This window comes from Mirounga angustirostris, unplaced genomic scaffold, assembly GCF_029215605.1.
Source record: "Mirounga angustirostris isolate CCGP_5_RB_7025 unplaced genomic scaffold, mMirAng1.0.hap1 SCAF_5, whole genome shotgun sequence".
Taxonomy (NCBI): Eukaryota; Metazoa; Chordata; class Mammalia; order Carnivora; family Phocidae; genus Mirounga; species Mirounga angustirostris.
In genome coordinates this window covers 115,610,587-116,701,115 of record NW_026991713.1, presented here as the reverse complement: position 1 = coordinate 116,701,115, position 1,090,529 = coordinate 115,610,587, and the positions used below count along the sequence as shown (strand labels likewise).

The following is a 1,090,529-nucleotide window of genomic DNA, read 5'->3' as shown; positions in this document are numbered from 1 at the left end:
TCTGGAGATGCCCGGAGTTCCCACAATGGTTCCTAATAGTTGGTTAAATGAGACATTTCAAGTGCCCTTGTTACAGAGGTCCCACCTGATGGTGAATTCCAATTTAGTGATGTGTTTCAAATGGGGCATCTAGGTCTCCGTTTGCAATATTATGAACGTATAAGCGAAAAGAAAAGCAAAAAAAAGTGCAGAACCACTCCTTTGGGGGAGGAGACCCGTGGGAGGGTGACCCACGTAGGTATGAAAACTATTTGAGTGATATGGGGTCTGAGGACAGGGCGGAGACTTCAGAAGCCCACGGTGAGCAGACGAGGACCAAGCAGGAGAAGCCTACCTCCGACTTCCACCTCGGTCCAGTGAGAAGGTCAGAGGGTGGGGTGTAGGCTCCCAGACTCAGGTTAGAAATGTAGGCGGAGGGACACCTGGGTGGCTCAGTCGTTAAGCGTCTGCCTTCCGCTCAGGTCATGATCCTGGGGTCCTGGGATCGAGCCCCGCATCGGGCTCCCTGCTCGGCGGGAAGCCTGCTTCTCCCTCTCCCACTCCCCCCGCTTGTGATCCCTCTCTCGCTGTGTTTTTCTCTGTCAAATAAATAAATAAAATCTTAAAAAAAAAAATAAAGAAATAAAGAAATGTAGGCAGAGCCAGGCACACGCCAAGAGGGCTTCTCCCCTCCAAGAGCCCCTAGTCCGTCCCTAGAGGGTGGCCCAGCGCCTTAGCCCAGCTCCCAGTCCCCAGTTTCTCTCTTTCTTTCAGAGAGGACCTTCTGCAGGGCCCCATCTTGGTTATCACCCCCCACCCCTCCAAGCCCACCGGCTTCCACTCCCTTTCCTGGGGGTCTTTCCCTGGCTGATCTAGTGTTCATCCGACTGCACTCCCCAGGGCCAGAGTCTGGGGCCTCAGCGCCTCTTGCCTCCACATCCCTGGTCTCCTCTAAGACAGAAAGGGCCTCCCAGGCAGGGTCCCTGTTCTTTCTGAAGCAGAGGGCCCTGTCTAACTACTGTACCTTGAGAAGTGTTTTCTGCCCCAACGTCTGGAGAAAACCAAAGCAAGAGGTATATTTTACTCATAAGAAAGAGTTCACTAGGGGCGCCTGGGTGGCTCAGTCATTAAGCGTCTGCCTTCGGCTCAGGTCATGATCCCAGGGTCCTGGGATCGAGCCCCGCATCGGGCTCCCTGCTCGGCGGGAAGCCTGCTTCTCCTTCTCCCACTCCCCCTGGTTGTGTTCCCTCTCTTGCTGTCTCTCTCTCTGTCAAATAAATAAATAAAGTTTAAAAAAAAAAAAAGAAAGAGTTCACTAACCTGGAAGTGGAGTCAGGGAAGGAGACTTCCAGGAATAAATAGATCATTGTACGGTGATTGCAATCAGACGTTCTTCATTTCCACAGAGGACTAGAATCACACAGGGGAAAGGCTTTGCCAGATCTGACACACTTTCCACATTCTTTGGAGAAAGAATGTTCTTTGAGAGTGACTCCAGAGGAAGAGGCCATGCCCTCCTCTGCCCTTCTGCAGGGCCCCTCTCCGGGAAGCCTGGATCAGGGCTCCTGCTAAGAGCACCCTCTTCTTCACTGCATTTAGGGGAGTCAGAATTATACGGTGGTGTGAGTGGTCAGCACAATCAGTAAGTACAGGGATTAATGTCGTGTGTACACACGGAGGGGCCCAGCGCTGGACCTGCTAAAACCCACGAAGGACCATGCTCCTCTGTGGAGACACAGCCTGGTGTAGAGGGAGTGGGAAGCTCATGCTGGTCCTACCGTTCATGTCACCTGGAGCGAGGATGTAGTAGTCCCGGAGTCTGCAGGGTCTTAGCAAACCACTGTTCACCTGCTGCCACCTGGTGGCCATGTCTGGAACTTCCTCTAAGGGACTGACGAGAGCTCTGCTTCTCACCCCATCTCTCCACCTCTTCCTGTCTTGGCCACGGTTTTAGAAATGCACAACCCACCAGCAGCGTGCAGCCGTGGCCCCGGCGGGAAGTGTGAGGTAGGTGGCATTTGTCCTCATCGCAGAGTCTCTCCGAACCACTCACGACCTCTCATTGCTCCTCTTTGGGGGGAAAGTGATGGTCCCCTAAGGAACGAGAAAATTCACTCTCCCTTCCTAGTACTGCAGGGGGAGAGGAAGAGGCAGCGGGGACGCGAAGAGCCCAGCATCCAGGGGCCGTCTCCCAAGCCTCGCAGGGCAGGACCCGTGGACTGAAAGTGGGTGCCCCCCACTGTTCAGAGGTTGAAGCCTGAATCCCCCCATGTGAGGGTGGGAGAGAATGAAGCCAGATGAGGTCATGAGGGTGAGGCCCCCAAATGCACACCGAATGTATCCCTGTTACATTTCCACCTGTTAGCCTCCACAGATCGTTCCAGGTACATTTAGATAAAATCCAAATTCTTTAGGGGGGCCCATAGGGCTCTGCTGAGCGGCCCCTGACAACACCTCCTACACCCCCCCCAAAAGGACACGTTTTGCCCCGTGGGGGGAAGCAAAGACAGCCTCTGTGGATCAGTCACTCCCAGCTGGGTAACTCTTATCGTGAGAATGGCGGGGGAGGTGCGGGAATGTCCCTCCGTAACAAGGGCTCACGCGCTAACAAAAAAAGGTGGACAAATTCCGCCCTGACATCGTTTCGAAGTGCCGCTGTCAGCCCTTGGCCCGTCCAGGCCCTCCGACGTCCGCGCTCACGGTGTGAAAGCCAGGACCCCTCGGCGCCTGCGGTGTCCCCGTCCCGGCCAGGTGGCCTCCAACGGCGGGGGAAAGAAGAGGGGCGTGGAAACCTCACAGGCCGGGGGGAAGGCCCGGCACATGCGCGCTGGAGAAGCTCCCCCGAGAGGCCGAGCGCGGAGGTAACGAGGGGCCGCGCTACCTGGACGGTCCACCAGGTGGCACTGCGCCCTCTGCCGGGCTCTCCCGGCGGCCTGGGGTCGAAGCGCGAGGGTCTTAACTGGAACCTCCGGTCCTCCCTCACCAGCCCGGGGTGGGATGTGACCTGCTTTTCTGAGTCATGTGTGGCGGGGAGTTGAGGGGCAGGTGACCTGAGAATATTCCCTTAGCCTAGAAGAGAATCATCTCTTCCCAGGGTGACCTGGGGTCTTGAGATCTCTCCAAAATGCTGTAGGAACCCCGAGATACAGAAACTGCTCCATGGAGAGAGGCAGTAAGCAGAGTCTTGCTGGGTGAGCCGGAAGTCATGAGGCGAAGAGGTGGATAAAGTATCTCATGCTACACATGTGGCCGAAGGGCACCATCTTGGGAGGACTGCTATGGCGGAGCCTGGGGAGCAGCCTGTGGGGTGAAGGGGAGTCTGGATCCTGGACACTGTGCTCAGAGGTTTTGTCTAATAATTAGTTCATCTCGACCAGCCTCCAGTTATTCTGGCTCTTTGCCCTTGAGGAGGCCCTGGCCACAGCCCCCTAAAATCACCCTTGGGACTTTAAGAGTGTGTGGCCTCCCGCACCACTGACCTGCCTCAAGGGCACAAAACCTGCAACGTCACCAATTCTGTGGCGTCCCTCCTTATCTGGCAATCGTGTGAGGGCCTATGGGGGAAAACTCAAGGCTGTCCTCAGAGAACTCAGCATCCGGCAGGAAAGGTAGGACGACAAACAGACACACACCACCGTGTGCGGGTTCGGTGCATGGGGCGGTGGGAGCAGGGGCAGGACGGCCCTCGCCCACCCACAGGGGAGGAAAAAAAGTGCCCTTGGAGAAGCAAGGCAAGGAAAAACTGTATTTGGCTGGGCTGGTGCCTTAGGGAGGGAGCAGAGGCGATGTCATAAAAGTAGGGTGGAACCGTAATGAGAAAGGTCTTGCATACTAAGCAACATAATTAGTCATTTTCTTTGTGGGCAAAAGGAAAGTGTTCGTGGATTTTTTTTTAAGGCGGTTCTTTTTTTTTTTTAGATGTTTATTTATTAGAGAGACAGAGAGAGAGAGAGAGAGAGCGTGCACAAGCTGGGGGAGCAGGTAGAGGGAAAGCAGGCTCCCAACTGAGCAGAGAGCCCAATGTGAGATTCGATCCCAGGACCCTGGGATCATGACCTGAGCCAAAGGCAGACGCTTAGCCGACTGAGCCACCCAGGCGCCCATGTTCATGGATTTTAAACAAGAAAGTGACACAATTTGCATCTTGAAAACCATTTTGGAAGTGGGGTAGGGATGGATGAAAGGGGGTGGAGGCTCAGTCTTTCGAGGGCTCATGACAACTAAGGGGACAGATCGTAGAGATTAATAGGAAGAAGGACTCCATCGGTGCCTAATTTGATGTGTGGAGATGTGTTTCCATGTGGCCCAGAGTCTCACTTCTCCTAACACTTTGTTCCACCTCTGCCTTCTGCAAAATTAAAATATCCTGCTTGCCCGTGGATGAGATTCAGAAGAGGAAAACCTCTGAATCCCATCGACAGTATGCACCAAGCACATTTCCCCTCATTCTGTTGCCATAGCAACACCAGATGCTTCTGGCAAGATGCTGGCACTGAGAAAAATTGACAATATTAAAAAAAAAAAAAAAAAACCTTTTATTTTTTTTACCTGTAGACCAAGGTTTTGAAACATTAACTCAATTACTTTCTCAAGTTCAGTCACACCAAAGCCTAAAGGAGGACAGACCTCCCAGCAAATGCCTTGACACTTTCCCAGCTGTCTCAAGGAACCGCCCTTCTGGGGGTAACCATGCCATCTGCCAGCCCTGAGGTCTAGCTGCCCCCCTTCTGGTCACCTCCAGAACTGTCCTTTCCTGGTAAGCCCTGTGGTGCTGACAGCCAGCTTGTTCTGGGAAGAAGAGCACAGACCCTCGCAGAGACCTGTGTGGCAGGCAGCCCAGCTGACAAGCAAGCTTACACGTGTGTGAAGGCAGTGCACGCAGCCGGGAGCACAGGCTCCCCCCACCCCCACCTCTCAGTGACAGCCACTGAAGCACGGGAATAGAAATGGCTCTCTGCCCAGCGATCTTCCTGCCACAGAATTGGAAAGACCAGGCATTGCCTTGAGTAAGGGACCAGATCAGCTTACTTCCCCCCAGACCTTTCCTCATATCCTTCCCAGTGGGAAAAGGGCTGGAAAATGGTACCTGAGGGCCGGTGGCCATTATTCCAGGGATGGGGGAGAGGAAGGAGAGAAGGAGGCTGAAGAGAACAGAGACGCTGGAGGTGATGTCATGGTGGCCAGTGTGGCTCTGAAGTCAGGAAGAGTCAGTGGTGGCTTCCAGAACCTGAAAAGCACCAAAGAGGAAAGAGAGGCAGAGTCCAAGAAGAATCCAGGGGACATCGGCAAAGCCGAAGGATTGTCAATGAAAAAGCATTAAGGAAAACAAGAGAGATTGTCCTAGAATGTGGCAAGGGAATGACAGCCGTGGGCTCACTTCTAATCTTTACGGATTGTGGCACATTCTGTCTGTCTGCCTTGTTTTTAAGAAATTGCATGCACGAAGTGATTGTTTGGATTTCAAATAGGGATTGAGCTTGGCGGTATTGTGTAGTTCAAAAAATTGCAACTAACTAAAGCAGTAGCAACCAAAGTTGCAAGTAATTAAAATCATGCTTAAATTTTGTATGTTTGAAAGTATTTAAACAATCGAAAGTTGTGTTCTGTATGTTCTCTATACTTCCTTGACACACTTCATTCACCCAGCAAATTCCCTCATTTTAGAAAAATCTCTGATAACATTGCAATCTAAAATCCTCGTGGCTAGCAGATTTTATTCAGACATGTAATGCTAACGTGATGTTTGCATTTACTTTTGTGCAAATTATAAAGGGTTAGAAACCTCTGAGGCTGTTTTTTAAAGATTTTATTTATTTATTTAGAGCATGAGGTGGGGGAGGGGCCGAGGGAAAGGGAAGAGAGAATCTCAAGCAGACTCCCCACTGAGCGCAGAGCCTGATGCAGGGCTCAGTCCCATGACCCTGAGATCTCATGACCTGAGCCAAAACCAAGAGTCAGATGCTCAACCAACTGAGCCAGCCAAGCGCCCCGAAATCTCTGAGTTTTATAACTTCTAAAATTCTGTGTTGCTAAAACAAAAACCGGAACCACCGTGGTTGACTTGATGGATTGGAATGCCACTGCTAGGTATTCGAGCACACTGGGGGGATCTGACCTGCATGGAATACCACTTGTCATTCCTAGCTGCCTACTCTTAGACCAGTGACTGAATGCCTCTGCCTCCGTCTCCTCACCTGTAAGAGAGGAACGGGATGCTCCTGTATCATCTAGGAGTAGATTCAGCTGCACGTAATAGAAAAGCCCAAATAAGATGGCTTACACCAGAGACAAGTCTATTCCTCTTGTGTCCATGCTGCCCAGACGTAGGGGCCACGGCGAGTGTGGCAGTCCACAGAGTCCCGTGGGCAGCTTCCACCACACGAGGCTTGCTGTCCCGGGTTACCTGGTGGTGTAAGAGGGCTTCTGGAGCTCCAGACTTCTGACAGTGGAAAGAGGAAAGCTTGTAGAAGCACCTGCCCCTCCCTTTAAAGACACTTGCTGCAAGTTGCGTAAACCACATTTTCTGGGCAGCGGGTGAGAACTTCGTCATCTGGCCACCCCTGGCTGGGAGAGGAGCTGGGAAGTGCCGTCTGCAGACGGATGCTGGGAAATAAGCAAGACGGTGTCACAATCTGTTTCCCTGGGCAACTGTGAGGATCAGTGTGTTCATGCATAGAAAACATGTAGAACGGAGTTGCCTGACCCCCAGTCTCTGCTCACTTTGTGTGAGCTCTTAGCTTCGTGTGGTGGAGACAGGCGGTTTGGCTTCGGGGAAATGCTCGTCAAAAGAGCTCCCTCTTCAATGGTCTTTTCTATTCTTCTTCTTCTTCTTCTTCTTCTTCTTCTTCTTCTTCTTCTTCTTCTTCTTCTTCTTCTTCTTCTACTTCTACTTCTTCTTCTTCTTCTTTAAGATTTTATCTATTTGAGAGAGAAAGAGAATGAGCAGGGGGAGAGGGAGAGGGACAAGCAGACTCCCCAGTGAGCGGGGAGCCCAATACGGGGCTCGATCCCAGGACTCCAAGATCATGACCTAAGACAAAGTCAGACCCTTAACTGACTGAGCCACCCAGGCACCCCTTTTCTATTCTTTCTCTTTTTTTTTTTTTTTTAAGATTTTATTCATTTATTTGACACAGAGAGAGACAGCAAGAGCAGGAACACAAGCAGGGGGAGTGGGAGAGGGAGAAGCAGGCTTCCCGCCGAACAGGGAGCCCGATGTGGGACTCGATCCCAGGACCCTGGGATCATGACCCGAGCTGAAGGCAGATGCTTAACGACTGAGCCACCCAGGCGCCCTTTTCTATTCTTTCTTATCCCTGATTAGACTCTGGGATTGGGGCTGGAGAGAGAGGCCAAGGCGTTGTACCTTCTTTATTCAGGACACGTAGTTGACCCCGGAGTCAGGGTGGTAACTCGGGCTTCCAGCAGAGACTGCAGCACTGACGGTGGGACTGGGCAGGAGAGGGGGGCAGGCAGTGGGGCCTGGGTGGGCTGGAGAGCACCAGCTCTGTCTACAGGTGGCAAGGACCCCGTCTCTAGTCTGCTGGAATGTGGGACTGGTGGGGCCTTCCAGTTTTCAAAAAAAAATCTGGATGTTTATGTGATATCTCTTTGTTCACCTTGACCTTTCTTATTATGGCCACAGGCTAGCAATCGGTCCATTAAGACCACATGAGATGAAAATAATTAGGTAAGGGGCAGGCTGAGAAAGCAATCAGGAGCCGTGGCTGGAGGGCACACTCTTGAAATGGGAGGCAAGCTTGCATAGGAGGAGAGCTCAGGGGGACAGCTCAGCAGGGTTGGCCTGTGGCACGGTCCTTTGGTCTGCAGAGCCTTCACAGTGGGGTAAGGAACCCAAAGAAGTTTGAGGGCTAAAGCGACAAGGTCAGGATTTAAGTTTTGTTTGCATGATGTCTGCTCAGGTGGGCTGGAGGAATGGGAAGATTACTGTTTCCCAATATTAAAAATGTTATCTATCCTAGAAATATATTATAGCATTCATTAAAAAAAATAGGAAAAGAACAGTCACATTTCTGTTTTTGTGTTTGGGTCTGCAAAGCTATCTGGTTTGAGTTTTTGTTCTGTTGCTCCCGGTGAGAAATCTAGACGCACAGGGAGGTTACCTTGTTCGTTCCTTTTTTGACTGGGGATGAATCCTCTGTTCGAATATGTTTTCCCAGGATGGGGATGGGAAGTGGTGCTAATCAATACTAATCAACCACCAGGCACCGAGAGCATCTGGAAATCAAAGCCCTGGTCTCCGTCCCTCCTGATTCCACAGCAAAGGGGTCCTGACGGGCTCTATTTAGCTTTTCAGAACAGGTCATCATGGTAAATGGGAAGAAAATAATTGGATATTTCTCCTAAGAATTCATGCAAAGGAAAAGTTTGAAATGTTAAAATGTAAAAGTGTCAACACAGCCTAAGGAAAACTTTAATAGGTTTCTTCAAATCTATCACTTTGGCCAAATTGAATACAGACAATGAACAAATTACAAATTTAAAGCTCTCTCCAACTGCTTGAAAAATGAAATGAGGGAGCCTGATTTTGTTGGTCAACAATATAGTCTAAAAATGTCAAGCTCGTTGCCCAGGTTAACAGGTTTTGATTTTTTTGGAGTCTGCGATTAACTACAGAAAAGTGAAATATTAGGTCATTTGGCCTCACAGTGGCTCTGGCTGGTTTTAGTTATTGATAGACTTTTATTCTCTGATTCTTAAGGGAAGGGCTCCTCTAAGAGAACTCTCCAGAGGCTCCTGTGACTCTCTGAGCTCCTAGGAATCTTACATTGACCTTCAAAGCCACAGAGTAAGTGGGCATCAAAATGCCTGATTCCTCCTCCTCCATACTCAGAAAAGCACACTTTGGGGCGCCTGGGTGGCTCAGTTGGTTAAGCGACTGCCTTCGGCTCAGGTCATGATCCTGGAGTCCCGGGATCGAGTCCCGCATCGGGCTCCCTGCTCAGCAGGGGGTCTGCTTCTCCCTTTGACCCTCCCCCCTCTCATGCTCTCTCTCTCTCTCATTCTCTCTCTCTCAAATAAATAAATAAAATCTTTAAAAAAAAAAAAGAAAAGCACACTTTGGGCATTCTCAAAAATAGCAAAATATCACTTCGGTATATTGAACTGGATGCACTTCGTCAAATGTTTACCTTTTGGGCACAAAGACCATAATGATAAAATTATTAATCTATTATTATGATTTAGATGAATAGAAATTATAAATGTATGCTTTATCATATGAAAAAAAATCACTGTAGGCAAGAGTCAGATTAAAGAATCAGATCTAAAGTTGCTGAGAGTAGATCTTAAAAGAAAAAAAATTGTAACTATGTATGGTGATAGATGTTTACTGGACTTATTGTGAGTATTTCACAAAATATAAAAAGAAAAAAAAATTGTAACTATGTGTGGTGATAGATGTTTACTGGACTTATTGTATTTCACAATATATACAAATATCAAATCATTATGTTGTACACCTGAAGCTAATGTTATATGTCAATTATATCTCAAGAAGAAGAGAAGGGGGAGGAGGAGGAGGAGGAGGAAGAAGAAGAAGAGGAGGAGAAGAGGAAGAAGAAGAAGGAGGAGGAGGAAGAAGGAGGAGGAGAAGAGGAGGAAGAAAAAGAAGAGGAAGAAGGAGAAAGGAAGAAGAAGGAGGAGGAAAGGAGAAGAAGGAGAAGGAAAAGAGGAAGAAGAAGAGAATCAAACCTGATGGGGATTATTATTTCCTTCATTCCACATGTGAGGAAGCAGACACAGAGAAGTTAGTGAGGTGCCTTGTTCAAATTCATCCAGATTTGAAGCCAGGGAGTTCGGTTCCAGAATTCATGCTAAAATAAATGTGCTTAATAGTTTATAGAAATAAAAGAAATCATAAAATGTGATTCAAACAAAAAGGGAGTTCAACATTGTGTAGGCCGTTTTGGAATTAAAAAAAACAGAATTTCTAAAAATGAGAGAAAAGTGAAATTAAAAACCCAGTGGACAGACAACATTGCAGATTAGACATTGCTGAAAGTAACACAATGAGCTGGAAAGTAGCTCTGAAAGTAGCCTCTTACCCGGATGCAACAGAGAGAAAGTGAGGCATAAAATATGAGCAAGAAGGAAAGGGACAGGGAGCATCGAGTGAGTTCATTCAACAGACATTTAATAGGAGCTCCTGGAGGAGATCATAGAGCAAAGGGGGAGAGCAAATATTAAGAAATGACTGAGAAACTTTCTAGAATGGATGAAAGATGTCAATTCTGTTTCAGAGAACCAAATTCTAAGTAAGATGATAAAAAGAAATCCATACCTAGGTGTGCCTGGGTGGCTTATTCAGTTGAGCGTCTGACTCGTGGTTTTGGCTTAGGTTGTGATCTTCAGGTCTTGGGATCGAGACCAGCATTGAGCTCCATGTTTAGAGCAGAATCTGCTTGAGATTCTCTCTCTCTGTCTGGCCTCTGCCCCTCCCTCTGCTCTCTCTCTCTCTCAAATAAATAAATAAATAAAATCTTTTAAAAAATAATAATTAAAATAAAAAAAAGAAATCCATACCTAGACACATTGTAGCAAAGTGTCAGAACACCAAACACAAAAGGAGAATCTTAAGCTAGTGAGAGAGTAAAAATAACAGATTACCTACACGGACCCAGACTGACTGCTGATTCCCAACAGCAACACAAAATCCAAAGAGAATGGGTTAATATCTCATGACCCTGAGGGAAAAAAACTGCTGTCAACCTATAGTTGTATATCCAGCAAAACAATCTCTCCTGAGTGAAGGCAAAATAATTACACTTAAAGATAAATAAAAGCTGAGAATGTTCATCACCAACCAACTCTCACTACGGGAACTTCTGAAGGATCTAAATATCTAACTCAGGTAGAATGATCCCAGATGATAGGCCTGCGGTGCAAGAAGGCATAGTGATCAATGAAAATGGTAAATATGGAAATAAATCTCAGCATTGCATTGACATTATAAAACAACAATAATGATGTCCACTTTATGGAGTTAAAAATAAAATTCTAGAAAGTGGTAAATTCTGGAAAAGAGTATGTAAGTTGGGATAGGACAACTGGAAATAAAGTATACCTAGATCTTTGAATAGCTCAGGAGGAAAGTACAGCTGTTGATTAACTTTAAATTTATTTAGTATGCATATTAAATATTTATTTAGTATTTAAATTTATTTAGTATGCATATTTCTGGGGAATCCACTAAGAGGATGTAAGGGGAAAATTGAAAGAGAGGAAAATATTATTCTATCCAAATTAAGGTGAGGATATAAAGGTAAAATAAAATAAGAAAAAACAGGCAATTCAATAGATGATTTAAGCCAATCAAAACCAATAGATGATAGAAACAAATCATTAAGCACCATCAATGTAAAAAATACTAATTGTAGAAGTGAAATGATAGAGCTCATCAGACTAATTTAAAAACAAGAAGAAGGGAAGGGAAGAAAATGCACTGTGTGCTCATTATAAGGACAGACTTAATAGAGAGAGGCATAGAAAGGTGAAAGATAAAAGGATGGGAAAAATATACCAAGCAAATACAAACCAGAACAAAAGTAGGGTAGCTATATTAATATAAAACAAAATACAAAACAGGCTTTAAGTTAAAATAGAGATGACAAACATCACAAGGAAATGATAAAATTTTAATTGTTGTATAATCACAAATGTCCTTCTGAGGGAGAGGCAGGGAGTTATAGCAATACTAAACTTGTAAGATGACACAAAAAGACTCCAAGAGTAAAACCAACCAACCAACAAACAAAAGACCCTAGAAGGAGAAAGTGACAAATACATCAATGCAGTGGGCAGCCATCTTGGGTAATTGATAGAATTCCCCAAACCGGAAATGGTATAGATTTGAAAATCTCAATGGACATACATAGAATGGTGTGTGCCTTGCAATTGGAGAGTACACATCTTTTCCAGGCACACATAGAACATTAATCAAAACTGATTGCATACTAGCCTCAACTAGTTGCAAAGAACTAGGATCATAAAAACCACATACTCTACCAAATGCAATTAGATTTAGAAAAAAATTACAAAAAGATAAGTTAGACAAACTCTATATCTTTGGAAAATTTAAAACATACTTCTAAACAACCCATGTGTCAAGAAGGAATCATAATGAATATTTAAAAATACTTAGCATTGGGGTGCCTGGGTGGCTCAGTCAGTTAAGCGTCTGCCTTCAGCTCAGGTCATGATCCCAGGGTCCTGGGATCGAGCCCCGCATTAGGCTCCCTGCTGAGCAGGGAGCCTGCTTCTCCCTCCCCCACTCCCCCTGCTTGTGTTCCCTCTCTTGCTGTCTCTCTGTCAAATAAATAAATAAAATCTTTAAAAATAAATAAATAAAAATACTTAGCATTAAAATGTATTTGATATAGGTTATACCACTTTGAGAGGAATTTACAACTTTAAATGATTACCTTACAGAAGAGGAAAGACTGAAATAAATGAGCTAAGCTCCCTAGCCTAAGCATTCAGCTTGAAAAATTAAAAATAGAATAAAATATCACCCAATGAAAAGAAAGGAAAAAATGAAAGACAACACCACATTGAATTATAAAACTCATGCAGAATCTCATAGTACCTCAAATAGCCTGGATAAGAAGAATCAGGAAAGGAAACTTTCCTATCAAGATTTATAAAGTATGTAGGAGTCAGGACCTATGGACCAGAGTAGACCAACGGATGGATAGTGAGCCCCGAACAGTCCCACACACACCTAAGAATGTGATATATGGCAGAGTTGGTGTTGCCTATCAGTGGGGAAATGGGGCTCTCTATTCAGTACATGGTACTGGGACCATAGGATAAAAAAATATAGATCCTTACTTCACAACATGCACAAAAATCAATGCCACATGGATCAAGATCCTTTACTCAGAAAAGTGTCCAGCATTGGATAATAAATTACATGATGATCCTACTTCTAACCATATTTTTTTCCTCAGTCTAAGCTTTCAATAAGATCTTCATTCATTTAACAAAGATTTTATGTGTCCACCTTGTTACTGCCATTGCTCCAGGCATCTGGAACACAACAGTCAACCAAACAAAGACCTCCACCCTGTGAGGGTTAGTTTTGTAGATAACATATATGGCACTTTTAATATATCAGGCACTTTCTAAGCCTTGACGTTAGCTCATGTAAGGCTTGACATTAACTCACGTAATCCTTGGTAGATGCTATTATTATTTGTAAGTGGCAGAGCTAGGACTTTAAATAAGTCTGCCAGGGGGTGCCTGGGTGGCTCAGTCATTAAGCGACTGCCTTCAGCTCAGGTCATGATCCCGGGGTCCTGGGATCGAGCCCCGCATCGGGTTCCCTGCTCAGCGGGAAGCCTGCTTCTCCCTCTCCCACTCCCCCTGCTTGTGTTCCCTCTCTCACTGTCTCTCTCTCTGTCAAATGAATAAATAAAAAAAAAATCTTAATAAATAAATAAATAAATAAATAAATAAATAAATAAATAAATAAATAAGTCTGCCAGCCCTCAGAATCCCAGGCACTAACTTCTACATTATACTGCCCTTTAGCCCTGTGGCCTTGGTGACAAGTGTGTTGTGCCATGTTTTTGCTTAAATATATACGTGTGATTGGGGCACCTGGGTGGCTCAGTTGGTTAAGCAACCGACTCTTGGTTTTGGCTCAGGTCAGAATCTTGAGTCATGATCTTGTGGTCCTGAGATGGAGCCCACCTCAGGCTATGTGCTCAGCGTGGAGTCTGCTTCATATTCTCTCCCCCTCTCCTTCTGCCACTCCCCCTGCTCATGTGCACATGTTCTCTCTCTAAAATAAATAAAATCTTTTTTTTTTTTTAAGATTTTATTTATTTGACAGAGACAGCGAGAGAGGGAACACAAGCAGGGGGAGTGGGAGAGGGAGAAGCAGGCTTCCTGCGGAGCAGGGAGCCCGACGCGGGGCTCGATCCCAGGACCCTGGGATCATGACCTGAGCCGAAGGCAGACGCTTAACGACTGAGCCACCCAGGCGCCCCTAAAATAAATAAAATCTTAAACTGTGTGTGCGTGTGTGTGTGTGTGTGTGTGATGAACCTAAGACATCCGGAGTGCATAATGAATTGACTTCTTTTTTATGAATCTAGAATGGTACGGACATGTACCTTACAACCTTGAGAGAACTGCTACTCAACCCATTTTCTGTGTTGTGTGGTTCAGATGAGAAATTCTGGTTGAGAAAAGCTGCAAAGATCATCGTATGGGCCAATAAAGTGCTGAAGAAAAGCACTATTGAGCTGGAACTCTGTTTTGATGTTGCCCATTAAGTTCTTCCCTCCAGAACTGTCATACTTGCTGCCATGGTAGCAGGTTATAGAGATTTAGCTTCTTAAGCCTAGTGGAGAAAATAGGCATGAGTCAAGTTCTTGGCCCCTGCCTCCTTATGTTAGGTACATTTAAGGTTAGTCGATACTAGGAAAAAAAAGTATGTCATTAGAATATAGTCATTTAAAACCTTCTGGTCGACCACAGTTGTGGTAGGCTGAATAATGGCGTCCAAAGACATACAGGTCCTAGAACCTGAATGTGAATGTCACCTTAATAGGGCAAAAGAGATTTTTGCCAATGTCATTAAATTACGGATCTGGAGAAGAGGAGAGTATCCTGGATTTTCTACATAGTTCCTAAGTGTAATCACAAGTGTCCTTCTGAGAGAGAGGCAGGGAGACTGCCGGAGAAGGTGGTGTAACAGCTGAAGCAAGGTGCCATGCCCCTGGCTTGGAAGGTGGAGGAGGGGGCCGTGAGCTCGCAGATGCAGGGACTACAGCTCCAGAAGCTGGAAAGGGACCAGGACAGATTCTCCCCTAGAGCCTTCTGAGGGCACAGGCTCACTGCCGCCACCTTGATTTCAACCCAATGAATTCTGACCTCCAGAAATAGAAGAGAATAAATGCATGTTGTCCTAAGCCACCAAGTCTGTGTTGATTTGTTACAGCAATGCTAGGAAATTAATACAGCGGTTATTTCTATTGAAACAACCTCAGGCTCGGAACTGCACTCCCCCTTCTGAAAACTCCGTCTCTCATAGGGCAGGGGGAGAATTAGCACCACGGACGGGGATGTAATGAGCTAAACAAGTCAAGCGCAGAGAGCGGTAGAGTGTTCAATGCCCCACTTGGAGATGAGACCCCTTCGCCCTGTAGAAGCCAGGAGCACTTCTAGCTTTGACCACTGAGAGCGAGGGCCTCTCCAGCCAAGGCAGTTTGCCTTGTTCTTTTTTCTGCTGACACAGTGCCTTGCTTGTGAGCCACTGAGCTTTTATTTGCCACTTGCAGCCTGATCTAGCTTATCCTGAGTGGTCTAGCAGGCAAACCTTCTTAGCTAAGTCACACACCTTCACTGGATCCGCAAGGAGATCGGGATTACTGAGGGAAATTGCTTCCGGGATCCTTACTTGGCTTTCAGTTTTGGAAGATGAAAACAGAGCCAACTATGCTTATGATTTTAAATGTGTGAGTGGGGGAGGAGGGGCCTAGAAGGGTGATTCTGGAAACTGTATCTGTCTGTCTTGCTGCTTATAGAAAATACCTTTTGGGGGTTCAAAAATAGGAATACTAATATTAAATAAGTATTTGAGGAAATCAAGGATGTAGGTAGGTGAAACAGTAAAGCAAAAGTGAAACATTAAGGCAAAAGAATAGCAATGCCATAAGCCAGAGATACGAATTTACACACAGAAGTGCCCACTAGTTTCAATTAAAAAAAGCCACAAAACCTTTGCTGTCCTTTGCCTTGAGAGGTGGCGTCTGATTCCCCTCCCTTTGCATCTGGTCTGGACTTGGTGCCTTGCTTGACCAACAGAATGCAGCAGAAGCCATGTTCTGGCCTTCTGAGGGTAGGTCACGAGTAGCCTTGCAGCTTCTGATCCGTTGTCCTGAGAGCTGCTTGCTGTCAGGATGCTCCTGCTTAGAACCCAGCATCCATGCTATGTGAAGCCCAAGCCACTTGGAGAGGCCATGCATAGACTGGTCCCTATGCACAGCTGAGCTCCCAGCCAACAGCCAGCTCAGCGGACAGCCGTGAGTGAGCCCTCTCGGATGTGGAGCCCGGTCAAGTGTTCAGAGGGGAGCAGCCCTAGCTGACGCGGGCCGGCAACAGCCTGGCTGAACCTAATCAACCCACACAAGCACACAGGAGCATCTTGAGCATTGTTATGTTTAAGCCGTGGCATTCTGGAGTGGTTAATCATTCAGCAAGAGATTACTGGAATACATATGCGGTCCTTGAGCTCTGTTGTTAAAGAGAGGCTTCAGAGGCTGAAGTCCAAAGAACTGCCAGAACGCTAGGAAGCTCACAGCCAAATCAGGGGAAACTCATAAATATTACAAGAAGCATGATGCAGCAGATGTTCTATTGCCTTACACAATGGCCAGCATGTAAGAATTTAAATTGGAATTAGATGTCTTTCTATGAAAGAAAGTCAGGTTAAATTATTCCCTATGGATAGAAGAAAACCCTTACAGACTAAAGGCAGTAGTAGATATGATTTTTTTTCGGGATGTTAGAATTTGCTTATTTCTTCAAGTGAACAAACATCCTTGGTAATGACCATTAAGGTACGCTTCCCAAGTTGCTCAGGTAAGATCTAAGTAGAAAGGGGAGTGTAGGTCCTGGACCCTCCGTGAACAACATTCAGTAAGGAGGATACAGCGTCTGTGAGAGCCCGCTGCCCAAAACCTATTTCCAAAATTCACTTTCTACTTAACTGTCAGTCCAACAACCAGAACCTGAGTGGAAACACAATGGAGAGCAATCTAGCATTGCTAATGCACTCGAACATGAAGGGTTCGAGGTGGGAGACCCGAGTTGCTGTCAGCGGTGGGGTCAGCTTTATACTTTGTCAAGTCAACTCAAGTCACCTTTAAACAATTAGAACTGGTTAGAATTCTCTTCCTCATATGGACATAATATCCACCTCCTTTTAACTTTTGACCACTATTCCATGGTAAGCAGTTAGAAGACTTAAAATGGAAAGAGATAAGGTTTGGGAGACATGATAAAGATCTTCAAATATTTGCTGGGTAATTCTGTAGAAAATGTAGATTGATTTCAAAATATAAATTTAAAAACCCACCACGAAACTGTGAACATCACTGTAAAATTACCCAAACATCTGTATAGAAATAGTACAGTCAAGAACTGGGGCATGGTAATTTCACCTACTGGAAAAAAATGGATCCTCATCTCAAAATCTAATGCTGACTAATCTCTGTGAAATTCAGCACCCGGCATGTGAGCACCCTGGTGTTTTGCTCAATTCTGTTGTTAAGTTCTCATACCCGTCATCTTTAACCTATCCTCAAAAGGTACAGGCTTTAAGACATCTTGTTTTGCTCACTGTAAGAAAGCATCTTTAGGAACCCCATAGCCAAGCGGGCAATTGATAAACCTCTGTCTGCATTTCCCAGTATTTGAACTACGCTTTCTCTCGTTTTTTTCTATTTCTTTTTACTCTCGTAAAATACCGTTCTAGCTCTCACCTTCGTTGTCACCGTGAGGCCGGGGGTGGGGTGGAGCAGGGAGCAGGTGTTCCCCGCCTCCCCCAGCTCTACTTCCTTTCAGCTGAGTTGCCCACGTTACAAATAGCTCCTACTGTTCACTCTGACATAAAACAAGCTGCTAAATCATCCCTGCTGGTGGGGTGCAATTTCTTCACCTTGCAACAGTGAAGTGACCAGTAGGGACATTTTATTGTCTTGTTTAAGAATTCCTAGATCTACACCTGAAACTAATGTAATACTGTGTCTCAACTGTACTTAAAAAAAAAATTCTTAAAAAGGAATTCCTGTGGATCTGGAGTTTTGTAGCAAAAACCTCAGCACTAACTACCATAGGAGAAATAATACATCATACAACCCACATCATTCATTAAATAAATCTCAGATACCTAAACCCCTAAAATTGAAAACCACAGGTTAAGCCTATCCGAAAATAAAGTCAGCTGATTCCAGTGGGTGTGGAAGGGTTTCTTCAGTGGGGCTCAACATGTACATATAAAAGCTAGTAACTCGGATTAAATAAAACAAATTTAAAATACACAATCCACTACCTTAAAGTTTAAAAACTGAAACCGAAAGAAGGTATCTGAAATCTACACCACAGGTAGAGGGTTAGTATGCAGATTACATTAAAGATCTCTGAGAGAAAGCCGACAACAGAAACACCCTCTTGACTAGTAACGTAGGAAAAGCACACCAGTCAGACATCACCTCACACGTATCCGTTTCCAAAACAGCACAGTTAAAACCCCCAAAATATCTAGCATCCAAGAGGAGGTGAAGAAACGAGAAAACTCATGCTGCTGATGGCGTCGACTTGGAGATTAATTTGACAAAACCTCGTGAAGTTGAAAAGGGGCACAGTAGCCACCCAGCGGCTTTAAGACTCTCTGTACGTGTGCACAAGGAGGCGGGTACAAAGAAAGCCCTTCAAACACCAGGCCCACCCCAAGGAAAATGGGAAAATAGAATAGAGCTACATGGTTCAATAAAGACAGATCTCAAAAACATATGAAGTGAAAAAAAGCAAGTTAGATACTATGCTATGGTTTATGTAAATTAAAAATATAACACTGTGTCATAATTATGGTTATGTATATAATAAAAGTAAAATGTGCCTGGGAAGATATGCTCATGTTTGTCTACAGGGAGAGGGGAAGGGCAGGGGAGTGGAAAGGGTAAAAAAGTGGAGTAAAAACTTAACAGAAATATTTATCCTGCTAAAAAAGAGCTGATGCAAATATTACAAAATGTTAGTATTTGTCCATTCCGGGCAATATAAACAGTGTCATATTCTTTTTTTTTTTTTTTAAGATTTTATTTATTTATTTGAGAGAGAGAGAGAGCATGAGCAGGGGGGAGAGGGAGAAGCAGGTTCCCGCTGATCAGGGAGCCTGACCTGGGACTCGATCCCAGGACCCAGGGATCATGACCTGAGCCGAAGGCAGATGCTTAACTGACTGAGCCACCCAGGCGCCCCTTATTCTTCTGTTTTCAATATTTTTTCCTACTTCTTTTAAAAATAAAGAAACGTTGCTGTATCTACAAGGTTTTAGCATTAGAGTCTCCAGAAGAATGAAAAGGGCAGAGCTGAAATTACTTGAGGATCATCTGTTCTAACTCATTTTTACAGATGGGAAAACTGAGGCTCAGAGAAGTAAAGTAACTTGCCTAAAGTCGCACAGCTGGCCAGCATCGGGTCATGACTATACACTGGTACTCTGAACATCCAATGCAGCATTCCGGGTAGGTTTGAAGGCTTAAAGAATATGATCTCATTTGGGGCGCCTGGGTGGCTCAGTTGGTTAAGCGACTGCCTTCGGCTCAGGTCATGATCCCGGAGTCCCGGGATCGAGTCCCGGGATCGAGTCCTGCATCGGGCTCCCTGCTCGGCAGGGAGCCTGCTTCTCCCTCTGACCCTCCCCCCTCTCATGTGCTCTCGCTCTCTCTCTCTCTCAAATAAATAAATAAAATCTTTTTTAAAAAAAGAATATGATCTCATTTAAAAATCAAGAAGTAGGAACCTTCAACATCTTCATGGAATTACATATTTCCATCTGTCTACTCCATAGGAGGGCAGAAACTGCAAGCACTTCATCAGTCTCTCAATAAACGAACCCAAAACAAATGCTTTCAGTAAAGAAGCAGTATAAATTACTTTCAAAATGAGACCAAAAAAATCCGTAGAACAGTTTCATCAAAAAGTAGAAACAAAATTTAGACACAATACCTGTCAGATAAGCTAGTCTAACCATTACATTTTTACTGAAGTGAGACCAGAATAACTTAGGTTGAGGGCACTTGGAATGACTATAAACTGCTGAAAATCAGATTAAGAGGTGCTTACCTGGTGATCTGAGTGTTTTTAGAGAATCCACTGTTTCTAAGGCTGTAGAAAATACTTTGTTTTACTATTTCAGTGTATCAGTACATATTCCTCTATTGTTAGAATAAACATAACTTCACCATGGAGGCTCCAGTAAGACAAGTGTCAAAATTCACACATGATAAAGCGTTAGCTCATATCTCACGCGGGTTTTATCGTTCCGGCTGACACTGTGTAGGTGAAGAACCTATGTATAATGATTTGAGTTTAGGGTACATCTATTTCCAACTACAGTGGAATAGCTCATAGCTGACAAAGAATAATTTATATTATTCTTTGAAATAATTCTCCGTACAGAGAGTAATGAGAAAAGCCAAAGAAAATACAATCAACCATTTTGTCAGTCAATAAGCAAACAAACTGAGAGCTGTCAAGGCAGTTAAGACAGGGAGGCAAAATGAAAGTCGAGCATTGGGGGACAGGGGCTAAGAAGCTGGCTTTCCTCAATTTTCCTGGGCTGGGGTGGGGATGGCAAAGTAAATAAGTAAAAAGGTGTGCAGGGATGCGGGATGCCAAGTAGGCTAAGACTTGAGGAAACAAAATCTCCAAGAAAAGTGAATCATAGAGGGGAGAACGCTATACTTGGTGGTTTTACCTTTAAGGCATCTGCCAATACTCAAGCCATTCAGGGCGGAAGGTTAAGAGGCTGAAAGCAAGTTGCAAAACAGATGGGTGCATCTGGTACAGTCTCAAAGGGCTGAGGTGACAAACAGCGGTGTTCAGGACATGCCAAGGAAGAGGGGCTGTAGGAAATACCCTAATACTGAGATACTGAAAAGTAACACCTTAGCGAGAGGGGCTGAGCCAGAGATACACCCAGTCTCAGGGAGACTGCGATCCTGCCTGAACCAGCTCTGTCCCTGCCTGCAAGTGTAGGGTGACCCAGACAATTACCTTCCAAGCAGCAGAAGACCTGCAGCTTCCTTCTCAACAGTAACGACAGAAACCAGATGAAAACAGAATGACATCTTTAAAGTGCTGAAAGAAAATCCCAGCACTCTATAGGCAGTAAGCACAGCCTTCAGAAAAAGAATGCAAAATAAAGGCATTTCCAAACAACATAAGTGGACAGACTTCACTAGCAGATCCTCATAATAATTAGAGTTCTTCAGGAACAAGAGAAAGACTGCAGATAAAAACATGGAAACACAGGAAAGAATGAAGAGCAGTAGAAATGGTCATTGTTGGTAAATGCAGATGAATATTCAAGTGTATAAAGTAAAAATAATGTCTTACAAGGTATGGAGATATATATAATTATAATAAGCAGTATGTGGAAAGCAGTAAATGTTTAATTTAAAGTAGGTTCCATTAGGTGAAGAACGTCTCTAAAAGAATAGTAAAAGAATAAATAAGTAACCTGCTAATAGAAGGGGAAAATGGTATAACAAAAATATTTGATTAATTCAAAAGAGGCAAGAAACAAGAGAAAAAGGCACATAAAACTTGTGAGACAAGTAGAAAACAAATGTAAGATGGCAGCCATGAATCCAAATACATCAGGAATTTCATTAAAAGTAATTGGATTACGTATTTCAGTTAAAAGACGAAGATTATCAGACTACATTTAAAAAAACTATATGCTGCTATAAGAGAGAAAAACTGAATATAAACACAAAAGGGTTGAAAATAAAAGGATGAGAAAGATATACTATGCAAACACTAACCAAAAGTAACTGGTACAGTCACAATAATATATAAAATTAAACTTTAACACAAGCAGCTTCGGTAGAGAAAATGAAGGGCATTTCATAATGATAAAAGAGATCAATTCACCATGAAGATAAAATAATTCTAAATTTATGTCCACCTAGTAAACTAGTTTCAAAATATATAAGGAAAAAATTGACAAGAGACATATAAATCTGTAATCATAGCATAAGACTTTATCACCTCTCGGGAAATGATGAGAGCCAAGTAAGAAATCTAATAAGGATATAAAAGATCTGAAAAACATGATTAAGAAGCCTGACCCAGTCAACATAATAAAGCAGCCAGTCACAGAGTACATATTCTTTTCAAGTGGGTATGGAACATTTATAAAAATTGGCCATATGCTGGTTTACATAATGATGTCTCCATTAATTTTTCTTTTTTTTTTATTATTTATTTGTCAGAGAGAGAGCACAAGCAGGGGGAGCGGCAGGCAGAGGGAGAAGCAGGCTCCCTGCTGAGCAGGGAGCCCTATGTGGGACTTGATCCCAGGACCTGAGCCGAAGGCAGACGCTTAACCGAGCCACCCACCCTTCCCTGTCTCCATTAATTTCAAACAGCTTAAAACTATCAGTGTATGTTTGACAATCACGTGAATTATACTAAAAATAATTTTTTTAAAGATAAACTAGAAAGCCTCCAAATGTTTAGAAATTAAGCAATATACATCTAAATAACTCACAGGTTAAAAAAATGTCACAACTGAAGTTAGAAAATGTTTTGAAATAAATGAAAATAAAACAAATAGCCTCTTAAAAAGCAAGTATCAAAAAACAAAAAAAAGGCTGGAAATCAGTGATCTAGGAAATGTCTCAGGATCCAAAGAAAATTGAAGCTAACAAATGTAAGAGCAGAGATGAATAAAATATAATTATTTGAGCCTTGAACCTAACTTTTTTTACATATAAGAAAGTATTTTTGATGATTTTTTTTTAAAGATTTTATTTATTTGACAGAGAGAGACAGCCAGAGAGAGAACACAAGCAGGGTAAGTGGGAGAGAGAGAAGCAGGCTTCCCGCCGAGAAGGTAGCCCGATGTGGGGCTCGATCCCAGGACCCTGCCTGAGCCGAAGGCAGACGCTTAATGACTGAGCCACCCAGGCGCCCCAGTATTTTTGATGATCTTAATAACACATTGGCTTTTCCAGTAATGCACCTACCACGTAAACTAGGAATTTACCATCATTTAAGAAAATCACGTCGCAAAACTATTCATGGGACATGAAGTTATTGCACTGTTAGTGACTCTGTATATTGGTGCAAATATCTGACTACTTCACATATTAAAATATTACTTTATTATAAATCACTTTCCTTTGATTTCTATAATAATAAGACAATTACAGACATCCTATACTATATTGAATAAAGTATATATTATACATGTAGATTTATTATACAGGTAGGTTATATTATCTGTGAATTTCACTTCAGAATAGTAAAGGAGAAATTAAAAAATAGCCTTTATAGAATGAGAATATTGGGTCTGGCAGGGTTGAAAACCACTAGATTTGATGATTTTCAAGGCCCTTCCAGGCTTACCATTCTGAGATTTTAAGTACCCATTATTTCTTAGAACAGGTTTGACATATTTTGCAAGTCATGTGTGGCAGGCACTGTATCTGGAACAGTATCTCATCTAAATCCAATAACCCTTATAATAGATACTATCATTATTTATATGAAAGAATAAAGTCAAAGAAGTTAAATAATTTGTCCAAGTTTACATATCTAGGAAGTGTCAGTCAGTCTGATTCCCAAATGCATGTTCTTTTCACTTACTATCTCCAACAAAAAGTAAACAACACATTACTTTAGCTAGATAAGTTAAATATTAAAAAAAAGAAGACGATAGCAGGAAGGGAAAAATGAAGGCGGGGAAATCGGAGGGGGAGACGAACCATGAGAGACTATGGACTCTGAGAAACAAACTGAGGGTGCTAAAGGGGAGGGGGTGGAGGGAGGGGTTAGTCTGGTGATGGGTATTAAAGAAGGCACGTACTACATGGAGCACTGGGCGTTATACGCAAACAATGAATCATGGAACACTACATCAAAAACTAATGATGTAATGTATGGTGATTAACGTAACATTAAAAAAAAAAGAAAAGATAAATATTATCTGTATACAGAAGTGAGGTTGTCCACTGTAAACATTTATAAGAGATCCCTGCCCAGCCATAGCAGAAAAAAAAAAAAAAAAGGAGAGATGGAATATACAAATACAGTAGGCAATTTTTTTTTTTTTTTTTTTAAGTAGGCTCCAGGCCCAGCCTGGAGCCCAGCTCAGGGCCCAAACTCATGACCATGAGATCAAGACCTGAGCAGAGATCAAGAGTCGTATGCTTAACCGACCGAGCCACCCAGGTGCCCCTAGAGTAGGTAATATATATTTTTTTAAAATCAGGACCAATTAAGGCAGTTATAAATGGATGACATTTAAAAATATATTACAGTAAGCCTCAAGCCACGCCAAGTTCACCAAAACAATTTTTATTTCCAGTGTTTAATTGGGTATGCACACAGGCATGACACAGGTTTGGATTCATTAAGTCCTCATGCAGAATTATATTCTTCTCGATAAAGAAGCCAGTTCCATCCAGGTCACTATCTACACACCTATGTTACAACATTTATATCAAATCTGGTATCTGAAGAAAAGATACACATATAATATGTTCATTTAAGTTACGTATTTTACAGAAAGATTAAAAATTCAAGTCACACAAAACTCAAAAACTGTATTAAAAGTTTGAATATAAAACTCAGAGATCCACCTGGAATGACGAGAGAATGCAAGTTCCGTATCCACCTGTGTTAAAACTGGTAAATGTAATGAAATTTGTTACCAATAAAATGCATTCATTTATTCAATGTAAGTTATCTAATTTTAACAATATGGCACCCTAATAACCAAATGGATGTTTATGATGAGGCACTTTTGTTAGTGATGAAACCAAAAGAACAAATTTGCTGCACACTTATGCCAGCTATTTGCTTCAGTAATCTTGGGTATACACTGTGTAGTAAGTTGCAACAAATACCTTGCTCATTTGTATACAACTATCCCATATATTTTTAAATATACATATATATGTTCTTCTGGCTGTAGTAATGCACTGTAAAGCTATTCCACAGTGCAAAATGATGAAACCAGCCCAAATGAAGGCTGCATAATAACAATTCTGGTACAAGAAAATATTTACAGAGTTACTGGAACGTGTAACAGTAGCTTTTTATTTGCTATAGTGGACATGCCCCAGTTTAAAGACAGGGATGAAACTGTGCTTTAGTGCCTGGGGCTTCAGACAAGTTTATGAGGCTGGGCATTATAATGCTGCAGAACTAGCATTTTGGCTCATGTTCTGGAAACTTTCTCCGTTGACTTGGTCGGGTGACTGTGGTGGTATGGAAAGAAGGGGCCTGGTGGCTGGAGCCAAGGTGCCGGGAGAACCGCCCGCGGCGGGCTGAGAAGACCAAGGTGCGCCGGCCGTGGCTCTCTCGATGGTGCCAGTGTTCTCGGGCGCGGGGTCCCCCGTTTCTGCTCTGCTGAGGTCGGAAGCACTGGTGCGTAAACGCTCCCGGGCAAGCCAGTCGGAGATGGAGAGGTCCTGGGCGGAGCATTTCGGCTTTAGCCGATTCACGGCGGAGAGCTCGGCTTCCCTCTGCCCGCCCTGCTCGTGCGCCTTCCAGAAATTCAGAACGCTGATTTCGGCCGCGTCCCTGTGCCCTCCGAGCGTGTGCCGGCGTTTGATGTTTTTGCGCTTGGCTGCCTCCCCGCTGGCTTTTTGGGTTCCCACGCCGAACATGTCGTCGGCCGGCGCCCTGGGCCTCAGTTTTAACCGATCTGCGATTTTCGTTTTCCAAGTGGGTTCCTGTTTCTCTGCCTCGCTTCTGGTGGGCGTTAGCAGACTCCCCGTGGACTTGCCCTTCTTCATGACGTCGAACACCCTGGTTATGGCGGGCGTCTCCCGGTCACTCCTGGCGTCCCCCAGACTGCCGCTGTCGGACTTGAAGCGGGCCGACTTCTTCCTGGACAGGGTGTCGCACTCGATCAGCTTGTGGGAGCTGAAGGGCTGTCGCCGGCTGTCCAGGCTGGGCGTCAGGCTGCCCTCGGTGCAGCTGACCTCGCTGCCCTCCGAGTTGCGGCGGCCCGCCTTCCTGGCTTCTTGCAGCTTCCCTCGGAAGAGCCGGTCTGAGGTCAGCGCCGTGGGGAACACGGGGAAGTCGGTCTCGCTGTCCGTCTCCACCGGCCGGCCCTCGCTGATGAGCTCGCTCCTCTCGTCGTCCGCCTCGTCGCCCCTGCTCTCGGCCACCGAGCGCACGTCGGGGCTGAGCCGGCTGCCGTCCAGGCTGGTCGGGTAGGCGGTGGACGACGTGGTGGAGTAATCCGACGTGATGGTGCTCACGGCGGCCAAAAACTCGCCGCGCCCCGTCTCCGGACTGGTGCATTTCTGCGTGGAAAACCTGGCCAGGGACGCCTGCGAGGAAGTGCTAAGCAAAGTGCCCGAGTCGGAGCCGGTCTCTTCGAAGTGGGAGGACTTGGGGGTCGCGGGCGACCCGGGGCTCTCTCTCAGCGCCGGGAAACGACAGCTCAGCGTTGGTGACCGCTTGTGTTTCGCCCTGTGCGGCGGCGAGGGCTCTTCCGACGGGGCGCTCTCCTTTCGGGGCGGGGTCTTCTCGTCTTTCGGGGCACCGGGGTCCTTCTTGGCATTGTTTTCTTTGGAAATGGTGATCCTTTGTTTTCTGCACAACGTCTCACTCTCTTTTGTGGATTCTTCTTTAATGTCATTGTGACTCTGTTCTGTGTTTTCTTTCTTAAAAAACACATTGTCCAATTCGTCTTCTGAGCTGCTGGGTTGTGCCTTTTCTTTTGGCTTTTTCCTCTTGCGACTGGCGGCTGCAAAGATGGAGGACACAAGCAGTTCCCTGCTATACTGATCTTTTCCAGATCCCCAAGAACCCTGAGAGAAATCAGAGAAATGAGACTGTGAACACAAGGACATTATTGAGTTCCTCTTCTGAAAAGGTCCTTCCCCAAACATTTCTTACTGAGTTAACTCTGCTAAAGCTCTAGAAGCACGGACAGAACATAGTTTTTTATACCTCCTTGTAACCTGTTCATGAGGTAAATTGTTACTTCCATTTAACTAGTTCCGTTTCTTGGCAGCTGGTGGTATTTAGCTGCTATGTCACGGCTCATACACATCCGTTTCTCGGAGACGTATTTTGTGCTTGGAGCTGTCTAGCACTTCCATTCTTGTTAATTTCCCTGCCATCTACTGACTTCCCCTGCCTCTGTGATGCTCCACATTCTTCAGGTTCCTTAATCTGGAACACAGGTTTAGGAGTTAATATCCTGACATAGCTGAGTATAATACCCAGACATAGGTTAGTATAATTTTATGACTGACTTCAACTTTCTAATTACAGACACCGTATGATACACACATTGTATCAGATAAACTCACTAAGGGAAGTCTCTGGTCTTCCATTAGTTCAGCCAGACTGGATCTTCAGACTTGCCTTAGGCAAATCAGGTTGGTAACGGGTCATTTATCTCAAGGTAACAACAAAATCAGAAAATTCAAAGAACATAAGGTCAATTAAATATCTTAAATCCTTACCACAGAAGCACTATCATTGATACAGTTGTAGTGCAGTCTACTGGCTTCGTTAGCTATGCGTAAGAGGTTCTTGATCACAACTATTTAACTCGTTTGCTCATGATGCCTATCTGCTAAGTGAATGGTGGTGGTGGGAGTCAATAACCACAGACCATGTAAGACAAGCAGGAAGTCAGGAAGTATGCTGAGTAACAGAAGCAGAAAGTAGATTTCTCTATGGTCATAAACCTCCTAGACAAACTAAAACTACTATATTGAAGTCTTGAAAAAGTAAAAACTTAGGCTGTTATAGTAAACAGGATTCACCAAAATGAAATTGCAGATTAACAGAACTTTGTTTCTACAAGCAGGAAAGGATTTCCTGATTATCCAGTACACTGCTAATTGGTTATCACATTTTAACACCTTCTGCTGAAAACAGACTAAGACATATTAAGAAATACGCATCTAATAAGAGGGAAGGAAGAAATTTCAAACAGGTCTGAAATCTCAACTCCAAATCTACATCGAAATCTGAAATCTTATCTTCTGATGCAAAAAAACAAAAAAAGGAAACTGTCCCAGATTAAAGCACACCCTAAAGAAAAACGACAATAAAATGTAAGGAATGATCCTTAATTTCATCCTGTATAGGAAAGTAAAAAACAATTTACATTTACATTATTGGGACAATTGGGGAAATTTGTGTAAAAACTCCATTACAAATAGTAATGTTGTGTACTCATGTTAAATACCTGGGTATGATAATTACACTGTGATTATACAGAATGCCCTGTTCTGAAAACCGCTACTTAACCAGACATTAGGGCGGCAAGAGAAAACAAAGAAAATGTCAAATCAGGTCAACTTTTACTGTGACGTCTATAGTGACAAATAATATACTGTATTTATGAAAATGGCGCCCAAACTCAATGTATGCATGCTGAAGCATTTAAGGGTAAAGTGTTATCATGTCTATAAGTAATTCTCAAATAGTCAACCCCCCAAAATTATATATATCAAGATTTACCAAATGACAAATCTAAGGCAAAAGGTTTGGGTGCTAACTATTATTCTTGTAACTTTTCTCTAGGTTTAAAATTTTTCAAAATAAAAAGCTGGGGCAAAAAGCCAGTAAAAATCACAGGGTAAGTGATAATGAATGATATGATATGATTGGAATATTTTGTAAAATTTGCTGCAAGAATTATAATTTAATCATATACAACCTCATTACGATATTTATGCATGATATGTATGTCTCATTTAGAGACATGGAGAACGAAGTTGTAAGAAATTTATTGACAATTCTAGCTGCTACTGTCTCAGCAGATCAAAGTTTGGACAAATTGGATTAATAGAAAACTTTCTAAGAGTAAGAACTTCTCAGAACTACTCAAAATGTGTAATTGGTAGTGTCAACGGAACACAAATTATGTAAAAATACTGATTTCCCTGAAAAGAAGGCAAGAATATATATTTTCATAACAATGTGTAGTGGTAACGAAATCTATACTACTATTGAAATATTTACAGGTGAAGTATGATGCTTGGGATTTGTTTCAAGGTAGTCCAGGGGAGGGAACTGAGGTGAAGTGTACATGAAACAAGATGGCCACCCACATATTGTTGAGAATGGATAATGGTTCCATGGAGACTCACATTCTACCATTTTCTCTGCTTTTGTTCATATTTAAGAATGAATGAAGCGTCTACTCGTATCAGGCTAAACTATGCAGAGAAAAAACCCAACATTCCAACTCACAATCCAGTGTTCTACCACAGTCTAAGAATTCATTTTTCCCTCTCTAAGACTTTGTTGAGAGGGAGGCACTTGTATCCTAATCGTAACAATCAGCCAAAAGGAAACTCCCCCACTGCCAAATAGTTCAGAATTGTGTGAGACCATTTACCTTAGATTTTGTTGAGTCACTAGTAGCTGAGTCTGTAAGAAGTTAAATAAAACACGGTCAGTATTAGTCAATCTTTACTGCTTTCAACAAACAATGCAAAACTTATGGAAAAGACAGGCACAGAATGAAATGAGAAAGCAAAACTCAAACAGAACAAGAGAACACAGTGGATAGTCAGAGCTCACAAAGATGCAAGCTGCACCACAGAAAGCCACCGCCATGAAAGGATGCTGTGAATTGTAGGCAGAATCAGCTCAATGAGAGGAATGGCAAAGGAGCCCTGTACTAAACAAAAACAGAAACACTAGTGTTTATCAAGATTTCTAAATATTAAATCTAGCCATAAAGAAGCTTGAAGACCTTTTTAAGAATTGTACTATGTACCACATCCTGTATCTGAAACTGATACACAATGTAGAACTTTCAAAGATGGTTGGTTGTCCTAGCTACAAATTGAGACACTCATACTCGGTGTGTTCACGCTGATTTTTGTCAGACTGTCAAACTCAAATTTTATAAGCATATACTTGCATGCATCTGGATGCATTAGGTAACCCTGCTTCCAGGTCACTTTGGTTTTTCAATAATGTTGATCTTTGCGCTTTAGACCCCAGTTTCATATCCGTGCAGGCAGGGATCCTTTTGACTAGTTTGGTTAAATTGCTACCAGTTTTGTAGTTATCTATCACAAATGCTATTATGGAAATGGAAAAATGGAGACCATAATTTTCACTGTCTGGCAAAAACTCAGATTATACAATTATAAAGAGGGTAGGAAGGGGCTAGCACTATTCAGGAGAAGACCAATTGTGGAATTTCGTCTTTCAACTTGAGGAAAATTGATTTTCAAAATTAATGAGCTGAGCCCCATGCCACGCCCCTTTGAACACATGGCTAAATGCTTTATGACTTTAAGAACTGGTAGACCATACCATGCTATTTCTCCTCACGGTCTGCTTCAGAAATAACAAGAAACAGCAGAAAAACTTTTAAGAAAGTAGTATTGATCTGTTTACAATAATCTTTAAGAGAAAATTTACACCACAGATCAACCGTGTTTGCATTTACAAGAATCGGGGGTTTCTGCAGACAAGGCAGCTACAGTGTGGACAGCAATCCTCCTTCTTCCTACAGCTCCAGCTGTCCATCAGGGCCACCACAGAATCCACTAGCGACATTACCGTGTGATAGACTCCTCCCACTTCGCCTGTGCAACATCAGTATAGATTTGCCTGTGTCAGTAAGTGCTGAAAAAACCCTTTAGGACTCAAACAAGAACTAGAGACAAAGGGAGAACAGCGTGTGAAACAACATGCTAGATTTAGTGCAACAGTTTGGCAGGAGAAAATTGTCAGCAAAAGAGCCTATGAAAACCGCTACTTAACCAGACATTAGGGCGGCGAGAGAAAACAGAAAGAAAATGTCAAATCAGGTCGACTTTTACTGTGACATCTATAGTGACAAATAATATGCTGTATTTATGAAAATGGCGCCCATTAGCAATTCGACATATTTCACTTGCTGCTTTTAAACAGAACATCTAGCTCAAGAATAAGAACCACTTATACAGTCTAGATCGTACTTTCTGCCATCACAGCAACCACATATTCAGTAGCATATATCTGTTTTACCTTGTGATGACTATTACATGGAAACTGTGAATTAAAAAAAAAAAAGAACAAAACAGTGGTTTGCATGCTCATTTCCCTCAGATTTCCATTCTGACAAGCAATACAATTCCATGCACTGCCAATGGCATTAGTCACTGAAAGATAATTAAGATCAATCAGAAAAGGAAGGTTCCGTTTTTTATTAGTAGAAAGGAAAAAAAAAAAGAAGAAGGAGAAGAGAAGGAAAAAATCATAGTGAATTGTTACTTATGATTGATTCGTTCTTTCATGTTACAAGAATTTAGCTTCACCTAGAGATCAATACTGCCCAGGCAAGAGTTACCTGATACATCTCCCGGGGAGACTCCTGTCCTTCCAATGTTGGTGAGTAAATGATCTATGTTCGGCACTGGCTGCGAGTCTACTGTGTTTTCCTCCTGCACCGTTGTCTATGGTTAATAAACAAAGATCTCTTCATCATCTCTTCAAAGACACTTTCTTTAAAATTCAAACATTTAGTAAAAGACACATTTACTGAGTGGAACACAATTGCTTAACTTTTTACATCGTTTACATGTCATTAATTAACTACAAAATAAGCATCATACTTGTATTTTCATTCGACCAGAAACTGAGGAGCTATAGACCTGCTTCCGGGGTGCAAAGTGGACAAGAGCATACAAAGCAGGAAGTTGACGCTGTTGGAGCATCAGGAGGTATGTCCCGAATGAAAACAAGTCAGTACGAAGGCTGACGGACGATACTTACAAGAGGTTCTTCCACACCTTCTTCTGTGAAAAACCAGTCATGCTAAAATTTAAAATAAAAAAAGGTGAAAAGAGAAACTAAAGGACCCCCTGAATAGATCTATATTTTGGAGGATAATATAGGAAACAAAAAAGTAGTTTTCTTAGAGAAAAAAATTATAACCAAATTCTGTCCTACCAAATACCAGCTACTCACAAAAAAAGTATTTTCTTGGTGAGACGAAGCCTGAACTTACATGCTGGATGAGTGTCTCTACGATCTTGTACTGGTCTGGCATGTGAGTGACCATGTGGGTCATGTTGTCTTCAGATGTTCTCACAAGAGTTGGACCAAAAACTATTGCTAGGTTTCTTGGTTCCATCTGGAACAAAGGATGTTATTGAAAGATATCAGAATTTTTCTTAAGAAAGGAGGCTTAAATTCCCATTGGCGTGTCTGGCATTTTATTTCTGAAAGGTTCTTTTGATGAAAAAGAAATCAAAGAAGAACGATTGACCGATTGTGTATAAAAAAACTAACGCTTCCTAGTTAGGCTTTCTATAAGCTAATCTACACCTAACATCTTTTTCCTGCTTTAATGACAATGTACCACGCTTAACTGGCATTCATTTTTTCCATGAAGTCTTTGGTTGCAAGCAATTGATCTGGTTAAAAACAAGTATTGCAAGAGCTGCATTAACTGACAAAAATATTAAAATCAAAGGGAAAAAACTCACAAAAGACTAGGGCAACCCTCTTTCCCTCAAAAACTAAAAAAAAAAAAAAAAAAAACCCAAACAACTAGAAAAAAATGCTTAAAGACACGTAACATTTTCCAAATTTGCCCCCATAGTACATCAGAAGTGCTAATAGTTAAAAACCTAATGTCCAGAAATATTCTTTTTTGACCAATTTTTACTTCAATAAAAACTTGCAAAGCTCTGTGCTTATCCTTGTGCCAATCCGAACATCTCGATATAACATGCTTCTATGTTTGGACATTCATTTCCACGGTATTTTGTATTCCTTGTTTAATTACACAATTATCAAAAGTATAGATCCTTTGTTTTTGTTTGTTGTATCTTACAGTGTCTGGTATATTTTAAAGTCAGGATTTGATTAAAATGTCAAATAACTTCAACCAACCCTGAAAATATACCGCGGCGGGGGGCGGTGGGGGAGCGGGGATCACTGCAGAACTCAAAAAGTCAAACTGGTTTAGGGAACCACACTACTATACTATTTTGGGAGAGCCATGCACATGCTCACACATGTGCACACACATTTTAGGTATGGTGCAAAGTGTAAAATGCACAGATCTCCCATTCTGAAGCAATCTAGTGTGTTAACTATTGTAATACATGAATCATTACCCTACAAAATAAGCATCATACGGATATAAGGAGAAATTGTGATCAAAGTCATTGTATTTTCACAGAAAGTTGACCTAGTGGAAAGAAAATGTGACTGCAGGAAGGGCTGACTTGAACTGGGCACACAGGCATGTTTCTTTTTCTCCCTTTGGAAGATGTTATTTCTACATCTGTACTGGTAAAAGTGGCTCACAAAATCAAGTCCATCTCAAAGTTCTTATGCAAAATGTTTACTAGGTTCTTGTCTACTATGATTTTATTTAAGTTTGTAGACTAATGATCACACACATTATTATTTATGTGTATACAGTCGTATTTATTATGTGGGTATAACTGAGTTTTTAGCTGGCTCCTACATAAAACTAATAAATAGTGCACCGTTTATTTATTCATTAATTACTTAAGGCAAATTCTGTATTTTTTGAAAGACGTTCCACAAGTGTAGTCAAATAGGTCAGGGAAATGAAATGCCCTTAGCCACTTCCTCAAGAGTCACAGTGTTAGTTAATATGGTAAAGCCACAAAAAAAATTCTACAGTAAAGAAACCTGTTAAATGTTGTTTGATTCACCATTTTCTAAACTCATTAGACCATCAGATCCTATGTCCCCTGTACTGCTAACATCCAGCAAAAGTGATGAATGATGTCATGCGCTTTGGGAAATGCTGAAATAATTAGAAAATATTTCAGCTATAATTATATTGAGAATTTTTTGGATCCTACTGGATGGACTTCTGGAAACAGTCCAATTAATTGATATAGGGTTTTTTTTTTTTCCTTTCTTTCTCTCACTCTCTTTTTTTCCTTTTTCCTTTTATGCCCTATCACTGTTGAGGAAATTGAGAATCTAAAGGATATTATAACATTGCTTGTAAACTTCTCCATCTGCAGGTAATAGGGGCTGATCCCGTTCTCATACTCTAGCCTTACTACAGCTATGAGCAACTGTCTTCTGGAACATGACAGACACTAAACTGACCCGAATGAATGCATTTTGTTCAACCTTCAGCAGGCATGACCCTTAGGAAAAGGTGACAGCAGTGTTCCTGAGCTTGTGATACTCTGTTTTTTTTCTTCTCCAGAAACCCAAATGACTTTGTTTCTGTATTTTTAAGTAATGCCCGAGATTTAGAAAATCACTGTTTTGCAACCTCTAAAGATATCACAGGTTTAGGCAACAACCATCAATGATGGATAAAAATAATATAAAGTTAAGATTACAACACATCAACCAAACACACTGTGTGGACATTTAGACACTGATTTAAACAAATATGGATGAAAAGACATATCTTGAAATCAATCAGGAAAAACTGAACATGAACTGAGTAGTAGATAATATTAATGGATAACAAATTTTGGTGTGTTTGACTAAGGTGATGTGATGCTGTTAAACAAACAAGAAGATCTTATCTGCTTAAAACTGAAAAACAAAAAAGAAAATGTCTGTCAGTTTTCCCCGTATACTGTTTGGTACATTTTGATTGTTGTATTGTGCAAAAGTATCGCAAATGTACAGATGAAAAATAAAAGTAAAATTTTTTACTTTTCATTTTTCTTGCTGGATAAATGTAAAAGGAAATGTCTTTTAAAAATGGTGGCAATTGATAATTTGGGATCTTTTGCTATTAAGAGTGATCTTTAGAGGGGCTCATTGGCCAACAGGGTGTATTTTAGAGCTTTTGTTGAATTATAACCGTGATTTTAACTGACATGAAGCAACAACACGTATCTTTCAAACGAAAGCCCCTGAAAGCACACCTCTTCAATATGTACTTTACACACCTTATTTTTTTCTGAATTTTCTGCCACTGTCTTCAGATGAGCAGAAAGGAACTTCAGAGTTTCATAATGATGTTCGGGCAAATCATGAATCTGAAACATATTATTTTCATTACGGATTTAGAGGCTGAATTTCAGTTGCACCTCCAAAAATATAAAATAATACCTACTAGTCTTTTTAATGTTTTCAGACGGTCTAGAGGATCTTCTTTACGATTGGCCTCAATAAAGTCGGCATATTTATCTGACAACAACAATAAGAAGAATAAAACAAGTTTATCTTAAATTGCTTAGGTGAGTTGTGATCGAGATTTCCTTTAAGTTTTGACTTCAAAACCCAATACGAAAATTTAAATGTAGTGATGACCCCAAATGGCCTTTGAAATGTAAGTCTCCAAAACAGCTATCATTTTTAATGACCCTCCAAGCCTTATCATCAAATAAAATTCCCTAAAATGTGAGTTCTCTGAGAGTACGTCCTATATTTATAGTCTCCACTCTCTTTTGTCCCCCAACCACAACATCAAGAACAGTGTCTTATATAAATTAAATATCTGGCTTGACTGAAAAAATGTTTTTCTACTAACTGTACTTTATTATGTCTGAAGACTTCTGACAGAGAATAATAATATATTTTTAACTTGACAAGCAAACATGGATGAACAGGATAACTTATATTTTACTGAACCTAAATAATTTTATAAATTCTTATTTTTCATTGAAATTTATTCGGAGGGAAAAAAAATCTGAATGACCAAAAAATAGCCATAATTATGCTTTATAGAGAAGTAACAACTAAACAAAATCTCCTGCATTCTTTGACAAAATATTAATATTCTATGGCTTTCCAACAATGTAATTTTAAACTGTTTCAACTGGTATCTTTTGTGGGAGTTCACTCACCATTTGTGAAAAGAGGTTCAGGGAGTTTTCTGAAGAAGGATTTTAGTAAACTGCTTATCACATTCAAATCTCGCCATTTCTAGGTGTACAGAATAGAAACATGGCATTTTTGTAGGCAATACCACCAAAGGGGAAAAAAAAACCCCATCAATCAGGTATTTGAATAGAAATAAACACACTTACATCATCTTGTATGTCAATATCAGCCATCCCCTTGTTGAGTTCTTCCTGCATACTTGAAATGGCTGCGTTATTTCCAGGAACTCTATAAATACCTGTATACTCAAGACCTCTTTCTTCAACTAATTTGCAACATATGTCAACTATTAATGGAATATACTGCAAAACAAGAAATAAATATTTTATTTAATACAGCACAAATGTTTATATTTGTTAGTAATGTATATCGCAGCTAAGAGGCCCTTTCCATCCAAGAGGAAATACATACATTGCTGCTATTTGATAGAGAGAAAATGCAGAATATAGACACTGCAGAACCAGGAATAGATTAGAAGCAGCAAGAGAGATCTGGGACAGCGGGAGAATAGGTCAAGAGAGAGAGAAAAGGGTCCCCAGGGAGATGAACGTCGAAGAGGAAACGAGGCAAGTCTGAAGTAATGAGAATGTGGGAACAGCACAGGTGAATAAAGGGAAATAAAGTCCAAAAGAGAAGAGGGGGAGAGAATAACATCAAGCAACTCATGGCACAAATCCTAACATGGACGCTGTACACACACACACACACACGCACGTGCGTGTGCGTGCACACGTGCACATTTACATTTATTACTTTCTTAATCAGGTTCTTGTTCTCATCCTTCTTTTAAGGTGCTAAAAGCAGAAACACACATGATTTGAAAATGAACTCTTAGCATTTCAGATACATTCCTAATGGATGAATCATTACTCTATTTCAGAGTCAATATGTTAGAAAAAGAGCATTATAGATAAAATTATTCAACACACCCTTACGGGTCAGCAATGCTTAGGGAAGCTGGGTGGGCTATGAAGAGGAAGATACTCAGCAGATTAACGATACTCTGTGTCATCTGAGGGGCTGTGCACTCAGGTCCTATAATGCCTACAACTGAACTAATGACCGGAGGGAGTCCGGGCAGCTGGGGTCTCCTACCCGATTGGTATGCGCTGGTGGGCAGTCATCCAGTCTGACACCGAATGTTCCTGTAGCAGTGGGCTTTTTTTCAAATGTCTTTCTCATAATACTTGGAATGCCTTTTCTCCATGTGCCTTTGTCTTTTGGGGGACTGGTATCATCTTTTGATTGTTATGCAAAAAAAAAAGACAGAAGAAGAAAATGGAAACAAGCATGTTTAAATCATGACTTTAAAAGCCCTTTATCAAGATTGATATACATCAGAGCCCTATACTATAAATGACAGGTCCTATATTTATCAAAATACTGTATTATATTCTCTTCCTAATATAGCATTCCTTTTAACCTCCCATATAATTTAATGGGAATCAGTTATGCTTTTCTACCCTTTTACAATCTGTACCATGGTTTTCTTTAAAACAGTCAAGAAAATAGGATCAATGTGACATCTTAATAGTGAGATTTTAGCAAAAGGAAACATGATGGTTTTACCTCAAAATAACAGTGCCTCGATCCTCTGCATTAAATTTGTAGTGTCTTTTATGTAGATGTATACTCTCCTTCACTTCATCTTTATTATAAGACAAAGACTCATCTTAAGGGAAAGCCCATTAGCCTAGACCGGGCCCAAGGTGACCTCTGAGCTAGCTCACAATGGGCTAAGGTCAGCAGAAATGGTACAGAAAAACATGGAATACTTTCTTTCTTCTTTCTTTCTTTTTTAAAATTTTTTTTACAGAGGGCAAGAGAGAGGGTGGGGGGGAGACACAGAGTGGGGAGCAGAGTGGGGAGCAGCAGAGGGAGAAGGAGAGAGAGAGCATCTTAAGCAGGCTCCATGCTCAGCGTGGAGCCTGACACAGGGCTCCATCTCATGACCCTGAGATCATGGCCTGAGCCAAAATCGAATCGGATGCTTAACCAATTGGGCCACCCAGGTGCCCCATGAAATACCTTTAAAATCCCAACTTTAACCCATCATCTTTGTTAAATTTATCCAGGAACACTAACATCAGTACCTTTACTGAGAAGTTTCCTTTCTGACTCTTCCTTGGGAGAGTGTGGACTTTGGGTCTTTGGCTCTGATTTAGCACCAAGCAGAGTCTGCCGAATGCTGAGACTCTGGCGAGGTGTTTTTGGCAACTGTTCTGCTTTGCTGCTGAAAGAAATGAACATTTCTTAACAACTGTGTATTTTACATCCAGAATTAACTTGTAGGCGTGGTGGGATTCTCACCTCATCAGACTGTTATATTCTTTTATTCTTCGGCTGATTAGATCCCTGTTAGTCACTCCAGTGTCCTACAGAAGAAACAGGAGGCAAGAATACAAAGTCAGCTTGAAACATAAATCAGGATCCCTACTTTTTTGAGGCTCTCTGTTGTACTGCGCTGCTTAGCCAGGACAGTTCCTATACTCTCAGTGGGTATGTTTTAAAATCTCTGTTCCCCATCACCATGCAGTATCACTCTGCAGGAAATGATCCAAGTGCCCCCCCACATACTGCCAAAAGAGCTTTCTGTTTATTTTTTGTACCCCTACAATCCCTAGAATAGTACCAGCAAGCAGCAGGTGCTCAAACTTCCTGATGTGACATTTTTTATAAACGACTGGGAAGGAGCGGGCCAGTTTTTTCCTCTAATCCCAGAAAGAATGATCAGCATTTCAAAATAATACAGTTGGATAAAAGATGGAAAAATACTGTCAAAATCTGTTAATGATGAATTTATAGGAGTAGTGAGACAGAGGGTCATTTAGTATCAGAAGTGGCACTTAGATTATCAGAAGAGAAAAAGCTTAAAACTGGGCTTTTCAACCTCAACAGATTAACTTCTACAATGCTATATGGTAAACTCGGATTTCACCATGAACTGATGATTTTTTTTCTACCGGTTCTAATTATACACTGACATGTATCCTCAACTTTTTTTGTTTGTTTCATTTTGATTATAATGAACAATAAAATTTACCAATACAGGCTTTGGAGTTAAACAATTTCGAGTTCAAATACTCTTCCTACTTACCAGGTGAGAGATTAAGATCTAGGGTGAGATCGCAGGCCCGGGTTTAAATCCCAGCCCTGACACTTACCAGCTGTGTGACCTTATGGAAATTACATAACCTCTCTTTACCACTGTCCTTGTTTGCAAAATGGTGATGACAATACTAGGACACATTCATATGGTTGCTGAGACTTATTCATGTAAAATATTCTTACTTTCCCTGTTTACTTTGAAGAAATTCAGGTCTGATGCCCTCTTTACAGTGCTGGTTATAGAACAAAGATTGTATTGACACGGATCTGGTGTTAATTTTTTAACCACAAACATGGTAGGGTGTAAACTATCAGAGAAAAAGGCACAGTCATTTTTCCTGTGACCTAAGTTTTCATAATTTGAATTGGACATAATTGGAAATGACTATATTAGAGAACATACTCTGCATAACCTTACAGTTAATAGGGGTGTCCCTGTGTCTCGTGAGTTAGGGGAAAAGAATGTGCACTTTTTTTGTCGTAACAATGAGCACAAAAAGTGAGAACAACATGTAAGAAAAACTGTGTTAATGATATGAAAAGATACTCTTGAGCAAAAGCTAGACTTAATCACTGCCGAATTTGCTCTGTCAAGTTTATAATTACACTAGAAATACTACGTTATCAATGAAATTCCTGTTGTAAAAAAATATCTTGATGGCTGTGAGCCAGAAACTCTCAAGTCCCTAAACATTCCCTATTAAAAAGAAAAACTGGCTTTTCACATGATTTCTGACAATGCGAGTTTTCTTAGAAGCCAATGACTGTACTACAGCCCGTTCTATTATATTCTCAACTGAGTATCTCCATGAAGGAAAATCCTCATATCTGTTACCTCTTTGCATTGACACGGTAATTTGTTTTGATAAGTATTTTCACTATAACTTAAGCCCCACAATAATCCTGTCTTTGAGATAAGGAACCAGATCTGGAATGATTTAATCATAAAGGCAATGACCAGGACTAGTACCTAGGATTTCCTGATCCTGCTTCTGAGAAAATAGGCAAAATATATGAATTATCTATTTTCGTAGTTCAGTAATGGTGATTTTCAAATAAGTGAAAATAATATAAAAGAGGTACACCTGAGTTTTCCTTCTGATCAATTTTTCAAGTGAAAATAGCGTATTTTAATTTTTTTCAAATGTTACCAGATTCTTTGAGTCTTCCTAAGAAAAAAGTGATGAAAGAATCTGGTTTTATCTACAGCATTTTGAGCACACACCTCCTCGTTGAGGTTGCTGCTCTCCTGGATGGTCTTGATCCATGCTAGCATGTCGTCTCTGTCTTCAGCCTGAAATAGGCATTCACAGTCTGATGTGGTAAGTCGAAACACATTTTTCCTCTTGGTCTCACTGTAAGAGATGTCTATTAAGCACGCATTGACGCTGATGGGCTGCTCTTCTTCAGATGGAGTCATCTGTTCTCTTTTGTCTTTGTACAAGTAAAGCGAATGGCCCCGAAGCACAACATACATCTGTTTCCACGGCCGAATACTTCCACCAACTCGCTGGAAAACACGAAACAGTTCAGGGATACTTGATGTTTGTCTAATTCTTGGTGACATGATAAACACATCAAGCAACACTGTTAACACACACACGTGTACACCCAGTGGATATAGCGGGTGTCTGCTTCACGATCATATACGTTTGTTAGGAGAGGAATGACAAACACTGGAGCATAAACCAAGCTAGGCAAGGTATTCTTATCAAAATCAAGGATGGTGAAATCTCAACTTTAATCTGGTTGGGGAAAAAAAAATGTATTGTTCATGAGCAAAGTAGTTAAGGTAAACTGAATAAAGTAAGGTAAAAGAAGAGTAGCAAAATTTATAAAATACATAAAAATGCTAAGAGAATAGAAAATAAGAACAAAATCTGTCCAAAAAATCTTCTGAGTGAGAGTAAGGCTTAAGACAAGTCCCAGATCATGCAAATGACAAACAACTACATAAGGAGATCCCAAAAAAAGGTACGAGTAATGAATGAAACTAACAAAATTGATCAACTTTATATGGTCAAGCAACAATATCCATATCCAAGGTGGGTTTTCTTAAAAATTAAACTCTTTTGACAGTATTAAAATTTTTTTATAAATAATCTGCCCAAATATTTTAAGAAATTTTATGGCAAAGTTTTTATTGTATTGAAATCTACTTAATGAAGCATATAAATATTGTGATACTCATTTATATAACCCAGTATTTATAAAATAAAGTGAAAGGAGGAAATTATAAAGGCAATTTAAATGAAAAAACTGGGAAAAGCTAAATTAAAAATTTTAAATTATTAATATGAAGAACTGTCACTCCTAAAGGAAGACTCTGTGAAAATCTATGGCTAAGAAACTATTTAAGAAAAACAGCTGAGTTCCTTCTTAAATACCTTGATTTCTCTTTTTTGTTGGTAAAATATAAGACTGTATATTCCATTTACAGTTGAATACACAGGACTAAAAAATATAAAATTATATCAGAGATTACAATTTTTTAAAAAAATAATTTTTCCTTTGTGTAGAAAAAGCTATTTAGAAGTGATATTTTCCGTTCTCTCTTCTGGGTAATATGCCATTTTATCTGTACAGACTGTATGTGCTATTTTGTGGGGCTGCATTTCATACACCCGCAGCAGCTGAGAAAACGCACTACCTTGCCCTTGTCAGTGATAAGTGGTCGGAAATGGAGCCACCCTTCCTTGGCAGCATCGCTGAAAACCTCTGAGGAAGAATCTTTCCTGGACCCAGAGTCTTCTGACGACTTCTGGCTGTCTGTGATCTACAGAAAAGACCAAGAAAATATAGTAAAACACCAGCTTTTTCCTTTATCAACATTTGCACATTGAAATTGCTTTGCTGAAAAAAACACCTTTAATGTTTCAAATGAAGGGTTATTTTCGAAAAAATACTACCTTTATCAATTACAGTAGAAAAATTTCTGGTCTTATTTTTTTTTTTTAAAGTGAGTTGACTACCATCATTTTTTAAAAGTTGTCTCCCGGAATTTTTAATCATTAAAAAATAACAGAAATAGTATAATTTTCTGCTCTCAAGAGCTCATATTTTAGTGAGAAAAGACAAATCGGAATAAAAAAGACAAGAAAATGATCAGACTGTGATTAGTACCATTTGGGAAAGGAACAAGGAGATGCAGTTAACAAATGACTGAGTCGTGGCTAGAAGTTGGGGGTGCTGTGGAAGAATATTTAAGATGAAATGTGGAGGAAAAATTTTAAAAGGGGCCATCTGTGAAAGGTCAGGAAAAAGAAAAGTTCAGGGAGAATGTATAGCTAATGAATTAAGTATGTTTACCATTATCATTTTATTTTATTCATTTTTTTAAAGATTTTATTTGAGAGGGAGAGAGCATGAGCGGGGGGGGGGGCGGGGGGGGCGGAGACAGGGGGAGAGGGAGAAGCAGACTCCCCACTGATCAGGGAGCTCAATCCCAGGACCCTGAGCTCATGACCTGAGCCGAAGTCAGATGCTTAACCAACTGAGCCACCCAGGTGCCCCTTACCCATTATCATTTTAAATGTTCACTGTTCAGTGTGAGAGAAACAGCTAATGAATAGATTGTTTAGGGTCTTTCAGGACACAGTAGGAAGCGTGATGGGATGCGATTAGGTGATGAATCAGAGGAGTAACATTATCTGATCCCAGTTCAAAGGTCACTCCGCGAGCGCCTGGGTGGATAATACTTGATATGACGGAGGAGGGGGTGGAAAGAAGCCACAAGGCTAATGCCCAGATCTGGGGCTTGAACACCTGGGTGAAGTGAATTTAGTGAGATGGGGAAAACTGGTGGACAAAGATGTCTGGGGGCAATCCAGATCTCTTTGGCCATTACTGTGATTGCTTATTAAACACCCACATAAAGACATCAGCCTACATGAGCTGCAGCATGGGGAAGAGGCCAATGCTAGCAGTGTAAACGTTGGGAGACCCCTGGTTAAGATCATGCTGGCAATGAGGGTAGATAGAGAAGAAAGAGGGTCAGAACCAGTTATAGACATTCCACCATTTTAAATATTAGGCAGAGGCAGAAATGGAAACCAGCAGAAGAAAATGTTTTAGGAAGGGAACGGGAAATTGTGTTGGAGACTACTGAAAGGTCAAAGAAGTGAAAAATCGAAGATAACCATTAGTTTTGGAACCTGAACGTCTCTGGTCACCTTGGTGTGAGCAGTGTCATTCTGGTGTGTGTGGGTTGAGAAAGACGGGATGTGAGGAAGTGGACACTATAGACAATTTTTTCAAGGAGTTTTGCTGTGAAAAGTGGAAGAGAAAACAGGCGTAGGAAATAGAGGGGGATGTAGATTCAAGAGAGGTTTTTAAAAAACAGATAGTACATAGTGGAATGTGCTTCTGGGATGGTGAATGAGCCGCTGGCAAGAGCGATTTTGCAGAGGGGAGAGGGGTCTTGAAAAAGTGAAGTGACAGAATCAAAGAAATGTGGATGTAGGCTTTTTACAGGACCATGTTCCAAGTACAGACACTTATGCTAAGAGTAAGGAGGGCAGAAACTGTGGGCACAAATGAAGATGGCTGACATTTTTGGAGAATGTAAAACAAGGAAATTCCTGTCTAACAGCCTTTGGTGTATGTTTTCAATGAAGTATGAGGGAGGACTCGATGGGAGAGGACAGGGGTGGACTGCATGGAGAAAGGTGGAGGGGAGGCCTGAAATAATAATTTTGAGGAGAGAAAACAAGCATACAACAAATACAGGATTGCTGGGTAGTCAGATTTTTGGCCATAGACTGATGAAGTGAGAAAAATCAGCATTAGTGTGTGTTAAGTATTATATACTTGATGAATATGTTTAGAAATTAGAAAAGAACACTATTTTCCAAATGCACCTAAAAACTGACAGAATATACAATAATAGAAATAATTCCCTATAATGAGCCAAAGTAATAATCTAAGGTAAATAGAAACATTTATCATTTGCTGATACTTAAAAAATATTGAATACCAACCTTGATTCCTTTCAGGCTAGAGACATGCTTGAAGGACCTGTTGGAAAGAAGTAGGTAAATATTTGCAATAAGTGTATAGCACACCTTAAAGGAGTAAAAACAATTTGAACATTACAAGTAACCTGTCAATGATAAGCTGACATTTCACCATTACCATGTTAAATGTTCACTGTGCCATGCAAATGAGAAAAGCAGCTAACTGTATAAGTACTTAAAGTTTTGATTCCACGATCGAAGCTTCCTTAGTGGATCTGGTAAATTTAAACTCTCTGCACGAAGTGTGAGATTTTATCCTTCCTTTTAGATGAAAGAAAAAACTACTCAGGCTAAACATGGAGCTTTAGAATAAATTATTAGTTAGCCATAGTTGCAATGCTCTATTAAAGGGCTCCCACAATGTTAATAACGATGGATAATGCTGTAGGGAGAGCGTAGTGAGGGCCAGTCCGGGCCCACCACTCCTCCTGCCAACCACATTCGGGATGCTTTGGTATGAGACCAGCTGCTGCCACTGAAAAGGCTTAGGGCTTCTGAAGATAGGTTCGCTTTAACTCTTCAAAACAATTTAACTGTAGGGGACAAAGATTTATTTTTTTAATTAAAAATTCAGTTTAAGGAATTTAGGATTGCAAGATGAGACTGAAGATGGCACTGCCCTCCCTTTTCAAACCACCCCAAAGAAGATAGCCAGAAACAGATATGCAAACTCCATCTCCAGCACTATCAGGAGACACCTGTAATTCTGACCAGCAATGGGTGCATGTACATGAAGATGGGTGGTTAAATGCGGTGAAGGAAAGGATGGATACAGAAAGAGGGGACACCACTGGTTGCATATCTCTAGACAAAACTGCAGTGCACTGCCCTCTGAAGATCAAAACCTTCCCCTTTTGGAGCAGTGGGAAACAGGGTGCTGGAGCTGGTGACAGGAGCCTCACTCACCACCACGTCTATCAGGGAGTATGAAAACGAAGGAGGAAACACACAGTCCTGTCATCTTTGCAAGAAGCATGTGCAGTTGGTGCAGGGTGAAGGAGACTCTGAAATGCGGCAGTTATGGTATCTTTTTAGTGAGGAAGAAGTAAAGGCTAAAAGAGCTCACAAATTCAACTCTGCATCATCAGAACAATTCCTGCTAGTCTGGACCACTGCCGTGGACACACCCCACACACACTTCCCCCATGTAGCTGGTCCAGGAAGAACTGCTATTATTGGAATATAAATAATCATTGAATGGAAGCTTCAGAGAATCTATACCAAAATACTGATAAAAAAAGACAAATTGTTCTCTGAAGTTTCAAAATCATAAAATGGCAATGTTCCTTAATTGTATAAATTAAAACACTGCATCACTAACACTAGCCATAAAAATTTAAGAACGAGAAAATTGACTTTAAAAAGTTCAAGTAGTAAAATAAAGAGAAATAGCCAAGAGAATTTAGAAAAAACATAAAGTAATGAGAGAATGGTCCCATCGATAATAAAAACATTATAAAACCACTACAATGAACAGAATCTGGTGTATGTGAGTAGACAGATAAATCAACTGAACAGAATGGAGGCTAAAAATAAAACTAAATATATTTAATAATTTAGTATATAATAAAGATGAAATATCAGTGGGAAAAAGATAACATTCAATAGATGCTTTGGGGACAACTGAGAGACATTGGAAAATACAAAGCTGGCCCTTTATCTCACTAATTGGAATAAAATAAACTCCAGATGAATCAAAGTTGTAAACACACACACACACAAAAGACAAAGAAAAACATAACATTGAGAGGGAAACACAGAAGACTTTTGTTGTAATTCTGGAGGAAAGGCTTTTTCAATATGACTCCAAATCTGAGGCCGTTTAAAAAAATATCCTAAATTTACCTGCAAAGAAGAAGTTTAACATTTTTGCACAGTTTAAACTGAATTGGGAAAAGACTTGCAACACTTATCTCAGAAAAGAACTAGTTTCCTTTATATAAAGAGCCCCCAGAAGTCAGTAAGGAAGAGCAGTAGGGAGATGGGCAGAAGATATGAATAAGCAGTTCACAGGAAACTATAAATATCTCTTAAATATATATGAAACGATATTCAATTAATAAGAAATTTTCAAAAAAAAAGAAAATCCCCACAATGTGATACCATTAGCTTTACAAAAAGTCAAATGTTAAATAACATGCTGGACCGGTGAGGGGCAGAGACTTCTGTGCACTGTTGGTGGGAACGTGATTTGGTATAAGCTTTATGGAGAGTGCCTGACAATGTGTATTAATATAAAAAATACACACCCCCTTGATGTAACAATCTTTTTCCAACCATACTCATTCATATACTAAATGGACTACATACAAATATAGTCACTGAAGTATTGTTTGCAGTGCCTAAGATTCAATCAACCTAAATGTCTACTTATAGACTATGGAATGACAGATATATTTTGGTAAACTATTCAGCGGAAAATGAAACAAGCATGAAAAAGCTGAGCCAGGAATACACACAGTGGATGATCTCCATGATCAGTGTGCACAGCATCTATCATTTGTTTATAAAAATAATTAGAATATGTACACCCACATATAAGCCTACGTAAACGTGTACATGTGATTTTATGCAGAGAATAGCTAGAAAACAGTAACATAGTTATGTTTGAGAAGAGACCTGGGTGACCAGAAGCCTCCAGTAGCAGTCACTGTTTAATACAAATATTTTTTGCATTATGTTTACTGATTTTTAAATATTAATTTTAAAAATTCACCTGAATATATTATGGAATAACAACTTTATTTTTTATTTGCATTTCTAACATAAAGTTAAAAGTATAAAAGAAATCATTAAAATTCAGTATTTATATGTCAAAGTCATGCTGAGCACCCAATATTTAAAGTGATATGCTCGAGCGGCGCCGGGGTGACTCAGTCGTTAAGTGTCTGCCTTCGGCTCAGGTCATGATGCCAGGGTGCTGGGATCGAGCCCCGCATCGGGCTCCCTGCTCGGGGAGAAGCCTGCTTCTCCCTCTCCCACTCCCCCTGCTTGTGTTCCCTCTCTCGCTGTGTCTCTCTCTGTCAAATAAATAAATAAAATCTTTAAAAATAAATAAAGAAATAAATAAATAAATAAATAAATAAATAAATAAATAAATAAAATGATATGCTCGAGACTTACAATTTTCCATCTTCCCGGTAATCATCGAGACCCTCATCATAGGATTTTGATCTTTCGGTCTTTGAGCTGGGCTGGGCATCCAGGCTGGGAGGTCCGACAGATTCTGTAATTAAAAGCCAACATGTAGACTTTTGCAAGTGGCTTCCAGATCGTTTTCATAGGAAGGAGATCCCAGTGTGTCACAGCGTTCTAAGTGGAAAACTGAGAGAGAGATGGTTTGCACAGCCACTCACTGAAACGTACCCTGGTCATGGGAGAGCTGGCGGCGAATTAAAGGAGCCGACGTGGTGAGGCTGGGTGGGACCATTGCAATGGAAGGTGCCTGGGGTGCCTGGGGGGTGGAGGCTGAGATGACAGCAGAAGCGGGGATGTGTGCAAGGTCATGATCAATGCTGGGGCTCGTTGGTTCATCTAGAAAATAAAATGAAAATAAATATTGGTGGTGCGCCTGGTGGCTCACTTGGTGGAGCACGTGACTCTTGATCTCGGGGTCGTGAGTTCAAGCCCCACACTGGGCTTATAGCTTACTTAAAAAAAAAAATAAGAAAAAGAAAAAGAAAAACAAATCAGAATGCTAAATGACCTAATTATTAATAATCAATATTCATTGTTTAAGAAAAAGATAGAGATTTTAACACTTAGCCACTAAAGCACCAATAAATAACATACTTGTCTGTTAAAAATCTTATACAGTTATTACTCTAGTAAATTCCAAATAATTCTGAGAATGTGGTCCAAGAGATTAAATAAATTGCTTCTTCTACCAACAATTAATAACTTCACTAACAGATAATCAAGATACCAAAGTTACAGGTATTCAGAACCTAAACCTATAAAAGCAGAACAATAATCACCCTAAAAGAATTACTTTCCCAATTGTAAATGTCTTCATTTCAGGAAGCTAAGCAAGGTGACTGGGAGAAATAAATGGCTATTGTTTAAGCCACCTGGTCTGCGGTATTCAGTGGCCCAAATGGACTGAGACAACCACTGGTAGTTTGGAATATGTGCCCTCTTCCCCAAGCAAATGTCAGCCCTCGCCCAGAGGAGAAATCCCCACTTGCCCCCTTGAGCAGATGCCCTGGTACCCCTGTAGAAATACAGACGTTTTAGATGTTACGAATTTCTCAAACTTCTGTTTGAGAAGACTGTTGAGAAACTTCTCAAAAGTCTGTCACAATCTGTCAAGAGCAGAAATGCCATATGCATGCATACGTAATAACACTAGCTAACATATGTACAGAGCTTAGTAGGTATCAGCACTGTTCTAAATACTTTAAATATATTTTTCATTTAATTCCTAAGAAATCCTATAAAGTAAATTAACCAACTTTTTCAAATGATACATGAGTAAGTTGGGTCTTCTGGGGTCTGCTTGGGCCACCAATCTGTTATGAATCCAGATGCACGGTTATGAATGGGAAAATACTGTATTCTTTAGAAATCATCTGGCGTATGTAGTACTGAGAGTATTAACAGCAGGAAGAAATTTCCGTAGAGAAAACATTCCCAACAGTGGTGGGTAATACTTGTGTCAAATAGTGCCTAGGAGATGCCGTGAGAGAAATCTTTCAAGACAATTTTAGGCCTTGCAACGTAATTTGAACATTTCTACATTTATTTATTTAAAATTAAATATCATGAACTGTGTTAGTCTAAATAAATGACATTAATGTCCCAGAACAGTGCTGTTCAAATTGATAATGACTAGCCACATATTAGTACTGAGTATCTGAAATGTGTCTAGTCTGAAATAGGATGTGTTATTTAAGTGTAAAATGCATATCCTATTTTGAGGATTCAACATGATAAAAAGAACAAGAAGAGATATCTCAATATTTTAAAATACTGAACACTGAAATGATAATATTTGGATATGGATTGGGTTAAATAAAATATATTAATAGAAAATAAAATTAAATTAAATATCATGGAGTGAAATTCAAAATGTTCATGGATTAAGTATTAAATAAAATTTCAAAGGCAATTTTTTCTTATGACTCTGGACTTCCTAGAGGTATGCATTCAATCTCTTTTGACTTACTACATTTTGGAGGAAATTTCTGTATTACACTGGGTTGAAATAATCTCTGCTTTAAGCATATGTGTGCGAAAAGGGCTGAGATAGACACCCACCTGCTCCAGTGAGCAAGGGTGAATGGAGAGGCCTGGGCGGGAGGCTAGTACCCTGTGTTCACACACTTCAGTCCTGTTGCACTCTTTAGGATAAATATATTTACTACTATGTTAAAGAGAGACAAGGAAAAGCTATACTTTTAAAATACAAAGAATTACACTACCTCACATTTATGTACATACTTTAATAAAACCAATTCTTCATTCCCTATAAAAATGTGAGAACTTTTCTATTGTCTTAAAAATACCATTGTTGTTGTAATATTAGTAGGAATTTTAAAACCCTAATTTTAACATATGCTTTCATTATTACCAATATGTAGATTATGTACAAACAAGAGTAATTCAGGCTTATCTCATTTTCCACCGTAAGAAAATGTGTACTATCTGGTTGTCCAAAGAGAAAACCAGTGTGCCGTCAGATTTTCAACGAATTTCTGTATTTTTAATAATCAAACTTAAAATACTCTGCCAGATGAAAATTACCAATTACTCATTTTGTGTTTTGTGTTTACTCGTAAAAGAAGTAAAAACTTATTTTCAGTACTTACTATGACGCTTTATAAACTGCCTGTGGGGGGTAAACAAAATACTGTCAATGACTGATATTTCTAATTTAAAAACAAGTAAAATGGTTTATTTTCTTCATTTCTCTAATCTTTGTGAACCAAAAGAAATATGAGACATTAAATGTGTAACAAAATGCTGGAAAATTGTAAGACATACCATTTGCTCTGTATTATAAATAACTAAACAAATGAATTGGCTCCATTCTCTGGTGTTTTGGGAATAAAGCCAAGTACTTAATTCTTTTTTTTTTCTGCTTAATCTAGAATGTTTTCAAATGACAAAAAAATAATTATTAAAATCACGGAATATAAGATTCTGGAATGTGATAATACAAAAGCAACCTTATTTCTTTCCCTTTAATTTAAATGTTCCATGTGATAGCATAAGTATATTCTCTGAAGTGTGTTTTATGATATATTTAACAGAGATCCTCTAAATAAAAGGATTCATGGTCAAATACTTCTGAGGAGTCAATCAGAGAAAGACATGTATCATATGATCTCACTAATATGAGGTATTCTTAATCTCAGGAAACAAACTGAGGGTTGCTGGAGCGGTGGGGGGTGGGAGGGATGAGGTGGCTGGGCGATAGGCATTGGGGAGGGTATGTGCTATGGTGAGTGCTGTGAATTGTGTAAGACTGATGAATCACAGACCTGTACCTCTGAAACAAATAATACATTATATGTTAAAAAAAAAAAAAAGATAGTAGGAAGGGAAAAATGAAGGCGGGGAAATCGGAGGGGGAGATGAACCATGAGAGACTATGGACTCTGAGAAACAAACTGAGGGTTCTAGAGGAGAGGGGGGTGGGAGGATGGGTTAGCCTGGGATGGGTATTAAAGAGGGCACGTTCTGCATGGAGCACTGGGTGTTATATGCAAACAATGAATCATGGAACACTACATCAAAAACTAATGATGTAATGTATGGTGATTAACATAATAAAATTTTTTTAAAAATTTAAATTAAAAAAAAGAAAAAGAAAATATACCTACAAAACATCTAGTAGCATGTTAATAATTATAAGAGTCCCATGGTAAAGTCAAACAAAACTTATTTATTTAAACCCAGCATTTCTCAATTTATTTGATCACTGATTTTTTTTTCTCCTTAATCAAATGGAATTAATGTTCCTAGAAAATACACTGGGAAACATTGCAAATAGTCTCTTTTACTCCATTTCAATGCTGATGTCTATCCCACTTTTATATATATATGTTATATGTATAATTAAATTTCATATATATACAAAATTTAAAAAATAGACTGGAAAGAGAAACACCTACGGGTCAGAGAACACTTTGAAGCTCAATAATAAAAGGATTTCAATATTGATTAAATTGTGGAACTTAATGAAATCTAAAAGTTCTTCTATTGACTGGTTGTTTACATATTCAACAACACAGTGTCTAATTAAGTATTTTTTGGACTTCAAGGTTAGAGTAAAGGATTTTAGTTAATCAAAGAGCTAAAAGCTTTTCAGAGTAAAAAGGCAAGTATACTAAAATTCTTTCCTATGCCTTTACTTCAAATGGCATACAATTTTATAAGAGCCATTAAAATGCTGTAATAACTCAGGAGGCATGGCATTATTCCACCTGAGGGCCTAGAAACTTTTAAGAATGCTTACATCAATGGACAATATTTACATATGGAAACAGAGTGAAAAAATTCTGTGTTTGTATTTCAGTTTTTTATCCTGCCCTATTCCACTGGTTATGGTATAACTGACATACCACAGTAATTATATTAAGGTTTTAGGAGGTATATACGAAATTGTCCTGAGAAGTACTTAACGTAGAATCTGATCAGAACTAGGAAGTGAGCGTTTTTATTTTTAGTGAATAAACAAATAGTTTCATCATTTCTCTAAATCTATATGGATACAGAATTAGATACATTTTTATTTTATACTTTAGCTAATGTTCTCTCTTTAGTAATGATCAACTTATTGATCTATTCAAAGAATAGATAGATAACTAGGAAGAAATATTAACAGATATAGTTAGCACATTTTTTTATTACTCCAATATAATCTGATTATATTGTTCTTATTAAGCAGGAAGAAAATATGATGCCATTATTCTGGCAAGATCTCATAGGCTTATCAAATACAGTCACAGGTTGTAGGGACTTTTATGTTTAAAAAAACCATAGAACAATCATTAGTCCTCAGTTACTTTCTATAAAATATCTAGATGATGTATAAGATTCCATTTATGGCAAAGTTCTACTCTCTGAGCTTGGATTTAAGGGTATGGATATAAATATGAGTACAATTTAGGTTGAGATTCCCCACAAATGTTTACAACTTGAATACATCATATTTATAAAAAACATAAGTTACATAGAACTTTCTCAAAAGCTGACTCTGATAGTGTTGCCTGACAGTCCAAGAGCTCAGTAGATTTAGAAAATTTCTCTAGGAAAGAAAAACCTTGAAATGTTGCTCGAAGAGAAGCACACTATACTATAAAATTATGGAGAATCCTGCATGAACTCATGGGGTAATGGGGTGAGGATGAGTATGGCCTTGGCCTCAAAAGAAGGCCCCTGCATCCCACAACTCCGGGGGGCGATCTTCACAGTGCATCTATATTCATGGTGCCCTCCGGAGCTGTGCTCCGTGAGGAGGCTGAATCAGCGGGCCAAGTGTCAGTCTCTACTGTTTATTAACTGTGTCACTTTAGGGAAGTTATTTAACCCCTCTACAGCTTAAACTTCTCATTATTAAATAAAGGCAAAACTAAGGACACATACAATAATCCTGTTAGTGGATTATGTGTTGGAGCTGCATAGTAACTATGATGAGAACTCTTCTTTTGATTTTGCTATACACTTAACCATCATCTCAAAAATTATCATTAGCCTATCATTTCAAACAATATTTACTGAGTGCCAGGCAGTGTTCTAGGTATTAAGGTTATCGAAGTGGACAAAAGATCTAAAAGCCTGGCTCTCGTGCAACTTATATTTTAGCTCTGCAGAGAAACGTGTAATAAAAAATATAAAACACGTCGAGCGGAAACAAGTGATACGAAGAGAAATAAAGTGGCTGAAGGGGACAGAGAATGTCAGGTGCCATGCATGTGTGTGGGGTACCTACTGCAGATAGGCTGGTGAGGAAAGGCCACCTTGATAAGGCAATACTTGAGCACAGACCCAAATGGCACGAGGGAGAGTCTTGTGACTCTCTGCAGAATGTGTTCTGGGGCTGGGAACCGGCAGTACCAGGGCCCCGAAGCATGCTTGGCAGGCTCCGCAGGTGCAAGCAGGCCAGGGCGGCTAAAGATGGGCTGAAGACGGGATGCACAAACAAGGAAGACAGGAGACGGGCTCAGAGAGGTGCAGTGGGGTTGGGGGGGGGGCGGCAAGTTCATGGAGGGCCCCGCAGGCCATGGCAGGATTTGGGATTCTATTCTGGGTAACAGGGAAAGTAAACAGAGGGTCTGGTCAGAGGAGCGGCATGATCTGATTCCCATTTTTAAACCACCACACTGGCCGGTTGTGGAGAATACACCTGGGTTGTGTGGGAGCAGTCTCAGGCCTCAGGAAACATACCAGCTGTTCTGCACTGGGCCATAAGCTTGTAATTTGAGTGATTTTTCCAACTCTATCCCAAGATTTACTCTAAGACAAAGTAAAACTTGACAACGAAGAGGTCTATTCATTCAGCCCAAAGAAACAGGAAATAATAAAGTCAAAAGCACTGTTTAAATAAAAGGCTGATTACTAATTATTAAAACTGTTCGACTTGGCTTTTGATTCAGATGGATCATCAACTAGGTACCATTTGGTTTGCTGGGTCCCTTGGCCCCACACAGTGGAAATTTGTTTCATCCAAAAAAAAAAAAGGAAAAGGAAAAGAAAAGAAAGGCACTGAGTACCTAACATTAAAATAAAAAAGGAAAACTGTCACTTGAAATAATCTTTGAGGGTAAAAGCTGACAGCTCTGGCTTTAGCCCAGTTCAGGAAATTGAGGACAAATGTTTTAAGATCAGTGTAAAATTTTTGTGCCTGTTGCCACTAAAAATAATACCTTACTGGAAAGATTTGTAACATATTTGACACAGTAGCCACTGACGACACATGAGCTCACCTATAAAGGGGATGGATGCCAAGGAATCCCCAGGTGGACTGGTACTTGAGGCCTTCCTTTCCTCCATCCGTTTTATATGGACCTCTCGGCGCGCATCATTGGGCAGCCAGCAGGTGGTGTCTGATCCGGTCTCCTGGTCATTTACGGCCAAGATGTAAGACTGATGCCTTAAAGGCTGTGGTGTCTGGCGACCGGATGGAGGTTTTTCTCTTAGGACGACAGTTTCTCTATTATCTAAAGTATCTGACTCCTGAATTTCAGCCTCTCGTAGATTTAAGTCGTGATTTCTCTGAGTGACGGATAATTCTAAATCCGAAGCGCCAGAGCTGTCAGTCGTCTGAGGGCCAGGCTTGACAGGAGCTCCAGATAAAGAGGGGGGTTTCCCAGTCTCCACCTGGTGATCAGGGGCACTTTCGGTTCTTAGCCATGTCTGCTGATTCAACAGGCTGTTTTGATGCAAATGATTTACTGGTCTTTGGTCTTTGACAGAAACAAATGAGTTCTGGCTAAATGATGGTTTTGTGACATGTGCAGAAGGCGCTTTCAGAGAATTACTTCGGACTTTCGCAAGAGGTGACCTGTCCTGCGAAACACCTCGAGGCAGTGACATTCCACAAGTGGTTGGAAAGTTTCTGCTGGACTGCAGTGTTTTTAGATCTGGTGGCACTTTTTTAAACTGAGACACAGATCCCGCTCCTCTGCCAGGCACTCGCCTATTATCGGAATTAACGCTTGGAGCCACGGTAAAATTTGAACCTCGAAAAGACTTGTGAATTTCTTGCTGCCTAGGTCTTTCATATATCCCTCGTCTATCATCCTGTTCAGTAAACCCACTCCACTTGTAGGTCTGCTTTCGTTCTCCATTTGAATCGGGTATTTGACTCTCAGAACTGACGTTTTCTAAGGTTTCACCCTGTCCCTCGATATAATCCCAGGAACGAGTTCTATGATTGCTAAAACTAACAGGTGGAGAGGTCAGTGCTCCTTGAGATGCACTTCGTGGACAATACTTCATTAACACAGAATCCTCCAGTCTCTCCTGGGACACACTGCGCTGCCGGATCTGAACAGACTGGGGCACTCGATCGTGAGAGGTGCTTCGACGTCGTACCTGCAAAGTAGTGCGGTTTGGTACCACCTGGTTATAATCTGTTGTGCTCTGAGATGCTGCTCTTAAACTATCTAGTCTTTCTTGAATTGTCCGACAACCTATGTGCAATCGTCTGTTATCAATATACTCTTTGTAAGTTTTATAGTTTTTCCAGTCTATGTGCTGATGGGAATTCGGAGAATAGTGATTAACAGATACGGAAGGCGAATCCACAGCCTGCGGTCTACTGCTTGAGATTCCCTCCGAATGTCCACTGTAATTGCCAGATTTAAGTAAAATTCCCGAAGGTTCCAATGACCTGGAGCCTGCAGTCTGATGAATTAGATGGGCAGCGGGAATCGAGGATGACGGTGGTGTGGCTCTTGACACTGTTTTCAAAGAGGTCTGCTCGTTGATGCCATACCTCACCTCTTCGGTTCTATGTGAAGGAACTGTATGGTTGTTTCTATTAGTTAACAAATCTACAACCTTCTCAGAAGGTACAATGACAGTCCTTACACTTTCATTGCAAACACACACTGCCGTGTTGGACTTTGCAACATCTGTTGGTGACGGAGGCACTTGGATTTCCATTCTATAGGCCCTGCCCGGTTGCGTCAGGACTGGGGTACTGGTCTGCTGTTTGTTCGATGATGAATCTGGAGGAGATATTTCAACTGGCTGTGCCATGGCTGAAGGGGCAGATGGCAGCCAGGGGTAGCAAACTGGTGGAGGTTCGGGGATATTGCGGGCATTACCACTGTAGGCTTCGTTGCCTTTCAGATAGGCATCTTGAGAATACGCCTACGTGGAAAGGAGAAAAAAGTGTCATTTGAGAGTCATAAGAAGAACAATTTCCATTCTTGCAATGGACTGCTGTTTTTTTACTGTGCCCTACCTGATTCCTAAATGACATTCGCTAAAACAAGCATGCAAACACAACATAAGGATGCTCCACACGTTTAGAAAAGGGCTAGTCTTTCAGAAATCAAATACACTGTAGAATTTGCAACAGAAATAAATTACAACTGCCTGTTTTCTCAAAGGATTGAAACACACCAGTTTTCCCCCCAGCCAATTAGAGATAGCCTTGACGCTTCTAAACCTTCCCCATTCAAGTTTTATGATCTTTCAGCATTTGACAGGTTAAATGGCTGCCTGATAAATCCCAGCAAAAGAACATTTTGATCTTCTGCCAGAGTGAAGGTGAAGATATTAAAAATCTTAACCAAATACATTTTTACTGCAAGCGCTACTGCTGGCATAAATTAAATGTGACATATTGAGCAGTATCTTGTCAATTAATGATTACTGAGTCCTTAAAACTAAGCCATTTTGATAAATTAAGTCCTAAGCCATGCTAAATATTTTAATATTTAAAAATAAGAGAAAACATGCATGTTTAAATTGAGCATGAAAATTAAAGGCATGAAAATATGAAAAAAAGTAATTCATCTTGCTGTATATAATTTTTATTTTTTTTTTAAGCTAATGCAAAATTACATTGCACAAATTTATTTGGTCTCTTTTACTTATTGGGAGGAGACATTTCTCTATAACTAACAGGCAGGCATGCAGCTCAAATTCTTTTTTATCCATTATTTATGAAACTATCTAGCAATGTATTTCAAAACTTCAAAATAACTGAAATTAAAGACAGAGACGCAATAAAACAGAACTAATTGATAGTAACTGAGGACAATGTCAGCATCTGAGATAGTGAGGTGTGGTATCATGTTACATATCCTCCCCTAATCAAAACAAGCTTAATTCACATCTATCATCATATCCTATCTTTGCATTAGACAGCCTGCAAAGCTCAAGTGCAGCCACAAACATATCAGCAAAGTACCAGGGAAAGAGGGGGTGAGATACTTTAAAAATAAATAAATAAATAAATAGAATCCACATACAGGTAGATGTTATGTTTTAACACCAGTTATGCACAGGATTCAAAAGAAACCAAACATGAGAACAAAAAATAAAGAAAATCAGGTATCACAAACACAGTCTGCAAATTAGTAAGATTAACATCACGTTATGGAGGGGTTTCTCTAAGCAAACTTACAGTTTTAATAGGTTGGCTTATTACAAATCTCTATAGAACAGAACTTAAAAAGCAAGGAAATGGCTTCTGTGCATTTCTTACCAGAGCTGTGACATCCTTTGTAAACTGTAGCTAGCAGAAAATAGGAAAACATAGTAGAAGCTGCTTACTGATATAAAGACAGAATCATGTTGTCATATTGATGCTGGAAACAGCAAGCTAAAAATACATCTATACTGATTTCTCTGGAAGGTACCAAGAGAAATAAAGGGCAGTGGAGCATAAAGAATAACTTCAGTATCCTTCTGAGCATCTTTTTCTCGGGCTTTTATTTGGTTCTTATTTGGGCTGTCTACCATTTCTGAAAGCAAAATACATCTGGTGACAGGCTTTCCTAATGGCTATTTTTTTCACTCTGCACTGCTGTCTGATGATGTGCCCCAAAGCTTCCCTTCCACAAGAGCAACATTGATGTCTCTCATTTCCCCTGAGCTTCTTCCAGTTCTGCTTCCAGATGACGAACCGAATGCTCTATTATGCATTTAAAATAGTACAACCTTCTCCTTCCCCTGTAAATCAGAGCACAGCCACAAGCTGTCAGCTGAATGGAACCGTCTTTACACTATGATTTGGAGAGAAAGGATGACTGTTCGATTAAATATGTTTCACTCAAAAATTAAGATCTTTTCCTGTACCTTTTGTCCTGTGTTACTGGCTTAAGAAAATGACTGAATGGACATAAAAATGTTACTTCCAGAGGAATTCTTTAAAACTTATACTGAATACTGTAAAACAGAAGCCAGAATGCGGTGGAAAAGCTGAATGAGTAGATAGAAGAAAACATGCATGCCATAATATTTTTACGGCACGAATACAGTCAGTCAAAATATACATGTTGGGTTACATGCCACTGACATAACAATCTTTTTGATGCTGATTATATTCACACCAAGACTTTTCCACAGCAGGAAGATTGTGTCTGGATGAGTGAACACTCTGGTACAGCATTTCCCACAGTGTGTTTGTGCAGTTTTATTAAGCATCGCCCAAAAGGGAGGAGGAAGAGAGCATTCTCTATGCTCAATGATGTAGCGAAGAACTGATTGGCAGGCTTCCTGACTTCTCAAAACCTCTACTACATTCACGTAGGTTGTAAGATTCAAAGGGAAATGACAAGTTTATTCGGCCATAGAACCCATTTTTTTCGAAGGGGTTTTAATACAACTAGAAATTTCTGCTGGGAAGTACTGTTTTAGAACTAATAATTTAGAGATACCTCTTTTATTCAAATTTGGGGATAATAAAAGTATATGTATGACAGGAACTATGAAAAACTTGAAAAAATATCTGACATACTTCAAGCATCTCTAAGATCCCTATGTAACAGCTCTAAATACTAAATGGCCCATATTCATGGGGCCCCACTTCTGAGTAAAGTTATGCCCAATGGGTGCTCACATACATACATACACATGGACCATGCATTAACAGCGGACTAAACAGAATATCCTACGCAGACAGTACTGTTGTCTAATGTAAGCAGATATACTTGAGATGAATAAAACATGAATTCATTCAAGAGCATTACTGAATTTCCTTACATATTCTCAGAGTTCATGAACACTAAAAAAGCTTGTTTATCTAATTATTTAAAAATTCCTCATTCTCAGGGCACCTGGGTGGTGTAGTCGGTTGGGAGACCAACTCTTGGTTTTGTCTGGAGTCGTGAGATCGAGCCCCGAGTTGGGCTTTGCACTCAGCGCAGAGTCTGCTTGAGAATCTCTCTCCCCCTCTGTACCTCCCCCCTGCTCTTGCTCACTCTCTCTCTCTAAAAATAAATAAAATCTTTAAAAAAAAAATAAGTCTGACTCTTGATTTCGGCTCAGGTCATCATCTCAGAATGGTGAGATGGGAGTCCCGGGTGGGGCTCCGCTGGGTGTGGAGCCTGCTTAAGATTCATGCTCTCCTCTGCCCCCCTGCCCTCCCACTCACATACTTTCTTTCTAAAAAACAAAAAAAATAATTCTGCATTTGCAATTAAAATTGTAAAGAGCAAATTAAATAAAATTTAATATTAACAGTCTGGATCTTGATTGTACGTATAGTATCTAACAGTAACTTAATCCTAAAATAATCTTCCAGTTTAGTTTTAGTAGAGTTGCATCAAAATCACTATTACCATGCCTATTACTATTATAATACTATTATTATTACATAATTATTGTCTAATAAAGGGTAAAAACAAGCAAAAAACCCCACAAAAAAGACCGTGCAGAATAACTAAGTTGGTAAGATTGAAATTCCTCCCTACCATTTCACCTTTAACAGGATGACCTATTAATTTAATACCATTACTTATGATAAAATAAAAAATAATTACATGTCTGTCGGTATAATAAATTACATGCCAAACATGACACAGAGGGGTGTGGGAAAAGGGGATGGTATGCCTACTTTATAGCTTTCTAAATTATTTGTAACTTTTCTATCAAGCATGTAACTGTTCTTATAATTATTTAAAAATTGATTTTGAAAAAGAACAAAGTAAATGCAAACTCACAAAATATGAAAGAACCCTCCAGAATTCCTACTCTTGCTTCCCTACTCTAGGCAGGATCACCTTCATGCACACTCGACAAATGGCTACCTAATTTTAAATACAATATTATACTGATTATGGAACATATTAAATAATTATTTTGAAAGTAATTCTAATAAATCTAAAGAAAAACTTTGATCAAATTACATTTTCCAATTTATGTAACATATTCACAGAGTGGCAGAACACTGGACTCAAGAGTCCAGAGATGAGTTAGAACAACAGCTCTGACACTAACAGGGTGACTGGGCTAAGGCACTTAACTCCTCATCTGCGCCCGATGGCAATAAAGGACTGTGGTCTAGTTGAAAGTACAGGCTTTAGTCTCAGACCCGCCTCGGGTCAAGTCCAGGTGCCACTGCCTTCTTCCCTGTCATCCTAGAAAAGCTGTTTAGTCTTGCTGTGTTTGACACAGAATAGCAAAGTAGGTGCAGAGTGCCCTGGCCAAACACCAGACACACCCAACAATCTCTACAGCTCTCAGAATTCATCAACTGAAAATTCAACTTTGAGTCCATTGAGCCAGTTGCTTAACAAAATACCGTGATGCATCCACTGAAAAGAACGGCCACATCTTCTTCTATCGTGAGCCCATTCGAGGAAGGGTTTTCTTTAGTCAGCATCACTCTTTGGGTGACTTGATGGGTGGTGGCTATTTTTTTTAAAGATTTTATTTACTTATTTCAGACAGAGAGAGAGTGAGAGAGAGAGCATGGGGGGGGGGGAGAGGGGCAAAGGGAGAAGCAGACTCCCCGCTGAGCACGGAGCCTGACATGGGACACGATCCCAGGACCCTGAGATCATGAGCTGAGCCGAAGGCAGACGCTTAACCCCCTGAGCCACCCAGGCGCCCCAAGATGGTGGTTATTTCATTCATGCACAGCCAACATTTGAAAGGGTGAGGAAACCATTCTGTTTCTTTGAAAATGGAACAGAAGGTGTTTTTTATTTTGTAATAATACCTTAAAAACATGAAACTGTCTAAGATATCAGAGTCTAAAATACTGTTATAAAATACTGTCAAAAATGACTAAAAATGAATGTCACACTACTCACATTGTTAATCTAGAAAATATATGTGGGTTTAGCAAATGAAGCTGCCAAGTACAGGAGCACTATTACCAGCACTAGTTTAGTACCATAATGAATTATTCTTAATTTTACTTCCTGTTTTTCAATATTTTATCACTATCATCTGTAATTAGAAATTTATTATTATATACTTATCCTTACATGAGTCAAACTTTAAACCAAATTAAATTCTCCATGTCACCTCTCAAGGACGAGCTGAGCACCTCTAGAACAGTTTGGTGCATACATCACTCAGGAAAAGAAAAGTCCATGGACACATGGTCCCGCCATTGCCCAGACTAAACACATACAAACTACGAGAAGCCTCCACTTGGGTAAATAATTCTTACAATGGCTGTAAAAATGTTCATGTTTACTTTTTCTTTACAATGAATATTCAACCTCACAGTCTATGTCTTTAAAAGCATATACTATGGGTAACAGACCAACATAAATACTTAAGGCCCTTACAGAACATTTTAACCCTAGAGCGAAGAATTTCTGCATATGGTTTTGGAATTCCCACATTCTCTTTGTGTTTTATAATAGCTTTAAAAAATGACACTCATAGATGTCCCAGCTAAAAACATTGATGCAGAAAAGAAGTTGCCAGGTCCTAATGTCCTTTAGGAACAATGCATAGTAGGCATTAATTATATACACTCCTTTGATTGTCTCATGAATTATAGTGCATTCAAATATGAATGAAGGCTGGGTTTAAAAGCGAGGTTTTCTTTTATCATTAAGGGCATATGCTTGTAATCTCTTAAGATTAAAGTAATTCAAATAACATGTTTGAAAAGCAAATTTTGTTACATTTTACTAGAACCCTTTACCAATGAACTCTGAAGATCTGTGTGCTCATGCCACTCGAGTGAGCCGATTTTTTCCTGTGTTTGCAACACTTTGTATTTTGCCTTTGTTTTAAACATATGTATCTTAACTAAACTATAACACGACAGACGAATTAACCTTCTTTCCCACTGATCATGAAATGAGACAATGATTGTTTCCAGGGCCGCTGGTCTTCCACCACACAGCGGGCAGTGATGGCAACTGCTCAATTACCAGGGCAGGTACTCTACAACTAGCTCTCTATGCCTAGGAAAACCACCCCAGAGAGCTGCACCTTCCTTGTTGAGACGCCCCAATGCCAAAACAACTGTGTACTTAAGAAGGGTCATCTGTTAGCACTAAAAAGCCATTCCTAAATAAAATCCACATGCTTTGAAAACACAAGGTGGATCTCCATGGATTTCAGTTAATTATACTTTACATGAATACACTGAATCATGAGGATCAGCTTTAGTGATATTTCTGTGAAAAAAATGTTTACAGAAGATTACTTAGGACTTACGTTGAATTAAATTCAAACTAATGCCTTACAAATGAAAAACATGACTACCATTTCCATTCCAACCACAAAGATTCCACGAGTTTCCTGTTGTACTCGAATTAAAAAACAAAACACAAAAATTATTTGCTAAAAAGAATTTTAAAAAATACAACTTCCAGTGGCTACTGCCATTTCTTAGATCGAGTGGTCAGCTTTCATGTGTTACTTGAAAAGTTTTGCTCATGCTGTCTTATTCTACTAAACTACAATGTCAACTGAGGAAAAGTATTATTTTCTTGAATGAAATTTATATATGTTACCTTCTTTTTACTTTCAGCAATGTTTAAGCTCAACAAAGGAATAAAGGATTCTATTCATTTTCTTTCTAAAAATGAGGGAAAATTTTAAGCTAAATGCTAAAGTCTTCAATATAGTTTCATCTCCTCTTGAAGACCCTGACATATTTCTCCCTTAAGGTATAGACTCCATTCACTGTGAACCTTACTTCTAATAGAATGAATTGATAATGTTCCAAAACTGCTTGGTGGGTTAATTTACAGTCATACATATTGAAAAATTAAGAAATGGCTTTCATAAAATTTCTGTTCTCATAAGAAAAAAAAAAGATTCTAATTCCTGGGGATATACACTTGTACCCTGAGCTTTGGCTTCTGGCGAAAGGACTACCTAGGATGCAACATCGGGGCAAACTCTTTAGGAATCTCATTCTAAATGGCAACAACAGAAGTTCACTGTCAAATCCATAAAATACTCTTATGTCACTTAATTGTGAAAACTGACAAATAGTTTTTTTGTTTGTTTATTTGTCTTTTGGTAAAATGTCAAGAATCCCAGACTCTGCTAAATGAACCAGTGAGGGCTTTTTGCCCCCAGAATCTTATATGCAGTCCCCCTACATCTTTAAAGGATCTTTATTAACATTCGAGACTACAGAACAATGCATATTTGAGTAAATAAATCTTACCACTTGGAGAATGTCTTCATCTTTTGGCATAACACTAAGTTCCAATGTTGTATCACTGAAATTGAATATAAAAATTCTTTTAGCGGAGGTGAAAGTGTATCAAAAAGACATAAAAGAAAGATAGTTAGCTCAGAAATGTTTTTTAAATTTGTTTATGAGTTTAATTTTTGTTTTTTTTAATCTTTACTTTTCAAGCCCAAATCATTAAGAAGTCACTTTTATATATAAAGCTAATTATGAATGAAAGAAGGCATCCTGACATATGTTTGAGCTATTCATAATCAGGCAAGTCTTCTTTATAACATATTTCTAATTTAGGAACATGAAGTATATTACTTGTATTATACTCCTGGAACAAACTCTTCAGTATATATTTATTTATTATTTTAATTCAGGTCACAGAAAAAATTATAAATTTTTACCACACATTTTCACTATTTATCAAGTTAAAAATACAGTCACATGAAAATAACCGAAGAACGCTCAAATTTAACATTTTAAGTAATATTAAACATCTAAGTTTTGAAATATTCCCTCTTGGCCTCAGAAGTGAAGGAAATCGGAGTTCACCAGCACAACTATCAAAATGACTCATTTTTATGAACTATATAGCAACTCAACTATTTGCTTTCTTCTCTGACTTAATTTTAGAGCCTTTACAGAAATAGCTCAAAGTCTCACTTTATTTTGGTACTATAAATGTCCTGTTAAAAATGATAGAGAAGTTTCTCTAAGTTTAAAAAAGTACAAAGGGATAAATTATGCTGAGTCTTGTGATCTGGAGTTACACTTAGAAAAGGCAAGGATAGTGGACTATCCCCATCACGTGATTCAGTATCTAACCTAACAATATCAGATTTCTTCTTCCCCCAATACAATCAAGAGATTAAGAAACAAACAACAAAAAAAGAAAACAAAACCTAATAATTTTACTGGTGTCACTTTTTGTTAGATTTGAACCTTATTATCAGGTTCATAAATGCTCAGAATAGTAAACCGTAAGAACCACAGGTTCAAATAAATTTTATTAATAAAATATGTAGGTACTTGTATTTCAATATTTAGAGTTGGTAGAAAATACATACTGATGTTTAGATAAATTCTTCTGCAAGGATACATTTTTACATTAATACACTGCAGAATCTCAATGGCTTTGTGCTGCATTATCCATTTGCTACCAACTGCAGACAAAAGGAACACAATTTTTTAAAAGAAAATAAGATGATGAAAAAACAGTATTTCTCTATTTTTCAAATTGCTTTATCAGCTGAAAAATCAAGACTGTCATTCCCAAGTGTTATTATTCCAAGAGATAAACTGCACCAGTAACAAAAAAATTAATGTGGATTTTGAGGAAAACAAAGATTAAGTTATGGTTACTTGGGAAAATACTATTTTTCAAGAAGAGATGTTAACAAATACACTAAAAAAATCCTTAAATTACAGGTTGATAAAACATATCGGTGTATCTATGATGATCTAAATTATTTTAAGGGAATAAAAATTTAGGTGATCTCCCCACTGCCTCTGGAGTGGCTTTGAATTCTTCACCAGTCCCCTGTTCTCTCCAATACTTAAGATCAAATAGGGATCACTGTCAGGAACACCTAGAATCCAACATTAGAGGCAAGATTTAAGATTTGCTTTCTCTAAGAATTTCATTATATAATAAAACAGTAAGAAGAATACTCAGCAATAAATCACAATCACATCATCTAATTGTAAAAATGACAATGCATTAGGGCATTAGTGTAAATAACTTAGATTATAGCATGAACTGCTTTAGACATAGTTACAGGAACTTGATAAAAGTCTTCAGAAAATAATGAACTTCAATTTAATTACAAAGGGATCATCCGGACAATGGGACTCCAGTCATTGCCTGCTCTTGGCAGGACTTCAATATGGTAACCACTTTGGCTTTCAATTTCTTTATTTATAATTAAGAAAAATTTTCTAGGTGTGTGGTAGACAGAAAGAAAGTAGGACTAAGTTATCTTTAAGGTCTCACAGTTACTCTGTACATATTTATTTGCCTTGAGAACTCAAAATGCTATCACTCTGTAGAACGTAGGCAGACAGATGAATTCAAAGAGAATTTCTTGCTGTCTTTGTTAAAACAAATGAATAAATTTGAGCCAAGAGTATTATTCAATAAGGTATTTAAAGATATCTGAGTAAGAGGTTTTAAAATAAATTATATATGCATTTATTTATATTTTTATTATAAACAAATTATAAATTTCATAGTCATTTCAAACTAAAGTGAGGAACTTACAGTAAATCTAAAATGTGTTGCTTTTAGATTCTAAAGGACTTTAATCACAAATCTGATAGATTTGCTGAAGCAAAGCACCAAGTAAGCTATAATCAGGTAGTACATCCTTGGCAATTCTCAAATTATTACCCACTTGAAGGGAAAGTCCCACAGCTCCCCATCCCATTACAGAATACAGACAATACTATATGGAATCTACTTGCTCCACTGATTTATAAATACCCATCTTTGGCCAAAATTAATCATATTTTGAGACTCTTACCTGTTCTGAATTAAAGCAATTACTTGGGAATAGGTCTTTCCAATAACACTTTCTCCATTGACTTTTATAATTCGATCACCTTCAAAGAAGAGTGAAAAAACACATGAGGAATTCCTTAAAAGGTTATTTCTGATGACTTTTGAAATATTTCTTGAGTAATGTATTTATTTTTTATATATTCTTGCTTGCTGTTTTTCAATGTATCTTTCACAAATATGAATCTAAATTCTAACATATACACCTTCTGATGAAATATAGCTATGTCTTAAGAGCCCTGGACAATGATGAATTTAGAAACTCCAAAAGGTATAGTCACCAAGTGACCATGGCTATACTATTTATGCCCCTATCATTTGTTTTCTGAGTTGCAGAACTCCTGGTTATTCCTCTGTCTACCCTGTCATTTCTGATAGAAAAGCATCATTCAACAGGCTTAAATAGTTGATTGTTTTTATTAAACCTTGGTGTCTTCTACTGTTAGTCTGGCTGATTTCCCAACCTATTTAGTTTATTCATTAGTGCTATATTACAGAACTGAAATATGGGCATGCACATGGTTTTGACTTTATGCATATTAACTTGTTCTTCATTTTAATAAAGAAAAGGGCATTTGGATTACCAATAAGAACTCGGGGCAGAAAGGAAAAGACTGAGAAAGAAAAAATAATGAAAAATTGGAAAATAGAAAAATAAAAAGTATTTTCGGTGTGCTTATCACAGCATCTCCACATCTTCCTGCCCTTGTGAGGCTTAGAATATGAAAAGTGATACAAACTAGGTAATGGAATCCCATATGGACACCAGTATACACATTATGTATATGTTAATGAGATTGGAATTAGGCTTACGTTAACCATGACAAAAGAGATAATAAATAGCACATCCTCGTAAATCTTAGCAATGACATCCGCTGCTTTCAGTATTTATCACTGAAAACACTACATTTTATTCAAAAGGCAGTAAAACATAGTTTTTCACTAATTCCCATTTTAAATTATTTCATGTTCAAAAACAAAAGAGTAACTATTTTAGTGTGTGCATTAAATAAACTAAATCTCTACTTAGGTTTTATTAAAATCACATATCACAAAATATTTTAGAATAGCTACCAGTCCACATCCAGGGATACCCACAGATGAAGCAGAGCTTGCCTTGTGTTGTTAGAGACTTACGTTACACTTCACAGTGCAAATTAATTAATTCACCTCTGGCAGATAAGGCACTTCGAGAACTTGGAGATCCAAGATTATTTTAATTATGTCAATAAATATCTTCATCATTTTGCTATTTTGTAATCCTTGTCAAAATTAAATGTATGTAAAAGAGGTGCTTTTAAAGGGGCCTCCAAGAGTCCACTCTCTAAGTGGTAACCAAAAGTGCTCCTAATTTATAATTTAAGTTATTTCTGTCCAAACCCATCCATTTGGGTATCAAGAAACATACAGCTAACTAGGTCTCAAAAATAGTAAAAATTCATGTGAAGACACAGGAAAAAAACATACAGAAGGAGATAAAGAATAAGGAAAATGAAATATGGAAGAAGGAAGAAATGAAGTAAAAAAGAAATTTAAAGGTATTGTTTAAAGAAGAATATCAGCACCTGTGCATAATCCAGCTTCAAAAGCAGGTCCTCCTTCTTTAACCTGTTTAACAAATATGGTATCCATTGGTTCCAAGCGATTTCTTTGTTTTCCTATGGGAGAGAAAAAGCCCAAGGCATGATTTTACTTCACACTATTTCATTAAAATACCAAAATATAAAATGATATTTTAGACAATTAAGCAAAGATTTTTAATGAACTGCTAAACACATATCCTGAATTTGTATGGTAAAATCATAATTTAGGAGTTTTCATTAATTCAAACATTTTGTTTCTTATGTAACACAACCACCACCACAATAGTAACGGTGTCCATTTGGTGGGAACATTGTGTATGTAAATTACTACACTAAAGACTATACAAACCCTGAGAGCTAATTCCATAGCACATACGTGTTACTACCACTACTGAATGAAAGGGGAAACTGAGGCTAGGAGAGATTAAATCCTTCAAGGTCACATAGCTGGATTACACAGGCAGTATTCACTCTATTGCTTTTTAACACTGCATTGTGCTAAGCCCTAAGTTTTAATTATGACTAAGACACAGTCCTTTTCCTTCGGGCTCTAGTGGGAGAGAGACATACAAACAAAAAATGGAACTACGGTATAAAAAACAATCACAGGCAAATACGACATACAGTCATAGCAATGACGAGCGCGTATCAACTCTGTAAGCCAGTATTTCACAAACTGCTATCCATGGATCATCTGCATTAACACCGAATGCACTTGCTAAAAATCAGTGTTTCAGGGTTCAATCAGAAATCTGCTTTGTCAACAAGTCTCCCAGGTGGTTCTTATACACACTGACATTTGAGAACAACTAACAGTTTCAATAAAACAGAAGTCGAGGAAGGATTCCTAGATGAGAGGGCATTTAAGCTAAGTGATAAGCACCAAGATGAGGACTGTGGTGGGAGGAAGGGCAAAGAGGTAGACAGTGGTTCTCAAAGTGTGGTCCCCAGACCAGCAGCATTGATATAACTAGGGAATGTGTTAGAAATGCTAATGCAGGGATTCCATTCAAGCTCTCCTGAATCAGAAACTGTGGTGACTGTGATGTGCACTCATGTTTGGGAACCACTGAAGTAGGAGACACAGCCCTAACTCTTAAAGAACATGAATGAGAAAATAAAGCAGATATATGCAGGGAATAATATAATAATACTCATTAAATTGCAATGCTGGGCAGAAACATGGTATATCACAAAGGTGGCTCAAAAGAAATTTCTTAAAAAAGGAATATACATCAGTAGCTCCTTTTACATACTTAACTATTTACTCTGAAAGAAGTCCTCTAAAGTAGTGAATGGCTAACTCAAGTCCTCTAAAGCAGTGAATGGCTAACTCGATCACTTATAATGCAACAGGATATAGTGAAATTTGCTTGTTTTTAAGTTTTTGTTGTGTGTGTTGTTGTTGTTGTTGTTTTAACTAGGCTCCACACCCAAAGTGGAGCCCAACACAGGGCTTGAACTCATAACCCTGAGATCAAGACCTCAGCTGAGATCAAGAGTAGGATGCTTAACTGACTGAGCCACCCAGGCGCCCTAAATTGCTTGTTTTTAGAAGCCAGTAGATATGGATCCAAACCCTTGCTTTGCCACCTGATAGCCCAGTTGCAATTAAGTAAACATTTTTACTTTACTATTACTTTTTCTTCTATATTGAGATAATTATTCTATATTTTTACATTCTTGAAGAGTTTCCATGAAGACTAAATGAGATAACATGTGAAAGTACTCAGCATAGCACATGACTGGTTACTCCAGTTGCAATTCCTCAGTAAATGTACATTTCCACTCTTCATAGTGCTTAAATGAAAACTAGTGCCATATTTTATGTCTTTAAGAATTAAAATCTTGAAAGCTAATAAAAACACACTTGCAAAATATCTATTATCCAATTTAAAAAACTATAAATATGCATCAGATATCTTCCCAAAGAAACTTTATAGAGCCTTCTATATTTGGATGACATGAAAATATTATAAATCCTTTTGTCTTTTCAGATTAGTTATGACAGACAGCCATGATTGCTTTCTCCATGAAGCTTTGGAGGAAAAAGAGAACTGATATTAGTTAAATCCCTACTATAAACAAGAATGTCCTAATTCTTAAGAGATGTTTGTTAAAGTAATTAGAGACTAACTGTTATGACTGTATTACTGTATTATATTATTATATTTCTATAATTGTAATTATATCTGCAACTTAAGTTTCAAATGGTTTGAGGGAAATAAATAAACCTAGATACCCACATCCCCGGATACACACACATGTGGATAGAAAGATAAAGCAAATACAGCAACATGTTAATTGTTGAACCAAGATGGACAAGGACTTTGCCCTACTTCGAAAATTATAATGAAAAACTGGGAGAAACTTCTTGTATGTGCCAGGCTTTATTTTTCTTCATAGGATATATCACTCACTACTTAAAATTGCATTTTTATTTGCTTGCATTTTGGTTGTTTGTCCCTCCCACTAAAATGAAAAGCAGGGATTTTTGTCATATTCTCTGATATCCATAGTACCTAGAATGATGCCTAGTACAGAACAGGCATTCAATAAATATTCAATGAATGAATAAATTTGTTATTTAGTTTAATTCTCATAACAAGCCTTCAAGATGGGCATTAGGATCCTAAGATTAACATTGTAAGTAGGAGGAAACAGACTAAGTAACTTATGAAGAGGTGGAGTAGGGATCTGAACCCAGATCTGAATCCAAACATGGTGTTCCCAGTAACTTCAAAAATAATTTAACTACTTATTCATTTGTCAAGCTTTATTAAATACAAGTAGACAGTCACTTATAATTACTATGAATAGAAAAAAAGTTTCTTTTCAATATTAGTCGCTTAAAATGCAATTACTTTTGGTAATCAGGCTACGTCTCTCTGTAGCCAACTCACCATTTACAAGAGTTGGCATTTAAAGAAAATCATCTAGGGCGCCTGGGTGGCTCAGTTGGTTGGGCGACTGCCTTCGGCTCAGGTCATGATCCTGGAGTCCCAGGATCGAGTCCCGCATCGGGCTCCCTGCTCGGCAGGGAGCCTGCTTCTCCCTCTGACCCTCCCCCCTCTCATGTGCTCTCTCTCTCTCATTCTCTCTGTCTCAAATAAATAAATAAAATCTTTAAAAAAAAATTATAAAAATAAAGCCTCTTTTAATTCTACATCCATGTTTTATAATTTCTCATTTTTTTGAGAACACATAGGACGTGCTTCAAAGAACTGTAAACACCTTATTCAGGTGTCATTTCCTTGACCCTGTCAAAAGAAAAGGAAAATGTGTCTTTTTTAGCACATACAGATAAATCTTTCTATATTTGAGAAAAGGAAGTAAAGACAACAATCTGAATAATCTAAATGGCTAAATGACAACAGCTCAAATGACCAGGTACAGAACACGTTCCATTTTATGTTACTTAACATACAATTAGTAAAAACTTAAACAAGAGGACAGAGACAGCATATATGAATTTACTTGAAGTTGAATATTACTTTGAAATCAGAAAAAAAAAGCACACTTTTACATTCTAGTAAATATAATCAGTTGGGAGAGAAATAATGCATAAAAGACAAATAAACAAATAAATAATGTGTAGGTAGTAGTTGCCATCCAAATACTGGATGAATATCCAGGTCGATGTGACTTCTATTCTCCATATCCAGGATAACGCTAACAACTTGGGCCTTTTAAACAGATTACATGGTTTAAAATCCTAGCTCTGCCATTTATTTTCCAAGGAAGGTTATCAAATGTTGCAAAAATTAGTTGTCTCTCAGAAATTCAATTTAATTGGGCATCCTGTGAACAAATGATTCACTTGTGTTCCAGTTAACTCCTCTGAACAATGAGGATGATGGTAGTATATTCCCACCTGGCAAGGTTGTTATGAGGATTAAAAGAGATAATCCATTAAAATGCTTATATAATGTCTAATCCAAGTAGGTATTTAATAAACGTTATTACTGTGCTCGTCTGATAATAAACTTTTAGGAGGTTTACATATGGATCAGGGATAAATGAGGCTGGGGTGCTTGTCACTCTGCAAATGCTTAATTAAATACTGGTTGAAGGAGAATCTCTACAAATGTAACTGTCATAATATGAGGAAATTGAAGAATATAAACCAAGACTAAAGAACTCTAAAGAAAAGAAGGTAGACAAAAGTAAGAAACGGTACTAAAAAATATCCAGTAACTCTGACATGAACTACATAACCTGTTTTCAAAGAAACCGGTGTCAAACTCAGAGGGCCTGTGGGCTTTGTCAGTTAACAAAGATTATTTAAATCTGTAAGACCCTCTTCTATAGAGAATGCTAAAGCCAAAATCATTTGCAACATTTAAATTATTTCAAAATCTAAACTTAGAATAAAAGCAGACTCGAGCAAATGGATTATTTTAAGAAGTGACAATTTTGGGGCACCTGGGTGGCTCAGTCAGCTAAGTGTCTGCCTTTGGCTTGGATCATGATCCCAGGGTCCTAGGATCCAGCCCCGTGCCTTGGCATGGAATTTGCTTGTCCCTCTCCCTTTGCCCCTCCCCCAAACTTGTGCTTGTGCTCTCTCTCTCTCTCTCTCTCAAATAAATGAAATCTTTAAAAAAAAAAAGGGGGGGTGAGGGGATAATTTTGAAGTATGCCACTTATAAAGAGGACCCTGTAATAAATATCCACAGAGAAATAGATAGGTGTAAGCCAGAGAATCCTATAGCTCTGGGGACAAGAGGAAAATATTTCTTAACAGAGTGAAAAAAATATATACTTTATACAAATAAATACCACCCCATGTTTTAAACAAAAACAAAGCAACAGAAAATAATGGCTGTCACTGAGATTAAGCTTTTTAAATTTTTCTGAGTTCTTGAAGATACTACTGAACAATTTTTTTAAATGGAACCAGTCTTCTTTTATAATGACAGTTAATTTTTTAAAGTATTCTTTTAATTGATTTCTTTGTTGTAAAAAAAAAATCTATATAAGAGAAAGCCATTGAAATTAAACTGTGCTTCATAGGAAAGTTATATAAGCCTTGGAAGAAGGCTACTCTCCACAAAGGTAGAAAACTAAAGAGATACATCACATAATGGAGCATTAAAGCTCCAAGCATTAATTATTTAAAGAAAAATCAATTAAATAGCTTATTGAAATTGATGTTTGGTTTTCAGACCAAAAATAAGTGAAACCACAATGTAGATTGAAATAGATATCAAAGTTAAACCTAAATAATGAAAAATGACCTCAACTTCTTTTTGATGGGTAATAGATTGCCACAGGAAAAAAAAAATTAGGGCATGGAGAAGAATTTATTGAGCAAAAGTTAGGAATTATGACTCTTTTAAGGCAGAAAATGAATGGAGAGAAATAAACACCAAACTCAGGCTAGTGATTACCTTTGGGAAAGGAGAATAGGGAAGGAGTGGTATAAAATGGCCCTAACCATACTTATAATCATTTATGTCTCGGGTGGGGTGGGGGGTGGGAGGGATTAGGATTGGGGGGAAAGATGTAAAATATTAACATGATAAAGATAGGTGGCAAGCATTTGGAAGATACATTTTCCCCAATATTTTGTTTGCCTAAAATATTTCGTAACTGTTTTTAATTGTTGGAAACAGACTTCTAATCTTTATTTTGGGGGTTTGGTTTGCTGATGGCATACAAAATTATCCTAAGAGCCTAAGAGACACATTGTCTCACAACCAAAAATCCATATATATCATTGTGAAGCAGCATCCAATTTAAGAAGACTGGTATGGCAGATTATTGGGTACTCCATTTCCTTTGATTATGGCAGAAGCACTAATTAAAAAAAATAAATATATGCCAGTTTATTAAATCTAGGTATTCCCAAATTCCTACTAAAGATGCTCTCATTTCCAGAGTGATGGCTAATACTTTAAAATTACATCTCCCAAGCCTCTAATCTATAGCTCTAACAATTATGAGCTTCAAACCCAAAATTCCAATAGCCTCTGGACATTGTAGAATGTCACCTATTGGATCTCAGTCAAATTCTATCTATTATAAGCAAATGCATATTCTCTACTCAACCTGATCTTCAAGTAATATCAGATGGAACAAAATAAAATTTAAAAAATGTATTAAATATTAAAAAGCAGACCATATTCTAACTTAGTCATGATAAGCTTTCTTTCAACCCACACCCAGCTAATTATTTTTGCTTACTTCTTATTACGGAAAATGTCCAGAGTACACAAAAATAGACAAAACAGAATAAATCTCCACGAGCATAACTTAAATAATTACAAAAATTTTGTCAATCTTGTTTCACTCCTACTTACTTTTTTCCCTAAAGTGTTTTAAAGCAAATCCCACATATCATGTCAATTCATTCATAAATGCTTTAAGATTTCTCTTATTTATTTGAGAGAGAGAATGTGAAGGGGGGAAGGGGCAGAGGAAGAGGGAGAGAGAAACTCAAGAAGACTCCATGCTGGGTATAGAACCTGACGTGGGACTTGATCTCATGACCCTGAGATCAAATCTGAGCTGAAACCAAGAGTCTGATGCTTAACTGACTGCTCCACCCAAGCACCTCCTCCACCTTTTTTTTTTTTTTTAGATTTATTTATTTATTTGAGAGAGAGGGAGAGTGCAGGAACACTCATAAATACTTTAAATACTTCACTATGCATCACCAACAAATAGGAACTTTACTCTTTCTTAAGGAAAGATAACAAAACCCTCCCATAGTTCTCCATAGTATGTGGTATTCTCCACAGTGTGGGTAAGTATAAACTGACGACAAACGCAATCTTGCCTTCTACTTTCATCTTCCTAAATGCCTACTTAACATTAATGAAAAGCAGTATGTCATGACGTAGAAATGATAGCACCAAAAGCTATAAAATAAATTTAGAAAGGTTTCACATGTGAAATCACAACAGAACCCTAAATTACGTTTCCCATCAAGTTAACCATTCCCAATGGAATGCTCTGCCTACATGTTCAAATTCAGTGAGGTCACACGTGCAGGAGAACGTACGCTACGTGAAAAACTCCAGCATACAGAACAGTGCGTGGCACACAGTAGGTGATCAATAAATATTTACTGCCGACCTATTCAAATGACAGCCCTGGAAAATGTCAATGGTAAAACTGCCCAAAACCAAGCTGGAGATTTGTTTTAGGAACAAAGCTATTGTACTGCAACTGAACTGTAGAGAGTCTCCCTCAAATAGAAGGGAAATGGGGCCGCTTAATAGTAGTTTGAGGAAAATACCACTAGGTGTCAGACATGAATCAAAATTTTCTGGCAGGATAACCTACTTGGGCCAGAAAGACTCTGCAAGAGTGTTATTCATTCAACAAGTATTTACTAAGCTCGTAAATGTGCCCGGTGCCGATTATCCTGCAATGAACAAAACAGTCCTGGGATCTGCCTTCTGGAGTATTTGAAGTTTATGCAGCATCATTTTTTTCTCTCTCTCTAAAGTTTCAGGAATTTCACAAAGTATGTCTCACGTGTGGATTCACAGCCCTGCCATTCCTGTTGTGCTGGATTTTAACTTCTCTGCAAACCCAGGAAAATTTGTTACAGTGTTCTGACCACAACTATCTTTCCATCTCTGTTGGACCCCTTAACTAATTCAACTCGCTCCTCACTTTCATCAAGACCTTCCATCTCCTTTAGCCCTCCCTATTCTTCAAGCCTATCAGGCTCCCTCCAGAAATCACTTTCTTTCATCACTCATTATTTCAACAAGATCCACCAGCAACCTCAACCTCCTTCCTCCCTCGACCTTTTAAAGCATTCAATTTGCCAATCTCCCGACTATGGAGAATTCCGTCCATATGCCCACTCTGTTGCTCTTGTCCTGCTATTTTAGTTGAATAACACTACATAACCCCTAACCCAATGATTTATAATTTCCAAGTTCAGCTAAGTTCTTGATACTGCTCACTAAAGTCTCTTGCTTTGTTTTAATCCCCATTCCCTCAAAGCAGCTGTTTCAAACTTCGAATGATCTTCTTGACCTCGCTATTCCATCTTGATTTTCCCACACTCTTGGGATAGCCTTGTCTCTGATGGCACTGTACCTTCATTGCTGTATCCTCATTTTTTTTAATCTTTGCCCATCCTTGCTTCCTTTTGTTCTACCTCAAGTAAGGATTTAGTTACTGGCCTTCTTCAGGACCCTGTTTCCCTCACGTTCTCCTCTCATGTGTAAAACTTCAGTCAATCTCTGTTCTTCTCTCCACTGGACAGGCATACATGTTCTGAGAGACAGACAAAAGCTTCCTGAACTTAAAAGAACAGCAAAACTCCCTGTCCTTCCATGTAGCTATAATTGCTTATTCTCCTTTCCTTCCTTTTCATACTTCTTGAAGAATGGTCTATACTCTCCTTTCTTTACTTCTAAATTCAGGGTTTCTCAGACACTGACAAGTATCCCCTCCAGGGCAAAACTTTCCACCCGCCCCATTCCCATCCTCATTCAGTTTCCCTGCTCTAATGTATGTTCCAACCCACCGAGACTTGGTTTCCATTGTCCCTCTCTGCTCACTGTACTGGAACTCTTCTCAGTAACTTAACCAATTTGCTACTTGTCAAATTGGGTCTAACAGTATCCTTTTTAGTCCCCATCCAAATGGAATTTCTATGACAAATGATAAGTTATCCAGTCCCCCCTTAAAAATGATCACTTCTTACTTAGCAGGTCATCAACTCCCCCTGGTTGTTCTCATGCCTTCCAAAACTTATTCTCAGACTTCCTTTCTGATTCTTCTTTCTCTGACCTTCTTAGATGTTATCTTCCCTAGGGTCCTATCTTTATTCTATGTTTTCATGCTCTCTGGGCATGGTTTCATTTATGTCTAGGACTTAATTATAGCATATCTAATAATGACTTCCAAATCTATTTTCAACCCCACTTTTCCCTATGGGATCTACATCCAAATTTTTAACTAGGTACTGAACATTCTACAGGCCATCAGAAATACAACTTATCCCAAACTAATCCTGTTTTCCCCAGAGGAAGGAGGTGGGTATGTTTCCCCTCCAGAACCCCACAGTTAACAGCCTCTCCATCTATCTACTCATTCCTGCCAGAGAAGCTAAGCATAACTTCACAAATCATCCTGAGTTGGTGACATAAAATCCATCCCCGAGCCTGACCAGCAACTCTGGGCAAACATAACTTCCAGATATCTCTGAAATCTATTCTAGAACACTGGTTTTCCTTCCTTCTGATGAAATCCGAGTCGTCTGTCAACAGCACAAAGACATCCCACCTGAGACCCCCTTCCCTGGTGCTTAGGTGATGATTCTCTGTGCTGTGGCCCACCACCAATGTACTCGCCTCTGCTGCTGAACATACGTGATTATTCGACACTTTCATCCTCCATCAGGGTCGGGGCTTCCTGAAGCCGGGGCCTTCACCTTACACAGACGTCCGTTAAATGTATACATGCCAGGAACCGTTCTGAGCTTTAAGCCAAAATAATAAAGTTCCTGTTCTACATTCCAATTGAGGCAGATGATGTTCAAGAAGAAATAAGTAGTATGAGAGGTGGTGATAAGCGTTAGGGAGAATAATAAGCAGAGTGGGAAGGGGGGAAGAGTGAAAGGCAGGGCTGTAGGACTATTCTCATGACACGGTCAGGCAAGTCCTCTCTAACAGGTGACACGTGAACAACTACCTGAAGAAAGCCAGGTTAAAGGCCCTCCTGCGCCCTTCCCAGCAATGAGATTAGTGACTTGCTTGTGGCAGTGACTCAACAAATATTTGCTACGTGAATGAATTAACAGGAAACATATTTCTAGATTTAATGTACGTAGCATTCCTATACAAATTATTTCTATTCTGGAAAATTATGTTAAACTTCGAAAGCAGGGACCATAACTATCACAATTAACTTAATAACTGCACCTATGAATCACATACTTTGAATGTGGACTAGCTGGAGAGCAATCGGGAAAAAAAAAAATGGAACTATCCAGCCAGATGGTGTCTGTGATCAAGGTCTTAAGTCAGACAGCAGCTGGGAAAAGAGCTCAAAATCACCTAATTACAGGGTCACCTCTGCAACATTTTCTGTAGAGAAGTTTTTCCAGAGGACAGCCTAGAACATGACTACTCCAATCATGTACTTTCCTTGACTTTTTCACCTTTATAGCCCTATCTCTAATTAGCTCTCTGAGACCCTAAATTTCCTATTTCTTAAAGGTTTTAGAATGCTTCCAGAAACTCTTAAAATTGCATTTATTTTCTTGACTGCTGAAGTAACTTCATGCCTTTCAAAGTCTTAAAACCAACTCCAAAAAATTGGATTCCTGACAGTGCCTACTTAATCCAATCAAATTCCTTTCACTTTAGATAACTGTGAAAATGGTTTCCTGGAACTTCAAAAGTGAAGTTGGATTTTTTTTTTTTAAAGATTTTATTTATTTATTTGAGAGAGAGAATGAGATAGAGAGAGCATGAGAGGGGGGAGGGTCAGAGGGAGAAGCAGACTCCCTGCTGAGCAGGGAGCCCGATGTGGGACTCGATCCCAGGACTCCGGGATCATGACCTGAGCCGAAGGCAGTCGCTTAACCAACTGAGCCACCCAGGCGCCCTAGATTTTTTTTTTTTTTTTAACTCTCATCTAACTTGACCACCTGACCAGTGGACTTTACAAAGAGGTTTCCCAAATTCCTACTGAAGTCCAGGATTACTATATTTTTGTTACTACTGCCCCAGCTTATACACTTAGCAGCTACGTGAAATAAGCTCTCTAAAAGCTTTGTGTTAAAAGGGAGGAAGGTGAAAGAAAGGAAGGCAGGCAGGTAGGAGACAATAATTTTCTTCCTCGAAAGCGGAGGCACAGACATGAACATGCTGAGTTGTGCAGCTTTGGGAACAGTCATTTTGGAACAGGGCCAAGTTAAGGTGGTGGTGCCTCCCTTTATTCAAAGCATTGACTCAACAACATTTGAGCTCCTCCCAGGTACTTACTAGGCACTGAAAATTCAACAATTAAACACAATTTCCTTCCTTAATGATCCTTGTTCTTAAAGTAATACATAAAAACACTGTTTTCATAAATGCAATGAATACTCTGCGTATGGGAGAAAACTTCAGTTTGCATACTCTAATAACGAATTTTTGATAAAGGATATAATCGCGCCTCTTATTTCTGCATTTTCCCATATCAGATCTGTGTTGCTATCATCATCTCCTAGGATCAGGTAGAGGAGGAGGCAGAAAGTCTCTGCTTGTTTATCACGTAGCAGGAACAATCACTCAGATTAACTGTCTTCAAAATATGAGTAGGGATTTTCCGGAAGAGAATGAGAGAAATTAACCATGAAGCATCAAACAATCTATTTATTCCATCTTGTACAAGTATGCTTCCCAACATTTTGAGAATAACTATCACTTTCTTGCCCTCAGCATCTCTTTGGCAAGCCAAAGTTTCAAGTTCCTTCAATCTTTTCAAAAACTACACATCATAGTTTTAAAATTTACATATATCCTTGCCATCAGTCCTTTATTTCTGGGGTTCCCCAGTGTTTTGACCGTGTCCTATTTAATCAGAAGAAGATCCAGGAGCCCTCATTTCCCGTTTTCCCACCTATCAAATGGAGAGGAATAAAATAAATATATTGAGGTTAAGTTGTTAATAGCGAAATGTAGAATCACTTATCTTTGTGTGTGTGTATATGGGTGTGCATGTGTATATACATGTGTGTATGTATGTGTGTTTATGTGTATGTATATAAGCTTACACATATTTATATTAGGAAACATTGCCCATAATAGTAAACTGCAAATAACTTGGTAATTTTATTTTATCTATGTTGACAGGATATAAATGTATTTGAATAAGACAAATATGTGGGCAGCAAATCTTCTAATGAAGTATCAATGTACTAACAAATTGAACTAGTACAGGGGAATGCATCATTTATATCTGAACCACAGTACATATACATGTAAGCCTAGCTGCTAGAATACTGATCCCAAAATACTATTAATATCAATAATATAATCTATGTCCAGGCTACTGAACATGAGCTCCTTCCATTTTAAGGGTTTCTCCACCCAGCAAGCAGAAGAAAAACCCAAGTTCTATCTAGTTATGAATCTATTAGGAGATTCTCCCACATTAATAATAAGGGTAACTAGAAATAATGCTCCCACCAACCCAAAGGCTACCTGGGTGCTAAGAAAGGTAAGGGGGAAAAGGGAAGGAAACCAATCTTTACTAAGTGGCTATGGACCAAACTGCACATAGATTTGTAGGCTAAACATATAATAGCCTGGTTCTGTATAAAAACAAACACCAATCTATTTGAAAACAACTTTTTCATCCTAGATCTCAAAATATTCCCAGTAATAATTTTTGAAGGTCAACAAAGGCAAAATAGTCCAATATACAAACAACAACAAACAAACCCAAAACAAAACAAAACAACTTACTCTGACCTAGAACCAGCAGGGAAAAAAAAAAAACAAAAAAAAAAACAGAAAGGAGAAACAGACCCACAAAAGTTCCTGATAGTGGAATTACCAGACGCAGATTATAAAACAACTCTGCATACTATATTTGAAGAAGAAGAAGAAGAGGAAGAAAAAAAAAAGCTTAAACATGATAAAGAGAAATCTATAAGAAGCAATCGTGTATAATTTGGTGCATTACCCTAAAGAATTTCTAACAATCAAAATTTAAAACCCAAACCGCTAAGAAGAAAATTATTAGATATGTATTGGAAGAAATTATCTAAATGCAGCTAAGGAAGAATTGAAAAAACAAAAAAGGAAAAAATAGAGAATTTCGGAAACATGGGGGACAGAATAATAACACCTAACATTTGTTTAATTGAATCCCAGAAGAATTGAAGGGAGCATTGAAAGACAGATAATATGTGAGGAAATACTAGCTGTAAATTTTCTAAAATTGATCATAGACACCCATCAACAGACACAAGAAGCTCAATGAACTGCAAGCAAGAAAAATAAAATTCTCACCAATCACATTATTACAAAATGGCCAAACACCAAAGATATGGAGAAAATCTTAACAGCAGATATAAAGTTTGCCTTGAAAAAACCAATAAACCAAAATATGAATTCGTACTAGCAAGAATATAAGCCAAAAGAGAGCAGGATATTTCAACTTCAATATGTTGAAAGACAGTATCAACATAGAATTCTGTAGCCAGCAACAATCTCTTCCAAAAATGAGAGCAAAACAAAGATTTTTCAGGAAAAAAACAAAAAACAAGCAAAAACCCCAAGAGAACTGCAACATAACATAAAAGTAACTTACAAGTAGGGGGGAGATAAGTAGAGCTAACATGTCCTAAGGTCCTTATATTGTTTCAGAGGAGAATAAAATATGAATTAGCACTAGACTTTGATAAACTTGCATATTCTAATTTCTAGAATAACCACTAAAGAATTGCAATATATTATTTAATCTTAAAAGAGAAAAGAAAAATAAGAAATTCAAAATAAAACAGAAACTTCAAAATAAAGGAGATTAAACAATAAATGTTATTAATTATATTAAACATAAACAGACAAAAATTTCCAAATCTAACGATGGTGAACTAGGCTGTTTCAGGATCAGCTTTTTCACCCATGAGCAACAACCAGAAAAGCTGGACTAAGTACAGGTAACATTCGTGTGAAGGCACAGAAAGCCTCCAAGGCACGAGGACTCAAAGGGACAAGATCCCAAAGAGAAGGAAGTCCAGTGAGGTGAGCTCAATGTTTTGCACTGCTCTTCACCTTGAGGTTCTTTCTGCTTCCGAAGTACTGGCTGAGAGACTAAGGAGTTGCACAGAACTTCCATCAGTCTCAAAGGGCCAGGAGGACACAAATGGGTATCTGAGGCCAGCCAAGGAAGAGGGTCTGGAAAACACTATATGCTTTCAGATGGGGCCTCCAAAGGACTACATCGTGTGAGTAGGGGTGAAAAAGAGAAAGCCCAAGCATGTCAAGTGTGCAGGTGTGCTGCGCAGATTTCCTTTGAGAGAACGTGCTGTGGTGAGCACAGCTGAATGACAGCCCCAGCTGCCACACCTTTAGATCCACCACCATGTTCGCACAGAGGCCACACTTCCCCACTCTGGCCCAAAGCAGGATTCTGCTCAAGGGCAGTGTTTGCTTGGGAGCTCCTCAGTGGCCTCACAGAGACCTCCTTACATTGTGCTGCAGTCTGGCATCTTTCCTACCAAATCCTCCCTTCCCTCTCTTCTTTCACATATGTCAGACCTGCAGTGTGGTCTGAAGTCTTCCCCTGCATCTCCCCGCTCCCTTCTTTTTCATCCTTCACACAGGCATTTCTCCCAGTAAATCTCTGGCATGTCTAATGCTGTCTTGCCATCTGTTCCTGTTTTGGCATCTGTTTCTCAGAGAACTCGAACTGTTAAGTCAAGCATTAAAGAGACTAAGGCCTATCTTTAGGTAAAGGCAATCCCTGAACAGAGATGCAAAAATCCTAAATACAACAGAAACCAAACCTGGCAATATGTGAAAAGTTTCATATACTATGAAGAAGCTCGGTTTGGTCCAGTAATGCAGTGCTTAACAGCTGGAAAAATAAATCAATGTAATTCACTATATTAAGAGATTAAAGGAAAAAAATAAAAGGTTTATGCCAAAAGGTGCAGAAAAATTCAACACTTACTCATGGGAGAGATAGACAAATTCATGGATTAGAAGATTCAATTATTTCACATGTTTTCAAATAATGAAATATGGTAACTAATATAAAACCAATTAAAATTCCAACAGAATTTGTTTGTAGGTGTAGAAACTGAAAAACTGATTCTCAAAAGGTTTATGGTATTGCAAACGGACAAAAATAGCCAATCCAATCAGGAAAAACTGAAAGAACTACTCTACCAAATAGCAACATTTATTATATAATAATTAGAGTAATTAAGATCACAATCTTGCTGCAAAGAAAGTGACCAATGCAATAGAACAGAGGTTGGCAAACTGTGTGTAAAGAGGCAAACAGTAAATATTTTAGGCTTTGCAGAACGCATACGGTCTCTGCCACATATTCTTTTTTTTAAACAACTGTTTAAAAATATAGAACCATTCTTAGTTTGGAAGCTATACAGAAGTGAGGCACAGGCCAACTCCTAGAATAGAGGAAAAGTCCAGAAACAGACCTACACATATACAGATACTTTATGATCAAGGTGGTATTACAGAGCAGTAAAAAGAGCATACTTTCACTAAGTAGTGCAGGGTTAAATGCATATTCATATGGGAAAAAAATTAATCTTGACTTCATACTACATGTAAACATAGCCAATTACAGGTAAACTCTAGTTTAATTGTGTATGATAACACAATTCAGCATCTTGTAGATAACAGGGAAAATATCTTTGTGACCATGCAGTAGAAAAAATTCTTAAGTAGGACTCCCAAGTATTAGCCATAAAAGGAAAGACTGACAATTTAGACTACATTAAAATTGGGAACTTCCCTTTATCAAAATCACTAATAAGAAACTGAAAGGCAAGTCACAGCTGGATATCTGATACAGATATAACTAATAAAATCCTCATCAAGAATATTTAAAGAACTCTTACAGATTTTCTTTAAAAAGAGCACTGATACCTAGTAACCAAATAAAAGGTAATCAAGCCCGTTAGTTTACAAGAAAATTAAAATTAACCCATATTCCATACCATTGTACACCTACTAGAATGACTAAAATTAAAAAGACTGACAAGTGCTAAATGTTAGTAAGGATATGGCATGACTGGGACTCTCACACCCTAAGGTTGAGTACATAAATCAGTACAATCACTTTGAAAAAAGACTTAGCAATATCTACTAAATGTAACTGTAAGCATACCTATGACTCAGCAATGTCACTCCTGGATAGACATAACCACTAGAAATAAGCACATTTGTGCCCCAAAATACATGTATAAGAATGCTCATAGCTGCACTGGTTGAAACAGATTAGTGGGAAAATCTAACTAAAGCTGTGTATGTTCTCTTTGTTTTACATCAACTTTGGTGAGGTGTAACTTACATATGATAAAATGCACCCATTTTAAGTGCTCACTTCCTAAGTTTTGACAAATGTATAATCCCATGTAACCACCACCACAGTCAAGATATAGAACATTTCCATCGTGCTGGAGACTTCCCCTATGTGCCTTCCCAATCAATTCAGGCAACCATGAATTGGTTTAGATTTATCTTTCCTCTCATACAAATGGAATCAGACAGTCTGTACTCTTTTGTGCTTGGTTTCTTTCACTCATCAAAATGTTTTTGACAGGAAAAGCATGAGCAACAAAAGAAAAAGTACAGAAATTAGATTTCATCAAAATTAAGAACTTTTGTGCATCAAAGGACATTATCAGGAGAGTGAAAAAACAATCTACAGAATGAGAGAAAATATATGCAAATCACATATCTGATAATAATCTACTCTCTAGAATATATATATAGAACACTTACAACTCAAAAACAAAAAGACAAACAACCCAATAAAAAAAAAAATGAGCAATGGACTTGAATAGACATCTCTCCAAAGAAGACACACAAATGGCTAACTAGCACATGAAACGATGCTCACCATCACTAGTTATTAAGGAAATGCAAAGCAAAACCACAATGAGATCCCACTTCACATTCATTAGGTTGGCCATAATTCAAAAATGGAAAATAACAGGCGTTGATGAAGATGTAGAGAAATCGGGGCCTTCACACACTGCTGGTGGGAATAGAAAAATGTTGCAGTTGCTGTGGAAAACAGTTTGGCAGTTCCCCAAATGTTAAACAGAGAATGACCATAAAACACAGCAATCCCACTCTCCTAGATATATACCCCAAAGATATGAAAGCAGGGACTCAAACAAAAACTTGCATATGCAAGTTTGTAGCAGCACTAATCACAGTAGCCAAAAGGGGGAAAACGGTCCAAATGTCCACCGACGGATGAATGGATAAACAAATTGTGGTATATACATGCAAGGGAATATTATTCAGCCAGGAATGAATTACCGATACCTGCCACACATGGACAAAACTCAGAAACATTACACTAAGTGAAGAAGCCATTTGAAAAAGGTTAAATAAAATACCAGAATAGGTGAGTCCAAAGGCACAGAAAACAGACTGGTGATTATCCGGGACTCTGGGGAGGGGAGAACAGTGAATGACAGCTTAATGGAAATGGGCTTCCTTTTGGAGCAATGAAAATGTTTTAGAACTACATAGAGGTGGTAGATGTTCATACATGTCCTTTAATTCTGTACTAAATGCCAGTGAATTGTTCACTTTAAAATGGTGAATTTTATATTCTATGAATTTCACCTCAATATAAGAAATGGTTTTTGAGATTGATCCAGAAGGCTGTGTGTATTCCACTGCATGGATATATCACAATTGGGTTATCTATTCATATGTTGATGAATACTTTGATTGAATCCAGTGTTTGCTGATTATGAATAAAGCAGCTATGAATGTTCCGGTATAAACATTTTTGCAGGCAAATGTTTCATCTATCTTTGGTAAATACCTATGAGTGCCCTTACCATTTCATAAAAGTAAGTGAAAAATATCAAAAACAGTTCTATCAGTCATAAAATGCATAGGTATCAAAACTATTAACCACATCAAAGATGGAAATCAACTGCAAATAATAAAGCAGTGGTGCTGTATCCTTTGCTGCTGAACAGACTTAAGCCAATAGGACATGTTCAATTAGGAAGATGAAGAAGAAAAGTAAAGAACAAGTATGAAATGCTAATATTAGCTTAGCCAAAACTGTATCTGAAAGTTGAATTACGATCTTTTCAGACTCTTTACCATTCAGGGGAACAGAACCCTCTTTCTTACACATTTCCAAGGATGAATTACGAGAGTAAAGAATTGTCTGAGAAACCATGGTAGAAACCAGGAGGAAACCCTAGAACTAGATGGCTTGAGCCTGGAAGTCCAAGACTGTCCCTTGCTAGTTACTTAAACACTTCATGCCTCCGTTTCTGGAGGTGATACTATCCACCCCAGAAGGCTGATGAGTTAATCCACACAAAATCTCAGGACAGTGCCTGGCACATTGTAAGTCAGCTGCCACCACTGCCACCAGCTTCTCCTTCTCCTCTTCCTCCTTCCTCAACATCATCACATCTCTACTTCCTAAGGTATCTTCAAGATAATGTCAAGACACCTGTGGATAGTCTACTGAATGGTATTAAAAATTATTAAAAATACGTAACTAATTAGTATATTTACCTACCTATCAGAGACACTCAAATTGTTTAAACTGTCAATATAGTTAAAAATGGGCCCCAAGGGGTTTAGTTAATGCCCAGAGACATCAGCAGAGACCCAGGGAACTCACTTAGTATTGCTACAGTTTAGAAATAATGAAACACGCTTCTATTGCCCTATTCCACACTATAGACCGTGGACCTGCCCATAATAAGAATTTCCTCTTACAACAAATTTTCAGGTCCATTTTTTAGTGTTATATTATTCTGAGGGAATAGGTTTTCAGCCTATTAATGGAAATTAGTGGCATAAAATACACTCAATTTTCTCAGCTTTCCAGAATTTACCTCTTCATTAAATGGAAGAATGTTTGGTCTCTAAGCATTTGGGTACTGTGTAGCTGGCATAAAATGATGAACTGGCCCAATTAGATTTTACTCTCAGGAATCTGGAAGTATTATGATGAGAGAGGAAGGAAAATAGAAGATACAGTGAGGGCTGTACCTTATACAGATGTCGGCTCATGAGAAAATCAGGTATAATAAAAATTAACTATGAAAGTCATTTAGATCCTCCAGTAAATACCAGAGTTTGGGTCTTTGGAAGATCAAAGCCAAGATCCTGTTATTGTTATTGTTATTGTTATTGTAGCTTTTCAGGTCCCAATTCTGGTGCCTGGGGAGCAGTTGCTCTTGACATTGAATTTGGAGATGCCCTGTTGGTTTTTTAGAATTAATACATCTTTCCTAAGGTGCTTTGTGGAAATTTCTATTTCTTGCCACTAAAAGAGCCTTGGTTAAAAAAATCCCAAACATAGGCTACACAGCTGTCCGGTCAGAAACAACTGCTATCACAAAATACAAATTTTTACCATACTGAGAAAATTTATTATATTCCCAGTGACTTTTTTTCTACTTTAATGCTTAAATATAGATTTTAATCCCAAAGTAGAAATCCAACAGTTACTTAAGCACCTAATAAAATGTTAAACACATTTTAAGATACTGGAAGTGTCCCCACAATTAAACTGAGATAGAATTTTTACTCATGGAGTAAGCAGAAAAGAAATAATAGTAATTACAAACCTTCAATTGTTCTTATTTTGATTACTTATGAATATATTCTCCAGAGATTTAAGGGACAACAGGGCAACAGCAAGACAGCAATTATCTACGAGCAACTATTATCACCGAAAAATATTTTTCTACTTTGATGGCCTTTTTATTGTAAATACTACTTTCATCATAATACAGAAAGCTAATCAACAAGAAAAAAATAATTTTAAAACACAAGACGGTACACATAGACAGTATATAAGAAACATAATAGGATGGGAAAGTTGGGTAAGGAGAATAATCAGAAAATTAAGTGGCAAAAGAGATTCCACTAAATTGCCAAAAGGAAAGAACACTAAAACAAACCCTTCCCACTGTTTCACAGAATTCTGGCATTGTAACAGGATCTCTTAGGAAGGAGTCTGAATAAAATTCTGGCAATTCCTTCCTCTCCAGTGATTCTAGGCTTTGACTTGGATCATTACACTGGAGGCTGGGATTCTATTTCATTAAAACAAAATTTACATAAAAGGATTTTGTAATCTCACTAGGCTTGAAAATAAGTTTTAAGAGAAAATGAAACTGTAAAATAAAAAACAACATTTGGTTGATTAAAATGATAAACTAAATGTCGTTTGTCTCTAAATAGGTTGCATTGTCAAAAATGATCTATAAAGGAAATGTTTTCACATAAAATACGCTCTTATGGTTGGTTGATGGGTTGAGTTGGAATGGTATTTTTTTTTCAAGATTTTATTTATTTATTTGACAGAGAGAGACACAGTGAGAGAGGGAACACAAGCAGGGGGAGTGGGAGAGGGAGAAGCAGGCTTCCCGCGGAGCAGGGAGCCCGAGGCGGGGCTCGATCCCAGGACCCTGAGATCATGACCTGAGCAGAAGGCAGACACCTAACGACTGAGCCACCCAGGCACCCCGGAATGGTATTATGAGTGCTATACTTTGGTGAACTAGGCCTCTGTGGACTAACCCGTGACCCCACTACCAACTGTGATGACAAGAGCAAACCTCGGTCCTGGGAGGCAAAGGAGGCAGAGCACTAGGCATTCCTTAAACTCAATGAACTTTCCGAGTCCACTGCTAGCCAGGTGTTCAGAATTGAGTAATAAGTGATGGCTGCTCCTATAAATGTTCAGGGCTTCTAAACTTAGGATATCCCTGACTTTTATGTGAATTCTTTGTCCTTAGGTATCCACAAATATGACAAATATGGAGCAAGCGTCTTTTTTTTTTTTTTTAAGATTTTATTTATTTGAGAGAGAGAGAGAGCAAGCAAGAGAGCACAAGCAGGGGGAGAGGCAGGCAGAGGGAGAAGCAGACTCCCCTCGGAGCAGGGAGCCCGCCGCAGGGCTCGATCCCAGGACCCCGGGATCATGACCTGAGCCAAAGGTAGATGCCCAACCGACTGAGACACCCAGGTGGCCCCTAAACCTCTTTGTTTTTAACTTTGTCAAGGCAGAGAAATATCACAGAATAATTTCATAACATACTAAATATATCCTATTTCATCCACTAATTCTTAACTTTACATAAGTCAAACAATTTTTCAAAAGACAGCATTATTTATTTTAAAGATTATTTATTTGAGAAAGAGAGACAAAACGTGCATGTGTGAGCAGGAGGAGGGGCAAAGGGAGAGGGAGAAAGAATCCTCAAGCAAACTCCCTGCTGAGCATGGAGTCTGACCCATGGCTTGATCTCACGACCCAGAGATCATGACCTGAGCTGAAACCAAGAGTCGGACGCTTAACCGACTGAGCCACCCTCGCGCCCCAAAAGACAGCATTATTTTTAAACAAAAATAAATGAAGAAAAGTAATAAAGAGAAGTAAGATGGCAGAGTTAAATGCAGATGAACTTAGACACCTGGTCTGGAAGTCCAGCTCTGTTCCTCAGCGGTGTGATCTTGGGCAAGTCATTTCACATCTTTCTCAGCCTGGATTTCCTCATCTACAAAATGGGGATACTGTCTCACATCTCTCAGCATTATTTTGAGTATGAAATAGGATAGTAACATATACTATGATGCCTGGCATGGATTAAGTCTTCAGCCAGACGATGAATAGAATTTATCCTGTGCGTTACAGGATGTTCTGCGCGTCTCTGGCCTCTACCCTAGATGCCAGGAGCACCATCCCCACTACCACCAATCGGGACAACCAAAAACGTCTACAGATACTGCCACGTGTCCCCGGGGAGGAAAGCTGTCCCCAGTTGAGAAGCCCTTTATTTAAAGAGACTGGACCTTGGGGTTTTGAAATCACCTTACACTGAAGATACATTAAAAAACAGTCATCTGAAGGAACGGTATTAAGGATATTATCTACTGAATTACTCTTTTGTTTTCCATTACGAGGGCACATGGGGGAAATTTGTCTCGGCTTCAGTGCTAACAGGATGCTGTTTTCTTACAGATAATGTGAAGCCTTAACTAAGCATATTTTTGTTTGTTCTTTGGCCACTAGAAAAGCTCAAAAGCAAATTTATAACCCAGTATAGGATCTACAGCACACATTTATGTATAGTAAATCTCCCCAGAAGTCAGTTTAATTCATTTTTTTTCACCAGGAACTTTTTAATCTTATTTTTTAATCTTATTACAATACATGTATTTCTCCATGTGGACACAAACCCTTTTTTGAATGAGGTCAGGTAAACATTAATAAATAACACAGGTATTTAAACTGTAATATTCCCCCAGCAGATCACTCCTGTCCAAATATGCTTCTGTCAGACCTCGATCTAGTTTCCCCTCCAAGTGTTTCAGTCTGTTCTCTCTAGTCAAAGCAAATAACTAAACCCACTCGCTTCGGTGAGCTATGTCAGATACATACTCTGCATAAAGTTTTAGAACTGTTTCCCTACATTTATTAGAAGAAAATCTCTCCCAGTGGAGAGCAGAACAAGACAGGCATGAGATTCTAGATACTGTGTGTCATAGGCTGCCCAGGCACCAGCACATCATTCTGCAAGATGATGGGAAGACAGAGGACCCTCATCCTCCTTTCTCTTGCTGGTGCTGGTTTTGTAAGGTTTCCCTTTCCTCACTAACACCTGTTTCTAACCCGTGCCAAGTAACATTTGGAATTCATCCTGAACCCCAGCATTATGACAGATGGTGACGCAAGACTGGCCCTTCTTGCACAACAGAGACAACTCTGAAGGGTCCTACACTCACAGATGACTTCTGATAATGCTAAAGGAAATGGCTTTCCTCTCATTTAACCCTCAGCATAACCATTCTGAGACTTCAAATCAGATATGGGTATTACCAAGCTGAGTGGACGAACAGGTGAGCGGATAAACAATCTGTGCTATATTCAAACAAGGGAAAACTACTCAGCAAAAAATAAAAAGATAGCACTGTTAGTACCTACACATACAATGTGGTGGGACCTCAAAAATACTATGCCAAGCAAAAGACACAAAAGAGTACATCTTGTATTATTCCATGTATAAGAAGCTCTCAAAGAGGCAAAACTGATCTACAGTGATGGAAAGCAGATTAGTGATTGTCTAGGAACAGCAAAGGGGCACAAGGAAACTTTATGGGATGATGAAAAGGTTCATTTTTTTTTTTTTATTGAAGCATATAGTTAACATACAATGTTACATTAGTTTCGGGTATAAAACATAGTTTTTCTACTGAAAGGTTCTTTTTGGTATCATATCTTGATTGGGATGGTGGTTTCACAAGTTATATATTTATCGAAATGCACCTGAGGTATAACTATACACTTAAAATAGGTGCAAATATGGTATTCTTGTTAAAAATATGTAACTTCCAGCTAATGATGAGAAAACACCAGACAAAGCCAAATTGATGGGCAATCTATGAAATCACTGACTAGGACTCTTCAAAAGTGTTAAGGCCATGAGATACAAGGATAGACTTGAGGCTCTGTCACAGACTAGAGGAGACTGAAGAGGCAGGACACCTGAATGCAAAGTGGAATCCTGAAACAGAGAAAGGACGCGAGGAGAGACTGGTAAAACCCAAATAAAGTCTGTAGTTTAGATAGCAGTATTGTACCAATGCTAATTTCTTAATTTTGTTCACTGTGCCACGATTATGTAAGTTGTTGAACATTAGGGGAAGTCAAATGAAGGATATATGGAAACTGTGCTATTCTAGCAAGTTTTTTTTTGGTCTCAAATGATCTAGAAATAAAAGTTTTTAAAATGAGTGCATTTTATTGTATGTAAATTTTAGCTTATTAGAGTTCACATAAAATTAAAACAAAAATACGTGGACGTTATTAAGAAATATCCCTATCCCCAGCCTGATTCTCCTTTTAAACTCATTAAATATAATGCTTAAGTCAGGAGTAAGACTAACTATAAGAAGACCCAAAATGCTCTACTTCTCAATATTTGAGTCAATAAATCTACCAGATAAAACACACAGCACTTCTTACCTAAAAGAACTACTAAATTTAGATTACTAATTAAATAAAAATATCAGAATTAGTTTCCTCAGAATCATTTATGTTCCCCCACATAAATACTAATAACAATAAAGTCATCACATGTTCAAATCATGATGAGCCAATGGGATCCATAGAACTCTGAAGTTGACAGTAAAATTATTTGATTTCTATGACTCTCGCATCTAAGAGTTATACATTTGGACTCCAAAAACTGTATCAGCTCATTTATTATTACTTAAAGAACAGAAAGATGTGTAGAAAAACATTCAGAGAAAAATTAAAACTTTTATAGCATACCTCCTCTGTTGCCATTTTCTTCATCCTACAATATAAAAAAATATATCCATATATGAATACTTATTTATAAACTCTAGTGAAATCACAGCAAGGCTCAACTCAATTCAAACCGCCCTCCCCAAGGTGTGCCAATAATAATCTCATTAAACGCCCTTTCCCAGAAGGAGGGAGCTTTCCTACACAGATAGGAGGGGAGGTTGAGAGGAAGACAAGGAGACAGGAACTATTTTGTGGGGTTTTTTTTCAAGTTACTTTAATTATTTCTCTTACCTTATATGAAAATTGAATTGCAGACTCTGGGGGATAAACAATAAAATGCCTTAATGTAAAACCAAAGCCTTGAGATGTTCTTTTCAACATAACTGTTTTGGGACCTGGCCAGGAGAATGTTTCATCTTCGGACGGTGATACAGTTTCACTTTGTTCTTTTCCATCTTTACTTTTTGATACCTAAAATAAAAAGATATTTAAAAGTTAACTCGATAACTCAATACACTTCGTCACTTAGAAAAAAATGACATGTAAAAATATAATAACCTGAGCGCAGATACAAACCTAAGGGAGAAAAAAGAATCAGACTCTTTGTATTATAACAAATCATGGAGATCATCAAAAACTAAATTTTTTTTCTAGAAAGGGATGCTATGAAAGTTAATCAGAAGCAAGGAAGAGCTCTTGGAAATTAGAAATATAATGGCTAAAATTTAAAACGCATTAGAAGGAATGAAGCTAACACCACAAAACAGAAACTATGAAAGAAGAGACATATAACTCTTACTAAGTAAGAACACTAAGACTGTTATCAGAGTCCAGCAGAAACAAAAGATAATTAGAAACTAATAGACAAGGCCTTCAAGTTCTGAGCACAAATTCAGTATCCATGTAGATAATCCTTCCACTCTCCTGGCTACCCAGTATTTTGATCTCCTCTCCTCCACTCTTGGTTTTCATCTAATCATAACTGAAAACCCTCTGCAGTTTCAAATCAAAGATCCCACTCTTCATTCCCTCTCATTCCTCAGCTCTTCTAAATCTGCAATCTGGGGCTGCCCCTCCCACCTCCTCCTTGTCCCTCACCACCCCATGTTCTCACTTCCCTCGTAAGCTAGCTTCAATTCACTCCTTTGCCTTTCTTGTACTTCCACAAAGTCGCCTGACAAAACCTAACGCTGGATAAATAATTAACATTGCCTACTCTGGACCTGTACCTAGGCACCCGAACATGAGTGGAGTTTAAAAAAAAAAAAACAAAAAACGAAGCTGTTTTCACTCTAAGTTCATAACCGCTAACCTCAAGGGAGCCTTTTAGTGTTGTCTGTCAATAATAATACAGTTCTCTCCAGCCCATTCATGCTAGATTACTATTACATCCCTTTTCTTCCATCCTCACTCTTAGCTAATGACCCTGCTTTCTATTACACTGAAAAAACATGAGGCATGAGATGAGAATTTAATCACTTGCCACATCTACCCAACTACCACCTGCAGCAGGGTCCATGTTCTCTTCACCTTCCTTCCCGTGACAATTCTGCTCCAATGGCCCTTTCTTCTAGGGCCCCTCCCTGTGTACTAGATCCCTTTTTTCTTTTTTAATTTTATTATGTTATGTTAGTCACCATACAATACATCATTAGTTTTTGATGTAGTGATCCACGATTCATTGTTTTCTTATAACACCCAGTGCTCCATGCAATATGTGCCCTCCTTAATACCCATCACCGGGCTAACCCATCCTCCCACCCCCCTCCCCTCTAAAACCCTGTTTGTTTCTCAGAGTCCATAGTCTCTCATGGTTCATCTCTCCCACCGATTTCCCTCCCTTCATTTTTCCCTTCCTTCTCCTAATGTCCTTCATGCTATTCCTTATGTTCCACAAATAAGTGAAACCATATGATAATTGACTTTCTCTGCTTGACTTATTTCACTTAGAATAATCTCCTCCAGTCCCATCCATGTTGATGGAAAAGTTGGGTATTCATCCTTTCTGATGGCTGAGTAATATTCCATTGTATATATGGACCACATTTTCTTTATCCATTCATCTGTTGAAGGGCATCTCGACTCTTTCCATAGTTTGGCTATTGCAGACATTGCTGCTATGAACATTGGGGTGCATATGGCCCTTCTTTTCACTACTGTGTCTTTGGGGTAAATACTCAGGAGTGCAATTGCTGGGTCATTGGGTAGCTCTATTTTTAATTTTTTGAGGAATCTCCACACTGTTTTCCAAAGTGGCTGTACCAACTTGCATTCCCACCAACAGTGTAAGAGGGTTCCCCTTTCTCCGTAGTCAAAGATGTGGTTCCTACAATTCTCCCTTCTCTTTCACATCATCTATTTTCTCTACTATAGTCCTATCAGCACACACACATTTTATAAGTTCTTTAATTTTAAACAACAACAAGAGAATCGTGGAACCACATAGCCCTCTCCAGCTACCACCTTGTTTGTCTACTGATCCTTTAGAGCAAAATTCCTGGGAAGTTGACTATGGTTGCTCTCTCCAATTCTTTTCCTCGCATTTCTCTTGAATCCCCTTGAATCAGGCTTTTGTCTCCACAATTCCCTGATACAGCCCTGGTCAAGGTCACCAATGGCTTCCACACTGCTAAACTGAGCAATCAATTTTTAGTTCTTGTCTTGTGTGAAATATCAATTGGCTCAAGGATAGCTCTGTCCTTTTGAAAATTTTTCTCCACTTGAGTGTCCATACTGATTTTATTCCTAACTCATGGTCTATTTCTTCTGTCTTCCTTGTTACTACTTCACCTGCTAAACTTCTGAACTTAGGAATACACAGGGCTTAGTCCATGGACTTTTTGAGCTCTACTCTGTCTTTTGGTGATTTCATCCAGTCTCATGCTTTAAACTCCATCTATATACAGGCGACCCCCAATTTCCAACCTAATAGGTATCTCAAATTTATGTCTGCATTGCTATTAAGATTTCGTTTTAAATTACAACTCCAAGTTCATCTCAGCAGTTTTGAAATGTCACCTTTATCAAACAGCAAATACTTGAATGTGCTTAATTTAACTTTATTTTTTATTACGTTTCACTAGTGACCCTATCTATTCCTTCACAATGATTTGCTTCACATGAAGGTGTTAAGCCTTAAAAATGCTCCTAAAAGCAATTTTTGCATGAAAAAAGATTTATTGTACTACGAGAAAAATAAATCCAAGAGACTTCTAAATCCTGAATATTTTCATCACATAATCAACATATGGACTGCTACTAGTTATCTATTAATTTCATTTTCTTTTCTTTCTGGAAAGATAGCTAGATAGTAACATTCTCCAGCCAAACTTGCAGTGAGGGCAGTGGTGACCAAGTTCTACTCAATGGAATGTAAAGGAAAGTAGTATGCCAATATACAAAAATCAACTGTATTTCTACATACTAACAATAAGCAAATGGTACCTGAAAAAATCTTAAAATATGGTTCAAAATATGAAAAATAAGGACAAATCTGACAAGATTTGCAAGGCCTATGAACTGAAACTCCAAAACACTGCTGAGAGATTAAAAGAATATTTAAATAAATGGAAAGCTATACCATGTTCATGATTCAGAAGATTCTGTATTTCTATAATGTCAACTCTCCCCAAATTGATCTAGAAATTCAGTGAAATCCCAGTCAAAATCCCAGGAGATTTTTGTTTAGAAGTTAGCAAGCTGTTTCTAAAATTCACTTTAAAATGAAAAGAATCCAAATAGCCAAAACAAAGTTGAAAAAGAACAAAACTGGTGTACTTGCAGTACAAGACTTCAAGACTTATACAGCTACCATAATCAAGACTGAAGCCATCTATGAAGCCTGTGCGTTTGAAGCTAATTTATCATAAATGAATTTTAGTTTATCCTTCCTTCTAGGAGTTAGGGATTTTGCTAGAAAGAGGAAGTAACAGCAAACATCAACATGGGAGAGTCAAGCTGAGTCTCAAAGTGATCATATGATTAGGTAAAATCTTCAGGATAAAGGTTATTATTTGGGGCTGAATTACCCAAATAGTTAAGATTTAAGTGGTGACTGGATCCTCCTTTTGTGAATCAAATGAGAGAATCATTTTACACACGCACACAAGCCGTCCCCCCAATTTATTCAGTAAATAAATATTGAGCACCTACTATGTATCCAACACTGTTCCACCCAGTGAGGATATGAGGGTAAATAAAATATACATAATTTGTTTTCTAAATTAAGCTTCTTATTTTGACATAATTATAGATTCACGTGTGTTTGTAAGAAATAACACAGAGGGATCTCCTTAATCTTACACAATTTCCCTCAAGAGTCACATCCTGGAAAACTATAGTATATATCACAACAGGATAATGACATGGATACCATCCATTCATCTTATCCAGAGCAGTTTTACTCGTATCCTGTTTATGTTTAGTTCTACGCTGTAGTTTTATCACTTGTATAGGTTTGTATATTCACCGCCAGGTCAAGAGAGAGAAAAGTTCCATCACCATAGAATCTCTCCTGTGACCGTTTCATAATAAGCAAATCCCCCCTCACCCTTCACCCCTCACCCAGTCCCCGACCCTATGCAACCACTACTCCGTTCCATATTTCTATCATTTTGTCATTTCAAGGGCTATATACATGGAATAATATAGTCAGTAAGCTTTTGGGACTGTTCTTTTCACGCAGCGTAATTCTCTGGAGACTCAGCCAAGTTGCCACATGTGTCAACAGCTCATCCCTTTCGTTGCTGAGTAGTACCCCGTGGTATGGATGTCCACAGTTTGTTTAAAGGACATCTCCATTATTTCTAGTTTGGGGCTACTATGAATAAACAGGTTATGAACATTCATATACAGGCTTTGTGTGAACATAATTTCCATTTCTCCGGGATAAATGTCCAAGAGCACAACTGCTGGGTCAGAGGTAACTGCAATGGTTAGCTTTGTGAGAAACTGCCAAACTGTTACCCAGAGTGAATATACGATTTTATATTCCCAGGATGTATGAGTGATCTAGTTTCTTTGCTTCCTCGACAGCATTTGGTACTGTCATTATTTTTTATTTTAGCCACTGCTACAGGTTTGCAGTGATAGGTAGTGTGATTATAATTTGCATTTCCCTAATGGCTAATAAGCAACATCTTTTCATGTGTTGCCATCTCATTATATAACTGTAAAGCACAAAAGACTCTTCAAGACTTAAGATCAATAAACCCTTTCATGTTACACATGCGGAAACTGAGGCCCAGATTAGTTAAATGATTTATCTGAGATTACTGCTGGTTAATATCGGGGCAAGAATTAAAATCATGATTTCCTGAATCTGAAGATAGAATATCTCCTCTATGTCATATTAGTTTTCATCTCTTTTATTCTGTAGCCTGCACAGATTCTTTTCCCCAATAGCTCTCTAATTTATTATATTTTTAAATTTCATTTTCCTGCAGGACTCCGACTTTAGCACTTTAAAAATTGTACATGTATTAATTTTATATTGAGTGCATTATTATGACTTGGCCCCACAGCTCCCAAATATATTCAAGTTTTCTTTTCTTTTCCTTTGAATATAGAGATAACCCTCTTGTATTATGATTTCACGCTTCAAGTTCTGAACTAAGCCTGCTATGTCTTGTTCTACTGAGTTCTTCACTAAAATGGCGAGGACGAGACGAAGAAGAATAAGCAATTTCTTTTTTGATCCCTACAAACTTTTAAGATTTTTTGAATGCAACACAGTTCTGTTGTTTCTATTATTCCATCTTCCCAGAACATGACACTGAATCCTCTCCAGCCTCCTATCTTTTCCCTACAGGACAGAAGGGAGGGTTATACTTCTTTCCACACAGAGAAGATGAAAAGAAATACACATATGTGCCTTCTCTACTCTTTCTTCTACTTACCCACAGAGCCATTTGATCTGTTGCATTTTATAAGAAGGGAAAAAACGGCACACAGTGAAGGACACAGCAGTTACAGATCCTTCCACTAAGAAGACCCCTAATCCATGCCCCTCTCCACATGTCTCACCTCCCCACCGTGAGCACCAATCCATGTACTAAAAGCATCAGATGCAAGAAGTAAAAAAGCGACTAGAACAATAGCAGTTAAATTCCTGTGGATTAGGAACTGTCATTTGATCCCCTTAAAAGACTTCATAACAAGGTCACTTGATTGAATAAATAATAACTCAAGGTTAAAAGAAGCCAAAATAAAGGCCAAAAACTAACTCCATAAAACCCAGATATAACAATTAGACAAAGCAACCTAAAGGAGTGAAAGAAGGTACAGGGGGAAACAATCATATAACAATAAAGGAAATTAAAACCTCACACAAGAGAATGCAAACTGCACGAGGTAACTTTTTAGGATAACGGAAATGTTCTAAAAGTAGACTGTGATCAAAGTTTCACAGTTGTATAAATTCAGTACAATTGAAATGTACACTTACAGTAGTAGGTAAGTTTTATAGTATGCAAATTACACTTCAATAAAGATATTTTTAAAAAGCTCAGGTAAAAAGTACAAAGTCTAAATGTTATCCTGGGCTGTCATGAAAGTAAACATGAGAGTTTTGAAAGAATGCCTGTACACACAATAAATACATAACCCCTCAGCTATCTGTTGTAACTACTTGTACTTTAAGTAGAATAGAGATAGCTTCCTAGTATATTCCAGGAATCATTCATGATAAAGCATACAAAAGCATTCATATTGTGTTCACCTTAAAAGATTCTAATATTGACTCTACCATATACCTAAGATTATGAGCCCTACTCCTACTTCTTTGAAAATGTTTTATTTCATCTTACCACCGACAATGTTACTAGTACCAGCTGTTTAAAGTAAGATTTTCTTCCTTATTTTAGGGCCAAACTTTTTAGAACTGAAGTAAAGCCTTTTTAAGATGTCACTTGCTGAGAAAACACAAGATTTGAATGTCTCCGTCCTTAGATTTTTTTTTTCCTTTTACATATTTGAAGCATTCTCACAGTTATGGCTGTCATCTGGCTTGATGTTTTTTCTTTCGTCACTTAGGGAGATGGCATGTGTGTGTGGGGAGGGGGGGAAGGACTCTGGAGCCAGTCTACCTGGGTCCTTGATTCTCTAGCTGTGGACCTTGGGCAAGTTCCCTAACATATCCGTGCCTCAGTGCCTCATCTTCACTATGAGGATGATAATAATAGTGCCTATTTCACATGCTTCTTAAGATTAAATGAGTTAAAGTTTATAAAGTGTTTAAAACAGTACGTCACACATACTAAGCACGAGATAACTGTTTTTAAAAAAAACCCACAGAGGTGACCAATAAGTAATGGCTTATCTCAAAAATGTACATGAAAACACTTTTCAGATACTCAGGAGAACAGTATATAAAACAGTTTTGTCTGAAGGGAAAAACAAAATCTTGAATATCCACTAAATTTCCTACTAGATTTTTACATACATCACAGCAAGTCTGATGGAGAAATGGGTTCACAGTGGTTGAGTAAAAGGTCAAAAACAAACAGCTAGTAAGTGACAAGCTAGCCTACTCTTTCTGCTCTATGTCATGAGCAGAAAAGAAACCACAATGATCATTTAGATATTACTTATTTTTATTCATTCATTTATTTATTTATTTATTTATTTATTTATTTATTTATTGAGAGCACGCGCAAGTGGGAGAGGAAGGGGCAGAGGGAGAGAGAGAATCCCAAGCAGGCTCCATGCCCAGCACAGAGCCCAACTCGGGGCTCAATCTCATGACCCTGAGATCATGACCTGAGCCCAGACCAAGAGTAGGATGCTTAACTGGGTGAGCCACTCAAGCACCCCTAGATACTGCTTATTTTTAAAGTATTTCCTCTATAGTCTTAATACCAGAGTTAATCTTATACCGAATTATTCCTCACATATTGGGCTTCCTTGACATGCAAAGTTTTTCAACATATGTGGAAATACGATGTTTTTAGGGGTTTGTTTATTTAAATTCCAATTGCGCTAAAAGACTCAAATGGTTTTTTTAATATGCTAAGTATGCTTGCTAACCCTTTACTTGCAGCTTCTGTTTATAGAGTTCTCCTAAAGTTGTTTTGTTTTGTTTTGTTTTTTTGCCAATTCAGGATAACTGGAACTACTCTGATGGTGAATATTAGATGTATCTAGATGTGATTCTCTAAGAATTAATTCTATTTTTCAGTAGATATTTTATTATTTCAGAGATAAAAGATGATGGCCAAAGACACTGAAAAATCTAGATGACTTTGGTCTAAAATATTTCAAATTAAACACTTGGACTTAGTTTTTAAAATATAACTCTTAATTTTTAAGTTTATTATTTACTTGGACATTCCTATAGTATCTTCTATCTAGGCTGACTGTTGATATGGGTCCTCTCTGCTGTTGTGCCTAAATGGTTTCATTTATGATTATTTTGACTCAGCCAGTATTTTTTTTTTTATGTGATTTCCTTTCCTATTCAGAGTTCTGGTTTTTAATGTAATTTTTTACCTAGATGCACTTTTCTCACTTCTGTTTCTTTCTCTCTGATTTTTCAGATCCCAACATTGCAATGATACAAATTCTTAATTCCTCAATTTTACAACTTCGCTCTCATAAAAGATAGCTATTTTAAAATCTGAAATAAATTTAAAAAGTGGAAAGAATGTTGTGAAATTTCTAGAAATTTTTAATAGCTTAAACTATTATGACTTTGAAAAGTTATTTCTAATTTACTTATAACACATATAACCTGGTAACAATAATATCAGTCTCATAAAATGACAAGATGGTAAAAATGAGAATATACTTCTCTTCATAACCAGTGACCCATTCAGACCCATTTCCTGGGTATATTCTCTGGGTTGTTTTATCAGTAGTGCTGATGGGTTTAGATAATAATTTCCCCCCTTAGTTCTCCTTGTGACTAATAAAAAATGTCTTCATGGTAACAGGGGAAAAGTCTGAGTTCCTGTGCTAAAACAGAGAAATCACTTTCAAAATAATACCTGGAACGAAAATTCTCATATGTCACCTGGCATTTGTAAAACTCTCCTTATAATTTGAAGGAATTCCTCCTTACTACTCTGATTCCAGAAGCAAGTATGACTGAATCTAACTGGCATGTTCTCTGCATCTATTTTTTTCTTCTTCAACAGTCTCTGACATTACTTTCTAATTCTGTTATTTAAAATATTCATCAAAGTAATTAAGGGAGGCTGGGGAATGTGACTAAACTATTGGCCAGAAAGAGGAGGAAAAGGGTTGATGAACAGCTACCCAATCTCTGATGTGGTTCACTGATTTTCACTGATGTATAAAATTCCATTGTGAATATAGCACATTTTATTTATCCATTATCCTATAAATGGAAATAGGGCTTTTCCCAGTTATTTTGCTGTAACAGTTAAAAAAAAAAAAAAAGCCTCTAAGAACATCTCCCCATTGGAAGGACATCCTTTATACCATAGTTTCTTTAAAGTATTTACACAGGATTTACCTGCTTTCTTTAAGGCATTTACATAGGTTTACATACTATTTAGATGGTTTCTTTATGGTATTTACCCGGTATTTACCTTTATAACTTAATGCCAGAAGATGGCTTGTTATTAATATAGTAAATTTCAATGTGTAATTCAGAAATCTGATCTGGACAATGGTCATAAGCAGACTACCATAGCTTATTCCTATCAGCCTACTTCACCAAGAGGGACGTATGGTTTAGGAGACTATCTCCCTTTGAACACACTCAGACTTTGCTCAATATTTCCCCCTCAAAGTTTCACTCATACTCCCCTAGTACTATCTTTGGAAATATTTAGAACTCATCTCTCATTTAAAAAAAAATACTTATGGCTTCACAGTTTGAGAGAAAAAGAAATCAAACGAAAAATGTTTTTATAAAGTATTTTTGTATACACTGCACACATTGCAGGGTTGTTTCCTAAACAAAAGAAAGCCTAAATTCCACTTTATAGAGTGGAAACAGTTCTACTTCAAGATACATCTTTGGAACACCTGGGTGGCTCAGTAGGTTAAGCGTCTGACTTCGGCTCAGGTTGTGATCTCAGGGTCCTGGATCAAGCCCCGTGTCCCATTGGGCTCCATGCTCAGCTTGTCTCTCTCCCTCTCCCTCTGCCCCTCCCCCTGCTTGCGGGTACATGTGCTCTCTCTCTCTCTCAAACAAATAAAATCTTTAAAAATACATCATTATACCAAAAATTCTTCAAATATTAACTACAGTTAAATATGAGAATAAATGATGCTAAAAGTTCAACTAACATCTAGTAAGCATTTACAGAGCCTCACCCATGTGTCGTCAGTGTTGCCATATTTAATTGTTAATACAACTCTGAGAGGCATAAATTTACGTTTTTTAAAAATGAAGCTCAGAGAAGTAAAGTGACTTTCCCACAGTCATAAAACATAAAACTCCAATTGTAGAGATCTTTTCTCTAAAAAACAGCTCTCTATCCAAAAATATAAAATAACCCAATCTGATTCTTATACATTCTAGTGAAATTTTGAATTATTTACCTGGGACTAAGTTTTTCATACAAAGAATGCTTGCTAAACCTTAAAACACTCAGGACTTCTAAATAATATTTCATTTTTTAAAAAGTTCATCAGTCCATTTATTAACAGCAAATAAAACTAAGTACATATTAAACTAACTCAAGTATTTATTTAATCTATTAAAATTTTCTCCTTACGTTACATGGCATACTTAAATCCATACAGAAGAATGACCTGCTATATACTTCAAGCATTTTCTTTTCTTAAAAAAAATATTTATTTGAGAGCAAGAGGGAACAGGGGGAAGGGCAGAGGAAGAGACAGACTCTCAAGCAGACACCCCCCTAAGTGCAGAGCATGATGCAGGGCTTGATCTCGGGACCCTGAGATCATGACCTAATTGAAATCAAGAGTCAGAGGCTTAACCTACTGAGCCACCCAGGCACCCCCAAGCATTTTCTTTTTAATAAAGCCTTAGATAATTTAGATTTTACAGAAAGCAAAATTCCAAACTGAATACCCGGGAAAAATGATACTTCACAGAAATTTACCAGTTTGACTGTTGAACACTTCTGAGCATAGTATGAACAGATTTATACCAAATAATGACTGATAAGTGGAATGCCAAAATTATTTATATATGCTTTACATAAACTTATTTATTTATTTATTTAGGCTAAAAGAGCACAGAATCATGTACTTCTCCTAAAATTTCTGCTTAATTGCTTTTCCCTTTCCTGCATTTTAATAAATATGAACTCCCTAAAGGCAGGAGAGAACCAAAGAATGGAAAGAAATAAATCATTTACTAAATGCACAGTTAAAAGAATACGGTAGTGGTCAATCACATCTAGCACACATCCAAACAATAAAACAAGAGCACTATATCACGCAAATATTCGCAGTTTAAAACAATTTATACAAGGACCAGCATTTTGCCCATACCATCAAAGCCTATCTGAGCTCTACTGAAAATTTATAATCCATTGCCTTTTAAACATATCTACCAAAATCAAGGAACATAGTTTTAGTTACATTCCTCATTTGCTGCTATTTTGCCAGAAAATATCTATTAATCATAAATATGCAAGGACAGAATTGATCATTTAGGGCAAGAAACAAACCTCTCTCTTTTCCAAATACAGTACTATACTGCTAGAATTGTCTTCTTAAACATGAAGTTAATCAGTTACTAAATTCTCATTTCATGAGATTTTCAAATCATAAAGGAAAGATCCTGAATTTCCAAAACACTTTTCTGCTAAGGATTTCTGATGGGAATTACTTTACTAATCTAAAGTTTAGTTGAGACTCTTATTAACAATATTCTCTCCGCATAGAGAAGGACATGGCAAAAAAGATACTACACTAAAATTGATCAGAAAAAAAACTAAAAACAGGGGTGCCTGGGTGGCTCAGTCGATTAAGCGTCTGACTCTTGCTTTCAGTTCAGGTAACGCTCTCAGGGCCATGAGATCAAGCCCCATGTCCACTTCCCACTGGGCGTGGAGCCTGCTTAAGATTCTCTCTCCTTCTCCCCCTGCCCCTCCCACCTACAAAAACAAAACAAAACAAAACAACAACATGCTCCTACAGGGTTATAGTAGACGGAATCAAATGAAAACTCCCATACACTTCTACCTGGGAGCACAACCTTTCTGTAAACTTGGCAATATTTATCAAGAGATTTAAATTTTATACCTTTTAACCTAATCACTAGCAAAATAATAAGAGACAACGGCAAAGATTCATATAATAAGATGTTCATTCACTCAAACTGCAAACTAAATGTTCAACAGGAGTGACAGAAAGGTACAGTTAAATAAAATCATGATGTAGCTACTGAAGTCATGATTATGAAAAACTGTTAATAGCATAGGAAGTGCACGGCATGCCCTAAAATACAACATGAAGGGAAAAAAGTAAGATATAAAAAAGTCAGAGGATGATAAAAATTATTTTAAACACACACACACACACAATCTTTGGAATCTAGGGCCAGTTTCCTCTTGTATCTACACAACTCCTAGATTTTCTATAATGAACATGCTTGTGAGTGCTAATAACTTCTACCAGATCAGCCTTCAATGTTGTGTAGCATGTACCTTGCTTGACAGGTTGTATTCTGAAAATTCCATCTGTGCCAAATGGTTCACTCCCTTGTCAGTGCCTAAGTACCTTGCAGCAGAACTCCCCAACCAGTGTTCTCCAGTAATCTGAAGCAGTTTCCCAGGCTCTTTATCCTACAGAGCGCCCTTACTGTAGAGCATAGCCTACCATGTTATAATTGTTTATACATTTGTCTTCCTAATCACCGAGCAGCTTCCTGAGGAGAGGGTCTATGTCTTATTCCAGTACCCAGCGAAACCTGACAGAAGGAATGAAATGAGTAGAGTTTACATCAAACAAGAACAATATAAAATAAAATGATTACTTTAAAATTTTGCTGTGGAATTGCTCCTGTTCACTTTTTTCCCCGTATTTCTCAAGTAAGACAGTAAATGCACACAGCTTTATTTCATATCAAATAGACAAAGATAGAGAAATACACATAAACTCAAACACAGATGTCTATTTTCACACATATTTTCTTATAAAGAAGCTTTATTAACATGAGTTATTTTCAGAAGCTACTTATTTTTTGATATGAATAAAATCTTGTTTACTCTGAATCAGAGAACAGATTTTATTTTTAGGTTAAAAACAATTATATCCCTTCCCTTTGGGCAGACAGGAATCTCCAATTTAAGCTTAAATTTCAGTTTATTTTAACTACCAATGAATAACGCAGTCCCCTCTGAGCAGATACAAGTAATTCTGAGCATGTACACAGGCTAGAGAAGACATAGGTATAGAAGGTCAGACCCATATCATGTGATTCTACTATTTGAAGCCCTATAATGATCTAGAATGTCAGGGACTCACCTTGTTAAAGGTACATACAAATAAATTTTCCAAATCTAAGTTAATTTAGGATTATCAATGATACCACACTGGCAACGAATGTTAGTAGGTGACTCAACTTCATTAGACTGAACTACGGAGACTATATAATTGCACAAAATTTGATGGGGCTTGAAGGAAACATAGAGATAATATAATCCAACTTGGTCACTCATCATATTTCATAAAATAGAACACTGAGTCTCAAAGGGGTTAGGTAACTTGCCAAAAGTTACACAATTACTAGTGGCCCGAACTATTCATTAGGGTCCAAACTGAAGTAGAGTAGGTCAGGAAAAGAGTATCACATCAGACATGAAGCATTCATTTCCTCACTAGCTCTCAATGAATGTAGCCTATCATAGTCTGATATTTCCAGGAGCGCAAGGGCATCCTGATACATAAGGTAAGATCTGCCCTCCAAGAACTTGTACCCCAGTGAATAGGAAGATGGTGTGAAGCATAAAGGAAGTAGCATAAAAAGTACTTAGAATTACTGAATCTTAGAAATAGGGTACTTTTTTTCTTTCCCTTACCTTTGGCTGAAAGGTAGCCTAAAACAGAGTATCAAATATATAGAGTTGCTCTGTTTGGGGGAAAGGGGCAGGGAGAGTTTGTACAGAAACCTGCTCCATTCTGCTAGTTCTACAGAAACTACAATAGTCTGTTAAGGAGCTTATAAATCAGAGATCTAGTTCAACCAATTTATTTCACAAATACAGAAACTGAGGCCCGGAGAGACTTGCCAATGGTCTCATAGCTAATTAGTGACATAGTTTGGACTAGAACCTATGTTTCCAGTCTCCTAATCCTGGAACTTTTCCCCTACACTACACCATTAATAGACTGTTTTAGCAATTTGGGGATAACAGCTAATGGGTAACCTATCTTTCTTTTTCCTTCCATAATTTATGTCTATTAAACACATAATATATGTTATGTTCACTAAAGACAATTAGAAAATAAAGCTAAGCAAATAGAAAATAATTTCACTCATCTACCACTCCTCCTCTAGAGAAAACTGACATCAATATTTTGGTGTATATATTTCCTTCCAGACTTTTTCGTATGTAAATATATACAAATATACACTTTAGAAAAATGTTCTCCAAATCTACTTATTTTTATTTAATACGTTACGAATGTCTTTCCATATTAATATATTTATCTGCACACTGAAGGCTGCATAATATTCCATTACATGAATAAACCACATTTTTTATTTATTATTTATTTATTTTATTTATTTATTAGGTTTGTATGCTGTTCATTAAACTTTCTTATTCCACTATTAGTATTAGCATTATTACTATTACAACCACTTTATAGACAATCCCTATGAAAAACCATGAGTAGTTTTTAGGATAAATTTCTAAGAATGGATTTGCTGGCTCAGTTTGATTTAGCTTTATATAAAAAATTTCAAAGTGCTATCTAGGCAACAGAGAACAAAGTCACAAACCCACTGACAACATCTGAGCCTGCAGTATCCATATTCCCGCGTACGATGGGTAGTCATTTTTTTTTTTTAAAGATTTTATTTATTTATTTGAGAGAGAGAATGAGAGAGAGCACAGGAGAGAGGGGAGGGTCAGAGGGAGAAGCAGACTCTCCGCCGAGCAGGAAGCCCGATGCGGGACTCGATCCAGGGACTCCAGGATCATGACCTGAGCTGAAGGCAGTCGCCTAACCAACTGAGCCACCCAGGCGCCCTAGGTAGTCATTTTTTAATCTTTGCAAATATGCTATGATGAAAAATGTTTTCTTATTTTAATTTTTTGTTTCTTTCATTAGTAGTTAAGACTAAACATCTTTGCATATAACATCCTATTCTTAAAGACCTATAATATAAATAACAATGGAAAAAACATACAGAATCTCTAGCTTAAGACTCAATTACAAAAGAATATGTCGTCATTGGGAGTTCAGAACACATTTCTCATACAAGATTATAAATGAGGGTTGACAATAATAGCTTAAACCATGGTTGTAGAAATCAAAGCCAAATCCCTGGGAACTAGAAAGAGAGCTTAAAATACATAGGAACTCAAAAGCGACCATGTTGGGAAACAGACCCCAAATCTCAAAGAGTAGACAACAAGACGCTCAAGGAAGGAGGGCCAAACTATCTCAGGTTCAGAGCAATCTGAGCACTGGGATGTACCCCAACTTCAGGCAGAGACATCCAGCTTTGAGTTGCAAGGTCCAGCAAAGGAAACAAGATGACGTGATCTAACAGCATCCATAGTCCCCTGGGGAAGACAGGGCTTAGAGATGGAGCAAGTAGGCTGCCATCCAATTCCTAATGTAGTAATGTCCATTCTGCATATGCCCATTCAAATGCATCACTATTTCTTGGTCAAACTCAATTGTGTTTTATTTATTTCAAAAACACAGCTACATAAAAAATTCCAAATGCAAGAGGTCCTTGTTTTATAATTTGTTCACAAAAAGTTATGATTAAATATTAACAAGTATTTTATCCACATTTTAGAGGCACTGGTAGAGCTTCTTATTTAAAGGAACTCTGGGATAAAGTCTTTTGGAAGGCAATAAATTATTTTAATCACTCCATAATTTATGACCTATAAATATAACTGCCTTTCAACATATTTCTGGAAACTATAAATTGGATCTTTTTTTTTAAAGATTTTATTTATTTATTTGAGAGAGAGAATGAGAGACAGAGAGCACGAGAGGGAAGAGGGTCAGAGGGAGAAGCAGACCCCCCGCTGAGCAGGGAGCCCGATGCGGGACTTGATCCCGGGACTCCAGGATCATGACCTGAGCCGAAGGCAGTCGCTTAACCAACTGAGCCACCCAGGCGCCCGGGTCATTTTTAATAGATAATATTTTCACATAAAAAAGTCCTTTAATTAGCTAAAACACAGAAATGATTTAAGTGTATATCAGAAAAGCAAAGATAAAACAATTTAAAGCCTCTAAAGCCATTTAAAAATACAAACTGTTACAATTTTTTTTTAAAGATTTTATTTATTTATTTGAGAGAGAGAGAATGAGAGAGAGCACATGAGAGGGGGGAGGGTCGGAGGGAGAAGCAGACTCCCCGCAGAGCAGGGAGCCCGATGCGGGACTCCATCCCTGGACTCCAGGATCATGACCTGAGCCGAAGGCAGTCGCTTAACCAACTGAGCCACCCAGGCGCCCTGTTACAATTTTTAAATAGGCATATACACCAGCTGCATATCATACAAGGAGGATCTTAAACTATTATAAAATACGTACAATAACTCATAAAAAATACAAATCCAACATACCATAAATTTTACTAAAAATTTATGTTAGAAATAAGAAACATTAATCATTCAGATTGGCCTGAACAACCAAAAAGGAATTATATATTAAAAGAAGGCCTTTCTACTTCCTTTACACTCCTTTGCTTTGGTTATAATGCAAGTATTTATAATTGCATTGATGCCACAGGGCATTTCTTTAAATACTACCTGGCTGGATCATCTCCCAAATCAATTTCCAGATTTTTGTTGATGATATTGATACTGTTGTTGAATTAATTCAAATTTTGACTAAATAATTATAATTTCCACAGGAAGAAATAAGAGTCTATCTTCTTATAAACTAGTTCTATTTTTTGAAAACTGATTTTCCACTCACTCTCTGTCAGGATCTTTACTCAAATAGATAGTCAATGAGTAAAGTATTTAATAAGTGGTTCTTAAGGGGGCGCCTGGGAGGCTCCATCAGTTAAGCGCCTGCCTTCAGCTTGGGTCGTGATCCCAGAGTCCTAGGATCAAGCCTCGTATCTGGCTCCCTGCTCAGTGGAGAGCCTGCTTCTCCCTCTGCCCCTCACCTTGCTTGTTGCTTGCTCTCTCAATCTCTCTCAAATGAATAAATAAAATCTTAAAAAAAAAAAGTGATTCTTAAGGACTTCTGACAAATGAAGGCCTGAGATTGATACTAACTTGCTTTGGTTATTCAAATAGAAACTACTCAAAGAACTGAAAACTGGATGACATTAGTCCATTTTTATGGATTTTTTTAACAGTACACTCAAAGATATTATGTAACAAGTTCTCAGAGCTAGTGCATGATGGGCCAAAGATCTGAACAGATACTTCCAAAAGAGGGAATCCAAATGGTCAATAAGCTAAGAAAAGATGCTCAACCTCATTAGTCATCAGACAAATGCAAATGTAAACCATAAGATACTATTAACCATACACCAAAATACCTAAAAGAAATTTTTTTAACTGACAATCAATTATTGGCAAGGATGTAGAGTAACAAGAATTTTCAGATACTGCTGATGGGAGTATAAATTGGTACAACCACGTAGAAAAACTGCTTATAGTATCTGTTAAAGTTTGGCCATAAAATGTGTATATCTTGTGTCCCAATAACTTCACTCCTAGATATAGATTCAACAGAAATCCACACATATAAAACTGTTCAAAAACATTTATAGCAGCATTATTTGTAAAGGCTAAAAGTTGGAAACAAGCCAAATGTCCATCAAATGAATGGATAAATAAATCATGGTATATACATACAATGAACTACTATAAATAAAATTTTACAAATTTACAGCTAATGCAACAATATGGATGACTTCAAAGATAATACTAAGTAGGGGTGCCTTGGTGACTCAGTTGGTTAAGCATCTAACTCTTGATTTCGGCTTAGGTCATGATCTCGGGTCATGAGATCAAGCCCATGTGGGACTCCGCGTTGGGTGTGGAGCCTGCATAAGATTCTCTCTCCCTCTGCCCCTCCCCCCAACAGCCACCCCCACATGCTTTCCTTCTCTCTCTCTAAAAAAATAAATCAATCAAGCAATAAAAAGATAATACTAAGTAAAAAAAGTCAAACACAAGAGTACATACAATGTGACAGCATTCATAAAATTCAAAACAGGCAAACCAATATATGTTGATTAAAGGAGAGAAAAATGACCCCAAGGGACATAACAGAGGCTACTAAGGAGCTGATAATATGCTATAGCTTGATCTGGTGAATGATCCACAGGTGTGATCACTCTGTAAAATTCATCAAGCTATGTATTTATGATTTATGCATGCTGTGTATTGCTATATTTCTTTTAAAAATGTTTACATGTTTGTGAAAACATAAATCTGATTGTGTTATTGTCATGCTAAAAACCCTACAATAGGCCTCCCATCACACTTGGAAAGGAAATCCAAAACTCTTAGAGACCCTCCATGACCTTGGTCCTGGATAGGGTTCTGACCTAATTCCCTACCTCCTCTCCCCCCTGCTCACCAGCTCCTGCCACACTAGCCTCAAACACACCAAACTCTTTCCCATCTTAGGGGCTTTATCTTTGCAATTCCCTCTACCCGAGTGCTGATATTTATATGGCTTGCTACTTAATTCCTTAAGGACTCTGCCTACACATCATCTATTCAGAGAAGTTACTCTGTTCAGAGAGGCTTTTCCTGACCACCTTATCTATCTCTCCATCACTCCATTCTCCTTTATTTTTCCTCATAGCACTTGTCCCAATATGAAACACGTTTGCTTGCTTGCTTGATTGATCGACTGACTGATTTTCTGTTCCACGCCCCCACCATTAATGTTAGGTCCATAAGAACAGGAATTTTGTTTTGTTCACACCAGAACAGTAGCACAAAGCAGGTACATATAAAAAAACTGTATTGAATCAATAGAAAATGAGTATTTTCTTTTCCCATAAAGGAAATTTTATATTTGTAATTACTTATTTTTTATATTTGTATTACTTACTACTTATTTCGTTTGTTTACATCTGTCTCCCCTACTTGATTATAATCTCCGAGAACACAGACGTACATGCCCAGCATTTTATAGCTAATATCTAGCACAGAAGCCAGGTAAAAACCAGGTACTCAATAAATATTTGTGGAAGCAACGGATGTACATCAATGCACCACTGAAACTTCATTGTTTTCTAAGCTGGCTACACAGTAGGATTACTGCCTGAATTAAGGTCCTTTAATTTCAAGGCCCGAAAAAGCACCACTTTTCCCTCACTGCTAGGCGAAGGCCCAGAATCATCAATTTAACAAAGTATTTTGACTGATTACCATTATTTATGGTAAGCTTAACATAAATTCCCATTCCCTCCTGTGCAGAAAAGAGTTAACCCAGCAGGCCTGAGACTGCCATCCTCAAGAGAGGCCTGCTTACAAGGTAGGTCCTGGATTGTCATCTGAGTATTTGATTCCAGGAGGGGGCTCCCACCATTCCCTAACTGGTAAAAGTGGCTTATGCTGCATACCTGTTTTCCTTCTGGGAGTCTGGAATTTGGGTCCATGCCGGGCAGAAGATCATTTATCTTAAATGCGTTTCCCTGGTAGACAACATTTCACACATACTATCACATTTTGATGCTGGAGGAATTAAGTGTATCGTGTGTAACTCCACTGGGGAGACTCCTGGAAGCTTGTGTGGTTTTCTCTGAGCTTTGTCCCATATGCCTTTTCCTTTGCTGATTTTGCTTTGTGTACTTGGCTGTTATGAACCATAGTTTAGTACTGCAATATGAGGAATCCTGTAAGTCCTCTGAGCACATCATCAAACCAGGTTTTTGGGGGGATCCCCAACATACTTACCAATTCTGAAATGGATTATAATCAATCCCAACTATAGAAAGACAAAAGAAGAAAGAGAACTGTGATCCCCACCTTCTGGTGTTCTTGCCTACAGATAACCCCCTCCCCTTGAGTGTGGGCTGGACCTGGTGAATTCTAATGAAAGGAATTCAGCCAATGTGATGGGATGTCACTTCCAAGATTAGATTACAAAAGACTGTGACCTCTGTCTTGCCCGCACCCTCTCTCCGGCTCTTCTCCCTTGCTCCTTCTTATGAAACAAGCTGCCATCTTGTGAGCTGCCCTCTGGAGAGGCCCAGGTGACAAGAAACCAAGGACAGCCTCCAGCTAACAGCCAGCAAAGAACTGAGGCCCTCACAGCCCAACTGCCTGTGAGAAACTGAATCCCACCAGCAAGCACGTGAGTGAGCTGGAAGCAGATCCCTCCCCAGGCAAGCTCTGGCTGACCCTGAGCGTGGCCTCGTAAGACACTGAGACACTCTGGGCCAGAGGACCTGGTGAAGCCACGCCTGGAATTTTAACCAGCAGAAACTGAGATAATAAATGTTGTTATTCTAAGTCACTGAATTTGGTAGGTAATCTATTTCTCCACAGTAGATAACTAACACATTCTATTACCTAAAACAACTAAAAATCTAGACAACATACATGAAGCAATGGTTTCCAGACACTGGACATCAGACAACAAAGGACAGTGATTGCAGAAAAAAAAAAAAAAAGAAGAAATAAAATGAGCATTACTGCCCTAGCGTACCACACAGAAAGTGTCAAGGCCGTGGCACACCTGGTGGTCTCCCTAAGTTCACTGTAGCCACGGTGGCCAGAGGTCACAGGGAGGAATACAAGAAAGTGGCACAGGGAGGGAGCTCTGAACATTCGCCGGGAGCTAGCTCTGTCCGGGTCCTCTCCACCCAGTCTTCAGCTTAGGACTAGTGAGCCCTTATGAGGAGACTAGCCAGGAGAAGAACTGGAGGGACCAACCCTGCAGCTCCCACTGGGATAGGAAGAGCGCCAACTCCCACCAGACAGAGCAGGGAAAACCCCGTAAGTCACAGGCACCAGGTAAAATACTCCCAAGTATATTGTCTCACCAATGGGGCAAAATTAGCTCTAGACTAAAGCTGCTCTGGTCCCACTAATAAGGCTTAAAAATAAGACTCAAAAAAAAAAAAAAAAAAAGGGGGAAGGAAAAGAAAAGAGAAAGGATTATATGCCAAAGGAGCTACAGGCCAATATACACGGTTATCCGGGAGAGTCGAGCTGGGTGTCAGATCAAGGGTAGCATAGGAAGCTGGATAATGGTTAAGATGAGGCATTTTACTTGACACAGGATTCAACACTGAGGCAAGGAATAAGACAGGAGAGGCTGGGATACACCACAGGGATGGCTCCAAAAAGCTTGACGGACGTGCTATCCCATATTAAATGAAATACAGCTACTAGAACCACTGACTGTGACAGAAGGGGTGGATCTCAAGGCCAGAGAACCGGGCATGCCAGACAGGTCTAGTGGGTCAGACCAGAAAACCAACCAGCTGACCATGGTCCTCGGGAGGGCCCGAGGACACTGCATTTACCAAGGCAATTGAGACGGTATTGATGCAGGTGGATCATCAGCTCCTCCAGGCAGCATGGTGCTGTCTATCCCATTCAGGCCGCACTGACAGCAGTATCTTCTGTCTAGACCTGGGCTTCTTAAGGAGCAAGGAGGATGACAGGATCACAGAACAGCAGAGCCCAGGAAGCAGCATTTAACTTTGAGAGTCAAGGTAGAAAAATTCAGGAATGAGTATCAAAATTAGAATGGCATCCAGGGGGCCTAACCCAGAATCTGCAAAGATAGGTGATAAAACATGTTGTTCCTTGGGGCCATCTGTCACTGGCTCTCACCTGGCCCTGCAGAAGACAGGAGTAATGTCCCAGAGAGACAAATCTCACTAAGGCAGCAAAGGGGGACAGCTGAAGCTATTAGTTCCTGGAAGATGGACGAAGGGGCAAGAGGGGGTGTGCGACAACAGGGGCAATAAAGGAAAAGATGCCTTCCCACAAGAGGAAAAGAAGAGAGAGACCCTACTCAGCTTTCTGTTTTCTTACTTTTCTTCCATCTCTCTCCCCACTTTCCTATCCCACCTTTTCTTCTCCCTGCTCCTATTAGTCTCTGTTCAGGCAACATTTTCTCCAGTACTCCCTAAATCAGCCATCAATTGGAAGTACACTTTTCCACATTATGAATGCAGCTTTCTAATTCCCATTTTAAAAGCCAAACGTTGAACACTATATTCTTCAACCTAGAGTTTGAGAGGATTATGTATTGCATTTTGGGGGGAAAATTCTAAGGCACTATGTTGATAAAACTAGGAAATTCTATAGCTCCTACATTTGTTTCTGTTTGGACACCCTTGGGCAAAGTGGGTACTGCACACTTCAACGCACCTACCGTTAAGTTTGTATTAAATGACAGACTTTCCCATTCATCACCTAAACTGAAAGTCATCATGAATGGTACCCTACATAAGCAATGTTCCCCCTCAATCATGAATAAACCTGGCACAACACAGGAGCTAAAACTTCACTCCTCAAATCTATAGCGGCATGTAAGACATATCTTGCTTTTCGAAAAATCACTTTTTGTTAGAACTGGAAGAAAGCAGCCCTGGAATCATCTAATCGTCTGCAGATAAGAACGCTAAATCCAGAGAATTAGCAGATTTGTTCAGAATCACACAACCAAGCCCTGGCAGAGCACATCAAGCATGCAGCAGCCTCTACTCTTAGTCCGAAGCCCGCTCTTTGCACCAGACCATCCGACTTCTCAAGCAAATGGTTTCGCCCAAAAGTGGGGAAAGGTAACATTCAAAAGCTATTATTTTTAGTGCTTTTCTCCTTGTCATCAAGTCCAACTATCATCAAAAGGCCAAAACAGATGAGTACGCCATTCCATTCAACCATACATCATTTAATCTGTCCTTTACAAATCTGTCTTTTTCTTCAGAGAGTTCTATTTTGTCTTTCTTATTCATTTAAACCTGAGTTGACCCAGCAGCCAGAGCTCCCAGGCAGAATATCTAGGCCAAACATGGGCATGACAGAGTTTGCTTCTGGGCCCTCTAGTTACTGATCCAGAGGCAGCTGGCTCAATGTTAACCATCTATATGAACTACATAGTTAAACTAATTGCTTACCATTCCATCTTAACCACTTTTCAGCTCAGAAGCAATTACGCATATTGTTAAATGACATCAATGATGCTGCTTTTTAAAACTTTATTTCAACATTAAGCTCTGCTCACATAGGCTCAGTTTATAATTACCTCGCTTATATAACGTGATCACCAACTCAAAGTATATTCATATATGTATATGCATATTAGCAACGCTAAAGTTTCAGTATCAGAACAAAGGAAGAGCTAAGTGACTCATCAACTAACCCACATTACAAAAGGCACCTAAAACTCACAGCCACCAATAGTTATTGCAAAACCCAGTTCTCTCTCCCTCCTTCTGTTTTCTTACCTGTCTTACCCTGCTCTCTTCAGCCTTTTATCTCCCCTTCAGTACCGTGTATCTATCATTCCAGACATTCCTATCCCTTTCTTCCCCTCTCCCTACTCCTCTTAGCCCTTTTTTTTTCAGTCCACTCCTGTCCATCACTCCCGAAATTGGCCATCAACTGAAAATATATACATACATATTTTTTGTCACTTATTCTACATTCTTAATACAGCTTTAGAGTTACCAGTTTTGAAAGCTGATGCACTGAACACTATATGATATCCTTCAGGAAAGAGGCAGTCGAGTGTGGGCGTGAAGAGCAAAAGCTCCAGAGTCTGACTCCCTGGGCTGCATCCTGCTCTGCGCTTCTTAGCTGTGTGTGGCCCTGGGCAAGTGACTTAACCCCATGTTTCATCTGTTTCCCATAAAGTGGGAGTGTGAAAATCATATCTCGACAGGGCTGTTTTTATAAAGATTTACAGTGGGTTAACTATGTAAAGTATCTGACATATATACGGTAAGTATCCATTAAACATTAGCTATTTTTATCTCTCAAGAAACACTGAACTAAAGCTCCTTCTGACACTGTGCAGCATTTTAGGGGCTCGGTGTTACGGAGCTAGGCATAGGGCATAGAGGTGTTTTTTCCCTTCTGTGCCTTAGACCAATAATTCTGACAGCCACAGTTCTGAAGCTTTAGGTCAGTGGTTCTCCAGTCCTACTGACCGAAATGTAGCCGTGGTCTGCTTGGATTTCCCCTCACGATGACTAAGAGGCCTCTTTCCTTCAATTCCCAGCCTCTACCTGCACAAAGTCAGCCCTCTGTGCATTGTGGCAAGGTGAGTGTATCCCGACACATGGAAGTGTTTCTGCTAATCCCCTATTCCTCCCGCCAGCTGACAAGTTTCTCCTGGGTTACTTCCTGGCTGATAGCACCAACGCACCTCTAGTACAAGGCCATTTGTGCGGACGGGAGCAGGGAGCATAATGAGGACAGAGATGACTCAGATGCATGCCACAAAGCCGCACAGAGGGTTGTCCTGGAGGTCAAGCCAAGACAAAAGTCAATTTACACTATTCTGCCTAGCAAAACTAAACCCTCGGGGTCCTTAACCAGGAATCCGCATTTTCAGGCTCCCTGGTTAAAAAAACAAAGAAGGAGCAATTAACCACTTAGAATTTTTGTAAGTACAATTACTGAAATAATCTAGTAAGTGATAACACCATAATACTTTACATTTCCCTTAATTTTTAAAGGAATATACAACATAAAGTAATATTTGAAGAAAAACAGTTAAATTAAGCATCTTAAAAAAAAGACATTTAACAAAACCACAGTTAACTCTTTCCATCATTTAAGGCAGAGCTTTAATGTGTAGGAGAATCACCAGAGGATCTTGTTAAAATGCAAATTCTGATTTTATAGGTCTGGGGTAGGACATGAAAATCTGCATTTCCTACCAACCTCCCGGCCATACAGATACTACAGATACTACTGGTTTGTGGATCACACTTAAGAGTAGCAAGAATTTAAGGTACCTTAAGTGTCAAAAAGCCTATTACCAATTTCCTAGCTTATCAATTTAAACTCCTTCAACTGGTGTTAGAAGCAGAAGCTTGTTCTAACAGCTGGAAGGAACAAAGTGAGCCGCAGCCTACCAACTGCTTCTTAACAATAAAGGAGCAAGGAGAGGAGCTGGAGAAGAGGAAGGAGCTTCAAGGGGGGAGCAATAAAAAAATAAATAAAAATAAAAAAGTTCTCTGCAGCCTCTCTTTCTGTCTTCCATTTGGTTTCCCTAAGGAAGAAATGAAAAATGTACACCTGGGTCATCAGTATGGCCATCTCCTGGTTTCCAACTCAAAGAATCTAATCCAAGATTCCTCTGGCTCTTCTTCCCTGAAATGAACTTACACAGAATGACTATTTCTAATAAATAATTAAAGTTTCCAATCATTTTTACAATCTTCTTTCAAAGAAAAAAAATGTATCTTCTTTAACAGTATGGTTATTTTTCCCTTTGTAACATTTTACAACGAATTTGAACAGAACACTTTGTTGAGAAGGGGACACGTGAGTAAAAACCTCAAGAAAATGAAAAGGAGTGCCATGCAGAGGCCTGGGAGTAAAGCATTTCAGGAAGAGGCAACAGTAAGCAAAGGCCCTGGGATTGAAACAGCGAGGAGTCCAGTGTGGTTAGGGAAGACGGGGCGGGGGCGGGGGCAGGGGGGGGTGCAGGTGGGCAATGTCCGTAGAAACGAGGTCGTGGAGATGATGGAGGAGGGGGGCAAATCACACAGGGCCCTCGGCTTTTATGCTGACTGACTCAGGCCGTCTATGGGGGGCTTTGCATGGAGTAACATGTTCCAGTGTTTAGCAGGATCAGACTGGCTGCTGAGCTGAAAACAGACTGTAGGCTCTCTACAAATGTATACAGAGAACGATAATGCCAGGGTCTTCCGCACTTGGCGCTTCCCAGTAGTCCTTTGGAGTTCCCTAGATATGTGGCCGTGCAATATCAATTGTCACAGGGTCTGAGCGAAAACCAAGAACTGGGTTATCGGATATGTCATATACGTGAAGCCTTACTGCCCAACTTCTTGTATGACTGAGCTCCACTATCACCCAACATTCTGCCTCTGGTTCTAAATCCTGTTTAGAACATCTGAAATTTCATACACCAAGGCAGAAAAAAGAGAGAAACACAGGGTCCGCTCTTCCTAATGGTGTTGTGGGAATTGACAGTATTATAATCTATAAAAGAACATCTACTCTCTAATATATCTCTTAATATAGAAATGTATTTCATAAAAGTTATCCTTTAAAAGTATTATCACCCTAAAAAATAAATAGACAAATACATAAATAAAAGTATTATCACTCTGACCCAGTAATTTCACTTCTGAAATGGTATCCTATGGAAGTAATCCTCAACAGGAAATCAATTTTAATCACAAAGGTATTCACCATATTTTATTTATAATAGCAAAAAAATGGAAGCAATTTAAATGTCCAGCAACAGTTACATGACTAAATTATTGATAGTGTAATACATAAAATATTAAATACATTATAATGATAATGTACTATTATATAGATAATAAACATTAAAGATATTTTAATGATTATACTAGATATATATTTTTTCTCTAGCTAGCATATTATGCAGCCATTAAATATGATGTCGCAATTTGTGCATACTATGATTACAACTTGTAAAATATACACACACAGAAGAAAACAGCATTATGCGGCATTATGTTAAACAGCATTATGTTAATATCAAAATATTAACAAGAGTTGTATTTGAGTAATTGAACTAGGTAAATCAATTTATATTTTCCAATTTTTATAATTTTGCTTATAATTTAAAAAATTAAATTAATGGGACCTCTTTACTCCCATCTTTTTATTTCCAATATGGATCTCATACAATATCACCCTTATACATATGCATCAGCCTAGAATATATTAATAAGAATAGTAAACATTATTAAGTACCATGGTGCCAGGCACTGTATTAAATGTGGGATCCAGGTCATCAGATTTAATCCTCACAGCAGTTTTAAAGATTCACCGATGAAGGTACTCAAGAGATGAAAAAGAAGAGGTGAGTGAGTAATGCCAGGGCCATCAGAGAGCCAGGGACAGCACCGGGCCTTGAATCCAACTCTTGGGCATGAAAGTCTATATTCTTCCTCATAGCACTATGCTGCCTCCCTACAGCAGTGCAGAAGTAAAGAGACCCTCAATCAGAATTCCCCAGAAGTATGCCCAAGAAGTGCCAGCTGAGAACCGTGCCCACTGTGGCGCCCTCCCATTCCCATCACATCACTTATGGGGTCTGCTGCTCCTTCGGTCTGCCTCCCTTGCTCCTTACCCTGCCGCTTCCTTTACTCCTTATTTCTCTCCCACACTTCCCTACCTATATCATAAACTTTCCAGCAGCATCCCTGGGCACTGCTTAGCTTCAGTAGTAAAACTCAAATAAAATCAACTTCTGCCCTAAAGTTTTCTGGAAACCAGAAGTTACACACCTGGAAGCCTCATGCTACATTTGGCAATAGATGTATTTTGCTGAGATCCCGGTATTTTTAAAAATTTGAATGAGTCCCCAACACTTAAAAATTAGCACAAAGTCACAAAAAAAATTTAAGTTCCTCTTGAAAACTAAATGATTGGACAACAGGAGGTCCAACAGGGCATCAATCTCCCGAAGCTGATTCTCCAGTTTGCCACAGTCTCCACCAGCCCCTGTTGTTTTATACCTGATTCTTTTCAATTCTCTTCACTCTTATGGAACCTGCCACCTTGCCCCCAAAGCACTGAGTTTGTGTCTTCCACCAAATATTTTAAGTGCTGGCATAAAGGCCCCAAGAGACGTGATCGCATGCCATTTTTACTTTATGCTAAATTCTGCAAACTCTTCTGAGTGATGTCAGCAACTAAATGGCCTATTGTTGAATGTAAACCACAGGGAAGGCAGCCACAGCAATCCTGCAAAATCCCAAGCCAACGCAGGTCCAAAGGCACTTTCCACTGCTGGCTCACTGGATCAACTTATCCTTAGATTCTGTCACAACTCAAATATTCCTTTGGGATTAGCCAGAACGAAGTCTTGACAAGGTCCTAGACCTCAAACTAGAAAGTTTTCTAACTAATAAGTTTAGAAATTACTGCAAACCAGTTCCTAAGTACTCGATTTTTTTTTTTAAGTTTCAGCTTTGGTAAGTTCCTGATATTATGAATTTTACATGCAAAGATAATTGCAGTATCTATCTTCTTTTATTCTCTAAGTAGCCATTCAAAATCCATATTTTTACGGTAATGTAAATCCATTAGGAGAGAACTAGAAAGTGCACTGAGGAATCAATCTTATGCTGGAAGAAATAAAGACTAAATGACCTTCTCCATCTCTAATTTCTGATATGTTAGTTTATTGTATGCAAACTGAACTATGAAAATATCCTTTCACCATTCCTGAATAGACAGAATAGGACATAAAGTAAAGTACTAGAGACCCAAAAGTCCCACTTGGAACTAAATCCATGTCTCATAAACTTCTGTGCATGCCGTGGCTATGGGAGAACTGAGAAACGGTGCTGTGTTTCGGCGGGGGGAGGGGGGGAGGTTACATTTCATTTATCATTCACTACTTTCAACACTTTAGTTTTTCTTCTAAATTTCAAACAATACTAAAGAACGTTTTTAAAAGGAAAACGAATACCCACAAAGTGATTAATAGCCCTACAAGGTAATTAATTCATAGTTTTTAAAGATTCATTGATAACTAGAACAAAGCTACCATTGGGTATCTGTTTTGTGAGAGAAGCTATTATGCTGAATATGTACGATGTTACTTATGACTTAAAAAAGCAGTCTGCACCTGATAATAACAATGTTGACTGAAGGTTGAAGGGAGAAATAAGAATTTTTGTTTCTTAGGGGAGGAAATTCAAAAGCATATGACAACCATCATAAAAAAAATATACCCAGCAAAGTTTCTCTATTGCAAAATAACTATTTCCTAAAAGCCTGTCCAGGAACAGAATAAGTTAAAAAATGAACTCCATTTAATCCCATAGTGAAAGAAATCGAGAACTGTATTTCATTTAAGATGAAAAGCTGGCTAAAAAGCAACTCTTCCAAAATCTTGCCTACCTTCCTATAAACACAATATGAAACATCTCTAAAAATATAGAACATTTACTGTTTTACAATTTTATTGCTTTAATTTTTCCTTTTATTTTTTAAGTAATTCATTGTAACTACCCCTCCTCCACCACTTAAAGCTCTACAAAGTCTCATCCGTGCAACTGAAGAGTTAATTCTTGTAGAGAAATTCAGATGATCAGAGTCAAGATACGCCATGTTAAGCAAGTATTTCAACAAAAAGTAATAGTCTAAAAGATTACTTTTTCACTGGTATAGGAAGACACTGATTTTATATCCAGCATTCTCACTGATTTCTTTTTTCTGGTTTATACATTATAGCAGTTTTTAATTGAAAAGCAAAAATACATATATATTTTTATATATATATTTATCAAACAAACCTGACCACTCCATGCACAGTACAGATTGCACAATAAGCTCCAATTGTGGTTGATCATACAGTCGAAAATCCTGAACTGGGCCATGGCTGCCTATAGCACAGTCTGCATGTCTCCTCTGACTCAGCTCCTGTCAGCTCCGTAGCGCCGTTAACCAGAGCCCTGCAGTGATGGGAGCCGCAAATCCAGTCTTCCCCTCCCTTTCCTGTCTAAGCGGCAATAACTCACAGGCAGAACTACATCATCTTCCCAAACACTGGTACATTTAAATTATGAGATCATGAAGGGAAGACTTTTCACAAAAGCCTTATTCTATATTTACTATCATCTGGTTTTTAAAAGGATGATGGCGCTCTCCTTCTTTCTGGAAACCAGAGGCTAGCACTTATATACTCAATGAAGACACAACTTGGGAAGGTGGTACAATAAATCAGTGTTGGCCGCATCCCACAACAAACCAGCTCCTGATGCAAAGCTGGCGTGGCACCCGTGCCCCTCAGACTTTGTTCAATCCGAGGGGTATCCCTGAATCCTTCATCTCTCAGTACATCTCATAGGCTAACAACTCCGTAAGGTCCCTCTCGTCCTGGGTACCTTTTACGACTCTCTTGGTTCTCTCCCTACTTCTCTAACCATTCCTTCTTGAAAGAGAGCCTAGACTGTAATAAGACAGACTTCACCTCCTCAACTGCTACCTCAGGAGCTGACCTTAACTTTTGAGCTGCACTTGACTCATTTGTAAAATGGAGGTAACACCTGTCCTCAGGGGGGTTTTAGTATGAAATAAAATAACATTAACTGGGGCACCTGGGTGGCTCAGTCAGTTAAGCATCTGCCTTTGACTCAGGTCATGATCTTAGGGTCCTGGTGAGATCAAGCCCTGCATGGGGCTCCCCGCTCAGTGGGGAGTCTGCTTGGCCCTCTGCCCCTTCCCCCACTCGTGCTCTTTTTTTCTCTCTCTCAAATAAATAAAATCTTTAAAAAAAGAAAAAAAAACAGTGTCTAACAAACACCTGATAAGTGACAATTATTCATATTCTTAAGATGGGCTTCCTTTGCTGTCCACATCAGAATTCTACTTCTCATTTCTTATGCTGTCCCTAGACGATGTCACCCTCCAGACCCATTATTTTATAATTATGAATTATTTCCAAACCTTTCTTTGGCCCCACCCTCTCTCCCAAGCTCCAAATCTACATGTCTAAACTCTTGTTAATAAGCACATTCACCTCAATACCTTACACCACATGTCCCAGTTGAACTCACCTTCCCTCCCTCACAACCCGCGCCAGCTCGGTAGCCCCTCCTCTGCAGAATGGCAGCACAATTCAGCCCCTTAGTCACCGAAACAGAAACCAGTCATCCTAGACTCCTTCTTCCTTACCTCTCACATCCGTCACTAAATCCTGTCTTTTCAACGAAAACGTGGAGTGAACCTGTCCCTTTGCCAGTCCCACTGTCACTGCCTGAATTCAGACCCCCATCAACTCTCTCCTGGACTACCTCGAGGGCCTCCAGCTGGTCTCCCAAACACCCTACCTCGCTCCTTTCTGGAATCTCACCTCCAGAGGACTACCAAAAGAATCTCTGACAGTACAAACTAATCTGATGACTACCCTGCCTAAATCCCTTCCTTGCCCCTTTCTGCCTATGGCAGCATTTCCCCAAAAATGTTCCTACTTGTTCTATAGGATACAGAATGTGAATCAGTTAAGTGAAAAAAGTTTTTCAATGCAAAATAAGTTTGCGAAAAGCCGGGCTAAACAAAAAACAAAGTTGCAAGACTGCTCAGAGTCCAAGCATGGAGATTCAAAGGTTCCTGGAATGCGTGTTTTTAACTAGTTCTTGAAATCTTTAGCTTGTTCTCCTTCCTCTATCTTTCCCTTAATTGGTGGTGTTCCCTAAGGTTCTGACCTTGGCCCTCTCCTCTCATCTCTCTCAATGAGCTCATCTATTCCCCAAACTGTAATTATAGTAGACATTGGCTTAGTTGACCTCTGCCTAAATGACTTGCCAGACAAACCAAAATTCTTAATTCCTGTTGCATAAACACTGGCTGAGCCCATGGCAAGCTCAACTCTTGATGTTTGGGAAGACAGTCTCTAGCCACTTATTTCTGCTGCCACCAAATGAGACCCACACGTGACACAACCAGTTTATTTTTGCAAACCTCTTTATGTCGGTTTTACTTGTGTTACTGTTATCATGTAGCTTAGATGATACACAGACTGATGAAATATGAGTAAAAATGAGAGATGGTATTTCTGTGAAAACCTGAATGCTTTGAAAAGATTTAATAAAGCTGCTGCTCACTTCTACATTTTTTCCTTCCTTGGTCTTGTACTTTTTTCTCCAGTAAATATACTAGAAATTCACCCCAGCTGTTGCCACTAGGCATAATCAGAGACTAAGGTTGTTCCTCTGCCAAAAGATCCTTCTTTTTACCCAGCTAACTCCTACCTGACTTACCTCAACACAATCTTCCCAGGAAGACTTTCCCTGATCCCTACCCTAGGTGAGATCTGTCTGCAATATGTTTTCGTAACTCCTTGCTCTTCTCCTAAAATAATATTCATTGCACTCTATTAAAATTATGTGTTCAATGCTTTGACCTTCTCATTATTCATGTAGATCCATGAAGGCAGAGACCAGACCATGTCCGTATTTCTTCACTGGTGTATCCTCATGTCTAGCACTTAGAAGGTACTTAATAAATATTTTCTGAATGTGTTAATAAAGTGGAAGGACAATTTTAAGCATAATAGGCATCTCTGAAACTGGAAACATCAAATGTGAATCATTTTAAGATAGATGAACTTTTATCCTGGGAACCAAAGGGCCATTATTATCAATTGTGAGCAAAAACACAAATTGCTTCCTTCCTCAATGATCCTATTAAGCTGCTGGAGCAGGCAGGATTCTAGCAAAATCCCCAATACTACACTGACACCATCTATTCTATCCCCACCTTGAGATTCTGAAAAATTCAGAATTCCCCTTGGAGAGGGGAAAGAAAGGTTTCAGGCATCTGATGTTCAAAAGTTCCCAGGTGAGTGACAGACCTTACTAGTTAAGAACAACTGCACAGAAGTACATACCAAAAATAAATAAATAAATAAGACTCAGAGACTAAAGGCCCAACTATAATCAAGCTTTTATAAATCATTCCTATAATCAAGCTTCTAGAAATCATTCTTAAACACAGTGTATAATTCAATAATAATATTGTAGTAATATTAATTTCCTGGTTTTGATAATTGTCCTATGGTTACTTAAGATGTACATTAAAGAAATTTGGGTGAAGAATATAGGGCAACTCTGTACTATATTGCAACTTTTCTGTGAGTCTAAAGTTATTTCAAAATAAAAAAGTTCAGGGGCGCCTGGGTGGCTCAGTTGGTTAAGCAACTGCCTTCGGCGCAGATCATGATCCTGGAGTCCCTGGATCGAGTCCCGCATCGGGCTCCCTGCTCGGCAGGGAGTCTGCTTCTCCCTCTGGCCCTAACCCCTCTCATGTGCTCTCTCTCTCAAATAAATAAATAAAATCTTTAAAAAAATAAATAAATAAAAATTAAAAAATTAAAAAGTTCATATAAAATGGACCATAAACAACTGCAACCCAGTAGCAAGGAACACCCTTAACATCCAGATGTGATCTCAAAAAAATCATTCGCCACTAAAAGAAAGCAGGACTTCTTAGAGAAATGGCTGATTCTAAGTCCTGGGCAGGAAATGTACATAAAAGATGAGCTAGAAAACCACATTTGACAGTAAAGACAAAAGACAATCAGGCTCATGTCTAAAGGACTCAGTTGAAAACGTGAAGAGGCTGCCACTGGTCAAAAATAGGAGAACTAGAGCTGCTCTAAGAATCGAAATCTGACATAGGTTTGCATCTACGAGCTAATAATACTAGACAGATAGGCAGACAAATACATAAATACATATATACACACGCAGACCACCTCTGAAAGGAGGTGGAACTCCTTTCCCAACATACAGTTTATGCTCCTAAAAAATTAGTTAATACCTGTCTATAATCCCATATTGACACTTCTGAAATTCAAACATCCCTGAAAGTCAGAACATATTTTTGTAACTCATTGATGGCAAAACCTGCCCTGACCTGAGCTGACACGAAGCTCTGTCTAAGCTTTTATTTATTCCCCAGAGGATAAACAGTCATACATTTTCAGCAGAAATTACTGAGAGAACCTGCATTATCTGACATTTCTAAAATCTGAAAAACCCAAGAATTTTGGATAATAGATTACAGATCTGCACAAATAGCACTGGAAATAAGGGTAATGAGACAGCAGGAATCCAAAAGAAAAAAAACGGGGGAAGAAGACCACAGAAAGCAAGACCATCGACCCTGAACTGGGACCGTCTTTTTCACCTCAGGTCACTAAGGTCAAAGAAAGCTTTACAAGCGGGTAAGATCTGAGCCAAATTTTGAAAGAAGTGTGGGATTTACATAAATGACAAGACATGAGAAAAGCATTTCAGGCAAAATGGACATGAACAGACATGAAAACACTTGAGACTTCACATATATTCAAGGGACGATGGACCTGTCATTTGCTTTGAGTCAATGTTCCATGTTGGACAGTAAGACATTATGTGGAAGAAGTATACATACTTTTAAATGAACTTTTTCTTCAGAAAAACATTTCTTTTTTATATATGTTATACGGTGGCTGTCAGGATTAAATGAGGTAAATAAAAATTTTAAGGTATTTAGTAAGGGTTCAGTGTTCTCTCTTAAAACCCTAAAAAGTTATCTAAAATCTACTTCTCTCACTGTATGTTTCCAGGAAACAGACATTACAGCCTAGCACTTACCAAAAGTATATTAAGATTAAATAAAAGGCTAGTAAATGTCAATAGTATAAATACCTAAAGTGCAACAGGAATAAAGAATATTAAAAGACTGTGACACTCAAAACTAGAGACAAATAAATATCCCAAGCTAGAAATCAAAGGGCTACTAACTAACTGTTTATACATTTTTAGGCAAAAACAAGTATAAACTATACGGCTCTTTAACAACCATATCACCCTTTGCGAAGACTTAATTACTCTTTTATTTCCAACTATTAGGAATCTATTCTGATGGTCTGTATTTTTGCTCTAAAACCAAAAAATCCAATTGGCCTCTTTTCCTACTAGAGGTTTGAGACCATCTGGCAAACAAAGTCTTCTAGAAATATACACAGTTAATCTAACAGAAACAAATTCACTTTTTCCTGACCTTGCCTGTTAATATTATTTGGAGAAAAGCAAAACCACCACCATAAAAAATATGCAATGGGAAAATCAGAGTCTCTTTAACAAATGGTGCTGGGAAAACTGGACAGCTACCTGCAGAAGAATGAAACTGGACCACTTTCTTACACCATACATAAAAATAAACTAAAAATGAATTAAAGACCTAAATATGAGACCTGAAACCATAAAAATCCTAGAAGGGAGCAAAGGTAGTAACTTTTCTGACATTGGCCATAGCAAAGCTTTTCTAGATATATCTCAAAAGAAATAAAAGCAAAACTATGGGCACCTGAGTGACTTAGTCGGTTAAGTGTCTGACTCGGTTTCAGCTCAGGTTGTAATCTTGTGGTCATGGAATCAAGCCCTGTGGCAGGGTCCACGCTCAGTGCAGAGTCTGGTTTGGATTCTCTCTCCCTCTCCCTCTGCCCTTCCCCCCACTCGTGCTCTCTCTCTCTCCAATAAATAAATAAAATCTTAAAAAAAAAAAAAGCAAAAATAAACCACCAGGACTACATTACAATAAAAAGCTTCTACACAGTGATGTAAACAATCAACAAAATTAAAAGGCAGCCTACTGAATGGGAGAAGATATTTGCAAATCACATATATAGTTAAGGGCTAGTATCCAAAATCTATAAAGAGCTTATATAACTCAACATCCAAAAACCAAATAATCCAATTTAAAAATGGGCAGAAGACATCAACAGACCTTTTTCCAAAGAAGACAGACAGAGAGCCAACAGACACATGAAGAAAAATGCTCAACATCACTCATCATCAGGGAAATGTAAATCAAAAGTATAATCTGCTATCACCTCACACCTGTCAGAATGGATAAAACCAAAAACACAAGAAATCACAAGTGTTGGTGAGGATGTGGAGAAAGAGGAACCCTGGTGCACTGCTGGTGGGAACGCAAACTGGTGTAGGCACTGTGGGAAACAGTATGAAGGTTCCTCAAAAGCTTAAAAATAGGGGCACCTGGCTGGCTCAGTTAGTAGAGCATCCAACTCTTGCTCTCAGGGTCGTAAATTTGAGCCCCACATTAGGTGTGGAGCCGAATGAATGAATGAATAAATAAATAAATAAATAAGGTTAAAAACAGAGCTGCCTACAATCCAGTAATTGCACCACTGGGTATTCATCCAAAAAATACAAAAACATTAATTCAAAGGGATACATGCACTCCTCTGTTTATAGCAGCATTATTTACATTAGCCAAATTATGGAAGCAGCCCAAGTGTCCATTTATAGATGAATGGATAAAAAAGATGTGGTGTATATATACAATGGAATATTATTCCAGCCATAAAAAAGAATGAAATCTTGCCATTTGCAACAACATGGATAGAGGTAGAGTATAATCCTAAGCAAAATTAGAGAAAGACAAATACCCTATGATTTCACTCATACATGCAATCTAAGAAACAAATGAGCAAAGAAAAAAGAAAGAGAAAGAGACAAACCAAGAAACAGATTCTCAACTATAGATAACAAATATATGGTTACCAGAGGGGAATGGGGTGGGGATAGGTGAAATAGATGAGGGGGATTGAAGAGTACACTTTTCGCGATGAGAACTGAGTAATGTTAAAAAATTAAAAAAAAAATAACAACAACGAAACAACAATAACAACAAAGTTGAAAGACTCACACTCCCCACTTGCAAAACTTACTACAAAACTGCAATAGTCACTACAGTGTGCCACGCTGTAGCACAGTATAGACCTATGGAACAATGGAATAGATTAGAGAGCCCAGAAATAAATTCTCACATATGTGGTCAATTGATTTTCAATTCAGTGCCAGGACCATTCAATGGGGAAAGGATCGATTTTCAAACAAATGGTACTGAGAAAACTGGATATCCACAAGAATGAAATCATACCTGTATAGAAAAGTTGGCCCCAAATGGACCAAAGATCTAAATTTAAGAGCTAAAAGTGTAAAACTCTTAGAAGATTACACTGTGGAAAATCTTCATGACCTTGGATTTGGCAACCGTTTCTCACTTATGATGTCAAAAGCAGAGGCAACAAAAGAGAAAGATAAATTGGGCTTCATAAAAATTAAAAATTTTATGCATTAAAGGACACTATCAAGAAAGTGAAAAGAAAACACACAAAATGGGAGAAAATATTTGTTAAGTCATATATCTGATAAAGGATTGATATCCAGAATACATAAAGAACTCCTACAAGTTAACAACAAAAAACGTACCCAATCTAAAGATGGGCAAAGACCCAGCAAGCACATAAAAAGATGCTCATCATTAGTCGTTACGGAAATGCAAACCAAAACCACAGTCAGATAACACTTCATACATACACCGGCTGGCTATAATTTTTAAAAAGTGTTTTTTTAAATGGAAAATAACAAGTACTGATGAGGATGTAGAGAAACTGCAAGGCTCATACACTGCTAGTAGGAATATAAAATAGTAAGCCACTGTGGAAAAGTTTGGCAGTTCCCCAAAATTGTTAAACACAGAATTACCATGTGACCCAGCAATTCCATGTCTGAGCATATAATCAAAAGAATTAAAAACAGGGACTCAAACAGAAACTTAGGTATAATACTTATAGCAGCATTATTCACCATAGTCAAGGTGAAAACAACCCAAGTGTACATCAACAGATGAATGGATAAGAAAATATAGTATGTACAAACAAAAGAATATTACTCAGCCATAAAAAGGAATGGAGTTCTGACACATTCTCTAACAGGTGAACCTTGAAAACTTCATGCTAAGTGAAATAGGCCAGGCACAACAGGACAATTATTGTATGATTCCACTTATATGAGATTATCTACTATAGGCAAATGCATATTAAAAGCAGAATAGAGACTACTAGGGGTTAGGGGGAATGGGGAATTATGACTCACTGAGTACAACATTTCTGTTTGGGATGATGAAAATGTTCTGGGAATAGTGATAATCATTACACAATACTGTGAATGGACTTAATACACTTAATTGTATATGTAAAAATGATTAAAATGGTAAATTTTATGTTATGTGTATTAACATAATTTCTGAACCAATAAAAAAATATAATTACTTGTCATAGTTAAGGGAAATGTTACAACTTTTACCTACATAGGAATCTAGTACCACAGTAATTAAGTATAATACTTTCATAAGCAAACAAATCAACTACCTTTTTTTTTTTTTTTTTACAAACTGTATTCAGAGAAGTTTACTTATTTAGGTAGACTTCCAAAAGAATCAAAGGCTTAGATAAAATTAAATTGCCTAATAGTTGTATGCCAGTCTCATTAAACCCAAGACATATCAACATTTTGTAACTTAAAATCTACAGAACATGTAATTTTTGAATTATTTTTCATATTCAATTATTTGTAAGTTTTCAATGTTACCTACAATTAAGGAAAAAAATTAAAAATGTTCTCTATTGAAAAATAAACCTTAAGAATTTTGCTAAACTACTTAGGAGGATAAGAGAAGTCCAATGATATGATCTAACATATGATATTAGAGCTATAAATTAAAGTTTTAAGAAGTCAACTTTCTGAAAGGTACAGCAACTCTCTCCCTGACTGTTCTCAAAAAAAGCTTTGAAATCAGATCTTAGAAATCACAGAAGCTAAGAGTATTTTGATTTCCTTCTTTTAAAAAAATATAGTGGGAGGGGGGCACATGGGTGGCTCAGTTGGTTAAGTACCTGCCTTTGGCTCAGGTCATGATCCTTGGGTACTGGGATCGAGTCCCACGTTGGGCTCCCTGCTCAGCGGGGAGTCTGCTTCCCCCTCTCCCTCTGTCCCTGCCCCCTGCTCGTGCTCTCTCTCTTTCAAATAAGTAAGTAAAAATCTTTAAATATGTGTGTGTGTGTGTGTGTGTGTGTATAGTTGGAGGATTTGAGGGTGAGAGAAGACAAAACTAATATTCCAGTAGTGGCCAAGGTGTTTAATGTCAGCCATTACTTAGTTTTGTCCATTGTTTCTCATTATATTTTGTTTTTTTCCCCTTGTTTTGCATTAAAAAAAATATGAATCGCTTCACAAATTTATGTGTCATCTTTGTGCAGGGGCCATGCTAATCTTCTCTGTATTGTTCCAATTTTAGTATATGTGCTGCTCAAGTGAGCAGTGTTTTATATTTTTAATTCATATTTTTCATATATTTTAATTGAGGCATAAATATTTACGCACAATGGTTAACTCTTATAAAGCATAGCTCTTAAGTATACAGTTCATGATATGTTACAAATGCATGTATCTAAGTAATTCACCCCAACCTCAAGAGACAGAACATTTCCATCACCCCCAGGAAGTTTCCTGTGTGTCCTCCTAGTCATTCTGGAAGTCTCCTCCCTTACCCCCAGAGGCAATATTCACTTATCTTGCTATTGCTGTTGATACTCATCCATATTGCTGCATGTATACATAATCTTCTGCTTTTTATTGCCAAAAAGTATTCCACAGTAGGAATATAGGAAAACCTATCTATTTTCCTATTAATACACAAGGAGTTGTTTCTGGTTTGGAGCCATCATGAATAAAGCGGTTATGAACATTCCTGAACAAGTCTCTCGTGTGAACATGTATTTTATTTCCCTTGGGAGTAATTATGTAGGAATGAAAATGCTAGATCATAAAGTAGGTATATGGTGAACTTTATAAGAAAATGCCAAAAGATTTTTTAAAAATATTGTACCACTTTACACTCCCATCAGCAGTCTATCAGAAGTCCAGTTGCTCTACATCTTCACCAAAATCTGGTGTGGTCAAATTGTTGTGTTTTTTTAATAAAGTTTAGTGAAGTTTAACTTATATATGAGTGTACCCCTTTAAAATGTACAGTTCAATGAATTCTGGCCACTGTACACACCCACAGAACCACAGCCACCAAACAATCAAGAACATTTTCATCTCCCCAACTCCCTTCATGCTTCTTTGCAATCAAAGCCCTCCCAGCTCCAGGCAACCACTGATCTACTCTCTCTCACTATAGATTAGTTTACTCAGTTCTGCAATTTTTATGTAAGTAGAATCACGTACTCTTCCAACTCGGGCTTTTTTCTTAGCATTTTGAGATTCATTCATGGTACCGAGTGTATCAACAGTTTGTTCTTTTTAAATTTCTGAGTAGTATTCCATTACATGGATATACCATAATTTGTCTGTTGATGGATTTGGGGCAGTTTCAAATTTGGGAATACTATGAATAAAGCTGTTCATGAACATTCATATACAAGTCTTTTTGTGGACATTGTCTTCAATTCCCTTAGTAAGTCCCTAGGAGTGGGCCACATAATATATGCTTCACTTCTGAAAACTGCCAAAATATTGTCCTAAGTGGCTATGTCATTTTACATCCCTCTCACAATGTTTGAGTTCAGTTGCCCCACATACCCAATAACTCTTCGTATTTTTATTCTTCTTAATTTTAGCTATTCTAGTGGGAGTACAGTGGCAGTTCATTGTAGTTTTAATTTGCATGTTTTTCCCTACTGGCTGATGCTATTGAACATCTTTTCATGCGCTGATACACAATTCATCTATCTCCTTTTATGTAGTTCAACTTTTGCCCATTTTAAAAACTGGGTTGTCTGGAAGCAGGTCCTTGATCAGATACATGTTTTACAAATATTTTCTCCCCATCTATGGCTTTACTTTTCATCTTCTTAATGGTGTTTCACAAAGAGCACAAGTTTTTAATTTTGATGAAATCCAACTTATCCTTTTGTTTCTTTTCTGGTTAGTGCTTTTTGTGTCCTGTCTCAGAACTCTCTGTTTACCCCCAAAGTCATATATATTTTGTTCTTGACTAGAAGTTTTACTGTCTTCGCTTTTACATGTATGTCAGTGATCTAATTGGGGTTAACTTTTCTGTGATGTAAGATAGACATAAAGATTCATTCATACAAGTGGTACTTGTTCAGTACCACTCAAATCACCCCACTGAATTCAAATGATCATGTTTACATGAGTATCCCAACTCTCCACTGCCTTCCATTATTATATGTATCTATCATTAAACCAATTCTATACTACCTTGATTTTTGTAGCTTTGAGTATTATAAAATAATATAAATAATATAAAATTAATCTTTTTCAAAACTGTTTTGGTTACTCTGTGTCCTTTGCATTTCCAAATAAATTTCAGAATTAGCTTATCTATTTCTAATAAAAAAAATGTGTTAAACCTTGCTGGAATTTTAATTGGAATTGAGCTGGATTTATATAGCAATTTGTGGCTAAGTCACATCTTAATAATACTGAGTCTTCCAATCCATAAACATAGTGTATTTCTCCATTCATTTAGGCTGTCTTCAAGCTATTAAAATAATAAGGGTATTATTTTTATTTCATTTCCCAGTTGTTTTATGGAAATACACTGATTTTTGGGGCGCCTGGGTGGCTCAGTCGTTAAGCGTCTGCCTTCGGCTCAGGTCATGATCTCAGGGTCCTAGGATCGATCCCCACATCGGGCTCCCTGCTCCACAGGGAGCCTGCTTCTCCCTCTCCCACTCCCCCTGCTTGTGTTCCCTCTCTCTGTCAAATAAATAAATAAAATCTTAAAAAAAAAAAAAAGAATAGTAAAGAAATACACTGATTTTTGTACAGTAGCCTTGTATCCTTGTATCTTATGAAAAATCTGCTAGTTCTAAAAAGTGTTTTTAGTAGATCCCTTACAGTGTCTATGTGCACAATCACACTGTCTGCAAATAAAGTTTTACTTTTTCCTTCCCTTTTTCCTTCCTTCCTTTTATTTCTTTTTCATGATTTATTACATTAAGTAGAGACTCCATAATATTGTTGAATAGAACTATTGAGAGCGGACATCATCACCCTGTTCCTGACCTTAGCAGTATTCAATATTTCTCCAAGTATGATTGGATAAATTTCTTTATATTCCCAGTTTTCAGAGAGATTTTATGATGAATGAGTGTTAAATTTTGTCAAATGCTTTTTTTCTGCATCTACTGAGTGATCATATGAATTTTCTCCTTTATTGTATCTTGTTAAACTGTTAAATATGTTAATTATTAATATGTTAAAATGACAATCTTTCACTTTTGGGATAACTTCAAGTTAATCATGACATTATTATCCTCTTCATATATTGACAGATTTAACTTGCTAACATTTTGTTAAGAATTTTTGTATCTACAACCATGAGGGTTATTGGTCTGAATTCCTTTCCTTATAATGTTCTTGTTTGGTAATTACCAGGCTCATACTGGCCTCATAAAAAGGCGATGGGAAATGTTCCCTCCACCTCGTCTTTTGAGTTCGTATAGAATTGGTATGATTTCTTCCTCAAACACGTTATAGAATACGTCAATGCAGCCATCAGGTTCTGGAGTCTTCTTTGTGGGGAGGTTTTTAACTACAAATTCAATTTCTTTAACCTATATGGCACTAGTCAGATTTTTTTTTTTATTTCTCCTGTGGCAGTTTTGTATCTCTCAAGGTGTAATATTGTGATTGATAGTAAGAAATACATATTTAGTCTTCATCCCCATTCCCAGCACAGAGCTCCTAAAACCCTTGGAATTTCCTAAATGGTAAGAGTAACAAAGGTGTCTTTTGTTGTGTTAATGAGGTGACTTTTGGACGGCACCTAAGGATAGGGGCTGGTTGCCAAGAGAACCAAACCTGTGATTAGAGTTGGCTTTCAATCCCACCCCTCTGACCTCAGAGGAGGAGAAAGGGGCTGGAGCTCAAATCATTTGCAATGGCTAATCATGCAATCAATTATGCACATGTAATGGAGCCTCCATAAAAATCCAAAAGGATGGGGTTCAAAAGCTTCCAGGTTGCTGAACCCGAGAGGATTTGGGGAGAGTGGCGTGCCTGGAGAGGGCATGGAAGCTCTACACCTTTCCCAGTACCTTGCCCCATGCGTCTCCCATCTGGCTGTTCCTGAGTTATATTCTTTTGTAATAAACCAGTGATCTAGTCAGTAATATGTTTCTCTGAGTTCTGTGAGTCACTCTACCAAATTAACTGAACCCAAGGAGGGGGTGGTTGGAATCTCCGATCTACAGCCGTCTACAGCTGGTGGGTCAGGCAACAAACCTGGATTCGCAATTAGTGGCTAAAGGGTGAGGGGGCAGTCTTATAGGACTGAGCCCTTAATCTGTGGGATCTGATGCTATGGTGTTATCTCCAGGTAGACAGTGTCAGAACTGAGCTGAATTGCAGGATACCCAGCTGGTGTTGGGAGAACGGCTTGGTTTGGGAACCCACTCCTCCCATATACACAAACAGATCTGAATGGGTACAGAATCCTTACACAATATCTGCTCATTTCATCTAAATTGTCAAATTCACAGACATAAGGTTGTTCATAATATTCCCTTTCTATCTTTTTAATGTCTGCAGGCTCAGAATGATGCCTCCTCTTATTTCTGATTATCGGCATTTTATATTTTACCTATTAATAACACAAACTGGTTTCTAAAGTTTGAAATCCTTTTCAGAGACTGACATAAAGTCGCTATCTGGTCGGCTGTCAATTCAAAGCCAACTAGAAAAGACATACTGTCAAAAATATGCTAAACATTTCACCACAGTTTGGCAAAATCAAGTAGTATCCACTTTCTAAGCCATGTGTTTTTGGTATCCTTATGCATCCTGAATATATATGAAAAGTTCAGAGCCTTAAGTATCTGCCTACCTTCTCCCTAGAGATCACACTTGATCCAAACACAATGTTTCAGTAACTAGTTTAAAGTAAGAGTTAGATACAAGATTATGATCAAATAAAGACAGCCAAGAGTGGTGACAGAAGCTAAGGATTAAATAGGGAAAAATGATTCTTCTTCCAAATTCCTCACCTAAACTGAAGATAATTTGCATTATCTCTTGTCTAGAGCAGATGCAGTTCTAGTAACCATAAACTACGATTACGATATGAAGTTCTGTCACTATCTTCATCTGGGGATTCTAGTTTGGCTCATACTACCCCAAGAAAGGCTCCAGGCGTACCTAGTCTCTCCCACTAAGTCTATAGTGTAACTGTACCTACTAGTATGATTTTTAATCAACTGCACATTTTGCTAAGGCATCGCTGGTGCTCTAGGCAGCCAAAACTAGTGAGAGGCAGAAATGAAGGCAGCTAAAAAAACAAAACAAAACAAAAAAGTATATCAATTAAAAAATGGGCAAAGGACCTAAGCACACATTTCTATAAAGACATACAAATGGCCAATACGCATGTAAAGGGTGCTGAACCTCGCTAATCATCAGGAAATTGCAAACCAAAACCACAGTGAGATATCACCTCATCCTGTTAGAATGGCTATTACTAAAAAAAAAAAAAAAAAAAAAAAATGCAAACAGTGTTAGTGAAAATGGGAAAAAAAGAGACCATGGCACACTGTTGCTGAGAATGTAACCTGGTACAGCCATTATATGGAGGCTCCTCAAAAAATTAAAAATAGAACTATCATATGATCCAGCAATCCCACTTCTGGGTACTTATCCAAAAGAACTGAAATCAGGATCTCAAAGATAATATTATTCAGACTTAAAAAAGAAAGAAATCCTTCCATTTGTGACAACATGAATGAACCTGGAGGATATTATACTAAGTGAAATAAGTGAGTCGTGGAAAAGTAGATAAATACTATATGATCTCACTTATATGTGAAATCTGAAATAGACTCACAAAAGATGAGAGTACACTGCGAGGGGCTAGGAGTAGGGGAAATGGGAAGGTGATTGTCAAAGGGTACAAAGTTTCACTTATGCAAGATTCTGGAAACCTACTCCAGAGCTTAGTGCTTATAGCTAACAATACTGTATACTTAAAATTTACTAAGAGGATAGATCTTATGTTAAGAGCTCTTACCACACACACACAAAAATTGCAGTAACAATAATACAGGGGCAAGAAGAAACTTGAGGTCATGATTAACGTTTACGGTCCTCATGGAGGGAATGGTTTCATGGTGTATACTTATCCCCAAACCCACTGAGTTGTACACATTAAATATGTAAGCTTTTTACATATCAATCATACCTCAATAAAGGCATGTAAAATATTCAGAACTCTAAAATATTTGGGTATCTAACAACTAGTATAACAGGAGGAACTTTGAAGAAGCAGCGCTGGACCTCTGTTTCAACAGCTTTATATCAAAGTCAACTAGGGAAGCTGGAATTTCCTATTAACTCAGAGGCACCGTCTTTATCCTAGGAAAAGAAAGCAAAAGAGAAATCCATTCACCACTGCCATTCCTTCTTCTATTGATATATTCATACCCACTTTTTAGTGTCTCTTGAAACAGAGATTCAAGCATGGGGTCTAAACTAAACATCACTTCCTAGAAGACAAGAAATACATCGCATATATGCCATCACAGTTATCTCAAAGGCTTCTCTTAATCCTTTGAATTCAAATCATTCTCTTTTGAGATGCCTATCAACCTCGGTTATGCCTTCTTCATTTGCTTACTGGTCTCACTCTGCCAGATCCTCCTTATCTTGTCAGTGGCTTTGCTCCTTCTCCAACATCACTTTCGATGACTTCAAGAAATCCTGCTTCTTTTGCAGAATTGGCAATTGGACTCTGTGATTAGCTTACATTGTATTTGCATTGTGTTATCCAGTGCATCTCACATTCCGTAAGATTGAAAGACAAGACTGATTCAACAGACAGACAGTATAGCTGCTGGTGTTAAATGAGGAAGGGTATGTAGACAGAATTCTTCTGTTGATGATTTGTTTATTATTATTATGTTAGAATACCTTCTGAAACCCTTCATGATGTATACTTAAGTAAAGAGCACCAGAGATATATATATGAATGACAAATATGAAAGAGCACATACAGAGAGAGAATAAGTATACACATACTTTATTCCATTGTAACTTTTCCTATTCTTGATAGCTAATCCGAACAAATGACTATAAGATGCACAAGAGAAATTATTCTAACAGTTATTTGCTTAAAGAAAATATACCCTTCTGTAAATGACACTAAACAAATTGCTTTTATAATACAGCTAAAAGGTAACTATAGCTTCAATATGAACAGAGCCAGAGCTCTATCGCTTTAAAAATGTTAACTTTTGATCAACGTATAACATACACACAAAAATGTGTGTCACGTATCACTGTTGAATTTTAAAGTGCTCTTTGACATAAAGTTTATTTTATCCGAAAAGAATAATACTTCGGAATACTAATGACATGTAGAAATACATATGATTACAAACAGGAGAAAATTAATTACAATTTTAATCTTGAAATTTTCACTTGTTTAGTCATTTAAATTTTCTCTCCATATTTTTGCCTGTTTTCTTTACACTGATTTCAATTTGGTCGGAAAAATTCCAAAATCAGGGTACCATAAGAATTCAGACTTTGGAAAGAGCTATGAATGCCTTTTAGTCCTGTTTTTCTCAAACTTGGAAGGTCACCAGGGGATCTTTTTAAAAGTTAAGGCTTTTCAGTCTCACTTCCAGGGATTCTAATTCATTAGCTTAATGGTGGAAAGAAGAATCTGTGGTTTTATAAGTTGTCCAAGTGATTCTAATGATCACTCAGATTTGCCTGGCTTAAATTCCTACCAACACAGGAATTCTGTCTGTTATTCCCCAAGTGAAGGTCATCCTATCTGCAAAGAATACATTCAATCTCAGTTACCTTCTATTAAAAATTTTTTTCTTCTGAATACTGAGCTGAATAAATTGGCTCATCTATCTATCCACTGATCCTAGCTCTGCCCTCCATAGCCATACAGAATAAATCTTATCTCTTTCCCATATTACAATCCTTAAAAATACCTTTGTACAGGGGTTCCTGGGTGGCTCAGTCCTTAAGTGTCTGCCTTCGGTTCGGGTCATGATCCCAGGGTCCTGGGATGGAGCCCCGCATCGGCCTCCCTGCTCAGCGGGAAGCCTGCCTCTCCCTCTCCCAATCCCCCTGCTTGTGTTCCCTCTCTTGCTGTGTCTCTATCTGTCAAATAAATAAATAAAAATCTTAAAAAATAATACCTTTGTACAGTGCTTTCTAAGTTTCTTTTCCTCCATTTACAAAATTGGTAAGATATATGTACGTGTGTGTGTCTAAGTATGTATATGTCTATTTATCCACTATCCATCTACATAGAGAGACCCACATGTACAGAAGGGGTGCTGACCCCCACATAGTTCAAAATTTCTGTATAACTCTCTATTCCCCAAAACTTACTGTTGACTGGACACCTTACTGATGACAGAAACAGTCGATTAAAACATATTTTGTATATTATATGTATTATATAGTCTATTCTTACAGTGAAGTAAGCTAGAGAAAATATGTTATTAACAAAATCATAAAGAAAAGAAAATATATTTACAGTACTGTCTTGTTTTTGTCGAAAAATATCCGCATGTAAGTAGACCCACACAGTTCAAACCTGTGCTGTTCAGGGTCAACTGTATATATCTTCCCTGTGGGCAGAGAATGGTGTCTATAATATATCATTAAATGAAAACAAAAGTAAATTGAAAACATTTCCTAAAAGCATTATAATAAATATCTGATTTAAACTGGGTGCCCAGAGCATTTCCTTCCCTTCACATTCGCTAGATAGATATGTTTCCAGAAGCCAATACGCAGAACCCAGAGGAGAAAGACTCATTGACAAGCTAACACAAGTTCTTTTAAATATAGAATCTTTACTTATTAGCAAACTTCTAGGAATTAAAGATGCCTAGATATCTTGAGGCTTAAAAAAAAAAAATGATACCTATTAATCCCCAAGATCATAGGAGATAAGACATATCCAGGAGAAATGTGATCACAAATCCAGCTTTCTATCTATTGATATTTAAGGATACTCTCCACATTGTAAGAAAAAAGAACATCTTGGCGCCTGGGTGGCTCAGTTGGTTAAGCGACTGCCTTCGGCCCAGGTCATGATCCTGGAGTCCCAGGATCGAGTCCCACATCGGGCTCCCTGCTCGGCGGGGAGTCTGCTTCTCCCTCTGACCCTACCCCTTCTCATGTTCTCTCATTCTCTCTCTCTCAGATAAATAAAATCTTAAAAAAAAAAAAAAAAGAACATCTTGATTTTCTTAAGAAGTTCTTAAGAAGTTCAAGATATATGAAAGATTAATGAAGTGAACAAGAGTGTAAGTCAAGAGACTAAGACTATGTCCTCACTTGGTTATAAGAAGGAAAAAGAAGTTGCGGGATCAGGAGCAGCACTCCATATGTAGCACTATTCCTGACTGCCAGATGTGGATCCAGAACAGGGGTGTGCGACAAGGGGAAAAGGCAAGAAGAAACCAATTCTGAATCAAAAACACGCCCAGTATCAAATAGAAGACTCAACAGCAGCCAGTGTGACTAAGGAAAAGTAAATACACTCTTTAACTTGCCAGTTTTTGATAATAATAGTTTGCTCTGGTCTGCCTAAAAACTTTCCCAAAGGTAGGTGAGCATTCAGAAATATCAGATTTGGGTTCTCAATCTATTCTCTTATTCACAAATCTATACAAGGGGATTCCTTGCATATTAACAGATAACTAGAAGAAAGAGGACTTACAAAAAACAATTTCCATCACATTTAGTTTTTAAACCAAAGTACAGTGTATCCATTTGTCTCTCAGATTATTTTAGAAGTACAAAAGGCCATCTTCCAGATTTTATTGTGAAATAACCTATTTGCACAATACTCAATTTTTTTAAGAATATGAAGCTTCACTCAAAAACTATTTCGGTGGAAGCAATCCAAAATGAAGCTTTTACATGAAGATGTCTTCCTACTCCAAACCAACAGAACATACAGAAGGCTCATAAGATTTAACATATTTAATTCTTCATGGTCAATTAAAATTAGATAAATAATAGGACAATCTTTAAGTCCAATAACCTTTTTGTTTACTAATCTAATCACATCAACCAGAAAGAAAAACAAGTGCCTCCCATATGGTCTTTCAGTAACAGAAAGTAGCCGCATTCAGAAACGCATCTGTGCGTCTTTACCCACACTAGCATTGCTCACGCTGAAATCACCATATTGTTGTTAACTATCGTTAAGATGACAGGTCCCTTCACAAAGCAAAGAACAAAAGAAACGGATTATCACTTTTGTACTAGAATTATCTGACCTGGTGAAAACTAAAGAAATGAAGAAAGGATCAGAGATTCTGTAACCAAGGAATAAGGACTTCACAAAATGTTTATCTTAGAAGAAATGAATGCTAAGGAACACTGACAATGTATGGAGAAATTTTCTGCAGCCGGGGGTACTCATTTGTTGATGGCCTTGATCTAGTGATAGGGTCCCATCCAATCCATTCAAATCGGGACTTCTGCTGAAATGTCACTTCATACCTGCTGCTGCTTCTGCTAGTCTGAATTCTGGCAGGCTTTCCCTTTAATCCCAACCCGCAGCATAAAGCGTTTGACATGCAATGGTATTCTGACATACAGACTCAGGTATACAAAGGAACACATGTTTAAAGTTAAATAATAGTGTTATATTACATGGTAGTACAACGAGCCTAGAATGAATCCTCGGCCTCCCCTGAAAAAAAAACACATGCTTTTAAAAAAATACTCAAGTATTGTTTTGTGTAGTATGTATCCTTCTCAAAGAGTATTTAAGTATTATTTTAAGCAGTGTAGGTTTTCTAGAAACCAGATTTCCACAAGACTAGTAACATATTGCCCATTTTAAAAAATCTGTAAATGGTGTCTTTTTATCATAGTTTTGGAATTAAGCAAAAAAGAGAAAATACAAAAATAATATAATCCCCAAATTCTCATCATCTAGAATTAACAACTGCTAACATTTTGTCATAATCAATGTCGTGATCATTTTTAACTTGTAATGAAATGTTTATATTACAAGATATTTAATAAAGAACATTAGTATATTAGCCATCCATTTTAAGAAAAAAAGTCTTACCAATACAGGCGTATTGTCTTTTTATAGTTTCCCCGCCAGCCTGATTCCCCATCCACTGGTGTGTTAATTACCATTATCTCACTTCTTAGTGCAAATTATTTCATACATGTGTGCTGCACACTGGGTTACTGTTACTTGGTTACCAGCTTCCCAAAGGGAGGAAAGATGCAAAGAAAAAAGGCACCAAGATGTGAAGAGCAGTCCTAATGGAAATGGAGGTCTAGAAGACAAAATACTCACACCCTACACACTTCTGTACAATCTACATTAAGTATTCACATGTTATGTACCCATATACAAACTCAGTAACATTTTAGAATTTTTCTTAGTCTTGATTCACTCATTCATTCACTCATTGGAAAAAATATTTGTGGGCCAATAATGGGCTAGGCATTCTTCTAGGCACAGAAAATACCATGTGAACAAAACGAACTGCACTTAACACTTTTATTTTAGATACATGATCTGCCCAAACAAATAAGCAAAATCAGATGGATAAGCATGTTACATGGAGAGTAAGTGACAGGGGAGAAAAACACAGCAAGGAAGGAGGGCAGGTTGTGTCGTGGGAGAAGGAGAGAGGAGTTCAATAAACTCAATGGTCAGCAAAGGCCTCACTCAGGTGACCTCAAGGCAAAACCTCAAGGAGATGAGGAAGCGAGCCCTGGGGACGCCTGAGCGGGGACAGTGCTCCAAGTGGACGGAACAGCTAGTGGTGGGAAGGCTCTGGGGAATGCCATACCCAGTGTGTGTGCACAAGAGTCCAGAGTGGCTAGTACAGAGTGAGGACAGTGAGTGAGAGCAGCAGGAGGTGAGATTCGGGAGGTGGGAGGGCAAACTGTGCAGGGCTTTGCAGGGTACGGAAGAACTTCGGCTTTTAACCCTGAGGGAAATGAGAAGCCTCCTGAGGAATGTGAGCAAAGGAGTGATATGCTCTGATTTACAGAAGGTCCACTCTGGTTCCTGTGTGGAGAACAGACTCGAGGCTGGCAAGCACTTGAAGCTGTGAGACAGTCAACCAGATTTGCATGGTATGCATGAGGGAGATCAAAGATCACTCCAAGAAGCCTGACCTGGAAGGCAGGAGGGCCAGTGCTGGAGAGGAGGAGAAAACTAGGAAGGTGGGCAGGAAGAGATGTAGAGAATCAGGAGTTCGGTTTTCGATATGCCTCTTTACTATTCAAGTGGAGACTGAGTGGTCAGGTGGACGTAGGAATCTGAATTCAAGGGATATAGAGACCAAATGGGTGGAGACAACACACACACACACAAATATATAGACATAAGTATGGATTATCAGTATATACTTGATGTTTAAAGTCATGATAGTGAGCACAGAGAGAAGAAAAGAGGGTCAAACTCTGATGTATATGAAGATTTAGCAGGCCAGAAAGTTGAGGAAATCCAGGTACTGAGAAGTGAGAAGGAGGGATCAGTGAGGTAGGCGGATAATCAAGACAGTACAGGGTACTGAATCTAAGTGAACAGTGAATAAAATTAAAGCCCTTCCTACATATTCATTAATTCAACACTATTTACTGAGCACCTACTATGAGCCAGACATAGAAGAAGCAAACATGGTGCCTGTTCTTACAGGGGTTGCAGTCCAGGGGGGAATAGAGATAAATAACTTGCAAGCACTATTCCTGATAAAGTACAGGGTGTTTTGGGATAATGCTCTGGGGCAGCTAATCCAGTCTTGGAGGGTCAGGAAAGGCTTTCCTGAGGAAGTGATGTTGAAGAAGAGACCAGAACGATGAGGAAAATCAGGCATGGAGGAGAGAGGGGTGGAGGAGGGGCAGGTGGAAGGAAGGGTGGGAGAAAACAGCATTTGCAAGGACCCAAAGTGGAGAGGCTTGTGGAACGGACAGCATAGGAAGCACAGGAAGTGTGGGAGAAGGGCGGGCCAGATTATTTACTGTCCTTGCAGACTTCTCAGGAGTTTGAACTTTATCCCAAAGGCAACGGGAAGCCAGAAAATTGTTTTACACAGGGGTACGTAACAATCGGCCTTCGATTTCAGGAGGAGCACGGTAACTATGGCAGGGGTAGAGTGCTGCTCAAGGCTGGGCAACTGGGAAAGTAGTTAGGAAGCCTGGCCGGCCGGTGGCTCAACACCGAGATGCAGCTGACCTGAACTCAGGTAGTGGCGGTGGGATGTGGAATGCAGACTCGACAGGACTTTGGATAGGAGGAATGAGGAGAGAGGAGGGTCAAGGATGATAACCTGGTTTTTGACTGGGACAGATAAGGAGATAGCTGTGCTACTCACTAAAAGAAGCAAGAGGGGAAGGTTGCTGGTAGGAGTAGAATTTGTTAAGTTTGAAATGCCTGTGGGCAATTAAAAAAAACCCACAAAACTGTTTAGTAAATAGGCAAAAGGCTACATAGGTCTGGAGATCCTACTACAAAACCTGTGATTGAGCTATAAATTTGGAGTCCCCAGCATGCAGAGTAAGGCCATGAGAAAGCGTAAAATGAAACCCAGACAGTGAAAAAGAGAAGAGAAGAGGAATGGCAAAAGCCTGGCTCTACGTAAAGCCCACGTGAAAGGGGCAGAGAGGACGAGGAACCCCAGGGAGAGAGAGAGAAAGCAGAAGAGCGCCTGAGAAGGAACAAGGGAGTCTGAGATAAAAGCAAAGTGCACAGTATTCCAGAAAGAGGAGCAAAAGTATGAATCCTCATGAGTTCATACACAGAAAAATGCCTTGCTGTATTATTTACATTATTCCAAAATCAACCTACAATTATCTTTCATCAGCTGTAATACTCAGTCATAGGATAATCTTAGGCTGGATGAAGAAGCCAGACATAAAATGAAATAAATTAATAAATAATACTGATTAGCATCAGTAAACACATTTAACAACAGACAATGAAAGTGCTAAAAATTCTATTACTGGGCAATACTATTGCCTACAGATAAAAAGTAATATAAATATTAGAAATAGGAAAAATAGGGGCGTCTGGGTGGCTCAGTCGGTTAAGTGGTTAAACGTCTGCCTTCGGCTCAGGTCATGATCCAGGTCCTGGGATCAGCCCTGTGCAGGGAATCCCTGCTCAACGGGGAGTCTGCTTCTCCCTCTCCCTCTGCCCCTCCCCCTGCTTGTGCGCCCACTCTCTCTGTCAAATAAATGAATAAAACCTTAAAAAAAAAATAGGAAAAATAATGTGGTCTAAAAAGCTGAGGAATAAGTTTTCACCTTTGGTTAAAAAAAAAAAAGAGGCAAGCTGAACCTTGAAGGATGAGCTCTATAGGATATGAAAGGGGTGATCATATCACCAAGGATTCAGGGTCTAAATTAAGCGATTCTGCGAGCAAAGCCACTCAAGGCGAGATGTCGGAATAGTTCACAGACCAGACTGTACACAGACACACACCAAAACACACTTACCAGCTCAGAGTGAGTGATACGATTATTTGCAGACATGCAAAGTCTATAACTCTGCATGAGTAGAATTGTGCCATCCTTACTGTACAATCCCAAGATACAGTCTACTGAATTGTCACAATTCATTATTTGAAGAGGATTGTTTGTTAGTTGTTTGGTTTTCAACCTTCCAGTATATACGTGGGGAGGGGTGCTTATATTTATTCATGTACCAACACAATTAGATTCTAATATATAAGATGAACAAGTTTCTGAATGTTCTTCAACAAAGCAGTAGCCCTTATTTATAAAAGGTGGAATTAACTAACTAGATAAGTCATGAATCAGAGATTCCTATTAATTTACTATATCAGTTTCTTCTGTCCTGCACAGTTAAGTTTTTTGGCTGATTAACAACATTAATATTAAGACATATATGCTCGTGTCTTCGTTAGGTAAAAACACACGTAAATTTACAAACACACATTTAGCTATTGGTTTCTAGAAGTTTTTAAAGAATGACCGTATACAACTCTAGAATGTAATACTTCTAATAAAATTAAGCACAAAAATTAAGTGCAGTGTTCAAAGACTTGAATAGATATCAACCCAAAGTATTCCAGTGGCAACTCTCTCTTTATTACTAGTAAATACTCACAAGATTTAAAGTGCATCAGAAGTATCAATGAGAGCTAAATATACAACAATGAAACAGGCAATAATTACTCCTTAAACTGAGATTTTAAAATGCTGTCTGACAGCATACAGCCCCTTTATTTCCATTCCCACATATTAAGCAAAAAATACCTACCTATTCTTTAAAAATCCAAAGAATATGATAGCTTAATACCAAACTCAAGTTCTGTGTATAATCTTTAAATGAGCAAAATACAGGCAATATACTGTTTTCTTGGTCCCCAAACTACAAATAATATGTCTATGCCAGCAGTAACAGTCAAATGAAAATAAATTTCACAGCCCTTAAAAAAATACGTAACTGTCAGTGTTAATGTAAGCAAGTCTGCAACTGGAAACACTGCTCCCTAGCCAAGGACAAGATGTATCTATTATAAATTCTTGGTTTTGGGAGATCCCTTAAATGATTAAAAAAAAAAAAAACAACAACAACAACCAAAAAACAAATAATATTAGTTTTTGCAAATATAATGCAAATAGCATGCTAATTAAAGTATTCACAAGACAAAGACAAATGACGCTTTGGGACCACAGTACATATTATTATGTAACTACAATACACATTAAGCAATCTCCAAGTTGGAGGTAGGCCTTCCAAAAGGAGTTATTATGGTTTACCATGATCAGAGGACTGTGGTGTTATACTTAATCACGTTTTCACCTGCAAGCAGGTGTTTACAGGTGTCAAAAAGTAAAACACTGATTCTAACTGTAAACTTCTAGTTCTAAGGAGTTGTACAGTACCCACCTCCCTATATTTTCTGCATAAACTTTCTAATCCTGTATGAAGTGAGCTGTATGAAGTGAGCTACATGAAGCAAGTTTCTCTGCATGCTTTAAAAACAAAAATTTAACTTGACTCATTTTTATTAAAATGCCAAAACTCACACACTCAAGAACTAGACCTTGTTTCGATGGCCGTGAAGTTAAAATTTAACACTTACAAGGTACAAAAGAAATAGTGAGAGTAAAGCCTCTTTGGGGGATGTTACTGTAATCTATTCAATCCTTCAATAAAAATATAGACGGCTCAAAAGTAAAGTTTAAAGGGTAACAATATTCAGTACATTTAGCAAGCAAATTACAGAAACCAATAACCAAGTAAACACAATACAGTCGTTACAGAATGAAATATAACATATAGAGACTATATATATATACATATATAAAGAGAAGAAAGAATGTAAGAGGCAACAGGGCATATGGGTGTCATAAATCAATGGATTTTCTGATTTCTGTCCTGCCTGCTCAAAAAATTTCAGGAAGCCTGGCATATAATCATCTGAGCCTTCCCAAAGATGATGGTCTAAAGGCAATGCAAGCCACCTGACACCCCAGGGCAGCTCACAGAACTTCTGAGCAGTGAAAAGAAGGGCATAAATAAAAGAACAGTAATGTCAGGAGATTTTTCAGGGAGTTGGAATTACAACTCTATAAATCTGTTTTTCAGGGCTATGCTTAAACTGTCCACCGGAAAAGACTTGTTTTTCTACCCAGAGTAGAGATCCACATCAACAGCAAGCCAGAATACTCATCAAAGCCAAAGTGAGACTGAGGTCCCGTTACAACAAGCATACCCGCTGCTGTCTCTCCACCTCTGGTAGCCAATCTTGCATACATACCCACAAAATGCACAAAGGCATCCCCTAACCGGCCCAACTCCAAAACTACTGGAGGATGGGAACTGAAGGAAAAGAGAGACACTTGCAGTATTCCCAGTCACCTGAAATGGGAGAATGCCCTACTCTGAGGTGATGCATGGGCAAGATGGGGAATTTCAAAGTGAAGAAACCCTTCTTGCAGAAGAATCACTGGAAGTTCCTGGAAACAAAAATGGGCAAGGTTGCACCGCCCTAGGGTCAAGCTGGGACACTCCCACAAATCAGCCCAAAGGCCCCAAAGCCTCTCCTGAGGTCCATGGCAGCTGACCCACCCCACTCCACCCCACCCCACCGGCAGGACACCTTGTAGACAGTGGCCCAAAGATGCTGCCTCTGTGCTTACCTCACAGGTGGGGGACCCGCAGGCCTTGAGCTTGTCACCATCTCCCTCCGGTAGACCAGTCCGACGTGTGGCCATCATTTCATTTCAAATTACAAAGAAGGGACCAACCCTTTGGAGTCCACATTGGGGGGGCGGAATGCCACCACACACCAAAAAGGGAAGAATTCCACACCAGGCTCCGAGGAGGTGCAGGGCTGGTGAAACAAGTAATGTGCCTGGGGAATGAAATGTTTTTATGAAGCCCCTTCAAAACGCCCTGATGGATTTCTTCGGACTTAAACTGACTTCACCGTCTTCGTCCATTTCTCGAGACTTAAAAAACAAAGAAGACGGGTCTTCTTGGCAGCTAATGAGGCCAACTGCAGAAAGCGGTCCCCCTCCTCCTCCCAGCGCTACTCCGTGACCAAGAGGAATGTGAGTGGGTCGCGAAGGCTCGAGCGTCAGCTCCCAAAGAGATCTCTCCTGGAACAGGGAATAGTTAAGGGCATGAACTTTCTCCGGACGCTGACCTTAGCCTTGCCACAAGTCTACACCAAGTTCGCGGTTCCAACACTTAGAAAGATTATTCGGTCCCTGCTGATGAACCTCACGCACGAAAAGAGGAAATAATCCTCCCAGACAAAACAGAAAGAAAAAAGGAAAAACCTATAAATCAGGGGAAAAAATGAGAAGCATCGGAACTGCACGGTGGTTGCGTCAAACACGCCTGGTTGGTGTGCAGCCTTCAGGAAAAAAAAAATTCCCTTTTCAAGTGCATTTTAATTAATGTATTTTCTGGGCAGAAGAGAGAGTGTATAGGCTCTTGGGCATCACCCAGATACGTACACTTAACGGAAGTTTTCTCCCCACGAGATCAAAATGTAATACTTTTCCAAAACCGTGATCGCTCCCCTACACCCCCCACCAAAATAAAAACAAAAAGCCAGCCTCGGAGGCGGGCAGCGCCGGCTCGGCCGGCGTTTGCTGGCGGGCGGGGTAAGTCCGGGCGCCCGCAGCCGTGCCCCTGCGCCCCGAGGCTGCCCCCGAGGAGGCGGCTGTTTTGCTTGGCCCGCGGCGGCGCTGGGCGGGGAGGTGTGCGCGGCCGCGGGTGGGACCCGGGCGCAACTCCCTCTCCGGGGCATTATTCTGGAGCGACAAAAATGAAGCCGCAGCCCGGGCAACTTTTATTTACTTGCTGCTCCCCAAACTACCATTCGACACACTATCTTTCCCTTTCCCTGGGGCCACCTAGGGAAGACAAAAAAAAAAAAAAAGGGAAAAAGAAAACCACCACCCACCTACCACTATTTCCTCCGCCCCTTCCAGAGGCGGGTCGGTAATCTCGATCTCCCGGGAAGGGAGACCCAAATATGTACTTTTAAAACAAGGTGTCGGGAGACCCGGGGGGAAAACAAAAAACAAGGGGCTTACCCTTCCCGGCCCGCTTGGCCCAGCTTCCGAGGCGCGGCGGCGAGCAGGAGCGGGGACGCGGGGCCGGGCGCCGGGCCCGGCCGGGACACGCTAGGCCGCAGGCTCGGTTAATATTCATGAGCGGACGGGAGGCGCCCCTCCTCCACGGCCGGCCGGCCGGCCGGCCCCCGACGCCCGCCGCCGGCCTTTGTGCCCTTCCCTCCTTCCTCCGGCCCTCCCTCGCTCCGCACACGCGGGCGCGGCCCCTCCGCCCCCGCCGGGTGCCCGCCGCGGGCTCCCTCCGGCCCCGCGCCAGCGCCGGGCGGGGTGGCCTGAGGTGGCGGGAAGGGAGGGAGCCCGCGGCGAGCCGGGCTCTCCACCCGCCCGCGGGCGCTGCGCCCTCTCGGCTACGGCGGAAAGTAAAACAGACACGCACCGGAGAAAGCGGGGGCGACTGGATCCGCTCGGGGCTGGCTGGCCCCAGGCAGCGCGCCCCGCACGCCCGGCGCGAGCCGGACCGAGCGGGAGGACGATCCGGCGCTGCCCCGCCGCCGCCGCGCTCCGAGGCCGCCGCCCCCGGCCGGCCGCTCCCAGGCACCGCCGCGACCTGCCCCGGCCGGCCCCGGGCTCTCGGCCGCCGCGGGAGGGCGTGGGGCGGGGCGGCGGCCGCCGGACTCTCCCCTCGCCTCGCCGGGCCGGGCCGGGGCCGCGCTCGGGCGCCCGCGATCGCCAAGTGACAGAAGTGCCTCGCTCCGCTGCCGCGCCGAGCTGTTTCCCGGGGGCGGATTTCTCGCTTCTTCCTCCCTGGATCCACCTCCTCCCACTCCACCTCCTTCCCCTCCCCTCCCCAGGGGAGGCTCTGAGGCTGAATATTTTCTGTCTTGAATAATACGGTCCCGGGAACCGACGCTGGAGAAGGGGGATTAGCCCGGGTAGGGGGTACTCGCCAACCCCCTCCCAAGGCGTCTCCGACCTACAAGGCCTCAGTGGCCCGCCGGCACCCCCCCCCCCCCAAAATCAGGCACACACAAAACCTCCCCTGCCTTCTCCGGTCTGCCGAGCGCAGAGCGGGAGCGGCCAGGAACCGCGGCTTCTCCTGGGGAAGAAGACTAGGTGCTTGGTTGTCAGGGGCGGAGAGGGGGACAATGCTATGGCTGGGTTCGCGAATTTGAAGGGTCACAGGTCCCAGACTGCGGGAAACATATCTTGGCGCTGTATTTTGTTTTTGGCTTTTTTTTTTTTTTTTTTTTGGCTGCGGGAGAGGAAAGAAGCGGCGATGCGACGTGCGACTTCAAGATAATAAGGGAGTGTCCTTTCACGCCCAACAGCAAAAGAGTTTCTCGTGTTGGGGGAAGGGGGTCGCAGCGAGGCGTTGTTCATTCAATTATTTTTCCTTTCTAAATCTGCAGATAGTTGAACGAAGTCGGCGCGACTAGCGGAACCGAGGAAAGGTGGCTGCGCCGCTCCACTCTACAGGTCACAGCGGCTCCGGGACCAGAGCACAACCGCAGCCCCTCCCCACCCATTCCGAGGCCTGCCTCAGACCCCGGGCGGCTCGCTCCGCCCCGCCGCGCCTCACAACATCTCCCGCTGCAAATGGCCCAATCCGGAGACGCGACGAGAGAACACGAGCCAATCAGGGGCTGCTGACTCAGGCTTCCCTCCACCCTTTGCCCCTCCCCTCGTAGGAAAAGCCACCGCCCCTCTGTCTCCCCTTCCCACCCCCCCAACCCCCCGCCCCACCACCCCCGGGGAGGTGGCTTACCGACCTGCTCGCATCCTCCCGGGGCTGGAGTGGGGTATCCCGCTGGAGCGGCGGCGTTTGTCACCTTGTCACCCTCATCCTCACCCTCTCCCAGACACACCCCTACTCCCTTTCCCAGTCCTCCTGCTGGTGCTGTTGAGGGTCATTTGTATCCTCACTCCGGCGGAGGACTGCCAGCTATTGTGTCTGATCAGCTGCCACCACCATCCTGAGGGAAAAAAAGGAACAAAACCAAGAAGCTACGGGGTCTGCTTACCTTTTCCTTCTTTCTTACCACACTACCCCCTGAAGATTTTAAGACACCTTCCCATCCCCTGCTCCCCATCCGCTGTTTTCTCCATGGGGAAAAAACCAAACAAACAAAAACACACTCCCTGGAGCCTGAATACCTGTGCCTTAATTTTTAATATTCCTCAGAGTGGAAGGTGCCAAGAATTGAGAATATACAACTAAATCCTCAGCCTCAATTAGAGGAAAGTCTTTGACTGGATCATCTTTATATGGCCATGAAATTTGCATGTTCGTGACAGGCCCTGACAAAACTAGTCAGCCAACAACAAAGAAAGAAAGAGAGAGAGAGAGAGAAAGAAAAAGAAAGAAAGAAAGAAAGAAAGAAAAAGAAGAAAGAAAGAAAGAAGAAAGAAAGAAAGAGAGGGAGAGAAAGAAAGAAAGAATAAAATAGAGGGAATGCCTACCAGTCATTTGGTAATTTACTGAATAGCCCACTGGGCTATAGCAGGATCCAGTTCTAGATACTGTTGAGTAAATTAACAAGAAGTGAATAGAAATGCAGGGTTCAAGTAGTGTACCTCTAGTGGGCTTATAGAATATGTCCAGAAAGAAAAAACAATCTCAAGCACAAAATAACTCCTTACAAATGCAAATGTGCATGCATGGCTAAACTGAGTACTTCATAGGTGAGGACATCTAGGGTTAAGATTTTTGCAATGGAAATTTTTATAAATGTTGATTTTGAAAAAGATTTTCAGTTTGGTAAAGGAGAGTAAATATTGGCCATGGATGGAGACATGAAAGGAGGTAAACACATTTTAGAAACTGTAGGAAAATAACATAACCTAGAAAGACATTTCTATAAAAGGTAAATGGAAGCATCAAGATTACAGTCTAGCTCCATCATTTACCTTGTGACTTAAGGCAAACTATTACTTCCGTGTATAAGTATTAGAGCTCTCAAGTAATAATACTGACTGCCATCTAGATAGCACCGCCTCTGTGCTAGGTGTTCCTCCAAGAGCTTTACACACAACTTCAGGAGATAACTAACTGTGTGACAGAGCCAGGAATAAGCCCAGAGGGTCAGCTCCAGAGTCCATGCTTTTCTCCACAACACTATACTACCTCTACCATGGTTTTTAACAATAATAACAACATTAACTAACCTTTACTTAGCTTATTGTGTCCTAATTATTGTGCTTTGTGGGTAACTAATTTAATCTTACCTCTGGGTTAGGCATGATTATGATGTTCCATATTGGGGAATGTTTTTAAGAGCCATTATGAGAAGTTACTATTATACGTATCTTATTTCTGTTAGGATGGGAATGATCATGATGTTCTAAAATTTGGGGATATTTTTAAGAATCACTATGATAAATTGCTATCATATGTATCTATGCATATTAGGCTATCTGAATGGACAGGGACAGTAGCACAGAACTAAGATTGGGGAAATCTGGGCCCTAGTCCTCTCCTGGGACCTCTGTGACAGCACCTTCCCAAGCTAGCTGGGCTGTTGAGAGCATCAAACTAGATAATACAAGTGAAGGAGCTTTCAAAATGTAAAAACATTATTCTGATTACAGTCTTATTATAAAGCAGGTGTGTATCCTGTTTCCCCAACTAGGAACTCTTTATACTCTTTATTTTATTGTTATTTACTAGGAACGTTTTAACCCAGCTAAAAATTAGGTCAATTCCTTTCTGAAGGCATGAGCTATAATAATATTTTATTAACAGTTTGAGCTCTCATTTAGATGTATTCTAAGCAGACCAAAGTGGACACTATCTGGGCATCTATAAAGTGGCAGACATCAGCGAGTCATTCGCCATTCCAAAGGCTGATGGTGTAATTAGTGGAGAATGTAAACCCTTGGATCCAGCTCCCTTCAGCTGCCCATCTTGGGCATTTCACTCATTAACACCTCCACCAGAGGGAGGGCAAGAGAAAGGAAAAGGAGCCAAACTTAAATCCTGTGGCTACTTGTTAACTGCTCCAGTGAGATATTTGGTAAAACAATGGGTTTGGGGACCGCTGTAACTGAAAGGAGGTTTGGAATTAACTGTGGGTTTCACAGTTGATATCTTGATAGTCTTCTTCATCCTAAATATCATGGATAAGCAAGAGCTAACAGTAATTCTACCTTTGTTTTACTTTGAAAAGCTAGTATTTTCCTCTTTTGAGCAAAGCTAATTAATAATCTAGCTTCTTGGGATGCCTGGCTGGCTCAGTCTGTTAAGCGTCTGCCTTCAGCTCAGGTCATGATCCCAGGACCCTGGGATGGAGTCCCACATCTGGCTCCTTGCTCAGCAGGGAGCCTACATCTCCCTCTGCCTGCCTCTCCTCCTGCTTGTGCTCTCTCTCTCTCTCTCTCTCTGACAAATAAAATCTTAAAAAAATAATAATAACCTAGCTTCTTAGTTTCCCTTGAAATAGTCTCAGAAATTAATACAGCTATATTAATAAGAACTACAAGACAATCTTGTACACTATGATTCTGACAAGGTAGGCAAAACATTTTTAAAGATGCAAACTATATCCTTAAAACATAACTTTTGACTTTGTTAATGACACAATAATACTGTTTTGGTGAACCACAATCAAGGAAAAATGTCGAAGCCAGAAATAGAACCAAGTGTCTTAACCCCTGGTCTAATGTCATTCTGTTATAAACTATGGATGATTTCTACTCTGAATATAGAAGTTGGCAATCCTAAGAGGCACAAGTGTTTGCCAGTGATTTTCACAGATGAAATGTGTAATTTGGGATGAAGCATTTGCAAAACTATGTGTCTGCAGCAGTTAAGACCAATGACCCTCAGAAGAGTTAGCATTTTTTCAGTTTTAGGACAATACTGTAGACTTTACTTCTTTTTCATACAACAGTAAAAAGACACATTACCTGCTAATATTTCTTGGAAAAAGACTTTCATGTTGAACTGAATAGTTCCAGAAAACACACCTCTCTAGCAAGACATTCACTACTGTAATCAAGAGAAATAATAAATAAGATTTCTAAGATTCTTCTTTCTTCATCACCTATTTTACAATAATAGGTTGTCATCCATCCCACTATTTTGGTTGTCATCCATCCCACAATAATAGGTTGTCATCCATCCCACAATATTTTACAAAAATATTATTTACAATAATAATGTAAATGATTTACTAATTTAATGTTCTGCATTGGCTAGATATATGACATTATTTCTGTCCCCAGGATGATTATCATCAATTATTAATTTTTAACCTAAAGGGTAGTGACGCTACTTAAGTCAATGTGTACAGGGCCTAGCAAACTGGCACACACAATAGATATTTTTGAATAATTTCCCTGCCCTCAGCTTATTGTGGTCTTTTCCTCCCCTGGGCTAGTATTCTGCTTGGGATTTTCTTTTTGGTTTATTTGTTTGTTGCTATGAATTACTTACTTGATCATAAACAATCTTATGTTATCATTTAACTGTAACTGAATATTGTCTCCCTTTCTATCTAGATTTTAAACTTCTTTGGGGAGGATTCCTGGGGCTTTTACTTCTCTTCAGACCCCCCAAAATACCTACTACAGCTTTCACACACAGAAATCACTATAAAATGATTCAAGAATGGAATGATGACTGTGTCATTATTATTGATAAATAGTGGTACCTCAAGAAATTCCTGGCTGACCAGCAACTCTCTAGAGTGCAAGAAGATGTGTGTACATGTCTGTGTGCATATGCTTAAAATGGAGAGTATAAATTATAAGAGTTGTCCAAAAGAGAGTTCTCCCCTCAACTTCCAGAAATGCTACATCCTATCTCTACTTAACTTCACTTCTGGTGACTGAGATGCTTTTTTGGCCACAACACCATGCCCAAAATTAAGGTCACTTGCATTTTATCAGTTACTATACAATATTAGCCCATAGTTTATCAAAAATCATGTATCAAACATTTTCTTCTAGATTCAAATTCTTTTTCAGCACCAGCATCTCCATAATTAAACTTCAGTGGTACCATAGCCATATTCATCAGCATTATTAAGATTGTATTCCTATATTTTAAGAAAAACACGCATAAAAATATATAAGTTTTTATTTTATCCTAAGAATCGTGATTTTCATTTAAAAGCATTCCAGTTTTCCTTAAAATATGAGACACGTTTTTTAAATGTCTCCACCCACCCAACTACTTATGAGTTAGAACATCCTGTGAAAACACCGTGCAATCTGGGTAGAAAGCCATATTACTGGAAAATTGAAATATGCTTTTATTATCTTGGAATAGAAAGCTAAGTCCTAACCATTCTAAGAAAGTGTGCTGGCAATTGACTTTGATATTACAGACCTAATCCAGAGCAACCAAACCTTTTTCAACAGAATGAAAAAAAATGAGCTAGCTTTCACTTTCATCTTCATGGAGCAGAAGTTGGAGAGACATCTAAAAACCTCTCCATTACTTAATTCAGTAAAACTCTGCATGTCCTTTAATATTCTCTAGCACTGTAGATTCCATTCCCCTATTCCTGTAATTGCCTGCATTCCCTACTAATCCAAAAGTCAACTAACCAAGAGTTCTTCCTCCAGATAGGAAAAGATTGAAGGAATATGTGGCAATTCACATCTGGGCTTAAGTATGAAAGATGCAGGCTTGCATAACTTTTCTCCTAAAAGATTTTTTCAATTAAATTTTAATTTAAAAAAATTGCCACATAAAAGGAAAAAAAAATAGACTTTGCAACCATGAGAACCCAATCTTGTATTACATTTCATGAGTCCTCCTCTTGCTTTCTTCCAAGCTCCTCATAGGCTGGATCTAACAGGAAGTCCAAGGTACTCAAAAGTAATTCCTCCACTCTCTTTTATATAAACAGAAAATCTAAATAGCAAATCCTGATCAAAGATGGATGGGAAGAAAATTAAAAGACTGATGTAAACATTTTTAAATGGGGGGGTGTAGAGAAGATGAAATAAAGGAGCATATTAATCAAATGAGAAAGAAAGGATATATTATAGAAAACAACTCACCTCTTATAATAAATAGAAAAAAATTGCAACAAATACTTTACACACTGAAGGAAATAAAATATATTAAAAGTGAAATGACAAGAGAATAAATGAGATATAAAAGGATTTGGAAGAGCTAAGGAAAGACATCAAGAAGGAAAAAATCATACCTTTGTAGAAGTAATAAATGGATTAGAAATAAGAAAGAAATAGAAGGGATATCTGGTGGAAAAATAGTGGGATGGAGGGCAGCCTTATTATTTTTTTTTTTTTTTAAGATTTTTATTTATTTATTTGACAGAGAGAAAGAGCACAAGCAGGGGGAGCAGCAGGCTGAGGGAGAAGCAGGCTTCCTATAGAGCAGGGAGCCTGATGCTGGGCTCGAACCCAGGACCCTGAGATCATGACCTGAGCCGAAGGCAGATGCTTAACCAACTGAGCCACCCAGGCGCCCCAATGTTGATAACCTTTTTAAAACCACATCAGATACAAAGGAAAAGGACAATGAGGTTAAAGTAATCAGACAAGAGATGAGAAACATGGAGGACTAAGAACAAAAATCAAATTTAGAGAAATTGATGTCTCTAGCAAAGACTTTACATCTAATGAAACTAGAAAAGTATTTGAAGATATAACTTGGCAGACTACTAAATGTCCCCTAAGAGCTGTTCTCGCCTTCTTCTGTAACAATACCATTTTAGCTGAGCACATGATCAACAAGCTAGACTACATCTCCCAGGCTTCCTTCTAAGTAGGTATGGCCACATGTCTAAATTCTAGGCAATGAAATGTGGGCAGGAAGGAGTGTCTGCTACTCTGGAGGTCTTCTCTTAGAAGGACTGGACCTGTGCCTTCCGAGTCCTTCTCCTCCTTCCTGGTGGTTGTAGATAAGGATTGCTTCGATGTAGCAAATAAAAACAGAGTACCCAGTTCAACTGGAATTTCAGATCAACAGTGAATAAATGTTTAGTGTAAGTATATCTCATTTATTGCGTGAGACATATTTATACTAAGAAAGTGTTCATTGTTTATCTGAAATTCCAGTTGAACTGGGTGTCTATTTTTTATCTGGGAACACTCCCATATGCCTTTGACCCTGAGAGGAAAGTCACCTGTGGCAGATGGCAGAGACATTGCAGCAGGCCTCAACTGCCTACTGCACTGTTACCTACAAAAGGCATAATTTTGTATGTCGCACCTCCTTTACATAAGGACCGTGGTATTTTTAAGTTCTTTTTGGTATAGGAACTTAGCCTTTGTTCTAACTGATAGGTGAAAACTTTCTTGCAATTCCAAAGATGAGAACAACTAACCATGTTTCCAGAGTTATTAACAGAGAGTAAGTACTTGGGGGAAAGGTATTAAACTCTGAGTATAAAAAAGAACCTACAAGCAAATCGAAGTGAATCATCTAAAAGCAAACTGGCACACAGACTGAATCCGGTCTGCTACCTATTTTTGTAAATAAAGTTTTTTGGAGTACATTCACACTCTTGTTTACACATCTATAGCTGCTTTAACACTACAATAGCAGAGCTGAGTAATCACAACAGAGACCATGGGGCCTGCAAAGACTAAATAATTTCTATCTGGCCCTTTACAGAAAAAGGTTTGCTGACCTCTGACCCAAAGGAAAAACACTACTGACCTCAGAACTCTTGTCAGCATTAATTGACTTGAGAAGAGTTTTGAAAAAAGAAAAGAATGTGACTTAAAGATCATGACCATGTAGTCATCCACATTTAAAAGAAGCAGAAAGACAGAACGACACTCTCAAATATCTAGAGAGCTGGGAAATATATCACCTGTCCTCAAAGCAATTATATGATATGATTGTGTAAACAACTGAAGGGTGATTTAGAATAAGTATGGAAGGGACAAGCTTCAGCTGAAAGAATCGGATTATTATTGTGATGGTACAAAATTTACATGTCATAAATCTTGAAAGAAAAGTACTACAGTGAGAAGTAATAATATGATAACTATAATATACTAGGACAAAAATGAGCATACAGAAACATTTGAGAGGTGGAACAGGGAGAAATGGAAGAAAGTGTTAACTCCTCTAATTCCTTCACTGGTTATGGGGGTTTATAGAAATAATATTCCTATGTTATTTAAGACAGGATGGTTGAGTAACTAATTAGAAATAAAGTGAAAAGACAAGCCACAGACTCGCAGAAGAGATATGCAATTGATAGAACCTACCAAAGCTTAATATTGAGAATTTATAAAGAGCCCCTATAAACCAATAAATAAAATTGAAAAGATAAACAGACAATTCACAAAAGAGGAAACACATGTGGCCACTAACCATAACAAAAGATGCTCTATCACTGGAATCAGGATAATGCAAATTGAAATGATAATGAGACCATTTCAAACCCATCAGACTGGCAAAAATAAGTCTGATAACATCAAGTGTTGAAGTGTTGATGAAAACAGAAGCTCTTACACACTGCAGGTGGGAAATAATAAATTCATAAAACCAGTCATGGCAATACTACTCGCTCAGGTCCCAAACCCTGGATTGTCTGCAAAAATTGGAAATGACTGTTCTCTCCACCTCAGTATCCAGTAGGGGTCTCAGATTTAAGACCCTAATCTACTCCTCCCACATTAAGTGGTAAGTCTGTTCTTTCTACAGCTAAAGACGAAAACATCCAAGGCAGCCCTGAGCCCTTTTTCTCTCACTCCCCACCTCTGGTCATCAGTAAACCCTGGCAGCTCTCACATCAAATTATGTCCAGAATCTGATCACCTCCACAGCTATCACTCATATCCATCTGTCCCCCGGATTATGATGACGGTCTTCTAGGGCTGTTCAACACCAGAGCCAAGGTCACCCTTTTAGGACATAAGTCAGATCCAGTCACTTTTTTTTCTAGAACCTTCTACTAGCTTCCCATTCCACTCAGATACAAAGCCTAAGTCCTTACCGTAGTTTACATTGGCCCTGTTTGATCTACCTCCTGGCTATTTGCTCCTGCGGGGTACCAATTTCCTTGCTGTTCCTCAATCACACCAGGCTGGTTCCCACTGCTCCCGCAGCTCACCTACTGTTTGCACCTGCTAGTCTCCCAGCCTAGACTATGGTTTCTCCAAAGAGGCCCCTGGGTCTCTCTCCCTCATTTCATTCAGGTTCTTGCTTAAACTTCACTTTACTGGACAGGTCTTCCCTGACCACCTGCTTAAAAATAGTGCCATGTTTACTCACCCCACCCCAGCCCAACTGCTCTCTGTCCACCCCTTATACTTTCTTTAATTTTTCAAAGCCCTAATTGCCATCTGGTGTTTTATATTTTTATTTATTCTCTATCTTCTCGGCTTAGAATGTAAACCTCAGAAGGACAGGAAATAAGCCTACTGCTTATTGCTATATCCCTAGAGCTTAGAACAGACCTGTCATATACTAAACACCCAATAAAATATGTGCTGAGGAGTAACTGAATAACCACTTTGGAAAAGCACATTTTTTTAGGACACTGGCTCAGAAAGTTGAGGATGCCCATATTCTACCATACAAAAAATCTGCTTCTGGATGTCCAGCCAGAGAAGCTGTGTCTATTGTATATAAGCAGACATGTATAAAGTACACCTTTCTAGAAAAGTAGAAATAACCTGTTCTTTAGTAGGTAAATGGATAAATTCGGTTTTATGTAGGCAGTACAAATCTATTTAGCAGTTAAAATAAATGACAAACTACATCAATGTATAACAATTTATATCAAAAGAATGATGTAGTGTAAAAATCAAATTGTCAAAGGATGGATAATTTGATGGTGTATATATGGTATACATATGTATCCATACATGTAACATATATTGTTTTTGAATATATAGATATGAATTAAAAGTACAAAAATTGGGGCACCTGGGTGGCTCAGCGGGTTAAGTGTCTGACTTTTGATTTCAGTTCAGGTCATGATCTTGGGGTCCTGGGATCAAGCCCCACATCAGGGCTCTGTGCTCAGCAAGGAGTCTGCTTGTCCCTCTTCTTCTGCTCCCTCTCCCAGCCCCCGATCTATCTCTTTCTAAAATAAATTAGTAGATAAATAAATAAATAAATAAATAAAATCTTTAAAAAATAAAAGTATAAAAATCATGGAGTGATATACATCAGCTTCAGGAGGAGAGAAGAAGGAAAAAAAAAGAGAGATGGAATGAGGGCTTGGCTGCAAAATTTTAGTTCTTTAAAATGAAAAGATAAATCTGAAGACATATAGTTATATATTTTATACATAATATAGCATACAATTTATTTATCTATTTCTACAACACATACTAAAGCCAGAAACTGTTAACAGCATGTATCTTTGGGTGTGGAACTGAGAATGGGAGAGGGAAGGAAAAAAGTACCACGATTACCATTTGGAGTTAAAAAAATTATTTATGAGAATGCATTACTTTTATTTTTGAAGTGACAAGTTTAAAATGCCTATCTTCAGTCCTTGTCAAATCAAGCAGACAGAAAAATAGAAACATTGAGGACCTGAATAATAGAACTAACAAGCTTGAAATAATAAACATCTGTTAAACTCCTTGTGGAAATAAAAGACTACCTTCTGCCCAGGCTCCCATGAAATAGTAATAAAAATTGATCATACATTAAGCCATAGAAAAGATCTCAACACATTCTACAAGGTGTAAAGAGCATAAAATATTTTTACCATGTACAACTAGAAGCAGTTGTTTGTTTTTGTTTTCATTTTTTTGTTTTTTTTTTCTCAAATGGAAGCAAAGCCTTCAACCCTTTGGAAATGTTCATATGCTCCTCTGAACAACTCTGTATCAAAGGTGATCAAAACCAAAATGTCAGAATATCAACAAAAGAAGGATAATGAGAATAGTAGTTATCAAAGCCAGAGGAATGTGATTAAAACTGTACTTCTAAGAAAATTCATAACCTCATATCACCTTATTACTAAAAAAGAAAAAATGAAAATAATTATTTTAAAAAATTAAGAAATTAGAAGAAAGAGTTAAACCTAAGAAAGGCAGAATGAAGGAATTAACAGAACTAAAATATGGAATCAAATTATTGGAAAGCAAAAAGCAGTGGAAATTACAAGTAAAACTTTTGTAATACAAGCAATAATATAAATTATTTTGTTATTTAATAAGAAAAAAAGGGAGGAAATATGAATACATGGAAATAAGAATGAATAAAGAAAATAACCACAGATCTGGAGGAAAAATAAGAGAAGTAAAATAAGAACTTGATAATATATCTGAAAACCAGGAAAATAAAAATGTCAAAAGTTGGCTTAAGACAAATCACGCTTAAAGAGACCAACAATACTGGAAGAAATTAGGAAAGTTCTTGAAGAATTATCTTTTAAGAAAGTGCCATAACCAAGAGGCTTCTAGGAAATAGAATTTTTTTTCTATAGATCTTTAAGGAATAGTAAATTCTTATGCCATGTAGTTCTAGGGCACAAATAAAGAAGAAAAATTTCCACAAACAATATTCTAAAGACTGAAATATAAATATAAATATATGATAGGAAAAGAAAACTCTGAGCCACTTTCACATGTGAACATTGATATTTAAAATCCTAAATAAGATATTAGTATTAGCCTTAAGCAAAATATCACATAATATTTCATGATTGGAAGAAAGGTTCATCACATAAATGGAACTATTGTTCAAAATCAGGAGATCTCTTCATTTTAGCACATCAAGACAGAGGCAGCTGAACCATTCAGTACTCAGTCCTAATAAAATGCCTTGGACTTCTGTTCCTGGGAAGATGGACTAAATGTACTTTCCCCTATTCCTTTCACTAAGTACAAAAAAAACCCCACCTAGAATATATATATATATATATCATAAGGAATATCAGAAAGGTAGAGGGAAGGAAGAAGACTGGCTACTAGGAATCACACAATGATGAACCCCCTGGATTTCTATTTCTTTGGCTTCATATTTCCCACAAGTGGAGCTTAAGAAGCTGGCACCTGGAAAGGGCAACAGATGCAGACCAAAAAAAAAAAAAATCCCATGAGAAGCCTGCTCTCTCTATCCAGAGGACCAGGAAAGGGGTAGCCTAGCAACAAAGAAAGTTTCTAAACAACCTCTCCAGTGAAACACCACAGAAAACACTATGACCCCATGACATCGCCACCCAAAATGGCAAAGGTAGTGTAGAGAGCCTAGAAGTCCACACTCACCAGGCTATAATGAGTACCCTCCCCACCACTGCTCACAATGTCAGTGGGGATTGATTGGGGAGGATGGAATTCCATCCCCACCCTGCAGTAAAGAGGTGGCATTTCCTCTCCTCCCTAAGGTGTTGTCTAAGGAGGTTTCAGAGAGAATCAGGACTTCAGTACTTCCCAGTGGTAATGAAGCCATTACAACATGATGCCAACGGAGACCATGTAGGGGGCATAAACAAAGCACTCTTTTACTACTCCCAGCCAGGAGGTATCAGTGAAAGCCTAATACGTATGAACCAAAGAACAGAGTTCCAAAATATATGAAGCAAAAATGGATAGAAATGAAAGGAGAAAGAAACAAATACACAATTTTTGTTGGAGATATCAACACAAACTCAACATTTGCTAGAACAACTATACTAATCAGCAAGGATAAAGAGAACTTAACAACACCGTCAATCAACAGGATCTAATCAATATTGAAAGAATACTTCATGAAAACACAGCAAATAAACATGCTTTGCAGGTGCTCACAGAATATACACCAAAACCTCTCCTGGGCCATAAAACAAACCTCAACAAATTACAAAAAATTGAAATTATACAAAGCATGTTAATCATAGTAGAATCAAACTAGAAATCAACAATAGAACGATCACAAGAAAACCCAAACATTTGGAAAGCAAACAACACATTTATATATAATGCATGAAACAAAGAAAAAGTCTTGAAGGAAGTTTAAAATACATTTAAACAGATGAAAATGGAAATACAGTCAACCTTGCAACAACACAGATATGAACTGGATGGGTCTATTTATATGCAGATTTTTAATATAAATACAGCATAGTATTGTAATTATATTTTCTCTTCCTTACGATTTTTTAATAACATTTTCTTTTCTCTAGCTTACTTTATTGTAAAAATACAGTATATAATACATGTAACATGTATAATATGTGTTAACAAATTGTTTATGTTATTCCAGTCAATAGTAGGCTATTAGTTAAGTTTTGGGGGAGTCAAATACATGGATTTTTGACTGTGTGGTGGGTGGGCACCTCATCCCCAGGTGTTCAAGAAACAACTGTACAACAAATCAAAATCTGTAGGACACAGCTAAAGCCATGCCGAGAAGCAAGAAGCATAGCACTAAAATGCACAGATTACAAAAGAGGAAAATTCTCAAATCAATAATCTAAGCTCCCACCTCAAAAACCTAGAAAAAGAAGATCAAAATAAACACAAACAAGCAGAAGGAAGGAACTAATAAAGGCAGGAGCAGAAATCAATGAAATTGAATCAGAAAAACCAAAGAGAAAAATCAATGAAACAAATTGGCTATTTCTTTGAAAGATCAATAAAATTAACAAACCTCCAGCAAAACTGACAAAGACAAGAGAGAAGACACAGAATACAAATATTAGAAGTGAAACAGAAGGTATCATCACTACAGACCCAGCAGACATCAAAAGGAAAAGCAGATGAGGCTAAGCTACCAGAGTAGGAGAGCAACTGTATCAATGTGTAGAGCCTCGTTGTGACCTTGTGCTGAGGTGTTGCAAAATGTTACTAGTGGGGAAACCAGTGAAAGGGTACAGTGGATCTCCCTATATAACTTTTTACAACTGCTTTTGAATCCCCAGTTATCTCAAAATAGAATTTTAATTTAATGAACTCTAAAACAAGCCCATAGCAAAGTATAATTAGAAGCTTACTTCTTCAACATAACGGTTGCCATGATATAATGAGACACTAGTGGTATCTTCATTAAAGATAGGAACACGATAAGGTAGGTGGCCTACTTCCTCAACTGTATTTTATATTGTTCTAGAAATTCTAGCCTAAGCATTTTGACAAGGGAATGAAATAAAAAGCATAAAATATTGCAGAAGAAGGGATAAAAATTCCAATGTTAGAACTGATAAATTATGCAACTAGAATATCCAATAGAAACAAATGGCAAACTATTAGTAATCAAGGAGTTCAGATAGAAGGCCAGTCATAAAATAAAAATATAAAGATGTTCTCATTTGAGATTGTCAAAAATAGGAACAGTTTGAATGTGTATAAGTAGGAATTGATTAAATACAACATGGTGATCCAAAGAATATAATCCCATGCACCTGCTTAAAAAAATGTGTAGAGCCATATGTGTTTATATGTAAATGTGTTTGTATCAGTCAGGGTAGGCCAGGTTGAAGCTACCATAACAAATGACTCCCAAATCTCAGAGGACTTTTTCTTGCTCACTTCACATATTCTCTGTAAATCAGCTCTACATCATTTTCTCTACACCATCTTAACTCTAGAACTCAGCATGATAGAACAACCTCTATACAAAATTTTCTGATCTCATGGAAGAGGGTAAAGAGAGACATGTCGAAAGTACAAGCTAGTTTTTAAAGCTTTTGCTTAAAGATGATACATATCTGCTCACATTTCCTTGGCCAAAGTTAGTCAGTGGCCATGCCTGAGATCAACAAAAACAAAATTTATTATCTTCGCACAGAAAACAACACCTTAGAAAGGAGCACCAGATGTAGATGGACCTAATATCATCTACCATAATATCCATAAAATATTATCAAGTAAAAACCAAATAAAACAGGTTGGAGTTGGGAAGAGTATTCACTATAAATATTGGCTTTTTTTTGGTAGGGTGGGTAGGATTAAGGGACAACTCTACTACTATTTTCTGCTTTTTATATTTTTGTAATGTTACAGGATTTTGTAATAGATATTTGTCAATTTCAGATTAAAATAATAGTTGATTTAAAAAGTGAAAAAAGGGGAAAATCTGATCTTAGTCTCTTCTGCTTTAATTTAAAGCACATGCATTTTATATGACAAGGAATCAGTGACACCAGGACTGTAGTTCATCATGAGTAGGTACAAGAGAGGAAACTGAGTAATAAAAATATACAATGGAACCAAAAATTAAAAATTAAAAATTAAAAAAATAAACACATGCATTTTTCCTTTTTCATTTGTGGACATGGAGAATAGGTGTCATCATTCACAGAATAATGCTTGGAAGCATTTATTAAATGAGTTGGTAGATTAAAAAAACTAATTTTTTTGAACCAAACACACAATTGATTAAGTAAGAGGTTCTATGTACTGCATCAGGCTATAAGGAATTCAAATCTAGTCAGATAAGAAAATACCCTTCCCTCCTACATTTAACAACTGCAGAGCATAACCATATATGCAATACGTGGCAGAATGTTATTCACCAGAACCAAAAACAAAGGAAGAACAGTAATATTTCCTAGGGGGTTTTGTGGACTTCCCCTTATGCAGAGAAAGAAAAGAGAGGAATGGTGGTAACACAGAGCTGCCTGCTCTTGTGGCCAATGAGTGCCTTGGTTCTGCCATCAGGCAAGAGTGCAAGTCCCAGTGACCATTTTCAGCTGGGAGGCTGGGTGACATGGAGGCGACAGGGGATGAGAAAGAAGTTAAGAGAACGAGTGGTGATGAGGTTGTGTATGGCTGAAAGAAGAGATATTTTTAGCAAATTTCCATAAAAGTGAATTAGAAGGGGTGCCTGGGTGGCTCAGTTGGTTAAGCGACTGCCTTCGGCTCAGGTCATGATCCTGGAGTCCTGGGATCGAACCCCGCATCAGGCTCCCGACTCAGCGGGGGGTCTGTTTCTCCCTCTCCTTCTGCCCCTCTCCCTGTTCCATCTCTCTCTCTCTCTCAAATGAATGAATAAAATCTTTATAAAAAAAGTGAAGGAGGATGGGGCAGAGGGTGGGGTGTTCTTTCTGTGTAATGTACTGTGTAAACCCCATACCACCCCCATGAAGAAAAACTGCTGTAAAGAGTTATAGGCACTTGTCCCAGAGGTAGGGATCCTCCCTATTCTTCTGTGACATGAACACGGCAAGCCCTTGGCATTCTTCAAAAATATCTATTAAGAGCTCCACCAACCCCCAAATCCTTAGGTGTAACTGGAAGTACCATATGCACTTGCTGCTATGACCTCTAGGGGCTCATGGGATGGGGGGGGATGGAGATGAGGGTAGCAAAATACCTATTTCTACAATTCCTCTCCTTCTGACACAATTAGCAGGGAGCGCAGTTTTGAGCATAGTAAAGAAAAACCCGTAATTTCAAAACCCAGGCAGTTGTCCAATTAGCCAAGGGGTTGAGGACTGTATTGTTTGGAAAGGCATCATAAGGGACGGCATTTTCTATGCCCAGCAAGGCCCCTTGGCATGGCCCAGGGGAAGAAAATGAGAAGAAAAGGTTTGAAATTGCTCTGGGGTGTAATTTAGAATGTGCTCTCCACTGTGAGAGCACATTCTAAATGTGGGGCAGCTGCACAGATTTTGTTGCTTCTAGGAAACTGTGTCTTTCCCTTAGTGTGGATGTAGACTATTGTCTGTCTCTGAGAATTGTTTGTCCTTGGGAGAATGTGTGAATGTGTGTGAGGGGATGTAAGTGGGTGTATCTGTGTAGGAGTATGTTTGAGCATGTTTCTGCAGTTACTCACAAAGACAGTTAGCCTCGGCGAGAATGAGGGCTTTCACCTCACTTTGGTACAAAGATCGCAAAGACAGGGAGCCTTTGAGTGCCCAAACCAACCCTGGACTGTTCTGCCTGTCAGAGCTCACCTGGATGATTCTGCATATGCCCGTAAGTGGCCTTTTACGTCAGGTTATTGTCTAAAGCAGGAGTTAGCAAGCTAGCACCCAAGGACAAAATCTGGCCCACTACCTGTTTTTGTAAATAAAGTTTTATTGGAACACAGCCATACCCATTTATCTACATTTTGTCTATAGTGGCTTTCATATTATAACAGCAGACTTGAGTAATTGGGACAGAGACCATATCGCCTGCTAAGCCTAAAATAGTTACTATCTGGCTTTTTGCATAAAAAGTCTGTTGACCTCTGGTCTAAAGTCAGCACTTCCAAAGAGAAAATTGCGTATAAACATTACCCTTGAAAATCCGTTAGGAAGTGAAGATGGATATTTTGTCACCCAATAAGCCCCTATCAGTGTTTTCTGCAGGAATAGAAGAATAGTGTTTCTTAAACTGAATGCCAAATAAACAATTGGCATGTGTTTAGGAACCGTGATGTGTGAAAAACACATATATCTAATAGCAGAATTACCCTTAGCACAGTGAAATGAGAAGCTCGGAGAAATGCTACCCATAAAGGGCATGCAGATTCATGTTTCCCATCTCATTTACACTTTTGGTCAAAAGCTTTTTAAGAAGAAAGTAGGCAGCATCACCTCCACTATACAAATTGTCACTGCTTGCTATTTTTAAAGGAGGAGTATATAGTTGAATTTGAGTAAATGAAGTGGATGTATGCTGCAAATCCATTTTGGGAAATGTACTCTGGGGGATTTTCGGTGCTATGTATAGCCCCGGTTGGGGGAAAGAGTTATTTCAGAGGGAGGGAAAGGTCTTTCCAGTACTGTAAAGAATTAGAGAAAGGCTTTTCTTGCATTTTTCTGCAAGGATGGGACGCCTTCAACATAACGGTTCTGCACAGAGAGATAAGTAGGTAGATCTGACATAAGGAAGATAGGTCAAGAACTGGAATGTGCCAGGAGAAGGCTATAGGAGAATTGTTTCATTTCATTTTCTTTTGCCTTAGCCTGACAACAGTCATAGTTTGCCTCCTCCTTGAAGTTCCTTTGCCTAAATTGTAATTCCGTCCAGTTAGTTGCAAACCTTCAGGAAATCTCATGGGCTCAGGTTGTACCCCATGAGAAACTTTCCAACTTTGGAAAACCAAAGGTGGGAACAGTAAATGGACATTTGCCCTTCCCCCCAAATCACCCCTCTGACCAGCATGACAATCAAAAGGTTGATTAAGATTTTCAGCAGCAACCAGCTGCAAATGAACAGAGGCTTAGTACAAAAGCTGGAAGCCTTGGGAGGGAAGAGGGGATAGTGGAACCACAGTTACATTGTTGCATGATTTGGGGACAAACATCAACTAACTATTTCTTTTCCCCCAAATATACTATAGATACATGACTGGCTCTTGAAAATGGTGGAGAACATACGTGGGCGTGTGTGTGTTGGGGGGAGGTTGACACATGAGTTACATAAACATGGGAATGTTTTACAATTGAACGTTTTGATGTATATCTTCATACCAAAAGTCAATTGCTCTTTTCACTGTCACTAACATGTTCTTTCTCACTTGGAGGCCATTTCTAACTGGGAGAAAAAGGTGTCACGCCCTAAGCACCCCCGGAACAAGCAGAGTACTAGGAAACTGAATTGAGACATGGATGCTCCTGCTCTCCAACCTAGAAGCACATCTTATTCTAATTTGTGCTTCAGCCAAATTACAACCTGCTATGTGTCAGAGACCTCCAGTTTGCGCATGCATGTCCAAGTTGCAATATCTAATTTGCTAATTTTTTTTTACTAGTAAAACTTAGAAGCGTTTTAATTTTTTAACTTCATTGAGGAATAACTGACAAGTATAACTGTGTATATTTAAAGTGCATAATGTGATGGTTTGATATACATATACATTGCAGAATGATTACCAAGACCCACACAACTATTTTACTAATTTAAAATTGAGGGTGCCTGGGTGGCTCAGTCGTTAAGCGTCTGCCTTCGGCTCAGGTCATGATCCCAGGGTCCTGGGATCGAGCCCCGCATCGGGCTCCCTGCTCCGCGGGAAGCCTGCTTCTCCCTCTCCCATTCCCCCTGCTTGTGTTCCCTCTTTCGCTGTGTCTCTCTCTGTCAAATAAATAAATAAAATCTTAAAATAATAATAATAATAATAATAAAATTGAGCTGTCTGATCACTTGAAGAGAGAACTTAGAACTTGGAACCAGAATGCCAAGTGTGATTAAAATTCCAGTGACATTTTTCAACAATGCAGTTTCATTAGCCTAGGAATTGAGTTGATAAAAATGGCAAATTAAGTTGCCCTTAGATTTGATCAAAATCATGAAACTTTGTGCTTCTCCACCTAGGCCGCATTTGAAACTTCTGGGAGCTTTAAAAACTCCTGAGGCTCAGGCCACATTGGAGCTAGTCATTCACTTCCCTGGGGGCTGGGGCGGGGGGGGGGGGGGGGGGGGGAGAGCCATCAGTAGTTTTGAAAGCTCCTGGAGGGAGGCGTCCCATCCTGCAGTCAGTGCTGGGTCCGTGCTGGTAATCAGGGCTCCCGATGCAAGGAAAAGGTAAAGGGAATGGCTACCTCCCAGAAGCCTCCAGAAACTTGACAAGTCAAAACGTGTAGAAGGCTTTCTTGTATTCTAGAGCAGAAGACATTTTAGGAGTGCTTATTTAGTCCAGAAATGGGAACTGTTCTGTTTAGACTTCATTAAAGCACATGTGGGCGATGTCACCATGAAATCACTTCAGCCATCTGGCAACACAACAGGAAGTTATTCTGGTTTTGAATAAAGTGCAACAAGGCGGGTGAGGCAGCAATTAAAACTTATCAAAATGGCTTTGATTTTCTGACTGGTACAGAAGGGGATGCAACATTTCCAAAGGGATTTTTTTTTTCTTTCTCCCTTATTTCCATAGAAAATATTTCTAAAATGAAGATTCAATTCAATTTAATTGTACTGATTATATTTTAAAAAATCAAATAAACTCTAGTACTTCAAAGGCTTTACTGAAAACATAAAACTCCGCTTCTCCTGGAGAAGAATGTATAAATCCCATTAGTGGGCATTTGAAGTGAATATGGAAGCACTATTAAAACTAAAACAACTTTATAATGTAAGAAGGACTTGACCGGTCCAGGACTAAATGGGGAGCAGCGAACATTAATCTGGGTAGTGAGGTGGGTGGGGGGATGTTCTCGGTAATATGCTTTTACTGTCCCTTAGATGTGGTTTTTTGAGGTAATCATCATAATATCCACTGTCTAGTCTTAACATTGCTTTATTTTATTATATTGTTTTTCATTTGCTTTTATGAGTTCTATTTTTTTAGACTCTAATTTGAAGAATATCTTCAAGCCCCATCATCACCCCACCCAATCTTGCCCCCTCTGCTGTAAAAGATATTAGAGGGATAAATCTGAGCCTGTCTTTTTATTGCCCTTGAACACAAATATGGTTTTCTAGATTTCAACACATTACTTATTTCCTTTTATTATTATTAGTGAAGGATAGTCAACAAGGATGTTTCATTAGTTTCAGGTGTATGACATAGTGATTGGACAAGTCTATAGGTTATGCTATGCTCACCATAGTGTGATTACCATCTGTCACCGTATTATGCTATTATAATCCCAGACTATATTCCCTATGCTGCACCTTTCCTCCCATGGCTTACTCATCCCATAACTGGAACATATACCTGTTTCTTATTTAAACTTTTTATTTTGGGAAAATTGGAGATTCACATGCAGTTATAAGAAATGATGCACAGAGATCCCACACTCCCTTTACCCAGTTCCCCCTTAAAGGAAACATCCTACAAAACTATAATACAACCAGGATGCTGACATTATTGCAGCAACGATGGAGGACAATTCTTTTACTGAAAGAATCTCAAGCTGCCCTTTTGTGAGCGACCCCCCCCATTTCTCTCCCACTCCCAATCCCTCCATTATATAAATGGAATCACATTGTCTGTGACCTCTTGGGATCACCTTTTTTTCACTCAGCATAATTCTCTGGAGATTCAGCCAAATGAATGCATGTGTCAATATGCATGTATTTTATTGCTTTTTTATTGCTGAGTAGTATTCCGTGGTATGGCTATATCATACTTTGTTCTACCGTTTGCCTGATGAAAGACATCTAGGTTGCTTCCGGTTTTTGGCTGTTACTAATAAAAACATTTGTGTACAGGTTTTTGCATGAATGCAAGTTTTTATTTCCTTGGGATAAATATCCAAAAATGCAGTTGCTGGGTCATATGATAATTACATGTTTTTCAAGAAACTACCACCGTATTTTCTGGAGTGACTCTACCATTTTACATTCCTTCTAGCAAAGTGTGAAATCAAGTTTCTCACATCCCTGCCAGCATTTGGTATTACCGTTTTTTTTGTTTGTTTTTGTTTTTATTGTAGCCACTCTGATAAGCATGGAGTAATAGCTCGTTGTAGTTTTAATTTGCATTTCCCTAATGGCTATTGATACAGAAATCTCTTCATGTGCTCTTCTTCTGTTTGCTTTATATATAATATACAGGATTGTATTTAGCACCAGCAAGAGGAAAGTTCCACATTATCTTTTATGATGGGTCAAAATAGAATAGTGGTTAAGAGAGCAAGTTCTGTTCTCACATGGCCAAAGTTCGAATCCTGGCTTAACCACATCCGGGCTTTGCAAACTTGGGCAACTTCTCTTTTCTCAGTTTCCCAATCTGTCAAATAAGGATAACACCTACCTTGTTTTGAGGGTTTAATGAGCTAATGCAAAGCACTTCAAACATGTTTGATAATTTTTATTTAAATAGAATTTATAATGCATTTCATAAAATTAATAACAGTAAAAAATAACATAGTTTCACAAAATTGTAAGATTTGCTTAATTTTCCTCTGGCATTTCACATTACAGAAAATTATTTTGATGCCAACCCCATTTTTCCTTTTTTAAGTAACCTTTCTTGGCCAACCCTGCTTGGGGGATTTTATTTTTCCTTGCAATTCCCAGCTGTCATCAGTCTGTGTATAGGGAAGCGTCTCTTCATGCTTGATAAATATTTGATAAGCTCTTCCAGTCTCAAAGTGCAAGTGTTTCAGCAATTCACAGAGTCATGGGTAAATCGGGTCCAGATTCTCTGAATTTCTAAGCATGTGCAAGACAGGCTTTCTTTACTTAATATTAAATTCCTACAGTCATTTCCAAGATTAAGAAAAGAGGGCTATATAGCAAGGGGAGAATATTTTGAAACCTGATTATTCTACTCAAAACCCAAGATATAAACCAGGTTTTCTAGTATTTACTCTTCTTTTAAGGTTTTTAGTAATATTCTACTATTCTGAAAATTTGTATATCTTTTTAAAGATTTTATATGTATTTATTTGAGAGAGAGAGAGTAAGTGCACAAGCTGGGGGAGAAGCAGAGGGAGAGGGACAAGCAGATTCCACACTGAGTGCAGAGCCCAATGTGGGGTTGGATCCCAGAACCCTGAGATTATGACCTGAGCTGAAACTGAGTCAGTCACTTAACTGACTGAGCCACCCAGGCGCCCCTACAGTATTTTTAAAACTGTAAAATACATCCTTAAAGTGTAAAGATGGAAAATGTTCTCTTGTAAGTGACAAAGAAGGGACCATCAAATCACTGGCAACATAATAATAATTTTACACCACTTCCCAATCATTGACTAATCTTTAAAGGATATCTACAAATGATGTAAGAAGTATTTTCATATTTTTTTCATATTTATTATACAACAAATAGAACACAGATTCTGAAGTGAGTTTGATGAAATAGACAAAGCTCTCCCCTATGAGGGGACATTTGGCTAAATAGCTATAACTATGGGATTGGTTAAATAAATTATGGCACATCTCTAAACTAGAATATTATGTGGTTGTTAAGATGAGTTAGACAAATACATATGCACTGATGTGCAAGGCAGTAGTAGATACAGAATTATCTCAGGAGGAAAATAGATTATATACATATATATGGGGGTATGTGATTTACACATCAAAACATTTATGAAAAACATTTGTTGGCAGAAGACTATAAAACACTGCAGAGTGGGACTAGGTAGTGAGATGGAGATTTATTTTACATCTTTCTATATTATTTGAAAAATTTTAACATTGCACGTTACAAAAACAATTAATTTTTTCAAAAATTGATGCATCACCACAAAGAATATTGGATGTTTGGATGTTCATGGACAAAGCACACCGTTTCTGTTAAATAAGGAGGAAAAATAGGGATAGGGATGTCAGGATCTATCTGAACACATAAATAAGCCATGGTATCGAATTTTGTATTTATTTAAGATGTTATTTTTCTTTGTATCTCTTAACAACAAGCTCCGTCCAGGAGAATAATGAGGAAAACAAGGAACAATCTTGGCTGTTATTGTAACTGAACACTGAACCCACAGATCTTTAATGTATTTACATAGGTATGCTTGAAATCCTTTTTTGCTGACTGATTTTAAAAGAATTGTAGGCTTCTTTGATGAGACAGAGGAAGTGCTGAAGAATAAATTAGTGAAGGGGAAAGAATCAAGCCCCAGGAAAGAGACAATGGTGATGTCCTTAGTGCTACAATATTCCCGAGAGGAATCCAGGTTATTTCTCACTGTTGGGATAGCCACCATGCAGACCATGAAAAGAACTATCAGGACAGCCGATAAGGTCTTTTCTGAAGTGGCCATGCATTTTGTATTTTATCTTTGGGTCAACATGTCCTTGAGGCTTTTAAAATTTATATTCGTAAGTACAAGCCTGTCAATCAAAAATATACATATGTTAACTTTCATTTAATATTCAACATGAAATGTCATGTAATATCATAGCTCTGGGGCACAACTCCAATTATGTATCTGATGAACTGAAGACACAATTTAATAAGTTATAGTCTTTCGGGACCCTAAATCTTGGCAAGTCTTTCTTTTTGTAAGTTATTTAAAGTAGTTGATGACATTCACATGGTATAGAATAAAATCCATCAGTCCTTACAGATATACATTGATCATATTTACTTTTAAGCATAAACTGAAATACTACATGAAAGTACAACATTATTTTTGTGTATATAAAAACTTTGTAGGGATGGATCAGTCGGTTAAGCGTCCAACTCTTGATTTCGTCTCAGGTCATGATCTCAGGGTCATGAGATGAAGCCCTGGGTTAGACTCTGCGCTCAGTGGGGAGTCTGCTTCTATCCCTCTTCCTCTCCCTCTGCCCCTCCCCCCTGCTCATGCTCTGTCTCTAAAATAAATAAAATAAATCTTTCTAAAAAAACTTTTTAAAGTTATAATTCATTAAGGCTGACATTTTACAATGAAAGTGTTACAGCCTTTTAAAACAAATATTTTAAAATAGACATGCATTAATACAAATACTATCACAATGCATACAAATAAACCAGAAGTGATGGCAGATCAATGGCAGCTGATTCTAAGGAATAAAACCATTTGGAAATTGCTTCTCCCCTAAATAAACAATTATGTTTGAAAATACTAACATAAAAATGCTTAAAATATGTTTCCTCAGCTTCTATAAAAGAGATCAATAGAGGACCTTGAGAATAACTAGAGGGATATATTTCTTTTTCTTTTCTTTTTTTTTTTTTTTTTAAGATTTTATGTATTTATTTGAGAGAGAGAGAGAGCATGAGTTGGGGAAGGGGCAGAGGGAGAAGCAGACTCCCTGCTGAGCACAGAGCCTAATGTGGGACTCATTCCCAGGACTCCAAGATCATGACCTGAGCCGAAGTCAGATGCTTAATTGACTGAGCCAACCAGGCACCCCTAGATGGATATATTTCATAAAGGATCATCTCAGTCTTCACAAAATCATGGACAATAGGAATAAGCTTGTTTTTGAGCAAACTTATTTTTAAAAATTATGAAGTCATAGAATTGCCATGATAGGACATTGAACCATTTCTTGAAATGTGAAAATTCACAGGGGATTTGAATCTTGGCCCTTCTTAGAAGATGAAGCCTCCACAATACCCCTCTCAGTTGCGACTGTTGAGATCAGTCGACGAGGGAGATCCTTGCAAATCACAGAATAGGAGCAGACTGGCTGATTAAGAAACCCACTCTTACTACAGGGTAAGTCCCTGCCTTTCCTGGGGGATATGATACAGGGTATGAATTGGCGACTCACTACAAAAATGGTGCCAATTCTCTACCCTTTCCTCTATTCATGTCCCTTGCAAGGTGTCTTTGCAATTCTCACTGTCAAGAGACGGTGTTGGTTTCTTCATCCATTGACTCTGACCTGACCCTATGACTTGTTCTGCCAATAACGTGCAGGTGAAGTGCCAGTGTGCCAGTTCTGAGTCTTGGCCTCAAGAAGCTTTGTGTGCTCCTACTCTCTTCCTTGGAACCCTGCCATCACCATATGAACAAGTCCAGCTCGCCTACTGCAGGACAACAGACACATGGAGCAGAGATGAATCGTCTCAGCTGAAACCATCCTAGACCAGCCAGTCCCCAGCCTACCTACAAGCCGACAGCTGATGCATGAGCTAGCACAGCCGAGATCTGCTGAGCGTGATTTAGATCAGAAAAAACCACCCAACAGCCCTGCAGCCTGGTGAACTTTTGGTATTGTCACTAGGTTTTGGTATAGTTTGTTATACAGCAATAGCTAACGGAGGTACAAAGTAAGGATCTTCAAGTCTTCTATTTCAAAACAAAATTAAATGAATCCTTCAACTATTTATTTACTCTCATCTTCTCTTCAAGTTTCTTAAACGAATAGTCTATGTATGCCTCAACTTCTTTTCTTTTCATTTATTCCTTGACAATTCTAAAACTGTTCTTGTTAAGGAGTGCAGACTTTTTAATTGTTAAGTCCAGTGGGCACTTTCTTTCTTTCTTTTTTGAATTATATAGCTTTTTAGGTCATGGTATCTGATTTGACTGAAAACTGTAATTGATTTTGCTATAACATATCCATTAAAATTACTATTTTAATGCTTAAGTAATTTATTTTCTTATAATTTTTTTTGGATCCAAATGGGTGATTATTTGCTTTTTTAATTGAGATATAACTGACATATAATATTACATTAATTTCAGGTTAACAACAATGATTTGATATTCATGTATGTTGTGAAATGATCACCACAATAAGTCTAGTTAATATCCACCACCACGTGTAGTTACAAATTTTTTGTGTGATAAAATCCTTTAAGATTTTCTATCTTAGCAACTTTCCAATATGTAATACAGTATTATTAACTATAGTTGTGATGCTGTGCCTTATATCCCTTGGACTTATTTATTTTATAACTGGAAATTTGTACCTTTTGACTACCTTCTGTGGGCATTTTAATTCTTATCTTACTCAAGTTTCTGTACCATTTGGCACTGTTGATGACTCCTTTCTTGAATCGGCTCTGCTGGTGTTTATGACACTACTATCATATGATTTTCCTCCTGTTTCTATGGCTATTGCTCTTAATTCGCTAACATAGGTCCATCTTCCTTTGCTTCCCCATGAAGGCACATGATCCTCACTGATCTGTCCTCAGCCCTTTTCTTTTCTCAGTATACATATGTCCCTTGGTTGACTTCATCGAGGTTCACAGATTCTATCATCGAATCTAGATTCATTTCTAAGAAGTAGACTTTCATACTCAATTAACATAGATTCATATTGTAGATGGATCAGTTTGGTGATATTGTGGAGGATATATTTGAGGGGAAGCTGGAAGCAGTTATGAGGACATTGCAGTAATCCAAAGGATAGAGAAATACTTTATCTTGGTCACAAAACAAGGAAGGGATGTTGAGAAATGCTTCAAAGGCAAAATGTACCAGATATGAAGAGTAAGGGATAGTGAAAAGTCTTAGATGAAACATTTCTTGAATTTTTCTCCTCTTGTCTGTACTAATTGAGATGAGAAATGAGAAAAAATACGTTTCTTTCTGTTAATTCTGAAAAGTAAAGAACATCTGTAGATGAAAAATCAGAGAGTTAAAGTCGGAAATACAAAAAAAAAAGGTTTAACACACTATACAAATAAAAACATTTTTGAAAAGCCACAAAGTTTATTCAAATGCTATTATTGCTTGCAAGTTCTATTTCTAGTCTTTCTGAGCTTATAGCTCAGTAATATGTCACTCACTCTCCTCAAACTAAATATTTGTTAAGCTTACAGTTGAGTGAGTTGTATTATGTTTATTAATTAATTTGTTCAATGTATAAAACGATTATCTACTTTTTGTCAAGTACTTTGACGGAAGCTATGGAACACACCAAGTGGATAAGCAATTTCCTACAGGGAATTCATATTCTCATAAAATAGGCTAAAATTTGTCTCTAAATGCTCACGCTTTGAGGTATAACTTGAGGTACCAAAGGATCGACAGAGGGAAAGAAAACCTGTAGGTATAAGAAATCAGGTGAGATTAAAAGGTGGAGTAGATTTGGACATGTAGAGGTGGGAGGAAAGAGCATTCTAGAATTGGTAAAATCACAAATGTAGCAAAATGGAATGCATCCTCAGTGCCCAATGAGTAGCCCCAACTGGGCCACAGATTGAGACAGGAAGTTAATGAGAGATAAAGCCAAGAAGACAGGTTAAGCGCTCAAAGTATAGGACCTTTGCCTAATATAGTCTGAACAGTTTAGACTACATTCAGGAGACGACTAGGGGGTGGCTAAAACTTTTAAAGCATGTGACTAGGACCCCCTTTAGAGTGATTAGTCAGATAACAACAGCATGGTTCGAGGCTGAACCACTGGAGAAGGCAGTGGAGTCAAAGTGATCGCTGTGAACACCACCAGGCAGTAGCTTAGGGATGGGGTTGTAATCCTAAACCTGACTTAAATAGTAAGCAGTGGAAATAGAAGAGAAGTATTGAACTTTTTAAATCCATCTGATTTGTGACTTAATTGGCTATATGAGAGCAATTTGGGGAAGGACATATTTGAACATGTTCATTCCAAATTTCTGGCTGGATTTCAAAGTCCACCAGGCATTTGGAAGGCTGAGAACCAACTCAGAGCTGAATTTTTTTTTTTTTTGAGAGAGAGAGAGAGAGTACGCACACGCAAGAGAGAGCAAGTGGGGGAGGGGCAGAGGGACAGGGAGAGTGAGAATCTCAAGCAGGCTCCACGCCCAAGGCAGAGCCAGTTTCGAGGCTCTATCTCACAACCCTGAGATCATGACCTGAGCTAAAATCAAGATTCAGATGCTTAACTGACTGAGCCACCCAGGTGCCCCTGAAAATTTATATTTTACTTGTATTCTCTATTAATGATAATCTGTAAAAGTAAGCCTCTTCCCTAAGTGATATTTTTCTTATCTGTTTTTTTGGCTGTTTGTGTTTGGTCATTGCAAAAAACCCCATTACAATTTTAATTGAAATAGTATTAAATGGATAATTTAATTTGGGAAAAATTCACGTTCAGTATGTAAGAATAGAATATTATGCTTTCCTATCCACGAACACAGATTTTTTTCTTCAGTGGTTTGTCTTCTTTTACCTCCCTCAGTGAAGTTTTGTAATTTTTTTCATATAATTCCTGCCTATTTCTTATTCAGTTTATTCCTAGGTATTTTATAATGGATAGTGATTTGTGATTAGGATGTTTGCCTGCTAAGTTTTCAAACTCTTTACTGGTATACGGGAAAATGATCCATTTTGTATGTTGATTTTATAATTGGACAACTTATGCAACTCTCTCAGCTCTAATAGCTTCTGTTTCTCTTCCTTTCTTATATTTATATCTGTTTATTTTTCTTGTCTTATGTCATGACTAGAATGCCCAGAGCAATCTTAAATAACAACAATGACTAAGAGCAGAAACGCTAGATATTTTCTTAATCCTTGCAATTTCAGGGAAGTCATTATGTTATCTTCATAAATGAAACACAGTTTTATCTGTACTATTTATTTTTACTTTATCTTATTTTACCCGTTAACATTTGCCTTTGCCTTTTCATCCGTCCTGTCATCTGTTTGTCCTTTTCTCTCCTCTTTGGTTTTTCTGCTCGCATTCATTGTGACTGCCTCTTTCTGCACTCTATTGAGGAAGTCAAAGAGATTCCTGAAATTCTTCAAAACTTTGTGGAGATTACTCTTTCCCCCTAGTTTTATACTATATTTTTTATAGACCTTTATTTACCTTCTGTTGTTCATTCTTGAGTCAGTTGAAATGTAGTCATCCTTTTTTGTTAACAGATAGCAGTGGGGACTGCCCTGGCCTCTCTCTCTACACATTTATGGGAAGATCGTGTTCCCTTCTTAGATCTATTGTTTGGAAGTAGGTAAAAGTGCTACGTGTTCAGTTGCCAGTTTTTAGAGTATTTGCACTTATTGTGATTCTACTCGTCTTATCTCACCCCTTGTACTTTGAAACTATGGTGTGTTTGAAAAATTAATATCCCCACTAGGTACCAGTGATGGTTAATTTTATGTGTTAACTAGACTGGGCCATGGGGTGCCTAGACATTTGGTCAAACATTATTATAGATATGTCTATAAGGGTACTTCTGGATAAAATTAATATTTGAATGGGTAAACTGAGTGAAGCAGATTATTCTCCCTTATGTGGGTGGGCCTCGTCCAATCAGTTGAAGGTCTGAATAGAACAAAAAGGCGGAGTAAGAGGCAACTGCTTCTGCCTGACTGCCTTCAAGCGAGAGCATTGCTTTCTTTCCTGCCTTTGGACTCAATCTGAAATGCTGGCTCTTGAAGCTTGCCAGCTTTTGGACTGGAACTACACCATCAGCTCTCCTGAGTCTCCAGTTTGCCAAATGCAAATGTTGGGATTTCTCAGCCTCCAAAACTGGGTGAGTCAATTTCTTATAAGAAATCTCTTTCTATATACATACTATTGGTTCTGTTTCTCTGGAGAACCTGACTAATATAGCACTCCTACTGGGATTCTCCAATCTTGGCCCTCCACCTTTGGAACTTTACACATGGATTCTACACCTGCAATATACTACTACCAGCTTTCCTGAGCCCTACCTGTGTCTAATCACACTCTAGAATTATGATCAGCTCTGAGTTATAAAAATAAAAATGATAATAAAATGGCTAACATTGATGAGAACTTATTCTGACTCAAGTACTATGCTAAGGGCTTATCCACCTCAGTCAATGCAAAAATATAGAAAGAAGTGGGGGGAAGGAGAGTGATGCAAAGAGCAAGAAGGAAGAATGAGTACTCTGGCTGCTGCATGGGTCAGGATCCACCTGCCCAATGTTCCAAATGATACCAATACGGGTACAGGAGTAACAAGGTTGATAAAAATCATGTTCTACCTCTTTTCAAGTGGTTTAGATATACTACAAAGCAAAGTCTGGGAGATTATAATCAGTTGAGCTAGACTATAAACTCTGTAAAGACTGATTCTCATTTTATTTGTTTATGATGTATTCCCAGTACTTAGCACAGTGCCTCGCACACGGGAAGCACTCAATATTTCTCATTAATGTTTGCCAAATCTACTTTTTAGTTAGTCAAGATTTCCCCCAGATTCTGGTAAGTCGTATATCTGTCTTAATTTTCCTCGTGATAATTTTTTCTTCCTCTTTCTGTAGTTTCTTAGCTATTTTAGGGGACAATTGAGAGAAATTTTTAAACCAGAAGTCACTTTAATGAATTTTAAATGATATAGTATTAAAACTGAGGAATGGATCTACTAACAGGCAATAATACTACACATTTCATTAATTGAAGTAGGTGATTAATGCACAGGAGTCAGAAATATCAAGGAGGAATAAGATTTTGTGACTAAGTAAATTCCTTCATTACTTACAGCTCATTTCTTTATCTGTACATGAAGATAATCGCAGCCACCCCTCTCGTTTGTTGTGTGTGTGTGTGTGTGTGTGTTTGGTGGAAGAGGGACTACATTGTATGTAAAACTGCGGATCCTATAATATATTTTAGTTGCGATCGCTACGATAGTTTTCTGTGTTTCATGCTAATCTGTGTACAGCATCCTTTCCGGACCAAGATTCTAACCACATATTTTATTCTGTCATTCCCAGAAGCAACAGTACAGTATTATACTCAATTTCTCTACCAGATTCGAGGGTCATGCTCTCTTTGGCAGGGAGAGAGTTACTGTCAGGGAAATCTTACTGTTGGATCCAGGACAAATCGTTACAAAGTTGCATAAGTCTTTGTCAGCATTAGGCTGTGGTTCTGCAGGTGTTTTGCCATGTTGACACAGCTCATGTTTGCCCTGTTTTATTTATTGCTCTTTCTTTTGGAGGAAATTATAGAGAAAATAGGACTCATACCACAAATGGAAACAGTTTATATATTTAGCTGTTGAACTCCTTGGGAAAGAGGGAAGAAATAAGTAAGAAATGCATGAATGAATAAAAATATTCACGTGTTCACCTTCAAAACACACTGAAAAGAGCAATGAAGGATGCAGATTAGAAAAACTCGTGCCAGAGACACTGGAGCTCCTGGAAATGGAGAGGGAAACGTGAAAAGCAATTCCATTAATTTTAAAAGAGTAAATGTTAATCCGCAGTCGTATTCAAGGCTCTGAAGCTGTTATATAGGCGAGTAAAAGCAACAATCCCTGTCCTCCCCTTGCTTATAGCTGAGCAGAAAATAGAGCTAGCAAATAACTCTGATATAAAAGCAAACCATAATAAAATGGCTATAGCCAGCTAGAATGGGGGATCCATTCTAGCAGATCTTAATAATTGTTAATTATATTAACACTTATTTCTCAAATTATATATTTTATGATAAACTCACGTAAGTATTTTATTCTCAAATACAGCACATAATGAGTCCAATGAATAAACCTTCAGAGAATGATGTAGACTTGTCTGGGAAGAAATAAAGGTTTTAGAAGATATAAGTAGCTTCTGTCCAAATGTCTGTCTCTGCGCTTGTTGATGGCTATTGGAAAGGCTGAGCATATAGGAAATAGTCTTCTTTCTAATATGAAAGGCATATTTGTGTCCATGGAATGAGAGGTATGCGTGGTATGAGAACAGGACCCAAGGTCATTGCAGGGCTCACAGTTGTAATGCATATTTCCTGAGTTACGATCCTCCACACGGATCATTGCTTGTTGGTTATTCATATCCATTCCTTCTATTGGATCAGTCCTAGGGTGTTTAATTCTTGTACTAATTTTTAATCGTTTTTCCCTGTCTTCATCTTTCTCTATCTTTGTTATTGTGCAGTTTCACTTCTGTCTAGAAGCCCATCTGATCTCATGTCCATCGTTTCAACAGCATTTGTTTTACAATTTCTCGGATTCTTTACACATGGCTCAGCAATTTTTCACTTCTTAAACCTTTTAACTCTTCAATGAAGTAAAGGCTCAGAAATACATACAACGTGTGTATTTCCAAAAACATGTATGTCTTTACAAACACATGCATTTTAAGCTTGAAGAGATGACATGAGTTTAATGAGAGTAGAAATTGGGAGCTACTTTAAAAAATTAAAGAAATATTCAGGAACACAAACAAGCTTTATAAACTGTCACTCATCATTCATATGTTACATGACAAAGTTAATATTTGTTTGATTTTCAAAGCAAGATTCAGGTAGAATAAAATACAGAAGTATGAAACATACATTTTGATAAATTTTGATAAATGTATACATCCATGAAACCACCACCCCAATCAAGACAACCAACATTTCCGTCACCCCAGAAAATTCTTTCGTGTATCTTTTTCCAGGTTAATCTTCAACATCCAGGGGCAACCACTGTTCTGACTCTTGTCACCATGGATTAGTTTTGCCTCTTCTTTAACTTCACATGTGGAAAGACAGTTTTTATACCTTTGTGATTGTCTTCTTTCACTCAACATACTGTTTTTGAGATTAATCAATATTGTTGTATGTATTAGTACTTTCTTTTCTTTCTGAGTATAAATATACTCCATTGTATGAATATATCACAATTTGTCCATTCAACTTTTGATGGATATTTGGGTTATATCCTGTTTTTCAGTTATTATTAATATACATTTACAACTGATCCAAGTCCCCTTTCCAATAATACTATACTACTTCATGAGTAATGTGAGTGCCTTATAATAAAAAAAATTATCCTAATTCTTCCTCCTGTCCTTTGTATCATTCAGGTTATTCATTTCACTTATATATAAGGACACACAAGCATATATATGTGTATATATATATATATATATATATATATATGATATATACATAAGCATACATAATTGAATACATTGTTGCTATTATTATTCTCAGTAAGCTATTATCAGATCAATTAAAGATAAGAAAAAAGTTTTTATCTTACCTTCACTTATTTATTCTTTGATGCTCTTCCTTTCTTTATGTAGATCCAAATTTCTTACCTGTAATATTTCCTTCTCTTCAACGAACTTCTTTTAATGTTTCTACAGGCCACAAATCCCCTCAATTTTTGTTTTTCTCCTTCACTTTTGAAAGACAATTTTGCATGGGATGCCTGGGTCGCTCAGTTGGTGAAGCACCTACCTTCAGCTCAGATCATGATCCCGGGGTCCTGGTATCGAGTCCCACATTGGGATCCCTGCTCAGTGGGGAGCCTCCTTCTCTCCCTCCCTCTGCCCCCTGCCCCCCGCTTGTGCATGCTCTCTCTCTCAAATAAATAAATAAAATTAAAAAAAATAATTTTGCAGAATACAGAATTCTAAATTGGTGTTTCTCTCAACATTTTAGTTATTTCACTCCACTTTCTTCTTGCTTGCATGGTTTCTGAGAATAAGTCAAATATAATTCTCATCTTTGTTCTTCTATAGATCAGATACTTTTTCCCTCTGGCCTCTTTCAGGATTTTGTCTTTGTTTCTTCTTTTTTTTTTCCCCCTCTTTGTCTTTCATTTTGAATAGTTTCTATTGCTTTATCTTCAAGTTCCCTAATTTTTTCTTCTGCAATGTCTAATTTGTTGTTAATCCCATCCAGAGTATTTTCAGCTCATACATTGTATGTTTATCTCTACAAGTTCAATTGGGTCCTTTAAAAATATCTTCCATGTCAAAAAAAAAATGCATCTTTCATGTCTCTGTGTAACTTTTTGAACATATGGAGTACAGTAATAATTACTGTTTTAATGTCCATGTCTGCCAATTCTCACATCTATGTTGGTTTTGGGTCATTTGAATTGAGGGATATTTCTTCTCATTGTAAGTTCTATTTTTTCTGCTTCTTTTATGCCTGGTAATATTTGATCAGATGCCAGACATAGTAAGTTTTACTTTGTTGTGTGCTGGATATTTTATATTATTATAGATACTTCTGAGGTGCAATTAATTTCTTTGGGAAGAGTGTGACTCATTTGGGTCTTACTTTTAAGTTTGTTAGGAAGAACCAGAGTTGTGCTCAATTATTCTTCACTATGGAAGCCAGAGTCTTCTCTCCATATATACTCTACCCAATGCCTGCTGAATTATGGTGTTTTTCCAGTCTGTCTAGTGGGAACAGTCACTACTCCTGGTCATGTGTATGCAAGAGGTTCTGTTCCATCAACCCTTTGAATGGATCTCTTCCCAGCATCAACTAGTTTCCTTACATAGATCCATTGATCGGTACTCTCCTGCATACTGGAGGGGCACCTTCTTTAGATAAGTGGATTTCTCTTTTCACACAAAACTCTCTTCTCTGTTACTCTGTCCTGAATACTCTAGCTCTCACAATCTCTCTGGACTCTCACTTCCATCTCCTGAATTCAAGGAGTCTACTGGGCTTTGCCTGGTTTTCTTTCTGTTTATGGAAACCTAGAAGATCTCTGACTTTCTCAAGGTCATATGTGTAGGCCCTTGTAGCACTCACCTTTTTCATTTCCTGTTTCTCAGGGATTATTGTCTTCCATTGCCTAATACTCAGTGTTTTCAAAGTCATCATTTCATATATTTTGTCTTGATTTTTGGTTTGTTTGTATTTTGTTGTTGTTGTTGCTTCTTGGTTGTTTTAGGTGGAAGAGTGAACCTGGGTGGAAGCAGAAGTCTCTATTTTATATTTTTTGATGGTATTTTAAATGGACTTCTATACATTTATTTTCCAATTGTTTTTTGTTAGTACCTAGAAATACAACTGATTTTTGTATCCTCCAAGCAAGTATGGTTTTAACAAGATCATTGGATTACTCTCACATACATTTAAAGAAAGCTAAACATAAAGGGATATGATGGATTAAGGGAGCAAGAACTTGCAGCAGGTTGGGGAAATTACTAGAAAGGCTACATGGAGGAGGTGGGATTTGAAAAATATGTGCAATATATTATAAATAAAAACTACAGCATGAACAAAGCACAGAAGAAAGCATAATCAGGGATTCTGAGTAGTTTGATTTAAGTGAAAGATTGATTATGTTAGAGGACATGAGGAAATGAAAATCTCTCTGCATATGATCCATACACATAAAACTTCTGTAGGAGAGCCTTCCCTGATCTTCCAGACCAGGTGAAGTCATCTGAAATGCATTTTATTTCCCTTTCATAATGTGCTCACAATTTTAACTAACTTTTTGTTCACTTACTCATGTAATGTTTGTCTTCCATACTAGATTGAAAATTCAGTGAAGGCAGGAACTATGCCTGTTTTGCTCACTGTTTTATTTCCAGTATTTAACAATAAATATTCATTGAATGAGTTAGTAAATTGAACCAGGATCAGAAATCTGAATTTAATTACATGTGCAATTGGGAGTCTTTAAAAGTGTTTGCTTTGGAAGAATGATATGTCCAGAGTTGTGCTTTAGGAAGACTTTTCTGGTGGCATGTAGTGAATGAACTTGAGAGAGAGGAGCTAGGCATGAGGGAAGATGTGAGGAGCCTACTGGAATAGTTTAGACAGGAGGTAAGGTGAGTGTGAGCCATGGCAGTGGCATAGAAATAGGAAGGAAATAAATACAAAAGAATCTGTAGAAGGAAAATCAGCAAAGTATAAAAACTGAGGATGAGAAAGAATAAGGGAGAAAAATGGTGTCATTCATAGAAATAGGAAATCTAATAGCAAGAGCTATGTTGTGGTAGTAGCTGTCCATCTTGAGTGTCAATTACTTGTGAACTTTCTAGGTAGGTCTATTGATTGATCAGGCAATTGGAAACTGTGGATTCCAGAACAAAATTGTGTATTAGGGACGTGAAAGTGAGAATTGTCCATCTAAAGGTGATACTTAGCCCTAGGGAACAATGAGATCAGAGAGAGAGAGAGATGTACAAAGAGCAGAGAAGAAGCCCGAAGAAGCCCAAGGAGACAATTTCAAAGGACATTAATTTTAGGACACAAGAAGAAGTCAACAAAGGATATGGATAGGAAAAATTTTCTAAAGTTGGAAGCAGAACCAATAGAATATTATGTTATACAAAAAAAGAGTTTGAGGTTACTTAACTGAGTATGTAGACAGTTTGAATAGCACAAAGACAGAAAAGGCCATTGACTTTGATCATTAGATCACTAGCAAACTTCAAGATAATTTGAGTAACTTCATTTGATTCTTAGGATAACCATAAAAGAGAAGAGGGATATTATTACCCTCATTTTATTTTTTATTTTTTAAAGATTTTATTTATTTGACAGACAGAGAGAGAGCACAAACAGGGGGAACTGCAGGCAGAGGGAGAAGGAGAAGCAGGCTCCCTGCAGAGCAGGGAGCCCAATGTGGGGCTCAATCCCAGGACCCTGAGACCATGACCTGAGCTGAAGTCAGAAAACAAATGACTGAGCCACCTACATGCCCCTCACTTTTTTTTTAAAGATTTATTTGTTTATTTGAGAGACCGAGTGCAAGTACACCCGTGTGTGCCGAGTGAGGGGCAGAGGAGAGAATCTTCAAGCAGACTCCCCACTGATCACAGAACCCAACGTGAGGCTCCATCTCATGACCCATGAGATCATGACCTGAGCCGAAATCAAGTTAGATGCACAACCAACTGAACCACGCAGGCACCCCTATCCTCAATTTGTAGATGAAGGAACCAGGTCTCAGAGAGTTCAGTGGCTTTCTCAAGGCCACACAAACATGAAACTTGAGAACTGGATCTTTATGCCAATGTCATCCCCAACATTGTCCCCCAATACCACCCTGCATGCTATTCTTTCTAACATTCTTCAGAAAAATATATTTGTTCTCAGAACTATACTATTGTTATGCATCTCATTATTGTCCATTTCCTTAAGAAATGTATAAAAACACTTATCTTGGATACTGATAGTATAACGATTGATATTAGTAGCTCCTGTCAATAATGTAGATGGAGTAAGGGGTCAGAATGTTTGTTTACCATAATAAGATGTTGTGTGTTGAAATGAAATATGTAAATAAATATTATTAAGGGGTTTCCCTTTCTATCAGAGCAGTGACACTAATTCAGGAATATGTCAAGTTTCCCTCATCAATTCTACAAGTAAATTAAATATGCTCCATATTTATTTGAGTTTAAACGTGACTAAAGACTCATATATGCATTCACCTACTTCATCTAATCAGTGACTTACTGTTATTATCTGAAATCATATAAGAATATTTAACTATCAATAACATTTTATGAGTATACTATAATACTCTAAAGCCCAGAACAGCCTCCTGTCCCAATGTTGTTAAACATTCATCCCAAAAGGCACAGGTATGTGATGAGGGATACAGAAAATGCTCAGAGGATTTCAACTTACTAATTTACTTTTTCTTACCTCAGGAAAATAGGAAGACATTGGAGATAGTTAAGCTGATAGTCTCAATTGCTGTCTTAAGTAAGGAGTTAATATGGGACAACAATGTGGGCTATTGTCATCTTTGAGAACTTCTAAGACAAATAAACAAGAAAATAACTGTTTTGTAGAAGCTATTGTTGGAATCTGTGAGTAGAATATTAGGTTTGCTGATTGCTATGATGGGTATTTGTACATAGGAAGAACTGACCCCATCATAATCAATAGTCATTAAAATGCTTTCTTTTAAACCAAAGAGTCTGGTTCATTTAGTTCAGAGAAGAATTGCAATTATTGTCCTGAGAAGACTGATGTCTGGGCCTCACAGAAACAGAGTAGTCACTCTGAAGGAGCAAGAGCTCTTTCTTGTGCAGCTAATAAAGGTGAGAGAATGTTCTGAGTGTAGGGTTAGTTGTCTGACTACTGCCTCAGAGCATGATGCTAACACCGAAGTTTTGGGTAGGTTGATTCTTCTTTGAGAATCTCTATTCAGTGGGCATGCTGACCCCTTGGACTAGGATTCAAATTTACTGTATAAATTGATACCATTTTTCAGAAGAAAATAAGGACAATTTTAAGAGCATTTCCATGGATATTCACTTTTCCCTTGCCAAAAAGTAATGACACAAGCCTACAGGCTTGGTTCCATTTTGGTCAAATTGCAAATATGTGACATTTTAGAAATGTTGGGCTGTTTTACTTTTCACACCCATTTAATCACAGTTTGGTGACTGGGGCTTGATGGAATAAGGGAGTTCTGTAGATTCGGTGCAGTTGTGTTTCTGGGATTTTGTAGCAACTATGGTTTCAGAGAAATGGAAAAAATAAACATACTTAGCAACTCAAGGGCCAGCTGCCTTAAAAACTGGCGTGGACATTCTGGACATTCTGGACTCATCACCATGTCTTTTTCAATCTTTGTCGTTCTAAATTGTAAACAGACTTGTATGGATACTCCTTTTGTATATTTATATTTGGGGAAGGATCAGGTTGGGTTATTTTTCTTTTCTACATTTTTATAACCTTTAGAAATTTAAAATAATAAGACCCAGCTTTTATATTTATTAAAAATGGAGAGAAAAGACTTGAAAGAAATGTAACTAATGACTATTGGCACCATTTGCTTCCCCTTTAAGTGAAACCGGATAACTATTCTTCACCTAATAACACCTTCTAGTCTAGTCTGTCAAAAAGCTTTAGAAAACATTCATTTAGACTCAGAGACCTCTACTGTGTGTGATGACTATTGTACTGACTTGTGTAATAGGGAATGCAAGAGAAATGTGGTTAAAAGCTTAACCAGTAGAGGTTAACTGAATTGCCCGTTTACAGAGTAGCATAGTTGGGAGGTTACTCATTCACTGAAGTCTCTCCTCCTTTGGTGTGGACAAAGCTCTTGAAATTGAATTCCCACTACTGTGGTCCATCTAATAATTTTATACCTTCTATGATACTTACCCAAATATATCCATCATATATATATATATACACACACACACACACACATTATACATATATATAATGTATATAATATACGCTATATATACATATGTAATTATATATAAATATATAATGATGGGATGCCATCATAGTATAGTGGAAAGGATGCTGCTCAGGAATATAAAAACTAAATCCAGGCTATACTATTGCCTAGGTTCTGTGAACCCTATTATGGCATTTTAACACATCCTTAGACATCATTTTGGAGAAAGAGTAAAAATGAAGGGTGTAGTGGATATTTTGGGGGTGACTCACTATAATCTATTCTTCTCTTCTTTTGCTTAAAGTATTCTGAGTTTTTTGAGGGGAATCTCTTTGCAAATCCATTGTCCGTTAGTCATGAAACTTCAGTTAATGCAGTGGGGTTGACTCAGACATGGGCCTGATTGATTAGGCCTATCTTAAACATTCTATCTTTCTCACCATAAAGATTACTCAGAGATAAACATCATCAAATTTGGGTCAGTGAGATATAACTATATGTATTCTGAGGCTTCTGAGAAGTTATTTCCCTCACTCTTCTAACTACCCCAAAAGAAAATTCTTTCTCTGGATGGGGTGGGAAGGTCTAGAACTTTGTCACCATGAACACCAAGAACATTGTCACCATGAATGGAGCTGGTCTGAAGACAAAGCTGAAGCATTAGGGGGTGGGGAGGAAGCGAGGAGAGAGTAGACATGAAAGATGAGCAGATAACGGGAGGAGGAGCCCGAATGGTCCAAGAACCTCTGGATCAAGGCCTGGACTATTCCATTATGTGAGCCAATAAATTCCCCACTCTTTTATTCTTTGGTTAAGTCAGTCTGGGCCAGGTTTTCTCCTACTTGTGATCAAAGACATCCTAATTGTTACAAAGGGGTTGAATTAGAATGTAGTCACTAAAGCTACACTGTCCAAAAGAAATGTCTGTGATGATAGAAATAGTTTTATAAATGTACTGTCCAATATGGTAGCCACAAGTGTCTGAGAAGATAAGTTTTTAATCTGATTAATTAAAATTTAAGTTTAAATAGTCACATACGGCTAGTGTCTTTTTTTTTTTTAGATTTTATTTATTTATTCATAAGAGACAGAGAAAGGCAGAGGGAGAAGCCCGATGCGGGACTTGATCCCAGGACCCTGGGATCATGACCTGAGCCAAAGGCAGACGCTTGACCATCTGAGCCACCCAGGCGCCCACTAGATGGTCTTTAAGACCCCTAATTGTTCTAATGTTGTAGGATTTTGTGCGTAATTTAGTACACAACACCCGTGAATGGATCCAAATGTTAACTAAACTAAAATCTTTGGGAACTGCCAACACACACAAGACAACCGATTTCCAGTAAGAATGAATATACTAGATTTATGTTTCCATTCAAAGCTGCTATGGCAGTTAATTTAATAGCAGATGATAAAAATATCAATATTCACTACTTCTTTCCCCATTAAGTATTTTATAGCTGGGAAGACTCAGGCAAATTACATAAAAGCTCTAATGATATTTTGAGGGTTAAGTGAGTAAACGCATGTAACGGACCTAGCATAGACTCTTGCCCACAGTCAATTTTCAATGAATGGCAATTGTGCCTCTTGCTACTACTGCTACTTAAGACTAACATAAATGACCATAAATGACACTCCTTAGTGTCTAGAAGTGCCAGTGTCTGACCGAGCAGACCCGCGATCAGTCACTGAAATACGGGGACATACTGAAGTTGGAAAAGACTTGGAGAGCAAGTAAGATATAGTTGCAGAAAGTTAAACTAAGTCTCGGTCATCAAAATGACCAGGTCATTAGTATGGGAGAGAGATTAAAACCAAGATCTTCTGGCTCGAAATTCAGGGTCCTGATTACTCTCCTACACTGCACTTCGTTTTGTTGCACCTTTTCTCAGATTTTTCAAACTACCTGGCATTGTCCATTCAATTTAGCAAACAGGTTAATCCTGGTGACTTTTAGAAAATTCCATTTGCCTCCTAGGCAATTTTACAATGGGACAATCTCATGGTTGACTCTCGATTCCCTCTTCAAGAAGTAATGGGAAGACTCTTGTTGTCACTGTTACTGAATGTCTGGAACATAGCTGTTTAAAAGATTACTGTTTTGATCTCTTTCTCTATTTCGGTTTTTTTTTTTTTTTTGTAGCAGGGAAATAATCTTTTTCTTGAGTTTATAGCACTGTATTAATATGGTGAAAGGCGGAATCATTCCTTATTGACTCAGATTTTCCTCTTTACTTCACTTTCTTGTTTATGGGCTGCCATTTTATTGCCTTCAAAATGGAGCAAACAATGCCTAAAAACAAAATCGCTGCTGATCCAATATTGAGTTAGCTCATCTTTGGGTCAAGGTGGTAGGACTAGAGCCACCTACAATTTATCACTAAATAAACAGATAATATTTGTTTCACATCTCCAAATTTAGAATTTCAAAGTCATTCCAATCCTCTCTGTGGCATTGTATGGATGGGCTGGTTGGAGTGTGAATTTTGTAGCTGCATTATTTCACTAAAAATTATTATTAGATCAGTATAATATTAGATTGTGATTAGTACTTTATGGTTGGGAAATCAGAATGAGAAGGTAAGACCCTATTTGAGTTAATTGTGCATTATATTGCTTCTACATGGGTCTATATCTTTTAAGCTACCACATGAAATTAAGTATGAGTATTTTGAAAGAAATATGTGATTTACAAAGACTTTTTTTGTTTTACCATCCATCTCAGGCTATACCTGATGTTCTAAGAGGCTCACCTAAGCTACCTGAAGAGGAAGAAAAGATTCTTATGCTTCTATACTCAGGAAAAAAAATAAGTCAACAGACTGTTGTTTCCATAGCTGTAAGAAAGAGAAGAATGTGTTATTAGGGTGGTCACATTTCTTCCCTTCCCATATGAAAATTTAAGGGAACAAGTATTTTCTCCAAAAAAAAAAAATGTGTCTTTTTTTAAGCCAAAGAGTTGGCTTTCCCAAACATTGTTATATATGATGATTAGACATCTAGGATGATCCACACCTAAACACTTAAAAATATATTTCTACTACTTTAGGGATTAAGTTGGCTTTGGGTGGCTAGGGTGGGAATTAATCATGGATTTCAGAATTATTTCAGGGAAATGTCACCTAAGCTCCCAAAAGCAGACTATAAATTTTTAGAACATAACCCATGCAGAAGTTGGGGACTTCCTGTACTCCTATCAAATTTAAAGTCTGAATGATATGAACTCAAACATTTTAACAATATAATTCAATTTATGGGCAGCAATGCAAAATAAAATAACAGATTGTGAAAATATAATAATGAATATGTTATACAAAAAATTTCAAAATGTAAGGTATCAATGCAAATGAAAGAGGACCAGATATATTCAGGAAGGCATTCTAATATTGGCAGCCAAAAAAATAAAATGCCTTGTTTGAAAAATAAATGTTACGGTTGATATATACATAAAAAAGATGCAATAGGTTGATGTTAATCATATCATCCATTGCATTTTTTCACTTTGAAAGCACTGAGAAATCCAGTAGTGACTCATAACTGTTCTTCCAAACTAGATCAATTTTGAAGGAGACCTAGTCCTGAGACTAGCTGATAAATGTCATTTGTAATGGGAAACATTTGCTTTCTGGCTAGTTTAGTGCATTTAGGTAGACAGTAATGAGTTGCAGCTGAAGGGTGGAGTTCCTCTAAAAAGAAGTATATTTTTTCTTTGCCAAATATAATGAAGAAAGTATGATTTCCAACTGCCCCACTATTGATATTCATTCAAGAAGGATTCTTGCAATGTGACTCTTTCACAGCAAAAACCCCCAAAACACTGGAAAATCAGAAGAGAGAATTATTATAGCTCAATAAACTGTAGGGAGACATAAGAATCAAGATTTATCACTATAGAAACAAAGACACAAATTAAAGACTAAGATGGCTTGAAGTACAGGAAAATATGTGAATGATAAACCACATATTAGGATGGGCTAGTTTAGGTTTTAGTTACAAATAAATCCCAAATCTCGGGTGCTCAAGACAATAAAGGTTTATTTCTCACTAGGCTCCATGTCTGAGAGGGGTCTGGAAGGAGGTTTTGTTCATCCTTGCCACTAGTATTTCCCTAGTCAACATGGGAAGGGGATTGCAGCACCAAAATACCTAGCACTGGCCATTAAATGCTTCCTCCTAGAAGGGACACACATCACTTTCAGTTTCATTTTATTGGCCAAAGCAAGTCACATGGCCATGGCTAGCTTCAAGAGGGTGAATTGCTCTTCTATCATGTGTCTCCCTGGGAATATGTGGTGTGTGTGTGTGTGTGTGTGTGTGTGTGTGTGTGTGTGTGTGGTTGAGACAAAAGTTTCACAAAATACAAAACACCTTTACTACATGGAATAAACTCTGATATATTCTTTTCTAGGCTATTTTTTTTAGTGCCAATTTCAACTCCCTAAATTGTTTCATGATCCACTAAAAGATCACCACCATAGTTTGAAAACACTGACCTGAGGGAAGTTTCTAGTTGGAATGCTACAGGGATCTAGTCTGTTAAACACTTCTCGTGGTGGTTTGAATTAGGGTATTGATTGAACACTGATCATGTTTGCAGATGATATCAGACTGGAAGATGTAGCTAATATGGCTTTAATAGGCTGCAACAATGGGTCCAAGAAAACAAGTCGAGGTTTCGAAGAGTTAATGTATAATCCCACACTTGAATCTAAATGATATAAACCATATATACCAAATAGGAGAAATATTTTAAAATTTATTTTTGTCTTGCTGGAGATGTGGCTTACACATAGAACATATGGAAAATATTTCGAGATTTTAATTTACTCTAAGCACAATATGAGTCATCCGTTTTAGGTGATTGCCAAAACAACCAGGTGAAACTGAGTTGAAGAGCAATCAGATGAAGAGTCTCAGAGCCTTTTCTGAGGCCAGAGCTTACCTGGAAATTTGTGTTTCATTTTCAGGACCACATTTTAATCAGATGGTCAATGGCAAATCAAATTCCATAGGGACAGTGGTAGAAGAATCCTGTCACATGAGGGAGAGTTGAAGGATCTAAGGCCGTGGAGCCTGAAAATAAAAGACTAAAGGAATAGTGGTCTTCAAGTATCAGAAAATCTGATATGAAATCCCATGAAAGAAAGATGATATTTGCTCCCTCTAATGCAAGAGGGCAGAGCCATTCATGTGTTCATTCATTCATTTGTTCATTCATTCAACAAATATCTGCTGAGCACTTACCACTATTTACCAAGGTAGGTTTTAGAGGTACAGGAGTAAAAGCAACTCTGCCTGCCCTCAAGGAGTACACAGGCTAGTGGGGAAGAAGGACAGGTCCCAGCTTTCTGAACCTTGTGTTTTTGTTTCCATGGGCTGGCATGGCCCCCTGGCAAGGCGCTACTTTCTGAGTGGGACTCTTTTATTGGCAGCCTCACTGTACCTAACCATGTCACCATCCAGCAAAAATCTTTCAAAGGCCCCCAGTTACCTTCAGAGTAAAATCTAAAATCCAAATGGCACCCATGGCTTGTTTTCAAAATCTCTATATATTTTCATCAATATTGCCCGCCACTCCCCCCAGGATACCTACACCTGGCATCCAGCCTTTCTGAATTAATGTCAGTTTTCTGAATGTGCTGTCCTTTCTCACTACTTTCACAACACTGCCTGCCTTTCAGCACTGTCAGCCCCTGGCTGACTTCAACTTGTCCACCATGACAACTCAGTCACTGCCTTCCTTGTAAAACCTCCATGACTCCCATGGACCCTTCCCCTTGGCTCCTGTGGCACATAATGCCCCTTTGTTACTTACCCTAGTGAACTACCACTTATCTGTAAACTCCATGAAGACAGGAGTGTTTCCCATCAGTACTTCTGCACCAGATGCAGTGTGTGTGTGTGTGTGTGGTGGGGGGTGGGCGGGGTACAAAACTGGTCCTCAACCAATGCCTGTTAAACATATCAGTGAATGAATGGTGCAGAATCGCTCTTTACAAAGATAAAGCTGTTCATTGGCTTTCAACTTTTGAAAATGAATCTAACTACAGGAAATATGGCAGAGATCCCTAGAAACTCACTTCTAATTTCAAGACCACTATTGTCTGCTAAGAGTCACAAGTCAGTCAGGTGACAGGAAAGACTTCCCCAAACTTGCTTCCTTGGGAGCAAAAGAGGAGAGTCATCCAACAGAAGATGCTCTCCATTGGCTGCTTTGCAAAGTGCCCTCACATGGCGGGGCACCCGGCATTCCTCTCCTGCATGTGGGCTGGCACTGGCGGTCCGTGCGTCGGGAGGGTAAAACAATCTCGCATGAAGGGCAGCCCGTTGTCTGTGGGCCATGCCAGCCCAAGGCAACAGTGCCGCCTTTGAGAGACACAAAGAGCCACTGTCCTCGCCTCTTTTTTTCCTTCTTCAAAAACTGTAAGAGTCCAAAACTTGCTGTGGCGATAACAAAGGCTCCTCGCAGGAGGATCAGGAGGCTGCAGTTATTCACCTGTAGAATTCCAGCCAAGACCAGCCCACAGGACACAGCCCACAAGATTGGGGTCCTCAAGCATCCTTTTCACCTGGGCTGTAATCTGAAAGAAAAATAAACTCTGCAGAAAGTAGATGATCCATATTTTCTCAGCACCTCTCTGTTCTGGGTTGCCCTATCCTCAACAGCACAACAAATCTGCTCCTGAATGCCAGGAGCTCTTCTTGGTAACGTTGACCTCATGTGCTAGAGTCTTCCATGATATTTCCGTCATGTGCACTTCCTATAAGAGCCTTAGGAATTTATTTCAGCAGAGACTGAGTGACCATCCATCAGGGTGAGTCCTGCACTAAATGGAAGGTTGGATGGGCCACCGAGATTCTTTCCTGGCTCTCTAATGCCAGAACATGTGATTCATTCAAATCCGTGGTCACCTGGTGGTCACGTTACCACCCAGATGGCTCACCTATGGACAGCGCTGCCATGCATTCAAGCGCAGAGGGCAAGGATTTTAGGGGAGGACAGAAGGAAGAGGAAGGCTAAGAGATAGGGCTGCAGTGAAGAAGAAAATTGCCTTAACAAATCTATAGTGGGCACTTGCTCTGTTTCAGGAAGGGGCTGGAAATGCAGAGCTGAAACTCAGATTTCCTCTAGCCGAGCAGTGAAAACAGAGCTGCACCCAGGCCATTATAATACAGTGGAATACAGTTCCAGGTATAGACGGCAACATATGCAAAGCCATAAGGGGAGAAAACATGGCAGACATGGTTCGATGCCAGTGGTTCCTTGCCATGGCTGGCCTGGAGGATACATGTGGAAAGATGATAGGAGACATGTTGGAGAAATAGGTAGAGGCTAAATGGTGAAAAACTTTCCCACCATCCATAGCAGTAGGGAATCTACTGCAGTGACAGGAAGCAATGGGTTCCTGAGCCATGGGGAAGAAGAGCTGCTTCCTGGTAGTGACCCAGGGAGGGGGCAAGACTTCAGAGACCACACGTGCTGGCCTTTCCAGCCTCATCACACATCCCCTCATCCCAGGCATGGCAGGAGGGTTGATTGAAAGACCCCTGTGGGCCAGGGCAATAGACATCTCAAAGATCGACTAGAATCCCTTACCCCTCACCCCTGACCACATCCTGGTACTGTGTAAGGCTCGGGAGCTCCGTCTGGGGATGTGTGTTAAGAAAGCTTCTAAGGTTCAATTTCCAGTGCCCAGGGGGTTAGGGCTCAGAGAATATGTGATTTAAAAAAACACATCAGAATTTTTGAGTTGAGATTTATGCCTACTGCATGTAACATCTCATTTAAGACTCACAATAGGGGCACCTGGGTGGCTTAGTTGGTTAAGCGTCTGCCTTTGGCTCAGGTCATAATTCCAGGGTTCTGGGATCAAGTCCTGCGTCCAGCTCCCTGCTCAATGGGGAGCCTACTTCTCCCTCTCCCTCTGCTGCTCCCCCTGCTTGTGCTCTCTCACTATCTCTGTGTGTGTGTGTCAAATAAATAAATACAATCTAAAAAAAATGGCTCACAATAACCTTAATGTGTGAGGTATTATTGTCCCCATTTTTCAGTAATTAAAATGGAGGTTACATAAAGAAGGAGAAAATAAAAAGACATACTCTCATTCGAACACTTCATTTTGCAACTGAGGTCATGGAGGTTTTGGAAAAGCAAAGTGGGTCTTCAAAGTTCACAGACCGAGCCTGGAGGAAAGACTGGTTATACCAACTTGATTTTTTTTAACTTGAACCCTTTATGAGGCAGGCCCATTTGAAAGTCAAATTTCTTGGTGATTTCCTACTTTTGAAATATTAATTTTAGCCTAGCATGGTAGGCATACGTTGTAGAGCATAAAAGCCCTTGGGTCTAGGAGGGATAACCTCTTCCTGAAACTCCTCCTGTTGTAAGTTCCCAAGACAGAGGCAGCAAATATGAGGAAAAAGGAGAGGGAAACTTCTGGAAGAGATGCTGTGGGCTGCGGCTGCTGGGGCAGGGCGGGGAACCAAGGGGATCCATCCGACTGAGCCACGCCAGTACCACCAATCAGCAGCCAGCACAAACAGCTAGCCCAATGGTCCAGGGCATCCTGGTTAGAGGCAGAAGTTCCAAGTCTGCTGTCAGCCTGCTCTGGGCGTCAAGAAGACACTACTGTTTCTAAGAGCCTACTGTGTGCCAGGAACTTTTACCTGCGTTATCTGATTTCATCATGAGAATGATATTTCCACTTAGCAGGAGACAAAACCAAGCATCAAAGAGGTTAGGGATCTCAAAAAGTCAGAGAGCTAGAAATCGGAGGGGCTGAGATGCAAGGCAAAGTCTTCCTATCCTCAAGCCCAACTGCTTTTGTTTTTGCCTCCCTGGTCCCCATCTCTCATTCCATACCACCCTCCCTTACTGTTCTCCATTAATAAAAGGGGTTTAAAGAAGGGTCAGTAAAACCTTTCTTACCTTCCTGAAAATTGAGTGAACAAATGTAAAAATATTTTGAAAGAGAAAGATGTAAAATATATGTCAATATATGTATGCATCTATGTAATATATGCGTATCTTTACATATATATTTATACGTAAAGATGGGTATGTATCTTATAATAAAAAGACACGTGGATTAGGTTTTGCATTACCCTGTGCTGGTGTAAGTCCCCACGCTTAGTCCCAACATACAAAACCCTTTTGATTCCATTACTAGTATGGGAGAGGCAGGGAGAAGGGCAGACACGCTATATTTCCTAAGGATTGTTTTTGGAAAGAAAAAAAAAAAAAATCCTTGGTGCTCTAATCTTGAACTTGAGGAACTGTGCCTTTGTTGTGCAGCTGCCGCCTTAGGATCCTGTGTTTGTGTTATGGACAATCGCCACGGAAGTGTTTCATTTCATTTATTTATTATTCATATCCCTCCAACTTCCAAAGATAAATGCAAGGCATGGAAGGGAAATTTTGTTTTTGTTTTATTTTTTTCATTTTCATACTCTAGCTCATACCACAACCACTCTGGTTTGCTGAGGCGTCCGTTCAAAAAGTACGGAGCTAAATACAAGCACCCCTCAGGAGGGCTAGGGGTAGTAATTACTCTAAAATTTAAATATTTGGATCTGACACAGAGGTCTAAGGGCTAGGACGTGCTGATCTGTGATTGAAGAGCTAAAGCATGAAAGCCCCAACCTTATTCTCTCTCCCAACTATGTCACAGGGGTGCACTGTGGATTTAATTTCTTTAATCTGCCTTGATGCTTCCAAAGCCACAATTATTCGGAAGCCATGCAAGGGCCGAGGCGGCGAGGAGCTGGTCCCGGAGCGCAGTGCACTGCTGGGACCACAGATCCCCGCCGACTCTTTGTTGCCTAGGCAGAGGATTCTCTCGGTGGCCAGCTGAAGGCCTTTCTTTGTGTCGTGATTGACAGACATGAATTAAATATCACCCCACTGGGCTCTCTGATTGGTGAATGACATTAGATTACAAGAATGTCTTGGGAAAATGGCGTTTCATGATAGGGGGACGGGACCAGAAAGGAAGGGTTTTTCCAGCTAATCCTGAACTTGACAACGGCAGAGACCTTGATTCTGGGCTCTGTTTTTTCAGCTTGATCGGCCTTGTTCAGGCCCCGCAGAGAACAATCCTAGAATGGCCAAGAGATGAGGATGAAGCCAAAGGAAGTGAAAATTTGGGGGAGAGAAAAGGATGATTTTCTCAAAATGACTGGTGTTTCTGGAGATGTGCTTTAAGGATTTCTATTCTAAAATGGGTCTGGCATTTTTCCTGAGGCATTTTTCTGTCTCAGTTTATCAGAGTGGCAATTAGTGTTCCTTATGCCAATGCTCTGCGGAGTCCACCCTATTGGCAGCATGCGATGCACAGCCTTGGGCATAAACAGCTCTGCACACATGATCCTCTCCTTTTGAACCAGCAGAAACGGTGTGATAAGAAAGCATGGAAAAATGGAAGAGCAAAGAAAGATATCCCAGAATTCTAGGCGACACGGTGTGTACGTGGTTAACTAGAAAGGGAAGGAGGGGATGGGGGACAGTATGATAGAATGACAGAAACAAACCTGCCATCTAGTCCAAGAGCTGGTGGAGGTTCACATGAGTGTGGATTTCAAAGAGATGTGTTGAGGCTGATGAGCCCCCAAGACAGAAAGGGGTGCTTGTAATGAGAGTTCTCACAGCCGTTGGGCGAGGCATGATTTGTGAATATTTTTTGATCCATCTACCATGCATTCCAAAGTGAAAGTAGCCTGGTTCTTAGGTCAGCCACACAGATTTGCTATCAGTAAGACTGTTGGAAGAGAGCGTTAGGGAGGAATCTTTTGCCTGGCTTCCATAAATACCAAATTTGTTTTGGCTATTGAATTGGGTGCAAAGTTTCCTTCTACAAGAGGAGAAGAAGGGAGAAGCAGTTAAGTGTGGGCCAGACTTCAGGCAGTAAAAGGCAAAGGAGTAAAGAGGTGACAAGCACTAAGAGCTTGTTCTTGGCCTGGAGTTCTCATGAGGCACGGAAAGGTTGGGTTCATATTAGACTGATATGAGGGACAGGCTTATAACCTCAACTAGGAAAACTCATGGGCCCCATCCAGGTGAGCAGGTGAGAATTGGACAGTCATATCCAGTGGTCAGGGCTGCTGCTGAGTCCACTGTCCAGGCAGCTCAGCCATGGACTAGCCTGGAACAAAGGTGGTGGGGGTGGTCAGATTAAGAAGCACACTGCGTACATGGCCCAGGAAATTAGGGGAAAAGCTGGGACAACCGTTCAACTCTTGGCAAGAAAATTTGGGGAACAGGTAGAGTCCATAGCACCGGAAAGATGCTTGAACCAGAGCTGTCTCTGCCTGGAGTCTGTAATGTTCCCTTAAAGAAGCAAAAGTGAATGCTGGCATGGCCAGGCTGAGTAGGCGGTGTGACCATATGGCTCCTGTGGGGGTGTCGGAGGTGGTGGTGAGGGAGAAGCTCAAAGCAGACACTTTCGGAGTACAAAGCCAATGAGCTAACCACCTACATTCTCTGACTGCTGGAAATGGCATCCTTCTTTTGGGATTAAAGTTTGGGGATTTTCATATTCATGTAAATCACGATCAAAACGAGATCCTTACTTAGAGACGGCACAGTTTGAGTGAAGTGTTTGTGACTCTGGTAAATGGAAGCCTGGGTGCTGAGCTATTAATACAGCAATGCCAGCCCCTGGGGAGACTTCCTAAACCGGAAGAGTCCTCCTCTGGGAGGAAATGGGAGTAATAACAAATATGCTTTTTCAGTAAGCCAACAGCTTGCTGAGCTGGAGCATGGTACATCCCTACCTCCTCCCACCATGCTTTTTTCCTTCCTAAAGCACACTGTGTTGCTAGGAAGATTTATTAGCTGTGGGTTTCTTCGGCTCCTTCGTGAATCCAAACAGTTCAATCCTGACGTCTTGCCTATGATGTCACTGAAGGCATGGGATTAAGTGGGCAGAGAAGCGGACTAGCAATGGTAGAGCATACTAGTTCACTCGGGCGGCCATAAACCACATACCACAGCCTGGGCAGCATAAGCAACAGAAATTTATTCTTTCACAATTCTAGAGGCAAGAGGCTCCAGATTAAGGTGTTGGCAGGGTCTCTCTCTTTGGCTTGTAGAGGACTGACTTCTCTCTGTGTTTTCACGCGATATTTCCTCTGTGTGTATCCATGTCCTTATTTCCTCTTCTTATAAGGACACCGGAAATACTGGTTTAGGGCCCATCCGAAGGACCTCATTTGATCTTAACTATTTCTTTTTTTTTTTTTTTAAAGATTTTATTTATTTATTTGAGACAGAGAGAATGAGAGAGACAGCACATGAGAGGGGGGAGGGTCAGAGGGAGAAGCAGGCTCCCTGCCGAGCAGGGAGCCCGATGCGGGACTCGATCCAGGGACTCCAGGATCATGACCTGAGCCGAAGGCAGTCGCTTAACCAACTGAGCCACCCAGGCGCCCTTAACTATTTCTTTAAAGACCTTATCTCCAAATATGTTCTGAGGTCCTGGGGTTAGGACTTCAACACATGAATTTGGGTGGTGGGGGACAGGGCACATTTTGGTCCATAGCATGTCACTTTTGGCCTCCCTGAATACTCAGGAGATACAACTGCTTTGGGGTTTATAAGATTGTGGTGAAGTAGTTTTCATATAAAAACAGAATGTTTATGGACCTATAACCAGTGGATTTCCATTTAATCAATCACCCTATTATTATCACATGCTGCCAAATGATCATATCAATATCAATAAGTATTTATTGAATAAATTAATAACTCTTCTTTCTTGAAAAGACCTGCCTTTCCCCTTTAGGAGGATCTGACAGTTGAGAGTTAGGCCAAAGTCTCACGTTACACTGGCGATTGCCTCCTATTGAACGAGCTGTGGGCAGTCTCCAGTGGACTATAAAGCATCATAAATAATTCAAATTAAACAACCTTTGTCAACAAAATTAATAAACTGCTCTTTATGACACAGTCATTTCAGTTTTTTCATATCTGTCAGCTTGTTCCCTAACTTGAAAACTCAACAACACCAGGTGCTGTGGCTGCCCCCCCACCCCCCACCCCACGAGAATGAGGTCCTCTCCTGAGAATGGAGGAGAAATGCTGGGCAAAGCCTCCTTCAGAATGAGTTTCTGTGGAAAACGCCAGATTGGCCCGAACGTGGATAGGGATCCTTCATGTCAGGCTCAGTCCAGACTAGAGCCAAACCAGCTCTTGGTTAATTAATGGGCCTGCTCCATGCAGTTTTAAAGGCAGATGAGCCTCTTGAGTGGCGTGTGAGTCTTGCCCTAGAAGATTCTAGAATCTGTCTGTTGGCTGCAGTCTGGGAACACAGTTTTCCATTTGCTAACATTTTGTCACAGGCACAGCAGCTGTGAGCAACTGCACAAGGAAGGGCAAACACAATACACAAGGAAGGGCAAAGTTGTGGATCAGATCCAGGAAAAGGGGTGAAGAATTGAATTCTGTAATATCTAAGGGCCACGGATAGACTGATTCTTTTTTTTACTGTGATAAAATATATATACATACATATTTTACACACCTATTTTAAATATATTTAATATGTATTACATACATATTTTAAATATATGTATATATAGTTTATCATGTATATATATATGTATATATAGTTTATCATTTTAACCATTTTTAAGTGTTCGGTTCAATAGCACCGAGTACACGCCATTGTGCAATCATCACCACCATCCATCTCCAGAGCTCTGTTTATCTTGCAAAACTGACGCTCTGTAGCCATTAAACACTACCTCCCTATTCTCCCCTCCCTCCAACCCCTGGCAAGCACCCTTCTCCTTTCCATTTCAATGAATTTGACTACTCTAGATACCTCATATAAATGGAACCATATGACATTTGTCTTTCTGCTGCTGGCTTATTTCACATAGCATAATGCCTGCAAGGTTCCCTCCTCCCGTAGCCTATATCAGAATTTCCTAGCTTTTTAAGGCTGAAAAATATTCCACCGTATGTATATAGCATACTTGGTTTATTCACTCACGCATCAATAGACACGTGCGTTGCTTCTACCTTTTGGCTATTGTGACGAATGTTGCTGTGAACATGGGAATACATATATCTATTCAAATTCCTGCCTTCGATATTTTTGAGCATTTACCCAAGCGCGGATCCCCGGAAGGTTTCGTTCTTAAAGCCAGGCCTCTCAAACCCAGAGGGAACAATAAGAACAAACAGGGACACACACCAAGCACCGGGACCAGGACGGATTGGGAAGAGACAACTTGGCAAACAGGGTCCAAGTCCAGTCAAAGAACCTGGGCAGTAGGACTCTGTCCTACTGAGATATTGCTCATTAGGAAGGATTTCTGCTTTTAGAGGATGCATCTCTATTGGATCCGTAGCTCTGCATCTGTACTATTCTACCATCTGGTGTCCCTTTCCTGAGGCTACATTGTTATTTATGCATGTACTTTAAGTTCCCTACTAAACTGTAAACTTCCTGAAGGCGTCTATGCTTTGCTCATCTTAGGAGCCCCACCAGGACCTAGTACAGTCTCTGGAGCATAGCTGTGGTTAATAAATATTTACTAGATAGATGAACCTAATATTCAACATTACAGAAACAGACCTACTTACTCATTTCCTGGAATTCTTCAAGGAAAGCACCGCACTCATGTCAGCTTAGATGTTATTAATAGCAGCTGAGTAACCAGAGGAAGTAATAATACCACTGTGGGAAAATTAGGCCACATCTGAAATACCATGTGCAAGTTCAAGCCTGCCTTAAAGAGTCTCTCTCCTAGATATTGGGGATAATCTAGAAAGAGCTCAGGGGAAGGGTCAGCAGAAGCATAAAGACTCTAGAAGCTGTCAGGTGGAAAACAGTTGAATAATTGTTTAGCTTGGAGACTAGAAGAGATGTAATAAGTATTTGTAAATATTGGAAAGGTGTTCTTGCAGAAGAAAAAGCTAAATTTTGCTCCAGAGAAAGATCCAGAACCAACGGATTTTTTTTTTTAAAGATTTTATTTATTTATTTGAGAGAGAGAGAATGAGAGACAGAGAGCACAAGAGGGAAGAGGGTCAGAGGGAGAAGCAGACCCCCTGCTGAGCAGGGAGCCCGATGCAGGACTCGGTCCCGGGACTCCAGGATCATTACCTGAGCTGAAGGCAGTCGCTCAACCAACTGAGCCACCCAGGCGTCCTGGAACCAACGGATTTGAGAGCAAGATCAGATTCAATATAAGAGAGAACTGTTGAACTTTTAAATTTGAGCTCTCCAACAATGGAATGGACTGATTGATAAGATGATGAGTTCCCTGTTAACACAGAGATATTCAGAAATGCAGTAGGAAGGGATATACAGACTAGATCCTGTAGATTCTTCTTTTGACCCTCATAGTTTTTATTCCCAAGCCTCAAATAGTTCCCGTTTTTTTAAAAAAAAGTCCTGTTCAGTTTCAGAAATGCAATATCCTCTCTTATCTCTCTGAGAATATTACCCCTGTGTCCTCAGGGGGAAAAAAAAAAGCTTCCATTTACTGAGTTTGGTACAACTCTTTGGGATATTAGTTTTCTCAAATGATTGACCATTCTTAGCTGTGAACTCATGGTTGTAGGTGGAATCTCTTTGTAGTCTGTCTGCGAATGTTTTCTCTGCTTCCTAGCATTCTCATGCACAAGTGTCAGCAAGGTGAGCCGGTGGTTAGTCTTCTGAGTATAGGGATTCCCCTTTATTTCTGGATATTTCCAAAGCATTCTTCCAAAATTCATATTCATTGCCCCTGCCTGAAGGCAGAGCCTCTATTTGGCAAGAAGGAGTCAGACCTTGTCCCATCTGACTGCTACCAGCATCCCTAGCTTTGCCTCTGGGCTCCCCTCTTGCTTCTCATCACTGCTACTTCCAAGCCTGGGGTTGGTGTCTTGGAGAATTCCAGAACGTTTTCTTCCCTCTAAAACAGGCTTTTATTTTTTTGAAAAACATCTTCCTCTATAATCCCAATCCTCTCCGCCTTCTCTTATTTAGGAATTCCTTCTTATTTCTGGTCCACCGAGAATATCTCTTCTTGTTTTCCAGTTATATGGTGGGTTTATTATTTTAAACATGTAACCACTTTCTGTCATTTTTAGGCATCTGTGCTCAGTTAACCATCTTAATTCAATCTCCTGTCTCTTCCAATTCTAAATGTTATAATTTTATAAATTCAAAAGGAAAAGTAAACAGAAAACACTCAGTAATTATAAAAAGAACTCATTTAAAAATGTTTTTTTCCTAATTATAATAGTAACAGCAGAGATGAAATCCAAGATCATTCACAATACCAAATTCAACTATCATAATACAGATCTCTGCTAATATTTTGAAATATATGTAGAGTATACATATATATGACTTACAATAAATATGTATATAATATGCTACTTTTATTACATGGATATATAAAATGAGAATAAACTCTCCAAATTACCCTGTCTCTTGAATTCCCTCATAAACTGTTATGTGATTATTTCCATAATTAAGCCACATATAAATTTCTGGTTACCTTTTATCTTTAAACTCTTTTTGGTTTTTTTCTTTTTTGTGCCTTTCCTCTTGTAATTAAGTGTTACTCTTTCACTGGCTAACCACAAGAGCTTTGTTTTTTAGACATTTTTGTTTCCTTCTCTATGAATAGCAACCTCTGCAAGGTTTAGCAAGTACCAAAACATGGCATCTGCCATGCTAGATGTCTGGAATGGTGCGTCCATACTGCCTTTTAAGGTTAATTAATTTTAATTTCAATTTTAATTACCGTAACTCATGAACATAATTTTAGAAATCTAATCATAATTCCCATTCTTCCAATTTATATCATAATTTTTAAAGATTTATTTAATTGTTTATTTGCGAGACCGAGGGAGAATGAAAGAGAGCAGGGGGAGGGGTAGAGGGAGAGAGAGAATCCACAAGCATGTTCCCCCCGCTGAGCCCGGAGACCCACATGGGGCTTGATCCCAGGACCCTGAGATCACGACCTGAGCCAAAACCAAGAGTCAGTCAATTAACAGACTGAACCACCCAGGCACCTCTGTATCATAATTTTTGAGTGAATCGATATTCAGAGTTTGCATTATTATGACTGTGTAATTTTTTTTTTTTTTTTTTTTTTGGTTGAGATAAGTAGACTATCAGGATTACATTCCTTTTCTTATTCAAATTTAAACAATGTTTCAGGAGTTAAACTGAGTCCTGCTTGGGAAGCAGGCTGGACCGATGAACAGACAGACAGAGGTGCCCATCCCTACCCTTCCAACGTGGTCTAGACCCCACACCAAAGTACTGGCTGGTCGGCCTCGAGCTGCCCCTGCTCCCCGCCCCCCCCCCCCCCCGCAGCCCACAGACTCCAGCCCCTCTGATGGTCTCCTGTTACTGCTTCTGCCCATGCTGTGGCGAAGGGAGGCTCCAGCCCAGACTATCCCTCCAGGGTCCCCCACCTATCCTAACCCCATTTGAGGCCCTGGCTTTTCCAAGGGAGTCGGGTGCCTCTCTCCCCCTGGGCCTTTGCAGTTGCCCTGGCTCTGCTCCCTTTTCCCCCTCGGGGTGGGGGTGGGGTGGGACGCACCACGAGAGGCCCCATGGGGGCGGGCCACCCTCCACCTTTCACCTGTCCCGGGTCAGTTCAGTAGCTGTGTAACCCTGGTGCCTGACATGTGGAACGTGTGCTGTGGGGCCGTCGCTAACCTCTCAGTGGCGCGAGTCTGCAGGAGATTGGGGTCTCCCGGTCCCTGGTGCCTGCCCCCTCCGCAACCCTCCGCAATCCCCGGGCCCCCGGGGTGTGTGGGATGTGCTGCTGACGCTCCCCTGCCGGCCAGGGCCTGGCCAGCCCCCTCCCTCCCCCGACCAGGGCTGTGCGTCTGGCTCCAGGGACTTGGGGAAAACCCAAGTGTCAACACTGAAGTCGCCTCCACTCCTATCGGGGCGGCCGGGTGTCCTCACGCCTCTGCGGGCAGTCCCAGCGGGGTGCTCCTCCCGAGCCCAGGGCCCCAGCAGACATGGCCCAAGGCGGAGCCTTACCTGTCCCACCTGGGCCTGCAGGCCTGGGGCCCAGTGCATGGCCTGTTGGTATTGCTTGCGTCCTCTGGGCCCGCTGGTCTGCCATCTCTGCCCCAGCCTCGTTGCCACCATCCCTGGCAGGCCCTCCCGGGACCCGAGCCAGGGCAGCCGGGAAGAAGCCATGCCTTTGCGGGGTGGTGGGGGGGTGGTGGTTGGTGGTGCCTGGTGTGCGTCCCCTCCTGTACAGGAGCCGGGAAATAAACTCCTTTGAAGGGGAAAATATTATTATTAAAATTAAAATATTATTATTATTAATTGACTATTTTTTTCTTAACGTGTACAATCATTAATTCTAAATATTCCAGTAGCTTGGTAATATGCCTCTTGATTCTATTTTCCTCTCAATCCAGTACATTAGTTTTGTTTTTGTTTTGTTTTTTTATCCAGAAGATCTCCCTGGAGCCGTCCCTTCTCATATTCCAACCTGGACTAGTTGGTTTCTAGGCCTCCTGGACAGATGTCATCCTGTGTTAGGTCTTCTTGTTCCTATAATTTCTGTTTCATGGTTTTCTCCCATATTTTTTTGAAGAACATCATTCAGTATTTTTCTGACAAGGAGCATATGAAAGGTAAAACATTTGAGCATTTAAATATCTAAAAGGATCTTTTATTCCATCTTTGTATGTGGTTAATAATTTGTCTGGCTATAGAACTCATGCCGGAAAAAAAAATTCGCATTTTTTGAAGGTAATGATCTATTGACCTATGGGTTCTGCTATCCTGATACTTTTTATGTGAACAGCTTTATTTTTCCTCTCTAGACATTTTTAGGATCTCCTCTTTGTTTTTGATGTTCTAAAATTTCCCAGTGATATTTATGGTTTAGGTCCTTTGTGATAGATGTTCATCAATGCCCTTTTAAATCTATAGAATCAGATTGAAAATAATTTTTTGTTTCCCACGCATGTGTCCATGTGTCTGTGTGTGTGGGCGGGAGGTAGGCAGTTTGGCTGGCTGTAGGAGGAAAGGACAGAAGCTGAACCGTGTCTGCATTCTTTTATCTGCGTTTTCTTTGTAAGTCTCACACAACCTTCTGTGCTACTTGGTGACTCCAAGACCTGAGTCTTTCTAGGTCTCTGGGGGTCAAACTGACTCCCTTCTCTTTGTTGTCCCCCAGGAAGCCATTTTGGGTGGCTGGGTTCTCCTTTCTGTGTAAAAATCTCATCAAATTTTTGTCTTCTAAAGAGATATGAACATATTCGTTTGGTCTCTTGGACCTTTTACGTTTTTGTTCCTGACATTCTGTTATTGACATTTTATTAGATTTATTAAGCTGTGTTAAACCCACTGTATTTTACTAGAAGTTTAAAGAGCTTTTAGAGTGAGTCTCTGAAGGCAAAAATGGCCATTCTTTTCTATCAAAGGAGTTGCTAGGGAAATGTTTCCTGGCAAGGCAAAGAACAGGGATATAGTGTTTCTCCCATCTTTAGTAAACTTAATCTCTTGCATCCTGGCTGCAAATGATATAAATGACAGATGTCAATCAATTCTAGCCTTCCCCTCTTGCCTAAAGTCTTACCCACTGCTGACTTCCCCAACTCTTCTTTGGTTGCTAACAAATGAGGGATTTATTGTTTTACACTTGGACTGACCAATGAATATGGGCAAGGAGTCATTTAGAGGGCTCTTCTGCAAACCTGACCTAAACTAAATACAGAGATTGTTGGAGTAGTTAGTCCTAGGGACCAGATGTTACTATATCTGAAGGGTACTAGACTCTGAATCCTCCTCACTACCCCCCCCCCTTTTTTTTTTACAAAAGCAAAGGCAAGAAGAAAGTAAGATGCTGAGCCATGATGTCCATCACAGCTGTTTTGGTATCTGATGTATTTCTGATGATGCATTTGATATATTTTCCATAATAAATATCCTTGTAATTCAGCATAGTATCTCTCTCCTAGAGTTGTTACAAGCCTGCACTGGAGCCAAATTGCATAGGTTTGAATTCTGGCACCATCACTGCTTAGACCTTGACCTTGGGCAAGAGACAAGTCTCTCATACCTCAGTTCCCTCATCTGTGAAATGCAGGTGCAAAAAGAACAGCCTCATCAGGTCACTGTGAGCATAAAAGTAAAATAAAGTCTCAGGCATTTTAAGTATTATGTGTTTGCAATGATCATTGCTGTTGTTATTTCAAATGACAAGATGTTGAGGTTGTTACTTTGATTTTAAAGAAACTCATTAGAGAAGGAACACAACTGAATGATCTGGAGCAGCTGCTGTTGATCAAATACAAGATAGGGAGCCAATTCCTTAGCAACCAAGCCTCAAATGACATTCTGGAGACTCCTTTTTGAAGACCCATCATATTCCTTTTCTGTGTTAGCTGTTTTCCAAGGTGAGAAAGTTTGAGTTTGCCTAATAAAGCAAGTACTCCGGATGTGAATAGAGTGGGTCAAGGGGACGCCTCATGTGCTCACGTGACATCCCTAGGTTTCCTCTTTCCTTCTCTTCAGGAAATCTCCTTTCTTATCTGATTCTTTCTCTATAAATAGATGCAATATGTTTGGAAGGCCATGACTAGCCTGGGATTCAGATAGGAAGGTCTGTGAGGAGGGAGATCCTTTGCTCTGGCTTTTCTGCAGCAGGGAGCCCTTGCTCAGTGCTGAGGGAGGCGAGGGGCTGGGGGAGGGAAGGACCTGTACACAGGGGCCAGGGTGAGTTATCAGGAACAGACCCAAGGAGGGTTCTCTCTATAAGGAGGACTTGTGGTGCACTGGAAAAAGCTCAGGGCCCAGAGTCAATCAGATCCAACTTCCAGTTTTATCCCTGATTCAATTTCTCAAAGCTTTATGAACAACGATGTCCTCATCTGTAAAAGGAATACTTCTCAGTGTTGTAATGTGGAGTAAATGAGTGAGTTTACATCTATAAAATGGCTTGGCACATCACAGAACTCTCTCTATTCGCATTCTTCTCTCCTTTCCCTATTTCACATGTTTATCACTCTCAAATGCATCTCCCAGATTTCCACGGCAAGACAGGATCTGGCCAGGCCAGGATGCACAGTGCCCTGGTGATTATCCTCTAGGACATTCACTTAAAGGATCTGCAGAGGTCAGATTTTCAAGGCTATCCTAAATTATCTCTGATAATGGCTTGTTTCCCCTCAGCAATTGAATCATGTGTATCCAATCAATTTAACAGTATATTTATTAAGCCCTGTCCTGTGCTCTAGGTACTACAGAGGATATAAAGGAAGAAAGGAGCTTGCAATTTCGTGGACAAAGCCAAACAACTAGATAAGTAATATAGAACTAATCCAAGTAATGGACTGTGGAAAAAATCTGTGACTCACTGATGTTCAGAGTGGGATACACTTGGCTTTGATGCCTCATTCACTGCTCCTATACAATAGAATCAAGTGTTGGGTAGGGATGTCCTCACTTCATCCAAGCTGAGGGGGGTTTAGGGAGTTACATGCCAATATGGGTTGGGGTCTGGGGGGGGAGCTGTTCTGGGAACATGTGCATCTGCTGATTTGTCTTCAGGCGCCAAAATGCTTTCCCAGCCCAGAGTTGTTTCCGTTCAGGATTGTTTTCTCAGCTTCTTGGGGAAAAAAAACCAAAGGGAGAGTGCTGATGGACACAGAAAATTCTTTTCAGAACATGTTCTAGCCAGACTTGGCTGCCTACCGATTTTTCATTTTTGGTGATTTGCTAGAAGCAAGGCCTCTGTTTCATAGCATGGAGTCTTTTTTAGAGGACAATTCTCTTCCTGCCTGTCCCCCTCCATTTTGCTCACAGATGATGGAGAGACTCTTGTCTTCCGCATCAGTAAAATACTTGGCACATCTGTGTTATTTCTCATTCATAGAACCTCAAACTCTCTGAAAACACAACTAAAAGCAGTTACTCGGTGCGCAGGTCATGGTTATTGGTGGTCAGCATTTTCTAGGCAGGCACTAGGATTGATGATCGTCAAGAGCCTCTTTTTTCCCTCGTCTTATATAAAAATTGGAAGGTAGGCCTCCCCATGCTAACTTCTGCTTTTCTTCACTATCTGTGCCCTTTGCCTTGGTTTGACCGAAGGTAATTAATTTGACTGGGTGGTCTCCCACATCAGAGAATTCCCAGTTTATGCCTTGTAGAGTAAGTAAAGGTAGACCAACTTCGGGTTAAATTCAGACGCCATCCTGGCACGTTCAGTCTCAGAGTCTTCTGTTTTCCAGCTACTGTTTCACTTCTAGTGACGGACTGACCCGTTGGAAGTTCCAGGGAGATTCTGTTCCGACCTCAACTTTGCCCAGGTCACAAGGGTCTGAGGTGAAAACGGGATTGCGTTGAGTGAAAAGCAATACCCTCTCGCTTCTGGCTTCCCTTTGCTAATGCAGTGCCTCTGGGAATCTTGAACGTTCACCCCAGTTTTTCTGAGGGGTGACCAGTTGGTGTTTCACATGGGTTTGCAAATAAGTCTTTTCCGGTGTTGGCTAACTGTTAGCTCTCCCGCTTTGGCTCCTTCAGGGGACATTGCCCTGGAAGTCCCAGCAAAGCCCCTCATCTGAGCAGAAGTGCTGACACCTGGTCAAGGTCGCCCTCAGCTGCTGGTGAAGTCACCACCACCGCTGAAGGCCCTGCCGCTCCCGGGATGCTCTGCCCAAAGCCGGGCTGGGTCTGCCCCGCCATGATGAGGCAGCTGGTGCTGGTCTGGGGGTACAAATGCTGATTCTGTGGGCTGCTTTCCGGGGTGGCAGGCGCCTTCTATACAGAAGAGGGCTAAAGCTTTCTCCCACTCTTAGGGTGTGCTCTCACGCGTCCGGCCCAAGTAGTGCTGCTTTATGCTACCAGAGTCTTATAGAGAGTTTTGCGAGAGAACCCACTTTCAATTTTTACGTGCCTCCCCCCTCTCATCCATGAAGACCCTGCTGCGTGTTCACTGGGGATGAAGCCATGGAAACATCCAGGTCCCAGGCACGGGCTATTTGCTCCGCCCACACTGAACATTATGTTGAATCAGGCTGCCGAGTGCTTTCCGAGGGGTCCTTCAGGCCCTCAGACCATAAATCTGTCTCCAACCCTCCTTCCACATTCCAGCCAGAAACGCAGTCTGCAAATCTGTCTTCTTGCAGAGAAGCATGAGGGCATGATTAATAAAAGACTCTCAAGGATAAAAATCAGTATCATTATGTTACAAATAAGTGGAGAAGGGGAAGGGATGTAAGTTCAAGGAGGAAAAATAAAGGCTATATCATTTCCAAATACTAAATAAGAATCTTCCCGTATTTGTGAGTGGATAAAAATGAGTCATTAAATTGTCCAGATACTTCGATTCCATCAGGCACATTTAAGAGTCATGTGTGCTTTTAGTCTAAAATATCAATGTTTACAATCTGCTGGAAATTATCTCCTTGGCAATTATTTAAACTTCTGTTGAAAAAGTTTGCATGTTATCTTTCAAACAGCGCAGAGCGCTTCAAAATTATTTTTTAGAGGGGGTGCTGGGAGCAAACATGTTGGAGAACCTCCCATGTAAAGTGCTTTGCAAACATGCTCTGACCAACTGACTGATTTCTATGAATTTTATGTCACAGATTACTTTTTAATTTGCAATATTTTATGTTTGTTTAGATTTGTTTTTCACCGGAAACCTTGAAGACCAATAATGATGTTAGACGGTTACTTAATTTGGCTTACCCTCCATCTTCACACACTTGCTTCCCGGTCTGCTGCCATCCAGACACTCGCCCAAAGCAAGAGACCTCCGATCACCAGACGAGGAACACACCTTGCAGGGAACCACGTTAACACTCCCATGTTAAAGCCTTATCTGTTCTCATTCTCTGCTGCCTCCTTCTGATTTTTAAGGTTCAAAAAAAAAAAAAAAGTGGCAAAACTCGAGATGGCTTGGCAAGGAAGATGAGTGGGAAGGGAACGTAATTAGTGAGTAATCCTTAGTTTTCCATGTGAAGTTACTTTTATTTCCACTCCAAGCCTCAAATATCAGCAGGGTGGGAAGAGTGGAGAATAAATCAGTAACTTGATTATCAAGAGAACTCTTTCCTGATTGGAAAAAGAATAACTGTCCCAGGAAAAATTGGCTCACAGGGAAGGACCTTCCATGAATGTCTTTCTACTCTGCTCTGTTGCTTACAAGAGAGACGGCATTCAGGGGCTGGGAGTGGGGAGAAACCTCTGGCAGCTGTGCTCCTTGTGGGCAGAGAGACGGATTTCCTTTAGCAAAGGAACTGCAGGGCATCGGGGTCCTTGGGATTGGCGGTCAAAGACAACATTCTTTGGCCAGGACAGCGAGAGTCAGCGGGAGGTCAACTGATGGGAGCAGGGAGAAGAGTGTAAGGGTTGTGATGCCAAAGCTGTTGCACAGAAGCTGAGCATAAGCCCCAGAAGATTCCAGACTCAGAAGAGTCTAGGGCAAGTTCAGTTCCTCCTTTGCCCTGGGAATGAACATCAGAGTCGTGTTTAGTGGCGGAAACTGGAAATTTAGCCAGTGAAGAATTTCAAGGACATCTACGTATTTGTATGTATTTAAGTCACGTTGTAAATTGCATCCACTTTGAAATTCGTAGGCAAACTTTGATAAATGGTGTTTGTTAGGGATTTATACCGATAAGTGTATGCACACAGTTTTATATTTATATGTACACAGACATATCCATACACATATATGTCTTATGGGAAATGTTTAACTTCTGGCTCCTCTTTCTAAATGTTCAGATCAGCACTGCGATCCTAGGAAAAGCCCAGATGGTTGGTTTGCTTTACACAACCAAGCCTTCAAACATCAGGGTTTCTCAACCGAAATTGCAGAAATCATGCCCAAGAGGAAATGAACAGTTTCTAGCGCCACCCTTGCCAACCCAAGCCTCAAGATGAGGGCAAATAGGCCATCAAATCCAAACCCGCAGGAGTGACAGAGCCCGGCAGCAAATGTCTGTCTGGGAGCTCCCTGCGTCAGTCTTCCTTGACGCCCATTTCTAGCCCGGGAGCCAATGTTTCATGTTCTGATGATTTATTTGGGGGTGGGGGGAGGAAGGGGCAGAAGGACAGGGAGAGAGAATCTTAAGCAGATTCCACACCTGGCGTGGAGCCAGACACGAGGCTCAATCTCACAGTCCTGAGGTAATGACCTGAGCCAAAATCAAGAGCTGAGCGCTTAACCGACTGAGCCTCCCAGGGGCCCCTCGTGTTCTGATGATTTAAATATGTGTTCTCTGATGGGTGGGCCAGAAGAAGCCTGAGAGTGTTCACAGAGTCACATCTCAAGTTGGTCTCACGGCTATCGTGGTGTTAATGACCAGGCTGGACATCCCTCCTCTTTGTGGACGGGGGACGAAGTGCTTGGTAGTCATTAGACTTTGTTGCCTTTGCGGAAAGCCAGGGCCTGCACCTGGGCACCACCTTTCCCTGCTCTGGGAAAGCTGTGAATGGAGACTCCACCTGGAGATGGGAAATGCTGATCCGAAAAGCTTCCCCTCTGAATCGCAGCGGTACATACGTTACATCAAAGCGGGCCTCTCTTTGCCTGAGTGCCTTGGCTCGAGTGGGACGGGGAAGCGGAGAGTCCAGGATGTTCCCACAGAGAAGGAAGGCCCTGACTAGGGATGTTGTTCGCAATGCCTTTCGGAGTGAATCCGACTGCCGCTAAACTGGCTTGGGCACAAATGTTCACAGCTGCATGAAGGATGTTGCAGGGGACATAATGGGTGCTGTGTGTGCTGGAGGACAAACAGTCCCACGCAGGCCTGGGCCTGAGAAACAATGGACCAACAAACAGCCTTCAGGACAATGCATTCATTTCCTGTCATGACACCGGGCGCAACGAGGCCCAGTAGGCGGTTCCACCTGACTGAGACACACTGCACTTGATGCCATGATTTTCGAGGCCTGCTGTTCATTAAGAATGAAGAACACATAAAAAGAAGGAGCGATGACAAACCTTTGTGGTTTTTTCCCCTGCAGAGCAAGATATAATTACAACTGTTTTGTTTTTTTTTTTAATGCCCAGATAAAACAGTGCGGTAAAAATACTGGAGAGGTGTTGGAAGCTATTTCAGTTTTAAGTCTTTTTGACATTAAATGAGTGTGACTCACTATCACCGCTAAAAATACTGGTGTGAGGCACCCGGGGCTTCTCTGCTTCCCAGCAAGCCCACTGGCTCTGCCATGAGCTCACCTCCTGCCTGAGCTTCCATCCTCATGCAGATAAAAGTCCTGTTGGGAGCTGGTTTAAGATAGATCCTTAATAATGGTAACAATAGTCATGATGACTGACACCTACCGAGTACTTGCTATGTAGCAGGCCCAGGTTTAAATGCTTAAATCCTCATGAGAATCCTATGAGGTGGGTACCCTAATTAGCCCCATTTTACAGATGAAGACGCTGGGGCATAGAGAGGGTAAACAACTTGCCCAAGGTCATAGTCTGTCTTTTCAATATATACCCAGGGCCTCCCATGGACCCACTTTGCTGGGCGACATTCCACCTTGGCAGGTACTTGGCTCACCCCACGTTTGCAATGAAATAGCGTCCACACGGCTCGCACGAGGTAGGCATGCCTAGAGGGGACAAGGAGAGGGCTTCCGGGGTCAGAAGTGTTTTGAGGAGATACAGGGGAGGGATGGGAAAGAAGCAACCTCCACAAGGCTGCTTCCTTCCTCAACCGATAATTAATCAAACACCAGGAGCTTCTCCATGGATCTGCTCAGTAAGCCATGACTGGCATGCAGAGTGCTCCTGATTTTCAGGCTCGTCGGGCTGTCACTGAGCATCAAATGTGCCCCCAGACTGTTTAAGATGTCGGAGAGTCTCGGAGGGGTCAAATGGTGGTGGTGGGAAAGGATGGGGCGAGCTGGAGGAAACAGCACCAAGATAGAAATAAATACGTAGAACTTTGGAATGGAAGGACGCTAAGGAGATCATTCAGTTACTTTCTCATCATTGAGGAGCCCTGAGGGCAGCAGGTGAAGAGCCCCCACGAATACCACTCACGTGGCTCAAGACAGAGCCAGGAGTACAACCGAGGTCTGTTTTCTCCACCTGAATAAAAGAGCAAACCCAGTTACAACCACTTGCCAAGTGTGTCCTGAGCACTGAAGGCCATACTACTAACGAATGGTCTTGGCAGGGATGTGACAGGAAAGAAATGGGAGATAGGATTCTTCCCCTCCTGAGGCGTACAGCCTCCCTGGGGATTCACATGATACCTAAGTGGAAACACCAATGGACGCATCTCGCCATTTCCCAAGTGAATTTGGCTCAGAGGTAAGAACAAAGGACTAAGGACTTCAAGGGATCAACAGGGTGGTAGTAACACAGGAAGGGTTTCTAGAAATGCACCTTGACCTATATGGAGGTCGCTAAGAGGGGTGTGAATTGGTAGAGGGAAAGCAGGGAGTGAGAGCCGCAAGCATAGGCAGCCAACAGGTCTCTCTGGCTGGCCTGGAGAGTCTGTATCTACAAGGAATGAGAAATGATGTCGCAAAGAGAAACCAACTTTAACAACATTCCTGTCATACTTCGAGGCAGCAAGCTGTCTGACATTTGAGACGCTGAAGAATCTGCCCTGGTTTAATAGCTAAGGAACAAAACTGGTTGTAGCCAAAACAATGAAATGACACGCATTGTTTCCCTAGAGAACCACATTAACAACCAGTCAGTGATCATAACGCCCTTACCGAGCTCCATCAATGAACCAAGAGTGGTGATGGGGCTCCTCACTATATTCTAGGTATGATGCTGGGCTCCAGGGATACAAGGAACAAAATCGGCTCAGTCTTGCTCTGGGTGTTCTTTATAAATGGTTTTTGTTAGAACAGTTCTAGCAGAAAATCAGCTCTTTTTATGTCTTCCAAAACTACGGAAGCCCAGCAATTCTCAGAAGCACTGAATAATCAATACGTTTCATGAATGTTTAAATGAGTGAATGAAGTCACTGGGTTTTTTCTGCCCGGCCACCTACTCAAGAAGAGAAATCAGCATTCACTTATACTCTTCCTGCTCTTCTGGCCACAAGCCAGTACAGAATTACCCCTTCTCTAGGCATGCTCTCTCCCTGGAGAGATGCAAGGCTGTTCTCTGATCATTGGGCTGTTCTCACAGTGGAGGCTGCTGGGTAGCACTTTGTAAGACCACATGGCGAGCGAACTCCCGCTGGAACTAACCTGGAGAAGGCCCGGCCAAGGGCTCCTGAAGCAGAAGGACTTACTTATTCTCCTTCATTTGCCCACTCTCTTTTTGATCAGGCAGGGACCAGGCATTTCCCTCAAGCTCTAAACTAGAACCGACAGGAAGGAGCTGAGATAGCTGAAAGAGGGGGCAGGTTGAACAAGGAGAGGATTCGCATTTTCATAAGGAAGCCATCTTGTCTTTGCTGAGAGATGGCATGGACAGGATTCCCTCCTGTTGAGAGAGGGCAGGGGAGGATGGGGTGTGTCTAGATTAAAATAGGCTGGACTGCCAAATCAGTTGATTTCAAGTAAAACAACTCAATTAAATAAACATTTCTAGGGTACTTGGTGTGTGTCTGAACCATTTATACTGCATCTGGAACACCTTAATAATCTTCTCTAAAAATGCATTTCTCACCTCCAGACACTTGCAGTTTAGATATATTTAGAAACAGGTATATGCTTTTAGTTCTTTTTCTTTCTTTATTGTCATCCTTTAGGTTTTCATTAACCCTGTTTTCTCCCAATGTCAGCTTGGCTATACTATGGAAAGCAAAGGAGTTTAGATGGGGAGGGGGGGTGGGCAGGCTCTGTGGCCTGCTGTGGGGCCACCAGCAAGAATACAACTCAGGGAACATTCAGGATATTGTCAGACTGAGGTGTTTAAGGCAGTGGAGTAAATGAGCCTTCCCATCTGCCTCTTTCCTCCTCTCTGCTCATTCTGTCACAGTTTGTAGGTTCACAGCTTGGGGTTTGTGTTCATCTGGGAGGGAGCTCACAGTTCTGAAAAACCATTGCTTTCTAGGACCTGGGTGAAAAATTCACTATGGAGAGCTCTTGGTCCTGAAGAGATTATGGCAAGAGTGGAGGGAAAAGAGTAGAAGGTGGCTTCTCCTCCGAGGGAAGAAAGTGTTGTTAGGACAACTCAATTAGCCCCAGCTTAAAGGGAGCTGATGACAGCAAGGAGGATATGGACCACCCAGACTGAGATGTCCTACCCCCAAATCTCTGTACCATGAACTGGTCAACTGGGCATCAGGCTAGGAGGGATCTAGTTGCTACATTACACAAGGCTTTCTAAACTGATTTCAGACTAGAATCAGAAGGCTCTGGGCCATTGAGGAAGGAAGCAGGGAGAGTCAGAGAAAAGACGGTGTTAGTCAGTGGATGATGAATCAATTTGGGCACTGCCACTGATCAGCTGCGTGGTGTTGGCAAATTATTTAACTTTTCTGAGTCTCAGTTTACTCATCTGGAAAATACAGAGCAGTCTCTGGAGACAGACAAGTTTAAAGTTTTATCACCTTCTAGGTGTTTGACCTAGAGAAACTCCTTTCAACTTCTGTGAGCCTCAGCTTCCTCTTGTGTAAAATGAGGGACAATAATTATTACCTACATCAAAAGGTTATAAGAATTAAATATAATGCATGTTAAGTATTTAGGACAGTGTCTAGTACATGATGTTCAAAAACAGTTTGTGCTGTAGGATGTTAATGTAGGATGGATGTGAGGATTAGAGAAACACATGCAAAGCACTTAACATATTACCTGACACATAGTTGATGCCCCATAAACATTAGGTATCATGCGACTTTGAGCAACCAATAAATATTTGCTGGACAACTTCCCCAAGGAAGAATGTGTCTTTTCATCTTTGAATCTCTATTATCTAGCAGTGGTGTATAGTAGGTATATTAGTTTCCTATTGCTGCCCTAACAAATTGTCATACATTTAGCAATCTAAAACAATATCAATTAATTACCATATAGTTCTGGAAGCCGAAAGTCCAAAACAGCTTTCCCTGGGCTAAAATCAAAGTGCTGGCAGAGTTGTGTTCCTTTTAGAGGCTCCAGGAAGAATCCATTTTTTTGCCTTCTCAGTTTCCAGAGACTTCTTGCATTTCTTGGCTCTTGCCCTCTTTCTCCATCTTCAGAGCCAGAAGGAGAGCACCTCAAATCTCTCTGATCCTGTCCCCCCTACTTCTGTCATTGCATCTCCTGCTCCTCTCTTATAAGGACCCTTGTTACCATGGGGCCCACCGAGACTATCCAGGATCATCTCCCCATCTCAAGATCCTTAATTTAATCAATCCACAAAGTCCCTTTTGTATGGCATCATATTCACATGCTCTGGAGATTGGGGCATGGATATCTTTGGAGGGGTCGTTATTCTGTTGACCTCAGTAGGAATGAATGAACAGCGTGTTGCACATTAGCAATTTCTTCTAGAACCTCTGCTTACCGTGTAAACTTACCCAACCTGTCTTATACTGAAACAACTCTGCCCTGGATTTTATATCAATTCAAGGACATTTCATTTCACAGTGAGCCTTTCCAAATCATGGAAATGATCCATGGGTCCTGGGATCGAGCCCCACAACGGGCTCTCTGCTCAGTGGGGAGTATGCTTCTCCCTCTCCCACTGCCCCTCCCTGTGCTTGTGCTCTCTCTCAAATAAATAAATAAAATCTTTTTTAAAAAATTGGAACTTTCTTAAAAAGTGTTTAACTATACTCAGTTCAAAGATGGTCACCAAAATAATTTGTACTTAAAAAAAAAAAAAGCCATCAGTTCAAGTTAAAACAGCACCACAATTATTTTAATCATAATTTTGTTAGCGTAAGTTCAAAAACTAAGATTTTTGTACCTTTGTAACAAAGTCAAGGTTCAGGCAAACACTACTCAGCTATGGAAATAGTAATTATTTAAAATATGTTGAGATGAAGCTGAAGGGTATGCTCGGAGGTGAACAACAAGAAAAATATCAGCATTAAATATTTAAATAAGACTATATATTTGTACGTTGTATATAGTTGGGTTAATACAAAGTGCTTGGAATTTTAGATATGTTATCTTATTTGATCCTCAAGACAACCCTAGAAGGTATGTATTGTCTCCCTTTAACTGTATCTCGGAAAAGTTAAGGCATTTGTCCATGGCTCACAGTTAGTAAAGGGGAAATCTGGACTCAAACACAGGCCTATCTCCAATGCCTGAGATTTTACCCTCATATGCTAGTATTATACTCAGAGGTGGAGGATGGGGTTAGGTCAGCTCCTGCATCTTAAGTATAAGTTCTAGAAAAGTAAAACGATGTGTTGCTAACAGAGAGGGTAAGAGGTGGGTCACACTGCAGGGTGATTTCTAGGAAATTTTTGCTACCATTTGTTTCTAAGGATTAGAAAGGACATTTATTTCTCTTTAGCTTTTACACTTTAGGAAGCAAATGCACAATCTAGTGTAACTTTGAGGTTGCTGGGGCTGGGAAGAGAATGCCTTTGTTTGAATAAAACCAGTTCAAATGAGGTAGATGGGATATCATCTTGGAGCTGAAAGGATGACCTGCCCCCTATTAGTCCCAACTGTCAAGCTTGGGCTTGAGCCCCAGTGGATAATGGAGGCAGGGCACGAAGCCAGGAGCAGGCTGGGAATGCCAATAGGTGGTGGGGCCTGTGGCCGTGGGGTGAGCTCAGGTCCAGAAGTCATGTGAGAAGACTGAGTCTCTGCAGGCCAAGGAATGGTGGACAGAAATCAGCTGAGCAGACAGGTTCGACATTAGCCCCTGAGGCCCCAGCACGCCGCAGGCTCGGTCTGGAGGCCCTGCACTTAGCTCCTATCTCAGGCCTGAGCACGGATGGGGGCCCTGCACCAGAGCTGGGTCACGGGGTCCGTGTTCAAGGCCAGTGTAGATTCTTGTGAGCAAGACTGTGTCAGCCCCTCCATATGCATTTCAGAAAATATCACACTTGAAACATAACTGGTTTGTTTATTTCTGGAAATGAAGCAAGATTCTGTGTAATATTTTTAAACATGCCTCATAGATATCTAGCGTTGTGTTGGTGGTCAAGATCATTCTTTAAACATAGAGAGTCATTCTCAAGATACTCCACTGATTGTTTTTTTCCCACTGATTTTTAAAGGGCCCAAATCTAGGATATTAAAGGGCCATATTAAATAGAACATGCATGGTAAAGAACAAATGCTTACTATATAATAAATAATAAATATTTGTTAAATGAATGAATGAGTCTGCATCGACAACAAAAAGAAGGCGTCTCTTTTTTGGAACACCAAGAGGAGGTCTGCACAAACCCAGAAAAACTAGGAACTAATGTCCAGGTGAAATAGTGTATTTGGAAAGTGGATAAACCATCCCCCTCCCCACAAAAGTGAAGCTTAGACTTAGGAAAGAGATCTTGGATGAGGGTAGATAATGGAGTGAGAGCAAAGAATCTTCCACGAAGGTCCCGTTCAGCCTTCCTGCCTCTTACGTTCTTCCAGACTTCAGTGCAGAAAGGGCTTTAGTCAGCTGCCTGGAGTCTATGTGTACGAGCTGCAGGTCCGGCAATGATTTGAATGCCACGTAGGAGCATCTGAAACCGAGGTTTTAGTCACTTGGACTCTGCCTTGCACGCCCACACAACAGAAATGGACCACAGTGCGTTGGCTGAGCACAAGAGGTAAGCAGACAGACTAGCAGATACTCTGGTATTTGTACCATATGCGCATTCCCTGCGTTCCAGGTCCTGTTCTCCTTACCTAAAAACCAATCTCCTGTGCCCTTTGGTGTGAATAAAGACTTCTCTAGGGAAGGGAAGGTACGAACTGATTGCAAGTTTCAATGCCTCTTAAAATAACACAGGTCCTTTCAAATTTCAGTTCTAAAAAATCCTCCTGCCTGAAATCTGGGAACTTCTCAGGCCCCATCAGATTTTCGCGGGATGAATTATTTAACATCTTTGGAGCAAGGGAAGAAGAAATAAGTGCATCTGGTATTTTTAGGAGACTCTGAGATAGATAACAGCAGGTTTCCTTTCTTCTCTCCCCACAATGGGCAACTTTAAAGCAAAATAAACTTTGGGAATTAAAAAGCTTTCTGAAGAAAGAGTAATATCTTATTCATTCATTCATTCATTATTGTGGTAAAAAACACAGGACATAAAATTTATCATCTTAACCATTTTGCATGTACAGTTCAATGGTGTTAAGTACATTCATATTGCTATGCTATCGTCATCACCTTCCATCTCCAAAACATTTTTCATGTTTGAAAACTGAAACTCTATACCCATTAAATAATGACTCCCTATTACCCATTCTCCCCAGCTGCTGGCTTGACTACTGTAGGTAACTCCTATAAATGGAATCACACAGTACACTTGACCCTGAACAACACGGGGGTAGGAGGCACCCACCTCCCACATAGCCAAAACTCTACATCTAACTTTGGGTTCCTCCAAAACATCACTACTACTAGCCTCCCGTTGACAGGAAGACTTACGGATTACGTAAACTGTGAATTAACACACGTTTTGTATGTTATATGTATCCTATGCTGTACACTTACAATAAAGGAAGCCAGGGAAAAGAAAATGTTCTTGAGAAAATCAGAAGGAAGAGAAAATGCATCTACAGTACTGCCTTGTTTTTATAGAAAAATATCCGCATCTAAGTGGACCCGCAGAGTTCAAACCCATGCTGTTCAAGGATCAACAGTATTTGTCTTTTTGTGATTGGTTTATTTTACTTAGCACAATGCCCTCAAGATTCATCCATGTAGCATGCAACAGGGTTTCCTTCCTTTTGAAGGCTGAATAATATTCCACTCTTAGTACAGACCACATTTTTATCCACTCATCCACCAATGTACAACTGGGTTGCTTCTACCCCTGGGCTATTGTGAATAATGCTGCTATGAACATGAATGTGCAAGGAAATAGTAATTTCTTGACCTGGCTACTCTGGTATGTTGTTCAGAGAAGAATGAGTGGATTTAAGGCCTCATTAAGGGTGGAGGCAGGGGAGGGGGCATACTGGTGACCCTTTGAAACATCGGCAACACTTGAAACTGTGCCAAGACCTCAAGGAATTCTGCTGTAAGTATATTCAAATGTGTGTATTAATTTCTCTTCCAAATTATTTAAAACCAAATTGTTTTCTTCTTGGGCTTGATGACAGTATTTAGTCTCTAATGAAAACAGGAACATAGCTTAAAAAAGAAATGAGAAATATCACATTTATTAAAATCATCCAGACTACCAAATATTCAAGTGAACTATCTAATTATTAGGAAGCTAGAATAGTGTCATGCAAAGATTAGCATAAAATAGCTCTTGTTGAATAATACCTTATCTATAATCAATATTAACCTATATTGGGTGTCAACATTTTTTTTCTAAAATTCATTTTGATAACTCTTAAGTATCTGGAGTCAATAATTACCTCTTTGTCTGTTCAATTTTATTACCGTGTATTTTTTAACTCCTGGGGCATTTTTCCCCTGGCAAAATGGAAACGCAAACAGATGGAGAATAAGTGGCTTGAGCTAACATTTTTCTTTTCGTGAAGAAACAGCAGTAGAAAATTGCAAAAGGATCTTGTTTAAGTGAATGTAATTCCTGCTGTAGACAACAAGCCTAGTTCCCCACTCCCATTTCAAAGATTAATAAAAAGACTAGACCAATGCAGGAACATTTAAAAATCCAGGGACATGTTTCAAGAACATTGAATAGCATGAATATCACGCATAGTTTATCTCAGTCTCAAGGACTGTGAGTCAAAAAGGATGTTAAAAACATCTGGATAGAAAAAAATAATGTGTAGCTAGGGATACATTTTGCAATTTCCGATCTTTATCTTCTCTTTTAGTGGTTATCAAAGAGGCTGAAAGGATTTCTTTATTTAAAATCCCTGAAAAGAAATACTGTTTGGCCTGGTCTAAGTGTCTAAGACTGGTATTTTTGTTTTCTTCTAATTTGTTCACAATTATCCCTAGTTTTCTTTTTTCAAGTTTGGGCCAATTCAGAACAAATGAATGGAAGGGATTTAAGAACCAATCATTACAAGAATTTATTGTGCAATATTGGATCAAACTCCTGCATGTTTTTTTGAAAAGATTTTATTTATTTATTTGATAGAAAGAGAGAGAGAAAGCATGAGCTGGGGGAGGGGCAGAAGAAGAGGGACAAGCAGACTCCATGCTGAGCAAGGAGCCTAAGGGGGGAGGGAGCAGCTCGATCCCAGAACCCCGAGATCATGACCTGACGCTTAACGGACTGAACCACTCAGGCGCCCTTTGCATGTTTTAATCTTTAGGAAAAAATTAAGATGCCAGTGTTAGACTACATGGAGAGAGCAACTCAGAGAAAAATGGAAGTCTGCCAATTGCAGAAACACGTTGTCCAGAAAAATCACTGATTGTAAAGAACATCCTCTCTCCTTATATAAGCTACCAGATGTTGTTGAATTGAATTTTAAAAAGAAAAAAAGGAAAAAGCTGATGAGTCATAGGGTGCAACCACAGCTAAGCAAAGTTTAGCAGCTCTTTTAATTAAAGCATGTTGCGGTATGTGTAATAAACAATGGTACAGAATGAGAAAACATAGGTTCTGTACCCAAAGGAGATTTAAATTTAAATACCTTTTACACTTGCCCATTTAGAAAATCTTAATAGCGTCATCTAGTTGCAAGGACTTTGAGAGGTCCTAGCTATCGCTTCTATGACCTTTCACTTCCCCCTCTACACCCCCAAAAGCACATTTCAGAGAAATCTTTTTTTTTTTTTAATGTCAAAGGTATTATAGTATCCGCTAGAGAGAAAATTGAGAAAAATACCCTCCTTATGTCAGAATCCATTCAAGTGCCACATTGGGCTGTGTCTTTTCTTTGATCCCAGTGGAGATGGGAATCACTTGCATGTGATTTTCATGAGTGGGGTGTTAGCCCTTCACCTCCAGAACACAGCTCCAAACCTCCACCCTAGCCCGAGATTTTTCTCTAAGCTTCTTTATTCTGTCTTTAGAAACATAATCTCACCTTTCTTTTTGCGATTTTTTGCTCTTTCTTTATCTTCTACATTACCCTTATTTCCAGAACTGGTGCTGGCACTCTAGAAAAAGTCAGATAAGTCCTCCAGGCAACAGGACAAAGCTCCACCAGCCCCACTTCATGCAATCAACAGGTATTTATCAACTGCTTATGCGCACCTGCTGTGTCGGCACTGGTGACAAGGATGAGGTGACTCCGTTCTTGCTCTTCCCATCATTTATGTAGATGTCTGCCGACTTGCATGTTCATATCTCCAGATGGACACACATGATTCATTCGTGGGCAGGAAATACTAACACTTCTATTTATTTCTCATTTTTAATCTAAAAATAAGAAGCTAAACCCTACTAGCATTTACCATATGGATTGTCATGGGAGCCCTCATGTGGGCCCATATGTCAGATGTCACATTGCAGGTACAGTGTTTAAGATGGCCTGAGCCTATAATATCAAAGGGTCGACAATACAGTGTGCATGTCATACATAATATATTTCTGATTGGATTGATTTGAGATTATATTACCTGGTATTATTTTCTCTATCAGCTTTATTAAAGTATAACTGATATGCAATAAATTGCCCATATTTAAAGTATACAATTTGTTCGTTGTTAACATGTGTATATACGTGTGAAATCATCACTGCAGTCAAGATAATTCAACACTGATTAAAGTTTCCTGCTATACCTCTGTAATCTTCTCTTCCCACGTCCCTAGACAACTACTGATCTACTTTCTGTCATTATACGTTGCTTGGCATTTCCTAGAATTTGATGTAAAAGAATCACATAGTATTTTCTTTTCTTCCTTCCTTCCTTCCTTCCTTCCTTCCTTCCTTCCTTCCTTCCTTCCTTCCTTCCTTCCTTTTTTCCTTCCTTCCTTCCTTCCCTCCTTCCTTCCTTCCCTCCTTCCTTTCTTTTTTTTGGTCCGGCATTTTTCACTTAGCATAATTATTGTGAGATTCATCCATACTTTAGTGTATCTTAGTAGTTCATTCTCTTTTGTTGTTGAGTTGCATCCTAATTGTACGGATATACCACAATTCTTTTATTCACCTACTGATGGATATTTGAAACTTTTCCACTTTGGCCTACTATGAATAAAGCTGCTATCAATATTCATGTGCCTTTTTCAAGACATACACTTTCATTTCTCTTGGGAAATACCTAGGAGTGGAATAGCTGGATCATACGGCAAGTGTATATTTAACTTTTTAAGAAACAACCTAACTGGTGTCCAAAGTGGTCATATCATTGTAAATTCCCACCTGCAGTGTATGAGAACAATTTTTCCAAATGCATGACAATACTTGGTATGGTAAGTCTTTTGAATTTTAGCTACACTGATAGATCTGTAGTATTATCTCATTGTGGTTTTAATCTGCATTTCCCTAATGACTAATGATGTTGATATCTTTTCATGTGCTTATTTGCCATGTGTATATCTTCTTTGGTGCAGTAATTATTCAAATGCTTGGCCCATTTTGAAAATTGGGTTGTTTGTTTTCCTATTATTCAGTTTTGAGAGTTTTTACGTATTTTAGATACAAGTCTTTATCCGATAAGTGATTTGTAAATATTTTCTGCCTGTTTGTGGCCTGTCTTTTCATTCCTCTAATAGTGTCTTTCAAAGATTAGAAATTCATAATTTTGATAAAGTCAATTTATTAATTTGTTCTTTTATATATCTTACTTTTGGTGTTTTATCAAATACATCTTTGCCCACACCAAGGTCACAAAGGTTTTATCTAGATTTTATAGTTGGTTTTTTATATATGGGTCTATAATCAATTTTGAGTTAATTATTTATATGATGTGCAGTACAGATCAAAGTTCATATTTTTTTGCATAAGCAATATCCAATTATTTTAATACCAAATGCTATACTTTTCCCTCTGAACTACCTTGGCATCTCTGCTGAAACTCAGTTGTCCATCTATAGGTAGATTTATTTCTAAACTTTTTACTGTGTTCTATTGATCTGTCTATATTTATACCAATACTATACTTTTTAATTACCATACATTTATAGTAACTTGATTTCAGATAGTCTTAATCTACAACATTATTCTTTCTCAAAGTTGTTTTAGCTATTCTAGGTCCTTGAATTTTGATATGAATTTTAGATTCAGTTTTTAAATTGTTGCAAAAAAAAAAAAGTCTTGCTGGGATTTCATTTCGAACTGTGTTCAATTTAGAGAGTAATTCAGGGAGAACTAACATATTAGCAGTATTGTATCTTCTGAGCCTAAAACACAACAAATATTTCTCTCCATTAATTTAGAACTTCTTAAATTTCTCTCAGCACTTTTCGTAGTTTTTAGTGTACAAGCCTGTCATATCTTTTCTCAGATTTATCATTAAGTATTTCATATTTACTGATATTGTAAAGGATATATTTTAAATTTCAATTTCTGATCGTTGTCACTAGTATTTACATTTGATTTTTGTATATTGATCTTGTAACCTACCACCTTATTAAACTTATTAGTTCTACTAGCTTATTTTATTTCTAGGCATAGGAAGTTGTTAATATCTCCTTATTATCCTTTGGATATCTGTAGAATCTGTAGTAATGTCAGTTTCCTCATTCCTGATATTGGTAATTTATGTTTTCTTTCTTTCTGGTCAGTGTAGCTAGAGTTTATCAATTTTATTTATCTTCTCAAAGAACCAGTTTTTAATCCACTGATTTTTTCTATTGTTTTCAATTTTCTATATTATAGATTTCAACTTTGACATTTATAATTTCCTTCATTCTATGTAGTTTATAATTAATTTTATCTTCCTTTTCCAGTTCCTAAAGGTGAAAGATGAAATTATTGATTTAAAACTGTTCTCCATTTTTTTTTTTAAAGATTTTATTTATTTATTTGACAGAGAGACACAGCGAGAGAAGGAACACAAGCAGGGGGAGTGGGAGAGGGAGAAGAAGGCTTCCCGCAGAGCAGGGAGCCCGATGCGGGGCTCGATCCCAGGACCCTGGGATCCTGACCTGAGCCGAAGGCAGACGCTTAACGACTGAGCCACCCAGGCGCCCCAAAACTGTTCTCCATTTTTAATATATGTGTTTAGTGCTATAAAATTTCCCTAAACATTGCTGTGCTGCATCCCACAAACATGATATATTGTGCTTTCATTTTCATTCTGTTCAAAATACTTTATTATTTTTCTTTGGTCTCTTATTTGACCCAGAGTTTATTTAGACTTCTGTTAGCTTCTAAATATTTTGGGATTTTTCAAGAGATAGGTCATTCTGTTATTAAAGATTTCTACTTTTATTCCCTTGTAGTCAGAGAACACATTTTATATAACTTGAATCCTTTAAAAATTTTTGTGACTTACTTTATGTCATAAAATATGGTCTATTTTGGTAAATGGTCTACCTGCCCTTGAAAAGAATGTGTATTCTATTGTTGCATGGTATGTTCTATAAATAACAATCAGGTCAAGTTGATCAACAGTGCTATTCAACTCTACTATATCCTAACTGATTTTAGTCCTACTTGTTCTATCAGTTATTTAAAGAGGGGTGTTAGAACCACTGTCTATAATTGTGGATTTGTCTACTTTTCCTCACAGTTTTCAGTTTTTGATTTATGTATTTTGAAGTTCTGTTATTATGTGCATAAACATTTAGGCTTGTCATGCCCACGTGATAAATTGCTTTGTCATCATAAAATATATTTCTTATCTTTTATGTATTTCTTTTTTTTTTTTTTTAAGATTTTATTTATTTATTTGAGAGAGAGAGAATGAGAGACAGAGAGCATGAGAGGGAGGAGGGTCAGAGGGAGAAGCAGACTCCCCGCCGAGCAGGGAGCCCGATGCGGGACTCCATCCCAGGACTCCAGGATCCTGACCTGAGCCGAAGGCAGTCGCTTAACCGACTGAGCCACCCAGGCGCCCCTCTTTTATGTATTTCTTAATATTATCTCTGATAATATTCTTTGTTCTGAAGTCTACTTTAATATTAATATAGTCATTCCATCTTTCTTTTGATTAGTATCAGTGTGTTGTGTCTTTGTTCATACTTTACCCTGAACCTGTGTCTTTATATTTAAAGTTTGTTTCTGATAGATAGTTAGGCCTTGGATTTCTATCCAGTTTGGCAATCTATTCCTTTTAATTGGGGTGTTTAGTCCAAGGGGTGGTGATCTACACATCCTGGACTAAATACTATTTTTGCAAGTGAAGTTTTTTTTGGAACACAGCCACAATCATTCATTTACATGTTGTTTATGGTTGCTTTTGCATTCAAAAGCAGAGGTGACTCATTACTCCCAAGTCCATATAGCCAGCAAGAATAAAATATTTACTATCTGGCCCCTGACAGAAAAAAAGTTTATCTACCCCTTCTTTTTTTTTTTTTTAAGATTTTATTTATTTATTTGAGAGAGAAAGAATGAGGCACAAAGAGAGCATGAGAGGGGGAGGGTCAGAGGGAGAAGCAGACTCCCCGCTGAGCAGGGAGCCCGATGTGGGACTCGATCCCAGGACTCCAGGATCATGACCTGAGCTGAAGGCAGTCGCTTAACCAACTGAGCCACCCAGGCACCCTTATCTACCCCTTCTTTAGGCTCTTTCCACTTAATATGATTATTGTTGTGGTTAGGTTTAAGGCTATCATGTTGTTTTTTAATCTCACTTTTGCCGCGGGTGTTTCTGTGATCAGACGCCTACCTGGCCCCAATCCTGGGCTTTCTCTCCTGTTCCTTACATCTTACAAGGCAATAAAAATGAAATCTCAGGTGCAGGAAGTTTGGTGAATACTCTTGTGTTAGCTTGGGTCCTCTGAGAAGCAGATGCCACGATGAGATTAAATGTGCAAGAAATTTACAGTGGAACATTCCTGTGAGAGAAAGTGGGGAGGGAGCTGGAAAAAGAGAGGATAGAAGCATCTTAGACTGTTGTACAGTTCTAAGGAAATTTCAGCAAGACCATCAGGGAGTCTTGGAGACAAAGATGCCTGACAAAGGACCCCCATGTTCTCTAGGAACAGACCTGGTTTAGTATACCTGCTGTGCTCAGTCAGCAACCAGGAGCAGCGAATGTGTGGGAAGAGTGACTGCAGGGCAAATGCAATGATGGTTTCAGAGTAGAGCTGAAGCCCCCAGTCTCTGAAGCCCAGGCTCCCTGTTGTTGGAGGTCTGAGGCTCATTCTCATGGCCTTCACAGTCTTAAGATGAAAGCTGGCTTTAGCAAACTTACTTGTCTGGGTTTCTGCTTTTACTCAAGTTTTAACTTCTGAGCAATTTGTACTTTTTTTTTTGACAGTTCATGAATGCATTTAAAATGACCTTAAAAAAATATTTTAGGGGCGCCTGGGTGGCTCAGTCGTTAAGCAGCTGCCTTCAGCTCAGGTCATGATCCCAGGGTCCTAGGATGGAGCCCTGCATCAGGCTCCCTGCTAAGCGGGGAGTCTGCTTCTCCTTCTGACCCTCCTCCCTCTCATGCTCTCTGTCTCTCATTCTCTCTCTCAAATAAATAAATAAAATCTTAAAAAAAAAATTTTATCCAGCAATTTTTATTGTTTTCTGCAAGGAGGTTAGTCAGGGTATCTACATTTTCACAAGTCTAGACACTGAATTTATCTCATTCATTATTTCATAATGTCTATTTTTGTATATATTTTATAATGAACATAATGTAACTGTAAATTTATAAGTCTTGTTAAGGGGATAAAAGGTGATAAACATAAACAAGCATGGACTGCTGGATCCCTCCCCTCAGAAAAGCCCTAGAGAGGCTACAGAAGTGAGAAGAGTAGGATGGGCTCCATCAATGAACAACAGCAGCCCTCAAGTGGAAGAGCAGGAGGCTGCCTTCAACTGTTGCATTGGGAGGCGGGTAACTGAAGCCTAGAAGTGGAGTGGGGGCTGGGGAGTGGCTGGAGGTGGCAGAGAGTGTGGTTGGAAGATGCTTTTGTTTTTGCCTCCCTCCCTTAACCCCATTGTCCTGAGCCTTCACCACAGAACAATAGCAAGAGCCAATTCATTGGCCAAGAGGGTAAAATTAGGTAGCACAGAAAGCCACAGTATTGGGGAATTGATGAAAACAAGTATAGGTTGAGCTGCCAGCCTCATGCATTCACTCTGGGAAGTGAGGGAAATTTTCCCTGTAAACCCCTAGGACTGGTGGTTGTAACCGAAGGAGCTTGCTTTCTCCCAGCGCTGCCTCTAAGGGTTTAAATGGAAACCTGCGAAAGCAAGGGCATGTCTGCAGGAATGGTGGCAAATAGCAACAGTGGTTTTGTGGTATCTGGGATCATCTTTTCCCCTTACCTTCAACACACTTGGTTGAGCACAGACTAGGCTTTGACCTTCTGCAGTACACTTTATCAGCCGAAGTGGCTGATCCATCTAGGGAGAGGTGAACTCACAAGTCAAAATAACTAGATATGCAAAGGATACAGTGATTGTACAGGAAAAACTATGTGGAACATTTACCATCTGAAGGAGAATTACTGAGCTAAACACACCTGAATTTTAAAATAAACATGAAAAATTTACTCTAGGAGGTGGGGCAAGATAATTAATAACAAGAAGCCACTAGTAAAGACCAAGTAAAAATATTAGATAGGAAAAATATAATAGTTACAATAAAAAACACAATAAATGAGAAAGACAGCCAGATGGTTATGACTGACACATGCATTAGTGAGTTGCAAGATCCTATTGAGCAACTTTCCTGGAATGTGGCAGGAAAGAACGGAGTTAAGATAGAAAAGTCAAGGAGTGGCTAAGACTGAGGGGAAAGTGCTTATGTCTAAATCATAAAACCTCCGGGAGAGAAAAAAAGAAAGGGAGGAAATAGTGGAAGAAATAAAGGGAAGGAATTTCTCAAAACTAAGAGATGGAGGAAATAGTGGAAGAAATAAAGGCAAGGAATTTCTCACAACTAAACGAAGAGAAGAAAGGCTTCAGATAATAACGTTCAGTGCCCAAAAGGAGAGAAAGCAACAAATTTCTTAAAACATGCAGAGAGCGAAAGCAGATTCTCTTCAAAGAAACAATGATCAGATGGACATCCTGCTCCCAAGAGCAATAGAGGATGTAAGAAGATCAACAAATAATGTAAATTAGTCTTGAAAGGAAATAATTTGAAACCTAGAATTTTATATCCAGCCAATTTTTCATTCAAATATGAGAACACAATAAAGAAACATTCACATACATATGAAGGCTTAGAAGGTTTATCATAAACACACACTGAAAACTTGCTTGAAAGTAGTATTTAAATAGGAAGAGAGACAAGGTCAGGATGTATAGGAGACAGAGCCAATAAAGGTGGTCAAACACCTTGGCAAAATTTATGTTGTCTTAAGAAGATAAGATAGCTAGGGGCACCTGGGTGGCTCAGTCGGTTAAAAGCATCTACCTTCGGCTCAGGTCATGATCCCAGGGTCCTGGGATCAAGCGACGTGTCAGGCTCCCTGCTCAACGGGGAGTCTGCTTCTCCCTCTCGCTCTGCCCCTGCTCCTGCTGTCTCTCTCTCTCAAGTAAATAAATAAAATCCTTAAAAAAAAAAAGATGATAAAATAGCTAGAACTAAAGAATAAAAGAAAGGACATACACAGTACCTTAGAACTTAACTTCTAGACAGGAGATAGTACTTATCATATTGAGGGAAAATAGATATTAAGATTTTAAAAATCGTGGACATGAGCATGGGTCTTAGTAACCTAAGGCCAATTACCATGAGAACAAAAATTGAAGATATAACTTTCAAACCAGCATAAGAAATAAATCTTTCTTGAAAATCAAGAAATCTAAGAAAAAGAGAAAAAAGAAATAAAAAGTACTATAAATGAGAAATATGATCTAAAATGGTGGAAATTAAGTCCTAATATACCAGTATTTACAATAAATATACTGAGAGAAATCTGACTTTAAAGATTTTTATCAGAAAGCAAAAAGTTAAAAACCAAAAAAAACCCCACTAATAATTCAGTTCAAATAGTTCTTTTTTTTTTTTTCAATAGAATAATCTAAGACCAGAAATAGATGAAGTAGAACATAAAAGAATAGGGAAGTATCTTAAGTCAGATTTCCTAGAATAGAGGTCTGCAAACTTTTTCTGTGAAAGGCTAGCTAGTAAATATTTTTGGTTTGGCAGGTCACATAGGATGTTTATTGTTTTTTTTTTTCTTTTTCTTCCTTCTCTTTCCTTCCTTCCTTCCTTTCTCCCTCTCTCTCTCTCTCTTTCTTTTTTTTTACAATCCCATACAAATGAAAAAACACTTAGCTTAAGTGTTAGCTTGCAGGCCATATCAAAACAGGCTGCAGGCTGAATTTAACCCGTGGGTTGCACTTTGCCCTCCCAGAAGCAGAGCTGGAGAAAACTGTTCAGGCACGCACATTCTTCGGTATTGTCTTGAGGGAGTGCTCTGAGGAGGAAGAGACTGAAGAAAGCAAGAAAGCAGGCGGGGACAGAAGAGGCTAAGCAAGGATGTGCAGAACTTCAGCCTGATCCCCCAGGGAGTTCAAGAGCATGAATCACACCAGAGAGTCCCACTTGGGCTTTAGTGGTGCTCACATGTCTGCAAGTCATTGGCTGTGATTACCTTGGGGAGGGTGTAGACCTCCAAGAAGGAGGGAAGGGGCGACGGGGGACTGTAGCAGCCAATACTCAATGGAATCTGGAAGATGGGTACACCAGCCTGGAAAAGAAAATCCACTAGAAGAACATGAACAAAGTTAAAGTGGTTTCTTTGGGGCGGGGGGAAGAAAAGTATTAGAAGCAAGTAAAATATAGAATAAAAAGAAGAAATGTCTATATACACATTGAGAATTTTTAAGTCCTAACAATGTCAATACACAGAGAACTCCTATCTTACGCAAGTTGTTTGAGAAAATGGAAGAAAAGTAAAAGTTGATGTCACTTTTTGAAGCTAAAATAATCCTGATTCCAAAACCACATAAAAAATAATAGAAGAAAATTATTGGACTCTTTCATATTTGAATGTAGATGCATAAAAATTGTAGCGATTGAGAGCCAGTTGCTTAATTACCCAGAGGTCCGTGTGCAGGGCTGGAAGTTCCAACCTTCCAGTCACTGGTCTTTCTGGTGACCAGCCCCATCCCCAGGCTATCTAGAGGGGTCCCACTCTAAGTCACCTCTTTAGCATAAACTCAGGTATGATAAAAGGGGTTTGTTAAGAGTAACAAAAGATCCTATCCCTACTTTGGAAATTCCAAGGGTTTTAGGAGCTCTGTGCCAGGAACCAGGGACAACCACCAAACATATTTCTTATTATATCACACCATTCTTTCTTCAGATTGTCACCTGCAAGTCTACAGACGCACTTTCTACACGGTCCATGAACTCGGCCCTGTGTACTGAGTACTGACTCAGCACTCTAATAACACGGGTTCAATTTCTTGTTTTGAACACAGTTCTGTGACCCTGGGTAAGTGATTTAATCTCTTTAGTACTCATTTCCTTATCTCTGAAATGGAGATGGCAGTTCCTACCTCTGGGTTTCATGCTAAATACTAAATTGGGTTATCGTCAAGTTTTTGTATAGCGCACGATACACAGTAGTTGCAGGCAGATCTTTTGTGAAATGTCAACACACTCAGTGTCTGGGCTCCAGTCTTTCACAATGTGTTTTGTTATGCTCATGTTAGATCTCTTTTAAATACAACTGTAAAGATTCACGCAGTCACCCAGTAGCTAGGTAGTGTAAGTCATTTTCCCAGGCTATTGATGAATATTCTTCACGCGGCACAACCAAAAGCATTGTTCAAATAAAGATAAGACAAATTACAGTACTTCCTTTTTCCAGTCAACCAGCTCTGTCATTCAATATTAGGAGATTAGATAAATCGGACAGAGCAATTTTCATCGTAAAGCCCTGTTGGTTAGTACTCAGTGATTTGTTGTTTTTAATTGATTTGGTGAGTACTATTTCCAGCATAATGTTATATAAATATATATAGGAAGTCCCATTCTGGATTAGTTTCTTGGCCAAATTATATGGCAATTTCTTCCTATAAAAATGGAACTACTCCTAAAGTTTCAGCATGGATTTACATTTACAGAATGCTTGGCAAGCAAAAACTATTTTACTATGGTTTTTATATTTCAAATTTAAGCACCTAATAATAAAAGAAATAAAACTGCTCTTTCAAAGTCTTCTTAATCTGGTCCAAACACTATCAGTGGGAAAACATGTATTTCTACCTTTATAATCAAGGGGGGGGTGGGCTACTCTGGTGTTCTTTTTATCATTTCATATTTCCCCATGTGGCTAGGTAGTAGTAGTCTTTTTTTTTGAGGTGGGGGAGCAGCAGGGGGTGAGGAAGAGAGAGAATCTTAAGCAGGCTCCACTTTGGGGGGGCTCGATCTCACAACCCTGAGATCATGGCCCGAGCCAAAATCAAGAGTCAGACGTTTAACCGACTGAACCACCCAGGTGCCCCAGTATTCTGTCATTCTTAAAAATCTAGGCAAGCAGGTGTGTTTTCAATTATGCATTATGACCACTGCATAATTGGCTTCTTCACTAATCTCATTAGTGGAAAATGTGCAGGGGAATAACCTTTCATCTCCAGCTTTCTGACAATGGCCAGAGACATATATATCCTACCCCACTCAATTGTCTTACAATGTTCTTCCATCAAGCGGTGGCCATCTATGTTCTCTCCCCTTAATGTCAGACAAGTCTTTGTAACTGCTTTGACTAACAGAATGTGGGGGAAGTGAGCCTGTCATATAAGTATGGCTTTCGCCTGCTTCTGTCTCTGTCTCTGTCTCTGTCTCTGTTCACACTTGCCTTTGGAACCCAGCTACCATGTTGTGAGGAAGTTCGAACCGCATGGAGATACCACACAGAATTCCAACTGACAGGCTCAGCTAAGGTTCCAGCGAGCAGCCAATATATCAACCACCAGGCAAACCTTCAGATCAGAGCTACCCACAGAACTTTCTGTGATTGGGGAATTTTCTAAGTTTGTGCTAATACGGTAACTTACTCCCTTATGAGGCTGTTGAGCAGTGGTAGTGTGGCAAATGCGAACGAGGAAGTGGATTTTAAATTTTATTTCATTTTAGTTAATTTAAATTTAAACAAGTACATGTGGCTAATGGCTGCCACACTGGACCATTTATCGTCACTTGGTTGTAGCCCTTGGCCTTTGAATCTTCCAGCTGAAGCAAAAGACATCACGAAGCAGAAACAAACCATCCCCACAGTGCCTGCTCCATATTCCTAATTCTCATAAGCCCTGAGAAATAATAATTATTGTTCATTTAAGCTACTCAGTTTTGGGAATGGTTTGTTACAGAGCAATTGATAATGAATACGCTGTTTCTACTGTTTTGTTCACTTGTTTTTTGTTTTCCACAATAAATAAAAATGTACAAGTCTTTCCCCCTCTAGCTATGGTTATGTGTCTCTGGTCTTCACAGCCAGGTTTCTTGAGTGAGTCGTCTACACTCCCCATCCTCATTTGAAGCTTATTCACTAGTCAACACGCATTAGGCTCTGGATACAAACAAAGTCATAGTAACATTAGTTCAGGCTTATTTCTCCCACTTAGAAAATGCAGGACTTCAGTATCCCACTCTGTCTTCTCGGGCTCTCCTACTTATCTCTGAGCAAAGCCCACCCTGAAAAAGTCAGAAAAGGGGGTCCTTTGGACTGAGACATGGCAAAAACTTCTTTTTTTTTGGAATGGACTATGTATGACCCTCAGTGAAATGTGAAAGCCTTGTCTATCCTAGTGTGTGGCCCAAAGGCTACCATGAAAACAGCTCTTTCAGTCAGGGTCTTTGTCTCCTTCTCTCCACGGGGTTCAGAACCAATCCTGGGGTATGGTTTGGCCAAGAATCAAAGCAGCCTTCTCCACATACACCTTCTGTCCCTCCTCCACATGCACCCCAGCATCAATGCACAAACTTCCCTTCCACAACCCCTTTGCTCCCCTCCTGAAACTAGCCTGTCCACCAGCCTTCAAGTGTCATCTAGGGATCCCAAAGGAACTTTATGATAGCAAATAATGACAACTCCCAAACGCTATTTTTGCCCAGATTAGCCAGACATCTGGGTGGGGAGTGTGATTTAGGGTTTCGATTTCCTAGAACATACTACCTCTATTACAAAAGTGAGGAAATATTTCCATGACACCAGTTCTCTAGAAGTGGGATAGGTCACCTTCTCTCTCCACTGGGAAAACACAAGTTCATCTCATGGGAGGCTGAAAAAAATACCTGCTTGTGCTCTGAAAGGTGTGTTTTGTTTTTTTTTTAAATAGTCTCAGAAGGGCTGAAACATGGTAAACCATGTTATATCCAAAGACATCCAAAGGTTAAACAAGGTGCATCAAGATTTGACTATTTGCAGTTCACATTGGGAGTGCATGGTTCAATATTGGATACATTCCAATCTAGTAAGTAAGAACCAATTTATAATGAAGGATTCTAATTTGTTTGGAATATCCCAAAGTATTACTGATTATGTTACTGTATTACTGTAGTAAAAGTATTACTAATTATTATAACTGAACCCAAATAAAACATATCACACACTTGTCTCCCCCTTCCCCAACCAATCAGCTTTGGAACACCACATTAATAAATGCATCGGTTGCTAATCTGGTTATGAGTTTTCACATTTTTGGTCTGGATTGAAAAAACTCAGTGGTATTAAATAGATTCGAGTTTCGCAAGAGAAGAGGAAATACTATTTTTCCCAAGATGACATTCTTGGATATCACTGTCAAAATATTGTGTGATAGGAAAAAAATTGCAGGAATGATTAAACTTCTTATGTATTTAATGGATTTTTCTTTTTCAGCATTAGTTAGCACAAGTCCTCCTCAAAATCTTGTGAAGTAGATCAACTTCCTTCCTAATTCAAATAAACATACAGTCCTCAAAAATTACGCTGATGTTTGTTAAAATTCAACATTCTAAAGAAAATATTTTAATAAAGATTATGGATAATTTTATACTTATAATCAAATGTATCTGGGTTTTTCTAGGTCCCTCATATAAAGGTGGCATAGTGGAAATTGTATTTAGAACACGAATTTGATGATTCAAGAAACTGGCCAATTAGAATTTTCAATCTCTAACTTGGATACTGATTCTTCTATGGAACAAAGCTAAAAGGAATTCCCTTGGCTGGTTTCTCACTTTCTGGGTGTGGTTTATTTTCTTCTCTGCCTGGAACAAAGATAGTCAGGAAAATCTTTTACAACTAAAATTCTTTGTCTTACAAGGAGAGAAAAAAAGAAAAGCAGTAGATCAAGTCTGGCTTAATCGTTTGCTTATACTAGCGCATATATTGGATTTTTTCCAGGTTAACAAAAATAAAGCCCCAGGAAAGATATATGCAGTAGTATATTTAAGCTACTGGCTCACACGCATTTTAAGGGCTGAAAGTATATAAAAAATATGAAGGCAGAAGAAAAACAGTAAGCAGTTATGAAACGTAACAAGGTTTTTTATTCTTTATTAGTTTAAAGGAAGCTAGAACCTGATAATAATATGTCACAAATGGTTCAGAACCAAACAAAGGCTGCTTAGCTATTTATTTTGCATTTTTTCCTTTTAGGAAGTGAGAAAAAAACAGTTCTATTGGCACTCGAGTTCATTTTCAATTAAAATCCCCATAAATTAGAAAACATCTCATAAAACAGTGGAAATGGAAAAAATGTTATTCAGAAAACAACTTTCTTAAGTGTGCTGGTTTTCTGTGGTGCCTTGGGCTGTCGGCTGTCAGATTCTAAGACCACTCAAAAAAATAATTCAACCTCTGTGTTCGTGTTGATGATAATATATAATAGTGTCTTGTCCTTTGATGTAAATAAGAGGAAAAACTCATACTTGCTTAGTTTTGAATTGAACCCCCCGCCCCACGAATTCTGCCATTTGCTCATGTCCCACACGAATAAAACGATGTAGCTTAGAAACGAGGGCCTTGCTGCCATTGTACTTTTTCTAATTAAAATTCAGAGTATTAAACACAGTTGAGTACATCCATGCATGCATGACATACCGTTATCACATACCGGAAGCTCCGATCAACAGCACTGAGCAAAGGCTCATTTCATAACATCATTAAGATTCATTATATGCTACAGTTCAAAAAGGCTTTGTCAAAGCAAATAGTAATGGCCTGCCAGAAATGCACAAACAGAAATTTATATTAAATTGTCCTTTCCCTCCTTTTTGAGTATGGGAATCTAGTTGCATTCCCAGGATTTGCGTTCAGAGCTTAACTGAAAAGGCTTCCAGTTTCTCCAGATTGCAAAATATTACCAAAATGGAATATTAAAAAAAAAAAAGTTAAGTGAAAAATATTTGAGTAACTAGGTGGGGGTATAGTCATCAAGCATAATAACTGTATCGGAATAAAAGAAGGTGAAGTTCTGGAGTGTGAAGGTAGATAGAACGCATGAGTCACAAGGTGGAGTATTTAATTTGGAGCAAGTCAAATAAAAACACTGCTTAATTTTCCTTAAGAACCTTTGGTATTCTTTATGTTATAACCTCAGAAAAGAAACCTCTCTCATTAAAACATTTTTGTTTTCTTTTATCTCCTGCTGAGTGAAGATGCCTGGGGAGACAAACTTTACATGCTGGCTTTCCGACTATAGTCGTAAGTATGATGTTATCTGGAGATTCGTTGGTGAGAATTTACTCCTTTAGACTCGATACTTTTCTTTGCCATGTTCATTGATCACACATATGTGCTGAAACAATAAAGGATTTAAATGAATCGGTTTCTTAACCAAATAGGAGGGGTACAGAAAATGTAATGCAGTAATAATAGAATGTCATCTTATAATTGGTTATTGTTCATTCAAATATGTGTGTGCACATTTATGTGTGTGCATGTATATAAAATCTAAAGACACCCAATTGAATGCTTGAAAAAGTTTCTTCATTGTTCTAGTTTTGAGCCCTATTCCAAATCTGGCTCCCTAGGCCTGGAACAACCAGAAAGGCTGAAGGAGGGTATGGTCAGCCATGGTGGAGATAGAAGTCTCCACCTGGTAACATTATCACCTCTAGGGAGAATGGAGAAATAGCCATGGTAAACACAACATTGACTTAATCGATCCTTTTTGGGTAGCAAGAAATGTGTCGGGACTATTTTGATTGCAAGGCACAGAAGTGGAGTCAGGTTAATATAGGCTAATATAGCCTACCAAGGCTAATGAGGTGGCTCACAGAATCCAAGGAAGGGCTACACAATGAAGCAACTGGAAGGCTGGAATGGGGTAGCTCCTGACTTTAGCCCATGGTGCTTGTGGATACTCTCTCTGGGGCCCTGCCATTCAGTGGCTTAAGACCAAAACCTCTTGATTTCTGTGACTTTTGGTTTAAGTTTCTAATTCTTAGGAGAGAGAGACACACACACACATGATTGGTCCACTTCGGGTAAGATGTCTACCTCTAAATCATTCAACATTGGTCAGGGTCACACAGCTGGGGGGTCTACACTGGAAGTCCATGTATATATGTTGAAACCATTTCTCCAAAAAGGGAATAGTTATGAACTGCATGCAACTGTAACTGGGATTATGAATGCAAAGTGCCCAGAATATTCCTGACACAGAAGATATTCAGTAAGTGGCAGCCATCATGACTACTATTTCAATAATTTGTTAAATTCATATAGCTGTTAAGTTCTTGTGAAAGGAGGCTAGGGATTTGCATGCATGACTTACGTTCAGATCTCTGAAGTATTCATTGTAATCTAAGGCATAACCCACCACAAATAAGTTTGGAATCTCAAATCCAACATCTGAGTAGAGAGAGAGAGAAAAAAAAAAAAAGGAATAAAATGTAGATAACATGAGTAGAAAGCCACCATATGCTATTGTTGGCACTTAAACTGTGAGGACCTTTCATTTAAGCAGAAGCAAGTGAGAAAAATGATAAGCAATGCATAGGATGAGCCCAATAGGACCTGGACCACAGTGATTAGGCAGGGAGACAAGGTAGACAAGCAAACATACAAGGAAGAATGGCTGTACTCCTACCATACAGAGCTGAGAAAGGGCTCAGCCAGCCTGGGGGAGAGCAAGAGATATGCATGAGTTAGTCATGTAGCCCCGCAGTTCCAAAGCAAGCAGTATCCAATGTTATAATGCCAAAGGAAATACTTGGGAAGCATAAAGTGCAGTTCAGAGAGAAGTATTCTAATCCTGTACTACATGACTAGGTGCACAGGCTGTTATCACTAGGAACCCATTCTCCCACTGCACTCAGTGTCCTCAGCTGGATAAAGGGCTGGGAAGCCAAACCTGGGAGACCAGATGACGAGAAGTGGGATTGTTCAGTTTGAGGAACAGAACGCTAAGGGTTATTCTAACACTAGTCTTTGAATCCAGTAGACAGATGACATTAATTAGCTCTCAATCTCTATTGTGGGAGGGATGGTAGTAAAAGGATTTAAATGCAGTATGAGGTACTTAGGTTAAATGAAGGAAAAGTTTATTGAAAGGAAGATGATTTTTATGGAAAAAAATCTTTAAGGAACAGACAGTAGCACTCCTTCTTCAGAAGTCTTGAAACAGAATAAATGTGCCTATGGTCCAGTGGTTTTTCAAACTCTTTCCACTTTTTTTTGAATCTGTTTGTTTATTCCAGCATTGCAGATGAGAGGTGTACTCGCTTACTTTTATGAAACTGTTCTTTGGTATAGCCAATGGACTTATAGCATGGAGAGAAAGTTATCCCTCTGGTGACTACTCACCACCATTTTGATTCCTATGACCAAAGATGCTTTCACATGGAGTAGGCAACTGCTTCCTTCTTGCAGAAAGTGCCGGAGGAGAGGGACTTACTTTCTAGAGGATTGCATTATATGTCACTGATAGAAATGCCCTTTGGTCCCTCCACACTGTACCTTGCTTTGAGAAAAATAATCAAAGAGGAGAAGCAAGAGCAGAAGAAAAGATGTCAGAACATATAAAAGATGTCATGGAGCATATGGGAAAGAATCAATTATGAGAAAGGAACCAAAAGTATCAAGCCTCAGGAGTTTAGGGAGAAGAAACAGAGATTCTGAACCAGCTAAAAGGATATTAGTAAATCCCAGAGAACCCGGGTTGTCACCACAGTAATGACTTCACAGTGACCAGAGCAATGCCTACAGTAGGCATGGCGCCAGAGACTGGGCAAAGCCAGTTCAGAAGGTCAAACCTTTAGAGCTGTTAGGGAGTGAAAGAAGGACACTGGATCAGTAGATCAGGGGGATGGTTAGGAATCAGAGTGACCTATGTCTAGCTGGAAAATGAGTGCATTTACTTGCTGATGTTACTTACAGATGTAGTACAAGAGTAAGGCAGTGATCAGAACCAGACTGCCTGGGTTCAATACTGACTCTACACTTACAGCAACGTGACCTTTGAAAACCATTGAACCTTGTGTTCAATTTCCTCATCTGTAAAATGGGCATAACAAGAGCAACTACCTTGGATGAAGGTTGTAAGGATGAAATGTATTAATCTCTGTGTCGCTCTTAGAAAGGAGTGTAGGGCCCATCGTAACCTCTTACTAGTATTACCTGCCATTATTTTATTCACGTTGTTGCTGTAAGTGACACAAATAATCTGTAATTAGTTGGCTATGTCTGAAGTGAATCTTTCAACTTCAGTTAAAATCTTATCTCTATGGGATCTTCCATGATTTCCTTAGAAGATTTCTGTTCACTAACTTTGCCTAACCTTACTGCACACAGATTATATTCCCCATGCCAGTAACTGGACGGGGACATGTTGTTGGGTCTATCTGCCCAGCACTGATGTTGTCTAGATTTAATACATGAAACTTGTTTTTAAGATAAAGAGTCACTTGCGAAATGTCACTGGCACATTACCCGTCCATAGTGTGCTTCCCTTGCTCTGATGTTTTTTCAGCTTGCTGATGAGAACTGTAGCCAAATGATCCCAGAGGCTTTAGAGCAAATGTAAGTTATAAAAATCAAGCTGAAGTCTGCCTATGTGAGTGAAAAAAAGTCGCCTCTAGTGTTAGAATAACGAATAATCAAGCTGCTTGTTTATTCTTCCTGGCATTGGAACTATTCATATTATGGGGAGGAGAGTAGCAAAGTGCCCTGGATGAGCCAAATCCTCCAGAACATAGGAAGTCAAGCACAAAGATGGTATCTGAAGATACCTGCTCGGCCAATTCTCTGTGTTTCTGAACTTTTCTTTGGTCGGCATCGAGCGTTGTCTGGTGATGGTTCCTGGAGACAGTATGAGAATCCCTCTAAGCCTTTACAGTGCCTTCCCGGGTCTGACTGACAGGGGCAGCGGCCAAGGCAGGGAACTTGCGTGTCAGCCAGTCTGGTGGGGTCAAGTCTCCCTCCACCCCCTGAAAACCATTAGCTGAGTTCTTTGGCTTTAAGGTGCTATGGAAAACCTAAACACAAAAATATCCAATGCACATGACAGAGTTTCCATGAACAACGCAAACTGGGAAATGAAAAACCCTTGTTGTAAAGGGTTCTATCCTTGTTGAAAAGGGTTCTATTGGCAAGGCTGGGGAGACCTCTGTGGGACTAGGAAACCTTTACAGCTTCTGCTTCACACAGAAGGCCGGCAAATAGGAAACCAGAGATTCTTCAACGTGAAATGACACCACCAACCACCCACCCAACCAACCAACCAACCAAAACCAAAACCACTTACAGTCGGGTCTAAAGCCGTCACTTCTAGGTGTTCTCTTCACCAACAAACTACCATTAAAAAAAAAAAAAGTGTTTAGTGATCCAGATAAAACTTCTGTGAATTGCAAATAGAACCGAACATCATTAAAATATGTATCCCTCCCCCGCCCCGGCATGTGGGGCACCATCCTGGGCCCCTAATTCACGCTCCTGCTACCGAGGCACCACATCAGTGATTCTAGATAAAAGGGAGAGGGGCACTGGCACCAGGCTCCGCTAGCTGGAAGCTACTAATGGAGGCACAGTAACGAGAAGCTCAGACACCTGGCAAAGCATGTCCTCTTCCCCTTCCTCTGTCTCAGGCTAGCAATCAAATGGGCTATTTGTTCAGTGTGGTCAAGCCATAACACTCCGGGGCACAGGGTCACTGGTTTGGAATAGACTGCTCTCTTTGGGGACAACATCCTGTGTTAGCATCCCTCTCCGGCTTATTTGGACACACAGAAGCAACAACAATGATGTGGGAATGTCCTACTCACCTGGCTACCTTAATCATGTTGGGCTTGTATTTCTCTATGCTACTGAGCAGTGCTCGCATGGTCTTCCCGGTTCCAACAACATCCTTTGCAAAGAGGACAAGCACATTCAACTGAGCGCATTTGGGCAGCATAATAGACATTGCATCCAGACAGATGATTGTATGTCTTATCAATAATGCATCATAATTAGAATTGCCATCAGATGGAGTCAAAATAGGAAGCAGGGTTTGTTACATTTTTTAGACAGGTGTTTCTCTCGGAAGCTGGGTTTAGGGGAATATATTGGTGAATATTTCCTCTTGGAATCCTTGAGCTGTGTTGAAAGCTAAGTTCAGCCTTTGGAGAGCATGTGGGGCTGCTCACTGAGTACATTGGGACTCATGCATGCACATTCAAGGACCAAATTTGGCCCTGAGGTTATGCAACACAATACGGAACGCATGAATTTTCATGGACATGGGATGTACATCTGAATACACTGAATGGATAAAAACCTCCCCCTTGCCCTCCCCACTCAATAGGGGATTCTACGGCTGGGAAGTGAGATGTGTCTGGACGGCAGCTGGTGACAGCCTGTGAATTCTGCGGGTGCAAGGTTGCAGTGAGCCTCGGCTCGTCTCTGCTGATGAGCTGCTATACAATTAGAGGAGCATGGGCAGCAGAAATGTATTGTCCTTGGGACAGAAGTCAGCTGTCAGGAGCTGATTATCAAAACAACAGGTCTGAATTTAGCCAGGGTTGGGCAATTCGTTTGGCTAGAGGGTCTACTTCCTGGGTTATGTCTGAGCCGGGAGGACTGCAGATACACATGGCACACACGGGCATTTGTGTAACAAAAACTTGAAACAGCTCCCTTGAATTCTTGCCAGCTGATAAGACAGGCGTGCTCTCGAAGGAAAAGTGGCCATGTGTTGTATTAAGTCCACTGCTACCACAGGGCCCGTTCGCTCTCATTTTTTTTAGCAGAAAAATTAAATTATAACCTTCTCTTGGATTGCCATTTGAAAATTGATGGTATTTATGATTTTGTTGCTGAAGGTAGAATTGTTTGAAGTCCTTAGGGGTCATTAGGAAGAACACTGAATCAAGGGTGAAAAGAGTTCAAACCTTGCTTTTACTATTATATATATTTGGTTCTGTGGGGCTAGTTTCCTCTTTTGTAAAAAATGCCTGATTCGCAAATAGGTATAAGAACCAATTTAGACATGTGTGAAATTAGACATAAAAACGGATGAAGTACCACGAAACTATTATTGCAAAGCCTTTTTTATTTTTTAAGGATTTTATTTATTTATTTGACAGAGAGAGAGATAGCGAGAGCAGGAACAGAAGCAGGGGGAGTGGGAGAGGGAGAAGCAGGCTTCCCGCCGAGCAGGGAGCCCGATGTGGGGCTCGATCCCAGGACCCTGGGATCATGACCTGAGCCGAAGGCAGACGCTTGATGACTGAGCCACCCAGGCGCCCCTATTATTGCAAAGCTTTTATTCTAAATTGTTTCAGGCCACTGATTCTAGTTAGCTCTTAGTAAATTTTGAGAGCCACGCGCACAGTGGAAATTCAATAAATCCTTGACCAATTTGATAATAAGTGCTATTTCAAAACTCACCATTAGATTCTTTCAACTTCCAAATATGGATAAAGAAAAGTCAGCTTACCTCAACAATGAGGACATTCTGAAATTAAAAAACAAAACAAAACAACAAAACACAACAGTTATTTAGAATACGATGCAAATCTGATTCACAAGATAGACCCACGTTTTTGCTTACAGTTAGAAATTTCACAATTTGCTTAGCTGGTCCTCCCCCACCCATCTAACTCAAATGCTTGGAAGTAATATAGGTATTCCAGATTCATGCTAACAGTCTCTCTGCAATTACTGGGTGCTACAGTATTGGTATCTACATTCAGGTTAGCGGCAGGGTCATGTCAGATCTAGACCTGTCTGAAGAGCTATCCACAAGGTCAACCCACATCCCTAATTCTGGCAAACACCCCATCCAGCTTTCTTTGGCACACAAAGTTTACTAAGAGTTTACCAGGAAAATGAGCCACATAAACTATGTTGTTAACGGAGACAGCACTCTGCAGAAGGATCATGTATTCAACTGTGACAGTCCTGTATTCCTGCGTAGCCGCCACCAGTCATTGGGGATTCTGCATTTACTCTCGGATTTTCAACCCTGAGGAAGGGGTGGGCTAGAGAGAGCTCTGCGAAGCACCTGGTTGATATTTTTAGAAGATGGTTGTGTTCCTTGCTATGTGCTCTCGAGGCCTACCTCTCCTTCTCCCCTAAAAACACTGATTCTGTTTCATTTCAATTCCTGTTTGATAGCTGTCTTCCTACTAGAATGTAAACTCCATGAGGATGGGGATCACGTTTGTCTTGCTTACTATTGTATTCTGAGTCCCTAGCATATATATACCTGCATATAGATGCTCAGCAATTATTTACTGAGTGGAGGATTAGTAACTGATGACACTGATTAATGAATTAAAACCAACCAATTAAATGGATTAGTAGTTACATGTCAACATTGTCCCACCACATTAAAATACGACTGTGTTAATATGACATTGAAATGAACTGAAGGGTGTGGCTTTAATGTAATGTTGTCTTTCTTTAGATGACCCTTCATTTCTCCCTATGATTCATATGATACTTTTAAAAATTCTATCCAACCTTATACCTTAGAAAGCTCACTTATGTCTAATGCAAAAGAGATTTAAGTAATGAAAGTGTTAGCCAACCAACCAAAACCATATTTACTTTATGTGTCACATGCTTCTTAGGCGGAAATATCTTTCTGGAAGTATTTTTCTCTCTGGTATAGTCATTAAATAGTCATTTAGTCATTAAATACATTTTATTTTATTTTTTTAAGATTTTATTTATTTTTTCTTTGAGAGAGAGAGTGTGCGAGCGAGAGGAGGGGCAGAGGGAGAGGGCCAAGCAGACCCTCGGCTAAGCACAGAACCCAATGTGGGGCTTGATCCCAGGACCCTGAGATCATGACCTGAGCTGAAGTCAGATGCTTCACCAACTGAGCCACCTAGGCGCCACTCCCCTCCCCGTTAAATACATTTTAAAAATATTAGTTTTATCATTGAAATGTAAGCTTATCTTGTCCATTTTTAAAGTAGGTCATGCCCACAGTATCCCCTACCCTAAGAGTCACAGAGACAGAGGGGTCCCCTTGGTATTCTGAACACATTTGCTATGTTCTTAACCATTATCCCACAACAGTTAGTTAGATGTGCATTTTTAGTCTGACTGAAGCTTACCAACCATGCCTGTTAACCAACCCGAATACTTGGTTAATTTAATTCCCTAGCTCATAATCTTTTTTTGTTTCAATCTTATAATGAAAAAGTCTTTAAAACTCTGTTAGTCTGCATTCTTGCCTAATTAAATAAAGTGCATTGAATATAATTAAATTTGTTTTTTAAAAGCTTAGAATCTTGCAAAACAAGAGTCATCTTTGAAAAGATTAATTTTAACTATACAATACAGTGGTGGTTGAGAAGCAGGACTTGAATGTGTACTAATCCAGAGATATATTATCAAAATTACTTCAACACATTTTAAAATCAAGGAATGCATATACAGATTCAAAATCAAATAGAAAAGTCTAAAGATTTTCTAAATGTAGCTGTGTGTCTAACTGTAAAGTATTTAAAAATGCTTATGTACTTTATATTAAAGTTATCATGGCATTCTATATTATGCATAGCCAAAATATTATCACAACAAAAATGACAATAATCCATTTTATTTTATGTTTTTCATTTTTTCTAGTTTTATTGAGGTATAATTGACATACACTGTATAAGTTTAAGGTGTACTGCATAATGGTTTGATTTATATATATTATAAAATGATTACCTCAATAAATTTAGTTAACATCCATCATCTTGTATAGCTACAATAAAAGAACAAAGCAAAAAAATACCATTTTTTCCTTATAATGAGAACTCTTAGGATTTGCTCTCTTAACAACCTTCATATATATCACACAACAGTGTTAGCTATAGTCATTGTATTGTACATTTCATCCCTAGTACTTTTTTATCTTGTAACTGAAAGTTTGAACCTTCTGATCACCTTCTGATTTCCCTGTCCCCCACCCCTTGCCTCAGGTAACCACAAATGCGATCTCTTTTTCTATGAGTCCGGTTTTTGTGTTGTTTTGTTTTGTTTTATATTCCACATGCAAGTAAGATTATACAGTATTTGTCTTTCTCTGTCTGACTTACTTCACTTAGTATAATGCTCTCAAGGTGCATCCATGTTGTTGCAAATGGCAGGATTTCCTAGGTTCTCATGGTTGAATAATATTCCATTGTGTGTGTGTGTGTGTGTGTATGTGTATCACAACTTCTTTATCTGGCAATAATTTCTTAATATCATATATAAAACCTAGGACATATTTAGATTGCCCTAGTTGTCTTTAAAATGGCCTTTGTAGCTGGTCTGTCTAATCGAAGCCCATGCATTGGGTCTTTAATTCCCTTTTAATTTAAAATAGTCCCTTTTACTGTGCTTATATTTCTCAATTTAATAATTTTAGACATCATCTATTTATTATATTATATAATGATAAGAATTTTGTTGTTTTACACTATCTCACTTCTTTTTCCACCCCCCAGGGTAGATACTTTGTTATGACTGTATCTTCTTGTACTGGTCATGTTTTTTTCCCACCTACAGAGTCAAGTAGTATACTATAATTATGTTCCCTTTTAGTTTGTTTATTTCCTTGAAATTCCTAATTGTTTTCCCTGTCATCTTTCAGTGTCTTAGACTGCAATCACCCTCCTTTTCTTTACACTTCTTTCTTTCTCTCTCTTTCTTTTTTTCTCTCTTTCTTTATCTTTCTCTCTCTTACTCTTTCTATCTTTCTTTCTTGGAAGGATTGTTATGAAGAAAACATTGGTTAATTATGGTTTAACTATATTTCTTAAAGGATTTTGGAGGATTAAGGAGGCTAAGTGGGTTGATAACATCTGTAAAAGCACAAAGAACTTTCTGAGTTGTGTACGGTATTTAAAAAGTAAAATTATTTAGTGGGTTCATAAATGATGGGCAAGAGAATACTGATATAAAAAACCCATCTGCTACTGAAAGGGAGCTATGCAGAAATCTAGAGTTCTTCAGTGAGTTAGAGAAGTCAATACAGGTCTTTCTTTTCCTTTACAGAACATCACACTATTTTCAAATTTTTTCCTAAATAATATGTGGGTTTACTGTCCAGATTGTTAGCAGCTTACCTCCAAAAAAGCAATGCCTTTAGTACCTTTGGAAATTGCCATACAAAAGAAATACCCCAAGAGTACAGAGAAAGTGACTACCCCAACTTTGGAAGCATTTTCACTACTGTCTAAGAGAACTAATCTCTTTACATTTTAATATACCAGGATTAGCTTCACAAGCTAAGGGACAAAGACAAATTCATCTTTATACGATCAGCATATAACATGGAGACCGGTATGTAGTAAGTGCTCAAGAAATGCCTTTGGAACAAATCAACAATTTTGACCTCATTTCTTTCTCTAGTTCGTTATACTTTTTTTTTTTTTAAGATTTTATTTATTCATTTGAGACGCAGAGATACAGAGAGAGAGAGAGCATGAGCAGTGGGAGAGGCAGAGGGAGAGGAAGAAGCAGACTCCCCGCTGAGTCAGGAGCCCGATGTGGGGCTCGATCCCAGAACCCTGGGATCATGACCTGAGCCGAAGGCAGACGCTTAACCATCAGAGCCACCCAGGCGCCCCTCATTATACTTTTGACACATCCCCTCCATTTTGTTTTCCTCAACGATGTACAATTCCCCATTAACTGAGCTATAGTTAATGTCTACTGCTTTTAATTTTGCACCAAGAAATCTTCCAAAATACATTCCCCTCCTTTTTTTTTTTTTTTTGAGTGGGCAACCTTAGAAATTTTTTCAGGACACGCTGTGCCTCCTAAACGCTTCCAATCTGATAACTCCCATCACTGAATCTGAGATGTCTGCCAGTTACTGTCTTAGTCATCTCATCACACCTAGCTCATTTCCTACCGGAAAGTAAGTAAAATTTGCAACCTGGGGCCACAGGCAAAAATTCTATGGGGAGTCTCTGGAGTGTGTCTTTTCGTTGCTATGGTACAATCCTGATGGAAGCTAATCACCTCAAGTTTCTTGAAGAAAAAGAAAGGAAAGAAGAAAAAGAAGAAAAGAAAGAAGGAAGGAGTTATACAAATTTGAATGATTTTCTTAAATAGGTTATTCCCCTTTTCAGTCTTTTAAAATGCAGAATGAGTAGCATGCCACAGTCTAATCGGCAGCAGTATAGTTTTGCGGCTATGGTCACGCCAAGCAGAGGGTTGGCAGTAATGATGATGGGCTCATTGTGGGTGCTGAGCATGGGTAGGAGTGTGAATATGAACCCCACAGAGAAAGGAATGTAGTTCAGCATTTCACTTTATGTGATAATTCACAAAATTGCCAGAATCATCAGTCGGTGGGCATTTCCATTATTGTTCTCAGCCTAGTCAGATGCAATAAAAAGGAATGATTTAAATAGTTAAGGCAGCCAAGGAGGAAATTTGGCAGGTTCTGACGCTTCATTCTGGCATTTGATTAGAAACTTATTTGATGGGGGAAGGTGGCATGTCTCCTGAAATCTTGGATTTAACCTACACGTCTGTGTTTTCCCGTTGCCAGATTTGGGTCTGTTTCCATGCATTTGGTTTTATTCCACCCCTTTCAGAGATTTCCCTTGAACATGAATAAAATCTTCTTGCTTTAATGGATACACACATTTTATGAAGTGCCAGGATTAAATCAACTTTGAAAAAAAAATCGGCCAGAGATCACGTTGTGCAGACAGCTTGAACACACCGAGGAAAATGCTTTTAAATATTGTGAGCCGACGAGGCCATTTAACTTAATCATTGAGGGTTCCCTTTATTCAACAGCCATGACCTATTTAGAACCATGACTCAGCCAGCTTCCCTTATGAGCTTCCTTTTCTTTGCTTTAAAAAAAAAGAAAAAGAAGGCAGGAAAGAAAGAAAAAAAGAAAGAAGGCAGGCAAGAAAGAGAGAAAGAAAGAAGAAAAGAAGGAAAGAAAGGTAAAAAAAAGAAGCCATGAAAGAGACAGGTCCATGGGGGCTATAGTCTCTTTTCTGGATATTTTAACCCACACATCTTTAGAGAGTTTAAGAAGTTATGTACTACAGTTATGGGGCTTATAATGTGTGGACAATTATATAGGTGAGCTGTCCCCATGTTTTTAAAAGTTCTTTTATAAACAAATTTGATTTAAAAAAGTCTTTTCAGGGGCCTGTGTGGCTCAGTCGGTTAAGCATCCGATTCTTGATTTCAGCTCAGGTCATGATCTCAGGGTCGTGAGATCGAACCCCCCATTGGGCTCCACATTGGATGTGCTCAGCCAGGAGTCTGCTTGAGATTCTCTCCCTCTGCCCCTTTTCTCCCCCACCCTCACCCCGCTCACACATTCTCTCTCTCAAATAAAGAAATAAACCTTAAAAAATTAAAAAAAAATCTATTTCTCAAATAAAGAAATAAATCTTAAAAAATTTTTAAAAATTAAAAAAAATTAAAAAAAACCTCCTTCCTTCATTTCATCATTTAGCTCCGCTGCTCCTCCTTCAGTCAGCGCGGTGCCTTCTGCAACACTCCTACTTAGCTCCTGTGGTTCCGGTGCCCGTGCATGCTCCACCTATATGGCTTCCTGACTGGTTTCTCTGCCTGGAGCCTCCTTCCCATCCTCGACCCTCCTATCAAGTTCATTTTCCCAAAACACAGCTTCTTGATGTTACTTCTGCTCAAAAACTTTTGCAACTCCTCTTTGCTTTTCTGAGCAAGTTAAACTCTTTATTGAGACATTCAATATATTCTACAAACCAAACCCAATTTACATTTTCCGTGTTTTAAAGTATTGTTTCTCTATTTTGAGCTGATTTCTTTCAGTCACATGGGTCTGCTCTTGTTCTCTGGCTCTCCTATTTCCCTCCTTCATCCCTCATTTCATGATGCTCTTCCTCCCTTTTCTGGGTTATTCCCAGGTTTTCTGGTCCCAAGTAAAACCTCAGCCTCCTCTTGTGAAGACAGTCACAGTCCCAAGGAATCATTTCTTTAAGGGCAAGGGACTTTTCCTGGGATCGTTAAAAATAGTTCCCACTAATTGTTGGGTGCCTTTTCAAATTTTGTTTGTTTGTTTGTTTGTTTTTTTCCCTAGCTGGTGTACATTCTGCATGATGGAAAGATTCTGGAGGGCCTCTGAAACTTATTTTTAAAGTTCTCTCAAACTCTTAATGCAAAGCCTTTCTCTGAAAGGCTGAAGGATGGGTGAACAGATCAAGCCATATGAATGCCTTCATCTGTTTAAGGAAAAGGAAATTCCAAAAGTTAAGTGACATTGTTTTCACTCGTCCACCTTCAGGTGTGCGGCATTCACCAACCCAGTCCCCGCTTTGACTCTCTTGTGACACCAAAGCCCTTCTGCTTCTCAAAGTCAATGTGCCCTCACTCGACACCTTCCTCATTCACTTTGAACCCAACCTGCTGGCTGATGTGTCCTTTGGTCTGGCTAGATGGACTTCTATGTACCTTTCCCTCTGCCATGTCCACCCTTTCCCACACTTCATTGAAAACACCTTTCTGATTTCTTTCTTTCTTTTTTTTTTTTTAAAGATTTTATTTATTTATTTGACAGAGAGAGACACAGCGAGAGAGGGAACACAAGCAGGGGGAGTGGGAGAGGGAGAAGCAGGCTCCCTGCAGAGCAGGGAGCCCGATGCGGGACTCAATCCCAGGACCGTGGGATCATGACCTGAGCTGAAGGCAGTCGCTTAACCAACTGAGCCACCCAGGCGCCCCCTGATTTCTTTCTAAGAGAAAGAAGAACCTGCATTCACTCCGTCACCAAATATTTTTTCCAACCTGTCAGCTAGGCACCGTGCACGATGCAGGAGATAGAATGGTGAATAAGATAGGCAGGGTCCCTGCCCACCTTACACTGACATTCTGGTGGGGGAAATAGACAAATAAAAAAGTTAGCCTCAAAGTAAACACTGCAAACTGTGGAAAGGGCTTGACTTGAAACAGGGTACTGGTACAGAGATGAATGGGGAAGGTGGGGAGCATGCAGGAGAAGAATGTATGCCCATTTTAGACAGAGAGTCAGGGAAGACCTCCCTAACACAGGAGGCTGAGACCTAAGGATAGGAGGAAAATGGATTCCACAGCTTGTTCGGAGCTTAACCAGTGTGGTGATAGCACCGTGAGGAGGGGTGAGTGGTGTATGATGATGGTGGGAGGGAAGCAGGGCCAGATCACGTAAGTTTTACAAGCTGTGAGAAGGAGGTTGGATTATAATCTCAGAACACTGGAAGTAGGGTTCCCAGATAAAATACGGAACACCCAGTTACATTTGAATTTCAGATGAATAACAAATGATTTTTGAGCTTAAGTATGTTCCAATTATTGCATGTGACATGCTTATACTAAAAATGCATTCATTGTTTATTTGAAATTCAAATTCAACTTGGCATCCTGTTCTCTGTTTTTTTTTTGCTAAGTCTGACAACCCTAATTGAGGGGCCGCTGAAAGGTTTTCAGTAGGCAAATGAGGCGATCCAATTTGTATTTTAAGAAGATCCCTTTGGCTGTTGTTTTTTGGAGAATGGTTTGGAGGGTAGCAAGAGTTAAATGAAGGCAGAAGTTCAAGGAGACTAGTTAGGTTACAATAGCATCCCAGAGAAGGGATAGTAGTGGTCTGGCCCTAGAAGACCAGTGCTTCTCAAACTTTCGTGTGCATAGGAACCATCTAGAGATCTTGTTAAAAGGAAGACTTAATTCAGAAGATCTGCAGTGGGATCTGAGATACTGCATTTCTGATTAGTTTGCAGATGGTGCTGACCTTGCTGGTTCCTAGATCAAAGGTCATCAAACTATGGCCCATCGGCCATTTTTATAAATAAAGTTTTATTGAAACACAGCCATGTCCATTTGTTTCCCTTTTATCTTTGGCTGTTTGCTGGTTTCATGCTATGATAGCAGAATTAAGTAGTTGCAACAGAGACTGTATAGCCCTCAAAATCTAAAGATATTTACTGCCCAGCCCTTCCCTAAAAAGTTCACTAACCCCTGCCATAGACCACATTTTGCTACTGTAAAAGTCTAGATTCAGGTGATTACCATGAAGATGGAGAGCAGTGGGCAGATTTAAGACACATTTGAGAGCACTGAGTGTGGTCTACCCTGGTTCATTAAGCACTCCTCTCTGATGGGAGCCCAGGTACCCTGAACTGCATAAAGATGCATAATCTCTAAACCTAAGCTGTTGTGACAGTTGAGAACCTGGCTAATCAATATTGATTCATCTTAGAAATATTTACCCCCTGCATTCTAAGCTCAAGGGGTTCTACTCAGCACACATTTAAGCATATATAGAAATCCATCGAAGCACACACATAAATGTTAGTGTAAAGATACTATGGAATAGCACCTGGAAGAATCATTTGTCATGTAAGCAAAAAGTTGAAGCTGACTCCTGCTTGTACTTACTGCCGGCTGATTTTCTACCTCTCCCACCTGAACTTCCACGATCTCTATTTTCTCGTGGCGGGAGGGTGTCTTTGTAGTAATTCTGGGAGGGGATACTGAGGCAGAGTATTATCACCCCTCCTATCACTCCATCCCTTAGTACAAAACTAGCCTTTCCCCACCCTCCTCTCTATCTCTTAAGGGAAGGGAATATCCTATGCTCACGTAAGAGGGAGATCACTTTAAAATGAAATAGAAGATGATTTTAGAAAGCAGAAGAGAAAGACCAATTTTATGTGCAACTTTTTTTTGGCATTCATTTAGAATTCTTAGAATTCCCACTCTGACAGACCCCCCCCCCCAATAGCCCATGGCAAGAGGCTTGTGTAATACCACACAAGGTATGGTATTTCTCTTGTGTCACACACCTCTAAGGCAATGTCCTCCAACAAAGTCCCCAAATGACTTGTTGTTTAAAGGCCATTCCAGGGTTGTTAAAGGTTGTGAGTTTCTGGAAATGGCTTTGAGTATTTTAGATTTCTAGGATGTTACTTTTATTTTTTAAAGTAGGCTCCACGCCCAGTGTGGCACCCAGTGTGGCGCCCAACGCGGGGCTCGAACTCACAACCTCGAGATTAAGACCTGAGCAGAGATCAAAAGTCTGACGCTCAATGGACTAAGCCCCCCAGGCACCCCAAAGATGTTATTTCACGCACTGACGTAGTAACATCAAATGGTGGCCTAATGATGCATTAACATCAGCCAGTTAATTCCAATTTCTGTGGAACATAATTGACATCTAGATCACAATGTCACATGTAGATGGTTACCAGGCTTTCTAAAGAGTAGAGGGAAGGAAGCTGGTTTGTCTAGTTAGAGCCCGTGTGGCTCTGTCGTGTTCCTAATGTTATTATACGTATTTCTGTTAAATGTGCCTGCTATTCCTTTTCCCCATCCGGACATTGCATAACAATAACAACCACAAATATGAGAGATTAAACTTGTGGAGGAGGCTGATCCATTTGACTCAGAAGGCTGAAGTTGTTCAAGGATAATGAGTCCAAGAGGACCTGGGCTGTTGCTTGTATTCACAGCAAAACTTGAATCTCAGGCCCCATTTCCACAAAGGTCAGGTGCATTAGGCAAAACTCTTCATTCCAATGGATGTATTTATGTCAGAATCCAAACAAATTTTCACTTAATTATTGAGCATTGGCAGGTTTGGAACGCCAAGTTGAAAGTGGAGGTGTTCGCCCCATGATCTAATGGATTACATTCTTTTGCATGGGAGTGAAAAAGGCATAAGGCTGAAAAAAGTGCTCTCGAGATTTTAATCCCTTCCTTAAATTTTAGATATTTCAACAAATCTGTTTAAATGTCTTACTGCAATGCCTAGGTGCTGAGGCATAGATGAGAGATAAAAAAGAGACAAATAAAGGAAAAAAGCTTCCTTTTCTGGAGGAAGTGCAAGAGGAGAAAAGGAAGAAAGCAAGAGTGCCAAGAGATTTTGAAATACGGGGTTGTCTGAAAGGAGAGAGATTGGAAGGAAGGTTGGAGACGAAAGATCTGGTCGGCCTCAGGTCCTGGAAGCTTTATGAAAGGAGTGTTTTATAGGGAAGAAATCATTAAAAGGATTCACACATCCATTTGCATGAATTAGCCAGCCCGGGAGAGTGTCTGAAATGCATTTCGAGAGCTGACCTGAACTGAAGGTCACTGATTTCCCCATGACATCAGCGCAGCCCGAGCGGAGTTACATTAACAAACCTTTCCAGCCAGTGTTGAAAGATCATCGCCTCCGATTATCTGCATCTCGCCCATGGACTGGTCGTTCTAAAAAAAGCGAAGATAATATTTCACTGTACAAGAAAACCTTTGCAGCACATTTTCCCCGTCTACCCAGCTCGCGGCTAGATTGCGCCTGACAAACGCAGCACAAATAGCTGGTACAGATTCCTGGTTGCCCCTGGTTACCGGGAGCCACTGGCCCGCTACTGTGCTGGAGACAAAGCATTCTGACGGCTCCAGGAGGGGAGAGACTCTGCGGAGAGGGGATGATAAAAGGAGTGGAGAGAGAACCAACAGACCTAATTTTGGAACACAGAAATGATGGGAGGTGCCTGAGCCTATCCTGAGGCAGATGGAATTGGGGAAGGCAGTCATACTCCCGGACCTCCCTGGGTGGATGGGGTTACGGGAGGGGCCCCCAGAAGAGGGCCACACATTTGTCTGCTAGGCCACCAAGCCCCAGTCCTCTGCCCCAGTGGGGAGCAATCAGATGGTGGTTCCCAAAGAAATTAGGCGCCTCCTCTATTCCTACCAACACAGGTCCAGCCCCTCATCTGATGTTGAGGGCAATTCTAACAGTTCACACAGATCAAGAACTATTGCACTTAGACCTTCAGGGGTGAATGAAGAAGCCTCAGGAAATTTCTCCAGGCCCAGGAATATGTTTAAGAGACTTCTCACACCAATTCTACTAGAAGTCATGAGTATTCACTTCCATGATGTTATATATCATACATCATCCTGTCCTAATTAACCCCCCCCCCCCCCACACACACACTAAACCAAATATGGATTGTTACATAGTGCCTATTGCAACAAGGTAACATGGAGGCAGAACAGGAAACAGGGGGCAGGCAACTTGTTTTCTGGCCTCACTGGGGAGACACAGCAAAGGGACTGATGCAGATACCCTACAGAGTGTGGCTTCATGACCAAGCCAGACCTTTCCAGCAATAACCTGAGGGAGAAGGTGATGGTGCAGGATTTCGTGCAGGATGTGCTGAACCAGGAAACATCTTAGGTCACCACTGTGGCTTTTTTTAGCTCAGGGCTTTCCTCTCTTATTCTGGCAAAAAGCCTCCTCCTCTTTCCTCGGGCATGGGGCGGAGTGAGTGTGGTTCATTCCCTAAGGGCCAGGTGGGGCCAGGCCTTACCTAGATAAACCAGCTATGCCTGAAGCTACATTCGGCCTCTGACTTTCCAGCTACTGAAGCCAATTTGTTCCCTTACGAATGTTCTTGGGTTGGTTTGAATGAGGATTCTGTCACTTGAAACTGAAGTCTCTATCTCGGCATGGAGCTACTTTGTCATAGAACTGGTTATCTAGGAAGGTAAAAAGCAGCTAAATAACCAATATAACAGTTTAACCACGGAAGCAGCTTTTGTCTTTTTACCTTACTGCTCGAGAGGGGGAAAATAATGACCTTAAAATGTTTTCACTTCCACTTGGTAAAGCATTCACTCTTTACAGCAACGGAGTAGAGAGGATGCCCACTAAGTAGATAAGTCCAATAATTTTCTTCTTGTGGGAACTGATCTCAAAAGGAGAAAGTCAAAGAACATCCAGAATTCACAGATCTCTTGCTGTTTTTGAACGGGCATTTATAACCATACATTCACAAGCAGTCCTGCAGTAGGTTAGGAACTTGTCAAAAATGTCAAAGAGGAAGATTTTCTTATCACTTGTAGAGGTGCTGAGATATAGGAGTTAACACAGGGGCCCTGTCTGCATATTAGACTCAAATGTGTTGTTAATAGCAGCAGAAAAATAAAATTTCAATACCTCCAGAGGACGGAGGTATGCAGAATTGGATGCAACTACTAAACCACAAAGTTTAACATAACAAACGAGATTTACCCACTGCCAATCAGAGTGAACTTCATAATAATTCTATTGTCATCTTCATTCCATTGATTAAAAACAAAAAATACAATATATCAGAAGGCTAAATAATGTGCTGTAAGTTTCACCTTCAGCGTGTTGCCAAGCAAGTCTTAGTTCAGAAGACCTTACTTAAGAGTCCAAGTTTATAACATGTTTTTATTATTAGATTTGTCGTTAACTCATCTAGAACTTATATCTTCCAAGTGTCTGTTATAGTCAATTGTCCCAATATCACTTACTGAATTGTTTGGGTTTCTTGCCCTACTGGCTGGAAATGTCATTTTTATCATATCTTTCATTCTCGTATGTGAGGGTCAGTTTCTATACTCTTCTGTTTCATTAGCCTAAATGTCCATTTTAGCATCCAAACCATACTGTTAAATTATTATAGCTTTCTAGTGTGTTTTAGTATCTGGTAGTGTAAGTCCCATTTTTGTGTTCTTTTTTAAAAATTGTCTCGGCTATTTTGGTACATTTATTTGCCTATTTGCTGGGCTGTTACGAAGATCAAATGAATTAATATATACTGATCATTTAAAACAGAGCCTGGCACATGGTAAGTACTCAGTAAATGCTGGATATGATTCATTTCCCTCCCTCCCCCTCTTCCTCCCTCTCTCCCTTCCCTCCTTCCTTCCTTCCTTCCTTCTTCCTTCCTTCCTTCCTTCCTTCCTTCCTTCCTTCCTTCCTTCCTTCCTTCCTTCTTTCCTTCCTTCCTTCCTTCCTTCCTTCCTAGGAAATGGTCACTCCTCAGACCTCTTTGGTACACTGGAGTCTGGAGCTCCCCTGGTTTAATGACTCCAGAAAAGAAGACTTTCATGTCTTGCTGGGTCGGAGAAGGGAACTTATAGGATCATCTTCTTCATTCATACCCTCCCCATCCCCTTGCTGCTTTTAGCACATTCCTCCATCACTCCATCTTCTAAGAACCTAGTGACTAACTTGTGAGCCTTTCAGGAGTTCTGTGGCACAAATCCTGTACTTCTCATCAACAGTTCCCTCCATAGGCATTTAGAATTTCACTTTCTCTATTCTGCTGAGTCAGTGCCCTTCCTTAAACAGTTTTGCCTCCCAAAAACCACTGACATCTCTTGCCCACTGAGGTTTTCTCCCCATCTCTTTGTCCTTGCACATATATACTTCCGTTTCTTTCTTTCCTGGCATTTTGGTGGGGTTTCAGGAGGGAATAGAGCTAATTGTATGCATTCAATCCACTGTGTTTAACCATGATATTTTTCTAATGGTTCAAAAGCATCCTTATATTCCTAGGATTGATGTATTTTTTAAAACATCATTGGTTTTTCTTTGATAATATTTTATTTGGGATTATTCATCTTCTTCATAAGTCAGATGGGTTTATAGTTTTAAAGCAAAGTTATATTATCCTATACAATGCATCAAGTGGTTACCACATTTTTTTCTATGCTCTAGAAGAGTTTGTGTAGGAATGGATTGATGGGTTTTGCTAAGGTTCAGTAGAGATCAGTATAGGTATTATTTAACTCCCAACTTACAAACCAGGAACCTGAGCAATGAGCATTTACATAACTTGCCCAAAGAGGAGTTGCTAATAAGTGAAGGGTTCTAGTTCAATCCTAGAATTGCTGGCTCCATGTTATTCTGGTGTAACCTACCATTGCCCTTTATGCCCAGTATTCCTACAAGAGAGAAGCACATAATACGTCTTGGAGAGGAATCTAGAGAAGGAGTGGGTCCTGCTTATACTAATGAAGTGAAATACATAAGCTCAAATGGCCAAGAGAAGTCGACAACTTGGTAGAAATGCTGGCAGCAGTTATGTAGACTTAAAGAGCCAAGGAAATCTCTGGTATTTAGTCCAGGCTTCCTTGGAAGAAATATTTTGGAAATTTACTAGTTTAGGTGACCTGATCTCCAGGTACCAAGGGGCATGCCCAAGCAGCCCCACAGGTGTGACAATTCCTCCTATGGAGACTTTGGACTGCTTAGATAATGTTTAGAAAAAACCAGTACTGAGCAAGAATAAATATCCTGAGCTCCTGTCCTTTTGAGGAACAGGAAGGGGAAAAGTAAGGAAAATAAATAAACAGAAGAACCACTCTCTAAGCCATTCGTTTTCAAAGTCAGACAGTTGCTTCAAAATCTGTACACACAAAAGCTTTCTCAGTATTCTCAGCCACCACAGATCCCTTAACTTTGCTTTTCCTCCCTATTCGTCTTATCTTTCCTCTCAGCTATTCTGTGCTTAGTAAGGTCATTGATCCTATATTAAATGGAGATGCAAAACAAAAACCAGAAATACTTCATTATAAGGAGGTTTAATGACCAAACTGGAGAGTTTCTGATTAAAATGGTGCAAACCACTAATTACTATTATTTTTTTTAACTCTAATAATCTGATGCCAAGTCAGAGAACAAGGACAGGTGAATGGGTTCCAGTATCCCTGGTTTTCTTTTCAACCAGTGGTTGATGTAAGACAGGACTCTTAATTGGATCCCTTAGTCCTTTAAGCTGCCTGAGGTCAGAGAGGAGGGCACGGTGCGGTCAGAGCCTGCGTGGCTTCTGGGCCCCTTGCTTCAAGCAGAACAATTCCACTTGTCTCTCTTACATCAATTGGATTCAAAGTGAGATGGTGCAAGCAAAAAAAAGTTTGAAAACCATCGTGTTAGTGTTTTCTCCTTTGAAATTGACTGACTTTTTGGTTTCCTGTTCATTTAAATACCCATCTGCTTCTGAGATCGTTTGTTTAGGAACTCATTCTTACAACCTATGGGGCGGTGGGGGGGACGAAGGGTATGCTGTGGAAAGAAGAATGTGGAGATTAAGCGACCAGGTGGCTGGGCTCTCCAGGTCCCCTCAAGGCCCAGACTGCCTGGGTTCCACTCACAGCCCCACCTTCTATGAGTTATATGACCTTGAGGAAGTTACTTAACATCTCAGTGCCTCAGTTTCCCTATTTATAAAAAGGGTATATTAATCATTCCTACCCCTTAAGATTATTGGAGGACTAAAGGAATTCATGTGCATTCAGCACTTAGAAAGTGCCTGGCATGTAAAAATTAGCAGTATGTAAAGTAGGCCCTATATTCTCCTAAGAAACTTGCAAATCTTCCTGGTGTCCTAGCATTTGACTTTGTGATGTATTCTTTGTTCAGCTCACTCAGCGTATTACTGCTCCGCCGCTGCCATGCGCTCCATGGTTAGGGTTTCCCGAGGCTAACTGCTACCCATGAGGCATGTGGGTAAGGAGAACTCATGTCCTTGCACTGCCACTTTGTATCCTGGCTGGAGCTTTGTAACGACCTCATATGTGTTTTCTTTTGGGGTTTCTCAATGACCTCCCAGTTCCCATGCTGTGGTGTCTGACGCTTTCCAGTGGATCATTTGGTGAGCATAGATTCTGTCATTCCACTTTGCTGTTTTCATCCTTTTCCTCAATAGGCAGAAGCCACTTGGGAGATGGTGCTCTGACCCACTTTTGTACTTAGCTCTCATTAGATCCTTGTGGGAGACATTTACAGTCAGTAGAGCAAGGAGTTAACCTTGAAACTCCCTTACAAGATGGTGGCAGAAGGTCTGTGGTAGAACATGAGAATGGAAGGCTGGGTTTCTGATCTCTTTCCAGGCCCAGCAGCATTTTTACCTTGGGGATCATGGGCTACCCTAATTCCTTTCTATGAATCCACCATTTTAGCTTAAAGTAATCTAAAATTGATTTTTGTACTACTTGTAAACAAAAGAACCTCAACTAAGATACCATACTAATTTACAGGACAAATCAGTATTTGCAAATTTTGATAAATAGTACTAGTGACAAATTACTTGTGACACATCTCATCACTGTTGATGAACACCACTGCTCTGCACTGAGACTCCAAGAGTTCCCGGCACAGAATCTACTGCATTATCCTCCATGTCTTAGCTCATGGCTGTTCACACCACATTTCTCCATCTTTCTTCACATGGGTAATTTGTACTCTTTGATCAAGACTCAGTTCAGGCATCATCTCTTCTAGGAAGCTTTCCTAGAGTCCCGGGGACTTTATATGTGTCCCAATAACATTCTATACAGATCTGCATGTCAATAGACCATATCCAGCCGGAGTTTTTTTGTGAATGTAGCAATCGCCAAGAGAATGGAAATTCCTTCAGCATAACAGCCTTACTGTCATCCTAACTGTACCCTCTGTTGCTGGCACATCGTGGGCATCCGGTGTTTATGGAGCCATACTAAAGTATCTGAGTACATGTGTTAGCTATATTTTTAATACTTCTTCTCCTACTCACTTAGACAGCAAGTGTTCTCGGGCAGCACTTGGTTTCTATTCCTTTAGGTTCTTTCTCCAGCTGTCCAGAAGCCTGAAGGACCTTATTATTCAATGGGAGTCAGAGAAAAATGAAAACTATAAACAAACACATGAGAAAATATCTGTAAAGCTCAACTGAGAAGGACTTAAATAAAGCTGATTTGAGTAACTTGAAAGATGGGATGACTGGAAAAATGTAGACCTTCCTCTGTTATGTCTGATTCACATCCAAATGATATTTCTTTATTCTCATACTCTTACTATCTCAGTTCCCAGTCTCCTCAATATTTTTAAAAAACTAAATGCCCATATCTGTGTGAGTTCTGAACACTAGAAATATGAAAATATGATTTATTAAGATATCTTAATAACAGGAATTCATTTCATGATTAGTAAAAGATACATTTTTAAAGCCAAACTAGTGTTTTAACCAGGAAAAAAACCATATAGGTTAGCATGTACAATTTCACTCATTTGAAAGTACACATGTATTTTGCATTTCCTGAATTTGGTGTGTCTAACTTTGCAAACATGATGTGACTTTATTTGAAGACAAAATGGCTTTCTGCTTAATGACAATGATTTATTACTCCATTGTGATTGGTATTCTACTCCACCCAGTCTCCAAGAGGGGTACTGGTTAGGTAAGCGTACTCTCCACCCAACAGAGAAAGGCTCTTTTCTTTATGAGAAATAAAGGGGAGCTGGGTTGGAAGAAGGGGCCACAATGATGTGAAGAATCTATAGGCTGGGAGGAATAATGAAGGATCACCAAAAAAACAAAAAAGAGAGAGAGAAAGAAAGAAAGAAAAGAAAAAAAAGAAAGGAAAAGAGAGAAAAGAAAAGAAAGAACAGAAAAAGAGACCAGGGAGAAGAAAGTGGACATTTATTTTAATTTAGTTATAAAGGACCCCAGGAAGGAGGAAACACAGTTTGCAAACAGATCCAGTGACTTCGCTTTACATGAACTCTGAAACCTTGAAGCAGGATATCCTTCTGTTTTGAATCTTGGTATGGACTGTTGTTTTGGTTTATGTTTTTAAATTATGGATCAGAAAGACAAACAAGTGGAGCCTCTTGAAACATCTGAGTGACCCCAAAAGACTTCAGTAAAATCTGTGCTTTAAAATGTGGATGGCCATATCCCAGTGGTTGACTCTTCCTTGGAAGACCATTTTCTCCATACAATTTTTTTCCTCCTAAATAACCCAGGGAAGACTTATAATTATATTATAAAATATATTATAATAAAATAATATATTATAAAATATAATAAAATAATATATTATAAAATATATTATAATAAAATAATATATTATTTAAAAAACCAATTGAAAATAGTTGGTCAACAGTAATGAAATCTTAAACCAGCTTTCATGAACTAGTTTTAGATTGCCAGGGGAAGGAATGGTGAACAGGAAGGACCAAGGGAGAGAACAGATAGCAGATAGCATGCCAGAGAAACCTCTAGAACCCACACCGATTTTGGCATTAAACTTGGATCTATCTTCTTTCCCACCCAATTGTACTCTGGGTCCAAAAAGTTCTGCGATCTCGTGTCACTTCTCAGCTCAAAACATTTCTGAAGATGCCATGCCTGCAAAATGGTGTCTGATTTTTTTTTTTGCCACCCTCAGAGCCAGGCAAGAGGCCCCTGCATATCACAAACATCAAAACACAAAGACATTTGCTTTTTTCTTTTTGGTCTTGTAAGGAAATTTCTGGAAAATTCTGTAACCATTTGAGCTAATGAGAATTATGCAACAGGGACATGTGTGCTGAACTGGGCTTTGCCCTCTACCCCCTTATAGGGTCAAGTTTGTGGGGGGGTTCAGAGAGGATGGTGGTGGAGAAAAGCACAGCCTTATCTTGGGAAACCAGAAAAAGAGGGGCTGATATTTTTTCAAGTTGGCCATCCTAAATCACCCAAAGCAGGTGTCTCAGAGGCCAAACTCCCCAAATAACTGTGTTCCCTCCTACCTCTCTGCTCAGAAGGTATCATCTTGGAGGCACCTGAATCAGGAGAAAGAGGCACAAGGGAGAAGAGCCTAGCCTCCCCCAAGTCCCTGAAGAGCTTAAGTGGGTCAGTCTCATGCAGGTTTTAGGCAGGCTCAGTCACCACCCAGGAGCTGGTCCTGAGCCCAGCTTCTGCCCTGCCCTGCCCAGCAGACACACAGCTCTGCTCAGGCTTGCAGGCTGAAGGGATGAGTACAGCTCCTTTAGCCTCCAGCTCAGGTGATCTGGGTAGACACATGAGCCTGGCCATGGACAAAGCTATAAAGCTTCAAAACCTTAAATATTTAGAAATACGGTATGTGACTACATTTATAATTTTGCCTGGGGCCCTGTAAATATTAGAGGCAAGGCTGACTTTGAGAACCATTTACTGAACATTTACTAAGTGCCAGGCACTACTCGAAACACATCATGTACATGAATCCTAGCAAAATCCCACGAGGTACCATCCAGCAGCCATACTCCTTGGTATTTACCCAAGGAGTTGAACATTTATGTCCACACAAAAACTTGCACTTGAATGTTTCTAGTAGTTGTATTCATAATTACCAAGATTTGGAAGCAACGGAGATGTCCTTCAGTATGTGAGAGGATAAATAAACTGTCGTACATTCAGACAATGAAATATCACTTGGTGCTAAAAAGAAATGAGCTATCAAGCCATGAAAAGACATGGAAGATGGTTAAATGCATATTACTAAGTGAAGATGCCAATCTGATGAGGGTATATACTCTATGATTCCAACACTAAGACATTCTGGGAAAAAACTATGGAGATAGTAAAAGATCAGTGGTTACCAGAGGTTGGTGAGGGGGGGGGGGGGGAATGAATAGGTGGACCACAGGTGATTTTGAGGGTAGTATAAATACTCTAGGATACCATAATGATAGATACATGTCATTACACGTTTGTCCAAACACATATGGGTGTCAATGTAGGCTCATCAGTTGTAACTCTCTGGTGTAGGATGTTGATAGCGGGGGAGGCTGTGGTTGTGTGGGGTCAGGGGGTACATGAGAACTCTCTGTACTTTCCCCTCAATTTTGATGTGAACCTAAAACTGCTCTAAAAGTCCATTTTAAAAAAATCCTATGGGGTAACAGACACTGTTATCACCCCAATTCAAGTAATGCTAAGTAACACTGCCCAAGGTTGCACAGCTGGAAAGTGATGGAGCTGAACACAGGATAACCCTCTGTCTTGCTCCAAAACCTCCACTTAACCAATACATTCTACAGCTTTTCTCTCGGGTCTGATTAGAATCTACCTTTTCATGTGACTCCGCACTAGACTTCCTCTCCCCCAGAGGTGCTTGTAATGCGCACATGAATCCCCCGCGCAGACCATGATCCCGCCTGGAGTGGGACCTGAGAGTTGGCATTTCTAGCGAGCTCCCAGGTGACAGGGAGGGGGCAAGTCCACAGGCCACACTCTGAGTCCTCGGGGTCTATGTTCCACCTGCTGGCCAAGTCCAGCACACACCTTGCATTTTATCATCGTGTGTCTTGTGGATGCGCCCTCCATCCAGAATGTCTTTCTGCCATGTCTCTGCTTGTCAAAATCATAACTTCCCTAGACATACAAATTAAAAATCTACTCTCATTATAAGCCATCACCTGATCCTCATCCCACCACCACCATCAGCCAGAATTGATTTCTCCTGCCAAGATGCTTCCTTCGCATTAAGCACTGATTCCTACCGCCCTTGTTATACTCCTCCTTCTTGCTCATTGTCTATGCATCTGTTCACTTCTGCTATTCTAAAAGCAACTTGAGGATAGAGACTTTAGATCTTCCATTTTGTATGTTCTTTAGCACTGAGCAGGTGCCTTGCATGCAGAAAGGAACATGATGTGTTCCCCTTTTCTGTAAGGTGGGGACAATAACACCTACTTGTTTGGATTGATGTGAGATTTAAGTTAAATGTCATATGTAGAGTGCTTTGCCCACAGTAGGCAAATACTTATTTAATGAATTGAATTTTCCTTTTCTGTTATCCATAAAAGGGAAAGGGGAGGGTGTGGGAGTGAATTAATGACAAAGCCAGGCCTACCCCAAAGTAACTTTTATTCGTGTGATTTTTCCACTCTATCAAGCTCTACATGTAACTAAAATTTATCAGTATTTACAGAAGAAACCTGGAGTATTATTTCCTGGTTCACATTTTCTATGCAAACCACTGACTCAAGTTCAATTAGGGCTTACAGATAAAAGGAATAAATGTGTCCTTAAATCGTGGTAGAGTATAAGGTAATGTACATAATACATTTAATGTACATGCAATGTACATATGTAACTGAGTTACATAGACATACCACTATTCAAACAACCAAATTTAAAATTAGGTAATGGTTTCCACGTAACAGGATTGTACAAGAAGAAATGATTATGACCACACAATGATTGCCTTAACCCATTATTCACCAGGACACCTTGGCAAACTCACTCAATTTCTCATTTACCTCATCTGAAAAATGGGGATAATACTGCCTGCCTTACTTGCTTCTCAGAACTCATGTCAAGAGCAAGCAGATTGCCGATGCATGCAAACGCTACGAAAAAAATGGAACAAACGTTTTATGTGCAAAATTGCATTAACAATATCCTCGGCCTAAGACAAAGCTGGAGGGAAAAGGCAATTTATACGGACTACAAAGAAAGTAGAATACCAAATGTCAAGCATTTCACCTACTATTACTATATTTTAGGTTTACGGTTTTGCTCCAACTTCTCCAGGTATTTGATGAGACACGAGTAACACGTGAGAAAGTCCGAGAGCAGAATGCTTCTAGAGCCACCTTTTATTTTTCAGAATAAGAAAAGATGGTTTATGTGATGTAGGCATGTTGATTGGCAGTGCAGGCTTGCAAATTCCTTCAGTATTAAGTCATGTCTTCAAAACTGGGTGGGGCGCTGAGTTATTAAATTTTTTCTTTGCCTCTGGAGGCCAGGGCTTGGAAGTAGCTGGAGACTACATGTGAACTGAGCTGGGTGGTCTCGGGAAAATTCTGTGTAAACAGCGTTGCTCATCTAAAAGTAGCACAATACACTGCACATCTGTCTGTCCATATTATACAAACAGAATCTGGACTCCATTAATGTGCCTGAGGAATAAATTATTCTCTAATAAATGTTTTTATAATCACAGTGGAAAGGAAGGTCCAGGACAGCAAAGGAAATGAGACTCTGCCATACCAATTTGTTGGCGGAAGCCTGGCAGGGGAGTGGGAGAAGGAAGTGGACCACAGCTGTGTCTGACTTAGAGCGGGCATACCTTCTTTAACATGGGAAAGGTGGGGTTCCATACAGACGAAGGTACGGGAGAGCACCTTATTCTGTACTTGCCAATGAGCAATGCCAGATCACCCAGGGAAGGTGGCTTTGCTCTCAGTTCCTGCCAGATGATCAAAGAATAACTTCTTAATGACGCATCCAACTAAGGGTGTAGACCTGACAAGCTCAGTGCCCCCAAAATCAGAATGTCTACATGAGGCGACCTAACAGGGCCAGCAGCTAAGGAACAGGGCACTTGGGCCATCTGATTGCTCATGCATAAATACCTACTCTTCTCTCTTTACCCCCATCAAGTATCTGTTGTCACTGGTTGATGACACGAGGGCCTTTGCTTTGTAGGGGCAGCAGGAGAAGTTGTTTGAGTCAGAGGTGGCAGGGAAGAGAGAAGAGGAGGCTGGAAGCTAATACGACCACTGTTCTCCGCCTGGTTCCTTTAACCGCATTTGAGCCCTGATGTTGGAGGACTGAACTGCTTCCATTAGAGACTAAGATTCTGGGAGGGGTCAAAGATCTGCAGCTGGGCTCATTCACAACTGTTTGGGGTGCCTGCCTCTGTGGGCAACCTGGCCCTGCCCCCCGGTACCTGCAGCACTGGCAGTTTCCGGAGCTCCCCCGGCATGGACACGGCACTCACGATAGGCACTGTTAGCAATGGCCTCGCTAATGACCTCAGAAGGCGCTTCTCAGGCAGAAACATGAAAAGCAGGACCTGCAGCGGGGGCTGGCGGAGGAGGTGTCAGATGCCCTGGAGTAACGCCAGCTGATGGACTGACTTAAACACACACGTGAGGACCCTCTTGGGAACTCTCAGAAATAACTGAAGAGTAAATTCTCGATCGGGCAGGTGGGAAAAGTGTAACCCCAATTCAGCATACTTTGGCATACCCATACCTGGATCTACTTTTGTAGTTACCGACGGGTAATGCCAAAGGTGAAAGCTGCATAGAAAATGACATTGGCGTTTCAGAGACTTCAAATATTTATTAGGCGTTTATATAATCTTCCCCTGATCACATCAAATTCATTTGCTGTAAAGTTCACGATGTCCTTAACATCATGGAGTTCATGAGACTATTTCCTATTATGGTACCTCGGTTTTTACTTTAAAAATTTTAAGGGGATGATTTTTCTTGTTGTTGTAGTTTTAAAATTTCATTATATTTTGATAAGTCCCCGTGACTTCTGCTTCTTGCCAAGATGGAATAACAAAGACCAGATTTTAAAAAAAGCAAAACATAAGCAACAACAGTGTCAAGATACTGGATGTCAGGCAACAAAGAAGAGCGATCCCTAAGACAGGAACAAACAAAGTTGGCCCTATGACTGGCTGGCTAACTGTCTTGGTAGAGTTTTCAGGCCACAGCATAGGGAAGGAGAACCCTGGTGGAGACTGGGAGATGGAGTGGAGGGGATGGAGCTGAGTGTCCTGGGAGAATCCGACAGCTAGTTCTCAGGATAGGATATTGGAGAGAAGGGCTGCAGAAGGAGAACCAGCAGAGCATGCAGCAGATCTGCAGATGCAGTTGAAGAAACTGCCTGTGCCAAGGAAAGAACCATCTAAACGGATTAGAGAGAACAGTGCCCAACGTAAGCAGAGCCAAGAAGAGTGCCTGCCCCAGCAGAAGGGTTAATCCCACGACCGACGGGGAGTTGGGTAGGGTACTCTGGAGGGTCTTGCCTCGGTGGTGAAGAATCACCAGCCCTAGCGTGAGGTTTTCCCTGGACCCACCTAACAAATCGAAAAAGCAAGATCTGAAATGATCCAACTGCTTCCAAGTAACAACTGCATCTCAAAACAAGGCTCAAGAATATATAAGGGAATAAAAAAAATTACCCATCCACAAGCAAACAAAAAGATGCTCACCATCACTAATCATAAGAGAAATGCAAATCAAAACTACAATGAGATATCACCTCACACCCATTAGGATGCCTACTATCAAAAAACCAGACAATAACAAGTGTTGATGAGGATGTAGAGAAACAGGAACCCTTGTACACGTACAATGTAAAACGGTGCACCCTCCTTAGAAAACAGTGTGGTGGTTCCTCAAAAAATTAAAAATAGAATCACGCAATTCTGATGTGATCCAGCAATTCTACTTCTGGGTATATATCCAAAGGAACTGAAAGCAGAATGTTGAAGAGATATTTGCACACTGAAGTTCAATGCAGCATTATTCACAACAGCCAAGGGGTAGAAATAACCCAAATGTTTGACAGATGGATAGATAAACAGAATGTGGTACATGCATATAATGAAATATTATTCAGCCTTAAAAAGAAGGAAACTTTGTCACATGCTACAACATGGATGAACCTCGAGGACATTATGCTAAGTGAAATACGGTTGTCACAAAAAGACAAACACTGGTATGCTTCCACTAATTTGAGGTGTCTAAAGTAGTTCCAGTCATAGAAACAGAAAGTAGAATGGCAGTTTCCAGGGACTGGGGAGAGGGGGAAATAGGAGAGTTGTTCAGTTTCATAGAGTTTCAGTTTTGCAGGATAAAAAGTCCTAGAGGTTTCTTGCACAACAATGTGGAATACTTAACCCTCCTGAACTGTACACTTAAAAATGATTAAGATGGCAAGTTTCATGTGTTTTTTATTTATTTATATTATTTTATTTATTTAAAAAATCCATCACACAGTAAGGTACAATTCACAATGTTTGACATCTAATTAAAGATTCTCAGGCACAGAAAGAGTCAGGAAATTGAAGAAAATAAGAATCAGTCAAAACTGATCAAGAACTGACACAGATGTTAGAAGAGAAGGACATTAAAACAGTTCTTAGAGTTGTATTCTATATGCTCAATAGTTAAGTAGAGACATGGAAGATATAAAATTTTTAAAATACACAAATGGAGCTTCTAAAGATGAAAAGTAAAATGTCTGAGATGAAAAATGCACAGGTGTGGGGGGCAGAATTCTAAGATGGTCCCAGGACTCCTGTCCTCTGGCATACACATCCTTAAGTGTGAAAGGGACCGTGAATATGATGGAATATCACTCCCACTCTTAGGTTACTGTATATAGCAAAAGGAATTTTTCAGATGTAATTAAAATCCCAAATCTGTTAATTTTAGCCAACCAAAAGGGAGATGACCCAGGTAGGCCTGAGAACTCAGGGGAGTCCATCAAAGGAACAGGAAGCCTGCTGGCTTTGGGAAGCAGACACACGTATTGTGAACTGCTATGCTGTGGAGAGAGCCAAGTAGCAGGGAATGGGGGGCAGCCTCCAGGAGGTAATAACTGCCCTCAGCTGATAGCCAGAAAGAAAGTGGGGACCTCTGCCCACAACCTGGAGGAAATGAATTCTGCCAACAACCTGGAGGAGGTTGCAAAGGTATATTTCCTGAGCTGGCTTTATAAGGATGCATCCAGTTGACAACCTTGGGAGACCCTGAGCAGAGGAGCCAGCATCCTGGCACCAGACTCCTGACCCATGACAATGTGAGATCACAAATGTATGTTGTTTTAGTCTGCTAAATTTGTGGTGATTTGTCATGAAGCAATAGAGAAGTCATACAAGTGACAAAGAAAAATGGCAGATGAGATACTGCAGGAGAAATGATTAGTAGCTCAATGACAGCAATAGAGAGTACCTAAAATGGAACACAGAGGCAAAAGACAATTTTTAAGTAAAAAGATCAGCAGTGAGCTGTGGAGCAACTTTAAAATATGGCCTAACAGACATGTCGGTAGAGTTCCTGAAAATGGAGAGTGGGGAAGAAAATTATTAGAAGAAATAATGTCTGAAAATTTCCAGGTTTAATGAAATGTATACATCCACAGATCCAAGAAGCTTAACGAAAGCCAAGTACAAGTAACATGAAGAAAATGACACCAAAGTATGAAAATAATAACAACAATGTAGCTCTGGTTAGAAACAAGTGAGAAGATAATGGTGCAACACATTTAAAGTACTGAAAAAGGACTGCCAACTTAAACTTCTGTACCCAGCAAAATTATCATTCAAAAACCAGGGATGAGGGGCACCTGGGTAGCTCAGTCAGTTAAGCGTCTGACTCTTGATTTCAGCTCAGGCCATGACCTCAGGGTCATGAGATTGAGTCCCTCAAAGGGCTCTGCACTGGGCATGGAGCCTGCTTAAGATTCTCTCTCTCCCTCTCCCTTTGCCCCTCCCTGCCATATGTTCTCTCTCTCTTTCTCCAAAAAAGGGGGTGACATAAAGACAGTGTCAGACATACAAAAGCTGAAATAATTCATCATCAGCAGAACTACACTACAGAAAAAGTTAGAGGAAAAACTGCAAGAAGGAGAAAGATGATCTGAAAAGGAAATAGGGATTTGGACAAAGGAATGAATGTGACCAGATGTTGTAACTACATAAATAAACAGAAAAGATTTTTTACATTTGGAATTGAAATATTGGTACTGAAAGCTTTTTAAAAAGTAAAGTGTCAATTTTGGAATAATTGCAGATTTACAGAAAAGTTGCAAAGTTAGTAGAAAGATTTCTCGCATACCCTCTACCGAGTTTCTTCTATTGTTAACATATTTGATGGCAGTGGTCGACCTGTCACAACTAAGGAACCAGTATTACTACATTACATTAACTAAACTCTGAAGTTTATTTGGATATTAGTTATGTCCTTTATCTATCCCAGGATCCCATCCAGGATACCACATTATATATAGTCATCATGTCTCTAGCCTATTCTGGTCTGTAACTATTTCTCAGACTTTCCTTTCTTGATGACCTTGACAGTTGTGAGGAGTGCCAGTTAGGTGTTTTGTAGAATGTTCCCCAAATGAGGTTTGTGTGATATTTTTCTCATAGTTGGACTGGGCTATGGGTTCTTGACAAGATGATCACAGAGGTGAAGTGCCATTTTCATTACATCACACCAAGGGTACATGCTATCAACATGACTTGGCACTCATGATATTAACCTTGACCACCTGGTCAGGGTAGTGTTTGCCAGGTTTCTCCACTGTACAGTGACTCATTTTTCCTCTGCTTTCCATATTCTGCTAAGTCACAAAGCCCAGCCTACACTCAAGGGATGGGGAATTAATCTCCTTCTCCTTGGGAAAGGAGCATATACATAAATTACTTAGAATCCTTGGAATCCATCTTATTTGTTCAAATATGGTCGTGCATAGGAATGAACTGCATCAGAAAAAGTAACTATAATTACATGAGTGTACATAGAGACTTAGTTTCTTATTATTTACATCCCTTTAAAAGATAATTATCTTTAAACAAAAATGACAAAAAATAGTAATATATTGTGGTATTTATACCGTATGTATTAGTAAAATGCATGACAATAATAGTATAAAGTCCAGAAGGGTAAAAATGGAAATGTACTATTATGAGGTTCTTATACTATAGGTGAAAGGGTATATTACAACATCAAGGTAGACTGTGGTAAGTTAAAAATGTTTCTATAAATGCTGGAAAAACCACTATATTAAAAAAAAAACAAACAAACCAGAGTTTTGGCTAGTTTTGGTACCGGGTGGCTCAGTCGGTTAAGCGTCTGCCTTCGGATCAAGTCATGATCCCAGAGTCCTGGGATCGAGCCCCCGCATCGGGCTCTCTGCTAAGCAGAGAGTCTGCTTCTCCCTCTGTCCCTACCCCTCTCTTGCTCTCTCTCAAATAAATAAAATCTTAAAAAAAAAAGAAAAACAACCCTGGGATTTAGCTATCAATAGATAATAAAATCCACCTAAACTCTGATCATTATAGCATCTGTTTTTGTAATGGCACATCTGACTCCCAGGAACATGGAAATAGCACATAACAGAGGAGATATATTGGAATCACACACACACAAATAATGAATTGAAAAGAATGCAGAAAATAGGAAATGATGGGAGAGAACACATGGACAAATAGAAAACAAATCACAGGATGACAGAATTGAACCATACTGATAATCACATTGAATATATATGGTCTCCACATCACAGGTAAAAGGCAAACAGGATCACATTGGCTATATGCTGCCTTCAAGACACCAGCTCTGCATATTAAAAAACAAATAGGTTAAAAGTAAAAAAAAAAAAATGGAGAAACATATAGCATCAGTATTCATTAAGGAAATACAAATTAAAACACCATGAGACACCTTGATTCCTTTGAATGGCAAAAATTAAAAACCATACCAAGTATTGGTGAGGATGTAGGGAAACTGGAACTCTCTTACTTTCCTGGAGGAGATGTAATATGGTACAGCCACTTTGGAAAACAGTTGAGTAGTTTTTTAAGAAAATTAAACATGTGCCTACTATAAAGTCTAGCCATTCACCACTAGGTATTTATTTACCCAAGAGAAAAGAAAGCCTATGTCCATACAAAGACCTATTACAAATATTCATAGCAGCTGTATCTGTAATAGCCACAAACTGGAAACTACCCATCTGTCCATCAACAGGTGCCAAGTAGGTGGGCTCAGGGGAGGGTGCTGAGGTTGGAACACTGGTAACTGAATGAATGAATGCCCAGGAAAGAACTCTGGGCTACGCATGCTGTGCCCACGTGTGCCTATAATGATGCTTACTGATTGGCCATTTTCAAAGATTGACTTTCACATCAGGTTTAACTATTCAAAAATGTTAAAAAAAAAAAGAGCTCAGTTTTAAAAAAAGTCAATACACATATTTAATGAATGTTAAATAATTTATACTCTACTGTAGCCAAAAGTTCTAGGAATTTGCTCCAAGTCTTCTCAATCCCATTGCCACCATAGAGACCAAGTCAAACTTCCTTCAAATGTGCCTTTTAAATCTGCTTCAAGTCACTGGTGTTCTGATTAAGTCACTTCTTATGTAAAACTTCTAACCTCCTTCTCTTTACTCACCACCATCTGTCTCTTCTGCACATTCACCCTTGACTCTCATCTGCTCAGATTGGCTATGCGCTATTATTTTTACCCCTGCAGTCAAAATAAATCCCCTTCTCTTCCCATTTTTCTGCTGCTGGGGCCAATTAGTGATGGAGCATTGGTTCTGTGCTCATATGCCCTTCAAGCGCCCCTAATTCAACAATTGAAATGGAATGACATATTGTGGGTACTATAAATATACCGGTCCACAAGTGGAAAAAGACTGAGGTATTTCAGGAGGCAAGTGGCATTGAAAGCAAATTCTTCACTAGAGTACTGACATTTCAGGTTTTATTAAAGCATTAGTTATTTCTGGAGCACTAAAGACCTAAAAGCAAATTTTGCTACCACTGGAAGACATGGCTACATATTAAGCATGCATTAATGATTCTCAAACCTGCCACACAAAAGTTTGACTTCTATAACTCCAGTTTTCATTTGGCTGAGAGGAATGGGAAAAGGAGTTTCCGAATTCTCTTAAAACCCTGGGATTTATTGGTACCTGGGTGGCTCAGTTGGTTAAGTGTCTGCCTTCGGCTTAGGTCATGATCGTAGGGTCCTGGGATGGAGCCCCCGCATCAGGCTCTCTGCTAAACAGAGAGTCTGCTTCTCCCTCTGCCCCTACCCCTCTCTTGCTCTCTCTCAAATAAATAAAATCTTAAAAAAAAAAAAAACAAACCCAACCCTGGGATTTAGCTATCAATAGACAATGAAATCCACCTAAACTCTGATCATTACAGCATGTTTTTGTAATGGCACATCTGACTCCCAAGAACATGGAAATAGCACATCCCATGTGGCATAATATATGTATATTTGAGAAAGAAACCTCACACAAAATTCAACCACAACTTTTAAATATAAATATGGTATTATTATTAACTATAGTCACTGTGTTGCACATTACATCAGGTTAAGAGAGTAGATCTTAAAAGTTCTCATCCCAAGGACAAAAAATTTGTAACCATTGCTTATGATAACCATATGTGCCACTTATTGTGGCAATCATAAAAACAAAAAAATTCAGATGCAATTCAGAAGGAGAGTGTCGAAACCAAAAATGAAAAAAAAAACAACAAAAACCAGAAGTTTTTAAAGGTTTATTTATTTATTTGAGGGAGGGGAGGGGCAGAGGGAGAGAATCTTCAAGCAGACTCCCACGCGGGGCTCCATCATCTCATGACCCATTAGATCATGACCTGAGCCAAAACCAAGAGTCAGATGCTTAAGCAACTGAGTCACCCAGGAGCCCCTAAAAAAAAAGGTTTTTAATGAGAGGAGTCCATCTTTTAATAATCAGATTACCATATATATTAATAAAGTTTTTGGAAATACTGATTCTTCTCGTTTTTTTGTAACTAGAAGAATATGTTTCATTAACTTACAGTATTAATAGCTAACCTTTATTATGATAGATATTGTGCTAGGTTTTGCTTACTTTATCTCATTTTCTAGACGAGAAAATGGAATCGTAATTAAATAGCTAGTCCAAACCCACTCAATAGTTGGCGGGGTCAGAATGGAAACCCAGTCCTGCTCATAGCAAAGTCCTCACACTTGACCATTATGTTGAACTTCAGGGAAATGATGGCAATGCTAATGACAGCGGTGCTCAAAAATGAGAGCCCGAAGGTTCCTACTATCATGTCTATTTTTTTTTAAGATTTTTTTTAATTAATTAATTTATTTATTTGAGACAGAGAGAATGAGAGAGACAGAGAGCACACGAGAGGGGGGAGGGTCAGAGGACAAAGCAGACTCCCTGCTGAGCAGGGAGCCCGATGCGGGACTTGATCCCAGGACTCCAGGATCATGACCTGAGCCGAAGGCAGTCGCTTAACCAACTGAGCCACCCAGGCGCCCGCTACTATCATGTCTATTAAAAATGTGATGGTGTCTTGACTCCAGTGCAGAAACTGCTTGTCTCCTGACAACGTTTTTGTGGCCCCCCAAGGAAATATTAAAATAGGGCTGCTCTGCTGGCTCTCTGGCTATTGGAATCGCTGCTTACACTGTGAGTCATGCTCTTGGGCCTCTGCCTCTGTGGACACTGATTGCTTGATCTTCACCCAGAAACTCCGGAGAGGAGTCAAGGTGGGTGTTGCCCTATCATGGCCATGAGTAGTCATGGGAGTGTCATGGTTTCTTTCCCATGTCATGCAGTTCAGAGTTCTGTGAAAGCACAGTGGGGCCAACCTACACTTGTAGATGAGGCAGAGAGGCCAACACCCACATTCCCACTCTACTTAACCCAGAGCAGCTCCACTTTCGAGGTTTTATGGAAGCTATCACTTGAAAATCACCAGCCTACTGGGAGACAATGCAGCATGGTGGTAAAGATCATGGCTTTGGAGCTTGACAATGTGGGTTCAAGTCCAGGTTCTACCATTCCTGGACCATGTGCTCACAGAGCAACTTAATCCACCCTTCTGAACCTCAGATGCATTCTGGCTCAAAACAGGCATCAGGAAATGATAGTTATTAACACTACCATCTGGTCCCATTAGAGGGTGATGAGCTAGAGGGGAATCAGGTTAAAATCCAGAAAGAGAAGGGGAAATTCCTAGTGCTTTATAAAAGAGAAACTTGGGACCTGGCTCCCCAGACAGGTCTGCCTGTGTTATATCTTCTAATTGTAAAACTGAATACCACTGTAGAGAATAGTCGATCCCTTTCCTGTTATAAATGTGAAAACTGAGATCCAGGGAAGTTGTGACTTTTACCAAGGTTAAATTTAAAAACCTATAGCCTATAAGCCATTCTGTTTCTATCTCCATACAGGTTTTTTTCTTTCTTCTGGAAATCTCTAAATTTTCTTATTCAAATAAATAAAGTCTTTTTCTGTACATGGGGGTTGGTGGTGCTGATGTGAGCTTAGGGAAAAGGTACAGCACTGGGCAACAAGGGAAAGAAAAAACCTTAAAACTTAGGAGGGATAGAGTTGGGGCTGCACACCTACCATATAGATATTTAAATATCATTATTATTGATGTAATAGGTTAAAATAAGATTGCATCAAGGCATATTGATTTTCACTTTTAGATCAGTCTGTGCTTTTCATAGATATGTATAAAAATATATACATATATGCATATATTTTTTCATGTATACAAAAATATAGACTAATTAAAAATGTAAATCAATATGCCTTAATGAAATCTTTTGATATATTAGGACAGACCTAACTATATTAAAAATGTTTTTCACATAATTTTCCAACCACTGAAAGCTAGGTCAACACATACTTAATCAAAAAATAAAATGAAAATAGCTCCCTCCTTTCTTTCTTATACTGCACAGACGTGGTGAAAATCTCAAGCATTGGCTAACTCTTTGGCCACATCACACTCATGCCACATATGCACAAAAGGAGCTTTTGGTCCTGGACAACAGCAGCACAGAAGTCAACAGTGTGTGCTCTAAAGGATGCTTCCCAAAGTTTTTAATTGTGAAACATGCCCTGTCTTCGCTTGGAGACTCTTCTTGAGAAGCCCAGAGTTCACCAAGTTCAACTTCTGACAATGTAATGCTAGTTTTAGCCTGCTGCTAATGGAAGGGAGTGCAAATGCACCCTATTTGGAATCACTGCAAAGGAAAGAGAAAGTGTGTCATTCAGTCCGTTGTGAGAGCACTGGGCGGTCAAACACTGCAAATGCTTTGGAAAAGGATGACGTGGAAGAGTTCTGAAAAGTGCCTCTGTGAAATCCAAGGTCATTCCAGCTCCATAGCAAAAGAACAAACTATTGTGAGCGCACTAAAAAAAAATTGAGAGCAATATGAGTCAAAAGAAAGTCTCCTCCTTAGGGTCAGTTTCTCTGCCAGTAAAAGGGCTTTCCCATCCCCCTCAATCACTAAGTCTAAATGGAACAAAACCCAACAAAATAAAGCAAGAGTGCTCCTGCCACCTGCTATCATCTCTTAGGATGTTTACTTGATGACTTCTCTTCTCCTCCTCTCAGCATGAAGAGGGTTGTTGGTATTTTGGATCAAAATTAGGCAACGTGATATTTTGACAAAACCCTCCGATGGCAGGAAACTCTGTTAACATTTTGATAGAGTGAGTCAGGCAGCAACCGAGGCTCAGTGCAGTGATAAGAGCGCCACCAGCATGATGCTCTAAAATGTGGTGGAAACCCAGGGCTTCTTTATAAGAATGACCTGCTTTTCCCAAGAAGTGCAAAGTGAAAAAACAATGAGTTAGCACTTTTTGCTTAGAAAATTGAGAAACATATTAAAGAAACAGAACGATCATATCCCAAGGTGGTGACAGCGTGAAAAAAACAGACACTTGCATAGACTGCTGTTGGAAATGCACATTAAATACAAATGTTTGTCAGGGAAATCTGGTGCTAATGTATCAAAAGCTTCCAGAGAAATGTATAGAGAACAAACTGATGGTTGCCAGAGGGGAGGTGGCTGGGGGGGGATGGGCGAGATAGTTGAAGGGGATTAAGAGTACTTTTACGGTGATGAGCACCGAGTAATATATAGAATTGTTGAATCACTGTATTGTACATCTGAAACTAATATAACCCTGTATGTTAACTATACTTGAACTTAAAAAAAAAAAGCTTTTAGGAAGATCTGGTGACAACATATCAAAAGCTTTCAAATTATACCCAGTTTTAGGAGCAAGCCTAATGAAACAGATATGTTCAACATTTTATGAATAAGGAGGTTTGTTTGTTTTTTTAAAGATTTTATTTATTTATTTATTTGACAGAGACAGTGAGAGCAGGAACACAAGCAGGGGGAGTGGGATAGGGAGAAGCAGGCTTCCCGCTGAGCAGGGAGCCCGATGTGGGACTTGATCCCAGGACTCTGGGATCATGACCTGAGCCGAAGGCAGATGCTTAACGACTGAGCCACCCAGGCGCCCAGGAATAAGGAGGTTTATCACAGCATTATTTATGATGCAGGAAGACTTTGAGTATCTAAATGTCCAATAATAGAGGATTATTTGAAAAATCTGTGAATATATGCAGATGGTGGAATCCTTCCCTACCATGAAAAGTGATATTATAAAGTACTCTTTTTGATATGTGTCCTACTCAGGATTTTCTCAAGTGCAAGTGACAGGTACCCCATTTGAACTAATTTAAACAGAAAGGTGATTAATTGAAAGGAAGAGCTGGACCATCAAGTTCATGAAGGCTGGACACAGGGCAGTTTGAGGAATGGTGAGACTAGAACCAGGGACTCAGGACTCTCCTTTTCTCCTGTCTCTTCTTCCACTCCATCTCTAGCTTCACATCCTAACAACGTCATCATCCAAGAGAAAAGGATTTTTCCTAAACTTGAGTGTGAAAAATTCCATAGAAGACTTAACTCGTCTGGCTCAGATCACATGTCTGCCCCTTGGACCAATCATTATGGCCAAGGATACCTGAGCTGCAGTGATTAGCCTGGTTTGTGTCAGATATCTACCCTTAGGTCAATAGCTGTGATCAAGAGGGCAATTTGGACCCTCCATGGGAGTAGCGGGGTGAATGGAATAGCACAGTCAGGGCCATTGGAGCAATTGCTGGGGGCTGGGGAAAGCACTCTAATTTGTCTCCCACAACTTCAGTTGATAATATGATTTGTCAGTGCTTTCCACAGTAGTTGGTCCTAGTCTTTTTGTGATATTAAAGAGTACCTTTGTCTTATTTTATTTCAAGAAAAGGGATTCCTTTGTGACCGTGTGGTTGGGAAGTGCTCTGGGATAAAGGGCATTGGGTAGGGGTTGCACTGTTGGAGCTGTGCAGAACTATCCCCAGCCACGTTGTATGAGTGGGATCGGACAGATGAGCTGCCATCACTGACAAAAGACTTCATATCCTCCACAAAACTTAGCAGGTAAGAAATGGTCATGGGAAACAGCCATTTATTACATAGAAATCCAGTAAAGCATTCCTAAAACACACTGATTTCTAACTAACCAGAAATGAACTCTATTATGCTATCATAGAGATACCATATTTGAACCATATACTTGAAAGAGAGAGAGAGAAAGAGAAATAAGTATGAGCCTTTAAAAATCTAATATCTCAAGACAATAGAGACAGATGACTATGACACATGATGGTTATTTTAAACATGTTCCCACAGCAGTGAAATTCTCTAATTCTGTTTGAAAAGAGCCAACAATATTGTGGGAAGTATTCTGAATGAAACAGCAATGCTGCCTTTATAGATTTTTTCCTTTGGTATATAGTTGTAGATATCTGTGGACTCTCATCTACCAGAATTGGGAGATTTAAGAAGTGAGCAAAAGATGGATTGGAAATGAACTCACAGATTTTTTTTTTTTTAAATGGACAGAGTAGTAAATGTGTAGAGACTGCTAGCTGGTGAAGGTTTGAAAATCAATCAAAAGAAATTTAGTTGTTGCTTTTTGTCCATCACTAGGCAGAATTCCACAGCACACCTAATTGACCAGTGCAACCTAGTTCTCCCTTATGAAAACCACACCATTTATTTTATATCATTTCTCATATTGTTAAACTGAGAGAACTTCAATATTTGCCTCTTTAGAGTTTCTTTCCAAATATAAATTCCTGTGAACACCTAGGCCAGTATTGAGGAGATGTGAGAAACAACACGGCAGGGGTATTGGTCCAAAGACCCTTCAAACGCTGGTAGTTCACACACCATGTCACGCCAAGGCTCAAAGAGGAGCAGAAACCAAAAAGCCAGAAACTCTGAAGCCTTGGCTCTGTAGCTGACTTTTTACATAACCTTATGTAACTTGGTATTTTTGCAACTGAATTTTTCCCATTAACTTCTGCAGCTCTAGAGAAGTTGCCCTGTTATTCTGGCCAATTAACAGAAGGACAATACCTCAGACTCTTCCAGAATCTTGAGTGGGGGTAGAGAAGAATGTGCTAACCAATTTGTGAAAGAGAAATTGGGTGAAAAAAAATATGCTCTTTGGTATACACAGCTCCTTAGTCTTTTAAATATTCTCATCAAATCCATTCATTGGATTTAAAAAAAAATCAATTGTTTCTCCCAATCAGTGTATCTAGATAACATTACTTGCAAACCCAGTGAGTTTGGATTCTAGTTGCTAAGTTTTGTGCATGTTTATTTCCAGAATTAAAAAACAAATAACTTGGGTGAATACTGTTTACAAAGACTCCAGATAGACATTTTATATAAATAAGATCTATGCAGGAAGACTGTATTTAAAAAGGAAAAACCCTGCTTCCTGTGTCTGGCCTTAAGAAAGGAGACTCTTTCAGGGTCCCCTGTCACTGATCAGTGTTTGAAATTAGAATTTGAAATCTTTGGTCTGAAAGTCGAACCTCAAACTATCAGATTACAAAGTAGTTATAACCCGGAAATCATATTTTAGCATCAGACATGTGTCTAGGCTTGGAACCTGCTTCTGAATCATATGCCTCAGACACCATAACATAATTTAGTAGACAATTGTATCTCGGTTTCTTTATTTATGTGTAGTTGATCCTAAGGCCACAATTAAAATCCTTCAGTTATCAGACTCTCGTTTCCTGAATGGCCGAGCAGGGTAACATCAGTCAGTAAGAAAAAAGGAACCTGCGACTGTGTGAGAAAGAAACTGAGTGCTTCTTTGCCCACATCACGTCAACAATTAGAAGGGTAAGGGAAACCGGCAGGGGTGCGCGCATGCGCAAGAGAACTGACGACCATGGCCTAACCTAATACATGCTAACATGGGTTTTTTAAAAGGCTGAAACAGAGTATTTCCAATTTTCCCATGCTCTTGATGTCGTACTGCTTGTACTGAATCACTAGGCATCGACAGTGAATTTCTCTTCCTGGACATCTAGGAATACCCACCCACCGCAGCGGAGATGGTGTAAAGGTGTGGTGACTTGTCACAGGTATCCGTCTACAAGGGTCAAAGCCGCGGAGTCTTCCCCATGACTGTCCTTGCAATCCTTGTACCATCTGTCCACAGAAGAGTGTTAGGTAGGTGAGATCTGCACAGTTGGGGTTGCTTTGGCGGTGAAAACTCTTGCTTCAGCAAAGTGGGAGGAAGAACAAAGCTGATGGCTTGCAGCAGTGCCGCATTGCTGATGGCAGAGGGATGGGCTGCCCGGGATTTTCCACCCCCCTTAATCTTTAAATTGCTCTTTTGCAAGGCAACAATTCACATTCTAGTTAGGCATTCATCTCTGCCTGGTTAGTTTGATCAGCCAACTAGAACCATGGACCTATGCTAATGGCTCACTACTGTGGGGTCCGGGTTCATTTTCATCTGCTCTATGGGCGCCAGCCAGTCATTGTAAAGAAGTGGGTGTCCTTGGAATCTTAGAGCTGGAATGAAGTTTAGCAATCGTCCAGGTCTGCCTTTTTACAGATGAGACCTGGTCCACGTCCAAGACCTTGTGATTTAGTAGGTCCCATCCTAACTGGGAGTAGAATCTCGTCTTCATAAATTCTGATCCCGTGCAAACTGCGGGAGATTCTTCTAGAAGCCCCAGGGGAAGTTGACGTTCACATTTTCCTTCACACTTTGGACCAAAGAGAGTGGCAGTAGATCTTAAAGGCCTTTCTTCTCTCACCACACAGTGACACAGTGACAGGAAATAGGAAAGCAAGCAAGATGTAGTCTAACAAGATTAGAGTTAGATTTCTTTCTTCTTCGTTATCTAGGTGCTTTGCCATAATTGTTTGCTTCCATACTCATTCATTTATTCTTTCAACAAATATCTGCTATTCTCCTAAGACCCTAAAAGACTGAGTGGATTATTCAGCATAAATTCCCCACTATGAATAGAATAACAAGGTATAGAGACTGTTGTGAGAAAAGATGATTGGGTCATCTTCATAAACTAACTTGTTATTTGCTGAGCATTCCCTGTAAGCAGAAAACTAATAAAGCAAACAGTTGGTAACATTGTATTTGTTGTTAGCTGGTAATGATTACATGAGTGCATTCATATTCATTGGGTGAAAAATTCATTAAGCTGACCACTTACGATTTGAACACTTTTCCGTATGTAGTTATACTTCAATTACACATTTCTTTAGAAAGATTTATTTATTTATTTTAGAGAGACAGAGTGAGCACAAGTGGGAGGGGCAGAGGGAGAGGAAGAGAGAATCTCAAGCAGACTCCTTGCTGAGTGCAGAGCCTGATGCGGGGATCAATCTCACAACCCTGAGAACACGATCTGAGCCAAAACTAAGAGTTCACCACCAAAACCACCCAGGTGCCCCACAATAAAACCTTTTTAAAAGATGCATACTTTAGGAAGCAATTAATAGACACAATCCTAGTTCTCAAGGAGCTCATATTTTAATACAGTCACCCTATGATACAGTAGTCCCTCCTTATCTGCAGTTTTGTTTTCTGCAGTTTCAGTTACCTGCAGTCAACCATGGTCTGGAAGCAGATGATCCTACATCTGATCTATCTGAAGCTCAGCATTAGGCTACGTCACCCTATGTCACCTCACCTCATCTCCTCATGCAGACATTTTATCATCTCACATCATCACAAGAAGAAGGGTGAATATAGCACAATGAGATTTTTTGAATGAGACCACTTTCCCATAATTTTCATTATGGCATATATTATAATTGTTTTATTTTATTATTGTTGTTAGTCTCTTACTCTGCCAAATTTATATTAGACTTTACTATAGGTATATCCATATAGGAAAAAATAGGGTATATATAGGGTTCAGTACCCTCTGTGATTTTAGACATCCACTGGGGGGCTTAGAATGTAATCCTCCATGGTAACTGGGGATTACTGTTTTTATGGAAAAAAAAAAAAAAAAGAAGAAGTTCTCCTCTTTCATTTCACAAAGGAAACTACTAAAACCTAAGAAAGGTCACATGGCTGGTTTTGGTAGAACCAGGGGTAGTTTTCCTGGTTTTCCTGGTTGATATTCTCTCCACATTCTCTCTTCAACAGTCTGGCCTTCTGTTTTAAGGGCCATCTTTGAAGAGGGTCACTCAGAAAAATGTATGACTTCATTTCTTCTTGGCCTTGTTCTAGCCTTTCTAAACTGTAAGCTGAAAGTTTTCATCTTTATTCTGATATATTACACTGTAAATGCCTGAAATTTGATAGGGTTACCTCCTTTTGATGAAGTTCATTTGATAGAAACAAAGGAGGTTGCCTCTGTACCCCAGTAGGCTGCATATTTAAACCACTTAGATTCTCTTTCATCTGAATGGTTTATTTTTTCCATTTGCAAGTCTATGATTCTCTTTATCATTTCTGAAGTTGACAAAAATGAGTATGTGACAATTCTCCACTTTTGAGGAACCAGTCACACTATTATATATCTTTGCTGAGATATCTCTTCCTAAAAAATTTGCATAACCAACTGTTCCTCCACATGAATAGTGAGTGGTACTGACGGGGTCCTGCAAGGCTGTGAGGTATGTATGCCAGTGATTGTGAGAGCATGTCAGGGGGCATGCCAGTCAGCTGTAGGGAGGGCTTGGAACACATCAGGCGCACGGCGCTGGTCATCTTCTATGCCATCTCCCAGAGCCATGTCTTCTGGAAACCCTAAGAATACATCAGGCCCTCTAGGGACCTCTAATTATCCCAGAAGTAGCCACAGAAGACTAAACAATGGTTTATAGAGCCCACTCTTACTTGGTCCTTTCCCCACACTACTGACCCTTCCTAGTGTGGGCTCCTTTTCCTCACCCCACCTCTTATTACATAGATATTATCCAAAATCTTATCCCCCACTTTCAACGCATATTGACATTCTGTAGGCAATCTCTTCCATAGTCTCAACTTCCATCCATATACTAAGGACTCCCTGTTTTATTTTTGCCTCTTGCTAAGGTATCTTTGTAGTACCAAAGTTCATATTCCGAACAGTCTACTGGAACTCTCCACAGGGGTGTTCCATGGGCCCTTCAAAGTCAGTCTGCATAAAAGTGCCTGTTGTCTTTCCTGCTGAATGGTTTCTTCCTCCTGTGTCTCAGTGAGGATATATTATCCATCAGATATTCAAGCCAGAAGCCAAGAGTCATAAACTTCTCTTCTCTTCCTTTTATCAGCCATATTCAATGTTACCTATTAATTTAATCACCTAGAGGAATTGGTCACTACTGATTACCTATTTCATATTTGTTTCATTCTGTTTTTGGTTTTTTTTGGTGGGGGGGGCAAAGGGAGAGGGAGAAAGAGAATCCCAAGCAGGCTCCACACATAGTGGGGAGCCTGATGAAGGGCTTGATTTCATGACCCTGAGATCACAACCTGAGCCAAAACCAAGAGTCTGATGCTTAACTGACTGAGCTACCCAGGTGTCCCTCATTTATTTTTTTTAGAATTAAATGAGAAAGTCCATGTAAATCACTTACATAGTGTCTGAGTAGTAAATATTCAATGAGTTATGATTATTAGTCTTCTTTTTTTTTTTTAAAGATTTTATTTATTTATTTTGAGAGAGAGAGAATGAGAGAGAACACATGAGAGGGGATAGAGTCAGAGGGCAAAGCAGACTCCCTGCCGAGCAGGGAGCCCGATGCGGGACTCGATCCAGGGACTCCAGGGTCATGACCTGAGCTGAAGGCAGTCGCTTAACCAACTGAGCCACCCAGGCGCCCATGATTATTAGTCTTAGTAGTATTATCACCACTACTATAGCTGCTTTGATCAGAGAGATGGGTGGGTGGATGAATAGAAAGATAGATGGATAGATACAAAAAGTGACAGGATTCAGGTATCTGATATTTTACATTCATTCAAAATATTTGTAGTCCGCTGATACCAATCCCAAGGTGTGGGTTGTTTCCCCACACCCAGCAATTCTCTGACACCTGCTGGGGTCCTACAATTCAACTTAATTCTGACGTTGTCTACCTGGATATAGCATCAGATTCCATAGGTTGAGGGTTCAATCCTACAAGACTACCCTGCATTTCAGACGCCAATTGCAAGTTCAGGTTGTTTACTTGTGCTCTAACCATCTGTTTATAGATCGGAGAGGCTCCTACAAACCCCACCTTGGGTTCAATTAATTTTCCAGAGTGGCTCATAGCACTAAGGAAACCAGTTTACTCACTTGATTACTGGTTTATTACAAAGGATATGAATCAACAGCCAGATGAAGAGATACATAGGGTGAGTCCCTGAACACAGGAACTTATGTCCCTGTGGAGTCTGGGGCTTAGCACGGCAACACATGGATGCGTTCTGGTGCACCAACTCGAAGTTCTCAGAAGCCTAACCTTTTGGATGTTTTGAGAGGCTTCATTACATAGGCCCGATTGATTAAACCATTGGCCATTGGTGATTGAATTCAATCTCTTGTCCCTCTCCCCTCCTAGAAAGTCAGGGTATGGGGGTTAGAGGTTGGGTGGGACTGAAAGTTCCAACCTTTTCATCACATGGTGGGCTCCACTGGCAACCACCCCCATGCTTAGGTGCTTTCCAAAAGTCACTCATTAACAATAAAAGATACCTTTATCACTAACATCACAGGAAATTCCAAGGGTTTCAGGAGCTCTGTGCCAGGAAGTGGATGAAAACTAAATGTGTATTTCTTATTATAAATCACAATATCACAACCACTATTTGCTAGAAACTCTTCTAGGTTCTGCCGACACTAGGGAACAAATAAGTATCTACTCTTACGGGCCTTACATTTTAGTGAACAAAGACAGGGATTATGTACATACATAAATACATAAATATATCTGCAGTGATAAGTTCTATCAAAAAATAAAGCAGGATAAGGGGAATGATGGGTGTGGTGGACACTATTTTAGATAGGGCAGTCAGAATAATATCTCTGATGAGGTGACATTTAAGAAGCATCTGAGCCGGGGGAGCAGTGGGTGGGGTGGCTCTGAGTGTGAGTATACAAGGTATATTTCAGGAAACACCAGGAGGCCAGTATGACTGGCATGGAAAGCAGAAAGAGGAAGGGCTCATTGGTGGTGAGGTGGTGATCTCATCTTACCTGATATAATTTTTCAAAGTAAGTGTTATTATAACGAGCTCACAGGTTAGAAACTGAGGCTCATAAAGATTCAATTATTTGTCCAACTGCCTTCAAAATACTTCCACAAAGTCTCAAACTAAGCCTGTTCCTTCTGCTGCTTCCCCTCTGTCTTTGCCCTAGTTCAGAGCCTCTTTCTGCCTCGACTGGACTATGGCAGTAGACTCCTAACTAACCTCCCTATTCCTAGTCTCTTCACCTCTAATGCTCCACACCACCCTCAGAATGACATCACAGCTGAGTGTATCACTTCCCTGTTTAAAATCCTCCCATTGTTTCCCATCCTCCAGACCAGAGGGTCAGGGTCAACTCCAGAGGTAGACCAGGCTCATCTCTGCTGCTCATCTTCCTATCACGGCCCATGCACGTGGTCCTCCACCCATGCCAGATCAGGCCTCCTCCTATCTCTGTGCAGTTGTAGATGCTGCTTTCTCAGCTTCCCACTCCCCCTCTCCTCCTGTTTGTAGGGAGAGCCCCAGTCCACATTCATGATCCAGCTGAGGGAGCCTCCCCTCCCTTCCCTCTGCTCCCATGCTTTGTATATACGCCTCATTACACTTCTGATTACATTGTGACTGCCCAGCCCTCTCTGAAGTTAAGAGAGGCCTGGGCCACCCATCTTATGAGATCTAAAGATACTGAATATGAAGATTAAGAATTACAAAAGTGTGCAAATTTGAATACTTACATAACACACATATGTACATGCATGCATGCACGTGTGTGCACACACACACACACTCATTGCTAGATGAAGATGGACTACGCTGAAACTTGGAACAAATGACTCATATGAATGAATGAATGAATGAATGTGTCTTACCATGTGGAACAAGGAGAATAATATCTTCCTTGGTAAATGGTCAGAATACAGACCACACAGAAGGCACACAAAAGTCTGTCTCTAATTTTTTTTTTAATATCCTTGGCATTTCTGCTAAGAGGCCAGTGGACTGGAACATTTTTATTTATCAGGGAAATAAAAGTAGGATTGCTACAAGGCCTCATTTCATGGGAGCAATTGTGACCACAAGGCCCACACGTAAGAGGTTCTCCTTAGCTCTCTTGAAAGCTGGCTTGAGGGCTGCTAGCTGCTTGCTCCCATTTGAGCACCACAGGCTCTGGTTCTGAAAGGCAGGGGGTCAAAGGAATAGAAAAATGGACATGTCAGGAGATCTTGGTACTCCTCCTGGGCTTGCTGCTGGTTTATCTTTCCTCAAATGGAATTCTATGGAATATAGGCATATGGATACGCTATAATTATATCCATTGAGGATATAAAGCAGCTTATGTCTTACTTTCCTAAATATAAAAGTCACATGAAAACACTTCAGAAAAATGGAGTAGTGTAGGGCGCCTGGGGGGCTCAGTCAGTAACAGCATCTAACTCTTGATTTTGGCTCAGGTCATGATCTCAGGGTTCTGAGATGGAGCCCCATATCGAGCTCTGCACTGCGTGTGGAACCTGCTTAAGATTCTCTCTCTCTCTCTCTCCTCCTCTTCCCTCCACCTCCAAAAAGAAAAAGAAAGAAAGAAAAATGGGATAGTGTAGGTAAGTATAAAAATGGAAAATTACCCAGGAAAGGGAGACTGATAGTGAGTTGTATGAGTTAGAATTTCCACAGGATAGGGGCACCTGGGTGACTCAGTCAGTTAAGTGTCTGCCTTTGGCTCAAGTCATGATCTCAGGGTCCTGGGTTCGAGCCCCACATCAGGCTCCCTGCTCAGCGGGAAGCCTGCTTCTCCCTCTGCCTGCCACTCTCCCTGCTTGTGCTCTCTCTCTCTGTCAAATAAATAAATAAAATCTTAAAAAAAAAAAAAAAGAATTTCCACACGATAAAGGTATCTGACTTCAATCCCTTCCAGGCTAATTCTTTGGGGGAAAAAAAAATAATGTCTTTGAAAATAGCAACATAATCATTTTTGGAGTTACTACACTTCACTTGGGTTCTGAAAATCCTGCGAAGCTCTACCAACACCACGGAGGAAGTTATATTTTTTCAAATATAATGTCTAACAATCAAAAAATATTTGGAGCAATTGTCTACTTTCTTTTTCTTGCCATCCTCTTTCATTTTAAAACTACAGGCAAATGCATTTCCAAGTGAAGTATTCTAACCCAGTAGAAATAGAGGATACGGAATAAAAGACTATTTCATTCTGGACTCAGGCAACAAAATGTCATAACCTTTGCCCTAAGAGTTTGATTTTCAGTAAAATTTCTTTACAGAGTTTTCTAGCAACCAAGTGTTTTGAACGTTAAATGTGGGAAAATTTTACTTGAGGGCAGGACTGCTTTCTAGGATTTGGTCCAAGACCTTTAAAGTGAACGTTGAATAGGGCCTTTTAGAATAGTTTCACTGACTACTGCTTGATCTGCAGCAAAGGCCCCTGAGGCCCAGGGATACATCACACGCTTCGATCACCACCACTGAGGGACAGAAGACCCTCAGGACATTTTTGTTGAACTGCATTTAATTGAACACGCCTTCTAGCTTTCATCAAATAAAGAACTGGAAGACCACCACATGGTATCTCAAGGCAGTGTTTCTAATGCCCGAACAATGTTTCTTTACACATTTTGATGTTTTTTCACAATCTCAGGCAGGAAGAAATATACCACCAAGCGACAAAGTGTCCTCCTCACCGCCCCCCCACCCCCACCCCCAGAGGACTGCTGACAAACTAGGGCTTGAAGGGGCTAGAAAGAGCTTGAATGCTGGAGCTGTCCATGTGTTACTGGGTACCTCACTGGATCTAGACCTAGTTCCACTCTGACCTTGGTAACTCAGGTGGGGTGTGGAGGCAAGGGATGAACATTTGGAGTTAATCCCCCTTCTAAATAGTCCCTTGGATTCCAGATCCTTTGAGAAATACAGAACATCTCTGGCTGGGGTGAGTATTCAGGAAAAGAGGCAGGCATTTTAAACATAAACTCCCCTCCTGGGATGATCAGCCTTAAGCAGGGCATCTAACCATCCCCATACGTTAAGATTAGAGAAAGAGATTGTAGGACTTTCAGTAAGTAGCTAGGGTGCAGGTTCCCTTTTTATTATATAAAAGTATCCATTACCCATTATCTCACTGTTCAGCACTCATTTGTGGGAACATCTGTTTCCCTTACTAAACTGTGGGTCCGTTTAAGGACAGGGATTGTGTACGATTGTGTAATGTTTCCCCAAAGTTGCAGGATCTAGCAGAATCATTGATGCACAGGCTTTCAGCAAATCACTCAAGTGGACGAATTTTTAAATACTGCATGTATTTCTTTGTAATTTGTCAGCTTTGTATAGGGGGAAAAATGTCCCTTTCTTCTAATAGTGGAAGACTAATATGCTGCACCTGGGATTAATTTTAGATTTCAAAATGTTCTCACTCCATATTTTACCCTCTATATTGAAAAATGCCACTTTGTTTCATCTCGCCTCCTATTGAAAGTCTATGAAGCACTTAGCACCTCAGTGAAATTAGGTGAAGAGCTAAATTAGCAGCACGGGGGGTCTTTCTCAGGGTCCATGGCCAGACCTTACTGACATGGCTGGGTTCCTATGCAGATATAGCCTAATAAGATGCATACATTTGTCCAATATGCTGAATAATGGTGGAGGCTGGGGATTCAATAAGTTAAGGCCAATTATTATCCTGACAACTTAGATGTATTTTAAGGACTAGAGCAAGAAGGCAGCTTTGGTTGAGAGAAAAGCATAAAACCAGAAAACTTAAGATTTAATTCCCATTTTACCAATTACAAGCTGGGTGACCACGAGCAAGTCATCTAGCAACTCATAGATTTTTATCTCATTGTAGGCATATTGGGGATAATGACACCTATTTCAAAGGGCTGTGGAAGATTAGATAATGTATCTGAAGATGCAGTGTATGATCGCAGTGAATACAGTAATCAATGTTAGTTGAGTGTGAACCACCTACGAACCTAGAATTTCTGCTTGTCCATATGAGAGCAAGCATTCGCCTCCGCCTCAGGATTATATAATTATAGATCCATCCAGTTTTATTCAAATCTAGTCTTCAAAAATACCAGTCTACAAAATAATTCATGCCCACTTACTTTACCACAAAAGGATACTTTACAAAATGAATCACCACTGGATTCCAATAAATAAAAACTGAACTTGAGGCAATTAAAACTCAACACAATTTACAAAAACAGTTCTTATACCTGACTTTTCAGATTTAAAAAGTCACTTCATCAGGAAATATGGTCTCCAATTTACAGCTGAGGTGACAGATGGCTAGAGAGGGAAGTCTATGTTTCAAGAGTGCTTAGACAATGTACACCTGTGCGTTTATTTCTCGAATCCCAAACGATTAACATGTGCTAACCATATTTAGCACTACTTAAAAAAAAATCAGCTCTTTTGAGGTTTAATTTACATATACCAATTTTGAGCGTATAATTCAATGAGTTTTGACAAATGTCCACAGTCATGTCTCCATCACTATGATCATGATATAGAATATGTCTGTCACCCGAAAAACCTCCCCTGTGGCCCTTTGTATCCCTCGCCTCTGTCCACAGGCTCTGGCAAACATTGTTCTGCTTTGTGTTCTGATAGTTTTGTTTTTTTCTAGAATTTCATTTTACATGGAATCATTCAGTATGTAGCTTTTTGAGTCTGGATCTCTTACTTAACATAACGCCTTCAAAAGGTGCCCCTGTTGTTGCATGTACCATTCTTTGCATGGTGTTCAACCCTTTTCGTTGCTGAGTAGTATGTTCTATTTGTGAAAGTACCCCAGTTTGATGATGCCTTCTCTTGTTCAAAAGTTATATGTGAGTTTTTGACTTGGAGGGAGGTCAGTGTCCCTAACCCTTGCATTGTTCAATGGTCAACCATATTTAACTTTATAAGAAACTGCTAGAGTTTTTCAAAGTGGTGATATCATTTTACCTCCCCCACCCCAGCAGTGTAAGAGGGTTCCAATTCTCAGCATCTTCTCCAACACTTGTTACTGTCTGGCGTTTTGATGATAGGCGTCCTAGTGGGTGTGAAGTAGGAACTCACTGTAGTTTTCATTTGCATTTCCCTGATGACCCATGATGCTGGGAATCTTCCTATGCTCTCATTTGCCATTCAAGTATCTCTTTGGTGCACTGCCTATTGAAATCTTTTGCCTACTTGTAAAAATTGGGTTATGTGTCCTCTTATTAATGAGTTAGAATAATTCTCTATATGTCCAGGTACAAGACCTTTATCAGATATGTTTTGCAAATATTTTCTTCTAATTGGTGCCTAAGTCTCACATCTTATCAGTCTTGACGTACCTCGTTCCCATTCGCTTCACAATCCAATCCTTCTGGCTCTACATTAAAATGTATCCAGAATCTGATCCTTCTCATCACCTCCGATGTTACCACATGGCTCTGTCACTTCCTACCCGGGTTACTGTGGTGATCTCTTAACTATGACCTCTTAACAGGGCTCTCTTGCCCCTTCACTCTATTCTAAACAGAATCCTGAGTGATCCTTTTTTTTTTTTTTTAAAGATTTTATTTATTTATTTGACAGAGAGAGACACAGCGAGAGAGGGAACACAAGCAGGGGGAGTGGGAGAAGCAGGCTCCCCGCAGAGCAGGGAGCCCGATGCGGGACTCGATCCCAGGACCCTGGGATCATGACCTGAGCTGAAGGCAGTTGCTTAACCAACTGAGCCACCCAGGCACCCTGAGTGATCCTTTTAAACCATACATCACAACACATCCCTTTCTATTCAAAATCTACCAAAGGTTTCTTTTTACTAAGTTAAAAACTACAGGTGATTATTAACAGAGAAAATGCCATTTTCAGTTTTTGAAATCACCTATGACAATACAGTATAATAAAATCTTTTCAGTAAATCAAGTATAAAGAATTTCAAGTACAGCATCTAGAGGTCCTAATACCATTTGCCATTGAAATTTCAGCCACTTTAGGGAGAAAACACTAACTTTTCTAGCGCTGCCCAGTTTCCAAGGCAGAGTCATCTAGTAGAGTAACTTTATGTTGAGAGATAACCCTGTAATTGGCTTCCTCCTCTTGATTCAAAATTAGGTTAGCTAAGAGAGGGGTGTAATGTCAAGCAATCTTTTTGTTCCTTTTACTTGACACTTTAAGTAACTTCATGTGTATATGTTAGGTTTATGAGATGACTAATTATGTAGTTTTTAATTATAGTAAAGTTCTCTGTTGGATGTTATCATTCACATGCTTGTTCTCTGACTCAAGATATCTTAATCTATGGCAGGCCCAAACTGACAATTCTTTATGCCCAGAAACTTGTTAAGTAAAATTCTACTGTGATCTTCACAATAAGAGAGATCAGAATCAAATTAGGCTTACTGTACCTAATCTGGGTGTTCAGAAGTTGGCATTTCTGCCAGAAATGTCCCTTTCAAATTAGCCTAAATGGTTTTCAATGCCCCTATTAGAATGTGTTTTCATTCAGTGAGAGTCAGAGGTTAAGAAGGGTAAGGGCAACTCGGGCAATGGTTCTAAAGCAATTTTTAGAATCTATTTACCTCTAATATAGGGACTAGAACTCATATAAGTGAAAGTCATGAAACACACAAAGCAGCTGTACATTCAAGATGCACAAACAAATCTTTCTTTGAGTCACATGTGAAGAAATAGGATTTCCACGGTTATTTTTAAATAGCGTTAGGATTTTTTAATTTAGAAACTAATGAAATTTTCTTTTCCCTCTGGGGAGGGAGTCAGTCCCTCATGTGCTGATGAACCCACTGAAAAATTGAAAATATTGTTAAGTCAAAAATGCGTTGAATACACCTACTCTACCGAACACCATAGCTTAGCCTGGCCTACCTTAAATGTACTCAGATCAATTACATCAGCCGATGTTTGGGCACAATTACCTAACACAGAGACTATTTTATAAGAAAGTGTTGAACATCTCATGTAATTTATGGAATACTGTATTGAAAGTGAAAAACAGAGTGGTTGTATGAGTGTAGGATGGTTGTAAATGTCTCGGTTGTTTACCCTTGTGATCGAGGGGGGCTGACCATGGGCTGGGTCTCGCTCGCACCCAGCCTCGTGAGAGAGGATTGGACCGTATGTCACTAGCCCTGGTAAAAGATCCAAATTTAAAGTTCAAGGTATAGCTTCTACTGAATACATATTGCTTTCACATCATCTACAAAGTCAAAAAATCCTAAGTTGCGCACTATCTGTACTTGACTTCTGGGAAGGTCCATTTTGTTGATTTTTTTTTTTTTTTATGTTGAATGCCCGTGAACTGTAATACAAAACCGAATACAAAACTAACACCGCCCTATGAATCTCTTGGCTAAAGTGCTTCAATGCCATAAAGTTTCATAGTCAGGTCAGCTAGAAAAAATAAATCATTGCACCGGGGCTCAAAATTACATATTTAAATAAGAAAATGAAGTTAATAATAGCTACAAGTAAACATTGTTTTAGGACATAGAATCCCTTTGCTAAATTTCCAAATATTTTATTCAAGTGTGAGGAATGTGACTATTTCTACTAGAAATATTCCAGTTTGGTTTGGATTACTACAAAAATAAAAAGAAAGTCATCATGTACTTTCACAAAAATATTTCTTAGGCATTTGCTATCTGCTTTCTATTTTGTGAACCAGGGAGAATAAAACCAACACCCACATGTACATAGTGTTCTGAAGTAAAAATACATGAGTGAGAAGAAAAACATAGGATGAAGGTGAGCTTACGGCCACTTAGAGCCTCACAAAGATGTACTTCTTGGCCTGGCAACATTCTTAGACAGCAAGGTGTTCTCTTTTCTGCCCTCAACATCCCAGGGGTGTGGTATTATCTTAACCTTATGCATGCTATGATCTAGTTTAAAGAGTAGAGTTTAAGAGAAGTCAGTGAAATTTATTTTGGAATACATCAAGAAAATATGGCCTTGTGCCCTGCTCTGCTTCTTACAAGGTCTAGGCCATAGTAAATGCCTCTCAAAGAATTTTGTTAAAACTGCAGGCATAGCCAAACCCTTTTCTAATTACTTTCATATCAACAAATGCTTCATCTTTTCCACATCAAAGCAAGCAGCCTCTTGTCTGAGGTCTAACTAAGATGTAATACAAATCATCATCATCCTCCTCATCAAGATCAACACCATAGTTGTTATTTATTGATTATCTGTTTGCATGATTCTGTACTGAATCTTCCATATGTTATCTGATTTAGTACTCATAAAATCTTCTCATGAGATAGGCATGATTAGCTTCATTTTACAGACGATAACACTAAGATTCAAAAAGGTCCAGTAACTTGGTACCAAAAATTAGTATATGATACTGGGATTTGTACCAGATACATCCTTATTTGAAAGTTTGTGCTTATAACTTCCATATTCCTTTTTATGATGCTTGCCTTTTCAAAGACTCCTAACATTTAGACAGGGAAATTGGTCATCTGGCTTCCTTTACAATGGTTCCAAATAAATAAGAGTTGCAAAGAGCATAACTTAGGTGGTAAAATCAGAGCCTCTTGTTTTCCTTTTAAAGATCCTTTCCCACGTTGGGCTATCATACCCCATAGGCAATGTCAGAATTCCACACACCTCCTAGACAAGGACTCATTTTCAGTGTCCCCTCCACTTCCTATCGGTTGTCCAGGTTAGCTGCTATTGCTGATAGATCATCATTTGCCAAACCTGTCCTTCTCTCTTTGTTCCTAAAGACACCTTGTCGAGCCACTAACGAGTTCCATCTTGCTAAATTTGGTGGTCAGTTTTCAATCTTCTTATGTGATCTATCAACTGCCTTTGGTGATTAATCGGCTTCCCCTTCACTTGGATTCTAGAAGGACATGATTCCCTGACTGCTGTTCCTCAGATTCCTTGGTCTAGTTTCTTCTTGTCCTCCTCATTTCTAAATATTGGGATGTCCCAGGGTTCAGTCCTTGGATCTCTTCCCCATCTATCCCGACTCCCTGGGTGACCTATTCCTTTATAATTGCTTTAAATCCCTTCTACACATTGACCACCTTCAAGTTAATATCTTTATCTGCAACCTCTTCCCTAAGCTCCAAACTGGTATATCCCATGGCCTGCTCATCTTGGATGTTCAAAGGGAAAAAAAAAAGTTCAAAACCGAAGTCTTGGTTTCCCCTTCCAAATCTCCTCTTTTCACATTCTTCCTCATTTGAGTCAATGGCAACTCAGTTCATACTGTTGCTCAGGCCCCAAACCTTGGAGTCATTCTTGAAAAACAATGTCAAATCCCTCAGCAAATCTGGTTGATGGTTTTGGCTTAACTCTAAAATATGTATAGAATCTAAATACTCACCACCTCCTCTGTAACCATTCTGGGTCAAGCTATTATTATTTCTCACTGCGATTACTGCAGGGGCCTTCCAAACATCTCTCTGCTTCAACCTTTACCCCCCTTCCTTCTATTCTCAACACAACAGACTTCTTTAAAACATAAGCAAGATCATGTCACTCTACTCAAAACCCAACAAAGTCTTCCGATTTATTAAGAGTCAAAGGAGAAGTCCCTAAAATAGCCTGCCAGATGTTACATGATCTTACTTCTCATTACTTCTGAATTCATCTCTTATTAATCTCCTCTTACTTATTCTTCTTCTTATCCTCTGCTTTTCTCCAAATGTGCCAAACAAAGCATAATCTCACCTAAGGGTTGTTGCACTTGCTGCCTCCTCTGCTGGAATTTACTTCCCCTATCCATACGATTTACTCCCTTTTTTCATCCAAGTCTCTGCTTCAAATGACCCCCTTGTTACAGACCATCTTCTCTGACCACTCTTCCCACCACCCCTTTAGACCTACCCTCTCTCTCCCACCCAGCTTTATTTTTCTCTATAGTATTTTTCACCATTTGACACATTTCATATTTTCTTATTTTTTTCTCATTTTTTATTTCCTGCCTGTTTTATCTAGAATGTAAACTCCAAGACGGCAAGGAATTTGTTTTGTTCACTCTTGGATCCCTAGCACCTAGAACAGGGCCTGACCCATAGAACATAACTATTTGTTGAATTACCAGGCTATGGCAATTTTGTGCTCATAGAACCCCCAATAATGTCATCTCCTATTTCCTGACAAGACTGTCTCCTCCACCTAAATTTAGACTTTCCCTTATGGCCCACTTGCCATATATTCATGTCTTCTTATTGCCCTATAGCTCCGAGTTAGTTCCTGGACTCCACAGGGCCATTGTAGTCCCAGACTCTATCTCTCTTTCCTCTCTGCCTCCTCAGTAATTAGCTGAGTCCTAATACTTGTCTTCTGGTGGGCCCAAGAAGACTGCCACAATCTTTATGACAAAATAAGTCTTAACTAAAAAAAGAGAGAGATTTCCTCATTAGGGAAGTAAACCATTCCCTCTGGGAAGACTTGCAACAGGCTTCCCTTTACTGTGTCAAATGCCCATTTCTTAAGTGAAAGAGAGGCTGAGAAAGTGAGTTGCCATGAGCAGCCTCTGTCATGGAAGACAGAAAAGTTGCGGTTGGGAAGGACATCTTTTGGATAAGCAAGCAAGAGTGTCTGCTGCACTGCAAATATTTTTCACTTCTGAGAAATTTTTCTTCTCTCTTTTTCATCTTCTCTTATTCTGTTACAGGGTTTTGTTCTTGCTTTAGAGATACTATATCTTATTTTGTCTCCAAGGGAATGTTAAACATAATATTTTGAAGTTTTCTTCTGTTCCCTGTTTTATTTCTATTTTCTTGATGTTCCCTTTTATTTTGTTGTATTTTTGTGTGGTCTTTCTCATTCAAGTTAGAGACAGTTCCTCTTGTTTGTCTTTTCCTATTTAAAAGAGAGACACCAGACAAACTGATTGGAAAGAGTTATGTGTCCATCAAGGGGCAGAGAGTAATGACAGATGGATTTACTAGAGGATTCCTTTGGGGAGAGATGTCCTTTTCCATGGGGGACTCCCAAATGCAATATGTGGAGGTCTTTTCTTTAGGGCCACTCAATTTCTTCAAAGAAGAGCATTCACTCTCAAACCTCAATGCTTCAGTGGTGGGGTGGGGAGTGGTAATGTGCCTGGTTGCTAAGGAAGGGGGCTGATGTTCCCACAATCTCATATAGAAATCTTAGCTTAATCCCCCCAGGCGTCTGTTTTACTTGGTGTCCACAATTTTGACACCTCTTTGGTTCAATTTTTCTTGCAAAATTAAACTTTACTTTCCTGTAATAGTGGAAAAGGGAGCTAAGGGTGGGTTGGGAGGGAAAGGAGAGCAGTCACCTGGTTTCAAACAAGGAAGGTGAGGTCAGGGGACCAGGAAGTGCAAATGGTCTGGGCAGACATCAGCTCACTAACTGCTGTACATGACTCAGTCTCTCAAGGCCCTGCTTGACTTGCTCTTTGTTGCTCCTTGGTGTCCTCCTGCATGCATGTGGGTCTTATGCACCTCCATGACATTATGTCCATTATCTCTGGCACTGTTATATGCCTCTCCTATTCAATTTGTCAGTTGAGGTTTCATATATATACATATATGTATGTATATATATATCATATCATATATACTTAATATCACATATAATTAATATATTAATGTCATTTTAGTGGAAAATACAAATCAAATGTGTGGGGTCATTTTTATACAGATATTCAAAGATTTTAAAGATGATATCAATTCAAATATGCCAGGACCCTACCAATCTTGAAAGCTGACCTTGTCATTTCACATAAGAAGAAAGGAAAGCCCTGAGAAATAAATTCTTTGCCAAAGTGAACTGCAGTCATGAGGTTCTTCTGGAAGGCAGCATGAAGACGTTGTCAGGCTTTCATGCTGCTGAGGCAGGCTGCCTGGTTTTGCATTTCAGCCCCATTCTCAACCAGCTCTGTGATCTTTTTTTTTTTTTTTAAAGATTTTATTTATTTATTTGAGAGAGAGAGAATGAGAGACAGAGAGCATGAGAGGGAGGAGGGTCAGAAGGAGAAGCAGGGCGCCTGGGTGGCTCAGTCGGTTAAGCGACTGCCTTCGGCTCAGGTCGTGATCCTGGAGTCCCGGGATCGAGTCCCGCATCGGGCTCCCTGCTCGGCGGGGAGTCTGCTTCTCCCTCTGACCCTCCCCCCTCTCATGTACTCGCTCTCTCTCATTCTCTCTGTCTCAAATAAATAAAATCTTTAAAAATAAAAAATAAAAAAAAAAAAAGGAGAAGCAGACTCCCTGCTGAGCAGGGAGCCCGATGTGGGACTCAATCCCAGGACTCCATGATCATGACCTGAGCCGAAGGCAGTCGCTTAACCAACTGAGCCACCCAGGCGCCCCCCAGCTCTGTGATCTTGAGACAGTTTCTTAAACTCTCTGTCACTCACTTTCCTTATATGTAAAATGCAGATAATATCAGTTACCTAACTGCTAAGTCATGGTTGGCATTAATGCATTAATATTTGTGAAGAATTTAAAATAGCACTTTCACATAGCAGTCAAAGCAGTCCATTAATCAACATTACTATTATTAGTTTGGATAAATCTAACTCAACTTTTAAAAAAACCCATGTATAATACTATTATAGTAGAAAGAGATCTTTTTTTTTATTTTTTTAAAGATTTTATTTATTTATTTGAGAGAGAGAGAATGAGAGAGAGCAAGCACATGAGAGGCGGGAGGGTCAGAGGGAGAAGCAGACTCCCTGCCGAGCAGGGAGCCCGATGCGGGACTCCATCCCGGGACTCCAGGATCATGACCTGAGCCGAAGGCAGTCGCTTAACCAACTGAGCCACCCAGGCGCCCTAGAAAGAGATCTTAATCTAAGAATTTGTACAGATAGTATTAGGGATAATTTATTCTAGTGTCTATGTTCTATATGTAGACCTAAGCCTAACAAGGCTGCTGACAGAAAAACCACCCTTGGAAAAGTCTGCATGAACCCATCCATTTGAAATATGTTTAAATTTTTTTGTTTTTTTAAAGATTTTATTTATTTATTTGACAGAGAGAGACACAGCGAGAGAGGGAACACAAGCAGGGGGAGTGGGAGAGGGAGAAGCAGGCTTTCCACTGAGCGGAGAGCCTGACACAGGGCTCAATCCCAGAACTCTGGGATCATGACCTGAGCCGAAGGCAGATGCTTAACAACTGAGCCACCCAGGCGCCCCTGAAATATGTTTAAATTTATCCAATAAAAGAAATGAACTAGATTATATGATGGTTTTCAAGTTAAAATATACTCATTAATCATCTAAAATTACTAACAATTCTAATTCTTGCAAGAACACTACCTGAAAACATGGAAAGTTACCTTTTTTGCTGGTCCCAACTCATCTGCATTAAAAGGGAGTGGATTTTCTTTTAAATAATGAATAAAACTAGGACATGTTTCTTTCAGAGTTAAGGGTTTCCCTGCCTGTAATTCAACAGCAGTGAAAAGTGATTTAAAGAATTGAGTATGGGCACAATTAATATCTTCCTGTGACCTGGGCTCAGAAATCAGTGGAATAAGAGAAAACCCTATTTTCATCTTAAGACATTTTCTTAACAGGGGGAGGAAGGATAACGGTGTACATTTTCACTTCTTAGATGTCTTAAACATAGGCCAAGAGGAACTTCAACCAGAATTACTAGAATTACTAGAATTCTAGTTGGGGCAGCTTCTGAGCGTCCTTTCCATCTGCCTTTGCTGATTAGGAGAGGCTCTGCTACAAAACAGACAAGAGGTTACTAGGGCACTAAAGCCCCTGCCAGTATCTCAGCAAGAGCTCGTGAGAGAGGAAGGAGTAATTCCGGGATTTTACATATCACATGACTACCAGTGCTTCCCACTACTGTACTGGATTAGCAGTTTTAGTAAAGGCGGTGCTGACTCATCACCAACTACTGGTCTACCATGAGCGCTGAGTCTCTTCCTGAGACATTTCTGCCTAGTCATTTCTATCCATGGCGTGAGCTTCGGGGCCCTTGACGTATTGTTATGCCCTTTTGCTCACTGAGAGTCATCCTGTTTTTGTGCATTATTCTCTAATTTGTCAATGTCTGTTTGGATTCCATTTCTGTTCTCGAGGAGAAAAAAAAGGTTAGGCACACACAAAAGAAATATTTTCAAAACTATCCTCCAAATGAATGCCAAATTAATAAAAAGAAAGTTAAATAATTCCTGTCCTTGAAAGCTGTAAGCCTCAAGCATTTTCGTATATGTTGAGATTACCTAAATTGTTAACAATAATATTGCATTTAGTAAGGGCAAACTCATGCCATGAAGTAACACATACTATAATCTAAAATGAGAATAAAAGCATTAAATTTGAACTGTATTATAGCACAATGACTATCATAAAAGATATTTAAAGAGATTATTTTCTCATAAATATTTCCCCAGGTCATTTCTTACATCTATTTTTCCCCCTCCAAATTCAAATTATTTCTTGGTATCTTACCTAGCATATAAAGTCCATGTGTTTTATAAGATACATATAGCATATGTAATTTCATAAATACTTTTATAGCCTTGATGCTAGGTTTTATATTCTACATCAGTTACAAAATGTTGATAAAAGTAATCCAACTTAATAAAATCAGGGCAAGGATTTTTGCTGCCTGCAATTATTTTTTGTGCTGAAAATTAGACATTCTCTGGACATAATTTTTTTTAAAGATTGTATTTATTTATTTTTCAGAGAGAGAGAGAGAGACAGAGAACAAATGGGGAGTGGCAGGCAGAGGGAGAAGCAGGCTCCCCACTGAGGAGGGAGCCCGATGTGGAACTTGATCTCAGGACCCTGGGATCATGACCTGGGCAGACGCCTAACCAACTGAGCCACCCAGGCGTCCCTCTCTGGACATAATTAATAAAATACCACATTGCATCTTTTTTGGAACAGGTCAGATACAAATAAATTAAAATGATTAACAGCATGCTTATATAGCATGCCTAAGTTCCACAGGTCCGGAATGTATGGGAAAGATAAATGGGACAAAAGCAGGGACATACGGTACAATGGGAATCCTGAGGCATCTGATGTAGTCACTACTCCTAGATCACACACCTGCTGGGCCAGGCCTTGCCTAGTTCCCAGGTTCTGTGGCCTTCACTCCTAATAGCTAAGTCACTTGACCCCCACGCCCACTTCACCTACTGACTCAACCTCAGTGAATCTCTAGGAACAAACCCAACCTTAGATGGGATTGGAACTCTGGAACTGCTGGGCAGGCAACTGGAGCCTAATGCCTCATGACTCAGTCCTCTCCTGCTGGCTTTGGCTTTCTGCCTTGTTCTCAAGATCCAGTACCCACTATGTGATCTGGATTTATGCCTTGTCCTGTTTTCTGTGCCCAAGTCCCTTCCTGGAAACTCATGCAGTACTCCTAAAGAACTAGGGAGCTCCCTTCTGCCTACCTGCCTCCTAGGCATTGGGGTCCTTTTCCTCACCCACAGATCCAAGAGGCAGCCATGATGTTGTGGTTAATAGTCCTAATTTAGGAGCTGGACGGAACTTGGGGGGTCCAACTAAGCTCTCTGGCCTCCATGTCCTAACCTGTGTAAAAGGGATGTTAGTAGAGCCAACTTAATAGGGGTCTTGTATGGGTTTAATAGTTAAAACATATACAGTACTTGGAACAATAGTTGGTCATAGTATATAAGTGCTCAGTGAATATTAGGTTTTATTAATTGTGGAAGCAATAGTAGAATACAAGCCAGCTGACACTATCAGCCTAGTGCATGGAGCTCTAAAGGCTGTGGTCTTTACATCCCATTTTTCTATCACCTGTTACGCTTGCTGCACTTGACTTCAACTCACACTGGCAGCAGAGTCCATTCCTCAGTGCATGCCACTGAGCGCTGGGTCCTCTTTCTTACCACGGATTCAACCCCAGCCTGTGGCAGTCACCGAGTTAAGCACAGCTCTGTCCCAGAGTCACCTGAAAACTTGGTTGCCTCTATAAGTTAATAATTACTTCTGCATTATTCTCTTATTTGCTCTCTCAGGGTTTGCTTTTCATAAGGAAAGACAAATCCTAATAAGCATCTCTGCAGAAAATGAAATTTGAACACGAAGAATGTACACCAATCAAATGCGGAGTTATTTACAAAATAAAGACCGTAAGGGAATGACAACTAAAACTATTGCTGGAAACCTACCATTACCCTTATTACACAATGGGCTTTGGTTTCATTTTTTAAATATCTTTTACGTGACAGAATTGGAAATCTCAAAGTAAACTTGCCTAGAGCAATGTTAAATTATTTCTTTTAAGGTCAGATTAGATATTTGCTTCATGCTGAGTCATGCATGCATGTTGAAAGCCAGTAGTAAATACATCTAAAGAGTCGAAGGTCAAAGACAAAACAGGTAATGTCAACACTCTGTTTCAGTAAACGTATGAACATGACAGATGTTCCAGTGTATCTATCCAGAGGTCACATAGAAATTATGCTCTGGTTTTCATAAATGCTTTTGGTTAATTTTAAGGATTTTGGTGGATGGATTCAAACCACCCAGGCTTCTTCCTGGTTTATTGTTTAGTAAATTATTCGCCCTTTGAAGTCTGCAAAAATGATCTGAGGATATTGAAAATATTTCAAATACTAAGGTGGAAAAAATCTGCAGCTTCAGAGAAGTATCTCGCCATTTGCAAAATGGTATTGGAATAGTATCACAGGACCCAAGATACAGAATAACCAAAGGGTAAAGACAATGTTCGCTGCTACATTTCAGCTATTCAAACACTTGCAAATGGTACTGCAAAAAAGGGGAAGACCACCAACTCATCAATTCCAAGTGGTACATTTTTTTCAGGTTTTAATATATCCCAAATCAGGATGCATCACACAATACATGTCATGTCATGGCTTAATTTATAGCATTTTTCCTTTCTTAGTGGTACATGAACTAGTGGTGTCCTTTACAGTCTATGATGTCTTAGGTTTAATGAAATATGGTAAATATTGGAATTTCTTTTGTCTCTCACCTCTCCTTCTCTGGAGTTTCCCTCCTTTCCTTGCTTAAAAAGATATATAGATATATATATACACAAATTATGTATATTTATATACACTCTACATGCACATCTACACTAGGCTTGGACCCATCCAGCACCCCCAGAGAACTGGGGACCTGTTTTCTCCACCCTGTTCATTGCCAAAGAACTGAACTGGAATCCTTTTCCTCAAACCAAACCCAAGATGGGACTCTGTTAAAGCTGGAGTTCCTGTCTCAAAAAGAAAAGGGGTATTTAACTCAAAGCCTCCTTACCATGTATGGAAAGTTCAGTGAAAAGCTGGCTATAGGGAAAAGTGAAAACTTCTCATTGACACTAAGGATGCTGAATCTGGTTTATCTATCCCATCCCCATTCCTCACCAGCATGGCTAATAAAAGACTGACCTAAACCCTTTATTCTGAACTCTGGGAATGAGAGAGAAGAGCCGTATTTTAGTTTTTCTCTTCTCTCACGGGAATAGGTTTGTGGCCAACCCTTAGCTCTAACGAGCCTCTTTAATAAAGATGCCAGCTTCCCCAGGGGCCCACATGCCCTGCATGGCAAATCTCGGGATTGTATTTTATCTCCAAAAAGCTTTCCGTTGGTGCTGCCAACACACAGGAATTATTAATTAATATAGAGCAGTGTGCATAGGAACAGCATGGGGTAGGGTCTTGGGAAACTCCAGACTGCCTAATATAAAGTTCTTGTCATTTTTTAAACCTCAAAGTTTGAGGTTTACTTTGCTCACAGGTTAGCTACCCAAACTAATGGAAAACAAAGAAGTCAGAGAATTACATTTTAGCCTCAGGTTGGGTTTTATGTAAATTAACGAACCTTTAAATCAGGGCAATATTTTGGAGGGAAAAAATGCTTGGCAAATAATACATCCACATACAAAAAAGCTGGCTGAAAAGTCATTTGCTGGCACCCACCAATACTGCCCACCAACTTTTCTTAAATCTTCCTATGTTTCTCTACTTCTAAGCCCCTTAGAATAGATATTCCAAAAGTTCTCCCACCCCAACCCCAATAGAGCTTTCCCCACACACTAAACTGGGTATGCTGAAGTATGCCTGTTTCTCCTTGATTCAAGTCTTTACACCCTCAGGAGTTGGTAGAGAGCTTGGTGCTCAAGGCTCTTTTGCAATTCTGCTGGATTTGGCTTCCCAAGAGCATCAGCTTTAAGTGAATCCAGAGAGCAAACAGGTATAGTGAATGTTCAAATCTGTTGGAAAGTCTCCATGGCGTAAAGGGGAAAGATGAAAAGAAAAATATAGTTTCCCATAATTTACAGGAAAACCAAGAGTCAACATTTATTATTCATTTTCTTGGAGGGTACTTTGTCATAGTTTATTAATATCACGTATAAAACTTTTCAAAAACTACACAGTTAATTGTCTATTTATAGACATTGCCATTTTCCCCAGCAATTATAGGAGCTGGCTTAACCTAGTTAGGTAGCTGTTAAAATAAACCTCAGAAAAAAATAAAGTTGATCCCTTTTTTAAAAAATATTTTATTTATTTATTTTAGAGAAAGAGAGAGAGAGCACGAGCCAGGGGAGGAGCAGAAGGAGAGGGATAAGCGGACTCCACACTGAGCACAGAGCCCGACTCGGGGCTCAATCCCGGGACCTTGAGATCATGACCTGAGCTGAAATCAAGAGTCGGACGCTTAAAAGACAGAGCCACCTAGGTTCCCCTAAAGTTGATTCCTTTTGGTGAAATTTTTAGCCTACTACATCTCAACACATCAACACATCTCTAGAGAGACAGTATGTCTCAGTGGTCACAATCTTGGGCTTTGGAGTTAAACCTGAGTTTGAAGAGCAGACCCTCCACTTACAAGTTGTTTGACCTTGGACATGTTACTTAACATCTCGGGTCTCGGTTTCCTCACCTGAGAAACGGGTATCATGTTACCTAATTGTTTCTCATTTTCTGTCTGCTATCACATCAATCAAGTTTTGAGTTTTCTTTATTCCTTCTCATCCTCTCCACTTCCTGGGAAGTTATCCATGGTATACACAATATACCTATTCTTTCAGTGGTTCTCCCTAAATTTTAAATAGGCATAGCTAACTTAAAGTTGGCAAGTCATCAACATCTCTAGGCTTCCCCTAAACAATGTACAACATTAGGATGCTTTCACTCTGGTCATTTACAACTGACTGTGGACTGACATTTTAGTTCCATCGTGTTTGTTTTACCGCCAAAAGTCATCATCAATATTTTTATTTCGTCAATTATGTTAACGAATCAAAACTTTTTTTTTTAGAATCAATGTTCTTCTTTTTTTTAAGATTATTTATTATATGAGAGAGAGAGAGCATGAGAGAGAGAGACCACAGGCAGTGGGGAGGGGGAGAGGGAGAAGCAGACTCCCTCCTGAGTGGGGAACCCTATGTGGGACTCCATCCCAGGACCTGGATCATGACCTGAGCTGAAGGCGATGCTTCATCAACTAAGCGCTCCAATCAAAACTCTTTTGATTTACCTACATGATTGTCAGTTTCTTCACATCACATTTATTTGTTTGGGTTCAATTTCCTTCTTACTAAAATACACCCTTTAAGAAGTGCTTTCAGCATTTGTTACTGGGAAACTGTCAGCACGTGATTGCTCATGTCTCCAGCCGGCACTGACACTTGAGTTAAGATTAACAGGGAATGAAAATTATGGTGGACAATTATCTTCTCTCAGAATGTGGATGATAGGACTCCATGTCTTTTGATTTCTGTTGTGGCTTTTGAGAAGTCTGTTGATCCTATAGTGGTGATTCCTTTAGAGACAGTTTCTCTTTGTTCCTCAGCTGCTTTCACAATTTATTCTTTGACTCTGGTGTTTTGTTTTTCAGTTACACGATGATGTGCCAGGTATGGTCTCACTGTGCTTCTTACATCTGAATAGTCATGTTCCTTCATCAGCTCTAGAATATGTTTAGGCATTATCTTATCAAAAATTCCCTCTACTCAATTCTCTCTAAGGAATAGTCTTTCCTTCTGGAATTTCTAGGTGACATATTTTGGGCCTTTTCCTTCACTCTTTTATGTCCCCTAACTTCTCCCTCTTATATTCCATCTCTATCCGAGCTACCTTCTGGCTACTTTTTTCAGATGTATCTTCCCACTTAGAATTCACATCCATATCAACATTATCCTATCATCCGACTTACTATCTTATCCATTCAGTTACATTATTTTTTGCTGCTAGACATTCTATTACTTCACTTCTAAAAGTTTTCATTTATTTTTTTTCTTCTCATGCTGTCTTACCTTTTCTTTAAATCCTTTCATTTATGTCTTCAGTCATATTAAGTATAATTATTTTATTTTCTCTTTCAGATCATTTGTGTCCCTATTTGTGCTATTATTTTTGCCAGCTGATCTTGCCCATGGTGAATTGTTTCTGTGTATCCTTTGTGCTTAGGGTTTGTGCACTCAGCTTAAGTACAGCTTATCTGAAAGAATCCGGCCTACGTGGAGGTACTCCCTTGAGAGAGGTTTTCAGCTGCCTTCTACCCGGCACCTTGAGGATATTGTGGTCTGAGCCCAATTTTAATATTAAATTCTCTGGTTGGACTTTCCCAGACAATGCAGGTAAAGTAAATTAAAACTTTTAACTCACATGTGGTACAGACTTGAATTTAAAAATTCCCACAGGATATTTTACTTTCCCTTTCCAGCCCAGGCCAAAAAAGACAACCTAGTTTCTTAGGGTCTCCCATTACTGAAGGGTGGATTTTGTCACCAATGGCATGCATCTTTGAGGGCACTGGCTTTGCTGGAGGGTCTCATTCAACTTCCCATTTTTATATTGGTCCAAGGCTTTATCATCTGTCTCTGCATGGGGGCGACAATCCAGTGCTGAGACAACAACTCCTCTTCCCTCCACAACGCCAGCCCCCAGTTCATCTCTGGTCCGATTCTCAGACTTTTCATTTCTGTTTCGTGGATACCCTGTACCTTCTTGTGAACTCCAGGAAGCACTGAAAAGGGTTTTAAACAATTATTATTATGCTTCACCTAGCATTTTTAGGTGCTTGTAGCAAGAGGATTTTCAAGTTGTCTGTTCCATAAAACTGCCACAACCAAACTCTCTGGTCTGTTAACCTACTTGAATGTATTACTTTGAGAAAAAGAAAATGTTTTTAAAATGTGTCACTTATTGGTATAATACAAATAGATGAGATGTAGTGTTTCCTTGGATTAGATATGCTGAAAAATTAGGCCTCACAGGTGAATAAATTCTTATAAGAAATAATTGATATTTGATTCTTTGTTAAACTGAAAACTTCCACAAATTTTGTTGATCTTATAAGAGAAACCACAAACTATAGCTACTTCTGTGCATATGGGATGTCATACACATAATAAGAATAAGCTCTCTCTAATGCAACTTCTAGATTTTCTCAAGTAAAGCCACTATTTCTTTCTTTCCTTTTTTTTTTTTTCTTTTTTAGAGAGACTGAGCATGAGAACAGTGGGACGGAGGGGCAGAGACAGAGGGAGAGAGAATCTTAAGCAGGCTCCATGCTCAGTGCTGAGCCCAACATGATCTAAGATCATGACCTGACCCGAAAGCAAGAGTTGGACGCTTAACCAACTACTGAGCCGCCCAGGCACCCCAAGGCACATTATTGCATGATGATAATAATTGTATATATGTACTTAGTATGTATCTGACATATATTTTAGGAGAAAAATATAACTAACTTCTTCATAAATGTTGGCAAACAAATTCATATCTCATGAAACAATTAAGTTTTGTGGAAAACCGTAGAAAAACTTGTGGGAAATGTGGATATGTTGCAAAGAGCACAGACTTGAGAGACAGATGGGCCTGGGCTCTGGTACCATCTCTTCTATTTATTGGCTGTGTGACATTAGGTGAGTTAATGAACCTCCTGGAGCCTCCTTTTCTTCATCATTAAAAGAAGAGATGAGAGATAGCTGGCAGGGTTGTAGTCAGAATTAAATGAGACAATGAATTCACATAGCAAGTACTGAATGAACATTGGTGGAAAGACAAGGAAGGACTTAGAAGGAAAAAGGGGAGGGAAGAAGGAAAGCGAACTGGAAATCCAAAGGAATTAAGGTTGCCAGTGTTCCTCTTTTCATTAAAGAACAGGAGTATGTTGGCCCTGATTTCCTAGGAATTAGCCTAATGCTAATTTCTAAATAACCTTTGGCTAGACTGCTATCATTCATGCAAATTCATTCCATGTCTTCTGGGAGGTTTCATGTAACAACAAAGACAAGCAAATTGCCTGGAACCTGGGATGTTTGGAGCTATCCGTCCCTCAGTAAAGAGTGGAAGGCATCCGCAATGAGAGCCCTCTTGGGAAAAGAGCCCCTCAAGTGACTTATGAAAGCAGATGGCTGTGACAAGGAGAAACATGGCCTCTGAGCAAACTGGACTTTCAACTTTTCTGTCTCAAATAAAAATCTGTAAAGAATCACAGAGCAAGAGGCTAGGAGGAAGTAAAACTACACAATGCTTTTGATCAGCATCCACAACTGTATAGAGTCCTGCTCTCCCTCCTAGAAATTTATAAAGGAATAAAAGGAACACTTCATGGTCACCGTTTCTGCTGAGATGTTTTCGAGATGTCTGTTCCCTATGAAAAGGTTTAGAGGTATGTGGGAACACCAAACACCCTCAGAGGAAAATGATGTTCCAGGTCCTGTTCCCCTTATCTGGTGGTGTTTATTAGTTTTTGGTGTTTAAAATATACGTCTCTGCCCTCAGGAATGTTGAAAGAACTCAAGTATGTAAAGGGATGGTCAGCTCAGGCCTAACCTCACACAGCAATTAGTTCATCTCTGGATGAAAACAGTTCGTGTGCTACGAGCAGAAAGCTGTTCACATCACACCTCAGTCTATGAATATGGTTTTTCCATTCATTTCTGAGGATATTTAGTTAGGGGGAAAGCTTGCTCTGACTGAGCAGGTAAGCTTTTACATTTTTCGTGAGGTAGTTTCTCAGGAGATGATCTGTGTCACCTTGTTGGTAGACATTAGGAAGAACAGTTAGTAAGAAGAGAAGAGACATGGCAATCATCCTCGGGTCCTATAGGACTTAAGCGTGGGATGAAGGCAAAAATACGCAGTGTGTGAGAACGGATGAAGGTGGGGAAGATGTAAAGTCTACCATTGCCTTCCTTCTTCATCAGAACCTTAGGCAGGAACCCCCACATCCCTATCCCCGGGAAAAATACGTTGATTTGAAAATAACTGTGTAGATGCAGCAATAATGACCACAATGCTATTGTAGTTTTAGAAATGCATATGTTTGCCTTGAATTAGTATCACATAAATATAAGTTAACATAATATAAGTGTTAGAATGTGTGCCTCTAGGTTAAAACATTGATCAAATAAAGAGAAGATGTCCAGAGAAATGGACAAGAGATAGATAGCAGTATTGCTTAATCTGACCTGGATTACAAAACTGGTAGTTTCAGCAAGATTGACCATATTCTGGGTCATAAAATAAGCCTCAACAAATTTAAAAGAATTGAAATCATACAAAATATAGTTACTGCAAAAGAATTAAACTAGAAATCCTACAGAACTATCTCTGGAAAATCCCCAAATATTTGGAAATTAAACAAGAAATAATCCATGAGTGAAAAAGGAAGTCACAGAGGAAATTAGAACATAGTTTGAATTGAACAAAAATGAAAACAAAGTATCAAAAATTGGGGGATGCAATAGTCAATAGCATACCAATTGAGAACAAGGCAAGGATGTTTTCCTTCACCATTCCTATTCAGAATTGTACAGGTAGTCTTAGCCAGTGCATTAAGGCAATAAAAAGAAATAAAAAGTCTTCAAATTAGAAAGGAAGAAGTAAAACCATCTCTATTCACAGAAGAAATTATAAGAAATACTACAAGAAAGCTGTTAGAACTAGTCAGAGAGTTTTGAAAAGTCATAATATTCAATATACAAAATCAGTAGTATTTCTATATACTAGCAGTAAACAAATGGAAATTGAATTTCAAAGAGAAACTTACCAAATACAACAGGACCAAAAACATTTTAAATATTTAGGTATAAATCTAACCAAAGATGTCTAAGATCTGACTTTTGAAAATTAGACACACACGGATATTAAATAAGATCTAAAAAATTGGGAAATATATCCTGTTCATGGATTGGAAGACTCAGTTGGTTAAGTGCCTTCGGCTCAGGTCATGATCTCAAGGTCCTGGGATTGAACCCTGCATCAAGCTCCTTGCTCAGCAGACAGTCTGCTTCCTCTCCCTCTGACCCTCCTCCCTGCTTGGGCTCTCTCTCTCTCTCTCTCTTTCTCTGTTCCAAATAAATAAATAAAATCTTTAAAAAAAAATGACATGGAAAGGCAGAGAACTAGAATAGCTAAAACAAGTATGAGAAAGAACAAAGTTAGAAGATATGCTACCTGATTTCCAGACTGATTATAAAGCCACAGTAATCGAACAGTGTGGTATTGACAAAAGGATAAGCATATAGGCGAATAGAACTAGACAGAGTGTCCAGAAATAGACCCATACTTATACAGTCAAGTGATTTTCAGTGAAATAGCAAAGACAAAACAATGGGAAAGGATAGTCTTTTCATCAGATGATCCTGGAAGAAACATACATTCACTTGCAAAAAAAAAAAAAGGTACCATATTAACAAATTAACATGACATAGATCAGAGACCTAGATTTAAATTAAAACTGTCCTGCATCAGCCTCCCTTCTCCCTCTCCTGCCCCTCGGCTTGTGCGCTCTCTCTTTCTCTGTCAAATAAATAAATAAAACTTTAAAAAAATAAATGAAAACTATGAAACTTTTTTTAAGATTTTTTTATTATTATTTTTTCATTTGAGAGAGAGAGAGACATAGAGAGCACAAGCAGGGGGAGAGGCAGAGGGAGAGGGAGAAGCAGACTCCCTGCAGAACTGGGAGCGTGCTGGGGGCTTGATCCCAGGACCTGGAGATCATGACCTGAGCCAAAGACAGATGCTTAACCATCTGAGCCACCCAGGTGCCCCAAAACTATGAAACTTCTTAAAGAAAATAGAAAAGAAAATCTTCGTGACCTTGAATGAGGCAAAGATTACTTAGATACACAAAAAGCATGATCCATAAAAGAAAAAATTGATAAATTAGGAGTTTATAAAAATGTTTAAATTATGCTCTTTAAAAAAAAGAATACTATCATGAAAATGAAAGAACAACCCACCAGCTTGAAAATATACTTAAAACACATATCTAATAAAGGATTTGTGGCTAAAATATATAAAGAACTCTCAAAACTCAATAATAAGAAAACATGAGACCCAAATTATTGAAATGTGCAAGATATTGAACAAACATTTCAACAAAGAACCTATACGAATAGCAAATAAGCAAATGAAAGTATGCTTAATATCATTATTCCTTAGGGAAATGCAAATTAAAACCACAATGAGATATTATCACCTATTTGAATGGGTAAAATAAAGGAAAAAATGGGGAAAAGGAAACTAGCGATACCAAGTGTTGTGGAAAATATGGAGGAACTGGAATTCTCATCTACTGCTGGTGGAGATGCAAAATTATTATTCAAACCTTCTAAAAAACAGTTTGGTAATTTCTTTTCTTTTCTTTTTTTTTTAAAGATTTTATTTATTTATTTGACAGAGAGAGACACAGCGAGAGAGGGAACACAAGCAGGGGGGAGGGGGAGTGGGAGAGGGAGAAGCAGGCTCCCTGCAGAGCAGGGAGCCCGATGTGGGACTCGATCCCAGGACCCTGGGATCATGACCTGAGCCGAAGGCAGTCGCTCAACCGACTGAGCCACCCAGGTGCCCGGTAATTTCTTATATACACTCACCATATGACTTAGCAATCTCAAGAGAAATTTACTCAAGACAAATGCAGATACAAGTACACGCAAAAACTTGTATGTGAATATTTATAGCAGCTTTGTTCATAATCATCTCCAAGAAGCAGACAAACCAAATATTCTTCAGCTGATAAATTATTTTATTTTAAAAAATTTTTTAAAGATTTATTTATTCACTTTAGAGAGAGAGAGAGTGCACAGGGGGAGGGGTAGAGGGAGAATGGGAGAGGGAGAATCATAAGCAGACTCCGTGCTGAGTGTAGAGTCCATCACAGGGCTCTATCTCATGACCCTGAGGTCACTACCTGAGCTGAAACCAAGAGCTGGACACTTAACCGACTGTGCCACCCAAGTGCCTCTGATAAATGATTTTAAAACTGTGATATATCCATATAATGAAATTGTATTTGACAATAAGAAGAAATAAACTTCTGGTATACATAACAACATGGATGAATCTCAAATGAATTATGCTAAGATTTACAGATGTACTAAGGCTACGTGGTATATGATTACATTATATGACATTCTGGAGAGAGCAAGACTCTAAGGACAGAAAGTGATTCAGTGGTTTCCAGGAGCTGAGGAAAGAGTTGACTGCAAAGTACAAAGGGACACAAGGACATTTTTTATGGTGAGGAATGTTCTATATCTTGATTGTGGTGATTTACATGACTGTATGCAATTGTCAAAACTTACAAAACTGTAAACTAAAACATAATTTCTCCTACATATAAATTATACTTCAACACATCTGACTTTAATTTTTAAAAAGAGTTTAAAAAGCTGTTTTCCAGGGGAAAATCCAATAAGGATCAGAGCCAAGTAAATGAGAAAAAAAATCTTAGACGGAAGCATAGCGACTTAATCTAGGATGAAAGGAACCTAAAGAACAGGTTTCCAAGAGAAGATGAAATCAACAATTTAAGGTTAAGATGTCTGTAAAAAACAGCTTAGAAGTCATCCAGAAAATACAGAGTGTCTTAAGAAATGATAAATAATTCACCAACTGCTCAAAAGCTAAAGTAACTGAATCACAGAGAGTGGTAGGCAGAACCCTAAGGCACATGCCCATCTGTTCCCTGGTGTACACACCCTATTTAATCTCCTCCACGTGAGTGTGGGTGAGACTAGTAAACCGGGGAATGCACTCCCACGGGAGAGAGATAGAATCACAAGCAGACTCTGCACTGATCACAGAGCCCGTGATGGGGCTGGATCTCACGACCCTGAGATCATGACCTGAGCTGAAATCAAGAGTTGGATGCTCAACCGACTGAGCCACCCGGCGTCCCAGGTCAGCTTTTAAAAGAGGAGTCAGGCCCTCACTAGATGGAAAGGTTCTGCTGTGCTGGGAACTGCCCGGGAAGAGGGGGAACCATGGGGCAAAGACCCGAGGGCAGCCTGTAGGAGCTGAAAGCATCTCCAGCAGGGAAGCGGAGACTGAATTCTGCCAACAATGAGTGGTCTTTTGCCAACAAATGATCTTGGAAAGGTCAGTCATCTGCAAACCTCAGATGAGATCTCACCCCTGGCTAATGTCTTAATTTCAGCCTGGGAAGACTCTTGAGCAGAGAACCCAAGCCTGGATGGCTGACCTAGAGAAATTGAGATGACAAATGTGTGTTTGCTTAAGCCACTAAGTCTGTGGTGATTTTGTCACACAGTAATAGAAAAGTGAAGAGTGAATTAAATGTGTCAAGCTAGTTTAATCAGAAAATACTTTCATGATTTTGACTCCAACAGTTCCTCACCAAATCAAAATAGGCTAGTTTTAAAGATTTACTATACATTGAATCAAAAAGTATCAGAGAAGGTAACATCATAGAAGAGGGAAGACCAAGGGGATGACATCTTTAGAGGATACTCTCCCTCAGTTCTGTCCAGGGTGGGCCAAGAAAGTCCCAGTACAGACTGGTGGAGGGCCCTTCCACTGGACGTTCTCTGATTTGGGCTCATTGCACTTGGTAACTCATTGTCCCACAGACTTCCCTTCTCCACTTCTAGGCAGAGACTTCCGCCACCCCAGTACTAATAACTGTCCTCTCTGGGCTGGACACCCTCCCACAGGTCTCTAGGGCCAATGGTGACATCCAGACCAGAAACACGTCAGCGCTCACTGGACTTTCTTAACACTCATTGTTAACACACTCATTTGTGAGGCTAGTCACCAGGAAATAACCATGAATCATTCCTGAAGCATCTTTCCATATATGTGATAACAGAAAGAGGGTTTCCCCCCCAAACAATATTATTTCAATTATAGGTTGCAGTACCTTGCAAATTTAAAAAATAACATTCTTCATTTTCATCAGATTATCAATTGTTTTATTCTAGAAAATTCTTTATTCTAAACATTATATAATGAAAATGGAATTAATAACTTACCTTGTAACTTTTTAGTCTGATGAAATCAACCTTCATAGAGACAAATCTATCTGAATTTCGACTGATGTTCTTAAGGTGTTCTACAAGATCTGCACAGAACTTGTAACCTCCTTTAAGCACACACAGGATCATAATGTCACAGTATCCTATGTCTTTCATAATATCCTTAGCCAACCGTTCAGTTCTGAAAGAGGGATTAAAAGATATATTAAAGCATAAGTACTTCTGAGTATTTTTTTCCTTTCAAAAAAATGCATGATGCATTACCCATATTAGATTACACAGGGGATTGTGGAGGAGAGCTTGGGAGACAGAAGCCTACAGATAAAGAAGCTTTGTTAAGACTGGACAAAGAGAGAGTGTTCAAAACATATTTCTGATAACCACATCATCCCTAGTACATTTTTGCTCCTTGGTGTCACAAACATGAGTAAGGTATAAAGTATATGTCAAAGATCATGAATGCTATTATTTTACCACTACAGAGCCTGGTTGTTAGCAATGCTATGAAGATATCTGGTGATATTATGCTCACTTTATAGCAAAGAGAGAGGACATGGAGAATGACTCACTCACCTTACAACATTAGAAGAGACTAGAAGAAAAGTCAAGCACACAGAAGCTATCAAAAGAATCACCTCTGTCTTTTATTTGACAAAGATGGCACATTACCTATGTGAAAGGTGCCCAGGGTACAATTCCAGGAGGCACCATTTATATGGAGCACCATGTGAATGATGCCTTCCTCGAGCTAGGTAATGATGCAGCCTCGGGCTGGCACCCAAAGCCTGATTCGGAACTGTCACTGTATTTTTTCTAATTGTTTCATGTTTAGAAGTCCATTGCCCATGCATCCATACAACATCAAAGCCTCGAATGGAGGCAGGAGCTCGGGTGCATATTTAAAAAAAATTCCTACTGGCACTTCAGATAGAATTAGATTTAAAATGTGTTAAATGAATGATCTGAATATATATATATGTGTGTGTGTACGTGTATATATGTATATGTATGTATATCTCTCTATATAAAGCATTATATTACATATGTTCTATATATCTAATATATTACATAATATATTTTATATGTTATATATATGTGTGTATATGCATATATATGTATAAACATATACATATTAAATGGCAACCATGGTTTCAGACAATGTTTCTCAAAATATGATCATCAAGAAAATGTACATCAGCATGCCAGATAGTCTGCAAAAAGGGACATTTATTTTCAGCATAATGGAGTGAGATGGTCAACACATTCTATCCACAAAAAAGTAACTATAAAGCTAGATAAAACTGTCGAAAACAACCATTTCAGCACTCTGGGAGTTAACCAGAGACATGTAACAAACTGAGAATCATTTATTCATGAAAACATTGAACAATGGGTAGAAAGAGCGCAAGTCTGTGGCATCCTTGCCAGTGAGTGCTCCCATCTCCCTGCGCCCCACATCGGCTCTGTTGTTCAACCAGGTAGTTCAGCCAGGGTGGGGCACTGCCAGAGGGAGCTTCCCTCGCAGGTAGCAGTGTCAGTTGGTATGGCTATCTTGGTAGCCTGTGAGCAGGGAGAGCCAATGGCCCCATTATCGTGAAGTTGCAGTCCTGTTTGAGCAACTAACTGGCAGACTAGTCTAGTCGGGGATTTGATAGGGAGTTCTGGGAGGTTAGCGTCACAGGAGAGGGATAGACAATATACTCTTCACATATCTCAAGTTGACCAGAAGCTATGCATATGCCCAGCAGAGACCAGCATGGGACCAGGTTACCTATACCTTCCTGAATGATGGAGCCTGTAAGTGTGTGCAGCAGAGATACAAGAAAGCACAATGAAACAATAAAAGCCGGGGAAGACTTGAAAAAGGATGGAAATCTGAATGTGCTTGACAGACGCCACACACATTCATCAGGGCTTAAGGTGCTTGAGTACAATCTCTACCAATCTTAGACTGAAGGCTAAACTATTCAGACAGAGGGGTGAGTCCTAGTAAGTGAGGCTTACAAAGTAAAAACAAGAAAAATAGACTGCCTATCATCAGAGGCCATGCACTGTGGGAGATACAGATTCCATAGAGTGGAAAACAAAACAAACAAACAAAACCCAAAAAACAAAACTGAAGAACAAGGGCAATGAACAGAAAATAATTACAAATATGGTAGATATGAAACCAACTATATCAATAATCACTTTAAATGTGAATGATCTAAATATACCAAGTAAAAGACAGAGACTGTCAGAGTGGATTAAAAAAAAAAAAAAGACCCTAACATATGTTATCTCTAAAGACACTGATAGATTAAAAGTAAAAAGATGGAGACGGACATATTGTACTAACACTAATGAAAAGAAAGCAGGAGTAGCTTATTGATTTCAGACAAAGCAGATTTCAGAGCAAGGAAATTATCAGGAATAAAGAGGGCATTATATACTAAAAAAGAGGTCAATTTTCCAAGAAGACATAACAATCCTTAATGTGTGTGCATCTAACAACAAAGAGTGTCAAAAAACTGACAGAACTAGAATCCACTACTGCAGTTGGAGATCTCAATACCCCTCTCTCAGTAACTGACAGATCCAGCAGTCAGAAAACCACTAAGGATATACTTGAACCACACAGTATCATAAATCAACTGGACCTAACTAGCATTTATAGAATATGTCATCTAACATTCTTCTCAAAGATATAAATAAGAAAATGAAAAGACAAGCCATAGATGGGGGGTGGGGTATTCAAAAATGATATATCTGGTAAAGGACTTATATCCAGAATATATAAAGAACCCTTACAACTCAGTAAGAAGACAAACAACCGACCCAATGTAAAAATGGCAGAAGACTTAAATAGTCATCTCTTCAAAGAAAACATAAATAGCTAACAAGCGCACTAAACAATAGGAAAATGCAAATTAAAACCACAATGAGATACTTTTATATATCCACTAGAATGCCTATGGTCAAAAGGACAGACGATACTAAATGTTGGCAACCATGTGGAAAAACTGGAATCCTCATCCTTGCTGGTAGAAATGTAAAATGGTACAGCCTCTTTGGAAATAATTGGCAGTTTCTTAAACTTAACCATAAAACCCAGAATACCACTCCAAGGAATCCAAGAGAAATGAACAGGTATATCCACACAAAGACTTACATGCGAATGTTCATAGATACATTGTTCATAGTAGCCCCAAACTAGACATCCAAATAACCATTGATTGGTAAATCAATAATTAGATATTGTATGATTTAACTTATATGAAGTGTTCAGAAAAGACAAATTTATAGAGAAAGGAATCAGACTAGTGACTGCCTGATGCTGGAAGTAGGAATAGGGGCTGACAGCAAACAAACTTTTGGGGATGATAGAAATACTGTAAAATGATGGTTGTGCTTGCCCAACCATAAACATTTACTAGACATCATTGACTCATTGACCTACAATGGGTGAATTTTGTAGTATGTAAATTACACTTAATAAATTCATTCCTGGGCCCCACCCCAGGATTTCCAGACATAAAGCATAAGAATACACATTTTATGGGGTGCCTGAGTGGCTCAGTGGATTGAGCGTCTGACTCTTGGTTTTGGCTCAGGTCATGATCTCGGGGTCATGGGATCGAGCCCCACATGGGGCTCTGCACTCAGCACAGAATCGCTTGTCCTTCTCCCTCTGCTTCTCCTCTTTCTCTCTCATGAATAAATAAAAGCTTAAAAAAAAAATACACATTTTAACAAGTTCACTGGTTAAGTCTCCTGTACTGGGAACTGGCTTTGGGTAGCCTTAGCAGCCCAATCATGTATTAGATCAGGATGCAATTAACTAAAGTCATAAAATTCAGGTGAGAAAAGCAAGAATTTGTTTAAACCAGGGGGTTCCCAAACCTTTGTTAAGGGGAAAATGCCTCTGAGTTATTAAGAGGTGAGCTGAATACAAGGACTCCACTGCACAACAAAGTTGGTTTAATTGTTAAAGTCAAGCAGGTTTCTTTCTTTTTTTTCTTTTTTGCAGGAATTTCCGTATCTTCAATTTGAATTGCTAACAGGGAGATTTGGCCATTTGAGAGATGCAAAATTTCCCAAGTTTATTTGATCACAGAACATTTTGTTCCCTCTGAGGATTGGGACTTGTATTCCATGAAAAGCCATCTTAGGCCATGAGAAACTCCAAACTAGACCTTATTTTAATAATATACTATAGTTTGAGAGGACGTGGACTATGCAAGTCTTACCCAATGGAAAATTCTTAGAGTGAAAGAATGACATTTCCTTTTGGTATAGACAGGAATTGGTGGAAAGATAATATCCTGGGAATAGTGACTGTCTAGTGTTTTTCAAACTTCAGTTTGGCTAAGGACTTGTTTCATAAAGTTAAATATTAACTCAGAAGAATATAATAGATTAAAAAAAATAGAGGCAGAAGTACTATGGTTTAAGAAAAAAGGTAGCATGGGAAGTCCAAAGTTGCAATTTGTTCCTATTCCCCAGTGCCTCTCCCACGCCCATTTCTGGGTGTCTGAAGAATCTCTATGTTCCTGGGAGTGCACTGTGAGGCTTGCTTTCCATGTAAATGTGAAGGCTTAAGTATTTGATCTTTGTACAAGAAAACAGAGAGGTACATGGAATGATTATAGTCTTTGAATTAGGCAGTTTTGTGAAAGGAGTATGACCTTTAAATCCTGATGCTTAGGGTGGGCTCAAGTGGAGGATGCTCTCTGAAAACCAAGAAACAAATGGTGACTTATGGGCTTAGAACAGGTGAGAAAATGTTGGCTTTTAGAAAGCCAATTGGCTAGGAAGGAGCTAAAGGATCTCTATATAGATGGGTCAGAAAGAACTAGAAATAGCATTCTAGAAATAGTTCTGTGCAGATATTTTTAAGTTGAAAATATGCCTATTCCCAAAACATTACCACTGCCTGGAAACCATAACCAGACACAGACTGGCTGATCTGTGATACATTGCTTGATCCGAGATATATGCCAAGTTGCAGGAAAAGCCAGGGCTGCAGGGGTGTGTCCCATGAAGGTAAAGTTCACCTGTTAATTATCCCTGGTTAACTCAAGCGTCTGTGAAAAATGTCAGACAGAGGTCCTCAGGTAAACAGCAATGCTTTCCCAAACCCTGTTTTTATCAGTTTGTGCGGGACATTGTTATTTTGAGGCTGTTACATATAATTATATATATATATATATATATATGCACAGAACGTAAAAATATCTGCATGGAACTATTTCTAGAATATATATATATATATATATATATATATATTCTTATCATTTCCCCTGAACAAGTGTCCAGATAACGAGTTCAATTAAAGCAGAGATTCGTTTTTTTTTTTTTTAAGATTTTATTTATTTATTTGAGAGAGAGAGTGAGAGAGAGCAGGAGAGGGGGGAGGGTCAGAGGGAGAAGCAGACTCCCTGCCGAGCAGGGAGCCTGATGCAGGACTCGATCCTGGGACTCCAGTATCATAACCTGAGCCGAAGGCAGTCGCTTAACCAACTGAGCCACCCAGGCGCCCCAGAGATTCGTTTTATTCCAAATTCTCTGTCCTATAAAATTTCTGTCTATTTCTATATAAGAGAGACTCAGGAATAGGGTCGTAAAGTGTATTATATGATTCGCACAAGAGGGGGCCAGCCAGTGCAGAACCAAGACTGACACAAGAAATAACACTTACCTGTCCACAATGATGCCATGAGGTATGAGGACATACTCCAAATCTCCATAATAGTGCTGTGGGTATGTGAATAAATTCAAGTCATATCCTGGCCAATCATCCATAATCTGTAAATCAAATTATTTTGGTTACAATAATTTTCATGGGGAATTTATTTGTAAAATGTAAGTAAGCAAAAATGGGTATCATTTGAAAAAAAGAATAATATGGAAAACAGAGAAGTGGTCTGATGATCAATATGACGTTAGATTACATTCTATCAACCTATGAAAAGCTCCGTGGGGGAAAATAATTTGTTTCACGAAACCTGATAAAAGATCTAGTACTGAAATGAACAGAGAATCCCACTCCTAACTTTTGGCATCATACAAAGAAATATCCACTTGATGTCTTATAGCTAACCTGATAGTATTGTTTGTAATGTTTGTTATATCGAAATTATATAGTATCATGAATATAAGTAACACTATGTTCATAAGTATATTGGACTTATACTTATGGACTTAGAAATATGGACAGTATCATCATACATTATTATAAATGTTATTACATATACTATTACATGAAGTTTGGTAGAAGTTTGTAAAGTACACAAACTTCTGAGTGGTCTAGTCATTACAGTAAACACTTCAGAACGATATACTATGGTGGGAACTTCCGTCAGTCCTATTGGGAAAAATTGTTCCAGAAAATTGGCCTATTCATGTAGTGAATAGAATACTAGCCAGTCTTTCCCTTGCTTAGCACTGGATGTGCAAATTTTATGGTTAGAACAGTAAAGATGTGGGAGAGAGAATGAAGGTGAAGAGCAAGTTACTTTTACTTTCAGATCACCGAGAAAGGATACACCAGGGAAGTGTTAGCACTCAACTCATTCCATAGCTGTCTTGCTGGTTCCTGTTCTTTGATGACTCCTGCACACTTCCATCAGATCTGCTATTCAGCTTGAACCTTTCATCATGCAGAGCTATCCCAATTTTCCAGCCCAGTTCCCTACATCATTGCCTCCCCATCCTCAGGCTGGGCTTCAGTCCAGTCGTGACCTTTCCCAGCTCTGTGTTCTGTTCATTTGTCTTTCTTGCACCTGCACCCTCTCCTTCTCCTTCCCTCTCTCCCTCTGTATCCCAAGCTCAACCCCTCTGCAGAAGCTCAGGTCAGGCCTCACTTATTTCTGGAGGCCTTGCTCACTGCTCCTACTCTCTGATCTTCTCTCCCAAATTCCTCATAGGTGGGGCCCTCGTAGCTGTCTTTTCAAAGGCTCCCAGACAGGCTCCTTGAAAAGACTTCTGCCACTTCCAGCCTCTGGCTCACTCTGTCTTATCTGTTATAGGACCCATTTGTACATCATTTAATTCTGGCACATCCCCCAGCTGTCTACCCTTTCCTCAACCAGGACTCAAAACCTTAGCTCAGGTTTTGGAAGGGCAACTCATGGTCCAGCTCCCACCCAGGCCCACCCCAGTTCTGGGTTCTGGAATGCCAGCCAAACCAAACTCAGGGCATTTTCTTCCAAATTTATCCCTTTCCTATCTCAGCAAAGGACAACATATTTTTCTATTTGCTCAGATCAAAATGTTGGAGTCGTTGTTGCCTTCTTTCTTTCATTCCCTCATGTAACCCATGGCAAATCCTACCATCAATTCCTTCAAAATTTAACCAGGACCACCTGTCAGCATCCCAACTGCTACCTCCCAGTCAGTGCCACCATCATTTCTCCGGGGACCATGCCATAGCTGTCAGACTTGCCTCCCTGCTTCCACCCTGCACCCCCACCCCATTCCAACATGGCAGCCAGAGCTCCCCATTTCTGAGTACAATCCAGAGCCTTCACCGTGGTGGCCCACAGGGGCTACCTCTCTGACTTGTCTGCAGGCATTCTCTACCTCCTTTATTCTGCTTTAGTCACGTTCTTCTTGCTGATCCTTGAACAAGCCAGGCACGCTCCTGCCTCAACAGCTTTGCACCTGCCCTTTCTCTTGCCTATAATACTCTTCCCCCAGATTTCTACATGGCTTACACTTCACTTCCTTCAAGCCCCCACTTAAATGTCACCTCCACAGAGAGGACTTACCTGATTACCTATAGAAAATAGCACCCCCTTCCTTCCTACTCATCTCTATATCCCTTTTCCCCAGCTTTACTTTCCTTCCCAGCATGTGCTCCCACTGGATGTGACACATGTATGTCTCTCTGTGTGCTTTGCCTTGTCTCCTCCTGCTAGAATGTCAGTACCTTCTGACAGAGACTATGTCTGAGTCACTGTGGAAACCCCAGTGTTCAGAACACTGATCTGGAATACAGTAAGTGCTCAAAAATGTTCAATGAGTTAACAAATGACACATTCTCCATCCACAGACTACCCAAGACTACTTGAGCTCCAGCCCAAACTGATTTGTCTCGATTTGCCTCCTTGCATAAAGAATACTGTTGCTCAAGGCTCTGGAAATTCATATCTACCAGGGGCAGATTGTTAGCCAAATGGTGTGTGTCATCTGCCTCTTTGAAAAATATCACATTTGCTCTGCCTCTATCTGCAAATTGGCTGGGTGCAACTATTGAATTTGCACAGAGCAACTCTGTTTTCCAGCCCTGAGAACTCCCTGTGCCTGCTGTAACCATCAACACCACAGTTCCCTGTCAGAGCCTGAACAGCAGCTATACGTGAGGAGCCTCCAGAAGATCCTCTGGCAGGCCACAGTAAAGGCCAGACAAGAACCCCAACCCACAAGGGGCCCCAAGGAGATCATTCAAGTGCACAGCATTTTCTGGCTCCCCTTCAGACCACACACACACTCCCCACTCCACTTCCTGGAGCCCTTCCAGGTCACCGGTGGCATCATTAACTAGTGGTCTTCTGAGCCCATTCTTCCTACCATGCAAATCCCTTACTGCCCCCTTCCCCCACTCTCCCCCTGCCCCCCTCCCCAGCTCTGGCTGTATCTCAGAGCCTACATTCCTCTCTGTGTTCTAGAGCTTAGCTCTGACCCTTACTGGCTGTGATGCTAGGGAAAGTACTCACCCTGCCTGAGACTCAGTTTCCCCCTCCTTTAAACAAGACACAATAAAACCTATGGTCAGGGTTGGTGTGAGGATTAACAGAGAACAGAAAGTCTCCAAAGCAGGCAGGAATAACCCCATTTGAGGATCTGCTGCAAGGAAATGGCCTCTACGGTGCTATGGACTGAATTGTGCCCCCCCCCCCCCCAATTCATTTGTTGAAGCCCTAATCCCCCATTGTGATGACATTAGGAGGTGGGGCCTTTGGGAAGTAATTAGGTCATGAGGGTGGAGTCCTCATGATGGAATTAGTGCTCTTCTAAGAAAAAACCAGGGAGCTCTCTAGCACACTCTCTCTCTTTTTTTCTCTCTCCCCCATCTCTCTCCCCTTCTTCCTCTCTCTCTCTCTCTGCCATGTGAGGACACAATGGGAAGAATAAGGCAGCTATCTACAAGCCAGCAAGAGAGTCCTAACCAGGAATGAAATCAGCCAGCACATTGATCTTGGACTTGCAGCTTCCAGAACTATGAGAAATACACGTCTATTGTTTAAAACAAACAAAACAGGAGAGAGAGAGAGAGAATTTACTTAGAGTTCCTAGGATATTTCCTGGTGTATAATAAGTGCCTAATAACTGATGTCAAAAAGAAGAAAAGAATGATAAGCAAATGGCAAAACCAACCTATTGATAACAGCCGTCATGGTAACCTGTAGTCAAAGGCGGCATGAAGTAGTGGTCAAGCACTCAGACTTAGAAGCCCAGCACCTGTGGGGGCGGGGGGGCGGTTATAGCTGTGGGACTTAAGTTGGGGCTTTAACTCTCTGTGCCTCAGTGTGTTCATCTATAAAATGGAGTCAGTGCCTGCCTCGCATGGCTATTGTGAGGATTTAGTAAGATATATAACGGAAATAAGACTTACAAAATCATCATCTAGTCTATAGTACGTCCAGGGTAAGTGTTAACCATCTAGGTGTGTTGAAACAACACGGGTTAACTTGCAAATTAAAGGTCTTAATTAATTTACAGAAGGGCCTCAAACCTATTTGTCAACGTATTGTTACCCTAGTTAAAGTTACACATTTAAAAATAGAAGAAATGTATTTCTCTAAAACTATTCTATAATTCAAACTGGCCTTTTCCATTGAGTCTGAAATAGTGAGTTTTCCTTGTTGAGATGAGAAAAAAAAAAGACAATTAGAGATAAAGGAACTACTGGTTTACAAACAACAGGTGTTGGCGAGGATGTGGAGAAAAAAGAACCCTCGTTCACTGTTGGTGGGAATGCAAACTGGGGCAGCCACTGTGGAAAACAGGATGGAGGTTCCTCAAAATATTAAAAATAGAACTACCCTTGGGGCACCTGGGTGGCTCAGTTGGTTAAGCATCTGCCTTCCACTCACGTCATGATCCCGAAGTCCCAGGATCGAATCCCGCGTTGGGCTCCAATCCCGCGTCAGGTTCCCTGCTCAGTGGGGAGTCTGCTTCTCCCTGTGCCCCTCACCCTGCTTGTGCTCTCTCTCCTCTCTCTCTCTCTATCAAGTAAAAAAAAAAAAAAAAAAAAAAAAAAAAGAACTACCCTATGATCCAGGAATCACACTATTGGGTATTTACCCCCAAAATACAAAAACACTAATTCAAAGGGATACATGCACCCTGATGTTTATTGCAGTATTATCTACAATAGCCAAACTAGGGGAGCAGCCCAAGTATCCATCAATGGATGAACAGATAAAGAGGATGTGGTATGTATACAGAGGAATATTATTTAGCCATAAAAAAAGAATGAAATCTCGCCATTTGCAACAACATGGATGGAACTAGAGAGTAGTATCCTAGGTGAAATAAGTCAGAGGAAGACAAATACCCCTATGATCTCACTCATATGCAGAATTTAAGAAATAAAACAAACATGCAAAGGAAAAAAGAGAGAGAGAGAGAGAAATCAAGAGACAGACTTTAATTATAGAGCACAAACTGCTGGTTACCAGATGGGAGGTAAGTGTGGGGGGAATGGGTGAAATAGGTGATGGGGATTAAAGCGTACACTTATCACGGAGAAAAAAAAGTACTATGCTTTTTTTTTAAATAAAGGAAACTACCGGTTTAGTCCTTGTAATTCTTAATGGTGCATGCAAATTGCATTGCAAATAAGTCCTAAAGCTGAAGGAATGCAGGCTACTATGAACTGTAGATAATTATGTTATTCATCTGCTTTTTAAAAAGTCAAAACAAGAAATCTTCTTTAAATAGTTTCAGTATTACAGATAATATGCTCTAAGTTTAGTCAGAATAATGCTTTCTCTGTCCAAAGACACAAAAAACATGGCTAGGCTGGGGAAGTGACAAACACATTAACTGAGCCATTTTCTACAAAATTCAAACCCTAGAACTCATTCAGCATTTCTTTTTTCCCATTTGAAGATGTATTGAAAACCTTCTTTCTAAGCCATTAAAAATAATTTTTTTTGCTTAGCATATTTCTTGCACCATTTTTCAGGTTTTTCCCCAGGGAGAAAAGTAGTTTGGAAACACATACAAAAAGCAAATCCCTGCTCCTCTCTGTCTCTGAGCCCCACACGCTGGGCCCCACTCTCTCCTTCAGGCAGTGACCCTGGTTGCCACCACTTTTCAGGCTCACATCTACCCCTCGACTGTCAGGGAGGAAAGGAGTCTCATCCCTCAGCTCTGCTTCCAAGAATTCCCACACAGGAACATCCAACATTGACTAGCCCAGGCAAGGAGGTGCCTCAAACCACACTTTGAATCAATGCGTAGAAGCAGTTTCCTAAAAAAAGTCTCTAGATTCTGCTCCCAGAGGAATAAAGGGGACTCACCAGAACAAATGACACCTTGTATCACACAGGCCTTCCTCTTCTGTGGTGGGTTCGGCACCCAACCTGATAAAGTTGTGTTTTAGATGGATTATCTGATTACTTATCTCCAATACTGCCCCAATTCTTGCGGGGGGTGGGGGGGACCCATAACAAAAGCACAACAATTATTTTAGATTTTTTTCTTCTTATTCCTTCTAAACCCACTGTGTAGGTACTAGCTATGATTCTCTTGATAATGCTTTGGTAGAAACAAAACATATCTAAGAACCTGATCCCAAAAGGCCAGATGAGCAGAGAGCTTTCTCTCTCCCTGAGAAGGAACAAAGATGTACCAATCATGGGCTGGTGACTTTACTAGCTCTAGATCAAGGGACCAGTCAATCTTGAGCAAAGTTTCTGAACTCAAGGTCTACAACTCTTATTTGGCAATTAACATTTGCTACCGCTTACTGTTAATAACCTACCAATGTCCTACCTCCCCTATTCAATGGAAAGCCATTGTAGGCAAGCGCCATCTTAAATCTCGTAATATTCCCTTCTCTTGCACAAACCAGGCTTCTTGTTTTATGCTTACGTCATCCGGTTCTATGCCCCCCTGCCATCTTCATCGCAAAGTTTCTACCAACTCGGAATTTTCTTCTGCACCTCATTTCTGGACAGCCCCCAAACATGCCTCCATCATCCTATTAGCCACTTCATCCTGTGACTCCTTCATCTGCCTTAACCCAAACTACTTCATCTTTATGCCACATCCAATCTTCCAGAGCAATCCCACCTCAGAAGGACTTCCCTGCAATCACAGCTTTCTATGTAGCACTGTGAGTAAAACCTGACTTCAATCCTGCTTCTGTCATTTGCTAGTTATGTGACCTTGGAGATTTTCTTAATCTCTCAGGGCCTCCGTCTCCTCTTCTGTAAAATGGAGATTATATTCCTCTCTCACGGATTTGCAAGGAGTTAATGAATAATTCAGGGAAACCACAGTAAGTGCTCAATAAACACTCACTATCAATACCTGCCCCCTTTTTCCACTGGTACTAAAACTTCCCTTTGGTTTTTTTGCAACCATCCTTAAGCGTTCTCTATTTTCCCTGTATAGGTACCTTCCTGAGCTTTGCCTTTCCTCTCTACCGTAGATGCCATGGGCTTCCCCAGCACGTTGAACTCACTCTGAATTTGCCTTCCCTCCCTGTATCCAACTTGAGTTCATCTAATTATGCCAAGCTCTACTGGAGAAAATAACATGAATGCAGGGGCCATCCCATGACACATTGTTTCCAACCTCTCATGAGGTCCTCTCTGCCTCACACCGTCTTTCTCAAAAAATTACCTTGCTTCCCAGAGAACGTCTTTTGATACTAATAGATTGGGCTATTCATACTGTTCCATCATTTGCTTTTTAGACTTTAACAATCTGCCTATCTTACTGGTCATATCAATTTACCTAATTCCTTTCTAAGAGCATGTATTATTAAAGAGTAGTGCTATATTGTAGCCATTCTACTGATGGGATGGTTGTTTAAATGATTCTCACGGCTAATGGCTTTGCAATTGTTAAATACAATGGCCTCTTTTCCATCTTTGTCCTACTTGCTGTTCCTGCAGCATCTGACACTCTTAATGGCCCTTCTCGCCCCTCCACAAAACTCTGTTCCCTAGACACCTACCACCCTGTCTGTCGTCTCCGGCTTTGCTAGTCATTCTTGGTCTCTTTATCGGATTTCTGCTGGACATTCTGCCTCTTCCATGTGGGGATTTCCATGTTTCTACCCATAACAGCAGTTTATAATTTTTTTCCCATTTTCACGGGGCCTTCCTATCCAAGCCAAGCATCAGATATTTTTCTATTTTCTGAAGATTTCCAAGTCTATCCAATCACTCTCCTCAATTGCAAATACAAATTTCAAATTGCCTGCAGTGCATCTTGACCTGGAGGCCTCACAGATTCAATTTGTCCAGAATTGAACTTATTTCCCTTTTTATATTTTCATTCCTCCCCCACCCCCAGGCTTAAATGTTCGCTCCACGGCAACTGGAGTGTTTTGTTTTTGTTTTTTTTTTTTAAGCATAAATTGGGTGTGAGGATTTCTTCTCAGGATACAATGATTTCTTTGCAATTGGTATGGCCAGTACCTCTTCTTCCGAGGGTTCACATGGCTACCTCCTACTCACCCTTCAGGTCATGGTTCAAATATCACTGCCAAGAGACCACCCTGACCACCTGAGCAAAAGCAGTGCTGCTCTGCTCCCCAGGCCTCCTCCAATCACTCCGTATCTCATTACTCTCTTTTCTTTTCACTGCACACGTCACTATGTGAAATTTTCTTCTTTATTTTCTTGCCTATGCCCCTTCTCTAGAATGTAAGCCCAAAGAAGACAGGGCTTTGTCTGGTTCCCTGCTCTATCTGCAGAGCCTAGAACACCACCTGGAAACCCGGCAGGACAGTCAAATGAATTCCTCGTTCTTGAAGATGGAAAGGTCCTGCCCATAAATTAAGAACTGAGCAACACATTTCAACCTGATTAGTTCTGTCTGCGTGTGTGGTGTTTCCTTCCCCAAACCCCATACTCCAGTAATCCATGCATAATCACACAGGTTACCTGCGAATACCACAGAGCTCTGAAAAAAGAAATGTTAATGCAGCAAGTTAGCCCCACTCTCCACCCTCACCTCTGTTAAACCTGACACAGTAATAACCACCACCTTCTATAGAGACCATTCTGGACAGGAGTTAGGAGCCGAGGCCAGCGGCCACAGGGCAAGAGCAGATTTGATTCCAGGACACTGACAGATGGGTACCCTCTGATTGACTCTGAGGGATTCCCAGGGATAAAGGGGCTCTGGTCTGGGAACCCATCATCCCACATCCTCCCCTCCGGACACACTACTAGACAGATACTTTACAATCTCTCCAATTCGCTCAACGGGTCAAGCACGCAGTGTCTCCCTTTAGCTGACAAGGAGACTGACACTCCGGAGGCACTAGCCTGTGTCCCATCTTGTGCAAAGACCCCAGGGTCCCAGCCCACGTTTCAAAGCTTAAACTCCGTCCATTTGAGCTACTTTATTTCCTAGCTGCCCTGGAGAATCATCCGTATCTTTTTGTAAACCAAACTGGAAGCCTGCGCTGGAAGGGTCAGGGAGAAGCACAAAGGGAGGGAGGCCCCCAAGAGTAGCCCGCGAGGGTCTTCACAGACCGGCCCTGCTCCCAAAGGTGACTCGTCGTGGCTAGCAGGAGTGGGGACCCGGCACCACACAGGGTCAGCGCTGGGGTATCCGATTCCTGGCCCAGGAGGGGAGGGAGGGGCGCGGAGGAGACCACTGAGAACACGGGGTGCAGAGCTGTTAAGTGTTGGGTCAGGTCGCGCGCGGGGAGGGGCGGCTGGGAGGGGAGTATGGAAGCCATCAGCTCCGGGACGGGAGAACAAAGCAGTGGCCCGCCCGCATTTAACGCGAATGCATTTCAGGCATTTAATCTAAAAGGAGGGTGCCAAGAAGGGAGGGGAGGGGAGAGAGCGGGGAGCGCACGACTCAGCCCAGAAATCGGGAGTTTGCATTTACCACGACGCCTCGCCCGTAGTCTGGCGCCTCCTCGCTGCTCCCGGCCATGTTTCTCCCGGGGAAAGCGGGAAGGGAAGAAGGGCGCGGGAAGGATCTGGGAGGGCGAAGGGCTGGGAGGGGGATGGGACCGGGGACCGGGCCGCCCCGCCCCGGGCCAGCCGACGGGGAAGGACCGCACGCCGCAGACCCCGCGCCTGGCGCGGCTCCAGCGGCTCGGCCGCCGCGTCCCCCTGTCCGGGCCCCCTCCCCCGGCGGGTCCCGGGGCGCGGGCGGCGATGCGGGCCGGGAGCGCAGGGCGGGCGGCGCGGGGCGCAGCTGCCCAGCCGCGCGCGCTCCACCTGAGCGCAGACCCGGGGCGCGTCCCTCGCGGCCGCCGCCCGCCAGTCTGCGAGCCCCGGAGCCCCGGAGCCCCGCCGCCTGCTCCCCGCTGGGACTCGGGAGGACGTGGCTGCCCGCGGCTGGAATTTTACAGCAAGAGAAAGTGTTCCCATGGCCCCCGCCTCCCTAAGGCTGTGGTCCCCGGCTTTCAGGCGAACAATGTCTTTGAATCCTGCCTGCTAATTTTTATGCGCTCTTTATCCCAAGTAAAATCCGTGACAGAGTCTGCGCTATGGGACGTTCTCGAAGTATGGCTGTGGACGAAACTCTTCCGAATGGGTTTTTTTAAATCGTCGAGCCGCCCGGCCCGCAGTTTGAAAGAGCCCTCTGATTGCTTTTATCCCGGCCCAAGCCCGCAGTTTAGGATCTGGAATCTGAGATAGGGCCTTTCCTTCACCGCGTTCAGGGGGGAAAAGAAAGAGACATTTTTACAAATTATCTACTTTACCACTTTTGTGAGACCCTGTGGCCAGACTTTCATGGTTTCGGGTTGCAGTTTAAAGCAATCGCTCTCAGATTCGAGAGCCTCTTTTATGAATCTTTTGTTAATTGAACCCCTAATGCAGCCTTCCCCCCACCGAATGTGCCGGTTCTTCGTCCATTCCTCAAGGGCCTCGCTTTCCATGAGTATATATTCATTCCCCTGCTCGCTCTCGTCCGGTTGCATTCTTTGCAGCCCCGTCCTGGGTCTGCAGCCCCGAGCTGAACACCGCTCTCGGACTCAGGCCTCTCTTTCCAAAAGACTGTTTTGTTCGTGTTTGGGTTCTGGCACACGGCAGGGAGAGGAATGCTGATTTTGCTTGGTTTGAGGGGAAAATAGCCACCAAGCAGTTAATGCCGCTCTAAGTTGGAAAGTTACTAGTCATTCAGACGTGGCCGTGCTCAGCACTGTTGATCGGCTTCCCCAGATGCCAGCGCAGGGGAAGGAAGACAGCTCCGTGGATCGCGGAGACCAGGCACGGTGCTGGACACTGGGTGATCTTGTTTCCTGGTGTGCAGGTAAACGTTTTCGCCCGTCCTTGTCAGAGGTCCTTGCTTAGGGCCATTTTTATAGTCTGCCTCTCACCTCTTTTCCCAAAGGTGAAAGTCCATCTTCCACTGACGTTATCAAGAACCAAGCCCAGGAAGTATCTTCACAACCACCGTCACTAAAACTTCCAGGAACTGAAAAGTACCATCACTGGGGTGGGATCAAACTATAGGGTTCACGACACTCGCTTGCGGAGCTGGTGAAAGCAGCTTCCGGCTACTTTAACCCCCGCAGGTTATGTGGAGAAGCCCTGGGGTGGGACATGGAAATCCGTGCTGCCAAGACCTCAGATGAGGGAAAGGCAGGTGGTTCTCAAACCACTCTGTGAAGTATCCCACGTTATCTCTTACTGCTGCAAAATCAAGCTTACCCCTAAGAGGCTCGGTGTGGGTCATGGGTCAGTCAGATCAGATTTGAGGCAGGGGCCTCAAAATAAATGACAGGTGTAGCTGCTAAACACAAATCAAAAAGCAACCCACTCTGGGCCCAGCTCAGGCACTGTGGAACATGGAAAAGAAACTCTGGGTAAATCTTTCCTTAGAAAGGCCATTAATTTAAATGCAGAACCAAATGGGATCACAATGAAAAAATATAACTTGCTTGAATGACAACAGGAATCTTATGAATGTATGCTCAAGAACATCCTGTCTAGACCTGTAGAGGACATCCTAAGAAGACCACAGAATGATGAACAATTTTTTTAAAAAAATTTTAATAATTCACTTTATTTAAACCAATATAGGAAAAATATCACTTCAACATTTATTGAGATGTTTATTCATTTTTTCATAATCGATCTTTGAAATCTAGTGTGTTTTATGCCTACAGCACATCTCAGTTTAAAGTAGTCACATTTAAAGTTTTCAGTGGCCGCCTGTGGCTAGTGGTACCCATACTTGGGTGTTGCAAATCTAGAGTACTCTAAAATTTATTGCATTGACTTAAAGATCTTGGGAGTGAAAGGAACTAGAGAAGAAAAGGATGAGATTTCAAGTATAATTGATCAATGAATTTTCCAAGAACTTGATAGAAATCATACTAGCAATACAAAAGTTGACACCAACTAGTTGGATTTTTGTTCTAGTTTTTAAATATACCTGTTTTTTTTAACAAATCATTTTTAAAAATAAATTTATTATCTTGTCATATTTGGATGACATTTTGTGTGATCTAATTATACTTCGATACTTTGGGCAGCATTAAAGGAACGCGATGTAACACTTGATATCATGAGTAGTAATTGCAAGGACCAGTATCCAAGAATAACAACTCATCTGGCCAGGCTTAATTCTTAATCTTGCGTTATGAGAATTTAGAGGCAAAAATTCTTTTAAAATCTCAAATTTCAGTTATGTGTCTAGTGGAATAGCTTTGCACTAGAATTCTGATTTTTTTTTTTTTTTTTTTAGTAACAACCCTTATGGTCTTAGCCAAAGAGGCTAAGCCAATTACATCAATCTAATATGCCACAATTTTCTCATCTATAAGAGGGGGCAATACATTATTGCTTTATTGCATATGATGAATGAGATTAACATAAGATAACAGGCAAGAGAATCCTCAGAAAAATCCCATGAAACTGTAAGGTATTACTAATCTGAGATACTGCGAAAATGTATGAGCAAATGATTGTAAAGTTAGTTGATCTGAAAATGACAGGGTAATTGCCTTTTTAAGATGGGTGTGATGGACCAATCGGGAGCAGTTATAGTCTAGGGACAAGTTGGGGTTGGTCTGAGAATTGATAAGGAAAATGAGAAAATTATTAAAATAATGGAATTTTCTACACAAAAAAGGGATATTTGAGCTCAGAATGTCCATTTTCTGATATTTCTTTGAAGGGGCTGTAAGAATAAAGAGGTATCTCTTTGCTAAGTTAATAACCAATAAATATGCTGGAGTTTTTCTGTCATTCTCTGTATCACATTTTAGTGGCAGATTCCCTGCATTTTCTTTCTTGTTTTTTTTAGATTTATTTTAGAGAGAGAGAAAGTGCACACAAGCAGGGGGAGGGGCAGAGGGAGAGGGAGAATCCTCAAGCTGACTCCCCTCTGAGTGAGGACCCCAATGCAAGGCTCAATCCCAGGACCCCAAGATCATGACCTGAACTGAAATCAAGAGTAAACTACTTAACTGACTGAGCCACCCAGTAGCCCCAAGATACCCTTCATTTTAAATTCTGAGATTATCTTGTGTCATTACCATGATAAAATCACAAATATTTATATTTACCTGAATTCTCCACCAGGCCAAAAGACTTTTGTCCTAAAAATACATACTGATTTTTTGACACTTTGGTAGTTTTTAAACTTTTGACCATACTAATCTGTTACTGAAGGACCAATTCAATCTATGTGCTGAGTTGCTCAGTCTGTCACTCAGTAACACTGGATTCAAAAATACAGAAAGGCATTTATTTTTTCCTCAGCCCTGAAACATGAAAATAAATAAATAAATAAATAAAACTCTTGGCCTGGGAACTGTGTTGAAATACATAAACATATGAAACTTAGTGACTCAGGTTGTTAGTCACAGAGTCACTGGTTAGAATCTGGATGAAATCCACTGTGGACAAAGGCCAGTAATAATGATGATGATATTTTGCTTTTCCTTAGTGCTGAACAAAACCCTTTACAAATGTTACAAGTACAGGAGAAAAAGTGGCAAATACTTTCTTCTAAATATTCAGGCGAAGTGAGAATCTTGCTACATTTGAGTATTTTGTCCCCTGTACATATGTACAGAAGAAATATAGTTGCAAATAATTGTAACACAAAACAACTTAAGCAAAAGCCTCATTAGTATTCAGTTAGCATAGTAAGCCCTCTTTCATGGCCTCTTGTTTGAAACAGACTGGATCCAATGTGTAGTCTTAGAATAAAGGAAATAGTGGCCCCAGAGTAGTTCTTACAGATAAAGCCAGGAGCTACATTCAGAATTATGTTTTGTATTATTACACTTTCATTAGTAATTAACCTTCCACTGAAGAACACACTATGGGTAGACTTCAGCCTGCTTTTTTGCAATAATGTCAGGCATGAGTAATATCATCAACACTAAGTGCTGGGCTGTTTCAGAGATATTCTCCTACTATCTCCCCATCTGACCGGAACAGGAATTGGATAGCTTCAGAGTAAAAGAATAATGCGTCCATGTGTTCCTCCAGATCTCAGAGTCCTGGCAGCCGACCTCAACTCTCTTGGCCACCATAAAGCAGTCATTGAAAGGACACAGCTGCAGGAACTAGAGGCTAAGCACTAAATAAATCCACAGGGCTAGAGGCACAAGTCATGTACATGACCCTAACACAATACCTTGTGGTTATGAATGAACGGATTAGCATCTAATGGTGCTATGGCAGCTTATGCAAAATTAATTGGTACCTCAGCCAGTGCCGAGTTTCTAATGGAAAGATGTCCAGTTCAAAAAACAAAAACAAAAACAAAAAAACCCAAGGAGATCTCCTTAAACTTTGGCTGGGTTGGGGAGACGAAAGACTAACTAGAGTGGGGATTGAGCTGCTTATTCTCTTAGCTGTACATAGATTCTGTTCAGATCAGCATAGATGTACTGTTCTCACTGGCAACATCCCAGGAACTAGTCGGTATCGCCAGTGTCTGGGTTGTATTCTAGATAGGAAGTAGGGGGAGCTTGGGAAAGTGGTGGGGGAGACGTGGCTTGAGGTCTGGAGTTGTCTCATATGAGGGAAGAGACTAAGAAAGAAAAGGAGATTGTCCACTGGGGAACCTAGAGCAACATTTCCCAAGGTGTGTTTTGTGTCGTTTTTCTTTATATTTGAAAACGATGGGGTTGTGATTCATTAGGTTAGACAAACAATGAGATAAGCAAAGTTAAACACACTTCTATCTTGTGGGACTTCTAGGAGCTTGCAATATGCCAATACACACTGTCAATATTCAAGAAGACGGTAGCAAAATGCAATGTTTCCCTAACTTTGTTGACCATGAACATCTTCGTAGGGGGTGTTTTATAAAAGTTTTTAAAAATTACACTATCGTGGAATATTTTAATTTATATTTTTAATATTATCTCCCAGGAAGAGGTTTTATATTGTCTTAAAAATACACTAAAGAATTCAATCTTTAAATATAACATTATTTTCATACTATGTATTGCCATGTTCTTCTTTTTAAAAAGGGGGCGCCTGGGTGGCTCCGTCGTTAAGCGTCTGCCTTCGGCTCAGGTCATGATCCCAGGGTCCTGGAATCGAGCCCCGCATCGGGCTCCCTGCTCAGTGGGAAGCCTGCTTCTCCCTCTCCCACTCCCCCCTGCTTGTGTTCCCTCTCTCACTGTGTCTCTCTTTGTCAAATAAATAAAATCTTAAAAAAAAAAAAGTGCACTAATGGGGCAGCTGGGTGGCTCAGTTGGTCAGGGATCTGCCTTTGGCTCAAGTCATTACCTCAGGGCCCTGGGATGGAGCCCCACACAGTGCTCTCTGTTCAGCGGGAAACCTGTTTCTCCCTCTCCCTCTGCCCCTCCCCCTGCTCGTGCTCTCTCTCTCAAATAAATAAGTAAAATCTTTAAAAAATATATGCACTAAGAACTTAACTGGACATGACTGAGGCCTTTCTCCATCTCTGTATGGTCCTTCAAGTTGACATGAAATTTTGCATGTCCTAGAGGACAAGGAATTTATTCCCACCCCCATTCATTCTTTCCCCTTTCCCCCCGGCTTGTGAACAAGAGCAACCTTCTGAGTAGCAAGAGAGATGAAAGCCATCTCCTTGTATGGATTCTCTTTGGTCTCTCTCAATGACAGTGCGGTGGCTTTCAAAGGCAACTGTTTGTAGACGTCTCAGCATAGAGAGTATCCAGGTGAACCAATAAGCATACTAGGTGTGGGCATGCTGGGCTCCTGGTATTTCCAAGGAGATCTCTATCATATCCAGGACAATGGCCATCTACTGGAGCACCCACATTAATAGTCCTGTGGTTCGTACTTAAAGGAACTGAGCTCTTTGTCTTTTCTAACTAGGAATCTCTTTACCATACTCACTACCTCAGCTGTACCCGTAGGATTAGGATTCGTGGCAAGTCAAACCTGATTCCCAGAGGGTGGGTGTGACTCCTCCCATAGGACCAATGCCAAATGGGGCTGTAGCAAGTCCACAGGCGCACAGGGCTACTTCTGGGTCTGGAGCCGGAACATTGTTGTTGAGTCTACCACATGGGGATGGGCCTGCTTTCTCCAAAGGGCTCTCCAAATGGGCTCCACCAGGGTTTCACATCCCCCAGCCTGGATCTAGAGCTTCCGCAAAGGCATTTTTATCCCAGGATATCTGCCAAATTATTGTTGTTGTGGGGGGACAGGAGCGAAGGACCTCCTAGTCTGCCATCTTGCTGACCTATGACTTTTTTAAAATGAAAATTCAAATGTATTTGTCCATTTTAAATGTAGTATGTGCCAATAATTTTAAATCAGAACATTTGGAAAAATAGAAGTAAAATAGAAAGGCATTTTAAACATGTTCTGGGGTCTTCCAATTTTGCAACTCTGGAAAGTATCTTACACAGTCGTGACTAAAGGCTTGCTCTGTATTTCTATACTTCTCTGTCTCACACTCTAAGCAAAATAAACATATCACACAAGTATTTTTCCATGGTCTAATAAACTCTGTACAAACATTACTTGAAATGGCAATGCCATCATTTATTTAGCCATTCTCCACGTATTTTCATTACTTCCAAATTTTGATTTCATAAATACATATAAATAAATATGTTTTTAATAAAATGTTTATATGCATTTTAACCATTTCTGGAGGATAAATTCTTCAGAAATTGAGTTTCTAAATTAGAGACTATAAATGTTTTCTTGACATATATTGCTAAATTTAGCTTACAATATTAATGGCTCTCTTTGATGGAAAATTATAGTATATTTTATACAATTTTTAACTGAAATTGAATAAAATTTTACTGCAAAAAGGTTTGAGAAAAAGGGTATTAGTTACCATATGTTAAAAGCTTAGTAATTGGAACTAAAAGAAAAGTCAGTTTGAATTTGTGATCAATTCTTAACTAAAGATTACTTTAAAACAATGTGCTTTTATTGTCGTAGTCCATAAAGTAATACCTAGACTAGTGAAAAGTTTATGGTGCTCTGTTTCAGAGTTTTGGCTCTAAGTCAGGGAAACTCAGCTTTAAAATCAGACTTCACCACCTACTGCCTGACCTTGGGCAAGTTTCTTAACTTCTTTGCCTTAATGTCTGCATCTGTCCAATGAAGATAATGTTAGTTCCTGCTTCTTAAAGTTGTTGTGAGGCATTGGTAAAATAATGTACTCAGAGGACTGAGTACCTCAGGAGTGTCCAGCACATTTCATCTATTATCAAAATAGAACAATTTTATTGTTTATAAAAGATTTTATTTATTTATTTTAGAGAGAAAGAGAGAGAGAGAGAAAACCAGCACCTAGGGCAGGGGAGTGGGAGGGAGACGGACAGAGCAGACTTGGACATGGGGCTCGATCTCATGACCCTGAGATCATGACCTGCGTGGAAATCAAGGGTCAGACACCTAACCAACTGAGCCACCCAGGCGCCCCTAAAATAGAATAATTTTAAATGGAATTTCTGGTCAGTTGGAATTTCTGCATGAATAAATGGATCTGAGTTTTGAATTAGTAAACCTACAATCTATAAAAGTTTCTTGATGTAAGTGAGCTAACATCGTATTGTGTTACCAACTTGTTTTATATATATGTATATAAAATGTTTTATATATATAAATATATATAAATGATATATACATGTGTGTGTATGTATATAGTGTGTGTGTATGTATGTGTGTGTGTAAAGCAAAAATAGCCTACAGGAAAAGGGTCTGTTTAATTAGTACAAATAATGATGGATTCTGAATTAAGAACGCTATTTTTTATATTTTTAAATTTTACATTAGAAAGAAAAAAAGTAACTTGACTTTAATGCTTTTAATGTTTGAAATATGAAGGACAACAATAAAAGTTAACTTCCAAATGTATTAAATACACTTCAGATAAACTTATATCAATCATAAATACATCAGTAATCTCAATATGTATAGTTTATATCTAAAGAATAAGTATAAATGGACCAAATTTAAAAATCATTTAGGGATGCCTGGTGGCTCAGTTGGTAGAGCATGGGACTCTTGATCTCAGGGTCATGAGTTCAAGCCCCATGTTGGGTATGGAGCCTACTTAATTAAAGAAAATAATAACTTAACATTTTTCTCAGGGTCTCTGTAAGGAACAACTGTGAAAATTTTATAGCAGAAAGTTGTCCCTTGATGCAGAAATGGTACTTTGGCAAAGCAGCCTGCTGCCATTTTAGATGCTGATCGGTTACTGTGGTCAGTGGCTTTCCTGCTTTAGCACTCACTTTACCTCAAATTCTCCATGATTTCTTAGCTCAGCAAGATGATCACGAACCTCTTGAAATCAAAGCTCACGCCAACATTGATATTATTTGACTCTGTTCTTGGCTTGAGAAATAATCTTCAGATTCTCTTTGGTTCATACCAGACACAGAAATGACAGCCCGGAAAAGTCACAAAAGTGAAAATTTTTAATACATCTTTAAATTAAGACCATTCAGCGGAATTGGAGACCGGAAAAATCTAGTTTGTATGATAAAGGCCAAATACTTACCTGAGAAATAATTTCTTTCTCATCCTACAATTGATGTCAGTGGCCTTTTATGCTCAGATTTATCACTGTGTTCTACACATTCAGCCATAGAGCATTCACCCAGGTCACTTTGTACAGAGAATAAAGGAATAAGAGATGGGTGACTCAGGCTTCTCTGTGGGTCTAGGGATTTTGCCAAAGCTTAAGTGATATAGACAGTCTTCAAAATTATGAATGTCATACTTGGACTTTGTACTCATTACCTTTTCACCTTGATAGTCAAGTCATATTACCTTTTATGTTATGATTTTTTTGTTACCTGGGACCTTTTTGCCTTTTCTCAACATTTTTTTCTAGGTCTTAAAACTAATTTGTGTTTCTAAGTTCTTGCTTTGGGCGCATTTCTTGGATTCAGTTGTCTAATCAACTAGATGTATTTTTTAAAGAAGCAGACTTTTAAAAATGATAAATATTGAGAATAGTTACTGAGATTGTCACTTGCGTAGTTAATCAGGAGCCTCTTTGTGTTAGAAAAGTTTTTCTGAATCTTCTTCCATATTATCTGCTCCTTATTAAAAAACAAAAAAAGGAGGAAACTCTGGCTTTAAAATCAAGCTGTGAAAAATGATGTACAACAGACCAGCGACCATTCTCAAAAGCCAGTTTATTTTTGTGTAATGAGAAAAACAGAGAAAGGAGATGGTAGAAGTAATTACCTAAGCTCATTCGATAAACTTTGAAAATTAATAGAGAATATGGGAAAGATGTTCCCTCGCCACCTGTCAGAACACTCTAGGCAACTCCACCAGGCTGAGGTTCTTTAGGTTTGAAAGCCTAAAAGGTGGCACCCAGTGGGTAAACTCCCATGCATTTCATCTGGTCTTAGACCAGAGGTTCTCAACATGAGCAATATTGACATTTGGGGCTGAATCAGTCTTTGTTGTGGGGGCTGTTTTGTTCATCACAGGATGTTTAGCAACGTCCTGACTTTTACCCACTAGAAGCCAGTAGCAGTCCCAGTTGTGGTCATTCAAAATATCTCCAGGGGCACCTGGGTGGCTCAGTTGGTTAAGCATCTGACTCTTGATTTCAGCTCAGGTCGTGATGTCAAGGTTGTGAGATGGAGCCCTGTGTGGGGCTCCACTCTGGGTGTGGCTGCATGGTATTCGCTCTCTCTCTCCCTCTGCCCTTCTTCCCTACCCCTGTGCATGCATGCACTCTCTATCTCTCAAAACAAAAAACAAAAAACAACTTCAGAAAGTAACAAATATCCCTCCCAGGGGGTGGGGGCAAAATCGTTCCCAGTTAAGAATCACTGTCTTAGAGTGACAGCTCTTATATTGGCCTCAACTGTTTCCTACTCTATTTCAAAGACGTAAAGGAAACTGTTTAGCCCATAGCCAACAGACCCATAGGCCATTAGTAATGGCCACAGTAATAGCCCTCTTGGCTATAGAATAATGCTAGAAGAGTTTGAGAGAGGGTTTTCTATCCTGGAATAGAGAAACATAATCAAACATAAAGAAAACATTGACTATGTTTCAAACACAGAGAAACAAATCAAAGTTCAGGTCAAAAAGCAAAACCCAAACTTGGTTTCTACACTGTCTTTTTCTTAATGATGCAATCATTTTTCATTTTCTCCTAGTCTTCAAAATAGGGATTTGAGTTTACACTATTTAAGAGACCTCTAAGGTTCATTCATATTCTTTCCATTTAATATAAAGAAAGGTAAATCTCAGGGAAGGCTGATGAGCAATATATTTAAGACTGCCCGAAGTACTGATATTTTGGATTCCTGAGGCTTACCGCAGAAGTTGGAAGTGACCTTCCCTTCTTAGACCTGTCTTTAATATAGAGCTGTGCATGCTGGGCTGAGCAAGCCACTGCACAGGCGAGCCCACCTGATCTCACGGGCAAACCCCAAATCAGGAGTCAAGCTCTGAAGTCTATGTTCCTGCCTCTGCCAATTAATGTGACCTTGGGACTCATGAGCCTGAGATTCAGTTCCTCCTCTGCAAATTGAGAACTCCCATGATGAATTGATGTGATTGCTGTGATGATTACATTAGCATCATGATCATGGTCACTCGTGTTATTCTAATTTTCCTCCCTCCCTTTCTTTTCTCTCTACTATGTCTATTCCTTGCACATGCCCAGGCCTCAGGATCACAGCCCTTCCATCCTTGCTCAGGCCCAATTCTGAGTCCCAGCATTACAGAAAGCTCACCACCACCTCTCTGGCTTTTAGAAAACCAAGTTCACAGGCTTCAAAAAAATTAACAGAGCTGTCTTTCAATTTCTTACTATTTGAAATGGTTTCATTAAATGTCCAATGCTTAGATGTCCATGCATGTAAAAAATTAAGTTCTCTGTTAAATGAATCAACAAAGTCCTAGAGTTGGGGCAGGAGGAATATTGGAAGTCATCTAGTCTAGCAAGGATTCCTTGTATAGTGCTCCTGGTGTGTGGTCAGGATACTTTCACTGAGAGGTAACTCAGACCCATCTCAGTAAGTTCTAATTCTTGCTAGTGCCCTACTTTGTATGTTTTGTGTTTTCTTCTGGAACAATACTGGTTGCATCTTCTTCCTCATTCACTAATGAGCTACATGTCCATCGGCAAGTCATGGGCCTCTAAGTTTGCTGCATTTAATGGCTTTATATGTGAATACATCAAACACAAAACAATGAAACTAATTCTGCAGCCACACAACCACCTGAAACCTAGTCTCATTTCTTGCATTTAGTGGGGATTGTATAACTTGGAAGATGACTGATCTCCCAGTGATCTGAACCTTCAGACAAAAGGTTTACAGAATACATTCAGATTCACAGTCTTCCTCCAGAAGAATAAGTGTTGAACACACTCCAAAGGGAGTATGAATTAAAACCTCCAGGTATGTCTAGAGAATAGAAAAAGAAACTTGAACATGACTTTTATGCCATTTCTGTATTGGCATTTCTGTCACACTTGTAATTGGAGAAGAAAAATGAAGAATGGGGGCGCCTGGGTGGCTCAGTTGGTTAGAGCCTCTGCCTTCAGCTCAGGTCATGATCTCAGGGTCCTGGGATCGAGCTCCGCATCAGGCTCTCTGCTCAGCAGGGAGTCTGCTTCTCCCTCCCCCTCTGCCTGCAGCTCCCCCTGCTTGTGCTCTCTCTCTCTCAAATAAATAAATAAAAATCTTTAATAAAAAAAAGAAATATGAGGTATGTACAAACACAGGGAATATAGTCAGTGGTGTTGTAATAGTGCTCTGTGGTGACAGACCGTAGTTACATGCTTGTGGTTCATCACGTAGAGTTGTTGAATCACCATGTCCTATACCTGAAACTAATGTAACGTTGTGTGCCAACTGTATTCAAATTAAAAAAAATTTTAAATGAAGTGTATGAAAAGGCTTTAATACTAACACGGCTAATAAGGGGGAGACCCCATTATGTGAGGTATGTGCAACTTTCTCACTAAATTTGAAAGCAGTGCCAACACTCTCTGGGACCATAACACCCACCGGTTTCCTTTCATCCTTCCTGCCAGTGCCGTAGGGCTTTTTCTGGACACCAGAAACACCTTCCTCTGAGGCACTTTCCAGCATCAACTGAGCAGCCCGTGTTGCCAGCCGGGTTCCTGGATGCCTTTTCCATTATGCAATCTTCTTCTGTTAGAATGCGCCACTCCACATAATGTAGGCATTGAAGGGAATGGAATATGGTACAGGAAGGATGTTAGAGATTAAGTGAAATCTTTGTAAGATGTACTCCAGGTGCCCGAATATATAGCTTTATTTATGGACATCCACACTCTCCCATTAATGGTGGGATCTTGAACAATTACCTAACCTATCTGTGCCTCAGTTTCCCGATTAGTAAAAGAAAGTGGTAATCATACTTACATCATAAGGTTATTATGAGGACTAAGTGAGTTTAAGTTAAGCACGTAGAACAATACAGACCCTATAACTACTGTATATGTTTGAAGTTCTTATTGTTACAGAGAAGAAAATGTGGCAATGTCTCTGTTTCTCATTTAATTGGCTATTCATGGCTTTGGAAAGTAATATAATAATTGAGTTATTTTTTGCTTAATTTAATGAGCAGATTTTGTCTCCACGATGAGCAAGACCTACTGCTTTGCTCACCCTAATAGAACAGAAGGTTCTAGATTCCATGGGTACCAGGTTCAATTTCTGCCTCTACAAATTCAGAGCTTCTGAAGTCTTCTTTTTCTGGAGTATGTGTATGTGTGAGTATGTGTGTATGCCCACACACACCGAGAAAGTGGCAGAGATGCATCCAGCTGGTCTGGACTACCCATTCTTCTGTCATTCCTCTTCATAATGAAACCATGTGATTTCTTTCAGCAAGTGCACCTTGCACCACCTGGCCTGCCTTTAATGGATGCCATGCCCAGAAATGATGAAAGGCATTGGCTCTTACAAATGAGACTATCCCTCCAATCAAGCTGAATACTCACCATGGAGGTAGGGCAGGAAATATCATGAATTGTATTTTTTTTTCCCCTCACCCAGTGAAGCCCTAGTATTTCTCACTGCATTATTCTTTGCTTAATTCAATATTTAGATCCTTGAATAAAAATTCTACAAGAGACTTTCTAGCAGTCTTACTGTGATCCTGACCTTTCTTTATGTCCTTACTTGGATAGTAGTAACACCTATATGTATATAGGTGTGTAAAAAGTATAGATATTTAATATATTTACATATGTACATATATATATATATATATATATATATATATATATATATATATATATAATATATATAATTTTGACCAAATAATTTTGGCTCAACACACCCAAGACTGAAAGATATTAGTCATCCTAAAGATAAAAGGAAGTAGTAAAGCAATACATAATGTTTTAAAAAAGATTTTAACAGATTTCCATAGACAAGGCTTCCGGTATTTCTGGTTAACAGCAAAATCATCATTGGGACACCAAAAGAGTGGAAAATATTGGTGGAAAATGTCATCACCTGGTATATATATATATTTTTAAGCCTATCGTCAAGTAAGATCTTGCACTATACCATTCCTTCTTCCTTCTGATTCCAATATAGGGAGTGGGGTTTTCCCACGCCCAAGAGGAAAAAGAATCCTGTTTCCTTTCTCTCTGACAATAATCTTGTTGCAGGACAGATGAACAAGGCAAAGTGTAAGCCTAGCCTTGTTGAAGTGCTCCTTCCCATGAGGTACAAGACCGCACAAATTTGGTGTCTTGCAAGGCAAACCTAGCAAGCAGGAAAGCCTTGTAGGTCCTTCAGCAATCTCCTCTTAGAGATGCCAACACTCCCTCACTCAATAAGCAGCTAATGTCCTTCACGATATCCTTTGTTGTCCAAGCTCCCCCCAAGGTCCTGCCCCCTAAGACCTGCCTTGCATAGTATGCTCCATGCCCATGGCTTCTTTTCAGCCCCCTAGGCTGCCCCTACTCCCTTATGTGCCTCCCAATGAGACATGATGGTGGAATTTCAGACACTGCAGCATGTTGATAAGGGCAGGCAGGATGTTTGGAATCCCATAGAATCGCCTAGGAACGCTGTATCTTACTCTGGGTTGACAACCACACAGGCACTGCTACCTTTGGAGGCCCCAAAAGTTGAGTCATGTATAATCGCTCACTCTCTTCTCTCCCAAACCTTGTATTTTGGCTTCTTTTTTCTTTTCTTTTCTTTTCTTTTTTTTTTTTAAGATTTTATTTATTTGACAGAGAGAGAGAGTACAAACAGGGGGAGGCAGTAGAGGGAGAGGGAGAAGCAGACTCCCCAAGGAGCAGAGAGCCCGATGCGGGGCTCTATCCCCTGGGATCACGACCTGAGCTGAAGGCAGATACTTAACTGACTGAGCCACTCAGGTGCCCCTATTTTGGCTTCTTTATAAGTAGCAAGATGGGTGCTGCCAATCCTTAAGTAAACCCATGCTGCCCCTTTAGTTATGAAGACTCACCGTTTTAGAGTCTATATGGGTCATGTATGCTGAGGATGGGAGTTATGTGCTTAAGATCCTATGAACATGTTTTATAACTCCTCTTCTAAAAGTCTATCACAGAACTATAGAATCCATAGATCTTTCTCGGAGTGAGCTCTGAAGAAAAATTCACACACATACCCACAAAAGAAAGATAAAATGAAAAGGAGACCATGATGCTAATTTTTCTAACAAATGCTAAAGTTGTAGTTTTGGTGTTTTCGTTTCCTTTTCTTTCTTTCTTTCTTTCTTTCTTTCTTTCTTTCTTTTCTTTCTTTCTTTCTTTTCTTTCTTTCTTTCTTTCTTTTTTCTTTCTTCCTTCCTTCCTTCCTTCTTTCTCTTTCTTTCTTTCTTTCTTTCTTTCTTTCTTTCTTTCTTTCTTTCTTTCCTTTCTTCTTTCTTTCTTTCTTTCTTTCTTTCTTTCTTTCTTTCTTTCTTTCTTTCTTTCTTTCTTTCTTCTTTCCTTCCTTCCTTTCTTTCTCTTTCTTTCTTTCTTTCTCTTTCTTTCTTTCTTTCTTTCTTCTTTTCTATTGTAGTATATAATTTTTAAAGGGAAAAATTCATAGAGACCAATGAATTTGAAGAAAAAGATCAGGAGGGCCTTTTGTTTGCAAAATACAAAGAAGAACCCTTTTCAAAACTGTGGCTTAAGTGATGTCAGTAGTTACAAAGTCCCTGGAGCTGATGAATGACATTTTAAGCCATGATTGACATTCATCCTTTCTTATCATGAGCATTCTTAGATCATTCCCCAGGGAGTTCTAAAATTTTTCTAAGGAACTTCTGCATCATTCTAGAGTAGCATTTGCTAAACTTAATTGCCTTAGGAAAAAAAACACTCTTTTATATCATTTTGCATAGCAACATCCCAAACACAGAAAACATGATGATGCATGGAAAATATAAAGTCTGGGAGAAATACAGCTATGGAGGGACTAGTCATGTGTTCCCAGAAATCACTTGAGGACTGTTTCTGCTCTCTCATGACAACTGCCAAGGGCCAGGTTCATCCATGGTTCTTTTTTTTTCCCCTGAAGCTCTGCCTTAGCAATTCTTACAATTTTTATTTTACTCGGAAATCAGGTGAAAAGGAAAAAAAAAATCAATGCTTATTGAAGGAATAAAAAAATCTTTCAAGATGATGTGTACTCCCATAAGGATGGGTTGCATATTTTAGAAGTATAGTAAGTATGCACTGGTCTGAAACAGTTACCATAGGAACAAAACTTTTTCCCCATTAGAAGGAAGGGTAGTCACTGTAGTAAATTTCCACACAAATATCTAAGCTACACCAATTGAGCATCAGTTGGGAATCAAATCCAACATACTGTGTATTTAATAGGCTGATGTTAGAGGGGGAGGATAAGGACTCTAATATAAGGAAAATTTTTGCACATCCAATGATCAAACTAGGTTTGCTAAACAAACCATCAAAATAGGCACTTTGGTGCCCACTGCATTTTTTATTCTGCTCTAATTTCCCAGAAGGGCATCACCCTAACTCAGCTAAAAGCTGTGCCAAGCAATATCAAAGAGGAGTCTTACAGCATGGTTCATAAGAATTTATTCTGAAGAAGAGAGAAAATGTGGCAGAGCACTACATAAGAGGATACATAGGGTTCTGGGAGCAATGGGAAGTGTCGAGTGGGGTTAGAGTTATGGATGCTTCCACAATGAGCTGGATTTGAGTCTAGCTCTAAATGTAAAGACATTTTAGGACTACCTTAACCTTAATCTCTTTATTTCACATAAGAATACATGAAAAAATCTGCATATTAAGTAGAAAAAGTCTCTTTTCCTATAAAATAAAAATTCTAAGTGATAAGAAAGCACTGTGACTAAGATTTTTTTTTCTTACTGGTACCAAAAATGATACATCTACAATGACATCTTAGATTTAATGAGATATGGGCATAGGAAAAGGATGAATAAGGAAAATATGATCTTGAGGATACGTAAGAGGAAAGCAGAAGTTCAATATGTGAGGTGGAGTAGGGGTGAAAGATCATACCACATAAGACCCCCAGAAAAATATTGGTTAGCAAATATAATAATTTTAGATTTAGTTTTCTCTTAAACATTTGAATAAACCATCTAGCCATGTGAATTCTGATGACTTTTAAAAGAAACTAACAATTTAAAATAGTTTTAAAATCTAACTATTTTAAGAAAATAAGTCTCAATGTGTGTATTAAAAGGATTGTAATAAGAAAATATCAATCTAGGGGTACCTGGGTGGCTCAGTCAGTTGAGCGTCTGACTCTTGATTCTGGCTCAGGTCATGATCTTGGAGTCGTGAGATGGAGACTTGCATCAGGCTCTGCACTCAGCTGGGAGTCTGCTTGAGATTCTCTCTCTCCCTCTCCTTCTCCTTCTGCCCCTACCCTCTGCTGACATGCTTTTTTTTTCTCTCTCTCTCTCATTCAAATTAATAAATAAATCTTTAAAAACATGTATCAATCTAAACACTCATTATAATTGAATTGAATTGAATTTATGTGAAAAATACCTCAGTCTAAAAAAATCCCCAAATACCAGATGCTGAATCAATGCCAGGTAATTACTTAAAGTATACTTAAAATTCTGAGAGAATACTAGAAACCTAAGACTAAATGATGATAGAATAATGTATCTTTTACAGAGAGCATATTCTACTGAAGGCCCTTGGCTTACATTTTACTTTCTTAGAATTCTCCATTTCATTTAATTTTTGAAAGCATAAGGGTCAATTGTCATCAATTTCTTGGCTCATACTGGAGTAACTAGAAATTTTGAACCCTTAGAATCTTGGCATGTTCTTTATTTTACTTTTTATGCTATAAAATATACTTAGAAGGCTTCTTACCAGAGTCTTTTAGGCTTTACTACTGTATTTTAATTCTCCAAAGGGTGTGTCAAAGAGATTTAAAAAAAAAAGCTTTGGGTGCATTACAAAAGAACTCCTGCAGTTAATGCTGTAGCAAGTTGGTGATCTAAAATCTATGATAGGGGCCCCTGGATGGCTCAGTGGTTAAGCGTCTGCCTTCGGCTCAGGTCATGATCCCGGGGTCCTGGGATCGAGCCCCACATCGGGCTCCCTGCTCCTTGGGAAGCCTGCTTCTCCCTCTGTCCCTCCCCCTGCTTGTGTTCCCTCTCTCACTGTGTCTCTCTCTGTCAAATAAATAAAATCTTTAAAAAAATAAATAAAGATAAAATCTAAGATAATGTTATGATTTCAGGCTGAACTCACCAGTCTTACTTGCTTATACCACCTGTACCTTGTAAGGCCCTCGGGTTAGTGCCGAACATCATCTTACTACGTGGGTGGCAGGTGTCTGTCATCTCAATAATTCTGCAGAAAAGCCAGGGAATTTGTTTGAAAGTATTTGTCCAGATGAAACCATATGGGGCCTCCAGGGTGCTCTGGGCCTGAAGCCTAAGCCTGCTGGCTGTGGAGAGCCACAGAGCTCATCCACAAGAAAATCTGATGTCTCCTCAAAGCCAGTAAAGATAAAAGAAACCTGCATTAGTCCAAAAGAGCACAGCTCATGTGTGGGAATTGCACAAGATTAGGGTTTGTCCTTTGTTGGCCTTAGAAAGGCCAGGGAATAGAAAGGAAAGTAGACAGCCACTGAGTCCTTCTGTTTTGTTGCTTTCCTTGCTTACGAGAAACTTTTGGACAGTTAACTTTGCCTTGATTAACTCTATTGGTGGGTAGGGGGCCTTGATAGCAAACTCTGGCTATTGTGTCCCCTTAGGTGATATAGCCACATCATTGGAACAGAATCCTGCGAAAGGTAAGACTTGACAGGCTTTCTGTGCCTTAGAATGGTCTGATTCCTCTTAGTAGTGATTGAACTGCATGACATATAGATGATAGGAGAGATTCTCGGGCAGGCTAGAAAGCTGTTGACCCTTGTTATCCCATGGCAAAATATTTGGTAAAGTTGTCACTCGAACTGTCAGAAGCGAAACCACTGGCTTGTCTATCCCCTTGAGGGGAACTCTTCGGAAGAACTCAGAATATTGCAGTAGGTTGATGGCTCCTTGTTGCTTTTATCAAGATATGATGAGAGAAAAGTAGTCAGGCAAGGGCCATGCAGTTTGCACAGAGAGATGGAAGTGAACAGACTTGTGTTAAGGAGGGCTTCTTGGAATGCAGGTTGCCACCTAAAGTCCAAATGTGTAGTCCTCCAGTGTTGGAAAATGCAGTCAAGAAAGAGAGAAACATAAAACAAAGGGGGCAGGAGACCCAACACAGACTCTACCACTGGGAAGATGAAAGCAGATCTGGGCGCCTGGGTGGCTCAGATGGTTAAGCGTCTGTCTTAGGCTCGGGTCATGATCCCAGAGTCTGGGATCGAGTCCCGCATCGGGCTCCCTGCTCCGCGGGAAGTCTGCTTCTCCCTCTGCCTCTCTCTCTCTCTCTGTCTCTCATGAATAAATAAATAAAATCTTTAAAAAAAAAAAAAGATGAAAGCAGATCTCAGATGGTTGCAGCGAATCCAGATTGGAAAATTCAACCGGTACCCATCGCTTCTCTTCCATCCAGAATGTACACATAGGCATAGTGAAGGTCAGAATTCCTGATGGAATCCACAATGTTGCTGGTGTCTGGCTGATAAAGAATGACAGGACAATAAAAAGATATTTTCCTTACTTGAACACTTACACTGATCTGTGATGCCTCTCTTGGCAAGAGTCTTCTGATCCCCAGACTGTGACAGAAGAAAACTGCATATCTGTCAAACTGGAGTACTTCTCCTATACATTCATAGATGATTGTGTTTATATTATAGATACATAAATGCATAGAATAGTCTTTGGAAACTTACACAGGAAGCTGGTCACAGTGATTGCTTCTGGGAAGGGGGATGCAGTGGCTGGAGGAAACAGCATGAGGGAGACTTACTTCTCTCTTCTTCCATTTGGGCAAATCACTGGTCCATGTATATACATCTCCTATTCACAAACACACACACACCACAAAGTAAAAAAAAAAAAAAAGTTTCTAATAAAATTACAATTCGCATACCTTTTAACCTAGTTATTTCTCTCCTGGGAATGATTTCCTACAAATAGAACCTAATGTGTGAAATGATGTATGTTGAAAGTCATTAAATTGTAGCCTTGCTTTTAATAGTAAATATTAAAAACAACTTAAGTGAAATCTTAAATGTCCATCGATAGGGCACTGGTGAAGTGTATTATATACAGACATATGATTTAATACCATACATCCACAAAAAGAAATAAAGAACAGTATATATTGATAAAAATGAGCTCTACAGTATTACTAACTGAAAGAAGCAAGTATTGTATACTCTCATTTGAGTTAACAAAATGAGAGGAATATATACGTATATATATGTGTATATATAGTTATGTATGTTTTTGTATATACACATACATATTCATTTGTTTTGATAAAATATTTCTGAAAGGTACATAAAAGTTGATAACATTGGCTGTCTCAGAAAAGGAGAACTTGGTAGCAGAGGTTCAGCGGTGGGATAGATAACTTTTATTCCAAAAGAATTCCATATCCATATTCCATATCAGTAACAACATTAGGTAAGTGTATACCCTTGCTTCATAGACAACATTCATTTGAGTGCCTAAGTGGCTTAACTTGTCTATTAATACAGCCCACATTAACAGTTGGACCACCAAAGCCAAGGATACTTTTCAACAGCTCAAGGAAATTTTTCAGTAAGTAAGAAGGCCAATACTGGTTAATAGCATAATTAACTCTTAAGAGGGCAATCTAACTTCTCTCATTTCCAAGTTCTTAGTAACCCACAGAAGGTGATTTGTTCATAAACACTGGTTCTTCCAAATAAAAGACAAGCATAGATAAGAGACAAAAAGAGCAAGATAATTTTTCTGGAGGTTTTTTTTTTTTTTTAAAGATTTTATTTATTTATTTGACAGAGAGAGAGACAGCGAGAGAGGGAACACAAGCAGGGGGAGTGGAAGAGGGAGAAGCAGGCTTCCCGCCGAGCAGGGAGCCCCATGAGGGGCTCGATCCCAGGACCCTGAGATCATGACCTGAGCCAAAGGCAGTCGCTTAACCAACTGAGCCACCCAGGCGCCCCTTTTCTGGAGGTTTTGTTCCTTCCTGGCTGAGACCTGCTATGGTGAAAAAAATTTGGTTCTGACGGTTAAGTTATGTGACCTTTGGGAAATCACTCAGTGTCCCTCAACCTGTCTAATTTAAAAATTATATATATATATAATTTATATCACTCATCCAATCTCATCTCCTTATATAGGCAACATCCTGTAGAATAAAAAGCCTGATTCTAAAGGCCATATCTGCATGTACCATTTAAAAAATTAACATGTGCATGGATTTTTTACACCGATCTTGTGAAACGGTATGTTCAGTTTCCAGGGATAATTAGCATCAACTTCGTCTGTTGCTAATTTTAGTTATTTCTCACCAAGTACATTACGACGAAAAAATGCTGCTGTCACCTTTGATGTCTTTCACCAATGAACGAATGAATCAATGGTTTATCATAGGTTCCTTTTTCCTTATTTATTTTTTTGCCATAGGCCTTGTTCTAAGAGCATAGAGTCTGGCATGGTCAGAGAGAATGTTCTTCTATAATGAGAACCACTCTTTCTAGCTAAAAGGACATATTCCCTTTCTTTTTAAGATGCTCTCTTCCTGTCCCTGTTCCCTTCCCTCCTTCTTTTCGTTCTCCACTTCTGTCCTTTCTTCCAGCACTGGTTTCCTAGAGAGACCATTTATTTAAAATCCTTGAGTAAAGAACACCTTTAGAGTAGTTGAAAACCTCAAATGACTATTATTATAAAGTTTCCTTCTAAAAAGACCTAAAAACTAGCAAAGAGTTGTGCTCTACTTAACATTCTTTCCAATATGTCAAATGGCAGATTGAGCTGGTGAGTGTTGGTGCCTATCATTGGCTCTGGATCTTCTAGTGCTTTTCTGTGTCCTGATGAGTTTCAAGACCAAACTTCTGCATAAGCTAAGTTGAAAATAGTCATATACTTTGAGAGCGACGGGCCATTAGAACTGGAGGGAGGGTTGAACGAAACCTACTTCAGTTTTTTCACTTTACAGATGAGGAGACTAAGGTTGAGGGACACTGAGTGATTTCCCAAAGGTCACATAACTTAACCGTCAGAACCAAATTTTTTTCACCATAGCAGGTCTCAGCCAGGAAGGAACAAACCCTCCAGAAAAATTATCTTGCTCTTTTTGTCTCTTATCTATGCTTGTCTTTTATTTGGAAGAACCAGTGTTTATGAACAAATCACCTTCTGTGGGTTACTAAGAACTTGGAAATGAGAGAAGTTAGATTGCCCTCTTAAGAGTTAATTATGCTATTAACCAGTATTGGCCTTCTTACCTACTGAAAAATTTCCTTGAGCTGTTGAAAAGTATCCTTGGCTTTGGTGGTCCAACTGTTAATGTGGGCTGTATTAATAGACAAGTTAAGTCACATGCTAATCTTGTGACATTGGCCAATGACATTAACATATCTAGAGAGATAAGAGGATTTCAGCATAAGAGTTTGAACAGCAAATATAGAACAGGAGCAGGGGAACCAAGGTAGGAGTTGACCTGTCTCCTGGTCAGAGCAGGGTAGAGGAAAGCCCAGCTGGGGTGTTGAGAATTTCATTCCCATTGTCCAGCATCTCCCTTAGGAAAAGGGTCCTTCTTTTTTGAATTTCCTTGGCTTCCTGGTTTTCTTATGACCTCTCAGGCCACTCATTCTCTCATCTACTTGCTCCTTCCTGCTCTCCCATCTCATTTCTACATGGTAGAGTCATTGGGATCTCATTTATGGTCTTCTCACTGGATACTTTGTCCCAAAGTGATCTCATTCATGCTGATGAATTCTCAGATTTATAGCTCTATCCCAGATCTTTTTTTTTTTTTTTTTTTAGAGACAGAGAAAGAGAGAGAGAGAGAGAGAGAGCATGTGCATGGAGGGGCAAAGGGAGAAGGAGAGAGAGAATCCCAAGCAGGCTTCATGCACAGCGCAGAGCCCAACCCTGGGTTGGATCTCACAACCCTGAGATCAAGAACAGGCTGAAATCAAGAGTCAGACACTTAACTGACTGAGCCACCCAGGCACCCCTCTCACTCAAATTATCTATCTATCTATCGATCGATCGATCTACCTACCTATCTGTATCATCTATCTCCAACTAGATGTCACAGAATTGTCATAAATACATGTGTAAAATTTTATCTGTCACCATCATTTATCATCATCTATCTCCAACTAAATGTCACAAGATTGTCATAAATACAAAGGTCTAAAATTATATTCTTGATCTCTTTACCTATCCTCCCCAGTCTGGTCCACCTTTAGATTTCCCCAACTCAGAAAATGGCACCTCCATTGCTTGGCTGCTAAAATCATAAATTTGGTGGTCATCCTTGAAATCTCCCATCTCCTCCCCTTTCAATCCATCACAAGTTACATTTTTATTTTTATATATTTCTTGAAGCCAGCAGCTATGCTTCGTCTTCACACTACCATGGCACTGGTATATGCCACTATATTCTTCACCTGGAGGACTATGATAGCCTCCTAGTCTCTCCACATTCATTCGTTCTTCTACTTTAATCTATGTAGTGAGTGATCATTTAAAAATATATTGTATTATGCCCCATCTCTGCTTAAACAGGTTGATGCCTGTTGCTTCCCTCTTCATCTTCAGCTTGAATCCTTCTCCCTTCGCTGTATACCCCAGCCCCAATGGCTGCCTCCCTCCTATGGGTTGAGAGTTCCCTGCCCCATATCCTTTATATGTTACATTCTGCTTGGAATTTTTTACTTCCACAATCCTTCTTTTCCCCATCTCTCCCAACTTCTATTAATTCTTTAGTCTATTTTTAAGTGTCATAGAGACAGAAATTAGAATGGCAGTTGCCAGAGGCTGGGGGATGGGGGAGAATGGGGAGTTACTATTTAGAAGGTACAGAGTTTATTTTATAAGATGAAAAGGCTTACAGAGAAAGATGGTGGTGATGGGTGCACAACACACTGAATGTATTTAATCCCACTGAACTGTACATTTAAAAATGGTTAAGATAGTAAGTTTTGTTATGTATTTTATCATAATAAAAAAATCGATCTTCAGGAGGCAACTCAGATTCATGTGCCTTTTAATTCATGTGCACCAGTCTCTGAGGTCCTGAGAACAATGAACCTATGGGCCCTCAGACTTGAGCTCAGGCCCTGGACCACATTCATTCACTAATAAATATTACCCAGGACGCTTTGTTGGAGACAACCTTGCAAACCTTTTTCCTTAGTGACGCTTGGCAGCATTACTGACTTAAGCTTATCTTTTGTGTGTGGGGGGGGGGATATCTGCGCTGAGTAATTCAGGAAGTATTGCCAAATTTTTGCCAGTCATTAAAGATAGCTGTTTCCAAATACAGTTATCATCTGCATGTGCCACTAAGGAGATTAGCCAGACTAGGGTAATTTCAGGCTAGGACTTCAAAACTGTTCAATCAGGTCCTTTCCTGCAACTGGATTTTATAAGCTTGGGAAGTTCTATTGATAGTATGCTAATGGGCCCAGAACCAAATGGACAAAAGTACTACAGAACTGAAGTTTTCTTTTTCTTTCTTTTTTTTTTTTAGATAGAGAGAGAGAGTGTGAGCTTGACCAGGGGTGGCGGGTGGTTGCAGAGGAAGAGAGAGAATCTTGAGCAGGCTCCATGCTGGGCATGGAGCCTCACACAAGGCTCAATCCCATTACCCTGAGATCATGACTTGAGCTGAAACCAAGAGTTGGACACTTAGCCGACCAAGCCACCCAGGTGCCCCAGAATTGGATTCTTAATAATAAACCTTAGTAAGGAATGTATTGTCTTCCTACATGCCAGGGACTATGCTGTTGTAATGTTGTTTCATTCCATTCCCATCACAACTCTATAAAGCATGGCTATAGGTTATCAACCCCATTTTATAGACTGGGAAAACATATCTTAAAAAGATTCTGAAGCACAGTTAATAAGTGCTGGGCTGGGATGTGAACCTGCGTCCACCTGACTCCAGAGCTTGAGCTCATAAGCACTACAAGAGGTTGCCTTCTCCTGACCTGCTCATGCAGCTAGTTGCTGCGGTGTCAACTGCCTTGTTTAGTGGCCCAAATCCCTATCCTCTAAGTCTGATTTATGTCGTGATAATAATGCCAAGGGGTCATCAAAGTATATGTTTGGACATTATTCATTAATTTATTCAACAAAGGTTTTCTGAGCACCTTCTATGATGTAGATTCTAAGGAATGCAGACAAAAAAATACAGCCCCTTCTCCCCCAGAAGCGAGCAGTTTTGTGGGAAACAGCAGATAATCACATATACACAATACAACATGAGCAATGCTGGAAGAGGAGGACTGAGTCTGAGAAATCAAAAAGGGGTGTCACGGAAATGTAATGTGATCCAACTCTTGAAGAGCAGATTTTCTCCAGGCAGATATGCAGGAGGAGAAAGAAAAGGGCAGAGGAAACAATGTGCAAAGACTGGGGGGAGGGGCATCTATATCTCAGTATTATAGGAACACCCATCACCGTGGGGAGGGGGCAGCATTTCAAGGAACCAAGCCAAAGAGGTCACAGGCAAAGGGCCAGACCACATCGGGTTTTTATTCTACTCAGAGCTCTTTTGAATAGGAATAAAAACCAAGTCAAACTAGCTGCAGGAATGAAGTTTGACCTTTTAGGCTCAAGTGCCTGCTCCCAAATGACTGTGGTCTCTGTGTCTCTTAATTCACATTCTCGAGAAAGAGAATCTGATCACTGATCAATCATTGAGTCAGGTGTCTGTCCCTCCTCTGCCTGGTAGAATGACCCAGGTGTGTGTGTGTGTGTGTGTGTGTGTGTGTTTGAATGTGAATGTGGGAAGCTAGCACTGGAGATTTTCAAGTTTAGGATCCCACGGTAGGAGTGTAGGATAATGTCTCAGGAATAACGGATGGGAAGGTTTCCCTAAGAGGCCTGTGAATGAGAAAGGCAATAAAGTCAATCTAGAATAACATCGTGGGCCATGGAGAAAAGTCTATTCTTTAGTAGACATACAGGAAGAGAAAAACCATCCATTAAAACCACAAAGATATGTAAGGCAACTCTCATTCGTGGTCCCTAAACCTAACAACCATGAGGCTGAAATAATTAGAATATTTTTGCATCACTACTGGTTTTGAATTTTTTAAAAAATTAGTTATGTATAGGAATCATCTCACAAATAAAATACTAACCTAAACATCTTATCCTTCAGCGTGGCAGAGAAGGGCCGCTGTACCAGCAGTCTCTGAGTGACTGCATGGAACAGAGTACCACCCCCCACCCTCATTCACATAGGACAGTAACGTAAATGAGAAATTTATGTTTACCAGACAAATAAGATTTGGTGGTGGTTTGTGTTTAGAGGTAGTATGTGCAACTAGTATTCCTGACTTAGAAAATGCAAAGAGAAATGATGTGCACCTTTTCTAGGCTTGAACTCTGGAGAGAACAGAGCCTACCACTCCATAAGTCTGGGTCCTTGAGCAACTGTGCAAAAGAGCTCCTGCTCATGTCTTTGCGGCACAGTACTGTTATGTGAGCAAGATATGAGTTTCTATTATGTTATTATTATACATTCTGGGTTTATTGTTACAACTATTCGCCTATCCTAAATAGCAAGCAACCATTCTGGATAATCACTAGCTTTAGTTTTATATCTGCTCTAAGGTTAGTAATAAATACAGAAATGAGGCTCATAAAAAGATGTGAAAAAAAGTTTAACGTGAGTTTTCAAAAATATTTGTATATAACCATTTTTATTTAATTAAAGTAAGATTTTCTACAATGCTCTCAAATTCTGTTTCTGAAAAAGCTAAAAAAATGCCATTTTTTCCATCATCCATAAGATAAAAATCAGTGTAAGCAGCAGACATTGTTATTGCTCTGATATTTTGTATTTCATGTTCTACTGAATTTCTCTAATTTAAAATTTCATACAAGAATTCTTTCCTTTTAGACTCTCCTTATATACTTATTTTGAGTTGAAGACAGCTCTACTCGCATAAACTTATTGCTTAATAATTAATCATACAAAAGGAAACTTTAGAATTCACCAAATAGATACATAGGAACAAAAAAAGAAAAAGGAACATCCCATTTTAGTGAAACACCTATAGTGAATTATGGAATAAAGCACTTTGAGTAGCAAAGTTTTTAAAAGTTTATATGCCCAGAAGAAGGCTGTTCTCTTTGATTATGCTCAGTGATGCATTTTCTAAGTTGTCTTCTTGATTTTATGTTACCTCTTCATTTCCTTCCTCTTTGGCATAGCTAGCATTACAGACACTGACGGTATTTGCAGTTGGGAAGAGCTGCAAATGACAGAGGTTATCAGAGATTGCATGCTGTTGAATGTGTGGGAATCTTAAGCAATGTTTAGAAAGCACTGGAGTAGGAAGAAAGCATATGCCACTATGTCCAATTCAAAATACTTCACAGTTTTTAATGTTGTGCTCTTTGTTTCATGCAGTATAGAAAAAATCTGAAGTTCCGAGTGCTGACTTTATTCTTCAGCACCCGGAAATTAATATTTCTGTGAAACAAGTACGTAAAAATAATGGATCACCCTACAAACTGGAACATGCCACATCAAACTTCTGCTTATACGTGGAAATCCTAATGCTGGTAAAAACAAAAGTTTCTCTCACATGGGTAGAATAATTTGATTACCCTTTAATCATTGCCCCAGCATTTTGGTAAAAACTATTTTTATTCTCTTAATAGTGTTTTCCTCGTTGAAAAGCAAAGTTTCATTTTTTCCCCTATGTTAAAATGACTATATTTTTAAAAAATCCATTATTACTTATTGGCAATATAAATAATTTTGTGCTTTTCGATGATGCTGATGTCATGTTCCAGTTGCTTCATCTCTTCTTCCAGCTTCTGCTTGCGGATCTTCTTTGGGATGGAGTCACTGAACACCAAGAGAGACTGAAACTCCTTATGCACCTCTTCCCAGTTCTTCTTCAGCCCCTGTAAATGGGAATGAGAACTCTAAATACTAAGGTAATTGCAAAAGTAACATAAATGGTTAAAAAATATATATAGTGTACTGGTGAAGAGAAATGTAAATAGGTAAAGGAAACTGATGAAAATAACTTTACAAAACGATATGTATTTATTGAGTACTTGGCTACAGTAACAGGAAATATTGTGCAGAGGCCAAATCCTGTCCTAGATTGTGTGCTCAGTTCCCAGAGGGAGTATTTATTTGCTCTGTTATGTTACTGTTACTTGTTTTTGCCATTAAATATGCATATGCAGAGTTACAAGTAGTATGAAACTAAGCTCATAGCAAATGCTTTGGTAAAAACAAGTGAGAATCGATGCCCCCTCCCCCGCCCCCCCCCCCCCCCCGCAAGCAAGACATATTTTTGAATAGGAAATTATTTCTTATAAAAAATTTAGTTTTTTTCTTTAGGATTTTAGTTTTGAACCATTATCCCCATTCATCAAAAGACCTAATTTGGACTTGCATGGCACATTTGCTTATATTTGACCAAATGGAATTGTACAAAATGCCAAAATTCAATGTAACAAGAGATGATCCTTTAAGTATTTTTCAATATATTAGAAAGAACTCTTCATATAGTCAAGGGGTCTATACGTCCCATTAATGTATACCAGAAATGACTGAGATGTCATTAAATGTAAATGCATGCTAATTCAGTAATGTAGTTAATGTTTTATATTCTCAGAAGCTGACAAATTCAAAATTAGGGATCTCTAAGGAGTAATAAAGGTTATTTTCATCTGCCTAATCCCCATTTCTTATCACAGTGCACTAGAGGGTCTCATTGACAAAATGGGCTGAAACCTCTAATCGAATTTGAGCTATGAATTTTTGCAAAATTAACACTTTCTGTTATTCACTATGGGTACACAAATCACTTTATTTACACAAAAACAAAAAGTCAAACTGAAAGTAGAATTTAAAATATTGCCTTGAAAATATGGTCCTTGAAATCCATGGCTATATATTTAGGTGTAAGAGAAGATTAGAAGTTTCTTACATAATAACATCTTCATAATAAGCCTTCATAGTACAAATTTCATTTTGTAGAAGCTTTTGGGGGATAATAACATTTCAGTGGTTTATTTCCATGCTTAGGTAAAAATGATGATAGGGATAGAGCACATTGTACAGACCAGGTTGACCGGGGAAAAGGGCAATAGTTTTGAGCCCTTATTGAGTGAGACCAGATGAAAGATTTAAGGAAAGGAAAAGAAAGAGGGAAAATATCCAGGTTACATTTTAAAAAGAGAGGGATGGGTTAGCACAGTTCTTCATGGTGTATGAGATGTATTCCAAAAAGATGTCCTCAGAAGAATTCTTTTTTCATAGCCTTTCATTATGAAATGAGAACTATGTTTCCACAGTGCTCCACAGGGGTGCCTACTGCAGAGAGGAAATCTATGCATTTATACACTTTCAAATATCAAAGGTTTTTCATAGCTACTTGAGTGATATTTCCACATTACTTGTGGTCACAGCAGCTACACTTTTTCTCTGTAGCCTTTATCTTTTAAAGGATAGTTTGCTTTATCTTCCAGTGTGTACAAAAACCTTTGGATCCAAGTCAACAGGCAGGGATGGGAACTAAATGTAACTAATATATTCTATTGACATAGCCTCTCTGCTGTTTTTAAGACTTATTTTTGTTATTTCATCTAAAAAATCTTTTATTCATTGCAGGAATAGTGATTTTCTTTTTTTCTTAATTGACCTCTCTCTCTTCTATTTTATTTTTTTTTATTATTGTTAGTTTGGGAAAAGCTTCAGATAGGGAGAAGCAGTCATAAAATAAATAGGAAGTGCCTTCAGTGCCATGCTCCTCCTTCTCGTTGTGTCTCCCCCTCACCCCCCCCCCCCGCCCCGCTTTAGGCTTCCAGCCTCTGAGCTCGGCACTGGTGGGAGGAGAGAGAGGTTGGGGCATTTCTTCTTCCTCTCCCTTGACGTTACCTGGACCCTAGTTCTGGCTCACGTGTGTGTAAGGGCAACACTGTGCAGTGAGCCCTCTTCCAGGCTCCAGATCTTACCAGGCTCTGGTAACACTGTTCCTTGCCTCTGCCCTTCTAGCCTAGGGTGGTGATGGATTCCCGCTGTCCTTAGTCCTGGGGTGCTACAGAGTTTTTTGTTGGCTCCTGTAGCCCTGCTTTCCTTCTGTAAATAGTTCTTCATAAATGTGCTTCAGAATCCTGGTTGGTGGTGCCTTGTATTTCCTGCTGGATCTCTGACTGACAGAGCTTCCTTTTGTTACTTCCTATGCACGTGTGAACCATGTCGCAGGGGAAGCCCTGGCCTACGACTTGGCCGATGTGGGTTTTCGTCCCTGTTTGGCTCCTTGATAATTTTGTGACAAGGGTAAGGGCAAATGTAAACCAAACTCTAAGTGTACTGACAGTAAAGAGTGCATTTGTCTTGCTCACAATAGTATCCCCCTGGGCTGGGTACAGTGCCTGTTCAAGTGAATGAATAGATAAATGAACAAAATTTAACATATTTGCATTTTATATCCTCATATGTCAAAGGAGAAGTGTGGAATGATTAGACTGGATAATCCTCTAAGTATAATGAGACTGTTATTTTATGAAGAATGAGCAGGATGTGGCCTATTCGGGCACATACAACTATGTTGTCATAGTGCCGTGTGCAACTCTTAATCATGGAGGGAAACATGACTCAGGACTTCTCAGGAGCAGAGCTGGTGGCTCTGTTACCACGGCAGCTATATTACCTGGCTAATAAGGCATGTAAGGAAGGGTCTGCTATTGTCCTGTCAAATCCGCAGTGACCATATTAGGCAACTGAGGGCTGCTTATCCACTAAGCTAAAAAGACACAGGACAGAAGAGCCTTTCTTTTCCTTCTGAGGGAAGTTCTTCCTCTCTTTTCCTGTTTTTTTGTTTGTTTGTTTTTTAAGTATAATATAACATTATATCAGTTTCAGGCGTACAACATAATGATTTGATATTTGTATACATTGTGAAATAATCAGCATGAGTCTAGTTACCATGTCACTGTACAAAGATACAAAATATTTTTTTCTTGTGATGAAGACTTTTAAGATTCACTCTTTTAGCCACTTTCAAATATGTGATACAATATTACTGACTATAGTCACCATGGTGCACATTATATCCTCAGACTTTTTTTATAAGTGGAAGTTTGTATCTCTTGATTACCTTCACCCACTTCACCCACCTTCAACCTCATTCCCCTCTGGCAACCACCACTCTGTTCTCTGTGTTTATGAGTTTTGTTTTGTTTGTTTTGTTTTTTAGATTCCACGTATAAGTGAAATCATATAGTATGTCTTTTTCTGTGTGACTTATTTCACTTAGCATAACATACACACACACAGATATGCCACATCTTCCTCACCCATTCGTACATCAATGGGCACTTAGGTTGCTTCCATATCTTGGCTATTGAAAATAATGCTGCAGTGAACGTGGGGGGACATATATAGATTCAAATTAATATCTTCATTCTCTTTGGATAAATACCCAGAAGTGGAATCACTGGATCATATGGTAGTTCTATTTTTAATTTTTGAGGAACCTCCATACTGTTTTCCATAGTGGCTGCAAGGGTTCCCTTTTCTTTACATCATCACCAACACTTATTTTTTATTATCTTTTTGATAATAGCCATTCTGACAGGTGTGAGGTGGTATTTCATTGTGGTTTTAATTTGAGCATCTTTTCATGTGTCAGTTGGCCATCTCTATCTCTCCTTTGGGAAAATATCTATTCAGATCCTCTGCCCATTTTTTAATTGGATTGTTTGGGGGTGTTTTGTTGTGGTAGTGGTGTTGAATTGTATGAGTTCTTTATATATTTTATATTTTGGATACATATATTATATATTTTGGATATTAACCTCTTATCAGATATATGATTTGCAAATATCTTCTCCCCTTCAGGAGGTTGCCTTTTCATTTTGTTGATGGTTTCCTTCCCTTTGCAGAAGCTTTCTAGTTTAATGTAGTCCCAGCTGTCCATTTTTGCTTTTGTCATCCTTGCCTTTAACAGTCAGATCCAAAAAAAACATTGCCAAGACTGATATCAAGGAGTTTGCCACCTATGTTTTCTTCTAGGAGTTTTATGGCTTCATTCTACATTCAAGTTTTTAATCGATCTTGAGTTAATTTTGCATATGGTGTAAGATAATGGTCCAGTTTCATTCTTTTGCATGTGGTTGTCCAGTTTTCCCAACACCCTTTTTGAAAAGACTCTTCTTTTCTTTTGTATATTCTTGCCTCTTTTGTCATAAATTAATTGACCATATATGCATGGGTTTATTTTGGGGCTCTCTATTCTGTTCCTTTGATCTATGTGTTTTTATGCCATTACCACACTATTTTTTTAATTACTGTATCTTAGTAATATAGTTTGAAATCAGGGAGGGTGATGCCTTCAACTTTGTTCTTCTTTCTCAAGATTGATTTGGCTATTTGGGATTTTTTGTGGTGCTACACAAGTTTTAGGATTGTTTGTTACATTTCTGTGAAAAATGCCATTGAAATTTTGATAGGGATTGGATTGAATCTGTAGATTGCTTTGAGTAATACGGACATTTTAACAATATTAATTCTTTCAATCCATGAACATGAGATATCTTTCAATTTAGTTTGCCTTCTTCAATTTCTTTCATCAATGTCTTCTAAGTTTTCGGTGCACAGATCTTTCACCTCCTTGGTTAAATTTATTCCTAGGTATTTTATTCTTTTTGTTGCAATTATAAATGGAATTATTTTCTTAATTTCTGTTTCTGATAGTTTGTGGTTAGTGTATAAAAACACAACAGATTTTTATGTATTGATTTTGTGACATGCAACTTTACTAAATTCGTTTACTAGTTCTAAGAGATGTTTGGTGGAGTCTTTATATATAAAATCATGTCATCCACAAATAGTGAGTTTTACTTCTTTCCCAGTTTGAATGGCTTTTATTTCTTTTCCCTGCCTAATTGCTCTGTCCAGCACTTCCAATACTATGTTGAATGAAAGTGGTGAGAGTGAGCATCCTTGTCTTGTTCCTGATCTTAAAGGAAAAGTTCTCAGTTTTTCACTGTTCAGCATGATGTTAGCTGTGGGCTTGCCATAGACAGCCTTTATTATGTTGATTTAATCATCAAACTGGTTTTGAATTTTGTCGAATGCTTTTGCTGCATCTACTGAGATAATCATATGGTTTTTATCCTTCATTTTATTACTATGGTATATCAATATTGATTGATTTATGGATATTGAACCGTTTTTTCATCCCTGGAATAAATCCCACTTGATCATGGTAAATGATACATTTAATGTATTGTTGAAATTGATCTGCTAATATTTTGTTGAGGATCTTTGTATGTATGTTCAACAGGGATATTTATGGCCTATGATTTGTGGGTGTATATGGTGTCCTTGACTGGTTTTTGTATCAGAGTAATGCTGGCCTTGTAAAATGAGTTTGGAAGCATTCCTTCATGTTCAATTTTTTGGAAGGGTTTGAGAAGGATAGATGTTAAATCTTTGAATATTTGGTAGAATTCATCAGTGAAGCCATCTGGCCCTGAACTTTTATTTGTTGGGAGTTTTCTGATTACTGATTACATCTACTTACTAGTACTTGGTCTATGCCAATTTTCTACTTCTTCATGATTCAGTCTTGGAAGATTGTATGTTTCTAGGAATTTATCCATGTCTTCTAGATTGTCCAAAATGTTGGCATAGAACTGTTCATAGTATTCTTTTATGATCATTTGTATTCCTATGTTCAGTTGTTAACTTTTTCTCTTTCATTTCTGATTTTACTTAAACCCTCTCTCTTTTTTTCTTAGTGAGTCTAGCTAAAGGTTAATTTAGTTTATCTTTTTAGAGAACCAGCTCTTACTTTCATTGATCTTTTCTAGTCTTTTTAGTTTCCATTTCATTTATTTGCTCTCTGATCTTTATTATTTCCTTCCTTCTAGAACTTTAGGCTTCTTTTGTTCTTCTTTTTCTAGTTCCCTTAGGTATAAAGTTAGATGGTTTATTTGAAATTTTTATTGTTACAAAATCCCCTCTTAAACTGTCATCCCATAGATTTTGGTTGTATTTCTATTTTCATTTGAAAGTTGTTTTTTTTTTAAGATTTTATTTATTTATTTATTTATTTATTTATTTATTTATTTATGGAGAGAATGTGCAAGCAGGGGAGGGGCAAGGAAGAGGGAAAGAGAGAATCTCAAGCAGACTGCACTGAGCGGGGAGCCTGACATAGGGCTTGACCCCACGACCCTGAGATCATGACCCGAGCCAAAATCAAGAGTCAGACACTTAACTGACTGAGCCACCCAGGTACCCCCAAAGTAGTTTTTGAATTCTCCTTTGATTTCTTCATTGAGCCATTAGTTGTTCATTAGCATATTGTTTAATCTCCATATGTTTGTGATTTTTCCAGTTTTCTTCTTGTAACTGATTTCTAGTTTTATACCATTATGGTTGGAAAAGATGCTTGATATGATTTCAATTTTTTAAATTTATTGAGACTTGTTTTGTGGCTTAACATACAATCTATCCTGGAGAATGTTCCATATACACTTGTGAAGAATGTGTATTCTGGGTTTGGATGGAATGTTCTGTATCTATCTGTTAAGTCCATCTGGTCTAATGTGTTGTTTAAGGCTGAGGTTTCCTTATTGATTTTCTGTCTGGATGATCTATCCATTGGTGTTTTTAGATATAAAAACCTGGCTTTCACAAAAGCTTGTACTTTCTATACATGGTAGAATCCAACTAGAGAGAGATGGGGTGGGAGAAGGAGAAAGAGAAAGCAAGAGAGAAAGAGAAAGAGAAAGAGAGAATGGACCACAAACCAGTACTCTGAAAATGACATCCAAAGTCCCACCTCCATGTCTGCCAGCCTTCTTGCCTACCTTCTTCCTTTCTTCTTTCCAGCACACCAATATTAAACCTCTGTGTTTATACTGGGCACTGAGTTAGGCACAAAGGAGACTGCTGTCAACAAAGAGACACAGTCTTTGCCCTTAGGTCACTTCTGCTGTCCAGAAGACCCTCTTACTGTGCAGTTTAAGGCCCAGCTACATCCTTCAGTGGATGCTCTGTCTTAGAACCTGATAAAACTTATGATCTCTACATACACACAACACACATATATTTACATATGTACATATATACATATCACCTCTCCTCCATTATATTACATTATCTATAGTAGAATTTTATCTTATGCCCTTTTTAATATCTTTGAGGCTTAGCATGACACTTAATGCAAAACAGTAATTTAGTAAATGTTTACTAATGATTATGACATTAATAAAATGTTAAGAATTTATAGCAGCATACAAATCCATTTTCAACAGAAGTTAATGTGGAAAAAATTTTTTTTCCGTTTTTAAAAGGTTGCTAGAAATGACTTTGTAGAAATCTTTCAAAATAACAAGAATAAAGTACTATTTTTACCTATAACAATATCATGACTATAGAAGAGTACAATTAGGTGCTTAATAAATACTCTCCAAAGGTATTTTAAATGCTTCAGATAAAAGTCTTGCATTAAACACATAAGGTCATATATCTTTATGCCTAGTTTATTCAAAATATGGAAAATACATAAAAAACCTAACACATGGTTAGTTTAAAATTTGGACATTTGGCTTATAGAAAAGAAAAAAAAAAGTTGGTCTAGGAGCAGTTTCAATTATTCTAGAGCTCCATCTAGTGAAAAATATCTATTTTATGGATATTATTTTTGAAAAATTCAGGGACATGACAATGAAAATAAAAACACCTTTTGGCTTTACTTATGCATGTTCACTGAAGGAGAAGGTGGGCCTCCTTACAACACTAACTACCCCAGGAAAAAACAGAATCTCACAAAATTGGAAACAAAATATGATTCAGTAATTCCTAATTACAACTTTTGCTCTCCCTAAAGAGTCAGAGTGCTGCTCATAATCCTCACTGTAACCCAAAGAGTGTGTTCTGATTTCAAAGTCAAGGTGCAGGCTTTAATATTCATTGATGACGGACCTTTCTTTCAGAGATGTTCGAAAGTACTACATATGAATATAAATTACAGAACGCTTACCTGCAGAACCGCCTCCCTTTCTTCATCGGGGAGCCTTTTCATAGCTGCTTTCCTAAGGTTTTCCTGGATATAATTATCATATTCTTCTTGGGCTTTCTTTACTTCCTCATTTCGCTTACATATATATTCTGGTGTGACACCATAATCCTTAAAAGGATTTTTCAGAAAAAAAAAAAAATCAATATCCCGAATGCAATCTTACATATGTATACACATCAACTAACGACTGAGAGACAAAGAAATGTTACAGATTTTTTTTTGAGCACAGCCTTTGCTCCAAACATGGTAAACTGACAAAATTCAAGGTTTTTTTTTCTTTCTTTTCCCATTGGGAACTAGTTGATTCTCATCTTTTAAAACCATCTGAATTGTTATTGTGGCTACTTGTTTTTTCTCTTCTGAATGTTTCCAGCACCTGTTCCTGGCTGATGACTCAGTCCTTGTTTTACCTCTAAGAGTTGGTTTTTCTTTATTTCTTTTAGGTGCTTCAGCTTTTACCTTTAAATATCTTGAATATCTTGAGGTCCCTTTTGCAAGTTCTTGTTATATAAAAGAAGATAAATGCTTCTAAAGTGTTGTAAAAACAAATACACAATGCACATCTGCTTTAAGTAAAAACTGACTTGGGACCCTAAGGTTGTTTTTGGAATGCCAAATCCATTTTGAAGGCTCCTGGGCTGCTTACAAGGATAGACAGTGAAGCAATCCGCTGTGATTTTTTTCAGACTAGTAACTATGCTTGATACCACTGTGTACAGAACAGAACTACTCCTTGTTTGTTTTTCAAAAAATTATTTGAGAATTTACTTGATGCCAGGTATACTAGTGAATAAGAAAGGCAAGTTTCTGTCCTTATGGAATGTGCATTCTATAGTGAGAGCAACTCACCAAAAATAGAGTATAAAGTAATATATGTATCAGTGCTCCAAACTGAAACAAAGAATAGTAAGGGGGAAGAAATATTTTAGATAAATAAGGAGGTCAGTGAAAAACTCTCTGAGGAAGAAGCTGTCAATAGGTATGATAGTCATTACAATTATTCATAAACATTCTGGTTCTTCTCCTTGTAGGCAATTGATGGGACAACACTTTCCTGATCCCCTTGAAGTAAGATGTGATCATGTGACCTGACTTGCCCAAAGAGAGTGGAAGTAACCTCTGTCCCTTTTGGGTAGAAGCCTCAAGAGTTAATGGATGACTTGCCATGTTCTTTTTCTGTTTAGTATAATGATGGGAAATATTTGGGATTGCCTGTGTCTTGGAATGAGGACAAGAAGCAGAACTTCCAACACTTAATGGACATGGAGCAATAAGCAAACAATAAAACTTAGTTGCTTTTAGCTACTGAAATCAGGGGTTATTTGTTACCAAAGCATCACTTAACCTATCCCGGCTGAAAAAAGGGACAGTTTGAAATCCTAGCTATAAATGTGTTCCAGCAAGTTGCAAAACACTCTACAAATAAATTCTAAGAGCACAGAATTCTGGTAAGTTAGTGCAGTGGTAAACAGTCCAATTGACTTCAGGAAACACTGAGGGCAAAACCTCATTACAGCTAAGTAGTTACTGATGCTCATAATGATGATTCTGAGTCATTGCAAAGAGATTAAATTTATATTTGGCATATTCTGTTTAATAGAGGGAATAACGTAATACATTTTAGGAAAAAGAACTATCTCGCACATGGGTAAAAGCTTCAGTGATCTGAAATATTCCCACATGCTAGATCACTGAGGGCTAATGCATACTCTTAATGTTAATAATTAATACTACCCACTCTCTATTGAACTTTTATTGGGTGCCAGATATCATGTCAAGTCCTTGATAGATTTTATATCATTTAATCCTCACTACAAACCTGTGATAAATCTAATAATGTGTGAAAGATCACAGAGTTAAGTGGTGGAGTCAGAATTTGAAATGATGTCTCACGCCCATTGCCGTGGACCTCAGGCAATCATCAGTGCTTCAGTTTGTTTTCACAGATGGTTTCCCATGGCACAAATGGGCATACCATATTTTATGTGAAACTAAGACATGAGGTTCACTCACTTTTATAAAAATGGCATTGCCCTTTAAAGACTTGATCTCTCACTTACCATTAATAGGTTTTATCTTTTTTTAAACTTTATAATTTCCTTCACATGGGCCTTATACATTTTTAAAGATTTTATTTATTCATTTGAGAGAGAGAAAGAGAATGAGCAGGGGAAGGACAGAGGAAGAAGCAGATTCCTGGCTGATCAGGGAGCGGTATGTGAGCTCAATCCCAGAACCCTGAGATTATGACCAGAGCCGAAGGCAGTTGCCCAACTGACTGAGCCACTCAGGCGCTCTGGGTTTTAAAAACTTAACTCTGATCAGTGGAGAGTAAGTTGAGAAAGTCCTTCATGAACCCTGAATGCCTGGCCAGCAACACCAAGAGTGTAAGAGGTGCAGAGTGTTTGCATGCTTGGTAAACGAGCACAGGAAGACTAACTGAATCTTTTTCTGTCTCCATGATGAATACTCTCAATTTTCTGTTCAGGGCAGAAAATGTACTGAAGTGGACAGCTTAGGCAGAAGGCAGCCAGAAGAAGGGGCACAGTGTGGGCAAAGGAGAAGGGTTTCCACATCATAGTGGACAAATAATGGATTGGAAGTTGTTTTAAAGTGAAATTTCTGTTTTTCATCCCCTATGGGACAAGGGCTATGAGCAGCCTTCAGGACACAGGAGGAAGTATTCAGAGAAGCCTGAAATAACTTTATTGCCATGTGCTGCCAACCCCCAGATACTTGCTAAGGTCTCCCAAAAGTGTCTTAGCTTATTGAGTGACGAGTTTCCACAGAGAGTAAGTGGTGTACTCTGACAACAGCCTGGAGGTTCCCGTTTTGATTTTGAACAGGCACTGGATTCATCATGGTAGATCACTGGACTACCTTGATGCAAACCCCTCATACATCACTATTGCAATTTCTGTTTTTCCTCTTCCTTTCTTTCTTCCTTCTGTCCTTCCTTTCTTTTTTGCCACAGTTTATTATTATGGATTATTATTCTTTAGGATTTTGCATTCATATTTTACTATATGTGTTCCTAGCAGTTTTATACTCTGTAAGTATACAAAGTACAAAGCAAAATAGGTTTTATATAGGTATTTTTGTAAGCTTTTTAAATTTTAAAGATCTTCTATATTTAAACAAACTGAAGCTCCTATAATTTTCAACAATGAAATTGTATGCCTATCTGATAAGCACCTTTTCAGATAGAGATGAAGGTCCCAAAAGGACTAGCTTATTGTACAGTACTTTCAAGGTCTGCTTTATTCCAAACACATTCAAGTTGAAATTGTAATGTGAATTATTTATACTACATTGATAGGATGAATGGCTCTAAAATTATTTTCCTCTTCATTTTTCCTCATTCTCTTACCAAGATACTGCAACCTAATGACTAAATCTTAGGACTTTCTGAAAGGTTATTTCTTAGTAATGACTCTTAGTCATGCCTATGCTGTTCATGAAATGTCCACCACACTAAAAATTAACATCTTTTGGAGAATGTTTGCTATAATTGTTAAATATATTAATAATTGAAATTAGGGGAAACAATTAGAGCTTTCCTCTACTGGACTACATGGTGTTATTCATTCCAAATTCTCCATAACTTCATCACATTAGATGTGGACCAAACACAGATTGCAGAGGAATAATTTGCCCTGTGAGAGCACTATTAATAATAATACAGATAATCACTGTGAACACCATACTTAAATTATTTGCATTTTAGGTCTCATTAATACATCACAAGGCTACCTTTTTATTGATGTATTTTGGAACTAGTCCTGAGGTTTCAAGATCATGCTTGTCTCCAGTTCTTTTGTCAACATAAATTGGCTTAGGCTTTCTAGCCACTCCCATAATGACATTGGCTGCATTTGTATTTATAAAATTTTTTTCACTCTGTAGTCCCATGACTGGATGATCAGTCCTCAGTGGCACAGGAGGCTTTTTGGGCTCATTCCGATCAAAGCTTTTTTCTGTTAAACATAACATTTTCTTGTTAATATTAAATTATAAACATTGCTATTCAGTACTACTTATAATATCTAGATATTTTACCAGTAGTATATTAGAGTTTTATTAATAATATATTCAAATATTTAGGGGTAAATCAGTAATCATAAATGCCAAAAATTAAGCACAAAATAATCAATTAATATGTTGAAGAAGAGTATATAAGTCTAAGGGAAGAAGATAAGCACCCCAATCATATGTTAGCTAACTAGTATATTTATACTAGCTATTGTGAAAGTATTATCTTATAAAGATATCAACAATAAATGTTTAGCTTTTTCACTGAAAAAAATTCAAAGAAACTTTACTCTTTTCTGAGTACTAGCAATATTACTGGTAATTGTTTCTTCAGAGGAAAGTTACTGTAAAGTCACCAATAAGTCAAACTTGGTGAAAGTCCAAGAATTATGGAATTTTTTCACTAGAACTCTTATTATAAGGTATGAAGATCATGTAATAGCTTTGTCCCCAACATGCAGCTTAATGAATACAAATTACCAACACAGTTGAAGTTTCCAGTTCACTCCTCCCTGATTGCATCTCACTTCCTAAAATTACTACTATCCAGAATTGATCTCATTTATTTCTCTCTACCACATTCTCTTCATTAGCAGCAGATGAGACTGGCCATTTTTACACAGCTTCTTCAAGCTGACCATCCGTACTCATCTATTTTGATAGAGCCACATCAAAATGGTTTGTCAGAATGCTAAAATGTAAAATAATTACAATTTATTTCCAAAAACTGAAGGCAACAGCCATCTTAACAAAACCTTACCCAAATCTTAACTCCACACAATCCTAGGTACTTTGCCTTTATTCATTTCTGCACTGTTTGAACTTTTTATGAGTTTATGTAACTTTTTTTTAAGATTTTATTTTATTTATTTGACAGAGAGAGAGACAGTGAGAGAGGAAACACAAGCAGGGGGAGTGGGAGAGGGAGAAGCAGGCTTCCCACCGAGCAGGGAGCCCAATGCGGGGATTGATCCCAGGACCCTGGGACCATGACCTGAGCCGAAGGCAGATGCTTAACCGACTGAGCCACCCAGGTGCCCCTATCTATCTTTTATTAGCAGGAAAAATGATACTTATTATTAAATGTCTGAGGACTGGATTAACCTCTTGTTATGGGCTGAATTGTGTCCCTCCCAATATCCATATGTGAAGCCCTAACACCAGTACCAAACACATTTCTGTTTAAGCTACTCAGTTAGTCTGTGATACTTTGTTATGGCAGCCCTAGCAAGTCAACACTACTGATATCAATTCTACACACCCAGAAATATTATAAAGGAGTTTTTGAATATTTACTTATTCATTAATTCATGCAATATGTTTTTGTTGAGAAATACTATGTCCCCAATTAATGCTCTAGGAACTGCAGATACAGCAATGAACAAGAGACAAAGTCCCTGTTCTCATGGAGTTTACATTATAGGGGGAAAAGAAAAAATAAAATTTAATATGTAGAATATAATGTATATATTTGCTTGAACTATATGTGAAATTGTTTACTGTTTCTGATCTACCAAAATAGTATCTTCCGATTTAACGTATTAATGAGATGTTGTGAGCATTGTTAGAAATTGAATTTGGAGTTCCTATAAAGCCTGGAGCAGAGAATAAGGACTCGTTGTTACAACCCAAATAGCTTCCTTCTACCAGATACACTCAACCAAATGAGGTTTGCAAAATCTGTTTGCCTGAAAAACTAGAGTTATCTATCCTCTAGATGTTCACATTGAAAATATTAAGAAGCCCAATTTAATTATGAATTGAAAGTGCATGCACATGTAATATAAGGAAATCTGTAGCTTTAGAAATGTATATAAGAGGTAAAGCTGAATTCTTAGAAAATGAGGAAACAGTTTAGAAAGACTGATAATTCATTCTTAGGTGAGTAAGTAGAGTAAATTACAACCCTTGGTTGGTTTTGGTTATTCACTGGATGGTGCCTAGAGCCAGCCCCGTCTTTACTTTATGTTACATCTATTTAAACATCATCTTTTCTCTCATCCCAGGTATAGGGGTTGGCAATGGGGCGAGGCTTGGAAAATGGGATGAGGATTTCTTTTCACAAGGTATTTGATAGTTGTGATAATAAATCTGAAAACCAAATGGTTTTCTCAAGGTTATATCAAAATGGCAATGTCAACACAGCCTTGCTGTCACGCAGATGTTTTACCAATTGAATTTAGAGAAATATTCATGTATCTGTTAAGTATTGTTCAGTGCGCTAGCAAATTTCTGTCTTCAAAACTATTGTGTTCAAAATGAAAGAATATTCAAAAAGAGACTCGAAGCAGCCTTGGTCCATATTACCTTTAATTCGTTGGATTGAACTCTTGCAACAACCGACCTTCTTGATTATTCATAAGGCCAATATAATTTTGTGTTTGTTTTGTCCTGTTATATAAGGGAAGAGATAGACTTCCCTTTTTCCTTATTTGATATTTAGGATTTATATAGTTTGGTAGTTGTTATGTAATGTATTTAACTCTAGAGAGGATACGTGAAAACCGAAGTAATATCACTGAAATAAACTAATTCCATTTTAAGATTTTCCAGTGTTCTCAAGTGGTTGTGGGTCACAAAATACCAAAACTCCCCTTGAGAAAGATACAAGAGAGACTTTTGAAAGACATGAATTTGTGCAAGAATATTGTATTTTTAGATGTGCTTTTTCCATCTTTCCTGATAATATCCTCATCCTTTGTCATGGCATTATGGGTTATGAGAGAGGATTGTGGGATATAAAATATTGCCATAAGGAGAAGTAGTTTCACTTTTGTCAAAAGGAACACCCTAGCTGGGCTTGAGATGTTGTATTATTTCCTTGATGGCAGGCAACATAAAAACACTAACTTTGCAAAAGAGAGAGACTAATTTCCCTCTCCTCTCTATTGTCCTAAAACATCAGGAAAGACACACCCAGGATGGGAAGAAGCTGCTTCCATGCATACATACCTGTCCATTTTCCAGATAGCCTTCTTCCTAATCTTCCTAATATCTATATATTCTATGACCATGATTAATTACATCATTTGCAAGGCCTAGTACAAGATGACAACGTGGAGCTCCTTGACCAAAAATTAAGAGTTTCAAGAGGGCAAAAGCAGAGCATTAAACCAAGCTTCTAAGCACACAGCCCTGTGTGACTGCACACATGCCCAAGAAGCTGGCTTTGTCTCCCACTCATCTGTGAAGGCTCCTCCATTACACCTGACTCATTTACTGTCCTAATGGTCTTAGAGATCTGGGAGAGATAAAGCCCATGCCTGATAGTTGCTTCAACTGGTATAACAGTTGTGAGTCTCATCTCTTGCAGAAAAGACCAGACACAGTTTAGATGCCAGGCAATCTTCTCACTGGGGTTTCAAACTCAAGAAAATTGTTATTTGTTACTGAAATCATCTGGCTAGGGACTAAGATGGTGAGGCATGTGGGGCGGGAGGTAGGGCTTTATTGGATAGACCAAGACGTACTTCAGAAGCCTGCACCATCACAGGGAAAGTCTATTTTGGGGACAACTTAGTATTCTCCACCTTCTTTTTCCACTACATTCTCTACTTCTACTTCCTCCTAGAATTTCAGATTCTGTTAAATATGAGACAAACTTATCACCTGTGAACATTTAATATTCATTGGCAGTAAGATAATTCTAGTTAAATGATCTGTTAACACTTTTAACATTAGAAAGAGTGATAAAACCTACTGGGTGGTAGAGTTTTTTCCTTTGAATGTTTCTTCAGGAAATCCTTTGGAGAAGGTACTTCAACTTTTGGTGGTCCCATAGTCTTCATTGCAGCTTTATGTTTTTGCAGGTTATCTTTTACAGATGTCTTAAAAATGGATATGTACCTAAAATTTAAAAAAAAATTGTAGCATTCGTATTTCCAGTAAAAGTGATTTTAAGTTTAAGAAAAGATACACTTTTTAAATATATATAAGTCTATATTCATTCAGAGACAGACATGAAGTGTAGTTAGACAATGAATATCTGATGTAATTTAAAAAATATATTTGTGTTTAAATTTTCTATATTGCTATTTGTTTTCTACGTACCCCTTTGTTCATTCTTCCTCTTTTTATTTTGCCTTATTTTTTATTTTTGTTTGACTTTATTTTGTGGATGTTCTAAAGTTTACAATATACATGTTTAACTTACCAAAGCCTACCTTCAAGTAACATTGTACCATGTCACATACAGTATAAGAACCGTACAAAAGAATATTTGCACTTACCCCTCCCCAACCTTTGTCCCAGTGTTGTAATATATTTTATTTCAATGTGTTATAGAACCCATAATTCATTGTGATTATTTCCCTGTAAAAAGCTAACTATATTTTAAATAAATTTAAAGAGAAAAAAAATAATTTCTAATATTTACTGTATATTTACCATTTCCAGTGTTTTTTATTTCATTGTGTAAATCCAAATTTCCAACTTATACCCTTTCTTGTGCGTTGAGGACTTTGTAACTTCTGGCTTCTATTGTTTCTGATGAGATATTTGCTATCTTTCTTCTTCTTCTGTATATGATGTTTCTTTTTTTCTTTGGCTGCTTTTAAGATTTTTCTCTTTATTACTGGTTTTAAGAAATTTGATTGTAATATTTCTTGGTATGGTCTTCTCCTCCTCCTTCTTTTCCTTCTTTTTCTTCTTTCTGCTTGGGGCTCATTGTGGTTCTTGGGTTTGTGGATTTGAAAATTTCATTAACTTTGTCAAAATTTTGGCCATTATTCAAATATGTTTTCTGTTTACCCATCTCTCTCCTCTCCTTCTGCAATTCTAATTATGCTTATGTTAGGCTCCTTGATGTTTGTCTACAACTCTCTGATTCACTGTTTTCCTTTTCAGTTTTTTTCTTTCATTTTGTATTGTTCTATTACTATGTTTTCAAATTCAGTATTTTCTTCAGTGTTTTAGCTACTGTTAATACCATTCAGTAGACCATTTTCATTTTAGAAGTGGTACCCTTTATGTCTAGAAGTTAGATTTTGGTCTTTTTTTTTATCCTTCCATTTCTCTTTGTATCTTTCTCATGTTTTCCTCTACCTTCTTGAATACATAGAAAATATTTAAAATAGTTTTAATGCTTTTGTCTACCAATTCTCGCATTGATGTCATTTCTTTGTCTGTTTGTATTGACTGATTTTTCTTTTGGCTATGCATTATATTTCTGGGTCCAGAAGAGCTTTGAGTCTAGTTCTAATTTGGCCCCACTACTGAGGCAATATACTATTGAGTGCACTACTCAATGCCCTATGCCTTAGGTGTTTCCACTCTGGCTGGTGGGAATTTGAACTTTATCTGGCTCTACTACCTTCTGTTGGTTATTTCTCTGGCCTCCGTGGTTTCATTACATACATGTACTGTTAACCAAAGACTTCAGAAAAATCTTCTTGCATATTTCTATAGCACACACTCTCTCTCTCTTTTTCTCTCTCTCCAGTCATCTCCTCTCTGGTACTCTGTGTCTCTGTGCTGTGAATTCTACATGCCTTGACCTCCCCAGACTCTGAACTCTGTCTCCTTTAACTCAAGGGACTGCTGGGTCTTGTTTCAATTCCTCTTTCCTGGACTTTGGTCTGGAAACTCTCTAGGAAGAATGTTGGGCAATTGTGAGGCTTGTTTCTCTTCTCTTAGAGATGACTGCTCTGTGCTGCCTATTGTCCATTGTCTGAAAACTACTGTTTTACACTTTTCCCCCCTAGTGTTTTAGTTGTTTAAGGTGAGAGGGTAAATTCCATCCTTGATTGGAAGCAGAAGTTCAGCTATACCACTTTTAACAACTCGTATTATCTTCTTCTTACTTAATGTGGATAAATTTGTTTGGAGAAACATTGAATTACTTCTTGCTTTTAGGGACCTTTCCTCAATCTTGAATTCAATGGCTAGGGATCAATTATGGTCTAAACTGAATGAGTTTATTAGATACCTTCAGAAAATAATGTTCAATTCAAACTTGTACCATAAATTTCATATGCAAATTGGAACTGGCAGATATTATCTCTTGATTAATAAAATAGCTTTCCTTATGGTAAGAAAAGTGTGTATACTTTCACCTTTTTAATTTTCAATCTTGTGTTTCAGTACATTATTTTGTGAACTGAAAGCTTAGCCATTTGTTACACAAAACAATACGTTTTATTCTATTTGAATAATTTTTTACTTTTCCAAACTACAAAAATAGAAAAAAATGATGAAACTAATATAATGGTATATGCCAATTATATCTCAATTTTAAAAAATGAATAAAAATCTAGTTTTCCTCTATCCCCTCAATCCATTTTCCAAATAAATTCAGTTTTCTATAGTTCTATCTATGTATGAAATATAACTTAATATAATCTCTTTACATATTAGTACATGTAAAGTTTACTTTCTTTTCTTTACAAGAGATGAAGAAAAGTGTTATTATTATGGAAGTCTGCAGAGACTGGACAGCCAAATTAAAAATCTGAATAAACAATTTCTAACACTGGTCATAAAACTCTGAGACCATATATGGTAACAATGGGAATTTTAACATAAAATTTCATTATACTAAAAATAAAGACTTTGGAATATTTTTTACATTCTTTGAATATAAGTTCATTTTAAAGGACTACTGCTTTACCCAATTGAATTATTGGCTACAAATTGTCAGCAAAGTAGATAAGAATCTCAGAAGAAAATGACCCCGTCATCTAAGATTTCATAATAGTCAAGATTGCTTAGCAAAGTTAGATATATAACTAGATTTTAAACAAAGAGATGTTACAAAGCCTCCAAAGATACAGACTTAACAGTATGGAAATTGAATAAAATGAAAGATAGTCCAAGAAGAATGAGGAGCTCTGAAAATGAAATTCTGACTACATGTCACAGTTAATTAACATCAGTGAAAACCAGAAAGCCTTAAAAAAAAAAAAACAAAAACAGCCAACTAGTCGGTGCTTACACATTAAATATTCCCATTTTTAAAAAGCATGCATCCAGAAACCCCACAATGGTGAGCCTGATGTCAATTTTGGAGAGCATCTAAAAACTTGTAGAGGAGCAATGATTAAATGAGCCATTTGGAGTTTCAGGTCATTGAAATGAACATAATTTTTTTTTAAGATTATTTGACTCATAAATCAGGAAAATACCTTAGACATAATATACATCTTTATGTTAGCAAAGCCTCTTATCCTTAGTGATAAGGTAGAGAAATATGAATAGATTAATGGATGCATATGGATGACTCACTGAACCCTCAAAACCAGTATTGCTCTCAGCCTAGAAAGAGGTGTTTAGTAACCAAAGTACTTGCCCTGTTCAATGACAGATGGAGATAGAAAAGACATACTTATTAGATTTGCAAATGACACAAAGCTGGGAGGGATCGTTGAGAGAGTGTATGAAAGATTAAAAGTTCAAAACTATCTTCATAGACAACGAGTTTAGATCAAAAACAGTTATATTAATTATAGGATGGTAGAGATCAACCTTGGTCATAATTCATGTGGAAATTTCAATGTGAGGCAACGGTGGGGAAATGAATGTCAAAATGCTAATGAGTGTATTAAGAAAAGTACTGCATTGCAAGGAAAGAGATAATGGTACCATGGGCTGTTCGGTACATACCTGGAATATTACTTTAAACAAAAGGGAAAGACAGAATGATCAGAGACATTAAGTAACTGGAACCATCAATAGAAGGGTGACAAATTTGGTGAGCAGCTTGGAAACCATCTCATGCATCATGAGCCACTGAAATTTTGAAAATGGATTCATGGCTTCTCATTGACTTTAACACTGTTATATCTTGAGTCCCAGCTCATTAAGTTCAACTGCAAGAGGATGCCCTTCACCCCACTTTCATTACATACATCCATTTTCTAAGTTCTCATTTTGTTACCTGCATCTCTCATTAGGGTTTCCAATAATATATGATTTTATTGTTAGTCTGCAGTATAAACTGCATACTATATATATATAGTATATATATACTATATATAAACATATTAATGTTTATACTTCAGTGTCCCAAGGAGACTGTAACCTCTGAGGTGTGGGCGATCACATGCAGTTAGTTGCTGAGGAATCCACCTCTTTGTGAAAGCTGGACAGTCATCTTGCTAATTTTGCAAAGAGCTGCAGTGAGTTTCCTTGAAGCTGGGTTTGTAACTCAGTAATGCAAATAAGTCTTGTAGGTTAATACATTTCTTTCTTATGATTAATTCTTATTATTAGTAAGGGGATTGGGTCAGGGCAAGTAAATGTTAGTGTGGTGAGAGGAATGTGTTAAATGTGTTATCATGTTCTGTTTTTATATATTGGTGGTTTATATATTGGTGGTTTGATTTACTGGTGGTTTAATTATCAAATTAAAACCTTCTCAGGGTTGTTGCAGACAGTGGAAGTTGTTGTAGATAGTCTCACTCTAACAGAGAGAGTTCTTTGGCACTGCATTTGGATGTCTTCTATTCCCTTTACCATGAGTTCCTTTTTCCTACTTACACCTTCAGAGTCAACCAAGGAGTTTTTGCTGTCACTTGCAACATTTCCCAAAAACATTCTCCAAGGGCAATGTTATACACATAATAGCGGCTCAGTTATTGCTTGCCAAATGAATAAAGATTGTTCCTATGAAATTTCTTGAAAAAATTACTTAGATGCAGTAAAGGGGCATCTTTTTAATTTACCGGTGAACAAAACACCTATCTCATAAAATGTCTTAACATTCAAATTCACTACTCTATAGAAAATACAATCTACCAGTGGTTACAGAAAGGAGGAGCTTTATCTAGTACAACATACAGGAATTTTTGACCAAAAATTCATTCAGCAATAGTTAATTTGAATCCTCCTCATAAACCCTGCAACTCCATCACATTTTACTTTACATTCCCCTTTCCATTCTCAACTAGAGTTTGAGAAGCTAATAGAAAATAATACGGGTACTACTCTTGTTAAAACCAGATACTCAGGCTTAAAATGGAAGGATGTGCCCACTTGTTTATGTCGTGCACCCCAAGTAATTACTAGTAAAAATAACTGGCCATTAGATCTGAAAGGAAAAGTAAAGATTATCTGAATCATTTAATTTGAAAATTTATTCATGATTCCCAAACCAATTCTTTTCAGAGCCTGCTGTTTAGGCTAGTGCTCTTTCAATGTGCTTTTGACTTGCATCAGCAAAAGAAGAAGGGTAAAACAAAACAAAACAAAACAAAACAAAAAAACCCAGCAAATATTCGAGTACTAGGAGGAATGAGATTTTCTGCACGAGTTACCTTCTTTTCTCTCATAGATTTACATAAGTTTTAAACCACTACACAGGAGATTAACTGAGATATTTACTTTGGGGTAACGTTTTGAAATGTGGGGAATTTAAAGGGTCCTAACACCTATGTAAGAATTTTAACTCAATTACATATTTTTGGGCCTCCATCCATCTACTCTTCCTTCTATCCAATTATCAGATCCAGAAAAGACCTTAGAACTTAATCTATTTTGTTTTACCAATAAAAGACTGAGCTTCAGAACAAACAAGAATTTATTTTTGACAATAATCTCAGAAATAAATAACTACCATCCCTTTAGAGAGGGAGTGGTAGTGTAGTCAGAAGTAAAACAATGAACTCCTGAAACCAAATAACAAGTATCCTAACACAGGATAATATAAATGATTTTCTCTTTTCAACAGCAACAAAAAATTTCAGGCCATTTTGTATACCCCATCATGTATGAACAATTTATCTAATTACAAAACAATTAACAGGCGGCTAACATAATAAAATGGTCCTCTCTCATCACGGATGGCCCTCTCTGTGAATTGTGAGACGCGAAATACCTAGATTTTGCAGCCACTTCCTTAAGAAGCTGACACCCAAGAGTACGTCACTGAGACAAAAATGTATGTTGTTTCTTTTTCAACGTCATATGATGGTCAATCCTGAAATAGCATAATTGATCCTTATTCTTGTTTCAAGTGATAATCTTTGCTTACCCACATACCTAGGAGGCTGGGGAGGCTCCTTCGAGTCAACGGGTATGAGGTTATAAATGCTCTCAGAAAAGCAAGTTGTATCCATGGCCACCAAAATGACTCCTTAAAAATAATCAACTTTTTTCTCACTATACGAGTATCTGTCTCTATCTTCACGGGGTTTCCCCTTTCCTTTCCTACTCTTGTCTTCTCACAGAACTAAGGTTTCTCTCCTTTACCTAATTTCCCTTTGACGTCTTCTTAGCAGTCCTCTCTTGGGAAGAAAATAAAACAGGCCTTCTAATTATCTCGGGGTTGCTTAGCGTTGTTGACGGCGTGGTTGCCTTGGAAACAGTTGCTCGGCTACGGCGAAGTGGACGGCAGCACGGTAAACTAGGTTTCCTCTCTTCCCCCTGCAGTTTTTCTGCTGGAGTTCCATATGGAAACCACTGTTTATATGTGCCTTTGGGAATAATGAGTTGAACGGCATCCCCTTAAAAATACTGCACGTTTCTGTCTCTGCATATTTGGAGAGAAACATACACTCCACCGGAGACAGTACGGAAGCGCCGCCGGTCTGTAGGCGTCACACAATAAGGCTCTTGCGCGCAGGCGCCAATCCCGGCGAGGGCGGGGCGAGCCTCTGGGGCCACGCTGAGCACGGCCTCTGAGGAGAGCAGGCGGGGTGGGGAGGAGCCTGAAGAACGAGGAGGATTCAGGTAGGTGGAGCGGGGACCGAGAGTCACGTGCCCGGTGTGCAGTTGCTCGGGCGTGGGTGTGGCGGCGGGCGCGCAGGCCTCCACCGACGCAGGCGCAGAGAGCGCTGCGCGGGGCTGGGGGCGGGTCAGGCCTAGCGAAGGTCTTGGGCCCGGGCCGTGGGCGAGCCGGGTTGAGCCCCTGAGGTGTGGCCCTCCGTCCTGAGGCGGCACTGGCGGCTCCTGGACGCTCCTCCCCGTTTTCTTTCCTTTCCCCCGTCTTCCCAGTGTGATTTTCTTGGTGAGTGACTTGAGGAGAAAGGGAAACTGTAGAAGCCGGTGCGTTCCCATTGCATGCCTTGCCGCACTTGGTTCCTGCCCCTGTCCGCTACTCCGTCGTATCTCAACCATGTCTGCGCTCGTTCTCCCCGCTGCTTCTGCCCCAGGCCGCCCGGAGCTCGCGGCGCGGCCCTGCTCGCCCCCTGCGGGAGTGCGCGCCCACGCACGCCCCGCCGTCCGCCCCATCCACCTGTCGCGCCGCGGTCCTGCCCTCGACCGACCTCTTTCTCCGTTCTCTGCTCTCAGCCCGGTGTACCTCCTGGTCGCGCCCTCCTCTTAGGTCTTTATCCACAGACACGTGGACTTGCTGTTTTTTGAATAAGCAGGCTAAACCAGGAGAAGCCTCTTTAAATGGGCCCTTGAATTTTTGCCCGTTCTTGTGGTGTCGCTTTTTGAAAATTGCCTTCTCGGGAGCGGTTTTGTTCCGTTTTGAACCGTCTGCTCTTCCCTAAACCTATTTAGGCACGTATGACTGCTGAAAGAAATTCATACAGAAGGCTTTGCGATCCCGAGTCTCTAAAAGACATTTTGTCAATATTTGGGAAAGAGGATAGTTGGTCCGAACGAACCTTACGGAGGCCATTGCCCACAAGGAATAAAGATGGTCAAAGATAAGAACCAACACCAGTTTCGGGCATCTCACTGCCAGGGTGCTCGGTGGAGATAAAAACAGCATGATGGCTTCATTAACCTTTTAGTTCCGACTTAAAAGGCTCTGCAGAATGTGTGGGTCCTTCTCATTTGGGGCTCTTAGCGAAGTTCATTAGATAAGAATAAATTTAGCTTTTTCTTATCCAGTTGATAAGATTTTTTAATTTTTATCCCAGGAGTTGAGCATTTTATTTCAGATGAGTGGCATGTTGGAGATGATGCTCCTGTTCCTCACATCAGATCTTCCACTTTTCAAAACGTTGTTTATGTATATACCACTTTGTCGGTTTCCTTTCGCCTTTGGCTATTATGTTTTGGGTTTGGGGGGATATTTTGTTTGTTTTTGCTTAGCAGGTATAGAGAAAAATTCTCTTTATACATGCCAAGATTTGAACTAAGGACTCATAATGATAATGCCATTAACCAAGTGGATGGCCATTGTTCAAAGCTTATACATTTTCTAACGAAGAAGAAACACTTTGGGACGCTTCATATTAAACAGTTCCTAAAAGAGCCAAAGGGCAAAGCATGATTTCTCCAATTAGTAAGTCCCAACCAACCTTAGCTAGTCTTGACTTTCTGTTACTGAATACAGTAATTTCACTGCTATCAGTATATTTATTGTGGCTTTAAAAATACCAATTTATGATCTCCTCACCATAGTATATTTAGTTTACAGTCGTGATGAAGTTGTTAAATCATTTAGAAAGGAGCTTTTTCCCTTAGATACTTGGTCTATAATTCTGCTTGCCTTTTGAAAGCATGTTTACAAAAAAATATATTTCTAATTTTTATAATTCCCTCAAAATGGCAGTACTGTTCAAGGAAATATCTATGTCCACTATGCCCACAGGGAATTAGTATTAGTATACTGACAGAGGTCATGAACTTTTTCTGTAAAGGGCTGGATAATAAATATTTTAGGCCTTTGCAGGCCAAATGGTTTTGGTCAAAACTGCTCAACTCTACTGTTGTGGCTCAAGAGCAGCCAGCCAAAGACAATACAAAACAGATGAACAAATAAATAAGCAAAGTTGTGTTCCCATGAAACTTAATTTACAAAAAAGGTGGTTATAATTTTGCACAGATTTGGCCTGTGGGTTATAGTTTGCACAGACCCCTGCTATAAATGGTTTGTACATACAAGTTAGAATTTTTTTTGCTAAAGCTTAATTCTAATTTACTTAGATGAATAAAATGAGGTTAGGTGGGAATATAAAAAAGACAATTTTCTAGGAAGAAAAATAACCCTGTATAAGAGATATTCTTTATAATAATATATTTTTAAGTTATAGAGTTAAAAAGGGTACTTAAAAAGTCTTTTGGATTAAATATTCAAGACCATTAGGGTATCTAACAGCAAAAGGTTAGCAACAGGAAGGGCTTAATCAGCTTTGGTACTAAGATAGGGGCAAAGATGAGTGATGAACTTGTAAATTTTACTTTTGATTTAAGATCCCTCTGATTACAACATGACACTGGAGTGTGTGGTCTTTCCATCTTGCTATTTCCAGGGAGGTAATTGCTGACTGACCTAAAGGCATGTTGGGAGGATTTTTGCTTAACAGTCCAGAGCAGCAGAACTTTACCTCCCCCTGGCTAGTTTATGTCCTAGGAAATTTGCATTTTTATTATGTATTGGAAAACAATTTATTTCTGTAAAAATACAGTCATTTTTAAGAATTTAAAAAAATACATCAGGATGCCTTCATAAGATAATGGACTAGATTTAGTCATTCTTCTGAGAAATTTAGATTGCATTAATATAGGGTGACAAGCATAATCATGGCATAAATGTTTTCAGAAGTTCACTGGACCACAGCCAGTTCTCATCATGAAATAATTTTTAAAGTGCTATGACTTATGTTTTATTTCGGAATAGTATGAAACAAATACTTTAAATGGGTGCCAAATGCTAAATCATCCTGACTAAATAGGATTTGGATAATTTCCCAGAGGAATTGGAAACTAGGTAATTTTATAATGGAATTGAAAAAATTCTTCTAGACCATTTTGGAAGTAAAAATTGATAACAGGTATGACTTTAGTTGATTAGTAATCATCTAGTGGTGTCCTTAGGAAAACATCACTGTAAATAGGTTGCTGAAAATTAGTATGAATTTCTGGTTTAAAAATGTAAGTTTATTAGCATTCATAGGAAATAATTTAAAAGTGATTTAAAAAGTGATTTCTTTTTTTTTCTTGAATTCATTATTCAGTTTTGATCAGCTTGCCAAAGTAAAATTGTTAAATTTTGTGCTAAAGTTCTTGCTGTGAAACCAACAGGCTTTTCATTTGTCTGTTTGAAGGACAAGTGTCTATTACTTCTAAAAAGTATCCAGTGGAATTCGTGGATCAAAAAACCCCATTATAAGTGAGCAGTAGGAAAACCTATTTAAAAAGTATTAATGTATAATGGAGTTGTGTAGATCTTCCATCCTCTGAGGAATTAGAGAGTATGACTAAAATGTTTTCATGAAGAACCCAGCTCTACAAAAAACACTTTAGAACATCGATACAGTAAAACCTGAGTACTTTATGGCCAAGAGATTTGGTCTTTAAGTACAGCTTTTGTTTTCTGACTCCTCGACTTCCATTTAATTTGAAAAAGTTTTGTCCTTTGGCTGAAGAAAAATTGCCTATTCATGACCACTAGACTGAAATACATACTAAAATATAAATAATTGAAAAAGCATAATAACATGGCTTTGAATCGTAAAGGAAAATGATATGCAGTTAATCCTCACTTTTCACAGGTTCCATATTTGTGAATTCTACTCACTAAAACTTATTTATAAGCCCAAAATAATACTTGCCAAACTTGTGCATTCATTCATGGACACACGCACAGTGGTGAAAAATTGGAGTCTCCTGATGTACGTGCTCCAAGCTGTGGTCAAGCAAGATGATGTTCTGCCTTGCTGTTTGAGCTCAAATACTGTAAACAAAAATGTCCTTCTCCCATTCTAGTTAGTGCCACATTTTTCACATTTTTGTACCTCTAGTTGGTGGTTTTGCTGTTTAAAATGGCCCCGAGGTTGCTGACGTGCTGCCTAGTGTTCCTAAGGTAATTAGGCTATAATGTGCCTTACAGATAAAATGTGTGTTAGATAAGCTTCATTCAGGCTTAAGTTAGAGTGCTGTTGGCTGTACAGCGGTAATGAGTCAACTACATATATATATGTATAAATTATATATTAAAAATATAAAAAATATATAAAATGACTTTAAGCAGAAACACAAAACAAGCCTATGTATTGCTCAGTTGGCAAAAATGTGACTTGAGGCTTGCAGAAACCTAACCCTGTATTTCCCCTAGGAGCAATTGGACTATTCACTGTTCACTAATTCAATACTCAAGAATGATGACTTTAGAGAACATAATACCATGAATAATGAGAATTGAGTTTATTACCTCTTAAGTAAAGACTTAGTTTCCAGATGAAAGTTACATACTGTAGATATTATTCCATCTTGTCTTTTGGTTTGCTTACAATGGATGTTGAAGCCCTAAAATTAATTTGTGGCTAAAATGTTACAAAACAAAATTTAGTATGTTACTTAAAATAGAATTCATCATCTTTATTTTTCTTTTAAAATGATAATAAACTGCCTTTAAAACTGCCTTCTGCTATTTTCAGGAAGACTTTTATGGTCAAATAATATACTAAATTAAATTAAGCTGTCATAATTTTCTATTTTTAATTCATATAAAATAAAGGAAAACTAAGGTTATAAAAGATAAGGCAAAGAATGCATAACATTTGTGTTACAGTCTTCTACTTTTAGTGGAATTGGTGGTAAGCATTGTAGCAACCAACACAAAGTGAAAAAGATCAGTTAAAAGATTTAATGTCCAGAAAACCAACCAGCTACTCAGGTAATACTACAGTTACTGCTAATACAGACATCAGAAAGTTACGCATTGGGAACTAAAAAAGAACACACACTCCTGAATAGCAGGTGAAGCAGATGGTTTTAGAAAGTGTTCCCCTTCCTCCAAGAAAACTAGCTGGTGTTAAAGTACTATACTAGAATACAGTTTAATAAAAGACTTTACCGATATGGTTCAAGTGTATCCTTCTCTGATCCTTGGTTTATGGCAGGGAAAGAATTAGACTGTGCATAGCAAAACAGTTCTTGATTCATGGCTAAGTACCCATATTTTCTCTGAAGGCTTATAAACTAACCAAACCATGAAAAAATACACCTAGCCTTGAGTCTAGATATTCTGATTCAATTTATATGTTTTTGGTCCATTGCCATTGAGTGATAATAATATTACTATATATGAGAATATTCTTATGTGCCAGCCACTATGATATGTTTTGAATTTATTATAAACTCAATTAAATAGACAAGGGGTACCGGTGTGTAGCAGACACTATATTTGCGCTTTTTATAGTAGATATTACTACATACAAATCGTGTAGTGATTCAGATGGATAAAACAACCCACAAGAGTAATTCAAACACTCATTTCATAGCTTTAGTCCACTGATTTAAATTTTTCTCTCATCACTAAACATCCAGTTAAGTAATTAAAATTTCAGGTGTCATTGTGAGAGATTTTATATTTGTTCTTATTTGGTTATATTACTGTCTTTCATACTGCTTGGTGGAAGAAATTCCTTCAGTACTGTTTAATGAAATTTCTTTTCCATTATAAGACACAGATGTTAAAAAAAAAACAGTATCTTAATCTTTTAATAATAGATTTGGGGAAACATGAAAAGGGTCAATTCATTCTTTTTCTGGACTTTAACTTTTTCAGGTGGATATTTTAATAATAGACCAGTCTCTGTGTGGAATTTTGTAACGTTGTACGCAGTGATGATTAACTTGAAAATTTTTCTGTTATAGACTCCGTTTTTTTGCAAAGATTGACTTTGCCTCAGCATCAACAAACTCTTCATCTGAGATTGGTTCCTGTGTGTCATTTGGTTTACAAGTCAGTGGGAATTAAGGACAGCACATACAAGCTGAAAAGCCAAATAAGGAAATGTATTCCTTCTCTTGACGGTTCTAATTTAACTTGTAAGTTAAATTCAGTGTTAGTTTTAAAATGGTTTAAATGTTTAATTACAGAACACAGTAGCACAGATAATCAGTAGTAAATGATTAAAAGTTTTCAGAATGTATTTGAACATACCATCTGATATTTAATATGGCTTAGTTGCAGAAAATGTGAAAAGCCCCACTAGATGTCTGTGGAGTTCCTTTAGTCAATTTGAATGAACACTGCAACAGTTACTAAATTGCATTTTACATACGACTAAGAATTTGACTTGTCTGGCATACATTTGTGTTTTAATGTTGAGTACATTTCCAAAGACAGGGATTTGAGCAATATGGGGAATTGCAGAGGTTCTTTGGATGCCAGAATAATGATTTCCTCTCATCATTGGAAACATTCCTGAGTTTTTTGTTTGTTTGTTTTTATTGCTATCACTGTAGAGTTTGGAATTTGAGTTAAGTGTCTCCACTGATAATGTTTAGAGGACAGAAACAAAAGTGACGGTTTCATGCAGATAAGGTTATAAATATGTAGCCTTTGACTTTGCTGTTAATTATCAATTTTTCTTAACTATTTGCATAATATTATACCTTTCATTTTAGCTTTTTTAAAAAGGACTTCAATGTGAAAAATATCTAAGGATGATTCTTTACAATATGCATATAAAAGGCACATAAGAAAGAAAATGCCATACCTTTGTCCTACAGTTTGGAAAGTTATTTAAGCATTTTGTAAGCAAATATTCTACTTCCCTGTTGTGAATTTTATGAGAAATTTATGAGGAGCATGATAGTCTGTCAGCATGTTAGTGTAACTGAAGTTAGAAATTAAATATAAAGAATATTCAGCTTTTATGAATTACAAGTAAATAGCATTCCAAATAATGCTTGTTTATATGGGTTATAAACCAAGAAACACTTTTCATTACAGGAAAAAAAATACTAATCTGATTTAGTATGTTTTTTTTTTTTTTTTTAAGTATCTATGATATGGCATTTTCTGAATAAAGCATTGCCTATAGTTACAAATTTTTAAAGTTTTGATCACTTGGGCTTGAGATTGAAAAGATTATTTAAAGGATAATATGTAATACATGAGAATTTGGGTTTGAGTACTTTAAAAAATGTCCCATACATTTGAAAGATTTCTAAACAGTTTAGGTACCGTGGACATGGTTATTTTCAGTCCTCTTTGGGATTTTAAGTTTGTTGAAATTAGTAACCAAATGTCTTTTTTGTTTTTATGTTTTGAAAAGGGCTAAAGCCAGTTTTTAGGTTGACTTGGGCAGAAAAGTGAAAAGAGAATGCTCCACTTTAACCGATGTCTGCATCTGAAACAAATAGCCCAGAAATGTTTTCCCAGTATACATGTTAGAACGGATAAACATGTGCAGCTGTTTCTTTCAAGAACCCTTGCACTTGCAGAATTCAGGAAGTCATGGCACTCAACCCACTCTCTTGTTGGAGACAAAAATATTATCCTGATGGGACCGCCTGGTGCTGGGAAAACAACAGTAGGCAGAATAATAGGTCAGAAACTAGGTTGTTGTGTCATAGATGTGGACGATGATATCCTTGAAAAAACCTGGAATATGAGTGTGTCTGAAAAATTACAGGATGTTGGTAATGAGCAATTTTTAGAAGAGGAAGGAAAAGCCGTGTTAAACTTCTCTACATCTGGAAGTGTGATTTCCCTTACGGGGTCCAATCCAATGCATGATGCTAGCATGTGGCATCTGAAGAAAAATGGGATAATTGTATACCTGGATGTACCTCTAATAGATATAGTCAGCCGCTTAAAATTAATGAAAATTGATAGGATCATAGGTCAGGATGGTGGAACATCTGTGAAAGACTTACTTAAGTTTAGAAGACAGTATTATAAGAAGTGGTATGATACCCGTGTTTTCTGTGAAAGTGGGGCTTCCCCAGAGGAGGTCGCTGACAAAGTGCTCAGTGCAGTCAAACGGTACCAAGATGTGGACTCAGAAACATTCGTTTCAACAAGACACATTTGGCCTAAAGACGATGAACGGAAGGTTTCAACAAAATTCTTTAGCGAAGCAGTGATTGAGGGGTTAGCTTCTGATGGTGGACTCTTCGTTCCTGAGAAAGAGTTTCCAAAATTAAACTGTAGGGAGTGGAAAAGCCTCGTAGGAGCAACCTACATAGAAAGGGCACAAATCCTGCTGGAAAAGTGTATACATCCCGCTGATGTACCTGCTGCCAGATTGGGAGAAATGATTGAGACTGCTTACGGGGAAAACTTTGCCTGCTCCAAAGTTGCCCCAGTCCGGCACCTCTCCGGCAACCAGTTCATCCTGGAGTTGTTTCATGGACCAACAGGATCATTTAAAGATTTGTCTTTACAGCTTATGCCTCATCTTTTTGCACACTGTATTCCACCAAGTTGCAATTATATGATACTTGTAGCTACTTCAGGAGACACAGGGAGTGCTGTCTTAAATGGTTTTAGCCGTATTAATAAGAACGATAAGCAAAGGATAGCTGTGGCCACGTTTTTTCCTGAGAACGGAGTAAGTGATTTTCAAAAAGCACAAATAATTGGCAGTCAGAAAGAAAATGGATGGGCAGTGGGTGTCAAGTCAGATTTTGATTTTTGCCAGACAGCTGTAAAAGGCATTTTTAGAGATTCCGATTTTGCTGGCTTTCTTATTGTGGAATATGGAACGGTCTTAAGTTCAGCTAATTCCATAAACTGGGGCCGACTGCTTCCCCAAGTAGTTTATCATGCTTCTGCATATCTTGATCTTGTTAGCCAAGGATTTATTTCTTTTGGAAGCCCGGTGGATGTCTGTATTCCCACAGGAAACTTTGGTAACATTTTAGCAGCAGTGTATGCCAAAATGATGGGAATCCCTATTCGCAAATTTATTTGTGCCTCTAATCAGAACCATGTTTTGACTGATTTTATAAAAACAGGACACTATGACCTAAGGGAAAGAAAATTAGCACAAACCTTTTCACCAGCAATCGATATTCTTAAAGCTTCAAACCTGGAACGACATTTACACTTGATGGCTGATAAAAATGGAAAACTAATCACAAAATTGTTTAATCAACTAGAAGAGCAGCATCACTTCCAAATAGAGAAGACGCTAGTTAAGAAACTCCAGCAGGATTTTGTAGCCGACTGGTGCTCCGAGGGAGAGTGTCTGGCAGCTATTCATTCCACCTACAGTACTTCAGGGTATATTCTGGATCCACACACTGCTGTTGCAAAAGTGGTTGCAGACAGAATGCAAGACAAAACTTGCCCAGTGATTGTCTCGTCTACGGCTCATTACTCGAAGTTTGCACCTGCTATCATGCAGGCTTTAAAGATTAAAGAAATCAACCATACCTCCTCAAGTCAGCTTTACTTGCTGAGTTCCTACAATGCATTGCCTCCACCGCACGAAGCCTTATTAGAGAGAACGAAACAGCAAGAGAAGATGGAGTACCAGGTTTGTGCAGCTAATGTGAATGTCATGAAGAATCATGTGGAAAAACTAATACAAAATCAATTCGTATAAAAAATTTTTGAGTAAAACTTTTTTTTCTGGTGATAAGCATGCAGTAATAAATGCCAGACATTGATTTGGAGTACAATAGCATTTTCCTTTTTTTGGTAAATATAGCTACATGTAGATCTATTATCTTTTGGAATTTCAAATAACCTGATCTCTAAATCTGAACATTGTACCTGCACATGCTCCTTAGAACCTTATAATCTGGAAGTGACCAAGGGTGGCATAGTGCATGGACCTTTGTGTTGTGCTGTGCTTTGCACTCGTGAGGGATATATCAGTTTCCACGCCCTCATCCCCACTTTTAAGTGGATCAGAATGTCTGGTATTCAATTTGGCAATTAGAATATTTAAGCGTAGTTGTTAAGTAATACATCTGTAACCATGACTAGTTTTCTATTAACTAGAAAGATTATTTATCATTGACATGTCTAACTTGTATGGAAGAAGTAGTAAGTTCATCTGTTAAGATAGGGCCAGGGTTTTTACATCTCTTCCAAGTCCCATTTTGGACTACAACTAATTCTATGTATCCTACACCATCCAAATTAGATAAGTGCTCTGTCCTTCACTCCCCTTTGGATGGTTATAGTTAGGGTGATATATTTTGAAAATCAAGACACATGATTTAAATCTAGGATGTAATAACATAACTAGTTAGTAGTGGATATAGAAGTAAAATTATCTGTTTCATGAGAAAAGTTTTCCAAAATTCAGAGTATTTTAATAGTCTTGATAGAAGTATATTTCTAGTTATAGGTAGCAGTTTTTCTGTATTATTTAGAGTCCATTGTCTCTCTCTTCGATGAACATAGTCTTTTTTGGCAACTGAAGTCACACACAGTTGAAAACACACCTATCTAGCTTTTCTTTCTTTGTAGTAACAATAATTTTAACCATGACTTACATTTGTGAATTTACTGGATATTTTATTTCTGAATTAAAGATTGTTACTGAAAGGATCTGTAGTGTAATGGACTACTCTCAACCACAAGATGGCATTCCTGACATAATTTGTCTTTGCTGATAATATTCTGCCTCATTTTCTAAGAGAACTACCTCCATGAAGAAACATATTAAAAGTTGTAAAGAAAAAAATTTAATAGTTTAATGAGTAGAAACAATTTGTTTAAAAAATACTAAAAATCAAACCAATTTTGTGTTAACATTGGATGTCTGGCTTGGCTTCTTCCAAGTAAGTTCTAAAACCAAAAATTGAAAACCAGAAGCAGGGACAAGAAAATAATGGAGGATTCAAAGTTCAGTTATTCACGTATTTTTTTTTTCTTTTGCTTTTTTTAAGAATATCTGTTTAAGTAGATGACATATTTAAAAAATAGAACAACAAACAGCTAAGTGTTCACTGTATGAGAATGCACTATTCTTCTGAAAGGGGGAGCAACAGTGCTAAAAAAAAAAAAAAAAAGGACATGATTTCTGTCCTCAAGAACTATAGCTAGGGAGACCACACAGAAAAATGAAGCCATGTACAACACAAAAGAGTGACTGCAAGATGGTTTATGAGTAAGTAAAAAACGAGTGATAAGGGTTAAGCGCTGTAAGGATTAAAAGGAAAAGGAAAGGATTGCCGTGGAATAGTCAGAACAGTTTTCACAGAAGACGTAGAACCTGAGGTGAGTCTTGAAGGATGGGAAGATTTTCTAGGTGAAAAGGAAGGGGAAGTATATTCTAGACAGAGGCCAGGGAAACACATAAGGTGAAATGCCGAGGACAGCACCTGCATTTGTCTGTGGTCAGTTGTTTCTCTCACTGCCCCAAGCTGTCACTTGATGCCTTCATTTCTTCTCAAAGCCAGCTCTGCCCTTCCCCTTGGAGCCTCATTCAAGAGGAGCGAGCCACCATATCTGATGTACTTTGTTTCCCATCATCAACTGTATAAATCTGTGCCTGTTATTCTTAGCTTTCCCCACCGCCCTCTGCCTGAATGAGACACGCTCCTCCTCCTGTCAGAGGCAGCCCTTCACGTATGCCTCGCCTCATCAGTCATCCCTGCTGTTTCTTCAGCCTCTCCCCTCTGATGGAACCTTTCTGTCATTCAGATGCTCTCTTCATATCTTAACAAGAGCAAAACAAAATCTCTGAAAACATTCACATTTCTTCCCATCTTTTATTGCTTTACACACAAGATCAGTGCTCTTCAAAAAGAGTTGTCTATACAGTCACCGTTTTCTTGCCTCATTTTCTCTGTATACATAAAGTATATGTACAGTTTAAGGAGGAGTAATAGAACAAATACCCATGTACTCACCACCTTGCCCTAAGAGTAGAACGTTACACCTCTGATAGCCACATGGTCTCCTCTTTGATAATGTGCACTTCTTTCCCCGAGGCAGCCACTATCCTAAATTTTCATCATTCTCGTTTGTTTTTATAATTTTTCATTGCTTAGTTTTGCCTCTTTTTGAATCTTAGGTAAGTGGTCACACTGTATATTTTTCCATGACTTTATATTTTGCTCAAGAACTTTAAAATCCATCCAAGCAGATGAGTGGAGCCACAGTTCATTAATTTTTTTATTACTATATATATAATATTCCATTGTATGAATACCACAGTCTATCCTTTTACCAGTTAATTGACGTCTAGATTGTCTCATGTTTATCTATTCTTGTATGCAGTAGGTGTACTGTTTTGTAAAATTTGTGTTGAAAACTAGTGAATATGGACTTTGAAACATTTGTGCTTCTTTCCAATAATATGTAAAAATAGGTTTCATATCTTGGCATTATTAAAATAAAAACTTGTGCTTTATCTATGAAATGAAAAATTGTTATTGAATTTCAGGCTGTCATAATTTCTAGCTTTAACTATCTTTGAGAAATTGTTTTATAATGTCATAAATACAGCAAGTTGAAGATTTTTGAGGAAAAAATGAGATTTTAAAATTACATATTAATGGAAATCATAAAATAGGTTTCCATCAAAATAGATGGTAGAAGGCAATAAATTGTTTTGTATGAGTTTTTTTTGGATCGTAATAATTCACTCTGAAAACCAATCACTTATGGCAAATACTGTTTCAATCCATTAAATAACTTATAAACCTTACATAATTCAAACTACTTAATGTTAATTTTCTTAAAAAGGCTATGTTCATGTGAACCTCAAACCCATAAAAACATAAATAGTACAGTTTTTGTCACAATCCCGGAGCTTGAATAAAATCTGCATATGAAATAGGTATTTGTGTGGGCCCTGTGTGTGCACTCCAACCATTAGAATCATTAGTTTTATCTCTTCAGACTTTAAAAACAAATAGGCTCTTTTAAAATCAAAGTTAGCGTAAGCTCCTCTGATTCAAAAAAGTAGAGCCAAGCAAGTTGCCAGTGTCACGTAAAAGAGACCCGTCAGAGACAAGAAACCAAGTCAGCATAATGTCTAGCAATACGCTGATCGATTGGCAATATTTTCACGAGAGCTCTACATCAAAAAGTTGAGTTTGCTTCCTATAGAAGGGTGCATTAGTCAATTTAGCTATTTTTGTTTTCAAACCCTTTTATCTCTTCCTGAGTTCTTACCGACTTTCTTCATCTAAGTGGTGATAACAATTGTCTGGAGTCACTGCATTGAAGTTACATGTGCAGATGTGACACTAATTAGGTTATTATCATAGACTTTATTGAGAGTTTAGTGGCCTATGAAACACAGACTTGCTAATGGCAGGTTGAATTTCATTCATTAATACTAGGAGAGTTTATAACTGAAATTACTTAAATCCTCAGTGAATTGTTTTAAGTAAATTCTCATTTTTGATGAATGATCCTGAAATTAGTCAATTTAATATCATCTCATAGTAAGTTTGATGGTATCCTTGCAAGGCTTTTTAAACAAATGCTTTGTTACTACAATTTTTCAAAATGGAAACTTTGAGACCAATATTCTAGAGTTCATGAGAAATGCTGAAAAAAGAGAAAATCCTCCAGGAGCCATTTTGAACAGTTAGAAGTTAATTTTTTTTGACAAAAAGGTATGTTCTTGGCACTCTTTATGGCACAAATATTAAGACATGTTTAATTTTATTTCAGAGTAAACTAGGCTTTTTGTATTCATGGTAACACTAAAATTTAATTTAATTATATGTGCAACAATAGGTTTTCTTTGAAGCCATGTTAAAAATACTGTTTTGGGTATTCTTTATAGCATATACCCCAGATTGGTAATTCATGTGATCTTATGTCATTTTCCTCAAAATTCGAGGACTTTTATGTTTCAGAATATTTTGTGTACAGCACTCATCATCTCATGTTCTTATTGAATAAATAGAATTTTGGAAACAATTTTTCTTGCATAAGATTTAAAGTTTTTATTTTAGTTCTTTTAGATGTGAATATTCATCTGTTACCTAAGATATCTGTCTGCTCTTTTGTCAAATAAAATGGAGACTCGTCTGGTAAGACCTGAAGTTAATGTAAGGTTTGATTTTGATTTGGGTTCCAAAAAAAATTGTCAAGTACATCTGTTTTTCCTTCATCTGTCTCAAAACTGGATTCACATTTCTTTTACCTAATTTAGTTACTGCCAGTCTCTGTTAAAATATTGATTATAAACATACTAGTTTTCTAAAATCTGAAGAAGTTTTAATTCCAAAACACATTTACCCTATGGGTTTTGTATAAGGGATTATGAAGCTGTTCATTTTAGCACAACATAATTTTCTAATAGAACATAAAATATGTGCAAGAAAATAGCATTTCTACTGGGTCGAGTGGCATAATTAAATGATTTCATATCCTGGTTTGACAGAATTGAAAATTATTCATATTTGTTTTGAATTTTACAAGGCTCAAGTCAAGTAGCAGTTTTCAAAAATAATTTTACTCGCCCTTGATAGTACTTTTTTTCTCTCCAACCTCCAAGCAGATTCTCTCTCCAACCTGCTTGAGATTTTAAATATAATTGGTTGACATAATTTTTAAACAACTGCCAAATCAATATGTGTCATTACCAGAAAATACATCATTTCTTGTAAATTCCACATCTGTGTAATTTCTTCTCTAGTAAAGCAATGTAACTTAATCCTAAAAGATCCTAATAGCTTATTTTTTCACAGAATTCTGTATATTTTCCAAAGAAGAAGAGTCATCCGGTCAAGAGGTACCTCTTTTTCTTTTTTAATGTTGTAGCCTGCTATGAAGAAATACAGATCATCTTTCTCGAGAAAAGTTGAATAGAACAATATTTTACTGGCAGCAGAAAGAAGGAAAATATTAGTTTAAATCAGGTCAAGAGCATAAAATTTCTACTGGTCAAAAGTAGTACCAAAATGAAATAACATTTTAGGACAAAAGTAATCAAAGCTAAAATATCCTTTGAAATATGCAGGTCATTCTTGTCAAAGAGAAAAAAATACATGTAGGAACTGTATAATTTTGAAAATGCTTACACATATATTATTTTATTTGATTTTCCCAAAACCTCAGATAGGTTGATCTGGTCACCAGAATGAGAGGTCCAGAAATTACGATTTGTCCACGTTACACACCATTGATCATTTAAAGATATCTTCTACTCCACTTTTAGGAGAATAATATATAAACTAGAATGCAAATTTATTGATTTATAATGGTAGATATATTTTTCTAGGGACCATAGATTTGGACTTCTCCATGAGCAGTCAGTAGTATACTTGGTAAACATGAGTCCAAATCAAAGAAAGGACCGTTTTAAGGTATATTTCACTCACAATTTTCTGTGCTTATGCCATGATAAAGGTCTTTTAGTGAGCACACTATTCTTATCTGTTTGACTCAAGGTCATTCTTCTCTGGACAATACTGCCATCTGAGCACACTGCTAAATTTTGATCTTTGGGTGTCAGTTCATTATATTTCCAGATCACACATTTGGGTGAGCATGTTCCTTTTTTGGGCTTGTTACAAAACAAAAAAGTCATACTCTCAGCACTTGGGAAACTTATGGAGAACTTCAGTAAGTCATTTGACTTATTACAAGATCATGTCATAAATATTATGATCAGGACCAGACAGAAACATGGTGTTTCCTGCGAAAGCCAATTAGATCTTTGTTTTCCCTTCAGACTAATGTTCTTTTTTTTTTTTTTAAGATTTTATTTATTAATTTAAGACATAGAGATAGAGAGAGAGCATGAGCAGGGGGAGAGGCAGAGGGAGAGGGAGAAGAAAGCTCCCTGCTGAGCCAGGAGCCCAATGCGGGGCTCGATCCCAGGACCCTGGGATCATGACCTGAGCCGAAGGCAGATGCTTAACCATCTGAGCCACCCAGGCACCCCCAGACTGATGTTCGTTAAGTATCCAATCCATTTTTCTTTTGGAGAGAGACCAGTTTTGCACAGACCCCACGCTGCAAACACAGTGCAGGGAAAGATGCAGAGGGACCTCTATTGGCCGAGGATACCCTCTCCTATATTGTTCCAAACAGTTCAGCTCTGACTCCAAGTCTGCAATCCCTAACCAGCAAAACAAAAACATGGGAACTAACCAAATGCACCCTCTTTGAAAGGTAGTTTAGGAACCATTTATTGCTATTCAAGCATATTCTTGAGTCTTCTCAGGCTTCCGATTCCTAGAAGCATTTCAAAGTAGTTCTTTTAACCACATACAGAATTGATAAACACAATTTTCTCTCTGCAATGTTCCTAATGAAGGTAAGTCTTCCTGAGGTTGGTGCCCTGGACAATTGCCTGGCTGACTCTTCCTTAATCCGCTGCAGGCCATGATCATATTCTAGACCTAAGGCTATTGGAAGAGAGCCAGGAAGAGAAACACACATCAGAGTGAGGGATTAAAGAAGGTTTTCTGGAGGAGATGATCACGTGTATGTGTCAAACTTTAACAGTCAAGTGACAGTTACATGGATAAATTGTGGGCCGAGGGAAACGACATGGCATGAAGTACAGTATGTATAGTTCAGTTTGCCTGGAACAAAATGTGTCAATGTGGGGTTATAAAGATGAAGCTAGAAAATCAGGCAGGATATATGCGTTTATAATTTTTGAAAGCTGTGAGGTGTCACAGGGATTTTAAGTAGAATACCATAATCAACATTTTGTTTTAGAAAGATCATGCTGGCAACGCTGGGAATGGAGAGAGGGGGATGGGAATACAAGGGAGTGGGGGAGGGAATGGCCTCATGGGCCTGAGACCAGTTAGGAATCCAAAGCATGGACTAAGGAGGTAGGAGTGAGCAGTTTCAAGAACTGGGAAGTCGCTTTATAGGATTTGGTGATAGATTCAATGAGAAGGGCATGGAAAGAGATTCTGGTTCATAAACTAGATGGATGGTTTTACCATTCACAAAGATCAAAAATACAGCAGGATGTGCAGATTTGGCAATGAATGAGTGGGGAGGAGATGTTGATTATTCGCACACCCAACTCACTGAACACTTAATTTGCACTTTTATCTCCCACCACAAGTTATAATAAATAGTCTCCAAATCCTCTTCAAAGAAGAGAAGGGAAAATACCTCAATCACTAATGAGAGCATCTGGGAATTTTCCAAGTTTTACCTGCAAATAAATGCATTTCTACTTTCCCCCTAACTTCCAAACCTTTCTTGCGCTTCTTTCCTCCTTGTTTACTAAAAATGACTTCATAAATCCTACCTATCTATTTGTCAACATTTTCATGCTGCAATTCAGGATTTACTTTGTTTCATTGTTCCTTGAGCACCACCATACTTGCTCTTTTTAGCATTAGTATTTATATGCTGTTTGTAATAATTTCTAGAGTTAACTTGTTAAAATCCTAGATTTCTTTCTGATAAAAATCATTTTCACAATTTAATTATAACTCTCTTTAGAAGTCTAAATTCCTTGGTACCTGCCAAGGGTAACAGTCTATTATTGTCTAAAGGATAAATTCTTAGTTAATTGACTTCTTGGTATATTTCATTCTGATAACTGACAATAAAATATACCCCACACTGAATTATTGCATTTTAAGCTTGTTGGGTGGCCTTTTTATGTAATAGAACATTTTAACTTGCAGGCATTTTCCAAGGTACAGAATATTATAGGATATTTCAGATTCTCTCTGGGTGCCATTTTGTTCAATATCTACTCTTATTATATATATATATATATATATATATATATATATATATATATATATAGTATCACAGGAAGTGATAGTTTCCCTTTAAAAGGAGTTGTTGTTTTACTTTTTTGGTTGTCAGGAAACATGACAGAAGTTTGCTACCTGGCTGAAAGATTCCCATGAAATTTATGCTTTAAATAGACATGGAGCAGGGTTGTGTCCCCATTTCCCTATCTGCCTTACAGTGCTGACTGCACCAAATGTCGTGATCTCCACTGACAATAATACATGAATTAGGCATTAGACATTTAACTCTTAGGGAACGTAGGTTTATGATTTAAAAGATACTCTTATGACAGTGACAAAAAGCACCTTTCTCATCTATACAGGGCCCTGTTTCTTAATCTATGAAATTGATACTTACCTGTTATGGGTATCTAATAAAATAATGCCTGTGAGGAGATTTTTGAAAGAATACATGACATTATTCTTATGGGTGCTGTTACTATTTACTGTCTTAAATTTTGAAAGAACTTATCTTAGAAAAAGAGTGATTTCTTTAGTAGCAACTTCATTTCTGGAATGATTTTAACATATTCAAGAGGAATCCTTATAATACTATATTAGGTTGATTTCTGAAATGAATGTCAGTTATTGATACTGGAATAGAATGGATGACTATGATTTCAAATGCACACTTTTTGTTTTGTAAATTGTGGGGGTTTTTTTATAGCTTTTGAATAGTATCTATTTCTCAAATGTCAACTATGTGGAATGACCTGGACCTACATTGCTTGCTTAGGACTTGGAATGAGAAAGATTCAATAGTTGTCAAAGGTAGTATAACTTATTTAAATAAGGATGTGTGTACTGAGAATCACTGAGATCACTTTGGCAATTTGTTTGCATAGCAGATGTCTCTACAATGAATTCAAAATTTTCACTGCCATGAATTTTGATAGTCATTTTAGCAGAACATTGCTTTAAATTATTTACTCTGTTACTGTGAATTTTCAAATATACCTTGGTGAAATGAATTTAATGTTACATAACAATTCTAAATGCCAAAATCATAAAGCTTAAAAAACTGTGATGCCTTCTTGGAAAGCAAATTCATCAAGTTTTGCTTGAATACCCAAATTTGATCTTTTTAATAGGGACTGTTTTGCTCTTGCATGACTACTCAAAATGGTCACCATGTTATGTTCTGGACATTTTCTTTTTCTCTAGCTATAAGCAGTATTGAAGTCAGTGTCAAGATTTTTAACTGAATGGTAATATTTCAGTTACCTATGCATGACAAACTACTGCAAATACTAAATAGCTTACAACAACCACCATTTACTGCCGACCCTGTGGATTAGGACCTCAGGCAGCAGTGGAAATGGCTCATCCTTATTTCATGTGGGACAACTGGGACAACATTACTAGACTTGGAGGATCCCAAAAAGCTTCACTCCCAAGTCTGGGCCTTGGTGCTGGCTGTTAGCTGTGGTACCTCCATTCTCCTCTGTGTGTCCTCTCTCTTCCCACAGTCTCCCATCCTTCTGGGGCTTGCTCCTCATGTGACTTCTCTTCTTAGTTGAATAGTCTTTACACAGTTGCTGCATTCCAAAAGCAGAAGCAGAAGCTAGCAGGCTACTTAAGATAGGGGCTCAATAATCCCAGAATACCACTTCCACTACATTCTGTTGGTCAAAGCAAGTCACAAGGCCAGTTAGATTCAGGAGAAATACAACCCCACCTTTCAACAGGAAGAGTAGCAAAGTGACATGGCACAGGGGTATATACTCAGAGAGGAACAGTTCATTGGGGACCATTTTAAACAGTTTACCATATTAAGTTTACCATATTAAGCGTTCCTCTTAAAATTAAATTGAAGTTCCTCTTTTTAAGAGGAGCTCACTTCAATCAAGAAGACATAGCTTCTTGGTCATGATTTGGGAATTTTAACACTAAGATAAAATAATGTTGAAAATAATAATAACATTTGAAACTAATGGTATTTTAAACATTTGGTCTTTCTTCCTTAGACAAAGCTGTGATATTGTCTTCCTTGCTTTGGTGAGAATTTGTGTGCATAAGTTCAAAAAATATGCCATGCATACCTTTTAAATAGCTTGCTTTCCAAATTTGATAAGACTGTGGATATTGTCTCATGGCAATAAGTATATGAATAGCCTCTAAATGACTGAATAGAAATTAATATAGGGGCACCTGGGTGGCTCAGTCGGTTAAGCATCCAATTCTTGATTTCCGCTCAAGTCATGGTCTCAGGGTCTTGAGATCAAGCCCTGCATCAAGCTCCATGCTCAGTGGGGAGTCTGCTTGAGATTCTCTCTCCCTCTCCCTCTGCCCCTACACCTGCTGCCATGCTCTATCTCTCCTATCTCTCTCAAATAAATATTTTTTTAAAAAAAGAAATTTATACAGATGTACAATAATACATTTAATCTCTTTTCAGCTGATAAATATTTATAGTTTTTGCTGTTTAAAGCAAAACTAAAATGAGCATTTTAGGTGCTTTTTGATCATTTATTTATACCAAATTCCTAGAAGTGTAATTTTGAGTTAAGGAGTATAAATGTTTAAAAATTTGATGCTATTCTTCAGAAAAGAAGTTATTCCACTGTCTTATGACTTCCATGGTTTTGATGAGAAACTGTAGTAATTTGGATTATTGTTTCTCTCAATGTAATCTATCTTTTTCCTCTAGCTCTTTTCAGGGCTTTTCTCTGTATCTTTTATTTTCTAGCAGACTATGGTGTGTCTACCCACTGCTTTCTTTGGATTTATCCTGTTTAGAGTTTGTCAAGTTTCTTGAATCTGTAAACTTATGTCTTTCACCAAATAAGGGAAGGATTTGGCCATTATTTCTTCAAATTTTTTTCTGTCCTGATCTCCCTTTTCTCTAGGGCTCCACACATTTTCATGATGTCAGACAGGTTCCTGAAGCTCTATTACTACTTTTTCTGTTCTTTTCTGCAGTATTTTTCTCTCTGTTCTTCACATTTGATCATTTTGATTGATCTATCTTCAAGTTTATTGACATTTCCCTCTGCACCTCCATTATTTTTATGAGCTCATCCAATCATTTTCTTATATCAGGGATAGTGTTCTAAGTCTTCCAATTTGTTCTTTTTACTGTTTTCATTTCTTTGCTGATATTTCGCATTTTTTGAAGAAAGTCTACAAGATAATTGTCCTGTATTGTTCAAAAATTCTGAGATCATGGAAGATATACAAGACTATAGAACTGTCCCAGATTAAAGGACACTAAACAGATGTGACAACAAAATGCAACCTGTGATCCTAGATTGGATCCTGGAGCAGACATTATTTTTTTCTTTTAATAAAAAGAACATTAGTGGAAAAAATGTCTGTAGGTTAGATAAGTGTATTATATTAACATTAATTTTCTGAGTTTGATAATTGTGCTGTGGTAATATAAGAAAAAGTCCTTGTTAATAGAAAATTCACACTGAAGTTTTAGAAGTAAGGATGCATCACGGCTGCATTTTTTTCTGAAATGCTTTCGAAAAAAGAAAGAAGAAAAATGTGTTAAAATGGTTAAGATTTGGAGAGTCTGAATGAAAAGCATATAGAAATTCATGTACTCTGAACATTTTGTTAGTCTAAAATCAGTTCGGAATACAAAGTATAAAAAACATAGAGGTCGTGAAAATTAAGGAATGATCTGTTCAAGATTGAAGAGTACAAAAGAAATAAAAATGCAATGCATGATCTGGACTTAATCATAGATCTATAAATGACATTATTAGGACACTCAGCAAAATTTGAGAGAAAAATTTGGATTACATGGCAGTGGTATATCAGTATTAAGTTCCTGGTTTTGAGGGTTGTGTTATTATTATGTATGAGAGTGTCATTGTTTTTCAGAAATATATACTGAAATATTACAGAGTAATAGGCTTTCAATATAAAATTTAGAAATTTGAGAAGAGAAAAATAATCACTCATAACCCCACGCCTTCCTTTCTTTCTTTCTTTCTTTCTTTCTTTCTTTCTTTCTTTCTTTCTTTCTTTCTTTCTTTCTTTCTTTCTCTCAGATTTTATTTATTCATGAGAGAGAAGAGCATGAGTTGGGGGAGCAGGGGCAGTGGGGAAGGCCAGAGGGAGAGGGAGAGGGAGAAGCAGGCTCCCCCTGAGCAGGGAGCCCAACTCGGGGCTGGACCCCAGGACCCTGGAATCCTGACCTGAGCTGAAGGCAGACATTTAACTGACTGAGCCACCCAGGCACCCCACATTTTTAATTTTAGATGTTACAATTTTTGTTTCTAGAATTTCCATCTGATCCTTTCTTATACTTCCAATATTTCTCCTAAAAGTCCCCATCTTCTTATGCGTTATAGTTATATTTTCCAATAAATTTTAAGACATATTTATCAGAGTTATTTTTAAGTCTTTGCTAATTTCAACATTTGAGTCATCTGTGGGAACTGTTTGTATTGGCTGATATTTCTCTTAATTATGGGTCACATTTTCCTGTTTCTTCTCATGTCTAGTTTTTATTATATACCACATATGGTGGATAGATCACTGTAAAGATCCTGAATTCTATGATCCACCTTTAAAGAATGTCAGGTTTTGTTTTAACAGGCAGGTAAATTGCTTGCCAGTCATTTTGAACTTGTAGAAGTTTGGTTTTAGGTTTTATTAGGGTAGGTCTATTTTAGTTTTTCTCTGAGTTCCAAGGCAAATCCTTTAGACCTGGGATTTGAACTTCACTTTGAAAGTGTGGCCCTTCTGGGTTTTCAGTGAAATGTTCTAAGTGTTGATCAAACTCCTCTAAATTTTCTGGTCTTTAATTCCCTTTGTCTTCTCTGCAGTAGACAACTGCTAAAATCTCTGCTCTTTGCAGTGTCCAGCTGCTCTTTTTCCTCAGGCATCCCCTGAGTCATGTCTTGTACATGCTTCATTCCAGGTCAACAAAGTACTTAAAGGTAGTTTATGCTCAGATTTGAGTGCTTATCTCTATCACAGGTTCCCCTTTTTCCTGGAATTTGCCTCCTCAATTTCCAACCACTCTAGTATCTCCTAATTCCATCTCTGACTTCTTAGGCTAATAACATGGCTACTTCTTGATTGAGCTGTGTCCATTCATGCCTCACAGCCTGAAGGAAGCTCTCAGGGAAAAGTTGAATAAATATGGGTTATATCTAGTATAGTTCTCTTATTTCATGAATTTAATCCCTTCGAGTTTCTGCCTACATTTATTCACTTTCCATTGTATTTAAATGGCTGTTTTATTTGTATGTTGTCTAGATCGATAATTCATATTCTTAGGTGAGTTGGTCTGATATAAGCCACCTGCCCATATCAGAAGCTGGTGGAATGAGCAGGATGAGACTAGGACCTATTGGTTTCCTCCAGTGTATTTTCACTACATGATCCAACCTGCCCTGGAGCTTTTCTTTTCTATTCTTTTTTTAAAGTTTATTTTTTAGTATTCTCTACACCCAATGTGGGGCTCGAACCCATGACCCCAAAATCAAGAGTTGCATGCTGCTCCTCTGACTGAGCCAGCCAGACACCCCTGGAGCTTTTCTTTTGAGGGCCAGATTTCTATTCCTTGCCACTTTGTGGGAAAATAAGATGAGAATATGGTATTAACATAATGATGTTTAAAATATAAGTTGTAGTAGTGAGGAAAATAATATGAGTCCCATTCAGTAATCAAACAGCTTCAAATATTTCTAAATTATAGTATATGAGCATAAAAAGTATAAACATATCACTAAGAGAATTCTTATCAATGAACACGATTTTATAACTCAAACATTATTTCCAGAACTTGTTTAAATCAGTCTTTGGTTTGATTTAGTGTTGATTAAAGCCTTGGTCATTTTTTCAGTCCTTTTTTTGTGAACAGCAAAAGGATTGGAAGAAAAAAACTACAAGAGGCTGTGGAGCAGTGCTTAGCAAATGCTACGGAAAGAGTTTTTATTAATTATTACAATTCAATCTGGCTATTTCCTGTTCTTCACAGGGAAATGGAATATCTCCTAGGTAAACAATCAAAATGATACTGTAAGCTATGTCTTTGCAAAGCCAAAATGATCCAGAGAAAGCTTAAGCACAGTGTAGCAAGTCCAGAATTAATCTCTCTGATTAATGAATGAAAAAGAGGAATTCATGACCAGTAGTATCTATGAGCTTTTGAGGAGAGCATTATGTCAAACATTAGAACTATCACCTTCATTTTCTTGTGTGGGTGGTAAGCCCTAGTTCCATAATTTTTAAAAGATTTATTTGTTTATTTGAGAGAGAGAAAGAGAACACAAGTGGGAGGTGCAGAGGGGAAGGAGAGTGAATCTTAAGCCAACTCCACACTGAATGTGGAGCCTGAAGTGGGGCTCGATCTCACAACCCTGAGATCATAACTTGAGGTGAAACCAAGAGTCAGATGCTTAACCAACTGTGCCACCCAGGTGCCCCTCTAGTTCCATAATTTAAATGTTTTCTTGAATCTTGCAATCTCTGTAATGTATTAGAGATGAAAAACTTCCCCTTAGCTTTGTAGAGACAGTTGTGGGGCTAGGTCACCTGCAGGCAGGTCCTGGCTCCAACACTAGCTTTAGGATGCTGGAAAAGTTATTAAGTCTACCTTCTAGGACATATGGATAAAAATACCTGCCTTACTGGACTGTGAGGATGAAATGAGATAGTTCATATAAAGCACTACGATCCTTTATTTCATCAGTCTTCTATAGGATGAACCTAAAGTAATTTGTTCCATAAAATACTGAAATCTCACTATAACTTTCCTTACTTACTTTTAAGTAAGTCCTATATGTTAGTTTCGATCTCTTAGAAATACACAATGCTTAAGCAGTGCTATTTTATTTAGATGGAAAAAATGAGAATTTGTCATTTGCAAGCTAATTTGAGGTTTGGGCCGAACCAGTAGACTCTCACTTTCCTTTTAACCAAATAAAATTAGTTTTTGGCAACAAGATTCAAGGTAATTGACTCTGAAGCTGCTGGTGCTTTAAGTATTGTCTAACCAAATTTTTATAGTTCAGAGAACAGAAAAACCCAATTTTTCCTCTTATGAATTTAATCCAATGTAAACACAAACTTTCAAGGTTTGTTCAGGGATGCTAATTACTTTCTTCTTCAGTTTTTCCATGATGAAGCTATTCTTGGATGTCAGCAAGCAGGATTAAACCTCAGGAGCATGTGAGGCCACTGGAAAATGCTTCATTGTCTTTCCGTCTTTCTGGGTCACTCACTATTTGATTATCCAGACTAATTGTAGGAAGGGAAAGCATGAATAATTAAATTGTACAGACAAGCTCTTGTACCTTATTTTGGCTGAAGACTGCATCCTTATTCTCCAACTAGTTTCCAGAAGAGCTAACAAGTAAAGTAAAATGGTTTGTATCCTGTCTTTGCTCTATTTCCTCTATCCTTTCAGAGAAGTATTAACAAATGACAAAATGTCTCCCTCCTAAGTACCCCGTTTCCTCTGCCACAAAGGAGCAGTATCAACAATGAGGAAACAAGCAGAGATCTAGGTAATAATTCCCCAAAAAGGTAGACTTGCCTATACTAGAACTTTCTGGTTATAAAAAGAAAGACAGACCTCGAGGCTGGATTTGGCTCCTGGCTTTTCCTTTTCTTGATCATTTTCCAATGAACTTAAAAAGCTATTTTCCTCTTTCTTCCCATTACAGGCTTTTCTGGCACCTCAGAAGAAACAATGGAAATAAACATTTAACAGATGGTCCCAGCAGTTTCTCTGACACACACACAGTACAAAAGGGAAGCATACATAATGGAGTCGATTTGATCTTATTTTAATTTGTTATTTCGCACAGAATAATTTCTGGTCACAATTTGTTTGTTTGTTTGTTTCTGCCTTTTATCTCTGTGGTCCCTTACATACAGTTTCTGGAGTCTTCTTCAAGGTCAGACCCTGGACCTCCCATATCCCCACTCCACCCCCCAGAGAACAGTGCATCATACCATTAGCATAAATGGTTTAACCACAGCTCCCCTGCAGAAGTTCTTTGGGAACTATTAGGAAGGTTTCCCACATCTGCACCTGGTTCTTTCATGAAACCAGAGATCACAGGGTGGAGGTAAGCTGAGGAATATTATTAGCAAGAGAGGAAGAAAGGAAAGAATTGAAGGAATATACTCCCCTTTCACTGATAAGTGGGAGAACGAGAAAAACCTAGGGTACACATGTTGGCCTCAAGGTTGTAGGGAAGCCCGAGGGGCATATGAAATGACCACCACTGGGAGTCTAACTTTTCCACATGGCTTGGAGGTGACACATGGGTTCAAGGCCAGAGTGTCCACAAACATCAACAAGCCACTTAGTCTTCTGATAAAAAGCAAGGCCAAGTTCTGAATCCGAGCATTCCACGGTATGAAGAGACAAGCAACAGGTCAACAGGCTAAGGTCTGCATGAGGAGGAACAATCAAGCAGAAGGAAAACCAAGCCCAGGCCCTAGTCAGGGGATGCGTAGCAAGCAGGAGATGCTGATAAGAAGTGGAGTCCTGCACAGGCAATGGCCCAGATCAGCAGCAAAACCCAATGAAATCCAGGAGCAAAGATCTGAGACGGCTGTTCTGCTGTTCTCCGCCCTGCATGTATAACTCATCACGGGGCGGTGGGGGAGCAGGCCAGGGTTGTACAACATGCTGGGGACCTAGGAGAGGCAAGGGATTCTCGCAAAGCCATGCCCAGGCACTGGACTGCTTGTGGTCTCTCTGCCCCTGTGCCTTGGATAAGGGTAAAACTTCAAGGTTTTATCTTAAAGGCACATACATATTGACTTAGAAATATCCAGTGTTATCTGAGAAAGGAACGAAGTGGAAATGGGTGTAGGGAGGGAGGAGGCAAAAGAAGGCATCCAGTGCTTTCTAAGAGGCTGTATATAGAGAAAGGCAGTCGAGAAGGCTGGCTTCCCGAGGTGATGGATGTTTTAGCTGAACTTACTGTGGTGATCTTTTTGCAGTGTTTATGTACTAAATCACGTCGTTATGTTGTACACTTAAAACTTACACAATATTAAGTGTCAATTATATCTCAGTAAAGCAGGGGGAAAAAAGAGAAGGCCAGCTTTGGAGTCACAATACCTACATGGAAATCCTATCTCGGCCATTTACTAGTGAGTAAACCAAGGCAAGCTGTTGAATGTCTATGTCCCACCTACAAAGTGAGGACAATCGAGTCTCCTTCCTCATAAGGTTGTGGGGAGGATTAACTGCAAATTACTTAGAAGAGTACCTTGCACAAAATAGTTCTCAATATACTTTAGCTGTTGTTTTGTTCTCAAGTATATTCTCAGCAAAGAGTTATTGATCAACTATAATTGATCATCTAGGCGCCTTGCCAGGTGCTGGGAGAACTATGATAAACAAAATACACACAATCCTCGTGATCTTAGGAAGTAATAAGGGAACAGAATTTGGAAATCTAGGTACAAGTCTGTAAATAAAACATTACAGAAGGTGAAAAAAAGTTGATCTGAGTGACGTGAGATGTCACGAGATTGTTTTTGGACTAATTAAGTTGCGGAAATAGAAAAGATTTGGGGTATCTTGCAGAGAGCAGTCAGAGAATCTGTGTCATGATGAGAACCCTTTGACAGTAATGACAAGGAGTGGGTGGTGATCAGAATGCACAGGAAAACCCAGGGTTACACACTTGGGGTTTGTGGAAAATTTCTTGTGAGGCAAACGTGATAACCACTATGCTACGGAAACACTTACATGGAAAATTTCTTGAAATGAGCTAAAGGTGTCAAAAAGAGCAAAGGAATTTCATCTCTGAAACCAACCCTTTCTCTGAGAACTGGACTAAGTGTTACAAATCCGTTTGTTTGGAGAGCTACCATGACAGTGAGCATTTGCTGAGCCAAGATCCAAAAGAGAAGGAGCCCCCACAGAGCCAAAACCATTGGTGCCATAGTCCCACCTTCCTGGCTTTGCCGATTTTGGAAGAAAGAGTGAGGGGCTGGAAAGATGAGCAAAACTTTTGTTGGATTCATGGGGTGGGGAAACAAAGATGGGAAAAAACAAACCCATGGAGTAAAGTTTAAGGCTGCAAGGGGAGAATCTCTGGTAAATACTCCCAATTTTCACTGGGACTCTGTGTAGGTTTAGCTCTTCATGGGCCTTAGTTCCTCCATAGAAATTTCAGAGTCTGTTGAGTTCCTTTAAAAAGTCCTGTCAGAATTTGAATTCCATTAAATAGATTACTTTGGGGAAGAATTAATATCTTTATAATAATAAGTTACCCTTCCTTACAACATGGAATGTGTTTCTGTTTATTCAGATCTTTTATGTCCTGGAGTTTAACAAATTTCTCCTTAAGGATCTTATATATTATTGGATAAATTAATCTCTAGATTTTTATGGTTTTTATTGTCATTGTGAATGGTAATTGGGATATAACTAGTTATATAGTTGGATAGGACTGACATAGAGAAATAGCATGGCTTATTGTCATTTGATTTTGCATCCAGCAACCTTGCTAAGCTTTCTTATTTTGTTGATTTTTCCAGGTAGGAGATCATATCAGCTGTAAATGATGACTTGTTTATCCTTTGTCTCTATTTCTCTTTCTTTTCTTGTAATGTTGGCAAGGACCTCTGGTACTAAGTTAAGCAGGATCAATGATAGCAGGTACTCTTGTGATCCTCAACAGAAGCATCTGTACTTTCTCCATTAAATATAAAATGTGTCCTAAAATTTTTAGTAAATAATCTTTACCCACTTGTGTAGAAGGTCTCATTCCCTGATGATGCCAGGTTGAAGAGATATGTAACCATTATCCTCCTCTTTCCTTTCTCATCTTTACTAAAGTATTTTGAATTACTCATCATTTTCTTAACTGCTTAATATTTTCCTTGAGTATAATATTTATACCGATATAATCAGTATCCTTGAGTAATACAGAAAGTGTAAGTCATCATCATGGGTTATTCCAATCACCAATTCTTTTTTTCTTTATATGGAGGCTGAGTTTTAGTAGAAGTCTCAACGTCGGATCCTAAGTAGCAAACACCTCAGCAGTGTTTTTTAAAGTCCTGGGTGGTAATTAGTGAAGAGCACTGTTTCATGATCCAGCCTCACACTCTATATTCATGCAGTTCCCGTGAAAGGACTGGGTGACCTGACTGGACTGTATAACTAAATCAGTAACTCCATTTTTCTCTGACTCATTTTTTTCCCCTTACAAATCATCTTTCCTTTTTTGAAGAAATTATACCTACCCTTAATCGGTATCCTCTTCATCAATACCGTCACCCACATCTATAACCTTAGAAGTATCAACATGAAATTTATAGTTAGGATTTTAAAAATCATGTGAGATTAAAAACCTTAAATTCATAACTTTGTAAGATAGAGGTGACAATCATCTGGTTTTGAAATTCGATCTGTTGGCAGTTCTAGGAGCTTATTAGCTGGACCGATGTCATGCAAACCAGAGGGAGGGGAGGGGCTATCAGTAGAGGGAGGGGCCACCTTTGTGTCCCGATGCTCAGGGCTAAGGATTAGCTGGGCTGTACAGGTTTGGAACTCTTCTACCTTTACTTCTTTTTTCAGCAGGTAAGACAACACAGACGTTTACTGCAGAATAAAGCTTATAAACGGAGTTGAGTCAAGTGATCAAACTATATATATATGTATCTTACTTAAGTTTCAAAAAGGACGAAGGGCATTTTATGATAAAACGGGGCTGCTTTATTAAAATCAAGATAAGTGGTGAATTAAGGTATAATTAAATCATTTCTAATTCAACTCAAATTTCATACTTACTTTTTACTGAAGATCTGCATTCCTCTATGTGCCTTTTAGGTACGAACTTTGGGAACTGGACATTTTTTTATAAAGTTTTTTATTTATTTGTCAGAGAGAGAGAGAGAGAGCACAAGCGAGGGAAGCGGCAGGCAGAGGGAGAAGCAGGCTCCCCACCAAGCAGGGCGCCCGATATGGGCTCAATCCCAGGACCCTGGGATCATGACCTGAGCCGAAGGCAGACCCTTAACTGACTGAACCACCCAGGCGCCCCGGAAACTAGACATTTTATTTATAAACTGAATTACAAGCTTATTTACAAACTTCTACACTACAACATTATACAAAGACTACATAAACAAAAGTAATAAAACAATGTAGTTGCGAGTCTTGCCTGGAGTATGAATGATTGAAAGGTCTCACAGTTCTTCCCTCCCCTGAAATACATCTCCTCTTGCTTCTGGTTTATTAACAGAGAAGAAACATTTCAACTGTTTGAGATAAAATTTGAAACGCAAATGCTCCAGAGTAGAAGAGTTATGTATGTCCATATTCCCATGAAGCGCTGTTGGGAAGTTTTTTTTGGAAATTCAGGTGACATCACTAAACTGTTGAAGTGAACAGGGCAGAAGTAGAGGTCTCCAAGGGCTGAACACAAATCCAGCTCACCCTTCTCCTTAAAACCTATTCTGTGATGCTCTGAAATGATTCTGTAATTCTCTGTAGTGACACCTAGTGGCTGATGGCCATATCTGCATCATATGCATTTAGGAAACAATGCCACGTTTGATCGTTTGTGTTAAATGGAAAAAGTTTACTCTCAGCTGTCAAATCACAGTTTTATCACCCCACAACAGAGCAGAAAGCCAGTTGTCTTTTAGCGTTGATTTGAAAGCTACATTTCTTAGAATTCTTGGGTGGGATAGACAAAAATAATCAAATCCTTGGCAAGGTCCATTACTCTATAAAATACATTTTTTAAAAGATTTTACTTATTTGAGTGTGAGAGAGAGAGCGAGCAATGGGGAGGGGTAGACAGAGAGAAGGAGAGAAGCAGACTCACGGCTGAGCGGGAAGCCCAATGCGGGGCTCAATCCCAGGAACCAGAGATGATGACCTGAACCAAAGGCAGACACTTAACTGACTGAGCCCCCCATGTGCCCCTATATAATATCCATTGTAGAGCCTAATGAAACAAGTGAGAAACTGTCGCCTTATTTGAACAATCTGATAAGAGAAAGAAAACAATAATTCCACCAGAATCAAGCCTCCTCGTCTGGAAAGTCAAGAGGCGAGTATGCTAAAAGCTAGTTTTGTAGATTATTGTAGGGGGCCTCATTTCAGCCTTTCAAATTTTTCCTTCTTCATATCTTCTTGCTCAAGAATTAAATACTCCTATCTGTTATGGGAAGATGATGTACAGTGCTGACTGAGCATTTCTAAATCCTCAGGAATATTCACCTAGTGCACACATGTATATTGATCACGGGCTTAGAAAAGTACTGGGGAAACTAAAATGTGAGGAATCAAATTGCCAATGAGGCACCAAGTTTCTGTCATCTTCCACTCTTACGCTGGTAGATGCAGCAGCTAGCTCCATTAAACTAGGTGACTTAAGGTTCCCTAGAACAATCAGAGTAATAGTCACAGTATCATCTTGCTTTTTTTTATTGCACCGTAATTCATTTAACCAACTTTCTCTTGTTGGACACTTGGTTTAAAAATTTTGACTGCTGCAAATAGCTCTGCAATGAACATCTTTGCACCCACACCTTTGTATCCAGTACTGATATTTTGTTTTAAATATTATAATGAAATATTTAAGACATGCAAAAGAGCACAAACCATAGTTTAAAAATACTCGTGTACCCATGACTCAGCTTGAGAAATCTTCACCAATAGAATTGAAGCCCTTTGCATTCTTCTCGACCCTGTCCCCTTGGAATGACACCTACCCCTCCATGAGGTAGGAGCCCCATCTGTTTTGTTCACTGCCTCATCCCCATTGTCCAGACCAGTGCTTGGAGCACTTCGCTTGGCAAAATAAATGTCAATGAACGCTTGCTGCATGAAGCTACATTTTAGTGTAAATAGAAGGAAATGCTAGCTAGTGTTGACATAAGGAGAGACAGAACAAACTTGGATGAATTGGGCCTGTTACACCACTTCACCTAGGGCAGCCTTGTGTAAGTTTCGAAGGGCTGGGAGTGATAAAAAGCCTGTTACCAGTACCTGGTTGTCCCAGGCGAGTGGGTGTCTAATGTAGGCAACCCTTTTATCTGAGGGCCCTCTCTGCTTCCTGAAGGCGGGGTGCCTGGGAAGCCTGGGAGACCAACCTGTCTGTACAAGGAGAAGCCAAGATACTAGAATGCTGTTGAGTTTAATCCGAAGTGATACCAAGGAGAGAATGTGGGATGATTCAGAGCCTAAAAATGCATTGTGCAAATAGACCGGGTGCCAGGCTCCTGCGTAATTTGGCTGTGCTGGAAAAGGCTCCGGATGAGGAATGCTGGGCACCATCCTCAACACATGCTCCAACAAGGAGCCAAAGTACACCTCAATCAGAAATTGGTCAAGGCTGCTCTAATTTCTCAAATAGATCGTCAGCAGAAACACTTCTCATCCTAAACAAGTAAGGTCTAGTGAGGGAAGCTAACACTTCAAAGTACTGAATGAAGAGGGGCGCCTGGGTGGCTCAGTCGGTTAAGCATCTGCCTCCGGCTCAGGTCATGGTCCTGGGGTCCTGGGATTGAGCCCAGCATCATCGGGTTCAGCAGGGAGCTTGCTTCTCTCCCTGCTTGTGTGCTCGCTCACTCGCTCTCTCTCTCTCTCTGACAAATAAATAAAATCTTAAAAAAAAAAAACCAAAAAGGACTGAATGAAGAAACATTACCCCCTCCCTATGTATTCCCCACATGTGCATACTCACCACACCAAAATTGTGCCCTTTGCCCAAAAGCAATTTTTCTAGTTTTTGTGGTCTTACGTCATAAAGCTTGAATGGTGGTTGGACCTGAACTGAATTCTGTTGGCAGAGTAAACGCACCCCAGCAGTGCGTAGGGCATAATGTAATGATGATGTCAGACCCTCCTGTTTCTTTTGATGAGACAAGAAAGTCTCTCAGGTGGGTTGGCTGCATGGAGGCAACATCTTTGAGCTCAAGAACGTCGGCATCACCTGGGGAGCCACCTCCGGCCACCTGCTCTGTTTCCATGCTTCGTGGCCACCAAGCGCCATGGGAAGCTCCAAGGTGCCCAAAAGGTGCAGCAGGCCCTGAGCTCTGAAATCAGGCCTGTCGGCAGCTGTGTGGCTGTCAGCTGCCCGGCAGATCCAGGTGAAGAAAATCAACCTTAGCCCGGGGCAGGCACCCAGAGTGACTTCCAGGCTCCTTCCTCGACCTGTCCCCTGCACCTCTCACCTTGCCTTTTGCAGGCCCACTTTGCTTCCTCCACACCTGGGCTCTGCAGTGAGAAGGCACAGGGCCTCCAACCGTAAGGCAGAACCTTCTCAGCAGGAATTAGCTCTCTGTTCCTCCTTCTGTTCCTCCCTGTCAGGCTGAGGCTTGATTCCGACATCCAGTTTCACAGGGGAAAGGGGAGAAGAGGAAAAAGCTTTAATGACATGTGAGCTTTGGGAGAACTTTCCTTGGGATCCTAGGACCAGAATGGCTCGCTCTTGCCCACATCCTGGCTATAGCTAAGATGAGGGTCACACAAAATGGTAAACTCAACAAGTTTCTCCTCAGATTCTCCAGCAACCCCTCTCTTCTCCTCTCTCCTACCTGCAGGCTTCCCTTCACCCCACGGCCAGGTCCCAGTGACCTCTGACCACCACTACCTCTGCCCGCACACTCTTCTCTCTCTTCCTTCCTTCCTGGCTCTGCACTTGAGACGGTTGGGATAAGACGTGGTTAAAGGAACTCACACCACTGGATTATAAACCAGCCCTTCCCTGCGACGTTCCCAGGATCGACAGTAGCGTCTGGCACATGGTAGCCTCTCAACAAATATGTGCTGAGTACAAGACTGAAAAGGTGTGAAATTCCAAGAGATCCATCCACCCTCCGGGTATTTGCCCAGAGGAATAAGGTAAATGACTTACTTGCAGTTTACAAGTCACTTTTACACACTCAAAGGACAGGATCTGTGCATTTCCAACAGCTCCGGGGTCTAACTGACGTTTTCTTGTACCGAAGAAACCTTACAAATGATACCATTGGGGAAACTCTTTCCCGGCTTACATGAGCCTAATCCTGCATGGCTAATCATTCTCTCGTGCAAATAAGCCTTTTTGCTCTTCACATGCCCACTGAGGTTCTTATGAAGGGACAAAAAAAGTAACTAAGCCTCTTTCTTTTCTTTCTTTCTTTCTCTTTCTTTCTTTCTTTCTTTCCTTCTCTTTCTTTTTCTTTCTTTCTTTCTTTCTTTCTTTCTTTCTTTCTTTCTTTCTTTCTTTCTTTCCTTCTCTTTCTTTTTCTTTCTTTCTTTCTTCTTTCTTTCTTTCTTCATGTTTCTTTCTTCTTCTTCTGCTTCTTCTTCTTCTTCTTCTTCTTCTTCTTCTTCTTCTTCTTCTTCTTCTTTCCTTCCTTCCTTCCTTCCTTCCTTCCTTCCTTCCTTCCTTCCTTCCTTCCTTCCTTTCCTTCTAGACCGTTCTGGAATGTTTGAGGAAAATCTTGGGCTTTACACACAGGCACTCCCTGTCTGGGAAGTCTCAGGTCAACCTCTTGCAATTTTTTCCCTCCTATTTTTCCTCTTCGTGTGTCTCTCTTGAGTGTGTTGTCCTGTTTCCTGAGGCAGGAACCTATCTGCGGGCAAGGTCGGAGAGTTGATGGTACCTCTGGAGCCAGCTTTATGGCAGCTGGTGACACAGCGGGCCTGACCTCATCTGTTACTAATTGCTGAAACTTGAGTCCGAAGGAACATGTTAGTAACAGCTCTCACCTCCATCAGGCTGCTCTCAGGCCCCGGGCAGAGAAGACAGGCAGTGACTCACATCATGGCAGGAGAGTCACCCAGGCAACAGGAAAATGACATGAAAGGAGGAACCAAGAGAGGAAGCCCCCTCTTCCCCGCATCCCTCCCAGCTCCCCCCCATTTCCACCTTCCTCCCCACCCTGGTCAGCTCTCCCCACCTCCGGCCTGAAGCCAGCTCCCCTCCTCCCACCTTGTCACCTGCTCTAGCCGCATGGGAGATGTGCTCCTCCATCCGTAACCTGCTTCTCACTCCTCCGTGCTTCCGCATGTCATTCCCTCTGTTTCCAAGGCTCTTCCCTCATGTCTGTATTGCTTTGGTTTCTCCCTTGGGCTTCAAAGCCCAATTCAAATGTCTTCTGTCTTTTGCAACTATACCCTGATCCCCTTTAGGGAATCGTAGACCATGCCTACGCCACGTCCAGAAGAATTTACAAACTATCTACTCGGTGCTCAGCTTGACAATAAATGGAGGATTCAAAAGAGGTAGAAGATACAACCTGCACTCCCAGGGGCCAGAAAGCCTACTCTGACAGGCAATGGGACTGTCATGAGAACATATAAACCAAGATCGACCCATCTGCGGTTGCTTGGGAGAATCATTGCGCATTTTAAAATAAATTCCTGCTTCTAATTTCCCTGGATCTTTCTATATAAAGTTACTCATGTTAGAAACAGCTTGACTGAAAATCAGTGCTTGTGGGGCAGAGTACCTGCTCTTGAATTTCAGATGGAGGTGTTGATTCACCGGGTGAGGTGGCAGCCCATGACAGAAACCTGGTTTTGGTGGTGTAGGAAGGATGAAACAGAGACAGAGGATGGTTGGAGGTTCTTGGAGTAGTTCAAGTGCAAGGTCAGAGAGACTGGGGTAGGCTGCCACAAGGAGAATAAAACTAGAAGGGGTGGCCAACATTGCTGTTCCCAACCTCTCCCGAGGCTACATAGAAGCTCTTGAAGGAGGAAAGGAAGTCTGAAATTGTGCTAGGGAAAAGAGAGAGTGTCCAAAGGAATGGAATCCCAAATCAAGAAGGGATTTTCTATCAGGGAGGCTGCCGTTGTATTTGAAAGTATAACGTGCTCAAATTGCGTTTAGACTCCCCCAGGCAAGATTCAGTTTCTGGATTGTGAAATTGCGTGGATGTATGGCATTGTGTTCCGTGGCATTGGTGATTATCTCAAGGCATCCAGAAAAGCCCGGAGCCCCTTATTTCCCAGAACTATTTAATCTGGTCTCGAGTTGTCCTACCAGGCCTGACCTAACAACAATGATGGCTTGCATTTCTCAGTAAGAATTTGTATCTACAAATATTGTTAGTGCTCTCTTGGAAGAATAGTCATAATGTTGGCTGTAGAAAACTCACAACCCAAAAGTAATTATAAACATTTTATTGTCCCCTTTCGGTGTGGTCTTAATGTTTGTACATGTGTGTTTTATTCTTTTGTAAATGCATTCTTTTATCTTCAAAGAATCATCTTTGAATGTTGACTCCCTCTTTGCCTGGGGTTGGGAGGGGATGATGAAGAAACCAACTTCTCAGGAAAATTGTACTTCTATTCTAGAAGTAGACCTCCAGACCTCAAATACCCCAAATGCTCAACTCTGTCTTCTTTGTCCTGGAGGCATTTGACCCCTGGGCCTGCTTCCTGCTTCCTGCTCTTCCTGCCCCTCAGGCCCAGTTTCCTAATCTGGGGTTTAAGGGAGTGAGCAGGCTTGAGGGGCAGGTGCTACTGAACTCAAGGTGTTAGAATCGATTCTGTGTTGAGATTGGAAGTCTCTACAGATAACCTTTGACCCACCTGTAAGGAGATGAATTCTCTGTGACTCCCGGAGATTCTCCAGCACTCTCCTTCTCTGGAGTCATAAGGGTGCCTCTAAATGGAAGCTCATGGACTCAAGAGTTGAAAGGCCCGTGTGCATGGCATCGTGTCCAATCTCCCATCTGGTACAGGAACCCCTCCCTAGCGTTCCTGCCAGGTAGCCCCCAACCTCAGCCAGTCATCACTAGAATAAAGAAATCAAGGCTGTTGATGTCACTGTTGGACACCCCAAAGGCTAGACAATTCAATGTTGATTTTCAGCTAAAATCTGATTTGAAATGAGGTGAAATGATGGAAAAATTACTTACTTTATTGTGATATTTTTGCCCTCAGAGTTCATTTATTTTAGGCTGCACTGAAAGATTCCAGTTTCTTAGGAAAGGGGAAGGGCCAGGAACCTCCTGAAGTTATACACAAAACCATGTGAGTATGTGCAGACGTGCTCCTTAATTTGGGATGGGGACTTGGGGCCAGAGCTTCTCTGAGCTTCTGTAAGCCCAGGAGTCCCACATGATCCGGTGCCATCCCTAAAGCGCCATGTTGAGTTTAGGGTGTCACACTCCAAAGGAATACAGACCGGATATCGGATCTTGTTCAGATCTTGCTCAGCGAGAGGTGCACTGACCTCCCCGCCTGCCAGCTTGTCACAGAGGTGCTAGGGCTTTGTCTTGAGCTCAGAAAAAGTCCCCCTTTCCCAAGCAGAGCCCAGCGAATGTGCAGTGTGGCTGGAGGCCAGCCACGTGGAAACACAATGCCATCCAGGGCCTCTGTGTAGATACTGCTCTCATTTCTCAGATGTGGCTGCCTGTCTGGGCCTGGACTTCTCTAGGTCAGCACCATCCAACTATAGAAAAGGCATGAGGGATAATGGCTGTGTTTATGGAGCCAGAGTGTATTATGCGGCTATGCAGACAAAGGGGTCCAGAGGCCCCCACATTCCTAACTCATCATCTGCACACCCATTCATGAAAAGGAAAGGACCAGCCGCATCGCTCCCAGAGTGTCTCTACTCATTCTTGTGGCAACTGCCTCAAACACACACACACACACACACACACAGGGACACTCTTCTCTCTTGTTTTTAGTGGTAAGCCCTATCTGGGGGTTACACGGTGTTGGTATTGATTTGCTTGAAAATATTTTGATATAATCTATGTGCGCAGTGAGGAGGCACCCAAAGTGCCTTCATCAGGCAGCGATTTTCCAAAAGGGGTTAGTTAGCATTTGAAAACCCCTAATGAGGGATCCATGATTCAGAGGGAGTTCTTTAGCTCTTCAAATATTATTGTTGAAATCTCCACCACAAAGACTGTGTTCATGAGCATCCGGGGACATTGGAAGTACAGTTTCCACTGGAAGAATGGGTGGTATTCAAGTCATGTAAATTGGTAACAGATAAATATGCTCCGGTTTTTTTATATTATATATATCTGTTTCACAGGTATATATAATATATATTATATATATCTGCTTATATATTTATAAATAAAATAATTTAAATATTTATATTTAAATATTAAATATTTATATTTAAATATTAAATAAAAATATAATATTTTTATATTATATATATCTGCTTATATATCTGCTTCACAGATAAATATGCTCCAATTTTCCTTGTCCTCTGTAGGATCTTCCAAGAGTTTATCATAGCTGTGGAATTAAATCCAAAATATTTAATTTAGCAATTCTGCTTCACTGGGCTGGAGCTTCCCTATGGCAGTCAGCAACCCTCGCTCCCACATAAGCTGGTTTGGCTGTAGTTACACAGTCCCACCTTCCTGGCTCAAGCAGGTCAGACTGTTAACCTTTTGAAGACCTGCTCATATGCCATTTCCTTGGCCAGAAACACTCTCCTAGATAGACAGAGCTCTGCTACTCAATGAAGACACTAACCATTTCTAAACCTTCATTTTCTCATCTTTGAGAAAAAAAAAAAATCACTCCCTACTTTATTACTAAGGATTACTGAGATAATGTTTGTAAGAGGTTTAGCTTGGTGCCTGGCACAGGGAAAATGTGATCGTTTTCATTATTAGTCACCTACGAAACTCCCCCTTGATCACCAAAACTTATCTCAAGTGTCTTCTTTTCTAGAGGGTTTCTCTGGTCACCTTCCCATACCCAAACCAAGATAATATGTCCCTGCTCCAAGCTCTCAGGAAGTCTAGCCAACCTCTATGGAAGTGTGTACCACACTCTATAGTCAGTTTTCTTTTTGAGTATTTACCTCCATCTAAAAACCATTAGCTCCTCGAGGGCAGGAGCTATACCTTTAAAAAAAGAAGTCCTCAGTGCCTAGTATATAATAGATACTCAATAAATATTTATAAATTAATGAACAAATGCATGAACTAATTAGGAATGTGTGGCTCCCTAAAGAGATACTTGGGAGGAGGCTTTGAGAATTACCATCCAATGGTGGAATGGTAGTCACCTGGAAAAGGAGTAAAGGAAGTTGATTTGGAAATTTCGGATAGAAATCAGTGCAATATATGGAAGCGCTTCTATGACTATTCAAACTGGAATGAGCTGCCCCAGTGGTATTTCCTTCCCCAGTTATTTCAGCAGGGGCCAGAAACAGTAGATTGGATGTATCCATGGCATAAGAGAGTGGTCTATAAGACGCCATCTCACGTTTTTTGACATTCTATGACAATTCTATATGAGAAATAGTTTTGTGAAACATTCTGAAGTAAATACTTGAGCTTTATTATATTGTATATTGATTCTTTATATTAGTATCCTTAGCTCTTCTGAATATACTTTTTAGTTTTCAAATGATCTGTATATCTTTTTGATCAATTTTATTACTTGCATATGTACTTATCCCATATGTAGCTAATATCAAAATAGTTTTATTGATAATATATTCTGTGAGACTTTTGCTTGGCTGTTGTAAATTATTTGTATCAAATTGTTGGGTTTTACGTCCACTTACTGAAAGCCCAAGGATGGCTGAGGAGTCCATTTTGGCTTTAAAACCAGCATGATTTTAAACCAACAATGGTTATAAAATAAAAAATCAGGTAAATCATGAGTTGACCCAAACCTCTAACTTCACAGTATCAGTGGATGCTGAAAAATTTTGAAAACCTCCAGAGAAAAGTCAAACCCAGAGTAAGTGCAAGGCCCAAGGTACTTTTTCCAATTTATGGCAGCCAATTAATTCTTAGGTGGGGAATATTTCAAGTTATAACTTGTGTACAAGCTTTATGTAACCAGGAAGTTCCCATGTTACCTCTGGGGTAAGTCCCTTTAATCACTGAGGAACACAGGAGGGGGTTTTCCATAAAGCAGATATTATGTGAATACACACAAAAAAATAGATCTAATCTACTCATCAAGAATGATCTTGTCATTTTTATTAGTCGGTAGCCCTGGATTAAACATTTAGCAATTTTTTTTCTGAAGCTTCTTTGGAAAAGCAGAGAGACCAGGAAGGAACCTTAGGAAAGAACCAGATCACTCCAAGTGTTTGTATCTTATAAGCATTTTTTCTTTCTTTATTACTTTTTGGATCTTTCTCTGCACCAACTGGGCAAGCATGTGGGAGAAGTTGTAAGCTATACCTCAAGACTAAAGCATCTCTTTTCAACACCAAGCAGAATGAAGACCAAGATAAGGAGCTAAAATGTAAAACTTCCAGTAAAATCACTTTGATTAGATTTGAGGATTATCCAGTTTGGCTCCCTGTCTTGGTCAAATAAACATACCATTAGTTACATCTTGACTCCACCTGTGGCCATGTAGACAGGGTTTGTTGATACTCATCTCTGAGAATTTTCCTTGGCTTTAACAAAATATAGGCTTGCTGTTGTTCTCCATGATGAATGTGACAACTAGTCACACCTTGTGGATCACACTAGGAAAACAAAAATTCCTGGCAAAAGCCTATGAATAAATAAGAGGCCTCCTAGCCACTGACAAAAACAAGCCATTATAGCGTTTCTGCAGGTTATCTCATTATTTGAAAATATACACCATATGGTGTTGAGGACAGACTGACAATAAACTCTGCTAAATTTCTTAAAAGATTTCATGTTGTATAAAATTGATAAGGTTACATTCTCAATCTCATTATACTGAGATTCTTTTTTTTTTTTTTTAAAGATTTTATTTATTTATTTGACAGAGAGAGAGATAGTGAGAGCAGGAACACAAGCAGGGGGAGTGGGAGAGCGAGAAGCAGGCTTCCTGCCGAGCAGGGAGCCCGATGTGGGACTCGATCCCAGGACACTGGGATCATGACCTGAGCCGAAGGCAGACGCTTAACGACTGAGCCACCCAGGCGCCCTGAGATTCTTTTTTTATTTTCTTTTCTAATATGCCATGTCAAGAATAGAGTGAGTAAATGACATCAAACATCTCAACAGCTGGATAGTATAATTAATCTTATAAGGGTGCCTATGTGTCATTATGATTTTTTTCATGGAATAATTTCATGGAATAATAATTCATGGAATAATTCATGAGCTAAGAGAATATTAAGCTCACAATATTTTTAACCAGGGAAATAGCATGGACTTTTAAAAAATAATACAAAGCAATAACACAACTGTAGTGTTTTAATTCTTGCCTTTTTGGCATTGGATAGACATAGAATTTTCTTTCTCATAGAAGAGTCCTTATTTATAAAAAGGGAGGAGGAGGAGAATCCCAGTAGTCAAAGTCTGGCTGAAAATTTCCCTTAAAATCCTATAATTCTATATAAGAAACAATATTATGCCTTTGAATTTGTGACAACTTTCCTGGAGGTAATGCTTAAGAAGCTAGAATTTTCTCTGATTAAGCTACCCTGAGAATTCTAAAATATTCTCAGCTTGCGAGAAAGTCATATACCTGAATTACTTGCCACTTCTAAATACTGAAATCAAAATAGTCTTGAGCTTTAAGAAGATATTCTATATAATACAACATTTCAGCAACAATGCATCAGTGTATCTTTAAGAAGAGACATCTCCAAAATGAGTCAGCTCTGTTTGGGCACCGTTCTATAGGGTATGAATTTAATGTTCTGCCCATTCAGGACACTAGAATAATGATCATACGTGCCATCTACGCCCTCCCAATTTATTTACTGGTTCTGAAAAATACCTTAACTTGAATACTAAATAAGGAACTTGGCCCAGCAGCTCAGAAACACTTCGCTCTGTGGTAGCTCTTTGTGTCCTAACTACCAACATCCACCAAGGTGGTAGTAATACTCTCTTCATTTTTAATTTTTTCTTAAATATGTTTATCTATATTGATGCAGTGTCCCCATCAAATATAAAAGCAAACCTCAGCAATTTCTTTCCGTGGACTAATTATCCCTCTAAAACTGGAAACATCTGTCAAACCAAGGAAAGTTCAAGCCAAAATGTCTCTCTGTAATTGTAGAAAACCATAGTGGTCTCCTAAGTTACCTGTGTGGTTATATGCTTTAGATCAGGTTCGGAAGGAGGAAGCTGGAATGGGCGGTCTTTGAAAATGGCATGCTAAGCAAGCTACTGTTCCATATGAGACACAGTGCATATGAAGTTATCTAGAGAATGGCAATATTCAGTGCATTCTATGATATTTTTTGGCCCCAAATAGCTAAATTCTCTTTTAGTCCTGCTAGGTAAAAAAGCAAAAGGAATATGGAGGAAAAACCATGACAGTTTCGAGGCCACAAAATGGTGGTTGAGGGTGAGGTTAAAAAGTGTGTGTGTGTGTGTGTGTGTAATCAGCTTTTAAATAATCCCTTCTTACAGTGGTATTCACAGTGATTAAGAGCAAAGTAATTTTTTATCATTGTCATGAAAGAATTGGAGATATTTACTTTTAAAAAGATCAAGTTCTGGTGGCGCCTGGGGGGACTCAGTTGGTTAAATGTCTGCCTTCAGCTCAGCTCATGGTCTCAGGGTTGGAGCCTCACATCAGGTTCTCCACTCAGGGGCAAGTCTGCTTCTCCCTCTCCCTGTCCCTCTGTGATCTTTCTTGCTCTCTTTCTCAAATAGATAAACAGAATCTTAAAAAAAAAAAAAGATTAAGTTCTGAAGATGGTAACAAGGGTTGAGGAAGGACCAGATGGATGTTTTCCACAGGAAAGTTCTGCCCAATCGCAGAGGACTTTGACCATCCTTCAGGGATACAGGGATCTTAAGGTAAACGTGAGAGGCAATGAGTGAACATCATCATGGAGAATATTTTAGCTCAAAATACGGAAAAACTTTCTACCAAGTTGCCTGACTGAACTCTATTGAACAGAATGGTTACTTTTCAAGGACACTGTGAAGAGAATTATGCATCTGGTGGGGGTGACCTCCAAGATTTCTTCCAACCATGACGTTGGAGGTTTCTATTATTCTAAATCTAAGTAATACTTGCTCTCTGCTGAATTCCTCTCTGAGCAAATTTGTTTCAGAGCCCAGGCCAGAGATCAATCACATGGCTACTACCAGAGCACTTTCCTAGAACACTTACTGTTTCTATCGCATGTCCTAAAGTACTCAGATGACTGATGTACTTCAGACTGTATGTGACATGGCCAGAAGTTTCTCTGCAGGACTCAAGGGAGACAAGATATATTTTTGGCCCGGGCATGTCAATAGCATTCGTGACATTAACACATTCAAAAGGGAAAACTAAAGATGAGAAAGGAATATGTGTAAAATTCAAAATCTTGTATTGTTTCATTCACCACAAGAAGGCAGGCAAGTGGCAGATGACTACATAATGGTAAGAAGAACTGAAGTTCACTCTAACAATCACTGATCTTCTTGGGGCATCTATTATCTCATGGTTCTGTCTCATTCCATCTTCATAAAAATTTTAGGAAATGGGTACAATCATTAGTCTCATTTCTTAAGCACAGAGGTGTTAACTGCTACCCAAGTATGAACAATCAGTAAATGGCATAGCTGGGACTCAGACCCAGAGCTGTCTACTTCCAATCCCACAGTCTTAACCAATATGTTCAGAGGAGACTGGAGCCTTCCACATATTTTGGATGGCCGCTGCGCAGGCAGCCCTGAATCAGGCTCTCTGCAGAGGATCTTTGAGTAAGAACTGGGAAAGACAGCACCAGTCCTGGATCACACCATCTCATAATTATTTAGAACTTTGGAAACAGTGGCTATCACCTATGTATAAATAATAATACCTAATATAAATAATACCTAAGGAGGAGATGAAATTAAGAATGTGTGATTATTTGAATTGCATCAGAGACCATTTGAGGGAGTAGACCAATATTTCACATAGACAAAGGTGTACTATTCAGTTGCATTTAGTAATACAATGTCCTTTATCTTTTTTTTCTGAAAACAAAATAAGAGACAATTTTGAGAGGAATGGTCCAGGTTCAATATGAAGAATAAATTCCTGGAAGAGAAAATTATAAAGCTTAGGAATAGATTACCAGGGGAAGTCGTAACTTAAAAAAAAAAATTACTCACCTCTGTGGTCTAAGTTATATTTTTACTCCAGGAATGACTATATGATGCTTGAAAACATTCAGTAGGGAGAAAAGTTAGCTAAATTGTTGTTTACTAGCATGTGGTTTTAAAATGAGCCCCCTCTCTCCCCCCCACCTTTTTTTTGCGTTTGAACTATTTGCAGAGAAAATTCGGACCCTGCTCACGTTTCCCAAATGTCCACGCCGTGACATCAGTGGTGCTTGCAAAGCAGTGTGTGCTCACATTTTAGGTTTTTTCACTTCTGTTGGCTAATTTCTGAGTTGGAACACTAAGTAGAGGTCATTTGAGTTGAGTCTCCTGCAGTTTCTTGCTGCTTTTGGCTTAAAGATCCTGCTTCTCAGACTAAAAGGTACAATTCTCTCCAGTCCCTGCGCTGAGCCTGTATGAGTAAAGGACCAGCAATGAGCCCGGCCCCGCCAGCAACACAGATAAATCAATTTAAACCTTCGGGAAGCCATTAAACAGGTGATGCTCCTTTGTTGATTAAATGATTCTTTAATCCCAGGATGGATAAAATACTAAGTAGTCCTCCTCCCAGACATGAAATTTGAATGTCGCCCAATCCCTTGGAAAAGCTGACAAATCTGCCTCCCCAGGAGTTGGTGAAACTTTGTGAGAACCGGGAGAACCAGATCCACGGGAGATCTCCTCCAGCTTGGGGCAGTGGTTCCAGAGGCTTTTCCTGATGTTGAGACTTTGTTTCTTCTCCTATAAAAGGGGGCCAATGAAACTAAGCATGTGAAAGTGCTTGGTAACCTACAAAGTACCAGAGACATGCTATGTTAGGTTTTGGTACAATTACTGGATTTCCCACTGGTGTGGCATCATTTTACAATTCTGATCAAACTGGAAAATTGCCTTCCAAATTAATAATTATTAACTGCCAATTATAGAGCTTTTACTATGTGCCAGGTACTGGACTCAGCTCGTGAAAATTCAAGATCTCATTTAATCCTCACTTCATAACCAAGGTAGTATTATTATCTCTAATAATAGGGCTATATATATTTATTATTAATTTGTAAATGAGAAAACTGAGGTGTAGAGAAAGTGGGTAACTTGCTCTGTGTTAGGAAGCTTGGAAGAGCTGGTAGGCATCTGGCCCACATTTGTCTGATTCATTACTGGAGAATCCTACTGTGGCTTTAACTTGATCTTCTGCATTCCCCAAAAGGAAGGATTTTCATTCTGAGACAGGAATGGATTTTAGTGAACGTCCATCGTAGCTTCCGATCATGTGGCAACAACTGTTTTGCGGGGCCAAGTTCTTGCTCTGTGCACCAGGTCATGGCCTGATGCTGTTCTTCTAACATGTGTTTGGGATAGTTGATGCCATGGGTGCCCCACCCAGACAGTGCACCCATCCTGTAGCTGCCAACAGCTCACAGCTGTTCCCATTCTGGAGAATCCCCCGCTCACCCTGCCCCAGACAACTTGGGATCCTGGTGTAGCCTCCCTACCCACCCTAACAGATCTTGGCAGATGACAGATGACTTTCCTCTCAAGGTGGGACCCAACTCAGGGGCAATTTGTTCTCCTGGGCATCCCAGGATTATCCCAGGGCCCCATACTAAACTGGTCTCCCACTGAGACTGGATTCCTGGATTCCTGCTTAGCTTTCCCCTCTCAGACCTACTCTTTTCCTTTACCCTCCTGCCCAGAGAGCACAAGCCAATAAACCACTGGAAGAAGAATCCCCATTTTAGGCCCTGCTTTTAAGAAACCTGAGTGAAGACAGTTGGGAATTGTTGAGTTTTTCTATACTATAGTCCTTACTTCTTATTCAAAGAATTCCATGCCTTTAAAGCCTTCATTTCAATACATTTTCTCCCTGAGCTATTTATGTTAATTTTTTCCTTCATTTGTTCGAAAATAATCCTGGTTTCTTCCTTTTCTGGGGGGCAGGGAGGGGGCACGGATTATTTTAGAGTGCAGGTGTGGTGTCATGAACACTTGTAATCTAAGAGTCTCTGGGAAGAGGTTGTTCCTAACTATTAACTATTGACTAATTACTGACATAGGAAATGGCATAATACCATCTATTTGGTCCCTGATTATTGTCATACACTTACAAAAATGGTGAGACCTCGGAGAACGTACCATACGTTCCTACTTGGTGTACTGTAATCACTAAAACTCTAATCACCTGGGGTTGCCAGGCATTTGAAGGGTAATTGTCTTTTTCCCTCTAACAGTGCCTGAAATGTCATCTTTTTTCTTCCCCCAGGGGAAGCACCTTCTTGTGGCTTTCTCTGCCTTGGCTGCCTGCTGGTTTCTCAGTCAGGCTCCAGAGAGTGTGATCATCACACCGAGACACTACGACTAGGCTGTTAGGTGTCCCCCTGAAGCAACAACACAGTGCTTCTTTGAGCCAAAGAAATAAAAAGAATAAAAATGCACTTTCCAGGGTGCCTGAGTGGCTCAGTTGGTTAAGCGACTGCCTTCGGCTCAGGTCATGATCCTGGAGTCCCGGGATCGAGTCCCGCATCGGGCTCCTTGCTCAGCGAGGAGTCTGCTTCTCCCTCTGACCCTCCCCCCCTCATGCTTTCTCTCTCTCTCAAATAAATAAATAAAATCTTTACCAAGTGATGTTCCTTTTCCTCCACGCCAAATATATTCACTCCATGGTATACAATGCAAATGTCTTTGGCTATAAAACACACCCATTCATGGACACCTGCAAATGACCAAATGGATTCTACAAAGTACAGAAAACCATTTAAGACATATTAAATGGTATTTGAGCTATTCATAATCAGCGTGAATTGAGCTAAGCAGAATAAAAATAAAACTTCAAATGGTAACTAATTTTTCTGTTGTCCCTGCCTGGAGAAGCCATCAAAGAGAAGATCTCCAAGTCTATATGTTAATTTGTGCTGGCTGAAAGAGCCCGTTTTTCAGTAGGCAGTGTCTTCAATAATACTGTCACTCTTTCTTTTTTTTTTTCCCCAATTTTTGATCGTGGAAAACAGTGATTGACTGGACACGGTGCTGTCCTCTGACCAGGAAGAAAAGTGAAATGAGTCCTTAGGATCCTATCACTACTGTTTCTTCAGTCTTTCCCATCCTGCTTTGCATGCCACCCCCATGCCTGCCCTGCTTTGTCTCCCAAGAACCAGCCCTTGTTGTTGCCCTGGGTTTAAATCTCCTTTTTTTTTTTTTTTTTTTGACAATTACAAGAAGTAAGCTCTCAGTAATAATGGCATAAAATACATTCTTTCCGATTATAAAATTAATTACTTCATTTTAACAGGGTGGTTTCTTTTGGGAATACAAAAAAAAAAAAAGAGCGAGAAAATATAAGCCCATTTGTACCTCTTTCAGAAATATTGGCATTTTGGTGCTTTTGCTTTTTTTTTTTTTCAATTACACTAGTTGAAATCATTTTATGTATCAGTTCTCCAATATACTATTTTTTCCTTAACACTATTTTGTAATCATATCTCGTGTCATTAAAATTATTAGTAAAGCACGATTTTGAAGGATTCATCATATTACATCATGTTGGCTTCTTCATAATTTATTCCACTGTTCCAGTGCTATGAGCATGTAGTCTCTTTCTGACTTTGCTCTGGTAAATAATACAACAACTACTCTCCCCCACGTATCTCTCGTGTTTTAGCAGGGGATTCTTGAAGACCCCAGAAATGACTCTGTAACACCACATCGCGGTAATCGGGTACAGGATGGAGTTATAATTTTGAAGAGACAAGGGGCTCTTGCTTTGTTTGCTTGCTAAAAAGGTTAACTGTCTTTGGGTGTGGCCAAAGTTAGAGGCAGAAGAAGCAAGTGCCATCGACCTGTGACATGTGCTTGGGTTATCATTTAGGCCACAGACGCAGATGAGGTGAAAGTTGAGCAGTTTTTAACTAGTAAACTGAGATCCTAGGCTTCCTAGCTTCTCCTTCCCATACATCATTCCAAAACGGAAGGCTGGCCCTTCTTTGTATGTTGATCCCAGCGTCTACTTTAGACATACACGGGACAGTGTCTGAGTGGTTGTTTGTTGAGGTAACGTAAAGCCAAAGAGAGATGTGTCTAAGGTAGAAGGGACCCCTTCTCCCCTCCTAGCTTCCGTCGTCCTGTTTGTATTTCAGATGACTGCAGTTTTCGCAAGTTCTTCCCCACAGATATCCACAGAAGGACCCTCACTCCCTCTAGTGGAGGACACGCGGGGCACACAGGCTAAACCGGCCCTGCGAGGTTCAGAAGCCCAAGATTGGCGTCCTTAAATGCCCTCCTGAAACAATGGAAGCTGTGTTTCTCAAGGAGACTCTTCTTACTCCATAGAAGGTTTTGTCTTTACCGGGCCATCTGTGGCTACTGCTGCCACAAGACAAGACATCAGGGGATGTTTTTGTCCTTCGGGGCAATATCCCAGCTTCATTTTTTTCTAGTCAAAGATTTTATTTATTTATTTGAGAGAGAGAGAGAGAGAGAGACAGTGACAGAGCTAGTGAGAGAGAGCAGGCTGGGGAGGAGAGGGAGAAGCAGGCTCCTGGCTGAGCAAGGAGCCCGATGCGGGGCTCCATCCCAGGACCCCGGGATCATGACCTGAGCCGAAGGCAGATGCTCGACTGAGCCACCCAGGTGCCCCTCTTTTTTTTTTTTTTCATTAATTCAGGAATCTACTGAGTTGTGTTTCTTTGTCACCAGTGGTAGTGACTTGGGATTCACTTTATGCTGGGTCAATAGGCAAAAAGTGTTGCTAATATAAACAGAGCCTAGGATAAAGCAGCTGAGAACCTGAAAATACTCATATAAAGTATTGCAAAAAGTCACCCAATCGCTTTTGTTTTGCTTTTTGTAAATGTAAAATTTTAGGAACATTGAGAAAAACAGAGGAGAATATTACCAGAGTGAACGGCAAGACATATTTAGGGCTCTGTCCAAAGTCTTTATGGGATTCTTTTTCACAGCTGTCCCAATCACCTCGGAGAGCCACATTGCTCTTTCAAGAATGAATTGAGAAGTGTCCATGCAAGATCTGTCTAAAGCCTTTATTGATCTCTTTTTATGGTTATAAAGAAGTCCTGCCATAGCCAGATGAGGAGACCTTGTTCCTGGCACTTTCTACCTACCTACCCACCTTCTACTTACCTACCTCCCTACCTACTCCCTACCAATCTACCTACCTGCTTACCTATCTACCTACTTCCTACCCACCTACCCCCTACCTACCTCATTCCTACCTACCTCCTACCTACTTATCCACTTATCTGCCTACCTGCCTAAGGCAAACTGCTTGAAAGCTCTGGGTCTAGACTTTATTTGTAAAATTAGAGGCTTGAATTCGAGGAGCTAGGAACAGCTCTTCCAGTTTTAAGTCAGCATAGAAAAAAAAGCGCTTAGCTTCTCTGTAGAGAGCAACCTACGGGAAGATTCCTTTCCTCTCTGCGGTCCACCATCGTCACTGTTTGCTAGTGATCTAAGTCAAGTTCCAGCAACAAAGCAGGAAGCACTTCCTTTTTCCGATTCCTGGCTCAGGAGTCCCCTGCACAGTTCCTTGCTGTTATGCCCAGGGCATCTGCACAGCCCAAGCTGGACAGGTAGCCTTCTAGTCCCTAAGGTGCATTTGCCATAGGTTTCGGGGAAAATGTCCCCATTTCCCAGGAATCTCAAGCATGACAATGCTGCACTCAAATCCTTGGCCTTTTATTTAAACTGAGATCAGAGTGAACACGACAGCTCTGACCTGTGCAAATACAATAAGCACTTCAGCCCAGAAACAGTTTTACCTCTTTTATTAGGTTGGGCTTTCAGTTTGTGTTTGAAGAGGAGCTATTTATGGGCTTGCAAACAAAGTGCTGGAGGAAAGGAATTTAAAGGATGTCCTTGAGCAAATTCAGGGGGTTTTATTTCAAGAGGCTCCACTGCACGTTAACCCTTCATCTTCTGGCACACGTCACCTCCTCCAGCGGCGGCCCCAGAAGCCTGGGAGAGACGGGTGGTCCAGCGCTGGCTGAGGACACACGGCGGATGCATGGCGGACACACGGCGTGGCCTTGGGAAAGTCATTTCCTCCGTGTGCTGGCTCTTGCTCTGGAAAACCAGAAGGCTGATGGTGACGTCGTTCTGAGGAACTGGAAAGGAAAAGAAGTTCAAGACGCGAAAGCGTTTTGTGGGTGAGGTAGGGCGCATCGAGGCTGACGCTGTTATTTTTACAGCTAATTTCTGACCTGGTGTTTTCAGACCTTAGTCGTGGCAATTTTGTTGAAAGAATGCATGAACTTTTTTTTTTTATAAGCCTACTACTTGTCTGGTATGCCCAAGGAAAGTGTAGATTTTCTCACAGAATCAATTATTTGTTGGACAAAAGTGCCGTTAGCCAGGGTGGACTTATCTGAACGCTTGCGGAACCCTTCCTCTGCCTCCTTAGGTGCAATAAAAATCTTTTATTGGATCGCTTGGTTGCCTTCTTAAAAGCTTGATGAGGGAGGCGGTTGAATCTCCCGGTAGAAGGGGGCAGGGCCGCAGTTCCCAAAATACTCATACGTGATGTTAATAGAGGATACTCCAGAAAGAGGTTTTGTGCTCAAATGATTTAGTTAGCATTTCTCAGAGTGAACAAAGCAATTCCTGTTCTCCCTGGAACCTCAGTTGACCCCGCTGCTGTGTCATCCCATGACTGGTGATAAGAGGCATAAGAGCATCCTTGTGCCCCCTGGAACTTGGACTTGGTTGGAGGATAGTGGCTGGCCTGTTGCAAGGGAGTATTCGTCTCTGATCAAATGACTGGACTCCGGTGTTGAAGAACGGCTGCATTCAGAGGGGCAGGCACCCCATTATGCTTCCTCCCCTGCAATCTCCACGCCACCTGGTACCCATTCTGCCGCTGCCAAGTAGCGCTGGACGAGGGGGCCCTGTGCTTAAAGCCTTGCTCCGACTGTCTGCCAAAAGGCTCTCCCCAAAAGGCAATAAAGCGATACCCACCCAGAGCCTCTCTACACCACTGGTTCTCAGAATGCGGTTTCCAAAGCAGAAGCATCACATCATCTAGGAATTTGTTAGACATGTAGATTCTTGGACCCCAATCAGAACTATTGAGTCAGAAACTCTCAGGGATGGGGCCAGTGGTCAGTGTTTTAACAGCCCTCTTGGTGGTTCTGATGCCTGCTCACATTTGACAACGGCTCTTTGAATCTGGACTATGCTCTGGGGTGCCCGACATTCTGAAGTTCCCGGCTCAAAGGCTCTGGGTCCACCTTCAGGGTTTGCACGGGCCTCTTCCCTGGATCCAAGGGCAGACGTACCTCCAGTGGCCAAAAGCAGCTCTCAGACGAAGCTGGGGGGGCAAGACCTTGCACGTGATGGTCTGGGTTGCTCACAATCATAAGTCAAGTTATCAAAGTCACTGTGAAAGTACATTTTTCAAAGTATGAGGCTAAAACATAATTTATTTAACAGTCTGTTAGTTTGAGTTATAACTTTTAAATATTTAGACATATGGTAGACAGGCCTCCAATTTTACTCTTATCCTGAAAATGTTAGGGGTGGTCCTGCTACTCAGAGTCTATGGTCTTTTATGTACTGGTTCATTCATTGACTCACATATTAATTTAGGTCTATCTCTTTACTGAGATTCCCTATGTGATGTGACATTATCATCGTACTTTTCTTTGCTTCTTTAATCGCAGTTTCCTTTCGTTCTTTGAACAGATTTATAACAGCTACTTGGAAGCCTTTTTTTCTGAGAATTCTACCATCTGTCTGCTTTCACAGGCTGTTTCTGTGCCTGCCCAGTATATGGGTCATACTTTCCTGTTTCTTTGCATGTCTGGTAATTTTTCAGTTGGGAACTGAACATATTGGAGCAACTCTGGTACTTCTCTCCTCTGCCGCCCCAGGTGTTGTTAGCATTCTGTGCTTGGTGAGCTTGGCTCATTTCCGTGAAGTTTCACTGCCCCCGCCCCCACCTCCCACAGCATTAAGACTCCGGTGTCGCTCCTCAGGGAAGCACAGTTTGGGGCATGCCCAGAGTCCCCTCCCCAGGGATGGCAGTGGGTTGGGTAGGGCGGCAGTCTTCTCTTTCCCTGACCACTCCCAGCTGTTAGGATCCACTGTGGCTGGCTGATTAATTGCTCTATTGTTTTCCGCAATACCTCAGAGACAAAAATTGCTCTTCAGACACATCCAGTCACAGGTTCCCTTGAAGGACAGGTTCCCGAGGTCACTGTTTGATACATGTTCTGACCCTGGGAGGAGTCCGCCCAGCCATGTCCTTCCTCAGTGCTCTTCTGAAAATGAGCCAGCCTATAGCTTAACCTCTGTCTTCACCAAATCCCACCAACCTCCTCCCAAGTCTCCCCCCATCACCATATCTGCTATTACTGAGAACTCCATAGGCTTGAATCTCTCTACCCCTCGGCTGCAAATGAAACCGATTCCTTTGGGAAGATTAAAAGCTGTTTTATGGTCTGTTTCTCCCCCCATCAGAATTTCTGAGCCAGGGCTCTGGAGCTGGGAGTGGGGAACATGACAGGCTTCTCTCTGAGTGACACCCCTACTTTAGGAGTCGAGCACATGATGAAGGGGGGAGAGCTGTAGTTTGAGATCTTCTTGCCTCTCCTAGCATGGAACCACTCTCACTGCCTTAAAAGCCTGACCAGGAGTGATGGAGGACCCAGTATTCTTAGCAGTACTACACCCAAGGTAAAACCTACCTTCCACCAGTGGGGATTCAAGGGAACCCCCCACTCCCTAGTACACTTGCTCACAACTTGACCTCAGCACTGGGGAGTTGAGGCAGAATGCTGAATGCTGATGTCCTGCTCCTCCAAGGAAGAAAGCCCTCCAACTGGGAGATGGGAGAGAGGAAGCCCTGTGTCCTTGGCTCCACCAGTCTGCAGTGGTGTCTTTGCCTTGCCCAACCAGGGCGGGGGTAGAAGGGAGTGGTCCTGGCTCAAATACCACAAACTCCCTTTTTAACTGAATTTTCGTAGATTTCCTGGCATAGATGTTTCTTCATTTACTGCATGTCCTTGGGACCTTAGGGCTTTAAATGACTATTTCAAAAAATAATCTTCACTGTGAGCCTTGGTGGCTCAGTCGGTTGGGCATCTGCCTTTGGCTCCTCGGGTTGTGATTCCGGGGTCCAGGGATCGAGTCCCGCATCCGGCTCCCTGCTCAGTGGGGAGCCTGCTTCTCCTTCTTCCCTTGGTCCTCCCCCTACCCCCGTTCATACTCACACACTCTCTCTCTCTCTCTCTGTCAAATAAATAAATAAAATCTTAAAATAAAATAAAATAAAATAATAATTTTCACCGATTTCACTGGGAAACAGGTCTGTAGAGCTCCTCATGCTGTCATGCCAGCAATCGATCTTCACGTGAATTTATTTGGACATTCTATTGGGCACCTACTATGTGCCAGATACTATACTAAGTGTTGGGAACATAATAGCAAACAAAAGGGACACAGTCTTGTAGTTTGGGGTCTAGCCAGGGGCTTGGCATCCAGAGGGAACTCAATAAATATTTGTCAAATAAATGAATGACTACCAAATAAAAATGCCTTTCTTTCATGGTTTCTGTTGGTTTTTTGTTTTGTTTTGTTTTTCCAAGAGGCCTGAGACATTCCTGGACCATCTTGCTAGCTGACTTTGTGGACATTTAGAGGCACTTGGAGTGTTAGGAGGGCAATGCCTGCCTGCAGTAGGTTTGCTCTATTACAACGTTTGCAAAATCTCCTTCCAATTCCAGTTTTATGAAAGGAGTACAGGTGGCAGTTGCTATCGTTATTCTGTTATGTTCTTTCCTCTGCCTTTGGGGAGCTTCACTGAAGGTGAAAACTGCCCTTGCCACACGGCTGCAGGCTTGGTGACGACAAAGGCATATTCTTCGCCTATTCATTCCTGGCCAGGAAGAACCGTATTTTGGGCTGTGCAATCTCAGAAGACCAGTCTGTATTCACTTCCTTGGAATGCTTTCTCTACTTTACTTTCCTTTTTTTTTTTTTCCTAGCATCTGATTATGTCCTTTCCAATGACCCATGATGTTACTTCTTCCTACTTCTTATCGTTCTCTTAGGGAAACACTGCAGAAACTCTGGGGCTGAACTGTGTGTGATGAGAGGAAAAGTGAGGTGTCCAGCCCCAGAAGAGACTTGCTGCCATTGCTCTGAGCCTAACACTTCGTGAGGGGCGGGCATAGTCTGATCGCTGTCCAAGGAGGTTGTGTTTAGCAGCGTGAGGCTGAGGACAGAACCGGGAAGCAACTGGGAAGCTTTATCAAAATATATGTTCTTCCCCCTAAGAGCCTGTCAGAGTCAAGTAAATGTGGGGTTGGGGGACGAGCAGCTAATGGGACCGAAGGGAGACCTGGGATGCACACAGGTCACGAAAACTTTCTCCGGCAACACAGATCTAACTTCAGGGAATGAATGAGATGTCCATAGAAGCTTGCACATCACAACTAAGATTTCAGTACATTCTAGCATGCATGTTCTGTCTCAGCTCCTTGTGTGTCTATTTCTGCTCTGACCCAAGGTGCAACTGGACCTGCTGGTAGTAAGTTATTTCAGTGCCCGTGAGAAGCGCTAAGTAAGCAACCCCAGAGGGTAATATCCTCTATGCACAAACTGGGGCAATGAGTCCCTTCATGGGACTGGAGAAAGCCTGGCAAGGAGGGCCTGAACTGGCTGTTGGGCCAACTTTTCCCAGAATGACCAGGGTGATCTCATGTTTGTATGACTTTGTTTTTACATAAAAGCCATTCTTTGAATGTATAATAAAGTGAAGCTTTACTTTCAGCCCTTTCTAGGAACATATATTTAAATTGAAAAGCCTCTTTTGTCATTTGTACACTCATTTACTTAATTAATTCATTTAACAGGTACTCACTAAATGCCAGTTTTGTGCAGAAGCTGCCCTAGGCACCAAGCTAAAGATGAATAAGATAGGGTCTCCAGCCTTAGAAATTCCACAGTCTAATAAGGTTAATGGATCCATGTGCACATAATTACAAGTTGACAACATACAGAGAATGACAGAAGGGTCTTTGGGAATACAGAAGGGGTGGACCTAAGTCTGACTGGGTGGAGGAGTTTCCAAGAAGGCTTCCTGGAGGAGGTGACACTTAATTGAGTCTTACAAGGTGAATGGGAATCAGCCATTGTATAGAGGGTTGGGTAAGGACATTTTGGGCATAAAGTCAACCTAGACACAGACACAGAGCTCATGTGAGAAGCCTCATGGGGTGTTCATAGAACTAGAAGAGGTGGGTTGATGAGATCATTAAGTGAAAGATGAGGGACAAGGGAGGTGGTGCTCTCCTGTAGAATATAGCTCATTAATGAACTTGAATCTCCCTTGCCAGGCAGAGAAAAGCCACTGGAGCATTTTATCCAGTGAGGGGTATGGTCTGATTGTTGGCTTTGGGAAGAATGGATTGGGGGAACTGAGGCAATATTGGAAGGCAGGGAAACCAAGGCTGTTGGTTACTAAATGGACAGGAAGGGCTAGATGTGAGAAACAGTTTGAAGTTACAGCCTGTAAGATTTAGAGATTGATTGAATGTGACCATGGGAGAAGGAGTAATTGATGGTCAAACCTAGGGTCCCCCCGTCAGGCTCACCTTCAGAGCGCTGTGATAAGCTACACGTTGTCCTTCCTACTGCCCCGAATAACATGGATTGCAAATCACAGTGCCTGGTAATTGATCTTTTTATGTTTTCATGTCTTGAAGATTCTCTCCCCCCGCCCCCCCGCAAACTCCATAATATAATGTAAAAATGACTAAGAAGCAAAAACCTTTAAAACCCGTCAATATGGGGCACCTGGGTGGCTCAGTTGTTAAGCGTCTGCCTTTGGCTCAGGTCATGATCCCAGGGTCCTGGAATCGAGCCCCGCATCAGGCTCCCTGCTCAGCGGGAAGCCTGCCTCTCCCTCTCCCACTCCCCCTGCTTGTGTTCCCTCTCTCGCTGTGTCTCTCTCTGTCAAATAAATAAATAAAATTTTTAAAAATAAAATCCATTAAAATGGCAGCTGAAAAAGAATTATTCAAATTGTCGAAGTGAGATTTTTAAAATTATGATTGCATTACATAAGAGTATAGTTGGGGACATTTTTCTTCCTCTGGGGATTTTTCACACCCACACCTTTTAAAAGATCTTTTTTTTTGTACTTTTTCTGAGGGGAGTAGATGAAGATGGAAAAGCAAAGGTATGTTGCCCTTAGCAACTCGACTTCAACTATCATCACACCACGGAGCAAAAATAGCAACGTAATTAAAGGATATGGCACTGGGGAGCATTGGCAGCCTGCAGGGGAAGGTTCACTCACTCTGGCTCCAAGTATCATTAAGAGGGTCAGCATCTCCAGACTGGAATAGAAATTTGCCTTAGGTGTAGTGTGTTTAATTAAGTAATCCAATACATGTTCTTTAAGCACCTTCTATGTACAATACAAACAAGGACACAATTTCTGTCCTCCTGAGAGCTCATATTCTAGCTGGAGGACAGAGAGAGAGAAAGAAGGAAAAGGAGCAGGGACAAGAAGAGGTAGAGAGGAGAATTTCAGATAATGAGAAATGCTATGAGGAAAGTAAAGTAAGAAGGACTAGTGAGTGACTGGTAGGGGCAGAGGGGGTTGGAGTGGGGAGATGGCTTACATGGTACGATTTCATTGCCCTAGATCTCCCCCGTGGGAGCATATTTGACATCTGGGGTGGATCATATTTTAACAACCATCTCCTCTAGACAACAACACTATTTTCAGTAACAGTTGTAAAATTAAGAGAAGAAGAAGAATGTCTAAAAAGAAACATGGTAAAATTTCTTTTTTCTTGAACTTTGTTAAAATAAGTATTACAGTATAAAAAAGAAAAAAAAGCACAACTGTTCAATAGATTTTATATCTACCTAGCAGTGGGAAGTTCAATCCTTTGGTTACAAACTGATAGAATAATATTTTAGGTAAATAACTTTGCAGGAATGAGTAAACGAAAATTCATAAAACAGAAAAAGTATAATTTAGGTAACTATGAAATCATGTCACCAATATGAAGTTGTTTTCTGAGTTCATGCCTTAGTTCAAAAACGGTTATCAATTAAAATGAATGCATTTTATATTCAAAGATTAAAATTCAGTAAAATAGGAATTTAAGTTTGCACCTCCCCCCACAATCACACCTCATAGTTCTGTTTCACTGTTTTAAAATTTAAATATTAAATTTCAAAAAATCCCTCTGAGTGGGTCACATGGGGTGACAGGATTGGAATTCAAATCTGTCTTTAGGATCACTCTGCTGTCATTGTCTACTTAGGACTTACCCTTTAGGTGAAGGACAAGCAGTACCACAGAGATTGCAGCCGTGAACTCCGCCCGAAGCAAGCACGAAGATTCTGGACTGGGAAAAACTTACTCTCCAAAGAAACAGGAATAACTGAGTGGGCATGAGTTGGGGGCCAATTATAGAATGAGGTTTCTCCTAATTAAACTGCATACACTACAATGTATGTTAAAGGATAAGTTATAAAAATGTGATCATTTGACACATACATATATTATTCATACTCAATAAACTGCAGCAATTGTTTAAAACTTAGATCAGCTAAAGATTTTTTGGGGGCATGGAGGGGGATAATATCAATGACATTGTTTAAAATTTCTGGCAAATTCTCTACAGACCATGTGCTGCTTTCTCAGCTGTACCCAGGGCTTGAGGGCTCCTTGTTGTTCTTCTGCCCTTGATATGCCTTTTCCCCAAACTCCTCTCCTCCCGAGGACCTCTTGCTTAAAATCTACCTCCTTTCACTGTGTGAGTGATAAGCCTTACGAATGCAAATATTGGGGTGCCATATCTCTTTGCCCTGCCTGGTGGTGATTTTCACTTTAATCTTGAGTTTATCAGAGCCTATCCCTGGAGCTTAGTCATTCATTCTTCTGTTCTTTTATTCAACATGTTTCATCATCTTACAATATGGTCCCAGGAATATGACAGGTTATGTCCTCAGGGAACGCAGGATCTTGTGGGAGAGACAGACAAGTAAGCGGCAATTGACATTCAGTGTGATTGGGGCTGGGTGTTTGCTTGCCTGTTCACAGAAAAGGCACAGCTCTGGGAGCGGATGAGGATGAGGGACGGGGTGCTGGGAAAAGAGAAACACCCCCAAGGGGAGGCGGGGCTGCTGATCCGCATCCCTGGAGTCAGCATCCAAAACGCGAGCACTGCTGGCTGGGCATCTCTGCAAAGGAGCATCCTGAGCACCGAATGCTCTGAAAAGACTCATTTCCGCTACTGTGGCAGACAGTGAAGAGGAAGGTGTCTCAGTGCAGGGAGGAGGGGCAGAGATATTGTGTGACTCTAGAGGGAAGGCAGGACCGCCTCTTCCTTCACAAACACCTCGGACCTGCCTCATACCGTGACTGTCTTCGGAGCCCGGTTTCCTGAGAGGGTCTTTGATGTGAAATATGGCACGAATCCCCTTTACGTGAATTTCCCATTAATTAGCACACTCCATCCTCTGCATGGTCACTGGCGAGAGAGTTCCCGTGAGCCCAGGTAACTGGGCTCCTGCCAAACTGTCCATCTTGTGCCTGCTTTGCATAAGGTGCTTGGTCTGAGGTTGGACTTGGGCAGAGCAACTGGTTCTGACCCCCCACCCCCCACCCCCAGGAGTGATTTCTTAAGCTATGGTATCTGAACGCAGAAGTCCCTTTTTATCCTCAGTTTCGCGTTCTGGAGTTTCAGTCACCCCGGTCAACACAGGGGCTGCAAGCTGATGATCCTCCTTCTGACGAATCAACAGAAGGTCAGTAGTTGCCTGACCCCACGTCACCGTGCCCACGTCACTCACCTTACTTCCTCTCATTATGTAGGCATTCAGTCATCTCGCATCATCCCAAGAAGGGTGAGTATAGTACAGTAAGATATTTTGAGAGAGAGTGACCATATTCATATAACTTGTATTACAGTATATCATTATTATTGTTGTATTTTACCATTAGTTCTTGATGTTAATCTTTTTACTATGCTTAACTTATAAATTAAATTAATCAGAGGTATATATGTGCAGGAAAAAACATAGTATACATAGGGTTCAGTACTGTCTGTGGTTTCACACATCCACTGGGGGTCTTGGAAGGAATCCCCTACAGATAAGTGGGGACCACTGTCATGGTCAGAGAGCCAGAACAAATTCCTATAAGGTAAGGTTGGGAGCTGGAGTGAAGTGAGCTTGCCTGGGTTTCTGAATCCTGGAGCTGTTTTCTCTGGCCTGGGGGGTGGCGGTGGGTGGATGGAGACCCAGAGGAGAGGAGTTTAAACCCCAAAAGTCTTGAGAAGTCCTCTGCCCAGGCATCTCAGATCGGTGCTGGGCTGGACTCTGTGACCAGGAGCTTGGCCAAGACAGAGTGCGCCAGGCTAGTTAGCATCTGAAAGCTGGGCAGGAAACATCAGAAGCCTGGCTCCCCACAGCTTCTAGAGGCTGGAGAAAGAAGTAGAGGAAGGGTAACTGTCCCATTCGCTTCCATTTCCTCCTCCTCACAAAGCAAAAGGGAGCCATCTATTTGATAAAGGCCGCATGGGCCAGTGGGAGGGGATAGTGCCTCTCGCTAGCCAGATGATGTGGGGAGGGTGACATTTTCAGGGCCTCGGTTTCCTCTCCTGGAACAGGGATTGGTCTTTTTGTTCCCTAAGGTCTCCCTTCCTGTGCTGAGAAGCTGACCTTAAAGTTCAGGCCTGCCCTGGGGTGAAGGGCAGAAGGGGCCTGTGGGCAAGAGAGTGGGCCAGCTGAAGTCTAGAGATGGCGCCATCTGCACGTGTCCTGAGGAGCTGATGAGCACTGAGGGGACTCAGTTGTCATTTGTTTATGAAGATCTTATTCTCACATTAAGGTGATTACATATCAGGGCCTTGAAAAGAGGAACAGTGCATAGTCCTTGCTCTCAAGCAGGGTATAACTGTGAAAACACGACATACATATATGCTGAACGGAACATCATTCAAGATACAGAGGCAGCTCTGAGCCCTCCTCAGGAAGCATCATATGAAGGAGTGCTAGCTGAGCGTCCAAAAGAACAAACAGGCTCTTAGACTTCACCAAGGGACTGATTACAATGTGCTGACTCATTGCTCAGGAAGCATCCACCGGGTAACATTTCCAGAGCCCTTTTGGGGAAAGTAGAAGTGAGAGTAGCTGGAGGCTGGCACGAATGAAACCAAGGTCATAGGAGCCATGTCTTAGAACGAGGATTAAAACAAATGTTCCTCGGTCGGTCACACACTGTGCCCTCTGTTGGCAGTGGAGGGGGCTTCAGTCCCCAAGGCAGGGGTGACAGAATGGCAGGAGACCCATGTGGCAGACCCTCCAGGACTGTCTGTTTCGATGAAGGGAATGAAATCGCACACAGTGGCCTTCCGGCGCCAGTCCTCCCAGCCCCACACACCTGCTCGCAGAACCAGCCTCCTCTCCGCACTCCCTGCAGCGTTGTCTGCCTCCGTGGCTCCCTCGGTCCAGCCCCAGTCACAGGAGCCTGTGGTAGGAAGTGCAGGTGGGTTCTGTGGGGACCGAACCAGCTGCTGGCAAGTCAGAATCTGAAATTGCTCCCCCATCTCTGAGGGGACACTGAGGTAATCCCCTATCTCTGCTTCCCTCTGGGTATCTGCTTCTTCTGCTCCTTTTCCACAGCCAGACATTCTCTGCCTGCTTCTCGGGGTGCGTGCGGGAGGCAATGGCTGTCCCAGCCCCAGCTTTCTTGAGTCACTCAGCTACAAGGCCTGGGAAAATCGTCTCTGGATTACAATTCTAATTCTCAAGACAAAGAATCTCTTAGCTCATCTGGGATCCCATCTCTAGTTTGGATCTCAGCACTGTACCCCTTCACCAGGATCTGTGCACATGGCTAGTTTTCGGAGAAGGGAGTGTGGACAGAGCCTTTTCTCCAAGATGCTTCTACGACGTTCCCACTGCTATCAGAACATGTCTCATCTTCTTAATTACTCACAGGTAGAGTAATAGCCTCTCCTGCTGACTTGTGATCGATGAATTCCGGAGGCCCACCGCGGGGTCCTAGAGTCATTTCTGCATCCCCAGGGCAGAGGACCAGGCTTGTAACATGAGACATGGAACATTTTCAATATTCAATAGACTTTTAGAGAGAGAGGCAGTGAATGAATGGTTTCTTTAGGCTCATTTGGTCAGTAGAGAGGGCAAGGAAGTCCGCACAGAGACTGATGGGTGGGATTCCTAAATGCTCTGTCTCCCATCCAGCCCTACAGAAGACCAAAATCCACTAGCTTTGAGCAGAGTGGCATTTGCTGTGTGATATTCATTTTCTTCGCACACATTCCCTATTAATTAACACAAGTCTTCCTTAGCACATAAGTTGGCAGCGCTCTGCACAATCAGAGCACTTTGAATAGCTGCCAAACTGTCCATCTTGTACCTACTTGGCATAATGTTCTGCATGTGAGTGCTGACTATTCAGCCGTGCTGCCAAAGGAATGACGGTTGGCTTCTGCATTGACAGGAATGTCTCCACCTTTGCTTTTCTTTCCACATCATGGAGTTTACTCTTGGCCTTTTCCAAAGTTCAGGACCAGATCATACCCCTGAACCAACTTGTCATATGGGGGAACGGTTATCTTTTGAAGCAGGGTCCGGTCACACTCAGCCCCAGCACTAGGATGGGAGGAGTGTTAACCGCTAACTATTTAACAGAACTCTCTTCCCCATGTTCATTGGAGTCTCCACTTACAGAAAGCTGATTTGTCCCCATATTAGAGTAGACACTGACGCCCGACCTCAGGCTAGCCTGAGCACCTTGATTCCTCTCTCCTATCTTTTCTGGAGAGGTGTTCTCCCCAGTTGCACAGAGCGCTTTTTGCTCTGAGTGAAAATTCATTGTCTTAAGCTTAATCCTGTAGTTCCCATGATTAAAGTTTGGATCACACTTAAAGGGAGGGGGTGACTGGGTAGATTGCAAACCCGAAGTTCCTCTTCTTTAAAAATTAAGTAAGTCCAAACTCAAAGACACTGTTCTCATTCCCATTCATTTTGAAATAAAGCACGTTGAGAAGTGTTTACCCAGGACACTCAGTTCATCCTTCTGGAGAATGTCCTCATTTTGGGGCATTCAAGAGAGAGTAGGTCATGGTCAGGTGCTGAGGTTCACATGGGGCTGCTAGGGGAGACATCCTGGGACTCTCTGGTATTTTTGCCTCAGATGGCAAATGCATTTTTCATATGTATGTGAAATAACTTTTCTTATAATCAATCTCTCAGAATTATTAAATGCAATATAGTGCTTTTTGGATGTGTTGTGGGTGTATTAAAATTGTCAGAGTTTTCATAATTGTTGGCTGTAAAAATCTGCATGGACATGTGTTTTTTATTAAGACATAAGCTCACACATCATCCATTCACAACACATTACTGACTCTGCTCCTTCTATTAGCAGCTGGAAAAAGGAATGGAAGGTTGAATTGAAAATGAATTTATATGTTCATTTAGCTTGGCTAATTAGCTGCTGAAATAATGTCCCCAATTTTTAATGGGTGCTCTACTTGATGGATAAGGCAGATGCCCAAGATGAGGTGACAGCTCAAAAAGGCACCTGGTTTATGAAAATGTTTGTCAAAAACATGACAGGAAAAAGCAGGTTGGAATGTTCTATCTGCCAACAAACTAGGTGCTGCCAAGCCTGGAGGCAGTTAACTGACAGCCTGTTTAAACTGAGCCTGCTTACATAATAATAGCGCCATTTTGTATTCTAGATAATGCTAATGTATGCAAATTTACCAGTAATACATTTCTTAAAGTGCTGTGGACAGTAGGGCTGATTGTGTCTACAAGGGAAGCTGGAGAAGTGTTGGGGGGTGGGGAGTAGAATCTTTAGCTCTTTGAGGGACCGAACATGAGGCTTACACAAGATTGTGTTTTATCATACGTTATCCATGCTGTGCTTTCAGTTCTATTAATTGGCGTCACCCCTATCAATGTCCTGAGGCCACCTCTAGTTTGCAGTGGCAATTTTTTTTTTTAATTGAGGATCTCATTTAAATGGCATAGCGTACATTTCTGGTTTTTAAAAATCGTCCTGCAGTGGACTCAGATCATCTCCGTTTTCTTTTCCTCAGATATTCCAAAGTTCCCAGAGTTCATTTTATTAGGTCAAAATCATTTATCTTCTCAAGATGCTGGGAAGTGTGTTGCCATTTCCATTGTGTAGAAGGGACTTTGAGGTACAGAGAAGTGGAGACCTCCACCCACTTGGTATTGGAGCACAGATAGAACTGGTTTCTCTGATTTCTAGTTAATGCACTTTTATATTCCCCTTCCTACGTCACTACTTAGTGCTGCCTGATTAAGTGCCTCATTAGACCTGTTGTACGTGGGGCATATAGATGGAGTCGCTGATTGAAGCCGGAGAAGGGATGTAGACATCTATTTCAGATGTGGTCAGGGAAGGGTCAGGCTCTGCCCGGATGCTGCACCTTGTGGAACTGTCTGGTTTCTTCTTCTAGTTCCTTCTTTTTGTCATGAACCAGACAACAGTCTTCACTAAGTTCCTAATGAGAGTTTTACCCTTTCCAGCATGGTGCTGCTCTTTGCATCAGACAGAATGTTGGAGATAAAAGTTACCTCTGAAAACAACCAGCTCATACTTTTCAATTGGTGGAAATTTTATGAGGAATTAGACCCACAGGGTTTAAGCAATTTGCCTGGCAAGGCTACAGATTTCTTACCTAGTTAGCATCAGCTTTTGGGATGCTCTACATGTCTTGATTCTTTATCTTTGTTTTCTAGTTGTGGTTACTATTACACCTAATTTTGTTTGAGTACTTGCTATGTGTCAAGTGCCACACATGCATTTAGTCCCCATCACGATCCGCAAAATGGGCCACGTTATCCTAATTTTGCAAATGAAGTAGCTACAACTCAATGAGGTTGAGTAACTTGTCTGGGCAGTTGGTAAGTGAAAGACTAGGGCCTTTAGTTTACAGAGCTGGCTCATGTCAGGGAGGAAACATTTTCCTTCTATCCCCCTACATTCTTTGGCTGGTCTCATAATTCAGTTGACACAGACATCAACAGGAGAAAAACTAATTTCATAAGTACAGGAGACCTATGAAAATATGAGACCCAAAAACAAGTTGAGCAGATGAGGCTTACATGCCATCCTGAGCTAGGGGATGGGATAGGGACTTGGGGCTTCAAAGGGGAGGAGGGTGATTCACAGGACAGTAAGAAGAGCAGACAGTTAGCTCTTTGCCCTGCCGTACAGATAGGTCATTCAGATACAAGTTATCTCTAGTAATAGCTCCCTATTTGGACCAGGCCCCTACCTAAATTCTTATAGGTAGTTAAGGGAGAGGTAAATATTCTTGAGTCTGCTGAGTCTTGACTGCCTTCAGCTCAGATAATCCACATGCCAAAGTGACATATTTTGGGGTTGTGTATTCTGCTTTTCTTCAACTTGGACGTCAATGGCTTTCCCAGTTATTTTTCCCCGTCACATTTCACGTCTGTTCTGGCAAGAATGATACTGTCACTCACTATCGGGATGGCCTAGAAATCTTATGACATATGTGCTGTTAATTTATAGAGGGATCTTTTTTATAGAGGGATCTTTTGTAACGAGGACTTCTTCTAAAAATACTTAAGAGCCCCCCTGCAGATATTTTGGTTTAATTGGTCTGGAATGGTATACAGGGAAAGTTTTTTTAAAGCTCTCCAGATAATTCTAAAGTTCAGCAAGGGTGATATAGGGTATTAAAGACAGGAAAAAACTCATTGTCAATGACTCCCATGGAATTGCAGCTGATCATGGAAGCCCAGGCTGTGATGTTCGGCATTACCATTCCTGCTACTGCTATCAACCATACTCATAAAATGCATGTGAAACAGGTCAAGAAGAAGGTCACCTTTTTTCTGGTGCTTCACACTGTCACCATGATTCCTTTTGCATTTATACTTATCTGTGATCTTCACTGTGTGGAGAAATGTGAATGATGCCTGATTCTGTCACCTTCCCTGGCCATTCATAGGCTTTGGAGGAGGATGTGGTATTCGGGGCTCAGTCTGGGACACTATGTGCCTCCGTCACCTGTAACTCCATTATTTTGCAGGTGACCGCTGGGCTCAGCTGAGGAAAGTCTCACCAGTGCTCAGATCTCTTGAAGATAACTAAGGCGAAAGCCCTCTTCATTAGGGTGATAGCACACTGAGTTTCAGTGGAGCAATGGATGTCCCAGTCTCCTCTATTTCCAATTTTGACCTTGACCGAGGACGGATTCCTTGACTCTAGAAGTGTCCTCTCCAAGTACACCAGTGAGTGGGTTAGGTAGTGATAGTGCTGAATAGAAAACATGAAAGAAGCCGGGAGCTGTTATTAACTTCAAACCTTAGTAAACTTAAGGGGAAATTGTGCATCCTGTGGCTTTCATTCAGGCAGGCAGGGGTGGGGGGGTTGGGGTGAGGTAAGGGATAAAGAGGCTAGTAATTTTATCGTTCCTCTCTATTTCATTTCCATTTCCATCTCCAGCCAGCTTAGAACTGGTCAGAGCTAACTAGAAAAAAGGCCTGCCGTGCAGAGATGCTGAACACCCATATACTGCTTCTTCTTTTTTTTTCTTTTAGATTTTTATTTATTTGAGAGACAATGAGAGAGGGAGAGAGAGAGCATGAGAAGGGGGAGGGTCGGAGGGAGAAGCAGACTTCCTGCTGAACAGGGAGCCCGATATAGGTCTCGATCTGGAACTCCAGGACCATGACCTGAGCTGAAGGCAGTCGCTTAACCGACTGAGCCACCCAGGCGCCCTTGAACTCCCATATACTTCTAAATCTCAGGACCAGTTCAGTGCAAAAAGGAATCCAAACTACTCATCAGGATTTTTGTAAATTATTGTAAAAGAGAGCAGACAAATGGATCTTCTGTTCTCTCAGTCACTCCCCTGTTTAAGATCCTCTGATGGTTCCCCACTGTCCCGATGCCCATCGGTCCGAGAGCATAGCCTGGCACACAAGGCCCTCCACCATCTGACTCCTCCTCTCTTCTCCAAGCCCCTTGTCAGCCTGCTCCTCATCCTGACCACTAGCCATGCTTCCAGAATATGCCTTGCTGCCTCACACATCTCTGCTCTTTGATGAAGATGTTCCTTCTCTTTGTGCTTCTCTCCCCCTTTCTGTCCATCTTTTGTGACCCAGCTCTAGCCTTTCCTCCTCAGTGAGGTATTTCCTGACACCTCTTTCCCTGATTGACCTCCCTTTTTTATTCACCACACAATACCCTATTTAGATATCTGCCTGAGTACTGATATCACTTTTTTCTTTTTTTTTTTTTTTAAGATTTACTTAATTATTTTAGAGAGAGAGAAGAAAAGCCTGCACATGCAAGTGGGACGAGGGGCAGAGGGAGACACTCTTCAAGCAGACTCCCCACCTAGCCAGCAGCCTGAAGTGGGGCTCGATCTCATCACCCATGAGATCACGACCTGAGCTGAAACCAAGAGTTGGACGCTTAACCAACTGAGCCCCCCAGGCGCCCCTGATATAACTTTCTTACACATTTTTGTTTAGATCATTCATTATGACTCTCTGAGCTCCTGTGATTACATACACAAGGGCCCCAGTGCTGGCACAGCTACTTACAATGTAGCATTTTTCTGCCTCAGTTTTTTCATCTGTGAAATGGAGATAATAATAGGATTGTGGAGCAGATGAAAGAAGGTGATACATGTAATAATGCATAGTAATAATAATAATAATAATTTATAAGTCTAGCATATAGCACAACAACAAGAACAGTAATAATAACTAATACTTAGACGGCACTTAGAATGTGTCGGGTTCTATTTAAGGGCTTTACAGATGTTAATTCATTTAATTCTCTTGGTAACCCCATTAGGTAGTTCCTGTTATTATCCCTGTTTACAGATTAGAAAATGGAAGCACAGGGAGGCTAAGTAATTTTCCCAAGGTCACAAAGCTGGTAACTGATAAAGATAGGATTTGATCCTGTGCATTCTGGCTCCAGAGTCCAAGCGTTTAACTACTAAGCAAACTCCCTCAAGTGATCAATATATGTTAATTACTCTTACGTATAAATATGAGTAAAATCTATGACTCATTCTCAGGGTGGAAGCCAAGGGCCAATGGTCAATCCACGGAGAAGCCTGTTTGGGGTCAGCCTTAAAGGTCTGAGCCAGCCCTGAGGTTTTCTCTCCAGTCCCTTGACTAATATGTGGACCAAGAGAAAGGGGAAGGAAGAAGCCTTGTTCCATCTTCAGAGGTTCCGGTCCATTGTCAAACAGGCAAGACATCAAAATCTGGGCATCCGTTGAGGTTGTGCCCACCACCCTGACCCAGAAACTGCTTAAGGCGGCTTGACAGGGAGAGAGCAAAACAGAAAATTCAGTGTGGTCTCTTTGCCTGGCAAGCATCTCGTCCTTCCCCCATATTGTCTGGCAGAGATGAGGCAACAAGTCCTTTGTTCCGCAGGTGTGCGGCCTGCCCATTCTCACTGTGGAGGGGAGAAGGTACATTTCTGAACATTCTTCCCCTTATCTCTAGGGATCTGGCTTGGTAGGTGGTGAGGGCTCTCCGCAGTCAGGGCACAAACCTTTACCACTAGGGGGTGCCTAGGCATTTCGGATAGCTTCCAGGCAAGCGGCCTTTTCAGGACATAAGCAGTGTTCTCTGATAGAATGGATTCTTGGTTATAAGCTTGAAATTATTGTTCCAGCTTTTCTAAGCATAGACATGGGGAAAATGCTTCTTCAGGATTAAATAAGGTCAGCTTGAACCATTCCAAGAGACTCAGCAGGCCTGGGTAGCCAGCTCTTTTCCTCCCCCTGCTGCCAGCCTAGCAGTCCCTCCCAACCCCCAACCCCACTCTCCCCTTCAATGGGCTGCTCTCTTAGCAGGGGGTGGGGCCGGTGGGGCTGGGCATCTGGCTCAGACCCTACTTGTAGACTGGATCACTGGTGGGAGCAGCCATGATGGGGATGGGCATCACTCTTGGGATCGCTTGTTGGAGGTGGTTTTATGTTTGGTGAATACCTGGCTGGCTAACTCTTCTTCATTTCTGTCACATGTTGGTCCATGTCCTTTTATTGTTCCATCAAAGGCAATGACAGGGAAACCCAAGGAACTGGCTCCAGGAGGAAAGAAGTAGGAACAGTAAGCAGATCCAGAACTAGGATGGGGCAAGAGAGGCATCTGGGGAGTCTTGTGAGCGCACTGCCTGAGAACAGGTGCCTCCTTTCATTTTGTGGCCCCAGCAATATTCTTGCCTCGAGTCTGGTCTCAGCCCGGAAGCCCATTCTGGGCCCTTGTGGGAGGTACCCTGGGAACAGGCAGCTGTTTGTCCTCTGTTCCCCCTTTAACCCCTGCACTCCACTTTCTTCCACTCCTACCCTCCTAAACCTCTATCTCTTCTTGTTCAGTCCTGTTAGGGTATTGGCTGGTGATGATTAATAAGGACTTCCTAATCAGGGCTTCTAGAATAAAAGTAGCAAACATTTTTTTCTGTGTTTACCAAGGGCCAGACATTTTTCTAAAGGCTTGATAGCTATTGGTTTACTTAATTCTCTCAACAACATCGTAGTAAAGGTATCTACTTTACAAATAAGGTACTGAGGCACAGAGAGGTTAAGAAGCTTGCCCAAGGCCACACAGTTAGCAGAGGGTATAACCCCAATGTGAATTGGGGAAGTCTTTGCCTCAGAGCCTGTAGTTTTAGGCATTATACTTTGCTCGAGATACTGAAAAGCTTCAGAGGTGCTAAGCACCGCATTGCGGGTTTCCAGGGGGCAAAAAGGGGTTGTGGTTTGAGATTTTTAATTGGGAACCCCCCCAAATCACAAGTGATATCCACTTGGCAGACTAGTCAGGGCCAAGAGCCTTTGGCATGCATTTGAACAGAGTGCTGTCCTTCTCCTGAATAAATGGTTTCACACCCTTAACATCTGTTTACTAAAGATTGGGTTTACTCATATCTTATTCCCATTCTGATCTGGTTCCCACTAGATGGTGGTGAATCCCAGGAGGGAGGAGTCACATCCTATTTATCTTTGTGTTTCCACAGTCTCCAGCCCTTTCACTGAGGTGGTGCTCCCTAAATGTTGGCCCATTGGAATTGAGCTCCTTTACTCTGTATCCACCACCTTGCATTATGGGCCATGACAAAGCTGCCCTTCTGGGCAAGTCACCCGGTTCTGCCTGCCATTGATCTTCTTTTCTTTTTTGCTCTTCCCCATCTACTCACAGGGGCAGCATTCCTTCTTTATTCAGATTTAACATGTGGGAGTTGGTTCTCTATGATAACTGTGACAGAGAACATAGGCATTTTTTATTACATCTTCTAACTATATATGAGTAGAGAGGACTAGAAAATCTACCTTTTGTTTCTAATTGCCTGCCTTCAATTGTAAGAGTAAACGAAATCCTATTATTCTATCTGTATTTTATCTATCATTTCAGATGCTTTCTCTGCCACAAGCTTCTTCCCCCCCACCCTCCACCCGCCTGTATCCTTCTATGAATATTGCAGATCATTCTTTTTGTTCTTCAACCTCGGATCCCTAGCTTTCTGACAGACCTAATTCTCATCCAGATATGAATGGAAAGATTGAGGTTCATTAACCAAATGCTTTAATCCCAGGAATCTCTAGGAGACAATTATCTTTCCTGATCAATTGTACCTCTGAGAGACCCTAAATTTTTGAAATAGGGCAGACTGCTGCAGGAAGGAAATTTGGTTCTACCCAGAACAATCTGGGGCCCCTAATCTGACCCAGAGCGTTGAAGGTTCTCAAGACCAAGGCTGACTCTAAACAGAACTGCTTCCTTCCAGATCTGTAGGTAAAGTGGACTTACCTGCTGCTTGAGCATCCCGGCCCATGCCTGCTTGGACAGCCACACTGTCTTCATCTCTCCCTGCCAGTAAGTTTGCAACCCACTCAAAATAAAATTCCTAAAATCACTTTCTCCATATGGCCACATCTGATCAACCCCGAGGATCTCTGAGGCTTTCTTTATGCTGCATGCCATCATCATCTAAATCCCAAATTTTAATCAAGGATTTTGCAGACTTCTTCCAAAGAACTGGAAAGTTTTTGGAGTCTTTTCTGAAATAAATGGCTTTGTGAGCATCTCTCAGAGATGCAGTTGTTCAGGAGAGACAAGTCCTAGGTAAGGTTTCCTACAGTTGTAGACTTTAAATGAAGTTTGGCTTTCATATCATCTCGATACTTGGGAATCTGTTGCTTAGTAAAAGCTCCCCAGACTCTGTGTGATGTTTTTCTTTCCAAAGATACAGGCCTAGACTTGCTGGTGTCCTTCTGCATACGGTTATGCTCAGGTCGGCTGTCTTCCGTCAGCAGGCTGCCCAGACTGAGAGAGTCTCCCCAAAAGGGACCCCAGGAATTTATCTACATCTTAAAAGGCTCCATCAGCATCCAGAAACACTTTCCCCTACCGCCTAAGGCACCAGTTCTGCTATTCAGCAAAGGCATATTCTCCAGGCCTAGTTTTGGGGGCATGGGTGCTGAGATGTTTTCTGTGTCATGCTTATGTAATCTTTCTTGTTCTGCACCTGCATTGCAGCCTATGCAACCTCCCTCTACCTGCGCTGGGATTTGAGGACCTAGGAATTTTGCACTATGTCCTTTTACAAGTTTCCCATTGCAGGCCTGGGCTGGCATGTCATCCGAGGCTGGTGCTTTCACCCTACCCCCAGTGTGTTTCTTAGAGGTTTTGCTTGTGGTGTTCCACAAATGCTTCCATGGGGTTAAATAGAATCTGGCCAACATGAATACTGGAGGGAAAATTAAACGAATGGAAACATTTAATAAATACTGCATTTGAAATGGCTAGTTTTTCTGATCCCTTCAGGACAATGATTAACCTCTTTGAATGTTTTTTATGCCCATGAATAGATTACTAAAATGGATTAAGTATATTTTTATCCAAGTTTTTATTAATATAGGCAATATAGTTTTTTTTTAAAGATTTTATTTATTTATTTGAGAGAGAGAGAATGAGAGACAGAGAGCACGAGAGGGAAGAGGGCAGAGGGAGAAGCAGACCCCCTGCTGAGCAGGGAGCCCGACGTGGGACTCGATCCCGGGACTCCAGGATCATGACCTGAGCCGAAGGCAGTCGCTTAACCAACTGAGCCACCCAGGCACCCGGCAATATAGTTATTTTTTTAAGATTTTATTTATTTGACAGAGAGACAGAGAGAGCTCAAGCAGGGGGAGCAGCATGCAGAGGGAGAAGCAGGCTTCCCGCTGAGCAAGGAGCATGATGCGGGGCTCGATCCCAGGACCCTGGGATCATGACCTGAGCCAATGGCAGACACTTAACCCACTGAGCCACCCAGATGCCCCAATATAGTTGCTTTTGGTTTGTTATGGAAATAACCCCAATTGGGGAAGGTAGCTTAAAACACACACACACACACAAACCAAAACATTATCAACCAGAAAAGAATTTTGATTAATTCTTTTATTTTTCTGGTGAGAGGCATGGAAAATAATAGGAAAGGGAAAGTGAGGAGAGGACCACTCATCAAAAAATGTTTTAAGAAATTTGCCGGTTTCTATTTCAGGAAGGTTTACATTGACCCTGCTAACATAGACAAATGAAGGAAAAGGAAATGTGGCTCATTAGTTGGTATTTTTCAGAAAGGCCGATTGAAAATATTTTCATGTATTTGCAATGATCAAGGACTGAAAGCAATGTCACAGGATGTGAGTTACTCCGCGTGCCAGTGGGGAATGCAGTTGATAGATGGATGCCTATTTTCTGTCCCTTGTGCAGTACGTTCATGATGTCCCTCCCACACAAAGTCCTTGATCTTTCTTCCTCTGACCCTTTCACATGACTCTGACTCCTTACTCATGGGGCCTTTTCCTAAGATTCCTTTGCGGAGGATCCAGTCACGCTGTACTTGCACAAAGGAGAGTGCCAGAAATAGGTCCTTCAGGGCAGGACACCGCCCTCCTCTTCCTTTGAAGGGGTAATGGCCTTATTCAAGACAGCTTATAGTAGGTCTTCGTTTTTCCATACAAGGCACCAGCGGTCTTTTACAGATCCTAGAGGCTAAAAGTCTGTGCCACCGAGCCTGGAGAGAAGAGCCTTGGCTTCTCATGTGGTAATGGCGCCCACAATCTGGGTAGCTCTTCCAAGCCTCAGTTAGTTCTATCTTTGTGGATGAGGTGAGCTCAGAAGTTGGGCAATGAATAGTAGGCACCAGCTCATTTATTATTTTGCTTTGTGTTTCTAAAAAAAACCAAACTGGTGTTGTTGTTGTTTTTTTTCTGGCTGTAAAAGTGGAAACTCTGACTGTAGAAAATATAAGTGAAACATAAAGGACAAAATTACAATTCCACAAAATACTATTGCTACAAATTCTGGGATCTTTCCTTTCATATCTTATTTTCTGAAAACAAAAATATAAGTACATGACAAAGTTTATATATATATATATGATTCCTGTTACAGGACTGGAATCATGGTCTACATAGAATTTTGTGTCCTGTTTGTTTTCACTTAGCATTAGAAGGTAGTATTTCCTGATATTTTTAAATATGTCTCAAAAGCATCATTGAAAATTTTTCTCTAGTTTCACTGAGAAATAATTGACATACATCACTGTGTATGTTTAAGGCATGCAGTATGATGGTTTGATTTACATATATTGTAATGACTACCACAATAGGTTCAGCTAACATCCATCTCCTCATATAGATACAGTAAAAAGAAAGGAAAAAGGATAAAAGAAAAAACATATTTTCTTTGTGATGAGACTCTTAGGATTTACTCTTTTAACAAGTTTCCTGTATATTGTATAGTGGTGTTCGCTATAGTCATCATTTGAAAACATAATTTTTAATAGTTGCCATATAGGATATAGTTTACCATATATGATTATACCAAGATCTATTTAACTGGTCTCCTACTGGTCAACATTTCAGTTGCTTTCATAGGTTTTCTATGATAAAGCAGTGATGAATAGCCTTTAGGTAAATTTATAGTCTCAGTTTCATTCCTTAGGGTAGATTTTTAGAAGAATAACTACTGCACTGAGTAGCAGGAGCACTTCTGGATATATAAATATAAATATAAAACATATATGTGTGTGTGTATATATATATATCTATCTATATATCTCCTTCCCAGTTTCTTTTGAGAAAGGCTGTTGCAATTTTAAATTCCCACCCACAGCATCTGAGAAGTCCAGCTCCATCGGAACTTCATTAGGACTATGCCCATGTATGTTTGTGTGTGGATAAACATACCTCTGCAAATAGGTGAAATGAGACAGATAAGAAGATATGGCGTCTGATTTTTTAAAAATTAAAAATGTTTTCTGCAGGTTTAATGAAATATGATTGACACGTAACTGATGATGTTTAGTTTAACCTGCATATTTTATAACTAGTGAGGTTGAGTACTTTTACATAGATAATTTGGATAGATCGAATGATCAACTACTGACCTGAATAATATTCATTTTCCCAGGGGATTTGTATGAATGTTAAAACAAGATTTATACATATACGTATATATATATTTAATCTTTATATTCCTTCTTATCATAGAGGCTGATGTAAAACCAGCTTTCAGGACTGGGTACCTTATATGTATATGGGATAGAATGTAAATCACAGAATCATTGTCGGATTTAAGAATGAATCAGATCGTACAAGGGAACACATAGCAGAAGGAGGGAAGTATGAGAGGGACAGCCTAAAACTGGTAAGGAAATAATGATATTGTTGGTAAATGACAAATGTGAGAAGGAAATGAGTAATACTTCCCCCGGTTTCATTTTTATAATTCTATTCCAATGAATCTAGATGCCATCCATGAGGTAGGCAGCTTCTGTATACATAACCACCTGGGAAGCTTGGAACACAGTAACTAGGAGCACTGTCTTTGCACCCAGGACTGGCTTTGGGCCAGGCATTTTCCACTTATTCCCAAGTGACCTTGGGCAAAGCTTACCTAACCTCTCTTATCATCAATTCCATCTACTGCAGTTTGGTGATAATAATGCCCACCACGCTGTGTCGTGAGGATGAAAAGGAAGAACTTACATAACCCCCAGCACTGTCTGATAGATGATAGGAACCTGTGGTCATCTAGGGACCTGTCATCTGCCACCAGTATCTTGTACTAAAGTCACTGTGCCGTGTCTCCGTGTCATTGTTGGGCAGTAAAATGATGGTGAAATAAGTCTAATTCCTTCTTCTCATTAATGCAGATTTAGCCATGTGGCCTGTAAGCTGGTTAAATTCACCATCCACCCCCTCTATGTTGCAAGTGATGCTTGTTTACACAATTAGATACCACCTCATGCTTATTAAAATGGCTAAAATCTTAAAAGACAGACTATTTCAAGTGTTGGTGAGGATATGGAGAAAATGGAATCATCACGTCTACTCCTGATGAGAATGTAAAATGGTACAATCACTCAGGAAAACAATTTAGCACTTTCTTAAAAAGTTAAACATACGCCAACTGTACAATCCAGCCCTTCCACTTCTAGATTTGTATCTAAGAAAAAAATCAGTTTTTGTTCATGCAAAGACTTGTTCACAAATATTCATAGCAGCTTTAGTGTTAATATCCCCAAACCAGACACAACCCAAGTGTTCGTCAACAGTTAAGTGGATAAACAAATTATAGCACACTCATATAATGGAATACATTCAGCAATAAAAAGGAATGAAGTATTGGTACACAGAGCAACATGAACGAATGTCAAGATTATTATACTGAGTGAAAGAAACCACACTCACACAAACAAGACATACTATCTGATTTCATTTATATAAAACTTTTGAAAATGTGCATGAATCTGAACTGACAGAAAGCAGGTCAGTGGTTGCTGAGGTGTGGGTTTCAGGGAGGGATGTGAGGAAGAAATTCCAAAGGGGCATGAAGAGACTTCGGGCGGTGAATATAGTCACTTGATCTACTGATGGTTTCAAGGGGTATACCTATATCATAACTTATCAAATGATACACTTTAAATATGCTCCATATATTGTATGTTAATTAGACCTCACTAATGCTGCCTAAAAAAAGACCAATCAATTATATGTCAGTGTGTTTTATCCATCCTTCATTCATATTAGTCTATGGATTTGACTAATAGATATGATAATGAACAGGGATGCAGACCCAGAGGTCTCTGACTCCAAAGGTTGTGCTTTGATCCATCACATACTTCTTGTAATTGAAATGTTGGGACTCTTGAACTCATGTCTTTTGGCTCCTAAAACAGTTCTATTTCTATTCATTTTTTTTTCATTTATTTCATGGTTCAGACTAACTTTTAATCATATAAATCACACACATGTATAGCTTGAATATTAAAATTTTCACCTATTAGAACCTGTTTTCTCCTACAACCACTCCCAGTGCTACTTTCCACTCCTTTTTGCCCCCAGGTGGCAAAACCCACCTATTTGAATATGAGATACTTAATTATTAGTTAAGGGATTTACTCAAGGGAGCTCAACAACAGAGACAAAAATAGGGGACTTTATGGATGACACATGCACCTCAAGGGCTTCCCAATGACAAAGTCACTGTTGAGATTGACAGCAACCATCCATTTGTTTTCTTTAGCTTTTCCTTTTTGTCCTTGTACTTCATTAGCAATGTCTTTTCATGGAAAAGAGCTGATAACCAGTCAGCCCTTCCAGATAACCACAGGAGAAATCTGGGCTCCCAGGATGCCTCCAACCTAAGAGGGGCCCTCCCCCACAGAACCCAAGTGGGATCCCGGAGCTGCCAGTTGCATGGGGAGGCTCCTCGACAGCCCTTCAGCTCAGGCTGATCTCCTTCCTTCATGGTTTGGTGGGCAAGAAATCCAGTTGCCATGGCAACTTCCTGCAGCCATTTCAGGCTAGATAGAACATTCCCTAAGGCTCCTCTCCACCTGTATGTCCTTGGCAATTTCCCTGCCTTGGTGAAGTAGGTGGGGAACCACTTCCTCTAGGGATCTCCCCCAGCTCACGGATAGTATAAATGGGCAGGGGAACTGCGTTGCCATGGTAGCAACTCCTCTAGTCTTCCACTCAAAGAAAGTCTGGCTCAAGGGATCTTCCTGGTGCTCCCAATGGCAAAGTCAGCAAGGAACTGCATTATCTTAATAGTTTCCACAAGATCTTTCCCAAGACAGGGGTTGGCTTTGTAGGGTGGCTGCTGGGGGATGGGTAGGGAGTTTGGCTGAAGAGGCCTGTTCCCAGGGACCTCACTGCCATGGTAACATCCCCAGTGGCAGACACAGGGCAGGTTTCTAACCAGCTAAGCCCTGATGCCACCTTTCATGTCTGTTCTTGTTCTTCTCTGCTACCTTTCTTTTTTTTTCACAAACCCCAGGGATTCTGCTGGCTACACCCCTCCGAATTCTTGAGATCACTGTGATTATGCCTTTCCCTTGCTCAAGACTAGTTTCAAGGTAGGCTGTTGTCTTTGTCTACGTTCACCTTCTTTGCTGTTCATAATTCCACACACACAAAAAATTCTCCTTGAAAAAGGTAGGTTTTGTATGCAAGATAATGGAGGTAGAGGAGAATAACAAAAGTAAGTATCACGGGAAAGTCAAACCAATTCTGTAAGTTGTAACCATGTTCATCCATGTGAGGGCATCCTTTCCCTTCAGCCCTCAGAAGATCTTCTTTTCCCGGGCTTGGAGCTTTTGATGGGAACAATGGTGGCTTTGGTATTCAAACACCTGGGGTTGAATCTTGTTCTACCTATTCCTACTAGCTGAGAAATCACAGGCAAGTCACATACGTTTTCTGGGTGTCTATTTTCTTATCTGTAGAAAGCAAAAGTAAAACATTTCTCACATATTGTGGTAAGAATCAAGAGATGAAATATACATGAAAGTACTTTGCCAATTCAGGCACTTTACAAATCTTGATAATTTTGATAATTTTCATTCTTGTGGAGCATTCTTAATTGATTGGGTCATTCAATTATTCATTTGAATGAATGAGGGAGCTCATTCTAATACTTCCTTTCAGGCAAGTTGCATAACCTCCAGGAGGGTAACTTTCCTCGGCTGTACAGTGGGCTAAACACAATCTCAAAGTATGATTTTGAAGATTAATGAGGTACTGACTTATAAATGTATATACCAGTGCCAGGCAGAGTACCTGCTCAATTAATGGTAATTGTTGTTATTGATTATCTACCGTAAACTCTTTCAGATTTCTCCTTGAAAGTCTTGAGTCATGCTGCTGTGACTCAGGTCTTCCTCATTATTCTCCTCCGCACTTTTAAAGGCTGAGAATTAGCAAAGAAGGGTGGGGCCAGTAATGACTGTGACCAGGATCAGGGGTTATTTGAAATGACAGAGGGGGCCATAATACTTTTCAGCTCCCTTTACACTCAATGTAGGGCCAGCAAATTTGGCCCTGAATCTTGGAGGAGGCACAGATTGCTTTGGGGATACTTCCCCATGGTTACCTCTTCTTCCCTTCTTTGAATCTTTCTGTCCACATGGACCAAGGGTCAATACCCTCCTGCTGACACCCTTGGGACTCTCACTCAGGTCTGCCTTCCCTCAAGTGGTGCCGTCAGCTCTCAGACCTTCTCTGGGTCCTCCCTTCCTCCAAGCTCACCTGACCCACTGTTGGCTATTCCTTTCAAGTACAACTCAGTGTTCAGCAGTCTAATCAATAATTTACAGATAAGACATTAAAAAGTAATGAACACTTAAAACACTGCCCCTCCCAGAAAATAATTTTGCAGTTCCAGTGGGGCTTTCAAAGGTTTCACTCCTAACCCCTTTGTAAAAGCTTTCATACCTACAACAGCCTGCAGTGACTGAGCCCACCCCCTCCCTGAACTACTACTAAGCTTAGAGCATTTTAGATTTAATTGTGCTTTAATTATTTCATGTGTTAGTCTTTTCTTGCCAATGAGATTGTAAATTTCTCAAGGGTAGGAAATTTTTTTTTTTTTTACTCTTCTTGATATATCCTACTCTGACCAGCAGTGTTGGGCATAAAGTAGACTCTCAGTAAAAAATTTACAATTGATTTATAATGATGAGAATTCATTCAGCCAGGAAAATGGTTTCTAACACACTGAGTTACATTTGGAAAGTTGAGTTCTCCTAAATTCCTGATTGGTTCTAAAAACAACTATTTTGGGGGTTCTGTCTCTGTATCCTTCGTAAACATCCACACTAGGATGATTTTATTTAAATGAGGATGTCATTTCAAGTCATGTAGCTTTAAGAGATTTCTTGTAATTGTTTTGTATAAATTTGTATCCAAAGAAGCAATTGTGGACTTGCAATATACCTATTCCAAACTGTCTTCATTCCAGGAAGTCCAAGTTTAAAATAGGTCCTCTTATGGGAAGTGATGCATAATGGAATTGCATCTTCCTTATTGATTAGATATTTTTAAGCTGTGCCTTTTGCTCAAAACCAAAGGACAGAGATATAAGAAAAGGGTACTCTAAAATAGTTAAATTAGAAAAAAAATAGCAGGTAAAGGAACAATAAATGTTAAAATTAGCTAAGTTATCTCAGTTTGTAAAGAAAGTTTTTTTTCTCACTCTTAGCAATGGGAAGGGGAGAGTTTCTCAGACATAGAGCTTCTCCACAAAGACTGTTGGCCTCCAGTTCCCCCAGGTATAAATTAATGTTAACATCACACAAGATGTTATCAACTGTCACAAGGATATATAAGCGTAGAGTTGTTCTCAAAGATAACAGTCAATGCATCAAGTTCTTTTTTTCTGGGGGATAAATTAAAATACCCTTTAAAAGGCAGTGCGTTAGTTCACAAGGGTCAAAGTAACATCCTCTGTAATGACAAGGAGCCTGGCTTTCTTCTGATGGCTGTTTGCATAATTGAGTTATGCTCAGTTACACCACCAGATGAAAGTGAGGTAAGGAGGACTCCAGGATTAGTTTTCCTTCAGGAAATGACTAGAGGAAAAGTTGGGTACCTTGGGTCATCATTTGGGGACAGGGACTAGGAAAGGAAGAGACATGGCCCCTGTTCACCTTGGTCCCCATTTTCAGAGGATATGGGAGTAGGACATGTCACGGGTGCTGTGGTTCTTCATTAAGATCCTCAAATTCCCCTTCAGGACTGAAGCATTCAGTCCCCTAGTTTCCAGGAGTGTTGGCTGTTGAAAGTTCACTACTGAGTTCTTCCTAGGCAATTGTCAACAGTTTAACAGAACTGCCTTGCCCAAGGTCAGGTGCTCTCTCTGGGGGAGCTGAATCCTATGTCCTGTTAATAAAAACCCAGCAGCCCTCTTGCCTTACTTTGGGCTCTGAAGGGTCATCAGCTCTACTGCTCCCTGTGTGATGCTGGCAAAGCCTGCATGAAGCCTGCACTGCCATTCAAGCTGTCCCTCTCCCTGTCCTACTTCCTTCTCTCCCATGAGTGTTGACCCCAAGAGCACTCCCTACAATCTTCCTCACACAGCTCCATCTCAGAGTCTGTTTCCTGGGGACACTCGAACTAAGAGAGAGCATCTTTTAAATTGTGAATGAGAATTGAGACTTTTCTACCAGGGAAGTTTACCTTGGATCATAAAAACCTAGCATCTTAACACTCAATAGGGCAGTATTAGCGAATTTTACAGAGGAAGAATTGAGACCCAGAGAGACTAAAGGAACAAGGTCACACACTGGATACCAAACGAAGGCCAGAGCTGGAACTCGGTTGTCATGACTCCTAAAGCCGGGTTCTTATCCACATTGTGTGGTTGCGCTGACATCGCTATGTTGGGAGGCAGCAGCTAATAAGCAGGTGGTAATGACTTGCTCCCTTTAGAGAAAAGAATGATGAGAGAGAGAAAGAGATACTGAACCAATGAAGGGCCCACCCATTCCTGTTTAGATTTGTGCTGAAAAGGGGCTGCGAGGAGGTGCACTGGTTTCATTGTTGATGACCTTCCTCCAGTTTTTGTCTTTGGATGTTGAGGGGGCTATGTTATGAAATAGGTAATAAATGTCACAGAGATGAATGAGGAGTGAAAGAACCCTCCAGGCTTCTCTAGCTCAGCTGGTCCCACAATAACAATCTTGGCAAGGAGGGCTGCTGCCAGAGTAACAGCAGTAAGATGATCCTGAGCCCAGGCAATCTGCAGTTAGTATGTGTACAAAGCATTCCAATGATTACACTCCTATTGTTCAGTGGATTATTCTTACAAAATGCTTCACAGGCACTGATTCATTTCCCCAGATATCACTTACCATATTATTGCCTTCTTTTAGTGAATGAATCTGAATCTTTCCAGTTTTGGAGGGCCTAGCTGTCATGTACATTATTGCTTTCCTTTCTGTCAACCTCTCCCCCCTCCCTCAGTGGCTTCCTAACACAGCGTTCATGCTTGGGATTGACTCCTGATCATCCCAACTCTCAGCCAAAGGAGGAGGAGGTCCTGACTGACCTAAACCAATCAGCAAAATGGTGTCCCCGTTGCCATGGTGACTGGCTTAGGATTACCTTCCTATTTCTAAACCTACTCCAGTCAGCCCCTGACATTCTCCTAGTCTCAGTGATTGGTTCTGAGAGGTAGGAGAACTAAGTTGGGTTAATTAGAGTGGAAGACTTCTGGTGGTTGGAGAATTAAAAGTTCCGTCTCCTCTAAGATGGGGTGATGTGGAAATTGGAGGCCTGGGACTGATGCATCCATCTATCCATCTTGTCTTAGAGGAGTTTAGCCTGAGGATGAAGCTAACACACAGAGGAAGGTAGAGCAGAGACAACAACCAAGACTGTGCTGGAGTCCTGATCAAACAGCGTCTGAATCTGACTCTATCTTTGGACTTTTCAGTGAGGCATGCAATATATTTATTTCCTGTACAGTTTGCATTGGGTTTTCTGTTTCTTGCAACCAAACACATGCGGATTGATTGCTTCCTGTAGCAGCTGCTTTCTCTACACAGGCCCCTCTCCTATGCAGTCCTAATCTAGTCCTTCCTAGGGAAGAACAATCTTAAAAAGGAAATAAAACTCTTGCCAAGAGGAAGTCAAAAGACTAGTTCAAAGAGCATCCATCGAAGGATTTTATCCAATAGTTTTGTCTCAACCTGGTGCTCAAGGTCTCAAGCTGTAGGCCATGTATTGGCCTATCTAAATGTTGGTCTTCCCTAAGTAGTTTGTAGTATCTGTGAGGACAGGAGTAGCGTATCAAAAGACTTGAACATAGTCCTACAGCGCTAAGTAAAATGTTTTTGCGCCATGTAGGTGCTCAGAAAATGAGAGTTGAATTCAAGTAAATTCAACTCCTGTCACTACCATTAGCACATCTTCTAGAAGCTGGGGGAAAAGGACACTCCCCACAACACTGTCAAGTTTGGGATATAAAGTAAATTGTCTTGGCCAAACTCTTTCCCTGTTAAGTCACAAGCAACTGGCACAGGGTCTGGTCCAGAGTAGGCAGTCATTTATTGAATAAATTCACTTTGAATTTGTAACCACAAAACTCAATTGGTCGCTTAACAATTTTGAACAATTCTACTTTTCCAGTCTCCTAACCTTCCTTTCCTATAACATACCTCTCTTACAAACTAATTCCCAGTCAATAACCTTGGGTCAAAAGTGACCAAGAAAAGAGTGGACCTCCTTTGCATTTTCACCAGTAATTCCTTACATCTCCCTCTACTTGCACACATTTGTTCGTTCATGGAACAGATACTTGTTGAACATTCACTACAGCTGGGTTCTACAGATACAAGGACAAAAAGATAGATCAAGTTTCTTCCTTGTATATTAGAGGGGAGAGAGTGGATACAAATAATCAAATAAAACAAACAAACAGTATACTTTCAGATAGTGATTATGTACTATAAGGAAAATATATTGGAGTGAAGAGCCAGACAGGGACTTGGGGAAAATGGAGTGGGATGGAGTTATCCTAGTGAGTCAAGAAAAGCCTCTTTGAGGAAATAATATTTAAGCAGGATTTGAATGATAAGGGAAAGCCATATTAAGATTTATAAGAACAACCTGGAAAATGGAATAGCAAATATAAAGACTCTGAGATGGAACAAATGTGGTTTGATTTAGGAAGAGGAAGGAGACTGGAGCCTAGCATGAGAGGACTGGTAGAAGATGAGGTCCATGGATTGGAGAAGAGTGGGTTGTACAGGGCTAAGGACCATTTCTGCTTTCCTTCCCAGGAAAATGGACAATACCTTCCCCCTTGAAGCATTTTCTTCTTTTGGGTCTGTGATACCAACTGCTGTCCTCTTCCCCTCTTGCAAGCCTCCTGACCTCTCAATCTCAGACTTCTTTGCCTCTTTCACTGAAGTTTTTTTTTTTTTTAAGATTTATTTATTTATTTGAGAGAGAGAGAGAGAGAGCGTGCATGCATGAGTGGGGGGGAGGGGCAGAGGGAGAGAGAGAAAATCTCAAGCAGACTCCCTACTGAGCACAGAGCCTGATGTAGGGCTCAATCCCATGACCCTGAGATCCTGACTTGAGCCGAAATCAAGAATCGGAGGCTTAATGAATGAGACACCCAGGCACCCCTCTTTCACTGAAATTCTTAATGTCCAAGTCGACCAGAACTCATTTCCTTGGATCTGTTCTTTCTCTACTTTCTTTTTCTCTCATCTGTCTTCTCTCCTGCTCCTTCTTCTCTTTCTCTGTGTCTCTCTCAGTGTCTCTCTCTCTGGTTTTATCCAGTATCATGGCTTTAAATATCATCAACATGGTCACTGAGATGGGACAGCGTTGGCTCTCTTAGCCTCAGAGTCTTATATTTAACTTCCTACTCAGCAGCTCCATTTTGATGACAAAATAAGCGTCTTGAAATTAACAAGTGAACACAACACTCTTGACTTCACCTCATTCTAAACATGTACTTTCTGAAGTTTTCAGTATATTATTAATGGTACCACTCAGTTGCTCAAGCCAAGAACTTGGGTATCATTCTTGATTTATCCTTTTTCTTACACCCCTTATCTAGCTCATCATTTAACTTCATGGTTCTATCTTCAGAATCTCAAATCCGTCCATTTAACTACAACGCCACTGTCACTAACCCTTCATCTCGTACATTTGTTTCTATCTTGTTACTCCACCCTTTAAAAGTCTGTCATTCATCATGTATCATATGACCTCACTGATAAGAGGAATACTTAATCTCAGGAAACAAAGTGAGGGTTACTGGAGTGGTGGGGGGTGGGAGGGGTGGGGTGGCTGGGTGATAGGCATTGGGGAGGGTATGTGCTATGGTGAGCGCTGTGAATTGTGTAAGACTGATGAATCACAGACCTGTACCTCTAAAACAAATAATACATTATATGTTAAAAAAAAAAAAGAAGAAGATAGCAGGAAGGGAAGAATGAAGGGGGGAAAATTGGCAAGGGAGACGAACCATGAGAGACTATGGACTCCGAGAAACAGAGTTCTAGAGGGGACGGGGGGTGGGGGGATGGATTAGCCTGGTGATGGGTATTAAAGAGGGCACATACTGCATGGAGCACTAGGTGTTATACGCAAACAATGAATCATGGAACACTACATCAAAAACTAATGATGTAATGTATGGTGATTAACAGAAAAAAAAATTAATTCAAAAAAAAAAGAAAACTAATGGGGGGGAAAAAAGTCTGTCATTCATAAAACAGACAGAATGGTTTCTAAAAATATAGTCAGATCATGAGAATTACTGCTTAATACTCTTCAATACCTTCCAAGATTTTTTTTAGTTTTAGTAAAATATATGTATCACAAAATTTACCATTTTAACCATTTTAAATGTACAATTCAGTGGTATTAAATGCATTCACATTACTGTGTAACCATCATCATATCCATCTCCAGAACTTTTTCATAATCCCAGACTGAAACTCTGTACGTATTAAATAATAAATCCAAATTCACCCCTCCACCCAGCCCCTGATAACCACTGTTCTACTTTCTGTGCCTATGAATTTGATTATTCTAGATACCTCAAAAAATAAAATCATAACAATATTTGTGTCTGGTTTATTACAGTCAGTGTAAGATTTCCAGGTTCATCCATGTTGTAGCCTATATCAGAATTTCATTTTTTTAAAGCTGAATAATATTTCTTATATGTTTATAACACATTTTGTTCATCCATTTTTCTGTTGGACATTTGGACTGTTCCCACCGTTTGGCTATTGTGAATGATACTGTTAGAACATTGGTGTACAAATACCTATTCAAGTCCTTGCTTTCAATTCTTTTGGGTATATACCTAGAAGTGGGATGCTGGATCATACGGTAATTCCGTGTCTAATTTTTTTTGAGGAACCACCATACAGTTTTCCACTATGGCTACACCATTTTACATTTGCACCACCAATGTTCATGGGTTCCAATTTCTTCAAATTTTTTTTTTTTTTAAGATTTTATTTGTTTATTTGCTAGAGAGAGAGAGAGTGACAGTACAAGCAGGGGGAATGGCAGGAAGAGGGAGAAACAGGCTCCCTGCCTAGCAAGGAGCCCGATGTGGGACTTGATCCCAGGACCCTGGGATCATGACCTGATCCGAAGGCAGACGCTTAACTGACTGAGCCACCCAGGCATCCCTTAATTTCTTCAACTTCTTGCCAAGACTTGTTCTTTCCTTTCCTTTTCTTTGTAAAATAATAGCCATCTTAATAAATGTAAAGTGGTATCTCATTGTAGTTTCCATTTGAAATTTCATAATGATTGATGATTTTGAACAACTTTTCATGTGTTTATTGGCCATTTATATATCTTCTTTGGAGAAATGTCTATTCAAGTGCTTTGACCGTTTTTTATTTGGAATGTCTGTTTTTTTGTCCTTGAGTTCTGGAAGTACTTTATATATTCTAGATATTAATCTCTTATCAAGTATATGATTTGCAAATATTTTTTCCCAGTCTATAGAGTTCCTTTTTACTCTCTTAATAGTGTCATTTGATGCACAAAATTTCTCAATTTTGCTGAAGTCTAATTTACCTATTTTTGTTGTTGTTGTTGCTTGTGCTTTTGGTGTCATATCCAAGAAATCATTGCCAAATCCAATGTCATGGAGCTTTTTTCCAATGTTTTTTTTTTCCTAAGGGTTTTATAGTTTTAGTTCCTATGCATAAGTCTTTGATCCATTTTGAATTAATTTTTGTATCTGGTGTTCCATTAGCTTTTTTTAAATTATTATGTTATGTTAATCACCATACATTACATCATTAGTTTTTGATATAGTGTTCCATGATTCATTGTTTACGTATAACACCCAGTGCTCCATGCAGTATGTGCCCTCTTTAATACCCATCACCAGGCTAACCCATCCCCCACCCCCCTTCCCTCTAGAACCCTCAGTTTGTTTCTCAAAGTCCATAGTCTCTCATGGTTCGTCTCCCCCTCCGATTTCCCCCCCTTCATTTTTCCATTAGCTTTTAAAATAAAATCCAAACTGGATCTAGCTTACCTTTCCAATTTTATCTCAGCACTCCAACCTTCCCATTCCACTCTACTCCACCCGTTATGGTTTCCTTTCTCTATTTTTTCCCCAGCTTTGTTGAAACATAATGGATATATATAGTGTAAATTTAAGGTACAACATGCTGACTTTATACATTTATATATTGCTAAATAATTACCCCTGTGGCATTAACTAACACCTCTATCTCTTTACTTATTTTTAACACACTAAACTCTTGTCCATATCTGAGAGTTTACACTTGTTCCCTCTGTCGAGATGACTCTTTGCATGCCTGGTTCAACCTCACCTTTCAGGTTTCAGCTCAAACATCATGTTCCTTCAGAGGCTTTGTTGACTCTGTCTTTTCTACTTCTCCTTTCCCTTTGTCTTCCTGTCCTTTCCAGGTTATTCTTTTTATTCCAACCCATTTATTTCTTTTATAACACTTAGAAAATCTATAAATGCTCTGTTATTTGGGGTTTTTTGTTTGTTTGTTTTGTTTTGTTTCGTTTCTTGTCTATCTCCTTTCATTGAATGAATGGGAATTAACTAGTCCTTAGCTAAGAATTCTCAGTTGTTGTTTTTTTTAAAGATTTTATTTATTTGAGAGACAGAGAATGAGAGACAGAGAGCATGAGAGGGAGGAGGGCAGAGGGAGAAGCAGACCCCCTGCCGAGCAGGGAGCCTGATGCGGGACTCGATCCCGGGACTCCAGGATCATGACCTGAGCTGAAGGCAGTCGCTTAACCAACTGAGCCACCCAGGCGCCCAAGAATTCTCAGTTTTTTAAAATATGCCTTCTGCTTAGCCTTAGAACTATGGAAAAGTATTCCATCTTTTAATGTGGTTAATCAGTCTATTATTAGTAAAGTTGATCTCAAAGATTGCTTATTTTCCTTTATTTGAGATACTATGGATCAGATCTATTTAAAATCTAATTGTGCTGTGTTTGGATTTGACTAACTTTGTTTTCTGCCCACCAGCTCTGCCCTTTTACTCTGAAGACTGAGGCACAGTGAACTTATGAAGAAGCTGATAAGTAGGCCTGTCTAGAATGATAAATAGGCCTTTCTAGTGTGAGGGGTGGGGTGAGGGTGCTGGTAGTAGTGGGGAGTATTCACAGAAGGGTTTAGTGGGGCTATCTGTTTTCAAGTAATATTTCATGGAAATGTCCCTTTGTTGATTGTTGATGATTGTTCTGCTGAAAGAGAAAATGTATACAAGGACTTCCACTGTGTGTAGAAGGTGATAGTTCTCTAAGCAGTTCACATAATAACCCATTCATGATTAATATTGAGTTGGACAAGCTGTTTATTAGGTAATAATTATCTCCCCTTGTGTGACCTTATCTTGGCAGAGAACTGCCATTACTAAGCAAGAGGAGGAGTGGTCACTCATCTCTATCAGGCTGAATAGCAGAATAACAAGGGTTCAGGGAAGGCTCCTTGTTCAAGACACTTTGCAAAAACAAGAAGAGTATTTTCTGCAGAAGAGTGAACCTTGGTTGGCTAGCTGGAAATGTGTTCTGACTCTGATGTTTATGTTCGTCGGCCAGCTGGTCTTTAGGAAAACTTGCACGGAGATGTCTTTGTGAGAATCCCTTCAAAATGCGCACAAAGCTGTAGTTGTCCTTTGCTGTGACTTCATCCCAAATGCGCTAGAGTGACTAACCAGGTTGCTGGAGAGTTTATCTAATTTGGTTAACAACATCTATCTGAGATCATTAAAATGTAAACAAGATAGAGTTTTCTGTTTAAACAGCATCAGAGATTGTCTTTGATCTGATGCCCTGGATGCACCTTACTCCCTCCTTCGAATTCTCTTAGCACTCTTGTTTCATCTGTGTTCATTCCTCTGTTACATTCTTTATCTTATCTCCTTAACTACAAGCTCTTGCAGGATAATATCTTGCCTGATTTATCACCGCATCCTCCATAGCCTATGGTACCAGAGCTTTCAGATACAAAAATTGACAGTAATAATGATAATAACTAATCTTTATTGATCCTATATGCTGTGCCTACGTGCCAGGCTCTGTGGTTTGTTTGTAGTAATTTTATTTTCCCAACAATCTCTTGAGATATGTACTATTAAAATTCCTGTTACCTTATAAATAAATTAAGGCACAGAATTGTTAATTAACCTCCCAATGGTCACATAAGCAAGTATATGACCAGGCCATTCACCCTAAGGACTGTGATCTCAACCTCTAAACTGGATAATAAGTGGTGAATAAATGTGTGTTGAATATAAGGTATGTATGCTCTTGGGTGGTGAAGGTCATTTGACTCCAGACCATAACAGACCTGACGGGTCCATATTGGTTTTTATCAACTTTGAGCATTATTTAATCTGGAAGATTTCTAGAAGATCAAATTAGGATGAACCTTGATGTTCATTTATGTATATACACTTATTTATATTTAAATATAAATATTCATTCATTCAACAACTATTTATTAAATACAAAATATGTGTCAGACCCTTGCTAGCTATGAAGGAATGAAAGAGAACAAAAAGAAATATGGTCTGAGTGCTGGTATAGCTTACCTTCAAGTGGGAATGATGGGCATTGACAAATAGTTACACTAAATGAACATGTGAATTACTACAAATTGAGGTCTTGCTCTGAAGGAAGAGGAAACTAGTCCTGGAGAGTACATAACAGAGGAACCTGACTTGGGCCAGGTGTCAGGGAAGGCTTCTATGAAGAAGGCATCTTTTAGTTGGTTTGGCTGGAATACTGCTGGTTCTTTGTGTATTTTCTACTTCTGACAATTTCTTGTTCATGTCCAGTTTCCAAATACATGCCCAGAGAGTTCCCAGTTGTAATTTCCCTGAGTTGTTCCTTTCCTTAATTTTCACATTTCTTTTGGTTTCCATGATCATTCGTTACTTATGTCCACCGCCCTCCCCCCCCCCATCTCTTTCTCCCTCATTCTGTTGATCAGGGGTGTGAGCAATGGCCCACATCATCCCCGGTCCCTCCTGCCATCCCTGGCCTCTGCTGCATCACTTTAATGACAGACACTGCTGACACCTACACAGTTCTCCTAAAATTCCGCCATTAGTCATTCCTTTGGTCAGGGCTCTTAAGGTCCTTTTAAAATTCATAACTTCTCTCTGGGAAGGTAGCACATCTAGCCACTTTTTAGCTATTAGTTTTTCTCATCAACTAGGTTCAGAGAACAGGGCCATGAGGTGATTTTTAATAAAGCGTTTGAGGAAGTCTGAAGCAATGCCTTGGAAAAGATGCTTCCACAAAAACTAAGCAGCCCTGAAAGGGTTCTAAAACAAAGTAGGAGATGCTGACTGAAGGGAAGAGTGACTCCAAAGCCAGCCACCTAAGAAGATGGGCAGGAAGAATGGAGGCCGGTCATTCTGTTCCTACCCTTCATCTCTTCAGACTGACTTATTTTGGCAAGGTGAGTTCTAGGTGACCACATAATTTACTGCCCTAACGAGGGCACTTTTGAGAATGAAATGGGGGAACTTTTTAAAAATTATATAGGATCAATAGCTATAAGCAAGGATTGTCCTGGCAAATGAGGACACATGATCTCTCTGGTTACAGGAGGTACTGGGGAGGAATCTCCCTGCAAGGTTTAATAAGGAATTTTGCATTCCTCCCCCCCGACCCCACCCCCACCCCCACCCCCGCCGGCAAGAGTCAAATAAAAAAAATGCAGCTTCTTCCTCTTAGGTCTACACACAGTCACAAAACAATTCTTTATTTGAATTTTTTAAAAAATGTATTGACTCATATTTATGTATTCTTGGTTCAGAGTAAAAGGTGAAATGCTTTTACTCTAAATGGAGAGGTAGGGTTGGGGGCAGGTTGCAAAGGGGCTTGAATGCCATGCTTAGGAACATCAACTTAAACCTATCTGCACAAAGAAACTGTCAGGGGAAGGATGCAAAATGACCCAGGGCTTACAAATACCACCCTGGAGACAGTGGAGAGAATGGGTGGGTGTAGCAAACACTTTGGAAGTGGAGATGCTTTGGACAGAAAGTGCAACATGACTGTGGTCCCAGGGAAGGTGCTGAGGATCTGAGTGAGAGCAGAGGTAGAGGTCACAGAGTGAGGGGGCTCTATCTGAAAGATATTGTGCAGTTAGAATCATTAGCACTTGATGAATTACCAGATGTGGGGAATGAAGAAGAAGAAGGAATAAAAGGTGATTCAGGTTTCCAGAAAGACTGACTAAGATGAAGGGCAATGCTGTTAGCTCAGATAGGGGACACAGGAAGAGGAACGAGACTGTGGACAAGAGAAGTTTTATTTTTTATATAAAATTTAAAGAACATGTATTATGTGCCAGGGCTTTGCTAGAACTTTCTGTACCATCTCACCTGATCCTCTCAGTTGACTATGAAAGGAGGTCTTGCCATTACCCGTATTTTACAAAGTAGGAAACTGAAGCACGGAAAGGTTCAGTGCCTTGCTCAGGCTGCCCAGCTAATACATGGCGGGGATGGAATGTGAAAGTAGCAACAGCTCCCACTCTCATTATTGTGACTCCTTCTTGGAGGTGAAGATTGAATATATCAAAGTGGTGGCAATCTGCGGCTAACTAATCATTGGTGCAAATTTGGCAGATGAAAATCTAGTTCTTTTTCTGGTTTGTTTTTATTTTCCTTCTATATATGTGTATTATCAAGGCACGACATGGAGTCCCATTCTCTTCCCTCTCTCAATTTTTTTTTCCCCACTTTTATGGCTGCAACCATAACATCCATGGGATGTCTCCAAAGCCTCGATCTCAGGGCTTGACAAACAGTTGCAGATCTTTAGCTGCCTTTTAAACATCCCTAATTGCATTACTGCTGCCATGAAAGTATTTAAGCCCTAACTGAGGATCTACAGTACAAGACTTTAAGGCCTAGGAGGAGCCTTACATATCGAATTATTGACAGGACTCTACTCTGCCAAAGGTTCCTGTAGTCGTAACTTGTGCTATCCAATACAGTTTAAATTTAAATTTAATTAAAAGTATGTATAATTAAAAATTCATTTCATCAGTCTCATTAGCCAAATTAAAATGCTCAGTGGCCATTTGTCACTAGTGGTTACCATGATGGACAATGCTGATATGGAATATTTTCATCAGTACTAAATGTTTCACTGGATAGTGCTGTAGATTAACCAATCATCCACGTCTAACTCCAAAATTATCTGCTCCTTGATTAGCTCAACTTCATACTTCATACCACCGTTATGGACTGAATTGTGTCCCCCATCCACCCAAATTCATATGTTCAAGCCTTAACCCCTTAGTGTGACTTTATTTGGAGATAGGGACTTTAGGGAGGTAATTAGGGTTAAAGGATGTCATAAGGGTGGGATCCTAATCTGATAGGGCTGTTGTCCCTGTAAGAAGAGGAAGAGACACCAGACATCTCTTTTTTCCTGTACGTGATAGGGGAAAGACCATATGAGAACTCAGTGAGAAGGCAGCCACCACTCCCATCCATGCCTTCATACCCAAACCTAATACATCTTCTTCTCTTGAATTTGATCTTCTCTTCTGCATATATAGGTGTTGAACAACCCAAGTTTGAACTGCACAGGTACACTTATACAAGGATTTTTTTCACTAAATATAGTACAGTACTGTAAATGTATTTTTTCTTTCTTATGATTTTCTTAATAATATTTTCTTTATTGTAAGAATGCAGTAATACATATAACATAAAAATATGTGTTAATCAACTGTTTATGCTATTGGTAAAGCTTCAAGTCAACAGTAGGCTATTAGTTAAGTTTTTGGGGAATCAAAAGTTATATGTGGATTTTTGACTATGTGGGGGTCAGTACCCCTTACCCTCACATTGTTCAAGGGTCAACTGTAGCTTGAATGTACTCCTTCTTTTCTTTTTTTACTACTAACCTAGCGTCATCTCATATTTAAGATACCTAAATACCTGGGGTGCCTGGGTAGCTCAGTCAGGCGTCCAACTCTGATTTCGGCTCAGGTCATGATTTCAGGATTGTGAGATCGAGCCCTGTGTTGGACTCTGCACTCAATGGGGAGTCTGTTTGAGATTCTCTCTTACCCTCTTCCTTTGCCCCTCCCCCATGCTTTCTCTCTTTCTAAAATAAATGAATCTTTAAAAAAAAAGATACCAAACTACCTGACATCATTTTTCCTATTACCATTTTAGATTTATAAATTAATTTCACCAATAGATTATTTTCATTTATATCGTTTTTTGGTCATAAGTCCTCAGAGGTTCTAGGGAAAAGCCCAAACTTCTTATTCTAAGATTCCAATTTGGCCACTATCATGCCTCTCTCCTCAAACTGCACACAGTCTAAACAAACTGATCTTCTGACTCACCCCCGTACTTTAGCAACTACTGACCTTCTCCTTGCTCAGGCATCTTGCCTCAGGATGTAGGTGAATCCTGCTCTACATCCTGACCATTCCAGCTCCTCATAGTCCATCATCCCCAATGCACCTCACATCTCCCTCGTGTTTCCTAAACTTCACACATCATCAGCAATAACAGCATCACAACAGGAATTACAATAAAAAAATACCAATGTACTTAGTGGTTACTATAAGCCAGCAACTGTACTTAGAACTTTAATTATCTTACTAAATTTTCATAAAAGCCCTATGCAATCAATATCATTCCCACCATTTTTTACATGGAAAGACTAAGGATTGTATTGCTCAAGTTAGGGCAAGTTTTAGCTTATTCTTATGTCCTCAACACTAATTTGGTGCTTCATACCAGAATATTTATTTTTTCAGATGAGGATCCTATTTTCCCTATTAACGTGGAAGCTTCTTGAAGGCAAATCCTGTATCTTGCACACTTCATTCAAACATAGAGGCAGATCTCAAACTATATTGGTTCTTTCCACTCACCCATTTCTCAACAACTTGCAAGTTGTTCCTTTTAAATTCCATCTCTTAAATATTTGCATGCCTCAGATATCAGCCTTAGTCCTTCTGTTTTTCTTACTCTATAAATTTTGCATGCTGATTTCATGAGCTTTTGGCTCCATTACCAGCTTTACATGTGGTTGAGCATTGTATGTACAGTTCAGGCCCACCTGGCATGCAGGCCAGGCAGACTTCTCTGGTAGAGAATATACTTATTCAGGGAAAGGTTGGAATCCATCGGGGGTACTGGAACTCTCTGTTGTGACCTTTGGCAGGGCTGAGACTGGAGGAGGCAAGTGAAGTCCCTAGAGTGCACAATTTGAGGAGGCATTTCACTCAGGATTGTGAACTTGTTGCCCCTGCACTTGTATAACCCTGAGGGTGAGTCTTGGCCTTGACCTCTAGGGTAAGCCTGGAGAATATGCTTCGGGTACCAGTAATGTCCTGGGCTTTCCCCTTTTTAGATTTTAAGTTTCTTAAGAAAGAAACTGATGTTTCTAACTCCTCCCCACCAGTACTTTATAACACATCAGTCACTCAAAAAAAAAAGAAAGGTAGTGATGTTGAATTGAATTCCATCTATCTTTGGCTTGTCCCTACAGAGGAAGGCTGTATAGAGTTCCCATTTCCCCACCCTGAGTTTTACCCTAGACCAGCAGAGATGATATTTATAAAAGATTTAGGAACTAAAGGGAATCAACAGGCACAGGAGGCTGCAATTCAGGAACCAGAGCTAGAGCAGTGGTTCCCAACGTGTGGTTCCAGGTTCCATAGCATCAGCCTCCCCTGAGAATTTGTTAGGATTCAAGTTCCCAGGCCCCACCCCAGACCTAATGAATCAAAAAATTGGGGAGTGGGAACCACAGACTATGTTTTTATAAGGCTTTGGGTGATTCTGAGCCAGAGAATGATCAGGTAGTAGATCAACCTAATGACCAGAAAGGATTTCTTAGACTTAGCCAGTGGGAAGAAACTGTAACGTTAGGATATCAGTCTTGTTTACTAGCAGAGCTGAGTGAGACTGACGTTAGGGAATGTGGTTCTATTAACAACAACAAAACAAAACAAAACAACAATAACAATAACAAAAGTGAAATCTGAGATGCTTTAGATATTAAAGAGAAGGGTTTAGTTTTTAGAGAGTTTCAAACTGTTGAATAAAAACTCAAGGAATGACAAGGATCCTGAAGAAACTGGAGTGTCGGGGGACACTCAAGATGAGACAAGCCTGCTCAGAGGACAGCTGGATGTCAGAGCAGACACAAAAGCACAGCAGGGCATCAGAACTTGGCACAGATACAAAACTCTTGCAAAAAATGCAGGTAGTCTTCAGTTTGGCCCTGTAAAGACACAAAAGAGATGGTAGAGTTGGAAAGACTGGAAGGAGAGGGTGTGTTCAAGACTGAGTTTCAGAAAGAACAGATGAACCTACACAGCAGGCAGGCATCTGTTAGGGATAGGGATCCCGTGAAGCCAGTAATATTCATGCCAGGCTCACCCAGGTGAGGGAATTGATTTTTCCCAGTATTAGACCTTGTATTAGGCTTTATCAGAAGAACAGAACCAAAAGCTACTGTGTGTGTATATATCATATATACATATGTTCTATATATAAAAATATATTTTATATATAAATATATATAGTTTTATATACAAAGTTTTATGAGAAGAGAGAGAAAGGCAGAGAGAAAGAGAGATTTGTTTTATTTATTTATTTATTTTTAAGGATTTTATTTATTTATTTGAGAGAGAGAGTGAGAGAGAGAGGGAGAGAGCATGAGCAGAGGAAGGCCAGAGGGAGAAGCAGAATCCTCACTGAGCAGGGAGCCCGATGTGGGGCTCGATCCCAGGACCTGGGGATCATGACCCAAGCTGAAGGCAGACACTTAACCGACTGAACCACCCAGGTGCCCCGAGAGATTTGTTTTAAGGCATTCACTCACATAATCATAGAGGTTTGATGAGTCCAAAATCTGATGGAATAGGCCAGCAGGCTGGAGACTCAAGGAGGAGTTGTAGATTGACTCTAGTGGCAGTCTGCTGACAGAATTCCTTCTTTCTCGAGAGAGGTCAGTCTTTGTTCTATTAAGACCTTCAAGTGCTGGGATGTAGCCTACCCATCTTATGAAGGGCAATCTGATTTACTCAGAGTGGATCAATTTAAATATTAATCTCATCCAAAGAACACCCTCACAGAAATATCCCAAACAATGTTTAGCCAAATATCTGGACACCATGGCCCAGCCAAGTTGACATATACAATTAACTGTCATAAGCTTGCACCCAAGAAAGCTGCTTGCTCCCGCTGGTGGTAGTAGTACCAGCAGTGTATATAGTATGCTGCTACTACATCAGAAAACTGAGAGGAGCAGCGATCTGACAGGGAGCTCCTCACTAAAGGGATATACTACCTTATTTGTGTTCTGCTCATTTCTATTTATAAGCTGTGTGTGTGTAATACTTGAGTTAGAGGAAAGGAATTGTATGAATTTCTACAAATAAATCAAGTACTAATTATTCCTTAACTGTCTGAGACACTGTTTCTAAAATTTTAAATTCATTTCCTCCTACAATTCTCTTACTCAAGACTGTCCCAATTTCTAAATGCTCTGCATCAGCATAATCTCATTGCTTTTCAGCCATTTCCATATTACTCCTCATCTATTTCGACTATATTTTCTCTGCTTTCTTTTTTCTTTGTTGTCTATAAAAATTAACAGGTATTTGGACTGTTCTAATTTTTTTTTTGTTATTATGAATAATACTGCTATGGACATTTATGTGCCAAAGTTCCAGTATCATTTCTGTTGGGGATATTACTAAAAGTGATATATATGCACATGCTCAGTTTTATTAGATTACATCATACAAATTTCCTCAAGCTGTGTCTGAGAATTCCAGGTGCTCTATATCCTCACCAACACTTGATACTCTCAGTTTTGCCATTTCAGTGGGTTTGAGGTGAGTATTATATTGTGATTTTAATTTGCATTGTCCTGAGTACTAATAAGTTTGAATTTCCTGTCATATGTTTGCTGGCCATTTTGGTATCTTTTTTTGGAGAAAGTACCTGTTCAAGTCTCTTTCCCTTTTTTCTATTGGGCTGTCTGTCTGCTGTTAAGTTTTTGGTCTTTTTTTAATGTATTTCATATACAAACTCTTTGTAAATTATAAGTATTGTGTGTATCGTCTACTCTGTGGCTTGCTTTTTTACTCTTAATGGTATCCTTTGATAAACGGAAGGTCTTAATTTTAATGTAGTCTAATTTATCAGTCTTTTTCTTTATATTTAGTGCTTTTTGGAGGCTTTGTTATGTTAGAAATTCTCTTAGAAATTTTGTGTTTTACTACTCACATTTAGTTATACTCTCACCTGGAACTGATTTCATGTAAAGTATGAGGTAAGGTCAAGGTTAATTTTTTCCAGGGTGTTCCAGGTCAGGTTTCCTGGATATCGAATCTGGGGCATTGAGATTTGTGTGCAGGAGTTTTACTGGGATAAAACTTCCAGATATAACCTGAGTGGGAGCAGAGGAAACAGGGTTGGGTGGAGGGAGCTGTTAAGCTGTGGTGATAACAGTCGCGTTAGAGACCTAAACTATCCCCATGGGGAGCTCTTGAATTGGAATGATCCTTCATAGACCAATCTAAGAAAGGACTGGGACTTTAGACCTTTGCATCCACCAGTCATTGGATGTGGGATACCCTCTGGGAGAGAGTACAATCTTGGATAAAGCAGCTTTCTTTGACTAAGGGAAATTCCCTGAGCGACAGATGCAGCTGTGAGCCATCAGCAGCCAACTTTCCCAGTAACCAGGGAATGAGTGCTGTGATCCTGAAGGTGGATCTGAGTAAACCAGTTGAACAGCACCATTTATTGAAAAGATTGTCCTATTCCCACAAAGGTTGCTGCAGTGCCACCTTTGTCATAGATCAAATGACCGTATGCGTGGGTCTCATTTTGAACTCTATTCTGTTCCAGTGGTCTCTTTGTTAATCCATGAGCCAATACCACAGCATCTTAATTACAGCAGCTTTATCCTGAGTGTTGGTATCAGGGACATTCTGTTTTTCAAGATTATCTTGGCTAATTTAATAAATAGTATCTTACTGTTTTCTGTGTAGAGTCCTTGAAAATCTTTTTCCTCCTTTTTTCTGATGCTGCTGTAAATTAAGAAAAAGTTCATTTTCAAACTACTTATATTGGTATAAAATACAACTGATTTTTGCATATTGCCCTTGTTCTGCCAACTTTGTCACACTTAGTTTATTAATTCAAATAATTAAACTGTAGATTATTTTTATTATACATACTTATGTTTTTATTGAAAAATTACAGTTTTATATCTTCTTTTCCACTCCTGATATCTTTTAACTTATTTTCCTTACTTTAGGAACTTTGATATAATGAAGGATAAAATATCAGGCTTAATAGCCATAGTAGGTAATTATAGCATAATTTATTTAATCAATTGTGATTGAAAGACACTTAATTTTGTCCTCTCTTTTCATAAGTAATGCTGCAAGGAACATCTTTTTACAAACATTTTTATGCAGTCATCTCATTCATTCATTCCTTAGTATGTATTCCAGAATTTCTTGAAATAATCTAATCAACAATTAAATGCATATAAAGCAAATTAAAAATATTTTAAAATAAGGATCTGTAGCTGTCGGGCAGGAATGCATTTTCTTAGTAACTTCTCTTTTGAGTTACAATGGGATCATACTTTTATTGAAAAGAGTCTACGGTCTTGAAATGTAAATTTAGGAAAAAAGATTTTGGGGAGGGGCGCCTGGGTGGCTCGGTCGGTCGTTAAGTGTCTGCCTTCGCTCAGGTCATGATCCCAGGGTCCTGGGATCAAGCCCAACATCGGGCTCCCTGCTCAGCGGGAAGCCTGCTTCTCCCTTTCCCACTCCCCCTGCTTGTGTTCCCTCTCTCGCTCTGTCTCTCTCTGTCAAATAAATAAATAAGATCTTTAAAAAAAAAAAGATTTTTGGGAGATGTGAACCTACTTACTCCTTTGTATTTGTGCTTTAAGGTACTCAAACGTTCTGGGATTCTAACAGTCTTATTGTGCTTTAATAAATCTCTTTTACAGTGTAAGAATTGTCCAATCTCTTGACCTAAATAAAAATGCATTTTTCAAACAGTTTCTTCTGATATTGCAAAAAGAAAGCAGAGATAAAGGGAATAGGGAGGTGTGGAGAGAGAAAACTAAAAGAAAAAAAAAAGGTGTGCAGATAAACAATTTGAGACCTTAATTCTCTCCCCCATTTTCATTTCAAGATAGTAGCCTGTAATTCATTGCCTCAGGGAGGTATGTGACAGGTGGAAAGCAGAACCATCTGCAGAACGTTCTTGTCTTTGTTTCAGAAAATTTAATCCCAATGAGAACAATAATTCCCCAGAAGAAAAAATTCCCCGGTCTAGTATTAGAAGAAGTTCATAATCCCTGAGCAACAGTGGTCTTATTTACTGGAGATGCCCTAGGGAAACAGTGAGATCTCAGAGAGGAATATTGGCAGGCGGGGATCATAGTAGGGTTGCCAGATAAAATATAGGATATCCAGTTATATTTGAAATTCACATAGACAATGAATAATTTTTTTGGTATAAGTATGTCCTAAAATCGCACAGAGCATACATACACTAAAAAAAATTATGTGTTGTTTATCTGAAATCCAAATTTACCCAGATGTCCTATTTTTTTTGTCTGCCTGTTTTTTATTTTGTTTTGTTTTGCTTTGCTTTAGATCACAGGCACCTCAGAGCCCAGCTCTGCAAGGTGCAGAGATTCCTGTGACCCATGTATGTTCTGGCACGCGTCAGAGAGCCACTGGATCTGGGACAGTGGGTACCTTGATGGTAGGTGGAGTGAACAGATGACTGAAGGCCTGTCACTGTGTGAAGCCTTGGAACCCAGGTCCAATCTGGTATGGGAGACTCTTAGATCTTTCCAGAACGTCTGAGGCTGAATTTCTGATTTGTTCATTGAGATGAAATATTAGAGTAAAAATTAATTTGTTTCCTAAAATATTGAAAACCACATTCCATTTACGTCTGAGTTTATAAAGATTCTTTCCTGTGATGATACAAAAACCAAAACCAAAAAAGGTTTGGAGTTTCAAAATCTAGGTGATTAGCAGCTTGGCTCTTGCTTCGCAATGGTCACATCTCAAGAAAGGGCTCTGTTTGTGTAGGACAGGAGCTGAACTAAGGATTCGGGATGGAGGCACGGTGATAGCTGCCTACTCCAGAGTCCTCATAGAGTTGTGGTTTCCTCTGAGGCGTTTCTGAGTTGCAGAGGGAGATCTGCCCAGCTCAGACTCACAGGGCACACACCCGGCTTAGTTACAGATGACACTCTTGTCTGCCACCGCAGAGCTGTCTGATGGCAGTGGGAGATATTAGTCAGTCTTGGTCACAGAGAATGTGGCCATGGCCAGGATCTGTAAATTCAGCCCAACTGAATGAGGCTCCCCAGGGGACCGTGTGTGTAGGAAGGAAAAACCCCTAAGTCATACATACTGACTCAGTGGATCTTTCCTTTCATCTCCCCTCTGATTTCTTCTTGACTTTTGATTGGAGACTGTGTTAATTGATTTGTTTTGGCGAGAATGTTGTGGGGGAGGAGGAGGTCCTTCTCTCACTAAGAGGGAGATCCTGGGCCCATATTTTTTCTTCAGCTGCTCAAATGACAAGTTTAAAAAAGGAAAAAGAATCCAAAAAAGAAATTTAGGTAGGTACATTATGCAGAGACAGGATTTTTTTTTTAATCCTCTTCATTCTTCATGCTTAAAAAATCTACCCCTTCGCACAGCAGCTCAGTTCTCTCCTGGTTCTTGTTCCAAATCTGCCCTCATCCTGAGAGGGAGTGGGTGTGAGGATGGGGGAAACCCAGCTTCCGGAATAGATGCTGTAATAACGAAACCAGTACACTGGAGGCAAAAAACAACTTCAGCATAATTTGTAGAAAGCTCTGTCCTGGTTTTTAGGAATTCACCAATTCAGAAGTCATTTGGCAATGTAGAGCCCCATTCCTGGCCATCTTTTTCTGAGAACTAAACCTTTGCCTGACTTCCAGGTCAATTTTAAAGACAAATGTGTTGATGATCAAGGAATTATTGTATGAAGTCTAAAATCCTCTGCCTGTATTTAAGTGCTCTTCTCACTTCTATTCCTAACTTACTTGGGAAAGAGTTAAGTAGTAAAAAGCATAGTTTTAAGAAATTATCGGGACTCAATGTTATCGTTACGTTTACTGAGAATATGGCTATTTTTCTAACTTGCGTATGGATCTAGCTGTCCTCACCATCTCTCAGGAAAGGACAGCTTGCTTCCCACAGTTTCCTGATGTTTAACAGATCTGACTTGATACTTTGACTTGTAAATGAACACTGAAGTTAGCCTCTCTGGGGGTATCTAGCTATTTTCTTCTTCCAAGAGGACTAAAAGAAGGTACTCAGAGCCCAGGTACTAGCGCAGGTACTTATTCCCTGGTTCCAAGTACTTATTCCCTGAGTTCACAACTTAAATCCTTTTTAGGGAAGGAGGACTGGAGCACTGCCCTGTGCCCTGCTGGCAGGAGAGGAGCCCATAAACTTTATCTTTTCTCTTTTCCATCTTTTATCTGAGGGAATCCCAGAAATAGCTATTATTGTCAAATATCTGAATGCCTTACTATTGCTACCCAGTCTTCAGGTGCCATAATTACCATACTACATACCATTAAGTATGGCAGGTTAAATTTGTGGTAAACCTTATCGACTTTCAATATGACTGTTTATTTGTGTTTAAAAATCCGGGATAATTTCATCTGGAACTAGGTTGTTCTGTCATTGATCGAAACTAGCTTTCTGGAGAATTAGGTTGTGCGGCTGTGATCTTGCCATAGACCCCATGCTGGAAGCTTCGCTCCCCTCCCAGTGGGTACACAGTTTCTCATTTCCTCAGCCTTCTGTTCATGGTTTATGGATCAGATAGAGGATGATGTTGGCTCCATCTGGAAAGTGGGTCAGCCTGTCTTTGAGGAGAGACATTGGAGCCCTAGAAATAGTGCTCTAGACACAGACTCCATAAGTTTAGAGACGGATAGGGAAGGGAAGAAAGGACTTGATCCTCAGAAAGTGAAATCAAACTTCAGCCTGAAGTGGACTGCCATCAAAGATGATGGCTCAGAAGAATGTGAATAACAACCATTATTAATACGAAGGTCTAGTTGAAGGCAGGCGCTGAAAACCTTGCCTGATTTCAAAGCGGGAGGCCTGTCTGAGCACTGAAACTTGCCACCAGTGGATTTTTGGCATTAGGAACAAAAGTGGACTGCATTAGCCAGGAGGACTAAAACGTTGGCACCAACTGAAACATTCACACCATTGCTTTGCTGGATTTGCCAGGCCAAGGGTGAGGAGCGTCATGTATCTTACAAGGGTCGTTCATTTGGGGACCAGGCTATAGAAGCAAGAACAGTTAAAAGTGATTTCTCTCCCTCCCTTCTGTTCCCTTCCCTTTCCTTTCTTTTGCTCCTTTAATTGACTTCAGGACCTTGGATTTAGCATAATCCTTTGTTTGATACACTTTCACCATTGGTCAATACATGATCTGATTTTTTTTAAAGATTTTATTTATTTATATGAGAGAGAGAGAATGAGAGAGAACACATGAGAGGGGATAGGGTCAGAGGGCAAAGCAGACTCCCTGCCGAGCAGGGAGCCTGATGCGGGACTCGATCCAGGGACTCCAGGATCATGACCTGAGCCGAAGGCAGTCGCTTAACCAACTGAGCCACCCAGGCGCCCGACATGATCTGATTTTTAAATTTAATTATTTTAGATAAGCCCTCGTGTTCTTCCACCTAGCACCCTATCCCCTTCTCATACCTTACACCACCCAAAGAACTCATCTCTCTGAATCCTGTGTTCATAATGTCCTTGCTTTCATTTCATATGTGTGAGCACATCACAGTTTATTCACCTGTTCTGTTGATGAGCATTTAGGCTTTTCAAGGTTTTTGCTTTTTAAACAGTAATGTTATTAACGTTCTTGTGCGTATCACAGGGCATACATGTGCAAGAATTTCTTTTGTGTATATATCAAGAGTGGAGGTGCTAGATCATAGAGTAGGTGAATGTTTGACTTTACAAGGTGATGCTAAATTATTTTGCAAAAACAATGTTACAAATTTACATCTCCAACAGCACTGCATAAGAGATCTTGTGAATTCACATTTCTTCCATCCTCTTCACATCCAGTGCCAATAACTTGGCTTTATTGGACTTTTTAATTTTTGCCAATCATACAGATTTAACTTGTATCTCATTGTGTTTTGATTTGCATTTCCATACTCACTAATGGGATTCATATGTTTACTGGCCATATATGTTTCTTTTGCTTTGAACTTTCTGATTATGTCTTCTGCTCATTTTTCAATTGGGATAAAAGTACTTTTCTATGAATAAATAGGAACAGTGATTTTTCTAAAAAATAAAAAATTCTTTTAAATCTAAATTTAGGATTCTACTATCAAATGGAGTTGGCACAAATGGTTTTCTATGTTAACATTCCTACATTAAGAAAATCTACATCAAAAACTAATGATGTAATATATGGTGATTAACATAACATAATAAAATTTAAAAAATTAAAAAAGAAAAAAAGAAAATCTTATTTGAAAAAAAAGAAAATCTTATTTGCATCTAACACAGGGTATTAATGGGCAACATTCTGACCTTCAGATAGTTATAATTCTGAACTCAACAGTTTTTGACCATTTTGACCATTATCAATCTGCTTTCCCTGTCCACTTCCAGTCCAGACCACCAAACTCTCTTATTTTGATTACTGCAATAGCTTCCTACCTAGTCTCTATGCTTCTGCTCATGCCCTCCTCCTTTAGTCTGTATAGCAGTCCCCATGATTTTGTCACTCCTGTAAAATCCTCCCATGACTTCCCATTGCCCTTGCAATAAAACCAAAACTCATTGCCATAGCCCCCAAAACACTGTGTGATTTGATCATTGCCTTCTTTTTCCCTCCCTCTTTCTTTAGTCTCTATCTGCACAGTCATTTTGCTGTTTCTGGGCAGACCATATTTGATCCTCTTTTAGGGCTTTTGTGATCATTATTTTCTGCTGGGAAAGTTGTTCTCCTGAGTCTTCCCATGTATCACTCTTTCCCATCATTCACCTTTCTACTCAACGCCACTTAATCAGATGCTTTCCCTGACTGACAATCTCTCTGTATCTTCTTATCTTACTTTATTTTTCCTTATAATACTTATTACATCTGAAAATTACATTATATTATTTTTAATTTGTTTATTGCTGGTCTCCTCTGTGGAATGTAGGCACCATGATGGCAGAGACTTCACTTGTTTACTGCAGTGTCACTTTGTTTCTAGAATGGTGTCTGGTACATAGTGCCCCCCCTTCCCCAATACCCAATAGGTATTTTTTGATGTTAAATAAAATAAAATCATAAATAATTTAGATGAGGAAGCTACCCCAAACTTTTTTAATTGTCCAGATAAAAATGTTCAGAAATAACATTAAATCAGCAAGTGTAGATCATATAATACAAAATGGGTTCATACGAACTAAGATGATACTAGATAGACTCAAAGGATGATTCTAGAAAAGCAAGTGAATTATGGAGAATACCTAGAGTTGGTAGTTCTTTTTTTTTTTTTTTTAAAAACAAACGTTACTGAAGGACATTTTACGTATCACTCACTTAAGTGCACAATGCAATGATTTCAGGTAATGTACTGAGTGATACAGCTATTACCACCAGTTTTAGAGCATTTTCATCCCCCTGGTAAGATCCTTCCCTCATGCCAATTTACAGTTGGTTTTTGCTCCCATTTCCAGGCCCAGGCAACCAATAATCTATGTTTTGTCTCTATAAATCTGTCTTTTCTGGACATTTCATATAAACACAATATCTGGTCTCTTGTGTCTAGCTGCTTTCACTTAGTGTGATGTTTTGAGCTTTATGCATGACATAGCAAGTATCAGTGGTTTGTTCATTTTTATGGCTGAAGAGTATTCTATTATATGGTCGTACCACAGTGTGTCTATCCATTCACCAGTTGATGTACCTTTAGGTCATTTCTAAATTTTGGCTATTAGGAATAATGCTGCTGTGAACATTCACGTGCATGTGTCTGTGTGGACATACGCTTTCATGTCTTTTGGGTAAGCAGCTACGAGTAAAATTGCTGGGTCATATGGTAGTTTATATTGAACTTCTCTGAGACACTGCTAATCTGTTTTCCAATGTGACTATGCCACTCTTCATTCCCACCAGCAATGTAGGAAGCCTCCTGTTTTTTCACATCCTCACCAAGAGTTGTTATTGTGTGTCTTATTTATTATAGTCCTTCTAGTGGGTATGAAATGGTACCTCGTGGTTTAAATTTTCATCTCTCTAAAAACTAATGGTGTTGAGCATCTTTTCATGCACTCATTAGCCATTTATATATCTTCTAGGAGAAATGTCTATTCAGAGATTGGTAGTATTGAAAGACTTTAAAGGAAACACATATTTATAGAAGTTTTCTCAATAAACAGAGTTAGCTTTTACAAAGGCAGGAATAGGACTGGAATGTGCAAATTACTTATAAAGGAAGAGTGTAAACAGCATAGCTTTTTCACGTTGGAAGGACTCTAAAAGGTAGTGCAGGGCTGGTGGGTTGGGGGAGAAAAATTTAGTAAATGGTCTTGAATGCCAGGTTGAGTAATGCAGTACAAGAGGAATGGTAGCAAAAAAGGACAGGATTTTGATGCCTAAAACAAATATTTGCTTTGAATATATATGCACTGATTTTCCTGTTTGTGACAAGTTAACAGTCTCAGTTATTTGAGTCTATCAGTGATCTCAGTCTCCGTAGGAAAGAAATAGATCCCAGTGACCATTTGGTTTGTCTGTCTACGCAGGTGGAATGCAAATATAACTAATTTTTGTTACATGGATATAGTTTCTACCAAAGATCACAAATTATTCTTCAAGGAAGGAGATTCTCTTCAGTTCTTGGTTAATCCATCTCAATTAAAAATAACCTCAACACTCAGAAAAGCTTTCTTGTTATATTCTTCTTTCTTGAATTTTAACTAAATTTTAACTTTTTTCTGTAGAATATCTGATTTGAGATATAAAAACAATCAGTTGAAACAGCTCCTTTTCATCACATTTGGTACTCATGATACAGCAGATTCTTGAAAATTGTTTCTCTTTTTAGCCTTCTGTTCTCTAGTCTGCTTTTTACTATGCAATATATAAGAACTCATTTCTGCAGAGTGCTCATGAAGAACCCATTTCTCCCCAGACACTGTGATACGTGATGGCCATGTATACTTGAAGTCAGCCCCATTACCGAAGAACGTTTATTGACACAGTGGACAAAAGAAGCTGAAAGCTTCTTGTGCCAAAATTTCTCTGAAATTCTTCCGTGTCTGAATAGTGAATTGTTGGTAAAGACCAGGCAAAATTTTCCTTGAAACTGTTTATTCCAAAGAATACATCAAAATGACAAATAGAAACAATTTATATATGCCACAAGATTCAGACTTCTGCATCATACCACCTACTACATCTGCAAAATTGTTTTGGACCTGGACTCACGCTTAGGTTTGTAATTTTCTTAGCCTGAAGGTATTTCCATCAGAATATCTGTAGTGATTTTCTTCTTTCACTACATTTTGTTGGAATATCTTTTGTGTTATGTCTCCTTATTTTATTTTTTCCATACAATCCAGGTATCTGAAATTTCAACAATATCAACATTACTGGATTAATTTCCCCCAACTTTTTTAAAATAGGAAAACTTTAACAAGTGACTTAATATTATTATAACCTTGTTTGTTTCATTAGATTTTTTTTATTTGAGTGTAGTTGATGCACAATGTTACATTAGTTTCAGGTGTACAACATAATGATTCGACTTCTTTATACATTATGCTATATGCTCACCACAAGTGTAGCTACCATCTGTCACCATACCATGCTATTATAATATCATTGATTATATTCCTCATGCTGTGTCTTTTATTCCCGTGACTTATTCATTCCAGAACTGGGAACCTCTATCTCCCACTCCTCTTCATTCATTTTGCCCACATCCCCAACCCCTTCCCTCTGGCAACCATCAGCTTGTTCTCTGTTTACAGGTATGATTCTGCTTTTTGATAAACTTGTTCTTTGTAAGTTTGTTTGGGTTTACAAGTTTCTGCTTTTCTTCAGTGAGGAATTGCCATTAATTAGTGTCTCTTATGTGTATACAACATGCATTGCAGACATGGTCCTGGGTACTTGAAGTTCCCAACTTTCAAAAGCTGCTGTGTTAAGATGGAGAGCCAAGTCCTAAACTGGTCATAAAGTAAATCTTTGTTATGCCCAAGGTAATGTGCTGATGAAAACACCATCATAAACTATAATAACACACACATACATGTGGCATGAGGAGCTTCCCTTCAAGAAGGGAAGCAGATAAAATTGAGCAAAGACAAAATAATCCATTTCCCATCTCTTTCTATCCACAAAGCTCCTTTTCCAGTAAATTTTGTTCCAAATTCTTGGGTTGTTCTTATTTCTTAATGAGAAAGAGAGCCAATCTTTCTACTAAATAGAGTTGGGCTTTCAGTAATTTGGTGTGCTTATCGTTGTAAATGCTGTATTAGTCCTTGCCAGCATTACTGGATGTTAGGTCAGGGACATGTAAAGCCATTAAAGGAAATAACTTGCCTTAGCACACTCAGGATTTTCCTACCTAAATGCCATTTCCTGTGTTCTCTTCCCTTGTGGTCAGAAAGTTCTTCAGGTGTCTTTAGGTTTACAGAACCATTTTGTGTGCGTGGAGGCGTGGAAGATTAGGGGAAACTAGCAGTTTGGGTCAAAGCCTGAGTGATTTTGTAGATGATACTGTTTAGCAGTACTTAAAAAAGATGCACTTTATTGGGAAGGAAAAAACAGCCCAAGTCATGACTTTATAGTGAAAAGCAGAGGAGATGACTCTCAAAAGAACAAGAGTGTTTTTAGAAGTGATGCTGACAGGGAGTAAGAGTTTTAAAGGTAAACTGGAGGCAGATGAGAATAAACTGCGAAGTAAAAAACATAAACATTCTGAGCTGGGTAAACTTTCTAAGCTGGAAATAGAGAACCAGAGAGTTTTTTTTTTTTCCCCTGAGCAGATTTCAGACATCTTTTCTTCCATTGATATTGACTTTCTTCTTTTTCCATGTGAAACACATGGAAGAGTGTAAGCATGTAGAGGTGATGGATTATACTGATGAAAAGTACAGCACAGAGCAGTGGTTCTCAAAGACTGGCTCCTGGACCAGCAGTATCAGCATCACCTGGGAACTTGTTAGGAATGCAAATTCTCAGGCCCTACTCCAGACCTACTGAATTAGCAATTCTGTGGGGTTTGGCCACTGATTTGTGCTTTGACAAAAGCTCTCCAGGTGAATCTAATGTGTATCAGTGTTGGAGAACCACTGGTACAGTGATTAAAAGTATGATATCTGGAGCCAGATGGCTGCATTTCTTAGGGCAATTATTTTGTTTGTTTGTTTGTTTTTGTTGTTATTTGTTTGTTTCCCATCTGTAAAACGGAAACAGTACCAAACTCAGTGTGGTAATGAACACTAAAAGAGCTAAGCTGTGTCATATCCTTAGTAAATGCCTAGTAAGTGCTATATAAATGTTTAGATGATAATGATGATGATGTTAATATTATTAAAAATAATATTCTTTATAGGTGTTATTTTCATTGTTGTTCGTAGGCTACCTTTCACAATTTATAACAAGGCTTTGTGTTTACCAGGAGATCTTTCCTAATGTCTTAGAGTTATTTTCCATGGCTCAAGGCAGTATTTCTCAGCATGTGCTCTGTGGACCATTTGCAACAAAATCACCTGTGGTGCTTATTAAAATGCAGATTCTCAAGTTCTACTCAGACCCACAGTGATATTCAGAATTCTCTAGTGATACTTCTACACCCAGAAATTTCAAAACTACTGCTCTTGGAGAAAAAAGACTATGATCTTCATTTTGCAAATGGGCACATGAGGCACAGGGTAGCATATGCTTAGGGAAATCCAGAATCTCTGTAAGACCAGGAATAAGAACTGGATTTCTGAATTTGTGTTATATTGACAGACTGTGCTGTCCTTTTGTAGTTTTATTTGCTTTATCAGGAATCTGATTGGGGTTGTGCCACTTTGTTTACTGAGATTCATCATTATTTAATCTAAAAATAACATTTACCTTGTAAATCTAGAACGATGAGTTCTTGGAAAATATTCCTGGACCATTATCTGTTACTCAGCTGCAATTGTTCCAGTTGTGGATATATCTTACACATCACTCTTATGGTACAGATGAAGCAAAAGGGCTCGGAGAGGTTGAGGAAATTGTCAAAAGTCACGTGACTGGATGATGGCACAGCCAAGCGTAGATTTTGGTCTCCCAACTGCCTATTCAGTGTCCTTTTACTATATCCCACTCTCCTAATCCTTGCTGATTTAAATGATTTAAAGCAGCACTTAAATTTTTTAAATAACTCTACCCATACTGCTCACATAAAATCTGGTCTCAGCAGTTTTTGACCTCCTTTAATTTCTTTTTCTTAAAGATATGCAAACATCACACACACACACACACACACACACACAAGATACGCAGACATCACATCTTTTTTATTGATAAATCAGTCATATGACAACTAATAACTCATGACTCCATTGCATATTGCTTTTTCATCAGTGCACATTTCATCATTCTCAGGCAATTAGATTGACTTCTCAGGCTGTGATGAAAAAGCTTTGGGACTTTTTGCAGAGGGCTGACAGGTCTTGTATGCATTGTTCTATTATGGTCAAGCTCCTACATGGTATCAACATGTATTTGGACAACTTCATTCTTAATTTTGAGGCCACACAGGGGTATTTATCTATATGTACAAATTACATTCACTTAATTGGTGTGGTGGTGGGGTTGGGGGTGGGTGCTATTCATTCCAGAATCATTTGACTGTTTTATAAAATGATTTTCTTTTTGTCTCAGTTGTTTGTACTTGTTATATTACATAGGAACTTCAGGTTATTGAAGTTATTTTCTTCCAGCCCTCTTTCCTGTCAAAAATGGAATATTTGTAGTCTTGGTGTACTCATATATTACTCCCTCTAACTGAGGTAAGTTTCTTTCCATTTTACCTCTAGCTATTTCACTACAATCTACCACCTAGCTAACTGCTCCTCATTCTTGAAGTCTCAGCTCATTTGTTACCTTTTCATAGAAGTCGTTCTTTTCTTTATTTCTTTATATAAGAAGGTCCCTGCCCCCATACCCTGCAGGTTTTATCACTTTACAGTGTTTATTTCTTCATGGCACTTACCACTCTATGTAATTTCTTAATTTGTTTTTTTATTATCCCTCTCTCTACACATTTGATTGTAAGGTCCATGTTTCTATTGTGCAGACAATAGCAAGCCTAATGACTGGTAAATAGTAGAAGCTCAATCAACACATGTTGAGTGAATGATGTCTTTGTGAGTTGGTGTGGAATTTTGTAATTTGTTTAGAGATGTATGAATATGTGTTAAATCTTTGTCTCTTATAAAAACCTCTTTTGGATTATTTCCTTCATTGATGGACACTGACATTGACAAAGGGTTTTCTACTACTCAGTTACCTTGATTTCAAACCTATTAAATGGACCAGGCCTCCTAGAGCATTTGGACCATGGTACCTTATCTTGTGTGTACCTAGGCTTTCTAGAACATTCAAGACCACAATGTACTATCTTCTTGAGCTTGTATCCTGTGGTAGCCTCTGGTCACAAGTGGTTATTGAGCACTGGAAATGTGACTAGTGTGAAATGCCATGTGTTGTGGGTGTAAAATATACACTGGATTTTGAATATTTAGTATAAAAATGTAAAATACCTCACTAATGATTGTTATATTATTTACTTATTGAAATATTATTTTGGACATATTGGGCTAATTAAAATATATTATTAAAATTAATTTTACTTTTTAAATGTGCTACTGGAACATTTAAGATTATATATATGAATCACATCTGTGGCTCACATTATATTTCTATTTTTGGCAGTGCTGTTCTAGACCCAACTAGTCTACCTCAGTTATTGGCAGTATAGACTGAAGGTGAACCACTGAAGGAAATGCTAAAATTGCAAAAGCCTCATCTTTTCTTGATAGATGTTAGCTAGGGGAGGTCTGGCACCTCTGGAGAGTGGCTTAGGTACCATTCAGTACTCCTTCAGTGTTAAGTCATAAAGGCCAGATAAAATTTGTGTCCTAAGACACAGAAACTTTAAATGTCTTGCCAGTGATCATAAATCTTGTTTAGAAGAATGTTGGTACCAGAACCCAAATCTTTTAATTATGCTCAGTCATTTAATTACTTATAGAGGGACCTACTAATAAAATTATATCCTCTTTTTTTAAATGCCATACTGGACAATTTTAAAGAACTGTTAATAAATTGTGTATGTTTTCTAAGAATATCAATTAATGAGGAAATTACATTTCAGTCCTTAGCTGGTTATATAGATTGAAAATCATATTGTATACTCTGATAAATTAAACAAATGGAAACTCCTTCTGTTATTACTGCCATATATGCTATAGTAGAGCATTAAACTGGGATGACATTTATTTAGCAAAGGAGTACACACTGCAAAGCAAAATTCAAACAAAAAGCCGGATATGAACATTAAATCTACTTTTAAATAAGTATAAATCTAGTAACCATTCTTTGTATAAGTATAAAAATTCACTTGAAGACCATATGCTGTAGTTTGGAAAACTCATTACTATGTTTCATTCCAAAAGTCCTTGTCACTGGCATATCAGGCAGACTTTTCTTCTTAGGTAAGGATATGAATTTTTAAATAATTAGCTTCATCATCATGATCTTCTGGTTCATTCATTAATTTAGCAAATATTTAGTGAGAACCTACTATGTACCAGGCAGTTCTGTTTGTTCTAGGTGCTCAAGATACTAAAGTGACCAATACAAACAACCATTTCCTCTTTGGAACTTACATTTCAGTGCTCAGGTATTTTCTCAACAAGGAGAATGGAATGAAATGATAAAGTAAATCTAAGCAGTGCTATCTCAAAATGCCACCAGTGACATTTTTGTTGGTTGGGAACTGAAATGAATTTGGGATTCTTTGTATCTTTCTTGGGGAATTTGAAAACAAAGGTGCCTATGGAAAGTGGAGATGCATAAAACACTACATATCCAGTAGTAATTAGTATTTTCAAAATATCAGAAGACCTCCTTAAAGTTTCAAGTAAAACAATTAGACTCTGTTAAAGGATTTCCCAATAATGGGGGGGGGACTTGGCATATTATTCAGCTTATTATTATTATACATATTATTCTGTATCTCTTCTTTCTTCTGCTGGGATATCCCAACCTATAGGTAACTGGATATCTTAGTTCTTACACGCATTAATTCTAGAAACTCCCAGTCAGAATGACTTCCCTCCTCACTCAGCACAGACTCACTCATTCTCATTCTCTCACATCTGAGTCCTACCCTTAGTACATGTCTCTCCCTTCACATATTCACTTCCATACACTTTCACAGGTTCCCCCCCAACCTGGCCCCCTTTCAGGCAGAGGTTCCTTAAATACAACATTTTTTTTTTCTTGAAGCTCAGCCGGTAGATGTCTCCATTACTCCCTCATAACTAAGACCTCGGCAAGTTGGTTTTAATCATTTCTTTAACCTACAATAAGGAGGAGGATTTGATGATTTGCCCCAAATGAGCAGATGCTCGGGAGGACACGTCTCCATCCTACGTCCCTCCCCTTCGATTTAAGTCAGAAATGAAAACTCCTTTCTCCCTCTTTTCCAGGCAAAAGAAAAGGCTGATTTAACTAAGCATGCAAGACGCCAACACCCTCCTCTTCAGTACGTCCAAGTTTCCTTCTCTCTGAGCCACAAACGCGCTGCTTCTCCCTTCACTCCCGCCCACCCCTCCCCCACCCCCTCAGGTTTCCGAGTCGTCAGGGAACGCGAGTGGGTGAAAGAACTCCGCGCTGCTGCATCCCGAGCCACCGCCTCCTCCTGCGCCTCCTCCGTGCCGCCTCGGGTTCAGCACTGGACAGCTCCCGCCCCAGCCCAACAAACGGCAGTGGGCTGATTGACAGAGGAGCCGACCAAACAGAGAACAAGACGGCTTGGGGCCGCCCCTCAAGGGTTTGGTTGCGGCCAAGCTGCCTCTTTAAACCGGCTTTCCTCCAGAGCAGGGGGAGACAGGAGTGTGGCTTGTGGCCAGACCTGAGGGCTCCAATTAACCAGTTGCCTGGTCCTATAAACTCCAGAGAGACAAACGTCTTAAAAGAAATCTTCGCTCTCCTGGACTCAGTCCTGCGCTCGCGGTGCGGATCTGTGTGCGCGCACTCCGCGCCTCCCGGCGAAGCGAACGAGGAGGAGCCAGTGCCGGGAGGCGGGAACGACCTGCCACGGGTGAGATGATGGAGCCGCGTCTTTGGCGGCCGCGGCGGCAGCAGCAGCAGCAGCAGCTCTTGAACACACCTCAATGAGAGCGACGGTGGAAGCTGCTGAGCAGAAAGACGTAAGCAGGCTAACTATAGCCGCCGGGAGCGAGAGGGGATGTGACCTGTTCGGCTGAAGGCTGTGAGGTGCGTAATCCCGAGCCGACCCATTATGGAACGGGTGCAGCCGGCGTTGCCACAGGTGATTTGATTTCCTGTGACGGTAGCTTAACCAGCCGGGCCGATTCCGAAACACTCTTATTTTAAAGTCCTTTTCGACTGGGTGCCGTCTGGAGAAGGGAGCCGACTCCTAGTAAAAGTCTTACTGTTGATAAACTGACGACCAAATTTTTAAAAAGTGTCTCCCGTTACCTCCTTTCGTCTCTGTGAAGCAGATGGGAGCCATGGCTTATCCCTTACTCTTCTGCCTCCTGCTCGCTCATCTGGGATTGGGAACTGTTAGCACCAGCCGCGACCCTCCGGGACGGCTGGATTCCCCTCGAGAGAGAACCCTGAGGCTGAAGCAGCACGCCCAGCAGCCGGCTCGAGCCTCTGCCTCGGACCCCTCGGCTCCCTGGAGCCGCTCCACCGACGGCACCATCTTGGCGCAGAAACTCGCCGAGGAGGTGCCCATGGACGTGGCCTCTTACCTCTACACCGGGGACTCCCACCAGCTGAAGCGAGCCAACTGCTCCGGCCGCTACGAGTTGGCGGGCCTGCCGGGGAAGTCGTCAGCCCTAGCCAGCTCCCATCCCTCCTTGCACGGGGCGCTGGACACGCTGACACACGCCACTAACTTCCTCAACATGATGCTGCAGAGCAATAAGTCGAGGGAGCAGAACTTGCAGGACGACCTGGAGTGGTACCAGGCACTGGTGCGGAGTCTCCTGGAGGGCGAGCCCAGCATTTCCCGGGCAGCCATCACCTTCAGCACCGAGTCGCTGTCCGCGCCGGCCCCGCAGGTTTTCCTCCAGGCCACCCGCGAAGAGAGCCGCATCCTGCTCCAGGACCTGTCCTCCTCGGCACACCACCTGGCCAACGCCACGCTGGAGACCGAGTGGTTCCACGGCCTGCGGCGCAAGTGGAGGACCCACTTACACCGCCGCGGCTCCAATCAGGGGCCCCGGAGCCTGGGCCATAGCTGGCGGCGCAGGGACGGGCTTGGCGGGGACAAGAGCCACGTCAAGTGGTCTCCGCCTTATCTGGAGTGCGAGAACGGGAGTTACAAGCCTGGGTGGCTGGTCACTCTGTCCGCTGCTTTCTACGGGTTGCAGCCTAACCTGGTCCCGGAATTCAGGTAGGGAGTGGAAAAAAGGCTAAAGCAAAGCCTTCCTTCTGGTTTCGCCTCCGGGAAGGAACACTTGGCTGTGACACTTAATGCCTCCCACTCTCAAAGCAGAGACCCAGGCTGAGGGACACCTTTCACCGGCGCCTGTGCTTAGGGACAAGAAGCGCCCTACCTTTGTCAGCTCAGTGAAAGCTTCTCTCAGATCAGTTTCCCTGCAAGGGGCAAGGGACTGGGGAGCATTTGGCAGAGTTGAGAGAAATATCTGATGCCCTACGCTTCTTTTAAACCCTCAGGAGATCAGGGAGGGGAGTTCCCAGTCTGGGGGTGATTCGTAGGAAGCTGGAGAGCTTGGGTGTGTCTGCCAGGCATGGAGTGGCCAGCACTGGATGAGAGAAAAGGGAGCAAGAAGAAGACAGAGTTCCTCGTTTCTGCCACTTAGGGATAGCCTCCGCCTGCTTCCTATGTGTGTAGTTCGGGGCACCAGTCTGCTGTTAGTCACCAGAGGGGGTATGATTAACACAGTACATCCCCTCTGCAGTTCTATCCCCTCAGCAGTGAGTCAGTCTCAGCAGTATAGCTGTTTCCAGGATCCAGACTTTGCAGTTTGGTCAGTGTGCTCCTCCTCCTTCCCATCTCCCTCTTCCCCCCAGTCTCCTTTCCTTCCCCTCTTCCTCCTGTTCTCTGTGTCAGGCATACCTGAGGGTTCTCCAGTCCTTCACCTACTCACACACTTTATAAATGAACCTGATTGAGTTATCTTAGGAAGGACGGCATTAGTTCTGACTGAATTCACTTGGGGAGCTTGTTGGAAATTTAATCACAGTTCTTCTGTATTTCTTGTTTAAAAGTATAGCATTTGTGGGGAGATGAAGAATTTGCAAATTAGCTGGGGCAACTTCTGTCCTGGGAAATGCCTGACCTTTTTGGTGAGGAATGTCTAAGAAATAGCACTTTAGAATGGATGTGAGGAAGGAACGCAAAGGGAAGAGTAGAAACTCCGAAGACAGCCTGGGAGAGGGCTACAGATTGACTGGGATCCTCCTCAGTTTCCAAGATGGGAGGCTCTGGCAAGAAGGTCTTGGTGGTTGAGGTTGCTTCTGTACTTTTTGGGAACTTAGACAAAAGTGAGAAACCTGAGGGTGTGTGTGTGTGCACCTTAATGCTCTGTTTGGCACAAAAGGGACAGTGTGCTGAGCTGGTGAAAGATACCAGGCTGAGTACTGGGTGGGCAAAAGGGGAAATCAGAAAGCTTGTCCTGGCACTGTCATTTACAGCTGGATGTCCCCCAGTAAGTTGCTTAACCTCTCTGGGCCTCAGCTACTTATCTACCAAGTGAGGGAGTTGAACTAGATGGTCTCCAGGGAGCCATCTAGCTATAAAATTTTGTAGCTTTTAATGCCAGCAACATGTGAGAAGGCATATACAAAAAGCAAAACAAAAAACCCACTTTCTCTGATTCTGTATGACTGTATTAAATGTGCGTGTGTGCATGTGCACATGTCTGCATGTGTTTCTAGCTCTTTTAAAGACCTTGTCTTAAACCAGGGTAACTCTTCCCTGCTTTCAGGATAATCTCATTTCCTCCTGATTTCTGCAGGATCCTATTAGTAAGAGCTGAGCCGAGCTTTGAGTCTTTGCCATATTGTTTGCTGAGAAGCGGAAAGATCAGCAGATGCCATTCACTGCCAGCAAATTGTTTGCGGCCTTCGGATAAGTGTTTTTAGGGAGACCCAGTTCCCAGGATTAATCTGTCATCTGTTATCTGTCTGTCTGTGTATCTATCTGTCATCTATCTACGTATCTATAATCTATAACATTTACTTTCTGTCAGATTCTGCAACTGCTTTGCATGCATTATCTTACTTAATTGTCACAACTCTATGAGTTAGGTTTTATTAGTTTCCCTATTTTACAGAAAAGGAACCTGAAGCAGGGAGAGGTTAAGATCCCACAGCAGGTAAGTAGTAGAGCCAGGATTTGAGCCCACTGCATACTTTTAACCACTATGCTGAACTCTATTTTATGAAGGTGTCCTAAGAATGCTGCATAAAAATATATGTATTTTTAAGGGTCAGATGCGGGATCAAGGAGGAGAACCATTCATTTTCAGAATAATTTATCTTAAGAAAATCTAAGAAAGCATGAGTCACCTAAATAAACTCAGTGCCTTCTGCCAGCCAGGATGAAAGGCCAAGGACACAAAGGGTCTGAGGTTGTGAGGGCTTAAACGCCCCCTACCTACTTTTTGGGCTACATTCAGAAAGTGGTTTGTTTCCTCTGGCTGAGTTCCTTTAAGTGCTTTCATAGTCATCAATGGTGTTCTTTAGCCAAGGCATGAAGCCAGGCCATTTAGTATTTGGCTCTCTGAAAAGCTGGTTCGTCCTCGCAGTATGTATGGAGAGCAGAGTAAGTGCCCTCCTGTGAGTGCTTTGCCCCATGTCTCGTGCCCCTCAAATGCTGTACTGAGGATTTGCACAGATGTTAATTATAGGAACTGGAAGAAATCTTAGAGATCAGATGGTTCCTCCTGTTGTTTCATAGGTAAAGAGACAGAACTAAAAAGGTGAAGTGACCTGTCCAAATCACAAATCAATTTTATAGTAATGACAAAAGCAGGATCTAGGCCTTCTATCTCTGGTTCACACTATGCTTGATACATATAGACCTAAATCATATTTCTGTGGCTCTCTTAACCTTTGCATACAGTGCATGCTGGGGAACAGAGTTTACTCTTCATCACATTTTAGGACAAAAAAAGAATCAGCTCATAGAACACAGCTGTTGAATTAAAAAATACTATATTGTTTATTTCACACATTTGAGATAATATTTAAATGGGTCTTTCCTGTCTCTTCCTACTCATATAAGGCAAAGGTTTTTAGTTGTTGTTGTTGGTGGTGGTGGTGTTTTATGATCTAAGATGTACATTCTAAAATTCTATAATATAGGTGAATAATACTGTACAGGCATGGTACAGGGCAAACCTCTAATGAATTTTTGGGAAACTGTGATTAACAGCTCTACATATGGGGGCGCCTGGGTGGCTCAGTCGTTAAGCATCTGCCTTCGGCTCAGGTCATGATCCCAGGGTCCTGGGATCAAGCCCCGCATCGGGCTTCCTGCTCAGCAGGAAGCCTGCTTCTCCCTCTCCCACTCCCCCTGCTTGTGTTCCCTCTCTCGCCGTGTCTCTCTCTGTCAAATAAATAAATAAAATCTTAAAAAAAAAAGAAATTAAAAAAAAGGGCTCTACATTTGATTTTAAATATATTTTGAACATCCACAATGTTATTTGCAAAAAGCCTTATCTGTAATGAAAATCCCATTGATAATTTTCTTATGGAAGAGAAAAGGAAGAAAAACTTTGTAGTTAAAATTTTCATTTAAGATCAGTTAGTATTTTCTCAAGTCTTGCTTATAAGATTCAAGCATTTAAATTATATTATATTTTATTTTTTAGAAAACGTAAATCCCAAACATGAAATTCAAAAGTAATGTGAGAACATGGTTAACCACTTTCTTATATTAATGTGACTGTAAAATACCTCTGAGTAAATTTTATTCCCCTCGGTTTCCAAATGATAAAAGTTTCTTAAATTTCAAAGCCTAGTTTAAGACTCACATGGGGGGGGCGTGTCTCAATCCATTGGGCCTCCCCACTCTTGCTTTTGCTCCGGTCATGATCTCAGGGTCATGGGATTAAGCCTTGTGTTGGGCTCTGCGCTTAGCAGGGGGTCCACTTGACTCTCCTGGTGCTCCCCCCCAAATAATAAATAAATCAATCTTTTAAAAAAGACTCACATTGGAAGAGAAATTTATTACTCATTTTTTTTTTCAAAAAATGGCATTACTCTAACCAAATGTCTCTTAGGTCATTTGTTATATAGCATAAACATTTTAGTTCTCATCTTCCAACTCAGCAAAAGAGAGAGTAATAATTTAAGGTATATCCTCAGTTGTTTATATTTATTACATTAGGTTTGTGATGTTGTTGTAGAAATTTTCCTTTAAGTCCCTTGGTTTTGCATAGTTATTTTTCTTTGTGGAACTTAAAGTGATATGGAGTTGGATCCCATTCTGCAGAAATCATAGATATCTTCCTGGTGGTAGTTGGTACTGTTCAGTGCTTAGGATGGACATAAGGTACTTAAGTGTTGAAGTTAAATTAAAGTAAAGGAAACTTTGGGAACTAATTATTATTATTTTTTAAAGATTTTATTTATTTTTTATTTAAGAGAGAGAATAAGATAGAGAGAGAGAGCATGAGAGAGGGGAAGGTCAGAGGGAGAAGCAGACGCCCCGCTGAGCAGGGAGCTCGATGCGGGACTCGATCCAGGGACTCCAGGATCATGACCTGAGCCGAAGGCAGTCGCTTAACCAACTGAGCCACCCAGGTGCCCGGGAACTAATTATTTTTTGACAAGCTGAAAGGGACGTAGGAATTCATTTGGTTTCTTTCATCTTCTCAATTTGCAATGGAGGAAACAAGACCCAAAGGCCTAAAGGAACTTGCTTGAGTGGCACAGCTCTTTTGTGGTAGGTTAGAATTAGTGGAAACCCATATATATTGAGCACCTACTATATGTCAGATGCTTTATACATACCACTGCTTCTAATTCTTTGTACTCTCAGGTAGTGACAGCCTCAGAAAGGTTAAGCAACCTGCCCAACAGAACATAGCTAGTGAATTAGGGAGCCCAAATCAAATTTAAAGCTATCCTGCTATGAAGCTTATATTGTCTTTCTACTACCCTATGCTGCTATCTCTTGATTGCCAATTTTGTTTTCACCTTGTTATTAAAAAAACATAACATGGTAATGACTTAAAATAATATATTTGGCCCAAATAAGTCATATACGCTTAAAATTTTTAGGCCAATCATAAAATCAAGCATGTTGTGTAGTAGGAAGAATATTAGACTTGACAGAACTTTGCCTCAAGTCCCAGTTTTGTCTCTGACTGGCTGTATTACCTGTCTGGAAATCAGCTTCTGCATAATTAATGGGCATGGACTTGATGCTATCCAAATATCTTTATAGCCCTTTGTTCTACACATTCTGAATTGGTCTATCCAGATTGTCAACAAGTAGGCTTTGGAAACAGGGCTGATCCACACAAGTGCAGTACCTTGTGGAAATGATGTTGCTGGGGAAGTAACATGCAGAGGAAGAGGAAACCATGTGAATGCCAGACCTGGTGTTGGTAAAAAAAAAAACAAAAACAACAACAACAACAAAAACAATAGGACAATGAAGGAAAGATCACAATAGTGTGGAAACCCCTTTTTAGAAACTAATGCAACAAACATCGGTATCACTGATTTGCTGACTCCTAAGGGGTCACTTCACTCTCTCTCCTTCACATAAACCTCCACAGTGATTTTGGAACAGATCTCTGCTTTCAACAGAAGAGGGCACTTCACAGTATAAGGGAAATAACCATTTTGCTCCAAGCTAAACATATCGTAGGTCTCTCTTGTGGGTAATGACAGTGGTGAAGAGGTTACCTATAGAAACAGCACAGAGATGCTTACCTGGGTTATAGATCAAAAAGTTTTTAGATGCACTTCTGCTACTGAGATTTTTGAGTCTCAATTATTTAATCGGTAAACTGTGAATAGTAAAGTACATCTCCTTTGGGATTCTGTAACGACTAAATGAAGAATTGGGATCACACAGAAAGTTCAGTAAGTATTTTGTATTGTAGCTTCTGGCTTCCCAAATACTTACCTCAGATATAAACTTTCTTAGTTTAGCTCAATTAAAGTCATGTGATTAATAGTAATTTATAATTCATATGATGGTTTTGTTTCATCCTTAATTATTGTGAAGATTTGTAATAACAGTGGATCAGGGTGGAAACATGGGTCTTGGAGACAGAAGATGTTGGCACCAGTTGGACCATACCTTTGACTCATGGTGTTACCATGGGCAGTGGTTGCCTTTCTAATCCTCAGTTTCTTTATTTGTAAATTGAGGGAGTTGGTCTTAGGTGACCGGTAGGGTTCCTTATAACCCTAAAAGTCTATGATTATGTACCTAACTAAACATATTACTTTAACTTTTGAGCTTTTGATTATAATGCTGAAAACAGTTAATATATATTTAAATGCAGATCACGTTCATATATATCCAATGTATGTTTTTATCATAGTCATTTATTCATAGAATATACTCTTGATGTATACTAAGTTAAGTATATATGCTAGTGGAAATGAGACCACCATTTCTCTCTCTCTCTCTCTCTTTTTTTTTTTTTTTTGGAGGGGGGAATGCCATTTCAAAATAAGAATAAGCAGGATCTGATGTTCCAGGTCTTGAAAGATCCCCTGATTTTACTCAAAGGCAACACAAAGCTATTTTGCAGATTTCTAAATCAGGGGCTTCAGTATACCTGTGTAACCTCCCTCAAGATAACCAATGTTTAGGCATTTTGAAACTCCTTACCTACTCTTAACAATAACCCACTTTCAATTTACTTCTGTAGTTGGCTAATTTTAAAATTTCAAAAAGGGCTATTTATTGTGGGAGCAGTGGCACGGCATTACTTCCCATTTTGTAGAATATGCATTTGGAAGCAGAAATGGGATTTCTGAGACTGCTAAATAAATAACAAGAGTATGTGCCTACCCTCTGGAGAGGGCACTGATGCCCTCATTAGACTGATTTCAGAGCCTCAACTTCTAAGTCCAATTTTACTTTCAATTTCAGAAAGGCAGCAGTTTGGTGTCCACTGTTCAGGGTTTTATGGCTACCCTTTTCCAACCCACACTGTGTTTTATGATTATATTGTAACATATTGCAATGCCAAGAAGTATGTTGTTGACATTAAGTTGCACTTGGTTGGTACTGAGCATTAGGGCCTTGTTTATTTTCTCTCTTCGGTTCTGGATTGGTATTTACAGGGTTATTTTAGCAGAATTACTAAAACAGTACACTGGGATTTTGATAGCTTTGGCAGCTTGATGGCCACTATGCACAAACAGGCAGCACGCTGGTACTGAGGCTATGCTTGGAGAATTTGCAGCCAACAGTGTTATTAAGCTCTTGTCCACAGCTTTGTCATATGCATTGGGGTGGGGTTGGGGGAGCTTGTTCTTCTGGTCTTTAGCCTTACTTGCTTTTCAGCTTTTAGTAAAAAAAAACCCATTCCTATGTGTAATTTCTAGTTTCTCTGGCCTATACTCATCCAACAAGTCCTTTTTCCTTCAGGGAAAAAAAAAAAACCCTATAAAAATATTTAGGTGGATAAGTTGTTCTATGAGATACTTCTTCGGTTAAAAGTCTTTCTCAGGTTCCTCCCCACCCTTTTCTACAATGCCAAGCTTACTATAGGAGCTTTGATGAACTTTCTTTTTTGTATCAAAGGATATTATAGTGCCTCAAAGCAATTACAGGATATATCTAGTTTCATCACCTTCATTATAGGTAGAATTTATAGAAAACACAGAATTAGCTTAAGTAGTCTGACCCCAAGATCATTTTTCCCAAACAAAAATTACCTACTTTCCTGTCAAAGAAGGCAGTCTCTCTCTCTCTCTTTTACATGGTTATTTATTACTTCTAATTAATTGAAATCCAGTTAATTTTTATTCATTATAATACCTGTTATAACTTTCCCCAAGTTAAAAACTATAACAAGACAACATAGAATTTTTAAAAAATTCTGTCTAATTAGCAAAGTACCCAGTGCACCTATAATTTAAAAGGAAACAGAATTACAAAAGATTTTGCTTTATTTCTTTAACCTAGTTTTCTCACCATTTATGTGTTTTGTCCCATGGATATGCCTTTTTACATTATTATGGAAGAACTTTCATAGAAAAAGGTGAAAGATTTATGTGATCTGAAGAGAAACCAGAGAATGGAAGAAACTTCATAGAATAATATGATACATGGCTTTTATCTGAGAAAGAGAAAAAGGTAATATAGTATAGAATAATGTATTTTATCAATTCTAAGATGCACTTTTCCCCCATTTTGATGTCTCTTAACTTGAGATCTGTCTTATGATTGAGAGCATGTGATTTCCAATTGGCATATATTTCCTCTTAATGGTATACAATATAATATCATATCTTTTAATTAATGGCATGTTATATTTGATTAATTATATTAGGAAATGAGAAAATAAATTCCAACATCTCTCCAACTGTAAAGTTCTATTATCATCTGTAAGTTACCAAGATGTAGCAAAATATGCATATATGGAAACACAAAATCTAGACATCACTGCTACATATAAGTTAGATTGCTATTTGTCTTCATAATAATTTTGTTTAAAAAGACAAGCTATCCTAAAACATGGAACATTTATTTTTTTTCTTAAGATTTTATTTCTAAGTAATCTCTACACCCAACGTGGGGCTCGAACTCAAAACCCTGAGATCAAGAGTTGGAAGCTCTACCAGCTGGGCTAGCCAGACACCCCCACATTTCTTTTCAATGAATGTGAAATATACAAAATATTGGGCCAGAAGTTGCAGAAACTTTTATTTTCAGATTAGGTGGGGAAAGGAATATCAAAATCTTTCCTGCATCATATGATGAAGCATTTCACTCATTCTGCAGGAAAATGCCTAGGACAGTGAGAATAAAAGACCACTTATAGACCAAAAATAGATCTTTCTTTTCTAAAGGTCTTAGAGGTTTCAGGGTGGAAATAAAACCTTCATGGTGTGGTCATGTAACTAGTTTTGGTTAAAGAGATTTTTATTTTATTTTATTTATTTATTATTTTTTTGATTAAAGAGATTTAAATGGAACTGTGGAGGTGTTTTTTCTTTTTTTCTAGGTAGCTGCCTGAGTGAAGAGTTTGGCTTTCCCTTATTTGATGCCTCAGACCATTGCATAGAGCAGAGTTTCTCATCCTAGGCTTCATTGACATTTCAGGCCAGATAATCCTTTGTTGTGGGGGCCGTTTTGTTTGTTTTAAGATGTTTAGCAGCACCTCTGGACTCCTACTAGATGCCGGTAGCAACCTCCTTGCCCACTGTCATAATCAAAAATGTCTACAAATATTGCCAAATGTCACCTTGAGGGCAAAAATGCCTTTGGTTGAAAGCTGCTGGTTAGAGAGAAGGCATATAAACATGTTATTCTGGGGCTATTTATTTCAAGGGTTTTGTATGTATGTGTATATGTATGTGTATGCTTGTATGAGTCTGTCAGATCACGTTTCTATTTACTTATTCATTTGCTTGTTTGGAATATAAGATCATTTCATATATAGAACCTGATACAAATGAGAACTGGAAAATTTTGATGGATCAATGGAATATTAATTTACATTTATATGTCATCAGGGCTCAAAAAGAAAAACTTGGCAAACTATTTGCAGAATTTGTTACTAACATGGTTTTACTATTTCTATGGTTAAATGTTCTATATTTAAAGTTTCTCAATAAAAGATGCATTTTAAAAAGAAAATACATGTGTGGGGGTGGTGGGGGCATTCTTTAAAGAAGCAAGTTTTAGTCAATGTCCTGGGACAGCTCCTTTTTGAAGAATTAGAATTTTAGAAGTCAAAAGGATTTTAGACTTTATAATTTTAGACAATATAATCCAATTTATTGTTACTTTTACAGGTGAGGAAATTGAGACTCAGGGAAGTGACCATCACTTGCACAAATCTTAGGCACAAATAAAAACACCTCAAGTCATCAAATAAAGGTTAATTCATATTCATTATTCACTGATCTCAAACCTGACTATCAGGATCACCTGAAAAGTCTGATAATATGTTCCTAGGCCCTCCTCCAACCATGTGAATGAGATAATCTGAGGATAGGTTCAGAAGTCTATATTAAATACAAAGTCTTTAAAATTCAGAAGCAATTGGTCTTTAAGGACAAACTTGGGAAAAAGCAAGCAGTGTTTTATAAAGTTGTAACACATATAATCCATTTCCCAAGATTTTAAGAATAAAAATTAAAAATTGTAAATGCTTAGCACCTTCAGCTTTAGATACCCCCAAAATTTGGCAATCCAATATTGTGAATGATGCTATTGTTAGGGATAGAATGAATAGCAGGTTTTTATGAAGGCAGAGAGATCACAGGTACTAAGCCTTGGAATGGTGGGCCACTGAGTATTATGGAATATCTCCCTCTCTTTATTTCAGGTTCTTTGTTTTCACACCTTTAAGATAGGGGCTATCATGAAAGTAGCTTCTTCTTGTTATTATTGCTTGTCTCTTTATGTAAAAGTCCTATTTCCCCAACTAGTTCTACATGGCCTTCAAATGCAAGGACCACATTTTATGACTTCCCACATTCAGTGCCTCTTGAAATTGCCTTGCATATTTCAGGGAGGCAGTATGGCTAGGAGGAAGGGTTTTGGGATTATAAACCTACACTTGAATCCACAAACTTCCACTTTTGTTTACTGTGTGACACTGGGCAAGTTACTTAACTCTATGTCTTCATCTTGAAAGGGTACCTCTCATTGTTGTAAAGAGAAAACAATCATATATATAAAGAGTTTAGGATAATGTATGGAATGTACTGTTCTTTTAAGAAACATTATAGAATATGTAACATGTGACTGGCTAGGACTATAGATGCTGGGGATATAATAGTGAAAATAACAGATAAAAGTCCCTGTCCTCATGGATATATTTTTTGTGGGGGTGGGAGGAGATAGATGATCAGCAAGCAAAATAAATATAATAAATAATTCTTGATAGAAACAAGTGCTATAAGGATATGAATAGATAATGAGATAAAGAATAGCTAAGAGGTAAGGTGGGTTGCATTAAATAGGGTGGTCAGGAAAGATCTTTGATTAAGAAAGGAAGGATAAGAAAGAGACAGCCATGGAATAAGTTGAGGTAATCATGTTCTAAACAGGAAATAGTAAGAACAAAGGCCTTGAGGCAGGAATGAGCTTCAAGAATAGAAACAGAATAGGATAGCTTCAAGAATAGAAAGAGTTACTAGAATGTACTGAGAAGTGGGTAATGACATAAAAGATGAGAGTAAGATACGCAGGTGTTCAATAAGTCATTAAAATATTGTGGTAATATAGAAACGTATTAAGTACTTTAAAAGTTTCTACCCCAGGGGCCTCAGGGCGGCTCAGTTGGTTAAGTGTCTGCTTTCAGCTCAGGTCATGATCTCAGGGTCCTGGGATAGAGCCCTGTGTCCGGCTCCCTGCTCAGCTCAGTGGGGAGCCTCCTTCTCCCTCTCCCTCTGTCCCTGCCCCCTGCTCATACTCTCTCTCTCTGTCAAATAAATAAAATTAAAAAAAATTTCTACCCATGGCAATCTGTAAATTGTAGATACATTTTCATTGTTTTCCCTTGGATGGTTTTATTGTAGTGTTCTTATTTTATTTTGGTGCCTTTTTCTCTTTCTTCCTTTTAGTCTTGGCCTTCTTGCCACAGCCTGCCTTAGCTCTAGGAGCTTGAGTTTTTCCAGTCTCTCTGATGAGATTTCAATAAAAAAATAGCTATTTCTAATTGCTCCATTCTCAAGTGTGAATGAATAAATTGGAATTTGAGAGGCAAGGAAGGTAGAAATAAAAAATCCAAAATTTCTTACAAAAATAAGTTGGGAGTTTTTTCTTGCTCCCTGGTTCAAACCTGTAAGGGAAGCATTTTCCAGACACAGACAGCAGGAGAGTAAGGGCAGAGGCACAGCAGGTCAACTCATGGGCAAAGCATTTTTTTTTTCCTTACCAGCATGCCTAGAATGACATCCTGCAGGTCCCTGACTTCTCTCAAGCTGGTAGCTGGCAGGTCTTGTCATTTGCCATTTTCTGGCACTCTTTGTTGTCCTTTATGGTGAGGTCTAAGATGTAAAGGTCAGGGGCTGCCTGAAAAACTGCCAGTGGAGAGGCATAAGGCATGGAGCTGAGATTGGAAGAGCCAGGAGAGAGACCACAAACATTTGGGTGTGAATTTGGAGGTAGATTTTTTTATAGGTAGGAATGTATCTCTAATGAGGAACATTAACAATGGAAAATAGGGATTATGGGTTTTAGGAAGTAAAATAATCATCATTAGCTTCTAAAATGTGACAAATGTTGGATTTAGCTTTTTACATTTCATTTTTTCCTTTCCCTATTCTCTTCCTTTTTTCATAATTATATTTTTAATTTTTCTACTGGTTACCTTGATTTTTGCACCCATAAATTTAAAATAGCATCTTCTATTTTTTACTTTTCTTTCTTTATCCTCCTACTTCTTTTGCTATTCCTGTATTTTTAGATAATTGAAGATGGTGGCATTTATAACCTGTCACTGCAGTAAAAAACCAAAAACCAAAAAAAAAAAAAAAAGTCTGTGCTTTATCTGTTCGTTGCCTCTAAGAAATGAACCTTGAAAATCCGAATCTGTGCATTTTCGAATGTTCCAAATTTCAAGGACGAATGGATTATCTCTCTCTAGACCAACTGCTCAAAACCATGCTACCTCTAGTTTGCATGTTTGCATGGAGACTTTTCACATAATGCTCCCCTGACTTTGGAATTGCCATCTGCTTTCCTTTTTCATATTAAAGAAATAAAAAAACAACCATATATTTTACTTATTTCTAAGATTATCTAACTTTTTAATCAACCATACTATTTGTTAAAGAAAAGTTCACATTTTTGTTGAAGGCATTCTTGTTGGAGTCCCATAAGTTGTACAAGTTGCTTTAGGTCTTCTGCAGAATAACCATCATGGAAATCTTTTCAAATTATTGGAATTTTGAATCCAACTCTGTGTTGGATGCAAGTCCTCTTATTTCTAGAATTCTTATTTTTTCATCCCATGGAGTATAATTTCAAACACTTTCTAAGCATTTCAGGTACTTTCTAAGTAAAATTTCTAAGTCTTCGCATGTCTGAAAACATGTCTTTGTGCATGATTGATTGTCAGAATATAGGTTTAAAGTCATTTCACTCTCAGAATTTTAAAGACATTGTTTTTAACATTCATCGATGCTGGTAAAAAAATTTTGATATTAATCTGATTTATTATACTTTTGTAGGTACTTGTTCCTTTTCTCTCTATAGAAACTTTAAAAATCTTTTCTTTTTCCTTAGGGTTCTGAATATTCATGATGATGTGCTTAGATGTGATTCTTTTTATTCATCAACCTTACCACTTAGTTGGCCCTTTTAGATTTTTCCACTCAGAAATTTCTTTTATGATTGCTTAAAATTACTTTCTCCTATCCTTTTCTCTTTCTGGAACTTCTAAGAGTTTGATATTTGACTTTCTGGATTGATCTCCATATTTCTTAACTTTTCTTTCATTTTTTTCATCTTTTTCTCTTTACTCTCCCTTGTAGGAGATTTTCTTATTTTTTCCTTTTTTGTAAATTAGTTTTCATCTGGCAATCTCTTTTAATTTCTATGAACTCTTTCTTTCTCTGATTGTTTTTCATAATTGTATGTTCATTTTCTTAAATCTCTGAGAAAATTAAAATACTTATTAAATTGTTTTCTGTTGCCTGAATTATTGCTGTTTGTTCATGGTTTGGTTGTTTTGCTTTTTCATACCAGTTCTTCTTCTTTATGCTACCAGTTCATCTCAAATGTTATCCTTAGTCCTCAATTTTCTGACTGAAGGGCTAGATTAACTTATATAGCTAGAGGACATGGAGATTTGTGTCAAGTGTGTAGGCCTAGTTCCTCAGTAGACCTCTCCCTTGATTGTCACTTCAATCACTCTAGGATGCCTGAGAAGGAAGTTGGCAGTCTCTGGCCCACCCTAGACCTCTACTCTGGGAGAACTAATGGTTAATTTTAGAAGTTTTAGCTCTTCCAGGTATTTCTTTTCATCTGTTTACAGAATCGTTCTTGGTTTTCAGTTTGGGAAAAAATACCCTTACTGCACACAAGGAGAGATGTTCCAACTTGTGTAACTCAAGGAAGTCCTTCAATTCATCACCTTGATGTCTGCCTCATTTTCTACTTCCACTCTTGATACCAGTTGACTTTGAGCTTAAAATCCTTCTGAAAAGTCTGCTGGAAAAGCGGTTTTCACCTCTCTTCCAGCCTTTTTCTGCTCATGTCCTGGACTCAGCTGTCACCACTCTGGCTTATCATCAGTATGATCCCAGAAAATCATGTCAAATCTCTGGTCAGTTATTTTGCCTCATTCCTTTTATACTTATTTACTGCCATTACAGTTAGATGTGGAGGGATGAGGTAGAGAAATATATGCTCAACTCACCAACTTGAACAAGAACTCACACTTAGGTTTTCTGACAGTCTTCTTACCCTTACCAAGGATATGCACATCATATTCAGCTCTTTTCCTTATTAGGTGTGTGTCCTCAGGCAACCCATTTCATCTCTTTTTGTCCCAAATTTCTTAACTATTATTTAGGGGAAATGATATTGATAATACATAGTTATAATATAAACTGGGGAAATAGTATCAGTCACATATTTCAGTGAGGATGTTTTAACGGTCTTTAGCATAATGTCTGACACATAATGCATGCCCAATAAATGATAACTTAAAACATAGGGTTCAAAGCATACAAGTAAAACCTATATTTAGTTCACATCTTTGGTACCTAACCAATGCTACTTATTTTAATTTCAATGGGAACATTTTTTTATTTACTTTATGGCCTTATTTACTGTTATTATTTCTGGATCAGAAGTGGCCATTGTCACAAGCTACATATTTTTCTGTGAAAAATTACTATTAACAGCTGACTTGTTTTTATTGTATAAAATATTAGGGTCTAGAAAAAAGTCATTTAGAGTGAAAAAAATCTGGGCAGATTATCAGATGGGTAATTTGACTTGAAAATCTATATGAATAGGAGCCAACAGGAAAAAAAGAGAGAAATATAGTAATTTAAGAAATGGTTAAGAAAAAAGATATTTTCATTTAGATATTATAGCCAAACACTAACATAAATGGCATTTTAATTAAATCAACAGGAAACTGAATGTATGAGATCATTATATTTTAAGACAGATTACAGTGTTCACATTAAACATTTATTTGCCTTGACAGATATACTTTGTCATTTTTTTCTCCCTAGACATTAAAAAAGTATGACTTTGAACATATTATATAACTTATCTGAACCTTATTTTCCTCATCTATAAAACAAGAAAGTACTTCCTCTTTTATAGGATTGTTATTTGAAAAAATGAATCAATATAGGTGATCTCTTTGTACTGGGTTCCCTGACAAGGAATTGTCCTACCCCATTCAGAAAGGATGGAGGTGATACAAGGAACACTGTGGATGTGTTTTATAAAATAAATTGTCTTCTTGTTATTTAAAATTGAAATAAAATGAAGCTCAAAACTATCCCAGGGAAGGAAAACCACAAAATGAGACATTAGTCAGCTACCTCTATAAAAGCAGCAGACTCAAAATATATTTTTCAGAGGGACAGTTATCTATTATCAAATTCTAAACCCTAGCAATTTTAAGAGATGTGCTGCACTTAATTTTGAAAGAAGTATCACCTTGAGGAGCCCCAAAATACAAAGATTGTAGAGGAGCCCCAAAATACAAAGATTGTATATGTGAATGGGGAATAGGTGTTCCTCCTGATTGACCTTACTTCATTTTATATTTATTGGTTCCTTCTCTTTTGTAAAAATCAAACTTGAGTTATTTTTTTCCACACAAAATGTACAGATCGTCCCAAGAAAGGTGTGACCTGGTTACCAAAAAACCTTCCAAGAACAAGAAGCCAGACAGATGGAAGACGTTTGTCACTATGTAAAGTTTGGCAAGCTTTCTCTGGACATGTCTGCTGCAAAGTAGTGTGGGGGAGGAGAACATTTACTTGCTTTAAGACAGACTGTTGTCAAATTCTTCTAGATGTTCTAGGGGGCATCAGACTATGTTCTTGGTTCTTTTGTATTTCTTGTAGTTATATGCTGGAGCTAAATGATACAGAGGCTGGGTGCTTTTGTGGGGATGTTTTCTGAGGATAAGATGCCCCAAGTGAGGAAATTATACAAAGATTACTTAAGTCACTGAAACATGAATCTAGACTCTTTTATAGTTAGATGGGAACAGAAAGGAACTAGCTCTTCTTCCCCTTTAAAAAAAGTTTTTTTTAACTTTTCCTTGATCCCATCTCATTTGCAACTAACCTGTGAAGTGTGCTCTTCTGTTCATATGCTATTTGTGTGCAAATAATTTTAATTAAATACTTGCTATATAGCTTATTATTCTGCTTACTTTTTATTTACACAACTCTGTTTTAAAAATCTCTTTCTGTTGCTACATACACAACCAGTACATTTCTCCACTGCAATATAGTACTCTACCACTGCATAGTGGGTAGAAACTGTCCAGTCCCAGGGATGGGCACCCAGAATGTCTTCAATTCTTTGCCATTACAATAACACTGTGGTAAGTTTATATGCCCCTTTATAGACCTGAATGAGAATTTCTTTGAAAGGTAAACCCAAGAGCAGGATTTATGGGTCATAGAGAGGGGTAAATGTATTTTATAAAATATTGCAAGATTGTTCTCTAGATAGGCTGCACCAGGCTACATACTTAACAGCAGGACATAAAAGATCCTAGAGCTTTACATTACTGCCAACATTTGGCATTACATGGCTTTCTAATTTTTTGCCAGTTTAATGAATGCGAAGTGATATCTCACTATTGTTTTAATTTGCTTAAGCATCTCTTCATGTGCTTGTATGCCTGTTGGGCTTACTTTTCTGTAAAATGCTTGTTTATATCCTTCGTCTTTTTCCTATTATGATTCCTATATTTTTATTGAATTGCAAGAAATCCTGGTGTATTCTAGATACTACTTCCGTGTCAATTTTAGACATTGTAATATCACCCAATCTGTTACCTTTCAGCTAACTTTGTTCATAATCTTTCCCCTTGAAGAGAATTTTCAAAAATTACTGATGTTATTTACTTAAAAATTCGCCTTACAGTTTATGCTTTAGGGTTTAAGAAATCCTTCAATACCTTGTCAAAAAATATTCTCTTATGTTATCAACTAACTTTAAAGTTTTACCTTTCACAGTCAGGTTTTTAATATCTGGAGTTACCCTTCTACATGGTATTAGGTAGGGACTGAGATATTATTTTTGTTCACTCAGTGAGCCAGATTCCCAACACTATCATCTTTATCATACATGTAAGTGCCTTATATGCTATATGCATATGTGTTTCTGAATTCTCTATTTTGTTCCACTGCTTCCCACATCTGTTTTTCTGTCAATACTATGTTTTATTGCCATGATTGGGCAGTACGTCTTACTAATTGATTGGGCAAGGCCTACCTCTTTTCTTTTCACAGCTAATTTTTATTATTCTACTTACAGCAAGCTATCAAGTTTCTCAAAAATCCATATGGAATTTTCGTTGGTTCTGCATTAAATTTATAGCTGCATTTAATGATAATCCACATTTTAATACAATAAATTATTCCTTCTTAGAGTATGGGATATCTCTCCATATTTTTCAGATCATCTATTTTGTCCTTCATTAGAGTTTCAAAATTTCTCCATAGAGGTTTTGTGTATTCTTTTTTTTTTTTTTTTTTTTAAGATTTTATTTATTTGACAGAGAGAGACACAGCGAGAGAGGGAACAGAAGCAGGGGGAGTGGGAGAGGGAGAAGCAGGCTTCCCATGGAGCAGGGAGCCCGATGCGGGGCTCGATCCCAGGACCCTGGGATCATGACCTGAGCCGAAGGCAGACGCTTAACGACTAAGCCACCCAGGCGCCCCGGTTTTGTGTATTCTTGATTAACTTAACTACCACTGAATTTATGGGTTCTGTTGGTATTTTAAATGGCATCTTTTTAGTTATAATTTTTCATTGGAGATTGTTGGTATAGATAAACGCTATTGATTTTTGTACATTGATCTGCTGTCCATCAACTTTGCTGAACTTTGTTATTATTCTCATTTTGTTTGATTTTGTCAGACAAATGATCATCTACAAATAATGATGGTTTAATCTCTTCTGAACTTTACATATCATTTTTTTCTTTATAGAATTAGTTGTGACTTTCAGTACTATATTAAACAGCATCAGAGATTGTAAGCACTCTTGACTTAAAGCGAACATCTTAAAAAGTTTCTCCTTTAAATATATTGTTGATAGAAGCAAGCTTCATCAAGTTAAGAAAGTTTTCTTTAGGGGCACCTGGGTGGCTCAGTTGGTTAAGCAACTGCCTTCAGCTCAGGTCATGATCCTGGACTCCCAGGATCGAGTCCGGCATCAGGCTCCCCGCTCAGCGGGGAGTCTGCTTCTGCCTCTGAACCTCTCTCCTCTTGTGTTCTCTCTCTCATTCTCTCTCTCTCAGATAAATAAATAAAATCTAAAAAAAAAAGAGAAAGTTTTCTTTATTTCTAGTTTATTGTCAAAGGAAATTAGGTGGTAGAATTTTGTAAAATGCTCTTTTATCTTGATTAAAATAATCAGATAATTTTTCTCATTTCTTCTATTAATGCTGTGAATTTCATTGATATATTTTCTTTTATTTTTTTTGGCTTTTTAAGTTTTTATTTTATTTTATTTTTTTGAAAGATTGTATTTATTTATTTGAGAGAGGGAGAATGAGAGAGAGCAAGCACATGAGAGGGGGGAGGGTCAGAGGGAGAAGCAGACTCCCTGCCGAGCAGGGAGCCTGATGCGGGACTCGATCCAGGGACTCCAGGATCATGACCTGAGCCGAAGGCAGTCGCTTAACCAACTGAGCCACCCAGGCGCCCTTAAGTTTTTATTTTAATTCCAGTTAGTTAACATATAGTGTTCTATTAGTTTCAGGTATGCAGTATAGTGATTCAACAATTCCAAACGTCCCCAGTGCTCATCACAAGTGTACTACTTAATCCCCATCACCCATTGCCCACACATCCTCCCCTCTGCTAATCATCAGTTTGTTCTCTCCAGTTAAAGAGTATATTTCTTGATTTGTCTCTCTCTCACTCTTTTTTCCCCCCTCTGCTCAATTGTTTTGTTTCTTAAATTTCACATATGAGTGAAATCATATGGTCTTTTTCTTTCTCTGACTGGCTTATTATTATTATTATATCTCTAGTTCCACCTATGTTGTTGCAAATGACAAGATTTCATCCTTTATTATGACTGAGTAATATTCCACTGTGTGACTGTATATATGTTTATGTATAATACCACATTTTCTTTATCCATTCATCAATGGATGGGCACTTCTATACCTTGTCTATTGTAAATAATGCAGCTATAAACATAGTGGTGCATGTATTCTTTGGGTAAATACCCAGTAGTGTGATTAATTTTTGAGGAACCTCCATACTGTTTTGCACAGTGGCTTCACCACTTTGCATTCCCACCAACAGTGCACCTTACCAATACCAGTTGTTTCTTGTGTTGTTGATTTTAGCCATTCCAACAGGTGGGAGGTGATATCTCATTATAGATTTGATTTGCATTTCCCTGATACTAAGTGATGATGAACATCTTTTCATGCGTCTGTTGGTCATCTCTATGTCTTCTTTGGAGAAATGTATGTTCACGTCTTCTGCCAATATTTAATTGGATTATTTGGGGCTTTTTTGGTGTTGAGTTATATAAGTTATTATGTATTTTGGATACTAACCCTTTATCAGGTGTGTCATTTGCAAATATCTTCTCCTATTCAGTAGGTTGCCTTTTAGTTTTGTTGATTTTTTTCCTTCATTGTGCAAAAGCTTTTTATTTTGATGTAGTCCCTATAGTTTATTTTTGCTTTTATTTCCCATGCTTCAGGAGACACATCTAGAAAAAAGTTGCTATGGCCGATGTTAAAGAGATTATTGCTTGGTTTCTCTTTTAGGATTTTTATGGTTTCAGGTCTCACATTTAGGTCTTTATTCCATTTTGAATTTATTTTTGTGTGTGGTGTAAAAAAGCGGCCCAGCTTCATTCTTTTGTGTGTTGCCACCCAGTTTTCCCAACACTACCTGAAGTGACTTTCCCCATTGGATATTCTTTCCTGCTTTGTCAAAGGTTAATTGACCATACAATTGTGGGTTTATTTCTGGGTTTTCTATTCTGTTCTATTGATCTATGTGTCTATTTTTGTGCCAGTACCATACTGTCTTGATCACTACAGCTTTGTAATATGACTTGGAAGTCTGGAATTGTGATACCTCCAGCTTTGGTTTTCTTTTTCAAGACTGCTTTGTCTATTCGGGGTCTTTGTGGTTCCATATAAATCTTAGAGTTGTTTGTTCTAGCTCGTGAAAAATGCTGTCATTATTTTGATAGGGATTGCATTAAATGTGTAGGTTGCTTTGGGTAGTATAGACATTTTAATAATATTCATTCTTCTAATCCATAGGCATGGAATTTCTTTTCATTTCTTTGTGTTGTCTTTAATTTCTTTCATCAGTGTTTTATAGTTTTTAGAGTATAGGTCTCTTATCTCTTTGGCTAGGTTTATTCCTAGGTATCATTATTTTTGGTGCAATTATAAATGGGATTGTTTTCTTGATTTTCTTTTTCTGCTGCATCATTTTTGGTGTATAGAAGTACAACAGATTTCTGTATAATTTTGTATCCTGAGACTTTATCGAATTATCAGTTCTAGCATGTTTTTAGTCGAATCTTTTGGGTTTTCTATATATAGTATCATGTCATCTGCAAATACTGAAAGTTTAATTCTTTACCAATTTGGATGCCTTTTATTTCTTTTTGTTGTTTGATTTCTGAGGCTAGGACTTCCAGTACTATGTTGAATAAAGTGATGAGAGTGGACATCTTTGTCTTGTTCCTGACCTTAGGGGAAGAGCTCTCAGTTTTCCGCATTGAGGATATTAGCTGTGGGTTTTTCATATATGGCCTTCATTATGTTGAGGTTTGTTACCTCTAAACCTACTTTGTTAAGAGTTTTTATCATGAATGGATGTGTACTTTGTCAAATGCTTTTCCTGTGTCTATTAAAATAATCATATGGCTCTTATCCTCTCTCTTATTGATGTGATATTGATAAATTTGTGAATACTGATCCACCCTTGCTACCCAGGAGTAATCCCACTTGATCGTGGTGAATGATTTTTTTTTAATGCATTGTTGAATTCAATTTGCTAGTATCTTGTTGAGGATTTTTGTTTCTATGTTCATTAGAGATATTGGCCTATAGTTCTTTTTTATTAATGTCATTATCTGGTTTTGGTATCAGGGTAATTCTGGCCTCATCGAATGAAACTGAAGTTTCCCTTCCTTTTCTGTTTTTTTTTGAAATAGTTTGAGAAGAATAGGTATTAACTCTTTTTTAAATGTTTGATAGAATCCACCTGTGAAGATATCTGGTCCTGGACTTTTGTTTGTTGAGAGCTTTTTGATTACTGACTCAATTTCTTTGTTGGTTATGGTCTATTCAAATTTTCTGTTTCTTCCTGTTTCAGTTTTGGTAGTTTATATGTTTATAGGAATTTATCCATTTCTTCTAGGTTGTCCAATTTGTTGGCATGTAGTTTTTCATAATAATCTCTTATAATTGTTTGTATTTCTGTGGTGTTGGTTGTTATTTCTCCTCTCTCATTTGTGATTGTGTCTGAGTCCTTTCTCTCTTTTTCTTGATAAGTCTGGCTTGATGAATCAATTTTATTGATTTTTTCAAAGAACCAGCTCCTGGTTTCATTGCTCTGTTCTACTGTTTTTGTTTTTGTTTTTTGTTTTTTTTTTTTTTTAGTTTCTACATCATTTATTTCTGCTCTAATCTTTATCATTTCTTTACTTCTGATGGTTTTAGGTTTTGTTTGTTCTTCTTTTCCTAGCTCCTTCAGATGTAAGGGTAGGTTGTTTATTTGAGATTTTTCTTGCTTCTTGAGGTAGCCCTGTATTGCTATGAATTTCCCTCTTAGAATTGCTTTTGCTGCATCCCAAAGATTTTGGACCATTGTGTTTTCATTTTCATTTTTTTCCAAGTTACTTTTTAATTTTTTCTTTTATTTCCTGGTTGATCAATTCATTGTTTAGCAGTATACTATTTAACCTCCATGTATTTGTGGTCTTCCCCAATTTTTTCTTACAGTTGGCTTCTAGTTTCATAACATTGTAGTCAGAAAAGATGCATGGTATGACTTCAATCTTCTTGAATTTGTTGAGGCTTGTTCTGTGGGCTAATATGTGATCTATTCTGGAGAATGATCCATGTGCATTTGAAAAGAATGTGTATTCTGCTTAGGATGGAATGTTCTGGATACATATCTTTAAATCCACTTGCTCCAGTGTGTCATTCAAAGCCATTGTTTCCTTGTTGATATTCTGTTAAGATGATCTGTTCATTGATGTAAGTGGGGTGTTAATGTTCCCCACTATCATTGTAATATTATCGATTAATTCCCTTATGTTTGTTATTAACTGTTTTATGTATTTGGGTGCTCCTATGTTGGGTGCATAAATATTTACAATTGTTCTATCTTTTTGTTGGATTGTCCCCTTTATTATTATATAGTGTCTTCCTTTGTCTCTTGTTACAGTCTTTGTTTTAAAGTCTATTTGGTCCACTATAAGTAATACTCCTCCAGCTTTCTTTTGATATCCATTTGCATGACAGATGTTTCTCCACCCACTCACTTTCAACCTGCAGGTGGTTTTAGGTCTAAAATGAATCTCTTGTAGGTGTATATAGATAGGTCTTGTTATTTTATCCATTCTCTCTATATCTTTTGGAGTGTTTAGTCCATTTATATTCAGAGTTATTACTGAAAGATATGTATTTATTGTAATTTTATTATTTGTTTTGTGGTTGTTTCTGAAGATTTTCTCTGATCCTTTCTTGTCTTTCTCTGTTTTATGGTTTGCTGATTTTCATTATGATATATTTGGATTTCTTTCTCTTTATTCTTTGCATGTTTATTAGTGGTTTTTGATATATTGGTACCAATAGATTTGTATATAATCTCCTCTGCAATCTATATTAAGTAGATGTTCACTTAATTTTGAACCCATTCTTTTCTCATCCCATCCCTATGATTTAGGTATTTATTTCTATATTTTACATCCTTTTATCTTGTGAGTTCCTTGACTGATTTTTTTTTTTACGGAAATATTCATTTTTACTTATTTGTGTTTCCTACCATTATCTTTCAGTCCAGTTGTCTGCAGAGACTCTCTTTGTCTCTTGTGGGCAATATTTGGTTCCTGGCCTGAACGTGGCATGTTTTAACTAGTTGTGCTCTGATACGTTTGTGAAATGAGACCTGTCACCACCACTGCAGGAACTGAGGCTCCTACATTGGGAAATGCGGTGTTTGCAGGGGCTTGGGCTGGTTTTCTGGGGGAGAGGGTCCACTACAATGAGACTGAGGCATGACTAGGAAGGGTAGTTTCACTGGAGCATGGTGTGGTAGGGTTTGGTGTAAGCAATTTAGATAGTGAGTGTCAGAGCTGCACTAGTTCCCACAGGTGGCCTTGTGCTTATGCAGAGGGGCAAGGGAGAAAAATGGCACTAGCCACTTCCTTTGTTCTTGGAGGGGTTCTCTCCATGAACACTCTCTAGTATGTGCTCTGATACGAGCAGATAACCTCCCCACTGTGTGCCCCAGGTGCTCTTCAAATTGTTGTTTCCATGATGTGTGTCCACGGGTTGTTTGCCTGCCTTCTCTCCAACAACAGTTCAGTGCCCTTGGGGCTCTATCACAGCCAAGCCCTATGACTTTTATAACTACAGGCTTTATGCCCTACTGATTATCAGAAGTCATGAAATTTGGGCCCTCTCACCTTCCAAGCCAACTGCTATGAGGTTTCACTTTCCCATTCACTCCCCTGTGTGCTAGTCTGTCTCTCACTCTTCTCTAAAACCACTCCATCCCTATTACAGCAGCCATATTCTGCTTCTCTCCCAAATCCTGTATCCACACTTCCTACCTTCTTCAATGTGACCTTTTATCAACCTTTAGTTGTAGAATTTGTTCTGCCAGTCTTCAGGTCAATATCTGGGATATTTAGGATGATTTGATAGTTATCTAGTTATATTCATGTAATGAGGCAAGCCTGTGGTCCTCCTACTCTGCGACCATCTTCCCTCATTGATATATTTTCTGATATTAAAACATCCTTTCATTCTTGAGATATACTCCAGTGGATGATGATGTATAATTAAGGTATTTTAACATTTTATTTAACCAATATTTCCTTTAGGATTCTTGGATCTACATGTAGTTAAAAGGGGGCTACAATTTTTTTATGTGTTGTTCTCATGTGGTTTGGAATCAAAATCACATAAAACCCATTGTTTCTGTCATACTTTTATTTTAAACACACGTAAAAATATAAGAACTGTTCCTTAAAAGTTTGGTAGAATTCATAGACAAAACATGTAAGGTTTTCTGGGAAGTGAATGATTTAATTTTTTTATACTTATTGTCCTATTCAAGTTTTATATTCCTTCTTGGGCAAGTTTGCCATTTTATATTTTCTGCCAATTTATCCTTTATTCATTAACTCTAGTTTTTAAAAGTTTATTAGAGGATCATTAATCATAATACTGTTTTTTAAAGGATTCCTTTGTATTTTTTATTGTGTATTTATTTGCCTATTTTCTTTTTAATACTCGAGTCTCTCTTATTCATCTTTTCAAAGAACTTTAGCTTTTTTTTATAACTGAAAAGTTTTAACTATTTTGAAATAACTTTAGATTTTAAGAAGATTAGCAAAGATAGTATAGAAAGTTCTCACATATTATTCACTCAACTTCCAGTAACATTAACATCTTATGTGACCATGGTAAAACTATCAAAACAGGAAAGTAATGTTAGTACAACACTGTTAATCAAACTACAGATCTTGGGACACCTGGGTGGCTCAGTCAGTTAAGCACCTGCCTTTGGCTCAGGTCATGATCCCAGGGTCCTGGGACCAAGTCCCACATCAGGCTCCTTGCTCGGTGGGGAACCTGCTTCTCCCTCTCCCTGCCACTCCCCCTGCTTGTGCACGTGTGCACGTGCTCTCTCTCTCGCATTCTGACAAATAAATAAAAAATAAAATCTTAAAAAAAAACACCTTACAGATCTTAATCAGATTTCCTCAGTTTTTCCATTTATGTCCCATTTCTCTTCCAGGATCCAAAGCAGGATATCATATGTTATGGTATCTGAATTGTCTTTCCCCAAAATTCATATGTTGAACTCCTAATGCTCCCAGTACCTCATAAAGTGACTGTATTTGGAGACAAGGTCTTTAAATAAGTAATTAAGTTAAAATGAGGATGGGCCCTAATCCAATATGACTGGTCTCCTTATAAGAAGATTAGGGCACAGGCATGTACAAGGGGAAGACCATGTGAAGACACAGAGAAGATGGCCATCTACAAGAAAAAGAGAGAGGCCTCAGAAGAAATCAACCCTGCTGACACCTTGATTGTGGACTTCTAGACTTCAGAAATATGAGAAAATAAATTTCTGTTGTTAAACCACCCAGTCTGTGGTACTTTGTTATGGCAACCTTAACAAAACTAACGTTATCATTTAGTTGTCATGTTTCCTTAGTTTCCTCCAATCTGTGATAGTTTCTCAGTCGTTCCTTGTCCTTTAAAGATGTTCTCTTATGTTATCAACCATTAGTTGACACTTTTGAATGCTGGCATGGTATTCTGTTGAATATCCTTTAGTTTGGATTTGTCTGATGGTTTCTCAGGATTAGACTGAGGTTATGGACTTTGGGGAAGAATATAATAGAGAGGAACTGCCTTTCTCATTGTATCATATCACAGAGTACATGGTATCAGTATGTTTTACTGTAGGTGATGTTGACCTTGATCATGTGGTTAGTGTGGAGACCATGTGAAGACACATTGTTTGCCAGGTTTCTCTATGCTAAAATTACTATTTTTCTCTTTTTCTTAAGTGAATTACCAAATTAAGCCCACCAAGGGGAGGTGAAGTAATTTCCTCTTCATGGACAGAGTAGTGTCAAATAATTTTGGAAATACCTTAACATCAATATAGTAATGAATAAATAAATGGTTGGGGAGAGATGCTTTTAAGTTATTTAAATATCCTGTTTCTTTTAAAAGTTTTTCACTCTAATTCTAGGTCTTACCAGCAGGTCTTGTCTGCAAAAATTATTAATGTGGTATTCCAATGATGATTTTCTATTTCCCTAATTCTTTCTAAATTTATCAATTGGAATTCTTATGTAACAGAGTTGCCCCTTTTTCCTCATTTATTTAATCACTGATTTCAGCATGGACATATAGATACTGATTTTTGGGGTATCTGAATCCAATATTATCATTATTTATTTTCTTGCTTAAATTGCTCCAATTTTGGCAATTGGGAACTCTCTTAAGTTGGCTCACATGTCCTTTTTAACACACTCTTGTCCTTATTTTCTGAAGATGATGCTTTGTTTTCCCTGTCCAGCCTGTGATCACTCATTACTCTGAGGGACCCTTATTCATTACTAGAAAATGGTATTTAGAAACCAGGATATGGGTGCCAAAGAACTAATTTGTGGTTTTGTTTTTTTCCCTCCATCACTTTGTTGTTCCTCATTTCACTGACTTGTGTTCTATCACTTATTATGAATCTTTGTATTTTCTCTGGTGCTTCCTCACTTCCACCTTCTTGAATTAAATGTTAGATTTTAAAATATCTTGTTTCCTTATAAATGTATAGTATTTAAAGCAACAAAATTCCCTTCTAGTTTTATCTATGTTCCATAATTTCTTTATTTGTAATATTTTCACTGCCATTCAATTCTGAATATTCATTAATTTATTTTTCAACCTAAGGGTTATTTAGTAATTTGCTGTAATTTTCCAAACATATGAGAGGTATTTAAGGTATCCTTTTAAGAAACTTAATTTATAATTTAATGGATTATGATTAAAGGACACAGTGTATATGACATTGTTCCTTTGGAGTTTGAGGTTCCCTTTGAGATATAATCTCTGGTTTATTTTGGATAAATATTTGGTAAGTATTCTTGAATATTAAAACAGAGAAGTCAATTATCTGTCATGTGAAGAGTTCTATATATGCCAAACAGCTTAAGTCTACTGATTATAATGTTTAGATACTTGCTAACATTGCTTCTTTTTATTTGATCTATCAGTTTCTCAGAGAGGTATGTCAGAATTTCCAACTACAATTGTTGAACAATTTATTTCTCTCTTAAGTCATACAAATTGTTGATAAACATACACACATGTGTGCACACACTTAGGTGCATATATGTTCTTGATGGCTTTATCTTCTAAATCTACTCTTCCTTTTACCAATATAGGACATCTATATTGGTTAGATGTCCCAGTTACCTATTTCTGCATAACTGTACAACCTAGGGGCATCAAACAAATGTTTTGTTTTTTTCACAATTCTGTGGGTCACAAATTTGGGAAGTGTTTCTGATATATATAGTATCATTTGGGGTGGCTGGGGCTAGAAGATCCACTTCTAAGATGGCTTCTCACTCATGTACCTGGCAAGTGGGCTGGGATGTTTCAAGTACCTGGGGTGTGTATGGGAACTTCTTGGTAAACTCTCTTTCCACATTCACTCGACCTGGTATCTTGCATCTCCTCATAGCAAGATAATCTCAGGGTAGTTGGAATTCTTTTATGCAAAATACACTTACCCCCTCTCACACTCCTCACCCGCAAAGTCTCATTTCATTGTGGTATTGTCTTAAAGTCAGGATTTAGCCATTTGAATGAAGTCTAGATGAGCATGAGTGTTATGTGTATGGCTCCTCTAGTGTGTATACTAGGAGCATGAGTGTGTATACCTCTCAATCTGGAGACCTCTAAAGAAATATTATCTGTCCTTTTCCCCTGTTATCCCCCCTCAATATATGATTGTGGTAAAGGGATCGCACAACTAGAGTAACACTCCAGTTAAAAAAGCAGGGAAACAGGATACACATAGCAGCTAATAGATCATGGCAATTTCGAAATTCACTTCAATGTATATTACCAATTCCTTGATTATGATACAATCCTGCTCCCTGGGAATAATTCTCTGAAGGTCCTGGCTTTATCCTCTCAGCTCTTGATTCTGTCCTCTGAGCTATCCTTCCTTTTCTCTAAGAAATTGATTATGTTTCCAACTGAGTGGACTTCTTAGCTTGCTTCTTGCTCACAGAAGCGTGGGGAGGAGGAAGTGTCTTTTTCATTTTGTACTGTTTCCTTTTAATTTAAGATGACAGTGCTCCTACTTATGCTATTCATTGAAAAATGTTCTGGGTTTTCTATGAATCTTACTGGGTTTCATTCTATTGGACAGAAGCCAGATTTTTAAATCTCTTTAAGATAGGCAATTTTCTAAATTGAGCCCTGTGGCTACTGTGCAATAAAGCCTTAAGAATCTTAGAATCCCTACTGTTTAATGCAGAGGGTCTATGAGGCATACCCATAAGACCATTAGGAGTCCTTTAATCTAGCTAAGAGGTTCTAGAAACACTGCCTTATATCCTTCTGAGGTTTTAATAAAGGATTTTACAGACCCACTCTGAAGTAGTTCTTTCCCCTAAGCCCTTTCGTATTCAAGAATCTTTTCCTAGAAGAGACTAGAGATGTGCAATAGTTTTTGTTTTGTTTTGTTTTGTTTTTTTCCAACTTCTGGCTCCTTAATATTTTCTCTAAATTTTACTCGAAAACCAAACAGCTCCACAGTGGCATTATTCACAATAACCAAAAGGTGGAAACAACTCAGTGTCTATCAACAAAGGAATGTTAAACAAAATATGGTTTATAAATACATTATAACACTATTCCATTAAAAAGGAAGGAAATTCTGACACCTGCTACAACATGGATGAGCCTGGACTACATTAAACTGAGTGAAATAAGCCAGCCACAAAAAGACTCATAACTGTATGATTCTACTTGTATGAGGTACCTGGAGTAGTCAAATTCTTAGAGATATAAATTAGAATAATGGTTCCACTCCAGGGGCTAGGCAGAGTAGGAAATGAAAATGATTGTTTAAGGGGTAGAGAGCTGTAATTCTGCAAGATAAAGAGTTCTGGAGATTGGTTGTACAACAATATGAATGTACTTAACAGTACTGAACTGCGCACTTTTAAGATGTTAAGATGGTAAAGATGGTACATTTTATGTTATGTGTATTTTATCACAATTAAAAAATTTTAAAATCCAAAAACAAAACTAAGCAGGTCCTTCTTTAGTCCATGCTTTTCTTTGTATTCTGTCATAGCCAGGAAAGACCAGGTAGTACTTTCCCCATTTGGACTAGAAACTTCCTTCACTAGATCCACAAGTTCAATTGTTCACAAGTGACAGTGTTGCCAAACTTTCCATATATTATGTACCAAAGGTTCCTTTTTTCTCTGCCTCCAATACCATTTTCCTCATTGTCCTTTAAGACTCACCAACATATTCCTACTTTTATTAACCATCTCTTTGAGGCCTTTCCAGCTTCTGCCTCTGCCTGGTGCCCCATGTTTTAGGTTTTTGTTATGTCAGCACCCATTTCTAGGCACCAGATTCTGTTCTGGTTAGCTATTGTTAGGACTAGATGACTGGTGGCAGCTTATCTACCAGCACCTATTTTTATCAACTTTTTTGGGCAGAAGTTCTTCGCTTGTACCCCATCAATATTGATTATATGGACTGTTAATGTCAATTTTTTTTGTAGTGACAGAGCAGGAAATTATTATCCAAGGTAAAAGAGGAAGAAGCAAAAGCTGAATTTAAAAACTTTCCTTCAACCTATCCAGTTTTTCTTTCCATCTATTTACCCATAGTAGTCATTATAGTTTTCAGTTTGTTTGGGTATTCTCTCTCTTTTTTTTGAAGGAGAGAGTGTCATTGTACTTTAGCTACTTCTTGCTTCTCTCTAGCATCTGCAGTTTTCTGGAGGTTAATTTTGGAGGTGGACTGATTTAGGAGATAGGGGAAATTTTTTTTTTAATTTTTACTTATTTGTCAGAGAGAGAGCGAGAAAGAGCACAAGCAGGGGAAGCAGCAGGCAGAGGGAGAAGCAGGCTCCCCACTGAGCAAGGAGCCTGACGTGGGACTCGATCCCAGGACCCTGGGATCATGACCCGAGGCAAAGGCAGAAGCTTAACTGACTGAACCACCTAGGCATCTCCCTTTTTTTGTTTTTATTTAAATTCCAGTTAGTGGGTGCCTGGGTGGCTCAGTTGGTTAAACATCTGACTCATGTCATGATCTCAGGGTCATGAGATGGAGCCCCACGTTGGGCTCTGTGCTGAGCATGGAGCCTGCTTAAGAGTCTCTCTCTCGGGGCACCTGGGTGGCTCAGTTGGTTAAGTGACTGCCTTCAGCTCAGGTCATGATCTCAGGGTCCTGAGATCGAGCCCCGCATCTGGCTCCCTGCTCAGCGGGAAGCCTGCTTTTCCCTCTCCCACTCCCCCTGCTTGTGTTCCCCCTCTCACTGTCTCTCTCTCTGTCAGATAAATAAATAAAATCTTAAAAAAAAAAAAAAAGATTCTCTCTCTCCTTCTCCTTCTGCTTCTCCCCCACCCTGCTCATGCTGTATCTATCTTTCTCTAAAAAAATAAATTCCAGTTAACAGTGTAATATTAGTTTCAGGTGTACAATTTAGTGATTCAATACTTGTATACAACACCCAGTGCTCATCACAATTGCCCTCCTTAATCCTCATCACCTATTTAACCCATCTCCCCCCCTCCCTTCCCCTCTGCTAACCACCAGTTTGTTCTCTATAGTTAAAAGTCTGTTTCTTGGTTTTCCTCTCTTTTCTCCCCCATGTTCATTTATTTTGTTTTTTAAATTACACATGAGTGAAGTCATATGGTATTAGTCTTTCTATGACTGAATTATGTCACTAAGCACAATACTCTCTAGCTTCATTCACGTCATTGCAAATGGCAAGATTTCATTCTTATATATTTACCCAAATAATACAAAAATACTAATTCAAAGCGGTACATGCACCCTGATGTTATAGCAGCATTATCAACAATAGCCAAATTATGGAAAGAGCCCAAATGTCCACTGACTAATGAATGGATAAAGAAGATATGGTGTGTATACACACACACACACACACACACACAGGAGCTAGGAGAAATATTACAAAGACATGGGCTATGGAAATTTTAGTTTGGTGTGGAAAACAGATCATTAAAGTATGAAGAAGGTTAAGTACAGTGTAATATGGTGAGAATAGGGAAGAAGCTTCTAAATCAGAGTTTATGGAAGGCTTCAAAAAGTCAGGTAGGAGCTATGATTGTTAAAGCACAGTTTAGGCAAAGGGACTTCAGGTATAAAGGCATGTATAAAAAAATGGTTTTCTGAGATAGCATAAGTTTTTAAGACACCACATGCAATTGTGAATTGTTTGGAACAAAGAATGTATGCAGAAGAGTGTGGAGATGTTAGTAGTAGGAAGGGCCTGAATATAACATTATACCAAAGAGCTTGGATATTATTCTTTAGGACTGTGGGAAATACTGACTTTAAGCAGGGAATCATTAGGATCAGATAGACATATTTCAAAGATTACATAGAGAGCAGAGTGTGATGCTTAAGCTCCAGCGCCCTTTGCTTTTGTGGAAACCTTCTAAAGTCCTGGAATGAACACTAGCAATGAGTTTTGTGGTCAAGTGTTTTCTGTAAAATTTGAAAAAGGAGGATATTTTAACTGCAATGGTCTCTTTCTACTTTAACTTGCTTCTAATGCATTTTCCCTAGGCTGTGGGCATTTTGGAAACCAGCTAATGGGGAAGTTCAGGATTATTTAGTAATATGTGTGTGTGTATGTGTGTGTGTGTATATATATATATGTGTATATATATATATATATATATTTTATTTTTATTTTTTTTTAAGATTTATTTATTTGAGAGAGAGAGAGGGAGACTGACAGCAGGAGTGGGAGGGGCAAAGGGAGAAGGAGAGAGAATCTCAAGCAGACTCCCTGCTGAGCCCGGAGATTGAGGCAGGGCTGGATCCCAGGATCCTGAGATCATGACCTGCATGGAAACCAAGAGTGGAATGCTTAACATACTGCACCACCCAGGCACCCCTAGTAATATATATTAAAGTAGTTTGTAGTCACATCTATGTATAGCTAAGTTATTGCTGCTCATCCTGGTATAGAAATAGCTTCTGGTAATGATTTTACTACCCACACTTCAGTTAAAAGGCAAAGATATAGGGCCAAAGGTCATATTGTGATATGTATATTCATGATTTCGTGTCTGTTTCTTAAAGAAGGACACTAAACCATATAAACTTCAGGACCAGGGTCTTTACCTGGAGCAATACGAGATAAGACTAAATCAGTAAATTACTGTAAAATTCTTTTAGTCTTGTGAGAGATGAAGACCTGAACCAAGGCAGTGATAGTAGAATTAGAGGGCAAAGGTTAAGATGCAAGAAGCATCCAGGGAGTACAATCTAGGGAACTTGGCAATTGTTTTGATTGGGAGGTTGGTTTCACAACAGATCATGGACTTGGATAACTGGAAGGATGGAGGCCCAGTCGTGGACAAAAAACATTAGGGGAACTGCAAGTTTGGGTGGAGGATGAATCGTTTTGGGCTTCTTGCATTTCAGGTGTCAGACAGTAGACAAAAATGCACGTCTACAGCTCAGCTAAGCACCCAGATGTTGGGGGATATAACTTGCTATTATTTTCTTCTCTGGAGGCCAGGGCCCTCGCTTTCCAGTCCTCAGCCCAGGAAACCGCAGGCACTTACACACCCCCAGGGCTTCCCAGTGGCGCCTGCTCACCGGATGTACGGGTGTGTGAGCAGCACTTCCGCCCCCGGAGGCACGCGCTCAGGGGGTCTTCTGCGCAGGCGCCGCGAGGCTCATAGCCCGGCCCAAGCTCTGTGGGCTCGGGGTACCTCGTGAGTGGTGTCGCTTCTGTGTGGTTTTCAGCAGGATACCTTTCTCCACAGAGAGAGCGTTCTCTTCCTACTTCATCCCCCAAACCTCCCCTTACTCCTCCGGAAGTCAGCGGCACCTCCCCGAGGGCTTTGTAGGTCTCCAGGCACCGAGGCAGCGATGCTAATGAAGATGAGTCACCGCCGATTTCCCAGCTGGTAAACTCACGACTCATTACCTTTGGTGGTTTTGCCCAAAGCCCGGAAAAGCTTCGGGAGCTGAGCTTAAGGTCTGCAGTGACTTTGGGTCTTATATACGAACTTAGAATTAAGAGGGAAAAGTCTCAGTGATTAAGATACCTTTTTCTTAAGCTAGGTTCCCCAGGAAAGGGACCAGAGTAATTGCAGCCTCCTGGAATCCCAGAGTGGCTCATGTACCTGAGCAAGCCTGAAGATTTGCACTGTCTTGTGGCTAAACTCTTGCAGTGTAGCAGGATAGTTGAGGGAAACTTGACTTCATTATTACTAACAGATGTGGAACAAATAAAAATGTGTAGTTTTATTAGTTTATTACTTACAAATACATTCTAAATAAGCCATTCACGGCAGAATGGACAGCAGTAGTCCAGTGGGTAATTTTGTGTTATTGAGGATGACTGGTAACTTAGAGTGTGATATGAACCGGTTGTATACCTTGAGCCATTGGTTGAGTTAGAAATCCGCCCACTCTTAAAAAAAAAAAAAAGAAAAGAAAAATCTTAACCATTCCCCTCATCTGCTTGAAGTTTTTTTCCATTGCCCTTTTTACTTCGTAATATATAACAGAATTTACTTTCTTTATAGCCATCATTTATTATTTGTCCCACACCAGAGTTAAGCTCCATGAAGGTAGGAACTTTTTTTTCTGCTTACTGTTGTGTTTCAAAGGCCAAGAACAGTTTTGGCCCAAACTAAGCACTCAGCATACACTTATTGAATGAACGAAAAAAATGAGTATGTTATTTTTCATAGAGCATGAAGTAGAGCTTAGAGACGGTTTGCATGATTGGCATGACCTATGTGGAACATAGTTTTGTTCAAAGCCCTGCTAGTAAAGGCAGTCAAAAAATGAACAAATGCTTATGGAATATCTGATATTCCCCAAATGATAACTTTCCAAATTTCCCAGAATTTACCATCTTTTCTCCATTAAACATTCTGACATTTTTATATTTGGCCTATGCGGTTCACCTCCATTACATCTCTTATAGTGGTATGCTCATACTAGATAATAAATATTTGTTGAAAGAGCAAGGGAGTGAACTGGATTAAGGCATTAGGTACATGGGAATTCATTTATTTATCACATGAACAGACATTTTATAGAATAATGGCCCATAATAGTAGTAGTTTGCAAATTGAGGTCTATTTCTCTGAAGGATTTGTAAGTTTTCTATGTTAATTTTTAGGTTTTCATTTCAGTGGTCCTCTGAAAATTTAACTTACACATGTTCTGGGCTATCTGGATAACCAAATACTAACAGGAGGTTTTGGTGTCTCTGTTTTGTATCTCTTTTGAGCATATTAGCACTACTTAGTGTAGTATTTTGTGGCAGATTAATAAGAAAAAATCAGAGGCATCCTTTAAAAATGTAAAAGACTTACTCACCTTAACTGAAGCCGAAATGACAGTAAGCTATTCTGTCAGAAGATTTCACAATAGTTTAAAAGGAGAAGAGAGAGAAATGAGTCATAGCATGTAGTAAAATAGGCTTGCTAAAGTCTGTACCATATTCCTGTTGTGAGAGGTGATTTAGTTCGGCAAAGCATAATCATTGGTGTTTTTAAATTAATATTTTAAATTTAAATTTTGTTGACTTTATAGTTTTGTTTGCACTTACTTTATAATTTTGTGGGTGTTTTTTGTAGCTACAAGAACTATAATATGAAGAATTTGAACCTAACTTTATATTTGTACATATTTAATAAAACATAATGAAAATAGTTTAAATTAGGAACAGGAGACCTTAAAAATGTGTTTTTACTTTTAGTGGATTTTAATGAGGTGTTTATACTTAAGTTTGTGAAAAATGACATTACAAAGCTTTGAGCTTTAGGGCCCAGGACACAGAATATTTACTTTAATGAAGTACAGGTGTGACAGTTCACTGTAGGAAAAATGTTTCTGCTGCTAGTAGTGCTCATGGTGCTGAAAAATAGAAGAGAGGGATCTTAGGAAAATGTAGGAAGATTAGTTGGAGAAAATGGAGAAATTTGAGATAAAATCGGAGCTTTCTTTGCAGTTTTGCTTTTGGCTCTGAATTTGTGAGTTCTCTTTCTTAGTGATTTTTCTCAAATGGCTAAGTGAAATGCAGTGTTTTTGTTTTTAGATTTAAGAGAAGAAAAATGCTAATCAGCATTTCTGTGGATGGTGCAAATCTCTGGTGTGGAACACTGGGAGACCTAAAGCACTGTTTACAGTCATTGTGATAGAAGATCAGAGGAAAGAGATGCTGTTACCCCCCCCCAACCCCATCCCTGGTCCCACATAGGTAAATTGGAATAGAAAGAAAGGAGATGAGGGCTTTGCTTTGGTTTACTTTAATAGAAGGGGTACTGGGAGCAGGTGTTATTTTAGAGTTGACTTTGCTACCATGTCCAGAGCAATACTATCTTGGAGTTCAGGCAATCCACAAATATTTATTGAGCACCTCTATGTGCCAGGCATTATGTCGGGAGCTGAAGACAGTGAACAATACAGGGCCCATGCCTTTTGGGACTTAGGTAAAACTAATACTTGTTGATTCTGTTGTATCGTGTCCCTATCTTCACTTGGTACACTTTAGTTGAATATGAATGGGCAATGTGAACATTTTTAATGCACTCTTTATGATGATTTATCTGATTTCTGGGACGGAATACAGAATTAGAAATTGTAAAGCCTCAGATTAATTTGTTCTTATCTTTCTCTGTTTTTAAGGGGTGTTATGAAAGTTGACATAAATCTTCAGAAAGTGGACATTGACCAATGTTCAAGTGATGGCTGGTTTTCAGGAACTCACAGATGTCACCTTAACAATTCAGAGGTAAGAACGTGAAGATAAAATCCTCTGAAATCAGAAACTCAGAAATGTATAACTTTAGAATTCTATTATATTTATGTGGGTAAGTGAACAACACACATCTTACTGGGAAAGAAAAGTCTCATATGCAGTTCTGAATGTTGCCAAATGAACTGAAAGAGGGGTAGAAAATTTTGTGCACAATAACTGTTCATTTGGGTACTAAGAGAAAGCTGAAACTAAAAATATGTCTGAGGTTTGGTGTTAGTCAAAGGCTGACCCATTCTTCAAAATGGGCTAGAAATTAAAATAGCCATGACGTGAGAAACCCAGGAGGGGTCAACCAGATTATGCACATTTTTATGCAGTATGATGCTTGTGGAAACACTGATGCTGTACATTCAGACACACTGCCATCTGCTAGAAAAGCGATAAAGTATGGCAGGGAAATTTTGAAAACAAAGAGAAAACTATTCAGGGACCTGGGTAAGAAATATGTATATTTGTGTATGTTTTTCAATTTTCAGTTCCTATCTGTGCTCTATTTCATGGGACTCTTGTTGGTAAAAAACAGGCATAGAGATCATACTTCTGGAAATAAGACTGTTACTTGTCTTTTGTAGTTTCAAAGAGGAAATGTGATGACATCCTGATTTCATTTTCAGTAATCTCTCTCTCAGGTCCCAAAATGCTGTGAAACAACTTTACTATAAAACTCCTGATCTTAATTAAATATTTGGGCTATCCCAACTTTGAGTTCATGAATTTGTGAGGAAAGTCAGCTTAATTTATTTAAAATACAGGGAGATTGCCATAAATGTAGTAATTTAAATCTTCAATTTTAATTTTTGTTCTTGCGAAAGATGGTTTTATACAGTGCATTTTTTTCTATCTGATACAATGCTGTTTATTTTTTATTTATTTTTATTTAATTTAATTTCAGTAGAGTTAATATACAGTGTTATATTAATTTCAGGTGTACAACATAATGATTCAGTACATAGTGCTCCACCACAATATCCTTCAACCTTCCTACCCCCTAAAACCCTTAGAAACCCTCATAATTCCTCACATCCCTCTAAATCCATCATAATCCCTACTATATCTCCGTGACTCCTACTTCCTTAATACCCCCTATACATTCCCACATATCCCCATACCACCTCCCACATTTCTGTACAGCTCCACATAGCCAACCCTCCACACAGCCCTCACTTCCTTCACTCCCCCCACCCCCAAGTGGGGACTCAAATTATGTAAGTGAAATGTTTTGGTCTTGTCAATACATAGAAGTTAAGGTCCTCTTTTTGCTTCCTTTCACTCTTTGTTCTTTTGATTTTGAACTTTTCTGAGTTTCCACTTCCCTTTGGATGATTCTGGCATTTCTAAAGATACGAATTTCAATCACTGATCTAGCGAACATCTTTAGCTTGATTATTATCTCTATGCCAATAGCATATAACCATTTAGGTTTGTCTTTTAGCCAGGGTGGAATCTTTTTCTGCATGGGTGTTGTAGTGTGGATATTGATCTGTATGTGCTCATTTCTGTATAGCCTTGTTTCAGTAATGATCTTGGTGTGGGTTTTTTTTTTTTTTTTTTCCTTATAGCATATCTATTTGACTAGATGGTTATATTGCAAGAATCTCTTTCTCCTTCTGGAAGATTGATTTATTTTCATTGTACCAGGATTATTAATTTTCTGGGTGTTGTGTCTTTTTAAAACTTTCAAATAGACTTAGTTATTTCACGATAAAATATTATCCTCTGTTCTGGTTAAGAAGCATTACATTGAAATATGTAACATTTTGCATTGTATATCTGAGCATTATACTTATTAGATTCCTTTAGGAAAAACTGGGAAAACATATCCTACAAGACTACTGACAGTTCAATAAATCTCATTTGAAAATATTGTTAAAAGAGGCTCAATGATCAATAATAACATCAATAAACAGTGAATGTACAAAATGCATATTTTGATTAGACTCTGGCTCTCTTCACCCCCTTCCCTTCCAATGTGCTAGAATTGGGAGTGGGAGACATTGGTGTTCTGGGTTGGGCCCTGGAGGCCCTTGGTGGGTAGTCTGACTACGGCTGCCTTTGGAGCTCTTCACACTGTTTTGTTGGGCTTCTCTAAGGTCCTGTAGTTGGTGCTGGTCACGCTAGGCATCTGCAACAATTCCATACTTCATCTTCAGTCTAGGGACTGGCAGTGGTCTTTCAGTCCTTCCCTGTACTGATGTGAGTTGGAGATGAAGAACTGGCTTCTCTTGACCTTTGTATTGCTTGGGAAAACAAAGAAAAATCACTTGTTCGGGATATTTTTCATCTGCACTGGCTCTCCTTTGTTCACATATTTTCTGTTATGGACCCCAAGGATCCCTGTGTAAACTGGTTTATTTTGGGAAGTAGTTAACATGATATTTGTAGGGTGTAGGGGCCTATCTTTATGAATATCCATATCATTAGAAACAGAGACACTTACCATGTTTATTGTGGGTTTTATCTTGCCAATGTTTAACATTCTTCTTTTATAAATACTACTGGAGGTCACACATTTTAGTTATATTGAGGCATACTTTTCACTTTTAAAATGTTTCTGGTGTGTTGAATTTTTAGCCTTTAGGGTATCTTAAACCAGAACAGTGAGTCTGATGTTGGAAACAGTTAAGTGGCAATGTGACCAATGACAAAAGCCTCAGGAGCATTTTAGAAAGACATGGAATGGTTTGTGAGGAAAATAATTTCTCAATGAGTTTGGGTCTTTACAGGAGCTAGGAGGCCACTAAGTATTTTTTAAAGGGCCTAGTAAAACAGGATCTGAACCGACATCCTGAACTGGATTGCAGGATTATTCTGGCTGTTTTTGTAAGTGATCCAGATCGTTGCAACAGGGACTTGATCATGTTGTCAGTATTCATTTAAATAATTCCTGGCCTATTTTCATGTCATTGTTTGCGCTGAGTACACAAAATCCTCTCTTACAGAATAGTTTATTAAAAACATTAAAATAAATTGATACTCATTTTGGTTTTAAAGGTTTTCTTTTGCTTTGTTTCCATTATAAGAATTTTTTAAATCACTATTTAAAGTAGGACAGTGGCCTTGAAACTTTTTGATTGTATTCTATTAGTAAGAATGATCTAAGTGTCCACCCATATTATATGTGTATTTTTAATCTAGAAAGTATGAGTTTTTTTATATTTACATATTCTATATATTATAAATTAGAAAACTTAGGTTGAGATAAAGATAAAATAATATATATTTTTAAAGATTTATTTATTTATTTGACAGAGAGAGACACAGTGAGAGAGGGAACACAAGCAGGGGGAGTGGGAGAGGGAGAAGCAGGCTTCCTGCTGAGCAGCGAGCCCGATGTGGGGCTCGATCCCAGGACCCTGGGACCATGACCTGCGCTGAAGGCAGACGCTTAATGATTGAGCCACCCAGGCGTCCCTAAAATAATATTTTAATGTAGATTATATATTATAAATATTATATCTTTAATGAGAACAGTAAATTAACTGATTCACAATTATGCTTCATCATTTTTTGAAATCTTAGTTTAATACTTAGTAATGCAATGATTCAGAGGTCTCTAAGTTCAGTTTATTTTTGTACTTTGTTTTAATGTCTGTCGTGGTTGAAAATATGCCTCACGAGGATATGTCTTTCCAAATTGAAGAAATAATTTGTTGACTGTGTTTGCGAAATAACAGTGCTCATTTTTCAGTTCCATGTACCAGTTTTGCACAGGTTTTCAAAATTCAGTTGGCAGTCTTTCATCTAACCTGATGTCAGTTGGTCCTTACAAACTATTTGAAAAGCTGGGAATTTTAATATTTTAAGGGAATAGGTTAAAAAGTCCCATTCACATTTTTGTGAGGAATATTTTCAAACAGATTAGGAAATTTTATTTCCAACTTTAAACTATACGGTTAATGAGTATTTATAGTTTTTGGCAATGAAAACCACATAACACTGAAAACATTTCCAAATGTGCATTTTCAAAATGCTCACTTCAGAAGGCTTTCTCATGGATTATTAAACTGTCACTTTTACTTTGAAGGAACAGCTTATATGTATTTTTGGAACTACCTGCTGCATAGGCACTACTGACGACCACTTGTCATTGTAGAGCAGGTCAGCAAATTTGGAGCATTTTCTTTCTTTCTTTCTTTTTTTTTTAAGAGTAATGCATAACTAGTCTTTGAGTTTAGAAACAAGTAGTTCCCTTTGAGATAATCAGAAAATCTTTGTGTGGGAAAAGTTTTTCCAGGTCACACACCATCTCATTTTGAAGAACTGTGTATGTTTTACAATTTAAAATAATATACTCTGTAAATCCACTTAGATGGTCAGATGTAAATGGTAATACATTGAAATTTGAAAGTAGAGGAAGGAACCATTAACCACTGTTGATAATGGTGCCTGGGAACTCCTAGCTTTCCTTCAGGATACTTCAAGTGACTTACCAGTGTTGTGGTCATATGACATGTGGACTGAATAAAAGCATGAATGTCTATCCAAGTTTTAAATTAGTAAAGCTTGATTTCCTATTTTTTTTAATAAAAAGTTTAAATATAAATAGAAGTTCTATTTTCTTTTCATATGTCAATTAACCTCTTGTGTCCTCGGCTTTGGAGGATACTTCTTGAGGTTATCAGATTTACTGTTCTGTTTAGAATCACCTGAATGGTTGTGTTGTCAGCTGAGCCAGTAGTTTTATATAGTTCTAAGATAATTTTCTGATATCTCTTTTTTCTACTGTTAGATGGGAATCCACTTGTAACTCTTTACTACTCCATTAAGTCTAAGTTAATTAATCTCTAAAGATATATTTTTAGAAAGTTAAAAATGTAAGAAAAGATGTCATTTAATGTGCAAGAAAAAATTTAATGCAAAAATCTAAGGAAAGCAGAAGGAGTTAATCATTCTCTTTTGGAAGCCATCTTATATACAGAATATAGCTTACTCATTTGGCTGCAATAGGATTTAGAGTACTTTTCCAGAGATCGCTTACTGAATTCAATTTGACTGAGTGAAATTGCATAGAAACAGCTGTATGTTAGTTCTCATCTTGTGGTTGCAATCTCACCAAACTTTTCTTTTCTCTTTAATCTCTTCTTTTCTCTAGAAAGGGTCTGCTTTACAAATATTATTGTTAACCTATCTCTAGAATTCTGCTGTTTTCTATGATGGTCACTAGCCACATGATGGCTATTGAAATGTAAAGCAGTTAAAATTAAACAAAATGAAGAATTCAGGTCCTTCCTAGGCTGATTTCAAATGTATAGTAGCCACATGTAACTTAGGCTACCATATTGAATAGTGTAGTGGACAGCTGTGTTTTAGAATATGGTCTAGCTTATAGTGTAGTCGAAAGACATAGATTATTGAAACCTTCCAAATCTTTGAATTTCCTCTTATAGTAACACTGCCTTCAAATCCACTAAGGGACGTTTAAGGACAAACTTGAATTTTGGCTTATGCAGGCATTCTTATGATCTACTTTCTTATCTCAGTTGAAAATAAATCTTGAGAAACTAGCAAACTGTTTTTTTAATTATTTTACACTGAAATATTTTACACTGAAAACTGTAAAAATCTTTCAGTAAATGGAAAAAGTAAATACTGGCAATCTTTTAGATATTTAAATTTCTTCTGTATTTGTAGTAAAACTTTTTTTCCCTTCATTACTAATACAAAATATGATTAACGTGAAGTCATACCCTCCTACTAGAATATAGGGCAATGATCAGGTGTTCACTTGTGCTTAGCAGTACCTGACACATTTGTTGAATTAATGGAGGCAGCCCACTCTGTTGCTAGATGGCCTCCCTATAACATACAGCCGCCGCTTTTGATTTCTCCCACTGGAATTGCCCAAAAATAGAGTTAAAATTTTTTTCTTCCTAGTAGTCATTCATTCAGATATTTGAAGATTGCTGTCAGTCTGCTTCTAAGTCTTCTTTCTTCTAGGCTAAATAGTCCCTGGTTTAGTCAATTATCCTTGCTTTACTAGGCTTAACAAAAAAAAGCCATACCACTACTATATGGATCCCCATTTGTTTCTGAAGTTCGTAAAGCCCTAACTTGTGTGATTTTGTTACATAGTCCTTCTTTCTTAAATTATTAGAAACTGATTATATTTTCCAGAGTTTTTCAGTATGCTCCTAAGAGTTATTTGGACTAGATATTCTGGAATTGTTCCCAAAGTAGGGTTACTATCTCCAAATAACAGCACCAGGGTACCTAGAAAGTCTGTTAAGGGAAAGCTGGCTTTCTCAGTTACAGAAAGGTGTTTCCAGCAACTGAGCCAAGAGTTCAACAGTGGCTATTGCCATCTTGTGGTTGGGGGAAAGAGGGAGGCAGGGACAGAGATGAAGAGGGAGAAGGGGAGGAAGGGAATCACTGATAGGAAGATCCAAAATCACTATTGGAATACTGTTATGTTTTTCCGTATGCTTAGTTGAAAACTGGTTTGTATGTTAGGTTCTGGTCAAATCTTGGGCTGCTCTTTTGAACATTGCCTCATGCTACCCAGTTCTGACTTTAGCCTGTTCACCTCTAAATAGGTATCCTAGGCTTCTGTTTGAGGCCCACTTTAAAAGTTTGCTGAACAATTATTCTTATTGATACTTATTATTATAATTAACAAGACAGATGTTTTCTTTTTTTTTCTTTTTTTCTTTTTTAAATTTTATTCTTATGTTAATCCCCATACATTACATCATTAGTTTTAGATGAAGTGTTCCATGATTCATTGTTTGTGCACAACACCCAGTGCTCCATACAGAATGTGCCCTCCTCAATACCCACCACCAGGCTAACCCATCCTCCCACGCCCCTCCCCTCTAGAACCCTCAGTTTGTTTTTCAGAGTCTATCGTCTCTCATGGTTCGTCTACCCCTCCGATTTCCCCCGCTTCATTCTTCCCCTCCTGCTACGTTCTTCATCTTCTTCTTTTTTTTTTTTTCTTAACATATATTGCATTATTTGTTTCAGAGGTACAGATCTGAGATTCAACAGTTTTGCACAATTCACAGCGCTTACCAGAGCACACACCCTCCCCAGTGTCCATCACCCAGTCACCCCAACCCTCCCACCCCACCCCCCACTCCAACAACACTCAGTTTGTTTCCTGTGATTAAGAATTCCTCATATTAGTGAGATCATATGATACATGTCTTTCTCTGTTTGACTTATTTCACTCAACATAATACCCTCCAGTTCCATCCACGTCGTTGCAAATGGCAAGATCTCATTCCTTTTGATGGCTGCATAATATTCCATTGTATATATATAGCACCTCTTCTTTATCCATTCATCTGTCGATGGACATCTTGGCTCTTTCCACAGTTTGGCTATTGTGGACATTGCTGCTATAAACATCGGGGTGCACGTAGCCCTTCGGATCCCTACTTTTGTATCTTTGGGGTAAATACCCAGTAGTGCAATTGCTGGATCGTATGGTAGCTCTATTTTCAACTTTTTGAGGAACCTCCATACAGTTTTCCAGAGTGGCTGCACCAGCTTGCATTCCCACCAACAGTGTAGGAGGGTTCCCCTTTCTCCGCATCCCCGCCAACATCTGTCGCTTCCTGACTTGTTAATTTTAGCCATTCTGACTGGTGTGAGGTGGTATCTCATTGAGGTTTTGATTTGGATTTCCCTGATGCTGAGCGATATTGAGCACTTTTTCATGTGTCTGTTGGCCATTTGGATGTCTTCTTTGGAAAAATGTCTGTTCATGTCTTCTGCCCATTTCTTGATTGGATTCTTTGTTCTTTGGGTGTTGAGTTTGATGAGTTCTTTATAGATTTTGGATACTAGCCCTTTATCTGATATGTCATTTGCAAATATCTTCTCCCATTCTGTCGGTTGTCTTTTGGTTTTGTTGACTGTTTCCCTTGTTTTGCAAAAGCTTTTTATCTTGATGACGTCCCAATAGTTCATTTTTGCCCTTGCTTCCCTTGCCTTTGGCGATGTTTCTAGGAAGAAGTTGCTTCGGCTGAGGTCAAAGAGGTTGCTGCCTGTGTTCTCCTTTAGGATTTGGATGGACTCCTGTCTCACATTGAGGTCTTTCAACCATTTGGAGTCTATTTTTGTGTGTGGTGTAAGGAAATGGTCCAGTTTCATTCTTCTGCATGTGGCTATCCAATTTTCCCAACACCATTTGTTGAAGAGACTGTCTTTGTTCCATTGGACATTCTTTCCTGCTTTGTCGAAGATGAGTTGACCATAGAGTTGAGGGTCCATTTCTGGGCTCTCTATTCTGTTCCATTGATCTATGTGTCTGTTTTTGTGCCAGTACCATGCTGTCTTGATGATGACAGCTTTGTAATAGAGCTTGAAGTCCGGAATTGTGATGCCACCGGCTTTGCTTTTCTTTTTCAATATTCCTCTGGCTATGCGGGGTCTTTTCTGGTTCCATACAAATTTTAGGATTATTTGTTCCATTTCTTTGAAAAAACTGGATGGTATTTTGATGGGGATTGCATTGAATGTGTAGCTTGCTCTAGGTAGCATTGACATCTTCACAATATTTGTTCTTCCAATCCATGAGCATGGAACGTTTTTCCATTTCTTTGTGTCTTCCTCAATTTCTTTCATGAGTATTTTATAGTTTTCTGAGTACAGATCCTTTGTCTCTTTGGTTAGATTTATGCCTAGGTATCTTATGGTTTTGGGATCGACTCCTTAATTTCTCTTTCTTCTGTCTTGTTGTTGGTGTATAGGAATGCCACTGACTTCTGTGCATTGATTTTATATCCTGCCACTTGACTGAATTCCTGTATGAGTTCTAGCAGTTTTGGGGTGGAATCTTTTGGGTTTTCCACATAAAGTATCATATCATCTGCAAAGAGTGAGAGTTTGACTTCTTCTTTGCCAATTTGGATGCCTTTGATTTCTTTTTGTTGTCTGATTGCTGTGGCTAGGACTTCCAATACTATGTTGAATAGCAGTGGTGATAGTGGACATCCCTGCCGCGTTCCTGACCTTAGGGGGAAAGCTCTCAGTTTTTCCCCATTGAGAATAATATTTGCTGTAGGTTTTTCATAGATGGCTTTTATGATATTGAGGTATGTACCCTCTATGCCTATACTCTGAAGAGTTTTAATCAAGAAAGGATGCTGTACTTTGTCAAAAGCTTTTTCTGCATGTATTGAGAGGATCATATGATTCTTGTTCTTTCTTTTGTTAATGTATTGTATCACATTGATTGATTTGTGGATGTTGAACCAACCTTGCAGCCCAGGGATAAATCCCAATTGGTCATGGTGAATAATCCTTTTAATGTACTGTTGGATCCTATTGGCTAGTATTTTGGTGAGAATTTTTGCATCCATGTTCATCAGGGATATTGGTCTGTAATTCTCCTTTTTGATGGGGTCTTTGTCTGGTTTTGGGATCAAGGTAATGCTGGCCTCATAAAATGAGTTTGGAAGTTTTCCTTCCGTTTCTATTTTTTGGAACAGTTTCAGAAGAATAGGTATTAATTCTTCTTGAAATGTTTGGTAGAATTCCCCTGGGAAGCCATCTGGCCCTGGGCTTTTGTTTGTTGGGAGATTTTTGATGACTGCTTCAATTTCCTTAGTGGTTATAGGTCTGTTCAGGTTTTCTATTTCATCCTGGCTCAGTTTTGGTAGTTGATACATCTCTAGGAATGCATCCATCTCTTCCAGGTTATCTAATTTGCTGGCATAGAGTTGCTCATAATATGTTCTTATAATTGTATTTCTTTGGTGTTGGTTGTGATCTCTCCTCTTTCATTCATGATTTTGTTGATTTGGGTCCTTTCTCTTCTCTTTTTGATAAGTCTGGCCAGGGGTTTATCAATCTTGTTAATTCTTTCAAAGAACCAGCTCCTAGTTTCGTTGATCTGTTCTACTGTTCTTTTAGTTTCTATTTCATTGATTTCTGCTCTGATCTTTATTATTTCTCTTCTCCTGCTGGGTTTAGGCTTTATTTGCTGTTCTTTCTCCAGCTCCTTTAGGTGTAGGGTTAGGTTGTGTACTTGAGACCTTTCTTGTTTCTTGAGAAAGGCTTGTATTGCTATATATTTTCCTCTTAGGACTGCCTTTGCTGCATCCAAAGATTTTGAATAGTTGTGTTTTCATTTTCATTGGTTTCCATGTATTTTTTTAATTCTTCTTTAATTTCCTGGTTGACCCATTCATTCTTCAGTAGGATGCTCTTTAGCCTCCATGTATTTGAGTTCTTTCCGACTTTCCTCTTGTGATTGAGTTCTAGTTTCAAAGCATTGTGATCTGAAAATAGGCAGGGAATGATCCCAGTCTTTTGGTACCGGTTGAGACCTGATTTATGACCTAGGATGTGATCTATTCTGGGGAATGTTCCATGGGCACTAGAGAAGAATGTGTATTCCGTTGCTTTGGGGTGGAATGTTCTGAATATGTCTGTGAAGTCCATTTGGTCCAGTGTGTCATTTAAAGTCTTTATTTCCTTGTTGATCTTTTGCTTAGACGATCTGTCCATTTCAGTGAGGGGGGTGTTAAAGTCCCCCACTATTATTGTATTGTTGTCGATGTGTTTCTTTGCTTTTGTTATTAATTGCCTTATATAACTGGCTGCTCCCATGTTAGGGGCATAGATATTTACAATTGTTAAATCTTCTTGTTGGATAGATCCTTTAAGTATGATATAGTGTCCTTCCTCATCTCTTATTACAGTCTTTGATTTAAAATCTAATTTGTCTGATATAAGGATTGCCACCCCAGCTTTCTTTTGGTGTCCATTAGCATGGTAAATGGTTTTCCACCCCCTCACTTTCAATCTGGGGGTGTCTTTGGTTCTAAAATGAGTCTCTTGCAGACAGCATATCGATGGGTCTTGTTTTTTAATCCAGTCTGTTAGCCTGTGTCTTTTGATTGGGGCATTTAGCCCATTTACATTCAGGGTAACTATTGAAAGATAGGAATTTAGTGCCATTGTATTGCCTGTAAGGTGACTGTTACCGTATATTGTCTGTGTTCCTTTCTGGTCTATGTTGCTTTTAGGCTCTCTCTTTGCTTAGAGGACCCCTTTCAAGATTTCCTGTAGGGCTGGTTTTGTCTTTGCAAATTCCTTTAGTTTTTGTTTGTCCTGGAAGCTGTTTATCTCTCCTTCAATTTTCAATGACAGCCTAGCTGGATAGCGTATTCTTGGCTGCATATTTTTCTCATTTAGTGCTCTGAATATATCCGGCCAGTCCTTTCTGGCCTGCCAGGTCTCTGTGGATAGGTCTGTTGCCAATCTAATGTTTCTACCCTTGTAGATTACATATCTCTTCTCCCGAACTGCTTTCAGGATTTTCTCTTTGTCTATGAGACTCGTAAGTTTTACTATTAGATGTCGGGGAGTTGACCTATTTTTATTGATTTTGAGAGGGGTTCTCTGTGCTTCCTGGATTTTCATGCCTGTTTCTTTCCCCAAATTAGGGAAGTTCTCTGCTATAATTTGCTCCATTATACCTTCTGGCCCTCTCTCGCTTTCTTCTTCTTCTGGGATCCCAATTATTCTAATGTTGTTTCATCTTATGGTATCGCTTATCTCTCGAATTCTACCCTCGTGATCCAGTAGTTGTTTATCTCTCTTTTTCTCAGCTTCTTTATTTTCCATCATTTCATCTTCGATATTACTGATTCTCTCTTCTGCCTCATTTATTCTAGCAGTTAGCGCCCCCATTTTTGATTGCACCTCATTAATAGCCTTTTTGATTTCTACTTGGTTGGATTTTAGCTCTTTTACTTCTCCAGAAAGCGTTTCTCTAATAACTTCCATATTTTTTTCAAGCCCAGCTAGTATCTTTAAAGTGATGATTCTGAACTCTAGATCTGACATCGTACTAATGTCTGTATTGAGTAGGTTCCTGGCAGTTGGTACTACCTCTTGTTCTTTTTGTTGAGGTGATTTTTTCCGTCTTGTCATTTTGTGCAGAGGAGAATAGATGAATGAGAGAACAAAATGCTAGCAGAGTAACCACGTCCCCAGAAAATATACTTTAAACAAATCAGAAAAGACCTGAAGCACTGGGATAAGAAAGGGAAAGAGAGAAAAAAGAAAAAGAAAAAAAAGAAAAAGAAAAAGATAAAGATAAAAACAAAAACAAACAAAACAAAACAACAACAACAAAAGAAAAAACCAGAATGTGATCAAATATGATCTATATGGTATATAGATCAGTGCCACACACTAGATTTGGGGTGTATTTTGGTCTTTTAGAAGAAAGTGCCTCCCAAAATTTTAAAGAAAGAAAAACTTATATATGTACAAAAATAAGGGTTGATATGATGAAGGGATGAAATATGACTGTAAAAATGGAAATTATAAAAAATTTTATAAAAGGAATTGATAAGAAGTTGTTTGAAAAAAGAAAGAAGAGGATTTAAAAAAAGAAAAAAGAAAAAGAGAAAAAAAAAGGGAGAGGATGTGATCAGGCAGGGGAATAGAAAACACCATATACTAGAGATTTAGGGTATATTTTAATCTGTTAGAAGAAACTATCTCAAAATTTTAAAGAGAGAACAACTTATATATATAAGCTAAAAATATGGGTAACTACTATGAAGGGATAGAATATGACTCTAAAAATGAAAAATAAAAATGTTTTTTTTAAAAAAGGGATTGATAAGATGTTGGTTGAAAAAGGGAAAAAGAAAAATTCAAAAAGAAAAAAAAAGAAAAAAAGACAGTTAAAAAAAAATTAACTTTAAAAGACTAAAGAATCATGGTAAAAAAGCCGTGAATTCTATGTGCAGTAGTCCCCTAGCGCTGGAGTTCTGCCGTTCTCATTGATCGGTAAACTTGGTCTTGGCTGGCTGTTCTCGCTGATCTTCTGGGGAGGGGCCTGTTTCCGTGGTTTCCAAATATCTCTGCGGAGGCGGAATTACCCCGCCCTTGCCCCCTCCCGGCTAAGTCATCTGCTTGGGTTTGCTCTCCGGGGCTTTTGTTCCCTGCGAGCTTTCCGTACAGCTTTGGAGGCGGAGAGTGAAAATGGCAGCCTCCCAATCTCCGCCCCGGAGGAGCCGAGAACTCGGCCCCGCTCCTCAGTGAGCTCCCAGAGAAAAGCCGTCAGTCACTCCCATCTCCCCGGTCTCTGGCCGCACTCTGTGCTCACCCGGCCTGCGACCGCACGCCTCTATCTCTGGCACCCGACCCCGGGTGGAGTCTCCAAACCCAGCAGATCCCCGCAGTGCGCTCCCGCACGGCTCCTCCCGGGGGAGGAAGGTGAGTCTCCCCGGACCTGCCGCTTGTTGGGTCCCTCCTGGAGGAGCAGGGGCCCGACTGTGCCGCGGATCACGGTTTATGGCCACCCCGAGCTGAGAGCCCGCGCCTGGGCTCCGCCTCTGCAGCCAGCTTCCGGCTCCGATACCTGGGAGCTCTGCCACACTCAGGCACCCCCAGTTTTTCTGTGACCCCGAGGGTCCTGAGACCACACTGTCCCGGAGGGTTCCACCCCCCGCTTAGCCACCAGAGTGACGTCCCTCAGCGGAGCCGACTTCTAAAAGTTCCGATTTTGTGCTCCGTTGTTCTATCACTTGCCAGAAGCGGCCGACGGAGGCCCCTCCCCCGCCGTCTATCCTCCCGAATATCGCCTCGAATTCACTTCTCCGCACGTCCTACCTTCCAGAAAGTGGTCGCTTTTCTGATGAGAGAGTTGTTGCTCTTCTTTTCTTCGATCTCCTGTTGGGTTTGTAGGTGTTCAGAATGGTTTGATCCCTATCCAGCTGAATTCCTGAGAGGAGACGAAATCCAGGTCTCCTACTCCTCCGCCATCTTGCTCCGCCCCCCCCTCAAGACAGATGTTTTCTTTTACATGGGCACATTTTCTAATAGATTAATTCAAATTCATTTTTTTCATTCTTTCAGTGTATATTTATTAGTACCCGCTGTATGCCAGGCACTGTTTTAGTGTCTTGAGATATACAGTGGTGAACACAACAGAGGAAATCCATAATTTAAAAGAAATCATTTCATTCTAGAGGGAACCAGAGAGCTTAAAAGTATATCAATTGACTTTAACTTTTTAAAATACTAACTTTGCTAAGGGACTAAAATACCATACATTAATTTTTGAGACACAGGAATGAATAATCCCTATCATAAAAGACAAGTCTTTGCACATCTTCCAGAAGTGCAAGAATTTACCTATTGAACTGGCAAACATTAAAAAGAAATTATGCTCAGTGTTGGTGAGGTTTTTTGCAAAATGGACATTCTCATGCATTATTGATAGGGATTCAAATTTTTCTCAAACTTTCTAGAACTATGATAAAAATACCTCACCATTAAGAATTGCATTCTTCTTTGTCCCATCTGTTCTTTTTCTTTCATCTCTACCTTGAATAAGCTTTATAAGGAAATATTAAAAAACTGGCATAAGTATATATGTACTGGACTACTTATTACAATATTATTTATTGTAATAAAAATTTTGAAACACCTTAAGTGTATAACAATAAAGAATTGGTTAAATAAGTTATGATGCAGGCAAAAAACATAATACTATATTGCTATTTAAAATTATATCATTCTTCATTTGTTGACATGGAATGATATCCATGATATATAATAAGGAAAAGAATGAAGTCCTCCGGCATGGATTAAGGATTAATAAGAATTTCAGGATAGAGAGAAGTGACATTATGTAGCAAAGTCTTTTTGCAATGTATTAGTAGATGAGTAGAAAACCGGTAAGAAGTAGGCAACCTTTTCCCCCCCTGAAAACGAGCCCTTTTAATTTTAAGAAGTGAAATTTGTAACTGTGGGAATTACGTGCAGAGTGATTTGTATAAGGTAGCTCATTATTTGTAGAAGATGAGTAGACTGAAAGGGAGAGGGCACATGCAGTCTCAAAGGAAAAAAATCTATATTTTCATTGTTCGTGGTACCTCTGTCTAGAACTTTATGGAGCTGGGAAGAAGAGGATGGAGAGAGTCAATTTGAAGAATCCCGAGAGTATCTCTTAGAAGGTGGCAGATTGATTGTTATATTCAGAGACTCCTTTTTCCTTTTTGGCTCACAGTGAGGATTGTCAATGCAAACAAACAAACCCCCCGAATCAAAGGTTACAGTTGGAAGTGGATGAATCCACAGTAAAGACTGTGGATGGGTTTTACTTTTCTGTTGTTTCAATTCAAGAGATTTTATCAAAATCTTAAAAATAAAGCTTCTTTTTAATATTAATATCAATAATGTATGAAACTAGTTAGTAGCACTTGCTTTGGGTCAAGAATTGTTCTATATGCTTTGTTCCACATGTTTTACATGCATTAATTTTATCTTTATAGTCCCCATTTTACCGATGAGATAGGTAGGCCTAGAGAGGTTAAATAACTTGCCTATAATCACACAGTTAGTAATTGGCAGAATTGGAATTAGAGGTCAGATTTGTTTGATTCCAGAACACATTTTTTTGAAATTTATTTATTTTAGAGAGAGCACACGTGTGAGTTAGCAGGGGGCGGGGCAAAGGGAGAGGGAGAGAGAGAATCTCAAGCAGACTCTTTGCTGAGCATGGAGGCCAAAGTGGGCTCAGTGCCACAACCCTGAGATCATGACCTGAGCCAAAATCAAGAATTGGATGCCTAATCAACAGCCACCCAGGTGCCCCAGAGCATATTTTTTTCTAATACAACTATCTTATACTTCTTGTTATTTTCTAGGAAACATATAATGGGATAAATCTACTTTGGATTAGGAGTGAGCATGTATGGGGAGTTTTAGATTACAAAGTACATTTAACTTTGGGAATTGGGTAGCTAAGATTATGGGATATTGTCCTACGTCAGTGTCACTTTAGACACGGTACATAGGCATTGCATTAACAGCTGTGAAAATCCAGTGTCTCTCTCACTGAAGAGAGGAATTAAGCTTAGGCTTTGGATTTGTGTTTAAGTCTAAAGCTGTACATAGAAAGTGATTGAATGGACTAATGTTAACTTGCAGTGAAGGTTGTAGCAGTTTGTGTAGAGTTTTATTTGGGGCCTTGCGCTGGTCAGAAAGTTCATCAATTCTTTGAAAAATGATGTAGGAGACAAATAATTAAGAATAACAAATACATCAGAAGTTAAAAATCAGAGACTAAAAAGATTTTGCTGAGTTGGAGAAATGGACATCTCTCTCAATGAAAGTTAATAGGAACAAAGGTAAGATCCTGAATAGGAGTACAAAAATCTATCTTTTCAAACATAGGAAGAATAAAATGGTTTAGTTGTAGCACATGTAAACAATAACATTTGGGAGAACAGTTGAAAGTTCAGTGTGAGTCAGTAGTATGGAGTGGCTGCAAAACAGCAATAGCAAAGGCCAGTCTTAGTTATAGGTTGTTCTTGAGATGTTAAGAGGTTCACATCTCACTGTATTTTAAACTTAACAGAAAATACCTCAAATAGTGTGACAGGGAATATAGAAATTGAATCCATAGTATATTAGCAAGGGCTTTGAAATATTGTTTTCCGAAGACTCAAATTAAAGATTTTTTTTCTAGTTAGAAGACCCAGGGATGATCTGACAGCTATTTTCAAACATGAAAGTAGCTATTATGTGACTGTTTATGTTTTTTTTCTCAAAGGACCCAGGGGCTAGACTGTGACTTATCAGTAAGCCAGTAGTAACAACAGAAGGCTCTGTTTAGCTCAGTGTAAGTGGAATGTTTTAACAACAGAATTGTTCAAAAATTGAGAATACATACATATTTTTAAACATGAAATTGTAAATGTGGATGTTGGAGTTTAATCACACAGTGCCAGGATGACCACTTCTTGAGGATGCTATAGGCTTTAGTATTTTCAACAGTGAAAGGTACCACTTGACAAACTTTTGCAGGGCTCATAAAAACTTGATGCCGCATGACTATGTAGTTGGACTTGATGCCTCTTTAGCGTCTCTACAACCCTAAGTTTTTATACTCCTAGCATATTGTAACGGAAAACATGAAAATGTGCTTCCATCCAAAAACAACACTTTGATTTTCCTTGCACTGATAATACCTTGAATGCTCACACTGCCTGTGGTTGTACCTGAGATTTTCTGATTTTTCTCTTTGGTAACAGTAAAGCAAACTATTATTCATCATTGCCCCTTCACTTGAGCTAGCTTGTAGGATTAGATTTCTAATTATTCATTAAGCACGTTGGGCATGATGATGCAGGACTAATAAGTTTGATGGAAGTGAGAAAGAAAAGCCAAAAGATGTTTAGTTAACATTAGATTGTTGATCTGGGACAATCTGAGTCAGAAAGGAAGGGGGTGTCATTAATTTTTCTTTAAGCTAATTTCCTTCCTTTGCTTATGAAGTAATCACATACCTTAGAGTAGGAGATAAACCCATTTTTTTCAGCTATGACAAGGTCATGATATTTGGTATCTGCTCCTGAATAACACTCTTTTGTATACATGCCATGTCATTGAATTGTATCACCAACCTTGAAGCTGTTGATCTAATGTTGGGACCTTTGAAGTATATGAGTTATAACGTACAAAGTGGAGCGCCACCTGTCTATTCAAGGTGAACAGACTCTCTGGATAGATAGATCTATCTTTATCTGTCCATCTGTATTATCTACCTATTTATCTGAGATATAAAATCATTAAGTCTTGATTTATAGGTTTCTGTTTTATGAACTTTATGGACTACATAAAATGTTTTCCTAAAAAAAAACACCAAACTCTTATAAGATCTTATTCATGAGTGCTATAGGTACAGTCACTTTTGATAATATTTGGTAGTAACCAGGTTTTCTTTAGCCTAAGCCTGAAGAGGCTGTGACATCCCCAAAAAGAAACTGACCTGTTGATACAAGTTTGTTTTTCAGTTTCTGTATAAGAAGATAATTATTTAATAATAATAAGACATATTTAATAATTATGCTGTGAACTAGGTATGCTTGTTCCTATTTTCTAGGTGAGGAAACTAAGACTTAAAATGGCTTTAAGTAATTTGACTAAGGTCATAAAACCAGGAAGTGGTAGGTCAGGAATTTAAACTATAGGAAGGTAGTACAGTTGTCCCCCCGTTTACCTGCGGTTTCACTTTTCCATAGTTTCGGTTATCTGTATTCAGCTGTGGTCTAGAAGCAGATGGTCCTCCTTCTGATTTGTTGTCAGAAGGTGAGTGGCAGCCTGACAGTACATCCCAATGCTTGTCACTCACCTCATTTCATCCCATCACATAGACATTTTATCATCTCACATCATCATAAGAAGAAGGGGGAATGGAATACAATAACATATTTTGAGAGAGAGACATGTTCACATAACTTTCATTCCAGTATATTGTTATAATTGTTCTGTTTTATTATTAGTTATTGTTTGTATCTTACTGTGCCTAATTTATAAATTAAACTTTACCATAGATATGTAGGTATAGTAGGAAAAAAAGCACGGTATATATAGGGCTTGGTACTGTCTGCAGTTTCAAGCATCCACTGGGGTCTTGGGATGTATGCCCTGCGGACAAGGAGGGACTATGTATAGGTGATAATTGGTTGTTTGGAAAGAGAATTACTGACTGGCAGTGACCAAATTGCTGATACTGTTAGCGTTTTAGTTTTACCCATGGGAGCTGAGCTAGGAGGCATGATGGAATCTTACATGTAGAACTGATCTAATTCTCAGGTGGCCAAAACAAATTTCCAAAAGATGTGGCAAGCTCACATACAAATTTGGATTAGAGCCAATATACGAAGGTTCCATCTTGTAGGTGTGTGAGTGGCTGCATCAGAAGTTTCTTGCCAGTGGTGGTACTCTTGTTTCAAAGTATGGCATGACTTGGGATGGCAGAAATGTACAGTTTGAAACAGGATTCAAGGGATATGATCCATCTCCTTAGACAGAGGTTGGTGAGGGCTGTACATTACTGTTCGGGCATCAGCTAAGAGGGCAGGCGTTCAGGGAAGGGACCTGCTTCCAGCAGGGAATTAGAATACACATGAGAACAGAGGAATAAAACAAAGGTGAATATGGAGGATTGCAGCTCACTGGGTACAGAGACACCAAAGGGATCCACTATATTTATGATCATATATAAATACATTTTAGACTCTAAACTGTTGCTGAAGACAAACACCTTAAATGCTCCAAACTTCTCTGTGATCTAGGGTTAGAGTGGGGCCCAGCTTAAAGGTGGGAAATGAATAGCATATTCAGCCAACTAGAGTGGGCTGGGGCAAGAGAATTGACTTGCATATACCAATGCATATGAACTCAAAGCAACAGACTTTCTTGATCTTCTCAATTTGGTGAGAGAAGCTAGTGAACATATTTGGAATATGTAGCTAAATTTATAATGGAGCCAATCAGGAGAAAAAATCTACCTATTAAACCTTTGCTTTTGTCATATTCAGTAGCAGAAAAATTGCTACTTGTCCAATTCTAGATATGAGAAGCAATCAGAATATACAGTAAGTGCTTGAGGGTGACTTTGGGGGGTTAAATATAGCTTTGCATCATTAGCTTATGTGGGGAAAAAAATCCCATTATGACAGCAAATCAGATCTAATCTGGCACTCCCTCTGCTACAATTATATAAAATATGGTGGAAACTTGTCAAAGCTTTCAGTGAGAAATGAGGCTACTGATGCTTCGCAGCCCCCTTTTTGAGCACAGTGAAGAATCATGTTGCCTAGCTACAGCCCTTGGCTGATTTAGAAAGCTTTAACTGACTGTATTATAAAGAGTTAAACTCTATTCTTTGGTATCTTTTTTCTCTTAAACGAAAAAGACTTATTTACTACCTTCTTAAATTTTTTTTTTTGTGGTGTCTTTACCGAGTCATTTATGTGTATTCATCCAGGGCAAGTTTCAATTTATCATTATTTTTCCCTCCCCAGGGTTTATAGACTGAGAGAGAGCGAGTGGGTGGTTGATGATACAAGCAAAACATAAAGTATTGAAATAACTTAAGTGCTTTTGCCCTCAAAGTAATGTGCAAGTGTCTATTTCAAAATTGTTTGTCTTTTGAAGTCATTATGTTTTCCCTCTCAGCGTATTCATAGTTTGGGTTGCTATTGTCTTCATAATGCACAAGAGTGTGTAAACTCACGTATAGGTGTATGGAGAGATGCAGGGAACACTGGATGTAACCTGATGAAACAGGAATCAGAGTAGGGGCTGGAAGTGGTACCCAAACACTGAAAAAGAAGGATTAAAAGGAAAAATGAGGAAAACTGTAAGTGGATATTTACAGCAATTATTGTTACATCAATTAGAAAAGTGTGCAAAGGGGGAAATGTCAGATGTATCAGAGCCCATTTCAATGGAATAAGAATAGTCAAGGATTCATAAGCCTGGGGAGACTTTAAGAGGCTTTAGTTTCATGTTCTGTCTCCAGAAAGTATTATCTTTGTATTCTTTTAAATGTGTGGATATTCACGTTATAGCTCTTCAGGAAAGTGAACTGTCCCTAAGCAGTGCTTTCTATTATCTTACCATAATTACCGTATTGAAGTAAAGCCATGACCTAATCTTGATTATATAATTATTTCAGTAGATATTACTATTGGCTTGTCAGTACACTCTGTTTTATGCAGGCAAAAGCAGTTTTTCCTGCTGGTCCTTACAGTGCCATGATTACCTGGAGGAAATTCTATAGAGTTGATTCTGTATTTACATTTGGAAATAGGATAATGGATAATGGTCTCTACAGACATGGCTCCATTGAAATTCTAGTTCTGTTGAAGCCCCAAATTCATAGGGGGCATAGGGGTTAAATGAGCCACTGTGCTTATGGGCTTTGTTTCTATGCTGGTCTGCAAATCACTTTTATTTGTCACCTATTAAAATATGTTTGTCTAAGGCAGTCATTTTCAAAGTGTGGTCCTAGGACCCCTGGGATCCTCAAGACCCTATCAAGGGAGTTTGTGATGTTAAAACTATTTTCATAATAATTCAAAGACATTATTTGCCTTTTGAACTATCCATTCTCTTATGGATGTACAGAGGCTTCATAAGATATGATATAGAAACAGATTGAATGCAGAAAGAAATACGAGAATCTAGTTGGCTTCTACTAAGCCAGACTTCAAAGAGATTTGCAGAAATGTAAAACAATGATTTTTTTTGTTTGGGAAAATATAGTTATTTTTCAAAAATACATTGTTTATGTTAGCATGTTATGGGCTTACTGTTATTTTTAAATGAATTATTAAATATTTTCAAAATTTCTCAGGTTTAATATCCAAGGTGGTAAATATCAATGGATATGACCAACATAAATAAAAGTTCTTTGGGATTCTCAATAATTTTCAAGAGTGTAGAGAGGTTCCAAGACCAAAAAGTTTGAGAGGTCTGATCTAGTGTATTTATAAGCTACTGTATAATTCCGACATTGACTCTACTTCCTGGTTTCTCTTTCTTTCTCTTTCTTACTTTGATGGTTCTGCTGACAGATTTCTATACCCCATCTCTGCCCTCCATCTTCCCTCTAGATATTTTCAGCCTCAGACCCCACTGAACTCAGCCCAGTGTCCTCAGAATTGGCAGATGACAGAAGGACAATAATATTAGTTAAAATAGCAATTTGTCTAAAATAAAATACCACATATTAAATTTCATGTGTATTTCTAGCTATAGTGACTGCATTCCAGGTAAAAGTCAATCACATATTATTTTACTTCTTAGATAATTTGAATTAAAAAAAGAAACTTTTAGATTTTTCATTTTGATTTAATTTTTTAACAAATTTGACCAAAATGTCAAAGGATGGAATATATTGTATTTTACCCTTCCAACTTTCATATTGGAATTCTTTTTAAAGAGCTATTTATTTATTTGAGAGTGAGTGAGTATGAGTGCAGGGAGGGTAGAGGGAGAGGGGGAGAGAGAATCTCAAGCAGACTCCCAGCTGAGCACAGAGCTGGACACAGGACTCGATCTCAGGACTCTGAGATCATTACCTGTGCTGAAATCAAGAGTTGGACACTTAACTGACTGAGCCACCCAGGCGCCCCTCATATTGGAATTTTAAATGTAAATTGAATCATTTACATGCTAAAGCATGCAGAATTGTGTAGAATTCTGCAGCCCTAAAGATAAAAGGTCAATGTGTCTGTCTAGCTAATGCTGTTAATTAGGTAAAGACATAATCAACTAATGCCTGAAAATTTTCTTCTGAGAATTGGTCAGAAATTTTACTTCTATCATTGGGTAAGCTACTTAACTTTTGTTTTTAATTAACAGATTGTGAATTCAGTAACCATATTTTTTTTGTGTTCAATCAAGATATTCTTGGGACCAAATGAATACCATGTATATGTGTAAAATGAAAAGTCAATTTAGTATTTTATTTCTTTGTTGAAATAGAGATTCCAGATCATTTTTTTTTTGTTTTTTAGTGAAAGATTTCAGCAATTTTTCTTTAAATAGGTGAACTATTTGATTGGTATACACTGATATTTTGTTACCTCTGCAACAGTGATGCCTGTGTTGTAGCTAAGGATGGGGATGAGTGGGGAGGAGTAGAAATGAAATCCTGTGCCTTTTCTCCTGGGTCAGAGTTGATTAAATCTTCAGTTATAAAAGTGCTCGGTAGCCAGGTCTCTCGGGTGGCAGTGTGTTGAGCTTTCCCTTTCCCTCACTCTCATGTCTAGTCACTTGTGAAATGTTATCAATTCTCCCTTAGCTCATCAGTTTGTTTTCCTCTCTCATTCTTACTACAGCTGACTTTGTTCTAGTATTAATAATTTCTTGCTTGGATGCTTCCAGTACTCTCCTGTGTTCAGTTTTATTCCTCTCCAGTTCATCATCTGCACTGCTGCCAGTGTGATTAAAAAAATGATATCATGATTATAACATCATATAAAATGTATGTACAGTATTGCATAGTACCTTTTTTTTGAGATAGTGTTAGATGGTAGTTAAAAGTGCTGGCTTGGGTTCAGACTGCCTGTGTTTCCTAACCTATGCTCCCATTTCTTTAGATGGGAGTGATACTATGATATATGATAAATGCTTTGCACAGTACATTCTCTATAAATACTAGCTATTTTCCATAGCACTTTGTATGCTTGAAATTGTTAGTTATTTATAATTATGTATTTATATCTGTCTTTTCTGGTAGACTAAGTACCATGAAGGCAAGAAGCGGCATGGCAGATGAGGTTCTCTCCAATGTGCCACCTCTAATGCTGTATTAAAATGACTTCATTACTGACAATTGGAATAACTAAATTTATTGGATGCCCTTTCACTGTCATATGTGTATGTGTGTATATACATATGTATGTAGATAAATATATATATATATATAAAGGTATTGTTAATCCTCAAAACAGTTCAAGAAGATACTTATTATCATTTCAGTTTTATAGGTGAGGGATCTGAGGCTCAGATATTCTTAAAAATTAATACAGATTACATCTCAATTAAGAATTTGCACCAGTCAGTAGCTGATTCAAGAGTACCTTGAGGCAAAGGCTGTGACCTATTCATACATCCTATTGTCAAGGCTGTTCTTGTAGTTTAAGTTCATGCATAATACCATATTCTTGTAATAGAGTATCTTTTATGGTCACTGGTGTCTTCACTAAATCACACCCTAAGACCGATTTAGATGAATTCTACCATAGCTTACTAGGTTCTCCATCTTACTTCAGGAATGGAAAATTCCAGGCAGAGAGTAGTTACTCATGATACGCTTCTTTGTATCTGAAAACCTTCCTGGATACGTAGATTATAGGTCTAACTTTAATTTGTTTTATATTTCACTACATTTAAAATTTACTTCATTGACTTAATTTATTCATGGTAAGCAGTTCTAATTAAAAATGAATAGAGGTTCAATTAAAATTGATGGTTTTAATTCTTATTAGGGAACTTCTATTATCACAAATACTATAATCAACTATTATTTTTAGAATCAAATAAAAACTGCACATGCCATATGACTTAGTTATGTGCTTTAGTTTCTGTTGTTTTCCATTTGTGATAGATGCATTTTGTAAAATGGGTATAAAGAATTTGGAGTAGGTGGCTCTACAAATTGACTAGTGATTATTATCAATTTGCCATTGTCAAAGTGTTTTTGTCACTGATCTAGATTTGAAAGAATGAACAAACACATGATGCTTTTAAAAACTGCATTACTCTTTCTTTTGACATAAAAATAGAGAACTTTTCAAACACTATTCAGCTAAATTCTCCTCCACAACCAAATTTCCAAATTAAAAATTAGATTATTTTCTTGACAGCAAGTTTTGCAGTATATATAAATGTATAATTGGAGAAGCTTATCTTCATCAATTTTTAGCCTTCCCTTTTCCCATACTCTCTCCAGTACTGGACATTAGTTATTTTTTGTCAACTGATGATTAAAAAATTTGTGCTTAATTTTTGCTTCAGTTTGTATTTCTTTGATAACTAATAAGGGTACGTGTGTGTATGCATGTGTATGTGTGTGCATATACATACTTGTAAATAAGCAATTTTATGAATATAATGAGAGAGAGATTTTATATATGTAATATATCTGGGTAGTTTGGATTAGATAATATATATTTTACTAAGATATCTTAATTATGCAATCTATAAGCCCACAAAATAAGTCTAAAAACAGAGATGTGACATTTTCCTAGTAAAATCTCAGGTGAGTTATATTTTCATTATCCTTTTATCTGAAGCTAAAAGGAGAGTTCTGGTTTTTATTAGTGAACTTTCAAGTTGAATCTTCCCTGACAAAGGTGGAAATCTACAGATTTAAATGTTTTATATACTCTTTGTGCCAGTTGTCAGTTTATCTCTTTGCTCCATATCCATCCTTCTTTGCCCTGCTTTGTGATATTGGAGCTGAGCCCTGTGAGCATTTCTGTTTTGCCAGGTAGAGAGCTGTTAAGCTTTTCAGTAGATGGCATTGGAGAGACACTGAATGAAGAAGAGGCTTTTCTTCCTGGTTCCAAAATGCTTTTTTATTCCTGCTCCAAGAGTGAACTGCAGCCAGTGGCATGCAGAATACCCAGTGTCCCACACATACTCTCCTGAGTTTTGATGGCACCTACAGTCAGCTGGGACAGCCAGTGGGACTCATCCTCCAGTGTTGCAGAGAGTTGCATTAACACCCTCTGAACACTTACCCACACGCCCCTTTCAAGAGGCATTCTTGTACTTTTTGCAGCATCTCCTAGTTTCTTGAACATATGAAGTTTTATTTGTAATAGCTGTTTAATTACGTTTTCTACAAATTCTATCAACTGTACAGTTCCTTGGAATTTTAGTCACTTTGGCCTTCTTTGACTACCATCCCTGTTTTTTCAATTCAGGGACACTGCTTAGTTTATCTCTTTCTGTGCTGCAGCCTGAAAAGTCTTTGCAGGCAGTAAAGTAGGGCAGTCATAGGGATTACCTAATTTTTCTCTTCCTCCCAGGGAATATTCTCTTTGCCTGTTGTGAAATGATGTTTTATTTATTTTTTCCAGTTCTTTATTTGGTTAAGACAGCAAGGTAAATCTGGTCCTTGTTCCTCTATTATGTTTGGAGAGGAAGTCCACTTCTGTTTTTTTAAATTCTACAAATTAAAAAGCATTTGGATAATTAATATTTTAAAAAGTGTTTGCTTGCACTAAAAAATGCAGGTTTATCATTGTCTTTGCTGCACATTAGATTGTCCTTCCAGGATCCTTTTTATTCTTCCTGAAGTACAGTCTTTTGAGGTTCATTTACCGAGGTCTCTTGGTAGTGAACTCTGTTCTTATACTTAAATATTTTTATTTTATCATCATTCTTTATCATCATCATCATCATCATCATCATCATCTAGGCACCAAATTTGGGTTTTCCTCAAACTTTTAAAGATACTATTCTGCTGCCTTCTGACTTCTATTGTTGTTGTTGAGAAGTCTGCTATTTTTCTAATTGCCATAATTTTGTGAGTATTCTGCCTTGTCTCTATAGGTGCTTTTAATTTTGTCTTCTATATTTTCAGGTTTTTAAAAAATAATACTTTAGAGCTTGGACTTTTTGTTTTATTTTGTTTCATTTATCCCACCTGGGATATGTGCTTCTTAGATTGATGGGTTCACATTTTTTATCAGTTCTGAAAATTTTGCATCCATTATCTCTTAGGATACTACTATTTCTCCATTCACTTTTCCATTTTGACATTCCAATGAGAGGTATATTAGAACTTTTCCTTCTGTTCTTTATGTCTTTTAACATTCCTCTCACATTTCAATCCCTTGTTTCTCTGTGCTGTATTGAAGGTAATTTTTGGACATATTTTCCAGTACAACTAATTGTTTCTAATCTGCTTTTTAATCAACTGATTATTTTCTTCCTTTTTTTGGTAACCTTTTAACAGTTATAATTTTCATAGGTAGGGGTTCTTTTTCCTCCAAATCTCCTCCAAACCAAGCCAGAGCTACAACAATACAATACTGTTTATTTCTAACAGTATTGTATTGATTGGTCAACTTTGTAATTATTTATTTATTAAATAGTTTATGCATAGCAGTTCTATAGTTTTTCCCTATAGTTTCTATACAAATAATACTTGGGAGTAAAAATATTGTCAGTTGTTTCTTCTGGCTCTCAATCATAAAACATGGGTTTCTTGAGTTTGCTGTTTTTGTTTGTGAACTCATTGCTTGATTTTACTCAGTGGAAGTTCTGTGGACCTAAAGTGAAGAAAATTTAAGGGGATTTGTTTCTGCTTCTTTCTGTTCCTCAGGAGTACTATTGATCTGGGACATGGAAGCCTCTTCTGAGAGTCTCTGATCAGCAAAACTGTTAGGAGCTTTCTGATTTACCCGTGACTGGTCCAAATCTTTATTTCATTCCTCAAACAGTTGCCCCTGGGCAACTTTGCCCTTTTGGCTGTCCATTGTTGTAGCTCTGGCTTGGTTCCATAGATAGTTTCTGATCTTATTTCCCTTTTTTTTTTTTTTTTTTAAAGGGGATCTTTGGAATCTTATAGACTTTTATGTCTCAAACTTTATGTATTTCCTAATGTTTAGTTGTTCTGAAGCAGGAGTAACCTTTAAGCTTTCTTTACTACTTGCTGCATTAGAAATACACTGTTAAGTGAATAAGTAGCATAGATTACTGTTAACTTTAAGGATGAGACTACTTTGGAAATGTAAAAGATTGCTTATTTTTCCTATATAAGAAATATTTTTTATATAATTTCATAAGTGCTTAAGATATAATTCACATCATGGAAGTAACTCTTTTCAGATACTAGTTATTAGTACTGGACACATCATCTGTTGTATTGTCATACATTATAACATAGAAACTTTCACCAAAACTCTGAACACCAGATTATTGAGTTGAAATCATCTGAGAAAACAGATTTCTATGCAGTAATTAGGAGTGTAGGGTCTGGGGGTAGGTACCTGGGTTCAAATCCTGGTTTCACAATTTATTTGCTGTGAAACTTTAGGCAAGTTATTTAATCTCTGTTCCTCTACCTTTCCTTATATGTGAGGAACCGATAACAGTACCTACTTAATATAGTTGCTAAGAAGATAATTTATTCTTTTATTCATTGATGTTTGTTTCTTTACCACCAACTACATGTGGCTATTTAAGTTTAAAATTAAACTAAGTCCTATTAAATAAAATTAAAATTCAGTTCCTTAGTAACACTAGCCCATTTTACATGCTTTATGACCATATGTGGTTCGTGACTACCATATTTTATAGTGCAGAAATGAACATTTCCTTCACTGCAGAGGTGACAGCTCCCTCAAATGCATAGACATCAGTGCAGAGCCATCAGAAACATGAAGAAGCAAGGAAACATGACACCACCAAAGGAACACAATAATTTTCCAGTAAGTGATCCCAAAGAAATGGAAATCTGCAGGTTACTTGAAAAAGAATTCAAATTAATTTTTTTTAAAGATTTTATTCATTTATTAGAGAGCGTGTGAGAGAATATGAATGGTGGGGAGGAGCAGAGGGAGAGGGAGAAGCAGACTCCCTGCTGGGAAAGGAACACAACGTGGGGCTTGATCCTTGGGATCATGACCTGAGCCAAAGGCAGATGCTTAACTGACTGGGCCACCCACGTGCCCCTCAAATTAATTACTTTAAGGAAACTCAGTGAGATTCAAGAGAACACAGGCAATTCAATGAATTCAGGAAAACAATGCATGAACAAAATGAGAAGTTCAACAAAGAGTTAGAAATAAAAAAAGAACCAAATAGAAATTCTAGACCTGAAGCATACAATAAACCGAATGAAAAATGCAATAGAGAGCTTCAATATTAGTCCCAATCATGCAGAACAAAGAATCTGCAAACTTGAAGACTAATCTCTTGGTATTATCCAGTCATAGGAGACTAAGAAACAAGAATAAAAAAGAGTGAAACAAGCCTATATGACTTATAGGATACCATCAAGCAAAACAACATTCATGTTATGGTAGTCCCAGAAAGAAGAGAGAAAGGAACAGAAAACTTACTTACAGAAATAATGGCTGAAAATGTCCCAAATCTGGGGAGAGACGTGGCCATTCAAGGACATGAAACTCAAAGATCTCCAAACATATTCAATCCAAAGAGATTTTCATTGAGACACATTATAATCAAACTCTCAAAAATCAGACAGACTTTTTAAAGCAGCAAGAGAAGAATAGCTTGGCACATATAGGGGAATCCCAGTAAGGCTATCTGCAGATTTCTCAGCAGAACCCTTGAGGACCAGGAGAGAATAGGATGAGATATTCAGAATGGTCAAAGAAGAAGCTGCAAACTTCACAGCAAATTTGTCCTTCAGAAATGAAGGAGACATAGACTTTTCCAGACAAAAGCTTAGGAAATTTATTACCACTAGACCTGCCTTACAAGAAATGGTAAAGGAAGTTTTCAAGCTGAAATGAAAGGACACTAATTGGTAAACACAAAAACATATGAAAGTAGAAAATTCACTAGTAAAGGTAAATATATAGTCAAATTCAAAATACTCTAATACTGCAGTAGTGGTATATAAATCACATTATACCCTAGCATCCAGGTCAAAAGACAAAAGTGTTAAAAAAAATAATTTGTGGTACAATATTTTATTAACTGGTACACAATATAAAGAGATGTAAATTGGGACATCAACAACATAAAATGTGAAAGGGGGCAAGTAAAAGTGTAGAACTTCTTTTATGTGATTGAAGTTATTATAAGCTTAAAATAGACTGTTGTAACTTATTATAAAAGCCTTAAATCACAAAGCAAAATCCTATAAATAGATACACAAATGATAAAATGAATAGAATAAAAGCATACCATTACAGAACATCAATTCATAAGAAAGTCAGAGAGGAAAAAAAGAACTACAAAACAATCAGAAAGCAATTAACAAAATGGTGATTGTACCTTATCTATCATTAATTACTCTTAATGTAAGTGCTTTACGTTCTCTGGATTAGAAGACAGAGTGGCTGAAAGGATTTAAAACAAACAAACAAACAAACAAAAACAAAACAAAACAAAAAAACCAACCCTAACTATATGCTGCCTACAACAGACTCAATTAAGCTTTAAGGATACTTACAGGCTGAAAGTGAAGGATAGGAAAAAGATATTCCATGCAAATGGAAACTAAAAATGCAGGGTTAGCTATAGTTGTATCAAATAAAATAGACTTTAACTCAAAAGCTATAATAAGAGACAAAAAAGGCCCTTATATAATGATTAAGGAGTCAATTCACCAAGAGGCTATAACTGTAAATACATACACACCCAGTATTGGAGCACCTAAATATATTAAACAATTATTGACAGATCTGAAGGCAAAAATAGACAGCAATGCAACAATAGTAGGGAACTTTAATACACCACTTTAAACAATGGATAGATATTCCAGACAGAAAATCAATAAGGAGACACTGGAGTTGGATTATACCTTAGACTAAATGGACTTAACAGACATTTACAGAACATTTCATCTAATAGCAGAAGAACACACATTCTTCTCAAGCAAACATGGAATGTTCTGTAGGATAGGTCATATATTAGGTCACAAAACAGATAAATTTTAAGAAGATCAAAATCATATCAAGTATCTTTTCTAACAAGAGGAAAGCTGGAAAATTCACAAATATGTGGAAATTGAACAACACATTTCTGAACAATAGGTAAAAGAAGAAATCAAAGGAATTCACATCGAAAATCAAAAAAATATCTTGAGATAAATGAAAATGGACAACATACCAAAACTTAGGAGATGCAGCAAAAGCAGTTTTAAGAGGAAAGTTTATAGTGATAAACACCTGCATTAAAAAAAAGAAAGATCTCAAGTAGCCTAATTTTATACCTCAAGGAACTATAAAAGAACAAACTAAACCTAAAGTTGGCAGAAGGAAAAAATAATAAAGATCAGAGCAGAAGTAAATGAAGTAGAGACTATAAAGGCACTAGAAAAGATCAATGATAGATTTGTTGAATCATACCTGGAACTATTGTAACATAACTGTTGTATATTAGCTATATTTAAATAAAAAAAAAAAAAACTAAATGAAACTAGGATCTGTGCTTTGAAAAAACAAAGAAAATTGACAGATCTTTAGCCAAACGCACCAAAACCAAAACAAAACAGGTTTCAGGAGACAAGATTCAAATAAATAAAATCAGAAATGAGAGAGGGAGACATTATAACCAATATAAAAGAAATACAAGGGATTATGAGACCACTGTGAACAGTTATATGGTAACAAACTGGACAACCTAGAGGAAAAGGATAAATTTCTAGAAACATACAACCTACCATGACTGAACCACGAAGAAATAAAAATCTGAACTCATTGATCACGAGTAAGGAGGTTTAATCGATAATCAAAAATATTCCAACAAATAAAACCTTACGACCAGATGGCTTCACAGATGAATTCTACCAAATAGTTAAAAGAGTTAACATCATCTATCCCGGGTTTTGGCACCAAAAAACCAAAACCAAAAACAAACCCAAACAACAACAACAACAACAAAAAATCCTCCAACTCTTCAAGAAATTGAAAAGAAAGGAACACTTCCACACTTGCTTTATGAGGTCAGTATTACCCTGATACTGAAACTGGGAAGGACACTAAAAGAAAAGAAAGTGATAGGCTAGTATTTCTGATGAACATAGGTATAAAAATCCTCAACATAATAGTGAAATTCAAGGATCATACACCATGATCAAGTGGGATTCATCTCTGGGATGCAAGGATGATTCAATGTACAAAAATCAATAAATGTGATATGCTACATTAACAGAATGAAGGATAACAATGATATTATCATCCAATAGATGCAGAAAAAGCATTTGATAAAATTTAACATCCTTTCATGATAAAAAAAAAAAAACCTCTCAACAAATGAGGCATAGAAGGAATTCACATCAATATAATAAAGGTCATGTATGACAACCCCAGAACTAAAATCATAGTGTTGGAAAGTTAAAAGCCTTTTCTTTAAGATCAGGAACGAGACAGGGATGCTCACTCTTGCCACTTCTATTCAACATAGTACTGCAAGTCCTAGCAATGCAATTAGGCAAGAAAATAAAAGACATCTTAATTGGAAAGGGAGAAGTAAAATTGTCCCTGTTTGCAGATGACATGATCTTATATAGAGAAAATTTTAAATATTCCATCAAAAAACTGTTAGACCTGATAGAGGAATTCAGTAGAATTTCAGGATACATAATCAACATACAAAAATAAGTTGCATTTCTTTTTTTTAATTATTTTATTATGTTCTATTAATCACCATACATTACATCATTAGTTTTTGATGTGGTGTTCCATGATTTATTGTTTGCGTATAACACCCAATCAGTTGCATTTCTATGTACTAACAACTATCTGAAGAGAAATTAAGAAAGCAACCCATTAACAGTAGCATCAAAACAATAAAGTGCGTAGGAATAAATTTAACCAAAGAGGTGAATGACCTGTAAACTGAAAACTGTAAGGCAATGATTAATGAAACTGCAGGATACACAAATAATTAGGACAATATCCTTGTTCTTGGTTTGGAAGAATTAATATTATGAAAGTGTCCATACTATCCAGTGATGTGCAGATTCAGTGCAATCCCTATTAAAATTCCAATAGCACATTTCACAGGAATGGAAAAAAATATCTTAAAATTTAAAATATGGAACCTCTGAAACAAATAATACATTATACGTTAAAAAAAAAAAAAGAGGAAGATAGCAGGAGGGGAAGAATGAAGGGGGGGGAATCAGAGGGGGAGATGAACCATGAGAGACTATGGACTCTGAAAAACAAACTGAGGGTTCTAGAGGGAGGGGGTGGGGGGATGGGTTAGCCAGGTGATGGGTATTAAAGAGGGCATGTTCTGCATGGAGCTCTGGGTGTTACACGCAAACAATGAATCATGGAACACTACATCAGAAACTAATGATGTAATGTATGGTGATTAACATAATGTAATAATAAAAAAATTTGTATGGAACCACAGAAGACCCTGAATAGACAAAGCAATTTTGAGAAAGAAAACAAAGCTGGAGGCATCACACTTCCAAATGTTTCAAAATGTATTACAAAGTTATAGTAATCAAGACATTATGGTACTGGCATTAAAAAAAGTCATGTAGACTAGTGGAACAGAAGAGAGCCCAGAAATAAACCCACTCATATATAGTCAACTAATTTTGACAAGGGTGTCAAGAACACACATGGGGAAGGATACTCTTTTCAGTAAATGATACTGGGAAGACTGGATATCCACATGTGAAAGAATGAAAGTGAACCTCTATCTTATACTATTTATAAAAATTAACTCAAAGTGAATTAAAGACTTAATTGTAAGACCTGAGAGCCTAAAACTCCTAGGAGAAAACATAGGGAAAAATCTCCTTCACATTGGTCTTGGCAATGATTTCTTGGGTAAGACACCAAAAGTACATGCAACAAAAGTTAAAATAAACAAGTGGGACTAAATTAAACTAAAGAGCTTCTATGCAGCAAAGTAAACAATAAATTTAAAAGACAACCTACAGAATGGAAGAAAATATTTGCAAATCCTATATCTGATAATGGGTTAATATCCAAACTATATAAAGAACTCATACAACTCAATAGCAAAAAACATCATCCAATTTAAAAATGAACAATGTAATGTATGGTGATTAACATAACATAATAAAAAAATAAATAAAAAAATAAAAATGAACAAAGGACATTAATATTATTTTTCTGAAGAAGATATACCAAATGGCCAATAGGTTCATGAAAGGGTGCTCAGCATCTGAAATCATCAGGGAAATGAAAATCAAAACCACTTTGAGATATCTCCTTACATGTGTAAGGATGGCTATTACTAAAAAAAAGTCAAGAGATTACAAGTATTGGCAAGGATGTGGAGGAAAGGGAATTGTTATGCACTGTAGGTGGGAATGTAAATTGTACAGCCATTATGGAAAACAATGTAGTGGTTCTTCAAAAAATTAAAAATACAACTACTGTATGATCCAGCAATCCCACTCTAGGGTAAATAACCATAGGAAATGAAGTCAGTATCTTGAAGTGATACCTGCACTCTTACCTTCATTGCAACATTATTCATAGTAGCAAAGATATGGAAACAACCTAAATGTTCTTCAATGGATGGTTGGATAAAAAAATGTGGTATATACAATGGAATATTATTTAGCCATAATAAAGGAAATCCTCTCATTTGGGACAACATGAATGAATCTGGATGGCATTATGCAAAGTGAAATAATACAGAGAGAGAAAGACAAATACTATATGGTATCACTTGTATGTGGAATCTAAAAAACAAAACAAAACCAGTTTCGTAGAAACAGATAATAGTGTGGTGGTTGCCAGGGTCTGAGAGGGAGAAAGAAATGGGAATGTGCAGGACAAAGGGTACAAACTTTTATAAGAAAAATGTTCTAATTAATATACAGCATGGTGACTATAGTTAATAACAGTCATTGTACACTGAAAGTTGCTGACAGTAGATCTTAAACATTCTCACCAGAAAATAAGTAAATTGATAAATGATTGACACCCAACTGATTTTGACTAACATTCTTAATTTTTTAAAGAGATTTATTTATTGATTTATTTGAGAGAAGGAGAGAAGAGAGAACAAAGGGGAGGGGCAAAGGGAGAGGGAGAGAGAATCTCAAGCAGACTCCATGCTGAGCACAGAGCCCCAGGGCTCAATCCCAGGACCCTGAGATCATGACCTGAGCCAAAACCAAGAGTTGGAAGCTTATTTGACTGCATCACTCAGGTGCCCCTCAATTTTTTTTTTTTTTAACACTTCTTTGGTAGTTAAGAGGTTAAGTAAACTTTTTCCTTTAAATGAATTCCTCATATTTTCAATAAGGGTAGGAAAAGTGACTGAATTCTGAAAATAATATTTGGGTTTTAGCTACTTTTTGTGCTAAGGAAATTTCTGGACTTTTTGTTTTCCCTGTATAACTTTTAACTCAGTTATTATCCAGTGCTGAATTTGCACTTTCATAAGAATAAGGTAACAACTCTTCTCCGTTTCCTTATTTTGTTATATGGTTTGCTGTACTTCAGTAAACTTAGAATGTTCAATGAATTTTTGAATTTGGTACAATTGAATTCTTATGTCACTTGGATAATTGTTGGACAATTCAAACACATTTTTCTATACCTAGGCCCATTAGGTAAGACATCTCAGTGGAGGCATTTTTAAGTGTTTTAGTAAATTGTTGAGAACTAATCTCTGGTATGTATTTACCAAATATTGGCTGAATGACTAAGTTAATGTCTTGAATGAATGAAATGTTTATACAAACTAAACATGTCAGTTTCCCAAGAAAATGACCAATTTAAAGGACCTTTCAGTTGTCATATGGATTTGTGGAATTTGTAGGGAAACCCGAAACAGGAGGCAGCAGCTGTTGATAGAATAATGCAACCGAGGCCACACTTAGAGTAATTAATTCACAGATGTAGACAAATATTGGCAATAGACCTGGTGAATCTTTATTTCATTAAGCTGTCTCAGAAGCTTCATGGAAGGCACTGGATATTGAAATAAAATAAAATCTCCAACTCTGGGCAGTAGAAAGGTGGCCATTAATTTCATGGCAGTATGAAGCCATGAGTTAAAATCATGTACTTTTTTAAAATGTAAAAATATAAACTAAGTTATACAAACAGATAACCTCAATATTTTCTGAGTGATTAAATTCCTTGGGGAAAGCTGGATTGAGATTAAGATTTCTCCATATAATTCTTAATCTTCTTTGTCTTTACTTACAGATAAATGAATGAGGTATATAGGAAGAGTTAATAGGAAAAAAGCATAACTTACTAGAACTAAATGTTAACAAAAACTTTGAGGTTGATTTTTGGATTAGTTATTGCCCGCTTTGTCTCTTCAGACAATCCTTTCCTTTATATGATTTGAAATGTTTTAGATATAGGTTGGATTTTATTTTAATTAAGATTAATACCATACCAATTTGCAGAAGAAAAATTATTTCATTTATTTTAACTCAATAACTTTTATATGTTCTTTCTCTCTCTTTCCTGTATTTTTAATCAATGAAACCTGAATAGCAGAGATTACTGTCATATACAGGGAATCTCAGAAATTATGCATCCTGAAAGGAGTTTTAAGACTCATCCAAATAGGTGCCTGGTTGGCTCAGTTGGTTAAGTGTCCAACTCTTGATTTTGGCTCAGGTCATGATCTCAGGGTCATGGGATTGAGCCCTGCATCTGGCTCTGTGCTGAGCGTGGAGCCTGCCTAAGATTCTCTCTCCCTCTCCCTTGGCCGCTATCCCCATTCTCACTCTCTCTCTCAAATAAATACATCTTAAAAAAAAAAAAAAAAAAAAAAAGACTCACAGTGTGCCTGGGTGGCTCAGTTGTTTAGCATCTGCCTTTGGCTCAAGTCATGATCCCAGGGTCCTGGGATGGAGCCCCGTGTCAGGCCCCCTGCTCAGCAGGGGAGTCTGCTTCTCCTTCTGCCTCTCTTGCTCACCCTGCTTGCACTCTCTCTCTCAAATAAATAAATAAAATCTTTAAAAAACTTCATCCAATTAAATAAATGCAGTGGGTCTGCACATTGTTCCTCATTGTAACTCCCAGAATTTAGCCTTGGTACTTAACCTTGGTGCTCAATGAGGTGCCCAATTCCTGGCCATATCCATTCCCATACCAGATCTGGAATTCATAGCTTTTGTAATGTGACAGGTCTTAGACAGTTCACAAAACTGAAGTTGAGACAGAAGACAGCAACAGACAATGAGTTCTTACTGCTGTTAGATCAAGTGTAATCATGTCATTGTGGCCCTCAAGCCATCTACGTTGATTTTAGTTGATTTAGCTGACTAACCTCCCTTCCAGGAACTTCTCAAACCATACAGTCTTTCATGTGTCATAAAAATTCCTTTTCTAGCTCTGTACTTACTGTGTTTACTGTGTCTTGAATTTTATTTTACCCTTACTAAGTTTGCTAATTCTTCAAAGCCCATTTCAAACCCTATTACTTCATTGATCGTCAATAGAAGCAAGCTATATTTTGCTCTAAAATGGAAAGAGTTTTCTATATTATGCCGCTCAGTTTTGTCTTTAAGCATGCATTCTGCTTGTAAATTACTATATGTGTTTCAGAGCTCATCTTAAGTGGATCTGTTTTGTAAAGCTTTTCCCAAATTGCATACACCCGTTATGTGATGTTCTTGAGCAAAATGAGTCAGTTAAACATAATTGAGTGCATATGATCCTGTGTCTCCTCTGCCTGACGTCTACTGATTCTTTAAAACTAGGTTAGGGGTGCCTGGGTGGCTCAGTCGTTGGGCGTCTGCCTTCGGCTCAGGTCAAGATCCCAGCGTCCTGAGATCGAGCCCCGCATCGGGCTCCCCGCTCCGCGGGAAGCCTGCTTCTCTCTCTCCCACTCCCCCTGCTTGTGTTCCCTCTCTCGCTGTGTCTCTCTCTGTCAAATTAATAAAAATCTTTAAAAAAAAAATAAATAAATAAAATAAAATAAAACTAGATTAAATATCATCTGCTCTGGGAAAACATTTTTTGATCCCAAAGGGAGATCTCCTTAATATAAGTTCTCATAGCACTGAGTATTTTTCATAGCACATGAACTTTTATTTAATTGTGCCTGAAGTCCCTATTATATCATGCTCTTCTAACTGGATTACATTACTTGTTCATTAATGTGTCCCCAGTGCCAGTCAGGGATATGTTGCTTGACACAAAATGGGTAATCAATAAATTGTTTATTTAACGGATCTTTGAATTTATGAATCCTCCATCTCTGGTAAGATTAAGTGACTTGAGGGTTTCCTTTATGGGTCCTTTTTGTTTAGCATAAATGTTTATATATAGAAGACAAAATAATTATTTATTCCCTTGTTTCTACATGACTATAGCAAGTAAAGTAGGAAGAAAGGAGACAGGAAATGCTAAACACTGTTGGGAGAGAACTGATGGGTAGTAGATGATTCCAGGCTTTTGGAGGCCTAATTTTCCAGTCCTGAGTCTCAACAGTTTGAACCTTGCCCCATATACTTAGAACAGGAGTCTTCCTTTCTCTCCATATGTTCATGGACATTTTGTTTTTTTAATTATCTGGGTTAAGGAAAATAAGTAACTACCCTTGCTTAGCTCATAATCAAAAGGCTCCTGTGGTGGATTACTCCACTCTGCTATTATCATTACTCTTTAAACCTCCATGTATTTGGTAATCATAGTATCTCTTTATATATTCTTCAGTCATTTCCTAGGACTCTGTGCCCCATTTGTCAAGCAAAACCAGAGATAACCTAGAGTAGGAGCTGATGCATTTTCTTTGTATGATCTTTTTCTGCCCACCAGCTTTTAAGATAGGAGTACAGTATATATGCAAAAAGTTAAAATGCTATAAGTGATACTTGTGTGGATATAATTCATATCTTAGAATACAGAAAGTGACATCCAGCAAGATCAGGAAAGATATATAGAAATTCAGAGGAATCTGGAAGTATCTGCTGTTGTTTGCTTCCGTCAGCTGCTGTCACAGTGGGCAAGGTATGGATTCTGTCAGCTGCTCTGCACAGTGGGCAAGGTATGGATCTAAAAGCAGATCTGAGTTCTCATTCCACATCTCAGGCTCAGCTGCAGGCATCCTAGACAGCTGAGTCCTCAGCCATGATATAGTAAGAGGCTTGAAGAGCAGGGATGCCCTTGACCCCAACACCATTCTGGATAAATGTTGGAGAGTCATGAAGAACAGTTATCATGAAGAAGGTTTGATGCTCCTGACAATGGAGATAGTCATCATCTTGGGATTCTTACCTCTTTGTACCCTAGATGTTTTTGGTTCTTGAAGTCAGTACTTCTGCATTTAACCTTCATTCTCTTGGGTTTTTGGTTTACTTATCCAGAGATGCATGTTTGTTTTGGCACCGCAAATGATTCTGGGCCTGCTGTGGTCACTTTGATTCATTAATGCTATAATTCTCAGCAAACTTTGAAATAACATTTACCGGTCCTTGGGCATTACCTCTTAGTCATTGCTTTAGAACTAGACTTTCTCTGAACTACTAGTTCTGTAATTGCTCTTGGAGAAGGACATGCAAATGTTTTTAAAAGCATCTTTGTTCATGAAGATATCCAAAAGGAATGCTAATTCAATGGAAGGAGAAGTAAAAGAGGAGCCCAAGAGGATAATTGGTACAGTTGTTCACCAAACGATCTGTCTCAGGGACACACTGAAGAGGCCCATCCTAGGTCAGGTCTTCAGGGGTGGCTCCCGGCTCAGGCTAGGGCTCCTGTCAGTGAGTCCTCTGAGTGAGTCATAGGACCATGGTACCTATGGTTAGAGTGTTTAGAGAAGAGGCAGAAAGGATTAAAAAAAGAAAACAAAAGAAAACCATATATAGTAACCTATTGATCTATTTCTGGAATATAACCCATTCTTCAGCTGAAATTGAATTCTAGTTCCATTGTGTGTATGAATGTTTGTGTGGGTTGGGTGGGTGTAAGACTGTGATTCTCAATCTTGGTTTGTGACAACATTGATAATTTCCAAGGTTGTGGCAAAATTCTTAAAAAAAGAAGACCACACATTTTAAAAAATTGCTTACTAAACTTCTGTCATGGAACTTTTTAAAGAGTAGACAAAAGTGCAGTTTAATTAGTTCCCACTTCGACTGTCCTCTCTCCTGAGATTTTGGAAATTATATTTCAGATGTGAATAACATGTGTAACTTTTATAATTTTTAAGGAATATTGAGCAGAGTGGGAGATGATACTGATTATGAAATCAGTTATAAATCTTGAAAACATTGAAGAAGTATATCAGATATGGATGAAAGTTATGAAATGTTTACAGTAGCTATTTTGACATTAAATTAGGCACTATTATTGAAAGATACACCAAAATTAATTTGAATTTTTTTTAAATACAAGGGTTTTTTTTCTTATTTATTTATTTTTTGCTTCAGTCTTGCCTATTAAAAGCAGGCAGGGCTACCCTTGGTACACAGCCATGTCTCTCCTATGACAATTCTACTCTAAAGTGATCTATTTTTTGAGAGCCAGTTCTTTAATAAAGATGGTGGAATGAGCCCCCTTAACCTCATGGAAAGCCTTTGTCCCCAGTGTCAGTCAGGGATATGTTGTGTGTGTGTGTGTGTAGTTTCTGGGCTATGCTGTAATTAATGATGTATAAAGTGGCTCTGAATTGTTGATAGGATAACTGTCTGAGAAAGAGGAGTTTTCCTTTTGATAGAAAATTATGAAATTTGCCTTGGGACAAAATAAGCAAACTGAATATTGCCCACTGCTTTTGCCAATTTAGTAATTATGTATAAAACTAATTGGGGAAGAATGAGGAAATCCTCTAGGAAGAGGAGTAGGAGAAAAAGCAGCTTTCTCACCCGGCCCACTTTGACCCCTAAAAGTACTGCCTGTAGGAGTGCATCTGTGAGGTGGACCTGGGTCTGGTGCCAGGTCCTGTGCTGTTACCCAGGGAGATCACAGGGAAGTACAAAGCAACACTGAAAACCAGCACCCAGGACTAAGGCCTCAGGCCACACCCAGGGAAGCCATAATCTCTTTGCTGTAAGAGGGTCTCCTTCACATACCTGCATGAAAGGACATGGGAGGGTCGGTAGAGTATCTGCAGTAGAGCTGCTAGATGAATATCCTCTCTCCATAAGGTCAATAAACTGTTTCCTGATCTCAGCACAACAACAACGAAACCCCCCAGTCCATCAGAGGTAAAACTGTAGAAACCGTAAAGTTCTGTTCTTGACATTTGCAAATGATTGTCTCAAGTCTAATTAGCATTTAGCTTGCTTTTTCCAATGGAAGGATAATGTGTGTATGGATCCAAGAGCTTTGACTATTGTATGCCATTCACTTTTGGATTATGAAAGAGAACTTCTGTGGCTAAGGACCAAGGAACATGGTATTTTTTAAACATTTATGCTGCCACCTGTATTTTGGGCTTTGGCTCTTTGTTGTATTTATAAAACACTATCTAAGAAAACCTAGGCTGCCTTTGCAAGTTAGTTATTTTATTCTGTTGAGACATCCACAAAGATGCCTTGACAAAAGTGTTTTTCTTTATGGTAAAACACAACAAATTGATTTACAAAACCATGTAAACCAATATTGACTCTAAAAATGGGTTTTTAAAAATACTGTGTAATGTAGCAGATCCTGAAGAGCAAAGCTTCTTATGTCTTGACAAAAACATAACTGTTTAGGTTTAAAATAGTATTGTTACTAAGGAATTTTGGTTTGCTTATTTTTTTAGATAGTTGGTAAAAGTTTCTTTAGATATCTTGGCAGTCACTGAATCAAAGTTCTGAAAGCCTCATAAAAGAGTAAGTTCATCGGAGTTCAGTAAATTATAAAATAATGAATAGTTTAGAAGTGAAAAAATAAATTCTACTTCTAATACTATTATTGCATTGATATTATTACATTACATTGTATACAATAAAACAAGGAATTTCAAGAAGGGCAGTGGGAAAAGTGCAACATTTTAAAGATCTAGATTCAGAATACTTTGCTATTTTTGTTAGAAAGCAGTTGAGTATTGTGACTGTCTAGTTTGAAAGTGTATTGGTATAATGTGATTACTGATTATTTCTAAAGGTGTTAGCAAACTAACTTTCTCCTCTTTTAAAAATATCTAACTACTAGAGGGCGCCTGGGTGGCTCAGTCGTTAAGCGGCTGCCTTCGGCTCAGGTCATGATCCCAGAGTCCTGGAATCGAGTCCCACATCGGGCTCCCTCCTCAGCGGGAAGCCTGCTTGTCCCTCTCCCACTCCCCCTGCTTGTGTTCCTGCTCTTGCTGTCTCTGTCTCTGTCAAATAAATAAATAAAATCTTAAAAAAAAAAAAACTACTAGATAAATTATAAACCTACTATTTTAGAGAGTTAGCTAATTTGGAGGCACAACTACTTTAATGCTTAGTCCTTAAAATCAACATAGAAAGTCTTAGGTATAGTCCTGCCGAGTCTGTTACTTCCTGGAAATTCTTGCTGCAGGTTTTATAATGACATCAAGTGTTCTGTGGGTCTGGACTCCTGCTATTCCTGGATGCTATTTTCATCAGCCTCTCCAGTTGTGTGAATGATTCATATTCATTTCCCCCCACTCTGTCTCTGTGTCTCTGTGTCTCTCTCTGCAAATAGCTCTTTTATTGAGAGCAACACTAATTCAGTACTGCTCCCTGTAGATAATTTTAACAGCGATAGCTGAACTTTGTTTTTCTCCCAGGTTCCCTTATAGTTTTCAGTGTATCTCAGTTTAGCTTTGTGCAATAAATTACCAGATACACTGTTTGGTGGCAGGGCCAAAATGACTGTCTTATTTCTTATATGCTGTATTAATTTTGTATTGCTGCATAATAAATTACCACAAAGTTAATAGTTTATAACAATAAAAATTTATGATCTCAGTTTCTATAGGTGGGTCCTCTGCCCGGGGTCTCATCAGGTCTCAAGAGTATTACCTGGGGTTGTGGTCTTACCAGGAGTTTGGGGTCTTCTTCAAAGCCCATTCAAGTCAGTAGCCGAATTTACTTTCTTGTGGGTGTAGGACTGAGGACCCTCTTTTCTTGCTGTCAGCCAGAGGTCACTCTCAGCTCTTAGGGGAGCTGTCCAGGTTCTAGCCATATAATTCTTTTACAATGTAAAGAATTAGTTCTTCAGAGCTAACAGGAGAATCTCTTTTGTATTTGAATTCCAGTCTATTTTGAATAACTCTTGCCTAATTAAGAATAATTAAAATAATTTCTCTTTTGACTCACTCAAAATTATATCGCAAAATTCCTTTGTCTTTATCATATAACTTAATCTTGGGAGTAAAATTCGACATATTTACAGACCTGTCCATACTCAAGGGGAACAAAATTATGAAAAGAATGTGTGTAAAAGGGGGTAGGATCAAAGTGCTGAGTAAAAGATGTATTGGTAAGTGCTGTGACTAGAGGCTTATGGGTCTATAACTTCAATAACCCTGTGGCTGCCATCTGCATTTATTGTCCATAGCCCTTATTTTACGATTAGTGAGTGCTTTGGGCTTCTTAAAAAACTGTATTTTTAGCAGCAAAATAAATATTAAATAACTTCTTTAATTACTATTAACAGGGGCACCTGGGTGGCGCAGTCGGTTGAGTGTTGGACTCTTGGTTTTGGCTCAGGTTGTGATCTCAGAGTTGTGGGATTGAGCCCTGAATCCGGCTCCGTGCTCAGCACAGAGTTTTCTTGTTTCCCTCTGCTTCTCCTTTTGCCCCATCCCCCCACTCTCTCTAAAATAAATAAATAAATGTTTAAAAAGAAAATTGCTATTATGACTTGAAAATAATATGAAGATATTGAGAAAAAGATGTATGTTTATTTAGAGATAATGTTCAAGAATCTGAATGTAGTATACCCTATCAGGTATTCTATATGGAGAATCTGATCTTTAAAAGTAGAGTGCTTTAGTTATCCTCCTTGGTTGTCTGTCCTCTTCCATGCGCTAGTTAAACATATACATATGCTCAGCAAATCTACAGATGAAACAAAACTAATAGCAGTAGTAAATATATTACAGTTACAGAATTGAAATCCAAAAAATATTCTAACAGAATAAAAGCAGTTGACTGAATTTAATGAGATAAAGTTTGATAGGTATAAATAGAAAGCTCTACATTGCTGTTTTTCCTAAATAAAAAACATTGTCTCAGGTACAGATTGGTGAATAGATGGCTTCGCATATGTCTTAAGTATGAAAGAAGACGTAGAAATTGTGGTTAACATTGAATTCCATGTGAGCTAATTGTAGTATATGGTTGCCAGAAAAAGCTGGTGGGGTATTTAAAAGTATGGGAGGTAATAATCCTGCCCTGTCTTTTAATCAACAGAGTGAGTAAACTGCATCTCTGCTCTCTTTTTTTATTTCCTTTTCTGATGTATCCAAAATAATTTCTCAAGGTTTGAAAGCATCTTTTATACCTATTTATGTATTAACATTTTTTCTATTATGCTTATTAAATATAAATCTCTTTGTATTCATGTTATGTCATTAATTTGTATCAGTGTTTATTTTGAACATCCTTAATTTTTAGCTGCAGTTTTTAAGTGATGTAGGTCCATTTTCATATGGGTATATCTACTTATATAATTAGTCTTGTTTTGCAAGTTTCTTGTCCTTCAACCAAGCCTTGTCTTCTGTCCAACAGGATTAGGGAAAATGAAGAGTATGAAAAATTCTCCCCTCTGTTGCTTATTCTTGCTCTCTTATATGCCTCCTGAATTTTGGGGTTGTATAAATGCCTTTCTTCCTCAAAATGGGAGTAAAATGTGGTTTTACCAGTTGATTCCAAGGCTGTATATTTATTTTATTTTTTATTCTTATGTTAATCCCCATACATGACATCATTAGTTCTAGATGAAGTGTTCCATGATTCATTGTTTGTGCACAACACCCAGTGCTCCATGCAGAATGTACTCTCCTCAATACCCACCACCAGGCTAACCCATCCTCCTACCCCCCTCCCCTCTAGAACCCTGTTTGTTTTTCAGAGTCCATCGTCTCTCATGGTTCGTCTACCCCTCCGATTTCCCCCGCTTCATTCTTCCCCTCCCGCTACCTTCTTCTTCTTCTTCTTCTTTTTTTTTTCTTAACATATATTGCATTATTTGTTTCAGAGGTACAGATCTGAGATTCAACAGTCCTGCACAATTCACAGCGCTTACCAGAGTACATACCCTTCCCAGTGTCTATCACCCAGTCACCCCATCCCTCCCACCCCACCCCCCACTCCAACAACCCTCAGTTTGATTCCTGCGATTAAGAATTCCTCATATCAGTGAGCTCATATGATACATGTCTTTCTCTTTTTGACTTATTTCACTTAACATAATACCCTCCAGTTCCATCCACGTCGTTGCAAATGGCAAGATCTCATTCCTTTTGATGGCTGCATAATATTCCATTGTATATATATACCACCTCTTCTTTATCCATTCATCTGTCGATGGACATCTTGGCTCTTTCCACAGTTTGGCTATTGTGGACATTGCTGCTATAAACATCGGGGTGCACGTAGCCCTTCGGATCCCTACTTTTGTATCTTTGGGGTAAATACCCAGTAGTGCAATTGCTGGATCATATGGTAGCTCTATTTTCAACTTTTTGAGGAACCTCCATACAGTTTTCCAGAGTGGCTGCACCAGCTTGCATTCCCACCAACAGTGTAGGAGGGTTCCCCTTTCTCCGCATCCCCGCCAACATCTGTCGCTTCCTGACTTGTTAATTTTAGCCATTCTGACTGGTGTGAGGTGGTATCTCATTGAGGTTTTGATTTGGATTTCCCTGATGCTGAGCGATATTGAGCACTTTTTCATGTGTCTGTTGGCCATTTGGATGTCTTCTTTGGAAAAATGTCTGTTCATGTCTTCTGCCCATTTCTTGATTGGATTCTTTGTTCTTTGGGTGTTGAGTTTGATGAGTTCTTTATAGATTTTGGATACTAGCCCTTTATCTGATATGTCATTTGCAAATATCTTCTCCCATTCTGTCGGTTGTCTTTTGGTTTTGTTGACTGTTTCCTTTGCTTTGCAAAAGCTTTTTATCTTGATGAAGTCCCAATAGTTCATTTTTGCCCTTGCTTCCCTTGCCTTTGGCGATGTTTCTAGGAAGAAGTTGCTTCGGCTGAGGTCAAAGAGGTTGCTGCCTGTGTTCTCCTTTAGGATTTGGATGGACTCCTGTCTCACATTGAGGTCTTTCAACCATTTGGAGTCTATTTTTGTGTGTGGTGTAAGGAAATGGTCCAGTTTCATTCTTCTGCATGTGGCTATCCAATTTTCCCAACACCATTTGTTGAAGAGACTGTCTTTGTTCCATTGGACATTCTTTCCTGCTTTGTCGAAGATGAGTTGACCATAGAGTTGAGGGTCCATTTCTGGGCTCTCTATTCTGTTCCATTGATCTATGTGTCTGTTTTTGTGCCAGTACCATGCCATCTTGATGATGACAGCTTTGTAATAGAGCTTGAAGTCCGGAATTGTGATGCCGCCGGCTTTGCTTTTCTTTTTCAATATTCCTCTGGCTATGCGGGGTCTTTTCTGGTTCCATACAAATTTTAGGATTATTTGTTCCATTTCTTTGAAAAAAGTGGATGGTATTTTGATGGGGATTGCATTGAATGTGTAGATTGCTCTAGGTAGCATTGACATCTTCACAATATTTGTTCTTCCAATCCATGAGCATGGAACGTTTTTCCATTTCTTTGTGTCTTCCTCAATTTCTTTCATGAGTATTTTATAGTTTTCTGAGTATACATCCTTTGTCTCTTTGGTTAGATTTATTCCTAGGTATCTTATGGTTTTGGGTGCAATTGTAAATGGGATGGACTCCTTAATTTCTCTTTCTTCTGTCTTGTTGTTGGTGTATAGGAAAGCCACTGACTTCTGTGCATTGATTTTATATCCTGCCACGTTAATTCCTGTATGAGTTCTAGCAGTTTTGGGGTGGAATCTTTTGGGTTTTCCACATAAAGTATCATATCATCTGCAAAGAGTGAGAGTTTGACTTCTTCTTTGCCAATTTGGATGCCTTTGATTTCTTTTTGTTGTCTGATTGCTGTGGCTAGGACTTCCAATACTATGTTGAATAGCAGTGGTGATAGTGGACATCCCTGCCGCGTTCCTGACCTTAGGGGGAAAGCTCTCAGTTTTTCCCCATTGAGAATAATATTTGCTGTAGGTTTTTCATAGATGGCTTTTATGATATTGAGGTATGTACCCTCTATCCCTATACTCTGAAGGGTTTTGATCAAGAAAGGATGCTGTACTTTGTCAAAGCTTTTTCTGCATGTATTGAGAGGATCATATGATTCTTGTTCTTTCTTTTGTTAATGTATTGTATCACATTGATTGATTTGTGGATGTTGAACCAACCTTGCAGCCCAGGGATAAATCCCAATTGGTCATGGTGAATAATCCTTTTAATGTACTGTTGGATCCTATTGGCTAGTATTTTGGTGAGAATTTTTGCATCCATGTTCATCAGGGATATTGGTCTGTAATTCTCCTTTTTGATGGGGTCTTTGTCTGGTTTTGGGATCAAGGTAATGCTGGCCTCATAAAATGAGTTTGGAAGTTTTCCTTCCGTTTCTATTTTTTGGAACAGTTTCAGAAGAATAGGTATTAATTCTTCTTGAAATGTTTGGTAGAATTCCCCTGGGAAGCCATCTGGCCCTGGGCTTTTGTTTTTTGGGAGATTTTTGATGACTGCTTCAATTTCCTTAGTGGTTATAGGTCTGTTCAGGTTTTCTATTTCATCCTGGTTCAGTTTTGGTAGTTGATACATCTCTAGGAATGCATCCATCTCTTCCAGGTTATCTAATTTGCTGGCATAGAGTTGCTCATAATATGTTCTTATAATTGTTTGTATTTCTTTGGTGTTGGTTGTGATCTCTTCTCTTTCATTCATGATTTTGTTGATTTGGGTCCTTTCTCTTCTCTTTTTGATAAGTCTGGCCAGGTGTTTATCAATCTTGTTAATTCTTTCAAAGAACCAGCTCCTAGTTTCGTTGATCTGTTCTACTGTTCTTTTGGTTTCTATTTCATTGATTTCTGCTCTGATCTTTATGATTTCTCTTCTCCTGCTGGGTTTAGGCTTTATTTGCTGTTCGTTCTCCAGCTCCTTTAGGTGTAGGGTTAGGTTGTGTACTTGAGACCTTTCTTGTTTCTTGAGAAAGGGATGTATTGCTATATACTTTCCTCGTAGGACTGCCTTTGCTGCATCCCAAAGATTTTGAACAGTTGTGTTTTCATTTTCATTGGTTTCCATGTATTTTTTTAATTCTTCTTTAATTTCCTGGTTGACCCATTCATTCTTCAGTAGGATGCTCCTTAGCCTCCATGTATTTGAGTTCTTTCTGACTTTCCTCTTGTGATTGAGTTTTAGTTTCAAAGCATTGTGGTCTGAAAATAGGCAGGGAATGATCCCAATCTTTTGGTACTGGTTGAGACCTGATTTATGACCTAGGATGTGATCTATTCTGGAGAATGTTCCATGGGCACTAGAGAAGAATGTGTATTCCGTTGCTTTGGGGTGGAATGTTCTGAATATGTCTGTGAAGTCCATTTGGTCCAGTGTGTCATTTAAAGTCTTTATTTCCTTATTGATCTTTTGCTTAGATGATCTGTCCATTTCAGTGAGGGGGGTGTTAAAGTCCCCCACTATTATTGTATTGTTGTCGATGTGTTTCTTTGCTTTTGTTATTAATTGCCTTATATAACTGGCTGCTCCCATGTTAGGGGCATAGATATTTACAATTGTTAGATCTTCTTGTTGGATAGATCCTTTAAGTACGATATAGTGTCCTTCCTCATCTCTTATTACAGTCTTTGGTTTAAAATCTAATTTGTCTGATATAAGGATTGCCACCCCAGCTTTCTTTTGGTGTCCATTAGCATGGTAAATGGTTTTCCACCCCCTCACTTTCAATCTGGGGGTGTCTTTGGTTCTAAAATGAGTCTCTTGCAGACAGCATATCGATGGGTCTTGTTTTTTAATCCAGTCTGTTAGCCTGTGTCTTTTGATTTGGGCATTTAGCCCATTTACATTCAGGGTAACTATTGAAAGATAGGAATTTAGTGCCATTGTATTGCCTGTAAGGTGACTGTTACCATATATTGTCTGTGTTCCTTTCTGGTCTATGTTGCTTTTAGGGTCTCTCTTTGCTTAGAGGACCCCTTTCAAGATTTCCTGTAGGGCTGGTATTGTCTTTGCAAATTCCTTTAGTTTTTGTTTGTCCTGGAAGCTTTTTATCTCTCCTTCAATTTTCAATGACAGCCTAGCTGGATAGAGTATTCTTGGCTGCATATTTTTCTCATTTAGTGCTCTGAATATATCCTGCCAGTCCTTTCTGGCCTGCCAGGTCTCTGTGGATAGGTCTGTTGCCAATCTAATGTTTCTACCATTGTAGGTGACATATCTCTTCTCCCGAGCTGCTTTCAGGATTTTCTCTTTGTCTATGAGACTCGTAAGTTTTACTATTAGATGTCGGGGAGTTGACCTATTTTTATTGATTTTGAGAGGGGTTCTCTGTGCTTCCTGGATTTTCATGCCTGTTTCTTTCCCCAAATTAGGGAAGTTCTCTGCTATAATTTGCTCCATTATACCTTCTGGCCCTCTCTCTCTTTCTTCTTCTTCTGGGATCCCAATTATTCTAATGTTGTTTCGTCTTATGGTATCGCTTATCTCTCGAATTCTGCCCTCGTGATCCAGTAGTTGTTTATCTCTCTTTTTCTCAGCTTCTTTATTTTCCATCATTTCATCTTCGATATTACTGATTCTCTCTTCTGCCTCATTTATTCTAGCAGTTAGCGCCCCCATTTTTGATTGCACCTCATTAATAGCCTTTTTGATTTCTACTTGGTTGGATTTTAGCTCTTTTACTTCTCCAGAAAGGGTTTCTGTAATAACTTCCATATTTTTTTCAAGCCCAGCTAGTATCTTTAAAGTGATGATTCTGAACTCTAGATCTGACATCGTACTAATGTCCGTATTGAGTAGGTCCCTGGCAGTCGGTACTACCTCTTGTTCTTTTTGTTGAGGTGATTTTTTCCGTCTTGTCATTTTGTGCAGAGGAGAATAGATGAATGAGAGAACAAAATGCTAGCAGAATAACCACGTCCCCAGAAAATATACTCTAAACAAATCCGAAAAGACCTGAAGCAGTGGGATAAGAAAGGGAAAGAGAGAAAAAAGAAAAAGAAAAAAAAAAAAGATAAAGATAAAAACAAAAACAAACAAAACAAAACAACAACAACAAAGGGAAAACCAGAATGTGATCAAATATGATCTATACGGTATATAGATCAGTGCCACACACTAGATTTGGGGTGTATTTTGGTCTTTTAGAAGAAAGTGCCTCCCAAAATTTTAAAGAAAGAAAAACTTATATATGTATAAAAATAAGGGTTGATATGATGAAGGGATGGAATATGACTGTAAAAATGGAAATTATAAAAAATTTTATAAAAGGAATTGATAAGAAGTTGTTTGAAAAAAGAAAGAAGAGGATTTAAAAAAAGAAAAAAGAAAAAGAGAAAAAAAAAGGGAGAGGATGTGATCAGGCAGGGGAATAGAAAGCACCATATACTAGAGATTTAGGGTATATTTTAATCTGTTAGAAGAAACTATCTCAAAATTTTAAAGAGAGAACAACTTATATATATAAGCCAAAAATATGGGTAACTACTATGAAGGGATAGAATATGACTCTAAAAATGAAAAATAAAAAAAATTTTTTTTTAAAAAGGGTTTGATAAGATGTTGGTTGAAAAAGGGAAAAAGAAAAATTCAAAAAGAAATAATAAGACAAAAAGACAGTTAAAAAAAATTAACTTTAAAAGACTAAAGAATCATGGTAAAAAAGCCGTGAATTCTATGTGCAGTAGTCCCCTAGCGCTGGAGTTCTGCCGTTCTCATTGATGGGTAAACTTGGTCTTGGCTGGGTGTTCTCGCTGATCTTCTGGGGAGGGGCCTGTTGCCGTGGTTTCCAAATGTCTCTGCAGAGGCGGAATTGCCCCGCCCTTGCCCCCTCCCGGCTAAGTCATCTGCTTGGGTTTGCTCTCCGGGGCTTTTGTTCCCTGCGAGCTTTCCGTACAGCTTTGGAGGCGGAGAGTGAAAATGGCGGCCTCCCAATCTCCGCCCCGGAGGAGCCGAGAACTCGGGCCCCGCTTCTCAGTGAGCCCCCAGAGAAAAGCCGCCAGTCACTCCCGTCTCCCCGCTCTCTGGCTGTACTCCGTGCTCACCCGGCCTGCGACCGCGCGCCTCTATCTCTGGCACCCGACCCCGGGTGGAGTCTCCAAACCCAGCAGATCCCCGCAGTGCGCTCCCGCACGGCTCCTCCCGGGGGAGGAAGGTGAGTCTCCCCGGACCTGCCGCTTGTTGGGTCCCTCCTGGAGGAGCAGGGGCCCGACTGTGCCGCGGATCACGGTTTATGGCCACCCCGAGCTGAGAGCCCGCGCCTGGGCTCCGCCTCTGCAGCCTGCTTCCCTGCTCCGTTACCTGGGAGCTCTGCCACACTCAGGCACCCCCAGTTTTTCTGTGACCCCGAGGATCCTGAGACCACACTGTCCCGGAGGGTTCCACCCCCCGCTTAGCCACCAGAGTGACGTCCCTCAGCGGAGCAGACTTTTAAAAGTTCCGATTTTGTGCTCCGTGGTTCTATCACTTGCCAGAAGCGGCCGACGGAGGCCCCTCCCCCGCCGTCTATCCTCCCGAATATCGCCTCGGATTCACTTCTCCGCACGTCCTACCTTCCAGAAAGTGGTCGCTTTTCTGATGAGAGAGTTGTTGCTCTTCTTTTCTTCGATCTCCTGTTGAGTTTGTAGGTGTTCAGAATGGTTTGATCCCTATCCAGCTGAATTCCTGAGAGGAGACGAAATCCAGGTCTCCTACTCCTCCGCCATCTTGCTCCCCCCCCCTCGCAAGGCTGTATATTTAATAAAAATAGTCTCTAGCAAGCTGATTCCTTGAAATACTTTTAGCTACCAGAGAATTTCCCTTGGTGCCCAGAACCAAATGGAGAGGTCTAAAACATTTAAGACAAAAAACTTGAGGCCGATTTTTTTTTCTAAGATTTTATTTATTTATTTATCAGACAGTGAGTGAGCGAGAGAAACAGCACGAGAGGGGGGAGGGTCAGAGGGAGAAGCAGGCTCCCTGCGGAGCAGGGAGCCCGATGCAGGGCTCGATCCCAGGACTCCGGGATCATGACCTGAGCCGAAGGTAGTCACCCAACCAGCTGAGCCACCCAGGCACCCCTTGAGGCAGATTCTTTTTTTTTTTTTTTAAAGATTTTATTTATTTATTTGAGAGAGAGAGAATGAGAGACAGAGAGTATGAGAGGGAGGAGGGTCAGAGGGAGAAGCAGACTCCCTGCCGAGCAGGGAGCCCGATGCGGGACTCGATCCAGGGACTCCAGGATCATGACCTGAGCCGAAGGCAGTCGCTTAACCAACTGAGCCACCCAGCGCCCCGAGGCAGATTCTTAAACTAGGTATAAGAAACTGCTCTTTCAGGGTACTAGATCATCATTACATAAAGCATGCAGGCATGCATTTTCTCATTCATTTATTCATTTATTTCTGCATTCAAATTATACTTAATATAAAACTTAGCTGCATTATAAGTACTATAATAATTCCTATATCTTAATTTTCTAGCTTAAAAAACAAGAATGCTTCAGTACAAAATGTCTGTTGAACCAGAGGCCTCTTTTAGCCTTTAAACACGGCTGCTAGACTGACTTCCTCACTTTCTCCCTCCCTTCTCTCCCTTCCTCCCTTTCTTCTTTTTTTTATTATGAAACCTAGTATGCATATAAATGAATGTATATAATGTATCTTAACAGAGTTAGTAATAATATCAACAACAACAATAATATGAAGATCCATGTAAATACCATTCAGCTTCTAAAATAAATGTTTGAAGCCTCCTATGAGTTTCTCCCAAAATGCATCTTCTTGCTACTGCCTACTCTCTTTTATAAGGGAGATTTTTAAGAAAAGTTTCAAATGTTTCTTTGCTTTTTTCATAGTTTATATTATATGTATATCTCTAAACAATAACATTTTTAGTTTTGATTTTTGCAATTTATACTTACATTTTTTGCAATTTATACTTATTTTGTTTAATATAAATTTTTTATATTTATCTTTATGGATGTGTGTAGCTATATTCATTCGTTCAATTTTGATGTTGCATACTATGTTACTGTATAAATATGCCATTTTTTTTTAAAGATTTTTTTTATTTTTTAGAGAGCGAGTGAGAGAGAAACAGCATGAGAGGGGAGAGGGTCAGAGGGAGAAGCAGGCTCCCCGCTGAGCCGGGAGCCCGATGTGGGACTCGATCCCAGGACCCTGGGATCATGACCTGAGCCGAAGGCAGACGCTTAACCATCTGAGCCACCCAGGCGCTCAAAATATACCATATTTTATTTATCAGTTCTGTGGTGGTGAACATTTATATTGTTTTCAGTCCCACCCCCCACTTTTTTTTTTCTTCTATCAAGAACAGTGCTTTAGTAAGCATTCTTAGACCTATATCCTGGTGCATGTGTGCAAGAATTCCTCTAAGTAAGATTACTGCTGGGTCACACACACTAGACGGATTCTCCTCTATCTGTAATGCCGAAGTGTTTCCTGAAGTGGCTCTACCAATTTGTATTCTCACCAGTGTTGTGGGAGTTCTAGTGTTCTGCCACATCCACAGCCTTTGGTATTGTCTAATTCTTTAATTTTGATTTATATGGAGGATGTGAAATGGCATCTCATTGTGGTTTCAATTTTCATTTCTGTGCCTACTAATGAGATAAACTTTTTTTCTTATGTTAATTGATCATTTATGTTTCTACTACATGGTAAAATGACTGTTTTGGTTTCTTTTTTCTATTTGCCTTTTATGTTGCTCGTATTACTGATTTGTAGGATTTAAGTATATATAAATCCTTTGGTGGCTTAATGTGATTATCTTCTGTTTGTGGGTTGTATTTTAAAAATTCTCTTGATCACAACTCCTTCTAGTGCCTTTGAGGAACCAAAGTTAATTTTATTAGCTATTTAAAAACTTTAGATTTTTATGATTTGTGCTTTTTGCATCTTTTAAAACAAATCCTGTCTTACCCCAAAATCATAGAAATATTTTTCTATAATTTCTTCTATGAGTTTTAAAATTTTGCCATTCCTATTTATTTGTCTACTTGGATGTGATTTTTGTTGTGGTAGAAGGTAGGAATTCATTCTAATTTTTTTTTTTAAACATCAATCAGGGGTCAGCAAACTTTCTGTAAAGGACAAAATAGTAAATATTTCAGGCTTTTCAGGTCATACAGGCCCTATTGTAATATTTAACTCTGCCATTGTAGCCCAGAAGCAACCAAGGACAAAACTTGAATGAATGAGCAGGAGTCTTACTTGATTTGGCCTATGGACTGTAGTTTGCCAGCCTCCAATATGGGTGACTAATTGTCTCAGATACATTTTTGTTTCTTTTCCCATTGATGTCCAGCATTTGCTTTGTTGTATAATACTTACATATATATGTGAGTCTGTTTCTAGGCTCTGCATTTTTTTATTCTTTTAGTTGTTTGTTTCTGTTCTGTCATCCCACTTCCTAATTATTATAGCTTTATTATAAGGCTTGATATCTGGCAAAGAACAAAAACTCCCTCCTACTCTTCTTTAGATGTGTCTTGTCCTTTTTTGGCTATCCCTCTTCTACATGAATCTTAAAAATCAACTTGAGTGCTATAAAAACTCCATTTAGAATTTGATTGAATTGTATTACATCCACTTGGGGAGAACTAAGATTAGAATATTGTATTCCTATTCCTATTTATCTCTCCTTTTATTTGGGTCATCTTTAATATCTTACACTAAAGTTTATAGTATTCTCTTAGGTCTTGCACATCACTTTTTAGATTTATTCCTAGTTACCCAACTTTGGTGTTACTATGGTAAATGGTATCTTTCTAAAAATTACATTTTCTAATAATTGTTGACATGTAGAATTTCAATCAGAATTTACATGCTGATTTATCAGCTTAACTCTCTTAATAATTCTAATGCTTTTCTTTGGGTTTATTGTCTTTGCACAATGACAGTTTTGTTTCTTTCCACTCCTCATATTTTTTATTTATCTTTTTTTATTTCACTGACTACAGCCTCTAGTATGATCATGATTAGAAGTAATGAATCCTTGTATTTTCCTTGCTTTTTAAAGGATGATTCAACTTTTTCACTACTGTGTATGATACTTGTGGTAATTTTTTTGTTTGGAAGATTATTAGGTAAAGGAATTTGCTATTAGAGTTATTAGAGTTTTAGATTTGATAATAGAGTTTTAGGTTTGATTCTTTATCTTTTTTCCTTCTGACTCTCTCTCACAGAAGCTTTTTTTTTGTATTGTGGAGCCATATCTCTCAGAATATCATCTGTAGATATCTTTTAAGCCTGGATCAAAGTGTGTTCTTTCAAGAGAAGAATTGCGTTTGCTTTTGCTAGTGTGGTCACTGTCATCTCAGGACCCCTTCAAACTAATTTTTGGCCTGAGACTTTTTAGGCCACTCAGTTAATATGAATTCCTATGCAAGGTAGACTTTTTTCTTTTTTCCCAAAGAATCCAGAGTTAAGGCTAAGAATTACTGGTATTATTCTTTCAGTGGGATAGTTTTTGGGTTTCTCTTCTCCCCCCATGCACATGTTCTGAGGATGTCATCCCTGGAATGCATCAGGTTTAAGGGAGCTTCTCTTGTTTGACCTTCCATTCTAAAAGGGCCTTTGGCTTTGTCTTCTGTTTTTTATATGTAGCTGATTAAAACTCGGGGTCTAGGTTAGCAAGAATTGCCATATACTTCAAAGCAACTGCCAGTTCCCATGCTACTTATTTCTGAGGATTTGTGTTTTGTTTTTACTCTGGCCTTTGAGGAGTTCTCTTAATTTCTTGTCAGATGGGCAATGCATTAGAGAAAAATTTTAAAAACCTTTTATTTGGCATTTTTGGTTGTGCTATACTAGGAAGAGATTCTGTCACCATAAGTTCTGCTATATTACCAAAACCAGTATTTCCCCTTTGATTGATTATGGTGACAGCCTCCTGTCCTGAGCTATAGCCTACCTGACCATGGCTAAACTTTAAATCAGTATTTCTCAAACTTTGCTGCACATGGAAACCACCTGGGAAGCTTTTAAAAATCCTGATGCTCAGGCCACACTCCAGATAAACTAGATTAGAATATCCACTCCAGATAAATTAGATTAGAATATCTGAGACATCAGTAACTTTTAAAGCTCCCTCAGGATTCCATTGTAAAGTCAAGGTTAAGAACAACTCCTTAAAATCTGGCTGCCCATTTTGATTCATGTCTATTCCTATTCACCTGCCTTTGCACTTTCCTCAGCCAGACATTTTACTTTTGAGGCCAGGTGACCACATTCACAATTCCAATGCTCTTGATCCTCTTCAAACCAATATGCTTTTGTATAACTAAATCTACTCTACCTGTGGTCAACTGGATAAAAAAATGTTCAGCTGGTTTTATTTTTCTTTACAACATTCTATTTTTTCTTTTGTATCTTTCACAGTATGCTGATGCAATTTTGTTTTCCTCTGCTGAGAAATTTTTAGTGCAAAGTCTCTTAATTTGCTAATTAATTCTGATAGACTAGTTTCAGAGTCTCAGCAAATCACTGTGTGATATGCTTAGATTATGAATAGTTTAGCACAGAAAATGATGTAATTTCAGTGGAATAAATTAGAGTCAATTAACATGGCAGAGTCAGTTATCTTTTTGAATAATGCAGATTTGTTCAGAAAAGCACTCTGTTTTATTTGTAAAGTGATCCATGATTTTAACTACTATGACTACCATCACCCTTTTCCCTTTGGGGATAATAAAAGAGGAGAAAATAAATAACAAGGGCCGCTAGGCCAGATGTTGCAAAACAGAGAGGTACGGTTGTCACCAGATTTTGTTCTAGGTCAGAGTATGTTAATTAACCATAACATGTTACTAAATGCTGTGTTTTATGGCTTTAATGTAATTCTTAGAGCATCTAAAAATGTGACACAATTATAAATTTATAATTATTTCTTCAGGGGAAGTAATCATGACATTTCCTGCAAGTAAAACAAGTTGTTTCACTTTCTGGAGCTTTCTTATGTATCTTTTGGGGCTTGGAACCAAGTAGGATAAACAGAGATCTAGCTACAATATTAGCAAATGGTTAGTTTAGCGCATTAATTTTAGTGTCTACAAGATAGAAGATATCTCCCCAAGTGAACAGATGGCTTAACTGGGAATGGTAGATATCTCATGATTTAATGGTGAGAGTTGTGGTCTGGAAAGCTTTAGAGAAAAATCACATTCTTTGAGCAAGTTGGTCTTCAGAAGCCTGCTATTTCTTTCCATAATAATGGACAATTATCATTATTCTTCTCAGGGGAACATTGTGTGGAATAACTAATTAATGATTGCAGTGCACTTTGGAAGACATTCTGAGTCACTTTTCAGTATTTTACGTTTTAGTTTCAGGAGAAAAGGAGTATGGATAAAAGAAACCTAGGAGAAAGCTCTTATTTCCAGATCTTGTGAAATGATTTTTCTGACATGTTAATAGATTTAGTTCCTTTTCAAAGATGCTGTTATAATTTTATTTCATGCTTAAAGATGCTTTTTACTATTTTTCAAAAGTTCTGTTGCTGTGTGATGATCCTGTGTGCCTAGAAATGGCTGTAAGTTCCAGTACATGGTGTGATAAATTTTATATAAGTGTTATCTGTTGGCTCTCTAAAATAAAATAAATAAATAAAATCTTTAAAAAAAGAAAGGGGCACTGGGTGTCTCAGTCGGTTAAGCCTCCGACTCCTGGTTTTGGCTCAAGTCATGATCTTAGGGTTTTGAGATCGAGCCCCACATCTGGCTCTGTGCTCAGCCCTGAGTCTACTTGGGATTCTCTCTCTCTCTCCTCTTCTCTCTACCGCTCCTCGTGCTCGTGTGTGTGTGCGTTTGCGCACAGGCGCATGCACACACATGCCCACACACTCTAATAAAATAAATAAAATCTTTAAATGTTATCTGTTGGTTAATGCTATCTTTTGGTATTTGGAGACCTGAATTTTCATCTTATTGAACATATTTCTGGTTTATTTTCAAGAAAGCCATCCCTAATTGTCAGACATCAGGTGTTTTTGACAATGGCTCTTATTTCCTAAACCAGTTATGTGGTAACTAGTTTCCAAATATCCCTCCCTCCCAGTGAATCATACCCTCCGGTATTTATGCCCTTGTCTGGTCTTTCACACATTGAATCTGGGCTGGCTTTTTGTAACCAGATTGATAATGTACATATTTTAAAGCCAGGGTGTAAGTCCTGCAACTTCTGCTCTGATTTCTTGGGATGCTTGCTCTGGGGAAACCAGCTGCCATGTTAAAAGTCCAGCTAATCTTGAGACTTGCATTCTGCAAGGCTGCTCAAGCGAGGCATTTGAAGGAGTCACTTGGGAAGAAAATATGTATAAATACACATGCATATATATTTGTCCAGTTCACAGCTATAGCAGCCATCCCAGCTGAAGTACCAGACATGTGAGTATGGAAGTACCTTGGGTGTCCAGACCAGTCAAGCCTTCAGCCTGACTCCAGGCCCACTGCATAAAAGAACCTAAACAAGAGCTGCCCAAGGGACCCTAATCAACACACAGAACTACGAGTGGGAACAAAATATTCTTGTTTGAAGCCCCTAAGATTTGGGGTGATTTGTTATACAACAGAGAGAACTGGAACAAGGGGCAATGAAGAGTTTGGCATGGGTTGCTACACTGGTATTACAGTGTTTTTGTTTGTTTTTGTTTCATCTTGATTACCTTTGCCAGTAGTATCAAGCAGATTCTTCCTAAGCCAAGATGATGTTCTTGAAACTTGTCACAGTGAAATCTAAAAGAGTACCTTTTTCTAGTCTCCAGTGCTATCTATGGGGTTCATGCTTGCTTGAAACTAGAATTGACCCTGTGACCTATTTTTAATATTTCAGGAAGCCTAACTGAAATGGTATATTTACTCAGGATAAGGCTACATACATGTGTTAAGACAGTACATTGCTTTGCTTTTGTCTGTATTTATCAATCCTTTAATATAGCTCATTGAAATGAATTATACTTAAAATCAGTGTTTTTGCTATTGTTTGTTCTTATAGATAGACTGTCTTAAAACATGAGATTCTTTTGAGGCAAATAACAAGTGTTTTCTTAGTATATATTAGGCTTTGTTAATGTTTCCCAGTATCTAGTTCTTCTCCTCTTCTAAGCCCACAGAAGACTGTACCTACTTATATTCAGGTTGAGCTGTGTATTGGTCTGGACAATGGAAAATGGGCTGTGAGCAGAAATTATGTGTGTTATTTCTAAGCCCAAGCATTTATTGCTGGCATAAAATATATCACATCCTCCCTTCCCCTGCTACAGTCAACAAGAACATGTGTTCCAGATAGTGCAATTTCAAAGTGGAGAAATGTCTAATATCCTAGATCTCTATAGTGGCCACGTAGAGCAGTCTTCAACAGACTTGAGTTGGGCATGTAATATGAATGAAAAATAAAATTTTCTTGTGGATTTCAGGATTAATTTTTTAAATGTAAATTATTTTTTTAATGAGTTAGTATAAGCTAACCTATCTTAATACAATATATTAAGGTATTTTTCTCTCTTAAAATAATGACTTACAGCAAGAAATGGGAAAGATGGCATGCTTCATGGATCTCTAAGCACTTAGCTCTGATTAGTTACTTGTAGAAAGCTCATAGCAAGGCAGTGAGAGAATGAAAAACCTCTCAACTGACTACAAAGGAGAAGAGAACAGGTAGGAAAACTGGAATTCTACAGACAGGCTGATCCTAGATAGAATTTTTTGGCAGAAGAACTAGGATAGTGGGGACTCTGAAAACAAAATTTTCCTTTTTGGTTTTGTTCAGAACTGTTTCTGATCTTTCCCCCCCCGCAAAATCCAGTCTCTACTTTGATGCCAGAGTGGTATTTTCAAAATGACCATCTGCTTAAAACGTATCAGTGGCTTTACGTTATTATGTGAATAAAGATCAGTATTCTTGGATTGATATGATTTATCACACTCTTCACCTTCTCTGTTGCAGCCATACTGGATTTTTAAGGTCATGTTCTTTATCTGAAATCTTTTCTTCACTCCCCATCCTTCCAACCTCCCACTCTTTTCCTAGTTAATCCTACTCAGCCTTCAGATCTCAGGTCAGTCTTCACATTCAGGAACCTTGCTCTGACCATTAAGAACTTTTGTTAAAGGCATTCATAAACTGAGTTTCTTTCTTTCAGGGCAATCACCTCAGTTTTTAATTTACATTTTTAAATGTAATTATTTGACTAATAGTTGTCTTTCACTGCATGGTGATGGGACCTTGTTTGTGTTTCCTCAGCATTATATTCCCAGTGTCCAGGAAATAGCTAATATATAGAAGGTGGAATAAATGCCTTTGTAGGCCTTTGCTATGAAGGGCCAAAAAAGTCCATATGGATATGAAGAGCAGGAGAGAATTGATTTGTAGTGTATTGTTGGCCATACCATAATTGGATCACTGTTTTTTTTTTTTTTTAAGATTTTATTTATTTATTTGAGAAAGAGAACATGAATTGAGGGGTTGGGGGAGGGACAAGCAGACTCCCCGCTGAGCAGGGAGCCCAATGCCGGGCTCCATCCCAGGACACTGGGATCATGACCTGAACCAAAGGCAGACACTTAACCAACTGATCGACCCAGACACCCTTGGATCACTGAGTTTTAATGCCATTAAAAAAATTAAGATCCACTATTACACACGAATACAACGTGGTTTCAATTATCTATTTATGTTTTCAGCTTCCTGAGAAACTTGTTTCTTTTTCTTATTATAGAGACAAAAGTTAAGCTTAGCATATAGGCTGGCAAATAAACTCTATAAATAATAGCTGCTTTCAATAACTATGTGTTGAATGACTGAACGATAATGTTTTATAAAATGCTGTGAGCAGTTTATAACCTCATAAATATTTTTTGATGATGAGTGTGAGAGTGATCCTGGAAAGAATCACATAGAGAATTCCTTTTTGTCCCTGAAAATGGGAGTAAAGATTTTAATCTGGCATCTGCTTCAAAGTGTTTAATTTACATTCAGTGATAGTCTTATCTTAATTGTGACACTAAGTTAATTTATTTGGATTAAACTATAATTGGCAGTACCTTTCATTTGGCCATTTAAGAAAATATACTTAAGAGAGATGGTGTTACTTCTCTTCTGTTTCATCTTTCTACCCTCTAGTCCTCTTTCAGTTTCAATCAAATATGACTTAAACCTCTTTTCTGTAGCTGATTATATGCATTATAGCATGAAAACAAAAATGATTAAAATGAAGTATCAATCAGGGTTTAAAAAACACCATATATAAAAAATATCTACAACATTTATGAAGGTTGTATGTTATCATTGTCATGGAATTATTTTGGAACAGTATGTAAGAAAGAAGTTCATAACCTTACCATAATTTCACTGTTACAAATGTGTCTTTTAATTTGACAAGCTTTTCTTCATGAAACCTACCCTTTGTTTTGGATTTGTGGTTGAACCCAGCTTTGTTCTAAATAAGAGCAATGTTCTTTTTACATATTTAATGATAGAACCCAAATTTGTGGATACAATTTTTGAAAATAGGTGAGTAGGGATTTATTCCTTTTGTGTGTGTGCTCCCCTAAATCTAACATACTTTGCACATTGGAAGTGCTAAGTAAATGTTATTTGAGTTAACTGAATTGCAGAATTACCCAAAGAGGTGGAGGTTTTATAAAAATTAGATTTTTTAAACTTATTCCACTACATGTCTTCCACTACAAATAGAAATATTTACTAGAATAATTTAAAATTGGTACAAACTAGAATTGTGGGGAGTACTGACCAGTCCTTATGCTACCGAAGCATAAGTGTGTTTTTGTTTTTGTAAGCAGTATTTTCTTTTTTTTTTTCTTTTAAAGATTTTATTTACTTATTTGAGAGAGAGAATGAGATAGAGAGAGCATGAGAGGGGGGAGGGTCAGAGGGAGAAGCAGACTCCCTGCTGAGCAGGGAGCCCAATGCAGGACTCGATCCCGGGACTCCAGGATCATGACCTGAGCCGAAAGCAGTCGCTTAACCAACTGAGCCACCCAGGCGCCCGTAAGCAGTATTTTCAAGTGGACCATATGCAAAAAGTGTCTTTTATATGTAACCTGAATATATATTTCAGTATTGCACAACAGAACTTTCTGAATACTTTATATATGAGATCAAGTGAATACTTAATCAAGTGAGATACAAAAAATACCCTTTATCTTATGAATAGGATAAAGAGCACACTGTTTAATCTGAAAAGAATGCTTACTTGAATGTAATTCTCATAAGGGAATACTTAACCTGGGACCAAAGGTTCTTAACCCAGGATCTATATATGAGGGTGCATAGATAAGCTTTAGAATATCTCTGAAATCTTTGCAATTTTATATAACATATTGGGTATGTGTGCCTTTTTTAAGGGAGAGTCTTCATGGATTAAATCAGATTCATAAATGAGATCTGTGATCCTAAGAGCTTACGACTTTATATTTGTTAAGACTCATTGAATTATATACTTAAAGTTGGTGAATTTTTTGTATGTAAATTGTACCTCAGTTAAGCTGACCCTTCCCCAAAAGCTATGAATCAGTATTCCCAATGAAAAATATTAAAAATACACTAGTAGCAGACAGTATGACACCTGGCAGTATCTTCTAGGTGGAACCATTTCTTTCAGTTCTTCTAGAAGGCCATCAACATAGTATCTGTTTTTGTGTTCAGACCTCTATAGTTCACATGGAAATGGAGGCAGAAACTAGGGTAGGATATAGAAGAATAGGTTAGTCATGAGGTAACTAAGTCGCCAGTCTTTGCCTTGACAATGAGGATCAGATAAGGTCAGTAGAATTTCATTGGTATTCATTAAGTTGTTTTCAAGTAAAGAAGAAACTTTGGAAAAATCTGTGAGCTGTGGTAGAAAATTTCTGAGTAATTTAAGGTGATGCATATGTCCTTTTGTTACTTAGTTTTTGATGATCTGTAAGGTGGGAACCAAGAAACCCGGGCTTTAGCCTTTTGCCAATAACTTGCTTAAAAAATTACTTGTGACTTTAAGCAAATTAAATTTTTTTCTTGTCTCATTTTCTTCACATATAAAATGGAGGTTATATAACCTTCTCTTTTTACCTTAACATCTCAATACTCTGACATAGCACATGGTTGACATTCCGGGTTTTTTTAGCAAATCAGTGAATATCTTGTAATATTTAACATTAATTAATTGAAAGATTCACTTTATTTTGAATAGAACAGATGGTTCATGTAGGGAAATAGGGGAACTTGAAGTGGATTCTGGACATTTTAGATTTTAAACATGTTCATCAAGGTGTAAAATAAAATACTTTAGGTATACTCCATTGTACCTTCAGAAGGATTAATTTGCACATTGTTACACACTTACAGAATTGCTATCTAAAACCATATGAACAAAGTGAAAAGACAACCTATGAAATGGGAAAAAATATTTGCAAACCATGTATCTGATAAGGAGTTAATATCCAAAATATATAAATATCTTGTACAACTCAATAGCAAAAAATAATCCAAATTGAAAATGAACAAAGGTTCTGAATAGGCATTTTTCTAAAGAAAACATACGAATGGCCAACAGGTACATGAGAAGATCCTTAATGTTACTAATCAGGGAAACGCAGTTGAAACCACAGTGAGATATCACTTCATACCTATAAGGATGGCCATCATCAAAAGACAAAAGATAACAAGTTTAGAAAGGATATGAAGAAAAGGGGAACCATTGTGCCCTGTTAGTAGGATTGTAAATTGGTACAGCCATTATGAAAAACAGTATGGAGGATCCTCAGAAAATTAAAAATATAACTACCATATGATCCAGCAATTCCACTTCTGGGAATATATCTGAGGGAAATGAAACACTATCAAAGAGATATCTGTACCCCCAAGTTCAGAGCAAGATTATTGATAATAGCCAAGAAATGGAAACAACCTAACTCTCCATCAACAGATGAATGGATAAAGAAAATCCAGTATAGATACACAGTGGAATATTATTCAGTCATAAAAAATGAGGAAATTTTTTACAACATGGTTGGACCTACAGGACATTGTGCTAAGTGAAATAAGTTAGAGAAAGACAAATACCATATGATTTTATTTGTATGTGTAATTTAAGCAAACAAAAAAAACCCCTAACTCCTAGAAAAAGAGCTCAGATTTGTGTTACCAGAAAGGGGGGGAAGGGGAAGTTGGAGGAAGATGGTCAAAAGATACAAATTTCCAGTTATAAGATAAATAAGTACTAGGCATGTAATGTACAACGTGATGACTATAAATAACACAGCTGTATAATATATAGGGAAGCTATTAAGAGAATGGATCACAGAGATCACAAGGAGATTTTTCATCACAAGGAGAAATTATTTTTTCTTTTTCTTTTTTTGTGTGTCTATATGAGATAATCGATGTTAACTAACCTTATTACAGTCATCATTTCATGATAATGTAAGTCAGGTCATTATGCTGTACACTTTAAATAGGGATATATGTTAATGATATCTTAATAAAACTGGAAAAAAACCTCAAAACCATATGAGCCTTCCAAAGAAGGTGGTTCTGCCAGAAGAACTATATCAGTTTTTTGTGTTTCTGGAGATTAATGCTCTTCTGTTTTGCCTACATACCTTGATTTTTTTTCCCTGTTCGCAGGAGAAGGCTTGGAGCTATGTTTGGAAGTAGAATTGGTACAGTTGAATTTTTCTGTAAAATAGAGAAACATTTGGAATTCCTGGAAGGCAGGCTTAATGTACATGGGGAGGAGAGACAAGAAGGGCTAGGCAACAAGGCCAGAAGTTTGTGCAGACAAACCATTTACTTTTGGATGTACCACAGGCACTTCGGACCCAGCATACCCTGAACTGATCTCAGAAATGCCACCCTGTTCCAATCTAGTCCTCTTCCATGCTTTCTATGCAAGTGAATGATTCCACCATCTCTCAACTTGGATAGGCTGGAAAGCTACAGTTTTCCTTTATCTCTCCGTCTTCCTCATCACCTTATCCAAGTCCTGTTGATTTTATCTCATAAATATTTTTGTCTACTTTTCTTACTACCTACCCAGCCGCACCTCCATTGAAATTACCCCAAACTTAAATTTTCTAATGGATATCTTTATATGCATCGCTGTCCCATCCTCTCTGTTCTTTTCCCTGCAGTTAAGAGAGTTAGGAGGCTGATATGCCATTCTTCTGCTTAGTTTTTGATGGCATCACTGCTTTTAGGATGAAGTTCAAAATCCTCATCATGACTTACAAAGTTCCTGCATGCTTTGGCCCTGCCCACTGCTTTATGTTAATCTCACTGCTCTTCTTCTTGCCCCACTGACAATGACTGGGCTTTCTCTTAGCTCCTCCAGTGTTCCACACTCTTTCACACCCAGGACACATGCCCAGTTAACTCTTCTTGGATGTCTCTCTCCTGTTCTTGTGTAGTTAGCTCACTTTCTCCTTCAGTTATCTGTTCAAGCCAGCGTTTCCTTACAGAAGCTTCTGACTTCAGACTAGGTTTGGTTTTCCTGTTATTTGCGCTCATGGCAAATGTTTCTTCATAGCGTTATGATAATTTTAAATTACATATTTATATGATGATTTTGCTTGTGTCTGTTTTTTCCATTAAACTCCCAGCCATATGTGTCTGTTCTGCCCCTAATTTTATCTTCAGTTCTTAGCACAATACTTAGCATAATAGTCACTCAAATATTGAATGAAAGAAATATCATAGGAAGATATCTTATTTACATACTGTCCAATTTTTGGAGAGTTGTCTGTTTTAGGTGGTGTTCCTTGGAGTGGTGATGAACATACTCTGTTCCATTCACTCTCATCACACATTTGTCTTATGGCAGGTGAAGTTAAGGGTCTATTATGTGGCTGTAGGAACCAAGGACTTTAGAATGCTGCCTATACAAGGTTCTATTCCAGAATATTTAAGTTAGAGTCGGGATATCACATTATCATGATACGTTTCTTTTGGGCAAAAATACCCAGTAGTGCCCTCAGTTTGTTCTTTCATAATTAACAAATGCTTCCTGGGTCACCTTAAACAAACCGGCTTGTATACTTCTTGTCATCAGAAAGCTCATAGGGTAGCTCTCTGAACCAACAGTGTTAAGTGAGGGCACCTAATGATCAGAGGGCAAAGAATTGTTTCTGAATTACAGGATAACATAACTACTTAGTTCAATGGTATTAATGTAATTTAGTAATGTTGCCAAACAGTTAAAATCATTTAAGGTGAGTTTTCGAAATTCTTGTTAAACTTCTGAAGTGTTATTTTTAGTAATATATTGTTTGCTTATTTGCTATTTTGAGTCTCTGGTCACATTTTCTTAGCTAGGGAAATTTTTGATTTAGTGCATATTTGGATAATAGAGATGGCATAGCGTCTCACTGCTTTGGCAGATGATTTATTTTGTATTTTCTATATTTTTCATTTCCTCTCCTTTGTTTTTCTTTCCTTCTTTGCCCATTTCTCTCGAGCCGTTTTTCTTCATCCTGTCTCAAGACCATCTCCTATTTATATGCTTTTTGGTTAAGTCAATCCATAAATATAGACAGAAAGATGTACAAATGTCAGCTTTCTATTTTGAGCGGAAATTACCTTCCCAGAATGTTTATAAAAATGGATTACTTCTCTCAGGAGATTCATTCATCAAGACAGAAGTTGGTCCTCCTGTACAAAATGGAATGGAAATAGAAACAGTCAAAATATAGTAGGATAAACACAGCAATCAGAGATTGGATGGGGAGGGGAAGCCTAATTTGGAGGAAAAATGTTGGCTGCTTTGTGAGGCAAAGAAATAGAACAGCAAATGTTCTTTCAAATTGCAACATGAGAGGAGGATTATCCATGGATGTACTAGACTTTAAAAATTTTATCCAGAACTGCTTTGAATCAAGGCTGAGCTCCTAGAATTATAGAGGAGATCCATGCATATGTCAACATCATAATTTCATGGGATTTGAGAACATAAGAGCTGGAGGACTCCTTAAGATGAGAAAGGCTATATATTACCTAGGGTCACACAACATGTCATAACTGGGAATAGAATTCAGATATCCTGATTCCCAAGTCATTTTTTTTAAATGTCACTGCTTATAAGCTCTGTAATTATTTTCTGGTTCCTTGGAGATGCACCTCCTGTGTCGCCTATGTCCTTCCCTGTGCTTTCTAGTTTGCACGTGGGATATGATCATCAGACCATTTTAGTCATGCCTCCAACACTGGCAACCTCATTGTCAGTGGCAATATTTCTTAAATTAAAGGAGAACGAAAGTAGACTATGCAGTCTAACTACAGTATCCTCACTCTTACCCAGGGAGAAGTAATTTACTTGACAAATGGGCTACTGGTGAAAATCTAAGAACATTCAAGGACTTTCTTAAGGGAATTGATATCTTAACTTTTTTTGCACATCTAACATGAAGTAAAGATTTTTGGGTTTTATTTTCCTATTATGTGTAGAAAATAACATTTCCCTTACTTTACACATAGTTTGGGGATTAAGAAAAAGATATAATTCATACCTAACTACAACTAAAGTACTTCAAATAGTCTGGGCAGACAGGTCTGCTGTGGACTTTAACGTATTAGGGAGAAAGCATTTATTTACTTTCCAGTTCACTGTACCTCTTTTGTACCTTCTTTGTGCATTGAAGAAAATGGTTTTTGTGATTTTTTTTTTTTTGTGGTTTAAAAAGTGAGTCAAGTAGGTAGTGCACCACTTCCTTTGTGATTGTTCATTTAAACTTGAGACATTTTTCTCTCTACCTGGCCCATTTATTCTGCTATTGAAGTCAACATTTGTATTAAAGTTATTTACACAACACCTAAGATTGTTTTGATTTCATTGTTCAACTCTTTCTAAACCTTTTTTCTTTAGGAGATGCTCATTTTCCCCAGATTTCTAGAAAACATATACACATACTACCATGATGAACCAAGTCTTTTGTAACATGTGAATAATAAAATAGGCTTGTTTCTTTTTTTTTAATTTTTTTATTAAGATTTTATTTATTTACTTGACAGAGAGAGACAGAGTGAGAAAGGGAACACAAGCAGGGGGAGTGGGAGAGGGAGAAGCAGGCTTCCTGCCGAGCAAGGAGCCCGATGTGGGACTCGATCCCAGGACCCTGGGATCATGACCTGAGCCAAAGGCAGACGCTTAACGACTGAGCCACCCAGGCGCCCCAAAATAGGCTTGCTTCTAAAATAAATTATTCACTGTGTTTCCAGATAGTAATCACATAGAGGGGGCATAAAAGAACTTTATTGAAAAGATAATTTTATGAAAAGATTAACTTCTCTGCATCCTCCAGTCAGTATGCATTAGTTAGCAACATAGGTGATTGTGTCTGACTTATAAAACAACTTGCTTCTCAGCATTCACTAGGTAAAGACTATCATGAGGAAGTTAGTAACAGCTGAAAGCAAATTATCAAATTCCACAAGTGAATATATGTTTCTGAGGTCAGAATGTGACCCACCCTTTTGATACATCTAAAAACCCATTAATGCACATATTTTAAAAATTAATTTTCTTTGATGTTAGCAAACCAGAAAAACCATTTAACTACTTAGATAGGCACTGAAGAGATAGGAAGTGTTTCTCTCTTTTTTTTTTTTAGATTTTTAAAAAAAATTTTATTATGTTATGTTAGTCACCATACAATACATCATTAGTTTTTGATGTGGTGATCCACGATCCATTGTTTTCGTATAACAGCCAGTGCTCCATGCAGTACATGCCCTTCTTAATACCCATCACCACGCTAACCAATCCCCCCTCCCCCCTCCCCTCTAAAACCATGTTTGTGTCTCAGAGTCCATAGTCTCTCATGGTTCATCTCTCCCTCCGATTCCGCCCCACTTTCATTTTTCCCTTCCTTCTCCTAATGTCCTCCATGTTATTCCTTATGTTCCAGAAATAAGTGAAACCATATGATAATTGACTTTCTCTGCTTGACTTATTTAACTTAGCATAATCTCCTCCAGTCCCATCCATGTTGATGTAAAAGTTGGGTATCAGTCCTTTCTGATGGCTGAGTAATATTCCATTGTATATATGGACCACATCTTCTTTATGCATTCATCTGTTGAAGGGCATCTTGGCTCTTTCCACAGTTTGGCTATTGAGGACATTGCTGCTGTGAACATTGGGGTGCATATGGCCCTTCTTTTCACTACATCTGTGTCTTTGGGGTAAATGCCCAGGAGTGCAATTGCTGGGTCATAGGGTAGCTCTATTTTTAATTTTTTGAGGAACTTCCACACTGTTTTCCAAAGTGGCTGCACCAACTTGCATTCCCACCAACACTGTAAAAGGGTTCCCCTTTCTCCACAACCTCTCCAACATTTGTTGTTTCTTTCCCTGTCCATTTTTGCCATTCTAACTGGTGTAAGGTGGTATCTCAGTGTGGTTTTGATTTGAATTTCCCTGATGGCTAAAGATGATGAACATTTTTTCATGTGTCTGTTAGCCATTTGTATGTCTTCTTCAGAGAAGTGTCTTTTCATATCTTCTGCCCACTTTTTGACTTGATTATTTGTTTTTTGGGTGTTGAGTTTGAGAAGTTCTTTATAGATCTTGGATACCAGCCCTTTATCTGTAGTGTCATTTGCAAATATCTTCTCCCATTCTGTGGGTTGCCTCTTTGTTTCGTTGACTGTTTCCTTTGCTGTGCAGAAGCTTTTTATCTTGATGAAGTCCCAAAAGTTCATTTTTGCTTTTGTTTCACTAGCTTTTGGAGATGTATCTTGAAAGAAGTTGCTGTGGGCGATGTCAAAGAGGTTACTGCCTATGTTCTCCTCTAGGATCTTGATGGATTCCTGTCTCACACTGAGGTCTTTCATCCATTTTGAGTTTATCTTTGTGAATGGTGTTAGAGAATGGCTGAGTTTCATTCTTCTGCATGTGGCTGTCCAGTTTTCCCAGCACCATTTATTGAAGAGACTGTCTTTTTTTCATTGCATGTTTTTTCCTGCTTTGTCGAAGATTATTTGACCATAGAGTTGAGGGTCCATATCTGGGTTCTCTATTCTGTTCCATTGGTCTATATGTCTGTTTTTGTGCCAGTACTATGCTGTCTTGGTGATCACAGCTTTGTAATATAGCTTGAAATCAGGCAACATAATGCCCGCAGCTTTGTTTTTCTTTTTCAATGTTTCCTTGGCGATTCAGGGTCTTTTCTGATTCCATACAAATTATAGGATTGTTTGTTCTAGTACTTTGAAAAATGTCATTGGAATTTTGTTCGGGATGGCATTGAAGGTATAGATTGCTCTGGGTAGCATAGACATTTTAACAATGTTTATTCTTCCGATCCATGAGCATGGAATATTTTTCCATCTTTTTGTGTCTTCCTCAATTTCTTTCATGAGTGTTGTGTAGTTCCTAGAGTATAGGTCCTTTACCTCTTTAGTTAGGTTTATTCTGAGGTATCTTATGGTTTTTGGTGCTATTGTAAATGGAATCGTTTCTCTAATTTCTCTTTCTACAGTTGCGTTGTTAGTGTATAAGAAAGCAACTGATTTCTGTGCATTGATTTTGTATCCTGCCACATTACTGAATTGCTGGATGAGTTCTAGTGATTTGGGGGTGGAGTCATTTGGATTTTCCACATAAAGTATCATGTCGTCTGCGAAAAGAGAGAGTTTGACTTCTTCTTTGCCAATTTGAACACCTTTTATTTCTTTTTGTTGTCTGATTGCTGTTGCTAGGACTTGTAGTACTATGTTGAACAATAGTGGCGAGAGTGGGCATCCTTGACGTGTTCCTGATCTTAAGGGAAAGGCTCTCAGCTTTTTCCCATTGAGGATGATATTCGTTGTGGGTTTTTCATAGATGGATTTTATGAACTTGAGGAATGTTCCTTCTATCCTGATACTCTGAAGAGTTTTAATCAGGAAAGGATGCTGTATTTTGTCAAATGCTTTTTCTACATCAATTGAGAGGACCATATGGTTCTTCTCTCTTCTCTTATTAATGTGTTCTATCACACTGATTGATTTGTGAATGTTGAACCACCCTTGCATCCCGGGGATAAATCCCACTTGGTCGTGGTGGATGATCCTTTTAATGCATTGCTGGATCCTATTAGCTAGGATTTTGTTGAGGATTTTGGAATCCATATTCATCAGGGATATCGGTCTGAAATTCTCCTTTTTGATGGGGTCTTTGCCTGGTTTGGGGATTAAGGTAATGCTGGCCTCATAGAATGAGTTTGGAAGTTTTCCTTCTGTTTCTATTTTTTGAAACAGCTTCAGTAGAATAGGTATTATTTCTTCATTGAATGTTTGGTAGAATTCCCCAGGGAATCCATCAGGCCCTGAACTCTTGTTTTTTGGGAGGTTTTTGATCGCTGCTTCAATCTCGTTACTGGTTATTGGCCTATTCAGGTTGTCAGTTTCTTCCTGTTTCAGTCTTGGCAGCTTAAAGGTTTCCAGGAAGGCCTCCATTTCATCCAGATTACTCAGTTTATTGGCATATAGTTGTTGATAATAATTTCTAATAATTGTTTCTATTTCTTTGGTGTTAGTCGTGATCTCTCCCCTTTCATTCATAATTTTGTTAATTTGGGTCCTTTCTCTTTTCTTTTGGATAAGTCTGGCCAGTGGTTTATCGATCTTATTAATTCTTTCAAAGAACCAACTTCTAGTTTTGTTGATCTGATCTACTGTGTTTCTGGTTTCTAATTCATTGATCTCTGCTCTAATTTTAATTATTTCTCTTCTAGCGCGTGGCTTAGGCATCGTTTGTTCCTTTTTCTCTAGTTCTTTAAGGTGTAGAGTTAGTTGGTGAATTCGGGATTTTTCTATTTTTTTGAGTGAGGCTTGGATGGCTATGTATTTCCCCCTCAGGACCGCCTTTGCAGTATCCCATAGGTTTTGGACTGATGTGTTTTCGTTCTCATTGATTTCCATGAATTGTTTAAGTTCTTCTTTGATTTCCTGGTTGACCCAAACATTCTTGAGCAGAGTGGTCTTTAGCTTCCAAGTGTTTGAATTTCTGCCAAAGTTTTTCTTGTGATTGAGTTCCAGTTTTAAAGCATTGTGGTCTGAGAATATGCAGGGAATAATCTCAATCTTTTGGTATCGGTTGAGACCTGATTTGTCACCCAGTATGTGGTCTGTTCTGGAGAAAGTTCCATGTGCGGTAGAGAAGAACGAGTATTCTCTTGTTTTAGGGTGGAATGTTTTGTATATATCTATGAGGTCCATCTGGTCCAGTGTATCATTCAAAGCTCTTGTTTCCTTGTTGATTTTCTGCTTAGATGATATGTTCGTTGCTGAGAGTGGAGTATTGAGGTCTCCTACAATTAACGTATTGTTATCAATTTGACTCTATTTTGGTTAACAGTTGGCTTATGTAGATGGCTGCTCCCATGTTGGGGGCATAGATATTTACAATTGTTAAATCTTCTTGTTGGATAGACCCTTTAAGAATGATATAGTGTCCTGTGTCTCTAACTACAGACTTTAGTTTAAAATCTAATTTGTCTGATATAAGAATTGCTATCCCAGCTTTCTTTTGAGGTCCGCTGGCATGGAAGATGGATCTCCATCCCTTCACTTTCAGTCTGGATGTATCTTTAGGTTCAAAATGAGTCTCTTGTAAACAGCATATGGATGGGTCCTGTCTTTTTATCCAATCTGCAACCCTGTGCCGTTTTATGGGAGCATTTAGGCCATTCACGTTGAGAGTGATTATTGAAAGATATGAATTAATTGTCATCATGTTGCCTGTGAAGACGTTGTTTTTATACATTGTCCCTGTAAATTTCTGTTTTATATCACTCTTGGGGTCTTTCTCCTTTTATAGAACCCCCCCCTTAATATTTCTTGCAGGGCTGGCTTAGTGGTCACATATTCTTTCATTTTCTGCCGGTCTTGGAAGCTCTGCATCTCTCCATCCATTCTAAATGAAAGCCTTGCCGGATAAAGTATTCTTGGCTGCATGTTCTTCTCATTTAGTACTCTGAATATGTCTTGCCAGGCCTTTCTGGCTTGCCAGGTCTCTGTGGATAGGTCTGACGTTATTCTGATGTTCCTCCCTCTGTATGTAAGGAATCTCTTCCCCCAACTGCCTTAAGATGGTTTCCTTGGTTCTAAGATTTGCAGGTTTTACTATTACATGCTGGGGCATTGGCCTGTTTTCCTTGATCTTGGGAGGGGTCCCCTCTGCCTCTAGGGCACGAATGTTTGTTTCATTCCCCAGATTAGGGAAGTTCTCAGCTACGATTTGCTCAAATACATCTTCTAGTCCTCTCTCTCTCTCCACTCCCTCCAGGATTCCAATTATTCTGACATTGGAATGCTTCATGGTGTTACTTATTTCTCTGATTCTATTTTCATGGATTCTGAGTTGTTTTTCCCTGGCCTCCTCTTTTCCCTTTTTATCTATTATATTGTCTTCCAGGTCGCTTATTTGTTCTTCTGCCTCACTTACCCTAGCTGTTAGATTATCTAGATTGGATTGCATCTCATTGATAGCATTTTTAAGTTCTGCCAATTCAGCTTTCATTTCTGCCCTTAGAGACTCTATGTTGCCATTAATTGATTTCTCCATTCTAGCTATTGTCTTCAGAATTGCTAGCCTGGATTCCATCTTTGACATCTTGGTTATATCTGCATCCATTTGTAAATCTGCAGCATAAGTCATAATCTCTGAGTCTTTTCTATTTTGGGGGTTCCTCCTCCTAGTCATTCTGTTGATGGGTGTTTGAGGGAATGTATAGAGTCCAAATTATTGGGTCCAGAGCCCAAGCAAGATGTACCTGTTTTCTAGGGACCTTAGGGTTGCTGGCCTCTTGTTTTCCCAGCCTGTCTTCTAGGGGAGGGGCCTGCCATGCTGTTATTCAAGCAGCCCTGTTTGGGCAGAGTTGCCCTGCCCCCCTGTGGCGGGGGATGGGCTCATTGGGAATCAGTTTTTCAGGGCTTTTGTTCTCTGGGGGCTTTTGTTCTCTGGCAGCTTTTCCTGGTGGCTTTCTGTGTCTCTTCCGAGAGTCAGAGCAGAAGAGACCGTTTCCAACCCTCTGCCTCAGAGCAGAGAGACCGCAGTCTGTTCTTCAGTGAGCTCTCCAGGCCACACTGTCTCCGTTTCTGTTGGGGCTGCTATAAAATGCAGCGTCCTGGGTTGTGCGCCCTTCTGCAGCGCTCCCAGTCCTGCCTCCAGGTCGGGGCACATCTCTGCCCTTTGTGTTTCTAAAACGGCCAGCCACTCCCAGTTTGCACTCACGACCCTGCCATTCCGGGTTTCTTCCCTGGGGGCTGCCCTAAAGTCCTTTTCCCAGCACTACCGGTCTGCGAGTCTCTGCCCCGTCCCCAGTGCGCAAGGTTGTCGCTCACCGGCGGTGTAGGATCCCCATGGCCAGGCTCCCTCCCGCTGCCTTTTATCCTCTAATATCTGCCCACGGAAACACGCCTCCCCACTTTCTACCTTGAAACCAACTGCCCGTGATATTCTGTTTGTAGAGATCCAGATCTTCTTACATCTCAGGCTGATTTCGTGGGTGTTCAGAGTGGTCTGGTAGATATCCAACTCAATTCCGGGGACCCGTTGAAATAGGGTCCCCTACTCCTCCGCCATCTTTTCTTCTTCCAATAGGAAGTATTTCAATTCTACCAGGTGTTACAGAAATGAACTAAACTACCTTTATTGTGTTCTTTGGTGCATTATAATCAATTACATAAGTCCCCAATTGCAAATATAGATTCTTCACCTTCTGTATCCTAAACCCTGACTTCGGTGTGTGCTGAGAAGTAAAGCTTTATAAAATCTGAGTTATGGTGATGAAGGAAAAGGAACTTTGTTATCTGGACAATAATACTACAAGAATTATAGAAAGTTTCGTTGTTTGAGAAAGTGCTTAGGGCCATTTGTTTAGGAAAAATTACTCTAAATTATGCTAATTTAATAACATTTTCAGTTCTAGGATCTTGCTTATAGCTTTTTGGTATTAAAGTGTTGTGTGCTGGGATTTTGTTTAAGTCATCTTAAAATTTTTTCATAACGTCTAATTTTATAGGCACCGTTCACAGTTTCACAACAAATTTCATTATTTGAACTTTGTTGAGCCTTCATCATTTTGAGCTTTGTGTTTCTGAAGTTAAAGTTCAGGACTGCCTTCATCAGAATTATTTGGGTGCCTGTCAAAAACAGATTTTGAGGCCCCTCCCAAACCTACTGAATTCCTGACTTAATTAAGAATCCCAGGTGATTCTAATACACAGTAAACGTTGAGAACCATTACTTTATTAAATAGTCATCCTTTTCCTCTTATACACCTTCTCCTCCTGAACTCTTGAAACATCTGTTCTCCACTTTAGCCTCTCATTACCAACTACAACAACAGCAGAAGAGATAAATGACTTTCATACCAGTCACAGTTTTTTCAACACCCTTCTTTCACACACTGCCAGGAAAAGAGAGATTGGAGAGGTTTTCAGAGGGAGAATTGAGTAGTAGATGCTTGATACTTAAGTGCTGTCAGGCTTTTTTCTCCATCTTTCATTGCCCCAGCTCACATGTCGCCTCAAAGAATGGCCATGATTAGAGGGCTAATGGTTATATAGCCCTCTGCCATTAAAAAAGCACTTTTTAAAAAAAAATTAAAAAAAATTCATTTAACTTGCACCTAGAAGGATAACTAGATCATTTTGCTCAATTCTGTCATTTTATGGGTGAAGAAAAGGATGTCTAGAGAAGCTGATTTGCTTAAGATCACATGCCTAATTGTTGGCAGAGCTAGAATAGGGACCCAGATATCCTGACTTCCAGACTATTGATCTTTTTAGGACATGTTATTATGAAAATGTATATTGCAATGATTTATTTGAAGAGTAGATTGTTTTGTAGCTGGGACGTTTGTTGTTCTAAACAGTTGCTCTGCTTTTCCAGGTCTATTTCTATTTATTTTATATTTTTGGGAAAAGAGATAAAGAATGCATTTGTTATTGAGTAAGCTTTTGTGTAAATTGTAGCTTTCAGAGGAATTGGATCTCTGTTGCTTGAGGTTGAATTTGGTAACACTTTAAGTGTCAAGGCATGATACATTTAATTAGTATTCACTGTAATAACATTGATCAGTGTGAATTCTGTTGATTAAAATGCGGTTAGTAGTATTACTGTCCTTTGAGCAGAATCTACCCACAGGCTGTTAATATTCACTGGACTCTTCTCTGTCTTGCTCAGTTTTGGTTTAGCAAACACACACAAATAATCTTTGACAAAGCAGGAAAAAATATGCAGTGGATAAAAGACAGTCTCTTCAATAAATGGTGCTGGGAAAATTGGACAGCTATATACAGAAGACTGAAACTCGACCATTCTCTAACACCATACACAAAGATAAACTCAAAATGGATGAAAGACCTCAATGTGAGACAGGAGTGCATCAAAATCCTAGAGGAGAACATAGGCAGTAACCTCTTTGGCATCAGTCACAGCAACTTCTTTTAAGATACATCTCCAGAGGTACCTCTGAAACAAATAATACATTATATGTTAAAAAAAAAAAGAAGAAGATAGTAGGAAGGGTAAAATGAAGGGGGGGAATTGGAGGGGAAGACGAACCATGAGAGACTGTGGACTCTGAGAAACAAACTGAGGGTTCTAGAGGGGAGGGGGATGGGGGGATGGGTTAGCCTGGTGATGGGTAGTAAAGAGGGCACGTATTGAATGGAGCACTGGGTGTTATACGCAAACAATGAATCATGGAACACTATATCAAAAACTAATGATGTAATGTATGGTGATTAACCTAACATAATAAAAAAAATTTAAAAAAACACCTAATGATGTAATGTATGGTGATTAACATAACGTAATAAAATTTAAAAAAATAATAAAAAAAGAAAGAAACCTAAAGAAAGAGTTGTTTTGAGTTACAAAAGTATTGTATTCTTAATAATATATGTGTTTATCTCAATACAAAGTAATACATTGTCAAGATGAATAAAGTAAAATATATGAAACACAAAGAAAAACTTATGTTCACACCAGTAAGATTGTGACATTTAAGTGAGTACAACTGCAGTTTTTCTATGTATGCATATAATTTAATATTTTAAAATAAATGTCTTCACACTGAACATAAAAAAAAAAAGATACATCCCCAAAGGCTGGTGAAACAAAAGCAAAAATGAACTTTTGGGACTTCATCAGGATAAAAAGCTTCTGCACAGCAAAGGAAACCGTCAACAAAACAAAGAGGTAACCTACAGAATGGGAGAAGATATTTGCAAATGATACTACAGACAAAGTGCTGATTTCCAAGATCTATAAAGAACTTCTCAAACTCAAAAATAAGTCAAAAAATGGGTAGAAGACATGAACAGACATTTCTCCTAAGAAGACATACAAATGGCTAACAGACACATGAAAAAATGTTCATCATCACTAACCATCAGGGAAATTCAAATCAAAACCACATTGAGATACCACCTTACACCAGTTAGAATGACAAAAAGGCAAGAAACAACAAATGTTGGAGAGGTTGTGGAGAAAGGGGAACCCTCTTAACAGTGTTGGTGGGAATGCAAGTTGGTACAGCCACTTTGGAAAACAGTGTAGAGGTTCCTCCAAAAATTAAAAACAGAGCTACCCTATGACCCAGCAATTGCACTCCTGGGTATTTACCCCAAAGACACAGATGTAGTGAAAAGAACGGCCATGTGCCACCCCAGTGTTCATAGCAGCAATGTCCTCAGTAGCCAAACTGTGGAAAGAGCCAAGATGCCCTTCAACAGATGAATGGATAAAGAAGATGGGGTCCATATATACAATGGAATATTACTCAGCCATCAGAAAGGACAGATACCTAGCTTTTACATCAACATGGATGGGACTGGAGATTATGCTAAGTGAAATAAGTCAAGCAGAGAAAGTCAATTATCATGGTTTCACTTATTTCTGGAACATAAGGAATAACATGGAGGACATTAGGAGAAGGAAGGGGAAAATGAAGGGGGGGAATTGGAGGAAGAGATGAACCATGAGAGACTATGGACTCCAAGAAACAAACTGAGGGTTTTAGGGGGTGGGGGATGAGCTAGCCTGGTGATGGGTATTAAGGAGGGCATGTACTGCATGGGTGTTATACAAAAATACTGGGTATTATATGAAAACAATGAATCGTGAATCACTGCATCAATAACTAATGATGTATGGTGACTAATATAATAAAATTAAATTAAGAAAAAAGAAAACACACACACACGTAAAAACAAAACAAAGAAGGTAAAACTGTTTTCTCTTTCTTCCTTTAGAATGTTTGTTTGATAGATGTTGGATATATTCAAAGTATCTAGTGGAATGGTTACAATAGTGAGGTCTTTTGCCCTTCCTGATTATGTGACAATTCAATTGAGTAGTTACTTAAATTTGGATGTAGGCCATTCTGTATAACATACAAGGGTGATAAAATCATACTACTCTAAAAACCTAGACAGACTAAGAAATGCAGAGCACTAGTCTAAACAGATCATTAGAAATCCTTGTAATTGGACCTTGTCTGTAAAGAGGTAAGGCAAGAGGAATACTTTAACTTGAATGAGACAAGTGTCACATTCTGTGCATGAACAGTGATAGTCCCAGAAAACAGAATCTGCTGAGCACAGAGACCATTTTGAATCAAGAGATATGCTTTCTCTACTACAAACCTAAATAAGAAACTCACCTGAATAAATTCCAGATTTTGAATCAAGAAAAGTCAAGGTAAGTAGAATGATTACTGAACAGATTTGTCACAGAATCACTAAGAACAGTGAAGCACATATTTTAGAGAATTTTTCCCCCACACCAGAGTATTAACACCATCCACCTATTAATTTAATTTTAATTGAAGCTTTTCTAAAAAAACACAAAAATTGGGGTGCCTAGGTGGCTCAGTCGTTAAGCGTCTGCCTTCGGCTCAGGTCATGATCCCAGGGTCCTGGGATCGAGCCCCACATCGGGCTCTCTGCTCTGCCGGGAGCTTGCTTCTCCCTCTCCCACTCCCCCTGCTTGTGTTCCCTCTCTCTCTCTGTGTCTCTCTCTGTCAAATAAATAAATAAAATCTTTAAAAAAAAAATACAAAAATTAACGGAGTTTTTGAACAGAGTTGTAATGAGTAGGATAGTAATATTAGCTCCTACAGGAAATAAGTCAATAAAAAAACTTCTGCCTTTGGAAGAATGATAAATATAATATTCTGAAAAGTTGGATAAAAGGAAATAAACATAATTTTAATTGAATAGCTGACTTTGTAAAAAAGTGAGGGAAATCCCCAAATGTCAAAAATAAACAAAAGATAAAAACCAAATCAAAACCCAAACCTCAGGAAATTATGGAGTTGAAACCAGTGAGATAAGCAAGTTTGGGAACTTGAATCACTGTGGGAATAAATGCTGGAATGAGGAAATTTGTCTTGGAGATTAATAGCTTTCTGATGGAGAATTCTGTGGAGACTGGACCTAAAGCCATCAAAAAGTGGCTAAACTTTGACCTTCAGAGGGATAGCACTCTTAAGAGAAAGTGGACTAGGAAAAACTTCACTTGGCTGGCACATTGTATAACTAACCTGTCTGACACCTTGGTAACTTTGGTTTGGCGTGGAAGGTAAGCTTTCCTGAGAACTTGCAACTTCAGGCCTTAGGTTTTCTCTCATTTGGATCTGGAGCTTAAATCTGAGTTATCAGCTTAGTAGGAAAAATCCAAGCCAAGACATTGTTTTAAAGTAATTTTTGTTTGGAGGCCCCCATATGGTGCCTCGCAGAACCAAGTATAAATCTTTCCCAAAGAACCACCTGCCACCCAAGACCTCAGAATTCCCAGAGGCTATCTTCAGCCAAATAATATATAGTAAAAAATGACAACCACATTAGGAAACCATAAGCAAGTTAATGAAAATGACAACAGATTTAGATTTCTAAATAGTTCAGGTATTGGCATTACCAACAAAATAATATAATACACTTAACATATAGTATATAAAGATAGAAAGTGATACATGAGAGATTGTCAAATATGGCACACAGATTTAAAGACAGACTTCTAGCAGTGAAGTTATAATTAATAAATTAAAAAGTCATAAAGATATTAGACTTAGGTGAAGAGAGAATTGGTGAACTGGAAGATCGATTTGAAGTTATGCAGAATGCAAAACATAGAGAAATAGATGGAAAATATGAGTTTAATACATCTAGAGAATTAATTTAGAAGTATTAACGTGTGGCTACCCAGATTAGTAGATTGAAAAAAATAGGAGTAGGAGGTAATAGTTGAAGAAATAATGCCTTAGAAATTCCCAGAACTGATGAAAGATAAGTTCTTTGATCAAGGAAAACATAGATCATCTCACTTAAATAAAAAGAAACCCTGAGACACATCATGGTAAAACTGTAAAATAATGAAAAAGAGAAAATATTAAAAGTAGCCTTGAGTGAAAAATGACGAGGAATAAGGAATAATAACTAGAAAATTAGTACCTTCAAAATGGTGAGAGAAAAGACTATAATTCAGGGCCCAGCAAATCTGTATTTCAAGAATGAGAGCTAACTAAATAACAAGCTGAGGCCATTTACCATTAGCAGACATTCACTAAAGGAACTTCTAATGGATGTACTTAAGGACAAAAGATAACAAAAGAAAAAAAAAGACTATTTGAAATAAAAAGAATGGTGAGCAAAGGAAATGGTATATATGTAGGAAATTATTTATTAAGCTTTATGTATAAAACAATAATACATAATTCATGATGTTAAAAAAATTACAAGATATAATTAAAATACTGGATGAAAATACACTAGAAAAGAATTGACTAGGTCTGAGCTTATATGGTTTTAGAGGAGGGTAAATGATAACAATAACGTTACTACTATTACTACCACTATTATTATTAGCTTACATGAATTTAGTGCTCATCATATACTAGGCATGTTCTGATTGCTATATTTATATTAACCTACATTAGGGTCCTTAATAACTCCATGAGATTAGTGATATTATCTCCATTTTACAGATGATAAAACTGACAACTTGAGGCCACAGAAGTAAGACAGGATGTGAATCTAGGGGATCTAGTCTGGGCCTGTGATTTTAACCACTAGACTGTCCTACTACTGATTAAATTCATTCTTTTATGCATGGTAAAATGTAAAATCACTAAAAGAAAAGTGGTGTGCAGCTACCAATACAGTACAGGAGAAAAATAGAATAAGGGAGAAAAATTGTTAGGAATTCCACAGAAGCATAGAAAAACTAGGGCAAAAAAAAAAAAAAAAAAAAGCAAGTAAGATTGTAGAAACAAATGAAAAGATTTCAGTCATAAATAAATGTAAATCAGAGTTTCTTGTTAGAAGAGATTGACAGATTGAATTAAAAATAGAAAATCTGGCTATATTCAGTATTTTTTTTTTTAGATAAAACACAGTCAAAACACAAGGACACAGATAGTTTGACAGAATAAGGATGAAAAAAGATATTCCAGGCAAATACTAACTAAAAGAAAGCTGAGATAACCATATTAATGTAGGATAAATTAGACTTGTAGGCAAAACAAAACAAAAACAAAAAAGCCCCAAAAGACTATTGGTTACAAAGATAGTCACTATATAAAAAAGCAAAGAAAGGTTCATTACAGCAAAGAAGAGATAACTTTAAACTTGTATGTACCTGATAAAATAGTTTTAAACTATGTAAAGCAAAACTCGATAGAACTACTTGGAGAAATGGACAAACCCACCGCAAGGATGGGAAATAACAGAAATTGGTGGGTCAAGTAGACAAGGAAATAGAAGATTAATAACTACATAGCTGAGAACCAAATGCTGTACCTCCAAACTATCAACTATGTATTTTTCTCAGTCACAAACAAAACATTTAAAAATTGACCATGAATCCATGAATCACATTTCAATTAACTTTAAAGAGTTCATATTACACTGACCATACCACATATACTGCCCATGCAGTTAAGTTAGTCCTCAGCTAAACAAAATGAAACAAAACTAATCCCCTCTCTTTTAGTAGGTCAAATCAATTCTAAATAACTCATGGGTAAAAGAAGAAATCAAAATGGAAATAAAAAATACTTAGAACTAAATAATAGTGAAAATAATATATGTCATCATTTTGAGATTTAGTAAAAGTGGCACTTGGAAATGACTCCATAGCCTTAAATAGCCTATAATAGCCTATAATAGAAAAAAAAAAAAAAAGGCTGAGAATTAATGAGGTAAATGTCCAACATAAGTTAGGAAAAGAGTAGAATAAACTCAAAGAAAGTGGAAGGAAGAAAATAGTTAAGAGCAAAAATTAATCAAAGAGAAGACAACATGGAAAATAAAACCTAAAATTAGGTTAATAAAATCAGCAAATATCCAGTGACATTTCTTATCTTAGTATAAAATGTGAAGATATTCCTCATAGAATACCAGTATAGATATAGAAATATGACCCAAATAAGAATAATTTTACTTGATTTTTTCTTCTATGTATTTAAAATTTTTAAACTTATGTATACTAAAATTAACTGTTTTTATATACATATCTGTGAGTTTTTATAAATTCATTGAGTAGCCACTATCATAATCAGGTTGTAGAACAGGCCAATCAATCATTCCTCCAAATTTCATTGTGTTGGCCCTTTTTAATCAACTACTCCCCACTCCCTGAAACTATTGGCAACCAGTGATTCTGTTCTCTCCCTAAAATTTTTCCTTCTCCAGAAAGTCATGTAAATGAAACCATAAAGTCTTTAGCCCTTTGTGTCTGGCCACTTTTATTTAACATAATGCATTTGATATTCATTCATATTATGTATGTTAATAGTTTCTTTTTATCGCTAAGTAACATTCCACTGTATGATTATACCAGTTTGTGTATCCATTCACTTAGTTGAAGGATATTTGGGTGGTTAACAGTTTTTAACAATTATATATAAAGCTGATATAAATATTCATACACAAGTTTTTGTGTGAACACAGTTTTTCTTTCTCTTGCTAAGTACTAGGAGTGGCATTGGCATATGGTAAATGAATTTCACCCTTTAAAGAAAAACTGGTACCTGTTTTCCAGTGTAGCGCTACCATTTTGCATTCCTATTAGCAGTAGCTGAGAATTCCATTTTTTTTTTTTTGCATCTTCACTAGCAGTTGCAGTTTGTAGTTTTTAAAAAAATGTTTACTAGTCTGATAGGTGTGTAGTGGTGTGTACTTTGGTTTTTATTTGCATTTCCCATGTATGACTAATGATTTGAACATAACTTTATGTGCTTATTTACCCTTCATACATCTTCTTGGTGAAGCTCCTGTACAGTTTTTTTTTGGTGCTCATTTTCTAATTGGGTTATTTTCTTATTTTTAATTTTCAGAGTCCTTTATATATACTAGATATTCTTGTTTTTGACAGGTTATCCTCATTCTATAACACTCAGCTTTTTTCTGATATTTTGTTGAGAATTTTTGTGTTTATGATAATAAGAGTGTGTGTGTGTATCACCTTGTGTGTGTGTGTATATATATATAGGTCACATCTGATTTATCCATTCATCCGTTGATGAGCACTTAGGTTGTTTCCATATCTTGACTATTGTGAACAATACTGAAATAAACAAAATAAAGCATTTATCTTTTCAGTGTCTTGTTTTCATTTCCTTTGGGTATATACCCAAAAGTAGAATTGTTGGATCATATGGTAGATCTGCTTTTAATTTTTTTTTTTTTTAAGATTTTATTTGTTTGACAGACAGAGACACAGCGAGAGAGGGAACACAAGGAGGGGGAGTGGGAGAAGGAGAAGCAGGCTTCCTGCTGAGCAGGAAGCCCGACGCGGGGCTTGATCCCAGGACCCTGGGATCATGACCTGAGCCGAAGGCAGACGCTGAACGACTGAGCCACCCAGGCGCCACTGCTTTTAATTTTTTGAGGAACCTCTGTATTGTTTTTCACAGTGCTTGAACCAATTTAAATTCCTATTAATAGAGTACAAGGATTCCCTTTTTTTCCCACATTCTCACCAGCACTTACTTATCTATTGTGTTCATGAGGATAGCTGTTCTAACAGATGTGAGGTGATGTGTCATTTATGGTTTTGATTTGTATTTCTTTGGTGATTAGTGATATTGAGCATCTTTTCATGTACTAACTGAACATTTGGGTGGGTTCTTTAGAAAAATGTTTGTTTTTAAATCAGATTGTTTTGTTGTTGTTATGTAGTAGTATGTGTTCTTTATATATCCCCTTTATACAACTTACAGTTCGCAAAAATTTTCTCCCATTCTGTAGGCTGCCTTCTCATTTTGTTAAAGGTTTCTTTTGCTGTGCAGAAGCTTTTAAGTTTGATGTAGTCCCACTTGTTGATTTTTATTTTTGCTGTGTGTACTTTTTGTGTCCTATCCAGGAAATCATTGCTAAGATCAATGTTGAGGAACTTCTGCCTTACATTTTCTTCTAGGAGTTTTATGGTATTGGGTCTTTATGTTTAAGTCTTTGATCCATTTTGAGCTAATTTTTGTGAGTGGTGTAAGATAGGGGTCTAATTTCTTTGTTCTGCATGTGTCAATCCAGTTTCTCCAACAGCATTTATTAAAGAGTGAAGTTTTCTTTGTTGGACGATTTTAAACTAAGATTCAAGTTCTTTAGTAGATATAGCACTCTTAAGATTATCTATTTCTACTTGAGTAGTTTGTGTCTTTCAAGGAACTGATAATTTTATCTAAGTTGTCAAATTTAGGGGCATAGAATTGTTGATAGTATTTTTTATTCTCCTTTTAATATCTGTGAGGTTTTTAGTAATGTCCCCTTTTTATTCCCGATGTTGATAATTCGTCTTTTTTATTTGACTAGAAATTTATCAATTTTATGAATCTTCTTAAAGAACCCACTTTTGATTTCATTGATTTACTGTATTATTTTTGTCTTTTCAATATCATTGATTTCTGCATATATTTTTATTCTTCTTGTTTTGGATTTAATTTGATCTTACTTTTTCATTTCTTTTTTTTTTTAATTTAATTTTTTTTTTTTTTTTTTTTTTTTTTGAGAGAGAGAGAATGAGAGACAGGGAGCATGAGAGGGAGGAGCAGACTCCCTGCCGAGCAGGGAGCCCGATGCGGGACTCGATCCCGGGACTCCAGGATCATGACCTGAGCCGAAGGCAGTCGCTTAACTGACTGAGCCACCCAGGCGCCCCACTTTTTCATTTCTTATATCAGAACTTGGATTACCAACTTGAGACTGAATCATTTAATGCTATTAATTTCCCCCAAGCATGGCTTTAGCTGCCTCTAATAAATTTTTATATGTTGTATTTTTAGTTTTTGTTCAAAATATTTTCTAATTTTCCTTGAAACTTCCTGTTTAGCTGTTTAATTTTAAATATTTGAGGATTTTCCTGATGTTTTTCTGTTACTGATTTTGAGTTTAGTTCTCTAATGATAACTGAATATACTTTTTATGACATACATTCTTTTAAATTTGTTAAGGAAATCTGTGGCCCAGAATATTGTCTGTCCTGGCGAATATTCCATGATCACTTGAAAACAAGATATATTCTTATTTTGTTGGGTAGAGTGTTCTATAAATGTCAAGTCAGTCAAATTGGTTGATAGTGTTTTTCAGGTCTTTGATAGCCCTTACTGCCTTTCTGTGTACTTATTCTATCAATTACCGAGTGAGGAGTTTTGAAGTCTTCAAATATAATTGTTGATTTGTCTATTTCTCCTTTTAGTTTTATTAGGTTTTGTTTAATGTATTTTGAAGCTCTGTTGTTAGTTGTACTTATATTTAGAATTTTTATGTCTTCCTAGAGAATGAATTCTTCTTTACCATTAAATATGTAATGTCTTTATTTCTGTTATTACTCCTTGTTATGAAGTCTTTTTCTGATATTAATGTAGTTTTTCCAGCTTTCTTCTGATACATGTTTGAATAATATTTCTTTTTCTATGTACTTATTTTTTAACCTTTGTTTTTATATTTAAGATGGGTTTTCTTAAACATAGCATATATTTGGGTCTTGCTATTTCATTCAGCCAATCTCTTTTAATTTGTTTTTAAATCATTTGTAGTTTATCTATTGATATTCTTGGATTACAAGCATATCATTTTCTAGTTTTATCCCGTTCTTTTTTCCTTCTTTTTCTGACTTCTTTTTTTAAAAAACTGGTTATTGATCTTAATTTTATCTCCAACATTGACTTACTTATTTATGCCATTTTATTTAAAATATTTTAGTGGTTACTTAGTGGTTAACAGTACACATCTTAATTACTTTCAAATATTATACTGTTTCACATAGAGTAGAAGAACTATACAATATTTTTCCAATTCCTTCCTCTCATCTTTTGTGCTATTGTGGCGCTATTTTACTTTTATACATACTATAAATGCATAATATAAAATACTATTATTTTTGCTTTAGACTGTCAGTGATCTTTTAGAGTATTTAAAAATAAGAAAAATAAATTTCAGATTTTCTTTAACTTATTCCATTTCTAGCTCTTTTCATTTTTTGTGTGTAGATCCAATTTTCTGATTGGTGTTATATTTTTTATGCTTATATCCTACTTTGGGCTATCTGAGCCCTTTGGATCTGTGGTTCAGGGTCTTTCATTAAATTTGATGTTCTCCCACAAATCTTGGATGCTTTGTGCTGTTTTGTTGTTGTTTGTTTGTTTGTTTCCACTCTTTTTTCTCTTGTATTAGTTTGGTACTTTCTATTGACCTATTTTCAAGTTCACTGATTCTTTCTTTGGCAGTCTTTCAAGTCCAGTGATTGGCCTGTCAGAGGTATTCTTTAATTTTGTAACTGTGTTTCTCATTATAACATTTCCATTAGATTCTTTCTTACAGTTTTCATCTCTGTTGAAATTACCTACTGTTCTTACATTTTGTCTGACTTTTCCTTTAGAGTCTTTAATCTGTTAATAATAGTATTTTAGATTCCTTAATAGTTTCACTGTGTGTGTCATATTGAATCTGGCTCTTAAGATAATTTTGTCTGTTGACATCATGTTTTTTTTTTTTTTTTTTTTTTTTGTGATGGCTTATGATTTTTTGTTGAAATGTGGACACCGGGTGTAAGACAGTAGCAACTGAAGTGAATAGATTTTTTTTTTTTTTTTTTTTTTTGCCTAGAAATGTATATGTTTTTCCTTCTGTTAAGCCTTGAATGTGCTCTTTTTAGTCAATGTGGACAGAAATTGATCTAGGTTTTGGGATTGCTGTTCCAATAGTTACCCTCATTGTACCATATACTTCAAATACTACTGGTTTTTAACCTTGGTTTTTATAGTGATGTAGTTTGCCATGGATTATTCTTTCTCAATCTTCTACCCTCAGCTTCAGATCTTCCCTTTGTGCTGTGCATTAGAAAGAGTTTCTTTCCTCTTTCTTGCCCAATATCCATGCAGTATATTAGTGTTACTTGATGCTTACCTTTTGGTGAGGGCTGGGGGGGATTTATTACAGTATTGATTAAGCTTCTGTTTTAGGCAGGTACTATTTTCATGAATCTCAGGGGTATGACTTTATCAATGCTCCTATTCCATTCCCAGTTGTAGGTCTGGGACTAGATATTCCTGCCACTCTTCTAGATGTGTAGTTTTCCCCCACCCTTTTTCTTCTCCTAGCTTTAGTGGGTTTTCACTAGTGCCCTAAGGATACATATCTTTGTTGGGTTTCTACTAGTAGTGTTTTTTTTCTATAGGGGAAAAAAAGGGAAATGGATCTGGGTGGGCTTTTATGTCTTTTTTGAAGTGTCTGCTGTTAACTTCCTTCATGCCTGTACCATGAAGAATGTGTTTTCTAGACTCTCAGCAGTCTTTTTTTTTTTTTTAAGAGCAGCAGGTCAGGACTGTGAAGAGCCTTAAAATGCTGTGAATTCTTTTTTTTTTTAAGAGAGAAATTTTTTTTTTAAAGATTCCATTTATTTATTTGACAGAGAGAGACAAAGCGAGAGAAGGAACACAAGCGGGGGGAGTGGCATGGGGCTCGGATCCCAGGACTCTGGGATCATGACCTGAGCCAAAGGCAGATGCTTAACGACTGAGCCACCCAGGTGCCCTGCAATGCTGTGAATTCTATGTATGTGGCTTCCCAAGATTTTTACTCTGTTGCTAGCCCACATTTAACTTGTGCCAGTTTATTAAAAATTTTAGCCGAATTCTTTCTTACTGGTGTCTGACAGTGTCTGTGCCAGGTAAGCAAGGCTCACATTCTGTTTTTTTTTTTTTCCCTTTCCTTTCCTTTTCTTTCTTTCTCCCTCTCCCTCCCTCCCTCCCTCTCTCCCTCCCTCCCTCCCTCCCTCCCTCCCTCCCTTCTTTCCTTCCTTTTTGTTTTGCAGGTGTTTTTTAGATTTTAGGTTAGAGTTTGTTGCCCTACTACCTCAGGTTTTTAGTGAGTTCAAGAAAAGTTGGGAGTTTTCAGATTGCCCAGAATTTTCTTGGTTATTTTTTATTGTTTTAAGGGTGGGAGCAATGTTCTTTCCAACCTTTTACATCTTCCATAGAAGCTGACATTACCCATCCATCATGTTTAAATGGGAAAATATGAAAATGTGGAATTTATATTCATGGAATATATTTTACAAATTACCAAGGCCTTTGGTTTGGATTAGCTAAAGCAGAAATCCCATTATAACATATTTTTTATATTCCTATATCTACCTTTTCACCATTGGTGAAAGTTGGAGTGTTAAGATAATAATAGCTAATATATTCGTAGTGCTTACTCTGTGCCAAACACTGTTTTAAGCATGTTCCACATATTAACTCATTGAATCTTCACCACAACTTATATTTTACAGATAAAGAAATTGAGGCACAGTGAAGTCAAGTCACTTACTCAAGAAAACATGCTTTCTAAGTAGTAGATTTTGGATTTGAAACTGTGTTTTTCAATCACTAAGCTTCATTGCTTTTTAAGGAAAAAAATATAAAAGGATGACAGATCCAGGTAATTTAGAATTTTAAAGAGCATTTAGTCCTAACTTTTCATTTTACAAACAAGAAATCTTAACAGATGAATTAAAGGACTTTTCTAGGGCTAGGCACATAGTTTGTGGCTGATTCAGTGTAGAATTGAGATCTTCAATTTCTCATCCTATTTTTACTTTATAATAACATTTGATTACAAATGTGAGTACAGTTCCAGTACTCCTGGCACTCATTTAAATGCATCTATTTGATTTTTTTTTTCCAATTTATTTTTTGGGAAGAAATGTGATCACTTGATTTTCCTTTAATTTGCATTACTGGGAAAAAATGTACTCAAATATGGAAACTTAACTTTTCTAGATTTTCGAGACCTAGAGGTTCATTTTTTTAACTGTTCTTCATTTGGACTAGAATTTATTTATAGGTTCAACTCAAATGGTGGAGGTGAGGGTAATTTTCAGATTGCCATTTCATTATATCACATGCATGTGTGTGTGTGTGTGTGTATGTGTGTGTGTGTGTATACACATACATATCTGAGAACAGAGCACATCCAAAGTTAAAATATCCATCTTTGTTCAGACAGGGAAAAAATGCCCATGGATTAAATTTTCTGTCAAAAGGCTCTTTCCCTATAGGTGTTTGCTAACTATTATATACAATTATAGAAGCCATTTGTTCCACTTGGGCTTTTTCCATAATAATCAACTAACTCTTGTTAGTCCTCTGAATGAATGTATCTTAAATGTACAGTTCGTTCATTAGTGTAGCCCTACTTCTAATTCATCCCTTCTACTTAACACAGTGTTTATTTCCATATAGCATTTCATATATCATTGAAGGGCAGAGTTTCCATCTTACATTCTTCTTTCTTTCTTTTCTTTAACTTTCTATGATGTTTATGGATACACAAGAAAGTGTAAATGGGACAGAAGTCAGAAACTTACTCATTGTGTTCTGTGACTTACTAGCAATTTGGCCTCTGGCAAATGTTTTAACGTTTTTGAGCCTCTGTTTTCTGACCTTCACCTCATGATATATGAGGATCAAATGAGATCATTTATTCAGCCACAAGTATTTGTTGAACTTCTGTTATATGCAGCATACAGTGATGAGCACTGGGGACAAGAAGTAGACAGGACATAGTTGCTGCTTCCCAATGAGTTCATGTCTAGTATAGGGATTGATATGTAAATAATCATGACATGCAAATAAATGTATGAGTTTAATGTAGCAGAAGCAAATTTGGGAGTGTCAGAAGAGTCACAGGAGGTGGATTTAAAGTATGAATGATGTTCCACGAAGCAGGCAAGGAGGAAGCATTTTAGGCAAAGGAAAGAGCATTTAAAATATTTCCTAAATGTGCATCAAGAACTGGTATAGGCCCACAAATGCGAGGGATTGGTGTTATTTTTAAGAATCCATATTTTAAAGGATTATGAAAAATATATTTTAAATTTTGAAAAGCATCTTGTTATGATTGTTGATAACAACTTTAGAGGAATGCTAGTTTTAAATTCACAAATAGGATATGGAGATAGGATGACAAATCAAGGCTAATTATTATAAGAAATTAGATTCTCTAAGTCTTCATTATCATGAGCCATGTTAATTAACATTATCATTAATTACCTTGACAGTAAAATAATCACACAATTAGTGACCCTGCGAGGTCACAAAAACATAATAAACACAAAGTAACATTGCTTAGAATGTCAAGGTTAAATAATTGAATGTAGGATTGGCTGTCATTATAGTCAAAACCCATACAACACAGAAGACCAAGAGATAGGAAAACTTACTCAGATTCAGTATATTTCTTTTTATCCAATATGCCAAAAACATTTCATAACACTGACTTTTAGAAAAGAATTCCATATACTTTTATCCCAATTTTCAAACATGACAATTCCTGTTACTATTGTCCTCTTGTATAATGTTATTTGCAATACTCTGAGCAAATTTTGTCTTCAGAAGTTAGAATTTAAGAAGAAAAGTATAAGGCAAGACAGTTGATGACATATGTAATTCAATGTTTAAAGATGTACTAACAGTCTACAGAATCCATTGATAAAGCTTAAAAGCAAAAGAGTACAATTCATATGATGGTAAAATCATAGAATAATTTATCAGTGCAAGAAAAAGAAATTGTGATTTCAAAAGGAAAGAGAAAGACATTAGAAATCATCCAAGGAAGATATAGATCAAAACTCAGAAAAAAAATAATAAAAATAGCATTTTTTCATTAGCAATAGAAATATACTAGATAATCAGGTGGTAAATGCTTTGTGATGCGGAAGTGTTCATATGTATAAAGCAAGGCATTTCATGCAGTATTTTCTTTTTATTGGTCTTACTGTTATTCTTTCACTTTGAACGTAGGTAGGATAATTTTTGTTTATTTCAGTTCTTCTGATAACTATATGTTATGTAAATAAAATTGCCCTTTGAAATGTTTAATTAAAACCCAATCTTAACTGAACCAAATGTACTATATTTCTTTGGTTGTACAGGGACACCAAAGTACTGCACATTAAAAATAAAATCCTACCATAATAAAAAATTTAACCAAAATACTAAAAAATTAATGAAAAAATATGACATAATTAGAAAAAAGTAAAAAGTTTATGTACTAACACTCATGCAATTATCTTAATATTTGCACACCATCTTCTGCATGCAGTCATACTTTTAACATAATTACAGCCATAGTATGCATTTTTATATTTTAAGTTTTGCATTGTGTATTGTATTTTGTTTTGTGAATCTCTCCATCTTGTTAAAAAAAAAAAAAGATTTAACTTAGCTTTCCAAGATATGCACAATAGAGCAAGGTTACATTAAATAAACATCAATAGGAAAAAAAGGATTCAAGAGGAATAGATGGAAGTGTAGGAAAAGAAATGTGTGAGGTAATATACAAAACATACCCATTAGATTCTTTTTTTTTTTTTAAGATTTTTTTTTTTATTTGTGAGAGAGAGAATGAGAGACAGAGAGCATGAGAGGGAGGAGGGTCAGAGGGAGAAGCAGACTCCCTGCTGAGCAGGGAGCCCGATGTGGGACTCGATCCCAGGACTCCGGCATCATGACCTGAGCCGAAGGCAGTCGCTTAACCAACTGAGCCACCCAGGCACCCTACCCATTAGATTCTAAAGGTGGGCCACAGATTTATCTTTGAGTAGCCACACAAAGGGGGAAATGGAATCAATTCCTGATTTATAGTATATAGTAGATTAAAAGACCAATTGTGTAGTAGGAGAAGCAACAAGTGTTCTTAATCCTGAGACCGTAGAGAAATTTCTTTTTTTTGTCATCACAAAGAGGATACAGTGGTTTCAGCATCACTCTGGTATCAAATATACTCATGAGTTTTGTGGAGCTGCTTTTTATAACATACATTTTTATGTATTTGATGTTGGTAAATACTATAGAACCAAAGTTAACATATCATAATGCATTTTAAGGAAACATTTGTAATTCTGTTTAACATTTTTAGAAAGTCTATTTTGGATGAGCTGATCCTTTGTCTTAAATTTTTTTTCAAGGTCACTTTGAATGGACAGTCTTTTGCCTTTAGTTTTGGATAAATTTTCTCATGATGAGCAGACAGTTTAAAGCATTTCATTGACCTTAGATCTAGTTATGCTTTTCAAGGCAACCTTCCTGAATATCCTTTTCATTGTTAGTTTATTAGCTCTATATAACAGAATCATTGAATGAGGGAGTAAAGGATTTGAGGACCAGAAATTGAGCTAAGTTTGGTATAATGACTTGTGGAAAGAGCACAAAATTGGAGGCCAATAAATGAATGAATGAATTTTAAAGGCATTAACCTAAATTCTACAAATGTGAGCCAGATTTCATACACAGAGTGGCTTTTATCTCTCTCTACACATACATGCACACACATACACATGTACATGTATGTATGGAAAGAGGAAGAAATTTGTTTGCTGGGCAAAACGCAATATTTTCTGAGTTAACCTGATTTATTTCCTCCAAGAATTATGTTATTTGCTGCAAAAGACACATATATGTCCAGAATTATGTGGTTCATTAAGAAAGTAAACAATGATAGATGATGATAAAAATACAAGGGTTAAGGAGAAATCAGTTACGGTGAGTTGGGTGTGATTTTTCCCATCAGGAAATGGATGAGAGATTTGATCAATTACAAAGACAGTATGCAAAAGGTATCTTTTGTGGGCGCCTGGGTGGCTCAGTTGGTTGAGCGACTGCCTTCGGCTCAGGTCATGATCCTGGAGTCCCTGGATTGAGTCCCGCATCGGGCTCCCTGCTCGGCAGGGAGCCTGCTTCTCCCTCTGACCCTCCCCCCTCTCATGTGCTCTCTCTCTCTCTCTCATTCTCTCTGTCTCAAATAAATAAATAAAATCTTTAAAAAAAAAAGGCATCTTTTGTTATTTATAAAAGATTATGTCTTCTACTGTTCCTGACCAGGGATTTAAGCTTATTGATTTCTAAATGAGCCTTTGAAATTTTGTAGTTTTTCCTTTGTGGATTAACTGTAAAAGATGCACCCTTCATACACTGCTGCCTCATGAGTGTTTCTTTTCTAGTAGAGAACAGGAGAATTTGCACAAAGTCATTTACTTTCTACTTTTATCTTTTTTGTTTTATGAAGAAAAACCTACATTATAACATGACTGCTGTGTGGAGTCAGGAGAGCTATCTGACCATGAAACTGAGTCTGGCTCCAGACTCTTACTTATGTAGTAGGTTCAGTCTGCCTAGGCTCTGTAGGTTTTAAATAAATGGGGATAATCTTCACAATGAGGTTAATCCTTGTTTAGAAGATAAAATGATATATTATGTAACTAACACAGTGATGAGTAAATATTAGTCTCTCAAAAAATGGTAGCCATATTATTATTGCTGATGGTGTTATTTTTCTGAAGCAAATCGGCAAGAATAGTGATGTTTTCTTGCAAGGTTCTCATAGATACCATACTTTTCTAGACAAGTGTTTAGGATTTGAGAGAGAGAATTTAGACATATTTTTTCATAGCAAGTTATATTTTTCTTTGTTTTCTTCAGCTAAGACAGCAGAAGAGATGATTTATTGTACACAAGTTACATTCAGCCACAAATGAAAACAGAATTAGTCTTAAAAGTCACAGGTCCAGGGCAGAAGACCAGAAGAGATTATTTTGGTATGAGCAAGGTGGGTCTCTCAGAGGTGGTCGTAGGGATCAGATGGTGATGGATGTTCTAGATCCCTTGAATCAAGCTCAAGAAAGTAGGCAGGCAGTCCAGCAATTGGTACCAGCATCCCTGGCCTCCATCTTTCCTTATTTATGCTTCTGTGGTGCCATGTGTGCATAAGCTAGCAGTTTACTTGGACCTCTGCTTCATCTTTCTTCTTTTACACTTCAGCCTGCACATTTACTTCTTTCTCTACTTAGCTCTCATGATGTAGAGGTTTCCAAGAAGATGGAGCTAAGGCCAAGAGCATATTTTTACTTCTTTGGATCATCTTGTCTCCCTAACCTGATTTGGGGATTTTAAGTAAAGTTCTTTAAATCAGTAACTTCTCATATTTTAAACAATATAGGTTTACTTACAAATAAATTTTCTTTTGTCCTGTCATTATTGCACCAAGTACATTATATTGCTGTTTTATAATCAATCAACCAATAAAAGATGAATGAGATTCCAGTTATTTGAAACAAGGGAAGGACTGCTGACTAAAGGCAAACACAGCATCTTTAGTGAGAGGACAGTGGAAGAAACTTTGTGAGTCATCATCATTTAACAAAATTTTAAATCAATATTAAAATCATGTCTTAATACTTTCTTGTAATTAAAAAAAGGGTGTGGAAATCCTTCTTTAAATCAACTTAGTTTGCTCAGCAAGATAATTTCAGTTCGTAAAGGTATCTTCTTGCTGAATTCTCTGAGTCATGCTTGTGACTCACTGAGCTGGCTTTGATGATGGTGAGTCATTTCATATTTTCTGGGAGTAAGGCTACCTGACTGTCACCACTTTATCTTTGGCAATGAGTTGAGAAAGTGTACCACTTCAGGTGACAGGGTAGATAACCAGAGGAATATGGAAAGAAAATCTATTGTCTGTGATTTGGGTGTAATTTCATATATCAGGAAAAGGGCCAGTGATCTGAATAGTAAAAGAGATACTACTCTAGCAGATGTTCTAATATTGCCAAGAACTTTCTTCTTTGCCTCTTAAGAACATGGAAGCAAAATTTTCTATAGTCAATGACACTCTCTTTGCTTTCTTAAAACATAAGGTTACAGGGCAAGATATTAGAGCTTTTATTCACATGTCAAAATCTTAAATGTCTGGCTTGTCAGGTAAGCATCTGAATAATCCAAGTTAATCTGTTTTAAGGTAAACAACCTTAGCTGAATAGCAACCTTAATTCCATCTGCAACCTACTTCTCCTTTGCAATGTAAAGTAGCATTCACAGGTTCTGTGAATTAAGGTGTGGGCATTTGGGGGCTGGGGATTATTCTGACTACCACACATCTTAAAATAAATTTTTCTTTGTTCTGTTTGAGTATAAATAACCTTAAGGAAATTTTTCCTTGTAAAGGTTTTTACATAACTTGCTTTACTTCATAGATAGTAATGATTTTATTAGTCTTACAAATGTTTATATGCCAATGTACCCTTTGGCATGATTGAGGATAAAAGAAACCAGTTTGTTTTCTTAAATTGTTTTAATTCCCAGGTAGCCTCTTCTGATCCAAAGAAAGAGAAATATGGAAATAAAAGAAACCTCAAAGGAGACAGAGACAGGGAGAAGGAGAGAGAAAGAAAGAGTGAGAGAGAAAGGAGAGAGACAGATAGTATTAGACAAAGATGGATCAAATAACAGAAATAATACCAATTTAATTCATTTGATTTTGTCTAAATGAAGCACTATTTGATTAGAGTGAAAACATCACTGCTTCGTTGATTGGCATTTGTCAGATGGAGGCTAAGACTAATGTGGCTGCTGAGCTTAATTTTTTCAGCTATTCTTTTCTAATTTCAGCCATTTGTGTGCTATCAACATATGCTTTCTATGATACCTACTTATGGTTTTACTTGCAATTGTTAATCCCCTCAAAATATAATGTGAGAATTTTTTTTTTTTTTAAAGATTTTTTATTTATTTATTTGAGACAGAGAGAATGAGAGACAGAGAGCATGAGAGGGAGGAGGGTCAGAGGGAGAAGCAGACTCCCTGCCGAGCAGGGAGCCCGATGCGGGACTCGATCCCGGGATTCCAGGATCATGACCTGAGCCGAAGGCAGTCGCTTAACCAACTGAGCCACCCAGGCGCCCTAATGTGAGAATTTAGAAAGAGGTATATGTACCTATGAATGGGAGAGTTGGCAAGGGGAGAATTATTCTGAAAATAGTATTCCTGAAGAAAAATTTTCAACTAATAAAAACTGTCACATACCTTAGTTTCTCCATTTTTAAAGTAAGATGGCCTACAGCATAACAAACAACCCTACCAAAATACAGCATAGAAGCAGCAGTTTGAAAAGAGCCTGAGGTATACAGGAAGGAGATTTATTTACTAATCTCAGAGTGTGCACTGGAGCTGGAGGGGCAGGATCTTAGGAGACTTTTTCAAGAACAAAAGAGCTGGTGGGTGCCATTTCTCTCCTCTCCAGTATAAATACCAGGACACCTGCAGGAAATAGCATGAACACTGTCAACATAGCTTGCTAACACTGCATGCCCCATCCCATGTTCTCCTGGGGATTCACCCCATCCAACTCACCCCACTTGGCAGGAGTCTTTCCAAAGTGGCAACTAACTTACCTCATTTGGCAAACAGCCCCAGCAGTGACCAGCACCAGTCCAAAGTGACTCTTGACCCAGGGAGAGGGGAAGATAACTATACACATCAATTCAACTGCAGCTGAAGCAATGGACTGGGTGTAGACATCTAATCTGACTGCAGGCCCTACCCACCAACAGAAACTTCTCAGGGGGCAGCACAAGAAGAGAGCTTTGTAGCTTAGGGTGACTGAACCCCATCAGACAAACTGGGGGCAGACATCCAGTCTGACTGCAGGCCCTGCCTGCCAACAAAAGCCTCTCAGGGGACAACACAGGGAGACTGTCCTGCAGTTTGGTGCAACCAGAGTGCCAGCAAACATGTGGAGGGCAAGCACCTGGCCTGACCCAGCTACAAGCCCAAGGCAGTCTCAAACTGGCCCCTTAACAGCACAGGGACCAAACCTTGCCCACAACAGACAAAGAGAGCCAGTGCAGCCAACTGGACTGAAGGCAAACATGACTCCACCACAGTGGTAAGGTACGTGCAACACACATAGGAAATACTGGTAAGTGCCTGGTTTTAGTGAACAGGGAACATTGCACTGCAGGGCACTACAGGACCTCTTATTTATAAGACCATTTTCAAGATCATGAGACAGCTGACTTTCCTAATACATAGAAGTGGACACAGAGAGTTAGACAGAATGAGGAGACAGAAAGATATGTTCCAAACGAAAGAAAAGAACAAAATCACAGACCTGTACCTCTGAAACAAATAATACATTATATGTTAAAAAAAAAAAAAAAGATAGTAGGAAGGGAAAAATGAAGGGGGGGAAATCAGAGGGGGAGACGAACCATGAGAGACTATGGACTCTGAGAGACAAACTGAGGGTTCTAGAGGGGAGGGGGTGGGGGCATGGGTTAGCCTGGTGATAGGTATTAAAGAGGGCACGTACTGAATGGAGCACTGGGTGTTATACGCAAACAATGAATCATGGAACACTACATCAAAAGCTAATGATGTAATGTATGGTGATTAACATAACATAATAAAAAAATCGCAGTAAAAGAGCTAAATGAAATGGAGATAAGCAATATGACTGATAGTGAATTCAAGGGTGGTTTAATATTTGCAAATCATTCAACATGATACTTCACATTAACAAGGGAAAGGCTAAAAACTGTATGGTCATCTCAACAGATGCAGAAAAAGCATTTGACAAAGTACAACATCCATTCATGATAAAAACTCTGAACAAAGTACATTTAGAGGGAACATACATCAACATAATAAAGGCCATGGGTGAAAAGCCCACAGCTAATATCATACTCAGTGGGGAAAAACTGAGAGCTATTCCTCTAAGATCAGGAACAAGAAAGGATGTCCACTCTCACCACTTTTATTCAATATAGCACTGGAAGTTCTAGCCACAGCAATCAGACAACAAAAAGAAATGAAAGGCATCCAAAGTGGTAATAAAGTAAAACTGTCACTATTTGCAGATGACATGATACTATGTCTGGAAAACCCTAAAGACTCCACCAAAAAGCTACTAGAACTGATAAATGGATTCAGTAGTCACAGGACACAAAATCAATATACAGTAATCTGTTATGTCTCTATACATTCATAATGAAGTAACAGAAAGGAAATTTAAGAAAACAATCCCATTTACAATTGCATTAAAATAGTAAAATACCTAGGAATTAACCAAGGAAGTAAAAGAATTGTACACTGAAAATGATAAAACATTGATGAAAGAAATTGAAGATGACCCAAACAAATGGAAAGACATTCCATACTCATGGGTTGGGAGATCCAATATTGCTAAAATATCCATTCTACCCAAAGCAGTCTACAAATTTAATATAATCTCTATCAAAATACCAACAGCATTTGCTCATGGAACTAGATCAAATAATCCTAAAATTTGTATGGAATCACAAAAGACCCCAGATAGCCAAAGCAATATCTAAAAAGAAGAACAAAGCTGGAAGCATCAGAATCCCAGATTTCAAGTTATACTACAAAGCTATGCTAATCAAAACAGTGTGGTACTGGCATAGAAATAGACACATAGATCAATGGGACAGAATTATAAATACAGATAAACCCAGTTAATCTATGAGAAAGGAGGCAAGAATATACAATGGGAAAAAGACCATCTCTTCAACAAATGGTGCTGATAAAACTGCACAACTACATACAAAAGAATGAAACTGGATCTCTTTATTATAGAATACACAAAAATAAACTCAAAATGGATTACAGACCTAAATCTGAGACCTGAAACCATAAAACTCCGAGAAGTAAATGTAGGCAGTAATCTCTTTGATATCAGTCATAGCAACATTTTTCTAGATAGTTTCCTTTGGCAAGGATAATAAAAGTGAAATTAAACTATTGGGACTACACCAAAATAAAAAGCTTTTATGCAGCAAAGGAAACCATCAACAAAACAAAAAACCTACTGATTGGGAGGAGATATTTGCAAATGATATACTTGATAAGGGGTTAATATTCAAATATATAAAGTACTTAGACAGTTCAACACACACAGACAAATAATCCAATTAAAAATGGACAGATGACCTGAATAGACATTTTTCCAAAGAAGATGTACAGGTGACCAACAGGCACAAGAAAAGATGCTCAACATCACTCATCATCAGGTAAATGCAAATCAAAACCACAATGAGATATAACCTCATACCTGTCAGAATGGCTATAATGAAAACACCAGAAATAACAATTTGTGAAGATGTGGACAAAAAAGAACCCTTATGCATTATAGGTGGGAATGCAAGCTAGTGCAGCCATTGTAGAAAATAGTATGGAAGTTCCTTAAAAAATTTAAAATAGTATTACCGTATTATCTGGTAGAGAATGAAAACATGAATTTATCTGGTAGAGAATGAAAACATGAATTTGAAAATATATGTACCCCTGTGTTTCCTGCAGCATTATTTATTATAGCCAAGATATGAAAACTACTCAAGTGTCCATTGATAGGTAAATGGATAAAGAAGGTGTGATTGATACATATATGTATCAATACACACACACACACTGGAATATTACTGAGCCCTAAAAAACATGAAACCTTGTTATTTACAATATGGATAGATGTAGAAGTTATAATGCTAAGTGGAAACAGAGAGAGACACATACCATACAATTTCACTCATATGTGGAATTTGAGAAATAAAACAAAGAAAAAAAAGAGACAAGCAAAAAAACCAGACTCCTAAATACAGAAGACAAACTGGTGTTTGCCAGAGGGGAGGTGGGTGGGAGATTGGGTGAAATAGATGAAAGGGATTCAGAGTATACTTACTGTGATGAGCACTGAGTAATGCATAGAATTGTTGAATCATTTAAATTGTACACCTGAAACTAATATAACACTATATGTTAATTGTACTTGACTAAAAAATGCAAATACAATGTTCTTACTGGATGATCTTTTAAGATACTGGCTTCTAGATTTATTGATTTATTGATGTATATTAGAGAGAAAGAGAGAGGGCATGAGCCGGGGGAGGGGCAGATGGAGAGGAAGAGGGAGAGAAGCAGACTCCCTGCTGAGTGCAGAGCTTGTGGCAGGGCTCACCTGCTAGATTCTAATTTTGAAAGTCAGGTCCTCTAAGTCACTTCTCAACCTTTGCTATTCATTAGAAATGAGATAGAAAAATGTTGATATCTGGGCGCAACCTTTAGGTTGATTTAGGGGCATCTGGGTGGCTCAGTCGGTTGAGCATCTGCCTTTGGCTCAGGTCATGATCTCAGGGTCCTGGGATCAAGCCCTGCATTGGGCTCCCTGCTCAGGGGAGTCTGCTTCTCCCTCTCCTGCTACCCCTCTCCCCCCCAGCTCGTGTGCTCATGTGCGCTCTCTCTTTCTCTCTCTCAAATAAATAAAATATAAAAAAAGAAATCTTGATTTAATTGGTTAAATTCCTCAAATTTTATCTTGATTCAGTACTCTTTCCCAAAATAAAGATCTTCAGGCTAAAAGTAAAAGTGAATATTTGTAAGCAAAATTTATCCAGAATGAGTGAAGAGTTTATAAGTTAACATTTACTTGCTTTGAATTATTCCTTTTCCTAGATACATCATATCTTATATTAAGAGATTTTTTTTTTTTTTTGACGAATTGGAAGATGTTGAAAGACCGGAGGGGACAAATTCCTGATTTTTAGAAAGGGAGAGTAATCCAGTATTGTGTATTGCAAATTGAGAATCTAAAACAGATTTTTAAAATTGACTTTATTGAGGTATAATTTATGCATATTATAATATATATTAAGATCATCTGCTTTTTTTTATTGACCTGTAGTTGACATACAACAAGATCATCTACTTTTGACAAAGCTATATGCCTGTGTATATAGCTACCTAAATCAAAATGTGTAAGATTTCATCTCCAAAGAAAGTTTTCTAGTGTTTCTTCGCGATCAGTCTCTCCCCCATCTCCTGTGCCAGGATTTCATATAAATGGAATCATACAATATGTGTTCTTTTGTGTCCAGTTTTTTGTTAAGTGTAACATCTTCAAGATTGATCTGTTTATTACATCTTTCAGTAACTTGTTTCTATTTATTCCTGAACAGGGGTCAGCAAGCTTTCTCCTGAAATATCCAGGTAGTAAATATTTTGGAATTTGTTAGCCACATACAATCTGTGTCAGATATTTTAAAACAACCCTTTAAATATGTAAAAGCAAGTCCTAGTTCATTAGCTATGAAAATAATATATAGGCTACTATAATTTATTTCTTTGACTCAATTCCTAGTTTGGTAGGTGAATAAAATGTAGTAATCACAGTACATGACATTTGATAAAGCCGCTTATAATAACCTCATGGTGAAATGAGGAAATTAGATGTGAGGACAGTTAAGGATTCTTAATTGGTAATTGGTTGTAACAATTAGATCAAAGCTTTTGTATTGTGAATGCCAATTCATGGTGTGTTGTTAGTTGCTGTGCTGTCCAGTTAGGGAGCACTAGCCACATGTAGCTATATAAATATACCTGTAGATTAATTAAAATTAAAAAGTATGCTCCTTAGCTGCATCAGCCCCATTTTCAGTGCTCAGTAATTGCATGTAGCTTGTGGCTGCTCTCTTGGACAACAGAGACTTAGAACATTTCTATTATCACAGAAAGTTTCATTGGACAGCACTGCTGGGTAGAGGTTTCTAGGGACATTAAAAAGAACTCTTCTTTAACGGTGTTGACCCACATTTTTACCATAATTAGATAAAGATTGCATAAATAAAGAGAATGTAGATAATCCAGTTTACAGATTTATAGACAAATATGGGAAGGAAAATAAATAGTATGTTAAATGACTGAAACAGCTTCCTAAAAGGTTTTGACAGCATCTTTGAAATAATAGTACCCCAAACTGTTAATTAGTTAATACATGTCATAAGAAAAATCTCTTCCTTGGCTGAAAAAATTTGGTAGCTAATCCTTTGTGAGTCAAAATGAATCTCAGCATATTAAAGGCTCTGAGAAATCCTAGATTAAGTAAGTATGTTTTATTTTGTTTATTAATCTAGAGGGTTGGGTTAGATCAAACAAGATAGGTTTTAACAAAGATTAAAGGGAAATCCTGCCCTTTGGGTCCCCATATTATTTGCACAAATACAGGAATGAGTGAAATCTGGCCTAGAAGCAGCTCACGTGTGTAAAGGGCTTGGGGATTTTAGCCAGTTATAGACTCAGTAGAGTCAGTCAAATAATTCCCTCCTTTGCCCTCCTCTGGTAAGTAGTTATTGTGATTTAGGCTACACCCATGTATGTGTCATGCTGTACATAAAGAAGTGATTGTTATTTAATTCAGTTGTGAATTCTGTGTTTTTCTAAGCAGTTTCATGTTTATTCCTTATGGTGGACTTTCTCAGGAATTTTTGTTAAAAAAAGGGGTTTAGCAGACAGAGCTCGGGTTTGGAAATATCTGGCTTAAAAATCTCAAATTCATAGTTGGCTAAAGTTATCTACCTTGGCAAGTGTCCTGACTCTCTAAGTCTCAGTTTTTTCAACTATGATAATGTTAGATAATAATATTAGATACTGTCTTACATTGGTATCCTCATGGATACCTACATTGAAGATTGCTAAAGGGATTTTCTGAGACATAAATATTTCTTCCGATACAAAACTGAGGTAGCCAGGTGGCAAGGTTGAAGACAGGTGAGGTGTTTCATCCTTTGTCTAACACAGTGTTTCAGATTGCTGGCTCCAGAAGAAGAGGGCCAGGTTCATCTACCACTCTTACTATCTGTATGACCTTGAGCATGCTACTTACCTTCTCTGTGCCCTAGGTTTTTACATTTGTGAGAGAGGGATGGTAGTAGAACTTGTCTCACAGAGTTGTTCCTAAGACAACTGGCATGTGACACTACATAGGGCTTGGTGTAGGGCTAGTGCTGAGTAGCACTTAGAGCTGTTGTTAGATCAGTGTAGCTGAGGCATAGCCTGGCTCTCTGTTCACCCTTGTGTCCTCCAATTATTGATATTCTATCTATTCCAATTTCTTTCAACCAAAAATACATACCTTTCCTCTAAGCTAGAAATAGATTTTTTTAACAAAATTTATTGACTTAAAATAATTTTCCTCTATATTAACCATATTGCTAATAATACTGTTATCTTAGTTACTTAGAGAAAAAATATGTCTAGACTTTCACTGGAAAGTTTGTGGTAATATCTAGAATCAATACATAATAAGTAATACAAGGGTGAAACCATACTCCAGGTGTCAGAAAAACTTCATTTACCCAAGGCTGGAAATAAGACAAAATTGATTGAAACCACAGAGCCATTTGAAATTTTTCAAATGACTGTAGATTGAGAGGCAAATTAGAAGTTTTACTCTACTGTGTTAGTTTCTGTTTCAGAATAATCATGCATGGTATATAAGGAAGCTATGCTATTTATCATTTCTCCCTGTCAGTTTACTTTTGTCTTAAGATCCAATACTTTTGCTTTTATAGAGAAGCTAAGGGCACATACAAATGAGAGAAAGAATAAATAATAGCTTGATAACACTTGCTAGAATTTATTGAATGTCTGCATGTGTGTGTATCTGCAGCTTGGTGGTTTTTCCCCATATATTTTTACAAATCTTCAAAACAACTCTGCAAATGAGGATCAAAGAATTTAAGGAGTTTGCCCAGAGTCACAATGGCTAATAGGTGGTAGGTTATAAAGTGGATTTTCACATTACTCTTCTTTGACATTGCTTCTCAGAATATGAGAAAATCAGAGGACTATAAATAGTCTGATAAACCTCAAGCACATAAGGCACACCACTGATAATATAACCCAGATATCCTCTGATTTCTGCATATGCTCTGTAACAATTTAACAAGTGGTTAGTCTGTGTCTGAAAAACTCACCCTTTTGGAATGACATATTCTACTTTTATGTGGTCCCTGACTCTTAGAAAGTTATCCTAAGAGCTTCTAAGGTTCAAACTGTTGAGGTCACCTTACATCCTTGGTGGTGGCTTCTAGAAACATTTCATGAAGCAAAGTTTGAAAATAATTCTCTTATTCTTTGTTGCCTTCTTGCTCCTATCTCTGTATGGAATCTGGTTAGGTCAACTAAGATGGAAAGAACTGGCTAATAGAAATCAGTCTGTTACTTCCAGGACAAACAAAAACTAAAAGAATTTGTGAACACCAAACCAGCCCTACAAGAAATATTGAAAGGGGTCCTCTAAGCAAAGAAAGAGCCTAAAAGTAACATAGACCAGAAAGGAACAGAGACAATATACAGTAACAGTCACCTTACAGGCAATACAGTGGCACTAAGTTTATACCTTTCAGTAGTTACCCTGAATGTAAATGGACTAAATGTCCCAGTCAAAAGACACAGGGTATCAGATTGAATAAAAAAACAAGACCGAGTCATATGCTGTCTGCAAGAGACTCATTTTAGACCCAAAGACACCTCCAGATTTAAAGTGAGGGGGTGGAAAAAGATTTGCCATGCTAATGGACATCAAAAGAAAGCTGGAGTGGCAATCCTTATATCAGACAAATTAGATTTTAAACCAAAGACTATAATAAGAGATGAGGAAGGACACTGTATCATACTTAAAGGGTCTATCCAACAAGAAGATCTAACAATTGTAAATATCTATGTCCCTAACATGGGAGCAGCCAATTACATAAGCCAATTAATAACAAAATCAAAGAAACATATCGACATTAATACAATAATAGTAGGGGACTTTAACACCCCCCTCACTGAAATGGACAGATCGGCTAAGCAAAAGATCAACAAGGAAATAAAGGCTTTAAGTGACACACTGGACCAGATGGACTTCACAGATATATTCAGAACATTCCATCCCAAAGCAAAATTCTCTAGTGCCCAGGAACATTCTCCAGAATAGATCACATCCTGGGTCGCAAATCAGGTCTCAACCAGTACCAAAAGATTGGGATCATTCCCTGCATATTTTCAGACCACAATGCTTTGAAACTAGAACTCAGTCACAAGAAGAAAGTTGGAAAGAATTCAAACACATGGAGGCTAAAGAGCATCTTACTAAAGAATGAATGGGTCAACCAGGAAATTAAAGAAGAATTAAAAAAATTCATGGAAACAAATGAAAATTAAAACACAACTATTCAAAATCTTTGGGATACAGCAAAGGTGGTCCTAAGAGGAAAGTATATAGCAATACAAGCCTTTCTCAAGAAACAAGGAAGGTCTCAAATACACAACCTAACCCTACATCTAGAGGAGCTGGAGAAAGAACAGCAAATAAAGCCTAAACCCAGCAGGAGAAGAGAAATAATAAAGATCAGAGCAGAAATCAATGAAATAGAAACCAAAAGAACAGCAAAACAGATCAACGAAACTAGGAGGTGGTTCTTTGAAAGAATTAATAAGATTGATGAACCCCAGCCAGACTTATCAAAAAGAAAAGAGAAATGACCCAAATAAATGAAATCATGCATGAAAGAGGAGAGATCACAACCAACACCAAAGAAATACAAATAATTATAAGAACATATTATGAGCAACTATATGCCAGCAAGTTAGACAATCTGGAAGAAATGATGCATTCCTAGAGATGTATCAACTACCAAAAGTGAACCAGGAAGAAATAGAAAACCTGAACAGACCCAAAATCACTAAGGAAATTGAAGCAGTAATCAAAAATCTCCCGACAAACATCCCCTCAATGGATGCAGAAAAAGCATTTGACAAAGTACTGCATCCTTTCTTGATTAAAACTCTTCACAGTGTAGGCATAGAGCGTACATACCTCAATATCATAAAAGCCATCTATGAAAAACCCACAGCGAATATCATTCTCAATGGGGAAAAACTGAGAGCTTTCCCCCTATAGTCAGGAACACGGCAGGGATATCCACTATTACCACTGGTATTCAGCATAGTACTAGAAGTCCTAGCCTCAGCTATCAGACTACGAAAAGAAATAAAAGGCATCTGAATCAGCAAAGAAGTGAAACTCTCACTCTTTGCAGATGATATGATACTTTATGTGGAAAACCCAAAAGACTCCACCCCAAAACTGCTAGAACTCATACAGGAATTCAGTAAGTGGCAGAATATAAAATCAATGCACAGAAATCAGTTGCATTTATATATACCAACAACAAGATAGAAGAAAGAGAAATTAAGGAATCAATCCCATTTACAATTGCCCCCCAAACCATAAGATACCTAGGAATAAATCTAACCAAAGAGGCAAAGGATCTGTATTCAGAAAACTATAGAATACTCATGAAAGAATTGAGGAAGACACAAAGAAATGGAGAAACGTTCCATGCTCATGGATTGGAAGAACAAATATTGTGAAGATGTCAATGCTACCTAGAGCAATCTACACATTTAATGCAATCCCTATCAAAATACCATCCACTTTTTTCAAAGAAATGGAACAAATAATCCTAAAATTTGTATGGAACCAGAAAAGACCCCGAATAGCCAGAGGAATGTTGAAAAAGAAAGGCAAAGCTGGTGGCGTCACAATTCTGGACTTCAAGCTCGATTACGAAGTTGTAATCATGAAGACAGTATGGTACTGGCACAAAAACAGACACATAGATCAATGGAACAGAATAGAGAGCCCAGAAATGGACCCTCAACTCTATGGTCAACTCATCTTTGACAAAGCAGGAAAGAATGTCCAATGGAAAAAGAGCAGCCTCTTCAACAAATGGAAAATTGGACAGCCACATGCAGAACAATGAAACTGGACCATTTCCTTACACCACCCACAAAAATAGACTCAAAATGGATGAAAGACCTAAATGTGAGAAAGGAATCCATCAAAATCCTTGAGGAGAACACAGACAGCAACCTCTTCGACCTCAGCCACAGCAACTTCTTCCTAGACACATCGCCAAAGGCAAGGGAAGCAAGGGTAAAAATGAACTATTGAGACTTCATCAAGATAAAAAGATTTTGCACAGCCAAGGAAACAGTCAACAAAACCAAAAGACAACAAAATGGGAGAAGATATTTGCAAATGACATACCAGATAAAGGGCTCGTATCCAAAATCTATAAAGAACTTACCAAACTCAACACCCAAAGAACAAATAATCCAATCAAGAAATGGGCAGAATACATGAACATCAACATCGCTCAGCATCAGGGAGATCCAAATCAAAATCTCAATGAGATACCACCTCACACTAGTCAGAATGGCTGAAATGAACAAGTCAGGAAATGACAGATGTTGGCGGGGATGCGGAGAAAGGGGAACCCTCCTCCACTGTTGGTGGGAATGCAAGCTGGTGCAGCCACTCTGGAAAACAGTATGGAGGTTCCTCAAAAAGTTAAAATAGAGCTACCGTATGACCCAGCAATTGCACTACTGGGTATTTACCCCAAAGATACAAATGTAGTGATCTGAAGGTGTACCTGCACCCTAATGTTTATAGCAGCAATGTCCACAATAGCCAAACTATGGAAAGAGCCTAGATGTCCATCTACAGATGAATGGATAAAGAAGATGTGGTATATATATACAATGGAATATTATGCAGCCATCAAAAAATGAAATCTTGGCATTTACAATGACATGGATGGAACTAGGGGGTGTTATGCTAAGCGAAATAAGTCAATCAGAGAAAGACATGTATCATATGACCTCACTGATATGAGGAATTTGAGAAAACAAGACAGAGGATTATATGGGAAGGGAGGGAAAAATGAAACACGACAAAACCAGAGAAGGAGACAAACCATAAGAGACTCTTAATCTCAGGAAACTGAGGGTTGCTGGAGTGGTGGGGGGTGGGAGGGATGGGGTGGCTGAGTGATGGACATTGGGGAGAGTATGTGCTATGGTGAGCGCTGTGAATTGTGTAAGACTGATGAATCACAGACGTTTACCCCAGATAAAAATAATAGATTATATGTTAATAAAAAAAAATAAATCATTCTGTTATACTTTAGAAGTAATGTGATGGCAAATCTGTCCCAGTTTGATGGGATATGTAAACTCTTTCTCTAAAGAATGCCTTCCCATGTATCTAGCATTGCAGTGATATAAATGAGTCCACGATCTATGTTAACAGAAACAAGGTTTTTTTTTTTTTTTTTTTTTTTTAAAGATTTTATTTATGTATTTGACAGAGAGTGCACAAGCAGGGGGAGCAGCAGAGGCAGAGGGAGAAGCAGGCTTCCCGCTGAGCAGGGAGCCCGATGTGGGGCTCGATCCCAGGATTCCGGGATCATGACCTGAGCGGAAGGCAGACGCCTAACGACTGAGCCACCTAGGCGCCCCCAGAAACAAGGGTTTTATCTCAGTTTGGTTGGATCAGAAAATGTGTCTTAGTGAAGGAGATGCCTATGTTGTGCTAAGAATAAGTTGGAAGTAATAAAGAAGATAAGAAGGGTAGTCTGGACAGTGGGGACGTGTGTGCATGTCTGGAGCCTTTCTTGGCCATGCTCTTTTACTTCGGCCGGTTGATTTTATACAGAGCAGGATTAAGGAGCAGACAAACTGGAAAAATTTATAAGGTGCCTTGTGATGTCATGGAATTAAATCAAATATGATTTTGGGTGGCTCAAGTCTCTTTACATGTAAATGAATCAGAGGGAGAAGTAGAGGCAAATTAATCAATGAGGAGAAGTCTCCAAAAAAGGTGATTTTAAAAATGGCATTAATGTTGAACATTATTTTCATTTGTTATTAATACTTTTTTTAGTTCCTCCTTCCTCCCTATTCCCATTACTATGACACTTAGATTCATCACTTGACACTTTGACTATAGTAATTGCCTCCCAACTAATTTTCTTACTCCCTGTTTTTCTCCCCTCTTGTTAATATATCTCTATCATTTCCCTAAAATGCCATTTTCATGAAGTTATTTCCCTCATGTACAATGAATCCCTACTGTCCACTTCATATATCACTTTAATTCGGTGTCTTATTTAGCTTTTAAGACCCTCCATAATTTGGCTGTTACTAGGCTCCTCCAACCTGTTTTCACTTAGTACTACATATCTCTCCTTGAATTTCAGCTGTAGTCAAACTGGCCTTTATATTATTATTTATTATTCCATAAATACTTGTTGAGGTATTGTGGATTTACCTAAGAACAAAAGAGATATAGCCTTTGTTGTCATGATGCATAGAATGAAGACTATACGTATTAATAAAATAATTAAGAAAAAGTACAAAGACATGAATTAGTCTTTTTCTACTTTTTCAGTGTGTGCACATGCACATATTTTGTTTTTATATCTTTGTATCTTTATTATATGCTGTATCTCTTACTTAGAATTATATCTTTTCTACATCTGTAAATATGCTGCAAGTGTTTTGGAACTAAATTTAATTGTGCATCCTTAGTTAAACTCAGGTTGAGACTCAATTCTGCATTGGTTTGTATGTAAAACAAGATTTGGAAAAACTGTTAAATAGGGATTTAGATGTACTTTCCAAAAGGCTGAAATTTAAATGTAAATTGAATCAAAAATAGCAGTGCTCAACTAATACAACCAGTTTTGATAATGCTGGGCAAGTTAGAAGTATTTTGTACTATCTTTTATTTATGAAAATAAAACATGTAGGTACATGATATAAAATTTTTATCACTGCTTACTTGGGAGATGTTTCAAATATGTATTTTGGAATGATACCAGTTGAAGTTAAAAAAGATGTATATTCTTTTTGACAATTTCACTTTGTAACCACAGGAAAGCTTTTTGTAATTTGAAGATGACAGTATTTGAAAAAAATATGAAGAATTTATGTACGAGCCAGGGTGACTGATGTCAGTCAGAGAGGTCGCTGTGGAGAGTTAGAACAGTGGTTTCTTTAGGATAGCTAAAGGCATTTGAGATGGAGGCCAGCGTTGCATTGTTCTTTTTCTTCTTTTTTTTTTTTAGATTTTATTTATTTATTTATTAGAGAGAGAGAGAGAGAGAGAGAGAGAAACAGCATGAGAGGGGATAGGGCCAGAGGGAGAAGCAGGCTCTCCGCTGAGCCGGGAGCCCAATGTGGGACTCGATCCCAGGACTCCGGGATCATGACCTGAGCCGAAGGCAGTCGCTTAACCAACTGAGCCACCCAGGCACCTGCATTGTTCTTCTTTTAAAGGAAACCTGCAACCACTAGCATTTAACCCTGTGTCTGAATATACAGTAAAACAAACTATCAGGTAAACCACTTCTCTCCTTCCTGCTCACTTTCTCTCTTTCTCCCTCTCTGCCCGCTCTACCTCTGTTTCTCCTTGTCCCTCCCTCATCCTTCCCTCTGTCCCCTTTCCCACTTCACCATTTCCTGTCTTGGCCATCTGTTAGCCTCCAGGCTCTGGTTCCTGGATCTGTTTTCTGGATCCTTTCATTTTCTCCCACTATTATTAGCCCCTTTATGAAGTTTCTTTCTCCCCTACCTAGACTGATCTACAGAACTGATTATATGAACTATATTTTCATCATAGCCTCAGCTTTCTTGCCCTGCTGACCTTTGAACTGACCCCCTGTGCTCTCACATATCAATCATGTTTAAGTGGACTTCTCAGCCTACACATTTGGGGGGTTTCATGCTGCTAGAGAAAATAATCTAATAATGGGAATGTAAATTGATGAATTCTAATTTCAGTAGTATTTTCACTACCATGAATTAACTTATTTGGTTTCTCTTAACATTCGTTTCAAACTTTTTTCTTTCTTCCCAGACCATTAACCCAACCTAGCTTTCTTCACTCTTAGAGATTTATTTTATCTTCTTTTATGTCCTCTCAAATTGAAGCCGTTTTCATAGATATAAACCCTTGTTATCTTCCCTTGGGGATTGTAAAGGATCAGATATTTTACCTGCTAAAGGATAAATCCTCTCATTTCCAACTGGCCGTTGCTACATCATGGGTCATTTCTCTTTTAATTTGTTCTTTTCCACTGATACTTCTGCTTCATTAAGAAACTAGTGCCCAGTCCTGAACCCAACCAAACATTATTGCCTACCTACAAGTTCTTTTCTGTTTTCCTGTCTCTTTTTTCCCATCCAGGTGACTTGTGAATGTGTTTTCAGTCTTTTCCCCTATTGCCCTTTCTTATTTACTCAAAAATCACCCCAAGACTGAAAAATCATTGCCAATTCCAGTGGATGTGGTTCAGGACTTATATGTAAGGCATCTGTCCTCACTTCTTGAAACTTTAATACTTTAGCTTCCTTCATAAAAAGATTCCTAGTTCTTTCTCTCCCTCTGTCAGCTCCTTTTAAGTCTGCTTCATGGACTCCTCTTCTATAGCCTTGTGTCTTAAAGGTTGTTATTTTCTAGGGACCCAGCTTCAGCCCACCTTTCCTTTTTCTCGTCATGTCTATCATGGGTAATCTCATCCCCTCATGATTTTCAAACACCCCCTTTGGGTAGTGACTTCTAAAATATTTAACTTAAGCTTATTTTTCTCCCTAAACATCGCCACATGTATTCAACTATGTGCTGATCATCTGAAACTCCCTGTGGTGAAAGTTTAACTCATCTTTCACCTAAAGTGTTAAAACTGGAGCTTCTCCTGAACTCCCTTTATTAACTGGTAATGTGTCACTCATGCCAGAATACTGAGAATTATTCTTGACTTTTTCTTCTTCGTCCTTCACATCTAATCAAATGTAAAATCCTCCTCCTTTTTATTCTTAGATCTTCACCCTCTTTCACCTGGTCAACTGCCTTCTAATATATCTTCCTGCTTCCACTCTTTGCACTTCACAATTAATCCTAAATTATTCCATAAAACAGCAAGATCACATAACATATTTTAAATTTACAAATCCAAAAACACTGTTTTTGAGGGAAAGGAGAGAGAGTGAGAGAGGGAGGGAGAACAATTTAAATATTACTGATGATTTTACCCACCATTTATTCAATAATGTGTGCCCTGAAGTTAATTTAAGATGATGTGTGTTGATCTGGGGCGCCTGGGTGGCTCAGTCGTTAAGTGCCTGCCTTCGTCTCAGGTCATGATCCCAGGGTCCTGGGATCGAGCCCTGCATCAGGCTCCCTGCTCAGCGGGAAGCCTGCTTCTCCCTCTCCCACTCCCCCTGCTTATGTTCCCTCTCTCGCTGTCTCTCTCTCTGTCAAATAAATAAAATCTTAAAAAAAAAAAAAAGGTGATGGGTGTTGATCTCATTCTTTTAGATAGTCTTATTAACATTAGCATCTAGGCAATATGAGTAATTTTAGTATTTAAAGATGTTTTTTAAATGACAGGATCCTAAAATGTAACTAAGCTACTTCATCTGGTTTCAAGAAATAGTGGTACACACACACACACACACACATTTATTCTCATTATCTGTGGTAATTATCTGAAAAGTGACTGAAAACACTGAATTTAGTGACTATGGGACCATTGTTCCTAGAGAAAATACAGGGTTAGCTTCTTATAAGCTTCTGGTCAGAGCATTTTATCAACCAATCAATACATAACCGTGTTCTATGTGTTTTTCTATTTAAGGACACCTTATTATATTATTCTGTATATATAATTGATTCAGTTATATTGAACTCATGGCCAACAGCAGTATAACTCACACCTGAATGATGCTTATGTGACACATATATTTTCTCCATTAGGCACATCACAACCATCTTGTGCTTAGGAACTCTAGGCAACGCTTCAGCACTACACTTAGAGACCATTTTAAACAGCAAAATTACCAACAAAAAGCTCAAATGTGAAAAATGCACTAAATAAACCACAAACAGTTTATAATATACAGCTGAAACAAGAAGATAGAGTGTTACCTTGTTTGACTTCAGCTTGGAATGTGTGTGGTAAGGTGACTCAAATTTTTTGCTCTTCTATGCATGCCCACAAATAACTGTGAAATTTCTGCAGTTGATTTGGGGGTTACAAATCAATTTTAGTGAGTAGGTAAATTCACAAATATGGAATCTATGAATGATGAGGAATAAATATATTTTTTTTTTCTGAAGAGTAAATTGTAGCTATCTTGCACCTTTAACCCTAAATACTTCTGTGTGTATTTCCTAAGAACAAGGACCATCTGTCATATTATAGTCATCAAAATCAGGAAACTAAAACTCATACAATACTATTATCTAATCTCAACACTATATTTCACCAATTGTCCCAGTAACATCTTTCATAGCTTAAAAAAATTTCTGGGCCAGGAGCCAAACCAAGATCACACCTTACATTTAAGTATCATATTTCTTTAATTTCCTCTTTGGAAACATTTCTCAATCTGTTTTGTCTTTCATGATTTTGACATTTTTAAAGCATGTAGGCCAGTTGATTTGTAGAATGATCCTCAATTTGGATTTATCTGATGTTTCCTTATGATTAGATTAAGTAATATATTTTTGGCAAGAATATCACAGAATCTATGTGTTTGCAGTATATTGTAATAGGTATAAAATATGTAAGGGGTGTGTGACTGGCTCAGTCATTGTCCCATGTTTGGCCAGTAGGAGTTCCTTTAGTCTGCCTTCCGTGTCCTTTTGACCTGTCCCCATTATGTCCTGAGCATTTTCTTACTTTCTGGCACAAAATATTCTAGGTTTATCTTGTACTTTCTTCACTGTGGCCCTGGAATCAGGCATTCATCCCTGAGTCGTAATTCCTTTTAGTGGAGAGTGGTACTTAGAAAACACAATTTGGATGCTATTGTGCTCATTGTTATGAGGATAGTATAGATGATACTGAGATCTCTCAGAAATCTGTGTGTGCTTCTCTTCCCACCCCCTTTCTCTGTCTCTGTGTCTTTGTGCATATTATGAGTACATATTTTTACCTCTACTTCCAAATCAACACCACAGTATTCTCACTGTCCACAATTTGTGATTCTCTGACAATGAGACACCTAGCTCTCCTCATCCTCAATCCTAGAATATACCAAAAGTAGTTTCATAATCACTAAGCCATCCACTGTGATAAACAAACCTACTAATTGAAGTTCAGTATTTGCTTATAGTTCTTTTTGTCTTTAATCTGAAGATAAATCATCCAAATATTGTGATGTTATGTTGTTCATTTGAAAATTTGCTTGTTTGTATTCCATTTTCATGGTCTTTAATTCCCATTCTTATTGATACTGTTTTTAAATGTTAAGATGTTAATACGGTTCAAAAGAGTTTTAAAAAGAAATTCTGAGGAAAGAGTAATTCCTACTGCATCTCTTAGAACCCTTTCCCACCCTGTTTCCACTTATACCTGTAGGTAATTTCATTAGTTTATTTGGTTGATCTGTCATGTATTTTTTTTCCATAAATGAGTTAATACACACACACACACAGACACACATACACACATGTGCACACTCTTAGTCCTCCTTTTTTCTTACCCAAAAGATACCATACCCTGAATGCTCTTCTGTATTTCGATTTTTCACTTAGCAGTATATTCTGAAAATAACTCCATGTTAGTTCTTAGAATTCTTCATACTTTCCCACAGCTGTAGAGTGCTCCATTGCATGGATGTTCCATTGTTTATTACCTAGACTTCTATGTTTTAGCTTTTAATGATTTCCAATATTTTGCAATTTCTTGCAGTGCTCTCATAAATAACCTTGTACATATATATTGACTCTTGAACAACACAGGTTTCAACTGCACAGGTCTACTTATACTGTGGATCTTTTTCAGTAAATATAGTACTGTAAATTTATTTTCTGTTACAATTTTCTTAATAACATTTTCTCTAGCTTACTTTATTGTAAGAGTACAATATACCATATAGTATACAAAAATGCATGTTAATGAACTATTTATGTTATTGGTAAGACTTCCAGTCAGCAGTAGGCTATTAGTAGTTAAGCTTTTGGGGAATTAAAAGTTGTATGTGGATTTTAGACTGTGCAGGGCTTTGATGCCCCTAACCCCCCTGCATTGTTCAGGGGTCAACTGTATATATGTGTGTACATATTCATATTATTGGAGATGTATTGTTAGGAAACATTCCCCAAAATGGGATTATTGAATCAGAAAGTAAACACATATATCATTTTGTTATATATTGTTAAATTCCCTTCCACATGGGTTGTGCCATTGTGCATTTATACTAGCAAGGTTTGTTTGCCTGTTTTTCTACAACCTCACTAACATCACATGTTGTCAAGCTTCTTAATTTTGGCCAATGTGATAGGTGAGGATTATCTCAGCCCAGTGTTTATGCATATTTCTTTTATTGTTAGTGAAGATGAATATCTTTTCATGTGGTTATGGGCTGTATTTGAATTACCTGTTCATGTTTTCCAGGTTTTTGGTGGTTTGTGGTTTTGTTGTTGGTGGTGGTGGTGGTGGTTTTTTTTGTTATTCGTTCTTTTAATTTCTTTCAAATTTTTTTTATTGTAAAGTACACATAAAATTTATTGTCTTAACCATTTTTAAATATACAGTTCAGTGCTATTATGTACATTCGTTATAAATACGAATTTTTGTGAATATGAATCCTGTATCAAATAAATGGCTTGCACATCTTTTCTTTCATTCCATCGATTGCCTTTCATGTGGTTGATTGTTTCCTATGAGCCCCAAATTTTGAATTTTTATGAAGTCTAATTTATTTTTTCTTTTGTTGCCTGTGCCTTTAGTGTCATATCCTAGAAATCATTGCCAAATCTAATGTTATGAAGGTTTTGCTTTATGTTTTCTTCTAAGACATTTGTAGTTTTAATTCTTATGTTTAGGTTTTTGACCATTTTGAGTTAATTTTTTGTATGATGTTAGGTAAAGGTCCAACTTAATTCTTTTGCATGTGGATATCCAGTTTTTCCAGCACTGTTTGTTGAAAAAGCTATTCTTTTCTCATTGAATGGTCTTGACACCCTTGTTAAAATCATTTGAGAGTATATGCAAGAGTTTATCTCTAGGCTCTCTATTCTATTCCATTGACCTATGTGTCTGCCTTTATGCCATTGCCACACAGTTCTGATTACTGTAGCTTTGCAGTGGGTTTTGAAGTCAGGAAGTGTGAGCCCTCTAGTTTTGTTCTTCTTTTTCAAGATTTTTTTGGCTATTTGAGGTCCCTTGAACTCCACAGGAATTTTAGGATGGGTTTCTCTCTTTTTGCAGAGAGCACTTTTGGGATTTGATAGGGATTACATTGAATTTGTAGATCACTTTGGGTAGTATTGACATTTTAATGATACTAAGCCTTCCAGTCTATGGACGGAATGTCTTTCCATTTGTTTATGCTTTTTAAAATATTTTAAGCAATATATTGTAGTTTTTATTGTTCCTTAAGTTTTTAAGAATTCTTTCTTTATAAGAGATACTAGTACCTCATCTGAGAGATGTTAAAAATCTTTTCTCTCAGTGTTTGACTTTGATTATTGTATTTTTTTGCCATGCAAAAGTTTTGTTTTTTGTAGTGAAATTTATCTTCTTTTTATTCTTCTGGATTTTAAGTCATAGTTAGAAATCCTCTGCTATAACCAGTTTATGCTAGAATTTACTATTATATTTTTCTAGAGCTTGTATGGTTTCATTTGTTTGGGATCTCTGATATACATAGAGTATATATGTTATGAGGTATGGATTTTATTTGGTCTTTCCCCCAAACATCTATCTAGTTGTCCTGGCACCATTTAACAATACGTATCTTCTTTCAGTTCTAGTATTCCGAAATGACTAAAATTCTCTATTGGGTTTACTTCTATTCTAGTTCTCAGTCTATCTATTCATATATCACTCTTTGAATTACAGAGAATTTAAAGTTTCAATATTTTGTTAGGCTAGCTTTTCACTAGTAGTATTTCTTTTTCAGTTTTTCATAATTCTGCTTACATTCTTATTTTCCACATAAATCTTAGCTTCATAAAAAAAAACTTTGTAGTATCTTTACTGGAATAAAGGTTTAAATATATAAATGAACTTGAAGATACATGGTATCTTTATGATGTTGAGCCATCGTATCTAAGACAAAGGAACATCTTCTTATTTGTTAAAGACTATTTTTGTGTCTTTTAGAAATGTTTTAAGGTTTTTCTCACATAGGCTTTACCTTCTTTGTAAGGTTTATTCAAAGTATTTTGCTTTCTGTTTTGCCACGATAAATGGTTTTATTTTACCATTATATCCATTCTGTTGGGTTATTGCTTGTATATTTAAAGGGTATTGATTTTTTTAAAGCTTTTATTTATTTCTTTATTTTAGAGAGAGAGACTGGGGGGGAGGGGCAGAAGGAGAGAGAAGAACTCTCAAGTAGACTCTGCGCTAAGCCTGGAGCCCAACATGGGGCTTGATCTCATGACCGCAACCAAGATCATAACCTGAGCCAAAATCAAGATTCAGAGCACTCAACTGACTGAACCACCCAGGCACCTCAAAGGGTACTGATTTTTTAATGTTAATTCTGTGTTCTGATAGTTTATTGAATTCTTGTGTTGCTTAAAGTAGTTTTATCATTGATGTTCTGTGGTTTTTCAAAATCTGTGCAAATAGAGATAGTTTTACTTTTCCATTCTAATGTTGTAAGTCAGCAGTTCTCAAGCTTTTTAGTCTCAAGACCCTTTTACACTCTTAAGTATTTTTCAGGTACTACCAAGACATTTTGGTTATGAGTTATCTATTGATATTTACCTCATTAGAATTAAGACTCAGAAAATTATAAATATTTGTTAATTCATTAAAAAATAACAATGGTAAATCCAGTGTAGTCTAGCAGATTTTTTTTTAATGAGTTACTTTGTTAAGTTAGTGACAAGATTGATATTATTGTGCATTTTTTAAAATCCCTTTGACATCTGGCTTAGAAGAAGATAGGTGAATATTTATATATGTTAATGCATTCAATCTTTCGCATTATTTTTTCTGGTTGAACTATATGAAGATTATCTGGCCTCATAAATTTTTTAGCTGAAAAACAAAGGGATATTTTAGTAACATTTTCAGAGAATTGTAGGCATTCTGTTTTGTGCTCCAAAATTTGACTTGTGGTAACTTCTTAAATGTTATTTGTAATATGGAATCTGAAATTATTTTTTTAAATTGAAGTATAGTTGACACACAATATTATATTAGTTTCAGGTGTGCAACATAGCGATCCAACAAGTCTATACATTATGCTATGCTCACCACAAGTGTGGCTGTCATCATGCAATGCCATTACAGTACCATTGCCTATATTCCTCATCCTGTACCTATCATCCAAGTGACTGACTCATTCCATATCTGGAAGCCTGAAACAATTTTAATGTATTTTTGTATGATGTTACATTAAAACCCATTAGTGTATCTTGCAGTTTGAATGGGTCTTTTACTCATGCATGACTTTGTTACATATGTATGGGAGATAATTGTTTCACTGAGTTATGCAGATATTCCAAATGTTAACACATTTCATTAGAAAATAGAAAAAAAATCCTTTATTTGTTAAAATTGCTACTGATCTCACCAGAAAAGGCTTTAATTATTGGGAAGCTTGCAAGCTTATGGTGGTGGATATAAGATTTCTAAAACTTGAATTTTGTCATTGGCAGCAAATCTTATCAGTTGTTTTTCTTGAAGTTCACTTTGTGCATTTTCTAGAAAATGTCTGCCAGATATCCAGTCTGAATAACTATAATTTATCTGTCAATTTTTGTCATGGAAAATGGTGTTCCATGAAATAAGTGCTAATTCAGCTCACAACTGAGAGAATTGTACAAGCGATTTTCCTTGAGACAAACAGTATAATTTGGTATGCAACATAAGGCCTTTATGCATACTTTCCCTTTTATCACACTGAATATTAAAAAGAAATGTACTCAAGGTTTGAGATTTAATAATATTAATAATTTTTACTACTAGATTAAGGTCATTTTAAGTGATATTTGATTTTTTTTTTTAGTTCCTGATAGTAAAGAATATAATAGTTACTAGTAAAGTTTGATGTCATTACCATGATTCATGCTATTATGTCAGCAGTTTTAACCTGTATGCTGTTGCACCATTGGTACAAAAAACAATACAGCAGCAAAAGCAAGTAATATCTTAGTATGATTTGGGGAAAACTTTTGACATTGTGAACCCTGTAAAAGAGTCTTGGAATTACCTGGGATTTACAGACCACATTTTAAGAACCACTAATCTAATAGATTTTTGTTTTCTAATTGCATTTACTATTTCTACCAATACAGTGTTATATAGTAGTGGAAAAAGTGGATATCTTTATCTTTTTCCTAATCTTAAGGATATTTAATCTCTTGTGATTCTGTATTAAGATACTGGTTTTAAGACTAAGTTGTCTATATTTTATTATGTTTAAAAAGTATAGGGGTGCCTGGGTGGCTCAGTCAGTTAAGTGTCTGCCTTGGCTCAGGTCATGATCTCAGGGTCCTGAGATTGAGCCCTGCATCGGGCTCCCTGCTCAGCGGGAAGCCTGCTTCTCCCTCTGCCCCTACCCCTGCTCGGGCTCACTCTCTCTCATATAAATCTTTATAAATAAGTGTATATTAATTCATGTTTTCCTGAATGCTTTTTAATCAGAAATAGATGTTAAATTTTACCAAAGGGTGAAAGTTTTGATTTTTGATTTTTACTTTTTTAAATTGATAGTCATAATCATATCATTTTTCTTCTTAGATGTTTTATTATGTTGTATTATATTAATGGACTCCCTAATCCATTAATATAGTTCCTGGAATAAATCTCATTTGGTTGTGATGTGCATATATCTTAATGTACAATTGGATTTTTAGATTTAGTTTGTTAATATTTTTATTTTTGGAATGATATTGATAAGTGATACTGATCTGTAATTTTATTTTCTATTGTCTTTACAGATCTAGATTTTAATATTACACTTGCTTTATATAAAGAATTTGTAAGACTTCCTTTTTTTTCTGTGTTCTGGAATAATGTATGTAGCATTAGAATAGTCTGATCATTAAAGGTTTGGTAGAATTCCCCAGTGAAACCGTCAGAGCCTGGAGCTTTTTAGTTGAGAATTTTTTTCTAAATTTTCTCTACTTATGAGTAATAAATCTGTCTTTTTAAGCATTCTATCTCTGAGTAAATTTTGTAAACTGTGTTTTCTTTGGAAATTATTCATTCTATCTAGATTTTCAAATTTATTAACATAAAGATTTGCATCATTTTTATTTTTTAATTTCCAATGGTTGCTTTCTCATTATTTCCTGTGCTGCATTTTTGCTTTCTTCTCCTCCCCCCTTTTAAATTATTTTTGTCACTTTTTGAGAAACCCAAGATTTTGATTTATTAATTAGATCAATGTTTTTCTTTTCTCTACTTCATAGATTTTTGTGCTTATCTTTATTATTCCCCTCACTTTATTTCTTCTGGCTTACTTTGTTATTGTTGTTGTTTTCTAGTTTATAGCTAGCTTTTCTAGTACATTTATTTTCATCCTTTTGTTTTTACTAACAAAAGTATTCAAGACTATAAATTTTTCTCTTATTTTAAATGTGTGCAATAATAATTTGCAGTGTTTTCATTATCATTGTCTTTAGAAGTTCTCAAATTGCTATTTGTTTTTGCCCTTTCACCCAAGAGTTGTTTAGTGGAGAAGGGGCTTCTCCCCTTAATATTCAGTAGGAAGGGTCTTTTTGCATTTTGTTTTATTATTAATTTCTAGGCTTACTGAGTTGTTGTCAGAAACCATGTCTTTAATATTTCTATTTTTATGAAAGTTATGCTTTCAGTATGACTAATATATGGTAAACTTTTGTTAATATTTCATATGCACTTAAGATGAAGGTGTACTCTCTACCTCATGAGGATAAAAGTTTGATATATATCCTATAAGATGCAGCTTACTGCTATATCTTTACCTGGTTTTTGTCCATTTAATCTGTCTTGTACTGAAGGTGGTGTGTTAAAGTTTTTTTGAATTATGTTTCTATCTCTTCTTCATGTCTATTTCTGCTTTGTAAAGGTGGTTGCTGTACTAAGTGGTGGATGAATATTCATGAATGTGGTATCTTTATTATGAATTGTGGCAATGAGTTTTAAAAAAAAGTTTTTATTATGTTTAATTCTTTTTGGTTAAATTGTACTTTATTTGATGTCAAATTCACAACTCCTGCTTCATTATTGGTTCAGTTTGCTTCAGATGCCTCATCTTTTCTGAATCACTTTGTTTTAGGTGTGTCTTTAATTATGTAGCATGTAGTTGTGTCTTATTTTGAACCAAATTGAAGTTTGGTCTTGTAATTGGTTTGTTAAGCCAATCTACATTTATTGATATAACTGTTGTATTTCAACTTGGTAATATTTCATTGTTTTATTTGCTGGGATTTTTCCCTTCTGTGATTTGTTTGCTTTGTTCTTTAATTTCTAAAATTTTCTTTGGTATTTAGGAAGGCTTGTATTTTTTTCTAGTGGCTTCTTTTGCACTTAAAATACATTTTGTAATGCTTTTAGAGTCTCTATTTTATTTCACCTTTGTTATCTAATTCGTCAGTTTTTAATTGTACCCTTTGACCTATTGCCCATAAAACTATGAGCTTATTCTACTTTATTTTTCTCTCTCCTCTTCTGTGTAATGTTTTACTTAACATACTATACATATGTTCTGAAAATGTATAAATGTATAAATAGTCCAAGTAAATCTATCTATCTATCTATCTATCTATCTATCTATCTATCTATCTATCTATCTATCTCCTTGTCTTCATCTGTTTTTTTGGGTCTTATATCCACAACTGACATTTCTCCAGAAATGGTTAGATGATACACATTTGCTTGTAGAATGCATAAAAAGGGCTCATATGTACTGTATTCCATGAGTTGTTTAAAACTGTTTTTCTATAGCCTTGATACTTGAAGGACAGCTTGGCTGCATATGAAAATCATGTTTCATATTTGCTTTAGTTCTTCAAAATATTGTTCTGTTGTTGCCTTGTGTAATTTGCTTTTGAGAACTCTAATGTCCATCTATTTTTCTTGCTCTCATAAGTTATTTGATTTTTCCCCTTAGACCCTGATTTTTTTTATAATCTAATAGTTTTAATAGGCTGTGTCTCACAGTTGATCATTGAGGATCAATTTTCCAGGATATCTGGTAAGCTCTTTCTGTATATGGATTATAGCAGAGGTTTTTAGCTTTCTTAGTACATAGTACCCATAGAGTCTCAGAAATATTTTCATGGAGCTCCTGGAGCTCCCCACCAAATATATAACAGTTTAAGTACTCTGGCCCAAACAATAAATATTTATGTCCTAAGAAGTTGGTGGCCATTTGAAAGCAATTGAGAGAAAAAAAAAGCAGTGTTTTTCTTTTGTTCCTGACTCAAATTACCTCCTTTAGGGGGATGAGCCTGTTGAACACTGTACAATTTCTCAAACCTTAGAATCCAATGGATACTGCCTGTTCCACATTGGTTCCATATTGGTTCTCATATAGTATTTGCTTTTTATCATAACAACTATCGACAATTCTACTTTGCAAAGATTTCATGCCATGAAAAGAAATGTAGTACTATCTAATGTTGAATCTGTGAACTCAATTGATTCTGTGAACTCTTTTGAACTAGCTGTGTGAATTTCAACAGATGTCAAATATTACTGTATTTTCCTCACAAGTTAATAATATTCCATGGCATGCCTGTGAGTTCACTTAGCATACTGATATGCCTCAGCACACCACTTGGGAAAAAAGTTAAAAGTCTTCTTTTACTTCTAGATAGTTCTTTTAGTGTATAATTTTAAATATTAGTTCTTTTCCATTGTATTACTTTCCTACTTCAGAGACTCCAACTTTACATTTGTTATACATTCTTTGACTGTCTTAACTACATTCTTTTTGACTTTTTTCATGTCTTCCCCCCTAGTTTTATCAAGAAATAATTAACATACATCATTATATAAATTTAAGGCATACAGCATAATGATTTGATTTACATATATTTTGAACTATTACAATAGGTTTATTTAACATCCATCTTCTCATATAGATAAAAAAAAATGAAAGAAAAAAAGGAAAATTTTTCCTTGTGGTGGTGAGAACTCTTAGGTTTTACTTTCCTTTTTTTTTAAATTATGTTATTTAAGGTATGGTGATTAAACTAATCACCATACCTTACATTAGTTTTTGATGTAGTCTTCCATGATTCATTGTTTGCGTATAACACCTAGTGCTCCATTCAATACATGTCCTCTTTAATACCCATCACCAGGCTAACCCATTAGCCCCCTCCCCTCTAGAACCCTCAGTTTGTTTCTCAGAGTCCATAGTCTCTCATGGTTCGTCTCCCCCTCCAATTTCCCCCCCTTCGTTTTTCCCTTCTTACTACCTTCTTCTTCTTTTTTTAACATACAATGTATTATTTGTTTCGGAGGTACAGGTCTGTGATTCAGCAGTCTTATACAATTCACAGCACTCACCATAGCACATACCCTCCCCAATGTCTATGACCCAGCCCCCCCATCCCTCCCATCCCCCACCACTTCAGCAACCCTCAGTTTGTTTCCTGAGATTAAGAATTCCTCATATCAGTGAGGTCATATGATACATGTCTTTCTCTGTTTGACTTAGTTCGCTCAGCATAATACCCTCCAGTTCCATCCACGTCGTTGCAAATGGCAAGATCTCATTCCCTTTGATGGCTGCATAATATTCCATTGTATGTGTGTATATATATATATATATATATATACACACACACACACACACCACATCTTTATCCATTCATCTGTCAATGGACATCTTGGCTCTTTCCATAGTTTGGCTATTGTGGACATTGCTGCTATAAACATTGGGGTGCACATACCCCTTTGGATCACTACATTTGTCTTTTTGGGGTAAATACCCAGTAGTGCAATTGCTGGGTCATATGGTAGCTCTATTTTCAACTTTTTGAGGAACCTCCATACTGTTTTCCAGAGTGGCTGCACCAGCTTGCATTCCCACCAACAGTGTAGGAGGGTTCCCCTTTTTCCGCATCCCCGCCAACATCTGTTGTTTCCTGATTTGTTAGTTTTAGCCATCCTGACTGGTGTGAGTTGGTATCCCATTGAGGTTTTGATTTGGATTTCCCTGATGCCGAGTGATGTTGAGCACTTTTTCATGTGTCTGTTGGTGATCTGGCTGTCTTTGGAAAAATGTCTGTTCATGTCTTCTGCCCATTACACCTAAAGGAGCTGGAGCAAGAACAGCAAATAAAGCCTAAACCCAACAGGAGAAGAGAAATAATAAAGATCAAAGCAGAAATCAATGAAATAGAAACCAGAAGAACAGTAGAACAGATCAACGAAACTAGGAGCTGGTTCTTTGAAAGAATTAATAAGATTGATAAACCCCTGGCCAGACTTATCAAAAAGAAAAGAGAAATGACCCAAATACATAAAATCATGAATGAACGAGGAGAGATCACAACCAACACCAAAGAAATACAATTATAAGAACTATAATTGTTGTTTAAATTGTTATGAGCAACTCTATGCCAGCAAATTAGATAATCTGGAAGAAATGGATGCATTTCTAGGCATGTATCAATTACCAAAACTGAACCAGGAAGAAATAGAAAACCTGAACAGACCCCAAATCACTAAGGAAATTGAAGCAGTAATCAAAAATCTCCCAACAAACAAGAGCCCAGGGCCAGATGGTTTTCCAGGGGAATTCTATCAAACAATTAAAGAAGAATTAATATATATTCTTCTGATACTGTTCCAAAAAATAGAAATGGAGGGAAAAATTCCAAACTCATTTCATGAGGTTGACCCCAAAACCAGACAAAGACCCCATCAAAAAGGAGAATTACAGACCAATATCCATGATGAAAATGGATGCAAAAATTCTCACCAAAATACTAGCCAGTAGGATCCAACAGTATATTAAAAGGATTATTCACCACAACCAAGTGGGATTTATCCCTTTGCTGCAAGGTTGGTTCAACATCTGCAAATCAATCAATGGGATACAATATATTAATAAAAGAAAGAACAAGAACCATATGATCCTCTCAATAGATTCGGAAAAAGCATTTGACAAAGTACAGCATCCTTTCTTGATCAAAACTCTTCAGAGTGTAGGGATAGAGGGTACATACCTCAATATCATAAAAACCATCTATGAAAACCCACAGCGAATATCATTCTCAATGGGGAAAAACTGAGAGGTTTTACTTTCTTAACAACTTACTTATATATCATACAACAGTGTTAGCTATAGTCATCATGTTGAACATTATATCTCTAGTACTTATTTATCTTATAACTAGAAGTTTATACCTCCTGACCACTTGCCTCCAGTTTCCCTTCCGTTTATTTTCCATTTCTGATAATCACAGATCTGATCTCTTTTTCTGTAAGGTGTTTTTGTTTTGTTTTTTAAAGATTCAACATATGAGATCATACAGTGTTTGGTTTTTTTTGTCTGACTTACTTAGCATAATGCCTTCAAGGTCCAGCCATGTTGTTGCCAATGGTAGGATTTTTTTTTAAATTATTTTATGGCTGGATAATATTCTGTTTATCATTCATCCATTGATAGACACTTAGGTTTTTTTTTTTTCCCCCATGTTTTTGCTATTGTAAATAATGCTACAGATTTGGAGTACAGCATTGGGGTGCAATTATCTTTTCAAGTAAGTTTTCATTTCCTTTGGATATATTCCTAGAAGTAGAATTACTGGGTCATATGGTAGTTCTATTTTTAATTAAAAATATTCTCCATGCTATTTTCCAGAGTAGCTGTATCAGTTTATAATCCCACCAACAGTGTACTGGGTTCTCTTTTTGCCCCATTCACGTCAGCATTTATTATCTCTTATTTTTTGTTGATGGCCTTTTTAACAGGCATGAGGTGATATCTTATTGTGGGTTTAATTTGTATTTCCCTAGCGACTAGTTATATTGATCATCTTTTTCATATACTTTGGCCTTTTCTTGACTGAGCCACCCAGGTGCCCCTCTTTGCCCATTTTTAAGTTGGGTTATTTGGTTTTTTTACAATTGATTTGTATGAGTTCTTTATGTATTTTAGATATTAATCCCATATCAGATATATAGGTTGCAAATATATATTTTTTCTATTGAGTAGGTTTTCTTTTCCCTTTGTTGATGGTTTCTTTTGCTGGACAGATGTGTGGTTTGATGTGGGCCCACTTGTTTGTTTTTTTCTTTATTTATTTTGTTGCTTGTGCTTTAGGTATCATATCTAAAAAATCATGACCAAGACCCATGTCAAGGAGATTTATTCCTGTTTTCCTCTGGGAGCTTAATGATTTCAGGACTTAGATTTAAGTCTTTAATCCATTTCAAGTTTATTTTTGTGGGTGGTGTAAGATATGGGTCCAGTTTCATTGTTTTACATGTGAATATCCAATTATCCCAGCAGTATTTATTGAAAATAGTTTCTATTCTCCATTGGGTATTCTTGGCTCCCTTGTCAAATATTAATTGACTGTATCTGTGTAGGTTTATTTTTGGACTTTTAATTCTGTTCTGTTAGTCTGTTTGTTTATTTTTATGCCAGTACCAAACTGATTTGATGACTACAGCTTTATAGTATAGTTTGAAATCAGGCAGTATAGTGCCTCCTATTTTGTTTTTCTTTCTCAGTATTGCTTTGGCTATTTGGGGTCTTTTGTGGTTCCATATAAATTTTAGGAGTGTTTTTTCTACTTCTGTAAAAAATACCATTGGACCTTTGATAGGGGTTGCATTGAATTTATAGATGACTTTTGATAGTATTGAAATTTTAACATTGTTTCAGTTCCATGAACCTAAGATACCTTTACATTTATTTGTGCCATCTTCAATTTGTGTCATCAGTGTCTTGTAGTGTTCAGAGTAGAGATATTTAACCTCCTTAAATTTATTCCTGAATATTTATTGTTTTTGATGCTATTATAAATGAGAATGACGTTCTTATTTCTTTTTCAGAAAATTTGTTTTTAGTGTATAGAAATGCTACTGAATTTTGTATGTTAATTTTGTATCCTGCACCTTTACCGAATTCATTTATTTTTTGGTTGAGTCTTTAGGATTTTCTATGTATAAAATCATGTCATTTGCATATAGGGACAATTTTACTTCCTCCTTTCCAATTTGATTCCTTTCCTTTTTCCTTGCCTTTTCCTTTCTTTTCTTTTCTGTTTTTTTTTCTGGCTTTTTTACCTGATTAGTTAGGACTTCTTATGTTATATTGAATAGGAGTGGTGAGTGGGCACCCTTGTCTTGCTGATGTTAGAGGAAAAGTTTGAGCTTTTCACCATTGAGTATGGTGTTAGCTGTGGGATCCTCATATATGGCCTTTATTATGTTGAGATGTGTTTCTTTTATGCCTAATTTGCTAAGAGGGTTTTTTTTTGTTTTTTTTGTTTTACCATAAGTGGATGTTGAATTTTGTTAGATGCTTTTTCTGCATCTGTTGAGATGATAATAAGATTCTTTTCTTTCATTCTATTAATGTGATGTGTCACATTGATTGGTTTGCATATGTTGAGCCATCCTTGCATCTCAGGGATAAATCCCACTTGATCATGGTGAATGATCCTTTTTTTGCTAAGAGGGTTTTTTTTTGTTTTTTTTTTGTTTTTTTTGTTTTACCATAAGTGGATGTTGAATTTTGTTAGATGCTTTTTCTGCATCTGTTGAGATGATAATAAGATTCTTTTCTTTCATTCTATTAATGTGATGTGTCACATTGATTGGTTTGCATATGTTGAGCCATCCTTGCATCTCAGGGATAAATCCCACTTGATCATGGTGAATGATCCTTTTAATGTGCTGATGAATTTGATTTGCTATTATTTTATTGAGAATTTTTGTATCTATATTCATTAGAGATATTAGCCTGTGGTTAGCCTGTAGTTTCCTTTTTAAGTAACATCCTTTTCTGGTGTTGGTGTCAGGATAATGCTTGCCTTGTAAAGTGAGTTTGGAAATGGTCTCTTCAAGTTTTTGGAAATGTTTATTAAGGATTGTTTTAATTCTTCCTTAAATGTTTGACAAAATTCACCAGTGAAGTTGTTTAGTCCTGGGTTTTTCTTAGTTGAAAGATTTTTTTAATATTTATTTATTTATTTGAGAGAGAGAGAAAGGGCAGAGGGAGAGGGAGTCTTAAGCAGACTCTATGCTAAGCATGGAGCCTGATGTGGGGCTCAATCTCACAACCCTGAGATCACAACCTGGGATGACACCAAGAGTAGGATGCTTAACTGACTGCGCCACCCAGGTATCCCTTAGTTGGATTTTTTTTATTATTACTGATTCAATCTTCTTGTTAGTAATAAGTCTATTCACATTTTTTATTTCTTCCTGATTCAGTCTTGGTGAGTTGTATGTTTCTAAGAATTTTTCCATTTCTTCTAGGTTGTCTAATTTTTTTGTGTGTGGTCTCTTACGATTCTTTCATTTTCTGTGGTGTTCATTGTAATGTCTCCTTTTCGATTTATTTTTGTTGATTTGGATTCTTTATTTTTCCTGGTTAGTTTAGCTAAGAGTTCTTAATTTCTGTTTATCTTGTCAAAGAATCAACTCTTAGTTTGGTTAATTTTTTGTATTGTTTTTCTGTTCTCTATTTCATTTATTCCTGCTTTATTATTTCCTTTTTTCTGCTAACTTTGGGCTTAGTTTGTTCTTCTTTTTCCAATCCTTAGGTATAGAGTTAGGTTGTGTTCGGGATCTTTCTTGCTTCATAATATATGTGTTTACTGCTATGAACGTTCCTCTTAAAACTGCTTTTGCTGTTCTGGTTTGTTGGATTTGCATTTTTCTTTGTCTCAAGAAATTTTATTTCCTCTCTAATGTCTTCTTTGACCTAGTGGTTGTTTTCATGTCTTTTAAAGCTCACTTTCATTTTCCATTTTTTTTCAATACTTGTTGTTATTCAAGTCATTTGGGGAACACTTGTAATTTCATCTTTATTTCTGATTTGATATCTGTCCTCTATTTTTTTTTTCTGAATTTAAAAAAAAATCTGAGTTCCATCATTTATTTCTTCTTTCTGGTCATTTTGCTTCTAGTTTTTAAACTTCTGGCTCAATATTTGTTTTCATATCCCCAAATACTTATTTGAGTATATTCAATACCATTGAGAATATTGTGCTATAGCCTTCTTTTGCTTTATATTTAGGTTTTCATCACCTGAATTATTTTGATTCTCAGCTTGTATTTTCTTCTTCTAGTAGCTTTGTTTGTGCCTCTACTTTCTTAAATAGGGCTGGCTATTTTGATGTAAGTTGTGAGATTTCTACTCACTTCTGCTACAAACAGTTATATGTAGTTTATTTATAGATGGCTTCTTTGGAAAGTAGTGAGGGGTTGGGAGAGGTGATGCTTCCCATTCAGTTTTTCTTTTTTCCTTCAATTTGTCTTACAGTATCCTGAATTTACCCTTCTGGTTTTTCTCTCCCTTTATGGTGCAATTTCTAGTGGGTGCCTCTCTCTCCCTTTATGTGTCTTTATCCATCAACATTGCCTTTCAAGACTGCCTATTGTAATCCCATGCACTTTGATGTCCCCTACCTATAATTAACACTTTGATTTATTTGGACTTCTGTTCTCAGTATTTTCACATCTGTGGCAGACTTCCCCTTTTCAAGGGTAATTGAGTTTAATCATAGACTTTCCATTCCATTTTTCTCTCTTCTATACAGTGTTCCCTGGACCCTGACTTACTGTCTTAAAGGTTTGGGATAGAATATTAAGAAATAACTCCACTGGAAAATGGTGTTTGATTTTTCTACATAGAGCTATTTTGATTTCTGTAGTGTTCCTTGTATTCTAGTTATAATGCAAGTATATATTTATTCTTACTGACTTTATTTGTTTATTTTGTTCTTTTTGTCGATCTATGTCATTTTTGGAGGATATTTTGCAATATTTTTATTCATATGATCACAATTGTATTTAGCTATATTCACTGTATTTTATTAAAAAATGAAAATCTAACATGTTTCATTTGTACTTCAAATGCATTAATTGCCTTTAAGCTCTAGTCAGTTACTATAACCTGTACAAATTGCTCAAATAAATAATGTTGTTCCTTTGGAACACTGGAAATTGTATTTAATGCCTTGAAGTACTCAAATGTAAAATTTCTAAGCAGTGTCATGTTGATGAAACAAAACAATTCTGGGCCTTCAGGTTTCAGGTTTTTTAGACCATTTACAATCCCTGCACTAAAGGTTAAACTCTAAATTCTTTAATATGATTTGGAAGATTGTCTTTTAATTGATCCCTCCAGACTTATAGCTCCAAGGGAACTGAACTGTACATAATTCTGTACATGTACTAGGGTCTGTCAGTCTACTTGCATACCTCAGAGATATTGCCAGTTTGGTTCTAGACCACCACAATAAAGCAGATATGCAATAAAGTGAGTCAGATGAATTTTTTGGTTTCCTAGTACATATAAAAATTATGTTTACACTATACTGTAACTTATTAAGTGTGAAATAGCATCATGTCTAAAAAACCATGTACATACCTTAATTAAAAATACTTTATGGCTAAAAAATATTAAGCATCATCTAAGCTTTCAGCAAGTCATACTTACTGATCACAGATCATCATAACAAATATAATAATAATGAAAAAGTTTGAAATATTATGAGAATTACCAAAATGTGACACAGAGTCATGAAATGAGCAAATGCTATTAGAAAAATGGTGCTGGTAGACTTGTTGCCACAAGGTTGCCATAAACCTTCAATTTGTAAAAAAAATGCAATTATTTGTGAAATGCAAAATAGGTCACTGGCAATGAAATGAGGAATGCCTGCATTTCTTTGCTTGAATGGCCTTTGCCTTCCTTGTTTTCTTGGTTAACGTTGACTCATCTTTCAAGACTCTTGGGTGCCACATCCATCAGCATTCTTTCCTGACTGACTTCTAGTCTCGTCTGGTCTAGAGTAGGTAACCTGCAATGTCTATCCTGTCAACACCTCCATCATCACACTTGTCACCGTATACTGAAATTACTATGTACACAACAGCCTGACCCACTCAGTTGAATATCTTGGGGAAAGGAGCCTTGCTTTATTGACTTTTCTTATTCCTAGAATCAAGTATAACACCTGGGACATTATTGATTTTCAATAAGGATTTGTCAAACAGAATACTAAAAGTGAAGGCTGAGAAGTTCAAAGAGAGTCCTTTGGACTTGGTACACTGTGGTCTTTAGAATGAAACCTAATGTGAGTAGATAAAATTTGAGAATAAGTAAAAAGCCATATTACACTTTTTTGTTAATGACGAATCTAATTTGCTGCCAAATGGATCAATTTTATTTAAAACAAAACAGAGCATTATAATGATGATAAATAGTTGTTGGTTGAGATTTTTTTTTCTAGCTAGGTTTATCATAGTGGTAATACCATCTTTTATGTAAAACACTGAGAACCCTTACTCTTAAGTGTTACATCTTATTCATTACAGAGTCCAGGTACTTATAGACAGTGAACATGGAAGAGAGAGGAGCTACTTGGACCATCTCTGAGTCTGGTCCTCACACTCCCATGGTGTTCTAGCCAGCTGAGTTGTTCACTTGTTAGAAATAGTATCTGAAACCACATTGAGATGACCTTTCTAGTGGTAATAATAGTTTTGACAGTTGCTGTGTCCAGTATAGAGATAGCTCTTTGTTTATAAATTGGCAACCTGTTATGGGATACTTAGTGTGTGAATATGACCTTAACTATTCCAAAAATGTAAATCACAAGGTCCTTGCTGCTTGCATATACACACTAATTTTTAATATTTAAATGTCATTAAGTATCATTCCTAGGATACATAAGCATTTTGGGACTGAACTAAAATGACAGTTCTGAAAAAAAAAAGTCACACCAGCAGGATTTTTCATTCTGATCAACTAGCATGATGTGTAAGAAATGTAAATAAATACTATTTTCTAGATGTCAGGTGGAAATAAGTGAATTTTATCCAGTCCTCCCTTATTATATCTAATTTGTAAAAAAATTCTGAATATACATGAATAATTTATACACTGGCATCTATCTGTGACTTATACATAGGTAGATTACTTAGAAATTTACATAGCATAGAGTAATAGATAGGCCTTTGGACAGTATATGCAGACTTATGTTTAATCCTTGCCTGCCATTGATTAACTGTTTAAACTTGGTCAGAACACTTAATCTCTCTCGGTATCTGAGAGATTTCCTCACCTGTAAAATGATAAAGTTACAGCAGACAATTTATAGACAATATTCTCCTGCTCTGTGAGTCAGATACACAATTTAAAGCTAAACATGTATTTCTGTTGGTATGAAACTGGAGTTTTTATTCATATGATCACAATTGTATTTAGCTATATTCACTGTATTTTATTTTAAATAAAATAAAATACACTGTAATGTATTTTAAAAACATTGAATGTTTTTGTTAGGAAACTGAACATTATAATAGGAAAGCATCTCCAGATATATTGGGATTTATATTTCCAGAGAATTGTAATGCCTAATAAACATTTATACTTGAGTATTTCAATTAAAAAATAATATCTTTTTTAATGAACACAAAGACCTGGAATAGTTTTAGATCCAGTCTGTCTACATAGAGGAAATTAAGGAAGGGATGGCTTTCAGAACGATATTAGGGATTTGTCTTGCAGTTATGTTTTCATAGGAAGTACACTGTTCTTACTTACATTCTTTTGTATTATTTTGGGTAATTTGGAGAGGAAATGGGGATTATTGGTACCCCCTTGGACTTTTTACAGAGAACCCTTTTAATAGGGAATCTTTATATACCCTTTGGCTGTCATTTTTCCCCACGGATGCTGCCTAGAACTGAGTTGTAGATAGGTGTCCCAAAGGCAAGTCTGCTTTGTAGACCCTTGAAACCTTACAATGAGAATTTGGCTTATGTATACTGAATTTGTTCTTTATCTTAGATATTTTGTAGTTCTTTTTTTTTTTTTTGAATATTATTTATTTATTTATTTGAGAGAGAGAGCAAGAAAGCACAGACGGAGAGTGAGAGGGAGAAGCCAACTCCCCCGCTGAACAGGGAGCCTGACGTGGGGCTCCATCCCAGGACTCGAGGTTGATCCCAGGACCCTGAGATCATGACCTGAGCTGAAGGCAGACGCTTAACATAGGCCCCCCTGTATTTTGTAGTTCTAATATTTCATATTTTGATTTTACTTGTAATGAAGGATATTTATAAAGGTTTTGTATTTATAAAAGATAGAAGGTCAGGTTTTAGAGGAAAATAGCCTTTTCAACCTATTTTAGATCTTTATGGTTTTAAAGTTTGGCACAAACTTGGCTCAAAGTTAATTTGTTTGTATCATAATCTGTGTGAATACTTAAGAATGGGGATGAGTAGACTATTCAGACTGGGCTAACTTTCTGCACATCCTATTCCTGGTGGCAAGTTATTGCTAATACTGCATGGTCTTTCTTCCTTGTTTCTGCTGTGTGTTTGCCATTGTCCTAATTCAGTTGCTAAGACCTCCATCAGAAGATGAGGAAGTGATAAAGTTTAGATAATAGTATTCTTTCTTCTTGAAAATTGAGACTAAAAATGACTGAAATGATCTTTTAATGCATTGTTAAAGTTCAGCTATACTGACATACTTAGTAGCTATATACTAATTGGAAATTTCTTAGAAAAACAGAGACCCTTGTGAAACCAATCCTATAGGGGAATTGGTCCACATCCAAAGATCTCTCTTTAGTTAGAAAAGACTTACTATTCTTTTTTATTTGCCTGAAATGTTCTGTTTATATGGTTCATTATCTAAAAAGTTAAGAATGACTATCAGTAATTATGATATGGCTTATGAATGGTCTAATTTTCTTTAGTAAAATAATTTGGAGGAGAAGAAATGAGAGGGGTAAAAATTCTTCTACTATGTTTGATAAGAAACTTGCCTCATCTTTCGGTTTAGAAGCATTTCTGTGAGCACCAGGTTGTTACTTGAATATTATTCTGTTAGTGCCTTGTAGAATCACACCAGACAAATTTTAATTTTCCCCCATGATAAATAATTTTTATCCTCTGTATTTATGTTAATTATGAATAGATCTAGCTGAATAGTATTCCACTATATGAATGTAGCACAGTTTATTATCCATTCAGCTGTTGATGAACATTTGGGTTGTTTCTTGTTATTATTTTAAATAAAGGTGCTGTAAATACTTGTGTAAAAGTCTTTGTATGAAAATATGCTTTTATTTCTCTTATATAAATACTGAAGAGTGAAACAGCTGTTTCACTTTTTAAGAAATTGTGAAACTGTTTTCTAAAGCAGTTGTACCATTTAGTATTTCTAATAGTAGTGTTTGAGAGGTACAGTTCCTTCAAATCCTTAGGAACACTTGGTATGGTCAATCTTTTAAATTTTAAGCATTCTAAAAAATGTTTAGTGGTGTCTTATTGTGGTTTTAATTTGCCTTGCCCTAATGGTAATGTTGAGAATCTTTCACTGTGCTTATTTGCTATCTGTTTGTCTTCTTTGGTGAAATATCTCTTTAGATGTATCTATTTTTGAATCTGTTTATCTTCCTGCCAGTACCATACTGTATTATTGACTGCAGCATTGTAGTAAGTTATTTTTTGGTCATAACTTTTGAAATTAGGTGGTGTTAGTCATTTTTTTCAAAGTTGTTTTGGTTACCCTAGGTCCTTTGTAGTTTTATATGAATTGAAGAATAATCTTGTCAATTTCTTTGAAAAAATTTCCTTGGATATTGATCAGGATTGCATCACATCTATAGCTCAATTTAGGGAGAATTGGCAACTTAATAATATTGAGTCACTTGACCCATGCACATAGTCCATCTCTTCATTTAGGTATTTTTAAAATTTCTCTCAGAAAAGTTTTGTGGTTTTCAGTGTATAAGCCTTACATATCTTTCATCAAGCTCATTCCTAGGTATTTCACATTTTGATGTTATTTTAAATGACATTGATTTTTACTTTCAGTTTTTGATTGTTTATTGCAATTTTCTGCATAATGATCTTATATCCTGAAACTTTGCTAAACTTACTCTTAGTACCTTATTTTAGATTCATGGGGTTTTCTAAATAGATATCATGTCATTTTTTTAATAAGCATGGTTTTGCTTCTTCCTTTCAATCTGGATGCCTTTTATTTCTTTTACTTGTCTTATTGCAAGAGGAATGCAATCAAAATGGGAAATGCAAATCAAAACTACAATGAGATATCACCTCACACCTGCCAGAATGGCTAAAATCAACAGCATGAGAAACAACAGGTGTGGGCAAGGATATGGGAGAAAAAGGAACACTCATGCACTATTGATGGGAATGCAAACTGGTGCAGCCACTGTGGAAAACATTATGGAGATTCCTCAAAAAGTTGAAAATAGAATTACCTTATGATCTAGCCATCACACTACTAGGTGTTTACTGAAAGAATACAAAAAATTCAAAGGGATACATGCACCCCTATGTTTATAGTAGCATTATTTGCAATAGCCAAGATATGGAAGCAGCCCAAGTGTCCATTGACTGATAAATGAAGACACACACACACACAATATACATACATACATGAATGAATAAAGGCACACACACACACACAATATATATACATACAATGGAATATTATTCAGCCATAAAAAGAATGAAATCTTTCCACTTGCTATGTCATGGATGGAGCTAGAGAGCATAGTGCTAAGTGAAATAAGTCAGAAATAAGTCAGAGAAAGACAAATACCTTATGATTTTACTCTATGTGGAAATTAAGAAACAAAACAAATGAACAAAGGGGAAAAAAGAGAGAGAGGTAAACCAAGAAATGGATTCTTAATTATACAGAACAAACTGGTGGTTACCAGAGAGGAGGTAGGCAGGGCATGGGTTAAATAGGTGATGGGTATTAAGGAGGGCACTTGTGATGAGCACCGGGTGTTGTGTAGAAATGTTGAATCACGAAATTGTACACCTGAAACTAATATTACACTGGTAACTAATTGGAATTAAAATAAAAACTTAACATACAAGCACAAATATGTAGAATCTGTATTGACATCCTCTGTTTCCTTCCTAATACTGGTAATTTGCATCATCAGTGTTTGTTTTCTGATCACTCTGACTAGAGGTTTGTGAATTTTATAGATTTTTCTCAAACAGCTATCTTTTGGTTTTATTGATTTTATTCTATTTTGTGTTTCACTTTTCCACTCATATTTATTATCTCCTTTTCTTGCTTTCTTTGGGTTTCACTTGCTCTTTATTTCCATTTTCCTTAGGTGGAAGCAGAATTCCCTGGTTTCAGACATCCTTTATTTTCTGATATAGGTGTTAGGTGCTATATATTTTTCCAAAGTTTTGCTTTATTGACAGCCCACCCATTTTCATACATTGGTTTTCATTTTCTATTTGGTCATAATGTTCTCTAATTTTTTTTAAGTCATCTTTCTTTGACCTATGGATTGTTATTTAGAATTGTCTTTGTTAAGTTTTTAAGTATTTGGGGATTTTTCAGAGATCTTTCTTTTATTGATTTCTAAATTCTGTTGTCAGAGAATACACTTTGTATTACTTTAGTCCTTTTAAATTTAATGAGGTACTTTATGTCCCACAATATAGTTTATCTTAGGAAATGTTCTGTGTTCCCTTATATAGAATGTGTATTGTTGGGTAGAGTGTTCTTAAGTGTCAATTGGGTCAGTTTAGTTGATAGTATTCAAGTCTTTTACATTCGTGATGATTTCCTGTCTACTTGTTCTATCAGTTGTTGAGAGAGGTACTGAAATAAGCAACTGTAATTGTGGATTTATCTCTTTCTCTGCAGTTCTATCACCTTTTGCTTCATCTATTTTTTTTCATTGAGATATAATTAACATATGCTTCATTTATTTTGAAGTTGTATTATTAGGTGCAAAATACTTAGGAAATTTATATCCTCCTGATGAATTGACTCCTTTATCATAATGAAATGACTTTTTTTTTGATACTGGTAATATTGTTTGTCTTGAAAACTACTTGAAAAATTGTAGTTTTCAAGACAAACAATATTACCAGTATCAAAAAAAAGAGATATTAGTATAACTAATATCTTTCAAGAGATATTAGTATAACTCATATGGGGAGAGGATGACATTTGCATGGGGAAAAGTGGCAGCAGAGATAGGAGATAGTTTATATAGAGGAGGATTGATCAAATAAATAAATTAATTAAGGATAACAGTACCTAGGTTTCTCACTGTCTGAGAAACATGCACAAATTTGGAAAGAAAGACAACCAGAATATACCTGTGATAATTAGAATTACAAATATCAAAAATTCATGAATCTATTAATTCATTATTTTAATAGATACAGAAATATAAATGTAAATGTCCATATGTCTTTGTGTGTGTGTGTGTTTATGTGAGTGGTGTATACTTATATCCCCTAGTTCTATTCAGCAAGAGGGTCTAGGAATAACAACATATCAGTAACAACCTATACCTAGCACCCATCATTTTCCCCTGAAAGTAACCAGGGCTTCTTGGAGAAATGGCTGATTCTGGGATGGGGGCAGTGAAAGTATAAGATGAGCCTAGAATATCTTTTATCAGAAATTAAGGAAGTTCTCAAAGAATGAGGGGGTGTGTCCAGAGTTTCTAGAATTCAGCTTGCCACTCTCCAAGTCTGTTTCAAATTTCTGTTGGAACATGTAATGATAATTATCGATTTTAACCAATTGAATAATACAGGAAACCAGGAGTTGAATAAGTAATACATACATAAAGGTTTGGTGAGGAATGTTATACTAATATAATTCTACAATACTTTGCCACAAAATGTTTATTAGTTACAAAGGGGAGAGAGCTATTTTATAGTGGAGAAGCCTGGACAATACCACCTTAATTAAATAACTGTAACAATGGAACAGTTTGAACCTGTGTGCCACTGGCTGGGAAACAAAAAGAACACAGTATCACTTCTGTGATATTCCTGTCAAATATGCATAAGCTTACTCTATCCATGGGAAAACATCAAGTAAATTCCAAATTGAGTTAACATTCCACAAAATAACCTATCCTCTTCAAAAAGGATCAAGTCTTACAAGAGTTGAAGGAATACTGAGAGAAACTTAGAGACTGAAGGGGAGTTAAAAGACATGATAACATATGATTCTAAACAGTCTTCTTTTTTGCTATGGTGAAAATTATGAGGACAACTGGAGAAACTAATGGTGTCTGCATTAGATGGTAACAATATTAAGTTTCTGATTTTGATGGTTGTGTTGAAGTTATGTGGGAGAATGTCTGTCTTTGTAGGAGATATACACTAATCAGATGTGATGAGGTATCCAGTTGGCAATCTTTTCTTAATGGTTCATGATTTTAAAAAAAGCTTTCTTGCATTGAACTTGCAGTTTTTCTTTAAGTTTATGATTAGCTCAAAATTTCCAGTGTTCAAATAAAAAATGTGTGCAAAGTGCATCAAAGTTGTAATCTGAGTTGTGTTATTGGCTAATTTTAACATTATTCTAAGGAGTCTAATGAATTTTTTCCTAAAAGCTTTAAGTAGCCTTGAACTATCTGAGCTATTTATGATAATAACCTCTCTGGTATGAAAGGAGAATGAAAACTTTTTTGTGGTGAAGGAAAATAGAAGGATAGGTAGATTAATTGATTTTCTCTGCTTTAAATAATTGTTCTAGTCAAAAGTAAAATACAGGCTTCCTCATTTCCAAATCAGTTCCTCAGAGTATTTTATAACTTAAAATTATATCCAAATACCTTAACAGTTTGGGTACTGTATTCCTTGTTTATAAATGAGAGAGTTAAAGTATTCTCCAGCTCCATGATGTAGGTCGCACTATCTCTTTAGGGGCTCATGGATAGAACTACTGGAGTCTGGTATGATACTGTTACGATAAAGAAAACTCCCTAACAACAAAATGTCTCCCCTGTGGTCTGAAATTCCTCATGGTATATCCATTACATCGGATTAAGATTTCTTAAAGTGTCCTTTATAAAGTAGTGATCTTTTTTTTAAAGATCTTGTCAAATACATTAGAAAACTCTGGGTGAAACCGATTTCTTTACCCAGACTTTTCAAAACTGTTAAAATTCCAGAATGCTTTGTGATTGAATAAGAGAAATATATAATTCATTATTTCTCATACTTAGTTGCCCAGGCAACACTTTGAGGAGCACCTGGTGGAAGTATTGTTTAATGGAAAACATTTTGGGAAAGGCTGGATAAAGACCAAGTGCATCATTAGAGAAGAATGTAAATGAATCAATATCATATGTAAAATACTAGCTCAAAATTACTATTTTGTATCAGAAAGTAGTCCTAGAGTAAAAGTTGGCAGTAGTTCTGCTCTTAAAAGCTCAGGCCATGGCTTATTCCAGTGGGAGGACAGACTCTACAGTAACACTGGGTCCAAAGTTTGAGCAGCCAACTGGTATCAGTGTCACATGGTGGAAAAAACACAGACTGGGAACCACATTGATTTGGGTTACAATTCAGGTTCTTTCAATTCCACGCTCCGTATTGTTGGTCAGCTCAGTAACCACTCTGAGTCTCAGTTTCTTCGTTGCCAAAATGGAGATAAATCAGTAATGATAATAACAGTAGTTGTAGTAGCTTATGTAGCACTTACAGCTAGGTACTGTTCTAATCACCTGATATATATTAGCTGGTTTGATCCTCACACACACAAAAAATCACTTGAGATTTTCTTATTTCTATATAAAAAATTCTGACCATACAGGATTGTTGTGATGATTAGATAAAATATGTGAAATGTCTGTTGCAGTGCCTGGGAAAGACTGAGCACTTAGTAGATACTAATCCATCACCACTATCATCCTCCTCATGAGGGTCCTGGCTGCCAAGGATGTGTAGGCAGGGAAGGGATGGAGCTGAAGAGGGTGTGGTGGGCTATAAAAAGGAGACTGGAAGAGCACTATAGATAAATTTCAAATAGTTTTCACAGTCTTCCCTGTAGCAAATTGTGGCCATAGCTTCCCACTCTTTATTATTTTTACACACTTAAAATCTTAATTTTCTCCTATACCACAATGTCACTTTGAGCAAACAAATGTTTGTTTATCCACAGATCTGTTTTCTATTAAATGCTTACTATGCATGGGTAATAAACAGTATAAATAAAATATGCCAGATGATCATAACAATAAAGAAAGTAAAGCAGTAGAGGCAGATAAAAAGTATAGGAGTGGGGGTGAGGTTAATTTTTATATACTTGTCTTCATTCTCTGCAATTACTGGAGATGAGTATAAATAGCAGAGAAAAAGGTAAAAAGAGAAGAGATGGGGAGAAAGGGAAAGAATTAAGGTGTAAAACCGGTGATTGGCATTTAACTTTTGTTTTATTCATTCAGAAGAGTGGAGTGAAGCAAAACCTCCCTCAGTACCTGCAGTGCCCTTCTACCTTATGCATCTGGGAGCATTTTTTTTATTTTTTATTTTTTTTATATGAACTTGTATGTAGGTATGTATTTATAATTTTTTGTTGCCATGTGCCAGGTTCTTTTTTTTTCCTTTCTTTTATTATGTTATGTTAATCACCATACCTTACATCATTAGTTTTTGATGTGGTGTTCCATGATTCATTGTTTGTGTATAACACCCAGTGCTCCGTTCAGTACGTGCCCTCTTTAATACCCATCACCAGGCTAACCCATCCCCCCACCGCCCTCCCCTCTAGAACCCTCAGTTTGTTTCTCAGAGTCCATAGTCTCTCATGGTTCGTCTCCCCCTCCAATTTCCCCCCCTTCATTTTTCCCTTCCTGCTATCTTCTTTTTTTTTTTTTTTAACATATAATATATTATTTGTTTCAGAGGTACAGGTCTGTGATTCAACAGTCTTACACAATTCACAGCGCTCACCATAGCACATACCCTCCCCAATGTCTATCACCCAGCCACCGCCCCCCCCCCTCCAGCAACCCTCAGTTTGTTTCCTGAGATTAAGAATTCCTCATATCAGTGAGGTCATATGATACATGTCTTTCTCTGATTGACTTATTTTGCTCAGCATAATACTCTCCAGTTCCATCCACGTCATTGCAAATGGCAGGATCTCATTCCTTTTGATGGCTGCAAATAGTCCATTGTATATATATATGTGTGTGCGTGTGTGTGTGTGTATATGTATATACCACTTCTTTTTATCCATTCATCTGTTGATGGACATCTGGGTTCTTTCCATAGTATGGCTATTGTGGACACTGCTGCTATAAACATTGGGGTGCATGTCCCCCTTTGGATCACTACATTTGTATCTTTGGGGTAAATACCCAGTAGTGCAATTGCTGGGTCATAGGGTAGCTCTATTTTCAACTTTTTGAGGAGGTTCTACACATTTAATGCAATCCCTATCAAAATACCGTCCACTTTTTTCAAAGAAATGGAACAAATAATCCTAAAATTTGTATGGAACCAGAAAAGACCCCAAATAGCCAGAAGAATGTTGAAAAAGAAAAGCAAAGCTGGTGACATCACAATTCCGGACTTCAAGTTTTACTACAAATCTGTAATCATCAAGACAGTATGATACTGGCACAAAAATAGACACATAGATCAGTGGAACAGAATAGAGAGCCCAGAAATGGACCCTCAACTCTTTGGTCAACTAATCCTTTTTTTTTTTTAATTTTTTATTGTTATGTTAATCACCATAAATTACATCGTTAGTTTTTGATGTAGTGTTCCATGATTCATTGTTTGTGCATAACACCCAGTGCTCCATGCAGAACGTGCCCTCTTTTTTTTTTTTTAAAGATTTTATTTATTTATTTCAGAGAGAGAGAATGAGAGAGAGCACATGAGAGGGGGGAGGGCAGAGGGAGAAGCAGACTCCCTGCCGAGCAGGGAGCCCGATGCGGGACTCGATCCTGAGACTCCAGGATCATGACCTGAGCCGAAGGCAGTAGCTTAATCAACTGAGCCACCCAGGCGCCCCAAAACGTGCCCTCTTTAATACCCATCACCAGGCTAACCCATCCTCCCACCCCCCTCCCCTCTAGAACCCTCAGTTTGTTTTTCAGTCCATCGTCTCTCATGGTTCGTCTCCCCCTCCGATTTCCCCCCCTTCATTTTTCCCCTCCTGCTATCTTCTTTTTTTTTCTTAACATATATTGCATTATTGTTTCAGAGGTACAGATCTGTGATTCAACAGTACTGCACAATTCACAGTGCTCACCATAGCACATACCCTCTCCAATGTCCATCACCAAGCCACCCCATCCCTCCGAACCCACCCCCCACTCCAGCAACCCTCAGTTTGTTTCCTGAGATTAAGAATTCCTCATATCAGTGAGGTCACATATCTTTCTCTGATTAACTTATTTCACTCAGCATAACACCCTCCAGTTCCATCTACGTCGTTGCAAATGGCAAGATCTCATTCCTTTTGATGGCTGCATAATATTCCATTATATATATATATACCACATCTTCTTTATCCAGTCATCTGTCGATGGACATCTTGGCTCTTTCCACAGTTTGGCTATTGTGGACATTGCTGCTATAAACATCAGGGTGCACATACCCCTTCGAATCCCTACATTTGTATCTTTGGGGTAAATACCCAGTAGTGCAATTGCTGGATCATATGGTAGCTCTATTTTCAACTTTTTGAGGAACCTCCATACTGTTTTCCAGAATGGTTGCACCAGCTTGCATTCCCACCAACAGTGTAGGAGGGTTCCCCTTTCTCCGCATCCCTGTCAACATCTGTCGTTTGCTGACTTGTTCATTTTAGCCATTCTAACTGGTGTGAGGTGGTATCTCATTGAGGTTTTGATTTGGATTTCCCTGATGCCGAGCAATGTTGAGCACTTTTTCATGTGTCTGTTGGCCATTTGGATGTCTTCTTTGGCAAAATGTCTGTTCATGTCTTCTGCCCATTTCTTGATTGGATTCTTTGTTCTTTGGGTGTTGAGTTTGATAAGTTCTTTATAGATTTTGGATACTAGCCCTTTATCTGATATGTCATTTGCAAATATCTTCTCCCATTCTGTCGGTTGTCTTTTGGTTTTGTTGACTGTTTTCTTGGCTGTGCAAAAGCTTTTTATCTTGATGAAGTCCCAATAGTTCATTTTTGCCCTTGCTTCCCTTGCCTTTGGCGATGTTTCTAGGAAGATGTTGCTGCGGCTGAGGTCGAAGAGGTTGCTGCCTGTGTTCCCCTTTAGGATTTTGATGGATTCCTGTCGCACATTTAGGTCTTTCAACCATTTAGAGTCTATTTTTTTGTGGGTGGTGTACAGAAATGGTCCAGTTTCATTGTTCTGCATGTGGCTCTCTAATTGTCCCAACACCATTTGTTGAAGAGACTGTCTTTTTTCCATTGGACATTCCTTCCTGCTTTGTCAAAGATGAGTTGACCATAGAGTTGAGGGTCCATTTCTGGGCTCACTATTCTGTTCCATTGATCTATGTGTCTGTTTTTGTGCCAGTACCATGCCGTCTTGATGATGACAGCTTTGTAATAGAGCTGGAAGTCCAGAATTGTGATGCTGCCAGCTTTGCTTTTCTTTTTCAACATCCCTCTGTCTATTCGGGATCTTTTCTGGTTCCATACAAATTTTAGGATTATTTGTTCCATTTCTTTGAAAAAAGTGGATGGTATTTTGATGGGGATTGCATTGAATGTGTAGATTGTTCTAGGTAGCATTGACATCTTCACAATATTTGTTCTTCCAATCCATGAGCATGGAATGTTTCTCCATCTCTTTGTGTCTTCCTCAATTTCTTTCATGAGTATTTTATAGTTTTCTGAGTACAGATCCTTTGCCTCTTTGGTTAGATTTATTCCTAGGTATCTTATGGTTTTGGGGGCAATTGTAAATGGGATGGACTCCTTAATTTCTCTTTCTTCTGTCTTGCTGTTGGTGTATAGGAATGCCACTGATTTCTGTGCATTGATTTTATATCCTGCCACTTTACTGAATTCCTGTATGAGTTTTAGCAGTTTTGGGGTGGAGTCTTTTGGGTTTTCCACATAAAGTATCATATCATCTGCAAAGAGTGAGAGTTTGACTTCTTCTTTGCCGACTTGGATGCCTTTGATTTCTTTTTGTTGCCTGATTGCTGTGGCTAAGACTTCTAATACTATGTTGAATAGCTGTGGTGATAGTGGACATCCCTGCCGTGTTCCTGACCTTAGGGGGAAAGCTCTCAGTTTTTCCCCATTGAGAATGATATTCGCTGTAGGTTTTTCATAGATGGCTTTTATGATATTGAGGTATGTACCCTCTATCCCTATACTCTGAAGAGTTTTGATCAAGAAAGGATGCTGTACTTTGTCAAATGCATTTTCTGCATCTATTGAGGGGATCATATGGTTCCTGTTCTTTCTTTTGTTAATGTATTGTATCACATTGATTGATTTGTGGATGTTGAACCAACCTTGCAGCCCAGGGATAAATCCCACTTGGTCGTGGTGAATAATCCTTTTAATGTACTGTTGGATCCTATTGGCTAGTATTTTGGTGAGAATTTTTGCATCCATGTTCATCAGGGATATTGGTCTGTAATTCTCCGTTTTGAGGGGGTCTTTGTCTGGTTTTGGGATCAAGGTAATGGTGGCCTCATAAAATGAGTTTGGAAGTTTTCCTTCCATTTCTATTTTTTGGAACAGTTTCAGAAGAATGGGTATTAATTCTTCTTTAAATGTTTGGTAGAATTCCCCTGGGAAGCCATCTGGCCCTGGGCTCTTGTTTGTTAGGAGATTTTTGATGACTGCTTCAATTTCCTTAGTGGTTATAGGTCTGTTCAGGTTTTTTATTTCTTCCTGGTTCAGTTTTGGTAGTTGATACATCTCTAGGAATGCCTCCATTTCTTCCAGGTTATCTAATTTGCTGGCATAGAGTTGCTCATAATATGTTCTTATAATTGTTTGTATTTCTTTGGTGTTGGTTGTGATCTCTCCTCTTTCATTCATGATTTTGTTGATTTGGGTCATTTTTCTTTTTGATAAGTCTGGCCAGGGGTTTATCAATCTTGTTGATTCTTTCAAAGAACCAGCTCCTAGTTTCATTGATCTGTTCTACTGTTCTTTTAGTTTCTATTTCATTGATTTCTGCTCTGACCTTTATTATTTCTCTTCTCCTGCTGGGTTTAGGCTTTATTTGCTGTTCTTTTTCCAGCTCCTTTAAGTGTTGGGTTGGGTTGTGTACTTGAGACCTTTCTTGTTTCTTGAGAAAGGCTTGTATTGCTATATACTTTTCTCTTAGGACTGCCTTTGCTGCATCCCAAAGATTCTGAACAGTTGTGTTTTCATTTTCATTGGTTTCCATGAATTTTTTTTAATTCTTTAGTTTCCTGGTTGACCCATTCATTCTTTAGTAGGATGCTCTTTAGCCTCCATGTATTTGAGTTCTTTCCAATTTTCTTCTTGTGATTGAGTTCTAGTTTCAAAGCATTGTGGTCTGAAAATAGGCAGGGAATGATCCCAATCTTTTGGTGTTGGTTGAGACCTGATTTGTTACGTAGGATGTGATCTATTCTGGAGAATGTTCCATGGGCACTAGAGAAGACTGTGTATTACGTTGCTTTGGGATGGAATGTTCTGAACATCTCTGTGAAGTCCATTTGGTCCAGTGTGTCATTTAAAGTCTTTATTTCCTTGTTGATCTTTTGCTTATTAGATGATCTTTCCATTTCAGTGAGGGGGGTGTTAAAGTCCCCCACTACTATTGTATTGTTGTCAATGTGTTTTTTGCTTTTGTTATTAATTGCCTTATATAATTGGCTGCTCCCATGTTAGGGGCATAGATATTTACAATTGTTAGATCTTCTTGTTGGATAGACCCTTTAAATAGGATATAGTATCCTTCCTCATCTCTTATTACAGTCTTTGGTTTAAAATCTAATTTGTCTGATATAAGGATTGCCACCCCAGCTTTCTTTTGGTGTCCATTAGCATGGTAAATGGTTTTCCACCCCCTCACTTTCAATCTGGGGGTGTCTTTGGTTCTAAAATGAGTCTCTTGCAGACAGCATATCGATGGGTCTTGTTTTTTAATCCAGTCTGTTAGCCTGTGTCTTTTGATTTGGGCATTTAGCCCATTTACATTCAGGGTAACTATTGAAAGATAGGAATTTAGTGCCATTGTATTGCCTGTAAGGTGACTGTTACTGTATATTGTCTGTGTTCTTTTCTGGTCTATGTTGCTTTTAGGCTCTCTCTTTGCTTAGAGGACCCCTTTCAATATTTCTTATAAGGCTGGTTTCATGTTTTCAAATTCCTTTAGTTTTTGTTTGTCCTGGAAGCTTTTTTCTCTCCTTCTATTTTCAGTGATAGCCTAGCTGGATATAGTATTCTTGGCTGCATATTTTTCTCGTTTAGTGCTCTGAATATATCATGCCAGTCCTTTCTGGCCTACCAGATCTCTGTAGATAGGTCTGTTGCCAATCTAATATTTCTACCATTGTAGGTTACATATCTCTTCTCCCAAGCTGCTTTCAGGATTTTCTCTTTGTCTCTGAGACTTGTAAGTTTTACTATTAGATCTCAGGGTGTTGACCTATTTTTTATTGATTTTGAGAGGTGTTTTCTGTGGCCCCTGGTTTTTGATGCCTGTTTCCTTCCCCAAATTAGGGAAGTTCTCTGCTATAATTTGCTCCAATATACCTTCTGCCCCTCTTTCTCTTTCTTCTGCTTCTGGGATCCCAATTATTCTAATGTTGTTTCATCTTATGGTATTGCCTATCTTTCGAATTCTGCTCTTATGATCCAGTAGTTGTTTATCTCTTTTTTTTTTTTTTGCAGTTTATATCTCATGTTTATTTTTTTTTATATTCTGAATACTGATGATTCTTTTTTTGTAGTTTTTAATTTTATTATATTATATTAGTCACCATACAATACATCATTAGTTTTTGATGTAGTGATCCATGATCCATTGTTTTCATATGACACCCAGTGCTCCATGCAGTATGTGCCCTCCTTAATCATCACTGGGCTAACCAATCCCCCCTCCCACCTCCCCTCTAGAACGCTGTTTGTTTCTCAGGTCCATAGTATCTCATGGTTCATCTCTCCCTCCAATTCCTCCCCCCCCATTTTTCTCTTCCTTCTCCTAATGTCCTCCATGTTATTCCTTATGTGACAAAAATAAGTGAAACCATATGATAATTGACTTTCTCTGCTTGACTTATTTCTCTTAGCATAATCTCCTCCAGTCCCATCCATGTTGTTGTAAAAGTTGGGTATTCATCTTTTCTGATGGCTGAGTAATATTCCATTGTATATAGGGACCACATCTTCTTTATCCATTCATTTGTTGAAGGAGATCTCAGCTCTTTCCACAGTTTGGCTATTGCGGACATTGCTGCTATGAACATTGGGGTGCATATGGCCCTTCTTTTCACTACATCTGTGTCTTTGGGGTAAATACCCAGGAGTGCAATTGCTGGGTCATAGGGTAGCTCTATTTTTAATTTTTTGAGGAACTTCCACACTGTTTTCCAAAGTGGCTGTACCAACTTGCATTCCCACCAACAGTGTAAGAGGGTTCCCCTTTCTCCACAACCTCTCCAACATTTGTTGTTTCTTTCCCTGTCCATTTTTGCCATTCTAACTGGTGTAAGGTGGTATCTCAGTGTGATTTTGATTTGGATTTCCCTGATGGCTAATGATGATGAACATTTTTCATGTGTCTGTTAGCCATTTGTATGTCTTCTTCAGAGAAGTGTCTGTTCATCTCCTCTGCCCACTTTTTGACTTGATTATTTGTTTTTTGGGTGTTGAGTTTGAGAAGTTCTTTATAGATCTTGGATACCAGCCCTTTATCTGTAGTGTCATTTGCAAATATCTTCTCCCATTCTGTGGGTTGCCTCTTTGTTTTGTTGACTGTTTCCTTTGCTGTGCAGAAGCTTTTTATCTTGATGAAGTCCCAAAAGTTCATTTTTGCTTTTGTTTCACTAGCTTTTGGAGATGTATCTTGAAAGAAGTTGCTGTGGGCGATGTCAAAGAGTTCTTCTCTAGGATTTTGATGGATTCCTGTCTCACATTGAGGTCTTTCATCCACTTTGAGTTTATCTTTGTGAGTGGTGTTAGAGAATGGCCGAGTTTCATTCTTCTGCATGTGGCTGTCCAATTTTCCCAGCACCATTTATTGAAGAGACTGGCTTTTTTCCATTGCATGTTTTTTCCTGCTTTGTCAAAGATTATTTGACCATAGAGTTGAGGGTCCATATCTGGGTTCTCTGTTCTGTTCCATTGGTCTGTATGTCTGTTTTTGTGCCAGTACCATGCTGTCTTGATGATCACTGATTTGTAATATAGCTTGAAATCAGGGAGTGTGATGCCCCCAGCTTTGTTTTTCTTTTTCAACATCTCCTTGGCGATTCGGGGTCTTTTCTGATTCCATACAAATTTTAGGATTGTTTGTTCCAGCACTTTGAAAAATGTCATTGGAATTTTGTTCAGGATGGCATTGAAGGTATAGATTGCTCTGGGTAGCATAGACATTTTAACAATGTTTATTCTTCCGATCCATGAGCATGGAATATTTTTTCATCTTTTTGTGTCTTCCTCAATTTCTTTCATGAGTGTTGTGTAGTTCCTAGAGTATAGGTCCTTTACCTCTTTAGTTAGGTTTATTCTGAGGTATCTTATGGTTTTTGGTGCTATTGTAAATGGAATTGTTTCTCTAATTTCTCTTTCTACAGTTACGTTGTTAGTGTATAAGAAAGCAACTGATTTCTGTGAATTGATTTTGTATCCTGCCACATTACTGAATTGCTGGATGCGTTCTAGTAATTTGGAGGTGGAGTCATTTGGATTTTCCGCATAAAGTATCATGTCGTCTGTGAAAAGAGAGAGTTTGACTTCTTCTTTGCCAGTTTGAATACCGTTTATTTCTTTTTGTTGTCTAATTGCTGTTGCTAGGACTTCCAGTACTATGTTGAACAACAGTGGTGAGAGTGGGCATCCTTGACGTGTTCCTGATCTTAAGGGAAAGGCTCTCAGCTTTTTCCCATTGAGGATGATATTCGCTGTGGGTTTTTCATAGATGGATTTTATGAGCTTGAGGAATGTTCCCTCTATCCCTATATTCTGGAGAGTTTTAATCAGGAAAGGATGTTGTATTTTGCCAAATGCTTTTTCTGCTTCAATTGAGAGGACCATATGGTTCTTCTCCCTCCTCTTATTAATGTGTTCTATCACATTGATTGATTTGTGAATGTTGAACCACCCTTGCATCCCGGGGATAAATCCCACTTGGTCATGGTGGATGATCCTTTTAATGCATTGTTGGATCCTATTAGCTAGGATTTTTTTTTTAATGTTTTATTTATTTATTCATGTGAGTCAGAGAGAGAGAGAGATGCAGAGGCAGAGGGAGAAGCAGGCTCCCCGCCTAGCAGGGAGCCCGATGCGGGACTCGATCCCAGGACCCTGGGATCATGACCTGAGCTGAAGGCAGATGCTTAACCATCTGAGCCACCCAGGCGCCCCTATTAGCTATGATTTTGTTGAGGATTTTGGAATCCATATTCATCAGGGATATCAGTATGAAATTCTCCTTTCTGATGGGGTCTTTGCCTGGTTTGGGGATTAAGGTAAAGCTGGCCTCATAGAATGAGTTTGGAAGTTTTCCTTCTGTTTCTATTTTTTGAAACAGCTTCAGTAGAATAGGTATTATTTCTTCGTTGAATGTTTGGTTGAATTCCCCAGGGAATCCATCAGGCCCTCGACTCTTGTTTTTTGGGAGGTTTTTGATCACTGCTTCAATCTCATTACTGGTTATTGGCCTATTCAGGTTGTCAATTTCTTCCTGTTTCAGTCTTGGCAACTTATAGGTTTCCAGGAAGGCCTCCATTTCCTCTAGATTGCTCAGTTTATTGGCATATAGTTGTTGATAATAATTTCTAACAATTGTTTCTATTTCCTTGGTGTTAGTTGTGCTCTCTCCCCTTTCATTCATAATTTTATTAATTTGGGTCCTTTCTCTCTTCTTTTGGATAAGTCTGGCCAGTGGCTTATCAATCTTATTAATTCTTTCAAAGAACCAACTTCTAGTTTCATTGATCTGATCTACTGTGTTTCTGGTTTCTAATTCATTGATCTCTGCTCTAATTTTAATTATTTCTCTTCTAGCGCGTGGCTTAGGTGTCGTTTGTTCCTTTTTCTCTAGTTCTTTAAGGTGTAGAGATAGTTGGTGAATTCGGGATTTTTCTATTTTTTTGAGTGAGGCTTGGATGGCTATGTATTTCCCCCTTAGGACCGCCTTTGCAGTATCCCATAGGTTTTGGACTGAGGTGTTTTCGTTCTCATTGATTTCCATGAATTGTTTAAGTTCTTCTTTGATTTCTTGGTTGACCCAAACATTCTTGAGCAGAGTGGTCTTTAGCTTCCAAGTGTTTGAATTTCTGCCAAATTTTTTCTTGTGATTGAGTTCCAGTTTTAGAGCATTGTGGTCTGAGAATATGCAGGGAATAATCTCAATCTTTTAGCATCCGTTGAGATCTGATTTGTGACCCGGTATATGTTCTATTCTGGAGAAAGTTCCATGTGCGCTTGAAAAGAATGAGTATTCTGTTGTTTTAGGGTGGAATGTTCTGTAAATATCTATGAGGTCTACCTGGTCCCAATGTATCATTCAAAGCTCTTGTTTCCTTGTTGATTTTCTGGTTAGATGATCTGTCCATTGCTGAGAGTGGAGTATTGAGGTCTCCTACAATTAATGTGTTGTTATCAATATGATTCTTTGTTTTGGTTAACAGTTGGCTTATGTATGTGGCTGCTCCCATGTTGGGGGCATAGATATTTACAATTGTTATATCTTCTTGTTGGATAGACCCTTTAAGAATGATATAGTGTCCTTCTGTGTCTCTAACTACAGACTTTAGTTTAAAATCTAATTTGTCTGATATAAGAATTGCTACCCCAGCTTTCTTTTGAGGTCCGCTGGCATGGAAGATGGATCTCCATCCCTTCACTTTCAGTCTGGATGTATCTTTAGGTTCAAAATGAGTCTCTTGTAAACAGCATATGGATGGGTCCTGTCTTTTTATCCAATCTGCAACCCTGTGCCGTTTTATGGGAGCATTTAGGCCATTCACGTTGAGAGTGATTATCGAAAGATATGAATTAATTGTCATCATGTTACCTGTGAAGACGTTTTTATAGATTGTCCCTGTAAATTTCTGTTTTATATCACTCTTGGGGTCTTTCTCCTTTTATAGAACCCCCCTTAATATTTCTTGCAGGGCCAGCTTAGTGGTCACATATTCTTTCAGCTTCTGCCAGTCGTGGAAGCTCTGCATCTCTCCATCCATTCTAAATGAAAGCCTTGCCAGATAAAGTATTCTTGGCTGCATGTTCTTCTCATTTAGTACTCTGAATATGTCTTGCCAGACCTTTCTGGCTTGCCAGGTCTCTGTGGATAGGTCTGACATTATTCTGATGTTCCTCCCTCTGTATGTAAGGAATCTTTTCCCCCTAACTGCCCTTAAGATGGTTTCCTTGGTTCTAAGATTTGCAAGTTTTACTATTACATGCCGGGGTGTTGGCCTGTTTTCCTTGATCTTAGGAGGGGTCCTCTCTGCCTCTAGGACTCGAATGTTTGTTTCATCCCCCAGATTAGGGAAGTTCTCAGCTATGATTTGCTCAAATACATCTTCTAGCCCTCTCTCTCTCCACTCCCTCAGGGATTCCAATTATTCTGACATTGGAACTCCTCATGGTGTCACTTATTTCTCTGATTCTATTTTCATGGATTCTGAGTTGTTTTTCCCTGGCCTCCTCTTTTCCCTTTTTATCTATTATACTGTCTTCCAGGTCGCTTATTTGTTCTTCTGCCTCACTTACCCTAGCTGTTAGATTATCTAGATTGGATTGCATCTCATCGATAGCATTTTTAAGTTCTGCCAATTCACCTTTTATTTCTGCCCTTAGAGACTCTATGTTGCCATTAATTGATTTCTCCATTCTAGCTATTGTCTTCACAATTGCTAGCTTGAATTCCATCTCTGACATCTTGGTTATGTCTGCATCCATTTGTAAATCTGCAACATAAGTCATAATCTCTGAGTCTTTCCTGTTTTGGGGGCTCCTCCTCCTAGTCATTTTTTTGATGGGTGTTTCAGGGGATGTATAGAGTCGAAATTATTGACCAGAACCCAAGCAAGATGCACCTGTTTTCTTGGGACCTAGTGTTGATGGCCTCTTGTTTTCCCAGCCTGTCTTCTGTGGGAGGGGCCTGCCGCGCTGTTACTCAGGCAACCCTGTTTGGGCGGAGTTGCCCTGCGCCCCTGTGGTGGGGGATGGGCTCATTGGGAATCAGTCTTTGGGGCTTTTGTTCTCTGGCGCCTTTCCCTGGCGGCTTTCCGCGTCTCTTCCGCGAGTCAGAGCAGAAGAGACCATTTCCAACCCTGTGCCTCAGAGCAGAGAGACCTCAGTCTGTTCTTCAGTGAGCTCTCCAGGCCACACTGTCTCCGTTTCTGTCCGTGCTGCTATAAACTGCAGCGTCCTGGGTTGTGCGCCCCTCCACAGTGCTCCCAGTCCTGCCTCCAGGTCGGGACACGTCTCTGCCCTTTGTGTTTCTAAAACTGCCAGCCGCTCCCAATTCGCGCGTGTGCGACTCTGCCGCTCGGGTTTTCCACCCCTGGGGGTTGCAGTTCACCAGCATGTCCCCAGTGCACCGGGTTTCCATCTCGGAGGCTGCAGTTCACGTGCGTGCGGCCCCGCCGGTCTGGTTTTCCACCCTGGGGGCTGCCCTAAAGTCCTTTCCCGACGCTACCGGTCTGCGAGTCTGTGCCCTGTCCGCAGTGCGCGAGGCTGTCACTCACCAGTGGTGTAGGATCCCCACGTCCAGGCACCCTCCCGCCGCTGTTTATCCTCCGATATCTGCCCGCAGGTTCACGGCTCTCCGCTTCGTACCTCAAAACCACTGCCTGTGATATTCTGTTTGTAGAGATCCAGATCTTCTTTCATCTCAGGCTGGTTTCGTGGGTGCTCAGAGTGGTCTGGTAGTTATCCAGGTCAATTCCGGGGACCAGTTGAAATAGGGTCCCCTACTCCTCTGCCATCTTTCCCCTCCTCTCTCTATCTCTCTTTTTCTCAGCTTCTTTATTTTCCATCATTTGGTCTTCTGATTCTCTCTTCTGCCTCATTTATCTTAGCAGTTAGTGTCCCCATTTTTTATTGCACCTCATTAATAGCCTTTTTGATTTCGACTTGGTTAGATTTTAGTTCTTTTATTTCTCCAGAAAGGGTTTCTCTAATAACTTCCATGCTTTTTTCAAGCCCAGCTAGTATCTTTAAAGTGACGATTCTGAACTCTAGATCTGACATCGTACTAATGTCCGTATTGAGTAGGTCCCTGGCAGTCGATACTACCTCTTGTTCTTTTTGTTGAGGTGATTTTTTCCATCTTGTCATTTTGTCCAGAGGAGAATAGATGAATGAGAGAACAAAATGCTAACAGGGTAACAACGTCCCCAGAAAATATACTCTAAACAAATCAGAAAAGACCTGGAGCCGGGGGAAAAGAAAGGGAAAGAAAGAAAAAAGAAAAAGATAAAAACAAACAAATACAGAACAAAACAAAACAAAACAAAAAAACAGAATGTGATCAAATATGATCAGGCTGGTGCATTGATCAGTGCCACACACTAGATTTGGGGTGTATTTTGGTCTGTTAGAAGAAAGTGCCTCCCAAAATTTTAAAGAAAGAAAAACTTATATATGTACAAAAATAAGGGTTGATATGATGAAGGGATGGAATATGACTGTAAAGATGAAAATTATAAAAAATTTTATAAAAGGGAATTGATAAGAAGTTGATTGAAAAAAGCTAGAAGAGGATTTAAAAAAAGAAAAAAGAAAAAACGGGAGAGAATGTGATCAGGCAGGAGAGTAGAACAAAGCCCTACACTAGAGATTTAGGGTATATTTTGATCTGTTAGAAGAAACTGTCTCAAAATTTTAAAGAGAGAACAACTTATATATATATATATATGCCAAAAATAAGGGTAACTACTATGAAGGGATAGAATATGACTCTAAAAATGAAAAATAAAAATGTTTTTTAAAAAAGGGATTGATAAGATGTTGGTTGAAAAAGGGAAAAAGAAAAATTCAAAAAAAAATTAACTTTGAAAGACTACAGAATCATGGTAAAAAAGCCATGGATTCTGTGTGCATTATTCTCCTAGTGCTGGAGTTCTGCCGTTCTCATTGATCAGTAAACTTGGTCTTGGCTGGCTGTTCTTGCTGATCTTCTGGCGGAGGGGCCTGTTGCCATGGTTTCCAAATGTCTTTGCCGGAGGCGGAATTTCCCTGCTCTTGCCAGTCTGGGCTAAGTAATCTGCTCAGGTTTGCTCTCGGGAGCTTTTGTTCCTTGCAAGCTTTCGGTACAGCTTTGGAGGAGGAGAGCAAAAATGGCGGCCTCCCAATCTCCACCCCAGAGGAGCTGAGAACTCGGGACCCTGCTCCTCAGTGAGCCCCCAGAGAAAAGCAATCACTCCTGTCTCCCCGGTCTCCGGCTGCACTCTGTGCTCACCTGTCCTGTGACTCGGTGTGGAGTGCGGTGCGCTCCCGTGCTGCTCCTCCTGGGGGAGAAAGGGGAGTGTCCCCGGATCTGCCACTTGTTGGGTCCCTGCTGGAGGAGCAGTGGCCCGACTGTGCCGTGGATCACAGTTTATGGCAACCCCGAGCTGAGATCCCACTCCTCTGCTCCGTCTCTGCAGCCAGCTTCCCCACTCCAATACCTGGGAGCTCTGCCGCACTCAGGCACCCCCAGTCTTTCTGTGACCCTGAGGGTCCTGAGACCACACTGTCCCATGGGGGTTCCACCCCCCGCTTAGCCACCGGAGTGACGTCCCTCAGCGGAGCAGACTTCTAAAAGTTCCGATTTTGTGCTCCGCTGCTCTATCACTTGCCAGAAGCGGGCAACGGAGGCCCCCTCCCCCGCCACCTATCCTCCCAAATATTGCCTCGGATTCACTTCTCCGCACGTCCTACCTTCCAGAAAGTGGTCGCTTTTCTGTTCAGAGAGTTGTTGCTATTCTTTTCTTCGATCTCCTGTTGAGTTTGTAGGTGTTCAGAAAGGTTTGATCCCTATCCAGCTGAATTCCTGAGACCAGACGAAATCCAGGTCTCCTACTCCTCTGCCATCTTGCTCCGCCCCCTCTCAACTAATCTTTGACAAAGCAGGAAAGAATGTCCAATGGAAAAAAGTCTCTTTAACAAATGGTGTTGGGACAATTAGACAGCCACATGCAGAACAATGAAACTGGACCATTTCCTTACACCACACACAATAAATAGACTCTAAATGGTTGAAAGACCTAAATGTGCGACAGGAATCCATCAAAATCCTAAAGGAGAGCACAGGCAGGAACCTCTTCAACCTCAGCCACAGCAATGTCTTCCTAGAAACATCGCCAAAGGCAGGGGAAGCAAGGGCAAAAATGAACTATTGAGACTTGGATAAAAAAACAAGACCCATCGATATGCTGTATGCAAGAGACTCATTTTAGACCCAAGGACACCTCCAGATTTAAAGTGAGGGGCTGGGTGCATTTTTAAAAGGAGTATTCTGAAGCGTTGATTCAGAGTCACTCAGACATCTGATTCCATTGACTTCTTCAGTTTTTCCATGGTCTTAGGTATTTGCTATCCTAATGCCTCACAAATGGCTAATATATTGCTGTGCTAAGGAGCATTTCTGCTGTCAGCAGTGCACCAGCAAATTAAGTACCTCACAAAGGAATCATTGCATTAAATGGCACACACTGGACTGGTTACGTTCTCTTCCACTTTGGAATGACTTCACCTTCTCAGTTCCCAAGTGAAATAAAACTCCTTCCATCTGTGCTAGACTTGCATTCTGAAGGGGTTTTGTGATTTATGATTCTCAGAGATGGAAGGTAGGAGTGATGAAGCGCTAAGAAAATGTAAATTGCCACAGTGGCTTTTGAATGGTTACTATTGATGGGGGAGTTAATTGCCTTTGTACTTCATTTTTAACTATTGAGCTTAACTGGAGACTGAAAAGTTGACAAAACGACAAAAAGGTTAGAGGAGAGCAAAATAAAAGAATGAGGAAAGAAATTGGAATTCCGAATAGTTTGACAGGAAATACCAACTCTTTTTATCATTACTATATTTGGTAGGATGATCGAACCTTTTTAAAATTTCTATTTCTTAGAAGTTTGTATATATTAAGTTATTACAATAACTCTATTAGTGGACATTCATGTTGAATGTACTGCTCTACTGTAATTAATAGTTTGGGTGCTAGATAAGCCATTTTCTGAAACTGAAGACAAAAGATTTAAAAAATGGCAGTGTCAACTATAGAGAATACTAAAATATGTACAATTTGTCCCTCCAGTTTGGTTAGTCCATTGGTCTGAGGGTTAATTCACTTGAAACGTTCCAGAATATGAACATTTCTGTCTGGATTATTAAGGAAGAGAAACATATGCAGGCAGTACAAGGAATCCTCACAATTTTTGATCCTAGAACTCATCTTTGGAACTATGATTGAAGACAAAGTCTCAGATTCAGAGAGAAAGAGACCTGTTGATAAACTTTATTTATGCTAGTAGGAAATTGTTTGTAAATGTCAATAATAATACCTTATTAAATATATATTCCACTATGTAAATATTTGGTACCATATGTGTTTATTTTGTGGGAACATTTCTTTAGTTTCTGGAAATCTTGAAGAACATATTGATAACATAATGTACATTTAGAAGCTAATATGTCAGTAAATCAATAAAAGCTATTATAAATTTTTCTTTTTGTTCACAGAAATGAAATAATTAGTGTAGCATATTAAAGAAAAAAATGTGAATGACATTTTCTATATCTTAATTTAATAATAATTCCATGTATGATTACTTTTTATTTACCATTTCTAGCTCACTGGAAATGTTCTACGATCATTCTGCCTCGTGCTTTGGTTGAAAAGTTTGTTTTGCTTTGTTGTAGAATGTGCATACTAAGATGTGTTTTATTTCCATTACCTAGCTGCTGTCCAAATATTCAGTAGTTTTCAGATTTTATGATTGGATTTGTTAATCCAGCTCTCAGATCCCCACTGTGTCTCTCCCAAGGTGCAGCCCCAGAGGATAGTCTCTGTTACCTTTTACATACATTATCCAACCCCCTCTTTTCAAACACATGTAGGATTGTGTAACATCTGTGTTTATTCTCTTTAACTTTTTAAAATCTTTCTCTTCTAGCTAAGCTGTCCTTATACTTCTCTTTTGTATACCACATGCTTCCCTTACTTCTTATAATTGTTCCCTACAGTAATGGCTCATATTTATTGAAACAGAATTTTTATAATTGCTGAAAAAGCGCAGAAGCAAAGTCACATATACTGAAATTTAGCGTAAGGGAACTCAAATTTGGGGAGGTATTTCAATGCTCCTTTCTGATCATTGGATAGTTTAATAAGTAGCTGTACAACAGAGACAGACCAAAATTGAAGAATACCAGGCTATCCTAGGGATACCATATAGGATTTTTAGTCTTGTGAGATTGATCCTATTATATCTTTGATATGAATGATATTTAGAAATTAGAACTTGGGAATATTTAGGACTGTTTATGGTCTTTGTTGGGGTTGAATTTTACTTTCTGACATCCTTAATTAAGAAAACCTTTCCTGGGGTACCTGGGTAGCTCAGATGGTTAAGCATCTGCCCTCAACTCAGGTCATGATCTCTGGGTCTTGGGATTGAGCCCCATGGTGGGCTCCCAGGTCAGTGGGGAGTCTACTTCTCCCTCTTCCTCTGCCTCTCTCCCTGCTCATACTCTCTCTCTCTCTCTCTGTGTATCTCTCTGTCTCAAATGAATAAATAAAATCTTAAAAAAAGAAAAAAGAGAAAGCTTTCCTTCATAGATGAAACCAGGTTGACTCAATGATAAGTTGTTGACGTTTGACTAATCGATATATGAATGGTTAAGGCCTTAACTTAGCTTTTGGAAAAACACCATTTTTTTTTAACTACCAAAGAGAATCAAGTAGAGTTTAATGGAATGCAGCAATCTACTCCATATTGGAAGGACACCCTGTTATGCCATACCACATTTGGTTCTATACTGAATGCCCAAATTATAATAAATAGTAATGTAATGATAAATGTCTGTGTTTATTTTTAAAACTGTACCTTCTCTCTACTGCCTTAATAGTGTTTTCAGATCTTCAACAGAAAAGGGAAAGATAGAAAGGGAAGACCATCTTTTCTTAGATGGTATGGTATGACGCATTTAGTCATATTCCTGGTAATTTTTTTCTTTGCTGAGTTAATTGTAGCACTCAGGTTACTTAGACAAATGTCACACTTTTCTACCAGTTAGTGTTGTTTTGGTGTGATCTACTGGTTCAGATCTATCTAAGCTTTATCATTATTAGAGGTAAAGATGAATAAGAGATTTCTATCTATGAACCCAGAGCAGAAAAACAGACTGATTTGAACGTTACTCCATGAGATGTGGTAGCACATTAAAATGTGTAGGGAATAAAATGAACTGTAAGAAAGGCTGAAAGCAATGACTTTGAAGAGAAATCTCCACCACTGCCTATGGCTTTCATCAGTGTATCTGGCCTGTTTCATCCCAGGCTCTGCACTCCAAGGTAGAGACTTTGGTCATGCAGGTTCCACAGTTAAGATGTGACATTATTTGGAGAAGAACCCATTTTATCACGGTTCAGAAAACATCCTTTGTTCTCTGTGGGATTTGATTCAAAAGCATATGTGAGAGTGGCAGTATAGATTAAGACTAGCAGTGAATCTATAATTGTTGAAAAGGACATGGTGGTTTACTGTTTGCCCTGTTTTGTGTATGTTTGAAATATTCTATAAGAAAAGGTTAAAACAAAACAATATAAAAACAAAAAATGGAGTCAAAAAATAAAAAAAGGAAAAACTCCTTTGTTAACATAATATTCCAAGAAGAAAGTGTATATATATATATATAGTTCTGATGTTTTAAACTTAAGAGATTTGTAGAATATGTTTATCAAAAACACATAGGGGGCCTTTTGGCAAATGTATTTCTGGGGTTCTATCACTGGAGATTCCAATTTAGGAGATCTGAAGAGGGAAACAGATTTCCATGATTCTCATGTGCTGACAGGTTTGGGAACCATTGCCACTGTTAACTGGCTGGATTATGTCATGGAACTCATTGTGGCAAAAACAGACTTCAGTAAAGATAAACAAAAGATAGAAAATGATAAAATTGGTGAAATCCACCAAGTTGATGAAATTGACAGTGTTTCTTAGAGTAGAACTATGACACTTTTTTATAGTTTTTACCCTGTGATGTTAGTTTCCTTAGAATGAGATATGGCAAGAATGTTAGAGTTCTATCATACCATGCTGCCTCTCTTCTCATCTTTTTTATAACTATATAAGTCTATTTAACTTCAAAGAGAACATTTAAATTTAAAATTAATTTTCAGGGCACCTGGGTGGCTCAGTTGTTTAAGTGTCCAACTTTGATTTCAGCTCAGGTCATGATCTCAGGGTCATGAGATTGAGTCCCATGTCAGGCTCTGTCCTCAGTGCAGAGTCTGCTTTGATTCTCTCTTATTCTCCCTCTGCTTCTCCCCCTTCCCCATGTGCACTCTCTCTCTCTCAAATAATAAATAGATAAAATCTTAAATTAATTTTCAATATTTAGTATTTCTCCTTATAACTTAAAAAAAATCAGGCTAATACTAGAAATAACATCTGTTTACCACAAAGGGAGGGTAGTTACTTACTCTCCATGTTAAGAATGTTTCCAGTACATTTTAGGGTTCCCCCAGCATAAGCTTCTAAAGATAGCTTGGAACAGCAGGGGAAAGATGGGATGCCTGAGTAATTAATCCTTGCCTGACATTAACTGGGGTTTTGAGGAGGAACTGGCCATTTGAGAGCAAGTTTAGAGAAATGTGGCAAAAGGGGACTTCACTTTCTTAGGGTATGTAGGGTCATAGGACCTTCTAGATGAAAGGCATTCCAGGAATGTTGATGTTCATTGATTGTACTTTTTAATTTAAAGTTAGCATTAGAACATAACTCTTTCTCATGTGACTTTTCTATTTTCTCTAATTCTCATAACAACAAAAATCACACTTAATATTACTTGAGGTTTTAGAGGCCTAATATCCCAAGAAAATGGAGTAAATACTGTGGGCAAGCAGGAACACATTAGAAATTTCTACTCATTGCCTATTAGCTAGGGAGTCAGTAGTTGTCTTAAATGCAGAATGGTTTGAATGGCCACTTCTGTGGATAGCCCTTCTCTTGGTTCTTTTTTAGGTATCCCAGTGGTTCTCAAGTTTAATATGTAAAAGAATTACCTTATATAAGTGTATATACATATCTATATACTGTATTTTAAGGCAAATTTTCTTAATTTTAATTATATAACATTTGACTGCAGAGCTCATCCCATGTAGGATGTGAGTGCCGTGAGTGAGGTAGGTACTTATCCCACTGTAACTAAGTGATTGTGCAGAGACAGTAAAGAAGGGAGAATGAACGACTGAAAATTGATTTTCACTGAAAAAGAAAAGAACAATTATTTACTAGTTTCTAAAGTCCCTCCAAAATGAGAACTGTCCAAAAACATGTTAACTAAGCATATAAGCAGAAGTTATATATCAAAACATTTTACTCTTAAAGCACATGATGGGTGTTCAATTTTGCTAAGAGAAGATAGCACCAACTCTCTAATTGTGGGGTAATTTCCTGGAGCTTTGACAGAAAGAAAATCACTGGGAATGCATCTTATTTTATGTCATTTAGGTTTAGTTTCAAGTGTCCTGGGCCAAGTATAGACAGCCTAGAGACAGCCTGCTCCCTCTGTCTTGGTGGGGTTCCTCAAGTGCTACCTTTTTTTTTTTTTTAACCTATACATTGTAGTTCAAATATAATAATGGTTCTTGTGGAGGAAATGCATTAGCTTCATTTATAAAAACATTTTAAGGAGAGTGATTTCCTACTAGAAATCAAAAGGGAGTATTTTACCTATAAAAAGCTAAAATGAAATTATTGAAAGGCAAAATAGGCTACTTGTATAAATTGACAACTAGAAATAGATTTATTTCAAGTTTTAGCTAATCATCATCATAATTATACCCCAAAAGTTTAGGTATTAAACTAATCATTTTGTGGCTAGCAAAACATTTTTATGAATTTAAATAGGGAGTGTATTATGAGTAGAATTTGGAAGAAATATTAAAATAAGAACCCAAAATGGAACTCATTGTCAGTTGATTCTGTTATTGCAATTTACTCAAAATCTATAATTATCAATTTTTTTCTTACTGGAAACATATCCTTTCCTACTTTGCTCAGTCTCCTGTCATTGTGAAGCTTTGATGCATCTGACAACAGAATTGACATCAGGAGTTCTGGGAAGTCCAGAGCTGTTGTGTCAGGTCAGTTTCAGTTTTAAATAAGCACTTCTGTTTCTTTCATATTATGCAAAAAATATGGTATCTGAAGGAAGCGAGGCCTAAATAGGAAGAACTTAAACCTTAGGTCAGACTTGGATTTCAGGTATATTTGTTTCTGAATAGCTGGATCATCTCAGACATTCAACTTCTGTGTGACCCAGTTCTCCTTATAAAGTGGCATAAATATTATCTCCTTTACTATTATATGAAATTCTTGTGAGAATAAAATAGATACTAGATGTGAAAAGCACAGTACAAGACAAATATATGTAAAAGGAGATTTTTGACTCACTGCTTTTTTACATTTGATTTTCTTTTCAAATTTTTAAAAAGCCAAAATCAAATGTACCTTCATTACTGATGTGCAGGTCAGGGAATGGGCAGGAATCAATGTGAGGTTTAGGAAAGATCAGAACAAAAGGATCTATCTGATGGTGAACAGCTGGCTGAATAGAAAAGGTCCATGAAATCTTTTATTTTTTAAATAATTTTTCTCCACATTTTTAGAGAGAATATTGCACAAACCTCTAGGATACTGGAAGACCTCAAGTATTACAAATAATTGACTTATTCAGGCTATAAGTGAAGTCTACAGATTTTTGCAGTGTTATGTTTCTAGAACAGTCCAACACAAACTTTTGAGTTAGTACTGAACAGAGAGAGAGCAAATGAGTGCTATACTTGGATTTTTTTTGGCATAAATACATGATTTACTAATGGCTAAAACTTGGTTCAATGCCAGAAATACAACTACATTCTTGCTATTAATATTTCATTACTCACTAATAGCTTTTTGCATAGGAATAGAAATTTCTGGGGTTACGAAGTAATGTAATAACAGTTCCTTTTGTTGATGTTATAAGGGATGGAATATTGTTTTTATAAATAACTGGTTGACTTTTTAATGTTATTCATAAATCTGACCTAAAATATCTCAACAGGGTAACTGGGATATTTCCTAGATTATCTATTAGAATAAAATCTTCCACTGTTACAGCTGTATGGTCCTATGGAATTTTTCTAAACACAAGAGTTTAACCTTGTTGTTGATATTTTGTCCAGTAACTAAGACCTTCTCTCTAGATAATTACTACTCTCACTGTCCAGGGAGTTGCAGAATCTGAAGGAAAGCTATTCTAATAAGGTCTACTATTATTTTCTTAAAGCTTCTAGAATAGTTATCATTTTGTTTACAGTTTATTGATAACCCAGTACCTTGGTTATGTCAGGTTTGCTTCTCTGAGACTAAGTCATTATATTGTTAAAAAAAAAAAAAAACCTTGATATGTATCAGGAATTAGTTTTTTATAATGGGTGCCCTCTTAATAATCTTTTAAAATTGCCAGTCGTCAATATGGCTAAATGATTCCACCATTTACTAGTTGTGTCAGGACTATTATTATTAAATGTGAACATGGATAATTGTCATAGTGCTGTCATTGCAAAAGATATGACGTAGCTATATGTATATTTACTCAAATAGTTAAACAGGCAAAAATTTTAAAAAATGAATCCGTGTTTACCGATCCTATACAAGTAAGACAAAAAAGTGTGGATAAACTAATCTATTTACTTGACCTTTTACATTTGAATTCTTTATGATTCTTGCAAGATAAAAAATACATAGATAATAGAACCAGAGAGAATATTTAAAAACTAATAGCATTACAAATATTTTGAATGATACCTAAAAACCATTTATGTTGTGCTTCCTTTCCTGTGATTCAGTCAGCTGTTATAGTAGATACTTCTGGTTTCCTCAGAAACAGCCATCCCTCTACCCCTCTTCCTCTTCCTTCTTAACAGAATTCTGATTCTATTCAGGTATCTGCTTACCCCTTATAGACCAAGGTTAGATCCTGATAAATCTTAATTTGGTGCACTCGTCTATTCCCCTTGCCAGTAATTGGTTTTAAGTAAGGGTACGTTCTAGAGCAATAACTAATGAGACACAAGAGAAAGTCTGCTGAAAGGATTCTGAGAAATGTTTTATTTGTTCTAAAATAGAAAAGGTCCTCGTTTTGCTTCTGCACACTGTGATGCTTAGAACTGGTGTAGCCATCTTGTGATCATAAAGTCATAAGTTTCAAGACAAAATTGATACATGAAGATAGCAAGGCAGTAAGATGCAGCAAACTTAGGTCCTTGAAGAGATGTTAAGGCATTGAATTAACCAACATTGGATTTGCCAACCTCTTGGCTTCTTTTGTACAATAATAAATTCCTTAGTGATGTCATTTAGTTGACTCAGAATTTTCTGATATAGCTAAAAACATCCTGAATAATAAAAGCATCCTAAATATTATCTAAAAGCATCCTATATAATATTACTCATTGTATACTTTTTTCTTATAATAGCATGTTAAAAATTATGTACATGGAAAATATAAGTAATTTATAACTATAAGGGTTCCATAGATACATAAATTCTTATACAGAATATTTTCTGAAAATATAGCATTTGACATCTTTCTCAAATAGAAGTAGGACCACTTCCCAAAATGATATCTTAGCAATACTTGACAATATTTGTTAACTTTGAAAATGTGTTAAAATTTTTAATTTTTAAAATTTATTTTTTAACTTTCAAAATTCTTTTACTATAAACATACCATATATACAGTAAACTACACAAATTACATTTGACACTAAAAAGTTTTTAGCAGTTTTTATAAAATGAACACACTCATGTAAATCACCACCTAGATCAAGATATAGAATATTACTAGCTTCCCAAAAGTGTTCCCAGTGTTCCCCAGTCAACACCATCCCCTCATCCCAAGGGTAACCACTTTTATAACACTATAGATAAATTTTCCTGTTTTTGAATGTTATAAATTGCACCCTTTTGTGTCTGACTTCTTTTGTGTAACAGTTTGGAATATGAGATGCATCCATGTTATGTCTAGCAATAGCAGTTTATTTAATATTTATTTAGTATTCTATTATATGAATATGCCGTAATCTATCCATTCTAATATGGACAGTGGATTTTTGGCTACTATGAATCATGTAGCTATGAACATTCTCATATACATCTTTTGGTATATATATATTCATACCTTTCTGTTGAGTATATGATTAGAGGTGGAATTGCTGGATCCTAAGGTAAAATAAACTAATGTCCCTCTGCAGTAGATAATTGTCAAAGAGTTTTTCTAAGGTGATCAATATATACTTTTGATCAATATATACTTCTACCAGCCATATATGAATATAAAATTTGCCCTACATGCTTGCCAACATATGATGTCAATTTTAATTTTAGCTTACCTGATATTATGTAGTGCTGTCTCATTGTAGTTCTAATTTTCATTTTTTAAATTCTTTATTCTTTTCATTTTTATTTATTAATTATTTTTTAGAGGCAGGGGGCAGGGAGGGAGAGTGGGGGAGAGAGAATCTTAAGCAGGCTCCACCCCCAGTGTAGAGCCTGACACAGGGCTTGATCTCATAACTCTAAGATCATGACCTGAGCCAAAATCAAGAGTTGGATGCTTCACTGACCGAGCCACCCAGGCGCCCCTTAACTTTAATTTTATTTATCAGTTCCCTGATAACTAATGAGGTTGATGCCTTTTTATATGTTCACTGGACATTTGGATATCCTCTTTTTTGAAATTCATATTTTAGTCTTTTAATATTTTTTCCAAAATGTGTTTTCTTTTTATTATTGATTTATAGAAATTTGTTTTATATTCAGGATACATGTCCTTTGTCAAATTCTGGTATTAAAATATTTTCTTTGCTTATATAGTTTGTCTTTTCACTCTGTTAATAATATCTTTGTGGAGAAAATAAGGTTTTAGTTTTAATAAAGTCCAGTGTATCACTTTTTCTTTATAGTCGCTGTTTTTGTGTTGTGACTAAGAAATCTTTGCCTAAGATCTAAGGTCATGAAGACATTCTTCTCTGTTATCTTTAGAAGATTTATTATTTGTTTCATCCATTTGGAATTGACATTTATGTAGGTGTAAGTTGGGATAAAAGTACCTTGTCTCCATATGTATATTCAGTTGATCCCTGTGTTTTGCACATCAGGTGGATTTATATAGATCCATCTATGAGGTGGAGAGACAGAATATGATCTATGTAGAAAAGAGCTTAAGAAACAGAGAATACAATGAGAATGTACAACATAGGTACAATTGAAGCCCTAGAGGAAGAGGAGAGACAGAATCGACTAAAAGCAATATTTAAGAAATAGTGACTGAGAATACTGATGAGAAACATCAAATCACAGAGTTTGGAAGTACCAACAACCTTAAGTAAGATAAACAAAAATCTGCAACTGTACATATAGTAGTATAATGGGAAAATCCAAATGCAAAGACAAAATCTTAAAAGTAGCCAGGGAAATAAACACTATAATTAAAGGAGCTACAGCAAGACTGACAGTAGACTTTTTATCATATAAGGTGGAAGCCAAAAGACAATGTAACATCTTCAAAATGCCAAAAGAAAGTAAGTGCTGACTTAGAATGTTACATCTTTCATAAATGAAGTGAAATAAACACACTTTCAGACCAGCAATGACAAAAGTCATCATCGGAACAACACAAAGAAATTACCAAGTATTCTTCAGGCAGAGGGAAAATGATTCCAAATGGAAGTCTGGAGATAAAAGGAAAAATTGAGGCAGAGAAAGATTGAACATGGGTAGATATAAATGAATATTAACTATACTAACCAACAGTAATAATGGGCTGTAAAAATATGCTAGAATATAAATTGTAAGGGAAGTTACTTGTCTATTTTAATGTTCATGTATTGTCTAGGAAGAAAATTTATATTAGATTTTGATAAATCAAGAATGGATATTGTAATATCTAGGGAAACATCTAAAGTAATAGTAAAAGGATGAATAACTATGAAGGTAACATATAGGAATACTGAAATAATAAAAAATGAATCCAAAAGAAGGGAATCAAGGAAAGAAGAAATAACATAGAAGGTATTTTATTGAAGATTCACTTGAGGTTGGAATGCCCATCAGAATATCTGGGCCACCGTTATTACCAGCAGTGGAAATTCCTTTGTTCTTTTTGACATAAGCAAACCAGTAATTTCCCCCTGTTTCATAAACCAGTATTTTTTTATTTTATTTTATTTATTTGCGAGAAGGGGAGAGAGAGAGAGCACAAGCGGACAAGAGGGTCACAGCAGAGGGAGAAGCAGGCTCCAGTTGAGCAGGGAGCTCAGTGCGGGGCTCTATCCCAGGACCCTGGGATCATGACCTGAGCTGAAGGCAGATGCTTAACTGACTGAGCCACGCAGGTACCCCTCATAAACCAGTATTTTTAGTATTCTTCTACCAAGTAATATTTGCTCTAGATTTTGGCCTGACACTGTCTTACAGATCTGTGCTAATCTTCTGGAGCATTTATCCAAAGTTCAATCCATCCTTAATGTGTTTTCTAAAAAAAAAACCAAAAAACAAAAAAACCCCACAAAAATGAAAATCTAAACATATGAATGATTTACTTTCTGATCCCCCTTCCCTTAAATGCCTCCTCTTTTCATAACCAGCTGTTATTAAGTGACAGAATTCTTGGTACCTAGTGCTCTTGAATTATTTTCTCCTCTAACATCGTCTTTAGTGATACAAATATACTGTACCTCCATATCTTCTTGAAATATGCAAAAATCTAGCATACACATCTGTCTGAACATAATTTATTTTATTTTTTGGGTATTAGTTCTCTGTAATAGCATGTTAAATTACTTATAGGTTCTTATTTCTTCACTTAGACCTGAAGTGTATACCTTGTCTCTAGCCCTTTAATTACTGAAGGGATCATTTAAAAGCCTAGATACCAGCATGTTTGAGATTAGCCTCCACTTCCTTACATCATTCCCTCTCCTGTTCCTTATTGTTTCTTCACCTGTGTAGTCTCTTGCCTTCTTTGGATCCTGATACTTACCTGATACTCTTTTTCTTTAATAACTCCCAGAGATGTGTTTTTCTAAATAACTGACCATTTTTGCAACTCTTACTTTTTACAATTCTATTTTTTTAATAAGAAAAGTAATTTAGTTTTGTTGTAAAATTTTAGAAGGAAGAATAAATTGCCACAACAAAAATGAATAAAAAGCACTTGAATGTTACCATCCTAAGAGAATCATTATTAAAATTTTAGTGTATGTTCTTGGGGGAAAAGATGTAATTTTTTCTGTTGTTTCATATATTCTCACTGCCTTTGGAATCTTTTTTTTTTTTTTTTTTTTTGCTGATTAATGTATAGGGACAGAGATTAGTTACTTATTTCCCATAGCTTTGTTGTATATAAATTGTAGTCTAAGAATGAGGACTAAGTTCTTTTATTTTTCCAAGTAAATCATAGTGTCTGTTGCAGGGCTCATGATTTTGCATACTTCTTCGTTTTAATGCTCTCACAGAAGCTCAGTGCCTCTTGTTAAGAGAAGTTCCTATTGCCAGCCTCAGCCCCAAGGGGAATATGTTAAGGATAAGTGGGTCTTGGGCTTTTTTCACCTACAGAAGGGATTGTATTTTCATGGGTCTTCTGATAGAATACTCATCAAGCCAAGTAAAGCATCAATGAAAATCTCTGATTTGAGCAAAATGAGACTCTTTAGGTGACTAGCAAACTTCTATTTTTATAGGAGAGTAAGATTTAGATCTTGGTCATATGGGATGAGTTTAATGTGCCTTGGCAGACCCTTTTAATCTGCCCAGGTATTAGAAATGAACATTGTTTGTCTCTTTAAGCAAACTATCCAAAACTTCTAAAATTTGATGTTTAGGCATTTTAAGAGGTAAAGGAAATTATGACTCTGGCTTCTAAATTTTGGCTTAATTGGAGGAGGAAGAGAGTAAGCAGATGACTAAAACCTGATAAGATTCCCAATTCATTTAATTTTGTTCAACTCACTTAAAATTGAATATAAAAGACGTGTTTGGACTACATCTGTTACTCTCTGTATGTTCTTATGAAGATACTAAATTGCCTAAATCTGTTAGCATAATTCAATTATTCTGCTTACAGAGATGGTATTACAAATTTTACACATATGACTTATTTGGTGTATGGTTCAAGTTTGGTCATAGAATCCTGGAGTTGGTGATCTTACAAGTCATCCCTGATTTATCAAAACCTTGTTTAATCATTTCTAAAATTTAGAATGCATAAAGATCATCTAAGGTGTTTATGAATAGTTCAAATCCCTGGTCTTAATTCCAAAGATAATTTGAATTAAATAGATCTAAATGTGTCCCATAAAGCTTGAAAAGCACCCATGACAATTCTTTTTTTTTTTTTTTAAGATTTTATTTATTTATTCAAAAGAGAGAGGGAGAGAGAGCACAAGCAGGGGGAGCAGCAGGCAGAGGGAAGGGGATAAGCAGGCTCTCCAGTGAGCAGAGAGCCTGATGTGGGGCTCGAGCCCAGGACCCTGGGATCATGACCTGAGCCAAAGGCAGACGCTCAACTAACTGAGCCACCCAGCGCCCCCACCCATGACAATTCTTAGGCAGGTGTTTTATGGACTATTTTTTAAAAACCATTGTTTAACTTATATTACTCCTAGCAGGTAATTATTTATCTTGCTAGAAGGTACATAAGTTCTATGGACTTAGGATCATTGAAAATTGTCAGCATGTTCCTAAGAAATAGAAAAAAATATATTATCATTTCACAGAAGAGGGAGGTGCTATTAAATTAGGTGTTTTACTTAAGATCATTATGCATATCTAGTTATAGGAGTTGGAATATACCTCAGACCTCCTGCACTAATCTGAAGCTACTGGGTCACATTTGCCCCCCTTAGTATCTGAATTTCCATTATTGCTCTGTGCTTGACATTCTTCTCAAAAGAGACATTCATCAGAACTCATTGATTTAAAGGTTCAAGCAGCTGGAAATACTCTTCATATTGTGCAGCATTAAATTTAAAATAGATCTCAAAATATGAAGACATGGAGAATTCACTGGCAGTGGTTTTTTTTGTGTGTTATTTTGTTGAGGCTGGCGATGAAATTAAGAACTAATTATCTTGATTTTTTAAAAAGAGGTTGCAGAATCTCATTCTCCACCTGGTTTATGGTTTAATCCATTCAAGATAAAACATTACAAATGCTTTATATTACAAAGTAAATGTCTAAACATAAAGCATTTACACCATCATTGACTAGAAATGCTAGTTCTATTCATAGTTACTGTATTCAAGTAATGCACCTGCATTCTTTGAAATGAATTCCATTTGCTGTACTTAATCCTGTCTTGAGATGGAAGCCAGTGTCCGTATTTGCCAGGTAAATAAGGACAAACTCCATCTGTCCTGTATTGCCACAGCAGACCATCTAACCTATCCCTCAGTGGTCCTGTCAGGCAACATTATGCAAACAGAGACAAAAAGGACCCTCCTGCTGGCTGACCAGTGGGAACTCTACTAAGCCTCTCTCTGATGGAAGCATTTTTCTTGCCCATCTTACTGTGTGGCAAGTCTCTTGACAAGATTTCTGACTTCTGTCATTGAAGTTAAAGACCTCTTTGTAGTACTTTGATCTCTTATGAAATCAGGCAACAAGAGTACCCTTTATGAATCCAAAGCCTAAGTCTGGAAAGGATCTGTATGTCTCATAATCCTGTAATGTAGCCATTTGTATTTTTATGAATCATAAATTTGAACATAAGCCAGATTAAACTATTGCAAAGGAAAGAAGTAAAAGATTTGCTGTTTAAACATGAAGCAATATTAGCTCCAGTTTCATAATTGTTATAATTTATGATCATTAATAATCCAAATATACTAATGATGTTATAAATCTGTTTGTTTTTCTTTTGTTTTGTTTTTTGGAAGTCATTAGTATTAGCTATATTTATCTTGGGAAAATCAAAATTTGCTGGGTTCTATTGGTTTTCACCATAGTTTGTACTTCACCTATATCGGAGGTCTTAATAAGGGCTTTCTTTGTTTTACAGATAGGGAAACCAAAGCAGAGACAGCCCAAATAACTGATTCTATTCCAGAAAACCCCCAGAGGATATAACAATCCATTTTAGCATTGGGCAGCAACGCATTTGTAGGATGTAGTAATGCGGTGTCTAGAAAAGTGTTGGATTAAAACCCTGTGAGCAATTTGTGCTGCTTCTAGAGCATACTGAGCAGAAGGCATAATGAGATAATGAGGAAAGTGGAAAGTGGAGTTTTAATGTAGCATATCTAAAGTCCCAGTCCTGGAGCTGAGCTGCTAACCCAAATCACTCCTAAATGGATTTAGCAAGGCTGTGCTTATATATGCAATGTATGATGAGAGTTATATTTTCAACAAATTATCCCTAAGAGTTTCAATAGCCATATTTTAAGTTCTTACAAAGCTCTCATGTTTCTGGATGCTCTCATAATTACTTTATTTTGAACAAAGAAATATTGTTCTGGGAAGACAAAATAATTGGATATGACTTTATTCAATTTTAGCTTTAATGCTCATAAAATCACCTGACAGAGTAAAATTCACCAATCCACATTCCCTCCAAAAGGCACCACCTTAACATAGATTTAGGAATTATTCCTAACACCTCAAAATTATAAGTGTTCATTATAAGCAAACTGTCCTCTTTTGTATGTCTGAAAGAAATAGTGATTTTAAAAATCATTTTCATAAAAAAGAAGCACACAAGATAACATTTCATTTTGTAAGTGTTTTCAGATGTACATTTAACTTGTCCAACTTTTTTCAGGTACATGTGTTCCCAATAGATTTCTTGGGTCTTTTTGTAAGGTATTCCATTCTTCCTATGGGGCATCTAGGTAAGAAAAGAAATCAAAATGCAGTTTGATAAATATACAGGGTATTGCATTTCTGAAGGCAAGACTGAATTCATCCTTTGTTTTGTTGCCTATAGAGACTTCATGTTGGGAAAAATTCCTGAAAAAAATGAAGAAAATAGATCAGAGTTTTGAGTTATAGAACTTGAACCTGCTCATTTCAACAACTAATGAAAGACCTAGATTCTCTTTTCTGGTATCCTCCAAGGGACTGACACAGGGAGGGAAAAGCCTGGAGCATCAGATTAAGAACACAGATGTGTGGAGTCAGATATACCTAAGTTCAAATCCTGACTTGATTTTCATAAGTTGTGTAACAGAAAAATTACATAAGCTGCCTAAGACCCAGTTGTATCATCTTTAAATTAATAATTATAATTCCTACCTCATAGGGTTGTATTGAGGATTAACTGAGATGCTTGTGAAGTATTTAACATATCTAGTGCATGCATTAGTTTTCTATTGATGTTATAACAAATTGCCACAAATTTAGTGGCTTAAAACAACACAAATTATAGGGGCACCTGGGTGGCTCGGTCATTAAGCGTCTGCCTTCGGCTCAGGTCATGATCCCGGGGTCCTGGGATTGAGCCCCTCATCGGGCTCCCTGCTCAGTGGGAAGCCTGTTTCTCCCTCTCCCCCTGCTTGTGTTCCCTCTCTCACTGTGTCTCTCTCTGTCAAATAAATAAATAAAATCTTTAATGTGAATTGTGTAAGACTGTTGAATCACAGACCTGTACCTCTGAAACAAATAATGTATTATATGTTAAAAAAAAAAAGAAGAAGATAGTAGGAAGGGAAAAATGAAGGGGGGGAAATCGGAGGGGGAGGTGAACCATGAGAGACTATGGACTCTGAGAAACAAACTGAGGGTTCTAGAGGGAAGGGAGTGGGGGGATGGGTTAGCCGGGTGATGGGTATTAAAGAGGGCACGTATTGAATGGAGCACTGGGTGTTATACACGAACAATGAATCATGGGACACTACAGCAAAAACTGGTGATGTAATGTATGGTGATTAACATAACATAATAAAGTAAAAAAATAAAACAACAACAACACAAATTATAATCTTATGGTTCTGTAGGTTAGAAGTCTAATACAGGTCTCACTGAGCTAGGTGTATTCTTTTTTGGAGGCTCTAGGAGAGACTGTTTTCTTGTCTCTTCTAGCTCCTAGAGGCCTTCCACATTTCTTGGTTCATGGTCCCCTCCCTTCATCTTCCAAGCAAGCAGTGCAGCATCTCTCTCACCCTTCGTTCATAGTCACACCTCCCTCTGACCACAGCCAGAAAAGCTTCTCCACTTTTAAGAATCTATATGATTATATTAGACCCACTCTGATAATCCAGGATAATCTCCCCGTCTCAGGGCCCTTAATTTAGTGACATGTGCTGAGTTCCTTTTACCACGTAAGGTAACATTCATTGGCTCCAGGAATTAAGATGTGGATGTGTTTGGGGGGCCTACCACAGTTGCCTATTGCATTATTGGTAATAATAAATCCTATCATCATCATTGTGAAAGCCATCATTTCTGTCTTCATCATTTTGCATTTGGCATCTGTTAGGAGTTCAAAAATACTTGTGTCTTTTTTTCTTAAAGAAAGGACTGTTTAGAAAATTGGAAGACATTCTTTATGGAGTACAGATAATGGCATAGGCTACATATTTTAAGAATTCATTCATGTGTTATATTTTCCCAATATTTATATATCTTTTTTCATAGTATTTTGCACTTTTCAGAAGAATCACAACATTTTGAAATTGAAAATAATGTTGGTGATTATATGGTCCAATTATAATTTTACAGAGAAAAAAGCTGAATAGGCAAGGTTAATAACCTGACTATAGTCATGCAGTTTGTTAGAGGCAGTGCCAGTGTGACAAGTGTAGTCTTTATTCACTCTGCCATGTTGTCCCTGCTGCCATCACTGTTAACATTCAATATTTTTGTGGGCCCTTTTGGGCCAAGCCTTTGGTGCAAATGTCTGTTGAAGGACCTTTGTGCCTATTGTGGTATGTGCATGCCTTCTCCTTCCATACTTCTTGGCTACTGTTCAGAGCTTTGGGCCGATGCTGCCTGAAAGCTGAGGAAGAGTTAATGCAGCTCTCTGAATTATTCTGTTCTCTGGATTATTCTATTTTGAAAAATTATTTTCCTGAATTTTTTTATTCTCGACTTCTTTATTCAAAATTGTGATATATGAGTAGGTTATATCATTTTCATGTTTCAAGTGAGTGGAAAGGGGTGTTAGGCTGACTCCTGAAAATCTTAGGTAGAAGGCCTATATTTTAGGAAAAAAAAAAAGACAAATGATATTTTAGGAAGGATGTAAGACCACATTATATACTGTCCATATACTAGAAAAAAAAACAAGTTTATATTCTCATGAATAAGTGTTAAAATTTTGCATAAACAGGTTATAATATTAATGGCTAAGGATCTATAAATAGTACACTGATGGATAAAGTTAATGGGGGAAATGCTGTTGGTCCTACCTAGCATCCATATTGCCAAGGAAATAGAAAATGAGCGCTTATCTTTTCTGGTGGAGCTAAAAGCAGATTGTTTTGGAGTGCACAGATAATGAGTCTGTAATGGCCTCCAAAAGTTCTCTTTTCTTTAATTCAATATAGATGATCTCCTCACCCTAATTGACAGGAGAGCCCCACATTTCAAGTTATGGACTGGGGGACTAGGATGTGTTATGTAAAAAGAAACTTCAGTTACAGGGCTCTTCAGGCCACTTGAAACTTGCTTTGAAGATTCACTCTAGTCAGGCAGCTGTTTAATTTATAAAATGTTAAATTCTAGGTTGGAGCCTAAAGAAAACCAATCAACCCGAATCCTGATATTTCTCATTATTTCACTGTTGACATCCCAATTCTAAATGTCGGTGAACAGATGCATTAATTTCCTATTGCTAAGTAACAACACAAATTTATCAACTTAGCATTCTGGAGGTCAGAATTCTGAAATCAGTCTCACTGGTCTAAAGTCAAGATGTTAGCAGGACTATTTCCTTCTGGAGATGCTGGGAAAGAATCTTTTCACTTGCATTTTCCAGCCTCTGCAGACTTCCTACATTACTTTCTTATTGACCCTGTCTAGCATTACACCAGCCCCCACTTCTGTTGTCACATTTCTGTCCCTGACTCTAACCCTCCTGCCTCTCCCTTGCAAGGAGCATGTGATTATATTGGGCCCACGTGGATAATCTAGGATAAATTCCCCATCTCAACATCCTTAATCACATCTGCAAAATCTCTTTGCCAGATAAAGTAACATAGACATAGGCTTTGGTGGTTAGGATATGGACATCTTGGAAAGGAACGTTATGAGCCCACAGAAATTACAACCACCCCAGGGTCCAGTGAAATCAAACTGGTGACGTTTTTTGGCAAGACTAAAGGAAAGCTGTGCTTGCCAACTTCATCTGGAAATTTTGCCAATGGAATAATACCATGGAAATCTGTGTTTATCTGCTTTGTGGAAGTAGTTTGACTTGTTGCAAAGATGATCCTGGTGACAATAAAAGTTGAATAAATTTGAATTATAAGGTGATAGAGGCTGAATTTTCATGTTTAGCTAATGAACTGCATCCAGGCCTACCTGACAAAAAGATGCATTAGAATAGGCTTTATTTTAACTGGGTTGACCCTAACTTGGAAAAGTCAGTGTGGTATGGGGGATGATCTCTTTTATTAATAGCTATGTATTGTGAATATCCAGAAATTAATGCTTTTTAGTAAAATTCTTTATTTTTTTAATAAGATGGAGTAGTGGCCATAAAATTTTGCTGGCAGGGTTACAGTCAGTAGAAGACAATTGGAGAAATGGATTAACAGCACCCTTGGATTCCTTTTCTCTAGCTAACGGTATATTGACAATTTATCTGAATCCATCAGAATTCCTCTGAATCGCTATCTTCTTTTCCCTTCTCTTTAACCTGCCCTTTCACACGTGAGTGTAGTATTGAAGGTGCTGTTTGTAAAGCTACAACACCATTTTCTTGACTTAGCCCATTGGCCAGTTTTGTATACCAATTTTAAAACGATTAGGGCCAGAATCAGAAGTGGGGATGATAGAGACGGTGAGGGGGCGGAAGCTTTTTCATGTTTATATGTCAGGGAGCGGTGTATTGACAGGGAAGTCAAACTTTCTTATTTCCTAAAGGTTTTCTAAGAATTGGTTGCCTTGGAGACAGGACAGTACTTTCAGGATTAGATCTGAATCTTGGTGTCTGTTGATGACCTTTCCGCTATCTTTGCTAAGATTCAACCTCCTTTCTTTCCTTGTCTTCCTGTATAAAATAAGACTAAATGTTTTTATAGACATGTGCTCATCATAGTATTTTTATTTCCTGGACTTGAGTGTCTTCCATTCATTAATTTATTCATTCACTAATTCACTCAACAAATATTTGGTTGCAGGGACTTATGAGTATGGTAAGATGTATAATAGAAATGTGACCAAAATGCTAAGAGAAAATAGCTCTCCCCAGGTGAGATGGAGAATCTTTCACAGCAGAGGTGACACCTGTGCACAGTCTGGAGACGGAACAAGTGTTAGCATCCTAACCCTGCGCTCACTGTAAATCTCCCCGAGGCACAAGATATACCTGTGAAGAGAAGGCATTCTGGGGACTCTGTTTCAAACTTAGTTTTCTTTGTTTCAAATAGGGTGTTTAACATTTGAAATAAAAACATGACCTCTTTTTAAGAAATCTCCAACTAAGACAGACTGAAGGAGGGAGGGGTAAGCCAGCCTGTGTGATAGCTTCAGCAGAAGCCAGTGGGTGGCAGTGGTAGCAAGTAAACAACTTTATTTTCCTGTGAAATTGTCCTGGGGAGCTGGGATGGAGGGTGGCAATGACTGTCCTGGGATACATAGTAAAACAGCCAAATCAGACAATACAGGATATAATGAAGGTCTGAGGGGATTTCAGGCTTCCTGAATTGGACCAAATGGTGTCATTATAAAAAAAAGGCCAAGGGACAAAGGCATAAAGGTAGCAGCTGTCTCCTTGCATTTTAATTCCCATTTAAGAAAAAATTAAATTTTTAAAAAAGACTTATTTAGAGAGAGCGAGTGTGTGAGAAGGGGGAGGGGCAGAGGGGGAGAGAAGCAGAGAAGCCGACTCCCTGCCAAGCGTGGAGCCAGATGCAGGGCTTGATCCCTGTACACTGAGCTCATGACCTGAGCCAAAATCAGAGAGTCAGAGGCTCAAAGGACTGAGCCACCTAGGTACTCCTTGAATTCCCATTTTTTTATTTGTATCAGGTGGGGACTTGCTTCTGTGAAGGGTGATACCCTGGCCTGGTGCATTAAAGCTACCAATAAATTTCTTTCTTTTTTAATATGGGAAAGTAGCCATTGCTCAGAACCACTCAGATACCTACGTCACCACACCTCCCCATATTGGCTTCTTGGTCAGAAACCCCTGGATCTCCTCAACTAAAAGCAGACCTTTGGATCTGCAGGGGACCTCCAGGCCCATGCTTTCGTACTGTGACGGCCTTTGTTCTGATGATTTGGTATCAATGCCATACTGGGCATTAAATATTTTTAATTTCAGTCCAGTGAAACTTAGTTAAGACCTTCAATTAGTTAGTGAAAAACTAACATTGCTAGCTTCACAGCAAGCTCAGCAATGTCCTACAACTGAGTAGGGCAGTCCTTGAATTGTGTCAGAGAAAAAAAGGGAATCTTTGGGCACCTGGGTGGCTCAGTTGGTTAAGCAACTGCCTTCAGCTCAGGTCATGATCCTGGAGTTCCAGGATCGAGTCCCGCATCGGTCTCCCTGCTGAGCAGGGAGTGTGCTTCTCCCTTTGAACCTCCCCCCTCTCATGCTCTCTCTCTCATTCTCTCTCTCAAATAAATAAATAAAATCTTAAAAAAAAAAAGGGAATCTTTGAGGTAGCAATTGAAAATAAAGAAATTTATGCAAAATTCTTTTATATTTCTTGGTATTCACCCTTGCTTTAAAATGGTATCTCAATTTCTAGAACCTTTTTTTGTAGAGTATAAGCTTGTTTATATGTTTATATTAATACAGTTTTAATAAGTGTATAGTATTAAGCATAAAAGACAAATACGGCTTTGCTTTTGGTTGCTTCTGTCTTTTCAACTATCAGAGCCTAATGCAATACTAAAGACTCAAATTAGCCATTCTTAAAAACCTACCCTGCCATTAGAGATGCTTGTTCCAGATTAAAAGCACAGGTTCTGGAGAGCTCTTCTATTTCTAAGAGGATATATGGTCAAAGAAATAGATAAAAATATGAAACATATGACATGTACATGTCATAAGTTTGAGACATGAGTTTGACATGTACATGTCAAAGATGAGAAGAGGTAATCTGAAGTGGTTGTTCATAAACTAATTTTCTGTAGCTTTGCTTGTATTTCTTCATGTCCTTAGTATTACAGAGTTGCTATGATAATACTTCTTCAGTTAAACAACCTTGTTAAAATCCTGCAAGAGCAATGATGACTAAAACTATGTACAATTTAGGGGAAATAGATTTCTACTGTTGAATACTTTGTTCTCGGAGAAAATCCAATTTTTTATTAAATAGCTAATTTTTGTAGTACTTAAGCTTATTATCTAACATTCTGTACACTTGGTATTTTAAAAGTACTTAGTACAATGATTACTTATTTACTACACCTTACTTTGTAAGGCAGATTTAGCCTAATTAGAATTGTTGAATATAGCAATATAGTGTTTTAAACCACTAAAAGTTTCCATTACTGACTTTTTATAATAAAAATTGGCATCATAGTCTTAAAATGAAATGTAAGATTTAGAGTTTTGAACAGTTGCCTCCTTACTCACCGTTACGCTTGCTGTATCTTATTGTGGGATTGGAAGAGGATCTTCCCTTCACTACTATATAATGGAATTTCCTCTGACAGAAGGCTCAAAAATATTAAAGTGGTGATCTACTAATGTCCAGTTAATCTTTTCAAGCATATAGAGTAAAAAATTTTAATTCAATAGTAAAGTGTTTCCATTTGTGAAAATCCCTGAATATCTTGCTTCAATTGCTGCAGTGACTTAGGCTGTATATAGGAAACTAAGTATATGTTTTTATGTAAAAAACTGAGTATTTTCTTCATCTGGTTATTCTCATGTTAAAATATATTGTGAGTGTTTAACAATCTTTTTGTTAAAAAGTGATCATCATGATCATATTTGGTTCCTTTTCTTAACTCCAAATATAAATTTTCTTATATAAGAAAAAATTTATCTAATTAACATTTGTGACTAATCATTTAATATGCTCACACTTTTTATACTTAACAAATGCAGTTCTTACCTGTTATCATTGGAACTTTAATACCAGTTTTGTGTTAAAAAATTGTAAGAAGTCATATTTTCTTCATGAAGTTTAGCATTATTTACAACTTCAGTAATTGGTGAATCATACTTCATTTCTGTGAGAAAGATCAAGAAATCATTGTCATTTTTCAGATGTCTGATCTTCATTTTCCAGTGGGAAAACAAGTTGCTCTCTATATTTAAATTGAAAATCTTAGATGTACTAGGGAAATAACTGGTGAAATACCAGTTTTTACCAAGCTGGTAAAATATTTTGGTCATGGATTATTTTCTAGAATTTTAAAATCAGGTTGGGAGCCATACCAGCATTCTTCTAGTCCAAACCATTTATCTAGTTTTTGTTTCTTTTTCAGAACATCTTTCATAAGTGCTTAACTACTAAAGCATGAAACTTGTAAGGACAGAAAACTCACCACATATTTGTATTTGACCATGTTTTACTAATAGTTGTTCTTTTATATTGAGCCAAAATGTAGTTTCATTCAGTAGAAGTAACCCCTTTGTGGTGAGTTGAAGGATTTGGGGACAGATCAAAGAAAAAACATAACCATGAGGTGACAAGAACACAGAATGTGCTTTATTTGGGTGTCTCTTGGACAGTCACATGAGAGAAATCTCTCACAGTAGACTTTCCAAAGTCAGCAGGGCAGGGTCACCACTCAAAAGGAGAAGTCAAGAGAACCCCTGCGAGAAAAGGGACTTAATGTGTATAGGTGATGTTGCTCAGTTGCAAGATGGGAAGTCTCTGGATGAGAGAGTTCCAAAGGGCAGCAGAGGCTTGGGATCTTTTATAGGATCAGAGTTTGTCTAAATTGCGACTAGCAGGTGTTGGATGCAGTTTAGCAGGTATGCAAAGCAGGCAGGCCCTAAATGGCTAAAAATATGCTTATTTGGGCAATATTTAAAGTGATTGATATATAAAAATCTGAGTTTGGCTTTGGTGGGTTTGAACTAATTGTGAACCTGATGTAAACCAGTATAACATAGGCCCAATATAAAGGAACCATCTTTAGCTCATTTATATAACACCCTTAGAGGTGATTAGAGAAATATTTTAATATATCAGCACAATACAGATATATACAGCTCTGTATGATCTTAAAGTTTTTAAGACAGTGTTCATGTCTTTAATGAGTCTTTTTCTCTGACTTAAATATTTCTGATTTCTCCAAATTTAACTTGTATAATACTCTCCTGAGCTTTCTTTTATTTCCTTTATTTACAGTTTATTTTCTTAAAATGTACAGTCCAACGGTTTTTAATATATTCAGAGAGTTGTAAAACCATCACTACTATCTAATTCCAGAGTATTTTTGTCACTGCAAAAGAAAAGCCATACCCTTTAGTGGCCATACTTCATTACCCTCTTTCTTTAGCCTTTGGAACTACTAATCTACTTTCTGTCTCTATGAATTTGCCTATTTTGGCTATTTCATATAAATGGAATCATACAGTGTGTGGCCTTTTATGCCTGGTTTCATTCACTTAGAAATCATCCATGTTGTAGTATGTATAAGTATTTTATTCCTTTTTATGGCTGAATATTCCACTGTATGGATATATTCCATTTTATTTATCCATTCACCAGATGATGGACATTTGGATTATTTTTACTTTTGGGCTATTATGAATAACTCTGCTATGAACATTTGAATACAAGTTTTTGTGTGAAAATATATTTTCAGTTCTCTTGGGTATATACCTAGGAATGGAACTGCCAGATCATACTGTAAGTCTATTTTTAACTTTGAGGAACCCCAAACTGTTCCCCACAATGAATACATCATTTTACATTTCCATCAGCAAGGTATGAGAGTTTCAGTTTCTTTACATCTTGTCAATGTTTGTTATTGTCTGTCTTTTTTTGATTATAATTATCCTGGTGCATATGAACTGGTATCTCATTGTGGTTTTGATTTACATTTCCCCAGTAACTAATGATGTTGAGCATCTTTTCATGTATTTATTGGCTTTTGGTATATCTTTTTTTGGAGAAATATCTACTCAGATTCTTTGCCATGTTTTTCATTGGATTTTTTTTTATTGTTGAGTTGTTAGAGTTCTTATGTATCCTAGATACAATTTTCTTATCAGTTTTATGATTTGCAAGTATTTTGTCCCATTCTGTGAGTTGTCTTTTCACTTTATTGATATTTTTTGATGTCCAAATTTTTTAATTTTTGAGGTCCAATTTATTTTTTCTTTTGTTTTTCACCTTTTTGGGGTCATATTTAAGGATAGATTTACAAATCCAAGGTCATAAATATTTACCCCATATTTTTAAAAATATTTTTGTAGTTTTAGGTTTTTGATTCATTTTGAGTTAATTTTTGTATATGATATGAGATAGGAATGTATCTTTATTCTTTTGCATGTGAATATCCAGTTATCATAGCACAATTTATTGAAAAGTCCATTCTTTCCCTTCATTGATTTATATTGGTACCCTAATCAAAAAATCACTTGATCATAAATATAATTCTTTATTTCTTGACTCTTTAATCCTATTCCTTTGATGTATATGTCTATTTATATGTCAGTACCACACTCTTGATTACTGTAGCTCTGTAGTAAGTTTGAAATCAGGAAGTGGGGGTATTCCAACTCTGGTTTTCTTTTTTCAAGATTGTTTTGGCTATTCTGGGTTCCTTAAATTTCCCTAAGAATTTTAAGATCAATTTGTCAGTTCTGAAAAAAAGGGGTACCTGGGATTTTGGTAGGGATTTTGTTGACTCTGCAGATCAATTTGAGTAGTATTGTCATCTTTGAACCATGAAAGACTATGGACTCTGAGAAACAAAGTGAGGGTTCTAGAGGGGAGGGGGTGGGGGGATGGGTTAGCCTGGTGATGGGTATTAAAGAGGGCACGTATTGAATGGAGCACTGGGTGTTATACGCAAACAATGAATCATGGAACACTACATCAAAAACTAATGATGTAATGTATGGTGATTAACATAACATAATAAAAATAAATAAATAAATAAATGAGTAGTATTCTCATCTTAACAATAATAGGTATCCAAACATGAGTATAGGATGTCTTTCCATTTATTTAGGTCTTCTTTAATTTTTTTTCAGCAATGGTTTCTGGTTTCCAGAATACAAGTTTTGTACTTATTAAATATATTCCTAAGTATTCTTTTTGATACTATTACAGATCCATTTTTTCTTATAATTTTTTATCATTGCTGAATTAATTTATTAATCCTAATATTTTTTGTTGTTTATTAATCCTAATATTTTTTGTTGTTGTTTCCTTAGGATTTTCTATATATAAGATGAGGTCAGCTGCAAGTAGTTTGACTTCTTCCATTTCAATCTGGATGCTCTTTTCTTTCTTCCTTTTTTTTTTTTTTTTTGCCAGTCACCCTGGCTAGAACTTCCAATACAACCTTGAGTGGAAGTGGTGTTTTGCTAAGCAGAAAGCTTTCAGTCTTTCACATTAACATTACTGGGTTTTTCATAGATATCTTTTATTATTAAGTTGAGGGAATTTTCTTATATTCCTAGTTTGTTTTTTCTTTTTATCATGACATTTCATTTTGCCAAATGTTTTTTCTATGTTTATTGATAAGATCTTTGTTTTTGTGGCCTTTGTCTTTATTAATATGATACATTAAATTGATTTCAGAAGTTGAACCAACCTTGTATTCTTGGAATAAGTTGCACATAATCATGGTATATATTTATTTTTAGTCTTCACTGGATTTAATTTGATAGTATTTTGTTGAGGATTGTTGTGTCTGTGAATTAACAGGTATTGATCTGTTTTTCTTGTGTTATCTTTGATTTTTGGTATCAGGGTAATACTGGACTCCTAAAATGAGTTTGGATGTATTTTGTCCTCTTTTGTGGTTAGAAGAGTTTGGGAAGGATTAGTGTTAATTATTCTCTAAAGGTTTGGTAAAATTTACCAGTAAAGATGTCTTGGCCTGTGCTTTTTATTGTGGGTTATATTTTGGATTAATTAATTCAATCTCTTGTTATAGATGTAATTCAATTTCTGTTTCTTTTTAAGTCAATTTTGGTAGTTCTTGTTTTTGTAGGAATTATTCTATTTCATCTAGGCTTTCTAATTTGCTGGTATACACTTGTTCATAATATACATTTATAATCCTTTTTATTTCTATAAGGTTGGTAGTAATGTTTCCGCTTTTATTCTTGATTTTACTAGTTTCAGTCTTTTCTCTTTTTTTTCATTTATTGGTCAATCTAGCTAATGATTTGCTGATTTTGTTGATCTTTTCAAAGAACCAACATTCAGTTTTGTTGATCTTTTCTATTTTTAAAAAATGTCTGTTTCATTAATTTCCACTCTAATATCTATTCTTTTCTTTCTTCTCCCTATTTTGTGTTTTAATTTCCTCATCTCTTCTAGCTTCTTGTTAGACATTTATATTATTAATTTGAAGTCTTCAGTTTTTAAAGATTTTATTTATTTATTTGTCAGAGAGAGAGAGAGCACAAGCCTGGAGAGTTGCCAGCAGAGGGAGCGGCAGGCTCCCTGCTGAGCAAGGAGCCGATGTGGAGCTCCATCCCAGGACCCTGGGATCAGGACCTGAGCCGAAGGCAGATGCTTAACCGACTGAGCCACCCAGGCGTCCCATGAAATCTTTATTTTTAATATAAGCATTTACAGCTATATATTTTCCTTTATACACCATCTAGGTATATCCTCTATGTTTTGGTATGCTGTTTTCATTTTTATTTATCTCAGTGTATCTATTTATGATATTTTCCTTCACTGATTGTGTTTTTTAATTTCCACTTACTTGTGAATTTCCAAATTTTCTTGTGTTATTGATTTTTTATTTCATTTCATTTTGGTCAGAGAACATATTTTGTATAATTTAAATCCTTTTATGTTTATTGAGATTTGTTTTATGGCCTACCATATTGTTTATCATGGAGAATGTCTCATGTGCACTTGAGAAGAGTGTGTATTCTACACCTGTTGGATGGACTATTTCCCAGATGTCTCTTAGCTCTGGTTGGTTTATAATGTTCAAGTCATTTATTTTCCTCTTGGTCTTCTGTCTGGTTGTTCTATTTATTATTGAAAGTGGAGCATTGAAGTCTCCTACTATTATTGAATTTTCTGTTTCTTCTTTCAATTTTGTCAGTTTTTGCTTCATATATTTTGGGACTGTATTTTTAGGTGCATGCCTGTTAATAACTGTTACATTTTCTTAATATATTGATTTTTTTCCTTATAAACTATCCTTCTTTGTCTCCAGTACCAGCTTTTATTTTAAATTATATAATATCTGATATTAGTACAGCAACACCAGTTCTCTTTTGCTTACTAATTTAATGGTATACTTTTTCTGTCCTTTTATTTTCAACCTATTTATGTTTGAATCTAAAGTGTGCCTCTTTTTTAAAATTATTTGAGCATAGTTGATACACAAGGTTACATTAGTTTCAGGTGTATAACTTAGTGATTTGACAAGTTTATACATTATGCTATGTTCACAAGTGTTGCTACCATCTGTCCAGTTATATCACTGCTACAATGCCATTTATTGTATTCCTAATGCTGTACCTTTTATTCCATGACTTATTCATTCCATAACTGGAAGCCTGAAATCCTCCCTCCCTCAATATCCATTTCGCCCAACCCCCCATCCCCCTCCCCTCTGGCAATTTTCAGTTTGTCCTCTGCTTTTTGTTTATTCATTTCTAAATTCTCTTTATGAGTGAAATCATATGACATTTGTCTTTCTCAGTCTGACTTATTTCACTTAGCATAATACCCTCTAGGTCCATTCATGTTGTCTCAAAAGGCATGATCTCATCCTTTTTTGGCTGCATGATATTCCATTGCATCTGTACACCGCATTTTCCTTATCCATTCATCTATTGATGGACACTTAGGTTGCTTCCATATCTTGGTTATTGTAAATAATGCTGCAGTAAGCATAGGGGTGCCTCTTGTGTACCTGTTATGTACAACCTGTAGTTGAAGCATGGGGTTTTTTTGTGGAGGAAGGAAATCATTCCTTTTTGTATCTCTTCAATCTCTCTTTAAACTGATGTTTTAAATTTTATATTAATAACAATCTCTCTTTAAACTGATGTTTTAAATTTTATATTAATAATCCATATGTGAATGATTATAGATTCTATGTTACTTTATTACTGTTAACGCAGCCAAAGTTTATTTTAGTATTTTTGGCAGCCATATCACAATTTGGCAACTTATGTGGCTGGTTTCTGTAAATCTAATCAAAGGACCCTATATTTCTTTGTTAAATTTTGTTTTGTTTTACTTAACCTATTGTCTTCTCAATATCTGCTTTTAGTAAATTTAATCTTATTAGTAAATTCATCTAGTAAATTCAGTATCACTCCAATGATGATGATTGTGATGAGTTCTAATATTTAATGAATACGAATGGACATTCTGTACATCTAATCTGAACTCCACTCAGCCATGTGTTAGATAGGTGACCTGAGGCAAGTTACTTAACCTGTCTACCCCAGTCTCCTCATCTGTAAAATGAGGATGATGGTAATCAATCACATGTAGCTCCCTGCGTTGCTTTGAGGATTAAATAAAATAATATTTATAAAGCATTTAGAAATAATGCCTAACATAAACATCATATAAGTATTTGTAAAATGAAATAATGTATTCTGTGAACTAGAGAAGACATTATTATTCCCATTTTGTGTGTAAGGAAAATAGGATTTAAAGAGATTGAGTAATTTCCCCAAGGTTCCATTGCTATTAATTAGTGACTCTGGGACTTGAACTAAAGTACCTCACTCCAAAGTCCATGTCCTTGACCACTAATTCTCCAATATTGTCCTCTTAATGCTTCATCCAAACAATTGTTAAACACATTAAAGAAAATACTGCCAAGAGCAGAGGCCTTAGAATGCATTGCCATAAATTTCCTTTCATTAATCAGAGCCCCTTTTCATGATTACCCAATAATATCTCCAAAACTTTTTACATTTCTCCATGAATTAAAAAAATCTAATAAAAATAATGGAAAATTCTTTGGTGTAATTGATATGTATGCCTTCTCTGTATTGCCCTGATTGGCCATTGCAGACATTCTCTCAAAAAGGAAATGAGGGTACTATAAAGTTTTAAACTCTTAGTGCTCATGCTTATTAACCCTGTGTTCCTTAAAGGGATTTGTTTTCTGATTCTGTAGTCAAATTGGTACTTTTTAGAACTTCTCGAGACACCTGGGTGGCTTAGTCAGTTAAACACCTGCCTCGGGCTCGAGTCATAATCCCAGAGTTCTGGGATCAAGTCCCAGGTCTGGCTCCTTGCTTAGCAGGGAGCCTGCTTCTCCCTTTGCTTGCTGCTCCCCCCTGCTTGTGCATGCTCTCTCTCTCTTTCTCTGACAAATAAATAAGTAAAATCTTTAAAAAAAATAGAACCTCCTAGTGTTCCTGAATATCTTTATTTTCTGAAGTTTATGTATGTTTTATTGTATAATTTTTCCTTCTGCCGTCCTTTTTATCATTTTTAAAGTTTTTATTAAATTCCAGTTAGTTGACGTACAATGTAATATTAGTTTCAAGTATACAAGTATTCAGCATTGCCATATGACACCTGGTGCTCATCGCAAGTGCCCTCTTTCATCCTCATCACCTATTTCACCCATCCCCCCACCCACCTCCACTCTGGTAACCATCAGTTTGTTCTCTATCGTTAAGAGTCTGTTTCTTGGTTTTCCTCTCTTTCTACCCCCTCCCCATGTTCATTTGTTTTGTTTCTTAATTCCACTTATAAGTGAAATTACATGGTATTTGTCTTTTTCTGACTATTTCACTTAGCCTAATACACTCTAGCTCCATCCTTGTCATTGCCAATTTTCATTCTTTTTATGGCTGAGTAATATTCCATTATATATACATACCACATCTCTTTATCCATTCTTTATCCAAATACTTGGGCTGTTTCCATAGTTTGGCTATTGTAAATAATGCTCCTGTAAACATCGGGGTGCATCTATCTCTTTGAATTAGTATTTTTGTATCCTTTGGGTAAATACCTAATAGTGCAATTGCTGGATGGTAGGGTAGTTCTATTTTTAACTTTTTGAGGAACCTCCATACTGTTTTCCAGAGTGTCTGCATCAGTTTGCATTCCCACCAACAGTGTAAGAGGGTTCTCCTCACCAGCACCTGTTGTTTCTTGTGTTGTTGATTTTATCCATTCTAATAGGTATTAGGTGATATCTCATTGTAGTTTTGATTTGTATTTCCCTGATGATGAGTGATGTTGAGCATCTTTTCATATGTTTTTTGGTCATCTGTCTGTCTTCTTTGGAAAAATGTCCGTTCATGTCTTCTGCACATTTTTTAATTGGATTATTCATATTTTGGGTGTTGAGTTTTAGAAGTTGTTTATATATTTTGGATACTAACCTTTATCAGATATGTCATTTGTAAAATATCTTCTCGCATTCTGTGGGTTGCCTTTTAGTTTTGTTAATTGTTTCCTTCACTGTGCAGCATTTTATCTTGATGTAGTCCCAATAGTTTAGTTCTGCTTTTGATTTCTTTGCCTCAGGAGACATATCTAGAAAGAATTTGCCATGGCTAATGTTAGATTACTGTCTGGATTTTTATGGTTTCATAAAATCTCCTCTAGCATTTTTATGGTTTCATATCTCACATTTAGGTCTTTAATCCATTTTGAATTTATTTTTGTGTATGGTGCAAGAAAGTGTTCCAGTTTCACTCTTTTGCATGTTGCTATCCAGTTTTCCCAACACTATTAGTTGAAGAGACTGTCTTTTTAGCATTGTATATTCTTTTTCCTGCTTTGTGAAAGATTAATTAACCATATAGTGTGGGTTCTGTTCTGTGTTTTCTATTCTGTTCTATTGATCTAAGTGTTTTTTGTGCCAATACCATACTGTTTTGATCACCACAACTTTGTAATATAACTTGAAGTCCAGAATGTGATGCCTCCAGCTTTGCTTTTCTTTTTCAAGGCCTTCTGTTTTAAAAAGTCTTTCTTCTTAAAGTCTAGGGTACATGTCAATTATAGTTGACATTTTGACTCACAGATGCTAGGAATGATAAGATGATGTAGTTACTTTATATTTCCATCCAAATGTTTTTTGTTGGTTAGAATTAGGTTCAGAGCAGCAGGTAAGGCAAAAGCATACTAAAGTTCTATGATTTTAAAGAGTGTATGAAGGGCTTTGAATATTATATCATAGAGATTATTTAGAGGAGCTTATTTTAATTATAAACTAAAGAAGGCTTATAATTAATGTTTTAATTGTCTGTGTAAAAATGTATATTCCTAAAGTACTTGAAAGCATTTTTATGTGTTAAATATTTACTTAAAAGCTGTCCTATTTAGGGAAAAAAACTTTTATTTTTTTGTGGTTCAATAGTGAACTAAGGACATTCATGCATCTTGAAACTTTTTCTAGAATAAGATAAATTGTTTAAAGAATCTTGCATGTTTTTCAGCTAAGAATGAGACCAGTTATACCAATTAAAATGATTTTCTTTGTGAATGATAAATAATATTTTATTTTTTCTCCTCATAAAAGAAAAGCTCACTGCCACTTGAGAATATAGCATTTAGTTTTGATTTAGCATTTAATAGGCAGTGCTGTTCCTGGCTTTTGGCTTAGCCCTATGCCCTTTATTCTTTAGCTGATTTGCTAATTACGATTGAAAATCCTCTGAAGTTTCACTGGGGAAATGCAAATGTACATTCAGATTCTAAGTACTTGAGAGGCAGCCAAGTACTGAGTACATGCAAACACATTCTGAATTTTACACAATTTTTTATATATTTACTTTTAATGTCCAGAGGCTTCCTTCTTCATCATCAGTATATAGATCCCTTCTCTTTTAGCAAAAATGGAATGAACAGAATGTTGATTCTTTCAAATAAATCAAAATAAAAAATAGAATTTCTTTAATAGGTGAAAGAAGGGAGCTAAGAGATTTGTGGGGGGAGGCAGAAGTGTGGCATAATATTAATTTTTAATTTTTTTTAAATAAAAATTGTTGCGGGGTGCCTGGGTGGCTTAGTTGGTTAAGCAACTGCCTTCAGCTCAGGTCATGATCCTGGGGTCCTGGGATCGAGCCCCATATCAAGCCCCGCATCACGCTCCCTTCTTGGTGGGGAATCTGCTTCTCCCTCTCCCTCTGCCTCTGCCCATACACTCTCTCTCTCTCTCAAATAAATAAAATATTTAAAAAAAAAAAGAAAAGGCATTGCATAAAAGGACAGAATCATAAGTATACAGCACAATGAATTGTCACAAAGGGAACACGCTTTTGTAAATACCACTCGTTTCAAGAGAAAAAGCATTACCAGTATCCAGAAGGCCTTCTGTGCCCCTACCCATCACCTTCTCCTCACTATTCCCCACATTATCAAATGTCCTGCCTTTTAACACTATACATTGTGTTTCCCTGTTTTTAAACATTACATAAATAGAATAATGTAGCATATATGACTTATTTTATTCAACATTGTTCAAGAGATTAAGAGATTCATCCATGCTATTACATATAGCATTGGTTTATTATCATTGTTGAATAGTATTCTGTTATGTAAATAGAGCACAATTTATTCCTCCACTCTACTTTAGATGAACATTTGGCTTTTTATCAGTTGTAGACTCTTGGAAACAGTGCAGCTTTTTTGCATGTCTGTTGGAGAGTGTTTGCATACCTTTCAGTTGGGTATATATCTAGGATTGAAATAGCTGAATAATAGGATATGTTATTTTCCAATTTAGTAGATAACGCCAATTTCAATTTCCAAGAAAAATGTACCTATATGAGGTTCTACTTATTCCATATCCTTACTAATACTTAGATTGTCAGTTTTTTAAGTTTTAGCCTTTTTGGTATGTACTGGTTATTTTAAATTTGCTTTTCTCTAGAGATCAATGAGATTGGAAACTTTTTATATGTTTATTAACCATTGTGACATGCTGTTTAAACTTTTGCTCAATTTTATATTGGAATGTATTGATGTGTAAGTTTTTTCATATTCTAGATATGAACTCTTTTTTATTATATGTGTTGAAATAACTTTCTCCTTTTTGCAATTTGACTTTTTACTTTATAAATGTTGTCTATTGATCAAAAGTGTTTTAAATGTTAATATATTTCTTTATATTTAATACTACCTCTAAATCATGAAGATGTTCTTCTATGCTATATTCTAGAAGCTTGTTTTATATTCCATATTTTGTTTTTTTTAATATTTTATTTATTTATTTGTCAGAGAGAATGAGAGAGTGAGAGGGGCAGGCAGAGGGAGAAGCAGGCTCCCTGCCAAGCAAGAAGCCTGATACAGGACTCGATCCCAGGACCCCGGTATCATGACCCAAGTGAAGGCAGACACACAACCAACTGAGCCACCCAGGCGTCCCTCTGTTCCATATTTAGATCTTATTTTTATGTATGTTGGGGAATAGGAAGACATTTCATGTTTCTCCATATGAATAGCCAAGGGGCCCAACACCACTTATTGAAAAGACTTCTTTCCCCTACTCCTCTGCAGAGCCACCTTTGTCTAAGTCACACATTCCTTGGGTTTGCTTCCAGCCTTTCTTTTTTGTTGTTGTTGTTGTTGTTTTGTTTTGTCTCCATGTCCAGTGCAGAGCCCAAAGCGGGGCTCAAACTCAAACCATTATATCAAGATCTGAGCTGAGATCAAGAGTCAGACACTTCACCAACTGAGCCGCCTAGGCACCTCTAGACTTTCTATTTTGGAGCTTTTTATAATTTTTCTTGACTTGTGCCAATACCACATTATTACAATTACTGTTGCTTTATGAAAAGTCTCGATAACCTATGGAGCCATCCTTGGAGGGTTTTTTGTTGTCGTTAAGTTCTCATTGGTATTCTTGGACCCTTACATTTCCTTTTAAGTTTCCATATGAAATTTAGAATCAGATTATTGGAAGCGCATTATATCCATAGATTGAATGTGGAGATTGAACATCTTGACAATAATTAGTCTTTTAATCCATGAACATGGGTATATCCTTTCATTTATTTATATTGTCTTTAATTTCTCACAATAATGTAGGTCTTTTTTGTATGAAGAGGCTACTCAGACATCTTTCATTTATTACTTTATATATTTTAAAGCAACATTTTTATATGCAGATGAATTTGGATTGTGATATATTCCTGAGAGTTTGATACCCTGTTTTTCTCTGGTAATGTTTCTTGTCTTAAAAATCAACTTTGTCTGATATTAGCGTACCTACACAGCTTTCTTTGGTATATGTTTGCATGGTATATTCTTTGCATATGTGCCAATGTTCCACCCATATTCTTTTAGGTCTCACCACTAATTATAGTGCACAGGCTGGATTTCCAATTGCCTGGGGACTGTCTCTGTTGGCTGGGCTATGGAAAGTTCAAGTGCCAGAGAATTAATGTCCTTGACAGCCTTAAACCATACGCAGGTGGGGTAGCTTTTAGCTCAGTTAGGTAGTTTAGCTCATATTCTAAGGTGGTTTCCAGAATTTTCTAGAGGAATTAGGTCCTAGTTATCAGAATAGCAGTTCTCTGGATGAAGCATCATTTATTTGATTCTCTCTTCCTTTTCCTGTCTTCATTGTTCCCTTTCTTCAGTTTCATGGAATTACCTATGAAATATAGTATTTTATTCAATCTGTTTCAGGATTTGTGGATGTTCAAATTAGATAATATATTTTTCATCCTTTTATTTCTGACTTTAAAACGTATCTCTTGTTAGTAGCTTTTGAATTTGCTTAACTCAATTTGACAATCTTAATGTTTTATTTGAAGTATGTATTTCATTTTTTTCCTTTGTTCATTTGTTTTGTTTCTTAAATTCCACATATGAGTGAGGTCATATGGTATTTGTCTTTCTCTGACTTATTTCACTTAGCATAATACTCTCTAGCTCCATCCATGTTGTTGCAAATGGCAAGATTTCATTGTTTTTTATGGCTGAGTAATATTCCATTGTGTGTGTGTATATATATATATCTTCTTTATACATTCATCAGTTGATAGATGCCTGGGCTGTTTCCATAGTTTGGCTATTGTAAATAATGCTCCTATAAACAACAGGGTGCATGTATCCCTTTGAATTAGTAATTTTGTATCCTTTTGGTAAATACCTAGTAGTGCAATTGCTGGATGGTAGGGTAGTTCTATTTTTAACTTTTTGTGGAACCTCCATACTGTTTTCCAGAGTGTCTGCATCACTTTGCATCCCCACCAGCGGTGCAAGATGGTTCTACTTTCTCCACATCAAAAATAAATAAAAATAAATAAATAAAAGGAGAGAGAAAGAGGAAGAGAGAGAGAGGCAAACCAAGAAACAGACTCTTAACTGTAGACAATAAACTGATGGTTACCGCAGGAGAGGTTGGTGGGGGAATGGGCGAAATAGGTGATGGAGATTAAGGAGGGCACTTGTGATGAGCACCAGGTGTTGTATAGAAGTGTTGAATCACTGTGTCATACACCTGAAACTGATATTACATTATATGTTAAATAGCTGGAATTTAAATAAAAACTTTTAAAAATGAAGTATGTTTTTCAGGTATATATATAATAATTATTGCTATAGTTGGGATTTAAAGCTACTAACTGTTTTAACATTTCTTTTTTCTTATTTATATGTCTTCTTTTGGGTTAATCAAAAGATTCTTCAGTCTTCCTTTCTGAAGACTTTCTACAATGAATGGGGATAGGATAGACATTCATTACTTTCAAATGGGAGAAATCAGAAGGAGGAAAGGAGTGATAAGTCTCAGGCAAGTTCAAACTTAGCAAAGCAAATTTCATTAGATCTTAAGGTTCAAGAACAATGGTTTGATGCTCTGCTATGTAGGCCCACTGTGATGGCAGCATCCTCACCAATACTTGTTACTGTTTGCCTTATTAGCCATCCTAGTATGTGTGAAGTGGTTCCTCATAGTGGTACTTGGTTATTTTTTAAAACTTTTATTGATGTGCAAAATACATACAGAATAGTGCACGAAATGACCATACTTGTTTAACAAGCACTTAGATATAAAAATAGAATGCTAGCAAAAATTCTACTTTTCTTCTCTTCTCTATGTGACTCCAAATACATGTATGTCAGATCTGTTTACTATGAACTGTATATTCTTTGTGTTCTTTTCTATTATTTAATTAAATTTTTTCACACTTCAGACTGGATACTTTCTGCTTATCTATCTTTGAGCTGGCCTTTTTCTTTTCTGGTACCCAATCTTGGTTTTATTAGTTCTAGAATATCTATCTACTTTACTCTTTTTCTAAAAAAATATATTCTAGTTCTCTGGAGAAATTTTATATTTTACTTTAATTCCAGTATAGTTAACATACAATGTGATATTAGTTTCAAGTATACAATATAGTGATTCAACAATTCCATATATTACTGAGAGCTCATCAAGATAAGGATACTGTTAATCCTCTGGGGAAATTTTATATTATTGTCTTATCTCTTGGACATATTGATTATAGTTATTTAAAAATCTGTGTCAACAATAGCCAAACTGTGGAAAGAGTCAAGATGTCCATCGACAGATGAATGGATAAAGAAGATGTGGTATATATATACAATGGAATATTATGCAGCCATCAAAAGGAATGAGATCTTGCCATTTGCAACAATGTGGATGGAACTGGAGGGTATTATGCTGAGCGAAATAAGTCAAACAGAGAAAGACATGTATCATATGACCTCACTGATATGAGGAATTCTTAATCCCAGGAAACAAACTGAGGGTTGCTGGAGTGGGGGGTGGGATGGGAGGGATGGGGTGACTGGGTGATAGTCACTGGGGAAGGTATGTGCTCTGGTAAGCACTGTGAATTGTGCAAGAATGTTGAGTCTCAGATCTGTACCTCTGAAACGAATAATGTAATATATGTTAAGAAAAAAAAAAAAAAGAAGATAGGAGGAGGGGAAGAATGAAGGGGGGGAATCGGAGGGGGAGAAGAACCATGAGAGACGATGGACTCTGAAAAACAAACTGAGGGTTCTAGAGGGGAGGGGGGTGGGAGGATGGGTTAGCCTGGTGATGGGTATTAAAGAGGGCACGTTCTGCATGGAGCACTGGGTGTTATGCACAAACAGTGAATCATGGAACACTACATCTAAAACTAATGATGTAATGTATGGTGATTAACATAACAATAAAAAATTTAAAAAATCTGTGTCAATAACTTGAGTACCTAGTCATTTGTGGATCTGTTTACATTGTCTTTTTTTCATGGTGTGTTTGGTAATTTAAGAGTTAATGCCAGACATTGTGTTGTTAAAGTGGTTCTGTATGCATTGCCTTCTTCCAGAGAGGCTCTATCCTGTTTGTGATACTTTACTAGACAGATCACCTTAATCCAAGTAGTGCTTGATCAGTACCAAAATGAACAGAAATCTATGAAAAGCTCAGATTATTTATTCACTCCTACTTCTAGGGTATAACACTCCAGAGGGCCACTGAGAACCTTGGATGGTTATTAGAGACCTTTGTCCTTGGAAGGTCCTAAACTCCAGTTTAAGAGTTTAAAATTGTAATGCTGCCAAAAATTCAACTCTGTCTCCCTTCAGTTTCTGCTTTGCTTCTTTGACTTTCACCTTAGGCAACTTAAAAATTCAACAAAATTTTTTGAGGCTCAGTCTTCTTTCCTTGCACTTTCATTCTCTCTGGGATTTTGTCTTTAGGCTTGAGTATTTTTACAGTCCCCAAATTGATTATTTTTTCTCCTCAGGCCTGTGAGATTACCTAATTTTCCTGGCTTCCTACCTTTTACCAGCTTCCATCTTTCAGATTCTTAGTCTTCCCCCAATGCCTCATATTATCAAATATTAAGTTTGATTCAGAAATGTAGAATATAGAACAGCTGTGCATTCCCCTTCTTTCTGTGATTTTGGCCCCTCAATTCTGGCTCCATTAACAGTTTTCTGATGTCTCCACATAGGTAGGTATGTTAGTTGGTTTCTTTTTCTTCTCTCTCCCTCCCTCCCTTCTTTTTCTTTCTTTCATTTTATCCAGATGTTTTAATTGTTTTTGGCGGGAACTTCGGCCTGTTATAAGATAATGTATCATAGCTAGAAATTAAAGTCAGTTCCTCCCTTCCCTCATTTTAGTAATACTTATTGGTACCTACTGTATGTCAAGCACTATGTTAGGAGCTGGGGCTATTGCAATAAAGATTGTACCCACTATTCAGGTTAAAAAATAGATTTTTACCAGTATCTTAGAAACTCCCTATATACTCCTCCCTCATCCTATCCCACCAAAAGGTAACCATTATCCTGAATTTTATGTTATCACTCTGTTCTTTAGTTTCACATATGCATATATCCTTAAACAGTACTTTATAAAAGTTTTACGCTTTTGAATTTTACAAAATCAAAATCATATTACATATATCCTTTTATTAATTTTTATTCTTAGTACAGCAATTTATATTTTAACAAATAATTCTAGGAAAATATCTAAAGATAGACTACTCAAAACGAAAGAAAGAAACGTGTATGAAGCCCTTTAGCTATGAACAGGGCATAGCACCTATAGTAACTCTGATTTTGCTCTTGTGCTTGTGGGTTGTGCTCTCTGAGAACTAGACCATGACTTTGTTCCTCTTTGTTACTGAAGCAAATAGCATACAATGAAGCTCAGTAAACAAGAGCTAACTTAAGTCAAGAATGAAAAGAAAATTCCCCAGTGGTTATGAGCTGTGGCCACAGGAAACACAGGGTGTCAAAGGTAGAACATAGGTGCTTAATAGTGAGTTTGGGGTTTAGGAGAGGGCAGTGTTTAATTTTTTTTAAGTGTTGAGCATATTAAGAACTGTGTTGCTCAGGGCGCCTGGGTGGCTCAGTCGCTAAGCATCTGCCTTCGGCTCAGGTCATGATCCCAGGGTCCTGGGATCGAGCCCCACATCGGGCTCCCTGCTCAGCCAGGAGCCTGCTTCCTCCTCTCTCACTCCCCCTGCTTGTGTTCCCTCTCTAGCTGTCTGTCTCTCTCTCTGTCAAATAAATAAATTTAAAAATCTTAAAAAAAAAAAAAAAGCACTATGTTGCTCGAGTGTTTGGGGCTGTTTCTGTTAAGAGGGTCTGGAAAACTGGGCTTGTTCACTCAATGAGATATAATCCTGACGCTTCCCTGAGTCAGTTTCAACCCCCACAAAGCATCTTGCTGTGTGTCAGTGTGAAGTTTGTAGACTTGTAATGTGTTTGTGCCAGATGCTACATTGTTGTCCCTTAGCTCTGTTTTGTGACAGATGGGTATATAACAAGCATGTCAAAAACTAATAATAGAAAACAGTCTCTTTTTAAATTTTAACTGTATCATAAGGTAAAATACCCCCTCATTCCTCACCCCCTCCCCTGCTACAGTCCATCATGCTTTTTAAACTAGATTCTGCCAGCTAATGAATAATAGAGACAAAACATAGTTCTTTTCACCCTGGTGAAATACTGCATTATTTGTTATTCATGATTTCTTGTTTTCTTGGACGATTGTTCGGTGAAATATATAAGTGATATGTACCCTATCATTGCCTGGAGGCCTTTTAGATTTCCTCAGAGTATTTTCCTTCTGTTTTTAATAAACTTGCAAATAGTTGTGGAGAAGAGCCACTGGATGATAGTATAACTAACCTGTTTTAGTACCATATCTTCCCAAACCCACTCCCAAATTAACAAATTCAACATTTTACAGTATTTCTTCACAAGGTATATAGAAGGAGTAAAAGGGGAAACAAGCTGCTGTCTTTTAAAAATAATCTGGAAGACCCACTTACTACTGCATCTTTCCAGCATCAGGCCTCTTTCTTTGAGCCTGTGTTGTTGCCATCTGCTTTTTGAATAAGGTTCAGCAAATTCAATACAACAGGAAATCCTTTCTGGAGATAGGTAAGTCTTCTGTCCAAGCAGAGCAGAGTCATGTTTTTGCCAATAAAGAGAAAGAAGTGACAGTCTAGATGGCCATGAATGTCCTTGGTTTCCGTTGCTGTGCTTGCTGGGTTTAGTTTGGGATCAAGAATCTGTGAGCTGGCCTCATGATTCTCCTCAGACGCTGAGGGGCTTCTGTTTCAGGAATTCAGGTAGAGAAGAGATACTTCATCTCTATGCCCTGAAATGAAGATTCATTTTCCGAGATCTGAGCTAAGGAACTCTGCAGGGAAGGCAGAGGTTTGCTTTTAAAATTTGCAACAGGTATAAGAATTAATTGCATGCCTTAAAATATATTTTATGTACATATATTTTAAAATTAATAATTTTCACGTACCTGAAGCTAAATGATCCAGCAAACTGATCCATTTGCATAATGCCCCAAACCAAGAAAAATGGAAAAATAAACCTCTTAGAACAATCAAGGTACATTCCAAAGTGACCAGGTGTTAACATCTATTCTTGTTTATAGAATGCTACTATGTACCCATATTTTGTGGAGAGTAGTCAGTCTGAAGCCACACCCCTGGCAATTATAACTATAAATTAGAAGGAAAAAGAGTTCTAGCAGTATGTCCATGTTTTACATTTAAAATATGACAACTGTTAGTTCAAAATAAAGAAGGAAAAAGGAAAAAAAACAAAAACAAAAAAACTAAGCATAAGAACCCAAAAAGTTCAGCAGTCTTAGTATTTAGTATATGAGAAAATAGGTATAAAGCTTCAGTAGCTCCAGAGGGCATCAGGGTATTTCAGCATCATTTTGTACCTAGTGTTCAAAGTAACAATTCTGACTCAGGAAGAAAATGTTAAATTCTGTTCCTGGTGTTCAGTTCAGTGAAGTTAGAAAGTGTTTTGCATTTTAGGAAGATTCCAAAACAAAGTTTTAAAAAAAGTATTTAAAGACCCATTTCTAGAGGATTTTGAATTATATCAATTTTATTGTATTTGCATTTTATTTTTGCCTCCTTCAGGTCCAAATTAATTTTTCTTCAGAATTATATGTAAATGTGATCCTTAGGCACAAGCATTATTTCTGTTAAATGCCAAACATACTTAAGTTTAGCCTTTGTTTTAGCCGTTGCTTTGCTCAGTAGTACCTTCATACAAAATCTTCATGACTGTCAAGCTGGCCAGGTTTTGTTTTGCCATTATGTTCCCCAGGAGTTGAGATGAATTGTATGTCTTGCCAATTATGTGTTGCAGTATCATCTGTAGAGTTTACATACACATTGTTGAGGAAGAAAGACCATTTTTCTCTAAGTTCTTTTTTAAAATTTTTGATTGTGGTAAAAAACACATAACATGAAATTTACCATCTTAACCATTTTTTTAAGTGTACAGTTCAGTAGGTTAGCTGTATACATATTGTCGTGTAACAGATCTAGAGCTCTTTCATCTTGCAAAAGGGAAATGCTGTATGCCCACTAAAACAAGTCCTCATTTCCCCTTTCCTCAGTCTCTGGCAGCCATCATTCTACTTTCTTTTTTTTATGACTTTAATTACTTTAGATACCACATACAAGTGGCATTATATGGTATTTATCTTTTTGTGATTGGCTTATTTTACTTGGCATAATGTCCTCAAGATCCATTCATGTTTTAGCATGTGACAGGATTTCCTTCTTTTTAAATACTGAATAGTAATTCCATTGTAATTATATAGCACATTTTCTTTATCAATTGATGAACGTTTGAGTTCCTTCTACGTCTTGGCTATTGTGAATAATGCTGCAGTGAACTGGGTATCAGATAGCTCTTCAAGATCTTTTAGTTATTTTGGATATATACCTACAAGTGGGACTCCTGGATTATATGGCAGTTCTGTTTTTAATTTTTTGAGAAACCTCCATATTGTTCCCATAGTGGCTGCACTATTTTATATTCCCACCAACAGTGCATAAGGATTCTGATTTCTCCACATCCATGCCAATATTTGTTATTTTGTTTTACTGATAGTATCCATTCTAATGGGTATAGGCTAATACCTCATTGTAGTTTTGATTTGCATTTCTCTAATGATTAGTGATGTCAAGCATCTTTTCATATGTGTCTTGACCATTTGTATATCTTCTTTGGGGAAATATCTATTCAAATCTTTTGCTCATTTTTAAATCAGGTGATTTGTTGTTGTTGTTGTTGTTGTTGTTGTTGTTGTCATTGAATTGTAGTTTTTATATATTCTGGATATTAACCCCCTATCAGATACATTGTTTACAGATCTTTTCTCTCATTCTGTAGGTTGCCCTTCATATTGTTGATTGTTTCCTTTGATGCACAGTTGTTTTTAAATTTGATGTAGTCCCATTTGCCTATTTTTTGCTTTTGTTGCCTGTATTTTGATGTTATGTCCAAGAAATCATTCCCAAATCCAATGTCATGAAGGTTTTTCCCCTGTTTCCTTCTAGAAGTTATAGTTTGGGGCCCTATGTTTAGGTCTTTAATACATTTTGAGTTCATTCTTGTGTACGTTATAAGGTAAAGGTTCAACTTAATTCTTTTGCATGTGGATATTCAGTTTTCCCAGCACCATTTATTGAAGAGATTGCCCCTTTTTTTTTTTTCCCCCATTGCATGGTACTGGCATCCTTGCATATGTCATTTGATCATTATATATGATGGTTTATTTCTGGGCCTTCTATTCTGTGCCATTGATCTATATATTTGCCATCATGCCAGTACCACACTGTTTCAATTATTGTAGCTTTGTAAATGTTTTTTGAAATTAGAAAGTATGAGACCTCCAAATTTGTTCTTTGTTTTCAAGATTGCTTTGACTATTTGGGGTTCTAGAGATTACATATGATCTTTAGGATGGTTTTTCTGTTTGTGCAAAAAATGCCGTCGGGATTTTAATAGAGATTGCATTGGGTAGCCTGGGAATTCTGGCAGTGTTAAGTCTTCCAATCCATTAACATGACTGCCAGTTTCAGCAATGTTTTGTAGTTTTCAGTTTGGTTAAGTTTATTCCTAAGTATTTCATTCTTTTTGAAGCTATTATAAGTGGGATTGTTTTTTAGATGTCCTTTCTGGATTGCGATTGTTTGTGTGTAGAAACTCATCAATTTTTGTATGTTGATTTTATATCCTAGACCTTAGCTTAATATGGTTATTAAATTTAACAAGTTTCTTTTTTCTTTTTCTTTTTGGCAAAATCTTTAGGGTTTTCTACATGTAACATTATGTCTTCTGCAAACAGATAATTGTATTTCTTTCTTTCTTTCTTTTTGAATGCCTTTTATTTCTTTCCCAATTACTCTGCCTAGGACTTCCAGTAATGCTGAATGGAAGTGACAGTGGCCTTGCCTTGTTTCTGATCTTATGGGAAAATCTTTCAGCATTTCACCATTGGGCATAATGTTAGCTATAGGCTTTTCGTATATGGGCTTCATTATGTTGAGATAGTTTCCTTCTATTCCTAGTTTGTTGAGTGTTTTTATCATGAAAAGTGTTGAATTTTGTCAAATGCTTTTTCTAAATTACTTGAAATAGTCATGTAGCTTTTGTCCTTCATTTTGTCAGTATGCTGTATTGCATTGAATGATTTGTATGTTGAATTATTGTGTTCCAGGAATAAGTCCCACTTGGTTATGGTGTGTAGTCCTTTTAATGTGCTGAATTTGGTTTGCAATTATTTTGTTGAAGATTTTCACATCAATATTAATCAGGAATATTGGTCCGTAGTTTTCTTTTCCTATAGTATCTTTGTCTGATTTTGCTATCAGGGTAATGCTGGCTTCACAAAATGAATTAGGAAGTATTTTCATTTCACTTTTTTTGAAGAGTTTGAGGAAAAGTTTAGTGTTAATTTTTCTTTGACTGTTTCGTAGAATTGTTCATTGAGGCTTTCTGGCCCTGGGCTTTTTTCTCCATTGGGAGGTTTTTGATTCAATCTCCTTACTAGTTATAAATCTGTCCAGAATTTTTACTTCTTCATGACTCAGACTTGATAGGCTCTATATTTCTAGGAATCTATTTTTCTCTAAACTCTTGACCACCATCTCTTTCCTTTGGATCTGGATTACTCCCAGGAACATGACTTTGATTGTAGGTGGTCAAAACTATCCTTTGTATATCTCTGTTGATGGCTTAGTAGGTATGGGCATTGTAGGTTCATCGAAGAGGGCATCCAGTCTTGTGAGTAGCTACTTCATTCACAGGGATACCATAAGTCTTAATATAAGATGCTTAGTGTTTATCAAAGGGTATCATGGAACAGCTACCTCTATGGAGGAAGAAGTACTGCTTTTTCCATTTCTACCCTCTTGGACTTCTATGAAGATAAAGGAGAAAGGTTTAGGCTTCAATATCTAAGATGAATGAATGTCTTAAGTACCTAAAATTAATATTTTAAATGAATATTTTAAATGAATGTTAGAGTAAAATTCTGAAGACTTTTTCCTGTATTACATGAGAATCTTTTTAAAATTCTAAATTTTAAAAATTATAGAAAACAGCTCCTCAGTCCAAATATGATCAACATTAGTTGAGTAGTCATCATACTTACGTAGATTTTTAAAAACTAGTTTGAATACTAAACTAGTTGCCTAATCTTGAAAATGTATAAGTTTGGTTGGGAGGTGGCAGAGTTAAGAGTAGCTACAGAATGGTGATGGCAGATGGAGCAAGAAAGCATGGGAAGCTGATTGCAAATTTGTAACCATTAATAGAAAAATAAGCCAGGATCACTTTTATACTAAGGCAAACATATATAAGCAATAGCACATGAGTTCCATGTAGGTACCACAATATTGAAATACAGCAGGATGATATTCTTTTATTGATGCTTTCTGACTGAATGTTTTTTTCTTTTCTTTGAAAATATAAATTAATTTAAGAATAGAACAAAAGAGTTTGAGGTAACTAATTATATAATTCTGTGTTTTCCATAATAAAACTGGGAAACTTTTTTTTATGCTCAATGGACTTTATATTTGGTCATATTTATCTGATCAGCTAGGGTTTTTTTAACCTTCATTTTTATTTCAAGTTTAGAGTTAGCTTGTAAAGAGATATTCTTATTCCAGTAAACTCCAGATCTGCCTTAAACATTTAAAATTTTCAACTGAATTACTGTTGCAAAACTGTCATATTATTAGGGAATTTAATGCTGTTTTAAGGAATAGCATTAACCTCCAAATTCCAGTGAGGCAGAATATTTAGAGTATACTATTGTATTCTTAGTATCTAAGACTTAGTTTACCTGGATAAATCTATGCTGTATGAATGTTTACTAAATGCAACTCACAAGAAATTTCACATGTTATGTCCATAGTATCACAATCTAGTTAATGAGATAATGACACCACACTGAATTACTCTTCTAAGTATTCTTTGTTTCTTCCTTTCTGCCTAACCTTTTAGCTCTAGAGTGTCTTGAGTCTCACCACTTTGGACCTCTGTCCTTTAAAACCTGTAGGCACTCCCTTAGTGATCTAGTCTTAATCTGATTTCATGGCTTTACCTATCATTTTTGTGCAAATCAGTCCTAAATTATACAGCCCAGACATCTCTCCTAAACTCCCTCCTACTTTATCAGCCTGCCTATTTGATACCTACAGTTTCAAATAGGTACTTCACACTTAACATTTACAAAACTGAACTTCTGCTCTTTCTTTCAAATCTCCTCCTCCAGAAGCCTTTCCTAGGTCAATGATGGCACCTCCAGTCTTAAGGTTGCTCAGGCAAAAAAAAACAGAATAAAGTCACCCTTTATTCTTTTCTTCCTCTTATACCCCATATTTAACCTATTAGGACATCTTGGTGTTTCTGCCTTCTTCAAGACTGTACATGAATTTGACTGAATGATTGTTCTTACAAATTAAAAAACTAAGGCTCAGAGAAGTTAAGAGCACATCCCAAGTTCACATAGTTAGTGATAAAGTCATAATTCGAATTCTTATTTTCTGACTGACCACAAATAATATGCTCTATTCATAATACCAGTGCTTCTGAAAAGTAAGTTACAATTGTTTTTAATTTATATAGTTCAGAAATATCATCTGACCTATTGTATAACTGGATTTTTATAAATAGTGTGTTATTGTTTAGGTTCTATAGGAATTTTCTAAGCCCACAGCAGTTATTTCATAAATACTTGCCAACTCAATTGAATTGATTGGTACTTCTCTCTTCTTGTATATTGCTCTGGCTCAGGAACTGTGTTTTCAATTGTAAGGTATAATTGGTTACAAATTGTGTATTGGGTAAGAAAAAGGCTGGGGGTGGGGGTAGAATTAATGAAATAAAATATTCAAGGAGGTCTCTTAGAAAGCTCTTTGTTAAAATTTTTTGTTTTATCTGTATGAATTTAGAACATGTACTAGCTCTTGCTACCTTATATATAAATACTTTTCTATTTCTTGGAATTTTCATAGTATGTAATATTGATCTTGATACCAATCATTAAGCTTAGATTGTGGAATTATTATTTAAATTATTTAGAGTTTTCTCTTCAGAGCTTCTGTATTAGGGAGACATTTTATAACTAAAATCTATTAGATTGTAAGATTTCCTAATTGATCATAATGGCAAAAAGTCAAAGCATTGGCATCTTGGTAGAGAGCAGAAATTAAATTTCAGTGTTGATTGTATTCTTGAGACACTCCTGTTTTATTGATGTACTGTTTGTATTTTAATAAAAGTTATTCTGTGCTTATGTAATTAAATGTAGCAGAAATGAAGTATGTTAAGCCAAATTTTATGAGATTTAAGTGATATCTTTGAAAGAAACCAAGATTAAGCTTTTGGGAGATGTCTATTATATTTATCGATGTGACATATTTAGAAAGCTGTTCATTTTTTAAAAATTTATGTAAATGTAGAACACTTATCTGTGAAAGAGATTTTAGGTAAAGAGCCCTTGGGATCATTATTTTATCTTTATTTTTCTCTTCCAAATTTGCACTTTAAGGTTTACTTGTTATTTCACCAATTTGTTATTTTATTTATTTTATTTTATTTTATTCCAAGGATGAAAATTTGGTGAATATTTAATTCATAGAAGCAATTTTCACATCCCAAATTCTATCCATCTACCTACCTACCTATCTGCCTCTCTTTGCTATGATAGAAATATTTTTCATGGAGTCCTTCTTAAGGCATTCTTATAGGCTTTGGAAATATCTCTTAAAGCAATAAGATTATATTTGAGGCATCAAACCCAAAAGCCATGCCTAGAAATTTACTCCATATGGCAAATGAATGAGTTAAAGTTGTGTGGTACCTACAGCCATAATGACATGTATTTAGAAAGGAAACTTAGTTTGCAGCATCTAAAAAATGTCTGTTGACAAACAAACCTAAAGTAAGAGTTCAAAAAAGAGATACTTTATTTCTGGAAAATGTGATAGTTCTGTTACCATTTGTAGTGATGGATATCTGTGAGTCTTTATACTGTGAAATAAACTGTGATCAACTCTACTGCTGTCTTTTCTTTTTCATAGTGTATGCCAATTAAAGGTCTAGGATTCGTGCTTGGAGCCTATCAGTGCATTTGCAAAGCAGGATTCTATCATCCTCAAGACTTCTCAGTGAACAACTTTCAGAGTAAGTGTGCTTTGCTTCTCTGCATATGTATGAGTCCACATAATATACACCATTATTAATTATTCAGATTTTCTCTTAACCTTGTTGGAGTTATTTGCTGCAGTCCCCACTGGTCTGACATTCTTTCATCCCTTAAGGAGTTTTTGCTTTGGTTTGTCATCTACTATGCCCTGGAGTACCACAGAATAATGTGTTTATTTTAAGTATGTTTTAGTTTTCAATACATTTCCTGAAAATAATGTTAGCTATGCAGTAAGATCAGTTGGGATTCAGTTATTGAGAGCTGTTGCTACAGAAAGTTTCTAAACCTAACTTTGCTAGTTTGTTTACTTTGTTTGTTAATTTGTTTATATATTAGTTTTCTATACAGCATAAAGAGCTACCACAAAGTTAACAGTTTAAAGAACACAAATTTATTATCACACAGTTTTCATTGGTTACCTTTCCAGTCACAGGTTAGCTTGGTTCCCTGTCTCACCAGGCTAAGATTAAGGTGTCATCTGGGATGCAATCTGATCCGAGGTGCAGGGTCTTCCAAGCTCAGTCAGGTCAGTATCTTGCAGCCTCCCCCCCTTTTTTTTGCTAGATTTTAGTCTACTCTCAGCTCCTAAGAGTTCCTTAAAGCCTGTCCTTGTGACCCTCTTACAACATTGCAGCTCACCTCTTCAAGGCTAGCAAAACAATTTCCTCACTCTGCTCAGACTGAATCATATATAACATAAAATAATTATGAGAGTGAGCATCCCATCATTTTGCCAGATAATGTAAAACTGAAGGAGAGACTATCTCCTCATATTTACAGGTCCACATTCTAGGGGAGGTGATTATACAGGGTGTATACTCCACAATCAAAACTTGGTCATCTGCTATTTTATTCCTACTCCAGAAAATGTCAGGGTTACAATTTGAATATTGATTTTTTACTTTATCTCTAGAGAATGCAGTGTTACCACACTGGCTTGTAGCCAGCTATTGGATATAAAGAAGGAGTGTAGTAGTAAAAGGAGTGGTTTTATAGGAAGTTAGGGCTTGGGGTTACTGAAACTGAGGTACAGGTATCTTTTAGATAGCCATTCACAAATCTGCAAGCCTTATTATTGGTCTGTATAGGAATTTGCATTTCTACTAGGCATAGTTCAAAGGGTACATTGAGATTGAGACCTGAGTTTCTTCCCCTGGGAATTTTGGTAGACATTTGTAGATTTTTTTTGTTTTGTTTCCTCCTGGAAAACATTATTCTTGGTATTGAATCTGTTTACATTTAACATATAGGCTCTGGAGATGAGTAACATTTTGCTATCTCTTCTGTCATATAGTTCAGAATTCAGCCTTTGTTCTGATTAATAGTTACAGGTATAAATCTAAGATGGCCTCCAAGCTTCTGTTCCCACAGACCCTGTCCGATACCTTCTCTTAAGTGTGGGTGGGATCTGTGAATACAGTGAGATAGTGACTCACTCCCTGCTTAGGCTATATTATATAGCAAAGGTGATAGTATAGTCAACTATGTGATTACATTGCATTAAATAAGATTCCCTCCCAGCATAGCCAACTGAAGAGAGATTCTAGTGCTGGCCTTGAAGAAGTAAACTACCTTGTTGTGAGAGGGCCACATGGCTAAAACCTGAGTGCGGCCTCTGAGAGCTGAGAGCAAATCTCATGGACAGCAACCAAGAAAACATGGACCTCAGTTCTATAACTTCAAGCAACTAAATTTTTCTAGAAGCCTGAATACACATGGAAGAGGATCTTAAGCTCCAGATGAGAATACAGCCAGGCCAAAACCTTGATTTCAGTCTAGTGAGACCCCAAGCAGAGAGCCCAGTTACCCTATGTCCACACTTCTGATCAATAGAAACTGGGAAATAATGAATAGGTATTTTAAGCCCCAAATTTCCAGTAATTTGTTATGTAGCAATAGAAAACTAATACAATAGCAGTGATGATAACATTTTCAGGGTAGATATGCTTTTCCTTGTATCTGTGGCAATACCAGGACTACTTTGGCATTCCTCACATTTATGGTCCAGACATAACAGATGATTCAACACCGAAGGATTAAGGGAATAGGTTTTAGCTTATGTTCTGTGAAGGTATTTTGTATCTGGTTTACCCACATTTGTTCTCAGCTCCCACTATGTGACTGAAATAAAACATCTAAATATTTTAGAACCAGAGAATGACTATGCCATTTGCTTATAACACCACCAGGAGAAACTAGTTAACCTTTAACAACTTATCTTTATTTAATTTGCACACTCCTACTTTCTTCCTTATTTTAAAAGCCAGTGTTTTTCACTGGACCTACTTTCTCTAAGAAAAGGCAGCTTCTCTGTGTAAATCTAACTCCTGTGTTGTACACATTGCAGCCATGGAAAAGAGGCCACAGTTTTTAAAAGATGGTCTATATTTAGACATTAGCTGTGATTCAGCTTTGACCTTAGCACATACTTAACCAGACCTGACCTTCCTCAATGACAGAGCAGAAAGCTAGCTACGTGTTATAATTTGAAGTCAGTAAAGTGCGCTTTGACCAAAACTGTCTTTCCTGATGGCCTTGTCAGGTTGCAGGAAAATCCATTATTATTCACTCCTTGTCCTAAAGAAAGAATACAGCAATCTGACCAAGAATGCAAGTTATAACTTACCAGGGTCATCAACTAAGGACTGTCCAAACATTTTTTGTATTCCTTATTATTATTAAAAACATTTACTATTTATTTCTGCGTTTTAATACATTCAGTCTTTTAATCATAGTATCCAGGCAGTTCGTATTGACAGTTGTTTTCTTATGTTCTTAAGGAGCTACCCATGATTAAGGAATGACTATGGGTAGCTCTGGAACCAAGGGTAAAGAGGCATTGAAGATCCCCAAAATGAGATAACATATGTGAACCTGCAAGCATAGTACATGGCATGTGATAAGTGTTCATAGGTGTAGTTAAGTGATAAACATCAGTGATGTATGTAAAGAGATAATCCTTAAACATCACTGGTCATTAGCACTTGGTCTCACATTTTATCATATTACAATAACTAATTTTTTAAAACTAGAACTTTTGGAGAATGAATTTGACATGGGGGACAGCAGAAGTATGACAACCAGTGCTGCATTGAGAAGGGCAGTAGGAAGAATACTTGGGAGCTAGAGGCAACAGGAAGAAATTAGTTGCCTGATCAGGAGAATAGGATACAGAAAACAGGAAAGAACGTACCTCAAAGATTAAATTCACTTACTTTACAGTTCTACATCTAAAACAAGATCGGAAATCCCCACATCTGTTATTGTCATGTTATTGCATTGGAGAGAAGAGCTGAGATATAGTGCTGACGTCTTAGAGAAAATGTAACCGTGACTTAAAAATCCTGTTAAACTATGAAGTGATTTGAAATCTTTATTCAGACTAAGACCCGCAGTAAACAAAGGGCTTGTAAAGACCAACAAGAATATGTTTAAATGACATGATTTAAAATTGTGCTGACAGCCCAGAGACTGTGTTCCTGGCATCTCTCTTGAAATTGGTGGTCATATGTGAACTAATAAGATCTGACACCTGGATGGTAGCAGGATTTCAGAATAACCAAGTACTGATGTATAACTGTCTCTTCAAATCCAGGCTGTTCACTTCCAGGTTGATGAAAAAGAAGAAACTTATGACATGCTCATCTCTCTCAAATCCATCTATCTTAATATGAATTCTGTCTTCAGTGAAACCTCTTTTTTCTCTTTTCCGTAGATACATTCCCAGCCTTTCAGTCTTACTTCTCTTGTCTTTTGGATTGACTTTGGCTCATGTACCTTTCCAGAAAAACCTAATTACAAATGACCCAAACAGGGACTAAAGCAGTCCCTGTTTTGGCAACTCTTGTGTTAATGATGGGGTTGGGGGGAAGACAAGAATGTAGAGATTTTCGGGGGAGGGTGCGGAGCAAGATGGCGGAGGAGTAGGAGACCTGGATTTCCTCTCCTCTCAAGAATTCAGCTGGATAGGGATCAAACCATTCTGAACACCTACAAACTCAACAGGAGATCGAAGAAAAAAAGAGCAACAATTCTCTCATCAGAAAAGTGACCACTTTCTGGAAGGTAGGACGTGCGGAGAAGTGAATCCGAGGCGATGTTCGGGAGGATAGACGGCGGGGGAAGGGGCCTCCATCTGCCGCTTCTGGCAAGTGGTAGAACCATGGAGCACAAAATCGGAACTTTTAAAAGTCTGCTCCGCTGAGGGATGTCACTCTGGTGGCTAAGCGGGGGGTGGAACCCTCCAGGACAGTGTGGTCTCAGGACCCTCGGGGTCACAGAAAGACTGGGGGTGCCTGAGTGTGGCAGAGCTCCCAGGTATCGGAGCAGGGAAGCCGGCTGCAGAGGCGGAGCCCAGGCGCGGGCTCTCAGCTCGGGGTTGCCATAAACCGTGATCCGCGGCACAGTCGGGCCCCTGCTCCTCCAGCAGGGACCCAACAAGCGGCAGATCTGGGGAGACTCACCTTCCTCCCCCGGGAGGAGCCGCGCAGGAGTGCACCGCAGGGATCTGCTGGGTTTGGAGACTCCACCCGGGGTCGGGTGCCAGAGATAGAAACGCGCGGTCACAGGCCGGGTGAGCACGGAGTGCAGCCGGAGACCGGGGAGACGGGAGTGACTGACAGCTTTTCTCTGGGGGCTCACTGAGGAGTGGGGCCCTGAGTTCTCCGCTCCTCCGGGGCGGAAATTGGGAGGCCGCCATTTTCACTCTCCGCCTCCAAAGCTGTAGGGAAAGCTTGCAGGGAACAAAAGCCCCGGAGAGCAAACCCAAGCAGATTACTTAGCCGGGAGGGGGCAAGGGTGGGGCAATTCCGCCTCTGGCAGAGACATTTGGAAACCACGGCAACAGGCCCCTCCCCAGAAGATCAGCGAGAACAGCCAGCCAAGACCAAGTTTACTGATCAATGAGAACAACAGAACTCCAGCGCTAGGGGAATACTGCACATAGAATTCATGGCTTTTTTACCATGATTCTTTAGTCTTTCAAAGTTAATTTTTTTTAACTGTCTTTTTTTCTTTTTGAATTTTTCTTTTTCCCTTTTTCAACCAACATCTTATCAATCCCTTTTTTTTAAAAAAAATTTTTTATTTTTCATTTTTAGAGTCATGTTCTATCCCTTCATATGAAGTAGTTACCCGTATTTTTGGCTTATATATATAAGTTATTCTCTCTTTAAAATTTTGAGATAGTTTCTTCTAACAGATTAAAATATACCCTAAATCTCTAGTATATGGTGTTTTCTATTCCACTGCCTGATCACATCCTCTCCCTTTTTTTTTCTTTTTTCTTTTTTTAAATCCTCTTCTTTCTTTTTTCAAACAACTTCTTATCAATTCCTTTTATAAAATTTTTTATAATTTCCATCTTTACAATCATATTCCATCCCTTCATCATATCAACCCTTATTTTTGTACATATATAAGTTTTTCTTTCTTTAAAATTTTGGGAGGCACTTTCTTCTAAAAGACCAAAATACACCCCAAATCTAGTGTGTGGCACTGATCTATATACCAGCCTGATCATATTTGATCACATTCTGTTTTTTTGTTGTTGTTGTTTTGTTTTGTTTGTTTTTGTTTTTATCTTTATCTTTTTCTTTTTCTTTTTTTTCTTTCTCTTTTTTCTCTCTTTCCCTTTCTTTTCCCACTGCTTCAGGTCTTTTCTGATTTGTTTAGAGTATATTTTCTGGGGACGTTGTTACTCTGCTAGCATTTTGTTCTCTCATTCATCTATTCTCCTCTGCACAAAATGACAAGACGGAAAAAATCACCTCAACAAAAAGAACAAGAGGTAGTACCGACTGCCAGGGACCTACTCAATACGGACATTAGTACGATGTCAGATCTAGAGTTCAGAATCATCACTTTAAAGATACTAGCTGGGCTTGAAAAAAATATGGAAGTTATTAGAGAAACCCTTTCTGGAGAAGTAAAAGAGCTAAAATCCAACCAAGTAGAAATCAAAAAGGCTATTAATGAGGTGCAATCAAAAATGGGGGTGCTAACTGCTAGAATAAATGAGGCAGAAGAGAGAATCAGTAATATCGAAGATGAAATGATGGAAAATAAAGAAACTGAGAAAAAGAGAGATAAACAACTACTGAATCATGAGGGCAGAATTCGAGAGATAAGCGATACCATAAGATGAAACAACATTAGAATAATTGGGATCCCAGAAGAAGAAGAAAGAGAGAGAGGGGCAGAAGGTATAATGGAGCAAATTATAGCAGAGAACTTCCCTAATTTGAGGAAGGAAACAGGCATGAAAATCCAGGAAGCACAGAGAACCCCTCTCAAAATCAATAAAAATAGGTCAACACCCCGACATCTAATAGTAAAACTTATGAGTCTCAGAGACAAAGAGAAAATCCTGAAAGCAGCTCGGGAGAAGAGATATGTCACCTACAATGGTAGAAACATTAGATTGGCAACAGACCTATCCACAGAGACCTGGCAGGCCAGAAAGGACTGGCAGGATATATTCAGAGCACTAAATGAGAAAAATATGCAGCCAAGAATACTCTATCCAGCTAGGCTGTCATTGAAAATTGAAGGAGAGCTAAAAAGCTTCCAGGACAAACAAAAACTAAAGGAATTTGCAAACACAAAACCAGCCCTACAGGAAATCTTGAAAGGGGTCCTCTAAGCAAAGAGAGAGCCTAAAAGCAACATAGACCAGAAAGGAACACAGACAATATACGGTAACAGTCACCTTACAGGCAATACAATGGCACTAAATTCCTATCTTTCAATAGTTACCCTGAATGTAAATGGGCTAAATGCCCCAATCAAAAGACACAGGCTAACAGACTGGATTAAAAAACAAGACCCATCGATATGCTGTCTGCAAGAGACTCATTTTAGAACCAAAGACACCCCCAGATTGAAAGTGAGGGGGTGGAAAACCATTTACCATGCTAATGGACACCAAAAGAAAGCTGGGGTGGCAATCCTTATATCAGACAAATTAGATTTTAAACCAAAGACTGTAATAAGAGATGAGGAAGGACATTATATCCTACTTAAAGGATCTATCCAATAAGAAGATTTAACAATTGTAAATATCTATGCCCCTAACATGGGAGCAGCCAATTATATAAGGCAATTAATAACAAAAGCAAAGAAACACATTGACAACAATACAATAATAGTGGGGGACTTTAACACCCCCCTCACTGAAATGGACAGATCATCTAAGCAAAAGATCAACAAGGAAATAAAGACTTTAAATGACACACTGGACCAAATGGACTTCACAGACATATTCAGAACATTCCACCCCAAAGCAGTGGAATACACATTCTTCTCTAGTGCCCATGGAATATTCTCCAGAATAGATCACATCCTAGGTCATAAATCAGGTCTGAACCGGTACCAAAAGATTGGGATCATTCCCTGCCTATTTTCAGATCACAATGCTTTGAAACTAGAACTCAATCACAAGAGGAAAGTCAGAAAGACCTCAAATACAAGGAGGCTAAAGAGCATCCTACTGAAGAATGAATGGGTCAACCAGGAAACTAAAGAATTAAAAAAAAATACATGGAAACCAATGAAAATGAAAACACAACTGTTCAAAATCTTTGGGATGCAACAAAGGCAGTCCTAAGAGGAAAGTATATAGCAATACAAGCCTTTCTCAAGAAACAAGAAAGGTCTCAAGTACACAACCTAACCCTACACCTAAAGGAGCTGGAGAAAGAACAGCAAATAAAGCCTAAACCCAGCAGGAGAAGAGAAATCATAAAGATCAGAGCAGAAATCAATGAAATAGAAACCAAAAGAACAGTAGAACAGATCAACGAAACTAGGAGCTGGGTCTTTGAAAGAATTAACAAGATTGATAAACCCCTGGCCAGACTTATCAAAAAGAAAAGAGAAAGGACCCAAATCAACAAAATCATGAATGAAAGAGGAGAGATCACAACCAACACCAAAGAAATACAAACAATTATAAGAACATATTATGAGCAACTCTATGCCAGCAAATTAGATAACCTGGAAGAAATGGAGGCATTCCTAGAGATGTATCAACTACCAAAACTGAACCAGGAAGAAATAGAAAACCTGAACAGACCTACAACCACTAAGGAAATTGAAGCAGTCATCAAAAATCTCCCAAAAAACAAAAGCCCAGGGCCAGATGGCTTCCCAGGGGAATTCTACCAAACATTTAAAGAAGAATTAATACCTATTCTTCTGAAACTGTTCCAAAACATAGAAACGGAAGGAAAACTTCCAAACTCATTTTATGAGGCCAGCATTACCTTGATCCCAAAACCAGACAAAGACCCCATCAAAAAGGAGAATTACAGACCAATATCCCTGATGAACATGGATGCAAAAATTCTCACCAAAATACTAGCCAATAGGATCCAACAGTACATTAAAAGGATTATTCACCATGACCAAGTGGGATTTATCCCTGGGCTGCAAGGTTGGTTCAACATCCGCAAATCAATCAATGTGATACAATACATTAACAAAAGAAAGAACAAGAATCATATGATCCTCTCAATAGATGCAGAAAAAGCTTTTGACAAAGTACAGCATCCTTTCTTGATCAAAACTCTTCAGAGTAGGGATAGAGGGTACATACCTCAATATCATAAAAGCCATCTATGAAAAACCTACAGCGAATATCATTCTCAATGGGGAAAAACTGAGAGCTTTCCCCCTAAGGTCAGGAACGCGGCAGGGATGTCCACTATCACCACTGCTATTCAACATAGTATTGGAAGTCCTAGCCATAGCAATCAGACAACAAAAAGAAATCAAAGGCATCCAAATCAGCAAAGAAGAAGTCAAACTCTCACTCTTTGCAGATGATATGATACTTTATGTGGAAAACCCAAAAGACTCCACCCCAAAACTGCTAAAACTCATACAGGAATTCAGTAAAGTGGCAGGATATAAAATCAATGCACAGAAATCAGTGGCATTCCTATACACCAACAAGACAGAAGAAAGAGAAATTAAGGAGTCGATCCCATTTACAATTGCCCCCAAAACCATAAGATACCTAGGAATAAATCTAACCAAAGAGACAAAGGATCTTTACTCAGAAAACTATAAAATACTCATGAAAGAAATTGAGGAAGACACAAAGAAATGGAAAAACGTTCCATGCTCATGGATTGGAAGAACAAATATTGTGAAGATGTCAATGCTACCTAGAGCCATCTACACATTCAATGCAATTCCCATCAAAATACCATCCACTTTTTTCAAAGAAATGGAACAAATAATCCTAAAATTTGTATGGAACCAGAAAAGACCTCGCATAGCCAGAGGAATGTTGAAAAAGAAAAGCAAAGCTGGCGGCATCACAATTCTGGACTTCCAGCTCTATTACAAACTGTCATCAAGACAGCATGGTACTGGCACAAAAACAGACACATAGATCAATGGAACAGAATAGAGAGCCCAGAAATGGACCCTCAACTCTATGGTCCACTCATCTTTGACAAAGCAGGAAAGAATGTCCAATGGAACAAAGACAGTCTCTTCAACAAATGGTGTTGGGAAAATTGGATAGCCACATGCAGAAGAATGAAACTGGACCATTTCCTTACACCACACACAAAAATAGACTCCAAATGGTTGAAAGACCTCAATGTGAGACAGGAGTCCATCCAAATCCTAAAGAAGAACACAGGCAGCAACCTCTTTGACCTCAGCCGAAGCAACTTCTTCCTAGAAACATCGCCAAAGGCAAGGGAAGCAAGGGCAAAAATGAACTATTGGGACTTCATCAAGATAAAAAGCTTTTGCAAAGCAAAGGAAACAGTCAACAAAGCCAAAAGACAACCGACAGAATGGGAGAAGATATTTGCAAATGACATATCAGATAAAGGGCTAGTATCGAAAATCTATAAAGAACTCATCAAACTCAACACCCAAAGAACAAAGAATCCAATCAAGAAATGGGCAGAAGACATGAACAGACATTTTCCCAAAGAAGACATCCAAATGGCCAACAGACACATGAAAAAGTATTCAATATCGCTCGGCATCAGGGAAATCCAAATCAAAACCTCAATGAGATACCACCTCACACCAGTCAGAATGGCTAAAATTAACAAGTCAGGAAGCGACAGATGTTGGCGGGGATGCGGAGAAAGGGGAACCCTCCTCCACTGTTGGTGGGAATGCAAGCTGGTGCAGCCACTCTGGAAAACTGTATGGAGGTTCCTCAAAAAGTTGAAAATAGAGCTACCATACGATCCAGCAATTGCACTACTGGGTATTTACCCCAAAGATACAAAGTAGGGATCTGAAGGGGTACGTGCACCCCGATGTTTATAGCAGCAATGTCCACAATAGCTAAACTGTGGAAAGAGCCAAGATGTCCATCGACAGATGAATGGATAAAGAAGAGGTGGTATATATATACAATGGAATATTATGCAGCCATCAAAAGGAATGAGATCTTGCCATTTGCAATGACGTGGATGGAACTGGAGGGTATTATGTTGAGTGAAATAATTCAAACAGAGAAAGACATGTATCATATGATCTCACTGATATGAGGAATTCTTAATTGTAGGAAACAAACTGAGGGTTTGCTGGAGTGGGGGGTGGGGTGGGAGGGATGGGGTGACTGGGTGATAGACACTGGGGAGGGTATGTGCTCTGGTAAGCGCTGTGAATTGTGCAAGACTGTTGAATCTCAGATCTGTACCTCTGAAACAAATAATACAATATATGTTAAGAAAAAAAAAAGAAGAAGAAGGTAGCGGGAGGGGAAGAATGAAGCGGGGGAAATCGGAGGGGTAGACGAACAATGAGAGACAATGGACTCTGAAAAACAAACAGGGTTCTAGAGGGGAGGGGGGTGGGAGGATGTGTTAGCTGGTGGTGGGTATTGAGGAGGGCACATTCTGCATGGAGCACTGGGTGTTATGCACAATGAATCATGGAACACTTCATCTAGAACTAATGATATAATGTATGGGGATTAACATAAGAATAAAAAAAAGTCACTTATGCTGTGGCTTGTCAGGTGGCATTCTACGTTGAAAAAAAAAAAAAGAATGTAGAGATCTTAAAAAGGTATTACCTTGGGAGAAAAGAAAAAGAAGCTCTTTGAAAGCAGGTACAATATAGCGATGCTGTGCTCTAAGCAAACTGTTAAGCAAGGCTAACCTTTCTGGAATAAGTTTATCTCTCCTCTTTTTCATGGCCGGTGAGTGGGAGATACTTGGCTTTCTGTAGACTAGGTCTTGTATCAGTCTCTGATACCAACCCCAAATTTAGAACAGATTAAGGGAGCTTGAACATCACAGTCTCATTATCAGCATTATCACTTTTGCTGTTGATCTGACTTCAGCCTTGTGGTCTCATTCACTTTTGCTGTATTACAAATTGATCAGTTTTATTCCAGTTATAGTAGCACACTTATCCATCTAGTTGTGCTTTTGTTTTTGCCTCATTCATCTGCCTAGTTTTCAGTTTTCATGTCTTCCTTCATTAGTCCTGCTCATAGTGAATGGAGTCCAGTCACTCGATGTGTCTGGAAGATCTGGAAGATGGGGTGAGTTGACAGTGGAAGGGTTCCCAGTGCTGTCCACGTTCTTGGACTCTTGACTATTGCATTAAACTGTTAATCTTTGACTATATTCTTTCCAACTGTTGGGACTACTCCATACCATGTTGGACTTCCCTGGTTGTTAAGTTTCTACCAGAGCTGGATTTCTATCATAGTTTAGCACAGTAATTAAGAGCATGGTCTTTGGAGTAAGTCCAACTTGGGTTTGAATCCTGGCTCTACTACTTACTTGCACTGTGCTATATTCTTTAATTTCCCTAACCTTCATTTATGACATATGTAAAATTGGGATAATATTACGTGTTTTATAAAATTGTTATAATGATTAAATAATAAATTCAAAGTTACAATCATGGCAGTTGGCACATATTAAATGCTCAAAAATATTGTTTTTAGTTTGTATCTATTCCAGTCCCCTCTTTCCCCAAGTATCTCCCCATTTTTATTCCTTTCATCTAGTATCTGCCCCACTTCCCAGCAGAAGATCATATTTCCATGTCCCAGATTTTTTCTTTAAATCTTTAAAATGGGCCCCACTCTCATATATAATATTCAGTCATCCAAAAATCTTCCTTCTTCCTACTATCCAAAAATTTACTTCATTAGATTAAAAAATATTTCTATTACTGCTTTTATTTAGTTACATTATTTTACTTTATTGGACTGCTAATTTGATATTCACTTTTGTAGACAATCATCTTTCCCAAAATATTAAAAAAAAAAAAAACCCTCTGGCAGGGAAATTTGACTGTCAGTCATTCACAAATAATCTCATTGTAGTAGGCAGAATGATGTCAGTTCCCAGCCCCCAAAGATGTGCATGTTCCCATTTTTATAATCTGTGACTGTATTACCTCAGATGGCAAAAAGGGACTTTGCTGATGTGATTAAGTTACAGACCTTGAGATGAGAAGATAATCCTCGATTATTGGGACCATTTTAATCATATCAGTCCCAAATAGCAGAAAACTTTCCTGGCTGTAGTCAAGAGACAGAAGTGAGGGCACAAGAGTCAGAGAAATACTACATTGCAGGGTTTGAAGATGGAGAAATAAACTCACCCAAGGAATGTAGGTGGTCTCAGGAAACTGGAAGAGGCAAGGAAATGGAATCTTCTCTAGATCCTCCAGGAAAAAATAAATATAGCCCTGCTGACACCTTGATTTTAGCCAAGTGAGACCCATGTCAGACTTCTGACCTATAGAAGTATAAGAATGAATATAACTATATTATATTTCATTTAAGAAGCAATATAAATTTGTGTTGTTTTAAGACACTGAGTTTGTGGGAATTTCTTATAGCAGCAATAGAAAACTAGTACACTCAGTTAGCTTGCTTCCCACCCAACATTCATTCCAGTGTTCACAGTAGGCCGTAGTGCTTTCTCTAGAGGAAATTGTTGAAAATTCCAAATAATTGACTCAGAACAATTTATAATCTGGTGGGTCTTTGAGTCATTCATACTTGGGTTTAAATCTTGTGTCCACTTACTAGCAGGAGAATTGGGCAAGTTTCTCATACATTCTGAGATTCTCTTTCCATATTCATAAAGCAGGAATAGTGGAATCTATTCCTTGCCTATTGTGAGGAAGGAGTAAATGAGATGACATATCATATCCCAAAATGGTGGTGATTGTTATATTAATGTGAATATGGAGAATTTAGTCCTTTTGTTTATAGTATTTATATATTGGATGTTGTAGGGATTGAATGAGTAAAGTGTCTACGGGCAAAAAATCCATTTGTGTTTTATAATTTTATAAGTCATATCAGAATCTTTCTAAGATCTAAATGGTATTTTTGTCCAAAGAAAAATACTACTAAAAATGTTGGAGACAATAGAAAAATGATAAAATGTATAGGTAAGCATATATCAAGGTAGGGAAAAGCTTGAACTCTGACTATATTCATGGTGAGGAAATATAAATTTTAAAATGCATGCACTGGGCTTTATATTGAACTTATTTTCACAACTAGCCATTCGTGATGCAAGTATATGATGGTATATTAGCTAATCCTGATTTTAGGATATGCAAATATACATTCATGTCCTAACAGTAGGAATCTTTTTGGATAGCAGTCTATATATAAGCATATTCAGCTAACTCTTCTCTCCATGTGGATATTATAGATATTGAACCAAATATACATAGAAATCTCCTGATTGTGTTGGTTACTCATGTACATGTACCTTTTTCCACTTAATTTTTGGATGTGATTTTAACAACCTGAAGACTGGAGGCAGATTATTTCATCATCCTAAACCATGAAATAACAAATAACAAATATATCTTCCCATGGTTAGCTAATTGCAGCATCTTAACTACAAACCTTGGTGGATGAATATGTTCCCTCTAGTTCTTCTCTCCCCAACGCCCTGATTCTAATGAAGAAGCAAATATGTGTATGGAAAGAAAGGAGATGTTTAACCTAATGATGATTTCAGATGAGCATTATTTGTACCTAGAGCTAATGTTGAACTCTCATTGTCTGAATTGATTCTGTTACTTTGAGCTGAATTACGTTTATTGTTTTTGATCCATCTTTTTCTCATGCCTGTAGAATGGAAGGAGGAGGGGGTTTTGGCAAATGGGCACATGGGCTAGTCTTGCAAAGGTCTGGCCTCTATCTTCCTCTGCCAGAAACAGTTCCTATCACTGAGGGCTACAGTACCTCCAATAAGGGACCTCTGATTGGTTTGTTGATTGATTTATGTCCAAAAAATCCATCTGCCAAAAAATATTACTGAGCACCAACTGTCCCAGACATTCTTTTAAGCAGTGCAAGAAAAAAGTGTCTAAGCTTCCAGGACAGACCCACATCTTCCCAGAACATATTGCAATACCCACAAACAACAAATGAAGGCAGTCTTGAGTAAAATACAACTCAGTGTTCAATATTAATAAATAGGGTCAAATGTAAGAGCTTTAAGATTTAACTGGCCTTAAAAGGTAGTCGTGTTTTCTCTCCATACTCCAAATATTCAAATATTACCTTTTTGCTCTTGTGAAAACAGTTTTATACTTCTGACACTTAAGAATCTTACTCAGCAAAACACTTGATATTTCTATCTGATGTTTGTACTGAAATTTATAATTTCTACTTCAATCTACCCTACCCACTTCAACTCATTCTTTTCTAAATCAGAAACTCTGTACTTTTCTTCCATAAAATGTAAGAAGAAAATTTTCTGTTGTACCTTTTGACAGTAGGTACCACAAGTCATAAAAATGTGGGTACATTTTGATCTATCAGTTCTATACTTCTATTCCAAGGAAATATCAATCTAGGAGATTAAGAAAGTTGTATATTTTTTATAAAAGACAAAGAAGAGCGAAGAAAAGTACCCCTTTAATTTGTTCATTAGTTGAATCTTTAGAAAACCAAACCAAAAAACTGATACTTTAAGAAAATTTTTGAAAAGTTTTAGTGTTTCATTAGCAATGACCAAATTTACCCTTGGGTTTTTATGGTAGATGACAAAATTTCTCAGTGGACACCCAATGTAATTTTTGTTTTGGTAGAAGGCATTCAAATAAAACTTTGCCACATAAGTTTTCTAATGTTACCTACTAATTTCATTTGCAATTCTCATGACAGTATTACCTTGTTGAAGGAGAAAGTTTAAGTTACTGCATTATTTGTAATATTATTTGTAAGGACAACTTCTAATTTTAATAATGCAGTTTAATCTTTCCTGAACTTTTTTTTTGTGGAAATTGGTATTGCTATGGGAATGACAGCACTATTTTTTTTTTATTATGTTCAGTTAGCCACTGTATAGTACATCATTAGTTTTTGATGGAGTGTTCAATGATTCATTAGTTACGTATAACACTCAGTGCACATCACAACACGTGCCCTCCTTAATACCCATCACCCTGTTACCCCCTCCTCTCAACTCCCTCCCCTCTGAGACCCTCAGTTCATTTCCTGGGGTCCATAGTCTCTCATGGTTCATCTCCCTCTCTGATTTCTCCCTGTTCAGATTTCCCTCCCTTCTCCTGTGGTCCTTCATGCTATTCCTTATGTTCCACATATGAGTGAAACCATATGATAATTGACTTTCTCTGCTTGACTTATTTCACTTAGCATAATCCCCTTCAGTTCCATCCATGTTGATGCAAATGGTCAGTATTCATCTTTTCTGATGGCTGAATAATATTCCATTGTATATATGTACCACATCTTCTGAAATTCAGATTTAACAAAGTGAAGGGATGACTAAGAAAATTATTAAAAACTATGTCTCTGCATTTTTTGTTATTTTGAATTGTCTAATTTATTTCAATAGATTTTTTTTAAATCTCCAAATAGAGTGAAATATTTAGAAAAGCATTGTTAATACTGTTAACTGTTCTAATATATGAATATCAAAAAGCAGTACAAAGTTTAAAAGGACAGCATAAAAATGAAGGACTCACTATGGAATCATCTCTACTTTCTAGTTTAATGATAGAAAGTATTACACTTTATTATTCAATGTAAAATAATGTAGCCAACAGTAACATACAGGTACAGGATTTAATATTTATTATATGCATCTATTATACATTATTTTTCATAGCAGTATGTTTGTTGTGTTATTACAATCTTAAAATTTTACTGATTCATACTTTGTAAAACAAAAATGTTATGAAACATCGAAACTTGCAAACTGATCAGAGTTTTTTGGAAGACTAGAAATTTTTTTTTTTTCATTTCCAAGAGTATGGATTTAATTTTCTGGAATGAGATTCTCTTATCAGTATTTATTTCTTTTTTTTATTATGTTAAGTTAGCCAACATATAGTACATCATTAGTTTTTGTTGTAGTGTTCTTCATTAATAATGTTCCAAATCAGAGACTAGAGACATGGCACCTAAATGCAATGCATCATCTAGATTTCATCCTGGTTGGATGAAAATAGCTACAAAAGAAATAAATGAGAATTTATGGAATTTTAATATGGACTATTCATAAAAAAATATTGTATAAGTATTAAATCTCCCAACTTTGATAATCATAATGTAGATTTACATGAGAATGCTCTTTTCTTAGGATGTACAAACTGAAGTATTTATGAGTAAAGGGACACAATATCTCTAATTTACTCTCAAATGGGTCAGAAGAAGTAGTGTACATGTAAATCTATAAACATCTATCAATCTGTCCAGGGAATGATAATGTAAATGCTATAGAATATAAATAGTGGATCTGGGTAAATAATATATGGATTTTTTTCCCATTTTTGTTATGTTTTGTAAATTTAAGGTGTATAGCATATTACTTTGATACATTTCTTTATTTTAATATGATTTCCATTGAGGCAATATTTGTTACATTACATCATTATAGTACAATATTATTATCTATATTCATTATACTATGTACTAGAGCTCTACAGCTTATATACTACTCGTTACAAGTTTGTAATCTTAAACACCATCAGTCTTATCGTCCTCAACCCCATCTCCTGGTAACTGCCACTTTGATCTCTATTTTTTAAGGTTTTGACTTTTTTGGATTCCACATAAAAGTGATATCATACTGTACTTTTCTTTCTCTGTCTGATTTATCTCTTGTAGAATAATCCATCTATGGTGTCAGAAATGTCAGGATATTCCCCTTTCTCATAGCTGAATAATACTCCCTTGTGCACATATACCACATTTTTAATGTATATGTATGGAATTTATTTGTACCATTCTTGCATCTTTCCTGTACATTTCAAATTATATCAAAATTAAAAGTTAAAAAATCTAATTTTTAGAACATTGTTTTAATTCAGAGGTCTGAAATTTTTCAACACTTATAGCATTGATGAGTTAATTAGGTCTTTGGGATTTGGAGCAAAAATTCACTTTGTTATTCACTGCTATCTTAAAGGGTCACAAATTTAAAATATGTTTTTATTATAAAAATATTACATGTTCATTAAAGAAAATTTTGGAGTGTATAGAAAAGAATTTCAAAAGCCATTTGAAATCTGTTGATAATTTCATTCTTTAAGTTTATTGTTTTTATAAAATGTGTGTACATATGATCTTTCTGAAAACTTGGTATTATATTTATTTAATATAATACATAGTCTTCTTGAATGTAATTTTAATAGCTCCATAGCATTCCATTGAGTAAATGTACTGTGATTTACTTACCCATTCTAAAGTTTCTATTTTTACTAGTTTATATAAATATAAAACTATACTTAATTAAAAACGCCCCGAAGTTTTGTGTTTTTCTGAGATCAGTGTAGTAAAATTAAAGTAAGCAAAAAGGTTAACATATTGTTCACAAATTTCACAATTTATCCCACCAGGCTCATGTTTACAGGTGAATATTTGATTCCTCAGATATCCTCTGGTGCCACTATAAGCTTCTCCCAATGTCCTTTTTTATATTTTTGCTCAAGGCAGCATACTTGATCATCCATATAATGAGCTGAAAAGCTGCTATCGATTGCCAAATCTCATAGCTCTTCATATTTGTCATTTGTTTTCAGGAAGCATTTGTTTTATCTGAAAGTTCCAGGTGTTATCTTCATTTTTAAGCTTTAGCAAAGCAGATTGGGATTCTGTGCATGGAGGATGTTTTTAAGTTGCTCAGAACTGAGATTCCCAAATCAAATTATCCTCCAAGATGATTTCTAAACACACTTTCCCATACGTTCCAAAGACACCTGTAATAACTCCTATTCCCAACATATTTTTCCAATTTGTGTCTAGCATTTTGAAAAATACCATTTTGAATGAATTCTTAAGCATAAATGATTTGAGAGCCTGAAGATTTGTTGGGTTGAATATTTTCAGCTATACACTTGTATTGCATTTATTCATTTTGGAAGAGCACTTTCATCATTAGCAATTATTTGCTGAGTATTCAATATGTATAAAATACTGTGTTCAGTGCTGAGTGCATAAAGAGATATAAATCATGACCCCTGTCCTCTAGGAACTTAAATTTTTAAGCCATCATAAATTAAGGTACCATTTAGTAAATTAACAAAAAGCCCATTATTATTATTTAGTAGTAGTATGATTTCTACTAGCTGCATATATTCCCTTGTCCTGGATAGAGAACTTCAGCATAAATTGGTAACATGTTTTTGGAACCAGAAGATTATTTAATCATGCTTTGAGTCCTATAGGAAGTACCGAATGTAGAAAGTTCTATCTGTAATAATAGCTTTTTTGCACTTTAGAAATCGGGTCTCTGACTTGTGGTTTTTCTTTCTCTCCATTTTACCACTTTGTGTCCCTTACAGAATCTCGTGATTTTTCATATTCAAATAAAGTTAAGACATTTATTAAAGAGGAAATTTCTCATGAAAGCACTTCACTATTCAACATTTGTGGGTTGATCTTCTGATACTTCTGAGAACAAAGAATAAAATGTGATCATAATTTATTTTCTAACAAATTGCTTTTATCCACAAATATTGAAGCATTCGTCTAACCAACATAATTTAGTATTACCTATATGAAGAAATACAGAATGGTTTGGACTTGTCAATTTCCAGCGTTAAATCTAGCTGCTACTATGTTAGTAGACATAATACCTGTAACTTATTTCAGCCTTACCTGGGGAAGATAACGCAGTGTATGAGCTTTTTCTGTTGTATGTCCTGCACTCATGGTTGTATTTTATGGCCCAGTATACTGGATCTTTTGTAATATTAATCTAGGTTGGAAAATATAAAATGATTGTCCTATTCTTATTGCTCTCACAGCTTATTTGGGTACAGCATATACATCTGTAGAACTTTAGCCATAGGCAGAGTTAGAAGAACACAGGCAGAGGGGCACCTGGGTGGCTCAGTCGTTAAGCGTCTGCCTTCGGCTCGGGTCATGATCCCAGAGTCCTGGGATCGAGCCCCGCATCAGGCTCCCTGCTCAGCGGGAGGCCTGCTTCTCCCTCTCCCACTCCCCCTGCTTGTGTTCCCTCTCTTGCTGTCTCTCTCTCTATCAAATAAATAAATAAATAAAATTAAAAAAAAAAAAGAACACAGGCAGATAAACATAGTCACAAGGACTTGGAGCATCAGGAAAAGAAGTGAATAGAGCCAGAGTGCATTAGGCATGAAAAGTCCTCTATGTTGGTGTAGATCTGGATAATAGTTTGGTGAAGAGAATAATGGGAGAGAGTAGATAAGTTTAAGTCCAGCTTTGGACAGCAGGAATGGACTGTTCAACAGTACCGTCTGAGATGATTGTGTTCCTCAATGCTACCTTGCATTCAGTAGGTTGCAATAGGTTGAATATAGACAAGTAACTCAGTCTCCCCAGCAAATCAGGATTGGGAGACATTACGATCACTGTGAAAGAACCTTTATTTATGTGAATAACAAAATATATCAATGTAGAGGGGACCGTAATTAGGAAATAAAGATGAGCAACAAAATTGGACTAGTGAAAGAATTGTGTCTCTATCATAATACAGAAATGATGTCTAAGTCTCATTTAGGAATAAGCTTTTCTGGTAAGAGAAAGAAGGATGGAAGAGAGGCTAATTTTTGTTAATTATATAAATGTAATACACAATAAATTTCAGAAAGAATGTATTCCTTATTTTAAAGTTCTGTACTTCCAATTAGTTAACATACAGTGTTACATTAGTTTCAGGTGTACAGTATAGTGATTTAACACTTCCACATCACCCTGTGCTCATCACAAGTACCCTCCTTAACCCCCATCACCTATTTAACCCATTGCCCACACACCTCCCCTCTAGTAACCATCAGTTCTCTATACTTGAGAGTCTGTTTCTTGGTTTGTCTGTCTGTCTGTCTCTCTTCCTGTTTTTCCCTTTGCTCGTTTGTTTTGTTTCTTAAATTCCACATATGAGTGAAATCAAATGGTATTTGTCTTTCTCTGACTGACTTATTTCACTTAGCATTATACTCTAGCTCCATCCATATCATTGCAAATGGCAAGATTTTATTCTTTTTCCTGGCTGAGTAATATTTCATTATATATATCTCACATTCACTATATATATCTCACATTTATTATATATATCTCACATTCATTATCTATATCTCACATCTTCTTTATCCATTCATCAATCCATGGACACTTGGGCTGTTTTCATGATTTGGCTATTGTAAATAATGCTGGTATAAACATCAGGGTGCATGTATCCCTTTGAATTATGTTTTTGTATTCTTTGGGTAAATACCTCATAGTGCAGTTGCTGGATTGCAATAGGATAGTTCTATTTTTAACTTTTTTTTAGAGGGGGAGGGGGAATAAGAAGAAGAGGGAGAGGGAGAACCTTAGGCAGGCTCCATGCCAGTGTAGAGCCCAATGCAGGGCTCGATTGCACAACCCTGAGATCATGACCTGAACACAAATCAAGAGTCGGATGCTTAACTAACTGGGCCACCCAAGCACCCCTATTTTTAGCTTTTTAAGGAACCTCCATACTGTTTTCCAGAGTGGCTGTTCCAGTTGGTATTCCTACCAACATTGCAGGATTGTTCCTTTTTCTCCACATCCTCAACAACACCTGTGGTTTTTTTGTTTTGTTGATGTGAACCATTCTCACAGGTATGAGGTGATATCTCATTGTGATTTTGATTTGCTGTTCCCTGATGATTAGTGATGTTGAGCATCTTTTCATGTGTCTGTTGGCCATCTGTATATCTTCTTTGGAGAAATGTCTGTTTATCTCTTCTGCCCATTTTTAAATTGGATTATATGGTTTTTGGGTGTTGAGTTTTATAAGTTCTTTATATATTTTGGATATTAGCCCTTTAGTGGATATGTCATTTGCAAATATCTTCTCCCATTCTGTAGGTTGTCTTTTAGTTTTGTTGATTTTTTTTCACTGTGCAAAAGCTTTTTTGCTTTTGTTTCCCTTGCCTCAGGAGACATATGTAGAAAGAAGTTGCTATGGCGGATGTCAAAGAGGTTATTGCCAGTGTTCTCCTCTAGCATATTTCTGGTTTCCTGTCTCACATTGAGGTCTTTCATTGATTTTAAATTTATTTTTCTGTATGGTGTAAGAAAGTGGTCCAGTTGCATTCTGTTCCATATGGCTGTCCAGTTTTCCCAACACCATTGTAGAAGATTCACCATGTAGTTGAGGATTTATTTCTGGGTTTTGTATTCTGTTTCATTGATCTCTGTGTCTATTTTTGTGCCAGTACCATATGGTTTTGATTACTACAGCTTGTAATATAACTTCGAAGTTTGGAATTGTGGTGCCTCCAGCTTTGGTTTTCTTTTTCAAGATTGCTTTGGCTATTTGGGGTCTTGTGGTTCCATACAAATTTTAGGATTGTTTATTCTAGCTCTGTTGTTGGTATTTTGATGGGATACCATTAAATGTGTAGATTGCTTTGTGTAGCATGGACATTTTAAAAATATTTGTTCTTGGGGCGCCTGGGTGGCTCAGCCATTAAGCGTCTGCCTTCGGCTCAGGTCATGATCCCAGGGTCCTGGGATCGAGCCCCTCATTGGGCTCCCTGCTCGGCAGGAAGCCTGCTTCTCCCTCACCCACTCCCCCTGTTTGTGTTCCCTCTCTCACTGTGTCTCTCCCTGTCAAATAAAAAAAATCTTTAAAAAAATAAATAAATAAAAATAAATAAATAAAAATAAAAATATTTGTTCTTCCAGTCCATAAGTATGGGATGTCTCCATTTCTTTGTGTCATTTTCAGTTTCTTTCATCAGTGTTTTATAGTTTTCACAGTACAAGTCTTTCATCCCTTTGGTTAGGTTTATTCCTAGATATCTTACTATTTTTGGTACAAATGTAAATGGGATTGTTTTCTTAATTTCTTTCTCCTGCTTCATTATTGGTGTATAGAAATGCAACAGATTTCTGTATGTTGATTTTTTTATCCTGTGACTTTACTGAATTTGTGCATCAGTTCTAGCAGTTTTTTGGTGGAGTCTTTCAGGTTTCCTATATAGAGTATCATGTCATCTGCATATAGTGAAAATTTTATTTCTTCCTTGCTGATTTGAATACCTTTTATTTCTTTTTGTTGTCTGATTGCTGTGGCTAGGACTTCCAGTACTATGTTGAATAAAAGTGAGAGTGGACATTCCTGTCTTGTTCCTGATCTTAGGGGAAAAGTTCTCAGTTTTTCTGCATTAAGGATGATGTTAGCTGTGGATTTTTCATACGTGGCCTTTATTAATTTGAGGTATGTCCCCTCTAAAGCTACTTTGTTGAGGATTTTTACAAATGGATGCTGTATTTTGTCAAATGCTTTTTCTGCACCTACTGAAATGATCATATGGTTCTTATCCTTTTTCTTATTGATGTGATATATCACATTGATTTGTGAACATTGAACCACCCTTGCAAGCCAGAATAAATCCTACATGATTGTGGCAAATGATTTTTTTAATATATTGTTGAATTCAGTTTGCTAGTATTTTATTAAGGATTTTTGCGTCTGTGGTCATCAGGGATATCAGCCTGTAGTTCTCCTTTTTAATGGTGTCTTTATCTGGTTTTGGTATCAGGATAATGCTGGGCTCATAGAATGAATTTGGAAGTTTTCTTCCTTTTCTGTTTTTGGAATATTTTGAGAAGATTAGGTATTAACCCTTCTTTAAATGTTTGGTAGAATTCGTCTATGAAGCCATCTGGTCCTGGACTTTTGTTTTTTGGGAGTTTTTTGATTATTGATTCAATTTCTTTGATGGTTATTGGCCTGTTCAACTTTTCTATTTCTTCCTGTTTCAAGTTTGGTAGTTTACATGTTTCTAGGATTTTACTCATTTCTTCTAGGTTGTCCAGTTTGTTGACATATAGTTTTTCATATTATTTCATAATTGTATTTCTATTGTGTTGGTTATTTCTCCTCTCTCATTTGTGATTTATTTATTTGAGTCCTCTCTCTTTTTTTTTTCTTGATAAGTCTGGCTAAAGGTTTATCAATCTTATTGATCTTTTCAAAGAACCAGCTCCTGGTTTCATTGATTGGTTCTAATGTTTTTTTAGTTTTTATTTCTGCTCTAGTCTTTATTCTTTCCTTCATGAAGCTGCTGATTTTAGGTTTTGTTTGTTATTCTTTTTTTAGTCTCCTAGGTATAAGGTTAAGTTGTTTGAGATTTTTCTTGCTTCTTGAGGTAGGCCTGTATTGCTATAAACTTCCCTCTTAGAACTGCTTTTGCTGTATCCCAAAGGTTTTGGACCATCATGTTTTCATTTTCATTTTTTCCCATGTACTTTTTGTTTGTTTGTTTTTCTTTTTTTTTTAATTTTATTTTATTATGTTATGTTAGTCACCATATAATACATCATTAGTTTTTTTTTATTCTTATGCTAATCCCCATACATTACATCATTAGTTTTAGATAAAGTGTTCCATGATTCATTGTTTGTGCATAACACCCAGTGCTCCATGCAGAATGTGCCCTCCTCAATACCCACCACCAGGCTAACCCATCCTCCCACCCCCCTCCCCTCTAGAACCCTCAGTTTGTTTTTCAGAGTCCATCGTCTCTCATGGTTCGTCTACCCCTCTGATTTCCCCCGCTTCATTCTTCCCCTCCCGCTACCTTCTTCTTCTTCTTCTTCTTTTTTTCTTAACATATATTGCATTATTTGTTTCAGAGGTACAGATCTGAGATTCAACAGTCTTGCACAATTCACAGCGCTTACCAGAGCACATACCCTCCCCAGTATTGGAAGTCCTAGCCACAGCAATCAGACAACAAAAAGAAATAAAAGGCATCCAAATCGGCAAAGAAGAAGTCAAACTCTCACTCTTTGCAGATGATATGATACTTTATGTGGAAAACCCCATCATTAGTTTTTCATGTAGTGATCCACGATTCATTGTTTTCATGTAACATGCACTTTCACATTTCCCCTTTTATTTCCTAGTTTATCCATCCATTGTTTAGCAGCATGTTATTTAACCTCCAGGTATTTCTGGTCTTTCCAAATTTTTTCTTGTGGTTGACTTCTAGTTTCATAACATTGTGATTTCAATCTTCTTGAATTTGTTGAGGCTTGTTTTGTGGGCTAATACGTGATCTATTCTGGAGAATGTTCCATGTTCATTTCATGTTCCATTGAAAAGAATGTGTATTCTACTGTTTTAGGATGGAATGTCCTGAATATGTCTGTTAAATCCATCTGGTCCAGTGTGTCATTCAAAGCCATTGTTTCCTTGTTGATTTTCTGTTTAGATGATCTGTCCATTGATGTAAGTGTGGTGTTAAAATTCCCTACTCTCGGGCGCCTGGGTGGCTCAGTTGGTTAAGCGACTGCCTTCAGCTCAGGTCATGATCCTGGAGTCCCGGGATCGAGTCCCACATCGGGCTCCCTGCTCGGCGGGGAGTCTGCTTCTCCCTCTGACCCTCCTCTCTCTCATGCTCTCTGTCTCTCATTCTCTCTGTCTCAAATAAATAAAAAATAAAATCTTTAAAAAAAATAAAAATAAATAAAAATAAAGTTCCCTACTCTCATTATATTATTGATTCGTTCCTTTAGGTTTGTTATTAACTGTTTTATGTATTTGGATGCATAAATGTTTATAATTATTATATCTTCTTTATTATTATATAGTGTCCTCCTTTGTCTCTTGTTACAGTCTTTGTTTTAAAGTCTGTTTAGTCCGATAAGTATTGCTACTCCAGCTTTCTTTTGACATCCATTTATATAATAGATGTTTCTCCATCTCCCCATTTTCAATCTGCAGTTGCCTTTATGTCTAAATGAGTCTCTTATAGGCAGCATATGGATAGGTCTTTTTTTTTTTTAATCCATTCTGTCACCCTGTGTCTTTTGATTGGAGCATTTAGTCCATTTACACTCAGAATAATTATTGATAGGTATATATTTATTGCCATTTTATTACTTGTTTGTTTTCTTTTTCTGGGGATTTTCTTCGACCATTTCTTTCTCTGTTTCATGGTTTGCTGATTTTCATTAATGATATATTTGCATTTCTTTCTCGTTATACTTTGCATATTTATTAGTGGTTTTTAATACATGATTACCATTAGTTTTATATATAACCTCTTCTGCATATAGAAGTCTATATTAAGTTGATGGTCGTTTAAGTTTGAGCCCGTTCTTTTCTCCTCTCCTCCCCACATTTTATGTATGTGTTATTATATTTTATATCCCTTTTTTGTCAGTACCTTGGGACTGATTTTTTTACAGAAATATTTTTACTGCTTTGTGTTTCCTACCTTCATACTGTCACATTTGGTCTTTCCTTTCCACTCAGAGTCCCCTTTAGTATTTCTCACAGGGCTGGTTTAGTGGTCATGAACTCCTTTAGTTTTTGTTTGTCTGGGAAACTCTGTATCTCTCCGTCTAGTCTGAATGATAGCCTTGCTGGATAGAGTATTCTTGGCTGCAGATTTTTCTCAGTCAGCACTTTGAGTATATCAGGCCACTCCTTTCTGGCTTGCCAAGTTTTTGTTGAGAAATGTCCAGCTAGCCCTATGGGTTTTCTCTTATAAATTACTTATTTCTTTTGTCTTGCTGCTTTAAAATTTTTTCTTTATTATTATGTTTTGCAAATTTAATTATAGTATGTCTTGGTGTGGATCTGCTTTTGTTGATTTTGATGAGAGTTCTCTGTGCCTCCTGGATCTGGCTGTTTCCTTTCCCAGATTAGGGAAGTTTTCAGCAATTATTTCTTCAAATAAATTTTCTGCTTCCTTTTCTTCCTCTTCTTATTCTGTGACCCCTATAATACAAATGTTATTATGTTTGATGGAATCTGAGTTCCCTAAGTCTATTCTCGTTTTACATACTTCTTTTTTCTGTACTTCATCTTGATTACTTTCCATCATTCTGTCTTCTAGGTCACTAATTCATTCCCCTGCTTCTTCCATTGTGATGTTCATTCCATCAGTGTGTTTTTCATTTCATTTATTGAGTCCTTTATCTCTGCTATGTTATTCCTTATCTCTGTGTTAAGGGTCTCACTAATGTCTTCCATACTTTTCTCAAGTCCAGTGAATATCCTAATGATCATTGCTTTAAATTCTCTATCAGGCATGTTACTTATATCTGTTTCACTTAGATCTCTGGCCATGACCTTGTCCTGTTCTTTCATTGGGGATAAATTTTTCTATCTCCTCATTTTTTCTGCCTCTCTGTGTCTGTTTCTGTATGTTAAGAAGGTCAGCTATGTCGTCTGCTCTTGAAAGTAGTGACTTTATGAAGAAGAGTCCCTGGAGTGCCCTGCAGTGCAGTGTCCAGTGTTCTCAGAACCTGGCACTTAGGAGAGTATCCTGTGTGTGTTGCTTATGCCCTGCTGTTGTGTCTGAGTCACTTTTTAAGTGAAGTCATCTGCACTGACTCTCTACCTCTTATGGGCTGTGCTTATTCTCTGTGGTGTTAGTGGGACCCAGCCTTTCAGGGGGGCATGCCTGCCAAGGAACTTGGGAGCGGGGCAGGGGTGTTAGCAAAATTTGCATTGGGCCACTTGTCCTAGGTCAGATCCCCTGAAATGATGTGCCAGCTAAGGGCCAAGGTGGCTGGGGGTGCATCATATTGGGTAGGTTTGGCATGCAGTGGCAGCCGTGCATCTGGCAGCTGAGTGAGGCTTATATGCTAACAAAATTTGCCCTGAGCCCAGGGCTGAGGCTAGCAGACTTGGAGTATACAAGTCCTCAGGTGCACTGCTAGCAGGTTAGATAGCAAGTGTCTGGAGCAACACTTCCTGCAGGTGGCTCTATGTGTATGCTGGGAGGCAGGGTAGGAAAATGGCAACTGCCAGCTCCCTCATTTCTGGAGAAGTCCCCCAACATGCTCTGAAATCAGAATGGATAACTCTTATCTCCTTCAAATCTTTGCTCTGATAATCACCTTTAGAATGAGATCTACCTTAACTACTTACTTAAAATTGCAGCTCCCATCTCCAGTACATCTGATTCCCCTGACCTTGCTCTACTCATTTTTCCTCTTGGCACTTCTCAGTTTTACATATAGTGTTATTTACCTGTTATGTTGATTGGTTGTGTCTATTTTCCTTAGTAGAACATAAATTCCACAGGCACAGAGATCTTTGTTTTGTTCACTGATTTATTCCAGTAAAATAGTTCTGACACATAATTTGACACTCAGAAAATAGTTGTTGAATTGAATAATAATTTGTTTCTGTCAAATTCTCTAAAACTTGAAGTATTATTTTATCAGTGCTTTCTATCTTCAACCTCATTCCAAAACTGATTAGGAGTACCTTACAGAAATATATACTATGCAACAGAATAACAATTAACAATTAATGAGGAAATTGGGCAAAAGTAAAATATTGGTCATGAAAAAAATCAAGGAATAAGGTTAGGTGTTGAGCATTTACTAAAAGTGGACTGTAGGTTTGGTTCTAAGCCAAAAGAAACTCTCAAATTAAGATTGGTTAAAAATGATGGAAAATTTAACAAAGCTGGAGGACTTGTCAAATGTAGTTAAAATGTAACTGAAACTGCTTGCCATGGTCATGTTACAAAAACTAACAAGTTCAGATATACAAAGCACTTAACATTCTGCAATGCATTTGACCCTTTGAACAACATGGGGGTTTGGAGTGCCAATCCCCTGCACAGTGAAAAATCCATGTATAACTCCTGATTCCCCCAAAACTTCACTACTAATAGCCTACTGTTGACTATAAGGCCTACCAACACTATAGAGTTGATTAACACATATTTTGTTTATGTATTATGTACTATAAGTTATTATTACAATAAATCAAGCTAGAGAAAAAAATGTTATTAAGAAAATCATAAGGAAGAGGAAATACATTTACACTATTGTGTTATAGTTATCAGTACCATAAGTTTATGTCATCTGTTTTCAAGATGAATCATCTGTCATTACCTACCTCAATATTATCTTTTAAGCCAAAAGACACTGTAGATGTAATATGTATTACTAACAGTAGACCTCAAAAATGAAAAGATAATGTGGAAAAGAAATTCATATTTATTTATAGGTATTACAATTCATGCATTGATAAAGAAGCAGCAATATGATTACTTTATAGTAACCTCGTGTAATCAATACAGTTGCTTCATGATAGCCTACCCTGTATGCTAATGAATGAATCATTATAACATTTTTATGGCATACAGGGGCGCCTGGGTGGTGCCATCAGTTAGGCATCCAACTCTTGGTTTTGGCTCGGGTCATGATCTCAGGGTTTTGGGATCAAGCCCGGTGTCAGTCTCCATGCTCAGTGCATAGTCTGATGGAGATTCTCTCTCCCTCTCCCCCTCCTCTCTCTTTCTTTCTAAAAAATAAATAAATAAATAAGAAAAAAATTTTAGGACATACAGTATTACAATCATCTTCTTAATATAGTATTGGAAACATTGTTACATTTTTAGAAAAACACTTGTGATGATAGGCTGAACACAGTTTCTCCAATTATGAGAGAGAGAGGCATAGTATATGGTAACATAATTCTTTGAAAGCCAAGTAATAAAACAGAAAGCTAACACATTATTAATTTTATATTAAATATCACTTACTGCATGTCTTTGGAAGGATAGCTTCTCCAGTTCCATACATGTCTTGCACAGGATGTTCTACACCATGAATGCTTAAGCAAGGATGGTGATGATGACACAAAAATGTCTCATACAGTTCTTGCTTGACAGATAGATTTTCACATGAAGAGGCATACATGCACAAAAATAAGTTTATTAACTGTATGGCATTATTATTATTCATTACTATTCATTAAATGGAAGTAGATCATCATAAAGGTCTTCATCCTCATTGTTTCCATGTTGAATAGGCTGTGGAGGAGGAGGGGGAAGAGGGGTTTGTCTTACTTTCTTAGGGGTGGTACAGATGGAAGAGGAGGCAAGAGAATCAGGCACTCTTGCTGTAATTTTACAGAAATACATTTATTTTTTCATTTCTCTAAAAATGTTTCTATATGGTACCAATCCTTCTACCATCATTTGCTTTAGTTTTAGTGCCTGTATCATAGAATGGTCCATGCTGTAAAAGAAGTTAAAGCAGTCTTGAATAATCAGAACCCTTCTGCCAGATTGTCTAATGTCAATTTGTTTTTCTGATACTGCTTCTTCTACCTCTTCTTCCTCATCATCTGGCACTGGTTTGGAAGCACTCATCCCCATCAAGTGGTCTTCTGTCAGTTCCTCTGCTGTGGTATCTATTAACTCTTAAATTTCTCCCAAGATCCATATTACCCTTTACCCCCCACCACACACACACATTTTTTGCCATGGCTCTGTTGTAAATCCTGTGAAGTCATGTACAACATTTGTCACAGGTTTTTTTCTGTAGGAATTTAGTTTTGGCCTTGATGGCTTTCATTGCTTTTTCTGTAATAATGATGGCATCCTCAGTGGTGTAATCCTTCTAGACCTTTATGATCTCTCTATTGTGGTTCTCTCTTTTTTTTAAAAAATTTATATTCAATTAGCCAACATACAGTAATACATCATTAGTTTCAGTTGTAGAGTTCAGTAATTCATCGGTTGCATAGAATACCCAGTGCTCATCACATCACATGCCCTCCTTAATGCCCATCACCCAATTACCCCATCCTTCCACCAACTTCCCCTCCAGCAACCCTCAGTTTGTTTCCTGTAATTGAGTCTCTCATGATTTGTCTCCCTCTCTGATTTCTTCCTATTCAGTTTTCCCCTCCCTTCCCCTATGATCCTCTACACAATTTCTTATATTCCACGTATGAATGAAACCATATTGTCTTTCACTGACTTATTTCACTCAGCATAATACCCTCCACTTCCATCCATGTCGATGTAAATGGTAAATATGCATCCTTTCTCATGGCTGAGTAATACTCCATTGTGGTTCTCTTTCATAGCCATGACAATCATTTTCATAGACTACCATGTAATGAGCCTTAAAGGTCCTTATGGCATCTGATCTAGAGGCTGAATTAGAGACACTGTGTTTGGGGACAAGTAGAAATTTTTCATGCCTTCAGTGTTGAATTCATGGGGTTCTGGCTGGCCAGGGCATTGTCCAGTATCAAAAGAATTTTAATAGGCAGTATTTTACTAGAAAAGTACTTCCTGACTTCAGGAACACAGCATCGATGGAACCAATCCAGAAAATGGGTTCTTTTAGTGCAGGCCTTCTTGTTGTAAAACAAAAGACTGACAGCTGGTGTTTATCTTTTCCCTACAAGTAGCTGTATAGATAAGGGCAGTCCTGATCATAAACCTGACTGCATTTGCACAAAACAGCAGAGTTAGCCCATCCTTTTCTGCCTTAAATCCTGGTACTCACTTTTCTTCCTTATTAATAAATGTCCTTTGTGGCATTCCTCCCCCTACCCCATCTGCATTAAAAACCTGTTCAATGATTTTTTTTTAATTTTATTATGTTAGTCACCATACAATACATCATTGGTTTTTGATGTGGTGATCCACGATCCATTGTTTTCGTATAACACCCAGTGCTCCATGCAGTACGTGCCCTCCTTAATGCCCATCACCGGGCTAACAAATTCCCCCTCCCCCCTCCCCTCTAAAACCGTTTGTTTCTCAGAGTCCATAGTCTCTCATGGTTCATCTGTCCCTCCAATTTCCCCTCCCCATTTTTCCCTTCCTTCTCCTAATGTCCTCCATGTTATTCCTTATGTTCCACAAATAAGTGAAACCATATGATAATTGACTTTCTCTGCTTGACTTATTTCACTTAGCATAATCTCCTCCAGTCCCATCCATGTTGTTGTAAAAGTTGGGTATTCATCTTTTCTGATGGCTGAATAATATTCCATTGTATATATGGACCACATCTTCTTTATCCATTCATCTGTTGAAGGGCATCTCAGCTCTTTCCACAGTTTGGCTATTGCGGACATTGCTGCTATGAACATTGGGGTGCATGTGGCCCTTCTTTTCACTACATCTGTGTCTTTGGGGTAAATACCCAGGAGTGCAATTGCTGGGTCATAGCGTAGCTCTATTTTTAAATTTTTGAGGAACCTCCACACTGTTTTCCAAAGTGGCTGTACCAACTTGCATTCCCACCACACTGTAAGAGGGTTCCCCTTTCTCCACAACCACTCCAACATTTGTTGTTTCTCTCCCTGTCCATTTTTGCCATTCTAACTGGTGTAAGGTGGTATCTCAATGTGGTTTTGATTTGGATTTCCCTGATGGCTAAAGATGATGAACATTTTTTCATGTGTCTGTTAGCCATTTGTATGTCTTCTTCAGAGAAGTGTCTTTTCATATCTTCTGCCCACTTTTTGACTTGATTATTTGTTTTTTGGGTGTTGAGTTTGAGAAGTTCTTTATAGATCTTGGATACCAGCCCTTTATCTGTAGTGTCATTTGCAAATATCTTCTCCCATTCTGTGGGTTGCCTCTTTGTTTCGTTGACTGTTTCCTTTGCTGTGCAGAAGCTTTTTATCTTGATGAAGTCCCAAAAGTTCATTTTTGTTTTTGTTTCACTAGCTTTTGGAGATGTATCTTGAAAGAAGTTGCTGTGGGCGATGTCAAAGAGGTTACTGCCTATGTTCTCCTCTAGGATTTGAATGGATTCCTGTCTCACATTGAGGTCTTTCATCCACTTTGAGTTTATCTTTTGAATGGTGTTAGAGAATGGTCGAGTTTCATTCTTCTGCATGTGGCTGTCCAATTTTCCCAGCACCATTTTGTTCAATGATTTTCTTAAAGGCATCCGAGAACTCATCTGCTGCCTCTTGGTTGGCAAACACTGCTTCTTTTGTTATCTTGACATTTTTTAAGCCAAACGTCTTTCTAAAATTATCAAACCATCCTTTGCTGACACTAAATTCTCCAGCATTAGATCCTTCACCTTCCTTTTGCTTTAAGTTTTCATATAATGACTTCACTTTTTTTCAAATCATATGTGTCCATAGGTATGCTTTTCTTATAGCAATCATGCACCCACATAAAAGCTGCATTTTCAATATGAGATAAAAAGGTATTTCACAAAAAGCGCACAGTTTTTGTGCCTGCTGGCATATCTACAGCAACATCTTCACAAATTTCCTTTTTCTTTTCTTTCTCTTTCTTTTCTTTTTTCTTTTCTTTTCTTTTTTCTTTTCTTTCTTTCTTTTCTTTCCACAATGGTCCTTACTGGATTCTTTTATGTTGAAATGGCAGGCCCCTGCAGCTGCAGATCTCAGTCTATGGTACATATCAAGTAATTCACCTTTTTCTTGTAATGTCATGAGTTTTCTGTGCTTCTTGGAAACATCACTAATGGCATGGGTCTCATGGTATTGTTCAAGGTTTACAGTATTGTACTAAACACAATAAAAAAATACATGAGAAACCTGTAAGATCACTTTTTATGCAATACAAATTTACTGGAGTGACAAAATGCTTATGCAGAGATGATTAGCATCAGATGGGTTTTAAGCAGATACTGGCAATGCTGAAGCTCACCACAATAGCAACAGGAGGTGGCTACAAAAATATTACAGTAATACAGTATTACTACATTTAATTTTAAGCAGTTATGATTTAATACTGTATCTTTACACTTGTTTACATTTCCCTAAACTGTGAAATGGTGCCATGTGTGTGGTCTGTAAATGTTAAGTTTTTATAATATATTTGTATATGTTTTATGATAATAAATGTTAAAATAGACTGGTATTTACATATATTTTATGCATTCATGACATATCCACTTTTTCTTTAATTTTTCACTATTGCTAGGGTACACAGTTTATCCGCTAGTTTTTTCAAATTGCCAAAATTCTCCAAAAATTTCTCAATATATTTATTGAAAAAAATCCATGTATAAGTGGATCATGTGTTTCAAACCCATGTTGTTCAATTGTATTTTTCAGGCTTGAGTGATTCAAAGTACTAAATAGCTCATACCATCTAGGAGAATTATACCATTAGATATGAGTGAAGTTTCAAGTTTCATTTGTATTGAAAGTAAATAGTATGTACTGCTTGGCTTATAGGCAGGTAAGAGCTTCTTAAACCAATGAGAAAATACCTGCCTATTTAGCTAAGCAAGAAAGCAAAGATTGGTTAAGAAGGACTATTTCACAAAACCAAGACTTTTCATAGATGCTTTTTCTTTACTAATTTAACTTTTGTTGTGATTCTGTTTATAGTAGTTTGGTTTATTGAGGAGTATTTGCACTTGTTAGGAATTACTGTCCTTTGTTGCCAGATGTCCAGTCTGTAAAACCATAACTATAATATTTTGTCTATTCTTGTCATTGTTTCTGATAAGAAGGTAAATTCAATCCATATTCTTCCATCTTGGCCAGAAGGGGAAATCCTGACCTTTGTCTTCCGTATTTGTTCATAGAGGTCTTGACATTTTTGTCACCATCATCAGACCATCTGAATCCTTGACAACTTTATCTTATTCAGTGCAATGACCCCTTTTTACTTCACTCACATGACTATCCTTTTTCTACTCAGAGTTAATTTATTGTTTTCTTAGTATCCTAGACTTTTGTACTTTGTAGCTTTTGACTTCTGTGCCAGTTTTTGTCCATATTAGATACTTGTTTTTAATCCCTTCAAATGCCACTTGGCCTTATGTCTTACTCCAGTCATTGTTCTATTTCCTGAAAGCTTTGAGTGTTTTGCATAAATACAGTTGTATTATGCTTTGCTTCAGACTGGAACCTCATACCACACTTTTAAATTTCTTTTCTGCTGTGGGGCACCGCTGAAGTCATGGCACAAGATGCAAAAATCTGCTCCAAATTTATGAATGCATTAACTCCTGTACAATCCAAAAGTTGTACAGGAGTTAATGACTCTGGAGTCTACCCTTGAACAATGAATAAGGTCAATGGTGAAGAAATGTTTTCCTCTTTAATCCCTCAGATTGACTCAGACTCAGGATGTCTCTGGAGGATTGAGCCCCAGCTACCCTCCATTACAGCCTTGTATTGGCTTTCCCTCCTTCCCTGTGATGTAATGCCACTGTCACAATCCTTTATTCTCTATCCCCGACTGCTCTATCCTCCTCATTTATTTCTATGCTACTGATAATTGTAGAAAATAAGAAAAAAACCATTTTGGATAGATCTCCTAGTAAATCATACCATCTTACACTAAATGGATTCTTTTTCTGCCAAGTGATCCCAAATAGTCATCTTGTGTAATATTGCTGCTTTAATCTTTCATGTCTTCATCCTCAAAACTGGCCTTCCTCATTCTCAACCTGAGTTGTTGAGAAGTATAAGACTTTACAAGATTGGCTCCCACATTGTCTTTTGTCTATATTTCAAAACAGTTTTCAACTGATTTCTCTCCTTTATAAAAAAATTATTTAAAAAAATCTTTTTAAAAAAATTAATTTTATTTAAATTCAATTAATTAACATATACTGTGTTATTAGTTGCAGAGGTAGAATTTAGTGATTCATCACTTGTATGTGACACCCAGTGCTCTTTACATCACTTGCCCTCCTTAATGTCCATCACCCAGTTACCCCATCCCCCCCACACTTCCCCTCCAGCAGCCCTGTTTGTTTTCTGTAGTTAAGAGTCTCTTATGTTTTGTCTCCCTCTCTGATTTCATCTTTATTTTTCCCTCCCCTCCCCTATGATCCTCTGTTTTGTTTCTTAAATTCCACATATGAGTGAAATCATATGATAATTATCTTTCTGTGATTTATTTTGCTTAGCATAATACCCTCTAGTTCATCCATGTAAAAAAAAAAAAAATCTTTAATCCACCTCTACTTTCCAATGTGAGCAGAAACATCAGTTATTCTTAGAGTTAATTTTTCCAGTTGTGCTTTTGATTATTTTTAATCCTGACTTCTCCCATTCTTTTCTTACCAGTCTTCACATATCTTTCCTTAATTTCTAGTGGCTCCTTTTGCAGACTGCAGCTATGCTCAGATCCTACCTATAATAGAAGAAAACAAAACACAAAATCAAAATCCTTTTTTTTACTTCATCATTATTCCTATTAACCATGAGATTTTCTTGCTTTTCTCATTCAATGGAACATTTATTGAAATAATACTCTATTTATCTCATATTTATTCTTTAAGCCTTGACAAACTAGTTGCAGTCTCTATCACTTCTTGGAAACCACTGTCTTAAAGGTCAGTGAAAGATTGGGGCGCCTAAGTGGCTCAGTTGTGAAGTGTCTGCCTTTGTCTCAGGTCATGATCCCAGTGTCCTGGGATCGAGCCCCACTTCGGGCTCCCTGCTTGGTGGGGAGCCTGCTTCTTCTCCCACTCTCCCTGTTTGAGTTCCCTCTCTCGCTATCTCTCTCTCTGTCAAATAAATAAATAAAATCTTTAAAAAAAAAAAAAGGTCAGTGAAAGATAAAATAATCATTATACCTCATAGCCTTTCCTCAGTCATCATCTTTGATCACATTTCAGCATGTTCCAATAAATCAGTTTTCTATTGTGACATTGTAAAAATTTCTGTCTAGCTTCTTACTCTTTGCATTCCCTAATCATTGCCTTATCCACTCCCAGAGCTCTCTGTAAGTTCTTTCTCTGACTGATCTTTCTCCCACACCCCAGTCTTGTATTATTGCTCATTTCTTATTGTATATTACTGCTGGACAATGAGTTGGACCTCAAAGTTAGTTTCTCTAAAATGGAGCTTATTATTCCCACTTACTTCCTCTTTACCTCAGCTCTTTCTTCTAACTTTCTTGTTTTTGAACAGTAATACTTTTTTTTAAGGCACCAGTGGATTTTAACTCCCTCTTTGCATCTTCAGTATTTGGAGAAGAGAAAACCAAGCACTCTAATTTATAAATATTAACTCAGTTAATACCCACAACAGTTCACATTTCATACATAAGTAAACTAGGACCCAAAATAGTCAAATGAGTTGCCTAATATCTCAGAGCTATCTAGGAATGGGAACCATATCTGCTGGATACTAAAATTCATACACTTTTCACTGTGTAACAGAATAGTGACTCTTAAACAGCATAATATCCTGAATCATCAAAGAAATATTCAATTACGTTTTTGCTATTTATTAAGGAAGGAGAGAAGACAAATACATTTTAGAAAGAATATGAACCTTTTCAACAAGACTTGAAAGTAATAAATACTTTCTGTTAAACTTTGTATTATTAAAATGCTGTTAACCAGAGCAACGTCTTTCCCAGATTCCTCATTCAGTCAAGGTTGTGTTACATATTGAACAGGGTGATTGTGTTATATACTAAACTGGGTGGTTGTATTATATACTAAATTGGGTATATATTCACTAATGTCTTTCATATTGAGTTCAGAGTTGGAAATAGTTTTTTTTTTAATTTTTTAATTAACATATAAGGTATTTGGAGAAGAGGTTATTATTATTTGTTTCAGGGGTACAGGTCTGTGATTCATCAGTCTTACACAATTCACAGCGCTCACCATAGTACATACCCTCCCCAGTGTCCATCACCCAACCACCCCATCCCTCCCAGGAAATTTTTTTTTTTTTTAGTATATGTTATTAATTGGATATTTTCCAGTGTTAAACTCAACAATTAAAGAAAATCTTCACCCACTGAGCTTCTGAGCTAAGTTAAGTTTGACAACTGAGACAGAAAAATCTAAAAGTAAAGGGAGGATCAATAGCAGCAGTTAGTTAATAGTGAGGAAATGTCCTATGAATAGGCAAAATGGGAAATTACATGATGGCCTATAAGTATGGATTATACTCTGGGCAAAGGATGCACCATCATTAGGCAATTGCACACTGAACAACTGCCAGTTAAGTACCATTTTAACCAATTTAGACGTAATGAACTTAGTAGATGAGATCCCTGCTGAGTTAAGGAGCAATCAAAGCCTCATTTTGGATTCTGTGCCATCTAGGTCAAGACGTTCCAAAAGTGTTGTGTATTACTTGGTACAGAAAAGAGATAACTTTCTTATCCTTCCTTCTAGTTAAATCTTTTTTTTAAAGATTTTATTTATTTGAGAGAGAGTGAGAGCAAGAGCAGGGAGAAGAGGGAGAAGCAGGCTCCCTGCTGACCAGGGAACCTGACGCGGAACTTGATCCCAGAACCCTGGGATCATGACCTGAGCCAAAGGCAGACGCCCAGCCGAACGAGCCACCCACCTGCCCTAATTCTTTAACAGATATTTATGGAATATAATTCGTGCCATAGAGAGTATCATTTGGTGATTGGTAGGTAATGATATGACAGAATTGGAAAACTGTTCTTTGCCTTTAAGGAGTTTTATTTCCATTTTTGCTAATTTTTTTCAATTACTCTGAATGACTTTTTTTTTTTTAATCAAAAGGATAAAAAGAATTTTGTTTAGGTCTAAAATCAAAGTAACTCTCCCTTAGCAAGCAGGTTGATAAAAGGTCTTTAGTAAAAAGGATAAGGAATGAAGAGGTGAGGATGTGTTTTGTGTACTCAATCTCACCTATCTCAGAGGTGCAATGACACTGTGGTTTTATTTGGAACTTTCAGGAAGTGCAAAAGATGTGTCAGAAGAAGCCCATGTCTGCCTACCCTGCAGGGAGGGCTGCCCTTACTGTGCTGATGACAGCCCCTGCTTTGTCCAGGAGGATAAGTATTTGCGACTTGCTATCATCTCCTTCCAAGCCCTGTGTATGCTGCTCGACTTCGTTAGCATGCTGGTGGTCTACCACTTTCGCAAAGCAAAGGTAAACCCAGGTACCCTGGTTATGAACTTCCTTTTTATTATGAAGTGACCTCTTCTTTTTTCAAGCAAATAGAGTTTTTCCAAGTCCTACTTGCCTCTCTATTTAACAGAAGTCTTCCTATAATATAATCAGACTAGAATATGAACATTATATTCTTTAGCTTCCCAGGAGAAATACGGATTAAAAATACGGAATCTTGTTATAACATTTTCTTTTACAGAATGTTTCCCCCTATTTAGCATGAAGCTTGAGTACTTTATTGCCTTAAAGGACTCTCTTTTATATCTCTTTGGTTTCTAGAAGAACTTATTCTGCCAGTACCCAAAGTATTGTTAATTTTTTCATATTTAGAAAGCTTTTTGATATTTATTATATTTCATTTTTATTTCTCTTAGCCATATTTGAAGTTAGCAAATGGACTTGACTATTTTGAGCAAATGTGCTCAAAGTGTAATGATACTTTGAAGAATGAATTTATTCATGAACTTATATTTAGTCTTGCATTAGTGTCCCAGGATAATAGTGATCCTACAAAGAGCTTATATGGCTTTTGAGAGAGCCTGTCCTTCGGTCCTGTTCTGAGAAATCAAAGAGTAGTATAAACATTTGTATGCTTCTCAGTCAGGGGTAGATGAAATGGTAAAATGTTAAGGGCAAAGCTTTCTGGGGAGTTGTCCTCAGTTGGTCACCCAATTAATTATATGTAGCCAGTGTTGTCAGAATTTGTGGTTCTGTTGCTTTCAGAAACTTATTGGTGCCATTGGGAAAAAAACACAAAGCTAAATTTTCCACCTTTTCTGAATTCAAATGAGCCCTTCATGTTAGCAAAGTTGTACAGATTGGTTTAGATAACAGAGCTCATTGGAAGCATAAAGTGTTCCCATTAGAAATTTAAAAAATAGAACAACTCTGTGAATGGCATCTATTACAAGGCCTCAAGTTAACATTAAAAAAATCCCCTCTATTGAGATTCTAGGAGAAAGTATCCATTATGTTAATGTCATAGACTTAAATAGTTAATTTTAAATAGACAGTTTCATTAACAGAAGCATACAACACAAATTAAAATCAAGCTTTAAGTCAGCAAGAAAGTGCAGACAGGCAAATTGCTCTTCATTTAACCAATACTTGTCTTTCTTTTGAAACAAAATGTGTGTTAAATTGTATATATAATAAAATAGGAGGCAAGTGGAGTTGAGAAATATCTAACCACAGTTACCTAGATAAAATCTAATGTTTTTTTTTAAAAAAAACCTGTCACTGGTAGAGCAGGTAGAGTTGAAAGGTCTATTTAATAAACTGCTCTGAACTCTCTCTATATGATGTCATTCATTCATACAGGGGATAACAGATAGTTCTTTATGAATTTTACTTGATTAGAATCATTAATGATTGCTGTGCTAAATGTAGTTAATGATATATGATGGGTAGAATATTACATTGGATATTAAGAAAACTGATACAGTTCTTGCTAGACCAAAGTCTTTATCTATGTTGATGTTATTTAACATTTCCAGAATTATTAACTTTTCAAATTTCTCTGGCCCTTCATATGAAATGCTACTTTATAGGGCTATCATGAGAATTGGCATCTTTCCATATCATTTGGTGAAATTTTTATAGATACAAACTGGTTGGAATAGACAAATTAGACATTATCTAGTTTTAAGATGGTCACCTTTTGAAGAATCAGTTTTCACAGAATGTGACATAACATAGGGGGGATTATTTTCAGGAAATAATATAGGTTAATAAAGTCAGTGAACATGGATCTAGTATATTGAAGAAAGAAAACTTGGTGAACTTTTCTCTTCTGATTTCAGTTACCAAAAAGAATGATTAACTGTAAAAGCAGTAAACCATTTCCAATGTAGAAATTGTATGTTTATCACATGTGGGCATTGGCTTTGCTTTTTAAAGTTTTTATGTGTCTTTGCAGCATTTCTTTGCATAAAGCAGAAAACTGATGATCCCTTTTGAAGTAATACTGATGTCTTTCTTATAAGTTTTCCATTGTATTGCCTACCCACCAATAATTAAAAGAACAAAAACCTTAATCTATCAGTTTACATATATTTTGACAAAAGAGAAAAACCTTAGTTGCAATATAGAAGTAGCATAATATTGTGGGTAAGTGTGCAGACTTCAGAGTCAGATTGTTTAGACTCGAATCCTGTCTTAGCCCCTTGAATGCTATTACACTTTGGAAAAATTTCTTAGCTTCACTTTGCCTAGGTTTTTCCTCTATAAAATGGGGTTTAACACACCATATACAAAAATTAATTTAAAATGGGTTATACACCTAAATATAAGGCCCAAAACTAAGAAACATTTTTAAGCAGAAAACATAGGCATAAATCGTCATGATCTTGGGTTAGGCAATGTTTCTTAGATACAGCATGAAAAGGATAAATGACAAAAGAAAAAAATAAATAAATTGGACTTCATCAAAATTGAAAACTTTTGGGGGTGCCTCAGTCGTTAAGCCTCTGCCTTCAGCTCAGGTCATGATCCCGGGGTCCTGGGATCGAGCCCCACATCAGGCTTCCTGTTCAGCCAGGAGCCTGCTTCTCCCTCTCCCACTCCCCCTGCTTGTGTTCCCTCTCTAGCTGTCTCTCTCTCTGTGTGTCAAATAAATAAATAAAATCTTCAAAAGAAAAATTGAAAACTTTTTTCATCAAAGGACACCATCAAAAAGGTAAAAAAAGACAACCCATAGAATAGCAGGAGATATTTGTAAATTATACTAGAACCCAGAGCATATAAAGAATAAAAAGATAACCCAATTGAAAAATGGGCAAGGGATCTGAATAGACATTTCTACAAAGAAGATATATAAATGGCCAATGTGCATATGAAAAAATGCTCAATAACATTAGTTATTAGGAAAATTCAAATCAAGCCCCCAGCACACACTAGCAGAGCTAAAAATGAGAAGACAATAACAAGTGTTGTTGAGGATGTGGAGAAATTGAAACTCTCATTCATTGCTGTTGGGAATGTAAAGTGGTACGGCCACTTTGGAAAATAATTTAGTAGTCCCTCAAAAAATTAAACATAGACTTATGATATTACCCAGTAACTCCACTTCTAGGTACATACCCAGGAAAATGGAAAACATATGTCTTCAATGGCTAAAATAAAAAACACAGGAAATAACAAATGGTGGCAAGGATGTGGAGGAAAAAAACCCTCATGCACTCTTGGTGGGAATGCAAACTGGTGCAGCCGCTGTAGAAAACAGAATGGAGGTTCCTCAAAAAGTTAAAAATAGAATTATCGATGACCTAGTAATTTCACTACTGGGTATTTAACCCCCCAAAACGAAAATGTTAATTTGAGAAATATATGCATCCCATGTTTATTGCAAAGTATTTACAACAGCCAAGATATGGAAACAATCCAAGTGTCCATCCATAGATGAATGGATAAAGATGTGGCGTGTGTGTGTGTGTGTGTGTGTGTGTATGTAACAGAATATTACCCATAAAAAAGGGTGAGATCTTGCCATTTGCAACAATGAGGATGGATCTAGAAGGTATAATGCTAAGTAAAATAAGTCAGAGAAAGACAAGTATATTTCACTCCTATGTTGAATTTAAGAAACAAAACAAATGAAAAAAGAAAGAGAAAAAGAGACAAAAAACTGACTCTTAAATACAGAAAACAGGCTCGTGATTGCCAGAGGGGAGGTGCATAGGTAAAATAGATAAAGTGGATTACAAGTATACTTACCTTCATGTGCGCTGAGAAATGTATAGAATTGTTGAATCATTTTATTGTACACCTGAAACTAATAAAAAGAAAACATTTGCCTACACAAAAATGTTCACAAAGATGTTCATAGCAGCATATTTATAACAAGAAATGGAAACAACCCAACTGTTCATCAGTTGATGAATGGATAAGTAAAATGTGGTATATCCATTAAATGGAATATCTTTTTGTCAATAAAAGGAACAAGTAGCAATACATGCTACAACGTGGATGAATCTTGAAAACATGCTAAATGAAATAAAATGGTCATGAAAGATCATTTGTATGAAGTTTACATTTATATGAAATGTCCAGAACAGGCAAATCAGTAGAGCCAAGTAGATCAGTGGTTGTCAAGAGATACAAGGAGGGAAGAATGGGGTGTGACTGCTAATAGGTTCAGGGTTTCTTTTGGGGAGGATGAAAATTTTCTAAAATTATGGTAATATGTTTCACAAGTCTGTCAGTATACTAAAAACCACTGGCTTGTACACTTTACAAGGATTTAAGGTATATTAATTATATTTCAATAAAGCTATTACAAAATTTTTAAAGGAGTTTATTACTTACCTCACAGGATCCTTTTGAAGATTTAATGAGATTATTCATATAAAGTACCTTACTAGACATTTGTCTTTTGTTATTAAATTATTTTAGACCACTTTGTGAAATTAATAATCTGTTTGCTTCCCATGTTAGGGGTTAAGTATGACATTTATTTTTTTTAATATTTTTTTATTTTTTCATGAGAGAGAGAGAGATAGAGAGAGCACACAGTGGGGGAGACGCAGAAGGAGAGGGAGAAGCAGACCCCCTCCCGCCCCACTGAGCCAGCCGGGGAGCCCGATGTGGGGCTCCATCCCAGGACCCGGAGATCATGACCTGAGCCGAAGGCAGATTCTCTACCATCAGAGCCACCCAGGCGTCCCAAGTATGATATTTAAAATGCTTAAAAGATAAGGTTTATAAAAAATATAGCCAGTGGGATTCTAGGCAATAAATTCATTTAAGTTGTCTTACAATTGCAAACAGTCATCCTATACTAATCCTAATAGATTGTCCAGATAGCTGAAATGAACAAAACACCTGTGGTACAGATTCTTTTATTTTGGCTATATCTTCATCATGAAAGAATGAAAGGAATGTTAAACTGTAAGCAGGATAGTTTCACTTAATTGATTTCAATTAAGTGAAAAAAAGATCTTTTCTTTTTCTTCTTTTAATTCAGTTACTTATTGAGGATCTGCTATTGTTCAGCATTGTGATACCCAATACAATTTGAAGAATAAATGAGAGTAATTATTCTTTTTTTATTTAATAAATTTATTTTTTTAATTTAAGTTCAATTAGCCAACATATAGTACATTATTAGTTTCAAATGTAGAGATCAGTAATTCATCAGTCGCATATAACACCCAGTGCTCATCACATCACATCCCGTCCTTAATGCCCATCACCCAAATACCCCACCCCTCTTCCCCTCCAACCCTCAGTTTGTTTCCCATAGTAAAGAGTCTCTCATCTCCCTCTCTGATTTCTTCCCATTCAGTTTTCCCTCCCTTCCTTTTTGATTCTCTTCACTGTTTCTTATATTCCACATATAAGTGAAACTGTATGATAATTGTCTTTCTCTGATTGACTTATTTTACTCAGCATAATACCCTTCAGTTCCATCCATGTTGATGTAAATGGTAAGTATTCGTCCTTTCTGATGGCAGAGTAATATTCCATTGAAGATGTGGTATATATATATATATACCACATCTTCTTTATCCATTCATCTGTTGATGGACATCTTGGCTCTTTCCACAGTTTGGCTATTTTGGACATTGCTGCTATAAACATTGGGGTGCATATGCCCCTTCATATCACTACATTTATATCTTTGGGGTAAATACCTAGTAGTGTTAATTGCTGGGTCCTAAGGTAGCTCTATTTTTAATTTCTTGAGGAACCTCCATAACTGTTTATCAGAGTGGCTGTACCAGCTTGCATTCCCACCAACAGTGTAAGAGGTTTCCCCTTTCTCCACATCCTTGCCAACAAATGTTGTTTCCTGATTTGTTAATTCTAGCCATTCTCTCTGGTGTGAGGTGGTATCTCATTGTGTTTTTGATTTATATTTCCCTGATGCCAAGTGATGTTGAGCATTTTTTCATATGCCTGTTGGCCATTTGTATGTTTTCTTTGAAAAAATGTCTGTTCATGTCTTCTGCCCATTTTTTTGACTGAATTATTTGTTTTTTGGGTGTTGAGTTTGATAAGTTCTCTGTAGATCTTGGATACTAGATCTGTCATTTGCAAATATCTTCTCCCATTCTGTAGGTTGCTTTTTATTTTTGTTGACTGTTTCCTCTGCTATGCAGAAGCTTTTTATCTTGATGAAGTCCCAGTAGTTCATTTTTGCTTTTATTTCCCTTGCCTTTGGAGACGTGTCTAGCAAGAAGTTGCTGCGGCTGAAGTTGAAGAGGTTACTGCCGAGGTTCTCCTCTAGGATTTTGAGGGATTCGTGTCTCACATTTAGGTCTTTCATCCATTTTGAATTTGTTTTTGTGTATAGTACAAGGAAATGGTCCAGTTTCATTCTTCTGCATGTGGCTGTCCAATTTTCCCAACACCAGTTGTTGAAGAGACTATTTTTTTCCATTGGATCTTCTTTCCTGCTTTGTCAAAGATCAATTGACCATAGAGTTGAGGGTCCATTTCTGGGCTCTCTATTCTGTTCTGTTGATCTATGTGTCTGTTTTTGTGCCAGTACCATACTGTCTTGATGATTGCAGCTTTGTAATATAACTTGAAGTCGGCACTGTGATGCCCCCAGCTTTGGTTTTCTTTTTCAACATTCCTATTTATTCTTCCAATCCATGAGCATGGAACGTTTTTCCATCTCTTTGTGTCTTCCTCAATTTCTTTCATGAGTGTTCTATAGTTTTCTCAGTACAGATTCTTTATCTCTTTGGTTAGGTTTATTCCTAGGTATCTTACGGCTTTTGGTGCAATTATAAATGAGATCGATTACTTAATTTCTGTCTCTTCTGTTTCATTGTTAGCATACAGAAATGCAACTGATTTCTGTGCATAGATTTTATAACTTCCCATGTTGCTGAATTGCTGTATGAGTTCTAGCAATTTTGGGGTGGAGTCTTTTGGGTTTTCCACATAGAGTATTATGTAATCTGTGAAGAGTGAGAGTTTGATTTCTTCTTTGCCAGTCTGAATTCCTTTTATTTCTTTTTGTTGTCTGATTGCTGAGACTAGGACTTCTAGTACTGTGTTGAGCAACAGTGGTGAGAGTGGACATGGACATCCCTGTTGTGTTCCTGATCTTAGGAAAAAGCTCTCAGTTTTTCCCCATTGAGAATGATAGTCTCTGTGGGCTTTTTTGTATATGGCTTTTATGATATTGAGGTATGTTCCCTCTATCCCTACACTGTGGTGAGTTTTAATCAAGAAAGGATGCTGTATTTTGTCAAATGCTTTTTCTGCATCATTTAGAGGATCATATGGTCCTTCTCCTTTCTTTTGTTAAGTGATGTATCACGTTGATTGATTTGCTGATATTGAACCACCCTTGCAGCCCAGGAATAAATCCCACCTGGTCATGGTGAATAATCCTCTTAATGTACTGTTGGATCCTGTCAGCTGGTATCTTGATGAGAATTTTGGCATCCATGTTCATTAGGGATATTGTTCTGTAATTCTCCTTTTTGGTGGGGTCTTTGGTTTTGAGATCAAGTTAATGCTGGCCTCATAGAATGATTTTGGAAGTTTTCCCTCCATTTCTATTTTTTAAAAAAGCTTCAGAAGAATAGGTATTGTTCTTCTTTAAATGTTTGGTAGAATTCCCCTGGGAAGTCATTGGCCCTGGACTTGTTTTGGGGGAGATTTTTTATTACTGCTTCAGTTTCCTTGCCAATTATGGTTCTGTTCGGGTTTTCTGTGTTTCTAATGTTTCTACACTTGTAGGTTAGGACTTCTTTTCTTGAGCTGCTTTCAGGATTTTCTCTTTATCTCTGAAATTTATAAGCTTCAGTATTATATGTCAGTCTGTTGATCTATTTTAATTTTTATTGATTTTTATTGATTTTGAGGGGCATTCTCTGTGCCACAGTTCTCTGTGTCTCAGGACTTGAATGCCTCTTTCTTTCCACTGATTAGGAAGTTCTCAGCTATGATTTGCTCAAATATGCCTTCTGTCCTTGGCTCTCTATTTCCTCTTCCTCTGGGACCCCATTCAATCTAATATTGTTTCACTTTATGATATTGCTGATTTCTCAAAGCCTCCTCTCATGAACCCTTAGTTGTTTTTCTCTCTTTTCCTCAGCTTCCTTACTTTCCAACATTTTGTCTTCTATGTCACTGACTCTCTCTTCTGCCTCATTTACCCTAGCTGTTAGAGCGTCCATTTTAGACTATATGTCCGTTAAAACATTTTTAATTTTGGCCTGAGTAGATTTTAGTTCTTTTATTTCTGCACTAAGGAATTCTCTAGTGTCTTTTATGCTTTTTTCAAACCCAGCTAGTAACTTTATAATCATTATTCTGAATTCCAGGCCCAAGATTTTACTTAAATCCATATTGATTAAATCTATGGCAGAATATTACCTCTGGTTCTTTCTTTGTGGTGAATTCCTCCTTCTAGTCATTTTGTCCAGAGAAGAATAGATAAATGAGAGAACAAAAAAGAAATAAGAAATAAAAAATTAAAATATCAACCATGACCCCAGCAAAATATACACTAGACAAATCAGAAGAGAACAGAAACCAAAAAAAAAAAAAAGAGGAAAAATGAGAGAATATAATCAAACAGGTAGACTGAACAGAGTGATACACTTGGTCCTGGGTGTATTTTGGTCTGTTTGTTAGAAGACACTTGATCCCACAATTATAAAGAAAGAAAAATTTATATATATGCAAAAATAAAAATGAAGGGCGCCTGGGTGGCTCAGTCATTAAGCGTCTGCCTTCAGCTCAGGTCATGATCCCAGGGTCCTGGAATCGAGCCCCACATCAGGCTCCCTGCTCAGCGGGAAGCCTGCTTCTCCCTCTCCCACTCCCCCTGCTTGTGTTCCTGCTCTCGCTGTCTCTGTCAAATAAATAAATAAAATCTTTAAAAAATAAAAATGAATACAGTGAAAGGAAGCCAAAAATGAAGAATATACCTATAAAATATAAATGTAAAAGTGAAAGTTAAAAAAGACTTAAAAACACAGAGTTGATAAAATAAGAAACTAGTTGAAAAGGAAAAAAAAGAAGAATTTTCAACTGAAAGATAAAAGAATCACGAGAAAAAAACCTCAAATTCTATATACTATTTTCGCCTACCACTGGAGTTTTACAGTTCTGTGTGCTCTGTAAACTTGATATTCGCCTCATGTTCCAGCTGATCTTCTGGGGGAGGGGCCTGATGTGCTGATTCCCAGGTGTCTTTGCCTGGGCGGAGTTGCACCACCCCCTTGCTAGGGGGGCGGGGTTCAGTGTAAGCTGCTTCAGGTTGCTCTATGTGGCTTTTGTTCCCTGAAGGCTTTCCCCGGTGCTTTAGAGGATGAAAATAAAAATGGCAGGGCCCCAATCTCCAGACCCGGACCTGAAAGATTGTGGCCCCCTCTCTTCCATAAACCCTCCAGGGATAAGTGGTCTTCACTTTTGTGTGCGCCAAACTCTGCAGACTCCTGTGTGCACACCCATGCCAGTCCTCCCTGGAGAGTGAGGAGGGTCGCCCTGGGCCTGCTGCTAGCAGGGACCCCGCACAGAGAGTGGTAGCCCATTCCTGCTGCAGTTCTTAGTTTATGGCAAACAGAGCTGAGAGCCCACTCCCAGGCTCCCTGACCATAGCTGGTTTCCCTGCTCCAATGCTTGAAAAGTCTGCTGGCTCAAGCACCCCCATTCTTTCTGTGGCCTGAGGGATCCTGAGACCACGCTGTCCCACCTGGAATTCTGCCCCGCTTCACCACCTGAGCACCTTTCAGCAGGGACGTCTCTCACTGGAGCAGACTTCTAAAAGTTATGATTTTGCTCCAGGTCTATATCACTTTCCACCAGCTTATGGAGACTCACTCCCACCCACCATTTATCTTCTGATATATCCCCTCAGATTCAGTTCTCCACACCTCTTACCTTGCAAAATGTGGTCATTTTTCTATTTGTGGAATTCCAGCAATTCTTTTCTTACATCTCAGGTTGAATTCACAGGTATTGAGAATGATTTGATAGATATCTAGCTAAATTCAAGGGACCAGATGAAATGAGGTCCCCTACTCTTCCACCATCTTGCCTCCCTCTCAAAAACCATATTTTGAATACCCAAACTCCACAAGTGCTCATTCACATACACATATGGAGTTATACAAATATTTCTATAGTGATGATCATCTTTAAAAAGCATTTACTATGCATTTATTTATATGTAGCTTTTTGTTCTTTTTATGAGTGATTTAGTGTACAACTAAACTATAGGTACTCACTATTTATATTTATCTGTATCACTGACCTTTCTAGGAGGGTTCTATTCTCTACCTTCAAAATGGGCAAGTTAAAGAAATCCTGGGAGATTATCAATTATGAAGTCATGGAACACATGCTTCTTGTGTTATTACAATGGTAACAGTTTAAAAGTTGATAATGTAAATAAATTTGTTACTAATTTCTTGGTTTTTACTTAGAAAGATGGCATGGATGCCTGGGTGGCTCAGTTGGTTAGGGGTCTGCCTTCAGCTCAGCTCCTGATTCCAGGGTCCTGGGATTGAGCCCCCGCATTGGGCTCCGCACTCAGCTTCCTGCTTGCTTCTCCCACTGCCTGCTGCTTCCCCTTCTTGTGCTCGCTCTCTCGCTCTCTCTCTTTCTCTGACAAATAAATAAATAAAATCTTAAAAGAAGATGACAAACTATGAGAACTAGAGAAGGAAGTAACCCCTCTTTTCATAGAGAAGAAAACTCAGTCTCTGAGAGAGTGTCAGTTGCCCAAAGTTACCCATCTAGGTTGGGATATTTATATATTTATGTTTTGTCTTACTCCGGCACACAGAATAAACAGTTCTAGAAGATTAAAAGTATTAAGTGAATAGATTAGGGCTCAGGGAAAAAAGAGTAGGAAAAATTAGTTGAAATCAAGGGTGAGGTTAAGATATGGAATGCACTCCATGAGAGCAGGTATACTGTTTTAGTTCGGTGCCAGAAAGAACTTTCTGGGGTTTTCTAGTAGCACTGCAAAGAGGAGAAAAAAGTGAGTCAGTGTTCATAAGATAAAAACTGACCAGTCACGTAGGTGAAACTTGAATACGCCTTCAGTAAGTCTTTTTTTTTTTTTTTTTAAGACTTTATTTGAGAAAGAGCATGAGCAGTAGGGGGCAGGGCTCAAGAAGAGGGAGAAGCAGACTGCCTGCTGAACAGGGAGCCCAACACAGAGGCTCCATCACAGGACCCCAGGATCATGACATGAGCTGAAGGCAGACACTTAACCAACTGAGCCACCCAAGGTGCCGCATCTTATTATTAAGTCTTGAGAGAAATTTTTCCGGTGGATTTTTTTTTTTAAAGATTTTATTTATTCATTTGAGACACAGAGATACAGAGAGAGAGAGAGTATGAGCAGTGGGAGAGGCAGAGGGAGAGGAAGAAGCAGACTCCCCGCTGAGTCAGGAGCCCAATGTGGGGCTCGATCCCAGGACCCTGGGATCATGACCTGAGCCGAAGGCAGATGCTTAACCATCTGAGCCACCCAGGCGCCCCTTTCTGGTGGATTCTTACAGAGAATATTGTTAAATGTACTGAATGATAAACATCTTTACAGGAAAGAGAATAATTTTCATAGTTTTATTTCTGTTAATTTTCTTGAAAGTGTGCTAAAGTTTTAATGCTTAAATATAGCGTAGGCAAATCAGTTCTGTAGAGGCATCACAGATGTGATCCTGATACACTGTTCTTTGCTATTTAATGTTAATGCAAGGACACTTTTAGAATATCTAGTTAGAGTTGGCCAGTGTGCATTACACATGCTGCCACTACAAGACAGTGATAGACACATAGTCCTTTTTTCCATTTGATCCAGAATCAGCATCAAAACCCCTCTCATTAAGCAGGACTCCCCCAGGTTCTAGGCATGAAATCTGGTTGCCATCCTGGATCTAGAAAAATGGGAAGGCTGCAAATTCATCACATAAACTTTCTTAAATATTGTTGTTCTTTCCTGAGTTTTCAAAAGGTATTCACTGAGTGACACCAAATTTGAGGTTCTAATCCGTCAAGATTGGGATGGCAGCTTCTCCATATTTCTACTGAGTGTGAAGCTGTGTGCTGTAATATAACAGTGAGTCAAGCTGGTGACAGAACTGAAATGCACTAAGGATGGCTGAGGCATCTAGTCAGGCATGCACCGAAAAAGAATTTAGAATCTGAGACTTATGCCGACTTTCCTTTCTCCAGCATGTGAGCCATATTCTTTTATCCATTACACCAGAATTCATGGTATGTAGCATCTTAAATGCTTTTAGTATATAGACTCTATTTCATTTAGCGCCTGTTGGAAATGGATCACTTGAAAACTTAGGTCTCTTTTATTTATTAGACTTTTTCTGTGAATTCACAGAAATAACCACATTCACAGATCAAAAATAGGAAAAGTGATGGCAATGTCAAACCCAACAGCTGATCCTGTACATGTAGACAGCATGCAAATATGCTGTAATGGTAATAGAGAAAAAGTTCTCTGTTCAAAAGTGAAATACTGAGAGACATAAGGGTGATACAGAAATTTGTCTTTTAGTTGCACTATTTCTCCAGGAAAGCCTAATTATAAGTACATTTAGTTAAATGAGGTTTACCCATGCCAAAAATATCAGCTCTGCAGTTAAGTACCAACAAACATTGGTCAAAGGTTAATTGAACATTTTATTATTTTAAGCAACACAAACTAGATTCCATTATATTTTTAGGTGAGGTTTGTAGTAGGATACCACAAAGAGCAAATTAAATTTTGCTCTGCACAAACATTAAGAAAACTAATTATATACATTTGTCCTTGTGCCCTTGGTTAAAGATTAAATCTGTCAACAAACTGAATGATTGTGACCCCAGTGAGATCTTCTAAAATAGCAATTTTAAAACAATATTTTAAATATGCTGAATATTAAATATTTTGAAATTATTTCTACATTTTTAAACAAATAATATGACAAGTAACATATTTTTCTATTAGCTCTTCTAAAGAGAGAGTATGGTTTGTTACAGCTTAATAATGTCAAGTGTTAGTACAATTTATTTCCAAATGAAAAATTTGAAAGAGAAAAGATACACTGGAAGGAACATCAGCATATTCCACTTCTGAAAATAATCATTTGCTTGATTTATTCTTAGTAAATTTTAGCATGTTTTATTTGAGCTTAGTAGTTTGGGGGAAAAAAATGATAGTCATTTTTTTTAAAAGTGAGCATACTGTGGTTAGTGTTTTCCCTTACATTCCTGTAGTAGTTCTAGTTCTTCAATTAGAAATTAATTGACAAGGGATTTTATAGCTGTACATTTTTGGTTTGGAAAATTAGATGTTTTTAATATAGACTGTGACTGATCTGTTCATAAAATTCTACTAGACTAATTATGATGTACTAATGCCTATTTTGGTGAAATAAAGGAAAATATATCACTTTTTCATTGTGCTGAATATACATAACATATAATTTACCATTTTTAAGCTTACAATTCAGTGACATTAAGTACATTCACGCCATTGGGCAGCCATCATCACTATCAGTTCCAGAACTTTGCATCATTCCAAACTGAACTCTAACTCCTAGTAACCTCTCTTGTACTTTCGGTCTCTACAAATTTGTCTTTGGAAAGGGTCTCATATAAATTAAATCATAAACTATTGTCCTTTCCTAGCTGGCTTACATCACTTAGCATAATGTTTTAAAGGCTCATCCATTTTGTAGCATTTATCAGAGCTTTATTCCTTTGAATTGCAAATAATATTCCATTGTATGTATTTACCACATTTTGTTTTATAAGTTTATTTGTTGATGGACATTTGGATTTTTTTCACCTTTGGCTGTTATAAATAATACTACCATGACATTGGTGTACAAGTATCTGTTTGAACCTCTGATTTCAGTTCTTTGGATATAACCTAGGAATGGAATTACTGAATCATATGATCATACTGTGTTTACCTTTTAGATGACTCACCAAACTCTTTTCCACAGAGGCTGGACCATTTGATATTTTTACCAATAATTCATGAGGATTCCAGTTCCTTTACATCTTTACCATCATTTGTTATTTTCTGTTTGTTTTTAATAATGGCCATCTAATGTATGAAAGTGGTATCTTACTGTAGTTTTGATTTGCAAGATTAGTTATAGTTGAGCATCTTTTCATGTGCTTATTGACTATTTGTATATCTTCTTTGCAGAAATATTTATTCAAGTCTTTTGCTCATTTTTGAATCAGGTTGTTTGGTTTTTCATTGTTATATTGTAAGAGTTCTTTATATGTTCTGAATATTAATAATTTATCAGATGTATGATTTTCAAATTTTTTATCCCATTCTGTGTGTTGTCTTTTCACTCTCTTGAAAGTATTCTTTGATACCCCAAAATTTTTAATTTTGATAAAACTCAATTTACCTGCACTTTCTTTTGTTGCCTCTGCTTTTGGTCTCATATCTGAGAAATTATTCAAAAGCCAAAGTCATGAAGCTTTTCTTCTATGTTTTCTTCTGGAGTTTTATATTTTTAGGCCTTACATTTAGATCTTCAATCCATTTTGAGTTAATTTTTGTGTATACTATAAAGTAAGGATCCAACTTCAGTCTTTTGCATGTGAATATCTAGTTTATCCCAGCACCATCTCTTGAAGAGACTGTCATTTCCCCATTGCATGGTCTTAGCACCTTTATCAAAGATCATTTGACTACATACATGAGGGTCTACTTCTGGGCTCTCTATTCTGCCCCACTGATCTATGCCTTTATGCCAGTACAACACTGTTTTGATTACTGTGGCTTTGTAGTAACTTTTAAAATTACGAAGTGTGAGGCCTCCAACTTTTTCTTCTTTTCAAGATTGTTTTGGCTATTTGGAGCCCCTTGAAATTTCATATGAATTTCTGTTTTTCCCAGAAAACCACCAGAATTTGAATAGGGACTGCATTGAATCTGTAGATCCCTTGGCTGTTATTGCCATCTTAACAATGTTAAGTCTTCTGATCCATTAATACAGGATACCTTTCTACTTATTTATGTCTGTTTTTCATTTTTTCAGCATTGTTTTGTAGTTTTCAGCATACAAGTCTTTTGTCTACTTGACTAAATTTATCCTTAAGTATCACTTTTCACAAATTGATTTTGTGATTTATACTGTCCTTCAATTAAATGGGTATTTGCACATATTGTCTTCCATAATGCCAATCAACCATGTCTATAATTTTCCTTTGTAGTTGATATTCCTCTTTCATGCTCTTCATTTTCTTTGCCATTTATGGAAGAGAGGTGCAACATAATACATGAAAAGGGGTAGAATGGTTAGAAGCCAGGATGTGGTACCTTCAATGCAGCTATAAAAGTACTGTAGAAGTTGCATACTGACTTACAAAATGTTTTTCTTTTTAAAGATTTACTTATTTATTTTAGAGAGAGGGATGCAGAGGGAAAGAGAGAGAGAGAGTTTTAAGCAGACTCCAAGTTTAGCAGGGAGCCCGACTCAGGGCTCCATCTCATGACTCTGAGATCATGACCATGAGATCATGACCTGAGCCCAAACCAAGAGTCAGAAGCTTAATGACTGCACCACCCAGGTGCCCCCCCAATTTTTTTCTTAAACCTCTTTCAAGTATTAGCCAATTACTACATTCAACATAAGATGATGTTATTTATTTCTATACATTTATGATATATGATATTTCCCTTAATTTGTTTCCCTAAGGATGACAGTCAATACTTAGGACCCATTCTTAAATCTTATTAGATATTTTCATTCTGTTGAGCTAAGAAAATATCACACAATATCACAACAATAATATTTCACTCCCCACTATTGAGTATATATGAGAAATTTGGCCCTTTTATTTTTCCTTCATCTCCTCCTTCCCATTTTATTAACATGTAATTTATGGTTAGTTTCCATCAGTTTTCAATAAGAGCCATCATGAGTTTCAAAGGGGAAATAATTCTTTAAAACAGCTCTGATTTCTTGCCTTTGAGTTCTGAATTTTGGCCAATCTGTTTTCATTATGAAATATATGTATCTTCAAGTAATTTGCTTTGAAAAGGGTAATTTTATACCTATGTCATACCTGACCTCCCATCCCCACCAACTGTGGCTTTCACATGACAGCACCTTGGCTAGGGCAGAAATGGGGGGTCACTTTCATTTTCTGTCAAGGCTCTATTATTATTGCTTCATTTATGTGTCAGAAATGAGCATTGTGGACAGTTTCCAGGATGGCCCAGTTTTTGTCCTTTATGGAGCAATATTTGTCATCTGAATACTTGCTAACTTCTTTATTTACTTTTACCATCACGATATGGTTCTTGTTTCATTGAGGTTGCAAAAAAATATGATCTATACTCTCAAACTTCAGACAGAGCTTTTTTTGATACTGAGAAGTCTCCTGTGTGTTAGTTCTTATATTAGTTCTCCTCTAGTTATTCTAGACTTCTCTTTTAAGATCTCCTATTAAGTATAGGTTGGGTCTCAAGACTTTCTTTTTTTAATATTCTTTTTTTTAAATTTAATCTTATTATGTTAGTCACCATACAGTACATCATTAGTTTCTGATGTAGTGTTCCATGATGCATTGTTTGCGTATAACACCCAGTGCTCCATGCAATACGTGCCCTCCTTAATACCCATCACCATGCTAACCCATCCCCCCATCCCCCTCCCCTCTAAAACCCTTAATTTATTTCTCGGAGTCCATAGTCTCTCATGTTCGTCTCCTCCTCCGATTTCCCCCCCTTCATTTTTCCTTCCTTCTCCTAATGTCCTCCGTGCTATTCCTTATGTTCCACAAATAAGTGAAACCATATGATAATTGAACTTTTCTGCTTGACTTACTTCACTTAGCATAATCTCCTCAGTCCCATCCATGTTGATGCGGAAGTTGGGTATTCGTCTTTCTGATGGCTGAATAATATTCCATTGTATATATGGACCACATCTTCTTTATCCATTCATCTGTTGAAGGGCATCTTGGCTCTTTCCAGTTTGGCTATTATGGACATTGCTGCTATGAACATTGGGGTACATAATATGGCCCTTCTTTTCACTACATCTGTGTCTTTGGGGTAAATACCCAGGAGTGCAATTGCTGGGTCATAGGGTAGCTCTATTTTTAACTTTTTGAGGAACCTCCACACTGTTTTCCAAAGTGGCTATACCAACTTGCATTCCCACCACACTGTAAGAGGGTTCCCCTTTCTCCACAACCACTCCAACATTTGTTGTTTCTCTCCCTGTCCATTTTTGCCATTCTAACTGGTGTAAGGTGGTATCTCAATGTGGTTTTGATTTGGATTTCCCTGATGGCTAATGATGATGAACATTTTTTCATGTGTTTGTTAGCCATTTGTATGTCTTCTTCAGAGAAGTGTCTTTTCATATCTTCTGCCCACTTTTTGACTTGATTATTTGTTTTTTGGGTGTTGAGTTTGAAAAGTTCTTTATAGATCTTGGATACCAGCCCTTTATCTGTAGTGTCATTTGCAAGAATCTTCTCCCATTCTGTGGGTTGCCTCTTTGTTTCGTTGACTGTTTCCTTTGCTGTGCAGAAGTTTTTTATCTTGATTAAGTCCCAGAAGTTCATTTTTGCTTTTGTTTCCCTTGCCTTTGGGGACGTGTCTTGAAAGAAGTTGCTGCAGCCGATGTCAGAGAGGTTGCTGCCTAGGTTCTCCTCTAGGATTTTGAGGGATTCCTGTCTCACATTGAGGTCTTTCATCCATTTTGAGTTTATCTTTGTGAATGGTGTAAGAGAATGGTTGAGTTTCATTCTTCTGTGTACAGCTGTCCAATTTTCCCAGCACCATTTATTGAAGAGACTGTCTTTTTTCCATTGCATGTTTTTTCCTGCTTTGTCGAAGATTATTTGACCATAGAGTTGAGGGTCCATGTCTGGGTTCTCTATTCTGTTCCATTGGTCTATGTGTCTGTGTTTGTGCCGGTACCATGCTGTCTTGGTGATCACGGCTTTGTAATATAGCTTGAAATCAGGCAACGTGATGCCCCCAGCTTTGTTTTTCTTTTTCAACAGTTCCTTGGTGATTCGGGGCCTTTTCTGGTTCCATACAAATTTTAGGATTGTTTGTTCTAGCACTTTAAAAAATGCCATTGGAATTTTCATCGGGATGGCATTGAAGGTATAGATTGCTCTGGGCAGCATAAACATTTTAACGTTTATTCTTCCAATCCATGAGCATGGAATGTTTTTCCGTCTTTTTGTGTCTTCTTCAATTTCTTTCATGAGTGTTCTGTAGTTCCTAGAGTAGAGATCTTTTACACTCTTTGGTTAGGTTTATTCCAAAGTATCTTGTGGGTTTTGGTGCTATTGTAAATGGAATCGATTCTCTAATTTCTCTTTCTACAGTTACATTGTTAGTGTATAAGAAAGGAACCAGTTTCTGTGCATTGATTTTGTATCCTGCTGCATTACTGAATTGTTGTATGAGTTCTAGTAGTTTGGGGGTGGAGTCTTTTGGGTTTTCCACATAAAGTATCATGTCATCTGCGAAGAGAGAGACTTCTTCTTTTTTTAATATTCTCACTGTATTATGTTTGAAGGGTTTTCTGTCTTGTGAGAGCTATTTGTCTTCTATGCCATTCGTTCCATTTTTATCAACATTGAAGCTATGGTCCTCTATCTGCAGAATATTTTAAAATTCAGCAACAGTTATTAATCTCTGTACTATTGTTCCTTATGTTTTCTCTCTTTCTTTGCAAAAGTTGTGGGGTCAAACAGCCCTAAAGTTAAGTTAAAATCCTAATTCTTCAATTTTCTAGATGTGTGACCCTAAAGTTACCTAGTTACGTACTTAATTAGCCGATCACTTAAGCTTTCTAAGTTACTTTTATCATATGTAAAATGGGGACAGTTGTGATGTATATCTAAGGGTTTTTATGAAGAATTAATGAGATAATACGTCTGAATCACTTAGCGTAGTGCCTGATACATGCTCAGTATTACTGCTGCTGTTACTACCAGTCTTGGTATAAGTTTCAAACGGTGCAAAGTTCTCCTGAACACCACCAAAAATTCAAATAACATGTTTCTGTATTCTGCTTTTTTGCTATCAATCTATCTCAAGGCATTTCCTCAAAAATGATGGATTTATTCTTTTCAATTGCACTAATTTGGACTGTTTATTCTTATCTTCTATGGTATTAGCCTAGAGTCAAAAGGAGGAAGATCAGAGAAATTCAAAGCCCAGATTTAAGTTAAAAAGAAAGAGACAGTTATTAGTTAGAGATGCAGCAATGGGGCTAAAGGGGTCAGAAGGAGGCTGAAACATCCCATTAGTGAAATTTGGAGCACTTACTCTTTGGGCTGCTGATAAGGACCAGTCACTTTGGAAGGAAACTCATGTATCTCCTGCAACCCTTTTCACTCCACCTCTCCCCACACTATTTTCAAGTTTGTTTTGTTCTTTGTGCACTCATTTATACTACAACTAACCCTGAGTCCACTCAGGGTTTTTTTAAGTCAAGATTGTATTTACCTATTTACTGTTTACTGGTACATGAGCACCATTCGTTGCTGGTTCTCATGGCTAAGATAGATTTTTTCATTTGTATAATTTTAAAATCATATCAATTTTAGAAAGGGAAAGAGAAGAAGTTGCATTATATACCTTGCTTGCCCTGCTATCTTACTAGGAATACCTATATTCTATGGTATTTTATATCAGCCATAAATTCTTAGAATTGGTATAAATTCTTTTTTGTGAGCTTGGCAAATTTTGTATTCAACTTGCCTATTTGTTCGACCTCACAACATATTTAATATTAATATTTTTCTTAACATAGTACTTACTTCAGCATATGTGTTTCCATTTAACATAGCTGCCAGTGCAAGACTGATTCGGTGAGCTTGAGTTCATAGTTGTTATAAATTTAAACATGTCTGATTATGTCCCTATGATAATTACTTCATCTTGCTTTTGGTATATAACATAAGAAAATTAAGATTATTGTTTTATTGGCATACTTCTTACTAAAAGAAATGGGTTGAAACATATTTCAGTCACCATAACAATATTTAGAAGGTTTATTCATTAGTTTCATTAATAAATTATGTTGGATTATTTTATACACTTGTTTCACTGATAAGATGTGTTTAAAGAAGAAATTTATAGGTAACATAGCAAAACAATGTTAAGGTAATTGTAAAGGGAAAGTACAAGTCTCTGTAAAATATTTACTTAATTTCCAATTGAAAAGCACTCTGATTATATTCAAAATCAATTTATTTAATATCTACTTTTTGTGACCTGGGAGTTAAAGAGACTATTCTGCTGCTATTTATCCTTTTATTTATCCTTTCTCTTTAAAATGGTGGATTTGATGAGGTAACTTCCAAGCAACTGAGATTCTATGATTTTTTGAATCTAGGAGATTCACATTCTTAATTTGATATATACTAAATGTGTAGAAAGGTTAGCTAGCACTGCTGAGGCCATCATTCCTCAAGCTAACAGATTGTGGACATAAGAGTCATTGTCATTGGATCCAGAGAACTCTTCTAGTGGGTTCAAGAGTTTGGAAAACAGTAACAACAACAGTATATGAACTCTAAAATCAAACCTGACTAATGTAGTAAGTAATTCAGGGGAGTATTGAATATACAAATAGGAATCATTTCATACCAGCTAATATGGAATTTTTTAATGACTTATATGTATATACAGACTCATTCATTGAAGGAATTTCTGGAACGTTCCAAGAGTTACCAGAGGAGAAAGTATCACAACTTTTTATTCTTTTGTCCTTATGGAGGTGAAAAAAAATGAACAAAGCAAAAGTTATTTCATTTAAAATAAAGTATTTGATTTTGTAACATGATGCATGATATCATTTGTGGAATTTTTTTCTTCCATGAAATATATTTAAAACATACATATGAAGAAACCTGAAATGTTAGGCTTGAAAACTAGAGAAATATAAACATGTTTTCTGAATTAACCTTCAAATGGTCTTCTTTAAGTTACAAGAAGTCTGAGTAGGGCCAGCCCTGGCGTTACAGTTAGGCACAGGGCAGAGTGTGATCAAGGAAGTGTGGGCTAAGCATCTCTGTTCCAAACATCAGTGCCACTGTCCCCAGTATTAGGGCTTCATGTATTTTGGCCTTGAAAGCTTTCCACTCTTTAAGGGAGATGAACCATGAGAGACTATGGACTCTGAGAAACAAACTGAGGGTTCTAGAGGGGAGGGGGATGGGAGGATGGGTTAGCCTGGTGATGGGTATTAAAGAGGGCACGTACTGCATGGAGCACTGGGTGTTATACGCAAACAATGAATCATGGAACACTACACCAAAAACTAATGATGTAATGTAGGGTGATTAACATAACATAATAAAAAATAAAATAAAATAAAATACAGATACTGTCTAAATCGGATTAGTTGTCATGCTAAAGAAGAGTGGAACTGGAGATAAAACATGATTGCCCCCTCCCCTCTGTTCATTGGAGCACTGTGTTAAGAAGGATTCAGAGGCAGTAGCTATTGTTACTGGCTAACTTTAGCAGCCACAGGTGTTAGCAGGGGAACTAATGACATGTGACCACAGATTTGCCACTCCTTCTCTGGGAGTGTCAGGCTCAGAGGAAATAATGTACAATGTAAGAAGGCCTTCTGATAACAATGGCCCTGAAACAGTTTTGTCTAGGGGTAGCCCACTTCTTGAAGAATTCTATTAAATTCAGGATTTCTACAGATGATGAACTGCTACGTCTATCCAAGGTATAATGGATTTACCATCAGTTATCCCATTCCATAATTTACTAGCCAGGTATTTTGAACTTGATACAGTCTGAAATGTATTTTGACAGGTTCTTTTCCCTAGATATTTAAAGGTAAGCGTATTTCAAATAAAATGCAATGCTTTCCATTTTTACTCATTTTTACTTTTCTTCTGACAAATATGTGTGGTATATTTTAATAAAAGTGCCAGAAGAAATTTGATCTTAAAAAGTTACAGTCTCCATCCCAGCACACAATATGTATCCCCCAATGTACTTTGTCAACACAAAAATACTTTATGAGCTCTGAGTAGAGCTTAGTCCCCCAGCTCAAACTTAAGAGTTTCATCTCTTTTTTCCCTCTTGTTAATGTAGAAATTATTTAGCTCACTTGTAGGTTACTTTTCCTTAAAGCTACTTTGATTAGTGATCAAGAATATCTCCTCTTTCTTCTTTTAAGATTGTAAAGAGTGGGGCGCCTGGGTGGCTCAGTCGTTAAGCGTCTGCCTTCGGCTCAGGTCATGGTCCCAGGGTCCTGGGATCGAGCCCCATGTCAGGCTCCCTGCTCTGCGGGAAGCCTGCTTCTCCCTCTCCCACTCCCCCTGCTTGTGTTCCTGCTCTCGCTATCTCTCTCTCTGTCAAATAAATAAATAAAATCTTAAAAAAAAAATTGTAAAGAGTGAGCTTTAGAACTAAGTGTAACATTTAAACAATTAAAAAATTAAAAGGCAAATTGGGGAAAAAAGTGTTTTTGATATACTATGATACTAAAGGATTAACATTCTTTTTTTTTTAAAGATTTTATTTATTTATTTGACAGAGAGAGAGATAGCGAGAGCAGGAATACAAGCAGGGGGAGTGGGAGAGGGAGAAGCAGGCTTCCTGCCGAGCAAGGAGCCCGATGTGGGACTCGATCCCAGGACCCTGGGATCATGACCTAAGCCAAAGGCAGACGCTTAACGACTGAGCCACCCAGGCGCCCTAAAGGATTAACATTCTTAATATGAAAACAAAATGCTCTTAGAAATCAATAATAGAAGAATATCCAATAGAAAAATAGGCAAAGAACACACAGCAATTTGTAAAAACAACATCAACAACAATATAAAAATGCATTCTGTACATTCACGAGTAATTACAAAATGCAAAGTAAAACAATGACATGTACTTTTATAACAATAATAATTCTTTGTGTTGAAAAAGATGTTAGGATCTAGGTGCTCCTCATCTATTGCTGAGGGTTATATAAACTGGTAGAGACTTTGAGATAAAATTTGGGGTTATGTATAATAAACTTAAAAATTCATAGTAGTTTTACTTCCAGAGTAAGAAGTCTATTAATAGACCAGAAGTCTATTAATGAAATCATATATGTGCACACAGGAATTTACAAATATATAAATATGTGTATGTATGTTTATCATAGCACTATTTATAATATACACAAATGGGGAACAATTAAGTGTTCAAAATTGAACTAGGACATCCATGCATTAAAATATATGGCCAATAAAAGTGATCTTTCAGAACACTGAATGATGGGAGAAAATGGTTTTAATATAGTTATTTAATCATAACCTTTACCACCACATTTCCACCATTTAATGGAATTTTGTTTCAGCATTTTCCATTTTTTATTTTTCCCTCTCTTTTCTTCTTATGACGTCCCTCTATGCCTCCCTCCCTCCATCCCTTTTTTCCATTCATCATCCATCTGCTGAGCATCTACTGAATGTTTCGAACTATTAACCATCCTGGGAATATAACAAAGAACAGGACAAATAAGATCTGCCCTTGAGGAGTTGATATTCAGGTGTGGGGCTGGTGGAGATAGACAATACAAAAAATAAATACAGGGCGCCTGGGTGCCTCAGTCATTAAGCGTCTGCCTTCGGCTCAGATCATGATCCCAGGATCCTAGGATCGAGCCCTGCATTGGGCTCCCTGCTCCCTGGGGAGCCTGCTTCTCCCTCTCCCACTCCCCCTGCTTGTGTTCCCTCTCTCCCCGTGTCTCTCTCTGTCAAATAAATAAAATCTTAAAAAAAAAAAAAAGGAATAATGTATCAAGTGGTAGTAAGTGCTGTGATCAAAAGGAAATAGTGTAACATCATAGGTTATGAATTTGGAGTAACAGAATTCTTTCAGCCACCATGTAAGTTGATACCCTCATTTTATATTTGAGTAAAGCAAATCATAATTTAAGAGATCAGTATAATGTTACATGGGGAAGCTAGGATTAACATTCAGGTCTGTTTGACTTTATAACTCATTATTTCTCTTAACTATACTATCTGTCGTATAATTACAACACAATTTTTTCTTCAAATCTAAAAAGTAGACCCAGCCAGCCCTGGCCCCATTGTACTAATCCAAATTCTAGGCCTGCACACATACTTTTTTCCTCATTCCCTTATGCCCAATCAAAGCTTACATGTCCTATGCTTCATTCTTGCCAGATGCCTACTAGTTAAATGGAAAAAGTTCTTGCATGGCACCATTTTTTTTTTTAAGATTTTATTTATTTATTTCACAGAGAGAGACACAACGAGAGAGGGAACACAAGCAGGGGGAGTGGAAGAGGGGAAGCAGGCCTCCCACCGAGAGGGGAGCCCAATGCGGGGCTCGATCCCAGGACCCTGAGATCATGACCTGAGCCGAAGGCAGATGCTTAACGACTGAGCCACCCAGGTGCCCCGCATGGCACCATTTTAATGGCTCTATATGTTCCTTGGTTCTGTTCATTTGAGTTACTACACAGCCTTGCATTCTATTGGCATCATTTAATGCTTTAACCCAAGAAGTAACTCATACATAATGGTTTAGGGATGTGTGCATGCGCACGCATGCGTGCCTGTGTGTGTGTGTGTGTGTGTGTGTGTGTGTGTGAATGTATGTATATAAATATCAGGGTGGCTGGTGGTAAGGATAAATATGGGGAGAAGCAAGAAAGTAGAGAAAAATAGTTTAGCTGAAGGGAATCTCTTTTCTTTCTCTGCTTCCTAAGAAATACCATTTAAATAACCTCCTACTCCATCTGGTGGCAGCAATATTAATTATGAGTTATGAAGAACAACTAGAGTGATTATAACATATTTGTATATGCTTTAAGAGACATAAAATGCTTAATGATTACCAAAGCTCCTTTCCTCTTTTGAGGCACATATATTACTTATGCATATTTGAATGGTAAATTCAGTTACATATAAGTGTACTAAAAATAAATTATTAAAAATTGATGTACTAATAAACTGAATTCCTTGCTATTTGAAAAATATTGTGAGAAACCAGTCTGTTTTTTCTGAATTTCTTGGATCTTCATTTTTAAAGTCATTCAAATATTATGTAAGCAAATAATTTTACAAAATTATAAATTAATGCTTTCCTTAACTATTCATGAATATTTAGCTAGGTTTACAAAGGTGATTTTGATACTACTTGCTCATGAGAAGCTCACAATCTAGTGAGGGAATGAATATAAGGAAACATGGGATACATGACAACATGTACTCTAGCGTGTTGAGTACTTGGTGAGGCAATAAGGAATAGTGATTAAGGTCACAGACTCTAAAATATGTCTGTCTACATCCTTCTCCTGGCCTCTCATGTAAGAGCTCTTAAAACTTAGGTAAGTTACCAACTTGTCTTTATCTCAGTTTCCTCCTCAGTAATATGGGGATAATAATAAATCTAATCTCATAGGGTTGTGGTGAAGATTAAAATGTGTGGGATGCTTATAAACTTCTTATTAAATTAATTACCTGTGGAAAGTGCTCAATAAATATTAGCTATTAATATGGTATGTATAGAATATGATAGTGGCAGAAAAAGAAGAGTCATTAAGGGGTGGTTTGGGAAGACTTCAAAGAAGAAATGACACTTGAAAAGAATCTTGAAAAATGAATTTCACTGGTCAGACTAATAGGAGGTAAGAGGCACAGGCTAGACAGAGAAACATATATGCAAAGATAATTGGAGCAGATGACACATTCAGGGAAATTCAAATATTTCAGTATGGATCCTGAAAAATCTGGCTAAGCATTGTGGATTTTACTTACAGGCCATTGAGATGAATTGTTGATCTGGCTAAAGATGTTAGACATATGGGTGTGGCACCACAAAAATATGTTTGTCAGTCAGTCACTCATTCATTCAGTGTTTTTTGAGGGTGCACTAAGTTCCTGGGCATTCTTTATGGATAGTCAACAAAACAGGCATGGTCTGTGATCTGTGAATGGACTTCATAATCTTGTGGGGGTAAAGATAAGTGAATAAATAAATTAATAAATACCAGTACTGGTAAGTGCTATGAAGGAAAGTAACAGAGTAAAGTGAGAGAGTATAATAAGGTTGAAGAATGGGGCTGGGGAAAATCTGTTTAGATGGGTTATTCAGGAAGACTTCTCTGAGGCAGTATCATTGAATCTGAGGTCCTGAGGATAAGCAGGAAGGGGAAGGGGAAAAATAGGGACAGGAGAGTATTCCAGGAAGAGAAAGCCACATCTATGAAGGTGCCAAAGTGTGAAGAAGCTTGCAGTGTTTTAGGTACTGAGGGAAGTCAGCAAGGATGAAGAATGGTAGCAGAGCAGGAGAGTAGAGAGAGATGAGGTCAGAGAGATAATCAGGTGCCAGCTATTCAGAGTTCTATAGGCCAGAGTAGAGAGTTTTATTTTATTTGGATGCAGTCAGAAGCCACTGAAGGATTTGAAGCAAGGAAATAAATGATTCCATTTAGGTATTAAACTAATTTCTCTAGCTGCTCTGTGGTTAGTAAGGGACAAGTGTAAAAGTGGGGGGACATGATAAGAAGTCTATTGAATTAGTCTAGATGAGAGATAATGGTGGCAGTGGGAATGAAGAAGAATGGCTAAATTTGAGATACATTTAAAGATAGAGCTGACAGGGCTTGCTGATGAATTTGATGTGAGAAGTGAAGAAAAAAGATGAATCAAGTTTGATTCCCTCAGTTTTATAGCTTAAGGAAGTGGGTTAAGAGTGTACTATCTACTAAAATTAAGAAAATGTGAAACACTGGGGAAAAAAGGGGTTTGAAGGGTGGGGGAAGAAAAAATCAAGGGTTCCATTTTGAACATAAGTTTACCTAAGGTTGCCAAATTTAGCATATAAAAAACCAGGATACCCAATTAACTTTGTATTTTAGATAAGCAATGAATAATGTTTTAGTATAAGTCTGTGACAAATATTGCATACTCATACTAAAACATATGTTGTTTTAAAACACATTATTTTATCTGCACTTTATATTATCTGGCAACCCTAATGGTTAACCCACCTGTGAGAATCAAAGTGAAGTTGTCCGGTGGGCAGTTAGAAATATGAGCTGGAAGCTGAGTGCAGGAGTTTAGGCTACAGCTATGAATTAGGAGTCATGAGCATTAAATCATAGGAACTTAAAGCTCTGCGAATGAATGAAATTACTCACATAGGAAATGTACAAAGAAGAAAAAGAAGAGAATGCTCAGCACTGAGTTCTTCAACAATTTGAAGTGAAATGCAAGAACCCTTCTTGAATAATTGAGGAGTGGTCAAAGGGAAGCCAGAGCAGTCTCCTGTTACAGAATCCAAAAGAAGGTAGCATTGAAAAGAAGGGGAAAATGAACGAATGAATGAATGAGAGAGTGGCCAACTATGGGGAATACTAGAGAGTGAGAAAATAAAATGAGGGGAGAAAAGCATGCAGTGGATTTGGCAACACAGAGGTCACTGGCAACCTTAGCAGTAAACTTTTATGTAATGATTGAGGAATTAGGGAAAGCACGTCTACCCAAAACTTCTAAGAATTTTATTTGGGAAGAGAGCAGAGAAATAGAGTTGACTAGTTGGTGACAGTTAAAACCATGAAAAAGTCTGAGCTTTCCCAGGGGAGTGTTCAAAGTAAGAAAAGAAGAAACAGAATCTTAGGAATAGAAAGAAGAAAAGGAAAGAGGAAAGGGGACAGAGGAATGGGAGGTATGAGCCAACAAAGGAATTTTACAGAAACAGAGAGTGGCTTAAAAAGAGGGAGTTATTAGCAGTCACCAAAAATACAAAGCAATGAAGAAAAATGAGTCCAAAACCAGTTTATTGTTCTCCCCATGTCACACTGTTTTAATTAGTTTTACTGGGACTTAAGTGTTTGGTAGGTGGTAGTCTTAATCTTTAAAACATTTTGGATATTGTTAGTCTTTACTCTTCCATATTTAATATTAAGGAAAAGCTTGTCAAACCCAATGCAAAATCCTATTGGGATTTTGATTAAGATTGCATTTAATAGAACAGTTGTATAATTATATAGAAAAATATAGTGTTAGATCACTCCCTAATACCATATGACACTATGGATTTAATGATTATGAAGGTACTGAAAATTTTGCCTGAGCAGTTTGTGAGCAGTACTAGGCACAAAGTCAGATTGTAGTGGAATCAAAGGTGGATTGGAGATAGAAAAGTAAAGAATAAATACATAGAATTCTTTCAAGGAACTTGGCACTAAGGTAAAGAGAAACACAGTATGACCAAATGACCAAAGAGAGGAGACACTGGATTGAGGGAGTTTCATCTTGAACTATCGGAACCTATTTATAAACCATTAGAGAAGGGAGAAAACAATAGGTTGAAAATACAGGGAACTATGGAATAATTGTTGGAACAGTTCCCATGAGCAACAGAAGGGAATAGGATCCTAAGTAGAGGTGGGGATACTCACTTTGGACAAGAGAAGATCTGAATTGTATCTGAGATAGAGAAATAGTGATGCTGATGAAGCAGATATCAATAATTTGGGGTTGAGGCCACAAAGTTGAAGAAATTCTTGAAATTTCTGTCTGAGATTTGGAACAAGGTCATTAATGGAGTGTTCTTGAGTGGAGTGAGCTGGAGACTTGAGAAGAATGTTGAATATCTGATATAGCCAAGGGAAGGGGAAGGAAGGGGCGGGGTCCAGGTGCACTGGATGTTAACTGAATGGTTATCATTCAAGGCAGCACAGATATTTTCCAAGGAGCATTTTGCTTTGTGTCCATTTGCTTTCTCTTAAAGTAGATTTATAAAATGTTCACTCTGCAAGTTTCTGAGTCCATTTACAGCACTAACATGTGTGGCCATTAATTAATTTTAGAGAAATCCCCAGGAGGGAGAGAAATAACAGTAATTAGCATCTTCAGTTACAAATGGAGAAAATGATGCCTAAAGATACTCCTGAGGTCATGATGCAAACCACTGTTTACTCATAATTAAATGAACAACATCCTCCAAATTCAATGAAAAGAACAATTTTATAAGACTTTAGTGGGAATATTATAGTTACATGTCATCTTGAGCCTGTCATAGGAGCTCAGTATATAGTTAGACCTGTCACTATTATTTTGGTTAAAACTGAAATCAGGGAGATTTATTTTTTTTAATATTTAATTTATTTGAAAGAGAGAGAAGGAGATCACTTGAGCAGGAACCGTGGGGAGGGGCAGAAGAAGGAGAAACAGACTCTCTGCTGAGCAGGGAGCCAGAGATCATGACCTGAGCCAAAGGCAGACACTTAACCAACTGAGCCACCCAAGCACCCCTCAGGAAGATTTATTTTGTGAGTTTTACTTGCTGATACAGCAGGGGTCAGCAAACTATGACTTGTTGCCTGTTTTGAAGAAAAATCAAAAGAATATTTCATGACATGTGGAAATTATATGGAATTCAAACTTCAGTGTTATTTTTTGGAATACAGCCACACTCGCATATCTACATATTGTCGCTGGCTGATGTCACACTACAGTGGCAGAAGTGAGATGGAGCTAGTATGGTCTGGAAAGTCTAAAATATTTACTGTTTGCTCCTTTATTGAAAAAGTTGGCTGTCACTTAAAATACAGCACCTGCCTGGTCTAGTGTCCATCCCCATCTCCCCATCTCTCAGTGCCTTCCTTATTGGTGCTACACATTCCAGAGGTATTTGTCTTTTTATAAGGAACTCTAAAAATCCTAGACCCAAATGAATACATGCTTAATGATGGAATTTCAAGTTCAAATCAGGATGCCTGGATACATTTTGATTAAATGTCATCTTGGCATCCTGTAATTCCACCATGCAGTCACTTCTGTCAGCTACAAAGGTGATTCTAATTTGGAGCATTTGCTAGTTTCTTACCTGCTGCTCTCTTTTGATATATCAGACCCTGCAGATCCTGAACTTAAAATTTCAAAACAATTTCCGTAGGCAGAATAGTTGAGCAAGGAAACAGGAGAGCTAGCCCTCAAACTGTATTTCAAACATAGCTACTAGGAGCCAAGTCCACTGCCTGGTTCTAAGTTCTGCTGGCCTCGAGAAACATAGCTTAGCTGCCTTGGTCATAATTTTAAATTTTATTAACATTTTTACTTTACTAAACAAAATTTCATTTGCGCTGTCAGCTCTTGGACCACTGCTAATTCATATTCAATTTAGCCTTGCCAGTGCTCGAAAGGTTGATCTTGCTCAGCTAGAGTGCAGTGTGTGTCTTTTGTACATTTTGAGACTCATAACTTTTCTGTATTGGTATTTCTCAAACTAGAGCTATCCCTTGAGGAGATTTCAGAGCTCATTTATGCCCCCTTCCTTCTTTGTATCTGTATCTATAGTTCTTTCTGTCCTTCGGCATTATCTGTTCACCTAGTTAGAATCACAGGGCTCTAAAGCACAAGGAAAGGTAACCGTGACAAGCAGTTCTACATTTTTTTCTTTCCGTTGGAGATTTTTAGAGATGAGCTGTCATAAAACCAAGGTTCTGTCTTATCTCTGTCTTCCACATCTATAAAAATCATACTCTCCTCCACATACCTATAAATATATAATCTGGCTTCCTGAGGGCAAAAGGTGAACCTCTTCTTGGTATATTTTCTTCTCTGCAATATTTCAAAGTGATAAGTTTCTCTGGGGTTCCACTTCAGTATGGGATCTTCCTTCAGATTATCCATCTTTCTCTCTGCACCACACATCAGAGGAGAGAAATGGACTGAATCCTGGCTGAGGACATGAGCCTCCTCCACCCTCTTCAAACTGGTGCTTAACCCTGAGTGGTGGGGTCAGGCTCTTTAATAAGAAAGACACTACTGACTATGCCTACAGCTGGGTTCCTTTCCAATAGCCAGTAAGAGAAAAAAGCCCTCTTGAATGCCTCCTTTGACTGTTTGCTAGTTGGTGTTTGTAGAAGCAAAGCATAGATTTCTATTTTCCCTTGTAATTATTTATAGTAACACCCCACCAATAGGGCCTAAGACATACATCTGATAGGGAGACATTTATTTCATTTGGAAGAAAGCCCAGTTGAGAAAAAAGTTTAAGTTCAAGAGAAGTAGGATTCTCATTGACATTTTTTCTCTTCCTTCTTTTGCTTTGCAAAGTCTGTGAAACTTAAAGTATCTTTATAATGCTAATTAGCAAAGTGATGATTTCTTACTTATCCTGTCCTAGAAATGTGCAAAATTTTTGAGAAATTAGTCTTTAAAGCTTATTTACCCATTCTTATGAATTCCCAGTTTATTTTATCATTTCTTCATAAAATATTACTAAATTTAAGGATAATATTGTTCTGTAATACTTCTGAGGGCTCTGAAGGGTGTATGTTATTTTCTATGTCAGAATACAATATTCAGATAGGATCATTTTTGACATTTCAGTAATACAATGAATTTTTAGCTCTGGGACCCAAATATAAAACAGATTAGCGGTAAGACTCATTGTCTCATTTCTAAAACATGTGGCCTCATTTTCACTATGAAAAATAGAAAAGTTAGGGAAGCAAGGTGAATAATAATAGCAGAGAAGCTTAAAACAAATAAAAAAAGGCCATAACCTTTTTTGGCTTATGGCAGTAGAAATTTAATACATAATTATTATGGGAGCTACTATCATCCATATTTACTGTTTGCTCAACCTGTATCTGAGCTTCAGCACTTTTATCTCTAGAATTTTTCTTCCTACCCAACTTTACCTCCTTAACTCAGCATACGCAAATCCTTCACTAATGCCATGGTTCTGCTGCTGGTGTCTCTTGCACCTGATTCAGTTAGCAAGTAGAATAGCATTTGCTGGCGATGCAAAGATAACCACTTTACCTACTTCTTGTTTTTGTGATTTGGGGTTTACCCTTTTTGCTTTGGAATTTATTCCATGATTGTGACCCTTCTGACTGTTGGACCATGGCTGGCCTATTTAGACCCCAGGCACTCACTGCTGGTGGGTGATTACTATTTCCAGGAAAGTCTTTTGTGCTTGGGTGGAGTCACTATCACTTAAATCTATTAGCAATCAATTTCAGGTTCTTCTGTGCGGGCTTTAAAATTTGTACGAGCAGACCCCTTCTCAGATCTTATGAGTAAGATTCTTGGAATGGGGTCTCCAAGCATGTGTAATTTTTTAAATTGTCATAGGTGTTTCTAATATACCTCCAAGGTTGAGAACCATTGACTTATAACCTTGAAAATTATTCTTTATATTCTCTTCTCTGGCTGAAGGTAAAACCTAAAAACAGTTCTCCTTTTCTGGGAAAGCAGAAATGAGACTCTTCGTTATTAATTTGTGCTTTTTACAATCACATGAACACTAAACCTCTTAGAAATTATAGTTAATCTATCTTTTTGGCTTTCCTTGGTCAGGGAGAAAAAAAAGCCAAAGGAAGATGTATCCCTTAAGGGCAGTGAATTTCAGAAACAATGGAGCGCATGCAGGAGAGAAAAGAGGCTATTCCAACTGATCAGGATTCACTAGGTGAAATTAAATTCACTAGCTCTTTACCCCAGACCATCAAATAGCTAAAAGGAAAATTTATTTTAAAATGACTGTGAAAAAAGAAAATAAATAAAATGTGACAGTAGAGGGCACAGACATGAAAGCTGATTCTAAAAGAAATCAAATATGGAGGAAAGCCCTTTGCGGGTATTAGCAGCATGAAATGACTAGGAGAGACAATAAAGGCTACACAAACTAGAGAGGAAGTTTAGGTTTGTTTTTTGTTTTTGTTTTTGTCTTTGACACAAATAGGCAAACAGAAATCCTTGTGTGAAAGTAAATGAGCAGTTAGGCACAACAACAAATGAACCAGCAATGCAGAAGGCAAACACCAGTGGCTCACCCGTGAGATGAATATAGGAAATACGCTAGAAGACATGACTACGTAAGACAGATGTAACAAACACAGACAGCAGATGAGAATCACGTACAAATAATAGAGGCATCTGGAATTCTACTGAATCCTAGACCTTCCCTCCTCCTATTATCTCTGCCTAAAAAGTCACAGACATTTCCTCTGCTCTCCAAGCCCATGGTCCCAACTGCCTAATTGATATTTCTGCTTGTGTCTCAATACATCAGTAGGTTTAAAACCAACTCCTGGATCTTCCTTTGCCAGGCCTTATCTTCCACTCTTTCCTGTCTCGGGGAATGCCACCACCATCCATCAGAGAGTAAGAACCACAGCATCATCTTTGGCACTTCTCATTTCCCTCCTCCTCCACAGCCAGTCTGTCACAAATCCCTGTCAAGTTGGCACCGTCAAATGGATTCACTTTTCTCCATCTTCATTGCCACTACCTGCATTCATCTGAGTCCTCAGTGTGTTCTCTACCTTGCAGCCAGAGAGATCTTTTCTACATTCAGTTTTATCATTTTAAAACCCATACCTTTCCTCAGAAACCTTTTGATGGCTTTCCAGTGCTATAGGATAGAGACCAAAATCCTAACCCATACTTCTAAGTCTGAGCATGACTGGCACTGGCTATCTTTACAACTTCAGCACTGACTTTTATCCCCTTCCTTTTGGTACTTCAGCCATACCCTACTCACTTGATAAACCATGCACACCAGGGACTTAATAATACCTGTGGTCCTCTGTTTGGAACACTGTCACCACTCTACCTGTTGAGCTCTTTTTTTCTCCTTCGTCTTTCAGATCTCAACTCATCCATCATTCTCAATAAAGCCTTTCCTAAGCTCTCATTCCTGTTCAGATTTCTTTTCTGTGTCCTATCACAGTTCTGAGTAGTTTTCCTATAAAACAGGGCTCTTCAGCATCAGCGCTATTCACATTCTGGATTAGATAATTCTTTGATGTGGGGAACTGTCCTGTGTATTGTAGGTAACATCCCAGACCTCTACCCACTAGATGTAAGTCATGACACTTAAAAATGTCTCCAGGCATTGTCAAGTATCTACTTCCCCACTGAGAACCATAGCTTTAGATTAACTACCTCTACCTCAGTCTATGATGTATGTCTTTCCTAAAAAACTGGATACTCCATGAGAGCAGGAACTGTGTATGTTTTGAATGCAAGAATTAGGGAAAAAACCCAAAACACCAGTGGGAAATAATGTCACTAATTCTCAACTCCAAAGTTTATTCTTTCTTTCTTGTCCAGAAGAAAATTTGAGAATTATATCCGTGATATTACTGAATTTAAAATCAGCATAATCTTGAGGTAACGTCACTAGAGAACATTAGTCATGATATATATATGCTTCTGGTCTACTACTTGAAATCTCCAGATTATGCTCCCTGAGGCTCCAGATGATGCTCCTTGAGGAGGAGGCTCAACTCCTCTATATCTAAATAAGCATCCTAAAAATCACACATCCCTCATGTAGTTACGTGGCAATTTGGTATTATTAGCTATTTGGAGGAAAACTGTTCCTGTGATATAGCTAATGTTTAAACTTGAAATGGAGTACAAAGCTTTTCTTAGATGTAACAGGAATGCATTCTGTGTCTTCTGTGAGGTGTTTTCTAGAAGCTCTAAGTAGCTGGAGAAAAAGGTAGATGGTAGTGGGTATACAGAGGGAGTAACAGTTGACTCTAAATAGAAACATCAGGAACATCTTTCCAGAAAAGACAATATTTGAACTGCTTTGAAAGATGAGTAGGAATTTTCTAGGTAAAAGAACAAAATCTACAGAGTTCTTGGGATTAAAAAGAACACAGTGGAACACAGCATGTGGTCTATGGAGTGTTTGAGATGAAACTGGAAATGTTGGAAGGGGCTAGAACATGAAGGATTTTAAATGCTGAGATAAGGAATTTGGATTTATATATAGCAAGCCATCACAAAGATTTAAGAAAGAAATGACTTGTACATGTATATTTTACAGAAATCTCCCTGGCTGAAAGTGGAAGGTAACCTAGAATGTGAGGACTGGAAGTGTAGAGACCAATTAGGGATCCATTATAATAGTTTCCAGAGAAATGAAGAAAAACATGATTCAAGGCAATGACACTAGGGGTGAGAAAAAGGGAGTGATTTCCAAAGATAATTAGCAGGTAGAAATGACTGTATTATTGGCAGTGATTATGAGAGAGAGAGAAGTCAAGGATGATTCTCAGGTTTCTAATTTGATTTTCGGCATGCACTGTAAAGCCATTAACAAAGAAAGGGGATTTCGAAGGAACAGGTTTGAATGGACAAAGAGGAGTTTGGTTTGGGATATGCTGAGATTAAGTCATCCATGAACCTCTAGTGGGAGTAGCCAGGACTGGTGCTTAGAAGAGAGATCAGAACTAGAGGTAGATTTGAGTTACCATAATGAGGTTGGTAACTGATGCTATGGGAATGAAAGAGGTACCCCAGAGAAAGGGTATGAAGAGAGGCAGACTCCTATTTTGTATCACCCTGGGAGGGCTTAGAAAAGGAAAAACTTGTTCTAAGTCTGTATCCAAAACTTGAATCACCTGAGGATTTGCATTTTAAGATTCAGGAAGAGAAAGTAATCAAATTACTTTTATGTCCATTTACACTGATTTATTTATTCTGCTGCTATCAGGAGAACTAGTGTTGAAATGCCTTAAAATAAGTTCTATTTACAGCTCTCTGTGAGTCAGGAAGTCACAAAATCTTTGTAGATTTTGCAAGTCTTCAAGAACAGCCTTCCAGATATGTGCTTTCAGACCATAGGCATATGGTGAGAGAGTTCTTGCCTTCCAAAAGCAGTGATTAAAAAATAGGAGAGTTTGAATATGGTTTAGACAGTTTTTTAACCAATTTAGCACTAATGGACCCATTCTGTTTTAATGACTACCTTAACTTTATTCACGTGGGAGCATACTTTGTCCATGGATTTCCATATGTTATCTGTTTCAGAACTTTTTGTATTTTATCTGGCATGTGGTCCTTCATGGACATGTGATTATGGCCATTTTAATTATGTAAACCAGAATATTCTATTTAATTATTTTATAAATGACATGCCAAATCGCATTTAGCCTATTTTTTATTGAAACATATTTGACATATAACATTATGTAAATTTAAGATGTACAACATATTAATATGATGCATTTATAGATTGTAAAATGATTGCCATTTTAGAGATAATTAGCACCTCTATCACATTACATTATCATTTCTTTTTAGTGGTTAAGATAATTAAGTTCTAGTTCTTTAGCAGGTTTGATAATTGGAATATAATATTGTCTGTATTCTAGCCTATTTTCTTGTTATGTTGGGTTACCATAAAACTATATGCCAAAACTAGTCGTAAACAGCTAAGTACTGTGAACAGATTCTGATATGAATTGATCTGAATGCTCACCAGCAAATGGATACATCGTCTTTTCTGTTAGCCATAAGACAAGTCAGCAAATTTTTTATATTTGTAGTGATATTTTTAATTCGTAGATAAGATAGGGAAGATAATCCAACAAAATCTGTCAGTTTTAATAATAGCAAATGGGGGTTTTGTTCCTTTATTTATTTTTATGATGCCCTTTTGGCAAAAGGCATTATCTGAAGCCAGATAAAAGTGACTAACCAGCTGAAAGGTCATAAAAACGTTATTGCAAATTTAAACACAATTTTAATATACTAGCAAAAATTCACTCATATCAAATTAAATTTAAGAACTTATTGAAAGGCAAAATTGTTTATACCTAAGGAGAACAGAATCAGAATTTAACAATAGATTTCTAGAGACAATTTTCAAAACAGTTTTTACATGCGCTGAGAAATGAGCAGGCATATATATGTTTTATGTAGTTAGGGTACATTTTGCTATAAGTAGTTTATTCTCAAAAAATCATGTTTAATTTGAATTTTGATGGTTTTTAAAATAAACTAAAATTAATACTAATATAATAAAGTTTGCTCAAAGACACAAAGCCAGTAAGTGGCAGAACCATTATGCAAAACTGAGGTCATAAAAACTGCAGAGCTTATATATTTAATTACCACTCTGTGTGAGTGTTCCTAGTCTTTGATAGAGTGTGGGTAGAGAACTATGAGCTTCTTTCTGTCGATTTCTTGCACCCTTTTTTTGTAGGGCTTTCTTCCATCTTTGCTAGATGATCAGATAGATGTAAATGAGTAAGAAGTTTGGAAATGTTATTAGCTTCAGTGTAAGCTAATAGAACATACAAATTGAAGGTATAAATTGTAGAAATACCAGAAAATTATAGTCTAGTTTCTTTGCTACTTTATCCCTTCTAGAGGAAGTCTTGCAAATTGGTGGCACCAGCTTCATGAGATTTGAGGAATAATAAAAGCTCTATTGATTTTTATCTTTAACTACATTAGTGTGAGTTTCAGATCCTTTTTTATTATTTATTTTTTGTGAAAGTATAATTCATGTAGAGTGAAATGGATTGATCTCAATTGTACAGTGCAGTGGATTTAACAAATGCATACACCCATGTAATTCACACCTCTGTAAAGATGTAGAAATTTCCATTTGCTCCAGAAAGTTCTCTCATGCCCTTTCCCAGTCAATACCCTCCTTTATCCCCCCACCAACCAGAGGTGACCATTGTTCAGATTTCTATCACTATAGATCAACTGTAGCTGTTCTAGAACTTTATATAAATAGAATCATACAATATGTTCTTCATTGGGTCTGGCTTCTTTAGTATATGTAGTTTTTGAGATTTATCTTTGTCATGTGGATTGGCCCTTCTTCCTTTCATTTCTGAGTCGTATTTCATGGTATGAGTTTTATATAATTTGTTTATCCATTTTCCTGTTGGATGGTTATTTGGGTTGTTCTGCTTTTTGATTATTATAAATAAAGTTGCTGTGAACATTCTTGTTCGAGTCTTTTTGTGAAATGTTTTTCTTTCTTTTAGATAAATGTCTATGAGCGGAACTTCTTGGTCACAGAGCAGATGTATTTTTAGCTTTATAAGAGGCTGCCAAACCACTTTCCAAAGTGGTTGTACAGTTTTAAACTCCCATTTTGTATTACCATTATCAACATACAGAAATTCCACTTGCTCTAAATCTTCTCTACAATTGCTATTATCAGTCTCTTTAATTTTAACAGTTCTAGAAGGTAGGTCTTTATGACTTTAATCCTTTCAATCCTTTTGCGAAATTAGAATCCTGAACCGTTCCATCTTGTAAAAGCAATGAAAGTATATTTTACAGTTTGAAAAATGCTGAAAATTTTAAGTAATGTAAAAATCACCTATAAGTCCACAATTTTATATTTAAAAACATTTAATATTTAATATAAAATATTTCTGTGTGTAAAAATTATAATCATATGCTCTTTTGTCATTAAATGTAACCCCAAACCTTGAATTTTATGACATCATATTCTTATATCATAATTTATTTTACTATTTGTCTGTCTCTTGGGATATGTATTGTTTCTAATTTTCTCTGAATATGAATGCTGTGCATGAAACATTCTTAATAACTACACCTTGTGAATGATTCAGATTATTTCTTTAGGACAACTTCCTACCAGATCATAATGTTGTATCATTTTTTGGTCTTTATAGCTCTTATTTCTTTTTCTTACCTCATTGTATTTTAAAGATTTTTTTTTAATTTTTATTTATTTGAGAGAGAGAGAATGAGAGACAGAGAGCATGAGAGGGAGGAGGGTCAGAGGGAGAAGCAGACTCCCTGCAGAGCAGGGAGCCCGATGCGGAACTCGATCCCGGGACTCCAGGATCATGACCTGAGCCAAAGGCAGTCGCTTAACCAACTGAGCCACCCAGGTGCCCCACCTCATTGTATTTTATAGAAATTCTAGAATTATGTAAAATCTCAATGTTAGTATCAGGTGTCCTCATCTTATGTCTGGTTTTAGGAAGAATGCCTGCCTCACCACTAAGACCTGGCAGTTTATTTATGGTAGATGTTCTTTCTGTTAGGAAGTGACCCTTATGTATGTTGCTTTCAACATTAATTTCAGTTGTGATAAGAGTGCCACTCATGGAAATACTGTGTGTAAAGAGCATAAAACATGGGAAACCTTACCCAGTTTGGGTCGTTCACAAAAGTCTCTGAAACTCCTGTGTCTGCCACCTTGTCTGACACAGAGAAAGCACGCAAAAAAACCTTTATTGTCTGAAAAGTCAGTGAAATTAAGACCTGAGGAATGAGTTGAAGTGAGCCAGATGCAGGTTGGAGAGGGAGGTAGAACTAGGCCAAGGTAAAGGAACAGGATGAGCTCTGACAGCCCGAAGGTGGGGTGCATTTGTAGAACTGGAGAGTAGCCAGGTTGGCTGAAACATAGTGAGTAAAGGGGAGCAGAGTGCAGATGGGGCTGAGGACGACACAGGAGCTGTGTGGTACAGGGCTGTCAGCGTGTTCAGGCTTTTGACTGTTAGAGCTCCCCCAAAATGAATGGGCTCAAAATGAAATAATAACATTTTTATTTATGTTTCCCTATTATTTGTGAGGATGAGTACTTTTTCAAATTTTTATTTCTACTTGTATTTCTGCTTTGAATTCCCTCTTCACAGCAGGGTTATGATTCGTTATTTCACAGGTGTCTTTATATTTTAGTGGGAGGTTAGGAAAGGTTGCTTCATTTATTGAAGAGACTATCTTTTTTTCCGTTGGATAGTCTTTCCTGATTTGTCGAAGATTAGTTGACCATAGAGTTGAGGGTCCATTTTGGGCTCTCTATTTGGTCCCACTGATCTATGTGTCTGTTTTGTGCCAGTACCATACTGTCTTGATGATCACAGCTTTGCTTCAGGAGCCGCCATCCAGATGCTGTTTTAAATGACAGCTTTACAGAGTTGGATTTTGAAAGTGATAGGGGCAAAGTTGAGTGCTGCTACTATGTAATATCAGTTCTGTCAATTTCCTTGGGGCAAATTTTTTAACCTCTCTAAATCTCAGGCTCCTAATTTACAAAATGGGGATCATAACAGTACTTACTATTTGTGGTAAGGGTTAAATGTTTTTGTGTGGGTTAACTAACATGAAGTGCCTGGAGGAATAGCTGGTACAAAAATTCTGCTGTCATTATTGTTACTGTCATTACTACCACTTTGATTATCAACCTTTGATTTTAGCAAAAATCAAAAGGTGTCTTCCATTGGGCAAAATGCCACTGAATAAGCAAACTAGCCATGCTAGATATACTTCTAGGTCCCTGTTTTACCAAATACAGTGGTTCTGGATTTATTCCCCATTCCCCTAAGTTGGCTGTTTTATTTCCAGAATGTATGCATTTATATCTCTTTCATGGACTTAAAAATGTAGCCAAAAAAGAAACAAAGAGAAAACTATAGTAAATGGAATGTATTCATGGGGGTGGAAGAGAGCTGTTGTTCTGGACCTTGGAGTCAGACTTACACAGCATGTCCTGAAACCTATCACATAATGAAAGCTGTATTTTAAAGGCACCTTACATATCATACAAAATTCTGCTTCAAAGAAAGAAATGAATAAAGGGAAGCAAACCTACGCATTTAGCCTGCCCTTTACAGAGGCTTAGGGGGTTAACTCAGGCATAGATGTGTGGTAATTGTGGTTAGATAGACTTATTCTTGATGGATTTAAATGCGCAACTGGAAATAAAAGGTTTTTTTGAAATATGAATTGCTTCCAAAAAAAAAAAAAAAAACCTTCAACAAAAGATGAGGATGATGGGTTCCTTTTCATTCCTAAAAAGAATCTCTACATCCTCTGAACGGTTTGCTTACATAAAGGAACAATCTTAGAGGAAAAGAGGAATCTTAGTGGAGAGTCGTAGACTCTTTGGGCACACCAGAAAACCCGCTGTGTTAATAACTTTGCTCTCTTAACTTTTAAAGTTCAAGATCTCTGCTGTTAGGTTTTAACTACTGACTATTTTATCTTCCAAGTCCTACCTGGAAGAGCAAACATTGAATTATTAGTCACTAAGGCCCTAATTGGCATTTATCATATCCCTTTTGTTTATAACTAGTAAGTAAGATTAAGCATGGAAGAAATTAAAAGTTGGAGATTAAGACGAATAAGGGAATTACTTTGGAATATGCGCCTTACTTGAAGGGGGCAGGCCTGAATGAGATGATACCAAGGATTCCCTGAAAGTACTGGCTGTCTGAGGTGGGAGAGCTGAGGGCAGGAGAGTTCAATAAAGACAGCAGAAGGCATCTGTGAGAAAGCTCAAAGAACAGTGACTTCATTTATGCTTGAGTCCGGTTCTTCCTCCACCCACCCATCTGCCTCCCTCATTCAATCCGTGTGAAACCAAGAACCCCAGTATGCTAAACCAAACATAAACAGATGGTTTCTTCTAATTCCCTCCTCTCTTCCTTCTCTTCCTTTTCCTTTTCCTTTTCCCCCTCTTATTAAGATTTTGATTGTTTAATTTATTCTCTGAATCATAGAGAAAACCCATAAATTAAAAGTGAAGAATTTCCTCTCCACTTGAATATGGATCAGCATGCATGTTGCTTCTCAGTTTACTCATTTAATTTGTTACTTATTCATTTATTTAGTGAGACAGTCAACAAAATTTTGGAAGTTCTGAAAAATATGAAAAGTAAATCCATGAATATGTCGTAAAACCCACTTCATTTATTTCTAGCCTATAGATGTATATTTCAGAGATAGTTTGATTACAAAATAGTAATTGATTACTATTAACCATTGGAAAGTTTTAGTTTTGAAATCTTGAGTTTTAGGTGCCTATAGGTCATTCAGGTAGAGCTGTCTTATAGGAAAGTGAAAATATGGGTCTAGACTTCCAGAAAGAGGTGTAGGCTGAAGATAAAGACAGAATCATTATTTTAAAAAAATTCAAAATTTGATTACTTCTAGAAAACTGCTTTAGTAATAGTTCAATTTTTGATGAGGTTAAAGACAATTTTTTAAAAATCCCTTACATTGTAAAACTTTTTTCTCCTTTTTTATAACATTAACTTTTCAGTAATTCTCTACTGTCAAATTTCTAAATGTACTTATTTCTCTTGTGTGTCTTTTTGAGTTGATAGCCTAATCCTAATGCAATTTTATAATATATTTTAGAGCAAAGAGTAACTAAGTAGGATCCGAACAGCGAAGAAAGACTAATTAAAACATCCCTCAGTTATTGTGACCTTTTTGAATTCTGTATGGAAGGGTTAGCATTTATAACCTAATTAAAACTTACAAATTTATTATTTGAAAATCTTTCCAGAACCATGTCTCTAATGTAAGATGTAAAACTTCAGAATACCAAGATAATTACCTAATGGCAAACATGTTATGATTTGCTAATAAACATTAAGACTAACTGAAACAGCAGAGTTTAGTGAAACAAATAGTTAGAATTGACAATCAAAATGTAAACAGGATTAGTTAATTAATATATCCCTCTTTTTTTTTTTTTCATTTTGTCTTCGGGCAAACAAGTTTAGGAATGATGCACATGTGGACTGAATTCCATGATACCCATTTAATGATTCTTACTGCTCACAAATTGGGGAAAATCAAAATCCAACTTACTCTATGTAATCTAGAGATATTTACACTACTTTAGAGGCTGAGTTTTGAATTCCTGTCTCCATCATCTTTGCATCTAAGTAGCAGTTGTTTTCCCACAACACTATAATCTGCTTTTACTTTTTGCTTGTCAGATATAATACTGCTATTTTAAATTTCTGAACTGGCTAACTCTAGCATATAAGGAGCACCTCATACACCTCATTAAATCATCTATTGGTTTATTCACTGAAATGCTCATCATATTTCTTTGTACATTTATAAGTATCTTGTCAGAAGTGAAACTTTTGTGTTAACATGGAATATAAGGAACATAAGTCTTAGCATGTTTAGACTATTTCCAAATATCAAAGTATGAAATGTCTCCTTGTTTTACACTTTGTCTAGTCATTCCATATACTTCCAAACATGCTACAGAAGACAGACAATGTGTCAAAGACAAGCTTAACAGTTCTGAGCTGTTCTGTTCCTGTTCTCACATTGTTTTGTTTTTTTTCTTAAACAAGGAGATGAAGAGATGCTGATGTTGTCTGGCTAACATTTGCCTATGTGTGAGCAGTAGTACTTTATTTGGTTTTGTTTGTTTGCTTAAAAATGTATCCGGGGGCACCTGGGTGGCTCAGTCGGTTAAGCGTCTGCCTTCGGCTCAGGTCATGGTCTCAGGGTCCTGGGATCGAGCCCCGCATCGGGCTCCTTGCTCTGCGGGAAGCCTGCTTCTCCCTCTCCCCCTGCTTGTGTTCCCTCTCTCTCTCTCTGTCAAATAAATAAATAAAATCTTTAAAAAAAAATTATCCGTTTATTTTAGAGAGAGAGAGCATAAGTGGGGGCAGGGACAGAGGAAGAGAGAGAGAATCCTCAAGCAGACTCCCTGCTGAACACAGAGCCTGCCGCAGGGCTCCATCCCAGGACCCCGAGATCATGACCTGAGCCGAAATCAAGAGTCAGCCACTCAACTGACTGAGCCATCCAAGCGCCCCATGGGGGAACAGTAGTATTTTAAAATAGTTACCTTGCAGATCACAATTTTCAACATACCAAACTGAAAAAGAAAAAAAAAATTCTGAGATTAGACAGTGTTCAAATGATGGAGAAAGAGTGCTGAGATCTGTTGCTACTTAGCAATTAGGTGAAACTGAGCAATGATTTGTGAAGTTTCTTTTGAATTTCTACAATTATAAAATACATTTATGTTTAAAAAAATGATTGATGTCAAACTCAAATGATATTTGAGTTCATCTTTATAACAAAGACTGATTATTCGAAGAAGCAAAATGCTTTACCTTATTAATATCTTTTAAACTATTTAATATTTTATATTTTATTATTCCATTAGGATTCTTCATGAGGAGGAATTTATTGTTCTTTCAACTAACAACTTATTATTTGAAAATATATCAATCTCAATAGCTTTCAATCAATAATAGATATCTAAGCAAAAGGCATATTTTGTTTCAGGAATTTCATGCCACTTTGAGTAATCCTTCTCAAGGTGAGATCCTTTAGTTTGTGTACTTCACTTGTGTATGCTTTTTTGACACTTAGAGAACTTATCTTCATTATGTGAAATACGAGTTGCTCTGCTTATTGGGACTGAAAGAAAAAGAGAATTGAAGTTTGCAAATAGATTACAGAGAAGTAAAAGCTATTTTTGTAAGGAAACCATGGGAAAAATGAGGACAAATAAGGACATGATCATCTACATTTTAGAAATGCATTCTAGTGGCATCTTAGCAGAGGATAAGTGCTGAGAGGTGGGAAGAAGTCTGAAGGAAGAGCTTTGGTATTAAGTTGTTGAGGACATAAGCATGAGGGATGAGCTTAGCTGAGTAAAGTTTATCCAAAATGCTCCCTCTCATGTATCTGTTATTCTGCATCTCTGCACTTGCTGTGATAGCAACTTTGAGCTATAATATCAGGCAGTGAACTTCTGAAAGATGAGCCATTTCGGGGGTAGGAGGGGAAAGCACCTGTGTGTGTTCACATTATCTGAAACAAAACTAAGCAAATGAGCAAGTATCTCATGTAAATCCTGCAAAAGCAACTGAGATGTTTCCGTGTCACAGTAAGTGGTGAATCATAATTAATAATGAATGACTTGTTATTTCTAATTTCACATGTATAAAAATATCATTGATTTTTTAAATTTGGTGTGCTACAGTGTTTTAAAGAATATGAAACTATGTGTATGTTACTCTGGACTTTATTTTGGATAAATTAATTTTTCCAAAAGGTCTTAAACAGTTCAACTACAAATTACCAAATTATGTGAAAATGGGCTTTCTTGTGAGCTTTTAGAAATTAGAGATAATTCCTAGAATGTTACAGTTTCCTCTAAAGTTTTGCATAAAACTGTCAAGGATCTTAAATTGAATAGTAACTTTTTAAATAACATTTGAACCAAACTCCTTACTTGTAATTTATTTTAAAATGCTCTAGTAGTGCTACATGTTTTTGTTATTATATTACATGTAATTCTGTTCCTTTGGGCAAGAAAATGGCTGAGGATCAGATTAGATATACAGAAGAAATCACATTGACTTGGGAATCAGCAGTGGTAGATGATGGGACCTTGTTCTGTCACTCATCGGCTGAGTGAGCTTAGATAGACTGTTGACCTCACTTTATCTGTCCATGAAAGATTGATGATGAATTACCATTGACTGAGTGCCTGCTCCATGCTGGGCAGCATTACTGCCGGTTTTTACAACAGAACTTCAATGAGAGGGGTATCATTTCTCCCATTTTATAAATGAAGAAACTCAGAAGGTTCAGCAATTTGCCCAAGATGACACAGATAAATAAGCAGCCAATGATGAGATTCCAAACCATCTGGTTATAACGCTCATGTATTTTACTCCATGAATTTAAAATTTTCTGTGGTACTGTTTGAGAAGATGGCAGTGTAAGAGGATCCTAAGCTCACCTCATCCCTTGGTTATACCTAGATAACAGACATATCAGTGGAACTAACCCAGAAAATGAACTGAACACTGGCAAAATAGACTGTCCACAGTTAATTGTAGGGAGGAGGCTGTATTAAAAATGGTAGGAAGGACAGAGTTCCAGTCAAAAACCAGAGAGAGTTCCAGTCAAAACCTGAGAGAGTGACCACAATGGGGGGACACCACAAGAATGGAGAAGGGAGAGGAACATACCCCACACCAGACATCCCAGACCTGGGGGGCCTACACTGAGAAAACAAGTCTCCCAAACATTTGGCTTTGCAAACCAGATGGGCTTAACTTCACAAGTTTTTATAATCAGTGGGGTTTAACACCAGGAACTTTAAAAATCAGCTAGGAGTGCTGGAGGGCAATAGGAAACTGAGTGCCCATGGTTAAAGAGCCAGGATAACAAAAAGCACCTCCAAGATGCAGCATAAAAGGAACAGTTTGAAAGTACCTAGGGTATACAGGAAGATTTATTTCCTAGTCTCAAGACATGCACTGGAGGGGTAGGGGTCTTTAAGAGACTTCTCCAAGAACGAAAAAGCTGTTAGGTGCCATTTCTCTTCCCCCTGCCCAGCCTAGATACCAAGACACCTGCAGGAACCAGCACAAACACCCACCACCTAGTTTGCTAACGTGGCATGCCCTACCCCTGCATTCTCCTGTGGACTTCCCCTATCCAATCCACACCGCTGCGCAGGCGTCCCTCCAAGCAGCACCTGACATGTCTCATTCTGCAAGCAGCCCAGACAGTGACCAGCATCACTCCAAAGGGACTTTTGCCCTGTGGGAGATAACCACATACACCAGTTCAACTGCAACCCCAACAATGGGCTGGGGGCAAACAACTGATCCGATTGCTGGCTCTGCCTACCAATAAAAGCCTTTCAGGAGACAACACAGGAAGAGCATCCTACAGTTCTCTGTGACCCCAGGACTAGACTGAGGGCAGGTATCTGGTATGACCCAACTATAAGCCCAAGATGGCTGCAACTGGCCACTTCTCAGCACAGGGACCAAACTCTGCCCACAACAGGCAGAGAGTGCTATTGCAGATAACAAGTTGAAGGCAAATATGGCTCAACCACAACGGTAGGGTGCATGCAACATACTTAGGAGACACCCCTGAAATGCCAGGTTCTGGTGAACAGGGGGTGCTGTGCTACAGGGCACCACAGAATCTCTTCTTCATAAGGCCACTACTTTCAAGATCAGGAAATGTAGCTGACTTTCCTAATACATAGAAACAAACACAGAAAGTTAGACAAAATGAGGAGTCAGGGGAATATGTCCCAAATGAAAGAACAGGACAAAATAACAGTAATAAAGAAAGATATTTACTGGACTTGAGGAAAGAATGAAGTATCTCAGTGAGACATTCAACAAAGAGAAAATATAGAAAAGAACCAATCAGAGATGAAGAACTCAGTAACTGAAATTAAAAATGCACTAGAGGGAATAGTAGACTAGAGGAAGCAGAAAAATGGATCAGCAAGCTGGAAGACAGAGTAATGGAAAGCAACCAAGCTAAACAGCAAAAACAAAAAAAATAATAAAAAATTAGAAAAGGTAAGAGAACTCAGTGACTCATCCAGCATAATAATGTTCACATTATAGGGATCCCAGAAGGAGAAGAGAGAGAAAAGGAGGCAAAATTTTATTTGAAGAAATAATACCTGAAAACGTCTCTAATCTGGGGAAGGAAACAGATATCCAGATTCAGGAGGCACAGAGAGCCCCCAACAATAACAACCTAAGGAGGTCCACACCAAGACACATAACAATTAAAATGGCAAAAAGTAGTGATACAGAGAAAGACAAGACAAGGATGTCTACTCTCACCACTTTTATTCAACATAGAACCAGAAGTCCTAGCCACAGCAATCAGACAACAGAAAGAAATAAAAGATATTCAAATTGGTAAGGAAGAAGTAAAACTTTCACTGTTTGCAGGTGACATGATACTATATACAGAAAACTTTAAAAACTCCACCAAAAAAAAAATACTAGAACTGATAAATGAATCCAGTAAAGTCACAAGATATATTATGAATATACAGAAATCTGTTGCATTTCTATACACTAATAATGAAGTAGCAGAAAGAGAAGAAAGCAATCCCATTCACAATTACACCAAAAATAATAAAATAATTAGGAATAAACTCAACCAAGGAGGTGAAAGACCTGTACTCTAAAAACTATAAAACACTGATGAAAGAAATTGAAGATGACATATACAAATGGAAAGATATTCCATTCTCATGAATTGGGAGAATTAATATTGTTATAATGTCCATACTATCCAAAGCAATCTACAGATTCAATGCAATCCCTATCAAACTATCAATAGCATTTTGCACAGAACTGGATCCTAAAATTTGTGTGGAACCATAAAAGACGACAAATAGCCAAAGCAATCTTGAAAAAGAACAGAACTGGAGGTATCACAATCCCAGGTTTCAAGATATACTACAGAGCTATAGTAATCAAAACAGTATGGTACTGACACAAAAATAGACACACAGATCAATGGAACAGAATAGAGAGCCCAGAAATAAACCTACATTTTTGTTGACAGTATGACAAAGTGGGCAAGTATATACAATGGGAAAAAAGATAGTCTCTTCAACAAATGATGGGAAACTGAGAATGAAACTGAACTACTTTCTTATACCATACAGAAAAATAAGCTCAAAATGGATTATAGACCTAAATCTGAGACCTGAAAGCATAAAATTCTTGGAAGAAAGCGTAGGCAGTAATCCCTTTGACATGAGCCATAAAAACAATTTTCTTAGATATGTCTCCTTTGGCAAGGGAAACAAAAGTAAAATTAAACTATTGGGACTACACCAAAATAAAAAGCTTTTGTACAGTGAAGGAAATCATCAACAAAACAAAAAGACAACCTACTGAATGGGAGAAGATATTTGCACATGATATATCTGATAATGGGTTAATATCCTAAATATATAAAGAACTTACACAACTCAACATCAAAAAAAAATGAATAATCCAATTAAAAAATGGGCAGGGACCTGAATAGACATTTTTCCAAAGAAGACATACAGATGGCCAACAAATGCATGAAAAGATGCTCAACATCACTCATCAGGGAAATGCAAATGAAAACCACAATGAGTTATTACCTTACACCTGTCAAAATGGCTAAAATCAAAAACGCAAGATGTGGAGAAAAAGGAACCCCCATGCACTGTTGGTAGAATGTAAATTGGTGTAGTCACTGTGGAAAACAATATGGAAGCACCTCAAAAGATTAAAAAATAGGATTATCATATGATCCAGTAATTCCATGACTGGGTATTTACCCAAAGAAAATGAAAACATGAATTTGAAAAGGTATATGCACCCCTATGTTTCTTGCAGCATTATTTAATATAGCCAGGATACTGAAGCAACCCAGATGTCCCTCGATAGATGAATGGATCAAGAAAAAGTGGTATATATACACAATGGAATATTAATCAGGCATAAAAAAGAATGAAATCTTGCCATTTCCAGCAACATGGATGGATCTAGAGGGTATAATGCTAAGTAAAAACAGAGAAAGACACATACCATATGATTTCATTCATATGTGGAATTTAAGAAACAAAATTAAAAAAAGAAGAAAGAAAGACAAAAAAAACAGACTCTTAAACATAGAGAACAAACTGGTGGTTGCCAAAGGGGATGGGAGGGTTGAGTGAAATGGTGAAGGGGATTAAGAGTATATTTATCATGATGAGCACTTAACGTATAGAAGTTGTTAAATCATTATATCATATACCTGAAACTAATATAATACTGTATGTTAATTATACTTGAATAAAAATTTTAAATAAGTAAACTAAATAAAATAAAACTCTCTAAATTGCCTTTATTTCACTTTAGCAATCTCTGTCCTGAATGTATTCTTTTGCTTTTTCTGTACTTTTTTCATTGCTGATAATGTTTTGGAAAAACCAATGCTGATTTTAACTAACCACATTTTGGGCAATTGTTCCCTGACAAATTTTCTAAATGTGAATGGTTTTTCAATATTTCATCACAGATCTTCTAAGACAAAGTAATTGCATGTAGTCTGTCAAACCAGATGTAGTCTGTTCTCGTTTATTTATATAACTGTAAATAAAATTATTAAAAAATAGCATCCTCATATTTCTCAATGTTAGGATTCTCTTTAAGGCCACTTTTATATCTTGCTTCCAATTTGTTACTGTGTAATTGTTTCATCACGTGTTTGTTTATTTGTAATCTCCCTGTCCATGGATTTCTCTAAAGAAATAGAAGAAGTCTGTTCTGCTAGCATGGCTAATTCTTTTTGTAAATGATCTAGATTTACAGTCTTGGTTTATGATCCAAACCTATGCCAGTTCATTCTTTTCAGAATCTAATTCTCTTGCTTTATTATATTTTCATCATGCATTCTGAGGTACAGCTGTGTAAAACTACCTTCATGCTCACAGGTTCCTTTTGTAATAGAAAGAACCTTTAATTGCTATAAGACTAAAGAAATCAGCTATAATTCAAAATAGCTGCACTGTTTTAGCAAGATATACATTAATTTCCCCAGTGGCTAAAAATGTTTTAAAAATATAAATGAAGTAGTTAGTCCTTGTAGAATCAAGGAAATAATGACAAACCATTTTAATTGTTTTTTAAAAAGCAGACTTCAGCATTCTCATCGCCTCATTACTTCCAGTGACTTAGCTTCCTCTGGATGCCTACATCATGAGTAAATCTTGTGACAGCTGCAACTGTGCTTCATCTTATGCCTCTCTACCTTGCATCCAAGGATTATGAAATTTAGAAATTGACTTTGACATAATTTAATAAAATTTGCATAATAAGATTAGCTCTTTTCTTTAGTATACAGGTTTGATACCTGACTGTTACAAACTTTCTTTAAGTCAGTTCAGAAAGTTTAAGAAATGGGGCAGGTGGGGTGGAGTGGAGTGAGGTGAAATCTGCACACCTCTATTGTAAACTCTGGAATTATATTTATTAGGCTTTATAGATTCTAAATGAGAGAGTTAGGCTCAATGATAACTCCCCCAGCTCTATATTTACCAGTAAGTATCATAAAAATACTGTTTGTTAATTTTATGCATCCGGTTGGTACTGAATAAAAACTTATGAAGTAGATACTAGTTGGGAAGACCTTCGTTTAGACTTCTTGGCATATTATGATGCCTAGTGTGGAATTTTCCAATAGCTAAATTGTCACATTTTAGAATACTTTAATTTTACTTAATTTAATTATCAAAAATGCATATTACTTAGTAATGCATGATTACATCTCCAAAGAAATGAATATATTTTTGAATAAGTTGCTCTGTCCTCAAATCTATCCACTCCTCCAGAAGAAAAAAAAAAAAAAACATTGTTATCAGCTTGGTATGTATCTTCCAGATATGTATTTGATATATTTATATATATATAGAATATATATGGTGTTGACTTGTATTATGTATGTATTTTAAATGAATAGTATATTGTATATTATTGATCCTCTTTCAATAAAGTTTTCTCAGAGTTTCTCAGTTAGCAATTCTGGTTAAAGGGTTACATACCACCATTTCTATCTCAGGCACAACTGTGAAGGAGATGAAATTATCTCTTGGGCTCTATTATTTTGCTCATTATATCCCTTGCTCATCTTCATTTTTCTTTTTTTTTTAAGTTTTTATATTAATTCCAGTTAGTTAACATACAGTGTAATATTAGTTTCAGGTATACAATATAGTGATTTAACACTTCCATACATCATCCTGTGCTCATCACAAGTGCACTTCTTAATCCCCATCACCTGTTTCACCCATCCCCCCACCACCTCCCCTCTGGTGACATCAGAGTCTGTTTCTTGATTTGCCTCTTTCTCTTTTTTTTTTCCCTTTGCCTGTTTGCTTCGTTTCTTAAATTCTACATATAAGTGAAATCATATGGTATTTGTCTTTCTCTGACTGACTTATTTCACTTAGCATAATACTCTCTAGCTCCATCCACATCAATATAAATGGCAAGATCTCATTCTTTTTGTGGCTGAATAAGAGTCCATTGTAAATATATACCACATCTTCTTTATCCATGTATCAGTTGAGGGACAATTGGGCTGTTTCCATAATTTGGCTATTGTAGATAATGCCTATAAACATAGGGGTGTGTGTCTCCCTTTGAATTAGTATTTTTGTATTCTTTTGGTAAATACCTAGTAGTGCAATTCCTGGATCATACGGTATAGTTCTATTTTTAACTTTTTGAGGAACCTCCATACTGTTTTCCAGAGTGGCTGCACCATCTTCATTTTTCAATCCCTCCTCTTTCCTTCCTCATCCTATCACTTAGACTTCAAGGAAAAGATTTCTGCTCTTCACTTTGAACTTAAGTCAGCATGTTACTTACAAAATTTGTATATTAATCCTTGGCACCAAGTATAAAATAAAAGATTTTTCTCTAGTTCAAAGAACTTCCAGTACCAATAAGACAACAGGGAAATGTTTTAGGGAGCATGAGGTTTCTTTTTTTGTCCCTGAAGTCCTACCTATTAGGTACCTACTCATTCTGTAAGGCCATGAAGCCAACTCAGTCCAAGAATATTTTGAAAAGAAAAGTGTACATTTTGAATAGGCCTTCCATTTGATTATGGAACCACTTCTTGGGATTCCAGTTAATAATTTGAAATTATGGGCTCCTCTGCTCAGCCAGGAGCAAGGCAGTGAAGAGTTAAGAAGATTGCTCAACAAAAGGAAACAGGTTATTTACTCTGAGAATATATGCACCACTACCGCTGTTATGTAGTAATAACTGTTTTAACGCAGCTAAGAAATACTGGCCCTGAAACAAACAAAAAGAGCTCTTGGGTTCTCTACCCCCACTTTGGGCTCTTCTGAGGTCATTTGGATTCCATGCATTAAAAAAAAATTTGACTGCTACTACTATGGATTTCAAATTCACCATCCTGGTGCTGTTTCTTACTTTGAAGAGTGTGTACCTACTTGCTAAGAATCAGGCATAATAGTAGCCATTTTGTATACTTTACATTTTATTAAAACCCTCAGATTTAATAAGATAAATATTAGGATGCCCATTTTATGGGTGAAGACTTTGAAATTCAAGGTGACCTACTCAGTAATTGTTTCATAATTCAGACTGAGATGAAGAGAACTTCAAAGTCTGTCTTTTCCATTAAACCTTGCAGCTTCTCTTCATATCCCTTTCTTTAAAACAATATTGCATAGAGGGGGCACTGGGTGGCTCAGTCGGTTAAGTGTCAACTCTTGATTTCTGCTCGGGTCATGATCTTGGGGTCATGGGATCAAGCCTGGTGTGGGGCTCTACCCTCATCAGGGAGTCTGATATTCTCTCTCTCCCTCTTCCTCCGTTCCCACGTCCCCACCCTGCACTCACGCGAGCATGCTCTCTCTCTCAAATAAATAAATCTTTAAACAATATTACATAGATTGTTTTATAAGCAGTCTTGTGTAATATTTTGGGCTCTCACTCTTAGTGTCATCTTTTTGTAAAGTTTTAAAAATCTAGTATTCATAATTAGGTATGAATGTAATTTGCCATCTTAGAAATTCCACCAGCCAAAACCCATCTACAGGCTTGCTGATAGAAGTTTTCTTTTCACTAAAAGCATCTGCTAGCTAAAATAAAGACCAATAGTGAGAAGCCACTTGAATAATCAAGTCTGTTCGCTGACTAAACTTGTTTCTCCATTGCAAATTCTTCGATTAATGAAAGCCTTGAGTTCTTTTGAGGGATTACATAAAGTATTCCTCTATGTCTAACAATGTCCTAGCAGTGTTTTGAAGAGATATTATAATTTTTTTTCTCTGGCTGTCATTTATCTGACATTGTGTGGGGGTTTTTTTGTTTGTTTTTATTTTTATCTGACATTGTTTTAATGTGATGGACTCTTGTGGCTTGAATTTTTAGCTTCTTTTTGTTGTTGCAAAATCAGTTGCTACTACTTCAAATTATTTTCCTGTGGAGGTACTATATTTGCACCAGGTGTCATTTTTGTATATATTTCATGTTGCATTTAGTGAAAACACAGGTGTTCTAGAATAACCTGTTTTTGTGTTTGTATCTTTTTTTTAAGATTTTTATTTATTTATTTCACAGAGAGAGACATAGCGAGAGAGGGAACACAAGCAGGGGGAGTGGAAGAGGGAGAAGCAGGCTTCCCGCGGAGCAGGGAGCCTGATGTGGGGCTCGATCCCAGGATCCTGGGATCATGACCTGAGCCGAAGGCAGATGCTTAATGACTGAGCCACCCAAGCGCCCCTTGTGTTTGTATTCTTAGCTAATATATTTACTCTGTATTGATACTTAAACTCATTGAAGTAAAATTTTTTATTAGAAGATAAAATTCTTTGGTCTTTTATTTCTTGCCATTTCAGTCATTCTGCTTTGGAAAGATAATGCTATTTGAGTCTAACAAAATATCTTAAGATTATTAAGCATAGTTATGCATAGTAAACTTTAAATAATTAGGAAATTATTCAAAAATCAATTTATTCTATTGAATTTTCAGTTAAGAATAATTTAAGCATATTCACAAGGTGAAATACCTCTGTTATTTAATGTGTTTTATATTATTCACATAGTGGAGCTCTGTTAGGTGAGCTTCGGTGACTATTTTTGACATGATGGGATATATATTACTGAGATGCCAAGACCTTGTGTGTATGTCTGTTTTATCCACTAAAACCCTCCTCAAGTATTTGTGAAATGGTTAAGGGTTAGCATTCCATATGTACTTGTGGTTGATGTTTCAGAAATACAAGCAAGATATTTTGTATCTGTGAACTTCTTGGATTGAAAGGATCTTCTAAAAAGTGTTCTCAGCTGCTCAGATTGCTCATGGATTCAAATTTTAGAGAACAAAATTCCATGAAGCCACTGGCAATATCATCTAGTCCACCACCACCTTTATAGTCAGTCTTTTTTTAGGTTTCAGTTAAGTTCACTTCTGGAATACTAGCCAATTTTCATTTACTGGTTGAGGCATTGTCACAAGAACATAAGTTCTTCCATTCTAGGAATGTAAATTAACAATGACTTTTTCTTTTTCTTTCTTTTTTTTTTTTTAGAGCATCAGGGCATCAGGCCTTATCCTGTTGGAAACAATTCTTTTTGGGTCTCTGCTTCTATACTTTCCAGTAAGTAACATAATTGCATTTTAAAAATAACCATTTGTTTTATTTTGCTCAGGCAGTAATTTTTATATATATGTGTGTGTATTTATATATCTATATCTATATATCTATGTATGTATATGTGTTTATATAAATATATGTGTATATATATCTATGTATATTATCGTATCAATAACTCTTCAAATATATATTACTTTTTTATATATCTATATACAAGTTTATATACCTGTATCTATATATAATAGACATATAAAGTAAAGTGGAGGTAATCGTACTTTTCTTCCCAAATTTATGAAGAGGGTTGACTGCTTAAGTGAGCTAACATAAAAAAGGCATGCTTGATATGTATGCTTGCCATATACATATAAATATTGGTTTCCTTCTTCCTTCCCTACTTGAATCAAAACGATGAGACACACCAACAAGTTTGTGCTGAAAAATTCCAGATGGTTACATAGAAAAATAAACAAAATAAATGCATGTGTGGTATTTGTGGCATAGATAATCCTAGTAGACTCTTCCTGTCACCCTGGCAACCTGTCTGTAACCACAAGGTAAGTACTTATTTTCCTAATTCAATTCAACCGACTTATATTCAGCAGTTATTGTGTGTTAAGTACTATACTAAACTGGCATGTTTTGTGAGTGAGAGAAACTTGATTTCTCCTCTCAGGAAGCTTACAGTTTATAGAATGAGATGAGTCCGTACAGGCAATTATAATATAATTGAAAAAAGCTGAGATACTGTGGAGGCAGGGTGCTGTGGAGACACTTAGGAGAGACAACTAACTAAGTCTAGGGAATAAAGTATCACTCGACTGAGATCTGAAAGATGAGTAGATGTTAGAGAAGAAAAAGGTAGGGCTTCCATGGCACCATGTTCTTTTTGGTTTACCTCTTACCTCACTAGTTGCTCCATTTCAGCCTTCTTTGCTGATTCTTAATCTTCTTTCCCACCTCTTAAGTGCCTCAGGCATCATCCCTAGTGGAGCTTTTCATGTTCTATATTCTCCCTCGGTGATCTCATCTAGTCTCAAACTGTTAAATACTGTTTATATACAATGACTCCCAAATTTATATTTCCAGCTTAGACCTTTCCCCCTGAGCTCTAAATTCATATTCAATTGCTTACTCTGCAACTCCATTTGAGGGTCTACCAGAATTCCCTATCATGTTCTTAACTGAGATACTTGATCTCCCACACACCCAAAGTCAGTCTCCTCTATCTCCATTGATGACAACTCTGTCCCATTGGTTACTCAGGCTAAAACTTGGGAGTCATTCTTGACAACTTTCTTTTTCTCACATCCATTAGAAACCCTTCCGAACATAGCAAAAACCCAACCACTCCCTCCACCTCATTCAGTGCTACCATCCTGGTCTAAACCACAATCAGCCTCTTCTGGATTATTGGCGTAGTCCCTCCCTGGCCTCTGTCTCTCTACACTAACACCCCTGTGATCTGTCTATTTTCAAAGTATCAGCTAGTTGTAATGCCCAGTTTAAACCATGACACCCCTCAAAACTCTCAAAAGGTTCACAATTTTACTTATAGTAAAAGCCAGTATTCTTAGAATAAGCTCCAAGATCTAACATGATTTGGATCCTGCCCCCCTCTATTTCCCCATTCTCTAACCCTCTTCCCCCACTCAGTGTTTATAAGGGTTCTTAATTTATTCAAGTTTTCTACTTCTTGAATTATATTTCTTCTTAAGATAGAAATTTATTTGGGTATAATCATTTTAACCTTTTCCATAAAATCATCCATATTACTAAAGTTGTCTAATTTACTAGTATGGAGTTATGCACAGTAATTAATAATAGAAGCAATATAATACAAAGAGTCTTTATCATGCCTGGGACTGTTTCTGTATAATGGCAAGTTATGTATCATAACATTTCATCTTCCCCATAGAACTACCAGAAAGATGTTTAGCCAAAGTTATAGAATCACCCAATTAGGAAGTAAAGACCCAAATGACTTCACTAATCTGAATAATAATCATCTGAATATCTGTTGTTGCAGTCACCATCATCTTATTTCCTGAACCTCTGCTATTTTAAAATACACTTTCTATCCAGTAGCCAGAAGGATATTTTTAAAATATAAAATCTAATCTGTCACTACTTCTATAGCTAGCTTCCCAGAGTTCTTAGAATAAAGATCAAAACCTTTGATATGGTGTATGATGTTATCTATAGTGTGGTCCTTGCCCACCTCCCCAGCCTCATCCAGTACCACTTTTCTTCTCACTTTCTGCACCCAGCTACTCTGGCCTTTCCGTTCATAAATGATATATAATGTCTCTCATGGTGGTATTATAATGGCTCCCCAAAAATGTCCATTGTCCTAATCCCTGGAACCTACAAGTATGTTACCTTACATGTAAAATGGGACGTGATGAAATAAAGGACTTTGAGATAAAGAGGTTATCATGGATTTTGTAGATGGACTCAAGGGTCCTAAGTGAAAATGAGAAGCAAAGAGAGAGAACCAAAGAGAAACTATCGTGAAAAAGATTGGACTGACTCTTGCTGGCTTTGAAGATGGATGAAAGAAACCACAAGCCAAGGGATGTAGGCAGTCTCTAGAAGCTGGAAAAGGCAAGGAAACAGATTCTTCCCGAGAGCCTCCAGAAAGAACACCATGATTTTAGCTCTGTAAGATCCATTTTGAACTTCTGAAGTCCATAACTGTAAGATAATAGATCTGTATTGTTTTAAGCCACTAAGTTTGTGGTAGTATGTTACAGCAGCAGTAAGAAACTAAGACGCCTCTTAGGACGTTTTCACATGCTTTTCCTTCAGTTTTGAAGAGTCCTCCTTTCTTCCTACCCACCCCTGCCCCCCACCATCTCATGACTTCTTTTGCCTAATTAACAACTTGCTAGTTATCCTTCAGATTTCTACTTAAATATCACTTTTTTAGAAGAGGTTTCTTTCCTTGACTCCAAATCAGAATCAAATTCCTTTTAATAGTTTCTCATGGAATCCCACTGTCTTTCTTGACAAACCCCATCTCAGTTTGTAAGTGTACATTCACAAATGCCATTATTTGATTAATATCATTCTCCTGCATAAACTCTAGTTCTTTGAGATAAGGAGATGATACAGCTATTTTGCTCACAGCCAAGTACCTATAACCATAGCTGAAGCACAGTAAATATGTAGTGAGTGAAGAAATGAGGATATACTTGAATGAATTTAGACCTGTACCCCAAACTAGTGGCTATTGTCCTATTGAAATAGTAGCTTCCAAAGAATCTGCTTGATTGTGGAAGGCTAAGCATGATGATCCTTATTAATATTACTTTATTTAGTGCTAACAGGCAGTAAAACACTTATTAATGTTATTCTGAGATGTTAGCAAAATTTCATTTTATTTTTTATAAGGTTCATATTTATTCAAATCAAGTGGTTATATTGATGAGCATGGGCGTAAAATCTATAAAAGAATTTTAAAGCCTCTTAAATGGATGAAGTACTCTAGAAAACAAGAACATTTGAAAGAAGAGTAAATTTTATGCTGCTAAATGTTCAAAGCAGTTATTAAAGACCCTTTCATTGACTGGTATACAATTTTGAAAGATATGTGATGGACCTGTACCTATGATGATGTCAGATACAGAGAAAAAAAAGGAGAAAGAAACGGAAATTTAAGAGGAATGTGAAGATAGCACTTCTGCTTCATAATTCTGATATGCCTGAGAGGGAAAAAATAACAGAAAAGAAGACTTACCAAAAAAAAATCTAACAGAAACCTCATTATGTTGACTTCATGATTAATTAGCTATCTCTTTCATCGTTTATAACATATGTTTTTCTGTAACTGCTTGAGATATTAGTATCTAGTTCCCAAGTTTAAACTGTGTACCTTGGTTTCAAGTTAGTTAGTGTTCATGCTCTGAAGACAGAAAGGGTCAGGTTACTTAATGAAGGTTTGAACGGAGCATAAGACAGGGAAGAAAAGGAGATTAAAATATACTATTGATTGAGTCTGGTAAGGAAAGTAATTTTATTTTAGGTGAGAGAATGAGAGATGATATATCAGAAATTGTTAGGAAAGCTTTTTGCTACATAGGGTGTGTATATGTGCGTGGGTGCGTGTGCATAAAACATTCTTGACAAGAGGCATAAGTAGTTTAGTTATTGGACCAAGGCTCATTGACTTCCCTGGGTTTTACAGAAATGAACTTTATAACTTTTGGCTAGACTATATGCTGCAAAGAAGATCTCTGTATTAAGTGATAAAGGTGTAATTTAGTAAACCTAATACAGCCGAAAGTTCTAATCATTTGATGATATAAATGTGACCTATACTTTTCTTATTTGTTAAATATCTTACCTACTTTCTCTGTTCCTGGTGTGGTCCATACCAAAATTGCTTCTGAAAGTTTTAATGGGGATTATAGGTTTTTTGTTTTTTGTTTTTGTTTTTAAGTATGCTTGAATAAAGGAAAATTGTTTTCAGGGCTGGGTAACTCCATGGAAGGAGGCTTTGGGTATTCACTGTTCTGCTGAGTTGTTATGCAATGAGCCTTTTCTTCTTTTTATGCTGCATATTGTTGTTCAGATTTGCAAGAATTAAGGTTATTTTTGCCTTTTCTAAGCAATCTTAGACTACAGACGATTTCATAACAATGCTTATATTGGAAAGTCCAAATTAGAGATTATCATCATTGTGCAGATGAGGACAAACCAAAATCTGACTAAATTTAGCATTGTTATAATTGGATAGCAGAGAACGAAAGCTTTTAAAACATTTTCTTACAGATTCTCAAGAGACTCATGATTTGAAGTCCATACATTTGTGAACAAATGATTAGTCTTCATAATCATCTAAACACTTTCATATAACTTATAGAAAAAAGAAAAAACTTTAAAATATCAACTAAAGTATATTTTACCTGTTAAATTACATAAAATGACATTTTGTGGATTAGTAAAACATTTTAAGTGATACGGAATCTAGAAGTTCGTTTTTGACTTGTCTAAACCACCAGTTTCAGCTAATAAGGTGAATTTTTTCCTGTAACCTTGATTAGCTATTTGGATGGCTGATGTGCCTTTCTATACCCATACATGTATAAATAAATACTAATTTTCATGTTGTTTCCCTACTCCACCCAGGCCCTAAAATTTTCTTTTCCTTCTTTATCTATGTTTCTAGTCATTTGTATATCCTTGTTCTTTTCTATTTTGCTTTGTGTGTTTCTATCAACCCTTTATTCCGTGACCTTTACACTATTCTCAGGTGTGTTTATTCTGCTGGAGTTGATTCTAATATTCCTTTAAACTCTCTACTGTTTTTATTTTATTTCCATTTTCACTTTCTTCCCTCTTCTCCAGCTTTCTTGGAGTAATTTTATCTCTTTCTCTGTTTTTCTTATCTCTTCTTTGACTCTGATATCTTTTTCTTTGAGCTTCTTTATCAGAGGAAACACGTTTTTTTGTAATTTCTTTGAGGCCATGAGAATTATTAATTTGAACTTGTGCCAATTTTCTTGGGTAACCTCACTTTTGTTGTCCATTCTTCATGTCCCCTTTTCCTCCAGTATTTAAACAGAGTCTGTGCTGGCTCCTTTCTGATTTCTTTTTTGTGATAATTCTTTTTTATTGCAGTAAAATATACATAAATATAAACTTACCATTTTAATTATTTTTAATCTACAGTTTAGTGGCATTAAGTACATTCATAGTGTTGTGCAATCATTACCACTATTTCCAGAACTTTTCCATCATCCCCAATTAAAACTCTGTCCGTTGAATAATAACTTGCCATTCCTCCCTTACCCCTAGTTGTTGGTAACCTCCATTCTACTTTCTGTCTTGAATTTGCCTATTGTCAGGTACTTCGTATGAGTGGAATTGTATGGTAATTGCCCCTTTGTACCTGGCTTATTTCACTTAACATAACGTTTTCAGGGTTCATCCATGTTGTAGCATATGTTAGAATTTCATTCCTTTTTACAGCTGAGTAATATTCCCTAGTGTGCATAATACCACATTCTGTTTACCATTTATCTGTGATAGACATTTGGGTTGTTGTCACCTTTTAGCTATTGTAAATAATGCTGCTATGAACATTGGTGTCTGAGTCCCATCTTTCAGTTTTTCAGGTATATACCTAGGAATGAAATTGCTCGATCATATGGTAATTTAACTCTTAAGAAACTGCCAGTTTTCCAAGGTAGCTGCATCATTTACATTCCCACCAGCAATGCATGAGGATTCCAGTTTCTCTACATCTTTATCAACACTTGTTATTTTCTGTATTTAAAAAAAAAATTAATAGCCATTCTAGTGGGTGGAAGTGGTATCTCATTGTAGTTTTGACTTGCTACTTTTCATTTTTGAAGAAAGCAGTTTTTATATGTAGCTCTTTTATGAAGAATTAAGTGGAGAGCAGCAGGAGAAGTAGATTGGCGCAGGCTACTTCTTTATTTTGAGGTCACATGAAGCCATACAAATTTAGGTTATATTATAATCTGAGCCTTCGCCTTCCTTTTTTACCCCACTTAAGCTCTGGTGACCTTCCTTGGCCAGTGTGCCACTTAGGTACATCAACAAAGATGATCTCTCCAGATTTCTCCGATCTGGGATGACACTGTGTTTCTATAGGAAAATCCCCAGTTTCCTTTTGACCCTCCTATGCAAATATTCACTCTCCAATGAATAGACCTGTTAGAATCATACTTTTTAATTGTAAGCTTTTCAATAGCAGGACTATGTCTGCTGCATCTGCTTCCATTATAGCACATTAAAAATTTGTCGAGCTTCAACATAATTCTAACTAAAGCAATTAAACACATGCACATACACCTACATAACTGTACAGCTATAAATCTCTTCTTTATCTCTGAGTTCCCTATAAAGAGGTAGAAAATAATCTAGACCAAAAAGAAATTTTAATTCTAGCCTACACAGTCTTATATGACCTGGCCCCACTTTTACCCCTTTGACCTTGTACTCCCCTGCTCTCTGCCTCTCTCATTCTGCTGCAACAGTACTGGTCTTGATGCTCTTCCTTGAGCAGACCTGGCATACATCTACCCCATGGTCTTGACCTTGGCTATTTCCTGGGGCAGTCTTAACCCACATATCTCCATGGCCAGCTCCCCCATATCATATTCTTTAAATCTTCCAAACATCAACTCTTCATTGAAAGGAAGTTAAGGAATTCATTATTTTGTAATAAACAGGGAGAGGTTAATTCAAAAATTAGGACATTAAAGTGAGAATAGTCCACCACAATTGCAGCGAATGTCTAATGGGACCAAATGGAGACAGATTCAGTGATGATGTGGAGGCAGAAATGTCACAGTTTGGCAGTAGACTAAGAACATAATAAATTATCCTGAGAATGCCTTTATAGCAACAAATAAGGAGATCCTAGCTCTGGCAATGAGAGAGAATTTGACAGTCAGATGGTTTGAGTCAAAAGATAAGAAAGTGTACCTCTGCAGCAATGTCCTAGCTAGTATATTATAGCTCTCTAGTTAAAAAAAAAATACATATATATAAGGGTAAAGTCTCAGTTCCTTTCTAACTCCCTTGCTAGAGTTGGTGAGATAATGTCTTTGCCCATGGGAAAAAAAAAAAAAACATATCAGGAACTCATTCTGCCTCTTTTTTCAAGTTACTATTTCTCCTCTGTTTACAAAAATGCATCTTAAATTTTCCTGTGCAGACCCAGGACACATAAGTAGTTAACTATTTCTGAGGTTTGGTAGTTTATTTTCTAATAAAAAGACCAACAAATTTATACCTTAGGTTTTAGGTATTATATGTGAACATGTAATTTTAGATAACTTTAATGGTCTCTAAAAACATCCTCAGAATTGTTAGACATTTATATTAACAAACTACCAATATCATGATGTCCAGGTTTATCTGTGTGATCTTAATACGTGAACAATTTGACATAAGAAGGTAAAAAAGACAAAGATATTTAAGAGATAATTCAGAAAATAGTCACAAACAGAAAAATAGTTGTTAAAAAATTGAAATTAGCAATGTATCTTTAAAAATAGTTTCCTTTTTAAAGCTATTAGAGGAAAAAATCATGAAGACTTAGATACACTGTGTAAAAGGGTAGCAAGTATTCTTTTAAAAATGACAAGAAGATGACGTTTTGACAAGGCAAATCATACTTTAAATGTCAGGGACGACACAATGTCACTAAGGAGTCGCAATTCAATAAAGTAGATTTATTATTTAAAGAAAATAGCAAAAGAGGAAAACTATAAAGATGTAATACTTACATAGAATCACATTAACAAAAACCTAACGTCAGAGTATCCTGAGCCTGGCATAAGTGTGATTAAAGAAAGCATTTGGACCTATAGCTTAAATTAGAAAGGTCAGTGTGAATGTCTGGGATAAAGAACAGATTACTTTCCTGGAATGTTTTGGAAAAGTGTGTTAATTTATTTATTTCAGTTATACATTTACCTAAAAGCTGTGATTATTGTATACAAATATCTCTTCATGTTATAATTTCTGTAATATAAAGAAAATAGATTAGTTATATATTGTGAAAATATAATTATTGATAGACCTTTAGGAATACTTAATATAAATTATTTAAAGGAAATTTAATTTATGATTAGTTGTATATAAATCTCCATGATTTATCTGTTCTTGAGTATGCAAAATGAGGTTTATTTTGAATGCCATCTCTAGGCTTCAGCAATAATATAGATATGATCAATTGAAATATAGACCTGTTCAGATGACATTCTAATCCAAAACTTACTTTCATTTTAACTTCAACTTTCTTCATTCTTCACACTTTTTTCATCACACACATCCTTTTCATCATGCTTATAGAAATGTGGAAAAAAATGCTTGTCCTGCTCTATGGTCTTGTCTACTTCACACATCAGTCATGCCGTTCTGTTGTTCATTGTGAGGAGGATATGAGAGGCTTTGCTGGTCATACGGGTTTTTCTCAAAACAGTTGCACATTTTGCCTTCTGATGTAAAGCACAGCATTTCATCAGATGCTCTAAAATAAAAGATGCTCTAAAAAAAGAAGAGGTCAAGTGTATTTGTCAAATGCTCCTACTCAGGGAGTCACAGCGACCACTTCTTGTTAAAGGCTTTGAGATCTGCAGTAAAGGAATGCACTTAAAACTGAGCCATTTCTCTATCTTGCTTGATTTCATTATACCCTTTTCCACATAATACCTATTATATAATTTATAATTATAATTATATAATAATAATATAAATCCTATGTTTGCCTTAAAGAATACATACTAAAAATCCCATAGTGCTGTATGATTCCATTTATACAGAGTGTGAAATTGTGTGTGTGTCTGTGTGTCTGTGTGTCTGTGTATATAATATGAGTATATGAGGTAAACCTTAAGAAAGCAGAAAAATGGCAAACACAAAATTCAGGATGATAGTTGCCTGAGACAGAGGGGAAGAGCATGGGATCAAAGAGGAAGCAGGGCATAAAGGAAGCTTGTAGTGAATAGTAAAATTCTCTTTCTTAAACAGAGTGGTGGATAAATGGGTATGGGTATTTATTGTATCTCTATATAAAATCATCATGACAGACAGATAGATAGATGATAGATAGATGATAGATAGATAGATAGATAGATAGATAGATAGATAGATAGATAGATAGATAGATGATAGATAGATAGACAGACAGACATGTTGTAATGGTTAGAGGTCCAGAAGATGAAGAGGATCCAGCAAAGGAGACTGGGAATGACCTAGCAGGGAAGTAGGAGTAGGTTCAATTGAATTCATTCAAACACATTGTGTTTCAAGAAGGAGAGAGAAGAGAGTGGTTAATTCCTTCAGATGCTGCTGATTTGTCTTCTAAGATGGGGAACAAGAATTGCCTGCTGGACTTGGGAATGTTAAGGTGGTCTTGACAAGACCAGTTTTGGAGCAATAATGGGTGATAAATGGAGAAGATGAAATAGAGACAGCAAGTAAACCCTTTTTATCTATACGTTTTGCAGTAAAGAGAAGTAGGGAATTGGGGACTGGAGGAAGCTATAGGTCAAGTGACTTTTTTTTTTAATGAGATAAATTACATGTTTGCATGGCGATGGAAAATGATGGTGCGGGAGAGATGTGAATACCATCATAATGGAAGCCTTTAAATAGGATCCAGTAAGTGGAGGGGCTAAACTTAAATCAGAACACGTTCAGTTCACTCACTGATTAGTAAAAGAGGTACTGGGACTTCTTTTCCATAAATAGTAAGTGAAAACCTGGGGTCAGGGCAAAAATTAGAACTGGGGTCATCTCTGATGTGTAAATTTTGGCTGTTTCTCTCATTTTCCTGTTGTTCAGGACTTCACGCTAGATTCAGGCAGTATCTCAGTGCAGTTGGTTGGGAGCCCTTATGAATAAACTGCAACTTTCTAATAATTGATGGTGACTTTTCAGACTTTGGGATCTGTTCCACAGTCTGTAGTGATCTGGCTTCATGTATCTCCTCCAAACAACTGTACGTTCTATGGCAAAATGACTGTCTCTGATAGAATAATAACAAAGATGATGGTACTGTTCAGGCATGTCTGGATCCATACACTCTTCAAAGGCTGGCACTGTACCAGTCATTCAGTCACTTAGGCTATTTCTGCCATCATAAAGCAAATGAAAAATTCAACAGTTACCTGCAGTACAGATCTACAGGACTAACACTGAACTGATCTGTGATATAAGCTCTGATAGAATTTTAATTAAAAAATTTAAGCTACAGCATGCCTGAGTGGCTCAGTGGCTTAAGTGTCTGTCTTTAGCTCAGGTCATGATCTCAGCGTCCTGGGATCAAGCCCCGCATCGGGCTCCCTGCTCCGTGGGGAATCTGCTTCCTCTTCTGCCTGCCGTTCCCCTTCTTGTGCTCTCTCTCTCTGACAAATAAACAAATAAAATCTTTTTAAAAATTTAAGCTACAAAAATGAATTAAACACTTAATAATCCAGACTTTTTGGCAGCTGTTAACAACATCGAGTAGTGCTGAAATTATTTTTCCTTCACTTGGTCAACCTTTTGCCATTTTATTTCACCTTCTTGTCTCACTCTGTTTAAATAGAATGTTGAAAGTAAAAGTTGAATGCTGAATGTTGGTGAATTGTACAATTTTTAGTTATTGTTTAAGCAGCATTATTTTCACATTGGAAATCTTGGCTTGTCCTTCAGTGTCTTCTCAGTTCTTCCTTAGAAAAATATATTCTATTTCTGCCCCTTTGTATTTGAGAGAAATGAATCCATGATTCTCTAAAAAAAAGTCTTATGGTAACATTTTAAAAACGTTGAGAAATAAAGTCCTGTCTTCAGAGTCCTGGACTTCAGGGAGGAGGAGCAAGAAGAGAAGGAGAGGGAAGAAGGAGATTATTTCTCTTACTAACATTGTTAATGAATTTAGGGGAAAAGTAATAGTATTACAGAACAACTAAGTATTACAACTGTCATTTCTCTACTGCAGTATTACTGCATTATGTTTGGTTTTATAGCTGAGGTCCTGTGTTTCTCTCTCCATTATAAACAACAACAAAAGGATCTCCTTAATAATGAGAGCTGACATTTATTGTATGATTTTCCATATCATATATCTGAAGTGTTTTATATGTGTTATCTTATGTCTTGTACATCCTTGCGTTCCCCAGTGTGTAGCATAATGCCTGGCATATAGTAAGAATCCAATAAATATTTTTCCAGTTACCTGTAAATAAGGAATTAGATGTGCCAAAAACAATGCCGAGCTTTCACATGATAAAAAGGTTGCTACCTGATAATAGGATATAAAAGTCTCTGACAAAACCCTGTTACAGAACCCTGTCTTCATGGTTGACATACTAACAAAATTAGAATTGTTACTTAACTTTCTAGAGACGCATGATTAAATTATGTTAAAGTAGTTGTTTCCTGAAAAACTTAATAGACTAGCTGGTGAACACCTTATCTCTTATTTACTTATCTGATCAGTCTTAGGCTTTATAGTATAGTGGTTAAGAGCATGGACTGTGGGGTGCCTGGGTGGCTCAGTTGGTTAAGCGACTGCCTTCGGCTCAGGTCATGATCCTGGAGTCCCGGGATCAAGTCCCGCATCGGGCTCCCTGCTCAGCAGGGAGTCTGCTTCTCCCTCTGACCCTCCCCCCTCTCATGTGCTCTCTCTCTCTCATTCTCTCTCTCAAATAAATAAATAAAATCTTTAAAAAAAAAAAAAGAGCATGGACTGTGGAGCCAGTGTAACTGACACTTAGTAGCTGTGTGACCTTAGGTTAGTCATTTAACCTCTCTGAATGTCCATTGCCTTATATGTAAAATCAGGATTATAAATGTACCATTGGATGATTTTATGCATGTAAATGCATAATATGCTGGCACATATTATGAGGTGTGTAAGTATTAGGTAACAAAGTAGCATATCTAAAGTAGTGGTTCTCTGACTTTACAAGCATCAGAATCATCTAGGACTTGTTAAACCACAGATTGCTGAACCCCACCTCTACATTTCTGATTCAGTAAATCTAGGGTAAGGTCAGAGAATTTGCATTTCAAATAAATTCCTAAGGGATGCTGCTGTTGCTGGGCCATGTCCTGGAACCACACTATGAAAACCATTGGCCTACAGCAGTGCTTTTCCAAACTATGTGTGGTGAACGAATGAATGTTTTTAACTTGTTTGTTTATTTTGTTTTATGTCAGTCTGTCATAGACAAAGTCTTTGGTAAAATACAACTGATATTAATCACCTGGAAAGAGAAATGAAGAGTTATTCTTGGATTGGAAGTTGATTTTTTTACCAGATAAATGGGCATTTGCACCTTCAAAAAGGGAGACAATTCATATAGCAAATAAAGTGAATGTGTACACTCAGGTTGCATGTTAGGCTAGTCCCCTCTGGTATTTTAGCAATCCTTTTCTTTTTTTAACCTCTTTTAAATGGAGACGAAAACAACGTATCCGTAGGTTCCTGGGCTTGAGATATGGTTATCTTTGGATGCTATTATTCTGCCTACTACACCAATCATCAGAAATTCTCATGCAACATACCAGTCAGGCAACCCTGATCCAACTAGAGCTACTACAAATCATTGAGACACTTTAATGTCCAAAGCCTGATTTTATTTTATTTTATTTTTTTAAAGATTTTATTTATTTATTTGACAGAGAGATAGCGAGAGCAGGAACACAAGCAGGGGGAGTGGGAGAGCGAGAAGCAGGCTTCCTGCCGAGCAGGGAGCCCGATGTGGGACTCGATCCCAGGACCCTGGGATCATGACCTGAGCCGAAGGCAGACGCTTAACAACTGAGCCACCCAGGTGCCCAGCCTGATTTTAAATGTAACCAGCCAACAGACCAAAAAAAAAAAAAAAAAAAAGTCCTACAGTGCCTATACCATGAATTTGTCCTTCAGATAATTTTACTCTACATAGGATTAATTTATTTTTCTATAATTACTCACCAACATCATTTAAAAATTAACAAAGTTCACATTAAAAGTCATTTTTCTCCATGATTATAAATACTGGGCCCTCGGTCCCTCAATGCCAGCCATCTGCTGGACTTGCATAGTAGCAATCCCAGTTAGGAATGTGCCTATGTATTCTTGTTTCTCATGGTCCCACCTGACCTACTTTGTTTCATACCGAGTAAGTTACTGCCTGGCTTTCAGTATAGTGTTTGATATTGCTGCCCGTAAAACTGAAAATTCTGACAAGAAAAGGAAAAGCATCCTTCTTTTGATGCCTACTTAAAACTCCAATTCAAAAGAATAACATAGTATTTAAATTAAAGAAGTCTCCCATATGCTCCATGAGTTCCCATGTAAAATAAACAAGTAAACTAACTAAGAATAAGAATTTAAAGAGGTATTGCATAATTGTGACTATTTAAAAATTCAGAAGGTAGGTAACAAATGGTATTAGGATCAGATAAGGTGCCAGGGTCAGAATTAGCTGCAAGTACCAAGGCATATAAGAACAGAAGTTTTAAAATGCTGAACTCTTTTTCTCCCACAAAAAAGAAGTATGGTAGTGAATAGTCCAAAGCTAATTGTATTTCACAGTTACAGGGATCCTGGGTGACCCATTCCCTCTTTCCCTTCTAACAATTTCATCTTTATCCAAGGAAGCAGGCAGGAAGAAAGTGTGAAGGGGGAGGAAATACTATACTTCTCTTCCATTTAGCCAATCATTTGTCAGAATTTCATTACATGGTCACTCTTAGCTTCAAAAGAGGCTGGGAAATAGTTTTGTTTTGTTTTGTTTTTTATCTAGGGGGCCATGTGCCCATCTGAAAAAAACTGGGAGAAGGGAATTCCGCATATTGTGATCTCATCTCTGCCATGCCTGTAATTGTTATTTTCTTCTAGTTGCTGGTTTGCATCTTCTGTATTTCTTCAATGCATATATATTATCTTTATTTTTTTTAGGGAGGTTTTTTAAAATTATCTTTTATTATTATGTTCAATTAGCATATCATACATCATTAGTTTTTTTTTTTTTTAAGATTTTATTTATCTATTTGAGAGAGAGAATGAGCTAGAGCATGAGAGGGGGAAGGGTCAGAGGGAGAAGCAGACTCCCTGCTCAGCAGGGAGCGCAATGCGGGACTCGATCCCGGGACTCCAGGATCATGACCTGAGCCGAAGGCAGTCGCTTAAACAACTGAGCCACCCAGGCGCCCCACATCAATTAGTTTTTGATGTAGTGTTCAACGATTCATTAGTTGCATATAACACCCAGTGCTATGTATACAATGTGCCCTCCTTAATACCCATCACCCGATTACCCCACCCCCACCCCCCTCCCTTCTGTAACCCTCAGTTTGGTTCCGGGAGTCCAGAGTCTCTCGTGGTTTTTCTCCCCCTCCGATTTCCCCCCCTTCATTTTTCCCTTCCTTCTTCTAATGTCCTCCATGCTATTCCTTATGTTCCACAAATAAGTGAAACCGTATGATAATGTCTTTCTCTGCTTGACTTATTTCACTTAACATAATCCCCTCCAGTTCCATCCATGTCGATGCAAATACTGGGTATTCATCCTTTCTGATGGCTGAGTAATATATTATCTTTATAAAAGAAAAAAAATTTAAACAGAAGTCCTGTCCCTGACTCTGCCTAGCCATGACTTTTGAAGAGAGAGGACTAAGGCTACTGAGATACTGATTATGCAACTCACAATGCAGACTTCATTTTGTGGAAGACTGCAGATCATTATTAATTGTAATCTTTATATAGCTCCTCTTGTTTCTTTCACTTCCCTGGAAAAAAAGTAATTATGTAACAGATGTGATTCAGACAGGAAAGAAAGTCCTTATTTAATCTATGGGGCTATTAGATAACTACTAAAAGAGGGACTCACCTAAGATAGATTTTCTCACATGGGGTTTTCTGGTGACAGCTCAACTCCTTTTAGGGTGTACTAATTTCAATGGCTTAAAGACCTTTGAAGTTATTTTAAGCTATAGTGTAGGCACACTAAGTATAGTATGCTCAAACCGGGAACTATGGTTTTTACTCTAAGCTTCATTCCTTTTGCTATGAATTTTTTTAAGAGAGATAATATTGCTACAGATTACTAATTTTGATGTTTAACAAAATGCTCCACATTTCTTTGAAGTCAAAGATGTCTCAAATTGGAATAGTTGCTAAAGAAGTTTGTTTAAGGAAGCTTCACATTTAAAAGGCTGGAAATTTTATCTGGACTAAGGCTAGGACCAATTTTTGGCAACTATTGGTTGTCATCATATATATTTAGCCTTTGTCTCTACTTCTATTTGTACTCTATACTTCTAAAGTTTCCTCAATCACTAGGTAGATGTCAGTGATAAGGTCTCATACTGTATGGAGTGATGATAGGGATTTTTAAGGACTAGTAAGACATATTCTGAGAAGCCCTTTACAAATTGAACTCCTAGATATTACAGGGTATTGAATAAGGTACAAAGTTTTTTTTAGTGATCGTTTTATTCTTGTTTTTATTGATGTATAATTAGCATACAATGTTATAGTAGTTTCAGGTATACAAAATATTGATTCAACAATTCTATACATTACTCACTGCTAATCATGGCAAGTGTAGTTGCCATTCGTCACCTTATAATGTTATTACAGTATTTTTGACTGTATTCCCTTTGCTGTAATTTTCATCTCCATACAAACAGAAGCTTGTACCTCTTAATTCCCTTTGTCTTTTGTACCCAATCCACCTTTCCTCTGGCAACCACCAGTTTGTCCTCTATATTTGAGTCTGTTTTTTGGTTTGTTTCTTTATTCATTTGTGTTTTAGATTCCATATGTAAGTGAAATCATATGATATTTGTCTTTCTCTGCCTGACTTACTTCACTTAGTATAAAGCCCTCTAAGTCTATCCATGTTGTCTCAAATGGCAAGATTTCATTTCTTTTTATAGCTGGAGTAATACTACATTGTGTACATGTATCACATCTTATCCATTCATCCATCCATGGGCACATAGATTGTTTCCATATCTTGGCTATTATAAGTAATTCTGCAATATACATGGGGGGTGCATGTATCTTTTTGAATCAGTGCTTTCATCTTTTTGATGAATACTCAGAAGTGGAATCACTAAATCATATGATCATTCTATTTTTAACTTTTTGAGGAACCTCAATATTATTTTCCATAGTGGCTGCACCAATTTTACATTTACATTTCCACCAACAGTGTATGTTCCCTTGTCTCCACAATCTCTCCAATATATGTTATTTCTTGTCTTTTTGATAACAGGTATGATTTGATGTCTCATTGTGGTTTTGATTTGCATTTCTCTGATGATTGGTGATGTTGAGCATCTTTTCATGTGCCTTTTGCCCATCTTCTTTGGAAAAATGTCTATTCAGATCCTCTGCCCATTTTTTAATCAGATTGTTTATTTTCTTATTATTGAGTTGTATGAGTTCTTTATATATTTTGGTAATTAGCTCCTTATCGGATATATGATAAGCAAATACCTTTTCCCATTCAGAAGGTTGCCTTTTTATTTTGTTAATGGTTTCCTTCACTGTGAAAAAGCATTTTGGTTTGCTATAGTCCCAGTCATTTAGTTTTGGTTTTGTTGAAATTACCTTTGGAGTCAGATCCAAAAAAATACAGCCAAAAGTGAGGTCAAGGAGCTTACTACCTATGTTTTCTTCTAGGAATTTTATGGTCTTATATTCAACTTTTTAATCCATTTTGAGTTAATTTTTATATATGGTATAAGATAGAGGTTCAGTTTCACTATTTTGCATGTGGCTGTCCAGTTTTCCCAGCACCATTTATTGAAGAAATTCAATATTTCTTCCATTGTATATTCTTGCCTCCTTTGTCATAATTCACCATATATGCATGGATTTACTTCTGGGCTCTTTATTCTTTTCCATTGATTTGTGTGTCTATTTTTATTCCAATATCATACTGTTTTGATTACTGTAGCTTTGTAGTAGAGTTTGAAATTAAGGAGTGTGTTGCCTGTAACTTTGTTCTTCTTTGTCAAGATTGCTATTCAAGGTCTTTTGTGATTCCAACAAATTTTAGAATTATTTGTTCTAGTTATATGAAAAATGCCATTGGAATTTTTATAGAGATTGCATTGAATCTGTAGATTGCTTTGTGTAGTATGGACATTTTAACATTTTAGTAAGTCTTCTAGTCCATGAGTACAGAATTTATTTGTGTCTTCAGTTTATCAGTGTCATAGTTTTCTGTGTACAAGTCTTTCACCTCCTTGGCTAAATTTATTTTTAGGTATTTTATTCTTTTTGATGCCTTTGTGAATGATATTGTTTTCTTAGTTTCTCTTTATGATAGTTCATTATAGTATATAGAAACACAACCAATTTCTGTATATTGATTTTTGTATCCTACAACTTTACTTAACTCATTTATTAATTCTAACAGATTTTGAGGGGTCTTTAGGGTTTTCTATATGTAAATCATGTCATCTGCAAATTACGACAGTTTTACTTTTTCATTTCCTATTTGAATAACTTTTATTTCTTTTTCTTACCTAACTGCTCTGTCTAGGATTTCCAATATTGTGTTGAATGAAAGTGGTGAGAGAGGGCATCTTTGTCTTGTTTCTAATCTTAGAGGAAAACATTTCAGCTTTTCACCATTGAGTATGATATTAGCTATGGGTTTGTTATATATGGCCTTTATAATGTTGAGGTATGTTTCCTCTATCATCACTTTGATGAGAGTTTTTATCATGATTGGATGTCGAATTTTGTCAGATACTTTTTATGAATCCATTGAGATGATCTTATGATTTTTATTCTTCATTTTGTTAATGTAGTATATCACACTGTTTTAAATGCTGATGTTGGACCATCCTTGCATCTGTGGAATAAATCCCCCTTCATCATGACGTGTGACCCTTTTAATGTACTTTTAACTTTCATTTGCTAATATTTTGTTGCGGATTTTTGCCTCTGCGTTCATCAAGGTTATTGGCTTGTAATTTTCTTTTTTTTGTGATGTTCTTGTCTGGTTTTGGTATCAGAGTAATTCTGGCCTCATAAAACGAGTTTAAGAGCATTACCTCCTCTTTAGTTTTGTGGAAAGTTTGAGATTAGCTATTAATCTTTGAATGTTTAGTAGAGTTTACCAGTGATGCCATCTGGGCCTGAACTTTTGTTTCCTGAAAGGTTTTTGATTACCAATTCAATTTCCTTTCTACTAATGAGTCAATTCAGATTTTTTATTTCTTCATGATTCAGTCTTGGAAAGTTGTATTTTTCTAGGAATTTATTTATTTCTTGTAGGTTTTCCAGCTTTTTGGTATATAATTGTTCATTATAGTCTTTTATATCTTTTGATTTTTGTGTTATCAGTTATAATTTCTTTCATTACTAATTTTATTTATTTGAGTCTTCTCTCTCTTTGCTTGGTGAGTCTAGCTAAACGTTTGTCAATTTTGTTTATCCTTTCAAAGAACGAGCTCTTAGTTTCATTGATCTTTTTTTTTTTAGTTTCTGTTTCATTTATTTCCACTTTTATCTTTATTATGTCCTTCTTTATACTAACTTCAGGCTGTTTTTGCTCTTCTTTTTCTAGTTCCTTTAGGTATAAAGTTAAATTATTTATTTGATTTTTTGTGTGTTTCTTGATGTAGACCTGTATTGCTATACATATTCCTTCTAGAACTTCTTTTGCAGCATCTCATAGATTTTGGGTTGTTGTATTTCCATTTTTGTTTGTCTCAAGGTATTTTTTGATTACCTTTTGATTTCTTCATTGACTTGTTGGTTAGTCTGTAACATGTTATTTAATCTTGTGATTTTTCCAGTTTTCTTCTTGTAATTGATTTCTAGTTTGATACCATGTAGTCAGAAAAAAATGCTTAATATGATTTCAACCTTATTAAATTTATTGAAACTTGTTTTTGTAGCTTAACATATGATCTATCATGGAGTACATTTCATGTGCACTTGAGAAGAATGTCTTTTCTGATGCTCTGTGGATGGAATGTTTTATATATCTATTAAGTCCATCTGGTCTAATGTGTCATTTAAGGCTAATGTTTCCTTATTGATTTTCTGTCTGGATGATCTATCTGCCAATGTAAGTGGGATGTTAAAATCTCCTACCATTATTGTATTACTGTCAATTTCTCCTTTTAGTCTGTTAATATTTGCTTTACATATTTAGGTGCTCCTATGTTGTGTGCATATATACTTAACAAATGTTATATCCTCTTTTTGGATTGACCACCCCCATCATTATGCAGTGCTCTTCTTTGTCTTTTATTACAATCTTTTTTTTTTAAAGTCTATTTTGTCTAATATAAATACAGCAATACCAGCTTTCTTTTCATTTCCATTTGCTTAGAAAATCTTTTCCCATATCTCTACTTTCAGTCTATGGGTGTGCTTACATTTGAAGTGAGTCTCTTGTAAGCAACATATAGATGAGTCTTTTTTTTTAATCTATTCAGCCACTCTATGTCTTTTGATTGAATTTAGCCCATTTAAAGTAATAATTGGTATGTATGTACTTATTGCCATTCTGTTATTTTTTGGCTGTTTTTGGCTGTTTTTTATAGTTTCTTTGTTCCTTTCTTCTCTTGCTCTCTTGTGGTTTGGTAAATTTCTTTAGTATTATGTTTAGATGCCTTTCTCATTATCTTTTGTGTATCTACTGTAGGTTTTTGCTTTGTGGTTACCATGATGTTTACATATAACTGTTTATATACATAGAAGTCTATTTTAACTTTGTAGCAACTTAAATTTGAAGACATTCTAAAATCTCTACGTTTTTAGCCTCCCACACATTTTATGTCTTTGATGTCATATTTTACTTTTTTTAAAACTTTGTGTATCCCTTAACTAATTATTGTGTGGTTACAGTTAATTTTACTACTTTTGTCTTTTAACCTTCATACTAGTTTTAAAAGCGGTTAATCCCCTACCCATATATACATATATTTACCTTTACCAGTGAGATTTTTACTTTCATATGTTTTCTTGTTATCAGTGCCTTTTCTTTTGAGCTTAAAGAAGACCCTTTAACATTTCATGTAAGGCTGATATAGTAGTGATTAACTTTTTATCTCTTAGTTGCCTAGAAAACTTTCTATCTCCATTTCTGAATCATAACCTTGCCATGTAGAGTATTCTTGGTTGGCAGGTCTTTCCTTTCAGCACCTTGAATATATCATGCTACTCCCTTCTAGCCTTCAGAATTTCTGATAAGAAATCTGCACATAGCCTTATGGGGGTTCCCTTATATATAACATGTTCTTTTTCTCTTGCTGCTTTTAAGATTCTCTTTAACATGTGACATTTTAATCATAATTTGTCTTGTTGTGGATCTCTTTGGGTTCATCTTATTTGAGAATCTTTGCTTCTCAGACCTACATGTCTGTTTTCTTTCCAGGTTAAGGAAGTTTTCAGTCATTCAAGTTAGTTTTCTGCCCCTTTTTTCTCTCTTTTCTCATTCTCAAATTCCTGTAATGCAAATGTTATTCCGCTTGATGTTGTACATTAGGTCTCTTAAACTATCTTTACTTTTTTTCATTCTTTTTTCTTTTTGTTGCTGTCTTTGGGTGAGTTCCATGCCCTATCTAACAGGCTACTGATTCATTTATACTTCAACCAATCTGCTGTTTAACCCTTTTAGTGTATTTTTCATTGCAGTAATTGCATTCTTCAGCTCTGTGGCTTCTCTTTGTTACTTTCCTGTATTTTCCATCTCATTGTTGAAGTTCTTAACTGCGTTTGTCCTGAATTTGGTAAGCATCTTCAGGGCCATTACTTTGAACTCTTTATCAGGCAGGTTACTCCATTTCATTAATTTTTTTTTTTTTCTGAGGTCTTTGCCTTGTTGTTTCATTTGTAACATATTCCTCTGGTTGTTTTTTTTTTTTTTTTTTCTTTCCCCCTTCATTTTGCTTGACTCTCTGTTTGTTTCTATGTATTAGATGAAATAGCTGCCTCTCCCATTCTTAAAGGTGTATTCTTTTGTAGAACATGAACCTTATTGTTCCACCCTTAAACCTTTGTGATTATCTAAGTAGCTTCATTTTTTCTTGATAGGTCCCAGTTGTTGAGGGTATGGCAGGATCTGTTCGTGTTCCAAAGGGAATGATCTTAGTCAGCAACTACATTCAGGCTGAGTGGAAGCCAGATCATAGGCAGCAGCTTCTAAAGTATACAAATATATATACATAGTCCCATGGGACCACAATCATAGACCCTACTGACCTCCAGACCAGGAGATCTGGATGTGTCCCCTGGGCAACAGTTGCAAGAACTGGGGCTTCAGACAAATGTATAAACTACTGTCTGGGAGGTAACAGCAAGCTGTGGCAAGGCCAAGGGAGGATGTACACATGATGTCTCCCTGCCTGTGTTCCCTGTAAACACCTCTGTAACCTCTGGACGTGTACTAAACCTGAAGCCTGTCCTTCAGTTGAAGCTCCAGGGCAATTAAATGGGCTTCTTTCATGTGCAGACTAGGGGTGTATTTCGGTCTGCTGTCTGTGTAGTGCCTTGGGTATGATACTGTGCCCAGAACTGTCTTTCTTATTATTATGGTCCTGTGGAGCCCAGGAGCACAAGCCCCTCTGGTCACCAGAACCAGGCAATCAAGAGGAATCTTCTGTATAGATTGTACTTTAGCAAGGCTGTGGAAGAGTGTTGGGTACCCCTGTAGCCTTAGTGAGCCCTGAGATGAGCTCTGAGGCAGGGCATACCCTAGCAAGATTATGTCTGGGCATGCCCACCTGAGCTAGCGAGGTAGAGGTGGAGGGCAAAAAATGACACTTTCTAGTTGCCTCTGTCCCTGAGGAAAATCCCAGCTAATCCCTGCCCCTCCAGCAGATGCTTTAAGATTAGCAGCTGAATGACCTTCACATATAATCTAGTCATCTTCAAACTGCTGCCTGCTGCCTTTGGGTTCCTGGGACAAGTGAGTCTGCACATGAGTTCCTCAAAAGTAAAATCTCAGATCCCCACAACTCCCTGGATACCCTAGATGTAAGCCCCATTGGTTTCCAATGCCAGATATTTTTGGAAATGTCTCCTCTCTCTGGTGCAGATCCTCAGAGTTGGGGTGCCCAATGTGGGGCACAAACTCCTCACTTCTCAGGGAGCGACTCTGGTCCATGAGATCCCTCCCTCTATATAGTATGTTGTCATGCAGGTGGTAGGGTTTTTGGCAAGACCTTGTCTCTGCCTCTCCTACCCATCCCTTTTATCCCTTGTGAAGAATGCTGTTCAGCTAGTTTTCAGTTCTTTTTCATCAGGAATTATTCCATATGTTGTTGTAGTTTTGGTGTATCTATGGAGGAGGTGAGTTCAGGGTCTTCCTGTGCCAACATCTTGGACCTCCCCCTTGCTGTGGCAGTTTTGGAGGACGTGTTTTCTACATGGGGTGGCTGCAAAATGGAGTAGGATTGCCTAAGACACATTGGATTTTGTAAGAGTGAGATACAGTCTTTGTTTAAGTCACTGGGATTTCTGAGTTGATTTGTTCCTGAAGCTTAGCCTTGTTGAACATTGACTAATAACTGTCTCCAAAAAAATATACATTTCTTGGGGCACCTGGGTGGCTCAGTCAGTTAAGCGGCTGCCTTCAACTCAGGTCATGATCCCAGGGTCCTGGGATCAAGTCCCGCATCGGGCTCCCTGCTCAGCGGAGAGCCTGCTTCTCCCTCTCCCTCTGCCTGCTTCTTTGCCTACTTGTGCGTGCTCTCTCTCTCTCTGTCAAATAAATAAATAAAATCTTTAAAATATATATATATATACACACACATTTCTCAAAATTGTTGAGATAAATTATCATGTATGGCTCACTGTAACACACCTGGTTTCTCCCTATGTCCCTAAAAGAACTCAAATTTATTCTCAAATTTTTAATGTAATTTTAATGTTTTATTATAAAAATGTTTATTTTTAGAAAAGTTAGAAACTAAAGTATAAAGATAATAAAAATTACCCATAATTCTACTACAAAGATAACTTGTTGAGGGGCACCAGGCTGGCTCAGCCAGAAGAGCATGTAACTCTTGATCTCAGGGTTGTCAGTTCAAACCCCATGTTGAGTGTGGAGATTACTTAAAAATAAAATCTTAAAACAAAACAAAGATAACTTGCTGATACCCCCAGTTGTTGGACATTTATGTGGCCAGTGTGGTTTCCTGTATTTGTCATTACAACTAGTGATATGAAGAACATTCTTGTATCAAAACCACTATTCAGACAGAAAAGAGGATGATGAATTTCCTCTATAAAACACTGTGTGTTGCTTACAGACTTTCTCCTCCATCTCTAGCTTCTTCAGTGGCAGTATTTTTTTTTTTTTTAATTCTGTCACATGCTGTTTAGGAGGTACAACTGTCAAAGGGCCCTACTCATTGTTTACTGTGATTGTGTTGTAGTGAAAGAGTTAATCTTCTTAGTCTACTTCTTTTCATCCTTTAGTCTTAGATAAAACACTACCTTGAAAAAAATATTTTCATATCTGAACACTAAGCTCTTTTCTTATGCTCTAATCCAAAACATTATAGACTTTTTGACTATGCATTATCTCCTATGGCCAAGTCTCTTCGAACATGCAGGGGAAAGACTGTCTACACATGGGAAGATACTAGAGCAAAAGCCAAGACATTTCACATGAAAGGGTGAAACGAAAATATTTATCATAATGAGCCTCTTTTACTGGTCTTGTAACAAATGATAGGCAGTCCACTTATCCTATCAATGAAAAATGAACTTTTTCTACTTTGATACTAATGATATTTATTATCCAATATGGTAAATTTGTATTTAAAAGACTTGTTTTCTTAAATTATCCTTTTTGTTTTTTTTTTTAATATTTGAAAATTATTTATTGGGTTTGAGTAAAAATTAGCATTTACAAAGAGTGAAATCACAATGACTTCAGAATCTTTATGTACAGAATTGCAACTTGAACACCATATTTCCTAGTAGATTTAAAAAATTTTATTGACATTTAGCCCTTTCACAAAAAGAGAAGTTTAGGATGTGTTTATTGTTGAATCATACATGCCTTTGTTCAAGGAGCATTGAAGAGCTAGACTTGAGAGGTCCCCTAGTATGGGGCCTACTTAAACACAATTGCAGTGAAAGCCCTGTGCTCTGCTTTTGTCTTCAGCCTTACTCACTCAATTTCTCTCCCTTTTATATAACCCAGCACCATTCTATTCTAGCCAAGTTTATCTCTGCACCACTCAGGCAAGCCCCATGCTGCTCTTTGTAAATGTCACTCTTAGAAGGATAGTCTCAGGGTGTTTTCTGAAAGAATTATTTTTTAAAGGGTTCACTGACTGAATTCACTCTGGAGGATAGTTTGGGTTGGGGGCTTTTTTTAACCTTCCAGCAGAGTGTCTGGAGACAGAGCAGGCAGCCCATTATTGACTCAGAAAACTCTCTGGACTTGTTAGGTGGATAAACAGAGTAAAAGAATAGGTCTCAGTTAGATTCTCCTGCAGTATCTGATGCATCAGCCAGGTTTCTTAGTGACCTTATCTGTCACCAATTTTAATATCTGTACTGGAAAATTATTCAGCGTTACCCATTCAGACTAGTGAATTAAACATCTGTAATATAACTTATCGTTGTAATATCAAAGCTGTGAAGATGCATATTTTGCGACAGTTTGGTCAGATTTAGACTCTTTAGTCAGAAATGATAATACAGATGACCTTTGAGGGCTTCTTAATTTACAAAAATGCATATGAGAGGATTTTGTACTTATTTGTGTGTTGTGCTAAAGGTTTTCCTTGGAAGTTCATAAATCATTCTAAATGACTGCTCCTAAGATTTAAATCATTTTTAAAATGTTACACAAAAACAAATGTCACTTAACATCTAGAATGTTTTAGAGTTAAAACAAATTTATCCATAATAAAGTCACAAAAATTTTGTACACTAGAGAAGAAGGTTGACTTCTGCATTTGGGGTCCTCAATTACCTAAATACTAATTTGAGGGAAAGGGGACAGAAGCCAAGAATAAAATCTACCAGGTTATTCTAGGGTAGGAAAAGGAGTCTTTGGTATGTGTAGTGATATTGCTTAATAATATCTGTTTTGTATAGCAGATATTTGTATCTCTCAATACAGAGAGATAATTCACTTATCTCTATTATGAATTAATTTTAATTCAAATACTTGTTCACTAATATCTCAATAGATTTTAACTTTTTGTATTTTTTTCTAATCATAAATTATTCTTCATTTAGAAACTTATTAAATGTAAAGCTGCATGAAAAAAAGTAAAGATCACCCATATCCCATTACTCAGAGGTAACTATTATAGTATAGTCATGCATTTTGGTCAGTACTACTTTTATCTAAGTGGAAAAATTGAAATTCTACTTTAGATAGTGTTTTTATCTTTTTAAAATTTCATTTACCTATATCATTAAGTATTCACCAGTGTTAGTTGCGTAGTAGTTCACTATGTGGATGTACTATAGTACCAAAATTAATTTAGTTCTTCCTGAACCTTTAGTTGCTTTTTCTTTTCTCTTCTCCTTTCTTTCTTTCTTTTTCTAGTGTTTGAGGCTATCTTAAACCATTCCACAGTGAAGTACTTTGTATGTGATTACTTATATATATCTCTAATTGTTTCTGTAAAGTGCATCACTCTGAGTGGGTTAAAGAAGATGAACTCATTTATGTTTAAAAATGTGAATATTTTAAAACTAACGTAGTAGTCTTAAATAACTTTTATATATTTATTTTAAGAATAAACTGTTTATTGTAAGAGCCCAAAACTGGAAACAACTGAAATGTTCACCAACAAGAGCATATTGCCATTCAAAAAAGTATATACTGTATGATTTCATTTATATGAAACCCTAGCAAAGACAATTCTAATTAATAGTAATGGAAAGCAGTGGTGGGAATTGATTGACTGTAGAAAATTTATAAAATACAGATAAGCAAAGAGAAGGGAATTATTCTTACCATTTAGAGATTTGTATAGCACACTTTTTTTAGATACATAGGTACATGAACAAATTCAGTTTAGTGAGGTTTATTTATTGACTTAACAGGCAAGATTTCATAAGTAACTCTGCCACTTTTGCTATTTCAAGATTATTTTAAGCTGTCACTCTTTTATGATCTTTTTAATTTTTTAAAAAATATTGTGCACTGTCTGTCACTTAACTGTAAGAAGAAACCTCCACATGATGATGAGGTATATGTTAAGTAAGTCTGTCTCCTAGTAAGTGTTTCTGCAGCTTTGATCTCCATTTATTATAGGAAGCAGTAGAGATTCCTAAAATTGTTATTATTTTCCCTATAATTAGCCTACATTATAAAATTACTAATATGCATTTAAATTAAACAATAGCCTCTTTTCTTCTGTCCTTCAGCTGAGGAATTTTCCATGCTTCATTATGTTCCATTGTTTACCTTACAGTAGGGCCCCCAACATCCACACCACTGATGTGTTATTGGGGGGGTACTGCTGTGCGTTGTGGTATGGTTAGCAGCATCCTGGCCTCAACTTTCTAGGTGCCAGTAACATCTCAGCATGAGTTGTGACAAACAAAAACATCTCCAGACATTCCCAAATGTCCTTCGGGAGGCAAATTCACTCCTAGTTGAGAGCCCTGACTTAAAGATAAGGCAGCACTTTATTGTATTATTAATATTCCTTAATTATATGCATCTCCCTCTCAGTCACCTATTATCCTTCTGATTATTAGGCTCTGGCCTTTGTGTTCTGCTGTGATTTCAGATTAATGAGATAAAACTTTGAGAGGCCTTGGCTGTGTATGTCCATATACACCCCAGTTACTTCTGAACATCAACTAAATAAAAGCACCCTTTGGAATGCCACTGTCTTGGACCATGAGAAATGGAGAGACACTACAGATCTGATCAGAGTTCTTACAACTTTACAGCTGGTGTTTAACTACACATGACTGTCTGCTAGATTTTATTAAAAACAAATTAAGCAGACTTAATTTTACTTCTACATATAAGCAGGTGTTTAACAAGGTTAAAAGTAAAGGACTCCGGGGGAATTTTCAAGTTAGTGGAACTCATTGGTGCTTTTCCAATCAGCTGGGAAAGAAGGCTTGGAAAATTAGAGGCATTTGAGAAGAAGGAGAGAATTTTTTAACAGCGGAAATAACTATCCTTATTGTCATTTTGGGTTAGATAAAGGTTATTTTCCAAATGGGAGGCTGGTGAGTATACCTTAAAACAGTTATTAACTCATGTTCAACAGTTACTGTCCTAAAGAAACAATCTGGGAAAGAAACAATAAGAGAACAGAGTTGTCCTCATGGAGCTTACAGTATTGGGGAAAATTATACATAAACACTTTTACAGTTGGATAACTTTACTATCAGTGAGAAACAGTTACTTTATCGATCAACAGTGTTTCATCAGTTCCCAAATGGGTCGTGCAGACAGTAACAGCAGGAATTTAGACAACAGAATTCTGTAGACTGGAGAGTTTAGAAATGTGGGATTAGAAAAGCTCGTATCTGAGCTTAGAAAGGAAATAGGCAGAGGAGGTAAAGAGGAGAATCTCTGTGGAGGAGGGTGACATGTGTTAAGAGGCCGATATAAGAGAGCTCAAGGCATATTTGGTGTGTAGAACTAGAAAAAAAAAAAAAGCCGGAAGGAGAGGCTGAAGCCAGATCCTTGAGGACTTGACTATGAGGCTAAGGAATTTTGATTAAATAATGGAAGCTAATGTTTCCTACACTGGTTCTGTGAAGCAGTAATCCCAACAGATGCCTTTTGAATAAAGTGTTCTATGGTTAAATAAACTTGGAAAGTGTTGCATGCTAAGTGTGTAAGGTTAATTTAAGTCCTAATGACTTAAAATGCATATTGGTATTTAAAGGCTATGATTAGCTTCATTTAAGCCAGCATTTACAAATGCATTTGATCACAAGGTACATATGGAGGAGGGTTATGAGGAATAAGAACATAAAGTACCTATCAACAGTGGAACAACTTAGAATTTGCAATTTTATAATAGGGAGGCTTTAACCATGTTTTAGAAACAGGAGGTGGTATTATCAAAGAGATATTTTAGTCAGTATCAGCTTGAATAAAATATTCAGAAGATAGGACCCTTACAACGGAGAAAGCTTCTGTTCCAGCTTTTCATTGATTTGGTTTTTCATTCTTTCATCCCTCCACAAATACTTATTAAGCAAATACTATCTGTTGTGTGCTAAGCAAGGTGAATAAAGTGGTGAAGAAAGGAGAAATGGTCTTTGCCATCATGGAGTTTAGAATCTAAAGGAAGAAGACAAATGTAGATTTAAATTTTTACAGATACTGTTTAAAGTAAAGAAAGCAAAGAAAGACTACCCTTCTACTTTTTTGTTGAACAATGATGCTGAAAGAGACCATTTCACTTCCTCTTAAATATGTCACTAAACCTTGTTAAAATAATTTAATTTTGCTGGTCTTAAGGTTTAAGTGTAGCTTTATTTAATCTTGGACCAGCTTAGCATTTTGAAAATAACATTTTAAAATACCAATTTGGAGAAAAGAAAGGAAGTATAAGGAGAAGAGAGAAAGAAGAGTTTTTATTTGTAATGTTTTTACTTTTGTTTGACATATATGCAAAAAAAGTGCACATATCATGAATGTACAACTTGCTTAATTTTCACAAACTGAACACACCTATGAAACCAAAACAAAACAGAATGTTATCAGCCCCCCAAAACACCCCTCATTTTCCTTCCAGTTATGACCTTCCCTGCCCATCAGAGTAACCACTATCCCTACTTCTTTCATCAAAGACTATATTTGCCTCTGTGTGTGTGTGTGTGTGTGTTGTGTATAAATGCAGTCATCCATTATATAGAATTTTAAAGGAAGACAAGAAGGCATATTTGGTTCTAAATACATATCTTTCTGTAATTCAGTGGTTCTCAAAATTGGTCACACATTGGTAGCACCTAGGAGCTTTTAAAAGTTGCTCACCTCTAAATCTTACCTTAAAAGGATACTTAACATAGTCGGTATGAGGTGAGGCCTGAGCGACAGCCTTTTAAAAGCTCTCCAGATGAAGAGCCAAGATGTCCATCGACAGATGAATGGATAAAGATATGGTATTTATATACAATGGAATATTATGCAGCCATCAAAAGGAATGAAATCTTGCCATTTGCAATGACGTGGATGGAACTGAAGGGTATTATGCTGAGCAAAATAAGTCAATCAGAGAAAGACATGTATCATATGACCTCACTGATATGAGGAATTCTTAATCTCAGGAAACAAACTGAGGGTTGCTGGAGTGGGGGGTGGGGTGGGAGGGATGGGGTGGCTGGGTGATAGACACTGGGGAGGGTATGTGCTATGGTGAGCGCTGTGAACTGTGTAAGACTGTTGAATCACAGACCTGTACCTCTGAAACAAATCATACATTACATGTTAAAAAAAGAAGATAGTAGGAAGGGAAAAATGAAGGGGGGACATCGGAGGGGGAGATGAACCATGAGAGACTATGGACTCTGAGAAACAAACTGAGGGTTCTAGAGGGGAGGGGGGTGGGGTGATGGGTTAGCCTGGTGAGGGGTATTAAAGAGGGCATGTATTGAATGGAGCACTGGGTGTTATACACAAACAATGAATCATGGAACACTATATCAAAAACTAATGATGTAAAGCATGGTGATTAACATAACATAATAAAATTAAATTTAAAAAAATAAAATAAAATAAAAGCTCTCCAGATGATTCTTCTGCACACCTAAAGTTGAGACTCCCTACCGTAATGTGTTGAAAGTCAATCAATAGATGTTTACATAATATTGGAGCTAGCTTTATGCCCAACTGTCTGATATTGGTAAACCTGGGCTTTCTGTATCTAGATTTTAGGTTGTGATTGGCAGAAAAAGTGGATGTTACATGCGACTAATAACCCTCCCACGATCTGTCACCGGGGCAGCAGACCGTTTTTTTAATTCAGTACTCTATGGGAGGTAAATACAGTTGCCTTGTTTTGGAGCAGCCCCTGCTCATAAGACACGGGAATGTTACCACCTGCTGGATTGCGGAACTGTTGGATTGGTGTCAAAAGGCTTTACCTGCTGGGCACTGAGACCAAAGAGCAGTGAATCATTTGTTTGAGAGCTTTAGGAACCCCTTAAGCCTACAGGGGCTGTGAATGGCCCTGGGGACTGGGTACAGTTTTCTTCTCAGGGCCTAAGGAAGCCTTCAGGGTAACTAAGGTATTTCAGACTTGGAAGGATACAGAGTTGAGTTCTTAGGAATCTAGAAAAGTGGGAAATGTAGAAGCATCTGAATTCTATGAAATGATTTTCATTGAGTTTAAAGATTGACTTAATAGCAAGCTGATAAAAGTAGATATATTTCATTTATTTTTTATCTTTTCTCAGAAGTTTTCTGATATTAATAAAATTTTGAAAGAATGTTATTTTGCATATGATAAATTGCAATTTTAAGAGTCTTGAAGAGGTTCATTAGGATTCAGTGAAAGGACAGTTTACCTTCTCTGAAATACAGTGGAACCTGGGGTTCCATACTCAGAGGCTCTAGTTCATTTTGCAAAGTCTCCTAAAGAATGAGGTTTGAGAATCAAAAGGAAGCACAGTGAGCAAGAGGAAAAGCTCAAAGATGTAGACAAGGGTGTTATAGAGGGCCTTGGTAGTAGGAGTTTGGATTTTATTCTAAGTTCAGTGGGAAGCCTTTTGAGTCCAACAGGTTGATTACCTTCACTTTATTTTATTTTAGCATATAATTAAATAGATTTTTGAAAAGCAGAATGAATCCATTTTTCTCGGAAGATAAGACATTTGTGAATTTTATTTCAGCTTCATATTAACCTCAGGAGGATTAGTACCATAATCTTAAAGGAAGATGAGAGAGATGTATGTTTAGATTCTTGCCCTTTAACCTATTAATGATTGAACTTGTGGTCTGTGGTAATCATTGATTGAATTTGGTTTGCTGAGATCTGCAGATTTCTTTAAAAACCTGTATTTTATAAAATTACATTATCTATGTAGTGCAGGTAAATATGGAAGGACACACTGGTGTGAGACCTTCATTGGATTTTAGAATGATATTTGCTTTTATTTTGATGGCCTACTTTGACTTTTTCAAAACACCTGGGGATCACTCCATGCCTTTTGGCAGAAAAAAGGAAGAAATGAAAGCATAGATTGGATTCCTATCACTTTCAAATCCTTAAAGTCAGACAGGACCCTTATTAAGTTACTGTAGAATGTGACACATAGAACCTTCACACACTGATTTATTTAAGATGATCAATCTTAACTAAATAATCAAGTTTTTATTTATTTGTTTGGAATTAAAGCATAAATGCTGGTGGATTTCCTCTGGATGTTTTCTTTGCTGACACATAGAACTGGTTGGGTTTATACTGGGGCAGATGCATGCATTTAAATCTTGGAGAGGTATATACAGTGTGAAGTGACTGATAGATGAACAGCGCTTACAACTGGAAAGTTATTACACATGGCAGCTTATTGGCATATAAATTAAACTGCTGCAAGGTAGAAGAATGGAAGAATAAATTAGGTTGCTATGTGAGATCAAATTAATTCAGGAATCATTTGGACATTTTATTCCTCTGAAAATAGTTTGCTTGGAGGTCTCAAGCTGTGTTTGGCATCAGGCCATATTCACACTGATGAAAAACATACTTTAAGACTTGCAGTTATACAGCACACAATGCTTCCAGTCTGTCATGCACATAAATAGATGGATGCTTTATGGATATAATTCCTAGTAGGAGGTGGAAGCCAGAAAGTGCAGAGGAAAGAGTGGCACACAGACCTGCTTTGGGCAGACTGGACAGGAGAAGTCGCACAGGCTGGGGCTCAGCACAGGGACAGTCAGGGCTATTTGGGGAGGAGAGAAGGATGATTAGCATCCGTGTAGGGAGTCCTCACAGGGAAACTGCACTGTGTATCCCCACTATAAGGGCACAGCGCCCTTCTTCTCGCTCATCTCCTGGGTCTTACCCTCAGTGCCACTTCTTCAGAAGGGTCTTTCCTTAACCATCTTACCAGAACTTCTCTTTCTGTTATTTCCTATCACTGAACCAAGCTTTCTCCCCCTTCATAATTTCAAATTATATATTTATTTCTGTGTTTATGTATTTATCGTCTCTCTCTCTCTCTTACTAAATTACTCACAATTTGCACTAGGGTAGCATCCTGTTTTCTTTGTCAGTGTGTTCCCAGCAATTAATTCAGCACTTAACTCTCCCTGACAGATAGTAGGCAGGTAGGAAATATTTGTTGAAGGAACATAGAGAACCTGGAGGGAAACAATCTGAAAACTGCTATGGATTGGGTTGTGTCCCTTGTACAACAGCCTAGAGAATGTAGCTCTGGCTCAGAGGGATGTAAAAATTCCACACTCAACTAAGCCTGAGAAGATTAGACTTGAACCTGCAAATCAAACTGGTGAAGGTACCTGACAGTACCTCATAACTACTCCTAAAATCCTGTGTAATAGGCTGGGGAAAATCACAGTTCTCATTTTAGTATTGAAAACAGTACCAAATGTAAAAAGAAGCTGCCCAACTTGGATGCTAATAAATAGCAGAGTCAGGATTTGAACTCTAAGACCAGGCCCTGTGTTCCCTTCCATTTCATCTTCTGATGCTGTTCCCCCTATACTTGGCACTCCCAGCAGCTGCAAAGTCTTGTCTTTCCCCCAACCAATACCGGGGACTTGTCCCTTGGTTCTATAAAGCTTCAGCCTCCAAAGCCAGTCTGCTAACTCTCCCCCTCCACGCGCTGCTGCATCAGGCACCTTTTGCCTGGGAAGATGACCAGCTCTGATTACTGCTTCTTGCAGTGAAACAGTTGAGCCCAGGGCTAGCCCCAAAGAAGGAATGCCTGAACCTAAGACTATTTTAAGCTTCCCCTAAGACAGAGATAGGCTTCTATCATCTCAGAACAGTCATGATTTTCAAAGCTAACTACAGAGCAGATTAAAGTAGATATAGCTAGGGTATTTCCACAATAAACTATCCTCCCCAGGAGCCTTGGCAGGGGAGAACACTACCACGTACTGAGCACCTACCGTGTGTCAGGCACTTGACACAGATTATTGTATATAGGTGACCCAAGGTTAAGTGTGGCATCTAACCAAAGCTCTGAGTGATGCTCTGATTTAGAACCACATTTATAGGATTGCCCTGGTACCAGCACAGTGACTGAGGGTCAAGGTGGAACCACCTTACAGTCTGGTACTCTTCTAAACACTGAAAATAAGCTGGCTTGTTTTCTCTGCCTCTGCTGGACAATGATGCCCTATTCCAATATTGGGGGACTATCCTGAAAAACGTGTGATGTGCAGATTAAGAGGGCCAGAGGAGGTAACACCCAAGCACATGGCCTACAGGCTGTGCCACGTCTGTTGCCAAGGAAATGGACTATTAGTAAATCTCAAGCAAGGAAAGTTTCGGAATTACATTTATATCTTTTTGTAGACACTTTTGCCTCAATGTGCCCCTTCACATGTTAAAGGTGTTGTGGTATTTAGAACATTTCTTCCTGTAACATTCTTATATTTAAAACATTCCTTCCGGGCGCCTGGGTGGCTCAGTTGGTTAAGCAACTGCCTTCGGCTCAGGTCATGATCCTGGAGTCCCGCATCGGGCTCCCTGCTCAGCGGGGGGTCTGCTTCTCCCTCTGCCCTCTTCCCTCTCGTGCTCTCTGTCTCTCATTCTCTCTCAAATAAATAAATAAAATCTTTAAAAAAAAAATAAAACATTCCTTCCTATAAACACTGGTATGGCAAAAATAATAAACACAGGTAGTAAGGTTGCTGATACCTTTGTATTGTTTATTATTATATATTTATTATTATTTTTACCTAACCCATAGAAATACTCAAAATTTCTAAAGAAAATTCCCAAGCCACCTTTCCTCTATTTTAGCTGCAGATAGTGCTTTCGAAAGGGCAAAGCTTCTCTTCCTTGATAAAACATTTCAGGGACAGGAATTTTAAAATACTTGATCTGAAATCATGAGTGTAACTTCACAGTTTCAGAAAAATCTAGGATTCTTTATGATATCAAAATTTAATTCAGTCCTGTTTTAACATTCATTAAAAAAACCCAACCTTTACCATAAATATATCAGATACCCTTGGACATGTGGTTCTTTGTCCTTATAACAGGTTCTACATTATTGAGAGGGAAGAAAACTGGAAGTGAGGTCAGTGCCCTGGCAATTAGCACAGGCAAAGGAATTTAGCTCTCTTACTAAAGCAAAATCTCCAATATATAGTATTAGGAGGAGACTTTATGGCTCTTCCCATTCCTTCCCAGTTCCTCAGAGCTCACCAGACTCTGTACAAATAGACATGCTTTGATCTCTGCCTGGAATTGTCTAATGCTTATCACTTGACTGAAGACTGACTTCCTGTCATGCCTTAAATGTCACCTCTCCAGAGAGGCCTCTGGCCTTCTTTACCCATGGTAACCTCCCTCACTGTTGTTTTCTCTCTTTGCATGCTGTTTGTTTTTTCAGTAACGTTTATAATAATTTATAATTAATACTGTTTTTTTATTTATGGGTCTCTCCTTCATTTGATTTGAACTCCATGACTGCATTTTTTGTTTACTAATATATTTTCCTTTGCTTAGCACAATGCCTGTCACATAAACTCAAGTATTTGTTGAATAAATGAGTGAATGAATGACAAAATAAAGAAACTAGAGTGACAGGGTGGCCAACTGAGTATTTCTGCCTTTTTCTAGACATGTTGAGTTCCCAACTTAACTTGCTTTGGTTTTCATTAGCTCTGAGAAATGTATTGCTTTAGTCTTGTGGCCCAGGAACAGACCTCAGGCTCAACCTTGCCTGGTTCCTTACTTCCTGACCCCTGCCAGCTTCCACATGATGAACATCACTGTACAGTCCATTCTATGGACAATACCTTTAAACCCTTATCACCTTCAGAGTTAAAACCAACAAAGGCAGAATTTAACCCTGTGGCAGCCTAGAGCATTCCTATTCCTAGTGAGTTCTGCTTTGTATGGGACAGGTCTTCTATCCAGAGTGATTAATATTATTGAGGACCTAGCTCTTTACATGACATATAAACTCCTACATGGAGGAATGTGGCTTTTCTCTACTGATTCAACCTTTTTATCATGACTGGATACTCTAACTCTAAATTCATATAATAAGGTTTTATCTCTTAATAGAAATTTTTATTCTGTTGCATATTATAATGTGCACTGGATTAGAAACATGAATGTTAGTTCAGGATAAACCATTACCTATGTGCCTTACATGCAATTAAATGTAGAATTGAGAGCATTAGCTCTAAAATAATACTACCTGGAATCAATCCCACCTCTACCATTGACTACCTGTACAATCTTAGGAAAATGATTTCATCTTTATATTCCTCAGTTTCCTCATCTGTAAAATGTGAATAATAACAGTACCTGCCTTGGGGCACCTGGGTGGCTCAGTCAGTTAAGCATTAGACTCTTGATGTCTGCTCAGGTCACGATCTCAGGGTCATAAGATCAAGCCCTGCATCAGGCTCCGCACTCAGCGTGGAGTCTGCCTGGGATTCTCTCTCCCCCTTTCCCCTCACTTGCACCTGATAGATGATAGATAGATAGATAGATAGATAGATAGATAGATAGATAGATAGATAGATAGATAGATAGATAATAGATAGATAAAATCTTAAAAAAAAAATAGTACTGCCTTATAGGCTTGTCATGCAGGTGAAATGAGATAATATATGTAAAACTTAGAACAGGGTCTAATACATGAGACATTATATAAATATTAGGTCTTATTTTGATGATAATGATATCAACTAAAACCTATCTCTATATTTTCTGTTCTCTGTTTTTCATTATTGAAGTAAAGTTGTTCTATGAGATAAGCTCTAAGGTCTTTTCCAGATCCAGCCAGATCCAAGAGTTTATGCACTGTTTCTAAGCACTGAATTCTAAATTGTATGATAACTCCTTAACATGAACTGAATGCAAATTCAAGATAGTTTCTTTCTGGAAAAACAAGTCATTTTTATACTTGCCCCATGCTTTAAATAAAACTGCCCTGAATAGAGGTTCTCTGCTCTCCTACCAGGGTTCTAAGCTTCAAGGTTCACCTCAATTCATTCATCCTCTGACCTTCCAAATCCCTTTGCTTTCTTGTATTTCTGTATTTCTTTTGCAACTTTTACCTCACTTCCATACATCTTCCAAACAGATGCCAGTATGGATTTTTCAAAAACATAAATTTAACCATGTCACTCTACTGTGTAAAACACCTAAGTGGCTTCTGATTAACTTTAGGATGAAATTTCAGTTGCTGGGTATGGCATACAAGACCCTCAATGACTTGGCCTTGTCTTCAGACCCAGCCTTTCTTTTACCACTACTCCACACTTTGTGCACCCGCAAATAAGAGAGTGCTTGCACTTCCCTACAATCATAACACTACCCCGTGCCTTCATGCCTTTGTGTGTGCCTCATGCAAATACCCTGTTGCTTTTCTTCAACTGGATAATTCTTACTTGTTCTTTAAAACATTTTTTCTCATCAAGGAAGTTTTTTCACTGAATTTGGCTCTCTTTGTACATGTTCCTCAATCAAAACTCCTTTGTTGTATTGAAATGATTTGAGCACAGATTTATTCCCTCCTTTGGACTCTATATTCCTTCATAGCAAATGCAGATCTTGGTTGTCCTTGTGTTCTAAACACATGTCTAATAAATTTTAAGCAATCAATTAATGTTAAATTGAACTATTTTATATCCTTTGAAAACTTTGTCATTTTCATTATGTATCACAAAATTGTGTGATTTGTCTTGAAATGCTATAGTTCTACCATAGCCAGCCAGTCAGAGGACAGTTTTTGTTATGTGGTTTATATGCTTCTAAAATAACCATCAAAGAAGAATTGCAGAAAATATTTAAGATAATGATAGCATTAAGAGAATAGGCTATGTCTTCCCTAAATATTACTTTGAAAGGTATATTCTATTAAGCCTTCTTAAGTTGTAGTCATACAGAGGTCATTTAAAAACTATCCTCCAGAAAGTAGACCCCAACTCATGCTGAAGGAGTGCTATCCATTGGTATATTCCTAATTTAACCCAACATCAGGACAGTGAAATTAACATATAAAAATATAAGTAAAGAAGAAGATGACTTTTGAAGCATCCTGTTTTGGTGAAGCAAGAAGTTATTAGTCTCTCTATATATTGTAGGACCCTTTAAAAATACTGTTTATTGCTGTGCAGTCTTACAATAGAGACAGAATTATTATCTCATTCAAGTAATATAATTATGCCATTCAGGTAAGTGTGTCATATAACAAAGAAAGAGGGCTACACTCACATCCAAGTCCTAACCAGGCCCAACCCTGCTTAGCTTTTGAGATCAGACAAGACTGGGCACGTTCAGGGTGGTATGGCCACAGACCGAAAGAGCTACACTGATAACTGGTTGACTTAATTTTTATTCTGTGATAAAAAACAAAGATTTGGAAAAGTTGACAGAAATGTCTCCAAAAAAAAGTAACAAAATAATTCAGAAATTATAAAACACACAAAGGATTTTTGAAAACTTTATAGAGGTATCTACAGAAAAACAAAATAATAAAAATAGCTCAGAAATGAAAACATAGCAAAAAGAAAAAAAAGAAATCAAAACAGAAGTTTAGTGCAGAAATCAAAAGGAAAAGAAAGTTGATAGGAAAAATAATTATGATTTGTTATCCTCTAGATAAATTCCATATAGTTTGTGGTTTCATAACTTGACTAGAAATGGACCACAAATTTGTTGTGGAACTTTCTAACAGCTAGCACAAAGGCAGAAACATTGTTACATGATTTGAGCTTCTATAAGATAAAAAAAGCAAACCACTTTTAGCATATTGAATAACAGAGATTCTCATCAAGAGAGAACACTGTTGTGCTTTCATGTTTCTCTGACAAAAGTAATAAAGAATTAGGGATATTGCCTGAAACAGACTTCAGTAAGGTTGCTAGCATGACTCTAAAATGCAGCTCAGCAAAATCTTAAGGGACCAACCAATGTTGCATCAGAATGCAGTATTCAGATAGTATGCTTTAATTCATATACTTAAGAGTATCTGGAAGAGTATTTATTATTATTATTATTATTATTATTATTATCCTTTCTTGCAACTTGGCTTTTGCTACATATTGGTTAGCATAGAATTTCAAAGTTTGTACTCTGACACTCAAAGTACAATGTTATTTTATTATTTGAGGATCTAATTATCACAAAGGATGATTGACCAATGTCCATTTACCAAAGTGTATCACACAAGATAAACTAGGGTATGCTATGGTACTGAACAATCCCAAACTCTCCATAGTTTAAAACAAAAATATCTATTTTGGGTTCACGCTATACATCTATCATGGATCAGCCAGAGGCTCTAGTCCACATGCTTTTTTGCTCTTCTCATTCTGGGACTCAGGCAGTGATAATGTAGCATTACTGCCACATTACAGCTCCTGACCAAAAGTCACTTGCCATTTGTAATTTTAAGGGAAAGTGGAAGTGTAATCTTATCATTGTGTGGAAGGAGAGAGAGGAAAATTTGTGATCAGCACTAATTACTACACAATGCTGAGGAGCCTGGTTAAAGAGTTGCCACTCTTCAGAAAGAAGATGGAACCAAAAGGTAACACACCTAGAGCTAATATTCCTCTCTGAAACAGTGTGAGAGCTAATACTTTCTATAGAATGTGGGTAATTAAGCCAAAAACCTACTAGAACTGAAAAAAGAATTTAGTAAGGTTGCAGGATACAAAATCAGTATACAGAAATCCATTGCATTTCTATATACTAATAATGAAGTAGCAAAAGAGAAATTAAGAAAACAGTCCCATTTACAACAGCACCAAAAATAATAAGATACTTTGAAATAAACTTAACCAAGGAGTGAAAGGCCTGTACTCGAAAAACTACAAAACATTGATAAAAGACATTGAAGATGACAAAAACACCTGGAACGATATCCCATGGATTGAGAGAAACAATATTGTTGAAATGTCCATACTACCTAATGGATCTACAGATTCAATGCAATCCCTATCAAAATACCAACAGCATTTTTCACAGAACTAGAACAAATAATCCTAAAGTTTGTATGGAACCACAAAAGACCCCCAAATAGCCAAAACGTTCTTGAAAAAGAAGAGCAAAACTGGAGGTATCACAATCCCATATTTCAAGATAAGCAACAAAGCCATATTAATCAAAACAGGATGCTACTGGCACAAAACTGGACACACAGATCAATGAAACAGAATAGAGAACCCAAAAATAAACCTACAACTATATGGTCAACTAATCTTTGACAAAGGAGGCAAGAATATGCAATGGGAAAAAGATAGTCTCTTCAACAAATGGTGTTGGGAACACTGCACAGATACAAGCAAAAGAATGAAACTGGACCACTTTCTTACAGCATACACAAAAATAAACTCAAAATAGATTTAAAGACCTAAATGTGAGATGTGAAACCATAAAAATCCTTGAAGAGAACACGAGCAGTAACTTCTTTGACATCAGACATAGCAACATTTTTCTGGACATGTCTCCTGAGGCAAAGGAAAGAAAAGCAAAAATAAACTATTGGGACTACATCAAAACAAAAAGCTTCTTTCCAGCAAAGGAAACAATCAACAAAACAAAAAGACAACCTACAGAATAGGAGAAGATATGTGAAAACGACATTGATAGAGGGCCAGTATCCAAAATATATAAAGAACTTATACAACTCAACACCCAAAAACAAATAATCCAATTAAAAATGGGCAGAAGACATGAACAGGTATTTCTCCAAAGAAGACATGTAGATGGCAAACAGACATGAAAAGATGCTCAGCATCACTCATCATCAGAGAAAGGCAAATCAAAACCACAATGAGATATCACCTCCAACATGTCAGAATGGCTAAAATCAAAAACACAAAACCAAGAGTTGGCAAGAATGTGAAAAAAAAAAAAAAGGAATATTTGTGCGCTGTTCGTGGGAATGCAAACTAATGCAGCCACTGTGGATGGAAGATTCTCAAAAAATAAAAAATAGAATTACCATATAATTCCACTACTGGGTGTTTACCCAAAGAATAGGAAAACACTAATTTGAAAAGATATATGCAAAACCCCTGTGTTTATTGCAGCATTATTTACAATAGCCGAATTATGGAAGCAAACCAGTGTCCACTGATAGATGAATGGATAAAGAAGATGTAGTATATATATATATAACGGAATATTATTTAGCCATAAAAAAGAATGAAATCTTGCCATTTGGAATAAGCATGGATGGATCTAGAGGGCATAATGCTAAGTGAAATAAGTCAGTCAGAGAAAGACAAATACCATATGGTTTCACTCATAAGTGGAATTTAAGAAGAAAAGCAGACAAACAAAAAAGAGACAATAAAAGATTCTTAAATATAGAAAACAAACTTGCGGGTACCAGAGAGGAGGTGGGTTGGTGGGTGGTGAAATAGGTAATGGGGATTAAGAGAACACTTATCATGATGAGCACTGAGTAATGTATAGAATTGTTGAATCACTATATTGTACCCCTGAAACTAATACAACATTGTATGTTAATTATGCTGGAATTAAAATGAAAAATAAAAATTTTTAAATTTTAAGAGTATGGGTAATTGAGATCCTAATGTTTATGCTACAAAACAGTAACTTTCATGTTATATTTTATACAATTCAAGAAATTCATGTCATGCTTTACAGATTCTACCAAGAAAAAAAAGGAAACCTCAATCTGGCTATAAAAATATGTTTATAGCATTCTTCAAGGTAAGTTATATATCACAAATGAACACAAACAATTTCTTAATGTTTAGAATTAGATGCTTGGAGTGTAATCTCCTTTTGATAAGATGTCTTAGCATCTTTTTCTCTGTCTATTTCACCTGTCTATTAAGAATTTCTTTCACAAATAGCTACTAATTGCTAAGGTCTACATAAACAAGGGTATTGGTTGGCTTAATCCAGAGATTCTCTACTTTGACAATATTGACAGTTTGGGCTAGGTAATTCTTTGGGAGGGTGGTGAGAAGGAGCTGTCCTGTGTATTGTGGGATGGTTAACAGTATTTTTGGCCTCTATTCTCTGGATGCCAGAAGCACCACTTCCTCAGTCATGACAGCCAGTAATGTCTCCAGACATTTCTGAATGTCACATGGCAGATGATTGCCCCTAATTGAGAACCCCTTGTTTAATTAAATTAGAGCCCACCCCTGGGGGGTGGATATAAAGTCAGTGTCCCCTGAATATCATGGGCTTTATTGTACAGTGTTGTTCCAGTTACTATGACTGCATAACAAATTACCTCAAAATTTAGTGGCATAAAACAACCACTTATTATGCTCATGGAATCTGTGAGTCTAGAATTCTGACAGGGTACAGCCAGAATGGCCTTTATTTCACAATGTCTAAAGCCTTAGCAGGAAAACTTAAAGGCTTAGGGTGACGTTTTCTGAAGGCTCCTCACTCCTCCATCTAACATTGATGCTCACTATTGGCTGGAAGACTATAGCAACTGGAGGTGTGGCTGTTAACATTTACACCTGGCCTTTCCATATGGATGCCTGGTTTCCTTACAAAATGGTGTCAGTGTTCCAAGTGTTCATCCCAAGAAAAAAAGAGCCAGTTGTAAGCTGTATTGCTTCTTATGACCCAACTCCAAAGTCCCATAACATTACATCTAGCATACTCTGTAGGACCAGGCAGTTACAAGGCTCAAGGAGACATATAAACACCACATTTTGCAAGGAGAGCATGTGGGTTAGGACAGGGATCAGTGTACTCATCTTTGGAAAAAACAGTATGCCACAGAGATGGATAACCCTTGGATGACACCTGAGTTCTGTTAGTGATGAAGAAGGGAATTCTGTTTGGATAGACAACCAACAGTGTTTACTAATGTACCGTTATTTGATAAAATAGTCCAAAGAAGAATAAAAAATATATATCCCATATAGTTAATAAATTCTCAAGATGATATTATGTAGAAGCTTTACATTTTATCTAAACTAAAATAGCCACATTGTAAATCTCTCCATTTTACTTATTTTAGCATAACATACGTAAATGAATACAAAGGTGATAAAATATAACTTGCTAACTTGGCCCAGTAAAATCTAAGTGTTTAGATGAATTTTTGAGACTCCATCAAATGAATTTAGCAAAAATAATGGCGGTTTGCTGATGGCGTGAAAGCAACAGCAGAAAACATCACACAAATAATAGTGCATATGAGGACTGTTGCCACCATGCATTTAAGGAGTCATTGCAACCCTACATGAACAAACAGTAGCTGTGAGAAGGTGCTAACAGTCACTGAAAAGTTGAAACACCCAGGGTGAAAGGAGATAGAGGCCCAGAGACTAATTTGTTCGATCTTCTACCTTGACCCTTACAAATAACCCCTGGGATGCTTCTACAGAGTCCAGTTTAGTAACCAGTAATTAGTGTAAAGAGTAATGAACTAGGAATCAGGAAACCTGAGTTAAAGTCCTGGTTTGGCTAACAGACTGACTTTTCACAAATCAGCTAATCTTTTTGGGTCTCACTTCCACACTGTGTAAGTTAAAGACAATTGGCATAGGTAATCTCAGAAGCCCTTTTTACTTCTATAATTACTTGCCAGTTTTAGGGAAATGTCCAAAAATAATCAAATGAGCATTTTCAACTAGTCTGTATTAATTCTGTTACTGTGCAAATAGGAGGCCATATCTTGGCATGGTCAGGGAATGTAACAGATCCCATGCTTTTAAAGGGCTCTGGAAATCTATTTGGGTCCTGTTTTCAAGGAAATTCTATGCTTGCTTTTTCATAAAGAGAGATCTTCCAACAGAGGTATAGCCTCCTTATTCCATGTGAAGTCAACTTTCATCAAATTCTCCTTGGCTTTAATAATGAGATATGGGAATTGGGGGAAATGAATGATTAAAGAAGGGGCCTGGGGCGCCTGGGTGGCTCAGTCGTTAAGCGTCTGCCTTCGGCTCAGGTCATGATCCCAGGGTTCTGGGATCGAGTCCCACATCGGGCTCCCTGCTCGGCAGGAAGCCTGCTTCTCCCTCTCCCACTCCCCCTGCTTGTGTTCCTGCTCTCGCTATCTCTCTCTCTGTCAAATAAATAAATAAAAATCTTTAAAAAAAAAAAAAGGGGTCTGGATTTAACTTTGCCTTGATGAAAATTGGATCCATTTAATTTAATTCACTATAAAGGCAGACCTGTGAATTGCAGAAGGCTAATCCACAATTCACCACTTACATACAAATTTTATAACTCACAAAATAAGTTTACATATTATTTATGAATACATATAAGTAGAACAAAAGTAGAAAACATGTTGTGGATGCTTTTACATCAAATTCATTTTAGTGCTTGCCTCTGGACAGGGTGGGAGACAATGACACTGTGGAAGAGAATTAGGAAGAATCTACTTGATATTGATAAAGTTTTAAGTTTTATTTAAGGACCCAAAGCAATTAATAACAAAACTACACATTTATTCATTTGTGTGGTGTGCAAATGACAAGGTTATATTATTCTCAGTTTCTGTATTTAAAAAAAAAAAACTTCACAAAATAAAAAGATAAAATTGTATTAAGAGTCCTGTGAAGAGCTGAGCTGAGCTGGAGAGAGCTGAGCTGCCAGGTGTCAGAATAGCTGATTAAGGCAACAAGCCAAAATGAAAGTAACAGACAGGCTTTAATCACTTAAGGTAATAGTATAAGCAAGAGGCTAAGCAGGAGAAAGTGCTGGCTTCCCCACTGTTCCTTTTTTCCCCCCATGGAATGGCACCAGGTGAGGGTCAGATGAATCAGCACAGGCATGGGGAATCTTCTTTCTGCTCAGGGCGCCCTGTGTAAAAGGCTCCTAAAATGTTGTACACCCAGGGGCTGGCTGGGGGAAGGGCTAAGAATGGAACAGTACTGAGTAGTGAGTTAAAGTGGAGAAAAATGTCTTCAAGGTCCTTCAATTAGGAGACCTCAGGATGGAGGTGCCTATACTAAGAATGCATATATGAGTAGAAAGTGGCTGGCCAGAGTCCTAGCCTATAAATCCCTATAGAGACTGTAAATCCCTACAGAGACTGTAGGTCTGGTGTGGGGAGGGCAGCTTTTCCCCATGAGGCCTGCCAGGTAAAGCCCTTGGAATTGTCCATAGTTGGCCTGAAAAATGATATAGAAGTTTTTGGCAAGGAGCTGGACTCAAGACTCAAAACTAATGAGTTTTTGAGCTGGACTCAAAACCTAATGAGTTTTCCCACTTTGAAAAAGTCATATAGGTGAGAAATAGACAATTTAATAACAGTATTTGGAGACTCCAGTACCCTGCTTTCAATAAACAATAGCACATCTAAACAGAAGACCAAGGAAATAATATAAACCAGCTGGACCCAGCAGACATCTACAGAATATTCCCCTAAGATTAGGAAGAAGACAATAATGTCTACTCTTACCAATTCTAGTCAACATTGTACCAGAGGCTCTAACCAGAGCAATTAGGCAAGAAAATGAAATAAAAGGCATATAGTTTGGAAAGGAGGAAGTAAAATTATCTCTGTTTGCAGATGGCATGATGTTATATAGAGAAAATTCTAAGGAATCCACAATAAAACTATTAAATTAATAAATAAGTTCAGCAGGGTTACAGGATAAGAGATGAATATATAAAATCAACTTCCATATTTGCAGCGGACAATCCTAAAATGAAATTAATAAGATAATTCTATTTAAAGTACCATCAAAAAAGAATAAAATATTTATGAATCAACTTAACAAAGTACAAAGACTTGTACAATGAAAACAAAACATTTAAAGAGATTTAAAAAGATTTACATATATGGAATTAGAGATTAGAGGATTAGAGAGCTTATTATTAAGATGTCAGCACTCTCCAAATTGATCTACTGGTTCAATGCAATCCCTATAAAAACCCCAGCTATCTTGTTGCTGACTTTCCCATACTGATCCTGAAATTTATATGGCAATACAAGAGGCTAGAATATTCAAAACAAATTCAAAATGAACAACAAAGTTTGAGGAACCGTACTTTCTAATTTCCACACTTACTAGAAAGCTGCAGTAATCAAGAGATACTGTAGGGGTGCCTGGGTGGCTCAGATGGTTAAGCGTCTGCCTTCAGCTCAGGTTGTGATCTCCAGGTCCTGGGATGGAGCCCCATGTCAGCCTCCCAGCTCAGTGGGGAGTCTGCTTCTCCCTCTCCCTCTGCCTCCCCCCTGCTTGCTCTCTCTGTCTCTCTCAAATGAATAATAAAATCTTAAAAAAAGAGAGAGACTGCATAAGTCAGTGGCAAAAGGATAGATCAATGGAATATAAATCAGTGGAACAAATTGAAAGTCTAAATATAAATCCTTACATTTATGTCCAATTGATTTTTTTAAGGGTGTGAAGACAATTCAATGGGGAAAAGAAAGTCTTTTCAACAAATGATGCTAGAAGAGGTGGATATCCACATGCAGAATAATAAAGTTGGATCCCTACCTCACACTATATACAAAAATTAACTCAAAATGAATCAGACCTAAATGGAATAATTAAAACTATAAAACTCTTGGAAGGAAACACAGATATAAATCTTCATGACTTTAGGTTAAGCAGTAGGTTCTTAGATATGATACCAAAACCACAAAATAAAATAGATAAGTTGGATTTCATCAAAATAAAAAACTTTGTGCTGCAAATGATATGTCAAGAAAGTGAAAAGAAGGGATGCCTGGGTGGCTCAGATGGTTAAGTGTCTGCCTTCGGCTCAGGTCATGATCCCAGGGTCCTGGGATCGAGCCCCGCATCCGGCTCCCTGCTCAACAGGGAGCCTGGGCTTCTCCCCCTCCCTCTGCTTCTTCCCCTGCTCATGCTCTCTCTCTCTGTATCTCTGTGTCTCGAATGAATAAATTAAAAAATCTTTTAAAAAAATGAAAAGAAGAAAAAATAGAATGGGAGAAAATATTTACATCTAATAAGGGATTTGTATCCAGAATATGTAATGAACTCTTATAACTCAATAATAAAAAGACAGATGACCTAATTTAAAATGAGCAAAGGATCTGAGTAGACTTTTTCCAGAGAATGTATACAAATAGCCAATAAGAACATGAAAAGATGCTCAACATAATTAATCATAGGTAAATGCAAATCAAAAATTGTATGATACCACTTCATACCCACTAGGATAGCTGTAATAAAAAAGACAGGCAATAACAAGTGTTGACAAGGATGTGGAGAAATTGGAAACCTCACATATTGCTGGTGAGAATCTAAAATAATGCAAGCCATGTTCCAAAACAGTTTGGGATTTCCTCAAAATGTTAAACACAGAGTTACCATATGACAACAATTTCACTCCTATGTATATAACCAAGAGAAATGAAAACATGTTCACACTAAAACTTGTTTGTAAATGTTCACAGAATTTTTCACAATAGCCAAAAAGTGGAAACAACCCAAATGTTCATCATCTGATGAATGGATAAACAAAGTGTAATACATCCATGCAATGGAATATTGTTCATGAATAAAAAGGGATGAAGTACTGATATATGCTACAACATGGGTTAACCCTAAGAACATTATGCCAAATCAAATAAGGCAGTTTTTTGTTTGTTTGTTTGTTTTAAGATTTTATTTTATTTATTTGACAGAGAGAGAGACAGCTAGAGAGGGAACAGAAGCAGAGGGAGTGGGAGAGGGAGAAGCAGGCTCCTGGCTGAGCAGGGAGCCCAATGCGGGGCTCGATCCCAGGACCCTGGGATCATGACCTGAGCCAAAGGCAGACGCTTAATGGCTGAGCCACCCAGGCGCCCCAAATAAGGCAGTTTAAAAAGATCACATATTGCATGATTCCACTATATGAATTTTTCAAAATGGGCAAATTTATAGAGACAGAAAGTAGGTTGCCCAAAACAGAGGACAAATGGACAGTGATTGCCAATTGGTATAGGGTTTCTTTTTGGGGTGGTGAAAATGTTCAAAACTCAGTTGTGATAGGGGCGCCTTGCTGGTGCAGTTGGTTAAGCATTTGACTCTTGGTTTCTGCTCAGGTTGTGATCTCAGGGTTGTGAGATTGAACCCGCGTTGGGCTCGGGGCTCAGCTTACCAGATATAGAAAAAGCAAAGCCTAACTATATGCTGTCTACAAAGGATACACTTTAAATAGGATGAAACTAAAATGATTTAACTAAACTAAATCTGCTTGGGATTCTCTGTTCCTCTCCCTCTGCCCCTCCCGCTCGTGCTCTCTCTCTCTTTCTCTCTCTCTAAAAATAAACAAACCTTAAAAAATTGATTGTGATAATGGTTAAACAACTCTGTGAATAGAGTAAAAAAACATTAAATAGGACATTCATTTAAATGAATGTATGTTGGGCGCCTGAGTGGCTCAGTTGATTAAGCAACTGCCTTCGGCTCAGGTCATGATCCTGGAGTCCCGGGATCGAGTCCCACATCGGGCTCCCTGCTCGGCGAGGAGCCTGCTTCTCCCTCTGACCCTCCCCCTCTCATGTACTCTCTCTCATTCTCGCTCTCTCAAATAAATAAATAAAATCTTAAAAAAAAATAAATGAATGTATGTTATGATACGTGAATTATATTGCACTAAAGTTGTTTACAAAACTCAAAGCAATTCTTTTTTAAATTTTATTTACTTATTTGTCACAAGGAGGGGGAGTGGCAGACAGAGGGAGAAGCAGGCTCCCCGCTGAGCAAGGAGCCAGATGCAGGACTCAATCCTATGACCCTGGGATCATGACCTGAGCCAAGGGCAGATGCTTAACCAACTGAGCCACCCAGGCGTCCCTCACAGCAATTCTTGTTTGAATAATAGCAGTGTGGCTTATGTTGAACTAATCTTACCACACATAATAATTAGAAACTCTGGATTATATATATTTAAACTGTCTGAAGGTATTGGAAAACTACCCAAAGCAGATAGAAACTGTGGGTAACAGAACTGCACTGGATGGGGTCCATATCATTTGACTTTCCCCTGAGGGCACTCCCCAGTTTATGCAGTGTATGTAAGCTAGAACCCAAGCAAAAACCTGAAATCTAATTGTCTTGAAGTGTTGGAGGATAGATTTTAGTTCTGCTAGAGGACTTAGAAATTGAGGGGATATATTGTGAAAATGAGGGGGGGAGGAATGTGTCAGTGTGAGTCCGATCTGGAGAGAAACTATACAGTAATTTGAACAGTGGAAATTTAATATAGTTATTAAACTATGACAGGAGAGTTAACTATAAAAATGTAAAGAGAATTCTAAATGGCATCCTAGGGCTGAGGGAAAGTACCTAAGGAAAGACAAACTTGGAAAGGGGCTCCATCCCCAAGGCAGGAGTTAAGACCTTGTTGTAGAAGGTGTGGCCGCAGCCTGCTGGATGACAGAGAAATGTACTGGGTTGCCTAGAAAGTGCTGGTCCACAATTGCCAGGAAAGCAAAAACCTACCTTCTGGGACCCAGGCAAAATAAGGCTGATGGGCAAGCATGCAGAGAGAGTAAGAAAAGGCTTTGGGAGCCAACTCACAGACTGGGCAGCACTTGGGCATAGATTACCAGATATAGAAAAAGCAAAGCCTAACTATATGCTGTCTACAAAGGATACACTTTAAATAGACAGGATGAAACTAAAATGATTTAAAAAGACATACCATGCATAAGAAAATTGGAATTCGTTAATAACAAATTGGCTTTGTTAATAACAGACAAGACAGATTTCAAATAAAGGGATATTAACAGAAATAAAGAGGTACATTTTATCATAATGATAAAACTGTCAATACCTGAGGAAGACATGGCAATCCTAAACATGTGTGCACATAAACAACAAAAACTTTAAGCTACATAAAAAAGCTAAAAGATACCTAAATAAATTCACAATCAAATTAAATTTTTATACTCCTGTCTTGATGAGATACAATACAGCTACACAAAAATCAGTTAAGATTGTAAGATTTTAAAACACTTGGCATAATTGCTATTTATAGGACACTACACTAAACAATGGAAGAATCCAAATCCTTTTAAGGTACATGTGAAATATTCATCAAAATAGTCAAATGCTGTGCCAAATAATAAATCTCATTATATTTTTTAAAATGGAGATCATACAATGTACATTCTAGGACTTCAACTGAGTGAAATTAGTAATCAATAATATGGTAACTTAGAAGGCCTCAGATAATTGAAAATTAAACAATATCTAAAAAAACAGTTTGTAAAATAAAATCATAATGGAAATGAGAAAATATTTCAAATTGAATAATAAGGAAGATACAAGATATCAAAATTACTTAGATACAGCCAAAGCAGTACTTATAAGGACATTACAGGATTATATGTTAATATTAGAAACAAAATATGACTCATGCATTCACTTTACAAATCTAGAGAAAAATTAAACCCAACATAAGTAGAAGAAAGAGAATAATAAAAGTAAGAATCTATTAAATAAAAAACAAACAAAAGAGAAAGCTAACAAAACCAAGAGCTGGTATTTTATTTTCAAAAGTAATAAAGTTGACAAACCCCTAGCAAGACCAATCAAGAAAAAAAGAAAAGAATGCACAAACTACCAGTATTAGAAATGAAAAAGAAAATATCACTGAAGATTCTACAGACATTAAAGGATAACAAGATAATATTACAGTAAAACTGTATTGCAACAAATTTCAAAACTTAGATGAAATGAATAAATTCTTTGAAAAATACAACTTACCAAAATTGACAAAAGATGAAATTGAAAATCTGAATAGGCATGTTCATATTAAGTAAATTTGTAATAAAAAACTTCTCAAAAAGAAAAGGATAGGCCAGGTTGTCTTTATTAGCCATTTCTATCACAAGTTTAAGAAAGAAAGACTACTAGTCTTATGTACCTCTTTCAGAAAACAGGAGAGAGAATACTTCCCCATTCATATTATGAGGCTATCATACTCTGACACCAAAACCTAACCAAAATATTATAAGAAAACCAAATAAACAATAGTCCTCATGAATGCAGATTCAAAATTCTTTAACAAAATATTAACTAATTAGATCTAGAAATAGATAAAAGTGGTAATACCTCATGGCCAAGTGGTGTTTATTTCAGCAATTCAAGGTTAGATTAATATGTTTTAAAAAAATCAGATATTATAAGTCACCACATTAATAGAATAAAGGAGAAAATTTATATGATCATCCTGTTTGATGCAGAAAAAAGTATTTGACAAAATTCAACACCTATCTATAATAAAAACTCTCCGGAAAAAAAAAATAGAACAGTTCTTCCTCAATTGTGGTAAAGGCCATCTACCTAAAACCATACTTAATAATGAAATATACACTTTTCCCTTAAGATCAGGAACCAGGCATGGATATTTGTTCAAACTAATACAATTCAACGTCATACTGGAAGTCCTGGCTAGTTGAAACAAGGCAAGAAAAAGAAATAAAAAGCTACAAGTTAGAAAGGAAGAAGTAATATGGTTTTTATTCATAAACAACATACTTATTTGCATAAGAAATCTGAAGACATCTACAACACTAGAACTACTAAGTAAATTTGGCAAGGCTGAGGATACAAAGTTAATATACAAAAATCAGTTGTTTCTCTACGTAGTAGCAAACAACTAGAAAATGAAGAATTTTAAATTACATTTACTGTAGCATCTAAAAGCACCCAGTACTTAGAAATGAATGTGCCCTCTTCTTCTTCTTTTTTTTTTTTTCTTAACATATATAGAGGGTAGGGCGCCTGGGTGGCTCAGTCGGTTAAGCGACTGCCTTCGGCTCAGGTCATGATCCTGGAGTCCCGGGATCGAGTCCCGCATCGGGCTCCCTGCTGGGCAGGGAGTCTGCTTCTCCCTCTGACCCTCCCCCCTCTCATGTGCTCTCTCTCAAATAAATAAATAAAGTCTTTAAAAATATATATATAGAGAGAGAGAGAGGGTAGCGGGAGGGGAAGAATGAAGTGGGGGAAATCGGAGGGGTAGACGAACCATGAGAGACGATGGACTCTGAAAAACAAACTGAGGGTTCTAGAGGGGAGGGGGTGGGAGGATGGGTTAGCCTGGTGGTGGGTATTGAGGAGGGCACGTTCTGCATGGAGCACTGGGTGTTATGCACAGACAATGAATCATGGAACACTTCATCTAAAACTAATGATGTAATGTATGGGGATTAACATAAGAATAAATAAATAAATAAATAAATAAATAAATAAATAAATAAATAAAAGATAAAATGTAAAAACTAAAAAAAAAAAGAAAAGAAATGAATATGCCCAAAATGTGCAAGACATCTACAATGGAAACCACAAAATTTTAACAAAAGAAAATAAAGAACACCTAATAAGTGGAGGAATGTATGCTGTTCATACATTAAATAGTGTCAGTTTTCTTCCAGTTGCTCTATAGAACCATTGCAATTGTAATCAAAACTCCCAATAAGCTTTTCTTATAGAAGTTGACAAGTTGATTCTAAAATTTATACAGGAAAGCAAAGGGTCTAGACTAGTCAAATCAATATGTAGAAAGAATAAAGCTTCTATCAGATTTCAAGAGTTACTCTAAAGCTACAGGATTCAAGACAGTGTTAATCAGACTAAGAGTAGAAAAATAGATCAGCAGACAAAATAAAGTAGCCAGAAATAGATCCATACATATAAGGCCAATTGATTTCTTTATAAAGAACTCAAGGTAATTGAACGTGAAAGTAAAGTCTCTTCCACACATGGTTAACAAGGCTGAACTTGATAAATACGTGTGTGTGGAGGGGGGGGATGGTGACAATATTGGGGTGGGGTAATGATTTCTTTGGGAGGGCACACAAATCACTGAACATAAAAAAAGGATAATTTGGAATTTTTTTTTTTTAAAGATTTTATTTATTCATTTGACAGAGAGAGAGATAGCGAGAGCAGGAACACAAGCAGGGGGAGAGGGAGAGGGAGAAGCAGGCTTCCCGCCGAGCAGGGAGCCCGATGTGGAGCTCAATCCCAGGACCCTGGGACCATGACCTGAGCCGAAGGCAGACGCTTAACGACTGAGCCACCCAGGCGCCCTGGAATTTATGAAAGTTTAAAACTTCCCCTCAGAAGGCATCTTTAGTAAGCCTTCAGTTGCTGGGAGGGAAAGTGTGCGGCTGCACTGGGGGTTGCCAGGGCTACTCAGGCGTTGCCTTCCCTGGTAGCTTGTTATTATACTAGCTCACACAAGTAGAAAGTAAAAGCATAATGGAAGGATGACTGAGACAAAAATGCCAAAAGATTGTGGTGGAACACATTCACGCCATCCTGGCTATGTTGTGGAGGTTGTGATAGGATTAAATAGAACACAGGAAGCTTATCATCCCTTGGCCCAGCGACTGCTCTAATGGGGAAGAGCCATGGTTAAAACATCCTTCATTCCTGGCCAGTGGAGGCTGGGCCTGATCTTATACTTTCATTGGTTTCCCTCTCTGTTTTGTGTTCTACCTCCCAGATCTGCCCTGTTCTCCCCATGTTTGTTTATTTGTTTTTCTGGATCCTCTCTTCTTAATAATTTGCAAGTGACCAAAAGTAGTTTTCATATATTCTTATCTTACTTTCCCATTAGTTTGAGTTAAACCAAATAAACAAAAACAAACAACAAAAAAACAAAAAACAAAAATAAAGGAAAAAAGAAAGAAACCCTACTAGCCCTTCTTACCTAACTGCTTTAGTATGGCACCAGAAAAAATTCTAGTTTCATCCCACTCACACAAGATCAGTGCCTTTTGCCTCCTCAACCCATGTCCTTTCAGGTTTTGGCAGGAGTCAGGAGATTAGGAGGCAACCAGAGATCTGTGTACACATTCTCCCTTCATACCTCTGCGACGAGCCAGAGGGGAACTATAGCTTCTAAAATACATATGAAAAATTTTCTTAAAATTCTAAAGGCTTTCCCAGTACATGGGAGTATTGTAATGCCAATGTAAAGCCAGTTACTGCACCAAAATGTGATAGTCGTTCAGTCTCACAAAAGAACACACACTTAATGAAGTTTAAGAACAGCCCTGGGGTGCCTGGATGGCTCAGTTGGTTAAGCAGCCGGTTCTTGATTTTGGCTCAGGTCATGATCTCAGGGTCCTGGAATCAGTCCCCTCATGGGGCTGCGAGTTTAGCAGGGAATCTGCTTGAGGATTCTTTCTCGCTCTTCCTCTCCCTCTGCCCCCTCCCCCCCATCGCCACTCACCCCCCTCCCTGCTCACTGGTATGTGCTCTCTCTCTCTCAAACAAATAAATCTTAAGAAAAAAAAAACAGCCCAAACTGACCTATAGTCATGAAAAGTTATTACAGATGCAGGATCCACAGAGCTTAGCACCTGACTAGACACTGTGGAAAGGTAGGAGGCCCATCTGACAGCCCTTTGAAGCTTTTGCAGCTAAGTGCCCTTGCCCTCTCACCTTCCCCACCCCCACCCCCTGCAGACAGTATGCTGATGCAAGAGCGTTCTATTGCTAGTGAGTCAGCAACAAGCAGGAAAGGTTAAAAACACATTAAAATAAACAGTGCTCCTCGGTTATCCAGATAACTAAACACGTGCACAGAGAAAAAATGCATACTAAAATTCTGTTTAAGGTCTTGCTTAAATTAAGCAATCTCGATGTGATCATACTCAGGGAGAGATACGACATCTTCACATGAAGCAATAGGAAACAGGCCAAGGATCTGCTCCTTTCTTTCTCAGTCTCTCTCTGCCTCTCCTTTCAGTGTCTCTTTCTGCATCCGGGCCAAACTTTTCCATCTCCATTCCAGTTCTCTGGCATCCTAGGGCTGGCCTCATTGGGCTCTTCCAATCTGAGCAGTAGACCATGTCCTGAATAGCTTCTTCCCTCCTACTTTCCATAAAACTCCCCATCCTGTGCCTATTCCTTTAAGAACTGATTCTATCCAAAGTGGCTTTCAGTTAGTTGTCATCACTAATCCTTTCAGATAAATTTTGATAGGGATCTTTTGAAGATATAAAAAGTTATTTTAGGGTGCCTGGGTGGCTCAGTTGGTTGAGCGACTGCCTTCGGCTCAGGTCAGGATCCTGGAGTCCTGGGATCAAGTCCCTCATTGGGCTCCCTGCTCAGCAGGGAGCCTGCTTCCCCCTCTGACCCTCCTCCCTCTCATGCTCTCTATCATTCTCTCTCTCAATAAATAAATAAAAATCCTTAAAAAAATTATTAAAAAAAAGTTATTTTAATGGTAAGTATTTTAAGCATTGTGATAACCTGCAAGAAAAAATATTTTTGAATAATTTATCTTTTTGTTGAAGGCTTTAAGATTATGTGATTTGTAACACATCCTTATGAGAACATAGTAGCAGTCTTACCACAGGTTATTCCAAGAGCTCCACCTTTTCTTTGTGACTGGGACATATTGTCATGCCTCCGAGTCTGTCTTAGTGAACTTCGTTTGTTAAACCTAAGAAGGCAGCTGAATTCAGAGCTGTTGATTCCTAAATGAAAAACACTGTCATTCATTCACTCAGTAAGCAAAATGGAACATACTGCCCAGTAGAGGAGAGAGAGATAAAAGTGGTATTTTTAAGCAATGTAATATGTTCCATAATAAAGATATGAGCAAAAGACTCTGTGAGCACAGAGAAAGGAGGTACTATGTATGAAATATAGGCAAGGCTACAAAAAGAAGTAAATGTAGAATAAAGAGTAGGGAAGTGGCTGGGCGAAAAAGGGAAAAGAATGTCCTAGGTCCGATGGCACAAATACAGGCACAGAGTTATGAAAGTCTATGCTCATTTAGGTATTCAAAGTTGCATGTGGCTAGAGCATGGATACATGTTAGATGGTACTGGAAGAGAAGACAATAAAAACTTGTGGGGACATATACAAAGGGGAATTAAGTAGTATTCCTAGAAACATCTTTATTCCTGTGTCCTTGAGCCTGTGGCGTATGGTTCCAAAGACCACTTTTCCAGGTGATACCATCTTTCCAAGTGATCCAGGACATGGCCATGTATATACTTTAGTCTGAGAAAGACTAGAGGCAAAAGACAATGGAGTAGAGAAGTAGAGGGACTGTGAAGTGTGGGTGTACAGGAGTACAGAGGATAGGACAAGAGTTGTGGGAGAAAGTTCGGTGTGTATGAAGTACCTTGGAGTTCAGCTCTTGTAGAGACAAGAATGGAGGAGGGAAGTTACTGCAAGAATTTCAAAGGGAGAAGGTCTATGCCTAAATATAGAACACTCATCCGAAGAACAGCTTAGGTTGTGGGGCAATTAGTCACTTGACTTTTTACCAACATGGAAATGCAACTTTTGGAGACCAAACAACTTTTCATTAAAAAGTAGAGGGAACATTCCTTGAAAATGTTAACAATTTAGAGTAATTCCACCACTGACATGTTTAAATTACTCTCATCTTGGGCAAGTCACTTAACCTCCTAAGTATCTCAATTCAGGGAAAGAAATAATCAAGGACGTAATAAACAGCAAAAATCCCATGTGCAGATTGGTTTTTATTATTGGTAATGACGATGTGTTAAACAGAGTACTCCAGGACAGGAAAGTGAATCAAAGGAGGACTGAAAATATATTGAGAAAACCCATTTGTTATTGCTTACTGACAAATTCTGAAGAGCTTTTATGGTATCCTACAGTTAAACTTAGATTTTTATTTTCAGCTCCTTTATTTGGAAGTGAGTTATAAGAATGTGTCCTCTCCAAAAGGGGTGAGGCAGTGAATGACTCAGACTGAATCAGGCTGGCTAAGCAGTTCCCTTACCATAGGGATCTCATATTATTTATGTTACTTCACCATTGAGAGAATTTATAAGGATTGGGTAGAATCACCTAATGCTCACTTTAAACAGAAATAAAAGTAATTCTGCATCAATCTTTAAGGAAAATATATAGGAGAAACAATTACACTACTCTAGTTGACATAGTGCTTTCCCATACAATTTTCCCATCCTGTGGTACAGGGAGAAAGGGGATTATTAACTCAACTTTCTAGGTGAGGAAGGAGATGGTCAGAAGGATGCTCAAGGTCATGCAGTTAGTAAGTGACAGAGCAGTCCCTTGTGTCTTCAAATACTATAATCTTTCCACCTCATGCCTCTGCTTCTCAAGAAATATATGCTTATTTCTGCCCAGGGCATTGAGAGTTCGTACTGGCAAGGGTGACTTCTTCACAAAGGCACACATATGACTGACAGGCCAATTCTGAGCCTGGGATGTGACTACAGCTTGAATAATTACTTTTCCAGACTTTTAGTGTAAGTTGTGGTTCAAAGAACCTAATGTTTTGTATAGTCTGCACAATTTCTTCAACAAATTTGGAAGGATCTTTAGACTATGACAAGAAAGACAGTTTTTCCAATGAATGGTCTATGCAAGACTGTCAATGAAAAGGATGACCCACCAAGCTAAGGTAAACAGATGGGCCATGGCCAAGGGACAGGGGCCACCTAAGGACCAGGAAATGGCACAACTGATCAAGTTTTTTGTGTATTCTTTTCTTGGCTTTAAAAAAAGCTTTTGGTCATTAAGCATCTTATTATATATTGTGGTCTCTTTATCATTTTTTTCTCTTTTCTCCTCAAAATGCTGTACTTTAATTCTTTTTGTGTGTATGTGAACTCTTTTTCACCTTGTTTCTTTATTGAGGTCTGGGGTTTTTAAGATCCTCCAGTTTCTCTTCATTTTTCTATATGTTGCCACCTCCATTTAATGTCACTTCATGGGTATTACATATGGTACCTTCTCCTCTTTGCCCTCTCATCCCAATACTTAGAAACAGCCTCCCACACCCCAGAGGCAAGGTTCAAATGCAACCTCCCCACAGCCTGTTTTGAGTAAGCCATCCTTGTGGAAGACAAACTCGGGGTCCGACAGTGGGGAGAGTGGTCACTCTGCCCTGACTCCCTCAGTGAAAGTGCTGTGCAGTGTCCTTCCAGGTACCCGTGTGTGTGTGTGTGTGTGTGTGTGTAAGTGTAACTCACTGGGTGGCCAAGCCTGGCAAGGCTGTCAGGATGAACAGGTGATTCTTTCTTTTAAATGTTAAAGATTTATAGTGATTATGACAAATTAGTCAGAAATCTTTTCATGTGTTTTTTCATTCCTTTATTATAAGAGTAATATACTTTCATTGTAAAAAAAATCAACTAGCACCAAAGGATTTAAGTTAAATAGTAAAAATCCCCCTCTCCCTCCCTGCCTCCTCCACTCCCAGTCGACCTACCCCAGAGGTAGATAATCTTGATAGTTTATGGTGTGCAACCATACATTCTTTTTTACATATATACAAACAGAATAATATTTTTATTACTGTTCTGCAACTTTGTTTTCATTTAAACAATTTCTCTTAAAGATGTTTTTACAGCAACAAAATCAGATCCACTTAATATTTTAAATTTCCTGGTTTTCCCTTTTGTATGGATGTAACAGGAATTATAGATTTAAGCTGTCCCCTCTGGGTAGACAATGTTTTCAATGTTTTTGCTGTTGCAAATAATTCTTTAGTGAATATTGGACATAAATATTTGCATATTTTGTATGCATGTATATGTAGGACATTTTTCTGGAAATGTTTTAACATTTAAGAGAAAGAATCACATGTTCATCCTAACAGCCTTGCCAGGCTTGGCCACCCAGTGAGTTACACACACACACACATTTTCTGGAGAAAAAATTTTCTGCATTTTATTAGTTTTTGAACACTTTCTTCACCCTTCCCTAGTCTTAGTCTGAGCTGTGGCTACACCAGCTCCACATGTGGCTTGCTTCTGAACTGTAAACTAGTATCAGTGGCTCTTAACTCTTGTTAAAACTACCTGTAGAGGAGTTTTTAAAAGGCAGGTTATTCAGACTGTGCCCTGGAACTACTGACTCAAAGTTTCTACAAGGGAAACCAGGGCTTTGACATGCTCTAATGCCATAGTGATTCTGTTGAGTCAGAGTTGAAGACCATCGAATTGGTTCTGGCCTCCAAATTTTCCCACGATTATGGCTGCCCCTTCTCTCTGACTCAGTAGTTCAGTCTCTGGGATGTCACTCTTTTCTTTCATAATTTTCTTCATGAATCATTCCAGTTTTATTTTTTAGCTTTTATTTTCCCATTTGTTAATTGCATTCTTATCTTTAGTTATATTTTTCATTTTTTTTACTTGAAAATTATTTTTACCCTATAAACATTATTCAGTTGAACCCCTCCATGTTTACTACACTGAACAAGCTGGTCAGAGTTCTCGGTGATCAGGCATTCTACAACATCTAGTCGCCATCAAAAACCCCTATCTTTGCCTTATTACTCTATCTTTCATACACAATGGTTGGCAATGAGGCATCATGATAATGAGCTTGTACTGTAGACTCAGGCCAGGTTTAAACCCCAGCTCTGCCACCTACTAGCTGTGTGACCTTGCACAAATTCCTCAACTTTTCTGTGCTTTGGGTTCCCCACATGAAAAGTGGAGAATATTACTAATGCCTACCTTAAAGGATTTTTGTAAGGAATAAGTAATTTGTTTCATGTAGGACACCTTGAAAGTAACTGGAATATAGCAAGTACTCATTAGATATAATTATTGTTATTACCCAACTCCCCCCCAAAAAGATTGTGAGACAGACCCCTGAGGGGCTTCTCTCTCTTCCGGTACAGGTTTTCACTTTCTTTGATTTCTTCATCTGGTTATACATTGCCATCTACTTTCCATCTTCCAGAATTTTATTGATATCTATCATCTTTTGGCATTTCTACTCATACTCTCTTTGGTCTTGAGTGTTTTACCATCATTAACTAGAGTTTCCAGAAGTAGCAGACATACACATGTTCAATTTGCCAGGTTTAACTTGAGGTCTTCATTCTTTCTTAGTCACAATTTAAACATAGACATAAATACTTGACAAGATCTAAATTATTTCTCCCAACCCACCATGACCATATCATATTTATCTCATTGTTTAAAAACATTAAAACCAAAAAAGTCATTTCTCAGCAGTTCCTAGTCATGAGCTATATGCAACAATCCCAGAATTGTGAACTTCATGATGAATTGGACTCCGTGGAGAGACAGCCTTGATAGATTTCTTTTCATCTTTTGAACATTTCTCCTTCAGGGGCGTCTGGGTGGCTCAGATCGTTAAGCATCTGCCTCTGGCACAGGTCATGCTCTCCATGTCCTGGGACCAAGCCCCACGTCAGGCTCCCTACTCAGCAGGGAGTCTGCTTCTCCCTCTCCTTCTGCCCCTCCCCCCCTCTCCTTCTACTGGTGCTCTCTCTCTCTGTAACTGTTTCTCTAATGAATAAAAAAGAGAAAACTAAAGATTTCTCCTTTAAAATTATTATTCACATTATCCTTTCTCTAAATGCATGCCCTATGTATTTAATGGCTTTTTATTCTATATTCTTCTTACATAATTCACTGTGAACATAACAGCATTTCTGACAATTATTAAAAGTACGGTTGCCTTTTGTGGTAGATAGCTTCTAAGATGGCCCCAATGATTCCTGCTTCCTCGTATTTACAGCCTGTGCAGTTCCCTCCCCTTGACTAACCTGTTTCTAATCAATAAAACACATCAGTGTGAAATGAAAGAATGTCACTTCCATGATGAGGTTATAAAAGATTATAACTTCCATCTTGCAAACAGACTTTCTCTTGCTAGCTTCACGGAAGTAAGTTGTTATGCTGGAGGGCTCCACATGGCAAGGAACTGAGAGAGGCCTCCCACCAACAGCCAGCTCAGGGCCCCACTTCCCTCAGCCCTCAAGGAACCAAATCCTGTCAACAACCACATGAGCTTAGAAGTGTATCCTTTCCCAACTGAGCTTTCAGATGAGACCCCAGCCCTGATTAATACTTTCATTATAGTCTTGTGAGAGACCTTGAGACCAGCAATGCTTAGATTGCTAACCCACAGATACTGTGAGATAGTAGATATGTGTTGTTTTAAGCTGCTAAGTTTGTATAATTTGTTATGCATCAATAGATAATGAATACACCTGGCTTTTCCAGCCTTACCCATCATACTACAGCTCTCCTACTGCTTTAAAGACATAGTTTGCCTTGTCTGTTTCTTTCACATTCCCTCTATACTCCATTCTCAACTCCACAGTATTCAGAAGCTTCTTTTCTGTCGGTATTTGAAGATACATGTACAAGAGGACTAAACAGATTCCTGATTCAAATGTGACAAATATCCAAAGTAATTCTCATGTTAATAATAAAACTGGCATTTTCTATTTATCTGTGGTTTATTAAATGATTCTATAAATACGATAGGATTTTGCATTATCTTCATTAAACTGTTGAGGAAACTGAATCCCACAGAACGTAAGGGATTTGTAGGTTGTATGTCTAATTAGTGGTAGAGCCCAGACTAGCATTTATGGCAGCTAACTCCAAATTCTTTTTTTATCAATTGCACTAGGCTACAGAGTCTCTTCCACCTGATTAGTAGGCAAATCATATTTGTATTATTTTACAAATGAAAATTTTCATCTTTTAAATCTTTTTCTCTTATCCAATCTCTTCTCCTGCCTCATATATATTTTCCTTAAGCTAGTTAATTCATTCCATGTATGTGTTTATTTTCATTTAGGTCTAAACCAGGTATATCATTCTACCAGCAATCACAGCAAAAATTTCTAAGATACCTGTTGCATATATTTTATATTCTGAATTAAGTAAAGTCCCCCAGTGTCTAATGGCCTTTCATTATCACTCCATTTACCAACTCCTGTACTATTCTTTGTCCATTATTTTTTTAAAAATTGAATCTATAAATCATTGATCATATTTAAGCTCATTTGTTCCTGAACCTGTTCATTCTCAAGAGATATATTTCTACCTCTCTAACAATTTATTAGTTCACAGATAAATTATACCTTTCTTATTATCAAATTTTAGGAGAGGACCCAGAAGGCTTAACTTTACACTCCCATTTTCTGCATGGATTAAACTAAAAGATTCAGTTATTCTGTGTTGTCTTACCATTTATTATGGTCCTGGAAGAGATATTGGAATAGATTTTTTACTTAAATTAACTTTTTTTTTCTAATTATAGAAAAATTTTAAAATACTAAGAAGTATGTGCATACTTAATACTAAAACCAGAAAATCACTGGCAATACTGTTAAGTTTGTGAGATATATATATTGACATATATACCCACATATACATATATATCTTTATATTTACTCAAACCAATCCTGAGGGGCGGAGCAAGATGGCAGAGGAGTAGGCGACCTGGATTTGGTCTGGTCTCAGGAATTCAGCTGGATAGGGATCAAACCATTCTGAACACCTATGAACTCAACAGGAGATCGAAGAAAAGAATAGCAACAACTCTCTGAACAGAAAAGCGACCACTTTCTGGAAGACAAAATGAGAAGATGGAAAAAATCACCTCAACAAAAAGAACAAGAGGTAGTACTGACTGCCAGGGACCTACTCAATACGGACATTAGTACGATGTTGGATCTAGAGTTCAGAATGATCACCTTAAAGATACTAGCTGGGCTTGAAAAAAGCATGGAAGTTATTAGAGAAAACCTTTCTGGAGAAATAAAAACTAAAATTTAACCAAGTTGAAATCAAAAAGGCTATTAATGAGGTGCAATCAAATATGGGGGTGCTAACTGCTAGGATAAATGAGGCAGAAGAGAGAATCAGTGATATAGAAGACCAAGTGATGGAATATAAAGAAGCTGAGAAAAAGAGAGATAAACAACTACTGGATCACGAGGGCAGAATTCGAGAGATAAGCGATACCATAAGACAAAATAACATCAGAATAATTGGGATCCCAGAAGAAGAAGAAAGAGAGAGAGGGGCAGAAGGTATATTGGAGCAAATTATAGCAGAGAACTTCCCTAATTTGGGGAAGGAAACAGGCATCAAAATCCAGGAAGCACAGAGAACCCCTCTCAAAATCAATAAAAATAGGTCAACACCCCGACATCTAATAGTAAAACTTAGGAGTCTCAGAGACAAAGAGAAAATCCTGAAAGCAGCTTGGGAGAAGAGATATGTAACCTACAAGGGTAGAAACATTAGATTGGCAACAGACCTATCCACAGAGACCTGGCAGGCCAGAAAGGACTGGCAGGATATATTCAGAGCACTAAATGAGAAAAATGCAGCCAAGAATACTCTATCCAGCTAGGCTGTCATTGAAAATTGAAGGAGAGATAAACAGCATCCAGGACAAACAAAAACTAAAGGAATTTGCAAACACGAAACCAGCCCTACAAGAAATATTGAAAGAGGTCCTCTAAGCAAAGAGAGAGCCTAAAAGCAACACAGACCAGAAAGGAACACAGACAATATACGGTAACAGTCACCTTACAGGCAATACAATGGCACTAAATTCCTATCTTTCAATAGTTACCCTGAATGTAAATGGGCTAAATGCCCCAATCAAAAGACACAGGCTATCAGATTGGATTAAAAAACAAGACCCATCGATATGCTGTCTATAAGTGACTCATTTTAGACCCAAAGACACCTCCAAATTGAAAGTGAGGGGGTGGAAAACCATTTACCATGCTAATGGACACCAAAAGAAAGCTGGGGTGGCAATCCTTATATCAGACAAATTAGATTTTAAAACAAAAACTGTAATAAGAGATGAGGAAGGACATTATATCCTACTTAAAGGGTCTATCCAACAAGAAGGTCTAACAATTGTAAATATCTATGCCCCTAACATGGGAGCAGCCAATTATACAAGGCAATTAATAACAAAAGCAAAGAAACATATCAACAACAATACAATAATAGTGGGGGACTTTAACACCCCCCTCACTGAAATGGACAGATCATCTAAGCAAAAGATCAACAAGGAAATAAAGACTTTAAATGACATACTGGACCAAATGGACTTCACAGACCTATTCAGAACATTCCATCCCAAAGCAACAGAATACACATTCTTCTCTAGTTCCCATGGAACATTCTCCAGAATCGATCACATCCTAGGTCACAAATCAGGTCTCAACCAGTACCAGAAGATTGGGATCATTCCCTGCCTATTTTCAGACCACAATGCTTTGATACTAGAACTCAATCACAAGAGGAAAGTCGGAAAGAACTCAAATACATGGAGGCTAAAGAGCATCCTACTAAAGAATGAATGGGTCAACTGGGAAATTAAAGAAAAATTTAAAAAATACATGGAAACCAATGAAAATGAAAACACAACTATTCAAAATCTTTGGGATGCAGCAAAGGCAGTCCTAAGAGGAAAGTATATAGCAATACAAGCCTTTCTCAAGAAACAAGGAAGGTCTCAAATACACAACCTAATCCTACACCTAAAGGAGCTGGAGAAAGAACAGCAAAGAAAGCCTAAACCCAGCAGGAGAAGAGAAATAATAAAGATCAGAGCAGAAATCAATGAAATAGAAACTAAAAGAACAGTAGAACAGATCAATGAAACTAGGAGCTGGTTCTTTGAAAGAATCAACAAGATTGATAAACCCCTGGCCAGACTTATCAAAAAGAAAAGAGAAATGACGCAAATCAACAAAATCATGAAAGAAAGAGGAGAGATCACAACCAACACCAAAGAAATACAAACAATTATAAGAACATATTATGAGCAACTCTATGCCAGCAAATTAGATAACCTGGAAGAAATGGAGGCATTCCTAGAGATGTATCAACTACCAAAACTGAACCAGGAAGAAATAGAAAACCTGAACAGACCCATAACCACTAAGGAAATTGAAGCAGTCATCAAAAATCTCCCAAAAAACAAAAGCCCAGGGCCAGATGGCTTCCCAGGGGAATTCTACCAAACATTTAAAGAAGAATTAATACCCATTCTTCTGAAACTGTTCCAAAAAATAGAAATGGAAGGAAAACTTCCAAACTCATTTTATGAGGCCAGCATTACCTTGATCCCCAAACCAGACAAAGACCCCCTCAAAAAGGAGAATTAGAGACCAATATCCCTGATGAACATGGATGCAAAAATTCTCACCAAAATACTAGCCAGTAGGATCCAACAGTACATCAAAAGGATTATTCACCACGACCAAGTGGGATTTATCCCTGGGCTGCAAGGTTGGTTCAACATCTGCAAATCAATCAACGTGATACAATACATTAACAAAAGAAAGAACAGGAACCATATGATCCTCTCAATAGATGCAGAAAAAGCATTTGACAAAGTACAGCATCCTTTCTTGATCAAAACTCTTCAGAGTATAGGGATAGAGGGTACATACCTCAATATCATAAAAGCCATCTATGAAAAACCTACAGCGAATATCATTCTCAATGGGGAAAAACTGAAAGCTTTCCCCCTAAGGTCAGGAACACGGCAGGGATGTCCACTATCACCACAGCTATTCAACATAGTATTGGAAGTCCTAGACACAGCAATCAGACAACAAAAAGAAATCAAAGGCATCCAAATCAGCAAAGAAGAAGTCAAACTCTCACTCTTTGCAGATGATATGATACTTATGTGGAAAACCCAAAAGACTCCACCCCAAAACAGCTAGAACTCATACAGGAATTCAGTAAAGTGGCAGGATATAAAATCAATGCACAGAAATCAGTGGCATTCCTATACACCAACAGCAAGACAGAAGAAAGAGAAATTAAGGAGTCGATCCCATTTACAATTGCACCCAAAACCATAAGATACCCAGGAATAAATCTAACCAAAGAGGCGAAGGATCTGTACTCAGAAAACTATAAAATACTCATGAAAGAAATTGAGAAAGACACAAAGAAATGAAAAAACGTTCCATTCTAATGGATTGGAAGGACAAATATTGTGAAGATGTCAATGCTACCTAGAGCCATCTACACATTCAGTGCAATCCCCATCAAAATACCATCCACTTTTTTCAAAGAAATGGAACAAATAATCCTAAAATTTGTATGGAACCAGAAAAGACCCCGAATAGCCAGAGGGATGTTGAAAAAGAAAAGCAAAGCTGGCGGCATCACAATTCCGGACTTCCAGCTCTATTACAAAGCTGTCATCATCAAGACAGTATGGTACTGACACAAAAACAGACACATAGATCAATGGAACAGAATAGAGAGCCCAGAAATGGACCCTCAACTCTATGGTCAACTCATCTTTGACAAAGCAGGAAAGAATGTCCAATGGAAAAAAGACAGTCTCTTCAACAAATGGTGTTGGGAAAATTGGATAGCCACATGCAGAACAATGAAACTGGACCATTTCCTTACACCACACACAAAAATAGACTCCAAATGGTTGAAAGACCTAAATGTAAGACAGGAGTCCATCCAAATCCTAAAGGAGAACACAGGCAGCAACCTCTTTGACCTCAGCCGAAGCAACTTCTTCCTAGAAACATCGCCAAAGGCAAGGGAAGCAAGGGCAAAAATGAACTATTGGGACTTCATCAAGATAAAAAGCTTTTGCAAAGCAAAGGAAACAGTCAACAAAACCAAAAGACAACCGACAGAATGGGAGAAGATATTTGCAAATGACATATCAGATAAAGGGCTAGTATCCAAAATCTATAAAGAACTCATCAATCTCAACACCCAAAGAACAAAGAATCCAATCAAGAAATGGGCAGAAGACATGAACAGACATTTTTCCAAAGAAGACATCCAAACGGCCAACAGACACATGAAAAAGTGTTCAATATCGCTCAGCATCAGGGAAATCCAAATCAAAACCTCAGTGAGATACCACCTCACACCAGTCAGAATGGCTAAAATTAACAAGTCAGGAAACGACAGATGTTGGCGGGGATGCGGAGAAAGGGGAACCCTCCTCCACTGTTGGTGGGAATGCAAGTTGGTGCAACCACTCTGGAAAACAGTATGGAAGTTCCTCAAAAAGTTGAAAATAGAGCTACCATACGATCCAGCAATTGCACTACTGGGTATTTACCCCAAAGATACAAATGTAGTGATCCGAAGGGGTATGTGCACCCCGATGTTTATAGCAGCAATGTCCACAATAGCCAAACTGTGGAAAGAGCCAAGATGTCCACCGACAGATGAATGGATAAAGAAGATGTGGTATATATATATACACATACACAATGGAATACTATGCAGCCATCAAAAGGAATGAGATCTTGCCATTTGCAACGACATGGATGGAACTGGAGGGTATTATGCTGAGCGAACTAAGTCAAACAGAGAAAGACATGTATCATATGACCTCACTGATATGAGGAATTCTTAATCTCAGGAAACTGAGTGTTGTTGGAGTGGGGGGTGGGGTGGGAGGGATGGGGTGACTGGGTGATAGACACTGGGGAGGGTATGTGCTCTGGTAAGCTCTGTGAATTGTGCAAGACTGTTGAATCTCAGATCTGTACCTCTGAAAAATAATGCAATATATGTTAAGAAAAAAAAAGAAGAAGAAGAAGATAGCAGGAGGGGAAGAATGAAGGGGGGAAAACGGAGGGGGAGACGAACCATGAGAGACGATGGACTCTGAAAAACAAACTGAGGGTTCTAGAGGGGAGGGGGGTGGGAGGATGGGTTAGCCTGGTAATGGGTATTAAAGAGGGCACGTTCTGCATGGAGCACTGGGTGTTACGCACAAACAATGAATCATGGAACACTACATCTAAAACTAATGATGTAATGTATGGTGATTAACATAACAATAAAAAAGAAAAACCAATCCTTGCTTAATAAAACTTTGCAGTAAGATTTTGAACTGAACCCTAAAAAGAGTTTATGACCATTTCAAAGAGTATAAATTTCATAGTAACAAAACAAAGCCAAAAATATCTTAACTGCATTACTTTGGTCATAATCTCACCACTCTGCTCACTGGTGTGTTTTTCTCAGAGGAACATGTAGTTCACTCATAAGAGCATCAAGAGAGAAAATAGGAAGCAGAACCATAGCTTTAGATTTTTTGTTTCTTTGTTTTTGCCTTTTTGATAATTATAGAAAACATAATTTTGAGATGGACTTCTTAATAGGAATAAACAATACAGTTTTCCCATTGGCTTTTATGGGTAGCCCCTTCATGATCTGCTTTCTGGAACAAATTAAGAGTGTTAAATTAAGGGTAATAAGCAGGGAGTAGATATGTTATTGTTTATGTGTATGTGTGTGTACATATATGTTCATATATACAAATAAATTTTAAGCATAATCAATATCACACTGTATGCTCTCTCTATATTTTATGTGCTGCTTGTTTTTTCACCTAACATAAATCCCAAGGACTTTACCATATTCATTAATATTTTTGAGAACATGACTGTTAGGATGGTATAATCTTCTATCCTAAGTCATGCACCATAATTTACTCTTCACCAAAAAATTATTCCTTCTGAACACATGAGCTGAGGTTGTAAAAGTTTTAGACAAAAATAGTCATTTGTTTCTATATTTATTATGTTTGTTGGGATGGGGTATTTCTACAAAGGGCCTTTTCTTGTGGAGAGATAGGAAAACAGACCAGGGAGCAGCATACTGCTCTTCCCTCCACCTTGCTGTGCTTTCCTGTAGGCCTGTAGGCAGCTAAGTATCACATTTCTGAATGCTGCATCCTGGGAGTCCTAATCCCTGAATGGATGAAGAGGGGGAGCTGACCAAGAAAGGTAGTCATGGACAAGAAGGCTCCAGGACTGGCTGGAGGCTGAAATAGTCTCTGCACAGTTAGGGCATGACCGAAGATTTTTCAGTGTGCTTGTTTCACTTAGTAAAACCCTATGGGTCTCAGAATTAGACTCTGACAAGGAGTAGGAATGCAAATCTTTCCCTGTTATCTTTGGGCTTTCAGATCTTATTCTGGTTCAGAGAATGAGGCATGTGTTGTTTTATTTAAAAGGTGCTTGTTGGGGCGCTTGGGTGGCTCAGTTGGTTAAGCGACTGCCTTCGGCTCAGGTCATGATCCTGGAGTCCCAGGATCGAGTCCCGCATCAGGCTCCCTGCTGGGGAGGGAGTCTGCTTCTCCCTCTGACCCTCCTCCCTCTCATGCTCTCTGTATCTCATTCTCTCTGTCTCAAATAAATAAATAAAATCTTTAAAAAAATAAAAATAAAAATAAAAGGTGCTTGTTAATTCGATACCATCTACCAGGCAGTGAGTAGAATCACCAGTGAGACTTTGGCATCTTGTCATCTTTGCCTTTAGTTTTTAGAGCTGTGACCCTTTTAAATTCTTTTTATCTTTTCAGGATTTTAGAGGAGCTATGTCAGGCATATCTCATCTGCTGTCACAGTAACCCCAATATGTTACTTATATATTATAAATATATAAAAGTTATGTATGCCCATTTTATATTTTAGTCTATTAATTTATCCCTCTTTAGTTGCTTTGAGTAATAGGCGCCAAGTGCAAGGTGATAAGTCCTAGACGATGGTTCTGTAAAGACATAATCACAATCATATTCCCTTTAATTTGTATGGTAATTGCATGCATGTAAAGTTGTATTAAGTAGTTTTTATTTTTTGTCATTTGGATCCAACTTTAGATATTTAAACATTTACAGGACACACATTTTCATCCTAAATATTTCCTGTGTACAGGATCATATTTCTTCCCAAATATAGAAAAAATAAATTTAGAACACAATCATGGAACTTCAAATCTACCTATTTTATCAAGCAGATCCTGTATAAGTGTCCTTTAATATACATAGTTCCACCTACATGATTCATTTCCAGCCTCCTACTTCAAGAGATAGCAAACCTGGTTGGATTAAGTAGTAGGTTTTAATATTAGATATTTCCAAGTGTTACCTTTGTGGACTGTCCTCCAAACAAGATACCAGCTTTATTCTTCACTCGTTCAGAAAGGATTGTTGGGAGCACGGTAAACTGGAGAAGGGGTTAAGTGGCCCTGGAAAATATTGAACTAGTGAGACTCTTCCTTGTAGGGCGAAGAAGGAAATTGTAGATGTGGCAGAGAGAGTCCTTAAAGCTTTAGAAGTCCTTCACATCCTTATCAAAAGACAACTTCTTCAACAGAAGTCTTGTCACGGGCATCTGTCACTGTGCTCCCATTACCCAATAATCTTTTTCTGTAAATAAAACTGTTCTGGGGCACCTGGTGGCTCAGTCGGTTGAGCGTCTGCCTTCAGCTCAGGTCATGATCCCGGGATCCTGGGATCGGGCCCCGCATCGGGCTCCATGTTCTGCGGGAAGCCTGCTTCTCCCTCTCCCACTCCCCCTGCTTGTGTTCCCTCTCTCGCTGTCTCTCTCTCTGTCAATTAAATAAAAAAATTTAAAAAAAAACTGTTCCTACACACCCACTAACATAAACACTAAAGCATGTTGCACCTCACTCACCTATACAAGTGGTTTAATTCACAACCAGTTTCACTGAACTAAAGCAAATAATACTCGATGAGTAAGTTAAGAAAGTAGAACTGCTGGGTCCCACACTATCAGGAAACTGTTGCTCAGATCCTTAAAATACCAGGCCTAAAGCCAGAGCTTCACACCTTTCTTCTCAGAGCTCTGGGAAGAGCATTGGACTGTGCTAGCTTCTGACCATTTTACCTTTCCGGCATTCCTCTTCTGAAGGCACTGGGCCTTGCATCTCCTGAGCCGACACAGCAGAGGTTAATTTTCTATCTCTGGTGTTGTGTCTGTATTTACAAAAGAAAGTTATTCTATTTAAAAATGTTCTTCTATTTTGTGCATATTTGGAAAGCCTAATATTCTTTTCTCTTGTGGTTCTCTTTTCTTCCCCATTAGCTGTGTTCAGTATCCAAAGAGTATAGGCAATCAAGCTGACTTCAAAACTAACTGAAAAAAAATTCATATTTGATGAAATGGGTGTATAATCTGTGCAGATTTGTTTATAATGAGGGGAATGCTTGGAAGGCCATTTCCAAAACAGCAGTGCTCTTTAAAAACACAATGCCTAGAGTATCCCACCACTAAGATCAGCTGATTGAATTTTGTAAGCATCTGAAAAAACTTCCAGTGTTGAAGAACCAAGTCCTTAAAATATACAGAGGGTCTTTCTTTCTCTCACCCTACCCTCCTAAACCTGCTTACAATCTATACCCTGTGCTCATGCATCCAGCAATTATGCATGCTCTTGGGTCCTTAGGGTACTCAGTGACAGACGTGGTACACTTATGTCCTGCTTCTCACACACTAAATATCTTTATGCCTTATCATTAGCCGCTAGTATTGAAAAGAGAACGGGGAAAGTTTTCTCTTGAAATATGTACTTTGAAAATATACCTGAGGCAGTTATTCTAGTAGAGGAACTTTTTATGGGTTCTGGTTGAAAAACAATCTTTTATAACCAGGGCAAATTAAGTAACCCCATTAAAGTTCAGTCTCTTTATCTTTAAAATGGGAATAATAAAGTATACCTAGACCCTAAATGTAAGGAAGATGTCTATCACAGTGATCAGTTGGGGTGGGGGGTGCGCGCGCACAGGCAGCTATTATGAATGCTACATAAAATGGCAGCTATTTGTATTATCATCATCGTTCATAAATTCTTTGGCCCAGTGGCTTAGGTTTTCTCCATTTCTTCTTTTATGAAGGTTTGTTATAAAACTTGTCATTAACTTGGAATTTGGGAAGGGATAGTTACAATAATTTGTGATCTATATGTTTATATACATTATATTTAACAAGAAAAGTTGAAATATTGAGATCTGAAAAATACTGAAACTTCCTTATCTTTTTTCTCCCCCTTTCTCATTATGGAGTATATTAACTACTAAAAAGCTAGATCTGGGTTAGATGTTGTATACAACTTACACTCAATATATCAAAAATTAAACTTAACCATCTTTTCTCCCTCCTTCCTTCCCTTCTCCTTCCCTCCTTCCCTTCCTTTTTTTAAGTTTCTTTCCTTGGTTACCTATGATTGGTTACCTACTGTTGGCAGGTACAATACTAGGGAATGGGTATGCAATCATGAGTAAGATAGTTACAATCCCTGCCCTCATGCAACTTACAAACTAACTAGTAGACATATTTAACAAATTTATTATTTTACAAATTTAACAAATTAATTACAGAAACAATTATATCAAAATAGAGTTGTTAAATGTGATGAAGGAAAGCTCAGAATTCAATACAAGTAAATAGTGTGCAGATAAGATGGAAACCTGATACAGTCTGGGGAGTGCCAACTCTGAGCTGAGACATGAAGGATGAAGTGGGGTGAGGAGGTTTCTAAGTAGAGCTAGCATAGTTATACTCAGATTGATGCATCTTTTTTATTTTATCTGTTTCTTTCTATACACAATCATCCTTCCAGTCACCCAGGCTTAAAATCTTCACATTATTTTTGACACTTTATTCGCTTTTGCCTCAACAAATAATCAGCTGCCTGCCCAATTTTCTTGATTCGGCATGTTCTTTCCTCTGTGCTCATGAATGCCTGAATTCCCATTCTCACTACAGTAGTTATGTCCTTCTTTACCATTTTCCTACAGCTGTATTTTTTCTTTCATTCAACACATATTTATGAGCACTTTTGTGTGCCTGGACTTTAGTTAGTTAGTGCCAGTATTACAGAATTGGACATGATAAACATGGTTGTCACAAAGCTTACAAATGGAATGCAGTGCTGTGGATCTGGTGCTGTGATCAAGTAGGGACGGTGTGCTAAGCCACAGGGAAGGCCTCCTCTGCCTAGAGGAGGAGTGATTTAGACTGAAGCCTGAAAGGTGAATAGGAGTAAGCCAGGTATAGGTGAGACAGTTGGATTGTATGAGGAATATCCAGTCAGAAGGGACAGCATATGCAAGAATCAGAAGGTGTGAGTAGGTGGAAAGTAATGATGTAATAGAAGTAAGCTGGTATCTATCATCCTAAATAATTTAGACTTTTGGGGCACCTGGGTGGCTCAGTTGGTTAAGCATCTGACTCTTGATTTTGGTTGAGGTCATGATCTCTGGGCCATGAGCTTAGGCCCCAAATTGGGCTCTGCACTCAGTGTGGAGTCTGCTTGGGATTCTCTCTCTCCCTCTCCTTCCTCCCTGCTCCACCCCCTGTGCACACGTATGCACGCTCTCTCCCCCTCTCTCTCAAATAAATGGTCTTTTAAAAAAATAATAATTTAGACTTTTTCATAAGAACCCTGGGAGCCACTGAAAGGTTCTACACAGGAGAGTTAAGGAAGCAGAAGCATTTGGGGACTAGAGTAAAGGAGGATGCTAAAATAAGATGTAAGAAAAGGAAAAGGTTCGGTGAGGAAGATGATGAATTTGTTTTGTTTTGTTGTGATTTCTCCTAACTGGCCTTCTTACCTTCAGTATCTTCCCCTTCCATAGCATCCAGTCATCTCGTGTGATGCTGCCAGATTAACTCCCAGGAACACACTTCTGACCTCAATTTAAAGAAGTTTAATGATATATTTGGTCATGGAATAAAATCTGAATTCCTCACCCTTTTATTTAAAGCTTACAATGAACTGGTCCCACATCTGTTTTAAAGCTTGGGTGGCTCAGTCGTTAAGCGTCTGCCATCGGCTCAGGTCATGATCCCAGGGTCCTGGGATCAAGCCCCACATCAGGCTTCCTGCTCAGCCAGAAGCCTTCTTCTCCCTCTCCCTCTGCCCCTGCTTGTGTTCTCTCTCTTGCTGTGTCTCTCTCTGTCAAATAAATAAATAAAGTCTTTAAAGCTTGGTTTTTAGTACTCCCCTTTATGTCTTCCTGTCCATAACCATGCACTCCACACTCTTGAAGCTTTCCCACAACCAAGCCTTTGTCCCAGGCTCCCTCCCCCCTTCCTGTTTGCTTACATACTTAAACCCTGTCCTCCTCCAGGTCCTTACTCAGATGTGAACCCTCCTACGATAACTTCGCTTGTTTCCACTGAGAGTAATTCCTCTTTTCTCTGAATCCTCAGTATGATTCAGTTCACAGTATGATAGCATTTGTCACCTCCCCCATGTGATAGAACTATTTAGAGAGGCAAGACATGAACTTGGGAACTCAACTGCCTGGATTCAGATCCTAGCCCTGACATTTCCTGGCTGTGTGATGCTGAGCACATCTCCTAAATTCTCTGTGTGTCATTCCTCCATTGCAAAATAAACAGTCCTACTGTATAAGGTACTGTGGGGATTAAATAAGTAAATACTGTAAAAATGCTTAATTTTGTGTCTAGCAATAGTACTATATAAATATTTGGTATGATCATGCCATTATTTTTATCATGTACATGGAGCATCCTCTCTTCTAAACTATAACTTGAGGACCTAATCCACATCTGATTTATTATAATGGCTTCTAAATTGCAGACTAAATAAATAGTGAATGAGTGAATCAGAATCACAATGATTAGTGAATCCTAATTGGACTTTTCACATAGTTTATTTTGAAGATAACATTTATTTCTGACCGACTCATTTACAGTAACAAGCCCTCAAATTCTTCATTTGTGAAATAAAAGTTTGAAGCTATAACAGTAGTTCCTGAACAATTCAAGAGCAGTTCTTTTCTCCAAATATTCAGACTTCTGTCTTACATTCTTCACCTTTGCTTACTCATGCCCTTAATCATTGTTCGGTGTGCAATGGAAAACTTTGTATAGTAAGTCACAGGATTTTGTAGATTCCAGGAATCCACTGTGCTAGAATAAACTCTAAAGTCATTTCTAGTGGAAATATTTGAGATTTTTGTATATTCTAGACTTTAGGTCTCTCTCTCACTAGTTTCTAATCTGTCATTTCTCTCTGCCATGAGAAGGAACACATATCCCCTAACCTCTTAATCTTCTACCAAGTTTTCTCCATTTGTTTTTTTTCCCCTAAATTTTCCCTTCTTCCTTCAGCTCAGATTCCTTACTAAACAATACAGCTTATTTTGCAGAACTTATAATTACTGCTGGACTCTTGGGTAAAGGGACTGTTTCTAAAATATATGAGCTAGGGGTGCCTAGGTGGCTCAATCGTTTAGCGTCTGCCTTCAGCTCAGGTCATGATCCCGGGGTTCTGGGATCGAGCCCCATGTTGGGCTCTCTGCTCAGTGGGAAGCCTGCTTCTCCCTCTCCCACCCCCCCTGCTTGTGTTCCCTCTCTCGCTGTCTCTTTCTGTCAAAATAAATAAATAAAATCTTTAAAATAAATAAATAAATAAATAAATAAATAAATAAATAAATAAATAAAATACATGAACTAAAACCTAGAACACACATTTACAGAATTTAACTTATTTTGTGAAAATAGCAAATAAAGGAAATGTTTTTGTATCAATTCTTGGATAACTCCAAGCACTTTCCTGGTAGAATGAATTTTAAAATCACATCTTTATCTGCATCTTTCAGCATAGACCTAATGAATTAGAAAATTAAGGACAAATACTACATATACATAAAGCAACATTATCTCCTGGCCACACCTATTTTTTACCTTCCTTTGATTTCTTCTTAATACCAGGCTTATTTCCACTCCTTGAGAATTTAATTCTAATGGTATTGAAAGTACCTAGTTTAATATCTTTATAAGGTAGAACTATTTGAGAAATACCATCAGAGAGTTGTCGGTAATGTCATTCCTGGCCCTGTTGGAGAGTAGGGCCCCACTGGTAAGATATCAGCAAGAAAATGTCAGCACCCACCCCATGTCACCCAGCTATGCTTTATGCTTCCCAATATTTATATCTTTGGGATTTAAAAAAAAAAAAAAAAACCTAAAATAACACTCAGAGTTTTAGGAGTGAGTATATTTTTCTGTTATGATGACCTTCTTTTCAGAAAAATCAGTTCAGGCCTGCCACTCCAGCATAAGAGTAAAAGTTTACATTCTTCAACAACACTTATTCTTTAGATTTCTTGAGCAGGGCCAAACCTATTCCTGTTCTATGAGGGCTTGCTCAAAACCACCAGTAGCATATGAAAGGTAACACATACATTGCCTTGCACATGCCTTTTGACTGCCCCCACCCCCACCCAGAATTGACCACTTGTTCCTTGTGTCCCAACAAACCTGCCAGATGTTTATCACAGCACCTTTGCTACGTTAATGCAATTCCTCATTTACAGGTCTCTCTTCTCTTTCTTATTGGCCTTGTATCTACAGCATCTAGTATAGTATCTGGCTCATAGTAAATGTTTAATTAATATTTGCTCAGTGAGAACTCTGGAGTGAGAAGAGTTAGTGAGGCGACTGAGCCAGGTACTAAGTGGTAGATTGACTGGGGAGTACGATACAGGATAATCCTCTCACGGCTGGTTCAGACAGGGGAAAAGTACTGCTGGAAGTATGGAGGTGGGAATCAGCAAAGCTCCAGTGGAGTATGACAATGGAAGACAGCCTGGCTGGCCCATCTGGGGAAATAAAGAGAGTTAAGTTTGAATGTGCCAAAGGCTTAGAGACAATTGATAGAAACTCCTGAGAGTCAGAATTAAAGAACTTAGGTTTGATTTGAAAGCAATAGGAAGACTGTAGTCTTTTGATTTGGACCATGAATGATGAAAATAATATTTTAAAGTGTTATTTAAAAGGATGTGTGCTTATGTCAAAATTCATATGTGAAATATTGATTTTAGTCTGTGGGTCATCAGTTGATCCTGAAGGTCTCTTTCTTTCTGTTCTTATCCCACAGGTTGTTATTTTGTACTTTGAGCCAAGCACATTTCGCTGTATTCTCCTCAGATGGGTCCGTCTTCTCGGTTTTGCTACTGTTTATGGAACTGTCACTCTCAAGCTTCACAGGTATATTGTATTTCACTAGTTTTCATTCCCATGAGAGGATCAAAGTGTTTGTCTTAGCATGTAATTGCAAGCTGGGTCAGCCGCTTAAATGGTTTAATTTCAAGAATTTAGACAGCAAGACAGTACACTTTTTTTTTTTCATTTTCAAGGCAATATCATTAGGATTCTCTAGGAAAATCTTTAAAACAACTGAATTTGAACAACATATTTCAATAAAATGTGCCATTGGGTATGGAAAATTTAATTCTGAATAAAAAAATAGTTTAGAATGAATTCAAGAGAGTATTTACTAGCTAAGAACAGGAAAGAATACAAAGATGATACAACTAAAGATCCAGGTCCAGAGCTCCCAAAGAATCCTTATATAGTAGAATTCAGCAGTCCGCTGACTTGACAGAGACTACTGTTCTTCATTCATGAATTACATGCCCCAGGGTAATCCTGCTGATAGTCAATGGGTGAAGTTCAAAAAAATAGTGTTCTTGACTTTCCTCCTTAACCAGTGTGCTCTAGTGATTATCAGCCTTGTAAATTAGATAATGGGGTAAATGCTCTTATACTTTCAAAACCACCTACTTTTCTTAATGTATATGATAAGTATGCGGAACAAAAAGGCATATAGTACATTACCTATCCACAAAGGGCTTTCCTTTGCCTCCTCTTTCCAAAACTCTCTCAATGCAGTGATGCCAAAGACCACTGGAGAGAGAATGTAATTTCTCCCTCATGATAAAACTGCAGCTCTATAGAGGAAACCCTTTATGCTGATTAGCTTTAAAGTTGTTTTTAAACATAGTAAACCATTCATATTCCCATGCTAATATGATCATAAGTGTTTCTCAATAAAAGTATTTTAATATGGCTTAGACAACAGTTTATCTTAGAGCCATAATATGTGTTATATTTGTCCTTAAATATTCTCCTTTCAATCTTTCTTAAAATGTGATCATTTTACTGTCTACTACACAAGAATCTTGATTTCTTTTTTGGGGTTCTTGTTTTGTTTGTTTTGTTTCATTGGTACTTACTTACTGGGAATGCTCCAGAGTATCTTTTTGGAATAAACATAAATATCCTTACCTCTCAAGATTCCTTTCTTACATATGTCCTATAGTACAAAGAACATTGGACTGGATGTCAGGAGATCCAACTTAAATCTCATTTCAGCCTCTAACTCTAGGAAATCATAGGCTTCTATATCCTATAAAAGGAAAAGATTAGACCAATCTCTAATGTTCTTCCTGACATTCATTTTATTCTGTCCACATCACAGCACACTTTGCTATTATGTCTTTGTAGTCTTCAAGTATCTTCCCGTTTCCATTCCTTATACAATAGCTATTTTCAACTGATGCTCACCAAAGGAAATGAGTAATCACTGGCAGCCTATAACAGACAATAAGCCTTCTAGAATCCCTGAGAGAATGGGTGACCTCTTGAAATTTAAAAAATGATCCCTCTCCCTATGAGTCTAGCACTTAGCATCTCTTGGGTCCTCTATTACATAACACAGTTTGTTTATTTAATTATCTTCTTCTTTTTTTACCTAATTTACTTTCTCTTTGAAGTGAGGGTCTTACCATTGAATCCCCAGCCCTTAGCACAATGACTGATACATGGTAGGTGTTTAGTACATATTAGTTGATGATTGAATGAATAAAAATGTCAGATACAGACTTAGAAGCTGTTTCCAACAGTTCTCTCCACACATAATGCATTCACAGTCCCCTGACTCACTGGATGTCCCCACATTTCTAGAACATATAACTCTGTGGTCTGCAAGAAGCTGTTTGGTGGGATGCAAACACAGTATTAAATAACACTGAATCATGTCATGAGAAAATTACTTCCATTCAGAAGCTCTTTCCATCCTGATTATTTCCAAGAGAAAAATTAGTGTGGAACTAGTAGGTCTCTAACACCTGCCAAACACTTGCTAATCTCCCCTTGCAACAAAGAGCAGATCAAGCTTCAGGCTAGAACTTTCCATTGCAATGCTACCTTGATAGAACTTAATGACCATCTCACTGTATTTCTATAGTTACTTTCTATTTCTGTATTATCAGTTTTTCATTTAAAGTAGCAATATAAAGTTTCCTTTAAAATGTTTTAAATAGAAATTGATTTAAAGAACATATAGCTAGTACACAGACATAGGCAGAAATCTTGACTGTGGTATGCAAATGATTGGAATTTGAGAAACTAGTCCATCATTCTTTAGTTTATTTCAAAGACTGGACTTAAAGCTATTTTCTATGTCTTTAGAAGTCAATGTAGTAAAGAGTTACCACTGAAGGTTTAAATCAAGTAGAAACTGTTTCTAACTTAATGAGCTGAATTTTTCTTATCCTGTCTGAACCATATGGCTTTATATTATATTATGTTTTTTCATATTGCTTAAATTTAACCGATTCCAATATTGTTTCAGTCTATAAAACTGAACAATTAGCATCCCAGAGGAATGTGAATAACCCACTGGAAGTGACTGGCTGAATGTTTCTTGTTCCCCATTCTTAGTTGTGCATGTGCCTGTATTTATATATTTAGGTATTTGTTAAGTGAATGAATGGGTGGATGGTTATGGTGAATGCAGCTGCCATGGGTGTCTTTGGTTGGTATCTTTTAGATTCAAGTAACATGTAGACTTCTAAGATTTGGTAGTAACATGATAAAGAGGAAAGACATAAAGGGGCGCCTGGGTGGCTCGGTTGATTGAGCATCTGCCTTCGGCTCAGGTCATGATCTCAGGGTCCTGGAATCAAGCCCTGTGTTGGGCTCCTTCCTCAACAGGTATTCTGCTTCTCCCTCTCCTCCCTGAGCTTGTGTGCTCTTGCTTACTGTCTCTCTCTCTCTCTCTCTCTCTCTCAAATAAGTAAATAAAAAACAACCTTTAGGGCACCTGGGTGGCTCAGTTGGTTAAGTGACTGCCTTCGGCTCAGGTCATGATCCTGGAGTCCCGGGATCTAGTCCCACATCAGGCTCCCTGCTCGGTAGGGGGTCTGCTTCTCCCTCTGGCCCTCCCCCGTCTCATGCTCTCTCTCTCTCATTCTCTCTGTCTCAAATAAATAAATGAAATCTTTAAAAAAAAAAAAAAAAAAAAACAACCTTTAAAAAAATTTAAAAAGAGGAAAGGCATAAATCCTAACAAATCCAAATTCAAATTTCAGTTCTGCCGTTAACTATTTATACAACCAAGAATAAATTATTTTAACATCTGAAAATCAGTTTTCTCACCTCACCTGTAAAGTTGTTGTAAAGGCTAAACATGACTGGAATATGTGTAAATATATCAAGGGAATGGGGTTACTATGGCTGAATTAAGCAATAAGGAAATTCATTGGAAAAATATGGAGAAAGGCATGGAACTAGGCTTGACCCAAGATAGATTGAGGGATCAAGATATCATGGTGAATGCCATATATCATTTTCATAGGAACTTCATTTTTTTATCTCCAGATTTTTTTCAAAAAGTAAATCCTACCTCTCTAGGCAGAAAATTCTAAGGAATTTATCAGTACAGATACATAAAGTGACTGTTAACGTCCCTTGAGAATAGGATGGCAAGAAAGACCTGAGTTTTTGTTTTATTTCCCTTACTTCCCTCAAGGCTTAGTAAAATTATGGAACATTTCTTTCTCCATCTCCTGGTTTCTCACTGATTGATGGTAGTGTTTACAGAATTCCAGTAGCCCTGAAAACTTGGCGCAAATATGAAAAAGGAACAGGATCTCACGCTGTCACAGAAATGATACTATTAGCCTGGGAGGGATCTTAAAGGTTTCATTCACTTTTACCAAATCTTCCACTTTTTAATTTAGTGGTCTCTCCCTGTATTTGAGAATTATACAGAGACTACCATGCCAATCCAAAGGAAAATTGCAAAAGAGTCTTTTGTTTATTAACAGTGCAATATAGGGGTGTAACAAGTTGGGGGCAGGGTGAGTGGTTTGCCTCTTCACAGAGGAGTCTTTTATCACTGACGTTTAGAATCACTATCACAGGATGGTGATAAAAAGCAGACCAACTTTCAGTAGTCTTTATTATTGCCCTAAATTCTCTACAGGCAAATGGGTCCCTTTGTTACCTATACCCTAGGGCAAGCCAGTCCCACTGCCCCACCTCATTGGCAGGCCATTCATGCACTGCAATTTATTTGAACCTGAAACTGTTTTTCCTTTTTGGAGAAAGAAGGAAGAATGGTACAGGTTTTAGCTCTCTTAATATGGATCAAAGAGAAAATAAAGCTGAAGTAGGAAAAATGAAGAAGTTTATTTGTAAAGAGTTTGCTTCAGTAACCATACAGAAGTTTGACTTGGGACACGAATGATACAGGACAGATCTAAAAGAACATCTAGTTCTTTGTGTGGTTGTGTGGGCTCACAGAATACTTGCTAAGCTAGTTTTGTTTGTTTTAAGAAAATTGGTAAGGCAATATCTCAAGGTTCAGAAAAGCCCAGTATATTTTCAGGAGGCAAAATGAGGAAATGTTTTAAATGAAAGGGGGTGGAGAGAGATTAAGAAACTTAATGCTAAAAGAACATTTTCCTATTCCCCGTAATATGGTTTCTGAAAACAAATGGCCTTTTTCCTTTTTCCAAGGCTAATCAAGAAAAAAACAAAAGACTTTTTTGTACTATATTTTAAATGAATATTTAAGCAAGCTGTGAAAAAGCCTTCTTCTGGCTCTGGACTGGGGATTTTCATTTCATACATTATTCAGTACTCCTTGCTCTAGATACAACACAATACATAGCAGTTTTCTCTACTGTGCCCATTAACACCAAATATTTACACTTTGTGGGAAGGTTTTGTGTTTTATTTTTTTTTTTTTTTTGGTTGTTTCCTCCTAAATTTTAAAAAGTGACTGGAAGTTACCTATATTTATTTATTTTATCTATTCTTTATAAGGATACATAAAATACAGTAAGATACCTTAAATTTTTGAAAGAACAAAAGAAAAGCAAGTTAGGACTGTCTAGAGAAGCCAAGAACTCATAACAAAATGAAGGTTGCCTTCTTTAGCTTAACTTATGATAACCACTGGCTGGAAGGCAATTTGAGATAGAGACTCAGGCAAATTAGACTGTCTATTAGCTGCAGAACCATCTGCCTTAGCAAGGTGTTGGTTAGCCCTCATTTATGAAAGCCAAAAAAAATAATAATAAAAAAATAACAACCTTTGTTCTTAGGTGGCTGAGCAAAATGCCTGTGGGCGTACACAGATTCTTCTAAAAATCTTGCATTTACCCCAGCTCACAGATTAATGTTGTTTAAGGTCCCAAATCATGGCCCATAGGGGTTTGAACATGGAACACTTTCAAAACGGTTTTAGTCTGTTGCCCACCTCAGCCAAAATAACATATCGAGAACACTTCCTTTGACCATGTAGCCATGGACATTACGTTTTGACTAGGAAATAGGAAGAGTTTGCCATATGGATGCTGGTAATGATAGGGATTTCAGGTCCTCCTTTCCGCTGAGTTCACTGTGATGGATCATCTTTTCTGGCTGCTGATCTGGATGTAGAATACCTTCAAGTGAAGAATTACTCATAGTGACATTTCTTAAGAACCATATTGTCCCAGAGAAAAGAGACTCATTCATAAGCTTCTGAGGAAGCTCTCTTTCCCTGTCAGGGTGCTATTCCGACATTGTTAATGAAAAAAAAAAATTATTCTGACACTTGTTAAACAATGGTAAGACAGACTTTATTCAGGGGCACAACAACATGGGTTTTACAGCAAGGGAGAGAGATTGGGTTCAACTCAGAATACATAAAGGAAACATGGGGATTTATAGTTAAGGAGCAGGATATGGTTCAGTGGATGAAATACTACTAAGAGAAAGCATCAGAGGCAAGGAGAATGTCTGGCTAAACCAACTTGACAGGATTCTTGAGAAAGGCAGGCGGATGTGGTCTCAGATATCAAAGGTGGGAGATTCTCACTAAGCTGACTTAGTAAGATTTTTGCTACAATTGGGCAATGCAAAGACAAGGGAAGTCCAAAGCTTGGGCCCAGTCGAGCAGAAGACTCAGAGGAGGCTGGCTAAAGTTTGATTATGGAGAGAATCTTTGTCAAGAAGTAGCAAGTAGGTTATAGTATACCATAACGACTCATGCTAATGCACAGAACTATTTGTGTGCTATCCTGATTCTAATTAACTTTCAGAAAGTGTGTAGTTACACACCTTAGTTTTGCAGGCTCTACATTTCTGTCATTCTGTTCATTCATACGCTTGGAAGGACCTAGAAGAAGAGACGCCCTTGAAACCTGAGAAATAAGCATAATTGTGCCCTGTCACTTCTCCTTCCTGTACTCATCTCCCCTTTGTTGGCATACTCATAATCTGTCCAGAGCTGCCTGAGTCTGAGTCTTATGGGACTTTGCATACAGCCAGTCCTTATGGATGGCTCCCCAGAAACCATGAAAACAGAATCTCCTAAGCTCCAATGAATTACTTTTTGATTATAAAATCTCTGACTAACTAGAGGATAAGACAATTCCCTCTGCTCATTCCTCCCCACCCTGACCCTTCTAATGACTTCATACTGCCCTATCTAGCTTCCTGTAGGACCCCAGCTGTATGACCCTAAATATTGTTATGTTGGTTTATTCTTGTCACTTTCAGAAGCTAATTAAATGATGCTGGCTTGAATAGCTTCATTTATGAATTAATATGTTCAATTTAATCTACTTATAGGAAGTAAAAGATTTGGGAAATATAAGCATATTGATAAAAGATGTCTTTTATTAACTAGAGGTCTATATTCATATAGGACCTTTAAAACATCAATGAGTAACCTTTTTAAATGCAATTAGAAATAAAAGTAAAATTCATTTTTTAATTGTTCTACTTTTCAGAATGTATTAAATATTAGACAGGAATAAAATGGGAATGTATCCCACTCAGAAAACTGAAGAGACTTTAAAGCTTTACTTATTTTGTCTGACATCAGATGTCCTACTTGATTTTTTTGTGACACATAATTTTGAAATACACTTTATTTTATAACATCTAAATTCAGAGCTTTTCAATATTAAACTTCTCTTTTTGTTTTTGCTATATATATATACATATATATATATACATGCTCCAGTTTCTTGTCACAGCATCAACATTTTACATCAAGATTTCTGGAAATAGGTTTGAATTAGAATATATAGTTTAGGGGCTATGTGGCACATTGGAAACATGGGGTTTTTTTATTGCCTGGATTGTATGGTTTCGACTTATCTATGTGTGCGTACAATTGTGTGTGTGTGTGTATGTGTGTTAATCAACATTAAAATTATGAATAAAAACCCATCTGGTAATTCAGAATTAGTACTTCCCAGACTAGTTGATAAATACTTTATCCTAATGTTCTTCATTAGAAACTAACAAATCCTGTATGCCCTCAAGTGGAAATGTTTCTTTTCCTCATGTGAAGTAGATAAAAGAGAGTAAGTGGGAAATGAGATTCATTCATTCATGTAGCAAAAAGAAGGGCAGCCAGGCTTTAAAGGCCACAGTGAGTGCTCACTTCAGCAGCTCTTATACTAAAACTGGAATGACACAAAAAAGGTTAGCACGGCCTCTGCACGAGGATGACACACAGATTCGTGAAGTGTTCCATATTTTTGAATAAAGACCTGCTATAATAAATATATTAACTTAAACAGGAAGGAAGGTAGGAAGGAAGGGAGGGAGGGGAGGGAGGGAAGGAGGGAAGGAAGGAGGGAGGAAGGGAGGGTGGAAGGAAGGAAGGAAAGGCAGGCTAGCCACAGTGAGAGAGTCTGCTTTTGCAAGCCCTTTACTGCCATCCCCCACTGCTGTTGTCAGGACCCAGAGGCAACGGCTTGGCTTGAGTTATTGGATAGACACACCTGTGTCCTTTCTGTCACACCATCAGTTCCCCTGGCCTCCAGTTACTCTGTTGCCCGTCACCTAGCATTTACATGTGTCCAGTCCAGAATACCTGAGTTGTGTTTACATTTTCATTCAGTTCAAAATAATTTCTAATTTGAATTACTCTTTGACCCACAGATTATTTAGAAGTATTATTTAGTGTGCAAATATTTGAGGGATTTTCCAAAAATCTTTGTTTTTGATTTCTAATTTAATTCTGTTGTAGTCAGAGTGCATACCTTGTATGACTTGAATCCACTTAAATTTAAAAACTCATTTTATGGCCCAGAATATAATCTATCTTGGGCACTTGTCTTCTGTGGTTTTGTGGTTGTTCAATAATTTTGTTCAAGTTTTTTATATCCTTATTAAGTTATCTCTACTTGTTCAAATGAGAGAATAGTTGGAAATTTCATATTTGCCTGTTTCTCCTCGTAGTTCTTTCAGTTTTTGCTTCATATATTTTGAAGTTCTGTTCTTAGATACATAAGCATTTGGAGTTTTTAGGTCCTATTTATAGGACATGGACTCATGTAAAGTTTGTGATTTTGGATAGTATTACCTGTGTGATACCTTCTAACATGCCATTGGCTCACCTGGCCTCTAGTTACCATCACACACACCACACACAATTCACATGTGTCCAGTCCAAAAAACTGGATTTGAACTAATAAGGAACTTAATACTGGAAGCACAACTATTCTAGAAATTCCTAGATAGAAGCAAAGTACCAAAACTGAGTCAAGAAGATATAGAAAATCTAAATAGATCTGAAAAAATAAAGACATTGAATTAGTAATCAAAAATCTCCCCCCACCACACACACAGCCCAGTACTAGATGGTTTCACTGATTAATTATACCAATAATTTAAAGAATTAACACTAATTTTTTGCAAGCCATTCTGAAAAATAGGTAAGACAACATTTCCTATTCATTGTAAGAAGTCAGTATTACCCTGATAGCAAAAATAGATTAAAATATATCACAAGAAAACAAAACTGCAGACCAATATCTCTTATGAACATAGACATAAAAATCTCAATCCAGACAGAATCCAGCAACCAAAAAGAATTATACATCATGACCAAGTGGGATTTAGCCCATGAATACAAAAATCAATCAATGTAATAGAGTATATTAACATAATAAAGGTCAAATCTCAACTAATGCAGAAAAAGCATTTGACAAAAATCCAACACACTCTCATGAGAAAAACACTCAGCATACTAGGAATGGAAGGGAACTCCCTCATCCTGATAAAAGTTATCTGTGAAAAATCCACAGCTACATCCTGCTTAATGATGAAGGACTGAAGTCTTTCCCCCTAAGATTAGGAGCAAGATAAGAATGTTCAATCTTGCTACTTCTATTCTACGTTGTCCTGGAAGTTCTCACCTGAGCAATTAAACTCCAAAAAGAAATAAAAGATATCCAGATGGAAGAAAGAAGTAAAACTATTTGCAGGTGACATGATCTTCTGTAGTGAAAATCCTAAGGAATCTACCAAAAAACTATTAGACATAATAAACAGGTTTAGCAATGGTGCAGTATACAAGACCAATATGTAAAAATCAGTTGTATTTTACACACTAGCAACAAACTAAAACTGACATTAAGGGGATATTTTCATTTACAATAACATAAAAATAAAATATGTAAGAATAAGTTTAACAACAGAGCTACTACAAAGGTGCTCTGAAGACTGCAAAACACTGTGGAATGAAATTAAGGAAAACCTAAAAAAATGGAAAGATCCCTTATTCATGGTTTGAAAAACTTAGTATTTTCAGATTGCTATATTTCCTAAATTGAATCAGCCTAATTCCTATTAAAATCCCAGCTAACTTTTTTGTAGAAATTGACAAGCTGGCTCTAAAATTCATACAGAAATGCAAAGGGACCAGAATAGCCAAAACAATCTTAAAAAAGAAGAATAAAGTTGGAAGACTCACACTTCCTGATTTTAAAACTTACTTCAAAACTACAGCAATCAAGACAGTATGATACTGGAATAGGAAGAGACACACAGATCAATACCAGGTTTCTCTAGGCAAAAGAATGAGGTTGGCCCTCTAAATCTACACCATATACAAAATTAATTCCAAATGGATCAAAGACCTAAGTGTAAGACCTAAAACTGTAAAACTCTTAGAAGGAAACATAAACATTCATAGTCTTGGAGAAAAACCCAAAGCACAAACAAAACAAAAGAAAAAAATAGATAAATTGGACCTTAACAAAATGAAAAACTTTTGTGCATCAAAGGATACAGTCGAGAAAGTAACAAAATAATGAGGGTGGGAGGATGGGCAAAATGAGTGAAGGGTAGTGGGAGATACAGGCTTCCAGTTATGCAATGAGTAAGTTACAGGGATAAAAGGTACAGCATAGGGAATATATCAATGATACTGTAATAGCATTGTATAGTGACAGATGGTAGCTACACTTGCAGGGATTATAGCATGATGTATGAAATTCTCAAATTACTATGTTGTACACCTGGAAGTATTATAACATTGTGTGTCAACTATACTTCAATAAAAAATAAAGTGACAGAATGAAGGCAAAAATCATTTATGATAAAAACTCTGAACATTAATGTATAGAGGGAATGTACCTAAACATAATAAAGGCCATACAGGATCTCAAGGCCACAGCTAGCATCCTACTCAATGGTGAAAAGCTGAAAGCTTTTCCTCTAAGATCAGGAACAAGACAAAGATGCCCACTTTTTTTTTTTAAGATTTTATTTATTTGACAGAGAGAGAGAGAGAGAGAGCACAAGCAGGGGGAGCAGCAGAAGGAGAGGAAGAAGCAGGCTCCCCGCTGAGCAGGGATCCCAGCAAGGACCCTGGGATCATGACCTGAACCGAAGGCAGATGCTTAACCGAGTGAGCCACCCAGGCACCCTAAGGATGCCCACTTTTATCACTTTTATTCAACACAGTGTTTGAAGTCCTAGCTAAAACAATTAGGCAGGAAAAAGAAGTAAAATATATCCAAATTGGAAAGGAAGAAGTAAAACTGTCACAACTTGCAGATGACATAATATATACAGAAAATCCTAAGGACACTACCAAAAATCTGTTAGAACTAATAAATGAATTCAGTAAAGTTGCAGGATATAAAATCAATATACAAAAATCTATTGTGTTCCTCTACTAATAACAAACTATCATAGAGAGAAATTAAGAAAACAGTTCTATTTAAAATTGCATCAAAAAGAATAAAATACCTAGGAATAAATGTAACTGAGACCTGTACACTGAAAGCTACACGTTGATGAAAGAAATTGAAGAAGACATAAACAAATGGAAAGAACAAAGCTGGAGGCATCATGCTCCCTGATTTCAAACGATATTACAGAGTTACAGCAATCAAAACAGTATGGCATTGGCATAGAAAACAGTCACAGAGGGACACCAGTGTGGCTCAGTAGGTTGAGCATCCTACTCTTGGTCTTAGCTTGGGTCTTGATATCAGGGTTATGAGTTCAGGCCCTGTGTTGGGCTCTATGCTGGGCATGGAGCCTACTTAAAAACAACAACAACAATGAAACAGAAACCAGTGGAATAGAAAACTATCCAGAAATAAGCCCATTCATATATGGTGAGTTAATTCACAACAAAGGAAGCAAGAATATACAATGGGGAAAGGATAGTCTCTTCAATAAATGGTGCTGGGAAGACCGGACAGCCACATGCATAAGAATGAAACTGGAGCACTATCTTACACTATACACAAAAATTAACTCAAAATGGATTAAAGATTTGAATGTAAGACCTGAAGCCATGAAATTCTTAGAAGAAAACATAGGCAGTAAGCTCCTTGATGTCAGTCTTGGCAATGATTTTGAATCTGATTCCAAAAGCAAAGGCAACAAAAGCAAAAATAAACAAGTGGGACTACATCAAAATAAAAAGCTTATGCTCAGCCAAGGAAACGACCAACAAAATGAAAAGGCAACCTACTGAATGGGAGAAAATATTTGAAATTCATATATCTGATAAGGAGTTAATATCCAAAATATATAAAGAACTCATAAAACTCAATAACAAAAAAATCTGATTTTAAAATGGGTAGAATAGACATATTTCTAAAGAAGACATACAAATAGTCAACAGGCACATGAAAAGATGCTCAGCATCTAATCATCAGTGAAATATGGATCAGAACCACAATGAGATATCTCACACCTGTAAGAATGGCTATTATCAAAAAGAACAAGAAATAACAAGTATTGGCAAGGATATGGAGAAAAGGGAACCCTCTTACACTTGTTGGTGGGAATGTAAATTGGTGCAGTCATTATGGAAAACAGTGTGGAGGTTCCTCAAAATATTAAAAATAGAACTACCATATGGTCCAGCAATTCCACTTCTGGGTATTTATCTGAAGAAAACAAAACACAAACTTGAAAAGATATATGTACCCCATGCTCATTGCATCATTATTTATAATAGCTATGATATGGAAACAACCTAAGTGTCCACTGATGGATGAATGGATAAAAAAGAGGTGGTAGATATAGATAGTGGAATATTATTCAGCCATAAAAAAGAATGAAATATTGCCATTGAGACATGAATGGACCTGGAGGGTATTATGTTAAGTGAAATAAGTCAGAGAGAGAAACACCAATACTGTATGATCTCACTTATATGTGGAATCTAAAAAACAAAAAAAAAACCCAAGCTCATAGATACAGAGAACAGACTGGTGGTTGCCAGAGGGTGGGTGTGGGGGATGGGCAAATGGGTGAAAGGAGTCAAATGGTATAAAATAAATAAGTCATGGGAATATAATGTACAGAATGGTGACAATGGTTAATAAATCTGTATCGCATATTTGAAAGTTGCTAAGAAAGTAGATCTTAAAAGTCTGCATTAAGAAAAAAATTTTGTAACTATGAATGGCAACAGGTGTTAACTAGACTTACTGTGTTGATCATTTCATAATATATGAATATTGGGTCATTATGTTACATACCTGAAAGTAATATAATGTTATTTGTCAGTTATACCTCAATTGTTTTTTAAAAAGGACAAAACAATCAAGTTACAGAGTGGGAGAAAACATTCATCATATATATCTTTCAAAGGGCTTTATCCATAATATATAAAGTTCTACAAATTATGAAAAATCAAACAATACAATAAAAAGGATTGAACAGACACTTCATAAAAGAAGACACACAAATGTCCAATAGCACATAAAAATATGCTAAATATTATTAGTCATTAAAGAAATTAAAATTAAAATCCCAGTGAGATACCATTTTGTAATTACTGGAATGGCTACAATTAAAAAGATTAACACCACCAGTGTTAGTGAGAATGTGGAACAGATGGGACACTCATACATTGTTAGTGAAAATGAAAAATGGCTTAGCCACTTGGAAAACTGTTTGGCATTTTCATACAAAGTTAAATATACATTTACTATATGATCAGCAGTTCTATTCCTGGACATTTACCCAAGATAAATAATAACATACCCACACAGACTTGTGCAAGAATGATCACAATGGCTTTCTTTGTAATAGCCCCAAACTTGAGCCGACACAATGTCCATCAACAGAAAAATGGATAAACTAATTACAATAATTCATACAAAGGCATATTACTAAGTAATAAAAAAAACTACTTATCCACAATAATATGAGAAAACCTCAAAAATATGTTAAGCAAAACAAGGCAGACACAGAACAGTTCTTACTGTATAATTCTATTTATCTGTAAATCAGATGTAAATCAGGTAAAACTAATCTGTAGGGGAAAAAATTACAGTGGTAGTTGTCTCTTGGTGAATGCCAATGAAGTCTAGCTGAAACAAGCATACGGGAACTTCCTGAATTGATGGAAGTGTGGGTTACATAAATTGTTGCATTCATCAAAAGTCATTGATTTGTGCACCGATCTGTAGATTTTGTTCTGTGTAAATAAATTTAACTTTTAAGAATTTTTTTATTTAAATTCAATTTAATTAACATATACTGTATTATTAGTTTCAGAGGTAGAATTTAGTGATCCATCAGTTGCATACAACACCCAGTGCTCATTACTTCCAGTGCCCTCCTTAATGCCCATCACCCAGTTACCCCATCCCCACACCCATCTCCCCTCCAGCAACCCTCAGTTTGTTTCCTATAGTTAAGAGTCTCTTATGAATTGCCTCCCTCTCTGTTTCATCTTATTTTATTTTTCCTTCCCTTCCCCTATGTTCTTCTGTTTTGTTTCTTAAGTTCCACATATAAGTGAAATCATATGGTATTTGTCTTTCTCTGTAAATAAATTTAACTTTAATAAAAGAACTGTATAGCAAAAAAAAAAGTAAAAATCTGCAGAATAGGAGAAAATATTTGTACATTATATATCTGATAAGGGTCTGGTATCCAGTATATGTAAAGAAGTATTACAACTCAACAACTAAAGGACAAACAATTCAACTTTAAACATGGGAATTGAATTGAATAGACACTTTTCCAAGAAGATACACAAGTGGCATGTATGTACTGAAAAGATGCTAAACTTTTATTAGTCATTAGAGATACGAAAATCAGACCACACTGAGATAGCACTTCAAACCCACAAGGATAACTGTAGTCAAAAAGTCATATAATAACAGTGTTGGTGAGGATGTGGAGAATTTGAAAACCTCATACGTTGCTGGTGGGATTGTAAAATGCTACAGCCATTTTCTGAAACAGTTTGGTTCCTCAGAATATTAAACATAAAGTTACCATATCACCCAACAGTTCCACTCCTAGGTATATACACATATATCAACTGATGAATGGATAAACAATCTGTGGTATATCCATACAATGGAATATTATTCATCAGGAAAAGTATGAAGTGTATTTTTTCATGCTACATAGTCTATGATTTCATTTCATGAAATATTCATAATAGACAAATTTATGGAGACAGAAAGTAGATTTGTGGTTACCAGGGTCTAGGGGAAAATGAGGAATGGGGAGTAATAGTTAGTGGGTATGAGGTTTTTTTTGAAGTGATGAAAATGTTCTGGAATTAGATAAGGGTTATGATGCACAGTTTTATGAATATACTAAAACCACCGAATTTTATAAATACACCATAAGATGGAGAATTTTATGAGCATATGAATGCTATCTCTGAAAAAGAATTATTCAAATAATTATAAAATTCAATCAAGAAGAGGTAAGCAAGGTGTATAGATTTGTATGAAAAACAATAACTTTCTATTTACCTTTAAATTGGAGAAGGTAATGATGACAATTTCCTATTCACAATCTTAAATGTAAGCCTGAACTACCTAGGAATAATCCCAAGAGATGATATGTATTAGCAAGATGAAAGCACTATGAAACTTTTAGAGAGAAAGCTTTCCAAAACAATAGAATGAGAATGGCCAATTCAATAAACAAGCATTTGAAAATTAGCTCTTTGTCTAGAAAAAATTACGTTACAGTCTCATCTCAACTTATAAGAATTTCAACAAATTATAAAACTAAATTCAAAAAAATTGAATAAAAGAATGAGAAATTATAGATTAATATTCCATTTATTTCAGGAGAAAGGTTTTTTTTTATTATAACTATCAGTAATATTAAATATCCAGGGGGTAAGATAGCCTCATACTTTGCAGAACAGAGTATAAATGGTACAATCCACTGGAAATATTTGGTAATATGTATCAAGAGCTTTTTAAAAAATGAGTTATTTTTTGAAATCTAAAGAAAAAAATTAAGGGTGTACACAAAAATTTATCTGCAAGAATTTCATAAATATTCTTAAAATATAGACAAATAGGTAGAACAAACATATTCAGAAACATAGATTACAGTCTAGGTGTCAGCAAGAAAATGTAATATCCAGTCAGGCAGTCTGGGAAGGTGACATGAAAGAAAGAGGTTTGTCAGTGGTTGTGGAGGATTTGAGAATGTGGTGGAGAGAAAAACACAATACAGCAGGCCCTAGTATATAAGCAAAGAAGTTATGAAGGGCACCTAAACAAAACAGATCAAGCTCATGTAAAAGGCTATAATTGCAAATACTTCTTAACTTGCTAAGAAGAGTCCATCTGCAGAAGGTTGCTCAGTTTTTTTCATATTATAGCCAGGTTTTACGTAGATAAAATTTTTCCTGTGTTCTTTAGTCACTAGAAGATTTTTCCTAAGTTGGCATCTGTTCCAATATAAAAATATGAAACTTTATATCTTTAAAACTTATTAACCTTGTACTACTGCCTATCTTCTCAATTACTTTTTCAGTTAATTTTCAGTGCATTCTAAACCTGACAAAAGAAATGAAACAATGTTCCCCAGTATGGATATTAACAGCTGATACATATATAAGTTAATACAGTAGATTTCTATTTTCCATCCTTAGACTTTCAGGGGCTTTGAAGGAGTGAGGAAAAAATGCCCACTGGAGTGTAGCTTATAATAAAAAATAATAATAATGATTTGCTTAAAAGATTGGGTGCCTGGGTGGTTCAGTTGGTTAAGCGACTGCCTTTGGCTCAGGTCATGATCCTGGAGTCCCAGGATCGAGTCCCGCATCTGACTCCCTGCTCAGCAAGGAGTCTGCTTCTCCCTCTGACCCTCCCTCTTCTCATGCTCTCTCTCTCATTTTCTCTCTCTCAAATCAATAAAAACCTTAAAAAAAAAAAAAAAGATTATTTGTGGGCGCCTGGGTGGCTCAGTCGTTGGGCGTCTGCCTTCAGCTCAGGTCATGGTCCCAAGGTCCTGGGATTGAGCCCCTCATCGGGCTCCCTGCTCAGCGGGAAGCCTGCTTCTCCCTCTCCCACTCCCCCTACTTGTGTTCCCTCTCTCACTGTGTCTCTGTCAAATAAATAAAATCTTTTTAAAAAGAAAGATTATGTGCTATCATATATCATGCTATTTACAAATATAGAATGTTATATGACAATGCTCAGAATTCCATATTATATTTTAAAAATCATATAAATTATATATTATAATCCTAATATTATAAAATATTTTATATACATTAGAAAAAATACTAGAGAATAAAATTCACCAAAATGCTAACAGTGTTTTTAGGTAGTGTTCATTTCTTTCCTTTTATTTGTTTATAGTTTTCTTTTTTTGTTACTTTGATCATATATTATAGTTTTAATGGAGGAATCAAATTGCATGTAAAAATAGATGAGTCTTTGTGATACTGTATAACACTTAAATGATCTGTAATAGGCAAGTTAATGTAGTAGAGACTTTGGGACCTGGAATGTTTAAGTCAAAGAGTTTTAAATCTAGCAGTGAGACAAAGTGTAAATAGTTAAACAGCACAAGAACCAAAGAGCGATCACAATAATACTTCATAATTAATTTCTAAAAGTTTCATTGACAATAACCGAAAGTTCTTCTATTTCAAGAATAATTAATGCCATCTAAGAAGTTAAAAATATTACTAGTCAGATAAACTGAGCAGTTGTTACATACATAGCAGATCTCCTGAATTTCTTTTGTGGTGGCATCTTCTACTTGCTAACTAATACATATTTTGTGTATTTTACTGTGGGTTAAGGTGAAGGTGAATGCAACAGTAATTTTAGAGGGTTTTTTATATTTATTTTTTATTATTTAAATTGTTTAGAATTCCTTTTGTTTAACATTTCTTTGATATGAGACTAACACCTAAAATAGGTTAAATAAGTTAATGTGTAACTATTCATTGAGAATTTTGTTTTCTTGTTTTTATAAGTAATCACACATACAAAAGAGTAACTATATATTTGCAAAGATTTTTGTCATCTTTGTGGTCCCTTATGGTCTGGTACTATTTTCTTTATCTTTAAATATACACTAAAGAGACTGAAAGACTAGAGTGTTAGATCTTATAAAATTATTAAAACTGTCTTTAGAAAGAGAAACAAGTTTTCTGTTATTTTTACCACATTGTAATTTGAACAATCATGATTGAAGAGAAAACAGGTTCAAACAACTTTGCCTTAGGATATGCCTGGGGAAATACTTATCTGTGATTAACCTATTTCAGAGGAAAAGGGTTTTGTTTTGTTCTGTTTTGTTTTGTTTTGTTCAGACAGCAAAACTAAATCATGAGTTAGAAGTAAGAACAGATCAAAATTTAAATAGTAACATTAAAATGGTGTCATTTTAAAAATTTTCTAACTACAAAACCATTAGTGTTATGCTTCCCTTTTGAGATTGTAATATAATTGCTCATTTAAGTAATGATGCTATTAGACAACCATCTGTAATAAATTTGTTTTTATGGTTTGTCTAAAATCATGTTTTTGAATACCAAAATGTCATATTAAATAGTAAAACATTAAATTTTAAAAACACTGAAACTTGGAATGAAATTTTAACTTAAAATTATTTCTGCTGGCACACCTGAGTGGCTCAGCTGGTTAAGCAGGTGACTCGATTTCAGTTCAGGTCATGATCTCAGGGTCCTGGGATGGAACCCTGCCAGGCTCTGCACTCAGCAGGAGTCTGCTTGAGGATTCTCGCTCTCCTTCTCCCTCTGCCCTGCCTTCCCCTCATGTGTGCACTCTCTCTCTCAAATGAATAAATAAATCTTTAAAAAAATTATTTCTACTCATTAATCAGTGCTAAGTAATTGAAATACAAGGACAGAACCTATTTTTATACTTGTACTTGGAAGACAATGGCCATAGAATTTATATTTACTCTAGATGTAAGGAAAGGAACAGCATGTAATTCTTAACTTTTGATAATCTGATTTCTTCTCCTTCGTCTTCAGAATGATTCATCATCTGCTTATTGTTTGAAATATCTTTCTGTAGTAAATTGGGGGTGGGAGAACAATGGAGAAGGAGCAATAGTATCTATATTTAAATCTTTCTCTGCAAGATTTTATCCAAAACTTTTCAAAATTAAACATCTTTGGAGCACAAGCACACAATTGCTATAAAATGTTCTTTATTTGCAATATTGTTACAATTGAAACAATTCCAAAGGAATGTGGTTTAGGAATCAGGTGTTTTTACCAAATAAAGAAAGAAGGTCTGATTTTATTTATTTTTTTTTTAAGATTTTATTTATTTATTTGACACAGAGAGAACACAAGTAGGCAGAGTGGCAGGCAGAGGGAGAGGGAGAAGTAGACTTCCCGCAGAGCAGGGAGCCTGACATGGGGCTTGATCTCAGGACCCCAGGATCATGACCTGACCGAAGGCAGCCGCTTAACTGACTGAGCCACCCAGGCGCCCCAAGAAGGTCTGATTTTAGATCAGTTAGTATTATTGACCTCTATTTTAGGGAATCCACCATGCTATATTGATTATCAAATTTCTTCCATTTTTTTTTACAAGCCTAAGATTACAGAATGAACACTTGTGAGAGGGGAATGGTGTACCTAAGTTTAAAATAGTCGCACTGCAAATAAACTAGTGCAAAGTCCAAGTTTTAAGGCTGGTGCTTCTCACCTCAGCACCTGGGGGAGGGAAAAAACAACCAGATGGCTAAGAATACCCTGGGACTACAATAGACGAGGGCTGCAATGTTCAGGAAGGTACAGAAGAATTTTCTCCTTTTCTGCAGGAATGATAACCATTGTATTTTTTTTATTGAGGTAAAATTCATACAACATAAAATTCATCATTTTAACCATTTTAAAGTGTACAGTTCTGGCTTTTAGTACATACACAATGTTGTGCAACCATTACCATTATCTAATTCCAGAATATTTTTCATCACCCCAAAAATAAACATTAAGCCCGTTGAATAGACCACCCCTTCCCCAAATCCTGGCAACCACAAATGTGCTTTCGGTCCCTATAGATTTACCTATTCCAGACATTTCATAGAAATGGAATCATATAATATGTGACTCTTTGTGTCTGGCTTCTTACCCATCACATAATATTTTCAAGGTTTGTCCAAGTCGTAATATGTATCAGTACTTCATGTGTTTTTATAAAAAAGTAATATTATATATATGTGTGTGTGTGTGTGTGTGTATATATATATATATATATATATATGCTACACTTGGTTTATCCATTCATCATTTGATGGATGAGTTGTTTCCACTCCTGACTATTATGGATAATGTTACTATGAACACTCATACACAGGCTTTTTTGTATGAATCTGTTTCAATTCTCACAGGTATATAATAACAGGAATGGAATTGTTTGGTCCCATGGAAAAATCTATGTTTAGCATTTTGAGGAACCACCAAATTGTTCTCCATGGAGGCTGTATCATTTTCTATGACCTGAGCTGAAAACAAGAGTTGAACACTTAAACAACTAAGTCACCCAGGCGCCCCAAGACTATCCCTTATTGAATGGTCTTGACACCATTGTCAAAAATCAGTTGACCATGGATGTAAATAAATGTTTATTTCTGGATGATCAGTTTTATTCTATTGATCTATATATCTATCCTTATGCTAGTGCCATACTGTTTTGCTTGGTATAGCTTTATAACATTTGAAATCAGAAAGTGTGAGTCTTCCCACTTTTTTTTTTTACCCTGGGTTGGCTATTTCAAGTGCTTTGCAATTTCGTATGAATTTTAGTATCAGTTTGTCCATTTATGAAAATAAGTCATTTGGAATTTTTTTTTAAGATTTTATTTATTTATTTGAGACAGAGAGAGAGAGAGAGAGCACAAGCTGGGAGGAGGATCAGAGGGAGAGGGACAAGCAGACTCCCTGCTGAGCAGGGAGCCTGATGCAGGGCTGGATCCAAGGACCCTGAGATCATGACCTGAGCCAAAGGCAGACACCCAGGTGCCACTCAGTTGCAATTTTAATAGGGAATGCATTGCAGTCTCTGGATTGACTTGAATCTATAGATCAATTTAGGAAGTATTGCCATCTTAGCAATATTATATCTTCTGATCCCATGAGCACAGAGTGTCTTTCCATTTCTTTAGGTTTCCTTCAGTTTCTTTCAGTGGTGTTTTATAGATTTCAGCATATACATCCTTCACTTCCTTGGTTAAATTTACCCCTAGGTATTTTACTCATTTCCATGATATAATAAATGGAATTGTTTACTCAAGTTCATTTTTGGATCACTAGTATACAGAAATAAAAGTAATTTTTTATATGTTGAACTTGTATCCTACAACTTTACTAAATTTGTTTATTAGCTCAAATTATCTGTGTGTGTGTGTATGTGTGTATTCTTTAGGGTTTTTTATATTTAAGATCATGTCATCTACTAATAGAGATACCTCTACTAATAGAGACAGCTCTGTTGCAGTATGAATACCTTTTATTTCTTTTTCTCAACTAATTGCCATGGCTAGAATTTTTGGTATAGTGATGTGTAGAAGTGGTGAGAACAACATTGTTGTCTTGTTTGTGATATTTGGGGGAAAGACTTCAGTTTTTCATCATTGAGTATGATAATAGCTGTGAGTTTTTCATAAAATCCCGATAAGAATCAAGTTGAAGAAGTTACCTTCTACAGCTAGTTATTGATGTTTTTATCATGAAAAAATGTTGGGTTTTTGTCAAATGCTTTTTTCTGCATAAATTAAGATGGTTGTATTTTCTTCTTCATTCTATTAATATGGTATGGTTTTTTCTTCATTCTATTAAAATGGTATATTATATTGATTGATTTTTGTGTGTTGAACACTTTGCATTCCCAGGATAAATCCCACTTGGTCATAGTATATAAACCCTTTAATATGTTTTTGAATTTGTTTTGCTAGTAATTTGCCTAGCAATTTTGCATGTCTATTTATAAGAGATATTGGTCTGTAATTTTTTTCTTGTGATGTCTTATTTTAAAAAGATTTTATTTATTTAGAGAGAGAGCATGCAAGCATGCAAACAGGGACAGTGGGGGAGAGGGAGAGAGAGAATCCCAAGCAGGCTCCACTCTCAGTGCAGAGCCTGATCTCCCAACCCTGAGATCATGACCTGAGCCAAAATTGAATCAGACACTTAATGGACTGAACCACCCAGGCACCCCTATTGTGATGTCTTTATCTAGCTTTAGAGTCAAAGGAATGCTGGCCTCATAAAATAATTACAAATGTGTTCTTTCCTCTTCTATTTTTAGAAGAGTTTGAGAAGAATTGGTGTTAATTCTTCTTTAAGTATTTGGTAGAATTCACTGGTGAAGCCGTCTGGTCCTGATCTTTTTTTTTTTTTTACCGAAAAGCTTTCAATTACTGGTTCAATCTCTTTGCTTATTACGGGTCTTTGGAGATATCCTACTTCTTCTTGAGTCAGTGTAGGCAATTTGTGTGTTTCTAGGAATTAGTCCATTCCCTTTAGGCTATCTAATTTTTTTGGTATATAGCTGTTCATAGTATTGTTATAATCCTTTTCATTCTGTAAAGTTGCCAGTAATGTCTTCCCTTGCATTCCTGATTCTAGTAATACGAATTTTTCCCCCTTTTCCTTGTCAGAGTAACTAAAAGTTTGTCAATTTTGTTTATCCTTTTAAAGAACCAACTGTGGTTTGCTTATTGTCTCTATTGTTTTTCTATTACTCATTTCACCTTATTCCACTCTAATATTTATTATTTCCTTCCCTCAGCTTTCTTTGGATGTAGTTTGCTTTTTATTTTCTAATTTCTTACAATGAAAGGTTATTGATTTGATATAGTTCTTCTCTTTTGAATACAGGCGTTAGCAGTTATAAATTTCCCTCTAAACATCGCATCTGGTATAAGCTTTGGTATAAAGCTTTGGTATGTTGTTTTAATTTTGATTTATTTCAGATTATTTTCTAATTTCTTATGTGATTTCTTGTTTAACTGATTGGTTGTTTAAGAATGTGCCATTTAATTTCCACATATTTGTTAATTTTTTAGATTTCCTTCTGTTACTGATTTCTAATGTCAATCCACTGTGGTCAGAGAAGATACTTTGTATGATTTTAATCTTTTTCAATTTATCATGACTTGTTTTGTGGCCTGATTTGTATCTATCCTGGAGAATGTTCTCTCTGCACTTGAGAAAAATGTGTAATCTGCTGTTGTTGGGTGGAGTGTTCTATATATGTCTATTAGATCTAGGTTATTCATGATGTTGTTGAAACCCTCAATTTTCTTATTGTCTGTCTGTCTAGTCTATCCATTATTGAAGTCAGGGTATTGAAGTCTCCAACTATTATTGTAGAACTAACTCTGTTTCTCTCTTCAATTCTGTTAGTATTTGCTTCATGCAGGTTGAGGTTCTGATGTTTGGTGCATATGTATTTACAAATATTAATACTTTGATGGATTGACAATTTTATAATTATGTCTTTCTTTGCCTCTTTTAACAAATTTTGTCTTAAAGTATTTTTTATCTGATATTAACATAGGAATCCTAGTTCTCTTTTGGTCACTATTTGCATGGGATATCTTTTTCCATCGTTTCAGTTTAATCTATTTGTTTCTTTGGGTTTAAACTGAATCTCTTGTAGACAACATACAGTTGGATCTAGATAAAAATCTATTCTGCCATCTCTACCTTTTAGTTGGAGAATTTAACCAGTTTACATTTAATGTAATTACTCATAAGGAAGGACATACTTCTATCATTCTGGTACTTGTTTTTATATATCTTTTTTATTTTTATTCCTCAGCTTCTCCATTACTGCCTGCTCTTATGATAAATCAATGTTTTCTAATCCCCCATTTTTATTCCATTTTCATTTTTTACTATATATGGTTATTTTTTTAATGGTTGCCCTTGGGATTAACAATTAATATTCTAAATATATAATAAACTAGTTTAAAGTAATACCAGTGTAGTTTCAGTAATACAAAAACTTTGCCATATATCACTCTGCCCTCCCTTTTACACTGTTAGTGTCACAAATTATAATCTTTCAACATTATGTGCCCAACAACACTGATTTATACTTATTACTTTATACAGTTGTCTTTTATATAAGAAAAAAAAGAAGAGTTACAAACCAAAAATACATTAATACTGACTTTTATATTTATTTCTATGGTTACCTTTACCAGTGTTCTTCATTATTTCGTGTGCATTTCAGATACTGTCTAGTGTCTTTCATTTCAGCCTGAAGGACTTCCTTTAGTATTTCTTGTAGATCTATTAGTGATGAACTCTCTCAATTTTATTTATCTGGAATATCTTAATTTTTCCTTCATTTTTGAAAGACAGTTTTGCCAGATATAGAATTTTTGTTGACATTTTTTTTTTTCATTTAGCATTTTGAATATGTTATCCCACTGCCCTCTGACTTCCATGGCTTCTGATAAGAGAATAGATCTTAATCTTACTAAGAATCCCTTGTATATAGTGGGTACTTTTCTCAGGGTGCTTTCAAGATTTTCTCTTTTAGCGTTCAACACTTTGATTATAATGTGTTTTAATGTGAGTCTCTTTGAGTTTATCTTACTTTGATTACTTGAGCCTCTTGAATATGTAGATTTAAGTCTGTTGTGAAATATGGGAAGTTTCAGTCATTTTTTTCTTCAGATGTTCCTTCTGGCTTTTTTCTCTCCTGTCTTTCTGGAGCTCCCATTTTGCAAACCTTGATATTCTTAATAGTGTACCACAGGTCTCTTAGGCTCTGTTCATTATTTTTCATTTTATTTTCATTTCTGCTTCTCAACTGTATAATTTCAATTGACCTATATTCAAATTTGCTGACTCTTCTACATGGTCAAATCTGCAGTTAAATCCTTTCAGTGAATTTTCCATTTCAATTATTATACTTTTCAACTCCAGAATTTCTATTTGGTTCCTTTGTATAATTTCTATCTATTTATTGATATTCTTTATTTGGTGAAACATCATTCTTTCTTTAGTTTTTTGTGCATAGTTTTCTTTAGCTTTTTGACCGTATTTAATATAGTTAAAGTCTTTGTCTAATACGTACAATGCCTGGGCTTCCTCAGAGACAGTTTCCATTAATTTCTTTTTATTTTTTTTTATATGGGCCACACTTGTTTCTTTGCATGTTTCATTTTTTTTTTTTTGAAAACTGGACATTTTGAATATTATAATGTGGCGAATCTGGAATCAGATTCTTCATCCTCCCCAGCATTTATTGTTGTTCCTTGGAGTAGTTGCTGCTGTTTATTTGCTTACTGGCTTTTCTGAACTAATTCTGTAATATCCATATCCTTTGTTATATATAGCCACTGAAGTCTCTGTTCTGTTAATTTAGTGATGAGCTAGTGATTTAACAGAGATTTTCTTAAAGCCTTGAACAAATAAAACCTTTTTAAAATTTCTTATTTTTTGTACATGGACTTTCTGTGTGTATGTGCATGTTGGGACATGCCTTCAGCACTCAGTCAAAAACTTTACAACTTTGCCTTAAACTTTAGTTCCTGCTTGTGCAGTGTCTCAGGTCAGCAAGATATGAAAGTTTAATGTTCTTTTATGAGCATTTTTCAGCTTTCCAGATGCCTGGGAATATATGGAAGCTTTTCAAAGCCCTTTTTGCCCAGAAGATCTCATTCCCCAGCCTTTCTTCCTTTTTGTTTAGTCTGTTGTTTGTCCTAACCATTATCCCTTGTTCCAGGTAGCATCAACCAATCCATTTACCTTTAAATATTTTAGTCAGATGACCCCCGGGTAGCTACCTCGCCTTGGGAGGGTTCCCAGTTTGGTGAAATAAGGCAAGCCCTTTGACATGCAAGTCAAAACTACAATAAGATATCACCTCACACCTGCCAGAATGGCTAAAATCAAAAACACAAGAGATAACAAATGTTGGCGGGGATGTGGAGAAAATGAAACCATCATGCACTATTGGTGGGAATGCTAACTGGTACAGCTACTGTGGAAAACAGTATGGAGATTCCTCAAAAAGTTAAAAAGAGAATTACCCTATGATCTAGTAATCACACTATTGGGTACTTACCCAAAAAAATACAGAAACAGTAATTCAGAAGGATACATGCACCCCTATATTGCAGCATTTTTTACAATAGCCAAATTATGGAAGCAACCCAAGTGTCCATCAATAGATGAATGGATACAGAAGATGTACACACACAATGGAATATTATTCAGCCATAAAAAGAATAAAATCTTACCATTTGCAATGACATGAGTGGAGCTAGAGAGTATAATGCTAAGCAAAATAAGTCAATCAGAGACACAAATACCATATGATTTCACTCATATGTAGAATTTAAGAAATAAAATAATCAGCAAAGGAAAAAAAGAGAGAGACAAACCAAGAAACAGACTCAACTCTAGAAAACAAACTGATGGAGAGGAGGAGAGTGGGAGGATGGGTGAAATAGGTGATGGGATTAAAGAGTACACCTGTCATGATGAGCACTGAGTAATGTATAGACTTGTTGAATCACTGTATTGTACACCTGAAACTAATATAACACTTCATGTTAACTATACTGGAATTTAAAAAAGAGAAAGGCAGGCCCTTTGAACTAGTCTTCCAGGGAGCTGCCAGAAAGGTCAAAATGAGCAACCACAATTTTTTAAGAATAAGGTCCATTGTGTTTGCCTAGTACTAGTTACCTGTCCTGAGAATGCAGGATGTTGTCTTCAAGTTCACCACTGAGCTGGGGAATGGGAACTAGGACACTGGGTAGAACAGTATGTTAAAATGTCACAAAACTCTTTTACTCAGATTCAGCTGTTTTTCTCTTAGTTAAGCATCCCCCTGGTTGCTATAAGCTTTTGATTCTTTTTCAGTTGATTCTAATAGTTTTTGCCACTTTATTCATTGCTTTTATGGATGGATGGACTTATGGGATTCTTTATTCCACTATTTTTGCGATACCATTTCCCAAAACCATTATATTTTAATTGCCTATTCATTTATGTTTACTAGATTATAATGAGCCTGAGAGCAGGTAGATACTGCATTTGCATTTCTAATAAGTTTACAGATGATGTTGATGATAATGGTTTGGGAACCACTGGCCTAGAGCAAGCAACATCTAAACTGAGCCATGAAAGAATAGGTAGGAATTAGCTAAATTAGGTGTTGGTATTGTTGTGGGGGGAGGAGCAGTGAGGAAAGCTGAGGGCACAGGTTCAGACAGAGGACACCTGCATATAGTCCACAGGGACCTGCAGGTCTGTAGGAAAGGGAGAGTGATGAGATGAGGCTGCCAGGGCAAGGGAGAACCAATATTCAAAGCCATTTAAAGGCCTTTTACCATACTAAGGAGCTAGGATTTGGGGGGAGAGCCACTGAAGGAATATAAACAGGGAGCAACATGATCAGAAGTGATCAAGTGGCTTCAATGTAGGGTGTGGATTGAAGGTGGGCAAGACCAATAAGTAGACTAATTAGGAAGCTACTGTAAGAACAGGTTGATGACCAAGAGCTATATAGTGGCAGTGAAGATGGAGAAAAAGAAAGATTTGAAAGATATTGAAGATGCAGAAATTAAATTCCTGAACCCTCATTTCATGTCTGGAATGTAGGTGAGGGAGAAAAATTAAAGTTTATTCCTAGGTTCTTGCTTTGATCAGTTAAGTGGTACTAGTCACTGAGAGAGGTAATACAGGAGCAAAGAAGGCTGGAGGAGCAAGGAATGGAGAAAGGGATGATTTATACTGGGGACCTACTGATGTCCAGTAGGTCACTTAGTAGAGAGATTTTGAGCTCAGGAGAGAGATCTAAACTAAGACCCAGATTTGGGACTTGCCAGTCCATAGATCACTGAAACAAGGGAGTAGATGGAATTCCCTGGATACAATATGTGGAGCAAGAAATAGATCTAGATGGCTACACTTAGGAGATCCTTCAGAAACACTACCACTTAAGGGGAAACCTGGGGAAGAGGAATCTGCATTAGAGACTACAAAGTTGCTGACAGAGGAACAGGAAGAAAATCAAGAGGATATGACAGAATGGAAGCCAAGTGCATTAGCCATGCTGAAAGGTGGAGATCAAGTAAAACTAGGCATAACAGTATCAATTAGATATTTGAAGAAAGTAATTGATAACCTAAGTACAAATCCTGACAGTGGAGTTTCACGAGTTCAAACCAGAAATGCATGGGAGGTGAAAAGTAGAGGTAGGTAATATAGTGACAGCCAATTCATGGGTTGCCCTTTTCATTGTTTCAACATGATTGCTATGAATTTATCTACTATTAATAATGAAAACTGAATATATTCTTTAAATATGCCTTTTTATATTAAATTCTGGGTATTTCTTGCAATCTTCTTGTATATATTACTGCTTTCCTTCAGAAATAGTGAGACCTTCTGAACAGATGGGTAACCTGAAGATATTTCTATGAAAAAAATAGTAGAAAAAGAAATCTAAGAAGTTTAATGATTGTATTTTTTCCTACAGCTGTATTTCATATAAATGCACATCTAATGATTTCCCTTTTAGAAGTTGGTTTCTAGGGAATGAACCATATAAACTAACAAGAGCTTATCTTTTAAAGATATGGCAGAATTTTCTCATTTTATTTTAAGGCAATGCTAGAAAAATGCATCTTATTCCATTATACCAAAACCAATATCCTGAAATGCTTAGATTGAAGTACAGAGTTGTGTTAGTGTGTTTCCCAGGATTCAAAAAACAGTTAAAATCAATAACAGGAGACTCGTGAGGGCTTTTGCTTTGGTTTTTCCTCTCTGGAAATGAGATTATGGGATCTGTGACAATCTTGAACTCTCAAACTATATAATAAATACCCAGAGGGTCACCTGGAGAACATGAAAATTTCTGATAATTTAGAATTGGGATTTATTGACTAAAAGATTACCAAACTAGGATCATACAGATTTCCTCTGCAAAATGCAACTTATATTTCCTGCTCTGTACTTTGTTATGTGATTTCCTTCAGCCAGACTATCTCCTTATATCTTCTTCACTTTCCTCCATTTCTCTTGGTATCCATCAAAGTCCAGATTAAATACCACCTATTCTATTACGTTACTAGACTTACTAGGTACATACAACATAGAATATATGCTGTTTTATATGGAAGTTATTTGCACACTTATTTCTAGTTAAATCATAAGCTTCTAGAGCTATATCTTATTCCCCCATGTTGCCTAGCATGATACCCAGCATATGATTGTCACTATATAAATATTCATTTATTATACTTATATGCCAGGTATTAAAATTGTGTCTAGAATTAAAAGAATTCTCTTTTTTTCTGCCTAGCCAAAAAATAGAAGACCATAAAAAGGGGCAAAATTTCCTCTTTTGAGTTCCTAGTCATTCAAAATTTAGAATTCATCCAGGTGTAAGCAGAAACAATTATGTGTACCTAGTGGCTGCAAGTTTCTCCTGCAGAAAATAAGATTAGGACAAGCAAAAACATTCATTTGTTTTAAAATTTCTCTTATTTCTAAGGGTTCTCTGAATATTTTTATCTGCTAATTACGATAGAAGGCTTCTTATAGGATTAGTCGTTGGTTCAATAAGTTGATAAGCTTGTTTAAAGCAGAAAGGCATTAAAGAAGTGTGTTAGAGGCTATAATTTAAAACATACATATAATCATTTACCAATATTTTTTATTTTTTATTTATTTATCTGAGACAGAGAGAATGAGAGAGACAGAGAGCACATGAGAGGGGGGAGGGTCAGAGGGAGAAGCAGGCTCCCTGCGGAGCAGGGAGCCCGATGTGGGACTCGATCCCGGGACTCCAGGACCATGACCTGAGCCGAAGGCAGTCGCTTAACCAACTGAGCCACCCAGGCGCCCTACCAATATTTTTTAAAGGTTTATTTATTTCAGAGGGAGGGAGAGAAAGAGAGAGATAGCATGAGGTGGGGAGGGGCAGAAGGAGAGGGAGATAAATCCTCAAGCAGACTCTGTGATGAGTCTCCATGGAGCCCCATGGACCCTGAGATCATAACATGAGCCAAAATCAGGAGTCAACGCTTAACCAACTGAGCCAACCAGGTGCCCCTCATTTACCAATATTTTTGAGAAAAGGCCCGTTCTTTGACTATGTACCTGGTATTTGGAGTGTACTCTTCTTTTTCTAACATAAATTACTGTAATGCATTATCTACTGTTCACAATGTTGGTTCTTAAATAAGAGTGTAATTCTAAAGATGCTTGAAGTAACCTGAGTATAGACTCTTTCTAGATTTTTATGTTTATTGACCACCCCAGGCTTATTTAATGACTCACCTACATGGAGTCTTTCCAAAGCATTCAAGATAGATTTTATACAAGTAAGTCCCCTTTTGTTTCACAGTCATGTGTAATTATTTTATTTATAATTTAGTTAAATTGTGTAAGATGATAACAATGGGCACAATTTGGGGACAACTACAACTGATTCTTAACAAGTAGCAACTCAGCTGGTTGGAGCAGAGGTGTTTGAGGCATACGAGACAGAGGTGCAAGTTAGCTGCTAGTGCTGGCATTTAGCATGACATGGACAGTACTACTGTGTTTTACATAGAATGGAGAATAACCATTACTCTGGTGAACTACTTAAATGGAGAGCAAAGAGATCTTCTACTATACTCCTATGTTATACTAATATCTTTCTGACATTGTTCCACAGAAAAGTTTAGGGGTACATATTTTATTCAGAATTAAATATCTTCATCCTGTGTGTTAGCTGAAGGACAATGGAGTTAAAGGTAAGGGGAGGGGTGCCTGGGTGGCTCAGTCGTTAAGTGTCTGCCTTCGGCTCAGGTCATGATCCCGGGCTCCTGGGATCGAGTCCCGCATCGGGCTCCCTGCTCAGCCGGGAGCCTGCTTCTCCCTCTCCCACTCCCCTTGCTTGTGTCCCTCTCTCACTGTGTCTCTCTCTGTCAAATAAATAAATAAAATCTTTAAAAAAACAAAAACAAATACTCAGGTTTAAAAAAAAAGGTATAGGGGAAAGAAGGATAAATAAAATTTGCTAAAAAATAACTTTCTTTGCTCAATGTGTTGATTCAGGAAGAGCTACCAAAGGCCTATAGAGAGAGAAAAAATAGTATAATACCATCTAGGCTATTTCAAGTGTTTCATTTCTGGATTTATAATGATTTTTATGAAGAATTCGTAGGAATACTTCATAAAAAATTTTTGAAAGAATGAGACGGAGGAGGGAATAGAAAAGTTGGGAAAATAAATTTATTTTTGCCTTTTGGAAATTGATTATGAATAGTATCATGAGCCTCTCACTTTTGTGACATAAAATATCAGAATGAGAGTGGGGAGTTAAATCAGCTAAGAATATTCTGGAGATAAAATTATAGAAAAGGGTAGGAGGAAGGACCTCTGTAGTAAGGTTGGATTTTGTCTTCACACAATAACTAAGATGGAACAGTTCTTAGATATCACTTAATCTGGCTATTCATTCGAATTACACACACAGAAAAAAAATTTTTTAAATCAATTTCTTATAGGTCATCCCAATCCTCTTTCTTAATATGGAGATCTTAATTCAGTTACTCTAGTATTTAAATATCTCTCTCATTGTTTTCATATTTATTTCATTATTATTTTTGGTAATGTGATAATTACAAAGGGAGGACATTTAGAATAATTTTCAGAAAATACCTTTCTTATCATTTTACTGTAAAAAATAACTGGTTCAAGGAAGTTTTTGACTTAGTGTAATATTGTGAAATCCAACTACTCATTTTCAGGACTATTTTTGATCCCTCAGAAACCCTGTTTGAGCCAGCTTGCCTGTGGATCTTTTTTTTTTTTTTTAAGATCTTAAGCACATTCCTTAAAATATTAAGACACACTCAAAAGAATTCCATCCTATACAAATCTATTGACTCACTGGCTAGATGTAGGATATTTGTTTTGCTATTGGAAGATAAAAACTAGAATGAAATTAAGTGAAAATGTAAGCAATACTGTTTCTGGGTTTTTTCCATGTTAAAATTCTGCTTAAGTAGGTTTTTGGTAGGTTTGAATTTCACCTAGAAAAGTAAAATATTATGGAGTTTTTCTGAGTGTTAAGTTTGCCTTCACATTTTGATGTTTTGCTTTTCCAGGGTTTTGAAGGTGTTTCTTTCACGAACAGCCCAGCGGATTCCATATATGACTGGTGGACGGGTCATGAGGATGCTTGCAGTAATACTTCTGGTAGTATTCTGGTTTCTTGTTGGCTGGACTTCATCTGTTTGCCAGAATTTGGAGAGGCAGATTTCACTTATTGGCCAAGGGCAAACATCTGATCACCTCATCTTCAATATGTGCCTCATTGAGCGCTGGGATTACATGACAGCAGTCGGTATGTGGTCACTTGGTTTGTGCGGATGGCTTGTCCTTTCTCCAGTGGCATTAAAACAGACTTCTTTAGAAGCCTTACCACACCCTTTCACAAAACTGAAAGGGATTTCACCTAATGTGGTTTGGGTAAAACAATGTTATGAGAAGGACAGTAATGACATATGGAATGCAGACTTTTTCTGAGTTTCCATTCTTTTTCAAAGGTATGTAGCTTTGTAGCTTTGTTGAGAAAATGTAATCGAGTAAATCAGGAAAGAGAAATGCAGCAAATAAGAGCAACTTCTTCATACAAAAAGACTTCTGTTTTGCATCTTATCAGTGTGTTCCCATTTGATTAACAATAGCTATTCTCTTGACTTATTTCTTTAGTTGGGAGAAAAAAAGGAAACATGCTGGTATTTTTTATATAGTTTTGGTCCTGCGATATTTCAGACTTGGGATCCAGGGCACTCTTGGTGTAGAGATTTTCCCTGCAAACTTTTTAACTAATCTATCATTCTTCTAAAGATAATTTATTAGGAATTCTCTGGAGGTCCAGTATTACACAAAAATGAAGCTATGCTCCTTGGGATTAGTTAGAGAGAGTTCTGTGACTGAGAAACGGAAAACTTGGGGGAATCACATGACAACTTAGGCCAGAAGCACAGGTTTTTCTAATACCCTGGTTTTGTGAAAAATGAGGAAGAGAAATCAATAGGAATTTTTCTGTTGTTAACATTAGGCTATTTTAAGCCAGGCCTCTAAAGATACAAAAAATAATGAAAACAAATTTTTATTATTTTGTTGTCATTCCCTTCAGTTAACCACAGAACAAATCTTATTTTTTACTTAGCAGATGTCAAAAATAAACACGTGAGTCTAATTCCTATTTTCTGTCTCCCCCATATTTGGCAGTTGTTGGTTGAATATTCACATTTAGTATTTTGCTAGAAGTTAATAAAAGGTGTATTTAGTGTATAATTCAAATGTAATATTTTTCTGGGCGAGATATTTTAGGAATTTTATTGGTCTGATATCTGTAATAATAAAGCAAAGTGGGTATGTAAAAGGAATGATTATAATGATTATATGTAAAGCCAACCATCATTATTTTGATCAATATCAAAGAAGAATCAAAAATATCAGTAGATATAAATATCAGAAGATAAAACATAGAACTAATCTGATTCTGACTTTAGTGTAGATATGAAAAGTAAATAAATTGTATAGATACAAAATTTCTACTCAGTAGAAACCTCTAACATTATTTTACATTGTTCAATCCAAATTAACCAAACTAGGAAAAATCACTTTCCCGTATTACTGTGAAGAAAAGCCCACTATATTTATTTTCTGTTTTATAATACTCAAAATATATGATGAAGCATCATTGGGTAAGGAATAAACAAGCAGAAAGCATGGCCTATTTACCTAGCATTTTTTTTTATTTTGTACACCTTGGTTTTGAGATATATTTAAGGCCTTTTAAAAATTTCTTTTACACTCTGAAGGAAACCACATTCATGATCCTGATCTCTATGTAGAAATAAGTAGGAATGTATAGCTGACAGTAACCTGCAATTTATTTTATATAAACTTTCTTTATATATAAGTAAAAGTTTCATATAATAAACAAGACCCACTGAGTATCATTTCTCTAGTGCTGTGTTGAATACTTTGCAGGAGACATAAAATGTATAAAATTTTTGTTCCTCTCATCAAGGAGCTTACTACTGGTTTATATAAATGGGAATTGTTAAAAATTATTAAAAAACAAAATTATGTAGTAAAGACTCTTGGTACAATAGTAGTTCAATAAAGGAAGACAACACTTTGGACCAGAATCCAGGAATCCTTAAAGAGAAGTTCTCTGAGCCATGGGTAACACTTAGGTTATTGTAAAGTGGTACAGAGAACATTCTCTTTAATAGGAATAGTGGTGGAAGTGGATGGAAATTATATGAAACGTGAAGGAAATGCCCAACTTTAAAAGAAGATTATGTTGGACTACATTGTGATTAATTCTGGATAGTTAAGTTTATTGAATCTTGAAAACCTGTTATAGGAATTTGGAGAACTAGGAATGTGATGTGATGAATCAGTAAGGTCAATCTAGTAGGATCAATCTAGATTGCCTTTAGGAGGTGTGTGTGTGTGTGTATGTGATGTGTGTGTGTATCTTTACGGTATATATGTATATATATGTATGGTATATATATGTATATCTGTAGTATATATGTGTATGTGTGTATCTCTATCTATCTCTCTCTATATATGCACTAAATTCATAGGTTTGGGAAGAAGAATCATTAGAATGGAGAAAGAGCGGTGGTTCTCAAAAGTGTGGTCTCGGAACCAGCGACAGCAGCAACACCTGGGAACCTGTGAGAAATGCACATTCTTGGGCCTATCTACAGACTTCCTTGGTCAGACACTGGGATAATGGGGCCCAGCAGTCTGTGTTTAACAAGCCCTCTAGGTAATTCTGATGCTATTCTAAAGTGTAGAACTACTGACTCAGAGGAAGTAAATCAGATGAACTTACTAGAACATACATCACTTAACTGTGCTCTGGGCACTCCATAATACTCTGTTTCCCTGATCAATCACTAGAACATTCTTCAAAATGATTATTTCAAGTCTTGTAGCATATCCCCTCTTGACACCTCCCAACTATCCATGTTCCTCTTTTCTCTTAAAAAAAGTAGCAGACATCAGTTGTCTTCCAATTCTTGTCTACATATCTACAAATCTTCCTATATTCCTACCCATTCTTATTCACACCCCCCCCATTACCTAAACTCCTGTGCCACACTCATCCAACTTTAAACCCCTTATGTCCAGACCTGTCTCACTTTATATGACTGTCTTATCATCTGAAATGCCCCTACCTCCCAAATCTCTCACTGAAGAATTCTATTCTGACCACAACTTTCTCTCTTAGGTTATTTGTTTAAGTACCACATCTGCAATAGCTCTTTAGATTCATGGGCTATTTTTAATTGTACTTTACTGCCACTACATTCTGCTTTCCTCCAGAGAGACAGCTTACCAGGTAGCAGGTTTTTCCACTAGCAAAGATGAAACTATGAGAAAAGTAGGCATTTTTAATACAGTAATTCTGGATCATACCAGAAAAGGGGTGCACAGAGAGCAAGGAGGATCCTGAGCTCACCTTCCTGAGGAGCCTCAGGTAGGTAGTACAAGAGAGAATAGCTTGTGGTCCATAACTTGAGAGGGCTACAGGGAATGCAGTTCCTTGGACAATAAGCAGGTCTCAGTTAATGTAAGAAGAGAGAGAAGCTAAGAGGAGAGCTTGATTATTATGATGGGAAGATCTAGATCATGGCTTTAGGAGTGAGATAAAATTAGCAAAACTTGAGAGGCAGGCATTAAACTAATAGTCCCACAGGTGTTAAATGATAACATTAGGGTCTCAGAAAATAAAAGACTAGTGATAAGTTGCAGAGACAAAGAGGTGAGAGGAAGTGAAATGGTGGTGGTGGTGGTTTTGTTATCTCCAGGCACTGTTTCCATCCTATAAACTCCTGGAACACCTTCATTTCAATAATACCCTTTTTCCTGCAGTGACACCTTTCTCTGAAGAAAAGTTGAGACACATGGTTTAAAAACAGGAACAAATATTTGAAATTAGGACTGTCTTAAAAAATCAGAGACATGTGGTTGCTGTGATTTTTTTTCACACTACCCTACAGCAATTCCATTTATTTATCTTTCGTGTATCTTTCATTTTTCTTTCTAGTGCATGTAGCACTAGATATTCTGTATTTAACCTCTCTTAATTTAATGTTTTCTAATGTGTGGTAGATGCTTCTTTTCAGTTCTCTTTATATATTTCTGTAAGTAGCATGTTTGCCCTCAGATTTTTTTATACTCAGACTTATTCAAGAATAAACTCTTGTATCTTCAGTCAGCCAAGAATAAACCTGTACCAAAAGCTAAATTATTCCATTTCCTAAATGGAAATGCTTCTACATAGGGGACAGGCTGCAGAGAAGCAATAGATAGGTTTTACCTTGAGGTGCAAAACTTTGTCAGGAAGCTCTGTACACTTACATTAGTGTCAGGAGTCAATTTAGAAAAGAAGAGAAAGTGATGGTTAATATATTTATAAACATGCATTCTGGATTAGCTTTACCTGTCGGAAAGGATCTATTTTTTAAAAATACAAATTGAAGAACCATTTGAAAGAGTGCAATACTAGTCTTCCCACTGAAGTAGAACTCTATTTAGAAATATGGGTCATAAATGTAAAAGATGGGTCTGTTCTGTTTTGCTTACTGCACAGGGCACCTCCAAAACTGCTCAGACAGCTGATTTGCCTGCCACAAGTGTTTCAGACAGGAAACAGGTTTAGAAACTGCTTGGAAAAATCTCCGAACTCCTATGAGACTCAGTTTCTTCTTTGAAGAAATATGTGAAAACAGAAAGGGGGAAAAGATGACTTTCAGAATCCCATTGTTATTTATATATATTTTAATTTTCAATTATCATGTTTGTCCTATATAAAAAATTGTGAGGTCAGCTTTAATGGAAAACGGATAAAGGTGTAAACACTGCGACCTTAAAAGACAGGTGAACATGGGGCAATGTTTTACAGGCCCAATAGTCTGGGGCTTTTTTAATGATTTTTTTTTTTAATCTGGTGGAAAATGAACTTCAAAATGTGAATGTTCCAGAGTATTTCTAGACTAGAGTTCCTATAAAGACTTAAGCTGCCATACCTCTTTGAAAATCATCTATAACTATAATAACTATAATAGTATAGTACTATAATACTGTAGTACTTATACTATTCATCATCACGTGGCTCAGCACTTTGAATTTTTCTGAGTATGTTTAAGTACATTATCTGCCGTTCATATTCTTATATCTGCTCACCCCTCTTTCTCTCCCAATCTGGTAGCTCTAACACTTCTCAACAACATTACCTAGATTGTTCTCAGTATATCCCTGACAACTAACAAAGTATCTGTCAGCTCTTGATAAATATTTGATGAAAGAATAAAGGATGAGCTCAGCTCCCTTTATCTTGTAGTATCTTCTATGGTCAGAATTAGACCAGTGTGAGGAAAAATGTTAAAGCTAAAATTCCAGGAGTTACACAGTTGTCCCCACATTCATTTTAATGTGAAGTGTATGTTCAGATTTTGGGAGGTATTTTTGAGCAAGTTATAGAAACTAAATTGGCAGTCCCTAGCCCTTTTATGAAATTCTACCTCTGACTTGTCCAACAGTCAGAATAAGAGATCAGTATAAATTTGGCATAGCAAATCAAAATTACAATTTTCAAAATATCACATAATGCATTTACAAATATTGAAGTAGAATGGAACTGATATGCTACGATAAAAAGTTTTATTTCACCATCCTTTTAGAGCTATGTAAAGGATAAGGGAGTTGTGACTGAGAAACATTCTTCTAAATTAATGGAGAAAGCAAATAAATATCCTAAAAATGTTGGTAGCAGGATTCTCAGATTTTTTTTCTAAATCTATTTACCCTATTTAGTATGTTGGTAGTCAGTTGTGCATGTTCAGGATTTTGCACAATAGCAATAAAATTTTTCATGGCTAAAAAGTTAAAACTCTGTTACCCTAGGAGTTTCCTAATTTGTTGGTAAAAACTGACAAATGAGTAGAATTAACTCCTCATGCCTGAATTACCTTCATAATGTCACCCCTAGCATAAGGAAGACCACCTGGATTCAGCGCTTGCAGGCAGGGTCCTCCAATATGAGGCGTCCAAGTTTGGAATGCATAAATTTAATAGAGGGGGTGATACAATGGAGTTCATTCTTTAGTTGGTTAGCAGTCAGTTTCTGACTACACATTCAAAACATAGACTGATGATAGTGAAACGTACCAGTGACCAAGATAAGTTAGAATAAGTGAGCAGATTCTTACCTTACCTACAAGAAACAACAAGGCGGCAAAAGTGTGACTAATAGATGGTAATGTCAAGGACATGGGGAACTTCCATTCCACGGCTAAATCTCTGCATCAGACTAGTTCAGATCTAGGCAAGCACAGAAATGTTTCCTTGGTTACTTCTAGAAGTTAGGTGATGATAATTTAATGTGATTTAAAAGGGACATAATTGAGAATAAAGCTATTTTGCTGCCTTCCTTAACTGAGTACAAGAATATATACAAAAAGTTCTATCCAGGTTTCTATTTATCTCCTCTTATTCTCTGTATCTTTCTTTATCACTGTTATGGCCTAACTCTTCTCAACCACATTTATATGATTTAATAAATATTCCCTGACAAGGATTCTTTTATAAATTAAGATCTTTGCCCATGTCTTCATAGTTGTGAAAAGTCCAGTGCATGAAGTATCTTGTAGTTTTGGGAACTTCTTAGAGCTTGACATTCCTTGCTATGTATTTTATTCACCAACTTTTAAAGAAAGACATAGAGAAAAATCCAGCAATAATCAAACAGGTATGATAAACTTGGGTTCACATTCCATTTGGGAATTTCTAAATATTTGGTTAAGGTAATCCCAATATTGATTCCCCCCACTATTCAGAAGTTCTAATTCATTTCCATGAATTTCACATGGAATGTGTTCACTGCAGAAAACATAATCTTTGCTTTCCTCTTCATTGACATGCTCTTCTTCTTTGTTCTCTTCCTTCCTGGTATAGTATTTTAAACCCACAAGACAGTATGTTCAGTAATTTAATTAGTCATATGTCACTATTTAGAAGGAACCAAGACTACAGTAACTGTCTTACTGAGTTATATAGGAAAATTCTAAAATAGCAATTATTTCTAAGGATTTAAATACTTAATTACCCTAGAAGATTAGGCTATCTTATGACAGGTGAAATGTGATATAAGCACCATTTAATGAGTGTGAGGGAAAATAGATTAGACTTCCTCTTCATCTGACTTAGATTAATGTTCATGATGTAGCTTCATGTACATACATCTTCTTTTATTCTGTTGTACTGTATGTCTTAATCCACGCTGCATCACTTGTTACCACTTTAAAAAAGTATTTTTAATTTTTTTCTTTAAGATTTTATTTATTTGACAGGAGAGAGAAAGTACAAGCAAGGGTAGCGGCAGACAGAGGTAGAGGGAGAAGCAGGCTCTCCCCACTCAGCAGGGAGACCGATGTGAGACTCGATCCCAGGACCCTGGGATCATGACCTGAGCCAAAGGCAGCTTAACAGTCTGAGCCACCCAGGCGCCCCAGTATTTTTAATTTCAAAGGATAAAAGCCTTACCACATGGATGGTTTATTTGCCTTCATTTGTGCTACATTGCTAGAAACTCGCATATACTTTTGAAAGGTCTTGCTTGAGTGTTTTTAGAAAGAGTGAAGTGAGGGTTATTTTCTTATTTATTTATATACCTCTTCTGAAAAATATTTTGCATCTTTGAGGAGTATTTATTTATACGATGCTACAGAGCTGAACGGACAAATTATTTTGTATCTTAATTTTATCCTTACAGTGCCACTTTTCTTTTTGGAAGTTAAAGAAATTTTATGATAGGGCTGGGGATTATTTTGGGACAGCTCCTGAAGGACATGGAGCAAGAGTAACTAAGATATCTGTGGCCATCACAGTTTCTTCTACGGAGTTTCAGCTCCCCGGTGGAACCCGGGAATTTTAAAGGGGGGCAGCAACATTAGGAAGAAAAAAAAGCCATCTTTTGTTGCTTGAAGAGAAATAGCCTATAGATTAACTCATTTGTCAAGAAGATTTTGGCAGATCTTTTCCTTGTATTAAAAGGACTGTCCATAGTTTAAACAACAAGCTGTTAGTCCTTATGGACTGCAAGTTTCAGTGTGTTTTTACAGCTCCACATTCCGACTCCTGCAGTAATCCTAGAGAGCCTGGTGCTACCACTTCCTCTGAGATTAGATTACATAAGAGTAGAAAAGTGTGTGGGTTTTCAGTTTCTACTCCCTGAAACCCATTCCCCAAAGTAGTCAAAACTCTGGGATAAATTAAATAAGAAAGAGGCCACTTGGCCAAGAAAAAGGCAGATTTGTAATGATCATGTGAATCCCCCACTCTGTGGTCAAGCAATGTCCTGAGCCAAGCCTAACTCAGCAAAATTGTCTCAAAGATTTTATAAGCTAGAAATTGAATGAGGAAGTTAATTTTTTTAACTTCCAAAAGAGAAAATGACACTATAAGTATAAAATTAAGGTATAAAATAAATTATTTTATTTTATAATAATTTAAAGCACCTTTAAGGTCATACAAAGAACTCCATCTCAAAGAAGTAAAATAATTTTCCCCAAAGGTAGAATATAAACAAACAGAAATATAACTCCCCCATAATCATCCTAAAACCACTCAAGCTAGTCCTTCAAAGAGTATGTGTAAATCTAGAGAGTAGCCCAAGCAAAGGCAAATAATTGTCAATGCTTTCAGTCTTTAAAAAAGATGGACAATTTTAAATGTATTTTTTAAATGGTAACAAATAATCCCAATTCCAGCTCCCTCCTCAAACAATACACACACAAATGATGGGGAGAAGGAAACAGAAGGATGTTACTAGAAGACAGACCTTGCTGCCCTGACACTGACCCTGTGCCCTGAGGGGTCCCCAATCTTATTCTGTCTTTGTGAGCTCTTCTTACATTCATGATCTTGAATGTGTGTCCATAAGCTGTGAGGTATCTGAATTTCACTAAATTCCTGTCACCTCATATCAAACTTTAAAAATCTTAAGTGTCCATGCCAGAGACAAGGGGAGAAAATATACCTACTCTAACTTTCCCTCTCAAGACACAGTGGAGATTATGAAAAACTTGATCCAAGTTCTAGAAATGTGTGAAAGGAAGCACTAAAAAAAAGCCAACGTGCAAATGTGTGACTGTTCATGGCAGTTCTTGCCTCAGAGAGCTCCCTGGCAGTGCGCGGGGAAGGGAATAGAATCATCAAGTCACTATATGCCCTACACAGTTCGGATGATTAACAACAGTATTCCTTGGTATTTCTACACAGGATCTCCGACACAAGCTTGAAATTGGGGCATTCAGAATTTTGTCCCAGCCTACAATAAAGCCTTTGTGCATGTAGATAATGTACAAAATGCATTTAGCACAGTGCCTGACACATTCAGCAGATGTTAGCTACAAAGTTAGATTGAGGGGACAAAAAGTCATTCCAAATGGAATTACTAGCTATTTATGATTAGCATATTAATTGTTTAAAATACAAACAATTACTGCTTGGAAAAATACTTGTTTTCTTCACTAGGGTTAAAACAGTATTTCCCTGGGTTTTGTCTATGCCTGTTAGTAATAGAGCAAAAGAAACCCTCAGGCCAAGGACGTAATTTTGAGAACACTGAACTAAGGAGGGAACTAAGGAGCCTTGTGTTCCAGGCTCTGCTCTGCTGTGAACACTGTGAGGGCAACAAGGGTACAAGGTTCTCCACAGGCATATTCTGTAGCCCAACACTGTCCATTCCTTGGCTCACTGCTTCCAGAGAGCTGAGGAGGGAACAGACAGACATTCCTGCCTCACTGTCCTGCCTGTAAAACCCACTGCAACATCCCCCTTCTCCATCACTCTCTGTCCTAACGCTGAATAAATTGACCTCAGGCAAACAGAGTAACAGCAATTCACCAACCACCCCTTGACAGCCATATACACACTCAAAAAAGTACCCCAGACTACATGGTCTAATAAAGTCACTTCTAGCTTCAAAATTCTATCAAATGTATCATTCTCATTTTTTTAAGCATTATAACTCTCATAACTGTACTAATTTTTTTTTAAAAAAGATTTTATTTATTTATTTGAGAGAGAGAGACAGAGAGAGAGAGCACATGAGAGGGGGGAGGGTCAGAGGGAGAAGCAGACTCCCCTCTGAGCAGGGAGCCCGATGTGGGACTCGATCCAGGGACTCCAGGATCATGACCTGAGCCGAAGGCAGTTGCTTAACCAACTGAGCCACCCAGGCGCCCTGTACTAATTTTAACCAAAGAAAAGGCAACTAAGCCTCCAGAATATCAAGGCTCCTATATGCCAGTTGAACCCAGAACACTGGAACTTGAGCGACTCTCAAGCATTATTGAAGTTGTTTGATTTAATACTTCATGATCACTTCTGTGCCACCTACCATGTTATTAGCATAAAAACAGTAAACAGAGATAGAAGTTGAAGGAGAGAAAAATGTTAAAAGAAATGCTTGAACATTAAAATAAATGAAAGCTAAATGCTTCATTTGTATATTTATTTGTGCCACATAAAAATATTTTTAAAGGGGCTAAGGAAGTGTAAAATGTTATTAAGAAAAAATGCCTTTGCAACATGGCAAAGCAGGGGACCACCACTAGAAAGACATTTGTACTTTGAAGCTGTTTTTTTCTCAGCCCTTGTGGGTGTTCTAAGATCACAGAGCTGAGGCATCTTCAGTGTCCAAGAGCTGATGCAAATTCTCACTTCTTTGCTTGACCCAGCCCTTTGGAAGGATTAACGTGAAATCACTTTCATTATGGTCTATTAATTTTTAAAAGGCTATGATAGTTAACTTTCAAACTGTTATCCCTTATAGATTAAAAGTAAAATACCTCAGTTTTCTGAAAGCCCTATTTGGATCTTTAAATATAAATGCAATTCCCTTTTTAACTATACTCATGCCTCCCATCAAAATCATTTAACAGCAGAAATTATTTTCTAAAGCAGAAGCATATTTCAACTCCCACGTAATAACACTGCAAAATTTGGTAACATCTGCATATTTTCTTTCCTAATTGCGATGTTAGTTTGAAGTTAATTATATGAAACTGATTTTTTCCCAAGCACAACTTTCATATGTCACATTTAGTTTAATTGGTACTTTGAATAATAAATTGTTTTTCAGCTAGAGCATATTGTTTGATATTGCTAATGAAATGATTTTAATGTTAAGCTTAGCTATTAGGAGGAATCTCATTTTATCTCTTGTTTTTTAATATAATTCTACATTGTAGCACCCTAATTAACCTAGCCATTTTCCCTTTTTTTTTTTTCAATCTTTAGGATAACATTATATAAAAACACTACAATAAGCGGCAGGGAATAGTTTCTTTAAAAGAAGATAGTGTCAGTTACATGTGAATCCTTCAACTTCAGCATATATTTGTGCTGGTGTTGTTTAATAATACTTTTGCATTCACTATTCTTAAGTGCCAGACACATCACTATACCCTTGGTGGCCCATCAGTAAACAGCAGTTGCCACTATTAATTATAATGCCAGTATAACCTTTAGATCATGTATAGGCCTGCAGTGTTAGATGGAGTGGCAAAGTAACAGAGAGTCTACATCTCTAATAACCTGAAACTGGTATCATTTATATTCTTTCAATTCAACAAATATTTATTGAATTTTATCTATGTATGCTCAGTACTGTTGCTACCTAAGTAGGCAAAGGCAGAAAAAATAATTGAAAGACTCAATTCCCTGTTGAATCATTATATTGTACGCCTGAAATTAATATAACACTGAATGTTAATTATACTTGAATAAAAAAGTAAGTAAATAAATAAGACTCGCTCTTTGCTGCGAAGGTCGTAACTAGTTGGGGCTAAGGAACGGAGTGATTAGTAAGACTCCACAAACAATTTTCTCTCATTTCTATATTGTGTGGCATTATTCTCTGCATTGTGTAAGAGATTAGATAAGAGATTAGAGGAAGGAAAATTCAGTGCAAGGTAAAATCAATTCAGGTGGCTTTGTGATGGAAATGGGACCTAAGTTAAACAATGAAAAACTGGATGGGATTTGGAAATGTGGGTGAGAGGATATTTCTTGTGTGAGCAATAGCATGAACAAACACTCAGAAGCAAGAAGAATCTTTGAAGTGTTCAGAGGATGAGTCTGCCTAGGTCAGCTTAGAGTTCATGCTGGGGAGCATTGGAAGATCATACTGGACACATAACATGAAGTCATAGGGGGCAAGGAGTGCCAGGACCAAGCATTTGTAAAAGAATAGTAAGCCACTGAAGATTTCTGAGTGAAAATGGATGCAGTAACTCACAAAAGCCTGGCCTGAGGGTCAGCAACTAGGTAAGTCAGGGGCCAAGAAAAATATACAAGCACAAAAGAATAAAGCCAAGCAAAGTGGGCAGCTAACATGAAACCTGGGTGGCAAGAAAGTCTTAAAAATGAGGACATGTCTGCCCAGGCAGGAATCCCTTATACTCTTCCTTTTGGGGGCAGGAATTATTTCCCGGGTCCTAAGTGGGTATGAGTGAATCCTATAATGGAAATGTGAATCACCTAACCCAAATGGAGTACCGGGGATTTGGACAAATCCTGATGTAATCAAAGTGGAGTTTCAGTAAATGAAGAATGAACGAACCCAAGGTAAAGCCAGGTTTAGATGGGGCAGTTGAAAAATAATTGTAACAAATAAGGAATGACATGATATGTGCTTAAAGGGTAGTCACTGTGGGCGTTGAGAGGAATGATATGTATAAAAAACAGCTCAGAGTAGAAATGTATCAGTGGATATAGGGGCGGAGCAAGATGGCGGAGGAGTAGGAGACCTGGATTTCGTTTCCTCTCAGGAATTCAGCTGGATAGAGATCAAACCATTCTGAACACCTACAAACTCAACAGGAGATTGAAGAAAAGAAGAGCAACAACTCTCTGAACAGAAAAGCGACCACTTTCTGGAAGGTAGGACGTGCGGAGAAGTGAATCCGAGGCGATATTCGGGAGGATAGACGGCGGGGGAGGGGCCTCCGTCGGCCGCTTCTGGCAAGTGATAGAACCACGGAGCACAAAATCGGAACTTTTAGAAGTCGGCTCCGCTGAGGGACGTCACTCTGGTGGCTAAACGGGGGGTGGAACCCTCCGGGACAGTGTGGTCTCAGGACCCTCGGGGTCACAGAAAGACTGGGGGTGACTGAGTGTGGCAGAGCTCCCAGGTATCGGAGCAGGGAAGCCGGCTGCAGAGGCGGAGCCCAGGCGCGGGCTCTCAGCTCGGGGTCGCCATAAACCGTGATCCGCGGCACAGTCGGGCCCCTGCTCCTCCAGGAGGGACCCAACGAGCGGCAGATCCGGGGAGACTCCCCTTCCTCCCCTGGGAGGAGCCACGCGGGAGTGCACCGCAGGGATCTGCTGGGTTTGGAGACTCCACCCGGGGTCGGGTGCCAGAGATAGAGGCGCGCGGTTGCAGGCCGGGTGAGCACGGAGTACAGCCGGAGAGCGGGGAGACGGGAGTGGCTGACGGCTTTTCTCTGGGGGCTCACTGAGGAGCGGGCCCGAGTTCTCAGCTCCTCCGGGGCGGAGATTGGGAGGCCGCCATTTTCACTCTCCGCCTCCAAAGCTGTACGGAAAGCTCGCAGGGAACAAAAGCCCCGGAGAGCAAACCCGAGCAGATTACTTAGCCGGGAGGGGGCAAGGGCGGGGCAATTCCGCCTCCAGCAGAGACATTTGGAAACCATGGCAACAGGCCCCTCCCCAGAAGATCAGCGAGAACAGCCAGCCAAGACCAAGTTTACCGATCAATGAGAACGGCAGACCTCCAGCGCTAGGGGAATACTGCACATACAATTCACGGCTTTTTTACCATGATTCTTTAGTCTTTTAAAGTTAATTTTTTTTAACTGTCCTTTTGGCTTTTTCTTTCTTTTTGAATTTTTCTTTTTCCCTTTTTCAACCAACATCTTATCAATCCCTTTTTTTAAAAAAAAAACATTTTTATTTTTCATTTTTAGAGTCATATTCTATCCCTTCATAGTTACCCATATTTTTGGCTAATATATATAAGTTGTTCTCTCTTTAAAATTTTGAGATAGTTTCTTCTAACAGATTAAAATATACCCTAATTCTCTACTATATGGTGTTTTCTATTCCCCTGCCTGATCACATCCTCTCCCTTTTTTTTTCTTTTTCTTTTTTCTTTTTTTAAATCCTCCTCTTTCTTTTTTCAAACAACTTCTTATCAATTCCTTTTATAAAATTTTTTATAATTTCCATTTTTACAGTCATATTCCATCCCTTCATCATATCAACCCTTATTTTTGTACTAAGTTTCTCTTTCTTTAAAATTTTGGGAGGCACTTTCTTCTAAAAGACCAAAATACACCCCAAATCTAGTGTGTGGCACTGATCTATGTACTATATAGATCATATTTGATCACATTCTGGTTTTTCTTTTGTTGTTGTTGTTTTGTTTTGTTTGTTTTTGTTTTTATCTTTATCTTTTTCTTTTTCTTTTTTCTCTCTTTCCCTTTCTTATCCCACTGCTTCAGGTCTTTTCTGATTTGTTTAAAGTATATTTTCTGGGGACGTGGTTACTCTGCTAGCATTTTGTTCTCTCATTAATCTATTCTCCTCTGCACAAAATGACGAGACGGAAAAAATCACCTCAACAAAAAGAACAAGAGGTAGTACCGACTGCCAGGGACCTACTCAATACGGACATTAGTACGATGTCAGATCTAGAGTTCAGAATCATCACTTTAAAGATACTAGCTGGGCTTGAAAAAAATATGGAAGTTATTACAGAAACCCTTTCTGGAGAAGTAAAAGAGCTAAAATCCAACCAAGTAGAAATCAAAAAGGCTATTAATGAGGTGCAATCAAAAATGGGGGCGCTAAGTGCTAGAATAAATGAGGCAGAAGAGAGAATCAGTAATACAGAAGATGAAATGATGGAAAATAAAGAAGCTGAGAAAAAGAGAGATAAACAACTACTGGATCACGAGGGCAGAATTCAAGAGATAAGCAATACCATAAGACAAAACAACATTAGAATAATTGGGATCCCAGAAGAAGAAAAGAGAGAGAGGGCCAGAAGGTATAATGGAGCAAATTATAGCAGAGAACTTCCCTAATTTGGGGAAAGAAACAGGCATGAAAATCCAGGAAGCACAGAGAACCCCTCTCAAAATCAATAAAAATAGGTCAACTCCCCGACATCTAATAGTAAAACTTACGAGTCTCATAGACAAAGAAAATCCTGAAAGCAGCTCGGGAGAAGAGATATGTCACCTACAAGGGTAGAAACATTAGATTGGCAACAGACCTATCCACAGAGACCTGGCAGGCCAGAAAGGACTGGCCGGATATATTCAGAGCACTAAATGAGAAAAATATGCAGCCAAGAATACTCTATCCAGCTAGGCTGTCATTGAAAATTGAAGGAGAGATAAAAAGCTTCCAGGACAAACAAAAACTAAAGGAATTTGCAAACACAAAACCAGCCCTACAGGAAATCTTGAAAGGGGTCCTCTAAGCAAAGAGAGAGCCTAAAAGCAACATAGACCAGAAAGGAACACAGACAATATACGGTAACAGTCACCTTACAGGCAATACAATGGCACTAAATTCCTATCTTTCAATAGTTACCCTGAATGTAAATGGGCTAAATGCCCCAATCAAAAGACACAGGCTAACAGACTGGATTAAAAAACAAGACCCATCGATATGCTGTCTGCAAGAGACTCATATTAGAACCAAAGACACCCCCAGATTGAAAGTGAGGGGGTGGAAAACCATTTACCATGCTAATGGACACCAAAAGAAAGCTGGGGTGGCAATCCTTATATCAGACAAATTAGATTTTAAACCAAAGACTGTAATAAGAGATGAGGAAGGACACTATATCATACTTAAAGGGTCTATCCAACAAGAAGATTTAACAATTGTAAATATCTATGCCCCTAACATGGGAGCAGCCAATTATATAAGGCAATTAATAACAAAAGCAAAGAAACACATCGACAACAATACAATAATAGTGGGGGACTTTAACATCCCCCTCAATGAAATGGACAGATCGTCTAAGCAAAAGATCAACAAGGAAATAAAGACTTTAAATGACACACTGGACCAAATGGACTTCACAGACATGTTCAGAACATTCCACCCCAAAGCAACAGAATACACATTCTTCTCTAGTGCCCATGGAACATTCTCCAGAATAGATCACATCCTAGGTCATAAATCAGGTCTCAACCGGTACCAAAAGATTGGGATCATTCCCTGCCTATTTTCAGACCACAATGCTTTGAAACTAGAACTCAATCACAAGAGGAAAGTCGGAAAGAACTCAAATACATGGAGGCTAAAGAGCATCCTACTAAAGAATGAATGGCTCAACCAGGAAATTAAAGAAGAATTAAAAAAATACATGGAAACCAATGAAAATGAAAACACAACTATTCAAAATCTTTGGGATGCAGCAAAGGCAGTCCTAAGAGGAAAGTATATAGCAATACAAGCCTTTCTCAAGAAACAAGAAAGGTCTCAAGTACACAACCTAACCCTACACCTAAAGGAGCTGGAGAAAGAACAGCAAAGAAAGCCTAAACCCAGCAGGAGAAGAGAAATAATAAAGATCAGAGCAGAAATCAATGAAATAGAAACTAAAAGAACAGTAGAACAGATCAACGAAACTAGGAGCTGGTTCTTTGAAAGAATTAACAAGATTGATAAACCCCTGGCGAAACTTATCAAAAAGAGAAGAGAAATGACCCAAATCAACAAAATCATGAATGAAAGAGGCGAGATCACAACCAACACCAAAGAAATACAAACAATTATAAGAACATATTATGAGCAACTCTATGCCAGCAAATTAGATAACCTGGAAGAGATGGATGCATTCCTAGAGATGTATCAACTACCAAAACTGAACCAGGAAGAAATAGAAAACCTGAACAGACCTATAACCACTAAGGAAATTGAAGCAGTCATCAAAAATCTCCCAAAAAACAAAAGCCCAGGGCCAGATGGCTTCCCAGGGGAATTCTACCAAACATTTCAAGAAGAATTAATACCTAGTCTTCTGAAACTGTTCCAAAACATAGAAACGGAAGGAAAACTTCCAAACTCATTTTATGAGGCCAGCATTACCTTGATCCCAAAACCAGACAAAGACCCCATCAAAAAGGAGAATTACAGACCAATATCCCTGATGAACATGGATGCAAAAATTTTCACCAAAATACTAGCCAATAGGATCCAACAGTACATTAAAAGGATTATTCACCATGACCAAGTGGGATTTATCCCTGGGCTGCAAGGTTGGTTCAACATCCGCAAATCAATCAATGTGATACAATACATTAACAAAAGAAAGAACAAGAATCATATGATCCTCTCAATAGATGCAGAAAAAGCTTTTGACAAAGTACAGCATCCTTTCTTGATCAAAACCCTTCAGAGTATAGGAATAGAGGGTACATACCTCAATATCATAAAAGCCATCTATGAAAAACCTACAGCAAATATCATTCTCAATGGGGAAAAACTGAGAGCTTTCCCCCTAAGGTCAGGAATGCAGCAGGGATGTCCACTATCACCACTGCTATTCAACATAGTATTGGAAGTCCTAGCCACAGCAATCAGACAACAAAAAGAAATCAAAGGCATCCAAATCGGCAAAGAAGAAGTCAAACTCTCACTCTTTGCAGATGATATGATACTTTATGTGGAAAACCCAAAAGACTCCACCCCAAAACTGCTAGAACTCATACAAGAATTCAGTAAAGTGGCAGGATATAAAATCAATGCACAGAAGTCAGTGGCATTCCTATACACCAACAGCAAGACAGAAGAAAGAGAAATTAAGGAGTCGATCCCATTTACAATTGCACCCAAAACCATAAGATACCTAGGAATAAATCTAACCAAAGAGACAAAGGATCTGTACTCAGAAAACTATAAAATACTCATGAAAGAAATTGAGGAAGACACAAAGAAATGGAAAAACGTTCCATGCTCATGGATTGGAAGAACAAATATTGTGAAGATGTCAATGCTACCTAGAGCCATCTACACATTCAATGCAATCCCCATCAAAATACCATCCACTTTTTTCAAAGAAATGGAACAAATAATCCTAAAATTTGTATGGAACCAGAAAAGACCCCGCATAGCCAGAGGAATATTGAAAAAGAAAAGCAAAGCCGGCGGCATCACAATTCCGGACTTCCAGCTCTATTACAAAGCTGTCATCATCAAGATGGCATGGTACTGGCACAAAAACAGACACATAGATCAATGGAACAGAATAGAGAGCCCAGAAATGGACCCTCAACTCTATGGTCAACTCATCTTTGACAAAGCAGGAAAGAATGTCCAATGGAACAAAGACAGTCTCTTCAACAAATGGTGTTGGGAAAATTGGATAGCCACATGCAGAAGAATGAAACTGGACCATTTCCTTACACCACACACAAAAATAGACTCCAAATGGTTGAAAGACCTCAATGTGAGACAGGAGTCCATCCAAATCCTAAAGGAGAACACAGGCAGCAACCTCTTTGACCTCAGCCGAAGCAACTTCTTCCTAGAAACATCGCCAAAGGCAAGGGAAGCAAGGGCAAAAATGAACTATTGGGACTTCATCAAGATAAAAAGCTTTTGCAAAGCAAAGGAAACAGTCAACAAAACCAAAAGACAACCGACAGAATGGGAGAAGATATTTGCAAATGACATATCAGATAAAGGGCTAGTATCCAAAATCTATAAAGAACTCATCAAACTCAACACCCAAAGAACAAAGAATCCAATCAAGAAATGGGCAGAAGACATGAACAGACATTTTTCCAAAGAAGACATCCAAATGGCCAACACACACATGAAAAAGTGCTCAATATCGCTCAGCATCAGGGAAATCCAAATCAAAACCTCAATGAGATACCACCTCACACCAGTCAGAATGGCTAAAATTAACAAGTCAGGAAATGACAGATGTTGGCGGAGATGCGGAGAAAGGGGAACCCTCCTCCACTGTTGGTGGGAATGCAAGCTGGTGCAGCCACTCTGGAAAACAGTATGGAGGTTCCTCAAAAAGTTGAAAATAGAGCTACCGTATGATCCAGCAATTGCACTACTGGGTATTTACCCCAAAGATACAAAAGTAGGGATCCGAAGGGGTACGTGCACCCCTATGTTTATAGCAGCAATGTCCACAATAGCCAAACTGTGGAAAGAGCCAAGATGCCCATCGACAGATGACTGGATAAAGAAGATGTGGTATATATATATATACAGTGGAATATTATGCAGCCATCAAAAGGAATGAGATCTTGCCATTTGCAACGACGTGGATGGAACTGGAGGATATTATGTTGAGTGAAATAAGTCAAAAAGAGAAAGACATGTATCATATGACCTCACTGATATGAGGAATTCTTAATCGCAGGAAACAAACTGAGTGTGGTTGGAGTGGGGGGTGGGGTGGGAGGGATGGGGTGACTGGGTTTTGGACACTGGGGAGGGTGTGTGCTCTGGTAAGCGCTGTGAATTGTGCAAGACTGTTGAATCTCAGATCTGTACCTCTGAAACAAATAATGCAATATATGTTAAGAAAAAAAAAAGAAGAAGAAGAAGAAGAAGGTAGCGGGAGGGGAAGAATGAAGTGGGGGAAATCGGAGGGGTAGATGAACCATGAGAGACGATAGACTCTGAAAAACAAACTGAGGGTTCTAGAGGGGAGGGGTGTGGGAGGATGGGTTAGCCTGGTGGTGGGTATTGAGGAGGGCACATTCTGCATGGAGCACTGGGTGTTGTGCACAAACAATGAATCATGGAACACTTCATCTAAAACTAATGATGTAATGTATGGGGATTAACATAAGAATAAAAAAAACTATAAATAAATAAATTAAAAAAAGAAATGTATCAGTGAAAGGCAGTGCTGAAATTTCAAACCCGGGTAAACAGGCAACAGCAGTACCATGGACAGAAATACAAGAGTTGGGAAGGAAAGTTCTACATTCTACACAAAGACCTCAGCATTTCCTGATTTGCTTTTCCTAATCCAGTAGAACTCGGCTGGAAAGAACATTTATAGCACATGGCCAGTGGCCAACATACTGAATAATTGGGACTGAATAAATCTCATGGAGATCTTTGAGTATGGCTTATTTTTTATTTGGCTTCTGACCACATCAGGGTTTTAGAGGAATAAATCCCACTTGGTTGTGATGAATAATCCTTTTAATGTACTATTGGATCTTATTGGCTAGTATTTTGGTGAGAATTTTTGCATCCATATTCATCAGGGATGTAGTTCTGTAGTTCTCCTTTTTGATGGGGTTTTTGTCTGGTTTTGGAATCGAGGTAATGCTGGCCTCATAAAATGAGTTTGGAAGTTTTCCTTCCATTTCTATTTTTTGGAACAGTTTCAGAAGAATAGGTATTAATTCTTCTTTAAATGTTTGGTAGAATTCCCCTGGGAAGCCATCTGGCCCTGGGCTCTTGCTTTTTGGGAGATTTTTGATTACTGCTTCAGTTTCCTTACTGGTTATGGGTCTGTTCAGGTTTCTACTTCTTCCTGGTTCAGTTTTGGTAGTTTATACTTCTCTAGGAATGCATCCACTTCTTCCAGACTATCTAATTTGCTGGCATATCGTTGCTCATAATATGTTCTTATAATTGTATTTCTTTGGTGTTGGTTGTGATCTCGCCTCTTTCATTCATGATTTTGTTGATTTGGGTCATTTCTCTTCTCTTTTTGATAAGTCTGGCTGGGGTTCATCAATCTTATTAATTCTTTCAAAGAACCACCTCCTACTTTCGTTGATCTGTTCTACTGTTCTTTTGGTTTCTATTTCATTGATTCCTGCTCTGATCTTTATTATTTCTCTTCTCCTGCTGGGTTTAGGCTTTCTTTGCTGTTCTTTCTCCAGCTCCTTTAGGTGTACGGTTAGGTTGTGTATTTGAGACCTTTCTTGTTTCTTGAGAAAGGCTTGTATTGCTATATACTTTCCTCTTAGGACCACCTTTGCTGGATCCCAAAGATTTGGAACAGTTGTGTTTTCATTTTCATTGGTTTCCATGAATTTTTTTAATTCTTCTTTAATTTCCTGGTTGACCCATTCATTCTTTAGTAGGATGCTCTTTAGATTCCATGTATTTGAGTTCTTTCCAACTTTCCTCTTGTGATTGAGTTCTAGTTTCACAGCATTGTGGTCTGAAGATATGCAGGGAATGATCCCAGTCCTTTGGTACCAGTTGAGATCTGATTTGTGACCCAGGATGTGATCTATTCTGGAGAATGTTCCATGTGCACTAGAGAAGAATGTGTATTCTGTTGCTTTGGGATGGAATGTTCTGTATATATCTGCGAAGTCCATCTGGTCCAGTGTGTCATTTAAAGCCTTTATTTCCTTGTCGATCTTTTGCTTAGATGATCTGTCCATTTCAGTGAGGGGGGCGTTAAAGTCCTTTACTATTATTGTATTATTGTTGATGTGTTTCTTTGCTTTTGTTATTAATTGGCTTATATATTTGGCTGCTCCCATGTTAGGGGCATAGATATTTACAATTGTTAGATCTTCTTGTTGGATAGACCCTTTAAGTATGATGTAGTGTCTTTCCTCATCTCTTATTATAGTCTTTGGTTTTAAATCTAATTTGATATAGGATTGCCACCCCAGCTTTCTTTTGATTAGCATGGTAAATGGCTTTCCACCCCCTCACTTTAAATCTGGAAGTGTCTTTGGGTCTAAAATGAGTCTCTTGCAGACAGCATATCAATGGGTCTTGTTTTTTTTATCCAATCTGATACCCTGTACTTAAGGGATTTTCAATAATTAGGGCACTACCTATTGTTTAATTACTGACAAAAATATGCTGACAGGTTGGCAGGTAAATAACTTGGCATATGGGAATGGAAGTCAGTGTTTCAATAGATACGCAAGTAGGTTACCTCTAGGTGATGCATTTGATGAAACATTTTCTCCAAATTAAAGCTTTCTTCTTTATTCTTATTAATTAGATATTATCTTCTTTAGATGCTATCTTCCAACGAGGTCATGTTGCTAAGACATGATAAAATGGATTGAACAATTATTGGTCAGAATGAGTTAAAATAGCAATGTTCAATTTGAAAAAAAAGTCAAATGAGATATTTAACAGTAAGAACCATTTAACATGTGTTTTTATTTATTCCTTTATTTTTCTAATATCTACTATGTCAGAAACCATGTTAAGTGCTTTCTATTCATTATTTGATTTCATTAACAAATAATCTCATGAAATATGTACTTTTGTTATTCTCATTTTCCAGATAAGGTAACTGTGGCCAGAAAGGTTAAGTTGCCTCAGATTATACAAAGTTAATTAGAGATAGAGCCAGAATTTCCAATCAGGTCTAGTGTGAGTCTGAAGCCCTTATCCTTAACTGCTATCCTATGCTTGTCTCTTCTGGCTTGAGCCCGCAAACAAGGTGATTGTGAATTTTATGAAGACTTCAACACTCCACCCACAAAAGATATGATTTCTGTCATGTGTGAAGAAATAATGGTTCATTTATAAAATATGCCGCTGAATGTTTAACAACCTATTTTCTCACGTTTCTGGCAATGGGTATCTTTATGTTGTGGAACCAGATTCAATACAGTAAGAGCTTAAATTTCTGGAAGCTGCATATAAACACATTATAAGCTTTTGTTGCCTTGAAGACTTCATCATGACCCAGATGCTCTATGAATATTTCAAACTTAGGTTGGGGATGTGGAAAATTATTTTACAATTGTTTGAGGAAAAAGCCAGGTATTAGCAAAAGAAAAATCTGAGAAACCAACCACTGTTTTAAAACAAACAAACAAACAAAGAACAAAAACCAAACTATACCTTTGAAAAATCTTCTGTTACACTGAATAAAATCTTAAAATAAATATATGTCATATGTTTTCACATATGAGTGACATTTTTATGCATCTATTTCTAACTGAACTTATGTTTCTATAACACAAAAAATGCATGCTAAAGAACTTAAATTTTGCATTTTTATTCACCTGTAAAACTAATGGAAAATTGTTTTTCTTTTTTTTGTTCTTCTCACAGCTGAATTTTTATTCCTCTTGTGGGGTGTTTATCTCTGCTATGCAGTGCGGACAGTGCCATCAGCATTTCATGAGCCACGCTATATGGCTGTTGCAGTTCACAATGAGCTCATTATCTCTGCTATATTCCATACAATTAGGCAAGTGCTCTGTGGAGCTAGTAAATAACTGTTTTGTTTCTCTGATGTGTTACAGTTTAATTTAAATAGCAAAATTGGATAACACACATAATGGAAAGATTTAGGAAGGATAGTGTTTTTAAGTTGACTAATTTCTTTGTCACAGAAATGCCAAATGAATATAGTTCATTTTTTTTTTTAAGATTTATTTATTTAGAGAGGGAGAGGTGGTGGAGAAGGACAGAAGGAGAAGGAGAGAGAAACTCAAGTAGACTCTGCACTGAGCACAGAGCTCAGACACGTGGTGGAGAGAGACAGAGGGAGAGGGAGAGAGAAAATCAAGTAGACTCTGCACTGAGCACAGAGCCTGATGTGGGGCTAAATCTCAGGACCCATGAGATTATGGCCTGAACCGAAACCAAGAGTCAGACACCTAACCAGCTCTGCCACCCAGGCACCCCTATAGTTTTTTGTTTTGTTTTGTTTTTTGTTTTTTTTTTTGTTTTTTTAAAGATTTTATTTATTTATTTATTTGAGAGAGAGAGAGAAACAGCATGAGAGGGGAGAGGGTCAGAGGGAGAAGCAGGCTCCCCGCCGAGCCGGGAGCCCTATGCGGGACTCAATCCCAGGACTCCAGGACCATGACCTGAGCCAAAGGCAGTCGCTTAACCAACTGAGCCACCCAGGCACCCCTTGTTTTGTTTTTTAACTGCTGTTCTTAGTTCCTTCTGTTTTGTTATCACATTTATTTGAAAGTTACCTTGATATTATTGTATTATATTAAACCACTTATGGGAATGTCACTGAATGTTGTTATGATATATAATGCTTTTTGTTCTGAAGATATAAAGCAACACATACTTACATTATAAAGTAGATGTAGATAAATTGTCTATGTTTCCATTCATGTTAGTACACTGGTTTACATTTTTAAAATCTTAATACTCAGATAGTCAACTTATGTGTATTAATTCAGCTAAATGCAAAACTAAAATACCACTCCAACCCAATGACTCAATTTTCATGAGCAATGAAGTTTTATCACTATCATATTTTAGCATACTCCTTTCTATTGGAAAGAGTATGGCCTGGCCCTCCATTTTTTAATATCCCTTTTATTACTATAGTCGGTAAGTACAAAGGAAGAAGAAAGTAGCTTATGATAAATGAACAAAATGAAATATGTATGACTTCTGAGAATTTATACCTATTTATATCTGAAAATGAAATGAAAACGTCAGTGAGAACAAAAAAAGAAATCCTATAATTTGAAAAGCAACAAAAAGATGTCATTCATTTGCTCGACAAAGTTAGGACATACATAAGAATTTAATGAGAAATTTTGAATATTTGTCTTTTCCCTCAATTGAAAAACAGAGGTTAACTATAGTGGGAGTCAGAGTGGGAAAGTGTGGATCTATGGAAGTTTTAGAAGATATTTATCATTTCTCACTTTAGTCAATAATTATAAAATTGTATCTTGCACTTCTGTTGCCAGAGAGCAGTTGAACCTTAGGCATACCTATACTTTTTTAACTTTTAAGTAAGAAAGGAAGAATTTATGATTTGACAACCCTAGAAATTCCATCAAAGGGCCAGGGATCAAAGGAAAATTTGCCTTTGTCCTTGCTTTGTCTTGCCCCCTCTCAAGAAAGAGAGAAAAGAGAAAAAGAGAAGAGGAGGGAAAGATGAGAAGCAAAATATGATGTTATAAATAGTCAAAAAGAAGGCTTTCTCACTTCTACTTGGACTAGAGCTGAAGGATGTGAGAGGGAATGCCCTGGGTCCACAGTGTAGTGAGCACCAGAGAACACTCTGTCACGGGCAGGGCTCCACAGTCTTCACATATCTCCCAAACCATCTCCCAAGAAAAGTTGCATTTTTGTTTTTTGTCTCCAAAATATCAAACACCTGTGTTTCAAGATATAACAAACATGCTTCTCTAGAACCATTTATAAGTTAAATGCTGTATTAACAAACCAATTAAAGAGTCATAAGCATGCCAGAAGAAATTTACAGACGAGTTTAAATGTCTTCTGTTGTCAGAATGTGACCATGTCATGCAAAGGGTTTTCTACTTTTGCCCTACAATCAGCTGCTGTATTTCTTAGAATCAAATTAATTGCCCAAGAAATTAAATCTGTTCAAAGCATTTACCTAAATTGATCTTTACCCTTTTCTATCTTAAGATTTGTATCTGTTCCGTTTTCATCATTAAGTATGTTTTTTCAATGGACTTTGTTTTTCTTTAAGATTTTATTTAGTTGTTTAACACATAGATAGAGAGCACAGACAGAGGGAGCTGTGGCAGAGGGAGAGGGAGAAGCAGTCTCCCTGCTGAGCAAGGAGCCCAACGGGATGGGGGGCTTGATCTCAGTACCCTGAGGTCATGACCTGAGCCGAAGCTGATGCTTAACTGACTGAGCCACCCAGGTGCCCCTCAATGGACTTTACACTCTCAACTTGCCCAAGCAGGCAAGGTAAAGTTACTTTTTAAATGAACTTTAAAAAATTCCTATTAAGGCAATAGGTGGTTATTACAGATAAATCATAAAATGATAAAAAATAAACTCCCTAATCCAACCACCCAAAGATGGTAAGCACTGGTAATATATTAGGATATCACTTTTAGATGTTTTTATATGCTTGTGTATATTTATGACACATTACATTTGATAACTCCCTTTTAGGAATGTCACAGCACAAAGTGACATACCGAGAAGTCCTGCTGTAAGGAAACCTAGTTAACTTTGTTTAACCAGCACTTTCCAAACCATTCACCATGATTTCCCCCAACCCTCAATTGACATCTGATAATAGCAGCCACTCTTCAGAAAATTCTGTTTTAATACTGGGCCGAGATGAGGAAACGTATTCTAAATATTCATTCAGAATAGCTTTCTGGGGGCACTTGGCTGGCTCAGTCAGGGAGCATGCATGCGACTCTTGATCGCAGGGTCATGAGTTCAAACCCCACACTGTGCATAGAGCTTGCTTTAAAAAAAACAAAAAAGAAGAAGAAGCTTTCTTACTTTCCTTAGGTCTTTCCTACAGAGTCCCAGACAACCCATCAGCCTAGCTGGGTTCACATAGACACAAGTTCTGACTGAATTGTTCATATTGAACCTAGTAGACTTTGTGTTGTAGACAAGATCAACTTTCCTCGAGACAACTGTGTAGTCCCCTTTAAGTTTTGAATAGGGAGGACTTCTAGTGGTAGCAAGGTGACCGGCCTTGGTAGGCTTTGGTATTTTCAAGCCTAAGAAAACTTGAATGGGAAGCCCAAATTTTAAGTTCCAAATTTGACTTACCTTTCTGCATAGACCAAACCCAATTAGATTGTGGCATGTTGGCTTCAAAGATTTATACTATAGATTAGCTACTCTGTCTTGGAAATTTCATTGTATGACCATAAAGAACCAAGGATGGAATTATAGTTTAACACAGTAAATCTACGGAACACTGATTTTAGGGAGATGAGAAGGGAGAAAGCAATAGGCAGTAATAATTAAAGGAATCAAGTGTATACAATTTCTTATTTACATTTGAACTGAATTCATACATACTGTGGTTCTAATGTTGATAAAAGACCAAGAATAGGAAGCAATAACATAATATAAATCAACTGGACCCATCTGTGTAATTTTTTACTAGAATTCAATAATATTAAATAAGGCATCCAACGTCAGCAAATATATTCACTGTCAATAAGCATATATATTTGTTCTGGTTCACTTAAAATATAAAATTATATATACATAACTGTATACGTATATACATACATAAGTATGTAAACTTAAAGCTATGACTACATATTTATATATAGATTTACTTTTATTCTCACCAAATTGCCAGATCAAACAAAAATAAACTAAAAGGATTAAGTCTAGAAGTCTAATAATGCAGAAGGCATTTTGCCTAATCTGTTCTATAATCCTTTACTAAGTGTAGAGCAAAGCTTTGGGAAAGTGCAAGACTTTTAAAAGTTTACTTTTATTCTTAACCTCAATTTTTAACTATTTCTATGTTCCTGACTGTTAGATCTATTTTTTAGAAGTTGAAATAGTCTTTTAAAGAAAAATCTTTAAGAAGACTGCAAAACCCAATTTTTCTTAAGATATTTCTACGCAGAACTGCAACCTAACCTAGCAGTATTTAAACGCTGATTAATTTAAGGGCAATTGATGTTAGTATGTAGTACTTCAAATAAACTTTTTGGAAGACTCAACATTTTAATTTAAAATATATGTAACCCTTGTTCCTTACAGATATTGTCAGGCTAGCTTAAAGTTCACTTGTGTTGGCATTTGAGATAGAAATTTCCAGTGCATGAGAACACTTTTAGAATATAAATCCATCTCCTTTGAAATAACTCTCTGCTCCAGTACTGGGAATGACCCCAGCAGATTTGGATTATATAATTTTCCAGGTCACAATTTTATATTGCTTCTATGCCTCAGTACTATGCCTCAGGTACTGTTACTTGTTACTGAGTATGATGATCCGATTTCAGTGCTTAAAAAAATCTCACCTGACCCAGCACAGGATCTGTCAAAAGTATGTCACCCCTGAACAAAGTAAATATTCATTTAGTCATATTCAAGGCAGGTATAAAGCCACATTTCTCACTAAGGAGTTAGAGAATATGTTGATTCACAAAATCCTATTTGGTTATAGGTGAACTAGCATGAACTTTCTGTACTTCTGTGTATATATTTTAAGGCAATTTTATGTCTCCAAACACAGAGGAAACTATCTCCATTTTGAACAACTCTTGAGCTTCCATTTTAGCTTGATTTTGGGGGATGGTGGGAGAAGGTGAGAAGACAGGGGACAGGATGGAGGTGAAAATGAGGAAGAAATCCCCTTGATGGAAATTTTGTTTTAAGTATTAATAATACTAATTTACTTAGTAAATTTGTCGTGAATATGGCATAATGCAGGTATAAAATTAGTTTCTTCTATTTGTAGATTCATGTGTTTTATGATTATATCATAAGCATTTTCTTAAGATGTTAGCTTTTCAAATATGATGATGTAGATCACTGAATCAAAATGCTAATTCTCTAGGGATGCCTGGATGGCTCAGTTGATTGAGCATCTGATTCTCCATTTCAGCTCAGGTCCTGATCTCAGGGTGGTGAGATGCACCCCACAATGGGGCTCTGCAATCAGCGGGGAGTCTGCGTCTCTCCTTCTTTCCCTCTCCCTCTGCCCCTCCCATTGCTCGCCTTTTCTCTCTCTCAAATAAATAAATAAATAAATAAATCTTTTTTTAAAAATGCTAATTCTCTAATTCCAAACACAATAAAATCTCATATTTAGCTTTCATGGATAAACAATGCATGGAAAAAAATTAAAAGAAGAATATGATTGCAAAATGACCTTAATAAAAGCATCACCTGGTTTCTGTAAAAGAATGAGTCCTTAAAACCTGAGTTTTAGTTTGTACATATACTTATTGATTTATGAAAATATTCCAAAATCACCAGAGTAGGTATCAGTACTGAATTTTTCCTGTACATGTTTCTCTACAGGACTGTCCTAGAACAATTTTATGAATTCCTCAGCAAAATATGATTTTAAATTATTTTAAAACAATTTGATACTGCACAACAACTAAAATTTTTATTTTAAAAAATATGTTTTACAAACCATTAGTATATTCATTTTATCTATTGCATTATCATTTAAGTCTCTGAGGCCATTCACAAAGGCAGATAATTACCTACTCTTTTTTTTCTTAACATTTTCTTAATTAATGTTTCAAAGGAAAAAGATTAGAATCAAGAATTAGGTGGCTGTATCTTATAACCCAAATTTGCCTGAAGCCACTAGTTTATAAATCTGTTCTTCTTTTGAATTCACATGTGTTCACTGCTTTTACTTTAGACATTCAATTTACATACAAAATAATTATTCCAGGAAATGATTAGCACATTATATAACTATATGCTGTCTTTCTTACTACTGATAATTTAAAATAATAAATAATAAAGAGTTCATGTCTTATGCATCCAATCAGGGTTACTTAAGGCCTATTCTGTGATGAAAATGTATGCCACAGAAACAATGGTACAACTTTTCTCATGCTTGCTTGCTTGCTTTTAATACACTGAGGAAAAAAGATTCCAAGTATCCTAGTGTTTTAAATAGAGATCTTGTTGGATTACTAACTTGGTGAATTCTCATTTCAGATTCGTTCTTGCCTCAAGACTTCAGTCTGACTGGATGCTAATGCTATATTTTGCACATACTCATTTGACTGTGACAGTCACCATTGGGTTGCTTTTGATTCCAAAGGTATTCCTTTAACATTACTTTTCTCTTGCAAGACAGTTATTTTAAATAAGCATGGAGTTGTTTCTCCTTTAAAAAAATATCTGGCAATATAGGGAAAGGGAGGTGTGGAGATTTGCTTGACACATAAAATGTTTTTAAAGCTCCCTCCTCAGGGAACTAAACGTCTCTTTTCTTTTAGGATTTATTAAACATCCCATGTAATTTTTAAATGCTTCAATTTGTACAAAGCCCATCATCTGGTTTGGTTCTTTCTCAAATATTTTGATATACAGATATGATTTAATTATGGATTCAAGGTAACTTTTATTGTGGCTGTAACATCAAAATAATTTTTAAAGAAAATTATCCTATTCTAAGAACCCTCCTGTTTGGATTTATATTCAGGAAGCACTGTGTTGTAAACATTCAGAAAATTTTTATATAAATAGTTATAATATTGTGTATAGAAAAATCTTGCTTTATAATGATAGATTCTGGCAAAAACTTACCTAGAAGCATACCACAGTGGGGGGAAATGGGCCAGCACTCAGAATACAGAGATTATGAATATATGCTCCACCCATACTAGCTATACGGTATGACACTAGCCAAGACTCTTCATCTCTCTGAGGTTCAGTTTCTTCATCTATGACATGGTAGCAATAAAGCTGCTTACAATGAAATAATATGATATCAGAGTGTGCGGAAAAAACATACAAGTTAGAGCATTATTATTATTTTCCTCATTTACACATAGAAAAACAAAAACATTATATATCTGTATTAGTACCACACAATATAATATTAGCACAGCTGAGACAAGAATTTGTGATTGCTTATCATTCACCCCAGGCTTTACCTCCTCTCACAAGCAAAACATTGAAATTCAGCCTGATTGAAAGGGCAAACAAATGTAAAAAGAGCAAAATGCCTATTTTCTTCCTTACTTGAATTATACCAGATAGCTACAGTTTTCATGGAGTAGTCTGTTACTGCAATTTATCTTACCCATTTTCATACTTTGCATTATACGATTACATTTTGATTAGATGGATGTACTGTATACCCAGACTGTTCATCCAATTGTAAGAATTGAAAACACATATTCATACAAAGATTTGTACATGAATGTTCCTAGCAGCCCTATTCATAATAGCTGAAAAATAGAAGCAACCCAAATGTCCATCAACTGTAGAAACACAATGTGATGTATTTACACAGTGGAACACTATCCAACAGTAAGAAGGAATGAAGCACTGATACGTGCTACAACTAGTGCAGACCTCAAAAACATGACACCAAGTAAAAGAGGCTAGACACAAAAGGCCACATCTTGTGTGGCTCCATTTATATGAAATGTCCAAAACAGGCAACTCTGCTGAGACAGAAAGTAGGTAAGTGATTGCCACTAGCTGGGAAGAGGGGAAATGGAAGTGACTGCTTTCATGGGTTTAAGGTTCTTTTTTGGGGTGATGAAAATATTCTGGAATTAAATAGTGGTGATAGTTGCACAGCAGTGTGAAATACCAAAAATCACTCAATTGTACCATTGAAATTTGAGAATTTTATGGTATGTGAATTATACCTCCACTTCAGATAATTTAACAAAATCATTGAGGCGCTTTGCTAAGCACGGTTCTATATCCTGGAATAAGACTAATGAACAGATAAAAATATGTGCTCTTGTAGTACTTATATCATGGAGGAAGGGAAAACAGAAGAAATAAATAAGATAAATATTTAAAATACTATTTTAGATAGATATAAGTACTCAGGACAAATAATAAAGCAGAAAATGGGCAATATCTGACAAGTGTTTCTTAAACTCAAGATCATCTCCGAGACTGCGCTCAAGAAGAACAATTCCACTCTTATAAATAACCTCTGGGTGGTTTCCTAGTAGCATTTGAGATTTTGGAGGAGAGGACTGTGTTTTATTCATCTTTAGAGCCTTAAATTCCTGACACATGTTGGAACCACAGATGTAGTACAAGAGTGAAGGAAAGATTTACCCGTTTCTGTGGTTTCTCAGTTCCAATTACAAAACATTCATGATTCCTTACATAGAGAATTGCTGTTTCACAACTTATATTATGTTCACCTGCCCACTTAAATATTTTAACAAACATTGACAGTAAAATAGCTCTGTATCGTGAAAGGGTGATCTGTTAATTTTTTAAAGGAATATTTGACCTGATGACAAGCTGGGAGAAGAGAACCCATGTTCCCTAGACCATTCTCTCAGTTTTCATAGGACAGTCAGTTGGTTTATATGTTGTGTGAAGTGGCGAGATTGTTTTGCGTCTCCCTGCTTTCCATCATTTGTCCGAATCACTTCTCCACGTCTCCATTTGATGAAGAATAGAGATAGCAAGAGTCTGCGAAACTGAAAACTATCCAAAGGCCATATGAAAAGAATAAAAATTCCTCAAAATGTGATGAGGGAGGAACTTGAGAATCCTGAGCTTGAGAAAAAAATTCTGTAATTTCAGTGAAGATTTTGAATTTTAAACGTAGGTATCGTCACTTTAGGCTGAGAGAGCACGGCGCTCCAGAGAGCTCCCGTGATTTGTTTCCAGTCTCACTGTCAACGCAGTTGATGCCAGCATTCAGATCTCCTGTCCCCTAGGTCTTGGAGGCAGCTTTTTTGGAGCCATGTGTAGTAGACTCAAAGTCACTGTCTGTGATCAGGGCCAGTTGTACCCCTCGGTGACATACAGCCTCCTCTGTGTGATGCAGAATGACAAACACAAGGTAGACCCTACTGCTCAAAAAAAATCTTTCCCTCCAGCTGCCAGGGGGTCTAAATTGCTTGGAGAACATTTGTGTGGGTTTTTCTACTTATTTTCATTTTCAGAATGCAAATATCATGTATGAGGAGTAATGTAAGTGACCACTGGGAGCCCGGAGAAAAGACGAGGATGAAAATAGGAGTCGGAGAAGGAACCACATATCAAGATGGCCCAAGAGCTCTAGCGTGTAACATGAAAAGCAAAACACAAATATAACAGCAAATCTTTTATAAGGAATTTGGTAAATGAGTTAATCTAAGCTGAAGAAATGATGTGAACATTAGAACCCTTATAAAATTGTTCTGCTCTGTCTGCCAGTGGGTTAATGTCTGCAGCTCACATTGTGTCTCTATTGCAGTTTTCACATTCAAGCAATAACCCCCGAGATGACATTGCTACAGAAGCATATGAAGATGAGCTAGACCTGGGCCGGTCTGGGTCCTACCTGAACAGCAGCATCAACTCCGCGTGGAGTGAGCACAGCTTAGACCCGGAGGACATTCGGGTAATGCCAGTATTTCAGCCTTCCTATTTCAGGCTCACCTCGTGCACACAGGCAAGCATGTGTGGGCTGATGTATGTGTATGCTCACCTGTGTGCACACATGCCCAGAGAGAAAAAGAGAGGGGGAATGTGTGTGTGTGAGAACTGAAAATATCAAATGCAGAGTTAACCCAATTCTAAAACACACATCATGGTAGGAATTACACAGACCAATCTTGATAGTCTCAACTGACTTATGAGCAGTCATAATGATGAACTTTTACTATTTTAGATAGATATAAGTACTCAGGACAAATAATATAGCAGAAGGTGATACATGTTCCCTACTATGGTTTATGACATATTGCTGATGGAAAGGAAGTATAGATCTGCGAGCAGTACATCAGCATTTGGACTAAGAAGCTGCTTTTAGTAATTGATAGTCTGCTGTCCCCTAAACCTAACCCAACATCAGGGGTAATTTTATCAGTGGCTACATGATGCTTCCAATATGGTTTAGGGATATGGTTTGTCAGTGGACAATATGCTGTGATTTGTTATTGTCCAGGTCGAGTCCGGCCCACACAAATTGTAAGTCCAAAGGGCTCACTCCATGAAGCCAGTGCAGGATGCATGTGTTCCTGTCTTAAAGTTCAAACTCCATGTGTGACAGAACACAGATTTGTCAGAAAAGTAAGAATGAGGAGAAGGTTGATGAGCACACATGGTGTGAAAAGCTGTAGGGCAGTTTCCCTAAAGAGCTCGAGCTTACTGACTTCAGGTTACATTTCGTAATAGTATCTGGCTGAACCACTGAGTTCCACATCTCTGCGAATTTGCTCTTCTTCTGGCAGGATGAGCTGAAGAAACTCTATGCCCAGCTGGAAATATATAAAAGGAAGAAGATGATTACAAATAACCCCCACCTCCAGAAAAAGCGGTGCTCCAAGAAGGGCTTAGGCCGTTCGATCATGAGGCGTATAACTGAGATCCCAGAGGCGGTCAGCAGGCAGTGTTCCAAAGAGGACAAGGAAGTCACAGACCATAGCACAGCCAAAAGCACTACCTTGGCCAGGAAGAGCCCACAAGAGTCTTCAGGTAACACTGGGAAGCCCAAAGAGGAGTCCCTGAAAAACCGGGTCTTCTCCCTAAAGAAATCGCACAGCACTTACGATCATGTGAGGGAGCACACGGAAGAGTCCAACAGTTTACCAGTGGAAAGCCAAGAAGAGGAGGCTACAGAACATTCCACACTGGAGTCTCTGTCAAGTAAAAAACTAACACAAAAACTGAAAGAAAACAGTGAGGCCGAGTCCACAGAGTCTGTGCCTTTGGTGTGTAAGTCAGCAAGCGCTCACAATCTCAGCTCAGAGAAGAAGCCGGGCCACCCCCGAACATCCATGTTGCAAAAGTCTCTCAGTGTCATAGCAAGTGCCAAGGAGAAGACTCTTGGATTAGCTGGGAAAACCCAAACATCAGGCATGGAAGATCGTGCTAAATCCCAGAAACCTCTGCCAAAAGATAAAGAAACAAACAGAAAATACTCAAATTCAGATAACACAGAGACTAAAGATTCTGCCCCCCAAAACTCCAATCATGTGGAGGAGCCAAGAAAACCTCAGAAATCTGGGATTATGAAGCAACAAAGGGTCAACCCGCCCACTGCCAATTCTGACATGAGCCCAGGCACCACCCAGATGAAGAACAACTTTGACATAGGGGAAGTGTGCCCTTGGGAGATTTATGACCTGGCCCCTGGTCCCGTGCCTTCAGAATCAAAAGTTCAAAAACACGTATCTATTGCAGCTTCTGAAATGGAGAAAAACCCAACTTTTTCCTTAAAGGAGAAATCTCATCAGAAGCCCAAGGCAGCTGAACTGTATCAGCAAACCAATCAGAAGAGCATAGACAAGGCTGAGGTATACCCTTGGGAGAGCCAAGGTCAGCCTGGTTTTGAAGATGAGAAGCCTTTGATTTCCAAGACTCAGGTTCCCCCAGGGAGAGCCAAAGATGAGAACGGCGGTCAGCATTATGCAGCCAGTGTGTGTGCTGGGCAATATGAAGAACTGCCCCCCAAAGTTGTAGCATCAAAAATCGAGAATGAAAATCTCAACCCAACGGGAGACCAGAATAAAAAGACATCTTCCCCTGAGGAAAATGCGCCCGGCTGCTATAACTCAAGTAATAACTTTCAGCAGCCTTTAACATCACGAGCTGAGGTGTGTCCTTGGGAGTTTGAGACCCCAAATCAACCAAATGCTGAAAGAAGTGTAGCTTTACCTGCCTCTTGCACTCTAAGTGCAAATAAGATGGCAGGGCCTCGGAAATAAGAGGTGTGGGATACTTTTAGAGTGTAGCATCCCCAGAAAGAAAAGGAGAAGGAAGAAACCCTTAATTCGACAGAAGATGGAAGGATCAAAAATTCCGAAGGAGTGTTTGTCAGTTGAGGGAAATCTGAAAGGCACGGGTGGAAGAAGACCGGGAGGGCAGAGCAACAGCAAAGTGGAAGAATTAGACTGGCCAGGGGAAGTTTTTCCCCTGGGAACACGAGGAGAATCCTTACATTTCAGCATGGTCAGCGGGAGTCGCCCTCACTGTCTGCCCCTGATCAGTATTTACCCATGGCACTTTGAAGATCCTAAGCAAGGCCAACCAGAAGACACAGAAGAGGTATGAGATTTTGCAAAGAAGAAGGTATAGATCTATATGACCGAAATTCTAAGTAGCTAACTGAACTTACTTTACCTATTTAACCTTGATAGCACTGCTAACTTAATGCATCCCAAAAATACCTTTTATATTAATGATTGCTCTCATTTTCTTATAAATGTATGTTTCAGTACATTGTTGTGTCTCATATTCAAGCATTCCAGATTGTATAATTTTTGCAAATAACTTTGATATTACGTGACACAACACATTTATGCAATCCGCAGCTACTCAGTTGTTATTGCAAGTTACAGAATACCTGCTATTTATCGACTTTAGTTGATCCTTGAAGTATAGTAAGCTTTCTCTGGCTTGGGAAGCCATAACCATTACGATAAAATCTTTTAGTTTTGGCTGTGGTTTATATATTGTGAATTTGGATTTGACTCTATTGTTTCGCATCATGGTTTGTTATACTGTCTTAATCAGGGTTTTTTATACAAGTTGAGTTACTTGTTTTGCACTTCTTGTTAGGACTCAGAGATCGAGCGGTCCTACTTAGTCATATGTCTCAATAAAGGACAACTTACCTATTGTTTGTTCAGAGTCAGAGACAGGTAACACCTTCATTCCAATTTATTGTCCCTTTTAACTCTTTCAGTATTTCATACTTAGCAGCATTTCGCCAGGAAGAAGCTAAGAGTGCGAAAAACACACTGCGCATGTTATTACCACTGAAAAGGGAAGACTCTAGGAACGACATGAGAATTGCCACAGTACTGCAAAGCCAGGGAATTTGCCTTTCAAAACACAGACAGGAAGGGAGCTACTGATAGCACTTTTAAGGGAGTATTTTTTTAAAGAGAAAAATTATGATAGCATCAAGATCATTGTATGGATATATTTTTATTATGCATACTGAATATATATTTTAAATTACCTTAAACTACTTATTCTCATAGCTCTTATTCATTGCTTCAGCTAGGGGTAACACTTGCTGGGCTTAAATCCCAAAGAGGTTTATAACCTGATACAGTCAAAGCCTATAAGGTGGTGTGGACTCTTCCTTCTCCCAAGCACTGGAAAACTTACAAGTCCTGCAAATTGCCATTGTGAGCCACCCAGCTCAAAATAGAAAATGCAAGGTTTATTTGCAAAGCAAAACAGCCCCCAGAGCAAAATTTGTAAATCGTACTGCCTTCCACCCTGATCACTTGGCATGAGAATCCTAAGCTGCTGACTTTGCTGACTTAGCCCTACTGATGTGATCATGCAAAGAGATTCCATTCCAAAGCTCAGTCTCATTTTATTTAAAGATGAATCGCTTAAGAATAAAATGCAGACTTCCCTTTCTCTCGTGCTAGACACAGTGAAGGATCAACGTCTTCTTTGGCCAGGACATTTCCAGCCTAAATAATGGCTTTTCATTTCATGAGCAGCAAGGAGAACATGCTAGGAGGATAAAAGATAAGAAAAGAGAATCAGAAGGTAGATACGGGGCTGTTCTGAGAAAATACCATTCTCAGTGGAAACTAGAAACTAGGACTTCTCCTTATTCATCATCAAAATTTTCTCAATGGTTTGTATTCAGGAGTAAGTGAGCACGTCACCATTTGCAAAGCTGTGCATCCATCTTCCTCACCCATTCGCTTGCTTTGTGCATTACTCAGGTTGGTGGGGTAGGTGTGAAGAGATATAGAAATTCTATTTTTCTGTGTTTCCTTCATTTACTTCCTTCTTTTCTTCCTTTTCAGTCAAGGCCTCTCCATTTGTTAACCTTAGAACACAACTTTAAGGCATATTTATATTGAACTTGGTTTGGAATTTCCAGGCCCACCTATTTGTTTCATTTATGTTCGAGGTCTGTTAGCACTTTATTCACTTTTTAAGAAATAAGCAGTTCAAGCATCGGTGACTTTTTATTGCACTTCAGGATGATCCTGCTAGAGATGTGGCTTAAAGAAGACTTGCCAAATTATACCTTAGTGACATTCTACAGTCCATAGATTTTCTCCACCAGCATAAATCAGTGAGAGTGCCTCGGGTCTTTCCTAGAGTTTCATTGCCATTACTTATCACCAAGAGAAGTTTAAATCTACAATTCTTGAGGTTATTTTCCTAGATCGATAACAATAAGAAAGTGAATCAACACTGTTAAGGTCACAAACATTTGCTAGGTTGTCCTTCTCAATGCATGTGCAGGCTGCATCCTGTCCTTGTTTTTAAGCCAGGGTTTATAAATAAGTAGATTTATACCAATCTTAATAGAACTGTATATTTTATGCAAGAATTAAATGCTTTACGACATAAATTATAACTCAGCCCATTGTAAACTTTGGTGGCAATATGGATTTGAAACTCGACAGTTCTCTTGTATTTGCTTCCTAGGTTTCTGCATGCAAGTGGTGACAGGTAGGACTGAGAAACACTGCCTTTTGACTTCTAGCATTTAGCAACCGAGAGTTGTAGAGTCAATAAAGCTGTAAGTCTCTTCACTTAATCTGTGGTTCTATTTATCTATGGAACTATTATCTGAAACCTACAGCATCCCACCATGAAAAATATTGGGTAAATTTATGTTGTGATGTGTTACAGCATGTAAATAATGATAACTTCTCTGCAATAAAACATATTTATATGAAAGTGATTTATGGTGATTTGTGTATTTATCAAAAATCAAATTTATTTCACCTAGTCAACTTTAGAGGGAATCTCCTATATCTTTGGCCTTGGTACACTTATGCACATACATCCTCTTATGCCTATCTACAGAAATACGTGATTAGCCACATGTGGCCTCAAACATCCAAGTCATCATTTGGAGGCAATAGAACCTGTTAGGGCTAGTGATTTTGATTTAAGAAAGCTCTGCCCAAATGGGAAGTAATTCAGTTACCTTTTTTAATTTACTGAATACACATAGGCAATTTGCTAAGCAATGATGATGATCTTTAGATGAACAAGAACTCCAATATCCAGTATCCAGTCACTGCTGTAGTATCACAGAGGAGAGCCTGACAAATTCATGGAGTCAGGGGAGGCTTAAGAGAGAGGGCAAGTTCCCAAGGCTGAAATTCTGCAAAGGCATAAGTTATGAATGGGAAAAGGTGTAAGGCTGGAAAAGTAGTTATATCAAAAAGCGGTAAACTGGATCATAATCAAGTCATGGAGTAGAAGGATCATTTGGGCGGCAGCCCAGGGATGGACTGAAGTGGGAAGAGACTTCAAGCAGCTACATTAGTTAGAAGACCAGAGAAGACAGTTAGAAGACAAGAGTCAAGGGAAGGGAAGGTGAGGGCCTAAGAAGGAGAGGAAAAAATTATTGGTTATTTTATCAAACTAGCATTCCAGATGAGTTTCGTTTACGTTATATGAGGTCAGAAAATCAGAGTCATAGATAACTGTATCAAACATAAATGCTCCTTCTAAGTTTATTGACATTTTGAATAGTTTCAAAAATTTTAAAAACCCTCTCTGAAAATCTGTAGACCTCATATCACCTGCTCATGAGAAAAGTTGTGGAAAAGAATACCAAATTCATGCTATGAGAAACCTTGATATTAACTAGGCTGGGAAAAGAGCAAAGGGCTTGCTGTAGTATGATCTTAACTTCCCATATGGGAGTGGACAGCTCTCTGAAGCCAGAGAAGCAAATGAGGCAAGGGGCAGAAAAGGGAGCTGGATGCCCCTTCTCCCTGCATTCACCTTTCCTGTAACCAAATCGCTAGGAACGCCCTTCCCCATCTCTTCACACCATGTGTGTCCTATATTCTACATATTCTTGGTACTTATACATAGAATCAGTGGTTTGAGTTCTTTGACCCTAAAGGGCTAAGACAAAAGCAACTGGCAATTAACAAGTCATGGAAGTCAAGTCTACTGTTCTTTCTTGTGTGATAAAATGGTCTTCTCAAGTGTTTGTGGGACTCAGCTGATGGCTGTGTTATTTTCATACATATGCATAGTGCTAGGCATTATTTCTTTGTTCTAAATTTATAACTTTCTGGTAAAAAATACCTAAGGGAAATAATTCCATCAGAAATGGTCTTTACCGCATGAGTAATAATGTAAATCTATTGTTTAAAACAATGCAAGTTGGTTAAGATTTTCTTTATTATTTCAGCATATTCCATTCTTTTTCCCCTGAATAGTTATAAAGGCAGAAATAATATCTTTCTAATTTTGGTTACTTTCTCTTTAAATACTTGTTTCTTGGAACATACACAAAGTCCAAGCACATTGTATGTTCTAATTCAATATTAACTGGTTAGAAGACAGATAATGAAATGTATGAATTGGTTTTTAACTTCCCTCTCTTCCTCTGTGATGTGAAAATAGTACTTTGTCAGAAATAAAACTGATCAAATGAAAATGGAAAATGAAGGATAAATATAGAAAAAGGTTTTTGCATAATAGTCACATTCCTGGAAAGAAAAATAAGTTAAACATGCAAACAGAAAAGTTCATGAGAGATCTTCTAGAACATACTCCCATTTCAATTCAAACAATAGGAAAAGGGGGAAAATGCCCTCTTTTGAGCACATAAGAGAAAGATGCATAGTTTTTCCCCAAACATACCATGGGATTTTATTCCTCTTTGCCTTTTGACTTGCTGTTTGATCCATCTGAAGTTTTTTCCTCCTTCTTTTCCCCATCAACATCATAATGGATGATTCAATACTACTGTGATCACATAATTTATTGTCCAAAGAAAACCTTTGAGCATGAAAGGGCAGTATTATAATTGTGCCTGGATAACAACACAAACTGGACTGACCCAGGAAACCCAGTGTGTTCCATTGTTTACCCTATTCAAGGAGCAGCACAAATGCCCCACTCCCTCTATGCAGGGAGCCTTTCCTAAAGCCCCAAATCAGAATGAATTCCTCCTTCCTCTGTGCTCACCTTAGGAATTTGCTTAAGTTTGTGATTGCGTTGACTCACAATTTAGCTAGTTACGTACTTCTCTGAATCATCTGTTAAGAGCCCCTTGAAGGCAAGGAATTTTTTACTCATTTATATATCCCCAATTTCAAGCAGTGTGCTTTTCTCTGAGTTCAATAAATATTTGCAAAATTGAAATTTTGATTTCTAATCATTATCTAAAATACACTTGGACAGAAAGAAAAATTCAAGAGTTGGATGAAAACTTGCTGCAAAATTTCTCAAATGTTGAACACTAACTCATCTTCCATCTACACCCTGGCAGTTCCTGGGAAAAGCACAGATTATGACTGAACCATATTAACTGTAACTCTCGGGCATTATAAGGTAAGTATCAATCTGTCACCATAAGGAGGGAGAAACCTAAGGTTTGGGACACAGCCCAGTTAGTTAGAACTATAAAAGATACTTTCATATTTCATAAAAAGTAAATATTTGGCTGTAGAAACTTGCTATTAGTTATTTGAACTCTTTCTGAAAAATGTGTCAGGTCTATATAAGACATCCACATAAAAATAGATCCTGATGTTTAACTTTCAGTTGTTTCTGAGAAATGAAATAGTTTGAACAAACTATTTGGGTATTTGACTGACTATAAGATTTCTTAGTCATATATTTCATGTTAAATAGAAGTAGTCCTAATATGCATACAATAACTATAAACGTATGTGAAAGAAACAATGTACATACACATAAGCAACTTCTTGGTAACTTGGAATATTATAAAAGTTATCTAAATTTGCCAAATAGTAAAGATATTAAAGATCATGGGGCGCCTGGGTGGCTCAGTCATTAAGCATCTGCCTTTGGCTCAGGTCATGATCCCAGGGTCCTGGGATGGAGTCCCATGACGGGCTCCCTGCTCCGCGGGAAGCCTGCTTCTCCCTCTCCCACTCCCCCTGCTTGTGTTCCCTCTCTCGCTGTGTCTCTCTCTGTCAAATAAATAAAATCTTAAAAAATATATATTATTAAAAAAGATATTCAAGATCATGAAAGATATTTCTCCTCTTACATCTTAAAGACTAGTAACTATGAACACAAATGGTGACTAATGTAGCTTAGGCATGTGTCCTTCTGCTTCTTACAATACTCCGTACATAGAGTAAATGGGAAACTTGGATTTATTACTGTAGTTCTCAGGCCAAATTCAATGCCTGAATCATGCAAATAAATCAGTACTGAACCAGGGGCACCTGGGTGGCTCAGTCGTTAAGCGTCTGCCTTCAGCTCAGGTCATGGTCCCAGGGTCCTGGGATCGAGCCCCGCATCAGGCTCTCTGCTCTGCAGGAAGCCTGCTTCTCCCTCTCGCACTCCCCCTGCTTGTGTTCTCTCTCTTGCTCTCTCTCTCTCTCTGTCAAATAAATGAATAAAATCTTTTTTAAAAATCAGTACTGAACCAGAGTAAAGGGGTGGCTTGTAGATGAATTGCTTTCTGGTACATGAGAAAACTGTAAGGGGGGTTATTCAAGAATACTCAGGTACAAACTCCGTTTCAAAACCACTTGAAAAAAAAGAGTCGGCAGATTGACTCTCCTGGAACCACTTGCTGGAAAGCTGGAAAGGCTGTTATCCAAACATACATAGGCACTGTCCCTTTTTACATCCTCCAGCAAAGGTGCAGAAGAATCATCTATCTGCTCAATTCTGACAATATCTCCCTGTGCAGAGAGAATCACCACAGAGCTGTGTACCCTCCTCAGTGGTTATAGACCCAGAAGCCATGAAAAAGCTAAAGCAAAATGCACCTCCCCTCATGCTCTGTGTCCCTACTTACTATAATTATATTTCCATAGATTCAAGTTTATTATTTTTAAAGATTTTACTTATTTGGCAGAGAGAGACACAGTGAGAGAGGGAACACAAGCAGGAGGAGTGGGAGAGGGAGAAGAAGGCTCCATGCTGAGCAGAGAGCCCGATGTGGGGCTCAATCCCAGGACCATGGGATCATGACCTGAGCCGAAGGCAGACGCTTAACAGCTGAGCCATCCAGGCAACCCTATAGCTTTAAGTTTAAAAACATATTCAAAACGTAATTTTAAAACATATAAAAAAATTTTTTTGAAAACCCATTAAAAATTTCTGTGTAAGTTGGGAGATATTTTATAACATGTACAAATAGTGGTAAATATTGCTGATATGTGACAATAGAATGAATAAAACGGGGAGTTTTATTTCTGTAACCTGGTTCTGCCACAAGTATGTTTGGTTTGGGAAAGTCTCTTCAACTTTTTGTGTTTACATTTCCTAACCTGGACAATGAGAGGTCTGGGGGAGACAGTATCGCAGGACCCCTCCAGTTCTATGACTAAGGGGTGTGTGTGTGTGCAAAATTACACTCTGGGTTTGAATGTATTAAACTGTTTTACTAGAATGTATATAACTAAGCAAACTCCTTAACATCTAGTCAAACATTTGGCAAATTTAAAATCATCTAGAGAAAGAAGACACACAAATGAAAGGGAACAGCAGTGTGATGACTAATAGAGTTCTCAAGTTCTAGGGGAAAAAAGCCACAGAAAATGTACTTGAAAAAGTAAAATGAAACTAGAGTAATGCCCTGAATCAGAAGCTGGAAAACAGTTTGCTTTCTGGATCGTGTTCCTTGCTCAACATCTCACTATTACTCCTTGCTGGGAATGAATAGCTCTGCTTCTTTAAGAAGAAGTAGCTTTTAACATCCATGTAGCATTAGAAGACTAGTCAAAATATTTTGGGGAGACCAAGTTTTATTTTATTTATTTATTTTTTAGATTTTATTTATTTATTTGACAGAGAGACACAGCAAGAGAGGGAACACAAGCAGGGGGAGTGGGAAAGGGAGAAGCAGGCTTCCTGAGGAGCAGGGAGCCCGATGCAGGGCTCAATCCCAGGACCCTGGGATCATGACCTGAGCCAAAGGCAGACACTTAACCAACTGAGCCACCCAGGCGCCCCGGGGAGACCAAGTTTTAAATGAACTTTATCATCCTAAAGACTAATAGGGTCAAACATAATAAGTGTAAAACCCAACTATGTAGTAAGATTTGTGGATGATTAATCCAGAGTCAATTTTGTATGACAAATGCCTACCCTTCCAAAATGATCCCCAGAGTACAACAAACCATATTCTCCCTTGATGTTCAACTGAATGTCAGCTTGGAGAGTAGACAATGACTACTATTCAGAAAAGAAGTAGAATGAGTGACACAAATTATGTACTATTGCTTTCTCCACATTAATGTTTACAACTTCCTCACTTTATTTAAACATAAAAAGGATAGAATCAATTTAAAGTTGATTCAGTCTTCCTGAGATCTGGCACATTTTACAAGCAGACATTACATCCTATTATTTCTCTGTACGTTGAAAGAGCAGATCTTCTCCCAAGTCCAAATATTGCACAAATGCATCATGGTCCCTTTGCATTTTATTTCTCTGGTAATTATCCCCTGTTATTTCATAAAGCTGTGTTTAACTTAAGAAATTTTTTTATTATCTTTGATCCCAAGGGGTAAGTGAAATACTGGGAATGGAGTGAAGATTGCTCCGTTGAAAGCCTGTGTTGTGTAAGCAAAGAGTTTGGTTCTCTATAAGGGATAAAAAGATATTTGTAGCAGGCAGCTATATAAAAAAGTTAAGTTTAGAATAAAATTTTTTTTCTTGAAATCCCTTCTTAGTTTCCAGTTGAAATTAATGAAACAAGTTCCTAGACCATTTGGCCTGGGACCAGAACACACAAAACAGCAACCATAGCATCGGCATGAATGGTACAGAGATTTCGAGATATCTAAGGTTGGTCCCGCTGAAGCCTTCCAGTATGCAATTTAAGGGGGCAGGATTTATGTCCAGGTAAGTTCACCACTTTTTAAAGAGATGGATATCTATGGGGTACCTGAGTGGCTCGGTCAGTTAAGTGTCTGACTCTTGATTTCGGCTCAGGTCATGATCTCAGGGTCATGAGATTGAGCCCTGTGTCATGCTCTGCACTGAGCATGGAGCCTGCTTAAGATTCTCTCTCTCCCTCTCCCTTTGCCCCAACCTGCCCCCCCTTTAAAAAAAAGAGAGAGAGAGAGATGAATATCTAAAGATAGTAGAACAGACAGTAGAAGTATAGCTAATAGCAAGAACAAAATGAGGGCAGGGCTAACACTAGGCAAAACTTTGATGTTGACAAAAATTAGTGGACCCAGCCTAACCCTCTGTGCTATGGTCTAGGAGGCCAGTATTTAGTTTATCTCAGTAGCTTAAATCTTACCAAATATAATGTAAGCTGTGTTGGCTCTCAATGTCTTCTACATGACTAAAGAGATTTTTCATTTTAGTTTTGATAGTGCACATAGAAGTCATAGGTCTCTGCACTATTTCTTTCAATAAATCAATGGGAAACTGTTGTTTCTTGGATATATGATATGGGGGGTTGGGGGGGCAGCAACTTGTCTTTTTAGTTCCCAGGATTCTAGATCAAGGAAAGCTTTATCTGACAGAGGGATTGTCCTGAGATGGTAGACACTGAGCTCCATATAGTGACTAAATAGAAATTTACTCTGTATTCCTTGGAAAAAAGGGGTATGTGAGTATTTTGCTTGATGGAGGAAGAGAACAAGAATATGGACTGCTTTTGCTGTGAGAGTATTCGATATACATCCTTGCCCACTGGCACATGACTTGCAAGGCCTTCCTGGGGAGGAAGGTACTACCTTTCCCCACTGACTTCAGGCTCGACACATTCAAGCAGAACCGTTGGAATTTTCATGTGGTTCTGACTTAGTTGTTTTCTCCCTGCCTCAAGAACAGCATGTCCTAAATTGTCACTTCTTCTCTGGCCTAGATTTCAGAATAAAAAAGGCACATGGAGCAGAGCCACACAGAGCCCAGCAAAATCACAGTAGTTCCATAGCCAACACATAATATGAGCAAAATATGAAACTTTGTTTTTGTGAGCTACTGAGAATTTAGGGTTGTTTGTTACCACAGCTTAACCCAGTGGAAGCTGACTGATACTGAAAGTCTATTCAATTGATTGACCAAACTGTAGCCTAAACTCCATCATTATAGTCCTTGCTTTGGACCTATCCACCATGCAGGCATGTGAGGAGGAGACAATGTCACAAATAGAATAATTATTGAGGAGATAAATGGCCTTTGATAGAGTAGGAAACCATCCTATTAATGAGGAAGTCATTCTATGAAGGATCTATATAATTTTATAGATATATATAGAGATATATTTCCATTCTACCTACTGCTTGAGGTGACAAATGAGTGGAAGGTCCATTTTAAATATAGATTTTGAGTCTACTCTTGGAATGTACCAGCTTTTTCAAGTACTATGGAGTCAGTAATACTACAGGTCTGAACCTCTTTTGGTGTAAACCTCTTCATGGTGGGCTTTGAGTGCACAGAAATTTTAATTGTATAATGGCACTTCAGGAAAAGAGAAATTACAAAGTGAAGTAATCTGCTTCTCATGATGAAGTGTATGATACTATAATATCCACCTGGGAAGTGCACATGGTCTGAGATGGTCACTGCATTTTTTAGGTTTTCCTATGATATAACATTAATATAATTTACTTGTTTGATGTTCAGAATATACACTTGACCCTGAACAGCTAGAGAAAGATGATAAAGCACATTTCTGCTGCCTCAGTGGCATGCACAGTTGGTGGTTCTAAGTTTTAACAGAGCAATTTGTGAAAACCCAGAAAATTTCTCAAGAATATTCCTTTTATATGTTTTGCAATCAAGAGTCTAAGATAAAATCCAAAGGAAACTGAGCATAATACCATCATGAGGCTATAATGCTACTTTTTCCTAGAAATGATCTTTTTTTTTTTACAATTTTGTTTACTTGAGAGAGCACACGAGAGAGAAAGCACAAGCGGGGGGTAGGGGCAGAGGAGAAGGAGAAGCAAACTCCTCACTGAGCAAAGAGCCCGACATGGGGCTCGATCCCAGGACCCTGGGATCATGACCTGAGCTGAAGGCAAACGCTTAACTGACTGAGCCACCCAGGCACCCCTAGAAATGATAATTTAAAAGTAACATTTGAATTAGACAATTCCCAGTCTGTCTGAGAGAGACTCTTTCCAATATTAAATTCAAGCAAGAAGATCATGAAATGACAGTCTATTTCACTGAGTTGTTGGTTTGGTCTCCACAATGGGCTAACATTCCTTTCCAACCAAGTCAATTCAGTCAGTTTTTATTGAGCACCTTATATGAATTGAGAACTGAGCTTTGAAGATCATGGTCCCTATCTTTAAGATACTTGATATTCTTTTTTAATCTGTTCAGTCCCCCAGGTCTACCAAATAAACAGAAAGTTGATTATGGATTAGGATTCAAATCCTTTTGAGACCAATTTGTAAGTATTAAAACCTAGTTAAGATATTAATATTTTGATAAAGATCTTTAACCTTGTTTATCTACCTTGTCTGTGAGACTCCAAGTGAATCAGTCTATTCTATTAAAAACTGAAAACATTTGTGTTCTCAAGATTCTGTTCTCTTTGGATAATGCTTGACCTTTTTGGAGCATCTTAAAGTAACAAGGATATAAAAATAACCTGGCATTTACATAACACCTCTTTTCCCAGCTCAAGAAGCTCATTGTTCTAGGAATTCCCACAGCTGTTTTATTCATCTGTGTGTCCTCCAAAAGAAACATCCCGTTCTATGACCCAATCATATTTCTTCCCATCTTTTTAGTTTTTCAAGGAAGTATTTATATGCTTGTTTCCACCTTCATTTAAAATAACACAATTCCAGAGGCACCTGGGTGGCTCAGTGGGTTAAGCATCTGCCTTCTGCTCAGGTCCTGGTCTCAGGGTCCTGGGATGGAGCCCCATGTTGGGCTCCCTGCTCAACAGGAAGTCTACTTCTTCCTCTCCCTCTGCTCCTCCCCCTGCTCGTGCTTTCTCTCTCCAATAAATAAATAAAATCTTTAAAAATAAATAAAATAACACAGTTCTAGTAATCTGCTTCATTTGCATCTCAAACAAATTAAGTAGAACTAAATTATTCAGTATCTTATTCACCTTTTAGCAGCCATACTTTCTTGATTTTAAAATTCTTTTAAGTTTCACCTGACAGATGTTTTGGTTCCATCATCTTGACTTTTTATTTCTGTTTTTGTTTTATTTGCATTATAATACCTATGTTTTCCATGTGTGGGATGCCTAACAGCCTCAGGGTTCAGGAGCAGCCCCAAACTTGGATGTGAGCTAGTGATTGACAATGACTGGCAGCCAAAATAGCCAAGAAACGTTCCAAGTACAGAAAACAGAAAATACAGAAGATCCAGTGGGAAAGAAAAGCCTGATGTAAATAGATAAGGTTGTTAAAACCTAATGCCAGGAGCATCAAAATGACAAGTATCATAAAAGCGGGGCGGGAGGAGAAATAGGAGACAGCAAGGAATAATAGCAGAGATGAGTAGTGACGGGGTCAGCAAAACACAGACGGACTGACTGTCACCCTGAGTGCCCTCAGCCAGCAGGGCCCCTGGGGTCCTGAAATGTAGAGACAAAAAACAAAACAGAAACTTGGACAAACTCTGAAAATCATGATGCTATTGCACAATTATAATCAAATACTTAACACAATTGCTTTGCTCTCCTTCACACCTTTATATAAAACATATTCCTCTCTTATCCCCAGTGAATAAAAGGGGCCTCCAGTCACCAAATTCACATTGTGACCAGTGTAAAATGTGTCATGTTCACTGGAAGAAAATTTTTTATCTTCCCTTCAGGAGTTTACAGTCCTGCAAATATGAAAGGCATCTAACAGAAATATATAGTTTGTAAAATGCTGTATTAAAAATATTTTAATTTTTTGTTAATCAAATCCATGACAAGTCATCCTGAAGAAATAAAGCAGTTTTCTAGAAAATTACCTTTATAAGATAAAAAATCCAGTTACCGTTCCTAATGACCTAATTTTTTAATTTTCATTTAGAATGTTTGGCTTGCTTAAGGGGTTTTCCAAACACCATATAATCAAAAATGAACTACTGTACAGACAAGCAGAATTACCCGACACTTAGATACATAGAGAAAATGTAGTTTTCTCCCCCACAGCAATGCTCTGCTCTTCCCAACTTCACCCCTCTGGGAGACAGGAACAACTTTGATTTGCAAATTATTAGTATTTCAGTTCCTTCTAATCTAAGCACGTTTCCTTTTCATTTGTAAGCATTCTGTTCTTTTTTTTATTGTTGTAGTAAGAACACTTAACAGGAGAGCTATCCTCTTAACAGGTTTTTAAGTGTGCATAACACAGTATTGTTATCTGTAGGCACAAATGTTGTAAAGCAGATCTCTGGAATTTATTCATCTTGCATGACTGAAATTTTATACCCGTTGATTAGCAACCCCTCATTCCCGCTCCCCCAGCCCCTGGCACCCACCATTTTATTCTTTGCATCTGTGAGTTTTACTGTTTTGGATGCCTCATGCAGTGGGAAGCGTGCAGTATTTGTCCTTCTGTAACTGGCTTATTTCATGTAGCATAATGTCCGTCTTTAGTATGATGAACTTTTGCGTAAATAAGGGCATATGTGCCCTTCCCCTTCTTCTCTCCCATTCATCTGGGTGTGGAAAGGGTCTTACTGGGTTCTCATAGTGAGAGGGTGACATGGTCCTTGGTTCTGATTGCTCTGATCAGTTCATGTTCACTGGGCAGCTGATGGAGGAGCCACCTCCATCCCATCTTTTGAAATCCATATTGCTGCCACCCTGGAGCCTGCACCCCCAGAGACTTGGCCCAGGTTTAGAAATCCCTCTCTCTTCAGCCTTTGGCAATTTTCTACCCCAAGGCACTGCAGGCCACTGGTAGGGACTCTTAGCACCTCCATATCTCATAACTGGGGCACACAGTCATCTAGCTTTCTCACACCTCAAGTATAGGCCAAGGGGCTCAGAAGAGCTGCTGTACTCAACGATCTGTCATCTGCTACCACTTTCCCACCATCAGACCCCCCTCCCTGTGTGTTGGAACCACCTGTATAGAGTTTCTCCTGAGGCTTCACAACTTCCCCTTGGCCCCTAGGACAGGGGAAGTATGCCATGAACCAAGATATTCTTGGACTTTTCCATGCCCTCTGTGTTTCCTGAAGTCACACTCCTCCACCCCAGATGCTTCAACCCAGAAGTTGTATTGGGTGGAGGGATGAGAACCTGGTATCTGACCTTCTTGCTTTCCTCCTCTCCCCTTTCTCTATCACAGTCCCACCAGACTAGAATGGGTAGGCTTCAAGTTTTTCCTTCCTCAAATTTTCTCCCCAATCCCTCATGAGTGGAAGAGTTATCTTCTCTACCTTTAAGGAATAAACTCTATGATCCAAGTCATCCAGGCCTAAAGTAGTTTAGAAAATCCTCTCTCCCTACATCAAGCCAGGCATGCAAGCCTCTTCCTTTGTTGCAAAATCATATTAAGAATAGCAGAAGTTTAATATGAACTATTTCCTTTTAGATTCCTGCTGTATAATCCTCATCCAAATCCCCATTTTAGGCAGATATCTCTATCAGGCTTATAAGGGAGAGTGTAATTTTCACAGAAATACAGAAGAGAAAAATACATTAATTTGGAAAAAAGTTACCTAAATATTGAAAGTATGCTGCAGAAATGAAAGTTAAAAAGAACTAAAGAAGTTTTGAGTTCAGTTTCAGAATAAGAAATTAGCAATAGTGTTTGGGTAATGCCAGAGGGGAAAGGGTTCTTGAGCAGGAGAGCTTGAAAATGCTCTGGTAGATCAGTTCACTACACCTAATTTCAGGCTCCTCCCATGTCTCGTTCTCTGGGTCCTCTAGCCTCCTCTTCTCTCCCTGATACAGAATCCCTGGACAATTTCTTGGAGGGATGATTCTCTTTCTGACACATTCAAGACTTTTCCAACTTTTCCATAAAATATGTATAAAATTTCACCATCAGACATTCCTAATCAAATACTAACAAAAGCAAGTTTCTGGATGACCATATATTTGTTGTGTTAGAACATTTTGCCAAACTGACAAGTATAGTAAGATTAGCTATTTGTTCCTAACTGCTCTGGACAGTATGGGGAAAGAAAAAGATAAGTTCAGGGATGCACCACATAATGACCTGGAAGCATCTATATCTGCCTTGAAAAAATCCTAGTCCCTGAAGCCATAGAATGGAGATTTATGGAAACCTAACCCAATTTGATGCAGTAAGTGAGTGGCTGAATTACAATGCAAATTGAACTCCTGACTTTACAAGGCACTAAAGTAAGGGCATTGATTAGGAAGGAATGGAGTCCTAAAAATTGAAATGGGACATATGAGCAGATCCTGATAAAGCTGGGGACACTGAGTCTTCCTCACTTGTAGAAACAGCCCTTCATCCCCATCTGGGGAGATGAATCCTGCTTTGCCTGATGAAATTATAATGGCCTCCTCTGCAGGAATTTCCTTGAAAAAGACATGGGTGATTCACCTCAAAACATGCCTGTACCATTCACTCCTCTTTGCTTCCAGACCCGTAGCTAGACTCGAGTTCCAGCAGGGCCTCCAGAAGGAGAGGTACAAAGAGTGACTAAGGAGGAGATATGTTACATTCCAAAAGACTACATGATTTTTCTAATTTATATAGACAAGAATCTGGAGAATCTGTGTGGTAAGTGATATTAAAGTGTGAGATAATGGGGAAAGGAACAAAGAGTTGGATCAGGCTGAATTTATTGGGCATTCTAAATAGCGATTCTGGATTCAGTGTTGTAACTTGAGGACTTAGAAAGGGCTCTGTCTTTTTGATTGGCTATAACATGGACCAAAAGATGACCTACACTAAATGAAGTTGAAATGCTGGAACTTCCTTAATATACTATGGAAAGATAGATCCAGGGGCACCTGGATGGCTCAGTTGGTTAAGTGTCTGACTTTGGCTCAGGTCATGCTCTCCGGGTCCTGGGCTCAAGCCCTACATCAGCTCCATGCTCAGCAGTCTGCTTGGGATTCTTTCTCTCCCTCCCCCTCTGCCCCTCCCCCTACTCATGCTTGCTCTCTCTCTCTCTCTCTCTCTCTCTTTCTCTCATATAAATAAGTAAAATCTTCATTGAAAAAGAGGAAAACTATATCCAAAAGCTTAGGGAGATTGGAATGTTAGAGTTGATTTATCTGCTCAACCCACTGGCCAAGGGGCCATAGGACATAACTTTCACCATGACTATGAAAAATACATTTGTGAAGGAAGCCTCAGCATTCTAGAACTCTGTGGTCACTCTTTTCTATAGGTCAAAACTCTAAGGTGAACTGCTGCCATTGACCTAGTGGCACTTAACCACCAAAACCCCTTGGCAGTAGTTATCATAGTGAACATCAAGGGCAAAGCAACAATCAGAACAGCCTGACTCACAGAGACCTCATAGTTTCCTTAGGAGAGAAATAGGCAAGCAGTCTACTAAATTCTTCCTTGATTTGCATATGTGGGAAAGTTTTAAGTCAAGTGATAGAAGTCTAACATGAATCACCAAAACAGAGAGTCATGGCCCCTGAGTCAGTTCCTAGACTTGAGGCAGTTTACATACCCAGAACCCCTTGAATGAAGAGGAGAAAGTGCCCACTATACTGCCAAAAATGTATACTGTTAATCTTTCTCCCAGCTTTCCCCAAAGCGATCTATAGCCTTTCACAAGGGTGACTCTGCATTGGGGAAAAGGAAATAATCACACTTTTCAGGGATGACTGGACACTAGCTCTGAACTGACACAAATTCCAAGAAATATAAAATGTCACTGTGGTCTAAAAGAGTAGGGGCCTATGGAAGTCAAGTGATCAATAGAGTCTTAGCTCAGGTCTGTCTCATGGTGAGCCTCTGAGTTCATCTTGTGGATATTACTGCTGTTCCAAAATGAATAATTAGGATATAAATATTCAGCAACTGGCTGAATCACCACATTGTTTCTATGACCTGTAAAGCATGGTAAGAAAGGCCAAGTGGAAGCCACTAGAATCAGGTCTACATAGGAATATAGTAAACCAAAATCAATACTGCATTTCTGGAAGTATTGAAGAGATTAGCAGCAGCATCAAAGACTTGAAGAATGTAGGAACGATGATTACATTCAACTCACTTACTTAGCCTGTGAAGAAAACAGATAGTTCTTAGAGAATAACAGTGGATTATCATAAACTTTACCAGGTGGTGACTCCAACTGCAGCTGCTATTCCAAATGTGGTTTCCTTGCTTGAGCAAATTAACACATCCCCTGGTACCTGGTGTGTAGTCATTGATCTGGAAAAAGCTTTTTTCTCCATACCTATTAGTAAAACCATTGGAAGCAGTTTGCTTTTTGCTGGCAAAACTAGAAATATACCTTCACTGTCTTACTTCAGAGGTTTATCAATTCTCCAGCCATATGTCATAATTTAGTCTACAAGGACCTTGACCTCCTCTCTTTTCCACAAGATATCACAGTGGTCCATTACAATGATGATATTATGCTGATTGGAACCACTGAGCAAGAACTCTAGACTTATTGGTAAGTCATTTGCATGTCAGAGGGTGAGAGAGAAATCCAACAAAAATTCAGAGGCCTTCCACCTCAGTGAAATTTCTGGGGGTCCAGTGATGAGGCGTGTTTCCAGATATCACTTTTAAGTGTAGGACAGATTGTTACATCTAATCCCTGCTATAACCAGGAAAGAAGCATAATGCCTAGTGGGTTTCTATAGTTTGGAGGCAACATATTCTTTATTTGGGTGTGCTAGTTCGGCCCATTTACCGAGTAACTATGAAAAGCTGCCAATTTTGAGTGGAGCCCACAATAAGACTTCTGCAACAAGTCTACACTGTTTGCAAGCAGCTCTGCCATTGGGAGAATGGATACAGTCAGTGGCAGATTAAGATACAGCTTGGAGCCTCTGGCAGGCGCAATAGGCCAATCACGGCTCAGACCCTCAGGATTTTAGAGCAAAAACCTACCATCCTCTGCAGATAATTACTTTCCATTTGAGAAGCAGCTTTTGGCTTGCTGTTGGGTCTTAGTAGAGACTGAATGCTTAACCATGGGCCACCAAGTTGCCATGTGACCTGAGTTGTCCATCATGAACTGGGTGTTATCTGACCCACCAAGCCAGAGTGAGGTGTGATTAGCAGCACTCCATCATCAAATGGAAGTGGTTTATATGACATCAGAGTAGGCCCTGAAGGCACGAGGAAGTTACATAAAGGAACTAGCCCAAATGCCCTCAGTTCACTCCTGCTACATTACCTTCATAATAAGGTTTCTGTGTCAGTATCAGGGAGCAAAGATCAAAGCCAAACCATAACCAGGACCAAAACAGAGGAGAGAAAACTGACAGTTGAAGCCAACTGGATCAGAAGCCAAGGATGGCTATTCTTGAAAGTGTTCTATATCTCAGGGTCCCGTCGAAAAAAAAACAGAAACCACACTAGTAATTTTGACTGGGAAAATTTAACACAAAAAGCATTAACTAGTAACAAGGGATCAACTTCTAAGAAGGGTAAAGAGAACTATTACTAATACTGAAATAACAGGCACATAGTGCAGCCACTACCTCTAAGGCTGAGAGAGAGCGCCCAGAGAAGTAACAAACTTGGAAAACGCTCCACTCCCTAGCTGAGACTCACCTCTTTGGAGAGGATATATCTGTACATGTGTAACCTGCTGGATGGGGACATTTGCTGAGATGCCACAGGCCACGACTGGTGGGAAGAAACTGCCTGTGGGGGTGGGCGCTGCACTGGTGGAATTTTCTGGGAAGCCTGCTGCTGGGGTGGTGATGGAAATCACTGGAAGGGTGTGCATCACTGGGTCTTCCATGCCCCAATGGCAGGAAAGCCCCTGCCACGCCCTAAAATAAGAAAAATACACCAGAAAGAGAAAGAAAATCTCCTTCCTCTTGCAGTGTCTTCCCCGCGCTCTCTGATGTCAAGTCCTAATATTGCACTAGCTGACAAAAAAGAAATGTCCCAGGGTCCGTCTCCAGGAGCACCAAGCAAGCAAAGAAGAATGGATTTGGAACTGAGACATTAATAACTGGCGTAGTTTCAAAGTAGGCAAAATGGAAGTACGGGTTTAGAGAATGTCCTTAGTCCACCAAAGTGATTTTCAATGTCATGTTCAAGACCACTGACAAGAGGATATTGGGACTAACTAGTAAAATATGGTAGACATAATGGCTCTCACAATTAATCCACTCCTAACTATGGAATCACAAGTTCTGCCCTCCCCTACCCAGTTCTTGAAAGAAATGTAATACACCAGTTCCCCTCTTCTCTCTGCGGGTTGGTCTAGACCTAATGAGTTGGATGTCTGCAGCCTGCTCTGTGTTAGGGCTGCATGCCCATGACTAGTAACTTCCCACAGCATAAGCTGGAACTGAACAAAGGGAGATTTGGAGTAAACATTTGCTACGGAAGCATATAAACCCAATTTGAATATCTTAAAATTTAATTGTTACTATGAATTACTATGAATAAAATGAATTCACCAACTAATTCAGTCAAAAGAATCAAGCTGGTTGCTACTACAGTTCAATTTAAATTCCTAACCATGTAATGAATTTGTTGAGAGGCACTGGAAAGTCTTTTCTAGGGAAACTTAAGAATAGAATTTTATCAGCCAGGGTTTCAGGGGACTTAATTTAGGTATAATTGCTCTTTTTTCCCTTTCTACTACTAAAATATGGCGAGTCTCTGACTAATTGAAGTTCCACACAGCAGTCTACCCACATAACCAGAACAAACCTTGAAGTAGGCTATGCACTGGAGAGTTCACATTCGTTACCTGCAGGTCTGGGTTAGTTTTCTTCTCTGGCCTGGAAGCTCATTTCTCCTGCACTGAACTAGTAAATCTACTGTGGATTCAGCTCTACACTCAGTGCTGAAGGAGGTTTCTGGAGAAGAAATAGATAGTCCAGTCAGAACATAGAATTATGAGAAGCCTTCATTCTTTTGACAAAGGAACTAAGAAAGGACCTCAGTTGCATGGCACACACATTAACTACAAGGGATACTCAGAGGTAGGGATGACTGCGTGTGCAGGAATTCCCTGGGCAGGGCTCACAAAGAAGACAGCACTGGCTTCATCTGACACTTTGTTGGGTGAAGTGGCAGTGGGGTACTAGTCATGGAAAGATTTAAGCGGTTAATGATATAACTCCTAGGTCCCAGTTCTACCTCATCTACTCACTAGTTCTGTGACTTGAGGCCAAGTACTCACTAAAGCTCAATCTGCCTATTCCTGAAGGGAGAATGGTAACAGATGATTTGCCCACCCACAATGAGACTATGTAAACAGTAAAGCTTCATCACCATTTATTATTCTTGAGAAGGCACACTTAACCATGGCTAATCAGAATATCTCTTTTCCTGGCCTTACCTATTTATAGTCACCTTTGAAAAAAAATGCATTTAAATAAACTTGAAAGAAAAATCACCTTCAGCTGCATAATTCACCCAGAATAGAGACAATAGGAAATGAAACAACATCCCAGATTCACACACTTACATTTGTTTGTTCTTTCTTTTAACCTAAAGAATGCAGTGATTTTTTTTTTAAAACTGAAAAGCAACCATGCCAAGTGTCCAGGTTTCTACATCATATGACAGCTGAGAGTCCAGGATGGGTTGAAAGCTCTATTTTTAGTTTTTAGTCAAAGGATAAAAATCAGACCTTCCTGTGGGAATCATCCACTGAGTCATGCAACACCATCAGGCCAGAATAAAATAGCTCTATAACCCAAAGCGTTCATTACCTATGAAATAAAGAAACAGAAGCAATTTTAGAGATCCCTCTCCCTGTAATCTTAGAGCTTTTGTAGCATTCTGAGATAAACACGTTGCCCTCCATCAGTGCAAATGGACCAAGCAGCAGACCTGAATGTTCAGTGGGAAAGAGAAAAATTAAATTAAAACTTTGGTGTACAAATTACAAATTCAAGGTTATTTAAATCTAAGGTAAGGAAGAAAGCAACTGGTCCCTCTAAATATTATTCAATAAGTAGTTTAATAGTGTTTAAGCTTGCTGCCCAATCTGGAGTCTGTTTCCCTTTTCTAGGATCAAACACACAATACTCAGTTCCTTTAGGAATGTGCTGGATGTGAACACAGAAATGATATTCAATATTGCCTAAGCATTATGGACTCAAACTCAGAAATTTAGATACCTCCATTTTTAGAGGGAGGTACCTGACACCTATAGAGTTTTAACAGCTTGCCCAGGCTATTAACAAGTTAGTGGAAGAGCAGGATCTAAAACACAGAGCAGAAAAGCTCAATGACTGTAAATGGTTAATGTCTTGGTTTGCAACAAGGGAAAGAACAGGCTCCAAGAACTACAGACTAATGTAATGGAGGAATCGTAAATTCAGAGGCAAAAGGAACCCCAGAAATCATCTTTTCTGACCCACTCATTTTAGAGATGAGACAGGACAAGACAGAGTAAGGTTCTGGCCTAGCAGCTTTCAAATCGTTAGCGACAGAGCCTGGGCTAGGACCTGGGTCTCTTGATCTTTGCCTGGGGATCTTTCCACCACACTAGCACTGAGATTCTTCTCAGGCAACATTCTAGAATTAATTATTAAACAGATGGCTTGGGAGCATTTAAAAAAGAAAGCAGTCATTAGCAGCCAGCATGGGTTCGGTTAGAACAAGTTAAGTCATGCCAGGCTAACCTCATTTCCTTTTTCATGTGGTTACAAACAAATGTATACATTATTATAGGAAACTAAAGTTGGGGGATACTCCAGCAGAACTGATGTGAGCTGTGTTTACCCAGCTTAAGACTATAGGCAACCTATCTTGATTTTTCCTTTCCTTGTTTCCCTGCCCTGTGCTTTTTCCAGGACTCAATAATCCTCCATTTACTCACCTAAGACTGGAGCCAACCAGTGAGAATCTACACGCCTTCTTTTATAACATCTGTACAGCTGGGATCCTTTGCCTTTTCCAAACTGGAGGTAGAGGATTCATATAATTGTAGAATTGGGGGTTTTTTGTGAATGGTAAATATTGGGGAGAAGACACATAAACATAACATCCTTAGTGCAGGAAGACATTGGGAGCTCTAGATTCACCTGGTAATTTTTCTAGTATGACTGGGCGTATACTATGCATCCCCAAATGCCAAGAGCCCCAGGAAGGAAGGAAGATACCATTACTAGGAGATATATGCAGAGATGAACATCTCTCAGTTTATGATGAAATCAAATTATCAGGCTCTTCCATAGGTCATCATAGCATGGGTTATTATGGAGATAAGAGGGAAAGGAACTTTGAGGGGATTTTGAAAAATTTGCAATGAGAGAAGAGGTGTTAATCTATATAAATATTTGTCAAATCCCTCCCTTGGGCTTAACATGGCCCACTACCAGGATGAGGTCACCCGAGTCTCCTAGACTAGGGAGGCTCATCCAGGAATGTTCACAGGATATATAGTGTAACTTAATTGTCAAAGATCTCCATGGTCTCCTCATCAAACATTGCAGCCAGATTTTAGGACACAGCACATGTTGATTGATGGTTCTAGAGTCTTCTGGACGTTGACCACTGTCCTCTGTTCTTGACTCTTCAGGGTTTAATTGATGACTTGGGTGAAAGCATATGTTAATTGTTGATCAAGTTAATAGCCAAAAATTGGGGCTCAATTTAACTTTCTAACAATTCCATGCAAAGATGGTGCAGCCCCAGGAAGAGGAAAGTCCCATTACCGAGGTGGTAAAATAGAGGCTGGATGAAGCATGGTGGTGACACAGCCAAGGGGATGTAATGCACCCGTGAGGCTATGGGCCTACATATCTCTAAGAATTCCTTCCATTTTGTGGTTCAGTTATTCTAAAATAAAGGTCCATGAAAATATCTGAAATACAAATATGTACCACATATTAATGGTTAGGGAAGGTAGTGTTTGCTCCTTTTTTATTACCCTCTTTTGGTTTTGCCTGTCCAAGGTGACACATGCCATATGGACTCAATATGCTCAAGACCTGGATGAATAACTCAGAGGAGACCAGCCGACAATGGAGAGTCTCTAGGTTAAAAGAGTGAGAGTGAGTCACAAATGGATATAAAAATTATATTTGCAACACAATGTTGGAATGAAAAAATATCCCAGAGGAAAAATGATCTGTTTACTCTGTAATACCTTAGAGTAGGAGAAATATTACTTAAGAGCAGAAACTGGGCCTAAAATATGTTTCCCTTTTAAATCAAAGAATTCATGATGAGATGTTTTATGATCATTTTTTACATGACAGTATCCAGGGTGTTTTCAGACAAATATGTAGCAAGAGGAGCTCTTGACCATAAAAAGGACTTCTCTCCCTTTTGAAAAGGAACCCAAGAGTGCATGGTTCCATGAAGGCTGGTAAGCATGCATCTTTGCAGTTCTCAAATAGTCAAAACCCATTCTGCCAGAATCAGTCTCAACCATTAGGAGATTACTTAACATCAGCAACATCCTCCCCATTTTCCTAAACATTGTAGTCAAAATAATGCAAACAAACAAAAATAGATGAAATGTCCGTATAATTTAGGATCTCCCTAATTAGTGACAGAGAAATGTATATAAATCACAGGTTAGCAGAAGTTATGGCAGGGGCAGTGGACAAGGAGTAGAAAAGGTGGGCCCATTCCAGGCTCCATGCTTCCACAACTATGGACCCTCATCTGGGTCTCACATTCTCCATAAATCCTCACTTTAGAAGGAAGGATTCTTGGAGATGAGATATTCTAGCTAAATCCCAAAGGATGAGAAGAATTCAGCCACATGAAGAGGTTTTCAGGCAGACTCATCAGGTGCAAGGGTCCTCAGGATAGGCAAGTTGGGGTTATACTTGAGGAACTTACAGGGGCTGGTGTGGCTGTGAGGCGGGGGAAGCTGTATGGGTTGGAGGTGTTGGGTGGGGCCAATCATGTAGGGTCTTTGTGCATGTAGGTTTTTTTTATAAGCACTACAGAAAACAATAAAGGATTTTAAGCAGGGCAGAGACAGGTCTTGAGTTACAACGTTTAAAGCTTACTCAAGCTCTTCGATGGAGAATAGATTACAACAGCATCAGGAGTGTAATAAGTAGGAAGACCAGTTCAGCGGCAACTAAAGTGGTGCAAGCAAGAGTAATGAAAGTTTCAAATAGAAGTGTAGAGGGGAGAAGTGGGAATTGAGATACAGTTAAGTGGTAGAACTGACAAGACTTGTAGCTGATGACTGAGATGTTACTGTATGGATAATCCAATGAAGTATAAGTAGGTTTTTTGTTTCTTGTTTTTTTAAATGCAATATACTTTACTTTTTAAAAAATTATTATTATGTTATGTTAATCACCATACATTACATCATTAGTTTTTTTTTCCCTTTTTCTTTTATTTTTATTTTTTTTATTCTTATGTTAATCCCCATACATTACATCATTAGTTCTAGATGAAGTGTTCCATGATTCATTGTTTGTGCATAACACCCAGTGTTCCATGCAGTACATGCCCTCTTTAATACCCATCACCTGGATAACCCATCCCCCACCCCCCACCCCTCTAGAACCCTCAGTTTGTTTCTCAGAATCCATAGTCTCTCATGGTTCGTCTCCCCCTCCAATTTAGCTCCCTTCATTCTTCCCCTCCTGCTATCTTCTTCTTTTTTATTTTTTAACATATAATGTATTATTTGTTTCAGAGGTACAGGTCTGTGATTCAACAGTCTTACACAATTCACAGCGCTCACCATAGCCCATACCCTCCCCAATGTCTATCACCCAGTCACCCCATCCCTCCCACCCCCCACCACTCTAGCAACCCTAAGTCTGAATGTCTGTACAAATGCAAAGCATTGCTATTAATATGACAACACAGACCAAAATATGTAGTTCAGGCTATAAAAGGCTACTCTTGGTAAACATGGTTGCTAAATTTATTCCTGAGCAAGCTACCATATGACCCAGCAATTGCACCACTGGGTATTTACCCCAAAGATACAAATGTAGTGATCCAAAGGGGTACGTGCACCCCAATGTTTATAGCAGCAATGTCCACAATAGCCAAACTATGGTAAGTGCCATGATATCCATCAACAGATGAATGGATAAAGAGGATGGAATATTATGCAGCCATCAAAAGGAATGAGATCTTGCCATTTGCATCAATGTGGATGGAACTGGAGGGTATTATGCTGAGCGAAATAAATCAATCAGAGAAAGACATGTATCATATGATCTTACTGATATGAGGAATTCTTAATCTCAGGAAACAAACTGAGGGTTGCTGGAGTGGTGGGGGGTGGGAGGGATGGAGTGGCTGGGTGATGGACATTGGGGAGGGTATGGGCTATGGTGAGCACTGTGAATTGTGTAAGACTGTTGAATCACAGACCTGTACCTCTGAAACAAATAATACATTATATGTTAAAAAAAAAAAAAAGATAGTAGGAAGGGAAAAATGAAGGGGGAAGTCAGAGGGGGAGACAAACCATGAGAGACTATGGACTCTGAGAAACAAACTGAGGGTTCTAGAGGGGAGGGGAGTGGGGGGATGGGTTAGCCTGGTGATGGGTATTAAAGAGAGCACGTACTGAAAAAAAAAAAAAATTATTCCTGAGCATAAGGAAGAAAGAGTTGCATACATACATTTACCCACCAGGCAACTGAAGAGCTCTGATGGGTCCTTTCAATAGGCAGTAATTACTATTCCAAGTATTTCCCACTATACTGCCCCCACTATGGACAAGTTAGAGCTGCTCCTTTCAAGACAGGTCTGTCCTTGCATACCTAGGCAACATCTTGAAGTCACCAGATCCATGCAGATCCCATGACTGGTTCCATGACTGTTTTCCAAGAGGGGCATTCCCAGCCCCTACCCGTGGAGAGTCACCTAGGACGTCCTTGACAGCCTACTACTTTTACAGGACATTGGGACTTAATAAAAGATGCACCCACCAAGGCAAAAATAGCCATGCAATTTTGGAAGCTCCAAATAAAACCATATACATGATGTTGTATAGAAAAATGAAGTGGTTTATTATCTGAACTTTTTATCTTTGACTATAAGGATGAGCCGTATTTAGACATAGCCCAAATCACTGCTCCATAAAGAGCTTAGGGCTACCCTGATTCTGGAAGATGCTATATAAAAAACCTGGTTCTATTTCCAAGGCTGCTATACAACCAAAATAAATCATCAGCAGTCTGTACATTCATTTATACATACATACTGTACCTTCTCTAACTGAAAATATTCACACAACAGATTGAATTCAATATGCTTTCCCTGAAGATGTTATTCTGAAAAATAGAAGTGTTATTACCTAAAATAAAAAAGATAAGAACATTAATTGCACAGTGTTTCTATTGCCTCCACACTGTCTCCACTGATGATTCTCTTAACCTCTCCAAACACAAAATGATCCAAATAAGGATCTGAGTTGAATTAGAAAGTATATGGTCCCATCCCAATATTTTGAGCAGCTTGCATTCACAAGTCAGAAATTAACAACTGTGGTCTAGGGAATATGTCTTTAGGAAATGTTTCCAGTCCCCTTGGGATCAGTATTTGTTTTCTAGGTATTGCAAAGCAGAAAACAGATACCAGTATACAGTGGGCAATGTGGAATCCTTTTGAAATTGCACAGGTAGCTTTTTCTTTGTTAAATAAAGAAAGACTGTTTTAAATGATATCACTCAAAGCTAGTAAGGATAGTATCAGTTGCTAACAGCACTCACAATTGTTCTCCTTTTTGAAAGTAATTAAATAATATGAATCAAAATAAAAAAGATTTATACTTTTTACATAGGTTTATCCTCAACTTATGAAATTGTAGCCTAATAAAATATCCAAAATATGGGGAAAAAACCCAAATGCACAAAGTGTTTTAGATCATTAATAGTAAAAAAATTTGGGGAAAAACTATTTAATAGTAAAAAAATTAGAAAAAAAAATATATCTAACAACAGGGAAATGATTAACTCAATTATGGCCCATCCACTTAATCTAATATAAAACCTTTTTTAAAGTTAGGGTTGGGGCACCTGGGTGGCTCAGTCGGTTAAGCATCTGCCTTCTGCTCAGGTCATGATCCCAGGGTCCTGGGATCAAGCCCCACATTGGGATCCCCGCTCAGTGGGGAGTCTGCTTCTCCCTCTCTGCTCCCCCTGCTTGTGCTATCACTCTCTGTCAAATAAATAAAATATTAAAGAAACAATTAGGGTTATAGGGGCGCCTGGGTGGCTCAGTCAGTTAAGCATCTGCCTTCGGCTCAGGTCATAATCCCAGGATTGTGGAATCAAGCCAAGTCAGCCTCCCTGCTCAGCAGGGAGCCTGCTTCTCCCTCTCCTTCCTGCTCATGCTCTCTCTCACCACCTCTGTTGCTATCTCTGTCCCCAATCTGTAAAAAAAAATTAGGGTTATAAAGACTATATAACAGTATGAATAGTGCTTCTTAGAGTAAATAACAGGTTAAGCTTTATAATTACTTGACATCAGTAATATAAAAAGGAAATGCCCATATTGGTAAGGCCACCTCTCCAAACTTGAGTAGGGTTTTACTTGGGAATCAGCTGAATAGATTTGTTAAAAGATAAACTGAGTCACATTAATATTTTTTAAGAGTTGATGTGAGCATTTATCAATTTAAGTCCAGCAACGCCAAACAGGAAGTGGTTGGAAGCATCCTATCCACAGGAGCCAGACGTCGAGAAAGTTCAGAAGCCAAGAAAGGAAATGATTTGGTTGGCTATGGCTTGGTCCAGTTGGTTGTTTTCATTTTATAACCCTGAGACATTTGCTGGCTTAGATTTTGGATTTCCTTACGAAGTCACCATAGCATTAGAACCGCATCAGCCCAGTGTAACAGAGAGACGCCACGCTCCAGTCTTCCCCTTCTGTGCATTCTGTGCAGGGTTATAAAGTAGCATGGAAGCTTGGCTCCAGCTGAAAGGCTGCACTGTGATTCCTCCAGACTCCACCTGAGTTGTGAGTTCTCTAAAAAAAAAACAGAAACACGTCATACTGAATAGAGTGACACATTGTGAAGACAACCAAGGCTAAGTGTTATTAGGGCTGGCGCCTACTGCAGTGTCCATGCCTCTCCTCTACAACTGTAGGAAAATCCCTGGAAATAGGAACCAAAACAAACCAACACCCACTAAGACTGTGTCAGTAATGCATTAATATCCAGCTGGAAAATGTCAAAAATCAGTCCTTTGTGGTTATCATACATGATTCCTTATGACTGATTTTTTTCTCTAAGTTCACCAGTTAATAGTAATGACGTATTGCTGAACCTTGAGAGTGATGTTGTAATGATCTCCCTCTGAAATAGACTTCCTTCCATTCCACTGCCATCCCCAGTGTATCTTTGTTTGGCTGCAAACATGCCATTGTTAGGCACAGAGAAGTTTTGGCCTCAGAGCTTTGTCTCCAAATCCCTGGCTTATGTCTGTCCAGCCCTCTGAGAAGTATGATTTGTTAGGAAAAGCCACCCTGGGGCTCACAGATTCACAGTTTATCTTTACAGTTTTCATGTTATTTTGTTATCCTGGTGTTACCTTGAGGTTCTTCAAAATAACACTTAAAAAGATTCACATGTCTCACATCTAAAGGAAGTTTGTGATTCCTTTTTTTATACCCCCACCTTGTTTGAAAAAGGAGCAATGGGGCGCCTGGGTGGCTCAGTTGGTTAAGCGACTGCCTTCGGCTCAGGTCATGATCCTGGAGTCCCTGGATCGAGTCCCGCATCGGGCTTCCTGCTCGGCAGGGAGCCTGCTTCTCCCTCTGACCCTCCCCCCTCTCACGTGCTCTCTCTCTCTCTCATTCTGTCTCAAATAAATAAATAAAATCTTTAAAAAAAAAAAAGAAAAAGGAGCAATGGAAGCTTGGAATAATACAACAGATTTAAAGAAAGAAATGAAGATAAAGAGAAAACAGTGGTAGAAAAATAAGTTGCTGCTGGGGTAAGGATGGTACCCATAATGCATTTTTAACATCCTTAAAGGACTGAGCTGTACATTTGATTTCTAGCTCCTCAGCCCCCACGGCAAGCATGGAGAAATTATTATTATCACTAACATGTATTCTTTATAGTTATTTTGGACAAGTCTCCAGAAAGTGTCCATCAGTGGATGAACCAGTAAAGAAAATAAGGTATATATACACATAATAGAATATTACTCAGTCTTAAAAAAAAAAAAAAAAAAAAAAAAAAAACGGAAATTCTGCCATTTGCAACAACATGGATGAACGTGGAAGACATTCTGCTGAGTAAAATAAGCCAGTCACAGGATGACAAATCCTGCATGATTCCATTTATATGAGGTGTCTAAAATAGTCAAATTCACAGAAGCAATAAAATACAATAGTGGTTACCAGGGACTGGGAGAAGGGGAAACACACAGTTGTTTCATGGGAATAAGGTTTCAGTTACACAAGATGCATGAGTTCTGGAGATCTGCTGTCAACACAGTACCTACAGAACCTAAAGTACAGTATTGTGCACTTCACAATTTCTTAAGATGGTAGATCTCAGGTTTGTATTCTTAGCACCAAAAAGAGGGGGGACACAGGAAACTTAGGGAGATGTTGGATATGTCTATTATCTTGATTGTGGTGAAGGAATCATGGGTGTTTGCTTATGTCCAAACTCATCAAACGGTATATATTGGGTATATGCAATTCTTCGGATATAGATTATACCTCAATAAAGCTATTAAAAACAAATAAACATAACCACACTTAACCATTTTTTTCTAATATTATCAAACAATAGGTTGGCTGAACAGAAATCAATAATCAGAACAAAACATAATCAAGGATTGTTAGTTAATAGGGTAATGAGTCAAACACAGAGAATATAGATGACCTACATAATCTATGTTCATTTCTGTCAAAATGTTCTACTTTTATGCATAATACATTGTTAAAATAAATAAATAAAGGACTTTGCAGAATAAGGTTATCTTTCCATCATTCATATTTGATTATCTGTAGCTTTTTCTATTGGAAGGTGGGTAAAGGAAAATTTTCCTTGCAAATCAATGTGGTCAAGAGCATTGATCAATGTCCACACACTGATAAGCCCTCCTTAGGTGACCTCAGGACCTCAGCTCCAGTAGTATGTATGACAGTGTAGGACTAGAAATGAAGTTACTTGGGTTCAGGGTGGATATAACATCTCTGCTTCCTATATTTCCACAGTGCCCTTCAATATACAGGAACAATGAGTTAAAACAATCTCGTTTGTAGAAGTGAGTGTGGTCAGGAGGTATGATGCAGCTTTTATGCTGATTCATCGGCTCACAGTGAGATAAGCTCGCATGAGAGCACCCAAGAAGCATTCGACATTCATTAGATTTATCTTCAAACCATAATTCTTTAAGGTAAAGTGAGACTTTAATTTAATAAGCTTGCAACTGGTTAATAACACAGCTATAATTCCAGGTACACTTGTCTTCAAGTGATGATAGCCTGGCTGGTTATTTTTAAGTCATAGATGTGTTTTGAGTGTTTGTTTGCTCTACAACTGTGCTGAGGTATAATTGATGTAAATAAACTGTCCATATTGAAATTGTGCTATCTGATGAGTTTTGACATAATAAAGTCCCATGAAACCATAATTACAGTCAAGTTAATGAACCTGCCAATCACCGTTGAAAGTTTTGCTCGTGTCTTTCACACTCTTCTATTATAATTGTTTTTATCTGCCCGTTTCCAGTATATGGCAATGAATTTACTTTTTAGCATCTATTTCATTGTGATGCAATGGATATTTATCCTTTGCTCTTTTTAAATGCAATCGATGATTGTCACTTTTCTAGGAATCATGAAAAGGATTTCCTCTTCCACAGAAAACTTTGGCTCTAGAAGTGAATTAGCTTCTAGGTATTTAAGTAGGGTAAGCTACCAGGAAGAACTGGCCAGTCACTGTCTCAGGACAGAAATAGAACACCCAAAATGAAGAGGAGGTGAGGACGGGGGTGGGGGGCCTGGCATCACTTCATATGAGGAAGTGGCATCAGGAAGAGACAGCCCAATCTGAAAGGCTGTGGCAGGGCCAGTCCACCATCATTCCATAAAAGGAGCATATTGTGTAAAAATATGCCAGGGACGGGTGAAGTCCTCCATAAAAGAAAAGAAAGGAAGAACAAGGGGACCAAAAGGAAGAGAGAATTAAAGGGAAGGAGAGCAATAAGATATTAAGAGTGAGAGGAAAAAGATAAACAGCAAACACTGCAGTGGGGCCTTTGGCTAATGAACATACGTAGAATGACTTTGGTGGTTAAGAAGCCAGAGAAGGTCCTGAAATGGGTCCCCGCCAATGCCGGCCCCGCGTGACACAGTGGCCAGGGCCAGAGCACAAAACAGGAAAGCGACTGAACTGGATTAGGATTCCTCCACCATCTCTGCCCATCACAGGGCTGGAGACAGAGGAAAACTTTCCCTCCTCAGGAAAAAAAAGAGCTATTTTTATCAAGTTAAATGAGCCTGAATTGGCAGATGAATATTGTTAATTGTTGTGGTTTCTTCTGTGCAAGAAAGAGTTTCCAATCAGACTAGCAATTCCTCTGCCACCCAAACAACAACAACGTATTAATAAAAATGAAATGAAGTTTCAGAATCCTTGTCGGTAATGAGCTCATAATCCTGTGCCCCTTCACTTTGCTAGAAAAGGAAGCTCCATCGTAAAGCTGCCACCATGACATCTTCTCTGTCCCGGCCATTCTTTCCATGGTGACAATGCAAATGTGATTTTTTTTTTTCTCTAAGAATTTCTACATTTAGATGTCAAATCAAGCTGTTCTAATGGCCTAATTGTGATCCTCCCTTCATCAACAGACTTTTCAAGGAGTTTCTGATTGAAAGCAACCAGGCCACTCTGCTAGGTGCATCTTGTTCTGAAAAGCAAGGGGAGAGGGTGGCGGAAATAAAACAGGGAGGAGAAATATTTCCCCTTTTAAGAAATACCAACTTTATCTATTTTACAGTTTCATGAACTTGACAAATGTATATTCCCACATAACCACAACCACATTAAGATATGGAGAATCTACATCACCCCAGAAATTCCTGGTCTTAGACAACCACCGATTTGTCTTCTATCACTGTGGATGAGTGTTGCCTTTTCTAGAATTTCATATAAATGAAGTAATATCATGACTTCTTAAAAACTCAACTTAGTGGTTTTTTTTGGATTGATCTATTTTAGAGAGAGAACGCGCACGCACATGACTGCAGGGAGGAAGAGGGGGAGAGAGAATCCCCAAGCAGACTGCCCGCTGAGCACGGAGCCCCTTGTGTGGCTCTATCCCACAACACCGAGATCATGGCCTGAGCTGAAACCAAGAGCCGGTTACTTAACCGACTGAGCCACCCAGGTGCCCCTCGGCTAATGTTTTTGAAATTCAATCCATGTCGCATGGACATCAGCAGTCTATTCCTTTTCATTGGTGTTCTATTATATGATTATACTTCAGTGTGTTTACCCGTGGACATTTGGATTCTTTTCTGTCTTAGGCTATTATCAATAAAGCTACCACAAATATTAGCATCCAAAAATTTTTGTGGACATATGTTCTCATTTTTCTTGGGTAAGCACTTAGGAATGGAACTGCTGTCTCATATAGTAAGTGTATTTTTTACTTAAAAGAAACTGCCAACTGTTTTCCAAGTTAGCTATACCACTTCATATTTCCATCAATAATGATTTTCAGTTGCTCCAAACCAGAGCCAGTGAAATGGGTGTAAAGTTATATCTCAGTATGGTTTTAATTACACTTTCCCGATGACATTAATGTTGAATATTTTTTCATGTATTTATTGGCTGTTCATTAAGTTCTTTTGTGAAGTGTTTAAAATCTTTCACCCATTTTGAACTATTATTAAATGGTTTGTAAGAAGAGTTCTTTAAATATTTTTAACACTCTTGTCAGATATATGTATTGCGAATATTGTCCTGCAGTCTATGACTTGCCTTTTCATTTTCTAAAAGGTGTCTTTCAAGCAACAGAATTTTAAATTTTAATGAAATTGAGTTTCTCCAATTTTTATAGTTTGTGTTTTGGGCTTTCTCCATAATTGCCAAGATTTTCTCTGGTTCGTCACTAGACAAGTTTCAGGTTTTAAACTTGGATCTATCCACGATCTTGCCCCACCCCAAGCCAAACTATATCCAGCTTTATTAAAGATACTTTTCACAAACACTCATGGTATTTCAGACAATCGTTAACAGCATACAACAACTTTCAAACTCTCTTCTTCAGTGGAATACCAAAATCAGAAAGCCACTATAAAACCCGATGAAGTCTTCATGTGATACTCTGAACGGGGAAAAGTTAGGGTGAGGGTTGACCTTTCACACTTAGCATGTTGTTCAACGGGTTTTCACAACCTGACCCTGACTTTCAGGAAATGAAATCAAAATGGCAGAGGTATCCATCTGAAGATCCACAAGCTAAAAAAGGAACTCTTTTGAGGGATGCCATCTCCATGGTGACATTGGAGAGTCCAGATTGCCTGACATACTGGAACCATGTCTTGGGGTCAGGTTCCAACAGGTCTCTGGGCTTAAGGGAGTCAAGTCTATGTTGAAGGCAGAGAGGAAGAAGAAGACATAAAAAAATGAATTTTAGTTTTTCCACATCACAAAGCATTTGTGCCAAGGTGGCTCCTTTGTGTCAACATCGAGGAATCCCTCTTCCTGGGCACCAAGAGGAAGTTTCTCAAAACTAGCGGGGAGAGGTGTTTTCCCTCCATACCAATCTAGCTTTGGAGATGTGCTTTTAGTGCCCTTCCCCCCCATACAACAGTGAAATGTTCTCTGTGCTAACAACAGAGCTTAAAAAAAGTAAAACAAAATTTTGCATTTTTATAAAATTTTATAAAAAATAGTATTCCAGACTGTACAGTCACCAGAAGTACAGTTATCAAAAATGCACACACTTCACTTGGCCTGTCCAGCACCTTTCGCTTTCAGCGCCTGGTCTTTGGGCATCTCTATTTGGGCATCTCCATTTTCTCCAAGGTTATTCCCATCCTTGCCAGCATCAGCTTTCCCCTTTTTCCCTTGGGGTACCTTCTCTCCCTTCTTGGCAGGGGCCTTTTTAGGCTTGGACTCTGGCTTCAGGGAAGCAGGTTTAGCAGATAACTTTACAGATCTTCTCTGTGACTCATCCTTCACCTTGGCTTTATCTCCTTAAGCATCCCCTTCAACCTTTCTCTTGGGCATGATGGCCACAGGGTGGGACACGGGCACTGGGCAGGGGGCATGCAGCACGTGTGGGCTTTGGCCAGTCCAGGAGTCATTTTCACCTCTTCTTCTGATCTGGCCTCCATCTTGAGTAAATTTTTGCATATGACATGAGAAACAGATCTTAAGGTTCTTTTTATTTAATCTATGTCTATTCAGATATTCAAGACCTACTTGTTGGAAAGACTATCCTAATGGATTAACTTGCATCTTTATAAACTATCAATTGACCATACATGTGCAGTCTATATCTGGATTCTAGTCCATTGGTCTATATATCTAGCTGAATGCAAATACTACATTATCTTGATTAGTTACTTACTAGAAAGTCTTGAAGTCAGATAGTTATAAGTCCTGCAACTTCATTCTTTTTTTCCCCTTAAAATTATTTTGACTATCCTATGTCCTTAACATTGGATTCCACATAAATTTTAGAATCAGCTTGCCAATTTCTACCCAAAAATCCTGTTGAGATTTTGATTAGCATAGCATTCCATTTATAGAACAATTTGGGTACAATTGACATCATTTTATTTTATTTCATCTTACTTTATTTTATTTTATTATGGTAAGAATTCTTAACATGAGATCTACCCTCTTCACAAAATTTTAAGTGTACAATTCAGTATTGTTAACTCTAGACACAATAATTGATTAATAGATTAGTTAGCACAAGAATTGATACCTTCACATGTTGATTTTCCAATCCTTTAACATGCTATCTCTGTATTTACATCATCTTTAATTTCTCTTGTTTTTTATGTTTTAGAGTATAGCTCTTGCACATATTTTATTAAATTTATTCCTAAGTAGCTCATGTTTTTTTTTTGTTGTTGTTGTTGTTGTTTTTAAAGATTTTATTTATTTATTTGAGAGAGAGAGTGAGAGAGAGAAAGAGCACAAGAGGGGGTAGTGGGAGAGGGAGAAGCAGACTCCCCGCTGAGCAGGGAGCCTGATGCGGGACTTGATCCCGGGACTCCAGGATCATGACCTGAGCCGAAGGCCGTCGCTTACCAACTGAGCCACCCAGGCGCCCAGCTCATGTTTTTAGATGACACTAAATGGTGTGATTTTATAAAATTTTATTTTCCAATTGCTATTTTAGTATATAGAAGTATAATTGAATTTTTATGTTGACCTTGAACCCTATGACTTAGCCAAGATAGCCAAATCTGTATATTTTTGAGCTATAGTTTGTTGTTGTTGTTGTTGTTGTTTTAAAGATTTACTTATTTATTTAGAAGGACAGAGAGAATACTCAAGCAGACTCCCCACAGAGTGCAGAGCCCGCCACGGGGCTCCATCCCAGGACCCTGAGATCATGACCTGAGCCATATTGGTTGCTTAACCAACTGAACCATGCAGGCAGCCCTGAGCTATAGTTTTTAAAAATATTTCCTCTAACCTTCATTTTTATAGGAATGAAATGGCACATGTTTGACTGCTTGATATCATCTCACAGGTCATTGAAAGTCTTAATTTTTTTCTTTTTGTTGTCTCCATTCGGATAGTATGCACTCAAGTTCATTGCTGTTTTCTTTTGTAGTTCTTAAAACCTACTGTTTGCTGCATTCAGCAAAAATGTCATTTAAATATTGCATTTTCAACTCTGTAAGTTTCATTATGTTCTTTTAAGATATATTTTCCACATCTTACCTCATGATTATATTTTCTCTTAAATCCTTTAGAGCATGTCTAGTAAATATTTAAGAGTCTTTGCTAATTTGATCATGTCTGTCTTTTCTCGATCTTTAATATATTTTTCTCCAAAGTGCAAATCACATTTTATTGTTTTTTTCATATGCCTAGTAATTTTTTTATTGGAAGCTGGGCTTTGTGATTAGTATGATGTTGAGTACTAGATTTTGTTGTCTTTAAAGAGAATTGAACTTTGTTCTCAAGTGCTACAACTACTTGAGGATCTGTTTAATTTTTTTAAAGCTTGTTTTAAATACATATTTGGGCAAGGCTAGTGGTGCCTCTACTTTAGGGATGGTTTCACCCTACTGCTACCCTGTGACCTTTCGGGGAACTCCAGGTGTTTACTTCTGTGGGGCTGACAGAAAGTTGAACATCCCCGAGCCCCTGTGAACTGTGAGAATTGCTATCCCATAAATCCCATGCCATTCTTTCTCTTGGCCTCATAGAATTTTCCCGTTAGCATGTGCAATTTTGTATTCCACAGACTACGGTGACGTCCATGCATGGATCTGGATCTCTTCACCAACATACCCTTCTTTTGGGTACTCCCCATTCAAATACCAGTCACCTCAACCCATGCAGACTCTGATCAATGTCTCCTCTGTGTCTCCACTCAGTGAGACCAGGCATGATCTGTTTAAGTTTCTCCTGCCCAGAAAATGCCTCCAGGCAGAAAGCCAGGCTCACCATAAGGCTCAGAAACTTTCTTCGTTTCTTTTCTCACAAGGATTTCACTTTTGCTCTTTGTCTAATGTCTCAAACCAGTTTTCTAGTTTATGGCAGGACAGTGAGTCTGGTGCCCGTTACTCCATCATGGCTTGTGGGAAATATTCCTTTTAAAAAGTAAAATGTAAAGAGTTACATAAGGATACAGCTGTTAGAGTAAAATTATAATTGCTTACACTTTCTTCAGTTGCACGAGAACTAAAGTTGGTTTCATCCTACAGTTTTATGTAATCCCAAATAGAACCACAGCAACCCCTTTCTTTTCTATGAAAAAGTTCTCAAAATGTTGGTAGAGAAACCAGGTCTAGATGCTTTAATGAAAATTAAAGTTACTTCTACTGGAAATTTGCATGGAGAGTCTGTTTTTTACTTTCATAAACTCTGTCATAAAGTGAGACTCTCACCATGGATAGATTTTATTGTTCCAGTTTATAATGGGCAGGGGAGTGTCTAATCACTAAAAGACAATTATAAAGAAGGTCTTTTTTCTCTGTCTTTGCCTTTTTTTCTTCTCACATGATTAATCTTTAATGGATATTTTGAGGTCCGACTCAAGTCTATTCCTCCAAGGAATCACACCCAACTATTTCATCCCTGTTGAAATTATGATAAAGCTAAACAACTGCCAGAAAAAGAGACAGCATACAGCGCCTTAAAGTAGATGGAAATTTCTCTCTGCGCTGACAGTTTCAAGGTAAATATATGAGAGTGAGCAGTGCAGCTCCTTCCCAGGTATCTTTCAAGTCACTGTAGCACCATCCTTTCAGTGTTGGATTTCTCCCACTTTCTGTTCCAGAACAGCCTGGTGTAGGTGAGAATATAATGGAGGCGAGCACATCCACTAAGTTCTCACCACCAAAACTCACACTTTGGTGGTGAGAACTTAGTCATATGGCCATACCTAACCACAGGGAGGCTAGAACATGTAACATAGATAGCCATGGTATAGCTACCTCAACACATAAGAAGGGGAAAATGGGTTTTGGTGGACAGTTAGTAGTATCCTCATTTAATTCTCCCTTCTCAGAACTCAACCTCATGTTCATATCTGGCATAACAGTCAACTCTGTTAATCAGATGAGTAAGAAGTGATGCTCAAAATGGGAGGGTCCATTTCACAAACTTTTTGCCCAGGTAAAGATTGGTAAATCTGACTCTTGTTTGGTGATTTTCATCATTGCTCCTTTATGTGAAGTCACATGTTTATTGGGTCTACTAATGAGATTTCTCCAGTCCAATTTCCATGTAGTGATCCTCTAAAGTGATCCTTTAGAGAATGCAGTGTTATTCATTCATCATTACTGTAGGTCTATGGGACAAACAGACTCATTCAAATCTTGGTTTTGTCATCTCCAAGCTTTGTAACTGAGTTACTTTAAGTTCTCTGAGCCTCAGTTTGTTAAGTGTAACAATACCCAGCTTTCAGATTTATGATAAAGATTAAATAAGGTAACATTTATAAACATCTAATAGAATGCCTGAGCACATAGTTGGAGCCCAGTAAATGAGGGATATAATATATGCGTGTGTGTGTGTGTGTGTGTGTATTCATTTGGTTCTCTCTTGTTCCCTCTCTCACTGTTCTCCTTTCTGTGGAGTGTTCAGCAATAACAAATGTATATTTAAGAGATACTGGTCTACATTTTATTCTGTTCCCCCACATGGCTACTCAGTGTGTTTGTCATCTACTTATATCATGGAACCAACAAGAAGTATACATTTCCTTTCTGGAGAAGCAGCTCATTCCTTGAAGTACATGTCCAGTGTTCCCTAAATAACTGTCATCAACTAAACTCTGAAAGAACGTTTCAGGCAGCAGTGCAACCAGAAGAAAGACTTTTTTTGAGAAATGGAAGATTATTTGGGGGGGATCCACAAACTCATATTACATAATGATAAGAACAGCTGCCTGGGAACTCATTGCTAACCTGAATTCTTCTACAATGTGCTGTGTGGCCTTAAACTAGTCACTTAGTCTGCCTGGGCCTAAAAATAATACCACTCACATCTATCACTTGTGAGAAATTCCTGTACCAAGCACTGTGCATTCGTTTTCATATTTCATTTTACAATGAAGGCTAAAAGAAGTTAAGTAAATTGTCCAAAGTTTCTGAGCACTGGGCAGAGGTGTTTTTTTGTTTTGTTTTGTTTTTTTATTTTCTTTCCCTTATGACTTTTTTTTCTTTTATTATTATGTTATGTTAATCACCATACATTACATCATTAGTTTTTGATATGGTGTTCCATGATTCATTGTTTGCGTATAACACCCAGTGCTCCATGCAGTACGTGCCCTCTTTACTATCCATCACCAGGCTAACCCATCCCCCCACCTCCCTCCCCTCTAGAACCCTCCCCCTCCGATTTCCCCTCCTTCATTGGAGCAGAGGTTTTAATCCAAACCTGCTTTGCACAAAAATCATTGCTCTTAACCAAATGGGGACATCAGACTAGCTTATCTTTCCGGTTAGATAAAGCTCTAAAATTCAATGATTTTATGAATTTGGGTGAAGGAAAGATCAAAAGAGAAGACAGTTGCCTGGAAGACACCACAATGAAAGCTATTTATTTGACTAAGGCAAAATTCATTTCTTTGAATTTGCACCTCGACTGTGCCATTTAGCACATGTGAAGATATACAAAGTCTAAAATAACATATGCAGAAAGCTGTTCTCTTTCTCTTATACTCAGGAGTCAGGACACTTGAAGCCAAGGAAGAATTCCATGGAAGGTCCATGAGTTTGGAATTTCCCCTCACAGAACTCATGCATTAATGACCTCCACAACTTTACAGCCTGAAACCTCTTACATTTATTCTTTAGTGCATCCAGTTGTTTACTTGTCCATCATTTATTTCCTTTATTGGACTGCTTTCTCCCTGGAGAAAAGTTAGTGTTTTTTACAGTTTTCTCCAAACCCAGGGTTGCCACCTCCCTGGCATGCTTGCGTTTTTAAGCATTTTTTTTTTTTACACTGTGGTCCACTTTGGAAATCCTTGTAGTCCACTGACTATCTTGGCATGGTCACTGATTTCCAATGTATATCCCTTGGTTTGATTTTTAATATGCAATTTAGTAAATATTCCACTGTAGAAATCTGCAGTAGGGCCCGACAGCAGTACCTGTGCTCAAAATCCATTTGTTTCCCAAAGAGCAAACTGACTCCCTGTTTGTGCTCAGCTAAGACAGCCTGCCACACCATCCTTTATTTTATTCTCACACATACCAGAAAATGTGCTGTGCGCTTTATATCCTTTAGCCTGTGTAATCCTCATAAGAACTATAGACATTCATTATCTCATCTTTGGTGTATTTTGCATCCTTTGTCTCCATTAAAGGATCTGCTTGCTATCTGTAAATACCTATTTCTGAGCTACCATGGTTTTGGTGTTCAATTGGCTTGTAAAACATTTTATTTATTTATTAAATTGTTGAAACCAACCGGTGTAAACCCACATTGGTTTAAACCTCATAGCAGCAGCATTAAAGTAAACAACATAAAACAGGCAACAAACTAGAGTTGTCCATTCAGTCAGAATCCAAAAAAGTAAAAAGTAAAATAAAGACGGGTCTCACATGGGGCTCTAGCTCAAAAGTAATTCATTCGTTTATTTAATAGTCAATATTTCTGATCCAGCCCCAGAGACATGATGATAGATGAAATGTGTGTTTGGATTGAATGCCTGAGTGAATATGTTCTACTTGAGAATTATCATGCAGGAGTCAGTCAGTAAGATTTTTAAAATCTCAAAATTAATCTCTATCTTCCTTCACATGTCCCAAACAGTATGTGTGACATTACCAATAAATTAACCCCCAAGGAGAAAGAAGAGCTATCACACCAAGTTTGTACTAATTAAAGCTACCATTTGGAGGGGCTCCTGCTCAGAAAACCTTCAACTCAAAGTGGAGTTTTGGGAGGATACGTGCCATGGTCATGGGACATCATCCATCGACAAGGGGGCAACCATGCTATTCCATTGTAACAACAAGGCTTGGTATTTGAGTTTAGGTACAACTGTTGAGCACTCCTGCAAATTTCCACAGTGGAGAAATTTGCACAGTGCTTTCTTGTTTATGAAATATTTTCACTTCCATAACCTAAGGATGGAAGCTCTTGCTCATGGTCACCACTGAACCAAAGATTAAAATAATGGAGCATAGAGCTATCCTATAACCCAGCAATTGCACTACTGGGTATTTACCCCAAAGACACAGATATAGTGAAAAGAAGGGCCACATGCACCCCAATGTTCATGGCAGCAATGTCCGCAATAAACAAACTGGAAAGAGCCAAGATGCCCTTCAACAGACGAATGGATAAAGAATATGTGGTCCATATATACAATGGAATATTATTCAGCCATCAGAAAGGATGAATACCCAACTTTTACATCAACATGGATGGGACTGGAGGAGATTATGCTAAGTGAAATAAGTCAAGCAGAGAAAGTCAATTATCATATGGTTTCACTTATTTGTGGAACATAAGGAATAGCATGGAGGATATTAGGAGAAGGAAGGGAAAAATGAAGGGGGGGAAATCGGAGGGAGAGATGAACCATGAGAGACTATGGGCTCCAAGAAACAAACTGAGGGTTTTAGAGGGGAGGGGAGTGAGGGGATGGGTTAGCCTGGTGATGGGTATTAAAGAAAACAATGAATCATGGAACACTACATCAAAAACTAATGATGTAATGTCTGGTGACTAACATAACATAATAAAATAAAATTTTAAAAAATAAAAAATAAAATAATGGAGCAGTCATTTAAACACTGAGCAGTAAAGACAGTATGCATGTAAATGAAGTCAGGGGACAGAGAAACACTGCAAATAAGAACCGTGTAGCAACTACAGGTAACTAAAGGTGAACAGCCTGGAGTTTCCTTCTCAGGGAAGGTTTCAGGAATGAAGCAAATAATAAAGGAAAGAAACCCATCTTCCTTAATTTAAAAAAAATTATCTGCTATCTATCTACTCCTTTCTATTTATCTGTCATCTCTCTATCTATCTATATTCCTACCTGCCTAATTTCACAACAGATTGAAGCAACAGAGCACCTGGGTGGCTCAGTCGGTTAAGCATCTGCCTTCTGCTCAGGTCATGATCTCAGAGTCCTGGGATGGAGCCCCATGTCCCAGCTGGGTTCCCTGTTCAGTGGGGAGTCTGCTTCTCTCCCTCTGCCACTCCACCACCCCCTCCCCCGCTCTTGTTCTCCCTCTCTCTCTCTCTCAAATGAATAAATAAAATCTTTTAAAAAAAGAGATTTGAAACAACATAAAATAATATAAATAAGAGTTTAAATAGAATAGAAATATTTCTAGAAATCAAATAGAAATAGAATTAAATTCAATAGAAAACTATAAGCCAATCGAGTTGGAGGAACTCTGGATAAAAGAGAAAGAGTCAGGTAAAGATTGGAACGGATACCCAGATATTTAGAGCATTTGGAAAAGTTATGCCAGCTTATCAGCAAAAGGAAATCTTGCCCTTACACTTAAGCTTGAAATAAATTTCTTACATGAAACTGAAAATAGAGAACACTGAGTGAAGAAGTGGATGACATTCTTAATCACTTCCTTCCATAAATGCAGCAGAATCGTGTGTGGGGCTCTTGCTTCTAGTATCCCTGAAAGTCAGCTAGAAGGCTCATTGCCAAAATAAAGTTTGCAGGATGCTAAAAGAGTATAGTTTCAGTCTGCACTCTTAATTCCAGCTTTATCTAGGGGGAAATTCTAGTAGTTCCATTTTTCAATTTTAAATATACATTGGATCCCTCTTTGGATACTTTTTTAAAATGATTTATGTATTTATTTGAGAGAGAGAGAGAGAGAGAGCAGTGGGGAGGGACAGAAGGAGAGGGAGAGAGATTCTCAAGTAGGCTCCAGGCTGAGCACGTAGCCAGACATGGGGCTTGATCTCACTCTCCTGAGATCACGACCTGAGCTGAAACCAGGAGTCGGATGCTTAACCAACTGCACCACCGAGGCACCCCCATCTTTGGAGACTTTTGATAAGAGCTGAGCTGCTGACAGGCCAAAGTTACTTTCCCCTGGAGTGCAGGTATGTGTGAGAGCACAGTTTCTAAAGGTGATCCCGTCTGATAAGAGGACATTTTGTAAAAACCGAGGCACCTAATTAGGACTCTCAACTGAATGGCTAGACAGTCATCCCATCTCTCCACCACGTCTTGTGCTTAGAACATAAACAAATAGGCAACCAGCCTATGGTGAAGCCTAAGATTAATATTATGATTCTGACACCAATTCCCATGTGCGCGCCCCCCGACCACCACCAAGGAGATTTCTCCCAACAGCAGCTGCTGTTGAATCCAGTTCAACACTGACAACATCTTCCTGGAGATAGCATAGAATTCCACAAATTAAGGGCTCAGTCCCCCAAGACTGCCCCTCCTCTTCAGATGCCAATCAAAAGCTCAGGTTGTCCCCTGTGTTTGTGACCCAGTGGCTACAGATCAGAGGTTCCCATGACACCCCCCACCTTTCTTGGGTTTGCTTAATTTGCTAGAGCAGCTCACAGAACTCAGGGAAACATTTTACTTACTAGATCACTATTTGATTATAAAAGGATATAATTAAGGGACAGCCAGATGGAAGAAATGCATAGGGCAAGGTATGGGGAAAGCACATAGTCTTTCTGAGGGCAACAGTCTCCACAAATCTCTATGTGTTCACCAACCTGGAAGCTCTCTAAACCCAGTCCTTTAGCGTTTTTAGGGAGGCACCATAGGCACAATTGATTAAATCATTGACCATTGGCGATTAAATTCAATTTTCAGCCTCTCTCTCTTCCCCAGAGGTCAGGGAGGTGGGACTAAAAGTTCCAACCTTCTAATTATCCGGTTGCTTCCCCTGGCAACCAACCTCTATCCTCCAGTGATTTAGGAACTTTCCAAGAGTCACCTTATCGACATAACAAAAGAACCTTTTCATTGCTCTCAACAATGAGGAAATTCCAAGGACTTTAAGAGCTCTATGCGAGGAACAGGGTGAAGACCAAATATACATTTCTTATAAACAACAGTATCACAAATATTACGTGCTGCCTTGACATAGGAAACTGGAGAGCCTCAAATGGCCTAACTGCAAGTTCTTCTCCATGCTCTGCTCCTGTGGATAAGGGTCACTAGCCAAATAACCCTCCTTATCAAGAAGCCCAGGCATTGTCCCTGCTAATCCCTGATAGCCCATCATATTATTCAAGCAACCCAATCACATCCTCCTGCAGGAACTAGAGGGCACCCACCCTCTCCATGCTACAAACCAGCACCCCCGTCCCTGCCCCCTGTTGTTCATTCTGATTCCCAAGAGCAGCCTCTGAGTGGCCCTGCATGGCGATCAGAACATGGCCTTAAAGTTACACCCTCAGGTATACTGAAATAGCCTGGTCATCTTCTTTGGCCACCAAAGTCATCCAGACCAGGGTGATAGCCAATGGCTCTTTTGTCCTTATTCTCTTCGGTGATTCTCAGCTGAAGAAAGAGGCAGCAGAATAAGGATCTTTGTGAATTAGCCTCATCCTTCTGCCTGCCTTCCACACTCATCATTCTCCTCAGCCTCGGTTCCTCTTTCCCCCCAGTTTTTGAGGCCCAACTCTGTGCTGCTCTATGTGATTGATATTTCTCATCATTAAAGCTGTTATCTTCTGCTCCAGTTATATCCATCCTAGTGATAAACAACTCTTTTCTCTAACTTTGTTTCTCAAAGGGTGGTGATCAGACCACCTGCACTGGAATCGCCTGGACTCCATGAAATGCTGAATCCTGGATGCCATTGACCATAATCTCTAAAAGGGGGTCCAAAAGATTTGTCTTTTTAATACACTCCCTTAGTGATGCTGCAGCACCTTTGGGCTACTGACCTAGACTTTTTCATCAAAGCAGCGACAACAGTGACTAAGTATCAGTCATACACCCACCTCCAGTTGCCTTCAGGTGAGACCCAACCAGAGCGCCTGGCTGCATTGGGAACCTGAAGACAAGGGCTCTGTGCCTTCATTGCTGTCCCTGGTTTAATGGAGCCCTTTGTCTGTGTGCAACGCTAGGAGATTCTATTATCCTGTAGACTCCCACCTCACAGGTATAACAGGAAAGACTAAAAATAGACTCCACCTGCCCAGAACATCTCAAATGGAACTGCTTCCTTTTTTCTGATGCTGTGACCCAGGGATATTGCTCTAGAAACATGTGTTCTCGACTACTCTTGCTAGGAAGTGACACATGGGAATGTGTGTGGCCTCTTTTTTGTTAAAAGACCGCATGAGGGGAAAAAAACAAAACTGCAATTTTAATCACACTTACTGACATTACATGTAAATTAATTGAGGAAATTACCAAATACTGTGTATATTTTGACATATTTGATTTTCTATTTTCCTGGACATATAGCTTACTAGTATATATTCAGATTTTAATTATTAATAAAAATTAATTCCTTGTTAATCTTACAAATAATCAGACCCAGAAACAACAAGTCAAGGATGATCTTCATATATATTCAGTTTTAAGATGTTCAGAAAGTCATGTAAATCAATGATTCTAAACCTAATGTCTACGTAAGAATCATCCAGAGAACTAGTAAATAATAGTGTCTAGGAGCATGTTGAATTCCACTTCTGGTTTTGAATCCTAATTGTGCCCATTATTAGCACGTAGCCTTGGGCAATTATTTAACCTCTCTCTGTGTATATATATACATAAAGTTTTAAGAAAATATCTGTCAAAGAACACACAATATGTATTATTATTCAATACAAGTTACTGGATTATACTTTCAAACACTTGGAAAATTTCATCCAAAGCAGATCTTGAAAAATCTACATTTTAAATAATTATTTCTAATAATTCTGATGCCAGTGTCTCACGGACCAGTTTAAGAGAGACAGGGATCTACACCTGTGCCCTTAAGAGGGGTGACAAGCAAATAAAAAAGATGATTCCTTGGGCTTTAGGGGGAAATGTTTGTATTCTATTTCCATTTGCTTTCTTTATCTAAACATAAGAAATTCTTTTAACGCTATTTAAAACATTACTTGATCTACCACCTGTGGGATTATGATGGAAGTCCCCCAAATCAGAATCTGCCCAGGCAGGACAATAAGGCAGTGCTACAGAGCTTCAGCTGGCTTGGGAAAGCCGATCCCTACCCCCACCAGCCACTGTGCCCCAGGACCAGGGTCCAGAGTGGAGAGCCCCTCCTTCTGGGAAATGGGGCTGGCCAGAGGGGGACCGTCCCTGCCCACTCACCCCTCACTGAGGGCAAGGAGCATGTGTGGGGAACCTGGTGCTAAACTATTCCTGGAAGAACCTGCTTCTGAACATGGTTCCATTCATAGCACAGCACTCCCTCACTGTGATCCAATGAAAGTCAGCCCTCTAACACAAGAGTTTCTAAAAAAAATTAGTAATAATAATTTTATTTTAAAAATTGTAAGTATTTTTTTAAAATAAAAAATAAAAGAAAAATAACATACTAGTTGATATTGAGGACTTCACTGGTCTTATGTGGTTTGGATGCCACATTGGGGGCTCAAGGAATCCCTTATCAAGGGGATTGGGAGTCCCACAAGGTAAGAGCTGATGGCGGGCCCTCCCTGATAGCTTGCTTTCAGTGCATTGTGATGCACTGCAATTGATTTTCACACTGGATGAAATAATTTTGTGGTTTACCTTTCTTAGTTTTAAAATAGACCCATCCTTATCAAATGAACAACTGACATAAAAAGATTTGTGTTAGGGATTTAAATATCAATGATAATGCTAACAATTTCAGCAAAAGTGAAGAATTAGAAAATGGCAGTCGCCATTTGCCTTGGTTTTTATATAATTTCTCTGCCAACCACAGCTCCATAAAAGCAGTCTTCATACAATCTAACAAAAAAGAGGCTCCCAAAGGTGCACTTATCAAGAAGCTACTTGAAATATTATTATTTCTGCTCTCATTACTGATTATTTCACCCAAAGTACATATTATGCCTTGATATATTAAAGGATGTTGCCGGCTCAGTTTAAAAGCTTGGAGATCATGAGAATAAGTTTTAAGATTCGAGATTCCTTCTGTCAAACTACCAAATTCACATGCATAGGGATCAACAACAAAAGCAATCATCTTTTTAAGTTGGGGGGAGAAAATGACCATCTTACTAAAAGTAGAATAGGGCAGCGCAATATGCAATCCAAAAAAGTCCCATATTTTTTTTAGATTCCATTGTTTCCTTGGAGCATAAAATAAAATGAAAACCAGTTACTCAACCTGGGCCCAGTTGCAATTGGCTTTCCCTTTTGGTTTGTCCTTAAGATGCTTTTATAATTAAGCTGCTTAATGAGAGATCTGAATATATTTTCTGTGGGCAGAAGTTGGTTTCCTCTTAGCTTTGGGAGATGACTCAACAAAGGAAAATGTGTGGGGTACAGAAGAGTTAAACAGACAACAGATAAACATTGGTGTGATTGGTGCCTACTGCAGACCAAATAGAAATTTTGCAGACCAAGTGGTTTTGAAAGGCATTTACTGTGCTGTGTCTAGCTCTCTGTAATTATATCAGAGTCATCCTAATGACTTCTCACCTAAGAGATGCTCATTGTCAAATCCATGCTAAGCCTTCGCTTTCACGTTGTGTTGGGGGAGGAGTCAGAGACAAGAATTCTTTTAGGGTCTTACGGTAGAGAAAGTATCACAGACCCACAGCGCTCGGACCTCTAGGGAGCATCTCAGATCTTTGGATCTGAGCTTTGGTATTTGTACTTTCTGACATTTACTAAGAAGGCAAAGTACAGCATGTGCTGTACTTCTGACCTTATAAATGGTTATGTGTCTTCTGCTCTATGGTCCTACACTAACTACGGCAACCTGCCTATGAAAATTAAATATTGGTTTGTGGCTATAATTACAGGCACAGGCCTAAGGCGGTAGAGCTTAAAATTGAGTTGAATCGTATGAAATTGCCATTTTTGGACACCAGAAATGGTCGAAATTCGGCTGTGGAGCCAAGTCATCCTGAATGCTGGTTGGGCCTGCCACTGCTGGTGAGTGGCTCTACTCCAGTCCAGCGTGGCCCAGCTCCAAAGCCAGCTCCTAACGTCTTTGAATGTTACACTTGCATTTACCACCCTCATAAATGTAATATCTCTAAAACCCTGGGCTAAAAAAATCACACGTTCTAAACTATTTACTTGAGAAACTTCTGCAAAGAGAAGTTGAATGCTAACTTTTAAGGTCTTTCAAATGGAAGATGTTCGATTTCCAGAAGTGATCCATGCCTATCAAGGTCCAGAAGTGGGTGAATTTAGAAAAATGAAACTGACCTATATGAATGCACAGACTACACAGCTTAACCAAACAAATGTATTTTTTTTTCTTCAAAATAGTCTTTGTGGGAGCCTATACACTTATTCCCAAGATGAAGTTATTTTAAAATACGGTTGGTACCACTGTTGGCATCGCCCTGAGAAAGGGTCTATCAATAGCATCCTTGCTCTCTCATATTCATGCCTCATAGATCTGTTTACCTTGAGGTAGGGGAATGAGAGGCCAGAACTATATACATACATCACATGCTCAGTATGTTTTAAGAATGGTGAAAACACCGAGAGGTACAACCACTTTGTCATAGCTTAAAGGTTGAACTCCAGGAGTGTTTACAGATGAATTTAGCGGGACAATTACGGTTGCGAATACTCACCAGTAAATGGAAAGCAGAGTGGAATAAGCATGAAAAAAAATTATGAATGGGATTGGATTTGGATAGTTGGTGCCCAATCCACACTATTTTTCTGAGAAATCCTCAAAATCTTCTATGTGATTTTATGGAAATTCCCTAAACCGTGAACATGGAAGAGTGAAAGCGTCTTTGGTCTGTCGGGTCAGTCCTGTATGAGCTTCTGTGCGTGTGGACTTTTTCCTGCCCTGGGGGGTGCTCACAAGCTGCCCTTCCTTCCACAGAGACCTACGCCACAGCATAACTGCATGCCCTAGCCTGCTTTCTTGCTAATAGGAGATAATGTTGAGAGATAGCAGTTGGACCCTTCTTTATTTCCTATCCCTTCAGGAAGTTACAGCACCCAGTTCAGCCCGCGGGTCAAGGCTCCATTTTCAGTGAGTTGCCCAAAGTACAATTCACAGCCTCCCAACAACAGCGCCACCTGTCATGGCGTCTTGGATGCTTCCCGCGAAGCGAGCATTTGACTCAGGGATACAGTGTCGTACACAGGAGCTGGCTCTTTTTTGGAGTGTTCCTTATCCACAACCATCTAGTTTAGCCAAGCTCCATGCGAATGACAGTAAATGTCATGATTCCATCTTTCAGATACTCTCAAATTAAGCCCAATTCAATTAGACTTTATATGGCAGCTGGGGTGTTTTTTGTTTTGTTTTGTTTTTGTTTTGATCTGGAGTAGAGGGGCTGATAAATATTCCTAATACAATTGTGCTCCTGTAGATTCTCTTGCATTCCTGATCGTATAGACCAGCATTTCTTAAATGGCCTCTCTCCACACCACAGGGTCATCTGGTCACTGGAAACAAGAAAGGCAGGAATAAGAGAGAGTGGGCCAGGAAATATGCCTAGAGCATCACAGCATTTATTGTAAAACAACCAGCACTGTGGCCACACTTCTTAATGGGGTGTCTTCCACGGAGACGTTATCTGTTGAGTGTGTTAAAAAAGAAGAGCAGTTAAGGATATTTGACACCAAACCCACAGAGTTTAGGGGCAGGGCAGTGATATGAAGAGGCTGGGGCGGGGAGACAGAAGCAGGCTCAGGAGCCAGGGGCCGACAGTCTGCATTGGAGGGGGGCTGCTCCCCAGCGCTGGCAGGCCCCCTTGTATTCAAGATGGCGTGGCTCCAGAGCTGATTTTTGACTGATTCTGGTCAACAGAAATGCCCACTTCGCATGGTCCAACTTAAGGCTAAGCTCTGCTGTCTGTGGTTTGTCTTTGGCGCCCATCAGGGCCCCAGATAATTCCCCTCTGACACCCAACCCCCTCCACAGGATCAGTGGTTGCATGGCCTCTCTCTGGATCCTCAACATTGCACTGTCTTGAGCTCTATTTCCTTTCTCTGCATCACACGCCAGGGTCCTAGTCAGAGGTCACACTTAGGTGTGGCCACCCCTCAGGCATTACGCAGCTCCCACCCCCTGATCACAATTTAACCCAATGGGATTCACAATAAAAGAATTTTAAGTAGAGTAAAATTTTATTTTATTTATTTATTTTAAAGATTTTATTTATTTATTTATTTATTTGACAGAGAGAGAGAGACAGCGAGATAGGGAACACAAGCAAGGGGAGTGTGAGCGGGGAAGCAGGCTTCCCGCTGAGCAGGGAGCCGGATGTGGGGCTCGATCTGGGATCCTGGGATCATGACCTGAGCCAAAAGCAGATGCTTAACGACTGAGCCACCCAGGCGCCCCAGTAGAGTAGAATTTTAATGAGAGCAAAGAGGATACCTTTGGGTAGATCTGGGGTGACAGGGGCATCTTTCCTGGACCCCCATTTCTAATCATGGCCAGGTGGCCATCGACCTCATCTAGATGTAGGACAAACCTTTTCATAAGGATTTCTTCCCGTGATGATGAAGCATTGTTTTTCCAGCCCACACTCAAGATGGGTCTATTTTTGTTACTCATTTTGCAATGACTTTAAGTAGTGTACCTTAACGGGCATCTTGACATCAGGGAGTTTACCTTTGAGATAACTTCCCTTCTTTGTCAGCTTTGGGGCCGTTCCTTGGCATAAGATCTATGTTGTTATGATATTGCAATCTACTGGGATAAAAATAACTCATGATGTCAAACCCTGAGCGCAGGAGTGCTGCCCTCACGAGAGAATCTGCCAGGGGGCGAAAGAGGGTGGGCCAGGCCCAGAGCCTCCGCGCAGACAAAAATAGACTGCTAATGGCCTTCGGTGGCATGGAAGAGAGTGGGAAGTGGACAGAGAGACTGATAGAGAACATCGGCGCTGCGCATCTGCTAAGTCCCCATTCTCTTATTTCTCCCCGTCTATTCCTGGCTTCTCTTTCCCCAGCACAGGCCGCTCCTCCAAAGCTCCTGCCTGCCCTGGCCTCCAACCGAGCTCTGAAGGAGGCAGACCATGAATGATGATTGTCTGTGTCTGGAGTTTTAATTGAAAAACATTCCCCGAAATGGAAAGACACACAGAGGAAGTGATCTCATCGTCAGTGATTTTTGGCAACTTTCAGTTTTGGGTCCTCGCGCGGCGGAACTCGGTGCGGCAGCGCCCCTCGGTGGCCGCGGCCCAGAACTGCAGGGAAGCGCGTGGCGGGCGAAGGAGCTCTGAGACCAGAAGCCCAGAGGTCAGGGAGGCAAAATCAAAAAGGCTCAGCTGTGCTTCTCTCTGGGCCCACATTTAACCGCTTATAATCCAGGGGCAGTGGCCGCACTGAGCTCCAGGTTTGTAACAGGTGTATGGGAGGAGGGTGAGGGAATTAAATGCTACACCTGACTTTGGAACTTCTTTCCAGAAACAGAGAAACAAAATGACAATTGTATTACCCTCCACTCAAGTAAGATTCTTGTGAAGCGAAGTCGATTTGAGAAAATATATTAATGTGATTATTTGTGCTCACAGGGTGTGATTCTACCTACGAACACTTAATCATTGTAATCAATCAGTCAAGATCTTAGAGTAAGCTCATTAATCAAAATTCAAGCTTTCTTCTTTTTGAGAAAAAAAAAACTCCTATTTTTTTTTCGAGAGAGAGAGAGCGCACGTGTGAGCCAGGGGTTGGGAGGCGGGGCAGAGAGAGGGGGAGAGAAAGAACCCTAAGCAGACTCCATGCTCAGCACAGAGCCTGACAAGGGGCTCGATCTCATGACCCTGAGACCATAACCTGAGCCGAAATCAAGAGTCGGAGTTACTGACTGAGTCACCCAGGGTACCCCCCCCAAAAAAACCCTCCTGTATATAAATCTGAACTCACAGAAGCAAAAGAGTAGATTGTGATTCTGCCTGTTGTGACAGAGACAGAGATAAAAGTGCTCAAGATTATGTGTTCATATTTTCACTCTGTATCTTTGATGTATCCACAGGAATATCATTTTATTTCTCCCCTTAATATACAAATGATTGGGCGCCTGGGTGGCTCAGTTGGTTAAGCGACTGCCTTTGGCTCAGGTCATGATCCTGGAGTCCCGGGATCGAGTCCCGCATCGGGCTCCCTGTTCGGCAGGGAGTCTGCTGCTCCCTCTGACCCTCCTCCCTCTCATGCTCTCTGTCTCTCATTCTCTCTCTCGCAAATAAATAAATAAAATCTTTAAAAATATATATATACAAATGATAAACCTCACGGAATGTAAGCAAGAGATTTTATGAATTGCACAGGTCCCGGGATTTAAGTTTAAATCTGGATCCATCTCTGAAGATTCTAACCAAAGAATCTGTCTGCCTCTCAGAGGGATAAGGGGAAAGGGTTCCTCTCCAGGAGGAACTTCTGCCCAGTCAGAAGATCAAATTTTGAAGCTTCTGGAGGTTAAAAGGGAGCCTGATAGAGAAGGTGCCAAGATAGGCCGAGTGGCTTCCAAAACAAGGCCTCTCGAGGTGACGCCTGATGTGGTTGGTTCCAAATGGCCTAGCCTCGCAGGAATTGAAATATGATTTGTCCGTTTCCCAGGAGTGGTTTCCCCCTTGGAGACAGACTTACATTAGTGACCCTGGGGACGCTGATCTATAATCCCAAACTCCAAATATACAGTGAGAAGTAAGATTGTCAAATGAACCTGAAATGTTCTTTCTGGCTAACAAACACCTTCTGTCCTTATAGGAAAGGCACAGGGGAAGGCGAGTTATAACTGGAAGATGGCTCGGTGATCATGGAATCCAAGCATGGGGCAGGAGAGGACGAGGAATCATCTGAATGGCTAATATCACTGCGCTGTAGTAACCGGGCTCACCCATCCTCACTGGGCTCAGCCTGCCAAATGCTCTGTGACGCCAGCCGGCTTGGGCTGGGCTCCCCGGAAGCAGGCCGACTCTGAGACAAAAATGTGGATGACAGTAACATTTAGAATGCGCTTCCAGGAAAAACTGGTAGGTGAGTGGGGAAGTGGGACAAGAAGGCAAGTTGGGGGGTGGGGAGAAGCCTGGCTGGCTCAGTTGGCAGAGATGAGACTCTTGATCCTGGGGTTGTGAGTTCGAGACCCATGTTGGGTGGAGAGATTACTTAAAAATAAAATCTTCTTAAAAAAAAAAAGAATAGTGGAATGAGCTAGGCAAACGTGAGTTATCCAGTAAAGGCCCCAGGCAGGTGAGTTTGGTTCAGTCCCACAGGGGCACTCTGGACACCATGTAGGTCCCACGTCAAACTGTCCTATTATTTACACTCCACACCCCCAGTCATCAGGCCAGAGCTGCCCCCAAGTGTGGCTGAAGCATGCTCTGCTAACCCACACGCAGGTCAGCGCTGGCCTCCAGTCAGCACTGAAGACAAAGAGATGCAGGCGCCCACTGTTGGAAAAGCACAAACCCAGCAGACAACCAAGAGCATGACAATGGAGAGGGATCCATGTGGATGTTCACCGGGCGCACGGGCCTCATGGGCTGGAAGATCCATGCACCCAGTGATAACACGGGTTGTGTAAGCCCAGGAGACTTGGAACCTCCTGAAATATTTTTAAAGGGCTGACCATAATCATAGTATCGGTCACCACTGATGCATTCGGTTTGCATGATATTGTTTGGTTCTAGTGATTTTTTTTACATTATGTTATGTATTTTCCCTCCTTCAAAAAGAGGCAGTCAACTCTTAAAAGGAACTCAATCACTTGCATCCTACCCACTCTCTGTTCTACCCATTCTTTCATAGGATGTGGCAAACCAATGGATTTCAAGCTTTGGTCAGAGGATCACTTGAGGACTTTGCTAGAAATGCAGATGTCACAGTCCTTCCTTAGGCTTTCAGACTCGGTGACTCTGCCCAGAAATATGCATTTTGAATAGGACCCTTAAGTTATTCTAAAGCAGGCATCCTCTGGTCCCTGTGTTTAGAAACGCTATTTTCTATAGACACATAAGAATACATAGATCTCTTTAACTGGGTTTTTATTAAATTTTACTGTCATTCATACATTAATTCATTCACCAAATATTTATTGAACACTTGTGCTGTGGAGTAAAGATACAGGAGCTAAACAAAAGAAAAGAAAGTCTGTGATCTCATGGAGCTTACGTTCTAGTGCATAGAAACAATTAATAAAGAAATACATAGATAGATAGGTGATAGATAGATAGATGATAGATGGATAGATGATAGATGATAGATAGATGATAGATGGAGAGATGATAGATAGATGATAGATGGATAGATAGATGATAGATAGATAGATAGATGATAGATGGATAGATGATAGATAGATGATAGATGGATAGATGATAGATAGATGATAGATAGATGATAGATGGATAGATGATAGATAGATGATAGATAGATGATAGATGGATAGATGATAGATAGATGATAGATGGATAGATAGATGATAGATAGATAGATGATAGATGGATAGATGATAGATAGATGATAGATGGATAGATGATAGATAGATGATAGATGATAGATGGATAGATGATAGATGGATAGATAGATGATAGATAGATGATAGATAGATAGATAGATAGATAGATAGATAGATAGATGATAGATAGATTATGACAGTGGGAACCAAGTTCTTTAAAGAAAAGTCAAGTTACAGGAGGGCGCGTGTGACAGTTGAGAGGGTTCTGCAGAGTGATTGGCAGTCTTTCTGAAAATGGGCATTTGAGGAGAGACCTGAAGGCACGAGGAGCAAGCCCCAGAGCCGTGGGGGGGAAGAGCATTGCCTGCAGTGATGAAACCAGGTGTTGAGGCCCTGAAGTGGGCATGTTCTCCAAGGGAGGAAGGGGCATCAAGGAGGCCGGGGTGGCTGGAGTAGCAGGAGGCAGGCAGGAGGGTAATGGACCTAGAATCAGGGCCAGCTCACGACGGGCTTTGTAAGCAACAGGAAGGACTTTGGGTTTTATTCTGAGCAGGATGGAAAAGCCACAGGAGGATCTGAGCCACAGAGAGATGTGACGAGAAGGGTTTCAAAGGCTTCCCTGAGGGCGCCTGGGTGGCTCAGATGGTTAAGCGTCTGCCTTCGGCTCAGGTCATGATCCCAGGGTCCTGGGATCGAGTCCTGCATCGGGCTCCCTGCTCCTTGGGAGCCTGCTTCTCTCTCTCTCTCTCTCTCTCTGTCTCTCATGAATAAATAAATAAACTCTTTAAAAAAAAAAAAAGGCTTCCCTGAGGCTTCTGTGGAGAGAATGTGAATGAATGCCAAGAAGCTGGTGGCAAGCTCCCACTGCCTAGGAAAAGTCACACAAAAGCCACAAAGCATTTTGGTCTCCTTATTGGAAACCAAAAGGGACAGACTTCCAGTTATAAGGTAAATACTGTGCAACATGAGGACTGTAGCTCACACAGCTGCGTGTTATAGGGAAGTCGTTAGGAGAGTAAATCCTAAGAGTTCTCATCACAAGGAGAATATTTTTTATTTTGTCTTTGCTTTTTATTGTCTATATGAAATGATGGATGTTGGCTGAACCTATTGTTTTTTAAGTTTTGTTGTGGGTTTTTGCTTTTGTTTTTATTTTTGTTTTTTTTGAGAGAGAGCATGTGGGGGAGGGAGAGGGAGAGCAGGAGGGACGGAAGGAGAGGAAGAGAGAGAATCCCAAGCAGGCTCCGCACCCAGCATGGAGCCACACAGGGCTCGATCTCACGACCCTGAGATCATGACTTGAGCCGAAATCAAGAGTCAGACACTTAACCAACTGAGCCACCCAGGGACCCCTAGCTGAACCCACTGTGGTAGTCATTTCACTACATACGTAAACCAAACCATCATGTTGTATGTCTTAAACATATACAGTGCTGTATGTCAATTATTCCTCAAACAACTGAGGTTGGAGGGAACACAAAAGAAATAAGCCAAGGAGGGAAAGTGTGATAGAAGGGACATAAAGAGCTCCAGGAAACACTCGGAGGTTACTGAGTGAAGACTCATAACATCACACGCAATTTTTTTTTTCAGTTCAGTGCGGACTTTTTTAAGCCAAAAAACACACGAAACTCCTCCCGCCAACCTTCCTCTTGAGTGGGGCAGAGTCTGAGGGAATGTGTGGCAGCTACAAACACACCAGAAAAGACAGTGAAAGAGCCACCGCCCACCTACGTCCAGCCACCTCCAACTGAGGCTGGATTGGTATGGCCGATCAGTGCCCAACAGGGTATGAAATCTGAACAGAAACGTGTCCCAGAATCTTCTGTTTCCTTCTTCTCTTCTTTTGCCTCCCCCTTTTATTTTTTCTTCCTCTTCTTGCTTATAAACTCCCTCAATAGTCTGAAAAAAATTGTGCACACTCCTCTTAAAAATTCTCAGCAGCGCTTCGAAGTACAAAAAAAAAACCAAGTTTGAGATAAAAGCCACCACATAGACACAATCACTATTAACAACAACAAACTGATAGAAGTTTGCACAAACTTGGTGGCTTTAAACAACGGAAATGTATTATCTTACGGTCCCGTAGGCCATCTGATACCAGACTCATTGGGTTAAAACCAACATGTCGACAGGGCTATATTCCTTTCTGGAGTCTCCGGGAGTGAATCTGTTTCCTTGTCTTTTCCAGCTTTCAGAGGCTTCCTGCATTCTGAGGATTGTGGCCCCCACCTGGAAAGCCAGCAATGTAGCCTCTCTCTGACCCTGTTTCTGTGATCATGCCTTTTTCTCTGATCATAACTGGGAAAGGTTCTCTGCTTCTGAGGAGAGAAGTTACACTGGGCCCATCCAGGTTAATCTAGAATCTAGAACCCATCCAGGTTAATCTCCCCCTCACAAGGTCCTTAACCTTAATCACATCTGCACAGCCCATTCTGCCATGTGAGGTAACAAATTCACAAACTCTGGGGATTAGGACATGGACTTTTTTTTGAGGGGGGGAGATCATTATTCCGCCTACTAGATAGACAAAATGCCTTTGTAAGAATACAATACACGTTACTTTTAAAATGTGTTTAGTTTGACCTACATTACCAGCTTTCATAATTATTTTAGTGAGAACCCTCTAGTCACATCATGATAAGTTAAAATGACAGATGTAATTACAGAAACATAGATTGGAAACTTACATCAAGGTCCAAAACTCTGCACCTCAATGAAATAAGATATTGTGCAAAGTCCTTGTAGTGTTAAAGTAAGCATGAGTAAGATTTCCTTATTTTGAGATATTGACTAATTTCCTTAAAATGGTATTCCCAGGATGCCTGGGCGGCTCAGTTGGTTAAGCATCTGCCTTTGGCTCAGGTCATGATCTCAGAGTCCTGGGATCGAGTCCCACATGGGGCTCCTGGCTCAGCGGTGAGCCTGCTTCTCCCTCTGCCTCTCCCCCTGGCTTGTGCTCTCTCTCTGACAAATAAATAAATAAAATCTTTTAAAAAATGGTATACCCTGTCATCTCTGGGTCCTACTATCCCCTTCATCGCCACCCCCCAGAAACATTATAAGCTCCTCTAGTTATAGCTTTTGAGTTCCCACACATTAGGTCTGATGGGAATGGAAAGGAGTCAGACATTTGGGACCTTCCAGCTATCCCAGGGCTCCGGACAGCACCCTGTGAAACAGAAGAGCTACTTAGTCAGCCCGAAAAATCGTGAGAAATTATATATTGCTGTTGATTTATGCCACTAAGTTTGGGTGTGGTTTGTCAGGCAGCAATTAAATCAATGAACTGGTGTGAAGCTGCTGGTAAACACCAAGCCTCAGATGAACACAGAGGAACAAAGTATGTGCTCTGTGACCCAGCTTGATATGTGACGGGCACTATCTATCTCAAGTCTGCTCACACCACAATGATTGCTCCTATCATCCAGCAAGGTCACCAATAAAGCCAACGTGAACTCTGTGAGGGACAGAAAACAGTAACGATTGTGAAATTGACTCCACAAATCTTCAAAGGAAGCATCTCCTCAAAACACCTTTGTCCCTCTGGCCAAGGGTCGTTGGCAACAAGGACAACATGCTCTCTTGCTGGATCCCATTGTAAAGTGACCTCTGGTTGTCATCCATGAGCTGTTTGAAGATGTCAGTACTTACATGTCCTTGACCCCGATGGATGTGACATTTTGGCCAGCTTTCTTGGTGGCCCTGTGGTCTTTCCTAGATTTCTCCATGGACGACGCTGGAGATGCCCCTGATTGAGAAGAGTCACATCCATAGGGTCACTCCTAATAACGGTTTAACCACAGTGACTGAAGTCCACATTTCTATGACCACTTTGGAGAAAAACAAGGTTTCTGAGAATGAGCAGGGGCAACAGGACCCACATCTGAAGAGTATGATGGAGAGAAAGGACAATAGCTCTGTCACAGGAGCAAGGCCGTCCTGCAGGAAAAGTAGGGAGGACATCATGAAGAATCTTCTGCAATAACAGGCCATCACACAAATGGCAAAAAGTCAGGGAAGAATGATGCCCCTCCACATGCCCAGATGGCCCCTGAGTTCTCCACAACCTTCTGTAACAGCCCGTCCCATGGTCAGTTCCAATCGTCAACCGTGAGATGGCGCCCACTCCGTCAGCCGCCTAGCCTCTCCCCTACTGCCCAGCCCTGCTCGTCCCCATGAGGTCCCAGGACTTAGTGTCACTGAAGAATGTGATCTTTCAGCCCCTGAGATCAGCTCTCATGGGAGGCAGTGTCTGAGGAGGCTTTGGATTACTCCTAACTCAGAAATTTAACTCTTTTATGACTTTAATCTAGGACACAGTCATTTACCAAGGAGCCATATAAGGCAGGAGACTGGGTATAGGAGCGCCCACTGATGGAACCACCTGCTGCCCTAGTATCAGGGAGGACAGCGCCAGCCCCCTTGGCATTGACCTAAAACAGAGCCGCGTTCTGCCTGATGTAGATCTGTCTTCTGAGGAGAGAGCCCAAAGGACCTCCATTCCCAGCGACCCACTCTGTATTTCAGGGGAGGGAGCTGTCGGATTTGTGATCTCCAATACCAACGGATGGAACCCGACTTCCCCAGACAACTTCTGCCTCCGGTCTGTGTCGTGTTTCCACGGTGACCCTAGACTAGATCCCTGGAGTGTTGCCAGGATGATGGGGCTCTGTCCTGGAAATCGGCAGGCTTCCAGAGAATTTCTAGGGTGAGGGGTGAGGCCAGACCCCTCGGCCTGTGGATCAGCAGCAAAGCAGACTTGGTGGGGAGATGTGGCCCTGCCTCCCAAAAGGCTGTGCCCATTAGGTGACTGAGCCACATGCAGAAGAAAATATGCAAAACTATTCAGGTTTTAATGCATCTAAATGTCTCACCTGTGACCTGTGTAAAAACCAAAGACTGTTGTAACACTGGCTATTGTTCTATTAGAGTTTGCTACCTTGTTAAAGTGGAATTTCCCTAGGTTACAGTTGAATTTTAGTCACTTATAGGAAATTTAAATTCTAATTGTGGCAAATAGGTTGTGCAGTAATTATAGTAAAATACTGTGTCCATTATAATGTTGGCTTTTTTTTTTTTTTTTTTTTTAGTGGTTACCAAAAGAGACTTTTTCTCCTGGGGAGGGGAGCAAAGGTGGTGGGCAATTCTTTGTGCAACTTTGAAAGGCAGGTACGTTGTACAGACCCCAGTGAAAATACAATGAAGCTGAGCAGAGGAGTGGATGGGAGAGAGTCCCAGGGCCCTATGGGCCCTCGGGAAGAGCGGACGTGGCGCTGGCTGGAGCAGAGAGGAGCAACCCTTTGGCCGACCTGACCTGCGGTCTCGGGAACTCCATCTCCAGGTCCCCCAGCAACACCAGGGAACCTTGTGGGAACTTCCAGCCTGGAGCAAAGCCTGACACCAGGCATGGAGATGGTTAAGAGGGGAGAGGGAAAGGAGGAAAGCCTGCCAACGACCATGGCCACGATCCTGGAGCAGGCCCCTGCCCCCAGCTCCTGGTTCTCTGGTGCCAACCACTCTCAGCCCCGGTGACCTTACCCAGTGCGTGGGGACTCCCCCCGCCCCCATCCACCCAGCCATTGGCAGCCAGGAGCTGGCGCCCCCGAATTCCTCATGTCCCTGGGAAGACCTCGGTTCCGGGCCCACCCCTCCAGCTTCGCTGCCGCTGCCTGGAGACCCCGCAGTGGGGGAGGAGAAGACAGCTGGTTTGAGCTCTGCCGGGCGTTTTGCGGTAGGACATCCTTGCTCACAGCCAGCCTGACCGCTTCGAGAAAGACCAGAGCTTCGGATCCTGGCCACAAGTTGGCTTCTCCAGGGCCACCTGTTAAAATAGCCACTTAGAGTCGAGACCTTGAAAAGCCAGTGACCTCCATCCCAGCCACCTTCTAAGTCATGAGTGACAGCCACCCTGCATGCTATCCCCACCTCGCGACCTGGGAGTGGCATACCTAGTGGCCTCTCTGTCCATCACGCCCTGCAAGATGTCACCCCAGCCACCCTCCCTCCAGTCTCAACTGCAGACTCTACCCTCCCACCACCTCCTCCTTCCCTCTGACTCACTTAGTTCACTATCCTGGCTTCAAAAACTCTTTGACCTTTTTTTTTTTTTTTTTTTTTAACATGTTTCGTTTTCCACTTGGCCTCAAGGGCTCTTGCTCTTGGATGGAACTGGGATAGATCTGGACACCCGGGCAAGTTTGGAAGTGGTGGATGTGGACTTGTTGGTATGGAGGCAATGAAGCCAAGAGCTGAGGACGGAGAAAGGTGTGCTTAGGTGATGGGATTAAGACCAGCTTGCTTGAATTATGGGAGGAAATGATGGGAGAACAGTCAGTTACAATCTGGAAAAGATCCGACATCATCAGGCTAAACATTGGACTGAGCTCATGCTCCAGTTCCTGCATGAAGCATTCTCTGACTATTCCCGCCTCCAGGGCATTTTTGAGGCACTCAGCGGCAGGTGTTTATTATCTGACATGTGACAGGCGCTGTGCGGAGCACTGGACAGAGCAAAAGGAGACGAGGTTCCTGCGATCAAGGTAACTAAACATCCATCCAAAATAACAGATCAAAGTCACTAGCACTATCATAGAGGTATGTATTGGGGCCATGAAAGAAAAAAGAAGGTCGTCTAAATCGGACAGGGAGGTCAGGGAGGCTTCCTGGAGGAAGAGCTGCTTTAGCTGAGTTTTGAGGAAGAGAGGTGCGTGCTGGACAGACCCAACCTCAGAATGCTAGCGACACTCACCCCTCCTCCTGACGGAAGCTGCCGCCTCACCGATGGCCCTGATGTTGCAAGATTGGCATCACAGCGCGCTGCCCCCAGCCCCTCCCCTGTGCCCAGCAGCCGCAGCAAGTCAGCATCATTCCATACAGCCTGGTTCAGGAAGGCCAACCAGATGGTGGTTCTAGAGTGTTGGGCATGATAAATACAGAGAGAGAGAATCCACTCTGCAGAGGGGTCAGAAGCTTTGAAGGTACCATGAGATGAAGGCCGGGCAGTGATGAGCCATAAGCTGGGAGAGCCACAGGGACGAGGAAGCAGAAATGTACTTGCCGAGGGAGCCAGCAGGCAGAGAAGGGGATGGACAGAGAGGAGTAGAGATGCCACAAGGGGGACCCGAGCCCGTGGGGGACATAGGACCAGGGTGGGACCTGGTATTGTCACCCCCATCCCTCTGTTTCAGCTTCAGACCCCATGTGTTCTTACAAAAAAAAAAAAAAATCCACTTTCTTAAGCCTTAAAATGACCCAACGAATATAGATCCAAGTACACACCCAATGAAAAATTTTGTGTGTGTGCACAAGGAAACGTAAAACGATGCTCACTGGAAAAAATTTAAATAACAGTTAACAAAGGAATATAATTAATTGTAATATATTTATGTGTTGGAGCAGGATTCTGAAGTTAGAAGAGTGAACAAGTTGTCTAGATAGATAGATGATAGATAGACATATAAATCTGTATATACACATACAGATACATCATACAGATCACACACACATATATATTGACAGGGATAGATTCTAAGTTATAATGACAAATTTAAAAATCTCATTTAAGATATGCATAATACCATTTCTATAAATTTAAAACAACAGAGTACATGTTCCTTGTTCTGGATACGGTTAGGTACATGTAACTGTAATATGAATTAATTTGAAGGTTATAATCTAAATTCAACACAGTAGTTGCTTCAAAAGATAATGGAATAATTTGGGAAAATGAAATATTTCTTAATGGTATAAGGTTGAATTCATTTAATGACTTAATAAGAATTAAGTCAAATGTGACCAGTCGTCAAAATGGTTAATTCCTGTATTTTTAATGTTTGTTTTTTTTTTTAATCTAAGAAGATGAAGAGAGTGCAAGTGGAAAGGGCAGTCATCCGGTCGATGAGGTCCAAAGCAAGAGCACAGACGTGGAGAGGATGAATATACACATCAAAACAGAAAGAAAACCATCTGTGGCATACTCCACTGTGGGACTCAGTCGGGGGGAGAAATCTAATTTGGCTCTGAGCTTTCTGGCTGTACTGATTATAGGAGCTACAGCAAGGAGCAGATTCAGGGAGGAAGCTGATTAATCTGGCACTGGACACACTGCATGTGAAGGCTCCTGTCTCATCCACGTGGGAGTTGTGCAATAGACACATCCAGACTAGGGACATAGACTAGAAATCATTTGCATCAAAGGCATCGTTGAAGCCATGGGACACGGTAGACCCAGGGAGTGCATATAGAGTGGCAAGAACAGATGCCAAAGGATGGAAACTTGCACTAAAAATGGACCAGTGGTGGCCAAAGAAGGATCCCATTGTGCTTCTGATTTTCCTAATAATTAGTGATGCGGAACATCTTTTAATGTGCCCATTGGCCATCTAAGATATTATAATTAAAAAAAGCACTGTGAATTGTGTAAGACTGTTGAATCACAGACCTGTACCTCTGAAACAAATAATATATTATATGTTAAAAAAAAAGAAGATAGTAGGAAGGGAAAAATGAAGGGGGGGAAATTGGAGGGGGAGACGAGATGTGATGAGAAAGTGTGCACAACCTGCCAGAGGCCCAGGAAAGGGAGTCCCTTCAAGAGAGTGCTCAACTACAAGGAAAGTCACCAAGAAATGTGAATATGTGTTTATTCCATTTGGAAGTGCCAGGGGATGAGCCACAGAATCTCTTTCTTTGACCAGTCTTAGCCAATGGCCTTCCAAACTCCCTTCTTTGTGTGGCTACACAGAAATAAGTAGTGTAAGGACCTAAGAGCTCAGAATGAAGGAGGTGAAGTGAGTCTCTCCCTTGGACGTGTCCGGTCCTTCTTTTCTTCAGTTCGGGAAATTTTTCATGAGCACTCCTGACCTTCACTGCTGATGGTATTCTAAACCTCTTCCCTGGGTAGGGAGGTGTTTCGGGGTGAATGAACCGTGTTCCTCCCCAGTCTGTGTGTTGAAGCCCTAACTCCTAGAACCTCGGAATATAACCGTATTTGGACGTGCGGTCTTTGAAGAGGTCATTATATTAAAATGAGTTCATTAGCATGAGTCTGACCAGTGTCCTTATAAGAAAAGGGGATCAGGACACACAGAGAAATGCCAAGAAGAGCCAAGGCCACCTGAGGACAGAGGGAGAAGACCGCCATCTGCAAGCCAAGAAGAGAGGCATCTGGGGAAACCAGTCCTGCTGACACCTCGATCTCAGACTTCCAGCTTCTAGAACTGTGAGAGAACTAATTTCTGTTTTTTAAGCCACCTGATCTGGGCTATTTTGTTCGGTCAGGCTTGGCCGACTCACCCAAGAAGGATGCACAAGTTCTGCCAACAGCCTTGCCTGCCTGGCCGTGTCCGCGGTAAGCGTGCGCGTGCACCAGAGGTCTGTTTGCTCACGCGAGGCTGCAGCACCATTGCCCTCTCTGAAACCAAAGGGAGCGGAGGAGGGAATGAGGTCAGAAAGACAACGCGGAATTAGATGATGTAGATCATGTAAAAAATGATCTCCGTTGAAATTTTTTTTTATATGTTACGTTAATCACCATACATTACATCATTAGTTTTAGATGAAGTGTTCCATGATTCCTTGTTTGTGCATAACACCCAGTGCTCCATGCAGAACGTGCCCTCTTTAATACCCATCACCAGGCTAACCCATCCCCCCACACCCCTCCCCTCTAAAACCCTCAGTTTGTTTCTCAGAGTCCATCGTCTCTCATGGTTCATCTCCCCCTCCGATTTCCCCCCCTTCATTTTTCCCTTCCTACTATCTTCTTTTTTTTAACATATAATATATTATTTGTTTCAGAGGTACAGGTCTGTGATTCAACAGTCTTACACAATTCACAGTGCTTTTTTTAATTATAATATCTTAGATGGCCAATGGGCACATTAAAAGATGTTCCGCATCCTAATTATTAGGAAAGTGCAAATCAGAAGCACAATGGGCTATCACCTCACAAAGGTCAGAATGGCCGCTACCAAAAGGACAAAAAACAACAGGGTTGGTGAGCGTGTGGCGAAAAAAGAAATGCCCGTGCACTGACTGGGGCGGCCACTGCGGAAAACAGTATGAAGGCTCCTCAAGTTACCCTATGATCCAAGCTCTTCCACTTCTGGGACCCATAGAATATGAAAACTCTAATTCGGAAATATTTACGCACCCCTGCATTCATTGCATCAACATTTACATGATATGTATGGAAATAAATTTAAGTGCCCATTGGTGGATGAATGGATAAAGAGGATACGCTATTTTGAGATATAGATATGTACACATATATAATGGAATATTACTCAGCCATAAAGAAGAATGAAATCTTGCCATTTGCAACAACATGGAGGACCTTGAGGATATTGTGCCATATGAAATGAGTTAGACAGAAAAAGATAAATACTATATGATTTCCCTCACATGTGGAGTCTCAAAACCCAAAACAAACTAACAAACAAAACAATGCAAAAACAAGCTCATAGATACAAGGAACAGATCGATGGTTCCCAGAAGGGGAAGGAGATGCGAGTAGGCAAAATGGGTGAAGGGGGTCAATTGTATGGTGACAAATGGTAACCAGATTTGGGTGGTGATCACTTAGTAGTATATACAGTTGAATTATAATGCTGTACACCTTCAACTTATATAAGGTTATATACCCATTTTACCTCAATGAAAATAAAATCTGGAGCAAGAAACATTCAGATCTTAAAAAAAAATAAACAGAAAAATGAAATTACAACATCTTGGAGTGATAAATTCCTGAAAATCAGCAAGCACAAATGCCCAATTAATTGTGCTGATTTTAACTGACATCCATCCCTGGTACCCCTTCGGGAAAGTAACCAAGGGGCAAGTGACACCAATCTGGAATGCCAGGCAGCAGAGTTTTGATGGTATGGTATGGGGAGACTGTAAAGGTGTTTTGGCATGAATAACTTTGAATAATGCATGTGATTTGAGCAGCGTCAAGAAAAGGAGGGATAGAGAGTAGCTGGGGGGAACAGCAGAGGACATTCCCACCCCCAGCTCCCAGCCATGCCTTCCTGCCTCTCTACCTCCTGTCCCATCTACAGTGCCCGGAAATGTGGGCAAGAGGAGCCCCTGCCCCCAGCTCCGTACTTGACAGCTGCCCTGTCCTGCCTCAGCCAGGCTTCTCACCCCTGGACAAGGAGCCCAAGGGGCCAAAAGACCATGGCCCCCGGAACCGAGGCACCCCCTTCTAGACCACACATTCCGGGTACCTGGGACCCTGTCTCAGGTCCCGGCTGCAGCATCTCTGCCTGCTTCTTCCGGGCGCCCATGCTCTGGAGGCCCAGATTTGCACTGTGCACACCCCAAGGCCTGAGCCAGGGGGCATCAGACAGAACGGGATGTGAGGCTGGGATATGCACACACTGCAGCCACCTCCCCGCCTGGGAGGGAGCCAGCCAGGAGAAGAGAAGGGGTTGGGTGGAAAGCTGAGGGCACAGAGGCTGCTCCTCCTTGCGGGTTGGCCTTCTGGGGCCCGATATTGAGGACTCTGAGCTCTGAATTCAAACCCCACATGCCATGTCACTGTGAAGCTAAATTTGCCAAGGAAGAGGGATAGGATGTTTTATGTAACAGTTTGTAGCTTTCTTTCTCCTTTTAAATATTGGACAGAGGGTGTCTGGACTGCCATTTGTACAGGTTGGGGGCCTGCCCTTCTCCCACCTCTCTCCTCCCTGACCCCACAGCCAAAACTCTGCTCCATCAGGCCTAACCACTGGCATGTTCATTCCCTTTATTTCAGATCATTATGTCTACATTTGTCATTTCCTCCTTGAAGCATTAAATGGTGATATTCTCAACTAATTTCTTTATAAATATTAGGATCTGTGATATTTGCCCTTTGTTTATGTATCTGAGGTGGCAAAAGGATGGATATCCTTTTGTCATCAGCTCAAAGATTTAGCATCTGGGTCCTCCTTTTCTATTTTTATAATCTCCTATCAAGCCACACCGTGCTGGCGATTTCCGATCCTAATACCACAGTGATCACACTGAAACAGAGCCCTCTTAGTCTGAATTAATTCGGGAGCATTCGCCCGCGGCCTCCCCACCCCCGCAGGTTTCCAGTTTTATTTGCAGTGACGGAGTCTGGTCAGCAGATGGCAACGAGCATCTTGTAAGAAAGGAAAAATGATTTAGGCAGAATTTTAAAAAAAAGAGAGAGAAAGAGAGGGAAAGAGAAAACGGGCCCCGTGGAGAAGCGGCCCTGCTGTTTCTGCGGAAACATGTCTTCCCGGTGGGGCAGTGGGCGCCCACCCCCGCTGCGGGACCGCCGGCTGCCCGGGCGCCCGCGGGCCCTGTTCCCTGCAGCCCGTGCAGCGCAGCCTGTCCCTCCCGGTCCAAAGCCCTTTACGTGAGATGCTCAGTTCGTGGCACGTGCGGATCGGGGGATTCTGGACCGGGAGACCGAAGTTGGGGTGGCTCACAGCATGGGAGCTGGCCCCCAGCTGCCCCCCCCAGTGGCGCCGGGCTGCCCGTTGCCCCCACCCCCACCCCCCGACCCGGGCAGCCCCGGGTGACGCGACACAGCTCATTTAACCTGCATGTCCGCGGCTCAGCTTGTCGGGCGGTTGCCATGGCTTTTCTCGCTGACTGGCCAGGCCCCGCACACCGTTTCTGGAATGGACGGTGCTATATTTGGGGAGGACTTAGTGGAAGACCAGGTTGACCTAGTTCTAACGCCACACGACGACAGGGCAGGGACGTGAGGTGTTACCGAATAGAAAAGGGAGAGTCGCTACCAGGAGAGAGGGGACGATGACAGGAGCGGTTGTGGGCACGACGGGGATCTCGTCCTTGGTTCCTTCCTCAGCTTCCAAAAGGAAAAGCCCCGCACTACAGTCGGGGGCCAAGTCTCCGATGCACGAAGTGCAGAAATGTGGAATTCCGTTGCTGTGGCTTAAGAAATATAGAAATGTAAGAAGGTTTTACCTCTTTAAAAGAAGAAGAAAAAAACAACACCCTGCATTATCCATTATCCCTGACAACTTGGATCTGCAGTTGGCCTGTACTGCTCAGAGCGGTCTGTCCAACTTGCCAAGTCTCGGGCGCGACAGTCAGCCCGCCTCCCCGTCCCCCTGCCCTGCGCCGCCCTTCCCCTTCAGTGTGGCCTGAGCTCGTGGATTTGCTTCTGGAGACTGGAGTAGGAAAGAAACGGTGGCATGTCCGTTCTGAAGTGAGGAGTACAAAACCGTGCTCTGCCTCGAGTGCTCTGTGGCTGGGAGCACTAACGGCCGCCCCGGGAGGACACGCGGGGGCCCGCGGAGAGGCCACGGGGAAGGGACTGAGGCCTGCAGGGGCGCTGAGAGGAGCCTGGAAGCGCACACACGCTGGGCCCGTGGAGCCCCAGCTGACAGCCTGCCTGCGGGCTCCTGGGAGGCCCGAGCCAGAGGATCCAGGGAAGCCACACCTGGAGTCCTGCCCCGCAGAAACTGGGGGCTGATGGATGTCTGTTGTTTCCAGCCACTAAGTTTTGGAGGATTTTGTTACACAGCAATCAATCACTAATACAGTTATTTGTTCTCTTGCTTCCACGGTTTGGATTGTGGTTCCAAGTACATCCTTTTAGAATCCACCTGGTCATATTTGATGCTCGCCTTCTTCTCTTATGGCTGTGTAATCTTGAGCAAGTTACCTGGTCTCTCTGGGCCTCAGTTTCCTTATCTATAAAACGGGTTAATACTTGTAAATGCTTAGGGGCGCCTGGGTGGCTCAGTCGTTAAGCGTCTGCCTTCGGCTCAGGTCATGATCCCAGGGTCCTGGGATCGAGCCCCACACTGGGCTCCCTGCTCCATGGGAAGCCTGCTTCTCCCTCTCCCACTCCCCCCCTACTTGTGTTCCCTCTCTCGCTGTGTCTCTCTCTGTCAAAAAGATAAATAAAATCTTTAAAAGAAAAAAAGATATCTCGAGAGAGACCACATTCACATAGCTTTCATTACAGTATATTATAATTATTCTATTTTATTATTGTTGTTAATCTCTTACTGTGCCTAATTGGTAAATAAAACTTTATCATGGGTACGTGTGTCTAGGAAAAAACAGTCTAATAGGGTTTGGTTCTACCCCTGGTTTCAGGCATCCACTGGTGTCTTGGATTGTGCCCCCCATGGAAAATAAAAAAAATAAAAATACTTGTAAATGCTCAGAACATACCTAACTCATAGAAAATGCTTAGTAAATTAGCTATTATAATTACTGAGTACAAATTATTTACATTTCTATAGAACTAATTTCCTCTATATCTGTATCTGTAATTTGTCTTCTGTACTGATTTCCCATGAAATGTAATAAAAAAAAAAACCCTCACCATTTCAGAGCTTTGTAGATCTTCTATGAAAATGTGCAGATGTAACCTAAGTGTGGCAACCAGGCGTTGAGACCCCCACATCCCTGTAACTCTGTGAACTCTGTCCTAAGAACTCTGCCTATGTCCACAGAAGGGCAGAAGCCATATGCCCCGAAGGACATATAACTATCAGGTAGAGATTTTGTGGACAGTCCATCATTTTAAAGAACAAGGTAGGCAAATACGTCTTGGGTAGATTAGGAATGAAAAGGAGTCGGGGCCTAAGTCATGACCAAGCTAGCATTTCTTTTTTAATTTTTTAATTTTTAATATTTTATTTATTTTTTGACAGAGAGAAAGAGAGCACAAGTAGGCAGAGCGGCAGGCAGAGGGAAAAGCAGACTCCCCGCTGAGCAGGGAGCCCGATGTGGGGCTCGATCCCAGGACCCTGGGATCCTGACCTGAGCCGAAGGCAGATGCTTAACCGACTGAGCCACCCAGGCGCCCAGTTAGTGTTTCTTTGCAACATGAATTCATGCACTGGGTATAGCAGTGCCCAGCTCTGGGCATTGTAATTACAGAAACAAATGGAGTGGAAAACGCAGCCCCTGGACTCCTGGGTCTCTGGTCAAAGGGAGAGACAAGTGGGTAATCCCCAGGAGGGATGAGCCGTGTATATGTGTGAAGCGAGTTCAGAGAAGGACGGGCACTTGTTTTCAGAAGTTTCGAGAGGCCTCTCTCAGATGCCAGCTCTACACTTCCAGGGTTGACATTAAAAAATAAAATCAGCGGCTGTGTCTGCTCACCCCTGGTGTCACCTACAATGTGCATCCATGACAGATGAAATCTGAGGACTTCATGAAGTTTGTTCCCCCCAGAAGCCAGACATTCCTAGGAGAGCATGCATAAAGTGCGGACCTCAAAGTCAGGTGTTTGCCGCTGTCGATGATAATGCTAATATTTAGCAAACTTTTAAAGTGTATTGGCTGAACAAACCTACCAGGCGGGTACTATTAGACCCATTTTCCAGATGGGAAAATTAAGGCACAGGTAAGTCAAGCGGCTTGCCCACCCACACACAGGTGGTAAAGGCAGAGCCGGAATGCAAAATTCAACAGTGTGCCAACAGGGCCTGTAGTCTTCCCCCGCAGGTGTTACAGACTCTGGCTTACTATTCGCAGATTCAAGCTCCTTGTAATCTCCTAATGTCCTTTGCTCTGCTGCAGAATCTCAGTCAAAAAACCACCGTGTCACCCATTCTCCCGAGGGTCGAGGGTCGCATCTGAGTTTGCTGGGGGACTTAAATAGTGCTTTGGGATCTAGGCAGCTGCGGAAACCCGATCCTTGGCCCCTTGGCCGTCAAGCACACAAGCTGTCACTGCGTTGTTCCCGCAAAGGGCGCTACTCAGCTTTATTCCAGATAAGCCCCTTGTGTTGGGAGTGGCCCAAGGGGAAACAAGATGTCCAGGACCAAATCTCACTCTCGCTTGAAGGGATTTGACGGGGTCGGTTGAAATCAAGGGGGCGCGCACGTTGCAGACAGGATCACAGGCCCCATATGTCGGCGCCCAGCTGCCCACTCACGCCCACGCTAGACATGCTGAGGACCGGCCCACCTTCTCCTGAATTTTCATGTGCATCCGAAGACCGAGAGGCCCCTCACCAAGGTTTTGCTTTAGACCATCCAGGCTCTGGATTGGTTCAAAGGTTTTCGCTGAAAGACCTTTCAGTTTAGATTTTCCCCCCTGAAGATTGTGGGTGTTCTAGAGATTTTTAAGCCTGAAATACTTTGAAAGGCAATGGGTTGCTTCTAGCGGGACAAGCAAGTATTGAAAGGTGACGTGAGAGAAGAGGGAGCAGAACAGAATAAATTAGGGAGGTGAGCACCTGACATCACCTCCTTAGCACCCTCACTATCAACCTCCTCACCCCATCCCCCCTCACCCCCACGCTCATCACTAGCATTTAAGGAATGTCTCCTTGGTGCCAGGCACCAGGGACAGGGATTTGCATGTGTCACGTCTAAGCGCCTGCTCAGAGGTCACATACCGGTGGCCTGAGGGCGGGATAAACTTCCCCGGGCAGACAGGGACCAGCTCACAGTCGTCCCCCTCCCAGCACAGTGCATTCGTTTAGGTCCCTGCCAGGCACCTGCCCTCCAGGAACTAAAAGGTACAGACTGTCCCTGCTGGTATTGGACACCAGTGGTAGCTGAAGCCAGACTTCCTCTCCTCCGCATCACATACACACGCGCACATGCGTGCACACACGCACGCACACACTTCTGCTCCCATACTGGGGCAGGCCAGGATAGAGGTTGCACCTGATGTCGGTGTGCACAGAGTTCAGACGCATCTCTGCCCAAGAGTGGACTCCAAACAGGTTTGGAAACTTCACTGAAACAGAGGAAATCCAGGATCCCAGGGTTCACCCCCCTGATGCCCCTCGCCCCACTAACTCTCTCTTCTATGGTGGTCTTATGAGTGAGTCAGGGCTGGTCTTCACTTGACCCCTCCCCTCTCCAGCAGAGGCTGGTGCGGTGTGTGGATGACTCTCCCCAGATCCTCACCCTCCCCAGCAAACAAGAACCAGACAACCACAAAGTCCCCTGCTGGTCCTGAGCCTGATCCTTTATCCTAAAGGTTTTGGGGATATTATAAAAAAGGACCTGAAAAAATATTTTCTAAATGAAGTAATTTGTTTAGACATTGACAGACATTAATGTGTCATTATGAATTAATTTACCAAATTAATCAATCGATTTAGCTGGATAATCAGATCAAGATAACAGGCCAGTGTGATCTGGTCTGATTAAAATAGATGAGTAGAAAGACCAGATGATCAGATCAGATTACTCAAATGCTTTTTAGAAGCATTCACAGACAGAAAGGGCAAGGTCTTCCCAGGGTCTGCTGTTTGAGGGTAGGGCTGGGAGTGAGGGGCTGCCTGGGATCCTGGGTGCTCTCCCATCTCAGGTTTTAGAAGCCCTGCATTTTCAGACACACAGCTTAGTAACCAGATTGCTGGATGGCGTATCAGTTTCCTATACATGCTGTGACCATTTACCAGCATCGTAGTAGCTGAAACACAAGTTTATTATCTTACAGTTCTGAAGGTCCGAAGTCCAAAATGAAGATAAAATCAAGATGGCAGCAGGACTCCTTTCCTTCCAGAAGCTGGAGGGGAGATTCCGTTCCTTGCCTTTTCTAGCTTCCAGAGGCTGCTTGTGCTCCCTGGCTCATGACCACATCACTTGGACATCTGCTTCGGCCATCAGTCACATTTCCTTGCTCTCGGATGCTCCTGCCTCCCTCTTTGATTGACGAGGACCCTTATCATTATACCAGGTCGACCCAGATAATCCAGGATAACCTTCTCATCCCATCACAAGATGCCTAACTTCATCACCTCTGCAAAGTCTCTTTTGACCTGTAAGGGAACATATTCCCAGGTTCCAGGATTAGGATGTGGCCATCCGTGGAGGGCCACTATTTTGCCGCCCACAACAACCTACGGCCATTGTCAGATTTTTGGAAGTCATGATGGCATGTCTGGGCCCTTGCAGACACCTCCATGCTTAGGGACTCTGAAAGGCTTTACAAGATAAAACTTTATACCCCTGATTCTGCCACAGCAACCAAAACTCTTACAATTAAAGTAATCCCTTTGCATTAAGCCTTGGCTTCTAGAAAACTCCTGTGATCATAGAAACAGACACCCTAGGAGGTTAAATAGGATGCTTCCGTTAATAACCATCACCTATGACTAGAAGATGATGGGTTGGTTTACAAACTTCCTATGATTAAGAGGTGCCATAATTAATTACATGGCATAATTAATTACATGTTAGGAGGAGATAAGCTGATAACGTTCAGAGCCTGGGACTCCAGGCCCCTGCTCCAGACTCTAAAAAGGACAAAAAACATTGATCTTATCACAACTACTTCTGCCAAAAAATGTTAGCTGGAGACAGGGTCCAACAATATAGACTCAGCTATACCAAAGTACTTACGTATATACTTATATATAATCTCATATTTTTCTCATGATTTACCTCTACCAACAACTGTGCACTTAGTAGGCCTGATGCTTGAACTGAGGATAAAGTCTATAAGGATAAGAATAAAACAGTATTTTAAAATATTTTACTTAGGCACAGAGGGAAGATGGCCATGCGAAGACAGAGGCTGGTGTGGCCACCAGCCAAGGACCCCCGGGGCCCCCAGAAGCTGGAAGAGCCAAGGAAGGATCCTTCTCTAGAGCCTTCAGAGGGAGCATGGCCCTGCTGACACCTGAGTCTGGAATTCTAGCCTCCAGAACTGTGAGAGCATAAATTGTGGTTATTTAAAATAAATAAATAAATAAATAAATAAATAAATAAATAAATAAATAAAATATTTTACTTATTTGCTTATTTATTTAGAGAGAGCATGCGTATGCGTGAGGAGGGAGGGGCAGAGAGAGAGACAGAGAGAGAATCTCAAGCAGACTCCCCACTTAGTGCAGAGCCCAATGCGGGGCTCCTTCTCACATCCCTGAGATCACGAACTGAGCCAAAATCAAGAGTCATATGCTTAACGGACTGAGCCACCCAGGCGCCCCAAGAATAAAAACAGTTTAAAATATGCCATGTCCTGAGCAGGGAATGATGTGGCAGTTAAAAGTTGACTCAGTCTTCAAGAAGTTGTATTCATTTGCTAGGGCTGCCCTAACAGAGTACCACAGGCTATGTGGCTTAAACAACAGAAACTGATTTTCCCACAGTTCTGGAGGCTAGAAATCTGAGATCAAGGGGTCGGCACAGTCTTGGTCAACATATACCTATAAGAGGCCTCTTTCCTTGGCTTGTAGACCGCACCTCCATCGTGTGCCTGTCTGTGTCCTCACCTCCTCTTGCTATGACACGGTCCTATTGGGTCAGGAACCAGCCTAGTGACCTCATTTCAACTGAATTAACTTATTCAAGACTCCAGCTCCAAATATAACACATTCTGAGGTCCTGGGGGTTAGGACTTCAGCATTTCGATTTTCAAGGAATACAATCCAGCCCGTCACAGACATGTAGCCCCCAGTGGGGCACAGAGAAGCCGGCAGCAGAGGGGGATGGGGGTAGAAAACCATATACATTTCTGGAAGGGAAGACTCAAGAGATGGGCTGCAACTGCACTAAAAGAAAGTTCAATTTGCCCTTAATTAGAGGAAAAGACACCAGTTACGGGGAGAATAGATAGTAAGGCGCTCCCACCTGCTGGTGGGATGATGATTCACTAAGAAAAGTTTAATGGCAAGATTTTAGGTCTTCCTTCGTCTATATTCTGCTTGTCGTGGCAGTTGATAGTACAGACACATTTCAAGAGGACCCAGAATATGTGTTTCCCCTGTGACTAGAAAACTCTATCTTTAACCTTCTCTTATGAGGCAATCAGTCAACATGGAAGAGAAATGAAAGTTTCCCACTTTACCTCCGTGGGGGCACAGCTTTGCCCCTAAACCTTTCTACCTTGATTCCCTCATCTATAATAAAATGAGATATCCTGGATGATTCCACAATTCTATTATTTAGTGGGGTTGGACTCAAATCTACTTAGGACTCTAGAGAAAATTATTTCATGTACGTTTCATCATGACCATTTAATGGCTGAGTACCAAATGAGGATGAATATCAACAAAAAGAAAAAAATTAGAAAAATAACCAAGAGATACATTGTTTATATTTTGTTATTAACATGGATCATGTCCTTAAGGCAATGATGGCCCGTGTTAGTCTGCTAGGGCTGGGATCACAAAGGGCTGCCAATTGGTGGCTTAAACAACAGAAACGTATTGTCTCACGGTTCAGAAATGTATTGTCTCACGGTTCTGGAGGCCAGAAGTCTGAGATCAAGGTGTCAGCAGCATTCGTGCCTACTGAGGGCCCTGGAAAAGAACCTGCCCCAGGCGGTTCTCCCAGCTTCTGTGGTTCTTGGCCTCTTGGCAGCATAACTCCAGTCTTTATACGGCATTCTCCCTGCATGCGTGTCTGTGTCCAAACTGTACCCTTTTATAAGAGCACCAGTCACACTGGAGCACGACACACCCCTACTCCAATCTGACTTCATCTGAACTAATTACACGTGCAACCACTCTGTTTCCAAATCCATCACCTTCTGGGATATTGGGGGGTCAGGACTTGAACAAATGAATTTGGGGAGAACACATTCAACCCATAATACTGTCCATTGAAGGATTTAAAAAATAGAATACTTCACTTTTCCACCTCTTTCATTTCAAAAGAAAGGCACAGTCTTGGTCAACATATACCTATATTTTCTGGAATGACACTTTGAATCAATAATTAAATCAAAAGCAATTAAAAAAGAACCTCTAAAGCCAACTAAAATAAGAATCCTGATTATAAAATGGATCCCACTTTATGTGTGAATAAAATCTGCTTCTAGAAGTATCCTGGTCCTCTTAGCATATCTGTTTTTCTCCTCCTACTCATGTATGTGTTAGGTTTAGATGTTATTTTCAGAACACCTTCCACTTAAGGAATCCTTCGGGCAACAAAGTATCTAGTTTAGACATCTGTCGTGATTCAGGTGTCCGCGAGACACCTGGAAGGAAGAGAAGTGATGCTCACTGGTACAATTGAGATGTGCTCCATAAAACTAAGAGAAGCCTCCCTGATTCTGGTGCAGACTCGCTCAACGTCCTCCAGAGCACATATTTAGAAATAAAGTAAATTTGTATTCCTCATATATCTCGCAGTAAACAGTGCTGGCGCCTACGTTCTTTAATTCTGTTTCACTTTTAATTAGCTTTTACAGAGAATATATTGCAGGTAAATGCCATATCACAGTAGTAACATTTTCTGATAATATAAGAATTCAAGGTGGCCACAAATTGTGGATTCCTACTATTTAAGAAAACCATAGTTTAATATGGCCTTTTAAAAGATAAAACACTCGATTGGCATTTGGAGATATTCCTTTAGCTCAGGTTTGAAGAGGTCTACTATTCTGAACATTTAATATATATTAAATTAGAGGTCTAACATTTTAAAAGCAGGTTTGGAACAAAAATCTCATTAAACATCACCTGGCTAGCGTCCTCAAAGTAAATCAACTGAAATGAAAAAAAGCCTGTCTAGGGCCATATAGAAAGCATCTTCTAGAGCTGTGGCGACATCTTGTGGCCAATTTTAGTAAGAATTTTTAAAAAATGAGATCAACAAATAAATACAGTGAATGGTTACAATGTGTTAGTAATTGTGCTCTATGCAGGGAGCATAAAGATGAATAAAACATAAGCTGTGCTTTGAAAAAGCTATCCGAATACAAAGGGACTGACCATTTTAACATGGCCAGGCCTCATTTTATTTACGTATACACAAGAAATGCAGGTATCTTGTAAAAAATTTTAAAGTACAGAGGTAATGAACGTCTGTGTTTTTGCCTCTCCTCCATACACCCACATTCCTCACCACTTCGGTGCAGTTTTATTTTGGAGAACATTCCCCACCCAGCCATCGTCCATATGTTGGGAAGGATTGCTGGTCAACCCCTCTGGTTTCAGGCCTCTCTAGTCCTCATATTCTCTCAGGAACACAGGACCCAAACTAGGTAAAGGTCGTTCACTCCCGGGAGGGAAATTTTGTTTAACCTATGGAAGCAAAGATGACCTCTTTCTGCGGGTTGCTTGTCAGCCTGGAGCTGCTTCTAACCAGCTGTTACCATGTGGGGAGAGCACGCCTGGTAATGAAGAAGCCCAGAGGAAAGAGAAGGCAGGAAATGAAGAGCACAAGATTGTGGCACCTGGACCCAGTTACACCACCGTGAAATGTTCGGTAAAAAGGGTTGATCCTGTAAGGAAACCAACAGAATTAACGCAAAAGATAAGCATAAAAAGAGAGAAAGAATGAAAAACAACCAACTAATGCAAAACTAATAACAACCTTCAAGTGAAATAGACTTAAATATTTTTATTTACTTATTATTTGTTATTATTAAACAGTTCTAAAACTTAGCTTTCCTGGCTAAATACAATGGGAAAAACTTTCCACGTACATAGATGTCACACTGCTCTATACGTAAAGGTTACATAGCTTTCCGTGCTATGGAGGCAGCATAACTTATACCGTCTATTGTCGTTTGCTGGACATTTTGAACATTTAGTCCGTCGGCAAACTTTGTCGCTATCAACAATGCTGCAATCTTTCATGCTTGCCTAAAAAATTGTCAGAGTATTTCCTTAGAGTTGGAGAGAATTTTTTAAGGTACATCAGTAATCATCTAATTGTATTTGAGGTAAAATAAAAATAAATTGGTTTTATTCAGATGGTTCTTTTGCCCTTGGAAAACTTAGATGCCAGCTGGGGTCATAATAATCTTTACAATTCAGACAGTGAGACTATTGACTTCAGGAATTAAAACATCCATTCTGAGAGAAAAAAAAAGATACCAAATCCATGAATGATGGGCACCTCAGTGCCAGAGATGAGACATGGGGGACTGGGTGAACGGCACCATTTGTTGATTTTTCTTTTTGTCTACACACACACAAATAAATATATGAAAAGTGGCTCAATGTCATTATGGATTGGGGGGATGTGAACCACAATGGGATGTCTTCCGTGATCATTTAGCCTATTAGAAGGGCTAAACTTAAAACGATTTACCACATCACGTGTTTGTCACAACATCGAGCGACTAGAACCCTCCCAGCTGCTTCATGGGAGTGTAACATGGACCTACCACATTGGAGAACTGACAGTCTCTCAGAGAGTTAAACATACTCCCATTATGGCACCCAGCCATTCCACTCCTAAGGATGAACCCCGAATCAATAAGAACATATTTTAGAAATCTTTACAAAAAATTATATATGAATGTACATAGCACATTTTTTTTCATTATTGCTCCATCTGGAACCAGCTTAAACATCCATATATATTAACAATTTGTGGTGCATCCTCATAATGGAATACTACTCAGCAACACAAGAAGCTACCAATTCACACACCACAGGGATGAATTTCAAAATCATTATTCTGAGTGAAATAGTTCATCACAGAAGAGCACATCCTATAGGATTTCCTCTATACAAAATTCCATTAAATGCAAGCTAATCTAGAGTGGTCAAGAGCAGATCAGCTTGGGACCAGGAGGGGTGAAGAGATAGCCTATAACGTGGCATGAAGAAGTCTGGGGGCAATGGAAATCTGTATCTTGATTGTGGTCATATTTTCATGGGTGTATCCATGTCAAAACCCATGAACTCTACACTTGAAGTGGAGGCAACTTATTGTACGTGAATTATACCCCAATAAAGCTGATAAAACAATTTAAAAACAAAAAACATCTGCTTACAAGGGTTTCTTTAAAAGTGTATATAAAGCTTGAAGTATTAGCATGGGAAGTAATATTCTATGAAAACACCAAAGGAAAATTAAATCACAAAATATGGATTCTAAGGCAAGAAGCGCTATTAAGAGGATGAAGAAATATTTCATAATGGTAGAAGAGTCAATACTTCAGGAAGACACAATTGTAAATCGATGTGTACTCAATATCATATTTCCAAAATATTTACATGATATAAAATTTCAAGATAAGGTACTCAAATTTACAATCCTATTTGAATATGTTTATCACTCCCCCTTTTACCCCATACAAGAAGACCAAAAAAAAAAAAAAGTAAAGCTATAAAATATTAGAACAAAGTGATTAAACAACTTGAGTGATTTGGCATTTATAAAATACTGCACCAGAAAACTGTATTCTTTTCAAGAGCACCCGGAATAGTTGATTAAATTGGCCTTTTGCTGGACTATAAGACAAGTCCCAGTATATTTTAATGAATTAAAATCATAGAGAGTGTGTTCTCTGACCACAGTGGAATTAAGCTAGGAATTTATTACAAAAAGATAATTAGAAAATCCCCAAGTGTTTAAAATTAGACAATACATTTCTAAATAACCATAGACCAAAGCAGAAATAATACTGGAATTTAGAAAATAATTGGAATGAAGAATAATAAAAATTCAGCATTCCAAAATGTGCTATACAGATAAAACTCTACGTAAAGGGCCTTAAATAGAAATATTAAAAAGAAGAAAGGCTAAAATAAATTAATTTGGGGCTCTGGTCTTAAGATAGAAAAAAAACAAGGAAATTAAGACCGAACCATATGAAAGGTAGAAAAATACAAAGAAAAGAGCAAAACTTAATGATAACAAAGTACAATAGATAACTAATGAGACAAAAGTTCGAATCTTTGAAAAGACCAAAAATATTGATAAGTTTTTGGCAAGTGTGCTTTTTTTAAGCAAAAAGTAACATGAAAACGTGGAAACATGGAAAGGGACATGAATCTAGACTCTATCCTAAAAGATACAGCAACGGATTATAGTCAAAATGTAAAAATTAAGGTATTTATGTGACAATTGGAAATTTGAGCACTTAACATTGGATAATCAAGGAATTGTCACCATCTTATAGGTGTGGTGATGATAATGCAGTTAACTAAGAAGTATATGTATCACGTAGAGATGCATACCGCAATGCCATTGTATGGGGTGATCCAATGTCTGGGATTTGCTCCAATATACTCAGGGGGGCGAAGTTGGTGGTAGGTGCCTGGAAGGGGAGCACGGGCTTGGCACTGCTGGTTGGTGGGGGTGGGGGGAGTGATAGGTACATAGGATTCATTAAACTACACCATTTACATATGTGATATTCAAAATTTTCCATAATAAGCAAATTCCTAAGAAAATACTATGAACCAAACTGACACAAGAAACAGAAAAAAATATATTCTTTTTTGTATTAGAGAAGTAAAATCTATAATATAAAATTTTTGCCCCCAAAACAAACAAAACTGTTGATGAAGGTGATTTTACTTACAAATCCTTCTAAGTATTTACAATTAACCAATCTTACACAGATTCCTCCAGTGACTAGAAAGAGTGAGAACAGGGGCGACTGGGTGGCTCAGTCGGTTAAGCACCCAACTCTTTTTTTTTTTTTTTTTTTTTTTTTGCGAGAGAGAGAATGAGAGACAGAAAGCATGGGGGGGGGGGGGGTCAGAGGGAGAAGCAGACTCCCTGCTGAGCAGGGAGCCTGATGTGGGACTCGATCCTGGGACTCCAGGATCATGACCTGAGCCGAAGGCAGTCGCTTAACCAACTGAGCCACCCAGGCGCCCAGCACCCAACTCTTGATTTTGGCTCAGGTCATGATCTCAGGGTCGTGAGATTCCAGAGCCCAGCATCGGGCTTTGTGCTTAGCATGGAGTCTGCTTGGGATTCTCTCTCTCCCTCTCCCTCTGCCCTTCCCCCTGGTCATGCTATCTCTCTCTCTCAAGTAAATAAAATCTTTTTTAAAAAAAGAAAGAGTGAAAAAAAAGAAAAAAGAAAAAAAGAGTGAGAATAATTCTCAGTTAATTTTATGAGACTTACATAATTTTGATAGTAAAACCTGACAAGAACATTATAAGAAAGGTAAATCAAACATAAATCTGCTTCATAGATATGGATGCAAAATTTTTAAAGAAATTTAAAAAAAAAACATTAGAAAACCTAACCTAGCAATAATTTAAAAAAAAAGAAAGAAAAGGAGGAGGAGGAGGAGGATTCTAGGAATGCAAGATTGCTTTATCACTCAAAAATCCATTACCAAAAATAAATAAAAAATCCATTACTGCTTTAGGAGAATAAAGAACAAATATTACATGATCATCCCAAGAGATGTGGGAAAAGTAGATAATAAAAATTTAACATTTATGATAAAATTCTTACTTAACTACTAATAGAATTTAAAAAAAATTAAAACTAACTGAGGATATATATAAAATATCTACAGATATCACCATACAGAATGGTAAAGTACTGAAAGCTTTTCCCCTGAGACCAGAAATGAGACAAGGATGCCCATTATTACCAGTTCTAGTCAAGATGGTGCTAGATATCTTAGTACCATATGGCAAGAAAAAGAAACAGAATATACAAGAATTGAAAGTATAGGAATAAAAGTGCCATTATTTTCATTTACATTGTAAGTACATAAAACAGTCAAAAACGATCCACAGGCAATCCATTTGCATAAATAAGTAAACTTAGTAAAGTCACTGCTTAAAAGTCAACATACAAAATCAATTACATTTTTATATTTGAATAATTAATTTAAAATAATTTTTTAAATAACACCATTTATAACATCAGAAAAAGAGTAAATCCAAAGGACTAAATGCAGCAAAATACTTATAAATCATATAGACAAAATGTTACTAAACATTATTATGTATAATTAAAGAAAATACAGCTAAATGTAGAAATAAAGTTCGTGAATATACTCCCGAACATAGTATTGAAAAGATGTCAGTTCTCTCAAACTGACCAATAGATTTAATAAAGTCTCACTCATAATCCTAGCAGGGCTTCTTTCAGGAAATTGACCAGATGATTCTAAAATTTATATAGAAATGCAAAGAGTCAGAATATCCAAGAAAGCTTGTTCAGAAGAACAAAGTTGGGGGACTTCTACTCCAACTACAGCTACAGTAGTCAAGGATGTTAAGGCAGCTATTATAAATATAGTCAAGAACTTGAAGTTAATGAAGAGATGGGGAATCTCAGCAAAGACACAAAAACTATAAATGGAATCAAATCAGATTTTTTCACTTCACAACATCTGAAGTGAAAAAAATTCACAACATTGGCTTAATAGCAGATCAACTGCACTTGGCGGAAGAAAAAGTCAGTGTGTTTGAAAATAAATCAATAGAAATGATCCAGTCTGAAGATCAGAGGAAAAGAAGAAGGTAAAAAAGGGCACACAGCCTCAGTGACCTTTGAGAGACCATCCAACATATATTTAATTTGACTACCAGAAAGAGAGGGGAAGATGGAATGGAAAAAAATCACTTAAAGAAATAATGGCTAAAATTTTCCAAAAAGTGATGAAAACTCCATTTACAGAACCAAAAATCACAGAAAATCCCAAGCAGGAAAAACGCACCCAAAACCACATCTAGTCTGAAAAGCAGCCAGAGAGAAAGACATGATTATGAGGGAAACATACACACGACTGCTGATTTACCACCAGTAACAGTGGAGGTGAACAGGCAATGAGATGACTCAGGAGCACTTGGGTGGCTCAGGCGGTTAGGCGGCCAACTGTTGACTTCTGTTCAGGGTCATGATCTCAGGAATATGGGATCAAGCCCCGCGTCAGGCTCCATGTCTGCAGTGAGTCTGCTTGAGATTCTTTCCCTACCCCCCGCTCCTCCTCTTGCTCATGCTCTCTCTGTCTCCCTCTCTCTCTCTCCAAAATAAATGAATACATCTTTTTAAAAATGACCCAAACAAACCTGTCATCTCCTCATCCCAGACCCCACAAAGAGGCTTCAAAAATGAGATTGAAATAAAGACATTGTCAAATAAATGAAAGTGGAAAGAATGTGAGGCCAGGAGATTTGCACCACAAGAAATGCTAAAATAAGTTACTCGGACTGAAGGGAAAGGTTACCAAGGGGAAATTAGCAACCACGGAAAAATACGAAGAACACTGGAAATAGTTAAGAATGTGGATGAAAATATATAGGACTCTCTCCTTCTTTTTCATCTCCTAACTTATGTAAAAGACAAGTAACTAATCATAAAAACATATTGTGGGGTTTATAGAAAATTTAAAAATAACATATATGATAAATGTAGCACAAAGGACAGATGGTGACAAAATTATATTGTTAGGTTTTTACATTTTATGTAATGTCATACAATTTTAATTACAGATTGAGATAAATTAAGAATGCATATGTTAATCCCCAGTATGACCTAATTTCAACTAATTACATCTGTAACAACCCTATTTCCAAATAAGTTCATATTATGAACTTCTGTGGGGTTAAGACTTAAACATATGAATGGGAAGGGGACATAATTCAAACCACAACAAATGCTAAAACATATTTGATTAATCCAAAAGAAATCAGTAAAAAAAAAAGGAACAGAGAAATGAAAATAAACAAAAAAAAATCCAAACCAATAGCAAAATGGTAGATTAAATACATCATAACAAAAATTCTTTTTTTTTTTTTTAAAGATTTTATTTATTTATTTGAGAGAGAGAATGAGAGAGAGCACATGAGAGGGGGGAGGGGCAGAGGGAGAAGCAGACTCCCTGCCGAGCAGGGAGCCCGATGCGGGACTCGATCCCGGGACTCCAGGATCATGACCTGAGCCGAAGGCAGTCGCTTAACCAACTGAGCCACCCAGGCGCCCCATCATAACAAAAATTCTAATAAACATAAAGACCCCAATTAAAAGTAAAGAACCATTAGACTGAATAAAAAATACAAGACCCAACTATATGCTGTCTACAGAGATACATTTTAAATATAAAGACACAGTTGTGTTAAATATAAACACTAAGCATAAGAACCCTGGTGTATCTATATTAATATCAGATAAACTAGACTTCAAGACAAGGACTAACAGAAGCGGAAAAGAGGAATAGTTCATACTGATATGCACATTAATTCATCAAGGAGACGTAATCTGAAACAAAAATGCATTTAAAGCCAGAGCATCAAAAACCATGAAGCAAAAATTGACAGAATTAAGAGGAAAGATAAACAATCTACAGTCATAGAGTTGTCACTAATCTTCCAGTAATTGATACAGCAAATGGACAATGAGCAGTAAGGATCAAATATATTTTTAATGACATTATCAGAAATTAATTCAACAGTCATGCATAGAGCACTATGTATAACAAGTTGTTGGTGCCTGAAAGTTTATGTTCCCCAACATTCACATGTTGAAGCCAAACCAAAACCAGCTCACTCAGTAGTTTTGCATTCCTCTTTTCTTTTCTTGGGATTTTTACTTTAAATAAAGCATAGGGGGGTGGGGGGAAGAAAACAAAAAATGATCATTTAAATACAGTCCTGTGGGGCGCCTGGGTGGCTCAGTCGTTAAGCGCCTGCCTTCGGCTCAGGTCATGATCCCAGGGTCCTGGGATCGAGCCCCACATCGGGCTCCCTGCTCAATGGGGAGCCTGCTTCTCCCTCTGCCACTCCCCCTGCTTGTGTTCCTTCTCTCGCTGTGTCTTTTTCTGTCAAATAAATAAAATCTTTAAAGTAAATAAATAAATAAATAAATAAATAAATAAATAAATAAATAGTCATGTGCTCATTCTACACAAGTAAAAGTCAATGGAGGCAATCCTGAGCCAAACTGAATTATGCAGATTTTTGCTAAAGTCAACAAACGGTCATTTAATATGATGATCCATTGATTTTTGACAAAGAATTTACAAATGGTACCTGAACAACTGAGTAAACGTGGCGGGGGGCGTGGGGGGGGGGAATAAATCTCACCCATAAATGTGCTTCAGTAAAGATAAAAGAGAACAAAGCCCGCGCCTGCAAAACAACAAAACATATTTTACAAGAACATACACATAAAAATGAGGGGTGACTTAATATTCAGATGCAAGTGGCAGTCTTGGCCACGGGGCTGAATGATGTCCTCAAATGTCACATTTAGTTACTTGTTCATTTTCCAGGGTGAGGGTCTTAAGCCTCTGCGGGGAGAGAGGAGAGAAGCTGGGGGTGGGGATAAAAGGAAACAAAAAAGCAAGAGACGTGATGTGGGCAGGGCAGTAATGTGCGGTGGATCCAGGCGTAGGACGGGATCACACTATACACCTGTTCCTGCTCTCATTGTTCTCCCATTGCCGCAGAGCTGCGGACCTCTGGCCTGCTGAAGATTCCTTTCCGGGTTTCACCATCAAGGGGGGGTCTCTCTCTATTTTTAAATTAACTTGTTACTTCCTTCACGAACGTACATGTGGTCTGAGATTGTAGATAATGCCATTAAGTTACCTTCCATAGTTTCTAAATTTGACATATTTGAAAACCTACTTTGCATTTTGCATGATACATTGTACAGCTACAGTTGTAAAAATATGCCCCAGAAAACGGACCAAGAGGGAACGGAGATGAAAACTGCCAAAGCCTCTCGGTTCATCCCTTCTTGTCTCACCGGTTTTTACTCTAAATTCCTCCCTGATTGCTTTTAACATATAAGTATATCCATTCATGACCACTAGATGGCTCTCTACTCAAAAACACTGGCTTTGTTCCTTTTTTCCTTCCACAGTGCTGAATAATTACATCATTTGGACCCGTTCTCTCCCTTCCAAATTATGTGTGTTGAGTTTTCCTCTTTATGGACTTTCTAGGAACAAACGTAACAATCCTAAGCACCTAAAAACTGGAACAAAATATTTATAATTCCAAACAAAGGGAACATTTGTGAAAGCAGGAATACTCCACTGGGTCAGGCAGAAGACGGTACTACCAGCCCTGAGTTCAGTAAAAACTTCAAACCCTCCCTCCCTCCCTCCCTTCCTTCCTTCCTTCCTTCCTTCCTTCCTTCCTTCCTTCCTTTCTTCTTTCCTCCCTCCCTCCCCTCCCTCTCTCCTCCCCTCCTTCCCTCCCTCCATTCCTTCCTTTTTTTAAATCTTTTTATCTTCCTGTCTATCTTTCTCTCCCCTTCTTCATATTTTGTTTCTTTGTTTCTCTGGTGCTGTGGGATTCTGCCTCCCACTTCATCTGTTTTTTGAGTCCTGAATGAATAAAGCGCTTGGACCCATACCTGAGACATAGTATATGATCAATAAATCCTAATAGTATTAATGATACTGCTAATGATGACTACTGTTATTAACACAAGCAGACATAAAGTTACAAGAGAGTCAGGATTAGCAAGTAGCAGACGTATAGGTGTTTTGTTTTTTATCTTGAGGCTTTGTCTTGAAATCTCTTTGGACTGGAGACCAAGGTCTTTCCCTAGGTTACAAGGGCCTGCTTTCCAGCAGCTCATGGGCATTTCAAGTGACTCACAGCAAGTGTTTCCTTGGGCTGTGAGGGGGCTGAGATATCACTAAATATTTGCAAGCTTCTTGGAGACTGGTACATAAACTCAGGATTGTCACCTAGAGAGAGATGCATTTGGAGTTGTGGGCCTCGATCTTATAAAAACATAAGGTTTCCAAAAATTATACTACTGCTGCGGAGAAAACGGGCTCACCTTAGAGGGTGTTCAGAGGAGAAGGAGGAGAGCAGCGTTGACTCTGCTTCACTTGGTTTCAGGACCTCACAATCTGAACGGTAGGGACCTTATTATTCTGCTTCCAGATGGTATGTAATTGTCTTAAGATTCAAAGAGCTTTTCAACCTAGAATAACATTCTTCACGTGTGGGGAGAATTGACTCTTACTTCCCACAGAGGGGGTTTCCACAAATGAAGAAATCGTAGCCTGGTGCTGGGATTGACCTTACGTTTTATACTTCCAGAATAAGAAAACAAGCGATCTTAAAATAGTTTAAGGATGCAACACCATAGTTTGTCATAAACTGTGATTATACATAAGGCTTCTTAATTAACATTCTTTCTCATGATGAGAGATTTCTTGTAAGATGTGGCAATGTCTGAAGAGAAAAGGGGGACAAGCATGGGTTATTTTTATCCCTTAAGGGGCCATGTTGGGAAATCAGAGCTAATATTCTAGGCCGTCACACTGTATTATTTCCGATAATTACTTTCATTGCTCAAGGCTTTCTTGTCAGATTTTCAGAAATCATAGGTTTAAATTTGCATAAGACATCCTGCTTTGTTCCCAAACCCTGAGGACATTTAACTGTTCTCACAGGGCTTTTAACAACTTTCTTATTGTTTGATCTAATGGAGAGAGCTCGGTCTCGAACCTATACAACGTATCTGAAGTTTTCGACGTGATGGGACACGTTTTCAAACAATTTCTTATTTTGCCTTTTAGTTTTCTGACTTGTTTTCTGGGTCCTGCTTCAGATGGCTCTCAGTCAGGTCACAGAATTTAGGGCACTGAGGGATTCTGCCACAGACTTTCTACTTACCCTACGGTCTCCCGTCAACCCCTGTTCTTACCACCAGAGGCAATCCCTGTTCTGCTCTTTTTCTGCTGTAGATTGGTTGTGCTTAGTGTAGAACTTCATGAAAATAGAATCAGACAGTATGTACTTTCATTTGCAGGGAGGTAAGTGACCTGCAGGTAACAAAATGTTCTATTTCTGTCATCTTATTAGAGCAAAATGAAATTAATGACTAAAAAGAATATGGAGTACCAGCGCGCCTGGGTGGCTCAGTCGTTAAGCGTCTGCCTTCGGCTCAGGTCATGATCCCAGGTCCTGGGATCGAGCCCCTCATCGGGCTTTCTGCTCAGTGGGAAGCCTGCTTCTCCCTCTCCCACTCCCCCTGCTTGTGTTCCTGCTCTCGCTCTCTCTCTGTCAAAAAAAAAAATCTAAAAAAAAAAAAAAAAAAAGAATATGGAGTACCAATATTGAAGAACAAGATGAAAAGACCCGTGCTTTGGAGCGCCTGAGGGGCTCAGTTGGTTAAGCATCTGAATCTTGATTTCGGCTCAGGTCATGATGTCACGGGTTGTGAGATGGAGCCCCCCCGCCCCCCCCAACCCCCCCCCCCCCGCCAATTGGGCTCTGCACTCAGTGGGGAGTCTGCTTGAAGATTCTCTCCCTCTGCCCCTCCCCTGACTCAAGCACATGCACTTGCTCTTTCTCACTCTCTCTCAAATAAGTAGTTAAACCTTTAAGAAAAATGAGCTAAAAATGGATCACAAAACTTTGTGTAAAATAGAAAACTATAAAGCTTCTAGAAGAAAACAGGAGAAAGTCTATGTAAACTTATTTTTGGTAATAGGTTTAGAGACACCACCAAAAGCACAGTCCATGAAAGAAAAATTGATAAGTTTAATTTCTTTAAAATTAAGAAAATAACTGTTTACAATAGCATCAAAGAACAAAATATCTAGGAGTAAATTTAACCGAGAAAGTGAAAGATGCATACACTGAAAAGCACAACACTATAAAAATTGCTGAAAAAAACTTGAAGACCTAAATAAATGGAATGACATCACATGTTCAGAGACTGAAAGAATTTTAAGATTGCTATCTTAACAATGTTGATGTTGATACAGTCCCTATCAGAATCCCAACATCCTTATTTTTTCAGAAATGGAAAAGCCAATCCTCAAATTCATATGGAAGTATAAGGGGTTCCAAATAGTCACAACAATATTGAAAAAGCAAAACAAAGCTGGATGACTCAAACTTCCCAATTTCAAAAATTGAAAGCCTACTGCAAAAAGCTACAGTTTGATACTGGCCCAAGGATAAACATAGACAACAATGGAACAGAATTGAGACTCTAAAAAAAAACCCTAAATATCTACAGCCAATTGCATTTCAACAGTTTAATGTGTCTTCAACAAATGCTAGAACAACTAGATATCCACATGCAAAAGAATGAAGTTGGACACCAAAGGTCACAACTCTTGGAAGAAAACATGGGGGTAAATCTTCATGACCTCAGAATTAACAATAGGTTCTTAGATTTGGTAGCATTATTCTCGATAGCCAAATCGCCATAATAACCAAAATGTCCAAAAACTGATGAATGGATTTAAAAAAATATGATATATCCATAAAATAGGATATTGTTTGGCCATAAGAAGGAGTGAAGTACTGATATATGTTCCAACATGTATAAAACTTGAAAACATCATTCTAAGAGAAAGAAAACAAACTTGAAAAACCACATACTGTAAAATTCCATTTATATGGAATGTTCAGACTAGGTAAATCTTTAGACACAGAAAGTAGATCGGTGGTTGCAAGGCGCTGGGACCAGGAGGGGATGGGGAGCAACTGCCAATAGCTATGGGGTTTCTTTGGGGCACAATGAGAATGTTTTGGAATTAGAGAATGGTGGTGCACAACTCTGTGAACACATTAAAACCTATTGTATGCTTTAAAGGCATGAATTTTGTGATACGGGAATGATATATCGATAAAGCTTTTATTTTTAAAAATGGCCAAGAGATAGGGGTGCCTCAGTGGCTCAGTCGGTTAAGCATTTGCTTTCGGCTCAGGTCATGATCCTGGAGTCCTGGGATCAAACCCTGCATCGGGCTCCCTGCTCAGTGGGGAGTCTGTTTCTTCCTCTGCCCTTACCCCCCATTGTGTGTATGCCTTCTCTCTCTCTTTCAAATAAATACATGAAAAAAAATGGCCAAGAGATATAAATAGGTACCTCACCAAAAAACATATCAGATGACAAATAAGCAAGTGAAAAGATGCTTAACATAATTTTGCATAAAGGAAATGCAAATAAAAGAATATTGAGATACCACCGTACACTTATTTTCATGATTACTATCCAAAAATGGACAATACCAATTGCTGGTGAGGATACAAAGTAACAGAAACTCTCATTTATTATTGTTGGGAATGCAATGGAATACAGTTTGGCAGTTCTTACAAAGTTAAACATAACCTTACCATAGGATCCAACAATCAGACTACTGGATTTTTACCCAAGTATATGAAAACTTATGACCACACAAAATCCTGTACATGAATGTTGATAAGAGTTTTATTCATAATTTCCCAAAACTGGAAGCAACTAAGATATCATTCAGTCAGCAAATGCGTAAGCAAACTGTGGCCCATCTATGCAGGGAAATATTAGTCATCTGTAAAAAGAAATGAACTATCAAGCCACACAGGACATGGATGAATCTTTTAAATGTATATTTATAGGTGCAAAAAGCCAGTCTGAAAAGGCTATATACTATATTATTCCATTTATGACATTCTGGAAAAGACAAAACTATAGAGACAGTCGTTGCCCGGGGGCTCAGGGAAGGGAAGGAGAGTTGAATAAGTAAAGGACAGGGATATTTTTAGGCTGGTGAAAATGTGCTGTACGATACTGTAATGTTAAATAAATAACACTATGTGTTTGTCAAAACCTATGCAACTTTACAGTACTCAGAATGAACCTTAATATTTGCAAATTAAATCATTTAGGCCAAGGGGGTTCTAGGAGGGAATGCAGAAAGTGACAAAAAAAATCTCACTCTATTAAAAATATATGAAACAACCGTCGGTGGATGCAATAAGGGAAAGATACTAACCTAAGTTACTTTGGACATGAGTGGAGTCTGTAACTCTAAAGGCAAACAAAACAAAACGAACAACAACAAAAACCGTACATAAGCATTGTGCTCTAGTTAATGAAGTGGTTTCCCACGGGCATACAAGTTCACAATTCTGAAACCGCCATATCTCTATACTGGCATTAAGCAATGAAGTAATGAAGTAAATAAATAGTGGACGGTAGGAAATAAGCTTCTCATCATTGGGAGGTTAGAGATTCACAAGTGCCCAATAATTAGAGTTGGTGGGGTCAATATGAACTCATGTTCAACTTAATATAGATGGTTACCATGTACTCCATGGCTTCGTAGAGTTCATAAAAGGCAGGTTTATAATATGGAGATAACTCTTCACAGCAATTGAGATACAAATTGTTATTGAGATGGGAAAATGAACATAACATATAGAATTTGTAGGTTGGAGAGTTATAAAAGGAATCATCTCAAAAGTTTCTGAAAAAACACTTGAACAATGGTAATGGATCATGAACCTCATTTTAAGGAAAAACAAATCTGTAAGAATGCGTAAAAATGAGGTCCTTTTAATGGTCCCTTTATTCTCCGCCACAGTGATTTCCATACATTTCTAGAGTGGGAACTTCGTATTCAGTGTAGATGGTTAAGTACACATGGTAGGAATCTCAGTGTTCCACTAGGAGAACGTCAACGGCAAGAGACAAATTTTCCAAAGGTGAGGTCTTTTGAATAAATAAGTGTCTACACAAACCCACTGGTTTGTTTAGTTTGAGTGTGCTTGGGACTTCCGCTAATTTTTTGAGTTATTTGCCAGTGTTCAATCTTCAAGCTAAATTCCAGATGATACTTTCTTCCCCACATTTCTCCTTAGGAACAACTTAAATTCTTTCTCCTATTTAAATTTTAGTAACTTTTGCACTGTTGAAAATGGTGTGATAACTGATTTAATTATTTTTCATCATCATGATTAATAACTATTCAAAGTTTGTCCATTTTTCAAAGCATCTTCCTAGGCATGAATGTCTATTTCCTTCCTCCCCACCCTTCAATGCACAAACAACGAAATGAGATTTTATTTAATTTATTTTTTTGAAATGATATTTTAGTATTTTACACCAGCAGGGTTTTTCTGTTTCTCAGTCAATCCTGACACAGAATTGAGATAATGATGTTAAAGTCAGATTGACAAAGAAGTAATGAAAATTCAAACATTCTTATTTATATGGATGAGCATGATATTGAGTTATGAAAAGTGATTTAATTTCAAATCACTCCTGCTACTTCAGATCATATTGGATTTATATTTTATGAACATTAGAATTAGGATTTCTCAAAAAGATATTATGGTGCTATAACCCTATTTCAGAACTACATTCTTTCCATCTAAATTTGATTTGAGCTGTCTGAATACATAAATGCTATTTATGTTTCTCTAATAACTCTATCAGAGCTTGATGACTTGCCTTCCTATTAATATTGAAGAAAATACAGCTTTTTTTGAGAGAGAGAGAAAGAGAGAGAGGGAGCATGCAAGCAGGATGGGGGAGGAGTAGAAGGAGAGAGAGAATCATAAGCAGGCTCCGTGCTCAGTGCAGAGCCCAATGTGGGGCTCGTCCGGGGCTTGATCTCACTACCCTGAGATCATGACCTGAGCCAAAATCAAGAGTTGGACACTTAACCAACTGAACCACCCAGGCGCCCCAGCAAATACAACTTCTTTTTACCTGGGTAACCTTATTCACAGATGAAGAGTTTAAGGCAGATCTTAAAGATAAATGTGTATATTGGGGAAATGCTGACGATCATGGATAAGTATGAGGTGTTCTTGCAGTGAACTGTTGGTAGCAGAGTCACCAAAAATCTGTGATTTGAGGAAGGCCACCTGAATTATCATCTTTTGGTTACACATCTATTTCCAGAAAAGAGTATTAAATGTCAAGGCCATCCGCCTATATTCATACCCAAAGTGATCTGTGTACTTGAGGCCCCAAATATATTTATGGAAATTTGCATGTCAAGGTACTGGGGAATTATCCCAAAGAAGTTAAAGTGGAATTGTCTGGCTCATTATTATTATAAGTGACTGAGGTCCAGGGAAACCAATTTGCTTCCTGACACATTGATTTAGCCACTGAATGACTCACACCAAATTGAAGACCCCAGGCTCACGCTGCCTGCTTTAATTCCAAGATAAGCCAGGCTCTCAGTTCAAAGATAGCCTGTAGAAGTGGCTGACAAATCATGAAGACTATTAGTGAGGCTTAAATTATAAAGTCTGAGTTGAGAGCTGTGATTAAATACGGACCAGTCCCGATTAACCACTAAGTAAGCCAGTTTTCCCCTGTGCTCCCTCACTCATTCTGATGGTAGTTATTCTAATGAAGCTATAGAAAGGATTGGAAGAGAAACCTAAACATTTAACATTTCAGGTTGGAAGGTCGCCTCAGTCCATGGAGGCTTTCAGAGCCTGAGGGATTTAGGCAGCATCTAACTTAGAAGACAACTGGTTCCTTCAGAGAAGGTGCGACTAGGCCCCCCCTCCCACCTCCTATCCCTCCGCCACCACCTAATACAGCTGCGGCGTTGGGAAGATGACTGAAGACCTCATAGATTTCGGAAGTGAAGGCAAGAATGAAGTTCAAACAGGCAGAAATTACAGATGCAAAGTAGATCTACCAAACTTTTTTCCTCGTTTTACTTTGAGAAACTCTGATGTTCCACCAATTTAGAAACACATTCACGGGGGGAAAAAAATGGGACTGTTCCTGGGCTGTTGAAGAGCTATTACTGTAAAGTTAATTAGTTGAATCAATTTGCCTGGCTCCTAATGCCCCAATTCCCAAATGTGCTCGGGGAGAGATCATGTTGATAAGGGGGAGTGTCGGAAATAACTTTGGAGTCTGAGTCCGTGTGGAAGAACGGGTAGGAGCTACAATAAGGTTCTCAGAACAGCATGGAGAAGAGCTCAGCAAGAGACATGGGAAAATCCAATGCCAAATGCAAATTATTATTATTTTTTTTAAGCTGGTCCTGTACTCAAAAGTATATGAGATCCTCCTTCCCACCCCGCCCCCTCTCTCTCATTCTCTCTCTTTTCACTTCAGTCTTTGTTCTTTGACATCAACTCAACCAAGGCTGTTATGGATGAGGTAAGCTGTTGTTCCTTCACCTGGGACTATAAATAACAATATATTTGTAGGACAAAGTGTTGGAATTCCAATCCATCAGTCAATTTATATATGAACCCGGGCACACATTTCACAGGTAAGGTGAGAGTCGGGTTGCCTGAACATATCTCTCACAGGGAACCCCTTCACAAGTCATTGTTTCTCCTGTTTTTATGTTCATTTTCCGCCCAGTGACTAAAGCCAGAGCAGCTCTTCTGCACTGTTGCCTGTTTCTGAGCTGGAATTTTGCGATTGGAAAAAAACTAAAGGACTCAAAGAACAGGGCCCATTTCTGTCATTCTTTGAACCTGAATCTGAAGAAGGTTAAAAGAGAAGGCCAGGGGAATGAGATGCCCTTTGCAGGTTTCGGTGAATTCTTCGGTGGTCAACACAAGTCGTCTGTCAGCAGAGATTTGTGGGGCCCTCAGGTTGGTGCGTGGCTCTGCATTAGCAGTCATCAGAACAACGATACACTTTGTGAATGCTTTGCACGTGCCTGACGCTGTCCTAAGCACCTTGCATTTATTACCTCATTGAATCTTCGCAAAATTATTTTCGGTAGATACTATGAATCTCCCCATTTTACAGATGAAAACACTGAAGCACATAAAGATCAACAATTTGCCCAAGACCCTGCAGCCAGCAAGTGACAAAGTCAGGATTTGGCTGGCTCACATTGGTTCCAGTGGCCGGCCCACATTCTCCACCACTATGCTCTAGAGCTTCTAGTGGGGAGTTGTTCTTTTTTTTTTTCCCCCCTAAGATTTTATTTATTTATTTGACAGAGAGAGAGAGAGAGAGAGCACAAGCAGGGGGAGCTGCAGGAAGAGGGAGAGGAAGAAGCAGCTGGCCCCCCTCTGCTGATCAGGGAGCCTGGCACTGGCTCAATCCCAGGATCCTGGGATCATGACCTGAGCCAAAGGCAGACGCTTAACAACTGAGCCACCCAAGCGCCCAGGCGCCCCAAGTAGCTCTTTCAATACCTATTTTTGGGGCGCTTGGCTCAGTGGGTTAAGCATCTGCCTTCAGCTCAGGTCATGATCCCAGGGTCCTGGGGTCGAGCCCTGCATCGGGCTCCCTGCTTGGCGGGAAGCCTGCTTCTCCCTCTCCCACTCTCCCTGCTTGTGTTCCCTCTCTCACTGTGTCTCTCTCTGTCAAATAAATAAATAAATAAAGTCTTTAAAAAAAAACCTATTTTTTGAGAACTGGGTCACGCACTGGGGATCCAAGTGGTAAATCAAAACATATATTGGTGGATTATCAGAGTTTCTCAAAGATAATTACTATTAACTGAATGCTGATGTCGTAGGTAGTCCTGAATGATGGCCCGGGCAAGCCAGCCCTCCTAGCATCCATAACCTTTTGGATTCCCCTCCCACACTGAATGTGGGTTGGCCCTGTGAGACCCTACCAGTCCCAGGCCTAACACATAAAAAGGCCTGACAGTTGATCTTTGCCTGTTGGGTAACCCCTAACCCACTATGTAAGGACTGCCGACTCTGCTAGAAACAGCCTATGGATAAGAATAGGCCCTGAGACTAGATGGAGACAGAGGGACCCAGCTGTTCCAAGGCCCCAGCTGAAACAGCTTTCCAGTCATCCCCACACAGGTGCCAGGTACATGAGTGAATCATCATGGAGGGTTTAGACCAACCTGCCCTCTGATTGCAGCAGCATGAAAGACCTCAAGCAAGACCAGCAGAAGAACTGCCCAGCTGAGCCCAGTCAACCATAGAATCAGGAAAGATAATGAAATGTCTGTGTTTTTTTTAATTCAAGTATGATTAACATACAATATTACACTGGTTTCCAGTATACAACATACTGATTCAACAATTCTGTACATTACTCAGTGCTCACCTCAGTAAATGTAGGCACCATCTGTCATCACACAATGTTACTACAATATTATTGACTATATTTCCTATACTTTTCATCTCTGTGACCTATTTATTTTACAACTGGAAGTCTGCACTCCTTAATTCCCTTTATCTATTTCACCCATCCCCTTACTCACCTTCCCTCTGGCGACCACCAGTTTGTTCTCTCTTTATAAGTGTCTATTCATTTGTTTGTTCATTCGTCTTGTTTTTTAGATTCCACATATAAATGAAATCATGTGATATTTGTCCTTCTCTCTCTGACTTATTTTACTTAGTGTCGTACCCTCTAGGTCCACCCAGAAATGCCCATGGTTTTAAGCCATTAGGTTTGGGGGTGGTTTGTTATACAGCAAGAGTCTACTTTGAGCTGAAGCTTATATGTATACTAGCACTAATTCTCACAATAACCTTGCAAGCTCTCCTCAGTTTACATAGGACATACAATTAAGACTCTGGAAAATTAAGTGAGGTGCCAGGTAATGCCAGGATTTGAACGTGGTCTGTTAGCCCCAAATGCCTGTCCTGCTTCCCATTGCCTTTGAGGAGCTCTCAGTCCAGCTGAATAAGTAAGGTTTCTGCCTCCAACTCTCCTAAGGGCCCTTCCGTGGTGAGGGGCATCAGGGAACAAGAGCAGAGCCCTGTGTGGGCTCTATCACCTTTACCCCACATCCTCTCTCCATCCTTCTCAGCCATGCTCCATGTCTTGGGAGGTTTCACACCGTAGACTCTCATCTGGGCTCTCCTGTCCTCTGGCGGTTGGTTGGGTTTGGCCAGCCGTGTGAGGCACCCATCAATGAGAGGATGGGGGAGAGAGAAGTAAGGATATTTTTCTCTGCTTCTGTTCGGCATCTCCCTGACTCCTGGGGAGGATCTGTGTCCTTCCTGGCTGCGGTCTGGTGACCCCAGTCACTCTGGCTCCCACTGGGCTCCAGTAACATGGCTTTCTCTCCCTGTCCCTCCAGCCACAGCCATGGTGTGACTTCCCATTGCTGGTCTCTGTGTCCCTAACATCCCCAGTGTGTTCCTTTAACCTTGCACACACCTCTCGACGCCTTCCTTCCTGGGAACAACCTGAGGTAGTATCTCAAGCTTGCTGTCAGGACTTCCACTGGTGTGAATGTTTTCAAAAGGTTGATAGCAGCCATGTTTACTCCTGTTAGTTAAAGGATAAGTAATATCGACTCAATCCGTTACACCCTTGCCTTCCCACAGGGATATGCTTGTCCTCTGCCTTAATTCCTAGAACCAATCCTGAGCTCAGGTTAGTAGGATTTAAGAAGCTTCAGACCAAATCGGCAGGGCAGACCACAATGCATTCTTGCTGAGGGGTCGGCTCTCATCCCTTGACTCCCAAGTGAACCCTGACCACAGTGCCTTAGTCACTGCCTTGGTCACCTGCTGAGTACCCACCACTTCCCACCCCACCAGTTAGGAGCTTGACTCTTCCCTGCCAGGCACTTGCTCCACCTGAGGACTAGAGTCGGGCTATGAAACACCACTGGCCAGTGAACGAGTGGGGGCTTCACCGGCTGGAATGTTGTTTGCTTGTTACAATTTCTGAGTAATTCCTGGGGCGCCTGGGTGGCTCAGTCAGTGAAGTGTCTGCCTTAGGCTCAGGTCATGATCCCGGGGTCCTGGGATCGAGCCCCGCATCAGGCTCCCTGCTCAGTGGGGAGTCTGCTTCTTCCTCTCCTTCTGTAATCTCCCTCACTGTCTCTTAAATAAATAAAATCTTAAAAAAGAATAATAAAATAAAATTTCTGAGTAATTTCTGATCATCTACTCTCAGGAGCCCTCGTTCATGTTGAATCTCCATGAAATCACATGATTACCAAGATTTCCTCCTGCTTCCATTGCTATACGCCATGCCTATTCTACTCATGAGACCCGGATCTCCTCGCCATCTGTGGTGGGCTACCTCTGAGTTCCATTCTTAACATGGAGAGCCCACGCAGTCCCGCTCCTGGTCACCACAGCTCACACACCACTTCCTGCGAGCTAACAGTTCTGCTGCACCACATTGAAAAGAGTCTTCCTGTAACTCTGTAAACCAAAAACATTCTGTAGATGCCATTTGTGGCAGCTTGACAGTTGTGAATCAAGTGAAAAGGGATCAATCAGAATAATCATTTTATTTTAATCAGAATGGTGGTTAGAAGCCACAGAGTCACCATCTGGTCACTTAGGTACTTGAAGAGGGTATGACTGCTTGGCAAGAGGGAGGCAAGAACGATTGGAATGTATCTGAGAGAGCCCAGGAAGTGAGGAAGTATGAAGAGCTGGAAAAGACAAATCTCCTAGGGAATTTCTCTCTTTTTTTTTTTTTAATTTTTTTATTCTTATGTTAATCCCCTTACATTACAACATTAGTTTTAGATGAAGTGTTCCATGATTCATTGTTTGTGCACAACACCCAGTGCTCCATGCAGAATGTGCCCTCCTAAATACCCACCACCAGGCTAACCCATCCTCCCACCCCCCTCCCCTCTAGAACGCTGTTTGTTTTTCAGAGTCCATCGTCTCTCATGGTTCGTCTACCCCTCCGATTTCCCCCGCTTCATTCTTCCCCTCCCGCTACCTTCTTCTTCTTCTTCTTCTTCTTTTTTTTTTTTTCTTAACATATATTGCATTATTTGTTTCAGAGGTACAGATCTGAGATTCAACAGTCTTGCACAATTCACAGCGCTTACCAGAGCACATACACTCCCCAGTGTCTATCACCCAGTCCCCCCATCCCTCCCACCCCACCCCCCGACTCCAACAACACTCAGTTTGTTTCCTGCGATTAAGAATTCCTCATATCAGTGAGATCATATGATACATGTCTTTCTCTGTTTGACTTATTTCACTCAACATAATACCCTCCAGTTCCATCCACGTCGTTGCAAATGGCAAGATCTCATTCCTTTTGATGGCTGCATAATATTCCATTGTATATATATACCACCTCTTCTTTATCCATTCATCTGTTGATGGACATCTTGGCTCTTTCCACAGTTTGACTATTGTGGACATTGCTGCTATAAACATCGGGGTGCACGTACCCCTTCGGATCCCTACTTTTGTATCTTTGGGGTAAATACCCAGTAGTGCAATTGCTGGATCATATGGTAGCTCTATTTTCAACTTTTTGAGGAACCTCCATACAGTTTTCCAGAGTGGCTGCACCAGTTTGCATTCCCACCAACAGTGTAGGAGGGTTCCCCTTTCTCCACATCCCCGCCAACATCTGTCGTTTCCTGACTTGTTAATTTTAGCCATTCTGACTGGTGTGAGGTGGTATCTCATTGAGGTTTTGATTTGGATTTCCCTGATGCCGAGCGATATTGAGCACTTTTTCATGTGTCTGTTGGCCATTTGGATGTCTTCTTTGGAAAAATGTCTGTTCATGTCTTCTGCCCATTTCTTAATTGGATTCTTTGTTCTTTGGGTGTTGAGTTTGATGAGTTCTTTATAGATTTTGGATACTAGCCCTTTATCTGATATGTCATTTGCAAATATCTTCTCCCATTCTGTCGGTTGTCTTTTGGTTTTGTTAACTGTTTCCTTTGCTTTGCAAAAGCTTTTTATCTTGATGAAGTCCCAATAGTTCATTTTTGCCCTTGCTTCCCTTGCCTTTGGCGATGTTTCTAGGAAGAAGTTGCTTCGGCTGAGGTCAAAGAGGTTGTTGCCTGTGTTCTCCCTTAGGATTTTGATGGACTCCTGTCTCACATTGAGGTCTTTCAACCATTTGGAGTCTATTTTTGTGTGTGGTGTAAGGAAGTGGTCCAGTTTCATTCTTCTGCATGTGTCTATCCAATTTTCCCAACACCATTTGTTGAAGAGACTGTCTTTGTTCCATTGGACATTCTTTCCTGCTTTGTCGAAGATTAGTTGACCATAGAGTTGAGGGTCCATTTCTGGGCTCTCTATTCTGTTCCATTGATCTATGTGTCTGTTTTTGTGCCAGTACCATGCTGTCTTGATGATGACAGCTTTGTAATAGAGCTGGAAGTCCGGAATTGTGATGCCGCCGGCTTTGCTTTTCTTTTTCAATATTCCTCTGGCTATGCGGGGTCTTTTCTGGTTCCATACAAATTTTAGGATTATTTGTTCCATTTCTTTGAAAAAAGTGGATGGTATTTTGATGGGGATTGCATTGAATGTGTAGATTGCTCTAGGTAGCATTGACATCTTCACAATAATTGTTCTTCCAATCCATGAGCATGGAACGTTTTTCCATTTCTTTGTGTCTTCCTCAATTTCTTTCATGAGTATTTTATAGTTTTCTGAGTACAGATCCTTTGTCTCTTTGGTTAGATTTATTCCTAGGTATCTTATGGTTTTAGGTGCAATTGTAAATGGGATCGACTCCTTAATTTCTCTTTCTTCTGTCTTGTTGTTGGTGTATAGGAATGCCACTGACTTCTGTGCATTGATTTTATATCCTGCCACTTTACTGAATTCCTGTATGAGTTCTAGCAGTTTTGGGGTGGAGTCTTTTGGGTTTTCCACATAAAGTATCATATCATCTGCAAAGAGTGAGAGTTTGACTTCTTCTTTGCCAATTTGGATGCCTTTGATTTCTTTTTGTTGTCTGATTGCTGTGGCTAGGACTTCCAATACTATGTTGAATAGCAGTGGTGATAGTGGACATCCCTGCCGCGTTCCTGACCTTAGGGGGAAAGCTCTCAGTTTTTCCCCATTGAGAATAATATTTGCTATAGGTTTTTCATAGATGGCTTTTATGATATTGAGGTATGTACCCTCTATCCCTATACTCTGAAGAGTTTTGATCAAGAAAGGATGCTGTACTTTGTCAAAAGCTTTTTCTGCATCTATTGAGAGGATCATATGATTCTTGTTCTTTCCTTTGGTAATGTACTGTATCACATTGATTGATTTGCGGATGTTGAACCAACCTTGCAGCCCAGGGATAAATCCCACTTGGTCATGGTGAATAATCCTTTTAATGTACTGTTGGATCCTATTGGCTAGTATTTTGGTGAGAATTTTTGCATCCATGTTCATCAGGGATATTGGTCTGTAATTCTCCTTTTTGATGGGGTCTTTGTCTGGTTTGGGGATCAAGGTAATGTTGGCCTCATAAAATGAGTTTGGAAGTTTTCCTTCTGTTTCTATTTTTTGGAACAGTTTCAGAAGCATAGGTATTAATTCTTCTTGAAATGTTTGGTAGAATTCCCCTGGGAAGCCATCTGGCCCTGGGCTTTTGTTTTTTGGGAGATTTTTGATGACTGCTTCAATTTCCTTAGTGGTTATAGGTCTGTTCAGGTTTTCTATTTCATCCTGGTTCAGTTTTGGTAGTTGATACATCTCTAGGAATGCATCCATCTCTTCCAGGTTATCTAATTTGCTGGCATAGAGTTGCTCATAATATGTTCTTATGACTGTTTGTATTTCTTTGGTGTTGGTTGTGATCTCTCCCCTTTCATTCATGATTTTGTTGATTTGGGTCATTTCTCTTCTCTTTTTGATAAGTCTGGCCAGGGGTTTATCAATCTTGTTAATTCTTTCAAAGAACCAGCTCCTAGTTTCATTGATCTGTTCTACTGTTCTTTTAGTTTCTATTTCATTGATTTCTGCTCTGATCTTTATGATTTCTCTTCTCCTGCTGGGTTTAGGCTTTATTTGCTTTCTTTCTCCAGCTCCTTTAGGTGTAGGGTTAGGTTGTGTACTTGAGACCTTTCTTGTTTCTTGAGAAAGGCTTGTATTGCTATATACTTTCCTCTTAGGACTGCCTTCGCTGCATCCCAAAGATTTTGAATAGTTGTGTTTTCATTTTCATTGGTTTCCATGTATTTTTTTAATTCTTCTTTAATTTCCTGGTTGACCCATTCATTCTTCAGTAGGATGCTCTTTAGATTCCATGTATTTGAGTTCTTTCCGACTTTCCTCTTGGGATTGAGTTCTAGTTTCAAAGCATTGTGGTCTGAAAATAGGCAGGGAATGATCCCAATCTTTTGGTACCGGTTGAGACCTGATTTGTGACCTAGGATGTGATCGATTCTGGAGAATGTTCCATGGGCACTAGAGAAGAATGTGTATTCCGTTGCTTTGGGGTGGAATGTTCTGAATATGTCTGTGAAGTCCATTTGGTCCAGTGTGTCATTTAAAGTCTTTATTTCCTTGTTGATCTTTTGCTTAGATGATCTGTCCATTTCAGTGAGGGGGATGTTAAAGTCCCCCACTATTATTGTATTGTTGTCAATGTGTTTCTTTGCTTTTGTTATTAATTGCCTTATATAACTGGCTGCTCCCATGTTAGGGGCATAGATATTTACAATTGTTAGATCTTCTTGTTGGATAGATCCTTTAAGTATGATATAGTGTCCTTCCTCATCTCTTATTACAGTCTTTGGTTTAAAATCTAATTTGTCTGATATAAGGATTGCCACCCCAGCTTTCTTTTGGTGTCCATTAGCATGGTAAATGGTTTTCCACCCCCTCACTTTCAATCTGGGGGTGTCTTTGGGTCTAAAATGAGTCTCTTGCAGACAGCATATCGATGGATCTTGTTTTTTAATCCAGTCTGTTAGCCTGTGTCTTTTGATTGGGGCATTTAGCCCATTTACATTCAGGGTAACTATTGAAAGATAGGAATTTAGTGCCATTGTATTGCCTGTAAGGTGACTCTTACCATATATTGTCTGTGTTCCTTTCTGGTCTATGTTGCTTTTAAGGTCTCTCTTTGCTTAGAGGACCCCTTTCAAGATTTCCTGTAGGGCTGGTTTTGTGTTTGCAAATTCCTTTAGTTTTTGTTTGTCCTGGAAGCTTTTTATCTCTCCTTCAATTTTCAATGACAGCCTAGCTGGATAGAGTATTCTTGGCTGCATATTTTTCTCATTTAGTGCTCTGAATATATCCGGCCAGTCCTTTCTGGCCTGCCAGGTCTCTGTGGATAGGTCTGTTGCCAATCTAATGTTTCTACCATTGTAGGTGACATATCTCTTCTCCCGAGCTGCTTTCAGGATTTTCTCTTTGTCTATGAGACTCGTAAGTTTTACTATTAGATGTCGGGGAGTTGACCTATTTTTATTGATTTTGAGAGGGGTTCTCTGTGCTTCCTGGATTTTCATGCCTGTTTCTTTCCCCAAATTAGGGAAGTTCTCTGCTATAATTTGCTCCATTATACCTTCTGCCCCTCTCTCTCTTTCTTCTTCTTCTGGGATCCCAATTATTCTAATGTTGTTTCGTCTTATGGTATCGCTTATCTCTCGAATTCTGCCCTCATGATCCAGTAGTTGTTTATCTCTCTTTTTCTCAGCTTCTTTATTTTCCAGCATTTCATCTTCTATATTACTGATTCTCTCTTCTGCCTCATTTATTCTAGCAGTTAGCGCCCCCATTTTTGATTGCACCTCATTAATAGCCTTTTTGATTTCTACTTGGTTGGATTTTAGCTCTTTTACTTCTCCAGAAAGAGTTTCTCTAATAACTTCCATATTTTTTTCAAGCCCAGCTAGTATCTTTAAAGTGATGATTCTGAACTCTAGATCTGACATCGTGCTAATGTCCGTATTGAGTAGGTCCCTGGCAGTCGGTACTGCCTCTTGTTCTTTTTGTTGAGGTGATTTTTTCCGTCTTGTCATTTTGTGCAGAGGAGAATAGATTAATGAGAGAACAAAATGCTAGCAGAGTAACCACGTCCCCAGAAAATATACTCTAAACAAATCAGAAAAGACCTGAAGCAGTGGGATAAGAAGGGGAAAGAGAGAAAAAAGAAAAAGAAAAAAAAAGAAAAAGATAAAGATAAAAACAAAAACAAACAAAACAAAACAACAACAACAAAAGAAAAAACCAGAATGTGATCAAATATGATCTATATGGTATATAGATCAGTGCCACACACTAGATTTGGGGTGTGTTTTGGTCTTTTAGAAGAAAGTGTCTCCCAAAATTTTAAAGAAAGAAAAACTTATATATGTACAAAAATAAGGGTTGATATGATGAAGGGATGGAAAATGACTGTAAAAATGGAAATTATAAAAAATTTTATAAAAGGAATTGATAAGAAGTTGTTTGAAAAAAGAAAGAAGAGGATTTAAAAAAAGAAAAAAAGAAAAAAAAAAGGGAGAGGATGTGATCAGGCAGGGGAATAGAAAACACCATATACTAGAGATTTAGGGTATATTTTAATCTGTTAGAAGAAACTATCTCAAAATTTTAAAGAGAGAATAACTTATATATATAAGCCAAAAATATGGGTAACTACTATGAAGTGATAGAATATGACTCTAAAAATGAAAAATAAATGTTTTTTTTTAAAAAAAGGGATTGATAAGATGTTGTTTGAAAAAGGGAAAAAGAAAAATTCAAAAAGAAATAAAAAGACAAAAAGACAGTTAAAAAAAAAATTAACTTTAAAAGACTAAGGAATCATGGTAAAAAAGCCGTGAATTCTATGTGCAGTAGTCCCCTAGTGCTGGAGTTCTGCCGTTCTCATTGATCAGTGAACTTGGTCTTGGCTGGCTGTTCTCGCTGATCTTCTGGGGAGGGGCCTGTTGCCGTGGTTTCCAAATGTCTCTGCCGGAGGCGGAATTGCCCCGCCCTTGCCCCTTCCCGGCTAAGTAATCTGCTCGGGTTTGCTCTCGGGGCTTTTGTTCCCTGCGAGCTTTCCGTACAGCTTTGGAGGCGGAGAGTGAAAATGGCGGCCTCCTAATCTCCGCCCCGGAGGAGCCGAGAACTCGGGGCCCCGCTCCTCAGTGAGCCCCCAGAGAAAAGCCGTCAGTCACTCCCGTCTCCCCGGTCTGCAGCTGTACTCCGTGCTCAACCGGCCTGTGACTGCGCGTTTCTATCTCCGGCACCCGACCCCGGGTGGAGTCTCCAAACCCAGCAGATCCCTGCGGTGCACTCCCGCGCGGCTCCTCCCGGGGGAGGAAGGTGAGTCTCCCCGGATCTGCCGCTTGTTGGGTCCCTGCTGGAGGAGCAGGGGCCCGACGGTGCCGCGGATCACGGTTTATGGCCACCCCGACCTGAGAGCCCGCGCCTGGGCTCCGCCTCTGCAGCCGGCTTCCCCGCTCCGATACCTGGGAGCTCTGCCGCCCTCAGGCACCCCCGGTCTTTCTGTGACCCCGAGGGTCCTGAGACCACACTGTCCCGGAGGATTCCACCCCCCGCTTAGCCACCGGAGTGACGTCCCTCAGTGGAGCCGACTTCTAAAAGTTCCGATTTTGTGCTCCGCGGCTCTATCACTTGCCAGAAGCGGCCGACGGAGGCCCCTCCCCCGCCGTCTATCCTCCCGAATATCGCCTCGGATTCACTTCTCCGCACATCCTACCTTCCAGAAAGTGGTCGCTTTTCTGATGAGAGAGTTGTTGCTCTTCTTTTCTTCGATCTCCTGTTGAGTTTGTAGGTGTTCAGAATGGTTTGATCCCTATCCAGCTGAATTCCTGAGAGGAGACGAAATCCAGGTCTCCTACTCCTCCGCCATCTTGCTCCGCCCCCCTAGGGAATTTCTCTTTAAAATGAAACAAAGACAGGAAGCAGCTTGAGGGGGGTGGAAAGAAGGGAGCCCTTTCAAGATTTGTTTGTAGAAGCATTGTCCTTAGGAGGGGAGAGACACTTAGAGATGGCGCTCAGCACTCAAGGGGAAAGGCTGCCCAGAGGTATGGGCAGTTTATCCATTGTCATTGGAGGGAAGGCAGGATTATGGGCAGAGATGCAGACAGATTGGGAAATGTAAAGATAAGAAGTGGACGTTCTTTTTTGATCACATCCATCATCTCAGGCAAACGGGAAACAGGAACCAGCTGAGAGTGAGAAAGAAGAGTTGGGGAAGAGTGGAGCCATGAGGAGTCCTCTGGGAGGGTGAGCGAAGTGGCCAGGGTGGGGGAACAATGCCAAGTTCCTCGAGAAGTTTGGCTTCCTAAGTTCACAACCACACAGCCAAACTGGTTGTGCTCTTCTCCAACTATATTCAGCTCCTTGGATACCAGAGTGGAATAAGCAGAGAAGGGGGTTAAATCCGGGTGAGTACAATGGATGGAAAGGGGCAAGAGACTGTGTAACACATGCAGGGGAGTTATTATGATGGGCCAAACAATCTAATCTGAGGAAGAAGAGTGAGCAGCGAGGGACAGAAAATGGGAAAAAAATGGGATAAAAAGAGTAAAATGAATAGATTAGAAATCTCATATTGGAATTTCACAGATTACACAGGGAATTCTGAATGCAAGTAAGGAGTATTAAGATTGCATCCTTCTTTTGGATGAGAGTATAATGTCAGAGAAATTTCTCTTCCCTCTCCCCCTCCCCTCCCCCCTCCTCCTTTGAAGTTCTTCCTCTCCTTCTGCTTCTTCTTCTTCTTCCCCTCCTCCTCTACCTCCTCCTCCTCCTCTTTCTACTCCTTCTTCTTCTTCTTCCTCTTCTTCTTCTTCCTCCTCTTGCCTTCCCCCTCCTTCTTCCTCCTCTTCCCCTCCCCCGCCTTCTTCTTCCTCTCCTTATGCTTCTCCTTCTTCTTCTTTTAGACATTTCCTGTAAGCGGGGGCAGAGCAAGATGGCGGAGGAGTAGAAGACCTGGATTTCGTCTGGTCTCAGGAATTCAGCTGGATAGGGATCAAACCATTCTGGACACCTACAAACTCAACAGGAGATCAAAGAAAAGAATAGCAACACTCTCTGAACAGAAAAGCGACCACTTTCTGGAAGGTAGGACGTGCAGAGAGGTGAATCCGAGGTGATATTCGGGAGGATAGACAGCGGGGGAGGGGGCCTCCGTCAGCCAATCCTGGCAAGTGATAGAGCCGCGGAGCACAAAATCGGAACTTTTAGAAGTCTGCTCCGCTGAGGGATGTCGCTCCAGTGGCTAAGTGGGGGGTGGAACCCTCGTGGGACAGTGTGGTCTTAGGACCCTCGGGGTCACAGAAAGACCGGGTGCCTGAGTGCAGCAGAGCTCCCAGGATCGGAGCAGGGAAGCCAGCTGCAGAGACGGAGCCGAGGCGCGGGCTCTCAGCTCGGGGTTGCCATAGACCATGATCCGGGGCACAGTCAGGCCACTGCTCCTCCAAAAGAGACCTAACAAGCAGCAGACCCAGGGAGACTCCCCTTCTTCCCCCAGGAGGGGCAGCGCACCACAGGGATCTGCTGGGTTTGGAGACTCCACACAGGGTCAGGTGCCAGAGATAGAAATGCTTGGTCACAGGCCGGGTGAGCACGGAGTGTGGCGGAGACTGGGGAGATGGGAGTGATTGACTGACTGCTTTTCTCTGGGGGCTCACTGAGGAGTGGGGCCCCGAGTTCTTGGCTCCTCTGGGGCGGAGATTGGGAGGCCCCATTTTCACTCTCATCCTCCAAAGCTGTAGGGAAAGCTTGCAGGGAACAAAAGCTCCCGAGAGCAAACCTGACCCGGCAAGGGCGGGGCAATTCCGCCTCCGGCAAAGACCTTTGGGAACCATGGCAACAGGTCCCTCCCCCAGAAGATCAGGGAGAACAGCCAGCCAAGACCAAGTCTACCATTTTTCCAAAGAAGACATCCAAATGCCCAACAGACACATGAAAAAGTGCTCAACAACATTTGGCATTAGGAAAATCCAAATCAAAACCTCAATGAGATACCACCTCATACCAGTCAGAATGGCTAAAATGAACAAGTCAGGAAACGACAGATGTTGACAGGGATGCAGAGAAAGGGGAACCCTCCTACACTGTTGGTGGGAATGCAAGTTGGTGCAACCACTCTGGAAAACAGTATGGAAGTTCCTCAAAAAGTTGAAAATAGAGCTACCATACGATCCAGCAATTGCACTACTGGATATTTACCCCAAAGATACAAATGTAGGGATCCGAAGGGGTACGTGCACCCCGATGTTTATAGCAGCAATGTCCACAATAGCTAAACTGTGGAAAGAGCCAAGATGTCCACCGACAGATGAATGGATAAAGAAGAGGTGGTATATATATACAATGGAATATTATGCAGCCATCAAAAGGAATGAGATCTTGCCATTTGCAACGACGTGGATGGAACTGAAGTGTGTTATGCTGAGTAAAATATGTCAATCAGAGAAAGACATGTATCATATGACCTCACTGATATGAGGAATTCTTAATCTCAGGAAACAAACTGAGGGTTGCTGGAGTGGGGGGTGGGGTGGGAGGGATGGGGTGGCTGGGTGATAGACATTGGGGAGGGTATGTGCTATGGTGTGTGCTGTGAATTGTGCAAGACTGTTGAATCACAGATCTGTACCTCTGAAACAAATAATGCAATATATGTTAAGGAAAAAAAAAGAAGATAGCAGGAGGGGAAGAACGAAGGGAGGGAAATTGGAGGGGGAGACGAACCATGAGAGACAGTGGACTCTGAAAAGCAAACTGAGGTTTCTAGAGAGGAGGGGGGTGGGAAGATGGGTTAGGCTGGTGATGGGTATTAAAGAGGGCACGTTCTGCATGGAGCACTGGGTGTTATGCACAAACAATGAATCATGGAACACTACATCAAAAACTAATGATGCAATGTATGGTGATTAACGTAACAATAAAAATTAAAAAAAAAAAAGAAATTTCCTATAAGCTAAAAAGTGCTCTTTGAATACACTCTTTACTGATGAAAAGGCATGATTTGAAAACCTCTGATAAAGAGGCATAAATACCAGTAGGTAGAATGTGAAAGAGACATAAATACCCTCAGCTAGAGTGTGAAAAACTCTTAATTGGGTTATTTCCAAAATTTAAAAAAAAAGTATTTGAAAGAGGGAGGCATACATTCAAGCAAATAACGCAAGAATGATATTGGGCCTATTGGTTTCTGCAGTTTTCAGCAAAAGGGAAGTTTCACTGAGGCAGAAAGAGCCCCATGAAGTCAAGAGCAGATGACCAAAGGGCTTAGGTTCATTTCCATCTCCCCATGCAGGCACAGCCTCAGTCACAGCTCACTCTAAACTGGGTACTTAGAAAAGCAAATTAACTATTTCAAGTCAGGAGGGAAATCACACTTACAGCAACAGTAATCGCAGAAGTTCTGACATTGTGTAGCACTGGCAAAAAGCCTTCTAAGGGGACTTTGCCATGATGCAGAATAGGGCCTAGAGGCCCACAGGGCCCTGTGATGTCAACAGCATCTTAAAAAATATTTGAGCAAAGCAGAACAAAGTGGTAATCTGGGTTTCCCCTAATGTGACCTAATTTTATATATGGTAATGAGTGGCTTAGATAGGCTCATAAGTAAGCTATAAATCGGATCTAGGAAGACTTTGTTAATTTTTCTTTTTATCTTTTATGGCTATCTTCTGTGTTTTCCTCAGCTACATTCCCAGGAGTATGGGAATTAGATCAGAGACATTTGTGGAAGGAAACTAGTACATTCTAGGCTGGTGTTTGAAAGTATGCATTGCATAATCTATACCATTGTGGCATCCCCAGTAGCCTGGACATGTTATAAAAATTCCCCTCGGCGAGATTCCAGGTTCTAAAGTCTTATCTTTGTCTGGATTCTATGGCCTTGAACCACTGGGTCCAAGACTTCTACTCATCTTCCATGATGTAAGCTGCCCCACCAAGGTCCTGACACTTCTCACATATGTCTGATGCATAGTAGGGATGGTATTATTATATCCTCACCTGAGAGAAAAGGAAACTGGGTTTAAAAAATGAAGTAAGTGCCTGAGCTGGGATTCAAACCCAGACTTAGAATCCAGATCTAACTGATTAAAAACCTCTTGTTCCTTTGACTGAACCAAACAGGGCTACGGACTTCATTTTAAAAGCTGGTGCCTCCCAGTGTTATGCTGAGCAAAATAAGTCAATCAGAGAAAAACATGTATCATATGACCTCACTGATATGAGGAATTCTTAATCTCAGGAAACAAACTGAGGGTTGCTGGAGTGGTGGGGGGTGGGAGGGATGGGGTGGCTGGGTGATAGACACTGGGGAGGGTATGTGCTATGGTGAGTGCTGTGAATTGTGCAAGACTGTTGAATCACAGATCTGTACCTCTGAAACAAATAATACATTATATGTTAAAAAAAAAAAAAAAGAAGAAGATAGCAGGAGGGGAAGAATGAAGGGGGGGAAATCGGAGGGGGAGATGAACCATTAGAGACGATGGACTCTGAAAAACAAACTGAGGGTTCTAGAGGGGAGGGGTGTGGGGGGATGGGTTAGTCTGGTGATGGTTATTAAAGAGGGCACGTTCTGCATGGAGCACTGGGTGTTATATGCAAACAATGAATCATGGAACACTACATCAAAAACTAATGATGTAATGTATGGTGATTAACATAACAATAAAAATTAAAAAAAAAAAAGCTAGTGCCTCCCTGAATCCTTACTTCTTTCATTTTAAAGCTTCCTGACCCCATGGGGCCACCTCTACTTGCATAAAAGCTACCTTCCCTAGCATCCTGTGGCCTTAAAGCATCTCAGGTGTGAACAAAGGCTTTTGGGGCCAGGAGATCAAAGGCAGCTCCTACCACATCATTGCTGGGTGACCCTGTTCTCAAGTAAAAGCTTACTTGAGCCCCGAGCTCCGCATGGGGCTCCAGGCTCAGTGAGGAGTCTGTGTCAGATTCTTTCTCCCTCTAACTCTCCTACTGTCCCTCCCGTCTTGCACGCTCTCTCTCTCTTTCTCTCAAATGAATAAATAAAATATTTTTTTAAAAAAGATACACTATTACCCTTTTCACAGGGTTATTGTACAGAAATAGCAAATTCAAAGGATTTCACAGTGTCTAAAAATGGTACTGTATGTATTATATTTCTAAAAATCAGTTACACAGATTAGGCTGTTTTACGGTTATCTCTGGTGACATCTATTAGTCATTTTTATTTAACCTTTAATCCACTTTTGCCTCTCTAACTTGTTTAAAAGCCTTTAAAGGCTTGGATCATATATTTCTTTTTATCCTCTACACATGGCACAGGGCTTTGCACAGAGAAGATTCTCCAAAGATATTTGTCAAGGTGATTTCATTTCATAAAGTATTCTCTTTAAATAGCAGCAGGAAGGACAATTCAAGATATACTGTGGATTTTGATTTTTTTTCCCCGAGTGGCTCTTTGTTTTTCTTTTTCCCTTCTGTGCCCATGTTTTGAAATGCCACTTGGGGGCAGCATTGAGTCAGCTTGCACTTGGTTGTTCCGAAGGAGAAGGAAATACAAAACTCCAGAGGTAGGAACTGACAGATAGGAAGTGAATAATTCTCAAAATACGTCACTGGCTTTAAAATGACTATGCACTTTGCTACAGAAATCTATTTAAAAGCAGCACACGCTTCTTCATGCCTCATGGGAGCTTTTGAGGATAAATGATTTGTTTTCCTTCTCACTCTGGGTGGCAAAGCAAACTGCAAGACATTTAACCGTTTACTCACACAGCAAAGTGGAGTAAATGTGCTTGCCACACCATAAAGGAAGATACATTTAGTATACATTTATGAAGTGAAAAAGGCACATCGACTGCTCTGCTTAAATACTACCTTAGTAATTGGAATCAATTAAATCAGTTCAGTGAAACATTGACATAAAATGCTCCATTAGTCAGATTCTTGCCCTGAAACACTAAAGAGAAAAAGTTAAGGGTAGTGGCACGAGTTAATAGCAGAGGTTTATTTAGCCAGCCTTCTAAAATGCTCTATGCCCAGTGCAGAGTCTCTCCAATCTCCTACAGTTATATTTATTTCACTGCAAATATATGCTTAGAGGCTCTATCGATGCCCAGAACTTTTGCCCCCCAGACAAAACCAGTGTGTTAATTGTTTGATAAAACAAAGTAGATTTAGGCATTTCAGGCTTTTTTTTTTTTTTTTGAGTTTGAAAAAAAGGTACAGAAAGAAGCTCATAGAGTAACACCTCTGCCCAGCAACCTGGCCCTGTCTGTACTCCTCACCAGAATCTGAGGAAATAACATATACTTTTATACCAATAAGGTTTCCATGAAAACCAAGTAGAAAAGTGCAGTAGGATACACCAGTTTCTCCACAGGCTCACAATGTAATTTCCGTTATATCTATTCCCCTATTTATTACAGAGGCATTTATCCTTCACTTATTCATTCAACAAACATTCGCAAAACATCCACTATGTGTCTAGTACTAGGAATATAAGGGTGAAAGGCAAATCTGTGTTTTAAAGAAGTTCACAGTCTAGGGAAAAATGAACACACACACACACACACACACACACCTGTAAATAATTGCAATCACACGGATTTCTTTTAGGCTTGGAATCTATGATTCTCATAGTGAAACAAAATTGCCCTTCAGAGTATAGTTCTAGAGAGCACAGATCTCATTGGACAGATGAGGAGAATGAGTCTGGGGATGTTAAAAGTTATCAATGGGTATTTGTGTCCTCCTAAAATGCATATGTTGAAATCCTAACTCTAGAGGTGATGGTTTTAGGAGGTGGGGCCTGTCAAGGGAAAGAAAGCCAACTTCAAAGTAGGTTAGTTAGTAAACCCCTAATTCGTTGTCTTAATCACAGACTATATAGCCTGGGAGACTGTCTTTTAGCAGTTCTAGAGAACTGCTCCAAACTTGTTAGCTAGGCGGGATTACATATATACAAAAAGGGAAAAGGGGATACCTGTTGGCAAGCAACTCTCCAAATACTTGCACAGGACAAGGTGTAATTTGTTAAGGTTGTAAAAATTCAGGTTTAAAGATTTCCATATAGACACAAGAAAGACCCTTAAGTCACCATAATACATTATGTTTCTATATCTGATTGTTCAAAACTATTGCTTGCATACCTCAGCTTACCTGGTCTTCCATTTCTTCTTTTTTATTTCTCCTTGAGGTCACTTGAGATGGTCACAGAAGGCTGACATCAGTTGCCTATATTGTGGTTTGAGCACACAGGCCTTGGGGAAAGGATTAGGTCATGAGGCTGGAGCCCTTGGGAAAGGGACACAGGAGAGCCTGTTCTCTCTCTCTGCCAGGTGACTACCTGGCAAGAAGCAGCTGTCTGCAAATCAGGAGGCCATTCTCAGCAGAACCAAATCTACTGGCATCTTGACCGAGGACTTCCCAGACGCCAGAACAGCTAGAAATAAATGTTTGTTATTCAAGCCACCCCAGTCCATGGTAATTTGTTATAGTTCACCCTGAGTAAGACAATGGGTATTTATTGAAAATCCATTTTTGTGTTTCTGTGACTTCGCATATGTAGAAGAAGATTTCAAGTCATGGAGACAAAAGAAAGAATTTACACTAAGATATTCATTCTGATGAAAATTATGCAAATATGATGCCCATCCTGTCAGCGGGAAAGCCACAGTCCCCAAAAGTTCTCAAACATCAAGTTGGGTTTAGGTATTTATTCAAAACCAGAAAATAACCTTTATTTTTTTCCTTTCTTGACTCCTCCCAGGTCCCCACCTGCTTTGGGGCAGTTTTTTCTTACAGTGTCATCTAGCTGGAGACACATCAGGTCTGTGTTGAGTCGCTTTCCTACAGTGTTCCTTTACTATGGGCAGTTTTGAGTGTCCTGGTATCGTGTGTGGTAGTAATCCCAAACAGGCTAATTTTCTTCCAAATAGGAGCAAACTCATAAATGCACTGTGATCAAAGCTATGTAACGACTATGTAACGACCCATATGTTTGGGTTCATTATTTTTTTTAAGATTTTATTTATTTATTTGAGAGAGAGAAAGAGAGCACAAGCACGGGGAGGAGCAGAGGGAGAGGGACAAGCAGACTCCCTGCTGAGCCGGGAGCCTAACTCCATCCCAGGACCCTGAGATCATGACCTGAGCTGAAGGCAGACTCTTAACGGACTGAGCCACCCAGGCGCCCCTGGTTTCTGGTATAACTTTATAAAAATCTACCTTTAGATTACATCTCTAAGCAGATGTGCCTGGTTTTTTCATTGTCCTTATATTTTTCACTCTACTTTTGGAATTTAGATTATAAAGTGCATGTGTTATCAAAATACATGTTAATATATTTTATCACAATGTGGGGCCTCATGCTTTTAATCCTCAATAGCATATATGAACAATGCTACGTACTCTGATGGAACATGGGAAGGTGTGACTTTTCTCTAGCCCCCCAGTCACCCTCCCCCCGCCATGGGCGAACACTCCTCCACTTGACAGCTAAACCAGAGAACACCCAGGGTTGTACAGACTGTTCCACATGCTTCGGCTTTGTAAGCTGATACTTCAGGCACGAGACAAGAAAACCTGAAACAAGGGAGGGGGATTTCATGGAAGAAATCCTCTCTTCCACCCAACCCCCTCCAATTGTTGTGGGGACTGGAGACAGGAGGGAAAGTGCTCTACCAGTTGAAGAAACTAGTGAGAGAATTAGTGTCTCTTCAGCTCCTTCTCTGGGAGTTGGCATCTTACAGAGAGATTGGTGAGGGGATTTGGGGGGCGATGTTATGCCCACTGACAACCTTGAGTTTCCCACAGGCTCAGAGGTGAGGTCAGGGCAGAGCCTCCGCCAGAAGGATCACCATCTATAATGGACGACATGTGCAGTCCCTCTGCACTGATAGAAAAAGTTCTCCTGGACCTGGATGCCTTCCTCTCTCCACCCCCAGGAACAGGTGTGATAGGAGCAGAACTTTCACCTGACTGTGTGTGAGAATGGTACGATTAAACCATGGATCGGAATGCAGAACAGTGAAATAAGATGCAGAGATGGAGGGACAGAAAAATTGCTGGATTTGATAGAAGAAACATCTCAGAGATGACTAGATTATATTATCTGCCAAGAACAGAATTGGACACTGAGAATCAAAAATCAAATTGAGCCATAGAGATTTTTTTTTAAAGCAGTATTTCCAGATACCTGGAGCCTTGTCAATGATTTTGACCGTAAAAATGTATGTCTAGCATGCAAATAATCCATCATAAATATAAATTGGTTATTTAGCACTGTGTCACCCAAAATACTTGCCCCCCACTATCCTACTGCCTAGGATGAATGTGGCCCATTGAATCTTGAATCTGTTTTTATCACTTAAAGTCCAGAGGCGTTGGTACTGCTTAGACACCGACTTAATTGTTCTGTTAGTATCACCTCTGATTCTTTCCAGTAGATGGGTGTTTGTCCTGAGTCTAAAAGTAGAAAGGAAACACTTAGTGAAATATATTCATCTTTAGCGGTAAGAGAGGTTAACAAGGCATTTTATATTATTATTATTATTATTATTATTATTATTATTATTATTAGCAAATATGTATTTAAATTCCTTACCCATTAGGAATTCTCAAATCTCCATATAGATTATCTTCTGAAGTTGATAAAAGCACCCAGGGAGGAGGTTGGATGCAAGTTGGTGAGCCTGAGTAATACTAGGGAGTTCTCCTTTAAGAGGTCTTGTATTTCCTGAGTTCCAAAGAGAAGGGAGAAGAGAGAGATGGCAGGGTGGGGGTGGGGATGAAATTAAAGGGGAAAAATTCCATTTGCTACATCAATGGCCCTTTTTTAAAAAATCCAATGTGATCATCAAAGTAGGACTGACTGCTTCAATATCCTTGCTTCTTTTGGCAAAGGTGGGACGAACACCCAGATGAAGCTAAATCATCCCCAAGTAGTGTCTGAGGGAACAAAGTCATGAGACAAGAAAGGCGCAAAACTCTTTGTTTTTCAAATCTTCAGATATTCCCCGCAAATTGGCCACGTCAACCATATGCCTAAATCTGAAATATTTGCTACTTACAAATAATTTAAGACAACGTTAAAAATATCTCTGGTTTGAAAATCTTTGTCCTGCTTGTCTGTAGCCTACAGAATATCTGTTTCAGGGTTCAAGCATTTAAAATTGTATCCCCCGGCGCCTGGGTGGCTCAGATGGTTAAGCGTCTGCCTCCGGCTCAGGTCATGATCTCAGGGTCCTGGGATGGAGTCCCACATCGGGCTCCCTGCTCCTTGGGAGCCTGCTTCTCCCTCTGCCTCTCTCTCTCTGTCTCTAATGAATAAATAAATAAAATCTTTAAAAAAAATAAAAATAAAAATAAATAAATAAAATAAAATTGTATCCCCACTCCACCCACCCTAAAATGCGTGCCCAACTCCCCTTTCTGTTTAAGTGGAGTGTCACCTGCCCTTTGGTGCCTTAATACAACACTCACGCTGTTATTTACATTCCAGAGGCTCAGCCGCCAGCCCTAGCATTTCGGTACCCATTTATTTACATCACAACTAAATCATAATTATTATCAACTACCCCCCTTCGCTCATCTTTCTTTTATTTATTTATTTTTTTAAAGATTTTATTTATTTACTTGACAGAGAAGAGAGAGAGCACAAGCAGGGGGAGTGGCAGGCAGAGGGAGAAGGAGAAGCAGGCTCCCCGCAGAGCAGGGGGAGCCCGATGTGGGACTCGATCCCAGGACCCCGGGATCATGACCTGAGCCGAAGGCAGATGCTTAACCAACTGAGCCACCCAGGCACCCTCATCTTTCTTCTATAAAGGGTGAAGCTAAGGATAGTCAGGAATTACAGATCCTCCCCCTAGAATATGACAAAATTCCATCTCTCGGGTCCCAGTTTCTTCTTTTCTTTCTTTTTTTTTTTTCCAAAGAGGAAAGACACGGTGCGCTTGGGGGGAACGTCACTCACTGTGGGAACACCGCCCCCTCTGCAAACCTCCCCACTGTGCCTCTCAAAGTGCTGTCTGTAACCAGTTGTTCCTGTTGAATAACCATGCTAGCTGCAGGGCTCTTTCCGCCTGCCTGCAACTAGATTAGGCTGCGCGCTTCTCTGCGTGCGGGGGGACAGCACCCGCGAGCCCCAGGAGGCCACTATCAGCCGCCAACAGATGGAGCCTATCAGCGCGTTGTCAGTCGGCCGCACCTGTGGATGGCGCGCCCCAGCCAAAAAATTAATTGCTTAGAAATCTAAAATCGGTAGACTCAGATCGGAAAGGATTAAGGAAAAAAAAAAAAAGTTAAGCAAAGGAAAAGAGGAAAAACCATGCTCCGCTAGGGAACCTTATCAACGTCTGCATATCTAAGTGTGCGACGCGTTCAGCATTCGATTTGGTTTTCAAGCACCAGCGGAACAACAGGATTAGAACTGAAATGTTGGAAAAGAGAAAAAAAAAAAAGGCAACTTAAAAGAAGGCATAATGTCCATTGCTTCAAATTGGGTCATCCACATGCATTCTGAAGAAAACAACCGCCCCCCCCCCCAATTTTTTATCTTCTGTTTTTATATTTTGCTGGTGAATTTCACATTTAACCCGCTGGTTTCGTCATTCTCCTTATTTCTCATTTGCCATGTTTTTCCCGTTTTTCATATTTTACTGCTTCTAAGATTTCAGTACCAGCAGGGAGATGTTTTCAGTTTTCTTTTGTTTTCCACAATGATTTCATGGGCCTATTTTTTTTTTAAGATTTTATTTATTTATTTGATAGAGAAAGAGAGAAGAAGCAGGGGGAGAGGGAGAGGGAGAAGCAGGCTCCTTGCTGAGCAGGGAGCCGGATGCGGGGCTCGATCCCAGGACCCTGAGATCATGACCTGAGGTGAAGGCAGCCGCTTAACCAACTGAGCCACCCAGGCGGCACATCATGGGCCTAATTTTATAACTCAATTTTCTAGCTTCCCTTAAAGAGTTTTTTTAATAGAAAAATGTAGTCTTGATTCCATTCCAAAAATCTTCCTCACTGTGTGGCCTTTGGTTCTTTATCTTTTTTGATCTCAGTTACCTGAAAAATGAAGCTTGATTGCAAAGATCAAGGACTCTATAAAATCAATTTCCTCCAGTATTTCGAAACAGCTTAGACAAAATATTGGGAATGGAAATAAGGGATATGGTGGCGGGGGAGCAACCCTAGGAGGAACGTATGTTACATTGCTGAGCTCAGCAATCTTCTTCGAAAATCTCTCCAATGAAACAACAGATCATTATTACCAGGGTCATAATGAAGAAGTATCATTTAGTAATTATGGTGTAGTAGTTGGGGTTATCTTAATAGAAAAATTAAACACAGTTTTTACCTGTCGACATTTTGCCTTATTTTAGTTTTAAGGCAAACGTTAATCTTTGATCCTGGTACAGCAAAGCAGTGTATAGTCTACATCTTGAATTGAAATAATTTTTTCCTCTGCAAATAGACTTTTAGGGGCAATTTAATTCAATGAACAAGAAATTAATTCGACAAACCTTTTCATTTATCACATTTCAACTTCTAGTGTATGTCGGAAATAAAATATAGTGCCTTTCCTCAAGGAATTTGAAATCTAGAAGTTTGAATAAAAAGTGCACAAATAAAAATGATAGAAATAATATCAGCCATCACGTATTGATTACTTATGATGTGTATTTAGTCACTTGATGTATGTCCACTGCATCTAGTCCTCAGAACAATGCTACAAAATATCATTATCCTGTGTTTTTTGGTAAGACTTCAGTTTTTCAGAGCAGTTTTAGATTCACAGCAAAACTAAGAGAAGGTACAGAGATTTCCCTTATGTTCCCTACATCCACACATACCTAGCCTCCTCCGTTACCAACACCCCCTATCATAGAGCTACATTTGTTACAACCGATCGACCTACGTGGATACATCATCACCCAAGCCCATGGTTTACATAAGGGTTCACTCTTGGTGTTGTACATTGTATAGGTTGGACAAATCTATAGTGACATGCATCCATCATTAGAGTATCATATAGAGTAGTTTTATTGCCCTAAATATTCTGTGCTCCACTTACTCATCCCTTCCTCTACCCCATCCCTGCCACCACTGATCTTTTTTAATATCTCTATAGTTTTGCTTTTTCTAGAATGGTAAATATTTGGAAATCATACAGTACGTAACCTTTTCAGAGTACACATTTAATAATATGTAGTTAAGATTCCTCCATGTCTTTTCATGGATTGTTAGCTCATTTCTTCTTAGCACGGAGCAATATTTCATCTTCTGGATTCCGCTGGTCATAGTTTATTAATCCAGTCACCAACTGAGGAACATCTTGGTTGCTTCCAAGTTTTGGCAATTATGAATAAGGCTGCTGTAAATATTCGTGTACAGGTTTTTGCGTAGACATAAGTTACCCCCTGGGGGTAAAAACCAAGGACAGTGATTGCTGAATCATATTGGAAGAGTATGTTTAGTTTTGTAAGAAACGGCCAAACAGTCATCGCAAATAGCTGTACAATTTTGCATTCCTACCATCAATGAGTGAGATTTCCTATTGTTCCACATCCTCACCAGCATTAGATGTTGTCGGTATTCTGGATTTTAGCCATTCTAAAAGGTGTGTGGTAGTATCTCATTATTGTTTTAATTTGCATTTCCAAATGACATGGTGTGGGGAATCTTTTCATACGCTTATTTGCATTCTGTATATAGTCTTTGGTGAGGTGTCCATGAAAGTCTTTGGCCCATTTTTTCATCAGGTTTTTGTTTTCTTATCATTTAGTTTTAAGCGTTCCTTGTATATTTTGTCTAAGAGTCCTTTATCAGATGTATCTTTTGCAAATATTTTTTCGCAGTCTCTAGCTTGTCTTCTTATTTTCTCAACATTGTCTTTTGCAGAGCAGAAGTTTTTAAATTTTAATGAACTCCAGCTTATCAATTTTTTCTTTAATGGATTGTGCCTTTTAAGTTATATCTAAATAGTCATCAACTTACCCAGGGTCATTTAGCTTTTTCCCCATGTTACCGTCTATGAATTGTATAGTTTTGCAATTTATATTTAGGTCTGTGATCCATTTTGAGTTAAGTTTTGTGAATGGCATAAGGTCTGTGTCTAGATTCATTTTTTCACATATGGGTATCCAGTTGTTCCTGTACCATTTATTGAAGAGACTACCTTTGCTCCATTGTATTGTCTTTCTTCCTTTGTCAAAGATCAGTTGACTTTATTTACATGGCTCGATTTCTGGGCTCTCTATTCTGTTCCATTGATCTACTTATTTATTCTTCATCAATACCACATGGTCTTGAGTACTGTAGCTTTTTTTTTTTTTAAGATTTTATTTATTTATTTGTCAGAGAGAGAGAGACAGAGACAGAGAGAGAGCACAAGCAGGGGGAGTGGCAGAGGGAGAAGCAGGTTCCATGCTGAGCAAGGAGACCGATGTGGGGCTCGATCCCAGGACCCTGAGATCATGACATGAGCCGAAGGCAAACGCTTAACTGACTGAGCCACCCAGGCGCCCTGAGTTCTGTAGCTTTATAGTATTCTAGAAGTTGAGTAGTTCAGTCCTCCAGCTTTGTTCTTTTCCTTCAATATCGTGTTAGCTATACTAGGTCTGTTGCCTTTCCTAGAAACTTTTAATTTAATTTAATTTTTTTTATTTTGCCCGCAAAATAACTTGCTGGGATTTTTATTGAGATTGAATGTATAGATCAAGTTGGGAAGAACTGACATTTTGACATTACTGAGTTTTCTTATCCAGCAGCATGGAATGTATCTGCATGTATTTAGTTCTTCTTTTTATTTTATTCAACAGAGTTTTATAGTTTTCCTCGTAGAGATCTTGTACATATTTTGTTACATTTATACCTAAATATTTTATTTTGGGGGAGCTAATGTAAATGGTAGTGTGTTTTTTTATTTCAAATTCCACTTGTTAATTGCTAATATATAGGAAAGCAGCTGACTTTTGTATATTAACCTTATATCAGGCAACTTTGCTATAATCATCTATTAGTTCCAGGAGATCTTCTTTTTTTCTTCTTTTTTACATGGACAATCATATCATCTGTGAACAAAGGTGGTTTTATTTCTTCCTTCCCAATCTTTTATTTCCTCCTCTTGTCTTATTGCATTAGCTAGGACTTCCAGTAGGATGTTGAAAAGGAGTGGTAAGAGGTGACACCCTTGCCTTGTTCCTGACCTTAGTGGGAAAGCTTCTCATTTCTCACCATTAAGCATAATGTTAGTTGTTGGTTTTTTGTAGATGTTCTTTATCACCGTGAGAAAGTTCTCTTCTATTCCTAGTTCATGAAAGTTTTTATCATGAATGGCTTTTGGATTTTGTCAATTGCTTTTTATGTATCTTTGGTATGATCATGTGATTTTTCTTTTTCAGCCTGTTGATGGGATGGATTACCTTAATTGATTTTTAAATGTTGAACCAGCCTTCTATACCAGGGATAAATTCTACTCAGTCATAGTATACATTTATTTTTACACATTGTTGGATTTGATTTTTTTTTTTTTTAAGATTTTATTTATTTGACAGAGAGAGACACAGCGAGAGAGGGAACACAAGCAGGGGGAGTGGGAGAAGGAGGAGCAGGCTTCCTGCTGAGCAGGGAGCCCGATGCGGGGCTCAATCCCAGGACCCTGGGATCATGCCCTGAACTGAAGGCAGATGCTTAACGACTGAGCCACCCAGGCACCCCTGGATTTGATTTTCTAATATTTCTTGAGGATTTTTGCATCTATGTTAATGAGAGATTTGTCTGTACATTTCTTTTTCTTGTAATGTCTTTGTCTCATTTTGGTATTAGGATGATGCTGGCCTCACTAATAAATTGGAAAATATTCCCTCTGTATCTATCCTCTGAGAGAGATTGTAGACAGCTAGTATAATTTTTCCCTTAAATGTTTGGTAGAATTCACCAGTGAACCCATCTGGACCTGATACTTTCTGTTTTGGAAGGTTATTAGTTATTGACTTAGTTTCATCAATAGATTGAGCTCTATTTAGATCTCTAATTCTTCTTGTGTGAGTCTTGGCAAATTACATCTTTCAAGAAATTGGTCCGTGTCATCTAGGTTATTAAATTTGTGGGCATAGAGTTTAGAATTATTCACAGCATTCCTTCAATGTCCATAGAATCTGTAGTGATGTACCCTCTCTCATTTTTGATATTAGCAATCAGTATCCTGTGTTTACAAATAAAAAACACTGAGTTGAGTAAGATTCGGTGCCTTGTGCAGAGACAAACCACCTGGCAAATGTGGGAGCTGCACTTTGAGTTCAAATGTCTTTGTAGACCACACCCTACCTATAACACCAAGTAGTATATTATTTCAGTAGAGAGATATAAAATAGGTTTAGAAGTGGGATACAGATCAGTGCTGAGAACATATTAAGAAAGAATGTAGCTGAGTTTTACTTCTAAGCATCCCTGAGATAAGCCAGATCACCTTGCCATCACTCTTACTGCACCCTGTACTTCAACTTTTCTGCTGCTCATCACACTTCTAATTATGTTTTAATTATGTTATATGTTATTATAATATGTTATGGTTATATATACTAATTCCTTTCCCACTAGAGTGTAAGTCTTACAAACTACAGGAATCACTAACGTGCTGGTAAATGTCAAACAACCAGCCTTCCAAGTTTGCCCATCTCTGTGGTTAAATACTCACAAGCTACCAACATGTTGGCTAACAGTTTATGAAGTTCCTGAAAATGTAATAGATCAGCTGTAGCACATCCCTGGTGGGAACTGTCCATATTGCTTATCGGTATATCCCCAGTGCTGGCACTTGGTAAACATCTGACATTTCTATTAAATGAATGGGATCCCTTCCAAGCTGAAGTTTCTAGAAGGCCATATTTCTCTTGTGATCTTGTCTTTGGTTAGGAGATCACAGTCCCTATCTGCCCGGTGCTAACAGTCTGGACCTGGGGAAAACTGTGAAGGAATTCCAGGAGTCATAACCACATCATTACAAGCACATTCACACAATTGTTGTGGAAAACACTCACCAGTGTGATGGACCTGTTACTGAACTCATGGGCACAGTAAGCCCATGTCTGAGACACAAATTTTGAAGCAAAGGAAGCTTTATTGTCAGAAAACTGCCTTGCCCTGTTAAGCCCAGGGACAGCTTATATATGTTTGGAGAAGAGGGCGAATACATGAGAGGAGAGTAAGGGGTTTCTTGAAACCTTGAGGTGGGGGGCTTGAAACAATCTGGAGGTACACATTCTTCCAGAAAATGAGGTGCCACTGGGGACCTGGTACAATCAGGTACATCAGACAATTTCAAGACAAATGTTACCATCCAGTCCCCATTAGGTTTCTACAGTCAGTGGGTAAACAAGGAGTAGGGGTGAAAAAGGCAAAGTTAATGATTGACTGAGCATGAGGTTAAGAGGTGCATAAAACATAATTAAGTAGGGAACAAAACAGAAGGTGGAGCTAAGTTAATAATGCAACTAATCTAACTACAGTTCTGCTTTATGCTTTCCAAACAGGTCCAGGAACCAAGCGTCCAGCCTTAGACCTCTTAGGTCTGGATGGATGGGAGGGAATGAGAAAAACATAGCTATTATTTATGATCTTCAGGAAAAAACTATATGTGCTGGATTTTTGAGGTTTTAGTCTTAACCACTGCAAATGATGATATTTAGATTGACTACTCTTAAATTTCATAGGCTGGACCAACACAATTCCAAAGAACTTAGCTCGCACCTTTGTTGGAGACATTATCATTCTCGCTCAGTCTTCAAAATGCATAGGATTAGAAACAACGACTAAAGCACCCAAGACAGGCATTGCACTTCAAGCATTTATCCTATTGATTTTAACAGCGACTACTGTCGTCCTTGTTATCACCAGAGTCATACGTGTGCATCTCCTCCATGGGATTATGAGGAAAAAAAAAAACTGTGAAGATCCTTCTGTGTGTTCCTTTATGTCTTTCCCGTGTGGTTTCCTCAAGAAGCCCTCAAATTAAATATACCTTCCTATAGTGACTTGACTATGCTAACAATCTTATTAAGGCATATGGCTGGGGCTCCTGGGTGGCTCAGTCGTTAAGTGTCTGCCTTCAGCTCAGGTCATGATCCCAGGGTCCTGGGATGGAGCCCTGCACCAGGCTCCCTTCTCCGCGGGAAGACTGCTTCTCCTTCTCCTACTCTCCCTGCTTGTG

At 38.5% G+C, this 1,090,529-nt stretch overlaps 5 protein-coding genes, 1 long non-coding RNA gene, 2 other non-coding genes and 1 pseudogene across 14 annotated transcripts; 4 read left to right on the top strand and 5 right to left on the bottom strand.

The window, feature by feature from the left end:
* Positions 1–24,089: 24,089 nt before the first annotated feature.
* ARHGAP21 (Rho GTPase activating protein 21) lies at positions 24,090–148,807 on the bottom strand. The gene is given in 27 exon segments (XM_054507337.2): positions 24,090–24,924; positions 24,926–24,946; positions 24,948–26,576; positions 29,132–29,163; positions 31,085–31,190; positions 31,510–31,551; positions 31,745–31,870; positions 34,647–34,736; positions 34,814–34,887; positions 35,547–35,625; positions 35,730–35,885; positions 36,679–36,821; positions 37,677–37,813; positions 37,894–37,958; positions 39,917–40,201; positions 41,342–41,467; positions 43,671–43,707; positions 46,830–46,932; positions 47,073–47,240; positions 53,639–55,532; positions 62,767–62,821; positions 65,307–65,385; positions 66,907–66,999; positions 90,931–90,955; positions 91,201–91,380; positions 146,699–147,160; positions 148,524–148,807. Coding segments are annotated over 26 exon segments (5,871 nt in total). The 5' UTR covers positions 146,777–147,160; positions 148,524–148,807; the 3' UTR covers positions 24,090–24,876.
* On the bottom strand, positions 129,751–129,857 carry LOC123845053 (U6 spliceosomal RNA). The gene has a single exon (XR_006790902.1). It is a non-coding gene; the product is annotated as a U6 spliceosomal RNA (small nuclear RNA).
* An 88,634-nt stretch (positions 148,808–237,441) lies between the features above and the next one.
* Positions 237,442–330,225, bottom strand: PRTFDC1 (phosphoribosyl transferase domain containing 1). Of its 2 annotated transcripts, none has more exons than XM_045874277.3 (9): positions 330,069–330,225; positions 320,674–320,780; positions 314,991–315,174; positions 255,505–255,570; positions 244,838–244,855; positions 243,183–243,265; positions 242,666–242,712; positions 239,696–239,772; positions 237,442–238,714 (listed from the first exon to the last, which is right to left on the bottom strand). In XM_045874277.3, exons 1-9 carry the CDS (start codon positions 330,114–330,116, stop codon positions 238,667–238,669), a joined length of 678 nt encoding a protein of 225 aa, XP_045730233.1. In that variant the 5' UTR covers positions 330,117–330,225; the 3' UTR covers positions 237,442–238,666. The 2 variants fall into 2 exon arrangements, 1 of the variants encoding a protein (XP_045730233.1); XR_006790713.3 differs by lacking the exon at positions 237,442–238,714 and adding an exon at positions 242,151–242,220 and having other exon boundaries at positions 239,755–239,772.
* Positions 279,615–367,606, top strand: LOC123844163 (uncharacterized). 2 transcript variants are annotated; one of them, XR_008506040.2, is made up of 5 exons: positions 279,615–279,709; positions 281,668–281,809; positions 343,468–343,587; positions 358,016–358,141; positions 367,290–367,606. It is a non-coding gene; the product is annotated as an uncharacterized LOC123844163 (long non-coding RNA). The 2 variants fall into 2 exon arrangements; XR_006790714.3 differs by having other exon boundaries at positions 357,995–358,141.
* On the bottom strand, positions 356,876–380,819 carry ENKUR (enkurin, TRPC channel interacting protein). 3 transcript variants are annotated; one of them, XM_064591953.1, is made up of 6 exons: positions 380,266–380,818; positions 374,677–374,963; positions 373,991–374,136; positions 370,012–370,235; positions 366,220–366,366; positions 356,876–358,108 (listed from the first exon to the last, which is right to left on the bottom strand). In XM_064591953.1, the coding sequence occupies exons 3-6, from the start codon at positions 374,076–374,078 to the stop codon at positions 357,935–357,937; spliced, it is 633 nt and encodes a 210-aa protein (XP_064448023.1). In that variant the 5' UTR covers positions 374,079–374,136; positions 374,677–374,963; positions 380,266–380,818; the 3' UTR covers positions 356,876–357,934. The 3 variants fall into 3 exon arrangements, with proteins under 3 accessions (XP_064448023.1, XP_045730230.1, XP_045730231.1); XM_045874274.2 differs by lacking the exon at positions 374,677–374,963 and having other exon boundaries at positions 380,266–380,819; XM_045874275.2 differs by lacking the exon at positions 374,677–374,963 and having other exon boundaries at positions 380,476–380,818.
* An 80-nt stretch (positions 380,820–380,899) lies between these two features.
* Positions 380,900–393,749, top strand: THNSL1 (threonine synthase like 1). 3 transcript variants are annotated; one of them, XM_064591952.1, is made up of 3 exons: positions 380,900–380,955; positions 386,785–386,958; positions 388,194–393,749. In XM_064591952.1, exon 3 carries the CDS (start codon positions 388,242–388,244, stop codon positions 390,471–390,473), a length of 2,232 nt encoding a protein of 743 aa, XP_064448022.1. In that variant the 5' UTR covers positions 380,900–380,955; positions 386,785–386,958; positions 388,194–388,241; the 3' UTR covers positions 390,474–393,749. The 3 variants fall into 3 exon arrangements, with proteins under 3 accessions (XP_064448022.1, XP_045730229.1, XP_064448021.1); XM_045874273.3 differs by lacking the exon at positions 380,900–380,955 and adding an exon at positions 381,074–381,232; XM_064591951.1 differs by lacking the exon at positions 380,900–380,955 and having other exon boundaries at positions 386,521–386,958.
* Positions 393,750–491,756: 98,007 nt separating this feature from the next.
* On the top strand, positions 491,757–968,067 carry GPR158 (G protein-coupled receptor 158). The gene is given in 12 exon segments (XM_045871331.2): positions 491,757–493,636; positions 529,296–529,401; positions 732,485–732,587; positions 735,746–735,772; positions 770,485–770,687; positions 825,100–825,168; positions 901,160–901,269; positions 933,019–933,257; positions 956,036–956,174; positions 962,351–962,456; positions 965,586–965,732; positions 966,565–968,067. Coding segments are annotated over 12 exon segments (3,654 nt in total). The 5' UTR covers positions 491,757–492,734.
* LOC123845084 (U6 spliceosomal RNA) lies at positions 908,787–908,893 on the top strand. Its single transcript, XR_006790929.1, has one exon. It is a non-coding gene; the product is annotated as a U6 spliceosomal RNA (small nuclear RNA).
* Positions 968,068–1,002,187: 34,120 nt separating the features above from the next.
* LOC123841832 (non-histone chromosomal protein HMG-17-like) lies at positions 1,002,188–1,002,472 on the bottom strand (annotated as a pseudogene).
* Between the last annotated feature and the right edge of the window lie 88,057 nt (positions 1,002,473–1,090,529).

Coding starts and splice junctions, on each gene's coding strand:
- PRTFDC1 (XM_045874277.3), bottom strand. CDS start 330,116: ATGGCCGGGAGCAGCGAGGAGGCGCCAGACTACGGGCGAGGCGTCGTG. Junction 255,571..314,990: donor TCAGACTAAAAAGTTACAAG/GTAAGTTATTAA, acceptor CGCTTTTTTTAG/AACGACCAGTCCATGGGCGA. Junction 239,773..242,665: donor TGACGGCTTTAGACCCGACT/GTAAGTGGTTTT, acceptor CTCTCTACTCAG/ATGTTGGATTTGAGATTCCA.
- ENKUR (XM_045874274.2), bottom strand. CDS start 380,342: ATGGATACAACTTGCTTTTCTGAGAGCATTTATAACCTCATACCCGTT. Junction 370,236..373,990: donor GGAAAAAACTCTACCACCCA/GTAGGTTTTATC, acceptor TATGTTTAACAG/AAAAAAGCTTTGATCGGAAT. Junction 366,367..370,011: donor CAAAATACATCAATAAAAAG/GTAGCCTTGTGA, acceptor AATCCTTTTAAG/GATTATGGTGTCACACCAGA.
- THNSL1 (XM_064591952.1), top strand. CDS start 388,242: ATGCTCCACTTTAACCGATGTCTGCATCTGAAACAAATAGCCCAGAAA.